The sequence below is a fragment of the Chaetomium strumarium genome (assembly GCF_033439665.1).
Source record: "Chaetomium strumarium strain CBS 333.67 chromosome Unknown B0T15scaffold_3, whole genome shotgun sequence".
Classification (NCBI taxonomy): Eukaryota; Fungi; Ascomycota; class Sordariomycetes; order Sordariales; family Chaetomiaceae; genus Chaetomium; species Chaetomium strumarium.
The window spans coordinates 3,459,671-4,475,242 of record NW_026944431.1 but is presented as its reverse complement, the minus strand read 5'-3'; the positions used below and the strand labels follow the sequence as shown (position 1 = coordinate 4,475,242).

General features: G+C 56.3%; 316 protein-coding genes and 5 non-coding genes across 321 annotated transcripts; 167 read left to right on the top strand and 154 right to left on the bottom strand.

The window, feature by feature from the left end:
• Positions 1–1,674: 1,674 nt before the first annotated feature.
• On the bottom strand, positions 1,675–2,806 carry B0T15DRAFT_530927 (uncharacterized protein). Its single transcript, XM_062869202.1, has 3 exons — positions 2,529–2,806; positions 2,104–2,462; positions 1,675–2,045 (listed from the first exon to the last, which is right to left on the bottom strand). Exons 1-3 carry the CDS (start codon positions 2,664–2,666, stop codon positions 1,973–1,975), a joined length of 570 nt encoding a protein of 189 aa, XP_062723481.1. The 5' UTR covers positions 2,667–2,806; the 3' UTR covers positions 1,675–1,972.
• A 697-nt stretch (positions 2,807–3,503) lies between these two features.
• On the top strand, positions 3,504–6,163 carry B0T15DRAFT_433456 (adaptin N terminal region-domain-containing protein). Its single transcript, XM_062865775.1, has 4 exons — positions 3,504–3,837; positions 3,904–3,979; positions 4,038–4,402; positions 4,459–6,163. The coding sequence occupies exons 1-4, from the start codon at positions 3,602–3,604 to the stop codon at positions 5,930–5,932; spliced, it is 2,151 nt and encodes a 716-aa protein (XP_062723480.1). The 5' UTR covers positions 3,504–3,601; the 3' UTR covers positions 5,933–6,163.
• Positions 6,164–6,191: 28 nt separating this feature from the next.
• Positions 6,192–7,183, bottom strand: B0T15DRAFT_185939 (uncharacterized protein). The gene is made up of 2 exons (XM_062862375.1): positions 7,082–7,183; positions 6,192–7,021 (listed from the first exon to the last, which is right to left on the bottom strand). Exon 2 carries the CDS (start codon positions 6,987–6,989, stop codon positions 6,480–6,482), a length of 510 nt encoding a protein of 169 aa, XP_062723479.1. The 5' UTR covers positions 6,990–7,021; positions 7,082–7,183; the 3' UTR covers positions 6,192–6,479.
• Positions 7,184–8,067: 884 nt separating this feature from the next.
• B0T15DRAFT_415095 (uncharacterized protein) lies at positions 8,068–18,981 on the bottom strand. The gene is made up of 11 exons (XM_062865454.1): positions 18,685–18,981; positions 18,278–18,548; positions 16,408–18,230; positions 15,140–16,335; positions 14,971–15,070; positions 14,726–14,903; positions 10,204–14,668; positions 10,046–10,139; positions 9,846–9,972; positions 9,138–9,780; positions 8,068–9,063 (listed from the first exon to the last, which is right to left on the bottom strand). The coding sequence occupies exons 1-11, from the start codon at positions 18,758–18,760 to the stop codon at positions 8,179–8,181; spliced, it is 9,858 nt and encodes a 3,285-aa protein (XP_062723478.1). The 5' UTR covers positions 18,761–18,981; the 3' UTR covers positions 8,068–8,178.
• A 732-nt stretch (positions 18,982–19,713) lies between these two features.
• B0T15DRAFT_502165 (major facilitator superfamily domain-containing protein) lies at positions 19,714–22,229 on the bottom strand. Its single transcript, XM_062867415.1, has 2 exons — positions 20,303–22,229; positions 19,714–20,203 (listed from the first exon to the last, which is right to left on the bottom strand). Exons 1-2 carry the CDS (start codon positions 21,838–21,840, stop codon positions 20,002–20,004), a joined length of 1,740 nt encoding a protein of 579 aa, XP_062723477.1. The 5' UTR covers positions 21,841–22,229; the 3' UTR covers positions 19,714–20,001.
• Positions 22,230–23,159: 930 nt separating this feature from the next.
• Positions 23,160–24,541, bottom strand: B0T15DRAFT_433445 (hydrophobic surface binding protein A-domain-containing protein). The gene is made up of 2 exons (XM_062865774.1): positions 24,123–24,541; positions 23,160–24,051 (listed from the first exon to the last, which is right to left on the bottom strand). The coding sequence occupies exons 1-2, from the start codon at positions 24,270–24,272 to the stop codon at positions 23,413–23,415; spliced, it is 789 nt and encodes a 262-aa protein (XP_062723476.1). The 5' UTR covers positions 24,273–24,541; the 3' UTR covers positions 23,160–23,412.
• Positions 24,542–26,951: 2,410 nt separating this feature from the next.
• Positions 26,952–27,230, bottom strand: B0T15DRAFT_376776 (uncharacterized protein; the record flags this gene model as incomplete). The annotated part of the gene is made up of 1 exon (XM_062864235.1): positions 26,952–27,230. A coding segment is annotated over one exon (279 nt), but the record flags the coding sequence as incomplete, so codon positions are not given.
• A 3,289-nt stretch (positions 27,231–30,519) lies between these two features.
• Positions 30,520–31,659, top strand: B0T15DRAFT_185889 (marvel domain-containing protein). Its single transcript, XM_062862374.1, has 3 exons — positions 30,520–30,671; positions 30,738–30,959; positions 31,141–31,659. The coding sequence occupies exons 1-3, from the start codon at positions 30,633–30,635 to the stop codon at positions 31,429–31,431; spliced, it is 552 nt and encodes a 183-aa protein (XP_062723474.1). The 5' UTR covers positions 30,520–30,632; the 3' UTR covers positions 31,432–31,659.
• Positions 31,660–31,887: 228 nt separating this feature from the next.
• B0T15DRAFT_394874 (glycosyltransferase family 2 protein) lies at positions 31,888–34,758 on the bottom strand (the record flags this gene model as incomplete). Its single annotated transcript, XM_062864750.1, has 2 exons — positions 31,888–33,065; positions 33,150–34,758. 2 exons carry the CDS (start codon positions 34,756–34,758, stop codon positions 31,888–31,890), a joined length of 2,787 nt encoding a protein of 928 aa, XP_062723473.1.
• A 1,482-nt stretch (positions 34,759–36,240) lies between these two features.
• On the bottom strand, positions 36,241–41,106 carry B0T15DRAFT_493158 (uncharacterized protein; the record flags this gene model as incomplete). Its single annotated transcript, XM_062866924.1, has 3 exons — positions 36,241–36,270; positions 36,354–40,876; positions 41,070–41,106. 3 exons carry the CDS (start codon positions 41,104–41,106, stop codon positions 36,241–36,243), a joined length of 4,590 nt encoding a protein of 1,529 aa, XP_062723472.1.
• A 900-nt stretch (positions 41,107–42,006) lies between these two features.
• Positions 42,007–43,838, bottom strand: B0T15DRAFT_510937 (Inositolphosphorylceramide synthase subunit Kei1-domain-containing protein; the record flags this gene model as incomplete). The annotated part of the gene is made up of 6 exons (XM_062867884.1): positions 42,007–42,729; positions 42,799–42,879; positions 42,912–43,115; positions 43,410–43,433; positions 43,651–43,734; positions 43,800–43,838. 6 exons carry the CDS (start codon positions 43,836–43,838, stop codon positions 42,007–42,009), a joined length of 1,155 nt encoding a protein of 384 aa, XP_062723471.1.
• Positions 43,839–46,242: 2,404 nt separating this feature from the next.
• Positions 46,243–47,974, top strand: B0T15DRAFT_530898 (uncharacterized protein). The gene is made up of 6 exons (XM_062869200.1): positions 46,243–46,475; positions 46,542–46,768; positions 46,833–46,972; positions 47,028–47,119; positions 47,175–47,288; positions 47,380–47,974. The coding sequence occupies exons 1-6, from the start codon at positions 46,338–46,340 to the stop codon at positions 47,821–47,823; spliced, it is 1,155 nt and encodes a 384-aa protein (XP_062723470.1). The 5' UTR covers positions 46,243–46,337; the 3' UTR covers positions 47,824–47,974.
• A 153-nt stretch (positions 47,975–48,127) lies between these two features.
• Positions 48,128–50,563, top strand: B0T15DRAFT_185793 (uncharacterized protein). The gene is made up of 4 exons (XM_062862373.1): positions 48,128–48,361; positions 48,416–49,044; positions 49,121–49,518; positions 49,588–50,563. Exons 2-4 carry the CDS (start codon positions 48,485–48,487, stop codon positions 50,517–50,519), a joined length of 1,890 nt encoding a protein of 629 aa, XP_062723469.1. The 5' UTR covers positions 48,128–48,361; positions 48,416–48,484; the 3' UTR covers positions 50,520–50,563.
• A 43-nt stretch (positions 50,564–50,606) lies between these two features.
• B0T15DRAFT_393551 (uncharacterized protein) lies at positions 50,607–51,846 on the bottom strand (the record flags this gene model as incomplete). Its single annotated transcript, XM_062864690.1, has 3 exons — positions 50,607–51,223; positions 51,282–51,556; positions 51,644–51,846. 3 exons carry the CDS (start codon positions 51,844–51,846, stop codon positions 50,607–50,609), a joined length of 1,095 nt encoding a protein of 364 aa, XP_062723468.1.
• A 2,175-nt stretch (positions 51,847–54,021) lies between these two features.
• Positions 54,022–55,363, top strand: B0T15DRAFT_185681 (uncharacterized protein). Its single transcript, XM_062862372.1, has 2 exons — positions 54,022–54,947; positions 54,997–55,363. The coding sequence occupies exons 1-2, from the start codon at positions 54,424–54,426 to the stop codon at positions 55,241–55,243; spliced, it is 771 nt and encodes a 256-aa protein (XP_062723467.1). The 5' UTR covers positions 54,022–54,423; the 3' UTR covers positions 55,244–55,363.
• On the bottom strand, positions 55,329–56,051 carry B0T15DRAFT_493152 (uncharacterized protein; the record flags this gene model as incomplete). The annotated part of the gene is made up of 2 exons (XM_062866923.1): positions 55,329–55,886; positions 55,917–56,051. 2 exons carry the CDS (start codon positions 56,049–56,051, stop codon positions 55,329–55,331), a joined length of 693 nt encoding a protein of 230 aa, XP_062723466.1.
• Positions 56,052–79,098: 23,047 nt separating this feature from the next.
• Positions 79,099–79,175, bottom strand: B0T15DRAFT_t93. Its single transcript has one exon. It is a non-coding gene; the product is annotated as a tRNA-OTHER (tRNA).
• Positions 79,176–94,482: 15,307 nt separating this feature from the next.
• On the top strand, positions 94,483–96,403 carry B0T15DRAFT_530858 (ankyrin repeat-containing domain protein). The gene has a single exon (XM_062869199.1). The coding sequence runs from the start codon at positions 94,611–94,613 to the stop codon at positions 96,225–96,227; it is 1,617 nt and encodes a 538-aa protein (XP_062723465.1). The 5' UTR covers positions 94,483–94,610; the 3' UTR covers positions 96,228–96,403.
• A 2-nt stretch (positions 96,404–96,405) lies between these two features.
• On the bottom strand, positions 96,406–97,025 carry B0T15DRAFT_530857 (uncharacterized protein). The gene is made up of 2 exons (XM_062869198.1): positions 96,657–97,025; positions 96,406–96,605 (listed from the first exon to the last, which is right to left on the bottom strand). The coding sequence occupies exons 1-2, from the start codon at positions 96,955–96,957 to the stop codon at positions 96,499–96,501; spliced, it is 408 nt and encodes a 135-aa protein (XP_062723464.1). The 5' UTR covers positions 96,958–97,025; the 3' UTR covers positions 96,406–96,498.
• Positions 97,026–98,562: 1,537 nt separating this feature from the next.
• Positions 98,563–101,843, bottom strand: B0T15DRAFT_567085 (fungal alpha-L-arabinofuranosidase; the record flags this gene model as incomplete). The annotated part of the gene is made up of 3 exons (XM_062870714.1): positions 98,563–99,643; positions 99,792–100,293; positions 101,827–101,843. The coding sequence occupies 3 exons, from the start codon at positions 101,841–101,843 to the stop codon at positions 98,774–98,776; spliced, it is 1,389 nt and encodes a 462-aa protein (XP_062723463.1). The 3' UTR covers positions 98,563–98,773.
• A 4,532-nt stretch (positions 101,844–106,375) lies between these two features.
• Positions 106,376–107,670, bottom strand: B0T15DRAFT_530845 (uncharacterized protein). The gene is made up of 2 exons (XM_062869197.1): positions 106,857–107,670; positions 106,376–106,713 (listed from the first exon to the last, which is right to left on the bottom strand). The coding sequence occupies exons 1-2, from the start codon at positions 107,515–107,517 to the stop codon at positions 106,709–106,711; spliced, it is 666 nt and encodes a 221-aa protein (XP_062723462.1). The 5' UTR covers positions 107,518–107,670; the 3' UTR covers positions 106,376–106,708.
• Positions 107,671–107,759: 89 nt separating this feature from the next.
• Positions 107,760–108,973, bottom strand: B0T15DRAFT_433419 (uncharacterized protein). The gene is made up of 2 exons (XM_062865773.1): positions 107,965–108,973; positions 107,760–107,904 (listed from the first exon to the last, which is right to left on the bottom strand). Exon 1 carries the CDS (start codon positions 108,842–108,844, stop codon positions 108,044–108,046), a length of 801 nt encoding a protein of 266 aa, XP_062723461.1. The 5' UTR covers positions 108,845–108,973; the 3' UTR covers positions 107,760–107,904; positions 107,965–108,043.
• Positions 108,974–109,793: 820 nt separating this feature from the next.
• On the top strand, positions 109,794–115,292 carry B0T15DRAFT_567083 (glycoside hydrolase family 18 protein; the record flags this gene model as incomplete). Its single annotated transcript, XM_062870713.1, has 13 exons — positions 109,794–109,990; positions 110,486–110,901; positions 111,040–111,166; positions 111,261–111,404; positions 111,450–111,533; positions 111,573–112,280; positions 112,421–112,501; positions 112,532–112,676; positions 112,900–113,166; positions 113,278–114,053; positions 114,130–114,229; positions 114,310–114,697; positions 114,743–115,292. The coding sequence occupies exons 1-13, from the start codon at positions 109,961–109,963 to the stop codon at positions 115,290–115,292; spliced, it is 3,816 nt and encodes a 1,271-aa protein (XP_062723460.1). The 5' UTR covers positions 109,794–109,960.
• Positions 115,293–116,409: 1,117 nt separating this feature from the next.
• On the top strand, positions 116,410–118,709 carry B0T15DRAFT_530840 (GMC oxidoreductase-domain-containing protein). Its single transcript, XM_062869196.1, has 3 exons — positions 116,410–117,000; positions 117,070–117,196; positions 117,270–118,709. Exons 1-3 carry the CDS (start codon positions 116,527–116,529, stop codon positions 118,556–118,558), a joined length of 1,890 nt encoding a protein of 629 aa, XP_062723459.1. The 5' UTR covers positions 116,410–116,526; the 3' UTR covers positions 118,559–118,709.
• A 309-nt stretch (positions 118,710–119,018) lies between these two features.
• On the top strand, positions 119,019–121,331 carry B0T15DRAFT_484731 (uncharacterized protein; the record flags this gene model as incomplete). The annotated part of the gene is made up of 4 exons (XM_062866241.1): positions 119,019–119,456; positions 119,581–119,645; positions 119,816–120,715; positions 121,211–121,331. The coding sequence occupies 4 exons, from the start codon at positions 119,019–119,021 to the stop codon at positions 121,329–121,331; spliced, it is 1,524 nt and encodes a 507-aa protein (XP_062723458.1).
• Positions 121,332–121,856: 525 nt separating this feature from the next.
• Positions 121,857–122,297, bottom strand: B0T15DRAFT_493143 (uncharacterized protein; the record flags this gene model as incomplete). The annotated part of the gene is made up of 1 exon (XM_062866922.1): positions 121,857–122,297. One exon carries the CDS (start codon positions 122,295–122,297, stop codon positions 121,857–121,859), a length of 441 nt encoding a protein of 146 aa, XP_062723457.1.
• A 493-nt stretch (positions 122,298–122,790) lies between these two features.
• Positions 122,791–123,751, top strand: B0T15DRAFT_185544 (uncharacterized protein). The gene is made up of 2 exons (XM_062862371.1): positions 122,791–123,384; positions 123,463–123,751. The coding sequence occupies exons 1-2, from the start codon at positions 123,009–123,011 to the stop codon at positions 123,651–123,653; spliced, it is 567 nt and encodes a 188-aa protein (XP_062723456.1). The 5' UTR covers positions 122,791–123,008; the 3' UTR covers positions 123,654–123,751.
• A 98-nt stretch (positions 123,752–123,849) lies between these two features.
• On the bottom strand, positions 123,850–125,310 carry B0T15DRAFT_433406 (uncharacterized protein; the record flags this gene model as incomplete). Its single annotated transcript, XM_062865772.1, has 2 exons — positions 123,850–124,410; positions 124,540–125,310. 2 exons carry the CDS (start codon positions 125,308–125,310, stop codon positions 123,850–123,852), a joined length of 1,332 nt encoding a protein of 443 aa, XP_062723455.1.
• Positions 125,311–143,904: 18,594 nt separating this feature from the next.
• Positions 143,905–145,724, bottom strand: B0T15DRAFT_510922 (uncharacterized protein; the record flags this gene model as incomplete). Its single annotated transcript, XM_062867883.1, has 2 exons — positions 143,905–144,911; positions 144,965–145,724. The coding sequence occupies 2 exons, from the start codon at positions 145,722–145,724 to the stop codon at positions 143,905–143,907; spliced, it is 1,767 nt and encodes a 588-aa protein (XP_062723454.1).
• Positions 145,725–148,068: 2,344 nt separating this feature from the next.
• Positions 148,069–150,865, top strand: B0T15DRAFT_393618 (P-loop containing nucleoside triphosphate hydrolase protein; the record flags this gene model as incomplete). Its single annotated transcript, XM_062864694.1, has 3 exons — positions 148,069–148,410; positions 148,468–149,661; positions 149,723–150,865. The coding sequence occupies 3 exons, from the start codon at positions 148,069–148,071 to the stop codon at positions 150,863–150,865; spliced, it is 2,679 nt and encodes an 892-aa protein (XP_062723453.1).
• A 679-nt stretch (positions 150,866–151,544) lies between these two features.
• On the top strand, positions 151,545–152,928 carry B0T15DRAFT_433398 (kinase-like domain-containing protein). The gene is made up of 4 exons (XM_062865771.1): positions 151,545–151,822; positions 151,907–152,241; positions 152,369–152,673; positions 152,745–152,928. The coding sequence occupies exons 1-4, from the start codon at positions 151,581–151,583 to the stop codon at positions 152,889–152,891; spliced, it is 1,029 nt and encodes a 342-aa protein (XP_062723452.1). The 5' UTR covers positions 151,545–151,580; the 3' UTR covers positions 152,892–152,928.
• A 9,923-nt stretch (positions 152,929–162,851) lies between these two features.
• B0T15DRAFT_530788 (uncharacterized protein) lies at positions 162,852–163,692 on the top strand. Its single transcript, XM_062869195.1, has 2 exons — positions 162,852–163,327; positions 163,416–163,692. Exons 1-2 carry the CDS (start codon positions 163,161–163,163, stop codon positions 163,543–163,545), a joined length of 297 nt encoding a protein of 98 aa, XP_062723451.1. The 5' UTR covers positions 162,852–163,160; the 3' UTR covers positions 163,546–163,692.
• A 2,805-nt stretch (positions 163,693–166,497) lies between these two features.
• Positions 166,498–166,953, top strand: B0T15DRAFT_484726 (uncharacterized protein; the record flags this gene model as incomplete). Its single annotated transcript, XM_062866240.1, has 2 exons — positions 166,498–166,518; positions 166,552–166,953. 2 exons carry the CDS (start codon positions 166,498–166,500, stop codon positions 166,951–166,953), a joined length of 423 nt encoding a protein of 140 aa, XP_062723450.1.
• Positions 166,954–174,380: 7,427 nt separating this feature from the next.
• Positions 174,381–175,435, top strand: B0T15DRAFT_185410 (kinase-like domain-containing protein). Its single transcript, XM_062862369.1, has 2 exons — positions 174,381–175,211; positions 175,360–175,435. The coding sequence occupies exon 1, from the start codon at positions 174,401–174,403 to the stop codon at positions 175,142–175,144; it is 744 nt and encodes a 247-aa protein (XP_062723449.1). The 5' UTR covers positions 174,381–174,400; the 3' UTR covers positions 175,145–175,211; positions 175,360–175,435.
• Positions 175,436–176,920: 1,485 nt separating this feature from the next.
• Positions 176,921–178,933, top strand: B0T15DRAFT_394543 (FAD/NAD(P)-binding domain-containing protein; the record flags this gene model as incomplete). Its single annotated transcript, XM_062864732.1, has 2 exons — positions 176,921–177,282; positions 177,355–178,933. 2 exons carry the CDS (start codon positions 176,921–176,923, stop codon positions 178,931–178,933), a joined length of 1,941 nt encoding a protein of 646 aa, XP_062723448.1.
• A 2,888-nt stretch (positions 178,934–181,821) lies between these two features.
• Positions 181,822–183,327, bottom strand: B0T15DRAFT_185390 (uncharacterized protein). The gene has a single exon (XM_062862367.1). It carries the CDS (start codon positions 183,053–183,055, stop codon positions 182,039–182,041), a length of 1,017 nt encoding a protein of 338 aa, XP_062723447.1. The 5' UTR covers positions 183,056–183,327; the 3' UTR covers positions 181,822–182,038.
• On the top strand, positions 183,277–184,683 carry B0T15DRAFT_185404 (uncharacterized protein). Its single transcript, XM_062862368.1, has one exon. It carries the CDS (start codon positions 183,649–183,651, stop codon positions 184,627–184,629), a length of 981 nt encoding a protein of 326 aa, XP_062723446.1. The 5' UTR covers positions 183,277–183,648; the 3' UTR covers positions 184,630–184,683.
• A 32-nt stretch (positions 184,684–184,715) lies between these two features.
• B0T15DRAFT_433391 (Chloroperoxidase) lies at positions 184,716–186,080 on the bottom strand. Its single transcript, XM_062865770.1, has 3 exons — positions 185,564–186,080; positions 184,964–185,509; positions 184,716–184,889 (listed from the first exon to the last, which is right to left on the bottom strand). The coding sequence occupies exons 1-3, from the start codon at positions 185,658–185,660 to the stop codon at positions 184,738–184,740; spliced, it is 795 nt and encodes a 264-aa protein (XP_062723445.1). The 5' UTR covers positions 185,661–186,080; the 3' UTR covers positions 184,716–184,737.
• Positions 186,081–186,122: 42 nt separating this feature from the next.
• On the bottom strand, positions 186,123–187,921 carry B0T15DRAFT_554596 (uncharacterized protein; the record flags this gene model as incomplete). Its single annotated transcript, XM_062870359.1, has 5 exons — positions 186,123–186,722; positions 186,811–187,122; positions 187,210–187,377; positions 187,450–187,737; positions 187,847–187,921. 5 exons carry the CDS (start codon positions 187,919–187,921, stop codon positions 186,165–186,167), a joined length of 1,401 nt encoding a protein of 466 aa, XP_062723444.1. The 3' UTR covers positions 186,123–186,164.
• Positions 187,922–188,555: 634 nt separating this feature from the next.
• On the top strand, positions 188,556–189,803 carry B0T15DRAFT_510912 (uncharacterized protein; the record flags this gene model as incomplete). Its single annotated transcript, XM_062867882.1, has 4 exons — positions 188,556–189,119; positions 189,186–189,403; positions 189,447–189,472; positions 189,547–189,803. 4 exons carry the CDS (start codon positions 188,556–188,558, stop codon positions 189,801–189,803), a joined length of 1,065 nt encoding a protein of 354 aa, XP_062723443.1.
• Positions 189,804–190,343: 540 nt separating this feature from the next.
• Positions 190,344–192,123, top strand: B0T15DRAFT_185263 (putative C6 transcription factor). The gene is made up of 2 exons (XM_062862365.1): positions 190,344–190,579; positions 190,643–192,123. Exons 1-2 carry the CDS (start codon positions 190,454–190,456, stop codon positions 192,083–192,085), a joined length of 1,569 nt encoding a protein of 522 aa, XP_062723442.1. The 5' UTR covers positions 190,344–190,453; the 3' UTR covers positions 192,086–192,123.
• Positions 192,123–194,693, bottom strand: B0T15DRAFT_185238 (uncharacterized protein). The gene is made up of 2 exons (XM_062862363.1): positions 193,671–194,693; positions 192,123–193,604 (listed from the first exon to the last, which is right to left on the bottom strand). The coding sequence occupies exons 1-2, from the start codon at positions 194,522–194,524 to the stop codon at positions 192,161–192,163; spliced, it is 2,298 nt and encodes a 765-aa protein (XP_062723441.1). The 5' UTR covers positions 194,525–194,693; the 3' UTR covers positions 192,123–192,160.
• Positions 194,694–194,877: 184 nt separating this feature from the next.
• On the top strand, positions 194,878–196,803 carry B0T15DRAFT_510910 (heterokaryon incompatibility protein-domain-containing protein; the record flags this gene model as incomplete). Its single annotated transcript, XM_062867881.1, has 1 exon — positions 194,878–196,803. One exon carries the CDS (start codon positions 194,878–194,880, stop codon positions 196,801–196,803), a length of 1,926 nt encoding a protein of 641 aa, XP_062723440.1.
• Positions 196,804–197,019: 216 nt separating this feature from the next.
• On the bottom strand, positions 197,020–198,770 carry B0T15DRAFT_484717 (amidase signature domain-containing protein; the record flags this gene model as incomplete). The annotated part of the gene is made up of 4 exons (XM_062866239.1): positions 197,020–197,170; positions 197,257–198,095; positions 198,162–198,618; positions 198,655–198,770. The coding sequence occupies 4 exons, from the start codon at positions 198,768–198,770 to the stop codon at positions 197,020–197,022; spliced, it is 1,563 nt and encodes a 520-aa protein (XP_062723439.1).
• Positions 198,771–199,536: 766 nt separating this feature from the next.
• B0T15DRAFT_185301 (uncharacterized protein) lies at positions 199,537–200,530 on the bottom strand. The gene is made up of 2 exons (XM_062862366.1): positions 199,880–200,530; positions 199,537–199,801 (listed from the first exon to the last, which is right to left on the bottom strand). Exons 1-2 carry the CDS (start codon positions 200,258–200,260, stop codon positions 199,646–199,648), a joined length of 537 nt encoding a protein of 178 aa, XP_062723438.1. The 5' UTR covers positions 200,261–200,530; the 3' UTR covers positions 199,537–199,645.
• An 818-nt stretch (positions 200,531–201,348) lies between these two features.
• Positions 201,349–203,233, top strand: B0T15DRAFT_185260 (uncharacterized protein). Its single transcript, XM_062862364.1, has 2 exons — positions 201,349–201,494; positions 201,562–203,233. The coding sequence occupies exons 1-2, from the start codon at positions 201,436–201,438 to the stop codon at positions 203,066–203,068; spliced, it is 1,566 nt and encodes a 521-aa protein (XP_062723437.1). The 5' UTR covers positions 201,349–201,435; the 3' UTR covers positions 203,069–203,233.
• Positions 203,234–205,455: 2,222 nt separating this feature from the next.
• Positions 205,456–205,860, top strand: B0T15DRAFT_493121 (uncharacterized protein; the record flags this gene model as incomplete). The annotated part of the gene is made up of 1 exon (XM_062866921.1): positions 205,456–205,860. One exon carries the CDS (start codon positions 205,456–205,458, stop codon positions 205,858–205,860), a length of 405 nt encoding a protein of 134 aa, XP_062723436.1.
• A 245-nt stretch (positions 205,861–206,105) lies between these two features.
• B0T15DRAFT_530765 (uncharacterized protein) lies at positions 206,106–207,230 on the bottom strand. The gene has a single exon (XM_062869194.1). The coding sequence runs from the start codon at positions 207,146–207,148 to the stop codon at positions 206,384–206,386; it is 765 nt and encodes a 254-aa protein (XP_062723435.1). The 5' UTR covers positions 207,149–207,230; the 3' UTR covers positions 206,106–206,383.
• A 339-nt stretch (positions 207,231–207,569) lies between these two features.
• Positions 207,570–209,077, bottom strand: B0T15DRAFT_484714 (kinase-like domain-containing protein; the record flags this gene model as incomplete). Its single annotated transcript, XM_062866238.1, has 4 exons — positions 207,570–207,719; positions 207,963–207,982; positions 208,334–208,732; positions 208,765–209,077. The coding sequence occupies 4 exons, from the start codon at positions 209,075–209,077 to the stop codon at positions 207,570–207,572; spliced, it is 882 nt and encodes a 293-aa protein (XP_062723434.1).
• A 1,105-nt stretch (positions 209,078–210,182) lies between these two features.
• B0T15DRAFT_395261 (PLC-like phosphodiesterase) lies at positions 210,183–211,514 on the top strand (the record flags this gene model as incomplete). The annotated part of the gene is made up of 2 exons (XM_062864773.1): positions 210,183–210,473; positions 210,537–211,514. 2 exons carry the CDS (start codon positions 210,183–210,185, stop codon positions 211,512–211,514), a joined length of 1,269 nt encoding a protein of 422 aa, XP_062723433.1.
• Positions 211,515–211,546: 32 nt separating this feature from the next.
• Positions 211,547–213,241, bottom strand: B0T15DRAFT_530761 (uncharacterized protein). The gene has a single exon (XM_062869193.1). It carries the CDS (start codon positions 212,881–212,883, stop codon positions 211,639–211,641), a length of 1,245 nt encoding a protein of 414 aa, XP_062723432.1. The 5' UTR covers positions 212,884–213,241; the 3' UTR covers positions 211,547–211,638.
• Positions 213,242–214,292: 1,051 nt separating this feature from the next.
• Positions 214,293–215,852, top strand: B0T15DRAFT_185175 (glycoside hydrolase). Its single transcript, XM_062862362.1, has 3 exons — positions 214,293–214,993; positions 215,041–215,145; positions 215,205–215,852. Exons 1-3 carry the CDS (start codon positions 214,623–214,625, stop codon positions 215,809–215,811), a joined length of 1,083 nt encoding a protein of 360 aa, XP_062723431.1. The 5' UTR covers positions 214,293–214,622; the 3' UTR covers positions 215,812–215,852.
• A 476-nt stretch (positions 215,853–216,328) lies between these two features.
• On the top strand, positions 216,329–217,135 carry B0T15DRAFT_493116 (uncharacterized protein; the record flags this gene model as incomplete). Its single annotated transcript, XM_062866920.1, has 1 exon — positions 216,329–217,135. One exon carries the CDS (start codon positions 216,329–216,331, stop codon positions 217,133–217,135), a length of 807 nt encoding a protein of 268 aa, XP_062723430.1.
• A 483-nt stretch (positions 217,136–217,618) lies between these two features.
• Positions 217,619–219,511, top strand: B0T15DRAFT_484710 (kinase domain-containing protein; the record flags this gene model as incomplete). Its single annotated transcript, XM_062866237.1, has 6 exons — positions 217,619–217,651; positions 217,890–218,145; positions 218,175–218,248; positions 218,287–218,389; positions 218,450–219,146; positions 219,337–219,511. 6 exons carry the CDS (start codon positions 217,619–217,621, stop codon positions 219,509–219,511), a joined length of 1,338 nt encoding a protein of 445 aa, XP_062723429.1.
• Positions 219,512–220,474: 963 nt separating this feature from the next.
• B0T15DRAFT_395002 (major facilitator superfamily domain-containing protein) lies at positions 220,475–222,006 on the top strand (the record flags this gene model as incomplete). Its single annotated transcript, XM_062864760.1, has 3 exons — positions 220,475–220,714; positions 220,800–221,847; positions 221,918–222,006. The coding sequence occupies 3 exons, from the start codon at positions 220,475–220,477 to the stop codon at positions 222,004–222,006; spliced, it is 1,377 nt and encodes a 458-aa protein (XP_062723428.1).
• A 328-nt stretch (positions 222,007–222,334) lies between these two features.
• Positions 222,335–224,277, top strand: B0T15DRAFT_415006 (methyltransferase domain-containing protein). Its single transcript, XM_062865453.1, has 2 exons — positions 222,335–223,809; positions 223,878–224,277. Exons 1-2 carry the CDS (start codon positions 222,829–222,831, stop codon positions 223,920–223,922), a joined length of 1,026 nt encoding a protein of 341 aa, XP_062723427.1. The 5' UTR covers positions 222,335–222,828; the 3' UTR covers positions 223,923–224,277.
• Positions 224,278–224,664: 387 nt separating this feature from the next.
• On the bottom strand, positions 224,665–225,259 carry B0T15DRAFT_493112 (Ribonuclease/ribotoxin; the record flags this gene model as incomplete). Its single annotated transcript, XM_062866919.1, has 2 exons — positions 224,665–225,039; positions 225,131–225,259. The coding sequence occupies 2 exons, from the start codon at positions 225,257–225,259 to the stop codon at positions 224,665–224,667; spliced, it is 504 nt and encodes a 167-aa protein (XP_062723426.1).
• A 526-nt stretch (positions 225,260–225,785) lies between these two features.
• On the top strand, positions 225,786–226,868 carry B0T15DRAFT_530746 (uncharacterized protein). The gene is made up of 3 exons (XM_062869192.1): positions 225,786–225,821; positions 225,880–226,335; positions 226,422–226,868. Exons 2-3 carry the CDS (start codon positions 226,221–226,223, stop codon positions 226,619–226,621), a joined length of 315 nt encoding a protein of 104 aa, XP_062723425.1. The 5' UTR covers positions 225,786–225,821; positions 225,880–226,220; the 3' UTR covers positions 226,622–226,868.
• A 611-nt stretch (positions 226,869–227,479) lies between these two features.
• Positions 227,480–228,519, top strand: B0T15DRAFT_185115 (uncharacterized protein). The gene is made up of 2 exons (XM_062862361.1): positions 227,480–227,947; positions 228,070–228,519. The coding sequence occupies exons 1-2, from the start codon at positions 227,718–227,720 to the stop codon at positions 228,407–228,409; spliced, it is 570 nt and encodes a 189-aa protein (XP_062723424.1). The 5' UTR covers positions 227,480–227,717; the 3' UTR covers positions 228,410–228,519.
• On the bottom strand, positions 228,519–230,099 carry B0T15DRAFT_554572 (uncharacterized protein). Its single transcript, XM_062870358.1, has 2 exons — positions 229,094–230,099; positions 228,519–229,003 (listed from the first exon to the last, which is right to left on the bottom strand). The coding sequence occupies exons 1-2, from the start codon at positions 229,727–229,729 to the stop codon at positions 228,629–228,631; spliced, it is 1,011 nt and encodes a 336-aa protein (XP_062723423.1). The 5' UTR covers positions 229,730–230,099; the 3' UTR covers positions 228,519–228,628.
• A 259-nt stretch (positions 230,100–230,358) lies between these two features.
• B0T15DRAFT_510894 (uncharacterized protein) lies at positions 230,359–232,494 on the bottom strand (the record flags this gene model as incomplete). The annotated part of the gene is made up of 5 exons (XM_062867880.1): positions 230,359–231,273; positions 231,613–231,671; positions 231,734–231,985; positions 232,055–232,249; positions 232,305–232,494. 5 exons carry the CDS (start codon positions 232,492–232,494, stop codon positions 230,359–230,361), a joined length of 1,611 nt encoding a protein of 536 aa, XP_062723422.1.
• A 2,111-nt stretch (positions 232,495–234,605) lies between these two features.
• Positions 234,606–235,604, top strand: B0T15DRAFT_395256 (uncharacterized protein; the record flags this gene model as incomplete). The annotated part of the gene is made up of 4 exons (XM_062864771.1): positions 234,606–234,845; positions 234,918–234,943; positions 235,005–235,093; positions 235,159–235,604. The coding sequence occupies 4 exons, from the start codon at positions 234,606–234,608 to the stop codon at positions 235,602–235,604; spliced, it is 801 nt and encodes a 266-aa protein (XP_062723421.1).
• A 942-nt stretch (positions 235,605–236,546) lies between these two features.
• On the bottom strand, positions 236,547–236,870 carry B0T15DRAFT_493106 (uncharacterized protein; the record flags this gene model as incomplete). Its single annotated transcript, XM_062866918.1, has 1 exon — positions 236,547–236,870. The coding sequence occupies one exon, from the start codon at positions 236,868–236,870 to the stop codon at positions 236,547–236,549; it is 324 nt and encodes a 107-aa protein (XP_062723420.1).
• Positions 236,871–238,426: 1,556 nt separating this feature from the next.
• Positions 238,427–239,598, top strand: B0T15DRAFT_184973 (ribosomal protein L24e-domain-containing protein). Its single transcript, XM_062862360.1, has 2 exons — positions 238,427–238,664; positions 238,742–239,598. Exons 1-2 carry the CDS (start codon positions 238,589–238,591, stop codon positions 239,329–239,331), a joined length of 666 nt encoding a protein of 221 aa, XP_062723419.1. The 5' UTR covers positions 238,427–238,588; the 3' UTR covers positions 239,332–239,598.
• A 355-nt stretch (positions 239,599–239,953) lies between these two features.
• Positions 239,954–240,824, bottom strand: B0T15DRAFT_484705 (ras family-domain-containing protein; the record flags this gene model as incomplete). The annotated part of the gene is made up of 5 exons (XM_062866236.1): positions 239,954–240,288; positions 240,355–240,484; positions 240,543–240,631; positions 240,690–240,715; positions 240,772–240,824. The coding sequence occupies 5 exons, from the start codon at positions 240,822–240,824 to the stop codon at positions 239,954–239,956; spliced, it is 633 nt and encodes a 210-aa protein (XP_062723418.1).
• Positions 240,825–241,322: 498 nt separating this feature from the next.
• B0T15DRAFT_394252 (ribosome biogenesis protein Nop53/GLTSCR2) lies at positions 241,323–242,686 on the top strand (the record flags this gene model as incomplete). Its single annotated transcript, XM_062864721.1, has 2 exons — positions 241,323–241,474; positions 241,525–242,686. 2 exons carry the CDS (start codon positions 241,323–241,325, stop codon positions 242,684–242,686), a joined length of 1,314 nt encoding a protein of 437 aa, XP_062723417.1.
• A 221-nt stretch (positions 242,687–242,907) lies between these two features.
• B0T15DRAFT_184872 (uncharacterized protein) lies at positions 242,908–245,432 on the bottom strand. The gene is made up of 2 exons (XM_062862359.1): positions 243,131–245,432; positions 242,908–243,069 (listed from the first exon to the last, which is right to left on the bottom strand). Exon 1 carries the CDS (start codon positions 245,186–245,188, stop codon positions 243,191–243,193), a length of 1,998 nt encoding a protein of 665 aa, XP_062723416.1. The 5' UTR covers positions 245,189–245,432; the 3' UTR covers positions 242,908–243,069; positions 243,131–243,190.
• Positions 245,433–245,904: 472 nt separating this feature from the next.
• B0T15DRAFT_530724 (uridine kinase family-domain-containing protein) lies at positions 245,905–248,147 on the bottom strand. Its single transcript, XM_062869191.1, has 9 exons — positions 247,708–248,147; positions 247,564–247,641; positions 247,456–247,505; positions 247,241–247,385; positions 247,142–247,184; positions 246,997–247,082; positions 246,874–246,943; positions 246,593–246,824; positions 245,905–246,523 (listed from the first exon to the last, which is right to left on the bottom strand). Exons 1-9 carry the CDS (start codon positions 247,921–247,923, stop codon positions 246,040–246,042), a joined length of 1,404 nt encoding a protein of 467 aa, XP_062723415.1. The 5' UTR covers positions 247,924–248,147; the 3' UTR covers positions 245,905–246,039.
• A 309-nt stretch (positions 248,148–248,456) lies between these two features.
• On the top strand, positions 248,457–249,724 carry B0T15DRAFT_392984 (CTLH/CRA C-terminal to lish motif domain-containing protein; the record flags this gene model as incomplete). Its single annotated transcript, XM_062864668.1, has 4 exons — positions 248,457–248,558; positions 248,623–248,699; positions 248,889–249,084; positions 249,269–249,724. The coding sequence occupies 4 exons, from the start codon at positions 248,457–248,459 to the stop codon at positions 249,722–249,724; spliced, it is 831 nt and encodes a 276-aa protein (XP_062723414.1).
• A 399-nt stretch (positions 249,725–250,123) lies between these two features.
• B0T15DRAFT_493100 (ETC complex I subunit conserved region-domain-containing protein) lies at positions 250,124–250,888 on the bottom strand (the record flags this gene model as incomplete). The annotated part of the gene is made up of 3 exons (XM_062866917.1): positions 250,124–250,433; positions 250,495–250,602; positions 250,659–250,888. The coding sequence occupies 3 exons, from the start codon at positions 250,886–250,888 to the stop codon at positions 250,124–250,126; spliced, it is 648 nt and encodes a 215-aa protein (XP_062723413.1).
• A 103-nt stretch (positions 250,889–250,991) lies between these two features.
• Positions 250,992–252,163, top strand: B0T15DRAFT_530715 (mitochondrial F1-F0 ATP synthase subunit F of fungi-domain-containing protein). The gene is made up of 5 exons (XM_062869190.1): positions 250,992–251,283; positions 251,341–251,355; positions 251,538–251,688; positions 251,764–251,829; positions 251,888–252,163. Exons 1-5 carry the CDS (start codon positions 251,236–251,238, stop codon positions 251,911–251,913), a joined length of 306 nt encoding a protein of 101 aa, XP_062723412.1. The 5' UTR covers positions 250,992–251,235; the 3' UTR covers positions 251,914–252,163.
• Positions 252,164–252,557: 394 nt separating this feature from the next.
• Positions 252,558–257,073, top strand: B0T15DRAFT_184510 (uncharacterized protein). The gene is made up of 4 exons (XM_062862357.1): positions 252,558–252,796; positions 252,956–253,113; positions 253,192–253,693; positions 253,747–257,073. The coding sequence occupies exons 2-4, from the start codon at positions 253,048–253,050 to the stop codon at positions 256,887–256,889; spliced, it is 3,711 nt and encodes a 1,236-aa protein (XP_062723411.1). The 5' UTR covers positions 252,558–252,796; positions 252,956–253,047; the 3' UTR covers positions 256,890–257,073.
• A 1,140-nt stretch (positions 257,074–258,213) lies between these two features.
• Positions 258,214–260,108, top strand: B0T15DRAFT_554522 (pyridoxal phosphate-dependent transferase; the record flags this gene model as incomplete). The annotated part of the gene is made up of 2 exons (XM_062870357.1): positions 258,214–258,684; positions 258,804–260,108. Coding segments are annotated over 2 exons (1,521 nt in total), but the record flags the coding sequence as incomplete, so codon positions are not given.
• Positions 260,109–260,339: 231 nt separating this feature from the next.
• On the bottom strand, positions 260,340–260,963 carry B0T15DRAFT_493096 (ribonuclease H2 non-catalytic subunit-domain-containing protein; the record flags this gene model as incomplete). Its single annotated transcript, XM_062866916.1, has 3 exons — positions 260,340–260,378; positions 260,449–260,735; positions 260,819–260,963. The coding sequence occupies 3 exons, from the start codon at positions 260,961–260,963 to the stop codon at positions 260,340–260,342; spliced, it is 471 nt and encodes a 156-aa protein (XP_062723409.1).
• A 2,519-nt stretch (positions 260,964–263,482) lies between these two features.
• Positions 263,483–264,890, bottom strand: B0T15DRAFT_184478 (ribonuclease H-like domain-containing protein). Its single transcript, XM_062862356.1, has one exon. It carries the CDS (start codon positions 264,770–264,772, stop codon positions 263,780–263,782), a length of 993 nt encoding a protein of 330 aa, XP_062723408.1. The 5' UTR covers positions 264,773–264,890; the 3' UTR covers positions 263,483–263,779.
• Positions 264,891–264,980: 90 nt separating this feature from the next.
• B0T15DRAFT_530705 (histone acetyltransferase-like protein) lies at positions 264,981–266,863 on the top strand. Its single transcript, XM_062869189.1, has 2 exons — positions 264,981–265,147; positions 265,210–266,863. Exons 1-2 carry the CDS (start codon positions 265,062–265,064, stop codon positions 266,618–266,620), a joined length of 1,497 nt encoding a protein of 498 aa, XP_062723407.1. The 5' UTR covers positions 264,981–265,061; the 3' UTR covers positions 266,621–266,863.
• A 190-nt stretch (positions 266,864–267,053) lies between these two features.
• Positions 267,054–270,041, top strand: B0T15DRAFT_395864 (MCM2/3/5 family-domain-containing protein; the record flags this gene model as incomplete). Its single annotated transcript, XM_062864801.1, has 2 exons — positions 267,054–267,331; positions 267,389–270,041. 2 exons carry the CDS (start codon positions 267,054–267,056, stop codon positions 270,039–270,041), a joined length of 2,931 nt encoding a protein of 976 aa, XP_062723406.1.
• Positions 270,042–270,426: 385 nt separating this feature from the next.
• On the bottom strand, positions 270,427–273,318 carry B0T15DRAFT_554506 (glycoside hydrolase/deacetylase; the record flags this gene model as incomplete). The annotated part of the gene is made up of 3 exons (XM_062870356.1): positions 272,802–273,318; positions 272,332–272,748; positions 270,427–272,261 (listed from the first exon to the last, which is right to left on the bottom strand). The coding sequence occupies exons 1-3, from the start codon at positions 272,947–272,949 to the stop codon at positions 270,427–270,429; spliced, it is 2,400 nt and encodes a 799-aa protein (XP_062723405.1). The 5' UTR covers positions 272,950–273,318.
• A 1,221-nt stretch (positions 273,319–274,539) lies between these two features.
• B0T15DRAFT_184404 (ER-golgi trafficking TRAPP I complex 85 kDa subunit-domain-containing protein) lies at positions 274,540–277,609 on the top strand. Its single transcript, XM_062862355.1, has 2 exons — positions 274,540–277,497; positions 277,551–277,609. Exon 1 carries the CDS (start codon positions 274,803–274,805, stop codon positions 277,200–277,202), a length of 2,400 nt encoding a protein of 799 aa, XP_062723404.1. The 5' UTR covers positions 274,540–274,802; the 3' UTR covers positions 277,203–277,497; positions 277,551–277,609.
• Positions 277,610–277,868: 259 nt separating this feature from the next.
• On the top strand, positions 277,869–279,298 carry B0T15DRAFT_493090 (Snf7-domain-containing protein; the record flags this gene model as incomplete). The annotated part of the gene is made up of 2 exons (XM_062866915.1): positions 277,869–277,921; positions 277,984–279,298. The coding sequence occupies 2 exons, from the start codon at positions 277,869–277,871 to the stop codon at positions 279,296–279,298; spliced, it is 1,368 nt and encodes a 455-aa protein (XP_062723403.1).
• A 365-nt stretch (positions 279,299–279,663) lies between these two features.
• On the bottom strand, positions 279,664–281,376 carry B0T15DRAFT_502101 (uncharacterized protein). Its single transcript, XM_062867414.1, has 2 exons — positions 280,593–281,376; positions 279,664–280,533 (listed from the first exon to the last, which is right to left on the bottom strand). The coding sequence occupies exons 1-2, from the start codon at positions 281,113–281,115 to the stop codon at positions 279,671–279,673; spliced, it is 1,386 nt and encodes a 461-aa protein (XP_062723402.1). The 5' UTR covers positions 281,116–281,376; the 3' UTR covers positions 279,664–279,670.
• Positions 281,377–281,496: 120 nt separating this feature from the next.
• Positions 281,497–285,959, top strand: B0T15DRAFT_414955 (uncharacterized protein). Its single transcript, XM_062865452.1, has 4 exons — positions 281,497–281,917; positions 281,974–282,064; positions 282,125–284,866; positions 284,925–285,959. The coding sequence occupies exons 1-4, from the start codon at positions 281,742–281,744 to the stop codon at positions 285,477–285,479; spliced, it is 3,564 nt and encodes a 1,187-aa protein (XP_062723401.1). The 5' UTR covers positions 281,497–281,741; the 3' UTR covers positions 285,480–285,959.
• Positions 285,960–287,115: 1,156 nt separating this feature from the next.
• Positions 287,116–290,176, top strand: B0T15DRAFT_554484 (uncharacterized protein; the record flags this gene model as incomplete). Its single annotated transcript, XM_062870355.1, has 4 exons — positions 287,116–287,212; positions 287,266–288,312; positions 288,365–288,447; positions 288,493–290,176. 4 exons carry the CDS (start codon positions 287,116–287,118, stop codon positions 289,990–289,992), a joined length of 2,727 nt encoding a protein of 908 aa, XP_062723400.1. The 3' UTR covers positions 289,993–290,176.
• A 1,247-nt stretch (positions 290,177–291,423) lies between these two features.
• Positions 291,424–294,631, top strand: B0T15DRAFT_394274 (trypsin-like cysteine/serine peptidase domain-containing protein; the record flags this gene model as incomplete). Its single annotated transcript, XM_062864722.1, has 3 exons — positions 291,424–291,761; positions 291,826–294,323; positions 294,405–294,631. 3 exons carry the CDS (start codon positions 291,424–291,426, stop codon positions 294,629–294,631), a joined length of 3,063 nt encoding a protein of 1,020 aa, XP_062723399.1.
• Positions 294,632–296,139: 1,508 nt separating this feature from the next.
• B0T15DRAFT_574369 (uncharacterized protein) lies at positions 296,140–297,970 on the top strand. Its single transcript, XM_062870953.1, has 2 exons — positions 296,140–297,112; positions 297,232–297,970. The coding sequence occupies exons 1-2, from the start codon at positions 296,602–296,604 to the stop codon at positions 297,750–297,752; spliced, it is 1,032 nt and encodes a 343-aa protein (XP_062723398.1). The 5' UTR covers positions 296,140–296,601; the 3' UTR covers positions 297,753–297,970.
• A 120-nt stretch (positions 297,971–298,090) lies between these two features.
• B0T15DRAFT_530687 (Tannase/feruloyl esterase) lies at positions 298,091–300,310 on the bottom strand. Its single transcript, XM_062869188.1, has 3 exons — positions 299,521–300,310; positions 298,680–299,429; positions 298,091–298,593 (listed from the first exon to the last, which is right to left on the bottom strand). Exons 1-3 carry the CDS (start codon positions 299,992–299,994, stop codon positions 298,243–298,245), a joined length of 1,575 nt encoding a protein of 524 aa, XP_062723397.1. The 5' UTR covers positions 299,995–300,310; the 3' UTR covers positions 298,091–298,242.
• Positions 300,311–301,075: 765 nt separating this feature from the next.
• B0T15DRAFT_530686 (uncharacterized protein) lies at positions 301,076–303,225 on the top strand. Its single transcript, XM_062869187.1, has one exon. The coding sequence runs from the start codon at positions 301,453–301,455 to the stop codon at positions 303,079–303,081; it is 1,629 nt and encodes a 542-aa protein (XP_062723396.1). The 5' UTR covers positions 301,076–301,452; the 3' UTR covers positions 303,082–303,225.
• B0T15DRAFT_484683 (uncharacterized protein) lies at positions 303,191–303,790 on the bottom strand (the record flags this gene model as incomplete). The annotated part of the gene is made up of 4 exons (XM_062866235.1): positions 303,191–303,229; positions 303,264–303,323; positions 303,360–303,486; positions 303,534–303,790. The coding sequence occupies 4 exons, from the start codon at positions 303,788–303,790 to the stop codon at positions 303,191–303,193; spliced, it is 483 nt and encodes a 160-aa protein (XP_062723395.1).
• Positions 303,791–305,154: 1,364 nt separating this feature from the next.
• On the top strand, positions 305,155–306,633 carry B0T15DRAFT_395339 (uncharacterized protein; the record flags this gene model as incomplete). Its single annotated transcript, XM_062864779.1, has 2 exons — positions 305,155–306,189; positions 306,241–306,633. 2 exons carry the CDS (start codon positions 305,155–305,157, stop codon positions 306,631–306,633), a joined length of 1,428 nt encoding a protein of 475 aa, XP_062723394.1.
• On the top strand, positions 306,491–307,613 carry B0T15DRAFT_184294 (uncharacterized protein). Its single transcript, XM_062862354.1, has 2 exons — positions 306,491–307,482; positions 307,557–307,613. The coding sequence occupies exon 1, from the start codon at positions 306,740–306,742 to the stop codon at positions 307,385–307,387; it is 648 nt and encodes a 215-aa protein (XP_062723393.1). The 5' UTR covers positions 306,491–306,739; the 3' UTR covers positions 307,388–307,482; positions 307,557–307,613.
• A 1,580-nt stretch (positions 307,614–309,193) lies between these two features.
• On the bottom strand, positions 309,194–311,288 carry B0T15DRAFT_574365 (uncharacterized protein; the record flags this gene model as incomplete). Its single annotated transcript, XM_062870952.1, has 5 exons — positions 309,194–309,418; positions 309,574–309,638; positions 309,807–309,905; positions 309,996–310,923; positions 311,208–311,288. The coding sequence occupies 5 exons, from the start codon at positions 311,286–311,288 to the stop codon at positions 309,389–309,391; spliced, it is 1,203 nt and encodes a 400-aa protein (XP_062723392.1). The 3' UTR covers positions 309,194–309,388.
• Positions 311,289–311,834: 546 nt separating this feature from the next.
• On the bottom strand, positions 311,835–314,404 carry B0T15DRAFT_493081 (transport protein Avl9-domain-containing protein; the record flags this gene model as incomplete). The annotated part of the gene is made up of 4 exons (XM_062866914.1): positions 311,835–313,364; positions 313,434–313,646; positions 313,715–314,141; positions 314,208–314,404. 4 exons carry the CDS (start codon positions 314,402–314,404, stop codon positions 311,835–311,837), a joined length of 2,367 nt encoding a protein of 788 aa, XP_062723391.1.
• A 1,162-nt stretch (positions 314,405–315,566) lies between these two features.
• On the bottom strand, positions 315,567–317,124 carry B0T15DRAFT_394619 (kinase-like domain-containing protein; the record flags this gene model as incomplete). The annotated part of the gene is made up of 9 exons (XM_062864737.1): positions 315,567–315,648; positions 315,715–315,898; positions 315,956–316,034; positions 316,093–316,449; positions 316,509–316,608; positions 316,661–316,704; positions 316,768–316,897; positions 316,972–317,019; positions 317,069–317,124. The coding sequence occupies 9 exons, from the start codon at positions 317,122–317,124 to the stop codon at positions 315,567–315,569; spliced, it is 1,080 nt and encodes a 359-aa protein (XP_062723390.1).
• Positions 317,125–320,369: 3,245 nt separating this feature from the next.
• B0T15DRAFT_183931 (glycosyltransferase family 35 protein) lies at positions 320,370–323,675 on the bottom strand. The gene is made up of 6 exons (XM_062862352.1): positions 323,396–323,675; positions 322,881–323,201; positions 322,546–322,811; positions 321,063–322,489; positions 320,939–321,011; positions 320,370–320,879 (listed from the first exon to the last, which is right to left on the bottom strand). The coding sequence occupies exons 1-6, from the start codon at positions 323,553–323,555 to the stop codon at positions 320,445–320,447; spliced, it is 2,682 nt and encodes an 893-aa protein (XP_062723389.1). The 5' UTR covers positions 323,556–323,675; the 3' UTR covers positions 320,370–320,444.
• A 1,599-nt stretch (positions 323,676–325,274) lies between these two features.
• On the bottom strand, positions 325,275–327,063 carry B0T15DRAFT_183913 (guanine nucleotide binding protein, alpha subunit). The gene is made up of 6 exons (XM_062862351.1): positions 326,731–327,063; positions 326,300–326,645; positions 326,108–326,236; positions 325,915–326,044; positions 325,622–325,860; positions 325,275–325,562 (listed from the first exon to the last, which is right to left on the bottom strand). Exons 1-6 carry the CDS (start codon positions 326,861–326,863, stop codon positions 325,463–325,465), a joined length of 1,077 nt encoding a protein of 358 aa, XP_062723388.1. The 5' UTR covers positions 326,864–327,063; the 3' UTR covers positions 325,275–325,462.
• Positions 327,064–329,201: 2,138 nt separating this feature from the next.
• On the bottom strand, positions 329,202–332,793 carry B0T15DRAFT_530664 (Cullin). The gene is made up of 7 exons (XM_062869186.1): positions 332,518–332,793; positions 332,243–332,452; positions 332,114–332,183; positions 332,035–332,051; positions 331,894–331,976; positions 329,952–331,837; positions 329,202–329,886 (listed from the first exon to the last, which is right to left on the bottom strand). The coding sequence occupies exons 2-7, from the start codon at positions 332,302–332,304 to the stop codon at positions 329,698–329,700; spliced, it is 2,307 nt and encodes a 768-aa protein (XP_062723387.1). The 5' UTR covers positions 332,305–332,452; positions 332,518–332,793; the 3' UTR covers positions 329,202–329,697.
• Positions 332,794–332,941: 148 nt separating this feature from the next.
• Positions 332,942–334,752, bottom strand: B0T15DRAFT_414922 (uncharacterized protein). The gene is made up of 2 exons (XM_062865451.1): positions 334,267–334,752; positions 332,942–334,204 (listed from the first exon to the last, which is right to left on the bottom strand). Exons 1-2 carry the CDS (start codon positions 334,400–334,402, stop codon positions 333,219–333,221), a joined length of 1,122 nt encoding a protein of 373 aa, XP_062723386.1. The 5' UTR covers positions 334,403–334,752; the 3' UTR covers positions 332,942–333,218.
• A 748-nt stretch (positions 334,753–335,500) lies between these two features.
• On the top strand, positions 335,501–336,795 carry B0T15DRAFT_183821 (mitochondrial K+-H+ exchange-related-domain-containing protein). The gene is made up of 2 exons (XM_062862349.1): positions 335,501–336,158; positions 336,215–336,795. Exons 1-2 carry the CDS (start codon positions 335,722–335,724, stop codon positions 336,657–336,659), a joined length of 882 nt encoding a protein of 293 aa, XP_062723385.1. The 5' UTR covers positions 335,501–335,721; the 3' UTR covers positions 336,660–336,795.
• On the bottom strand, positions 336,796–337,776 carry B0T15DRAFT_183822 (uncharacterized protein). Its single transcript, XM_062862350.1, has one exon. The coding sequence runs from the start codon at positions 337,669–337,671 to the stop codon at positions 336,931–336,933; it is 741 nt and encodes a 246-aa protein (XP_062723384.1). The 5' UTR covers positions 337,672–337,776; the 3' UTR covers positions 336,796–336,930.
• A 948-nt stretch (positions 337,777–338,724) lies between these two features.
• B0T15DRAFT_183788 (uncharacterized protein) lies at positions 338,725–341,006 on the bottom strand. Its single transcript, XM_062862348.1, has 4 exons — positions 340,649–341,006; positions 340,344–340,485; positions 339,747–339,941; positions 338,725–339,692 (listed from the first exon to the last, which is right to left on the bottom strand). The coding sequence occupies exons 1-4, from the start codon at positions 340,819–340,821 to the stop codon at positions 339,009–339,011; spliced, it is 1,194 nt and encodes a 397-aa protein (XP_062723383.1). The 5' UTR covers positions 340,822–341,006; the 3' UTR covers positions 338,725–339,008.
• A 541-nt stretch (positions 341,007–341,547) lies between these two features.
• On the top strand, positions 341,548–342,910 carry B0T15DRAFT_183707 (uncharacterized protein). Its single transcript, XM_062862345.1, has 4 exons — positions 341,548–341,973; positions 342,035–342,227; positions 342,282–342,438; positions 342,491–342,910. Exons 1-4 carry the CDS (start codon positions 341,719–341,721, stop codon positions 342,852–342,854), a joined length of 969 nt encoding a protein of 322 aa, XP_062723382.1. The 5' UTR covers positions 341,548–341,718; the 3' UTR covers positions 342,855–342,910.
• A 185-nt stretch (positions 342,911–343,095) lies between these two features.
• Positions 343,096–344,668, top strand: B0T15DRAFT_183741 (uncharacterized protein). Its single transcript, XM_062862346.1, has 2 exons — positions 343,096–343,381; positions 343,453–344,668. Exons 1-2 carry the CDS (start codon positions 343,323–343,325, stop codon positions 344,492–344,494), a joined length of 1,101 nt encoding a protein of 366 aa, XP_062723381.1. The 5' UTR covers positions 343,096–343,322; the 3' UTR covers positions 344,495–344,668.
• Positions 344,669–345,166: 498 nt separating this feature from the next.
• On the bottom strand, positions 345,167–346,493 carry B0T15DRAFT_183758 (uncharacterized protein). Its single transcript, XM_062862347.1, has 2 exons — positions 345,332–346,493; positions 345,167–345,182 (listed from the first exon to the last, which is right to left on the bottom strand). Exon 1 carries the CDS (start codon positions 346,134–346,136, stop codon positions 345,456–345,458), a length of 681 nt encoding a protein of 226 aa, XP_062723380.1. The 5' UTR covers positions 346,137–346,493; the 3' UTR covers positions 345,167–345,182; positions 345,332–345,455.
• Positions 346,494–346,870: 377 nt separating this feature from the next.
• B0T15DRAFT_530656 (uncharacterized protein) lies at positions 346,871–347,284 on the top strand. The gene has a single exon (XM_062869185.1). The coding sequence runs from the start codon at positions 346,923–346,925 to the stop codon at positions 347,139–347,141; it is 219 nt and encodes a 72-aa protein (XP_062723379.1). The 5' UTR covers positions 346,871–346,922; the 3' UTR covers positions 347,142–347,284.
• A 418-nt stretch (positions 347,285–347,702) lies between these two features.
• B0T15DRAFT_183660 (ras-like protein) lies at positions 347,703–349,034 on the bottom strand. The gene is made up of 4 exons (XM_062862344.1): positions 348,733–349,034; positions 348,489–348,603; positions 348,135–348,410; positions 347,703–348,068 (listed from the first exon to the last, which is right to left on the bottom strand). The coding sequence occupies exons 1-4, from the start codon at positions 348,742–348,744 to the stop codon at positions 347,824–347,826; spliced, it is 648 nt and encodes a 215-aa protein (XP_062723378.1). The 5' UTR covers positions 348,745–349,034; the 3' UTR covers positions 347,703–347,823.
• A 2,894-nt stretch (positions 349,035–351,928) lies between these two features.
• On the bottom strand, positions 351,929–353,304 carry B0T15DRAFT_395211 (MoaB/Mog domain-containing protein; the record flags this gene model as incomplete). The annotated part of the gene is made up of 7 exons (XM_062864768.1): positions 351,929–352,028; positions 352,091–352,310; positions 352,366–352,658; positions 352,705–352,722; positions 352,771–352,865; positions 352,917–352,980; positions 353,072–353,304. 7 exons carry the CDS (start codon positions 353,302–353,304, stop codon positions 351,929–351,931), a joined length of 1,023 nt encoding a protein of 340 aa, XP_062723377.1.
• Positions 353,305–353,494: 190 nt separating this feature from the next.
• B0T15DRAFT_530645 (uncharacterized protein) lies at positions 353,495–354,451 on the top strand. Its single transcript, XM_062869184.1, has 4 exons — positions 353,495–353,728; positions 353,783–353,885; positions 354,004–354,137; positions 354,211–354,451. The coding sequence occupies exons 1-4, from the start codon at positions 353,726–353,728 to the stop codon at positions 354,397–354,399; spliced, it is 429 nt and encodes a 142-aa protein (XP_062723376.1). The 5' UTR covers positions 353,495–353,725; the 3' UTR covers positions 354,400–354,451.
• On the bottom strand, positions 354,452–355,677 carry B0T15DRAFT_183452 (P-loop containing nucleoside triphosphate hydrolase protein). Its single transcript, XM_062862341.1, has one exon. It carries the CDS (start codon positions 355,557–355,559, stop codon positions 354,504–354,506), a length of 1,056 nt encoding a protein of 351 aa, XP_062723375.1. The 5' UTR covers positions 355,560–355,677; the 3' UTR covers positions 354,452–354,503.
• Positions 355,678–356,962: 1,285 nt separating this feature from the next.
• On the top strand, positions 356,963–359,124 carry B0T15DRAFT_183530 (extracellular mutant protein 11-domain-containing protein). The gene has a single exon (XM_062862343.1). The coding sequence runs from the start codon at positions 357,055–357,057 to the stop codon at positions 358,831–358,833; it is 1,779 nt and encodes a 592-aa protein (XP_062723374.1). The 5' UTR covers positions 356,963–357,054; the 3' UTR covers positions 358,834–359,124.
• A 69-nt stretch (positions 359,125–359,193) lies between these two features.
• B0T15DRAFT_493065 (P-loop containing nucleoside triphosphate hydrolase protein) lies at positions 359,194–360,182 on the bottom strand (the record flags this gene model as incomplete). The annotated part of the gene is made up of 2 exons (XM_062866913.1): positions 359,194–359,768; positions 359,852–360,182. The coding sequence occupies 2 exons, from the start codon at positions 360,180–360,182 to the stop codon at positions 359,194–359,196; spliced, it is 906 nt and encodes a 301-aa protein (XP_062723373.1).
• An 863-nt stretch (positions 360,183–361,045) lies between these two features.
• Positions 361,046–364,779, top strand: B0T15DRAFT_530637 (uncharacterized protein). Its single transcript, XM_062869183.1, has 6 exons — positions 361,046–361,421; positions 361,486–362,709; positions 362,763–363,185; positions 363,305–363,456; positions 363,523–363,978; positions 364,063–364,779. The coding sequence occupies exons 1-6, from the start codon at positions 361,263–361,265 to the stop codon at positions 364,343–364,345; spliced, it is 2,697 nt and encodes an 898-aa protein (XP_062723372.1). The 5' UTR covers positions 361,046–361,262; the 3' UTR covers positions 364,346–364,779.
• A 390-nt stretch (positions 364,780–365,169) lies between these two features.
• Positions 365,170–367,771, bottom strand: B0T15DRAFT_554450 (uncharacterized protein; the record flags this gene model as incomplete). The annotated part of the gene is made up of 2 exons (XM_062870354.1): positions 365,170–367,473; positions 367,528–367,771. The coding sequence occupies 2 exons, from the start codon at positions 367,769–367,771 to the stop codon at positions 365,441–365,443; spliced, it is 2,277 nt and encodes a 758-aa protein (XP_062723371.1). The 3' UTR covers positions 365,170–365,440.
• Positions 367,772–370,460: 2,689 nt separating this feature from the next.
• On the top strand, positions 370,461–370,982 carry B0T15DRAFT_183378 (uncharacterized protein). Its single transcript, XM_062862340.1, has one exon. It carries the CDS (start codon positions 370,549–370,551, stop codon positions 370,819–370,821), a length of 273 nt encoding a protein of 90 aa, XP_062723370.1. The 5' UTR covers positions 370,461–370,548; the 3' UTR covers positions 370,822–370,982.
• Positions 370,910–372,507, bottom strand: B0T15DRAFT_183364 (uncharacterized protein). The gene has a single exon (XM_062862339.1). The coding sequence runs from the start codon at positions 372,308–372,310 to the stop codon at positions 370,997–370,999; it is 1,314 nt and encodes a 437-aa protein (XP_062723369.1). The 5' UTR covers positions 372,311–372,507; the 3' UTR covers positions 370,910–370,996.
• A 1,541-nt stretch (positions 372,508–374,048) lies between these two features.
• On the top strand, positions 374,049–376,408 carry B0T15DRAFT_183344 (uncharacterized protein). The gene has a single exon (XM_062862337.1). The coding sequence runs from the start codon at positions 374,240–374,242 to the stop codon at positions 376,214–376,216; it is 1,977 nt and encodes a 658-aa protein (XP_062723368.1). The 5' UTR covers positions 374,049–374,239; the 3' UTR covers positions 376,217–376,408.
• A 293-nt stretch (positions 376,409–376,701) lies between these two features.
• B0T15DRAFT_484662 (uncharacterized protein) lies at positions 376,702–378,760 on the top strand (the record flags this gene model as incomplete). Its single annotated transcript, XM_062866234.1, has 2 exons — positions 376,702–376,975; positions 377,067–378,760. The coding sequence occupies 2 exons, from the start codon at positions 376,702–376,704 to the stop codon at positions 378,758–378,760; spliced, it is 1,968 nt and encodes a 655-aa protein (XP_062723367.1).
• Positions 378,761–379,290: 530 nt separating this feature from the next.
• B0T15DRAFT_183351 (uncharacterized protein) lies at positions 379,291–380,575 on the bottom strand. Its single transcript, XM_062862338.1, has 2 exons — positions 380,276–380,575; positions 379,291–380,200 (listed from the first exon to the last, which is right to left on the bottom strand). The coding sequence occupies exons 1-2, from the start codon at positions 380,416–380,418 to the stop codon at positions 379,297–379,299; spliced, it is 1,047 nt and encodes a 348-aa protein (XP_062723366.1). The 5' UTR covers positions 380,419–380,575; the 3' UTR covers positions 379,291–379,296.
• Positions 380,576–382,913: 2,338 nt separating this feature from the next.
• On the bottom strand, positions 382,914–386,138 carry B0T15DRAFT_183251 (uncharacterized protein). The gene is made up of 6 exons (XM_062862336.1): positions 385,849–386,138; positions 385,790–385,796; positions 385,590–385,736; positions 385,492–385,537; positions 385,138–385,446; positions 382,914–385,090 (listed from the first exon to the last, which is right to left on the bottom strand). Exons 1-6 carry the CDS (start codon positions 385,922–385,924, stop codon positions 383,054–383,056), a joined length of 2,622 nt encoding a protein of 873 aa, XP_062723365.1. The 5' UTR covers positions 385,925–386,138; the 3' UTR covers positions 382,914–383,053.
• Positions 386,139–389,202: 3,064 nt separating this feature from the next.
• On the top strand, positions 389,203–392,514 carry B0T15DRAFT_574343 (uncharacterized protein). The gene is made up of 5 exons (XM_062870951.1): positions 389,203–389,596; positions 389,648–389,743; positions 389,798–390,453; positions 390,512–391,493; positions 391,546–392,514. The coding sequence occupies exons 1-5, from the start codon at positions 389,479–389,481 to the stop codon at positions 392,226–392,228; spliced, it is 2,535 nt and encodes an 844-aa protein (XP_062723364.1). The 5' UTR covers positions 389,203–389,478; the 3' UTR covers positions 392,229–392,514.
• B0T15DRAFT_530618 (Endoribonuclease L-PSP/chorismate mutase-like protein) lies at positions 392,515–393,658 on the bottom strand. Its single transcript, XM_062869182.1, has 3 exons — positions 393,255–393,658; positions 392,927–393,088; positions 392,515–392,757 (listed from the first exon to the last, which is right to left on the bottom strand). The coding sequence occupies exons 1-3, from the start codon at positions 393,359–393,361 to the stop codon at positions 392,613–392,615; spliced, it is 414 nt and encodes a 137-aa protein (XP_062723363.1). The 5' UTR covers positions 393,362–393,658; the 3' UTR covers positions 392,515–392,612.
• A 338-nt stretch (positions 393,659–393,996) lies between these two features.
• Positions 393,997–395,011, bottom strand: B0T15DRAFT_567011 (kinase-like domain-containing protein; the record flags this gene model as incomplete). Its single annotated transcript, XM_062870712.1, has 2 exons — positions 394,511–395,011; positions 393,997–394,467 (listed from the first exon to the last, which is right to left on the bottom strand). Exons 1-2 carry the CDS (start codon positions 394,757–394,759, stop codon positions 393,997–393,999), a joined length of 720 nt encoding a protein of 239 aa, XP_062723362.1. The 5' UTR covers positions 394,760–395,011.
• Positions 395,012–396,629: 1,618 nt separating this feature from the next.
• B0T15DRAFT_530613 (uncharacterized protein) lies at positions 396,630–398,026 on the top strand. The gene is made up of 3 exons (XM_062869181.1): positions 396,630–396,872; positions 396,953–397,021; positions 397,096–398,026. The coding sequence occupies exon 3, from the start codon at positions 397,105–397,107 to the stop codon at positions 397,744–397,746; it is 642 nt and encodes a 213-aa protein (XP_062723361.1). The 5' UTR covers positions 396,630–396,872; positions 396,953–397,021; positions 397,096–397,104; the 3' UTR covers positions 397,747–398,026.
• Positions 398,027–398,681: 655 nt separating this feature from the next.
• B0T15DRAFT_395120 (histidine phosphatase superfamily-domain-containing protein) lies at positions 398,682–403,303 on the bottom strand (the record flags this gene model as incomplete). The annotated part of the gene is made up of 5 exons (XM_062864765.1): positions 398,682–398,925; positions 398,995–399,431; positions 399,491–402,380; positions 402,427–402,448; positions 402,499–403,303. 5 exons carry the CDS (start codon positions 403,301–403,303, stop codon positions 398,682–398,684), a joined length of 4,398 nt encoding a protein of 1,465 aa, XP_062723360.1.
• Positions 403,304–404,499: 1,196 nt separating this feature from the next.
• Positions 404,500–408,070, top strand: B0T15DRAFT_433228 (Utp21 specific WD40 associated putative domain-containing protein). Its single transcript, XM_062865769.1, has 3 exons — positions 404,500–404,788; positions 404,849–407,540; positions 407,620–408,070. Exons 1-3 carry the CDS (start codon positions 404,678–404,680, stop codon positions 407,958–407,960), a joined length of 3,144 nt encoding a protein of 1,047 aa, XP_062723359.1. The 5' UTR covers positions 404,500–404,677; the 3' UTR covers positions 407,961–408,070.
• A 176-nt stretch (positions 408,071–408,246) lies between these two features.
• On the bottom strand, positions 408,247–410,187 carry B0T15DRAFT_183097 (amino acid permease/ SLC12A domain-containing protein). The gene is made up of 2 exons (XM_062862335.1): positions 409,790–410,187; positions 408,247–409,735 (listed from the first exon to the last, which is right to left on the bottom strand). The coding sequence occupies exons 1-2, from the start codon at positions 409,944–409,946 to the stop codon at positions 408,348–408,350; spliced, it is 1,545 nt and encodes a 514-aa protein (XP_062723358.1). The 5' UTR covers positions 409,947–410,187; the 3' UTR covers positions 408,247–408,347.
• A 1,313-nt stretch (positions 410,188–411,500) lies between these two features.
• B0T15DRAFT_183077 (uncharacterized protein) lies at positions 411,501–413,189 on the bottom strand. Its single transcript, XM_062862334.1, has one exon. The coding sequence runs from the start codon at positions 413,012–413,014 to the stop codon at positions 411,521–411,523; it is 1,494 nt and encodes a 497-aa protein (XP_062723357.1). The 5' UTR covers positions 413,015–413,189; the 3' UTR covers positions 411,501–411,520.
• Positions 413,190–414,022: 833 nt separating this feature from the next.
• Positions 414,023–415,655, top strand: B0T15DRAFT_182952 (uncharacterized protein). The gene is made up of 2 exons (XM_062862333.1): positions 414,023–414,483; positions 414,537–415,655. Exons 1-2 carry the CDS (start codon positions 414,207–414,209, stop codon positions 415,511–415,513), a joined length of 1,254 nt encoding a protein of 417 aa, XP_062723356.1. The 5' UTR covers positions 414,023–414,206; the 3' UTR covers positions 415,514–415,655.
• A 516-nt stretch (positions 415,656–416,171) lies between these two features.
• On the bottom strand, positions 416,172–417,973 carry B0T15DRAFT_182947 (chaperonin 10-like protein). Its single transcript, XM_062862332.1, has 3 exons — positions 417,686–417,973; positions 417,177–417,547; positions 416,172–417,123 (listed from the first exon to the last, which is right to left on the bottom strand). Exons 1-3 carry the CDS (start codon positions 417,791–417,793, stop codon positions 416,292–416,294), a joined length of 1,311 nt encoding a protein of 436 aa, XP_062723355.1. The 5' UTR covers positions 417,794–417,973; the 3' UTR covers positions 416,172–416,291.
• A 3,800-nt stretch (positions 417,974–421,773) lies between these two features.
• On the bottom strand, positions 421,774–422,444 carry B0T15DRAFT_182910 (uncharacterized protein). The gene has a single exon (XM_062862330.1). The coding sequence runs from the start codon at positions 422,276–422,278 to the stop codon at positions 421,805–421,807; it is 474 nt and encodes a 157-aa protein (XP_062723354.1). The 5' UTR covers positions 422,279–422,444; the 3' UTR covers positions 421,774–421,804.
• B0T15DRAFT_182914 (uncharacterized protein) lies at positions 422,358–424,661 on the bottom strand. Its single transcript, XM_062862331.1, has 3 exons — positions 423,858–424,661; positions 423,352–423,805; positions 422,358–423,295 (listed from the first exon to the last, which is right to left on the bottom strand). Exons 1-3 carry the CDS (start codon positions 424,371–424,373, stop codon positions 422,406–422,408), a joined length of 1,860 nt encoding a protein of 619 aa, XP_062723353.1. The 5' UTR covers positions 424,374–424,661; the 3' UTR covers positions 422,358–422,405.
• Positions 424,662–424,673: 12 nt separating this feature from the next.
• B0T15DRAFT_530595 (P-loop containing nucleoside triphosphate hydrolase protein) lies at positions 424,674–427,582 on the top strand. Its single transcript, XM_062869180.1, has 3 exons — positions 424,674–425,111; positions 425,170–425,230; positions 425,281–427,582. Exons 1-3 carry the CDS (start codon positions 424,920–424,922, stop codon positions 427,572–427,574), a joined length of 2,547 nt encoding a protein of 848 aa, XP_062723352.1. The 5' UTR covers positions 424,674–424,919; the 3' UTR covers positions 427,575–427,582.
• A 9,666-nt stretch (positions 427,583–437,248) lies between these two features.
• B0T15DRAFT_530569 (uncharacterized protein) lies at positions 437,249–438,356 on the top strand. Its single transcript, XM_062869179.1, has 2 exons — positions 437,249–437,702; positions 437,763–438,356. The coding sequence occupies exons 1-2, from the start codon at positions 437,588–437,590 to the stop codon at positions 438,140–438,142; spliced, it is 495 nt and encodes a 164-aa protein (XP_062723351.1). The 5' UTR covers positions 437,249–437,587; the 3' UTR covers positions 438,143–438,356.
• A 196-nt stretch (positions 438,357–438,552) lies between these two features.
• B0T15DRAFT_433210 (glycoside hydrolase family 76 protein) lies at positions 438,553–439,846 on the top strand (the record flags this gene model as incomplete). The annotated part of the gene is made up of 2 exons (XM_062865768.1): positions 438,553–438,668; positions 438,777–439,846. The coding sequence occupies 2 exons, from the start codon at positions 438,553–438,555 to the stop codon at positions 439,723–439,725; spliced, it is 1,065 nt and encodes a 354-aa protein (XP_062723350.1). The 3' UTR covers positions 439,726–439,846.
• A 33-nt stretch (positions 439,847–439,879) lies between these two features.
• On the top strand, positions 439,880–444,174 carry B0T15DRAFT_574329 (tubulin folding cofactor D C terminal-domain-containing protein). Its single transcript, XM_062870950.1, has 3 exons — positions 439,880–440,262; positions 440,334–443,155; positions 443,206–444,174. The coding sequence occupies exons 1-3, from the start codon at positions 440,092–440,094 to the stop codon at positions 443,936–443,938; spliced, it is 3,726 nt and encodes a 1,241-aa protein (XP_062723349.1). The 5' UTR covers positions 439,880–440,091; the 3' UTR covers positions 443,939–444,174.
• A 1,507-nt stretch (positions 444,175–445,681) lies between these two features.
• Positions 445,682–446,750, top strand: B0T15DRAFT_182534 (uncharacterized protein). The gene has a single exon (XM_062862328.1). It carries the CDS (start codon positions 445,991–445,993, stop codon positions 446,615–446,617), a length of 627 nt encoding a protein of 208 aa, XP_062723348.1. The 5' UTR covers positions 445,682–445,990; the 3' UTR covers positions 446,618–446,750.
• A 1,371-nt stretch (positions 446,751–448,121) lies between these two features.
• B0T15DRAFT_182531 (uncharacterized protein) lies at positions 448,122–449,915 on the top strand. Its single transcript, XM_062862327.1, has one exon. The coding sequence runs from the start codon at positions 448,321–448,323 to the stop codon at positions 449,647–449,649; it is 1,329 nt and encodes a 442-aa protein (XP_062723347.1). The 5' UTR covers positions 448,122–448,320; the 3' UTR covers positions 449,650–449,915.
• Positions 449,916–451,413: 1,498 nt separating this feature from the next.
• On the bottom strand, positions 451,414–452,534 carry B0T15DRAFT_502054 (uncharacterized protein; the record flags this gene model as incomplete). The annotated part of the gene is made up of 2 exons (XM_062867413.1): positions 451,414–451,995; positions 452,058–452,534. 2 exons carry the CDS (start codon positions 452,532–452,534, stop codon positions 451,414–451,416), a joined length of 1,059 nt encoding a protein of 352 aa, XP_062723346.1.
• A 67-nt stretch (positions 452,535–452,601) lies between these two features.
• On the top strand, positions 452,602–454,178 carry B0T15DRAFT_182608 (HIT-like domain-containing protein). The gene is made up of 2 exons (XM_062862329.1): positions 452,602–452,916; positions 452,976–454,178. Exons 1-2 carry the CDS (start codon positions 452,847–452,849, stop codon positions 453,896–453,898), a joined length of 993 nt encoding a protein of 330 aa, XP_062723345.1. The 5' UTR covers positions 452,602–452,846; the 3' UTR covers positions 453,899–454,178.
• B0T15DRAFT_493039 (uncharacterized protein) lies at positions 453,998–454,760 on the bottom strand (the record flags this gene model as incomplete). Its single annotated transcript, XM_062866912.1, has 5 exons — positions 453,998–454,007; positions 454,063–454,074; positions 454,133–454,298; positions 454,351–454,400; positions 454,453–454,760. The coding sequence occupies 5 exons, from the start codon at positions 454,758–454,760 to the stop codon at positions 453,998–454,000; spliced, it is 546 nt and encodes a 181-aa protein (XP_062723344.1).
• Positions 454,761–454,976: 216 nt separating this feature from the next.
• On the top strand, positions 454,977–456,957 carry B0T15DRAFT_182400 (uncharacterized protein). Its single transcript, XM_062862325.1, has 3 exons — positions 454,977–455,422; positions 455,475–455,492; positions 455,542–456,957. The coding sequence occupies exons 1-3, from the start codon at positions 455,211–455,213 to the stop codon at positions 456,836–456,838; spliced, it is 1,527 nt and encodes a 508-aa protein (XP_062723343.1). The 5' UTR covers positions 454,977–455,210; the 3' UTR covers positions 456,839–456,957.
• Positions 456,958–457,581: 624 nt separating this feature from the next.
• Positions 457,582–458,522, top strand: B0T15DRAFT_182402 (uncharacterized protein). The gene has a single exon (XM_062862326.1). The coding sequence runs from the start codon at positions 457,741–457,743 to the stop codon at positions 458,413–458,415; it is 675 nt and encodes a 224-aa protein (XP_062723342.1). The 5' UTR covers positions 457,582–457,740; the 3' UTR covers positions 458,416–458,522.
• Positions 458,523–459,118: 596 nt separating this feature from the next.
• B0T15DRAFT_394943 (RING-like domain-containing protein) lies at positions 459,119–461,549 on the top strand (the record flags this gene model as incomplete). Its single annotated transcript, XM_062864755.1, has 2 exons — positions 459,119–460,104; positions 460,334–461,549. The coding sequence occupies 2 exons, from the start codon at positions 459,119–459,121 to the stop codon at positions 461,547–461,549; spliced, it is 2,202 nt and encodes a 733-aa protein (XP_062723341.1).
• A 39-nt stretch (positions 461,550–461,588) lies between these two features.
• B0T15DRAFT_182357 (uncharacterized protein) lies at positions 461,589–463,417 on the bottom strand. The gene is made up of 2 exons (XM_062862324.1): positions 462,887–463,417; positions 461,589–462,835 (listed from the first exon to the last, which is right to left on the bottom strand). Exons 1-2 carry the CDS (start codon positions 463,309–463,311, stop codon positions 461,629–461,631), a joined length of 1,632 nt encoding a protein of 543 aa, XP_062723340.1. The 5' UTR covers positions 463,312–463,417; the 3' UTR covers positions 461,589–461,628.
• Positions 463,418–463,559: 142 nt separating this feature from the next.
• B0T15DRAFT_433189 (pre-mRNA splicing factor component-domain-containing protein) lies at positions 463,560–466,215 on the top strand. Its single transcript, XM_062865767.1, has 2 exons — positions 463,560–465,619; positions 465,684–466,215. Exons 1-2 carry the CDS (start codon positions 463,607–463,609, stop codon positions 466,014–466,016), a joined length of 2,346 nt encoding a protein of 781 aa, XP_062723339.1. The 5' UTR covers positions 463,560–463,606; the 3' UTR covers positions 466,017–466,215.
• B0T15DRAFT_530556 (uncharacterized protein) lies at positions 466,216–467,298 on the top strand. Its single transcript, XM_062869178.1, has 2 exons — positions 466,216–466,969; positions 467,046–467,298. The coding sequence occupies exon 1, from the start codon at positions 466,361–466,363 to the stop codon at positions 466,853–466,855; it is 495 nt and encodes a 164-aa protein (XP_062723338.1). The 5' UTR covers positions 466,216–466,360; the 3' UTR covers positions 466,856–466,969; positions 467,046–467,298.
• Positions 467,299–469,236: 1,938 nt separating this feature from the next.
• Positions 469,237–470,034, top strand: B0T15DRAFT_394677 (uncharacterized protein; the record flags this gene model as incomplete). The annotated part of the gene is made up of 3 exons (XM_062864741.1): positions 469,237–469,550; positions 469,625–469,889; positions 469,996–470,034. The coding sequence occupies 3 exons, from the start codon at positions 469,237–469,239 to the stop codon at positions 470,032–470,034; spliced, it is 618 nt and encodes a 205-aa protein (XP_062723337.1).
• An 870-nt stretch (positions 470,035–470,904) lies between these two features.
• On the top strand, positions 470,905–471,810 carry B0T15DRAFT_393549 (uncharacterized protein; the record flags this gene model as incomplete). The annotated part of the gene is made up of 3 exons (XM_062864689.1): positions 470,905–471,160; positions 471,230–471,343; positions 471,413–471,810. The coding sequence occupies 3 exons, from the start codon at positions 470,905–470,907 to the stop codon at positions 471,808–471,810; spliced, it is 768 nt and encodes a 255-aa protein (XP_062723336.1).
• Positions 471,811–476,944: 5,134 nt separating this feature from the next.
• Positions 476,945–478,448, top strand: B0T15DRAFT_530533 (uncharacterized protein). Its single transcript, XM_062869177.1, has one exon. It carries the CDS (start codon positions 477,339–477,341, stop codon positions 478,104–478,106), a length of 768 nt encoding a protein of 255 aa, XP_062723335.1. The 5' UTR covers positions 476,945–477,338; the 3' UTR covers positions 478,107–478,448.
• A 546-nt stretch (positions 478,449–478,994) lies between these two features.
• Positions 478,995–479,879, bottom strand: B0T15DRAFT_493029 (uncharacterized protein; the record flags this gene model as incomplete). Its single annotated transcript, XM_062866911.1, has 2 exons — positions 478,995–479,663; positions 479,724–479,879. 2 exons carry the CDS (start codon positions 479,877–479,879, stop codon positions 478,995–478,997), a joined length of 825 nt encoding a protein of 274 aa, XP_062723334.1.
• A 2,375-nt stretch (positions 479,880–482,254) lies between these two features.
• Positions 482,255–483,517, bottom strand: B0T15DRAFT_182220 (uncharacterized protein). The gene has a single exon (XM_062862323.1). It carries the CDS (start codon positions 483,327–483,329, stop codon positions 482,352–482,354), a length of 978 nt encoding a protein of 325 aa, XP_062723333.1. The 5' UTR covers positions 483,330–483,517; the 3' UTR covers positions 482,255–482,351.
• A 1,708-nt stretch (positions 483,518–485,225) lies between these two features.
• Positions 485,226–486,681, top strand: B0T15DRAFT_554409 (uncharacterized protein; the record flags this gene model as incomplete). Its single annotated transcript, XM_062870353.1, has 3 exons — positions 485,226–485,525; positions 485,577–485,804; positions 485,871–486,681. Coding segments are annotated over 3 exons (1,083 nt in total), but the record flags the coding sequence as incomplete, so codon positions are not given.
• A 52-nt stretch (positions 486,682–486,733) lies between these two features.
• B0T15DRAFT_554401 (Intradiol ring-cleavage dioxygenase-like protein) lies at positions 486,734–488,323 on the bottom strand. Its single transcript, XM_062870352.1, has 2 exons — positions 487,841–488,323; positions 486,734–487,780 (listed from the first exon to the last, which is right to left on the bottom strand). The coding sequence occupies exons 1-2, from the start codon at positions 488,226–488,228 to the stop codon at positions 487,020–487,022; spliced, it is 1,149 nt and encodes a 382-aa protein (XP_062723331.1). The 5' UTR covers positions 488,229–488,323; the 3' UTR covers positions 486,734–487,019.
• On the bottom strand, positions 488,104–489,168 carry B0T15DRAFT_530529 (uncharacterized protein). The gene has a single exon (XM_062869176.1). It carries the CDS (start codon positions 488,963–488,965, stop codon positions 488,420–488,422), a length of 546 nt encoding a protein of 181 aa, XP_062723330.1. The 5' UTR covers positions 488,966–489,168; the 3' UTR covers positions 488,104–488,419.
• Positions 489,169–491,636: 2,468 nt separating this feature from the next.
• B0T15DRAFT_433172 (translocation protein Sec62-domain-containing protein) lies at positions 491,637–493,877 on the bottom strand. The gene is made up of 4 exons (XM_062865766.1): positions 493,297–493,877; positions 493,022–493,248; positions 492,398–492,964; positions 491,637–492,328 (listed from the first exon to the last, which is right to left on the bottom strand). Exons 1-4 carry the CDS (start codon positions 493,418–493,420, stop codon positions 492,128–492,130), a joined length of 1,119 nt encoding a protein of 372 aa, XP_062723329.1. The 5' UTR covers positions 493,421–493,877; the 3' UTR covers positions 491,637–492,127.
• A 912-nt stretch (positions 493,878–494,789) lies between these two features.
• Positions 494,790–497,033, top strand: B0T15DRAFT_182161 (uncharacterized protein). Its single transcript, XM_062862322.1, has 2 exons — positions 494,790–495,952; positions 496,001–497,033. Exons 1-2 carry the CDS (start codon positions 495,094–495,096, stop codon positions 496,702–496,704), a joined length of 1,563 nt encoding a protein of 520 aa, XP_062723328.1. The 5' UTR covers positions 494,790–495,093; the 3' UTR covers positions 496,705–497,033.
• A 1,363-nt stretch (positions 497,034–498,396) lies between these two features.
• Positions 498,397–499,468, top strand: B0T15DRAFT_530521 (major facilitator superfamily domain-containing protein). The gene is made up of 3 exons (XM_062869175.1): positions 498,397–499,048; positions 499,097–499,169; positions 499,234–499,468. The coding sequence occupies exons 1-3, from the start codon at positions 498,519–498,521 to the stop codon at positions 499,456–499,458; spliced, it is 828 nt and encodes a 275-aa protein (XP_062723327.1). The 5' UTR covers positions 498,397–498,518; the 3' UTR covers positions 499,459–499,468.
• Positions 499,469–499,678: 210 nt separating this feature from the next.
• B0T15DRAFT_433163 (histidine phosphatase superfamily) lies at positions 499,679–501,690 on the top strand. The gene is made up of 2 exons (XM_062865765.1): positions 499,679–500,105; positions 500,152–501,690. Exons 1-2 carry the CDS (start codon positions 499,888–499,890, stop codon positions 501,494–501,496), a joined length of 1,563 nt encoding a protein of 520 aa, XP_062723326.1. The 5' UTR covers positions 499,679–499,887; the 3' UTR covers positions 501,497–501,690.
• A 323-nt stretch (positions 501,691–502,013) lies between these two features.
• On the top strand, positions 502,014–502,879 carry B0T15DRAFT_493019 (uncharacterized protein; the record flags this gene model as incomplete). The annotated part of the gene is made up of 2 exons (XM_062866910.1): positions 502,014–502,115; positions 502,193–502,879. 2 exons carry the CDS (start codon positions 502,014–502,016, stop codon positions 502,877–502,879), a joined length of 789 nt encoding a protein of 262 aa, XP_062723325.1.
• Positions 502,880–503,745: 866 nt separating this feature from the next.
• On the top strand, positions 503,746–504,762 carry B0T15DRAFT_393842 (uncharacterized protein; the record flags this gene model as incomplete). Its single annotated transcript, XM_062864708.1, has 2 exons — positions 503,746–503,863; positions 503,951–504,762. 2 exons carry the CDS (start codon positions 503,746–503,748, stop codon positions 504,760–504,762), a joined length of 930 nt encoding a protein of 309 aa, XP_062723324.1.
• Positions 504,763–507,407: 2,645 nt separating this feature from the next.
• Positions 507,408–509,298, top strand: B0T15DRAFT_181815 (major facilitator superfamily domain-containing protein). Its single transcript, XM_062862321.1, has 4 exons — positions 507,408–507,569; positions 507,624–507,989; positions 508,042–508,059; positions 508,113–509,298. The coding sequence occupies exons 1-4, from the start codon at positions 507,500–507,502 to the stop codon at positions 509,210–509,212; spliced, it is 1,554 nt and encodes a 517-aa protein (XP_062723323.1). The 5' UTR covers positions 507,408–507,499; the 3' UTR covers positions 509,213–509,298.
• Positions 509,299–509,924: 626 nt separating this feature from the next.
• B0T15DRAFT_493016 (uncharacterized protein) lies at positions 509,925–513,438 on the bottom strand (the record flags this gene model as incomplete). The annotated part of the gene is made up of 12 exons (XM_062866909.1): positions 509,925–511,547; positions 511,594–511,696; positions 511,747–511,986; positions 512,034–512,133; positions 512,202–512,321; positions 512,367–512,390; positions 512,438–512,493; positions 512,599–512,819; positions 512,867–512,877; positions 512,930–513,063; positions 513,121–513,160; positions 513,210–513,438. 12 exons carry the CDS (start codon positions 513,436–513,438, stop codon positions 509,925–509,927), a joined length of 2,901 nt encoding a protein of 966 aa, XP_062723322.1.
• Positions 513,439–515,082: 1,644 nt separating this feature from the next.
• Positions 515,083–515,952, top strand: B0T15DRAFT_554373 (uncharacterized protein; the record flags this gene model as incomplete). The annotated part of the gene is made up of 2 exons (XM_062870351.1): positions 515,083–515,490; positions 515,547–515,952. 2 exons carry the CDS (start codon positions 515,083–515,085, stop codon positions 515,697–515,699), a joined length of 561 nt encoding a protein of 186 aa, XP_062723321.1. The 3' UTR covers positions 515,700–515,952.
• A 1,034-nt stretch (positions 515,953–516,986) lies between these two features.
• B0T15DRAFT_181803 (thioredoxin-like protein) lies at positions 516,987–519,750 on the bottom strand. Its single transcript, XM_062862320.1, has 3 exons — positions 519,154–519,750; positions 517,477–519,103; positions 516,987–517,417 (listed from the first exon to the last, which is right to left on the bottom strand). The coding sequence occupies exons 1-3, from the start codon at positions 519,354–519,356 to the stop codon at positions 517,007–517,009; spliced, it is 2,241 nt and encodes a 746-aa protein (XP_062723320.1). The 5' UTR covers positions 519,357–519,750; the 3' UTR covers positions 516,987–517,006.
• Positions 519,751–519,849: 99 nt separating this feature from the next.
• Positions 519,850–521,926, top strand: B0T15DRAFT_181762 (tyrosyl-DNA phosphodiesterase I). Its single transcript, XM_062862319.1, has 3 exons — positions 519,850–520,461; positions 520,541–521,306; positions 521,362–521,926. Exons 1-3 carry the CDS (start codon positions 520,036–520,038, stop codon positions 521,778–521,780), a joined length of 1,611 nt encoding a protein of 536 aa, XP_062723319.1. The 5' UTR covers positions 519,850–520,035; the 3' UTR covers positions 521,781–521,926.
• Positions 521,927–521,966: 40 nt separating this feature from the next.
• Positions 521,967–522,416, bottom strand: B0T15DRAFT_493012 (acyl-CoA-binding protein; the record flags this gene model as incomplete). The annotated part of the gene is made up of 3 exons (XM_062866908.1): positions 521,967–522,119; positions 522,171–522,262; positions 522,323–522,416. The coding sequence occupies 3 exons, from the start codon at positions 522,414–522,416 to the stop codon at positions 521,967–521,969; spliced, it is 339 nt and encodes a 112-aa protein (XP_062723318.1).
• Positions 522,417–523,717: 1,301 nt separating this feature from the next.
• B0T15DRAFT_433143 (uncharacterized protein) lies at positions 523,718–525,089 on the top strand (the record flags this gene model as incomplete). The annotated part of the gene is made up of 2 exons (XM_062865764.1): positions 523,718–523,825; positions 523,887–525,089. The coding sequence occupies 2 exons, from the start codon at positions 523,718–523,720 to the stop codon at positions 524,901–524,903; spliced, it is 1,125 nt and encodes a 374-aa protein (XP_062723317.1). The 3' UTR covers positions 524,904–525,089.
• B0T15DRAFT_530495 (actin cytoskeleton-regulatory complex protein END3-domain-containing protein) lies at positions 525,090–526,640 on the bottom strand (the record flags this gene model as incomplete). Its single annotated transcript, XM_062869174.1, has 2 exons — positions 525,899–526,640; positions 525,090–525,821 (listed from the first exon to the last, which is right to left on the bottom strand). Exons 1-2 carry the CDS (start codon positions 526,368–526,370, stop codon positions 525,091–525,093), a joined length of 1,203 nt encoding a protein of 400 aa, XP_062723316.1. The 5' UTR covers positions 526,371–526,640.
• Positions 526,641–527,569: 929 nt separating this feature from the next.
• On the bottom strand, positions 527,570–530,233 carry B0T15DRAFT_493009 (uncharacterized protein; the record flags this gene model as incomplete). Its single annotated transcript, XM_062866907.1, has 1 exon — positions 527,570–530,233. The coding sequence occupies one exon, from the start codon at positions 530,231–530,233 to the stop codon at positions 527,570–527,572; it is 2,664 nt and encodes an 887-aa protein (XP_062723315.1).
• Positions 530,234–530,290: 57 nt separating this feature from the next.
• Positions 530,291–531,874, bottom strand: B0T15DRAFT_493008 (uncharacterized protein; the record flags this gene model as incomplete). Its single annotated transcript, XM_062866906.1, has 2 exons — positions 530,291–531,226; positions 531,296–531,874. The coding sequence occupies 2 exons, from the start codon at positions 531,872–531,874 to the stop codon at positions 530,291–530,293; spliced, it is 1,515 nt and encodes a 504-aa protein (XP_062723314.1).
• A 3,036-nt stretch (positions 531,875–534,910) lies between these two features.
• Positions 534,911–534,996, top strand: B0T15DRAFT_t94. Its single transcript has one exon. It is a non-coding gene; the product is annotated as a tRNA-Arg (tRNA).
• Positions 534,997–535,160: 164 nt separating this feature from the next.
• Positions 535,161–536,247, bottom strand: B0T15DRAFT_181636 (uncharacterized protein). Its single transcript, XM_062862318.1, has 2 exons — positions 535,629–536,247; positions 535,161–535,555 (listed from the first exon to the last, which is right to left on the bottom strand). The coding sequence occupies exons 1-2, from the start codon at positions 536,069–536,071 to the stop codon at positions 535,234–535,236; spliced, it is 765 nt and encodes a 254-aa protein (XP_062723313.1). The 5' UTR covers positions 536,072–536,247; the 3' UTR covers positions 535,161–535,233.
• A 74-nt stretch (positions 536,248–536,321) lies between these two features.
• B0T15DRAFT_181489 (uncharacterized protein) lies at positions 536,322–537,870 on the bottom strand. Its single transcript, XM_062862316.1, has 4 exons — positions 537,426–537,870; positions 537,266–537,357; positions 536,874–537,184; positions 536,322–536,809 (listed from the first exon to the last, which is right to left on the bottom strand). Exons 1-4 carry the CDS (start codon positions 537,689–537,691, stop codon positions 536,573–536,575), a joined length of 906 nt encoding a protein of 301 aa, XP_062723312.1. The 5' UTR covers positions 537,692–537,870; the 3' UTR covers positions 536,322–536,572.
• A 1,863-nt stretch (positions 537,871–539,733) lies between these two features.
• On the top strand, positions 539,734–541,490 carry B0T15DRAFT_493005 (uncharacterized protein; the record flags this gene model as incomplete). Its single annotated transcript, XM_062866905.1, has 2 exons — positions 539,734–539,888; positions 539,942–541,490. 2 exons carry the CDS (start codon positions 539,734–539,736, stop codon positions 541,488–541,490), a joined length of 1,704 nt encoding a protein of 567 aa, XP_062723311.1.
• A 220-nt stretch (positions 541,491–541,710) lies between these two features.
• Positions 541,711–543,910, top strand: B0T15DRAFT_181507 (uncharacterized protein). Its single transcript, XM_062862317.1, has one exon. It carries the CDS (start codon positions 541,932–541,934, stop codon positions 543,777–543,779), a length of 1,848 nt encoding a protein of 615 aa, XP_062723310.1. The 5' UTR covers positions 541,711–541,931; the 3' UTR covers positions 543,780–543,910.
• A 3,575-nt stretch (positions 543,911–547,485) lies between these two features.
• On the bottom strand, positions 547,486–548,695 carry B0T15DRAFT_181434 (uncharacterized protein). The gene is made up of 2 exons (XM_062862315.1): positions 547,642–548,695; positions 547,486–547,585 (listed from the first exon to the last, which is right to left on the bottom strand). Exon 1 carries the CDS (start codon positions 548,471–548,473, stop codon positions 547,682–547,684), a length of 792 nt encoding a protein of 263 aa, XP_062723309.1. The 5' UTR covers positions 548,474–548,695; the 3' UTR covers positions 547,486–547,585; positions 547,642–547,681.
• A 4,076-nt stretch (positions 548,696–552,771) lies between these two features.
• On the top strand, positions 552,772–555,923 carry B0T15DRAFT_554345 (fungal-specific transcription factor domain-containing protein; the record flags this gene model as incomplete). Its single annotated transcript, XM_062870350.1, has 3 exons — positions 552,772–553,111; positions 553,169–555,576; positions 555,657–555,923. 3 exons carry the CDS (start codon positions 552,772–552,774, stop codon positions 555,798–555,800), a joined length of 2,892 nt encoding a protein of 963 aa, XP_062723308.1. The 3' UTR covers positions 555,801–555,923.
• Positions 555,924–556,975: 1,052 nt separating this feature from the next.
• On the bottom strand, positions 556,976–558,103 carry B0T15DRAFT_484619 (cyclin-like protein; the record flags this gene model as incomplete). The annotated part of the gene is made up of 3 exons (XM_062866233.1): positions 556,976–557,152; positions 557,192–557,803; positions 557,879–558,103. 3 exons carry the CDS (start codon positions 558,101–558,103, stop codon positions 556,976–556,978), a joined length of 1,014 nt encoding a protein of 337 aa, XP_062723307.1.
• A 583-nt stretch (positions 558,104–558,686) lies between these two features.
• On the top strand, positions 558,687–563,198 carry B0T15DRAFT_530475 (uncharacterized protein). Its single transcript, XM_062869173.1, has 7 exons — positions 558,687–559,281; positions 559,371–559,845; positions 560,001–560,170; positions 560,493–561,179; positions 561,234–561,630; positions 561,692–562,268; positions 562,351–563,198. Exons 1-7 carry the CDS (start codon positions 558,935–558,937, stop codon positions 562,821–562,823), a joined length of 3,126 nt encoding a protein of 1,041 aa, XP_062723306.1. The 5' UTR covers positions 558,687–558,934; the 3' UTR covers positions 562,824–563,198.
• A 134-nt stretch (positions 563,199–563,332) lies between these two features.
• On the top strand, positions 563,333–564,981 carry B0T15DRAFT_433124 (uncharacterized protein; the record flags this gene model as incomplete). The annotated part of the gene is made up of 1 exon (XM_062865763.1): positions 563,333–564,981. The coding sequence occupies exon 1, from the start codon at positions 563,476–563,478 to the stop codon at positions 564,979–564,981; it is 1,506 nt and encodes a 501-aa protein (XP_062723305.1). The 5' UTR covers positions 563,333–563,475.
• A 907-nt stretch (positions 564,982–565,888) lies between these two features.
• Positions 565,889–568,629, bottom strand: B0T15DRAFT_502015 (uncharacterized protein). Its single transcript, XM_062867412.1, has 4 exons — positions 568,146–568,629; positions 567,936–568,063; positions 567,792–567,876; positions 565,889–567,716 (listed from the first exon to the last, which is right to left on the bottom strand). The coding sequence occupies exons 1-4, from the start codon at positions 568,516–568,518 to the stop codon at positions 565,897–565,899; spliced, it is 2,406 nt and encodes an 801-aa protein (XP_062723304.1). The 5' UTR covers positions 568,519–568,629; the 3' UTR covers positions 565,889–565,896.
• Positions 568,630–572,745: 4,116 nt separating this feature from the next.
• B0T15DRAFT_530464 (DNA topoisomerase) lies at positions 572,746–579,029 on the top strand. Its single transcript, XM_062869172.1, has 4 exons — positions 572,746–573,182; positions 573,285–576,617; positions 576,672–576,935; positions 576,992–579,029. The coding sequence occupies exons 1-4, from the start codon at positions 573,114–573,116 to the stop codon at positions 578,654–578,656; spliced, it is 5,331 nt and encodes a 1,776-aa protein (XP_062723303.1). The 5' UTR covers positions 572,746–573,113; the 3' UTR covers positions 578,657–579,029.
• Positions 579,030–579,712: 683 nt separating this feature from the next.
• Positions 579,713–581,812, bottom strand: B0T15DRAFT_181304 (Reticulon-domain-containing protein). The gene is made up of 5 exons (XM_062862314.1): positions 581,618–581,812; positions 581,442–581,531; positions 581,216–581,377; positions 580,847–581,148; positions 579,713–580,761 (listed from the first exon to the last, which is right to left on the bottom strand). Exons 1-5 carry the CDS (start codon positions 581,691–581,693, stop codon positions 580,195–580,197), a joined length of 1,197 nt encoding a protein of 398 aa, XP_062723302.1. The 5' UTR covers positions 581,694–581,812; the 3' UTR covers positions 579,713–580,194.
• Positions 581,813–582,926: 1,114 nt separating this feature from the next.
• Positions 582,927–586,149, bottom strand: B0T15DRAFT_510787 (rab-GTPase-TBC domain-containing protein; the record flags this gene model as incomplete). Its single annotated transcript, XM_062867879.1, has 3 exons — positions 582,927–584,883; positions 584,951–585,564; positions 585,631–586,149. The coding sequence occupies 3 exons, from the start codon at positions 586,147–586,149 to the stop codon at positions 582,927–582,929; spliced, it is 3,090 nt and encodes a 1,029-aa protein (XP_062723301.1).
• A 1,624-nt stretch (positions 586,150–587,773) lies between these two features.
• B0T15DRAFT_181202 (uncharacterized protein) lies at positions 587,774–589,808 on the bottom strand. The gene is made up of 3 exons (XM_062862313.1): positions 589,323–589,808; positions 588,452–589,079; positions 587,774–588,391 (listed from the first exon to the last, which is right to left on the bottom strand). Exons 1-3 carry the CDS (start codon positions 589,579–589,581, stop codon positions 587,893–587,895), a joined length of 1,386 nt encoding a protein of 461 aa, XP_062723300.1. The 5' UTR covers positions 589,582–589,808; the 3' UTR covers positions 587,774–587,892.
• Positions 589,809–590,624: 816 nt separating this feature from the next.
• Positions 590,625–592,090, bottom strand: B0T15DRAFT_181126 (carbohydrate esterase family 16 protein). The gene is made up of 3 exons (XM_062862310.1): positions 590,817–592,090; positions 590,678–590,756; positions 590,625–590,626 (listed from the first exon to the last, which is right to left on the bottom strand). The coding sequence occupies exons 1-2, from the start codon at positions 591,775–591,777 to the stop codon at positions 590,689–590,691; spliced, it is 1,029 nt and encodes a 342-aa protein (XP_062723299.1). The 5' UTR covers positions 591,778–592,090; the 3' UTR covers positions 590,625–590,626; positions 590,678–590,688.
• Positions 592,091–592,608: 518 nt separating this feature from the next.
• Positions 592,609–594,381, top strand: B0T15DRAFT_414747 (pyridoxal phosphate-dependent transferase). Its single transcript, XM_062865450.1, has 2 exons — positions 592,609–592,979; positions 593,066–594,381. The coding sequence occupies exons 1-2, from the start codon at positions 592,906–592,908 to the stop codon at positions 594,288–594,290; spliced, it is 1,299 nt and encodes a 432-aa protein (XP_062723298.1). The 5' UTR covers positions 592,609–592,905; the 3' UTR covers positions 594,291–594,381.
• Positions 594,382–594,428: 47 nt separating this feature from the next.
• On the bottom strand, positions 594,429–596,194 carry B0T15DRAFT_181002 (glycoside hydrolase family 76 protein). Its single transcript, XM_062862309.1, has 2 exons — positions 595,802–596,194; positions 594,429–595,744 (listed from the first exon to the last, which is right to left on the bottom strand). Exons 1-2 carry the CDS (start codon positions 595,890–595,892, stop codon positions 594,567–594,569), a joined length of 1,269 nt encoding a protein of 422 aa, XP_062723297.1. The 5' UTR covers positions 595,893–596,194; the 3' UTR covers positions 594,429–594,566.
• An 866-nt stretch (positions 596,195–597,060) lies between these two features.
• On the bottom strand, positions 597,061–598,335 carry B0T15DRAFT_181178 (uncharacterized protein). Its single transcript, XM_062862312.1, has 3 exons — positions 597,893–598,335; positions 597,679–597,836; positions 597,061–597,551 (listed from the first exon to the last, which is right to left on the bottom strand). Exons 1-3 carry the CDS (start codon positions 598,037–598,039, stop codon positions 597,194–597,196), a joined length of 663 nt encoding a protein of 220 aa, XP_062723296.1. The 5' UTR covers positions 598,040–598,335; the 3' UTR covers positions 597,061–597,193.
• Positions 598,336–599,201: 866 nt separating this feature from the next.
• B0T15DRAFT_510781 (uncharacterized protein) lies at positions 599,202–599,941 on the top strand (the record flags this gene model as incomplete). The annotated part of the gene is made up of 2 exons (XM_062867878.1): positions 599,202–599,473; positions 599,551–599,941. The coding sequence occupies 2 exons, from the start codon at positions 599,202–599,204 to the stop codon at positions 599,939–599,941; spliced, it is 663 nt and encodes a 220-aa protein (XP_062723295.1).
• A 68-nt stretch (positions 599,942–600,009) lies between these two features.
• Positions 600,010–600,993, bottom strand: B0T15DRAFT_181173 (large-conductance mechanosensitive channel). Its single transcript, XM_062862311.1, has 3 exons — positions 600,561–600,993; positions 600,308–600,452; positions 600,010–600,252 (listed from the first exon to the last, which is right to left on the bottom strand). The coding sequence occupies exons 1-3, from the start codon at positions 600,890–600,892 to the stop codon at positions 600,190–600,192; spliced, it is 540 nt and encodes a 179-aa protein (XP_062723294.1). The 5' UTR covers positions 600,893–600,993; the 3' UTR covers positions 600,010–600,189.
• A 769-nt stretch (positions 600,994–601,762) lies between these two features.
• Positions 601,763–603,355, bottom strand: B0T15DRAFT_180966 (uncharacterized protein). Its single transcript, XM_062862308.1, has 2 exons — positions 603,023–603,355; positions 601,763–602,977 (listed from the first exon to the last, which is right to left on the bottom strand). The coding sequence occupies exon 2, from the start codon at positions 602,931–602,933 to the stop codon at positions 601,881–601,883; it is 1,053 nt and encodes a 350-aa protein (XP_062723293.1). The 5' UTR covers positions 602,934–602,977; positions 603,023–603,355; the 3' UTR covers positions 601,763–601,880.
• Positions 603,356–604,393: 1,038 nt separating this feature from the next.
• On the bottom strand, positions 604,394–606,157 carry B0T15DRAFT_180862 (2-nitropropane dioxygenase). The gene is made up of 3 exons (XM_062862307.1): positions 605,763–606,157; positions 605,387–605,648; positions 604,394–605,326 (listed from the first exon to the last, which is right to left on the bottom strand). The coding sequence occupies exons 1-3, from the start codon at positions 605,773–605,775 to the stop codon at positions 604,468–604,470; spliced, it is 1,134 nt and encodes a 377-aa protein (XP_062723292.1). The 5' UTR covers positions 605,776–606,157; the 3' UTR covers positions 604,394–604,467.
• A 382-nt stretch (positions 606,158–606,539) lies between these two features.
• Positions 606,540–608,338, top strand: B0T15DRAFT_510777 (Dihydropteroate synthase-like protein; the record flags this gene model as incomplete). The annotated part of the gene is made up of 3 exons (XM_062867877.1): positions 606,540–606,971; positions 607,043–607,251; positions 607,345–608,338. 3 exons carry the CDS (start codon positions 606,540–606,542, stop codon positions 608,336–608,338), a joined length of 1,635 nt encoding a protein of 544 aa, XP_062723291.1.
• A 746-nt stretch (positions 608,339–609,084) lies between these two features.
• On the bottom strand, positions 609,085–611,123 carry B0T15DRAFT_180858 (uncharacterized protein). Its single transcript, XM_062862306.1, has 2 exons — positions 610,755–611,123; positions 609,085–610,564 (listed from the first exon to the last, which is right to left on the bottom strand). The coding sequence occupies exons 1-2, from the start codon at positions 610,852–610,854 to the stop codon at positions 609,243–609,245; spliced, it is 1,422 nt and encodes a 473-aa protein (XP_062723290.1). The 5' UTR covers positions 610,855–611,123; the 3' UTR covers positions 609,085–609,242.
• A 710-nt stretch (positions 611,124–611,833) lies between these two features.
• B0T15DRAFT_180841 (uncharacterized protein) lies at positions 611,834–612,703 on the bottom strand. The gene has a single exon (XM_062862305.1). It carries the CDS (start codon positions 612,514–612,516, stop codon positions 611,923–611,925), a length of 594 nt encoding a protein of 197 aa, XP_062723289.1. The 5' UTR covers positions 612,517–612,703; the 3' UTR covers positions 611,834–611,922.
• Positions 612,704–613,417: 714 nt separating this feature from the next.
• On the bottom strand, positions 613,418–614,236 carry B0T15DRAFT_180832 (uncharacterized protein). The gene is made up of 2 exons (XM_062862304.1): positions 614,047–614,236; positions 613,418–613,939 (listed from the first exon to the last, which is right to left on the bottom strand). Exon 2 carries the CDS (start codon positions 613,769–613,771, stop codon positions 613,490–613,492), a length of 282 nt encoding a protein of 93 aa, XP_062723288.1. The 5' UTR covers positions 613,772–613,939; positions 614,047–614,236; the 3' UTR covers positions 613,418–613,489.
• Positions 614,237–621,785: 7,549 nt separating this feature from the next.
• B0T15DRAFT_180715 (uncharacterized protein) lies at positions 621,786–624,980 on the top strand. The gene is made up of 3 exons (XM_062862303.1): positions 621,786–621,934; positions 622,715–622,903; positions 623,029–624,980. Exons 1-3 carry the CDS (start codon positions 621,930–621,932, stop codon positions 624,701–624,703), a joined length of 1,869 nt encoding a protein of 622 aa, XP_062723287.1. The 5' UTR covers positions 621,786–621,929; the 3' UTR covers positions 624,704–624,980.
• B0T15DRAFT_530427 (uncharacterized protein) lies at positions 624,974–626,233 on the top strand (the record flags this gene model as incomplete). The annotated part of the gene is made up of 1 exon (XM_062869171.1): positions 624,974–626,233. A coding segment is annotated over exon 1 (808 nt), but the record flags the coding sequence as incomplete, so codon positions are not given.
• A 6,495-nt stretch (positions 626,234–632,728) lies between these two features.
• Positions 632,729–634,542, bottom strand: B0T15DRAFT_433088 (uncharacterized protein; the record flags this gene model as incomplete). The annotated part of the gene is made up of 4 exons (XM_062865762.1): positions 634,356–634,542; positions 634,157–634,292; positions 633,916–634,099; positions 632,729–633,860 (listed from the first exon to the last, which is right to left on the bottom strand). Exons 1-4 carry the CDS (start codon positions 634,425–634,427, stop codon positions 632,729–632,731), a joined length of 1,524 nt encoding a protein of 507 aa, XP_062723285.1. The 5' UTR covers positions 634,428–634,542.
• Positions 634,543–634,681: 139 nt separating this feature from the next.
• On the top strand, positions 634,682–635,781 carry B0T15DRAFT_530416 (TIM21-domain-containing protein). The gene is made up of 4 exons (XM_062869170.1): positions 634,682–635,091; positions 635,158–635,342; positions 635,402–635,456; positions 635,509–635,781. Exons 1-4 carry the CDS (start codon positions 634,792–634,794, stop codon positions 635,701–635,703), a joined length of 735 nt encoding a protein of 244 aa, XP_062723284.1. The 5' UTR covers positions 634,682–634,791; the 3' UTR covers positions 635,704–635,781.
• B0T15DRAFT_414722 (uncharacterized protein) lies at positions 635,782–637,829 on the bottom strand. The gene is made up of 4 exons (XM_062865449.1): positions 637,684–637,829; positions 637,421–637,544; positions 636,519–637,372; positions 635,782–636,451 (listed from the first exon to the last, which is right to left on the bottom strand). The coding sequence occupies exons 2-4, from the start codon at positions 637,537–637,539 to the stop codon at positions 636,138–636,140; spliced, it is 1,287 nt and encodes a 428-aa protein (XP_062723283.1). The 5' UTR covers positions 637,540–637,544; positions 637,684–637,829; the 3' UTR covers positions 635,782–636,137.
• Positions 637,830–638,027: 198 nt separating this feature from the next.
• Positions 638,028–639,233, top strand: B0T15DRAFT_180590 (uncharacterized protein). The gene is made up of 4 exons (XM_062862302.1): positions 638,028–638,286; positions 638,347–638,438; positions 638,500–638,526; positions 638,727–639,233. The coding sequence occupies exons 1-4, from the start codon at positions 638,221–638,223 to the stop codon at positions 639,139–639,141; spliced, it is 600 nt and encodes a 199-aa protein (XP_062723282.1). The 5' UTR covers positions 638,028–638,220; the 3' UTR covers positions 639,142–639,233.
• Positions 639,234–642,420: 3,187 nt separating this feature from the next.
• On the top strand, positions 642,421–644,149 carry B0T15DRAFT_510770 (uncharacterized protein; the record flags this gene model as incomplete). Its single annotated transcript, XM_062867876.1, has 7 exons — positions 642,421–642,520; positions 642,557–642,614; positions 642,778–642,985; positions 643,107–643,121; positions 643,640–643,662; positions 643,801–643,913; positions 643,959–644,149. The coding sequence occupies 7 exons, from the start codon at positions 642,421–642,423 to the stop codon at positions 644,147–644,149; spliced, it is 708 nt and encodes a 235-aa protein (XP_062723281.1).
• Positions 644,150–645,187: 1,038 nt separating this feature from the next.
• B0T15DRAFT_180497 (uncharacterized protein) lies at positions 645,188–646,308 on the bottom strand. The gene has a single exon (XM_062862300.1). The coding sequence runs from the start codon at positions 646,077–646,079 to the stop codon at positions 645,471–645,473; it is 609 nt and encodes a 202-aa protein (XP_062723280.1). The 5' UTR covers positions 646,080–646,308; the 3' UTR covers positions 645,188–645,470.
• Positions 646,309–647,879, bottom strand: B0T15DRAFT_180513 (uncharacterized protein). The gene has a single exon (XM_062862301.1). The coding sequence runs from the start codon at positions 647,756–647,758 to the stop codon at positions 646,538–646,540; it is 1,221 nt and encodes a 406-aa protein (XP_062723279.1). The 5' UTR covers positions 647,759–647,879; the 3' UTR covers positions 646,309–646,537.
• A 2,224-nt stretch (positions 647,880–650,103) lies between these two features.
• On the top strand, positions 650,104–651,579 carry B0T15DRAFT_180485 (uncharacterized protein). The gene is made up of 3 exons (XM_062862299.1): positions 650,104–650,860; positions 651,146–651,184; positions 651,258–651,579. The coding sequence occupies exons 1-3, from the start codon at positions 650,375–650,377 to the stop codon at positions 651,411–651,413; spliced, it is 681 nt and encodes a 226-aa protein (XP_062723278.1). The 5' UTR covers positions 650,104–650,374; the 3' UTR covers positions 651,414–651,579.
• Positions 651,580–652,658: 1,079 nt separating this feature from the next.
• B0T15DRAFT_t95 lies at positions 652,659–652,749 on the top strand. The gene has a single exon. It is a non-coding gene; the product is annotated as a tRNA-Phe (tRNA).
• Positions 652,750–653,046: 297 nt separating this feature from the next.
• B0T15DRAFT_492977 (P-loop containing nucleoside triphosphate hydrolase protein) lies at positions 653,047–654,609 on the top strand (the record flags this gene model as incomplete). The annotated part of the gene is made up of 6 exons (XM_062866903.1): positions 653,047–653,104; positions 653,183–653,378; positions 653,441–653,493; positions 653,570–653,845; positions 653,902–654,224; positions 654,274–654,609. The coding sequence occupies 6 exons, from the start codon at positions 653,047–653,049 to the stop codon at positions 654,607–654,609; spliced, it is 1,242 nt and encodes a 413-aa protein (XP_062723277.1).
• Positions 654,610–660,788: 6,179 nt separating this feature from the next.
• Positions 660,789–661,966, top strand: B0T15DRAFT_180307 (uncharacterized protein). The gene is made up of 2 exons (XM_062862298.1): positions 660,789–661,359; positions 661,413–661,966. Exons 1-2 carry the CDS (start codon positions 661,068–661,070, stop codon positions 661,895–661,897), a joined length of 777 nt encoding a protein of 258 aa, XP_062723276.1. The 5' UTR covers positions 660,789–661,067; the 3' UTR covers positions 661,898–661,966.
• Positions 661,967–662,554: 588 nt separating this feature from the next.
• Positions 662,555–662,957, bottom strand: B0T15DRAFT_492975 (uncharacterized protein; the record flags this gene model as incomplete). Its single annotated transcript, XM_062866902.1, has 2 exons — positions 662,555–662,671; positions 662,790–662,957. The coding sequence occupies 2 exons, from the start codon at positions 662,955–662,957 to the stop codon at positions 662,555–662,557; spliced, it is 285 nt and encodes a 94-aa protein (XP_062723275.1).
• Positions 662,958–663,537: 580 nt separating this feature from the next.
• Positions 663,538–663,611, top strand: B0T15DRAFT_t96. Its single transcript has one exon. It is a non-coding gene; the product is annotated as a tRNA-Val (tRNA).
• A 1,492-nt stretch (positions 663,612–665,103) lies between these two features.
• B0T15DRAFT_492974 (general substrate transporter) lies at positions 665,104–667,152 on the top strand (the record flags this gene model as incomplete). Its single annotated transcript, XM_062866901.1, has 5 exons — positions 665,104–665,218; positions 665,285–665,854; positions 665,942–666,214; positions 666,341–666,647; positions 666,777–667,152. The coding sequence occupies 5 exons, from the start codon at positions 665,104–665,106 to the stop codon at positions 667,150–667,152; spliced, it is 1,641 nt and encodes a 546-aa protein (XP_062723274.1).
• A 330-nt stretch (positions 667,153–667,482) lies between these two features.
• Positions 667,483–669,592, bottom strand: B0T15DRAFT_180265 (ATP-NAD kinase-like domain-containing protein). Its single transcript, XM_062862297.1, has one exon. It carries the CDS (start codon positions 669,399–669,401, stop codon positions 667,842–667,844), a length of 1,560 nt encoding a protein of 519 aa, XP_062723273.1. The 5' UTR covers positions 669,402–669,592; the 3' UTR covers positions 667,483–667,841.
• A 53-nt stretch (positions 669,593–669,645) lies between these two features.
• B0T15DRAFT_530382 (N2,N2-dimethylguanosine tRNA methyltransferase-domain-containing protein) lies at positions 669,646–672,087 on the bottom strand. Its single transcript, XM_062869169.1, has 3 exons — positions 672,008–672,087; positions 670,547–671,971; positions 669,646–670,451 (listed from the first exon to the last, which is right to left on the bottom strand). Exons 1-3 carry the CDS (start codon positions 672,056–672,058, stop codon positions 669,918–669,920), a joined length of 2,010 nt encoding a protein of 669 aa, XP_062723272.1. The 5' UTR covers positions 672,059–672,087; the 3' UTR covers positions 669,646–669,917.
• A 205-nt stretch (positions 672,088–672,292) lies between these two features.
• On the top strand, positions 672,293–674,185 carry B0T15DRAFT_530381 (uncharacterized protein). Its single transcript, XM_062869168.1, has 2 exons — positions 672,293–673,428; positions 673,516–674,185. The coding sequence occupies exons 1-2, from the start codon at positions 672,790–672,792 to the stop codon at positions 673,717–673,719; spliced, it is 843 nt and encodes a 280-aa protein (XP_062723271.1). The 5' UTR covers positions 672,293–672,789; the 3' UTR covers positions 673,720–674,185.
• A 1-nt stretch (position 674,186) lies between these two features.
• Positions 674,187–678,368, bottom strand: B0T15DRAFT_530379 (armadillo-type protein). Its single transcript, XM_062869167.1, has 6 exons — positions 677,781–678,368; positions 677,638–677,727; positions 677,298–677,579; positions 677,112–677,202; positions 675,775–677,061; positions 674,187–675,725 (listed from the first exon to the last, which is right to left on the bottom strand). The coding sequence occupies exons 1-6, from the start codon at positions 677,910–677,912 to the stop codon at positions 674,686–674,688; spliced, it is 2,922 nt and encodes a 973-aa protein (XP_062723270.1). The 5' UTR covers positions 677,913–678,368; the 3' UTR covers positions 674,187–674,685.
• Positions 678,369–678,465: 97 nt separating this feature from the next.
• Positions 678,466–678,901, top strand: B0T15DRAFT_492968 (uncharacterized protein; the record flags this gene model as incomplete). The annotated part of the gene is made up of 4 exons (XM_062866900.1): positions 678,466–678,606; positions 678,657–678,683; positions 678,731–678,799; positions 678,851–678,901. 4 exons carry the CDS (start codon positions 678,466–678,468, stop codon positions 678,899–678,901), a joined length of 288 nt encoding a protein of 95 aa, XP_062723269.1.
• Positions 678,902–679,041: 140 nt separating this feature from the next.
• B0T15DRAFT_394581 (uncharacterized protein) lies at positions 679,042–679,829 on the bottom strand (the record flags this gene model as incomplete). Its single annotated transcript, XM_062864733.1, has 2 exons — positions 679,042–679,688; positions 679,739–679,829. The coding sequence occupies 2 exons, from the start codon at positions 679,827–679,829 to the stop codon at positions 679,042–679,044; spliced, it is 738 nt and encodes a 245-aa protein (XP_062723268.1).
• A 546-nt stretch (positions 679,830–680,375) lies between these two features.
• On the top strand, positions 680,376–683,811 carry B0T15DRAFT_180105 (OPT oligopeptide transporter protein-domain-containing protein). Its single transcript, XM_062862296.1, has 2 exons — positions 680,376–682,746; positions 682,813–683,811. The coding sequence occupies exons 1-2, from the start codon at positions 680,585–680,587 to the stop codon at positions 683,714–683,716; spliced, it is 3,066 nt and encodes a 1,021-aa protein (XP_062723267.1). The 5' UTR covers positions 680,376–680,584; the 3' UTR covers positions 683,717–683,811.
• Positions 683,812–684,181: 370 nt separating this feature from the next.
• B0T15DRAFT_530368 (uncharacterized protein) lies at positions 684,182–688,398 on the bottom strand. The gene is made up of 3 exons (XM_062869166.1): positions 687,875–688,398; positions 685,077–687,484; positions 684,182–685,021 (listed from the first exon to the last, which is right to left on the bottom strand). The coding sequence occupies exons 1-3, from the start codon at positions 688,114–688,116 to the stop codon at positions 684,363–684,365; spliced, it is 3,309 nt and encodes a 1,102-aa protein (XP_062723266.1). The 5' UTR covers positions 688,117–688,398; the 3' UTR covers positions 684,182–684,362.
• Positions 688,399–688,543: 145 nt separating this feature from the next.
• On the top strand, positions 688,544–690,660 carry B0T15DRAFT_530366 (uncharacterized protein). Its single transcript, XM_062869165.1, has 2 exons — positions 688,544–688,645; positions 688,691–690,660. The coding sequence occupies exons 1-2, from the start codon at positions 688,622–688,624 to the stop codon at positions 690,302–690,304; spliced, it is 1,638 nt and encodes a 545-aa protein (XP_062723265.1). The 5' UTR covers positions 688,544–688,621; the 3' UTR covers positions 690,305–690,660.
• A 27-nt stretch (positions 690,661–690,687) lies between these two features.
• B0T15DRAFT_179991 (uncharacterized protein) lies at positions 690,688–693,554 on the top strand. The gene is made up of 5 exons (XM_062862295.1): positions 690,688–691,134; positions 691,223–691,348; positions 691,411–691,494; positions 691,553–692,073; positions 692,138–693,554. The coding sequence occupies exons 1-5, from the start codon at positions 690,844–690,846 to the stop codon at positions 693,105–693,107; spliced, it is 1,992 nt and encodes a 663-aa protein (XP_062723264.1). The 5' UTR covers positions 690,688–690,843; the 3' UTR covers positions 693,108–693,554.
• Positions 693,555–694,477: 923 nt separating this feature from the next.
• B0T15DRAFT_t92 lies at positions 694,478–694,556 on the bottom strand. The gene has a single exon. It is a non-coding gene; the product is annotated as a tRNA-Arg (tRNA).
• A 244-nt stretch (positions 694,557–694,800) lies between these two features.
• Positions 694,801–696,317, bottom strand: B0T15DRAFT_179975 (polymerase/histidinol phosphatase-like protein). The gene is made up of 2 exons (XM_062862294.1): positions 695,820–696,317; positions 694,801–695,705 (listed from the first exon to the last, which is right to left on the bottom strand). The coding sequence occupies exons 1-2, from the start codon at positions 695,979–695,981 to the stop codon at positions 694,854–694,856; spliced, it is 1,014 nt and encodes a 337-aa protein (XP_062723263.1). The 5' UTR covers positions 695,982–696,317; the 3' UTR covers positions 694,801–694,853.
• Positions 696,318–696,762: 445 nt separating this feature from the next.
• Positions 696,763–710,658, bottom strand: B0T15DRAFT_414686 (dynein heavy chain, N-terminal region 1-domain-containing protein). The gene is made up of 3 exons (XM_062865448.1): positions 710,089–710,658; positions 697,737–710,023; positions 696,763–697,662 (listed from the first exon to the last, which is right to left on the bottom strand). The coding sequence occupies exons 1-3, from the start codon at positions 710,399–710,401 to the stop codon at positions 697,159–697,161; spliced, it is 13,104 nt and encodes a 4,367-aa protein (XP_062723262.1). The 5' UTR covers positions 710,402–710,658; the 3' UTR covers positions 696,763–697,158.
• A 3,786-nt stretch (positions 710,659–714,444) lies between these two features.
• Positions 714,445–717,307, bottom strand: B0T15DRAFT_179905 (gamma-tubulin complex component protein). The gene has a single exon (XM_062862293.1). The coding sequence runs from the start codon at positions 717,214–717,216 to the stop codon at positions 714,757–714,759; it is 2,460 nt and encodes an 819-aa protein (XP_062723261.1). The 5' UTR covers positions 717,217–717,307; the 3' UTR covers positions 714,445–714,756.
• A 326-nt stretch (positions 717,308–717,633) lies between these two features.
• Positions 717,634–719,803, bottom strand: B0T15DRAFT_179881 (senescence-associated protein-domain-containing protein). Its single transcript, XM_062862292.1, has 3 exons — positions 719,542–719,803; positions 718,806–719,481; positions 717,634–718,749 (listed from the first exon to the last, which is right to left on the bottom strand). Exons 1-3 carry the CDS (start codon positions 719,557–719,559, stop codon positions 717,896–717,898), a joined length of 1,548 nt encoding a protein of 515 aa, XP_062723260.1. The 5' UTR covers positions 719,560–719,803; the 3' UTR covers positions 717,634–717,895.
• A 1,549-nt stretch (positions 719,804–721,352) lies between these two features.
• B0T15DRAFT_492957 (fungal-specific transcription factor domain-containing protein) lies at positions 721,353–725,977 on the top strand (the record flags this gene model as incomplete). The annotated part of the gene is made up of 3 exons (XM_062866899.1): positions 721,353–721,441; positions 722,550–722,952; positions 723,062–725,977. 3 exons carry the CDS (start codon positions 721,353–721,355, stop codon positions 725,975–725,977), a joined length of 3,408 nt encoding a protein of 1,135 aa, XP_062723259.1.
• Positions 725,978–728,735: 2,758 nt separating this feature from the next.
• On the top strand, positions 728,736–731,176 carry B0T15DRAFT_530337 (major facilitator superfamily domain-containing protein). Its single transcript, XM_062869164.1, has 3 exons — positions 728,736–729,792; positions 729,882–730,032; positions 730,134–731,176. Exons 1-3 carry the CDS (start codon positions 728,810–728,812, stop codon positions 730,857–730,859), a joined length of 1,860 nt encoding a protein of 619 aa, XP_062723258.1. The 5' UTR covers positions 728,736–728,809; the 3' UTR covers positions 730,860–731,176.
• Positions 730,933–733,127, bottom strand: B0T15DRAFT_179804 (uncharacterized protein). The gene has a single exon (XM_062862291.1). The coding sequence runs from the start codon at positions 732,890–732,892 to the stop codon at positions 731,243–731,245; it is 1,650 nt and encodes a 549-aa protein (XP_062723257.1). The 5' UTR covers positions 732,893–733,127; the 3' UTR covers positions 730,933–731,242.
• Positions 733,128–734,897: 1,770 nt separating this feature from the next.
• On the top strand, positions 734,898–738,057 carry B0T15DRAFT_179790 (uncharacterized protein). The gene is made up of 4 exons (XM_062862290.1): positions 734,898–735,079; positions 735,159–735,285; positions 735,352–736,586; positions 736,649–738,057. The coding sequence occupies exons 1-4, from the start codon at positions 735,031–735,033 to the stop codon at positions 737,878–737,880; spliced, it is 2,643 nt and encodes an 880-aa protein (XP_062723256.1). The 5' UTR covers positions 734,898–735,030; the 3' UTR covers positions 737,881–738,057.
• Positions 738,058–739,249: 1,192 nt separating this feature from the next.
• Positions 739,250–743,263, top strand: B0T15DRAFT_395498 (uncharacterized protein; the record flags this gene model as incomplete). The annotated part of the gene is made up of 4 exons (XM_062864786.1): positions 739,250–740,657; positions 740,694–741,646; positions 741,734–741,983; positions 742,050–743,263. The coding sequence occupies 4 exons, from the start codon at positions 739,250–739,252 to the stop codon at positions 743,261–743,263; spliced, it is 3,825 nt and encodes a 1,274-aa protein (XP_062723255.1).
• A 1,191-nt stretch (positions 743,264–744,454) lies between these two features.
• On the top strand, positions 744,455–745,322 carry B0T15DRAFT_179653 (uncharacterized protein). Its single transcript, XM_062862289.1, has one exon. The coding sequence runs from the start codon at positions 744,552–744,554 to the stop codon at positions 745,203–745,205; it is 654 nt and encodes a 217-aa protein (XP_062723254.1). The 5' UTR covers positions 744,455–744,551; the 3' UTR covers positions 745,206–745,322.
• A 1,367-nt stretch (positions 745,323–746,689) lies between these two features.
• B0T15DRAFT_510745 (uncharacterized protein) lies at positions 746,690–748,087 on the top strand (the record flags this gene model as incomplete). Its single annotated transcript, XM_062867875.1, has 4 exons — positions 746,690–746,849; positions 746,913–747,188; positions 747,361–747,434; positions 747,527–748,087. 4 exons carry the CDS (start codon positions 746,690–746,692, stop codon positions 748,085–748,087), a joined length of 1,071 nt encoding a protein of 356 aa, XP_062723253.1.
• Positions 748,088–750,527: 2,440 nt separating this feature from the next.
• B0T15DRAFT_179640 (transcription factor/nuclear export subunit protein 2-domain-containing protein) lies at positions 750,528–758,362 on the bottom strand. Its single transcript, XM_062862288.1, has 2 exons — positions 753,572–758,362; positions 750,528–753,520 (listed from the first exon to the last, which is right to left on the bottom strand). Exons 1-2 carry the CDS (start codon positions 758,231–758,233, stop codon positions 750,770–750,772), a joined length of 7,413 nt encoding a protein of 2,470 aa, XP_062723252.1. The 5' UTR covers positions 758,234–758,362; the 3' UTR covers positions 750,528–750,769.
• A 413-nt stretch (positions 758,363–758,775) lies between these two features.
• Positions 758,776–760,221, top strand: B0T15DRAFT_179376 (kinase-like domain-containing protein). Its single transcript, XM_062862285.1, has 2 exons — positions 758,776–759,624; positions 759,687–760,221. The coding sequence occupies exons 1-2, from the start codon at positions 759,141–759,143 to the stop codon at positions 760,100–760,102; spliced, it is 900 nt and encodes a 299-aa protein (XP_062723251.1). The 5' UTR covers positions 758,776–759,140; the 3' UTR covers positions 760,103–760,221.
• A 694-nt stretch (positions 760,222–760,915) lies between these two features.
• B0T15DRAFT_179533 (Alpha/Beta hydrolase protein) lies at positions 760,916–763,015 on the top strand. The gene is made up of 2 exons (XM_062862287.1): positions 760,916–761,040; positions 761,159–763,015. Exons 1-2 carry the CDS (start codon positions 760,998–761,000, stop codon positions 762,598–762,600), a joined length of 1,485 nt encoding a protein of 494 aa, XP_062723250.1. The 5' UTR covers positions 760,916–760,997; the 3' UTR covers positions 762,601–763,015.
• Positions 762,937–765,287, bottom strand: B0T15DRAFT_179370 (S-adenosyl-L-methionine-dependent methyltransferase). Its single transcript, XM_062862284.1, has 8 exons — positions 764,954–765,287; positions 764,848–764,873; positions 764,638–764,729; positions 764,364–764,513; positions 764,222–764,259; positions 763,953–764,128; positions 763,417–763,836; positions 762,937–763,303 (listed from the first exon to the last, which is right to left on the bottom strand). Exons 1-8 carry the CDS (start codon positions 765,047–765,049, stop codon positions 763,273–763,275), a joined length of 1,029 nt encoding a protein of 342 aa, XP_062723249.1. The 5' UTR covers positions 765,050–765,287; the 3' UTR covers positions 762,937–763,272.
• Positions 765,288–765,294: 7 nt separating this feature from the next.
• B0T15DRAFT_530287 (uncharacterized protein) lies at positions 765,295–767,059 on the bottom strand. The gene is made up of 2 exons (XM_062869163.1): positions 765,840–767,059; positions 765,295–765,779 (listed from the first exon to the last, which is right to left on the bottom strand). Exons 1-2 carry the CDS (start codon positions 766,643–766,645, stop codon positions 765,617–765,619), a joined length of 969 nt encoding a protein of 322 aa, XP_062723248.1. The 5' UTR covers positions 766,646–767,059; the 3' UTR covers positions 765,295–765,616.
• A 119-nt stretch (positions 767,060–767,178) lies between these two features.
• Positions 767,179–768,743, bottom strand: B0T15DRAFT_179313 (Spo7-like protein-domain-containing protein). The gene has a single exon (XM_062862283.1). The coding sequence runs from the start codon at positions 768,625–768,627 to the stop codon at positions 767,305–767,307; it is 1,323 nt and encodes a 440-aa protein (XP_062723247.1). The 5' UTR covers positions 768,628–768,743; the 3' UTR covers positions 767,179–767,304.
• Positions 768,744–769,521: 778 nt separating this feature from the next.
• Positions 769,522–771,937, top strand: B0T15DRAFT_530283 (Alpha/Beta hydrolase protein). The gene is made up of 2 exons (XM_062869162.1): positions 769,522–770,182; positions 770,250–771,937. The coding sequence occupies exons 1-2, from the start codon at positions 769,919–769,921 to the stop codon at positions 771,588–771,590; spliced, it is 1,605 nt and encodes a 534-aa protein (XP_062723246.1). The 5' UTR covers positions 769,522–769,918; the 3' UTR covers positions 771,591–771,937.
• Positions 771,938–772,724: 787 nt separating this feature from the next.
• B0T15DRAFT_394603 (uncharacterized protein) lies at positions 772,725–776,147 on the bottom strand (the record flags this gene model as incomplete). The annotated part of the gene is made up of 1 exon (XM_062864736.1): positions 772,725–776,147. One exon carries the CDS (start codon positions 776,145–776,147, stop codon positions 772,725–772,727), a length of 3,423 nt encoding a protein of 1,140 aa, XP_062723245.1.
• An 807-nt stretch (positions 776,148–776,954) lies between these two features.
• B0T15DRAFT_179272 (uncharacterized protein) lies at positions 776,955–778,427 on the top strand. The gene is made up of 4 exons (XM_062862282.1): positions 776,955–777,245; positions 777,325–777,511; positions 777,567–777,795; positions 777,861–778,427. The coding sequence occupies exons 1-4, from the start codon at positions 777,075–777,077 to the stop codon at positions 778,249–778,251; spliced, it is 978 nt and encodes a 325-aa protein (XP_062723244.1). The 5' UTR covers positions 776,955–777,074; the 3' UTR covers positions 778,252–778,427.
• Positions 778,285–779,735, bottom strand: B0T15DRAFT_554249 (uncharacterized protein). Its single transcript, XM_062870349.1, has one exon. The coding sequence runs from the start codon at positions 779,483–779,485 to the stop codon at positions 778,538–778,540; it is 948 nt and encodes a 315-aa protein (XP_062723243.1). The 5' UTR covers positions 779,486–779,735; the 3' UTR covers positions 778,285–778,537.
• An 881-nt stretch (positions 779,736–780,616) lies between these two features.
• B0T15DRAFT_530274 (queuine tRNA-ribosyltransferase) lies at positions 780,617–782,354 on the top strand. Its single transcript, XM_062869161.1, has 3 exons — positions 780,617–780,895; positions 780,963–781,213; positions 781,288–782,354. The coding sequence occupies exons 1-3, from the start codon at positions 780,692–780,694 to the stop codon at positions 782,204–782,206; spliced, it is 1,374 nt and encodes a 457-aa protein (XP_062723242.1). The 5' UTR covers positions 780,617–780,691; the 3' UTR covers positions 782,207–782,354.
• Positions 782,355–782,638: 284 nt separating this feature from the next.
• B0T15DRAFT_393352 (mitochondrial ribosomal protein MRP51) lies at positions 782,639–784,027 on the top strand (the record flags this gene model as incomplete). Its single annotated transcript, XM_062864682.1, has 1 exon — positions 782,639–784,027. The coding sequence occupies one exon, from the start codon at positions 782,639–782,641 to the stop codon at positions 784,025–784,027; it is 1,389 nt and encodes a 462-aa protein (XP_062723241.1).
• A 26-nt stretch (positions 784,028–784,053) lies between these two features.
• Positions 784,054–785,164, top strand: B0T15DRAFT_179190 (40S ribosomal protein S17). The gene is made up of 3 exons (XM_062862280.1): positions 784,054–784,638; positions 784,744–784,935; positions 785,004–785,164. Exons 1-3 carry the CDS (start codon positions 784,492–784,494, stop codon positions 785,100–785,102), a joined length of 438 nt encoding a protein of 145 aa, XP_062723240.1. The 5' UTR covers positions 784,054–784,491; the 3' UTR covers positions 785,103–785,164.
• A 333-nt stretch (positions 785,165–785,497) lies between these two features.
• On the bottom strand, positions 785,498–786,888 carry B0T15DRAFT_179225 (Rtr1/RPAP2 family-domain-containing protein). Its single transcript, XM_062862281.1, has 2 exons — positions 786,803–786,888; positions 785,498–786,657 (listed from the first exon to the last, which is right to left on the bottom strand). The coding sequence occupies exon 2, from the start codon at positions 786,647–786,649 to the stop codon at positions 785,615–785,617; it is 1,035 nt and encodes a 344-aa protein (XP_062723239.1). The 5' UTR covers positions 786,650–786,657; positions 786,803–786,888; the 3' UTR covers positions 785,498–785,614.
• Positions 786,889–787,317: 429 nt separating this feature from the next.
• On the top strand, positions 787,318–791,749 carry B0T15DRAFT_574236 (uncharacterized protein). The gene is made up of 3 exons (XM_062870948.1): positions 787,318–789,260; positions 789,312–789,389; positions 789,461–791,749. Exons 1-3 carry the CDS (start codon positions 787,610–787,612, stop codon positions 791,281–791,283), a joined length of 3,552 nt encoding a protein of 1,183 aa, XP_062723238.1. The 5' UTR covers positions 787,318–787,609; the 3' UTR covers positions 791,284–791,749.
• Positions 791,750–794,758: 3,009 nt separating this feature from the next.
• B0T15DRAFT_492935 (phytanoyl-CoA dioxygenase family protein) lies at positions 794,759–795,655 on the top strand (the record flags this gene model as incomplete). The annotated part of the gene is made up of 3 exons (XM_062866898.1): positions 794,759–794,820; positions 794,943–795,022; positions 795,123–795,655. The coding sequence occupies 3 exons, from the start codon at positions 794,759–794,761 to the stop codon at positions 795,653–795,655; spliced, it is 675 nt and encodes a 224-aa protein (XP_062723237.1).
• Positions 795,656–798,982: 3,327 nt separating this feature from the next.
• Positions 798,983–800,741, top strand: B0T15DRAFT_179148 (uncharacterized protein). Its single transcript, XM_062862279.1, has 2 exons — positions 798,983–800,291; positions 800,361–800,741. The coding sequence occupies exons 1-2, from the start codon at positions 799,072–799,074 to the stop codon at positions 800,593–800,595; spliced, it is 1,455 nt and encodes a 484-aa protein (XP_062723236.1). The 5' UTR covers positions 798,983–799,071; the 3' UTR covers positions 800,596–800,741.
• Positions 800,742–802,639: 1,898 nt separating this feature from the next.
• On the bottom strand, positions 802,640–809,017 carry B0T15DRAFT_395148 (acyl transferase domain-containing protein; the record flags this gene model as incomplete). The annotated part of the gene is made up of 2 exons (XM_062864766.1): positions 802,640–803,745; positions 803,800–809,017. 2 exons carry the CDS (start codon positions 809,015–809,017, stop codon positions 802,640–802,642), a joined length of 6,324 nt encoding a protein of 2,107 aa, XP_062723235.1.
• Positions 809,018–810,522: 1,505 nt separating this feature from the next.
• On the top strand, positions 810,523–817,009 carry B0T15DRAFT_414631 (fatty acid synthase alpha subunit-like protein). Its single transcript, XM_062865447.1, has 3 exons — positions 810,523–811,463; positions 811,525–816,485; positions 816,546–817,009. The coding sequence occupies exons 1-3, from the start codon at positions 810,938–810,940 to the stop codon at positions 816,654–816,656; spliced, it is 5,598 nt and encodes a 1,865-aa protein (XP_062723234.1). The 5' UTR covers positions 810,523–810,937; the 3' UTR covers positions 816,657–817,009.
• Positions 817,010–817,787: 778 nt separating this feature from the next.
• On the top strand, positions 817,788–819,585 carry B0T15DRAFT_179099 (uncharacterized protein). The gene is made up of 2 exons (XM_062862278.1): positions 817,788–818,235; positions 818,299–819,585. The coding sequence occupies exons 1-2, from the start codon at positions 817,995–817,997 to the stop codon at positions 819,477–819,479; spliced, it is 1,422 nt and encodes a 473-aa protein (XP_062723233.1). The 5' UTR covers positions 817,788–817,994; the 3' UTR covers positions 819,480–819,585.
• Positions 819,586–821,195: 1,610 nt separating this feature from the next.
• On the top strand, positions 821,196–822,570 carry B0T15DRAFT_501953 (uncharacterized protein). Its single transcript, XM_062867411.1, has 3 exons — positions 821,196–821,553; positions 821,626–821,861; positions 821,955–822,570. Exons 1-3 carry the CDS (start codon positions 821,380–821,382, stop codon positions 822,190–822,192), a joined length of 648 nt encoding a protein of 215 aa, XP_062723232.1. The 5' UTR covers positions 821,196–821,379; the 3' UTR covers positions 822,193–822,570.
• Positions 822,571–828,010: 5,440 nt separating this feature from the next.
• Positions 828,011–828,950, top strand: B0T15DRAFT_554236 (NADP-dependent oxidoreductase domain-containing protein; the record flags this gene model as incomplete). The annotated part of the gene is made up of 4 exons (XM_062870348.1): positions 828,011–828,249; positions 828,397–828,488; positions 828,579–828,836; positions 828,867–828,950. Exons 1-4 carry the CDS (start codon positions 828,072–828,074, stop codon positions 828,948–828,950), a joined length of 612 nt encoding a protein of 203 aa, XP_062723231.1. The 5' UTR covers positions 828,011–828,071.
• Positions 828,951–829,502: 552 nt separating this feature from the next.
• On the top strand, positions 829,503–829,967 carry B0T15DRAFT_554235 (uncharacterized protein; the record flags this gene model as incomplete). Its single annotated transcript, XM_062870347.1, has 1 exon — positions 829,503–829,967. A coding segment is annotated over one exon (465 nt), but the record flags the coding sequence as incomplete, so codon positions are not given.
• A 720-nt stretch (positions 829,968–830,687) lies between these two features.
• Positions 830,688–832,195, bottom strand: B0T15DRAFT_393755 (putative amidoligase enzyme-domain-containing protein; the record flags this gene model as incomplete). Its single annotated transcript, XM_062864701.1, has 2 exons — positions 830,688–831,805; positions 831,862–832,195. Coding segments are annotated over 2 exons (1,452 nt in total), but the record flags the coding sequence as incomplete, so codon positions are not given.
• A 1,158-nt stretch (positions 832,196–833,353) lies between these two features.
• On the top strand, positions 833,354–834,842 carry B0T15DRAFT_554231 (uncharacterized protein; the record flags this gene model as incomplete). Its single annotated transcript, XM_062870346.1, has 4 exons — positions 833,354–833,521; positions 833,585–833,619; positions 833,712–833,966; positions 834,076–834,842. The coding sequence occupies 4 exons, from the start codon at positions 833,354–833,356 to the stop codon at positions 834,443–834,445; spliced, it is 828 nt and encodes a 275-aa protein (XP_062723228.1). The 3' UTR covers positions 834,446–834,842.
• A 386-nt stretch (positions 834,843–835,228) lies between these two features.
• B0T15DRAFT_574228 (uncharacterized protein) lies at positions 835,229–836,966 on the bottom strand (the record flags this gene model as incomplete). Its single annotated transcript, XM_062870947.1, has 6 exons — positions 835,229–836,034; positions 836,107–836,144; positions 836,198–836,278; positions 836,429–836,438; positions 836,569–836,721; positions 836,846–836,966. The coding sequence occupies 6 exons, from the start codon at positions 836,964–836,966 to the stop codon at positions 835,304–835,306; spliced, it is 1,134 nt and encodes a 377-aa protein (XP_062723227.1). The 3' UTR covers positions 835,229–835,303.
• A 142-nt stretch (positions 836,967–837,108) lies between these two features.
• B0T15DRAFT_179020 (major facilitator superfamily domain-containing protein) lies at positions 837,109–838,827 on the top strand. Its single transcript, XM_062862277.1, has one exon. The coding sequence runs from the start codon at positions 837,251–837,253 to the stop codon at positions 838,766–838,768; it is 1,518 nt and encodes a 505-aa protein (XP_062723226.1). The 5' UTR covers positions 837,109–837,250; the 3' UTR covers positions 838,769–838,827.
• A 3,119-nt stretch (positions 838,828–841,946) lies between these two features.
• B0T15DRAFT_484559 (P-loop containing nucleoside triphosphate hydrolase protein) lies at positions 841,947–844,750 on the top strand (the record flags this gene model as incomplete). Its single annotated transcript, XM_062866232.1, has 9 exons — positions 841,947–842,170; positions 842,283–842,426; positions 842,873–842,989; positions 843,043–843,073; positions 843,148–843,219; positions 843,309–843,446; positions 843,613–843,922; positions 844,151–844,203; positions 844,274–844,750. The coding sequence occupies 9 exons, from the start codon at positions 841,947–841,949 to the stop codon at positions 844,748–844,750; spliced, it is 1,566 nt and encodes a 521-aa protein (XP_062723225.1).
• A 1,800-nt stretch (positions 844,751–846,550) lies between these two features.
• Positions 846,551–847,710, bottom strand: B0T15DRAFT_510718 (uncharacterized protein; the record flags this gene model as incomplete). Its single annotated transcript, XM_062867874.1, has 2 exons — positions 846,551–847,414; positions 847,468–847,710. 2 exons carry the CDS (start codon positions 847,708–847,710, stop codon positions 846,551–846,553), a joined length of 1,107 nt encoding a protein of 368 aa, XP_062723224.1.
• A 2,426-nt stretch (positions 847,711–850,136) lies between these two features.
• B0T15DRAFT_178937 (sulfate transporter family-domain-containing protein) lies at positions 850,137–853,502 on the top strand. The gene is made up of 5 exons (XM_062862275.1): positions 850,137–850,616; positions 850,674–850,819; positions 850,876–851,422; positions 851,496–852,355; positions 852,443–853,502. Exons 1-5 carry the CDS (start codon positions 850,370–850,372, stop codon positions 853,106–853,108), a joined length of 2,466 nt encoding a protein of 821 aa, XP_062723223.1. The 5' UTR covers positions 850,137–850,369; the 3' UTR covers positions 853,109–853,502.
• Positions 853,502–857,257, bottom strand: B0T15DRAFT_178941 (uncharacterized protein). The gene is made up of 2 exons (XM_062862276.1): positions 854,547–857,257; positions 853,502–854,445 (listed from the first exon to the last, which is right to left on the bottom strand). Exons 1-2 carry the CDS (start codon positions 857,144–857,146, stop codon positions 853,896–853,898), a joined length of 3,150 nt encoding a protein of 1,049 aa, XP_062723222.1. The 5' UTR covers positions 857,147–857,257; the 3' UTR covers positions 853,502–853,895.
• A 185-nt stretch (positions 857,258–857,442) lies between these two features.
• Positions 857,443–858,335, top strand: B0T15DRAFT_178320 (signal peptidase complex catalytic subunit SEC11). Its single transcript, XM_062862271.1, has 4 exons — positions 857,443–857,678; positions 857,750–857,964; positions 858,027–858,128; positions 858,206–858,335. The coding sequence occupies exons 1-4, from the start codon at positions 857,598–857,600 to the stop codon at positions 858,324–858,326; spliced, it is 519 nt and encodes a 172-aa protein (XP_062723221.1). The 5' UTR covers positions 857,443–857,597; the 3' UTR covers positions 858,327–858,335.
• Positions 858,336–858,833: 498 nt separating this feature from the next.
• On the top strand, positions 858,834–860,603 carry B0T15DRAFT_178249 (uncharacterized protein). The gene is made up of 2 exons (XM_062862270.1): positions 858,834–859,527; positions 859,582–860,603. Exons 1-2 carry the CDS (start codon positions 859,081–859,083, stop codon positions 860,410–860,412), a joined length of 1,278 nt encoding a protein of 425 aa, XP_062723220.1. The 5' UTR covers positions 858,834–859,080; the 3' UTR covers positions 860,413–860,603.
• A 781-nt stretch (positions 860,604–861,384) lies between these two features.
• Positions 861,385–861,918, top strand: B0T15DRAFT_492916 (hydrophobic surface binding protein A-domain-containing protein; the record flags this gene model as incomplete). Its single annotated transcript, XM_062866897.1, has 1 exon — positions 861,385–861,918. The coding sequence occupies one exon, from the start codon at positions 861,385–861,387 to the stop codon at positions 861,916–861,918; it is 534 nt and encodes a 177-aa protein (XP_062723219.1).
• A 583-nt stretch (positions 861,919–862,501) lies between these two features.
• On the bottom strand, positions 862,502–863,437 carry B0T15DRAFT_492915 (uncharacterized protein; the record flags this gene model as incomplete). Its single annotated transcript, XM_062866896.1, has 1 exon — positions 862,502–863,437. One exon carries the CDS (start codon positions 863,435–863,437, stop codon positions 862,502–862,504), a length of 936 nt encoding a protein of 311 aa, XP_062723218.1.
• A 1,439-nt stretch (positions 863,438–864,876) lies between these two features.
• On the bottom strand, positions 864,877–866,440 carry B0T15DRAFT_178488 (uncharacterized protein). The gene is made up of 3 exons (XM_062862272.1): positions 866,147–866,440; positions 865,775–865,984; positions 864,877–865,648 (listed from the first exon to the last, which is right to left on the bottom strand). Exons 1-3 carry the CDS (start codon positions 866,204–866,206, stop codon positions 864,992–864,994), a joined length of 927 nt encoding a protein of 308 aa, XP_062723217.1. The 5' UTR covers positions 866,207–866,440; the 3' UTR covers positions 864,877–864,991.
• Positions 866,441–869,567: 3,127 nt separating this feature from the next.
• B0T15DRAFT_492913 (uncharacterized protein) lies at positions 869,568–870,498 on the bottom strand (the record flags this gene model as incomplete). Its single annotated transcript, XM_062866895.1, has 3 exons — positions 869,568–869,875; positions 870,026–870,150; positions 870,422–870,498. The coding sequence occupies 3 exons, from the start codon at positions 870,496–870,498 to the stop codon at positions 869,568–869,570; spliced, it is 510 nt and encodes a 169-aa protein (XP_062723216.1).
• Positions 870,499–873,679: 3,181 nt separating this feature from the next.
• Positions 873,680–875,579, top strand: B0T15DRAFT_178129 (glycosyltransferase family 31 protein). Its single transcript, XM_062862268.1, has 2 exons — positions 873,680–873,707; positions 873,849–875,579. The coding sequence occupies exon 2, from the start codon at positions 873,997–873,999 to the stop codon at positions 875,563–875,565; it is 1,569 nt and encodes a 522-aa protein (XP_062723215.1). The 5' UTR covers positions 873,680–873,707; positions 873,849–873,996; the 3' UTR covers positions 875,566–875,579.
• An 896-nt stretch (positions 875,580–876,475) lies between these two features.
• On the bottom strand, positions 876,476–879,358 carry B0T15DRAFT_178106 (uncharacterized protein). Its single transcript, XM_062862267.1, has 2 exons — positions 877,164–879,358; positions 876,476–877,109 (listed from the first exon to the last, which is right to left on the bottom strand). The coding sequence occupies exons 1-2, from the start codon at positions 878,883–878,885 to the stop codon at positions 876,609–876,611; spliced, it is 2,223 nt and encodes a 740-aa protein (XP_062723214.1). The 5' UTR covers positions 878,886–879,358; the 3' UTR covers positions 876,476–876,608.
• Positions 879,359–881,456: 2,098 nt separating this feature from the next.
• B0T15DRAFT_510707 (uncharacterized protein) lies at positions 881,457–882,064 on the top strand (the record flags this gene model as incomplete). The annotated part of the gene is made up of 3 exons (XM_062867873.1): positions 881,457–881,707; positions 881,783–881,913; positions 881,970–882,064. 3 exons carry the CDS (start codon positions 881,457–881,459, stop codon positions 882,062–882,064), a joined length of 477 nt encoding a protein of 158 aa, XP_062723213.1.
• A 623-nt stretch (positions 882,065–882,687) lies between these two features.
• On the top strand, positions 882,688–883,453 carry B0T15DRAFT_178067 (uncharacterized protein). Its single transcript, XM_062862265.1, has one exon. The coding sequence runs from the start codon at positions 882,827–882,829 to the stop codon at positions 883,310–883,312; it is 486 nt and encodes a 161-aa protein (XP_062723212.1). The 5' UTR covers positions 882,688–882,826; the 3' UTR covers positions 883,313–883,453.
• On the bottom strand, positions 883,446–885,218 carry B0T15DRAFT_178088 (delta-12 acyl-CoA desaturase). The gene is made up of 2 exons (XM_062862266.1): positions 884,048–885,218; positions 883,446–883,992 (listed from the first exon to the last, which is right to left on the bottom strand). The coding sequence occupies exons 1-2, from the start codon at positions 885,072–885,074 to the stop codon at positions 883,580–883,582; spliced, it is 1,440 nt and encodes a 479-aa protein (XP_062723211.1). The 5' UTR covers positions 885,075–885,218; the 3' UTR covers positions 883,446–883,579.
• A 1,129-nt stretch (positions 885,219–886,347) lies between these two features.
• On the bottom strand, positions 886,348–887,081 carry B0T15DRAFT_178000 (uncharacterized protein). Its single transcript, XM_062862264.1, has one exon. The coding sequence runs from the start codon at positions 886,985–886,987 to the stop codon at positions 886,601–886,603; it is 387 nt and encodes a 128-aa protein (XP_062723210.1). The 5' UTR covers positions 886,988–887,081; the 3' UTR covers positions 886,348–886,600.
• A 2,709-nt stretch (positions 887,082–889,790) lies between these two features.
• On the bottom strand, positions 889,791–891,349 carry B0T15DRAFT_484552 (uncharacterized protein; the record flags this gene model as incomplete). Its single annotated transcript, XM_062866231.1, has 4 exons — positions 889,791–889,991; positions 890,030–890,172; positions 890,302–890,713; positions 890,768–891,349. The coding sequence occupies 4 exons, from the start codon at positions 891,347–891,349 to the stop codon at positions 889,791–889,793; spliced, it is 1,338 nt and encodes a 445-aa protein (XP_062723209.1).
• Positions 891,350–891,738: 389 nt separating this feature from the next.
• B0T15DRAFT_501936 (uncharacterized protein) lies at positions 891,739–893,628 on the bottom strand (the record flags this gene model as incomplete). Its single annotated transcript, XM_062867410.1, has 3 exons — positions 891,739–892,495; positions 892,548–893,321; positions 893,374–893,628. 3 exons carry the CDS (start codon positions 893,626–893,628, stop codon positions 891,950–891,952), a joined length of 1,575 nt encoding a protein of 524 aa, XP_062723208.1. The 3' UTR covers positions 891,739–891,949.
• A 928-nt stretch (positions 893,629–894,556) lies between these two features.
• Positions 894,557–897,550, bottom strand: B0T15DRAFT_414601 (eukaryotic translation initiation factor eIF2A-domain-containing protein). Its single transcript, XM_062865446.1, has 3 exons — positions 897,164–897,550; positions 895,551–897,093; positions 894,557–895,490 (listed from the first exon to the last, which is right to left on the bottom strand). The coding sequence occupies exons 1-3, from the start codon at positions 897,433–897,435 to the stop codon at positions 895,053–895,055; spliced, it is 2,253 nt and encodes a 750-aa protein (XP_062723207.1). The 5' UTR covers positions 897,436–897,550; the 3' UTR covers positions 894,557–895,052.
• Positions 897,551–897,923: 373 nt separating this feature from the next.
• B0T15DRAFT_432960 (chaperonin Cpn60/TCP-1 family) lies at positions 897,924–899,986 on the top strand. The gene is made up of 4 exons (XM_062865760.1): positions 897,924–898,035; positions 898,100–898,254; positions 898,314–899,688; positions 899,753–899,986. The coding sequence occupies exons 1-4, from the start codon at positions 898,033–898,035 to the stop codon at positions 899,810–899,812; spliced, it is 1,593 nt and encodes a 530-aa protein (XP_062723206.1). The 5' UTR covers positions 897,924–898,032; the 3' UTR covers positions 899,813–899,986.
• A 511-nt stretch (positions 899,987–900,497) lies between these two features.
• Positions 900,498–901,106, bottom strand: B0T15DRAFT_530177 (uncharacterized protein). Its single transcript, XM_062869160.1, has one exon. The coding sequence runs from the start codon at positions 900,973–900,975 to the stop codon at positions 900,658–900,660; it is 318 nt and encodes a 105-aa protein (XP_062723205.1). The 5' UTR covers positions 900,976–901,106; the 3' UTR covers positions 900,498–900,657.
• A 4,948-nt stretch (positions 901,107–906,054) lies between these two features.
• Positions 906,055–909,222, top strand: B0T15DRAFT_566907 (uncharacterized protein; the record flags this gene model as incomplete). Its single annotated transcript, XM_062870711.1, has 1 exon — positions 906,055–909,222. One exon carries the CDS (start codon positions 906,055–906,057, stop codon positions 909,220–909,222), a length of 3,168 nt encoding a protein of 1,055 aa, XP_062723204.1.
• Positions 909,223–909,995: 773 nt separating this feature from the next.
• On the bottom strand, positions 909,996–911,340 carry B0T15DRAFT_177857 (ubiquitin-conjugating enzyme/RWD-like protein). Its single transcript, XM_062862263.1, has 2 exons — positions 910,832–911,340; positions 909,996–910,758 (listed from the first exon to the last, which is right to left on the bottom strand). Exons 1-2 carry the CDS (start codon positions 910,856–910,858, stop codon positions 910,225–910,227), a joined length of 561 nt encoding a protein of 186 aa, XP_062723203.1. The 5' UTR covers positions 910,859–911,340; the 3' UTR covers positions 909,996–910,224.
• On the bottom strand, positions 911,124–918,039 carry B0T15DRAFT_177781 (uncharacterized protein). Its single transcript, XM_062862262.1, has 2 exons — positions 917,863–918,039; positions 911,124–917,800 (listed from the first exon to the last, which is right to left on the bottom strand). The coding sequence occupies exons 1-2, from the start codon at positions 917,863–917,865 to the stop codon at positions 911,477–911,479; spliced, it is 6,327 nt and encodes a 2,108-aa protein (XP_062723202.1). The 5' UTR covers positions 917,866–918,039; the 3' UTR covers positions 911,124–911,476.
• A 109-nt stretch (positions 918,040–918,148) lies between these two features.
• On the top strand, positions 918,149–921,078 carry B0T15DRAFT_530165 (Chs5p-Arf1p-binding proteins-domain-containing protein). Its single transcript, XM_062869159.1, has 6 exons — positions 918,149–918,434; positions 918,495–918,621; positions 918,678–918,808; positions 918,862–919,142; positions 919,197–920,209; positions 920,264–921,078. The coding sequence occupies exons 1-6, from the start codon at positions 918,412–918,414 to the stop codon at positions 920,804–920,806; spliced, it is 2,118 nt and encodes a 705-aa protein (XP_062723201.1). The 5' UTR covers positions 918,149–918,411; the 3' UTR covers positions 920,807–921,078.
• On the top strand, positions 921,079–922,670 carry B0T15DRAFT_530162 (NADP-dependent oxidoreductase domain-containing protein). Its single transcript, XM_062869158.1, has 4 exons — positions 921,079–921,360; positions 921,435–921,601; positions 921,659–922,142; positions 922,194–922,670. Exons 2-4 carry the CDS (start codon positions 921,579–921,581, stop codon positions 922,581–922,583), a joined length of 897 nt encoding a protein of 298 aa, XP_062723200.1. The 5' UTR covers positions 921,079–921,360; positions 921,435–921,578; the 3' UTR covers positions 922,584–922,670.
• Positions 922,671–922,777: 107 nt separating this feature from the next.
• Positions 922,778–923,404, bottom strand: B0T15DRAFT_395014 (HIT-like domain-containing protein; the record flags this gene model as incomplete). The annotated part of the gene is made up of 1 exon (XM_062864761.1): positions 922,778–923,404. The coding sequence occupies one exon, from the start codon at positions 923,402–923,404 to the stop codon at positions 922,778–922,780; it is 627 nt and encodes a 208-aa protein (XP_062723199.1).
• A 405-nt stretch (positions 923,405–923,809) lies between these two features.
• On the top strand, positions 923,810–924,107 carry B0T15DRAFT_492897 (uncharacterized protein; the record flags this gene model as incomplete). Its single annotated transcript, XM_062866893.1, has 2 exons — positions 923,810–924,024; positions 924,083–924,107. The coding sequence occupies 2 exons, from the start codon at positions 923,810–923,812 to the stop codon at positions 924,105–924,107; spliced, it is 240 nt and encodes a 79-aa protein (XP_062723198.1).
• Positions 924,108–924,352: 245 nt separating this feature from the next.
• Positions 924,353–926,015, bottom strand: B0T15DRAFT_177687 (uncharacterized protein). The gene is made up of 2 exons (XM_062862261.1): positions 925,831–926,015; positions 924,353–925,776 (listed from the first exon to the last, which is right to left on the bottom strand). Exons 1-2 carry the CDS (start codon positions 925,898–925,900, stop codon positions 924,668–924,670), a joined length of 1,179 nt encoding a protein of 392 aa, XP_062723197.1. The 5' UTR covers positions 925,901–926,015; the 3' UTR covers positions 924,353–924,667.
• A 1,371-nt stretch (positions 926,016–927,386) lies between these two features.
• Positions 927,387–928,691, top strand: B0T15DRAFT_393639 (uncharacterized protein; the record flags this gene model as incomplete). The annotated part of the gene is made up of 1 exon (XM_062864695.1): positions 927,387–928,691. One exon carries the CDS (start codon positions 927,387–927,389, stop codon positions 928,689–928,691), a length of 1,305 nt encoding a protein of 434 aa, XP_062723196.1.
• Positions 928,692–930,103: 1,412 nt separating this feature from the next.
• B0T15DRAFT_530155 (CwfJ C-terminus 2-domain-containing protein-like protein) lies at positions 930,104–932,485 on the top strand. Its single transcript, XM_062869157.1, has one exon. It carries the CDS (start codon positions 930,198–930,200, stop codon positions 932,388–932,390), a length of 2,193 nt encoding a protein of 730 aa, XP_062723195.1. The 5' UTR covers positions 930,104–930,197; the 3' UTR covers positions 932,391–932,485.
• Positions 932,470–934,427, bottom strand: B0T15DRAFT_414568 (P-loop containing nucleoside triphosphate hydrolase protein). Its single transcript, XM_062865444.1, has 5 exons — positions 934,146–934,427; positions 933,688–934,094; positions 933,585–933,623; positions 932,954–933,532; positions 932,470–932,897 (listed from the first exon to the last, which is right to left on the bottom strand). Exons 1-5 carry the CDS (start codon positions 934,371–934,373, stop codon positions 932,657–932,659), a joined length of 1,494 nt encoding a protein of 497 aa, XP_062723194.1. The 5' UTR covers positions 934,374–934,427; the 3' UTR covers positions 932,470–932,656.
• Positions 934,428–934,430: 3 nt separating this feature from the next.
• B0T15DRAFT_414566 (Brix domain-containing protein) lies at positions 934,431–936,294 on the top strand. The gene is made up of 2 exons (XM_062865443.1): positions 934,431–935,055; positions 935,107–936,294. Exons 1-2 carry the CDS (start codon positions 934,618–934,620, stop codon positions 936,088–936,090), a joined length of 1,422 nt encoding a protein of 473 aa, XP_062723193.1. The 5' UTR covers positions 934,431–934,617; the 3' UTR covers positions 936,091–936,294.
• Positions 936,295–936,868: 574 nt separating this feature from the next.
• On the bottom strand, positions 936,869–937,259 carry B0T15DRAFT_492891 (uncharacterized protein; the record flags this gene model as incomplete). The annotated part of the gene is made up of 2 exons (XM_062866892.1): positions 936,869–937,076; positions 937,153–937,259. 2 exons carry the CDS (start codon positions 937,257–937,259, stop codon positions 936,869–936,871), a joined length of 315 nt encoding a protein of 104 aa, XP_062723192.1.
• A 2,641-nt stretch (positions 937,260–939,900) lies between these two features.
• Positions 939,901–941,475, bottom strand: B0T15DRAFT_492890 (uncharacterized protein; the record flags this gene model as incomplete). The annotated part of the gene is made up of 6 exons (XM_062866891.1): positions 939,901–940,297; positions 940,370–940,465; positions 940,524–940,974; positions 941,060–941,093; positions 941,172–941,191; positions 941,271–941,475. 6 exons carry the CDS (start codon positions 941,473–941,475, stop codon positions 939,901–939,903), a joined length of 1,203 nt encoding a protein of 400 aa, XP_062723191.1.
• Positions 941,476–942,577: 1,102 nt separating this feature from the next.
• B0T15DRAFT_492889 (uncharacterized protein) lies at positions 942,578–944,105 on the top strand (the record flags this gene model as incomplete). Its single annotated transcript, XM_062866890.1, has 2 exons — positions 942,578–943,524; positions 943,601–944,105. The coding sequence occupies 2 exons, from the start codon at positions 942,578–942,580 to the stop codon at positions 944,103–944,105; spliced, it is 1,452 nt and encodes a 483-aa protein (XP_062723190.1).
• Positions 944,106–944,545: 440 nt separating this feature from the next.
• B0T15DRAFT_177492 (uncharacterized protein) lies at positions 944,546–944,904 on the top strand. Its single transcript, XM_062862259.1, has one exon. The coding sequence runs from the start codon at positions 944,632–944,634 to the stop codon at positions 944,860–944,862; it is 231 nt and encodes a 76-aa protein (XP_062723189.1). The 5' UTR covers positions 944,546–944,631; the 3' UTR covers positions 944,863–944,904.
• Positions 944,571–945,774, bottom strand: B0T15DRAFT_530144 (uncharacterized protein). Its single transcript, XM_062869156.1, has one exon. The coding sequence runs from the start codon at positions 945,503–945,505 to the stop codon at positions 944,948–944,950; it is 558 nt and encodes a 185-aa protein (XP_062723188.1). The 5' UTR covers positions 945,506–945,774; the 3' UTR covers positions 944,571–944,947.
• Positions 945,775–948,973: 3,199 nt separating this feature from the next.
• B0T15DRAFT_530137 (glycoside hydrolase family 18 protein) lies at positions 948,974–951,198 on the top strand. Its single transcript, XM_062869155.1, has 7 exons — positions 948,974–949,268; positions 949,340–949,405; positions 949,473–949,605; positions 949,670–950,043; positions 950,186–950,255; positions 950,325–950,489; positions 950,594–951,198. The coding sequence occupies exons 1-7, from the start codon at positions 949,157–949,159 to the stop codon at positions 950,880–950,882; spliced, it is 1,209 nt and encodes a 402-aa protein (XP_062723187.1). The 5' UTR covers positions 948,974–949,156; the 3' UTR covers positions 950,883–951,198.
• A 1,120-nt stretch (positions 951,199–952,318) lies between these two features.
• On the bottom strand, positions 952,319–954,791 carry B0T15DRAFT_530134 (uncharacterized protein). Its single transcript, XM_062869154.1, has 3 exons — positions 953,886–954,791; positions 953,744–953,824; positions 952,319–953,661 (listed from the first exon to the last, which is right to left on the bottom strand). The coding sequence occupies exons 1-3, from the start codon at positions 954,415–954,417 to the stop codon at positions 952,595–952,597; spliced, it is 1,680 nt and encodes a 559-aa protein (XP_062723186.1). The 5' UTR covers positions 954,418–954,791; the 3' UTR covers positions 952,319–952,594.
• Positions 954,792–956,731: 1,940 nt separating this feature from the next.
• B0T15DRAFT_530128 (uncharacterized protein) lies at positions 956,732–959,065 on the top strand. Its single transcript, XM_062869153.1, has 4 exons — positions 956,732–956,939; positions 957,123–957,165; positions 957,243–958,344; positions 958,424–959,065. The coding sequence occupies exons 1-4, from the start codon at positions 956,879–956,881 to the stop codon at positions 958,613–958,615; spliced, it is 1,398 nt and encodes a 465-aa protein (XP_062723185.1). The 5' UTR covers positions 956,732–956,878; the 3' UTR covers positions 958,616–959,065.
• Positions 959,066–959,963: 898 nt separating this feature from the next.
• Positions 959,964–961,320, top strand: B0T15DRAFT_501914 (uncharacterized protein; the record flags this gene model as incomplete). Its single annotated transcript, XM_062867409.1, has 2 exons — positions 959,964–960,548; positions 960,802–961,320. 2 exons carry the CDS (start codon positions 959,964–959,966, stop codon positions 961,318–961,320), a joined length of 1,104 nt encoding a protein of 367 aa, XP_062723184.1.
• A 90-nt stretch (positions 961,321–961,410) lies between these two features.
• B0T15DRAFT_530126 (uncharacterized protein) lies at positions 961,411–963,015 on the bottom strand. The gene has a single exon (XM_062869152.1). The coding sequence runs from the start codon at positions 962,671–962,673 to the stop codon at positions 961,738–961,740; it is 936 nt and encodes a 311-aa protein (XP_062723183.1). The 5' UTR covers positions 962,674–963,015; the 3' UTR covers positions 961,411–961,737.
• Positions 963,016–963,743: 728 nt separating this feature from the next.
• Positions 963,744–965,792, bottom strand: B0T15DRAFT_530123 (uncharacterized protein). The gene is made up of 3 exons (XM_062869151.1): positions 965,419–965,792; positions 965,040–965,224; positions 963,744–964,979 (listed from the first exon to the last, which is right to left on the bottom strand). The coding sequence occupies exons 1-3, from the start codon at positions 965,546–965,548 to the stop codon at positions 964,086–964,088; spliced, it is 1,209 nt and encodes a 402-aa protein (XP_062723182.1). The 5' UTR covers positions 965,549–965,792; the 3' UTR covers positions 963,744–964,085.
• Positions 965,793–966,991: 1,199 nt separating this feature from the next.
• On the top strand, positions 966,992–968,302 carry B0T15DRAFT_492881 (S-adenosyl-L-methionine-dependent methyltransferase; the record flags this gene model as incomplete). Its single annotated transcript, XM_062866889.1, has 3 exons — positions 966,992–967,493; positions 967,568–967,787; positions 967,852–968,302. 3 exons carry the CDS (start codon positions 966,992–966,994, stop codon positions 968,300–968,302), a joined length of 1,173 nt encoding a protein of 390 aa, XP_062723181.1.
• Positions 968,303–968,534: 232 nt separating this feature from the next.
• On the top strand, positions 968,535–973,534 carry B0T15DRAFT_177191 (uncharacterized protein). The gene is made up of 10 exons (XM_062862258.1): positions 968,535–969,830; positions 969,907–969,924; positions 969,998–970,051; positions 970,116–970,132; positions 970,276–971,702; positions 971,772–971,999; positions 972,056–972,319; positions 972,375–972,590; positions 972,660–972,983; positions 973,047–973,534. Exons 1-10 carry the CDS (start codon positions 968,766–968,768, stop codon positions 973,373–973,375), a joined length of 3,942 nt encoding a protein of 1,313 aa, XP_062723180.1. The 5' UTR covers positions 968,535–968,765; the 3' UTR covers positions 973,376–973,534.
• A 447-nt stretch (positions 973,535–973,981) lies between these two features.
• B0T15DRAFT_510681 (uncharacterized protein) lies at positions 973,982–975,006 on the bottom strand (the record flags this gene model as incomplete). The annotated part of the gene is made up of 2 exons (XM_062867871.1): positions 973,982–974,014; positions 974,212–975,006. 2 exons carry the CDS (start codon positions 975,004–975,006, stop codon positions 973,982–973,984), a joined length of 828 nt encoding a protein of 275 aa, XP_062723179.1.
• Positions 975,007–975,675: 669 nt separating this feature from the next.
• On the bottom strand, positions 975,676–976,712 carry B0T15DRAFT_394887 (S-adenosyl-L-methionine-dependent methyltransferase; the record flags this gene model as incomplete). Its single annotated transcript, XM_062864751.1, has 3 exons — positions 975,676–976,133; positions 976,206–976,293; positions 976,347–976,712. 3 exons carry the CDS (start codon positions 976,710–976,712, stop codon positions 975,676–975,678), a joined length of 912 nt encoding a protein of 303 aa, XP_062723178.1.
• Positions 976,713–976,844: 132 nt separating this feature from the next.
• On the bottom strand, positions 976,845–977,864 carry B0T15DRAFT_177131 (uncharacterized protein). Its single transcript, XM_062862256.1, has 4 exons — positions 977,789–977,864; positions 977,475–977,617; positions 977,275–977,395; positions 976,845–977,171 (listed from the first exon to the last, which is right to left on the bottom strand). The coding sequence occupies exons 2-4, from the start codon at positions 977,613–977,615 to the stop codon at positions 976,978–976,980; spliced, it is 456 nt and encodes a 151-aa protein (XP_062723177.1). The 5' UTR covers positions 977,616–977,617; positions 977,789–977,864; the 3' UTR covers positions 976,845–976,977.
• Positions 977,865–978,134: 270 nt separating this feature from the next.
• On the bottom strand, positions 978,135–980,005 carry B0T15DRAFT_177176 (putative amidoligase enzyme-domain-containing protein). The gene is made up of 2 exons (XM_062862257.1): positions 979,286–980,005; positions 978,135–979,217 (listed from the first exon to the last, which is right to left on the bottom strand). The coding sequence occupies exons 1-2, from the start codon at positions 979,647–979,649 to the stop codon at positions 978,268–978,270; spliced, it is 1,314 nt and encodes a 437-aa protein (XP_062723176.1). The 5' UTR covers positions 979,650–980,005; the 3' UTR covers positions 978,135–978,267.
• A 1,001-nt stretch (positions 980,006–981,006) lies between these two features.
• On the top strand, positions 981,007–981,922 carry B0T15DRAFT_530100 (uncharacterized protein). The gene has a single exon (XM_062869150.1). It carries the CDS (start codon positions 981,282–981,284, stop codon positions 981,741–981,743), a length of 462 nt encoding a protein of 153 aa, XP_062723175.1. The 5' UTR covers positions 981,007–981,281; the 3' UTR covers positions 981,744–981,922.
• A 947-nt stretch (positions 981,923–982,869) lies between these two features.
• Positions 982,870–984,369, top strand: B0T15DRAFT_394013 (TTL domain-containing protein; the record flags this gene model as incomplete). Its single annotated transcript, XM_062864713.1, has 1 exon — positions 982,870–984,369. One exon carries the CDS (start codon positions 982,870–982,872, stop codon positions 984,367–984,369), a length of 1,500 nt encoding a protein of 499 aa, XP_062723174.1.
• A 787-nt stretch (positions 984,370–985,156) lies between these two features.
• B0T15DRAFT_177091 (uncharacterized protein) lies at positions 985,157–986,272 on the top strand. Its single transcript, XM_062862255.1, has 2 exons — positions 985,157–985,648; positions 985,730–986,272. Exons 1-2 carry the CDS (start codon positions 985,281–985,283, stop codon positions 986,196–986,198), a joined length of 837 nt encoding a protein of 278 aa, XP_062723173.1. The 5' UTR covers positions 985,157–985,280; the 3' UTR covers positions 986,199–986,272.
• A 2,355-nt stretch (positions 986,273–988,627) lies between these two features.
• Positions 988,628–990,965, top strand: B0T15DRAFT_177065 (uncharacterized protein). The gene has a single exon (XM_062862254.1). The coding sequence runs from the start codon at positions 988,671–988,673 to the stop codon at positions 990,822–990,824; it is 2,154 nt and encodes a 717-aa protein (XP_062723172.1). The 5' UTR covers positions 988,628–988,670; the 3' UTR covers positions 990,825–990,965.
• A 739-nt stretch (positions 990,966–991,704) lies between these two features.
• Positions 991,705–992,333, bottom strand: B0T15DRAFT_530089 (uncharacterized protein). The gene has a single exon (XM_062869149.1). The coding sequence runs from the start codon at positions 992,308–992,310 to the stop codon at positions 991,765–991,767; it is 546 nt and encodes a 181-aa protein (XP_062723171.1). The 5' UTR covers positions 992,311–992,333; the 3' UTR covers positions 991,705–991,764.
• A 3,261-nt stretch (positions 992,334–995,594) lies between these two features.
• On the top strand, positions 995,595–998,054 carry B0T15DRAFT_501904 (uncharacterized protein; the record flags this gene model as incomplete). The annotated part of the gene is made up of 4 exons (XM_062867408.1): positions 995,595–995,728; positions 996,641–996,792; positions 996,852–997,511; positions 997,578–998,054. The coding sequence occupies 4 exons, from the start codon at positions 995,595–995,597 to the stop codon at positions 998,000–998,002; spliced, it is 1,371 nt and encodes a 456-aa protein (XP_062723170.1). The 3' UTR covers positions 998,003–998,054.
• Positions 998,055–998,853: 799 nt separating this feature from the next.
• Positions 998,854–1,000,181, top strand: B0T15DRAFT_484526 (S-adenosyl-L-methionine-dependent methyltransferase; the record flags this gene model as incomplete). The annotated part of the gene is made up of 2 exons (XM_062866230.1): positions 998,854–999,142; positions 999,235–1,000,181. The coding sequence occupies 2 exons, from the start codon at positions 998,854–998,856 to the stop codon at positions 1,000,179–1,000,181; spliced, it is 1,236 nt and encodes a 411-aa protein (XP_062723169.1).
• Positions 1,000,182–1,000,701: 520 nt separating this feature from the next.
• Positions 1,000,702–1,008,176, bottom strand: B0T15DRAFT_484525 (uncharacterized protein; the record flags this gene model as incomplete). The annotated part of the gene is made up of 5 exons (XM_062866229.1): positions 1,000,702–1,002,474; positions 1,002,547–1,002,621; positions 1,002,710–1,007,271; positions 1,007,350–1,007,473; positions 1,007,538–1,008,176. The coding sequence occupies 5 exons, from the start codon at positions 1,008,174–1,008,176 to the stop codon at positions 1,000,702–1,000,704; spliced, it is 7,173 nt and encodes a 2,390-aa protein (XP_062723168.1).
• A 1,021-nt stretch (positions 1,008,177–1,009,197) lies between these two features.
• On the top strand, positions 1,009,198–1,010,276 carry B0T15DRAFT_395186 (Alpha/Beta hydrolase protein; the record flags this gene model as incomplete). The annotated part of the gene is made up of 3 exons (XM_062864767.1): positions 1,009,198–1,009,323; positions 1,009,392–1,009,548; positions 1,009,624–1,010,276. The coding sequence occupies 3 exons, from the start codon at positions 1,009,198–1,009,200 to the stop codon at positions 1,010,274–1,010,276; spliced, it is 936 nt and encodes a 311-aa protein (XP_062723167.1).
• Positions 1,010,277–1,011,374: 1,098 nt separating this feature from the next.
• B0T15DRAFT_530061 (cytochrome P450) lies at positions 1,011,375–1,013,817 on the top strand. The gene is made up of 6 exons (XM_062869148.1): positions 1,011,375–1,011,515; positions 1,011,574–1,011,783; positions 1,011,834–1,012,270; positions 1,012,345–1,012,513; positions 1,012,682–1,013,159; positions 1,013,232–1,013,817. The coding sequence occupies exons 2-6, from the start codon at positions 1,011,645–1,011,647 to the stop codon at positions 1,013,428–1,013,430; spliced, it is 1,422 nt and encodes a 473-aa protein (XP_062723166.1). The 5' UTR covers positions 1,011,375–1,011,515; positions 1,011,574–1,011,644; the 3' UTR covers positions 1,013,431–1,013,817.
• Positions 1,013,818–1,015,572: the final 1,755 nt, after the last annotated feature.

Genomic DNA, 1,015,572 nt, shown 5'->3' with positions numbered 1-1,015,572 from the left:
AGCCCGGAGCGAACCTGGAAGGGGAAAGGCAAGCTTGGCAGCGTGGTTTCAAGGCCCTGCTCGGAAGCCGTGGAACGAACAGTAACTGGAGCCAATTGCTCCACCTCGACTGGGGGAAGGCTGGGGAAGACCCACCGAAGATGACAACAAATGCACGGACCAGGAGTTTGTGAATGAGATTATGAGAGGCCCATGACCGGCAATTGCAGCAATCATGGGTACAGGGGAGAGTGTAGGTAGGTAGTAGGGAATGATCGGTTTCCCCTCCGAGCACGACGGCTACCAACAGCTTTCTCATCACGCCCTCAACCTTCTGTTCGTCTGGCCGGGCCTCTTGGGGGGAGCAAGTCGGTGTTTACGAGCTTGTTTTGATCCCTTGCAGGCCCATTACGACCAACAAGAGATCTTCTCCAACCACTCGGCTGCGGCAATCCGGTCTATGTGCCACAGCATCCAAACTTTCCAAGACGACAACCAGCGAATCATGCCGTCCTTAGTAGCGGATGTTGTTGTGCTACCCTCCGCACACCCAATGCACAAGACCGACGCTATTATGCTAACAACGCCTCCGAGCAGGCTGTCCCCCTTCAGGACACACGCGGCTCATGAGGAAGACCGCAGGGACAGTGTCCAGCCGGAGTGTGAGGGCCACCCGCTAACAACACGAGCATGTATAACACACCCTCCAACGTAACTATCAAGTAGACATGTCCTGCCGCAGTCGCCGTCGCTAACAACAACAGCGTTCTCAGAAAATATACTGCGTAATCCGTAATAGCTCTGTGCAACGGTTCCCTAAGACACAATGGATCAAAGCCGCTTCGAACATGTCTCCTTCCAGCTGCTCCCTTATTTCGTCCAAATGGCGCCAAGGGCACACATGATCGAAACTGGTCCAGTCAGGCTGCATGCTCTGCCTCCTAGACTAGAAATCTTGTTCTTGACTGAGAGATGCTATCAAGGCGCCGACATTTCAACGAGCAGCAATCGACGGTCTCGCTTTCGATTCTCGGCGTCCTCTTCCTTGCCGGCTCTCGGCGTGTTTCCAGGCTCTCGTTTGGGAGAGCGAGGCGCGCATTAATCCGCCCGCAGCTGCGGCTTGGTCTGGCAGGCGCGGAGTGTTTGTGAATTTAGCCTGCGTAGCGCTGGCGTCATACTGGATCTCGTCCGGCACCAACTGCAAGTCCTTCCTCAAGTTGGAGTCGCTGCGGCGATTTTCCCGGGGCTACGGGGTCTCGGCAGACGGACTTGTCGCCGCTGGAACCCGTTGCCCTCGCCAAGTTGAAAGCGGCGAGTGTAGGTTCGGCGTTGGCGGCATCGGCCCTACCTGACTCGGAGTCCGTGGGAAGCCCGGTCAGTGCGGCGGCCGCCCCGGGGGGGGGGGGGGGGGGTGGGCGGCAATACCCATACCTCCTGTTGAGAGGGGCCGGAGAGCCTGCTCAAAGTATTCAGATTCCAGGAGGACGTGCTTGTGCACCTAGATTCAATCAGCACACCCGGAAGGGGGGCCGGGATGGCGATGCAACTAAGGAGGGAGCTGTCGTCTTCGACGGTGTCGATGATATGGGTGGTAATGTAGGAGAAGAGGAGGAAGAAGAGAGTGAGGAGGCGGTGTACGATGACAGTAAATATGACAGCGAGTACTATACGGATATGTACTCGGAGAATTCAGAGGAGGAGTAATCGTGATCAGCATTGCATCCCAAGCATGTTATGATGCTACGGTCGTAGATGGGCCTAATCTCCGCAGCGTTCTCGCCACGATCCCTTTGCAGCCTTCAAGAAGAGACAGTGTGCTGTTCCAGGGCAAAGTGTTATTCAGCGACAATGTTCGAGCACAGACGCGATGCGGCCTGGATCATGTCGTAATTGGGCACTACTTAATCGTCGATCGGGCATACAGACAACCCATATCATCCTATCGTTCTCGGCCTGAGCATCCTTCAGCATCGAGACAGATAGTCTTGTCTGTCTATAACCCCGGCACGGCACGTTCCAACGCTTCGCGCTGAGCTTCCCAAGCAAGCCAGTCCGATCTCGTTGTCCTGTAACGAGCTGCTGTTAGCTTCGTAATCTCTAGGGTGATAGTACCAGCCCACTCACGGCAACAAACCCATCGAGTTGATCTTCCATATCCCCAACGCCAGAGCAACCAGCTGCATGGCCACATACGCCAGCTTGACCTGGAACATACGCGCCCTGTTGCTCTCCGTCTCGAACCGCTCGAAGGCCTGGTTGGTTGACAAGATTCCCATTATGGGGTTCTTGAACGCCATAAAGACCATCATGATGCTGAATATTTGCAGCGAGTTGCCCGACATGTACATCATGATCGCGGTCATGGGCAGGCTCTTGATGGGCGCCAGGGCCACCTCCCACGCCTTCTTGAGTTTCAGCGTGTCCATCTCGTCAGGCGTCGCCGGTTTGCGCTGCGCGACTTTGCTGTCTTTGGCATCCTTCTTCTGCAAGCGCCTGCGTTAGCCATGCCTCGATGGTCTGTCGCCTGGCGCAAGGGCTGCGGTGCTCACCTTCGAGCTTGACACGGAGGTCGAGGAGGGAAAGCCGGGTGGATCGGGGATGCCCGCCTGTTTTGGCTTGTGGGCTGTCGGGTTCTTGAGCTCTTCTGCCCATGGTGGTAGCGCTTTCAAGGTTGTGAGCGAAGACATCGTGCAATGCGTTCATCTGCTGGCTCAGTTTTGATGCGACAGAATGTTGAGGTGCTCGATGTCAATCCCGGTCAGATGCAGTCGCAATTGAACTGTCCGCCTTCGCGTTTTAGCGCGTCTTGGCGGCCCGCTTGCTCCCGCTTCAGCGGGACCATGGTGCCCCACCATCCAAATTCTGGGTCCAATTTTCAGGGGGCAGATCCACGCTCTGGTCCGAGCACCGAGAACCCCGATGGTCCCGTCGACTTGTAGCCGCCAACTCCAACTCTTGGAGTAGTGATTTCTCGTGCGATCACGCATTGATAAACCCCCGGAAGCTCAGAAGAAAGAGACAACAATCACAATTCCTGGGCACCGAACGACGGCAACCCCTTGCAGAGCCTCCGATCCACAGCTGCCTCGACGTCTTGACGCGCTCTTCCTGCATAAGAAGCTACACACGCGACATCGAGCCGGACTGGCTGCGGTTTGGACAATCGCTCGGAACAGAAGGCGCCGTAGCGCCGGCGTTAGGGGCCCGCCCCGTCCGTCCCGCCAGATCTTGATCGTCCTCCGCGACCCCGTTCCCTTCCGACTCGCCATCTATCAGACAACACCGGCCTCGTCATACCCTAAAGAGCAAACATGTCAACCGCTCAAGGAGGGGGTGACTCGAAGCTGTTCGCTCGAGTAAGCTCATCTGTGTTTTCTTGCTTCCCCAACTTCGCCGGCGTGGGATGCGCAGGAAAGAACCAAGCCTTCCCATTCCTGGGACGAGCTCCCGCTCCCATAGCTCGCTGCCCCTCACCACCCTCTTGGCGACCGCCACGCCTGCCTCCTCCGTTGCTTTCACCCTTCCGGCCGACAAGCATTCTACCTCTTTCTCCTCTTCCTCTCCACCGTCGCATAACTCCCAATCCCACCGGCGCCATGAGCTTCCCCTGGTCATCGCCACCATGTTTATGGCATACATTCCTTCGTCCGTCCACTCACAAGCGACACGACAGGGCAAAGTCGCCGAGCTTCGCTTCGAGCTGAATAGCGGCGGCAAGAAGGACAAGCACTACACTGCCAAGAAGATCGCGCTTAAGAAGATCGTCGCCAACATGACCATGAGCAATAACGATATGGTTGCGCTGTTCCCGGACGTTGTCGGCTGCATGACAATCCCGAACCTTGAGATCAAGAAGATGTGAGCGCCCGAGACCCACCGCCGCCATTCTAGCTACTAGTAGTATGCTGACGCCGCGCTTCAAAGGTGCTTCCTCTTCTTGGTCAACTACGCGCGGATGCGCCCCGACGTGGCGGTGAAAGCCATTCCGGTCCTGCAACATGTCAGTCCTCTCTCCGGGCGCCCTTGGCTGCTGTGCTTGGATACTTATCCCTCTCCAGGATATGGAAGATCCAAATCCCCTAGTCCGGGCGCTGGCGCTGCGAACCATGTCTTACATCCACGTGCGAGAATTCGTCGAGGCGACCGTACCGATCGTCAAGCACCTGTTGCGCGACCCGGATCCGTACGTACGCAAGACGGCTGCGTACACCGTTGCGAAGCTCTACGACCACGACAGGCATGTCGTTGAGAAGTCAGACCTGATCGACAGGCTAAACAGTCTTCTCAGGGACGACAACCCCACCGTGGTGGCCAGCGCGCTGGCGGGCTTGATGGATATCTGGGAAAGGAGCGACGACATCAAGCTCACCATCGATTACAGCAACGCTTCCAAGATGGTGGCTATCCTCCCCGATTGCTCCGAGTATGCGCCCCGTGTCTCACTTCCTGCGTCAGAGGCTAGGTGCTAACGTGCGGCAGATGGGGTCAGACATACATCTTGGAGGCCCTCATGTCCTACGTGCCACAGGAAGCCGGAGAGGCAGCCCTTCTCGCCGAGCGCATTGCGCCCCGGCTCTCCCACTCGAACTCGGCGGTCGTGCTCACATGCATCCGCGTGATCCTCTACCTGATGAACTACATCTCCGACCAGAAGCAGATATCCGCCTTGTGCCGGAAGTTGTCGCCACCGCTCGTGACGCTGCTCGCCAAGGGGCCCGAAGTGCAGTACCTCGCGCTCCGGAACGCGCTACTAATCCTCCAGAGGCGGCCCGAGGTGCTTCGGAATGACATTCGCGTCTTCTTCTGCAAATACAACGACCCCATCTACGTCAAAGTCACCAAGCTCGAGCTCATCTTTATGCTGGCCAATGAGAAGAACATTGACGAGGTGCTCACCGAGCTCCGCGAGTACGCGACAGAGATCGATGTCCACTTCGTGCGGAAGGCGGTCCGTGCCATCGGCAAGCTGGCCATCAAGATCGAGCCTGCCGCGAGGCGCTGCATCAACCTGCTCCTGGAACTCGTCGCTACCAAGGTCACATACATCGTGCAGGAGGCGACGGTAGTGATCCGCAACATCTTCCGCAAATACCCCAACCAGTACGAGAGCATCATCGGTACGCTGTGCGAACACCTTGACTCGCTAGATGAGCCCGAGGCCAAGGCGGCCATGGTGTGGGTCATTGGCCAGTACGCCAGCCGAATCGAGAACTCGGATGCTCTCCTCGAGGATTTCCTGTTTTCCTTCGCCGAGGAGCCCGTCGAGGTGCAGCTGGCCCTGCTGACCGCCACGGTGAAGCTATTCATCCAGCGGCCGACCAAGGGCCAAGAGCTGGTCCCCAAGGTTCTGAAATGGGCCACCGAGGAGACCGACAACCCGGACCTGCGCGACCGGGCCTACATGTACTGGCGGCTGCTCTCGACCGACATGGAGGCGGCCAAGCGGGTCGTCATGGGCGAGAAGCCCGCCATCACGGCCGAGTCGGAGCGCCTCGACCCGGTCACGCTCGAGGAAATGTGCCTCAACGTCGGCACGCTCGCCACAGTTTACCTTAAGCCCGTGCAGACCGTCTTCCGCAACGCCCGCGCGCGCCGACTGCAGGACTCGCCCTGCCTGCAGCGACAGGAGGCCCCCGCGCCCGCGGGGCTCCGGTCCGACGCGAGCAAGAGCCTCAGCCAACTCGGCAAGGGCGGCCAGCCGGCGGACTTTGATCCCCGCACGGATAGAGGCCAAGCACAGAACGCGAATGGCAATGCCAACCTCGCGCAGGCGGTCAGCGACGCCGACGCGTACTTTGCCTCACAGATGCGCGGGATGCAGATCCAGGAGCAAGGGGACAGCTTCGGCGGGAATGGCGGAGAGGGACCGGGCTATGTGGTCAATCAGTATGCGCCGCAGACGGTGTACCAGCCTGCCGGTGGAGTGGCGAATAATGGGGATTTGTTGCTGTAAAGATTTAGGAGAGGGTAAGATACCTTGGTAAATATGAGGTGTATCACACTTTTCAGATGATTAAGATGCAACTGTTGCGAATCGACGTTGGAAGCTTGACACCCGGTAATGCCGCAGTGCTTCTTCTGTCAGTGTCAACGCGAGGTGCCCCAGCCATCATGGGCATTAGGTTCATCGTGGAGTCAGGTCGTAGCACGCATCTTTCACCCGTCTGAATCGATCGGACAGCCGTGGAAACTGATCTCAGTTAGGATCACTCCCTTAAGCTCAGCTAATATCAAATACTCCTTATCATCCCCCTACAATCCCCATCCATGACAGCATCAGCCCGGTCAACCTCCCCATTAATGACCCTCCTCCCACTTTTCCCATCAATGAATGTAGTCCGTCTACATGCCCAACCCTAGTCCAGGAGCAAACGTCTGAAAAGAAAAAAAAGATAGCAAACAACCCAACCCCCAAAGCTACACTCTCAAACCCTTCCCCGGTACTAGGACGGTATTGTCCTTGAATGAATTGCCGGGATAAAGAGGGTAACAAGAGATTGTCAAGCCATGGCCATAGCCAGGGCGACCGCGCCACCCACGACAATGCCACCGACCAGGCCGGGCTGCTTGGCGCCGGCACCGCTGACGCTGGTGCTGTTCGGCGGGGCCGAGCTGCTCGACGAGGGACCTTCGATGGTGGTGTGGGTGTGGGTGATGCCGGTGGTGGTGGTGGTCGACGAGCTGGCGACGCTCGGGATGGACGGGACCGTGGTAGTGACCGAGGTGGTACCCGGGATGGTCGACTCCCGGGTCAAGGTCTCCGTGGTGGAAACGGTGGTGGAGGGAGTGACGACATTGGTGACGGTCGTCGAGGTGGCGCTGGTGCTGACCGAGCTCAGAGTCGCGGTGGCGCAGCCGACAGTGAACGTGACCGTAGCTGTGGTGGTCACGGTCGAGGTCTGCGTCTCCAGAGCGCCGCGCTTGTTGAGGCACTCAGCGCCGCCGCCGACAGCGCTGGCAATGCCGAAGTATGCAGCCGCGGCCGCGAGAATGATGCGGTTGAAGAACATCTTGATGGGTCGGTCTGAATAATTGTTCTGATCTGATGAGGCCGATTTTGGTCAGCGAATCTGTCTGAATCCCGCAGAAGTAACGCGCTAACATTAGAAATCGATGGTAGTCGAGTAGCTTGGGTCGGTCACCTGGGTGATGCTCGAATCCTCTTACTCGCGGTCGGTAGAAGTCGAGCGAGAGAACGACACCAAAAGGTTGAGCAACGATGTTGAAGATGGTACTTACTGAGTTGACGCAAAAGAATGGTGGCCTCAACGGTATCCTAACTGACGATGGTCGCGCTGTTGGAAGAATGTAAAGCGAGAGAATGGAGATGGGAGATGGCCGAGTAGAAAAGAACGAGTGGGCTGGCGTTTTCTTTCTGAAACTCGGGTTGCAGACTTTGCGGTCAGAAATGATTTGGCGGGAGGAAACAAATAGAAGCGAAACTGTGCAATCTCGCATGGGAATTTGTATGACGCTGTGTGGTGGGCAGGAGCGGTCTCGCAACTGCCAGGTCAACATGTCCCACCCATGGTCGTGCCTTCCTGTTGCTCTGCCCATGCGCCGCAGGCAGCAGCTCACCACTGGACCATGACGGGTGCGCTGAAGTGGGAGGTGCTCTGTGGCGTTTGCACCTTGGAAAACTGCCGAACTCTTCGACGCTGCCGTCTACGAACTGTACAGAACCGGGGGAGCGTCCATTGACGTAGGCATCACGAAGGTCGCACCAAATAGATCTATCTCCGGCAACATGCCGTGGTTGTGACAGGTTGCTCCGAGATCAACTTTGCCGTCATGTGGCACGAGGTCTCATCGATGCTCCTGAAATCAGCTTTCAACTGAGCAGCGGGTAATACCATGTATAGCATGTCGCAGTCCATGTGTTGCCTAAACGTCTTGAGATGCAAGGAACAACCGAGATCTCGCAGCTGGCCCGTCAACCTGGTGGAAGTGGTTGCTGCAACTTGCGAGAACCAAAGGGGCAGTGCAAATGCATGTCAGCTGGTAGTCTGTGATGGACAGGAATACCCTCATTCTTGCTAGATATGTCAAGTGGGACGTGTCTAAGTTGATAAGCAGCGATGTAAAAGTCCAAACATTAGATTCTCTCAAATCAGCTATCTCCACATTGGTTGTAACTTGGTCGTACATGGCTACTATAACAGGGCATTTACCCATTTTCCGGACAGCGCTGAGCACGCATTACTCCTCCTCTAAATCCTCCTCTGAGTACACATCCGTATAGTACTCGCTGTCATACTCACTGTCGTCGTACACCACCTCCTCGCCCTGTTCTTCCTCCCCTTCTCCTCCCACATTAGCGCCCATATCATCCACACCATCAAAGACGACGGCTCCCTCTTCAATTTCATCGCCATCCCGAGCCCTCTTCTCTTCTCTCCAGCCCCCGCTGATGGTGCCAGCCTGACGAGGAAGGCCGTTGATGTCGCCATTCTGAACAGGCGCCGAAGCCTCTTCGTCGCCGCCGAAGAAAGGGTGGTTCGCCTGCAGCGGCTTCCCCTGTGCGAGGAAGCCCATGGGGGTGTGGGCAAAGTCCTGCCCGTGCCGGCGGATGGCCAGCCACTCTTGTAGGAATGTCAGAGGCCGGGGTGAAAAGGAAGAACTGGACTTGGTGGTGGTGGTGATAGTGTGCCCGTTCTCTTCGTTCTTAACCGGCAAGTCGTCATCGACATCTTCGATCTCATCATCAGAATACTCATCATCATCCACAGAGACGTCGTCGGTCTCTTCGTCGCTACCGCTGGAGCTCCCCTCCGTTATTCCCAGGAACTTGCACAGCGCGTCATACTCGTGCCATTCAAAGTACAGTCTGCCGGCGAGCAGGCCCAGCTCTGTCTTGAGCCACTGGGGTGCCACCCACCCCTGCGGCAGCGCAGGCATGCTGAAGAAGGTCAGGTTGTCGAAGGCCAACATTTTGCGCGTGACCGGGGAGGCATAGGTGATGAGAGATATCTTAGGGTGTGTTTTCTCAGCGTGCATCATTTGGATAATGTGCTCCGCCTCCTCCGGGATGAGGATGATGGCTGTCTCGGTGAGCTCGCTCCAAAGGATCCAACTGACGGGGCGCTGTTAGGCATGTGTCTATTAGCTTGGTCTTTCTTTTTATTTTTCATCTAGGAAGCCGATCTCCATCTACTCACCAAGAAGTTGTCTGGCGCCAGATGGGTGTACAGCTTCACCGTCCGGCCAAACTCGGCCGAGACGAACAGCTTGGAGTGTGCGTGTCTTCCCCTCCACGACACCTTGTGCTTCCGTCCCAGCGCAGTCGTCGCTATGAACCTGAAGACATGCGAGATAGAATGGCTGTCGGGAGGCAGTCGGCCATTGCGCGCAAATATCTCGATGTCGCGGTGGAGCCCGGGATACGATAGGGGGTCGTACCGAACCGGCTTCTTCACCTGGCGGATCGCCTCGACTTCGAAGGCGACTTCACGCTCTTGTTCCACCTCTTGAAGCGCCGAACCATGTACAGCGCGCCCGGTGTCCTGGAAGCCCTTCCGACGAACGTTGAGCTCTTCCAGGAAGGCGGCCACGCTGGGATGCGGCAATTTGAGTTCCGCGTGCTTGCCCCCCTTTGCCTTTGGCTCGTACATCTCCTGCAGCGTCTGGAGCTCGGTCTGTCTGATATACGCCACATATTTCGCGCGATGGTCGGGGTCGGTCAGGAAGTCGGGGAACTCGATAGCCGCCTGCGTTCGGCGGCAGAAGTCGATGCCTTGGGCGTACAACAAAGGCTGCAGCTGCTCGATGCCCTCGCACGTGTTGTCCAGCAACCAGCAAATACTAGAGCGATCGACTGTCAGTATTGGATTGTCAGAGGAAGCAGAGCATGCACGACTAGTACTCACACATCATGGGAGTCGATGGGCTCGCTGATGGGTTTCCTTTGAAGGTCAGCGATGACCTGCTGTACCTCGGGCGGAATAAAGAAGGTTATGGACTGGCTGGTTCCGAGTTGGCGCAATCGCATCGCGGCTGGTTCCATACGAGCCTGTCAGTGCTAGTTCAAGGCTAGAAGACGAACGTGGAGATGATGCCCAAAACGTACCTTGAACGGTATGATCTTTGGACTGGCCTTGTCCCACGGTGAGTGCCCCGCGAGCGTTGAGCGGGAGTTTGAGGTCGGTTCCGCGGGTGTGAGCCTGAAAAAGTGAAGAGAGCGTTAGCACACAGCCTGTTTTCTTCTGTGCGATCCTGTTGACTTACCTCGTCGAGATAAACGAGACACTTGGTCAGATCATCCGCATAGGGAGACGCGAGCAGGGGCGTCTTGCGGTTTGTCTTGGTGATAACCCAGGGCTTGTTGTCAGAGTCGAAATACAGCGCAGCGTCACGCGACTTGTCGATAGCGAGCCACGCCTTGACCAGCGACTGGTTGTCCATCTCGAGGATCTGCGCCCCTGCGTCGATGAGGATCCCTATCTTCCGCTCCTTCAACATGTGTAGCAGGTCCCGCTCCGTGGCTCTGCCGCCTCGCACGTCGGTAATGATGGCACACTTGCGGGAGCGGTCGTGGAGAAGATACGTCAGGACCTCTGCGTTGGTGTGGGATAGCGTGGGCAGATCTGACTGCTGGATCGTGAGCGGCAACATGGTCCGGTTGTCATTTGTGCCGCTGAAGCCCGTCGTGAGCGACCGCGGCTCCCGTTTCGTTGGCTGCGCGGAGAACAGCGGAATGTCCCACCCGCTGGACTGCAGCTTGACCTTGAACTGCTTGGCGTGCCGCGGAAAGACAAAGTTGTTGAGGAAGTAATCGATGACCACCACCCGGTAACGCACGGCTTGCCAGATATCGTGCACCTGTCCCTCGTCTTCAACGTTTATCGTGTTCCACGCGCGTAGCGACGCGGGAAGGCTCTCCGAGTTCTGCACCCACTTGTCGTACTCGGTCGACGGGTCGTCAGACTTGAGGACGCGAGCGAGCGCCTGACGCAGCTGTTCCTCCTGCAGACCGTCGTAGTAGAAGGTTAGGCAGGTAAAGAGGATGGAGACGTCGGGATGGCCCCATTCCGACTGTTCGCTGGGCACGCCTTTCGCATGGTATGGGACGGCGACCGGATCCGAGTTCGGACGCAGGCCGTATTGTACGTTCCATCGCTTCTTGAGCGTCATGATCAAGATGCGATGGACGAGCAGCCCTCGGAGCAGGTACACGGTCTGTTTGACCTGCGGCCTGTCCGGCTGCAAACCGCGGATTCTCTCTAGTGTGGAGGGCTTCAGTCGGCGGGTACAGGGCGAGAGGAAGTCCTTGATAGCGCCGCGCTGCCGGGCGTCAAACGAGCTCACAGGAAGGATATTGCCGGCGCCTTTGCTGATCGCTGTTGCGAGCCGGCGGAGCAGCTCGTCTTCCACATCCTGTCGGAGGAAGTAGATGAACGGGAAGCCGCCGCTCTGTCGCGTGACGACTTCGATGGAGTGCGGGTATGAGTTTCTCAAGCCATAGAGTTGCTCCTCCACGAGACTGAGGACCGCTTCAATGACGAGCCAGCGGTGCGGATGACCGTCCACCGCCATCTGCGACCCCGATGGATAAATGAGCTGCGTGCGCGCGGCCAGCGTGTAGTCCGACTCATCCAGGATGTCACGGCAGACCGATCTCAGCCAAGCCTGGATTTTGACCATCGGCGTTGCCTCGTCGATCTTGTCGTCCAGGATCCGCTGCTGCCCGCTCAGCATGAAGGAGAGGTTGTGTTCAGGGAGACAGAGCATCACGCCGGCGGTCTTGCACGTGCGTTTATGCAATTCGTAGTACCGTCGAATGCTGTCCCCGTGCGTTGCCGTTCGCCGGGAGAATGGAATGTGAGTAACGCAACGGTTTAATATGCCGCCGAGACGGGACTGTAGTAGCTGTGCCGTCTGTAGGAGAAGCGCCTTCGGGACAATGACGCGCACAAGGCTCTTCCTGTCCGCCATGGACGCAGCAACCATGGGTATGATGCACGACGTCTTGCCCTGTCCCATGTTCATCTGCAGGACTGAGTTTGCGCCCGAGGCAGGCGAGATGGTCGCCCGCGCTACGTCAACCTGAGTCGGCCGGATTAGCAAATTCGATTCGAGCTCTAGCAGCAGCCAGTCGGCGTGGTCCTCGACGTTCCAGTTGGTGTGTCCAATGTTGGATTCCTCGTCTTGAAAGCGCGATGTGTCGCCGGCCAAGACGCAGTCGTTCAGCCGCTCGTCCCGTTGGAGCCTGGTGATGGCCAGTCCGAACGAGATGAGAGCGGCTCGCATGCCGGTGCCGAAACGCGGGCTTGCCGTGGACCGCAGCTGCTCCAGGAGGGTGACTGTCGTGACGGCCGGCCATAGTCCTCCCAGCTTAAGCCACTCGATCCGCCGCGCAGACATTCCCTCCGTCTGCCTCTCCAGAGAGTACTTCACGGATAGAAAGGTACGCAAGACTTCCGACCCCGACGCTGAGTTGTCACGCAGATAGAGGAACGGATTTGCGAGCTGCTGGGGTGTCCGGAGGTTTCTGAACGCCTCGAGGCTTTGTGAGAGGTCACGAGCATAGTTCTTGCGCACCAAAGACTTGCTCTTTCCGAGACTGTCAATGATCTGCTGTAACTCTTCCATGTATCTCGCTGTCTCGTGGAGAGAGACACGCGGCTGAGCGTTGCTGGCAACGGCCTGACGATTGCCAGTGCGCGTCGAAGACTGGCGGCCATCTTTCGGGATGCTAGCTAGCGGACACCATCCGGAGAGTCGATGCCCCGCGCGTACAACAAACAGATCAGATGGATCGAGCGGCTTCGCGAGGAGATCTGATTCCAACCTGGGGACCGCAGCTGCTCGGCAATAGTTTGGGGGTGGAAATACCTCTTCGCAGGTGACGACCTGCGGGATGTTGAACTCAAAATTCGATCGATGCTGGTCTAGAATCTGCTGAACATGCTTCAAATGAGTGGCAAGCTCTTTATTCTGGAACAGTCGCAGCCACTCCGGTCTGACAACCTCGAGCGCAGCCCTGGTGTCTACCAGAAGATCATTATGAGGGAGTGTCGAGATGTCTGGCTCGCGACATGGCCACTGAGCAAGAAAAAACTTGGCGAGGTATCGACAATGTTCTTCGCTTTTCATCTCAAACGCTTCCTTGGCCTCTTTAATTTTGCGACGCTGTTTGGCGTTCATCAACTGGCCGAGCTCTTCTCCATCGTCTTTAGGCGCCGGGGTCCGGAAAGGGCTGATCAACTTGACAACGTCGTCTAGTCGCGGCTCACCGTCCGGGCGGAAGTTGAAGTACGAATCCCAGCGCGGGAAAGTCAAAGACTGAAGCTCGTCGAAGACGGCGAATGCCACGAGTGCTTTGAGAAGCGCCATGAGAAGCGCCTCATCGAAGTTTTCGCGAAATGATAACGTCGCCAAGAGGAACATGACGCTGTACGACGACCGCCCGTGGCGACAATATTCCACAAGCGAGCCCCAGTTCTCTCGAATGTCGACACGCATTCGGTCGTTGAGAGCCACGGTCCGGTATTCGGTGCCATAGCCGCCAATGTTGTTTCCCTGGGCGAGAATGGTAGCCAGGTTATGCGGCGTTCTGAACGTGTCCGGCTTTGTTCGCAGTAGATGGGTGGTTTCCATGACCCTTGCACATCGAGCATCGGACGCTGATGGCCTATCCCGGGACAGGTACACTTTGTCGCTCACCTCGCGCATCGGTTCATCATTGGCGTCGGCGAGCCTTCTCTCATAGAGCCCGCGACGTACCAAAGCCCTTCGAGTGAGGTGTGCTTCTCCCGAAGGCGGAAGGCGGTCGGATAGAGTAGTACTTTCGTTGGTACCCCGGATGGCGGCAAATGTACTCAGCTCCTCGGAGATTGCCAAGATCTCTTCGACGGCCTGTCGGAAAAGCGGATGTTGCATGTGGGTTGTGAGGCTTCTGCCCCACCGATCCGTCTTCATCACCTTGCGCCCCGGGGGATAGTATTCTCGAACGGGCGTCAAGCTTGCGATCTGAGACAACATCGACGCCGCCAGAGAATCGGGTCGAAGGACTTCCCATGGGTGGCAGATGCCGGACCGCAGCCAATGGAGACTCTCCTCTATTCCGGTCCGACCTGTCAAGGGGTCGGGAAGCAGGAACGACGTGTATGCATGCAGAAGAGCCTTGGCGTAGACCAATGCCGGTTCTGCGGCGCAGTCGATCCTCCCGAGCGTGTCGTTGATGGGAAATTTCCCATAGTCGCTGTTGCTCCCAATCTTGACAACGACGTGGCAACCCCATCTCTTGGTGGACAATGCGCCCAATGGAACTAGAACCGTTCGTCGAAAGGGGTTGTCAACCTTGCGGCATACCAGCTTGCTTAGCAGGCCATACCACGTTCCGGCGTCTTGGTTCGGGTCGATCTCGAGGTTCAGCTGCGGTGAATACAGGAGCTGGTTATTGCGGACGAAGAACATGAGTTGCATCGGTACGATGTGGACTTCCAGGCCGCTTCCAGGCTTGGCAGGTTGGGTGACAAGCAGCCAGTCCGGCGGTGCCAGGCCTTCCAGAATCCTCGAAACCCGCCGGAAGAGGGGAGTGAAAGGCTCGATGATATCCTCGCGATACTGGGTATCTCGCATCTTCCAGCAACTACGTTTGTCGAGGTTGAGGGTCCAGACCTGCCAGGGGTTGCGCATTGTCCAGCGGCTAGCATGAGGCACGATGTAAACGTCTCCAGTGTCCAAGTTGCTTGGAAAGGTTAGCAAGGCTGATAGATCTCAATATCAATGGGGCAAAGAGACGTACAGCCAGTGAATCCTTTGCATCAGCGGGCCTGGGAGATCGCAGGTCTTTTCGCGCTGAAAGTATGTCCGGGGAATGAAGCGGAAGTTGCCATGTGTCGCTGGTGCTCTGGCCAATATCACTGTTTCGCGTCCTTCGTATCCGACGTGGATAATAAGGCCGTTCGGTCGATAGGTAAGAGCTTGTGACCCGTAAGTTAGTCATCGCAGCAACAAAGCTCAGAAGGACCTGTGTTGTAGTGGGCTTACTGTATGACATTCCCTGGACTGGTGACTGGAATACCCAAAGCGGCTGGTCACCAAAAAGCTCCCTGATGACCATCGAGTTATGCGTGTCCTGCGGGAGTTTCTGTCGAGGTGGTCAACATCCCACGTTTCAGCGCACCACAGAACCTCAACTCGCTTGTATTGTACGTACACCGACAGGTTTCCCATTCACGAGAAGAGTTCCAAGGAGGAAGTTAAAATGGACCACTTGACGGCTCTCGGTCTCCGTCTCGGCAATATCGCAGCACAGCCATCCGGGTTGCTCAAGGGTGACAGTCGAATTCCCAGACTCTATTCGCTCTGAATCAGGCCAGAACTGTCTCAAAGCCCTGCTGAGCCCCTCGGAACGCTCGCAAATTGAGGTAGAAACGAGATCCTGCAGACGGTATGCAAGCTTGACTGCCGCGACTAGGTCCTGGTGCAGTGTTCTCGGCAGTGAGTCGATCTTGCTCACCATGTTCTCTTGGATGACGATGGCACTCTCGAGGTAAGCCACAAGCGAGTCGACATCGAAGGGGACAGACTGCTCTAGGTGGATGGCAAATGTGCGCCGGCACAGTAGAGCTGCCGCCAAAGCACGTTGCTGCAACTGCTGCGCCGTGGTCGCGTCAGGCGACTTCTGGATCTCCTCTCGAAGGAGCGTGAACCATCGAAGGCAGATTTCGCGGGCTTGGAGTACGGAAGCAAGCGCGGCCTGGCATATCGCCTTTGGCAGGCAAGCCGCGTGGGCCAGGTCAAGAGTGCGCAGTGCCAATGTGATCATGGATCCCATGAGATGAGCTTCTCTCCAGCTCGACAGAGCAGCAAGGGTTGAGAGTCGGGAGTTCACCTGGGCGAGTAGCTTCTCGACGAATTGGGTGTCGCGGAAAATCCGGTGTAATTTCAAAGGATCGTCCCCGCCGCAAGGCGGGCCACATTGCAGCGCAAGATGGTTGAGGAGGGCCATAGTGGTCTCGCTCGACCAGTTCAGGTTGGTAGATCCCAGTTCCACCAGGATCGATATCCAGCGCCGAGCGGTGCCCGACAGCAGCGTCTTGAACGCAAGGGACTCGTGCGGGTTCAATCCCGAGGGACAGTTCATCTGAGTGGCCATGATTTCGTACGACGAAGGGCCGTCATCCCTTACGGTAAAGCTCCCGTCACTGAGGAGCGGCCGGAATGGGGAGTTTGGTGGCAGTTGGAGCTGGACATGGTGGGCGAAGCTTGGCCGGAGATGCGCTCGCCCGGTCCAGATCCGGCTGCGCGAGTCAAAGTACGCCAGTTTCAGTCCGTTGGGCTTACAGACTCCATCACGACCGCTTTCCCACTCTACGGGAAATGGGACGTATGCATAATGAGTTCTCAGAACTAGAGGGGATCGTGTCAGCACTCCGCAAGACAGTTGCCAGGAGCTCGTCCAGCAACAGGACACAAACTTACATGACTTTGTAAAGGACGCAAGGGTGAAGGAAGGCTGTGTGCTATCGGCGAACTGCTCAAGTTGAGAATACTCATGAAGAGTACACCGCGGCAGAGTGCTGGCAAGCGGCGGGGCCGGGCAAGCAAGCCGCGACAGGACCATCCAGGTCGTGTCGCGGTAGGCGGCGAAAGCCGGGGGACACATTAACTCAAACACAACCGCTTTGGCCATGAAATCCTGGTGTGGAAGCAAGTGCTCATAGATCTGAATGCGCAGTTGGTTTAGTCTCCGTATCGCCTGACATCTGGGACAGCGGCTTTCAACATGCTCTTCCGTTCCTAGCGGATGGTTCTCGTCAACCGTGGGGATGCATGAGGAAGCATCGATCTGCCTAGTCAATGTCTCGTAGGTGGTGCTCTTCTGTATCCACTCTTCCATCTTGGACTGTTTCTTCTTTCTTGCCGACTCTTCAATGTCGCGGCGCAGAGCACGCATCCGCTCGACCTCATCCGCGGGACCTTCGTCGTAGTACCTCCGCGCGAAACAGTCCTCGGTGGGGTCGTCGAAGACGGTCTTCGAACCCTGGCATGCCGTGATGCGCTTTTGGAGGTACGTCTGGATGGTCTGCAGGCGCACCATGTCTTCGTAGCGGGCCAGGTGAAGAACATCCAGGATTTCGGGTGTGAAGACGGGATCGTATTGTCGAAGAAGAGGATACATTCTGCACATCTGCTCGTCTCTCGTGACCCAGAGCTCCATGACGTTCAGAATTAGAAGGCTCATTTGCGCTGCATTGCCTTGATACAGCGGTAGGCCGCGCGCAATGAGGCGATGTATGCGCGGAGACGGATCGGGAGCCTCAAGTCGCAGATAATCTTCGTGAACTAGGTCCTCTAGTTCGGTGATCTCGAAAAGAGGTTTCGCGAAACCGGCCAACTCCGCATTCCCTGCAGATGAGAAATCGAACTTGGCCGGAGCTACCCATCTCCGCTGACGTCCTCCCATCGTTCTCTGCCATTTGGCCCGGATCTCCCGCAGTCGCTCGCCACTATTGCGCAGTTCGAGTTGAGTATCCCGCGACCAGGCTCTCTTGGGCAGCGGCGGGATGGGCTTGATGGAACTCTGTTTCCATTGCTCCCACTCACTTTCCACGCGCTGGACGGCACCGTGGATGGCGGCGTTGATTCCTGGGGTAAGATGCTCAAAGAGCAATTCGACCTTTGCCAGCAAGTCCTGATCTTGTACGCGGTCTCTCTCAACATCCAGCTTAGCCAACCGGCGCGAAAGTTTAGCCTTGAGGAAATGGAGTTCATCAACCTGTAGTGAAGGTTGGGTCGAATCCATGAACCTCGCCAGGCAGACGCATAGGAGGAACTTGTAGGCAAATCGACCCAGATCTGGCCCCAGGGCGAGCAACAAGTAACGGGCAACGGCAACTCTCAGGGAGAGCCAGTAAGGAGAGCGGCGCCAAGGCCTACCGCTCGACCAGCAAATGTCGTCGCGCACTCGCTTCCGAAGCAACGGTGTAGAGATCCGCCGGCCGTTCTCCCCGAGAACTGCCATCAGCAGGGAGCTGATAATTGTGGGGCTTGCCGTGTCTCGATTCTCGTGAACGTCGACGCCGGCCTTGAAAGTGTGCCCCGCAAAAGCCTTGGTAGACTCGATCGACGCTTGCTCCAGGAAGCTGGCCAGGCTGGCCTGGAACTCCTCGTCGTTGAATGTGGCGAGCGGGATGGCGACAGCAGTGCCGGGGAAATCCCACTGGAGGGCGTTCTCCGCAGCGAGCACATCTTCGTTTCTCGGCGAGGCCTCAAACACTTCGAAGACAACCTCGCTAGTTGAGCTGCACAACAGTAAGCACAGGTCAGATGACACCAGCACAATTCTTACCTAGAAAGTCGGTGTATCAAAACAGCCGCATTTTGGCTCCGGATATGAAGGAGCACAATGTCCGACGGCGTCATCGACGCCAATGCCCACAACAATCTCATCTGGTTCACCCTTCCCCCGCGATTCACTGATCTGGATGTGGCCAAACTCTGTCGAATGGATCCCCATACAGTCGTAGACTTCCAGTCCAACCACAAGTTCGGTTGGTCCCCGACACAGCCCTCAATCGTGCGGGTCGCGGCCAGGAGATGGTTGGCCAGGTGTGTCTCGACTATCCAACAATGTCAGCCATTTCTTCCCGGATCGGGGTGTCTCGGGAGCAACTCGGGAGCAAAAGGTCTGTCGCAGGAGCACATTGACTCCCGAGATAGCCAGATTCGGACATAAACAGCACGAATTTGACATACCATCGTCAAGGTTGGCATCCTCAGAATGAGGGATGTTTTGCGGCAGCGCAAAATGGTGGAAAAGCGAGTGCTCCATGATTGTGACAGAATCTTAATCAAACATCGGAGCAAGTACAAGAGGTCGGCAGAGAAAGAGAGGAAGAATGGCTTGGGCGAAGAAAGAAAAGAAACAGATTGTGAGTCCATGCAGGATACGGTTGGCAGAGAAAGATGTGAAAGGGCTTGGATCTTGAGATTCTGGAGGTTTCCCGTGTGGTCGTTGGGCTAGGCAGCCTTCCAAATCGATGATGTCGTGTGACTTGATCTCAACCACTTGACGAGCAGCAGGCAAACGGAATGAGGCGATCACCGGGATCCTGGCGCGAAACAAACGAGAGACAGGGCTCGCGTCGACAGTAACCCCGGTGCAATCCGCCTTATTGGTTGTCTTTCCCGCAACTGTTTGGTCGAGCGTGTACCTTAATGATTTTGCCTTGAGGCCTAACGTTACCGTCAAAGTGCGCCGAGTCGGTTTGACTTGGCTGCGCCCGTTTGTTGTTTCGCGAGCACGAACCCCTGAGACTAACCCCAACCCTGTTGATCATGTAAGGTACCTTACTAAGCTAGAAATCCGGAGTAAAATTACGTACATCTTACCAGGTAGGTTCGCTTTCCCGTCAAATTGTGAAATTACGCGTCTTTGTCAACAAACGTTTGATTCTGTGGATAAAAAACCAACACTACGCGATAGCTAAGAGATCACACGGAAAGTACCGCTGCGTTGCAACACTCGCCTCTTCCCTTTCGCTGAATCGGTCTCCAAAAAGGTCAAAATGCGGCCGCATGACGAAACGATAGGCGCACTTGACCAGCCGCTCCATGCAGTCCTCCAAGCCTACTCCTGTTGCCGCTCGGCTTCAGTCGGCTCCCGCCTACCCTACTCCCGCCGTCGATAGAATCATTCTAGTCTTGTGGAATGGCTCGGCGGTACCGCCGATGTCACTACTCGACGATGGTTATTCGCTAGCAAGATAAGTTCACAATAGATTAGGGGTACTAACATGTCACACGGTAAAACGACATCATTGCCTGCAAACGCCTAGGGGTCCCCTATATACCGTGCGACATAACAGTCTATCTCCAGATTATGAGTGGAAAGTACCACATGTCGGTGACCAAGTTTGCATCTTCCAAAGGTACACTCAGTTGACTGTAACAACACGACATCTGTGAGGCATAGTACGTTATGCATATCTACATATACAACGGAACCAGCCATCGGTCGTTCGTTTTACGCCTCATGAGCCGTTGCCAGATCGCCGCCCTATTAATAAGTTCCTAAATCCGGAGTGCTGTCCAAGCGCGAAGTCTTTTTCCGAAAGCGAACACGACCGGCAGGCCCAGCGAAGCAACAGCCAGGGCCAGGCTATAGAAGCCAAAGCTCCTCTGGAAGCCCAGTTGTTCGACCCACGTTGTGGCATTAAACGACATTGTGAAGCCAATGATGAGACGAAATGACGATACGTTGACGAGGACCGGTCTGTCGCTTGCTAGTCAGGCCTCCTGTACAGGGTAGACAGGGTATACTGGGACTTGCTTTGCCGAGGCAGCGGCGGCGGCAGGGGCCACGCAGACTTACCCGGCAATAGAAGGGTAACTTTCCACCACATAGACCGAAAAGAGGGTATTCGCGGCCAAGAAGCCGAAGCCAACCAGGAAGACGCCCACCAGGAGCACAATGCTGGGGACGGTCTTGATGTTCTCCCCGGCGTAGCCGAACACGGCCGACCCAACGATGGCCGCCAACAACGGCACGGCCAGGCTGAGCAAATGCGCCTCGGGCTCCCGCCGGCCGCCATTGCGCTTCGCGTACCCGTTCGACACGCGGTCGGCCACCCAGCCGGCAAAGAACCACACGAACGGACTGGCGACCACCAGCGGCACCACGGCAAAGCCCATCGTCTCGAACTTCCAGCCGGCGGCGATCAGCACCGCGGAGCCCACCTGGCCCGCGGCGCCCTGGAGGGAGACGAGGATCGAGTTGACCACGATGACCCACAGCACGATGGGGAACAGCGTCGACCGGGCCGTGTGGTACACCGACACGCCGGCCAGCCGCCACTGGCGCGGCACGTGCCGGAAGACGCCAAAGTCTGTCGCCCTCGTCCTCAAGCCGTACGTCTTGACGTCCAGCCGCGGCCGGGTCTCGCCGGGCTCCAGCGGATACACGGCCTTGCCGGCGAGCTCGTCGGGCGACCGCGTCCAGCGGGTCTCGGGCACGAGCAGCACGGTCAGCAGGAAGGCCAGGGCGGCGGCAGCGGTGGTGATGTAGTAGATGTAGCGCCAGCTCAGGCGCACGACGAGCAGCGGGCTGGCGATGCCCAGGCCGACGATGATCAGTCCCTGCGAGGCGCCGATGCAGGCGATGGCGCGGTTGCGCTCGTGGATGAACATCATGTCCTGCACGATGAGCGGGATCAGCGCCTCGACGGCGCCCGCCCCGAGCCCCTGCAGGCAGCGCGCCGCCAGGTGCGACTCCAGGCTGGTGCTGAGCCCGCCCCACAGGCCGCCCACCCAGGCCGCGGCGCCCGCGAACAGCAGCACGGGCCGCCGGCCGACGGCGATGGAGAGCGGCACCAGCAGGTAGCTCGCCAGCCCGTTAACCAGCAGCGGGAGCGAGCTCAGCAGCGCCACGCGGTACAGCGGCGGGCCGCCCAGCGCCGACAGCGACCGGAGCGGGTTGACGTCGACGGCGCCCTCCGGCTGGAGCTGCGAGAGATCGATCACCGACAGCACCTGCGGGTTGATGCCCGCGTACTCGAGCGCGAACACCGGCACGAGCGCGGCGATGATGGCCTCGGCCGCGAGCGCCAGCGCCCCGAAGAAGCACAGCGATGCCACCGCCGCCCACTTGCGCCACGGCCGGAGGTTGAGCGGGTCGTTGGGGTCCGGTGTTGGGGTGGGGATGTAGCGGCGCTGGTTGTATTCATCGTATAGCTGCGAAGTGCCGACCACTAGTCCCGCGTTCCCGTCGTGCAGTTGCACCGACTCTGACTCCGACTTGGCAGACCATGCCTTGTGCAGCGGGATGTCCGTGAGGTGCTCCTTCGACTCGGTGGCCGCCCCTACCCGGCCATCGAAGACAAAAATGGTATGTCTTCTACCTTCCTTGGACATATCGTTCGATCGGCACCTTCGCTATGCTTTGTTGCGCAGACAGACCTTCACCAGGAAGAGAAGGATTGTGATTAAGAAGAAGAAGAAGATGATGATGATGATGAAGATGAAGAAAGAGAAGAAGAAGATGATGATGAAGAAGAAGATGAAGAAGAAGATGAAGAAAGAGGAAGAAGAAGATGGTGAAGAAAGAACAACTAGGTCCAGCAGCCGTCCAGCGACAGAAAGAGCGCCGTTCGAACCAGAAGATAACGCGAAGCCCAGACTATAAGGACTCGGAGTTCCGCGTCCGTATGTAGGTAGGTAAGTAGCAGAGCAGCTGGGTGCCGTCGAATGACCGATTCCACGACGGTGCGGTGCTTATCTCTCTTGGCTTCGACGGAAAACCGGGGATGATGTTTCATAGGCGTCCGGAATCTCGGGGAAACATGTGTGAAAGCTGTGGCATCCGAGCGCTCCCGGAAGCGCCCCTCGTGGTAACCCCATGTTTGCTTAACACACTAAATAGCTGGGACACGAGGTCAATGAGATCGAGGCACGCGACGCGTTTCTAAAACACAGCGCCATCTTCAAACTCGATGATGATCATGACACCTACGAAACAAAACATCACGCCAATTCCACGCGAGCCCCGGTAACCGAGGCTGGCCCAAGCTCCCACAAACTGTCCCTACCTACTAGTAGTAGGTAGCCCTGACACATTCAAGAATTTAGAGTATCCCGCTAGAGTTTCTGTCGTTATGATATCCTGTCCACAACCACGTAGCAGCCCAAGTAACAGAACATGTGAAGAAGGCAAAGGTAAAAGTCAAACTCGGATAGCGCGTGCCGATGCAAGGCATGCACGATTCCCGCAAGGACTCGAAGCAGCACGCGATGGAATCTGTACTTCAACAGCTTGATTGTTTCTCAGTTGACGCTACCCGATTCCGTGAGGTCTTGGGCCAGTCGCAAATCTCGAAACAGTCCGCTTGGCGCCGGCCGTGTTTCGTGCCGCAATGTTGAAAATGCGATTGGGTGCGCAAGGTCCCAAGGGGCACATCCATCGGAGCCAGTCCGGCTCTGCGTTTTGTTCCGGCTCTGCTCCGGATGTTGATATCGGACTGTCTCCATGTGTCCAGCAAAGCATGCGAGCACCTCAATGGATGAGACTTGTGTGTACTGGCGAGGATAAGGAAACAAGAAGTCGCTGATCTCGCATGGAACGTTGATGAGGCTACAGGTGCGCTGCGGAGGGCAAAAAAAACATCCTGTCCGACGAATCTGGTCATGCATATCGTGGTGTGTAGGAGAGAAGAAGCACAACCACAGGTGGCTGGCTGGAACTATCATACAAAGAGGGATACCCTGAACCTCACACATCCTCAATCCAAAATATGTACTACTAGTATTGTACAGTGCTAGTATCTACCGAAACATAGATCGAATTGACGGTGATGGGATCACAGCCACCAGGGGCGTCCCAGTCCAACAACCCAGCGGAAGAGCACCTCCCCCATCACAAACCGGTCCACTCTCTCCGTGTCACATATCTGCCCCGTCATGGCCTGGCAAAGCGCATGGACACATGCCTTAGACCTCCAAGCCACTGGCAGCCGGGGGTAGAGAACTGACACCCTCTTCGGGAGCATCGACGGTGCTAGTTGCGGTTGCGGTCTCCGTCTCTGTCTCTGTCTCGCTCCCGTTCTCGTTTATTGGAGCCGAGACAAATGATGGTGCGACGGAAGTTGCAGCCGTGGTAGAGCCCACCACTGTAGTCGCACTAGCACTACTAGTGGTAATAGCGCTAGTAGCAGTACTGGCACCACCTTCCGCCCCAGCACCCGCGCGCTGCAGATCCTGAATGCCCTTGTCCAAGATCTCGTTCACCTGGTTGATGCTCTGGCGTGCGAGGCCCCGGCCGATGGCGGGCACCTTGCTGACGAGGGCGTCCCCGAAGGCGGCACTGGCCGACTGCTGCGTCTGCAGCGACATGACCGCCACCGAGGTCACGCCCAGCTGGTCGAGCACGGGCTTCTTGGCCACCAGGCTGTCCATGGCCGTCTGCACCGCCGACGTCAAGCCGTTGGCCATCTGCTGCAGCCGGAGCGCGCTGATGAGCCCCAGCTCGTCCGAGCCGCTGATGTCCTGCGTGGCCTTTTGGAGCGCTGCCTGAGCGTTCTGCGAGGCTGTCAGGATTGGCGCGGCTGTCTGCGGGTCGGCCGTCAGGCCCTGGGTATTTTAGAGAGAAATGTTAGCCAGGCCTGTATTGTACTCAGAGTCCCATTCACAGAATCACGCACGTTGACCGCCGTGTTAAGCTTTTCCAGAGCGCTCTGGACGGTGCCGATGGCGCTCTGGATTGTACCCAAGTCCCGCCTTTCGGAGGTGGATGGGAAGGCAACAGCGCCATAGGCCAAGGTGGCCTGCAAGACGAATCGGACCAGATGCATGGTGTCTTGAACGCGAGGAGATACTAATTAGCTTATTAGGCTTGGAAAAAGAGTAGTGTGGTAAACGAGCAGTTGTTTGCCCCTGCCAGCGGACTTTCGGTTTGGATGGCTCAAAAGGTTGGATGGCTCAGAAAAGGATTGTAAAACTTGCTGTACCGCAGCCACGCATGCTAGTAGATGCCCGGACGGTCAGTCTCACGAGCGTCAGTTTATACATGGTCGATAGACAACAGGTGCACAGCGGCAGGAGCTGCTGCTATTTGACTCGGCGCTCGGGAATACTTGCCTTAGGTAGGTGGTTGGACCGTCGGCTGAGATTGGTAGTGCCATTCCGGAGCCGGGTCCGATCTGTGTTTCACATACCGTTTCATCGATTAGTCGCATGCGGTGACCTTCAAGCGCTTTCTACCCGGTTGCTGTTCCAAATCTCGACTCTAGATGATTCCTCGCTGGCATGGGCGTTCTGATGACCCTACTAATACTTAGTGGTCAGATGACTGATTCGTTCGACGGTGAAGGATCCATCCTGTATGTACACTCGGTGTAAAGGTCGCGGTCGAGTCTTCCATTTCTACAGGGCTCGTTGAAGCCTCCTTCCAAACGTAAAATTTCTAGGCAAGGAGAATCAGACGATTCTACCTAAACAGTCAGTTTGGGCAGGCCTAGGCCGGATTCAAGGCAAAAGTCTAATGAAGAGTTTATAGCATTATTTAGGAGCCAAGGGTTGTTTTCGAATAAGTACAGACTCTATTCTTAGTTAATTTCAGATTAAATATCCAGGGTGATGATAATGAGAATGAGCGAGCAGCGAAGAGGGACGTCGAGGGAGTGGGCGTTACAGATTCACGTACAATCATCGGTGCCACAAGTCGTCACAGCTGTCACCCTACCCGAACAGAGTCTTGGCTTATCTCAGCATCAGACCAGTATTTGCCGTGTATGTAATGTAATGACTAGGGGTAAAGCGCTCATTGCCAGACTCAACTTGCCGGGCCACCGTAGGTACACAACGGAGAAGTGTGCGGGACATTTGTTGATGCGGGACATTTGTTGATGCGGGACATTTGTTGATGCGGGACATTTGTTGAGCAATAATAGCTTAGTTAACGTTATACTAAGAAAGGGTATCTTATAAAGCAACCGGAATTCCCAGAAGTATCCACTACCGCAACCCAACATCGCCGTAATCCGACATCACCCTCTTCCCTCCTTCAGTACATTATACAAGTAACCCAACGCCCAAACATCCCTGTGCCTGCCTTCACTACACATTCCCAACATTCCACACGATCCAGGCCTTGCTTTAGGGCCCACGGCACCCCGCCTCTCGATCCTTGGCCTCCCGGCCTCATGGGGGACTGCTAGCCCGGCCGTGATGATCGTCCATCCTCGGAATGGCGAAGAGGCCCTGTGTCGGCGCCGTTGTTGATTGTTGTCCTCCCGGATATGGCGCTCGATCAGTACTGCGTTAGGGGGCCGGTGGCTGTCTCGGGAGGCTCCTCTCCTCTGTCGTGTGCTTGTAGGGGTCGGCGGCGGCGACGGCGGCGCTGTTACCGCAATGGGGCGTCGGGGACCAGACGCCGCGGCAGGCTTGAACCCAGGCTGCTATTGGGCATCCGGTCGTAATCCTGTGGGGGGTGTCAGTGTGTCAGTGTGTTTGTGTCAGCAGCCTTCCGGGACCAGGGCAGAGTTCCGCTTGGTCATCCTCGCGGTGCTGACATCTCGATGCAACGGGGTCATGGGGGCGTGTACGGAGGCTTCGACCGTCCTGTCCACATCGGCGTTCTGGGATCATGTGGCGACACCCGTCCCCCATCCCCGCCCCCGCTGGCTGGAAGCCGGTAGCATACTGTACTTGCCGGCCTCCGGTGGCTGCCAAAGGGGGAATGGATTGGGGGGATTTGCTCCGCTGGCGGGAACTCGGTAGCATATAAGTGCTTGCCGGCCTCCCGTCGTTGCCATGGACTTCGCGTCGGGAAGTGCCGTAGGGATTACTTCATGTCGACAATCAATGGCTCGGTCGGGGCTCGGCGGTCGGCGGTCGGTAGCTCGCTCTCCTGTGCCGGGGCGGGAGCCAAGGGGAAGGCGCGAGGGGGCGGAAGCAAAGCGGCAGGAGCGAAGGGTGTACTGGTGGGGGACCGAGCCATTGATTGATGCGACAAACGACGGCGAGGGAACTCGCCTTCCTGGCCCAATCGTCGATGCCCCTCCGGCTCGAAGGAAGATGACGCGCCTCGGCCCACCATCATCCCAAACCGCTGTGCGTCCAAGCAAACAACACTATCATCAAAAACAACAATCTCAACAATTTCATTACCTACAGCAATGTTATCTCCCCGCTAGCCCCGCCCGTCTGGTTGCCTAGGGGTAGTAGACCCCATAGGCGTAACCATAAACAAGCGGGCTGTCGGCGGGGCGATAATATTGCTGTAGGTAATGAAATTGTTGAAATTGTTGTTGTTGATAGTAGTGTTGCTGCTGGACGGCTGACGTCGGCAGACAGTAGGGGTACGCTGCCGCCGACGTCAGCTGGGGGCGGATGGTCCGGTTCGCTTCCGGCGAACGAGAGGGCACGGGAGCAGTCGACGAGAAGGCACCGATCATCTCCAGACAAGACTCGCTCGTGAGAACGCACCTGGCGGTGCGAGGGCCGCCATCCTCGGGGAGACCGACGAAGGGGCGCAGGATGGCGAGGGGGACGATGTGCAGGGCGGACACGTTGACCCAGCTCTTCTTTGGCAACCTCGCGTTGTCGGCGAGGAACAGGAGCCTCCCGCTGTCGGGATGCGGGTCGGCGGGCGCAATGGGGACGTACTGCCCCCTCCGCTGGCGTCCTGGGTGACGGACCGCGAGGTCCGTACCGCCAAAGGAGGTGATGATGAAGACCGACACGACCTCGCCTGCCTCCGGCTCGGGGAACAGGATTACGACCGGATGCCCGTAGCAGCCTGGGTCGAGGCCGTGCGGCTCATCAGCGCTGGCGCCAACAGTGTCCGCCGGGGAGCCACATGATCTGGCCGACGAGGTGCGTCGGCGCCTCGGCAGGGGACGGCGCGGCGGGGGAAGACGCGGAGAGGGAGGGCGCGGCAGAGGGCGCGCCGGCGGAGGGCGAAGATCGACGCGCTCGAGAAGTCGGCATCTTTAATTTCAACTTTATATGTAAAGTCGCGATGCTCGAAGGTTGTCAGAAGGGAAGACTCGGAGAAGTGGACAGTCAGGGGCTCCATGGTTATGTACGTAGTAGCGTCCGGAGCACGCTCGGGCCTCTGTTTTGCTGTCTGATTCGTTTGCTTGCCCCTGACTGACGTCGACAACTCCCGATTCTGCTGCTTCAGCGTCTTCAGTTGTGTCTTGTGACCGTTGATGGATGAAAATGCACGCGAACCTCCCGGATCAAAAAATGAGCATACTACAATACAAACATCCAGCCTTCCTGGTCAGTCGGCCGTTGCGCTGGAGGCGGCAAGCCTACCGGACGAGATGCTCCCCGAAGCACTGCTACCTCTACACATCAGGTCCCCTCCGGTGGGAGACTGGGTGGGGGGATTCTTGCCCATTCGCATGCAAACATGACAGTTCTAGGTGATTGACAGGACAGGACTTCAATGTTTATTTACTATGAACTTCTCCTTGGCACATTTCCGGGTGCCTGGACTTCCGGGATACAACCGGGAAATACTCCAGCCGCGAGGATGAGGTGCCGCTGTCGAAGACAGCTCATCATCTGCAGCAGTGGCCCCATACGTAGCTCAGAGCAGTGTAGCAGGGTCTCCCGTGACTACTATGTTTCCCGATGGTTCTCGCAAGAATGATCTTCCTTTCTTGACAGTCCAACAGATGAACTTCTAAATCTTGGCGGGAGCGACTCCTTCGTCCTCACAGGCTACCCTCACCACTCACGTGCCACTCTCTACGGACCCATCCCATCCAGTCTGTGGGGCCGCAGGCTACCCTCACCACCCTACCCAGCGCCATCTGTGGGGCGGTAGGAGGGTGGATGGTTCGTGCGGGTATATAACGTAATGCCATACCATCGGTGATAATTGTATGTATCAAGATGCGACCCACTCTTTGTACGGATTACTTACCTAGTTCAAGCCGACCCACTTGCCTAAAGAGGCAGCTTCGTCCCGGACTCAGACCCACTTCTCGCCGGTCACGGCCGTCCCGGCCCGGGCCAAGCCAGGATGAGAATCACGGAAATCGAACTGTACCTAATTCAAGCAGACCAAAAGCCTAAGACCAGCGTCGTGCTGTACGCCTTGTGTCCAGTGCGCCGACCTCCAGCCTGAGTCACAGCTAGTGAACAAGTTCAAGAATGGCATGGCTAGACTCCGAGCTCCATGTCTTGGACGCGGGGTATGCTGTATCCCAGTCTTCTGTGCAATACTCCGTGAGGCCGCTCCGGCATAACCAGTAACACTCAACTTGTCTCACCCTTGCTCCTGCGTTGGGCTTGCTGCTTGGGTAGGATCATGTTGGGCCGCAGGCGCAACGCGGTGAACTTGAGCGTCCGTATACGCAAGCGAGAGAGTGTCCAGCTGGCGACCGGCGATCACAACGGATAACCAAGCCCCAAGCGACCGCTGTGACCAACGCAAGCCGAGCTGCTGTATGAGAGCCAAGGATCCCGCCGCATCCCACCGCAGTGCAGCATTGTGGAGAGCTCGCTGCGGCCATGACACTACGTGTTCAAGACCAAATTCGAAGTCAGTGCCAGTAACGGATGCACCACCCTTTCGTCGATCCGCCAATGCTCCGATGGCCGGGAAATCTATCACGGCCATCCACCGCGGGATAATTGGGAGCAAAGCCGCGTCAAGAGACTGCCACGGGAGTATGATGGGCATCCTCTAAGGTGAGGCCCGCACCGAGGTCAAGAACGGCGTTGCCCGAATTAGACGAGTCTTCATTGCACCGCACTAGGATGGAGTAATCTTTCTGCCTCCGGAATATCTTCCCAAATTACTCCATCAACACGGGAACTAACCGGCTGCGGTCAGATCTAGGATGAGTTGAGGCTGGAGGTGAGCGATACCTGCGAAGACCGCAACAAGTAGATCCGTGAACATGGTGCGCCTCGAGGCACGCAGGCGAAGCACAGAATGTAGACGGCGGGGAGAGGCAGGCAGGGCTAGCTGTTCGGTAAGTGCTCTGGAGGAAACGGCTGTTGGAAAAGTAATACTAACCGAGTTTGATCTAAGATGATGGATTGAAGGTGCTTGCTCAAACCGTGATATATAGTGGTATCTTGCCACTAGCCAAACGCTTATGGAGCTCCAGCAGCCCCAGCGTGTTATGATTCGTGTATGCCTTAAGAAGTCATACGCTCCTAGAGTTCGTCCTCGCCTATCGGTCGCCGGAGGGTCAGGGTGACGGGTAGCCCCAGTCGACTCGAGGGGCATCGGGCTCCATTATATTAACTCGGCGTCTGGTTCCAGTACTGATCCGTATCGAGTTCTTTCTTCCTCCTCCTGTACGCGTGTGCGCCTTAGAAGCGATTAACCAACTATAGCGCCTCTTGTGACACACTGACAACCATGAATGTACAAACTAAAACACCATTTTGAGAACATGTTGATATGTAAGAATGGCAAATGGATATAAGCCGACCCAGCTCAAAACCATCGTTCCTATTGAGGTGCTTCGGTAGGCACCTACCTAGCTAATCATATATACATCGCGAGTGCGCGACCTCTGTTGGTTGCCTTCTTATGCATGGTTCCTGTGCAAATTAGCTCCGGCATATCATTGACTCACAAGCCCACTTTATCTGCCCTATGCGACGGTTTGTAGTGTACCATACATGTACATACCGGGGTACATATCTCCGTCAAGATGGCTGATCTGGTCAAGTCAGTGCCGAATAAGCGCTTAGTAGTTTCCTTGCCCACGACGTTAACAAAAAGTTGGGATCGCTGCCGCTATGTCGTCGGGTCCCACCATCGGCAAAGACGGCACAGCAAACGTTTCTTGACATTGCCAGCACAAGGTACCTCAGACTAAATCGGGAACATGGAATCCCACCCGACTGCGCAAGGCAGCAGCCTGAATACCACCCCGCCCCAGCGCTTCGCCCCCAAAGCCGTTCCAGGATCCGACAAGAAAATCGCCCTATATAAAGAAGCAACATCCCGCAGCACGGGTTCCTAGAGAAGACTTGCCTTTGTTCCTGCGTTTGTTCGGCGTAGAGCCCTATCGGTCAGGAGCAACGTGTGAGCATTACCACATCCTAGTATTGTTACCTTCCACTTCGCTGTCTGCATCCGCGCTTCAAGTCCTCCACTTCTTCTAGCCCCGCTCATCTGCCATTCTCCACGATACCACGCTTGAAACGGCCGTTGATCTCACACCACCACGATGCATCGCGCCATTCCCCTTGGTCTCCGGACCATCCAGGTACTATCCCCCCTCCCACACATCTTGACCCGCCCAACCCGACTGCTCACTAACCGACCGCATCAGTTTCTGATCGCCGTGACGATTCTCGGCCTCGCTGCAGCCATGATCCGCGCCCAAGTCTTGGGCTCGGCGCCCACCACGGTCCGTTACAGCACCTTCACGGGCGGCTTCGGTATTCTCGTCGGCCTGGTCGGCATCGCATCGCTATTTGCCTCGTTCATTCCCGACCTCGTCCCGCTGGTGTTGGATGGCCTCGCGGGGCTGCTGTTCCTGGCGGGCGGTATTGTATGTTTTTGCCCCATCCCTCCTTTTTTTTCTTTCTTTCTTTTCTTCCTGCCCCCTTCCTTTCTCCGGTCTCGCAGTCCACTCCTGCTTTTCCTTCTCTCCCTCCGCAACCATACCAGTCCATACTAGTAGTATTGTGTTGTACCACCTATCCACTGACACCTCACCTCCCCCAAAAAAGGCCTGGGCAGTCGGCCTCCGCGGCGTGCAGAGCTGCAAGGACCCCTACCGCATGCTCCAGAACAGCCTGCTCAACTGGGGCACCATCGGGTCGGGCGACGACACCCGCTACGGCGTCGTTCGCCCGGGCGACGACGACAAGGCTTGGTACAACCGGCTGCGGGGCAACTGCCAGCGCGCGCAGGCCGACGAGGTGCTGCAGTTCATCTCGGTCGCCTTCGCGCTGGGGCTGGTCGGGTTGGGGTACCTGCAGATGAGGAGGGGACGGGGCGCGGGCGGGTATATTGCTTAAGCTTGGATACTGGAAGCTGGAACAACCATTTCGAAGGAGGAGGTGGACTCATAGGAAGGTGTCGAGGACGGAGATTTTATGGATGAGTTATGAACTTATAGTTATTACGCACTAGATAAGAGACGGGCATCTTATTAATGCGAGCGAGACAAAAGAAAAGAGCTAGCTAATTTAGGGTATCCTACATGGGTCGAAGTAAACAATCCGCAGACCTAAACCGACGTCATTTCTAATCCATCATCGACATCACTGCCGCCGTATCCAGCACTCATGACATCTAGCATGTACACATAACAGCCATACATGATCATATCCTCAACAGGGGTCCAACCAAACATTTCCCGACATATTGTACGAGTGGCCACCCAGCATCTTGCTCCCTTCCACCCCCAAAAAGCAGCAAAACCAACCAACGCCAAAAGCAAAATACACGCTGCTCTCTCCCAAGGGCGCCTATCATCGGCGCACACTGCTCGCGACACTGCTCATGGTGTCACTGATCTTGCTGCCCCAACCGCCCAGCCACTTGGGAATCTTCAGGGTCATGCGGACGCGGCCCTCGACCGCCATATTGACCAGCGCAATGACCGCATACGCGGTGCTGCCCAGCGCTCGGAACACGGCGAGCCCAGCCACCGACCATAGAATAAAGCGCAGGTAGAAGTTGTCGCCTATCGAACTGCCGCCGTACGCCTCGCTCACGGCCATGGCGAGTGTCGCGTTGGCCACCAGCCAGGTGACGACCATGTAGGTGCGCACGCTCTTGTAGTAGTCCTGCTGCAGCTGGTCGTCCGAGATGGGCGGGGGCGCCACCTCGACGCGATCTCGCAGGTTGCGCAGGGCCTCGTCGTAGCCCGAGTCGATGTCGAGCTGCTCCGACGGCATCTCGAGCTCGACCGTCGAGCCGGACCCGCCCTTGCCCACAGCGCCGCCCAGGTCCGTCTTCATGACGTTGTCGCCCTTGGTGCCCCACGTGACGTCGTGGGTGTTGCAGAAGGCGTAGATCTGCAGCGTGCAGATATACGAGGGCAGTAGGATCATGTACTGCAGCAGCGACGTGAACATGTGCCACGGGTCGAGGTAAAGGAACGACATGAGGAAGTAGAGCCCGATGGTGGACGCGGTCGAGACGATCAGGTTGGTGAAGACGTTGTTGCCCAGGTTGAGGTTCGGGTTGTCCTTTTCCTTAAATTGACGCACCACGATGTAGATGCTGGCGAACAGCGTGTACGACATGATGACGGCGTAGATGATCATGGACGCTAGGTACATCTTGCGCGCCCCCTGCGGGCGGTTGCCGAGCGAGAGGATGAACTGCGTCGAGATGAGGAGCACGCAGACGTAGCGCAGGATCGTGAAGATGTACTTGGCCGCGCTGCCGCCGAACGGGTCGACCTGGGGATCGGCCAGGCCACCGGCAATGAAATAAAAGGTCAGGTAGAAGTTGGCCAGGGAGAAGTAGGTAAACAGCAGCTGCACGAACTGGTACACGAACTCGATGTGCAGCAGGATCTTGCGCGCGAGCGTGTGGTCCGTCAGCCAGATCTGCTTGAAGTGGACCAGCGAGTAGACGGCGGCAAAGAGGGCGCCGTTGAGCCAACGGCGACGCTGCGACACGAACTCGGGGACGGTGTCTGTTGCGAAGAAGACAAGACGGTTAGAAGAAGAAGTTTCCACACGGGCAAGTCAAATACTAGTAGTAGGAGTTCAGAACATACCAGGCACATCGGTCTCGCCGGTACATCCCTTGACATATTTCAGCACCCATCTCTCGCCGCGCTTGGCCACCAGCTCCCAGCAGAGAATGCGGTCCTCGGCCAGGTACATGTTAGCGGTGAACACGTCGGCGTGCTGGCCGTGCAGCGTCTCGCCCTTGAAGTACTGGCTGAGCGGGCCGTGGCCCGTCTCGTCGTTCTGCAGCGCGTGGTAGCGGTACGCGCTCAGGGCGCCCGGCAACACCGTGATGTAGCCGAACACGCTCTCGAGCGGCTTGTCGAGGATGTTGGACAGCTTGTACTCGAAGTTCTGCGACGCCACGAGCGGGTTCAGCAGGTTACGCCCGAGTTTACCTTTCATTGCAATAATCTCGCCGCAGGCTCCGGCCACGTTGGAGTCGGTGTCGAAGGCCTTCCACAGGTGGTACAGCGCCGTGCCCGCGGGCCGCGTGCCGACGTCGAGCAGGATGCACACGTTGGGGTTGAGCGCCTTGCCGAAGGCGTTGAAGAACCAGCGGTGCGAGTTGAGCTTCTTCTGGTTCTTCTCCTTGAGACAGAAGATCATCTGGCACGGCACGATGCCCTTCTCGGCGCCCTTGAACTTGAGGTCCGAGTCGAGTGACACCTGGGTCGTGTACTCGTACACGTGCGCCTGCACGGCCTTCTGGTTGACGTAGTTCTTGGCGATGCCGTGCTGATAGATGCCCATGGCGGCCAGCGCGTCGAGCGTGCGCGGGTGGATCTTCTCGCGCCCGTCCGACACGATGCATACGACGATCTTCTGCCAGCCCAGCTCGCCCCACGTGCGGCTCTTGTTGCGGCTGCAGAAGTGGCTGATGTTCTTCATGACAGCGTGCATCGTGCGCGTGAAGTCGTACTCGTCCTCGTTGTACATGGTGATGCAGATGAACAGCTCCGTCTCGCGCGCCGTCCGCCCGATGTTCTGTCGCAGCTTGTACCCGCGGTCGACGAAGTCGTCCGGGTCGCACGTCACCGCCGTGTAGCGCATGTGCGTGAACTCGATCTCGTCGCGCCGCGGCAGGAAGCTGTACAGGATCGTCGGGATCTTGCACTCCAGCACCAGCTCGCCGTTGATCAGCTGCACCTCCTTCTTGCTCATCTGCGGCGCCCGCACCCCGCGCCGCTCCTGCTTGCCCTCCGGCGCCGGCCCGTACCGCTCCACCTTCTCGTCAAACACATCCGTCGAGTCTTCCTCGCTCAGCGTCTCCTGCGACTGCGCGTAGGCCTCGTGGTGCTGGGTGTATCTCGCGCCGCTTACGTCCGACTCGGGCCCGAAGACATCGTCGGGATCCTCCGAAAGCGGGATGCTCACCGTGACGTCGTCGGCAAACGAGTGCGTAGAGCCCCGCGCGGGCTGCGAGAAGAGCGGCGCGGGAGGCAGGGGCCGCCGGGGGCTGCCGCCGTAGGTGGACGCGGGCGTGCCCGGCCTGGGACTGCCGTTGAGGTCGGCCGGCTCGTATCGGTTGCTAACTGGGGGCGGCCGGCCGTACTCGGACGACCTGCGCGACGCCGTCCACGGTCGAGTCGGAGATGCGCCGTCCGTGACTGGGTTGTACGCGCTGAACGAGGACGACGTCTCGGGCGGCGGCATGTGCGGCGGGTCGAGGATGGATTGGCGCGAGTCGAGGGAAGGCTCGTAAGCTCGTCTCGTTCGGCTCCTAGTTTCGTCCTGATGTGAGCTTGTGCTGCGGTATGAATGAGGTTCAAGCTTCTCCTGTCTCGATATCTCAGACGAGTAGGATTCGCATCGGGCCTGGAACCGCGCCATCTTCCTCGGAGACGGGCCCTCCGGGATTACGGGCAGGTTCGGCTCTTGCATTGGTGGTGCTGTTGTTGCAGGCGGTTCTGCCATTTTCTTCCTCTGCAGTCTCACAGTTGAGGGGCTGCCGGTTGGGCTCTTTTCTTTTGGAGCGGGCTTCTGCCGCGGGCCCATTGGAGCTGGAGCGCGGGCAGACGCAGCATCTTGATCCCTGCGGGACAATCTTCTCGGTGATCGCTCCCCAGGCGCAGACGGCATCTCGGGGGTCACGTTGTTCCGAGGCAAGTGCACTTGCTGAGGGTGCTGGAGGGGAGAAGGGGGAGGAATGGGAGCTACATACTGCCCCGAGTCAAAGGGGTCCTCCATCGAGGTCAACAGACGCACGGCCGAGCCATGGCCCGGCGTGCCAGTTGGGGTCGGGTCGTCGAAGTCGCCATACGGGGGCAGCCTGTACTCGGGCGGCGCGCGCGACGGCGAGTGTCGGCCATCCATGACGGCGGGCTGCTGCTGTGGCGGCGTTGCCGCAAAATGCTGGAATGTGCGGTTGAAACAGGGCACGGGTCGGTTGGTATGCTGGACAGAATTATTGCAATTGTCGCAGTGCTCTGTAAGGGAGAGACGAATTTGAGAAGAATGCAAAAGCAAGGACCAAAAGCTAGGACCAAACCCCGGATTTGCGAAGATCAGTGAGGCGCGTCGTCACGTCTGGGGATGTGGAATGGAAATCCAGCAATGAATCCGCAACAGAAAATTCGCCGTGGAGCCCGTGTCGACAGAGCAGAATGCGGCTCGCTTCTGGTTTGCGGGTGTTGGAGGGGTTCTTTCGCTTGGGAATGTTTGGTTCTCCTGCCCGTCATGTTGCCAGAGCAACCCCGCAAGGTACGCGGCAGGCAGTCAGGCACACACACGCGAGACCCACTTCGCCCCGAACGCCAATTGCCGATCTGTTGGCAGGGTTCACGGTCCCTACACTAGGTAGCGTTACACGTATACGCATTTCATGCAAAATCTCATGGATGATTTTCCACACTCCGAGTTTGAGAGTTCATACTATGTCACCCCAATAAGAAACCGGATATCTTATCTGATCATCTGTTGGTTCGGAGCAAATGACTTCGGAGCAGAGCAGAACTTCGACAGAGATACTTCATCCCTCTTGAAATGACGGAGATGGATATTCATATGCAGCTAAATTCTTCAAAACAGACGCCCAAGACATGACCATGAGAAACCACTAGTCGGAGAGGTAGTAGTATGTACAGCGGCACACTCCCACCGCCACTTTTCGATTTTGAAACACCAAACAGCATTCCTTCACTCCTCATCCGACTCCTCTTCGGCAACCTGCAAGCACTCAACGTTAGCAACCAATTTTATTCCACTCAAAGGCAAAGGTCCAAAGTCAACCCTGGAAAAGAAGAACTCACCCCCTCGTGGAAGTCCCGGCCCTCCTTGGTCTCCTTGATGATGCCGGCGCGGATGGTCCAGTCGCCAAAGTGCTCGCCCTCGTGGCGCTCCGTGGCATAGCGTTTCAGCAGCGGCTTCATGATCGCGAGGATCTCGTCCTCCTTGATGCTGGAGCGGTACAGCTTGTTGAGGCGCTGGCCGTGGTAGCCGCCGCCGAGGTACATATTGTAGGCGCCGTAGGCCTTCCCGACGAAGGCGACCTCGGCCAGCCAGGGGCGGGCGCAGCCGTTGGGGCATCCCGTCATGCGCATGACGATCGAGTCCTGGCGCAGGCCGTTCTCCTCGAGACAGGCCTCCAGTTTGGAGATCAGCACGGGCAGGTAGCGCTCGCTCTCGGCCATGGCGAGGCCGCAGGTCGGGAAGGCCACGCAGGCCGACGAGCTGAGGCGCAGCGCCGAGAAGTGCAGGTTGTCGAGCTTGTACTCGGCCATGAGCGCCTTGATGGCGGGCAGGTCCTCGTCGGCCACGTTGCTGAGGATCAGGTGCTGGTTGGGCGTCAGGCGGAACTTGCCCTTGTGCACCTTGGCGATCTCGCGCAGGCCCGTTTTCATGCGGAAGTCGGCCGTGTCCTCGATGCGCCCGTTCTCGATGAAGAAGGTGAAGTGGTTCATGCCGTGCTCGTCGCGCGCCCAGCCGAAGGTGTCGATGTTGCTGTCGAAGTGGAACGGCCGCGCCGGCGCGAACGTCTTGCCCCAGCGCTCCTCGACCTGCGCGCGGAACACGTCGACGCCCATGTCGTCGATGGTGTACTTGAGCCGCGCGTGCTTGCGGTTCTTGCGGTCGCCGTGGTCACGCTGCACGAGCATGACCTTCTCGCACGCCACATGCACGTCATCGGCACCCACGAAACCAAGCATGCGGCCGACCTGCGGGTACGTTTTCTTGTTGTTGTGCGTCGCGCCCATACCGCCGCCGGCCAGCAGGTTGAAGCCCTCCAGGTGGCCGTCGGCGCCCTTGATGGCGATGAGCCCGATATCGTGCGCGTACACGTCCACGTCGTTGTGCGGCGGGATGGCGATCGAGATCTTGAACTTGCGCGGCAGGTACGTCGGGCCGTACAGCGGCTCGAAGTCCTGCACCGCGTCACCGGCCACCTGCGTCTTCTTGTCGTCGTCGTCGGTCAGCCAGATCTCGTGGTAGGCCGACGTCGACGGCAGCAGGTGGTCGCTGATCTTTTTGGAGCAGGCCCACACCTCGCGGTGGTAGCCCGACTGCGACGGCAGCGGGCTGCACATGACGTTGCGGTTGACGTCGCCGCACGCCGCGATCGTGGTCATGAGCGCGCGGTTGATGGCCTGCATGGCCGGCTTCAGCTTGCCCTTGACGACGCCGTGGAACTGGAAGGTCTGCCGCGTGGTCAGCTTCATGGTCTCGTTGCCGAGCTCGTTGCTGATGTCGTCCATCTGGATCCACTGCTTCGCCGTCGACACGCCGCCCGGCAGCCGGCACCGGATCATGAACGAGTAGGCCGGTTCGAGCCCCTGCGCCTTGCGCTCATCGCGCACGTCCCGGTCGTCCTGCATGTAGGTGCCGTGGAACTTGGTCAGCTGCTGGTTCGCCGCCGAGATGGCGCCCGTCGACCTGTCCTTCAGCTCCTCGGCGATGGTGCCGCGCAGATAGTTCGATGCCAGCTTGATGTCCTCGTTGGTGATCGGGGGCGGCTCCTCGGGGAGCCCCTCGACGTTCGCCACGCCCAACGCTTCCCACAGCTTGGGCTCCCATTCCTGGTAGCCCGTCTGGTAGCCATCCGGGTCCTGGTCGTCGCCCAGCCCGATGTCCGCCAATCGGGTTGCGCCAAAGTTGGCCAGCACCCTGTCGAGGTCCTTACCGGGCTTGTTATAGTAGACCTTGTCCTCCTTCCGCGGCCAGTAGTGGCTGTCTCCCAACCCAAAAACGGAGTACTTCACCGACGCCAAGTCCAGCTCGGTGTTGTCTTTGATGGCGTCCCAGAAAGGTTTGCCGTTTTGCGGGAACTCGCCCTGTCCGGCTGTTGATGTGATGAAAACGATGTTCTCTTCCCCTGGCAGGTCCTCGACCGGGTAGTCTTCCATGGCCATGACTGTCGTCTTCAGGCCGCGGGCTCTGCCCCGGGTTCCTAACCGCTTGGCCAGGGACTGACCGTTGCCGTTGTCCGAGGCGAACAGGATGGTGAGCGGCGCACCGAACAGGCCCTCGAGCAGCTGATTGTACGCATCCTTCGCTTGCCTCTTCTGCTGCGCCCGGATCTCTGTCCCGTAATCCTCAGAAAGGACACCGCCAAATTGCGGCTGGCTCCGCATCAGCTGGGTAAGGCGGTTGTCCCTGTCCAGGAACTCCTTCAGCTCCTTCTTGATCCGCTCGGAATCCAGAGAGAAGTTTGGCTCGCCCTTGGCCTCGTTCTCCGGGTTCCAGCGGTACAGGGGCCAGTAGCCAACGTCGACGGCCTTCTTAGTCTCCTGCAGCACGGTCAAAGGGGAGTCATGCTCGCCAAAGTAGGGCAGGTATGCCAGCACCACGGAGGGCCCGTTGAACTTGTCGGCCTCGTCCATGGCTTGGATGACCTGCGTATAGGAGCTGTAGACGGCCGTCGATGCAACGTAGGCGTTCCCAAAGTTCATCGCGTAGAGGCCAATGTCCTTCTTCCTCCGGTTGGCGTCAGCAGCAGCACGCTCAGAGTAAGGAGTCGAATCGATGATCAGCAGGTTGACGTTCTCGCCCGAAGCCAGGACATGGTGAACGCCCGAATTTCCAAGGTCGTAGGCCCAGGCATCAGAGCCGACAAGCCACAGCGACTGCTTGCGGAAGAAGTGCTTGTTTTCCAGCAACGACTTTGACACTCTCGAGTTGTCGATCGTGAGCTTCGACACGGCTTCTTCTGCGGTCTCCTCGGACTTCTTCACATCCTCGGCGTTGGCCACCCACTTCGCCAGTGCTCGCTTGGGGACTTCCGTCAGGAACTGGCCCGACCTAGCGGCCTGCTTGACCTCTGCAACAAAACGCTGTCTCCGCTCTTTCCTGGCAAGCAGGGATCCGAAGCCGAATTCCGGGGTCGCGGAGATGGTAGTGGAAACGCCGGCGTGTTCCGAGTCGAGGGAGTTGGCAATGAATGCCCTGCTACCAAAGAGCTGGTCGAGAATCTTAGTATACGCGGTTTCGAGCTTGGGCTTCTCAAGGTCGTACTCGGACGACTGCTGAGGCGCTTCTTCCCGCTCGCCAACCTCCAGGTTCTGAACCGGCTTGTCAGAGGTCAGGTTCTGGAAGATGCCGCGGAGGGCTTGCTGGACCGTGTCCTTGGTGATATGTCCCAGCAAGTGGCCAACAATCGTCTGGACACCACCCGGGCCGTTCTTGACCGAAGTCAACACATCGATCAGGATCGGGCCCCATTTTGTTGTCTTCCTCGATACTTGCTCGAGAACTGCAACCTTCTTCACGGATCTCGGAAGAGCTTCGAGAAGCTTCGCCCCAAGCCATGGCCGGTATAGCCTAGGCACGACCAGTCCAGCATTGGCGAACGATTCATCCGCCTGCGCTTGGGTGATGGCGTCGGAGAATAAAGCCACATCCGACCCGAAGAGGAACAGGCAGTTTTCCGCCTGGGCTGGGCCCCTCCACTCGAAGACGTTGTACTGCCTCCCGAGGAGGTCGCTGAGCTGGGACCAGATGGTGGTCACGTATTTGTGGATGTCTTCGGATGAAACGATAGCCGGCGCGGGCTCGACGGTGGTCGCGGCGGACGGGAGAGGAGGGGAGCTGGTGGCGCTTTGTTGGCTAGACTTGGAGGATGAGTGGGTGGTGATGGTTGGCGATGCGGGCTCGACCTGGCTCGCCGCGGTGCCATTAACTGCGACGGGTGCAGTAGTCAGGGGCTCGGGTTGCTCGGAGACAACGGCAACTCGTCCGTCATCCGCATAGATGCTCGAGCCGGAGATGGGTGCAGACTGGAACCTCCGCACATTATCCAGATTTAATAGGCTGCGGATGGCATCGAGACTCGCCACGCCAATGGGCTCGTCGTGTGCACTGGCGTCGGGGTCGAAGAAATGGATGACGCCTTTGCCCGAGCGGATAGCAAGAGCGTGGGCCGTCAGAGCAATGTCCTGGGCCTCCTGCAGCGACCACGACTGTAAGAAGGTCCATCCCGAATTCCGAATGGATGTGATCGCTGAGTAGTCTGGGAAGCTCTTCGGCGCGAGCGCGACATGGAGGACAACCGGCAGGTTTGCGAGCTTATACAGGTGCGCAACGGATGGTAGCAGGATCGTTGATGTGGTGGTTACCGAGACAAGACGACCCGAGCGGATCGGGGTTAAGACGGAGAGAAGGGGATCGTTGTTGTGCCGGACGGACTGGATTTCGGGCACGGCATCGCGAGTCTTCGCGACCAAGCTATTCCTCTTTTGCGATGCGAGCTGCTTCAAATGCCGCGAGAACTCCGAGTCGGAGGCCAGCGACGGCTGCACGGAAACGACGACATCACTAGAAAGGTACGCGATCGTCGCGACTTCAAGACGTAGACGTTAGCTGTGTGTTGTCCGATCAAGCTTGCCGTCAGAACACTTCTTGCTTGCACTCCTCAGGCGTTTGCATATGCCAAACCTCTTGCGCAGAGTGGCAGCGGCAGCGGCAGCGGCAGCGAACTGCGGGGCAGCAGCCGTCTGAAGTCTGATCAAGGCGGGGCAGTCGAGTGCACTCACCGGCCTCTTCAGGCGTCCTGAGCTTGACTTCGGCCATTGCTGAAGCCTTCAGGAACTCAATTCGATTGATTCGGGCGAGTGCAGCATCACAGGCCTGCTTTTCGGCTCGCTCCTACAGAAACCTCATTCTTTATGTCGGGGCCAGAGCCGGAGGCAGGTGAGTTTATTTTATTAACGTGCCTATATCGGCCCCGCAGCTCGTCCCAAATTTCTCTCGGAATGGGTAAGCGGGCGCCGGGCGCCGTCCTTGGGCGATTGCGTGATCGCCCTAGCGCATCACGAATCCCGGGTTTGGCCCAGAACCCCAGATCATCCAGCGAATTGCGCGCCTGGGATTTCAATGCCGTTTCGTCATCGTCAGCCAAGTACTAACAGAGAACTAAAGGCGTTCACGGCGAATATCCGTTAGGGCGGCATACTTTCGGGAATCGGGTTGTCCCAGCGTGTCCCAACTCCCAGGTTCAAATTCAGGGTCCTCTTATGGTGATGACACTGTGACGACTGAACATATAGATATGTCACCGAGAAGCTTACCTCCTTAACTAAGGTATATAGACTCTAGTGACGGAAGTTGATCCCCAACTGGCTTCAGGGCGCTGCCTTATTTCCCCACCCCGCAAACATTGAGCGGAACGGCGACGGCTCTCGGGACGGGAAGTGCGGGTAGGCGGCTCTCGGGCGGGAACCCTCACGCGGGACCCCGACAGAGCGTTGAGTAAACATTATGAATTACAAATCTCCATCAAGGCACCGTTTTCGGGGTATCACGGAAGCTATACCCCTCTCTAGCGGTCTATCCTGTCTGCTCATGATGTGAAAAGTCTGGGAGGAAAAGGGGAACGCCGAACAGCCAAGCAATCTTAGAACATGAGAGGAAGTCTGTACAGTCGGCTCAGCAACGTGTCGCTGTCCAGAGCCGCACCGCTATTGCCCATTCTCACTCTCTGGTGCTCCGGAACTTGGCTTTGACCCGCCGTGCCCATTCCTCGTCCTCTTTCTTGCCGCCCAGCCAGTAGCCTCTCCCTACCGACACCATCGCCCTTCCCAACTGTCCCCTCCACCCTTCGCCAAGGGGAGCGCCGACGGCAAACGGGTCGGCGGTCGTGCCGGACACGTCTTCCGCGTCAGCCATCCTCTCGTCCACGAACCGCAGCAGCACCATCCGAGCATATGCCATGACCACAAGGCTGAAGTATACCCGCACGAGCGAGAAAGCGACGATGAGCACCATGCTTGCCGCAGTATCCTCCACGCCAGCTGCAGCCTTGGCCTGGCCACCGTCGCGCCGCACCTGTCCATTAGCACTTTGCGTCCCCGGCGCCTCCTCATGGCCCGCGGGGCCCGTCGGGTCGTTCCGCAACGCGAGATACCAGCTCGTCGCGAAGGCGGTAGTGTAGGCGGCACTGACGACCGTGTCGATGGCGTAGACCCAAGCGAGAGCGAGGTTCTGCAGGGGGCTCTGTTTGCGGATGTGGGGGACGCAGAGCGCGAGCGCGACGAGGACGAGGATCGAGCCGAGGTACGCCGTCACCTGGAGCGCGGAGAGCGAGTAGCCCGTGAACAGCGTGAGGAGGCCGTAGACGCCGGTCGCCTTGTTGAATACCAGCGCGACCGAGATCAGTTCGGTGCCTGTTTGGAGGGAGAGCAGGCCGAGGAAAGACTGTAGGACGCGCGGGACAGGTCAGCAACAACAAAGGGAATTGCGTCTAGGAGGTAGCGGCAAACCAACCCTCGGACGGGGCACCCTAAGCCATGAAGTCTTCGGTATTGACGGCATGTTGAACTCCGGCCCAATGTCGTTCCCAGAACGCTGGATGTTGTCGAGGCAGAGGCGCCTTTCACCAGAGCGTTGCGGATCGTATGTTTCGGTCTCTCTCGCCAGTGGTGCGACCCTGCGTTGGCCACCACGTGCTTGCTGCTGACTGTGTACGTTGAGGCGTCGGATGCGTCGGCAAGTTGACCCAATGTTTCAGTTTTGGCAGATTTCGCACTCGGCATTGGCTGCATGCGATGAGCTTCTTCCCTGGCGCTTGGCATTCTCCTACTCTGTAATCCGTACAGTATTATGTAACTTTGGCCAGTGTGATAGAGGTTGCTTCCACTTGCGCAACTACGGTATTGTTCAATGCACCGTCCATGACTGACCTGAGTTGGCTCCTTGTCTTTCCAATGATTCTAAAATCCGGTCGCGATACTGCCGGCGTAAAGTGAGATCGAACGCCATGCCTAAAAGCCTCTGACCGTCTTTATGGTAAGGGTTTTGGTGTGGGTGTAAGTTACAACAACCGACGTGAATTACTGTGTAAGTATGATCACCCCTAATCCGTACTGTACTCGCACCTCTATGACAGCGCCAACTCCTTCCTGTTGCCCGTAAGTACAGCAGCTGACATGAGGTCTTAGTGTAAGTGCAGGTGTATTCAAACATACATAAATGCATAAGGTACTCAGTTTTTACTGGGTGGTTATTCAAGACGTCGACGGGAATGTTAACTCTCTCTTGATATTCGTAAGTTACAATGACTGACTTGGAAGCCTACTGTATGGAAGTACGGGCTTGGTATTGTACGAACATACATACCCGAAGCAGACGGTCTCGTCGGCGGTAATATTTACCACAGAAGTGCACGAAGTACAGCGAGTGCATGGTGACTGTGCACCAGACCTGTTATGACATATCGGAGTACTAGTAGTTGAATTGCAAGCTCCATAGCAGCAAGGATCACAAACTGACATAGCGTCCAACACGGTGAAGTATAGTGCGTCCATTTTGTGTGAGCTGGATGTCCTTTGTAGAAACCGGTCCGGCTAGCTTCACAGTCAGCTAGTAATGGAGTCCAGCCTCTATGGATCAGTGACCGAAATGGAGACATCTGCCGTCCAGGTTCGGGTAATACTTGCCAAACCGATCTAACTCTTTTTCTTTTCTTCGCGCAGTCTGAAGACTGAGAGCATCAACTAAACGCCGGTACAATCTTAGATTTATAGCCACGTCGACTCTCAAAATGTTGCCGCTCATGATAAGTTCGCTACCAACTGGGAGCGATATGAACAAGCCGCGCTGAGTGTTTGTTTGCTAGCAGGACAACGTCTGGCGACGGAATGACTTCGTCTGGTCGCAACTAGACTATATCGTGACGATAGTCTTTTCCTGGTAGTATTAACCGACAAATATTCGTTCTGTGGTACGCGAACCGGCGGGAGACATAGATCAACTGGTATGTCTACATTGCCCATGCAACGTTTGTATGGAGAGAGAGCCCTCTTATGCTACTTACAAGTTGCTCGCTGCCGTCGACCTTGGTGGTTGGCGGTAGTAGAGTTGAGACTTCTTCCCGTGCTTCACAATGAATGGGCATCTGTAGCAGACTCCGATTTGTATCGTACCTAGCTCGGAGAAACAGCATCATGGATCGGATAGTCGAATGCTCTGGGAGGAATTGGTATAAAGTCGCTGTAAAAGTCCAAAGCCCATGCCATTGACTGGATGATGAGAGTCAAATCAGTCACCAGTGGTCGAATCACAATGCTGGTCACTGTCCGACTCCAACAAAAGATCGCTTGGGTATCTTTACACTCCGTCCTCTATCTAGCAATTCATGCCACCGCATGTTTGCGTATAAGGGGAACTAGTTGACTCCTTGCCATTCGGTTCATCGGTGTCCAGAGCGGAGGGCATGGTGGCTCCTTACACTGCCTATATAGATCGCCCTCACCTGTTGCTTGTGACGGAAGAGGTAGACAGCTATACTCCGTATTGTTCGTGATCTGAAGATCATTGGGTTGGGTTTCTCTCGACGGTGTTCACTGTGGTAGCGACCACATTCCCGATTCCACATTCTCGCAAGATTCACCAGCCCTTCACATCCCGGTCCATAGTAGTTACCCGTGCTATAGGCTACGTGGGCATGAACCAAGCGGGGTGATCGGGGCGCCAAGGACATGGGTTAATCTGAAGTCGGGGGGGGGGGGGGGGGGGGCTGATGAAGGGCGGTTGGCCCGGGCGAGCGGATTGGCAATGCAAAAGCAAGAGCTTCTCTCCTCGCTTGTTTGTGAGAGGCTAGTGTAAAGAGCAGAACCCGGATAACTACTGTGTATTGACAGGCAGCGCGCGGACGGCAAAACCGATGCACAGGTAGGGGGAGGAGAGATTGCGAGAGGGATAACCTCGGGGTTGATTGGAGCAGCGCTGATCCGACGTTCGACACGCCAAGGGATCCAGGTTCTCCGCACCCTTGTTGCCCGGCCGAGTGCGGTACCCACTCTGGAGCCACTAGTTATACCGGTATGGGAGGCGCTTCAGGGGCATACTCTCCAAGCGGAAGTCTCCCATTGTTAGAGTTCTCAGCGCGAGAAGAATGGAAGATTGTGAGCAGCGCAGAGAGCGATGTGACCTTGCAACCAAGCTTATACTTATAAGGTAAGGACTTTGCTGAGGGACAGGTTACAGAGGCCAGAACTGAAGCAACGATGAAGCAATGATGTTGCGTCGACGGTTCTTTTTCTATAAGCGACAATGATGTGCAGATGGCGTCTAGGGTATGTGTCCTACCCTGCATGTACATACATGTACATGTGTACATGTATATGGTCATACGGATACTGTACAGACCTATGTCCAACAGCTTGTCCACCCCTCTTGGCTGACTGGCATGAAATGTTCTCCGTACATGTTGCTCTATATCAGGTCTCGCAGGGGACCAAGGTCGACAGACAAGCCGAAGTGTCTCACTTTGACAGAGTCCAAACTGTTGAGTCTTTGACTAGTAGGTAGCTTATGTGCTATGTGTAACGCCAATGTTTTTAGGTTTAGCTCTCCGGCTCCACACGAAACCAACTACCGATCTTGGGATCAAATCAGGACTGTAGTTTGGAAATCAGGTTCGATGATCGGTGGGCCTGTGGTGGAGTTGCCTCCGTAAGACAAGACGCATTCTTCTGCACTCGGGATAGTGCAAGCCACGTCTCGCTTTCGTCTCCCATATAGAGTAAAAGGTAACTGGGACAGGCGAGGAACCGAATTTTTGCGCATGAAGATCTCTGCGAGACTTGGCACCGATCTCCATCTGGGGACCCTGGGCCTCGCCATGGCCGGGCAAGGAGTCCGTGTCCGGGCTAAAAACGTTGCACCCCGCGGTTCTGCCGTTCTGGAAGAAGCAGATAATACTAATAAGAATAAATTCCCGGACTCAATCTTTGTGGCTGGTTTTCTTGTTGTTGGCTGCTCCGTTGTGATTCTTTGATGCCGCTTCGTCAAATGCCACCACAATGGCTGGGCAAAACGTTGAAGCTTGGACGCTTCTCTCATTCGTCCTGGCTATTATTGGGCTGCGGACATTTGTGCGCCTGAGAAGTGTTGGTTTCCGGGGATTGCAGCTCGATGACTACCTCATGCCGGTGGCCGGTGTAAGTGGAAAAACATCCACCACACCTTTTTCCCCTTGTATTTCTTCTCGCGACTAACCACAGCAGATACTCGCCATCGTCGACTTGGTAGCAGCGATATACGTGGTATCGGCGGCCCATGGCTTGACCAACAGTTACATGACGGAGGAGCAGCGCGCCGCTCTCGACCCCGACTCGGAAGAATATGCACACCGTGTCCTGGGATCCAAGATCCAGGTTTTCGGGTGGACCTTCTACGCGGCGAGCCTGTGGTGCATCAAAGGCTGCGTCGCCGTTTTCTACTCGCGGCTAACGTGCGTTTACCCACGTCTTCCAACAGCACCTGGGACACGGACACTGAGCAAAAACTTGAAACAGGACTAAGCTGGCCCACTGGCAAATCTACGTCTACATTGCGTACGCCTTCATCGGCGGGACTTGGGTGATCACCACGTGCATCCTCCTCTTCGGGTGTCAGCCCATGTCGAAATACTGGCAGATCTACCCCGATCCTGGGAGTAAGTTCAGTGTCCGGACCACCACGAGTCTTGCTGAGATGGACTGACCTTGCAGTCTGCCAACCCACCAACTCCAAACTCTACGTCCTCTCAGTCCTGATCCCGGATGTCCTCACAGACATGTATCTGCTCTCCATCCCTCTGCCGGTAGGTCTTGCGCGGAGCCTTCCTTTGGTGGCACAGCTTTGCTCACTTCCACCAGCTCCTCTGGGCCATCAACATCAGCTTGAGGAAGAAGCTCTCCTTGACCCTCCTGTTCTCTGGGGTGCTCTTCGTCATCATGGCGGCTATCATCCGTGCAGTCGTCATTCTTACCGTAAGATACCTTCCTTACCTTCCTTTGCCTTTATCAGCGCCGTGTCCCCTAAGATCAAGAATCAAGCTGACATTGCGTAACCCTGCTAAAGGCCGGACCCGACGGCGCCGTCAGTGGCAGTGAGTGGGCCATCCGCGAGCAATTCGTGTCCATCGTCGTGTCGAACCTGCCGATCCTGCACGCGCCGATCCGGTCCTTCTGCAAGAAGATCGGGCTGGGTGCGCTGTTCTCGACGCACAACACCACGAACACGCCCTACGAAGGCCGGACGATCGGCGGGGGCGGAGGGAGCTACCCGCTGCGGAGCACCAAGGCAACCAACCGGTCCAACCCGATCCGCACCGCGACGGCCTGGGACAGCGACGAGCAGATCCTGTGCGAGAACGGCAGCGCGGCCGACCCGAGCAAGAACATCACGGTGGCCCGGGAGATCGCGATCGAGTCGGAGGCCGGATCGCTCAAGGAGCCGGCGGGATGGACGGCCGCGGTGGCGAGCGGCGGGAACGCTCAGGGGAAATCTCGAGGGGGCCAATAATGGATTGGATGGGTGAGAATGCGTGTGGGTTCAGCGAAGTGAGTTTACATACAACGTTATTTGTATTGACAGTACTAGAGAGCGCGCACCGGAGCAAAACGGGGCGCAGTCAACATGGTAGGTATTCTAAAAATAATCATATATTCTATACACCGAACGAGAACATTACTCTAGTACCTACCTGTTTGGCACTTCGACCCCAATCTTCCTTTCTAACCCCCGCTTTCAGTTTCAATAATACCACCATGTGCCCCGCGAGCCGGGACGGCTGCGGGTTGCCGTGACGTTGCACAGCGGGAGGCCCAGGCTAGAAAGTTCCGCGTTCCTGTCGTGTCGTAGTACCTCAAAGGCGAAAGGCACAAGCCATCGGTGAAATCCCTCGTGAAATCCTTCCTCTTTGGGCCAGGCCCACCACGAGTTCAGTTCCCGATCGGGCGCTTATTACCGATGATACCGATGATGGTGTAAGTTTACTACTCGGACGTACGAGTGCGGGCTGGAAAGGACCTAGCCAGCGCAGTATCTCCGGCGCGGAGACGTCAGTGGGCGGGAGCCAGCGGGTATAAAGAGCTCTCCCTCACATGCATACTAGTAGGACCTTGGACAGGCACTCGTCTATACTCTCCCTGTGCCCGACCCAGGTAGTAGTAGTCCAGCTACAATGCGTTCGACCCTTCCCGCTCTCGCCTGCGCCGTCTTCAGCCAGACTGTCCACAGCCTGGCTGCGCACCGCTGGGATGCTGCCCAGGATACCCAACTCACCCCGGACGCCATCGCAGACTTCGATGCGGTCTCATTTGGCAACCTCCGGGCGCAGAGACTAGCACGATCATCCAGAGCCGGACCCCAATGCAAGGCATTCCCCGGCGACCCATCCTGGCCAAGCGAGAACGAATGGTCTCAACTGAACCAAACGCTGGACGGCGCCCTCCTCAACCCCCTGCCCCCGGCGTCCGTGTGCTACAGCACCTCACCGAATTTCAACGCCGAGGCCTGCCGCTTCGCGGTCAGCAACGCCAGCCAGACGACCTTCTACCTCGACGACCCGGTCACCATCCTGACCCAGTGGCCGCAGGGAAACACCTGCCTGCTCTCCGCGAACCCGACGGGGAACTGCACCCAGGGTGGGTACCCGGTCTATGTCGTGAATGCAACCACCGTCAAGCAGGTGCAGGCGGCAGTCAACTTTGGGAGAAACAGGAATGTCCGACTCGTCATCAAGTACGTACTTACTAGTACTAGTATCGCTTACCCGACCGAGAATTGAGTACCTTTAGTTCTTGACTAATAGGCCTAGGAACACCGGACACGACTTCGTCGGCCGTAACACCGGGGCCGGGTCGCTCAGCGTGTGGACACACTACCTCAAAGGTTTCGAGTTCCTCCCCAACTACAGCCAGCCGAACGGGACCTATCGAGGCCCGGCCGCCCGCGTGGGTGCGGGACTGCAAGTGTGGGAGGCCTTTGCCCACGCCGAGCGCCACAACGTGACGCTGGTAAGCGCGTCGTGTCTGACGGTGGGCTCGTACGGCGGCTGGATCACGGGCGGCGGTCACTCGCCGCTGAGCTCCAAGTTCGGCCTGGGCGTCGACCAGGTTCTGGAGTTACAGGTCGTCACGGCGGACGGGCGCTGCGTGACGGCTGATGCGCAGATGAACCCGGATTTGTTCTTTGCGCTGCGCGGCGGCGGTGGGAGTAAGTTCACCGCTTTCACATAGTAGTACTAGTATTTGATGTCGAGAAGAGGACTGACCTCGTGCCAAGGCACCTACGGCATAATCACCTCTGCGATCGTCAAGGCGCAGCCCCAAATCAACCTGACCATCGCGAGCTTCACCTTCGCCCTGGGCAACACCACCTCGATCACCCCCGGCCCTAGCGTCACGGTCGCCGACGCCAACGTCTTCTGGAAGGGCTTCAACGCGGTCTACGCCTTCGGCATCCCGACTATCGACGCGGGAGGCTATCTCTGGACGACCGCCACCCCAGCCGGCAGCGGCCGTTACCAGATGCAGGTGCAAGCGCAGATGCCCGGTCTGACGCCGGCGGCAACCAGCGCATTCGTACAGCCCCTGGTCCGCACCCTCAATGACCTCGGTATCCCCGTCGCCATCAACACGCCAGCCACGCAGGTGTACAGCAGCCATATGGGAAACCACGGCGGTGGCCCAGGGAACAGCTACCTCGCCTCCCGGCTGTTCCCGCGCGCGAGCTTTGAAAACGCCACGCTCTTCGCCGCCGTCATGGACGCGGCCCGCGCGACAGTGGAGGCGGGGTACACGTTCCACGGCCTCAACATGGCACCCACAGTCAAAGCCGGCGGGTATGCGGCACCGGCCGGGGTGAACCCGGTGTGGCGCGACGTGGCCATGCATGCCGACGTGTTCGCGAGCATCAACATGGGCACCGTGACGCCAGCCGAGGCCGCCGCGGAGCAGCGGCGTCTCAATGGGTACATGGACGCCCTCCGCGCGGCAACGCCTGGGGGAGGGGCGTACTTCAACGAGTGTGACGTGCTAGAGCCAGATTGGCAGACCAGCTTCTTCGGGTCCAACTATGATAGGTTGGTGAGCATCAAGCGGGACTGGGATCCGTGGCATGTGTTCTGGGCGCCGACGACACCCGGGAGCGAGGCGTGGGCCGTGCAGACGCCGACTGAGCTGCCGACGCAGAATGGGCGTCTTTGTCGTGTGTAGTGTCCGAGTGCAGAAGGCGGTGATCAGCGGTATCAAATCGCCCCTGCATAGAAGCTTTGTAGGACATAGCTATTCCAGAACTTGAGGTCATCCTCCCTGTGCTGATGCCTGGGCAGGCTGGCCAAAGTACCCAGTTTGTATGTCCACCGGCGGAAGAACGTGGTCCAGCAATGTATCAAACTCATGCTCCCAGTCCAGCCCCGGGCAAGTGCCCGTCTCCGAGGGTACCTGTGCAAGGACTTGGCTCCCGAAATAACCCGCATCGCAGTCCGTGTCCCAGATGCCGTCGTACCAATCCGGTTGGGTCTCGGCTTCGACCAGAGAGCCCTTGACTCCCGGTAGCGTAGTGGGCGTTGAGTTAGTTCCCGACCCTGTGACCGAGCCCACCTGCGACAGCGATGGTGTGGACGTTTTCTCGCCACCACTAGCCATGTCTCCATGCTGCGCGGGCCCGTATTCGCTCAGGGGCATCTGCGACTGTTTGTAGAGGCTCAGCAGTCTCAGCTGCAGGTTGAGCACAATCTCGGCCATGCGCGGCCGCAGTCGCTCCTCGACGTCCCGGAACTCGTCGCGGAACAACACCTCCAGCTCCCGCCGCACGAGCGTGGGCATCTCTCGGCGGATGAAGGTGGCGTAGTCCTCGAATTCCCCGGATCCACTACTTGTACTGCCACCCTCTCCGTTGGCGTCGGATTCGTCGTAGTCTGCCAGGCACTGATTAGAAACTCGGCCCCTTTTGCGTAGCACGAGTATGGCACTCACATGGCGAGGGAATGGCGGCCACGTCATCATCCGGAAAGAGGATCATATAGATCTCGCGCCATTTGGCCTCGTCGGTCGTGTCCGCCTGCGTCTTCTTGCGGCTGCGAAGCCTCTTCTCCTGGTCCTTGGTGAAGCCCTCGTAGAGCGTTTGATTCGGTTGGACCGCACACGGCGGGTCTTGCTGCAGGTGCGACTGACGTTGGTCATCCGTCTTGAATACAGTCCAGCATCGAGGACATTGTATGGGAAGCTGATGCCATCTGTAGAGGTGAGTCCTGCAGACGCGTCAGCGCAAAAAGGAGAGGACATGGGAAATGATATGCAGAGAACAAAGAGAACGGTGAGCTGTCGGACAGTCGTACTTGGCGCGATGCACCTCGTCCCATCCTGGGCCGGGACAGGACGTCCACTTGCGGTACTTCTTTGGGTTCCGCTTGAAGTAAGGGCATGCAAACTTCCCACTGACGCTTCCTCCGGCCACTCTAGCCACCGACGAACCCCGCCTGGCCTTTTTACGTCTGCCGTCGCCGTCTCCATCCTCTACTGACGGCTCGACGCTGATCATTTTCCGAGTCAACATTGGAAGCACTCCAAACTCTAAACCCTCCTGCCACGGGGTCACACCGCCAGTTAGTGCTGGAGGCTTGTCGCTGCCAGCGCCGCCGTTGGATGGATCGAGGATGCGCATGATCAGCCGGCGTATGCGCTTACCCTCCGCTCGCTCGTTGTTCTGATTCCACTCTGTCCCTCTCTTTTTGCATTCCCGTGCCAGCTGCGGGTACACCTGGTAATGCATTGTGAGACGGCCGCTGTGCCCGCCATGGGCATTGCTGAGATTCAAGAACTGTTCTCCGCAAATATTCAACGACTTGAAGGCCTCCTGCCAGTCTGTAGAGAAGCCATACGCCTGGAGCCATAATAGCACTTTCTCCAGCTGCCATTGAGCGGCGAGTTCGGGCTGGACCGTGGAAGACACCGAACTGGCACTGGCAGTGGTAGACAAGCCTGTCTGGTCCGCTGCCGGGCTATCGAGGAGGCCCCGCGGCTGTGCAAAATGATCCCATTCCTGTGAAAAGGGTGTTGGGTTCCAGTTGATATCCTCTTTATACACAGGCGGTGGCGGCATACTTGTGTCCCCAGGCGGCCACGCCTCCAACGTCGGACTACAGGAGTGAAAGTCCGGTATATTGAAGTGGGATGGGGCAGCCGTAGGTTGATATAGAACGGGGTCACCATCGTTCACAGGCCTGGAAGGGACCGGTGCGGTTGTCGTGCTTGCAGGCCCGCCCGCAGTGTCATCACCGGCGTGAAGACCAGCGGCCGCAGGAGTGCTTGTGCCTTGCTGTTGCACGGCATCCCCGATCGCCGCTTGCGCCCCCATATACTGAGGCGCCTTGCCAATCCTCTTGGCGCGGACATAAGTCCACCCGTGAGCCTGCTCCATGTGCTGTCTACACTTCGACTCCCGATCGGACTTGTACGGGCATGGCTTGAACAAGCAGCCGAACATTGGCGCGCTGGACGGCTCGGAGCGCTTGGGCTCGTGGTGGCGGTCCATCTGCTCGTAATGCGCGATGTGACCCTGATCATTGGATCCCGGGACACCATCACCCTCCGCTTCCAGCCTGCGGCTCTCCTCCTCGGTCATGTCCTCCTCGACCAGGTGCGCATGCGGTCCCCTGACGACCTGCGGTGTTGCCGTACTCGGCGTGGTGTCCTGTACGCTGACGTGAACGTCGCCAATCTGGGTGGGCGATCCTAGGCGTATAATGGGCCCCCCGCGCCGGCCCGTTCTGGCCAGACGGACCGGGACGAAAGCCCCAGCTCCCGGAATCGGGAGCTGGTTCCTACTGGCCTGGTCGTATGGAGGCGGCGGCGGAGGCACCTGAAATGGCCGAGTGACGTACGAAGTGCTACGGCTGTCATCGTGGATGGATCCCAGGCCAGGAATACCCACACCTTCGCCATACGTGTCCCCTTGCGGGATGTACGTTGCAGCACAATGCGCGGGGGCCGTCGTGGCTAGAGCAGGACGCTTGGGTTCGGGTCCCGGTGGCAACCCCAATCGCTGCTTGGCTGTTGACGGCAGCTTGGCCTGTTTGACCACAGCGAGCTTGGAGTCGAGAGCGGCGCAGAGACTCCTCATAATGCAGTCGATCACCTCCGCCCGGCCGCCGTCGAATAGGTCGCCGTCGACCGTCGTGCCATCCGAGCCCGGGCTCGAGCACGCCTCGGTCAACACATTGGCATCCATGTCGATGGGATCGGGCTTGCCGTGGTCACTATCGGAAGATAGTGAGCGACTGCGCCCCCGGCCATGGTGGACTTCTTGAGACATCCTCAGGAAGCTAGAATCGTGGGCACAAGCACCACTTCCGGAAGAGGCCGGGAACGTCTGCTAAGGGCCTCGAGTTTCCCAGGCCGCCGGCGGCGATGCGGGGTACCTCGGTGTCGCTGAGATTGAAGAGTCTTGCTGCTTCACAACCTCACTCGCGCAATGAAAACCCAAAGCATCTCAATTTTCAAGGCACTGAGATATAAATTGGTTGAACTTGGTGATGTCAATTCAGTGGGGATAATCGCGTACATGATAGGTCCCTCGCGAGAGATCAAGGCTGGCTGGCCAGCTGTGTCCGACGGACGGACGGGAAGAAGGGGGTGGCCTAATACGGCGCAGTCTGCGGAATGTTGTGCACAGTTGAGCAGAAGCGACGCGGCCCAGCCCTCAGCTGGCACTGCCAGGCAGCAGCCAGGGCGGCACGTGATCTCTGGTGAGGGTTAGGGTCAGCATGCCACAATCTCTTTATCTGGAGCCATCGGCGATCTTTAAGTTAACTTAGGTACTACGGTAGGTTCTCAAAAACATCCAAAGTTTTGTGTTACCTGGACAGTGGGATGGCCGAGTCGCATGTGCAACATCGGATGAAGGATGAAGGATTGGGAAGCTGGCTAACCAAGGTACCGGGGCTAATGTGGAAAGAGCATCACAACCCCTCCTTCCGACATCGCGCTGACAGTGCAACCCATGTGACATGTCATACAGCAAATTCGCCGGGCTGATTCTGTTCCGTGCAAGGCACACTCAGCCCAGCAGAGCAACCACCAAAAGCTAACAAGCTAACTGCAGCACCCGCAAGTCACCATGGGAAAATTCTACGAGACGGTTCCCGAAAACCTCGTGGAATGGATCCTGGAGCAGAAGATGTTCTGGGTGGCCACGGCGCCGCTTTCGGCGGCCGGGCACGTCAACGTGTCGCCCAAGGGCGGGCAGTACTTCGGTCTGCTCGACGACACGACCTTCTGGTACATGGACCTGACCGGCAGCGGCATCGAGACGGTGTCGCACCTGTACGAGCCGGGCAACGGCCGCATCACCGTCATGTTCAGCTCGTTCGAGAGCACCCCGCGCATCGTGCGCCTGTTCGGCCACGGGAGCGTGCTCGAGCGAGGCACCCCGGCGTTCGCTGACTTCGTCAAGAAGCACGACGTCGAGGTGATTCCGGCCTCCCGGTCTATTATTATCGTCAAGGTGCACCAGGTGGCCAGCTCGTGCGGCATGTCGGTCCCCTTCTACGAGTTCAAGAGCTTCCGGACGACGCTCGAAGAGGGTTTTGCAAAGAGAGTCGAGAAGTGGGCGCGGGACGATTCCGGGGACAGTATGGAGAAGTGCGTCTACAATCTTGATCCCGACCTATCATTGTCTAATTTCAAGCAGGTACTGGGCATTCAAGAACGCGTTCAGTGTTGACGGCCTCCCCGGGGTGAAGATCGGGTACAAGACGATGAAGGAGGAGAATATCACGCCGATCGAGAAGATGGTCGGCCCCATGGCTCCGAAGCGATACCGCAATGACCGGCGATTCGACGTCTGGCACCTCATCCTAGTGGCGATTCTTTCGGCGGTCTGCACAGCCTGCTCGCTGCCTCTCGTCCTGGCTATGTCTCTGGGGTCATCTGCATAGCTTAGCAAGCGCGAGCTCGATGATCTTCGAATTGATTTCCAATGGGTGTGTCTAGAGACTAACCGTGCTCCGTCAAAATCCCAGCCTACCAAGGAATCCTGTCGCCATTGTATTGATAGTAAAGCCCACTATCCTCGCTCCGCAGCCCGTGCAGCACCCGCAGCATCCCTCCAATACTCTCATGCGGCTCAAGGACCGCCCCGTCACCGCCCATACTTGTCTTGACCCAGCCAGGATCCATGGCGATGACCACGGCGCCAGGCAGGTGCGGCTTTAGGTCCTCGCTTTGGTGGACCGTAAGCATGTTAAGGCCGGCCTTGGAGATGGAGTACCCGGCGCATTTGCGCGGCTTGATCTCGGAGCTGCGCTGCATGCTGCCCAGGCCCGAGCTCATGTTGAGGATGCGTACGTCGCTCGACAGCAGGCCAGCGTCGAGCAGCAGCTCCACGACCTTAGCCGGGCCGATCACGTTGATGTCCATCTGTTTGTGCAGTTCGTCCGGGCCGAGGGTGAGCGAGCTCTGCGACGAGCCGAGGTTGACGCCGGCGCTGTTGAGCAGGACGTCGATTTTTCTGCTGCCGCCGAGCAGCTGGGCCACCTCCTTGACGAAGGAGTGGATGGACGCGACATTACCTGTGTCGCACTCGACAATGTGGGTAGAGGGCTAAGCCACGGTCTTGAGCTCGGTAAGGTCCGAGTCGAGGGACCGGGTCGTGGCGATGATGGTGTTGTCGCTCGACTGGGCTAGCTGCGGGGCGAACTTGAGCCCGAGCCCGCGGTTGGTACCGGTAATGCAGTAGACTGGCATGATTGGCCGATGCCGAAAAGGTGCTCTTTATTCTTCAGACTTAGTTATAGACCGCCGTTAGTTGCCTAGCTAGGTTACGCCGCCAGAAGCGTTTCCTGAAGGAGCAGGGTTCCGAGTTATTCCGCTATAGGGTATAGTCGCTAGAGGAGATAGAAGCGGAGAACCGCCGGATTCAAGAGTCCGAGTCTCAGGTAATTAGTGATGTTCAGGTACTCGGGGCAGATGTCCCTTTTAACTAGGGTTCCTTGGGACTTGACTTGTCCGATATCGATCTGGCCGCTTTGGTGGAACCGCCATCCGAGGTCGACCTAGGTTCCTCCGGTGGAACTTCCTTGGTTCCTTAGAATAATGGAGGGTTGTAGCTAGTAGTGGTTAGGTCTTGGTCGCGCCTGCCATATATATCGTATTTATAGCGTTACTATCTATAGTCGCTTTTCCCTGCCTAGGGTTCTTGATTCTTACTACCTATTTCTTATCAAATAAAATGGCTTAGTAATATAGCTTAGTTATTATACCTAAGTAAATGCTCTAGGAGATTATAGGTTCAAATCCCATCTATACTATTGCTAGTTATAATATAGAATAATATTATAGTAGTCATTACCTAGAATATAGTCAGCTTTTTACGTTCCTTCTTTTCTTAAGCCGACCAAGGTTCCGTCGGTGAATTCGTTTAGTTTTTCTATATAGTAAGGTGTTCTACTAGCTCCTTATTACGAATCGGTGGATGCAGGCCAGGCTCAATGGCTCTGGTGGGCAACTGACTGTATTGCAAGAATACTGAACTTGCAGAAGGAAGAGTTCTGCAAGTGGAAGATGCGAAGCAGGAAAGTAAGTCTAAATACAGGATGTGGGATGTGGGGCACTTGCCAGATATGGAAGGTGGGGCATGCGCTCCACAACCAATCAATCATACTGCATGCATCATGTTTGGTACGGTGGGTTCCACCGTCACAAGATATCTATTAGGATGGACCTTCGCTAATTTGTAGCTTACGCTCTAAAACGACAATATCTTATTTAACGTACGTTATAAGCGAGTGAAACATATAAGCGAATGAAACACTCCCCACCATATCGCATACCCTTTGCACCTTACCTTCAATCCCTTTATAATGAACCATAGCTTTACCTTCTAATGAGGCAAGGATTGTCCTTGCACTTAAAGCTCTTCAAAAGGACCATACTCTTAGTCTTCAGGCTGCAGCAAAGGTCTATAACGTCAGCCCTGCAACACTTATGCGACGACGCGACAGCAGGCCTGCACGACGTAACACTACGCCTAAATCGCGCCGGCTCATAGATTCAGAAGAGCGGGCTATTGTTCAATATATTATTGAACTATCTTTACAAGCCTTTTTACCAAGGTTGCGTGGTATAGAAGATATAGCCAACTAACTACTATATATATGCGACGCGCCCCCTATCGGTAAGCTCTAGGCATATAACTTTGTCAAACGCCAGCCAGAGCTTCATACGTATTATACGCGTCGATATAACTACCAGAGAGCTAAGTACAAAGATCCAAAGGTCATTAGCGATTGGTTCGCTCTCATATAGAATGTCAAGGCCAAGTACGGTATCGTAGAGGACGTGTGACGAAACCACAGGCAGTCCTGCCTCTGAAAGGGTTCGCCGGTCGAAGGTATCTGCTGGTCGGACTGTAGGTCTCGGTGAAGCCAAAAGGTTCACAATAATGCAAGCCGCAATGTCTGCATAGTAATGTAGGGCTACCTTACTGCTTGTAATTGCTCACTGGAGAACTCCTAGAGTCCTCTAGAACGAATGACTATATACTAGCTGGTCTTGGTCCGCTTACCATGGCTCACCAGTGAGCCTAGGTGATCCTGCTCATCCGCTCACCAGGTGAGCGGGCGCTCCTATATATGCTCATCAGCGCTATGAGCGCTCTTGCATATCCCTGTATATAATGATTAGCTGCGGACATACCCTTATCCGCCCTACTAGGTCACTATATATAGTCAAATCGTGATACGATGCCCTTCCTTGACGTCTTTTATCCCGAAAGACTTAGGTTGTTTTAAATAACGCCAACTGCCCTTGCTTCTATAAGTATATAGGTCCCTGCTATCTTCCTCTTCACCTTCTTAGGATACTAATACAATGTCAGGATGCGTAAAGAAGCTATCCCGTCTACGTAATTCGACTACCAAATGGCACGCCCTTGCTAAAGAGATCGAGTCTGTTGGTATAGAGGTTGAGATACCTTACACTCGTTGTTGGACTGCCACCCTATATACGCGATATATTATAGCGGAGGGCTCTTCCTGGTATTCTTATTGCGTTCGTCTGGGGAAGCCTTGCAATGGAACCAGTGTTACGTCCTTTTATAAATATAGCTAAGGGGTTCTTTTCCCCTTTTTGCCGTTAATATTCCTAGTGTTAAATAATACGTCCGAGCATAAACGAATGGACTCTGAGATTGCTAAGATTGAGGATCAGCTTATAGTGTTGTTATTGTAGCTGAACCGAATGCGTTGCTAACGCCACTTTATCGAGGAGCGGGGGTCTGAACTGCTTTGCCGTGGCATATAAGGTTTGGACAAGGAGGATAGTATAGTCCTGATATCGGATAAATAGACTTTGGTCGGGCAGGCATAGGCCTTGGGTGCTATAGGGGTGATAGACTAGGAGGCCATTGGTGCCGTCCTATATGGTTCTACAGGCTACGATCTATTCTTGGATTCGCTACTTAGGGGTACTGCCAAGTAGGTGCCCCTATCCCCTCCGTCTATCGTTCTTTGTACTGACCGTCTTCTTTAGTGCTGGTGCTGGTTCTCCCTTTGTAGAGCCTCCTCTTTTGGTTGGCCAGGATCCCTCTGGTGGGACTCCTATAGCTTCTTAGGGTAGTAGGGGTTCGTAGTTGGTGGTAGTCAGGTCTTGGTTGCACCTGTTATATATGTAGTGTTGTTGCCTGTAGTTGTTCTTCCTTGCCTGGGGTTCTCAATCTGATTCTTGCTATCTACGCCTTGTCTCTATATAAGTAGCTTTATTATAGGGTAAGGCGACTTATATAGAGATTTTTGCGCCTTTCTCCTGGCTGGTCTAGGTTCTGCTAGTGGAATTCCCTTAGTTTTTCTATATAGTTAAGGTGTTCTACCGGTTCCTACGAGTTGTCTTCTAGTCCAAAGTCGAGCTATTTGATCAAGTACTTTAGCCTTCTATTGGCTATTCGCAAGTCTAAAATTTTCTTAACGTCCTATTCTTCTTCTTTATCCTTGGCTTTGATATCTTTTATAACCTATATATTCTTAGGTGCTGGTTTAAGGAGCAAGATATAGAAGACATTAGTATATAACTTTATCGTTGATAGTAACGAAAGTCGATAGTTAGATATTGAAATTTTTATATCGATTTTAAACGGTCCAATCTTCCTAAAGTCGAGTTTCTGGCTTGGCCGTTTTATTTTTAAATTTCAGGAAATAAGGTAGACTATATCTCCTCTCTTAAGGCGAGGTCCCTTAAGCCAATATTTATTATAGTACTCCTTTATCCTAAGCCTGACGAACTTGAGTTCTTCCTTTAGTATCGTATATAGCGCGTATATTTTCTCTGCCTTAACTTTTGCCCTAGGTACCGTAATATCTAGTCCCTAGTATAAATCCATTTCGTAACTAAAATTCGCGAAGAATAGAGTGACCTTTGTTATCTCTATTGGCGTTATATTATACGCAAGCTATACTGCTAGTAGTAGATCAACCTAGTCGTCCTATTAGAAGTTGACAAACGTTCTAAGATATTGTTCGATGATCTAGTTAAGCCTTTTGGTCTGGCCATCTATCTATAGGTGATATACTATTGAAAGCTTGCTCTTTATACCCAAACGTTTTATAAGCGCTTGCCAAAATTTTAATACGAACTTAGTGTCTCGATCTATAGTCTATTCTTCTAGCTATCTATAAACTACTGCGATATGCCGATAGATTATATCTGTAAGTTGCTCTGCTAACTATAATTCTTTATATAGGAAGAAATAGCTCTACTTGGTAAGTCGGTCAACTATAGTGAGAATGCTATTGTACTTCGTTCCAGTAGTCGAATCTTTCGAAAGTAGTAGTTTGGTAATAAAATCTATCGTCACCGAACTCCATGGTCGTTCTACAACTGGCAACGGCTCTAAGAGCCTATATAGTTTATATCGTACCGACTTGCTTCGATTACAGAGGTCGTATTCCTATATAATGGTTTTAACTCTGGTCCTAAGTCCTAGGAAGTCGTAGTGTTGCCGAACCTTGGCGACTATTTTGGCGATTCCCATATATCCTCCGAGTTTCGACTCGTGGATTATCTTGATTAATTCCGTTTGATCCTATAGTACGACGTAGGCCTTGCCCTTATACTATAACGCTCTATCTCTCCAAGAGATACCTGCCTTCTCGTCTATATCGTTCTGCTTCCGGTCTTAGAAGTCTTTTCCTAGCCGTTCTTCCCTAAAGACTATATAGCATTCTTCAAACGGTTGTAGAGGTTATATACCGGGATCTTTGTCCTATCGTGGAAGCGTATTATTATCGAGATCTTCTATCGGTTAGGGAGCATACCGTAAGGAACCGTCTGGCTATTGTTGAAGTAATAGTAGCGAGGCTTCTAGTTAGCTGTTCCTAAAGTGATCTGGCCTCCTGCTCAATGCATCTGCCCGTGCGTTTTCCGAGCCTTTCTTATAATTGATTTTGAAGTTGAACTCTGAAAGGAATTCTGCCTATCGAGTCTGTCGTCCGTTTAACACCTTGGTAGTAGTGAAGTACCGCAAGTTCTTATGGTCTATATAGACCTGGACTTCGTGAGTTCATACAATAGTTATATAAGATCGCCGAAGTTCCTAATGAACATTCGATAGAAATTGGCGAATCCAATAAATCCTTATACCTCTATTGTCGTCGTTAGTCGTGGCTATATTTTGATCGCTTTAATTTTTGCTGGCTCTATCCTGATTCTACTAGGCGAAATTTCGTATCTAAGAAATACTGTTTTTATAATATAGAATTCACTTTTATCCTTGTTTATTGATAATTTATGCTTATAGAGTATGTCTAGCATTGCTTTTATATGCTTTTTATATTCCTTAAGTATTTTAGAGAAGATAAGGATATTATCTAGGTAATAGATTGCGAATCGGTCGAGGAATAGGCGGATTGTATAATCAACGACCACCTAGAAGGTTGCCGGTGCATTTATTAATCTAAAGGGTATTATAAGGTACTTATAATAGCCGTAGGGAGTACGAAACGCTGTCTTCTATTTATCCCCTTCCTTAATGCGAATATAGGTGTATGCTATTAGAAGGTCGAGGCAAGTAAAGTAACAGGCGCCTGCCAACTAGTCTCGAAGCTACGAGATAAGTGGCAAGGGATACCGGTTCTTTACTATCTCTCTATTCAGCTATCGGTAGTCTATATATATTCAAAGCTTCTTATCCTTCTTTAGAATAAATAGGACTAGGTAGCCCGCCGGTAATATTAATAGTCTAATATACCCTATCCTGAGATTCTCCTTAAGATATCTCCTTAACTTAGCATCTTGTTTTTCGTTGGTATAGTATACCTTAAAGAACTTCAACTAGGCTCCTTCCTTAAGTTTGATTTTATAATCCTAAGGTCTATAGTCTAGTAGCCCTTTAAGATGCTTTGCTTCGAACGCCGGATGTCCTTGGTATTCTATTAGGATTTTACCTGTTTCCGTGTTCTTCTCTATATTCCGATAGTACAAGAACTTATCTCCGGCCGTAATATTGGCTGCTTCCCTTTAGGTGACCTAATCCTGGAATTCGAATTCTCCAGCCTCGTCGATTGAGATAATAGCGATTTCGATATCGTCTATATCTCTATAGGCCATGCGATGGTATCGTCGTAAGTGGCGTTGTTTCTAGCCTGGTCTTGCCGACTCTCGCTGTTCTTCCTAGTGACTGCCGCCTCTTCCTAAGTCCGTAGTACTCTGCCTAGTACTGTCCGTCTCTTACGGTGGATCTATAGGGGCCGCCTCTTAGGGCGATCTTCCTTATTGCGATCTGTCGTCTGCGCTTCTTATCTAGTTGGTTGGATATAGCCTCTGCTCTCGAGGTCGTAGGTGGCTATCTCCCTTCTAACTGATGTCTAGGTTATAATCTCGATACTATAGGCGTCCTAGAATTATGTCCTTCTTAGGCCCTATTTTAACAATGTCAAACACCGCTTTAGTAGTTTTTCCTTCTATTATAATCTTAAGTGGTTCCGTTTCCTATTATACCTATTAGGTGTCGAATGGTCCTTTAACGATATACTGTTTTTTCTTGATCCTCTATAGGATCCTAAGTCGATTGACAAATGTTGGCGAGATAAGGTCGACCTAAGATCCTCTATCTACCAATGCCAATGTTTGGAATCCTTTCCAATATACTATAACCTAGATTCTATTATCGAGTTTGTCGTTCTGAATCGCAGCGGCTTCTTTTTCGCTCGCTAGGAGGTTATAGATCCTTTTCCTTATATAGTTCTTCCTGCACCTGCGAATCTATCGTCGCTATAATGGATTTAGTGGTTTTCGGGCCCCTTAGAGGGCCCTAAGCCGTTTCCTAACTCTGTCCTGGCGTCTAGATAGGCGTCCCTATCCTTCTATACCTCTTGGTCACCGTTCTATAGTCTAAGTCTCGGGAGTTTATCGAACAGCTGTCGAATTTCGTTGGCTCTTTTTTCTTCCTGTCGTCGTTTGCAAGGTATTATCTATCTTTATATATATATCTTAAAGACTTCTTTCTTTTCCACTTGATCGCTGCTTGCCCGCAAGGGCGGCAAACTCTTCGAAACATATATTATTCTAACCGCCTCGACGAGCTCTATCTAACGGTACTGGTTGCACTTGCGCGGCCGTCCTTGCGCGGCCGCAACAGGCCATTGAAGTAGCCGTTGTGTTGCGGGCACCCGACCGTCAGGCAAGATTTTTCCCTACGCACAGACCAACCGGTTATTCCCGGACCACCTACCCTACCGGACCCGGTTACTCCCGAACGGCCCACCCTATCAACGATCCCCCACACTCCTCTACGCTACCCACCCTATAGGCCCCCACAGGCCCCACCCTACCAGGAAGAGCTGAAAATGAACGACGTTCCGGATCCGGCACCTGACATTGAGATGGGGGAAACCCCCCCTGCCCCCCCGGGGCTACATGCAAGCCAACATGCAAGCCAGAAGACCCTACCTACTATAACCAAGCCGGCCAGAACAACCAAGTCTACTAGCCATCTACATACATATGAGCACATTACTAGGCTTGTCAACGACCTACTTGCCCTGGTCCCCAAGGATAGGGGCAAGGCCCGGGCACTTGCAATGGAGATTCAACGAGCTTACCAACAAGCCTACCAGCAAGCCATCACACCGCCCCCCCAGGCTAAGGCTACGGCTACGGCGTTGAACCTACCTACCCTACGAAAGGTAGTAGCCGAAGAGGTGCGAGCGGCACTAAGGGAAACTAAATCAGGGCAGGCCCAGGCTACTCGGACCTGGGCTGACATAGTTCGGGAACCCCCACAAGCTACTATAGCCCAGCCAGCTAAGGTTATCCCAGCCAAGCAGAACTGCGAGGTCCTTGTTCGCGGGGGCCATCTATCACCCGACCTAGCCAAGAGGACCCCCCTAGAAATCATTCAAGCCGTTAACGGGGCCTCTAGCCGACAAGGGGCTATTGCAGCCCGGAAACTACCTAGCGGAGATATAGTAGTTACCTTCAACAACCCGGATACCAAGCAATGGCACTCTACCAACCACGACTGGATTCAACGGGCCTTCGGAAGCCAGGCAAAGGAAGCCCGGCGGACCTATGGAGTGGTAGTCAAGGGTCTACGGAAGGCTGACCTCCAGGGGGCTACAGAGGCTAGTTTTCAAGAAGAGGCCAGGCTACAGGCAGTGGAAAAGATCATCTTCCAGTACCCCCATAACCCAGACTTCACTAGGGTCCCTGTAGTTATAGCCTTTACTAGCCAGGAGGAGGCTAAAAAGGCCTGTGACCTAGGGGTCCTATACCGGGCTCAGCTCTTTAGCTGCGAGCCATACTGGGCTCCGCTACGGCCAACGCAGTGCTTTAAGTGCTGGAAGTAGGGCCATATAGCCCGCTACTGCAGAAAGGACCCCCTTTGCCCCCGTTGCGGCGCTGGAACCCATGGGCATGGTGGTAAGGAAGGCGAAGAGCAATGCCCTACCTATACTACAGGCCAGTTTAGATGCCCAGCCTGCGGGGGTCGCCACTCGGCCAGGGACAAGCAGTGCCCAGAACGGCTCCGAGTACGGGCTATAGCTAAGGAGGCCTATCAACACAGGCTTAGAATCTTCGAATCAACTACTTCCAAGCTACAACAACCAACCTTCGACCTCGACTTTACCCGAACAACCTACCCTACAACCGCAACCACAACCTCTATCTTTGGCTCCCTCTCTCTAAGCCACGACGACCAAGATATAGGCCCTTCTAGAAAACGACCACGGGGCAGGCCAACAAAGGCCCAACAAGATCCCAAGCAGCTCCGACTATCCATCTCCCAGCCTACTAGCCAGGCTATAAGCCAGGCTACAAACCAAGCTACAAACCAGAACGACCCAACTAGCCAGCCAACCAACCACCTAGCCAGCCAGCCAGCCGACCACCTAGCCAGCCAACCCTCTAGTACTACATAGTAGTTACCATACTACAATGGAATACCGGAGGCATCAAGCAACCACTAGAAATCTTAGTAGAGGAGGCCAAGTTCGACGTCCTAGCTATACAGGACCCGTGGATCAACCACCAAACTAAGTCTACCTACTGCCCTCGACGTAGCCAGTACCACCTAGTCTATCAACCTAGTGGTCGGGCGGCTATACTGGTTAAGAAGACAATTGACCTTAGCCAATGGGACTATGGGGTAGCTGAACATTGGTGCTGGGTTCGGTTCGCAGGCTATGAAGGTAGCCAGGGGGTCGAGGTCTGGTCGGTCTATAACCCCCCGGCAATCAAGACAATACCGGCTACTCTTTTGCAACAATACCCCCGACCCTCTAGCCAAGTAATACTTACAGGGGACTTCAACCTTCAACACCCAGCCTGGGACTACTACGAACGCTACGATAACGAAGCCAACAACCTGCTCCAGTTAGCCACCTCTTGGGACCTTAGGCTAGTAACCCCCAAGGGCACTATAACTAGGGAACCACAGGGTAGGCAACGGGGGCGCCCATCGACTATCGACCTAATCTGGGCCTCTACGGACCTTGCCTGCTCCTACTACGGTATTAAAGAAAGGGGAGATTCCGACCACTACCCCCAAGTAGTAGAGGTCTACCTCGAACACCCCCCTATAGCCCCACCCCCCCCTGGTTGGTCCTGGAAAAAGATGGATAAAAAGAGGGTAAAGGCCGAAGCAGCCCTCTTACCAGGCCTCTGCGGCCTAGATAACCCTGGCCCGCAGGGCCTACAGAGCTGTACCCAGTCAGTAGAAGGCCTAGATAAGGCATTCGACTGGCTTGTCGAAGAACTTACAAGGATTGCCAACGCTAGCACCCCCCGAAGGAAGCCTAACAATGGATTTCAAGCCCCCTGGTGGACGAACGAGGTGCAACAAAAGGTCCAGGGGGCCCGGGAGGCCGAACGTATGGCTAAAGCCGCACCTACAGCCTATAACAAGGCCCAGCTAAATCAGAGACTCCGGGACCTTTCAAGGGCTATACGACAGGCTAGAACAAGGACCTGGAGGTCTACCCTACAGGAAGCCAGTCATAACGAATCACTCCTTTGGAGCCTAGAACGGTGGGCTCGTTGCAAGAGCTTCCAGCCTACTAGCCCCCCTAGGCTCCCGGCCATCAACGGCTATACCACCCATACCCAGAAGGCCCAGGCCCTGGCCAACCGTTTCTTTCCAAGCCCGCCAGCTGACCTCTCCAACATCCAAGATCCCACCTTTTCCCAGCCGTGGGAACCGAAGATCCCAATAAGCCAGGTGGTTAGTGCTAGGGACATACAAGATGCCATTGCCCGGGCCGCTCCCTGGAAGGCCCCAGGTAACGACTACCTCCCTATAGGCCTATTGAAGGCCTGTGGTAGGCCATTATACAGGATCCTCGCACTACTCACCCAGAGATGCCTCGAACTACAATGGGTGCCAGCCAGGCTAAAGGAGGCTATAGCTATAGTGCTCCCAAAGCCTGGTAAAACCCCAGCTGACTACCTTACCCCCAGAGGCTATAGGCCTATTTCGCTCCTTCCTACCATTGGCAAGGTAGTGGAAATAGTGGTTACCAAAAGAATCACAGAGGCAGCCGAAGCCTACGGCCTATTACCCGACGAGCAGATGGGTAACCGAGAATATAGGTCAACAGACCTAGCCATTCGGCTTGTGGTAGCCCAGATCCAAGAGGCCTGGAGACAACGCGCTACGGCTTCCCTATTGCAGTTAGATCTCACAGGGGCCTTCGACCGGGTAAATCATACCCGGTTACTGGCTACAGTCCGGGACCTCGGGCTCCCGCAGTGGCTTGTAGGTTGGCTACGGTCGTGGCTAACGGGCCGGAAGGCCACACTCCTATTCGACGGCCAACTTGCCCCGGAAATCGACATCCGAGCTGGAGTGCCACAAGGATCGCCACTATCACCAATCCTCTTTATACTATATATAGCCTCGCTATATAAAGTACTAAAGGAAAAGCACCCTCTGGTCAGCTTAGTGGGATTCGCAGACGACACCAACCTCCTAGCTTTTGGAAGGGACCCCTATATCAACTGCCGGCAACTGGAACAAGCCTGGGCTACATGTCTACAGTGGGCTAAATCCTACGGAATGGAATTCAATGGGGCCAAGTCAGAGCTGATCCACTTCAACAAAGGCCGTAAACAGTGGTCTGAACCACTACGACTAGCCAAACCGGGCCACCCTCATGACCACACTACGGTTAAACCAACGGCTTCAGCCCGGTTCCTAGGGGTCTGGCTCGACTGGAGGCTTTCTTGGAAGGCCCACGGAGCCAGCATAGCTACCAAGCTAAGAACCCAAGACTTTGCCCTATCAAGGATAGCAGCCAAGACCTGGGGCCCGGGGCTAATCAGGGCCAGAGAGGTCTATACCAAGTGCATTCGTAGCGCAATAGCCTATGGGGCATCCAGCTTCCACAAGCCTACAACACTCAACGGCCCACCACAAGGCCTAGCCAGGGACCTAGCAAAGGCCCAGAACCGAAGCCTACGCATCGTAACCGGAGCCTACAAGGCCACCCCTATACGGAACCTCGAGACGGAAACTTGGATCCCTCCCCTAGACCTCTACCTTAACAAGAGGCTGGCTGACTTCGAAGGCCGGCTCAACGAGCCTACCCTACAGGCCGGGCTAGGCCCAGAGGCCCCGAGACGCCCACCAAAGGAAATCATCCAAGGGGCTTGCAACAGGCTCCAACGAAGGTTCCGGAGGCTACGGGGCCGGCCCCGGAGCCCAGGAAAGCCAACAGACGTCGAAAAGGCCTCGGCTGTAGTGGCCGAATGGAACGCCCAGGCTAAAGCCTTGGGCCCACCATTGGCCAAGACCCAGGATGACTGGGCATTATTAAGAGCTTAGGAGGCCAGGTGGAAAACCCAGGTCCAGGGACAGCCAACCAGGCTAGCCGACGAAGGCCTACCAACAGTCCTCTTCACAAACCAAGGCCTACGGAAACACCAAGGCCTTACAAAAGCCAAGAGCTCCCTACTAGTACAGGCCCGTACGGAGGCTATAGGCCTACGGGACTTTCTTTTTAAACAAAAGGCTCGTAACCAGCCTACCCCCTATTGCGAATGCGGGGAAGGCCGGGAGACAGTGGAGCACCTAGTGGTTTGGTGCTCTATACCACTTATACCAAGAATCTGGCCTAGGCAACTAATACGCACCCACCGGGACCTTAGCCTTGTTTTACAGGGCCTAGGCTACTGGAACCGAAGACTTCTGAAGAAGGTACTGGGTTGGCTGATGAACTCGGGCCGGCTAGGGGAATACAGGCTCGCCCAGAACCTATATCAGGAACTGGAAGCCAGGGAGCTCGGCTAACCACACCCGTGGCTACGGCTTAGCTGGGCTAGCACCCTACTAGCCGTTAGCCCAAGGCCTTCCCAAGGCCTTTTTCTTTACTTGCAGCAGCGTGTATCACTGGAACCATGTCTTTCCTATTATTTTTGATGAAGGTTTTCACCCGGCCTAAACGGTACGGTTTTTCCTTTGTACATAGCAGTAGAGGGTCCGGCGCGCCTTGTAAATAGCTAGGCATAGCGGAGTAGGAGAATATATATAAGGATGAACAAAATACAGGTCCCTCAATAGGAATATAACTATTATATAGCCGAGAACCTGTGTTTTAACTGCGGCTAGCGCGGCCATATCGCTAAGGAATACAGGAACCCGACTAACCCGGGTCGCGGTAGTGGCGGCAACTCTGCTCGTAGCGGCCGGAGCGGCCGTTAGTATAGCCAGCAATGTAGCAGCAACAGCGGTTATAACAACACCACTTATAGCTAGGGCAACAGTGGCCACGGTCAATAGAATTACCAGCAGTTCGGCATTCCTAATAACTATAGTTTTCAGCAGGGTAACCAAAGCAGTTACCAATAGGCATAGCAGCTGAACCGCCACGGCCTAGCCCGTGGCGGAGCAGGCGGACGGCAGTTCCGTTTTAATATAGTCAACGTGCCATAACCGGGCTGAGTCCTGGGCGAAGAAGGGTCCGACAAATATACTGACGACGGCTTGCAGGCTTATAGCTTGTAGCCATACGACCAGCAGTCCTCCTATAGCTATGGCAATGACAGTGAGGCTTGCGAAGGTTCGGGAAAAGCCTAACCTCTATATAAAGGCGTATGTGGGGGTCGTACTACTTGGGAGGATTAGAGGATAGGCTCGTTTTAAGTGCTTTAGGGCAGTCAGACAATTCTATTACGTTATCCGCCTACCTGAGTATAAGTGAGCGTATATTACCATATATGGCCCTAGTCGATTCGGGATATATAGGCCTGGCGTTCTTAGACTTTGCTTTCGCCGTCAAGCACCGAATCCCCATGTTCCGGCTAGACTGCCCGAAGTTGTTGTATCTTGCCAACGGGGTACTATCGGCGTAGGTGGAATATAATACATTGTTATTGCTAGCTATTAAGGACTATAGAGAGAAACTCGACCTCTATATCACGACTTTGGCAAAGGAGAATCCTATCATCTTAGGCCTACTATGGCTTAGAAGGCACAATCCTAAAGTCGACTGGGTGGGGCTAGACCTCACGTTCGGGCAGAGATATCGGGGACGTTGCCTATCACTGGGCATATTATAGTAACAAGCCCCCGATGCTTACAATTCGGAATATAGAGAATAGACATACCGCTTCCATGTCACTGTTGAAGACATCGAAGATGAGGGCAAGCTATAGGAATCACTGACCGAGACGCTGCAGGAGCAAGAGAGCAGTAACGCTATAGGACCGCATGGTAAATGTAACTATATGGAGCATGCGAGGCAAGCACATCGGCGCCATGGCCGCCGTAAAAGGGTATGATTCGAAGAGCTACGAGAGAAAGCATTAAAGAACGGCCCGTGTTAGACTATAGCACCACTAGAGGCAAGGGGAGTTATCATCCTAGGAGTCCCCAGCCCTAGCAAGCCATTACCGGCGGTGCTAATGCCAGTAGGCAGGCGGGGATTACCTCGACACTACTCTAATAACCGACCTACGAGGAGCCTCTATATCGACTATAAGGAGCTTGATATAGAAGACATCAAGATCGTGAATACTGCTACTTTCGCCTACACCCTCAGGGAGCAGGGCGCTATAGTTATAAAAACCTCGCTACTAGAGCTCGAAAAAGCTGCGAGGAAGGCTGACTACTATATACCGAAACTCCTAGACTCCCTTTTTAAGGACCTTTTACATAGAAAAGGCCGTCCAGAGGATTATAGGCACCACCTCCTGGAGCCATATTATAAGTTTATCGATGCGCTATAGTACAATGATATTACTATTAGCAAGATCTCTAAGGAGGATGCTGACGTTTTCTTTAAGAAGTCGAATAGGCTAACCCCGATAGTCGAAGAGATCAAGAAGCGGTTACCCATTGAATACCGTGACCTCTTCGAGGCCTTTTTACTATAGGAGGCCAATACCCTACCCCCTCACTGGTCCTATGATCATAAGATTAAGTTATTACTAGGGAATAAGCTGCCCTTTTCCAGGAACAGGCTACTATCCCCCATGGAATTGCAGGTCCTAAAGAGGTAGCTGGATAATAACCTAGCTAAAGGATTCATTAGGCCGTCGAGATCGAGCGCGGTATCACTAGTCCTACTGGCCTATAAGCTAGGCGGGGGAGTCTGTATTTATATAGACTACCGGGGCGTTAACAACGTTACGATGAAAAGTCGGTATCCTATCCCGCTCATCTAGGAAACCCTAGATTCTATCTGTATAGCTATGATATTTACGAAACTAGACATTATTACGGCGTTCAATAGAGTTAGAATTATAGAGGGCCACAAGTGGCTGACGGCGTTCATTATATGTTTCGGCCTATACGAGTCACTTGTTATACCTTTCGAGTTACAGGGCGTGCCGGCAATGTTCCAATACTATATCAATGACCTGCTATACAATACGCTTGACGACCATGCAACAGCGTATCTTAACGATGTTCTTATTTACTCCCATACGCTAGGCGAGCATGTCAAATAGGTTAGGGAGATCCTAAGGCGGTTGATCGATGCCGGCCTACAGGTCGATATTGATAAATACGAATTCTATACCAAGAAGATAAAATATCTAGGCCTGATCATCATACTAGGGGCCATCGAGATAGACCTAGAGAAGGTTTCAGCTATTATATCATAGCAAGCGCCCACTACGAAGAAATAACTATAGCGCTTCCTTAGGTTCGCGAACTTCTATAGGCGGTTTATCAACGACTTTGCAGGCGTAGCGAGGCCACTATACGACTTAACGAAGAAGATAGCCAAATAGGGCTGGACCGCAGAGCACCAAAGAGCATTCGAGCAGCTAAAACACTACTTCTCTACCGTACTAGCCCTAAAGATCTATAACTAGGAGAAGCCTACCGTCGTCGAGACCAATACATCGGACTGGTCTATAAGTGGCACCCTCTTATAACGAGGCAATAACGGCGAGCTATATCCTATAGCTTACTTTAGCAATAAATATAACGCCTAGGAGTGCAACTATAATATCTACGATAAGGAGCTGCTAGCGATCATCAAGGCACTAGAAGAATGGCGACCTAAGCTCAAAGGCGTAAGCTAAAGGTTCGACATTATTATAGACCATAAGAATTTGCAGACGTTCGCAACCACGAAGCAGTTATCGCCACGGCATATATGGTAGTCTGAATTCCTTTCGAGGTTCAACTTCCGTATCATCTACCGCCCTAGCTCGGCCAATGCTAGGCCTGATACGCTCAGCCGTAAGCCGGAGGATATACCGTAGGGCATAGAGGACGACCGACTGCATAATAGGAAGAAACCGCTAATCGACCCGCTTTGTTTCGACCTAGTAAGCTTCGCAGAGGGTAACGAGATACGCCTCTACCAACTAAATATCTCCTAGCATATCGACGACCTATTGACCAATATATATAATATATCACCGCTATTGAAGAGCATCATCACTGCAGTTTCGAACTAGGTATTATAGGCATAGCTAAGGGGCCTAAAGAAGAAGCTTAGGATACCAATCGCCGTGTATAGGGTTATAGAAGGCAAAGTCTACTACCGGGACCGCCTGATTATTGACCCGGACGATAGTAATATATATCTATAGCTGATTTACCGTATGTACGTATCGGGCTTAGAGGGGCACCTAGGCAGGCTAAAGACTATCGACCTAATGAACAGGCGTTACTACTAGCCCGGAATGACCCAAGCAATACACGCCTACTATAAAGAGTGCCTACTGTACGATAAAACGAAGACCCCGAGGTCGGCACCAACTGGATTCCTAAAGCCGTTGCCGGTGCCTTTAGCACTATAGAAAGATATCTCGGTGGATTATGTCATGCCATTACTACTATATGAGAGGAAGGGCCAAACCTTCTAGCATATCGCTATCGTAGTTAATAGGCTCATAAAGATAAGGCATTTTATACTGACTATGATACCGGAAACAGATGAGCTCGCGGACCGCTTTATCGACCAGGTTTATAGCCTATACGGCCTACCAGAGACCATCATCTCGGACCGCGGTATATAATTCGTATCGGCATTCTGGAGAGCGCTCTCGGCGAGGCTCGCGGTCGAGTTGCGGCCATCGTCAGCCTTCTACCCGCAGACCAACGGGCAGACCGAGCATATTAACGCCGAACTGGAGCAATATCTACGCCTCTTCGTGGACTGGGCACAGAATAGCTGGGTAGACTAGCTCCCACTAGCGGAATTCGCAGGCAATAATACTACCTTAGAGACAACAGGTATATTGCCGTTCTATATAAATTACGGCTTCCGCCCGCGTATGGGTATAGAGCTTGTAAGGCTATGCCCTCCTGTCACGAACCAACCATATAGCAAGACCCGGTGGGGCACGGCGGAAACAGGCAGAACCAATCAGCAGGGGTAAAAGCCGCAGGCGGCCGCATAAGGACGACCTGGGTAGCTCAGGGTCGCCGGCGAGCGAGAGCGATCATGATAGACTTGGGTAGCCGCCTACCCAAGGCGATCAAGGGTAGACCACGGTAGCCGTCGAACGACGGCGAGCCAACAGGATCGGCTAGGTATATAGTCATTCGTTATAGAGGACTCTAGGAGTTCTCCAGTGAGCAATATTACAAGCAATAGCCCATACCTATTGTGCAGATATTACGGCAAGCATTATTGTGAACCTTTTGGCTTCACCGAGACCTATAGTCCGACCAGCAGTTACCTTCGACCGGCGAACCCTTTCAAAGGCAGGACTGCCTATGGTTTCGTCATACGTTGCTCACTCCCTTTAACTCTATCACGGTTCAGATCGAAGGTACCACCAACCATTATAGCGCCCTAGACACCTAGCACCCCGGAATCCCAGAGCCAGGCCGCAACCATGCAATAGATGCAGCAGGCTCTTAAGACCCTCAACGCCAAAATCGCCCAGCTTAAGGCCGAAAACGGCTATATATAGTAGCTCGTTAATAAGGCCTATAATAGCAAGCCCAAGGACAAGGCCAAACTCGAAGCACCCCCTAAGTACAGAGGCAATAAAGAAGGACTTACTAGATTCCTTATATCTATAAGGGCCTACCTCAAGTACTACCCAGACAAATTTACGGACGAATCTACTAAAGTTATATTCATCTCCTCGCAGCTCGAGGGGAAGGTACTTCGATGGTTTGAACCTACCCTAAAGGATTGGCTAACCAATAATATAGACGCTTAAAATAACTTTACCATTGAAATTTTCAAATTATACGATAAATTTAAGCGGGAAATCCAGAAGGTGTTCGGAGACTATAATAAGAAGCTCTACGTATAGGAGCAACTCGCACGCCTAAGGCAGACAAAGTCAGCGGCTACCTACGCCATATAGTTCCACCAGGATTTACTTCGGTATAAGATCAATAACGAAGGTCTTATATAGTTATTCTACAATAGCTTAAAGGAAGAAGTCAAAGATGAATTATATTAAAAGGACCGACCTAATATGCTTGACGAATATATTGCCATAGCTATCTATATTAACGACCGGATTTATACCAGGCGCTAGTAATATAAGGGATATAGAACATAGCCTATATTCGTCAAGGCAAATAATAAAAAGAAGCAACAGTACCCTAGCACGTTATATAGCACCTATGCTGGTCCGATAGATATAGACGCCACCTAGCATAAGGATAAAGGACGGAAGGACAAGTCCCAGGCCACCTATTTCAATTGCGGCAAGAAAGGGCACTTTAAACGGGAGTGCTATAGCAAGAAGAACTAGAAGCAGGTGCCTAGCAAGAAAAATACCACGATCGACAAGTCAACCCGTATAGTTAAAATAGCTATAGCAAGCTATACCAAGGATAACTTCGACGACGCAATTGACCGGGGTATGGCTAAAGGAAGCATTAACGACTCCTCTCGGACAGGAAGCAATAGCCCCTACATCACGTTCGAAGAACCTATTATAGGCTACGATATTGCCACCACCATAGCATTACAACTCGTAGAAGGTTAGGGATTCCAGTTGACCTAGAACGAAGAAGGTCAATAGAGGATATGACAATTGGATAACGAACCCGTTGGCCCGAACCCTATCTTTCTCGCCTAGCGCCTTTAGGAGGCTGAAGAGGAACAAGCCGAGCTTCGAACAATTACCTAAAGACTTACAGAAGAAAAGGCTTAGGCTATAAGCCAACTAGAATTCGTCAAGGCCAAGTTAGTCAGGGTCTAGGAAGAGCACCACTCGAACTTATAGGATGGACTAGCATAGGACCTAAGCCAGGGCAGGAGGAATAATAGAATCAAGAACCCCGAGGCTGAATACTAGAAGGCCTAGAACCAGTAAAGACTTAAGGGGCAGGAACTATAAGATTGGGACACTTTTTGGAATAAGAAGCCGTACAATGGCGTCGGGGATAGCAACGCGGTGCGCATCTGGATTGGATTCGGCCCGTATTACAAACCCCACGAACAAGATGCACTTCGACTCCAACCCTAGCAATATAACCACGTCTATATCCTATGGTTCCAGTGTATCGTATACAAATGCCAATACTATTTTCGATCAAAATTTGACAACGACTTTTGGCCCGATAGGCCTACTAACTAAAACAGAGAACCTCGACCAGTCCCGTAGGTTTAGAATATAGGGACCGGCGCCGACTAGTTCCTATAGAAGGTTGAGAGGACCAACGCATATAATAGAATTAGAGTGACACCGCGAAGAACCCAGCTAGAAGACTACTAGCGGTGGCCTAATAGCACTCGACCGTATTAGAGCCAGGACTACTTAATCCATATATAGGCGAAGCTCTAAGAATATCACGAGCAGAAGATATACATATAAAGGTAGATGACGCCTCGCGAACGGCGATAGAAAGAAAGAAGAGCCAACGAAGTTCGCTAATTATTCAATGAACTCCTAAGACTTAGACCATAGGACGGTAACCAAGAGGCATAGGAAGATAGGGACGCCTATCTAGATGCCCAGACAGAGTTAGGAAACAGCTCAGGGCCCTCTAAGGGGCCCGAAAACTACTAAACCTATTATAACAACGATAGATCCGCAGGTATAGGAAGAACCACGCAAGGAAAAGGATCTACGATCTCCTAGCAAGCGAAAAGGAAGCCATTATAATTCAGAACGACAAGCCCGATAATAGAATCTAGGTTATAGTATATTAGAAAGGATTCCAAGTATTAGCACTGGTAGATAGAGGATCTCAGGTCGACCTTATCTCGCCAGTATTTGTCAATCAACTTAGGATCCCGTAAAGGATCAAGAAGGAATAGTATATCGTTAAAGGACCATTCGACATCTAATAGGTATAACGGGAAACGGAACCACTTAAGATCATAGTAGAAGGGAAAACCACCAAAGTGGTATTTGACATTGTTAAAATAGGGCCTAAGAAGGATATAATCCTTGGACGCCTATAGTATCGAGATTATAACCCAGACATCAGTTAGAAGGGAGGTAGCCACCTACGACCTCGGGAATAGAGGCTATATCCGACCAACGAGATAGAAAGCGCAGATGACGGATCGTAGCAGGGAAGATCGCCCCGGAAGGCGGCCCCTATAAATCCACCGCAAGAGATAGACAGTGCCAAGCAACGCACTACGGACTTAGGAAAAGGCGGCAGTCACCAGGAAGAATAGCGAGAATCGGTAAGACCAGGCCAAAGATAACGCTACTTATAACGATGCCCTCGTATAGCTTAGAGAGACATAGACAATATCGAAATCGCTATTATCTTAATCGATAAGACCGGAGAATTTGAATTCCAGGATTAGGTTACCTAGAGGGAAGCGGCCAATATTATAGCCGGAGACAAGTTCTCGTACTACCGGAGTATAGAGAAGAATATAGAAACAGGCAAAATCCTAGCGGAATACCAAGGACACCCGGCGTTCGAAGCAAAGCATCTTAAGGGGCTACCAGACTATGGACCTTAGGATTATAAAATCAAACTCAAGGAAGGAGCCTAATTAAAGTTCTTCAAGATATATTATACTAACGAAAAACAAGATACTAAGTTAAGGAGATATCTTAAGGAGAATCTCAAGATAGGGTATATCAGACCATCAATATTACCGGCAGGCTACCTAGTCCTATTCGTTCTAAAGAAGGATAGGAAGCTTCAGATATATATAGACTACTAATAGCTGAACGGAGAGACGGTAAAGAACCGGTACCCCTTACTACTTATCTCGCAGCTTCGAGACCAGTTGGCAGGCGCCCGTTACTTTACTTGCCTCGACCTTCCAACCGTATACGCCTATATTTGCATTAAGGAAGGGGACGAATAGAAGACAGCGTTTTATATTCCCTACGGCCATTATAAGTACCTTGTAATGCCCTTTGGATTGACAAACGTACTAGCGACCTTCCAGGCAGTCGTTGATTATATAATCCGCCTATTCCTCGACCGATTCGCAGTCTATTACCTAGATGATATCCTTATCTTCTCCAAAATACTCGAGGAATACCAGAAGCATATAAAGGCAGTGCTAGATATACTCTACGAGCACAAGTTGTTAGTTAACAAGGATAAGAGTGAATTCTACGTTACGAAAACAGTTTTTCTCGGATACGAAATTTCGTCTGGTAGAATTAGGATAGAGCCAGCGAAGATTAAAGCGATCAAGAAGTAGCCACGACTAATAACAATAATAGAGGTACAAGGATTTATCGGATTCGCCAATTTCTATCGAATGTTCATTAGGAACTTCGGCGACCTTATATAACTATTATATAAACTTACGAAGAAAGATATTGAGTTCCGGTAGGAAGCCAAGCATAAACAAGCGTTTTAGAAGATCCGCGATATAATCATCGCTGATCTAGTGCTCTGGTTACTAGACCTATAGAAGCTATTTGAGGTCGAAATAGATGCATCGGACTATATAATCGGAGGACAACTTAATTAGTATAACAAATATAGAAAATTGTACCCAGTCGTATTCTTTTCGAAAAAGCTCGAAGGACTACGGCTCAACTACCTAATCTACGACAAGGAGCTGCTAGCCATTATCAAGGCCTTTTAAGAATAGAGACTATACCTTAGCGGTATAACCTATGAAGTTCAGGTCTATATAGACTATAAGAACTTGCGGTACTTTACTATTACCAAGGTGTTAAACGGACGACAGACTCGATAGGTAGAATTCCTTTTAGAGTTCAACTTTAAAATCAACTATAAGAAAGACTTAGAAAATATACGGGCAGATGCATTAAGCAGGAGGCTAGATCACTTTAGGAATAGCCAACTAGAAGCCTTACTACCATTACTTTAACAATAGCTAGACGGTTCCTTACGGCATGCTCCCCAACCGATAGAAGATCTCGATAACGACACGCTTCTACGACAGGATGAAGATCCCAGTATACAACCTCTACAACCGTTTGAAGAATGCTATGCAGTCTTTAGGGAAGAACGGCTAGGAAAAGACTTCCAAGACCAGAAGCAGAACAATATAGATAAGAAGGTAGGTATCTCTTGGAGAGATAGAGCGTTATAGTATAACGGCAAGGCCTATATCGCACTATAGGATCAAACGGAATTAATCAGGACAATCTATAAGTCGAAACTCGGAGGATATATAGGAATCGCCAAAACAGTCGCCAAGGTTCGGCAACACTACGACTTCCCAGGACTCAGGACCAGAGTTAAGACTGTTATATAGGAATACGACCTCTATAATAGAAGCAAGACGGTACGATATAAACTGTATAGGCTCTTGGAGCCATTGCTAGTTATAGAACGGCCATAGAGTTCGGTGACGATGGATTTCATTACCAAACTACCACTTTCGAAAGACTCGACTATTAGAACAAAGTACGATAGTATTCTTACTATGGTTGACCGACTTACTAAGTGGAGCTACTTCTTCCTATATAAAGAATTATAGTCAGCAGAGCAACTTATAGATATAATCTATCGGTATATCGTAGTAGTTCATAGATGGCTAGAAGAATAGATTATAGACCGAGACACTAAATTCGCATTAAAATTTTAGCAAGCGCTTATAAAACGTTTGGGTATAAAGAGCAAGCTTTTAATAGTATAATACCCGCAAATAGATAGCCAGATAGAAAGGCTTAACTAGATCGTCGAACAATATCTTAGAACATTCATTAACTTCTAATAGGACAACTGGGTTAATCTACTACTAGCGGCATAGCTTATATATAATATAATACCAATAGAGACAATAAAGGTCACTCTATTCTTCGCGAATTTTAGTTACAAAGCGGATTTATACTAGGGACCGGATATCATAGTACCTAGGGCAAAAGTCAAGGTAGAGAAGATATATATACTATATATAATACTAAAGGAAGAACTCGAGTTCGTTAGGCTTAGGATAAAGGAGTACTACGACAAATATCGGCTCGAGGGACCTCGCCTTAAGAGAGGAGATATAGTCTACCTTATTTCTTGGAATTTAAGAACGAAACGGCCAAGCCAGAAACTCGACTTTAGGAAGATTAGACCATTTAGAATCGATATAAGAATTTCGACATCCAACTACCGACTTTCGTTATTATTAATAATAAAGTTATATATTAATATCTTCTATATCTCGCTCCTTGAACTAGTACCTAAGAATATATAGGTTATAAAAGATATTAAAGTAGAGGATAAAGAAGAAGAATAGGACGTTGAAGAAATCTTGGATTTGCGAATAGCTAATAGAAGGCTAGAGTACCTAATTAAATAGCTCGACTTTGGATTAGAAGATAACTTATAAGAGCTAGCGAAATACCTTAACTATATAGAAAAACTAAAGGAATTCTCTCGACAGAATCTAGATCGGCTAGGGAAGAGGAAAGCGTAAAAATCTTCTCCCTATAAATAACTTAACCCGGCGGTTAAGCCACTTACGTAGAGAAGGGGCATAGGTGGGATTCGAACCTACGACCTCCTAGAGTATTCGCCCGGGTATAATAACCAAGCTATACCACTAAGCCATTTCATTTGTTAGGAAACAGGCAATAAGAATCAGATTAAGAACCCCAGGAAGGGAAGAGCAGCTATAGGTAGCAATGCTATAACACGACATATATAGCAGGCGCGACCAAGACCTGACCACTATTATAAACCCCCGGCACCACCGGATAGAGTAGGACCTCCAGAACTAGGAGAAGCAGGGACCTTACTGCCACTACTACCCGGAGAACAGAGCAACCAGTCGAAGCTACCCCCAGGAGAATCAGGAATAGCGCCAGCAGAACTATAAGGCATAATACCTATAGCCTCCTAATCAACCATACCGGCAGCACCCAACGCTTGTACCTGGCTAACCAACGACTGTTCCTCTAACATCGGCTTCGGGGAATCAGGTTCTTCCTCCTCCTCCAAACGAGTTATTCCGCGACGGAATATCTCGACCCTATACTCACGGAGGAAACACTGCTAAGAGCGAAGGCGAGACAAGCGACTTAGGGTCTCGGCCAGCACCCGCTTTATTTCCTTAATATCCTTTGCCACTTTCTCCTGCTCCGACAAATTAGATAGTACTACCACCTGTTAACCACCAAGTAAAAATACCCCGAGCGTAATACTTATATATATCGGCCACGTTAGGCCCGCTATACTTCTTGCCTGCCCGAACATAGTTCGAGCACTTGTTCGATCCCTCCATCATTATATAACGCCTCTAGGGCTTTGTATTCTAATAACGCTCGCAAGGCATGGCGACTTCGAAGCCCGTTCGCTTGATTTTCGTTGCGAAAGCATAGCGCTCACGCTTCAAGTCACGGGAACTATAATCCTTGGGATCAGCCATGGCGGAAGGAACAGGAAAAAGGTTAGGGCAATAGAAGGACTTACGACGGGAACCGGGAGTATTAGCGCTAAAGTATAAATGTTCGGCGAACCTGGGTCTTTCGGGACGAAAGACGTAGAGAGGGGACATCGTGTCACGAACCAACCATATAGCAAGACCCGGTAGGGCACGGCGGAAACAGGCAGAACCAATCAGCAGGGGTAAAAGCCGCAGGCGGCCGCATAAGGACGACCTAGGTAGCTCAGGGTCGCCGGCGAGCGAGAGCGATCATGATAGACTTGGGTAGCCGCCTACCCAAGGCGATCAAGGGTAGACCACGGTAGCCGTCGAACGACGGCGAGCCAACAGGATCGGCTAGGTATATAGTCATTCGTTATAGAGGACTCTGGGAGTTCTCCAGTGAGCAATATTACAAGCAATAGCCCATATCTATTGTGCAGACATTGCGGCAAGCATTGTTGTGAACCTTTTGGCTTCACCGAGACCTACAGTCCGACCAGCAGTTACCTTCGACCGGCGAACCCTTTCAGAGGCAGGACTGCCTGTGGTTTCGTCACACCTCCTAATCTTATAGAGGTATAGAGAAGGGAGTTCTTCCGCGTATTAGAAATCGCTAACCGCTTCAAGGCAGTATAGGACTATATAACGGCACTATCGAAACAAACCTAGGATAGATACGAAGAAGCAGCCAACTATAACCGTAACGATGCCCCTGTTTACTAGGCCGGGGACTATATTATGCTAAACATATGCAATTATAAGACCGGGTGACCCTCCAAGAAACTCGAACCTCGATGGGAGGGACCATTTAAGGTTATCAAGGCGTTATCATACACCGTAATGCTAAAATTGCCAGCAAATATAAAGATCTTCAATATATTCTACGTCTCTTTGGTTTGGCTATTTGTCAAGGAAGGCATACCGGGCTAGGAAGAGGTCCAGTAGGATGTCCAGTGTCACGAGGGCCGTCGTTCAAGGCTAGGGTCAAGCCTCTGGTGGTAAACTGACTGCATTGCAAGAATATTGAACTTGCAGGAGGAAAGGAATCCTCGAAGACTGCAAGGTGCGAAGAAGTCTAAATATAGGATGTGGAGCATGTGCCCAGATGTGGAAGGTGGGGCACCAACCAGGTTGACCAATCAATGGCCTGTGCCATGGTACGGTGGGTTCCACCATCACTTCCAGGCAAACTGCGGCCGTGTCATTACGCGAACAGATGACGGTGAGGAAGTATAGGAATGGCGGTTCGAGGAAATACTCGACTATGGCAAGGCGGACAACGGCCATTAGCAATACCTCGTAAAGTGGGAAGGATTCGACAACTCTACCTGGCAACCAGCCATAGACATGCGAGGGTGCGACGACGCAATCTGGGAGTTCCACAATACGCACCCGGATAAGCCAGGCCCGCCCATATGGGTGCCGAAATGGAAGAAAACGAGGCCATCACGGGAGCCCCATACCCAGGAATCGACAGCGGGACCGCAGTTGCGCCGCTCGCCCAGGCACGGAGCGGCCGGCGGATAATCCACGGTGGAAAGCAGGGAATGTTGAGCATTAGAGATATCACGTGACCACAGAGTGGTAAGTGGAATAGCCAGGTATCCAGGAAAATAGTGTTTTTGAAGGAATTAGGCCATTATGCATGGATTGATTTTTCATACATGGGCGGGAGCTTGTTTGGAGAATGGGGTAGTGTCACAGGCATAACCCGTGCCATGTAGGGTTAGGGTTAGAGTAGAGCACGAGGGATGTGGAGCCCTAATCGGGTCCACAGATGCGGTCTGTGCGCAGTGGCCGCCCATAGGGACTTCCCTGCGCCACTGCGTCTCCCATCTTCCTTTCCTCGTGCAACCACAATTGTAGTATCATACCCCTAACATTGGCCCCATAAAAATACGTTAGTATAGGTAGGGTTATATACAGGTATAGAGGTAGGGTATAGCTACTAGGGCTTAAAGGTAGAGAGGTATATTATAGGCCTACCCCTTCCCGGTGAACAAACATCGGGGGCCGCCTATGCGGGCGGCCGGGCATCGTAAAAATCGGGAATTAGGTCCTTTGTGATCTGTTCTTTCGATTCCAAGGGGTTACAGCGACACATAGCTTCTACGCGGCCGTATAGCTGTCGGATTGTTGGTTTTCGCGATAAGAAAGTGAGGATTTTCGAGTGTACCGAAAATCCCGCACTACCCCGCACGACGACCACTATTGACGATAACTATGATAATCTACCTATAATAAGTTTGCAAGACTAGGGGGATACTAGGTACGAAAACCACCCGACTCTTTCGACGTTTTAAAGAAGAGATAGGGCACCCCCGGCCCTGCCTGGTTCTAAGGGCGCCCGCAACGAACGCCAGAGGGCTAGTCGTACGGCGACGAGGATATAGAGTAAAAGCCGGTATCGCCGACCAATTGTACGACCAACTATAAGAGTAGGAGAGAGAGGGAATACGGGCTCGTTAAGGGAGGTAATATAGGCGGCCGGGCCCTCTTACAAGGTACTTCGCCCTTTGTAACACTATAGTTGGATCTGAGGATAGGAGGCGAGGCAGGTGGATCAGGGCAGGTTAGTAGCAGAGCGACCGAGCGAGCTACGCCGGTGTGGCAGCTCGTATGATGGCCTGTTGCAAGATACGGTCGGCCTTGTGAGGGAGACCTAGTAAGGTAATAGGAAGCTGGAAGTTAGGGTTGTACCTGGCGGAAGGTAGGCCGTGGCGGCTATACTAGACCGAGAGGAGGATGATAGAGGTATAGCCCTGGCTTGCACCTAGGCTATAGGAGAGATATAGCTATTCCCTCGGCGAGGGACCTATAGGAATATCGTACGCGGCGGGGAGCGTGCTCCTTTAGCCAGAGGCGTACGATAGGGGAGGAAACCGCCGACAGGACATACTAGAGAGTACTATAGCTGGAGATCAAATTGTGACGAAATCATAGGCAGTCCTGCCTCTAAAAGGGTTCGCTAGTCGAAGGTAACTGCTGGTCGGACTGTAGGTCTCGGTGAAGCCAAAAGGTTCATAACAATGCTTGTCGCAATATCTGCACAATAGGTATAGGCTATTGCTTGTAATTGCTCACTGAGGAAGCTAGCTATCTGAATGAGTGGCAGAATGGTAGAACTATATATAGCTTCCTCCCCTAGGTATCCTATACCTAGATCTTTGGAACATTTGGAACAATTGTCGTTCCCATTGTTCTATCTGGAACAACGTTTCTTGGCGTTGTTCCCCAGGAATAATCGTTCTTGGCATTGTTCCTGATTTCCCTAATCCTTATTGGTTCTTTCTTCCTTATAATGATTAGGTACGGGCGCCGCCCGTTGACTATGCAGGTCGGCCCCTACCGGCCTCTGCAGGTTAGTTCATGATATAATGCCCCCTCTCCAGGGCTGTTCGTCCCGAAAGCCCAAGTCCGTTTCAAATAGTGCTAACATCCTACGTTGCAGGTATATTATATTATTCCTCCTTCTTCTTCCCTTAAGAAATGCTGATAAGATATCTAGTCGTATGAAGAAAACGAAATCAAGAGCGAAACCGGAATCTAAAGTCAAACTTGCCGAATATAGCGATCTCTTATCTATTATTCTCTATACTACGACTATGGTAAAGAGCCCTTGCTTATACTACAAGACTTGTAGCCTCGATTGCAAGTCTTCCATCGATATATCCTCCGCCTGTTACGAATGCGTCTATAATCATCAGTCATTTTGCGATGTGCAAGGCGTTACTATATAGTAACTCCAGCGTATCGTTTCCTAATATAACAAGTTAGAATCCGAGATGGAAAAGGCGGAGGCCGAGCATATAGCCCTTAATACGAAAATTAATCGCCTATATCTCTAGAAACGAATATAGTTTGAGAAGATAATACAGGCTATCTCTCGTAGTATCGATACCGTAGAAGAACTAGAGCGGGTAGAGTATAAGAAAGCGGAGGCGCTAGTAGCGGCAGAGTCGGCTTCTGCCCCTCCTACTTTATTAACCCCTCCTTGATTATCGCCAAGTTTTATACCATTATAGGACTCGGTATACCCTAACGTTTCCTTGGAGCCTTCTCTGATAGTGGATTTTAGGTTGGTTGGTGGTGGTCCGTCGTTCTTATCCGAGCAGGGTTCCTCTAGTGAAACGACGTCTTCCCAAGGTGGTAGTGGTTCTTGATGGTGGTCAGGTCTTGGTTGCGCCTGCCGTGCATGTTGTATTATAGTATGGCTGCCTGCAGCCGTTCTTTCCTGCCTAGGGTTCTCAATCTGGTTCTTGTTGCCTGTTTCCTAACAAATGAAATGGCTCAGTAGTAGCTTGGTTATTATATCCGAGTGAATGCTCTAGGGGATCATAGGTTCGAATCCCGTCTAGGCTTCTTCTCTATATGGGTTGTATTATTGCGGGATAACGCAACCTGGCCGGAGATTTTTATATTTCCCTCCTAGTCGGTCTAGGTTCTGCCGGTGAAATTCCCCTAACTTTTCTATATAGTTAAGGTGTTCTGCCGGTTCCTATAAGTTGTCTTCTAGTCCGAAGTCGAGCTATTTGATCAAGTATTCTAGCCTTCTATTAGCTATTTACGAGTCTAAGATTTCCTTAATGTTCTATTCTTCTTCTTTATCTTTGGCTTTAATATCCTTTATAGCCTATATATTCTCGGGTGCTGGTTCGAGGAGCAAGATATAGAAGACGTTAGTATATAACTTTATCGTTAATAGTAATAAAAGTCGGTAGTTAGATGCCGAGATCTTTGCGTTAATCTTGAACGGTCCAATCTTCCTAAAGTCGAGTTTCTAGCTTAGCCGTTTCGTTTTTAAATTTCGGGAAATAAGGTAGATTATATCTCCTCTTTTAAGGCGAGGTCCCTTAAGCTGATACTTATTATAATACTTCTTTATCCTAAGTCTAACGAACTCGAGTTCTCCCTTTAGTATTGTATATAATATATATATCTTTTCTACCTTGACTTTTGCCCTAGGTATTATAATATCTAGTCTCTAGTATAAATCTGCTTTGTAACTAAAATTCGCGAAGAATAGAGTGACCTTTATTGTCTCTGTTAGCGTTGTATTATATATAAGCTATACTGCTGGCAATAGATCAACCTAGTCGTCCTATTGGAAGTTAACAAACGTTCTAAGGTATTGTTCGACGATCTAGTTAAGCCTTTCTATCTAGCCATCTGTCTGCGGGTGGTATACTATTAAAAGCTTGCTCTTCGTGCCCAAACGCTTTATAAGCGCTTGCCAAAACTTTAATGCGAATTTAGTATCTCGGTCTATGATCCATTCTTCCGGCCACCTATAAATCGCTACGATATGCCGATAGATCGTATCCGTAAGTTGCTCTGCTAACCATAATTCTTTATATAGGAAGAAGTAGCTCCACTTGGTAAGTCGGTGAACCATAGTAAGGATACTATCGTACTTCGTTCTGGTAGTCGAATCTTTTGAAAGCGGTAGTTTGGTAATAAAGTCTATCGTCACCGAACTCTATAGTCGTTCTGCAACTGGGAATGGTTCTAAGAGCCCGTATAGCTTATGCCGTACCGACTTGCTTCGATTGCAAAGGTCGTATTCCTATATAATAGTCCTGACTCTAGTCCTAAGTCCTAGGAAGTCGTAGTATTGCCGAACCTTAGCGATAGTTTTGGCAATTCCTATATGTCCTCCGAGTTTCGACTCGTAGATTATCTTGATCAATTCTGTTTGATCCTATAGTACGATGTAGGCTTTGCCGTTATACTATAACCCTCTATCTCTCCAAGAGATACCTGCCTTTTCGTCTATATCATTCTGCTTCTGGTCCTAGAAGTCTTTTCCTAGCCGTTCTTCCCTAAAGACTATACAACATTCTTTGAACGGTTGCAGAGGTTATATACCGGGATCTTTGTCCTATTATAGGAGTATATCGTCGTCGAGATCTTCCATCGGTTGGGGAGCGTACTATAAGGAACCATCTGGCTATTGTTAAAGTAATGGTAGCAAGGCTTCTGGTTGGCTATTTCTAAAGTGACCTGGCCTCCTACTTAACGCATCTGCTCGTGCGTTTTCCGAGCCTTTCTTATAATTGATTTTGAAGTTGAACTCTGAAAGGAATTCTGCCTATCGAGTCTATCGTCCGTTCAATACCTTGGTAATAGTAAAGTACCGCAAGTTCTTATGGTCTATATAGACCTGAACCTTATAGGTTATACCGCTAAGGTATAGTCTCTATTCTTAAAAGGCCTCGATAATGGCTAATAGCTCCTTATTGTAGATTAGGTAGTTAAGCCGTAGTTCTTCGAGCTTTTTTAAGAAGAATACAACTGGGTATAGCTTCCCTTGTTCGTTGTGCTAACTAAGTTATCCCCCGATTGTATAATCGGATGTATCGGTTTCTACCTTAAATGGCTTTTATAGGTCTAGTAACTAGAGCACTAGATCGGCGATAATTATATTACGGATCTTCTAAAACGCTTGCTTGTGCTTGGCTTCCTATTAGAACTCGATGTCTTTCTTTATAAGTTCGTGTAATAGTCGTATAAGGTTGTTAAAGTTCCTAATGAACATTCGGTAGAAATTGGCGAATCCAATAAATCCTTGTACTTCTATCGTTGTTATTAGTCGTGGCCATATTTTAATCGCTTCGATCTTCGCTAGCTCTATTCTGATTCTACCAGGCGAAATTTCGTATCTAAGAAACACTATTTTTATAACATGGAATTTGCTCTTATCCTTATTAACTGACAATTTATACTTATAAAATACATCTAGCACTACCCTTATATGTTTCTTATATTCCTCGAGTGTTTTAGAGAAGATAAGGATATTATCTAGATAATAGACTACGAATTGGTCGAGGAATAGGTAGATTATATAATTAACGACCGCCTAGAAGGTTGCTAATACGTTTATTAATCCGAAGGGCATTATAAGGTACTTGTAATAGCCGTAAAGAGTACGAAACGCTATCTTCTATTTATCCCCTTCCTTAATACGAATATAGGTATACGCTATTGGAAGGTCGAGGCAAGTAAAGTAACGGGTGTCTGCCAACTAATCTCGAAGCTATAAAATAAGTGGCAAGGGGTACTAGTTCTTTACCGTCTCTTTGTTCAGCTGTCGGTAGTCTATATATATCCGAAGCTTCCTATCCTTCTTTAGAATAAATAGGACTAGGTAGCCTACTAGTAATATCGATAGTCTAATATACCCTATCTTAAGATTCTCCTTAAGATATCTCCTTAACTTAGTATCTTGCTTTTCGTTAGTATAGTATACCTTAAAGAACTTCAACTGGGCTCCTTCCTTGAGTTTGATTTTGTAATCCTAAGGTCTATAGTCTAGTAGCCCCTTAAGATGCTTTGTTTCGAACGCTAGGTGTCCTTGGTATTCTATTGGGATCTTACCTATTTCCGCGTTCTTTTCTATACTCCGGTAGTATAAGAACTTATCTCCGGCTATAATACTGGCTGCTTCCCTCTAGGTAACCTAATCCTAGAATTCGAATTCTCCGGTCTTATCGATTGAGATAATAGCGATTTCGATGTCGTCTATATCTCTCTAAGCCGTACGAGGGTATCGTTATAAGTGGTATCGTCTCTGGCCTAGTCTTGCCGATTCTCGCTGTTCTTCCTAGTGACTGCCGCCTCTTCCTAAGTCCGTAGTACGCTGCCTAGCACTGTCTGTCTCCTGCGGTAGATCTATAGGGGCCGTCTTCCGGGGCGATCTTCCCTGCTATAATCCGTCGTTTGCGCTTTCTATCTCGTTGGTCGGATATAGCCTCTATTCCCAAGATCGTAGATGGCCACCTCCCTTCCAACTGATGTCTAGGTTATAGTCTCGATACTATAGGCGTCCTAGAATCATATCCTTTTTAGGCCCTATTTTAACAATGTCAAATACTACTTTAGTGGTTTTCCCTTCTACTATAATCTTAAGTGGTTCTATTTCCTATCGGACCCATTAGGTATTAAATAGTCCTTTAACAATATATTATTTCTTCTTAATCCTCTATAGGATCCTAAGTCGATTGACAAATGCTGGCGAGATAAGGTCGACCTAAGACCCTCTATCTACTAATGCTAATATTTGGAATCCTTTCTAGTATACTATAACCTAGATTCTATTATCGGGTTTATCGTTCTAAATCGTAGCGGCTTCCTTCTCGCTCGCTAGGAGATTATAGATCCTTTTCCTTATATAGTTCTTCCTACACCTGCGGATCTATCGTCGCTATAATGGATTTAGTGGTTTTCGGGCCCCTTAGAGGGCCCTAAGCCGTTTCCTAACTCCGTCCTAGCGTCTAGATAGGCGTCCCTATCCTCCTATGCCTTTTGGTCACCGTCCTACGGTCTAAGTCTCGGGAGTTTATCGAACAGCTATCGAATTCCGTTGGCTTTTTTTTCTTCCTATCGTCGTTCGCAAGGCGTCATCTATCTTCGTATAACGTACATGATAAGCGAGCGACGCAGATAAGCGAGCGACGCACTTTCTACCACCCTACAGCAACTATCCTCAATTATAATACAACAACGCTAGCAACCAACTATAATTACATCAGAAATAGATGAATCAGATGATTCTACAGCCTCCTGGCAAGTGCGAGCATTATGGCCAGGCCTGCCGCATACCCTACAGCATCGAACCTTCGTACGAGCCCCCCCTGAACCGCTACCATCCGGCTGCGTTTCCTGCACTGCCTCCCCACCTACGGCGTTCTGATCTAGTAGATCCTTTGCATCTTGCACAGTAAGTGAACCTCCAAGCTGCATACGTGTTTTCTTGGCACGCCGGCGCTTGCTTAGTGCCTCATTGGCCTTGCGAAGCGAAGAGACCTCTGACCGAAGGAGGGCTACCTGGTGTATTACAGCCATCGTACCCTTGGCAAGCTGGTCTATAGCATCCAACATTGAAGTTGGGGAGCTATTTTGATGGTTCGCAATGCGAGTCTTGATGAGCGTTGACTGTGCGTCGGCTTCTCGTGGGTTATGTGGTGTCTGGAAGACCCAGGGTTGCGCAGTGCTGGGCCGTGAGGTTGGGGGTGTTGGTGTACGAAGCTTTATATCTAGCTTAGAAAGCACCTGCTCTGGGTCGTATGGTATAAGGCCAGTCCCTGCAAAGCTACCCTGTACGTTCTTCTCTGTCATAGAAGCAAAGAAGGCTTCTCGGAAGGCATAGAGGAACTCAAGCTTGCTGATGTGGTTGATATGCATGCGTATTAAGCCCTCGATCTGGCGACTGTATGCCTGCTTGAGTGGCCTAAAGCAGCTAACATCGAGAGGCTGGAGCCTATAGGAAGAGTATGGAGGCATGCAGAGTGTGACGATGTTGTTCTCCTTGCAGTAGAGCTCGAATTCGGTTGAGTGGTGGCTCTCGTGGCCGTCGAGGATCAATAACCGGTATGTGCCTTTTGTTCGAGGTGCCGTATGGTAATCGAAGTGCTTGATCCAATCCAGATCTACTGCATTGGTAGTCCAGCCATTATCGGTGGTTGCAATACGCCAGGTAAGTGGTAGGTTGTACTCCCGGTACTAGTTACTCTGGTGGTACTATGTGGCTAGGATGATGAACGGAGGGATAACCCAGCCAAGGGCGTTGACTCCCTGGATCATAGTCGCCTACTCCCGATTACTAGGCTGAGCTAGTTTTGCCTTGCCACGCCCATCCGAGGTCGTAACCACTATACCTGCGAAGATAACACCCATTATAAACCCAGTCTTATCAAAGTTGTAGACATCGTCATCGACAATCCTATATTTAGCCCTAGTATTCCATATAAGTGCAAACCACTCGCTGATGACCTGTAGATCCTCGTATTTAGCCCTCTGGTAGTCGTACTTATATATATACCGTGTACGGAGCTCTGGCTGGCGTTTGACAAAGTTATGAGCCCAGCGTTTGCCGACAGGGGGCGCGTCGCGTTCGCATAGTAGGTGGTTGGCCATATCTTCCACACCACTTAATCTAGGTGGGAATGCGCGTGTAGATAGCTCAGTTATATACTGAACTATTGACTTCTCTTCTAGATCCGTGAGCTTACGCGAGTTGGCTAGAATATCGCGTCTTGTAGCACGTCCCTTGCGCCGGTGGCGAATCGTTGCTTCTGGAACGTTGTATAGCTTGGCTACCGCCCGGATACTAAGATTCTCGCTCTGTTTGATAGCTTCGAGGGCTAAAAGAAGCCTGGCTTCTTTTGAGGGGCTACGCATGGCTTGTTGCGGTGGTATTTGGTGGAAAAGTTTAGAGGAGGCGCGTCGCACTGAAAGTGCGTCGCTCGCTTATCTGCGTCGCTCGCTTATCATGTACGTTATATATCTTATGTTTATAATGCTCTTAGAGCTTTGCTTATATATAGATTAAGCAATCCTGGCTCTTGCACTATCGAGTGCTATTGGGCCACCGCTGGCAGTCTTCTGGCTAGGTTCTTCGCAGTATCACCCTAATTCTATCATATACATTAGTCCTTTCGACCTCCTATAGGAACTAGTCGGTGCCGGTCCCTATATCCCAAACCCATATAACTAGTCGGGGTTCTCCGTTTCGGTTGGTAGGCCTATCGGGCTAAAAGTCGTTGTCAAATTTTGATCGAAAATAGTATCGGCATTTGTATACAATATACTAGAACCATAGGATATAGACGTAGTTATATCGCTAGGGTTAGAGTCAAAGTGCGTCTTGTTCGTAGGGTTCGTAACGCGGGCCGAATCTAATCCAAATACGTACCGCATTGCTATCCCCAACGCCGTTATACGGCTTCTTATTCCAAAAAGTGTCCTAATCTTATAGTTCCTGCCCCTTAAGTCTTCGCTGGTTCTAGGCCTTCTGGTATTCAGCCTTGGGGTTCTTAATTCCACCATTTCTCCTATCCTGGCCTTGGTCCTATACCGGTCCATTCTACAAGTTTAAATAGTGTTCTTCCTAGACCCTAACCAACTTGGCCTTGACAAATTCCAGCTGGCTTATAGCCTGAGCCTTTTCTTCTACGAGTCTTTAGGTAACTGTTCGAAGTTCGGCTTGTTCCTCCTTAACCTCCTGAAGGCGTTAAGCGAGAAAGATAGGGTTCGGGCCAATAGGTTCGTTATCCGCTTATTATATTCTCTATTGACCTTCTTCGTTTTAGGTCAGCTGGAATCCCCAATCTTCTATGAGTTGCAATGCCGTAGCAGCAGCAATATTATAGCCTATAATAGGCTCTTCGAACGTAATATAGGGACTATTGCTTCCTGACCAGGAGGAATTATCAATACTTCCTTTGGCTATGCCCCGGTCAACTATATCGTTAAAGTCATCCTCGGTATAGCTTGCTATAGCTACTTCAACTATATAGGTTGACTTGTCGATTATAGCGTTTTCCTTACCGGGCACCTGCTTCTAGTCCTTTTTGCTATAGCACTCTTACTTAAAGTGTCCTTTCTTACTACAGTTGAAATAGGTGGCTTAGGACTTGTCCTTCTATCCCTTTTCTTTACGCTAGGTGGCGTCTATATCTATCGGTCTAGTATAGATGCTATACAATATACTAGGATATTATCGCTTTTTCTTGTCGTTGGCCTTAATAAATATAGGCTATATTCTATATCCTTTATACTACTGGCGCCTAGTATAAATTCGGTCGTCAATGCAGATAGCTATAGCGATATATTCGTCAAGCGTATCGGGTCGGTCCTTTTAATATAGTTCGTCCTTGACTTCTTCCTTTAAGCCATCGTAGAACAATTACATAAGACCTTCATCGTTAATCTCGCACCGAAGTAAATCCTAGTAGAACTATATAACATAGGTAACCGCTGACTTTGTCTGCCTTAGGCGTACAAGTCGCTCCTATATATAGAACTTCTTATTATAGTCTCCGAACACCTTCTAGATTTCCTGCTTAAATTTATTATACAATTTGAAAATTTCAATAATAAAATCATCCTAAGCATCTATATTATTAGTTAGCTAATCCTTAAGGGTAGGTTCAAACCATCGAAGTACCTTCCCCTCAAGCCGCAAGGAGATAAATATAACTTTGGCGGATTCGTCTATAAATTTATCCGGGTAGTACTTAAGGTAGGCCCTTATAGATATAAGGAATCTAGTAAGTCCTTCTTTATCGCCTCTATACTTAGGGGGTGCTTCGAGTTTAGCTTTGTCCTTGGGCTTGCCGTTATAGGCCTTGTTGACAAGCTACTACATATAGCCATTCTCGGCCTTAAGCTAGGCGATTTTGGCATTGAGAGCCTCGAGAGCCTGCTATATCTATCGCATGGTTACGGCCTAGCTCTGGGATTCCAGGGTGCTAGGTGTCTAGGGCGCCATGATGGTCGGTGGTACCTTCGATCTGAACCGTGACAGAGTCAAAGGGAGTGAGCAACGTATGACGAAACCATAGGCAGTCCTGCCTCTGAAAGGGTTCGCCGGTCGAAGGTAACTGCTGGTCGGACTATAGGTCTCGGTGAAGCCAAAAGGTTCACAACAATGCTTGTCGCAATGTCTGCATAATAGGTATAGGCTATTGCTTGTAATTGCTCACTGAGGAAGCTAGCTATCTGAATGAGTGGCAGAATGGTAGAACTATATACAGCTTCCTCCCCTAGGTATCCCGTACCTAGATCTTTGGAACATTTGGAACAATTGTCGTTCCCATTGTTCCATCTGGAACAACGTTTCTTGGCGTTGTTCCCCAGGAACAATCGTTCTTGGCATTGTTCCTGATTTCCCTAATCCTCATTGGTTCTTTCTTCCTCGTAATGATTGGGTACGGGCGCCGCCCGTTGACCATGCAGGTCGGCCCCCACCGGCCTCTGCAGGTTAGTTCATGACACAAATGTATGGTGTCACCGCTATAAGGAACTTATGGCTCTGAAGGAGTAGTATAGCCGGCCGGAGAGGACGGACGTGCGTGTCGGTCATCCAAGAGGGAGGAAGTATTATGCCTCTTGTGGAGGGCTTAAGGTGCAAACCTTGGAGTCCCGTGGCCTAGTATTGTTATGCTTGGTCCGGTAGAGAGGTTTGGCCTTGCCTCTCTGATTAGATTACCTCTATAAGGCGGATCTTCGCGATTACGTTTAGGTAGCACGTTTGTAGAGTGATAATCTAAGGACTTCAAGGTGGGTTGGCTAATGGACTCGGGCCGGCTAGGAGAATATAGGCTCGCTCGGAACCTCGATGAGGAACTGGAAGCTAGAGAGCCCGGCTAGCCACACCCGTGGCCACGGCTTAGCCGGGCTAGCACCCTACTAGCCGTTGGCCCAAGGCCTTCCCAAGGCCTTTTTCCTTACTTGCAGCAGCGTGTATCACTGAAACCATGTCTTTCCTATTACTTCCGACGAAGGTTTTTACCCGGCCTGAATGGTACGGTTTTTCCTTTGTACATAGCAGTAGAGGGTCCGGCGCGCCTTGTAAATAGCTAGGCACAGCGGAGTAGGAGAATATATATATATTGAATGGTTTGAATAATTAGTTGCTAAGATCTAGCTTTGAGGAGGTGAATTATCCATTTTACACTGCTTTCTTTTTTTCGATTACCCTATGCAAAATTCACAACTACCATAGATAATAAGATACAGCTTGGTAGAGAGGATAGCCTAGGTAAGGCCGTCCCCCTGGGATATATATTATATAGCTGTATATAGTTGTTGTGGTGGAATTTAAATAAGTAGGGTAACTTACCTTAGAAAGACCCGGCTTCTACAACACATTGCGCAACAACCATTTATCATGTAATGATGCGACTATACTTGCAGTGATCCTTAGAATGCTACGGTTCCAACTATATATGATGCACCTATACGAGTGGTAGTTGTGTTGGAATTCAATAAAGTAGGGCAACTTACCTTAGAAAGACCCGACTTCCACAACACATTGCGTAACAACCATTTATCGTACTATAACACGACTATACTTGCAGTGATCCCTGGGATCTTATAGTTCCAACTATATATGATGCACCTCTATGCGAGTGCTAGTTGTGGTAGAATTAAATAAAGTAGGGCAACCTACCTTAGGAAGACCCGACTTCGACGACAGCTTTATCAACAACCATAGGTCGTATCATAATGCGGCCATATTTGCAGTAATCCTTAGGATCTCACGGTTCTAACTATATATAATGCACCTATCTATGTGTGATGGTTGCGGTGGAATTGAATAAGATAGACTGGGCTACCTTCTAATGTTGGTGAAATAAGTCGCGATTTTGTTCGCAACATTCTCAGACCACGTATGCGTGTGGCCTGGGTGTATGTTTGATTGGCTGAAAAAGGCCTCCTGTGGGGCGAAGCCTCACAGGTACAAACACCTAGTGCCAAGTGCAACACGTGTGGCTGAGACTCTGAGACAACCTCTAAGTCGATCTATTAAAAACTAAGTAAAAAGGTAATAGTTGGTGACGTGAGGAAAGGGAAAGAGTAGAGGGCTTGGACGAGTTGATGATTGAAGGTCAACGAATCGGATGTGGTTAGTATGCCAAGGCCCTTTAGGTTTCGTGCCTCTGGGCGAAATAAATTCCAATCCAATCCTATGGCAACGGCGGGACCGACAACAACCAACACTTGGTCACGCATTTCGAGCCCGACGCTCTAAGCGAACGCTGTACGGCGCTGCATCGTCAAGTCTTCATTTTCTTGAGCGCGCAATATAGAATCAACCGAAATCCCCAGGAATATGCCTCCCCAATCTCGGCCGACCTTCGGCACTCTTGTTGGCACATACTTCAAACATAGAAACCGAGACTACCTCGCTCGTCTTTTGCAGATCTGGAGTCCAGCCATGGACGAAGAGGAGGGTACTGCTCTAATAGGCAGCGCACTCCACCGTGCCATCTTCATTGGAGACGAAACCGCGGTTCGAATGATTCTCGACGCCGGGGTGAGCCCAACAGTGCAGGACAGCCAGCTCTACAGCCCTCTCGCAACGGCGGCTGAGGCTGGCCAGCGCGACATTACTCGCTTGCTCTGGGAACTCGTCGGGCCCGACGGGCGGGCCGCCCCCCTTCGGTCGCCCAACTGTCTTGTAGTGGCTGCTGAGAAGGGCCACACAGACCTGGTCGCCGACTTTCTCGACATGTGGGACGGGTGGCCTATGGATGAGAAACGCCAGGCACTATACAGTGCTACAGGTGCCTGGCGGGATGGCGTCGTCAGCGTATTGCTGCCCAAAGTTGCCTACGAAGCCGACACCATCCAGCACGCCCTCGAAGTAGGCGTCACCCAACAACCGATTCTGTCAGTCGCCAGGTGGGGTTCCTTCGTACCTATCACTAAAGACGAGGAAGATCTCCGGCAGCAGCGCGTGGTATGTCACCTCATTGATGCCGGCGCGAATCTAGATGTGCTCGCCAGCGGCGGCAGAATCCCATTGATTCATGCCGCGGCCGAGTGGCGCCATCGACTCGGTGCTCTCAGGGGGCTCCTCGAGAAGGGAGCGGATGCCAACGTACGCGACGGACACGGCAAAACGGCGCTGCATAGGCTCTTTCAGAGACATTCTTCCTCGTCCGCGGACGCTCTACGCATTCTCTTGCAACACGGCGCATCCCCCGAGCTAGCAGACAAGGCAGGGGAAACCGGACTGCACGCCGCCGCGCACACGGGAACGCTCGAGCAGTTCCAGCTCTGCCTCGCGGCCTGTGGAGACGAGGACGCGGCCCTGCGCCTCCACAACTCGTACGACGAGTCCCTCCTCCACTACGCCGCCGCCGGCGGGAGGGAAGACACGGTCAGGTTCCTGCTGAGCCGCGGCCTGGACGCTAACGCGGCCAACGCCAACGGATGGACGCCGCTCATCTGCGCCCTCATGCCGGCCAAAGTCAGGCAGTGCTACCCTCAGTGCTCCCTGGCCAGCCTCCTCCTCGAGCACGGCGCCAGCGCGCAGGCGGTGACGGAGGAGGGCTGGACCGCGCTACATGCGCTAGCGTCGTACCCCAGCGGATACCTGGGCCTGCCGTTCGACAACTGGGACGACGTCACGCCGCTGGTCCGGGAACTCATCGCGCACGGCGCCCCGCTTGATGCCAAGGTGAGCTCGCTCCGGAACCCTGCAGTCTCATACAAAATGTTCGTCTCTCCCAACCCCGACGCGTGGGGGGTCCGGATGCGATCGTTCGCTCGGAACTGGGGAGGCGCCGCATCGTGCTCCTCGGCTGCCGTCAAAACTTTGGGGAATGGTGGTGAGGGCGCAGGCACGACACCGCAGATGTGGGCTCAGCGGAACGGCGCGAACGAGGTGGTCAAGGCGATCCTGGAGCACCAGGCCGAAGCGGCCGGCGAGGCAGAGAGCTGAGGGGAACGCAAGTATATTTCCGACTGCCAGAACCAAGCCCCTTTCCGGCAACCATATTCAAACACACACATATATATATATTGTCCTATCACGCTTTGTACTATGTACATGCGGACCCTCATCGAAGTATATACAGTAGGGAAAACCTTAGCTAAAGCCTAGATAAAAGCCCCCGCTCCCTTATATCCCGTCGCAAGTTCGCAGCGGCCCCCATTCCCCTAACCTAATAGAGCTCACCCCCCATCAAGTCGAATTAAATAAAAACGTAATGTTACAACCAATGTAGCTGCGCGTAGGAAACCGAGACCCATTCTTCCCTTTCCTCAGCGGTCGTTTGCGGAGGAACTGAGGTTGATTCCACAAGATGTATCGAGCCTTCTATATTACGATGTTAGTTTGAGAAACGGATAGACTGGGTGGTTAGCACACCGAATAGAGCCGCAGCACGTTGGGTTGTGTCAAGACCCTTGCAGTATTTGGCGAGCGTCGTGACAAAGTCTCCTTTGTGCCCCTCAGAAGTTATTTTGGCGAGACACTTGACCTCCCTAGGAGTTAAGCGTTGCAAGTCGATCACCGTCGTGTAAAATGGCAGAGTGATCAGTTCACCAAATGGAATGTCTAAATAGCTGTTCCGATGGGTAGCTAAGTAACGACAACTCGGTTCCGGATGATGTCGCCTATCCTTTACAATGGTTTCAAGATCGATTTTAGATGATGGCTGATTTTGCATAGTGGTAAATTCCGGATGATGATCGATCGTGGATGGTGGTCTAGATGATGGCCGATTTGAATGAGCGGCTAGTTTGAACGGTTATCGATTTTGGACAATGGGTCCTTTCCCCTCTTTTATATCCCCACATGGCTATATATGCCCTACCAAACCAAACCCGCTGACTTCCACTGGTCGATTTTGGATGGTTGTTAGTTTTGGACGGGTCTGCCTAATAGATGTAACCCTCTATTATAACCTCTACCAATTATGCTCTCTGTTATAGCATGATACGACAGAGTCCCAAGGCGGCCAAGCGTGAGCGAAATTCGAGGTCGCGAGCGGTATAGGAGAGATTCGAAGCCTGGTGAGGTAGGAAAACTTCTCGCCTACCTTGGCGGTGACACTCTCCCGGCCAAATTGATAGGCGGCTGGCTTTTGACGACTGTCGATGTTGGACGAATGGTCCTTTTCCCCTCTCTTGTTTCCCCGTATGCTGTATTACAGGCAGCCAGCCGCCCTACCAACCTGCCGCTAACTTCTATACAATGCTTCCGTTCTGTTGGTCGATTTTGGACGATTGTCGGTTTTGGACGGATCTATATGGACGCAACCCTCCATTATATCTCTACTAATCATACTCTCTGTCATAGAGGCGCCTTGCACTACGCACATATGCATTAGGCTATGTTTGCGCTGCTGAAACTTGTATGGTTGGGAATATTGATACCTTCACCAAGCAACGCCGCTGAATCTGCAGCCCTAAGCTGCCCTCCATCTGTTGCCTGAACGGAACGGTCGGATCAAACTCACTCAGTGGCTATTAACAAACTGTTCAAGTCAACAAGCTATGAGTTATGTCCTAGTCTATAAATTGGCGGCTTCCATCTTCTTTCTTACCCATTGACTTTCTAACATCACCGCCTCTATATCCCGTACGACGCTCCTGAGCCCACATTCAATGCAATATGTGCCAACTCATTAGGAGGAGGTTCTATTGTAACCATAACTCTGGAGAGCCATCATACTGGCATCCCCCCGAACCCACTGAGTGTCCAGCTGCCGTCGCCGCTGGTGTTTATGATATAAACGGTCAACTACAGCGCTGCACTGGTGATAACAAATCGACAGCCACCTTCCAGGATCATGGCTATTGCCCCAACAACAGCCATTGCCGCAAGAAGGCATTCAAAAAGCGTGGTTGGACGTGCTATGCGTGCAACTCTGCAGTTCCCCCTGGCGGCAATACCTGTGGTAATTCATCCTCAAGCAGCGACATGGTATTATTTGATGTCCTGTGTACCGGTCACACCCTTCATTACCTACAGGCTACGCGGCTCAAATGTAGCGCTGTCACAACAAGCACGAAAATCAAATTCCAGTAATCTCCACGCATGCCTGGTAGCTATTACCAAAATTCCAGGCGCAAGAGCTGGAGCGTGAATATCTTCTGGATCAACACATTTCCCCACCTGAGTGGCATGCTAATCTTGTATTGTACCAGAAACAGAACGATCATGCGTGGAGACTAAGGTACCTGGCCAAGAAAGCCGAGAAAGCTTGATGAGCTTATTTTCATGCCCAGAGCAAAGGATTTACGCTAGGCACAGCACATGGTTCGAACGTCTTGGCAGGAAAGTCGAGACCGTTGACCACCACGTGAATTGTTCTAATCCATACGTCTCGCGGACAAGCCACGTCACTAGACATGTACAGTACATTCATTTTGGCAACTTCCCATCCAGTCTCAGCTCTGATTTCCAAACCCAGTACTTGCTACTAGTACTTAGCTCCTATCAGTCCTATGATGTGCTATCCTACGGATTCCTACAGGGGATCAAGCAAACCCGGCCCCAACAGCAAAGCTCACATCCTCAGTAAAGCTCGCCGCCGCATCAAAGGCGTGCACCCCACCATTGCTCGCCATATACGCAACATTCGCATAATGACGCAGATACCGCGTCGGATAATTCCACGCCCGGATCGAGTGGTTCCCCTGCCCGTTGAGCGGCGCCTGCGGACAAAAGGTCGCGTCCTTGCGCATCTGCTTCGTCCCATCGTCCGCCGCTAGCTGCAGCACAAAGTTGTAGTGCCGCATGTACCGCCCCGCCACGTCCCTCGACTCAAGCGACACGCAGCCGCTGTTGCCGCCGCTGCCATTGAGCGCCGAGCGCACGATCCAGGTGGCTTGCTGTTTCAGCGTGGTGCTAGAGGAAGAGGAGACGGCCTCCGTGACGATGCCGTTGGAGCTGTTGTGTGCGATGTAGCGGTCGGTGTAGCCCGATGTAGTGACGCGCAGGGAGATGGACGAGCCGATGGTGAGGGCTGGGCCGCTGGTTAGCGGGGTAGTGGCGTACTTGGCTGCCGCGATGTCGGCTTGCACGGCGTTCTCGGTCGCGTCGGACGGGTACCCGGAGGTCATTGCGCCCTCGTAGAAGGTGCCCTGGGCGCTGATGCTGTTGTCGCCGGCGATGCCGAGGATGATGGCGCCTTCTTTACGCATCGGGTTGTAGCCGTTGCTGGGTCGCACGCCGCTGTAGAAGGTCGACATGGAGCTGGTGGATGCGGCGTTGGCGCCGCGGATAGCCCACTGGTTGGGCCGTCCCTTGATGGCGGCCGTGGTAAAGCGGTACGAGATCGACAGGTCGCCCGTGTTCTTCTTAGGGTTGACGCCCGAGAAGAGCCCATTCTCGAGATCGGCCATGATCTACGGCCTGCTGCCGGAGCCGGAGCCCTACGAGGTGCAATCGCCGAAGTAGATGGCCTCTATATGGCCGTTACCCGTGTCCAGACTATTGGTCTTGGCGTTGCCGTAGTCGAAGCAGCAGCCGCTGTTGTAGTGCGTTCCGTCGAACACCGTATATGCCCTCGGTAGCATCCCCTATGGCTGTGCTGCTGGCCGTGTCGTTGCGGTAGCCAGTGCCGGGCGAGATAAAGACGCCATATGCCTTCTTGCCGTTGAATGTAATGGGTGCGCCTATCGCGCTGGCCAGGTTGTCGTAGCCGTTGGCTTTGGGACCCTTGAAGCCGCCGGGTGGAGCCTGGGTGAGATGGTTACTGCGGCCGGACTGGTTGTAGATAATGGCGATGAGACAAGTCGTATTGGCGTAGAAGGAGTCTTGGGCTGCGGCATTGGCGACGCGCCCGGCCAAAAGGGGCGAGATGTCGGTCGTTTTGCCGTCCGAGTCTCGTTTTACTTGGTAGAGACGCCCGCTGTAGGCGCTGTACAAGGCACGGGTGGTACTGTGCGCAGCGATGCAGGGCGTGCCGCCTGAAGCGTAGATGTCGCAGGGTCCGGCGGCGACGAGGGTGCCCGCGGCGGCAAGGCCTAGGGTAAATACCCAGGCGCGTTCAAAGCTCGTTGTTGAGAACATGTCAAACACTTGATCGCAGGTTGCTTGGTAAGACCATAGCATATACTCCTGTAGTGTTGTAAGCCGCCCCTTTATAGAACCATGGCATACCACGGACCTATCCCGAGCAGATGAAGACCGTAGTTGGAGGAATTTTGATTCCGCTTCGGACTGTCCATGTGTTCTTCCGCGTCGTAATCCCACCTTCCCGATCACCACCCTACTCTTTGCCGCCGCGTACCGAGGTATTTAAGCCAGCAATCTTGGAATACAAGGCAAGTACCCTCGCCGTGTTAAGGCGACGGCGCCTGATAAGGCCATATGATCGCAGAAACCTAGTATGCCCTTGAAGTGTCTTCCAGTCTGATGCTACAGTCATCTCACTGTCGGACTGTCCTGGCTCCCAGTGGCCACGGATGGCGGTATACGCAATTAGCCGGGCGATGCTACTCAGGGTGACGATGCTTGATTAGCGGAACGATCAACAGCAATCCGTGCGTCTACAACCGCGCCAATCATCTTGGCGGCCACAAACCTCCGAATGTGACTCTCTCCTCGTACGAGTGAAACCTAGAGGGTGTTGTAGATGGTACCTCCGACTGCCATGCCAATGGCTTGACTAATGTCCTACCGTACCCCATATCGATGTTCCAATTTCCCGGTCGTTAAACTCTGGGGTACTGATGGACTGCCAAAGTCGAGGTAGAGGTTCACAACCCCCTCTTCCAACTTCACGGTCTTCACCGATGTAGGGAAGACGTGAAATCGTCGGTCGGTGAGTGTGATGGGTCTCGTTTGCTTCTATTGCATTGGGCAATTGGCATTAGTGTCGACGTCTGTGTATAGTTGTTGGGTCAGGTGTCACCATCCGAGAAACGAAGTGGAAGGGTATAGGAACTGGTGTTTGTTGGTCTGATAATCCCCTTTATCGGGTTTCGTGGAACTCCAAAAAGCCAGCCTAGGACTAGACGATATAAGTTGGCTCGATAGAATTCGAGAGACCTTGAACGGAACGATGTGAGACTCTCTGTATCCTAGGGCAGACGTGACTGAAAAAATGGATTGCTTGGTGGCCGGCGTGGAATTTTGCTGTCGGGCTTGAAGTTCCTCAAACTTTGAGCAATCATGGCATTGGGAACGGATCAGGGAAAAGCTATTCCTTCCGTCGAGTTACCGTTAAGCCGTTCTCTCCTTCGGGAGGGGAAGCAGTCGAACGCAGGTTCAAAACTCCGCAAGTCTGAGCATAGGAGTGGAGGGCATTTAGGAGGTCGTTATGTGCGAGATAGGTCGCTGTGCTACTAGTGGGTCAAAGAGACCGGCCAAGGAGCCGCAGAGTGGAAAGAGCGAATCGCAAGGGCAACGGATTGTTTGGGAGCGCTGCCAAGTGAAGGTGCCTCCGGTTAGCACCCAAGACTGATTACCTGGTAAGTCGGACCCCCCCCATTCCGAACACCCCACATTCCGAACACTTTGTAAGCCTTGGCATCTGAACCGCCCATCTTCTTCAACCTACTATATTACAACATTATCAACCCACTACAATACAGGAAGCATCTGAGTCGGAGCTTTCTGACCCGCTCTCTTTAATGCCAGACTCTTCAAGACGACCAGCCTCAATTTGAGCCCGGTGTACCTGTTCAATGGAAGCGAACTGCTTATTCGGATCCGGGACTACCCTCCTCCTTCTCGACGGCCGGGCTGCCTCCAACTGGACTTTCAGAGCCTCGTTTTCCTGTTGCAAGCGAGCTAATTGGAAATCCTTCTTATCAAAAGCCTTCTCAACCTTCTTGAATAGAAGCCGTCGCGTAGAAAGATCTTGCCGCCGGATGGCCAGGTTGGTCAGGTGATCCCGAAGGTCTACCTTCTTGCGTGGAGTCTGAAATTCGACCTCCTTAGCCGTAGTGGGATGGCCAGGTAGCGTAGGAGCTGGGGTCTGTAGTAGGCGTAGTAGATTATCTTCGTCAGGCGCCCGGTTCGAATTTTCCAGCAAGAGAGAGCTTATCAGTGGTTTGGCCATACTAAGAGGCCATAACCCAGATGCCTTCCACCCAGCTTTGATGTTATGAGCTGTAATTGACTCCCTACGAGCCTGGACAAGGCACTTTAACATCAACTGCTTGCCCAATGCAGTATATTCTGACCAGCTAGTCAAACGATTGAGGAGCTTGCAGTAGGTGTGATTGAGGGGAGAGAACACTGATAAATCCAACGTCTAGAGAACGTAGGAGGTATAGGCTGGTACAAAGAGTAGTTGGATATTGTTGTTAAAGCACTCCCATATAAATTCAGTGGTTGTATAGCTGCCATAACCGTCCAGGATTAATAGCCGCCTCTAGGAGGGATCCTGCGGCTGGGTCCGAGGGATGAAGACCTATTGCAGCCATTCCAACGCAATTACCCTATTCACCTAGCCTTTATCGGTTGCAGTGAATAGCCAGTCCTTTAGTTCGTCCTTGGCGATAGGGAACCACTGCTATTAAATGCTCTTGCCCTTGAAAATGACAGCTGGTGGGAGTAATACCCCTATCGGAGACGCACTCCAAGAAGGAGGTCTAGGCATGCGAACCAGGGACTTTCCGTTGCACTACGCGTGTATGGGCACTTCCAACTACCAAGCCGTTGATACCCTGACCTTCCATAAGGCCGAATTCGTCAAAGTTCCAGCGGTTGGCAGGTAAGATGTCCTTGATAGCTAGGATCTTTAATTATAGAAACCAGCTACGGATAACCGCGTTAGTGGCGCCGTTGATACGAGCTGAGTCGATCTTACGGCCTCTCTGGGTTCGGATAACCGGGTTTCTACGAAGAAACCGGGTTATCCAGCCCTTTCCAATGGTTATACGGGTGGCTCCCTGTGCCTATAGAACTCGGCTGGTGAACTCCCTGATCTGGGTATGGGTTGGTGGAACACCGAGAGCGGCCTGGGTCAAGACCCATCGGGTAAGATGATCTTCCTGTACCCGGCTAAGAGTTTGTTACGGTTCGGCGGCAATAGAATGGGTCTGCGAGCCGTGGAGGCGGTCGTATAAGGTAGTCATTGGGATGCCGAATTCCCGGCTGATGCTTCGCGCTAAATAGCCACCGCGACGGTACTTAGCAACTGCATCTTGTAAATCTTGTTCCGAGTAAGCCATCGTAAACTGACGATACTACTGCCCAAAATATGAAGTGATTTAACTTAGAATTGACTGAGTTGTGGTAAGTTGAACTGAGGGGGTCGAAAAAGCGGTGTGGGCTTACAAAGTGTTCGGAATGTGGGGTGTTCGGAATCGGGGGGGTCCGACTTAGCACTGATTATTAACAAGCACAGTATCTGATGGGTCGTCAAAACACCGTCATAATTTGAAGCTGCAAAGATACCCTTTTATGCGTCCTTAACTCTCTCCTTTCGGTTCCCCTCTTTCCATGTCTTTGCCTTGCAGCTCAGGCGGGAACTTCTACTCTCTCGCCGAGCGGCTTCTCTCGGGAGCGTACCGGTATCTGACAATGATGGCACCGGAGGGACTGTACATCCTCTCAGATGCTCCGCCACAAACGGCCTCCTTACCTCACCCTCCCTGATGTCATCATTGCCATCCACCGTTGCAAGTCAGTGGTCTTAGGCGTGTGATGGGGCAAACCTGCTGGATGAGAATTTGCATCAGTTTCATGTTTCCCGCACCTGCAAAAGCCGCGCGAGGGCCCCGGCCGAGTGGAAGTGCGGAATTATTTCTATGTCGATGGTAGCCATGTGGTAGAGCTCTACCTCGAGAGGCGCAGATCCCTGGGTCCTCGAGAGCTCCCAGTTAGGTAGGTATTGATGGCTGACTGGCGTCTCTAATGTTATGGACAGTGGCCTGGGCACTGGGCAGTACCGTTAAGATTTTGTCGACTGACGTGGGTGCCACGCAATGCCATTCATATGGTAGCTACCTTAATCATCAGTAACGTTGACGTAAGGATGAGCTATGTATTCTTCTCGGATGGTCTGATCGCTGTCAAATTTTGAAGTGTCACGTCATAGACCTATTAGCATTTTGGAATGAGATCTAAGCATCACTAAGCCGTCACCAGCGGGGCACTGAGCCATGAGGCCCCCGTATAAGAACGGCCAAGTCCCTTGAAGTGTAGGCTTGCAAACTCCCACTCCTACAACCAACAGGAATTCGCTACCCTAGGTTCAACACCTTAACCGATATTCAAATAATCTTTCAATCTCTTACGACTCCGACAGAATGCAGTGCGCTGTCTGCGCATCCGAAGTTGTGGTCGCTAATGGGATCTGCAACACCTGCCAGTTGGCATTCGACGGGCTAGGTGCCTTTTGGACAAATGGTTGCAGATAGCCTGTGATTATGAAAGACCCTATCGTCATAGTACGTTCAGAAACTCTATACACTATCCATTGGTTCTGACCTCGCTTGAAGAGGACTATCCACCTTTGGTATCTGGCGATACTTTTACTCTAGTGCCGACTCTTTTATGCAATGGCACACCTCACGCCCGTTGGGCGGGGACGCCTCAGATCCCTGGTAGAGCCACTCGAGAGGTTCGAAGAGGCCATGAGATGGACCCTGGACCCCGGACCCACCCGCCTTGTCTTACTCCGACAGCAAATTAGACTGCGCGATGGTGAGACGGTGGTAGTCTGCAGCAGTTGGTACCAGCGCTGGTATCGAACAGTACGCTCCAGGCTTGTGCACAGGCAACCAACGGCGCTGCCTTTGAGGGCCGGCATCAGCCAGCCTTATGTTGCGCCGGGAGGATATGCCGTTGCGCCCAGCTGCTGGGTGGGAGGACTCTCGACCTATTACTAGTTATGGGTCAGGTTATTGGGTTTATTTTGCAATACTATCAAGCGTTGAGTTCCGTTATTGGGTTTATTTTGCAATACTATCAAGCGTTGAGTTCCGTACCTAGTTGGCACTCTATACATCCCCTAGCGCCATTCAATGAGAATAACCTAGAGAGATGACAGACTACTTAGTACCTCTTAGGTAGGTTTCAGCATAACTACAGTTGAGGTAGAGATTCCCGAGTTCCTAGCGAAAGTAAGACAATCAGAGGACAGTGTTTCTCTAAGACACCTGTAGAAGTCTGGTGGCATTCGCATCTATAGAAGGGAAGATGTTATCTGCTTATCTAATCAGTTTGATGGGGCATCCACGGTATAGGGCCTGCAGAATGATATCAGCGATCGTGTGGCATGCAGTCTGCGACAGACCCTAGCTTTTCGCTACTGACCTGCGCTATAAACGCGCTGAGACGCAATAACCTGACACGATAACAACGTACAATATAACAACCACCTTTGCATTACTGGTACCTTGCTTCCGCTGCACAGTTAATTTTTATAGAGGCCTATTGTTATGCCCTGTGTCAATTGAGCAGGAGAGAATCATAATATGCCTAGGTAAGCTAGAAAACCGGCAATCCGGCATTATTCTATAGGAGGCCGGAGGGCTTGGGAGCCACAATGCCACATTGCATATAAAGACAATATAGGTCTTGATCCCACATGTCAGAGGTGTGCATTATTCCCAAGGTATCTATACTTCGTATAGGTACCTACCTTAGGTAAGGTGCACTGCTTGGTGATGCGACTATGCTGTGTGAAATCGACTGACGTCTTCTCGTTGCCACTTAGTAGAGTAAGATAGATCATAGAGGCGCCAAAGCTTTTGATTGCTGGCTGGCGTTAATCATTGAGGTGATATCGAGTGGCCACAACCCGAAAGAGAGCGTTTATTAGGTTGCCGTACTTGACCATATGTCTTTACTAGGAGTCGATGACACGAACAGCGGCGTCAAGCTGAGCTGCGCTACCTGTAACTACGTATTCGGGGATTGTGCTCGCAACGTGTGGTACAGTTTTACCAGTACTAACGTCAAGTCAGTAGCCACAAGACTCATCACACTGGGTGGAGACTCGAGACGACGCAGTCTTATGCAGGGTCAAGTCACTTGTAATTACTACAAAGGATGACCTATTACTATGTCAAGGACCCCGAGCCACCGTCATCAGACAGGTCACGGGGATGGCCCACTTGTCGTCTGCGTCAGCGTAACCCTCTGGTCCTTTGGTTGGCCGTTTCTCCTTCTCTTTTGGGTAATATTTGCAGGGGCCCGATGGTATCTTGGAGTTTTATGCTGTCTTTCCTGCTTATTAGAGAAGGGGTCTGATCTTGTATTACACTTCCTCCACACTAAGGTACCGCGGATTTTACAGCCTATTATCATCGGGAACTCTCTTCACTAGCGATACTGATAGGCAGCATCCGGACACTACCTAAGATATAATGACACGCCCAAGCTGTACAATCCCCTCCATGGGACGCATGCTTCCACGGGTCCGGCGGGCAGCATCCAAAACTGCAGACGACGCTGTAGAGACGCAAGTAATTTCCGGATTCGCCCTCCGCGTTGGTGATGCCGTTGCATCATTCTGTGACCAATGCGCTTGGGTTAGCCGCGGAAGGGGCACGAAGGGGCGTCTAAGAGGAAGGGGGAGCTGCTGACATATAGAGGAGATAGCAATCGCAAGGATGGCGAGTACGGGGAGCATGTTGGGCACGGTTAAGGGCTTACCGCCGGAGCTGGGGATGCCGCTTGTTTGGGCTGGGCGGGTGGTGGTCGAGGTGCTGGCCGGGTTAGGCCCTGATGTTGCCCCCTGTCCCGGGGTGGCGGTTGGCCACGTGGGTGCTGATTGTATGCCGGTCGGATTTGCTTCGGCGTAGCACTCGGCGTTGATGAGCGTGTGGTTCAGATAGATGGCGCCGCCCAAGACGCCAAAGTTGGAAGCTTGATACCACATGACGGGGCACTCCTCCGCGATGCGGATAACACTGGCGCTGTTGGCCGCCCACCACGAGGAGCAGTTGCGCGCGTACGCCGTGTAGTCTGGCAGAAGCGAGGCCGGCACGGCCGTGGTGAAGCCGCACCACCGTGACTTGTCTGGGAAGGCGCAAGGGTAGTCGTACGTTCCGGAGGTCAAGCACGTCTGGATCAAACTGGAGCCGAATGAGTTGTACGCCTCCCCCAGTGCGCCGGTTGGCATAGGCACCGAGAGATATGTCATCGGGTCCTCAGTGGCGCACCGCCACGGATCTGTCCAGGTTTCCTCGACATCTGGGTACGCCGTGGGAGCAACTATCGGGTGCACTTCCGTATAGTTGGCCGAGGTCGGGAGGGCGGCGACGGCGCCGATGAAGCTGGCCAGTGCCGCTGCGAGCGCTGCCTTTCTCGTCATGATGGCGGTGGTATCGTAGCAGCAGAAGGAGGTCAGACAAGAGAGGATACCGGGTCAAGAGCGAAATGCATGGTCGAGTTGAGTGAGTTGAGTTGGAGCGCGGTGTCAGGAAAGCAGTGTGTCCTAAATCAGGTGTGCCTGTGGCCACTTGCCAGGGGCTCCAGGCACCACGGGGTTTTACCCCTGCACATGTAGCTTGGCAATGTGAGTCTCATCAAAGTTCCTCCACATCTATCCATGGGGCGGCCCGGATGAGAGGTGAAAGATTTTACCAACAGTCTTTGGCAAAACGCAACATCATCAGAGTTTCTCTTATTATGCACATGTATGTATACATTGTGCAAAGGAGTTCCCTTCGCACGAGTACCTAGGAGCCTAGCGTCATACCTGGTAGCGTTAGTACCTAAGCGCTGACTCAATACAGATTATACAGACCAGGAAGCTCACTCCTACAATCCTACGGCTATGATCCATCAACCGACCCGGGGCGGAGGGTTGTAGACCCGACGATAGAAGTCTCGTTCAATCACTCGTCTTCCTCGCGGCGGTCGGCTAAAGAAGGATGGTGCTCCTCTATCCAATCCTGGACGGCCTTCATGCAATTCCGCTTGTTGTAGCGCTCGAGGTCGGGCCAACCGTGCGCCCGATATATGTCGGCCACCATAGCCACCCTTTGGGTAGTGGCAAAGTACACCTTGCGGGGGCTAATGGGGATATAGAACAGCTGCTTGAACAGGTCTTTGAGAAGTTCAAAGAAATCCGGGATGGCCCAAGCCATGGAGCCGGCGCGCCAATCAATCTCGTCCATGCAAATGCCATCGTACCCCTCGTACTCCTCGCCCTCGATCGGTTCCCGGGACGGATTTTGCAGCACGTCGTTGTGGCACTCGTACCAGTATACCACACCGAGTTTGGTGTCGAGCAGGAATTTCGGGTTATAGTAGCCGCCCTCCGTGAGGCTGAAAACGTGGGGATATATGCACTTGGGGAGCTCCTCCTCGGTTGTGACGCCTATATCCCCGGCGGATAGTTCACCGCAGGAGACAAGGCGAGCGATGCGGCGCCAATCGGCAAATAGGGCCTTGCCGGCACCCTGGGCCGAGTCGTCGCTGGAGTGAATGTAGGGAAGATGGCGGAGCAGCGAGATGACCTCGTCTGTTTTCCCTAGCATACCGATGGTTTCGGCGTTGATTTCGGGCCAGCCCCCTTCAGGCGGTTCGGCAACGTAGCATTCTTTAAGGTACATCCGAGTAAGGAAACGGTAGTACTTGCGGACAGCGGCGATGGTCGCCTCTCGTAAGTAACTAACCTCGTGGAGCTCGGGCATTTTACTTCTTCGAGGAGCCGTAGAAATATGAATAGGTGAGCGAGAGTCTTTCTACAGGACGATGGTAAGAGAAGTGGATAGGCCAGAAGTAAATAGTGCAGGTGCAGGGTTAACCGCCGACTAAAACAGAATTTCAAGGATTCGTCGATGCAATGCCAGACTCGCCAGTTGATTGATACCGTACAATTCTGCGAAAAATGGAAATACTACCTCCACTCTTGGCTGAATATAGCCAATAGAACGGTGCGGCAGAGGGTTCTGCCAGGAGCCCTGGGCGTGCCCAGCGATGTCTAGGTCTCTGAATAGAACGCTGATAGAGCGATTTCACCCCAGAGAGACCTGTAAGGCCTCTGTCACAGCCAATGATAAACCCAGCATTAAAGTGGAGGTAGTATTTCCATTGTTCGCGAAATTGTACGGTAACTACCAGGTAGGTAACATTAGCTTCCGGCTTTTGTATCCGGGTTCCGCATCCGGGCCGATGCGGTGCACCGTCTTGGCCGCTGTCTTGGCAGCAATAGTATATACTATCCACTAGCGCCAACGTCGCAAATGCGACGCACTATAGAGTATTGTAAGGTAATAGGTAAGCCCTATTCTCGACATTGTTCTCATTCGACAAGCTGGAGAGTCAGAACCAACAGGTTCCACTCGACACGCTAAATACAGATCCGTAGCGGGGTTGGCGTAGCAGAGAAGATGGAGCCACCGCGCTAAGGGACTTTTCGACGCCGAAGTTGGAACCCCAACGACCTACCGTCAGAAGTTCAGAACCCAACGAGTCGTGCTCCCTGCGCTCAGGAATCCAGGATACACCGATATAGAGTGAAGGCAGCATCATTTATATACGACGTGATACGTCCCAAATTAGGTACCTAGTATTCGCGCCGGTATATAAGTAGGTATCTTGCCGAAGCCTTCTAGCCCTCGAGACGTCGCTTTTTACTCCACTACTTCTACTAACAGAAGTGCTACCCAATCGAGGGCAGAGCTTGTCGTACAAAAGGTCTACGATGCGAACTCCTCTGCAAAGACCCTATTGGATAAGCGAAGGCAGCATGCTTGCTTGGCAAAACAAGGAGAGCCCCTCTATTCCCTGAGAAGATATATCGGTACATGCTCCTAGGAAAGGCTGGCCAGACCGGAGTAACATCCACCTGCTATGGACGCAGATACTTACAGGCAATAGCTATGGCATTTACGGTCGAGGCTATTACTTATACGGAGATATCCTCTCGGTGCCTGCTATAGAAAGTCTACGAGAGTGCGTTCTCTTGGACTTAATCTTCTCAACTATTCTTTGTCCGCCAGGAGGACGACCCTAGAAGAGTTTTAACTCTTGCCGCTTTGGACCCTCTTGGAAAGATACGGCAGCTGATAACGGCACTTACGGCATCCCTCCTTCTCGGGCCCGATATCGTATAGGCTGCCCTAAACCTCGATAGGACCTAGGCGGCGGCCCCGGTCGGCGATAGGGATCCATCACCCATCAGCGATCCTTATGCCTACAATCCTAATTAGCATAATTGTCCGCTCCCATGCGTTAACTACTCCAACATTTATAGCTAGACTCTATACCTATCGGTTGACCGTCTTTGCCGTTGCTAGGAGCCCCTGCTGCTCCAATTCTTGGTGATATAGCCCCTAGATGACCCGGCTTCTACTATCTTAATCTGCAGCTACATACTCAACGTTACGTCTCGCCAAAATCTAGGGATAGCCTCTCCTAGTTCGCCAAGGACTATAGAAAACCCTAAAAAGTCAGAGAAATTATTCGACCTAAAGCTAAACTCGGCCCCGGCATGCTATAGTGCTACGGCTAAAGTCAAAGGGGCCACTCTACAGCTGGCCGCCACCATTGGCAACGGCTCTATAGGAAGCCCTGACGACATTATAGGCCTGCTAGAGGGCATAGAGAGGTTCTTCGACGCCAAAGACAACTGCGACAAGAACTTCCTGTTTGCCTGGCACAAGAAGACGGCCGCGAGCGTCTACCTCGGCACGGCTCTTGGCAAGCCCACCGTTGCGTCAGCCGTCAGAGCGCTCGCTAGCCGCCTGTAGACGGGGCGCTCGGTGCCTAACCGCACGATTGCTAAGCTCTACGGCAGCAGGCGGCGCCTAGAGCACCTCTTTGGCATTGCAATCGGCACGGCCAGGGACCTCGCCATACTTTAAAGCACGGCTTTGGCGTAGAGTCACGGCGCTTGTACCGCTAATGGAAACATGAACCTCGAGCCTGCTAGGGAGCTAAAGGGCGCAAGGGTATTTGAAGTCAAGGGAGCGCCGATGGTAGGAGGTAGCGACGATAACAACAACAGGACGGTCGGCAGAAATTTGATCACCGCAAGTATATATTCTATAGCGCGCCTCACTCCTCGCTCTTGGCCGCTCCATGCCCTAGGCAAGCAGGATATAGAAGAGGGCCACCTGCTGCTATATTCATATTATATCGGGCGATAGCTACGGCACCCTTATATCCCGGTGCGGCATCTCGGCTATAGACTTCTATAAGTATAACCCGGCGGCGAATCTCTGCGGCACCCTTATGCCGGACGACTACGTATGCTGTTTAGCGGGCGACCCCTATAAGCCGCCGACGCTATAGCCAGACTTGGACGGCACCTACGCGATATACCTTATCCAGAACAGGGATATATACGAGATACTGGCCAAACGGTACTATGTCACCGTCAGCGAGCTAGAGGCCTGGAACAGGGGAAAGACATAGGGCTGGACCGAGTACAGGGACATGCTACTCGGCTATAACATGTGCATCAGCGACGGCTTTGCTCCCTTGCCCCTGCCCCAGGAGGGGGCCAGCTATGGCCCGCTGGTTCCCGGCATACAGTTTCCGCCCGACTTTGACCGGTGGAGGAACGCACTGGGCGAACTTAACCCCTGCCCGCTCAAGGCGTACTGCAGCAACTGGGGCTTCTATAGTCCGTTCCCTGCCCACTGCAAGATCCACGCGCCCGAGGGGGGCGGGCCGGGGAGCAAGGAGAAGGGCTACCAGAGCACATGCGTCTCTAACTGCGGCACCGACATCAAGGTCAACTCGGGGCCGCCCGCCGCCTTCCAGCGGATCAGCTACTATGAATCCTACAATATAAAGCGCAAGTGCTTGTGGCTCGGCTCCAAAAGAGCCAACACAGATGGCACCTACACCTACATCCACTGGGCCTTCGCCGAGATTGATCCCAACGGCTGGAAGGTTGTTCTCACCGATCCTTACAACCAGTGGGCCGACTTCAAGGCTCTCCCTAACGTAAAGCGCATCCTCGCGTTTGGCGGCTGGGCCTACTCGACCGAGCTGGCAACGTTCGGCATCATCCGCGCGGCCATCCTCGATCACGGTGCCGAATTCACCAGCAACATCGCCAAGTTCCTCAACGACGAGGGACTTGACGGTGTCGACATTGACTGGGAGTATCCAGGTGTAAGTGCTTACTGCTCTCCCTCTCCTTCTCCCTTGGATTCCCAGGGGACCCCAACTCAGTCAAACAACATTGGACATCTGACTGATCAACATGTTCCCATGCAATGCATTAGGCCCCAGATATCTACGTGGGCGACTAGCCCATCGGCCAAAAGGGAGACGGCGCCGGATACCTCACCTTTCTTACGGCCCTGAAGAAAAGGGTCGGCCCCAGCAAGTCCGTTTCGATTGCCGCTCCAGCCTCGTTCTAGTATCTGAAGGCGTTTCCCATCGACCGTATCGCGGCTGTGATCGACTGCATTATATTCATGACCTACGACCTACACGGCCAGTGGGACTATGGCAACGCGAACGCGTTTGACGCGTATAAGTCTGGAAAATACATCCGGAGTTACGGTAGGGCTGATCCTTCCCCTAGTCCCCGCAAGACATGAGGTTGTGAATAGAAATAAAGGGAACATTAAATGCTGACTTCTTAAAACCCCCAAATACAGTCAACTTGACCGAGACTTGCAGCTCGCTTTCTATTAGTCCGTATTCCTCTTTCTATCCCCCCCTCCCCCGTTCTCCTTACACGGTATACCATCGCCAGTACTAACCCGCCCGGTCTGTGAAATAGTCACTAAAGCCGGCGTACCTAACAATAAGATCTTTGTCGGCGAGGCCAGCTTTGGTCGAACCTTCTATATGGCGCAAGACGGCTGCTGGGGGCCTATGTGCGAATTCACCGGGACAAGACTGCAGTCAGACGCAAATCCCGGGCGGTGCACGAAAACGGCGGGCTATCTTGGCTACGCTGAGATCCTGGAAATTGTCTCGCGGAGCGGCGACAACGTCCAGGCCTTTCACGACCACGCATCGAACACGGATGTTTTGCTCTACAAGGGTTTGTCGGACCACTCTTCTTTCTATCCCACCACGGCATCAGCCCACCTCCTACACTATATGTAACTAAAACAGTGAAATGCCCCATGCGCTAATCATGCCACCTCGGCAGGAGACTATGTCAGTTACATGACCCCGACCTCCAGGGACACTCGACGAGCCGACTGGCAGAAGCTGAACTTCGCGGGCACCGTGGATTGGGCCGTTGACCTACAGCTCTTTGGCGAGGAGGACAAGGCCGTCCCGCCCACTCTGCCCAACCCGGGGGAGGAGGGATGCATCACCGGTGAAGATCTCACTGCTAATACGGCTGAGCTTTGCGAGTTTGCGTACGCCTATGGCTTTTGCCCACCCACTCTTTGTAGGTGTACTGACACGGGCCGGGTTCCGCCCTTCCCACCCGAGAGCAAGGGAGTGAACATATCCAACATCATAGCCTGGGACGAAGACGATGTCGAACTCAACCAGCTCTGCAAATTTGGATGCAAGTATAGCTACTGCCCCAGTTCCGCTTGCACGACACCGATTGTCGACGTCGACACCGGCGACGATCCCGAGGACGACATGAACGACCCCAACTACGTCGATACCGGAGATATTCGCTACCAAAACCAGAAGTACTGCTACCTTTCACAGGATCCACGAGAGTGGGGACCAGCAGTAGCGCAGTGCAAAAACTGGTGCACGCCGTACATCGAGCAGGCCGCAGACGAGGGCCGGACTACGAACTACGGCTGCGTGGTCTGGCAACCAAAAGGCGCACCGGATCCGTATCAACCGATTTCCGGAATGCCAGGCAAATGGGCGAAGGGCGAGTGCAACTGCGATAACTTTCTCATCAACGAGATCGCCGACACGGTGCTGGAGGCCATGCCCGCCATTGCTCAGGTACGTCCCCTGGCAAACCACACGCACTCTGCCATTCACCGGTGGCCTATCTTACCGCGTACTGACCTTTCTCAAGATTGCCTGCTACGTCGTCATGTCATCATTCAAATTGGTCCTCGATGTTGGGACGAGTCTTGCTACAGGTGGAGCAAGCCGGGTTCTTAGTGGCGGTTTAGGTACAGTACTACTCTGTCTCCGAGGAATCTCTCCTCTCGGCTCCCAAGCCTGCTCGACACTCATGATTAATTCACTCCAGATATGCTCGCCACGGCGGCCGAAATGGCTTCATACATCTACCCGGCGAACGAAGATCCCGCAGGAGCTTTCTCGTGGTGGCTCTCGCCCTACGGAGGCACGGATCTCGTTCCGGATGATATCAAGAAGGTTTTCGACATCCTCAACTCCCTTCCGGATGGTGTGTCAAGCTTCAGGGTGCCGAAGAATATTCCCAAGGGGTCAGGGAGGAAAGGAGATTCCGGCAACCCCCACGACCAGTCCACGCCCCGAGCACCGGGTCCCATTGGAGGCGGCGGCTCCAAGCCGAAATGCAGGGTACCTGTATCCAAGCAGACGCAACGACTGATGCCGGCCAAGAACACCGTCTGGGTGATAGAGTGTGTCAGAGACCGAACCAAAACGACAGAGTACGTTGTTACATTTGTCATCTCGGCCTAGAACGCCGTCCCGAGTCAAGTCAAACGGAGGTGCCTAGCGGCCTGGACGCATGCATGCTACCATTATAGCTCGGCCATCAGCGTGAATAACCAATGGGCAACTTTGGCTTGCCCGCCGGAGGCCGGGAGGGTGTCCAAGCAACGCGACGACGACTCGCCAGCTATGGAAACCTGGGCGGCGGAGCACAAGGGCGCTGGCTGGAAGGATACAGGATGCGACAGAGACGAGTTCCCTCCGGCATATCTACTAAACGACCAAATGCATGAGTGGAGACAGGGTGGCAAGCAGAGCGACGCGCAGCTCGTACGGCTCCTCCCCAACAAGGAGAACCAGGGTGCTGGCGGCATGTGGAAGGGTGCATGCTTTAGGGAACCGCTCCTGGACTTGTCCGACCGCACTTTCAAGGACAAGGTTGTATTGGCCAACGTGAACAACCCTAGAGTACTGGTACAGAACGCGGACAAGACACAAACCTTCGCCGCCATCACCGTCCACCAGTGGCCCGAGTTTACCATCACCGCGTGGGACCACGCCGCCAACCCGCCCAACGATGATGGCCTGTAGGACAACCGGTGCTGGCCGCAGGGCCGCACTCCCAACGATCCAGGCTTCGCCCTGCTGCAGGAAGCGGACCTGTGGAACAAGGCCCACTGGCCGAATTGGGCCTCCTTGGCAATACGCTGCCAAGTACGAGGCGGGTAAGAACGGAGTTTGAGTATATGGTTTTTGTATTTGACTGGACTGGTCACACTATCTATACTAGTAGTCGATACCTTGCCATACACACCAGGCTGCGACAAGAGAATGTGCAGCAGAAGATTATGGGTATTCTTTTTTTTCTCGCCCTTAAGCCTTCGCTGCAAACCTGGAACGTGAAGCAAAAACGGATGTCTGTCTCCAGCCAATACGTTATAGGACAACGACCACTGCTTCGGGACCTCTCTTCTGCCTTGTAATTGTGACACTAGCATACATTGTGCAGATATTAATGATCACTACGATATTGGAAGTTGACCGACCGATTCCAACATCTTCCGAGAGTCACTCACTGGGCCTGTTCTTCTTTCCGACAGCCCAAGACGTATTTTCTAGTCAGTATCGGATGTAGTCTGACCACCACCTCAACTGTCATTCATAGAAGGTCGCGTATTTATAAAGCCGTCGACAACATGGATGCAACCAACCCAAAGTCGTCTCCAACTGCGCAATGAAACCCCTGAAGCAGCATAAGAAAGCTTGATCCCTGCTATATTGATTTCGATCTGACCTTCGACATTGCCTGTATTTCTATATCTGATCAGTAAACAAACCATATAAGGACGGCGGACGTGTTCGAAGGCCCGTCGTCACGGTCACGGTCGGATACTGTGCGGTGGCCTGTTGATGATGGGCCGTAGGTGAAGGGACTTATGTTGCACGGAGCTGAGGCTCGCCGTCCGACCTCCCTGCGGCGTAAAAGCAGGAAACACAACTGGCGCGTGGTAGGATACGGACACTTTCCGCTCAAGGGTAAAATCAGCGTCTAATCTCGGGAGTGCCCTGTATTTGTACATGACCGCTGGACAGTTTTCTTGCTAAACTGATGTAGCATTCGGATTGGCCACGCGCTGCATACGGCCAATCATGGTGTGCCTGTATTTGGAATTGCATTGAACCCGATAAGGTATTCACGGCAACGTGCCCCCTCCTCTTTTTGTTGTGGGCAGATCCCGAGCATCCAGCTTTTGGCCCAGACCGTGACCCCGAGCAGTTAAGTTCAGACCATCTTTGCCGACTCCGTTACACGCCAGTCGCCGCGATGATGCGGCATTTGCTTTTGGCCCTCGCGGGTTTTATTTACGTGACCTATGCTTCAAGAATGGCCCCCGCGTTTGCGACGATTGTCTCTCCGAGGACGGTTGACAGCACCAGCTACGACTTCATTATCGCCGGCGGGGGCATTTCGGGGTTGACAGTGGCCGACAGGCTGACGGAAGATCCCTCAGTAAAGGTCCTGGCCATCGAAGCGGGACCCTTTGATCGGGACGAACCCGGTGTGCTGGTCCCAGGCCAGTACATGCCGGTTCCGTACCTCTGGATCCCGCTGCCAAGCACCCCTCAGACTGCGCTCAACGGCAGAAGCTTCAATATTCCCGCCGGGAAAGTGGTCGGAGGTGGATCCGTCGTCAACGCCATGGTGTTTCTGAGGCCCGGAAAAGAGGAGCTCAGGGATTGGGAGAGGCTTGGGGCAAAGGGGTGGAACTGGGACTCACTCCTGCCCTATTACAAAAAGGTGAGCTCAACTATACTTTTCAATGTTTCGTGCTTGGGTGTTTGATTATGGTGTGACTGAGAAGATTAGAGCGAGAACTCGACTGCTCCCGACCCGAAGTTTGCGCGACGGGCCAACTTCACGTACATCGACGAGGTTCACGGACACAGCGGGCCAGTACAGGTTTCTTTTCCCAACTTCTATTACTCTGCCAGTGGTGAGTAGTACTAGTAGTGATACTTACTATTCTGCCTTAACTCCGCATTTTTCCATTAACTACCTAAATTCAGGGAACTGGTTCGAAGCTGCGGTGTCTTCCGGCATCAGCGTGTCGGGCGATCCAAGCGACGGCGACGCCAGAGGCGTGATCTTCATCCCATTTGTTACAGATCACACCACCCGGACCCGCTCTCACGCCAGGCTGAATCATTACACACGCGTCCAGCCACGGCCTAACTATCACGTCGTACACTCTCATACCGTCTCGCGAGTTCTCTTCGACAAGCACAAAAAGGCCGTCGGGGTTGAGTACTTACCCACCCAAGGCCAAGGGGGCGCGTTGCTCACGGCCAGAGCCAGTAAGGAGGTTCTCCTAGCCGCGGGCGCGCTGCACACGCCCCAGGTCCTCCAGCTCTCCGGCATCGGGCCGAAGACGCTCCTGGACAAGCTGAACATTGACGTGGTCGCCGACCTGCCCGGCGTCGGAGCCAACTTCCACGACCAGCCCAGCCTCCTGATCCCTTACAACGTCACCAACAACATCTCGCCAAACCTCGGGTCCCTGTCCGACCCCGCATACGCCGCCGAAGCACAAAGACTCTACGACGAGAACAAAGCCGGGCCCTACGTAATCACCCGCGGGCTGAGCACCAACCTGGCCCTCCCCTCCCTGCGCCAAGTCACGCCCAGCAACTGGCAATCCATCCTCGCCGCCGCCCGACAGGCCAATTTCGACGCCTACCTCCTCCCGGACACCCACCCGACCGTGCGAGCAGGCTACAAACTCCAACGAGAACTGACCCTCTCCCAACTCGAAACCGACGAGACACCGGTGCACATGCTATCGTGGAACACGGACGCCGAAGCACGCATCTACTTCCTACGCCCGCTCAGCCGCGGCACCGTCGCCATCAACAGCACCGACCCGCTGGCGCACCCGCTGATCGACTTCCGGACGCTGGCCGACCCGGTCGACATGGAGCTGACGCTCGCCGCGCTGCGCAAGAACAGGGAGGTGATGGCGCAGCCGAGCATGGCCGTTCTCGGGCCGAGGGAGGGGGTTCCCTTTGGGGAAGGTATCACGGATGCGGAGGCGTTGAAGAGCATTCTGAGAGGAGTGGTGGATCCCAGTAGTGCGCATAGTTGTTGCACGGCGGCCATGATGAGGAGGGAATGGGGCGGCGTGGTGGATCAGGAGATGAGGGTGTATGGCGTGGAGGGGTTGAGGGTCGTGGATACGAGCTATTGGCCCATCGTGCTTACCTCGGCGCCCACGGCGACGGCGTATGCGAGTGGGGAGAAGATTGCGGATGTGATTAAGATGGCGTATGGGTTGGCTGAGTTTAGGAGGGGCAAGTGAGTACGTATTTACGCTCTGTTGAGGGAAGTTGTTGTTAGGAACTCGGACACGTAATCTAGGCAAGCACTCGCCACTCGGTGCCTTTACAACACTCTTTGAGCTTAACTGACGTTGGTCTTCTCACCACCTTTTGACCCACCGCGATGGCTACACAAACAGCGACTGCACGGCACTTATATGATTTACTGGACGAACTGCAGCTCATGGTGGGAAGGGTTGGCTTTAGAGCCCAACCAATGGTCTTCTTCCCTCCCAGCCGCTCGAGCTCAGCTCCTGCAGTCCAGCCACGATGTAACGCCAGACCATCTCAATAAAAGGAGGGACTTGCAAATGTCGTATGCATCGTGAGCAACCCGACCCTTTTCTCTCCCGTCCGTGCAGGATTTGTTTAGCACGGAAACAAAAAAGAAGAAAATTCATATCAACAACCCGATCAACTGGCCGACATACTAATACCCAGATGGACAATCGCATAGCGCTGTCCCCTTTTCTTTTTCTAATAATATGCTTCTTCAGTCTAGCCATCACTGCGCAAAGCAATGACACTACCACCGCGTCAACTGCCCCGAACCAAGAAGCGAGAGTAGGATGGGTTGCCGGCCCGAACCAGCGCGGCACGCTCACGCTCGTGTACGGATGTCTGAGCACCATCTTCGCGAGCACCTGGACGGTGTTGCACCTGAACGTCCCGGGTCCGCACGACGAGTGGTGGCGGAAGGCCCTGCGGAAGGCCAAGTGGATGGCTGTCACCGTCCTCTTCCCCGAGTTTGTCTTCTCAAAAGCCGTCTGCGAGCTACGAATGGCAGTTGCCAACCTCCGCGACATGCATGAGGCCATGAAGAAAGCCAGGGCCGAGCTCCGCTGGGAGGACTCGGTCCAGCGTGAATATCCCAGGAGAGTTGAAACCGTGATCTGGACGTGGGAGGCCGACTTTGGCAAGGGCATGAGGTTGTTGCATTGGCTTTTTGGCTTGGGTAAACTACCTGCAACCGTTGAGGACCAGGAGGACGGGCGAGAGGTAGTCTGCGAGAACGAGAACAAGGAAGGTTCCGAGAAACCGGCGCCCACAGTCGTCGGGCGGGGCGAGGTTGAAAGTCTTGAAATTTCAGCGGCCCAGCCACAACCACAGCCAGACAACATGGCGAACCATGACCCAGTCAAGAATGCACGCTCTCGGCCAGGTGACGCACGCGCCTCACTTCGGCCTAATGATGCCAACCACGACGGAGAAAGGGTTCCATACTTGTCATTCTCCAGCCAGGACTCTCATGACAAAGGTGAAGTCCGGCGAAGGTGGACGTTGGTTCACTGCCTGTACGCCAACATGGGCGGCTTGGTCCCGTACCCTACACAAGGCATCGGCAGCGGCAGCGGGGGCCCGGGAGCCCAGCCTGTCACGACACCGATGCTTGCGGAGACCATCAGACGTGGCGGATGCGATTCTCTCAAGCATTTCGTTCTCGACCGAGCCGACATTGAAGACAAGAGCAAGGCGGACTGGCTGTTGAGAACCATTGCCGTCATGCAGATCGTCTGGCTCGTCCTCAACGTAGCGGCGCGTGCCATCGCCCGTGTGCCCGTCACCCAGCTCGAGATTGCCACGGTAGCATTCTCCATCACGGCCATCGCAACATATGCGGCCAACTGGTGGAAGCCCAAGGACATTGGCCAGCCAACGGCCCTACCCCGAGTTCTCCAGGGTCACCGTATCGAACATTGGGCAATACCCGAGGACTACAGAAACTTCCAGAGCTTCGTCAACCGTACTCTAAAGCCCTCGTATACTCGTGAGCTGCAGATCGACGGGTGGATAGACCGCGTCCGGAACGACTTAACGTGGATGAGGGGGGATCCCCCCATGCCGCGGATGTTTTACGCCTTGATGGCAGTGTCATCCCTGGTATTCGGTGGCTTCCACTGCCTTGCCTGGAACGTCCAGTTCCCTTCCGAGACCGAGCAGGTACTTTGGAGGGCCGCGAGCATCATGTCGGCTGCCCTGCCGGGCGTTTCGCTTGCCCTCACGTCCGTCATCAACGTCCTCGCGACGACGGTTTCCGAGAAGAGATTTCTGGCCGTCGTCCGCAAGACTCTGGTTCCGCTCCATCGATTGCCCGAGGATTTTTGGCGTCTCCTATGCGAGGAACCCAAATGCCTGCAGTGGCCGTTGCACGCCTGGCTCGTTCTTCGAACTAAGCTGCACACACAACTGCTGGGTCCGCTCGACTGGGAAGAGGAACCTCCTGTGACAACAGGTGAGCTGAATCCGGCCGACGAAGAAACAGCCGCTGCCTATCGGCATCACTTTGAGACGTACTGGTCGGATTTGAAGCACTTCAGACAATACTGGCTTGAAGTGGACAATGGTGTTCTCAGTCGAAGGGGCCCCGAGCCCTTGTTCCTCCACTACTATGATTGCATCCACGACAGCGCTGCCTGGGGTCGACCAGACGCCCAAGTGGCCTCGGCGCTGTGGTGGGCTTACGAAGCCTATCTCAAGTCCAAGCTTCGGCATCTTGACCCGGATCTCCAAACGTTGCGCGTCCTCGACTTTCTCATTGATACCCGCCGCCCCATCCGCTACATGCGGGCTAGCAGGGAACTATTCGTAACGTACTGCGACCGCGCTTCGAAGTTCGTAACTATCCTGAGCAGTATCATCTATGCTGTTTCTCGCCTTGCCATTCTCATCCTCCTGTTCACATCCCTGCGGTCTGTGCCGGAAGCTGTCTACGAAAACAGCCCGTGGACTCGGTTCCTGCCAAACATCTCCTGAGGGCCCATCAGGGGAAGGAAGGTACGGATACCCAAGTCCTATTAACACGTCCAAAGCACTTGTTAGCTGATTTGCGCAAATCGTTGGTCACAGTGCGGAAAGAGACCGAAGGGGAAGGACTGCGACCCTACCGGTAGGTTGTTTAACGAAGGGATGTGGCGCTGGTTTAACGCTGATTTTGCGGGCGGGAGTGACACTCAACCGATAACGAAGGGGAATGAAATCATGAGGTCTTAACTGGCATCATTGAGGATCGAACGGATCTCTCTTCTTCCCGCCAATAAAATTTCGCAATCGACATCTTCGTACCCTTGAGCAGCGTCTCAGTCATGTGCCATCATCTTAGCCATCCCCTCCCCAAACAGACTCGGTTATCTCACCACACCAATGATCCCTCCAATACAGCCTCTTTCCATAACCCAACCCAGCTTTACCGACGACCCCCTTGGTTCCGACTTCCAAAAGGTACACGACCTGCCCCTTTAACCATCCTTATCAGTGCCCATCATCCTAACCATCACCGTATCAAGGCTGATCGCGAGCCGTCAAGTACGCCCACCTCTCCAGCACGGCAAACCCGCCATGCTTTCCCGCCAGCCGCCAAAACACCGCCCTGCGGCCGTCATCATTCCCAAAACAAGCCCTGTCCTCCTTCCTGGGCACCACCATGCGCATCCGGTCGACCCACTTCCCGATGACCCGGAGCAGGTTGTCCTCCTCGTCCGTCCAGACGCCCGCTATGTCCCACGGGATGCCGTGGCCCTGCGTTACGCTGTCGAGAACGGCGCGCATCTTGCTCTTGTGGACTGTCGTGAGTTTGGCGACGTGCAAGACGTTGTACGGGGGGTTGCCTTCGGATATGAAGTGGCGTATTATCGGAAGCGGATCGACAATGGTACGTATCCCCGGGGGAGGGGAGAAGGGGATTGTGGCTGCTGTAGCCCTGGCGTGGGATGAAGAGGGCATCTTCGTCGTTGCCGCGGGCGGTCTTAGGGGTGCTGGTACGGCGGGGTTATGGCGGCTTCTAGCGGAATCGGAGACGGAGATTATAGTAGGTGCGCTGGCGTGGGATGAAAGGGGTATCTGCGTGCTTGTGATCGGTGGTCGTGGAGGCGGTGGTACGGCAGGGGCGGAGGTCGGGCCCAGCGGGTGCCTTGCCCTTGGAGGTGGACCAAAACTGGAACGCTCGGACCACACGTTCTCGGTTCCTTCCTGGTTCGGTCCAAACCCTGATCCATGAGGGCGTGAGAGTTTCGACAGACGGGCCGCATCTTCAAGCGGAAGCGCCGCCGGGGCTGTTCTCTGGCACCGTAGACCTTAGAGTATGCTTGACAGCTTGCTCGGTTATGTCATATCCAAGTCTCTGAGCCATACCAGGGAGGATAAGCGCGCAACCAGCCGCACTAACCCTAACCTCCGAGCGGATCCGGGTCTTGATGATGCTAGGTCGCGGCGTCGAACTAGACGCGTCACTGCGAGGGAGGTCTCAGTAAGTTTGGAATGTTTTGGTACCGAGATCTCTCGGAATTCTGCGCACTACCGAACTTATAAAGAGTTCTCTTCTCTCGTGTGCGCAACATCCGTGAACTGACTAGCAGGTAACCAACAACCGCGCGGCCTACTTTTACCCAAGGCTCCCAAGCTCAGTACGACCAACTTGCGGTCCCCACCGTCACCATGACTTTTACCAACACCGTTACGAGCCTCGTCACCTATGTATTTGCCAACCTCACACCTTATCACTTGCTGTTCTATTCCACTCTCCTGGGCACCGAGCTCTACCAAACCTTCGTCAACACTAAGATCTGCTACATTGCCTTGCCCCGATCAGCCTTCACGACCCTCCAGAAGCGCCTCTTCCCCATCTACTTCCGCGGCCAGACAATATTGCTTCTGCTTACCGCCGTAACACTCCCTCCGCACGGCCTATTTTCCCTGGTGGAGCACAAAGCGGACTGGATCCCGTTTACCCTGGCGGGCGTCACGGCGGTGCTCAATCTTGTAGTGTACGGGCCAAGGACGCAGAAGGCCATGGTTGACTGCATTCATCAAGGTGATTCTTCCATTCGTCGACTAGGATATGACGTGCAGCAACGGGAACATGCAAGACTGACGTAGTATTTGGTACCAGAGACACGAGATGCAAAGCTCAGACTCAACGGCAACTTAGGCGAGGACACGCCGTCTCCCGAGATGCAGCGTCTTAGAAGGATCTTCTCCAGAGACCATGCAATGTCGATCCACCTGAACTTGATCTCGATTGGGGCAATGGTGTTTTATAGCTGGAGGTTTGCATCTCGGTTGTTTGTTGACTCCGAGTAGGAACGGCCCGGCTACTGCCGTACTTGAGGTATCCGCTAATAAGCACGAAGGATTTCGGAAGTTCAGGGTTTTGGCTAGCAATGAAACAAGTACGTTGTCTTGCTGTATTTTGCTGAGCACTACCGAAGTGAGGTCGGTAGTTCAGATCAAGATTCGAACCTGTCTTGTAGCACTAGACGAAAAGGACTCCCTTGGGTTACCACGGGGGTTCACCGGTCCAAGGCCCTGCAAGCTTCTCCAACATCCCGGTTTTCTCTAGCCGTTGACTATCCCAGAAAACCCAGCCCCAGCATTTCAACTCCCACGGCAGCACACCTCCATACCAGTTGCAATACTTGCCCCGGAACACGACGACCCATCCCAGCGGTTGCTTATCTTCGGCGCCGTCCCCGAAAAGCAACAATAGCTGCCTTAGCTCAGTCACACGCAGTCTGTCTGAGATTCTCACAAGGTCGGGGGGCTCTAATCCGTCTCGCGATGACGGCTGCACTTGGCGCCTGTGCGTCTGCGCTTCCCAAGACAGAGCTCGTGCCAAGGACGTCTCATCAGCCAAGAATGCCACCTCAGACAGTATCATGCGTAGCTTCGCGAAGACATCACTGGCCCGCATAACCCGTAAGTGCCATCTCAAGCCTTTGGAAAGGGCCCCGTTTCTCCAATCCTCTCGAGGAATGCCTAAGGTTTGCCAATATGTTGGTTCCGGGAAGGTACTTTGGTGCGTAGCGACATGCAGCGAGCGTCGGACCGGAAAGAAGTACTGATAATTGCGGTCGCTGAAATCACGCAGTTCCTCTGAGATGGATGGACGATTGGCGTCAGCGGGAGGTGTCTCTCGTCCAAGCCGCCCACCGAGTGCTCTGCAAGCAGAACTGAGCCCATGTCTAACCCTCTCGTGCGCATCGGCCTTGTTCGCCTCTTCGAGAGCCTTGTCCTCTTCTTCGAAACGTTCTCTGACGTCATCGAAAATTCCTTTGTACATCTTATGAAGCAGCGTGTAAATACAGGCAATCTCCTCTAATTCCCACGGCTCGTAGACTTCAAAAAGGTTCATGAGAAGATTTACTGGACCAGCATGCAGAAGCAGGGGATAGTCAGGGGAAGTACCGGAGCCGGCGCCGTGCAGGCTGCACCAGAGCTCAAAGCGATACAAGGCTCGCATGATCTGCCTCGTCTCCAGGGTGCTGATGGGGTCAATCTCTACACCAAGAGGGATCTTCTGCAGGAACATTTGGAAGACGTTCTGCAGCAACGGCCGGATGGTGGAGGAAAAGAAGCTTGATATGCCAGCCAGACCCTCAACACTGCATTCGGGCAATTGCAGGATGGTGTTCGTTGGCAATACCGGGTATCTCTGATGGATGAACGTGACGAAGTGCTCTACGGCATCGTGCCGAGCGAGGTAGTCTAGGTGCTGAAAGTGCAAGGTCGTCTGCACAGCGTAGGCATCGACGAATACACGGTTGCCGAGAGTAGCGTGCAAGATGACGTAGAGGATGCGCTTGCGGTCCGACAAATACGCTTGGTGAAAAATGGACGTCGCTTGCACGGCCGCCTTCAGGTCGACCAGGCTCGGTAGCAGCGATAGGATCTGGGCGAGAAGCTCGAGAGGGAGGCTTGCCAGTGTGCAAGGCTGGCTGGCTGAATTCAGTGAAGCCATGAACGCCGGACACTGGCCATTTCCTTGGCCAGCTTTGCCGTGATAAACAGGCATGGAGCATAGAGTGGGCCGCTTAGGAATATGGTTGAGGGCTTGCGAGGCTTGCTGGGCAGGGGCCGCAGGGGTTTGGGTACCACGGTGCATGAAGGTCGGGCCTGTCTCGGCGGCCCTCTCTTCTGCGTTGCCCTCTTGAATAATTGACTCGGTGTTGGGGCTGCGGGACACGAGCAAACAACGCCCTGATTCTGCCGGCGATGCGCTTGCGCAATGGGAGTTTTGGGACTTCCATGACCGAGCGCGACCTTTCGTTCGATCCAACCGGATAAGAGAGAAAGGTTGAGACGTGATCAGACATACAATCAACAAAAGAATTTTAACATGCGCAGAATTTAATGGCTGAAGAACCGGCAATCGGAACCCGATGAAGGTGCCGTACTTAGATCATCTCGTCATTGACCGTGTGGACGGACCATACGATGACGCGGACCGGCGCTTTTACGATCGGATCGCATGATATGATCGGGACTCGGTGTTGGAACCGGCAGCCAACCGTTGAGGCAGCCTCATGTTATGTTATGTCATTCGATTGTTCCCTGCCTACCTCCTTTTGCGTGCAATATATAGGGTCGATGCCAGCTGTAAATGCTTACTCAATTCCGTGAATCTAAGTCTGAAGAGGAAAAGGAAGACCCTAGTCGGTTGGTGTGACGAAACCACAGGCAGTCCTGCCTCTGAAAGGGTTCGCCGGTCGAAGGTACTGCTGGCCGGACTGTAGGTCTCGGTGAAGCCAAAAGGTTCACAACAATGCTTTGCCGCAATGTCTGCACAATAGGTGGAAGCTATTGCTTGTAATTGCTCACTGGAGAACTCCCAGAGTCCTCCAGAACGAATGACTAGCTACCTATATACTACGGGCTCCCCGTGGATCACTGCTTGTCTCTGGTGATCCCCATACTGGATCATCTTGGATCACTAGTGATCCCTTGTGAGCGTTATACCTAGATCATCGAGCTTCCCTTATGCCAAGCGTGATCCTCTTCTGATTGGTTCGTTCCTGGACCAGAATGATTGGATGCGGGTGCCGCTCGCAGGCCATGCAGGTCGGCCCCACCGGCCTCTGCAGGTTGATTCATGACAGTTGGGCCTAGAATTATAGGAAGATATTCCTCCCCGGTGGGTCATGTGACCTAGGCCTTACAACGTAGTTTCGCTAACGAGAGGTCGTAAGTTCGAATCCCACCTAGGACGACCACCTCGACCGTGATATATATATAGAGCTTGCTAATAGGGGCTATATTATATATATATAGCATGGAATACCCAAGTCTAGGGACAACCAACTAGGCTAGCCGACGAAGGCCTACCAACAGTCCTCTTCATGAACCAGAGCCTATAGAAACACCAAGGCCTTACAAAGGCTAAGAGCTCCCTACTAGTACAGGCTCATATAGGGGCTATAGGCCTACGGGACTTCCTTTTCAAACAAAAGGCCCGTAACTAGCCTACCGCCTATTGCGAATGCGGAGAAGCCAGAGAGACAGTAGAGCATCTTGTGATTTGGTGCTCTATACCACCTATACCAAGAACTTGGCCTAGGCAACTAATACGCACCCACCGGGACCTTAGCCTTGTTTTATAGGGCCTAGGCTACCGGAACCGAAGACTTCTGAAGAAGGTACTGGGTTGGCTAATAGACTCGGGCCGGCTAGGGGAATATAAGCTCGCTCGGAACCTCGATGAGGAACTGAAAGCTAGAGAGCCTGGCTAGCTACATGTTACGAATTAAGCCAACAGGACAGCTTATGACGAAACCGCAGGCAGTCCTACCTCTGAAAGGGTTCGCCGGTCGAAGGTAACTGCTGGTCGGACTATAGGTCTCGGTGAAGCCAAAAGGTTCATAACAATGCAAGTCGCAATGTCTGCATAGTAATATAGGGCTACCTTACTGCTTGTATTGCTTACTGGAGAACTCCTAGAGTCCTCTAGAACGAGTGACTATATACTAGCTATCTTCTTGGGTGCTCAGTGCTTCGATTCGGGTGAGCACCTAGGTGCTCATCGTAATATGCCCCTAATCACTCTGATTGCTTATATCCTGCAGAGTGCTTAGCGATATTGGCACCTTAGCACCTTTGCCTATCCCTGACTAGTCCGCCTAGTTGTCCAAATGATTGGCTCGGGACGTCCCTACATCCCTATATATAGCCGTCTGCCCTATAGCCTGCCGTTGGTTAATTCGTAATACGATACCCCTCCTCTAGGGTCGACGCCCCGACGACTAAGTTCCTAAAATAACCAATAGTCCTGGCTATCCTCCTTGTATTTTACCCTAGTAGGTTCTTCCCTTTTATATCGTTATTATTATACCTGACCGTATAGAGAAAAAGAAACGAACAAGTTCTGACTGTTATCGTAATTAGGTATGCTTCCTTATACGGACCGGTATTATTATACCTTCTTATATCTATTGCCACGAGAAGAAACTAGAGTACGTTGCTTATAAGTATTATAAACGTTGCCTTCCTTATATCAAGGTAGGTTGTTCCAACTGTGATATCTATAGCGTAGATTATAAGTCTACTGCTTTTCTTTGCTCCTATACTTGCTGACTTCCGTAGTATATCCTTTTATTAAGGAAAAGGAGCGTCTTAATGCCGAGCGTCGGGCTACGATTAGCAAATTGCTTCGTTTAGAGCAACAGTCGCGGGCATTAGAGGAGAGAGCTTGTACGGCCTTCCGTCGGGAGTCTCGTTTATTGGACGAGGAGGAGAAGGAGGAATCGAAGCAGGCTTCCTTGGCCGCTCTACCTTTGGATGGTACGGCAGCAGTGTCCCTAGATACTGCCGCTTCGCCTTCTTTGTCGGATTTCCTTGCTCCTGGTCCTGCTTTATCGGATCACTTGGATCCCAACTGGTTGTCGGACGTTCCTATAGACTAGAGTATTGTTGGGAGAGGTCCCTTGTTTCTGGCTCTATAGGGTTCTAGTGGTAGAAGCCCTCCAGTTTCTCAAGGTAGTAGGGGTTTGTAGCCGATGGTGGCTAGGTCTTGGTCGCGCCTGCTATATGGGTGTTGTCTATAGTATTGCTGCCTATAGCCGTTCTTTCCTGCCCGAGGTTCTTAATCTAATTCTTGCTGCCTGTTTTCCTACAAATGAAATAGCTTAGTGGTATAGCTTGGTCATTATACCCGTATGATTGCTCTAGGAGACTGTAGGTTCGAATCCTACCTGCGCCTTGTCTCTATATGAGTAGCTTTACCGCAGGGTAAGGCGACTTATACGGGGATTTTTACGCCTTCCTCCTAGCCGGTCTAGGTTCTGCCGGTAGAATTCTCTTAGTTTTTCTATGCAGTTAAGGTGTTCTGCTGGCTCCTATAAGTTGTCTTCTAGTCCGAAGTCGAGCTATCTAATCAAGTATTCTAGCCTTCTATTGGCTATTTGCAAGTCTAAGATTTCCTTAACGTCCTATTCTTCTTTTTTATCCTCGGCTTCGATATCCTTTATAAGCCGTATGTTCTTAGGTGCTAGTTCGAGGAGCGAGATATAGAAGACATTAATATATAGCTTTATCGTTAATAGTAACGAAAGTCGATAGTTAGATATCGAAATCCTTGTATCGATTTTAAATGGTCTAATTTTCCTAAAGTCGAGTTTTTGGCTTGGCCGTTTCGTTTTTAGATTTCGGGAAATGAAATAGACTATATCTCCTCTCTTAAGGCAAGGTCCCTCGAGCCGATATTTATCGTAATACTCTTTTATCCTAAGTCTGACGAACTCGAGTTCTTCCTTTAGTATTATATATAGCGCATATATTTTTTCTGCTTTGACCTTTGCCCTAGGTACTATAATATCTAGTCCCTGGTACAAATCTGCTTTGTAACTAAAGTTCGCGAAGAATAGAGTAACCTTTATTATCTCTATTGGTATAGTGTTATATATAAGCTATGCCGCTAGCAGTAGATCAACCTAGTCGTTCTATTGGAAGTTGACGAATGTTCTAAGATATTGTTCGACGATCTAGTTGAGCCTTTCTATCTGGCTATCTATCTATAGGTAGTATACTATTGAAAGCTTGCTCTTCGTACCTAAACGCTTTATAAGCGCTTGCTAAAACTTTAATACGAATTTAGTATCTCGGTCTATAATCTATTCTTCTGGCCACCTATGAACTGCTACGATATGCCGATAGATCATATCCGCAAGTTGCTCTGCTAACTATAATTCTTTATATAGGAAGAAGTAGCTCTATTTAGTAAGTCGGTCAACCACCGTAAGGATACTATCATACTTCGTTCCGGTAGTCGAGTCCTTTAAAGGCGGTAGTTTAGTAATAAAGTCTATCGTCACCGAACTCTATAGTCGTTCTACAACTGGCAATGGCTCCAAAAGCCCGTATAGTTTATGCCGTACCGACTTGCTTCGATTGCAGAGGTCATATTTCTATACAATAGTCTTGACTCTAGTCCTAAGTCCTAGGAAGTTATAGTATTGCCGAACCTTGGCGACTATTTTAACGATTCCCATATGTCCTCCGAGTTTCGACTTATAGATTATCTTAATTAATTCCGTTTAATCCTATAGTGCAATATAGGCCTTGCTATTATACTATAATGCTCTATCTCTCTAAGAGATGCCTGCCTTCTCGTCTATATCGTTCTGCTTCCGGTCTTGGAAGTCTTTTCCTAGCCGTTCTTCCCTAAAGACTATATAATATTCTTCAAACGGTTATAGAGGTTGCGTGCCAGGATCTTCGTCCTATTATAGAAGCGTATTGTTATCGAGATCTTCTATCGGTTGGGGAGCGTACTATAGGGAACTATCTGGCTATTGTTAAAGTAATAGTAGCAAGGCTTCTAGTTAGCTATTCTTGAAGTGATCTGGCCTCCTGCTTAATATATCTGCCTATGCATTTTCTAAGCCTTTCTTATAGTTGATTTTGAAGTTGAACTCTGAAAGAAATTCTGCCTATCGAGTCTGTCGTCCATTTAATACCTTGGTGGTAGTAAAGTACCGCAAGTTCTTATAGTCTATATAGACCTAAACTTTGTAGGTTATACCGCTAAGGTATAGTCTCTATTCTTAAAAAGCTTCGATGATGGCTAGCAACTCCTTATCGTAGATTAGGTAGTTAAGTCGTGGTCCTTCGAGCTTTTTCGAAAAGAATATAACTGGGTATAGCTTCCTATATTCGTCGCGTTGGCCAAGTTGTCCTCCGATTATATAGTCCGATATATTGGTTTCGACCTCAAATGGCTTCTATAGGTCTAATAACTAGAGCACTGGATCGTCAATAATTATATCGCGGATCTTCTAAAACGCTTGTTCGTACTCGGCTTCCTATTGGAACTCGATGTCTTTCTTCATAAGTTCATATAATGGTCGTATAAGGTCGCCGAAGTTCCTAATGAACATTCGATAGAAATTGGCAAATCCGATAAATCCTTATACCTCTATTATTATTATTAGTCGTAGCTACTTCTTGATCGCTTTAATCTTCGCTGACTCTATCCTAATTCTACCAGGCGAAATTTCGTATCCAAGAAACATTGTTTTTATAACGTAGAATTCGCTCTTATCCTTATTAACTAATAGCTTATACTCGTAGAGTGCGTCTAGCACTGCCTTTATATACTTCTTATATTCCTCGAATATTTTAGAGAAGATAAGAATATTATCTAGGTAATAGATTGCGAATCTATCGAGGAATAGACGGATTATATAGTTAACGACTGCCTAGAAGGTTGCCGATACGTTTATCAATCCAAAGGGCATTATAAGGTACTTATAATAGCCGTAGGGAGTATAAAACGCTATCTTCCATTCATCCCCTTCCTTGATGCGAATATAGGCGTACGCTATTGGAAGGTCGAGGCAAGTAAAGTAATAGGCGCCTGCCAACTGGTCTCGGAGTTATAAGATAAGTGGCAAGGGGTACTAGTTTTTTACTATCTCTTTGTTCAGCTATCGGTAGTTCATATATATCCGAAGCTTCCTATCCTTTTTCGGAATAAATAGGACTAGATAGCCCGCTAGTAATATCGATAGTCTAATATACCCTATCTTAAGATTCTCCTTAAGATATCTCCTTAATTTAGCATCTTGTTTTTCGTTAGTATAGTATACCTTGAAGAATTTCAACTAGGCTCCTTCCTTAAGTTTGATTTCGTGATCCTAAGGTCCATAGTCTGGTAGCCCTTTAAAATACTTCACTTCGAACGCCGGGTGTCCTTAGTATTCTGCCGGGATCTTGCCCATTTCTATATTCTTCTCTATACTCCGGTAGTACAAGAACTTGTCTCCGGCCGTAATACTAGCCGCTTCCCTCTAGGTGACCCAATCCTAGAATTCGAATTTTCCGGCCTTATCGATTAAGATAATAGCGATTTCGATATCGTCTGTATCTCTCTAAGCCGTATAAGGGCGCCGTCGCAAGTAGCATTGTCTCTAGCCTAGTCTTACCGACTCTCGCTATTCCTTCTAGTGATTGCCGCCTCTTCCTAAGTCCGTAATACTCTACTTGGCACTGTCCATCTCTTACGGTAGATCTATAGGGGCCGCCTTCCGGGGTGATCTTCCCTATTGCGATCCGTCGTCTATACTTCCTATCTCGTTAGTTAGATACGGCCTCTATTCCTAAGGTCGTAGGTAGCTACCTCCCTTCCAACTAATATCTAGATCGTAATCTCGATACTATAGGCGTCCAAGGATTATATCCTTTCTAGGCCCTATTTTAACAATGTCAAATACTACTTTAGTAGTTTTCCCTTCTATTATAATCGCAAGTGGTTCTATTTCCTGTCAGACCTATTGGATATCGAATGGTCCTTTAACGATATATTATTTCTTCTTGATTCTCTACGGGATCCTAAGTCGGTTGACAAGTATTGGCGAGATAAGGTCGACCTAAGATCCTCCATCTACCAATGCCAATGTTTAGAATCTTTTCCAGTATACTATAACCCAGATTCTATCGTCAGGTTTGCTATCCTAAATTGCAACGGCTTCCTTTATGCTCATTAGGAGATTATAGATCCTTTTTCTTACATGGTTCTTCCTATACCCGCGGATCTATCGTCGCTATAATAGGTTTAGTAGTCTTCGAGCCCCTTAGAGGGCCCTAAGCCGTTTCCTAACTCCGTCCTGGTGTCTAGATAGGCGTCCCTATCCTCCTATACCTCTTGGTTACCGTCCTACGGTCCAAGTCTCGGAAGTTCTTCGAACAATTGTCGAATCTTGTTGGCTCTTTTTTCTTCTTATCGCCGTTCGCGAGGTGTCATCTATCTTCGTATATATATTTTATATTCGTAGTATTCTTAAAGCTTCTCTTACATATAGATTAGGCAATCCTAACTCTTATACTATCGAATACTATTAGGCCACTGCTAGCAGTCTTCTGGCTAGGTTCTCTATAGTGTCACCCTGATTCTATTATATATATTGGTCCTCTCGACCTTCTATAGGAACTAGTTAGCGCCAGTCCCTGCGTCCCAAACCTACGGGACTAGTCGAGGTTCTCCGTTTCGGTCGGTAGGCCTATCGGGCCAAAAGTTATTGTTGAATTTTGATCGGAAATAGTATCGGCATTCGTATATAATGTACTGGAACTATAGGACGTAAACGTAGTTATATCGCTAGGGTTGGAGTCGAAATACGTCTTATTCGTAGGGTTCGTAGCGCAGGCTAAATCCGATCCAAATGCGTACCGTATTGCTATCCCCGACGCCGTTATACGGCTTCTTATTCTAAAACGTGTCCTAATCTTATGGTTCTTGCCCCTTAAGTCTTCGCTGGTTTTAGGCCTTCTAGTATTCAGCCTCTAGGTTCTTAATTCTATTTTTCCTCCTATCCTAGCTTAGGTCCTATGCCGATCTATCCTATAGGTTTGAATAGTGCTCTTCCTAGACCCTGACCAACTTGGCCTTAATGAATTCCAGCTGGCTTATAGCCTGAGCTCTTTCTTCTGCGAGTCTTCAGGTAATTATTCGAAGCTCGGCTTATTCCTCCTCAGCCTCCTAAAGGCGCTAAGCGAGAAAGATAGGGTTCAGGCCAATAGGTTCGTTATCCGATTATCGTGTCCTCTATTAACCCTCTTTGTTCTGGGTTAACTGAAATCCCTAATTTTCTATAAGTTATAATACTATGGCGGCGGCGATATCGTAGCCTATAATAGGCTCTTCGAATAAGACGTAGGGGCTATTACTTCCTAAACAGAAGGAGTCGTCGATGCTTCCTTCGGCCATGCCCCGGTCAACTGCGTTGTCAAAGTCATCCTCGGTATAGCTTGCCGCAGCTACTTTAACTATATAGGTTAACTTGTCAATCGTGGCGTTTTCCTTGCCAGGCACCTGCTTCTAATTCTTCTTGTTATAGCACTCCCGCTTAAAGTACCCCTTTTTGCCGCAATTAAAATAGGTAACTTAGGACTTATCCTTCTATTCTTTATCTTTACACTAGATGGTGTCGACATCTATAGGACCAGTATAGATGCTATATAACATGCTAGGATATTGTCGCTTTTTCTTGTTATTGGCCTTGACGAATATAGGCTACGTTCTACGTCCCTTATATCGCTAGCGCCTAGTATAGATCCGATTGTCAATATAGATAGCTATAGCAATATATTCGTCGAGCGTATCTGGTCGGTCCTTTTAATATAGTTCATCCTTGACTTCTTCCTTCAAGCTATCGTAGAATAACTATATAAGACCTTCGTCGTTGATCTCGTACCAAAGTAAATCCTAGTAGAATTATATAGTATAGGCAGCCGCCGACTTTGTCTGCCTTAGGCGTACAAGTCGCTCCTATATATAGAGCTTCTTATTATAGTCTCCGAACACCTTCTGGATTTCTTACTTAAATTTGTCGTACAATTTGAAAATTTCAATAGTGAAATTATCCTAAGCGTCTATACTATTGGTTAGCTAATCCTTTAGGGTAGGTTTAAACTATCGAAGTACCTTCCCCTTAAGCCGTAAGGAGATAAATATAACTTTGGCGGATTCGTCTGTAAATTTATCTAGGTAGTACTTAAGATAGGCCCTTATAGATATAAGGAATCTAGTAAGTCCTTCTTTATCACCTCCATACTTAGGGGGTGCTTTAAGTTTGGCTTTGTCCTTGGGTTTGCCATTATAGGCCTTATTAACGAGCTACTGTATATAGCCATTCTCGGCCTCAAGCTAGGCGATTTTGGCGTTAAGAGCCTCGAGAGCCTGCTATATCTATCGCATGGTTGCAGCCTGGCTCTGGGATTCCGGGGTACTAGATGTCTAGGGCACCATAATGGTCGGTGGTACCTTCGATCTAAACCGTGATAGAGTCAAAGGGAATAAGTAACGTATGACGAAACCGCAGGCAGTCCTGCCTTTAAAAGGGTTCGCCGGTCGAAGGTAACTGCTAGTCGGACTATAGGTCTCAGTAAAGCCAAAAGGTTCATAACAATGCAAGTCGCAATATCTGCATAGTAATATAAGGCTACCTTACTACTTGTATTGCTCACTGGAGAACTCCCAGAGTCCTCCAGAACGAGTGACTATATACTAGCTATCTTCTTGGGTGCTCAGTACTTCGATTCGGGTAAGCACCCAGGTGCTCATCGTAATATGCCCCTGATCACTCTGATCGCTTACATCCTACAGAGTGCTCAGCGATATTGGCACCTTAGCACCTTTGCCTGTCCCTGACTGGTCCGCCTAGTTGTCCAAATGATTGGCTCGGGACGTCCCCGCGTCCCTACATACGGCCGTCTGCCCTGCAGCCTGCCGTTGGTTAATTCGTGACACAGCTGCAGGTGGGACAACCCGCTGGGTAGCGTAGGGCGCACCCGAACCAATCATTCAGGACCAATAAGAAGGAGCTCTAAGGTGCTCTAGAGAGCAGACGAGAGCTCAGGGAGCTAAGCCAATCAGCACGAAGGAACGGAAGCTCTTGATGGAGTCAACAGAGCACCAAGCTCTCGGGAGCTCTATAGAGCACATGAGAGCACCCAAGATAGCCAGTATATAGTCACTCGTTCTAGAGGACTCTGAGAGTTCTCCAGTGAGCAATACAAGCAATAGCCTCTACCTATTGTGCAGACATTGCGGCTAGCATTGTTATGAACCTTTTGGCTTCACCGAGACCTACAGGCCGACCAGCAGTACCTTCGACCGGCGAACCCTTTTAGAGGCAGGACTGCCTATGGTTTCGTCATACCACACCCGTGGCCACGGCTTAGCCAGGCTAGCACCCTACTAGCCGTTGGCCCAAGGCCTTCCTAAGGCCTTTTTCCTTACTTGCAGCAGCGTGTATCACTGAAACCATGTCTTTCCTATTACTTCCGACGAAGGTTTTTACCCGGCCTGAATGGTACGGTTTTTCCTTTGTATATAGCAGTAAAGGGTCCGGCGCGCCTTGTAAATAGCTAGGCATAGCAGAGTAGGAGAATATATATATATGTATTTACCTCTTTTATTTTCATAGGACGCTAGCAATATTAATCTTAGTCGCATTAGTATAGTCGGGCAGAAGAAACTCAATAATATCGAGCTGCTTATAGAGAGCTATACATTGGTCGGCTGTAAGAGCCTTTGCCTATTTCGCAATCCGGTCCTTATAGGCTTCTCGCTATTTCGCAGTGAACTGCCAGACAAAATCCATATTGCAGTCTACGACCAGCTGCAGCATACAATGAGCTAGGTTGGCGATGGCGTTAAATAGCGATAACGTATCTTATAAGCGAGCGGGACATATAAGCGAGCGGGATACTCTTCACTACTCTACAACAACCATCCTCAATTGCAATACAATAAGACCATTAACCAACTATAATTACATTAGAAACAGCTGAATCAGACCCTTCTATAACCTCCTGGCACGTACGGGCATTATAGCCAGGCTTGCCGCACACACCACAGCACCGAACCTTTATATAAGCCCCCCCTGTACCACCACTATCCGGCTCCTTTTCTTACGCCATCTCCCCAACTACGGCCTTCTAGTCCAGTAGATCCTTTGCATCTTGTACCGCAAGCGATCCTCCAAGCTGTACGCGTGTTCTTTTGGCTCTCCGGCGCTTGCTGAGTGCCTCGTTGGCCTTGCGGAGCGAAGAGACCTCGGCGCGAAGAAGAGCCATCTGGTGCATTATAGCCATTGTACCCTTGGCCAACTGGTCCATAGCAGCCAACATCGAGGTTGGGGAGCTATTTTGATGGTTGGCAATACAGGTCTTGATGAGTATAGACTGTGCATTGGCTTCCCAGGAGTTGTATGGTGTCTGGAAGACCCAAGACTATACAGTGCTAGGCTGTGAGGTTGGGGGTATTAGTGTATAAAGCTTGATATCCAGCTTAGAAAGTACCCTCTCTAGATTGTACGGCATAAGGCCAGCACCTGTAAAGCCACCCTATATATTCTTCTCCGTTATAGAGGCGAAGAAGGCCTTGCGGAAGGCATAGAGGAACTCGAGCTTGCTTATATAGTTAATATGCATGCGTATTAAGTCCTCGACCTAGCGACCGTACGCCTGCTTTAGCGGCCTAAAGCAGCCAACATCGAGTGGCTGGAGGAGGTGGGAGGAATATAGAGGCATATAGAGTGTGATAATGTAATGCTCCTGGCAATAGAGCTCGAATTCGGTCGAGTAGTGGCTCTCGTGGCCGTCGATGATCAATAACCGATATTTGCCCTTTATACGGGGTGCTATATGGAAGTCAAAGTGCTTGATCTAATCGAGGCCTACGGCATTAGTGGTTTAGCCGTTCTCGGTGGTCGTAATACGCCAGTCGGCCGGGAGGTTGCACTCTTGATACCAGTTGGCGAGGTAGTATTGCGCGGCCAAGATGATAAAGGGTAGAATAGCCCAGCCGAGGGCATTAACTCCCTAGATTACCGTAGCCCACTCGCGGTTACCAGGCTGGGCCAGCTTTGCCTTGCTACGGCCATCAGAGGTCGTAACTACCATGCTTGGGAAGATGATACCTATCATAAACCCAGTCTCGTCGAAGTTATAGATATCGTCATCCACAATGCCGTACTTGGCCTTGACATTCTATACGAGCGCGAACCACTCGCCAATAACCTCTGGGTCCTCGCACTTGGCCCTCTGGTAGTCGTATCGACATGACCAACGCATACGGAGAGCAGGCTGGCGTTTAACGAAGTTGTAAGCCCAGAGCTTGCCAACAGGGGGCGCATTACGTACATATAGCAGTTAGTTGGCCATATCTTCCACACTATATAGCCTTGGTGGAAAAGCTCGCTCAGATAGCTCAGTTATATACTGGACTATAGCCTTCTCTTCTAGATCGGCAAGCTTCCGTGAGTTAGCTGGAAGATCGCGTTGTATAGGCCGGCCGGTACGTCGGTAGCCGAGGGTTGAAACTGGTACGTTATAGAGCTTGGCCGCGGCTCGGAGGCTTAGTTTCGTATCATTTTCAAGAGCTTTGAGGGCCAAGGTTACCCTAGCTTCCTTTGAAGTGGAAGACATCTTTAGTTGTAAGAAAAACGCGTTGTTGGAGGTGGATAAAGAAGGACGTGTCATGCCAAGAACTTAGTGTCCCACTCGCTTATATGTCCCGCTCGCTTATAAGATACGTTAGTATTAAGTATTTGGCATTGGGTATCTAACGTTATAAGTGTCTAGTTTTAAGTGTCGAGAGCTACCGACTCTAACGATCAACAAGCTAGGAACAACGAGAGGTAGGAGGAACACTATTTTACATCTTGTTGCGCTGCTGCGCGCTGTTTTGCTAGGGAGCAGAAAATGGATGCTAGGTTGAAGAAAACGGATTCTTAGATTCTATAATTTCGGGAGCTACTGCTTTCTCAAACCAACTACCTAGAGCTAGGATGCTTATTAGAGGATAGAGCAAAGGTAAGGTCGCTAGGTTGCCGCCTAGGACTGAGGCGCTAATTGGGCAGAGCAAAGGGGTCGCGCATCCGTATATGAATTGGCTAGAGGGGGGGAGGTACCAAGTACAGTACGTGTCCAAAAGTCTGGAGCACCCCGCACCAACCACCCCGCGCCACACGATTTTTGACATCATGACCAAGACACCTATCCTACAATAACGTTCCACCAGATGAATTTCTAGCAATGCAGATATATACAGTTTAGAGCCCTGGTTCTAGCCATCAATATTTTGTATACCAACCCCTGGCTTTCTTGACTGCAGCCAATCGCCGGGGTATTGAGTCGACCAGCCTGTCAATCTGAGCCTGGTCAATTGACCACCAACAACGCCGAAGACATCTAGTAAACTCAGCAACATCCACGTGGTTCTTCTTGAGTAACCAGATATCTGGATATTCCTGCTTCATCCTCCGTTTCAATAGAGCCCACATATGCTCAATAGGGTTAAGATCTGGGCTATGAGCAGGCCAGTCTTCAAGGACCTCAATCATATGATTTAGGAGCCACTCGGTCGAGGATAACGATATATAGACCCGGGCGTTATCCTGCTGGAAATGCCTTGTACCATCGTAAACTGGAAGAAGGCCCTTTTCCAATGCCCACTGATAGCTCCAAGAGCTATATCCCCCTTTTTACGGTGGTTGATAGTCACGTTCCATGACTATAAGGTCAGTCCTCCCCCCTTTCCAGATTCCTGCCTAGATCATAATCGAGATAGTGCCTTTACTATAACTTTGTATATTAACAAAGTTCTTATCCCATTTTTGAGAAGGGAACCGGAATGCCTAAGCTGCTGGGCTACTTGAATTGTTCTGGCAAGACGATTCGTCGGTGAAGATAGACTAGAGGTTGGTTAGTAGATTCAAGGGTAAACTTCAGAGTCACTTACTCGCATTAGCACCTCGAGATTCTCTAACCAAAGACAAGCAAACTTATATCTGGCCATTGCTACAGCCTTTGTCAATGGAATTCTCTTTTGTGCACGCCACTTGCGCATTCGATGATGGCGGAGAACTCGGCGCACTGTTGATCGAGAGATCCGAGCATCAACTATATTAGTGAGCAGTTGCGTTGTAAGGCAGGGCTTCCGCTTTGCAAGTTGGATGATGTACCGCTTCTCCCGACGCGTAAGAATCTCTGGCCGGCCAGTTCTAGGCTTGGATTCAAAGGTGGTAGAAGATTCGAAGCGTTGAAGTGATAGTTGGACTGCACGACGGCTGATGGAAAACGCGTTGGCAACAGCCGTCTGGCTAGCCCCCGCTGCAACGGCACCAGCAATGGCTGCACGTGCAGCTGGTGATAACTCCTGGCCAGGCTGACGGCCGACCGTCAATTTGGCACCAAGCTCGGCCAAATTGAACATGGTGGGCTGTATTTCTGTTGGTTGGAAGGTTGATGATGGGGGGTGTCGTGTCGCGATGCGCGTTTAATTAATGTGGGGTGCTCCAGACTTTTGGACACGTACTGTACCTAGCTGTGACCAACTGCCCCGCACTGTCAGAGCACCTGAAAATGGCAGCCCCACTCTGCTAAATTCGGCGGCCAGAATAGCAAATTCTATAGTTCCTATATAATTGTAGCTGGTTGATAGTTTTATTGTTTTGTAATTGAGGATAATATTTGTAGGGTAGTGGAGAGTGGGTCATTCGCTGATATAGATCACTCGCTGATAATATATATTACTGCTAAGAGGTTATATTTAGCCTCCTTAAGCAGCACTTCTAAAGCTTGCTTGTTCTCTTTAGTATTCTAGAATAGGATTTCAACTTTCATATGCGACTATGATAAAACCACAGGCAGTCCTGCCTCTGAAAGGGTTCACTAGTCGAAGGTATCTACTAGTCGGACTGTAGGTCTCGGTAAAGCCAAAAGGTTCATAACAATGCAAGTCCCAATGTCTGCATAGTAGGTAGAGCCACTGATTGCTATTGCTCACTGAGAAAGCTAGCTATCTAAATGAGTGATAGAATAGTAGGACTATATACAGCTTTCCTCCCCTAGGTATCTCTATACCTAGATGTTTAGAATATTTAGAACAATTATTATTCTCGTTGTTCCATCCAGAACAATGTTCCTTGGCGTTATTCCTTAGGAATGGGAACAATCGTTCTTGGCATTATTCCTAATCTCCCTAATCCTCATTGATCCTTCCTAGCTTGTAATGATTAGGCGCAGGCGCCGCCCGTCGGCTATGTAGGTCAGCCCCCACTGGCCTTTGTAGGTTAGTTTATAACAGCGACGGTAATTGTTTCTATTATTATATCTTCCATTCTCGTCATAGTAACAGTATCTATCTATAGGGCAGTAGCTGCAGCAGTGACTCTTAGGCTCCTAGACTATACCTTAGCTAGCATAAAGCTAATCCTCATCTGCTAGAGGTCTTAGAGAGCTTGGTGTCACGAATTAACCAATGGCAGGCTGTAGGGCAGACGGCCGCATGTGGGGACGCGGGGACGTCCCGAGCCAATCATTTGGACAATCAGGCGGATCAGTCAGAGACAAGCAAAGGTGCTAAGGTGCCAATGTTGCTGAGCACTCCACAGGATGTAAGTGATCAGAGTGATCAGGGGCATATCGCGATGAGCACTCAGGTGCTGTGACGAAACCATAGGCAGTCCTGCCTGTGAAAGGGTTCGCCGGTCGAAGGTAACTGCTAGTCGGACTGTAGGTCTCGGTAAAGCCAAAAGGTTCATAATAATGTTTGCTGCAATATCTGTATAATAGGTAGAGGCTATTGCTTATATTGCTTACTGGAGGACTTCTAGAGCCCTCTATAATGAATGACTATATACCTAACCGATCCTATTAGCTCGCCGTCGTTCGCCAGCTACTGTGGTCTACCCTCGATCGCCTTAGGTAGACGGCTACCTAAGTCTATCATGATCGCTCTCGCTCGCCGGCGACCCTGAGCTACCCAGGTCGTCCCCATGCGGCTGCCTGCAGCTTTCTCCACTGCTGATTGGTTCTGCCTGTTTCCGTTGTACCCTACTGGGTCTTGCTATATGGTTGGTTCGTGATAGGTGCTCATCCAAATCGAAGCACTAAGCACCCAAGAAGACAGCTAGTATATAGTCACTCGTTCTGGAGGACTCTGGGAGTTCTCCAGTGAGCAATTCAAGCAATAGTCCTTACCTATTGTGCAGATATTGCGGCAAGCATTATTGTGAACCTTTTAGCTTCACCGAGACCTACAGTCCGACCAGCAGATACCTTCGACCGGCGAACCCTTTCAGAGGCAGGACTGCCTATGATTTCGTCACACTTGGTATTGGGCGGTGGTAGCATTAGTTAGCCTTCCTCTTATTTTCTTCCTACTAACTACTTGGTAGCCCTTGTCGTTAGGTTCGCCTCTATGAGTGAAGTCGATTGGAGCGGGGATAGTAATAGCGTCCCTGTGAGAAGGCACGTTTGCAGTGGCCTTATAGGTCTGCGGCCAAAACTAGTAGGTCTTATTAGCCTTTAATATAGCCTTTAACTTTTCCGGGTACTTCTTCGACTAGGCTAGGTGCTTCCCTCTATAGACTATATACTAGAGGGGGATTTTATTTTTATAGGCTAGGCATTGAGCTTCTCTATTCTTGCTATCCTCTCTATAGGCCTTCGTCCTATACCGAGGACATAGTGGCGTTGACCTATAATAGTGCTGGGTATGGCCCTACTTCCAGCATCTAAAGCACTGCACTAGGCTTAGAGCAGCTCAATACGGCTCGCAGTCCAGTAGTTGAGCCCTCCAAATCACTCCCTTGTCGCATACTCTACGGGCCGCCTCTTGAGAGGTTAGTGTCACCAACACCATCGCCCGAGTTGCCTCTTGATACTTTAGCACCTAGAACTTGACCTTGTCGACTGTTTGGAGGCTAATCTCCTTTCAGAAAGCCTCCTCCGTCGTCCCTTGGAGGTCCTGCTTCCATAGTTCCTTCAATAGAACTGCAAAGGTTCTTTTACTTTCTTCGGCTTGCTGTCCGAAGGCCTCTTTCATCCATCCCGTATTGGTGGTGTGCCAATCCCTAGTCGTCGTACCTTGCAAGGTAACGACCGTGTCCCTATTCGGGAGCTTTCGGGCGGCGACTGCCCCCTTCTTAGCTAACGCCTAGTTGATAGCATATACAATCTGCTACGGAGTCCGGTTGGCTAGATCGGCCGGCATTCCTCTACCTCTAACAAGGATCTGCTTATTTAGGCGGCCTAGTACTATCTTCGTCGGGGCGACCTATTGTGTGTGGGGCGGGGGGGCGGTGGCTCCTTGAGAGGCCACTATAGCCCAGGATGATCTTTTGTCCTGTGCTCCTATAACTGCTACCTTGACTTCTTCGGCCACCACTTTGCGGAGGTTGGCCAATGAGATGGTTCTAGTTTGGTTCTAGGTCGCGTTGTGAATCTTGTAGACGGCTGTGAGGAGGTCCTAGCCTATTGCCCTTGCCGTCCCTTTCGCTTCCGGCTTTGCTAGAGCCACCAATTCGTCGATCGTCTTCTTGATAGTCTCTATGTCGGATAGAGGGGGGGGGGTGGGGGGGAGAAGGGGGGTGTTTAGGTGCCGCGACCTGTCTAGCCCGCCTTTTTCCCCGCTGATCGGAGGAGTCGGAGCGGCCATCCTGACCCTGAAGGCTCGGGGCTTGGGGGGGTGCAGTTCCGGTGTCGTCGGGGCAACTGTGGGTGGGGTTGGGCGGCTGGTTGGTCCGTGCGTCGATAGTCGATGGGAGAGATTTTCAGTGTACCTGCGGCGTCTTGGATGGCCCTACTTTCCACGCCCACTGCGGCCGCGCTGCGAATCGCTACTCACTATATATATATTGTTGCGTATGTCATAATCATTTTACTTGACCGCGCTTGATCCTGTTCTTACTTCATCTAACTAGTTACTTATATATTGGTAGGGGTGCAACTCTTCTCTCGCAGTTGATGGCTTGATCCGCTGCTGTATCAAAAAGGAGCATTGAAACTCCTAATACATCGCAAGTGGAGGAACCCTGGTGTTTGGTTACTATCTATGCTATACGCCACACATTGGAGAGGTCACAGAGAGCGCGTTGGCCGCGAAGGCCGTAACATGGGTAAGGCTGGCGCCATGATCGAAGTCACCATCCACCAAGTCAATGCAGATGGTACCGACCCTTCCGTGACCTCAACGAGACCAGCAACACCAGAATCTTCAGCCACAATCTGTCCGTCACCAACAACATCCATGGCAGCAATGGCCAATGCCCACCCCGCTTTTTGTCTACCTCTACCAGCTTTTGACCGTCCGTCCGCCCGTCTAATACCAGCTCGGGAAATAAGAGAAGGGCATGGTACAGAGTAAATATCATACCAGACTAATCGATGCGCATCATCCATTCTCGAGACAAGGAGATCCGGAAAAAAAGACGCCAAGAAAAAGTAACTGAAAGTCCGAGACGTTTGTGATAACTAAAGCATACGAAAACTAACAACAAAGCAAAACATCTTATGTATAAAAGTCGTCGTGATATGAGAGGCCAGGGATGGCTGGGTCCGCAAAAATCCTCCATCATCGCTGGCCCCAAGCCATGCCGTCCTCCGACGTATTCTGTGCTCCCAATGAAAGGGAGAGCATCACCAGGTCAATGCCTCACCAAGGATGAGTTCCAGCTGCGGTGCGACCGCAAAGGCGTTAGACGAGATCCGAGGGTTCAGGATCCTTTCTCCTCGTCGTCGACCTAAGTATCTGCAACGGTTGACCGCAGCATTAAATGCGCAGAACCTCCATGTCCGATATGCTCCTGTGTCGCTTGTGCAGGTTGGCGTCGGCATGGTTCCCAGATGCCTTTCTCTTCTGCGATAAGACGTTGAGCGGGCTGCTCTGCTGTAAATCCGAGAATCCATGCATTCCTACCGTGTTGCTTCGCTTCCGCCGGATGGGCGTGATAGGCGTGGTGACGGTCTCCAGGCTTCCACTCTTGATGCCCCGGAGCGTGCCGTGGTAGTACGGACCGGAGAACGCAAGCGACTCCTGGGTCGCCCTGTCGCTGTTGATGAGTTGCTGGTTGATCTGATTGCGGCGGAAGGCTCCGACGACATCTGAATTGCTGTCGAAGTGGCTTAGCAGCGGGTGCGTTGTTGCGGACTCTGTTGCGGCGCTAGCGTTACTCGCGGCGGTCTTCGGTCGTGTGGGGCTGGAGGCGAGATCGCCGTAGTCGGCTCCCTCCTCCTCCTCATCCGAGGAATCGGCGTCGAAGGCGATGAAGTCCTCCAGCTTCAGCATGCTCTCCTCCTCGTCTTCGTCCTCTTCGATCCTGGCAAGGAAGGAGTCGTCGCTCTCTTCGCCGAGCACGTCAGAGGTACAGGGGAAGAATGCCTCGGCAGGGCCGAAAGGCGGCATGTTAAAGTAGTCCCCAAACGTGGTGTTTGACATCATCGCTCCCATCATAATGAGTCCTGGGTTCCTCACCAGCGGGGAGGCGGAGACGTCAGGCCTGGAGAAGTCCAGGTGGAGCGACTCCGGCGACAGATCTAGCTGGTTCGTCCGCCGGGGCGTGAAGATGATCATCTTCCCGGAAGCGGGGTCCACGACGCCAATAGGCTTGTTGTCGGACCGGTCGAGATTAAACCGGCTTACGCGAGGCTTTCCGGGGCCATCCCGGACTGCCCGCTCCGTATCTGAGCCCGAAGACGGCTCCACTGAATGGGCCCGCCGCATTTGCTTCTTGCGGACGATAGGCTCCGGCACGTCTTCTTCGGTGGTATCACCGTCGGCTGACAAAGGAGAATTAGCGCTAACAGCTCCCCCACTCGCAAAACAAACTCACTCTCGTATCCGTCGAGCTCCTGTACTTCTGCAGGGACAGGCACGGGCGTTAGCTCTTCGGCGGGTAGCTCGCTCGGCCTGGGCGTGGCCATGGGCGTGAAGTCACCGGGAGCGACCTCGTCGTCCGAGTCCGGAGCTGGGTAGTCCTGCGAGCCAGCGTAGAAGTCCCAGAAAGAATCGTTGGAGGAAGTCTCGTCATCGTCCTCAATCTCACGGCGGAATGAAGGGTCGAGGGCGCCCTTTTCGACAAAGATGTCAGGGAAGAAGTCGTTGATGCTGTTGGATGTCTCGCTTGTGGTCGAGTCCGAGTCGCTGTCGGGCACACCGGCGAAGCGGACGTGGCGTTCGATGGTCTGCTCGAAGCGGTTGTGGTCGGTAAAGGGCTCCAGGGATTCTGCGGGGATCAGGTCGTCGTGATCGGACGAGATGCCGTTCCAGCTGGCGCTGTCGTCGGCCGGGTCGTCCTCTTCGGGTTCGGCATCTTCTTCCTCTGCTTCGCTCTCTTCATCTGCGTCGTCGTCGTCGTCCTCCATCAGCGGCCGAGGAGGGACCGATGCTCGCTTTCGCGCGACATTGGTAACAATATGCTCCTCCTCGGCCGCAAACACATGCTCATCGTCGTCGTCATCCGAATCACTGATATCCTCCACGCCGGAGTAGCCGCTGTCGTCGGACAGATCGAGCGACGACGAATCATAATCCCGGCTCTTTGGGGCCCGTTTTGGCACGGGCCGGCTTTTCCGCCTGACGTTTCGAGACATCTTGACGGCTATACTTTCGTACAGGGTTACACTCGGGAGAGCACAGACAGCGCACGGCCTCAGCCAAGCAGCGGTGAGCTTTGCAAACGAATTGTGTCGCGAGTCTCGAGCACTTGGGGGGCACGAGGCACAGCGAGAAGGTACTCGAATATAGGATAAGAACTTGTGGGTGCAAAGAATCTGTAAATGTCCTGAAAGCGTTGAGCCGTTATAGAGGGGGTGGGGGGTGCTTCTAAGTCGCTTTGGGCCTGAGACGTGGGCCTAGAATAGAACGTATGGATTTCAGCTCGATGGCAGACTTTCTCGTCGCGAGAGCAAGTGAGCCTCGTTCCGGGTGCGGAGACGGGCTCGAGACAGTGGAAGTCTGCAAAAACTTCGTCGAGGAGTGGCAGAATTGAGTATCTCGTTGAGGCTGCTGGACTGCGGACGCGCCGGGGGCATTGGCACGCCCGCAGTGGGCGCTTAGAGCTCAACGACGGCCGACGGCATCTTGAGAATCTCGACGAAGTTTTCGGTAGGTACGGTACTGAATCTCTGGACTGGTAGTGCGACTTCGTTGTCTGTGGGCGGGGGTTTGGTTGGGTTAAGGAGGGAAAGGAAGGTCAAGGAGGGGAGAGCGGGCCACCTGGTGGTTTTTGACCAGAACTTTTTTTCGCAGCGGTGGAACCGGGGTGGGGATTGGCTGGATCTGCAATTGGAACCCAGAGTGGTGGGCAGCGCCTGTACGGCCTGCGCTCTAGCTCGGCAGCTGGCAAACGTGCATCGAGCTCACCACCCGGACCTTGCTACTGCGTTAGGCTGGATGTTTTACCGGAGTCGAAGGCGCCGAACAGGTCACAGTTCTCGTCACCGCTCTTTTCTCATGCGAGGTGTCTTTGGATAGGTAGCAGTCGATTCAAATAGAAGTGCGGCAAGTAGCAAAATGTGCCACGGGGCTGCGGCGTCTTTGCCTTCCCGAGGCCATCTTGCTCGATACTCCCAAGATCTATTTCATCTTTCCATTACCCTCAGACCCATATGGCATCTTCGAGACTTCATCATCGAGGACTGCAACACTTTCCTTTTCGCTACGTCCCGGCCAAGCGCCTCGGCCGCGCAGCGGGGCGGCACAGCGACTGCCCCGCACTTGACAGCCCCTGCTCGACGCAGCTAAGCCAAACGCATGCCAGATATGACGACGTTAGGTGCTGGTTATGACTGGCATGACCCACAGCTCGATCTCGGCCCTGTAGGCTGTACACTATTTGCTCCTTCGAGCAGGTGGTCACGGTGGGAAGTTGCTTCGCATTTGCATTTTAATCATTTAATGTCTTCGAAGTCGACGTCGACTCCGCAGGGCTCCGCAGTGGTGTGCTTGTCTTCCAAGCGCTGTTGCGACAGTTCCAGCCGCCAGCTGGCGCTGAGGTATGTACATACATGTACTCGGTAGTACGGATGGATGCCGAAGCGAGTGAAGCTACCCGAGGCTTTCGCAAACTCTGAACGGGACAGGAATCCACTTAGCCATCAGGGACGTGACTCCTTCATAGGAGGAGGGGTTGTTTCACGAGGAGGTGCTGTTCCAATGGCGGTGCCTCACGTCAACGAGGGCTCAACGTTCGACCGAGCACGCCGTCTCGACGGCGTTGAGTCGGACCGTGCCATGGGATGAGTGTGTTCAGCCGGTGATACATGTAGACATGGTGTGGCTTTGCCGTTGCCTCAGATGCACAGCTCATTGCCAGTTTGGTTCTGGCAAAATTCAACATAAAAGGATCCTTGAGCAAATTGCAACTCGTGAGTCGAGAGATCGGAGGCTAGCCCCGATCCTGCGGGGTCGCCCTTGGGCGTCTCGAGTGCGTCTAGGCATCAGTAAGGGGTCAAAACCATACTCCGCAACATCTACTAGTCTGCCAGAAAATTCTCAGTCCATAGCTTTCAAACCGAAAGTTAGTATTATGGGCAACAAAAGGGGCTGTAGGAAGTTCAGAACCCCAACTTGATACCTTGGGAGCGGAGAATAGCCCGAGGCTGCCAGGGCAGTTGGTCCTTGAGACCTTCCCGGCTTGGCAGATCTTACAATTTAACTAAGCTCAGCTGGCAATCGCTTATCGCGTGGTCGGCCAGTGTTGCCGGGGAAACTCGCTTACATCCCTAGTTCAGAATAAACATTTTTTTGGCATGCAAAGGAATTCTGCAGCTGCAAGTCACGAGCCACTCAAGATCATTCTTTGTCCGTTGTGGACATTTGTCCATCGAATCTTGACTTTCCAAGCAGGACTCCAGTTGACCACGACATCGTGCAGACGCTAGTTCGAGACACGCAACGACCCAACACCCGGTGCCGATGGACAGGGACCCGGTCATGTCTGCGTCGACGCAGAGAGCCATGAACCTTTTCCAGGTTTATCTTCGACTGAGACCTACGCGACACAATGGAGCTGCCGCTGAGGACCGGTTTTTGACAGTGGAGACGCCAGACGACGATGATGCCACACTGAAGCACATTACGCTGAACCCGCCAAATGATCGACGGCGGGCTATCGAAAAGTTCGCCTTCACGCAGGTCTTTGAGGAAGATGCGACCCAACTCGACATCTTCCACTGCACAGGCGTGGCGGACTTGGTCAAGGGAGTGCTAGCACCGTGCGGTGGAGAGGGGACAGATGCCTTGCTTGCAACGCTCGGCGTCACAGGCTCGGGCAAGGTCGGTTGACTGGAGTCGTGAAGGGTGGCCGGAGATACTGACTTGCAGCATGGACAGACACACACAATCCTGGGTTCACGGTCCCAGCGTGGCCTCACCCAGCTCGCCCTCGACGTTGTGTTCAGATCGCTCGGCGACAACCTCCTCAACTGCGACGCCGACCCAACCCTAGAGAAGTCGATCGTCGCGTCCGACCCATCCGAAGCTGCCATTTTCTCTGCATCCACCTTCCTCGACAATGTCTATGCTGACGCGTCCGCGCCGTTTCGAGCCAGTGCAAGGGCGCCAGCCCCCGGGATGGTAGGGCATTCCCCACGTTCTACCCAGTTACAGCCCGATGAAAAGAATCAGTACAGCCCCAGTGGGCCAGAGCTCGCATCTCTCAATATGGGCGTGCGCATAGTCAGTCGGGAAGACTCTGCGCCACCTCCCACGCCGCCTTCATACCAATACAAGAACAACCATACAAGCCGTAGCCGTGGCGCTGCTTCTCCCCATAGCGTCGCTCGCGGCTACGGACCTCGTACTCCTCAACGCCAGCAAGTGCTGAAGTCGGAGCAACATCTCAAGCATTTTATGGCTCCGACGGCATCTATCCGTTTGAAGAAAGGCACTAAAGGTCCCCTCCATCCACAGGGCGATTCTCACGGGCCGGGACAAACACCGTCGCGCCGGCTGCAGCGCCCTTCGGCCTTCCCACAGCAGCCCGATGTCAGCGCCCTGTCCGTGTCGTGCGATCCGTTGTCCGAATACGCGGTCCTTATCTCCATGTATGAGGTGTATAACGACCGAATCTTCGACCTCCTCACGCCACCGATCAAATCGACGGCGACAAAGGAGTACCGCCGACGCCCCTTGCTGTTCAAGTCAACCGAGGCGTCCCCCGACCGGAAAGTGGTGGCCGGGCTGCGGAAGGTGATCTGCGGGAACCTGCACCAGGCCCTGATGGTGCTCGAGGCGGGCTTGCACGAGCGGAGAGTGGCTGGGACTGGTAGCAACAGCGTGAGCTCGCGCAGCCATGGGTTCTTTTGTGTGGAAGTCAGGAAGCGGACTAAGGGTAGCCGACGGCACGGAGGCGAAGTGCCATGGGGTGGGAGCGCTCTCACCATCGTCGACCTTGCCGGGAGCGAGAGAGCGAGGGATGCGAAGACGGCGGGCGCGACGTTGGCCGAGGCTGGCAAGATCAACGAGAGCTTGATGTACCTCGGGCAATGCCTGCAGATGCAAAGCGATGCGGCAAGCAAGGACAAGGTGAGTTACCAGATGCAGGCCCGTTACACACACGGGACACAGCGATGCTGACCGTGGCTAGCCCAACCTGGTCCCCTTCCGGCAGTGCAAGCTGACAGAGCTCCTCTTCTCCAACTGCTACCCGTCCGCATCCGCAATCTCGTCTGGCAGACACCGCAACCCACAGAAGGCGGTCATGATCGTCACGGCGGATCCTCATGGCGACTTCAACGCGACGTCCCAGATCCTGCGCTACAGCGCCCTCGCCCGAGAAGTCACCGTCCCCCGCATGCCCAGCATCACCCAGACCATCCTCGAGGCACAAGCCCAACGCCCACAACAACAACAGTGCTCGAGCCCGCTCGCCTTCTCGCCCGTAGAAACACGACCGTTCTCGCCGCCAGGCTACCCACAACTGCTGTCCTCGCCCACCATCCTGCGCAACACGTCGCCCATGTCCGACGCGAATCGCACCACCATGGAAGCTGCCGCGCTCGAGATCGCCCGCCTCTCCGACGACGTCGAGTACCTCCGGCGGGCGCTCGAGGCAGAGCGTACCGCCCGCCAGGAAGCCGAGTCGCACCTCCTCTCGATGGAAGACCGCATGATCGAGCTGGAGCAGGCCATCCGCGAGGACTGCACGACCGAGTTCGAGCGGCGGCTCGAGATCGAGATGGCGCGCTGGCGCGCCACGATGCAGGTGGAGATGGAGCGCGGCGAGGAGCACTGGGGCCGGAAGATCGAGGTGTTTGAGCGGAGCATGGGCGTCCGTATTGGCGGAGACTACGATGATGATGATGATGGGGGTGATTTTGAAGAGGAGGAGGACGGCAATAAAGAGAATGTCTTGGTCGAGGACGCCAGCCAGGAGTGTGAGCGGCTGCGACACGAGAATGAGATGCTGCGCCGCGAGCTGGCTGCCATGAGTCCCACCAAGCGGATGCCCCTTCAGGAACGCGGCAGCGATGCCAGTCTGGCGGTGCGGAGCAGGCCGATGGCTGGAACGGGGAGTCCGCGGGCTCCTGTTCGTACGGCTGCTGCCCGGGGTGGTGGCGGTGGTGGGGATGATGAGGGCAATAGCCTGCGTCTGCGGCTGGCAAAGCTGCGTCTTAGTGATGACCAGGCTTCGGCGCGCAGCTCGACGGGGAGTGGCAGCCCCAAGAAGGTGCGGCGGCTGCCGGTGAAGCGGTGGAATGCGGTCGGCGAGGATGACGATCTGTTTTGAGCTACGCCTCGTATAATTTGTTTGTAATTGGATCCTTGCTGAGTTTGGGTTATCCGGAGAAATACCACTGGACTGGGTCGGGAGAATGCACGGTTCGGAGGATGGCGTACGCGGATGTTATGGTATATGTGGTCCGATCGGACGCCTAATGACTAACGGCCTTTGTTGTCCGGTTACATTTGTTTTTTCGCTATGTCTACCTACGTGCGTCGCCTAGTCGTCCCGCTGGCTTCGCGAGTACGAATTACGATTCTCAACGCTCAGCTCTGGGCCTCTGGCCCAGAAAGCTGCAACGTGAGGAGCCAGGCCAAGTGACCTAGGGCCGTTAGAGCTCGGCGTGAATATATCTATCGCTGTGCCCTTTTTCAAACAGAAGGGGGGGTTTCAAAGGCAGAGGAGCTGAGGATTACGTGGTCATATCGCCGCCGTCGATAGTTATTGCACGGTATATAGGGGACCCCTAGGCGTTTGCAGGCAACGATGTCGTTTTGGCATATAACAGTTATAAGCCCGGTTTACGAAGTGGTCAAACGTCCACAGTCTACCCATAAAAGTTCCCTGGCTACTCAGAAGGGTCCAAAACTAGTAGCTTCGAAGATAGGAAACCGCACAGAAAAAGCGGTAAAGTGGGGCGGTGGAACGTTCTCCAGCCAAGCATCAAATCATTATTACACGGGGCGCGCTAACTACTGTAACTCAACTCCGACTCCGGATAATGGCGTCCATCCTCCGGCGTCTTCCTTGGTCCGGCCGGGCATGGAAGTCTCTTGTATTCCCCAGCACCAGTTTCAGGCAAATTCCCCTGGAAAGGAAACTGGAAGAAGAGCTCCTTCCCGGTTACGTTGCGTCGCGTTACTATCCCGTCCGCCTTGGCCAGATTCTCAAGGACCGCTACCAAATTGTTGGTAAGCTGGGACTTGGAACAAGTTCGACAGTTTGGTTGGCGCGCGACTTGAGGCATGGCAATTCCCACCCCCATCCGCCCTCCGCGCCCGACTCCCAGCGCCTGCTCTAAGAACACTGGTGCTAACGTGTGCCCAGCGGTCGTCGCCATGTCGCACTGAAGGTCTTTATACACTCCGAGAGTCTCGGTACTCAGGTGGACCACGAGCTTTCCATGTACAGGCGAATCTCGGCGGCATCGACGAGGCATCCCGGCCGCGGCAGTGTCCGGGAACTGCTCGACTCTTTCGAGGTAACTGGGCCAGACGGATCTCACCGCTGCCTAGTGCACCCCCCGCTGTGGGAGAGCGTCCTGACGTTCCTGCACCGCAACCCTGTGAGGAGGTTGCCAGCGCCCGTCCTCGCCGTTGTCCTCCGTCGCCTCTTCCTCGCGCTGGATTTTCTCCACACAGACTGCAAAATCATTCACACAGGTGCGCTCTGGCCTTCAATTGCAGTAATCCAAAAGACCACAACACACAACAGTGCGGGCTTTATCCCCAGTAACACCCTTTTAGTACACCCACCAGACGTTCGTGTTGCTAAACTGTCGCGGAGCAGACATCAAAGCCGACAACATCATGTTTGGGATTGAGGACGACTCGGTTTTCGCCACCTTTGAAGAGCAAGAACTGCTCGAACCGTCAGCTCGGAAGCTGTTGGATGGCAACAGAGCCATCTATGTGTCACGCGAGCTTCCGATGCCAAAGAAATGGGGCGTGCCGGTCCTCTGTGATTTTGGCTCGGCCGTGCCAGGGGGCATGGAGCATTCAGAAGACGTACAACCGGATGTATACAGGGCGCCCGAAGTTATCCTGGAAGCACCATGGTCCTACCCAATCGACATCTGGAATGCCGGCTGCATGGTAAGCACTCGAAAAGAGCGGGAGAGGAACTGCGGGTCCCAGAGCTGACTCGTATCCACGCCTCTCTCCAGATATGGGACCTCTTTGAAGGCGGTCACCTGTTTACGGGACATGACCAGGAGCATCAAACCTATCGAAGCCGAGCTCACCTTGCCGAGATTGCTGCATTGCTGGGACCACCTCGCCAACTGGTATACCGAGTGCAGCCTCCCGGCTGACTGGCGCATTACAACTACCGAGAATGGCTGGACTACCAATGCAGTAGGCCTTGATTAGATCAAGCACTTCGACTACCATATAGCGCCTCGGACAAAGGGCAAATACCGGTTGTTGATCCTCGATGGCCACGAAAGCCACTACTCAACCGAGTTCAAGCTCTACTGCTAGTAGAATAACATTATCATACTCTGTATGCCTCTATATTCCTCCTATATCCTCTCGCCACTTAATGTTAGCTGCTTTGAGCCATTGAAGCAGGCGTATAGTTGCCAGATCGAGGACTTAATACGCACGTATATTGTCACGAGGGCCGTCGTTCAAGGCTAGGGTCAAGCCTCTGGTGGTAAACTGACTGCATTGCAAGAATATTGAACTTGCAGGAGCAAAGAAATCCTCGAGACTGCAAGGTAGGCTTTAGATATAGGATGCGAGTAGGTCTGAGCTTGCATGCATAATGTAATGGAACATGCATAATGAATCATCACTTGGTATGATGAATCATTATATATACAAATGATATCATCATCATGGTTGGTGCGTTCCACCGTCATAATGCGAGTAGGTCTGAGCTTGCATGCATAATGTAATGGAATATGCATAATGAATCATCACTTGGTATGATGAATTATTATACATATAAATGATATCATCATCATGGTCAGTGCGTTCCACTGTCATATATATCAACCATATAAGCAACCTCGAGTTCCTTTATACCTTTCGCGCGGCCTTCTTTACCTCTATCACTAAGAGGAATATATAGAGTAGTTTTATAGGAGCTGGCCTTATACTATACGGTCTAGAGAGGGTACCTTTGAAGCTAGATATTAAGCTTCATATACTAATACCCCTAACCTTACAGCCGGGCACTATATAATCTTGAGTCTTCCAGACACTATACAACCCCCAAGAAGCTAACTTATAGTCAACGCTTATCAAGACTCATATTACCACCCACCAAAATAGCTCCCCAACTTCGATATTAGCTGCTATAGACTAGCTAATAAAAAGTACAATGGCTATAATGCACCAGGTAGCTCTCCTGCAGTGTGACAAAACCATAGATAGTTTTGCCCCTAAAAGGGTTCGCTAGTCTAAGGTATCTGCTAGTCGGACTATAGGTCTCGGTAAAGCTAAAAGGTTTATAATAATGCAAGCTGTAACGTACATTATCAGCGAGTCGTATATATCAGCGAGTCGTATACTTCCCCACACGACGCGCCACCTCTACACTTAACACTAATTTTCTTAATAACCCAATATGCCCTCTACTTCAAAGGAAGCCAGAGTAATCTTAGCACTAGAGGCCCTTTAAAATGACGAACATCTTAGCCTCCGAGCCGCAGCCAAGCTCTATAACGTACCAGCTATGATGTGACGAAACCACAGGCAGTCCTGCCTCTGAAAGGGTTCGCCGGTCGAAGGTAACTGCTGGTCGGACTGTAGGTCTCGGTGAAGCCAAAAGGTTCACAACAATGCTTGCCGCAATGTCTGCACAATAGGTATGGGCTATTGCTTGTAATATTGCTCACTGGAGAACTCCTAGAGTCCTCTATAACGAATGACTATATACCTAGCCGATCCTGTTGGCTCGCCGTCGTTCGACGGCTACCGTGGTCTACCCTTGATCGCCTTGGGTAGGCGGCTACCCAAGTCTATCATGATCGCTCTCGCTCGCCGGCGACCCTGAGCTACCCAGGTCGTCCTTATGCGGCCGCCTGCGGCTTTTACCCCTGCTGATTGGTTCTGCCTGTTTCCGCCGTGCCCCACCGGGTCTTGCTATATGGTTGGTTCGTGACATATGACTCTTTCTAACCGACGCGCTGGCCGGCCTGTACGACGCGATCTTCTAGCCAACTCGCGTAAGCTTACCAATCTAGAAGAGAAGGCGATAGTTCAGTATATGATTGAGCTATCTGCACGCGCATTCCCACCTAGACTAATTGGTGTGGAAGATATGGCTAACCATCTGCTATGCGAACGCGGTGCGCCCCCTGTCGGCAAGCTCTAGGCGCATCGGTTTGTTAAACGCCAGCTAGAGCTCTATATACGTTATGCCTGTCGATATAATTACTAGAAGGCTAAGTGCGAGGATCCGAGGATTATCGGGGAGTAGTTTACGCTCGTACGAAACACTAAGGCCAAGTACGGCATCGTGGATAACAATATCTACAACTTTGACGAGACTAGGTTTATAATAGGCATGATCAGCCTAGGCATAGTAGTTACAACCTCGGATAGCTTTAGCAGAGCCAAGCTGGCCTAGCCTAGCAACCGCGAATGGGCAATAGTGATCTAGGGACTTAATGTCCTTGGCTAGGCTATCCCGCCCTTCATCATCTTAGCCGCACAATACCACCTCGCCAACTGGTATACTGAGTACAACCTCCTAGCAGACTAGCGTATTGTAACTACCGACAACGGCTAGACTACCAATACGGCAGGCCTAGATTAGATCAAGCACTTTGACTTCTATATAGCACCTCGTACAAAGGGCAAAAAGCGGTTGTTAATCCTCGACGGCCACGAAAGCCACTATTCTACCGAATTCGAGCTCTACTGCCAGGAGAATAACATCATCATGCTTTGCATGCCTCTGTATTCCTCCTACAAGCTCTAGCCACTCGATGTTGGCTGCTTTAGGCTGTTGAAACAGTCATACAGTCGCTAGATTAAGGACTTAATATGCGTGTATATCAACCATATCAGTAAGCTCGAGTTCCTCTGTGGCTTTCGCAAGGCCTTCTTTGCTTCTATAATAGAGAAGAAATATAGTATAGCTTTATAAGGGCTAGCCTAATACTATATGATCTAGAGAAGGTCTTTTCTACACTAGATATAAAACTTTGTATACTAACACCTCCAACCTTACGACCTAGCACTGCATAATCTTAGGTCTTCCAGACACCATATAACCCCCAAGAAGCCGAATTACAGTCAACACTTATCAAGACTTGCATTGCCAACCATCAAAACAGCTCTCCAACTTCAATATTAGATGCTATAGATCAACTTACTAAGGGTACGATAGCTATAATATACTAGGTAGCCCTCCTTCGATCAGAGATCTCTTCGCTCCACAAGGCCAATGAGGCACTAAGCAAGCGCCGGAGAGCCAAAAGAACACGCGTGCAGCTTGGAGGATCACTTACAGTACAAGATATAAAGGATCTACTAGACTAGAAGGCCGTAGTTAGGGAGATGGTACAAGAAACGCAGCCGGATAGTGGTAGTACAGGGGGGGGTCGTACGAAGGTTCGGTGCTATGGTGTATGCGGCAAGCCTAGCTATAACGTACGTACGTGCCAGGAGATTGTAGAATCATCTGATTCATCTATTTCTGATGTAATTATAGTTGGTTGCTAGTGTTGATATGTTGTAAATATGAATAGTTGTTGTAGGGGTGGAGAGAGTGTACGACTCGCTGATATGTATGACTCGCTGATATGTACGACTCGCTGATATGTACGACTCGCTGATATGTATGACTCGCTGATATATATGACTCGCTGATAATATACATTAATATCTATATAATAGGTGAAGGCTACTACTTGAATTACTCACGAGAGAACTCCTAGAGTTCTCTAGAACGAATGATTAGCTAACCTATATACTACGGGCTTCCTATAGATTACTTGCTTATCTCTAGTAATCCCTAATACTAGATTATCTTAGATCACTAGTGATCTCTTATAAGCTTTATAGCTAGATTACTGATCCTTCCCTAATACTAAGCGTGATTCTTTTCTGATTAGTCTATTCTTAGACCGGAATAATTAGACACAAGCGCCGCTCGCAGACTATGCAGGTCAGCCCTACCGGCCTTTATAGGTTAATGTCACGGTCGGTATGGGTGTCGCCCCAAGTGGGGGTCGAACCCACGACCTCCCTGATTGACGGCTGTTGTGGAGCACCGGTCATATGATCCATAAATCAGGAATATCTTCGTATAATGTTCTGAGCCACTGACTCAGAACTTCTTTTTCCTTTCCTCAACTTTAGATTCACGAAATAGAATGACAACAATAGCCAGCTTGACCCTGTCCAATTACATCTAGTCGTCACAGTTAATTTATGATATAATGCCCCCTCTCTAGGGCTATTCGTCCCGATAGCCCAGATCTGTTTCAAATAGCGCCAATACCCTATATTATAGGTATGCTATACGCCTTTACTTTTCCTCTTTCTAAGAGATGCTAATATAATAATAGGCTATATCTATAAGCGCTAGTCTAAGAAAGCCCAAAAGCATATAGCTCTTGCGTCTTTTATCGAATCCTATAGTATAGATACTATACCTTGTTCTTAGTATTTTAAGTATAACTGTGATGGTAGAATGCACTGACTATGATGATGATATTATTTGTATATATAATAATTCATCATACCAAGTGATGATTCATTATGCATATTCTATTATATTATGCATACAAGCTCAGACCTACTCGCATCCTGTATTTAAAGCCTACCTTGCAGTCTCGAGGATTTCTTTCTTCCTGCAAGTTCAATATTCTTGCAATGCAGTCAGTTTACCACTAGAGGCTTGACTCTAGCCTTGAACGACGGCCCTCGTAACAATAACCTTGCTTGCTATATTATATAAGATTCTTCTCTTTATAGTAAATATATCCGTTAACGTACATAATAAGCGAGTGATCCAGACGAGTGAATGACCCACTCTCCACTACTCTACACATATTATCCTCAATTACAAAACAACAGAACTATCAACCAACTACAATTATATCAGAAACGGCTGAATCAGATGCTTCTGCAACCTCCTAGCAAGTGCAGGCATTATGAACAGGTTTGCCGCATATACCACAGCACCGAACCTTTGTACGAGCCCCCTCTATACCACCACTATCCGGCTGCATTTCTTATGCTACCTCTCCAACCATAGCCTTTTGGTCTAGTAGATCCTTTGCATCTTCCACTATAAGTGATTCTCTAAGCTATATATATGTTCTTTTGGCTCTTCGGCGCTTGCTTAGCACCTCGTTGGCCTTGCAGAGCGAAGTATTCTCTGCCTGCAGGAGAGCCACCTAGCACATTATAGCTATTATACTCTTTGTCAGCTGGTCTATAGCAGCTAACATCGAAGCTAGTGAGCTATTTTGATGGGTGGTAATACAAGTCTTAATGAGCGTTGACTGTGAGTTAGCTTCTTAGATATTATATAGTGTCTAGAAGATCCAAGATTATATAGTGCCCGGCTGTAAGATTAGGGATGTTGGTATACGAAGCTTGATATCTAGCTTTGAAAGTGCCCTCTCTGGATTGTATGGTATAAGGCCAGTCCCTATAAAACTACCCTGTATATTCCTCTTAGTGATAGAGGTAAAGAAGGCCGCGCGAAAGGCGTAAAGGAACTTGAGCTTGCTTACGTGGTTGATATACGCGCGTATCAAGTCCTCGATCTAGCAATCATATGCTTGCTTCAACGGCCTAAAGCAGCCAACATCAAGTGGCTAGAGAAGGTAGAAGGAATATAGAGGTATATAGAGTGTAATAATATTGTTCTGCTAGCAGTAGAGCTCGAACTTAGTTGAGTAGTGGCTTTCGTAGCCATCAAGGATCAACAACTAGTATTTGCCCTTTCTCCGAGGCGCTATATAGTAGTCGAAGTGCTTGATCCAATCAAGGCCTACTGCATTGGTAGTCCAGCCATTCTCGGTGGTTATAATGCGCCAGTCAGCCGGGAGGTTGCACTCGGTATACCAGTTGGCAAGGTAGTATTACGCGGCCAAGATGATGAACGGAGGGATAGCCCAGCTGAGAGTATTGACTCCCTGGATTACTGTTGCCCACTTGCGATTGCCAGGCTGGGCTAGCTTAGCCTTGCTCTGGCTATCTAAGGTTGTAACAATCATGCCCGCAAAGATAATGCCTATCATAAACCCGGTCTCGTCAAAGTTATAGATATCGTCATCTACGATACTATACTTGGCCTTAGTGTTCTATATAAGCCTAAACCACTCGCGAATAATGTCTAGATCTTTATATCTAGCCCTCTAGTAGTTGTATCTACGTGTATATCGTATATAGAGCTCTAGCCGGCGTTTGACGAAGTTATAAGCCTAGCGTTTGCTAACAGGGGGCGCATCGCGTTTATATAGTAGTTAGTTGGCTATATCTTCCATACTATATAACCCAGGCGGGAATGCACGTGCAGATAGCTCATTGACATATTGAACTATCGCCTTCTCTTCTAGATTGGTGAGCTTACGCGAGTTGGCTGGAAGATTATATTGTGCAGGCTTGCCGGCGCGTCGACGCCCCAGAGTCCTACGGTCGACCCTATAGATCTTAGCTGCGGCTCGTTCGCTTAGATTCTTGTCGTTTTGAAGAGCTTGGAGAGCTAATATTATCTGGCCTTCTTTTGAAGTAGAGGGCATTTTGGATGGTAGAGGAAATTTTGTTATTGAGTGCAAAGATGTCGCGTCGTGTAGGAAGTGGGTCACTCGCTTGTCTGGGTCACTCGCTTATCATGTACGTTATAGTTATTTATATAACGGTCCCACCACAAGGCCTAGCCAGGGACCTAGCAAAGGCCCAGAACCGAAGCCTACGCATCGTAACCGGAGCCTACAAGGCCACCCCTATACGGAACCTCGAGACGGAAACTTGGATCCCTCCCCTAGACCTCTACCTTAACAAGAGGCTGGCCGACTTTGAAGGCCGGCTCAACGAGCCTACCCTACAGGCCGGGCTAGGCCCAGAGGCCCCGAGACGCCCACCAAAGGAAATCATCCAAGGGGCTTGCAACAGGCTCCAACGAAGGTTCCAGAGGCTACGGGGCCGGCCCCGGAGCCCAGGAAAGCCAACAGACGTCGAAAAGGCCTCGGCTGTAGTGGCCGAATGGAACGCCCAGGCTAAAGCCTTGGGCCCACCATTGGCCAAGACCCAGGATGACTGGGCATTATTAAGAGCTTAGGAGGCCAGGTGGAAAACCCAGGTCCAGGGACAGCCAACCAGGCTAGCCGACGAAGGCCTACCAACAGTCCTCTTCACAAACCAAGGCCTACGGAAACACCAAGGCCTTATAAAGGCCAAGAGCTCCCTACTAGTATAGGCCCGTACGGAGGCTATAGGCCTACGGGACTTTCTTTTTAAACAAAAGGCCTGTAACCAGCCTACCCCCTATTGCGAATGCGGGGAAGGCCGGGAGACAGTAGAGCACCTAGTGGTTTGGTGCTCTATACCACTTATACCAAGAATCTGGCCTAGGCAACTAATACGCACCCACCGGGACCTTAGCCTTGTTTTACAGGGCCTAGGCTACTGGAACCGAAGACTTCTGAAGAAGGTACTGGGTTGGCTGATGAACTCGGGCCGGCTAGGGGAATACAGGCTCGCCCAGAACCTATATCAGGAACTGGAAGCCAGGGAGCTCGGCTAACCACACCCGTGGCCACGGCTTAGCTGGGCTAGCACCCTACTAGCCGTTAGCCCAAGGCCTTCCCAAGGCCTTTTTCTTTACTTGCAGCAGCGTGTATCACTGGAACCATGTCTTTCCTATTATTTTTGATGAAGGTTTTCACCCGGCCTGAATGGTACGGTTTTTTCTTTGTACATAGCAGTAGAGGGTCCGGCGCGCCTTGTAAATAGCTAGGCATAGCAGAGTAGGAGAATATATATATTTATATAATGGTTCTAATATAGCGTCATGTCGTAAGTTATTTCCTCTTCTCTTTATAACGTATATGATAAGCGAGCGACGCAGATAAGCGAGCGACGCACTTTCTACCACCCTACAGCAACTATCCTCAATTATAATATAACAACGCTAGCAACCAACTACAATTACATCAGAAATAGATGAATCAGATGATTCTACAGCCTCCTGGCAAGTGCGAGCATTATGGCCAGGCCTGCCGCATACCCCACAGCATCGAACCTTCGTTCGAGCCCCCCCTAAACCGCTACCATCCGGCTGCGTTTCCTGCATTGCCTCCCCACCTACGGCGTTCTGATCTAGTAGATCCTTTGCATCTTGCACAGTAAGTAAACCTCCAAGCTGCATACGTGTTTTCTTGGCACACCGGCGCTTGCTTAGTGCCTCATTGGCCTTGCAAAGCGAAGAGACCTCTGACCGAAGGAGGGCCACCTGGTGCATTACAGCCATCGTACCCTTGGCAAGCTGGTCTACAGCATCCAACATTGAAGTTGGGGAGCTATTTTGATGGTTCGCAATGCGAGTCTTGATGAGCGTTGACTGTACGTCAGCTTCTCGTGCATTATATAGTGTCTGGAAGACCTAGGGTTGCACAGTGCTGGGCCGTGAGATTGGGGGTGTTGGCGTACGAAGCTTTATATCTAGCTTAGAAAGTACCCGCTCTAGGTCGAATGGCATAAGGCCAGTCTCTGCAAAGCTACCCTATACGTTCTTCTCTATTATAGAAGCAAAGAAAGCTTCTCAGAAGGTATAGAGGAACTTAAGCTTGCTAATATGGTTGATATGCATACGTATTAAGCCCTTGATCTGGCGACTATATGCCTGCTTAAGTGGCCTAAAGCAGCCAACATCGAGAGGCTGGAGCCTATAGGAAGAGTATAGAGGCATACAGAGTATGACAATGTTATTCTCCTTGTAGTAGAGCTCAAATTCGGTTGAGTGGTAGCTCTTGTGGCCGTCGAGGATCAACAACCGGTATATGCCCTTTGTTCGAGGTGCTATATAGTAATCGAAGTGCTTGATCCAATCCGGACCTACTACATTGGTAGTCCAGCCATTATCGGTGGTTGCAATACGCCAGGTAAGTGGTAGGTTGTACTCCCGGTACCAGTTACTCTAGTAGTACTATGCGGCTAGGATGATGAACGGAGGGATAACCCAGCCAAGGGCGTTGACTCCCTAGATTATAGTCGCCTACTCCCGATTACTAGGCTAAGCTAGTTTTACCTTGCCACGCCCATCCGAGGTTATAACCACCATACCCGCGAAGATAATACCCATTATAAACCCAGTCTTATCAAAGTTGTAGATATCGTCATCAACAATCCCATATTTAGCCCTAGTATTCTATACAAGTGCAAACCATTCGCTGATAACCTATGGATCCTCGTATTTAGCCCTCTAGTAGTCGTACTTGCGTATATACTATATACGGAGCTCTAGCTGGCGTTTGACAAAGTTATAAGCCTAGCGTTTGCCGACAGGGGGCGTATTGCGTTTGCATAGTAGGTGGTTGGCCATATCTTCTATACCACTTAATCTAGGTAGGAATACGCGTATAGATAGCTCAGTTATATACTGAACTATTGACTTCTCTTCTAGATCCGTGAGCTTATACGAGTTGGCTAGAACATTGCGTCTTGCAGCACGTCCTTTGCGCCGGTGGCGAATCGTTGCTTCTGGAACGTTGTATAGCTTGGCTACCGCCCGGATACTGAGATTCTCGCTCTGTTTGATAGCTTCGAGGGCTAAAAGAAGCCTGGCTTCTTTTGAGGGGCTACGCATAGCTTGTTGCGGTGGTATTTGGTGGAAAGGTTTAGAGGAGGCGCGTCGCACTGAAAGTGCGTCGCTCGCTTATCTGCGTCGCTCGCTTATCATGTACGTTATAGTATATTAACTAACTTTTCTTAGTAACGAAGATTATATTGGAGTAGAAGTATATAGAGCAAGAAAAGGCGATTGGGAGGAGCAGGCACTATATGCAAGGCAATATACGTAGGGGCGCAGTGCCGAGAGGTCGGCAACACTAGGGATCTACAAACTAGGGGGCAGTCAGGGTTATAAACACTGTAACCACGACTGCCCCGCGCAGAATGCGAAAGAAGCTTCAATGGATAAGAAATCTGGATTCTCTCCAGCAAGCGGAGCCATACCTGCTACTATTCAGGCAAAATCTTGCCTTTCGCACAGTTGCAATTGATGACTCAGCAAGCACGGACCAACACTCGCCAGAGGCTTTACCGGCCGAGGAACGCGTTTGCGTTCCCGGACCGGGGCCGGCTCCGTAACGGCCCCAAACGGCGTCGGCGACGGAGGCCGGAAGGCGTCGCCCATTCTACTTCGTTCACACCCCATTGAGCCGTTGAGCACGCACCCCGCGGATTCGCGATGGCGGTGCATTTTCAGCGCCAGGATCCCGTTCCCGGTTCGGGGACGCGAACCAACTGCGGCCAATCCTCGAGCCTCGGTGCTGGCCAGGCTCGCTCATGCTATTGTGACCTCCCGTTTTTCCCCCTAAATTCCAGGACTCCCTTCTCCCTTACCTTCCCGTCGTTCTTCCTACTCCTAACGCTCTCCTCGACTCACGATGACGGTACCACGACAGTCGCGCTTCTCTGAGACGGGCCAGGGTAGAGTTAATGCGCTCCTCCAGGCTTATACGGCTAGTGCCATCGAGGAGGAGGGCAATAAGAAGCCCTTCGTTGCTCTGGGCACGAAGGCGGAGCGCGATAGAATATGGGACACCTGGACCGAGTATGTCTTCTCCCCCTCCTTCCCACGGGTGGCGGCCGGCCGCTCTATCCCATTAGTCTTCTAGAGGAGGTGCTGAACAAGCCCGAAGAATATTGCGAGATGTGCCATGGCAGCTCTATCTAACTCCAAGCATACCCGAAGGGGACGTTTTCTACAAACAATTGGCGAGGTGGAAGGCTTTCCGCAATTGGCAGAAATACAACCGAGATATACAATAAGGAAGAGGAGTTTGCTGTGTATTTTAAGAAGGAGGTGTGACGAAACCAGGCAGTCCTGCCTCTGAAAGGGTTCGCCGGTCGAAGGTAATCTGGTCGTGCTATAGGTCTCGGTAAAGCCAAAAGGTTCACAACAATACAAATCGCAATGCCTATATAGTAGGTAAGGCTACTGATATATATATTCTCCTACTCCGCTATGCCTCGCTATTTACAAGGCGCGCCGGACCCTCTACTGCTATATACAAAGGAAAAACCGTACCGTTTAGGCTGGGTGAAAACCTTTGTCGGAAGTAATAGGAAAGACATAGTTCCAGTGATACACGCTGCTGCAAGTAAAGGAAAAAGGCCTTGGGAAGGCCTTAGGCCAACGGCTAGTAGGGTACTAGCCCGGCTAAGCCGTGGCCACGGGTATGGCTAGCCGGGCTCCCTAGCTTCTAGTTCCTCATCAAGGTTCCGAGCGAGCCTATATTCCCCTAGCCGGCCCGAGTTCATCAGCCAACCCAATATCTTCTTCAGAAGTCTTCGGTTCCGGTAGCCTAGGCCCTGTAAAACAAGGCTAAGATCCCGGTGGGTGCGTATTAGTTGTCTAGGCCAGGTTCTTGGTATAGGTGGTATAGAGCACCAAATCACGAGATGCTCCGCTGTCTCTCAGGCTTCTCCGCATTCGCAATAGAGGGTGGGCTAGTTACGGGCCTTTTGTTTGAAAAGAAAGTCCTATAGGCCTATAGCTCCTGTACGAGCCTGTACTAGTAGGGAGCTCTTGGCCTTTGTAAGGCCTTGGTGTTTCCGTAGGCTCCGGTTCGTAAAGAGGACTGTTGGTAGGCCTTCATCAGCTAGCCTAGTTGGCTGTCCCTAGACTTGGGTCTTCCATCTAGCCTCCCAAGCTCTTAATAGTGCCCAGTCATCCTAGGTAAGGCTACTGATTGAAATTGCTTACTAAGGAAGCTAGCTATCTAAATAAGTGACAGAATGGTAGAACTATATATAGCTTCCTCTCCTAGGTACCTTCGTACCTAGATTACCAACGATCACCTCGGCCCGGTGATCGTAGGTGAGCCGCTTACTGGGATCACCAGCTCCCGATTGACCTTGGTGATCCTACCGTCCCTGACGGCTATTGGCCTAGAGTTCCAGGGTCGCGCCCTACCCGGCCGCTATATATGGTTGGTTTATAATACGATACCCTCTCTCTAAGTCTTTCGTCCCAAAAGACCTATAGGTTATCCTATATCTTTAGTGCTAACGCCTTTATAGGTCTCCTCTTGTTTTCCCAATATATTCTTATATTTCCTAAGCTAACCTTTATTATAATAGGGTATATAGAGAAACGCTACCGTAATACTACCTTAGATTGCTATATCTTATTTACTTTAATTAAGAGAGGCGGCTCTAAAACTATACGCTGATCGGACGGCGGCCCTTTCTTACTACTCGCAAAGACACTGGGTCGTCAACGCCTTCGGCTACGCCGACGTTACCTCGCAAAAGAAGACGCACGTTGGCCGTAGCTCAGGGGCGAAGATAGCTGAGCTGAAAGGCGTTAGCGAGGACCAGATCCGCCGCGCCGGCCGTTGGAAGCAGGAGCAGATGGTCGGCTGTTACCTCAACGCATTGCCCTGTAAGTTAATACGTACGATGGCTGGCCATCCTTCGCAGATGGGGTGTTTCGAGATCCGCCGCGCCGGGATCGCGCCACCAGAGGCCCTGCTTCCGATGATCTGGTCTGGGTTGGATCGCTGGAAGGACCGGATTGGCCCTAGGTCCGACCAGGTGAACGACCTTGCGGCGATGGGCCTAATGAACCTGCTTTTCTACTTAGGCGAGGTAGTCCTACAAGACTCGGTCCTCCTAATGCAGCAGTTCCTCAACAGCCCAGTATAGAACCACCCGGTCTTTTAGCACGAGGCGTACCAGCCATTCGCGCGGCGGGTCTTAGCCTTCGTACAGGAGGAGGAGCAGCCAAGTCAGCTAGCCGTCCTTGTCCAGGCGATGCCGGTCTTAGCCGACTACTTGAAGTCTATCGACTCATGCAATGAGGCCAGAGCGGCCGAGCTTAAAACCGCATTTGAGACCGAGGTCCGAGCAGCCGAAACGCGGCTCAGAGAGGCCCAGTCCTCGCAGCTTCAGATCTTCTTAGTTTCGGGGCTTTAGGCGGCCGCGGTGGCGGTCCTACCGTCAGCAGAGGGAGGGTTAGCAGAAGGAGGGGGAAAGAGCCGATGCGCGTCCGCCCAATCTAGCATCGACAATAGCCGTATGTCAAGCCCTGACCGGCGGGGACATACGACGCGCCGGAGCCGGAGTTGCAGCCGCCCTGGTATCGCATGTGCCGGGCAGTCAAGACGGTAGAGGGCCTGTGGCGCGAGTGGACAGTCGGCCTTCGAGGCCAACCGGCTATCGCCGCGCTCGACAGCAGATGGGGCAGCCGGTGGCGCGCAGGGCGGCAGAGCGAGCTGCAGTGGTATTCCCTACGGCTAGAGGTCATCAAAGAGATCCGGCGTGTCGCCCAGGCGAAGCGGATCGGCGAGCAGGCGGCGATGTGCATTGTCAGCATGCAGTAGCAATGCATCGGCTGCTCCCTCGACTAGTTTTGCAAGCGGCTACGGGCGAACAGGAAGGCGTGTGCGCTCGGCCGTCCGGCCGTATAATATAGTCCAGTACAGCGTAGTATAACCCCGACGGGTAACGCAACTGTGTTCTCCTGACCGTCTGTCAGTTTATAACCTTCTGGATTGCTTCAAATTGCCTTCAGTTGCATGGGAACTGCCCGGGGGTAGATATAGGTGGATATTGTAAGCACAAGAGGTCTCCTCTCTTCCCGGGACTTCTTCAGACTATATAGCACCTACACCATAACGTTACAGGCCGCCAGACTTCTTCTGCTACCATCCCTTATACCTATACATTCTGCTGGACATACAAACCAACAATATACCATCTCTGCTTAGACACAGAATGACTACTCCCCCGCCAGACGTCGCGGAGCGCATCCGCTCCAAAAAGGCGTAGTATACGCGTTTCGCCGACACCAAGCAGTGGAACAAGTTCGACACCATCTTCGTGCCAGACGCGACCTTCACTTTCGTCGATATAGATGGCAAAGTCATCTCCACGCCGGACGGGGCGATCCCTTACAAGTGGTACTCGCTCGAGTCGTGGGTGGCCTTTTTTGAGAAGGCGCTCGCCGACTTGCAGGTCATCCATCTCACTGGCCCCGGGGAGTTTGAGTTGGTCGGTCCGAACGAGGTAAAGGCGGTGTTTACGGTAGTGTACAACGATGCACTAAAGGGGGGAGGGACTGGACCGCATGAGACGGGCGGTGGTCACTACTATGAGACGTGGGTGCGCCAGAGCGGTGATTTGTTTTGTAAGGATCTGTGCATGCAAAGGACTTATCATCGTGTCATTTAGAGACGAGGCTCTACCGTACTTATTGGGCACTGGTAGTGATTCCTTATAGGCCGTCGGTGCAGATATCGTTGTATTATAGTGGAAGCCCAAGGAAACTAGCAATCAATGGGTACGGCTTCGAGATCGCATTCCTATAGGATATGGCCTCAATTCTATGGTAAGGAATATCAAGTGATGGGTTTCCAAAGTACAAACCAACTACAGATAGTTGAGGAACAGAACAAGCACTCGAAATATCACAGCAGTCTCAATCTCGATGATACCCAATAGATAACGGACACTAACTGCACCTAGCCACTCATTCTCACTCTCCGCCCTCCTGAGATAAGAATCCCAAATCACGTCATATTCCTTTTTCTTCGTGTCATCTCCGAGGCATATAAACCAGATACGCGTGGACTATCCTAGCACTAGCGTGTAGATGCAGCATCAGTATAGTACTAGAGATGAAATGCTTCTATATAATGACACCACTTACGCCCTAGACGTACCAGTTACATCAGTATTCTAACAACCACTTATACCTAAGAGGCTGGGTAGTAAGCACTTACAATGTATTCACAGCATGCCTCACAACCGCCATAATATGCGCAGTCTTCCACGCTGGGCTGGTAGAGCTCGCCGTCACAATAGCATGCGCATTGGCGTTCCATTAGCTTGGGGGGCTTCACAGGACTAGCAGCTAAGATTCCAACAAAGACGGGGAAAACGGCGATAAAAAGCATCATTCTGGCGATATTTGGGGTGAAGATTGTTGAGAACGAAAAGTGGTAGATTTGCCTGGACGTGTAAGCGTCGTCACCCTCTCAGACTCTCTGGAATGGTCCTTTATATAAATCCTGTAGTAATGGAAAAGCCCTCCTCACAGATTAGTGTACAATCTCAATGCGCGTTCATGGGTCCCTGTCGTCCAAGTCTTGCCCGCCGCGAGTCTCCTCAATACATGTCCGATTCGTTCTTTTCTGCCCCGGGTAAACTAGTCCATGTAGGTATGACGCGAACATCATGAGATTCGTTGTGGCTGTTACAAGGTCTTTCATTATTCGCGATTCTGCCGCAGAGACGTAGCTGAGGTTTGTCGAGGCCTACATAAGGGCCCAGAACTCTACGATTCGTTCTTTTCTGCCCCGGGTAAACTTGTCCATGTAGGTATGACGCGAACATCATGAGATTCGTTGTGACTGTTCAAGGTCTTTTATTATTCGAGATCCTGCCGCAGAGACGTGGCTGAGGTTTGCCGAGGCCCACATAAGGGCCCAGACCTCTCCGGAACTCCGGTCTCGCTTCTAGACCACCGATCTCAATCCCCAGGAACTTGTGACGGGTGGGATAGGAAACAAAGCGAGGTAAGAGTCAAAAGTGGATGCTGGCGATGTTGATGGTGCTTGGTTGGTAGGGACGCACCACCGTGCACCGTGCACTAAGATAAACCTACGGACCCCGGGACTTATGCCGTAGGGATTTTGTTTCGGGCGCACACCCTAAGGATGGAGATTATGCCAAGACATCGTGACGCATACTCGGCCCCGGTGCAGCTGGTCTTTCGAGATGTTCGTGGAGACGTGACGTATCGCGGGAAGGCGATTGATATAAATGGCAAATGGCCACCAGGTTCTTGGCTCGTTCACCACCAGGCCCGAGCTTACTCGCCTCGAAATCGAAAGCAACTTCCCCCAATGCACCCAAAACGCCTCACCTGCTATACATCTGCGGTAAGTGCACAGTGTCGGGAAGGCGGGAAATCGACCAAAGCGCTTGCGGTGGTCAGACTCAGGATGACATAGACCGCCGCCAGGTTTGCGCCTGCTTGGTGCTGCCGGCCTTCTGGCTTGTTTTCACGGTGGCTGGGAATGCCGCCTAGTTGCACGCAACTTCCGGGTTCATAACCTCGAAGTTCTCGCTCGCCCAGATGTTTGAGGGCTTATCGTCTTTGAGCATGGCGCCTACCTGCTGCACGGCGAAGCAGCCGCTAAACAGACCGGTTTGGGCGTTATTGTGGCGTTGGACGGTATAGACGTTGCCTGCTGACCCGACGATGCCGGTGAAAGTCTGGGACATAGTGACAGTAATGTAAAAAGGTGGGGCTTTGCTTGGCACAGGCAGGTGCCCCTGGCTTGCTTGTCTTTCGAGGATACCAATATCGTCTAGAGGCGAACGGGTAGCATCTTGTCTGGGGGGAACAATAACTATTGGGAAATGGAGTTGGAAAACAGTACGGAAGTCTAGTCGGAAACTATGCGGGTACAAGGCTGAAAAACGGAGATGAAGTTGTAACGTAGGTGTATAGCGAAAGTTACATACATGTGAAAGTTACACTAAACTACACTAATGCGATATTTCACTTCTACACCCACTTCCCCCACAACCTAGCGTACCTCAGAAAAATAATGAAAGCCAAATTATCTTGGCCCTCTGTGACGGTGGAACCCACCGTACCATGGCACAGGCCATTTGATTGGTCAACCTGGTTGGTGCCCCACCTTCCACATCTGGGCATATGCCCCACATCCTATATTTTAGACTTCGCAGCACCTTGCAGTCTTCGAGGATTCCTTTCCTCCTGCAAGTTCAATATTCTTGCAACGCAGTCAGTTGCCCACCAGAGCCTTGAGCCTAGCCTGCAATGACAGTCACCGTGACACCCCACTAGTCTACCTAAACTAGGGGAGGAGGGCTATATGTTACGAACCAACCATATAACCCGACCTAGTGGGGCCATGCAGGCGATGGGGTTACCAATCAAAGAGCACAAGGCAGTGGGATGCCCCACATGGACGCCGATGGACGACAGCGTCCAGGAGCGTCCGTGTGGACGCTCGAGGACGCTGGCGAGCACCAGCGACCATGGACGCCCATGGACGACGGCGAGCGCGAGCGTCCACATGGAAATAGCTAGTATATAGCATTCGTTCTGGAGGACTCTGGGAGTTCTCCAGTGAGCAATTACAAGCAGTAAGGTAGCCCTATATTACTGTGCAGACATTGCGACTTGCATTGTTGTGAACCCTTTGGCTTTACCGAGACCTATAGTCCGACCAGCAGATACCTTCGACCGGCGAACCCTTTCAGAGGCAGGACTGCTTATAGTTTCGTCACACTATATCTAGGGTGAAGATCTTACTGCGAATATAGCTTCTCTTTATAAATTTTCGTACATCTATAGCTTTTGCCTACCTACTCTTTATAGCTATACTAATACGGGATAGGTTCTACCCTTTCTACTTGAAAGTAAAGGAGTTAATATATCTAATATTATAGCCTCAGACAAGGATAATATTAAGCTTAACTGGCTCTATAAATCCGGGTATAAGTACAGCTACTGCCCTAAATCCATTTATATAATACTAATTATTAATATTAATACCAGCAACAATTCTGGGGATAATATAAACGATCTTAACTATATTAATACTGGAGATATTCGCTATTAAAACTAGAAATACTATTACCTTTTATAGGACCTGTGAGAGTAGAGATTAGCAATAGCGTAATATAAAACCTAGTGTAAGCTATAACGTACATGATAAGCGAGCGACGCAGATAAGCGAGCGACGCACTTTCAGTGCAACGCGCCTCCTCTAAACTTTTCCACCAAATACTACCACAACAAGCTATGTGTAGCCTCTCAAAAGAAGCCAGGCTTCTTTTAGCCCTCGAAGCTATCAAACAGAGCGAGAATCTCAGTATCCGGGCAGTAGCCAAGCTATATAACGTTCCAGAAGCAACGATTCGCCACCGGCGCAAGGGACGTGCTACAAGACGCGATGTTCTAGCCAACTCGCGTAAGCTTATAGATCTAGAAGAGAAGTCAATAGTTCAGTATATAACTGAGCTATCTATATGCGTATTCCTACCTAGATTAAGTGGTGTGGAAGATATAGCCAACCACCTATTACGCGAACGCAACGCGCCCCTTGTCGGCAAACGCTGGGCTTATAACTTTGTCAAACGCCAGCTAGAGCTCTATATATAATATATATGCATGTACGACTACTAGAGAGCTAAATACGAGGATTCATAGGTTATCAGCGAGTGGTTTGCATTTATATAGAATACTAGGGCTAAATATAGGATTGTCGATGACAATGTCTATAACTTTGATGAGACTGGGTTTATAATGGGTGTTATCTTTGCGGGTATAGTGGTTATAACCTCAGATAGGCGTAGCAAGGCAAAACTAGCTTAGCCTAGTAATTAGGAGTAGGCGACTGTGATCCAGAGAGTCAATGCCCTTAGCTAGATTATCCCTCTATTCATCATCTTAGCTGTATAGTACTACTAGAGTAACTGGTACTAGGAGTACAACCTACCACTTACCTAGCATATTGCAACTACTGATAATGGCTGGACTACTAATGCAGTAGGTCTAGATTGGATCAAGCACTTCGACTACTATATGGCACCCTGGATAAAGGGCAAATACCGGTTATTGATCCTCGACGGCCACAAGAGTCACTACTCGACCGAATTTGAGCTCTACTACTAGCAGAATAACATTATTATACTCTATATGCCTCCGCATTCTTCCTATAAACTCTAGTCACTCGATATCGGCTGCTTTGGGCCGCTAAAGCAGGCGTACGGTCGCCAGATCGAGTACTTGATACGGATGTATATCAACCATATAAGCAAGCTCGAGTTCCTCTATAGCTTCTGTAAGGCCTTCTTTATCTCTATAATAGAGAGAAATGTCCAGGGTGGTTTTATAGGGTCTGGCCTAGTGCTGTATAATTTAGAAAGGGTGCTTTCCAAGCTGGATATCAGGCTCCGTACGCCAATACCCTCGAATTCGCAGCCTGGCACTATAGAGTCTTGGGTCTTCTAGACACCATATAACCCCTGAGAAGCCGAATCGCAGTCAACTCTTATCAAGACTTGCATTGCCAATTATTAAAACAGCTCTCCAACTTCAATATTAGGTGCTGTAGATCAACTTACCAAGGGTATAATAGCTATAATGCACCAGGTGGCCCTCCTATAGTCAGAGGTCTCTTTACTCCGCAAGGCCAACGAGGTACTAAGCAAGCGCCGGAGAGCCAAAAGAACACGCGTGCAGCTTGGAGGATCACTTACAGTGCAAGATGCAAAGGATCTACTGGACCTGAAGGCCGTGGTTGGGGAGGTGGCACAAGAAACGCAGCCGGATAGTGGTAGTGCAGGAGGGGCTCGTAGAAAGGTTCGGTGTTGTGGTGTGTGTGGCAAGCCTGGCCATAATGTACGCACTTGCCAGGAGGCTGCAGAATCGTCTGATTCTAGTGTTTCTGATGTAATTATAGTTAGTTCCTAGTGTTGTTGTGTTGTAATTGAGGATAGTTGTTGTAGAGTAGTGGAAACTGTACGACTCGCTTATATGTACGACTCGCTTATATGTACGACTCGCTTATATGTACGACTCGCTTATATGTACGACTCGCTTATATGTACGACTCGCTTATATGTACGACTCGCTTATAAGATACGTTATCTGCTTAGTAGGCGAGCTACTGATTTAAGGACAATGGGTGTGTTCCACGGCCCGTCGTGGCTAGGAGGTCCACCGCGAAGGGGCTACGATGCTGGGTTCCGCGGGGTAAGTGAATGGTGCTGGAGGCGGCGCATGGCATTGACCGGGTCCGCCGTGCTCGGTCTGGGTTAGGTCTGGATATGCCCGCGTGCGTCGCGTAGGTAATCACACCATCGAATGCCCGTATGGCAAGTACCCCTACCAAAGGCCGTCGACAGAGATGGACCTAGTAAAGGAATGCTGTAACGCGGGAAACCTGAAACCACAGCTCAGGTCCTTCGAGTTCTGCATCCCATTAGTACTCCTTCCAATTCTCGGAAGGTCAAGGGATGGCCAATATCGCCCTCTCTCCTGTCACCAACGCCAAGTTATAGCTACGGCGGTGCCGGAGGTGGGAAAGAAGGTCTCATCAGCGGCTGGGACGCAGACTTCCTCCAACAAGCGACGCAGTCAGCTGAGAGAGCCATGTAAAACCCCCCCCGGCGACAACACGCCATTGTCAGGCCCAGGCACACCCTCGTCGGCTCCTTGGTCCCCGCCGTCGCGCCTCTCTTGATTTCGGAAGTATATCCCGCCGCTATGCCCCCTGCTCAGGCCCGACGAGCTTACTTTCAGCAACATTGTGTCACTCTTAGAAAGTGATCAGCCTGCTCAGAAGGCGATCGCTCTCGCTATATTGGCCTTGGGGGAGTTGTGTTTGAACGCTAGAGACGCCCCAACCACGGCGACGCACGTTGACAGGACCAACGCACGCGAAGTGTGACGAAACCACAGGCAGTCCTGCCTCTGAAAGGGTTCGCCGGTCGAAGGTATCTGCTGGTCGGACTGTAGGTCTCGGTGAAGCCAAAGGGTTCGCAACAATGCAGGTCGCAATGTCTGCACAGCAGGTGAAGGCTACTGTTTGTATTGCGCACTGAGGAAGCTAGCTATCTGAATGAGTGACGGAATGGTGGAACTATATACAGCTTCCTCCCCCAGGTACCTTCGTACCTGGATCACCAGTGATCACCTCGGCCCGGTGATCGTAGGTGAGCCGCTCACCGGGATCACCAATTCCCGATTGATCTTGGTGATCCTGCCGTCCCTGACGGCTATTGGCCCGGGGTCCCGAGGTCTCGCCCCACCCGGCCGCCATACATGGTTGGCTCATGACAATTGCATTTGGTAAATGGGCTATGGCGTATCGTATAAGATCTATAGTTGCAAGCCTATATTACGGGTTATACAGCCTTGCAAAACCGCACCTTTCCCGCCGTGCTTTATGCAGAATGGACGACGATCCCATGCTACCGACTAAGTATTTGATACTGTAGTACATGTAGGTAGGTCGATATTCGGAACGAAGCAGTACATATTCGTCGCTCGCACTAGCAACATCGTGAGGCTATAGCACCCTTGCCACCGCATCGGCCCAACTGAACTACCCGAATCCTTGTGTTGGCTAGTCTACATAGTAGCCGACCATTGTTGGGCTGCCCGTGGACCTCATGACAACCAGGTCGCTTCAGGTCTGTACTCTGTTTGGGACATAGAAGAAACGGCCGGATGTGGTGTTGTTGCACGCATGGCCCTACTGTGTCGCTCTGGTGGTCTGGAGGCCAGGTGTAGGTAATTCGCCCTGGCCAGGTTCGATCGGCCCGTCAACGGCCTGACACGGTACCGGCTGGGCCGGCTCTTCTTCTTCGGCCTCCACGTACTCGAAATGTGGTTCCTCTCGGCCCGAGACGCATCACCGGGTTGCCGGCGTGCACCCAACATGAGACTAGGCAAGACCGCCACGGCCGTTGAACACTGCTTCCTCCAGTGTGGTGAGAGGACACGGCATTCGTGGCACATTGTAATTGGACGAAGGCGTTGCGGACATTAAGCGCTGGTTCAACCGAGCATCTCTCTAGCGTATTTTCCTCTTCCCCAAACACACCACGTTCTAGACCATTTCATAATATGGAGATCATTAAGTCTAGTGAGGCATTTAAACATGTTGACGGCAAACTTGAATCGACTGCGTGCAAGGCATTGTCCGAGTCGACGACGTCCTGTACTTCGGAAAGTGGAAAATTCGGCAGCAGCCACCTGCTGATTTCTCTCAGCTTGACGCTGTCAAAAATGTTGGAAACGGATGACAGAGAGCCGGAGATGAAGCCCTCTTGGACGGTGGCGACAGGGCGGAGCTGTTACGTCAAAAGACCAAGTCTGTTTGACTATGCCGGTACAGCAGACCTCGAGAAACGAATCTTCCGCGAAGTTGAGACGTGCGAAATGCTCAAACAATATCGCCATCCGAATCTCGCCTTCTACTATGGTGTCCAAGAAACACGAGGACGAGTGTCAGGCCTCTGTTTCAAGCAATACGTCTCGACGTTGCTTGACAAAGTCAATCCTCAACACTTGAACAAATCTGACTTCCTGCTCAGCGAACGGCCGCTTGTCAACAATAAAATGAAGGCGCAGCTGGACAGGATACTGGGGGGTATCCAGCACCTTGATTCACTTGGCCTCGTCCATAACGACATCACGCCAGCTAACATCATGCTGGAGGAGGACGGTACATGGGTCATCATAGACTTCGATAGTTGCCGGCATGTTGGGGACGGACTTCGTAACACGGATACTAAGAGGACCTACGGATGGCACGACCCCAACGTAACGATCGCCTCAGAAAAGAAACGACCTCGACGCCTTTGCTGAGTTGAGGACCTGGCTTTTCGGGTCATTGGCTGGTGAATTTCTGTTTTCACAAAAATGATTCGTCACTGTAAGTATTTACACTAGGTTTGTTCCAGCCCACATGCAACACATGTTCATTTGCAGATATGTACTCTACGGAAACCTAGGGTTGAGTTTGTAAAATAACCAGAAAACCAGTATATACAGTCACGCTGACCGTAGCACATTGCACCCAGGCTATATACTGCTTACATGCTTAAGCTCTGTTATGGCCAATGCCGCTCCCATCAGCCACAGCCGTATTGTAGAAAGCTTTGGTATATATATAGTACCTGGATATGATAGCTATAGCCCAACGTTAACGGCTAGGCCAATTACGATGGCTATAATGACTATAGTTCAATTGCTACGGCTATACGAAGTACAAGGGGGTTACATTTGGGGTTATGGACCACTTGTGGATTCAGGCTTCCGTAGTGGGACACCCACTCCCACAACAGAAACATATGGCTCGATCTTGCCCTCCTCCTCCTCCTCCACGATCCCCCGATTTGTTAGGTATCTTGTCTTTGATGGCATAGTGGGGTCTTCGATCGAAGAGTCAGCATCCGGAGACCCGACCCTTGTTTCATCGGATGCAGGACATACAGTAGTGCCCAACTGAACGGCCGCGGAAAGCATCATGATTCGTCTAGGATCCATAAGCTTCAACCGTCTTCATCCCCCCTCCTGTTGAAGTTTCGCCAGAATCATGACGTCGGGAGACGTAGCCCGTATGAGACCGTATGCGGGACATGGAGCCGGACGGCGGCGGGACCAGCACCGAAGACCCATACGACAGGCACATCTAGCTCTTGCTGGGACCGACCGGCTTCTAGCCTATGCTCCGACTTACCGACCCATCATTTATGTTTGATTCTACATTGCGTAGGTCCCCCCTCTATTCGCACCGAAAGCTCCGCAGATGATCACCAAGTGACGTAACTATTGAATGCAGCAATCAAAACTCCGTAATTCTTAGCTCATTGGGACGGTAGTTTACTCCGGGCCCCGACATCTGGTTGAAGCTCTGAGTGTTTGCAGACGCGGATTAATAGGCGAGGAGGGGCGTGCCAGTGCCACTTAGAGAGCAAACTGGAATTCAAACACTTTTCCAGTCGTTCTTAGTCGGAACCCGCTCTCCTCTCAGTCATGGACTTCGGAAAGGAAAAGAAAGATCTGCACCTTGGCAAGGATCTACGGTTCGACAAGGTCTTCGAAGCCGGGAGCTTCATCATCTTCTACTCACCCACGTACTACCAACAGGGCCGACCGGTCGACAATACGCATATCAACATCCTCAGTGCCGAGAAAGATGAGCTTCTCCATATCTCTTTCCGCCGCGCTGAGAATCAGATCGTGTTCAATAGTCGCACATCTGGCGGGACATGGGACGATGAAGAGCGCAAACCGTTGGAGGGAGTCTTCAGCAGGACTGATGTCACGATTGCCGTTCGCCTCGAGGACACTGACTATAAGGTCTACGTCGACGATTCCATCATTCACACGTACAAGAAACGGATTTTCAAGGATGCCCAGGGAGTGTCGTACCGGACACAAAGGACGGATGGCAAGTCCGCCTTCGCCAACCCCATCGGGGTCGTGGTTCTGACACCCAAGGAGGCCTCGGATTTCAAAAGAGCACCTGCTGCAAATTACGAGAAAGCCTACTTCAACCTCACTCCAAAGGATGTAGCAGAAGAGTCGAAAAATGACAAGTTCGACTACGTCATCATTGGAAGTGGCATCGGCGGTGGCATGCTTGCTGCTGACCTCCTCGACAAGAATAGGCGTGTGTCGGCCGGCTTCAGTTCTCAGGCGACTACCTACGTCGCCCGCTCCATATTCAACCTCGAGGCGGCCAATGCATTGGTTGAGGAGTCCGATAAGAGGACCAAAAGGATCCTCGTCGTGGAGCGCGGCAACCTACTTTTCCCCACGCATTCGCTCAATATGCCTCGCCCGACGAGCCGCGGAAACTACGGCCAGATGAACGACCTGTTCTACAATCACTTCAAGCAGAACTGGGAGATGGACGACGACACGCGAAAGATCTGGAAGGGTGGCCCGGTGTACTGCCTGGGTTGCCGCAGCACCGTTTGGGGCCTCTTTTCTCCTAGGTGAGCTCACAGCCTACTTTTTCCAAGGTACCTACCTACCTTCACCAACCGAGTCACTGACCATCGTGGCAGAATAGACGACGACACCTTCCGGAACCACTTTCCCAATGAGGTGTATGAAAATCTGACCAAGACATACTTGCGCAAAGCCGAGGAGTGTATGAACCTTTCGTACTCACGCACTCTTCCGCTGCACCGCGCGCTCAAGGACATTCTCAATATTCGGCACCGTGATGACAAACTTCCGACCACTCAGTGGGAATGGGGACGGGTGGCCTCCCAGTTCAGCAACGAGAGGAACTTTGATTTCTCAGAGGGCGCGTTTAGTACCGTGGACCGTCTTCTCGAGGCGGCAATGGACGACCACTGCGGCCATGGGAAGTTCAAGATCCTCATCAACTCGACTGGCTTCCGCCTCGAGCCCAAACCAAAGCCGGGCACGACACGTTCGGCCACCCACGTGGTTGTTAAAGATTCGTCAGGAAATTTGCACAACATCTACACCAAAAATGCAGTCATCTGTGCCGGAGCTGTTGAGAGCCCGGCCGTTCTGTTGCGCAGTATGCGCGGCGACTCGATCGAGGAGACCTTCGGGAAGGAATTTGCTCGCAACTTTGGGCACGTCACTGACCACCACATCTTCTACGTGACGCTACCGTTCTACTACAAGGACATGAACCTGAGGAGTCTTCTCGGTGGGGTGAAGCTTCAGACCAACATCAGCTTCCGGGATGTCCAAATCGATGACACTACTGCGCTGGCCAACATCTCACTTGATGCCTCCTCCTTTTTACCCCGGCGCAACATCCCCGACTCTGAACTTCCGCAGTTCATCATTGCCTACATCTTGCCCTCGAAGCTCTCGCGCGATAACAAGATTGAGCTTGACGAGGAAGGCCGGACACGGATCAAGGTTGGGTACGCCAAGGATCCCAACCTGGAGGAGAAGAAGGAAATTCTGAAGAACTTTGCTGTCGACGCGATGAACAAGATTGCATCCACTCTCGACATCCAATTCGTCCAACACAGGTTCAGCATGGACAACTACACGATGATTGACAAGGTCACCAAGCAGGATATTGAGCTCGGCGAGCTCGGCCCGGGCGGTGTGGCGCACGAGTTAGGTTCCATCCCGATGCCCGACGCGGAGGGAAAAGACGGCCTTCTCGACGCAAACCTCAAGCTGCAATACGGCTGGGACAACGTCTATGTCTGCGACCTGTCCATCTTCCCCTACTCGCCCGCCGCGAACCCAACCCTCTCCCTGACCGGCCTCTCTCTCCGCCTGTCCGATCACCTGGTCCCTCCCAGGGATATCCGGTACCAGCCCATCGTCGTGCACAACCTGTGCCGCGACACAGTGTACGTGACCATGACGCTATCCAGCAAGGCCAGCACGCATTGGAACCCGCTTGCGTGTAGCGACGACGAGCGGGTGGAGATTAAATCGGGCACGAGCATGACCTGGAAGCGCGAGCTGAAAGAATCCATATTTGTTTACTCGTCCAAAGAGACCGAAAGCTTCGACGTGCAGATCGTCCACCCGGGTGTTACGGCCCTGATCACGGAGCCGCCGCCGGGGGCGCCGCACGCGGTGCCCAAGTCCATGCCTACTAGGCGTGATTCTGGTGTCGAATTTCAATACGTGTAAGTACCTATGGCAAGGTATGGTATGGAAGTGATGCGAGCCGTCAACAAGCCAAACCGGCGGCCATCATATCTGGTGAAGGAATCATCATCTCAAAAAGTTGTCTGATCAATGTGCTTGGAAAGGACAGATTGTCAATAGCCTGAAAAAGTTGGTCACTTGATTGCATCAGCACTCTAAAACCTCTTGTTATGCCTTGCCTTGACTCTGGCCCTCATGGTGGGCGTAGCACTTCCCTTCAACGGTAGCGTCTTTGTACTCCTGATAACCAACCACGGGTGTCTCGCCGTTTGCTCGGAATACGGCACCGCATACGGCGTTAGTCCCGCCGTCACATTGACAAACACCCCGGAATGATCCTCCCCGTAGGACTCCCTCGCATCATACGCATCCATCTCAAACTCCTCTTTCCCCTGTCCCTAAACCTACAAGCTAAGACAAAGCAGATAGCTTGGTGCACCTCCCTTCCTCCCCGCATAATACAGCGCAATCGTCTTCTGCCTCAGCACATAGCCCCCGTCCTCAACCCCCAGGAGCCGCCACCGTGTTGGCATGATTTGCAGCGTTGCGCTAGTTGTGGGTCTGCTAGCTTGAGCTTTCACTTCACACCGGCAAGCCAAGAAGCAGACAGGATGGCTCGAGGAATTGCGAAGCCAGGGGGACACTGGCATGCCCGAGTTACCAGGGTGGTCTGTCCCAGTCACGCACAGCTCAGGGATGGAGGAGCTAGATGGTCATGGAACTGCTTGGCATGAGATGCATGGTTCGGCGGCACACCACGGGGCTAGGCCAACGAGTAATGGTGGTCGGTTGAATCACAATGGGCTGTATGAGTTGGAGACGATATAACTCGGGATGTAACAGGTTACATGCGGCGTTATTCAGTTGGCATAAGAAAACAGAGTGAAGGATTCTAGCCGCCGCAAACCCCCCGGCATGAGAAAGCAGTCAAGAACAAAAGATACATACTTGGTCCCCAGGGTGGTCTCTACGACTGAATGGCGCTTTTTCTGCGACAAAGCGAGATCCGCCTTGCGCAACCTCTCCGGAACCGTGTTTGTCCAACCGAGTCGGCGAGCCAGCGGGCTCGTAGAGTAGTCCGACATGATTGACAAACGTCAACGACTTGTTGAACAAATAAGCCGTACAAAACCACTCTGAAAGGAAATCCCACATACCTCAAGGGCGTACATAGTCCAACATGATTGACAAACGTCAACCATAAACATGTCCCAGAACACCGCTCTAAGAGAAACCCCGGCCTGCCTCAAGACCATACATACTAGTCCCACATGATGGACAAGTTGAAGCGTCAACGGCAAACAATCTCAGAACACCACTCTAACAGATCCCCCGGTTTCACTCTCAGAGTGCTGCCTTCCTCTTGTTCTAATTGTCATGCAGTCATCGCTAAGTCTCCTTGGATGGTGCGGATACGCAGCTGACGCTTGACGGCCGAGACAAGGGGCGGGCGCTGGAACAGGGCGCCGGTGAGGGTCTTGAAAGCCCCCTTCGCTCTCCCGTCGCCAGTAATACCCCTTTGGTGGTTCTGTTTTCAAAGAGCTGTAAGTTCGAGATGCGTTCGCTGGGCGGTGTTCTCTATGAGCAGAGCCAAGGAGGAACTGCCCCTTTTAGTCGCTGTGTTGGCTCCGTGCTGTGTGGCTCGTCGTTTTGGTCCGAACTTGTTGCCACGTCCCTGGTTGCCTAGGCTCATCCCGATTTTCTTCTTACAATATCCTAACAACCACACCGTAATTCAATAGCATTCAGCCATATCCGCACTGGTGGCAGCGAGAGGTCGGCAGCTGTGGAGTCCCCCAAGTTGTGATCCTCAGTGCTCGGGCTGCTCGCCATCTTGAACCTTGTCGAACCGGCCGAGATGGTTTCCGATTTTCCTCTTGAATATCAAGATGTTTAGCCCTTGATTGCGAAGTCTCGCTAGGAGGTGTCTCGAAAACGCATTGAGATGCGAGTTCGATGCCGAATAGCTGCATAGCGACAGACCGCGAATGCCGTGGGCATTGTTCTCATAATGGATGACGACGGGCTGGTTCGCCGATCGACAACGATCTTCTCAATCAGCGTTGGGTTGCCGGTCTCCCCACCCGGAACGCTCTCTTCGACCATATCTATTCGACCAGCTGCAACCCCGTTCGGCAGGCCCGGCCGCAGACCCGGAGCTCCTCATGCCATAGTGATTGTGAGGGAACAAGACCTTCTTCGTCGACCAGCCCAGTTTCAGGATATGACTCCTTGCGTCGGACGTATGGTTCGGACGGAGGGATGGTCGCGATATTCTCCGAGACGACACTCCTCGCTGCTCCCTGCTTCTACTTCCCTATGCAGTGAAAGCAGGACTGTAGGGTAGGTCGGTTGAGAGCATAGTTGGGTGGGTGCTGGCTCATCCAAGCCTTGGAGCTGTGTTCGACGAAACTGCGGGCCGCCTGGCGCTCATTCCCTCCGGTTGCAACACGTTGGGCACTTTCCCGCTCGACTGGTAGGCGGGCAACGGCGGCTGATTTGGAGACACCTGGTCAAGCTTAATGTGCGGGGCGCCAACGCTCGAGTAGTGCGTGGCGGTATCGTCTGAAGACGGCACCGCTGCTCGAAGTCCTTGGGGAGGACGTCGAATGTGCCGCGCAGCTGGTGCAGGAAGGCGTTGCACCATGAACATGACAACCGCAGCCGACAATATCTGAACAAGCACCTCACACTGCCTCCAGCCCTCGAGATCTCGATGCGACAGTGCGACCGGTCGAATTCGTTGTCCGCCCTTCCGCCAGCAGCTTCTGGGTCTCCGTCAACGTTCTGCTGCAACTGAACCTGCCCTTCCCGCCTTTACTTCAGTCGTCGTTCGATTCCATCCAGACACATCTTGTCCAATGTCTTTCTGGGCACAGACACGGTAGTAAGGTTCATTCAGAACAGCTCGGCCCAACCCCGCGGAGAGAAAGGTGTGTGGGAAACCGCTGTTCCAAACTCGTCCTTCGGCATAGGGCTCTTCGCGCTAACGTGTCCAATATTTCCAAGTTCAAACGAGCACCACCCATCTAACAAATCCGAACCATTTCTCACGAACAGATACATAGCATAGACACCTTACTAGCTTCACTCATCCTCGTCATTACTAACCGTGCTCGTCCCGCCACCAAACGCCTCGGAGATAACCCGCGTCCTAGTCACGCGCCCATCCGCAGCCGACACATACACCCAGCTGGTGACCTCGATGCCCGGGAACGGCGCATACACATACTGCAGCTCAAACTCAGTTACTACACTCGACCCATCCTCCGCCTCGCCCTCGACGGTGACGGTCCGGTTGTGGCCCGTGAAGGACATGTCGGTCGCGTAGCTGCCGACCACCCGCGGCGGGCGCGTCTCGGTGCCGTCGTTGTCGAGGTACTCGTCGACGATGTCGCCGTTCTGCGCGAGGATGCGGTTGGTGTGCCGGGCGCCCGTGTAGTCGTTGATGCTGTACAGAATGTTATGCTCGAGGTTGTAGTCGCGCGGTTGCTGCTGCTGCTGGTCCGACCGTTTGCCTGCTGCAGTTGCAATTGTTGTTGTTGTGGTTGCATCACTACTAGTATCGGTGCTGGTGGCGCTGGGACTGGGACTGGGACTGGAACTGGAACTGGGGGGGTTGTCGCCAATGATGTCACCGACATCCCCGAGAGTGTTGTTGATGACCTTCCCGAGCGTGGCGATGGCCGGGTTCAGGTCGATGCTGCTGAGCACGTCGTCGACCATGGCCACGACGTTCTCGAGCCGCGCCTCGAGCTCGACTTTGGCGCTGACGTTCTCGATGGTCAGCTTTACCCGGTCGATGCTCGCGTCGACGCCCGCGTTGAAGCGTAGCAGGTTGAGCACCTGCGCGTCGACGTTGATCTTGGCCGTGATGTTGTCCACTTCGATGCCGATGTGGCCGACGCTGACGGATGCGTTGAGGTAGACGTCGGGCTCCTGCGGAAGAACCGCGCCGGGCGGAGTGTTGGCCGTTTCGTAGATGGCCGACTCGGGATCGCCGCGGTGCTCGAGACGGTAGCCGATGTAGCCATCGTCTCCATCTGCGGCCAATGTGGAGGTAACCAGTAGAAGGGCGAGTGCCCAGGATGCGATGGTCTTCATTGTGTGCTGAAGACTGAAGTTGAAACTTTCAGGCCGGTGAGCTTCTGGGATTCGAGATAGCAGCGATGAAATGGGAGTCTAGGGGAGTCCAAGTTCGAGACCGCCATGTGAGTACCTCACTGACGCGGGGATCTAGGTCCATATGGGCAAGCTCAATTCATTCATGCATGTGTTGTGAGCGCGCCAACCATCCATCTGTGTGGTAACGTTATTCTTAACGGACCACATATGGACGGGGGCTCTGCCATGGCAGTTCCCCTGACAATCCGATGCATAAAATTACCACCACTTGCAGGGTACCATTCGGATAATAAAGACCCTCGCCGACTGGATGTTCCAGGAACGCGGGTTTTTGGATAGGACAATACGTTCCGCGATCAAGGTTCTATCGAGGAGAAAACATGGTAAACAAGGACAATACAATTGGCGCTATTAAGATGAGGGGAGTTCTCTTCCCGCATCGCTTCGACGCGAGTTGACCGTTGCCACCAGCTCGGCTCTTATACCTAGCAGCTATCCTGGGTAGTGCAAGTTGCGTTCCGGCCACTTCTGCTGAGATTCTCACCGCGCGCAACTCTTGAAATCAGCCCACAATGCGGGGCATCACCAACTCTCTCGTTCGACTCCTCGCCCTCCTGCTACTCGTCGCCTTAGCAGCAGCGCAGAGCTCGTCAGCGGCCCCTCTCACTACAACGTCTTTGCCGGCGCCGACAGCACCACCACCACCATCCAGCTCCTCCTCCCCTTCCACTTCCCCCTCCAGCACCGGAAACGGCAACGGCAGTAGTAGTCTCCCGCCTTCATCATCGGTACCACCAGTACCAACGGGGACCTCCCCCTCCTCCACCTCCCCACCCGACGTCCTCCTCCGCGTACCGGAGCTGCACGTCGGCCGGATCGAGCTGGACGTGGACGACCTGCGGGCCGACCTCAACCTGAACGCCGAGATCGCGCGGCTGGTGTCGCTCAACGTGGGCGTGCAGGTCGCCGTGAGCAAGGTCAACATCACCATCGCCGACGTCGACGCCGAGCTCGACCTGGTCATCCGGCTGGGCAACCTCGCGCGGATGGTCAACCGCACGCTGGCGTCGCTCGATTTGAACCCGCTGCTGGTGAACGTGCTCAACGACGTGGGCGAGATTGTCGGTGGTGTGGTTGGTGCCGTGGATGGCTTATTGGGGAGTATCGTCGGCGGTGGTGGTGGCGGGGAGGAGGTGCGGTTTTTGATTGATAACCTGGGCAATATTGTCCAGGAGGTTGTTGCGGGAGGTGGTGGTGTTGTGAGCAGTATTGTGGGCAACTACGAGAAGAACATGACCTTCACGGGCGCGGTCAAGGAGGTGGGGAATGGCCTGACGCAGAAGACGTATCGCTATGATCCGCTGGGGAGCCTGGTGAATATCATATTCAATACCCTGGGGCAGGTGGTGCAGGCCGTGGTGATAGGGAAGGATCACTCTGGGGGAGGGAGTACTGGTACGAGCAGCAGTTCGGTTGTGCCGACCTCGACGGCGAGCGTTTCCACGACGGCAAGCTCGGCGACGCAGGCCGCGAGCACGACGTCGACTGTCTAGGAGGGGGAGGTTATAGATTGAACGAAGCTACTGGTGATTTATGGTACCCAAAAACACGGAACAGACAAAGGTACCGTTGGCAACGAACATGAAGCTCGCAGAGTGCCTTTAGTGACTTCCCCATCTGAGTCCTCGCCTGCCTTTCGAAACATCCGTGTACGCCGCCATAACCCGCGCAAACATGTCGCCAATGTCCTGCCCCGTCTTCTGCTTGCGCGTGGCAGGATTGTATCCTTCGCGGAAGGGGATGCGCTCCTCTTCTGTTTCAGTGTATTAGTGTCAGCATCCTGGCCGCCTACACACATGATATGCAGCATAGAAATTGGAAACCCACCAAAGAGGGCCTTGATCCATGACTTAGGTGCCGCCCCTGCGTCGTCGTCCCACAGCGTGGTCAGGTACAGCGCCGTCGTGCCCGGACTGCCCACCATCTGGGCCGCCGAGGCATTGAAGTGTTTGTTGGCGGCCTTGGCGGCCTTCGCGCGTGCAGCGGCCGCCCTTGCCGCCACCTCCACGGTGACGTACTTATCCTTCTCGGACGGCCCGGTTCTGTAAAGATCCAGGTTCACGGCGACGGTGTGCCAGATGACAGGGTCAAAGTGCAGGTCGTCCCCGAGGTAGAAGTCGTTCCGGGACAGCGAGCCGTCGAATTCGATGGCGTCGTGTAGCTTTAGATCGTCCAGGTGGAAGGTCGAGCTGTTCCCGGACGTCGACAGGTTGAAGGCAATGGCCATGTTGAAGGCGCCGTCCTGCGAGGTGCGCTCGAAGTTAAACCCGGCCACAATCGCATAGCGGAGCGTCTCCAGGTCGATGTTCAATCCTGAACGAGGGAGATAGCCGTGGTTTGCCAGCGCGTTGAGACCCGGGCAAGGGGATCGGCCTGGAATGTTAGGTCAGTGGCAAAAAGGTGAAAGGGCCGGAGTGGCGGGCTCACTATCGAGGGGGTTCCGGTGGTATTCATGGCCTTTCGGCTCGCGCAAGGCGGCGGCAAGGCCTAGGAGACCTGCCTCGACAAACACACTGAGCTTCATGAGGACGATTGGTTGGGTGATGAGCCGAGAACTGCGAGAGCCTGGGTGAGTGTCTGAAGCATGCGCGAGGAGAATCAGTTGTGCCGTGGCATCGGGTATATTTATACACCGTCCATGGAAGAGATCGCTGATCCGTGGAGCGTATTCGTCTTTGCCGATCTAAGCCGCCAGGCGTATTCAACTCCATCAACGAAGCATGGCCGTTGTTGGGCACTCGGCAACCACGGATGTCGTAGGCCTTGCCCAATCAACTCGATGATGTATGTAAGCTGGAGACTAAGATGTCAATTGAGGATGGGTATTTGGAATTGAAGTGGACGGAAACCCAGGACGTCGAGATCAGCCTCGAGCGTATCTGGCTTGGCTGATTGTAGCGAATACGCGGCTGCATATGCCTATGCTGACGTGCATGCTTGAGGCGGAGCTTGCTCTGCTCTAGATGTGTAAGACAGAGCGAATCGGTACGTATCCCGGACAGACACAGTTTATTAGATACCTTATTTGTCAACCGCACTCCACCGTCATCATGGCGTCCCTATATCTCCACAACTCCTCGACATCAGCCACAATCGCCTTGGCAACCGCAAACCGCGCCCCGACCAGCGCAAGCAGCTCCATGATCCCGCGCCTCTGTTCCACCGTTTGTGCCCGTGCGCTAGCCACTCCGAGCGGGAACAGCAACAGCAACGGTGAGAGGCTGGTCTCTCGCACCAGCCGCTGGCTCGACGCCAGGATGAGGGAGACGTGCTGCTGGATCTCATGCTCGCCCAGTGCCGGCGCGGGCAGGTGCAGCCCTTGCCAGTAGCCGATCTCGTAGTTGAACACGCCGGAGAGGTAGATGCTGGCGGCCGGGACCGTCTTCTCGGCCAAGATCTGGGGCTGCAGTTCGTCTGGTAATGGTTTGGCGACGCTGGCGTCTGCAGTAGTATCGGAAATTGTGCCTAGCAAAGCAGGGCAGGTGTGGTAGGAGGATGACCAGACCTGGAGTTGGCTGCGTAGGGCAAATCCCTGCAGAGATATGGCCTCGGCGCGCTCCACGAGCCCGGGTGTTGCTGCGCAGGGCTGTAGTTGTAGTGACTTGACGAGGTTTGCCGCGCTGGGAACCGGTTAGAACTTCCATAGGGAACGCATGCCGGCTTTCAGGAAATACCATGCGGACATACCGAACACGCAGCGAAGAGCACATGACCACCATATCGAGCAGGGCGTCCAACCTTTGCTGTGCCGTGCTCCAGTTCGAGGACGCGCGCAAAGATGCTGATAGAGACAGCCATTCCTCATCGGCAAGAAACGTTGGCCGGTTGAAGACAATGGCCCGGCAGACTTCAAAGACCTTGGATTCGGCGAAGAACCTGCTGCATGGCCCGGATATGCATGCCGATGGGCCGCCGGCCATCAGCGCCTGTGATGTGCCATGGACGAGGTGCTGCAACCAGCTATCGCCGCTCGGATCGGTTATCAACTAGATCCAATACGTGGTTAGTAGCAAAGCACAAGGTACCTAAGGTGTACTTGCACCGGCGCCAGCAATGCGATACCGGCTGCTTACCTCAAATAGACCAAGCAGCAGCGTGGTCCAGAGAATGCCTGCTCTCGACTGGGTTTCTGTTCGTCCATTGAACTGGCACAGAGCACGGCGCAGATCCACGATCGCCCCTGTATATAATTTCAAGGCAGACTGATAGTAGGCCGTCTTTGCCTTTGAATCTTTGCACATCTTCGAGGCTTGCATTGCGCCGAGCGATAGCATCGCATCTCAGAGGTATCTCTCCGGATCCCCTCGTTTCACCAGCTGCTTGACGTCGTCTACCCGAGAGAGGCCTGTGAACCTGTTGCTCTCGAAGAATGCGTCGTAGTGGGAGAAGTAGAGTTGTGTAGGGTCTGAGACCGCGGGTGGCCTGACGAGTCTCGTGTCAAAGACAGCCTGGGAATCTCGTCCCAGCTTCTTTGTATAGGACCCGACCGTCCGCTGCTCCCCTCGGTCGACAAGGATAGGTGAGCTCGTTTGGCCTGCGATTGGATAACGGCAGGGCTGGTTTCGTTTTGCGCATTGCGTGCATGGGGATTCACCGGAGCACTGAATCTGATTAGGTCAAGGATTCAAGATGGATATTACATCAGGGGCCGTCCTTCGGGGATTCTCTTTGAATTGGTCAGTTGCGACTTGGAAAGGTCACGACACGCACCTTCCAGTGACTCTTCGTACAAGCGTCACATCGGTGTCGTCTTTTGCGGTGGTCGAACGGACCGATGGGCGTCATGGTCGCAACTGTTAGATCCGGTTGAAGCAGAGTTGTTAGTAAACAGCAAAACGCCACTCCTACTGCTTCAAAGTTGAAAGTCGTGAAGGGGAAGCCAAGCACTGGGATTGCGTGGTCCAAAGCGAATGATTCAGCTTCGCCCGATGATTACCGTTTTGGGAACAGTGCTCCAACGCGACCCGACTCTTCGGGCTCACATCGCCTGGTTTCTCGGAGGGACACACTACACCAAAAGCGGTAATCATCGGGCGACGCTAGAATTCTTGGGGCACGTTTCACGCCTCGCTCGCTTATGTGCTCCAGTCCAAGTCCCGTGTAATGTCTATCAGCTCGCGCGAAAAGCTTCAAGGCCTCGATGGTGGATGGACTTCGCGTAACTACTTCCGCTTCTGGAGAAGGTCAGGCAGCAGGCTACCGACTTGGGCGCAGCAATTATGCAAACGCGCCATGGCGAAGCCTTAAAATGCGCAGATAAGTCGAGAAGCTCTCCCTCTTCCACACTCGCTCTAAGTTGGATATGGGGACACAGCACGACACGGATTATCTTCAAGTTCTCAGTCACTATAGCAAGCCTACTTACCTGTTTACTTACAATATATACCTTACCCATCATCTACCTATCATCTCTAGAGCCATGCTTTTCTCTCACCTCGCGGGCATGCTCCTCCTGGGCCTAGCTGAGTCCATCCTTGTCGCCAGCCATCCCGGCCCCTTCTCAGTCGCGATGAAAGTTAAAGCCCTGACCGACCAAGGACGAGTCGACCCTTTCAACGCCACGACGAAGCGGATGGTGCTGTTATCACTGTTTTGGCCGATCCTGAGCACCGCCAACTTTTCCGAAGATACCATCCCCTACATGGCGCCGGCCACAGCGGCCTCGTACGGACCACTCGCCGAGTCGGCCGGGTTGCCGGGGACGCTTTTTGGGTCATTCCAGCTTTCGTTTTGCAATCCATCCCAGCAAGCTACGGGCTGCCGACCGGGAAAAGGAAAGGTCCCCAGGTTTCCCCTGGTCCTCTTCTCGCCCGGACTCGGCGAGTCCCGGCTTCTCTACAGCGTCACGGCCCAGTCGATTGCCGCCCAAGGCTACGTAGTTGCGACAGTCGACCATCCCTACGATGCCGAAGCAGTCGAGTTCCCAGATGGGTCGGTGGTGCGGAGGAACTGGACCGCGGGGATGGAGCAAAGGCTAACCGAGGTACGTCTTTCTGGCGCAGCGCTCGAAACTCTAGCAAAGCTCACCATGGAAACCTCGACGATCTAGATCCGCGCGGCCGATATAACCTTCACCCTCTCGCAACTTTCCCACGGCACCACCACCACCTCCGGCGCTCTCTTCCCATATGACCAGGGACTCCTCCCCGCACAAATTGACTCGGCCCGCGTCATCGCAATGGGCCACTCCGTAGGCGGCGCAGCGGCATTCCACGCGGTGCGACAGGACCAGCGCATCCGCGGCGGCATTGACCTCGACGGCCGGCTGTTCCGCCCCGTCGTGGACTCGCCGTCAATCTAAAACGAAAAGAAACCGGCCGCTGTTGCTCCTCGGGCGTGAGAAGCATGCGGACGAGGACCCGGCGTGGAACCAGTTCTTGGACAGCAACAACAACAATAACAATAACAAGGCGGCGGCGGCGGCGATGCTGATGCTCGGGGTCAAGGGGACGTCGACTCTTCGTTCACCGACCTGCCCGTGCTGATCGAGGCCCTGGGGTTGCCCGAGGAGGCGCGGGCCCGCGTGGAGGCGATGCTGGGGGTTGTGCGCGGCGCGAGGATGCAGCGGATCTTGGTCGAGCTGTCGTCTCCATTCTCTACGTGGGCGTTTGGAGGCGGCTATCGGCGCCTGGTGGAGGTGGCGGGCGGGTTGGAGGAGGTGTTGTGAGACGGAGCACCTTTAATAAAAACTATGGGTTATGATTGATTCCTAGTGTGGATGTAACGTTAGTAGTAGGTCTCGCCTGATGGGCTCGCTGATGCAAGATGGAGTGTAAGATGGCATCTGAGAATAGGGGTTTTGGAGTAGATTATAAGTGTAGGCGAAACTACTAGTACCTACCTTTATGTAAGATGTTGAGATCATTCATCACCAGCGTATTTGACATCGGGATTTACTAGCGAATACGCACTTGCATATCCCCCTTTGCCCTTTCGGGCTTAATTCGTCCCGCCCCCGCTCTTGGCATTCCTGGCAGAACCGGGGTCAGTTGCAGGCCCACGCTCTCGTACCATGCGGACGAGGCTTTTACCTCTGGGGCTGGCACGTGGGTGGTTGTCGGAGAGGGCACTGTAGCTTGACGACAGGGCGCAGTCATGGTGAAAGAAAGAAAGAGAGCCAAGGCTGCAGTCCTACCCCAATCGCCATGCTGCTGCGGTAGCTGACTCAGATTGCATGCGATGGACGCGATCAAGATAGTGACACTGTGAGTCAGTGACCCGCAAGAGCATCTTGACGCAAAGGTCGACTCGTATCAGAAAATAGCATCAGACCATGACATTGTCTTCCTTCTCTTACAACAGCTTCCATTTCAACCCATGGATGAAACTGACGAAACGGCAGGCTCTGGGAGGAGTGGGAGCGAGGTGGTTCCGCACAAGACGCGCAGACCGCACAGGAAGTCGCGGTACGGCTGCACCAAATGCAAAGTGCGCAGGATCAAGGTATGCATCGTCGCGCGCGCCCTGAGAATACAACGTAAGGTACTCTTCACTGACACATCATAGTGTGATGAGCGCGCGCCACGATGCTCACGGTGCGAGAAGCTCAACCTCGTCTGCGTCTACCGCAAGAAGAAGGATGCGGACGGCGGGACAGATCCGTCTGGACTCTCCTGGTCCGAGTTGGAGCAGACACTGCCGCCGACAGAACTGGACCTGTTCAAGCACTATCTTGAGCACACCAGCCGGGACCGCACCGTCGGCGACCAGGACCGGTACGCGCTGCAGGTCGGCATCCCGAACCTGGCATTCCAGTGCAAGCCTCTGATGCGATCAGTGCTGGCGCTGGCCGCGGTGTGCAAGTGCTGTGACATTATCAACCAACACCCTCCAGCGTCTTGTACCGAGTCATCCCGCGGCGAAGTGATCGCGCTGTTGTCGCGGGCACATGGCTACCATCTCGAGTCGATGCGCGAGATCCAGGCGACGCTGCACGAGCCCAAGAACTACAACCACATCCTCGCCAACGCCGCCATGATGGGCATGTACGGCTCGGCAAGCCACGGCGCCCGCATCTGGCTAGCGAAGACGGCACCCTCCGGCGACGACCGACAGCTGTTCGGCCTGATGATGCCCGGGAATCCCCAGTGGTTGGGCCTCTTCCGCGCCGTCCGTCTCGCTTATGCTGGCCTTCTCAAGAACTCGCCCCAGTCTAGCCCGGGCAGCTCGTCAGTTGATTTTGGTATGCAGTACGGATACAAGACTGGGCCTCTGGTTCCGGTCGAGGAGGTGAGGAGCTTCATCGTCACGAGCCACCCGCTGGGTTCCATCCTGGCCGCTACGGTGGGCTCCGCACTGGCGAGGGTCAACGAGAAGGCGAGCAAGGTCCAGGCGACCCATGGCGCGAGTGCCGAGCTTCAAGCGTGTTCCACGGCTCTGGCGATCTTCAACGACATTGTGGCCAAGTCCCTCCTTGCACCGTCCCCACCCGCCAGCGACGCTTCCCCCAGAACGCCGGGGCACGACCACAACCCTCCGTTGCCTGTCGCCGACATTGGAGAAGAAGAAAATGACCCGGTGGGACGGCTGGCCGAGATCTCGCCCTGGCTGCGACGGTACGCGGCCAGCATCTCGTCCATGGTACCCTCCAAACTGCCTCGCAGGGTCATCATGTCGTTCGTGCACAAGGTCCCGAGCGCCTATCTCAACCTGATCGAAGACATGACCAGCCTGATCGACACTGGGCCTCCTCCCGCGGGTGGAACGGTGCCGGTGCCGGTGCCTAGTATAGCGCACCAACTCGCTGTCGAGATATTCGCGAACTGGCTTGTCCTGGCAATCTTGCTGGATAACGTGTGGTGGATCGGGGGTATTGGAGCCTGGGAACTCGGGCGGTTCGTCTCGGTCAGAAGATTTCCGGGATGGGAAGCGTGTTTGTGGAATCGGGACAGGGACTGGTGGCCGGAGAGCATGCTCGAGGTCAGTCGACAGTTTGACAAGCACAGGTGAGACCGGTGACCACCTAGGTAAGCCAGAAAGAAACTGGATTATATATGTATCAAAGCGCCCGCCCCCACCCTCTTCTCATCTCAGGTCGTAGAGTTCGCGGTGAACCAAGGCTAAGCTATCCCTCACATCCTCCACCCTCCCATCTCTCTCCCCATACACCCTTTCCCTCCCGCGAACCACCTCCTGAAACAGGCTCTCCGCCCTGCGCAGGTCCCCGTGCACGGCGCACAGCTGTCCCAGCTGAAAGAGCGCGTCCAGCGTCCGCTCGTCCTCCCGGCCCCAGAGCCGTTCGTATCCCTCCACGGCACGCTCCATCAGGGGCCCCGCCTCCCCCGTGCGGCGCTGGTTCTTGTACAGCAGGGCCAGGTCGTACACGCCCGTGACGACGTCTCGGTGCGTCGCGCCCAGCACGGCCTCTACGACGGCGAGGTACCGCTCCCACATCACGGCCGCGTGGCTTGCGCGTGCAGGTCCTCCCATGGTCACGTACAGCAGGCCCAGGTTCTTGGCCGTGCGGGCTGCCTCGAGGCTGTCCGGGCCGTAGAGATCCTCACGCCCTCGCAGCGCGGCGGTATAGTGCTCTTCGGCCCGAGCGGCGTCTCCGCGGCGCTTGTACAGAATGCCGAGCATGTTGTATGTATTATACATGCTATCGCGGTCGAGTGTGGCCGTCGGCGCCGGGTCCATCGCTTCATACCCCTCCTTCGCGCGCAGCAGCATTGTCTCCGCCTCGTCGAGACGCCCCCGGTCGAGGAGAAAGCCGGCCAGGTTGTTGAGGCGCGCGAGCGTCGACACGTGCGTCGGCCCGCCGCTGCCGCCCGACTCCGCGCATCGCACGAGGCGTCGATGCATGGCCTCGGCGGCATCGAACAGGCCCCGGGCCTCGAGCATCTCGCACGCCGCGGCGAACTCGTCGACCGTCTCGCCCATGACCTTGGCGGGGGAGTCGACGCGGAGGAAGTCACGCGCTGTTGATGTGGCGGGCAGGCGCGGGCTGTAGAAGCGGAAGAAGCCGATGACGGACGGGTGCGCGATGTCAAAGAAGAAGTGAAAGCGCGCGCCGCCATCGTCGTCATGTGTGTTCTTGCAGCAGATGCAGATCAGCGGGCCGCAGACGTGCAGTATGTCCTGCTCCGTCACGGCCTGGTGTCGTCGGTGCGTGGCAAGGTTGTTGTCCGCGTACCACTTGTCCGACGGATGGTGGTTGAGCAGCGAGGTGAGGGTCTCGCACATTTCCTCGACGCCGAGACGCGCCTGTGGCCAAAGTCCCGCGGCTAAGATATATTTGAGCACACGGTTCAGGATGAACGAGGTTCGAGGGTTGCCCTCTGCCAGGACACTCTCAAGATAGGATCTATATGGATACACGGCGGGCAGAATACTGCCCGGATCGGGGCCGTAAGGCCACTGCTGCAATGGCGGGTTGAGAGGAGGCGCATCGCCTACGGGCTGAGGCGTCCATCTCCCAAGTCGGGCCAGGTTGCATTGCGCCTCCAGCTCGCAGACGGCCCAGAGCCAACTGGGCACAGATCAGTTAATCTCGTATCTCTTCTTCCAATGGATTTAAATGTTGGGAGGACCATACGCGCCGTGACTCTTATTGAGGATGTATTTCTCTATTCCGCTTCTCACCGCCGGGTCCTCGAGAGCGAACACTCCATGGGCTGCTTTTCTCGCAAGCTCGCCGTGGACATACAGCTGGATATCCTCCGACTTCCCGGCAACAAATACCGCGTGAAACCGGCCTTGCAGAATCAGCTCTCTCTGCGTGGCGTCCAAGTTGGGCCCCGTGACGGCGACACGGACCGGAACGCCGCGAGTCTGGCTCATGGCCCCAAGGCGAGATAGCACGCTTCGTTGCGTGGCTGCAGTGATGCTGTCCAGCGCCACCACAATGACGGACAGGCGTCCAAAGTGCCGGGCCATCGCCTCCAGCAGCGCACTCAGCTCTTCCGTGCTCTTGGATTGCAGCTCCGTCTTAAAGGCTTGCGCATCGTATTCGTCCACGCAGGAGATGGAGAATGCTGTCGTGAGCCCTTGGAAGGCAGCGTCGCTCTGCATGGCCAGTTGCAGCACCAGCGTCGCCATGATGTCCCGGCCTGAGCGTCCGGCGCCTTCATGTCTACACAGGTAAAAGCACACAGCATCGGCATCGCCGTTGTCCGCCCTCCGGATCATCTCCTCTGCCAGCGTTGCCGCCAGCACTGTTTTCCCCGCGCCGTCATGCCCATACAGCCACAGGTTGTCGACGCCATTGCTGCCGTCAATCCACGACCTAACCGTTCTGTCCTCGAGTATCCACCTTGCTGTGCCAGGTTCGCGCCTTTCGAGCAGGGCCAGCAGGTGTGGATCCATAGACACGATGGTTGCTTCTTCGAGGAGCGCTGTGGCCGAGGCAGAGACACGCCGTGGGAGGATGTGTCGCTGCTGTTGCGCCATTTCCTGAGCAATGTTTTAAGCATATATGATATGGTATTATTTTTGAAGCCAAGTTGAGCTGAGACCCATGAGGGCTGCGATGAGGTTTCAGGTTCTCGTCCATTGCGCGGGCTTGGGTTTGGCCGCGCTTACGGCTGCATCTCCGCCCGCGGTTTCGGGGCGGCTTGACCGGCATTTGTTATTCCGGTCGGTCGTGCGCCATCCATTAAACCAACCGGCGCCGCTGTCTTCTTCGCCGACGCTTCCTCCGACTACCTCCGACATTTCTTCAGTTCGAATTCACGAAATGGAAAATTTAGAATAGGGCAAAAGTATATTCAATCTTAAAGAAAAATCCAATGACGTGGCAAACAATGCCCCCGTCCAGCAACTTCAGCTACCAACCACTGGCCCATGGTCAGGAGCAGATCCGTATCCTCCAGCTCTTACCCTCAGTAGACAAACATGCGGAAGTCTCGGCCACGTTCCAAGTCGAATCCGTCACCCAACCACAGCACCCGCCCCCGGATTTCGAGGCGCTGTCGTACATGTGGGGGGACCAGACCGACCGGGTGATTATATCGCTCGACGGCCACGCCTTCTCCCTGTCCCGGCGACTGCGCGGCACGCTCCAGGACCTGCGCGAGGCGACCCGCCCGCGCCGCCTGTGGATCGACGCCATCTGCATCAACCAGGCCGACGTCGAGGAGAGGAACCAGCAGGTCAAGCTGATGAGGATGATCTACCAGCGCGCCAGGACGGTGCTGATCTGGCTGGATCGGCCCGTGCATGTTGGGCACCCCGCGATCCAGCAGCTGCAGCGCATGAGCGACAAGTCAGAGGTCGCCGAGCTGGGCGACAATCCCGACTTCTGGGATCCCGTTTGCAATCTCTTCAGGGACCCGTACTGGTCTCGGATCTGGATTCAGCAAGAGATCAGCTTGGCCTCGGCCTTGCGGTTGTTCTGCCGCGAGACGGAGCTCAGTGTGTATTCCCTGTACCACTTCCTGAGGATTCTCCGTGAGCGGGCGACGGCGGAGGTGCTGCAACCGTCCAAGATGCCCTGGTCGGCCAAGCAGCCCAGACTTAGCCTACCTCGGCGCTTCGGGCGTCCAGACTCCCATCTCCAGCCCAGGGAGGGAACCACTTTCTCTGCCTCCCACATGGATCTCCTTCCGACCCTGTCGGCCACCAACAGACTTGGGTGCTCCGACGACAAAGATCGCGTGTATGGCGTCATGTTCCTTGCCAGGTGCTGCGACGAAGAGGATATCAGGGTCGACTATACCTTGACGGTTCCGGAGGTGTACACCGAGGTCGCCCGGTTCCTTCTGACCAAGTACCGGTCGACACGCTTCCTGCTGTACTCGAGCCCCGATCAGGACCCGACCGCCATCGCAGACAGGACGCCGTCGTGGGTTCCCGACTGGCGGTACCGGTCGCTAAGGCCATGGGGCGCCGGGAGGCTGGCGTCTCTAGTAGCAGCAGTAGATGCAGCAACAGCCAAACCTAATGCTGGGTCACACGTCGCCGCTCCCGAGATATTGAACGGCGGCGTCCTGTCACTGCTCGCAATCAAGGTGGACGCGGTGGCGAAGACCTACCACCATCTGTTTAGGCGGGGTGTCCTTAGCATGTCCCTGTCCGGGTTTGACGGAGCATGTACCCTGATCATACGGGATGCTATTAAGCAGCAGCAGCAGCAATCTTTTCCAAAGGGAGTTGAACCACCGGGAGACGACGACGTCATCATGTCAAATAATCCAGAAGAAGAAAAAGAAGAAGAAGAAGCCAGAGAGCCATGGAAAGCTCTCATGCGCACGCTCGGCGCCCTCGATCACCGCGACAAAAACAGCCGCCTACGCTTTGAGCCCGGGCTGTACCGCGGAGCCTGGGAGCTCCTCAATTATTGGAAGGGGGCACGCACGGACATTGACGCGACCACATACCGGCTTGCGAACGCCAGGGAAGATGGCGCGTGTCCGGAGTATGCGAGACACTTTGTCTCAGTCGTCTGGATGGTGTCGATCAAGGGGTATACTCCCTTCCTTAGCGTCGACGGCAGGATGGGGCTGGCGCCTCCACGTGCGCGAGCCGACGACGAGATATGGCTTGTTCCCGGGTGCGAACTGCCCATGTTGCTGCGGAGATGCCCCGACGGGAAGTTTCTGGTTGTTGGGTGGGGGTATGTGGACGGAGTCAACCTTTGGGAACCGGTTGGCGGGTTCAAGGCGATGGATGAGGTGGGAGAGGGCGAGAGGATTGCAGGCTTTTCGGTTGAGCGTATCCAGCTGCGGTAACTTTCAGTGCAAGTAAGTGATCCTAGGGAGCTTGCATTCAAGGCTCGTTTTGGGAAGGAGCAGAGTTCCTGATACAGTACAGTACAGCCCTGACTAAAAATACTTGTTTCTAGGTGCCCGGCATCGCCGAGGGGATGATTCCTAGATCATCAACAACAATACCTATCCGGCGAGGCTTGCGACTTCCATGCCGTCCATCATCCCACTCAGAAGTTATTAGAACCCAGCAATATCACCAAGCTCGATGTTGGGCACAATATACGGCTTCGGCCCCTTGGCTCGCACCAGCGTCTTCTGCTCAAAGGCATACGCCAGAGCGAGCAGCTTCTCCTCCGAGAACTTGCTCCCCAAGAAGCTCAGTCCGAATCTGCATTCACGTCCAGGCAGTCAGCATTATTCCTCAGACCCAGAATGGAACGGAAAGCAAAGAGAGAAAAAGAAAAAGAAACTCACGGAATGTTCGGCCCCAGCTGCACCAAACCCCTCGTATTCCTCGTGACATTCCACGTGGCAGGGAAGAAGCCCAACGGCACGGTGACGATGGGCGCGCCCTGGATAGCCGCCCGCCCCGCCGCCTGGCTGGTCAGCATGATGACCGCATCCAGCTTGTTCCGCTCGATGGCGCCTAGCAGGCCGCCCTCGCCGCCCCAGTAGTAGTTCTTCTGCAGCTCCTGCCAGAAGCGGATGTCGGTGTTGTTGTACCCCAGCGCGAGCGCGGCGTCCCATTGAGCCGTGTTCCGGTCCGGGTACATCTCGGGCTGGAAGGCCTGGGTGAAGTTGCGCACGTCTTCTAGCGTGTGCAGGTCATGCGGGTTGTGGGTCAGCTGGGACAGATAGGCGGCCAGGTCGGAGACGAAGTCGGCGCCGAGAACGATGGACGAGGTGCGCGGGTTGGGGACGGTGAAGTTGGCGGCGACGACTTGGGCACCGGCGTCTTGCATCGTCTTGACGGCGTCGTAGAAGGCTGCCATCTCGACCGCGCTGGCTGTGGTGCTGAGTGTGTTGTAGGGGATGCCGAGGCGGGCGCCCTTGAGAGCCGACTTCTTGAGCGCCGCGACGTAGTTGGGGACCTTGCCGTTGTTGGGGATGGCGGACGTGTAGTTGTCGTAGCTGTCGCGGCCGGCAATGGCTTGCAGGATGATGGCCGCATCCTTGACGGTCCTAGCCATGGGTCCGATGGTGTCTTGGTGGGAGCTGATCGGCACGACGAGGTAGCGCGAGGTCAGGCCAACGGTAGGCTTCACGCCGACGAGGTTGCCTCGCTGGGAGGGAGAGACGATGGAGCCCGATGTCTATGCTTATTGTCAGAATATGGAACTGTGAGGGGGAATCGGGGGGGTAATGCGAGGAGGATTAACCTCCGTTCCAAGCGCAGCAAGCGCAAGACCAATAGAGGAGGCCACGCCGCTGCCGCTGGAGCTGCCGCTGGGGTCCATGTTCGGGTAGTAGGCGGCAGTCACCTGGCCGCCGTATGCGGACCATCCGTTTGTCGAGTTGTTGCTCCTGTAGTTGGCCCACTGGCTGAGATTGGCTTTGGCGAGGATGATGGCACCGGCCTGGCGCAGCTTGGCGGCTATGGTGCTGTCGCGGGGGACCTTTGCGCCGACCAGAGCGTAGGATCCGGCCGTGTTGTTCATCTTGTCGGCCGTGGCGATGTTGTCCTTGACGATGATGGGGATGCCATGCAGAGGACCAAGCGTTTTCCCCTGGGTGCGCATAGCATCCAGCTCGGCGGCGATGGCCAGAGCATCTGGGTTCACCTCGTTAATGGCGTGGAGGATGGGGTTGACTTGTGCGATGCGGGCCAGGTAGGTGCTGACCAGGTCAACGCTGGTGAAGAGGCCCTTCGACAGTCCGTTTTCCAGGTCCTCGATAGTGACGTTGATCAGGTCGGGAAAGTCTGCACCCTTGACTGTGCTGTGTAAGTCGAGGGCTCGGAGTAAACTGAGTTTCCTGCCCATGTGCATTATGCATATCTGTCTTGGAGCAGCTTCCCAAGCTGGCGATGGCCAACCAAACGGTTGACGCCGTAGTGACGAGCCTCCATGTCGTGAACCTTGCCATGTCTTGGAGCGTGGATTTGAGGTCAGATGTCGGCTCCCAAATCCACGGCTCAAGTGGCCATGACGCTCGAGTTATAGCTGCAAGAATCATCTTCGGTATCTTAGGCCAACCTGATCCACAAGCAGATCCGCCGTGCGATAAGGTGTAAACCTAGTAGTAGTTCCCATGAGCTCGATTCGATAGCCTCATCTCAAGCATCTCCGCATCTCGCGTGGGGTGTTGCACGGGCTGGTGTCAAGGCCCAGCAAACAGATGCCACCGGCCCTCGAGATGACGACCGACGAGCCGGCAATAGCCTTAATTCCGGGGAAATGTGCCTCGCTGTGGTACATGTACCTGATCGTCTGTTCTGGAGCTCGCCGATAACCGAATGCCGTTTTAGGAAGGCCATTGAGTATACTGCAGTATGATGATATTCCCAGAGCCCGCTTTTCAGTTAGTAATGGGATTTCTGCGAATATTAGTCTAGCAATGATGAGATAGCAGCTGCCGCTGCCACAGTGCCACTTGGCCCGATAGGCAGTTACGGACCATAGTGGCTCCTCCACAAAGCTAGGCATTCAATAGTCGGATACTTAGTCTGTAGATTTCACTGACACACTGACAAGATAATCGACCTGTCGCCTAAGACTGCAAGTAGAAACCATGCCAGTGGCAATGATAAGGATAGGTTTGTGGTCCATAGTCTCCATACTCAGACTTGTCAACTGACAGTTTCAAACCATGTGAGAGCCTCAGTATAGCTCGCAACCGCTTGATCGCAGGTCACCTCCTCAAATCAAGAGCTGGCCTCAAGACTCTTGCACACATTGGCCAATTCCTCAATCACCACCATGTGGTCATCCCACTGTTTCAGACCGCTGACGACAACCACGGCAACCGGCGTATCGACATTCTTGACGTACACGGGCACTCCGCCTCCATGGATCGCATACTGTTTGAGCCAAAGAGTGAGTAATCCCTCTCACCCCCTGAAAGGCTGAAGGTCCGAAACTCATCGTTAGATACTCACCTCGGAAGCCTTCTCTCCCAATCCAAACTTCGCCTTGAATTTCTCCTCGTCCCCCTCCATCTGGTTGTGCAATCTCCACGTGCTTGCACCCCAGCGGATGACCGCATTCCGCTTCCTGCTGACCCAGAAGTCGTTGTCCAGCGCGGTGCCCGAGTGCGTCACACAGTGGAACAGGACGTGCGCCGGCGTCGAGACCGTCGAGATGTGGACGACGGCGGGCCTGTCGAAGCCAAGCAGCCTGGTGCGCAGCGCGCAGCCTAGCTGGAACGCAACCGATGCGTTCCAGTAGGGCAGCTGCGAGGCTTTCTCCTGGGCTTCGATGGCTGAAACATCTCTGGGCGCTTCGCCTAGGGGGATGTGTTGGTGCTGCTTTTCATCCATGATGTTTGGTGCCTCTGGTGACCTGGTCTTGGTGCTTGAAGCCTTCAGCCCTTCCGTCTTTGGACTCTCCGAAGTTATGAGATCGTAAAGCCGGCCTGCTTTTTGGTTGATCGGATTCGTCCTTGCCTCACATCTGATTGCTCCCGACGTAGGAACAAGAGGAAAACCCCGCAAGCGCACCGCGATTTGATGTGGGCCTTGATTACAGGGAGCGGCCCCTCAGCGGAGTCTACCTGCGCGGGCAGGGACTTGGGCGATGTCAGACCACACCGGCTGCGGACAAGGACGTCAGCGTCCTCCTCTAGACACGGCACTAATGAGTCACCAAGGCAAAGACGACACGGTGGAACAGCGGATGGCTCTTACCTTACACAGCAACATGGTTCTCCCCGTGCCCTACCTACTTTGTCATCCGGAGGAATCCTGCGAAAGCACGCCACCAGAGCCTCCAAGAGATCCGGTCAGATCCGACGTCGGAGACGGGCCGCCGCTTCGACCAACGTGTCAAAAGATCACCTAGGCCTTTTGACGCCGTTGACTCTATAGGTATATGCTCCCGCTGCTCATAATGGCACCTCGGAACAATGGCCCGGCCTTTGTAGGTGATGTTGCCGTCAAAATGTGCAAGCTGGTCAAAAACACCGATAGAGCCGGCGCTGTCACCCCATATCATGACCGCATCGGGATCACTTCCAAACGCCGCAATGCTGTCGGCCACTCAAAGAGAACAAGCAACCTGCCAGTCGGCACGATACGTACCAACTCTCTTATCTGATGGATTGGTTAGGCTGGAGTATCACTTGGAGTTATGTACTACAGGTACGCTGGTTCTGGCGAGTTTTGGGAGGATTGGAGTGAGTTTGGCAGAGGGCAAGAAGGATCTGAGAATTTGGCAAGAGCCTGGAATGATGGCGACCAAGTTATGGGGTCGCAACCATCTTACCTTATGGTAAGGGCGGCTCAAACTCTGTTGGAAGGTGCGAGACACACTATTGTTTAAAAGGATCGGTTTTCTCGGGGCACTTGGAGAACCGATTCCTCTACCTACCTTACCTAAGCAACCTACCAATCAACCAAGCTACCAACCGACCAACGCAACTCAACCATATTTTACTCGTCTCCTTCAGTATTCACCAGTGCCGTCTCTTCTTGACTCGCAACATCAGCAACGAACCATGGCAAACAGAGTGAACCATAGCACAGAGACGACGGTGCTTCGCAAATTCGGAGTCAAGTAAGCACCTCTTCTCGCATCCTGGCATGGTACCCCGGGATGTCTAACCAACGACCATGTGTCTTAGCGAGAGGTACCAGCTGGCCATGTATCTATTGGACCAGTACCGTGGCACCACTCTCTCTTGTCGCTATGAAATCCCGCCACGTCTTGCACCGACAGAGTCGCAGACCCAGCTAGAGGAGGCAGTCAAGATCGCTCTCGCAGACACCATTATGAGACATCCAATGCTCCAGGTCGCCGTGATAGATGCCACTTCCAACACTCCCTCCTGGATCCAGCTGCATAGTATCGACTTGACGCAGCACATAAAATGGCTTTATCTCGCAGAGCACGACGAATTGGAACACACGGTACAGGAGACCTTTCGCGCTCAGCTCGATGACCGTTTCCCAGACCTTTCTATCAGGCAGCCGGGCTGGAAGATTACCGTCATTCGACAAAGGAATGTTTCTATCATGGAGGTCCTAATGACTTGGAATCACCCTCAGTTCGACGCTATGGGTGCCAAGGTGTTCCACGAAGACTTGCTCGAGATGCTCAATGCTGTCAGCGGCGCATACGAGCGGACGGGCTTGGATGGCGACGTCCTCAGACTACCCCAAGCATCCCCCTTGCTTCCCACCCCGATCGAGGACTTAAAGTCTCTTCCAGTAGATCTGAAATATCTCGCCAAGGCATTCTGGGAGGAAATACGGCCCCGGTTTCTTGACCGGGACGTATCGTGGGCAAACTGGTGCCCGATTCGCGCCTCGCCGTACAAGACGCAGTTTCGGGCCTTTTTCATGGACAACGCATCCTTGCTTGCAATCCAAGCCCTCTGCCGTCAGAACCAGACCACCATCACCGGCCTACTGAACGGATTAGCGCTTATTGCCTTTTCATGGCACCTCGACGCTGCGGTCGCCCCGGCCTTCCAGAGTTCTACCATCGTGGACCACCGCCGGAATCTGCCTCCGGCCCCGCCAGGCGCTCCGTGGGGCCGGTCCGACAGAGCAGTCAGCAACTACGTGACGCAGTGCCTTCATAGATGGGACGCGGAGCTGGTGGCACGCATTCGCTCCAAGCTGCCAGCCGATGCCAGCGTGGGAACAGATCTGTCTCCCGACCTCCAGCGCGAGCTCTGGGCTATATCGGCACAAAATCGGCGCGAGATAGCACACAAGCTGGAAACCGGGCTGCGAAACGACCTGGTCGGGTTATTCAAGTACGTCACGGACTGGCGGCAGACGATGGGGAGGATGGCAAAAAGGACGCGCCAGTTCTCGTGGCTGGTGACCAACATCGGTGTGCTGGACGGTAACGGGCCAACAAGGTTGAGCGCCACCACGACACGGTCGTCGACGGGCGGCGACACCAAGTCCGGCGACGGCCAGAGGTGGTCGATCAGCAGAGCGCAGTTTGGCGTCAGCACCGAGGTCCCCGCTGCGGCCATCGAGTTCTCCCCTGTCAGCGTCGCTGGCCGAGGGATGTGTGTTGGCGCCTCCTGGGCGGACTGCGCCGTCGATGCGACGCTAGGGGAGCGCATCATGGCTGACCTGGAAAGGTGGCTGTCCCAACTTGCGAGGGAGTGAAGAGGTGCCAGCTACAAGGTACCGACCTGTACGGACATGTATAGTAGTACACCTCTGTGAGGTGCTCAGAGAAAGTATCAGGGATGATGTCGGATGTAGCAGAGCGCTTGGGATAGACCAAAGTAATGATTCCTGCCAGACACCCCAACTAGTTGACATGGCGACACAGCCGGCAGCTAACAGCTTTGGCTTGCTATACCCGTTATTTGTTGTTGAGTTCAAAGGGGGTGGTGGGAGCATGATGGTGGTGACGAATCAATGCCTTGGGGTTTCGGCATCCTGCGTCAAAATGGCTGAGGACCTCAAGTGAGTCAAGTCCTCAACCAACGTTTATTTAAGGCAATGCAAGCGCGATGAGGTTCAGCCTATCAACGCTGCATCATTTAGCATCGCCATGAACAATGTAGAGGCGCGACTGTACGTCTCGTAGAACGAGGAGGAGCTGCACTATTATATGGCGAAGGACAAGAGCTTCCCTCGACCGTTGTAATTGCCGAGGTGCGTAATGCAAACCTCGTGCTGTTCGATTAAGTGTATTGAAGCGCCAAGATGGTTGTTGTACAGTATTAAGGATCAACCCGGTTCCGGCCCAAAATCACCAACCCCGCATGATGGGCGTTCTGTTGGTGTTGGCGCCTGTTAGTTAGACTAGCGAGGATGGGCAGTGAGAACCGGGTTTGACAATACCATTGCAATAACCTCAATGTTAAAGTAACGTTCGACCATGTCCGGGACGGAATACCCGCTGTTGCTCCAGAAGCATCTGTACTAACGATACCACAGACCCGCAACGTTATCCCGCTGCTAAAATAGACCGTGTGTCTTTCCGGGCTATTTTCTTTCTTTTCTCTGTCTCTCTCTATCTCTCTCTTCCTCTCTTTCCTTTTTTAGTTTTTCAAACTTGGGGGAAAGACATAGATCCCTTGATGCAAGGCCGCGCAGCAGCAGCGGCACGGTGACGTCCGGTAGATTGCGGGAGGGATTAGAGGAGGGTAGAGTTCACTGGTCCAGTGTAACCTATAGTTATCTAGCACCTTTTTGCACATTAAGCCAGCCAGATATGCCGACGCTATGTCGTCGTATATGCCGTGGTTGGTCTTCATAGATGTTTGATATAGAGGTCACATAGATTGCATTCGCCTCTCCAGATTCCATCCCAAACATGACTCTCCATCTAAGTTTCACTCTCTTTCTCCAGGCCAAATCGCACTCGTACCTCTAATTTATCCGCCACAGTCTTCACCATCTCATCCGAACCCGCCACAATAAGGTCCGTCAGACACTTTGCGGGCCCTTCAAGAAGCCGCATATCTTTGACTAGCATAGATCCCATCACGGATCCATCAGCTGCCCACATAACCGCGTTGCAGTCGCTAATCGAGGTCGCGCGCCTGCAGAAAGGCGAGAAAGTACCTATTGATCCATTCGGCATCGGGAGGCACGGCGGTTGGGGCCGAGGTCTTTTGCGACCTGTTGAACTACCAAGGCCTTTGAGGTCTTTATGTTCAGTATGGCTTTCAACTCTCAAGCCCTCGAACATATAAGCCAGTTCCCTGGCTTAGCTGGACACATCACCTTCTTCACCTTTCTTCATCACTCTACACTCTTTTCTCTGCCTCTGACCTCTACACACTGCAACAAAGGACCACGTCACCGCAGAGGCATGGGCATTAGGGCGCCCATGATCCCCAGCTCTGCGAACCGCAGAACTCGCCTGGCCGAATCCGACCCATCCCCTCGGGTAGTTTGGGTCCAGCCCATCACCATCGTCCCCGGCATAGACAAAATAGTTCGAAGCGCCCTTGAGTGTTGTTGCACCAGATTACTGACAAAGCTACGAAGCGACAGTTACGGGTTAGGGTATCAACGTCGATTGCTGCTTGTGTTGGCAGCGGCGCAGCATCCATGATGATCCATCTATGTTAGGCAGGTGCCTAATTGACCGCAATTCCTGAGCACCCATGTGTCGGCTGATGTCATAGCCTGAAGATCCCAGCCTCCGTATACCAACATCGGACCAGCCGTACTTGGGTGTTCCGAGAGCCAGTCAGCCCTTCTGGGTACGTTGCGCAGCATTTCGAATCAAGCGGTCCGTTCATTCCAACACCATTACCTACCTCTACACCAAGGTACCTACTAGTACCTCTCTACCTTACCTTCCAGGTTACATCTCACAGACAATCCCCGTTCCAGCCCAACGACGCCCATCCCTCCAAGCCCGTGCTACCCCGAGCAAGGCCCACGGGTCGCGGTCTTAATCCTACCATAATTTGAGGATATACCTTAGTTGCTGCTACACCCGCATTCGAATAACAACACCACACCGCCTATCCAACACTAACACTCTTACCAACACCACAAGCCCCATACACAAAGACGAAGCCGAAATGTCGAACAACAGCACCCTCCGCTGCCTCGGCCCGGATGCCATTGCCAGCGAGGCAACCGACCCCGTCCCGAAGGACATCAACTATGTGCTGGTCCCCGGCACCAATGTCTCGGCGCCCTGGATGGTCGAGTGCTGCACGCCCAACCCGGTCAGCCTGATCGCCGGGTGCTACGTGTGGTGCGAGATCCCCGCGAGTCGGGTCTTCGCGGGGAAGGACGGCAAGTTGGACACGGACATCGACTCGTGCATGAGAGCGAAGGGGCGGGCAGTGAATGAGTCGAGCATCACAGCGTACCATGTTGTGAATGGGGCGGCTTATGGGAGGGTGGCGGCGGCGAGGATGGGGATGAAAGGGCTGGGGGTTTGGGTGTTGTTGGTGAGCGTGTTGATGGGGATCCGGTGAAATCAACAAGCGCAAAAAGGGGCTGGAATCATTTACCTGGAAGTGCGGCTTCATGCTGGGGTTTCGGGGTCCCTAGTGAGTATCATATGTACAAATCAGGGGACGGTTTGAGCATGACTACGGTACTTTGTACAGTACGTACCCGTCGTGTTATGTATCGACCACGGAGAAAACACCAGTCTTGCCTGGGCCTCGTCCATATGAGTTCAAAGATTGCAAGATACATATCCCACAGCTCACCATTTCTTCCGCCCCCCTCCGCCAGCTTCGGAACGAGCACACCGAGACCAAGTAATCCCCATTCGCCTTGCATATTATTTCCCGCGGATCCCTGGCACACGGGGGTACCTCCTCACGCCTAGTAGTTGTACTCACTCCACCCTTCCAGTCCATCGTTCCCAACGATTGCAGCAACTATCACACTTAGCCGTATTGCTGTCCTCAGACTCGAATTCCCTCTGCAGCTTCGATGGTACTAGCCACTTTCTCAACCCCATAGCGCTTCTGCCTATCTAATATCATCCTACCTATGTCCTTGCACCTTCCCCTGAAGCCTGCGGTTCTCCGCCTTCAGTCGCTGGTTCTCGACATACAGCTGTGCAAGCTGCTGCTGGGTGTCCGCCAGCTCTTGTCGGGTCTCCGCCAACTCCTGCCTGGTTTCGTCAAGGCGTTTCCTGGTGTCTTCCAGGAGTTTGCCGTTGTTATCGTTGTTATCGTTGTTGTTGTTATTGTTACTGAGAATGGTGTTGGCCGTGTTGGGAATGCTTTGCACCGCCTCCTCCCAGTCGAGCAGGGACGTCTTGAAGCTATCTTCCGGCGAAGGGGCCGACAGGGGAGTACTACTGGTACTCCTGGCTGCGCCGCGAATTATCTCAAATGCCGGCCGTTGCTTCTTGACGACAGGCGTCGTGGCCTCTTTACCTTCCTCATACTTCTGATGATGCTGGTTAAGGTGGACGCCTGGCGATGATGTCGCTTTGGCGGCGAAGATCTGGCCGCAGTAACCACAGCACCAGAATCGGCCGACATCACGCCCGCCGATCACTTCGGAGAGGAATCTCCCATGGTCACCGATCCAAGAGGTGCGAGGTCGTTTCCTGTGAAGCCAGTCTTCTAATATGTAATTCCTTCCGTGCAGGCGAACCTTGGGCCAGTCCGTGAAGTCGTCAGTTGGCAGGCCCTCGACGTTGACATCGCCAAGGTCCTGGAGTTGTTTCGCGAGGCTTCGAGCCGCAGGACGAAGCAGCGCAACTGAATGGCCGATCGCGGCCTGTGCTGGTTCCGTCATTTCGCAATCTTGAAGATAGGTAATCGACTCGCGCTCTATGATTGACAGTCAATCGACCTGCCTGGATTTGAGTTGAGTTGCGTCGCCGATGTGTCCACTGCGAGTTTCTGCGGTTGAAAATGCGGTGGTACGCGAGCTGTTTAAATCGACGGTGTCTCTAACCACTTTGAGAAGTCCTGCCACGTGCATCAGCCACACACCAAAATTTGGCTGGTGACCGGATTACACGGGTCGTATAAGTCAACACTGCGCGACAACATTATCGTATATACAGACAACAATATCCCGAACATCTGATTGAATTTCTTGTAAGTTTAAACTAGCTAAATTGCTTGAAAATGTAATAAAATATAAAGTGTGCATAATGCAACTGCTAGCCCAGACCGCCTACCTTCCTAGGCCGCCCAGCAGCGCCAAGTGCTTAACCGAACGTCGCCCTGCGCCCGCCCTTGGAACTACGCCCGTGCCTATACCCGTGCCTGTGCCTGTGCATGTGGCCGCATGGCTTATTGCCGTATTGGGACTGCATTTGAGGCTGTTGATGGTTGCCAAACGGCGCGTCGAATAGCGCCTGGGGCCACGTACGATCCGGGTGCCAGCCAAATTTTGGGGTATGGCTGATGCACGTGGCAGGGCTTCTCAAAGCGGTTAGAGACACGGGCGATCTAAAATGGGACACCGTCGATTTAAACACACCGGTGGTATGGGTCGCACCGAGGTGGGGTCTGATAAGGGATCTGCATCGAACGCTCCACTCTTGGCAAGCACGATTCAACTCCAAACATGCAAGTTTGCTCAACACCGGTACTTGTACACTACAACCTACTCCATGGTCTAGCACATGGAGTACCACGCGTCGCATGTCGGGGACCGGGCAATTCTCATCCGGGCATCTCCGAAGGTCACAGAATCTGCAGCCCCATGTGTCCTTTCCACAGCCTCGCCAACCAGCTACCCCGCATGCTGCCTCTGGCAAAAGGTTAGGGTGAAACCTGAAGGGGAGTCGCTAGGTAACAATGCTCTGCAACCCCAGCTTACCATGGGCAGGCTGTCCAGGCCGCTCACACGATTACCGTTTCCTCCAACCTTTCCCGGTAACTTGCACCTTTTCCATTCGCAATCCTTATAAACACTTCAATCTTATACAGTCCAGCCCATCTAGGGGAATGGGAATGGAAGCAATACCTCGTAGCTTCTCGACAACTGCCTCAGCACCTGAGTAGTTGCCTTGCCAGCACTGCTCGATGACGGTCCCAATTGCACCAAGAGATGCGGTCTCGGGGAATTTCCGATTCAGGTACAGGGCACGGATCTCTGTATCGTCCAGTTCTTCGTAAGGAGGGTGACCGGTCATGATTTCGTAGAGCATGCTGCCAGGTGCAAATAGATCGGCCTGAACGGACAGGCGAGGCCCTGGAAATTCGTGGCTCTCTGTGACAACCACTAGCAGTGGGGAGCCATCGATTGACGACCCGGCAAAGTCGGCCACCTTTGCGTTGAGGCAGGCATCTAGGAAGATGTTTGCGCATGTTAAATCCTCATGAATGACGCCGGCGTCGTGGACAAATCTGATAGCTCTGCAACCTGAATGGCCCAGCGTAGCTGCTGCGCAGTACTGACGTCGCTGGCTCCAAGGTGCAATCGCAGGTTGTGGCGAGAGGCGTACTCCAAGCGGATCCCCGATTCAAAGACGCCATGGTAAGACAAAAGCCCCTCATGGCCGCCGCGTTGTGCGAACCTTTCGCACACCTCCTGTTCTCTTCGCATACGTAGAAGGCACTCCTCATTGTTATGGTAGAACGGTACCTTAAGAACAGTGTTAGAGGGCTTGTCGAGGACGACCATGCCGGTAGTTCCCCAGCCGACGACGTCGCTTAATCCAAATCCCGAGGGATATCGGATTTCGTCATCCGCAGCAAATTCTGACATATGTGCTCGTTTTCAAGTGCAAGTCAAGAGTGTTACCGCAAAGGACTCGGATATCGGACACCACAGCTGGCGAAGACCCAAACTGCGCTTGGGGATCGTCGGGCGAAGACGGGTTTGCCAGTGCCGCTCGAGCAGCAATGGAGGATTGAGAAGTCGGTAAGTGCTCTAGGTTGTCTCGGAGTCGGCCTTCCACGCTTAACGGACCGCAGATTGGATATCTGCGATGGATACGTCCTGTCTTGGGTTGTTGTGCGAGTCTCGTGATGTTGGTGGGCCGCAAGAGCGCGCCGCTGACTCAGACGAACTGATAATCCACTTTGGATTAGCTGAATGGGTCCGCGCTAACCAGATCCTATTGGCTTGGAACGAACCGTACCATCAGACGCTCCACTCTTGGCAATCACGACTCAACTCCAAACATGCAAGTTTGCCCAACACCGCTACAACTCGATCGTCTCGCACATGGAATACCACGGGGCGCCTCGACCATACTTGTAGTGAGGTCGCCAAAGCGGCGCACCGACCAACCGAGTTCTAATGCCAATTGATCTGTTACATGGTCGTTGATCAATCTTCCGGGCAAGTTTGCGAATCGCCATACAATCGCTCCGCGCACGCTTCGCGATCCTCTAGGTATTGTCCCTGGAGCTGATCCAGGACTTGTCAGGTCAAACACCATGATCGGGCTAGAGATTCTCTACGTGGCGGGTCATGGAGATGTATGTATCCAACTATGAGTCCAGCCCTCCGACTCTCCTATCGTACGGCATCCAGCCAATCATGCAACCCCGATGCTGCACGTTCAAGATATCCTCTGAGGGACTCTTGGCAGGTAACCGAGTTCCCCAGGGGCCCCCAGATTGGAAGGTGCCGCCATAGATATCTGCAGCCACGTGCGGAAAACGTGTGATCCGGGAGCTTGGAATCATCCGCGATGGTGAACACCCAAGCCGCTAGTTGAGGACGCTCAACAGGCTTACCCGGGGTTGCACCCGTTCCGCTGTGCTTCCGCCCTATGTATATATATGGAGCCTGTTTCCTCACCTACCCGTCGGACCTCTGGACTCGTCTCGTCGACTTCGGGTGCTCACGTCAAAGGGAAATTATGGTAGTCCTGGTCCATTTCCTCGCCTGGTCGAGCCTCGCCCTCCCGGGCCTCGCGGCTCCCAATGACAATGACCGGCGTCACAATCGGCCGAAGGTCACTCCCATGAAGCGAATCTCGCTTGGCCCTCGCCCCTACTGGCTTGTCGACCGCATGGACGATGGCCCGCTCAAGACCAAGCTCACCTCGTGCTCGGAGAAGGAGATGAAGCGAAGCGACTGGAGCATCTCGCATCGGGGCGGCGGGACGATGATGATGCCAGAGCATACGCTCGATTCCATCATGGCCGGCGTAAGTACAATTCCCGTCAGGCGCCATCGTGAATGTATGTACAAATACCTAACTGGTCCATAGTCACGCATGGGGGCCGGTATCCAGGAATGCGACGTAACGTTCACCAAGGACAAGCAGCTCGTCTGCCGGCACGACCAGTGCGACCTGCACACCACCACCAACGTCGTCTCCATTCCCGAGCTCAACGCCAAATGCACCGTCCCCTTCCAGCCTGCGGCCAACGGCACCAAGGCAACCGCAAAGTGCTGTACCTCGGACTTCACGCTTGCCGAGATCAAGACGCTCTGCGCCAAGATGGACGCCTCCAAACCCGACGCGACCACCCCGGCCGAGTACCTCTTGGGCACGCCCCTCTACCGGACGGATCTGTACGCCAGGACGGTGTGCAGCCGTGTGCCCACGCTGCGCGAGTACATCGACCTTGTCGACGCTCTGGGCCTGAAATTCACGCCGGAGCTCAAGACCCCGCAGGTGCCGATGCCCTTCCCCGCCGGCAGCGACTACACGCAGGCCAAGTTCGCGCAGCAGATGATCGACGAGTTCAAGGCGGCGGGGATCAAGCCGGAGCGCGTGTGGCCGCAGTCGTTCCTGTACGACGACGTCCTGTACTGGCTCAAGGCCGAGCCCAAATGGGGCAAGCAGGCCGTTCTGCTCGACGAGAGCGGGGACCCGCCCGCGACCATGGCCCAGGCAGTGGCCAACCTCAAGAAGTACGCCAAGGACGGGGTCAAGGTCGTCGCGCCGCCGCTTCCGTACCTTGTGACGGTCGAGAACGGCAAGATCGTCCCGAGCGAGTATGCGCGCAGCGCGAAGAGCCTCGGGTTCAAGATCTTGACGTGGAGTCTCGAGCGCAGCGGGTGGCTGGGCGATGGCTCGGCGGGCGGCTACTACTACGGCAGCATCGCGAACGTCACCAACAGCGAGGGCGACGTGTACAACCTCCTGCATGTGCTGGCGCAGGATGTGAAGGTGGCTGGTGTCTTTTCGGACTGGAGCGCCACCGTCACGTACTACGCAAACTGCTTTGGCCTGTTCTGAGCTCACGCTTGAGGGGTAACTAAAATCAGGTAATATTCAAAACATTACGTGTTGTATGATTGAGCAGGATCTTATACACCGGGACCAACATAGATATCGTACAGACTGATACACTGTTTATCGCTCAGTCCCTTCCCATGAGCCGCAGCATCAATCCGCCAACCACTAGAAGAGCCCGGGCAAAGAAGAAGGTCCAGCCCGTGCAATGGAACCACTTGATCCGGAATCTTGAAGTACTCAACGCTTTGTTGGCCCGGGGAACGCTGATGGCGTCATATCTCCGGACAGCCTCTTCAACCGAGCCTGCTGTTACGAGTTGCTGAGCCAGATCCCAGCCATCTTTCAAGGCTAGGCTCGCGCCATACCCAGCAAACGGGCTGACTGCGTGGTTGGCATCGCCGATGAAGACAACGGGGAGGTCCATAGTATGCCCAAACGGCTTTTTGTCTCTCGCTGGGAAGACGATGGCGTGGTCCGTGGTTGCGTCGACCATGGTGTGGAAGAGTGGTCCTAGCATATGACCTCGTCTGCGTCCTTCTTCCTGTACCGCGCGGATGGCCTCCTGGGAATGGAAGGTCGAGAACGTGAGCCTCTGCCGGGGTTCCTTCTCCAGAAAGCTGAGCCCCCACACGGCACTGGTGTCGTCAACCTGCGCGTAGAAGCAGCCGACGCCCTGGCCGCCCGATAACTGCATGCCCCAGTTGTTGTTGAGCGGCGGCGGGACGCCAGCCGGGAAGCGCGCGATGCCGCCCATCTGCACAGCGCCCGCGTACTCCAGGCCGTCATCGGGCCGCAGGCTTGCTCGGATCTTGCTGTTTGCGCCGTCCGCTACGATGAGCAGGTCGCATTCGATGGATGGCTGTGCGTGACCGGAGAGCTGCACCGTCACCTTCCCATCTTCCAGTTTTGTTGCCGCGAGACAAGCGACTCCCCAGTGCACCGTGTCCTCCCCCACCGCTCTCAGAAGGGTCTGCCGCAGATCCTTTCTCTTGATCCTTATCAAAGAAGTCGGCAGGCCCTCTGCGGGGCGGAGGCGCACGCTCATGACCTCGCTCCAGTCGGCGTCCCATATCTTGAAGGCGCCTGTCTCGCCTAATCCCGTGAGCGCGTGGCCCAGGATCTCGTCGAGAAGGCCCAGGTCCTTGAGCGCGACGAGCCCGCCCGTGCTGTCGAAGCCGGCGAGCGAGAGACTGTAGCCTTCCCGGCCGGCTGCGTCCAGCTTCGTGTCGCGCTCGAAAACGGTCACGCGGGGAGCGGGGAGGAGGCTGCCGGGCCATAACTTGCGGAGCGCGATGGCGAACGACAGCCCGGCCATGCCCCCGCCGGCGATGACGATGTGTCGTCCAGAGAAGTAGTGTGTAGACATCATGGCGAGGGTGAGTCAAAGAGAAGGATAGAGAATTTCCGTTGAAGTCGTGAGGAAAGTGAGAGTATTAAGGGCCGTTCTTTATTTCAATGGATTTCGATCTCTCTGGTCTACTACGTCCTTTATTATGGACCTAGGAAGGTCGTTGATGGCGCATTCCATCTAGATGATCTATGCGGTTGAGGTTTTGATGACTAGTCTCGGATAACATACTACACCGAGCTCCGAACGCATATCTTCACAGTATCACATAAAGACGCCTAGCAAACCAACACCAACATGACGATCCAACAGGTATGTGGTGCGACGCATCCGATAGCCAAGAACGCGGGGCAAGCGACTCGGACCGCGCATTGTCTCCCGCCCGCCTCCCGCTCTGCCCCACCTAGCTCGATCCACGGATGCGGACATGCGGTAGTGGATGTCGTCCTCACAGAGCCGCGGGAAGCTGATCTGGGCCCAACGCATGGCTGGTTTCACCCAGCCCTCTTGCATCAATTCGGGCAATGCGGGGATGATAGACAAGCGGTCGCTGGCTCAACAACTAGCACTTTCTCTTCACTCTTCAATAATGAGGCGAATGAAAAAGGAGTTCAGGAGACGCTCTCGAAATCCAACCTGAAAAAATGGCGGGCCAAGACACGAGTCATTTCTGCCAACCCAGATACCAGGTATGCTTTGGTGATGATGTTCATAATAGGCTCACTTTAGACCTACCCGAATAATCCAAATAGCTCGGTACCTGGTCCTATAAGAGAAGCTGATGAGCAAGTTCTATTGTATGTATTGTTAACCCCATATCTGATTAGATTAGATAAGATCTCACGTATAAGTTAGCGCGGAATCACCCGCGTACAGTGCAACAGCGCAGTGCAACCCTCTGCAATGTCTCATCCCAACATTGACTCCCCATGCCCCACATAGAGCCCCTTTTCTATTGTTGAACTAGCGATCTCGTTGTTTGCTGGTTGCCGTATGCAAGATTTCGGCGGTCTACATGTACTCCGTATTACTGGACCACCCTGAGTGGATGGAAGAACTGTTGTCCCTGCAGATCCCACCCCCGGAAGAAACATCCTCATCCGCCAGGAAGCTCAGCTTTGCCAGACTGCCCACAGCTTATACGCGCCTTCCATAACCGGAATGCAAGGACGTCGGATGGTCTTCTTCCATTGTATGTGTTCCATCCGCTCGGAATATTTTTCGAAGCTAGGCGTCCAAGCCGCATCGGAAACTTCGGCATTCATGGCCCCAAAGCTTGTTTCAAATCTCGGCGAAGCTTAACCTGTCTTGGCAGCTCATCCGACCTCGCGTGCAAAGCTCTCCTTTTCTTCCGCCAATCGAGATTGAATAGCGTGGCTGATGCTCGTGTTGGATCTGTGAAGGACGCAAACTCCGTTATCAACGCTCCAAAATCATTTCGCGTAGACGCCTGCGAAGTGTCGTCTTCCGGTCGCCTCCTGACCGTGTCCACCTGGAAGATGGGGCAGTGGTACTCCAGTCTCCGGGCAATATTCGACGCCGAGCTTGGGGAATGGAGGGTAAATCGACCCAGCGATGTGGATTCGAGGTTCGAGGATGCTAAGGGGGAGTAGCTGCCCATCGTCTATAAGATCGCCAGATATGTAAATAATAAGTCAGGCCAAGCTCTGCCGAGTTGCCTTAGCTGCGTCCTTCCCGCTCATCTGGATTTGTACCGGTACATTCGTTTACATTCACATTTGTGTCATTCGTTAACAGCCATGATTCCGTCGGTCCTCATTCTTTCCCTCGGCGCCCTGGCGGCGGCCAACCCGCTCCCCGCCAAGCGCGCGAGCTGCACCTTCACCGACGCTGCGTCTGCCATCAGCGGCAAGAAGAGCTGCAGTACTATCACCCTCAAGGACATCACAGTCCCCGCCAAAACCATATTGGATCTGACGAAGCTTAACGACGGCACCAAGGTCATCTTCTCCGGCAAGACCTCGTTCGGGTACGAGGAGTGGGACGGCCCTCTCATCTCTGTCTCTGGCAACAACATTCACGTTGAAGGCGCTCCCGGCCACGTCATCGACGGTAACGGCGCCAAGTGGTGGGATGGCAAGGGCAGCAATGGCGGCAAGAAGAAGCCCAAGTACGGCTGTCCGTCCAAGAAGCAAAGTTGCGACTAACCATCCGCAGGTTCTTCTACGCCCACAGCATGAAGAACTCGGTCATCAAGGGCCTCAATGTGAAGAACACACCCGTGCAGGCATTCAGCATCAACGGTGCTACCAACCTCGAAGTGTGAGTACTTACCTTGCGCCTCGATCTTCCGGGAGAACAAAGACTCAACAGTCACTTAGGTACGACGTCACCCTCGACAACTCGGCCGGCGACTCGCAGGGCGGCCACAACACCGACGCGTTCGACGTTGGCTCCTCCACCGGCGTCTACATCTCGGGCGCTGTCGTCAAGAACCAGGACGACTGCCTGGCCATCAACTCCGGCACCAACATCACCTTCACCGGTGGCTCGTGCAGCGGCGGCCACGGCCTGTCCATCGGCTCGGTCGGCGGGCGGAAGGACAACACGGTCAAGACGGTGCGCATCCTCAACTCGTCCATCAGCAACTCGCAGAACGGCGTGCGTATCAAGACGGTCTACGGCGCCAAGGGCTCCGTGTCGGACGTCGAGTACTCGGGCATCACGCTGTCGGGCATCACCAAGTACGGCATCGTCATCGAGCAGGACTACGAGAACGGCTCGCCCACCGGCAAGCCGACCAGCGGCGTCCCCATCACCGACCTGACCGTCAAGGGCGTCACTGGCAGCGTCAAGTCGAGCGCCACCGACGTCTACATCCTCTGTGCCAAGGGCGCCTGCTCCAACTGGAAGTGGTCTGGTGTCAGCGTCACTGGCGGCAAGAAGTCCTCCAAGTGCTCCAACGTCCCCAGCCCTGCCGCTTGCTAGAGGAGCTATGTGGACTTGATGTTGTTTTACTGCCGCTGAAGTATTGGACAGTCGAACTGTCGAAATCAGGCGGATACTATACTTAATCTCGGCCTGGAAGGAGTTGGGCTTGCTGGGAGTTTCGATTCAACATATATATTATTTTTGACCTGATGGTGATCTTACATAAAAAACAACATTCCATTGCTTCATACCTGTACCTAAATCTCCCTTTGCACGTGCCGTACCAATTTCTGCAGTTCCCTTGGGTGATTGATGTAAATCACAATGGTTGACTGTTCCATCCCAGTCGCTCCTTCCGACTCTTCGCTCTTTCCAACCTTTCATCCTTCAACTTTCGTTCTTCCCCGCTCTCGGGATGCCTGCCTGCCTACCGACTTCCTAACCTATCGTTTACTCCAGCAACTGGAAACCTCATGATTTCCGCCAACTCTGTAACTTCGTCTCATCTTCGGCTTCAGCGTCTCACTGTGCGCCTCCAGATCCCTGTCTCGTTCTACATCTGTCCCGACTTACAATGGAGCACTCCAACACAACTCTCTGCGTTGTGCAAAAGACCGAAGCCCGCCTCCGTGAAGCCGAGGCCATGTGCGCCAGGCTTGCCGCCGAGAAAGAGAATCTGCAGGCCTCGCTCAGGGCAATGTCAGTCGAACTAGATGTCACCAGGCGTCAGTGCGAGCGGGTGAAGGCCGAGCGCAAGAACTTGCGAAGCCATGTCAAGGCAATCAAGAGCCTTCGAGTTGATCTCGCCACCGCGAAGAGGGAGTGCGAGATCCTGAAGAAAGAGCGAGATGAACTCCGGGGGCAGGTACAGGCCCTCGGCAAGACTCCAATCCAACTCGCTGCCGCCCGCGAAGAATGCGAATACACCAAGGTGGAGCGCAACCGCCTTCAACATCGACTGGATGTGGTGGAGGCCGACCTCGCCAATCTCGAGAAGAAACATATATTCGCCTGCAACGAGCTCGCTGCGATGCAGGGTGGCCGGCTCAACTTCCAGGTCCAGCTGCACATGCCACGGGAGCCCCTGCCTAACGTCCAATCCACCGCCAGCGACTTCGAGAAGCCACCCCTCTTTGCCAGATCTCTAGGAGAAGATACCCAGAGCACATCTGACCACGCTACGCCGTCGAGGGAATGGCAAGCGACACCCGGCCGGACGGCAGAAACCAAGACACCCAACAACATCTTGGTGCCAATCAAGGAAGAGCCGGGACAGGAGAGGAGGGGAGTCAAAGAGGGGATGCAGCTCTACCGCCCGCCGCGTGCCGGACGCAAGGACGCACTGGAGGACATGGAGCCCGGGGAAATCTGGGAGGACTAGGGTATCAAAGAAGTACCGGGGCTCTACCGCCAATCGGGTGCCGAGCGCAAGGACGGACTAGAGGACATGAATCCTGGTGAGATCTGGAAGCAGTTATGTTGATTGAGAAGAGGTTATCATAGGCTATGGAGGCGACGGAGGAGTCTGCATATGTCTGAATGGCAGTGTCAAGTTGCATTGGGATCGGTCTTGTTATCATCTTTGTAAAGCTGTGAGCTACGGAGTGCTCTGTATAGTATTCGCGCAACACTAAGACGATAAGGTGTTTATTATTTGAGGACGACTATGTGTCGATACTGCTGTTGTTCAGCTAATGTCAGTTTATACGCTGAATTTCCTAGGCTCAGCCGCTGGTGTGCTACTGAGGCTCTCGATGTAAATGATCGTCAGTACCGGTAGGATGGCGTGCAACCTCCGCGGATGGACCAGCATTATTAGCGGCTACCCTCCATTATTATTAGCTAGGGTTATCGGTATTACATCATGGCTGGGCGGAAGTTTGTCGGATTCTGTCGAGTCTCAAATCTCAACAGCAACTCCACCTTCAACCAACATGAGTGTCCTTTGGAAGCGTTCTCGCGTTCCCACTCCCCCGTTTTTCCGCAGTCATCTAAGACTGACTAGACGTGGTGCACATTCATGGCATCGCCAAGCTCCTGTTTGCGCGCCACCAACCCTCGTTCAGCTTGTTGTTTCTAGTCCACCAACACGGGCGTCCCAGCCTCGATTATTTTCAGCGGCCACCACCAATCAGGCGCCGACTGTCACTGAGGAAGTGTATATTGCAGAAGTTGACTTGGAGGACTTTGAGGAATACTCTTCCGGTGGCTATCACCCCACCGTTATCGGTGATACCTTTTGCGATGGCCGCTACGAACTTGTCCATAAGCTCGGTTTTGGTGGTTACTCGACAATCTGGCTCGCCAAAGATAAGCAGCTGCAACGATATGTCTCGTTGAAAATCCTCATCGCAAATGAATTTTCGAAGAGCACCGAGGCCAAGATCCTGCGTTGGCTCTGTGAACATGGGTCAAGTCAGCCAGGTCGAAATTCATCCCCCGCTTGCTTGACGAGTTTTCGACCGACAGCCCCAACGGCCACCACGTCTGTTTGGTGCAGGACCGGCGGTGTGTAGCATCGCTTCATCGAAGGAGGACTCCAGCGACTTTATGTTTCAGGTTGAAACAGCAAGGTCCATTGCCGCTCAGCTCATCAAGGGACTGTCATACCTACACTCTCAGGGAGTATGCCATGGTAGGTTCCAGTATCTATATGTTCTTGATCATCATCATGATTCTTACTCTCCACCTCTAGATTTGCATGTTCGAAATTTTCTCATATGTGGTACTGACATCGACCACCTCGACCCTCTCGACTTTTACCGACGCTACCGTCTAGATATGACCCCGGTCAGGAGAGTTGATGGTACAGCTGTGGGACCTCACGCGCCACCATATGCGGTATATCCATTGCATATTAAGACGCCCGCCAACTCGCTCGTGAATCCTGTCATTCGCATCTCGGATTTTGGCACCTCCTTTGTAGTCGCCGAGGAACCGAACCCAGCACTGCACACTCCCGACCCCTATCGCCCCCCGGAAGCGTTCTTCAACGAACCGATTACGCTCGCAGCAGACATCTGGACTCTCAGAGTCAACCTCTACGAAATCCTGGGCGAGCGGTGTCTGTTCGAAACATTTTTCTGGGACCGAGATGACATCATCGCCGAAATTGTCAATACGCTTGGTCTGCTACCGAAACGATGGTGGGAGAAATGGGAAGCACGGGGCGAGTTCTTCGAGGCAGATGGATCATGGCGGAAAGGCGGCATCACGCGCATCTTCACGCCAAAATTCCGCAGGCTGCATCAGAGGATGTGGGATATGGGCCGCGGTGAGACGCCCAAGACCTGCCAGTGGGATGTGGAAGGCGGCGAGATGCGGGCTTTGGAGGAGTTGTTGCGGGGGATGATGGCCTTTGAGCCCAGCGAGAGGCTCACGGCCGAGGAAGTGTTGGTTGTCGGAGTACATGGTGAAATGGGCGTTGCCAGCTTGGGAGAGGCAGATCGCACGGCAGAGGGACAGGGAGGCAGCATCTGCCTAGGAAGCGAACACTATTCATTTCCGATAGAGAACGTATCATTCAGACTGTCAATCAAAGCAAATGTTTCAATTCTCAAACCTCTCAGACTCCTCAGACAGCCACCAATGGCCCGACTCAAACCCCACCATCTACCTCGCCCTCGCCCTCTCTACGGTTTCGGACATCGGGCCAGGCCAGAACCAGCAGCCCCTCCTCCCTATCATCGCCATAGCCATCACCATCCAGCTGTCACCATCACCGGCATCATCGTTATCAACTCGATCGCCCTCCTGACATGGGAGAGGTCTGGACGATAGTCGGGACTCGGGAACCTTTCCGAAGGTGCTGTGGTCCCTCGTGCTGTGGCGGACGGACTGGCTGGCAACCATTCTTATACATATACATTTCCGGCCAGAACAGGCCTTGGCTCTACCGCGGAACCGTTAATGCGTTGATGTAGTTGACCCAACCACCCTTTGAGCCAAGCACCCGGCGCGGGCTTGGCCCATTCCAGGAGTTGAGGTGATCGTCTGCCAAGGCCTTCTTTGAGACGGTTCGGATTCAGAAAGCGATCCAGACCGCTGGGTAGCGGGGATACGAAACTAACAAAGGATAAGGGATGTATGTAGTATGTATTTGTACACTAGTACGGATATATGTACATATTACGCCGGACTCCCTTGTCAAGGCTGGGGTTCTTCAGAAGCGATCAACTGTCAATCGTTGATCAACAACAGGGCGTCGGCGGTTGGTCCCGTTCCTCCAGCTCTCAACTCAAAGCGCCTCCCCGTGCCTCCCAGGCTCCCAAGAATGAGAAAAAACCGCCGCAAATGCCGACGCTTACGAGAGCATTGCCAACTGGAAACGCGTGCCCCCCCCACACTTAATTCCTGGGGCGCAGCATACATACATACCTACACGAAGACATGTCCCTTGCAGCCCTCTCTCTCTCTCCCTTGTTCGTGCGACAGGCCAAGCACCTGCGCGGCGCTGCACACTCGTGACCCGTCAGCTTTAGGGCGGCGCCAAGGGGCTGGCTCGTTGTAACGAAACAAGCCGTATGATACCGGTATGTATTGTACAAGTACATACATACAATCCCTAACTCTTACTCCCTCATCCTCGACCTGGCCTGGCTCTCTTAAGTCTCTTCTTCCGCGCAAGAATGCCTGCGGCGCGTGCCCCCGCAGAGTTAGTACTCCCCATTATCTCTCCGTATGCACCGTTGTGCACATCTATACCGTCCTGTCGCTCGCCATGTATTTCTACGAGATCAACACCGCTCTGTTCGCGGCTGTAAGCGCGTACCTGCTGCGCAGGCAATATTACAGCCCCGGCCAGCCGACGGCGGGGGCGGGAGCTGGGGCAAAGGAGACGGACATGGAAGATCAGAGCGACAGTGGCACCGTGGTGGTCGAGTCGTCCGAGCTGGCTCGCAGGTTCCAGATCGAGTTCTTCTCCGTCTATGCCCTGGCGGTTGCGGCCGACTGGCTTCAGGTAAGCATCCCTTGAGAGAGCTTGAGAGAGTGCTGTTCTCGTGTAAATATGCTATCTGGTACATATGTACTAACCGTCAAGACAGGGGCCGCATATCTATGCCATCTACCGGTATGAGAAGAACATACCCGAGAGGTCGGTGGCGGCTCTGTACGCGAGCGGGTTCATCGCCGGCGCCGCGAGTGCCTCGTTCGCCGGGGGTTTGGCCGATCGCTACGGCAGGCGGTCGGCGTGCCTCTGGTACTGCGTCACGTACGCGTTCGGCTGCCTCACCATGCTGAGCGACAACCTCGCGGTCTTGTTCCTCGGCCGGCTCGCCAGCGGCGTCAGCACCACGCTTCTGTTCAGCGTCTTCCCGGCCTGGATGGTCACGGCGTACCACGGCCGGGTGCTGCAGGGCACCGAGCTGGACCTCAGCAGCATGTTCGGCAAGATGTCGTCGCTGAGCGGCATCGTCGCGATCGCGTCGGGCATCCTGGGCGACGCGCTCATCACGTACACGGGGTCGCGCGTGTGGCCGTTCCTCGCGGCGACGGTGTGCGCAGCCGGTGCGGGATTCCTCATCACCACGACGTGGGAGGAGAACTACGGCTGCCAGTCGAGCTCTTTCCCCACGGGGGCGACACCCCTCTCCGGCGGCATCAAAGCCAGCCTACAGATCCTGGCCAACCCCCGCGTGCTGGCCCTGGGACTCGCCTCCTCGGTGTTCGAGGGCACCATGTACCTCGTGGTCTTCTTCTGGTCGGCCGCGCTGAAGAGCGCCCGCGCACACGCCGGCTCGGACGAGGAGCTCCCCTTCGGCATCATATTCTCGAGCTTCATGTGCGCCATGGTAGCCGGGTCCGCGCTGTTCGCGCTGTCCCCGCACTCGCGCGAGAACGTCTGCTCCCTGCTGATGACGGCCTTGCTGGCCGTCAGCTGCTGCCTGTCGGCGGCCGTGCTGATGATGACGCGCGAAGTCGGCGTCTTCTGGGCCGTCTGCCTGATCGAGCTCTGCATAGGGCTGTACTACCCGTCCATCGAGCTCCTCAAGAGCGAGGTGGTCGAGGACACCGTGCGGGGCAGGACTTACAGTCTTATGCGCGTGCCTCTGAACGTGTTTGTGGTGGTGGCGCATGCCTTAGACCAGGAAGGTGAGCACAGCTCTCTTTTCTGTCACTAATAAGAGTTCAACAGTAACCGAAATCTCTAACTGTGGCGCAGGCGACGAGCATCGGAACCATGTCTTTATGGCATGTGCGCTCCTGCTGATCGGGGCATTCTTTGTCTTCAAGAAGGCTTTCGCGGCGTGAGGTCGAGGATGGGCATGACCGTGTAGAAGCAGGGCGTTGGGCTTGGAAATGTACTAGTATTGACTTCAACTGCATGCATGCAAAACACCTTAACTTAAGAGTCTTGCAGCAACCGCGCTGGTCATTTATTACTATTCGCAATGCTGGTGTTCAGGTTCAGAAAATGTGAAAACCCTAGTCCTCAGGCAATGTAATACTGTATTGTACTAGTGTATTTTATTTTACCATAATTTCAATAACGGCTCAAAATTACCACTAACGCCAATTCTTTGCGGCGGCTGCATTGCGCTGATTGTTCAGCCCTCGGATACGAAACCTCCCCTCCCCTCCCATCCGCAATGCAAGGGATAACGTGAACTAATAACGTAGAAATACGGGCCAGGCATGCTCATTGTTGGGCGAAGCCGTGTTAGACTGCGCGTCCCTTGGCACCCTTGGCGCACTCCATCATGTTCGTTTGGCGCTTTGTATCAGGCGATCCCAATGGTTGACGGCTGTGCCGTGAACGCCACCCCGTTGGGTCGCGGAAACATACCTCGAAGCATACCTAGGTAGGGATAGTCCGAGTCAGCTAGCTAGTTAGCCCCCAAGACACTTTGGACTTGCCCGCGCCGATCGGGCTGGCTCAAGGGGGCGCCCGCCGCCCGCTGTGGCACCCATCACTTTGAAACCCGGCCGCGTTCTGCCCTGATTAGATTAGGTAGATACCTACCTAGGTATCGTCCATACATAGAGCTGAGCATCCGCGTCGGCGCTGGGCCCTGGGACGTGTCCAGCACCCGACTCTCTCACACACACACACCTTCCTCGCTCTACCTAAGCATGATCCTCCAGCCGCCCACCATGCCTCGGCCCATAGTCCCGGTTCTGTTTCTTGCGGTCCTTCTGCTTCTGATTGCCTTCACTTCGACCTCGACATCGGTATCCCGGCATCTCTCCTCGATTATCCCGCCGTCCTCGTCCTCGAAGAAGGGGCTGAGGTTCAGTCTGTTCAGCAAAGACCCGGTCCTGGATGCGAGGCTGGCCCACGCCGAGCGGCTCTGGGAGCAGGCGGTGGAGGACCGCAAGGAGATGGTGACGGCGTCGGGCGACAGGCAGTGGCCGGACGGATACATCTACCCGTACAACGTGTGGGACTTTGCGCGGCCGAGCTTCTTCTGCCCGCACGACCTCGAGCGGGTCGGCACGCTCGGCGACGGCGGGAAGGTGGTGTGCGGCCTGTCGCGCTACGAGGCGGCGTCGCCGGGACCCTCGGCCGCGACCAACCCGGCGCCGGAGCTAGTCGTCTACTCGTTCGGCGTCAACGACGACTCCTCGTTCGAGGCCGCGCTCCTGCAGCGCACCAACGCACAGATCTGGGGCTACGACTACACCGTCAACGGCTGGGCCAAGCACATCCCCGCGCACCAGGCGTCGCGCGCCCACTTCACCAAGGCCGGCATCGGCAAGACCGTGGTCCGCGACCGGGAGCCGCCCTTCTTCACCATCCAGGAGCTGATGAAGATCAACGGCCACGACTACATCGACGTGGTGAAGATGGACATCGAGGGCGCCGAGTTCGACGCCATCACGTCGCTGGTCTCGTCCGTGCTGAACAACTCCGAGAACAACGCCACGCTGCCGCTCGGGCAGCTGCTCATCGAGATCCATCTTATTGATGGCAACGATTCCTTCTCCACGCCGAAAGACTTAGCGTCCTTCATGGAGTGGTGGTCGTCGATGGAGAGGCTGGGGCTGCGGCCAGTAAACAATGAGGACAATTGGATAGGCGACAATATGGTTGGGAAGCCGAGGTTCATGGAGGTCAGTTGTCTTGCCGCCCAAACTAAACATACCTGATATTGCAGTTCCAGCTAACATTGCGTATACAGTACACGTTGATCAATGTTTTGGAAAAGAAGAACAAGTTGCTGTAGGCGTAATACCAATACTGGATGTATAATTGAATGTATCAGATCGATTGGTTTTGGCTCTCATCATAGTGAGAAGAAGCACTACTAGGGGAGACAAGGGACAGTAGTTTCGTCTGACACCAGCTCATGACACTGACACGGCAACACACAAAGGCAACATGGCAAAGCCGAGGATGCCACATTGACATGCACATCATATTCCTGGCTAGGCGGCACCATCATGACACCAGTTCCGGGTGTTGCACCGAGGTTTGGTAGCAAAGGAGGCAGTAATATCAACACAGGAGAGCACTCCTACTACACTGGATGATTATATGGGTGTAGTCAGTAAATGAAACGAAGACATACCTTCCCGTCCCCATAGTGTTACCATACCCATAAGAAGACTCGAGATCGGACTTGAAGGATTGATTAACCTAGCCTGTGGGGAGTGGAAGAACTACCCAGGACTTACGTACGACAAGAGAAAGATAACCCACGAAACTGCCCAAAACAGGCCTATTAAACTAAACGTCCCCGACACGAAACACGCAACTGTCTGATCATCAGAGGTCGACGGTGATCGCTTGGCTGATCCTGCCATGTATGTACAACGGTGGAACTGGTCTAACCACAGAGCATGTTTCGGATAGATCATAGGAGAAGTGAATTGCTCCACTGAAACGATAGATACACTCAACCGTAAATACACTCAACAGTACCACCTAAGCAACAGATACATGCCCTATCCCAAACCAACCCCCCCTCAAATCTCCTCACACTTATCAAAGTAGCCCTGGTTGCCCGACGTGTGCGCAATCAGGCCACAGAACTGAATCACTCCCGTGGCCGTGTAGATGGCCCTGGCCGGGCCGGGCGACTCGCCGCCGGCCGCGTTCCGGTTCACGTTCCACTTGTACAGATGGCCGTCGGGGAACACGGGCATCTCGAGGAGCGGCTCGTAGTTGCCGCACTGCCACTGGTTGAAGTCCCAGGCGAAGCCCTGGAAGTTGCTGAACTCGTGCGGGTAGCCGCTCAGCCCGGGCGTCTCCCGGTCCGGGAAGTTCTGCACGTTGGCGAAGACCCGGTTCTTGTCGAACGTGATGGCGCCCTCGCTGTTGCGGCAGCGGAAGCGGGTGAACTAATAATAGTAGAGAATTAGTATGTTGGTGTTAGATAAGAGACTGAGCTGTCGCTGTCTGAGGGGGGGATTGTGAGGTAGGTAGACTAACGGCCTGAGGGACGATCTTCGTGTCCGTGCCATTCGAGTTGGAGACCGTGGCGTTCGAGTTGGTGGCTTCGAGCGGCGCGCCGACTGCGAGAGCGGCCATGAGGCTGACGATGATGCTATAGGACTTCATATTGGCGAGAGAGGTGCTTGTAAACAACAGAATGTCAAGATTCGGGGAATTGCCTTAATTGATGACTGAGGGACGGCTCTCGCGTTGTCAGATGCGGTGCTTGTCTGCTGAGAGGTGAACTGTTCGTTGTTGCACTTCAGTCTCAACTCTCAAGGGACATCCTCCCTTTTGTATCCTCATCTGTTGCATAGCCGGATAAGATGGTGATCAATTGTGATCCGCCGTCGCTACTGTGACGTGAAGTTCTCGGTACAGAGTGGTGCGTTGAAGGCTCGAATCCGAGTTCGGTACCGTCCGCTTCGATGACGGCAACGTCCGCGATAGTCCGCAGCGTGCCTTCATCGCTGGACGCCGTGGACGGTAGATTTGTCTGATACAACTTCAGCTGGCGACCTGGCGACTGAGCGCAGGGCATGGCCACGGATTACGGATTGTGATTGGATATAGTGCGGTGATTTGGATGAAGTTACAGTTCGCTGACGGCGGTGATCGTCGATTTACAATGCAACCTTTGGTGGAGGAACACCGAGTACATGATCCACATTACAACCAGGCGAGCCAGGTAAGCACTCACGTGGCACCGTGTTTACAGAGGTCCAATCACTCTTCCTTTTACACAGGGTAGTATAGCCGTATGTTATAGTATGACATAGGGTTGTAGTTGTAGGAGCAAATGAAAGGCCACTCCACTATCTGACACTGATCTTACATTCTTACTCGGAACCCGGGCGAAGCAACCACGAACTTGCGCGAAGACGTTGAGATCAACAACCCATCCGGGAGGGAAGTGCGTCTCTAGGTGCGTCAGGCGGGGGTGCGCAGAGGTATAAGCGAGCCGTCAACCGATCTCGACGAAGAGAGGTTTTCACTTGCAACCACAGCATCCTCTCAAACACAACAGTTCAACCCCCAGCTTCCAACACTTAATTACTTAACCACCAAACGCCACACTCCAATCAACATGCACGCCTCAACCATCTTCATTGCTCTCGCAGCATTCGCCGGCGCCGCTCTGGCCGAGAGCGGCAAATGCCACGGCCAGCGTCTCTACTGTGGACGAAGCCTGCGGAACATGGGTGAGCGCGACGCACCACCTTTCTGAAATATCTGAATTCTCTCCCCTCTGGCCCCTGACTGTTACTGACACATGGGCATGGGGCAGGCTGGACCAACGACGACATCATGGCGGGCGTCCACAAGGGCTCCCAGTGGTATCCGATCGACCTTGGCCCCAACACGATCCCGGACACTCTGTTCGAGTGTGACGGCCGAAGCGGCGACGACGCCCTCTGGTACCGCAGCGCCTGTGCCGATAATGGATGCCATGATGCCGGTGCTGGGCATTCCGACTACTGCAACTGATTGGCATGCAAGCACTCTGGGATTATGAGTAGTGGGTGGTAGCACACTCGAGGGTGAAAGGCAGGAGGGGCAGCGATGTGAGTGGTCAGGGGTAACATTAGGGGAAGGAGTCGTTGGGTTGGTGTAGTGAAGAGATTAGCAATGCAATCGGAGAATGGTTCGGGGTTGTCTTGGTACCTACTGCGCAAGAACCGTGAATGCAGAATTCCCTAAAAGATATTGAGGCACAATGGCCCGGGACTACGAAGCTCTCATACCTCAGCCGCATATCTCATTGATACTGTGACATGTCTCATAGTCCGCAAATCGCCCCCGGTCGCGTAATTCCACCGCACGACACCCCATAGTCCGGCGGAGAACAGGTCCCTATCTCCGCAAGGCCGCCTGCTTGTTTGGGTCTCAAGGGACATAGTATCCAGGTTGCCTCCGACTCATACCAGGCCCTTGAGATGTTGTTCTTGAGATGTTGTTCCGTCATCGGTCACCCAACGAGGTTAAAGGTGGATGAGTTGATGCATGGTTCTCAGCTTCTCACACGAGGACGTCGTCAACTTACACGAGTAATCCCTAGCCAAGAACACCAACCCGTGGAAACTGTAAATACTGGTTGATATGTTGTTGCCTACTACACTTGGCGTACCTTTTTGCTTACCGCCAAGATGGCAGGACGGCGGAGTTAGATGGACTTAGTCGCCTTTTCAGCGACCTGGTTCATCATATGTGGCGTGAGCATCTCAAAGGGGAGGTATGTGTGACCCGGCGGCCGCAAAAGACTCTTGGCTGTGTTAAATGATTGCTCAAACCGCGCCAGGACCTTACTCATCACCACCTCACCTTTCAGTCTCCCAACCATCTCATAGAACCTTGGCATACGTCGAAGGATGCTTCTGAATAGGGATCCAAGATGATTTGGACGACCATGCAATCGAAACGCCGGAGCCTCTGAGACTCCCACGATAGCTATATAATCAAAGGCGCTCATCCGGGTTGACGTTTCGAGTGTCGCTCGGCTTTCTCTCCCATCAAGCTACGCTCTTCTACAGACATCCAGCTCGCTACCAGTGCTTCTCTCCCTCACACACAAAGACCCTCCAAGATGAAGCTCTCTTTCCTGTCCCTGCTCTCTCTCCTTTCCTCCGCCGCCACGACCCTCGCGGCTCCGACTGACACCGCAACCGGAGTCACGGCCGACAATGCCAACGACGGTCCGCCATCTTGGAGAAGGGACATTGAGGCTGCAAGCGGAGTAACCGCCGACAACGCCAATGACGGCCCGCCATCCTGGAGACGGGACATCGATGCCAGAAGCCTGCATGACCCTGCCTCGTAAGCAAAACTCACTACCTACTCTAACCCCCAATTCCTCCCCCTTTTCTTCCCCCCCCCCCCCCTTTCAACCCCATTTTTAACACCACCCTTACTACTAATACTGATACTACTACCACTAGTAACCCAACCCGACGCCAAAACGGCAACCCCAACACGGAAGCGACGCTCCAAGCGTGGCGCTTCGACCCCAACTGCGCCCCTGGCCCGGGCTTCAACTTCCTGTGGTTCCCCGTCTCGTGGACGTCGGCCAACGCGCCCAACGGCGCCTGCCACGAGTTCTGGGAGGGCGGGCAGCGCCGCGACATCCTGTCGGTCATGGCCACGGGCGGCTGGCGCGGCACCTGCCGCCTGCGCATGTACCAGAACCCCGGGTGCACGGGTTCGTTTGCTCTGCAGACGCCGGGGGTCTGTGGGAATCGGGGTGGTGCGCCGATTGCGAGTTTTAATGTTGTTTGCTGAGGACCTGATGGTTGTGTCCTGAGGAAGGGGGGGGCCGGGTTGGTGAGGGGGGTCAGTTTAGGGTATGAAGTTGGCTAGTTATCTCCTGTGGCTTGCGGGCGGAGGAATGTTGGGAAAGGGGTTGAGTGAGGGTGCAATTCAACATTGCCACTTTGTGAATCTTTGTGCTCCTGTGAGATATGCTGAAATGTTGTCCTTGGTTGGCCTTGCAGAGTGCTTTCACACTTCAATAGCATTCTCAAACTCTTTCTCCGTCCACTCCCATAGTCTCCTCGATAGGGTCGGGTCTCTGGCGATGGCCGTCTCCTTGTCTGGCACGCCCACGGGCTCGTAATACTTGCCCGTCTCCACGTTGGGCCCCGTGGCCGCCCACAGATGGTTCCTCACTCCAATGGCCGCGGGCACGCAAAACAAAGGCGAGAGCGGCGCGGTAACGCGGAATAGGAGGCTCTCCTTCCGCAGCCCGTGAGCCATCCCCGTGATGATCCGCCCCGGGTGCACGGCGACTGTCTTGATTTGAGGACATCGCGCCGCCAGTTCCCGCGCAAAGCCGATGATGGCCACTTTGCTCTGGCCGTAGCGTTGGTAGTATGTCTGTGAAAGCATTTAGCTAGCAACCCTCGTCATTTACTAACTCAGAGGCACGGCGGTCTGTCTGCCCACAAAACCTCAATTGAAACTCACAATATCCTCGCAGGGCCCCTTCAACTTATCGAACAGGATGCCGCCCCTGGGCGCCATGGCATGCCCCTCGCTCGAAACAGCCACGACGCGGACATCGGCGCCCCGCGGCAGCGCGGCCGTGTGCAGCAGTTTTGGCAGCAGCAGTCTCGTCAGGAGCGCGTGGCCAAGGTAGTTGATGCCGAAGGCCACCTCGTAGCCCTCCGCCGTCGTGCCGGGCCGCACGCGCATGATGCCTGCGTTGAGCACGGCGATGTCCAGCCGGTCTTCGGCGGCGCAAAACGCAGCCGCCGCTCTCTTGATGGACTCGAAGGACGAGAGATCCACGGCCAGGTAGCGTATGGGGGTGGGAGGAGCGTGCTGGTCAGAGTCGGACAGTGCGTCCCGGGTGATGGCACGGACGACGGAGTCGCCGTCGTCTGCGCGCGGCAGGTCGGCAATGTAGATGCGTGCCGGGTTGTGCCGTGCCAGCTCGATGGCTACTTGCTTGCCCAGGTCGCCTGCACCGCCTGTGATGAGGATGACTTTGCCTGCCAGCGACGGGATGTCCTTGACGGGATCGAATAGAACGCCCCGTTGGTTGCCTGACCCGAAGACGGTGACTCGCGCCCCCGCCGTGAGGGTTTGCAAGTCGAGCATTTCTCTGCAAATATAGGATATAATGGCGACGATGACGATGGTAGCAAGGATTCTGGAACCCGTACACCTGGACTGTCAATGTGGTAGGATACGGCGAGGCCCGTGGGCTCATGACGCTTACGGGATATTGACTATATTGATGCTGTGATACACTGGCCCGCACACGATGTTTGTAAAGGATTCCATTGAAGCTAAGAGTTTCTTCTCGCTTGGTCTGCGAGTTCGAGGGCTATAAAGAGGACACGACAAAGGGGAGGAACGACAAACGAAGCGGGAGGTGATGAGCGCGTGTGAGGGCTCAGGACTTAAGGGCAGGGGCCGAGCGAACGAAACATGGACGGTGGGAGGACAATGTTGAGACGCGAGAGTGATATGGATGGAAAATAGCCAGCTTTTTCAGCTCGGCAGTGGTTCTCGCGCGGCGCTATACCCAATAGGACCGGCTGCATTACTAGCATCATTTTATCATCGCTGGCAAGGTTCTCAATCTCACTCAAGACAGTTGATAGTAGGTGGGCCGCTTCCCCGGACTACTAGGTCTAGTAGTACAGTACATTTCCGATTTCACCAAGCAACAACAACAACAACACCTAAATAAGTCTCTCTAAAAGTCTAGACTCATGCCTCCCCTACCGCGATGGAGTCAGCGCCGGCTGGCCCTTAGGCAAAAACGGAAAACTCCTCTGCTCGACCCTCAGCTTCCGCGCACACTCCATCGAGTTCCCCTGACAGACCACACAATACCATCGACGGGCATATCCTTCCACGCCGGGCATCTCATACCTGCAGCACACAGGCAGGTACGCGCCACAGTCGGGCCACGCGCACGCCCTCTGCTCCGCCGGCTCCTCGTCGCACGCCACCCATCGAATGGCAAGCCACAGGTCTCGCGACACGGCGGGGGACAGGCACGGCAGGAACCGCTCCAGCTGCATGTCAAGCCCGCAGCAGGTCAGTCCCGCGAGACGGAGCACTTCCTTGTGGTACTCGGCATGCCGCTGGACCAGCCTCTTTTTCTTCCTCTCCTGCGGGTCTGTCGCTGCTTTGTTTGTTGCTGCCGTTGTTGTTGTTGTTGTTGTTATTGCGGCAAGACGGATCCTGGTATCGGCCATGTTGACGCGCGTGTTCCAGATGATGCCCGGTCGCTTCTCGATCTCGAGCTTGACGCTCAGAGCCGCGACCACCAGGCAGTCGCGGCAGAGCAGGTCGCCGCAGGGGAGGTCGTGCAGGCAGTTGAGCGTGACGCGGGCGTGACACCTGCTGCAGGCGAGGAGCCACGGTGGTGTGGTACTGCTGCTAGCACTCGCGGTGGTGGTGGATCCTGCTTTGCTGCTGCTGCTGCCGCCCTGGCGGACGAACGACCGCCTGCGGAGGAACTTGGGATCCGTGATGTCATGCCGGTGGTCGCCGCAGTTGTGCTCGCCGTGGAGGTGGAAGCGGGGGATGGCGGACGCGACCGAGGCCGGTGGGGGAGAGGCTCGTCGCTGTCCACCTCCTCCAGGGGAGGGCTCCAGGATGGGGGGCGTGAGGCGGACATACCTGGACTGTTACGGATCCTGCGTCTGATGTGTTGGGCTGGAGTGAAGGGAGTCCCTGAACCCTCTAAAGCCGCTGCCGGATGGATACCATTAAAGGGGGGAGATATTTGCAGCTTGGGATACAATAACATTTTTAATAGACGGTCGCCGCAAGGGGATGGTCAACCAGACAAAGGACTTCTTCTAGCGATGTCCAGAACGAACATTGCTTCAGAAGGCGCTAGGCGAACAATGGTTTTCGTGCACTTTGTCAAAACCAGGAGCCCAATCCTTCAACGAAGAGTAATCACAATCACAACCCAGCAAAGCAAAAGCAGACGACGCCAAGGTTCACAACCCGCATACCCCATCCTTGCAGATGATCAAGTCGAAGCCGCAGTCAGCATCTGTCTCACAGCTAAGTCCTACACAGAAAGGATGCCAGTCAGCGCGCTATTAAACCTCTCTTTCATGGTGTCTCACATACCGATACAGGCCAAAGGATTGTCGCCACAGGCTGGAGCAGGCTGCCGTGTCGTGGTCGGCTGCGGCCGGGACGTCGAGCGGGTGGGAACGGGCGGAACCGTCACCCTGCGAGTGGTGGTAGTGACCCGGCGTGTGGACGTAGTCACCCGGCGCGTAGACGTGATGATGATCGGGGGGACTCCAACCCCACCACATCTGCCGCCGCGACAGCTGAGGTCTCCGTCGCAGTCGGTATCCTCCTCGCATGGGTCACCTGCGGAAGACGTACAAGTCAGCGTCTAGAATGTCCCCGTTTGTCTAGGAGGACCGAGAGACTACAAACCAGCGCAGTGACCAGTCCACTCGCACGTGGGATTGGACGTTGGCGTGGGCCAGGTCGTCACGTAGACAGTCGTGGTCCAGATGATTGTGGTTGGAGTGGGCCATCCGCCGGGTTGACTGACTCCTGGATTGGCACATCGACCAGCGCGGCAGGTGAGGTCGCCGTCGCAGTCAATCTCGGTCTCGCAGGCATCACCTGGGGCTTGTCAGGGCAAACCATCGCAGACTTCAGCGTGTGACGCTCTACCTACCAAGGCAGTGGCCCGTCCATTCGCAGGCTGCTCCTCCACCCCCTCCACTGCCGCCACCTCCTCCCCATCCACCACCGAACCCGCCGCCTCCTCCACCCCATTGTCTGCCCACTAGCCCGGCAGCTGGGAATCGTCTGGCGTGCACGCAGAGCCCGCAGGCCAGTGTTCCAAGCAAGTAAGCTGGCTTCATCGTGGCAGGGCAAGATCGTCGAGGGGGGGCCGGTGGGAACGGGCATGAGTATTGCCCGGTGTCTTTGCCCAATATTTATATATATCCCCTGAATGGGCCTAGACCAGGCGGGCAGCCTTTGTTCAACATTGCCGCGTGTCTATGAGGGCCGTGAATATAGGCTGCCCAACCCACTTTGCTCCCGTCGACATGCGACTACCGAATCGTGGTCGCTCCGCGATCTGCCGTTGGCTGGTAGCAACCGGTCGTGTCTATATAAACAACATGGCGGCACAGGACTCGGTGGTTCGACGGTAAAACTTGCCGCGAAATCTTCCGGTTGGTACACAAAAGGGGAGGTATAAGACCCGCTCCTTTAGCCAGAAGGTTCAGGGCTGCCAAGAAGGCCCTTGGCCGGCGTCGAGGTTGTGGTGTATATGTGCCAGGGCATTGCTGCCCGAATGAGTGCTCGACTGACAGCTCAGCAAACGGGTGTGTGCTCGGATATGTTGGCTACCGGCGGTGGGAGTCCAGATCATGCATCGATTCCAGCCGAGAATCTGGGGTGCATAGATCGGTCTCGGCAGTCGAAGGGTAGGTACCCACAATCCCAAACCTGCTAGAAGATCGTAGAGTCTGATCTCAGTGCTCAGACAGGTAGTCTCAGATGCTCAGACCAGCAGGCTCTCGGCTTATTATGGAAGCTCCCTTGCCTCCCACGGACCAGAATAGGCCCGGTACACCCAGCATCGCCGTCTACGGAGGCTGCTAAGTTCCTCAACACAGCCAGGTATCTCCTTTCGTTTTACTACCTGGTAGGTAAGGTACCTGAATTACCTCTTCTCTTTCGTTCGTACTTGGGCCGTGCACGGAAGGTTACGATGCGGGCGTGGATGCAGTATTTAACTGGGTCTGGAATTCTCTGGGCACTGGGACTCTTCATCCCTCTTACACACAACACTAGCCTACCACATCTTCATTCGTTTGGCCCTGGCCTGGTGCCAGTTACATCAATCAATCAATCGCTCTTGCTCCCAGTCATCATCAGGACCCTGTTTAGTCACCTTGCATTTCCTCCAGCTTCATGAGTATCATCTAGGGGAGGGGCACATTGGGTGGAGGATAATGGGGAAGAAATTGTTCGGAGTGCCATGAGATTGCTTGTGGAAGTCAGGAGGAGTCTATTATTTCAGGTTGTTGCTCTGGAACCACGAGCTCCATCAGCTTTATACATGGTCGAATACCGCTGTCATGTTTCACGTCTTGCTTCGGAGTACGGGATTTAAAGTGGCGCTCTCTGCCGCTTTTTGTTGTTGCGCCGCGGCTTACGAAGTACAGTACGGACTATACAGGATCGTGAAGAACTAAACGCTGGCATGGGAACGCCTAATTAGCCGGCGGTTATTATCGCCGAACTCGGCAAGCAAGGCCAGCTCCGCAAGGTTAGAAATCCGAGCGAGGGTTGCATTTCTCATAGTTGTCTCTAATTGTTATCGCAATGGACACATTGCACATCACGGATGCAATGTTAGATTGTTGTGGACAACCGAAGCCCTTGCAGCCCTTTTGCCCAGAGGCAATCCAAGCTTTCTCCAGCGCGGCAACATCATACAATGACTCCAGAGGCAGCAGCATCTTATACGACTCATTATTACCAGATTAGAAAATGGTTTCCACTGTTCCTGCTCCTAGCTGTGCCAGCTGCGGTACGGGGAACATGCAATGCCCCTGCTCAAGCAGAGCAATGTCCAAACAGGCCCGCGGGAAGACTCGAGGGATATAGCTCCCCGTGCTGCCCCGTCCCGGGCAGAATAGGAATCATATCCGACGAGCACGATGCCTTATTATCGTGGTCATACCCTCCCAAATGCATGACCCAAGCACCGCGGAATCACGATGCACCTCGACTTGACTGCCTATTCACCTCGGCGGATTTCCGCAACGGACACGGAACAAGCATCGTAACGGCCACCACCACGGCCTCTCACCTGATCGGCCTTGGAGTATTCGAGGATGGGCCGATGCCCGTCAGCCGTGGCTCGGTTGGCCCGGCATCATACAAAGTAATCCCCGTCCCCGGAAAGGGCATGGGCGTAGTCGCAAGACGCAGGATCCGACGGGGCGAGATCTTCATGGTCGACCTGCCGGCCCTGCTTATCAGCGTCTCGTTCTTGGGCGACACCAAACCGCACCATCGGCGCCGCGTCCTCAAGCAAGCTATCAACCAGCTGCCTGAAGCGACGCGGAGCAGAGTGTACGGGCTGTCTCGTGGAACAGCCGAGCACGAGGTGGATGCGGTTCTGGGGCCGAACTCCCACACGGTCATGGTGGGGGATGAGGAGGTACATGTTGGTTTGTTTACTGAGGTTGCGGTATGTTATGAGCTTCAAGTTCCGAAATGACCGGCAAGTGAACTTCGGGCTAAAATAACACGGGCATACTAGAGGATCAACCATTCATGCAGGCCAAAGTAAGCCCTTTTCCCCATCTCAACCTCACTATTTTCTACCGGGTAACTAACACCCAGGCAGCGCATACTACCGCTTCTCAGAGCGCCGCCTGACCATGGAAGTAGTCGCATATCACGCCATCGAGCCCGGCGACGAAATCACCCTGAGCTGTAAGCCACCACCTTCTCCCCATTCAAATGCCACTTCCCACACTTAGGTTTCTGACCTCAGCAAGACGTGCCCCTCGAAACTCCTTCCCCCGTCCGCCGCCAATACCTGAAATCCCACTGGGGCTTCGACTGCACCTGCCCGCTCTGCACCGGCCCGACGCCCGATCTGGATGAATCCGAGGCCTGGCGACAGAAGATCAAGAGCCTGCGGGAGACAATCGCGAACGCGCGGAGCGAAGGGTTCTACCACGACGCGATCGTCATGACGGAGGAGTGGCTCATGTTTGGCGAGTGGGATATGCAGCCGCCGCTCATGGCCGCGTACTACGACACGCTGGCCGATCTGTATTTCCTGAAGGGGGACATGGTCAACGCGACGCGGCATGCGCGCATGGCGGTGGATGAGTGGGTTAGGCTGGGGAGTGTGGATGATGAAGGGCTGGAGAAGGCTAGGGTGTTTCTTGGACGGTTGTTACTAGAGGCCTCGGATGGGAGACATAGACGCGGATGAGGTTCTGTCATACTTCTGTAGGCACCCGATGAGGATGCGGCGGGTCTCGCAATAGTGTACTACTAGTAAGTACTAGCTAATTTTGCCGTGATGATGAGAAGTTAACACCGATAAAAGGCCAAAGGCTAGGAATGCAGCGACCTGGCACGCCTTCTGTCAAACACCGGTCAGTCACCTCTCGCGCGCCTGATGAGCAGTTCGTGGCGTTGCTTAACGTCACTGTCAAAGTGTTTGAAACATACTTGCGGCGGCAAGGGACCCGATCTCGAGCCCCCGACTGCACACAGGATCCGGGTGAGAAGTCAGAACAATGGTGGAGAATACAAGTCTGAGGCCTAGTGTGTTGCAATCGGTGTAGTATAGTAGGTAACTTGGAAATATATAGTTCGAGAGATATGTCCTTTTTCTTCTTTCTTATCCATGATTCTCCGTTTCGAGTGTGAAGATGAAATAGAAAGTAAACTACCTAAGCACGGACCTACAAGCAAGAATATTCAGGCATGCACTATATCTATCGGAGGTGGAGCACTGATGGGGAGGCCGAGGTAGTGGCTGGTGACACGGGAGGCTGAGGTTCTATGACACGGTTCTTTCCGCTGTCGTGCGACACAAGGAAGGGTTAAGAGTGGCCAGTCCTTCGCGAAGCGTTGTTTACTTTGCTCTACTGACGACGGTGAGGTAAGAGCCCCCTAAGAATACATGCTATTGCATTGTCCCGTGTGTGTAACTGCTGCCCTGACGACAGTTCCTCCAGCAGGTTCCAACAAGAGTACGCTAACCCCTTTCCTCCATCGAAACATCGCACCTAACAGCCAGAGATGCCATGGTATGCTTTGAATAGTCTGTACAGGGTAGCAGGGAACCCATACCTTCGCAACGACGCAAACCTCCATCGCACAATGTTGTTATTCCATCGCAAACATGTGTGTGTTGGAGGATCACTCATGGGCGCCTGAGGCCCATCCTCTCAAAGTTCTTCTTCACCATCTTCTCCGCGCGCTTGGCCGCCTTCTCCAGAGGAAGGCGATGTTCGATCCGCTGCACCGTCCTCTCAATGGGAGGTGCGACGCGCTGGACGCCACGCTCGACGGGGTTCCTGAACATGGTGATGTTGCGCTCCCAGCGCGGAGCCCATTTGACGGTCTGGCGGGAGAGCCGCTCCTCTGCGCCGGGAGCCATCAGGTAGAACGGAGCGAAGCCGCTGACGCCTGCAGCGCCCATGCAGAAGACCTCAGTCCTGGTGGGAGCGGGAATGCGGATGGGCATTGCGATGGTTTGTCGATGAGAGCTTTTGGAATTGTCTGTTGACTAGTGGCTGGCTATGTCAGAGATAGCCTAGGTTAGTCGGCCGTCCGGTGTCAGGTCGACGGACTGAGAGGCAAGGAGACGCGAAAAAGCAGCTCTGTTAAGCGGAAACACGCAGGCTGACGAGCCTAGACAGAGACAAAGCCGCCAAGGACAATAATAACAAACCGAAGCTTACCACTATAGGGGCTGGAACGATGTGCCGATGGAGCTGAGATGAGAACGTGATGATTGCAAGACCCTGATGTGTACAAGGCGATGCTGATTGAGGGTGTACCGCGGTGACATCAACTGGTGCGAAGCTGATGTAGTACAAAGAGGAGGAGAAGAGGGGAAGCACACGAGGGCATGCCCTATTTGAAAGGGATGGGCGACCGACACGGACGGCGTGATGGAAGGTCGCCTCCTCCCAGCTGCCTGTCAAGTGAAAGGAGCTGCCCATGACTCTCTACCAATGACTTCATCCGGGGACCTCCCTTCCCAAGGTTCCCAGGGAGGCTGGCTGTAAGCCCAGACCACACAGACACCGGCGGTTGCCCAGTGGCAGAGCGGGGTAACAGTTGCCAGACGGCGCATTCATCCAGCACCAATGATTGCAAAGGTCAGTCCATGCTCGCATGGCTTCCGCTTGCCACAGCTTTGTTCCTCTCAATAAATCGAGATGACAACTGGAATGGCGCCACCTCTGTCACTTTGTGACGGAATGAAATCGAATAACCGTCAGTTGCAACAACAAGATTGGTCGGGTCGATAGACCACAATGGGCTGTGGGAAGTATCAAAGCCTTTAGACCATCCATATGAAAGCCGTTTTCTATACTCAATCTCATATCTTGATATTCGGCTTGCCCTAGCGGAGCTTTTGAGCTGTTGTGTTAGCGTGTAAGGCAAGGCACTGTGGACCCCCTAACGGTGAAGCTCCACAACCCCGGACTCCACCTCCGCATTCAAGGTGGAGTTGGTGGAGAGCCCGATCGAGATTTGCTTGACCCGGCCCTGCAGTCGCGACGACGTGCTGCTATGGTATGAAGAGCGAGCTTCCCAATGATATTACCCGAGAAATCGTCCAGTTTGATGGTTAAAGTCCTTGGACGCAGACTTACGGACAATTGTATCCGTCAAGCTGTGCGAAGTAGAGAAGCCCACCACGACTCATGGTCTCGTGAGACCCTCCTCGTCCGGGAAGTGGGCCTCGAAACGACTCCCTGCAGACATCCAATTACCTTGGCATTGGATTCCTGGGCCCGGGGAACAAGATCCGCGCATGGACGATTCGCACGAAGGAGGTACGTACCGACATGCGAGGCATTGAGAGGCGCTGACTCACGATGCACCAACTTGGGATCTAGCTTCATATACTTAGATTCTGTTCACAACTGAACAACCGAGGGAGGAAGCAACTGATGCACAGGCTGTTGACGGATAATCACAGGCACTTGGCTGAGTTGGCTCAGCGTAGAAATGACACGGAGACAGTCCGTGCGCAGCACGTGCCAGCTCGTCAGGCACTTCAGGACATCACCCCTAACCCTGGGCATTCTTGATGACCAGCGATAAGCGATAAGCATCCCCACCCTTGGCAAAGGCGGTCAATTTTTGCAGACGGTCCCAAGGTGTGCATCAACCCCGTTGAGGTTGTGCTCCTGTTACCAAAGACAAGCGTCGATTCCGAGCTCCACGATGCGTGTCGACAACTGCTTCTTCTGCGGGAGGCCCGCATGGCCCAGCAAGGGCATTACCTTTATGAGAAATGACGGTTCGTCGCCTCAACGCCCCTTTAACAGGCATAGAGTGTAGAGAACAGCCATAACTGACTCTTTCCTCAATCTCCAGGCAAATCCTTCCGGTTCTGCCGGTCCAAGTGCCACAAGAACTTCAAGATGAAGCGCAACCCACGCAAGCTCAAGTGGACCAAGGCGTACCGCAAGAACGCGGGCAAGGAGATGGTGGTGGACAGCACGCTGCAGTTCGCGGCGCGGCGCAACGTGCCCGTGCGCTACGACCGCGAGCTCTTCGCCAAGACGCTCAAGGCCATGGAGCGCATCAGCGAGATCCGCGCCCGCCGTGAGCGCGTCTTCTACAAGAAGCGCATGGCCGGCAAGCGCGCCCGCGAGCTCGCCGCCGCCCGCAAGCTCGTCGCCGAGAACGAGCACCTGCTACCGCGCCTGCGCGGCAGCGAGAAGCGCCGCCTGGCCGAGCTGGCGGCCGAGCGGGGCGTCGACGTCGAAGAGCTCGAGCGCGAGGAGCTGGCCAACGCGCGGGCGAGCAAGAAGAGCAAGGCGTTCGGCGGCGAGGTGCGCAGGCTGCGGGTGCGGACGGACGGAGGTGTCGAGGAGATCACCGAGTCGATGGGCGGTCGCATGGAGGAGGATATGGACGACGACGACGACGAAGACGACGACGATGGAATGGATACGGATTAAGCGATCTGTTGCTAATGGGATGTCTGGCCCTATTCTCGCGACGCTCTGCTTCCCTTGGCTCCCAAGACTGCCTCCGTGGGGTTTTGGCGGTTGTCATGCTGGGCCAAGAGCGGGTGCTGGTATCGTGCAGCACCGCCTACGGCTATGCCGAGAAGCAGATTCTCCGGAGCCTAAGGCAATGGCCCCGGTTCGAATGCAAGTCCTCGGGTCGCTGGAGCACGCTTAAGAGACACTACCGGTTGGGAAAATGGCGAATTGGCGTTGATATTACGGACGTATCACCAAATCATAGGCATGTGGTTAGGCAGGTATCTTGGTATTCCCCAGCGGCTAAATACATCGGTCTGGTCAGGCTCGCGAGCGGAGAGTTGTAATCGAGAGGCTTTGCGTGTTATGCTGTCGAGGGTGTTTTCAGATCCATCCAAACGTCTACCAAATATAGATGCGGAAAATGGCTGCAAAAAGACTGTCGATACCGACAGAGTCAAGGAACGTCGTGTACATATTATTAGATTGATTCATGTATAACGCTGATGCAGACGACCAAACATCTTCCTGCCTACCTGGTCGTCCCAGGCTCAGGCTCGCATCTCAGCGGACAGACCCACCTCCGCCTGAACATTCAGCACGCGCATCCCTCCTGCGGCTGCGGAGCCGTGGGCGTCTTGACGTCGATCATCTGGCTGGACGCCTGCGCGGCGGCGTCGGAGCCCTCCATCCCCGGCAGCGCCTGGGCTATCCTCTTGAACAGCAGCTTAACGTTGTGGCCCAGCTTGGCGCTCGTTTCGACAAACATCAGGTTGTTGCGCTTCGCCTCCTCCTCGCCCTGCTGCGTCGTCACCTCGCGCTTGTCGTTGAGATCCGTCTTGTTGCCGACTAGGACGATGATGACATCGTTCCCCCGCTCGGCGCGCACATCGTCGATCCATTTCCTTGTGTTTTGGAAACTCTTCGCGTCTGGAGATCCGGTGGGTTGGGTGTGTTAGTATGTTGCGCTAAGGGGGTTGCAGCCAGCGCACGCACTTGAAATGTCGTAGACCACCACCGCCACGCTCGAGTCCCTGATGTAGGACGGGATCAAGCTCCTAAACCTCTCCTGCCCTGCTGTGTCCCAAAGCTGTAACCGCACTGTCCTGTCCTCTAGATACATTGTCTACCAGGTTTGGTCAGCATTGGCTGCGACGGCTCCTGCGCGGATCATCGGGGCTTGCCTTGGAGAGAAAGTCGATGCCGATCGTGGCTTGATACATGTTGTCGAACGAGTCGTACATGAAGCGTGTGATGAGCGACGTCTTGCCAACTGTGTCGCATGTATGTTTAGCTAAGCCCAGTCGTTCGCCGTTGGGTGCCCGGCATACCACTCTGTTCTCCAAGAAAGACGAGTCTGTCGCCAACGTTAGCAAGCCAGAGCCACGGCGGCGCAGGTTGGAATGCAAGTACTTGAACTTCTTCAGCGGGTTGTTGTACGACCCGCCAGTTCCTGCTTGCGCCATGGTGATAGTGTGATGAGTAAGGTACGGTCGTTGCGTGTTGCCAGGGATGCGCCGGACAGAGCTTCGAGGTGATGATGGTGTGAAACGAAGACAGTCTCGGTCCCGCACGAGATTTGAACTTTTTAAAACTATGACAGAAACCGTTCTAAGTCGAGTATCCCTGTGCACTGGCTGGCGCAATATGTAAATTCGAGTAGGTATCCGTATTCCTTTGTAGACAGACCGATCGGCTTCGGTTCTGGCACCGGCAAGCGAAAGGGGCCCATGGCGCTGTTGCTGCTCTTGGCATGTCCCGGCTGCCAGCTGCCAGTGACCACGATTCCAGACGGGCCGGCGGCATCTGCTTATCTTATCGCTCCCCCTGTTGTTGAATTTTTGAGAGGTCGACCCCACCATTTGTTGCCAGGGGCCGCGCCCGGAGTTTAACTGTTGAGTGTGCAATTGTCGGAACTTCGAGAAATCAACTTGAAGCGAGCCTCGACATATCCTTCCTTCAAGATGCCAGTGCTAAGTGCCCCGTCGGGCAATCCGAATGCTCCCCAGCAATACAAACAGCCGTCCAGGAAAGGCAAGAAGGCGTGGCGCAAGAATGTCGACATTTCAGAGGTTCAGCAAGGTCTCGAGGAGCTCAACGACCAGATAATCAAGGGGTAAGCGGCGCTTAAACCCAACAAAGCCTCAGTAAACTAATGTTTCCTAGGGGAGTCATCGCTGAAAAGGACTCGTCGGAACTCTTCACCATCGATGCCGTGGGCGACGCCGAACTCACGAAGCGATTCCCGAAGCACGTCAAGAAGGGCCTGAAGGCCGACGAGATCATTGCGCAACGGTCAGCGTTGCCGGCCGTGTCCGCCCGCAAGCGACCTGGAGACAAGACGACCGACGGCATTCTTCCCGTCAAGAGGCAGCGTGCCACCTATGTCACACACAAGGAGCTGTCGAGGATAAAGAAGGTCGCCGACGGGCACCACGAATCAACAGTCGAGGTGGTGGATGCCGAGTACGACGTGTGGGCTGAGCCGAAACAGGACCCAGTCGTGGAGCAGCTCCCGTTCCTCCCCAAGCCAGAACCGCTGAAGAAGCCTAAGACGCTTGAGCAACAGCCTATCTCGTTAGCAGCCAGCGGGAAGGCGGTTCCTGCGGTACCGAAGCCCAAAGGCGGCCACAGTTACAACCCCGTCTTCAGCGACTACCAGGAGCGGCTGATCGAGGAGAGCGAGAAGGCCGTGGAAGCCGAGCGGAAGAGGATCGAGGCCCTCAAGGCGGAGCGCCAGAAGCTGGAGGCGGCGGCGCGGTCGGCAGCGGAGGCTGAGGCTGCCGAAGCACGGGCGGATCTGTCCGAGTGGGAGGATGATTCCGCTTGGGAAGGGTTTGAAAGCGCGGGCGAGGAGCTGAGCGTCAAGGCGAAGAGGCCGCGGCGGAAGACACAGGCTGAGAGGAACCGGATCAAGCGCCGGAAGGAGGAGGAGCGGAAGGCGAAGCACGAAGCCGCCATGAAGCAGAAGCAGGCGCAGGCTGAGCGCATCAAGCAGATCGCGCTCGAGGTGGCCGAACGGGAGCGGGCCATGGAACTGGCGAAGATCGAGATGAGCGATGCCAGTGAGGAGGAGGATGACAATGTGGAGTTGCGGCGGAAGCAGCTGGGCAAGTTCAAGCTCCCGGAGAAGGACCTGGAGTTGGTACTGCCGGATGAGCTGCAGGATTCCCTCAGGCTGCTCAAGCCTGAAGGCAATTTGCTCAAGGACAGGTATCGGAACATGTTAGTCCGGGGCAAGCTGGAGGCCAGGAGGAAGATTCCGTTCAGAAAGCAGGCCAAGACCAAGGTTACCGAGAAATGGACCTACAAGGACTTCACGATATGAGGAAATGGAATAGATGTTCTTGGCAGCTACTCTTGCAGACGCCAAAGTTTCTGCTACGTTCAAGTTTTTGCTTTTCGTCTCGTCCACGCCTTTGAAGGGTCATCGAGTTGTCTACTGCCTTGGGAGTCCAGTTGTTCCGTTATTCGGCTCCCCCAAAGAACTAGATTAAGAGCACTCCCGCCAGGAAGAATTGGGGTCGACAATCCAACGAGTAAGTTACAGTATGGCGGGGACCGTATCCTGGGTCACAGTCTATCCATTTAACAGACAGCGCCTAGGCTTCATTAGATCTATAATAAATCAACGCACCTATCAATCGAACACCCCTGGCGGTCAATCGTCCTGGTATCTCATCAGATCTTGCTCCTAGTAGCTCATGAGATCTACCACAATGTTAGCCAGTGTCCACGCCAGAAGAAGGTTCGGCAAAGGTCAGTAACTCACCTCTCCCAAACAAACCCCTCTTCGCCCAATCCATTGCCATTAGCACCCTCGTCCGGAAGCTCACGCTCTGCGCAAAGTAGATACTCCTCCACGCGTACACGGCCCACAGCCCGCCGGCCAACCCCTGCCCTGGCCGAGATCGAACACGGCCGAGTTGCCAACGTACGCCAGGCTCCCGAGGTGCTTATACTCGAAAGCCTTGTACACGGCGGCGTCCAGGTCGCCCTCCTGGATGTCGTTCGCCTTCAGGCCCGGCGTGGCCCGCGCGAGCTTGTTGAACTTGTGCGCCAGGTACTGCCCCTGCTGATGGGCGCGCTGCGCCGTCGCCGGCAGGCTGGTCAGCTTGCTGTCGATCTGCTTGAGCAGCTCGCGCAGCTCACTGAAGTTCAGCGTCCCCGAATGGTCGCGGTCGTACTCGGCGAAGAGCTTGTCGAGGCGCTTGAGGTGGGCCGAGGCTTGCGGGAAGCGCTTCTTTACCTGCTCGGCGACGCTGCGCCAGTCATCGAAGCGCAGCTGCAGGTTCTCTGGGTCCGAGCCGTGCTTCCAAGCCAGACTGCGCAGGAAGCTGACGATGTGGTCGGCCACGTTGTTTTGCACGGTCGCACAGTCGCCTATGGCGTATACGTCACCTAACGGTGTGCCGTTGAGGCGGAGGTGCGTGTCCGTCTCAAGCGCGTGGCGGTTGGTTTGGGAAGGACCGAGCTTCTTGGCGATGGTCTTGCAGAACTCGTTTTGCGAGACGCCTGTGGACCACAAGCAGAAGCCCATAGGCAGCTCCTTGGTGATGATCTTCCCGCCTTCGCCCTTCTGGGTGAAGATAATGGAGTCGGGCCGGACTTCGCTCACGCGCGAGTTGGTCAGGACTTCGACCTGGTCGCGCGCGAAGCGGTCCTCGGCGTACTTGGAAAGCGTCTCGTCGTACGTATTTAGAATGTGGTCGCGGCTCTGGATGAGGTGCACCGAGATCTCGTTGCGCAGGAGCTTTGGGAAGAGCTCGATCAGGTCCTCGTTGAGTAGATCGAAGAGCTCGGCCGCGAACTCGACCCCGGTCGGCCCACCACCGCTCACGACAAATGACAGTAGCCGCTTCCGCTCGTCGTCCGTTGTCGTCGGGAGGCAGGCAAGCTCAAGGTTCTGGATGATCTTGTTCCGGATATCCCGCGCGTCGTTGATGTCCTTGAGAAAATGGCAGTTCTCCAGGCCCTTCACGCCATGCGGATTGGTGACGGAGCCCACCGCAATCACTAGCTTATCGTAGGGAACATAGAACCTCTGTTCGTTGCCGTTGCAGTCTGTCTGCGAGACCTCAATCAGCCGAGAAGAGAAGTCGACGTCCTCAGCGCGGGCGCGGAGATAGTGGCCGCCCACGCCGTGTATGATTCTCCGGATGGGTTCCACCAGCGACCTCAGCCCGAGTGTCCCAACCGTCGCGGACGGCAGCATAGGCGTGAACAGGAAGTAGTTGGCGGGCGAAATGACGGTGACATGGTAATTCTCCGGGGCAAGCTCCTTCAGCAGCGAGACGCCGCCCCAGCCGCCGCCCAGAATCACTAGCCTGGGTTTATCCTTGTGCCTGCGCGCTTCCTCGCTGTCATCGTCGTCAAGGAAAATCTCCAGAATCGGGAGGTTCTTGGGCCCGCCGCGGCGGGGGTTGATCGCAAGAGCCGAGACGGCAATGTCGGTTTGACTGGCGTGCAAACGGTATGTCGACGCATCATAGAGGAAGAAGCCGACGATCCCGACACCTAGGATCACTACCGAGCCACCGAACCACGCGGCGGCACGATAGCAGAAGTTCAGAAATCTTGATCTTGTCTGTGGGAGCGGCCTTCCGGATAATTGGCGCGTGAGCACGAGTCGCGCGGGTAGAATCCGATCCACAAGTCTCGGGTTATCAAGTGCGCTCTTTCTCCGTTGCCAAGTTGGCGACGGTTTGAGTGACGTTCTGGTAAATAATGACTGGGTCTGTGTCCTGCTGCATTGAAATCTCGCCGTCGCGTTTACGCCTCGGGCCCCGAGCCGACCAATTTGTCGGGCCGCTCGATAGCCCAGCATCATCGTCGAAAGATTGGTGTTGACCTTCTGCCTTCTTCTGACGTCAACGAAGCTGCGATAATCTAAATTTCGGAAGTTCCTCCTTAGCGATTGTTCATCAAGATGCGGAAGCGAAGTGTTAGTGAAGTGGCGCAAGCATGTCCAAAGACATTGGCGTTGGGTAAGTATGAAACGAGAGTTTAAGAATACTGAAGCGAGAAGCGAGGTGTTGATGCCTCCCGTCGTAGCCGCATGGTGGTTAATAAGATGCAAGGCGTACGTCATTACCTTACCTGCACTGTAGCGAAGTGGGCCCCTACATAGGTGAGGCCCTGATCGGCCAGATTGCCCCACTACGCTACAGCATTCGGGTCCTTCACAACTTGAAGTTCGTTCATTATTTCCGGGTTCCTGCACTGTACTACTCCGTGCAGATAGTACGGAATACAGTACATACACATACACATGTACTGTATTGGATGGGCTTCTGCTGTGTTGTTACTGTCCTCGCTGTCATAGCTTTGTCTACCATCTCAGATGCCGACTCGTATGGCGGTCACTCTTCGGAAGCGCATCCTACGGAACGGATAGCTTCGAGCGACCTACAGGTGGCAATGTAGGCCCTGTCATTGGAAGCCCTCATGTGCACAGATTCAGGGGCGGAAATGTGAGATCCTGTCCCCAACATCAAACGACCACAGACACAGCGCATATACGACCACAGGAGCATCAGCACCGGACGCAGTGTGCCCTGGGGGCTCGGAATATCTTCAGGTCCTTCTGCGCACTATAGGTGGATCAACTGAGAACGCCAGGCTATGCAACCGCCGACCTACCGTGAACACTCCCAACGCCTCCGAGTGACTGACAGCCTTCTAGCACCGGAAATACCTCTTCTCCACCCATCTCTCTTCAATATCCTGCACGATCTGGCCGATTACGGCCGTGATCCCAGGGAAGACCTTCGTCAACCTATGCAGGCCTATGCGTCCGGCGCTGTATGTCACCAAGACGATCCTCTCCGCCTTGACGCCGTGGTCAATGAGCACTTGCACCGCCATCAGGGCCGACCCACCACTGCTCATCTGCGCGTCCAGGAGTAGAACCGCCTCGTGCTGGTCGATGTCCGGGGGCAGAACCAGGTAGTGTAGCTCGGGCTCGCCCGTCCGAATGTTGCTCTGGATGAGCATCCGCCCGGTTTTGCAGTCGGTTATGCATCGGTGAAGGCCCGCTTCGAGCGCCGCGCCGCCGCGGAGGACGATGACGGCGGAGACCTCGCCCTTGGGGCGCAGCCCGAGGTAGGTGAGACCTTGTGGCGTGGTGATGTCAGATGAGAGGAAGGGGATGTTGTTCAGCGCCCTGTATCCATCTATCAGTTCCCGTCAAGAAATAGAGGGCACGCGGTGGGATGGCTGCTTCGCGACGTACTGCTCGACCAATAGCGCGGCGAGGCGGTCAAAGTAAAAGATGAAGTCTTCACTCGAAGTGTCGATGTCGTGGATGATGGTGTTCATGCCGCGCATCTGTGTGGTCTGCTTCGCGACGACAACCTTAGACGAAAGCGGCTCGGACTGTGCCCCGATTTCCAGACGCGTGAGTGCTGCGCGGTGGCGTGCCGATTTCTCGAGCAGCTTCTGCTGAATAAACTGGACCACCATGGCTGCTCCGGTCAATCCCTCCCTCGCCTTACCGGGGGTCATCCGACTTACTCATTGCAACCTGGTTCTCGACTCCTCGAGGCACGATGATGTCGGCGACATTTCGTTGAGGGTTGACGTACTGCAGAAGCGCGTCAGCGTGTTGTTCCAGTTGACAGACGAGAAATGGCCTACCTTTTCAAAATTTGGCTTCACAAAGGTAAACCATTGTTTGATAATGCCGTGGATGTCGCGACCACGCTCTTTTTGGTCGCGCAGTACTTGGAGTCTGTCAGAAACTGCGATAGAAAGAAGGGACAGATATCAGATGGTTACATACTCCTTCTTGAGAGGCACGTGTCTGCATCGGCCTCGCAGAAGATCTTGGTGGCCCATTCAGCTTCCGGCACGCTGCGCGGATAGACGGGCTAAAGCTCACCTTCATGTCCATCAAGCTGAGGACTCTGGGATCGTAAAGAGCAAATATACCCTCGACGATGAGGACATGCGGCGAGTATATGGACATTGTCCGGTCCAGACGGGCATGCTTCTCAAAGGAATATACCGGGATCTCGGCACGTTTCCTACATTCAAGGGGCATGGTCAGCTTGGAGCCTTGGATTGGGCTTATCCAACATCCAAGCAGCTGCTTACCCGGCTTTAAGATCCTGCAGGCGCTCTACGAGGGCATCGAAATCTATGGCCTGAGGTAATGGTGAGCCTGGTATGTTGGACAACCCGGGGGTAGCACCTTGGGCTTACGTCTGGCGCGTCAAAGTCGTACTCGTTCCGGAACGCCTTCTTTGACGACTCCGCATCTAGGCTCTTGTAGAACGAATCCTTTTTGTGCGGTCGAGAAGAATAAGCCAGTGTGCCACCCATGCTTCGAGCTGCCTCTACACTTACGATGGACAGAATAACAACCCACGGCAGGTTGAGCTTGTTCACGATGGCTTGGGACAATGTCGACTTGCCCGAACCAGAACTACCGGCGATGCCAATGATGCTGACATCGGCCCATGGAGGTGCGTAGTGAGCCCTTGTGGCGATGGTGCTGTCTGTCTCGGGGTCTGTCGTGCCGTTGAGGAAGGCTTCCGGCTCGATGGGCACGGGTGCCGGCATGATGTGTGGGACGTTTAGGCACTTAAAAGGTAAGAGGGTACCTTAGTCGGTGTTGAGGAAGGAGGGGTAGGCGGAGGGCTTAGGTGACGATAAGTTGTAAGCCTGTAATTACTGATGGTGCGCCTGCATTTTGGGCATCCAGGAAGATATAAAGGTACCCTTACCGATGACGAATTTTAGGAAGATGCCTCTGCCCATTGCCCGGTGCCTCATCTGTATTTGCCTGACAAGCTCGAGATCTAATAAGGCAGTTAGATCTTGCCTGCCGTTTTAGGGTTATCTGAGCGTGGGGCATTCCAGGTGGGGCTTCCAGTGGATACCTGGGCCAGCCAGCTGCATAGCACGTGCCCGCCACCCGTCGCCATGACGAGGACCCGCCGCAGCTCCACGAGCTGCAGCTTTTAACTCGCTTCATTTGCGCTTTTCGTCCAACCCTCGCTTCGTCAACTTTTCTCTCCCACCCGCCGCTCAACAACCAGTGTGAGCACGCACGAAGACAGATGTGAGGCACGTGTCCCATTCTACACAAGCACATGTCCATCCGGAGCGCTGCTCTTGAGCTCGGTGGACACGATATTAATTCAACACTTCGTGACGCGGTCTTCGCCCAGCTACGCGAGAGCTTTGGCCGTATGGTACGTGCCTTGGATCTCTGTCACCGGGCTTGACGGCGACGGAAGCTAACCACCGGCGTGGCAGAACTCCTCAACGTCCACAGCAACCACCCCCCAACATGCATTCGAAAAGCAGGCCGCCGACGTGAAGGCGCCAAAGAGGTAAAACTGCTTCCCTTCCGCTCCATCCGTCAGACACGCAGCACAAATGATGATCGCATATCAATGGGAATCTCTCTGAAACTTGCATGTAGAGAAACCTTGCATTACTCGTTAATTACCCTGAATATCATATACCCTGCTCTCCTAGTTCTCGGTCCTATATCCTGAAGCTACGCTGACGCAGTATAGCGACATCAATGCTCTGATCCTGGACTATCTGACGATGGAAGGGTATCCCAAGGCTGCAGCAAAGTTCTGTAAAGAAGCAAACCTGCAGCCGCAGCAGCCCGACGATTCCATCCAGACACGGCATGCTATCCAGCATGCTATCCACAGTGGCAACATCGAGAGTGCGATCTCGGCTCTCAACGAACTTGATCCAGGTGTACGGTGATGCCCCTATTTCCCGGATTTCCGCGTTTATGATTAGAACACGAGTTTCATCATGCACCACGCATAGGCCTCTGGCCCATGATGATACACAACCACTAGCAAGCTATGAGCAGCGCATTTCTCTGCATTTTCTCACGTCTATCCCATGAGGAGAGCTCGTGCTAATCCTGCACCAGATCCTGGATACAGACCCGGAGCTGCACTTTTCGCTCCTTAGGCTGCAAATGGTCGAGCTCATCAGGAAATGCAACGGTGGCGACGTCACCCCTGCTGTGGACTTCGCGGTCGAGAAGCTGGGTCCACGGGCGGCCACTAACAAGAAGTTCCTGGTCGAGCTGGAAAAGACGATGTCCCTGCTCATCTTCCCGCACGACAGCCTGCAGCCGGAGCTGGCGGCGTTGCTGAGCTCTGACCTCCGCCGGGACACGGCGACTAAGGTCAACGAGGCGGTGCTGCTGCGAAAGAATGAGCGTAGGGAGGCGGCTATCCGGCAGCTCGTCCGCATGCGAGCGTGGGCCGAAACGTCGGCCAGGTCCAAGAACAAGGACCTACCCGATTCCATCGAGTTGGGTCTGAACGCGGACAGCATGGAGCATGGTGCCGGCCAGCACGAGCCGATGATTACGACATGAGTAGGGTATGATGAATGGTTTGACTGCTTCAATTGGCGTCTGGATGGACGGGTCCGGGAGGGTCGGCGTTAAGGCACGGCACGGCTGGATTGGCCGGGAATGGCAACGGCCAAGAATGGGATTAAGATGGTATTCGGCGTTATTGTGTGCATGGCGATTTGGTATTGTAATTGGGTGGTGTATGGATACCTCTGGTAGGCTGGCCCGAGCCTCCGGGCTGCCGTGCTTAACCCATACATCGTTGGCCTTCTCCCTCACCATGGTGCCCACTTGTGAAGTCACTCTCTGCTTCTCAACCGATTCATGGATCGACTGCCTGGCACCTATCAATACCGCTTCGTCCCAGACACGTAGGGTATGTACAAAAATCTAGAATGCCCCACCGCGCCCCTGTCCCGCCTACTTGGTCCGGATGTGCTTGAGCTTGCCGGGCGAGTAGAGGAAGTTGTTGGCATACGCCTTGGGGGTGAACTTGCGCTCATTGGGCTCCTGCACAAAGTATTCGTAGCCTTGCTTCTCTGCAAACGCAATGGCGTCCTCCTTGCTCTTGAAGTGTATGTGTGTACCCTGCATGTGGTCGGCCGACGACTGCCAGCCCATCAGCGGGTTCTCCCACCGGTGACCCTTGCCCAGCACGTCCCAGTCCATGCGCCACCGGCTGCCGACGTGGTCGCCTGATTGCGTGGCAGGTTTGGCCGGCTTGAAGATGCTGCGAATGTGCCTATGAGCGTCTGTCTGGAGCAGGGCCGGAGGGAAGGGGACGAGCTCACCGGACTGTCCTGGCTTGCAGTTCAATTGGTGCACCGGAAATGAGGCCGGCGGGCAGGACGCCTTCCTCGCTGCCGTCCTGGACGTGCTTGGGAACCGGCGTGAAGGTGCTGGATTGTGATCAGAGGCCAATCAAGTAATGCGTACCGGGGGGCAGAGCTCGTACGAGGTAGCCATGTCGATAGGAACATTGTAGTCTGGCGCATTCCGAGGCAAGGTAGCCATTGGTGAGGTCTCCTTTTTCTCCTTCTCCGTCGCGTTCGCTGGGACCTTCGCCGGGACCTTCCCGTCGGCCATTGCACTCTCGTAACGCCGCGTGGCAGGGAGGACGGCGCGGGCATGCGGCGCACTGCGCAACAGGCGCGCTGCCGAGGCCGTTGTTCGTAACGAGGACATGGTTGATGACCCTCTCTTCGGTCGCTTGGGCGGGAGGATAGTCGTCGGTTCTGAACTTGGCCTTAATGAGGCGTTTCAATTCGGCGCTGTGACGGCTTCCTCGAGCTGCGAGCCCCACTGCGCACCTCTGATTGGTCAGCCGGGAACAACCGCGCGCAACAACATTCTTGCCGACGAGGGACCTGCGTTTTCCGGCTCCATCTTTATTAACAGCTCAAATCCGCCGCAACGACAACACCCAATTGAACCGGACCGGCGCATCGAGCAGCTAGGCTTCTGTCTGCGTGGTCTGTCCCTTGGTCGAATTCTCCTGAGAATTACGGTTGCGCGCGACGCATTTCGCCAACATGAGCTACGTCACACGCCGGGCGCTTTCGACGCTCATCCCGCCCAAGGTACGCCGTCGTCTGCGAGTTGCAACGGCTAGAATGGTTACTGACTGATGTTCTTAGATTGCCTCCCCCAAGGTATGAACTTGCAATCGAATTACTCCCGACGTAGTCATCCCGAGCCGTCCCGGGCTGGCGAGGATGTGGTTGCAGCTTCACCTGTTAACTGACGAGGAGAAACACCTTACATCGTGCACAAGAAGGGCTAGGAATGGGAGAGTGGGGCTTTGAAGGGCTAGTGGCTAACAGAGGGAATACAGGCGGTTGGCGGTGCTCCTGACGCTGCCCGCATGCAGCGACTCGTCAACTTCTACGAGAAGCTTCCCCGTGGCCCAGCTCCCGAGCCCGAAGCCAAGGGCATTCTCGGCAGGTACCAGGCCAAGCATTTTGGCAAGAATCCAACGGTGAAGCGTATGTGGCCAATGTCTATCAGAGCTGCAATGGAGGAGCCATTGGGGGGGGGGGCATTTGCTGACTTTGAGCCAGCTGTTATTCACGCCATCGTTGGCCTCCTCATTATCGGCTACGCCCAAAACTACTACTTCCACCTCCGTAAGTCTTGAATTGTAGAACGGCATGTAGAAACAATAGCCTTGCTGACCAGCTCTAGGCCACCACAAGAACAACGCCCACTGAACTAGGGGCGGAAGGGCGTTTCGAACCGACTATGGCCGGCACGTGTACATGAGCTGTTATCAATAGACTTGGTGCCTATCACGCACTGTAACAGATCTCCTTTGTTCACTCACCCGAGTTCGGCCACGAGTGCTTGTTGTGCCAGAAGTCTAGTTGATCTTGGGCCTGGTGTCTTGTCCCTTGAGTTCGAGTGATGCCGGACTGAGTAAGCATTGTCTGTCCCACCCACAGACATTACTCTTCTTCTCGGTGTTATCAATAGGGTAAGGGATTCTTTACCTCAACAACTTAAGCCCCATATAATGACGAGAGATGAAATCCTCTCGTCCGAAGTGTTGGCAGGGCCTGGCAAGTCGAACATTGTCCGTCCGGTCTCTGATGTAGCCAACCTGGGCATTGATTCCACGCGGCCCATGAGCCGAGCCTCACCTCAGGCGGAGAATTGGCATTGTTTTGCGAAGATGTAAAGGCAATTGGCCGCCCATTGTTCATCGCCTTCTAACACATTTTGCCCATAGTACCTTATTGATTGCGGGATGCTGTAAATTACAATACTTAAAGGTCCATACAAGCCCGAAAGTTACAGCCCACGACCAGACTGGTGCAGTTTCATTCAGTGACGGAAGAGCTCTCCAATTTTGACACTAAACCCAAAACAGCACATACCAAGCAAGCACTGCCAACCACATCCATCTGTCCCGACTCGGAGTCGTCAGTCGGCGAAAAGAACGACAGCCAGCCGCATCGCCTCAGAGCGCACTTCCTCCAACCTACCACCTCGATTTCTGGACCGCCCGTCCCTTCCCTTTCCTTTCAACACCACGAAAAGCAAACCAGAGGCATCGCGAACCTCGGTGCGCATAACAGATTGTAGCAGAAGGAAGTACGTATAACATAACGTTAGATTTCGCAACGTTGCAGATCAAAGACTGCGCCTGATTTCGATATTCTACCCTGGCGCACCCGGCCACATCCGCCGCTTTGTTTTTCCTCCTGCCTCTTAGCAATTGCAGCTGACCTAAAGTTGCTATTCTTGCGCTAGATACGATCAGTTTTATTCCTCGATAGCTGGGACTGGTGGATGCGCGATCGTTCAACCATCGCCCCTCGACCAGACACGTCGACAATTGTAGGATGGCCACTGAGTCACCCAAGCAACAAGGATCCGATGAAGCTACTCTGACTTCTGCCCCCGAGCCCGTAAGCATCTTACCTCAACCCCTGCCTGGCCAGTTGCATGCGTTGCCGCTGACCCGACGTGCCCCGCGCTGTCCGCAGACCGTCACGCTCGACACCGACTCGCAAAATGTCGACCTCAACCGACCGCATATAAACGACGATGCACAAGCTTCTGCCGCGGACGAGTTTGAGAACAAGCACATTTCCGACGTCGTGGACGATCTAGTGAACTCGACAGAGGTTAGCATTAGTGGAGGATCCGACAACGAGGCCGCTAGATCCGATGCTTCCAAAGGGAAGGACCACGCGAAAGGTCACGGTCGCGCCGCGTCGGGGGTGAAGAAGCTTGCATCCTTCAAGGCGGTCAAGGTCAACAAGACCTTCCTCAATGCCAAGGGCTCTGCTCCTAGCGCCGAGTCCAAGGCCGAAAAGGCGCCCCCAACCGTCAGCGCGGCAGCCGCCCCTACCGGACCCCCGACCGGAACCAGACCTAGGCTAGTTGCCAAAACCGGTAGTGGCCTGATTACGAGGTCGTCCGGGGCGAACGGAGGCAAGACTGGCTCAGCTCCCGATGCGAGTGCCGTCTGGAACAAGAATCGACGTGAGCAAAGAGCCTCTGCAACGAAGCAAATAGACTACTAACGCGCAACGCAGCGGCTCCTCCTCCAGAGCCAAAGACGTACACGGATGAAGAGCTCAAGAAGTATGGAATTCACATGGCGACGCGACTTCATCCTGATGATACCAAGGGCCAGTCCAACTGGGCCGATATTGAAGACGATGACGAAGACTGGGCGCCAGACACGATCACCTGGAAGGACGGGACAAAGATTGCGATCACGCATACCGAGGACCAGCCGGCACCGCCTCCTGAACCAGCCTCCCGCCCTACCGCAAAGGAACCCCTGGGTGCGGACAGGGCTAAGCCGCCTGCAGCTGGCACCTCGCCATCTGTCAAACCCGGTGTTTTGGCATCTGGAAAGGGACTTGTGCTGAAAGGCGCGCAAGAGAAGCCAACCTTGGTGGCAAAGCCGCCCGCCCCGCCGACCCCGGCAAAGTCGCCGTGGGCACCATTGCCGAAAATCGAAAAGGCGTCTCCAATTGCAGTGGAGGCGCCAACCCATGCAGGACCGAAGTTTCCACCAAAGGAGACGCCGGTGCAGCACGCCAACACCCCACAGCCCCCGAAAGAGATTGCCGCAGACGACTTCAGTCGAGGGCCCTGGCGGGATGGTTCCACGGGAGGCAGTAGAGAACTGTTCAACTCGCAGTCCGGGCGTTACGAGCCGGTTCCTGACCGGCGGGGCCCCCTGCGCCAAGAGCGCCAGGCGCCTCTGTTGCAACGACCGTCGCACCATGAACAGCACGCACCGATAGAACCGCCTGGTGCGCTCCAAGCGGGGAGAAACAACGAGCAGGGTCCTTGGGAGCGCCGACGCGGGTCTTCGAACGTTAGTGGCGGAAGCGGTAGTTGGCAACGATTCAGGACCATGGAACACCCTCCTCCGCCTGCCGAGCTCATCAATGCTCGGCGTGCATCCATGACTGGGGGAAGTGATGGCCGTGCTTCCCCCAGGAATTTCTCGCCGTCTGGTCTCCAAGGTGGGCCGCGCCACGGCCAGCAATGGCAGCACAGAGCGTCTCCTGGCACTACTCACGCTGTGCTTCACCATCCGGGCGGTCCAGCGCCTGACGGGCGAGGCATGCCGCCTCCGGTTCAACAGCCGGCGGTTGTTCCGGTCACAGAAGAGGACTATGAGCTGCAGAAGAGGCTCATGCGGGAGCGCCGGGAGCTCGCCATGCGGCGTCGGCAGGAGGAGGAGGCAAGGGAAGAAGCAGCACGGAAGGAGAGAATTCGCCTGAAGCTGGAGGCGTTGGGCCCCGCCCCCGAGTCGAAAAGTGCCAAAGCAGCAAAAGAACAGAGCCCGATTCCAACTCAGATCCAAACACGGGACAATACTGGCCCCCAGAAACAAGGAGCAGCTGAGTCGCAAGCCGCGGGGAAAGATGTACCCGCGCCAGCCGTCCCTGAATCTGTCACGCACCCTACTCCGCATGCTGACGAACCACGCCACCCCATTCCCCAACCGGATGGTGTCGAGGCTCGTCCGCAACCGCACGGAAGCAGCCATGGCCACTCTTGGGCACCGACGGCGAGGCAAGCTGATCGGCATCCAGTCGTTTCGTGGGGGCACCAGCCTTCTACGAAGAATGTATGGGGTGCCCCCAATAACAACCGCACTCTGGGCAACGGCACCTTTGTGACAGACCTTGGGACAGCACCGATCACCCAGCCGCCCAGTCAGTCTGGACCTGGCCCCATCGCGCCACCTAGTAGCGCTCGCGCGGCTTCAGCGTCTCAGGCGACGGTGCCCGAACCCGCCCCGAGGCAGCCGCCAATCGGTCCTCCGAGGCAGGCCCAGGCGTCTAGAGGGGCGGGCGACCGTGAGATGAAGGACAATCCTTGGGCCGCTGCTGTTCGTCTCAATGACGACAAATTCTCGGAGATGCTCAACGCTCAATATAATGAGCGGGATCGCCGGTTGCAAGCTGAAGGTCGCTCTTTAAAGGATATCCAGCCAGCCATCAGAGATACCTGGCGCCCAGTGAAACTTGACGAGAGCGGCGTACGCAAGGAGGTAGCTTCGAAACACACTCTCCACATTGGCCAGGAAAACCCGTGGGCTGCAAACGAATCGAAGTCCGCGGTATTGCAGCATGCACCACCTGCACCTAGTGGTACGCCGTCCGAGTATGGCCAGCTCCCCGCGACCACCTTGGCTACTCGCGATATGACATCAACATCGGTACTGGGCGCTAGGGGCTCACGTTTCTTCCCCTCTCGGGAGGCCCGTCAAGACACGAATCGCGACATACGCCAGGAAGCGAGCACGGAGACGTTGCGACACGAGTCACCGTCTCCTCCTCCTCCGGATATGCCGGGTCATCCGGCTTTCGATGGTGATGTTACTCACCCACACGTCTCTTTGCCCCGACCGCAGCCGGTTGTGCGGCTTCCTCCGTCCGCGGCCAACGAACCTCAGGCAAGCGGCCCAGGGGCCAACAACGCGCGGTTTGGCCAACCCAAGTCTCCGAGACCGAGCTTCTCTTGGGCGGCCCAGGCGGCATACAAAGGCCCGGACAATGCCTCACGCGCTCCCGTCCAGAAGCCGGAGAACGCATGGCAGACCAGGATCGACAACCTATTGGGCGGGCGGAAGGTGCATGCACCGCCCAAACCGACACCAGCCGATGCCGGCAACCGGGTCCCCAATCCATCATCTGGCCACTTTACTCATTCTGATGCAGAGGGGTCGGTTACCACGAAAGGGATGGCGGAGGAGTGCTTTGAGGAGCAGGAAATGGGCTCTGTCCCGCCCATTCGCCTCCCCAAGACAGTACCGGAAATGGCATGGCAACCCAGCCCGGCCCCGAAGCCGCCCCATAAGAGGCTGCAGCCGATAGTGTCAAGCGCGGACTCTATCACGTTTAACCCGGACATATCCGGCGCGGGACAAGTATGGCGTATCCGCCTTCCGGGCCAGGAGAGTAGCAAGGCCCTTGTCATGCCATTTGGCCGGACGCGCAGCAATCCGCGTCGCGGAGGCCAGCGCGGCGGTCGGCACTCCACGGCCGGGCCACATCGACAAGGCAAAGGTCGAGACCCGGCTTCATACCCGGCAGAGCAGAGCGGCAACGCTTCCGGGGTCAATGCTCCGCACGGCAAGCACCACCGGGGTGGCTACCGTGGGCGCGATAACTGGTCGCGAAGCGCGTCCACGCACATACAAACCTAAGCGATTCGGACTCTTGTCTAGATGGTCTTGGGCACACCCAAGGTCGTCAATCCTTCGACGGCGTGTCTTGCGGCCGGTAATGGCTGCTGTTGGTGGCCCGCCTGGAAGAGCCAGTGACTCTATATTTTCGTGCTGCTATCTGAGGAGCAGCAGCATTGTACTAGTTTCGATTGTTTCGCGATTCGTTTTCCCGCGGCTACATGGCTGCATCTACGGTCTAGGCCGCTTGCTTCTGAGCGGGACCCTGGACTGTGTTATCGGTGTCGGGGAGGAAGATACTGGAGGCCTGCGATGATGGGGGCATGACTCTCCATTCTCCTGCAGCGCCGTTGCACGGTCTGGGAAGAGCCAGTCAGACCTAGCAAAACTACCTACGCATTTCTGCAGTCGTGGGCAAGAGATGGTGGAAGCCGGGGTGAAGAATGAAGGGTACATCCAGTGTGTTTCGTCTGGCTCGTCTGAGGATAGAAGGATGGACCAATGACACTCTCCACATACTTATGGCGAATGGATGGATGCTGCGGCGGGTGAATGGGTCGTCCGTCCCGCCAACATGGTACAGGATGGGGCGATGGTGACGACGAGATGAGATGAGATGAGATGGGGTGAGGGGGAACATGCCCGGATAGGCAGTGCAGCTCGTGCAGTTCACAGTTTAGTGGCTCTACAGTCTCTCAGACAAAAACATCGAATATGTGTGTTGTTGTGGCTTCCTACTTTCGTGACTGTCTCTGTTTCAAGGCTGCGACGGAAAGCGGAGAGGGGTGGGTTGGGTCGCGGTATTTAGGTGCAGGTAGCCCTTGTCTGTCGTGACTTGGATTCATCATTTAACCCAATCTGTGATGTCGTACCCAATGGAGCTCTTTTTGGTGCCTCATCTGTGTGTGAGTTTTGGGTAGGTGGCGAGACGGGCCTGCTTTGTGAGGCATCCTTGTTGTTGCTGTTCCTGAGTGAAGTTGCCCGCTAGACACGTTGCCCCCGCCATCTTTGTGTCTCCGCGCATCTCCAAGTCCAACTTGCTGATGTCATTTTACCACTCGGTGCATGACTACTAGTAGTACTGCCCTTCAACACACACCACAACTCCAGGTTCGACAGAAGGCTTCAGGACCCGGAGCAGATGATAAGGCCTGTCCAAGGATTAAGGCACTGGTATTCTCTCAAACAGGTCTCACGACCCGGTCACTTATTCCTCAGCTGGTGCCGACCGTTTTCCTCCGCCTCGCTTCTCCTCTCACCCCGGATCCCCATCATGGCGGACCCAATCCTGAAGGGTGAAAATAACAACACCAAAGCCGAAGAAGACCTCAACGATGGCAGCCCCAAGAAATTGATCAACCTCCTCCGCGGGTGGCCCTCCCCTCAGCTCCATCCCGCGGCCCAGCTCCAGGCGGCAGCCTGCCGCGCCCTCTCGGACCCGTCCATCGCCGTTCCCGCGCTGCAGTATGCGCCCGACCCGGGGTACCAGCCGCTGAGGGAAGAGTTGGCACGGTGGCTGAGCATGCACTACAACCACTACCCTGGGCCGCCCATCGACGCAGATCAGATCGCCATCACCGGCGGCGCGAGCCAGGGCCTGGCCTGTGTGCTGCAGTCGTTTACCGACCCTGGCTATACGCGGGCCGTGTGGGTCAACGCGCCGTGCTACCATCTCGTGTGTCCCATCTTTGAGGATGCCGGGTTTGCGCGGCGGCTGCGGGCGGTGCCAGAGGATGAGGCGGGGATTGATGTCGCGTGGTTGGAGAGGGCGTTGCGGGAGGAGGAGGGGGAGAAGAAGACGAAGAAAGGCGGAGAGGTAGAGCTACTTTTTTTCTTCCGTTGTCCCGGCTTTTTTCATCGTCTTGCAAGGGTAGGGTAGGGAGCAGGAGGGAAGGACTAACTACTAACCTAGTTTGATAGGACCACCTCTTCAAGTCCCCGGCGCCTCACCGCAAACTCTACCGCCACGTCATCTACCTCGTCGCCACGTGCGCCAACCCCTCCGGCAAGACGCTCCCCCTCGCCCCCCGGGAAGCCCTCGTCCGCATGGCACGGGAACACAACGCGCTCATAATAAGCGACGACGTCTACGACTTCCTCCAGTGGCCCGTCGTCACCACTACCGCCATCACCATCACCACCACCACCCCGTCCATCCCTCCCGCATGCCTCCCACACACATCCCCCGTACCGGACTTACTCCCTCTCCTGTCCCAACTCGACCTCGCGCTCGGACCCTCCCCACACGACCCGCCCGGCGGGAAGAAGCACTTCTCCCACGCCATCTCGAACGGCTCCTTCAGCAAGCTGGTCGGGCCCGGGGTGCGCACGGGTTGGATCCACGGCACGGCCGACTTCGCGCACGGCTTCTCGCAGACGGGCTCCAACCGCAGCGGCGGCGCCGCCAGCCAGTTCGCGGCCGTCTGCATGCACCAGATGCTGGCGGTGGGCGACCTGCAGCGGCATCTGGAGCTGGTCGTCCGGCCCGCGCTGCGCAGGAGGCATGCGTTGATGGTGACGGAGGTGAGGCATGTCTTGGGCGGGTTGGGGGTTGATGTCTGGGCGGCGAATACTAGCTGCGGCAGCAGCAGAAGCAGATTGGGTGCTGGCGGTGCGGAAGGGGAAGGGGAAAGGAAAGGGGAAAGGGAAAGGAGGGAGGATGGAGTGGACGGAGTGGACGTGTTTGGCGGGTATTTTGTCTGGCTGACGCTGCCGGAGCAGTTGGATGCCGCGGCCGTGGCGGAGCGCGCGAGGGAAGAGGAGAATCTGATTGTTGCGCCGGGGAGTATATTTGAGGTGAAAGGGGATGAGGAGGCGGCTCGGTTTCCGAGGAACATTCGGCTGTGCTTTTCGTGGGAGGACGAGAAGGATATTCTTGAGGGCGTGGCGCGGCTGGGGCGGGTGGTGAAGAGGATGCTTGAGGGCGCGAGCTTCCAGCCATGCAGGAAGGCAGCGGTTGAAGGGAGTATAGGGGAGTTCAAGTGACGAGAAGCAACTGGTGGGAAGGGGAACGGGAGCATAAGCTGTTCTCTGGTTATTTGAATCCGCCAATGGCTCGTGGAGACGAACTAGACTATCTCGCTACCGGGGCCTAGTATCCGCAGCCCCGTTCTGTACATGTACGACAGGAATTTAGCTCCGTCGTGCCGCGGCCCGGGAGTTGGCAACACCCATTCCCACACATCCCGCAAAGTAGGGCCCTTCGCGAGCTTCCACATCTGGCCTCCGAGGTCTCAAGAAGTGTTTCGTCCGGTGCCGCAAGTCTCCTCCCTTCCCGCACTGACTATTCCGAGCTTGGTGCTTCAGGGAAACTCCTCGCCAGTCCGGCGGCTCCGGGTTCCTCATCGGCACGGCGCTGATCATGGAATACGCCCCTCCCCCGCAAGCATGTGACCCAACATGGGTCCGCGGGCGGTCTAGAGTCAACCAGCTAGGGTAGGATGCTGCTCAGCAGTATCACCAAGCTCTCTTTCACTTCTCCTTCGGTGCGGGAGCAGCATATGAGTGGATCTAGTAAGTCCCATCAGTCAACAAGTCGCAGGTGTATCACCTACACTCAACAGCCAAAGCTATACGGTACCTTCTCCGCGAGTGCCACCCACTCCTCCACGCCCCTCATGTACGGGTCAGCAGAGGCATCCACGGCGGCTTCATGGGCCCAGACTACTATTTCGTCGAACTCGGCCTGCACCTGCAGACTCGCCTGAGGCGTCTCCGCTTCCAGGTCGATAACGTCAGCTTCCTCGGGCCGTCTGGACGGTTCCTCGGCCGCAGACGTGGCTGCCACAACACCTCGGCACCCGTCGGGAAGCTTCACGGTCCTGCCTTGGAGCTTGCGGCCGCGGAAGTAAGCTGTGCTGATGCCGTCTGAAGAAAGGAAAGGAGCAGCAAGTCTTGTCAGTTGGTGGCCAGTAGAGATATAGCCTAGGGAGCAGAAAAGAAAGAATTACCCTCGCCGGTCTTGGGGTCCCAGAAAGACTGGGTTGGCTCCACAGAACCGTTGTAATGCACGCGGCAGGGGAGCAGATGCGGCTTTGCCTTGGGGATTTCCCCACATAGAGTCTCCGGCTTCAGACAAAGCATTGGCTGCGACATGGTCAAGGAAGCTTCTTTGAAGTGGTGAAAGTGCTGAAATTTCTCTTGACAGTGAGCGATCGAGGTTGTGGGTAAAGGGATCACTCTTGAGGAGCCGCTTGGAGACGCGTGATATGGAATTAAGTTTAAGTGGAACGCGGGTTGACGCGATCGGACAAGGGTGTTAGTGCCGGATGGGTCCGGGCATCTACTGTAGCTATGGGTCCCGGCTATATCCGCTTTCGAACTAACATCTGTCCATCACTCACCACAAATACCTGGGATAGATGGAATGGGTTTATGGATGTCCAAGTTACCAACTCATGTAGCCCATTTCACAGGAAGGCAATTAATTCATACTTGTTCTGCAATGTCACAGCATGGTGGCTCTCGAATCTGAGGTTCCGCTCTGAGGTTGGGTAGGTACCTTAGGTATTAGTTGCAAGCTCCCCGTCCTTGTTGGCAAAACATTTTGTAGGGCAAAGCTCGGGGATGGATTCCTGATCAATTTATTACTCTTGTTAAAGACGAGGCCACATCCAGCGGAGGGCTTAGCTTGAGCAGCAACCCTCTCATAGACGCCATTATACTAACCAGGTACATCGATTACACATGATCTATCTACCGTACCCATGTTATCTACAAAGGATGGTTTTCTTACTGACTTTGTAGGAACAGGCGGTTAGACATTCCCCATTTGGCTTATTAAATACGTATAGCACCTACCGGAGGTTGGTGAGCGCGCCCTGGGCGTTAACCAGGGGAATAACGACTTTGGATTGTCTGGCCTTGTTTTGATCCCAGGGGGTATGCCCAACACTATCGTGCCCGCAGCATGGCGACGAGTACCCTGCCCTCCCGGGTGGAAGAAACAAACGGGAGGATTCATTGCCGTGGAATGTACTCAGACCTATATGATTCTCTCCCTCTCTGGTAGTCTTGCTGGGTATCCGTCTCTTACGCACCACCGCCCAAATTCTGCCACTGAAATTCCTCCTGTTTGAGCTTGAGATCGCCGTAGCTTCTATTCAGATTTCCGGTTTTACGATGCCGCCCTTGCTTTGATCGGGACCCCTGGCCAATCTGCCCTTCAACAAACCTGTAAGTTAGGTATGTCCGGAACCATGGAACCGTTCTTCAAACAACTGACCGTAGCGGCATTATGTGTGTCTTAGTTTGATTCTGAAGCTAAACGGATCTTTCCCTGGTTACTCACATCACTCTCTAACTCAACCTAACCTCACTCTAAGACCATCTCTCTACCTTAGCCCAGTCCATCCATCCACGAATACGACGAAGAAGGACAGCTGCACGTCTTCGCCGCGTTAGTCCCTCTCAACGAGAATATTCTAGAGGGACCAAGGAAGCCCAAAAGCGAATGGCCCCGCCTTGGTGAAGCGGCGGTTTAGAGAGCACACGTCCAATCCTCGAGAGCTGAGCCTGACGTGAAGAGCGGCACGTTTTGGTTGCGCCCTTTCTTCGCTGACTTGGAGCTTCACCGAGTCGTACATGCTTGGCGAGGCGGAGTGCGCTGACCTGACGGCTTTCTTCCGCTAATTTATTCGAAACAGGACCACGTCGCTAACGGCGTGACCTTATCCTCTACGATGTCGAGGAAGGTCTCTAGACTAATGAGGTCAACGAATATTCTCTCAGTCTCGAACTCGATATTGATTGCTGAATGCCTCGCGGCATTGCAAGCTCAGCAATGACATGTTTGCTACCTTCCCGTAGCTCGATATGACCTACTCGTACCCAATTTGGCCGTCAGTGGGGCGTCGTGATATGCGCGAGTCGCTTGAAGAGACGCAGACAGAGCTTCATTGAGGGGGCCAAGATCAGGTCACCGGATCACCTCCTAAGAGATCGGCACCGGTTTGGAGTCCTTTACCATCGATGTCGTCGGGAAAGCCGGCCGCCGCATCACGACACCAACATTGTTTAAGGAACAGAAGTCGTGGGCGTGAAGACGCATCGCTGCCCAGGGGTCGTCTGAGCAAGTCAAGGTAAGGTTGATGGACTACCGCAAGCTTCCGATCCCTGAGGAGCCGTACGACAAGAATGTTTCCATTGAAATGATTGAGGCCATCAGGAAGGAGTTCCTCGGCAAGTAATTTCCTCGCATCAATGAGCTGCTGAAGCGCGATGACGGTATTGCGATGTTCCAGTGTAACACTACGCACGAGAGCCGATACGAGGCCTATTAGGAGAGCGAGGAGCAAGTGCAAGATCGTTTCACGTTGAAGAGATAGACCAGACTGACAAATCTTCTAGATTCACTAACCGCCACATCCTCCCAGTTGTCTATCTCCCGTGTATTACGCTGTTACTGAACCATACCACGACTGAGTCTCATGGCACCCTCATTGTGGAGAAGGTCGGAAACATCGGCAGCAAACTAGGTCAGAACATTGCGGCTGTGGAGGGAGCGCTTCCTCGCGAACTTTAACAGGAAGACCCGACCGTTTCTTATGAGACAGCGCCCGGACTGGACGGAAGAGAAGGCTGAGGTCTCGGAGAATATGGAAGGCAGGTTGACCTGGCTCCCAACCCCCTACCCCATGAACATCGCTGACCTAAGTCCAGTACTACTTCACATGTTGCGAAGCTGACTTCTTAACCACGCCCCTGGGAGACGTAATCATCACGGTTGGTCGGGAGGGCGCCACGGAGCTGATCGAGGGTATTCGGCTGTTACGGAATTGGCATGACCTTTGCCGTACGTCTTTCTCCTTCCGGGTGGTCTGCGGTCATCGAGATAAATCCCTCCTAAGAGGGTAGAGGAACTGGGTACAATGGGTATCTTACGCAGCATAGCATAGTCCTTGGCGCTAAATTCAACGTTTCTTCGTCTTCTTCCCTTTGGCCTTCTTCGGCTTCTCGTCCGGGTATCGATTCGCGTGCTCCATGTCGAATGCCGGCTTGTGCTTCCTGAACAGCAGCATCGCAACCCGCGCATCCTCTATGCTCGAGTGCTGCCCGGTCTGGATCTCGACTCCCAATAGCTCTCTCGCTAACACCCGCAGCGCAGGCTTCGGTCCGTGCCCGAACTTCCTGAACCCGGAAAACTTTGCCGTATCGCGAATCATCTTACTGGGACGATCCAGCTCCAGCACCCTTAGGTCGTGCTTGACATCGTGTCCCACGATGATCCGTCCCTTCATGAGCTCGGCGATCTGGCCCTGCACCTCGTCGAACGTCCTGGCCTTCGCCATGTGCTTGGGCGCCACGCCGCTGACATGCGTCCGCCAGTCCACCACCCTCTCCCGCGGCTTCACGTACGAGTCGTAGACCTGGCGCCCGTGGAAGTCAACCACGCTCACCCGCGCTAGCGCGTCGTCGTGCCCACCCTCACCCACACCCACCATCTCGCAGTCGATGCCCAGGTACTTGCCTAGTTCGAGGTTGGGTGCCAAGCCTTCGTTGGGACGGGCTGCGTTGTCCTTGGAGAGCAGGGAGCTGGAATGCAACCCAAGTCCGTAGGCTTCGGCGATGGACTCCGGCGAGATGTCGTTGTCTGCTGCCCAGAGGGCCAAGGAGGGCGCCACGCCGTGTTTGGGCGGCACAGGGTCGATTTTGGACGATTGGGTGTTGCCCATGAGGGGTTTGTCTTTTGAGTTGGGAGGCTTTGAAGGTGGTTTAGGCGCTGATGTTGGAGACTTGGTTGGTTTTGCTTTCTGATCGTGCTGGTGTTTCTGTTTCTTCTTCAGTCCCTCCCGGTGACCGAGTGCACTGTCGTCTGCTTTTCTTTTCACTGCTGGCTTCGAGGCCGACTCGGCCTTGATCTTGGCTTGCAGCTTCTTCCAGTTGGATGAGAGTTCAGTAGCCATGGCTGGCTTAGTTCCCGGGTTCCCTTGTGAGAATCTGCATCGTTTTGTGGTAGCGAATGACTGAGCACATAAGAGGTGACATTCGTTTCCTTTTTGCGGCTCAGGAACTTCATGTGAGAGTGGAGCGAAAGTAGCAAGTGGGGCTAGCGTGCCAACAGCCATCAAGGTTCCGGGCTCCACCCTTTCAAGAGCGATCCCAGCGACGGAAGTTTGAACCGAACATTGCCCCTCGGAGTGTAGCCAGACAGCTCAATTCATCAATACCGCCTCGCTGCCATCAAACCACATCATGACGTCAAACGGCACAAACGGAGGAGCCGAGGTTGGGTCAGGGGAGGAAAGGCGTAAGGGCAAGGCGACACCCGATACCCTTAAGTAGGTCAGAAAAATCCGGGTGCAGACTTCGTAGAAGCCGTCCCATGCTGACATGACGCCAGGGTGGGCTGCATCGCTATCGTTACGAAAGACGGGCATCCTCGACGCGCCGAAATCCTCAGCATCAAGGAAACAAAGAGCGGCAAGCAGTTCTACTGCAACTTCGACAACTTCAACAAGCGGTTAGATGAGTGGGTTCCAGTCTCGAGAATCGACTTCGATCAGGACGTTGAGTGGCCCAACCCGGACAAGGACAAGCAGAAAGACGCCAAGAATAAGAAGTCGACGGTGTCGAAGAAGTCGCAGCCACCCAAGAAGGCACAGAAGAGGGTCGGCAAGCGGGAGGAGTCCGTCGCGTCCGAAGGCCAGACACCGCACCCCTGGACCGAGTTCGTCGAATCCCAGAACAAAGCAGATGGGGAGGACAGAGCAAATGCGAGCTTGGAGGTCGGGGCGACGCCCACGGTCGGGCCGGACGAGATGGAACTGGACGAGGACGAGACGCCGGCCAGCGCTGCGAAGAAGGAGCACTTGCAACCGTTCAGCCGAGAACAGGAAATCGAGAAGCTGCGGACGTCAGGCTCCATGACACAGAACCCGGCCGAGATATCGCGCATCCGTAATATATCGAAGGTGGAATTTGGCAGGCACGTCCTCTTCCCCTGGTACTTCTCTCCATACCCGGAGGTCTTCAGCCAGGAGGACTGCATCTACATCTGCGAGTTCTGTCTGAGCTACTACGGCGACCTCAAGGCGTTCACACGGCATCGCATGAAGTGCACGCTGCAACACCCGCCAGGGAACGAGATCTACCGCGACGACTTCATATCCTTCTTCGAGATCGATGGCAGGCGACAGCGGACATGGTGTCGCAACCTGTGTCTCCTTTCCAAAATGTTCCTCGACCACAAGACCCTATACTATGATGTGGACCCGTTCCTCTTCTATGTCATGACCACGAGGGACGACAGGGGATGCCATATGATCGGCTACTTTTCGAAGGAAAAGGAGAGCGCGGATGGGTACAACGTCGCGTGTATTTTAACGATGCCGCAGTACCAGAGGAAAGGATACGGACGGCTGTTGATTCAGTTCTCGTACGAGCTCTCCAAGATTGAGGGCAAGCTGGGGTCGCCCGAGAAGCCGCTCTCGGATCTGGGCCTCTTGAGTTACCGGCAGTACTGGTCGGAAAACATCATCGACCTGTTGCTTGGATATAGCGAGCGCGAGGAGAAGTGCACGATCGAAGGCATCGCGTCGGCGCTCGCCATGACGACGCAAGATGTTGAGCACACGCTGCAAGCGCTCAAGATGCAGATCTACCACAAGGGCGAGCACAAGATTGTGATTCCCGAGAAGCTTGTGCAGCAGCGGGAGAGGTCCAGGGCCAAGCAGAAACGGGTCATCAACCCAGACCAGATTCAGTGGAAACCGCCAGTCTTCACGGCGGCTAGCAGGACGTGGGCATGGTAGTTTGTAGGGGAAAGAGGACAGCGTCGGGATAGCCACGGGAGCTAGGACGACTGACTACCTACCTATTGTGCACTGTATACTAATATATACGACTCAGCCGGATTTGATTCATCTAGCTCCTCTGTATACTGCACAGATGGCCTTCGGAGCGCTTGCATACACTTCAGAGCATGCTTGAATATGCATTTATGCGTGAGAGGATGTGGATACTGGGCATTCATCTATGTAAAGGGGTAATTTAAGGGACCCACCTTCTCGCGTCGCCTGGCGCGTGTCTCTTCCGTCCCGCGATTTGTCGCGTTTTATTGACTGGGCCGCTTTGCACTGTCCGTCTGAAACACCGACGAACTCCCTGCCCAGCACAACCCGTTCACCGGTCCAACATCAGAAGTCTCTCCAAAACGGGCAGCAAGAGGCACGGATTTCATTCACGATGGCGTCGCCAGCGGTCATATCCAGCGATGCTGGGTTCATGACTTCAGATCGCTCCCTGGGAACCCCGCGCGCAGCACGACTGCCGGGCTCCTCAAGCGGCCGGCCTGCAGCGCCACCGTCCGAGAGTCTTGGTGCGCTCAGCGATGGCGAGGGCGAGGGTTTCGCCGACGACCAGGTCCCGGTGCGCGCGCGGCCAACAGATCCCGCCAATATCCCAAGGGTCGAAGACAGGATCGGCCTCATCATCCAACAGTCGTTCGAGGACTTCATCGAGGGGTGCGTTGGACTCGGTAATGCAACCAATAATATACCCTTCTGACTTCACATGCACAGATACGTAGAGACGCCTAGAGCGTCCGGCCAACCAACCTCGAGCGCTGTCACTACCGACAAGTACTACATCGCGCAGATCCACGGCATGCGGACCTACCAACTGTCGACCTTCTACGTCGACTGGAGGCACCTCGAGAGCTGGAACAACGGCGCGCTGGCGAACGGCATCATGGAGTCGTACTACCGTTTCCTCCCGTTCCTGACGGCCGCGCTGCACAACATGATCGCCAAGTACGAGCCGCAGTACTTCCGCGAGCACCGGCAGCCGACGGCGTCCAGCCAGCAGCACACGTCGGGCGCCAGCAACATGGGGTCGGGCAGCCAGAGCGAGCTCGGCAGCAAGACGGCCAACCAGCAGACCGACAAGCTCTTCGCCATCGCCTTCTACCACCTGCCGCTTATCTCGCGCGTGCGCTCGCTGCGCGCCCGCAACATTGGCCAGCTGCTCTCCATCAGCGGCACCGTCACGCGCACGTCCGAGGTGCGGCCCGAGCTGGCCCAGGCCACCTTCGTCTGCCAGGCCTGCCGCAGCGTGGTGCCGGACGTGGAGCAGACCTTCCGCTACACCGAGCCGACGCAGTGCCCCAACGCCACGTGCCAGAACCGGACGGCATGGCAACTGGACATCCGCCAGAGCACGTTTGTCGACTGGCAGAAGGTGCGCGTGCAGGAGAACAGCAGCGAGATCCCCACGGGCAGCATGCCGAGGACGATCGACATCATCCTGCGCGGCGAGATGGTGGACCGCGCCAAGGCCGGCGAGAAGTGCATCTTCACGGGCGCCCTGATCGTCGTCCCGGACGTCAGCCAGTTGGGCCTGCCCGGTCTCAAGAGCGTGGCCGTGCGCGACGACCGCGGCGCGGAAGCCGGCGGCAGCGGCGTGAGCGGTCTGAAGTCGCTGGGCGTCCGCGACCTCACCTACCGCCTCGCCTTCCTGGCCTGCATGGTGAGCTCCGACCTGTCGTCCATCGGCGCATCCGGCGAGGCCCAGATCGTCGACATGGTCGGCACGCTGACCGCGAGCGCCAACGCCGAGACGGCCGAGACGGTGAAAGAGCTGCAGGATGCCGTGCTCGCCTCGTACACGCAGGGCGAGATCGAAGATCTCCGCGCCATGGTGCACAGCGACCACATCTACTCGCGGCTGGTGCACTCGCTTGCGCCCATGGTCTACGGCCACGAGATCGTCAAGAAGGGCATCCTGCTGCAGCTGCTGTCCGGTGTGAGCAAGACCACGCCCGAGGGCATGCAGCTCCGCGGCGACATCAACATCTGCATCGTCGGCGACCCGTCCACGTCCAAGTCGCAGTTCCTCAAGTACGTCTGCAACTTCGCCCCGCGCGCCGTCTACACGTCGGGCAAGGCCTCGTCCGCGGCCGGTCTCACGGCCGCCGTCGTCAAAGACGAGGAAACCGGCGAGTTTACCATCGAGGCCGGCGCGCTCATGCTGGCCGACAACGGCATCTGCTGCATCGACGAGTTCGACAAGATGGACATCGCCGACCAGGTGGCCATCCACGAAGCCATGGAGCAGCAGACCATCTCGATCGCCAAGGCGGGCATCCAGGCCACGCTCAACGCGCGCACGTCCATCCTCGCGGCGGCCAACCCGGTCGGGGGCCGGTACAACCGCAAGACGACGCTGCGCGCCAACATCAACATGTCGGCGCCCATCATGTCGCGCTTCGACCTCTTCTTCGTCATCCTCGACGAGTGCAACGAGGCCGTCGACCGCCACCTGGCCGAGCACATCGTCGGCATCCACACGCACCGCGACGCCGCCGTCACCCCGGAGTTCTCGACCGAGCAGCTGCAGCGCTACATCCGCTTCGCGCGCACCTTCCGCCCGGAGTTCACCGACGAGGCCAAGGAGGTGCTCGTGCAGCGGTACAAGGATCTGCGCGCCGACGACGCCCAGGGCGGCGTGGGCCGCAACAGCTACCGCATCACCGTACGGCAGCTCGAGAGCATGATCCGCCTGTCCGAGGCGATCGCCAAGGCAAACTGTGTCGACGACATCACGCCCGACATGGTGAACGAGGCGTATAACCTGCTGCGGCAGAGTATCATCTCGGTGGAGCACGATGACGTGGAGGTGGACGATGACGAGGAGGAGGGGGGCGTTGTGGACGGCGGCGCGGCATTGAGGCAGGCTGCGGATGCCGCCTCCGGAGCTGTGAATGATGTTGACGACCCGATGGAGGAGGACGGCGAAGCCCAGCAGGCCGACCGCCAGCCCTCGGCCGCGCCGTCACACCAGACGACGACGACGACGGCGCAGAAACAGACCATCTCATACGACAAGTACATCAGCATTGTCAACATGCTGGTGTCGCGCGTGGCCGAGGATGAGACAGCGGGCAGCGGCGATGGCATCGACGGGGATGCGCTGGTGGAGTGGTATCTGGAGCAGAAGGAGGAGGAGCTGAAGAGCGAGGAGGAATACAACAATGAGCTGGCGCTGGCCCGGAAGGTGCTGAAGAAGATGGTCAAGGAGAATATCCTCATGGCCATCCGCGGCCAGGGCATGACTGATGGCGCGGAGGGCGGCAATGGCAATGACAATGACAACAACGCTGGCGAGGGCAGCTCGGCGCAGGCGGCGCGGATTGTTTATGTGCTGCATCCTAACTGTGCGGTGGAGGAGTATTGATGAAAACACGGATGAGCAGGTGGACGGGCTGATGAAGGGGTAACCTCCTATGCGGTAGAGTGGCATGGATGATGGGTCAGTCACGAGTTGGCGTACTGGAGTTTCAGGTTGTGGTTAGTATGGGGAATAACTACATGGAACGGGTGTTCGAACTGGATGTTAGATATCTGGCGGAATAAATACTGGGCTAGGCGTGTGGAGGGAAACAAGAACAATGAACTCTCTTCTGAGACGGAAAGCCATCCGAATGTACTACATGTACGTTTCATTTCACACTCACACTCGAGCAAGCAAGCAAGCGAAATCCTGCATCACCACCACCACCACCCTCCCCGTTTCACGCTCCTCACAATTCCAACCAACCAACCAACCAACGAAAACCTTATCACGTCAAAGGCGGCGCCCTCGGATCCTCCAAGCACTGGTCCACGCGCATCAGCCGCTTCCCGGTCGCCTTGGCCACGCGGATGAACTCGGGCAGCAGCTCGACGGTCGAGTTGTACAGGTAGTGCATGACGACGATGTTGCCGCCGGCGGCCACGTCACGCTTGAAGGCGTCGAGCTGCTTCTGCGGCGTGTCCGACTCGGCCCACAGCCAGTCCTCGACGTCGACGCTCCACTGCACGATGTAAGGGCTGGGATCGTTCAGGTTGGCGGCGAGCCGCTGCCGCATGCGCGCGCCCTCGGTGCCGAAGGGCGGGCGGAAGTAGTTGAGCCGCACGTCCGAGTCGCCGCCGCCGCCGCCGAAGACCTGGCGCACGGCGCCGATGTCGTTGTTGTACTCCCAGTCGATGGACGCCGTGTCGGGCAGGCCTTCCATGGGCGGGTGGGTGTACGAGTGCAGGGCGATCTGGTGGCCGCGCGCCTTCATCTCCTTGTAGATGTCGGCCAGGCCGGTGGACGGGTCGAGCAGCGGCAGGCCGACGGTGAAGAAGGTCACGGGGATGTCGGCCTGCTTGATGATCTCCATGACGCGCTTCGCGTACTGCGGGTCGCCGTCGTCGATGGCGAAGGCGAACGAGTTGGGCCGCGTGCACGCGAACACCAGGCGGCCCGACGCCAGCTTCGGCGGCACCTGCTGCTTCCACCCGGCCGGGAGGGCGTCGACGATCTCGATCTTGGACACGGTCGTGGGCGACGTGCTGTAGAAGCCCTTGAGGGCGAAGCCGATGACGCGCGTGAGGTTGACGTTGAAGTGGTTGAGCGGCATGTAGATGTCGCTGGCCGTGCCGTAGCGCGCCGCCTCGAGGCTGTCCCACGTCTCCGGGTACGGCTTGATGCTCGCGTCGCACTTGGCGTTGTGCTGCTGCAGCGCCACGCTGAACTTGTTGCTGCCGGAGTAGGCGATGTGGAGGTAGGCCCCGGCATAGCTGCGCAGGTCGGTGCACGTGTCGGTCAGCTGCGTGTTCCAGCCCAGGTCCGAGCTGTTGGTGCTGATGGTCATGGCCCTGTTGCCGAAGCTGATCGTCATGCCGTCCTCGTCCGCGCCGTGCCACTGCCCCAGCGCGTTCGTGTCCTTGTTGGCGAAGTCGTCAATCACAAACCCCTTGGCGTCCGGCGCCGGCGCAACCGTGGTGGAGCGCGTGACTGGCGGCGATGTCGGGGAGGGCGGGATGACGTAGTCGGACGCGGTCGAGCCGCAGTAGAAGGACATCGGCCCAAACACGGCGGCGGCAGTGAAGTCGGAGAAGTAGATCATGTTCAGCTTGGTCGCGTCGAGGCCGGTGAACGCGGAGAAGGGGAACCAGTAGAGTCTCTCGCTGCCGTCGAAATTCCACTTGAGCTGCGCCGTCGTCAGCGTGATGGATTTGACGTTCGTGGCGCCGCAACTCGTGCGGTACGCCATGGTGACCGCGAAGCTCGTGCCCCGTGCCGCCCGGATGCGCATCGAGATGCCGCCGTACTGGTCCTTGGCATTGAGACAGCCGAACTGGCTGTAGAAATACGAGTCCGTGTCCCTCGGCCGGAGCATCAGCCTGTGGTCGCTGACGATGATGGACGCCATCGTCCCGTCATCGCTCGACGGCTGGTTCATCGCGTTGTAGCCGAGGAAGGTCAGGCGCGACTGAGACTCCCAGTCGTCGATCAACAGATTCGAGCATGTTGCGGGCCGCGATGTCGTGACCGGAGGAGCCGTAGTTCTGGTTGAGGTGGTTCGTCGAATGGTGGTAGATCTCGTCGGCGTTGTTGTGGGTGGGATGGTAGACCTCGTCGTGACAACTCCTGCTCTCATGTTAGCACACCCTTCTGAGCGCTGTCCAGGCAATGGTCCCAGCATTTCCATTATTACCGCTTGTTTGCGAAGGGGGGGACACGGTCCCACAGATGAGGGTGATATTGCCGACCGACCATTGCACTCCGGTCTGGGAAAAGGATTCCCAAACCAGGCCGACGATGGCATCGTAATTCGGCTCGTTGTCGAAGCCCTCCAGCGGTAGAGTAATAGTCTGTAGTTGGCCGGTCAGGTTATTTACGATGTTGTACGAGCTATTGTAGCTTCCGCTGCTGTCGCTGCAGCTCCCCGTGCTCTGCAGGTCGAGAGCGAAGGAACCGCCAGCGGGACCCTGAACCGTGAACTGAATGGCCCCGTAGCCGTTGGTAACGGCTTGCTGACACTCGAACGACTCGTAAAAGTAAGAGCCGTCGTCCTTGGGGATGAAGACAACTTGGCCCGCCGAGGCGGCAATGGCGGTCATGGTCCCGTCATCTGCAAAGTCTGTTAATGGTGCTGTCTTGTAGCCGCGGGTAGGGCTCACCAACCCCCATTTTGCCAATCCAGGTTGTTGACGCCAGATGTCCACTTGGTGAAGTTGTCGATCACAAGGTTGGACGTGCAAGCAGCGTTGGCTCTAGCGGCGGCCAAGAGACCGCCAGCCAGACCGGCTATGGTGCGGCGGTCAAGCAGCATGGTGGACAACAACCGTCTTGCGACGAGAGGATGCAGGTCAGATCGGTTGCCTACCCTACGGGCCTACATACCTATAGGGTAGTATATGTATCCCCTGGGGAATCGCGGAGCTCATACCGGCAACTCTATGCCCGGCTAGACGCTTATACGAGCGTGCTATCATGGTAGCACTGGTAGCCCTGAGAAGTCGAGGACAGCTTATAGGAGAGGGCCCATCATCATGACTCGTCGGGACGGGAGAAGCGAATGGTAGTAATCTGTCTCTGTTGCTCATCGACCTAGAGTGGCATGGCATGTTGGAATGGGATCGGTTGATGTGGCTTACGCCAGCCGCCACCAGTGCCTTGCAGGAAGTAATTTAGTAACGGCAGCGGGTGAAGAGGATAAATCCGGGGGCGGCAACACCAGTCCGACGGAAACTCAACAATCCGCAAATCCCGTGAAGGAATAAAAAGGTGAACAAGTCAAAGTAAAAGAAAACAGATATAGAACAGGAAGAACCTGTTCGGCCAGGGAGACGATGACACGCTTCGCATTCACGCAGACCACTAATGGCCAGACCACCGAGTGGCTGTTTCTCCTGCCTCTCTTTGCCAAATGGGTCTCTTCCTAGAATGTAGTGTCAATGTAGTGAGAGGGACTGTTCCATTCTGGATATGAACAGTTCAGATCAATCCGGCCGATACCGCCGTTCTTGCGACTCGGATCAGCCCTGGGAAGTCGAAGAAAGGTGCCTTGACAGGGCGTTTGTCTCGGCAGTCATAGCCGAAGCTTGGCTTGCAGATCCCGCTCCGCCAAGAAGCTGGGGTAAATCTCCCAGACAACTTAGGTACGAATCACCCTGCCTCAAAAAGCGTGCAGAAATAACTCAACTGCATAGTGACCTTGCGGTTATTGTCCTGCCTGGTCTGACCATCCTCTACCCCGATTTTCGGAGCAGTTTCTATTCTTTCTGGACAGCCGAACGCCCTGCCATCCTAAAGGCGGGAAGGGTGCGAACAGGGTTGCAGCATCTCGATTGCAACAACCTGAGATGCAACGATGATCAGCCGTCTTTTTTCATCTGACCATGGGTCCTTCGTCAACGTTACTTCAATGGCCAGTGCGTTGGCTCTCATTCAGCCGGACAGGCTAATGTTGTGGCGGAACGTTCCTTCAGTAACGGACGTAGGTCTGGGAAATCGTTCAGTTGGTTGTATATAGTCCTGTCCCATCCGGATTCAGAACCGCAGAGAAGGGGGAGCTAGGAAAGCCGAGGGTTATAGCTTCCAGGAAAGAGGGCTCATTATCTACGGATACAGCAAGCCCAAACGCTAGGGTTGAGGCTTGGAGGGCGGAGCGCATAAGATGCAGTGTCGGTCTTGAAGTGTTATTTTGTTGGAGTATCCGTATAGACAACCGAAAACTGGCAATTCACCAGAGATATGCGACGGAGACTATGCAGTCGAGACAGCTCACGATCTGGCACTGTCTGGCTCTTAGAATGTTGGTCCGTGCGAGGCTGGAGCCGTGAGCTGCACGTGACTGCACAATGATTGGCCACAGTTATTGCAAGGGTACAATTCCAAGGAGCGGATCTGACCCCTGCACCATCGCGACGTTGAACGTGGGCCTAACCATTTCACCTTCCAGGTTGAAGACCACAGCCCACCACAGCTCTTTACGACGCGCCCTACAGAAAGACAGGGGACTAGCTACTCTGGATTTAATTGCGTGTTCATTGCGCACCATCTCTAGAAAACGTCTGCTCGAAACATTCTGACCAGTAGTAGAAGCAGAGAAAGACTGACCCCGCCACCCCGAAGCTGCCCTCACCTAGCAGCCTCCCGATCAGTTCTCCCGACCGACACCCCATGCAGCCTCCAGACGACAACAATGCCCGCCTTACACAAGAGCCCGTCCAGCCCCTTCCCATGGCCGCCTCCGCCATGAGGCTGCCCAAGACCCGTCAATCCCTCCCCTCCGACTCGCACCCGCTCACCCGCTCCGATTCCTCCTTGCCGCCACTCCCCATCCGTGACAGGCGCTCCACACCCTCCGCGGCGGCCTCTCTCTTCCGATCGACTCTCACCCCGCCGGGGTCACGCTCAACCTCGCCCGCAGGCTCCATAGCCCGGTCGCCGGCAAGAATGTCTATGACGGGCTCTGTGTTCGGCAGCATCGGTGGGGCAACGGCGGGGTCGAAGCAGCAGAGTCAAAGCCTGCTAGACGCGGCGGCGGGCGGCAACCCGGGGGATCCGCTCCATCTGATGCTGCGGAGTTTCGTGCCGCACATTGCGATCCATGCGTCGGAGGATGCGGATAGCCTGGTGAAGGAAAAAGGGTTCGAAGGGGGGCTGTGGGAGCTGCTGAGGCCGTTCGGGGAGCGTGTTCAGGGCAAGGTCACGATTCGGGATAGTAATGGCGCGGCGCGGACGTGGGAGGATTTCGCCGTGAGGTTTGTCCGGTTTGGGCAAGGGGTCGAGGAGCCGGAGCCCCTGGTCGGCGTGGGGAGTGCCAACGGACAGACGGCATCGGGCGTGGCGGAGAAGCCAGATACGCTCGCGGAGGTTGAGACCGTGGTCGAGAGGCATCTGCGGTTTGCTGAGGAGGCATATGTGGGGAGCGTTGCCTCCCCGCCGATGACCCCGACGAGGTCAGGGCTCGATCCGGATGCTACGTCGCCGTATTATGCGCTCTACCTGCGGAGGTTGCTGTCCGGAATCCCGTTGGCGTGCCATGAGTCGTTCGCTCATCCGGTAGCATGCGTGATGGCCATCAGCTCCAGGAACCCGTCCCCAATTGAGGCGCTTCAGAAGCTGTACCGAGACACAAGCCAGGGCGAGCGTAGGCTGCCACCCTGGGTTGATGGAGACTATCTGCGGTATTACATTCTAGTCCACGACGAGGAGAACGGCGACATCACTAGGTCCATGGCTCTGTTCGAGCAGATGAAGCGCAACCTGGGCCTGCACTGCCACCTGCTGAGGCTCCGCAGCACACAAAGCGCCGAGACGGACGACGACAGCATACCCTTGCCCCGAAGCGACTGGATGACGGCAGCAGAGGAACTCGCGGATATCGAGGCGAGCGATACACGGGAGGACTTTGAAGACCCCACGAGGTACATCTTCGAGTCAGATGCCACAGCAATACGGACTTTTGTGAGGGAGATGGTCATACAGTCAGTTATTCCCACCATGGAGCGGAATATCTCCGTATGGAATGATCAAGTCGCCTCGCGGCGGCGGGGCATCAGCGGGCGCTTCATGAGTCTATCGAAGCGGTTTACCTTCGGCAGCTCGAGCCGCAGCTCCTCTGGCGGCGCATCCGGCTCATCCAATAACTACGACGCTCTTGGCTTCTACCGGGCGGATACGCCCGAGGCTATCATGCGGCGACTGGCCGACTTTGCCTTCATGTTGCGAGACTGGAAGCTGGCCATGTCGACATACGACCTCTTACGCGGCGACTTCCAGAACGATAAGGCGTGGAAGTACCACGCATCAGCCAACGAGATGGCCGCGCTGGCGCTGCTCATCATGCCGCAGAACATGTCGTCCAAGACACGCATCGAGACGATCAACCAAATGTTGGAGCAAGCGTTCTACTCTTACCACATTCGCTGCAATTCACTCTACGGTGCCGTGCGATGCACCGTGCTCGCGCTGGAACTGCTCCGCCTCAGGGGCGGCTCCGGGATAGACGAGGCCGTGCGATGGGGCGTTAGGGTGATGGAATCCAGGCTGATTGGCCCCGTGGGCGACACGCTCCTCAAGGAACGCATGGCCGTATGCTACGCTTCCAAACAGGGCGCCGGGTCACAGGCGTGGGGCAGCAGGCGGCGCAAGTCTGCCCTGTGGAGCGTCCTCAGTGCCGAGGCATGGATCGCCCAGGCAAAGTATGTGCAGGCGCGGAAGTGCCTGACTGAGGCGCGCAGCATGTATGCGCTGCTTCCTGGCGAGTGCGGGGTGCAGAACTTTGCTGTGGCCAGCGATTTCCTGGCCCATCTCAACGACCAGCTGAATACCGGACTGCGGGCGGACGCGGCAGGCGAGGGAGAGCGTACGGAACAGGAACAAGGGGCGGACTCGGAATTGCTGGTCGTCGATGAAGAGAGCGAGACACTGGGCAACAGTAGGTCGCGGAGAACTAGCTTGATCGCTCCAGTCGGAGGGGGTGCTGGGCTCGAGACTGCGCCGTTGAACACCACAAAGCCAGCGAGTGTTCCTGAAGACGAGGGAAGGGCCCCCACCACTGATGGGTTTGGATAATAATGCAAGATTCGGATCCGGGCATATATGCTTTATTATACAGGTAGACTGGTTCACACGCTGGAGGTCTGGGAGCATGGGTTGGCGTTGTACGGAGTATGTACTGTACAGTGTACTATACGGTACCCAGGCTTCTATGGTAATGCCAATGAACAACTGGAGGAGGATGAGGTTCTCCAAGGACACGCTGTATCGATGAGGCAAGCGTCTATACATCTGCATCCTGGATTTCTATTCTTCCATGTTCTTCCCAGCTTCCGACTTCACTGACTACAGGGGGGAGCGACTCTGTCGGGTATGGCACCTTGCAATGCTGCGTGAATGGCACGCACTGATAAGATAAGCTAGCAACCGCCTCGTTGCCTGGACGTCATTGTTTGATTCAACGACTGGCTGCCAGGCACCGACCGCACACCACCTTTCCAGACACGCCAGGCGTCCATCGTCGGGTTTGTCGCATCTGTATATGTTGTCATTCTGAGCGGTAGATTACGCGCTCCGCTTCTTTTCCTCTTGCATGTTTTGCTAGGCTAGACCCTGGAGGTCGCCGGGGACCTTGGTTCTACGGGCATCTTCACACACGCACACCGGAAGACGTCCACTGGGCGGACAGAATCCACCCATTTGTCACCGCCCTGATTGGAATCCTGCGTCGATTTCCGCACCATGAGCCAATCCCTCCTCGACTACCTCGTGGAGCACGAGCCCGCCTTTAGGAAGTGGGTTGACCTGGCTATCTCCAGACTATCGCTAGATCACTGATGCGATTTGTACTCTCTAGAGCTCGCCTCCCCGCCCTTTACTCCGATTTCCAAACCCTACGAACACTCAACCCGGATGGCTATCAGGCCAACGTCTCAGCATGGCGCAGGGCCCTCGCGCAGATCGCCAGATCGGGATTGGCCCCCGCGGGACGCGCATCCGCACCGAACTCCTTTGTCCTCCACTGCGACGAGCAACTCCTCCGAGCGCTCGAATCCAAACAATACGGCAGGCCGCTCGCTCTCGGCGTGGTGGTGCAGGAGGCCCTGGCAGCCAAGGATCTCGTGCCTCTCCGAGAATTCTTGGACGCGAAAGACAGCATATACCGTCGGCCGTGGTCGGTGTGGAACTTAGCTGCGTGGACAATGAAGCAACTCGGCGTGTCAGACATGCTGAGGAGGGATAACCTGCCGAAAGGAGAGTTTGTGGTCGTGGCCAACGTGGAGGAGGCGGGCAAGGCGTTTGGAGAGTTGAGTTCAACCAGCGAGCAGACTAGGTTCGAAAGGACCTTCTCCAAGGCGCACTTCTATCGGACGTTCAACGACCAGCTCGTAGACGGGAAGCAGCTCTCCGAGACAGACATGGAGGTACTGCTAAAGTTCCTCTCACGCGACAAGGGCGTCATTCTCTACGATGGCAACACCGTCAAGATCAACACCCCCGGCGCGCAAGAAACGGCAGAGATCACAGACCAGGACGCCTCGATCGCGCAACTCAAGGAGCTGCTCGCCTCGCTCACGCACCAAACCGCGCTCCTCGGCAAGCGCATCGAGGTGCTCGCCGCCCAGGCGAAGCAGGCCGTGGCCAAGAACAACCGCGTCGCCGCGCTGGCGGTGCTGCGGTCCAAGAAGCTCGCCGAGTCCACGCTCGAGCGGCGCTTCGCGACCGTCAACCAGCTGGAAGAGGTCGCCGCGCGCATCGAGCAGGCCGCCGACAACGTGCAGCTCGTGCGGGTCATGGAGGCCTCGGGCGAGGCGCTGCGCAGCCTGCACGCGCAGGTCGGCGGCGCCGAGCGCGTCGAGGAGGTCGTGGGCCGGCTGCGCGAGCAGATGGCCGCGGCGGACGAGGTCGGGAGCATTCTGGCCGAGTCTGCGGGCACGGTGGTTGTGGATGAGGTCGAGATCGACGACGAGCTGGCCGCGCTCGAGGGCGAGGAGAAGCGCAAGGCGGAGGAGGCCGAGCAGGCCAGGGAGGCAGACGAGTTGCGGAAGCGGCTGGAGGCGGCTGGGGAGGTGCCTGCTGGTGTGGTAGAGGCAGCAAGGGAGAAGGAGAAGGAGGAATTGCAAGCGGCTGAGGACATGATGAGTAGGATGTCCCTGAAGGAGGACTCCTGAGCGGCTAACTGCCTGATGGATGTCCTTCTTTCCCGTCCATCTGTTGCGGGAAGAGAACAGAGAATAATGCTAATTCTCTCCGCTTAGTCCGTGCATGAGAATATACCCTGCAACCTTCGAGATCGCTTATCGGGCGGAAACCTCTTACCGTGTAGGATGGCGTTGATTAGAATGATTCCAGCGGTTGGATGCTGGAGACGGCAGGAGAACTCTTGGTGATCGGCTAGGGGTTTATTAGGGCACAGGAGTTGCGACATTGGCAACATATTACTTCAACGGAATTACGGCATGGTGTATGTCAACGATTTCAGGCGTGCATGTAAGGTGGAATATTGTCAAGCGTCTGCTTTTATTCATTCGGGGCTCATGGTTTCATGAGCGTGTGCCCTCTGCCTCCCCCGACGAATTATGATTAACTATGCTCTCCACTTGGAAGAGATGAGGCAGCCCGTTCTCCGGATGTCTTGTCTGTGTGAGCTGTTGTCCGGCCTCCGTCGGCGAGTCAGGCGGCTCCGGCTGGCTGGATGGTGGTAGGCCCGTGAGATCAACCACGTTTGCTTTTGGTTTTGGTAGCTCTGGCACTGGTGATGGCAAACCCATCCGGTCTCCGTCGCTTCGCCCTGAGTCGGGCGTCGCCGAACTTTCCTCGGATTTGCTAACCTCGTCCCCCTTTTGATGAACCTTGTTCTTCGAACTGCGCGCTTTGGCAATGAGATCCTTGAAGGATGTGTCATGTTTTGCAGCCCACGCAGCCCCGTCAAAATCCTTGTCTTTGATCTGGGCGCCCAAGTTGGCCGAGCGTGACATGGTCGGCGCCCGTGTGCCTATCGTCCGTTCCCACACCTCCAGGTCATGCAATAGCTCGGAGCGCTTTTTGGGCCGTGCCGAGTCGCAGTTGGCGTTCCATATAGTGACCCACTCCTGGTGCCTCTTCTCCAGCATCTGCCGTGAACCCTGTGTAGAGAGCCCCAGCTCGGCCATCTTTTTGCGGAGCGCCGTGTCTTTGAGCATGGAATATGCTAGCGCCGGAAGTCGCTCTGGCGGCTTCGTCGGTGTCGGCGGGTTCTGAAATGGAGGCCGAGCTGTGCCGAAGCTGCTGCCTCCGCGGCTGTTCGCCGTAGATGATGACGCCGCTTTGGGCTGAGGGGAACCCGGGCAGTTGGTGTCAAGGTGTCTGTCAACTTGCCAGGGCTTCATCCGCGACCAGCATATCGGACATGCCACGAGGCCGTCATCTGCAGTGCGTTGTCGGTTAGCCTGTGTCCAGTTCGAGTCCGAGGAAGGGTCCCAGTACCTAGTTCTGGCTCGTAATCTGCTGTCTCTTCACTCTCCGCCACGTCGACCTCTTCACGCACAATCGCGGCAGTCGCCTCTGCCGCTTTCGCCTTGCTTGACCTCGTGGTCATCCTGGGTCTTTTGGTTTCCGGTTGATCCTCCATTTGCTCATCTAGATCTATCGCTTTCCGTTTGGGCGAACTCAACGTGGCGCTTTCGACCGGAGTTTTTGCGAGTTGAAGTACGACATCGCGCGACTGGACGAAGGCGTCCACAGCCTCCCGCAACGCCCAATTCCCCCGTAACTTGGATTCCTGGTCCGAGGCCCGACACAGCGGGCATTTGCCGTCGACCGATAAACACCGCCGGATGCATATGGAGCAAAACGTATGGTTGCATGATGTGATCATGGGCGAGTTGTAGAAATCTTTGCAGACGTGACAGCGGAAAGCTTGTTCAAGCTGCATAAGGCATGCAAGCGGCGTCCCGAGCCAGTCCGTCGAGTCGGGCACATTAAAAGCATCGCCGCTGAATGCCTCCATTCTTCAAGAGCGACGTGGATTGAACTGGCAGCAGTTGGAGGTCGAGCCAGACAATCCGGTTGTTCCTCGCGGATAGATCGATATCCGCTGCGATTCAACGGACAAACCTAAGCTGAGCGAGAGTCGCGACTTCCACAATTCGGGACCGCGACGGACAGTCTGAGAGCACTGTCAGAACACCGTGTGGACTATGCAGCAAACTGCTTGCGCTGGACGCAACTTCACTGTGTGGGAAGTCGCGGAAATTAAGCGCACGAGGACTGGCGTCACCGAGCTCAGCTCGAGCTGAAAGGTACCCCACTTCAGAGCTCCAGCCTGCACCATTCCTATTTCGGAGAGAATCAAAACAAAGCCTAGCCGATTCCAGACAACCTCCCACAACTCTCGCAAACAGGTCGAGGCGACATCTCACTCGGAGCCTAAGCTTTCGTATCTGACTGATACCATATCTTTCTTGCGGCATGCTAGCTAGTTAGCGCACTTGTCTTGAGGGTTTCAGATTCAGCTTTCTCTTTTCCTTCGCTTTACTAACGCCGTTTCCCATTGTTTACTTTCTCCGTGCGACGAAAGAACCCGCGACGAAAGAACCCGCGACGAAAGAACCCGCGACGAAAGAAAACGCGACGATGGGAATGCGAGGAGGCCCGCGTCTCCAGGTCGGCTCAGCCGCTTGGATTGCGGAGGAAAGGGACTCGGCGCTGAATATTGCACGTTCCGAGATTGAAGAGTTTTCATTCTCCGCGCGCAATGAGATGGACTGGCTCAACGAGCACATGGCCGAGATCTTCTCCGATAACCAAATGTGCGTTGACGCTGTGTGGGCCGAGTCGCGCAGCATGTCGCTGACGAGCGCTACAGGAATGTCGCGGAGCTGTTCAAGACTCCCGGGAAGTTGCGTGGGAAGACACCTCGGACAACGAGGAAAGCAGAGCCTGGGGGTGTGCGCGTGGTATGTCCCCGAGCTGGGCTCCGGAGACGCGTTTGGAGTATGCTGACAATTCCCGTGCAGCCACTGTCACATATATTCTCTGCTACACCAAAGGCGGCACCGAATCCTTTCGCCCTGTCCAACTTAGCACAGCTCAGGAGTCCCAAACTCCGGATACCGGAGGACAAGCCTGCGCCTCCCGTTTCCCAACCAGACAGTCCAACCAAGGCGCCTGTCGTGCATCCTCCGTACCAGGTGGAGTCCCGACCTCCCATCTCCCTCGCAGATTCGGGCTACCATGGGAGCCAGTCCCAGGATACGATGCCGTTCGATCATTTTGACAAGGATGTCGAGATGTCAGATGGTCCCGGTAGTCCTCCACAAGACCTGCCGGACTCAGACCCTGTTTTCTCGCCCACAAGCGCGTCAGGAGAACAAAGAAGGCCGTCGGTTACCTCGGTCGAGGAAGCTATCCAACCAGCCATCGAGAGCCAGACGTGGCAAGACACTGCCGCTGAGATGACAGTGAATGTTGCACCAACACCTTCGTCTTCACCCAAAAGATCGAGGACTGGCAGCCCGCTGAAAGGAAGCTCGAATCAAGTGGAGGATCTCGAGGATAATGGCGATGGGCGGAATGCTCCCACACCGGCGGCCTCACCACCGAAGACATCAAAACTGGGTAGCCCGCAAAAGGGATCCTCAAACCCAACCGTTGGCCTGGAGACTTCCGACATGCGCAGTGCGCGAACCCCTTGGTCCTCTTCACCCAAGACCACCAGGGCAGGTAGCCCACAGAAGGGATTTCCGAATCCCACAGAGGATCTCAAGCTTGCTGGCGATGAGCGTAGCAATGAGCACTATGATCCTGAGGCCGAGGAGGTTAGGTCGCCGTCGGACGCGTCAAGCCCAATCAGACCAATCGTGCGCAAAAGCAGTCTTAACTTCGCGTCCCTCCCTGCCCGTGAACCGCTGACTTCCAAGAAGAGCATCGGCGGGACTCGCGTTTCCAGGACAAGTCACCTGGACTACAATCGCCAGAGCTACTACAACCGCCACACAGGAGGGAAAAGCCTTGGAGGGATAGTCCGGCAAGAAGCCTCAGACGACGACCAGGATGAAATGGACACCGATAACGAGATCGCGGCCCGGGACGAAAATGCGGATGCGCGCGTTTCGGCAGACAGCAAGACATATACACAGCGGCTACAGGACCAGATCAGCATGCTTGGAAAAGCGCAATCCACTGGATCGCGCCCGTCCAAGTCTCTTGCGAACTTCCTACCCTCACAACAGGGTGCGCCGGCTTCGCAAACTCAACCACCACAAGTGGAGCCTGCCCTGGAGAACAAGAAGCAGTCGCCCCAGCCGAACCCTTCAGTTCGTGCCCCTGGCGCTTTCCCCGAGGACGATGCTGACGACTGGATTACCCCCCCTGGTAACACTGCGGAGGCCGCTCGCCAGGAAACACTGCCCTCAGCTACTGCCCGTTCGGATGTCCGGGAAGGCTCCTCTGGAAAGGAAGCAGTGACCGCCTCCTTGCTTCAGTCGCCTTCAGCGAACAGGCCCGGCTATCGTCCGGAGGCCTCGATCGAATCTTTCAAGACAGCAGACAGTGTTGTCTACCCAGATCTCTCGCAGCAATTAGCCCCCACGTCTTCCAACAACACGCGGAGGACCAGAGCCTCTGCCGAGAGAGAGAGACAAGAGGCCCAGCAGCGAGAGGAGAAGGAAGAGCGAGGGAAGGAGGCCAAGGAGCGGGAAGAGCAGGCCAAGCGAGTGAAGGAAAAGGAAGAGCGCGAGAGAGCGTCCAAGGAGCAAGAGAAGCATGCCAAGGAGCGCGAGGAGGCCAAGGAACGTGCAAAGGCGGTGAAATCACGAGACGAGGAGGTGATGGATCAAGAGATGACAGACGCCACAACTACTGCACCCCCTCAGTCGATCCCTCGTCCTACAACCGCTTCGTCTATGCGCACGCAAAGCATAAAGAGGCCTTTGAAGCCCACAAAGGAGACAATCACAAAGTCGAAGCAGGCTCCGACCCTGATCCGAGTCAATACCACCAGCTCCCAGCAGACGCAGTTTCACCCGTCGAACAGTGTCCTGTCCACCATGCTCCAGGAGACACTGGGTCAACAGCCTGGGTCCGTGAGGCAGCCGAACGGCAAGGCGAGCCAGGCCTCCCTTCACGGAAAGCCGTCCCTACACAGCCTCAAGAGTTCCGTTTCCTCCTCCACCGGACGCCCCAAGGCATTGGAATTGGCGGCCAAGCGGAAAGAGCAGGAAGAGCGCGAGGCGCAGCGCAAGCGGGAAACCAAGCTCGAAATGGAGCGCAAGCGCGCTGCCCAGGAGGAAGAGCGCAGGCAGGAGCAGCAGCGGAGGCTCGAAGCAGAGCGGCAGAGAGAGGAAGAGCGAAAAGCAGCCCTGGCCAAGAAAGCTGCCATTGAGAAGGCCAAGCAAACCAAGGCGCCTCCTCCAGCAGTCAGATCGCAACCGAACGGGCCGCCAGAGTACAGCCTGGCGGACAAAGCGCCCATGAGACCACCCTCCCGGCTCGGCTCGACAATGCACCAAGACGGGCGCCTTGTGAACACGGTGCTGTCCAGTACCGCCAAAGGGCCAATGAAGCGGCCACTGCAGCAGGATGCGGGCGAGGAGAGCTCAAGAAATCAGCCAGCGCGGGCCCTGCCATCGCTGCCCGCCAAAGAAGGCAAGCGCCTACGCATGAGCGAAGAATTCGATGAAGAGCTGCACATGGTGGAGAGTCACAGTCAACGGACCATCAAGGGGCCTCCCGTTAGGCCCTCAGGTGGGCTCAAGAAGGTGAAGCGCACACCGACCTTAATGTTCCAAACCAGAAAATTGCTAACTAGACTTGCAGGATCTGCCCTCAAAGCCAACGTATGCCAGCGGCTACCCTAACGCGCATCCACTCGGGCTGGCACAGTTCTCCAAGGGCGCAATCCCGTTCGCGCCGAACCCCAACCACGCCGGACCGGCTCACCACAAGACGCCAGCGCGGCCGGCCGGCGGCGCAGTGCCCAAGTCCGCCAAGTCCGTGGCCCGCTCGCCACGCTTCCAGAACGGCGAGACGATCGAGCTGCCCGACATCCAGACCGACGACGATAGTGACGACGACGATGGGCACGTGGCTGTGGCGGCGTGGGCGGACTCACCCGCTCTCAAGGCGGCGCTGCTGGCGCAGGAACGCGTCGACCCAATGCAGGTGTTCGGCCCGCCGGCGCCGCTCAACATGGAGGAGGTGTTCAGCAAGACGAAGGACAGGTGGCACAAGTTCCGGGCGAGGACGAGCAGCGCGAACTGGAGTGGGACGGACCGGCTTACCGAAGATGACATTAGGAAGGATATGGCCGCGAGGGATAAGATGCGCCGGGAAGGGGGCTGGTCGTATGAGCTTAGTAGGGACATGTCTTAGGTTCACTTCTATGGAGGTTCAGACTCTGGTATCTAGCGTATTGTTTGAGGACAAAGGATTGTAGGATAGACTTAGGCTATGGGTGCATTTTGGCGTATTATTCTTTGCGGGATGCGAGGGTCTTAGCATATCCATCGGGCTGATGGTAGGGTTACGGAGTAGGAAGGGCGGTCATAATGGTTCTCTAACAGACATTCCGGATCAAGAACTTGGCCATCATCAACGCTGTTTTGAGCAATTCTGACAAGAAAAATCCAGGATGTGTTGATTCAATGCTTGTTGTGATGCAGTCCTGACCTTGTGTTACCATTACCGAGGTCAGCGAGCAGAGTACGCTCCGTCAAGAACGTTGATCTTGGCACGTGGTTGGTAACGTAACACTGGCGGTGTGACCCTCCGGGTTTTGTGGGAAGCAGGATGAAGGAATCTAGAAGGCGCCGACTTGGAACAACACCTAGCACATGACTGTCAATCGGGCTGTCGCTCGCCTCAGATAGATCACGAGAGCAGGAATGCGGCCGGTTTTCCGGGGCCGTCCAGGCACCAGTCGTTCTCCCATATCGATGAGTCTAAGTACTCTTCAGAGGTAACAACTCTAAGAATTAGCTTAGTCTTGATGCTTGTTCTGATTCCTAGGTCCTATCATCAAGGACACAGTCAGCGTGTTGGTTGTTGAACGACCGCTCGTGGGACTCTGATAACCCCAACCCTCCGCTCAACTCGAGCCCACATCTCCGGTTTAGGTTACGTCATGCCAGGCTGGTCAGCGTGGGAGCGCTAAGAGCTGAGCAGTCACCAGTATGAGTCCAGTTGCCCTTGACAGCTGCAGGTCCCCACACACGGGTTTGTTTGTTCTTCGCCTTAGGTCGCCTCGTCAAAACTCAGCCCACGGATCATCAATCTGAGTTGTCCTGACGCCTGATTCCGGCTCTCTCAAGTCTTCCATTGTCTGTAAGTGTGTCTGCGGTACTTTTCCTCGCTTTAGTTCAATAGCGATCGCTTCGGGTACCCTGGCAAGTTGCTGTGCCTCCCAACTGGCTGTTGTTATTCCTCGGCCAGCCGAAGCAGAAACGGCACCCTGAACTGCACCATATAAACTCGCGCAACCTGCATCTTTCTGTGCAACTCGGCTGACGGAATCCTCAACCTACAGAACGTGACTAGCATCTCTTGACTCAACCGTGCTTCCAGTCAACGCGCTCATTCCGTACACCACCCTTTTCTCGCACCGGCTTTCATCGCTCTTCGGTCAATTTGCCCCGCATTGCCGCCTGCTGCGATAATCACGAAGATCTGCAGTCGGCTCCGATACGTGCCCGATTACCGGGTCCTGCGACGACACGAGATAACTTAGGATTCCCAACCTCGACTCACTTTTTGGACGTCATCTACTGCTGTTGGCTTAAGGACTCGACTCGGGTGTTTTTCTCGCTTCGATCCTGGAGCCGAGAAGCTCCTCGGCGGCCTGTAGCAAAGGCAAACCGTCCAGGCAGCCCTCCCGCTGGTTCATTGTTTCGGTTTGTCGAGGCTTCCGACAGAATACATAAAGCCACCGGCTGATGAGGGTGTCGTCATTGCTGTGGTCCCAACGTTTCCCTCTCTTTTCTGGGTCCGTTGACCTCTTACCGGAGTCAATATGGTGAAGTTGGACTACGAGCGAGATTATTATGCAGACCTCGATCTGCCCCCAACGGCAGATGCTACTGAAGTGAAGAAGCAGTTCAAAAAGCTCGGTAAGTTACGGTCCCCTCAGTTACAGGCTCTATTGCTAACGGACTCCGCACAGCGCTGCAATGGCATCCTGATCGCAACCCAGGTAGAGAAGATGCGGCCAAGGAAAAGTTTCTGGTCATCCAGGCCGCCCACGAAATCCTTTCCGACCCTGCTACCAAGTCCAAATTCGACGCCTACCACCGCCAGCGGACGGCTAGGTACCCGGCAGCTTCTGGGGTGAAGGGAAATCCTTGGCAATACACGGCACATGACGTGAACCAGAGATATGGTGCCCCGCCGAAACGGCCTCCGATGCCAACGCGCCCGGCCGCACCAACAGCAACATCAACGCATTCATGGTCATGGGCGCGGAATCCACCGCAGAGTGCAAAGTCTAAGATGGAGAGCGCCAGAGCAAGCACGGAGGCATGGAATCGGGCGAGGCCAGTACCCAAACCACCTCAGGCTGGCACAGCGGCTGCTGGTGGCACGGCCCGTCCTTCCCAGCCTAGGGAACCCCCGCCAACGCCGCGGACAGCAGCCCAGGCGAGACGACAGGAGGCAGCGTTTGGTACAAGGAGGGCCGGATACGCCCCTGCGTCACCCGTTGGAGACGAACCGCAGGTGAAGAACCAGCACTACAACACGAGTGCCGGCGCCAATACTGGAGCCAGTACAGCCCAGACGAGCAACCGCAGACCAGCGTCTGCATTTCCTGATCCTTATCCAGCGAATGCCGGTTACAACGAAACGTTCTTGGACAGTCGCCAACGCACGCCGTATGCCGCGAACGTCGGCGAGAAAACAGACCCCTTCGAGCCGTTAAACGTCAACCGGGCGAAGAGCATGAGAGATCCCACCAAGAAGGACCACGAGACGCCTCCGGCGCCACCCCCACGTCCACGTAGCGCGAGCGTTGGGTCGGATAACTTCAAGAGGTCGACGAACGACAAACCAGCCTTTAATGGGTTTAATGCGAATCCTCCATCCCAGTTCCAGTCGCGAGCGAGCGCTCGGTACAGTCCACACGGCCTAGAGACGAATTCGGCTCCCCAGACCGCTACCTTCCCAACCGCCGGCCCCAGCAGCTCTAGCTCGTCTGTCAACAGCAGTACGAAAGGTAAGTCTCATTGCCACTCTTCTGGTGCTGGAACTTACTAACAGTCCTTCAGCAACAGTCAACGGTGATGCATCAGATCAGACAAAGAATGGCGCAAAAGTGTACGAGAATCCTTTTCCTTCCTACTATCGCAACGTCTACTCGACTTCTGCCTTTTCGGGCTCCCAAGCACCGCACTAGGGTGGTGGTGTTGGCGTGGGCTCGACCCAAAGGAAGAAGTTCGATTACCCTGCCTACAAGTGTGAAGAGAGCTTCAAGCCAGCTCCTAGTGGAGATACACCAAGCGCCGGCGCCAACGCTTTCGAGGCGAGATTGCTGGCGCAGCTGCAACACCTACTGTGCAAGCCACGCCCGCAACCATACAAGCAGCCTGTGGCATCAGTTCCGTCCAGCACTCTGTCAACAGACAAAACTGGGTACCACCTCAGCGCACACGCTAACAGCACTTATCCGGACAGCTTTTCGGTGCCTCTGGACGATATGCTGAACCTCCCGAATCAGCAAGCCCGCTTCACCCGAAACAGCGCCGATAATATCAACACGCGGTTCGTTGCTGAGGAGAAGGATGGCGCTAGCTTCCAGTTCAGCGCGGGCGCCGCGACGTCTCCGGACGACAGCTTCCTGCGGGCTAAACGAGCAGCTCGCGGCGGGCGCCAGTCACCGCTTAGGAACGAGTTCACTGCGTCAGCCGAGCCAACCACTACTGCACCGGAGCCTGAACCGGCCAAAAGACAGAGTGATTTCGTCCCCGAGCAGTGGAAGGAAGCATTCGGACCTCATGTTTTTATACCCCCGCAGGCGAACAAACCGTCGGTTTCACCCACACGACCCATGCGACCGATTAAGAAACCTCGACCGGTCCGGATGACTGCAGGCACGGCAGGATTGGTGGACGAGGACGAAACTAGCGGCGAGGACAAGGCCAAAGCTAGTCGACGTAGCAGTGGCATCAACGGATCTAGGAGTCCGAACGCTATGGACATCGACTCGCCGCCACCTGAGCCCTCGACCGCTCAACCCAGCGGTGCCCGAAACATCAACGTCGAGCCGACAAACCCCCAGTGGCGTGCAGGTAACGTCAACGGCACCAGTGCCGAGCCCAAGCTGGGTGCCAGCTTGAAAATTCCCAACCTGAAGCCCAACGCAGCTGGGTCCGAAGACAGCGAAGACTTCATCGTCAACTCGATGCTGCACGAAATAAGGAAGGTCGAGCCGTTCGCGCAGAAGGTAACCGGCCTCAACTCCTTCGCCGACCTTGGCGCAAACCTGCCTTTCCCCAGCCGCCCTTCGGCCAAGATCCCCCTCAGCCACGAGAGGCCGAAACAGCTCGACATCCCGTCCCCGCCCACGGCGCCCCGTCCTCCGGCAAGCCTCTGCATTCCATCACCGAAACCCGACACTCCGGCATGGCAGACCTACGTGCGCGAGTTCGATGCCTACATGGCGCAGTGGTACAAGTTCAACCGGCTGATGACGGATCACTTCGCCGCGCGGCAGAAGGTGCATGAGAACAGTGGCCTGGCGTGGCTGAATGCGCGCGGAGATGCGGGCGTGCAGGAATATCTCCGAACACTGGAGGAAGACAAGACTGTCCGGCAGCGTTGGATGGCGGCTTGCGAGCAGCACGAGCTGCACTTCAGAGAGTTTATGGAGTGTCGGGAACGGGTGGTGCAGGTTTAGATGGCCACAGATGGGAGGGTTGAGCACCGGTTTTGGGGCATGGCATCTTGGCCGGAATGTGAGTGAATGTAATGGTTTTGGTGGTTTCCCTTTTTATTATATTTGAGGCTTCGTCTTGGGCATCCATAGACAGGTCTGATCCGGTTCGGCGCAGCAACGTTATGTATCTTGATACCCTGCAGATTTCATCGAGGGATGGGCGGCGCATATGGCGTTTGGCAGTTTGATGGATGCACCTTCACCTATTGGGAGGGGGTTGGCAGAAATGAAGGAGCGGCACAGATAGACGATGGTACCCAGGGTTTGGCACCTTGGGTCTGAGCCCTGGATTTTACATTCCACTCTTCCGAGCAGCGCAGCCGCGGTACCTATTCATATATGGTCAGCTTATAAGCACATGGGTTTGAGGGCCCTGGTTGCAGACAGAGCGTGTTTCTGCATTTATCCACTCGGCGACTACCTAAGGTAATGACGGAATCAGATGTATTCTGTGAGAGGTGATAGGTTGCCACTTCAGCACTCGGTTCTACACCTGTTTTTCATCGTGTTTTGAAACTTACTACTAATGCTGACGACGACCGTGAGTAAAGCGCTACTGTAACCATCAAGGTTCTCAGATGCAGGATACCCTTACGATTGTAGGAGGAGAGTGTGAGTAATTCTTGACACCTGTGCCGTTCTTTGTTGACGGGTCGGGCTGACATGAGGCCATCCGAAACCTAGCTGTGGAGGTTGGCTACTGTGTAACGTATTGTGTAAGCTGGCTCAGGCTGACCGCTGGCGGGAATGGGAATCCCAGGGCGGCATTCAGGGTCACTTGCGTACTCTCCGTATGTATGCAATATACATTAGTAGATACACTACTGTAACTTTCGGATATCAAGGTACTCGAGTTATTATTAGTGCCAGTAGTGGGGCAAAGTATCGCTCTATCGGTTCCAGCCTCCTTTAGTTACATACATCGATCCTTCATGGCCTGGCCAAACGTGCAACGAACCTTGATAAGCAACACAAGATTTCGTGACCGACCGCCCTCCATCCACCTTAATGAGCCTCGTCCGAACTCTCGACAGCGCACCACGAGCCGACAACTAAGCAGTGCAGGGTCAGGCGAGTCTTCCGGTCTCCGACCTGCGATTGTGAATGCGGTCATTGCTTTCCGTTTGCCGGAGATTGCGCTTAAACACAAGCAGCTCCCAAGCCGCAAACCTCGCCTGCACGAGTGGCAAGACGAGCCTGCGCTTTACATCGCGACAACAAATAGCTTCGCTGTCGCCAACCGCCCTTGCGAGAGGATACCTTTTTAACCCGCGCTCCTCCGTAATTTTGTTCTATTCCACGACGCCCGCCCGGTTTGCTTCCTCCTCTTCAAGCGCCGCTCCCCCCTCTTGCGCAACCACCACCGACCTTTCTTCCAACCCAATTGAAGCCATGAACGGCGCCAATCCCACGGCCCGTTCCAAGCGCAAGGAGCCGCCGCATGCCATTGATGGCCGGCATCCGAAGCACCACCGTCCGAACGGAGACTTGTCCGCCAGCGACAACACCCCGATCAGACCCGACGAGATCGACGGCGACTACGAGGAATACGACGATGTGCGGTTGTCCACGCTCCTGCCGACTGGCCCGGACACGGCGGAGTGGCAGGCGACCATCCAGAGCGTCGTTCGGAACGTCGTGTCAATCCGCTTCTGCCAGACGGCCTCCTTCGACACCGACCCGGCCTTGACGAGCGAGGCGACAGGGTTCGTTGTCGACGCGGAGAGAGGGTGAGCTCGGGATGCGCAAAGAGAGACAAAATGCTGGACGTTGGGCTAACCGTTGGCTGCGCAGGTACATCTTGACGAACCGTCACGTCGTCGGCTCCGGCCCGTTCTGGGGCTACTGCATCTTCGACAACCACGAGGAGGTGGACGCGTATCCGGTCTACCGTGACCCGGTCCACGACTTTGGCATCCTCAAGTTCGACCCCAAAGCCATCAAATACATGCCCGTGGCTGCTCTGCCGCTACGCCCGGATCTTGCCAAGGTCGGCGTCGAGATCAGGGTGGTGGGCAACGACGCCGGCGAGAAGCTCAGCATTCTCTCGGGTGTCATCAGCAGACTGGATCGCAACGCGCCGGAATACGGCGACGGATACAGCGACTTTAATACGTGCTACTACCAGGCCAGCGCCGCAGCCAGTGGCGGCAGTTCCGGCAGTCCGGTCGTCAACATTGACGGGTATGCCGTCGCGCTGCAGGCTGGTGGGAGAGCCGACGGGGCTGCGACCGACTATTTCCTGCCGCTGGACCGGCCGCTCCGGGCTCTGAAATGCCTGCAAGAAGGGAAGCCGATCACACGAGGCGATATCCAGTGCCAATTCCTGCTCAAGCCGTTCGACGAGTGCCGGAGACTAGGCCTGACGCCGGAGTGGGAGGCGCAGGTGCGCAAAGCCTTCCCGAAGGAGACGAACATGCTGGTTGCCGAGATTGTGCTGCCCGACGGGCCCTCGCACAGGAAGATCGAGGAGGGAGATGTCTTGATCAAAGTGAATGACGAGCTGCTCACCCAGTTCATCAGGCTGGACGACATCCTCGACTCGAGCGTCGGCAAACCCGTCCGGCTCCTGCTTCTCCGCGGCGGGGAGGAGGTGGAGGTAGAGATCGAGGTCGGCGACCTGCACAAGATCACCCCCGACCGCTTTGTCTCGGTGGCCGGCGGTAGCTTCCACAGCCTCTCATACCAGCAAGCGCGGTTGTACGGCGTTGCCTGCAAGGGCGTTTATGTATGTGAAGCGGGCGGCTCATGGCGGTTTGACAACTCGGATAACGGCTGGTTGATCCAGACTGTCGACCACAAAAAGACGCCAGACCTCGAGACGTTTATCGACGTGGTCAAGAACATCCCGGACAAGGCCCGGGTTGTGGTCACGTACAAGCACCTGCGCGATCTGCACACGCTAAACACGACTATAATCTATGTGGACAGGCACTGGTCCAAGATGATGAAGCTGGCCGTCCGGAACGATGAGACCGGGCTGTGGGACTTTAAGAACCTTGCCGATCCGCTTCCTCCGGTGCCTCCCGTGCGCAGGAAGGCTGCCTTCATCCAGCTCGAGCACACTTCCCATCCAGCCGTTGCCGACCTGGTCCGGAGCTTTGTCCACGTCAGTTGCACGATGCCCGTCAAGTTGGATGGCTTCCCCAAGAACAGAAAGTGGGGAATGGGGCTTGTCGTCGACGCCGATAAGGGCCTCGTGGTGATTTCGAGGGCCATTGTCCCCTACGATCTCTGTGATATTAACATCACCATTGCCGACTCCATTGTTGTCGAGGGCAAGGTCGTGTTTCTCCACCCTCTGCAAAACTACGCCATTATCCAGTACGATCCTAACCTCGTTGACGCCCCGGTCCTCAGCGCCAAGCTCAGCAGCGAGGAGATCACCCAGGGCGCGTCGACCTACTTTATCGGCTACAACCGCATCGGACGCATCGTCCATGCCGCAACGACCGTTACCGAGATCTTCGCCGTGACGATACCCGCCAACCCCGGTGCGCCCAGATACCGGGCCGTCAACGTGGACGCGATCACGGTCGATACGAGCCTGAGCAACCAGTGCGGCAGCGGTGTGCTCGTCGCCCGAGATGGCACGGTCCAGGCGCTGTGGCTGACGTACCTCGGCGAACGGAACGGGTCTACCCACCGGGACGAAGAGTACCACCTCGGCCTTGCCACGCCGACCTTGATTCCCGTGGTGAAGCAGATTCAGCAGGGCGTCATCCCGAAGCTGCGGATGCTGTCGGTCGAGTTCCGCGCCATCCAGATGTCGCAGGCCCGGCTCATGGGCGTGTCGGAGGAGTGGATCCACCAGGTCTCGCTGGCCAACACGTCGCACCACCAGCTCTTCATGGTGACCAAGCGCACGTTTGAGCGGAAGGAGCAGGAAGGCGGCGCGCTCCTCGAGGGCGACGTGCTGCTCACGTTGAACGGCAAGATCATCACCAAGATCTCGGACCTCGACGTCATGTACTCTAATGACGAACTTGACGCGGTCATCGTGCGCAACTGCCAGGAGCTGAGCCTCAAGCTGCCGACCGTCGCAGCCGACGACGTCGAGACGGACCACGCCGTCTCGTTCTGCGGCGCCATCATCCACCGGCCGCACCACGCCGTCCGCCAGCAGATCAGCAAGCTGTTTAGCGAGGTCTATGTCTCGGCGCGGACGCGCGGTTCGCCCGCGTACCAGTACGGGCTGGCGCCCACCAACTTCATCACCCACGTCAATGGCAAGCCGACGCCGGACTTGGAGTCGTTCTTGAAGGCGGTGGTTACCATTCCGGACAATACCTGTAAGTTTTCTTCTTCTGCGTCTCCCTTTTTCCCTAACTGTTGACGATGGCCACCATGCTAACGAGACCTTCTTGCTGCAGACTTCCGCCTCCGAGCAATGACCTTCGACAGCATGCCGTGGGTGGTCACGATGAAGAAGAATGAGCACTACTTCCCCACGATGGAGCTCATCAAGGACCCGAGCGAGGAGTGCGGCTGGCGGAGGGTGACGTACGAGGGCGGCAAGGTGATTGAGGGCGAAGGGCCCGACGGCGTGGTCGGCCCCCCCGCCGAGACCGGCGACATGGATACCGAGGCTGGCGTGTAAAATGTGTCTTATTAAAGTGGGTGTCTTTTCTTCCACCCCTCGGAGGGCATCCCGGGATGAGAGCGCTGGGTTGAAAAGAAGATACGGTAATGAAACCAAGCAAGTGCATATACACATGCATAGACACATACATGCGTCACCGGGCACAATGCGTGTTAAGGAGGAGGGGGGGTGCATGCCTGAGCGAATGGACGGCGGGATGGGGATGGCCTGCATCAGGGATGTAAGGTAGGCTTGTCTTCTTTTGCCTCCGTCTTGATTTTCTCACTTCGGGTTGGTTGTGGTGTACATTACATGTACAATACCTATAGACAGCGGCAAAACCAAGCAAGTCTAGCGTAACAGAGCGACGCAAAGGCGATGTGTTTACTTAGGTGATCTCTGTCTTCTGTCGAGGAGTCAGCACGGTCACAGATGATAGGATAGAACTACTGCAGTAGAGCAGTGGACATTATGGTGGCGGCTAACCTGGCGCATATCCGTACTCCTCTCAGCTCTGTTGTCAGCGGAAACGGACGTTCAGCTACTGGGCCGCTCCTGCCAACCGCGTATCGCGCCGCTTTGACCAGCGGGCTCGCCGCCTTTCCCACTTCCCAAACGAATACCTACCTTACCTAATAAGATATCTACATGGTGCTAGGTACCTCAGCAGGCAAGGCAACAGCCCGTCTCAGGTCGGACCGATTCCCCCGCAAAGAACGGGAGCGGCACGTCAAGAATCTGACTACCTTGCGAGGCGAAGGAGACGAGGGCATCCAATAGGACAATACGGAACATGGCATGTCTAGTGGCGCTTGGTCATTGGCTCAGCGGTGTTCATCGGACGCTCATGGAGATAGATGACAGCGAGGGTAGGAGACAAAGGTTACACTTTGACTTAGGAGTTATAGTAGAAGGGAGGCGGACTAGTGACTCGCCTATGCCCGCCATGCCGTTCTTCAAAAGCCAGCCCATAACCTCAGCTAGGTCCGATCTACACCAGGGATCGTCTTGGCGAGCCTGCAAAGGGCAGATGCTCTGCACATTCATGCAGCTGAGTCTCAAGCCTCAGCTCGCCCCATGCACTCGCTTCAGCATGAGATCTATATATCATATGCACACTGCAAATCGGCGAAGTGAGACATTTGGGGAAGCTCGGGATGATCACTGAAGCATCTCCTGCCATCTCTTATTTTCGCCCAACCAGAGGAGGCAATTCTCACGGTCCTCTCCGACGCGACCTGCGACTAGGCAAGACCAGAACAACCCAAGTACGGAATACAGTATGCGGTCTCGCTGATCAGCTGCGAGCTGCGAGGCGGGCGGCAATGTCACACTTGTGGGGTGCTTCTGAAGTTCTGACAACAGCAATTTGAGGTTTTCAATCTTGTCGGCTCTGGTATTCTGTGCAGCGTGCATCGAAGTGGATTAAGAAGTCGTGATATTCAACAGTGCAGTCGATATAATCATAAATAGACGGACAAAACCAGCGCAAAGGAGCAAACTGCTCATGGCGCTTCGTGGTATGATTGTAGTCGGTCGCGACGCAGCTCCGTCCACGGGAGACCGCACCGGGAACCCCAGAGGCGCCGATCCCGTTACACAGCATGAGACATCCATTCGGGATTTCTGCACATAGAGCAATATTGTTCCGTCCATTCCACTCCCAGCTAGCCAGAGATGACCAGTCAGACGTGCTTCAACACGCCTTCAGCTATGGCTGGAGGCGCTCGGTCCCGGATGCCATGGCTGGCTGAGCAGGCACCGGAAGGAGACTTTGATGAGCAGCAAAGACGATTGAGGAAGATGATCGAAGTCCTCTTGAGGAGGTTGGACGCCCGCCGGAAAAGCATATAAGGGAGCAGACTCCCACGACCAGGAGACTCCCTTCGTCCATCAACCGACCAGCCCTCAGCAGTCAGCACAGTCAGTCAGCACATCTTTCGTTGCAACTCTAGCCATCTACTATCACATACACAGCCCCATCCATCATGAACACCCTCGCCCTGATCAGCCTGCTCCTGCAGGCCGTTCCCCTCCAGGCCAAGGTGTACGAAAAGAACATCCTTGTCTGGGACGTGAGCCCGGACGCGAAGATCACCGGCAACGAGATCCGGTACAACGATCCGGACTGCAGGCCGGGCATGCGCTGCACCCGGATCGAGGTCTGCGATGCTCCCGGCACCCATCCCACGCTCAGCGCCGACAAGAAGCACTTCGCCTGCTGCTACGACGGACAGCGCCTGCTTGGCAGCCCTGAGACGGCGTTTGACTGCTGCGCCGACGGCCATGACCTGGCGGGCTCGCCCCAGACGGGCTACCACTGCTGCCCAACCGGGTTCGAGTTCAACGGGCAGCTGTGCAGGCCGGTGCCCGCGTGCAAGAACGGGAAGGTGCTGGTGAACGGCCAGTGCGCCTGTCCCGAGGGCACTGTTGAGGCCGCCGACGGGAGCTGCCAGACCCGGCAGCCGAGGGCCCAGTGCGAGTCCGGCCTGGAGTCCGGTGAGTGTACACTTTTAGATTTTGATCATTTATTTCGGACCTTACCTCGCGCGTGTTTGTCCGGAGGAGGTGATCAGGCATACCATGATACCATGTGCTGATCTGGCGTGACAATCCAGGAAAATGCTACACCTTCACCGCCGAGAACGGCAACCGGCTCGGCCTGCGCAACGACGGCGTGTACTACGCCGCGCCGGACAGCATGGTGCAGCGCTACGGCAAGTTCCAGCTCTGCCTCGACGAGAAGTGCACGCCGGGCCAGGCGGTCGACCCGTCCGACAAGACGTACATCAAGGACCTCTACGGCGACGTCGCGACGGGCGCCAACGCCGGGCAGTGGCTCAACAACGCCCAGAACGGGGCGCACATCGGCCGCACCTCGACCTTTGCCAACGCCGGCCAGTTCGTGCTGAGCAAGTGGCCCTGCGGCAAGTACTGCCTGGGCGGCTTCACGCAGGGCGTCGGCCCCGCCTGCCCGGCCGAGATCCCCGCCATGACCTTCTACTCGGAGGACCCCCAGATGTGCACGCCCTTCGACCTGACCGAGGTGCCGTGCGACATCCGCGCCGACGCGAACAACTGCATCTGGAAGAACGGGGACCAGTGCTGCAACAAGGTCGACTGCACGTGGAAGCACTAACTACTAGTAGCTGTCTGTTGATGTCTGATGGTTTCTGGCTTTTGAGGCGACTCGGAGGCTACAGACTTCAGAGTGATGAGGCGACGGATCGTGTCTAGTCATAGTGGTTTGTAGTGTACTATCATGCGTTGAATTTACTAGTTGCTGTACGTAACTGCAACTTTCCATCAGGGCTCATATGTGGCATGTAACTTGGGATGAACCAACGCGAATTTGAAAATGGATCGTGTGTGACGTAAGGAATATTTGTGCAAAACTATAGCGGACGTCTGGACTTGTGTCGAAACAGGAATCCATTAACGATTGTGCAGACCAAATACCTACACAGGATTTCAAGGGACTCGGAATGTATAGAAACATAGATGCATTAAGTGAGGTTTGAGGCTAATGTTGACTGTTTATACAACCCAGCGCGGTCAAAATACACTGTTCAAAATAATGCTCTACCCTTACGAGAACCTGCATCTCACGCTGTGATGACTCCTAGTGCCTACAGCGCGGTGACACGACGACTGCAGGACCAACATCGTGCTTCGGCGACGGCTGCGCAGCTCCTGTTATTAAAGACCGGCTTTTGCGGGTATGGGCACACGATGCGGTTTTGCAGGTTTCCCTGCAAGTCTGTGACCTGGACCGGGGTTTGTTCTGGCGCCGTCCCGTTTTCGACCCACGCCCGTAGCTGGTCGAACAGCTTGAGGGGGCCGCCGCTGGGACCTCCCACAAGACAGTGGCCCATCCCAGGAACCTCAAAGTGACGATAGAAGCCGTGCACGTCTCGGTGAAGCGCTGAGACCTCATTGTAGTATTTCTCAATGCCTTTGGAAGGGACCAACTGGTCGATCTGTCTCTCTGTTGTTAGAACATTTACTAGGATCTTGAACGATTCGGTAGGATGAAACCCAAGGAGCAATGGATAGTACAACTTACAAGACCATGAAAAGTGACCAGTTTGCCGCCGGCTTGCCGAAAGGCGGACAAGTCAGCATCGTCGGTGCCAATGACAGAGTCGTACCTCTGTTTCCCCTGATGAGCCAGCCAGTCGAACGCGGCATGGCTCAGCCTGGACAGGTCGAAGCTCGGATCCCGCGCGACAAAGAGCGACAGCCACTGCGAGCTCAGCGCCAACGGCACGCCGACGCAGGTTCCACTGCTGCAGTTTGTGATGGCGGCCCCGGCGGTCAGATCCGTGCCGGGGTTCAAGCCTGGCCAGAGCTGCGCTCCTTCGGCGTTGCGAATTCCCTGCCAGGTTGCGTTGACCACAGCAGCCGCAGTCAAGCTGATCTCCAGTGTTCGATTCTCCTGGGTGCAGTGGAAGGCTCGGCCAACCGTCTTGAATGGGTCAAAGGTGGTCAAGCAGCCATCCACGTCACTAATGACACCGTCGACGACTCCGTCCAGCTTGTCGCAGGCCGAAATAGCCTCCGAGGTGATTGCGCTGAGCTCGCATGCATGAGGATATTGGCCCAACATGGCCATGAACTGCTGCGGCCATTGCATGCTGGGAAACAGATCGTTCCAGTGCAGGGCCGGAGCTCCGGCTGCGATGCCATCGTAGGCAGTGGGATACCGCTGAGCAAGCATGAGGCCTTGGCGACCGCCTTGTGAGCAACCGTTCCAGTAGGAGAAGGCGGGAGGTTGGCCATAGTACGATTTGATGATGGATTTTGCCATGATTGCCTGGCTCATCACTCATCATCAGAACGCCCATTCACGACACGAGCGGAAACGCTGGTCAGGGGACTGGGGGAGCACGTGTCGTTGAACTTACCTCGTCCTCCAGTGACACAGACGCGAGGTTTTGCAGATCATAGAGGTTGACGTTCCCAGGACTCAACAAAGCCCATGTTGTCGGGTCTGGGGCTGTGCCGAGTCCCGCATCGGTCGTCACGGTCGCATACCCGTCAGCAATCGCTCCGCTCATGGCGCTGTATACGGGATCAGAACGCCCGGCGACAAAGCCACCGCCGCCGACAGCCTGGAGACGGCGATTCCACCCGGTTGCGGGAAGCCAGGCCTCAACCACGAGGGCGTCATTCTGTCCCGGGTGGGTGTACGACACGGTGATGTTGCAAAAGCTGGCGTTCTGCACCTCGACGGGAGGCTGGGTGAAACGATCGATCGCAGGAACCGAAGCGCTGTAGTTGGTCACAAGCGTCGCCGAGAGAGACAGAACCTCGGCCCCAAACAAGGAGAGATTCTGGAACGTCGCCGGAACACACCTTGAGCCCAATGGCGTCGCCATGGTCACAGGTCAACAGATGGGGGAAGATATGAGAAAAATGGAGGCCCCCGAGGGTTCCTGGGTAAGGCTCAGCTCATGAACTGGAAATACAAAAGACAGACTGTCGAGTTCATCGCGGGGGTCGCAGTAGCTACCTATTTATCTCAACTTACACTGTTCACATGGCCAGTTGACGCGCCGAGTCTGTGTTAGTGCGCGAGCACATTTCTCAAAAGACCAAGGTTGAGCACTTTCTGATTGGCGGTGTGGAAGATGGCCCGATGAGCAAGTTATAAGCGACTTTGGTCGAACCCCCAGATGCGTGCATGAAGAGCGGAATAAACAGTATAACGAGGAGCCTGGAATAGGATCCTCCCGAATCAAGCCCGAGCGCAACCCTGTCACAGGCAAGCGAGTCTACAACAGCCCACACTAACATTTGGGAGCTGTTTTTAATAGTTGGAGATGTGAGTTCGATGAGCATAAACTGAGCCGCTTCCTTGAATGTAGTACTTGAACGTCGTTTGACGTTGGCCAGGCGTACTGTGATGGCCGAGAGGTCAAAGATGTTGCCGTGTGAAGCTCAACGTCGAACTGGAAAGCAACCTTCTAAATAGGTAATGAGAAAAGGCGAAGCCTGTAAACCAGCCTCGGACATAGAGGAACTGGAGATAACTTAGACGCACGTATACCCATTCTCTGGTTGAGATTGATAACTTCCAGTGCCATTACCAGCACTAGCACTTCCTGAAGAAGTTCAGATATGTTGGCCTGGAAACTGCTGGATACGGCGTGCGTTGCAGTCGCTGGTGCACAGACTTGATTGATTCGCAGGGGATCACTATATCAGATCATTCACCCACTCCGGGATCTTACACCTCACATGACGATGAAGGCGCAGCTGTCGCCGGCAACAAGGGCGCCAACCAGCAGGCGATGACGGCCCTTTCAGGGAGGTTTCTAGGTGATGACAATATGGCTTATTGTAGAGAAACGGTTCGGGAAACAATCCTATAGCAGGGTATCATTTCGTACGACCCCAGATCCGCCCCAATGGCCCTTGGGAAGAGGGGCCTACCCAAGGTGGACGGTGGACGGTGGACGCAACAGTTAACAAACTTGAACAACCTAGGACGCCAGCAGCTTACATAACTATTAGTGCCTTGGTCAGATCCTGCTGTAACCATCCGCAGCATCTTCGTCCCGAGCGACCAGAACCCCGCCCGGGTGAAATGAGATCCACGAATCCCGGTGGCCGTTCCGTCGATCTTAGCCGGGAATCATGTCCAGAATACCAACGACTGCTGCCCGCCTCCTCCAAGTTGCAGGTTGCAAGGCCAAGATTAGGAAGAAGAATAGCTGAACCCGATGGATGATTCAAATAGTGGCAGGCTGCCCGGCATTGAAGCTTCAGATTCAAACCCGATCGATTGATCTTCCCCCCTTGAGCTAGGTAAGTAGTTCACTCTCTACGCTCCGATGCCCATCATGAAATCAAACCCATCATCAAGCACGGTCGCATACTGCGTGCTGGGAGTAGTCGCCGCGGCCGGAGCAGTCGCGGCTCGCTGCAGCGCACCACACTACTCGCTCAGTAGGGAGCCCGCCTCTCCCATCTCGCAGCCCCTGGGGCCTCAGTTCGTGAGCTACTCGTTCGAGCCGGCCTTCTGGATCGAGTTCTTCGGCGAGCCCGACTCGCCCCGGAACCTCACCTTCACGCTTCTGAATCACCTCCACGAGCGCGGGGCGAGACCCATCATCCGGGCGGGCGGCATCACCATGGACAGCATGGTCTTCGACGGACGCCAGAAGGCGTCCGTGGTGCGCACCGAGGACGGGAAGGGCGGCATATACCGAACGACCGTCGGGCCCGCCTTCTACCGGCAATGGGATACTTTCCCGCCGGGGACTCGCTTCGTGTCGACGCTCAACTTCGGCAACGCCTCTCTCGACATCGCCCGCGGGCTGGCCGCCGCCTCCTACCAGCTGCAGCGCGACAAGATCGCCTACTACGAGCTGGGCAACGAGCCGACCAACTACCCGTCGAGCCGGTGGAACGGGAGCACCGCAGCCTACATCGCGCAGTGGCAGCACTTCACCGGCGAGATCGACGCCGCCACCCACAACGACAGCCACGGCCGCTGGTGGGCGTCCTCGGCCACCACGGACATAACCCCGCTGAGAGTCCGCCCCAGCGACCTCATCCCGGCCGGCGTCAACTCCACGGGCCAGGTCGGCCAGTACTCAATCCACTCGTACGCCTTCGCCACCTGCGACCCGGCGCGGGCGGCGCGCGCCACCATCGCCAACCTGCTCAACCACACGCTGGTGCTGCACTACGTTGACACCGAGATCCTGCCCTCGGCGCAGGCCGCCATGGCCGCGGGCGCCGGGTGGATCATCGGCGAGTTCAACTCGGTCGCCTGCAGCGGCAAGCCCGGCGTGTCCGACACGTTCGCGCAGGCGCTGTGGGCGGCGGCCGCGTCGCTCGCCTACGCGGCGCGCAACGCCAGCGCCGTGCACGCCCACCAGGGCGCCGCGCTCAGGTTCCAGAGCGACCAGCAGCTGAATGCCCCCGGCGACGATGGCAGCCCCGGGTTTAGTAGCTACTCGCTGCTGTATCCCGTCGATTCGAGCAAGCGGGGCGAGGCGAGGGTCCTGCCGGTGTTTGTGAGCCAGTTGTTGCTTGCGGAGGCTCTCATCGACGATGGAAATGGTGGTGTTGTTGGTGGGTATAGGATTGCGGCACTGGATACGCCGGAGGGGTTGAGCCAGGATGGTTTCGCCGCGTATGGCATTTTTGGTGGTGCTGCTGCTGGTGGTTTGAAACTGGCAAAGATGGTGATTTTGAATACGAAGCCGTACTATGCCGGCCAGGACGCAGCGCGCGGGACCGTGTCGCTTGACATCGGGAAGCACAAGGGGGCGGCTGTGAAGCGGATGACTGCGCCGTCCGTTGACGAGACAGACACTGCCAAGGTGACGTGGGCTGGGCAATCGTTCAGGAACGGGAACGCTGTTGGGCACGTCTCGGTCGAGCGTCTCCGGGCGAGGGAGAGGGTGCTGTTGAGGGATAGCGAGGCGGTTTTGGTTACGTTCGAGGAGTGAGGATCACAGTAGAGCACCGTAGAGAAGTAATGGGCTTGTATCCATGGCACCTACTCTGCAGCACCAGCATGGGCATCCTCGAGAGCCATCCTCATAGCAACATCAACGTTCACAGAGCGTGCTCTGATATCCTCAGTATACTCCCTGACTTTGAACACCACCTCGTTCCCAGAATCCCGAACCCCCCCCCCACTGCCACCATCCTCCTCCTCCACATCAAGCCGGAGAACGCGCGGATTCATCTCGCGCAGCCTCTCGGCCTCTCGGATCCCACATACAAGGTGGAATTTGAATCCGTGAAGAACCTCAATCCAGTCACCCACATCCTCATACGCATGAATCGTACCATGGCCCTCATTACCGTGCATGTCCCTCCAGTACCCGGCGGCAAAGTCGAAACCGGCTCTGTCGGTAACAGCATTGCCATCCCATGTGTCCAAGAGCCGTAGAACGATGCCATTATCGTCCTTTTTTGCAGTTGTCTGGGCCGCCAAGGTGGCCGCGCCATGAGGCCTCGCAGCAGGGGCATGGCGTGATCGTCGCGGAAGTCTTCGGCCGTTATGGTGCCTGCGTGGTACGGAGGCGCCGGCAGAGACGGGTCAAGCCGGTGCGGAAGGGTCATGGGCATGTGGATTTCAAGGACGCAGGGTGTGTTGGCGTCGAGTTGGAGGGCGCTGGGGCGGAGGAGTTTGACCGTGTGAGCGGCCATAATGGGAGCAGTGCCGTATAATAGTGGAGATGGGGAGTTGATAGTCTGATTGAATCTTGAAGGTCTTGGAGAGGGCAGGACTTGGTCTGGGGGACCCTCTTCTCCTTTAAATATTCAGAGCTGTAAAAATTGAGGCAGCCTGTGGTTTGATTAAATTACCCGATATATGTACGGTAAGTACGTTGAGACTCATCATGCTCATCCCGCCGGCATGTCGAACAAGGCGTGGAAAAAGGACCGGTACGTACCTGTTATCGAGTGGCGTTGCAGTCCATAGCCTATAGTTAGGGGCCGTGAATCCCCAGCCTCTGACTTACACTACATTGTTAAACACTGCAGTATCAGTCCAATAAGATAAAAGGAAAACCAGGAATCGAGGGGGTACGTACCACACTTGGCTCACTGGGTGTCATGAATTAGACCTGCAGAAGCCAGGTGGGGCCGACCGGCATGGCCCGCGAGCGGGGACCTATCGGAAGATACCGCTTTCTTGGCAATGGGCAACGAGCTTCAGATGGTACCTCCCTAGGTACTCAGAGCAAGAGGACTCGAAAGGGGTTCGTTCAGTGATGTGTTCTTGGTTGTGTAAGGTGTGCGTGAGTGCAGTGTTGGAACCCGGTGCATTCCAACCGCCTACCTATAGTGTAGGAGCGACAGAGACTATTATTGCTTGGTTGCTCAACAAGTGTCGGACACGTGGTTTATTAATTCGCATCCTCGACGACTACGGAGTACTAGTAGAGGAAACAAGAGCTGTTATCGGCAACGTCGTCCCCATGCTTGTCGGCCCAACCTTAATAACCCCCGCGCCCGCCTGTTGGGAGGCCGAAGCACGTGCTATGCCACATGACCAATATGTATTCGCCGGAGTCGGCCGGATAGACCTCTCTTTTTCAAGCACGAATGGCATTTTGGCGTCTCTGCATCACACCCAATCGACCCACCGCGTAACCACGACGTTCACCCTGTTCTTGCAAGTTGAGAGAGTCTTTGCGGCTCCTGTTGATTCAGTGCGTACGCCGCACGGGAGTCTGTTAGAAGGAGCCTGACCTTTTAGTTTCTACGGAGTCTTTGCGCCATTGTACGCTTCAGGAACTGAAGGTGAGATGTGGGACCGCGATCCAGAGACCGGCTTGATATATATGAAGGGCTTTATGGGCCACCACGAGGCGATCGCGGATCCCGACACCCTGAAGGCCCATGATAACTACCTCTTCTTCAAGAACAATGTCCCGCAACCCTTCGACAAACCATTCCCGATGCGCGAGAATAACCTGGAGACTTCGTTACTCGGCTGCGAGCGTATCCCGCGGACCGCAGACACAACGGATTACTGTCCGAACATGCGGCAGCGTCCGACGCTCATGTGGATAGCGCCCATAGAGTTGCGTTTTCAGACGGACAAGGTGACGGACCCGGAGTGGCCTTTCCTGAACAGATTGGCGAGTATATGTGTCGAGGCCGAGGTCTACACCTGCACCAACAACGAATGCGAGAAAAAGAGGAAGACGCTGGAGGGGATCGTGCCAAAGTGCGAGTGGAAAGGGTTCCGGGAGTGGATCATACGCGCTGTGTCTTGCCAAATGTCCTTCCCGGAGGTGGAGAGGTACGGCCAGACATTCTTCCACCTCGCGTCCGCCGTGGCCGCCTGCCAGTGGCTCGTGTACGAGTACAAGACGAAGGCGGTCCGGTTCGGGGGGGAATTCGTTGGGAACGGGGGCAAAGCATGCTCGATCGGTGACGTTTTCGCCGTGTTGGACATGATCTATTGGGCGGTCGTGGTGGAGTCGCACACTATGCACTTGAGCACCGTCCTGACTATGCCGTGGTCATCGGACTTCGTGCCAAGCAAGGTGCTCAAGGCTGCGGTGGACCAGGCGTCGGCGTCGGCGGGCGAGCTGGGCATCTGCCTGAACCGGCTCTGGAACCTCGCGCTGGTCACAGAACGCCGGGAGGCCGATCTCCCCGCCTTGGTGGGACTCGCCGCCGCTCGACCACGGGAACTCCGCCATACACTTCGCCATAAGGGCCACGAGGATTGTCGGGCGGGGTTCTGCAGGCTAACCTCCGTCGATAGCACCAAGGTCACGCAGCTCCATAAATGCGAAGGGCGGATCGTGCCCGAGAAAGCGAAGCAATGCGAAACGGCGAAGCTCTTCTTCGACCGGGAAAAGCTGAACGCTGGGGGCAGCACGGTGTGGTCGATCAACACAGTCCCGAAGCCGGAAATCCTGCCGTCTGGAGAGCCGTACAAGTACGTCGCCATATCCCACGTCTGGTCGGACGGCACGGGAATCGGAATGGGAACGGTTGGAGAAGTAAATCCGTGCCTCTTCAAGTTCTTCGCCACCCTGATCGAGACGATCGACGACGGCTACAGCGACATCAAGTGGGACCCTGTCTCCATCCCCACGGAAGCGAAAGCCAGACGGAAAACGATCGGGATCTAGTGGGACACCATCTCTATCCCCACAGAAGAGCAAGCCAGACGGAAAGCGATCGACGAAATGCACTACAACTACCAGGAGGCACAGTACACCCTCGTCAACTTTGAATGGGCCGACGACGGCAGCCCCTGCGTTGCGCTTGTGCTTTCCGCCTGGCTGACGCGCGGCTGGACGGCCCTCGAGTTCATCATGTCCGGAAAGGTCAAGGTCATATTCAAACAAGCCGGAGGGGATCACGGGCTCGTCGTCAAAGACATGGACGCGGACATCCTGGCCCGAGACCCAAGCACCTGCTCACGGGCGTACTGGATCGCGTCCCAAGTCCTCGGCCGGCGGTCGCAGTATCGGAACTGTTCGGCGCGGCGTCACAGCTGCACGTTGGTTCGACCTGCGTGATTGGAAAGATGGCATAATCGCCGGGTCGTCCTGGTTCTCCCCGCTGACGAAGGAGGACGTCCAGGTGAACCGCATCTACTCGACTTCCTCGCACCCAAAAATTGTGATGATGGTCGAGGCCGCCCTTCAGAACTGGCGCAGCTGCATGCTGATGCGGGAGGACCCAGAGCACAGAGGGCCGTGCCTGCTCGTGGTGTCCCGAGGAGGAATTGACACTGACAGACACCGGACGATAGAAATCAAATACATCGGCTGCGTCCTCGAGCTCGCAGAAGGAGCGTCCGGCTCATCCAACAGAACATACCACCCGTGGGACTTCAAAATGGGTATGGCAGGTGATAGACCAGAGGTCGATGCAGGCGACATATTCGAGTTGCCGAGTTGGGCGCCAGAAAGGTTGAAGACGATGGACTGGCTTCCAAACAAGGTGTGGATTGGGAACCAACCCCACAGCGGCCACTTCTTAGTCGCCCGGCGACACAAGGGGCGCGACAACCATACGGCCCTACACGCCTTCAAAATGACAGACGACTCGGTCAGGAAAACATCTAGTTACGGCCTTGAGGAACCGCTACTAGTTGTATCCTCGGAAGGGGAAGTCAGCAACAGGTTCAACACCGCATCGATAACGCTGCAGCGCGTTAACTTGAAGCATGTATGGCCGTCGAAGACCATCCCTTGCGCTGAGAGTGATGATTCACTCGGAGGAGGCCGACGACAAATTCAACCGCGAGCTGAGCACCAACCTATTTGAACTGGCCCACGAGACCAGAACTTACACCTACGCGGCGCTGGAGGGAAAAGCGTTATTCCCTTCCAAGGAGCGGCCATACCAAGGCCTCTGGGCTTGTATGTATCCCATAATATTGTTCCCAGTTGAGTCAAAACTGCCTAAAAGATGAAGCTGAATGAAATCGATGTAGGCAGTCGCCCGAGCCTTATTCAATATCATCCCCATCAGAGGTGCGAGGTTATCCTCCTCAACTATACCGGGGGTAAATATTAGTTACCGGGTACAAGGAGAACCCAAGAGGCGATATCTCCTTCAAGTTGTCATTCCCTCGTGGCGACCGCGATACAGGCCCCGCCACTCCGGAGGCTGAGGCTCCGTTTCAAGCGGAGATCCGAGTCTATGACTGCTATGGTAGGTTTTAGCTCGAGTATTTGTATCCTTTGCTGCCAACATTTGGCCCTGTTACAGCACTACCCAAGTGCTATCTATCTTCTAGATCCTCATTGCAATATTTGGAAATCCATGGGGGTACATCTGTTTTCAGAGTCCGATGACGCTTTTGATCTATTCAGGACAGACGGCCACAAGTGGGGTTACCCCCAGCTTATGGTATTCAGGTTTAGACGTATTCACGTAAAGAGCTTACTTCCGGATATATATTGAAGCAGGACGTGGTAGCCGAGGCCATGGACTGGACGCGAGGACGGTTGCCGGCAGGTGGTCGGGATGAGGTGCGCGGCGTGGGTCGACATGGCCGTTAGCGTCAGCGACAGGGCAAGTTTTCAGAAGGCGATGAGGATGAATGGTCACGTCGCGCGGCAGCGGTACATGGCCATGACGGTGATGGGTTAAAGATTAATAGGCCAAAAAAGGGCCAGGGGTGAGGTCGCGCTCGCGGTGGCGGGGCTCGTGCAACGGCCAGAGCGGGCTGCGGCCGAAGATGAGGCAGATGACGGTGAAGTAGGTGAGGATGTGGCTGCTAAATCCAATGGAACCGTAAGGGAGGGCATAGCATTTGAGAGCAACTAGCACGGGGGAGGCATGATTCTGAACTGCGGTTTGGCTCTGAGCTGTGGATGGGATTTCTGTGGTTGTTTGGTACAGTACTCTTAACGACTGGCACGAAGAAGAAGAAAGGAAATAGAGGCTGGGCCGCACTGCGCACCCAATTTATACCCGGCCAGGTCGGTCCCGAGCGCCGATAAGGACCCACACCTTCCGATAAGGTGGGGCCGGGAGCTCGGTCCTTGGCGCGGCCCTCTCGAAGGGAGCCGGCCAAAGGACCCTTCCCGTGCACCGAACAACGGCCGGAATGGCCAATTACGAGCTCAGACGAGCGTTCATATGGTCTATTTCCTATGTGATTTTCATCTGATGTGTTGAAGGACCTTGTGATGAGCAGCCGCATGCGCCTGGGGGGGTGTCACAAGGAATCGGGCATGTGTACGGAACCCACGTGTCTGGACTCGGGAGCGGCATTCTACGCACGGGCCGCTCCGTGGAATATATTAGGGTGGTCCTCTCACCACTATGTTGCTTCTTTTCTCTTACTTAGCTAGAACCCAATATACTCTCTTCGTTTATGCCTTTCCGTGCTCTGATACCTATTGAGGACCTTTTCCCAATGTGGGGATGTCACATTGGGAAGAATGGAAGTGGCGTAGAATAGAGGGCTATTGTGCCTAGAATCGGATCGGGGGTTGGAAATAGGGGCATTCTCCGGAAGCGGTCTGCATCATTAACCCCTCGTATCAGGGGGTCTTTGGGGGGGGGGGGGGGGAGGGGGGGGATTTTACGGTTGGGTGATGGTTCTTGCTGGCTACCTAACGTTAATCCAGACACTCTGGTGGGTTTTCGGGTTGACACCAAGAAGTGAATTCTCTCATTGAAGGGACTTGATTCTCCCTCTCTCCAGCGGTGGGCATCTCCCTAATCCTGTTAAATTTGTTCTCAACAACCGCTGTTTTACTTCTCAACAGTAGAGCATCGGCAACCCAGCATCCGAGCTTAAATTCCATAGCTTCAAGCCACGAGCGTTTCAGGGTACCGTGACTTTCCAACACCTTGGTAACCTTATTAGCACCTAATCAACACTTGTGTACTCCAGTGGTGAATGAAAGGGTCTGGCTTTCTACTATTGGGTCCGAGTATCTAGTCCCTCGACGGCCAAGCCGTTCCAAGATGATCTTTTCAATGCTTTTACCTACCTCCACTCCTTCCGTAATGAACTTCCACCAGTACTTTTTCGTTGCTTCTTGATCAGTAGGGACCCCTAGAGAGACGCAAGGGTTAACAACGCATGCTCGTGAGTCAGGGTACTTCCATTGCAGGGAGGTTGAAGTGGAACCGCGAGAATACAAAGAGACGGACCCCAGGCTCTTTGCCATTACTTGACGGCGGTCTGGGTGCGGTTATAGAAGGAAAATCATGTCAAGCCTACCATTTTCGATATACTCAAGCAGAGCGGACTCCCACTCTCTTCGTTCCTCACAGTGGGCTAGAATGGGGTTGATCCAGCTCGTGCGCCGCTCGAGGGTATCTGGGTTAAGTTACGCTATAGCGCCGAGCAGCGAACGCCGCGAGCTGAGCTCGGTAGAGATACATGTGGTTCTGACTCGACAATCCTTACGCAGCCAGTCGCGTACGCAATCGTGAGGCTTGATAAGGAAGCTGCTGGCGATGGCGCAGAAAGCGAGCCAGATGGATATAACGATGGCATTCCAGTCCTGCTGGGCGCATGACAACAGCGCTACAGCCCACTGGCCAGCAATGAGCACCTGTAGGACGGCGGACCACAACCGCTGTGTGCGGCCGGGCGACGCGCCGGTCCGGAAGAGCGGTTTGTTGAGCAGCGAGTTGACGATAGGGCTGGGCCCCATGAAGGCCCACCAGTGCGTGCCGTTCCAGCTGCTCGTACATAGCACCAGGGGCTGGTATTCGGTGCGGCCCGACACGCCGTCATCCACGAGCCGCCGCCCCCCGCCACCGTGCGTCGCCCGCACTGCCAGCCCCGTCAGCGGCAACAGCAGCAAGTATGCCGCCGCGACGTACAGGCCCGAGGCCAGGCGAAGTACCAGCGTGCTAGCGAGGGCTAGCCAGCCGCCGCACGCGAGCGCGCGGCTGCGGAAGCGTGTCCACGACTTCGAGCGCCGCAGGCTGCCGAATGGTACCGAGGTGCTCGGCACGCCCCCCGCGCGCTCTAGCAGCACCAAGTTGAGCGTCTGACGGCGGATGGAACGCTCGCGCATGTTGGGACAGGTGTTGGCCACGCGCACGGCCTGTGTGCTTTGTGATGCTACGGCGAGCCGCGTTGGCGTGCTGCTCGGGTAGCAGTCGCCGTAGCGGCCGTCGACGCAGTGCAGCGCCGTGCAGCGCTCCTCGCGGTCCAAGCAGCAGGCGTGGGCGTTGTCCAGCGTCGCGAGCAGCAGTCGCGCCCTTGCTGGCGTCATGGGCCAGTTCCAAAGTGGCACGCAGCCTGCGAGCTCAAAGACGTGGAGCTTCGTGGGTACGTTGATGAACTCGATCAGCGCCGTCAGGGGAAGTATGCCTGCCAGTTGCTGCGCCCATTCGGGTAGCAACGGAGGGGCGACGAGTGGCATAGACATTAGAGCGGTGAAATGATAAGGGGATGTAGGCACTAACAGCTGCCACGCGGGTGATGGGGATTCGATATGGTATATTAACTCCGTTGACTTCAATTTCGAGCCGTATCATGAAATATTCAACGCCTGGGTTCTTATACCTTGTGTAGACTTCTCAAAAGGAGGCTGAAGTCATTGGTACCACGCTTCAGACCTGTTCGTTTTTGTTGGCGATCTGGTGGGCTGTCTCTGCGGCTTACTAGCACGATGCTGGTTGGCTCAGGGCTGTCCAGCGGAGAGGCGAAGCTGCTGTACGTGTGGCCAGTGATGTGATCAGGCATCTCCGGGGGCTTTCTTCTATCACGTTGAGGTATGGAAATATATACGGTATTCCTAGATCCGCACCAATGCTTCCGCGCATGAGTAATATAGCAAAGCACGATGGGCTAGGCATAATGCGTACTATTGTAATGGGGTTACGGACGATAGAATTCGGTTGCCATCGGAGCAGGCTGTATGGATTCCGTATTTCACAATAGAACCTCCAATGCAATAACAGTAATAAGTACCGGTTGGCCCTATATTATGCGTTCCCATGTACCAACCCTTACTTCTACGCAGGTCTGCCTCGTTCTCAGCCATGGCGTCTCATCTCACTTCGTCTGATCCCGCACCAGTGCCGATGTCCGTATCCAATCCAATTACTAACCGCCTGCGCCGAAAGAGCTGCAGACTCGAACCATTCCACCATGCCCTCGCCTCTGTCGAATATCTCCCCTTCGCATCCCACAACCCCTTACTACAAACATCGTTCAGGTTCGACTGTGACCTGCTTTGACCCCGGGACCACTCCGAAGTCATGACTGAAAAGCTTCACTTTCGACGTGTCACCTCTTTTCCCAAGCCCCCTGCGCTTCAGCCGCCTCCGCCGTAGCAGGATCGGGCAACAGAGACGATGGGTGGTCAGTTCCTGTTTCCTCTTCCTCTTCCTCTTCCTCCTTCTTCTCCCTCTTCCCCCTTACTGCGAGCGCCACGGCGGCGTCTTTGCCTAGTTCACTTGGCCCCGTACTCGAGGCTCGATTCCCGTTCGTCTTCTGATTCGGGACGATACCATCATTACCCGCGTTTGCCGCTGGCGGCGCAACGTCCGTAACAGCGACTGCTCGTGACGGCGGAGCTTTCCTTGGCGACGCGACGGGCGAGGACAAGGCACTGTCTGATCCCACCCCATCCAGCATTGATTCGCCGCTGATCGAGCCCCCAGTGAGAGGCCTGTGTTCGCCCGCCCCATCGAAATCGTCGGTTCTTCTGCCCGATGATGAGGTTGACGCCCGCGGGTCCTTTTCTGACACCACATCATATCCGCTAGCCTGCGACGCCCGGCTCTTACTGGCTTTGCCCCAGCCAACAGTCCACCCGCCGCCGCCGCCTGCACTCGTAGTCGTCGTGGCGGTGTTGTCACCGCCCGCTGTCGACCTCCCCCATCCCTTACGCTTCTCGCCCGCCCAGGCAGCCCAGCTGTTGACAAACGCCCCAGCTTTACTCCCCACCGTTTGCACTGTATGTTGCGCCTTGCCGAGGTCGACGCCACCGCCACCGCCGCCTCCGTTTTTCTCGTGGGGTTGCTCTCCGGTACCTGCTTGCTGCTGCTGCTGTGCAGCCCTGGCCTCCTCATTGCGCTTCCGCTGCGCCTCCCTCAGCGCCTCCATATCCGCATACAGCTTGTTGAACAGAGTGCTGGCCTTCTCGCGGCCAGCCGCCAGGTTGCGCCCGAGGGCTTCCCGCCCCTGGGCAAATCGCTCGTCCCAGTGGAGGTCCTGCACCTGCTGGGTGATGCGGCGCTGGATGTCGTCGATCGTGAGGCCGCCGGCACAGGGGTGCTTCGGCTCGACAATGTCAAAGAGGTGCGAGTCGGTGTGCGTGTTCCAGATGCGGTAGTTTTCTGTGCGCGTCCAGGCTTCCACAAAGTCCGGCCCGAAGTCGTGCGAAGGATCGCCTTCAATCTCGGGGAGCAGCATCCGTGGGTTGTGGGCATACTTGGCTAGGTGGGCATGGTATTTGACGGACGAGATGAGGGAGAGGAGGTATTCTTCGAATTGCACGCGGATGAACTCCTCACTGCCGACGTATCCCATGGTTTTCGGCCGGCTGGGGTTGGCGTCGTCCCATGTGTCGTTGACATTCTGGGTGATGAAATCTATCCAGCGACGGTCAGGCGTGGAGAGCTGCAGAGCGGCTTTTAGAGACGGTGACGTGATGTTGATGGTGCCCTCGTCGAGGTTGATCAGAATATCGCTGTATCGGTCCTTCTGCTGTAGGAGGAGCGAGTTCGTGCTGCCCACGATGTATGACTTGGTGCCGAAATCGGCAAGGATGTCGAGTTGCTGCAAGGGTGTGTATGGTCCAAATAAACTTCCCTGTAGGAGAGAGGTTGGTGAGCATCCCAGCCGGAAGCCTCCCTTCTTAAACACAGAAGCGGTGCCTACCTTCCCGAAGATCTGCAATGGCAAGCCCATGTATGCCAGCAGGGAGTTCCGGTCACTAGTTCTCAAGCTTGTCGGCGTTGACAGATTCTTCTCGTAGCTATCCAGGTCGGGCCCGGCAGCATCTTGCAGGTTGCGGAGAAGCCCGGGTATCAAAGAAATCAAGGAGAACTGAGTCAGACACAGGCGCTCGCACCGCGTGCCAAAGAAGAGCATCTACAGGTGCGTATTCACAGGTCAGCAAACGTGCGCTGACATTGGGAATGCACGTCGGGAGCCGTTACCTTGGGTTGCAATAGACAGCACTTCAGCAGCACCAGCGTCTGCCACCTGAACTCACGCACCAGTTCCCTCAAGCTCAGGCCCAGGTACTGGTCCCTGTCCTGGTCCTCGTGCATCAAGCCCCGCGCCTTCTCATCAGCCAAACTCTCCTGGAAGCGGCGCAGGATCTCGACATCTGTGAATTCCCGTTGGGCGAACCAGGCCTTGGTCACCACGCTCAGCCGCTCCCTCAGCATGCCAAAGTACTGCGGACTGTCTGCAATGACCACGACGGCTTTCTGGACGGTCGAACGGGTCACGTCGGCAGGCCTGACGAGCAATTGGGCGGCGTCTATCTGTCTGGTGCACGAGATGCCGAAGAGGGACGTGGCTGCCGCTGAGTCGGTTGCGGGGCGCAGGAGTGTGAAATAGGAGAAGTCCTCGGTCAAGCTAGGGGTTGCGCCGATCAGCAGGATCCTTCCCGCAGAGTCTAACTAAGCGCGAGGGAGGACATACGCATGGGCGCCGTCGCTCAATGCCATGAAGGGTAGCAGCGTCCAGTCATACTCGGCAGCCGGGTCGTGGCCCTCCTCGACGCCGAACCACATCTCCACCTCGGGGCCGCGCGCATGGTGGAAGTCGACGACCGAAACGAGCGGCGTGAAGCTCTGCCTAGGGCTCTTCTCGGCCGTCGGCGTCGGAGGGACGCTCATGGCTAAACACAGTCAGGAGAGGCGGCGTCCGTGTCTGCACAATGCTGGCGATGATGAGCCTCCCCCGGGGTATGTATATATGTCGAGTCAGAGGCTCTCGTGGACAGTCTTCTACTCTGCGTGGGCTGCCATGAAGTGCCCCAAGATCACTTGGCAATTTCTGGGTATTATTGACTTGCTGTCAGGGCCTATGCTCGTCGAGCTTCGAACCTCAGGAACCTTGCGGGTGCCGATTGGGTCCAGTAAAATTTCAGTGGGGACTTGTCGGCGGTATGAGGGGCACTGGAGACAACGAGACGGGGTTGAGACTTCACCGAGGAATTCGAGAAGCTGGCATCGAAACACGGGCTTGACTTGGCCGGATAATGACACAGATGTCACATAAAAGAACTCACCGTGGCCGACTGTCGCTGATTGAATTGCCAAGGCGCGTGTGGCGGCGGCAGAGGCGGTCAGCGAGGTCGGTTGGCCCAGGCCATCGAAGCCTGTGATGGGTTGAATGGGTGACGTGCGAAACCTTGACTGGATGCTTGGGCCTCTGGGTTTCACAATCGGCGTCGGCGGTGTCCGCCAATTGGACATGCCCAATCGGAAGGAGCTAAAAATGGTGAGGGGGATTGCAGCCGATATTAGGAACTGTGCTGTATTTTACCGATCGCAAAGACGCCGGTAACGGTATTACTGGGCGGGCAGTTGTGTTCTGCTGGGAATCCAGCGGCTCCTTGCCTACTGCATCTGACTCTAAATGTCTCTCAGGCTACCTAAGTATAGGCATGCCGCTGCGAAGGCAGTCTCAATACAAGAGGGGACGAGGGACATAATTATGCTCTGGCCGCGAATATAATCCAAGCCCCGTCAAACTTCATACGAGCGATCAAAGCCCATCCCAGGGCTCCCGCCAATCTAGTTTAAAACCAACTCAGGAGAATCGCAGCGCGATGATACGCCTCGGCGACAACAACGACCTCTCGGTCCAGTACCCCCCTAGCTCCGTGCTGCTCCCGTCTTTTTCTTCCTTTTTTGTCTTGCTTGTTAGCATAAAGGAGACCTTCCATTCTTCCAACGCCACTTCCCGAAAGCCATAGCCAACGATGATCGTGACGTCTCACCGTCACGACACAGCCATTCTCGTAGTCTGGTCCCTGGAATCACGACGGAACGTTCATTGGCCGACGAAGCCCTGGTCTGCCATCGCGTCGACATTGGCCGCCCCCACATTATGGTAGTCCAAGATCTCCGAGTACCTTTGCACAAGTCCGTCAGCTGACTCAATCAAACAAACGAATCACCCCCTGACTCCGGTAACTCACATCATGATCTTCCAGGTGTCGACGGGAAGATCGGCATCATTGAAGCTCCAGTCAAACTTCTCCTCGGCAACAGGCTCATCGGTGGGATCGTGGTACGGCGCAAGGTAATCGTGAGCTAGGGCCGCGGTCGCGGTTATCCGTTTCTTAGGATCAAAGACAAGCATCCGCTCCAGCATGTCAATGGCTATAGGACACATCAGCACCCAGTCTGTAGCAAGAATGGAGGTAGGGCATGGCTTACCCGATGGGTCGGCGTTCTTGAATTTGTTCTTGAGCGGTTGCCTTTCCCGCCTGGGCAGGGACTTGACGAAGCGCAGAGTCTAGGGTATCCAGTCAGCACCTTTCTACTTCAAACCCAGAACTTCTGAATTCGCTTACGTTCTCACTAGCAATGGTGTTGATAACGTCGTCCGGTGGTGTGCCCAGGAGCTCTGTGATGATAGAAAACTGGTTGACGTGGTCCTTGCCGGGGAAAAGCGGCTTGCCCTCGAGCATCTCGGCGAAGATGCAGCCCGCGCTCCAGATATCGACCTCGACGTCGTACTTCTGCCATGTGAGCATGATCTCGGGCGCTCGGTAGTATCTCGTAGAGACGTAGCCGGTCATCTGAGGATCCTGAATACGCGCAAGGCCGAAGTCGCAGATCTTCAGGTCGCAGTTCTCGTTAACCAGAATGTTGCTGGGCTTCAGATCTCGGTGGACGACGCCAGCCGAGTGGACATATTTCAGCCCTCTCTGCGGAGGGATTAGCCAAGCTCGTGATCGTGATGTCCTTCTTAGTAACAGGTACGCACCATGATCTGGTATAAGAAGTACTGAATGAATTGTTTTTCCAGCGGTCTGGAGGTGAGCAGCCTGTGAAGGTCGGTGCCCAGCAGCTCCGTGACGAAGTAACTGTGCAGGGGGTCAATTCGTGTTTCCGATGCTTAGGGAAACCATCTCTTACATATCCTCCAGCGGAGAAATGAAGATGTCACTCAGAGAGATAACCTGCGGAGAGAACCGTTAAGACTGCCCTCACCGGCACAATATGCGGATGCTCGAGAGACTAACATTCTCGTGCTTCAGGTGTTTCAACAGCTTCAACTCTCGGTACGTCCGCTTGGCGAGAACTGGAGTGCTGAAGGGCTTCATGATCTTTTTGATGGCGACATTCTGATTTGTGAGCTGGTCTTTCGCGGAGCTATGTCGGCAATGTCACCGGTCAGCATCGCGATCGCATAAGTGCAGTAGCTGGGGACGGGGCGGTCCACGCACCAAACCAGCCCAAATGCTCCCATGCCCACCGGCTGGAGGTCAGAATACCTATTGCGGGTCAGCCCAATCCCTCGCTCTGGGTCCCGGGCATTCGCACCTCGAGGTAATCTCGAAGGTAGTTCCAAAGATCTGGGCGCGCACGAATTCTGCCATGGCGGGCGATCTTTTTGTTGCGGTTCAAGAAGAGGGTGTAAGGGAAGTGGAAGATGCGGGGCACGAGGCAGATGTGGCGGGGTTTGTAGACTCTGCAGCCGATAAGGCTAGTATGCTGAAGCGATGTGAGATGCTACGTTAAACGGATGTCGGGCAGCGAGCGATCGCAAAATCGTGAATGACGATAGGGCTTCTCGGGAACAGCAAATAATCCAGCAACGGCGCCAGACGCTCTCGGATGCTCGATTATTCTCCGTGCCTGCGATTCGGTGGGGGGACGGCTGGAGATCGGTAACAGCGGGTCCGCCGGGGATGCGCTAGAAACAGGCCTTGATTCGAGACGACAGAATATTAGCTCATACTCTCAAAATGGGGTCACGTTGCCGTAATCGTGTCGAGACTCGAGAAGAGCATTCCTGCGGCCTTAGCACAGTAACGCACTTACCTGGAATTGTTAGTAGCCTGTTGAGACGAGCTTCCAAAAGCGGCGTGGCTTTCTGCTTTGCCCGCGTTGGGAAGTAGTCGAACGCGCCCCCGAGTCGCTGGCCTTGAACGGCAGATTCGGGCGCTCTGACCTCTACTGTGGCTCGGCACGCGAAATGATGGTAAGTACTGTAGGTGGCCGGCGATGCTAAAGCTTTAGTGTAACTTTCCGGTCAGAGGCCTGTGGCTATGTGTGATCGTGATTCGTATCATTGGGCTGCCACTCACCAGCACAGAGAAGTTCGACTTAAGCAGGGACAAGCACAACGTGCGTCAGCGCAGGCACTATCAGCTTGGGCGTCTTCACGAGAGAGTGAAGAGAAAGGAGAGCGAAAGAGGGTGGCCTGGCAGGTGAAATTCTTTTTGACTCGCAGGTTCCCAGAGGTAGATCAAGTATTTGGGGAAGCTGCCATGAGCTGCGACGGATGGGGGCTGGAATGCAACACAACGCGGGGTCCGGTTTGGGGAGCAGGATCTTGGAGCTTTTAGTATTCCATGGCAGCCCCCCGTTTCCCTTGACCCCGGGAGTTCTCACAATGCCCACTAACTAGTATACGCAGGCTCGAGACAAGACACAGAGCACTCCCCTTATATCAATCCTGTTTCAATGCGCACACAGGTCCTAGACTTACAGAGGGCATTTGCAAGTTATCCGGCGCGCCAGTTGGCCGGCCGTGGTAAGTCGCAGACTCTCACTCTCGCATAGCATTGAAATACATAGTATGAGAGCTCGGCTCGTCTATATGGTTGGCTTGGTGCCCCCTGGCTCCAGGTAACGAGCTACGCCAACGCGTCTGCAACCCTACTACCTAGGTACTAGCGACTACACGTGTAGCTAGCCGGTACTGCTGTGTATACAGTGGCACTGAGAGTGGGCGCTTCGAAACTCCCGATTAATTGATCCCGGGCGGGGCGCTTCTTGCGCTATGACGTAGGTCGCATCTAGGCCCATGACCCCGGTTGGCCGCAGAACCAATCGACGCCGATGTCTCTTCCTGTGGTCTATCAGATTCTACGCTTTGGTCTGGTGAACTACACACCTACATTACCTAAGGTAGGTAGCCTAACACTCCGCACAAAATAGGATTCGGTTGAAATTCCCATCTCGACTTGAATCTCGAGGCTCTTCAACCCCGGTGTCTTCCACAGAACATACCAGGCTATTCGTACAATACATAGGTACAGCACCTACTAAGTTGAGGCTTCAACATCGAGCTCAGCCTATTGATTCACAGATGTGTACCTTACCCTCATCTTCGCTGGTCCCTCTACCTATATCCTAGTGTCCCAGCATTTCCCATAATGGCCCATCAGCATCCACAGGGGTCGTCTGCCGACGCCAAGCTCGTGACATCCCGAGGCCAGACCGTCCGGATCATCAGGGGTCAAGTAACGATGGAGGCAACGCGACTTCCTAAAAAGCAGATCGGCGATTTATAACAGGCTCTTTCACTCTAGACACACGCTCCTAAGTGCACTAAAAGGCGCAAGTTAGAACTTGCAGCTCGGAAGCCGCCGACCCAACCGTAGAAATAGTGTACCCAGTATCACACATGAATTCTGAGAATCTTCAACTGCCCATTCCTCAGCGCGAGGTACATGTACCAATGACGATTGGAGCGCAACCGCCGGAACCGCAGACAGCACAGACGGGAGAGTTCGAGAGGTAAGTTAAACAAACTGTGCCCGGAGGTCCCTGCCCGGGACTGGGACGCCGAGACCCCTGCAAAGCGGGGCTCGGCTAGCCATGCACGATGACGTCAATCTCCCCAGCCAACTTCCAGTCCCTTAGGGTCCAGTTATGTAGACAACTCCCACTCCGGTATCTCGGGCAACTTGAATGTATGTAGTATCACTAGCGTGGATTAGGCAGTGCACCGTTCTCGGCGGATCTCGAATCACGCAATGATGGCGGGCAATTGTCGCGATTCGAGGATGCCTTTTGCACGGAAGAACTCTCAAACCTTAGTCACGCTGGCATACAGGTGCAGGATAGAGCATACATACCCGACCTGTGCATGCAGGCTTAGAACGTGGATGCTTAACGTCCTACTCGGAATTCAGATCGCCGATTACCTAGATATTACAGTACCGGGTCACTTCAAAATCAGTGCAGCAAGTTCATAAGAATGATGAATGGAGGGATTGCGGCAAGGACGGACTGGACCACCCCGAGGGCCAAGAGGAGATGCGCAGGCAGTATATATATGAGAGTCAAAGCCAAAAATGACACGGATCGCTAGTATTACTCAAAAGCAGTCAGGTAACTTCCACAAGTACAGGAATTCCGCCAAGAACTAGAGCTCGCCAAAGACAGCTGTCTCCTGCTGCGACGAAGTGGGAGACGATCCTCCAGTCCAGCGTTGTCCCAGCTCGAGCGCAGTAGCCAGCCTGCTAGGAAGGATGCCAGGCCTACGCTCCTCTTGCGGTCTCAGTGCCTCCATCAAGGTAGTCGACAGCGTCCAAAGTCCCCTGAGCGTGAGAAGCATCAGACTAAACCACAACAGGCACCCGGCCAACATCACCACCGTTTCGAGCCGCCGCCGCTGTTCAAGCCATTGCGCCAAGAGTTGTTCCACAAGTTGTTGCTGGCCGTCGAGCTCCGGGTTGTTCCGCTCGGTCTCGTCCACTATCACGTCCTCGTCCTGCGACGCTTCCGGCGCTTCCGAGTGGGCACCTACTTCCTAAATAGAGTTGTCTACAGACCCCTCTAAGTGGATATCTCGAATATTGTCCGATGTGGGTGGCTGAAAGAAAAATATTTCGGACTGTTCATTACCGCTAGCACCACGTTTCTGCTCCTCGGACTCACCCCCAGGCTGGCTTTCCCGAGCCTCCTAAGCCTGATGGCTGCCATCCGCGGCTGCCTTGTTGACCGCCAATGGCTCGATATTCCAGATCCCCTCAGCATATTCGTTAATGCACCGATCAGAAGTGAAGAACCCCATGCGCGCGACGCTGGTGATGCACTTGGTGACCCACTCCTCCTGATTGCGGTAGGCGTCGTCGATCAGCGCGTGTGTCTCGATGTAGCTGTGGAAGTCGTCCGATACCAGGTAGTAGTCGCCGTGTTCGCGGACAGCCGAAATCATGCCTGCAAAGTCCTGAGGGTTGCCGAAGGTGCCCTTCTCGATCGCCTCAAAGACCCGGGCCAGGTCTGGATCGAGATTGGGCGGGCTGTAGCGATGGGCGTGCCGCAAGTCTTCCACGTCCTCGGCTAGGTTGCCGAAGAGGAAGATATTGTTGTCGCCGATCTCGCGCGTTATTTCGATCTGCGAGGGGAGTCAGTAAGGACCGTGTACATCGGCTCCGAGGGGAAGTTAGAACATACATTGGCACCGTCGCATGTACCGATGATGAGACCGCCGTTGAGCACAAATTTCATGTTGCTGGTTCCCGACGCCCTGCGATGCATTAGCCGTGTGATACCCCAAGTTCCTCGCAGATTCTCTTACTCAGTGCCGGCAGTCGAGATATGCTCGCTAATATCCGATGCAGGGATTATCATCTCGGCCTTGCTCACGTTGTAGTCCTCGAGGAAGATGACCTTGAGTAGGTCGCCAATCTCCTCGTCGTTATTGACTACAGCCCCCACGGCGTTGATCAGGTGGATAATCTGCTTGGCCATCCAGTAACCCGGCGCAGCCTTGCCGCCAAAGATGGATACGCGCGGCAGATACTTCTGCCGCTCCTTCGGAGAAAGGGACTTGAGCGTCAGGTAGCGGTGGATTACCCCGAATATGTTCATCTGCTGGCGCTTGTACTCGTGAATGCGCTTTACTTGCACGTCAAAGAGCGACGACGGGTTGACGGTGACGCCAGTGGTCGCCTTAATGTGCTTAGCAAGGCGCACCTTGTTGGCGAACTTGATTTCGGCCCACTCCTTGCGGAACTCCTTGTCGTTGACATGCTCCTCCAACTTATTGAGCAGCGTCAGGTCCTTCAAGAAGTCGTGGCCGCCGGTCTTGCTGGCAATCAGCTCGGAAAGGCGAGGATTGGCTTGATGCAGCCAGCGGCGGGGCGTGATGCCGTTGGTGACGTTAGTGAACTTGTCCGGGCCAAAGATCCTCACAAAGTCCTTGAAGATGGTGGATTTGATGAGGTCCGAGTGTAGCTCGGCGACACCGTTCACCTTGTGGGAGCCAACAATGGCCAAGAAAGCCATCCGCACCATCTTAGGCTGCGACTCCTCAATGATGGAGACGTCCCGCAGGAGCTCGCGATCGTTGGGAAACTTGCGCTCGACAGTCTGGAGGAAGAACAGGTTGATATCGTATATAATCTGGAGATGCCTAGGCAATAGATGCTGGATGAGCGGGACAGACCACTTCTCGAGAGCTTCCGGCAGGACAGTGTGGTTGGTGTATCCGAAGGTGTTAACAACGATGCTCCAAGCCTCATCCCACTCAAGACCCTCCAGGTCAATCAGGATGCGCTGAAGCTCGACGATAGCTAGTGTCGGGTGTGTGTCGTTCAGCTGAATGGCGACCCGGTCAGGGAATTCCTTCCAGGAGCGCTTCGACTTCTTGAAGCGCCGAACAATGTCGTATAGGGAGGCAGCAACCCAGAAGTACTGCTGCTTCAGACGGAGCTCCTTTCCGCGGTCGAGGTTGTCGTTGGGGTAAAGCACCGCGCTGATCGTCTCGGCCCGTTGCTGATCGGCAACAGAGCTCTCGTAGTCTCCGCTGTTGAACTTCTGGAAGTCGAACTCCCCGCTGGCCGCCTTGCTGGACCACAGTCTCAGGTTGTTGGTGGTCGGCGTGGCGTATCCCGGAATGGGTACATCGTATGCGACGGCCTTTACGGTCTCGCCTCCCTCCCAGCGGCAGACCGTCTTGCCGGAAGCATCGGTCGACTTGACGACGTGGCCATAAAATTGAATCTGGCGCTACGTTAGCCATATGCCGGAGCCCGCATTTTCTGACTCTCATGACTCACATCGACGGTCACGTCGTGCCTGGGGAACTCCCAGGGGTTGAAATCCAGCCAGTAGTCCGGCACCTCCACCTGGTAGCCATCAATAATCTCCTGCTTGAAGATACCATAGCGGTATCGCAAGCCGTAGCCCCAGGCTGGATAGTTCAGACTGGCGAGACTATCAAGGAAGCAAGCAGCTAGGCGTCCGAGACCGCCGTTGCCCAGGGCGGCATCGTGTTCCTGCTGAATGACGTCTTCGATGCGGAAACCGAGATCAGAAAGACCGGCTGCCGGCAGAGTGCAAGTCAGCAACAGACACAACTCTAGCCGCTGTTCTCAAAGCATTGTGTGCGCACCTTTCGCCAGGTCCTTCTGGCCCACATTCAGCATCGCATTGTCGAGCGCCCTGCCCATCAGGAACTCCAAGCTCAAGTAGTAGACCCGCTTGCTGTCAGCAAAGGTCTGGCGTTGCTGGGTGCGGTTCCACTCGAGGATCAGGCGGTCGCGGAAGGCGAGTGCGCAGGCTGCGTAGGCGGCCGACTCGTCGCAGTTATACAAGCTCCGCGCCAGAGTGGTCTCGACGTGGCGGACGACCTCGCGCTCGAAGCCATCCTTGTCCTTGAAGCCGCCGGTCTGGTGTTTCAGCCATGCCTCGCGCTGGGGCTCGGGGATGGATGCTAGAAACGGCGTGCGATTGTTAGCCGAGCTGTTCTTCGGTATGCGGTATGTGCTAGTATCAGTAGGGGGGCAACACGGCTTCACCCCGCAGTCACCAGCGCTGCGGGGTAGTTCCAGTGCATGATATGATGGCCTTTTTCGTCGAAACCGCCATGGGCAAACAACCAGTGAAAGAACAGAGGGGATCGAATACCTTCGACATGTTTGATCTCTCCGGCGCCAAATCCCGTGAAAGTGCGCCTGTGCTTGGGCCGCGAGATGCCTTCGGGGCCGACGGAGCCCTGGATGTCGACAATTGGAGCTCCAACAGAGGGCCGCCGCTCTCGAAGCGGCATTCTCTCAGCGGCCGCCATGCTTTGATGCGCAATGAAGTCCACGCAAGCGGTCCTGAAATGCTCAATAAGGTGATATCGGACAGGAATCCTAGGGGAATGCGTGAAAGTGGGCGAGGCCAGAAGCAGAGGGAGGTGACCTTGACTTGTATGAGCTTGCCACGGGGTGGGGTAACCTAAGGTAGCTAAGATGTCATACGTCTAATAAGAGGAGCCTGCTACTAATGAAAGTACCGTAGGTAGGTGGTGGTAGTTAGTGCTACTAGTAATAATAAGGCAAGCACCCTCGGCACCTAGCAAGAAAACAGCAGACGGCAGGGGCGGAACTGCGATAGAAGGTGGAATATCGGAATGTAAATACTAGTAGATCCCAATCCCATATGAACGCCGCCAGCCATCCGAAGGCACAGCCCAAGTTGGTAACGGGTCTGAATCCTGCAGTGCTGAAGTTTATGTTCTCGGCGCACAACTGCAACATCGTCGGGCCCATTCTGAACCTGGCAACCTAACGACCACCTGGCACGCCATCCTCCAAGCTTGCTCGTGACGGGTGAGGTTCAAGAGACACGGCAGCTAGGAGACGACTCCCGCACTTCCATCACTGGCTGCCGATTGTCGTGCATATGCATATGCGAAAAGCTCTCACCGTGCTAATAAGGAGAATGCCTTGGTTCCTTGGCGTTTCTACAACCCACGCCGTTGGAAGCGGCAGATGAGAACCTGGAAGCGGCGTGTCGGATGCTGCACTGCATTCTCTCTGCGATCACAAGCCCACCAAGTGGGTTTGCAACAACTGAGAAGCTAGCAATGCCATCCTGCCTCACCACTCGAAAGCGGCACGGACGCAGAATGCACAGCTCGTTGGAGGCAAAGCCATTAGCAGCTGTCTGAAGTGCCGCTGACTCGGCGGCACGGGCGGTCGGGCAGAGAATGCCCGTTACGGGGTTTCTAATTCAAGGCGCCGTGACAAAGGGTCTAGGCCTCGGGGGATGGTGGAGTTCTTGTTCAGCCCCACTGCAACTGTCCTCCACAGTGTTGACATCATCGCACCTTTGCACATGCAAACGATCGCACCATTGGATATGACCCCGCAGTTCGCTGCCACCTTCCGGATGACACTTGCCGCCTATGCGCCGACGTGTTACCAACCGCTAGTTTTTTTTGTTGACGGGGCTATCTGGTGCGAGGACAGATGTCCCCATCGCAACCTAATGAGGGGTTGGTTGCGCTTATTAGGAGCTGAAGGACCGGTTGACAAGCCAAGTAGTGTGCCGGACTGGATGACTGGTCTCCATTGTTGAACAAATGTCACGACACAATTCGCGAGTCTCTTGCTGTCCGCGCACTGCAACTCCTCTCGTCCATTACGAGGTAGGTAGTAGGTAGCTACAGTTAGCGGAACATCATGGCTTCGATCCATTCCCAACCAAAAGGGCGGCAGTCTCCGTTCCCCAGGACAACAGGCGTAAGTCATTAAAGACCCCTGGCATTTCCCGACGTGGCCACACCAGAGGATTGAGTGTCGAATTATGGGCTCCATCTCTCCAAGCATTGGAGTCGGGCACCATTGTATTGGAATACCCCAGGCATTGCCCCGTTTGAACCCAACCGTGCCAGCAGTGTCGTGGGTGATGGGCCGCCAAAGACAAAAACACGCGAATTAGAAGCAAAGTCGCCTAGAAATTCTTTTGCTGCGCGTCTCCCGTTTTGAAACAAACTTGGGTTACCGGGCAGAGATGGACACTGTATCGTCGTGCTCGATCGGTGCCCAAAAAGTAGAAAAGATCGTGAAGTTGCCCCTCCAACGCCGTTATCATGCATGAGTTGCCAGCCCCGGAAATCGAGTTAAGTAGTGAGTAAATGAAGTCGCTACGTCGTGGCGTACGAGATCGACCTTTAAAATATGAGCTGAAAGATGTCGTGAGATGTCAGAGGATGCCGGAGTCTTTAAGCGCGTTGTTAAGGATCGTCTCCTTGACAGCGGCGAACACGAGCCGGATGTTGGAAGTATCGGTGGCTTGCGTCAAGCTTCGGCGGGGTTAGCGAGTGTCAGAAAGCAAGAGGAAGGAGCAAGAGAACGGGCTCACTGTGGGTAGAGGTTGAGATGCGCTCGGTTGACTTGGTTAAACCTCCAGAGCAGGTACTTCGCCGCCTTGTTGACGTCGTTCCCGCCTGAGTAATCCGGGAAGTAGCTGCTTAATGGCGACCTCCCGAGTTTCTGCTTGAAGATGTCGACCTTGTTGAGGAACAAGATAATGCTCGTCCTGATGAACCACCTTGAGTTGACAACCGAGTCGAATAGCAGCAGACTCTCCATCATACGGTTCTGGAATCCGGCGTAAGTAACAGGCACAGAGCGGTGAGAAAAGATCATGCTTACCTGGCTGCTCTCTTCCAGCAGAACCTGGTCGTACTCGCTCAGGGCAACGCAGAATATGATAGATGTGACATTCTCGAAGCAGTGGATCCACTTCTTGCGTTCACTCCTTTGCCCACCCACGTCGAACATACTGCAAGAGGGAATAAGGTGTCAGCTGGCCTCCGGTTATGAGTGACGGCTGCTGTCGACTCACTGAATGCTCAGCTGTCCCATCTTGAACCTCGTCTCATATATGCCCGTCGTCTTTGTTCGTGCCCGCAGCACATCCATCTCGGTGGGGAGGTAGTTCGGAGAGACGATCCTGTCAGCCTCCTGGAAGAAACTGCGTAGAAAGGTCAGCTTCTGGCCCGTCACTCGCGATGGGGAACGGCACGGGAGAACCGACTATTCGGCCGAGTCCATGAGGTAGAATTCGGTTTGTCTCTCCATCAGGCGGTCCTTTGCCGGATCGTTCCATATCGACTGGACCGCCGCACCCACTCGGGGGTCAATCCTGGCCTGCGGATTCGCGTCCAGCGAGTAATCGAGCAAGAAGTCGCAATATGCTTTATTCTCGTCCAGCACCGGCTCGATCTCAAACTCGCGCATGGCGCTACATAGCGCCTTCGCACATTCCAGCAGGTTCTTGTACACGGTTGGGCGGTAACTGGCCAGCTCTTCTTGTGAATAACCCTTGAGGTGGATGATCTTCATCTGCTTCACGATCGTCGACTTTCCGCTCTCACCCGAACCTGTTGCACCGTGGGAACCCTTGGAGTCAGCAACGCGATGGACCGCAGTCGGGACACGCCGCGTGGCGGGCGGGCGGTGACATACCGAGCAACAGGATCTTGCACTCCTTCCGCAACTTCTTAGAGTCTTCCTCGAGTTCCCTGTCGATTTTATTGCTCCGTCTCCTCGACTCCGACTCCTCCCCGTTTGCGCTCATGCAATTCCCCATGACGACCATTGGGTTGGGCGCTCTGGCCAGCTCGAAGGGGAGATCCTGGACACCGTGGGGGTTGAGTAGGCGGACTGTTAGATGTGGTGGACAAGGCTGAGGCTGCACTCGCGACTTTGCTAAAGCGCCTTTATCATCCCGTGAGCACGGCAAAGTTAAGAGCCGATTGCGGCTGAGCGGCTGCAGCAAGCGTCAGAGCAATAGTGGCAAGCAGGCAATGACAGACGGTAGTTCTGGCGTCCGATGGATGGCTTAGTAGGATGAGGGCCGCGTCTCGATTCAATTGAGAGCGTTCCTTCGGTACCAGTGCTCGATGCAACGACAAAGACCCGCCCTGTGCCGACAACCGGAAATCGTAGCTTTTGCCGACGGCGCGGAATGCCTGGCCGACGCCGAATCTGATGTCGCTTCAATTCGCCGGCCTCGGATTGAATTCTGGGCGAGGGTGGAAATTGAGACTGTAAGATAGCGACGTCCTCAGCCTTCCAGGGTCTTCGAATCGCAGCGCCAACGTGTAAGAAGAGAGCGCTGTCCGCCAGGACGGTCGCACGATCGCAGAAAGAATCGCTGTTCCGCCCAGATCTTGTGTTGCCCGGCGAGCAGCAGGTGTCCGCTGCCTCAAGAGGTTAACGCCCGCAGATTCAGTAGGTTGTGGCAGGTGTGCCGTGATAGACTCGGCGGGAGGAACGGGGATGGAAGAGGATGAGAGGCCCCTCAAGGTCACCTCGAAGCGCTCTGCACGACACAACGATGCAACGGGAACCCCCGGCACTGAAAAAGCTGGGGGAGGAAGAAGCTCCAGACAGGGGCCAGGGCTGGGCTCGACTCCCATCTCTCGGGCTTCAAAGCGCAGGGAACTTGAAGGTACGGAGGATGGCTCCGTAATTACACATCACAGATACATCTTAATGCGTTACCTACACCGTGCGTGTAAGCTTTTCCCAGCCCTGGCAATGTTGCGTCGTTGTCATCAACGTAGATCATGTGCTCCACAGTGGATGCTGTCGCTCATTTGCATCTCAGATCCGGCCCTTCTGTCTTCTAACAATTCTTAACATCAGATTTGTTGAACTCCTGTAGGTGCAATACGCGAAGAGTGCTCGCGGTCCTAATAAGTCTCTCTTGGCTGCGGGCGACGGGCGCTACGTTTCTGAGCCCCAGTTTCGAGGCTAGTGCAGCTTAGCTCAACGGTGCTGCTTTCAATGATGCGGTGTCTTCCGGCTTCGCCAAGATGCCGCATTTCAACCCCAGAGGACTCGATCCCAGGTTGCAGGGATCGGAATTGGTCAATTCGCTCCGTCGCCAGAGCTTTATACCAGGGAGAAACATCGCTACGGGTTCACATCAGATTCAGTTAAGCAATGGACCGCAATTTTAATTTCCTGCCGCCAAAACACGTGGTTCTGCAGCCTTGAGGCTAGACGTCAACGTGTGGCTTTGCCGCACATAGTATTTCCCATCTGCGAGATAAGCTTTGGTATGACTGTACCGAGGTAACATCGGAGGCCGAGCATGGCGGTGTATAATGTGCGACGCCGACCTAGCCATTGGATTCCCACAACCAAGCGTCTCAAGCCTTTGAGAAGCCCGGAATACCAAGAGTTGATCGTCACTTGCTTGAATTGACAGACGGCGGTCGCCAGGGGTATCGCAGCCGTCTTGGACCCCGACCTAGCCGAACCGCGCTGTAAGTGACTCGTCACCTAATGCGGAGGAGGGTGCAGCATAGCGGTGGATCTATAGACGGGCCGGGTGGATAGCGACAGGTCGGTCACACAGTAAACTAAGACATCCTGGACTCGACGAGCGGGTGAACAGGAAGAGGCATTGTCGGACCTGGGCGTCTCTCAGTGAGGAACAATGAGAAGAGCAGCAGCAACCTGGGCTGAAATTCCTATACACTGGATGAGCCGCAAGCAAAGTAAGAAAACGAAGTCGGGATGCAACCGGCAGTTGTGTCCGAAAAAGGGACGGGCGGACGGCGCTGCAGCGCCACCGCACGCGGGTTGGCTCGTCGCCGGCTGCGGCAGACAGGAAGATCTCGATCCGCTACCTTATTAGCCAATCACTGCCGTTCAGGCGGTTCAACCGCGAAGGTGTTCCGATTTCGAGTTTTCCATAACTACCAGGCGGTCAGTGTGTCATCATCCCGAAACGTTACCCTATGTTTACTCAGCCCGTAATTTCCTGTATGTACAGCCGAGAAGCGCCCTAGTCAATTTGTGTCCTTGCCCGTGGTGTATGTATGAACTATGAAGGGTCAGGACGGACTCGGAGACAAAAGTTTGTTCCAATATTGCAAGCATAGAACCGCGAGATGATAACCACCGGGTCGACAGTAGAAACGTCTCCGTAAGAGCGTGTGCCAATTATGGAAAGGTAGTACAATACCACTCGCGGCTTGAGAGGTACCTGAACTATTGTACTGCCCGCACTAACTCGATGGAGCAGCAGCGGCGTCTGAGGCTCATCGGCCCAGAACGCCGCTTATCTACATCAGGTCATAGACTCTGTTAAGTCCGCTCCTTGGATTCAATAGTTTTTGAGGAATGTAAACCACGCTGCCCCTAAGTCGTTGAGATAGATAATCCACTCCGTCCAGTCCTCCCGTCCCATGGAACCAACCATCACAGCCAAGCGGAAGCCCAAGAGACCGCATCCTGGCAATTAGCCGCATGGTATCAGGCAGAAGGCAGTCGAGATGAAAACCACGACGCCGTGAAAACCGCCAGCCACCACCAGGGGCCAAGCGACGCGTTGTACTCATACATTTCATGAGGCCCATCTTCCAAGTCCTGTTTCTTCTCTTGTTTTGCAAAGCTAGAATCGCTAAGGTACGGCTGTTAAGCCAGATAGCCGATATCATCATCCTCGAGCCGTTCCAGGTATTCCTTGTCGAGAAGGATCTCGATGCACTTCTTGATGTCGCCAACCTTCGGCACGAACCTGGCGCGGATCTGGTTGATCGTCTCGCTAACGAGCTGCTGGTGCTTCATGCGCTTACGCGCCTTCATGATGCGTACGATGGCCGACTTACCATTCATGTCAGCAACATTAGATGGAGGAGAAAGGAAAGAACTTGATGGGCGAATCTCACCTGTAAGAGAAGCTTGCGGTCCTCTTCGATTGTCTTGTTGGTTTCGGCCTCCTCTTGCTTCGTCTCCGACTTCATGCCCACGTTGAGGTTGACGCGGTACTTCTTGTTCTTGAAGTCGTAATTGAGCGAGAAGCTCGCCCCCGGCCCGACTTTGTCGCTCCCGGGGTCAAGGTTCAGGACCTTGGCCTTGAGGAGGATGCCCAACGATGGGTCGAGGGCCTCGCTGTTCAGCTGCGTGGCCGTCGAAATCTCCTCGTACGTGTTCTTGTCCTTCTCGTTAAACAACAGAAGGATGGCCATCTGATATATCGAGACCTGGAACGTGTAGGGCATCTTGGCGCTCTTGATGTAGGTCGCCTTGACTTCACCTTTGCAGAGCTGCCAGAGCCACGTAAGCTTTCGACCCTCATGCTTGTTCTTATAGAAGCGACTGAATCGCTCGCAGTCTGCAGCGATCTCCTCTGGGGGGTTGAAGTTGGTTCCCGGCGGCGCAAGAGGCCAGAACCCAGTGCCCAGGACCGAATATGAGGAGTCCAGTCCCTTGGTCCCGAGGGTCGTGATGTGCTCCCTGAACCCCGCGTTGAGATCCTTGGAGATCTGCATGTCCTGGAACATGCGCTGCAGTTTGTTCGTGTATTCGAACCCGCAAGCCTCCTTGAGCTTGCTGATCATGCTGGTCTCAGCATCGTCCGAGGACGAATTGCTGTGCACCAACCGGCGGGCCAACATGCGCGAGTAGAACTTCTGGAAGACGTCCTTGTCTTCGATGTACTTGAACACCGTCATGATCTGAACCAGGGTGCCCTCCAGGTCGGTGTCCTCTGCCCCCGTGGTGCTGCTCTTGCGGAGCAGGACATCGGTGTATTTGGCCAGCAATTCGGGTGACTTATTCGACCCGGATTTGCAGACCTCGTTCCGGTTCACAAACTCTCTGCAGGCGTTGTCGAGGGACCTAGTGAACTCTGGCTCGTCCTTAAAGGCACGCTTCACCAGCCCTTGGTACTGCGAATGGATCTCGAGCAGGGCGTCGACGTAGACTTTTGGTTCGAGCTTCTCGGCGTCCGAAGCTACCTTGGCGACCGCTGCTAACCCAGCATTCCTTACATGCGTCTCGAACTTTGTTCGGAGCGGGTCCAGGCCGTCGGGGATGCGGGACAGCAAGCTATACATACGCGCCATGTCCTCCTCCCGGTCGTTGTCGAGAAGCACTTGAAACTCGTCCCGAAGAAGGTTCGAGTGGTCGGCGATCAGCACCTGATTGCATGCCTTTTTGAGCGCGATGGCAATATCTGGGTGGAGGTACGTCTTGACTCTCTCCTCTTCCTCCTCAAGGCGAGCCTCAGCCTTCTTCATGTACTCCACGACGCTGTTGTCGGCGACAAACTGCTGACTCTCCTTTTGATAGAAGGCCTTGGTGGCATCGAGGAACGGGCGCTCGAAGTGGTAGCGGTAGACATCGAGATTCGTCTTGGAAGAGTCGCCGTCATCCAAGCCCAGTGACACGAACGAGTCGACCACCTGCTTGATCTGATTATGCTCGATTGTCTCGCCGTTGCGCTGCTTCTCCACCAACTTCAGGACGGCATCCATAACCTTGGACGAAACCTGGACGAAGAGGACATCGCGCCACTGTACCAGATGCAGAGTATACACGTCGTAAACGTTCTTTTTGCCTTCGTCGATCTCGCGCTTCACCCAATGGCGGTTGAGATACTTGAAAAGATGGTGAACATACTTCCCAGCTGATGTGTACCGTTGCCACTCCCGGATATAGAATGTTAGGAGCGCCTCGTCCGTATGGGCCTTTGACTGCGCCACCAGGTCTATGAGGTGCTCCGCTAGATATTGCGCCAGCCTCTTGTAGAGATCTTCACCGATGAGATGAGCTACAGATTATGTCAGCGCTTGCCGCTAGATGGGCTCGACGGATGGAGACACGAACCACCGCGCTGGCTCTGGCCCACAATGGTGCTCGTTAAGCTGAATGTGCCAGCTTTTTGTGATGTGCAGAAGTTGTGGACGGCCCTGGGACGAGGTCAGTTACCTGTAGCCTGCGAGGCCTAGTGAGGGGGTGGCGACTGACGTGTAGATGCCCATGTACTAGCGAGGGTGTCAGTGTGTTACTTGACTTCGAGAAGGCACAAACATGATGGCAAACGTACATTCTGCAAATCAAGGCCGTCCTGCAGGTTGTTCATGATCCTTGTTACGCCATGTTGCAGGTAATTCCAGCTGCTGCAAGTCAGCGTTTTCTGAGTCTGGTAGAAGCTCGATCGGGAGCGGCCACGAACGTTGTCTCAATATCATCTTGAGCGCCCGGCTGTGGCATCCCCGCCAACACGGCGGAAGGCATTTTGCGCTAACGAGACGATCGTCGACAGGTGATCGCGGTGCGAGGCGTTTCGTGGATTGGGAATCAGGTCGTCGGGGAGAGGCTATGACGTGATCAGGGAAGCAGTTGGGGATCACGCCAAGTCGGTCGGTCTCGAATTTTCTGTAATCTTCTCTTATAGTTAGGCAAGGAACAGATGAGATGGCAGGCGCGTGGCGAAAAGCGATGGCTCACCAAAAGACTGGATGCTGGATGCTAGTAAGCATTCAGGCCCTGAATGAAACGACGAGATGGCGGGACAGATGTAGTGGGGTGCCGTTGGAGCGCCGGCAGGTGCAGACTTCCCAGGCAACAGTAGAGATGCAGAGGTAGATTAGGTAGAACCTGCTGCGTCTTTGCGAAGGGCTCTCTAGTGAGTCCCAAAGACACGGCGCAAAGCGGAGGTAGGTTGGAGTTTCCAAGGCAGCTTCCGGTCACGAGCCGCCTTCGGTTGGTGGATTTGGGTTCGGGGAGTCCAGTCTCAGGTTGAAGGCCGCAGGCAGGAAGGCCCACCATGCTCACGCCCGACCACGCTGCTGAGTGGCCACAGCGCGACGTTACGGTAATCGATAAGGTTTCGAGCTGCGACCGCATCATTCTTGATTCATCATCTAGGTACCTCATGCATTCATTCAAGTTCTTTTTCGCACAATGGAGATTGACGTTCGATATCATTGCGGGTCATCCGGTCACAATCATACATCCAGAATATATAATACATAGCTTTCATTACAGGATACAGATGGCAGAGGCCTGATAGTGAAGTATGCTGCCTAAGGAGGATGAGGGTATACCGTGAATAAATGCAAGACCCTAGAATACAGAAACCCCAAACTCCAATTACCCAACCACGCCGTCCATGACGCCCGCCCGCCGTATTCTCGCCGCGCACGCGGTTACCGGTCATCCTCCCCTCCGCCAAGCTTCTGCACCAGGCGGAAGACATTGACAGACAAGGTAAGGCTCCAAGATATCAGACTGATTACCTGAAGCGCGGCCAACGCCTGACTGAACTCCCTTGTCTGGCGGTCGCCCGAGTTGTGGTAGACAAGAGCCTCAAAGGCGAGGGCCGTGCTGGCGGATTTGAATATGATGAAGAAGAGGTCCATGAGGATGAGCGAGATCTTCTGTGTGGGCGCCCGCAGCCCCAGAGGCTTGCCCGTGTACTCGTCCCAGGTCATGTAACCGATGTAAGGGATGGCCACCGTGTCCACCACGATGGCGACTACGGACTGCGTTAGCTCAGATGAACGGTGGCCGTTTCCGTGGTGTTCGAACTCGTATATCTTTGCCGAGAGTGCAAGTGCGACGATGGAACACAAGAGGACGGCAAGGCGAAAAGCGAGTGGGACCAGCGGATGGCGCAGGATAATTTGCCATATTCTTTTGTAGAGAACTCTGGTCCGTGTTTGTCTCCGTCCGTAAGGCTCGCCCATCCGTGGGACATCGGCGGGGCTATTGAATCCAGGCTGCAACTTTTCCAGGTCCTCAGGGTCAATGATTTGGGCCTCCTCGTTCGGCAGCCGGCCGTAACGGGACGACTGGACGTAGCTCCGCCACGGCGAATCCGGAGCGGCCGCCCGGATGTAGCGCGGTACAATGACGGGTTCTGCCGAGCGCAAGTGGTCCCATTTTCTCCCTCTTTCGGCACCGTCCTTGCGCTTTAAGAACTTGCGCAGCCTTGCTCTCGATCTCCTCGATTCCTCAAGCCCCAACAGCGCCGGGTTATCGTAGACATAGCCATCTTTTGACACTCTTCTCTGCGGCTGGCTCGGAGAATGATTGTGTTGGGCCGGCATGGCAGGTGGAGGCGGCAGGCCGAGGGCGCGCAACTGATCCACGGGGGGCATGCCATAGCGCTCTTCGTATGAGTCAATCCAGGCTGCGGAATGTAATGTCAGTATGTCATGGTCCACGCAAACAGCTAGTGGGGAGATTCCATACGAGGCAGTGTTCGCGTCGAGCTATGCTGCGTGGAAGCAGAGCGTCCAGCACTGCTTCCAGATCTGGTTGACGGGAGAGCCTCGGAATGATGTGAACTCGGATGTGAACTCGACAGCGCCTTATCCGGAGTCGTCATTGTAGCGATCGAGGCCGCCCACCTCGGACGGGGATGACAGGGAGGCTGCGCGATTAGCAGGAGAGTCGCATCCAGTCAGCGGCGGACGGAGGTCTCGGGGAGCACGGCAATAAGGGGTCCCGTAGCTGCATTTTGCAGCGTTCAAAAATGTAATGATATTCAGAAATACAGCAACCCGGTTCCGTTGTGCCGAGTCTACCCTGGGCCCTGGCGGCCTTGGTTCTCTCTAACGTGTGTCGGTGGTTGGGACTGAGTTGGCCTGCTGGTCTGCCTTTGTGCCAGCCACCGTGACCTAAGCTCCTAAGGTATCCTCACTTGGAGCGGCTGTGAAGAGACAGGACCCCTGTCAACACGCGCCGCTCGGGCCACGTCCATGGGTAAGGCCAAGCGACGGGAACGAGACCGCAGCCAGGCTATGACGACACTGCAGCACCTGCAAGTCGGCTCGATTGTGAGGTTGCTTTTAGGATATTAGTAGCGTACGGATACTTGCAGCAAGCTTCAAGTTTATTACAGTATGGGTGGTTGTCGTGATAATTCTGGTTTCCATACCACATTTATTACCAGTGCAGGAGGACTGCTGCTCGGTCTCGCCGCGAGCTGCTACTGTATTACTAGTAAGTCTTGGATGTCGAGAAACCTTGCTATCTGGTCGGCGGTAATAATCCACCTATGTGATTCTCAGCTGCTCATACTATCTCCTATCGACTCCTTGCTTTGCCTCTTCGTTTTTCTCTCTTCCATTTTCTTCTATTCATATTTCGGACATGACCCTGTTTCTTTGGCCTTGGTAGGGAGCGTGATATACGAACATGTCACTCTTAGGGTGAATACTTTTACCTACCTAGGTACCTTACCTTACCTGGTGCCTCCATGATGCTGCACCCCTCCTACTAGTGACTGTGACCGCGCCTCCGCGACTGGAATGGACAGGATTCATCATGTTTCTCAGGTACCGGACGGGGACAGGGATTAACACTGAGCTTAACAAGGGCTTGATTATGCACCCCACATCCAACGCTGTTTGACAAATCAGAGCGAGCGCAGCGCTCATTTTGCGTCACTCTTTCTAGCCCGGAGGGGCTCACGAAAGTTGCGAACGCGCAGTCGCTTGCCACTGGGAGCTGGAGTATAAGGTGCGTTGTCACAACTCCTGGTCTTCAGCATAGACGTCGTGAGGTTTCTCTCTTTTTTTCACCCTTTTCCCCTCGCGCGGGGTAGCTGTACTCTGCGGATAAGGTTGTCTATCCCCAACACACAGGCTTGACCCCGCGTTTTCTCTCAACGGGGCCAACGAGGCTTCCTGCGAGGGCGATATCATGCGCCTCTATCTCCTGCCCATCTCCACGCGGCGCACGCTTCTGTACTGCCAGAAACTCAACGCCCCGGCTTCAGAAAAGCAGACTTGGTCGGACTGGCTCCAGGCCAAGGCCTCGCGCACCTGGTCCGGCTGGGAGCAGAAGGAAAGCGGCTGGCAGAAGTCGGTCGTCAGCTACGGGAACCAGGTACTCCGCCGTATCCCCTACGAAGAATGGGGTCTCAAATCGGTGCCGCCATTGTCGCAGCGGCGGAAGCAGGTGGAGTTGAAGGGCACAGAAAAGGTCGAGGTGGTATATCCAAAGAGCCTCATCACTATGGACCGAGTGCCCAAGATCCTGCGCATGCTGGCGACGGAGAGAGAGGCATTGCATAAGCGGAGGCTCATCTGGTGTTTTATTGGCATGCCAATAACGGCCCCCATTGCGCTTCTTCCTGTGTAGGTGATAATCCCTTGCTGATAGATCAAGCAGGCTTGGCTAACAGGCGTGTAAGGGTTCCGAACCTCCCGTTCTTTTATCTGGTCTACAGGGCCTGGTCTCACTGGAGAGCCCTTTCCGGCGGCAAGCACATACAGTTTCTACTAGACAGCAATCTCCTCGCCCCGACGCCATCCCCCGTCGTTGATGAGGTATACAGCGAGCACACAGATCCACTGCTCTCCACCCCCCAGGCGACCACCGACTTTGCCCAGGACCCCGTAGGGAATCCAGGTCCATCGCCCTCGCCGAATGGGTCCCGTGATCCGGGCGGGGAGACGATGCTCCTTTCACAAGCCAAGGGCAAGAAGATGACGCAGCGGCTCGACCTGCCCCAGCTCGAAGTTGAGCTTGAGAGGGCCATATGGCAGGTTGAGGCGGCTATGAAGAAGCGCAACGGCGAGATTGCCGCCGAGAAGTCCCAAGAGGCAACGAGCGAAGGCGAGAAGAAGTCGCAGTGACTGTTGAAGACCGGCATGATGTATGATAACGCAGTACCGTTCGACACGGAGGTACATGGCGGCCAGGAACGTTAGATGGGGCGGGCGATACAGGGCATGGCAGGCGTTTCTAGATTCGGATGGGCTGGGCATGACTCGACTCACATAACCCGGAGACAAAATCCCTATGCTACAACAACGCTCCGCTCCCTCAGCCGCGCTGTAACCCAACACCGACCATACCTACTTCCGGGGGATCGAAGATTGTCCACCTAGGCATGGCATGATACCATCAATCGCCAGCAGCCGGAGGCCTCCCCCCTACCGCTGCGCCACCAAAGGCCGTCACGAGCCCGTGGACCAGCCCCAAGCCGATGAACACCGCGACGACAGCGAAGACGCGGCGCACAGCAATGCCACTTGCATCCACAGCTCGTCCGGGATACCGGCCCCTTTTCCGAATAGCTCCGGTCACACGCTCTCCTTCTCCTCCCTCCCGTTCCAGGTCAGGACAGGAGATGCAAAGTATGCCCTCCCGCTGACCGGCGGCATTGACCGTTAGCAAGCCGACTCCACCCTCCCCACCATCATCATCATCTTTCCGCTCGTCAGGACAAATCTCGGCCGCTCTGGCTCCACCATGCGGCGGCCTCTCCTGTGCAGGGCCGTTGCTGCTCTTATAAGTACCTGCCGGAGGAACAGAAGAGTGCGCTCCACGCTGGCTTCGACCCACGGACGCCGCAGAGGCGGGCATCGACGAGACATGATGATGTCGCCAGGCCGCCAGGGCTTTCTGCCGCAGGAGACGCTGCGTTGGGCTTTCGGAGAGGAGTACGGCATATCGTTGCGGGAATCTTGCCGGGTGGGGCTGGTGTAGTTTGCTTCTTCTGGTGGGTTTTGTCCGTCCCGCGGATCCCCCGTGGCGAGCGCTGTCGAAGTAGTAGGTGTTGGGGTTGAGGGGAGAAGGTTTCAACGGCGCGTATCGGCGCTTTTCTCTTGGCGGTGATGATGATGGTGATGTGGAGGAGAGCATTCTACTTGTCGAGCCTGTAGGTCACGGTGTAAGGTATAGTGCACTGTCTGTGATGGTCTATTACGACGTCCACGGTTCCTTGTGATGTATGTACATAGTTGCAGGGCTGAAGATGCCCGGATCTGACTACGGAGAGGAGGCGCAAGTATCACAGTTGGGCAGGTAAGCGTGAAACTGGCACAGGGTGTGAGTTCCACGCCACCTTGAGAAATGAACCGATGCCAAAGAGAGTTTTGCTTTGCCGCAGGCTCGTCTCTCGCATTCCCCGGTTTGATACCAATGATCAAAGTAAATCAGCCCATGTTATTTGAGAACAGGCCTGTAGGCGTGTCGTGGATGCGATTGAAGACTGCGGGAGGTTTGAACTTTGCCTCGCATCAAACCACCATACTATCTCGTATGATGACTGGTTAGTGCCCATAGTTGCACCTTGAAACCGAAACTTGTTGAGCGTGGCATTTCCCGAGTGCCTATGAGCATACCGAGTTACTATGTAAAAGTGTGTGTTGGAACACCCTTCTTACCTGATGCCGCTATGGAAAGCCCACGTCATCTCCCCGCCTACTAATGTCCAGATTGTTCGCTAGCATCCATGATTATCGGTAGGGTTGGTAAATTGGGCACAACAGCCCCGGAAAGGATATACAAGCCAGTGCTGCAACAGTACAACATAGTAGGAGGCACAGAAGCGGTGTTTATACACCCTGTTGCTGAGCAGTCTGCATATCTTCCCAACTAGCACGGACATACTGGACACTTGAATGCTCATGATCCGGTGAACTGCTCATCCGGGGGCACCAACTTCATGTGTGACGTGCTTTCAGCAGAGGAGATTCACCTCCATTCATTAGTAGTAGCAGGTATCACCACAAGACTTTTGGTTTCCCATCCTTATCTCTCTATGCCGCCGAATGTTATGACCCGATTGCACAGCATGTGCCTGCCGTACTCCAACAACTCCTTCCAATCCACCACATAAACTAGCAGCCTACCGGTTAAGAGTGCTTTTACACAGTGAGAGCCTCTCCGAGCCCACTGGCACTTGCGACTGCAGGGTTCCCATCACCACCTTATGCTAAAGCCAGGCTCCCTCCGCTGAGATCCTGCAAGACCGCGCTGGAAGTCCCAAGAGAGCGGGAAAAGACATCATCAGATTGCTCGGCGATAAGCCGTCGTCGCGGAAAAGAGGAGAAAAATAAACCGGTGCTCGCTCAGAACCCGACCAAACCAGGATTGATGCATGTCTGGGCAGAAAGACAAATGCACCCTGGAAACTACAAGGGCATTCTTGTGCGGCCAACATGTGGGCCACTCCGCACTTGGACCTAGGAGAAACATTATGACGTCGAGTGCGGAGTGACTGCATCGTCCGTGTTCGCAGCATTTTCGTCGACACGCGCTCTCTTGGCACGGCCGCTCTCGTGGACTTCGAGAGCCTCTTTCGCCTCTTTGAGCTCCACCTCGAGTTCGTCCAGGCGCCGTTTTAACATATTCTCTCGCCGGTGACTCTCCTCTAGGTCTTTCTGGAGTTGTGCGTGCGACTCGTTCATCGCGTCCAGCTGTGCTCTCAGCTGCACCTCGGCATCGGATTTGCTCTTCTCTTGCGCCTGCCGGTTCGCTTCTTCGTGCTCGAGCTGCTGGATTCTTCCACGATACAGTTCTTGGATCACCTCAAGCTCGCTGACCCTTGTCTTCAAGCTCGAATTGGCCGCAAGAAGCTGCTCGTGGGTTTGCGGCATATCAAGTCGGTCGCCGTTTAGAGGCGATGGAGCACGGCCATCAGGTCCGCCGAAGCCAGACAGCTGTTGCGCCTGAAACTGATCGTCAATGTTCTGATAAAGGGGTGTGATGTGCGACGCATAGAGGTTGGGCGTCCCGGTGCGGGAAATGGGAGAGTTGGGATCGTCGACAGCACCATTGGCGGATTTTTGCGATGGCCTTCGAGTCCCGTTGCCAGTGCCAGACTCCGTCCCGTTGATATCACCCGTTTGGGCAGGGTTGTAATGTTGCTGCGCTTGCGCCTGCAGACCGTTAGGCTCCGAGGTAAAATCGAACATCGTATGAAGGCAACCTACCTTTTTCTGTCTCGCAAGAGCGGAGTTCATCGTTTTAACACGATTGCGACTCTTGATCACGTCCGTCTTGAGTGATATCGGTCTCGGCCGGCCATGAAGCTTCAAAAAGAGGCCGCATGCATTGCAGAGGACTGCGCCCGACTCGTCCCGTCGCCAGAGCGGGGTGGTAGATGTTCCACAATTCTGGCATGTAGGCTGTGTAGTCACACGGTCGTGGTTAGCCATGGTCGCCATGATGCTCGTGCGTGATGCCAGCAGAGCGTGGCCGTGTACTCGATGTTTATAGATTAGATGTGACGATAAGACAAAGATAAATGCCGATGGGGAACAGATAAGTTAAACTGGCGACCCGGTCTTGCATGATAAGAAGCTTGACAAGGAAATTTTTGAGTGATGAAAGTGGGACTTTAGAGCGATAAGCTGCCCCACCAGGTTTTCGTTACAACCCAACGATCCCGAACCAATGGGACGTAGCACCTTAGTCAGGAGGTTTGTTGATGGCGTTCAGTTGTTGCGGGAACCGGGTCGCTAATAAGCGCAGGACAAGGTCGACTCGAAAGGGGAACGCAGACCTGAAGGAAGTTCGGTAGGACTTACTAGATTGCCGCCTGGGCCAGGGGCCGTGCTTGCAGGAGATGTGCCTGTGGCATACATCGCTGGTGCGATCGCAACTGGTCTAAGAAAGGCGTTAGCCCAGGGCACATTCATGTTGCAAGCTGAGATAGATGGAAACTCGGCGCTAAGCGGTGGTTAATTCAGCCATCCGGTTCTGAACAACGTGACCAAAAGGCGCTGGCAATAACTACACGGCGCGATGAAGGCCGCGACTAGGCATTCACATCCTGATCGCAATGCGAAGCGCTCGAACTTTCCATCTTCCCAGCCTCCAAACTGCAACTGACCTTGGTTGAGGAGAGCTCGCTGTGGAGCTACTGTTGGGGGGTGCTGGAATACCAAGCTGGGGTTGCGATACGTTCTGCGATGCGGCAGCTGGCGCCGACGCTGAGCTGTCCCTCAAGATGGGCTCGGCTTCGGCCGCCATCGGCAGTGACGTGACCGGGGCACCGTCCTCCATCTTTGGATCCACGGCCGCAGCTTCAAAGTCAGCGAATTGGAAGTCAGGGTGCAGCGATGCTGCTGCGTCGCCCTGTTGAGAGTCGGACGACTGTATCGACGCCAGCTTGATGGTTTAAGGGGTGGTCGAGGAATGGATATGAATTCAGTAGGTCGAGCAAGTCGGTTGCGCGCAAAGCTGGTCAGCGCGAGAGATGGTTGGTCGCGCGCAATGTCGGTCGAGGTACAGTCGGTTCAGCGTGAGCGATAGGGAGTACTAAGGTATGCGATGACGCGCTATGCACTGCCAAAAGCCCCGTGAAGAAGGCTGCAGTAGGAGCCGGGCGGCACGCGTCGAAATCGCCGATGCTGCGGCAAGAAAGGTGCAGGAATCTAAAACAGTATAGATTCAGCTCCTGTTAAGGAAGAGAGAATAGGTTGGACAGAAATTGCGAAGCACGCGAAACGATTTACTGTGTGCTGCGAAAAGCGCAATGGGAACTCATCGAAGCTTGTGCCACAATGAGGGAAGTTCGAGTGGCGCCCTTGAGAGCACGGTCACTTTTTGAACGACTGGTGCAACGAGGCACCGCCAAGACTCACTTCAATGTTTGAGCTTAATGACGGGATTGGTCCGGCAGCAGCAACCGCCTTCAGCCTTACACAGTATAGCCTTTTTGGCCAGACTGATGTGGTCTAACGCTACAGTGTGACTGGGAATTGCACTGTCAGTATCACGCCAGCCCCACCTCAGCCTGCCGAGCGGTCTCCGAAAATTTCCCAGCGGCCTCCCATTGGAGAGCTGAGAAACAATCGTGGGCTAGACTCAGACAGACCAAGGACCCAACAACACAAGCAGAAGAGCTGGAAAGGCAACGGAATTTTGATAATTGGAGATACCATCCCGTGAGCAAACGAAATGCCGTCAACACACAAGAAAGACAAACCGTGGGACACGGACGACATCGACAAATGGAAGATCGAACCGTTCACCAAGGAGGAGTCTTCGGGGCCGTTCCTGGAGGAATCATCCTTCATGACACTGTTCCCCAAGTACCGTGAGCGCTACCTCAAGGACTCATGGCCTCTGGTTACCAAAGCGCTCGAGAAGCATGGCATCAGTGCGACGCTAGACCTCGTTGAGGGTTCCATGACAGTCAAGACGACGAGAAAGGTAAGGGGGGCGAGCCCAATCCGCTTTTTCGCGTGTACCGGGTCCTGACATCCACCTGCAGACATTCGACCCGGCCGCGATCCTCAATGCCCGAGACCTGATTAAGCTTTTGGCGCGGTCAGTACCTGCGCCCCAGGCCATCAAGATCCTAGAGGACGGCATGGCGTGCGACATCATCAAGATCCGGAGCATGGTGCGAAATAAAGAACGCTTTGTCAAGAGACGGCAACGGATACTGGGCCAGAACGGAACCAGTAAGCTTGGCTCTGCTTTTCCCGGCGCTTGAGCGGATCGCTAACAGCGGGCAGCACTGAAGGCGTTGGAGCTCCTAACCCAGACCTATATTTTGGTGCACGGTAACACAGTTTCAGTAATGGGGCCGTACAAGGGCCTGAAGGAGGTTAGGAGGGTAGTTGAAGACACGATGAACAATATCCACCCGATTTACTTGATTAAGGAGCTTATGTGAGGATTGCTCGCCTTTCGTTGAAGGCGCTGATGGCTAACCGCCGTGTAGGATCAAACGGGAGCTCGCCAAAGACCCAGCCCTGGCGCATGAGGATTGGAGTCGGTACCTGCCCAATTTCAAGAAACGAACGTTGTCCAAGAGACGGACGCCGTTCAAGGTCACGGACAAGAGCAAGAAGCCGTACACACCCTTCCCGCCGGCACCCGAGAAGAGCAAGGTGGACATGCAGATCGAGAGCGGCGAGTATTTCCTCAGCAAGGAAGCGAAGCAGCGATCGACCGAGGCAGAGCGGGCGGAGAAGGCCAAGCAGAAGAAGGAGGAAAAGAAGCGCGAGAGGGAGCGAGAGTTTGTGCCGCCGGAGGAGAGTACGGGCAAGTCCAAGTCCAAGAAGAGGAAGACGACGCACGACTGAGGCAATCTTCGTGGAGCAAAGCGACCTTGCATCCTTGCCAATCCGCGATTTATGATACCCGGGGCAAGCAACGTGTTGGTCGGACGCAGTTTATTGTGTGTCAGTGTTGGTTCAGCCTAACATTATCGGCAACGATGCCGTGCCCGGGCCCAAGTAGAGGCAGGCAAAGCCGGAGAAACTCCTCTGTGCCGTGGAGGACCGTAAGTGGATTAATAATGGGGAGTCCCGGCAGCAAGGGCGCGAATTGGGCCGAGGCACATACTTCATCCGCATCCGCAGGTGCGGGGAGGTGGAGACGGAATCTCCGGTGCAACACCGTTGCGCGTGTTGATATCAATGCCCGCTCATCCGGCCGTCCAGTGGTCGAGACAGTTGGTAAACAAGTAGTAGTCGCCAAGTTGTCAGTTTTCAATTGTGCAACAGACATCAAAATACCAAGCCACCAACCTATCAGCTAAACAGACGAAGATGCCGTACTCGCTCACCGTGAAGAAGACCGAGGGGAAGCCGGGGCAGGTTTACTACCCGTGAGCCTCCCCCACTCACTCATCTCGCATTCCATTCACGCGAACCAACCAGTCCTAACCAATGTCACCAGCCTTCAGCTGAACGAGGTTCCCAAGCCCTCGCCGGGCCCCAAACAGCTGCTCATCAAACTCACGGCCGCGGCGCTTAACCACCGCGACCTCTTCATCCGCCAGCACCTCTACCCGGGAATTTCGTTCGACCATCCGCTCCTCGCCGACGGCTACGGCGTCGTCACCCAGGTGGGAGACGACTGCGCCGCCGACTCGCGCGCGCTGCTCCACAAGCCGGTGCTGCTGGCGCCCATGCGCGGGTGGGAGTCGAGCCCGGAAGGGCCCGAGGACCTTGGCACGCGGTTTGCCATCCTCGGCGGGTCCCTGCAGACGCCGGTCGGGACGGCCCAGGAGTGGGTCGTCGTGGGCGAGGACAACGTCGTGCTCGCGCCGGAGCACCTGAGTCCCGCCGAGGGCGCGGCGCTGCCGCTCGTCGGCCTGACGGGCTGGAGGGCGCTGGTGAGCAAGAGCGGGAATGCGGAGCGCGGGCGGAATATACTGGTCACGGGGATCGGCGGCGGGGTGGCGCTGCAGGTGCTGCAGTTTGCGGTGGCGCTGGGGTGTAATGTGTTTGTGACGAGCGGGGATGAGGGGAAGATCGAGAGGGCCAGGGAAATGGGGGCGGTGGGAGGTGTGAACTACAAGAGTGACGGGTGGGAGAAGCAGCTCGGGGCCATGCTGCCCAAGGAGCGGCCGTACCTGGATGCGGTGATTGATGGGGCCGGAGGCGACGTCGTGGGGAAGACGATCAAGCTGCTGAAGCCCGGCGGTGTTATTGCGTGCTACGGCATGACGGTCGGGCCGAAGATGGACTGGCTCATGCAGGCGACGCTGAAGCAGGTTGAGCTGAGGGGCACCACGATGGGCTCCAAGAAAGAGTTCCGGGAGATGGTTGAGTTTGTGCGCGAGCACAAGATCCGGCCGGTCGTCAGCAGGGTGTCGAAGGGGTTGGACAATCTCGACGGCATCGAGGCGCTGTACGACGACATGAAAACGGGGAAACAGTTCGGCAAGCTCGTTATTCTGATTGACCCCGAGGCGGACTCGTCGCCGAAGCTGTAAGAAAGTGGGGAGACGAGGACATGGCGCAAGGCGTCTGGTCATATAAAATCAGGCACATCGGTAGAGACTACCATCGTTTTAAGCACTGTCTTCGAGTAACGAATGTTTCAATGATACCTTTCCTTCAGTTTCTACGCAAAGAAGAGTTGTTTTGAAAGACAGGCAGTGTCCAGTAAGCATTATCTACATGAGTTTGATATTTGTATGAGAATAACATCCAACTGTACCGCAAACCGAACTGTGCCCCGACGAAGCCGACAGGCTTTGCACGCGGAGAGCGCCGGATAGGTTCACACTCGACCACTATGATGCGAGGAAGTGGGCAGTTGCGGTGTGTGTTGGAAGGTGAGCCCACCGTTCTGCCTTATATACCCTTGGTTCCTAAACTAGTAGCTCACAAATTATATCCAACGCTATTCGGAGATGTTCCGCAACGCTCTAGACCCCACGACCCGGCCACTTCCACACGAGATGGGATTCCCCGACTCTCCATTGTTGAAGCCTTGCTGGAGTCAGGTTTGAGCCTGAGGTGAATCTGTGTTGTTCACCATGAGGGCATGCCGAGCAGCAGTGATGGCGCATTCGTGTATATTGGGATCCAAGCCGCCGTTTGGGTCATGCTCACCCACTGATATGACTCTGAATTGCGGGAGAAGTGGTTTTCATTGACTACGACAGACCCATTCAACTATCCTCACACAAGATCGCTGATATCTTAGCATTGGATCCTGTTACAAGATGACCATTATACATCTGCGATGCACAGTCTGGTAGCTCACTAGGAGAGGACGCGGAAGACAGCATGAGGAAAGCCACTTTCGGTAAGGAAAGGCTTACCTCGAGCAAACCTTCTTCGATCGCTCGGCCACACCATGAACGACTAAGCAACTGTCCCTTGCTCCCTTTTACCACTACAACGCTGACTCACTAAGTGGCGTCACTAGTCCCTCCATGCTCTCACCTATTCATACTCTCCTAATATCCTCTGCGTCTCCTCGGGAGTAGGTCTCCTCAACCCCTCAAAATGGCCGACGCCACCTCGCAAAGACAAGCCGTCATTGTATACCCACACCCTCAGAATGCCCTCCCCGGTCTCCCCGGTCTCCACCCACGGCGTGTTCATCATGACCGGCATCCCCCCGGAGTCATGCGTCACATACCCCAGCTGGCACCGCAACCCTTCTTGATCCCCAAGGAACCGTCTCCCCCACTCGCTGAACACAGCCGCGAGCTGATCGGCCGTGAACCACGTCTCATTTGCCATGCCTACTCTCTCGTTCTCGCGGGCCACCGTGTCCCCGCGGAACACCTCCCTGAGTTCCTCCAGCGTGGGGATTCTTATGCCCTTCCGGTCCACGATCCCCGCCGCCGTCTCATCACTTCTGGAAGACGAAGAAGAGGAAGAAGAAGAAGAGAGTTGGTGCAGCATTGACAGGCGCAGCGCATGGAATCCGCACTCGAGGTCCGTACCCGGCGTCGGGAGGCGCGTGTACAGTCCCCCGGGGAAGGCCTCCCAGAAGCGGTGGCGCGCCCGAACGTAGGCCTGGTAACGCGGAAGAGAGGCCTTGTGAGAATCGAGGAGAATGTCGGCTGCTTGCGCGACGGAGAGGGCCCCCTTTGACGCTTCGATTGGTGCGGGCATTCTTTATGGTTGTTTGGGATGAGTGCGGGAAGGGAAGGGGAATGACTTGGGGAAACGATGGATTAGGTGATGTGGAGGGACTGGCCTCATGCAGCTTGAAACACGAGGTTGATTTTAGGTTGAGCTCCCGAAGGCCGGCGTAGATCCGCGTTTTAGCCGGGCCCCGGCCCGGTTCCTGTCGATCGATCGGCGGGGCCGGTGGATTCCCGCTCTGCTGGCCGGGACTCCACCATGTCAAAAAGAAGCCATACGTTATACGGAATCGTACCAATTCTCGATCTAGAATACAAGCGATAGAAAGTCAGGCAAGCCAATTGAAGCGAAAATGGGAGGTAAGAGAAGAAGGAAAAAAAAAAAAAAAAGACTGAGAAATAGGTAGACTGAGAAGAAGACACTGTGTTGAGGAACTTAGCGGCCTGTAGACAGCGATGCTGGTGTACGACTTATTTTGGTCGGAGGAGGGGAGAAGGTGCAGGGACTCGGGTCGGCAACCGGGGGTTGGTTCGGACCGGGTCGAAAAGTACAGTAGTCTAAACCTGCAATGCAAAGTCGCCTTAGCTTAACTTAGCCGAACATTGCGTCCCAAAGTAACAGGAACATTGCGGTACTACATATCAGGCTGCTGTGCAATGTTGCGTCATCTTCCGCTCCGCGCCTGCTGACTGCAGCTCTCAAATCACTCATCGCCCTGCCCGGTCCTTTTTCTCCGTGGGGGCCCGCTTACACCAGGCATCGCCGCATCGAACTAAGGTAAGGTAGGTAAGCCATCGCGTGTCAGTGGCTCAGATGGGGACTTTCACATGCGTTTCCGGAATCCTGCAGCTCCTCTCTGCTCAACCCGGCTCTCTGATTTGCTCAGTCGTACTGTGGTACACAACCTTTGCGAGGATGGTGTTGGTGAATCGAGTTACCTATTTGGGACCTGGCTGGCATTGCAGAGATGATTCTAGAACACTGAAAAATCATGAGTTTTCCTGTTCGTCCGGATGGCTATTCTACTCCTGAGGGATTGGGCACCTCTTGGGGTCTGTAAGCAGTGGTCCTGTCTGGGTTGACCGTGGCTACAACTCAGCAACGAAAGCCGGCTATATGCTCAGCTACCAACAAGCTCACGGTTTTATGTGCATACCTACCAAGTAATGAACCTCTGCTGGACTCAAACGCCATAAATGGAGCGTTCAGTGTGGCTCTCGTTGAGGTAGACATGTATGCACAGGCAGGATAACAAACTCAGAAAAGTCTCCTTGGAGGCAGATAGAAAAATGAATTATAAGTTCAGAAGCAAGGACTGTGAACTCGTGTTTAGTTCACCAACTCCCCAACAGAAAGCCCTAATGCGGGTGAGCAAACCGGGTAAGGTAACCGTTACCACCACCCGTTTGCGCTGCGTTACGATCCGAACCGCACACTGCGCCGAGAGCAAACCTGGGGATAAGCTTGCCTAAGGATATCCCGGAGGGTATCAGGTATCAGGCAACCAACGAGTCCAACTTCGTCGCGGACATCAACTCCCAGCCCAATGCAAGATGGCCCGCGGTGACTCGTGAGCCAGCAGACAAACACTCCTTTCCCGGCGCCGCACGAGTCCCTAATCCCACCATATACACACAGCATTCCTCTATTCCCAACTCCCCTCTTGATGATGCATTATTGAGCCGGAGCAGTGCTCCTGCCGGGCATTGGCCCTTCACATGAGGACGCATTTGGAGCAGCAACCGGCTTGGGCGTCGTCCTCGGCCATGTCCATCTTACTCATGCCGGCGGCGTTGCCCGAGAGGCCACCTCCCGTGGTCGGTCCACCACCCTGCATCTCGCGGTTGTATCTCCTGATCGCGCGGACCACCTCATAGAAGGCCTGCTCCACATTTGTGTTGGTCTTGGCCGACGTCTCGAGGAACTTGCACTTGAACTCGTCCGCCAGCATCTTGCCCTCTGCACGAATCACGCATCAGCACGACAGTTCCGCACCCAACATTTCCTGGGGAAACCCGCACATACCTTCGACTGCAACCTTACGCTCGTGCGCTAAATCGAGCTTGTTGCCGACAACCACCATGGGGAACACGTCCTTGTCCTTCACGCGCAGGATCTGCTGTTGAAAGGTCCTTATCTCTTCAAAGCTCTCGCGCGACGTGATGGAATACACGAGGAGGAAGCCCTCGCCGGTGCGCATGTACTGCTCCCGCATCGCCGAGTACTCCTCCTGGCCGGCGGTGTCGAGCACGTCGAGCAGCGCCACCTCATCATCGACGATGCACTGCTTCCGGTACGAGTCTGTACGCAACACAACACTGCGTCAGCCAATCGCTACACAACATCCATGCCGAACGGGGGTATGGGTAGATTGCGCACCCTCAATGGTCGGGTCATACTCGTCGACGAAGTGCGATTGAATCAATTGGATTGTCAGGCATGACTTGCCGACGCCACCACCACCGACCACCACCAACTTGTATTCTCTCGTGAACTGCGGCAATCCGACCCGGCGGTCAGCTTTACGGAAACAGAAGCAGCAGCGGGAGCGATACGAGGAAGAAGCACGGCGACGAAGACCTGTGCACCATTGATATGGTCGGGGCAAGCAGGACCAACGAACCTTGGAAGCCATCTTTGTGGCTGTGACTGAGGAATTGGGATTGAAGAAATGTCAATCAGACCACGACCGTCGAAAGTCGTGATTGAAGCAGAGGCTCCCTAGTCGAGGACAAGGAGGACAGCTCTTGGGAAGAACCAATTACCGGGTCGCTTGGCAACCGTGCAAGTTCGGTCTGTTCGCGGAGCGGGTTTGAAGGGGAGTCCCGGAGGCGACTTTGAGGCAAGCGTCGTCCTGACGGGTGAGAAAGAGAGAAGGAGATGCTTTGGCGCGGTGGAAGTCGAAGTGAACGAAGCGCGAACCCCTTGGTGTGTGTGGGGATCGGCAGTCGAATTTCTTCTGAACCGCTGGGGGGCTGGCGTCGCTTGGTTTACGCTGCACAACCGCGACTCTGCTGGTTAAAAGTGTAGTTATCGATTAACAAGCAGGCGAGCGACGCGTTGCCAGTTATCCCGACAACTCAATCGGCCCGGGTGTGGTAGAAAAAGGAAGAACCACAGACAGCAGCTCGCGAAACAGAGATTGTGCTGGTGGTCGGTTAGGAAAGACGGGAGTTTTGCCTACCGCTGGCAAGGGAAGGTCAAAGTTCAACAAAGTCATCGGGCGCAAGAAGCAGCAAAAGGCACGGAAAGAGGACCGTGTGTCTTCACAAGCGCAACTGTGCTAGGCTTGCCCCCTTTCTGATTGGCGAAATGGGGCAGTGGAGGACAAAGACATCCCTGGCGCAGCTTCGCACCGATTGGTCCCCTTCAGCTCGCCCTGTCCGATTTGGGGTGTGACGGTCCAATTCATCCACGGATCTGGCGTCAGCTCGCACTGTGGGCACCAGATGTGCTCTGTTGCATATCACAGTCGTAGCCAGCAGCCATTCGTCCAGCCATCCATTCTACTGTGTACATACGTACGGCATATGTACGGCACCTTCACAAGGCTACTCTGTAGGGGGCCGAGCTTGGAGGCATCTCTCCCCAATGTCCGCCTCACAAGCGCCCTGGTCCTGGTCCTGGTCATGGAGCTTTGGAGGCTCGAAGCGCTCGGGGGTGGATTGGAAGTCAACATCCATCAAGCGGCTTCCTTGACCGTCCCCCCAATTGAGGGTCCAGTCAGCGGCATTTTGCGTGATCTGTTCACATCACCAGACGTGAAGACCGAGTCAAGGAGCGGGAACCTTTTTCACCCTCATGGTGGTCATACAGTGCCTCCCTCGTCCCTCTCCAGTTCTCTACACTAGGCATGCCAGGCACAGATGCATGAGCGGTCCTGGGCCCCGCTTTCCTGCAGCTCCCGGTAACGCCGTCCGCGTGGGGACCCAGCGAAGCCCATTCTGCGGCCATCGGCACGAGGACGACAAGCAGACTGCAACTCGTGCATCGTGGCGGATAAGGCTGACGACAGCCTGTCGGCAGACTCGCCGCCTGAGATATCCACCTGGGACGGGTTACGCAACTGTTGCAACTTTGGTTGCTGATGATGGAAGCAAACGCCGTGCCGGATTCTGCCACCGAGCCACTCCCATCTCAGCGGCCCGGTCGGACCCAGCTCAGGATGACGGCAGACCCGTGGCTCCCAGAGTTATGTGCACTACCTCAAGCCCGGCCCCAGACTTGAAGAGCCCCAGGTAGTGATAGTGTACCATTACTCGTCCTGTTGTCCATATGGAGTTGCTGGCTCGCCTTTTTACAGAAGTGGCACAGACGCAGATCGGCAGGCAGGTAGGGAAGGTGCTTCGGATGGTTAACGTCGAGTCAGGAATTGTGGTCAGATGCTCTGACCGGGGAGTCGCAACATTGATCGGCGCTCATCAGGGTGGTAGCAACGGACGAAAGGCCGTTGTTCAGCACGTGGGTGAGTCGACAGTCAGATTGCTAGTGTGAAGATTCACATATTAGGGGCCTCGGCAACCACACCACGCCAATTTTGGGCTTCGGTGAAGTTCGCACGTCTGTCTGCATCTGCGAGGGCTCTTCGCCCGTGCTGCGCCACAGCTGCACTTCTGCCGCCGAACAGAACGCAGTTGCAGATCTTGAGTCGCTGGCCCGGTTCCATGGTGGGAGCGCTGGAGCAAACGCGGGTTTACCCCCTGGTGAGTTCTCGTGCTGGATAATCCCACAATGTGCCAGGATGCTTGTACAGTGCCGCAATGTTGCTGGACACAATACTCCGTAGCACCGAAAAGATATCCGGAGAGTCGAATGAAATGGAAGGAGAGAAGAGAGAAGTAAATGCGAATGTGAAGGAGAATGAGGAGGAAAGACGCAGTTAATCGACGTAAGCTTACCGGAAGAGACCGCACACGGTAGGTAGGCAGTGTGGTTAGTATCGACGTTTCTTGCTCAGTCGCAGTTGGAACTTGCGAGGAGAGCTGGGACAAATGGCAAGTGGCTGCCGTTGAATCGATTTTCTCCACATTTGATATTGCCAGTCTGGGAAGGCCTGTGGGGTAGAATTAATCTACGCTGCCCCCGGTCTGCGAGAGCAAACAACGATGTCCGGGGCTTGAAGCGGGTTTCCGGAGAATTCGTTTGACGCAGGGCTTTCTGGACAACCTCTCTTTTGAGCGACCCGGCAATGTATTGGTTCAGTGTTTAGTTCAGCTCTACACTACAACCAAGATCACAAGCTGAACGCCCATCTCCGACCAGATAAGAGGTGTGGGGTCATATCTCGGCCTCCCGTCCGTTTCAGGGGGCACCAACGAGCTGGGCACAAGTCCGTCGTTGATGAGATGGGACCTTATAATTTCCCGCGAAAGCTCCTCAATCGCACAGGAACCAGGTCCGAGACCCCAGGAGCTACCTTAGTTACTGTGTACACGTACTGTGCTCGATTCCGGGAGGTTCCGCAGCATGCTGGGGCACCCCTATTCCATCGAACGACTCGTCATTTTCGATTTTCTAGAAGCGCTCTAGAATAACGAGGTAGTTACTACCTAGCCTATAGGCTCGCTTCTCTGCAGGAAGGCTCTTCACAGTGCCAAGTGACACCCCGTATCTGAGCACGCCTATCATTAACGTTACCATGTAATGGGCTTGCCCATCACAAAGAGATTGGAACTCGCCGAAAGCTCCGGGCTGGCTCTCAACACTCCGCACTGTGGGACGGACAAGAGAATGTTGGAGCTAGAGTCGCCAACTCATATTGTCCGTGGCCTGGCCTTGGACAGGCTGGCTCCGACAACGCCAGTCGGATATGTCAAGACTCAGTCGTCGGCTTCATCATCTTCCCCCTCTACTGTTACCAGCCGGCCCTGCACATAATGGACCACTTCTGGTGCGATACTCTCCAGGTATGCCTTATCCCTGTTGCCGGGTCAGATTTACCACTTCAGAGCATTGGCGCTTCTGAAATGATGGATACGCACCTCCCGACCAGCGTCACCGTGTTGCGCTTCTTGCCCCATCGCGGGTAGCTCCCAACCTTGACACCCTTCGGCTCGACCCTCTCAGCGAGCGCCGTAAGGTATTCGGCTACCTCGCTCTCAGGCAGCGGCGTCGAGATAATAACTCGGACGATGCCCTTGCCCTCGGGGTCGGTCAGACGGGGTAAGATGGATGGTGTCAGGCCGTCCAGTAGTTTCTCGACTGCATTCCCTTGAGTAAACGTGCCACTACGACGAGGCCAGCAGTGTCCACTTACAAAGCTTTGGCACTCCTGGAAGAATATGCACATTGCCGTTCACCACCGCAACCGGCACCCATAGGTCGTTGCAGGGGAAGAGGAACTGCTCTTCCAACGGTCGGCTCGCGTCTGTCGGCAGCTCAACCATCCTCAACTTGGCCCGTAAGGCCGGCGAATCCTGGTCCCAGTTGAAGGGCGGCTGGTTTGGGCGAGGCTTTGATAGCTTCTTCATAAGATCATACGCCTCCTTGTGGAGCACCAGCGGGAGGCCGAAAGCCTTGGCTATTGACTTGTAGGTGATGTCGTCGTGTCTGGAATTTGATGCTGGGACACATGGCAGAAGAAACAGAGACTCACGTTGGCCCGATGCCGCCACTAGAGGTGTCAGTACTGGTTGCTGTGAAGCGCTTCAGAGGCACAGACCTTGTCACTATCAAGTCATAACGTTCGCTCATGCGGCGCACCGCCTCGATTATCTCCGTCTCGTCATCCGCAATGACTTCGATCCTCTTCAGGTTCTGGAGTGCGGTGTTAACCTACACCCCTGGAAGATAGGAGATATGGCGTACAATGCCGAGACCAAAACACCACTTAGCAAAGTAATGTGAATTCGTCTGCCCCAATGTTATTAGCCTCATTACATAGTCACGAGACAATGGAGGGTTCGCTCACGTCCTTGGTCTGCATGTAGCGTCAGTCAGTCTCAGACGCGGCACGTTAACACCACGTCCATTGAAAGTCTCGACCTGCCTTTCCACCTAGAACTTCATCACCAATGATCAGACATGCTGCAGTGTGAATTTTCCTAGAGGCGCGTTCTGCAGCCGTTGGCCCTGTTGTCATTATTCTATTTACTGTCGCAATTTGCGAGGATGCTGTTGTTGCGGCGGATGAGTGGGCGAGATTAGGCAACGGTCGTGCGAGATGGCGTGCCACTTGAGACAAACGCGAGAACATGAGACCGTTTGGGTAAGGTTGCACTTGGGGGCAAATGGAACGAATGAACGACACGCGTCGAGACCTAGGTAGTGTCTAAGGAGCGCTTGATGCAGACCAAGAATGTCGAGTGTGGGCAAGTTGGGACGGCATGAACCACTGTCCCACTACCTTAACCCCAACCTGGAAAACTACAAGCCGGACCCACATGGTCTGTTCTTTGCTGCTGTGGGGTGCGCGGACTAAACACCGAGTGCGGGGCAGTGTGAAGACACCCCACCTCGCCCACCTCGACGCTGAAGCTCCAGCTGAGGGTGACGCGACCGACAAGACAGCCCAGGAGTTTGTGACCGGCCATCCGCAATACCTGTAGTACAGACTCCATCCACCGTGGATCCGGAACCAGCATTTTCTGTAGTCCAACCCGAAATAAGCCATCGTCATGGTATGCTGCATTTGCGCTTCCACATTCAAGCCGCCCTTATCTAACAACCTCCAGAGCTCCGAAGCAAGGCTATACACCTTCTCGCAGGAGACCAAAGATCACCTGCGGAAGTTCCGGTTGGGGACGTCACGGTCCAACGAGCCGCAAGCCGTCATCTGTATGTATGTCTCTCTCTACACCACCTATCTCATCCTTCCTTGCCTTCATGAACCAGACTCCCTTATCAAAGTGTCAAGACGGCAGCAGGCACAGCAGCTGACCACGGGACGACATAGACATGATCAATAAGCAAACCAAAGAAATCCGCCAAGACGAGGACGGAACAGTCTACAAATCCCTTGAGGAGCTCGCCGATGACCTACCGGACCACTCGCCACGGTTTATCCTGTTGAGCTATCCGCTTACCTTGGTCAGTATCCCTCCAAATACTGAACTCATGCTGATCGATCACTTGCGTTGAGGCTAATGGAAACCGGTATCAGCCCTCCGGCCGTATGTCGGTACCCTACGTGATGCTCTACTACCTGCCCACAACGTGCAACAGCGAGTTGCGAATGCTGTATGCGGGCGCCAAGGAGCTGATGAGGAACACGAGTGAGGTGACGAGAATCCTTGATCTTGAGAGTTCTGAGGAGTTGGAGGAGGTTCCCGCGAAGTTGGGGGCTGCGTAGCGGGGACAGTGGGCATACCCGGGGACTCTTCAGGGGGCTTTGAGATGGGTATCATGAAATATGGTCTAAACCAGTTCTTTGCATATGTGACATTCTACCTCGGGTTAGCCCCCCGTCATAACCTCGTCTCCTTCCTCTCCCTCTGGAAGTACTTCCTCCGGGTCGAGGCCCATTTCCCCCGCCAAACCCCTGACCACCTGCTTCAGGGCGACACACGCCGGGCTATCTGGGAACTGCTCGAAGAAGTTCTCACCAAAGTCACACGACATGCCTATCCTGGGGTCAAGCGGTACTGACCCCAGGAACGGAATGCCCATCTCCTCCGCCAGCGCCCCTCCGCCACCAGTCGTTGCCTTGAAGATCTCGGTCGCGTGCGCGCACTTGGGGCACACAAACAACGACATGTTCTCCACCAGGCCCAGGATCTTGATGCCCGCCTTCCGGCAGAAGTCTATCTCCTTCCTCACGTCCAGTAGCGAAACCTCCTGGGGGGTTGTGACGACGATGGCGCCATCGATGTTGCTCTCCTTGAGGAACGTGTTGACACTAAGATGCTCGTCGCTTGTCCCGGGCGGTGTGTCGACAAGCAGGAAGTCGAGATCCCCCCAGTCAACGTCCTTAAGAAACTTTTTGATCATTCCGTTCTTCTTCGGCCCTCGCCAGATGATGGCCGAGTCGCGGCTCGGTAGGATAAACTGGATCGACATGACAGCGAGATTGTCCATCCAGATGGGTGACCACCCCGTGCTGCTGACGTGTACTTTCTCGTCTTCGACTCGCAACATCTTGGGGATACTCGGTCCGCAGATGTCTGTGTCCATCACGCCGACCTGGGTGTCCGGGTTGGTGGCGAAGGCGCGCGCCAGCTGGACTGTGAGGGTACTCTTCCCGACACCGCCCTTGCCGCTAAGAACGAGGATCTTGTGTTTGACGCCCGAGAGACGGGCTGTTATCAATGGTATATCGGGGTCTGGCCCCTTGGGCGCGGAGGCGCATATCTTCTGGTTCGGACATCCGGCGCAGGAATCGGCGGTGCCAGCTTGCTCCGACTCGGGGCCGGGGCAGTGTTCGGGCTCCGGTGCAACAAGTTGCGGCTTTTGTTTCAAAGGATTCGCAAGAACCTCTTCGACGGGCTCTTCTGCCTCTAATGACGGTGCCATTCCGAATGTGCTAATCAGGCAAATTGGCGGAATGCAGCTCGAAAGATGGAAGGTTGCTCTTCTTCTGGCTTAGAAATCGCCTCCGATGTAAGTTAAACCGGTGGGGCTCAGGCTTATCTTATCGAGCCAGCGTGGGGTCAGTGTTTGCGCTTGGGTACGCAGGCGTTTGCCGATGCCGGAACCCCGACACCCGGCCCAGATCGACCTTTGATCAACCCCGAGGTGTTACCGCAGCGTCAATACAAGAGAGCACAGCATACTGCATTAGACGAGGAGACGGAACCCGCTGGCACGGACCAACAGGCGTGCGGAGGATGAAGGCGCCTTGCTCTTCTCCCTTCCAGATTAGACGGCGGTGTCGATCCTGCGGCTCCCTGCGATGGTTCACGATGCAACGATCCCATTCCCGTGCTCCTTCAATCCCATGATCGTACCGTGTAAAACCTTTCCTGCTTAGGAGAGGCGGACGCTCCAGTCCGACGGGACACGGACGATTCCAAGGCTAAGGATGAATTGGCTGACCGCACTCGCTTCGTCGATCCACAGCGGCACATACTACTGTTGGTGATTCGTGATCGGCTTCCAACGTTCTAAATCTGAGGGTAGATTTGGCCCCTGCCGTACCTCCGTATGGTAGGTAAAGAGGCAAAGACATCCCGCCCGAAGCCTAGCCTTAGGCGTGTCCTCTGATCCAGGAGTTGGCAATTTTCCGCCCGGACCATGATCCGAACCCCCCGTCCTTCGCGGCGGATCGTTTGGTCGCATGCCGCTATCGCAGGGTATCTTCGTCGTTGGGCGTCTATGGCGTCTTCGACTGCGGGGGACGTTGGGTATTGATCGCTAATAAGGCGGGTGCGGAGTGCAATGCAACGGCTCTTAAACGCTGAGAGCCATATCAATGGTCGAAGCAGAGTCCGGGGAGAAGCGCGCATCCAATCCGTTAATGTGCAGGCGAAGCAGAACGGGGCAACCTCTCAGGAGAAGCGTTGCTTGGGGGGGGGGGAATTGGCGAAGGGGAGTGCAGGTTTAAAACACAGTTGGGCTATCCGTAGACCCTGCATCCATTGCTCAACTGCTCACCTGACAGCGTGTGGGAGGACGTTAGCGCGTCGAGCTACCGGGCGACCCCTGCAGGGGTCCCAGTCAGAAAATGGCCGGTCGTTGCCATTGGAACCACGCATTTCAAACGATGCAAGACTGCCGCGTCGGAATGAGGCCAGGAACCGTGTGGCTCTCCACGCCCGCCGCCGCACCGTTGCCCCAAGCAGGGCGAGTCCCGTCGAATCGCGGCGCAAGCCTGACGTCGTCTGAAGCAGATAATAACCCGAGTTGCGTCGTGCCCGACATTTGTCGAACTGTGTGCCAGCGCCGGACGTTCAGCGAGCCGCGCTCTTGCACCTCGTCTCCCCCAACGTAAACAAGTAAACAACGGCCGCCTGACGCTCATCGCCAGTCGTTCCCCTCCAACGTCCTGCGCCGCTTGAGCCACGTATCAATGCGGTTGAGTATGATGCCAACAACAAAGAAGAAACTTGGCTCGATCGGTTTGTTTATGCGGCAGGCCGACGGGACAGTAGGTGGTGGTCCCGGTAGCAACCCCAGGGCAGGAGTAGTGGGCCTGCCTGCAACGCCTGCGCCTGCTTCGTCGGGACATGGATCGAGGCCCGGAAGCCACGCGACATCCCATGCGCAGCCTCCACAGCTGCAGCCCCCACCCGAAATCACCGCGGCGCGGCAGGAACGACAGCTTCCTGACACGCCCGCAACTGCCAGGACATTACCCGTGCCAAAAGCTGGTTGGTACGCGGCCGCATCTCAGCCAACCGCGGCGATGAGCGTCCCTGCGGAACATTATCACCCAATGCAGCGCACCAGGACCGCTGCCTCGGACACCGGGCGCGAAACGCAGCGGGGCCACAACGCGTGGGAGGACTCGACAATAGCCTCCATGTTTGGCGACAACGAGAGCAGGTCTGCATCGGATAGGCTTCGCGCGCACCAGGGAGGCCACGGCCGCCACTACAGCGATGCCCCGCCGCCGCAGAGGACGCGCCAACTTCAGCCCGCCCTCACGCAGCCCAAGCCTGACGAGAAACTGAACCTGCCATTCGTCATTGGCGAGGGCGGTCTCCTCAAGGTCGTCCCGGCTCCCAGTGCTCATCAGGCGCCCGAGACGGTCCCCGTGGCCAACAATGCCATGCCGGGTGGCATCTTCGAGGACCAGAGCGTCAAGACGGAGGATGTATTTCAGGAAACCCCGCAGCTCTATGAAACGCCCACCAGACGCAGCGGACTCAGGCGGACGAGGCTAGCCTATCGAGACACGCGCGACACGAAGAGCAACGGATCACCACAACGATCAGGCTCAGGTTATTCACCAGAATCACAGAGCCTGGACCTGTCTCCAGAGCGACAGGCCGATGCGGGAAACCATATCGACAAGATCAGGTTACAGGAACGGCTCTCGCGCGACCGGGAGCGGCAGCGTGAGCGAGAACGCGAGAGAGAAAGAGAACGGCAGCGTCAGCGAGAGCATGAGCTCCAGCACAAGCGGTCCACCATATTCGAGAACTTGACGCCGCTTGAGTTTGACGATCCGGACTTCAACGACACGAAAGCGGCAGCCGTTGCGTCCAGCACCGGTGTCGACCCCGAGGCACTCAAGGAGGCTCTGGAGCGCACCCCGCGGGCAAACCGCCAACCGCCGCCGCAGCAGCTGTTTCCAGCCCAAGCCAATCCCTTCAACGAGGCACCCTCACCGCTCGGGCGGACAGCCAGCCGCCGGCTACAAGAGCCATCCAAAGACGTGGCATCCACCACATCGCGCAAGCGCCGACAAAGCCTCGACTACGACGACGCAGAGCTGCACGGGATGAGCTACGCAGACCTGCACAAACAAGCCTTCGACTTCGACCCGCAGGCGGCAGCCCTCCAGCAGGCGGCCGTGCCCCCAGCAGGAGGGAGCATTGAGGAGCGGCTGGAGCACTACAAGAGCAAGGGGAGCATGGACCAGCACGAGTTCTTCACCCGCATTTCCATCGACGAGTGGGATGAGGCGGGCGACTGGTTCCTGGCGCAGTTCGGCAGCATCATGCAGCGGCTGAAGCAGGCGCGCAAGGCCAAGCGGCAGCTGGTGCAGCAGTTCGAAGACGAAATTGCCGCCCGGGAGGAAGCGGTGCGTAGCAAGATTGACGGGATCGGAAGGACGCTTGAGGACCTTAAGCAGGAGGGCCAGACGATGATGCAGGGGAAGGACGTGGATGTGGAGCTCTGAGCGCCGCCCGGAGCGCTCATACGTACGTTGTAATCGTGGGGATGGAACACATTTGCTTCATGGTAGGGGATGTATACGAACGATTTTCCTTTGCCGTGGCTCTGGAGCTGTGGTTGTTTTTCTTTTGCATTTACCTTGCGCTTTGACGTTCAACGAGCTAACGACCAAGAGTAACATAATGGCTTACGACTCATGACTTACGACTGATGACTGACGAATTGACAGCCTCAAGATGGGACGGGATGCAGCACTGAGACGCAACGGTACAGGAAGTGCGTGTTGGACGGGGTATCATAGACGGCTAGGTATGTAGCTGTATCCAAGTAGACCGTCAAATACGATTGCGCACCACTGGCATACTTATATGACCACACTCTCCTTCACCCTCCTATCGCGCCCAACAACAACCCTCAGTTGGCACCCTCTCGCAGGCAAGAAAATCCCCTCTCTCACCCCCTCGGTGAACAGCTCATACGCGGGATAGTACGCATCCACAAACTTGACCACCTGTTCCCCCGTCATGCCCGCCCCCTTCTCCCTGCGCAGCTGCTCCTCCTGCTCCGCCCGCCACGCATACACGTACTCAATATCCTCCGCGTCGATGTGGATGAAGGCGTTCAACGTGCGGTTGATCACGGCGTCGTACTCGGCCAACTGGCTGTTGATGAACTGCAGATGCTCCAGCTTGTGGTTGTGCAGCGTCCGGCTTGGGCCGCGCCATTTCCCTTCAAGGGTCGAGTTATCTAGGGGGCGGAAGCCGACGCACCAGCCTTCGAGGATGAGCACTTGCGGTGAGGTGGCTGTTGGCCAGGAGCTGGGCGGCTGCCGGTCGCCTAGCCCGGAGAAGGCGGATTTGTCGTACTGCGGCACCGGCGTGGGCTTGTTGGCGGTGAGCGAGGCAAGGAAGGCGCGGACGAGGGGGAGATCGTGAGTTCCTTAAGATGGAGGCGGGATGTAAGTCTCTGCTTGAGATGGGCTCGGGAGTGAAAGGGGAGGGAAGTGTGAAGGAATCACACACCAGGTTCGCCTCTGTACTGTACCAGCGCGTTGTCCGGATGTGCCGCTGCCAGCGCCAGCTGATCCGCATGGGTGAGGTAGAAGTCGTCGATGCTCACTACCAGCGTGGGCAGCCCCTCACGCTCTTGCAGGGTCTGGGCTAGCGCCCGGACGAGCGTTGTCTTGCCCACGCCCTGCACGCCGTTTATCCCTACTATGAAGGGCCTGGCATCGTTCTTTCCCGCGCTTTGTTCCCTGTATTGAGCTAGGCGCTCAAGGAGGAAGGGGATGCATATGGGCGATTTGTCGTCGACCATGCGGGTCTGCGGGACTCCGTCTGGCGTGGAGGCCATGTTCGGGCTGCGCTTATGAACTTAGCTGGGTAATGTGATCATTTGGGTTGTCGCGATTGGGTACTGAAGCATATTAAATCTCCCGGCCGGCCTCTCAACCAGTCGTTTCGCACTGCAGCCTCGAAATATGCGCGAGATGCTGTTCGGCCGGCGCAGTCCAGGACGACAGCGGGACCAGCTTACACTAGGCGGTCCGGCCCATTGTGGGGTGCGTCGATTGGCGCGGGGAAGCTGGAAACCTGTGTGGGGCAGCAACCCCAACCTTGGGAGACGGAACAGGTTCCGGGTTCTCGTCGAAGGTCTTCATAGTGTAGTGTACGAAGTAGAAAAGAGTATGGCTTCTGGTGCTTGATCGAGCCGACCCAACGAGTCAAGTAACATGCCAGTGCCTCGAGTTGCCATGCCCTGGTGTTCAGTCCGGTTCCTGGACGAAGTGCAGAGCAGCCAGGCATGTGATCGCCCCTTGTGGCACTTGGAGTGCTGATGCTAGCACCGAGCACATCCCTGCTTAGGTACCTAGGTAGCCTCCACCATAGACAATCGATGTCCTCGTGCACAATAACTATTCATCCGAATCCAAGCAGAGAGTACATACAAGGACGGCTGCCCGTGGAGGAGCATCCCGACTTAAATGTCATGAAATGATGAAACAATCATATTTGAGCCGGCCTTTGTAGCGCGGCGCGAGCATGGAAAAGGTCACCCGTGATGTGCCTTGCTCCGTCAAGCTGAGCTGATTGGCCGGGAGCTGGCTCGGATGGAATTGCATGTGAATGCACAGTGTGAACTGCCCAGTGGGACAATTCCGTCGGCAGAATGTCCCGTCTCTCGGCAACGCTGGCTAACAGTGGAGATGGGAGACGCAAGTCACAGCAACAGCCGTTTGCCTCGGCTTAAAGAGGCGCGGCAGCGAAGCATCGGTAAGTGTCGATTTGCCGACGTCAACGGTGCTCCTTATAGAAGTGTAACGTTTCCGGCCAGTGCCTGTCTCCTGTGATTCCATCAACATCTGCGACAATTAATCCCTCCGGTTTTCTTTTTCATCGTGTCGCATTTCCACACGCTATTCACAGATTCAAGATGGCGGATCAATTGAGGTTTGATGGCCAGGTTGTTGTCGTCACCGGCGCGGGCGGCGGTCTCGGCAAGGCTTATGCCACCTTTTTTGCATCGCGCGGCGCCAGCGTGGTGGTGAACGACCTCGGTGTGTCGTTTAAGGGCGAGGGCAAAGACACAAAGGTGCGTGCGCAAACTATTGAGACTATTGAGCAACCGTCAAGGTACATAGACCTGACACAAGTAGGCCGCCGATGTCGTCGTCAACGAGATCAAGGCCGCCGGCGGCAAGGCGGTTGCCAACTATGACAGCGTCGAGAACGGCGACAAGATCATCGAGACAGCCATCAAGGCTTTCGGCCGCATCGATGTGCTCATCAACAACGCCGGCATCCTGCGCGACGTCAGCTTCAAGAACATGAAGGACCAGGACTGGGACCTGATCTTCAAGGTACATGTCAAGGGCAGCTACAAGTGCGCCCGGGCTGCCTGGCCGTACTTCCGCAAGCAAAAGTACGGTCGCGTCATCAACACGGCCTCGGCCGCCGGCCTGTTCGGCAACTTCGGCCAGGCCAACTACTCTGCTGCCAAGCTCGCCATGGTCGGCTTCACCGAGACGCTCGCTAAGGAGGGCGCCAAATACAACATCATCTGCAACGTCATTGCCCCTGTCGCTGCGAGCCGCATGACCGAGACCGTCATGCCGCCAGATGTCCTCGCGCTCATGAAGCCCGAGTGGGTCGTGCCCCTGGTGGCCGTCCTGGTGCACAAGAACAACACGAGTGAGAGCGGCTCCATCTTCGAGGTCGGTGGCGGCCACATTGCGAAGCTTAGGTGGGAGCGGTCCAAGGGGCTGCTGTGCAAGTGCGACGAGTCCTACACCCCGAGCGCGGTCCTCAAGAAGTGGGATCGCGTGACAGACTTCTCCAGCCCGCAATACCCCAGCGGGCCCAATGACTTCCTGGCGCTGCTCGAGGAGTCGCAGAAGCTCGGCCCCAACGACCAAGGTGAGAAGATCGACTTCACCGGGCGCGTTGCCCTCGTCACTGGCGGCGGCGCGGGCATTGGCCGTGCCTACTGCTTGGCATTTGCCAAGGTGGGTGCGGCTGTGGTCGTCAACGACCTGGCCAACCCCGATGATGTGGTCAATGAGATCAAGAAGATGGGCGGCAAAGCTGTGGGAGCCAAGTTCTCGGCCGAGGACGGCGATGCGGTTGTCAAGACTGCCATCGATGCCTTTGGACGCATTGACATTGTCATCAACAACGCCGGCATCTTGAGGGACAAGGCATTCGCCAACATGGATGACAGCCAGTGGGATGCCGTCATGAACGTGCACGCCCGCGGCACCTACAAGGTTACGAAGGCCGCCTGGCCGTATTTCCTGAAGCAGAAGTATGGCCGTGTGGTCAACACCACCTCGACCAGCGGCATCTACGGCAATTTCGGCCAGGCGAACTACTCCGCGGCGGTGAGTGTACCTGAATCCAAAGACAGAAGTAGACGTGCGCTGACCCGGGATAGAAATGTGCCATCCTCGGCTTCTCTCGCGCGCTTGCGCTTGAGGGTGCCAAGTACAACATTTACGTCAACACGATTGCCCCGAATGCGGGCACCGCCATGACCAGGACCATCCTGCCCGAGGAGCTTGTCCAGGCCTTCAAGCCCGACTACATTGCGCCCTTGGTGCTCGCTTTGTGCAGCGACAAGGTCCCTAACCCGACCGGCGGCCTGTACGAGGTCGGCAGCGGCTGGGTCGGCCAGACGAGGTGGCAGCGGACCGGTGGCTACGGCTTCCCCGTCGATGTGCCGCTCACTCCTGAGGCGGTCGTCAAGCACTGGGATGCCATCGTCACGTTTGACAACCGTGCCGACCACCCCGAGAAGACGCAGGACAGCCTGCAGAAAATCATGGCCAACATGGAAAACCGGAGCGGCGAAGGAAAGGTATGATCCAGCCAGCCACTTACTTACCTGTCACCTACCTACGCCGTTTCCATCCATGTACCATAGCATAAATAATAGTATGTAAAATACATGACGTGTTAACCTGTGTGTCTCCGCAGAGTGCGTCCGGTGGGAGCAACCAGTACCTTGACGCCATCCAGAAGGCGCTCAAGGCCGAGGGTAAGGGCACCGAGTTCAAGTACACGGATCGCGATGTGATACTGTACAATCTGGGGATCGGTGCCAAGCGCACCGACCTGCGCTATGTCTTGTGAGTCACCTTCTACAACTGACATCATGACTTGTGTTCACAGCTGACCGTTGATTCGATGATCAGCGAGGGTAATGACGAATTCCAAGTCATCCCCACCTTCGGCGTGATCCCGCCATTCGACGCCGAGACGCCATATAACCTCGACGACCTGGTCCCCAACTTCTCCCCCATGATGCTGCTCCACGGCGAGCAGTACCTCGAGGTCAAGAAGTACCCGATCCCTACCTCAGGCCGGCTCATCTCCAGGGCCAAGCTGCTTGAGGTGGTGGACAAGGGCAACGCGGCCATTGTCAAGTCCGGCGTGACCACGGTCAATGCCGAGACGGACGAGGAGCTCTTCTACAACGAGATGACCGTCTTCCTGCGCGGCTGCGGCGGCTTCGGCGGGCAGAAGAAGCCGGCTGATCGCGGCGCCAGCACCGCGGCCAACAAGCCGCCTGCGCGCGCGCCCGACGCCGTGGTCGAGGAGAAGACCATCGAGGAACAGGCTGCTATCTACCGGCTGAGCGGCGATTACAAGTACGTATCTCCCCTTCCGCCCGCCCCAACTTCCCCGGCATCCATCTCAGTCAGATATCCAGGTACTGACATGTTGGTACCCAGCCCCCTTCACATCGACCCAGCCTTCGCCAAAATGGGCGGCTTCAAGGTGCCCATCCTGCACGGGCTGTGCTTCTTCGGCTTCGCCGGCAAGGCCGTCTACGAGAAGTTTGGCGCCTTCAAGAACATCAAGGTACGCTTCGCGGGGACGGTCAACCCCGGTCAGACGCTGGTCACCGAGATGTGGAAGGACGGCAACAAGGTCATCTTCCAGACCAAGGTGAAGGAGACGGGCAAGTTGGCGATTGGCGGGGCTGCGGCTGAGTTGGTTCCTTCTTCTTCTTAGGAGAATGGAGAGGAGGAAGCGGGCCCACCGCCTATTACTACTAGTGGACGTGGTGGAAGGGGAAGGAGGAAAATAGGGGTGAAGGAGACGGCAAGCGGATTCGCCTTGTTGGGACTTATTTGTTACTTGTCGCGTTGGGGATCGGCATCTCTTTGAGGAAAGTAAGTGATGGACTGGGTTGATGTTGGTGCGCTGTACGGTTGGGGCTTCTTTAGGACGCCGAGGACGCTCTGGGAGCGCCTCGGGAATGAATGTGTTCGGGTTAACTAAGGATTAGATGAGCCTTTGTCCATGTGGTGTTTAATAGGATCCCCCCCCCTATTGTCGATGAAGGCGGGAGTCCAAATCCACACCACAGGGAGAAGGCTTATCCAATCCTTAGTTGACCCGGATCTATTTGTTCCAGAGGCGTTCGTTCCCCGAGCCTCCTCGGCGTCTAAAGAAAGCCCCAACCGTACAGCGCACGAAGTCCTAAGGAAAACCCCAGCTAGAAGTCTGATTAGGGGGCAAGGAACTGGCGTAGTGGGATATTCATTACAGTCTAACAAGTAGCCCTCCAGCCTGTCTTGACCGTAATAACTCCGTTTGGTGATTAGCTATCCATCGCCCCGGTCACTGATTCCAGATGAATGGGGTATCAGGTTGACCCCACACTCCTCGTGGAATACCAAACCCCCCAAAGGTGGTCTTTCCCTCACAAAACATTATGCGAAGCCCCCTTCCTCATTAATAAGAGAATGTATGGAAATTAACCTTTCGCTCTCCCGACCTGAAGCGATTGATGCCTCTTTTGAAACGCCGACCGGCTCATGGAGCCTTCCAAAACCGCAAACCCATACGGAAACATGAATGGGCGCCCGACAGACACGGTTCGCCGGACCTTTCCTCACCTCGCTAATATCATATGCCATATGCATAGCCCCCTTCCGTCTCCGTGCATCATGCCACATGGAGAGAGAAAAAAAAGCCCGCCCAGCCTGGGTATCCAAAACCTCAACAAATATCAACGCCCGCCTTGCCTTGGCAACCGTCTGTCATACAAATACGAACCGGGTCTCCGCCAGACCACCTGGTGGCACCACCAGGTTCTCTCGCTCAGAAGCTCTCTGTCGGGGAGCCTGAGACGATCTTGACACTCTCACGAGCCTCTTTATTGGGCTTGTGTTCAGTTTGGTGTTCAGAAGCAGCATCGAAATCCGTCTCCGTCATCTGGGGCGTCCTAGGCTCTCTTTCCGATTCGTCGTCGGCTGAGGAACCGGGCTCCAGATTTTGTGGTGTAGGCGGGACAGGAGGAGGCGGCGAGCTCTCTTTCTTCTCTAAGCGGATGCTCGTCCTCCGAGATATGCTGTCCAGTGCTACGGCGGTGGAAACTGACGATGAGTTCTTCTGATGTCTTGGGCTGACAGATCTCTGCGTTGAAGAGCTTTCCTCACCCGTTGGCTTTTCGGTCGCAGTCTTCTCGTCGACCGAGGCCACCTCAGCAGACTGGGTGTCACTAACCCGCGACTCCATAGAGGCCCGCGACTCGATGGACAGGAAGGAGTTGCGGACAGGGCTTTTGAGCGAGGACACATCACCGTACTCGCTCTTGCTTCCTCGGGAGGCGCGTGCGGGACTCCGTGCAGGTAACGGCGGCGGTATCCTCTTCGGGATGGTAACGATGGCGCCCTTGGCTTGGATAACTTGGGTGATTTGAGACGAGACGGAACTCCGTGCTGCCGACGCTGTCGCGACTTCACAGATGATCGGCTCTTCATCCTCGGTCTCGTCCTCGTCTTCCTCCTCCTCATCGTCGGCCTCGGCCTCGGCGTCTAGCTCGTCTGTGGCTTTGAGACTCAGGCTCTCAATTGGCGTGTCCGGGTTGCCGGGTTTCGGCGCCTCTTGGCTTTGTTTAGCATCTGTAGCAGTTTGCGTTCCCGCGGTGACCGTTGCCTCCTTGGTCTCGACAGCAGGGGCCGGTTTTGACGCTGGAATTTCGACCGTCCTCCGCTTCAGCCGCTCGATGATACTCGTGTCGACCTTGGTGTAATCCACCTCCCCCGGCTCTACAACCGTGGGGAGTCTCTCCACGCTGTCCTTCCCGTCGTCGCTATTGGCGCGGCTGTAAGTTGTGTCGGCGGTGCTGGCCACATCCGTCTGTGTGAACGCGTCAGTCATTGTTGTGTTTTGTGTCTTCGCCGACATGCAGCTGCCCCGGTTGCTTCTCGAGACGAACGTATCCATGCTCTGGCGGCTGAATCTTCCATACACGGGACTGTTCGGGCTCGGGTGGTACTCAAACTGTGTGCTTGTTGGTCGCAGCTTGGTGCCCGCTTCGCGGATCTCAATGCCTGCCATTTCCAGGCTGATGACGCCAAAGGGATCCGGGTCGTTGGCGTCCGGCACGCCAAACGCTTGTTTTGTTGGGGATGCGATGGATTCCGTTGGACTCTCGATCTGCGCATCACCGGGTGCTGGCTGCTGGGCGAGCCAGTCCATCAGTCCCTTGTCATAGTCAGAACGGCCCTCGGCGGCCTTGATGACCTCATATAGTGGGCGCATTTCAGGGACGTTCTTGGGGACGTTGCCGGCCAGGACGTCAAGGATGGTAACGCCGGCACAGTAAAAGCGTTCGTTTTCGTTGCCACGCTCCGTGACCAACGACCCGTCAAGCTGCACGGCCTGGTGCTTCCCTCTAGCCTTCACGTACGTCAATACAGTGTCGTTGATCTCCTTCCATCTGATCTCAGGCTCCGGCAGTCCCTCAGCAGCAAGTGGTCCCACGGCCAGGTTGACATCGTTGCCTAGTATTAGCTTAGCGCGGGTGAAGAGCTCCAGGGTCTGGACGCTGTTGATCACTAAGAGGCAGTCGTAGATGTCGACACCCATGACGAAGGCCAACTCAGCAGTGTGGAGTATTATCCCAGACGGCGGCGACCATGTCCCGTCGGCCTTCCGCGCTATGATAATGCCCGCTCCCCCGGACCCCGACATCCAGAGGCCAGACCGCATGCAGGAGAAGACAGCGAGACCGACGGCATTTTGAATTATTCGAGGGGGGATCTTCTTGGTGATGTAACTCGGTGTCGACGTCGGTTCGGCTATGTTGGTGTCGGACTGCTCGGAATCCTGCGAGAGGAAGCCATCGACTGGTCAAACTGTCAGCCCCTGCGCCATACAGCCAGCCCAACTGCAACACTTACAGCAGAACGACTTGATGATCCTGGCGGCCTTGTCGCACTCCTTGTCGAGCGTGGTCGGCCAATATGTTTCTCGGCCGTAACGGGTGGGTGCTGTGGGCGCAGTCGACGTGCTGTTTCGGTTGATGGGCACGACAATCTTTTCGGCCCAGCCAAAGACCTTATCCAGTGCACCGGGCGTCCGCGGCGCGGGGGCAGTTTGTTTCGATCGGTCCCACGAAGGGAGCAGAGCCGAGACGCGATGCATGGCGAGTTCAACTGCCCGGTGCCGGGGGCAGCTATTCTCACCAACGTCACCGAGAGATGTAGCACCGTCCGTCCGATCGAGCGGTGATGCGGGCGACGTTGGTTCAACTCGGGGAGGGGAGTTGGGCATGCAGCCCAGGGCGCCGTCAACGTTTTCAAGATCCAGGACCTTGTCCCGTAATAACCGGCCCACTGCCCTGGATGACCCAAAGTGACGTGGGCACTGGCGATCCCGGGAAGCAGCCAAACAGCGTGGTGCAAGCCCGAGGAAGCCCAGAACTAGCCGGACAGGGGTCGTTCCTCGGCCCTGCACGGCAATTACGGCGCACAGCAGTGGGGCGACGCACCCCTTCGTTTTGGTTTGATGGCTAGGTGAGGTGTGCAGCGCCGTTGGGTGCCTGGCAGCAATTGATTGAACAGAATTTACATTTAATATGCATACGGCTGCAGAGATTGGGCCAGGGACGACAGGGCGATCTCGGCGACGTCGAGCTCAGTCTGTGCTATCATGACGACCAGGACTTGCCCTATGTTGATGTTCATATGTGGTAGTACAAAACCCGCCAAGCTTGCACCGAGGGTGTGCTTTGATCCAAGGCTCGCAGGATGCAGCAAACGGTAGGTGCTAGGTACTACGGTAAGGCACAGGAGCCAACGGTAGGAACGGGCCCAACGAAGGAAGGCCAACCAACGAAGTCGAGGTGATCAAAGAGGATCGGAATGCGAGCGTCTGGAAAACAGCCAGCAACCTAATCTTAATTTTCATCAATCTGGTGCTTACGAGAGAGAACACAGCCTGGTGTTTATTTAAGGGATCCTTGAATGCGTTGTTCAACGTTTTCTTTTCTCCACTGACTAAGGTAACTACTAAGTAACTGAGGAAGGGGTCATTCCAGGTTGGCATGCTGCAAAGAGGCTGCCATTTCCGAGCACTGGCGTCCCGCATGCAGTGTGATCGAGGTGCCTCCAGTCCTTGATAGACATATATCCTCCCACGGACGCTCACCATGCATGTGCTTGTGATACCGGTGTGCTGGTCTTCTTTGCCGCAGGATGATCACGGCCTTTTGATGTGCGGCAACACGAATTGTCGAGCTCCACTCGCCGTCCCGGCTGTGGTTCATGCATTAGCCCGTTTTGTGGACGGGGTCACCCCGGCTCCGTACCGAGCCCCCCGAAGGCCAGCCACTGGGCCTGAGACTCCGATCATGTCGTCATTTGCTCGTGCGGTTTTCACACCAGAACACATCCGATCCGATGACCCTATGCTTTTGCAGGCCATTCCTCCTTTCACCCTATACTGCAGCATCACCTGGAAGTTATTTAGTTTTGAGATGAGACAGATAATCTCGGCGAGATATTGCCTGAGTGTCTCGGGCGGAAACATTCCAGTGATACTACCTACTACTACCGTCACAGCCCAAGCATCATAGCATGTACAGGTAAGACTGAAAATCTCCGCGTAAACTACACGCGTAAACCACGAGGGACAGAGCTAATAAAGTCAGGAACACCCTCTTTGGCTTGTCATTTTCCGGAGATCTGCCCCTTGGTCGATCAGCTTTTTTAGGTTGTAAGGCAATGGCCCTAACTATGAAATTTCCGAGACTTGCCGTACCTACACGCAAAGACACTAGAGAGTCCAGACCTAGGGCTCCTAATAACAGTAGTATCTCCAAAGCCTTACGAACTACCTACAGAGTACTAACTCGGGATTTTGCTCACTCAGTCTTGGGACCCCTCATTTAGTACTGTGTAGTTTGATTCCCCTGCTAGTACTCTCGTACGACACTGCCAAATTCAAACCTGCTTCTTCCGACCTGCAAAGAGTCTCGTCGACCAATGAATCCCAACAACGAAGTGCCACTGAGCCTCCGGCCGGCGCTTTGACCTGCATGGTTCGCCCGCAACCAACCATCCTAACCAGGCCCTCGCAGGCTAGAGGCATCCCTTTCCTTGTAGGTGAGGGCCACTTCAAAGTTCAAGCCGCTTGTCTAGCACTCTGACGGCACTGCTGCGAAGTAAAAGGTAGCCATACTTTACCTTGTAGTCCATCATGGTAGAGAGAAGGAGACGGGAGGTTCAACCTTCTGAGCCTCGATTAGGAAACATAGCACCAATCACCTGGTACTACCAAGCAACTGCCATCCAGCTGACGTTGAAGCAGTCAAACGGCCCGCAATTCACCCACCTCACCTAAGCGTGTCTTTGGCCTCCATGCAGTACGAGGTGAGGGTAGGCGAGGTCGAGCTAAGGCTGAGCTTCTGTCCTCTGTTACTCCGTCCCGTTGGCACTTGCGGGTGATTAGTATGTTCATTCCATCGTCGCACGTCTGAGGAGCTATCACATCGTGCTAGTTTCACATCTTCCTCGACTGTTGCGGGCCCTATCTCATATGCGCAATGCCTCGCTGAGACCAATCCGGATTGCTCAAGAAGTCTATGTGAGTACTAGTATGTATTGACCTTTGCTTCAGCTGCGCAAGGTAGAGTAGGCCCGCCACAAGAGACGGTATGTACGTAGGGCTGTGCCTCTGTCTGTCCCGTCTGCAGCGTTGCGGCGTGACAGTCTTTTATCCTGCTTCGCAATCGTTTTGTGGATAGGCCTTAACGTCGGGGCCAACAGAACCTGACAGTAATATATGCTGTGTTCGCTGCGGTCCAGCCAAAGCCTGCGTCTTGCCTGCAGTGTTCAGATATCCTGGCTTGTAAGTGTCTTCTCTTGCAGGTGTGCCACTAATAAGTTGAAGTTACCTACCCGAGGTTGGTGCTCAGCCTGATGTTGAGGCTACTGCTAGTAGTAGTAAGTTGCGCCCGTCTGAGTCACGTAACATCAGTACAGCACTGCCTTGTATCCCATGCACGATACGGAGCACTGGCGCTGACATCCGGCCCACACGGAATGACCTCCAGTTATTGTAACAAGTCAAGGGACTGGCAGCACCACAGACATTTGCGGAATGAACAGGTAAGCAGCTTGGAGCAAGATGGTATTCATGTCAGACCGACAATTGCTTGCAATCTGTCTAATGCGACTCCCCAATCCGTTTAATCCCGTAACCCAAGTCTAATGCGTTGGTGAACTGAACATGTCGTGAGCGTAAAGTGTCGTGATGCGTCGTGATATCTACATTGGTGACATTAGTGTGTCCCAGGGGGACAAGCAGTCGGATGAGGGTCGGCGATCAAGCACCGCACTGCCCCTGATCCCGTCCATTTTCCTGAGTTCACTCCTTTCCCAGCCTGGGGTACTGGCCCCCCTCCACCAAGAACCTCTCTAACCCCAGGGAATCCACGGTCTTGACACACGCCGATCCTTCGAACCGTCCCCGGCGCTTCCCTTCTGCCGTCTTCACGGGCACCCAATTATCATCCGTCACGGCCCTGAAGACATATACCTCTCTCGAGCTGGCCATAAAATCCCCGGCCTCGGCATCTCCCTCCATATGGAACCTCTTAAGCTTGGGCAATTTGCCTTGTAGACTCGTAAACAGCGACCGGAATGACCCTTCGTGAAGGTGCACGCCGCCTGTGCTCCACTCAAACGGCTTGGCTAGGCCGCGTCCGCCGAGGCGGAGGCGTTCGAGGGTGGCGCTGTGCCGGAGTAGGAACGAGCGGAGGTCGTCTTCTGCGCAGCTGACGCCCTCGAGCTTCAGGTCGGTGAGCTTTGTGTAGGTGAAATCGGAGCCAGAGAAGAGCGCTTGGAAGGAGAGGTGGAACTTTTCGAGGGGGGCGTGGTAGGTGTGGAAGGCCAACGTGAGATGGGTCAAATTGACGCTGTAGTGTAGGACGTGTCCCAGGCCGTTAATGGCGCGGAAGCGGGAAGACGGCAGCAAGTTGTTGGGCGGGTCGAGGACGAGGTTCAGGCGGGAGAGGCTTGCGAATGAGCGCGCGCAGTCGAACCAGTGCCGGCGGTCGTCAGCTAAGCGGAAGATCTCGAGGGGTAGCTGGTCGATGGAGAGCGAGGCGAGGCGCACGTGGCGGATCGCCGAGACAATGGCGTTCATGTTCTTGCAGGCCTGGCTGCGGTCTCGCTTGCGGCACGATCGGACTTCAAAGACATCCTTGAGGATCTCGATGTGGTAGGGGCATTTGGTGAGCGTAATTTCGAGGTCTTTCAGGTTAGGCAGCCGCTTGAAGGCCTCTTCGACCATGCTCGATCGGGCGTGAAACGGCGGGAGCTTGCGGGCGCTTTCCTCCAGTTCATAGTACTTGATCCATGCATCCTGGAGCTGCGCACTGCGCTCTTCCGGCTCCTGGAGCCAGTGTTGGAAGAAAGTCGTGTGGCGGGCATTGTACTCGTCGACCTTGGAGAAGTTGAACGTGAGAGACCGGATGCTGCCGCGGAGACGGTCGTGACCAGCGATGCAGCGCAGCCGCTTGATGTCGTCCCGCCACTCGACGGCGGTGAAGTGTGAATCAAGGAGGTATTCGTAGCCTACGTCCGCATACCTGCCCGACGCCAATCGCAGTGCTTTTACGGCCGGGGGATCGCAGTACTGGAAGACGAGTCGGACCAGCTCGACGGGGAGGAAGTCCATGCTGGGACGACAAAAACCATCAAGAGGAGCCAGAGTAACCAGCCGGGCCCATGGGATCGATGGACAGGAGCAACGTCAGAAGACAAAAGCGTAGAGAATATAACATACTGTTTTAATAAGGAAGATGGGTGAGCAGGCGCACCGCACTTATACACCGCCAAGCGCAGGCGTCTGACAGATGCCGGGCCCAATAGACAGTGCGCCTCGAGCATCAACGTCAGCTCTGCCGGCAAGTTGCAACAGCATTGCAAAGCCCTGAGTGGGCGTCCCGATCGCCCCGCTGCCCCTTGCACATGTTGGTCAGCAAGCTGGCAGGCTGGACCCGGGTCGAAAACCCAAGAATTGAAGAAGCGGTTCCGACACCGAATGCTGGGATCAACAAGTCGGTGAAGCTCAAAGAGAGACAAGGGGCAGCAGACCAGGACAGCTGGATGCGTCAAGGTCAAGGCCTCCCGGAGAAACAGGGGAACGGGCGCATGAGCGGCCACTTGCAGGGTCCATGTCGAACACTTCTGCAAGCCGCGACAGGGTCTGGTGAGTGGGTTCCCAACCCTCTGCGGACCACTGGGTCCCAGAATGGCGGACTGGCGGTGGGCGGTGAGCGAGAACGGGCCCGCTCTGTGTGTGACGGAAAGGAGGTGTGACAATTTGATGGACCTCCACCGCCCAGTTCAGCGTGAGAAACTCGATGGGAAATTCGCGCCCGTATCCGACAGCACGTGAAGCGGTACCAATGTGGGCTGAAGACGGCATCACAGTGGTCAGATCGTGGATCTGAGTTTCCCAACGGCTCGGCGGCTTCGAGAAGGTTTCTGTGTGGGCGCACGGAGTAAGCGGTGCTCTGAGATGCAGACCATTGCTGACGAGAGATCCAGCACTGGCAGCGTACCATACATGCGCTTGTGACCCAAAATCTAAGACAGCTCCGTCAACACCAGATAGAAGTGAGCACCCGGAGAAAAGAGATGTCTCTATCCTCTTCTGTGCATGGCCAGGATACCCGAGTGACTGAAATGGCGGAGACGAAGCAGAAAATCTCCAAATGGCGGACCCCGGGCAGCGCACCCGACAGCCCGATGCGCCGTAGCCAGTCCCGCATGCCACAAATGGACTCTGCAAACGGCCAACCAGCGATGATGTCTCATCTCTTTCCATTGGCTGCCTACACCGACTGAAGCATCTTCACACACATCCAGCGGACGCTGCGTACCAGACCATCGGGTGCCCGGAGCCCTGGAGCATGACAGCATGTGGGCCTGCTTGGTTTGGAAACATGAAAGAAGCTCCGTCATCCGAGAGAGGAGGCTTCCATGGATGCAGCGCTTGGTTAGCTGGTTCTTCGAAGGATCGGTGCAGCGTGGCTCCACTATCCTCGCTCACCGCTGACACCAACATCAACCGGGGCCCGTTGGCGATTTATTGGCATGGAAGCCAGACACGCATGCTGGTATTTCGAGATGTGATTCATCTCGTATCGCCAACGGGCTTACGCGAAATGGAGGGAGGGGTAAACAGAGAAGTTGGAGGGGCGATACAGTCTGGCTTGGATCCGAACATGGACTGTCAGGCCTCAAGCGGCGAATTAACGTTACCTAGAGCTTTGAGGAAGACGGATGGAGGTCAAATCCCCATGCGTAGCAACGGAGGGGTGGGTCGTGCCCCGCTTCGGCGTAGTCAAAGTGTCAAACAAGCGACGCACAGACCACATTCCTAGTCAACCTGGGATTTAGGAAAGCCTGTCCGCGGGCACCGAACCGGCAGACTTCCAAGTGACACTTTCAAAACGACCGGCAAGGCTTGCACGACGAACACGCCAACACCATCACGATGCGCCAAACCCATCCAAGGACTCGACCGTAGTCCGCCCGGAAAGCGGAAACCTACTGCACTCACTAAGCGGTTTCGTGCATCTGTTCTGTGCGCCGCAACATGGGACTTTCAGGCCTCCTCGGTGCCGCTGGGGACCGCACAAAATCAAAGAGTATCGCCTCGACTAGCATGACTTCCCTGCCCGCCATATCAACGCATGAAACTACACTCTCCGAGCACATCGCAGATGAGGCACACCTGAAGCCTCTCGATCCGGAACCGCCAGATCTCCGAGAGCTGAACGCATGCCTCGATGCGCTTGCAGCCGTGTTTCCCGATGTCCAGATCGAGGTGTTCCGCGAGATGTTTGCCAGCTTTAGCGGCGAATCGAGGCTGGAAGTGGTCGCCGACGCGCTGCTGAAGAACCGTGTCTCTTGGGTTAAGGGTCGGTGGAGGGCTACCGCGAAAGACGGCCAGCCCGGGGAGACCATGGTTCCGAGCAAGGAGAGGTTTAGGAGTCCAGAGTACAAACAGGCTGTCAAGAGCCTCGCGTGGCACGAATTCAAGGGCTTGTCGCGCTCGACCATCAACGCGGTCCTGGCTGAGTCCAACTATTCCTACCTCGACGCTCGCCAGACCCTGGTTGGCTTGTCATCCAAGTCATGGCGCTTTACCATTTCTTCGCTGTTTCTCCGGCGGAAGCCGGTGTCGGCCACCGAGGCAGAGAACCACCCGCTGGTAATATGGAGGTCAACGGGCCAGGGATCGATAGTGCCCACGCTCAAATCAACCGGCAACGCGGAGCTCGACCGAGAGCTCTTCGATGCGCTCATCCGGCCCCTGACGGAGCGTGCGCGAGCTGACCGCGAAGCGAAGGACCACCAGATAGCCGTGAAACTCAATAGCGCCGAGGCAGAGGAGGCCGACGGCCTTATTGAGTGCGCCTGCTGCTTTACCGAGTCCACGTTTGAGGAGTTCACGGCGTGCAACACACACGGGCACATGATCTGCTTCAGATGCGTGCAGCACGCCATAACAGAGGCTGTTTTTGGGCAGGGCTGGCAGCGGAGCGTAGACAAGGAGACCGGCACTCTTCGTTGCCCTGCTGTCGACTCGCAGGAATGTGGGGGCTGTATCCGTCAGGACGACATGCATAGGGCGATGCTCGAAGAGAGGAACGGAGCCGAGATCCTGCATAAACTGGATCAGCGCCTTGCGGACCACAGCCTTGTGTCGAGCAATCTGCCGCTCATCCGCTGCCCGTTCTGCGCCTATGCCGAAGTCGACGACATTTACTTGCCTGTCGGCGAGACGGACCTGCGTCTCAAGGTAGACAACATCATCAGCCTTATCTTTATGCTGTGTGTAGTCTGCTGCATTCCTGTTCTCTTCCTCCTCCTGCTTCTGTCTTCCGTCATTGCCATTGTTGCCAGCTCCAAGGAGACCTTTGGTGACCGGTTCATGACGGGATTCCGCGCGGCTCTCGCCCGTCGACGCCGGCGCCGGCGCGGACTGCGATTCACATGCCAGAACCCGGAGTGCCAGCGGGCATCCTGTCTCAACTGTCACAAGGCGTGGGTCGACGTGCACGTGTGCAACGAGTCGTCGCTCGTGGCGCTGCGCACGCAGGTCGAGCAGGCCATGAGCATGGCGGTTAAGCGCGTGTGCCCCCGGTGCAACACGTCGTTCGTCAAGACGGCGGGCTGCAATAAGCTGACGTGTCTCTGCGGCTACAAGATGTGCTACGTCTGCCGCAAGGACATTGGCGGCTCGGGCGACGGGCCGGACGTCGGGTACCGGCACTTCTGCGAGCACTTTCGGCCCGAGGGCGACCCGCGGAAGTGCACGCAGTGCAACAAGTGCAACCTGTGGGAGTCGGAGAACACGGACGAGGTGTTGCGCAAGGCCAAGGAGGAGGCGGAGCGCAAATGGATGGAGACGGAGCGGCGGCAGTTGTCGCAGGCCGAGAAGGCGTTTTTGGAGACGGGCGTGTCATCACAGCAGACGACTAGAGCCGTCGATACGATCTTGCGCAAGGGTAGGCTGCCGACGCTGGCCGAGTTCTGCGATATGGTGGTTGAGATCGTGTTTGTATGATCGGTTATTACGGAATAACGCGTTTTGGGATATGGGCATTACGGGGGCGTTTACAGTTTACACATAGGCATGCATCATTGGCGAAGGAAGTGTTACGGTGATACCCGGGAGGATCAGATGCTGTTGGTATCCCATCAAGCATAATCAGAGAACATTCAGATGATACAGTGTGTGGTGCTGCATCTTCTCCAGGCTGTCTTTGAGTCGTGTTCGAGTGGTTCGAGGCTTCGGGCAGGTAAGCGGATAGCTGCCTTACGTAATCACCTCCCAGTGAGCTTCCCCGAATTTTCGTCGCCGTCATTACAGACGCGTCCACTCCGCCGCGGCAACCCCCCCTAGAGCTGTTAGGGTGCTGTCAGTCAACAGACTTTATCGACGTTTACCCCTCCACCGCTCGACTACCAATTTATTTCTAACAACAATATTGTGCTACACCCGTGCGAGTACTCCTGCAGAACTGGTAACTGCTCGACGCGCCCGTCGAAATGTCGAGCCAGACGGGCAAATGGCGTGAGGAGCAGGTCCTCATCATCTGCCCCGGCAGCCAGACCACGCTCGCCCAGGTGGGCTGCAATGAGCTCACCCCGCCTGCGCGCCGATTTCCCACGCGCATGTTCAAGGACCAGGACTCGGACGAATGGCGTCCATACTACACGTACAAGCGCAAGAAGGAAGGCGCCAGCGGCGCGGACGGTGACGACGAGTGGGAGTATGTTGAGGATACCGACTCCGCCGAGGGCGCCGTGTATCCGATACAGGGTGCGTTTTGTGTCAATGTCCTTGATTTGCCATCCAATGGCGCAAAGCAGAGCAAGAAATACATGCTAACCCGGCATGCTGCCGCGACCAGCTGGCCGCATCGCCAACATGGAGGCCTTCCTCGCCTTCCTCGAGCACGTCCACTCGCAGCTGACCACCACGTACCACAACACGCCCATCATGCTGGTGGCCTCCCCGCAGTGGACCCGCCCGGACTGCGAGGCCATCGCGCGCTACGTCTTCGAGAAGACCAAGACGCCGGCCCTGTGCCTCATACACAGCGGCATTGCCACGCAATACGGCCTCAAGTGGCCCAACATGACCGTCGTTGACGTCGGGTTCGAGAAGGTCGATGTCACCTGCATATACGACGGTAAGGTGGTCTCGTACAAGGATGTTGGGCCCGCGGCGGAAGAAGAGATCAGCGGTGGGGAGGTATTCACGCGGAGGCTGGCCAAGTTGATGGAGCGGCAAGGGTTTGATTATGAGATGGCGGAGCAGCTCAAGAAGAGTCCGATTTGTGAGGTGCTGCCGTATGCGCCGGACAGGCCGGAGCTGGCCGAGTTCCCTGCCGAGACAGGCGCAGCGGCCCCGGTGGCGACGTCCATAGCGGACGGGCCGAAGATTGTTGAGCCGGCAAAAAGTCTCGCTCCGGTTGTTGTTGACGACGATGTCGCTGGCGTGGGCGACACCGGAGAGATAGAGGAAGATGGCGTGCTGGACGTCGCGAACATTGTCGCCAGCGGGCAGACCAGGGAATTCCTTGCCAAGAAGGAGAAGGAGAAGGCTGCCAAGGCCGGGCGGAAAGGAAAGGACAAGGAAGGCGGCGACGCAGGGAGGCCGGTCAGATTACCTAACTCAAAGCGGGTCAAGAACGTGTTCCACTACGAGGAGCTGGTGACGGAGGACGTTCCGGTCGCGGCACCGGCGAAGGAGGATGGTGGCAGAGACGTCGGCATGGCCAATTCGGCACCAACAGAAGGGTCGGCGCCCGCCAGCGACGATGCGCCCAAGACAGAGCAGCAACCACAGCCCTCCAGCGAACCACAGCCCTCCAGCGAGGCGCAGCCAGCAACAACAGAGCGGATAGCCCGGCGCGTACGGCGCGACATCGAGGTCGGCCTCGAGCGCTTCCGGTTTGCGGACCGCAAAGCCATCGATCGGATCGTGACGGCCATCTACCGCGCCATCCAGGAGATCGAAGACATGTACATGCGGCCCGGCTGCTGGGAGAACATCGTCTTCGTTGGCAACGGCGCACGTGTCCGCGGCCTCCGCGACAACATCATGCAAACCCTGCAGGCGCGCCATCTCGTCTCGCCCAGCTCGGCCACCATGTTCACCTCGGAGCTGCCGTCTAACATGGGCACGCCCTCGGGAACAGGGTCGCAGACGCCCACATCTTCGTATGCCGGCATCCCCGGCCAGCTGGCGCTCCCGACCGCCACCAGCAGCGGCGTCAACCCCCTACTGCAAGCGGCTACCACAGCAAGCAGCCTGGGCGTGCCGGGCAACGTCAACGCTGCCACTGCCAACAACCTCAATGCTGGCGATGCAGGCGCAGCGGGGATCACGAGCCACCACTTCCACAGCCAGACGCCAACCAACATCCGGCTGGCGCAGTTGCCGGGCTATCTGAGCGAATGGTCCAAGCACGGGTTCGAGGAGGCCATGTTCCTGGGCGCGCAGGTCGCGGCGCGCATTGCGTTTTGTATGCACAACCTGGATGCGCAGGGCTTGCAGGCGCAGCAGCTGATGAGTTTGAGTCGGGTGGACTATAAGTAAGTCTTTCCTTTGCCTTCGCTGGGTAGCTTAAGGAACACAGTGGTGCTGACGGTGGTGGTACTGTAGTGATCTTGGTCCGAAGGCGATTCGCTCGCATGCCATGCTGGGGTAACCGGCCAGAAACTAAGGTGTTGCTAATAGGGACAGCATTGGTTATCCATCTTGTCTCTGGAGTTCTGGGGCAAAATACTGCTTTCCTAAGGGGTGGTTGGGTAGGCGTAGGTAGGATCATTCTTTCAGGGGGTCCGTCCGGGGGGCGGTTGAAGGCTTTGTTCACTGGGAAAAGCAGAGTATGTCTGGACAGTAGCGTTGGTGTTTGCTGGAGATATGAGGACCATGGACGGGTGGTGTATTGGTAGCGCCTGTGTGGTCAATGTGAGCATTGTTAAGGGAGGACGAGCCGACTCTCACTGTATGTGCAGGCCGGTGTGTCGAGTTCGAATCCCACCAAGAATATATACACAGAAGATTGGAGGCAGGGGGCGGAACCAAAACCTCCCAAGCCCCAACGACAACCCCTCTTGATTGGACGTATACTAGGCCAGCAACATCCCCGTCAAGCCTCCCCCAGCAAAGATGGCGGCCGCGGTCAAGAAGCTCGAGGTGGACATCAGTGACAGACCGCTGATGCCATGACCGGATGTGCACCCCCCGGCCATCCTGGAGCCGAAAATGATCATGAAGCCGCCCATCACAGCCCGGGCCGGCGAGACGGCCATGTCGGCAACGGGCCTCAGCGCGGGCACAGCCGACGAGGCAAGCCACGCGCCTCCGACGACGCCCACCGAGAAGAGCAGGCCCGCGTACTTCCTCGCACTGGCATCCCACAGCCACCCGCCCAGCTCCTCAAACGCCGCCGACGCACCCAGCAACGAGCCCCTCAGCGCCATCGACACAAGCTGCGCGCCTCCAATCGCCAGCCCTGCCACGTACGGCGGGATGCCCCTTGCCTCGGCAGCAGGCGCATCCGCAAATTTCACCGTGGCAGCGAGCGCCAGCACGAATCCCGCTTCCAACGCGACCAGCATCGCAGCACGGCCGATCCCCAGCGCTTCATACGCCGCCGGTGCTTTTTTCGCCTTCCCGTTCTCCCCGGCCCTCTGATGAACTTGCTGCTGGCCCCAACCATCGCCACCACCACCACCACCACCACCAGTCGTCGTCGTCGTCGTCGTCGTCCTCCACCTCCGGGAAATCCAACTCCACGCGGTCCCGCCGAGCACGGCGCCGGCCAACGCCCACCTTCCCGACCGCACTCCGCCGGCCCCGAGCTGCGCGAGGACTGTCCCGGGACAGGCGCCGCTCACCGCCATGCCCGCGCCGAGCAAGGCCCCGCCGAGGATGTTGCCGTCGTACCGGGTCGGGAGCAGGCCGAGGGAGGAAGGTGGGCGCGGAGGGAGTGTGGTGAGGCCCAGGGATTGGGTCGTCGTTACTAGTAGTCTGTACATCGTAAGCGAGGTACCTTACGAGGCGGGGGAAGAAGATCGGGAAAAGGGGGGAGGGGCGAAGACAAACGTGCTGCTTGCTGCGGCCGCCAGGAAGGTCTGCAGCATGGTGAAGTCCTGGAAGGTGAACTGAGAGAGGATGACGTCCGGGCTGGAGACGCCTGCTGTGGTCAGGGCGGCGCCCATGGCGAGGCCGGTCAGGAGGTTGTTCATTGTGATGGCGTTTGCTGTGTTTGTATGGTGGTTTCAGTTTGGTTGAATGAATAAACTGGACTGAGCCTGCCTCTGTGGCCGTTATGTCGAACTTCTTTTAAGAAACATCTACGCTACCCGACGGATGGAGATGGACGGGCGGGCGGGTCGGAACCGTCGGCATGGGGGGGGGGCCCAGCACGATGGATGCCTGACTAGTCGCCGACGGCATAGCATAGCGTATTGTACCATCTTCCTGAGGGATTGCGCATCGAAAAATGCCGTCCCGATCTGTGATAGCACAAAGACGACAGTTGAGACGTGACAAGTTAGCGTCTACTGTGTAGGGATAGGCGACGGATCTCGGCAGCGATGAAACAAAGGGCAAAGCGTGTCCCGACTACCGGCTGCGGCAGTTGCCCGACATCCGAGGTCACCATCAATGCCGCTGGTCTTTGTGTAAGTGACGTTCAGAAAGAGCCCCTGAGGCCTGAGGCAGCCGCGCCGCTGCAAGGATCTGTGTAACCGGCTTCCAGAAGCGTTCCAAACCGGAGCTTCTTCCGGAAGCGTGAGATGTGTCTCAGGGGTTGAGGCATGGGGTGGAGTTGCCCGAAATTGGAGAAGTCGTAGATCGGCGATGTCATGAGTCCTTCTCGGGGTCCTCCATCGAAGTGCCGGGTCCCGGGGTTGGAGTGGAGCCCGGCCGGAGACCCATAATTTTACTACCGGCACATGCCGGCCAGGGGTTCTCCGCTTATGTCGCCGACAAGCCCAGGATTCTGTCACTTACACCTCGGTAAGCTCACACCACACCTTTCAGCGGCCATGGCAAACCAGGGACGTGATTCCCGCAGCTTGGGATGGTATTTTCAGTAAGTTTCCGTCCGAGGAAATTTGCACGGTTCGAGCCAGTTACGGCTCGCAGGTATGTTTTGTGCATGCTCGATTGTGACTGTAATATTTCACGCTCATACCGTTAGTTAATGTGTATGAAGTTCACTACCATTCCTGGCGGCACGGTCGATGACCGGTATTCACGGTCATTACCAACCCAGTATTAACCTTACCCTGATATTAGCAAGAGAGTACCATAATCACTACCATTCTTTACTGGGCATGACTAGGAACACTCGACCATCTGGATCAGTCCAATAGTAGAGGACATGCCGAGATAGTTAATGAGGCACCCACAGATATCGGATGGCCCGGCGCGGGCATCCGAATACTTACCTGAACGTTTGGTGGGTTATCTGGTGCTTTACCTCCCGACCACCTGTTGTGAGCATTTCTCAGTCTATATCGTACGGTATTTTCACTCTGCATTGAGTTTTGGAACGGCACCTGTAACATGGAACGCCCAAGACCCAGAAGAAACCGTGAAGCATCACACCGCCGTAGATATCGAAAGGATGGTGTTCGAACGTGTCAGAAAGCATCTGAACCCTGGTGAGGCTAGTTGATAGAGACGGGCTATGAGAGAATCCTCTTCAACGACGTTGGTAGTTGTATGTACTGTACAACACTCTGTACATGGATAGGGAAGCAGGCCCGATATGTCATGAAGCGGGTTATCGCATCTATATTTCCTGGGCTGGGTGCGGACCATGCTCCATACCCATGTACCCTACTCCAGTGCTCGTGGTCAAGGGAGTCAGGCGGGGTATTTACCGAATAGATCGATTACGCACCCTCTACTAGAGTGTTATGTGAAAGTGTGTGGGTGACGGCGTTGGGGTAGGGGCGCTGACATACATGGGTTACAACTTACAAGGTGGTAGTGGCCGGGGAATGTGGAAGACTGGCCGAGGCAGACGCGGCGAGATCGAGAAGAGCTATCGAGACTCCGCGTCTAAACGAAATGAGCAAATTGCACAAACCGCAACTATTGATGCATCATGAACACTCTGCAGCTGTGCCGCCTCGCTAGGTACTGAGCCGAGCAAACATGCCAGACCGCGGCTTGGCCACACCTGGAGCAGCCGCAATAACGTTCCATAGCAACATACAGAGCAGCAAACCTGAACATTATAAACAAACATACGGGACATTATTTCGAAAGAGCATTCATTCTCTCACCGCGTACCCCATGCACATACCTCTTCGGTGTGGCCGCAAACAAACCATTAGCTACATCATTAGCTCATTACCACCCTCCACTCCGAGACACAAAGGTCCCGCCCAGGCCACGTTTGTTGCTTCAATTCCTCGCCATGTTCTCCCTGCGTCCTATACAGTGTATACAGTAAGGACAGATACCCTTCCTTCAACCTCTCTCCCGATCAATCCCCGCTCATCAACATCATCAGCAGCAGTCAAAAAGAGTGACATTGTACTCATCCATCATAAGTACCATACCGGGTATCTCGTAAAACCATAGGTCCAAAAAAGGAATTCGAACGCCCAAGTGAGCATAAGACATTATGAAGGAGCGTCGTGAATATATACTCGTAAACCCTTCTCCTGCCGCCCCTGTATGCTCAAGGAACATACCAAGGGGAAGCATGCTTTCATCCTCCCGTCCATAACAACAACCATTAGTTAAACCATGTTTCTTTTTATTTTCTCCCTCCGACCAAGCCAAAATTAAGCATTAGAAGTGAAGAATGGAGCAAACACGCTGCTCTCAGCCACCCCTCAAGGAAAAGGGACGACCGCACTAGATGAAAAACAGCGCAGCGAAGAACGACGCCAACAAATTACCGGCGCCCGCGCCCCGCGGCATAACCCTGCCCGCAGCGGCGGTGGCAATGGATGTGGTTGGCGGGCGGCCCGAGGATGAGGTGGTGAGGGTGGTGGTCGAGTTGCCACCACCGACACCACCGCCCACCGCCGTCGTCGTCGGGCCAGTCGTGATTGTTGGTCCAGAAGACGGTGGCGGAACCTCGCTCGTTAGAGACGACGAGATCTCTTCTCCCTGCGTAGTAGAAGACGGGCTCGAAGACGATTCTGCCAACGTGGATGTGGACGAGACCGACGATGACTCGGAGGAGGTCGGGGAGGTCGAGGAAGTCGACGTCGGCTGTGTCGAGCTTGAGGGTGACGTGGTCGAAGAAGGCGTCTCAGTAGATGTCGACGGGGCGGGTTGCTCACTGGTCTTTGTCGTCGAGGTGGTGGGCGTGCTGGTAATCGGCACCGGTTCAGTGTTCGTATTCGGCGGCGCCTGTGTGCTCGTCTGGATTGTCGGCGTCTCGGTCACCTGTGACTGCGGCGGAAGCCCTGTGCTGGACGTCGGCTGTTCGGGTGGCTGGATGTCGCAGAATTCCAAGACGTCCTCGTGAAACACATCCCGCACGGTGCGCCACGTTGTCATGACGTCGGCACTGTTGGCTGCTATACACTTCTTGAGGTTCGAAGAAGCAACCATGAAGACGGAGTCGGGTTCGCACAAACTGCTCCTCAGGCCCACCCGCTGGGCTTCAATGTTCATATTGTTGCAGATGGCATAGCAGAGCGGGGGAATGATGGTCGCGTCGCGCTTCGAAAGACGGTGACTAGAACCCCCACGCGCGTAGTACTTATTCGCTGCTACCGTCGTCGTCGTGGAGGTGGGCTCGGCCGACCAATGTGTAAGGTCGGTCTGCGAGGCCCAGTTGCCCGTCGTGATGGTCGTCTTATGGCCGTGAATCTTCGTGACAATCACGTCCATCTCAAAGATGTCGTAGCTCAGGCCGAATGCATTGGGATTGAGGTTGAAATACCCTTCGGTCGGGGGGTAGTAGCCCGTCTCGTTCTCCGGCCATTGCACCCACGGGTAATACGGGGCTGGGATGCAGTACTGTGGCTCGCACACATAGTCGTCACTCGGCGCCTCGGCCCACAGGTTGCAGCCAGGAGGCTTTGGCGGATTGCAGACGAGTCCTGGGTCACAACCCCAGAGCTGGTCCGGTTTCGTCTGCCGGACCGCCGGAGCCGTATTCGTTGGGGCAGGGCAAGTCGTCACATCGCGGATCACTGTTGTCCCGGGCAGCGTGACAGTGACCGGGGGCAGGGTGGCAGTGGTCGTTGTCGTAACCGTGGGCCCGGGGATGATCGACGTGATCACTTCTCCATCCCTGGTGGTAGTGACGGTGGTCGGGGGGAGGACCGTGGTAATAACTTCAGTGAGAGTAGAGGCAGGTAGCGTGGTGACCTGCGTGACTGTGTTCGTGATGGTATCTGTGAGCTCCCGGGTCGTCGTGTAGGTGCTCACCGTGGTGTACGTAGAGACGGTCGTCGCGGTCACCACGGACGTCTGGGTTGTGTAGATCGTCGTGCTATCAGTTACGGTAACCGGGTACGACGTGGTAAACGTCGAGACGCGGGTTATTGTCGTGCTGTCTGTCAATGTAGTTGGCACAAGTTCAGTCGTCACGATAGTGTTTGTCAGAGTCGTCGGCACCGTCTGGGTAATTGGCACCGTGAGCGTGTCCGTGACGGTGTCTGTGAGCTCCCGGGTCGTCGTGTAGGTGCTCACAGTGGTGTAGGTGGAGACGGTGGTCGTTGTCACCACAGATGTCTCCGTCGTGTAGATTGTCGTGCTGTCGATTACCGTAACTGGATACGACGTGACCAATGTCGACGTCTTGGTCAAGGTCGTGGTGTCTGTCAATGTTGTCGGCACGACGTCAGTGGTCACAATGGTGTTAGTCACAGTTGTTGGCACCGTGAGGGTCGTTGGGACCGTCGTCGGAACAGTCGTGACAAAAGTGGTGATCTGTCGCAGTTAGCAACCACGCAAGCTTGAGAGCCCGGGGAACTTACATATGTCGAGATGACTGTCTGAGTGGAGATGCTCCATTCTGTCGTCCCCGAGGTGACCGTGACCGGATAACTGAAACTCGTGGTGTAAGTTGTAGTATGCGTCTTGGTCGCCGTGGTGGTCTTGACCACAGTGACGCTGTTGGTCTTGGTGGTAGGCTTAATGATGGTGGTGGGCTTGACAATGGTGGTCGGGATTGTCGTCCTGATGGTCTCTGTTGTCGTTGTCGTCCGCCATTTGGTCGTCGTGCTAACCTCGCATGCCCAACCATACCCATTGCAGACCGTTGTGGTCTCGGTGACCGGGTAGGACTAGGTGGATTAGTCTGGCACTTCAACAGAGATTAAAGAACATACCGTCGTGTAGGTCGAGATCTGCGTCGTAGTGATGAACTCGGTCGTCCTGGGCGCTGGTCAGCGAGGCTTGGGGTAAAGGGATTAGCAGGCAAACCTACTCTTCGGTAACGGTTGCTGTGGCCGTGACCTCGTTTGTTTGCGTGGTAAGCCAGCTCACGGTCTCCAGGTCGGTGACCGTTGCCGTAGCGGTAGCGGTAGCATAGTCCGTGACCGTGACCGTGACTGTCGAGGCCGGCTGGGTCTCGCTGCTGGACAATTAGATGCTTACGCCTAGGCGGGGTGAGGACTCATACGTTACGGTCTCACTGCCATGGCCTGGTCAGCAAGTTCCTAACTACGATTGTCGAGACAACTTACAAGCAAGTGGTCGTCTTTGTTTCGATGTGGGTAACCGTCTTCGTCTTGGAGCATTCTGGTGTGTAATGGTTGCCATTGTAGTCGACCTGGTTCCCTTCTTCTGTATTCCCTGTCTCGTTCGTCCTCCGATACAGCGGTTCCTCCACAGCAAAGGCAAGATGAGCGACGGACAGGGCTCCAAAGCCCTGTATCAGCTTCGTCAGGAGCATTGTGCCCTACCAGGTCGTATGCGATGACCTAGACGAACGAGCGAAACGGGCCTGGCTCACAGAATAAACGAACGTGCGAGCAATGAGGGGAGGGGGCTGCGCGCAACTCAACTAATGTTGTTTGCGGCGCCTCTGCATATAAGGCTGGGAGCTGGGGGGGGTGTAAGGTAGCTTCGTAACTTGTGGACGGAAATGACCCAACTGCGTGGAGGCTTGGCAGGCAGCGATCTCGCGGCCTGTCTTGCAAACACTTTTGGCCCCCAGCACAGCGTCGAGAGACTCCATACCTTCAGACAATGCCCCAAGAGTGCACTTGTCGATTCCTTCGCCTGAGACAACTTCAAGTTTGGTCTGAGGAAGGGAGTTTCGAGCAGAGCTTTAAGCTCGCCACATGCCTACCTAGATCAAGAGGCTCAAGAGACGAGGGATGCGGGGGGACAAAGAAGGTGCTGGGAGAGCTCCGAGGGAAGAGCTCTCGATCCCCGAAAAACATACAGCTGCAAGGTCCGAGCAGAATAGGCGAGGAGCCACCACACCTCCCCTACCTATCATGAGAAGGCACCGTTGCTACGGTGGATGAGGGCACTTAACCCCCCCGCTCGTAATACACAGGTGCGCTCACTCGCCCGACCCACCAGGCACATCAGGCCCGTCCGGCAGCCGGGAAGCCAATAACTGACGGTTCTCTCTGCTCACCGCAGTCGCAAATTCCGGCAGGAGCTGCGGTGCCACATCACGGCTTTGGGTACATCTCACGGGAGTGTTGGTATCATGGCTGTGAAGCGCCTCATTGCCGGAACGATTTGCTGCTCTGGCACTGGGGCAGTCCGTGTACGATGTCCTCAGTAGAGTTGCCGCGTGGCAATGGAGGGGTTGGGCGTAAGCAGACGGGAACTCGGCGCAGCAACGAGCGAAATATTGCTGGCCTTTGAGAAGATTCGGTGACCTAAATGTTGCATTCTTGGCGGGGCTGGTGAGTGGCCAGGGAGCGACGGCCAGGCTGGACTGCGGGAGGGATGATGACTGGATGATCAAGCCCCGATGAGAGGCTGAGAGGTTCATGGCTTCCAGGTTGACAGGATCCATCAGCCCTTTCGTTCTCGCTCCGGAAGCCATAGGTCCGCACAGGGCGTCCTGCTGTCTCTCCTCGGGGTGCCGAGTTGAGCCGCACGTGATACCGGTAGATGAACCGTAGACATTGCAGATGCGAGCCGGTTGCCCCGCACAGAGGACGACAGCGGTAGGCGCGGACGGTAGAAGAAGAGGGCTGTACGGATACCCGAGATATAGAAGCCACGTCGCTAAGAGAGGTCTGCCTACCTCCCATAGTTACTGCTGGTGATTCCGGAATGCACTGTTTATTATTAGCCGTCATGACAGTGGACCCCTGCACCGGTGCCTTGCAGGCTGCTGCTGCCACCTGCTTCTCGCTTTCGGGGACAGAGACTGGCTGACTGGGGTCATCGCAGCAGCGACGCGTGGATAATGGTGGCGGGAGCTGTTCTGGGCGAGGCCGCTTCTCATTCCTTCACCTTTTCGGGCCTTTGTCAGAAATGGCGCCCCCATTTGACACATTCCAAAGCTCAACCAACATGTGAAAGAACAGAGGGCTTGCAAGCCCAAAGGTTGGTTCAAAATTGATGGAGAGAGGGACCCACGCGAAGCAATCCACATCGGGAAGGAGCTAGCAAGGTAACGCTCGATGATTGGATTATCAGCACGGTCCATTCCGGTTACGTCCTAGCCCTGCAGGGCAACCGCATAGAACCCACAGCGGGGCCGGGTCCTGAGCGGGGCCGCTTCTTGGTGCCCCGCACAAACTTACACAAGTAGGCAACGGGGTTTCAACTGTCAGCACCGCTGCACAAAATCCCGAAGATTCATTCTGTCTGACAACCTGGACGAGCAGCGACTGCAAGAACAACCCTTCCAAATACCAATAAGTATGAATACGGGATGGATTCCATACACAGCTCGCACTATGGGGATTGTCATCTCCCCTCATTCATCTAATCACGGAGCAGCCAGTTCAGAGTGGCAAGCATGGCAGAAGGATCCAGGAATATCAGGACAGCAATACTATCTCATCAACACAACCACTTGGCTGTTCTGTCCATCGTCTGCCAGCCAGGCTGGGGAATTAACTGGCGTTACCACGGTTACCACTCGTATCTCGCCGCATCCAACCATCTCGATGGAATGGCGGGTGTGATCTGGTTCCGCGGTAGGGCACCCGCCGTTGCATCCATGATGAGCACAAAAGTACGACGTGTACGATGCATCGGCACGCTGAAATCGGATAGACGGCAAGCACACCATAACAGGGTGTCTGTCTTGTGAAGCAGAAAGAACGTCGATGAGGCGACAACCTCTTCTCCCGTCTGTGGATAGACATCTGAGCAACGACAACTCACTTCGCAGTGGCGATCACGAGCCCCACCGTCTACAAGGCTGAGATGAGCCGATCGTCTGCGATCGTCTGCCGGCCCGGTGGTCAATTAATTAACCGGGATATATCCCCGTCAACTGCTACTATACCTACGTAGTTGTCATTGCTTTGAGCCGGCAGAAGTTTGTTGAATCGACACTAGTAATGTTTCTCGGGAGGTGGTCCCTATTCAATCCCCCCACCTGGTGCTCGCGGAAATCGAAAAGAGCTTCAAAGCCCGATTGAGAAGGTGGTGGCCCGGTATGACCGGACCGACGCGTGTGTCGGGCACTCCGGGCGCGGCGGAATGGTCGTCAACAAGAAGCCGGCGGCAGCAAACAGCTCTAGCAAGCGCCTGAATCCACCTCACCTCACCTCCCCATGCTAGCAACGTGTAGGTCACGCACGAATTCTCTTGTTGGTTGCGGTCCATAGCTTCGAAACGCGGCCGATCAAGGCGTGTTGGAAGAGTTTGCCACTCTAACAGCGAGCGCCTGTGCGTACGAAGTATACTGTGTAACTACACAGCAGAATCGACTTGGGACCATTGAGTGCAGCCAAGCAGCATGCGGGCCAACCGCCAATGAGGTCGGGGCCGGTCAGCGATGGTGGCTGACAGCCAAAGGACAAACAAGGGCGCACCATTGGTCTGAGTCTGACATCCTGCGGGGTTCTTGATCCCCATTCTGTTGCGACCCTTTCTTTCTCTTCCCAGGGCGGGACAGCTCCCACGGGGGCCGGAGCATGGGTCCGTCGAGGCTTTTGTCTGGCCTCGAACTGCTTGTCTGCATGTTTTCCATGCTTCATGGCATGTGTTTGTTAGCCCGGCACGGCCCATGTGTCTGTGGATGGCAGCCGTCTTTGCGTGACTAGCATCTTGGGGCGTTCCCAAGGATACTCTCCTGCAGGCACATGCTGTCCCGCTGCTGTTCCTACTCCTCTCCCGCTCCCCTGCCCTTTTCCCTTCTCCCTGGCTAAACGGCCGAAGTCACCATGTCCGGACCGGGCCTTATCGCCGTGATGACGGCTTTGGCCTCACTCGCGCTCGGCCAAGCGGTTTGGCTACCAGATCAGGTCAACACAAGGATATGTCAATGGCGACAGCTTCGAGGTGAGTAGTGTCGATGCTGCATTCGTCCTCGCTCTTTCTGACCTTGCCCAGCTGCTGTCCTCCGGGACACAGTCTATCTGGACGGAGGATACCTGTTGTGGCAGCCGGGCTTCACGGATGGCTCGACTGGGAACGCTGTCTCCGATGGTGAGTTTCCGCCCGGTGTCACAGCGATGGGATGGGATGTTGACTCCTTTGTAGATAATCCGCTGGGGTTAATCTACACGCTGAACCTCAGCACCCCGTTCAACACCACCCAGAATATCTCGGCCATCCTCGGCACGCTGGAGAAAGGCGCCGGCGCCAACCTCGCACCGAACTACCAAGACGGCGCCCTTCTGGGCAACAACGAGGAGTTCTTCCTGTATGGCGGCGTGACGGTACCGACCAGCGCCTTCTCGGATCCTCCGGGAGACTCAGTTCTGGGTTACTATGCATATCAGCAGAGCGATGCACCCAGACAGGTCTTCCGCCCGCAGTTCCTTAGCAAGCCGCTCGGAGTCAACGTCACTCGCTACGTTGCGTATGGCGGGGCCGCCAGCGCGCCTTCGGAGAACCTGGCATGGTACTTTTCCGGGTTGCGGTCTCGCAGAGGAGGCCCTATCTATGACCCAAACAGTGCAAACGACACGACCGCCCCGGTCGAAGTATCGGAGACGCTCATCATCTTAGACATGGCCGAGCAGCAACGGGAAACCTTCACTAACAAGCCGCTACCGCCGCATATCTCGGGTCGCGCGAATCCGGAATTTGTCTGGGTCCCTATCGGGTCGCGGGGGATCGTGGTCGCCCTCGGAGGCGTTGTATACCCCGATTTTGTTCAGCCCGATGGTCACTCCCAGAACGCAACAGCTAGCGTAGGTCTTTCTAGCCCCTTCCCTTTCCACTTGTCTTGCCTCACCCTAACCCCAACAGGAATCGCAAAGCCCGGAGTTCATGTCGACCATCGACATCTACGAGGTCGCCAGCGGCAACTGGTACCGCCAGCAAACGACAGGCGGGCCTAAACAGCTCACGCGTGGGTGCGCAGTTGTCGCCCGTGCCCAGGACAGCTCGAGCTTCAACATCTACTACTACGGTGGCTATGATGGCCTACACCAACAGCAGGCCTACAGCGACGACGTGTGGGTCTTATCACTGCCGTCGTTTACCTGGGTGAAGCTGGCGTCCAGTGACGCGCGAGGACGCGCGGGACACAAATGCGTCACGCCCTACCCGGACCAGATGCTGGTCATCGGCGGCTATTCAGACATCGATCCTGCTGTGTGTCTGAAGGAGACTATCCGGGTCTTCAATCTGTCGGCCGGTGCATGGATCGACCGCTACGACCCCGCCGTTTACTCAAATTACACGGTTCCCAGCGCCGTTTACAACGCGATCGGTGGGTCTGGTACCGGAAGCGCCACCGGGACGACGCCCTCGCCCTCTGGATGGGATTCGAACGAACTGGCGAGCGTCTTTGCCACGCCGTATCCGATGAGCAAGATCACCACCTACTATCCGTATGCGTCTGTCGGACCAACCAATACCACTAATCCCAACGTTCCTCCGCCATCAAACGAGGACGAGGGCGGCGGTGTCCCATCCTACCTTGCTCCCGTTCTCGGGGTTGTCCTGGGTGTGGTGTTTCTCACCGTGGTAGCCGTGTTGCTCCTGCTCTGGCGCCGCCGCAGGTACTTGCGTCGCAGCACTTTGAGCGAGGCCGAGACCGAAGACACCAACGGGCACCGCATCAAGTCCTGGCTGCGAGGCCAGCCCAGCGAAGTCAAGGCGCCGACTATCACCTCGTATGACTACACGCCGCCGAGTTCGACGGACGTAGATACCACGGCAGTGCCGCAGCGGTCGATCGCCGAGATGATGAACACGGAGGTTCACGCCCCAGTCGAGCTGCCCGGTACGTTGCTTAATCATCTCCATTTCATCCGCGACTAACCCTCTGCGCTTAGGCAGTTCCTTCCCGGCCGAGCTTCACGACAATCCCCTATCTACAGCAGCCGCAGCCGCAGTCGCCGCCCACAGCAGCAACAACACGGTCTCGGACCCGAGCGTGCAGCAAACGAACCACAGCGCCTTCTCCGACCCTACCCCTCCGCCCATTCCCCACGACGACTCCCCCATCGTGCACCGCCCGGACTCAGACGCCCTCGGCCGCGCGCCCACGACCACCACTACCAGCGTAGGCACCTCGCCGACCGGGACATCGCCCACCGGCACCGCAGCAATGGCATCCGCCTCACCAGGCGGCGCCGGCGCATCCCCGTCCAAGGTGCTATCGGGCGTGTCCAACCTCTCGGAGCGCGACCGCGCCCACTTGCGGCAGATTAGCGACACAACCGTCAGCAGCGTCACCACGGCGGGGCCATCAGGAGGGCCGGGAGGAGCAATGGTGGAGCCTATCAGTATCAGGACTGGCGGTGCCATCGTCGAGAGTCCCGCGGTCGTGTCACCTCCCACGGCGACGGGCGACGCGCCGGACTATCTGAGTGCGCGGTCCGTGTCGGGAATCGGGTCCACGTTTGGGCAGCAGGCGAGTCCCTTGAGGAGGAGCGTGTTTTCGGAGGATATTAGTGGCGGTGAGGAGGACGGTGGGCAACAGGGGGGGCGTGGGAGTGGTAGAAGGAACAGGTGAGCTGAATGAGATGAGGGTGACGTTTTGGGTCATGGGAAGGTATCTGGGATAATGAGCTTGGCGTTTGGTGGGTGGGTAGTCGGTATACATATAGGTTGGGTACTATAGGCTGGATCGCTCGCTCATACCCGGTTTCTGTCCATTTTGCCTACTAAAACTTGCTGGTGCCCCCTGCGGCATTGTTGGATAGCGATGGTCTGTAATACAGCGCTGGTGAGCACTTCAAGGTCAAGTCAATGGCGGTCCTTGGAAGGTTTATAAGAAGTCACGGTCTCTATAGGGAGTAACTCTATATACCTGGAACCTAATCCTCGTTTCTGTGCTTCATCCGAGGATGAGCTTGTCCGTTGCCGAAGCCCCTGGAGCTGATCCTGCCTCGGGATATCACAGCAGCGTCTTCTGCTCCCCCGAAGCGCCCTCCTTCTTCGCCGTCACCTCAATCTCGATCTTCATTTCATCCAACATCAGCCCGGCCTGGATCATAGTCGCCGCCGGCCGGACATCGCCGAGCCATTTCTGAAGGACCGGCCTGTTATTCAAACAACGACAGCAGACAACGGCCACATGTCAGCGTCCACTCAGCACAACCCACAACAATTCCCCCCCAATCTGCAACCCCCCTCCTCCCTCTCACTCTGCCATCGCCCTTGATACAGCGCTGTTGCCATAAAACATGGAAAACGAAGCAACGTACATACCAGGTCTTTTCAAAATCCCGCTTATCCGGCAGGATATACCGCACCCGCACAACGTCAGCCACTGTTGCGCCGGCCTCGGCCAGCGCTGCCGCAATGTTGTGCATGCACTGCTCCGCCTGCTGGGCCACGTCGTCTGAGATGGCGCCCGTCTTGTAGTCATATCTGTTTGTTTGTGATATTTTCCCCACATCAGCCCGTCAGCACTCATCATCTCATCTGTTCTGTCTCTCTGACGTAGGGAAACTCGAAGTCAAGGGGCATTGGACTGTATGAACTATGAAGGAACAGTGGAGAGGGAGAGGGAAATGATTTAGGACTTAGGATTTACCCCGTGCAGCCGGATACAAAGACGATGTCCCCCGAGACGACGGCGCGGGAGTAGCCGATCTGGGCTTCGAAGGCCGAGCCGGAGGAGATGAGTTTGCGGGTGGCCATCACGGAAGGAAGGAGAAAGCTGGTGTGTTTATGTTGGTTGAGGATGGTAGGAATACGGGTCGGAGGGGAGGAGACTCAAGGGGCTTCGATGGGACCTTTTTCAAAGCTCTCCTCTTGAAAGGTGAGTCATAGACTCTCGCGATGTTTACTCCGTTCTGGAGAAAGGCGCTATAATACTAGTAGAGAGCTTGGCAAACCCTAACCCTTTTTTGAGAACGGGTCATTACTCAGGTATCAAGTACCGTATCAGGGTGCCATCTCACTAGTAGTATTGAGGCTACAGGGACTTTGGTGAGGCTCTTGCTTTGTGGCAATCGAGAGAGACTAGAAGTTCGTTTTGGACGCCAACTGCTAGGGGGTTAGCACGCATGACTTCCCACGGAGGGTCAGTGAGCCGCAATATACGTAAGCTGCTCCGGGCCGGCAGCCGGAGGGGAGCGTGTTCAGGGACATTTGTGATGCCTCGGGGATCTAGGCGGAGGACTTCGCACATGAAAGTTTTCGGTCTACCTAGAGGGGTCTAAAAGTAGTAGCTTTGAAGATAGGAAACTCTGATATTCTATGATCTATCCCTAAATTCTAATACGGTAGGTATCCTAGCAACTTCGGAGCTGAACACCGCCAACTGCGCCATATCATATGCGCGCTCCTCCTCGGCGGAGAAGCTCTACAATGATATCACGAGCCTCGGGATCTCCTACCTCCGCCACATTAACCGTCTCTCCATTCCGTTGCCTCTCCTTGAGACCCAGGTCGTCGCAAACCATATCCTCGTGCGGGGTCCTGCCCGTATACAACTGCCAGATGCTCAGGCCAAGGCCGTACAGGTCATCCTCGATGATTGGCGGTGGCAGGCCGTATCCAAGCCGTTCACCTCTCCGAAGCCTGTTCGGTGACTCGAAGTGCCAGTGGACTTGCCCTCCCAGACACTCATCCTCGTCGAGATACCGCCCCTCGGCGAAATCACAGAGTCGTAGCTTACCGCAGCTGTCAAGAAGCATGTTTTCGAGCTTGATATCTTCGTGGACGATTCGCTTCGCATGCAATTGCTGGACGGTGCGGATCATTTGATCCATGATATCCCGGCGTTGCGGTAGTGACAAAGTCTGGGATCGGAGCGGCAAGATCCATCAGGAAGCCAAGGAAGACGACATCGCCGGCTCCGACGGTCGACTTGCCTAGCACCCGCCCACGGACCGGGATGGCGCAATCGCCGCCGCGCGCCTTTTGAAGTTGGTATTCGTGAGGAAGCCCTCGGAACTTGTAGACCGTGGACGGCTGCCCCTTGACTCTGAAGAGCGTGCTATTTGCGGAGACAACGAGCTCGGGCATTTCTACCTCGAGCTTGGTGGTGTCGATGTCGGGTGGAACTGGCGGCCATGGTTCGTTGTGGGACATTATGTCTACTTATGCTGCCAAAATTGAGGCTTTGTTGACCGTGATGCAGCCGCTGCGGTGATTTGTGGCGATTAAGAGATTTTACTCACGGCAGCCGCTGCGGAAGTGAGGGTTGGGATGCCGAGTATAAAAACGCCCAAGTCACCGTACGTGTGTGGGATATGCATTTCAGGTTGCTTTGTGTTTGTTGGCGCAACATCAATCAGTTGCCTTGAGTGGTTGACGGGCTCTAATTTTAGGGCATGCATGATGCGCTCGGGGGGCACTGCCCACTGCGTTCGAACAAAAGCTTTGTTTGGAGGGATATCACTATTTCCACGGTCTCCCCTGATATTAGTACTGCCAGTGAGGTCCTTATGCCTCAACACTGGCTGCCACGCAACAACGCCGACTTGGCCGCACCCGCCATAGTCGGGAGACTCGAGGAACTTGATGAAGTCGATCTGTCTACCTAAGGTAGGTAGCTGGATGCCATGGTGTCGAAGCCACAAAGGAGCGTTGCAAACCCCTACAGCTTACAGCTTTTAACTCGAGCATTGTATAGCGGCAGACCTCACAGTACTGTCCTTTACTATGTCACCTCTGAATTGATAATGTTCTTTGATATCGACGCCTGGATGAGGAACCGATGCGGTACAAGCGACGAGCGCAAGTTACTACCGCCCGGGATGAAATCCAAGGAGTCCCCCACGTTGATGATGACGGCGCATCCCGTGCAGAACCGACACAGGGTCTGCTCCCTGCTCTCCAAGGTCGAGATAGATAAGCCTGTTCTTTGGCTGAATGCCTGTCGAAGCGCTGCGACTTCATTCGCGTTGTCCTTGGAGCGGTCCGCTGTAAGATGCCACGGTGCAAATGCTTGCTGTCCGAGGTTCGCCCCATGGTGATAGTATAGTGCGACCAAAACAGTGCCTGCTGTAGTGAGCGAACACAAATTAGATGCGTTTCACCTACCTTATGCGGGATGAGAAAGGTTGGCAAGCACATGGTACAATACCTGGTGGTCTAGGTTATGGATACTACTAGTAGTACCTTACTAGTAGGTACCAGTATTAATACCGTAGCTTGCGGTTTTACCTAAGTGCGTACCTACTACTGGTACCTGACCGTGCATGACAATGTCACTCACTCACCATTCATTCCCTTACACCCGTACGGTGACCGAGTCACCGAGACAACAACTACGAGGCAAGGTCAACACCACCGCTGGAGCCTAGAGATTCATTCTAGTCCTAGACCGGGTGTTTCGTGCCATGTCGTCGGCCTCTATCATCAGTCAATTCTCCGCCCCGCGCCCGACCCGGTCATACTGGCAGAGCGAGCAGCCGAACGTGCTCGAGAACCATCAGAGCATTGAGGATCACCCGGCGTATTGCGACATACCCATCATCGGAGGCGGTTAACACGGGTGTGGCAGCAGCGTATCATCTGCTGAAGAAGTCGGCGCCGGCCGGCCAGGACAAGCCCGAGGTCCCTTCTTCTCGAAGCGAGGGAAGCATGCTCCGGCGCTACCAGCCGTAACGGAGGCCAACTACGGCCCGACATCACCAGCACGCCGGTGCATCTGTCGGAGCGATACGGCCCTCAGGCAGCAGCCGCCGTGGCTCGGTTTGAGCTGGACCATCCGGGGGGGGGGGGGGGGGGGGGCCGTACGCGGCAGTAACAACCAATTCTCTTTGAATCTGCTTTCTTCTATCCTGGCTGGGCCCGATGACGCAGGGCTGGGGTTGTTGGAGGAATTCGAACCCGATCCCTGGCCTCCGTTGTTGGCCTCAGGCTTAGTCAGTGTGGCACACAACCTACCTTGGAAATAGGAGTGTCCACGGGATCTCTTGGGTCAGAGGTGCTGCAACAATATCTAAAACGGGCTGGATTACTCACTGTATAACGTGAATCATATATGGAGATACGTAACCAGAAGTTTGAACTTCGATCTTGCTATACTATACGAGATGATGATTCATCACCCTGCCCGCAACCGATTTCGATGACGATAAGACTTCTCGTCCGAACTTTGCCATCCACTCAGGTAATCGGCCTATCTGGTAGCGAGGTCTGAGCGTCTACTGTACGGTATCTCATTTTTGCCACTGATCTTTCGGATCTTTGTGCTGTACGTATTTATAGCAGTTCGGGAACCCATCGTTAGGTTCCAGTGTTCCTTCCGTTGACACAACACACCTCCTGTGATAGGTACACCATACCTCACGCATCACGCCAGTCTCTCAGCCTACACTAGGATACTAGTATTCAACGGTCAAGGTATTTTCCCCACCAATACGCTCATATCTTTCAATACCATCTCGTAGTGCAGACATTGATCATTCCATTTCAAGTTCTCCATCATGTCGACCTTAGAAGAGCGACACATTACCCATCCCGCTCAGCTACAGGAGCCGGACGTGGCCAGACAGCCGCCCGACTTGAATAACTCAGGCTGCATGCCGCTTCGTCGTCGCTTTGTCGCACTCCGGCTCACCCTTGTTGCCCAACAGCTGTCCGGCTTCAATCTGGCGGATGCCCCCGGCTCACAAACGGCAACGACAACACAGTATGGACCGCCCCTCCGCCTCGCCCTGCTTCAGCCGCTGGCAGATCCGGCCATGTTCGCCGCATGCCGCCGCATGTCGGACAAAATCCTCGACATCTCGGCCCTAGACCGGGCGTGGCGCCGCGCAACGAGCCGGGCGCCACCCCCGTTGCGGATAACCTTCGACTTGCGTCTCCCAGAGCCGCTGGTCGACGGCCATCCGTTCCGCTGGGCTCATCGTGGATGGTCGGGTGGAAAAGAACCTTATTCTATAATGGAGAGTGAGGTGAAGCGCCTGGTCCTATCCATCGCCATTGTGGTGCGGGCGCGGGTGAAGAAGGGAGAGTTGCGTCTTGCACTCATCTATGATGGTGACGAAGAGGTGGCGGATTGCACGGCCTCTCCCGGTGCTATGAAGACGTTGAGCTCGCTGCTCGAAGGCATCGCAAACTTCTAAGGCACAGAGACCGTGAGACCCGGTTTCAGTGGAGGTTGGAAGTCAACGAGGAATTGGTGGTGTTGATGACGGTTCGGTGATGGCTAAAGAACCGGGTTATGTGGGCTGCGGAAGGGCTAATTAATAAGGGCCGCGGCGAGGTAGTATCATTAGGAGTACTGGGTGGTAACTTGGTATAGCTACTTGGTTAATGTTGGTTAATTAAGGATACATCTTTCAGGGACCTAGCTAGGTGTACGTGCGTAAGGTACGGATAGCTTGAATGAAAAATACGTTGGACAGTACCACAAATTCGTACAGAAACCCTTGTGTTGCAGTATGCAGGGTGCAGAGAAAGGGGTCTGTGTTAAGGTATGTAGAAGAGAAGAGTCCTGATGTGCCCAGCTAAGTCAGGGACTCGGAACTGGCTTAGATGTGGGAGGGCTCGAAAGGCCGTACTGAACCTTCGGCCCTTCCTGCGCCCGCCCCTCCAGACTCCAGTCTATCACTCATACTGACTGTGTATTATTTCCTCTACCGTGAGCCGCCTACTCTATCGTGCAAGCATACCATGACCCTGTCCTATCCTCTATCCGCGCCACCTCACAAACAGCAAGCCCTTGACTTTTCCGTTCCTTCGAACCGGCCGGCCTCGAACCACGGCACTGCATCAACGATCCCCATCCTGTCTAATGCCCCCGGGTGACCTGGCATCACAGAACGCCCACCCATACGTACAGCACCTATCTACCACAAAGAACAAAAAGAAAATAGCCACAAGGATGGTACCCGTTGCAGATTATCTGCTGTTGAGACAGCCCCCGACCACACCGAAGGCTCGGTCCCATAAAACACCGGCGACACTCGACCTTCCTCGGGACAGTCGCCAAACCGACAGAACCTCAAATCCGGTCGGGTACCTTCTGACATCTTCCGAAGGAAGAGAGTCGTCTGTTTCAGACGCCTTCCGCACCTTCTCCCTCCGCCTTGGGCGTCTGCAGTGTACTCTCCTCCGTCGAAGTGTCCGCAGTGGTCGCTGCGGTGGCGACCGGGTCGGCTGCTTCAGGTTCTCCAAGTTTCTCTCCTTCCTGGTCGGACGTCTTCATCTCGAGCCCTTCACCCTCGCTCTGCTGCTGCTTCTCTTGAAAAGAGAAGGCATCCGAGAGATTGACTGCCAGGAACGTCTTGGGCAATTTCACCCTGTCGTCGTCGCATGAGCACTTCCGCTCATCCAAAAATAAACGGTGGTATAAAGAATGCAGAACTTACTGATGGAACTTGGCTCGCAGCGTCTCAATCACCACCTTCCAATCCGCATGGGCCGTCAAGCTGCGACGGGGCGCGCACCCGATGCAATGCCTGCTGTCGAGCTGCACGTCGAGCGGGTCAAAGACGTGGCAGCCCGGGCTGATGGTGATCTTGATGCTATAGTTGAACACGGGGCTCCCCTCGGCGTCGAGGGGCGGGTTGGCCGGCATCTCGTACAGCTCGAACGAGATTTGCGAGAGGTAGTCGAGCTCGGGGATCGTTGCCCGCTTGATCTTGGTCTCGAGGCCGCCCTCGAGGATGCAGTTGAGCAGCGTGTAGATGTGCGATTCCTTGGTGAAGTAGATGAAGCACTTGGCCTCATCCGACGCCTGCATGTCCTCGAGGTCCTGCACGATCTCCTTGAGCAGGGGCAGCGAAGTCAGGAGGCCGATTTCGAGCTGTGACACGAGTACTAGTAAGTAACTGTTTCCCGCGCTGGCTGCAACGGCCTGCTCACCTTTTCGCTGTCGGAGATGCCATATTCCTGCGGACAGATGAAGTCGAACAGCACCTTGGCGAGCTGATACAGTTCGCGCAGCGGCTCGAACCGCGCGTCCGTCTTCGCCTTGGTCTGACTGTTGCCCTTGTATAGGTGGAAGTACTTCTCAGGCGGCTCCGCCCCGCCGCCATTCCGCGGCCCATTGAGGAACGACCGGCGTCGGAAGATACGCTTGACCGTCTTGTGGCCCGAGTTCTCTATCCTCTCGCCCAGGCTGCTTCCAGAGGCATGCTTCTCCTCCGCCCTGGGCCCGTTACCCTCCTCTCCGTCCTTGGCCGGTGGCGACGTCTTGCCCTCCTTCCCGTTCCCGTTCAGCGACATTCCGTACTCGTCCTCGAGCATGCTTTTTGGCGGCGTGAACACCCACTCGAGAAACTGCCGGTTATGTAGGGCGTCGAACTTCATCGTGTCGTACAGCTCCGAGATCTTGCTAGGATCCACTTTCTCGCCGTCACAAAACTCCGCAAAGAGCTTCTCCCACCGCTCCCGGAACAGCTCCGAGTCCTCGCCGCAGCACCACCGGGCCTGGATACTGCTGATCGCGTTGATTTGCGACAGCGACGACCCGGCCGAAGCGAGCGAAGACAGGGATACGCCCGATGATCCTCCCTCGGCCAGCCCCTTCTCATGGAGGTTCGGATCACTAGCCGCGCCGGGCGGGTTTACCACGCCGCTGTACAGCTTGGCGTAGTTGTGGTGCATGACCTTGCGGTGGAAGTTCATCAGCTGGACCACGCGCGTCTGCACCTCGGACGGCTCGGGCATGTTGTCGGGCCAGGCGAACTGCGGCGGGCGCTCGTTGCCCTTGCGCAGCAAGCCCTTCAGCTTCTTCTTGACCTTGTCCATCTCATCCTTCGCCGCGTTCGAATCGTCCAGCAGGTCCTTGCGGATCGTGATGAAATCCTCGGGCACGTCCTTCTTCTTAAGAAAGCTCGCCGCCCAGATCTGGGCGCTCGTCACGACGCGGCGCTCGCTGCTGCTGAAGACGTGCACCTCGTCGAGTACCTCGCGGTTCATCAGGCCCAGGTCGCTGCGCATGTTCTCGCCCAGCTCCTGCGCCTGGTAGCGGGCCGAATGAGTCGGCTCGCCGCCCCACTTGACAATGAGCTGCAGCTTGTCGAGCACCAGCCTCTCCTCGGCGGCCGTGAACTTGGACATGGTGACGCCCGAGAGCGAGTCGTGTCGCCGAGGAGGCTTCTTGCGAGGGGTCTGCTCGCCGTCCTTCTTATCGGCGTCCTCGTCCGTCTGGACCGGCTCTTCCTCCTTGGCAGGGGTGTCCTTCTGCGCCTCAGCCGTCTTGGGCTCGGGCTTCTTCCGGAACATGGGCTTGATCTGCACCTTTGTGCCGGCCCAGCTGCCCTTTTTGATCAAGACGTTGCGCAGGGCCTTGAGCTTCGCGCGGTCTTCGATGCCGGCCTTCATGGCTAGATCGACTGCATCAATGACGCTCGCCAGGGCTGGCTCGCCGATCAGCAGGACCTCTTCTTGGTGGCCCCTGAGCAGCTCAATGAAGGGCTCGGTGTGGAACGTGAACTTGTACTTCTGCTTGGGTGTGCGGTCCGCGTGGCGAATGACCGACACCACGCCCTTTAGCTTCCAGCTAGGCTTGGGAGGCGGTGGCGGAGGCGGTTCCTGTTCGTCCTGAGCCGCGGTCTCGGGCCGGATGGAAGGCGCAGCGGACGTCGTGAGCGACGGCGCAGTAGATGGCGTGCTATCCTGCACAGCAGCGGGAAAGTGGCTCCCAAGTGGACTGGCGGGTATGCTCCCGTGCTTGGAGTCCGACTTGACGTTCGGGACCGGTTCGACCAGCGACTCGCGAGCTGATCGGCTGTAGTCGATGCTTGGTCGGCCCTGCGAGATGTGCTCCCTCTCCTTGTTGGCCTGGCTCGCGCGAACCGACATGGGATCCACGTCGGAAATCACAGGAGACGGCATGGGAGGTGTTCGGCCATCCCGGCGTAGCTTCTCCTTCATGAACATCTCCTTGAGAATGTTGGCGCAGTGGTCGTAATAATCATCGTTGTCCTTCACAAAACTCCAGCCGTTGACATCGATAACGTAGCTCTTGCCACCGGCGCGCAGGAAGTCAAACCCGCAGACCCGCTGGCCGAAAGCGGTGCTAATCTTGCTGGCGATCTCCTTCTCCTCGCTGCTCAGAGCCGTCACGTAGCGCACCTCCTTGCCGTGTGTATTGCGGCGGACAACGCCGTCCACAACGGGCGACTTCCTCGTCTCGGCGTGGCAGTAGGCCGGGCCAACCGTGTACGCCTTGACATCTTCAGCATTGTCCACCTGCATAAAGCGTTCATAGATGAAGCTGTCGTTGGGCTGTGTGATGGCTCGCGGCACTGTCAGGTCCTCCACAAACTCACTGCTCTTGTTGCCGATCTTGCGGAAGAGCTTGCGGGCACCGCCGCCGGTCGACGAGGGGAAGTAGATGATGATATTGTGGTCCTCGCCGCTGGTCGGCTTCTCGACGAAGGGCTTCTTGATCAGCGTGCCGTCGACGGACAGGATGTCGCCGCCGTCCAGCAGCTCCACCTTGCGAGGGGGCGCCGCCTTGGCCTTCTCTGACTCGGAGTCGAACGGCTCGAACGTGATGCCGCTGACCTCTCGGATGTGCTTGCAGATGTCGGGCGTGAGCAGTCTCGGGCCGCCATCGCGGTTCACTTCGATGCGCTGGGGCGTGGGGACACCGATGCGGTCGAGTAGGCGTAGGCAGAGGCGGCGATCCCAGAGTATCTTTTGCATAGGCACGTCGTTGACACAAAACGGCTTGCGAGCCTTGACGTAGGCAATGGCTTTCTCCAGGGGGAAACCATCGGAATAGAAGGAAATGAGATAGTCACTGCGCTGTTAGTACAGGCAGACTCTGCGACGAGGCGCTCACTTACCATATCGGCCAATTCTCGATTCCTATGCCTGTTAGTCCGCTGCTGGAAGCAAATACGGCCAAATCTACTCACCCTCGTCCAGAATAACCTTGTCCCCAAAGACACAGACGTCGAACTCGCGGTTCTGTATCAGCCGGTTCAGGATGTTTCTGCTCGGCTTGCTCCTCGCCTTCACGTCCAGCGCACACACGCCAATGACACCCCAGGGCGCCGGCTTCTGCTCCTCCTTTTCCGGCCGGTGCAGCCCGGCCCGGTCGCCGCTCGGGCTGTTGTGGCTGCTAGCCCCCGTGCTCCCGCTGAACCTGCGCTTAGCCCGGCTCCTAGACCTAGTGGGCTGCGGGCGCGGCGCGGGGGTTGCGCTATTCTGGGGCTGCTGCTGCTGTCCCTGCTGTAGCTTCTTGACCGCCTCGCCATGTTGCTGCGCGTGGGCATCGTGAGGCGCGGGCTGCTGTGAGCCCGGTGGCTCCTGGCTACTTGGGACGGCTGTTGCATGGGACGTCCCCGAATCGGACTGCGCGGCGACAAGAGCCTTGGATCCCCCACTGGGATCCATGACGAAGCTTCCGCTAACCGACGCCGCCGAGCTCGGGACACCTCGGACAGACGCCAGGCTATACAACGAGCTGATGCTCATGCGGTTGCCGACGGGGGCCTCGGAGATTGACATCGACGAGCGAGCGGTCTCGAGGGCAGACTCGGGAAGCCCGCGGTACTGGGTTGTTTCGGCACTTGTGGAATCGGTTGCTTCGCTCGCGAAGTCGCGGGTTGTGTATGGCGTGGATGTGGTCCGGTCCGGAGACGATTTCGGGCAATCACCGTCTCCGCCTATAGCGCTAGGACGACTCAATTCCTCCGGATTCAGATCTGGCGGGGCCATGGGGACATCCGCCCCTTCCATGCGAGCCTCTATGTCGCCAGGTGCGATCTGCTTGTCCATCTGGGATGAGAGCACAGATGATGAAAGATTCCGCAAGTGGGAAGAGTGGGCATCGGCTCGCTGTGGCCCGTCTATCGCTCGTGCTGCTGAGGAAGGCGCTGTGGGCTTTTCAGCAGTCTCCTGCAGGGGAGACAGCGTCGACGTGGCATCACCGTGGTTCGTATCGGCCAAGTTCAGGCCAGTGTTTGGCTCCATACTGCTGGCAAGTTACAACACCCTACGTGCAGGCGTCGGTTAGGTCCGGAACTCGCTGTAGAAACCAGCGCACGCGGCTGGTCTTTGTCGGTACCCAACGATCTGACGTTGGATCAGGGCCTCACAGTGTGCAGGTTTGTGAAGGAAGGGTCCAGGCAATGCATCAGTGGCAACAAGGAACCGTGCAAATTTACAAAAGACGGAGAGTGACCCGGCGGAGTCCAGAACCCGGAACCGGATCTGGCTCTTCTTCCCAAATTCTCCACGTGGGAAAAAAAGGGGAATGATAAGCAACTAGCCGCCGCCCGGCTCAATGGGCAGCCAAGGACTCAACCTAGCGGTGGAAGTCATGGACACAGATAGGACTTCTGAATGGCAGAGAGAGGCAAAATTGTATGCCCTCGGGCTAGGTTAAGGGGTCGATACGCAAGATGGCGGGACCAATGGGCCAACCCCAATCGTCAAAGAATGGTGGTTAGTGTAGGCACTTGCAGGGATGTACTTGTCGTGGGGCGGAGGGGCACAAGCACCTTGATGACGCCAGAACCTGCAGGCGCATTCCGGCAGGCAGGCTTTTGGCACGGGCCACACCTATCCATCATCAACCCTACAAGTTCGACACTCAAACACCGGCAGTACCCAAAGCGAATTGAACAAGACACCGGGGGCTGAGATTGAGACGTGTCTGCCTCGACCAGACCTTTGAATTGGGATCCCTGCCTCCAGCCAGACAGCGGCACAGCATCAGCGGTGCGTGTTGTACAACAGAAAGTGGTCGCGTGACATGCAGCTACTTTGGGCAAAACTGAGATGTCGTGCTCCCATAGGCCAGTCAAGTCTTTTTATCAGATTCCGCAGGCGGTGAAGAAGCATGGTGGCTGATTGCATCCATCTCGCCTGGGGTGCCGAGCCGGTGATCGGATGCGGGTTGTGGAAGTCGGGTCGGTGACTCGGCTCGGTGGGTGGTGGGGCCCAGCAAGGCGTGGCTGAATTTTTTGGGTGGGGCGCCCTTCTCGGACAAGGCTGCCGAAAACTTCGCTCCGGACCACGAGGAACGGCACAGCACCGAGAACGGACAGCAGCGGCCATTACCTGTGGTTGTCAGTTGCCCCAGACACAATGCCTCACCTGGAGCTAGACCGACCGTCGACGAAGCGCCAGAAGCTCGATGCGGTCGTCAAGACGCCCTCACCGGCCAAGCGAGGCTCGGCCATCTTTGCCGCGTTCCGAGTCAGTTCATCCGCGTCAACGATAGCACTTGCAGTTTGGGGGTTTGCGCTGACTGTTTAGACCATTGGCTTAGTGTCGCCGACCGGCGTTCCCTTTGCTTCGATCCCACTCGGCAAGACCACCTTCCAGATCACCACCTCGGTCGGCCGCGCCCTGCAGACGTACGACCTCAAGCGTGGCCTCAACCTCGTCTTTGTGACCCGGCCCCAGACGCCCGCTGATATCACCGCCACCTATGCCTGGAAGGAGAGGGTCTTTGCTGCCTGGGGCGACCCGCGCAATGGCGAGCCGCAGGGGCTGTGGGCGTTCCAGCGCGGCAAGAAAGCGGCCGAGCTGCAGCTGCCCGCCGACTTGGATCAGCCTATCAAGCAGATCTTGGTATTCGGGTCCTGGATCGTTGCATGCGCCCTGACAAGGATCGAGGTGTGGAAGTCGACGAGCTTGGAGCACTACACGACCATCTTCACGACGGCCGCCAAGAAGGGCGACAATGAGATCACCGGGGGCGTCTGCAACATGCCTACATTCCTCAACAAGATCTTTGTCGGGCGTAGAGACGGCTGGGTCGAGATTTGGAACATCAGTACAGGCAAGCTGATTTACACCATCTTGCCGCCGAGTCCGGACTGCGGCGCCGTCACCTGCCTCCAGCCCACAACGGCCCTGTCCCTGCTGGCCATCGCCTACTCAGAAGGGCCCTTAGTCATCCAGAACGTGCTCACCGACAGGCCGATCCTCTGCTTGAACGCCGGGACCGAGGACGACCCCGTCACGTGCATCTCGTTCCGGAGCGACGGCCAAGGAGCGGGCCAGGATGGCAGGAAGGATGGTGTTATGGCCACGGCGACGAGGGTCAGCGGAGATATCACATTCTGGGACCTCAACAAGAGCGGGAGGATCATGGGTGTTCTGCGGGGGGCGCACAATCCCCCGTCTCACAACAGAGAGGTCCGTGGCGGCGTCAGCAAGGTGGAATTCCTGCCGGGGCAGCCCGTGATCGTCTCGAGCGGGCTCGACAACTCGCTCAAGTCGTGGATCTTCGACGAGTCGCCCTTCTCGCCCGTGCCGCGCATCCTGCACATGCGCAGCGGCCATGCAGCACCAGTGCGCTGCCTGCAATTCTTGCCTTCGGACTTCGACGGCGCCGAGGGCGGCAACAAGTGGCTGCTTAGCGGCGGCCGCGACAGGAGCCTGTGGGGGTGGAGTTTGCGCCGCGACGGCCAGAGCACTGAGCTCAGCCAGGGCGCCATCCGTAAGAAAGCCAGGAAGATGGGTATCCTGGCGGGCGGCTCCTTATCACACGGCCCGACCACCGCGTTGGAGGATCTGAAAGCGCCAGAGATCACCTGCATTGCGTCTTCCCTAAACCGCGATGGCGGTATGGGCGCGATGCCGGGGAAGCAGGCGATCTGGGACAAGGGGAACGACAAGAGTAAGCCGACCAGCGCCGAGCTGAGCGGCATGACCGGCTGGGAAAGCGTTGTCACGGCACACAAGGACGATCCCTGGGCACGCACCTGGTTCTGGGGCAGGAAGCGGGCGGGTCGGTGGGCGTTCAAGACAGGCGACGGGGAAAACGTGTCGACCGTGGCCATCAGTCCCTGCGGCAGTTTTGCGCTTGTCGGCTCCGTTGCGGGCAGCATTGACGTGTTCAACCTTCAATCCGGGCGCCACCGCCAACGATTCCCCTCGCGGCTGACGCCAGCACAGCTCAGACAGGTGAAGATGCAGCAGCTTAGGGCGTTGGACGAGGTCAACAAGCTGCAGACGCGGTCCAGGACTACGTTCGCACCAGGCACGGGACGGCACACAAAGGCGGTGACGGGCATCGTAGTCGACTCGCTCAACAGGACCGTCATCTCGTGCTCACTCGACGGCACGATCAAGTTCTGGGACTTTGTTACCGGCAACCTGGTCGACCAGATCGACTGGGCGCCCATGACTCAGATCACGGCCTGCCGCTACCACCCGGCCAACGACCTCATCGCGTTCGCCTGCGATGACCACTCCATCCGGGTAGTTGACATCGAGACCAAACAGACCATCCGTGAGTTCTGGGGCTGCCGTGGCGACATCACCGATTTCTGTTTCTCCAACGACGGCAGGTGGATCGTTGCCGCTTCGCAAGACTCCGTCATCCGCGTGTGGGATCTGCCGACGAGCCACCTGATCGATGCCTTCCGGCTGGAGAAGCCATGCACGGCGCTCGCCTTCTCGGCCACAGGCGAGTACCTCGCTGGTGCCGTCGAGGGCGATTTGGGCGTCCAAATATGGACGAACCGCACCCTGTTCAAGCACGTCCCGACAAGACAAATCTCCGACAAGGAGATAGGACAGATCTCGGCGCCCACAGCATCAGGCGAGGGCGGCCAGGGTCTGATCGAAGACGCCTTTGAAGCAGACACCGAGGAGCAGGCAGAAGACGACGGCGTGACAGCGCCGGTGATCGACCAGCTCAGCGCCGACATGATGACGCTCAGCCTGGTGCCCAAGAGCCGCTGGCAGACGCTATTGCACATCGATCTGATCAAGGCGCGGAACAAGCCCAAGGAACCGCCCAAGGCACCAGAGAAGGCGCCCTTCTTCCTCCCGTTTGTTGGAGGGCCAAATCCGCTGGTCCCTATCGAGTCAGCGTCCAAGGACAAGAAGGAAACCGAGATGGGCGGCGCTTCGAGGATAACACAGCTCGACCGAACACGGGACCAGCAGGCCCTCACATCCAGGTTACTCTCGTGCGGCGCATCCGGAGACTGTAAGTCGCCCCTTTCTCAGATCTCCTGCCCACTTTTACCCCTTTGCACCGCGTACTAACACATCTCATCTAATTACAGACACCGATTTCCTGGAGTATTTCAAGTCCCTCCCGCCCGCGGCCGCCGACCTGGAGATGCGCTCCCTCTCCATGGGCGACGGCGACGACGCCTCCAACGAGCTGCTTCACTTCATCCGCGCTCTGACCAGCAGGCTCGTCCAGAAACGCGATTACGAGCTGATCCAGGCGTGGATGGTGGTCTTCTTACGGCTGCACTTTGACCTGGTCATGGCGAACGAGTCGCTGCTTGAGGCGCTCGGCGAGTGGAAGGAGCATCAGGCAAGGGAGAGGGATCGGTTGGATGATTTGGTTGGGTATTGTGGCGGTGTTGTTGGCTTCTTGAGGAGTCCGAGGACATGAGGAAAGCGTAGGCCACTTTAATGAGATGAAGGCGCGGAAGACGCCTAAGCACAAAGTATATTGCGCCGCGAGTTATGCAGGTATCTACTATGCAACGAAAAGCACATAGCTGCCCGATGCCAAAGCTCATATATCCCGATGCGCCGTCAACGCCTACCCAAAGATCTTGTCCAAAATCCGTTCGAATACGTTACTACGGCAGGTTAGCACATGCATGCCCAGTTTGGAAACTCGAAGGGCGGGCTTACGTTGGCGGAGTGGGCACATAGCTGCGCTCGTACTCCTCGACCTCATCCATGTTCTTCAACAAGTCCACCTCCTCGGGGCGGTAGATCTTGGTCTTGTTGACCAGCTTGAACCCAACGTAAAGCAGAGGGCAGATGGCAATCATGGTGTATCTAGCAGTGTTGTCAGCATTTTGTAGATTCCTTCCCACCATCTCCGAAATGTAACATAAACGTACGAGAACAGAAACGTCGGCACATCCCAGTTGCCCGGCAGAAACACCGAATACCCGCCCACGAAGGTCATGACGAAGCACCCGGCCAGGCCGTACCACGCCGCATACGGCTGCAGCCAGGCGCGGTACGGCAGCGTCTCCCTCGCGATGCCCTGCGCCTTCAGCGCGGCATGGAAGCGCAGGTAGGTCAGCGCCATGACACTGAAGTTGATCAGCTGGCTGGCCGTGACAAGGCTGACAAACCACTGCAGCACGACGGCCGCATTGTTGGACACCTGCAGGAAGGCCAGCAGGGCGATGGCCAGCACCAGCCCGACCGCGTAGATGGGCACGCCATTGCGCGTGCAGCGCGTGAAGATGACGGGCGCCTTGCCCTCCAGCGCCATGCCGTAGAGCGAGCGCGAGGCGCAGTAGACGTAGCTGTTGCCGGCCGAGAAGGCCGCGGTGAGCACCATGGCGTTGACGATGTGCGGCAGCACGCCGATGCGCAGCCGGTTCATGGCGACCACGTACGGGGATGCGGCCGCGCCGGGTGCGCCGGTGCTGAAGGCCAGTTTCAGCTCGGCGTCGTTGTGCGGGACGAGGATGCCGACGGCCAGGGACCCGAGCACGAAGAAGGCGGTCAGGCGGTAGAACACGGCGTTGAAGGCGCGGGGCATCACTCTGCGCGGGTTCTCAGCCTCGCCGGCGGCCATCGAGACGTAATCCGGCCCGGCGATGGTGAAGGAGGCCTGGATGAGGCACTGGAGGAACCCCAGGAACCGGCCGAGGTCGCCGTCGCGGTACGTCACGGCGAACGCGCCCGGGTTTTGCCAGTGCCGGAAGCCGAAGCGGTCGCCGAGCGGGTTGCCGCCGAGCATCACGATAAAGGTGAAGATGATCAGGCCGACGATGAGCAGCATCTTACCGAGGGCGGCCCAGAACTCGACTTCGCCATACCATTTGACGGCGAGGACGTTGATGAGGCCGTAGAGGACGATGGTGATGGCGATGATGCCGCCCGCGGGCACCACGTCGCTCCAGTAATGGATGATGACGTTGCACGCGGTGATCTCGAACGGCACCATGGCCGCCTCGAAGACGAAAAAGTTCCACCCGGCGGCGAAACCGAACGCCTCGTCGACGTACCGGCCGGCGAACCGGATGAAGGGCGAAGAGATGGGGAGGTAGGTGACCATCTCGGCCATGCAAAGCGTGATGGCCAGGATGAAGGTGCACCACACGGTGAACGCGATGAACAAGCTCGCCGGTCCCCCAGCGATAAGGCCTTTGCCGATCTGGACGTACAACGCCGTCCCGATGGTGCCGCCAATGCCTGATAATAGTTAGCGTCGAGTGAGTGTCCGCCCGGCGTCCTCGGCTCCCGTACCGATCAGTTGAATATGACGCGACTTCAGCGTCCGATGGGTGTGGTCACCGATGGTCTGGATCGAGGCGCTCTCAGGCGACCCGGCCCCGGTCCCAACGCCCTTCTTCTCGGCGGACGGACGGCGCCCGCTCTCCGTGTCCACGCTCGTCGCAGCCATGGTGGTGGAATCGTGCTACTGGTGCGGCGGTGAAGGCACAGCGACGAGGAAGCAGGGACAGGACCAGCGACGGCCGAATCTCAATATATCTGTTTGAGGAGGAGCGAGAAGAACTCGACGACAAATCTCATGGAGGACGACGGTAGAGCAGCCGTCCACTACAGTCCAGACTCTGAGCGGGGTGATCCGGGCCCGGCGAGTTGGGAGTCGCAAGTGAACCCTGTTCCAGCGGGAGTCCGAGCAAACGTTTTAGGAGGCGATAGTAAATATTTATATGTATATAAGCTGGGCGAGTCGACTTGGGATCGAGTGGGGCGGGGGGAGGGTTATTGGGTAACCGAGACGCGCCCAGCATGCTGGGCCGAGGGTGACCGAAAAGTTTGACCATGGCTTGAAGACATGTGCCGGTCTGCCGTGTCTTTCAACAGACCACGAAGAGGATGTCCCTCCAGGCGGGGCAAGGGTATTTTCGGTAAGGGACCATGAGGATCCTAGCACAGGATCGCAGATGTGGTGGACTTTGCGGGGCGGGCTGCCAGAATTCCTCGAACAATGGCGTCATCGCCTTGTTTCTGATTCTTCGCCTAGCCTATCACATGCGAGCGCACCGTATCCCGGTTCCTGGGCCGTGGGGGTTGCCAAGGTGCCCAATGCGCAGAGCTTTAAGTTTGGAGCTGGTTGATTGGGCCCTTGAAAAGTGCCAAGCCCTAACCCTGTCCACGCCAAGCAGGCGTTGCGGGGTGTCGGGGCTTTTCGTGCGGTTCGACCTCACGTTGTCCAAGTTCCGTCAGCCAACATTGATTTGGAGCAATCAATAGTCTTCAATCCTTTGAAAAGGAGACTCACGGATGTGATACGATGGCTGCAACGGTCGTTGAAGGCTGAGCAACCAATGCACGACGAAATATTGAGAGTACCCGGCCATGGGACCGCCCTTGTCCTGGCTCCAATTCCCCGCATGAGGCGTTGACAGCTGAGGGCAACGATCGCCCTACACGTGTACTACCTTCTAGACTAGGCAAGGCCCTGAAGATCACTTGTTAGCATATACGGTGACCAACCATTGGGGAACTCCTACACGGGAAGAGGCTGGTCCTGTCGCAACGGTCTTCTCCTCTAAAGACGGAAGCGCTCTCGTTGAAGTCTCACGGTGAGCTACCTGCGGTGACAAGCTCATCGCCAAGTGACGGGATCTGTGAGGGACTTAGTATTAACCGCACCCGTTTGCTCCCATAGCGGACCAACGCGCCCAGCTTCGAAGGGCTGGTTGGAACCCTTGCAATTCAGCCGGCTTCAATCAAATTCACCACGCAAGTTATCAGCAGGCAGCAGAGTGTGGATGAAGGAAGCGGCAACGTGTAGGAAGGAGGCAAGGTGCTCCAGCCTGAAACAGAGGTTATTTGAGGGTCGCGGCGTGCGCTCAGGATTGCAATCCCCAAGCGAAGACTGCGAATGCAGATTCTCTATTATCTCTAGCCAACTCCCCTCCAGCATTCGTGGTCATGCGACTTTCCAAACAACATCCTCCGCCTAGCTTTTTCATATCGACGAACTGCCCACTTCCCGGGCCTGGGTCACATCACTGTCGTGGGAACGAGTATCCTAGAAAGCAGCTCGGCGACCTTGGCCGGCGTCATGCCATGCCGCGCCGCCACCTGGACGTAGGGAAAGCTGGCCCGGACCGTGTCGGCGATATCTTGCACGATGCTGCGAGACGGAGAGAGTCCAAGCGACACGGGAGGGGCCGGCGGCGCAGGCCAGCGGTGTTGGAACTGGCTGTGTTCCTGTGCTGGCTGACGGAACGCTGGGGTCGAGCGGGGAGTTGGCCCCGGCTGCTCAGCCGGTGTTGGATGACGGACGTGGCTACTCGTCGGGGAGAGAGATGAATGCTGGGAGCTCTGCCCCTGGCCCTCTGGAAGGTGACGCGGGTCAGCACTTGCTGGGAGTCGAGGCGATCCATGGGCCCGGCGGAGGAGGTTCTCCTGTCGAATCCGCTCGCAGTGGAGGCACGGAGGCCGGTATGCCGGATGTGGAGAGGAAGAGCGGCCGTGTGTTGTGTGAGTGTGGGCTCCGTGAGGCAGTCCAGGTACAGCTGGCTGCATCGTAGTCTGTGTCTGTGTCTGATTGCCGGGAATCGACACTCTGCCGTGCTGAGGAGGAGGTTGCATTGCGCCAGGAGGGAACGATGCCGGGAGCGGGCTCATGCAATGCTGCATTTGCGGTATTGTGACAATGTTTCCCGTCGAGTACATTGTGAACGGTATCGCGTTAGGGCTAGCCATAGGGTTGAAGGGTGGCATAGCAGGGCCCAGGGGCGGGGCTGGGACAGCTTCCGAGCTGCGCATGTTGCCCATCCCAGAGCCGCTAATGACGCTGCCATTGGCGGAGAAGATCGGGCCCAGTTCGAACCCGGGCGTGTTCGTAGGCACGCCGTTGACGTCGAGACAGGAGATCTGGTTGAGTGTGACAGAGTTTTGCGAGGGTACGTCAGGGGTAGGTGCGACCGATTGGTTCCGGGCATCCGCCCCGAGAGAGGATGGCGGGCCTTGTGGGAGCTGTTTGGGAGAGACGGCCTCCGAGGATGGAGTTGGCCGAATGGGCTGCGGAGCGGACGACTGCGGAAAGGCGAAGTTCTCCAAGACCGGAAGTGACGCTCCCCGGCTCTCCAGAGGCGGGTTAGGCGCAGGGCGTGTTGCCTCGCTAGCTGGCGCCAGGCTCCGGCAACGCTCAGGAACTTGGGACGATGCGGTAGTCTGCTGTTGGTCGATGGCAGGAGTCTGTGAAGACATTGCTGAAGGCCGTGCCATATCCACATGAGCTCGGAGCCGCGTGACGTTTTGCTGTGTATTGCTGAGAGGTAGTGCAAGAGTGTCCGGGGGCTGGGTCATCTCAAGGCGTTTCTGCGCTATCGGCCGTCGCTTCTTGACGGGGTTCGACGAGATGAACTGGAGCTCGTCATCAGCAGCGGATCGCTTGGTAGACGTGACTTGCTCGCTCGTTCCCGCGTTGCTAGACGGTACAGCCGGATTTGCTGGTTCAGGCTTCTCCTCCTTGGAATGCGAGGACATGATTTTCAAGCTTCAGGGCCTGCAGAAGTTCCGCGTCATGACGATGTAGACGGAGGGTAAAGATACTTGCGCAGGATGTGGGCGATGTGAGGTTATATCTTGGGCTGTCAAAGGCAAACCCATCCCTTGTCTGGTCTGCACAAGGAGTTCTTGCGGGCGGAGGGCTCCCCTGGTGAAAGGGGAGAACCCCACGCACGAGCAGCTCTCTTGCTGCATCATGCAGGCGTCCACGACGCAACCCTGCCATTGGAAAGTCGTCTTGGCCGCCTGTGTTCTTGATAAAGAGAAACGCAAAAGACGGCAAAGGGTTGAGCAAGCGCTTTCATGGCGATGTGCTGAGCAGTTCAAGGATGAGGTCAGGCGGACAGACTGCCGCGAGCTGCACGCTCTCATCATCCCCTGAGGCCCATGTCAATCAGCAGCGCAAAATGAAAGAACGAACAGTGGCCACCCCAACCTCGATACGCCATAGCAGTGCAAAAGCTCATGTAAGACACCAGCAGTTGACCGGAGGATCAAGGTCGGGGCGATCCTCTCGTGTTGTCGGATCACGACGGACTTTGTTGTGTAGTGTACGCTTTGTAACAATGTTTCCTTGTATACTCTAGCCATAAAAGGCCGTACCAACGACGTCCTCACCCCGAGAGTTTGGATCAGCGAGTCAAGCAAACAGAATTACATTAATCAGTTAATTAAATACTATAGCAGAAGGAGCAGAAGGAGCAGAGGAAAAAGAGAAGCGGGAGAAGGGGGAGAAGGGGGAGAGGAAGAGGCGAAAATGGAGAAAAAGAAATGAGAGAGTGAAGATGATAAAGAAAAGGAAGAAACATAATAGAGCAACTGAGTCTTCATTTTTTCCCGTTCCCTAAGGTGTAAGTCTGGTTGTCATCGATGTGTGGTGGGTGTACTGTCCTTCTCAGAAAGGAGCCTGCTAATACATAGAGTTTGCCAGCTGGACGGCGGTTGGCAAGCTAGTAGGAGCTGCAAGCTGCATCTGCCAAGCTTCAACAGCTTAGCGGTAGCCCAGCGGAGCAAGGCCGCCCTTCTGCCTCGCAAACCGACCGACCCCGCGACAACTCACCCAACAACGACTGCCTCTTTCGCAAGGTCTGAACGAACTGCAATCAAAGGAAGTGCGGCTCGGGGTTTCCACATTGCTTTGATTCTGTTTACATCCGACGCAAAGACAGCCATGGCCGGCCAAGCAGCCAGCGAGCTGCTGTCGACCCAGAAGGCGTCTGACTCGGCCCTGCAGATAGTGCTGCACCCGCTGCCTATTCTCGAGATCTCCGACTTCATCGTCCGCGGATACCAGCGCGGATTCAAGGGTGCTGTGGTTGGTACGTTGCTAGGCCAGCAGAATGGTCGTGAGATCACCATCGAGCACAGCTTCAGCTGCAAGACAGCCAAGAATGATGACGGCTTCTACGAGCTCGACCAGAGCTGGTTCAAGCAACGTCTGGAACAGAGTTCGTGACCTCTGCTCCCGTTCCCTGCCACGTAACTGACCGCTCTATCCTAGTGAAACTCGTCCACAAGAGCCCCGCGCTCGACCTCGTTGGCTGGTACTCGCTCGTGAACAAGTCAGGCCCAACCGCCCTGCACCTTCCCATCCACCGACAGATTAGCGCCTACAACGAGTCGGCAGTGCTTCTCGGCTTCCACATCGAAGACATGTTGGCCCCGGTATCCGGCGATCCGCTACCGATCACGATATACGAGAGCAACATGGAAGCAGAGGACAGCGTCAAGGACGCCGAGGGCGAAGACAGGGAGATGAAGGATGCAGACTCCAGCTCCAACATGGTTCTTCGCTTCCGCAAGCTGCCCTACACTACGGAAACAGGCGAGGCCGAGATGATCGCCATGCAATACATCCGGGAAGGCGGCGCCAACGCCACGGTAGACGGCACCGAAAAGCACATCCTCGAGCAATTCGACAAGAAGATCGCAGTCGACGACGGTAAAGGAAAGCGTCGGGCGGTCGCATATGAGGACAGCAGCAAATCCAAGAAAGACATCCCAACGACAGCGACGTCCACCGAAGTGCCAGCCGCACCAGGCTCGGATGTCAATCTCACCCGCGCCGAGGCCGAGTACATGTCGGCCCTCCAAGCCCGATACAACGCCATCAAGATGATGAGATCCCGCCTCGCGTTGATCATCACGTACCTCGAGCGGCTGCCACCGGATTTCACGCAGGGCAAACAGACCACCGCGGAAGCAGCCGACGTTGCACGCGCCTCCAACGGCACCTACACAGCCCCCTCCAACACCATCCTCCGACACATCCAGGCGCTCGTGGCCAACGCCGACCTTGTCGCGCCCGCCGAGCAGGCCACACTGGAGCGTGAAATCCAGCGCGAGACCAACGACGTCAACCTCATCTCGCTCCTCTCGGATCTCGTAGCCAGCGTGGACGAGGTCCGCGCGGCGGGCAAGAAGTTTCGCGTCCTAGAAGCATCAAAACACGCGCGGACGGCCGGGCTGACGATGTAGTGAAGCTGAGTTATTTAAGGATTCTTTTAGGCGCTGGAGAGAGGGGGGGTTGGCGTTCCTGGCGTTCCTGGTCTCTAAAAGCAAGGGCAGACAGTCTCGCGTTAGGTAGACGAGAAGGCTACTCTACATAGATTGGGATTCCGGTCTCTTAGACGGGACGGAAAGCATGGCTATGACAATGACAATAAGGGGAATTGAGAGAACTGAGACGCGCAACCCCCCATGATGACACGTACAGGGAATCGAAGCTGTTTAAACTTGCCTGTTGATTATGTCACGGCCAACTAGCCCCGATTGTGTCGTAGATCTGGCTCTTCTTTAGAGGGGCCCATCGGTGGAAAAACGCTCACAGCCCCAAGTACTGTACGGGATTTGTTCTCTCTTGAAGCTTTGTGTACGACGTTTTCTGACCAGGAGATCTGCTCAAACATCTTGGTTCTACTCATTATCACAGCCATCCCCCATCCCGAGCTGAAAGGAAAGAGAAGCTGGCCAAAGAAATAACCGCACACCAAACAAGGCAGGCAACGAAAAGCCATCCCAATGTCTATATCCGGTACCGTTTCACCCGATAATCAGCCGCACTCTAGAGAACCAGACCAACAATCTGCCGCCTTGCTACTGTCGCCGCTCCAATCCGAGCAGCCAATCCAGCCCATTCTTCTATAATCGTTGCTCATGATTTGGAAGGCCCAGGAATATTAACGGGGGAAGAGCGACCCCTAGAAAATCAGACAAGCGCAGAATTGGGGGTATCCACCAGCCGCTTTTTGTAGACCTAAGCCTCGATAACAACCTTCAACACTAGGTTCCCCTCGTCATCGACGGTCCTACTCGCCAGCTCGAACGCCCGCCGGGCATTCTCCAACCCTTTGAACCGGTGCGTGACCATGTCATCCAGGTTCGGTATGATATACCCAGCGGCAGACGGCGTCTTCTCCCTGGCACACAGTATCCTGATGCCCGTCGCATAGGTATTGGCATAACGGAAGATGCCCAAGATATCGATCTCGCGGAGGTGCGCGACCGACATGGGCAGCGTCTGGATCGGCGTGCCCATGCCGACCATGATGACCTTGCCGCCGGGACGGGTGGCGTAGAGGGAGGTGTGCATGCACACCTCCTTGCCGGTGCATTCAAAGGTGACGTCGACACCGTCATCCTCGTCGTCCACGAGCAGGGGGTTAGAGGTGCTCGTCAACCCAAGCATGTCTGCGGCAAGGGTCTTGGCGTAGTCAAGTTGGCTTTGGAAGGAATATGTGCTCCCGGGAGTCATGACGCCATCTAGGGGTGTCGAGGTGCCAGAGCTGCTGCCGCTGTACATTGAAGAGCTGCTGGAGCAGGTATGCAGCGGTCTTGGAACGACAAAGCCGTGCGTTGCAAAGCCCTTGGCGATAGCGAAGTCAACACGGCCCTGGTCGACGTCGGCGATGGTTACCACGGAGCAGCCGGATTGCCTGGCCATCGCGGCGGTAAGCAGGCCAACGGCGCCAGCGCCGATGACCAGAGCGGTTGAACCGGGGGTTGGCCTCGCCCGGTTAACGGCATGGATAGCGACTGACAGCGGCTCAAGCAGGGCAGCGGCATCGAAAGAGATATTGTCCGGAAGCCTGTGCGGGTGTTAGCCTCACGGCCCTTTTACATGGTCTGGCGACGGACATACTTGTGGCACCACGCTGCGGGATGGTTGATTCTCTCCTGCAATGTGCCCTGGAAATGGGGCACTGATTTGGCGCTACTCCTGAATCTCATGCGTTTGCACAGGTTATACCTGCCCTGGCGACAGATGCCACACTGACCACAAGGGATGCCGACCTCGAGTGCCACCCGGTCGCCAATACTGAAGCCTGTCACCTGGGCACCGATGGCAACGACCGTGCCGGACGACTCGTGGCCGAGCGAGAGCGGCATGCAGGCGCAGAGGTCGCCATTGGCGAACTTCTTGTAATAGCTGACATCGGACCCGCAGATGCCGGTTGTGTGGACGGCGATTTGAAGCTCGCCGATGCCCGGTTCCTCGATGGTCCGCGTTTCCTGGAGCGAGTTGTTAGTGAGGGTCACCGAGAAAGCGGAAGGGGCCGGAAAAAGCAGGACGTGGGACCCTGGTTAGTTGTAACGAGATCTGAGATCTGAGATGACGGGGCAAAGGGTCCTCAGGAAAGTAGGCGTTACCATTCGTAGATCGCGCGGCCCATGTAAGACAGAGGCGTTAATCGTCGAAGCTTTTGAGGCGGCGGGTAGGTGCATTGGCGCCGGCTCGCCCATCGCGGAGGGCGCCATGTCGGCGGGAAGTGGGACGGGCGTGGGATGTGAGGCGTGGGATAGGACGAGCTGACCAACGGAAGTGGCTTCGCCGTGGGGTAGAAGAGAGGCTTACGGCTCTCCTTGGTCGCTGCCGCGCGGGATGTAAGGAGGAGAGGGTGTAAGGCCTTCACTGGTAGAGCGTGTAGAGCTTCTAGTAAGATGTGCACCGATTGTGCCCGTTAGTGTGAGAATGACAGTAGACTTCACTACGGGAGCAACAACGAGACGTAGAGAGGTGAGAGATGATGAAAGCCTAAGAGAAGCTAGGACGACCCCCACTCTATAAGTATGCTCGTAGGCTCGGCCGTCGGATATGAAAATCGTTGGCGTGCTGTGAATGTGTCAATCCCGGATCTGCATTGTCCGGGGGGTCAGCGAGGCAAGAGCAAAGCCATACGGACGTCAAGGTGATGCAAGGGCCGGGAGCGGACGAGAAGATGCATCTTCTGGACCGCGAGCATGCTTCCGGCAGGGCTCGCCAGTCAGGTATCAACTGGTTATCTCTGTGCGGACTAAAGAGGCTAGGCAAAACGCGCTCCAGAGCAACCCCGACAATCTCGGGAGAGCATGGAAGCAGGCTAGTGTCGAGGTGAAGCTTCGGCACGAGCACCCATCACCCATGTCTATCGGCGCCGGGCGGCAGCGTCGCGGGATCCATAACACGTACCCATGGATGGGCCTTGAGCCGGAGCCGGAGCCGCCGCATGCTAGCGGCTTTCTGTCATGCAATGACAGTGACAATGGCAGCTATGGGTGGTGCAACGGACGAGCTCGTGGAGCATGATACGGATCCAGGACGCAGAAGGGACAATGTGCCGCCGACGAAATCGAGCTGATTCCGGCCAGTCACAAGACGATCCAGGAGCACTGGGGGCGAGGGTCTTTCCTGTCTGGGGCTGCTCGAGCTGTGTGTGGAGCTCCGGCGATGGCAAACGGTGGCAGTAATTAGGTGCTTTCGCCAGAAGATGCAGAGGATGGCTTCCACGGCGGGTGCATTGTGGATACCTCGCTGTTGGTTGGAGTCGGGTACACTGTAGACTTGGGTGCCTGGTACTGACAAGTACGGGCCGTACTCGGACTCAGACCACAGATGCGACAGTCTCAATCTCAGCCATCCGTTGATGGCCAGGAACGGCAGCGAATAGCTGTCTCTCGTACGAGCACGCAATCGCGATTGGTACGCCGCGCGTATGGACGAGCGGCAATCATTGCGATATCAACAACGGAAGATGGTATTCAATTCAGGACCGGTTAGCACTTATTAGCGAACCAACACAGCTCCCGAGTGGTGTTGCCATCCCGTCGCTGCAATGCTGGACCTGAGAATACCCGGACGTCTCTATGACCGAGTAACGCCTTGATCAACGAGGATTGGATAGATGTCTCTCGCACGCTATCGCGTTGATTCATCCGATCTGGTTTTGGTCGTGCCGCTTTACGAAAACGTCTTGCCTAGAGGCAATGCATGATGGCAACTGTGAGATTCTCACGAGGGGATCAGGGTCGTTGAAGAAGGGTGGAGTTGGTGGGGTTGAGCATTCGGTGACATGGACAAGGGGGCAGAAAAGTCTATCGCGGTGAACCGCACCGAAGAAGGAAAGAACAACTGCGGCTGGGCAAGAACTCGGAAGGAACCTGGGAGCCATCCCTCACCGACTCACCGTATCACGGTGTTCCTCCTCACGGAAATACCGTACGTAGTCAAAACTTGCTACGTACTTGTTGTCTTTTCCCATATCTCGCTGTCCGCCTCTCACGTAGGCCAGTCCCGAGCGATTAGCGAGACCGAGTTCGCTTGTCGATATGCACCGTCTTCTGGGGAACGGGAGGCTTGTGCAATGTCTCTGCACCGAAACGCTGCCGAGTGCTACTCCATTGAGTGATAGTTGACGGGAATCTCCAGACGCCGGGAGCTTCACATGGCAACCATCACCGCTCCGTTGCCGCCATCATGAGAAGCGATTACCTACACGTGTGTGCTAGCCAACTTACATGTGAACGAGGCGCCATCGTATCTCGCAACTCACCGGCCCCACCAGTTGCTCCCCCAGTCGGGATCATCAACCAGGGTCATCAACCGGGGTCGAAACGGCCCGGTAGGCCCAACCGTGCCAACCACCGCCAACCCACTGGTCTACCAGAAGAAATTGTTATGGTGCAGGAATGCGCCAGAGGTTTCATCTTGAGTCGATGTGACGATCTGCCCGCAAGCGGAGAGGAACGTCACAACTGATGAGGAACTCCTGTGTCAAGCTCAGGTCAATGGCTCTGCATTCGCATTTTGCCGGCCCTATGCCAAGCGCACATGGCGAGCAGTGTCCCATCCCTCCAGGGACATGAAACGGAGCAAAGGGCGACCAGGCTCTTTGTGTACTCTGTACTCCGGTCGTGTACCACAGTCATGTATGTATTGTACATTGAGGACAAAGTGACTGTTTCGGACGGAATGCGTCTTCGCCGCCCGGCACAATCCAGAAGTCTTCCGGAAGATTGGGCGATACGACGTATCCGCCAACTAGCTCAGGGCAGTACCGAGCTGCGTGAGTGACACAGCAGCACACACCCGCAGTGCAAGGTCTACACCACCGGTTCCTTATCAAGGCTTCCGCTAGAATTAACGGACCAGGGTGGTTGCTATCCAGGTCCAGTGCGTGGCCGTCCTGGCTGGCAATTGCCGGTCGCGCTCACAGATACGGTCCTGATAACAGGCAGCATCATGCATTATCGATGCAGCACCTTCCCGGGCCACCATCCGGCGTCGGACACTGCCTGTTATTGCTACCGATCTCTCCATCTGATTCCCATCGCGCGTCGTTCGGATAACACCATCACCGAGGCGTGCGAGGATAAGTTGTTGGTACCGCTTGGTATGTAGTGTACAACATTGGGGAAATTGGAGTTCGAACAGGGGTTCGTGGCGGCTCCAAAGAAAAAGCAAGAACTTCGCCCAGCCCCACGATCTCATCATGCCAGGGCGCATGTGGAGCCGCTAGGGTTCTCGGGCCAGAGATCTGACTGCAGGACCACACCGTAGTGTAGGAGAAGAGGCCAACAGGAGCTCCAACAAGTGGCCGGTTGTCTTCATCTGCCGAATCCAGCGGTGCCTCGAGCTCAGTGTCAGCACCACGCCGTGCTGCACACCGATGATGACCAGGAAGTCTCAATCTGGAAAACCGCGTTGGATGGCAACGATCCGACAGATGCTTGTGCTCGCGGACACCCAGCCGAAGTTCTCAGAGTCTACCGGTGCCCTTGCTCCTGAGTGCCAGGGCTATGGCATGCCATGCTTGCACCGTCGAACTCGGCTCTGCGACAGCCAATCCTGTCGGTGAATGAGCTCACACCTTCAGCAAAAGGGACCCGTGGATCTCGCGCCACCATGGCCGCCGGCCCGGGAGTTGCACTCCTAGCGAGGTGTTCCGGGGCTCCCGGTATGCACGGGCATGCTGCCCAAGAGAGCAAAGCGGTTCCAACTGGGGCCAACTTGACGCGGCTGAATGCGAAGCGGCTGGGCTACCCGTGATCGACGTTGAGCGACACTTCCGTAGTACACAGTACAGTACAGAACGTCGCTAATCCGTTGTCGCACAGTAGAGCTCTGACTTTGCGCATCGAGGTGGCGAGATCATCAAGGATCTTCGGCCCTCAGGCCAACAGAATTACACCCCGGAATGCTCCGTGGCATGGTTCGAGATACACACACAACCTTGATAGCGAGGTCACGGCCAAGCTAGGACGAGATGCGGTGCTGCAGCCCGGGCTGCGAAGCGTGCATATCCCCGCAGCGGTTGTTCACACCGGCCGCGGCGTCACGGCCTACCTGTCTGCCCGCGTGTTTGGCGAGCTCGCCTCCGGTCTTAAGCCGGGCCAATGGCGACGCAACCTCCAACGCTCGTTCTACCGATGTTATGGAGACGAGGCGGTGACTCTGCAACTTTTGGCCGCTCGCTTGCTGAGCGGGCGGGACACACGGGTCATACTTTTAACTTACCTATGTATCATATGGAATTTAATGCATGCGGCCAAGGAGATCCCGCGGTATGTTCGGAATTGCAATCGAGCTCCGGCCGATGCAACCCTACTGCACACCAAAGGGCAAGAGACATAAGAGTGAGGACCTTGTGAGAAAAACATGCTCACAACTTCCCCTGAGAGGAGAACCATAAATGTCAACACCCCCACGACGGGACGGCCCTGCCGGGTACCGAGCCGTCTGAGGGAGGAGATGCGTGGGGGACAGACAGCAGCGTGTCGAACAGAGACCGTCGTCTGGGAGGTTCCATACGTGGGGGTTAGAATGATGTTCGGGGACAGCAGGCCACGGAGGTCCCTGCCCCGGCGGCGAGCCTGGAAGAGTACCAGTGCATACAATCTGAGTCCTCGTCGATACACGCTCTGTCGGGGGAAGAGAGGTGAAGGGAGATATCTGCCTAATGTAAGCCTCGATGCATTCGAAGCCATAGCTCGCCCCAAACGTAACCCTAGACAATAGACTCTTAATACGTCATGTACCCTAGCCCTCCCTTCAGTCTCCTGACGCTGCCTCGCCTACCCTATCACACATACCGTAGAATGGCAATCAATCCGGTCAGAACGTGCTCGTAGCCAACCGACTCGCCGCATTCCTCGCGTCAACGCGATCCTCATCGTCCTCCTCTGCCAAACCCGGCATCCCCCCGCGGGCGCCGCTCAGCGCCCTCCCCCTGGCTCCCTGCTCGCTGCCCTCCCCTTCGAGCCCTTCTTCGCCCTCGGCCACCGAGCTCCCCACCAGACTCCCGGACACGCTGCGGCTCATGGCATCGGCGGATCGTCGCGGCACGCCGCTCCACGCATCGCCCTTGGGCCCCTGGCTCGCCGCGAGACTGGATCGGCGCACGGTCGGGTGGCTCTCCCTGCCGAGGCGGCTCAGGCCGCCACTGCCGTCGATGGAGCGTATGTCCGGGCGGACGGACTCCAGCAGGGCCAGGGTGCGGCGCTCGGCCTCAATCTCGCGCAAGACATACTCGCGGATGCTGAGGCGCAGGTCGGCGGCGGTGCGGGCGAACCAGCGGCGGCGCTCGTGGACCAGGTTCTGCGTGACGCGCGTCGTCTTCTGGTAGAGCGCCGACTCGGCCTGGCGGGCCTCGTCGAGCGCGGCGATGGCCTCGTCGACCTTCTCGCGGCGCACGTTGGACGAGGCCTTGAGCCGGTCGGCGGCGTTGAGCTTGCTGCGCGTGTTCTCCTGGGCCTGGAGGAACTCGCGGATCAGGATCTGCCGGTTCGTCAGGGTCTCCTTGACGATGAAGGCGTCCTGCGAGTGGTACTGGAACGGATCGCCGATCGTGGTGGCTTCAGCCGTGGCCTGCGCCGCGTGGTAGTCGCCCACTGTCTGGATGATCTTGCCGAGCTTGCGGTAGGCGTTGGCCAGGCCGGGGTGCGGTTCTTGCACGTTCATTGCGCCAAGCTTGACGCCGAATTCGGATTCCGCGAGGCCTAAGCCTGTGGTACGGTTAGGGATGGTTCAGGGAGGAATGGGGGACGGATGATGATTTTACCTCTCCGTGACTTGACGAGTTTGTCCACCTTGTGGCCGGCGTCCATGGAGCCCAGGTAAAACAGCTTGACGATGGGCCGGGCGTCCTGCAGCTCGGGCGTGTCATCCGGGGGCGGGGCGAACTGCTTGAGGATCTTGCGGCGCACGCCTGTTGCGGGCTGCTTTTTCTTGACCATGGGGCTGTAGCCGAAATCGCTCTCGACGAAGAGCACCATCTCATCGTCCCGCATCAGCACCTCGTTGCTGCACACGTAGTTGAACCATCGCTGCATGAGCGCCTTGACCCGCACCTCGTCCTCCTCGGTGCCGGCACCGGCAGAAGTCAGAGCCGGCGGCACGGATGGCACGATGGCTTCGGGGTTGGCCGAGATCAGGTGCTCGGCAAGCTTGATGAACTCGGAATGGAGACGGCGCACGTCGCGGTACTGCGTAGTCCTAAAGGCGGGAAGGTTGGTCTGCCACAATCAGCAAGAGAGTCCCGCGCCTATAACTATAGACGACACGTACATGTACATCGAATCTCAAGATGGGATCCTTCCGTCCCGTGCGCTCCAGCCCAGTAATCTTAGCCTGCAGCTTGAACTGCGGCGGTGGCGGCTTACGCTGCTGCTGATGGTGGTGGTGTTGCTGTTGCTGTTGCTGTGGTCCCGGTGCTTGGCCAGGCGCAGGCTGTTGAACTTGCTGCTGCTCCGGCTGCTGCTGTTGGGGCTGCGGCGATGTTGGCCCTTGCTCGCCGGCGTAACCTTGTTGTGCAGGGTGGGATTCGGCCGGGGCCGGCTCTTCTGGCGGGGCATCGGTGGTATGTGAGACGGTGCTTGCGGTATCGGGTCGCCGGTACTCGGTATCGCTGGCGCCAAAGCCGCCGTCATCGAGGCCGTTGCGGAATGGGGAGCTCGGGGTCTCGCCCCCGAGAGAGCCGAATGTGGTGCGGTTGTTGAGCCGGGGCGAGGAAGTTGGCGAATTGCCCCAAGGCGAGGCCTCAACAGGGTGTTCCGGGTCGTGCATCGATGCGCTGTAGTCCATGGCGTGGTCCTCGGCAGATTATCCTCGCGTGCGATGACGTGGTGTTGTAGAGGGCAGCCGTCTGTGTTGGTCGAGCTGGAGGAGGCCAATTCGGCCAGACGTTGTAATCGCGATGGCAGGAGGAGTCCTTCAGTCAAGCGCACATACCTAATCAAGGAATGAGAATATTTGGCTGCGCATCGCAACTGCTCCGCATCGCCATCCGTGGTTGAAGAGCGGCGCAGCTGCCTGCCCGCCCCTGGACGGGACGAACGGTCTTGGCGCCAAGCCCGGATTGGTGAGGCGTCGTGCACAGGCCTTCGAAGCTCCCATGTCTGGAAAAGCACAACATCCATGCCTACCTTAGGGCTCAAGCTCAAATGTGAGATGTGATACAATTGTGAGATCAAACGTTTGTTTGAATGAGAGCTCGCAGTCTGGCGAGTTGACATGAAGGATAACCATACATCCGCTTTGCCAGACTGAGGCTTGTTCTTCGGTCTTGCGTGCTGTGTCTTGGGAAATTCGCCTCCCCCGAAGTTGAGCTTCCACACTCCGAGTTCTGGGATGCTCTGCAGCGCGCCCCTCCGCAATGGCTCGAGCAGGCTGCGGCCTGTGTTGCCAATGGCCGTATTGGTGCTGAGAAATGCCCAATTCGCCCACAGCAGGTGTGTGAGGAGCTACTCCAGCGAGCATGCCCATCACGAGGCACGGATTGAGAGCATCCGCAACATCGGCATCATCGCCCACGTCGATGCGGTGCGTGTCTTGCCCTGAATGCCTCTGATATCCGCATAGCGTCGCTGACTTCCCCCAGGGCAAGACGACCACCACGGAGCGCATGCTGTACCACAGCGGCCGTACACGCCATATCGGGAGTATGTCCCAGCGGGCGAGTCGCGCATCGTAACCCACGCTGACCAGCCAGATGTTGACCATGGCAACACCACCACGGACTTCCTGCCCATGGAGCGGGAGCGCGGCATTACCATCCAGTCGGCCGCCATCACCTTCCAGTGGCCGCCGAAGTCGGTGTGTCCGCCGGGCCATGAGCCCAAGACCATCAACCTCATCGACACGCCCGGCCACCAGGACTTTCGCTACGAGGTCGACCGCTGCTTGCCCATCCTGGACGGCGCCGTGTGCATCCTCGACTCTGTCAAGGGCGTCGAGACGCACACCGAGCGCGTGTGGGAGTCTGCACAGCTTTCCAAGATCCCCCGCCTGCTCTTTGTCAACAAGTTGGATCGCGACGGTGCCAGCTTCAAACGGTCGGTCCAAGAGGTGGCATCCCGGTTGAGGACCTGGCCTCTGCTCTGCCAGATTCCGTGGTGGCAGAAGGACGACTTTGTCGGCGTCATCGACGTGATCCACGAGCTCGGCCTGCGGTTTTCGAGCACCGGCGCCATGTCGGTAGTCAGCAAGGAAAGCATCGCCAAGGAGAACCAGGCGCTGCGAGAGGAGATGGAAAGGGCTCGGCTCCGTCTGATTGAGGCGCTGTCGGAAAACGACGATCAGATCATGGAGGAGTTCCTCGAGCTGGAGAAGGACGTCCCCTCGTCCTCGATCAAGCAGGCCATCCGGCGCTTGATCATGGATGGCGAGGCCAAGTTTACTCCGGTTTTCGCAGGCGCTAGTCTACGGAACATTGGCGTCCAGCCGCTGTTGGATGCCGTCGTCGACTACCTTCCCAGTCCGACCGACAGGCCACCACTGCAGATTATGGGTGTTAATGCGCACACTCTGCCCGAGCTTCTCACAGAGCCCGTCAAGAAAAAGGGACACCATCAGCACGAGCCACCAGTCACCGCTCTTGCCCACGTCTTCAAGGTCGTCGACGATCCACGCCGGGGCATGATGAGCTGGCTGCGTGTCTATCACGGCGCCTTCAGCCGGAGCAGCCACATGTGGAACAGCAACATGCACACGTCCGAGAAGCCTCAGCACTTACTCCACGTGTCGGCAAAGGACCACCACGAGATACCGAATCTACCCACCGGACACATTGGCGCCATGACCGGGCTGAAATTCGCCCGCACGGGAGACACGCTGCTTACGTTCCCCCGCCAGCACAACACCGCCCCCGAGCCCTTTAGAAACCTCCGCATCAAAGCGCCAGAGATCCCGCCCGCGGTCGCCTTCATCGCCATCGAGCCGTACACGCGCACGGCAGCCGAGAAGCTGGAGGAAGCACTCAACAAGCTGTCGCGCGAGGACCCCAGCATCAGGTGGACCAAGGACGAGAAGACGGAGCAGCTGATCCTCTCCGGGATGGGCCTGCTGCACCTCGAGATAGCTCAAGACCGCCTCCTGACCCATTACCGAATCGACCGGGAGTCGGCCATGTGGGGCGACATTGAAGTTGAGTACTCGGAGTGCCTCCTCAGCCCAACGGGGCCTCACCGCGCCGTGTACGACCGCACCATCCGCGACAGCGCAGGCAAGGCGGCCTGCACAGCCAGCATCGAACCCCTCGAGGCGCACCATCACGACACCGTCCTCGAATCCAGCATCGAGCGCGACGGCAATATCATCCACATAGCTATCCCGCTCCCCACGACCGGGAAAAACACCAATACCGACAATATCCTCCCGTTTGACCCCGAGCTCGTGCGCCAGCAGCTCTTCAACGGCGCCATCGCAGGACTTGCACGAGGGCCCCGACGCAGTGCCCCCGTCCGCCGCTGTCACGTGCACCTCACTTTCGACCCGTCGACCGACTTCTTCGGCACATCCGCCTCAACCGGCGGGCACATCACCAACGCGGCGTTGCATGCCGTGCGCGGCGCACTCAAGGAAGCCCACGCCCGCAGGCAGGTCGGCATCCTCGAGCCGTTCACCCACGTGCGCATCCACTGCCCCGAAGAAGCCGGGCACGCGATCCAGCACGACCTGGTCGCCGCGCGCGGCGGGCAGGTGCTGGAGGTGCGCAAGCCCGAGGACGAGGCCGTGGCTGAGGGCGAAGAGGAAGAAAACGCCCGGGTCGACGTGAGCAAGGTCTACGTCCCACCCGACCCGTACGAGTCGGTGCAGAGCCTGCGCGATCCGAAGAAGGCGGTCGTCCGGATGCTGACCATCGTGGGCAAGGCGCCGCTGAAGGAGATGATGAAGTATGACAGCCAGCTAAGGAGTATCACTGGGAGCAGGCATGCGCTGCAGTTGGATCCGGGCGGGTTTGAGTTGGTTACCGGGCCGAGGGAGAAGGCGTTGGAGGAGAGGTAGCGTACTGGGGGGGGGGGGGGGGGGGGGGGGGTTGGGTGTGTAAGTCAGAGAGGAGATGTATGTGTGTACGTGTACTCTATCTGACCATGACGGACTTATAACGAACATGGGCACCTTGGCATGGATACACGGGCGACCGCCAACCTCCGCCATTAACTATGCCCTTCAAGCTGAAAAGGACCGCCTGTTCGCCGAATGTTCTCGGGCCTCTGCCCAGGACCTAGCGTCCTATTCTCTGAATGTCGGCCATAATATGCCCCTGCCTTACTGATACTGACACCCAATGCTCTCAAGGTGGCCGACCTGGCGGAATGCTATCGTCTTTGCCGCTTCTCTATGTGAGAACCGCATATACCAAGGAGCGAGCCGGTACACGAGAACCGAGCGGCGGCATGAAGGACACCCACCATTGTCTTGGGTGCGGGGTACGATCAGATAGTGGTTGCCTCTCATGGTGCCGTGGGTGTGACAGGCGAGTATGTACATAGGTACTGTGGTAGGGAATCCTCCGGGGAGTCAACGGACAGGGGATGTATAGCCCGTAGGCGCCTGCCGAAGGATGTTACGCATAATGGCTGTGGAGTCGACTCCTAAGGAGGTTGCAAACCGGTCTTTCCCCGACCGCTGATACGAGATTGGGGTAAGGGCGGCAATGAGTTCCTGTCGAAACAGGAGAGCAGCCACATCAAACTAGACCCTCCAGGTGTTACACAAGCGCTCAGAGGGGCGGGTTGGCGGTCGTATGCAGAGAACTGTGCGGGAGCAGATAATCATGATGCTCGCTTAGTGCATACAAAGCTCCCGACACATTTTCGCAGAGAGATCAGTAAATAAGCCTGATTGTATTTGCTCGTCGTTGCGCGCCTTCTCGATTCTCGAGCCCGGAGGGGGTGCACGCGGGACCTGCTGGTCTCGTCCGCCAACCTTGATGGTTCGGCGGCCCCTGTCGCACGGATGAGACCCGCTGTCAGGTGGCTCCATAGAAGGTCCCAAGAAAGTTCTTTGCTGGGATGGCCTGTCCTGGCTAGCTGGCCCTGCCAGGCAGCTGAACACAAACTGGAACAACAAGTTGGGGGAGAAACGAGCAGGGCTGTAGAAGGAATTACACTAGGGTTCATACTACCTAGCGTACGGATACATACATACATACCAAGCTCCGACTGATACCCGGCAACTCCGCCTCACATGCTCGAGACATGGCGCATGTGCTAAAACACGCAGCATATAATGTGAAGTATCTCACTTAGGCAGACCGAGCCGTTGGTAGGAAGTCGGCCACAGTTGTCATGCAAATCTAAGAGGCATGGGTGCTTGGAAGCGCTTTCCGTAAGCCGTTTCTGAAGGGTATGTATTGTGCAACGGTTCCTCTTCTGGAAACCGGTCAAGTCACGGCCGCATGCTGTGGCTGCGGCACAGCAACGCGGGATGAGGGGTTGGAGGGGCAGCAACGCGGGGGTCGAGGGGATTGGATGGACATCGCGACGTTTCCAGGTTCGGTGGACGGAACAAGGCGGGCGAGCTTCGACCTGACATGCCACCTGCGGACGACGGGAGGGCCGCCAAAACGCAGGAGATCTTGAGCACGTTACTTGCAACATAATAAGACCGCCGCATTGAAGATGGCCGCGTCTCCTCTCACCGGTCCTCCAGGGCGGGATTGGAGGTGCGACTTGCCCCTCCACTGCCGCGTTTGTCCCCACCGTGGAGAAACAACGCGCCTTCCCCTTCCAGATCTGTCCAATTTCCCCTGGCCGGCGTCGTCCGCTAACCTTGCCCCCATCAGCAACATCAGACAACGGGGTGGGGCATCATCGTCCTGCTCATGTTGAACGGTCGAACCACATCGCCTGCGCGCCCCAAGACTCGACAACGCGCTCGGGCTCGAGGATCAGCAGCCGGCGGCAGTCTTGCTTGCTGTGTCGTGTCGGCTCGCCTTCCGGGACCCGGCACTCACCCCGCCACGCCGCAACGTCTTTTTTATCCGCCTTGTTCGACTTCCCAACAGGGCATCGCCGGCCCTCTCGGCTGAACCGTTGTCCTGTCGGAGCTCTAGTGTATGCAAGGTACCCGGCGCGGGCATCGGACGGCGAATGTGTGCTCCCCTGTGCCACGCCAGATTCGAAGGAGACTCTTCGCAAACCCTACCACTGCAGCACGGCGCGCGCGCGCCACTAATAAATCGAGGTCATCGTCCTCCGTCATTACTAGCGTCTTTGTCATCGTATTCGGCCGAGTCCGCGCCCGCCACTGGTTAGGCAAACCAAAGCTAACCCAGAGAGGCCTTTCGTGGTGGACTGTGCTGCCCCAAGCGTTTCTGCTCCCTCGATCTCTACCGGGCCAATGGTAGTGCGTTTGGGCATGTCTCATCCATGTCTGCAACCAAGAGAGCCGCCGGAATACACCATCCATGCAGCATAGCCAGCCAGTCACTCCATCCGTAACCAGAGTCGCTGTCTGTTTGGATGTCGAGGCCCTTTTCTGATTGACGTGCCGCCCAAAGGGAACACGATAACCAAGGTTGGTCGAAGGTTGACGGCTAAACGCTCACTTACACCGCTGTCTTATACCCCCATCAGGCCAGCAGACCCAGAAGAGGTTGCGACGCGCTTGCAAGGGAGCCGTATCAGGAAAACCACGGACGGCTCAGTGAGAAGCGATACAGGGAAGGCCCGGCCATGAGACCAATCCGTTCTTTTCGGTTTGTGGTGCTACTTGCGTCCATGATCCCATCGTGAGCAAAGGTCAGCTGCTCCACAAGCGTTCGCTGTCTATCCTGACAGGGGTCTTGGATCCAAGCGTTGCCAGGGTTGCTGGCGTTGGAGAATGGATACAGACCTTTCCAAGTCTCTTTCTTTGTCTTTGCGTCCTCTGCAGCGGCACAAGTAGTCCCAATCGACCTGGGTACTGTACACTGCCTTTTTGCGCTTGTGTGTTTGACGGTGGATGCGGTTGGGTTTCTCATGACGTTGCTGCTTGGCCAGGGCCGACTTCCTACACACCAAATTACACGCGAACGCTCGACCCATGAACAACCCGAGCCATCAGGGGAGTGGCGTGGACGTCTTGAAGGGAGTCGGAGAATTAGTGAGGCGTCGGCGAAGCACTCATATCCCATGTCCATTCCAGGATATCCCTCTCTTCGGCAGCCGGGTAGTCTGAATAAAGACCGCATATCGCTGGCCCGCCCCGTCTCTGGTTCACCGACCGCCAAACCATCTTCTATCTGTATTGAGAAGTCCAGCCGGCCGATCTACAACCCGTCTACCCGTTACCAGGCGCCTCCACACTAGTTTCCGCTTGCACTACAGCCCAAAGACCCCTCATCGCCCTCGTTTACCTCTGCAACGCATCTACAATCAGACTCCCGTTGCAGACCCACGTTTGACAAACGACCAGTTCAATCCGTTCGACTGTCACCATCCACCGCGGTGTTCCCAGATACTCCTGCTTCAAAGCTCAAATAGCCCGGGCTTCCCTCATCGTGGTTCGACTCTGGCAGTAACCGCACACTTCACTTCCCCAGGACTTACAACCGCGGTTTGGACCACAACCATTACCATCACAACCATTACGCACGCCAAACACTCCGCCTTTAGCTCATCCACTGGAAATCTGGGTGGCTGAACCCCCCGTCATCTCCTCGTGAGTGGCATCATCATGTTGTCACCACTGCCCGGCACTAACACGCCAGAAGCAAGGGGCTATTTCCCTTTTGAGGCACACCCGCATAGCACCAATAACAGCTAAACCGGCCTTAGCTTGGCACACGCTTCGATCCCAAGTGCATCGACAACTGGAGAAAAGAGATTCGGCACGACAGACAAGATGGCACTCGCCGGCCATTGTGCGCACTCTTTTATCATGATCAAGTCGGACAACACTTTGATCCAGTGGAGGTGCCAAGTCTGCCACAGTGGCCCCTTTTGGTTCATCTGGGAGTGTCGATACTGCCGGTTCCACACCTGTCGTTCTTGCATGGAGAGTGCCTAAGAGTGGGTGCCGTACCTGGAGGCACGTCGGATCGGTGCGTTTATCGAGGCTGGATCGGACGGAGGGGAGGAATAAACGGGCAACTCTATTCTGACTGCCGTGGCCAACCCAGTTGTCGTCAGAGTACAGGTGAGTTTCATCCTGACCACCACCGTGCAATACCGGCCGTTGAACGGCATGTCGGCCTGCGTCTCAGCGGCTCATGTAAACCGGCATCCGGCCGCGGAACTGTGCCCCTGCGCCGCGGCAGATTCCCGCTTGACCGCCCAATTCCCAACCCGTTTGCACCCAAAGAGACATTGGCGGCTGACAAGCGACAGGTACCCGCAAACGGCCGGAACGAACGGCCGGGACCCCCATGACATGCACCGTCAGACAGTGTTACACGCAACTCCATCGAAATTATGGTGCCGCCCTCCTGGGATACCCGCCCCCCCGTCAAACCGATCCTGCGGCGTCCCACCAGTCTGGCATCGGCTCTCTTCACCCAACTGCTTGGTACTTTCTGATCCACATCTTTGCTCCCTGCTCGGCATCACCCCTACAGAAAGCGACGGCAGGACCACGCTCCCTTGCATCTTTTCTTTCGTTACGTACGGGGAACCTTTCGGATAGAAGGACGTGGGTTACGGGGTTTTTCTTTTCCATCTCTACTGCTTTCCACTACTTGGCTTGGGGCGCGTGGAATAGACTGGATAGGGTTCATTACCCGAGGATGGACCACCGGATGGCGGATGGTACGGGACGGAACACTACAGGGAATGGGGAACGGGAGACGAGAAAGCGAACGGGGACATGGAAAAGTTAAGGGGGCCACAGGCGTCATCAGGAAGAAAACCATGATTCAAGGGAGCAGGGAAACTGTGCGTGCTGGTAGCCTCACCCCTCTCCTTCTTTCTGCTCGTCGGTTTGCTTTATCTCAGGGCGCGGTTGCTTTTTCTGCGTTTCGCGGAGTTACAGATCATATTTCCAATGGAATTTGTTTCGTCACTTGCCTGAGAGCATGCTTGACCGCCAATCTCCCTGACATGCCACACAGTGCCTGCTGTGTTGAAGTCACTCTGCACGACAACGCCCCAGAAGATCTCGTGCTGTTTGCAGCCAGGGAAACAAGCGTCTGGCTCAAACCGGGTTCCCATCCGAGAGGTGAAAGGCTAGCGCAATCTGAGCTGCAAACCTGGGACAGCCCGGTGCCACCGTGACATAGCTCGGTGCGGGTAATGGCTCCGATCGCATAGTGGGTTAGGTTGACGTCGTTATGTAGGTACTTTCGCACCTACTAGCTTCGGTTATCTGGCACGGCGCCCGAGGGTACAATACAATACATACGGGAGACTCGAGCAGACCCTGCGACCGCAAGGCTCCACGGTAGCTCCTTGTATTCTGTGCGCCGTCACACTAAAAACATCACGATCCGGCCGACCTGGGCTGTTGATCGCCCGGCCGTTGGAAGTCCCGGCGTTCTAGTCCGCATTCCGCCCGGACTTCCCGATTCAGACATTTGCCAGTGTCCGCGAGCGCTGATTGGTGCGTTGCAGGTTTGCAACTGAGTTCACTCTGTTTGCCGTCAGAATCGAACAGATCACATTTTCCACACCCTCCAGACATGAGCCTATAGCGGAAGAGGGCCCTAATCTCATTCGTGTCTCAGTGTCCTCATCGCTTGCGATTGCCCGGCCTGGCTTCGATCGACTTGGTTGGTTTGCGCGACCCTAGTACGCTGATACTTTGTTGTACAGTACGGCCGTACCTAGCCGCAACTCTTTCCGTGTGACGTGTCAGTCGCTGCCGGCATTTGTTCAGCCTCATGTTTCAGCGAGATCTGTTTGTCCTGGGCTCATGATAGTATCTGGGCTTCCGTCTGTCCTCCGGAATGTATCGGAAGGCAAGGGGATGGTGGTGCTGGGAGGACTCGAAGTCGACTTACGGCCTTAGTATCCCCGGCTGTCCTTCTCGAAGATCTCCCACGATCGATCTCCCGCCCGCGCTAGTCCCTGGCGGTGGGTAGTGGCCAGCTGTGCCTGAGAAACCGACATGTGAGAAGCGTCTCCTGCGACGATGCGCGTCCGTGGCGCTGCACCCCGCCCGTTCGGATCTAATTCCTGCCCTTTCCGGCCATGTGCATGCGCTAGCCCCGATCTGCGCGGACGTGCAGCTTGGCGAAGCAAGCCTCACACAGGCTCGCAGTGCCGACAGCCGGCGGCGGTAGTTGCAATCATGCGAACTCGGCTAACCTCCAGGAACTAACTAACGTTACCGTTTTACTGTCCCTCGGTCGAGCCGGAGGGTCCCGAAGCACCTGACACTGCCTGACCGTCCGGATCGGAGGAAGCCGGCGAGCGCACGGTTGCCGCATACGAAGGCATATTGAGAAAATCTGCCGTCCCTCCTCGGTGAGGACGCAGGCTTCATGCGTTCCTCTATCACACACTGCTTCCCGAGTGCGGGCGTCAAATCTGGGTGTGTCGCGAGTCTCAGCGACGCTAACGTCAACGTAATGTAGACATGTGAAGTCATAGGTACCAACCATCCTCCGAGTTGTTAACGCCGTGCCATTCCCAGCCTGAATTACGCCAAGCCGGACTTGAACTTCCGCGCCGAACCTTACTGGGCAACGTCGGCAGTCAAAGAAATTAGGGGATCGCGATATGCATGAGACTGCCAGCGACGCCAGGTCGGGCCACAGATGCTCAGGCGCTGAAACGAGACTCGCCGAGTTCTCGACGCGAACGCTGTAACGGCCCGCTGCGATATAGCCTGAAGGGTGGTGGCTTCGATCGACCGTGACGGCGGGACATCGGGCCTTGTACAATACAGCTAGCCTTAGAGCGAGCAAGGAGGCATATTGTGATTCCGGAGAGCTCCGGGTTGAAAACCGCCAAGCCGTGACTCAACTACATCGGGGAAGCGAGCGCCCTCTTTCCGGCCGCCGCTTGACTCTGCGAGCAGTGAGTCGACCAGATATCACGAACAGTATAGCACATTCTTAGAATCCCCTTGACTTCTCGGAATCACCAGGGTTACCAAGTCCCACAACCTGGAGGCAACCACTTTGGCGCGCATAGCCAAGGCTCGCCGTGGAAGAAGGCCATACTGGGCCTCGACACATCCTCGATCAGAACCGGTACCTCGAAATTGTCGGGAGGAGTGGCGGTTGGCATCCTTCGTCGGGGGAATGCTGAGTGGCCTGATGCTATGATGCACCTCTCATGCGTGTCCACGTTCGGTACGGCGGCAAGCGCGCACTATCACAACGAGCTGGTGCTTCAAGAAACGCCGGGGAAGCTGCGGATAGCCTGCTTGAATCGCCCTCCGTTAATGCAGTCGTGAGATCCTGGGCGGATCTTGCTTTGCGTCCTGGCGGCCCCTAACTTGTGATGTCGTAGCTATATCATATCGGACCGATAAAGTGATGCACACTCTGGAATTCCGTAGGTAGCCGGAATCACGAACATCATTACGGATATCCAGGACATCCTATAACATCGTGGGAAGCCCAGCATCCAGATTTGCAGGCGGGTGAACGCTAATGAGGTGATCCTTAGCCATGAGAGCATATAGGAGGTCGTCTCCGTCCAGCAACATTACCACCATATGGTCGGCCTAATGCCAGACTCCCATCATCTTCGCAGTGTGGCAGAGGGGTTTTTGACGCTTTTGAGGGCTGGTGCGATGTCGGAAATTGCAAGGCACAGTCAGGTTCTGAACTTCCTGCAGGCTGCAACTGGCGCGGAGGTGCGGGCACATAAGCAACCTGACACCCAGTTTAGGCTTAGCATGGTCCTGTGACCATATGGAGGGGTTCATGTTGGTTCGTTCCAGCCCAGCATTCCAGGGTTAGGGTAACCGAAACATAACCCGCCCCAACATCGCAAGAGCCAACTTAGCGCAAAAATGTAGCGCTACGATATGCTCGAGCGAGGACATCAAGGGTGCTAATAGGGAAGCAACAGAGGAGGTAACACGATTACCCCGGACTGGGGTAACGGCACCGCCTGGAGGTGACCAGGTGGAGAGCGAGACTAGGTAGGGCGCCCGCTTGTGCTCCCGGTCTTCATACACTTTCCCGGTCCATTTCAGGCCCGTATAATATCTATAATATCTACTTGGGGCCATGACACTTCTGACACTTCTGACACTTCTGCAGAGGAAAGCACCCACGCAACCAACCCAATACTCATACCAACGGAGACCTGGAGCCTTGAGTTACTAGTAGGTGTTTGACGGGGAGTGGCACGGGCGGCCCGAGTGGATATTGCGGCGCAGAGACGACCGGATATCCCAGTCACAGGCAACGCAAGGGACCCGACAGCACGGTATCCGTTTTGTAGGCAGAGAGCTGCTGGCGTTAATCCGCCGACCTCTCTCTCCGGTCGTGAGGATCTGAAGTGTACTATCGACTATCTGACGGCCAGCGCCTCTAAGCCTACTAGCTCGCATTATTTCTTTTTACCCTTGCCAGCCAAAAGCGAAAAGCAGGCAACGACGACACTGCCCCACGCGAGGAGGATGCGCAGGCACTGGTTTCGAGGAGTATTCAGCAAGGGTAGGTCTCTGGCTTCTGTGAAACAACATGGCCACGGTGACAGCCAGGCTCCGAGAGAGTAAACGAGGTATATAAGGTATCATAGCTCTACTACATCTACGTCAGCGTTGTTCTCCGACATCACTCCCACGATTCGTACATCTACAACACTGGCCATCTGCCTACAGTTGAACTCGCGCATACCGAACATCTATCACGACCTTGTCGACCGACGCTATCCAACTTTCAACATGCCTCAGTGGGGTTCTTGCACTAACTGGTGCACAAAATGCAATACATCCTACACGGTCCCTGTACCTGAGGGGGTGGCAGGCTGGTCGCCCCCTTCCCACAGCGAATACAATCCCAATGCCGAATGCGCAAGGCCGAAGAAGAAGGACAACAATCAGAGCCAGGGGACTTCGAAGGGCGGTTCGAAGCCCACCTCGCAGCGCAATCCGAATTCGAAGCGCTAATTCACTGGCCTCCTTGAGGAGGAATCAAGGAAGAAGCCACACCAGAATAATTGAGACTGTGTAAAGTCAACTGTCAATCGTCGGGTGTTTCAGGGGGTCTGGTTATCTCTGCTGGTAGGGGAGAGGAAGGGGATTAGTCGCCGGAGGGTTGTGAGTTTTAGGACGACGCAAAGCTGCACTGCTGGTCAATGGAGCATCATTATTATCTTTGAAAACACTGCGTTGCCTCAGGCTTGAAAGTGAAGCCGGTTCGTCCTTTTGAGCCGGCCTCTCTCGTGCTTTACGACGGCCCGGGGCATTCATCATGCCCAGATGTCGCTCTTCGACAAGCGAGTCCTCGTTCCTGGCCAGCGTAGAGATACAAAGCCTCTTCCAAATCCGTTGTGGCGTCTAGCTTCTAGGTTATTCTCATCGACGCAGCAGGTGGCTGAAAATTCCGGGATGATGAATCCAGGTCGATGTACCCCTCGGGTCCTCGGTCGAGTATCGACGGGGCCCAGAGAAATTCCAACTTCTACTGAGAGCTTTACACCTTCAAGGCGTGCGCCATACGGGTGAACTTGGCTTCTCAATGACAATCGCATATCACAGTATACCCTCTCTTGGGGAAAGGCGTTCTGGATTGTGGCATGTCTACCGCGATGGAAGCCACCCTTGCCGCCAGTTCAACCCTTACCCAGACCCGCTTCTGAGCTCCACTGGCAGTCTAGCAGACCCACCTGAATGGAGCTGAACAGTGGGTGGTTCCGTGGGACCCATCGACGACTACACTCTGGTAACGTTAACTTTAACCTTAACATCGTGTCGTTGCTTGCTCTCTGGCAGCATTCTCAGTATGTGGAGGGGTTGCCGAAGCAGCGCGACACTTGTGTGCCCCGCCATTTTGTGCTAACGCCGTGCTTGCCCGCCAGCGCCAATCCGCCTGGCTGTTTGAGCAGATCGAGCCGCTGCGATGGCATCGAGGAGGGATATGGCGATGACGACAAGATCGGTGAGCATCGGCAGTGTCATTGGTACCACCCATGTCAAGCCACCTTTGCCTAAGCTTCTGCTGTAGCACTTACTACTTACTGGCCAAGGCGCAGACCTTCCAGGTTAGAAGCTTCAGCCTTGGAAGAAATTCCATGCTCTTCATATGTGAGTTACGACACCGACCTGGGGACATGTACAGGCTGATGAAAAAAATGTCACCGTCAGCCAGTCAGGCCGGTTCACGTGGCGGCTGTTTCATGCTTCAGCCGCCTCTAATACCGCATCTCATGCGACCCGAGGCGGCACATGGTTTCCCCCTTTGGCCGCTTGATGTCGCACAGGGACCGCCCTGCAGACCCCTGCTTCTGATGTATCGGGCAGCACCCAAGGTCCCAAATGTCGTATTAGACCGCCGTGCTTGCACAAACGCCGACCTTTGCGTCATCGTCATACCGATCTCTGCACGTCTTCCATGGCAGGCAGCCATACACGGCCTTCTCTCCAGACTGCAGTGTACACTCGCGGTGGGTATTTCCCCGCCAAGGTCCCTTCTCCGGGTTACCCCAGGTGCGGCCATGGCCCCCCCTCGTGGCCGCTCCTCGTGAAGCGCATTGCCATCCGAACCTCGGTAGCTACACCGCGTGGTGCGCTTTTGGATCGGCGATTCGACTGGCCGCTTGACGGCGCCCACCAACTTGGAAAAGTCGGCCCTGCCCAGCAATGGCTTCCCCTCAACCGGCCGGACTATCACAGGGGTTCCCTATAGAGCTTCCTGTTCTGGTCGTTTCGCAGCATGAATGACCTCGGGCTCTCGGAGGGCGGTGTTGGACAATTTGGCCGAGTGGCGCCGGCGCACGCCGCTCTTCTGGGGACTCATTCGTCGCTTCTCGCGGAGGACGTGTTTGTTGTGATGATTGACAGCTGGCTCACAGCCAGCTATATATAACGGGATACCCCCCAGGCTCTTGGCTCCTTGCTTCTGCATATCCATCTCGCACCAATACTGATTCTCACAATGGTTGCTCTACCTTGGGGCGTTGCCGCTGCGCGCGCTCTTCCCTTGACCTCCCGGGCAGCGAACTCGGCTTACGCGGATAGCTCTATGCTCGCCGCCCAGGCGCTGCAAGGCTGGTACGATGCAGCTAGCGGCCTCTGGAGCACGACGGGTTGGTGGAATAGCGCGAACTGCCTGACTGTCCTCACCGACTGGGCGTCGCTCTCTCCGCCGGGAGCTGAGAGCCTGAACATCCCCAACATCATCTCCACCACCTTCAACAATGCCCAGCGGGTCTCCGTGACGACGCAGAAGACCCTCTCTGCCAGTGGCATGGTCACATCCAACTACACCATCCAACCCAGCGACACCAACAAGCGGGGGTTCTCCAACTTCATCAACGACTACTACGACGACGAGGGCTGGTGGGCGCTCGCGCTCATCCGATCCTACGACGTGACCCGCCAGCAGGCCTACCTGGACAAGGCCGAGAGCATCTTCCAGGACATGCAGGCCGGCACGGACGGCACCTGCGGCGGCGGCATCTGGTGGAGCAAGGAACGCGCGTACAAGAACGCCATCGCCAACGAGCTGTACCTCAGCGTGGCGGCGAGCCTGGCCAACCGCGTGCCGAGCAAGAAGCAGCAGTACACGCAGATCGCCAAGGACGAGTGGGCGTGGTTCAAGCGGAGCGGCATGATCAACCGCGACAACCTGATCAACGACGGCCTGACGATCAACGCCGACGGCAGCTGCGCCAACAACGGCATGCAGACGTGGTCGTACAACCAGGGCGTCGTGCTGGGCGGGCTCGTCGAGCTGGCCCGCGCGACGGGCGACTCGTCGTACCTGCAGGAGGCCACCGCCATCGCCCGGGCCGCCGTCGCCCTCCTCAGCGACGGCGACGGCGTCATCCACGAGGTTGACAGGTGCGAGCCGGACTGCGGCGCCGACGGCAGCCAGTTCAAGGGCGTCTTTGTGCGCAACCTGCACTACCTGCAGCAGGCGGCACCGCAGGACGTGTTCCGGACGGCGATCCAGAAGAACGCCGACTCGATCTGGGCGAACGATCGCAATGCGCAGAACCAGCTGGGCATTGCGTGGACGGGGCCGGCGGACGCGGGCGAGGGGCCAAACGCGTCGACGCACAGTTCGGCCATGGATGTCATTGTCGCGGCGTTGGCGGTAGTTTAAGGTGGTAGGTACGGAGTAAGCGTTGAGGAGGAGTCCTGGGGGGTTCTCGGGGTGACGTCGAAGGCTGGAATCGATGGTTTTAAACTTTTAGTTATTACTTATATGTCCATGTAGATAGTGCCAGTTTAATTCACGGTAGTTTCTCTGATGCTTTGCCACGTCCTTCATATTGTCACTACTAGTACTGTTTGGTTGCAATGCCACTGTTGTTCTGGTTCAGTGCACACTGCACTGCTGGTGCCTGATAATTAAATCGTCACTTGCCGTCAATCCCAATCAGAGGCACACTCGAGGCACATCAACCCTGGGACCCACCTCACCGTGAAACTCACTTCACCTCACAACGCTTCAATAAACGCTTCAACCATGGACGCGCCCGAGGAAGACCTCGACATCAAACTGCAAAAGATCTCGGGCGATCTCATCGCCGACTTTGACAAGTCGCTTCGCCCGTTTCTCAGAAGACAGGATGCCGCAGCGGCGGCACCCGTCCGGTCGCGGGTGCGGACCCGTGAGACCGAGCGGCTGATATCTTCGGTGAGCGAGTCCACCGGCGGCACCACCACTACTTTCAGAGCGGCGTTAGATTATTGACATGGCAAGCCCAGCTGCTGGAACCCTTCCAGGAACTACCGCAGCTCCTGGACCCGCATCTCCCGAAGTGGCTCCCCCTCCTGGGCGACGCATTCCTCGAGTACCAGCTCAGCCGGCGCCGACCGTCGTTGTCGGCGGCGGCGGCGGCCCGCGTTTCCACGCGCTCCGAGCTGCTGATGCCGCTGCCGCGCGCCATCTGCAAGCTGGTCTACACCTTCTGCAAGATCCGCGGCGAGAAGGTCGTCGTGCGCTTCCTCAGCAACGAGGCCCGGTACCTGGAGCTACTGCTGTCGGCGCTGGAGGAGTCATCGGGGCAGCAGCGGGCGGGCGTCGACGTCGACGACGACCAGCCCGTGGCGGCGCGGTGGACGTGGGAGGAGAGATATGTCGTGCTGCTGTGGCTGTCGCACCTCATGTTTGCGCCGTTCGACCTGTCGACCATCTCCTCGCACGAGGTGGAGGAGGAGGAGGACGAGCTGGTGCGCATCCCCGGCTTGCAGTGGCCGGCCGGGCTGCCGAGCATCACGACGCGGATCCTCCCGCTGGCCATCCGGTACCTGGCGTCGCCCGGAAAGGAGCGGGATGCGTCCAAGGCGTTGCTGGTGAGGATTGCTATGCGCAGGGACATGCAGCAGCTCGGCGTGCTGGATGCCCTGGTCCGCTGGGCCATGGCCGCTCTGCGACCGGCCGATGCGGCGGCCGAGCGGACGCCGTACCACTACATCGGCGTGCTCTCCTTTCTGGCGGGCATCTTGGTGTCGTCGGCCGATACCTCGGACATGGACCGGTATCTGGCCACCATCTTCCACACGGTGCACGGCATCGCGGCCGAGGGCGACAAGGCAGGATCCGCGTTGTCGTCGGCCCTGGCACGGAAGACAATGATCAAGGTCATCAGAGCGATTACCGTTCTGATCTTGAGGCGCGAGCAGGACATGGCGGGCATGGAGATTGTGGAGACGACCATCGGCTTCCTGCTGGAGAGCCTCGCGGATAACGACACGCCGGTCCGGCTGGCGGCAAGCAAGGCTCTGAGCATCATCACGCTCAGGCTGGACCCCGACATGGCTTCCCAGGTAGTCGAGGCTGTGCTCGAGGCCCTGAACCGGAACGTGCTGCGGGTGAAGAGGCCCCAAAGCCCAGGCGCTCCACCGAAGAGGGACCTGAGCATGGTCGACCCGCTGGAGTGGCACGGCTTGATGCTTACGCTGTCTCACCTGCTGTATCGCCGCTCGCCGCCTGCCGAGAACCTCTCCGATATCGTCCATGCGTTGCTCATGGGGCTGTCGTTCGAGAGGCGGAGCACTTCGGGCAGCTCTACGGGGGCAAACGTCAGAGATGCGGCGTGCTTTGGCATTTGGGCTCTGGCGAGGCGGTACACCACGCCCGAGCTCCTGGCCGTGTCGGCCGAGCATCTAAGCGCCGGAGGAGCCCGCTCCGGCGTATCCATTATACAGATCATTGCTACTGAGCTCGTTGCTGCCGCCTGCGTGGACCCCGCGGGGAATATCAGGAGGGGGTCGTCGGCTGCTTTGCAAGAGCTGATTGGCCGCCACCCAGACACCGTCGAGAAGGGCATCTGGGTCGTCCAGACGGTTGACTATCACGCTGTGGCCCTGCGGTCCAGGGCGCTCCAGGACGTCGCCCTGGGCGTGACCAAGCTCTCGAGCCAGTACGGAGAAGCCATGCTAGAGTCACTCTTGGGCTGGAGAGGGGTGGGGGACGCTGACGCAGCGTCCAGGCGGGCCGCCGGCGTCTCGTACGGTATGATCACGGCTAAGTTGGCCTCTACTGACACAGACCCGATCCAGCGACTGATGCGGTCTGCAACGCTGGTCCTGGACGGCATCAAATCACTCGAGGCTCGCCAGGTCGAAGAAAGGCACGGGCTGTTGCTCAGCTTCGCGGCTGTGCTCGACGCACTTCCCGGAGGTGCAGGTACCCGGAGAGATCCCGCCGTCGAGGCGTTCGTCCGCCTCGCGATGGATGCTCTGCTGGATATTCTCCAAGATTGCAACACTAAAACCTACCGCAAGCCGGAGCTCATTGCTGAAGCGGCGAGCCGACTGATCATCTCGTCGTTCCCCATGCTCCAGGCAGCCACGTCGACCGCCAGCAGCCTGCTGCCTGGGCACTCTCTCGCGACCCGGAGCGGCGCCGAGCTGGCCAAACTGGTGGACTCGGTCGGCAGCAGAAGCGAAACCCTTCGCTCTTTTGTTAGTCTCGTGAGATCCAATCTACAGAGGTGGCTCGTCTGGCCGGAGCTCGACATCGTCGAAGCCGCGTCGGACGCTGCCGTCATCCTGATGATGTTCTGCAGCGACGCGGAGCGTGACGAGGCGATCCGGGGATGGGCCGACGCCGCGCGGGAGCGCCAGTCATCCAAGACACGCACAATGAGCGGCCACTTCTCGGCGCTCGCCGCGGTGTATCCGCTCGCGTCGACGCTGGCCCTGGAGGAGGACAAGACGCTGATCTGCGACGCCATCACGCAGCGCTGGAGGAACGACAAGGACACGGACACGAGAGCATGCATACTCCAGAGCCTCACAGGCAGCGAGCTGCTGAAGCAGAACACCGACGTCTTCCTCGAGCTCGTGGCCGAGGGCCTGGACGACTACTGGACGAATGCTCGCGGTGATGTGGGCTCTCATGTGCGGTTCCAGGCGATCAGGGCGACGAAGTCGTTATGGGAACGGCTGGACGAGGGGGATACGGAAGCCAAGGTGCCGCTGGTGTCGGTGCTGTTCTTGCGCATCCTACGACTGGCGGCCGAGAAGCTTGACAGGGTCCGGGCCGAGGCGCAAGCAGCGCTTGCTGTGGTCCTGAAGCCGAGGTAAGTCAGTCTCTGGGGGTCGGCCCGTGCAGGTGCTGATTTTTCAATAGCCAAGCTGCCGAGCTGCGCCGGTCAACGTTCTCGTCCAAGTCGTACTTTCTGTTCCTGCTCGACCTGCTGCAGCAGGACTGGCTGCATGCTGCCGTGTCCGACCTGAAGGCCGACCCGGAGCGGTGGATGGATGCTCTGATGTCTGGCTTTGTGTCGTCCGCCGACACCGGAAACGAGGAGTTGGTCATCGCAACGCGGGCCGCGCTGTGCGAGTTCTGTGAGCGATCCGCCGCCAACACGGATGCCGTCTGCGCTGCGCTGGCCCGGAACCTGAAGGCCTGGCAGGGGACAGACCGGGTACTTGTCTCGACGCTCGAGGTGGCGGCCTTCCTGTTCCACGTCGGCATATTCGGCCGGTGCACGGGCGTCAACTACAAGAACCTGTGTCTGCAGGTGCAGAAGGCATGCTACAAGACCGGCAACGTCCGCAAGATCGAGGCATGTATCAGGGTCTACGGGGCAATCGCAGCACTCGGCCGCGATGTCATCCCTACGGCGCACGCCGGGGATGGCGGCGATCCCTCGAAGAGGCAGGAGGGAGCTCGGGAGGCTTGCATCCGACTCGGCGCCTTGATGTTTCACCCCTGGCCGAGGGTCAAGAGCATGGTCGTCGACGAGCTCTGGGGTCTTCGTCACGACGATCCGGCCGCGCAAGGCCTCAAGAGCGTCGACTGGGGAAGGGCGGAGAAAGAGAAGATCAGGGCGGTCGTGGAGGCTTTGGCTCTGGCCTAGCTTACACTACTGTGGTACAATACCTACCTTAGTCAGGCGTCTCCGCGGAGCACGCACGACCTGCAGCAGCAGCACCCCTGGCCCGGCGGAGCGGGGTCCGAACCAATCGGAAGCATCATATTATAAGGAGCTTAGTTGATCGCGGACAGCAGCTGCCAATGGAAAGCGCGGATGCGCATCGAATGAGTTGCTTGAAGTTAGTCTACCTTGCGAGCTTTGCCCAGCCATCCTGATTGTCATGTTTTCCGGATTTTCGCGTTGAAACGGTTGCTGTTGTGCCCCTCGCTGCTTGCTCTCGAGACAAGAAGGCCACGTCAATCGCGCACATGGCAGGCCTGTCTAGCGCTGCGGTGGAGTGAGGTAATTGTGCCCATTCGGATTGCGAGGCATGTTGCCGCGGAGCGCGCCAAGGCCGGCCTAACCAATTGCTGCAGAGAACTTTTTCTGATTGGCGCGGGCCTCTCCCAGCGTCGCCCACTGGCAGTCGAGCATCGTGAGTCAGCTGGTCAAGAGACGCTCATCAAAAAGATATGCAAACATCTGCTGGTTTGCAAACGACCAGGGGGGATCTTTTTTTCTCGGTCGTTGCACCGCTTCCTTAATCAGATTTGACAAATCTTGCGCACAAGGCGACCATGACGTGCGTTTGTGGGCTGGCCGCAGCCAACAGTCGAACCACCACCCGGCCGGCCCGGGCTCCAACATTGAAGCCAGGTCGCCGATTAATATATGATCGAGGTTGCACTGAGAGCGGGAGGGGGGCCATGGCAGTGGCAGTCCTCTTTTCCGCCCCCAAGCCGTTCGCCCCCCTCCCTCTAGCCCTATTTTCCCACGTGCGAAGCCTGTCGAGGCAGTTGAGCGTGAGCCTGAGATGAGGGCAGGCACTCCGTGAGGGCTTTCGCATGTCCTCGCTGAGAACTTGGAAGTGGTCGATCACGCTATCATCAATGTGCCGCCCAAGAGGGATAATTCCAGAGCATACACTAGGTACGCCACTGCAGCAGACCGCAGAGCTCAGCACAGGTCAAAATGCGGGATCGAACCGAAACGGACGAGATCTAGCCCCCCGCAGGTTCCTCCGAGATACATAGGTACCTAGACATTGGGCGTCAAGAGGCGTCAGCACCTCTCGCATGAGGCGGCATCTTTACTGCGGGCTTGTCAGACGGAACAATTTCCGCTCCTCGGCACGTAGCGAGAACTGCCATCTCAAAATCTCGACGATTGCCGGCTGGCTAATGGCCACTATGGATGAAATCTGGGGTTGCGCTGAGCGTGCTAAAAATTGTCTGGGTAGGTAGGTAGGTTTACAGGTGTTGTTGGAACCCCGTGCTGTGCGTTGCTGTGGTCGTGCGGGACGTGATGGAGCTTCCCTCGTGTGACGACCGCCGTTCATTGTCGTAGTGGACAGGTGAGGGCTCAACCTGCAGCTCATCTGCACCGTCCTGCGTCGACAACACACCCCGCCGGTGCCGAAAGGGGAAAATCTTAGCGTGGCTGGCTGGGCTGGGGAGTGGACCACCTCAGTTGCTTTTCGCGCGTTGAAGCGGCAGATGCAGGTTCGCGATCCTCAGGAATCGAGTGTTCAACTTTGGAGCGCTTTGGAGTTGCTCAGAAGCCGGAAGCTGGACGTTGCTACAACACAGGCCGAGAGCCAACCGCTGAGATGCCCTGAGTCAGCCATATGGAGTCCTTGGTCAGGTACACAAAGGAACGGCTTCGGCCAAGAAGGCTGGCGCGACTTGGCAGCTTCTCATCAGCCCGGCAGAGGTTAGGTACTGGAGCTGCCGCAGGGCGTTGACCGAGAGTAACACGCTTCTCGGATTAGATATAAACCTCTGAACCGACAGAGCTGTATCTGCTGTGGCATATCGAGCTTGAGCAACCAACTCTACGACAGTATACGGATGGTGGTGTGGCGCGTGCCTTCTGCGGGACGCAGGTCAGGGCGATGATGTGGTTAATTAGTTATATTATTCTCGGTTAGAGGACAAGTACTAGACGGGGTTGGAACTGATACTCTAGATCCTCCTACAGCGTGGTGCGTGTGTCATGATCTTTGCGGTCTTGCCAGACCTCTCTGCTTGCCATGGCCTCGATCAAGCGGCAACCTGCCACAGATCTCAGACGAGATGCGTTGACGGCCGGTGCCGAAAAGACAGACGAAGCGAGGAATTGCAATCTCGCATGTTGGAAGTCTCTTGTGACCCACGTTGGCCAATACGGATGAAGGTGCTCGAGCGGTTTTCCAATGGAGATCCCGCCCATATGCAATGTTCTTGCCAACAGGCCCATCGACAATATGGGAAACCGACGTCGCACACACGAGCAGTTGCACCTGATCGTATACCGTCAAATAGACATTCAGCAGCCCTAGGAGGTCAATCTAGCTCCCGGTTACACGGCGTCCACGCGTCCCGGACGTTGCGGAAGATCCGCGTCAGGGCGAGCGCGCAAGACAATGAGAGACAACGGGAAGCCCGTCCACGCCCATACGCCACGCGGAGATCGGGAGTATCGTGCCATCGTCTCGATGCGGTCCGAGCCTCTTCGGAAGGGCCCCTAGTAGACGCCCATCACCTCGATCACCTGCACGGTGTTGCGGAGCCTAGACCTCAACGCCGGCTGTGGCGTCCGATCTCGACAACGGTGTCACGCCCTTCTGCATTCTGGCAATAGGGACCTGGTTATACCTACAGTACCTAGCTGCCATCTTGGAGCTGTGAGGCAGGTTCCCAATGCCGACGTTGGGAGCCGGCGCTCACTACCATCCGGTGTATCCATAGGCAGGGCTCATACTCAAGGACGTCCTGTTTTGAGTGCTCGCATGTCCACTGATGCTGTCCCGTCTGCTGTTGGCGCGCTCGTCGAATTCACTTTTTAGCACCAACCGCCCTCATCAGATCAGAGCGGTGCTACAGAGCAGATAACCTCGGCGGATGGCGGATGACACGCCGGATCGAGGGGCCAATTCCCGCGCGTGCAGACAACCACTGCCACCTCCCTCCACCCTGCGACCTGCAGCCAAGGGATTGGCCCCCGCTCTGCATTTTTTCGATTTCCAGACCGCCTTTGAGGAAGTTCGGACGGCCCGCCTATGCCCGCCCCTGCCGTCGCACACTTTCTGCATATGTATTCGTGCGTAAAGTCTCACAAAATGCCACCTTTCGAGACCATCGAGGGTCCGGGCGAGGCGGTCATCGGTTCGAGTTGAGCGGGCGGACGGTCGGATCACTGCAGGCGGAGGAGGAGCACACATTGAGCGGCTGCTAAAGGCCCGTTCACTGCCTACGGTTGTAGTATATTCCGTAGAAGTGCGGGAGAAGGTGGGTAAAAAAGGCAGAGGGAACAGGGGATGCCCACGAAAAATACCGTGTTATTTGGTGCGCTCGTAATAAGTTAAATGTACTGTCATGATCGGCATGCAGCAGAACGAGGTGCAGGACCTGGCTTGGGCGGACGGAAGAAGAAGGATGGATGTGTCGGAGCTGCCCGCAAGCCGCCAATTGCAGCAAAAAAAGCGGCGTCTTCCCACACTATGTATACTGCGGAGTTTCCTCCGCTGCTGCGTGCCTGACTGGTGCTTCTTCCTTTTGCCTCTTCCCCAACAAACAAACTAGCGAGTGAGTTGTCCGTCTGGCCGAAGGTTGATGGTAAAACCCCGAGGTTTCCCTCTAGCCTCTCCCCCACACTTTCCCACTTGGTTGCCGAAACCTGCCACGCTACCCGGGCTGTCCGGCTTGCTTGGCTCGACAGGTGACAACTGTTTGGTTGTGGTGGGTAAGAAAGGAAGAAAGACAGGCCATCCTGGCCACGGCAGAGCAGTGGACGACTGGACCCCCGGCGGCCACTCCGCTAATCGACTAATAAACGGCGCTAGCTTCCCCTGGGCCGCGCGACAAGGGCCAAGCAGGCAGTTGGAGGTTTCCACGGACGACTGCCCGGTTGCAGAAGGAAAGTCTCGCGACCACGTCGACACCTCATACCACCGGAATTCACCACCACGTTCGACCGTTATCGCCAACGCAGGGAAGACGACGATCTGAAGGCGGCTCGGAGATTGTAATTCGGGCGAATTTTTTGCTTCCCTCCAACAGCTGCATCGATTACCCCCAGCCGCTCATTCTTTCCCACTTCATGTTTATGGTGTTGGAAACCCGACTGAGCTCGACACACGATATTTTTTGCATCGGCGCGCCACCCCCGAACACAGGGTCTCCGATTCCCCGCCCCGGTTTCCCAGCACCGGCGTCGAGGGTACTCGCATCTTCCAGCGTGCTCGCGTTAGGGGCGTGCCCGCCTAGCGACGCACGCACCCGCTGTTCAAGACGGCGCACGCATCTAGGTTCGCCCCTCTCGGCGGAGAGGAGGAGAATCTCGCGATGGAGGCGCTCAAGAACCTGATTACCAACGTGCCGGACTGGCTCAAGCGGCTCGACGAACTCAACGGGCAGATCGAGCAGCGCCAGATCGAATTGGCCCGGCTGACCGAGGAGACCAAGGCCAGCTCGCCCGACGGAAGAGGCTCGCCCGGCAGCTGCGCCAGGTCCGTGCGGAACAAGGGATCGACCGAGTCGCTCAAGCCGCGCGACGAGCCCGAGGCACACCCGCGCGACCCGCAACCATCGTCTGACACCGACAATGACGCCGAAAAAGCCGCCGCGGCTGCGGCCGGCGCTGCAGCCGCGAGGGCCAGCGCCGCACAACCGGCAGCGCCGTCCAGCCCATCCGACGCACAATCGCCAACTGCCCTGCAGGTGCAGACCGCAGGCCGGGCCCGCGCGCGGGCGACGCTCCGCAAGCGACAACGCACCGACTCGATCGTCAGCGCCGAGGGCGCGACGCCCAAGTACCGCACGCGCAGCATGATCATCGTCTACTACGATAGCTACGTACAGGCCTTTTTCGAGGACCTCGTCAAGTTCGTCAGCGCCAGCCGCAACATGATGCGCAAGGCCAAGATGGCGGCCAAGGTTGCGCGGATCAAGCGGCTGGCCGAGCTGGAGATGCCGGATGAGGAGGAGGAAGAGAAAGACAAGAAGCCCACACCACCACCACCACCAACAACAACAACAACAACAACACCAGCATTAGCAGTCGACGACGCGCCGATCGCAGCCGCCGGCCCCAAGGATACTACAGCCCAGGAAGAGGAGCCGCTCGCGCTGCCCTTCGTAAGCACACGACGCATGGGCCCCGGCCGTGCCGGGATGTATACGCGCGCCGGCTCCCGCCGGAATCCCGCCTCCGCCGGCATGGTCGGCCCAGACGGCAAGCCGGTCCCGGGGGACGTCTACGACGAGCTGGACAAGGGCTTGGACTACGTGCAGAGCATGTGCGAGCACGCGGCGCACCAGTTCCTGCGCGACGGCGACTGCGGCGAGGAGGTGGCCAACATCAAGCGCCGCCTGGGCGAAGTCAACGAGCTTGCCGACAAGGAGATGGAGCGGGTCCGCCGGGAGGAGCCCGAGACGCTGCTCAAGATGGCCGAGGAGGAGAATGGCGCGGGGCTGCGCGGGCGGAGCTACCGGCCGCAGAGCATGCGGCGCGACGTGACCAAGCCTGCTTCTCCTGCTTCTCCTGCTGCTGCTGCTGCTGCTGCTGCGATGGCAGGTGCGGCGCCGCTGGAGGTGGACGAGGGCGTGCAGGATGTGGACGGCCAGGAGGCGGCGCCTCAGCTGATGTACAAGAGCGCGCGGATGATGGCGTAGGGTTGGTTGGTGTGGCGGTTGCACCGCGCGAGGCGGGAGTCGGAGAGTTTTCACGGGAGATATTATGCGCGCAGCCGGATACGGGGTACCGTGGATATCTTCCGAAGCGGTTGTGCTGCGTTGCACGATGTGGCTATCCTTGTGGGGGGGAGGAGAGCCCTGCGCCAGAGTGTGTTTACGCGGGAGCAAGGTCCCTGGGGGAAAGAAAAGGGCGAGATACCTCCGCATCGCCTATCATAGTGACAAGATGGGTCTGCCGCTACGGATCTCACATTACCAGCATTGATATCGGGTTATGTTTACATAAGGTACACAGCAAGCGAGCGCGTCCCATTTTTTACGCAGGCCAGGAGCGGGTTAGGAAGTCAGTGTTTTGCTTATTTCTACAGGGAGGACTCGTTCGTTTTTACGGCACGGAACGGAAGGGGGAATGGTTAGGGCAAAAAGCCGGATATCTCGACATCGTTGGCGTCATCATCATCACACAACATCTGTTTTAAGGAGCGTTGCGTTGCGTTGCGTTGGTCGTGAGGATGGAACCGGCAGGCTCAACGAGATCTATTCGCAGCGCCCTGAGCCAGAATATCCGTATCTTACATATCCGGACACATAATATACTGGTTCTTGTTGGACCGAGTGAGGCATCGCTGATCCCATCTGAGTCACTTGAGTCCGTCGTCGGATGGCCTCATTTCCTGCAGGCTCACCGGTCGAAGACTCAACCAACACACTTCAAGGCGGTTGAGGACGGACGGACCGGCATCGGCGGCCCGCGGAATGTGGTTGACCGCCCCTTGCACTGTGCCAACTGTGCAACGGTCATGCTTCTTCAAGCGTCTTCAAGAACCAACAATGCTTTCTAGAAACACAGAAATGCAACCTCGTTGCAAGGGCCCTCCATGTCGTTCCACGATGAACCGGCACTAGGCACAACAACAAATGGAGCTGGCTTTCCCCCAGGAAAACCGTGGTTGGGGCGGGCGGGCTGGTGCAACCGTTTGTGACAGCCCCCCGGTGGCCTCCAACCAAGCCGGGCCGAATAGCACGTCAGGCCCTTGCCTGGGCCCGAGCTTGGCTGGTGACAGGTCAACAGGGGCGCGATCCTCCTCCGTTGCACCCATGAACAAAACTGCCGAGCCTTGTCTTACACTATCAGTGTAAGTTGGCTTCGTCCTGCACGTCTCCCGCAAGCTCGGCCGGTGTGGATGCATATCAGAGAGAAAACGTAGGCACAATGCACGGCACGTCGTGCGGTCAGCGGCTGATAGCCACACCGCCTTGTGATGCAATTCTTGTGTGAACTGCTGCCAGCGAAGACACATGCTGTTGGGTGAAGGGGAAAGTGAGGCGGCTCCGGCTCCGGCTCCGGCTCCAGGCCCGCATCCCCTTCGTGCGCCTGCGCCCCTCGCCTATTCCACTCGACATCCTCCTCAGCCGTCCAGGTCACGCTTTAGACATACAGCCTCGGGCCTAGCCCCATCTCCTTCAGCCTTTCCCTCTGCTCGCAATACCCACACTCCTTATCCCGCTCTCCCACGGGTACGAGCACCGATAAGCAGGGCACTCCCCGGCCCAGTGATGCGGCAAGCCCCTCCAGTTCCACCGCTTGACGCTCTCCATCCCGCCGCGCGCAACCAACCACGCTCTACGCGCGGGGCGGCCGTCCCCGGTCTCCGCGCTAGGCGACAGGCTGAACAGCTGGCTCGGCGCGCGCCACGGCACCGGCATGCCCGCGAAGCGGTCCCAGCGGTAATCACACTCCCATCAGAGCGGCGGCATGGGCGACGCGGACGCGCGCCACCTGGGAAAGGGCACGCGCACGCGGGGCGGGTTGCGCAGCACGACGAAGCGCCAGGCGCGCACCGCCCAGCGCACGATGCGCTCCAGCTCGGCGCGCTTGTCCTCGGTGGTCTCGAAGTCGATGGCCAGAGTGTGCAGGCAAGGGATCAGCGCGATGGCGGTGGCCCAGGACGAGTATTGCGGGCGCAGACGACGGCCCGGTGGTTGTGCCATGGTGGCTTCCATGCCCGACTTGTTCGGGAAGCCGTCCCAGTTGGCAAATGGGTTGATGGCCAGCGGCCAGTTGAGGTCGTGGTACTGCCAGTCTAAGGCGCGGATGCTCAGGTGGAGGACGCGGATGGTGTCGAAGAGGCGTAGCCGCGGGGGCTGGAAGAGCGAGGAAGGGTAGTGCCGGAGCACGCAGGTCCGCCAGAGGAAGGAGTCGCGCACCTGGGCGACGAAGTTGCGGTGCAGCCAGGTGAGCGGTGCGTACAGCCGGAGGCGGCGGATCTTGGTGGGATGCGGGCGGGGACGGTGTGGGCGAACCGCTCCGGGCTCGGCATGGGTCTGCCGGTGTGGGCGGAGACCTCCCAGGGTGGGCCGCGCTTGCACACATCTTGGCAGTGGACGGTGAGTTCGGCGTGCAGGAGCGGGTAATGGCTGGCTTCCAGATAGATACGGCGGCAGGTGCGGAGGAGCGCGCAGCAGATCTTTGGCGGGCCGGTGTGGTCGGGCCGTAGCCAGCCTTCGCCTGGGTCTGAGGCATCGGAGTCGTACCGGTGACGCCCGCCTCCTGAGGCCTCATCCGACAGAGACACACGCGCTGCTTGGTAAAGCTCAGCCGCCGATAGGGGCGGATGGCCGGGCTGGACGTCAAAGTCGTGGGACAGAGCCAATGGATGAGGCACCGCAGTTTCGGTGAGTGCATACGCCAGGATAACTTCACGGATCTCGCTGGGGATCAGCCCGTAGAGGGATTGATGTCGCTGTCGGTCCACGCTTTGACCCGCGTGCTCGTCGGTATCCTTGGGATGGTCGACGGTACGGCTATGGGCTCGGGCGGGTAAAACGTCCGTTCCGGCAGCGGCCAAGGGCCGGGTTCCCATTTGTACTCATCGGGCTCGTCTCGGGGCCTTGGTTTCCCGACGAGTGGAGGGAGTCGCGGATATAGGATCGTTGACAGGCCCACCGAGCCCATTGCGGGAAGTGTGGTGCATTGATGGGGAGCCGGTGTTGGATGTGAAGACCAGGCACTTGCAGGCCCCTGTTAGCTGCGCCGGGCCGGGGCCGGGCCTATCCGTCCGACCCACTCACGTCCCGTTCCTTTTGGCGGGGCGTCGGGTGGTGTGCGGGGCAACCGAGAGACGCCAATCTCCTCTCCACTGGCCCGCCTCAGCGCTTTGCAGCACAAACCCACCATGACTGACGGTAAGGCAGACGCAGAGGCGCTTGTCCCCAAGTTCAAATTCGAGCGCCTGCTCAACCAGGGTACGTGAACAAGAAGATGCATGCAAGACCGTGGCATCGCTAACTCGTTCACCCTCTAGACCAAGCCGGCCGCCGGTCCGCCCTCTACGGCTCCATTGACGGCCAGCCGGCGCTGGTGATCCTCGAGCGCGCGCCGTTTCCGAGCTCGGCCGACTACCTCGGCGCCATCACGGCCAACCTGCGAGCACTGAAGAACCTCGGCGCCAACGACATCTACCACTGGTACCTGGCCAACAGCGGCGAGATCCGCGGCGCGGCCGCCGACAACCACGAGTTCGCCGACCTCAAGATCAACCTGATCTGGCCGTGCACAGAGAAGCACATCCGCAAGTACAGCAAGCAGGGGGCGCGCTTCGTGACCGAGACGCCCGAGATCTACCGCAACCATGTGCGCCCATACATGCAGGCGCAGCGCGAGGCCGGGCGGCTGAACTGGGCCTTCAACATCATCGAGGGCCGCAGCGAGGTCGAGGACGTCATCTACCGCACCCCTTATGGGCAGGACCCGGAGGAAGGGTTCCTGTTGCTGCCGGACCTCAACTGGGACCGCCGCACGCTCGAAGCGCTGCACCTGCTGGGGCTGGTCGAGCGGCGCGACATCTGGAGCCTGCGCGACCTGCGCAAGAAGCACCTGCCCTGGCTGCGGCACATGAAGGCCAAGTTCCTGGACGCCACGACGACCGTCTACCCGACCATCGAGGCCGACCAGCTCAAGCTGTACGTGCACTACCAGCCGACGTACTACCACTTCCACATCCACATCGTACACGTGGCGCTCGAGGCGGGCGCCACGCAGGCCACGGGCAAGGCGGTCGGACTCGACAGCATCATTTCGCAGCTCGAGACCATGCAGGGGGACGGGGAGGAGGCGGGGATGGACGCTGTTACGCTATGCTACACGCTGGGCGAGGCCAGCGATCTGTGGGTGGACGTGTTTGAGCCCCTCAAGAGGAAGAACGGTACAGCTTCTCGATCGCCATGACCAGGTCGTTGACAGCCGGGCCGGACGGGCACTCCTTCCACTCGCCGCCGTCGCGCACGCAGTAGATCTCGTTGTTGAGCCGGACCGTGCAGCTCTTCGTCACGCCGGCCTAGGGGAACGTTAGAACTAGAATAGAGATGCAGATGTGTGTGTGTTGCGCGTACCTCCGCCGTCCGCTGGACGCTGTCTCGTAGCATGCCGATGCCCAGGGCGCCATCGTCCCGGGTCGCGCACTCGTTGAGCTTGCTAAAGTCGATGGCGTGCTCCAGCGCGCAGTCCTCGACCAGGCTGCGCTGCGGTATGTGCTTGTAATCGCGCGTCAGGCACATGGTGAAGCCGAGGAACGTCTTGGCGTCGGGGTAGAGCCTCTGCGCGCAGAGCTCGATGATGTTGCCGAGGCCTGTCATCTCTTAGCTCGATGTATAAGATATGGTTGGACAGAGGCAACCTACACTCCTCCGGCCCGTGTTTGCAGGCGACGCCGTCATCACTGTCTGTCGGACTAGGGTGCGTTTAGCGGGGTCAGGCAGGCGTAGGAGCTCGAAATCACATACCTTCCTATGAACGACAGCGTGAAGTTGACCTTGTCGTGGACCTTCTGCATCGCAGGCAGCACCAGGTCGCGCAGGCAGTCCTTTGCGTCGGGGCACTTGCTCATGATGTGCGCTTCGAGCGGGACGAGGTCGAGGGATGCGGCAGACGGAGGCGGGTTCAACGGGGCCAGGGAGCGGATCGCGGCGTGTGTCAGAAAGTACCAGTAGGTGACGGCGGCGAGCGACAGGTAGCTGACGGCCAGGATCAGCCGGGTCGGGCTGAGGCCACGACGGATCGGCGGCGGCATCGGCGCGTGTTTCTCGTCCATCACAGGAGCTCGGTAGCGGATCAAAGTGTTGGAAGCGATGCAGTCGTAAGGATGCGAGGCTAAAGATGCGAGCGTGTACGGGGTGGCTGTCGTGGTTGAAAGAGCGAACTAATTGTCGTGGGTTGCCGGCCGGGAAACTTGGGTCAGCAGGTCGCAAGCAAGCAGAAGCCTACAAAATAGTTCAGCCCCGCAGTCTCCATTTGCCGCGACTTCTGTAGCCATATCCGTATTTAGCCCAAGCATCAACCCAAACAGGCAGGAGTTCCTCGTGGTTCGCCAACTCCTTCACCTGCTCAGATCACCGGGGGCGTATGAAATATTGTGACATGACGCTCTCCCTCTTGCAAGTATAGATGATGCGATCCGACCTTTGCCAGGCACTTATCCCCAGCGCCCCTTGTGACTGCCACCGCGGCATGCAGATACACACTGTTTACTGGAGACGAGGCCATGTGTGAAGAGTCATCCGAAGCCGACGCGATGTTAGCGCCCTCCCTCGACGACTTTCTTCAACCCCTGGCAATTGACGCTAGGAAGGTGTTGGAGCTATCACATGAATTTGCCTCGACATTTCGCAGGTTGTCTGCCGAATCCCTTGACCAGTTCCTACCGACGCCGATTTCGGAATCCATCCTGCGGCCTGCAGTTCGAGATAGTGGCAGGTGAGTTGGCTCTAGCGTCCCAGTTGTCGAAACGAAAACTAACATGTGACAGGTTCCTCGCTATAGACATGTAAGATGACATGGCCTCTAATTAAAGTGCTGTCCACTGACCTTCCTAGCGGCGGCACGAACCTCCGCGTCGGCTTCGTGGAGCTAGTCGGCGAGCCCAGGTCAGGGGACGGCTTCACGCCGTCGTCTCATCAACTGAACCGCCTCCTCGAGCAATCCTGGCCCATCCAGGAGCATCTCAAAAATGAGAACTCGGACAGTCTCTTTTCGTGGATCGGCGAACGGGTTGCTCAGGTAGTGCGTGAGGGCTGCGAGACGTTGGGCATATCTCGTGATGACGAGCTCCCGATGGGGATTACGTTCAGTTTTCCCATGGTGCAGAAGTCACTTTCTGAAGCCATCCTCATGCCCATGGGCAAGGGATTTGCCGTTACGTCCAACCTTGATCTCGGCGGGCACCTCTTAGCGGGCTACAACAAGCACAGAACCACCGACATGCCACGCATCAGGATTGCGGCCATCGCGAATGACGCAGTGGCCACCCTCATCTCCTTCGTCTACCAGTTCCCGGCTCAAGCCCACCAAAAGGCCGCCATGGGGTTGATCGTCGGCACCGGCTGCAATGCCACACTGCCCCTGAATCTGAGCAGCCTCCATGAGAGCAAGCGCCCCGCCTCTATTAGCGTTCTGCACGACCGGGAGGCTTCAGACGTCAAGATTGCGGTAAATACCGAATGGAGTATCCGGGGCTCGGCACCTCCATTGCACAAATTCGGCCTCATCTCTCGCTGGGACACGGAATTGGACCAGGCTGGCGAGTTGCCCGGTTTCCAGCCGCTCGAATACATGACGGCCGGGCGGTATCTAGGTGAACTCGCGCGGCTCGCCTTCCTCGACTACTACACTGCCCTTGGCATGTCGGCCAAAGATCTTCCGGGGAGGTTTCGGCAAAGGTTTGGTCTAACGACCACCTTTATGAGCCATCTCTACCCCGACAGTCCCAAGGGTCCCATGCCCTCACAGCTGGAGCGTGAGTTTCCGCCAGAGAGTCCCTCGTTTCAATGGACACCGGAACTGGCCGACATCCTGTTCCGGATTGCGAAGGCGATCGAGGTGCGCGCAGCCGGCATTGTTGCCGCCGCCACCGTCGGGCTCCTCCAGTGCGCCGAGGAGATAGCGGACGCACCGAAAGCCAGGAAGACGGAGTTAGCCGTCGGGTACACTGGCGGGTGCATACAGCACTTTCAGAACTACTTGGCCGATACCCAGAGGTTTATCGACGAGATTCTAGACCTCGAGTTCTCTGGTCAAGCCCCCGTCCGGGTTACTCTTACTCCATGTCACGACGGGGGCCTCACTGGAGCGGGAATTCTAGTCCCAGCCGCCCTGGCAAGTCACACCACGTAGCCTTTGCGAAATGTCAACATGATCAGAACTGTCAAAGCACCCGTATCCATCCGTAATGCGCGTGCCTAGATCGAACAGAGGCTCCAGTCCCTCGTCATGTACTGTGCAAGACGCTACAAGTAACTGGTCGATTACCGCCAATCCTGCTCAGCTCTTTCCTCCTGTTTATCCTAACCGGCGGGAGTTGGATGTCTGGTACCGGCGCAAACTTTCGAGTTTTGACCTTTGCGCCGAGCCATTACTTTAGCATTCTTCGAAACTCACAACCGACTCTCGCCTTTTTGCCTTCGTCTCCTTTGGAGGGTTGTCCTGTACAGCACACATCACAACTCCACCAGCGATATTTTCGAGAAAAAATTATCGAGATGACTGGCCGGGGCGATCTTAACGGTGCAGCGGTTCCCGGATAATCCGCCACGTGAGAGGAGCAGGTCACCGCCTGCTCACATGGCCACGAATGGCAGAGGACGAGAGAGGAGCCCATTCCGGGAGACACCGGATAGGGACCACGACATTGTGCGCGCTCCGGACACAACTTTTTCCGGATACACCTATCCTTACCTGTACGAGAGGCAAACGCCATCCCGCCACCGTTAAGTCCTAGCTCCTGGTCCACCGAGGCTGTGATTGGGAAGGGAGATCGGCACCCTTCCTTGGAAACCACGGGCCCTCGCTTGTACGAGGAACGAATTCCATTTGGCAAGTGCGACAACTGCCTCAACGATGTGCTCGTTTGCGGTCAGTTTCCGGAACATGCAAGAAACAGTGCAGGACATGCGGGGAAGTAACACATTTGAATCACGAGGTCGGGAACTGTTCACTTCGCGAGGACATATGCCAGTGTTGCCCATGCCCCGGGACACACACCGGAAAACTGCAGACTCCTCTGCAGACCTTGCTGGATGGAGGTAGGCCTAGCAGGGGCCAAGGGACGGGGGGACCTGGGAGGTATCCCATGGGCAACAAGCTGCCCTATCCATTGCCCGTTATGCGGGATCCCCCGTCAAACTCAAGGCCACTCCCCAGCCATATGCGATGAGCGTGTCGTCTGTCAGGACTGCAAGTACGACACTGGTGACTTCAGGGCCGCATTCCACTTCACCCAGGACTGCCCGAAGCACCTATGCGCCGCAGAGACGTGCAGCACAGTACCGGCTGAGCCATGCACCCGTCACTGCCGGGACTGTGGGTCTCCCGTGGTCGACATCGAAGAGCTGGATGAGCCGCACCAGTGCCAGTGGACCAAGCTGGAGAAGTGCCAGGCCGGCATCAAGGACGGACGGCCCGCGTTTGTTTACCGCTTTACCATCACCTGCAAGAGAAACCCAGCCCACGAGAAGAGGATAGTGCGGAGCCTCGCGAAAGTGCGGGAGAAGGGGTGGCTACGTCTTCTGGATGATATGGTGTCCTGCTGGCCAGACCCTGACGAGGACAGGGATCCGCGAAAGAAGCGGCCCATCGTCGAATGCGCGGAATGCTGCGCCGAAATGTACGAAAGGGGAGACTACAAGGAGCAAAATTCCGGGAGGTCCCGCTTTGGGAGGCCCAGCGAGTACGTCAAGGGAACGACCGTGTAAAGGTCGAACTTAGCTGAAAGTGTGGCCTTGATGGGTGATCTGACGGAGGTGCGGACACGGGACGACGTTCGAGGATGGGCCATGGAAAAAACCTTACCTCGGTCTTACCGATGTATGGCCGCAGCTTATAGGCTGACCTTCCTCCTCTCAACTAGCACATACGACCATACCTGGTAGAAAACACGGGATCCCGTCCGCTCTCCCTTAGTTAAGCTACCAAGGGCCGAACCAGTACTCAGGTGGGTGACCACTGGGGAATCCTCGGTGTTGTATGTTTTTGATGATTTTTTGCTCCATCGTCAAGTCTTGGCAGTAAGTAGAGCGTGAGTTTTTGATACCGGTATCTTGGATCATTTTATGTTCGGCCGGCCCGCCAGTTGCATGTATGAGGCTATGAGCAGGGTGGTAATGCTTATAATATAATGTAACGCTGTCGGGAAGGGAAGATCGGCTATCCTAACCCTGAGACACATTTGCCCCGCAACGCCAAAAAGTCGCGTCGACTTGACTCGACTCGCGTTGTTGGAAGGTGCAAACATAGACCTGCGGCATAAAGCACATTACAGGCATTTGCTGGGCTATGAACAGCCAGCGCCTCTTATCAACCCAACACACATATGCAATTACCTTACTGTCGGTTTCTTTATGTCCAGTAGCGGTTTCTAAGCTTGTATCACTTCCCAGACCACCCGCCAAAATCACAATGGACGACAATTGGGAGCCCCCGGTGCCGCCGGGCTATAACGATGTACACCGCGCATTTCTTCAAGGTTTCATGGCGCGGGGTGCTGTGACCTTTAAGGAAGCCCAGAAGATGCTCGCCTCCATCAGTTCCGCTGCCGACGAGAGCTACGTCGATCCGCGGGCCATCACAATGGGCGACTTCGAAAACTTCGTGCGCACCGCCCGCGAGGCCGTCGAGCCGCTCGATTTCGACATCCGCAACACGCGGGACCAAATCAACGGCGGCGAGCGCGTGTGGGTCTTTGTCAACGCCCACAGCGACCCGGCGACACAGATGAGCACGACGCACAGCGCAGAAGAGGTGGCATACATTAAGAGGCTCCTGGATGCGATGTTCGAGCAGTACAACACCCCGCGGATGGAGGTCATGGCTGTGGATGAGGGGCAGGCGCTGCGCGTGTCACGACCACCGCGGCGCAGGGAAAGCAATGTCAACGAGAACGACGACAACGACGACAACGACGACAACGACGATGAAGAGCAGCCGACTACCACGACGGCCACCGACCGCGGACTTAAGCACTCCGAAGTTCTTTCACTCTTGTCAAGCCTGATCGCCGAGGGGTGGCTGCAAAAGTCGCGCCACGGCTTCTACAGCCTGACCCCGCGCTCCCTGACGGAATTATGGTCCTGGCTGGTGGCGACCTACAACGACCCTGACTCGGAGTCCGAGTGGCAGCACATCAAGTTTTGCGAGGCGTGCAAGGAGATTGTCACATATGGCCAGCGGTGCAATGAGGTAGATTGCACGGTGCGGTTACACGATATTTGCGAGGAGGCATTCTGGCGGACGAGACCTGAGAGGAAGTGTCCCAAGTGCAGCACGCCGTGGCAGGGGAATCATTACGTGGGCGAACGGGCTATCACGTCGAGATCTGGATTCCAGAGGGGACGGGGCAGAAGGGGAAGACGCAGCGAGACTGCAGACGGCGCGGATGACGAGGAGTAAATCGTATTGCAACATTGCTAGATACCCGGCAGTGCCAACTGGCACTAGCCACACCTCAACTCAGATCTGATGAACACCGGTTTGCATGACATCACTGTGGCGGTGCTGTGGCTTGGCATGCACGATGCTTCGTTAGTGGTTAGTCCAGCAGGAAGGTGCGACGGGATGGAATGCGGCGAAGGGCCAATGACGCGTTCAGCTTTATTAAGGTGCACGGCGAGCGAGTCTTGTTCTGGGCCCGTCAACCTGCAACCACGTACCCCATATCGCCGCGCAACACACGATGTCGCCGCTCTTCAAGAAACACAAGGATACGGAGAAGGGAGTAGAAGATAAGAAGCCGGACGAGAAGTCGCACTCGACAAAGCCGTCTGAGGATGCATTGCGCCAGGCCACACCAGACGGCGACAAACCCGTGCCGCTACTCAATGACGAGGATGAGAAATTCCTCGAGCGTCTCGTATCGGCCAGCGACGATGGCAACGGTCAGGAAGAAGGACCACCGCCCCCTCTTCCGCCTCGTCCCAAGACTCCTGTCCTGACCTGGGACAGCGACAGCGAGTCATCCCGCCTGCCCGATAAGCAGGAGCCCAGCGCACCGACTGCGACAGCCACCAAGAAACCAAACCGCTTCTCCCGCCTCTTCCAGCGCAGCAAGCCCTCCTCCTCCAACTCTCTTACCGTTCCCGCCAACACCGTCCCACCGGAAGAAGCAGACCGGGAATGGGCCGACCTGAACCGCTTCCTCTCCCGCCTCGACCTCCAACCCACACCGCCCTCCCCGGACACCACGTCCAAGAAGAAGGCCAAGGCCAAAGCCGCGGCCCTGACCGCCTCAACCGAAGCGCAGTCGCTCCTGCGCCAGTTCGTGCTCGTGCTCAAGGACATCAGCAACGGCGCGCCGACCGCGGTCGACGACCTGGTCGCGCTGCTAGACGGGCGCAACGACGTGCTCAAGCGCGGCTTCGACAAGCTGCCCTCGTCCATGCAGAAGCTGGTGACGCAGCTGCCCAAGAAGCTGACCGGCGCGCTCGGGCCGGAGATCCTTGCTGCCGCGGCCGAGGCGCAGGGGCTGAAGGGTAAAAGGGAGACGGATGGGGGCTTTGCCAAGTTCTTCTTGCCGCGCAATCTTGGCGATCTGGTCATGACGCCGGCGCTGGTGCAGAGCATGCTCAAGGCGATCGTCAATGCGCTGAAAGTGCGGTGGCCTGCGTTTGCAGGGACGAGTGTGCTGTGGAGTTCGGCAGTGTTTCTGTTGCTGTTTGTGCTGTGGTATTGTCATAAGCGGGGAAGAGAGGAACGGGAGAAGCTGGAGGAGGCGGGTAGGATGGGCGGCGTAGAGGAAGTTGCTGATGCGGAGGGGGTTGGGGATAGGGCGGGGGAGGCTGGATCGTCGGCTGTCGTGGTGGTCAAGTCGCCTGCGGAGAGCCCGCGGTCGTAATCAGATACCCTGGTGCATTGAGGATACCCTAATACACCTAGTAGTTTTTGTCGTAATAGCCCCGTTCATCGTATGTACCTCAGTCGTCCTGCACGAGTTCTTTAATCTCCTCCCTCCCAGGTGCCACCGTCTCGGCCTTGTCGTCCTTTCCTGAGCGGTCAATGACCTTGCCGCCGTCTTGCATCCAAAAGCCGACCTCATCCACTATGTCGTACACAATGTCCTCGACAATCTGCTCGTCGTAGCGCTCGCTCACCGCCCTGAGTTTGGCTAACGATCCATGCCCGCTTCCCATCTCTACATCCTCGGGCTTTGGGGGCGGAAACCAGAAGTTTGGCCCGAAATTCACCTCCACCGCACCGCCCCGGAAGACGCTCACGGCTGGATAGTACCCGAGCGTACCATCGTCTAACGCCTCGCGCCCGCCACTCTGCTGCGCCTGCCTCGATGCCGGCGGAAGAAAGGCAAGCAGGTCGGTCCAGGGCGTGCCCATGAGCACGCCGTTCTTGTAAACCCGTATGCACGAGTTGGGCAGCGTACGCAGTGCAGGGAGCGGATGGATCGGGCTGGGCTCAGCGCTGTGTCCGGTGATATGCCCGGAGATCATGGGCGACGGGTTCATCATCTCCTCCAGCTCCTTAGTGGTGTGGTAGTCGATCTTTTCAAAGTAGATGTGCGCTTTGAACCGGATCGGGATGCGGTCGCGGATGATGTTGGGCGCGTCGGGCGCCGGGCCTGAGTCGTCGTCTGCGAGGTCCACCGCCGGGTTGTACTGGCCCTGCACGACCTTCCGCTGGAGGCGTTCTGAAGGCAGCTGGATCTCCAGGCCGATCACGTCTCCCTCTTTGATGTCCTCTCCTGGCGGGAAGAAGTCTTTGGGCCGCGACATGTGCACCTTCTGTCCCGCCACGTCCCGGATGCCGTAACTGTACGCATCAAAGCCAACCGGTGCGTCCAGCGACGCTTCTCGCCGGGCGAATCCCACGCGGACATGGCCGTGTGATTCCACGTCGCCCTCACTCCTGTCCCTGAGGATGCCCCGCGTGACCTTGCACTCCCAATACCACCGGCCCTCGCGGACGGCCACGTTGGCGCGCGACATGCGGAAGCCCTTGTCCGAGGTGACGTGCGTCCCGCTTCGGTCGAAGAACATGTGCGATGCGGTGTCTTCGAAGCTCATGTGTGCGCCGAAAGGCGGCGGCTCTGTGTTGCGGTAGTAGAAGATGGATGGGAAGGCGGGGTCGGCGATGCAGTGCGTGTAGTGGAAGTTCCTCCGGTTGTAGACACTGCGTTAAGGTTAGCGGCAGTTACTCGTGCCTTGCAGTTATTGTACCTACTGGTCCGATGTCTCGAAGAACTCGATGGTCCTCCCGTCTGCGTCCTTCACTTCGTGGTGGCTGGTGAAGACAGGCCCCCGCGAGAGCTCAAAGTCGGTGGGCTTCGGCTGGGCAAGCTTGTACCTCATCGGCGCCAGCTCGCCGGGAGGCTCCTTGTGCTTGGGGTCGGGCGTCGCCCTGGCGCTATCAGGAGCGCCCTTGGACTCACGCTTCTTGAGCGAGTCTTTCTTGGTTCTCCTCTCACGCGCCATTGCCTGGCTATCGTCCGGTATCTGTACCTGCACTTTCGCTGCCTTGGCTTCTCGGTTCAGGGGGGAAGAAACAGCTGGGAGGTGGTCATCTTCAAGCGCTCGCTTCTGGGGGACAGAAGGAGGAACGGCGGAGGGGGTGGGCTCCCTCTGAGGGGAAGCAGCATCGGAGGCCATTGCGCGGTTGCAACAAGAATAAGCAAACTTGAATGGCTAGCAGAAAACACTATCAGTTAAGAAGTTTCGTTCTGCGTAATGCTATACCTTCCGGTTTCCCCTGCTCGCCGGTTGTGGGAACTTGCAGCTGCCGCGATGGGACGCGCCGAGCTAGAAGTTTAAGTGGGGCCGAGCGACCCCTGCAGGCTGCAGTGGCCAATTGAACTCCACTCTGCTTGCCGCAACGCTTATCCTGGCGCAGCTTGCAAGTTCGACCGTGCCACGATTTTCAACCTCAAGCATCACAGCCATCACAATGCCGGTCGTCAAGGGAGGCGTGTGGACCAACATCGAGGATGAGATCCTCAAGGCGTCCGTCAGCAAGTACGGGCTGAACCAGTGGGCGCGCGTGTCGTCGCTGCTGGCGCGCAAGACGCCGAAGCAATGCAAGGCCCGGTGGAACGAATGGCTCGATCCAAGCATCAAGAAGATCGAGTGGAGCAAGGAGGAGGACGAGAAGCTGTTGCACCTGGCCAAGCTGATGCCCACGCAATGGCGCACCATCGCCCCGATCGTCGGCCGCACCGCCAACCAGTGCCTCGAGCGGTACCAGCGACTCCTCGACGAGGCAGAGCAGCGAGAAGCGTCTGACCTGGGACTGACCGGCCCCGAGGGTGGAGAGACGAAAGCGCCCACGGCCGACGACGTCCGCCGACTGCGGCCCGGCGAGGTCGACCCGGATCCCGAGACGAAGCCCGCACGGCCCGACACGATCGACCTCGATGAGGATGAGAAGGAGATGCTGAGCGAGGCTCGCGCGCGCCTGGCCAACACGCAGGGCAAGAAGGCGAAGCGGAAGGCCCGTGAGCGGCAGCAGGAAGAATCGCGACGGCTGGCCGCGTTGCAGAAGCGGCGAGAGCTGAAGACCGCAGGCATCAACATCAAAGTCACCACGCGCAAGAAGGGGCAGATGGACTACAATGCCGATATCCCGTTCGAGAAGAAGCCCGTGCCCGGATTCTACGATACGGCAGAAGAAATCCAGCGCAACGAGTTCCAGCGCTCGCACTTCGACCCCAAGAAGCAGCAGGTCGGCAACAAGCGCAAAGGGGAGGAGGACGAGGCTGCCGAGCGGAAACGGAGGAAGAACGAGAAGGACGGGCCCTCTGCTTCCCTGCAGGCTGCGCTCAAGGCCGGTCAGATGCAAAAGATCCGCGAGGCGGAGCAAAGCAGCAAGCGGAAAGCCCTGGTGCTCCCAGCGCCGCAGGTGAGCGAGGGCGAGCTGGAGGAGATCGTCAAGATGGGCATGATGGGTGAGCGGGCGGCTGCCATGGCCCGCGAAAGCGAGAACGATGCCACGCGTGGGCTGGTCGGCAACTACACGGCGCTCAACACAAACGCGCCGATCCGAACGCCTCGCGCACCAGCGCAGGAGGACCACATCGCCAACGAGATCCGCAACATCCGGGCGTTGACCGAGACGCAGTCATCGCTGCTTGGCGGGGAGAACACACCCCTGCATGAGGGGGCAGGTTCTACTGGGTTCGACTCCGTCGCGCCTCGCAAGCAGGTCGTCGCCACACCCAACCCGCTGGCAACGCCGTTACGACCGGCGGCTAACGGTGTCGGCGCAACACCGCTTCGGGCTGGGCAGACCCCACTGCGCACGCCCCGCGACACGTTCTCTCTCAATGCGGCCGACAAGGAGATGGATCTAGTTGGAGGGACGCCAGCAGACGCCAGGATGCGCGAGCTATCCCTGCGCCACCAGCTCAAGCAACGCCTCGCCTCTCTACCCAAGCCAAAGGAGACCGAGTGGGAGCTGGAGCTGCCTGAGGAGCGGTCGGAGTCCAAGACGGCCGAGGAACTGGAGGAGGACGCGGCGGAGCGGGATCGCAGAGAACGCGAGATCCGCGAGGCGCGGGAACTCCTCGAGCGCAGGCGGCGGACGCAGGTGATGCAGCGAGATCTGCCTCGCGTCGTGTCGGTGGACTACAATGCCCTGCTACGAGACGCCCCGCAGGTTGAGGACCCGGCTGAGGCGCTCGTCAGGCGCGAGGCGGCCCTCCTGGTTGCACACGACGCAACCAAGTACCCACTCCCGGGTGCGCCCCCAACAACCAAGCCGATCCAACTTCCCCAGATCGACGACGCCGCCCTGGCGGAAGCGCGGCTGCAGATCCTCCTCGAGATGAAGGACAAGCCCAAGCCCGAGGAAGTGCAAGCCGTGTGGAACAAGGAGAACACCAACTCGCTGCTCCTCGGCCTCGGCTGCTACGACTCGGACGACGGGGAAGACCAGGTCGAGACCATGAGGACCGCTCTTGATGTAAGCCTCACTTCACTTTTCACGTCGCTCCGTCCACTGTCGGGAATGAACTAACAGAAAACAGTCCGCCCTAGAATCTCTCATCGCATCCGCCGAAAAGGGTAACAAGCTCGAGAAGAAGCTTAACCTGCACCTCGGCGGGTACAAGAACCGGGCCGAGATGCTGCGCAATAAGATCGGCGAGGCGCACGTCGCTCTGGAGAAGGCGCGGAATGCCCTGGCCGGATTCAAGGTCCTGCAGGCGAGCGAGAAGGCGGCTATCCAGCGGCGGCTGGGGGCACTGCGGGCCGAGGTGGCGTTTGTGAGCACGAGAGAGCGGGAGGCACAGGAGCTATACCGTAGGGTGAGGGATGAGTTGGAAGAGTTGAAGATCCAAGCTGGGGTTAATGGTCACTAAGCCGGTGTGTATGTAGATATAGGTGTGTTAGGATGGTTGGCGTTGACAGGGAAAAAGCATATGGTAAAATGTTGTTACTGCATGGTTTTCATAGATTGCAGAGCAACTGAGGAGCGAAGAGTAGAACTGACATCTGCAGCTAAGCTGGCGACTTATATTGGAAGTCGAAAAGGCTCCTCATCCCCATCATAAACCACCCCTTGCTCCCTTTCCCCTTCCGGTTTCCTCACTCCTCCCCATGCAAGGTTAGTGCACTCTCGAAGTGTGGCGTGGTCTCGATGTATCGAGCGGTATAGAACTGAGCGCCCGGGTGTTCAACGTAGTACAGCTCTCGGCGGAGATAAATGGTGTCGGAGCAGTCGTGGTTGCACTCATCCAACCTGTCCTTATCGAACTCCCTATGCGGCTCCGCCATAGCGTCGTTTTCTCCGCACAATATGCACCTCAAGCAGTGCCATTCGAAGCCGTTACACTCCTCCATGAACTCTTGGACGGTGACAAGCCTGGCCCAGGTGGAAACCAGCTTGAGGAAACACGCGCGGAGCTTGCCCTCTCTCCAATCCCACAGGTCGTGGCACGGGACCATCTGTCCCAGGACTAGGCGGATAAGCTCAATATGCTCGGCGGTTCTGTCCAATGCCTTCTTCTGCCGCTTACTTAGAAGTGCGCGCGTATCTTTTGTTGGCCCGGCCGTCGATATCACTGTCGCCTTCCCTCTTCCTCTTGCGCTGCTGCTTGCCGCTAAGATTAGCAGAAGGCACTGTGGGCTGCTGCGTATCGGGAAGCGACCGAATGCTAGAATCGACTTTCGCTTCAAGGTTGGCGATTGTTGCTTCTAAATCTTGCTGCTGCTTCTTCATCTTTGCGATTTCCCTCCTGATTGACACCTCTTCGGTCAGAGTGTTTTGGGCATCATTCGGACGTTCCTCGAGGCGCCGGGTAGGCGTGTCCTGCTGTGTTACGAGCGCGTGAGATTGACGTCGGGTGTCGGCTTCAGAGGTTGCTTACAGTCGGGGCGACAACACATACTTTGGTCTGGGACTTGGGACTGGAATCCGCCATGTCCGCTGACTTATGACCGGCAGGGTATTTGACTTTCTTGAATGATTTCATGGTTTATCTCGCCGCAGGTGTCGAAGTTGAATGTTGCGTGTTGCTGGGAGAGAGCCTGAAGTTTTAGTAAGAGTGATTTATGCCTACTATGCTCCAAAGGAGAGGGAGGCGAAAAAGCGAGAGTCGGTTATGAACTTCGAAAATTTTCTGCAAGCACCAGATATCCAACTCCCACCGGTTAAGATAAGCCGTAGGAGAAAAGCTGAGCAAGACTGTAGGTGCTTATTCGACTGCTTGTTCATGTACATGTACACAACATCCAATTTGGGGGCCACGAGTGCGACACCCGGTATAGTCGAGTTTATCTTCTCTTATCCTCTTATATCCACCGAATACACGTCGATCTGCGCAAAGGAAAGTTTACATGTCAACCCGGCATCTATTTATGCGTGGATGGAGCTGCAGAACCGGCGACCTGATATACAAACACCATTGTGTGTAGAGTCCACGTAGACACCATAGATGTGTATTGTGGAAAGTGGTGATGTTGGAGTCTGGACACCGTACCTAATCGAGTCCCCTGTTCAGTCTTTAGATGCGGCCCGTCCTGACGCTTGAGTACTAGTAATGATGCATGATCTTGATTCCTTGAGGTCCCGTTGTGCCCGAAATATGCCGCGCCCTGGGCTTCGGTGTCTCCGCGCGACAAATCTGACAATTCCGCGTGCGTGGACATGGGAGTTCCTGAAGGTGTATGTAGACTGGGTCCACGGTGTTCCCGAAGCATGAGTCTGCTCGCGCGTCCTTGGCGATGGCACCGATAGCAAACCTACTAAGTACTCGTCCGTTCTCTGGCGGAGTAATGTCATGAACAACCAGAAGTCCGGCCCCGTATTCTACTGTATACCAAGGTGTCACACGGCAAAACGACATCGTTGCCTGAAAACGCCTAGGGGTACGCTATATATCCGTGCAACACAAGGAGAATAGGAGCCGTTGTGTGGTCAACGCGGCAATCCGTGAAGGTGAAGCATGCTAACACCCTTTGCTATTGAATTTAAACACCGAGCGACTGCGTCGGTCTAGCAAGAATGACCCGATGACCGGCTTTAGAAACTCCAAGCGTGATGGTGAGTCATGGTTCTTTGTCCACGAGTGGTCCGCTTACGCGCTACAGTCTATCGCGGCCTTTCTTTCCGACCGCTACCAGTCTCCCGGCTCAAGACGACAACAAGTGGGACCTCTGCCCTGTTGGTTCGCGGGATCTCGCTTCTACATACCTTGGCTGCTCGGCCCCAATACAGCCGGCAAATGGCGAGCCGAGGTGCTATGGGATAAACAGCACCCAAATTGCCCACGGATCCTAAAATTCTCTCGTTTGAGCTCAGCTTCTCACAAACAAAGCTTGCCGATGGGCCTGCTCCAACAAGGAAGGATAAGAAGTAACGTTGTTGGCAGATAAACAAACCCGGTAAGCATAACACCCTGTCGTGACAGATTGTATGCAGACTGGAAGGGTACTCGAGTTCTATTTACGGAGCCTCCCCTAGGCATTCAACTCGTCAGTAATCTCAGGCCGTATTAATTGCGCTCTTGACGATGTGGCTTGCTATGCTTACGGTTACTTCGCGCATGCAAGGGGATAGTAAACGCTCCTCATAGACGGGAAAGGATCCCGGCAACGATGCATGTAAGACGGCCTTGTTTACTTAACGATGCACTGCAATCAATGACATTCGGTCGCTGAACCCAGAATAATTAAGAACCTCTTCCCTCCATTTGGGCCAGGCCCTTTAGTCTCGACACGAGGCCGCATTGCATAGCTGAGGCGATAAAAATAGACACTCGACGAGATTGAGGATAGAGTAAAGGCAACTTCGAGGTCCTTTGAAGACGGTGTTGACATCCGGAGCTACCAACACAGAGTGGCATGTCGAGGCTTGGCCAGTGGAGGGCACGAAGGGAAGTCCACCAGACCTTGCTTCTCACCTCCGAAGGGCTCGAGAAAGGGAGAACGATGGCGATGCGGGACATGAGTATAAGAACTGGCATCTCTCCTGTTGAGATGGGACCGGAGCACGCAGCGATTGCCCAGCATCCTCCCCTCAACCCCAAGAGTCTCAGTCAACTACAAGCCAGACGCGCTTAAACCGCCTAATCTTCCATCATGAAGCCCATCTCGCTCCTCTCCCTGGCCTCCCTGGCCGCCGCAGCCCCTACTGGCCCTGCGGACGGAGCCGGCCAGCCGGGTCTCACGGTGCCCAGCGGTGTCGTGCCCTCGAGCGTCCGCGTCCTGGGCATCTCCCTCCTGGGCTCCGGCTGCCCAGCGGGCACCGCAGATGTGCAGATTGACGCCACAAAGACCCTCATCGAGGTCACCTTCTCCGAGTACATCATCCAGACGGGTCCCGGCACCAAGGCGGCCGACTGGCGCAAGAACTGCAAGCTCACGCTCAACCTCGAGTTCGACCAGGGATTCCAGTATGAATGACCCCCCTTCCTCTCCTTCTAATACAGCCCCAGGCAGGTACAGAGCACTGACATGAACCATCCAGGTTCGCGACGCTGGCCACCGACATGAGCGGCTTCGCGCAGATTCCCCAAGGGTCCAAGGGCCTCTGCACCAACACCTTCGACTTCACCGGCGTCCAGGGCAAGACGTCCTACTCGCTCGCGCTGCCAGGCGAGCGCGAGGGTCCCTTCACCCTGTCGGCCAACCCGGACGTCGTCTCGTGGTCGCCGTGCGGCGGCACCACGGCCATCATGAACATGAACACCCAGTGCAACATCTCGCCCACTCGCCAGCCGGCGTTGATTGCCGTAAGAACACACAAAAGACTCCTTTTCCGAACCTCGTGATACTATAGGAGTGGTTTTTGTTAATCATAATGCTGTTTCCAAACAGGTCGATCGCATCAGCGGAAAGCTCACCGTCAATATCTCGCTCGACTGGCAAAAGTGCTAGGCGGTTGGCTAATGGCTTGCGAGGCTCGCGGGGCAACTCGTGGCACTCTCGGCGAGGTCTGTTGGTGGATGATTGATTGTATGAGGGATGTGCTAAGCAGAGATGGCAGTAGTTTGACCAGCTGAGTGTGGGTGTTTGATATGCGTACTTTAGCTCACCTTTCCCTGCCCAGTATCTATTGGCTCAGAGTGATACCTACATACTCTCCCTCGGACCATCTGTGAGACGGTGACATCTAGATCCTCCCACGTTCTTACTGCCGGGTCCGGTCCGCCCAAGTGATCGGTATAAGCCCTGTTGGATATTAGTAACCGCGACCGATATACGGATCCGTAACTCCTTTGTGACCCCGTCGGTGACTTTTGAATTAATCGTGATGCAGGGGCCAGCCAGATTCAAAGAGGGGTTGGCTTATTATCAGCCTAATGATCGGTTTCAGACCACGGCAGCATTGGTCCGTTGTTGGGCCTACCCACAATAGGTCCATCACCATTGCGTGACTTGACCGCAGATTCTAGAAATGATATTGACTCCGAGCTGACCCGCGTACTGCGTAGTCCCTGATTACCATACGGATATAGTGGTATCATCCACTGGCGCTTATGACACGGTCACTCCGACAGCGATGAGGTCTTTCCCTACTAGCCAACAGATGGACAAGCGCACACTTCATCAGCTATAGCTCAAAACGCTACGATAGACAGGAGTGTGTGTGTTTCAGATGTGGGTCTCTCGGAGGTAGCATCCCGTTCCCATCCGGCTAAATAGGTAATTAGGTAGGGGCCCGGCTTGTGCGAGCGCGGACATGTTTCAACTTCGATCCCCGGCTTCTCCAACAATCCCTCTCGCCAAAAAGTGAAAGCGACGACAATGGATTCGGAGAAGCACGCGGCCGACGAGGAGCAAGAAGCATTCTTATCACACCCGCAACGCGGCGGAAATGCCACGACGGACATTCCGCCAGACGGCCGACATCATGGCGAGAAGAGCGACCGGGCAACGAAGTTGATGAAATGGCTAAGACTGCTCCTGGAGATTGCGATGGCCGTCACCATTGTGTGTCTGCTAGTGTTCAAGCCCTCTGTTGCTGGACGAGAGACCCTCCGGAGGACGCCAGTACCTCACTGTATGTTGATCAGTTGCCCGCCATCTTTCAAATTGCATGCAGCGGCCTGCTGACTTTGCTCCCGCTCAGTTCCAAAGAAGATCTATACCTTTCGTAACGACCCTAAATATGTCCGCGGGGACATGTGGTTCAACGAATCGCTCACCCTCCGTACTCTTCATAACTGGATCGAGTTGAGCTCAGGTACCGATGACACTACCTTAGGCACTGCCCTATGATATCTGAAGCATCGCTGACATACTACTCCGCCAGACAGCCGAGGCTACGTCGTGATTGACGACCCCAGCGGCTACGACCTTCCGGAGCCGTACACCGTGGCCCTAGACCGGCACAACGATGGACCGGGGTACATGATGACGGTGTTCCACCAACTGCACTGTCTCTCCTACCTCGCCGAGCACTACCAGCAAGGGTACGACGGGGTGAAGCTGACGGAGGAAGTCGCCCACCACACGGCGCACTGCTTCAACTACCTCCGCCAGGGCATCATGTGTTCAGCCGACACGACGCTGGAGGGCAAGACCGAGGCCGGGCCGGGCGAGGGTTCCGAGCACGAGTGTACGGACTACGACGCGCTGCTGGAATGGGCCAACAAGCACTCGGCCATGAAGTGGAGGAACGGCCTGCTTCCGGGTGAATCTATTCTTTGATATCTGGCAGAGGTCTTTCTTCAGTACTGGTAGTAGTAGCGACGCCTCCATCGACTTTGTTGGACCCGAGTTCCAGGATGGCGTGCAGCTAGCCTGATATTCTCGTTGCGGCTCGCTCCCGGTGGCGAGTGGTCCTGACAAACCTCGACAACCGGTTGGGGGTGCCAGTGGTTGACAACCCGACAAAGTGACTGAAAGCCGTTTGTCAGAGCAAAGAGGCGAGCAAGGCAAGGGTTCAACAGAGATGGTTTGAGAACGTGAAGAGGGGTTAATAAGTAATTAAGTAGAAGTACCCTCATTTCCCAACCGACTTGCAAACTGCAATTCAATTCTTTCATTCCCTGAGGGTCTCGCCAGATCACAGCTGCTGGCACGGGATAGGGTACCGTAGTACTTCGTAGATGGTGCGGCACAATCGACCAAATTTGTAACTATTGTATCAGTCTTCAGGATAGGGTTCCAAAATGAAACTTTCCTTTTGTGAAGATTCAGCTGCATCTTGAAAGAATTTCATATCATCCAAGCACTGAAAATGAAATTGAAAAAGCCGGGGAGGTTAATTACAGAACATATAGTTAAGACAAAAGCTCTAAATAGCCAACATATCCAAGTCGCTTTATAAATCTATATATAACTTAAGCTATAGAAGCTAATATAGCTAACTCAGTAGTGTTTGGTATTTGGAAGAATGGTTGGAAGAGAAAAAATAGGGAGGAAAAAGAGGGACCGGGCTAGTAGAAAACTTGGGAGGCTATATATAACGTATCTTATCAGCGAGCCGATCATATCAGCGAGCCGATCACTTTTTGCCGCAACGCGTCATTTTCACACCCAACATCAATTTTCTCTACAACCTAACATGCGTTCTCCTTCAAAAGAAGCCAGGGTAATCCTGGCACTTGAAGCTTGTCAAAACAACAAAAAAACTAAGCCTCCGAGCCGCAGCTAAGCTCTACGACATACCCTATACAACCCTCTATGACCGATCTACTGGCCGGCTTATACGACGCGATCTTCTAGCCAACTCGCGTAAGCTTACCAATCTAGAAGAGAAGGCGATAGTTTAGTATGTGATTGAGCTATCTATATGCGCATTCCTACCTAGACTAAGTAGGGTGGAAGATATGGCCAACCATCTGCTATGCGAACGCGGCGCGCCCCCTGTTGGCAAGCTCTGGTGTGACGAAACCACAGGCAGTCCTGCCTCTGAAAGGGTTCGCCGGTCGAAGGTATCTGCTGGTCGGACTGTAGGTCTCGGTGAAGCCAAAGGGTTCACAACAATGCAAGTCGCAATGTCTGCACAGTAATGTAGGGCTACCTTACTGCTTGTAATTGCTCACTGGAGAACTCCCAGAGTCCTCCAGAACGAGTGTCTAGCTATCCTATATACTACGGCTCTTCCTATGGATCACGGCCTCCCTCTGGTGATCCCTCATACTGGATCACCTTGGATCACCAGTGATCCCTTGTGAGCCTTATACCTGGATCACCAAGCCTTCCCTATGCCAAGTGTGATCCTCTTCTGATTGGTCCGTTCCTGGACCGGAACGATTGGACGCAGGCGTCGCCCGCAGACCATGCAGGTCGGCCCCACCGGCCGCTGCAGGTTAATTCATGACATCTGGGTACATCGGTTTGTTAAACGCCAGCCAGAGCTCTATATGCGTTATGCCTGTCGATACGATTACCAGAGGGCTAAGTGCGAGGATCCAAGGATTATTGGGGAGTAGTTTGCGCTTGTACGAAACACTAAGGCTAAGTATGGTATTGTGGATGATGATATCTATAACTTTGACGAGACCGGGTTTATAATGGGTATGATCTGCCCGGGCATAGTAGTTACGACCTCGGATGGCCGTAGTAGGGCAAAACTAGCCTAGCCTAGTAACTGCGAATGGGCAACGGTAATCCAGGGAGTCAATATACTTGGCTGGGCTATCCCGCCCTTTATTATCTTGGCCGCGCAATATCACCTCGCCAACTGGTATACTGAGTGCAACCTCCTAGCAAACTGGCGTATTGTAACTACCGACAACGGCTGGACTACCAATATAGCAGGCCTAGATTGGATCAAGCACTTCGACTTCTATATAGCACCTTATACAAAGGGCAAAAAGCGGTTGTTGATCCTCGACGGCCACGAAAGCCACCACTCTACCGAATTCGAGCTCTACTGCCAGGAGAATAACATTATCACGCTCTGCATACCTCTGTATTCCTCCTATAAGCTCCAGCCACTTGATGTTGGCTGCTTTAGGCTGTTGAAACAGTCATACGGTCGCCAGATTAAGGACTTAATACGCATGTATATCAACTACATCAGCAAGCTCGAGTTCCTCTACGGCTTTCGCAAGGCCTTCTTTGCTTCTATAACGGAGAAGAACATACAGGGTGGCTTTGCAGGGGCTGGCCTAGTACCATACGATCCAAAGAGGGTCCTTTCTACGCTAGACGTAAAGCTTCGTATACCGACACCTCCAACCTTACAACCTAGCACTGTATAATCTTGGGTCTTCCAGATACCATATAACCCCCGAGAAGCCGAATCGCAGTCAACACTTATTAAGACTCGCATTGCCAACCATCAAAACAGCTCTCCAACTTTAATATTAGGTGCTATGGATCAACTTACTAAGGGTACGATAGCTATGATACACCAGGTGGCCCTCCTTCGGTCAGAGGTCTCTTCGCTCTATAAGGCCAACGAGGCACTAAGCAAGCGCCGGAGAGCCAAAAGAACACGCGTGCAGCTTGGAGGATCACTTGCAGTATAGGATGCAAAGGATCTACTAGACTAGAAGGCCGTGGTTGGGGAGGTGGTACAAGAAACGCAGCCGGACGGTGGTGGTACAGGGGGGGGTCGTACGAAGGTTCGGTGCTATAGTGTGTGCGGCAAGCCTGGCCATAATGTACGTACGTGCCAGGAGGTTGCAGAAGGGTCTGATTCAGCTGTTTCTGATGTAATTATAGTTGGTTCCTAGTGTTAGTGTATTGTAATTGAGGATAGATGTTTTGGTGTGGTGGAAATTGATCGGCTCGCTGATATGATCGGCTCGCTGATAAGATACGTTAACCCTAACCGATTGGCACTAACGTACATTATCAGCGAATGGGACACTAAGTTCTTGGCACAACGCGTCCTTCCTTATCTACCTCTAACAACGCGTTTTTCCTATAACTAAAGATGTCTTCCACTTCAAAGGAAGCTAGGGTAACCTTGGCCCTTAAAGCTCTTGAAAATGATATAGAACTAAGCCTTCGAGCCGCGGCCAAGCTCTATAACGTGCCAGTTTCAACCCTCGGCTACCGACGTACCGGCCGGCCTATACGACGCGATCTTCCAGCCAATTCGAAGAAGCTTACCCAATCTGAAGAGGAGGCTATTATTCAATATATTATTGAGCTATCTGTGCGAGCTTTTCCGCCGAGACTACGTGGTGTAGAAGATATAGCCAACCAACTGCTACGCGTACGCGACGCGCCCCCTATCGGCAAGCTCTGGGCGCATCGGTTTGTCAAACGCCAGCCAGAGCTCCGTTCGCGTTATTCGCGAAGATACGATTACCAGAGGGCAAAGTACGAGGATCCGAAGGTCATTGGCGAGTGGTTTGCCCTTGTACGGAATGTTAAGGCCAAGTACGGTATCGTAGATGACGATATCTATAACTTCGACGAGACTGGGTTTATAATGGGCATTATCTTCCCGGGCATGGTGGTTATAACCTCGGATGGCCGTGGCAAGGCGAAGCTAGCCAGCCTGGCAACCGTGAATGGGCGACGGTGATCTAAGGCGTTAATGCCCTTGGCTAGGCTATCCCTCCGTTCATCATCTTAGTAGCGCAGTTCTACCTCGCCAACTGGTATACTGAGTGCAACCTCCCAGCCGACTGGCGCATTGCAACTACCGAGAATGGCTGGACTACCAATGCGGTAGGCCTTGATTGGATCAAGCACTTCGACTACTATATAGCGCCTTGGACAAAGGGCAAATACCGGTTGTTGATCCTCGATGGCCACGAAAGCCACTACTCAACCGAGTTCGAGCTCTACTGCCAGCAGAACAACATTATCACGCTCTGCATGCCTCTACATTCCTCCCACCTCCTCCAGCCACTTGATGTTGGCTGCTTTGGGCCGTTGAAGCAGGCGTACGGTCGCCAGATCGAGGACTTGATACGCGCATATATCAACTATATAAGCAAGCTCGAGTTCCTTTGTACCTTTTGCACGGCCTTCTTTGCCTCTATCACCAAGAGGAATATCCAGGGCGGTTTTGCAGGGGCTGGCCTTATGCCGTACGATCCAGAGAGGGTACTTTCGAAGCTAGATATCAAGCTTCGTACACCAACACCCCCAACCTCACGGCCAGGCACTGTATAATCTTGGGTCTTCCAGACACCACACAACCCCCGAGAAGCCAACTCACAGTCAACGCTCATCAAGACTCGCATTGCCAACCATCAAAATAGCTCCCCGACTTCGATATTGGCTGCTGTGGACCAGCTTACCAAGGGTACGATGGCTGTAATGCACCAGGTGGCCCTCCTTCAGGCAGAGGTGTCTTCGCTCCGCAAGGCCAACGAGGCGCTAAGCAAGCGCCGGAGAGCCAAAAAAACACGTGTACGGCTTGGAGGATCACTTACTGTGCAGGAGGCACAGGAGGTGGTAGGCCAGGGGGCTATAGGTGGGGAGGCAATGCAAGAAACACAGCTGGATGGTAGTGGTGCTGGGGGGGGTCGTACGAAGGTTCGGTGCTGTGGTGTATGCGGCAAGCCTGGTCATAATGCCCGCACTTGCCAGGAGGGTGCAGAAGGGTCTGATTCATCTGTTTCTGATGTAATTGTAGTTGGTTCTTAGTGTTGTTGCATTGCAATTGAGAGTAGTTGTTATAGAGTAGTGGAGAGTGTCCCGCTCGCTGATATGTCCCGCTCGCTGATATGTCCCGCTCGCTGATAATGTACGTTACCCGCTAGAATGGCACTGAAAATGCCAAGGAAAATATCAAATTTCACAAGTTTTATGACATTTCATCTGTTAGCCAAGATTTTGAAATTTTGGAACCATACTTCATAACGCTGCCACAGTTGCTGGCCCCATGGAGTGGGCCTCGGCTCCCTTCTATCATCATCAATTCATACAATCCATCACCTTCTTGGTTGGCCTATGGTCCTTGCACTCCGGGTCCGTATCAAGTACCCTCGTACGTTAATTTCAAAACCGCCAACTCCAACTTCCAGGTAGGCCACACATCATGTCAACTAGTCCTACACTCCTAAAGTTCAAGACCTCCACACCAAGGTGACCAAGATGCGAGACATCAGACAAGATTCCTTGTCATCTCCGATACCCATGCGGAAAGGGGGTTGACCGTCCCAAATGTGCCCGTCGACGTGGCCATCCACTGTGGTGACCTTACAAACGAGTCCAAACTCGGCGAGTTCCGCACGATCTTAGATCTCTTACGAACTATCAACGCACCCCTCAAACTCGTCATCGCAGGAAACCACGACGTTACACTAGACACACCAATGTCCATGAAGAAAGCGCACGCAGAAGTCGACTTTTCGATTGAGTCGGGGCTAATGAAGAAGGAGTATGGCGATTTCGGCGACTCCCGACACCTCTTTGAGGATGATGCTAAAAAAGACGGCATCGTGTTTCTTGACGAAGGTGTCCACCACTTCAACCTCGACAACGGCGCCAGCCTTACAGTCTACGCCAGCCCCTTTACCCCATCTGCGGACGCCGACTGGGGATTTCAGTACAAACTGGGAGAACACCACGACTTCGCCATCAACAGCAAAGTCGACGCCGTCATCACCCACGGCCCTCCCAGGGGGGTTTTGGACCTCACAGCTTCCAAGCAGCGCGGTGGTTGCGAGCATCTCTTTACTGCCGTCGCGAGAGCCCGGCCACGCCTGCTTTGCTTTGGTCATATCCATGAGGGCTGGGGGGCGAAGTTGGTAGTATGGCGCGACACTCCCAGCGAATCCCCCTCACACTTTGCCGACACCAACAACGGCGAGTCAGCTGTAGTGGACACTCTGGCATCACTCCGCCCAGGAAAGTGGGATACGCCCGAAGATATCGCGGAGAAAGAGGCCCGACTTCGGGCGCTCAGGACGGCTGGGTACCGTGCGACCGACCATTCCTCAGGAAGCGAGCACCCTATAGTGCCAGGACGGACGACGCTCTTCGCCAATGCAGCCATCCAATCGGCAGACGAGGGGCAGGCCCAGTTGCCGTGGGTAATTGACATCGACCTCCCCGCTGCCATCCATTCAAATGGTGTGTAGGGTGCCTGCTGGTCACTGCGCGGATGCTGTCCATGGGTGCAACGAATGCCGTCTAAAATAGAAAAGGACGACAGTCCAAATAGAGAGGTCGCTTGAAGAGGAATACTCTGGTTCCAATGCGTACACGGCGCTAGACGACGAGATATAATGACGGTGATGACTTTCTGGTGCGACAACGACATGGCCGATGTGACTTATATGGAAGGTTTGCGCCCTATTCAAGAGGGGATCAGGGGCAGGAGGAAGTCCCAACGTCTCAAAAAGCAAGCCAAGCACTTCACTGCTGGTCGAAGATACCGCTGCTAGCACTGCGGACGACGAGCGTGGTGACACTAAGAATGGTACTTGTGGAAACGGCGCCCGACGGTCGAGAAGGCTCGCCCAAATCCAGAGGCCGTAGGAAAAGAAGATGGACCTACTGACGTTTTTGCGAGAGCTAACCTCGAACGAGGTTATGACTGATGGTTCTGTGGTCGTCGGAATTTCTAACGTAGAGGGACCTAAGCTGATCATGACCAGCGGTCAAAGGTGGCCATGTTGACGATGTCGGTCTTGACGCCGCGTTACACTTGACTGATGTAAGATTGTCGGGCATCGCCTTCAGCATGTCTTCTAGTTCCTAATCGTGTCTATATGTCTATGGACATGAACTAATAGAAGGATCGCCAGAATAATCGAATGAGATTCCTGAGGAGATAACTAAGAAGACGAGGAGCACAACATGAGTGACCGTTCAGTTGGATTGCGCAAGAGACACTTAGTAGACTCATTGGGAGTCAACGACTCCGCTGTACTACTGTACACTGTCCCTCAGCTAACCACTGCCATCACCGGGAGCGACCACGTCCACACCATAGCGCAGCTCCCGTGACCAAATCTCGCCGGGTCTCAAGCGGACTCGGAGGTCGCGAATACGTAGCGAGCATAGTAGTATCGGCTGCCTGCGGCCCCGTCCATGTCTACGCGGGCGAGGTAAACGCAGTCGTCGCAACCCTCCCAACACCCAATGCTATAGTCGATTTCCTCATCATCCTCGGACTCCGTTGCCGGCACCACTGCCGTATCATCCTCGCCGGCGATTATGCAGTTCAAGCAGTGCCAATGCTTGGTATTGCACTCGTCCATGAACGACTGAAGCCTGCGGAGTCTGGTCCGGCTCGTGAGGAGGCCGAAGAAGGACTTGCGCAGAAGGCTCTGGTTCCAATCCCAGAGATCCTCGCGCGGGACGATCCGTTTGACTACCGCGCGCATAAGCTCGACTGTCTCGGCCATTTCTTCCAGCTCCTTTCTCTGGTCCTTGTGGAACAACCTCAGTCTATTCTTGGCGGCCTGATCGGCGATCCCGTCGTCACCTCCCTTCCTCTTTCCCTTGCTGCCGGTAGAGGACGACGTGGTGGGCGGCTGCGTAGCGGAGTTTGATGAAGGGGCGCGCGCATTGTCCACCTCTGCCTTCAGCTCGAGGATCGTCGCCCGCAAGATCTGCACCTCGGCCTCGGCCCGCTGCTGACTCTCTTTGATCTCCTGGATCTCATCTTTCAATGTCTGCATCGTGTCGAGCTGTGGTGTGAAACAGATTAGAATCGATGTCTGACGTCGACTTTTGAGGGGTTTGCTTACATCTCCTGCAATTTCGTCGCGGGCTTCTTCAGACTTATTAGGCTCAGTGGCTTGGACTGTCGTGGTAGCCGGGCTTCCAGAGCACTGGACTTGGTCGTTCATGCCCTCGTGCGCGAGTTTGACGTCTTGGTCGGTCTGGTCAGTGTTATTCTCCATGTTTGCCGAGTTTTGAATGAAGGAGATGAATTAATTTTTGAGTGAAGCGGTCTTGTTGGCTACCTTCTAGGGATCTCGAAAATCCTGTTTGTATGGGATTTAGCTAAGAAATGCGATTGCAATTGACTCTGGAAGTAAGGTGGTGATGACGATGGTGTGGGTCAAAAAAGAGGTGTTGCGTTTTTTCCTGGCACCCACTGTACCTACCGTACCTACCTTATGTAGATACTCTTGATTCGAAGCATTTGATGTACATACATGTACTTATTGAATTAACTTGCCATAATCATGGCGTATTCACATGTCTGTTTCTTGTGCAGTACGGTTTGAAGGATCGGGGTTTGTGGCCGACTGCCCTACGGCTCTGCCGCGATGGACCGGCGCTGGGGAATGTCTTCTACTAGTACGGAGTATTGTTCGGTGGATTAGGCGGAAGGGTACAATCCTCGCATGACGATAGGAGCACCATGAAAGTTATCAGAAAACTACCAACGCGCGATAGATATGTAGATAGAGGACGAGACGTAAGCTACGTACCTACCTACGCAGCCGCCGTAGAATAACCTGGTGACATCGTGATTACAACAAATCCAAGCACCTCGGATACTTTATATCTATCTTCACCGTGAACTCGCATCATAGGTAATTTGATGTAAGAACCGGCAGAATGGCGACGAATCATCTTAACTGCCAGAACCAGAAAACCATTACCTTATCTATCAGTTTCCGCTCTTCCCAACCGACTAACTTCAGACGAAACCACCCACAATTATTTTAACTATCGAAATCAACCAACCGCCCCCAAAAGCTCTAGCGAATCTCAAGGTTTCATTTTGACCACAGTCTGATTCAATACCTCGTATACTATAGGTTTGCGCGAAAGTCGGATATGCCACGTGGGGCGCGCTCAGGGTTTTCCAGGACACCGATTGGTTTGATCCTGCCCGGCCTGCGCAATGCGGTTTGTTCTACGCTCATGTCACAACTGACACTAATTTGAGTTAACCAGGAACGGTTTGGGCTTCAAGATCTCGAAATCGAACTACAGCGCGATGATTACTCGTGTGTAGAACTTTAAAGATGTGGGCGGCCACTGGAAAGACGGGCCTGGTTGCCCTAACTCTGACCCACTTGCCGTATTCGGTGCTGTGGTCATGGCCTATTGGTTGTCATGGCGAACCCTGGACTTGAGCTACTGACGACACTTTGACCGCGATGATGCTTAGAGAGAACGGCAAGCTCACTATACAGCAGTGTGCATGTCATTGCTAGGGGCGGGATGCGGAAGGGAATAGCCGTGACAGAAGGCAACCCAGAGCAGGAAACTTGCACATTTATAAAATCTCGCAAATAGGGCAGCCGTATCATCCAGAGCTCGTATGGTATTCTGTGGACTTCAGCTTTCCCAAATGGAGGGAAACGGCGATGAAAAGGAGAACTCCATTCTATAACGACGTAAGCTGGCGGATTGCCCTGCTTGTCCGGGCGTGTGTATCGGATGGGCCGCTCCTTCCATTGAGTTGGAACCTTACTGCTGCGAAAGTCTCTGCTTAAAGAGCGATAGCGGCTTAGAGTTGCCTTCTCCTGAACGTTCTGAACAGTAAAGGTCACGACTCTCCTTGTAGAGGACGAGATCCATGCTTATCAAGGACGTACGGAGCCTGGTTCTATAGGATTGCCATAGACCAACCCCTGCTGCCACTCGGAAAAAGACTCGACCGCAGACATTCCCAGACAAATGGTATTTGCTCTGACTACGAGGAACCTGGCACCAACAATTTAGACCCCAGTCAAAACGGTACTTGTCGACAAGGAGTCCGAGGCTGAAACCCTGAGGCAACATGTTCTTCAATCAAGAGAAGAACTTCGCCCTCAAGGCGAAAGCTCTCCTCGCAGAGATCAAGGAGATTTGCCCAAGAGACGGTGAACTGCGCCTGCTCGACCTAGCTCAAGAGGTCAAGGATGGGATGCTGAATAATGCTGAGTATGGAGTGACAACCTTCCCGGAAACAGGGCAACTTGGATGTCTATCACGATATTACTAACTGTTAATAGGAAGGAGCTCCAAGATCCTACAGGGCGGATGTCGAGGCCTTCTCGGCACCTCTCTGTGGGATCTATCACTTGTACCATATGGTACAAACTAGGATCGACAGCGTACCGGCTCATCCATCATCACTCGATGCTTTGGCCGACTTTAGTGGCAGGTGGACCACCCAATCACCGCTGTTCCGACGAACTGAAACCAACACCGGATTACGGTGTACAATCTAAATAAGGCCGAGTATAATGCCCTTACTAATCTACCCAAACAAACAGTCAATCTTGGGCATAAAGATCCGAGATAATGGTCTCATGCCCGTTCGCAGGAACAATCCAGGTACAATCAAGACTCAAGACAAACCAACCCCTGAGATTGAAGGAAACCAAAGTCCCGTAGCATGTGTCCCCATGACACCACGTGTTGCCAGCCTAAAAGTTAGCTGTCACACCAGGCTGAATAGCCTCCAGCTTCGCCTTCAATTCGATCCAAAGACGGTCCTGCACATCCGGATTCTGCGTCACGACTTCCGATGGTTGGGCGATGCTGCAGTCCTCCAGGTAGTGTCCATGTGACTCTGGGCCCTGCACACCGGCGTCGACCAAGGTCCTGCTCCCCTTCTCCGTCGGCCTCGCCAGCAGCGTCTTCATAATCGTAAAGGCCACATGCTGCATGCCCTTAGCTTCGCGAGACAGGTTCGAATGGCAAAGTCCGGGGCTGGGGAGGTTGATTGTGACCGGATACGTGTCTGCAGGATGCTCTTTGGCGATGCTGCGGACGGCAAAGATGCCCAGCAGCTTGGAGATTGGGTACTGCTGGATCCAGTATTTACCGCCGGCGTAGTTCATGTCGTTGAGCGCGGCGAGGATGTTGGCCTCCTTCATCTGGGGAAACGTGGTGTGCCTGTGCGCTCCAGAGCTCGTGATCACCAGGTTTGGGCGTACCTTGAACTGTTCAGCGGTGGCCTTGAGCTTGGGCAGGACAAGCGCCACTAGTAGAAAGGTCGAGATGTAGTTGACCGTGATGTTGGTCTCGTTATCCTCAGCGATGGCGAACTCGGCACGAACGAGGCCAGCGTTGGCATGGAAGATGTCGACCCGGTCCAGTTCGGCCTCGACACGAGCAGCAAAAGCTTTCACGCTGGCATAGCTCGCCATGTCGACCTTCCATACTTCGATCGAGACCCCTTTCGCCGCGGTCGTTTGTATGTCCTGCTTGGCATCTTCGCCTTTGTCGACGCTGCGGACCGCGAGGATCAGCTTACTCGCACCTTGGCGTGCATAATGGCGCGCCGCTTCCTTCCCCAGGCCGGTATTGCTACCGGTGATCACGATGGTCTGGCCGGCATAGTTGGCGCTGGGATAAGGCAGCTTCCACGATTCAATGAGTTGACTACGTAGAAAACCCATGGTGACACCGTGACAGCGCAAAGCGAACGGAACGCGTACTGCTCGAATTGTTGTTGATTACTAGTACTGACGAAAAGAAGGTCGAAACCGTTCAGGGGGAGAATACTACAAAATAAGGTAAAATAACACTAAAACAACTAACAACCTGATTGATCCCGTAGATACCTGAATTGCACGCTAGATAGGGAGGGCGGGGGAGGAGCACTTAGATCACTCCGCCGGGGCAGGAACAATTGGATCTCTCCACTGGACTGCAGGCTGAACCCGTGCGGCTACCGGAGCTAACGTGTAAAGACCGAATTGAACGGAATTCCGAAAGCCGGCTCCAATCTAATGAAAGACTGATGTGACGCGAATCAGCTGCAAGCGGCTATTGGGACATGAATGTATAGCTGTAGGCACGTGCATTGTATTGTACAGATTCACAGCGCTGCAACAATGAATTGTGCTGCGGGCGCAGGCTCTTTCGCCTCCTGCCGTCTGCTTCCCTCGCCTACTGACCAGTTATCACAGATTGCGTAGTTCAAGGGTATTGGGCATAAAAGGGCACTGCAAGTGCCAACACTGAGCGATGGTAGGCTTGGTGGCCCAATATCGGACCTTGCCTCGTGCCGATGGATATCGATCTGTCTGGCTTCGAGATCAACGGAGCAGACGCCAGTGTCCGGGCAGACCGGTACGGCAGGAAATGTCACGCGAAGACCCTGCAGTCACGGCTATTTATCTTACAGATTGTTATGGGCAATCTGTTGTTTTGGCCATCACCTGTCGACCTCTCCAAGTACAGGGCGATGCCTGCAGTTTGATCTTTGCAGCTAGCTAGATAAGTATGTACTACAAGTTGCATGAGAGCTTCGGCTGCGTAAATCGGGGTTGGCCTTCTACTAGGATCTCACTCTGAATATTGAATTAGGTAAGGTAGCTTCCTCGAAGTCCAACAGGCTCTTATACAACACACCATCTCCCGCTTCCATTGTTTACTTCCATTCCATCCACACAATCACTTTCTGATCACATATGCCAACATGGCGCACCATCGCGTACCATTCAGACATACTTGGATAAAATCCTCCCGGACCAGCAGGTCCGCGAGCGATTGCAAAGTGAGTCTCGAACGCAAGAGAGGCATACGACATCACCTCCCAGCGTTTTGTGAGAGTCAACCCCAAGTGCCTCTTCAACATCGAGCTGGCATTCTGAGATAACGATACAGGGTCCCCGTGTGGCCTCTACATCCAGTACACCAAGATCTCATCGTTCAACGAGCGGGTGGGAAAGTGGTGTACGAACTGTCGGGACTCGCAACAGTAACTCGCCCTCGGGTCAGGGCGGTTATGGCGGCTGTGCGAGAGGGCGAGAAATCCGATACCAGGGATAATGGCGCAGGTGTTCCTCAACCTGCTTATGGGTATCCCGTTCAGCAAGGAATGCAGCCGCACACTTGATGATCAAATCTATTGTCGGAACCGTGGTCTAGGCCGGGACAAAGCAAGGTGTCCCCTCACAAGCAGCCCTGCGGGTTGTCTGTTGGTCCACCAATCTTGGGTTGGTGGCTAGTTGGGATTTCTGTGTAGTTAGGAGAGCGAGGCGCTCATTCTACGGAACGACGGGACCGGCATTCATTAGTCTCTAGTAGCCGCAAATGGGTGATCAGATGTAAGGTGCTATGGAAGGATAAATGGTATTCACTCGCTTCCCTTGACAGTGCTTGTTTTAAGCTGTGTAAAGGTGCAGGCGGGGCCTCCAAACAAAAAGGCGAATCCTGCACACTCTATTCTTGCGCAACTTAACCGACCGACTTCAAAAAATCAAAGTCTCGGTTTTGTGCCTACTTCTCAAGCTTTCCCAACCGACCAGCTTCAAAAGTTTTTTCTCTTTTACCACAAAGCTTGGAATTCCACCGAGCACATAAAATCCATCCCATCCCAACGCTTACTCAACTCGCGCTTGGTTTTACAAACCGCCTCCTTAGCTTCTGAGTTACCATCTTGTAGTTCCGAGATATCGGCCAACATGGACGTAAACCTGGTGGAGCTCATCGGGACCCTTGAGAAGAACGAGAAACGACTGAAAGAAATAACAAATCCGCTGCACTGGGTCGAGCACAACTACACCGGTCGCCTTGGTCCCTACGTCCTTGAATTCGTCTTCGAGATTGCGATGCGGCTCGAAGGATGCCTTAACGACCTGCGAGACGTGCACTATCAAGTTAAGGAGTTGCTGATGTAAAATCTCGACTATGAGAAGGCCCTGAAGGCCAAAGATCCGTTCCGCCTAAAGACCAAACTTGACATTGTAATGTCCAAGCTCGACCACGTCGTTGCCAAGGTGAACAAAACCGACGAACAGGTCGACCAAGTCGCTGCCAAGGGGGACAAGACCGGCGAACAGGTCGCCCTTGACGAAAGTGATGACCGCCTGGCTGACGTCCAACGCGATGTGTCTCGGATCAAGCGTAGTGTTACCGACCTGGCGGTAAGCAGTTCCGTGAAGCCGACGGCAGAAAGTCAAACGTCAATCTAACCCGCTTGTGTAAAGCAGGCTCCAGCCGTTCCGCCTGGAATGTTTGATGAGATTCGGCGTGGTTTTGATGAGCTGAAGAAGCTCGCAGACAGGCAAAACCGGGGCCAGGCCACTGCCTTGAAGCAGGAGCTAGAAGAGACGGCCAAGAAGTTGCACGAAACTGAAGCTGAGAACAAGGCACTGCAAGCCAAGGTCGTCGCGCTGAAGGCAAAAGTCGACAACCCGGATTTCTCTACGCCTTCCGGCACCCAGCCCGTTACCAGCTCCGACGTTGCCGGCCGGGAGCGCAAGAGGAAGAGGAACAACGACGACGAAGACGACGGCACTGCTGGTCAATCTGATCACATGCAAACAAACTTGGTTGAGGTCCAGAAGAAGGCGTTGAACAGATCGACTGAGATCGGTCATCTTATGCGCACAGTACTCGAACGGATCGTCCCGCGTGAGGACCTAGAGTATTGGGACCCTCGCAAGGTGCTTAAGACCATCTTCAAGCTCGTATCGACCAAGACCAACCTCCTCAGGGTCCTAAGATTCATGGACGAGTGCCAAACCGAGGATTGCACTGCTTGAGATGCATGGTCAGGGGAGAAGACGACACGGCGGTGGCGTATGAAATTGGCTATGAGATTGACCATCGTTGCTCCGGAACCCTCTACCTTGGCCGAAAAAACACGGGCAGGGGCCCAGGCAGCCGGTACTATGAGGCTTATTACTTCGATTGAACGGAGGACTTCATGCACAATCGGCCGTCTTTGAACCCCTGGCTATATAGTCTGGGCACCGACGGCAATCAATGGAGTGTGTTAAGGGGAAGGGCATAGGGATTCTTCACTCGTCCCAGTGAAACTGGGATTCCTCCGCGCAAGCTAACCATATGGTTACCCGTCTTGGAATTTCCCCTTCCTTGATTTTCTCGCGTTGCTTCCATGCTTGTATTATATGTACTAGTACACACGGGACAGGTCCGCTCGCATGAGAGCAGAATGACAAACTGGACAAGTCGGAAACGACAGGCCCTCAGACTGACAACAGACAACTGACAAAGTGCAAAGTGAAAGGATCCGTATATACAAGCCAGAAGCCCGACGTCTACCACAACAGCACAAGGATACTCCACATCCAACCGAGGAGAGCCAGACATTCCGCTCCCCACCGCCGACATCCCTAGTTCGTAGGAGCGGCGCCCGGGGCCGATCCAGTCGGACCATCAGCACCGGGACCACCGCTGGGGAAGCCACCGGGGCCGCCACCGCCGGGGGAATCCTCGTTAGCGACGCCGCCCTCCTTGTAGTAATACACGGCCGGGATGACGGCCTCGGACCGGGACGAGTCGATGCCGAAGGCGAGCCAGGCAAACAGCCCGTCCTCGACGCTGTCGCCGAGCAGGGTGTACTCCATGACCGGGTCGACGCCGTCGGTGGTGGTGGCGGCCTCCTGGGCCAGGATGCCGTCGTCGGCGTTGGCGGTGAGCGGCTGGGCGTTGGTGCTGTAGGGCGCCGTCTTCTCCACCGCGGCGATCAGGGCCTGGTCGAAGAAGGCCTGGCCGACGTGGCTGGCGTAGTTGTCGCGCCCGAGCGTGCCGTTGGCCTGTAGCGTGGCATTGGCGTGGGCCATGACGTGGATGTGCGGGGCGCGCCCCGTGTAGTGGCCCGGGAAGACCGACTCGAACTGGGCGACGCCGTCGGCGTCGGTTGGCTGGATGCCGCGCAGGAAAGTCTTGTCGAGGTTGCCGGTGTCGGCCGCGTTGCCGTTGCCGCGGGCCACCACGCCGCCGTACACGCCCGTCGCGTTGCAGTGCCACATCTCCAGATACACGTTGGGCACCGGCTCGCACGTCGCCACGTCGATCACCTGGTAGTCGAGCAGCAGCGGCACGCCCGGCTGGTCCTCGACCACGTTCTCGCGCACGTACTCGCCGGCGACGTCTGGGTCACGGTGAGTATAATACACTCTCCACTGACTGGAAAGGGACTCGAGTCACTCACAGTACGGCCCCTGCGTCACCTCCGGCGTCAGGACGCACGAGTGGTAGCCGGCAAAGAGCGTGGCCGGGTCCGTGTCCCGGGAGTAGCCCTCCTCGGTCATGTTGTGGCTGGTGGCGAGCACGTCGTCGAGGTCGCGCTTCTTCTTCTTCTTCTCGAGGAGGCCGCGCTTCTGGCGGGCGTTCTGCACGACCGCCTCGCGACGGGCGGCGTTGCGCGCCGCGACGCCGCGGGCTCGGAGCTTGTCGGCGCAGTGGGCGAGCGACGTGCGCTTGGCGTCCTGGAGGTAGGCGCGGCGCTCAGCGGCCTCCTGGGCGACGCTGTGGCCCGGGTGGGCGGCCACGAGCCCGGCGAGGAGCGCGATGCCGGCGGCGGTCTTGGTGAGGAGCATGGTGGGCGGGGTGGATGGAGATATTCAGAAATGGGTTGTCTGATCGGCTGATGCTGAGCTAAGCCTGAGATGATGGTGAGGACTGTGATGAGAACTTGGGCGCAATCGATGCCTCTGCCTTGACCTATATACCCGTAAGCTCCTCCACGACATGTCCGTCTTCCCATCGACATGACGTTACATGGCAAAGATCAACACCGTAATCCATCCCACCTCCCAAGGCTGCGCCTGTCGAACGCGCAGCTTGATGTTTCGAGATCGCCGTCTAAACACTGCCAAGACCCAACCAGGAACCATTCGCATGAACGCAGTAAACAAGCATTCGCGGGTGTAGTTCCGCTTTGAGCCTCCAGATCGCCCAGTACTACATTAAACTGCCGGCTCCTAGATCTGCTTGCTAACGCGCTGTTGGCCACTGGTGGCCAGGGGGGGTGGTAGTGCCGCGCAACCTCGATGTTGAGGGCGAAGGGTTGTGGGGTGCGATTACGCACGCATCCCACATCCCGGGCAGGCCTCCTTCGGGTCGGGTCTCCTGGTCGACTTCCCAGGGTTGGGTAGCGGTGATCGACGGTCCGTTGTCGACCATGAACACCAGCAGCAGCATCGGGTCGAACTGCCTGGAAATGCCTCGTCGGCGATTGGTGGGAAGAAGAGACGGAAATCGGGTGCGCGGCTGAGATCCATGGATGATGGAATTGCATCACGCACAGGAGCCACCTCGTTACGACTCTCAACATCACCTTCCTTTGATGATAGTGCCCGAAAGCGAGTAGCCGTCTTGGCGGTCTGAGCGATCACCCTGCCGCGTCAACAGGTTGCAGCGACATAGCAGACGGAACGTATAGAGCGCTACAGTATACGACTCCCTTCAACGAAGGCGGTCTGTCAGTGTCAGCGGTGCAGATGCTGAATGCTAGGGGAGGAACATACTCCGTGTGTCGGGTGGTGTAAGAGGCACCGCCGAGCCCGCTTCAGGAGGAGTCATGAGAAGGACTCCAGCCGGACGAGCTGTCGAAGTCGGCGTGCTCGCCCTGAAAATCAAGTTTCAGCTTATAGCCCCTCCCGTCAACGAATCTGCAGCATCTGGCATCAACAGCACTCGGGCAGAACACCCCGACGAAAGAACGGATGCGGCTTCGGTTTCCTGAACTCAGACTCCCCCCTTTCCCCCACAGCGAGGCCACAAATTCAAGAGCAGCCCTACCTACTCTCAACGCGGATCAACTGAATAATCCTGCAAGGCCAACAAGGCCAACGCAGTTCTCAACCGGGCAGAACAGTCAGTCACTTCCTCCCTCATGCGCTCTGGAAGCTCCCGGTATATTGTCCGCCGCTGGCCCCTCAACAGCTGAGGAGTCCTCAGCAGCCGAGGCGTGCATCTCAGTCGCCACACGTCGAAGCCGCAGGCCATATACAGCCTTCATGTGCACGGCGTACTTTAGCGCCCTCTGCTCCGCACCGCTGTCTCTCAGGTCGCTGAAGACGCCCTCCCAGTACTTGTCACATCCCTCGAACCAGAACTCAAGCCATGCGTGGTGGTGGAAGTCGCATAGCACCGCCTTCCTCTCCGGTGGCTGCCGCGCCGCAAGTCGGCGACAGGAGATGTGGCCGGCCGCCGCTGGGTCGCGCTGTCGGTAACGGTACACCCGTTCGCACGGCCGCCAGTCTTTGATAATCTCGCAGCCGCAGCTGTACTGGATACGGGTGACGAGGCACATCGTGGGAGGAACAAGGCCGTGGACCGATTGCTGGTTGGGCTTGGTTGGTGTTGGGCACTTTAGGTAGACCTGGTGCGGTTTCCCGGTGTACCTTTTCGGGAAAGCTGGAGATTATGTGATGGAAAGCCCGAGCGTCTAGCTGTCGGTGTCCTTGCACGGTGCCCAAAGCGAGACTGCTCTTTTTCATCAAGTCAATGATTCCCTGGTGGGCTTCTCTGCGGTGGTTTATATCCACCAGATCCATCTGTACCAGTCTTGCAAACACTCCATGACACGGGTCAGCAGCCATCGGTGTGTTTTCATCTTGTCATCATTGCCCAGCACAACTCTCTCGTGGCCAGCAGAGAACGAGCAGCCCGCACAGGCACTACTGACGTCATGAGTGAGAAGAGCGCTCCAAGGCCTAGCATGTACGAGGAGGCAGGATCGAAGTCATCGTAGGACCGCTTACACGGAGCCAACACAGAAAATACTAGCATTGCAACGCGCGAGGCTGACATGGTGGCTCGAAGGATAACACACATTCCTACTAGTTGGCCGATAGGTAGTATCCTATTAATAGGGCAAAACACTGATATCCATTTACACCATCCTGTCCCATCCCAGCACTGAAGTCCCCCCAACCCTGACACAACACAACACCACAACAACTCCCAACCAGTCCCTTCATCGCAATCCCAGCACATCCCGCCAGTGGTGCTGCCTGAGCCGCTTCCGCTCCCGAACGTGGAAATCCTCGTGGATCCTGCAATTGACGTCCACCGCTGTCGTCACGCTCACAACAACCTGGTTGCAGAAGACCTCGCCGATGCTCGGGTGGTACCGCTGTCGGAGCTCTTTGACCTTGTCTCATGGCTGTCGCTCCTCATCGATCTCGCAGCCGCATCGGTATGACACCCGCGTGGCGAGGCACATGGTCTTTTTTTCTCTTTTGCCCGAGGGACCACGTCCCCCCCCCTTTTTGGTGCTCGTAATTCCATGCAAAAAGGGAAAATTGGGGTTGGCAAAATAGGAACCAAGATATTCCCCCGCCCAAAGGCCTGATGATGATGGTTTCGTGATGGTTGACTCGGGCTGTCAGTGGTGGAAGCATCTAGAGCGAGGCGACCTCGTGCGACTGGCATAGTCGGAACAACTGTTTTGATTACACGCGCCGGGAAAAGTAGCATGGATGATTCTCTCAGTGATACACATGGTGAACGATATCGGTGTGTGTTTTGGTCTTGTCGTTGTCGTTGGAAGACGTGGACAACCAGCACGGCTCTTCCGTGCCCAGCGGGGACAGGTGCCATCATCGCGCCTGCCCAACTCTCCATGCAAGTGTGAGGTCAAGGAACCCTCTGTCTGTGTTCAAGAGCGTCCGATTCAACGGAGATATGCGGTCCAGTCTCAGGTGGTTGTTGAAAGATGGGAGGGAGGAAGCCGAAACAAAGGGTCTCGAATCTTAAAAACATGCCGGCCAGCACATGATGATTCAAAGGAGCGCTGTCGGCTCGTGAACCCTCTACCGACCGAAATAGACCGCGACTTGTGCCCGAGGGAAATCTCACTCCTTTCACCAAACTATACGAACCATCCGCGTCCATGGACTTGCCATGTCGCCTACGCCTCGCGTGGAAATGTCTACCTCAGGTGAAGGATATGAAAATCGATGTCAGCGAATAGAAAGTTCATTGGCCGCGGAAAGCTGTCACGGGGTGGAATAGATACTATTCGAAATGGGGTGCGACTCGCAATCCACCTTCCTGCCCTCCCTCTAAAGATTTACCCAGTCACACCAGCTGCCTGTTCCCGACTGCTACAGCGGCGATCCATTAGCTACTAGTAGTCGCCGACTAAAGGGTTGCCCGGCACTTGCTCTGCACCAGCAGCGCATAGCTGTTGCCAGTTAAGCAGCCGCCAGTGCTTCGAACCGGGTCTTCCTCGCCCTACTAGGATCAAACAGATGTTCATCCCGCAGGTCTTGCAGCACGGCAGACATGCTACATTCAATCCCATCCACACTGAAACGCTGTTATGTCACCTGACACGAGGACTGTGCACAACACAGTGGTGCTCGATTTTATACCCAGTACCCAGACATGTCTTCTAAGACTGCTAGCACCAGCTGCGTAAATCGGGATGCAGCCTCTAACGGCCTGAAGTAGAACGCCGTCTCCCCTCCACTGCCCCTCCACGCGATCACTCGTCATCCTCCAGCTCTTCCACCCTCGGGGCCATGTAGTTGCGCTGCTGTGGCGCAGTCGAGACCTGCGTGGCAGTGGCGGTCGTGGTCGCAGTCGCCGGGGCAGGCTGTCCGGTAGTCGCAGCAAATGTGGCGCCGGCATTCGCCGCGCCACCCTCCTTCTTGCTCTTCTTCTTTTTCTTCTTATTCCCAGCAGGCTATTATATAGAGGCTGTCAGCGGGAGCACATAGGACTGGGTTTTTTTTTAAAAAAAAGGGCAACTCACCTCGTGCCACGCCCAAACAGGCTTGAAGCTGTCGATCACCGAGACGTCCTCCCACAGGTTCGGGAACAGCCAAAAGCCGGGCGGCAGGACAAAGTAGGTCACGCAGAAGAGGATCACCCGGAAGATGGCCATGGCGAAGAACAGGCCCATGAAGCACATGAACGCCCAGCTGAGGTAGTAGCCGCCCTGGCGCAGCTTGAGCGGCCACAGCGGGTAGCAGACGAGCGCGAAGATGGCCGCCAGCGCCAGCGCCGCGTACACCTTGCGCATCACCTGGCTGCCCTCCCACAGCCAGACGTAGTACATGTCGTCGGCGGCCTCCTGCTGCGGCTCGATGCGCACCGTCCACAGGCCCTTGACGCGCTTGCCCGGCTTCTTGGCCGCCGGCGGGTGGTCGTGGCCCTCGTGCTCGTCCGCCTTGACCACGCGCAGCGCGAGCATCGACAGCGGCAGCAGCTTGAACGCGTTCTCAAGCGACGCCCGGTCCGTGATCTCGGGCAGCGCCGGGTTCTTCTTGCGCGCGGCCGCGTACGCGTCGGACTGCATGGCGCGGAGGGCGCGTTTGACCTGGTATTTCCCCGTCAGTATTGCGTGGGGGCGCGGGGGCAGGTAAGACAAGAATACCCTAAACATGTCCTTGCGCTCGCCGTTCAGGATGCATGTGCGCGGCTTGAGGTTCTGGCTGCGCAGAAACTTGGCGAGGGCTATCGCGACCGGGTTGGGCGGGCCCGGCACAATTGGCTGTTGCTGGCCCGGGACGGCGTGCTGGTGCGGATGAGGGTGTTGGTGCTGGTGCTGGCCTTGGGCTTGCTGTTGCTGTGCCCGCTCGGCAGCTTGTCGCTTGAGATGTTCTGCAGCGGTTTAGCACAGGCCAGGCTGCCGTCTGATGGCATGCTTACCAATGAACTGCGGCACCGTCATCCCCATCTTCTCGGCGTCAATGGCCAGCTGCCGCTGCATGGCCGCAATCTGCTCTGGACTGGGCCTGGGCATTTGCCCGGGCTGGGGCGCAGGAGCCTGCATCGCTCCGGATTGTGATCGAGCTGGGAAAACGTGGTCGGCGTCAAGACTGCTCAGGTTCGAGAGAATGCAATTCAAGCTACCGTCTGGCTGCGCAAACGAATTTGCGAGTCAATTGTGAGCCTCGTACAGCGACGTCGAGTTGAGATGATTCTTTGTGCTGACATTGAGGTTTATCGGCACAAATCCGTACACGTATCTCAGAACTGAGAACACCCCTGTTGCAGCTTGGTCCGTGTTGTGGACCCAAAAGCTTGGCGGAGGAACAGCCGGCTGGGCTGACTTACATAACGCAGGACAGTTGCTACGTCACGTGACTGGACATGTGGCTGCGCTGTGGCAGGCCAGGGCTGTGGCAGCGAGGTGGTCCGAGCGTTCTGCGATCCGATCTGGAAGGTTTGAGCATAGCCGCGACTCAGCGGCGAGCGCACATAAGAAAGTTGAAGAATCTCGAATCGAGAACACCTTTCCGGTCGTTGGAGTCGAGACAAAGTTTGACTCGCGGCACGTGTTCTGATCCAAAGATTCGGGGCGCTAGCACCGTTCCGGCAAGAGCTGTCTCATCAGCGCAAGCTCTGAGCCACTGGATTTGACGATCCGGGATGCCCACAGCACAGCGGAGCCGTGACAATCATCTGGGCTCTCCAGCAGAAGGCGCTGATGGCCACGCACAATGACAGACTTCATTCCGCAGTCTTCTAGGCTGACAGGCATCGCCAGCTTGCTCCACCCATGCTGCAGCATTTGCATCAGACGGCGATAGCACTGGTCCTCGCCCTTCAGCAGGAAAGTGTGGACATCCCTTGCTCGCCTTCAACGACCTCCTGCGCAAACCAATGCCTAGTGAGAGCCCGCCCGCGAGGAAATATCCACCCGTGGTGCAACGGCACCCTGCATCCGCCTGTCGGAGTGGCCAACAAATACTGCGATCGAAACATGACGGCGCGGATTGTTTGTTGTTCCTATTCCCCGTTACAGATCGAACTGTTAGATCTCATGGCGTTCGCAGCCCGGTCGCACGGCCGCGGCCCACGCCTTCCGCGCCGTAAGGCTCAGTTTCAGGAATGAATAGCAGCGCCCCATCGCTCAGCATCCTCAGATCTGACAGTCTTTTTTGTCGGCTGCCGAATCAGCGGATCGGGTCCATTGAAACTCGGCCAATCTTGACGGCCACGAGACCCCCCTTCGCAGATGTTTTGTGGCAATGCGGTCGCGACGGTGGCCGCTGTCCAAGAAAAGAGTGAGACATCACACGCAGTGCGGCACCTTCTACGCCATCTCACTGGTCGACAGCAAATACCGGGGGTGTACGGCCTACCCCGATACATCACACTCCCCCGGTTTTGTAAGCGCCAACTGGTTCCTGGTCTGGGCCCGCCAGCCTATCAGATGCCACCCCCTGGGACCCTACAGTCGACCGCAGTACCGAGTACACACCACTTGGTCAGCAACGTTCAGCCGGACTGCACAGGGTGTGACAGTATTTCGTCGGACAGCGCGATGCTATGTAAAGATGGCTGGTCTGGCAGCCGCGCCGCCGCGTGCTGGTTTCTTCATCATGCCCTTTGTGCCGTTTTCTTTGTCTCCGGGTGCTGGTCGCTGGACGTCGTTCGTTTCCTTCCGCACGAGGCATGAGGCATTCTCCTACCTTCCGTCGCTGCGTCTAACCCGGCAGCATGCTGTCCAACACCGTTTCTTCGTGGTTTAGCTCCCTTGCGTCATGTTTCGGCTCCCGCGAGAAGCCCCAGTCGAGGGCGTCGAGTCCCGGGCGGAATATCGTCGTCCTGCGGGAGCAGCCCGCCATCATCTCGGGGCCGTCGGCAGAGCCGGTATGGTCCACGGACAGAACCTACGAGAGGATGCTGGAGCGGGAGCGCGAGCGTGAGCGGGAGAGGGCTCGCCGACAAACAGTCAGCCGGGACAGCAGTTCTGTGAGGAGGCAGTGGTTCTCCAAGTCATCATCGTCGACGCGCCGGCTCCAGATATCCGGACCGACGGACTTCCGTCACGTCCAGTCCGAGTCGTTCCAGTTTCCTCCCCCAGCAGCTCGCCCTCGCCCGCGGTCGTTCCGGCCGATCGAGTTGAGCATCTATGATCCGCAGAATCGACTATCCCCCATCCTACCGCATCTTGAGTGCGATATTACCCCGCCGCCACGCGCCCACACGGCTAATAGCTCGCGATGGGACGCCAGCAGCGGCACGACCCTCACCAACGAGCGCAGCTTCTCGTCCATGTCGTTCCACCTTCCTCGGAGGCACGGCCGGCAGGGTTCCGGCATGTCTGACGCCAGCATGAGTCCCCCGAGGCTGCCGCGGCAGGGTTCCAGTCTGTCTGACGCCGGCACGAGCCCGCCCAGGATACCGCCCAAGTCGCGGGCGCGTGCCTACACGGCGCCCAGTACCGAAAGGATCGTCGAACGCATCGCCAGCGCGCTCATCGAAAAGGAGCGGCTGCAGGCCGAGATCAACTCGCTGATTGAGCGGCAAAGCATCTACTTTGGGAGCCGGCCGTCCACCGGATACGACATGCGAGGTATGTTGGGTTTGTCCATGGGCGTGATCGTCGCACTAACCTCTACAGGTCTGGAGCCCATGCCGTCAATCCCGGCGCTCCCCGCCGCAGCGCCGTCTTTTGCCGAGCGCCTCAGTGTAGACGGCCGCCCGCACACGGCACCATCACACGTGCCAAATACGAACACCCAGGAAAAGACACGCGAGCTCGCAGCGGCCGCCTTCCATTCCCGCCCACCGCTACACACGCCCTACACCGCGCCCCCCTACGGAAGCTCTGCCGAGAAAGGCAACAATCACCTGGAGCGCCCACTGGCGCCGCCCCTCCCGCTCGTCTTGCGACCGCCCCTGCGGAAGAAGAAGTCCTTCTCGCACGTCTCGAACTGGCTCTTCCGTCCCGAAGGGGAGGGCGAGGGCGAGGGCGAGGGCGGTGACGACTCGTCGCCGACTACGGCCGCCACCTACACTCCGCGCCCCGTCAAAGAGAGCGACGGCTTCTACCAGTGCGTCGCGCCGCCCGAGGGCCTGCCGCGCACCAGCATGGAGACCTCGTCGTCCGTCTACACGTGGACGACGGCCGACGACGAGGACGAGGCGAAAACCGTGCCCACTACGACGGCGTGGTCGCCCGAGCAGACGCCCAAGGCCGGGTCGCGGCATACGACGCCTGTGATTGGCGTTACCAAGGGGGAGTTTGAGAAGGAGGTGGGCGGTGGCTTGGCGGTTACTAATCCCAACGCGCACCGGCCGCTGAGCGTGGGTGTCGCCTTCTAGTTTTTCTCGTTACTTTCTACAGTTTGTATTGAGGGTATACCCATTCATTGTATTGTATTCGGGCAGCTAGGCTGGGATAGGACATAGAGATGGGAAAAGGGATGGTCCGGGCAAGTCGAGCTGGATGCTTGGCGTTGAATGCATCCGGTAATGGGGGGGCTGTTTGATTAGGTGGTTACCTGTGATACCATGGCGTTGCGTTTTGCCGATAGTTAGCTGTTGATAGAGGCAGAAGCCGCTTGCTTAGACGAGCGGGCGTTATTGCGAGAGCTTTGCTATATCGAGAGCGCGTCTACACTAGAGTGAGTCAAGGTAACCGCCGGAGGTGCATGTCTCGAACCAATATCACGTCCTGCAGAAATCCTGGTCGAAATTGCCTAGGCGCTCTGTCTCACTCAGGTTGTTCGGGCTCCCGGTCGCAGGGCCTTGCAGCACGCGACCACGGTACTGGAGCTACCCGCAACATTACCGAACAGGGCAAACAGCTCCCAGAGCTCTGGTGACGATTTTGGCAGCTTGTGCCGCATAGGTGCGTATGAGCCGCTGGTTCTATTTCTGCGACTCAGAGGCGGGATCCCGCGTTCAGCTGCACCAGGACGGCGTTCGATGGGTGGAAATCAGAAACTTGCAAGGAACTAAGGTACCTTTATACTACTACTTTTCCGGGACGACAGGACATCCAGGCGGTTATCGTGCTATGACAACCGTGTTCAAAGACATTATTTGGCTCTGGATGTTACTTTTGCCCGTTGACGCTCACACAGGTTCTGGCGAGCCGGGGCTGTACGAATAAAAGGGTTTCTCATCTTAACCGCAGTCGGACCATTTTCCAATCCGCTCATCATGGACGGTGAATCGGAGCTGCCAGAACGATACTCTCCGCGCGCAGATCACCCCCCATATTGTTGTCCGAGGATTAGCCATTTCGGCGCGGTGATGCGCTGCTCCGCCAATCCTCCTTGGTCCATATGTAGGTATTCGTACAGTGCCCGGGACTTCGAAGCCGACGTGAGGGACGCCTTCAACCTTCTTCGAATATCCAAGCACTGAAGACTCGCTCGCGACTCATCAGTCAATCATCCAGCGCCTTCTCTTTCGCCCTCCGATCCCCGGTGCACCAACCCAAAGTTCAATGCGTGACAATGTCCACCACAGCAACCGCGGTGACGATCCAAGAGAACCCACCCTCCGTGCCCTTGAGAACTCTTGGACGACAAGAACCCATCCTCTGCGGCCAGCCCGCCTCCCTGATCAACCACGACGACAATGAACCCTCCCCCTCTCCCCAAGACAACCCCCCGGCGACCCGCCGCCTAGACCGCCGCACACTCGTGAAGCTCCTCTCGGCGGGCGTCTCCTTCTTCGTGGCGGGCGTCAACGACGGCTCGCTGGGCGCGCTCATCCCGCACCTGATCCGGTCCTACGGCGTCACCACGGCCGTGGTGTCCTCGCTCTACGGCGCCACCCTGGCCGGCTGGCTGCTGGCCGCGGGCACGGCAACCCACCTGTCGCAGCGGCTCCGCCTGGGCTCGATGCTGGCGCTGGGCGCGCTGCTCCAGACGGCGGCGCAGGCGCTGCGCGCGTGGCCTGTCCCGCCGTTTGGCTTGTATGTGTCTACTTTCTTGTTGACCAGTCTCGGGCAGGCGTATCAGGATACGTATGCGAATACGTTTGTTGCGTCGCTTTTTGAGGTGGGGGGGTCCGAATCGGGAGAGGGGGGAGGAGGTGGTGGTGGTGGTGGAGGAGGAAGAGGAGGAGGAGGAGGAGGAGGAGGAGGCGATTCGGCGCACCGCTGGCTCGGATTCATCCATGCCATGTACATGGCTGGGTGTCTGGTGGCGCCGTTCGGGGCGGCCAGTATTGCTGCGACGGCCGCAGAGGCGCGTGAGGGGAGCAGCAGCAAGTGGTGGTTGTTTTATACCGTGCCGCTTGGCCTGGGCGTGATGAATCTGGGGCTGGTCCTGGTCGCGTTCCGGGATATGCTAGGGTTTGCGGGAGGCAAGAGAAGGACAGCGCAGGCGGTTAACGCGGGCGAGGAGGAAGGGAGAAGGAGCGCTTCGGGCCTGATCCGGGATGCGCTCCGGAAGCGGAGTGTCTGGCTGCTGAGCATGTTCTTCTTCTTCTACCTCGGGGTTGTGGTCACAGCAGGCGGATGGGTGGTGGAGTATCTCGTGGATGTCCGAAACGGGGACATTGCGCAGATGGGCTACGTGCCGGCTGGGTTTAGCGGCGGGTGCTTGTTGGGGCGGATCCTGCTGCCTGAGCCGACGCACAGGTTTGGGGAGAAGAAGATGGTGTCGCTGTATTGCGTGCTCTGTCTTGGCTTCCAGCTGCTCTTCTGGCTGTGAGTGGTCTCCGCGCGAGGTATGCGAGCGACGCTGACAAGACACAGGGTGCCCAGCATCATTGCCGCATCCGTTGCGATCAGCTTGCTGGGCTTCTTTTCAGGGCCGCTTTTTGCGACGGTAAGTGCACTCCTGGGTCCTGGCCTATACTGGCCTAGCTGGAGACGGCGCTGACCCTATCCAGGCCGTCTCGGTCGGCACCCGACTGTTCCCGGCCGAGATCAGTGCAACCGCCATATCATTTGTGTTCGTATTTGCTCAGATGGGCGGGTCTCTCTTCCCCATTGTGACAGGCGTGCTGGGCGCAAAGGCGGGCGTCTCGGTGATGCAACCGATTCTCGTGGGTTTGATCGCCGCCATGACCATCAGCTGGCTGTTGGTCCCGCAACCCAAAGGGAAGATGAAGTGACAAGGCGGCTACAGACGTGTTCAATTAGTACCTAATTTACAGAACTGCGCTGGAGGCTCTGCCGGGTACCTGTACTGTAGATCGGCCTGATGGCCTTCTGGAACGATGCACGAATTTGTTCCCCACCAATTCGAGCGCCCCGCAAGGGCTATGTGGGTCCACGGCAAGTGGGCCTTCCCTCGCGGCTTCTGACGGACCCACAGCGCCAGTTGGCCGGCTTCTTCATCTGCGAACGCCTTATGGCGGTCTAGAAGTCTACTTAAGTCGGCACCTCTCTGGATGCCGAGCTGCCAGCTGTGCTGGATCGTCTGACGAAAGAAAGGCTGTAATCCTTCCGTCAAGCCCATGCCATAAGGTATATATGACTCGCGCTGCGCCTCAGCAGACCGCCTAGAAATGCTTGGTTGAGACTCGGCTGCTTGTCTCACGATGCCCTCTATTTTGGATTACTTTCGGAGCAGCCGCTCCAGATACACGCCCCTCCCGGACGATGAGGCGCCCAATGAGTCTTGGATTGAGGTTGAGCCCAACCATCCCGCGGCCGACCAGGAGGCAAATGCCCGGCGCGAAGGGACCAGGCGCGTCGTCAAGCTCGCGGCCGTCCTACTGCTGCTGGTGATGGTTGGCTTCCTGGCGGTAGCCTTTTCGTGCGTCTTCCGTGCTCCGTTCTACTTTCCCATCTAACTCTGGCAGACGATCCACGCCCCGAAAATGCGATACCCCTGACCGGGGCTTTCAGTGCGGCAAGACCCTGTCCCATTCCTGGGGCCAATACTCGCCCTACTTCACGGTGCCGTCCGAGATTGACGCTTCGATCCCCAAGAGTTGCGAATTGACCATGGTGCAAGTGCTCTCCCGTCACGGAGCGAGGGCCCCAACGCAGCACAGGGCGGATTTTTACGCCAGCGTCATCGACCGGATCCATGACTCCGTCACGTCATACGGCCCTGGCTACGAATTCCTGAAGACCTACCAGTACACGCTGGGCGCAGACCAGCTGACCCGCATGGGCCAGCAGCAGATGGTCAACTCTGGGCTCAAGTTCTACCGCCGCTACCGCTCGCTGGCGCGCAAGACCATCCCCTTCTTGCGCACCGCCGGCCAAGACCGCGTCGTGCACTCGGCCCAGAACTTCACACGCGGCTACCACGATGCCCTCCTTGGCGACCGCAAAGCCACCGCACCGCGCGACTTCCCCTACGAGATGGTCGTCATCCCGGAGACGCCGGCCACCAACAACACCCTCCACCACAGCCTCTGCCCAGCCTTCGAGGACGGCATCTACTCGTCCGTCGGCAGCGACGCCCAGTCCGTCTACGAGTCCGTGTTCGCCCTGCCCATCACAGCCCGACTGAACGCCCACCTTCCCGGCGCCAATCTCTCGGACGCCGACACCATCGCCCTGATGGACCTCTGCCCCTTCGAAACGGTCGCCTCGGCGTCGGGCCAGCTCGCCCCCTTCTGCCGCCTCTTCACGCCCTCGGAGTGGCAGTCCTACGATTATTACCAGTCGCTGGGCAAATGGTACGGCTTCGGGCTGGGCAACCCGCTCGGCCCGACGCAAGGGGTGGGGTTCGTCAACGAGCTGCTCGCGCGGCTCACGCGGACGCCCGTGCGCGACGGGACCAGCACGAACCGCACGCTGGATGCGGACGCGCGGACGTTCCCGCTCGACCGGGCGCTGTATGCCGATTTCAGTCATGACAACGACATGATGGGCGTGCTGGGCGCGTTGCGGGTGTATGACGACGTCGGGATGCTGGATAACACGACCCGGCACGGACCGGAGGAGGCGGGCGGGTTTGCGGCGAGCTGGGCTGTGCCGTTTGCCGCGAGGGTGTATGTCGAGAAGATGCGCTGCGGGACCGGGAAGCATGAACGTGAGCAAGAGGAGAGGGTGAGGGTGCTGGTGAATGACCGGGTTGTGCGGTTGAAGGGGTGCGGCGCGGATAAGAGGGGCATGTGTGAGCTTGGGAGGTTCGTCGAGAGCATGGCCTTCGCGAGGGGGGATGGGAGGTGGGATTCATGTTTCGGTTGATACCCTACGTTGAGAAATATCATGAATCATGATACTAGACTGTCTGTGGAGGATGAACCGATGAGGTGCGCAGACTCGGTTGACTCTAGGAACTGAGAAGAGTTCCAAGGCCGCCAGTTCTACTCCCGCAAATAAGCTCCGCCACAAGTGCAAATGCTAGAGCCCCCAAAAGGAGGAATATACCTCAAGGTATTCGAGCGATGACTCCATCCACGACTCATGGTGTCGTCGCTAACACGCCTCGATACGAAGGCTTGGCGTTAGGTGGGGCGTCGTTGGTGGGCTGGAACTGCTTGCGACCTGCCGCCTTGCCAGGTTCGGGCACCTCGGAAGCAGCCAAACGCAGCTTCAGAAGAGACATACTGGCCACAGCAACATTTCCTTTCACTGGCCTTCCCATCTGTGCCGGAAATAGTGACCTCACACCCAATGCTGCCTGCGCACCCGCGCATCTCAACCGAGACGTGCGCTTGCTTCTGAGACACCTCGAGAGACCACATCCACATCCACGGCGATTATGAACACAGCAGGCGCAGTCGTGCTCGCCATCGTCCTGCTGCTGATAGTGGCAGGCGCCGCGTGGGTCATCTTCACACGCGTGCGCGCTTCCAGATTGGGGGTGAGCTCTAAACAAACCTCTCTGATTCCCCGTCTCAAGTCGCAAGCAAGCAACTGACTAGTGGGGCATCCGCACAGCTACCGCCGCCGCCGCTGAAATCCTACATCCCCTTCCTGGGCTCCTCCTCCTCCTTCTCCAGCTCCGCCGCCTACGGCACCCCGACCCCGGCGCCGGGCGGCCTCGTCGGCTGGATCAACGACCGCATCCGCCTCATGCGCTACGGCCGCAACACCCGCACCGCGGCCGGCGCCTACGAGGGCGCCGGCTCGTCGTCGTCCTACAACGCCGGCTACGCGAGCACCACCACCACCACCACCACCACCCGCGGGTTCGAGCACCTCGACCCCGACGACGCCTGGGACTCGCGCGTGGGCGGGTATAACCCGTACGAGGAGGAGCGCGAGCTGGGGCTGGTGGGCTCGCATCATCCGCCCGTCGCCGCCGCTGCCGCTGGTGGTGGGCAACTTGGGCGCGACGAGAGGCCCGATGGGGAAGGGTACCAGATGAATCTGCCGATTGAGCCGGAGGAGGAGGAGGAGGAGAGGAGGGGTCGCACGCGCAGTCGGTCGCCGGCGCCTGCGGCTGCGCCTACGCAGAGGGGCAAGGCGAATAATCCGTTTGACGACGACGCAGAGCCGAGTAACCTCAGCTTGCGCGGGGTCAGTCCGCGGCCGATGGACGGTGGTGGGCGTGCGTCGTTTGCGGCGAGGAAGGCGGCGGATGGAGACCATGATAGGAGGTCGATATTCCGGGAGGATGTGTGATGGGGATGGGGCTGGGCTCACTGTGTTTTGGCAGGCTAGGGGGGCTTGTATTACGGTTGTTTGTGTGTCTGGAGGGCTACTGTACGACAGGTTGCGGTATCGTGGGGAGGGACCTGGTTTGGGCTTCGGGAGGGAGTTTGGGCCGGCTGCGTGTTTTGTGTTTCGTCTGCGCGTCTGGTCTGGAAAAGGGCTGTATCGCACATTCCATCTACCGTTTCGGCCCCTGCTCTCACCATATGGCTTGGATGATCCTCCGAGTCCTGTGCCGGCACTTACGTCCCGCCACAGACCTTGCGGTGACGGGGCTATCTTCCATACACTTGCCTATGGACGCCTCGTGGAGAGGATAACGACCCGCAAGTGAGCTATGATGGGGCTTCCTCAATCTCAACACCCGGAACCTTGCGCCTCACGTCTCGCGCTCACCCTGCCAGCGGGCTCTGCAGGCCCCCCATCGGCGCTATCGCACTCCTGTTGCAGGTTCACGGTTAGGGTTGCGGACCGCTCCAGAACCAGAGGTACCTTTCTCTACCGGAACCCAAATCACGGTCGAACACAACCAAAGCTCAGAGACTCTGTTCGGCGTGTTATTAACTGCGATCGCCATCAATTCCATGAGGCATACATAAAGTCATGGCGCCATAATAAACATGCGCTAGCGTTGTGGATGCACCTGTCTCCTGGTGGGACCACTGACGTCGCAGTCCAAAGCTACCCCGCTACCCCTCCATGACCCCTGACGTGTCGGAGGGGCCCTGGGGGCCTCACTTCCAGGAAACAACAGGCCTCCACGGCTGTACTTGTACATACAATACGGACCGTCTTCTGTAAGATCCAGCAACTTCCGCTCCCCAGACGCCGCTACAATGGCATCCGTCAACCTCCAACAAGTCCACGACACCCTGGTGTCGGTCGCCTTCGAGGCGGGGCGCATGATCCTCGCGGCGAACCCCAGCAGTATCTCGACCGACACCAAGCTGAACGGTGTGTACAATCCATACATACATCTATACCTCACCCCTCCCTGCCTGCCCTTTCCCCCACACTAACCCGTCTTCACCCCCTTGGAAGCCGTCGACATCGTCACCGAAACCGACCAAGCCGTCGAGCGGATGGTCTCGACCCGCCTGCGCGCCGCCTTCCCCACCTTCGCCTTCGTCGGTGAGGAGACGTACCAGGCGGGCGTCACGCGCATCACCGACGCACCGACTTTCGTCGTCGACCCCATCGACGGCACGACCAACTTCGTGCACTCGTTCCCGAACGCATGCATCTCCCTCGGGCTGGTCGTCGACCGCGTGCCGGCGGTCGGCGTGGTGTATAACCCGTTCCAGGACCTGCTGTTCACCGGGGTGAAGGGGAAGGGGGCGTTCATGCAGCGGAACGCGTCGCTGGAGGTAGAAGGCAAGGGCCGCGGGGAGAAGAAGGTCAGGCTGCCGCTGGGTGGGTTGGCCAACCCGCCGCCGCTCGGGGATCTGAGCTCGGCGCTCGTGTCGATCGAGTGGGGCAGCCAGCGGGACGGGGAGAACTTTGAGCTGAAGGCAAGGACGTTCCGGAAGCTGGCTGCCTCCAAGGAGAATGGAGGCGGCATGGTGGGCGGGATGCGGTCGCTGGGCAGCGCGGCGCTGAATCTGTGCGCTTGCGCGGCCGGCCAGTTGGATATCTACTGGGAAGGGGGCTGCTACGCGTGGGATGTCGCGGCTGGGTGGTGCATCCTGAACGAGGCCGGCGGCATGATGGCGAGCGGGAATCCCGGGGAATGGGAAACGGAGCTCGATTCGCGCGTGTACCTGGCGGTGCGTGGCGCCAGCAGAGGGCAGAAGGAGATCGTGGAGGAGTTCTGGAGGGTCATCGGGGACGGCAGGATGGAGTACAAGCATTAGATTTGAGCGAGCTGTCTCCGTCACGATTGGAATTTCAAGCAGTAGAATTGGGCTATAGACGGAAGATGCTGGAGCTGGTTCGAGGTTTGATACCACAAGATCCCTGACTCGAGGATTGGGGGCATGAGGCCAACGGAGTGCGTATTGTACAATTGCGCCTCTTGTGCCCGCTTGCGGCCCGGCCCCATTCTGACGATGACTCCTCTCTCGGGTACGCGTCCCGGCACCATCGAGACAGATTGAATGAAGTGGTTAACCCGGCGAACATCAGACGGGGCAACTAGTCAAAGATGGCTTGGCGGCTACGCATTGTATACGTGGCGCCAGATTGTGCTGTTAGTGATGGCTTTATGTAGCAGACGACGAGGTTGGGGGCCTCGGTCGCGGCACTCTGACCTGGGCCTAACCAGGCTCCCGGGATGGAATCCTTCTATTCCGTACGTCTCCCTGTGCGAAATCTCGAACCATTCCCCCAAAGCATGGGATCGATGGGAAAACGCTCGAGGACGGCAAGAAAGCTCAATGATTTGGAGATCTCGGCTCTAGAAGCTTCACCTGTGACCCGCACATAGCCGAATTGGTGCTTCCAGCTCCTGCGTATGGTGATAGTCCTGGGTGACACTGCATACGCGGATGCCGACGTGCAGCCGGTTCTGAGACATTCAATATCGCTGATAGTTGCAACCACAGTGCACAAGTATGCACGACATGACCTGCAGACAGCGGCTCGCGATAAAGAACTTCCTGTTTCACACGGGCATGTGTGATCGTGGCCTTAGTCGATCCAGTAATGTAGATGTCCCAAGCCCGGCCAGGATATGTGGTTATGCCGCTGCATCCATCCTTTGCTAAGAAGCTCTCGAGCCTCCTCGTAATGCATCTGAGGTGACCCGGACCGAGAGGCAAGTGACGATGTAAAGACAGACAGGCAGCCGTCCGGCGCTATCAACGCCGCCCCACAGGAGCATCCGACATTCCGGCCCGGGAAGGCAAAGCAGCGGTGTCTCTTCGGCGCCTCTCTTCAGCGGTTGAGATTCATCCTATCCCGCCCTTCCCTGTCCGACTTACAGCGTGTAGTGACGTCCGTCTGGCTTGCGCACACGGTGCGGAGCCGGCAAGGCCCGAGACCGAAGCGGCACCGGCCTGAGGATGGACATGCTGGTTCGGCTAAAGAGCGTCGAACGAATGCAACCCGGCGCCATGCATATGCAAGTTCAGTCCAGCAGGAGCATGCATACCGCAGCATACGCAGAAACTAGGCCATACACTAGTGTGATGGATTGGCAGATCGTTGCCTGATACCGAATGCTAGCCGATAAGCCTCTGACTTGCTATTCAGCCTCCAGAATCAATCCTAGTTAGACCAGCATCGTTCGCAACGTTATCTTGGTATTGCAGTGTCGGGAGCAGCTTGTCTGTTACATCGCACGCTTCCCGGTGTCGGCGTTGCTTGCGGAAACAGGTGTGTGGCTGGACAACGCAGCTCATCATCTGCTAAACCAAAGTAAGTGATAGACCTTCCAGCAGGTGCCGGCTGCCGATGGGAGGCCGGGATTCCCATAGACAGTACACGTGTAAAACACCATCAGTGTGTCGCCCCGAGGGGTTGGGAGTCGGACTCACCGCTCGGTTCTGATATTCGCTCCGGCAAGAAGAACAGGAAAGTCATGCGTCCGACGTCCAGCCGAGATACGCGCGGCCCTGTGCATCAGACCGACGGTGAAGCGAGAGATGATGGTTGGCAGCCAATCCGGGTGTTTCCATGACTGGACGAAAGTGGTGTGAGTGCAAGATACGACAAAGTTTTCGGACGTTACATCGCAGCTTTCCCCACAGAATCTTGGCATTGCTAGCGTGCATGGAGAATTCTGGACCCCGGTCGACAAAATTCATCTGCAGATCTTGTAGACATCGACCAAACAGGCGTTCCATTCGCACTTTACGGGTCTGGCGCCAGCACTCCTAACACCGATAATCGCTTCTGTCGCTGGGAATTATGTGGTTCAATTGGTAAAGTGTAAGCCCATTGCAAGCAACACCACAATCGCACGACAATCTCTTGAGTCTGGTCGATGTGGTGAGCGAACCAGTTGTGACGTTGTTCGCCGGTGAGGCCAACCCTAATCTACACCGTGTGCGCACAGTGACAGGGTTTAGCGGGGCATCCTGGTCTCAGAGCCCCACCACCATGGAGGGGCACAGCAACTCTCCGATAGCGCGACGACATGCGCCGGGAAGAATCCGCTAACTGCGGTCCAGATGCAGAATGAAAAGGGGCCTGCGCTCGTGATGACTACCGCAGTGTTCTGTGTATCGGTTGACGGAAGCCCGGCAATGAAAGGCCGCATCCGAGGGAGGAGGGCAGAAGGGGAGGATACCACTTTGAGCCCGGTCGGACAGTCCACAGACTGTGCCTGGATGGAACCACCGAGAACCTCGCACTCCGTTCCTTGGTCGATGCACAGTCCATATCAACAGCCGCCCCGGTCGTCCCAAATTTTCCGCAAGTGGCACCAGTTGTTTACCCCCTCATCAACAGGCCAGCGCGTTTAAATCCCGAGGCACTCGTGGTCTTGCCATACCACCCTCTTTCCCCTAAAACATTATCCTCAAACACGCCTTGCCAGTGATCTCTTCCTGCACTCAAATCGTAGATCACCTGAGCTGCGGAGCGAGCGCATCACCACGACTATCAGGTGCTGCGGACTGCGTAAGATTGAAGCCTGACTGCGAAGCAATGACTCTAACCAGAAGACCAAGTCCCCGTAACCCGGATGAGTTTCCCACCGTTCAGCTCTTTCTGCTAGGTAGGTTGCGTCTCCCAGCCGTAGATCGGAGCGCAAGGCTAACTAACTTGGCAGCCATCGTCCGTCTCGCCGAGCCGATCGCGCTCACCTCCATCTTCCCGTATGCCTGGGCTCTCGTCAAGCGCTTCCAGATCGGCAGCGAAGATGACGCCTCGTTCTACGCCGGCCTGCTCATCTCGGCCTTCTCCCTGGCGGAGGCACTGATGGGCATGTACTGGGGCGGCCTGTCCGATAGGGTTGGCCGCAAACCCGTCCTGCTGCTGGGCTGCGTCGGCACCATGTTCAGCATGGTCATGGTCGGCTTTGCGTCCAACATCTGGGTGGCGCTGGTCGGACGGGCCCTCGGCGGGCTGCTGAACGGCAACATCGCGGTGATCCAGACCATGGTTGGCGAGCTGGTTACCAAACCAGAGCATGAGCGTAGGTTTTCCCGGCCTTTTAGTCTGGTGTTTGCATACTGACTGGAGCGCAGCTCGTGCATACTCGATCAGTGAGTGCCACACAACGCATGTCCTGGTGTTTGGCGACGTACTGACCTCACAGTGCCTTTCGTATGGAGCGTCGGAACTATCATCGGGCCCATGATAGGCGGTTTGTTTGCGGACCCGCACGAGTCATATCCCGACCTATTCCCCAAGGGCTCTCTTTTCGAGCGGTTCCCCTACCTCCTGCCGAACCTCATCTGCGCCGGCATGCTCTTGGTGAGCATCCTGCTCGGCTACTTCCTGCTCGAGGAGACGCATCCCGACATGCAGCCGCGCGTGCTCCTGCCAGACGACACCTTCCTGTCGGAGAACACCCCGCTCATCGAGACGTCAGACGCCATGAAGCGCCCGGCCGTCGACCTCCGCGACGAAAACTACGGCACCATGCGCTCCCGCGAGGCCCAGCCCTCTTCCTCCCGCGCCGCCAAGGACGCGGCCGAGACGGAGAAGCAGCCCGTCAGCATCTTCAGCAAGCGCATCATGGCCATCACCCTGTCGCTCTCGATCTTCACCTACCACTCCATGACCTACGACCACCTCCTGCCCATCTTCTTCGAGGACGACCGCGTTCCGATGCAGGCCCTCGCCCTGACCCGCGGAAACCCCTTCTACTCCCCCGGCGGGCTCGGTCTCTCGCTGCAGTCCGTGGGGATGATCATGGCCGTGCAGGGCGCGATCGCACTGTTTATGCAGGCGGTAGTCTTCCCGATCACGGCTGAGCGCGTCGGCGTGTACCGGCTGTTCCTCTTCATCACGGTGCTGCACCCGGTCGCCTACATGATCGTGCCCTCCCTGCTCTACGTCCCCGACGCGCTGCTGTACCCGGCCATCTACGCGTGCCTCGCCGTGCGCAACTTCTTCTCCATCCTGCTCTACCCGCTGCTGCTCATCCTCATCAAGGAGGCCACGCCCACGCTGACCGTGCTGGGCAAGGTCAATGGCCTCGCGGCGAGCGCCGGCGCCGCCTGCCGCATGGTTGCGCCGCCGGTGGCCGGCTACTTGTATGCGGTCGGCAAGAAGATGGACTGCACGGCCCTTGCCTGGTACGGGAGCGCCCTGGTGGCGATCGTCGGGGCGGTCCAGTGCTTTTCGGTCAAGAGGGGGCCGAGAGACTGCGGGCAGCGGGCTGGTGATGTCGAGGAGGAGGTGCGGGAGTGAGTCCTGCACGCTCGCTACTACTTACTACTTCGACGTCGCATCTCAACCTCTCTTCTGCACGATTATTCTGGATTCTGGCAGCAAACTGATATAAACTGCTTTTACACGGCGACGGATTGGATAAAGTGGTGTTAGGTCAACTGCGGCACTGGGTGCCTGGTTCTGGATACTATGGCCGTATGGCGGCAGGTAAACGGACACGCGATACATGAGCTTTGGGAAGCGTACTATGATACCTGGGTACACGAGACGCAAGGCGGAAGCAAGGCGTTACGGTTGTTTTTTTTTAGCGTGAGATACCGGTTTTGGATGGTCAGCACGGCGTTCGGTCGGTCGATGTTCATGACTGCCACGGCTAAATGATTATGACTGGGTACAGGCTCTGGATTATTGAGGATTGTTTACTAAACAGTGTTAGAGGCATAGATAGGTTCGTACAATAAAAAAAAGGAAAAAGTCGGAAACGCCAGAGTGCAGGTTTTGTCCGTTGCGGTCTCTGTCGATACTGGGTACTGTAGGGTTGTAAGATGCCATCCCGCGAGCACTTTTGACAGTGAGTATCACCATATATTTCACCGTATCGCCTTCTTGCAGCAGCCGTTGGGAAAGTGAAGATAAGGTTGACGCCCAGCCCAATTCCTCGCAGACTATACAATGCCTAGCTGACTAGAGAACCACTGCACGTCATCGCAAATGGCTCCTCGATACCCAACTACGTGTAGAGCTCGTCAGTCAGGCTATTCAAGGCCAGGCCGTTCTTAGCCAAGTCGTCCACCTCAATGAGGAACTGCAGCGGCATCTCAACGAGAGTGCCCCGGATCCCACTCAGCCAGTCCTTCAGCTCGTCCACGCCACCAGGGAACTCCTCCCGGACCACGTGCCCATAGTCCACCTTGCCCTGCTCGTATCCCTTCTTCGCTTGCTCCTCCGGCTCCCCGGGGATGACAAAGTGCTTCGAAAAGAAGCGGTCGTAGTCCTCCCACGTGCGAACCTCGTCGTTCGGCACCGGGTGGAACGCGCGGCTAAAGATCTCGGTGTTCCGCCGCGCCGTGCCCCGCCACAGATCGAGGAAGTCCCTGCTCAGCGGGTCCTCGACAAGTCTATCGGCGTGCGAGCCCCAGTCATACTCGTTGACCGGGTCGTGGGTCACGGGCGTCCAGTTGCGGTTGGCCGTGTCCGGGCGCTGGTGGGGCAGGAGGCCGAGGTGCTTGCGGAAGAGCTGGCGGCGGAGCGAGGTTGCGAAGGCGGAGGCCGTGTAAGGGCGCCCGGCTAGGGTGCTTTCGACAGGCGTTGGGTCCTCAATGATGACGGCAATCTCGCTGTCGTGGTTGCCGAGCTGAGAGCGATCGTTGAGGTTGGCCGAGCCGCAGATTACGAGCTGGTCGTCGGCGATGAGAACCTTGCTGTGAATGTACAGCTCCTCCGAGACATAGGCATTGAATTCATCCTCGGGAGAGCCGGACCAGGGGACGCTGCGTAGGTCGGGGCCGTTCTCCATGTAGCAAGCCGAGACGGTGTCCAACGTCTGGTCTGAAAGGCGGCCGGCTGCCTCCTGGTAGCGGCGGTACTGGCTGCCGTGACGGTCATCATCACGGCCGTAGTCATCACCGCGCCGGTACTCATCCCGACCACCGTAGCCATCATCCCGACCACCGTAGCCATCATCCCGACCACCGTAGCCATCATCCCGACCACCGTAGCCATCATCCCGACCACCGTAGCCATCATCCCGACCACCGTAGCCATCATCCCGACCACCGTAGCCATCATCCCGTCCATACCCGCCACGCCGGTCTTCATCACGGCCGTAGTCGTCACCGCGCCCATAGCCACCGCGCCGATACTCATCATCCCGACCGTAGCCATCACCGCGCTCATACTCGCCACGTCGGCCATCAGCACGACCGTATCCCTGGTCACGCTCGTAGTTATACCTTTCATAGCGCTCATCGTACTCGCGCTGCGCCTCCTGGTAACGCACCCCGCTGTCCTGCTCCACGCGGCCCATGATGGCGCTGGTGTTGATGCGGTCGTAGCTGCGCAGGTTGTAGAAGTTGATGTACCTGTGGGGATCGTCGACGCCCGAGTCGCGCAGCGTCTCAATGATGCTGTGGCCTCCGCGGTTGATGCTGTTGTACTGGAACTCCATGATGGCACGCGTGCCCAAGGCGCCGTCCGACTTGAGATCGCCAGCGAACGCGGGCACGGCAGGCATCATGACGATGATATGGAAATCCTCGCCGTTCTCGTGGGCGCGGAGGATGCGGTCGACCATGGCCCGGCCAATCTTGTTGGCCACGGGCTTCTGTTTATCCGAGGTCGCCGTGATGAAGAACTGTGATGGTGAGCGCTTGTCCAACCACGCAGGGAAGGTGTCGTACCTGGTTCTCGATGTAGACAAAGTGCCTAGCGTTCTTGATGGCCTCGATGTACGCGTTGGCGATCGAGTGCTCCGTGTCGACACCCAATGACCATTTGCAGGCACTGGGCGAGTCAGCTAGTTCTGCACCGCGCACGGGATGACATGACATTACCTCCGAGTCAGTTGGATATGGGCGCCGTCGCTGTGCTGCTGCTGCCCGCGGCGCTCCCCTTCGTCCTCATCGCCCATGAATCGGTGCATGCGACGGGAGAAGCGTTCATGCAGCCCCCCAAAGTACTGCTGCCCGTCATCCTGGAGATGGCGGGAAGCGCCACGGTGAGATGGGGGTCCCTCTAGCAGCTGGTACTTGCCAATGTCACGAGAGATGTACTTCTTGTTGAAGATGAAGTTCCTAGCACCGGTTAGCGCACTACTGGAAGTGCCGGCCTCTCTACTCACCATCGCTCGGTGAAATGGATCGCAAGACTGCCCACGATTGGCCCCGACAGGCTGACGCTGATGTCGGACCAGCCCATCCGCGAGCTCTTGGTGCGGTCGACTTGGTCCGTCAGCTCAAACCCATGTGAGGTGAAACGCGCAGGGGTAAGCCTTGAAAGCGTCACTCACGCTTGTTGTTCTCCCACTTGTTGACATCTTCGAAGTCATAGATCCGTGCGTTGTTGTAATCTTGCCCAGGGAATATGATGTCGTCGACGTTGCCAGGATGGGCGTCCGCAATGGGGTGGCCTTTCTTGTGAGCCAAGTTCTCCTATGGGCACAAGGCCTACTCACTGTTGGTGTCCCATCTTCCGAAGCCTAAATATATTAGCACTCCTTTGCCGTCATACGCGGGCATCACCTACACATATCCAAACCGCCCATGAAAGCCACTCGGCCGTCGATCAGACACAGCTTCTCACTAAACAACGGTGTTAGAATATCTACGGCTCTATAGGAGCTCTGACCGCCGCCGGAAACTACCCGCTCACGGGACAGGTGTGAGAGGAGTACGGGCTGTGCTTACTGGTGCGCCCAGTACAGGACGGTGTCCTCGGCAGTGCCGTAGAGACTCTTGAGCACATCCTCCGACGCTCTGGCGAGGTCGAATGTTTGCAGACTAAAGTTCTGCAAGCCCGAGTGGATCTCCTGGAGCCCCTGGACGACATGGGTGCCGCTTGGGTAGTGGTCAGGATGCCGAAAGACCTTGATATTCGGATGGAGAGCTTCCAGGGCATGTTTGGTGTGCTAGCCTCATGTTAGTCGGGCCACGCTAGAGTGGTCAGGTGTCTTACTGCCGAGTCCACTGCGGCCGTCAGTCTCTCCTCGTCTCAGGGTATCCCGGGTTTCGCACTCACGTGTCAGCGCCTGGGGCACCTCCTTGTAGACAATCACATAGACCCGCACACCACGCTCAGCAGCGGCTTTGAGCATGTTGTCCAGCCGGTAGCGCTCATTGCGAGCAGGCGGCCGACGCAGGTACAGCTCTGGGCTGCATACCGTTAGCGGGGCTAGTCTTCGGCTTTCCGCGGAAGGGGGTTTGGTTTACCTCAACCACCAGTCCAGGATGTAGATGTAGTCTTGCGCCTCTGCATGCGATTAGCGCGTGAGCCGGGTGGTGGTGGGAGGACTGCATACCCTCGAGGGCGACGGAGACGGCCCAAAAGTACGAGGCACCGTCGACATACCACTTGGGATGTCCCGAACTCTGGGGGGCGAACGAAGAGTAGCGATTGCCCCTGTACTCGGCATGCGAGGCGTCCTGGTCACATTCGTGGCCCTCATTGGTGTGCGAATGCGGCTCGTCCCCGGGCAGCAGGTCTTCGATGCCCTGCTTGGCTTTCTCGATCAGCGAGTGGAAGTCCATGGTCTCGATGCGCAACTGCGGGGCAGCCGAGCAAAAACAGAACCCGAAAGCAGCGAGAGCGGGTAGAAACGGTGGGCAACGTGAGATACTGGAAGGCGGCCTGCCACAGCCGATCTGGTATTTATTGTAGAGCGAGTGTCGTGAGTAGACGGAAAATGCGGTTCTTCCCATCTGTTGACCTGCCCCTCAGCTGATACGTGGTGGGGGGGAGTTGGTCGTTTCACAACAGCCGCAAGCAGGCCAATGAAAAAGGCTTCGTAGCCCGGGGTTACTGGTGGAGAGCTGCCCGGTCCTGCAGCATCCCGCCGGGAAGACGGCGACTCATTCGCCAGCTGGGCTCCATTTGATCGCAGTTGCGGGTGTCAGATAGGGCTGAGGAAGCGAATCCTCGTCGGCAAAGCAGGGCTTAGGGGAAGCCTCGTGCCCAAAACGACATCATGGTGGCACTGACAGAACGGCTTCGTCGAGCCGCCTGGACCTCGGAGCACCGTTCCGACGTGAACCGAGGAGGGTGCCATGTGAGGTGATGAGCCTTGGGTATTCCATCCCAACACGGGCGTTGACGGGGAACGGCTTCGGCGACGGTGTTCATCGTCCTGCGCTCAGCCGAGGAACTCGCGCTTGCGTCGGCAAAAGTGGATGGATCCATCTGCGAGGGTCGTCACACAACGAGGCACGGAAACACCATCTTCTATGGCGGCTGGTTCGGTGAGAAGAATCGTCAATTCATGTGTCGGGTGTCCAAGGAACGGAAGACCTCCATCATTTGATTAGGTACCTTAGTATCGCGTGCCCCCGCACTAAATTGCTATGGCGCCAGCTCCCGCTCAAGCCACTGCACCCGCTGGACTTGGTTGTGGAAACCGCGGGAGAAGGCCCAATTCAGCCTTAATAATAATAAAACGGCAGGCTCGACGATACCTGGCATTACACAGCGGCAGCAAGCTTCTGACAGCGAAAGTGTTGCCAATTCTTCGACTTGAGCCGCGCTCCTGCATTCCCGCTGCTCCACCCTGCTTGCGACCTTGCAGACCGCAACACAACGACCGGTGAGCCGTTGAATGCGTCGTGTGCGCATCCGGCCCTCACGCTATAAGGTACGGAACCAGACCTTGGATCGAGTGTGACAGTAATGACGCCCCCCCATCACCTGCACAACCCTCCCAGCCAAGGGGAAAAAAGCACCAAAAAAAAAAATCTTTTCCATCCCACCATCCCGCCCTGAGACATTTCCGCAGTCTCTTATCCGGTGTCGGCACCATGCACACAATTGGCTGACTCATGACGACCGCTGCCCCGCTGACGCATCCCAAAGTTGGTGTTTCGACCGAGTCAACCCCTACCGTGGCTCTGAAAAAGGAAAAGGGAGGGGGGGGTGTTGAGGAACAGGGGGACATTGACATTGGCACAGGAATGCGACAAATAGGTGGTGGCCTCGGGAACCAGGTTGAGTGAAGGACCCTAAAATAAATTTCGTCACCGCTGCTGCTGCTTCTCTTTTGTTAGGTAGCGGCCAATTGCCCAGTGGGAGAAGCAGGCTCATCCAAGACCTAGCCACCTAAGGTAGCCGTGGTTTCACCAGCGCACCCTTCTGCCCGCCCTGTAATAGGATCCAGGAACATTGAAACGAGCCGAAAGAGAAAAATGGCAGGCAATACCTACGTTTTCTCTCAGGACCAGCACGGTCATCTCATCCCCTACATCGCGGCTCTGCACGCCTCGTGTATAACCCTCGACCACATGGTCGGGCCCTTTCTGCCGCCCCTAACGAACGAGAAGCTGCTGCCGTGGTGGAAGGAGCGGATCGCCGAGGCCGCGCACGGGACGCGCGTCATCGTGCTGCTGTTGCCAGAGAACAGTCTGGGCAAGAAGCCGCAGGGGCCGGACCTGCGGGGGCTGGCGATGCTCAAGCTGTCCGAGACGGAAACGGGGTCTTTCCGGGGCCACATCGATGCCGTGCTGGTGGACCGGAGGTATCGGCGGCAGGGCGGTGCAAAGGCGCTGGTCGCGGCACTGGAGTACGAGGCGGCAAAAAGGGGGCGCTCGTTGTTGGTGGGTGCCCATCTTGCTCGTGGTCCCTGGCCCAATGGCTAACCCTTTTTCACCAGCTCGTCGACACGGAGACGGGCAGCGTGGCGGAGTCGGCCTTCAAGAAGTTCGGGTACATCGAGATCGGCAGGGTACCGCACTTCAGTCGGGCTCTGCCCAGCGGCAAGAAGGGTGAGACCTTCTTCTACAAGGAGTTCGCCCCGTCGTCCTAGACTGTGTCTTGGGACGTCCCTTTTTGGTTCCTTCTGTCTGCTGGGCGTTGGTGTTTGGGTGGCTATCTAGATGGACGGGACGAGGCCCACGCTTCGAAGATTTCCGCCATTTGCGTGCCATATATATCGTTTTCTCTTTTAATCTCGGCGACATCTACCCCGTCGACCTAAAAGTTTATTTGGCCTTATCTGTCTATGCTAGTGGAGGTACGTTCCGCTCACAGGGTCTTAACATTCACAAGGTTTGCAGCCCGTGCCGATATGTAAGTCAGACAAATCAGGAGAGCAGAGAGCTTGGATCAATTTTGGAAACCTCTTGCATATCAATTCATATTCCGCCCGATTAGGCTTATCACAGGGCAAGTTTGTCCTGCGGCCAGTGCTGCGGCCTCCTTGGCCCTGGCCGCTGCCTTCCACCCACCGGTGACGTTCTGGTGCACGTCGTGCTAGGCAAGCTCCCCCGAGAAAGCCCATTCGGCGAACTAGATGCTGCATTTGGGAGGTCTCGTGTCTTACCTTGGGCCGTAGGTGCCCCTTGAAGTGCTGTCGGGAATTGTCTGAGATTGTCTAGCTTTACATACTGTAACAGCGCAAGTCCGACTTTGCAGCATAGCAAGCTCCTACTGGTCCCGGTGGCCGCCATGCGGCAGCCACTCTAACAGTTTGGGGGAAGATTCGCGGGTCCTAGCCACCCCCGAGAAGTCCCTCCGCCTGAATTTCCCGGGCTCGGCGAGACCCGACGGAACATACTATACCTCCTCTTCGGCTATGCCCTATCCGCGACCGCTGTGCATCGGTGAATCTGAGACTTTGTCTCATGGCATCGGCCAATGAAACCCGACTGACTGAGTCGGCGGTGAGGGTAAGATGAGAAAGCAAGACCAGCCGCTTGGTACGGTGTCGGGCCTCACACAACCCCAACCACGGTGGCCGAACCATTCCATGGTTGTACAATACATGGCAGCACAGGTGTGGCTTGACGCGATGAGAGGAGACTAATCTCGTCACAAAATTCCCTAGTCCAAAACTCCATTTCTACAAATGCCATGCCGCCCGGAGCGAGGTCATGAACTCAGATCAAATAAGAAAACGTGTCCCTAGACCAGGAAGAGAGAATTACGAGTATGCAACCACCCAGAGAGGCCTTGGTTCCTCCTTCCTCACGATCGCCACCCCAAAACCAAAACAAGACCCAATCCCACAACCAAAGGGCTATACACAACATAGCTCTATACGTAAATGGATATCCTCAGAAGCCAGCCCCTGAACCCGTCTCATCCAACCACACTTGCTCATCCTGAACGGCATTAATCCACCTTGCTGCCGTTGGCGGCCCCTCCTCCCATTAGCGGGGCCTTGTGCTCCTTCGCGCCATCCTCAAGCTTGAAGTGGCCCCTTGCCCGCCTGAGTTTGCCCAGGTTCAACTTGTCCGACTTGGCCTTGAGCCAGGAGAGGACGGGAATAAGAAGGTTGCCGAAGCTGCCCCGGAACCAGGACAGGCAGCCAAAGGCGATGCCGAACACGCAGCCGAAGCTGAGGTACGGGTGCTCCCTGAAGTTGGTCTTGATGTCGAAGAAGATCTTCTCGATGAAGCCGATGGTGAGCTTCGGCTTGATCTTGGGCGGGTTGACCGTGACTTTGGTCAGCGTCTCGAGAATGGATGTCCGGGAGGGGACGATGGGGTTGCCAGTGCTGGTCTGGTCCCAGTAGCGCCGGTTCTGGAAAGGCGGGTTAGCTGGATGTGCCCGAAAGAGTACGTGTACGCGCCCCGACTTACATCCTCGTCATTGATAATCACCCTCTCACCGTCCTTCGCGTCAATACCGTACGTGGTGCGGATCCAACGCTGCCAGAAGGCGCCGTCGACCCACGCAAAAGTGACCTCTTTGCGGGAGGACCGGTCCATGTTGATCCTGATATTCTTGGCATTGCGCAGCGCCCGCTCGTCGCCGCGGTCCTGGGCCTCCTCGATGCGCAGCTGCTTGGCGTCGCGCAGTTCCTGCCGCTCGAGCTGGAAGAGCTGGATCTGCTTATCCATCCACTCGTTCGCCGCGCTCTTCATCTCGCGGATGGCGCTATTGAACGAATCCTCGTTTCCTCGGTTCAGGACACCGAGGACCACAATCTTGCCGTCCATAATCTCGCGCGCGTTGGTGGCGCTCAGTTCCGGCACAAGCGGCAGCCAGACCGACTTCATCCAGTTCAGCAACAGGTTCGTGTCGCGCATCTCCCTGGGAGACAGCGGCGGGTAGTACGTAGGACGTCCTTCGCGCGACACGAGCAAACGCGGCCACGTGGTGATCTTGAACCGGTCGTACAGCTTGGGGTCCCTCGTCCGGACCAGCTTTGCGCGCCCAATCAGGTTGAGGGGCAGGCGCTCAAGGGCCATGAAGTCCTCGCTGGTCGTGGCATGGTCGTAGAAGTAGAGGAAGATGACGTCCTCTTTCTCCTCGAGAGCCTTGAACGACTCGGCGTCGACATCGGGGATGCCATTCGCGAGCTCAATCGCCTTCTCGGCATAGTGGACGAAGTCACCCAAGCCGCGGAGCCCCTGGTACTCGACGCGCTCGCCACCCCGGAAGAACAGGATGGTCGGGTAACCGTGAAGATTGGCGCTCTTGCAGAGTTGGGGCTCGGCGTCGCAGTTAACTTCGCCTATGTTGAGCCGACCCTTCATCTCCTTCGCTAGCTGCTCCCAGTTCGGAGCCATCTTCAGGCAGTGGTGGCACCATGGGGCGTAGAACTTGATGAACCAGGGCTCCTGCGTCTTAGTCACGAGGGTCCGGAAAGTCTCGGCTGTCAGGGGTACAGAGACGCCGTTCGGATTTGGCATCGTCCTCGGCTCGATCTTCTTCTGAGCGGGCGGCTGGAACGGGGGCGGCACCCACTGCGATTTGGCTGGTTCTCCGGCCTTGACAGGCGAGTCGGATGTCTTCCCAGCCGCCTCGGCCTTCCCTCCGCTCTGCGATTCTGCTGACGACTTGCTTGTATCCTCTGGAGAGGCCTTCGCTTCAGAAGCCGCTTCATCGGCGGGCTCACTCTTTGGCTCGGGGGATGACTTGTCGCCCGGCTCCGGCAGCTCGATTGTCGCCGGGCGCGTGCCTGGCTTCGCCTTGGCCAGCGCCTCTTCCACCGCGCGGCTAAGGACGGCCATGCTCTTGACGCCCTTGAGGGTCACGACTGGCTCGCCATCCTCGTATAGGGTAGTTGTCGGCCATGAAGCCACTTTATGGCTGGCGCAGAGGTCATTATATGCGACGCAGTTGATGTCTCCAAATCGGAAATCATAAAACTTTGTGAAATCGGCATCTTTGGGCGCGTTCCCGGCTGGTGAGGAAGTGTAGTAGAACTCGTACAACGTCTGGAACGTCGGAGCGTAATCGATGCAGTGCGGGCAGTACGGGCTGGAGACATCAGCACACGAGTGTCATGTAGCGTAGGACAAGCGAGCTACCTGTAATGCTTGACCAGCAAGTACTTAGACGCCCTGGACTCCTGCTCCCAGTTGTCTGGTGTCAATTCGAGCATTGGGGGAACCTTTTTCCCATTGAAATACGTGGCCTCCCGCGGCGCATCCTCGTCCGCGTCCAGATCTGAGGAGTCGGCGACGGCCAGCGCGGCCGCGCCAAATAGCAGCGAGAGATTCAACAATCGCATCGCGTGCAACTGGCAATGCTGCTGCGCCGCACGGTCGGGATACGAAGCGCCTTGACACCAGGAGTGTGCGTGCGGGGCACGGATGTGCTCGCGGCCAAGTCGACCGCGAATTCGTCGTTTGCTAGGCTTTTGTCGACAGTGTCTAGCCGGGCATTGGAGCGCCGTGTGGGACCCGGTCGCCGGAGACAGTTCTTGCTCGCGTGATACGGATATCCAATGGTGAATACAACGGCTGTCGCACCCTGAGAGTCGCGTGCCAGGTGTCGTCTAGGGCGTCATAAAGTGTGGTCAATGATTTGTCGTGAGTGCGGCTGATCTCAAAATGCATCCAGGAGGCACTCAGGCTCCTGACCACCCAAGATTTCCGACACCACGTTGCTGCAGTCTGGGCCGGTCGGCCATTGGCGCCTGAAGTTCTAGGCAGCAGCCACGGCAGCCCAGAATATCAGGGGCCGGGCTTCCCCACAGAGCCAAGCAATGCAACCCGATCCTGGTCCCAACTTTAACCCACCCGACCCTACGGAGTAGCTTCCGCACCTACAGTACGTACCATGCCAGGCAGCTGCCAGGCAGTCAAAGCGGAACACCGTCAATTCAAGGGGAGCCAGTGAAGGTCGATGAGATTAACTGAGGACATCACTTTCGTCTCCAGTCATAGTTCATTCCAAGAAGCTTGAAGATGGACCGACCAAGCAAAAGACCAGTTGCTGACAGCGACGATGAGCCGGGCCGGAGGCCAACGTCGGCGTCACTCACACACCCGATCAGCCCACCACTGAAGAAGCGTCGAGCCCTTGCGCAAACAGAGAATGAGCAGCCAAAGCTTGAGAAGCCTGCCGAGGCCCGCGTCCAGCATACCCGGGTCTTCCAGTCTCCATTTCACCTGACCAAGATCCGGGATCTGCCGCCGGAGACGAACAAAGACACAGTCACTCTCCGGGACATCCTGGGCGACCCTCTGATATCCGAGTGCTGGGAGTTCAACTACCTCCATGATATTGACTTCCTCATGGGCGCATTTGACCAAGATGTTCGCCACCTCGTCAAGGTGCATGTGGTGCACGGGTTCTGGAAGAGGGAGGATCCGAGCAGGCTGGAGCTCCAGGTAGGCCCGTTGTTCTCTCAGTTCAAGCGAACAGAGTCTTTTTCATTCCCTTCTTTCTGAGACGCCTAACGTCCACCAGGAAGTGGCATCCCGCTACCCAAATGTCAGCCTCCACAATGCCTATCTCCCCGAGATGTTTGGCACCCACCACTCCAAGATGATGGTCCTGCTCCGCCATGATGAGACGGCTCAGATTGTCATCCACACGGCCAACATGATTGTCCGCGACTGGACCAATATGACGCAGGCTGTCTGGCTCTCGCCGAGACTACCTCTCCTCAGCGCCCAGCGGCAAGGCGTTGTTCAGGCGGAAGGTAGGATAGGTAGCGGGTCCAAGTTCAAGATGGATTTCCTGAACTACCTGCGCTCCTACGATACCAGGAGAACTACCTGTAAGCCCCTCATCGAACAGCTGGATCGATACGACTTCTCTGCAATCAGGGGGGCTTTGATCGCCAGCGTGCCTGGTAGACATAAATTCAGTGATGCTTCGCCTACAAGATGGGGATGGGCGGCCATGGAGCAGGCCCTCCAAGCAGTACCCATCTCCCAAGCGTCGGAGATCGCCATCCAGATATCGTCCATAGCAACACTAGGACCAACAGACGCCTGGCTCAAAAATACTTTCTTCCGAGCACTCAGTAGAGGACAGGGGGCTGGCCTACAATCACCACCAGACTTCAGAGTCATATTTCCAACACCGGACGAGATCCGGAAGTCCCTGGATGGCTACGCTTCGGGCGGCTCCATACACACCAAGATCCAGTCACCACAACAGGTAAAACAGCTACAGTACCTCAAGCCCATATTCTGCCACTGGGGCAATGATTCCGTGGCCGGCGCAGGTTTGTTGTCCCGTTGTCCTCCACGTCCCGGATCATGGTACTAACAACGCTCCAGCGCTGCAAGATGACGCAGTCATAAAAGAAGCGGGTAGGAAGCGCGCAGCACCCCATATCAAGACATATATTCGCTATGGCAACAAGTCAGACCAGTCCATCGACTGGGCGCTGATGACCTCGGCCAACCTATCCAAGCAAGCCTGGGGCGAGGCGGTCGGCAGCATGGGCGAGATGCGCATCTCATCGTACGAAATCGGGGTCCTCATCTGGCCCGCATTGTATGCGGAAGACGCCACGATGAAGGCGACGTTCATGACAAACTGGCCGGCGGGAGGGGAGGAGGAGAAGTCGACGGTGGCATTGCGGATGCCATATAACCTCCCCCTGCAGCCATACGGGAAGGGCGAGGTGCCGTGGGTCGCAACAGCGAGTCATCTGGAGCCGGACTGGATGGGACGGGTCTGGCGGCATGAGTAGCTTGCAGTGTCCTCGCTTGCTGCCAAGCTAATTGCACGGTCATGCAGGGGCACCATGGGCAGAGGACTCAGGAACAACGCGGTGGCTCGCTTGCTATGAATTTAAACATCTTGCTGCAGGGCGTGGCTGTGGAACGACGGCCGAACTAAAAAGACTTCTTCCTACTTCTCCCGTCTATCCTGTCATCTATTGCCCTCCAACAGCCTCGGGCTGCTTGTTCTCGTCATACCCATACTTGCCCTTCATCTCCTCGATCTTGGCGACGTACTTCTCCTGCGCTTGCTCGGGCGTGATGCCGTCCTCGACAGCCGCCTTCCAGGCGTTGTACTTGGCCTTGCCCTACGGAGTGTGTCAGTTCCACTGCTGTTCTCTCTCCCGTCCAGCAGTCACGGAGAGGGGACAGGGGCCACGTGCCTTGAGGTCGAACATGCCGGGCGCAGTGGCCTTCTCGAAATCCTCGCCGGTGGCAATCTTGTACAGGGCTGGACGCTCTTTGTCAGAAAAAAAAGTGTCCTTTCAGGGGCAGCCGGAACCCAACGGACCATAGATCTCGAGCAGGTCCTCGTTGCTCGGCTTCGACGTCAACTTCTTGCTGTCAACGACGGCCTTCTGGAAAGCTTCGCTCTGGGCAACCATTTTTGCGGGGTTTGTGATTGTTTGTAGAGGTCGTGATAGCTACTAGTGTGCTTGTTGCTCGTCTATTTCCGAGAAAAGGTTTGTTTGCAAGATGTTGTTGAGGGGACGGCCAGCGTTTGTTGGGAGTTTGGCGGGGTCAAGCTGCCCTGGGCGCGGGGCTCAGCTGCCCTGCCCTGGCACAGGAGGGGCGAGGCGAGCCTCCATGTGACCGGATCTGGGGCGTCATGGAACCTTGGTGCTCCACCTCTCTGCCAAGCTTCCAGGTTCCATTCAGTTCAAGTTTGCTGTGCACATGTGATGGACGTTGCTCTTTGGAGCCAACAAGCCCATGATTGCAGGAGAGAGGGTTGGACGGTGCTGCTGGAAGCTTCAAGTTCGTAGGTGTGTAGTACTCGCGGATGGGACCACCTAATGGCGGGAGAGTGCATCACCCAACCGAGAGCATAAGGTACGCGGACAGGATAAGAGCGTTAGCCGGCCGAATGGCGGCCAGAGACACCTTTTAATAAGCACACTTCGTTGCTGGCCTAGCTCGGTGCCTTTCCTATCAACAGACCTAGCAAATCAAGAAGACGTTGGCGTCGGTCCCGAGCCATCTCGATCGGGCTCTCGGACCAATGAAGCTACCAGGGGGTAGGAGCCGGGTCCCGAATAGAGTTAGCGGCGCATGCCTATAGGCTTGTCGGCAACCGCTTGTTCCGTGTGCCGCGATCGACATCGGATGGTTTCACTTTGGCTCCCCACGTCGTGTGTTTTGATGAAGCCCGGATGGAAACGCATACAGACCAGAGCACCTACCTGGCTTCGCAATTTCGTGGTCCTAAACATGCGTTGACGGGAAGTCAACTGGGCGAATATGTTATCTCAGTTCGAGTTGCAACTGTTGTCGGGGTGGTAAGGGAAGGCGGATGACGAATCGATGTCGAACCTACCGCACATAGATCGACACCAGGGATGCGGTAACACAACAGCCTGGTGTCAAGCCCAAGGAGGGCGCATCCCGACCACAAGGAAAGTGGCACGTCAGCCTCTGACGGTCTTTTGGTTTGCGGCTGCCCAGCATGTCTGGCGGATGTTCCCGAATGTGCTGCGGCAGGAGGGCCCAAAAGAGGGCCGACCGAGTTTGCCTTTAAAGGTGAAGGGACCATCCCAATGCTTGCCCAAAGGCATTTGTGTATCATTCCTGCATTGAAGTCCGTGCAAGTCCGCTTCGTGAGAAATCCCACCTCGTGCAAACAAAGAATTGTCTCTGCACCAAGCTTGAGTTCATCGTTCCTCTCACAGCAAATACCCCAAGCAAAATGACCAAGACGGTCGTGATTCTCGGGGGCGCCTATGGCGGCCTCCATGTCGCCCACGCGCTTCTCAAGAAAGCCGACAAGGACCTGAAGGTCATTCTCGTGTCCAAGGTACGCAAGCATTGGCAGTCTGCAACGCGACCATGTGGTCCATTTACTAAGACCGGCCCAGAGCACGCACTTCTACTGGAACATGGCCTCCGTCCGGGCCATCATCCCGGGCCAGATCAAGGACGAAGCCATCTTCAAACCTCTTGAGAGCGCGCTGTCCCGCTATGCGAAGGAGTCCTGGGACCTCGTCATTGGCACGGCTACGGCGGCCGACTTTGAAGGCAAAACAGTCCAGGTCACGCTCGCCGACAAGACGACCCGCAGCGTCTCCTATGACCAACTGGTCCTCGCCACGGGCGCCCGCTCGGCCGCGCCGCACACCCCCTGGAAGGACTTGGGCAGCTACGACGAGACCGTCAAGAGCCTGCACGAGACCGCCGCCCGCGTCAAGGATGCGCAGCACATCGTGGTCGGCGGCGCGGGCAGCACGGGCGTCGAGGTCGCCGGCGAGCTGGGCTACGAGTACGGCAAGAGCAAGAAGATCATACTGCTGTGCTCGGGCGAGAAGATCCTGGGCGGCGACAGCGTCGCGGCCGCGGCGACCAGCGAACTCAAGAAGCTCAACGTGGTCATTAAGTACGGCGCCCGCGTGGCCGATATCACGACGACGCCCGACGGCAAGACGGCCGTCATGCTCGCCGACGGCGAGACCATCACGACCGACCTGTACCTCCCGACCGTGGGGCTCGTCCCCAACACCGACTACGTCCCCGCCCGCTACCTCAGCACCGCGGACCCGAACTACCGTACCGTCGTCGTGGACGAGTACCTGCAGGTCAAGGACGCGCCGGGCGTGTGGGCGTGCGGCGACGTGGTCAGCAAGCCGCGCGCCGGGTTCATGATCACGCAGAAGCAGGCGGCCAGCGTGGCCAAGAATGTGGATGCGGCGCTGGCGGGCAGAGAGCCGCTTGTTGCGAAGGGCCTGCCGATGGATATCTATGCCTGCTCGGTTGGGCGCGACAGGGGTGCCGGCCGGATTGGCTCGATCAAGCTGCTCAGCATCATGGTTTGGCTGGCCAAGGGGCGCAACCTCGGAGTGCCGAGGGCGCAGGGGTATGTCGATGGGAGTGTTGCGTAGACGGGGAGTTGGAGGGGTATAACCAAAGCACGGGCTAGAACGGCAGGGTTTTAGTTGGGTTGTTGGCGGTCGGGGCAGGTGTACCAGGTAGCTTATTAATGGCGGAAGAGCTTCCCGTAGATTACCGTTGATGTACCACACCGAAGCAGTTAAAGTCGTCTCATTAGTAATGAAGCATAGCCCACTTCTATCTCCCCGCCTTCTCGTCCTCGATCTCTCGCCGCAGCTGCTCCAACACCTCCTGCCTCGACCGCAGATGGCTCTCCAGCCCTTCCACCTGCTCCCTCACCGTCTGCAGATCGTCGCTGACGCTCTTGAGGCTGCCGCCCGTCTTCGTCGCCCCATTCCCCTCCTCCAGATCCCGCAGCTGCTTCCTCTTGTAATCCAGCAGCTGCTCCAGCTCGCGCTTGACCAGCGCCGGCTTGGAGTCCCGCTTGCCGCCCTTGCGCCTCTCCACGGCCGCCTCGACCTTGGCGATCTTCTCGTCCAGCTCGGCCAGCTGCTTCTTGAGCCGCACCTCCTCCCACTCGGCGTCCGTCTTGGCGCTGCTGAAGTCGGTCCCGGCCGTCTTGAAGCCGCTGCGCCCGAGCCGCGTCAGGTACTGGTCGCCGAACTTGGCCTTCCGCCCCGTGCTGGTCTCGTCGTCGGCCTTGGTCGCCCACCGCGACTGGGCGGCGTTGTTGCGCGCACTGTCAACCTGGTAGTCGATCTGGTTGCGCTCGAAGCTCGCGCGCAGCGAGGCCGGCACCGTCCGCGGGATGCGGTACCCTTCGTGGCGGTAGTTGAGGATGTGCAGGAAGGCGAGGCAGGCGTCTTTGTTGATGGACGAGGCCGCGGACGGGTTGATCAGGTTCCATGCCGAGCGGATGTCGGTGTCGGGCACGTCGAGTGACTCGTAGAGGTCCTGGAGAGAGGAGACTAGAGAAAAAACAACGCGCGTCAGCAGGGTTGGTGTTGCGGCGGGGGATGGTAGTACTAGTAGTAGTTCGGCTTACATGCTACTTCGCCCCGCATGTCGCGGTTCTCCTGGTAGATCTGCTCGTACTTGGACTTGTCGTCCGGGCTCATGTACCAGTCGAAGCCGTCTTTCAGGCCCGGCGAGTCGTCGTCGTCCTCGACCTGCTCGAACTGCGGGGCCTTGCCCGTGATCGCCCGGCTTGCCTGCACGAGGTGCGCCTTGGACTCGGGCACGAGCCAGTCGGGTAGCGTGGTCGGCACGTCGGCGTACTCCCCGTTTAATAGGTCGAAGATGACGCGCATGGCGACGCAGAACTCCTCGAAGTCGAGGTTGCCATCGTTGTCGACATCGGCCAGGTCCCACACGCGCTCCAGCTGGTCGTCCCGCAGCCCGCTGTTCTTGAGCACCGGCGCCGCCTGCTCGCCTGTGAGATACTTGCCGCCATTTGTCCTTGCTGAGAAGATGTTCCAGTATGTCTCGATTTCCTGGGCCTCGATGCGCGGCGCCATGTTGTCGGCCTGCGGGGCGTTTGTCAGGAGGGATCAGGTGTCGATTCCAATCGGCGATGCGACACACACGGTCCTTGGTCGTCGTCTTGCAGGCGATACCGGGCGGTCGGGGGCTGAGATGCTGTGGGATGATGTTGGGTTGGGAAGTTTAGCGGTCTCGGATGGCGCCGGCGTAGTTGACGTTGCTCGGCAGGGGGCAGGCTACGTGACGTCCGCTGTGACCCACCATGAGAGTGGGCGGATTAGGGACACCCCTTTCCGACATCAACCAGGGTCAGGGCGCCTAAGTTTGCCTAAGCTTCACCTTTCACAGATTCACTCACAACAACTTGATCGGGAGCAGCCCACTCGACGGCGTCTGTGACAATGTGACTTATACATTCGTGCGTTTGCATGGTACAATATATCTGACACTTCCGTCTCAATCTCATGTCCCGGATTCCCGGATCGGCCGCTGGCCTGCCCGCCTAGTGCTGCTGCTGGAACATCTCTAGCACAGCAGACCTCTGAAAGCCCCTGCTCCAAGCTCCTCTCCTCACAGTGAGAGCCAATCTGAACAGGAGGCAATCCCAATACCATCCCCTAGCCATTCCATCCATCCTTGAATCTCCAGACTCTCCAATGGTATGATCAGCAGCTGCCATGAGGTCGTCCCAACCAAGCAGCAGGAGCCCCAAATCCCCAACAAGCTCCTTTGTGCCTCAGGTCTCCAACCTCCTCATAGCAGGAGCCGATATTGTCCCGAAACACTCATCCCAAATCATGTGGATCGCGTTTTCTAATCAAGCGACCGACCTGAATGGCAGCAACCAAGCTCCTTCGGGTCCAAGTCCTATGACAGGCCGGCCCTTCCCAAACCCGCAACACAAAGTCGGGTCATAGCCTGGTCTCTTCATAGGTCCTCCTTTCTCATCATCACAGTACATCCAACATATCCGAAAGCTCCCAGAGTACGTACTCGAGGATGTCATCATCGTCGTGAGCTTCGCCATCAGGAAGTACCCGAAAACCAGTCAAAGGAAAAAGAAAAGAAATCGGAGAGATCATCGTCGTCGTCACCCTCATCAAGACAGAAGCAACCACGAACCAGCCAAAAAGAGAAGAACAAATCGAAAAAGAGATGATCACCATCGCCACCAACGCCGAAAAACAAGCCCAACCCAAGCAAAGGAAAAGGAAAAAAAGGAAAGAAGAAGGAATCAGTAATCCTCCTCCTCCTCATCGTCATATTCATAGTGATTCTCACGATCACGCCGGGTAATCACATCGACCTGATCGTACTGCGGTCCCCTAATATCCAGCCTCAGAGTCGCGCCGGGAGGACGCGCCGGCACGACAGGAGCGGTCGGCCTGCCGCGGGGATAGAGCAGCCCCATGATGGACTCGGCGTGAGCGAGGAAGGCCTCGTCCGAGTCAAACCGGTCTCTGGTCTGCGCATTCATCACGCGGCACCGCGCGTCCAGCTCGGCCACCTGGGCCGCGATGCGCGGGTTGGGGCCGGGACGGGAAGAACGTGAGGCTGGGCGGCGCATGGTTGTTGGGCGCGGCTGGGTGCTGCCGCTGTTCGAGAATCTAGGGTGCGAAGCGATCACGATTCTCCTCGGCGCGTTGGGGCGGACGATGCTGGGCGCTGCAATGGGCGCGGGCTGAGTCGCCTGGCTGGGAAGCTGGACGGGTGCGAACATGGACTGGGTATACGCCTGGGCCGGACCAGTTTCGCCCGTGGGGGCCGTGGGGGCCGACGGAACAGTGAGAGCATCCGAAGAGGCAGGGGGGTTGGCCGCGTTGTACCGCTCGATTCCGGCGTTGATGAGAGCGACCAAGTCATTTGAATATTCAGTGAGCGCCGGGTCGATCGGCAAGTCGGAGGTCGACTCTTGCGCGATGCTGCCCTGCGCAACGGAGGTGGTGCCGCCCTCACTCGGCGCGGTCGGCGCCGTCGACGCCTGAGACGAAGTCACCGTCTGGGAACTGCTGGCCTGCGAGGTCCCGTCGGAACTGCCCTCGCCCTGCTGCCGCCTGCGCTTCTTCTCGGGGTGCTTCTGAGGGCCGCCCAGGAATACCCACGTGACGCCCGTGTCATTGATGACCCACGTTCCGCCCGCGATTCTGCCGCCAGGCCTGTAGGTCCTCTCGTTGACCGGAACGCGCTGCTCAAACTCGGCGCGCGTCATCTCCTCCCCCAGGCTCGAGCGCATCATCATCTCGGACGGGGCGAAGTAGCTTTTGCCCGGGCCGGTGGGCCTCGGGGCCGGGTTGCCGTCGGGACCAAGGCGCGGTCTCCTGGGCTTCTTGGTTTCGTTGCCGTCCTTGCCGGTCTTGCGCGGTTCTCGCTTGGGGCGCTCGTCCTCTTCTTCGTCGCCCTCCCCCTCGTACTTTTTGAGCTTTGGCTCGATCTTTCTGCGGACGCGAGGACGATATTCCTTGTCGTCATCGTCATTGTCCCGTTTGCGTCGGCGATACGGTCTCTTGGACGGGGACTCGCCGCCTACTGCTAAGGCGGATCCGGGGGCCACGGGAGGTAAGCCAGCAGCAGACGTGGGGTTGGGATTCGCGGCCGAGTTGGAGGCAGCGTCAACTGCCGCAAGAAGCGCGACAGTGATCTCGTCTGCAGTATTGGGGGCGATGGTCGGAGCTGCAGCGGCGGGTGCAGTCTGGGTGGCTTCTTCCAAGGCGGCGGGCTTGTCACCGCCCTCACCGGCCTTTTTTCTCGGGGCCAGCCGGATGTACTTTCTCTTCGCCGGCTTTGGCCCGTCGCCGGTTGTAGCAGGTACTGGGGCGGGAGGCAAACCTGACGAAGGGACGGGATTGGTATCCGGATTCACTGCCGGGAGCTCAATGGAGGCAGTTTGATCGGCAGCGGCAGAGGTACTGGTCAGGGTGGCGCCAGGGGCGGGCTCATCACCACCCTCACCGGCCTTCTTTCGGGGGGCTCGCCGGATGTATTTTCTTTTCGGCTTAGGCGTGTCGTCAGTTGAACCGGGGCCGGTGGCGGGAGCCGGGCCAGAAGGAAGGATGCTGTTGGCGGTCGTGTCAACCGCCGGAGGCTCGGTGGAGGTATTTTGACCGACAACAGTAGAGGCAGCCTGTGCGGCAGCCATGGCGGCGGCCTGAGCCTCTTGACGCGCGATGATGCTCGCCTTCCTCGGTCTTCCCGGGCGGCGCCTCTTCGGAACCTCGCCATCGGCCTGTTCGACGGCAGCACTCCGCCGTCTCCGAGGAGCAGCAGCAGGAGCCTGAACCCGCCTACGTGTCGGGGTGGTGGCAGCAGGGGCACGAGCCCGCCTACGTGTCGGAGTGGTGGAAGGAGGCCCGGCGATCGCCGAGCGTCTTCTTGTGCCAGGCTCCCACTCCTCGTCGTCGGCGTCGCTCGGCTGGAAAGGGGGCCCACGGCCAGCGTTCATTATGTCCGACCGGTCGTCGTCCTCCTCATATTCAATAGTATGGGAGCGCAGTCGATGTGCGGGCGGAACCACAGCGCTGTTGCTGGTGCAGCTCGCTCTCGGGTTATTCCTGGCGAGAATGGTCGACACTTCGGCAGCGAGGCCAGGGTCTCGGGTCTGCACAGAAAACGACTGTGAGAGCAGAGCAGGGTCCACCGGGAAATCTTCAATCAACTGCTGGAGAGCCGCGGTCTCTCCGTTGGACGCCGCTTCGTGAGCCTCGCTGTACGAGGCGGGGACGGGCTGAGGACCGGACCACTGCGAGAGCGGCGTGGTGGACATCCGAACTGTGCTTCCGGGGGCAATAGCCGCACCCTCGGGGATCCGCTCTTGAGTCGCGGACCGAGAACTCGACATATCGACGCCACCGAAGAGATTGGTGACGTCAACGTCGGCGGCGAACCGCCACGCGTCGGACATCCAACTGTTGCCCGGGGCCGGCTGGTCGTGTGCAGGCAGGAAGGGGCCAGTCCCGTCCTAGGGGTTCTGGGACTCGTTACCCTGCGCACTACCGGGGGAAGGCTCCGGCCCGACAACCGCGTCGATGAAGCCCTGGTCGGGCGCCGGCAGCGAACCGAGCAACTCCTCCGGGCGGTCGACGTCCATGGCCTCCGCTTCCTCCCCGCTGAGGTACCAGACCTCGTTGGGCACCTGCGACTGCATCGTCGCCACGGTCAAAACCGTCTGCGGGATGATGCCCGCGTCGTGCAGCGCCTCCCACTGCGGCCAATCCGACTTGTCCAGAATGGAGTAAGACCTACCGCTCTTGGCGCTATGCACATAATTCGCCGGGTGCAAGGACCCGGACTTCGGCACGCGCTGGAGGTCGCAGGCGCGGCCACGCTCGGAGGGCGGCGCGCCGGACCTCAACCGCTGAGGATTGAGCGTCCTTGCCGGCGGGTCCAGGCGGACCAGCAGCTCGGCGTCGGACATGTTCGACATCACGTCGCTGCTGCTGCCGCTCACGAGGTCGACGCCGCCGAGGTTGTCAACGCCCAGGAGATCCAGGCAGCCCTCATCGATGTCGATGCGGTGCCAGGTCCCCGCTGTGCCCTCCCAGAGGCCAAGGTTGGCGGCCACGTGGTTGATGCCGAGGAGGCGGAGGTACGACCGGCCGCGGCGGACTTCGGCGGCCGTGAGCGGGTCGGTGACGGGCGCAAGCGCAGCGATGGTGGCCCGGACAGAAGGGTCGTCGAAATCCAGCAGCTCCTCGAGGTTGGCGTCGCACGTCTCTATTTTCTCGATCTCCTTCTGGACCAGGACAAGGAAGGACTGGACCTCGTCATGGGTCAGGTTGAGTTGCTGGAGGGCCTCGCTCAGGCGCATCTCGCGTGTCATCTCAAAGACGATGGCATATTTTATGCCATCTGAGAGGTCGGACCAGTTGAGCTGTTCTGGGGGGTTCGTGGAGATCTGACTCGTTTGTTAGCGTCTCATTGTCAGGGGCCAGCAAAAAAGGGGGGTTCTCTCTTAGTGGCTTACCGTCGGAGAGGGGGTTGCAGCTGGGGGGGGGAACGCGGGAGCCTCTCCGATCCTGTTGGTCTTGCTCGGCTGCTGCCGGGGGATGTTCGCGACATAGGCCGGGCGTGCGCGTCTTCCTTGTCCAACGTCGGGATTGACAGGGGCGACAGATTGGGAGGCCGCCACCGGGCCATCACCAGTCGCCGGTCTCGGGCCTTCGTCTACAACACGCTCTTCGCCTGACTGATCCTGACTCTCGGCGCCGTGGTTCGTGACGGCACCAGCGCCCTCGTGGTCGGAGTCATCATCATCATTTTTGCTTCCCTCTTCGGAACTGTGGTGCTCGTCATCCGTGACGTCTGCCTGTTCCGCGCCGGCGGCTGCTACCGCGGCGAGCCGAAGTCTCTCTGCCTCGGCGGGCCCAACGCCGGGGTAGTCCAGGGGCAGGGTTGGGTGCGCACAGAACTCGGCCAGGCGTTCATTGAAGGGCACATCGGGATGCACGAACGCTGGACGCTCGGCCCTGGTCGGGCCGTCGTCCTCCCGATAACGGCCGGGCCTGCGCCGCAGCGCGGCCGGTCGGAGCTCCATGCGGCTCATTGTTGAACACGTTTTGTGGAAGGTGTTCTAGAAGATTTGATTGTTCCCTTGTTGAGAAAAGGTGGTTGTCTTTCTTCTGATTCTGAGGCCAGACAGAGAAGTGCGCACACAAGAGAAAAGGGGGTGTGAGTGCTGTGAAGGGAAGACCTTGTCACGGGGAAGGAAAACGCCTCGAGCTCAGACCGCTTGATGAGAATCAGACCGCGACTGATGAATATCAGACCGCGATTCACAGAAATCAGACTGCCAAGAATGCCGCTACCTTTCTGATGTCGAGGGAAGCGCGCTCAAGAGAGAGAAGATGTTAGCGCTATCAAAAGGGGGACTTGTTGCTGGTGAGCAGGACGAGACGATATCTTTCTAACGGCCCAAGGAAGAAACCGTGAGGCAATTCAGACTGCGATTGACAATTCAGGACCGCAAAAGCCGCCGATACCTTTCTGACACCTGGGGAGAGGCGCCGACAGAGAAAATGATGTGATGATGGAAACCCAATGGAGCCTTGTTATTGTCGCCAAGGGTCAAAATATCCCAGACGCGAGAGTGGCGCCCACAGAGAAAGGAGGCCGCGATAAGAACTCGAAGAAACCTTACCGCTGGCGCAAAGAATGGCCGATGTCTTTTGTGCCTGCAGAGGAAGAGGCGCGATTGAACTCGAAGGAAGCTTGTGCTCTTCTGAACGGTCGATATCTTTCTGAACGCGAGAGAGAGAGAGGCGCTCACAGCGAAAGAACCGTGGTTGGAAGAGAAGAACGCGCCTTGCTGCTGCTGTGAGGAAAGGTCAATATCTTTTGACACCCACGGAGGAAGAGAAGAGAAGACGTGGTACGGGTTGGGAATCAAAAACGAAGCCCCGCGATGGTGCGAAGAGCCAATAACTCTAAGTGCGAGAAGAGAAGCACGTGGAGAGGAAGTGGTTGGGAGTGAGAAGAAAGTACTGCCTCGTCCCGGGCGTAAAAGGTTGATGGTTATTTCTGAAGCGAAAAGGCACTTACCGAGAGAGCAAAAGATGTGATGGAAGCCGGCGCGCTGATCGCGGCCCTGACGCGACTCTCTAAGGCCCGATATCTTTGGCGCCAACAGAGGGAAGATGTGGTGGGAGTTGGAAGGTTGCTCGCCTCGCTGGCGCGACAGGAGGGCCGCGATGTCCCCGGGGCCCGCGGAGGAAGAAGAAACTGTGATGCGCTTCAGAAGCTTAGTTGCACTGCTGGCGTGAATTCAAAGGGCCGATATCTTTCTGCTGCCAGAGCGAGGCGCCCGCGAGGTAAAGGGGAGGAGAGATGAAGAAGGAAGGTCCTGCCGACGCCTCGATCGATGATCAATTGGCCAAGCCGGACGTGGAAGCTTGGGGTCAGGGTGGATGAAGAAGAGAGGAGCGCGGTGAAGGGCTGAACAGTCAGAGGAAGGCTTGAAGCCGGGGAGATGGCTGGTCGGTCTGTTTGAACATGGAGACTTGGTGGCCAAGGTGGAAGAAGGAAAGAAGAGTACGGTGAAGCGCTGGGCAGCCACAGGAAAAGCCGCAGGGATGGCCAACTCACCTGGTCGGACTTGGGAGCTTTGTGGTTGAGGAGATGAATATGAGAAGAACGTTATGAAGACGGTGTAGTTGAAGACGAAGATGTAGGTGAAGAAGAGAAGGTTCGGATGGAATTTGGTCGTGGTTTGAGAGTGGAAAGTGCACCAGACCTGCACACAGGAAGAGGAACCAAAATGAAATGGCACACAGATGTTGGCCACGACGCGTTACAGGCGCGGTTTCGTCCTCTGGAACGATGGTGCACCTCGCTGCGGTCCTGGGACCAAGTGAACGGCATCACGAATGGACTCGCGCCCGAAGGCCGATAAGCGATAACAGCACGTCGTCAACCTGGAGAGTATGGCTAAATGTAGGACTGGCACTTCATCGCCGTCAGGGGGTTTGTTTACTTCCATTCTTGATGGTTCTTGTCCTACTGGCAAGAACAACTACTTGCTTACCGCCCTCTCGTCGGCGTCAGGGGCTTTGTTTACTTCCGTTCTTGGCGGTTCCTGTCCTGCTGGCGAGAACAACTACCTGCTTACTGCCCTCCCATCGGCGTCAGGGGCTCCGTTTACTTAGTGCTTGGCGATCCGATTCTCTGGCCATTGTCACTCAACGGGATCACTAGACGTGACAGCAAGGACCATGCGACAGGGTGGTGAAAATGCTTCGCTATTGTGAGCTCGCACAAGGGGAGGTGAGATCATTGCTCCGTGACGAGTTTTCCTAACCAAGATATCTAGGCCCGTGGGGGATTCAGCGCTTAGGGGCAGCATGCTTACAGAAAAGGCTACATATATATATAGAATGACTTTGGAAACCGCTATAGAAACGACCACGGAAACAACCACGGAAACGACTACACCGTGGAAAAGACCACGGAATTCACAACGGAAGAACACATAAGAGTGATGACAGAGGTGACGACGGGAAAGACAATAGAAAGTCGACGGAAGAGACAAAGAGATAATAAACGAGACAACAGGGGATAATTCACACCAAAGTGACCTAATTACATACGTCTAAGTGCTATATAAATACTCCAGCAGGTCCGGGCATCTTGACCTGGAAGAGAGTCAAAGACATACAAGGACCGCGCACATTGTCTTGCTCCTATAGGATGTTCGTGCCAGGAAGTATCACGAGAGCCGCCAACGGCAGGGAGGTTGGCGGTGAAGGGGGAGGGGCGCCCGGTGCAGCGCCGGTGGGTTCTGGTTCGAAGTCCAATGGTGCGGATGCGGGTCCCGAAGAGCAGGAGGATGCTGCGGAGGCTCTCGCTGCTGTGGCGGCGGAAGTGGACGCTGAGTTTGCGATGGGAGACAACCAAGCCATGCCAGCCCGTGTTAGGGCATCTACTTGAGTCATACTGATGACTGTATCCTTTGGGAGAGAGTTGGAGTGTGGATTCATCGCGTTCACGGCATCGTGATGTTTCTGGGTGATGAGGGCATTTCAGGGAAGCTATGAGATTGCTTATGAAGAGCAATTGCCAATCCAGAAGTCAATTCCAGTTGCTTGGTCGCGTGGCGCAACGGTAGCGTGTGGTCCTCCTATTACTGGGAGAATCAGACTGAGGTTGTGGGTTCGAGTCCCATCGCGATCGGCCTTAATTTTTTTTCTGTATATCCCCCTCATCATTCAATGATTGTTAACCAAGCGTCGCAACCCCCAAGCGCTTCGTCCACCCTTGTCTAAACAGACATAAACTGCCTTCTACAGTGCAGTGGGATAAGTCTCCTTACACTGCACTCTCCCAAAGGGTATCATCGCTGCTCAAGCAGACGCCAGCCCACAACTAGCCAACCTCCTCCCAACCTTCCTGCCACCGTTCCCTTCAGAATCATAACCATAGTCGAGAAAGCCGTGGGAACCAACCGCTTCTCTGCTCCCTCTCCCGTCCCTCCTGACCAGACTCAAACCCGATGCACACCGCACTCGCGTAGTTACCATCATGAGTGATGCTGACCATGGCGATCTGGTCCCTCCTCCCTTCACCCGGCTTAATCACCGCCACAGGCGCACCCTTAGCTTGCCACGCCTGTTGCTGGAGCGGCTGGTCCCCGGTCTGCGCTTCCATCTCCGCAGGCGACAGGATGAGCACGTCGTGGAAGCCTAGCCTCAGGTGCGGATGCGCCTTGAACGCGGCCTCTTTCGCTGCCCATCTAACATCGTACCACCCAGGTCAGATGTTCGGTGCTTTTCTAGGGCCGCCTCTAAGTTATAGAATGGACGCACCTCCCGGCCAAGAAAGTAGCCGCGGATTTGTACAACCCGAACCCTCCCTCCTCCCCCTCCTCCCCTGATAACCCATCCCTCTTCCTTTCCCCCTGCAGGTAAGACTCATCATGACGGTGCTGCTCCTCCTCTGGAACCTCCAGCTTCCCGCCACCTTCCCATTCCCTGCCCCATAATTCCCGTTCCCGAGTGGTGGGCGATATCGGTCGCCTCACCCCGGTCCCTCCCGCAGAACCAGCCGCCGCCTTTGCAACACTCCCCCTGACCGCGTCGTCAAGCACTGCGCGCATGACGGGGCGCACGTGCACCAGCTCTTCGGGCGCCAGGACGCGGTGGATGAAGCGCGGGCCGTTCTTGCCCTGCAGGATGCGCTGGATGCGCGAGATGCGGCAGAGGTCGGTGCCGATGCGGAGCGGGTAGGGGAAGGGTAGTGGTGGCGGCATTTGGCTCTACTAGTAGTGAGTGTGTGTTGGGATGAGTTTGTTTATTAATAGGGGTTTGGGTTGTATTTTATTTTTAAGAAGTTGAGGCTGTATGAGCTGATGATGGTCGAGGTTAGAGAGAAGTTAATTGGACTGGGGCTAAACTAGGAGGTAACGCCATATGTTCAGCTGATTATCGATAAGCCCTTGCATCTGTTAAGACAAGCTGACCATCCACGTCATCGCACACAAGAGCAGATTACCCATTGATCGTGAACTGAGATTACCGCAGGCCTGAATCCCAAGAGAACCCGTAGAATGAGTTCCTCCCATCAACACCAATCTCATCCCTTCGGTTCCGACATCACAAAACGCTAGCAAACCCGAGCCGAGCCGCAATCTCCTGCTTTCTCCGGGCCACTTTCCACCAGTTCCCTGTTACTTTTTTGCAGATGCCACACACATAGTGTAGGTATCCTTCCTCCATCCCCTGCACGTGTATCGCCCAGGTCACAAGCGGACCTAGTTCTCCCCAAGCAGCGGAGCCCTCTCCGCATCGGGCTGGCGCCTCTCGGCCGCGCCGCCCCACGGCAGCTCCCGGCCAGCCCACGCCGGCACCGCCACGATGACGGTGAACACAAACAGCACGGCCATGATGGTGAAGGCAAAGATCCACTGGAAGGCAATGACCTGGCGGAAGAACTGCGCGACCCCCAGGGCGGCCGAGAGCACGCTGAGCGCGAAGCCCATGGTATAGTCCTGCGATATATATCCGTCAGCGCCCGTGTACATCTTGATACAGAAAAAGGAAGGGGTTTCTTACCTTGTAGATGATGATGAAGAACATGCCATAGCCCAGGATGGACCACGCAAAGACATTCGCGAAGACGCGCGCCACCAGGCTGTTGTGGTGCGGCACCATGATCGCGCCGTTCCAGTAGATGGCCACGAAGGTCCAGGCCAGCGGGCCCGACACGGCCGGCAGGTGGATGAAGCGCGGGTAGGCGTGGTGGCGGAAGTAGAGCGAGGTCAGGTTGGCGAAGTTGAGCAGCAGCATGATCTCGGCCCAGACGAAGTGCGAGCGCACGAAGAGCATGACGAAGGCGAAGTGCAGCAGGTTGTTGACGATGAAGTCTGTCATGGTATTATCCCCAAAGTTAGGTCTCCCTTCCTTTCTTCTTCAAATTTTATTACGGGGGGTGTGTGTGTACGTACGGCTGCCTACGGCGCAGGCCGCATTGACCGACTCGACTTTGGATGAGAAGAGGTGCGAGATGTAGCCTAGCTGGAGGATGAAGAGGACGGCCCTGTCAAGCGCAAGACGCACCCGCGTTAGCTGGGAGTTTTGGGGAGCAGAAGGAGGTTGGTGACGAACCAGTAGATGGAGGTGATGACCGAGTTGAGGGTAAAGCCCGAGTAGTGGTGGTAGTTCTGGTGCCAGATGGTTCCGCCATGGTACTTGCCGTCCTGGGGAGGCTCAATGTCGTAGTAGACGGTGACGATGACCGAGAGCAGCCAGGTGAGCAGCGTCAGGACCTTGTAGGTGGTCACCGAGTTCGGGCTATGCGAGTCCCTCCTGGCGAAGGGGTTCACTAGCAGCAAGTCAGCGGAACGGATCCGTGACCACGGTACGCTGCCCATAGCAATAGCACATACTTGAATGGAAGCGATCCATTCTAGCGTTTTGCTGTGGTAGTTGTCCTCTTCGTTATTGGAAGTTAGGTGGAGATGCAAGAAGTCGTAATAGCAGCGAGATGGGAATTTATTGCCGAAGTAATGATCCAGAAGTCTGTGTACGGCCGCGCGGCTGCTTCTACTCTAGACGCAGGCCCGGGGTGAGTACTTATGGGGACGGGTGCAAGAGGCGAGAGGGTTCTGCATTCTGCAGGTTTGTGGATGATCATAAAACGGCAGCGTGAAGGCAAGGAATACGCGTTCGACATGCTCAGCCGATTGGCTACAGTCTTGTCGCACATCTCTTGGTCTTACATGGACGTACGATGCTCTGCCGCAGCAAACCGGGCGTTGGAGTTTGCCGGCTTGGCTGTCAAGGTGAACAGGCCATGAAGCTGTCTCAACTTCTCCGTGCTTCGTTCACCCTGGGGATGGGCTTCCATAATACTAGAATTCTAGATAGCCAACGATCTCGAACTGCCTATTTTAACTGATGAGAAACCCGAAAGCTACTCACTATCCATCTCCCCTACATAGAAAAATGCAACTTGGCAGAGTGCTTGACAGATGCTTGCACTGCAGTAAGGTATATGAAGCGGGGAACCTTGACAGGGACGGGTGACGTCATGGTTCCTGCAACAAAAGCACATGACAACCACGAAAGGAGTCAAGGCTGGACTTTCCTAACATGGAACTGGAAAGCACAGTGGTATGCCAGGGCGATCTGGACCTAACTTGACCTGACTTCTTCTCTGAAGGGAGAAACCATCCTTCAAACCACCGGGGCAACGCAACCACCCGCAAATACACTCCTCTCTTGACGGTATTTCTCCTCCTACCAGGCATTCAATCGACTTATCTCAATGATCTGCTTGTGATCGAGATGTGGCTCGCATTCTCCCAGCGTTTGTTTTCTTCCTGCTATTTTATCACGGTGGTAATAAATGTGACGTCTGGTGCACTGAAACACCAAATGAACTGAGCGGCTCAGCACTGCCCCAGGCATCGTGGACATAGTACATACAGGATATGCAGCCGGCGCTACCCCCCACCATCCTCCCAATTCTCCCACGGAAGACGGGTCCAGTTACTTCCTTCCTCTTCCATCGGCCTTGACATTGAACTGACCGAGTTGTTTCAATGAACCAGACCAGGCAGCCGCCGAGACTGTTGCCTCGAAATACCCGAGCTGCCTTAAGTGAGGCGGGCGGCATATTCGGGCTCGTGCTTGTTTTGGTCTTTGAGTGGGAGATCTAGCCACTGGGGATCACAAATTCTCCAGCCATCAATGTTGATGTGGCTGGGTTTCAACCTTGCGTGCTTGTTGTTGTCACACAGGGTCACCCGGGACCCGGGACGCAGCATTGTCAGCCCACGTGCCAGGTCCAATGCAGGTATCACTACTGTGATATGCTGTGCAAGCCTTAGAGGAAGTCCTCGAGCTGCACTTGTGGAAGATAAGTCCGGTAATGCCGTCAGTCGTCCCAGCGCAAGACCGTGACACGGCAGGTGGTCTAGAACCTTAATTGTATTTTGACCCTGCTCAGCCCCATCACTTGACTGCGCCAAGCTCATACTTCTGTCCCTGAATCTCAGCCTATTATCGCAGGTTTCTGCAACCATGGGGACAGAAATCTGGCCAAAGACGCGTCAAGCGTCTTGTGCTGTGGTTCTGGGACTCTCCGACAAAAATACACGTAGGGCTGAATGCTCACCCCGCCATGCATTAGTTTTCTAGCTCCGGAACAGCGAGCAGGCCGCTGGTCTAGTGAGAATGACCTCCGTATATCATGGCTTGGTGTGTAAAATGGATGAAGGCAACCGGATGCCTTCAGGCTCTCCTCAAGGCTTACTTCGGTTTGGTTCGCGCCCCATCGGTAGGGGCACCCGGGAAAGTCTCCATCTGGTTTTTTGAAAACAGAACCGCCTGGTGGCCAGATTATAAGACGACGTAGCTGATCGCCTCGAACCACGCCGATCAGCAACAACCTCGTTCCTCTGGAGCGCATATGGACAACTTTCGAGACGGTACACGGCAAAACGCGCGGAGGATCGAGGAAGACGAATGGGAAAAGCACAAGGATACGATCCTGGAACTGTACGAGACAGACTCCGTCCAGAAGGTCAAGGAATATATGGAGCGAAAGCACAGCTTCAAGGCGACGTGAGTGTCTTATGGTCGCTGCCGAGGAACGTGGGTCGACTCACACGTTACAGAAATCGCCAATTCAGCCATCGAATACGCAAGGTCTGGGGAGTCACGAAGTATAACAAGGGTATACCAGAGGGACAGGACGCCACCGGTCATCCACGACCCAAAGGGCAGCCGGCCAACGGCAGGCAGCTCCGCTCTGCGGTGGCATCCTCAGGTGCACACCATCCTCAATGTGACAACCTGCCTCATCACAACCACCCCGTGCAATCTTCGGCGGCTGTTCGGGAACGTCAAGCTGCAAAGACGGCTGGCCAGTCAGCCCTCTCTTCTGCGCCTCAGGCTAGTCTCCCCCTGACACAAAAGCCGGTGTCTTACCTTGCGCACCTAGCCGCGAAAGACTCAGATTCCAGGCTTCGACACCGCTGGCTTGCCGACATGCTGCTTGCCCTAGGAGATTCCCACCATGCTTTCGACATCGGCGCCGCGCTGTGGGAGGCTGAGCCAACGAATGGGATGCCACCTGCTCATGACACTTTGCTGCACGTTGTCAGCTGTGTTCGCGCCGCCCGGACGCAGGAGCAAGCCGCAAGCTGCCGGCAGATGTTGAACACCATCGACATCGGAGTGAGCAGAGACGAACAAGACGAGGGTTCTTGGAGGACCACTGTCAAGGATCTCCTCTGCGCCCTGACATACAGATGCGATACCGACGCCATAGCGTGCCTCGGACAGATCCAGGACACTATCGACGACATCGTCGAGGCCGACCAGGGGTCGTGGCGCCTCGAGCCGCTCATCGCACGAGAGGGGCTGCGCTTTGACGTACCGGCCTACATCCTCCTCAGCTCTGCACTAGAGTGGCACAATGCGGTCCGGAAGGCTGAAGAAGAGGAGGTCGAAGACCGAGAATTCGAAGGCCAAGAAGTCGACATCCCAACTGTTTTGCAGCAGTTCGTCGACCAACAGCCCGCTGTTTGCGAGGGGCCTGATGCCGACTTCTGCCTGCCTGTGTGCCTCAGCTGGTGCATCGACATGCTCAAGAGCGATCCCAAGATGCCTGCCATCGCCTCCGATACCCGCGCCACCAACGTCAACCGCAGCTCCGCGGTCTATACCGTCCTATGCGGGCTTTGGAAGACCTGGCTGGACTCGCGTCTACCTCCGTCTTCGTCCTCCCCTGCCTGGGCCAGCGACACCGAGTCCCAGCTGGGTATCCCAGCAACCCAGCTGCTGTGCACAGTGGTGTGCATGATGATGGCTGCTGTGCCACAGCAGAAGGAGGTGGAGGACGCCAACAACATCCCCCTGGCTCAGAGAGCACTGGCCGGTGCGAACGCGCTTAAGTCCCTCGATCGTAGGGAGCTTATCTGTCGGTTCGTCGACCAGGTGCGGGCGAGTAACCAACCGCTGACGGGGCCGCCGAAGGGGGGGCACCTCCGTCTCCAGAAAAACAGCGTGGTCGATGTCGATGTCGATGTCGATGTCTCGGCGCTCAACCCCTTCCGCGAGTTTGTCGCTCAGTCGCTGGGGATTGAGGATCTCCCTGCGCTTGGGGAAGGAGCCGGCGTGTACCCTCTGGTTCTGGCCACGTCCTCGTGTGAGTTGACATGAGGATGAGTTTGACATTGCATTACACTCCGACGAGGACCTCGTTGTCTTCGGTCGAGATGCTGAGTGTGTTGGCGGCTAAGGTGGAGAGCCAGTTTCATTCAAGACTACCTACCATTACAGATATACAATCCAGTGACATCAGAGGTTTATTATGTTGCAAGGTTTATATATAGTGTACAGGGGCGGAGTCCGGTGCACATGTCGGTGCCGAAGTGTCAATCGGGTCTGTTCCGCGGGGAACGCGGCCCGGCTTGCTTGGCATATGCAAGGAACGTGAGTTGTGAGCCACCGCGCGTTCGGGCCCCATCGAGCGAACCAAACTCCCCGGTCGGCACCGTATCCGTGGCTTGGACGCGCGGCTAAGAAGACTGCTGTGATAGAAATGCAGAAAGAGACCTCTTACGACGAACGACGTCCCGTTCTGGAGGACTCCCGCTCACCATGGACGTAAAGAGAAAAGTGACCGCGCTGGTGCAGCGGGCTACGAATAACAGCAGCATCCCGAATCCGCTCGCCAGAGCGCTCAGACTCGCCGCTATTGCGCTCATCGTCTTGATCCTGTACCTGAAGGTGGTCGCGCTGTCGTCACGGGCCCCGCCCATCATCGTCTCGGATTTGGTGCTCCAGACGTCCGACCTGAGGGATGTTAAGCCGGCCGTGGCTCCGGGCGGCAGCGGCGAGCACGCCATCCCCGCCAATGGCACCGGACCATCACCAAAATCACAGCACGCCATGAACTGCAACCCGGACATCCGCAGACTTGGCGAGATCAGGGACAGGTACGCGCTGGACAACGAGATCGAATACCTTAAGCGCTACATCCGCTTCACCCGCAAGCCTGACGTCGGCCGTCCGTCCTACACTGTCCTGGAGCAGCGCTTCCTGCCCGACGACGACAATAAGAGCTTCCAAGTCCTGCAACTGTCCGGCGACGAAGGCGGCCTCCCCCCGTCAGGGAAAAAATGCCCCGACCCCCTGGAGGTCTCGGTTCCGCAGTCGCCCTTCCCCGCCGACGTGGACCTCTCCGACTTCATCTTCGCCATCTCCACGACCGTCCGGCGCCTGGCCGACCACCCCACCACCATCCCGGAATGGGCCCACTGGCTGACGGACGGCCAGGGCCACTCCAACGGCGGCAAGCTGCTGCTCCGGCTGGTGGACGCCACCGACGCCGAGCTCCGCAACGTCACGCAGCGCCTGGCCGACGCGGGCATCGACGCCGAGGTCGGCGCATGGGACAGCCGCCGCGACAAGGAGATGGCGGTGCGCTACCTCAACCTGGTCCCTTTGCTCTTCTCGCACGATACTACTACTAGTAGTACTAGTAGTTCGTCCTCCGCCAAGACCAGGAAGTGGTTCGTCCTCTGCGATGACGACACATTCTTCCCAGCCATCCACTCCCTCGCGGCCCACTTCGCACAGCACTACGACCACACCAAGCCGCTCTACATCGGCACGCTCTCCGAGGACGTGACCTCGGTCGCGACGCACGGCTCCCAAGCCTTCGGCGGCGGCGGCGTCTTCCTCAGCCGCGCCCTCGCGCGGATCATCTCCCGTAATAGTAGTGGTAGTGTCGTCCACACGACGTGCCGGACCCGGCAGAAGATCAGGGAGTCGGACTCCGGGTGGGGCCCGCAGGGCGACATCCTGCTGCGCAAGTGCATCTACGAGAACAGCGCCGTGCGCCTGACGCCGCTGCGCCAGCTGTGGCAGCTGGACCTGGCGGGCGATGCGTCGGGTTTCTATGAGGCCGGCTTCAAGCCGTATAGTCTGCACCACTTCCAGGGCGGCGGCGAGGGGTTGTGGCATACGGCCTATCCGCTTGCTACGGCACAGATTGCGCACGCGTGTGGTGAGGACTGTCCCTATCAGCGGTTTGTGACGGCGGATGGGTTTGTGATTGCCAATGGGTATAGCGTGGCGCATTACCCGGGGGGTGGGATACTCGACCACGGCGATGATGATAATGATGATGAGGATGATGATGAGGACGAGGATGGGATTGATCTGGAGCAGGTCGAGCGCACGTTCTGCTCGCACCACGAGGACAAAGGGTGGAATTTCGATTACATGTTTGGGCCGCAGCGCGCGTCGCTGCATGGCACGGGGAAGAAGATTGCGTGGGAGCTGCGGGAGGCCGAGTACAAGAGGGAGGAGGGGGTCGTTGTGCAGGTGTATATCCGGAGGAAGGATGACCAGAGGTGGGTGACGAAGGAGGGGAAGAAGGGCGTGGTGAAGCCTATGAGGGAGACGGATGGCGTTCTTGAGCTGGTGTGGATCCCGGGTTGAATACGACTGACTATTACTAATATTGGTGGTGTGTTTGGATAGTACTAGTAGTATATACTTTCTACGATATATGATAGTACTCAAGCGTGGACGTGCAGATGGAAGACGAAAGCACCTCCTGATTCCTGGCGCTATCGAGGAAGATGAGTATGCCAGTCCGCGCATTGGGGACCGGACCTTGTAGTAGGAGTATTTGTTTGTAGCCTCCATAGCTCGGGTTACTGTTTAGTAGCGCCTGACATCCGTCGTTGGGGAGCACATGCTACCCCTGTGCTTCGATGTTATGGTATCTTGGTCTCCCCCCATCGGGGTTTGACCCATCCTCTAGGGACCTTCTACTAAGACTTCGACCACTACCCCCTTCACACCCTGAAGGTTGACATGAGGCGATGGCAGGCTGATATGGGATATACTGTGGAAGTAAGGTAAGCGTTATCAGTAACGAGCCAGGCTCCCGAATTCGATCTGTCATTGAGATAGCAGGACCGCATGTTGCCAGAAGCAAACTTCCGATCCGCCTACATAGCCGACACGGCGAAGACAACAAAACACACAGCCTAGAGAGCCAGAAACGGCGGGCTGATCACTGAATGATGCTTTGTATTCAGCAGAGTGGAAAAGAGTGACTGACAATAACCATATCCTCGCCAAAGCCCCACCGACATCCTTACGCCAGTCAAGTCAGCCAGTTGATTTTTTCACCCCCTGAGACGACGACAGCGATGGGTGTGAGTACGTGAAACCCCGAGGCCAGAAGGCAATGGTACCTCGTCCTCCAACTCCAACCGAGGGAAATTTTCTCGAAACTTTGATGGCGAGAGCGTATAAAGCACCTAAAACAAAAAGACATGGCACCCACCTGTCCCCGGCCCAACCTGAGACCATGCCCATTCGCCTCATCCACCCGCCCACGCATGGAATCCTCTTTCCAGCCTCAGAGAAACCCAAAGAGTTGACCCTGCTGTCCATCACTTCACTCCAGCGGTGTCATCCCAAGTGTAGCATGTGGCACTTGGGCATCCAATCCGATCAGACCAGATCGGATCTGATCGGATCTGACCAGAGACGGCGGGGACGGGGCCCCAGATCTCTCTCGCATTTGCATTGCTCGGCATCTGTGGCTGCATTCACATCCGCGTGCGTGCATCCCAGGAGGAGAACCCGGCCTCCCAAGGAGGGGAAAAGTGAAAGAGAAAGTTGGGTGGTCAGAGAAAATGGAGGGTGACAGCAATGCGTGCGGAGAGAGACAGAGAGAGAGAAGGTGAGAGAGAGATCACAGAAGCGTATGTCGCAGAGAGATCACCATACCAGTGCAACGTTATCAGAATATGATGGTAGGGGTAGGACATGGATCGCCCTCTCCGAGATCAGATCAGACGACAGACGACAGGGCTTTGCTTCTGACCCCTCCTCATTCAAACGCCCAGCGGTGCACCGTTAGCCTTGGAGACCTCGTCCGCCAGCGTCCAGAGACAATAGAGCGGTGCCCCGCCGTCTAGCTAGCTAACCATGATGTGCCATCTTTCTGGGCCGCCGGCCCACGGGAAGAGGGTAACGCAGACGACGGCCACGATCGGATGAAGGCACGCACGATGGAAAATTGCAAAACACGGATATATCTCGTATCTGTGTCTCTCCTTGTTTTCCTCGCCGACAGAAAGCTTCACCTTGATTTACCAGCCGCTTGTTCCTGACCGGCTCGGAGAGGCCTAGTGGCTGATAATATCACTGCTTATATGGCTTGCCGGCCAGCCGGCTCAGGCCACAGCTGCGCCCTACGGACCGTTTTCCTGTGGCTGGCATGGGACGTGGCCAGAGGTTGTTAGGGAAAGCAGAGAGCGAGCAAGGTAGATACGTATCTGATACTCTCGACCTTTTATCAGCCGCGGTGGCGAATGAGACAGGTCATCACGAAGGGAATAGAACTCGACTACCCGTTAGCTCAACGACTCTCCCACCAGATGGGCGCGGAGTCTTCTGTGAAAAAGGCCCGAGAACAACGTTTCCGGCCCCAAGCTTTCATGCCCCTATTTCCCCAGACGAGCCTTCAAACTACCGTTCTGGTTGGGGTCATAGCGAGCAGGATGCAGCGTTCGCCGGGCCAGCGAGGGCCAACGCATGCATGATCGATTGCACAGGCCCTGGACAAAGACTATCCACGATCTAGGATGGAAATGAGCTTCGCGGGCTTCTAGAACGGATGTACAGAACATCGGACAGACCTTGTGTGTGTAACCGTCATGCTGTCCACAGCTTGGAGGCAGTCAGATCGGAAGATATGTGGCCCTTGAAACGGAAGCAATTCAGCATGGAGTGTGTTCGTCATGCACAGTCCCGATGCGCTTTTGCAGAGCCAGAAGCTGCGGTCTCGAAGAGCCCTGACGGTGTAAGTAAGGTAGAGACAGCATAGGTCGTCGCTGGCAGACGAGATGAACGCTGTTTGATCGCCCGGCTATCTGATGACGTTATAGCCGCGTCCCGGAGAATCATTGCGGGGAAGAAGACCCTGCCCGTTTGGCTTCTGGCTGCCGTTGTTTGACGGGAACAACGACGGCAACATATGCAGGGCACAGGCCGACTTCAAACACAAACTGTGTCAGTCCAGCACGGCTGGTATATCAACCTGGGCTACCGTCTTGGAGCCATCGTCACTCAACTATAGCCACCCAAAGGCAGGAAAAAGTGAAATGCGGCCAAGCTTGCGAATATGTTATAAAAGGATAGAGATTGTGTTCCTGAAAGCCGGGATGATGAATATCACCCGAAGACAACAATACCTTAGCGAGGTTGTGAGCCATATGGCCACACACTTGTGTGAATACGTGAGCTCTGGAGTGAGTTGCAAGCCCACCGGCCTTGCTGGCAGCTTGCAGTCTATACCTGGCCTTCAAAGATGACCTGGATCGAAGTCGTTCTAGCCGCATGTCATGGGAACTGCTTGCAGAGTGCTTCCCTGTACTAGGTGTCGTTCAGCGGTGTTTGCTACCAGTTGCCACCCCTTCGTATCACAAGGATGACTGAAAATTGCCACCAAAACTTCCCGAACCGGCGTGTATAGCAATAGAACGATTGTGACGCCTCGTCCGTGGCGGGTTCTCCCAAGATGTCCCGTCTTTGCGATTTGCTGTCCAAGACGCCGGAATACCACCCAACTCTCTTTCCCCGCAAACCCGCGTGACGTTAAGCTTCGCAGATCTGACAAGTGCCGTTGAAGCTTGGAACTTCAGGCGGAGCCTGCTGCCGCATTGGGCCGAGGCCATCTTCCCGTAGGCACCTCAGAACGAGGGGCGACAGAGACGAACGTGCTAAAGGAGTCAAAGTATGGTACTGCCGACTTCACCCTCCGAACAGCGAGGGCAAAAGAATGCTCGTGGTCTTGCGAATGTTACTCCGGCCGCCAATGGTTGGCTACGTCTGGCGCTTGACCTTTCCAAGCTGATCTTTAAGCGGCCCAGGTTCTGCTGGTTCACGATATCGGGGAGACCGATCAGTCCGCACCATCATCAGCCGACAGAGAATCGCCGAGGGTTATCCAGGCGGTGCTGCCACCGTTTGCAAAGCATGTAAAGTGCTGTGCTTCCCATCTGCCGCGGCAGCTATCGAGTCTTCTGTCATGGACGCCCCCATAAATCGAAGTGTCTCTCCTCTAACTTCACTGTCGTTGGCATAGGAGCGCCCATGTCGTCGGTCTGAGGCGGCCGAGCCAGTACATGGCGCCTCAAATTAGGCATAGCGGCGATGTCAAGATATTGCCCGACAATCAAAAGCAATCTAGCACCGCACACCACTTCCGGCGATGCAACCCTCTGATGCATCGACCCAGTCAGGAGGCTACCACTGATAAGATCGCCGGGTGCCTCACCACGATCCGTCACAGACAGCGGCGTCTGGTTCGGTCTATGTCAAGCCGCTGCTAGCATCAGACATGTTGGGGGTGTGGCAACACGCAACCGGTCAATCATCCCAGCACGTGGTTGTAATATGCGAAGCCTCTCCGCTCCCCCGACCTGAGCACTGCAGGATTCGGGGACGTTGACTTCAGCTAACGCTATTGGTAATCGTTGAAGGTTGCTGCGTGGGATCACTACCGCCGACAAATAACAGGATTGGAGATAGATGACGCTGCTAGTGGTAAAGCCATTGATGGCAATGACTTGCGGATCGCGTCGTTGTCTTTTAACCTGGCGTGCCTGGGTTGTCACCTCACCGTACCTGCTTGATAGTTGATACGCTGCAGGTCGGGGATAATTGTAAGCTTCGTCCCGCTCAATGATCGCCATCTGCGTTCCCACGTCAGTCGGAGTATTCATCTGGTCAAACCGGCAACCGGGAACCATCGACACGGAGCAGGCGGCCTGTGTGCATTCCGCGCCGCGCGGAAGTAAACACACGATAGTTACTATCAGCGGCCACGGTGTCGGAGTGATCGGATTTCCCCAACACTGAGCCACGAACGCGGAATTGGTTGAACTGATGTCCTTTAGTGCCGTTGAAACAATGTCAGGGTCCTGGCATGGGGCGGGCTGGGGAACAATGACCGGTGTAGGGAAGTTCACCGTCAAAAGCAGGTGAGGTGACCAGTAGTACTCAGGTCCGGCATTCCGACTTGACCTGTTACAGTTTGTTACGCTGTGGAAAAGCGGTCCCAGTCCCGAAGTATGTGCTGTACAGCGGGGTGCGTCGAGTACCACCATGATAAACACGACTCTGGGGTCCGAAAGGATGCCCCAAGCTTCGGCGTTGAGGTAGGGCAGGCAATCTAATCCCCATGTGGCAGCGGAGCGGACGGCAGGCTTGCGGATTGGTGAAGAGCAGTTCTCAGGGTCGTATGCCCTCGCGGCAGCTGGATCGTGGGGTGCAGCGAGCGGAGACTTTCGGTCGGCAACTGCCGATGACACTGCACAGACATGTCTGCCGCTCTCCCCGGCCACACACCAGCAGCGATGCTGTAGCGCGGCGAAAGAGTCAGCTCGAGCAGTGAAAGCGAAGCAACCTTTCGGGGGTAGCTCATCAATGTTGACTCCGAAATCAAACTCGCGGCTCCCTGGTGGCCGAACAGGGGTTGACCTTCTGGAAGGCGAACCGAACGCGTCCGCTCCACGTGGAAACCACGGAGGAAAGGACGGCGGTTAAACTCTGCTTAACGCCGCTCATTACACTAGCACGCGTCTATCCCGACCTGCGAGCTCGGTCCCTTGTGTTTGGACTCCTATCAAGAATTACTCGAGTCCGGCCGGGTTCATACCCTGGGCTGAGCTGCGCCGTCAAGAAGCGACACTGCTGGCCGAGTGATGTGACTGCGAGGTCAGTGAGGTGATGCGAAGAATTGGGAGAGGTCACAGAGACACGGTAAATCCCATCCCAGTTCAGTTCCGGAAGGCGGACGGGTTTTCGGGGCACCACTCCAGGAACGGGGCTTTCGCAAGGGCGCTTATTGGCTGGGCCCTCATTAAGAACCAAACTTGGCACACGAGCGGACATGGTGCTGGCGAATCAAGAACCGTCTCAGCCCCCAATGTTGGTCGCGATCTTACCCGCATGTGGGTTTTCGGTCCGTCTGCCGAACGCCACGCCGTGGCATGCGCTCGATGACGGCAGTCCCAGCTCTGCCAGGTCGACGAAGATCTGGTGGCGCGAACCACTGCGTTCTGCGCAACTGAGAATAGCGCATCATCCGAACTGTACAGTACCAGTCACCCCCAGTGGCAGAGAAGTGATTTTATGATGACCAGCAGACCAGCAGAGTGTGAGGGCACACGGAGTCGAAGTGGATTCTGGGAACCCTCGCTCGCTTGGGCGTGGGTAGGGCGAGTCCAGGCCGAGTTGTGCAGCCGGGAGCGGCACTTGTGGAGGAGGATCCCGCGCCGTCTGCTCCGCCGGTACCAGCCATCGGCTCCCCGAGAATGGCATGCACCTGCAGATTATGTATGTACAGGAACCTCGGAGACGCCAAACCAGGGTCACACAGAGCGGCAATCCTGGAATGGATGAAGGGTGGAAGGATGGCCTTTGATGGCGTCGTTTGTTGATGAAGTCGCGCTGAGCCTCCAGTCTGAAGTGTCTTCTTGAATGAACTCCATCTCCCACGCAACAGAACGCTTTTGTATGGTGTCGGAAGATATGTAGTTAATAGCCGTTACCAAATCGCTCGCACCTCGGGTTCGTCCCATGTGGCAGTGGGAGCCTTCTCTGACCCCTGGGCTCTTGATTGGTCCGTAGATCAGGTATGTTTCAAGTCGCACATCGTTTACTCACAGCTTTTGCTGAGAGAGCTGCTGTGCTTTTGTCGACCGATAATAGACCACATAAGGCTTCCTCATATTGACCTGCAGGACCGAACCGCAGTTGAGCTCGAATCACCGACTACAAGCTCAACCACTCCGCAATCGACAAACGGTGTTTGGTCCGAGCAGCCGATCCCTGGGCGTAAAGGGTTGGCTTCCTCCAGAAGAGCGATGTTGGAAGGTTATACCGTGTCATGTGGCATATCAAGTCAACGGATTTGCTGGTTCTCAATGCAATGGAGATTGCTGAGGGGGTTCAGTGGCGAGGAGCGGACCACAATGTCACCACTCTTCTCCTCGTGACTCGGCGTTTCGCGGACGCTCCTTCCACTTGACCTCATTGACCGACAGCTGCGCTGAACCCTTCAGTTCGAGCTGGGCAGGGGTTTGGCCAGCAACCTGGAAAGGCAATTACTCTGTGACCTCGCACTTTCCTCGCCAAAGACTCTCACACACCGGCCTGAGGTGCTCCTTCCCTCTTGAGCGAGCGCCGCCGATGATGCACGGGAAAATTGCTTGTAAACCCCCACAAAAGAGGGCCGCGGCTTGGCACAAACCCACTTGTGGACATCGCCAATTCACACCCGACCCATGCTCATGCTTCACCATCTGCCGCTCTTCGGTACTGAATGTGACAGACATTACGGAGTAGACGTTGTTGAACTACCTACTAGTGTATCTGACGATCTAAAAGCATCACCTTTCGACGAACACGGAAAGCTTGTCTTGCCTCCGGCCCCAGAGAATTGCTACTAACGGTAGGCACAAAGACCACTGCAACGGAATAACATGCGTTTTATAGCAGCGGATCTGGATGGTCACGGCCATCTGCGTTCAGTGTATGGAATACCTACTGTCGTACGTTGCAGTCCAGTTCTCGATCCTCACACGCCTAGTGTAAGCGACAGGGGCTGCGAAGTCGCGGTGCACCGGTGCAGGCCCATCGGCTCGACTCCGCATCATCTCCCGAGAAGGATTTGGGCCACAAGGACCGACGAGAAGAGAATGACCCAGCTGATCCGGTTTGGGCCCGATGTTCTCACCCCAGCGACCCCGGGTTTTCCCCAGCGTAACCGGCAGCTCTCGTCAGCAACGCAGACAACGCAGACTCGCGTCGTGGAGTACTCCATGGGGCGATGGGGCCGGCGACACTCGGGCCGGTTAAGTGAGCTGCCAAGACCGCTATGGACAAGGATGGGCAGTCCGTAACCATCAACAATGGGTTTTCGGCTGCGTCTCGCTCCCAATGTCCAATTTGTCGACGAAGACTGGTTACCATGAACCGAGCTATGAAGTATGCATTCATGCCTCGCCACCAACAGGTGCCCGGTGTAAAGGGCGGAAGGCCGACCGTTGTGCTTCATCTGTTGCAGTGCCCGAACGTGCTCTAGTGCTGGATGGTCTACACTATGTATGCATACCGGTGCGAATGCCGCTTCCAAAGTTGGCCCAGTTCGACATTTCTCCACCACAAGCACCACGATTATACCCCTGTTCGCGAGCCAACCCTTGTTTGGTGAATGCTCCAGAGCAAAAAGAGGGCCATATATCCTTCAGCAGACCCTTACAAGGCGGGTTCCCCAGAAATCTGCTGTCACTTCTCCAGTCAGCGCTACTACCTACCCGCCCCGCGTCCGCACATCTCGTTCGCCCACATAACACCGGCTGTCCCGCCGACGTATATTGCACTGGCAATATAAACCTGATACTCGATATTGTGCTGGACCAGAAAGACGCATCCCGGTCGCCAATCGCAGCCGGCTTCATTCACAAGCTTTCTCAGCAGCTCTCCTGCTGTGTATGTACGCCAAGGCGAAAGAACGTACTCCGAGAGGCAGGAACAGCAAGGGAAATTTACCGATTTGTTCAGTTGTTCGAATCGGGTATCCCTTGACCCTTTTGGCACCTCTTGCCCGTTCCGGCCCCTCTCGAGCACTATACGGCACATTGCTCGAGGCTGAGAACGGGAACTCTACACCTCGTCCACGACGGAAAGCTAGGCGGCACTTGTGCCCGTCTGGGGGAGCCTATCTCAGATACTGAAATTCGAGGGGGCTCGGAAAGGCGTCAGGAGAGACGGCCGATCAAGCCCTGCCCGGCAGCGCAGAACAGCCAAGCCATCTCTGCCCTCGATCCGTCTCCCGTACGTGAAGATCTCGTCTCCCTTACCCCCTCCACGTTCTTCCACATTGCGTCTGCGTCTGCCCCTGCCGATTGGCCCGCTCCCCATCCAGGCACGCCTACCCTCCAACCCCCGCCATGCGGTGCTGGTGGCTGCATACAACGTGCAGTTGGCCGTTGCCGGTCCCTCTCACAACCGCGCGGATCCCCTCCCATTGTTTTGGTGCCTGTCAATGCTATCCCAGCACGGTCATTAATGTTCATGCCGCCACTGACCTTTCCCCGCAGGGAAGTTCACTTTGGTCCGTCTGACTGCCGCCCTCCAGTCAGTCTAGACCTCGGCAGGCTTGACCGTCCACCGGGATCTCGGATATAGATAGCTCCCATCTCCCGTCACAGCCGTCGACGGCGCTCGCCTGTCATCCTCGTTCGCGACCTACACGCAGCGGAGCTTCAACCAACTTCCCGCGCTCGCTTGAAGCCGCTCGTCTTCATATGTTCTAATCCAGGGTCTTGACGACCTTACTAGTAGCTAATTTTCACATCTCGCCGCCCTGTCTTTCACGAACCCGTCGCCTTCGGTCAAGATGTTGTCGAACCCCCTTCACCGGTTCTCGCCCTACCATATCCCATCGACAGCCTTCAACGGCCATGTCCCCGCCAGCCACCTCCACGCCGCGGGACTCGACACGCTGGCGCCGGGGCCTCACTACGCTCTGCAGCAGCTTCAACAACACGTCGGCATTCACAACCCGCACCTTGCAAGGGCCGGGCCTCAAACGAAGCACAGGCAGCATCCGTATGGGCCGGCCGCCAGGGCAGCCGGGGCAGCCGGGCCAATCCGGAGGAGGATAAGCAGAGCGTGTGATCAGTGCAACCAACTGCGAACGAAGTGTGACGGTCAACATCCCTGTGCGCATTGCATTGGTGAGTGACGAGACCGGGCTCATGGCGCAACGGGGAACATGCCCTGACGTTCAGCAGAGTTCCAACTCGGCTGTGAATACATTCGAGAACGGAAGAAGCGCGGCAAGGCGTCCAGGAAAGATCTAGCTCAGCAAGCGGCTGCACAAGCCGCGGCAGCTGCTGCGGCAGGCCAGAATGGCACCAAATCCGAAAACCAGACAACGAGCGAAAGTGGCCAGTCAGCAGAGAGCCAGAATGATACGGTGACAGTGAAGACTACTAGTACCAAGCCGTCCTTGACCGTGTCCACTGAGCAACCATCAAGTTCCGACAAGAGCGTGAGCGACATCGCAGAGGACGCGATCAGGGGTCAGAGGACAGGGAGCATGGAGAGTTTAGGTGATTTGGGCACCCACCAAGGACACATGACGAACCACCCGGGGGCCCTCGATAGGGACCGCCACCTCGACAGCCCGACGGCACTGGATCTGAACGGGTATGTCGCTGTCCACCCGGAATACGAGCGGCAGATGGGCGCACACATGATGAGCGGGCCGGCGCATGCGCCCTACGGCCCCAACCAGGGGAGCATGTCCAGCTACCCCGATCTGCCGTACGCCTTGCAGACACAGAGCCCCACGGGCTACTCGGCGAACGCCGCGAACGGGTTCCGCCTCGCCAACAGCCCTCTGGGTGCCTATCCCATGGGCGGGGAAGCAGCATCCCCAGGCGGCTGGATGAACATGTCATCACCACCGCCCCAGTTCGCCTCGCACGTGCCGCAGAACGGCTACGGCCACTCACAGCTCCGGTACCCGGTGTTAGAACCCCTGATACCACACCTCGGCAACATCATCCCCCTGTCCCTTGCGTGCGATCTCATCGACCTGTACTTCGCGAGCTCGTCTTCGGCGCAGATGCACCCCATGTCACCCTATGTTCTCGGCTTCGTCTTCCGGAAGCGGTCGTTCCTCCATCCCAGCAAGCCCCGCCAGTGCCAGCCGGCCCTCCTAGCAAGCATGCTGTGGGTCGCTGCGCAGACGAGCGATGCGCCCTTCCTGACGAGCGTGCCGTCGGCGCGCGGCAAGATCTGCCAGAAGCTGCTCGAACTGACTGTCAGCCTGCTCAAGCCGCTCATCCACACGCCCTCGGAGGAGGCGTCCCCTGTGTCGAGCCCCATCGTGGACGGTGTCGCCCTCGGTGGCCTAGGCGTGGCGCTGCCTGGATCGATCAGCATGGAAAGCCTGACCGGCGAGTCGGGCGCTTTTGGCGCTGCCGGCACGCTCGACGACGTCGTGACCTATATCCACCTGGCGACGGTGGTGTCCGCGAGCGAGTACAAGGGCGCCAGCCTGCGGTGGTGGAACGCCGCGTGGTCGCTTGCTCGCGAGCTCAAGCTCGGGCGAGAGCTGCCTCAGAACGCGCCCTCGAGTCGCCAGGGCGGCGCCCCGGATATCGACGGCGAAGGAAACGACGAGATGGGTGGCGTGCCCGGCGTCATCACCGAGGAGGAACGCGAAGAGAGACGGCGGATCTGGTGGCTCGTCTACATCGTCGACCGCCATCTGGCGCTGTGCTACAACCGGCCGCTCTTCCTCCTGGACATCGAGTGCGAAGGGCTGCTCCAACCCATGGACGACACCGACTATCAGAACGGCAACTTCCACGCCTACACCGACCCCAACGTCCTCGCGTCGGATCCCGACGCCGGCCAGAACCGGGGACGCGGGCCGTCGTTCGAGTGCACCGGCCACAGCATCTTCGGCTACTTCCTGCCCCTGATGACCATCCTCGGTGAGATCGTCGACCTCCACCACGCGCGGAACCACCCCCGCTTCGGCGTCGGGTTCCGGTCGTCGCGCGAATGGGACGACCAGACGTCCGAAATCACGCGGCACTTGGACACGTACGAGCAGAGCCTGAAGCGGTTCGAGCAGCGCCACCTCAGCCTCAGCGCGCAGGCGCAAGCGGCCGACGAGAAGGCCGCCGAGGCAGCGGGCGTGCCCACGGCGGCGGCGGCGGCCAACGACCCGCTGCAGCAGCCGGGCACGCCGTCGGGCCACAGCGTCCACAGCGTGCACACGGCGACCTCGTCGAGCCGCATGACCGAGAGCGACATCCAGACGCGCATCGTCATGGCCTACGGCACGCACGTCATGCACGTGCTGCACATCCTGCTGACGGGCAAGTGGGACCCCATCAACCTGCTGGATGACAACGACCTCTGGATTAGCAGCCAGGGCTTTATCACGGCCACGGGCCACGCCGTCAGCGCCGCCGAGGCCATCAGCAACATCCTCGAGTACGACCCCGGGCTGGAGTTCATGCCCTTTTTCTTCGGCATCTACCTCCTGCAGGGCTCGTTCCTGCTGCTGCTGATCGCCGACAAGCTGCAGCTGGAGGCGTCGCCCAGCGTGGTCAAGGCGTGCGAGACCATCATCCGCGCGCACGAGGCCTGTGTTGTCACGCTCAACACGGAGTATCAGGTATGGTTTACTCAACGTCCCTTCCTCCTCTTAGATGACAAACACGAAACAGTACGCTAATTCTGTCTTTCTTTGAACAGCGCAACTTCAGCAAAGTCATGCGCAGCGCCCTCGCCCAGGTCCGCGGCCGCGTGCCCGAGGATCTGGGCGAGCAGCACCAGCGCCGCAGGGAGTTGCTTGCGCTGTACCGCTGGACCGGCGATGGGACGGGCCTGGCCCTGTGAGAGGGGGGGATGCCGTTCCTTTCGCCCCGGTCATCACCCCACCATCCCATGCTTGAGATGGCTGCTGTGCCTCTCCCCTCCCACGCGCTGTTCTCTATATAAAATTCTATGTTTTCCCTGGGGTGGCGTTTATTTTCTATGTCTCCTGACTTGTTTACTCCTTGCTTTTTGGCTATCTTTTCGGCGAGGGGTGGTGTTATCAAGGATCCTGAAAACCAAAACCAAAAGGCAATGGCAATGGCAGGCTAGAGGAATGGATGGATGGATGGATGGAGGGTCTGCTTTTTTTTCCCCCTTTTTTCCCGTTTTCCCCGGGAAAGGCGGCGTCGGCTTTCTCTTTCCGCAGGATGATGGTTAGGCTGAGACAAAGTCGGGGTAAGTGTAAGTAAGGATGGGATGGATGGTACTAGTAGTACCTTACCACACGTCCGTCTCACGCGATATGCCCCTGTCTTGGACAAACAAATGGTGAATGGCGGCATGATTCACGCAATGAGGATGATGGTGGTGTGGAATGATTCAAAGTATATATACAGTGTGGATCTTGTTCTATTCAAGGTTTTTCCTGTTGGCGATGAGCGAGCGATATACATGGGTTGTTTGTGTGTTTAGGATACCTTTGAGTCTCTTTTTCTCTTCCTCTCTCTATCCTAGTTGGGAAGGGTGCCGTGCTTGTCTGTTTTCGGTCTATTACTGCCGCCAATGATGAAGGACTGGGGAGCTTGCGAATAGGTAGTTGTTGCTGTGTAGATATAGTGTTATGTATACTGTTCTATACTGCATAAGAGTACAAACATTGGGGCCCAGGCGCTTTCAAGGTGATGATGGTTGTTTTTCCATACAGTCCTTTCCGCCTTTGTGGGCTTGGTTTGTGATTGTTTAACTAAGATATCCATCGGTCGATATTGGTTGGTGTGAGGAGGATCGAGGTCGGGGTCTTTGCACAGTGCAAGTCTCTGATGGGAGAGGTGTTCATTGCCCTACTAGTACTATTGCTAGTATTTGGTATCAACATCAGGTGCTGAGCTTGGCGGTAGCACACAGCTCTGGACAAAGCGCTTGAGTCATCTCTCCCATACCACGGTGTGACAGTTCTACATCCGCCGTGACGAGCCGTGCCAACACCATATGGGCCTTGTCTCAAGCAGCCACAAAACCGCATGCCTGCCCCCATCCTAGGAAGCCGCCTCCATCTCGGCCATTTTCTCGTCCATCCTCCTAGCCGCGTCCTCCTCCGCGGCATCATACTCGGCGCCTTCTCCTCCATTCCCGACCCTCACATCACTACTACTAGTAGTAGTACTAATCCCCCTCCTAGCCAACTCCCCTTCCACATCCCTCCGCGTGATCATCTTTCCCCCTCCGATCCCTCCCCACCCGGCCACCACCACCTCCCCCTCCTCCCTCATCTTCCTCGCCCACCCTTCCACACTCCGCATCCCAACTACCAGAAAGCCCAGTTCCTCCCTGTCGACATCAAACACCTCCCACCACTCGCACTCGGGCATCTTGGCGCCCAGGTCGCGCGCCGCGCTGTAGATGGCCGCGACGGCCAGCGCGTGCGGCGGGCTGGTCAGGTACAGCATCTGCGGGGACAGCAGCGCCGTGTTGAGGTACTGCACCGTGCGCCGCCCGAGCGCGTCCCTGTCCCTGTCCCTGTTGGTGGCCGTGACGACGTGCAAAAAGTCCAGCGCCTGCAGGTAGGTGATGGCCAGCGGGTGGGGCAGCGCGACGTGCGTGTTGAAGGAGAGCGTGTAGAGCACGCGCGCCTCGAGGGCTAGCAGGCGCGTGTGGAAGGCGTGGTAGGCTGCTTCGGAGACGTAGTGTGTCCTTTCGGAGCTGGGGGCGGGTGGTGCTGGTGGTACTGGGGAGGAGGTCGTCCGTGGGCGGAAGAGCGTGCTGCTTGGGGAGAGAAGGTAGGCGTAGACGTTGCAGACGTCGCGCGGCGGGCGCGGGTGGGCGGAGCATTTCGCTGTTAGGTAGACCACGGCTGCTGAGACGTCCTGATGCATGCATGGTTATGTTAGTTGACGTGGGTGGACGACGGTGGGAGAGAGGCAGTTAGGTGCGGTGCGTACGCTGAACTCATGCGCCAGCATCGGCTCGACGAGCCAGAAGCGTGCTAAGAGGACATTGGCTTGGGCCGTGACGGATTGGGGGAGCTCGAGGAGGATGCCGGCGGCTTGGGTGAGGCATTGTGTTGCAAAGAAAATGACGTCTTGGAGTTCGGTGGGCAGTGCGCCAAAGGAGCGCCGCTGGAATAATTGCTCTGGCGTGGCCAGCGGGTTGGCCATGTGCGACATGATGTCGAGCTCTGGTCGTTGGTGTTCTGGGATCCTGCCGGTGGTGACCTTGTCGTCAATCCTGTTCCGGGATTCTTGGCGGTGTTGTTCCGGAGTTCCTGTCAAATTCCGGAATCTGTTTGGCGTTACGGAAATCTGGCTGTTGTTTAAAGTCAGGTTCCGGAATCAGCTCCAAATCTTTTTGGCACGGAGGTCGATATAGTACATACAACATTGGAGGTTCAAGCACCATGTTCTGACTTCAAAGTTTCCGTTGGGAGCTGCCATCGCGGGTTAGGGTCTCTTTCTTGGACTTCACTTTGGCCCAAGAAGCGAACAAATTAGGTGCAAATCAGCAACAGTGTCTCTCATATACAGACTGCTTGGGCCTAACTCTGTATTTCTGTCTGTCCAAGCTGTGGCCTGTCTCATCGTTTCCTCCTCCTTCCTCCCCAACCCGACAAATAGAAGAGTCAACCCCGATATTGATGATGCCCCTATAGAATTGTAGAGGGCGCTAGTCGCGTCACAGGTCACAAGATGACGCGCCCAAGCTTTAATCACGGGCCCCACTCCCCCACATTGTAAGAGGCCAGACGCGTCTCACAGACACACCTCCCAACCGCGAACTTAGGATTATTTCCTCGCAAAAGTACCGACTCCCACTCAAGATATTTCCTGCTGTCCGGACCGCCGAATCGCTAGCCAGTCTTTGTCATTTGCCAATCCTGTGCAGTGCGAGATACACTCTCATCACAACCTTTCATTTGCCGAAACACGCGTCGCAGACTTGACTGCTCATTTAACACATTAACACAACCCTAGCCGACGTCACAATCCCGCTGAACCCTCATGCCATTCGTGAAGCCCGAGTCCACGGACGACCCCGGCTCCGGTGTCAGCCATGTCGCCCAGGCACCTCCGGCGCCGCCGGCGCTCAGTTACCTGCAGCAGCTCGCCTCATCCACATCAACCGAGTTGCTCGAGAAGGGTGTCAGCATTGGCGTGAGGCTTCTCGACAGCCTCAAAGAGCCCCTGGAAGCGGTCGCCCCGCTCAACACGACGCAAGCCTCACAATGGCTCAAGTCTATTGGCGACTTGGAGGCGCTCGCTAAGCCCGGGCGCACCATCGTCAGTGTCGTGGGGAACACGGGCGCCGGGAAGTCGTCTGTCATCAGCGCTGTGCTTGACGAGGAGCGGTATGTTTCATTGAACAATTATTTAAGATCAAATTTGGTGTAGTTTATCTGGAGCTGTTGCTCATGCGCTCACTACCTGGTGCATATAGGCTGCTCCCGACCAACTGCATGAGAGCGTGCACCGCCTCACCCACCGAGATCTCATACAACCACTCGGAGGACCCGGAGGAGCGGTACCGCGCCGAGGTTGAGTTCATCACGGTGGACGACTGGGTGAAGGATCTGCGCGCGCTGTACAGCGACCTTCTGGACGGCAGTGGCGAGGTTTCGCGCGAGGCCAGCAACCAAGACAGCGATGCCGGCATTGCCTATGCCAAGATCAAGGCCGTCTACCCCAAGTTCACCAAGGAGATGATCGCCAATGCCACCCCCGAGGCGCTTGCAAATCAGACTGCTGTCCGCTCGATTCTTGGCACTGTCAGGAAGCTCAAAGCAACAACGGCGGCCAGCCTCTACCGCCAGTTGCAGGAGTATGTCGACAGCAAGGAGAAGAACACCGAGAAGCGGCTCGAGTACTGGCCGCTTATCAAGGTCGTCCGTATTTACACCAAGGCTTCTGCTCTGGTATGTCAGCTCATAGCGTGTTTATTCCCTTTTGCCATAGTTGTCACAAGTGCAGCATGACTCTCTCCCTTGTAGCCAACTCTCTCTTCTGGAATCGTCCCAAGAATTTTTTTATTTTTTAATACTATTATTTTTGACGCTGACTTTTTCCATAGGCTACTGGCGCTTGCCTCGTCGACCTTCCCGGCGTCCAGGACTCCAACGCGGCTCGCGCCGCCGTCGCGGCGAACTACATGAAGGCCTGCACTGGCCTGTGGATCGTCGCCCCCATTACCCGCGCCGTCGACGACAAGACGGCCAAGTCACTCCTGGGCAATTCCTTTAGGTACGTTGCCGTTGCCGCTATCCCGTGTCTTCTACCCCGTCGCCAGTCGCCCACGTCCCCGACGTCACCGATATTAGTTCCCACACGGCCAAACCCCTTCCTTCCCATTCGTCCCCGATGCCTCTCAAATTTCCCCGCCCTCATCTTGATTTCCTACCGTGCTTTCTGCTTCCCGTGGTCCGATCTCTCATCCTTGGACCAAGAAAATACACCACATGCCAATACACCACAAGCCCCATAACCTCTTTCTCCGCCTCCCGTCTTATCGTTAGCATTCTCATGTGTCCCAAAGCTCCCGCAGTAGTTGCTAACCCCTAGAAAGACGTCAGCTGAAGTACGACGGCACGTACTCGGCCGTAACGTTCATCTGCTCCAAGACGGACGACATCTCGGTCACCGAGGCCGCGGAGAGTCTGGGCATCGAGGAGGAGATCCAAGAGTCCTGGGCCAGGATCGCGGAGCTCACGGACAGCGCCAGGAGGACCAAGTCCGACATGGCGGACCTCCGAGATCAGCGAGATGTCTGCGACAATCTCATCGACGAGATTGAGCAGACCTGGGACAAGTGGGAGGCTCTGGGGACGAAGCTGGCCGACGGCGAGACCGTCTATGGCCCGTCCACCTCGGCACCCAAGAAGCGGAAGTGGCGGTCTAAGCCGAGAGGCAGCCGCAAGAACCTCGCGTCGAGTGATTTCGACAGTGACTTCTCAGACTTGGAAGGTTCCGACTCGAGTGATAAGGAAAACCAAGAGTCGCCGGACGAGGAGAGAGTCCCTCTCACTGCGGATGAGATCGACGCGAAGCTCGCCTCTCTCAAGGGCGAGAAAAAGGAAGTCCGAGCGAAGAAGAAGCAAATCGAGGAACAGATCTCGGCCAAGCGTGAGGACTTGAAGGCGCTCGTCAGCGAGAAGGATGACACTCTCGCAGAGGTGAAGGCGATCTGCATCCAGGGCCGAAACGAGTACTCGCGGAAGGCAATCAAGCAGGACTTCGCCATGGGCATTAAAGAGCAAGCATTAGTGTAGTCAACGGCACTACCAATACAGCGCTAACCTCTGTATAGACTTGACCAGGAGAACGCGGTCGAAGAAGACGAGGCCAACTTCGACCCTGAGGTGGACCTGCGCGACTACGATGCCGTTGCAGCGTCTCTGCCCGTCTTCTGCGTCAGCAGCCGTGCTTTCCAGAAGCTGAGCGGCAGGCTGCAGAAGGATGACTTCGACGCCGGCGGCTTCCACTCAGTCGACGACACCGAGATTCCTCAACTGCAAGCCTATGCCAAGCAGCTCACCGAGAAGGGCCGGGTTGCCAATTCACGGCGCTTCCTAAACAGCCTGATGCGGCTGCTCAACTCGATGACAATGTGGGCGTCGGACGACGGGACACGCTCCAACCTGTCCGATGCAGAACGGGCTCGGGAGGAGACGCGCCTGCGGCAGCGACTCCTTAAGATGGAGCAGGTTAGCTTCAGACCCGCGCTACCACCAAGCCATCCCCCAGCAAACTAACGCGCCCCTTCAGGATCTCGATCTTGCGCTGAAAGACTGCGTTGCTTCGATGAGTAAAGTGTTCACCGAGAATATTTATGACAGTTTTGACGCCTACATACCCGCCGCGACGGCTGCTGCGGTGCCGACGGCCACCGGATGGGGAGCACCCAGGGCGGAGGGCGGACTACTGTGGGCAACTTACAAGGCAACGTGCAGGCGGCTTGGAGTGTACCACGGTGCGTCCGGATTTCGGGACTTCAACGACGAGCTCTTCAGCCCAATCTCGAGACCCTTGGCTAGTGGCTGGGAACGCGCCTTCCAACGCCGGCTGCCATCTTCTTTTGACAACTTCCTCCGGATCCTCAGGACGCACCTGGATAGCTTTCACCGGGAGGCTACCGAACGGGCGCGGGAGCGCCGCGGCGGCGATTTTACTGGCCTGGCCATGCTGTCCCAGCAATTGCAAGCTCATTCGCGATTGATCACGGATCTAGGGCCGGCCGTGCTGGGTTTGGCACAGGAACGGCAACGCGAGGCAAACAGAGCCTTCACGCCTGTCATACAAGACGAGATGACGCCCGCCTACGACGGCTGCGTTAACGAGCGAGGTATGCTTCCCCACCACAAAACCTCATAATGCTAATTCAATGTGAGTGGCGCGCTAACAGCAGTATCCCCCCCGGCAAATAGGCCTGGGGTCCTACATGCGCATGAAAAACATCATGGTCAACCACGTCAGCACGCACTGCAAGAGCATGTTCCGCACCGCCACCGGCGTGGTGAAGAACCAGCTCGAGGACCTCCTGGCGCGCATCCAGACTTACATGGAGGCGCAGCTCCAGGCGATCCAGTCGCAGCTCGCCCGCGACTACCTGGCCGTTCTCGTCGGCTCGGACGCGCTTTCTAAGGGACTGCGCCCGCCCCGCGTCGAACTCATGCTGCGTGCCGAGATGGCGCCCATGCTGGCTAAGACGGACGAGGCGTTTGCTGAGGTGTTTCATCATCATCGTCATCATCATGCTAGTGAGGACGAGGCTACTGCGGATGCTGAGCGGTCGTTGACTGTTGATGAGAAGGATGGTTCGATTGTTGAGGCGAAATCTGAGGAGGGGAGTGAGACTGTTGTTGGGATCGTCAAGCGCGAGCCGGGTATGGCTGCTTGATTTTCTCTTTCTCTTTTTTTCATTCCTCTCTTTCTTTTCTTTTTCTTGGAATTGGGTTTGGGTTTGGTTCACGCTGGAGGGTTTGATGTTGGGCGGTATTTTCCTTTTGGTGTTGGGAGGGAGGGGGTTCTGTCGGAGTTTGTGGTGTGAGAAAAAAGGGGGGAGGCTGCCTGTGGACTTCGCATTGTCGGGTGGCGTTGTTGGTATCTACGGCGTCTTATTACCGTGTGTATGGATGTCTGCCTCTACTTGGGCGGTTTGAAAGCCGACTGCTTGAGCGTGTGTATTTGTTGATAGTGTAGATTACTTCTAGTCTCCTAGAGATCATGTACTTGTATAGTACGATGCATGTAAAATAGTACCTTGTATGGAGTATTGGACCTGTAAAGCACTGAAAGTCTGCTACTAACGTCGATTAAGCCGTTTATATGTAAAAGTTCTAGAACGGAGAACGGATGTTCTGTGTGACGAAATGTTTCTGCGTTGCCACTTTTTTCACCACCCCCACTCACACACAGCTGAAAATTGGAGAATCTCGTCCTCGACCCGGCAACAAGGAGCGATAGTAAACAGGGGCAGGGAAATCATTTGCACGTCAATAAAGCTTGCCTGCAGAGTCACTCTCATTCATTCAAGAAGAAGAAAAAAAGAAATGGACCAGATCGCCAAAGACACCGAGTCGCTCAAGCTGGGCGACTCATCCTCACCATCATCATCAACCACCACAGCAACAACCACAACGCATGGACCAGCACCACCACCAGCACCACCCTCGGCCACAGATAACAACAACAACAACAACATGGACATGGATATCACGTCGATGCTGCCGGAGCTGCCGCCGGGCCGGCGCACGCACAACTACGCCGGCATGACGCTCGAGGAGACGGTGGCGGACCTCAAGACGCACCCGCTCTTCATGACGGAGCTGGACCCGGCCGCGGCCGAGGACAACGAGGAGCTGGCGGCGCTGCAGGCGCTGGCGTACGAGGGCACGCCGCGGGAGAACGCGGCCAACTTCAAGGAGCAGGGGAACGAGTGCTTCCGGGAGAAGAGGTGGCTGGATGCGAAGGAGTTTTATGGGAAGGGGATTGCGATACTAGTTGGGGAGGAGAGGAGGCGGGCTGCCGGGGGGAGGAGGAGGGTTAGGAAGGAGGGTGCTGGTACAAGTAGTAGTAGTGGTGGTGGTGCTGCCGGGAAGAAAGGTGTGGTGGTGGTGTTGGATGCAGAGGCGGGGACTAGGTCTGCTGGACCGGACTTGAGCGACGACAAGGAGAAGGAGGATGAGGAGGGGCAGAAACGGGTGGGGAACCACCACCCAGACGACGACTTCGAGGAAGTGGACGACGACCCGGCCGAGGTGGCGGCCGAGCAGGCGCTGCTGGAGACGCTCAGCGTCAACCGCGCGGCGTGCCACCTGGAGCTGCGCAACTACCGCTCCTGCACGGTCGACTGCGCCGCCGCCCTGCGCCTCAACCCGCGCAACCTCAAGGCGCTGTACCGGTCCGCGCGCGCCCTGCTGGCCGTCCACAAGCTCGCCGAGGCCGACGACGCCTGCGCCCGGGGCCTGGCGCTCGACCCGGCCAACAAGCCGCTGCGCACGCTGACGCACGAGATCGCGCGCGCGCGCGAGGCCGACCTGGACCGGCGCAAGCGCGAGGACGAGCGCCTCGCCAGGGAGAAGCTGCGCGACACGCTGCTGAGGACGGCGCTGCAGGCGCGCGGCATCGTCACGCGCACTACGCCGGGCCGCCGCCCGCCGGACATGGAGGACGCGCAGATCCGGCTGAGCCCGGACGAGCTGGACCCGGCGAGCGGGCTGGTCTTCCCGACCATGCTGCTGTACCCGTGCCACATGGAGTCCGACTTCATCAAGGCGTTTAGCGAGAGGGAGAGTCTGGAGCAGCATTTCGGGTATGTCTTCCCTTTGCCGTGGGACAAGACCGGCGAGTATGGCGTCGGTAGTGTCGAGTGCTACGTGGAGAATGCCAGGGGCGGGTTGGTGAAGGTGGGCAAGAAAGTGCCGCTGCTGAAGGTGTTGAGCGGGGGCGATGTGCCGGTCGTGGATGGGCTGCTGAAGGTGTTTGTTGTGCCTAGGGCGAGGGCGGAGGGGTGGGTTAGGGAGTGGAAGGAGGCGAAGGCTAAGCAGGTGCAATAAGGAGGCCTTTTTTCCCCTTTTGGCTGGGGGGAGGGGGATACCCGGAGCACAATGGATGGATGCGGCACCAGATCAGGCTCGGAGATGGCAAAAATGTAGAAGCATGCTTCATGACATGATATCTTCGCCAAGGAGAATACAGGCAAACAGCCTGCTGACGCTGATTATGTACTACACGCAGGTCTTCATACCAAGGTAAAGTCTCCAAAAACACCGCATCATTATGACCACAACGTTTCCCACTGCCCATTCACTTGTAGCTCTGGATAGGGCATTTGTCTTTGTGTTGTAGCCAATCGTAGTCAATTCCACAAAAAACATCGCACCCCCATGCTCGACATGCTCTTAGTACCTGACTTACACCACTCTGTGACGCACAGCCCCTAGAAGCCGTGAAATAGGAGAAAATCAGACGTGCCAGACCAGAGCCTGAGCTTCATGCTTTGTTGACCCCATCCCAACTTCCCTTCCCCTCTTAGTCACCCGGTGAATGAATGCAATGCAATGCAATGCAGAACCAAGCATTTAACCCAACGCCGATGTAAATTCGCAGCGCAAACTCCATCCGCTTCCGTCTTGGATAATGCGAGGGAAGGTCTGAATAATACCAAAACGCAAGGAAAATCAAGCTCTGAGAAAACAAGACCCCGTTCACCTGATGTGCAGAGGGAAGGAAAAAAAAGACTAGAGAAACAAAAGGAAGAAAGGGAAAAGCGTGAGGACGCAAGAGGAAGGAAGAAATGCCAGCGCTGTTGCTCAGCCCATGCATAGTAATACCAGGTGAGCATGCCGGATGAAAAACAGCAGTACTACGCAAGTATCAAACCCCGAAACGCCGCCGTGAACCTCAGGTACGGTATGCTTCCCCTTTCCTCCCGCCCTACCACCACTCCCAAAACAAAAGGGACAGGTCGATCAGCACCCAAACGACGTCCTCCGTCTCTTCGCCCGGGTGTTGGGTCCCGATCCAGGCGTGGGTGTCGACGGCGTAGGTCGGGCGGCGACTATTCTCTCCATCTCCGTCTCCTTTTCCTTCCTCTTATCCCCACCACCGGTTTGGACGAGACGGACATTGATGGAATCGCCTTCAACACCACTACCACCACCAGCACCACCACCAGCAGCAGCGGTCCGTGTCGTTGTTGTTGTTGGTGGTGGTGTTGTTGTCGTTGTCGTTGTCGTTGTTGACCTGCCACTACTAGTAGTCTCCCCCTCCTCACCGTCGTCCGCCTCATCCCGCCGATGACGATAGCGATGATGACGATGATGAAGGGCAAGGACAGGAGGACTGGCACTATCCCTACCCCTAGCCTCCCTATCCTCCCTATCCCTTACCCCGTCCCGGCCCCCTCTAAGAAAGCCCGGACTGTTACTGGGCGTACTGCTGGTACTGCTACCATCACTGCTGCCGCCTTCTTCTTTCTCACTGTCAGCGCGCATCTGCATCAGCATGATGGCTGCGTCGCGCTCCGCTGCGGGGCGCGCACCACCACCGCCACTCTTAGCTGTTGTGGTTTCGGCGGGGAGTGGTGCTGTCGACTCTGAGTTGGTGCGTTCACTGCTAGTAGTGGTGGCAGTAGCAGTAGCAGTAGTGGTGCTCTCTGGAGGAGTCCGTGGAGGAGAAGAAGACGTGTGGTTATCGTCATCCTGCTGGTGGTGCTGCTGGTAGTGGTGTGGGTGATGTTGTCCACTCGCCCAGCTAGGATGATGGTAAGTCCCAGTGGTGGTGCTCGGAGTATCAGGCACGGTGGTGGTGGTAGAGGAAGGGGGGGAAGAGGAACGGGAGGAGGAGTGGCTGCTGCGTCTCCTCTCCGCCTCACCACCGCTGCCGCCGCCCGTGTCACGGTTGGTAGTATTGGTAGTATTGATACTCGTATTCTCCCTGCCAGCAACATCCGGATGGTCGACCTGGTCTTCGTATCTCCGCTTGAGCCGGAGGGGCGGGAGGTTGATGTTCCACTCCCGCGTACTACTAGTACTACTAGTAGTACTGGTAGGCGGAGACGTCTGCTGATGATGGTGTAGGTGGGAATAACACGGATGATGATGATGAAGGAGCCTGCCTGGTGTCGGGGACCGCGGCACGGCAGACAGCCACGGGTGGGCGGTCGAGGACACGTTCAGGCCCAGCAGATCTTCGTTGAGCTGGGAGATGTCGCGGTGATGGTACGCCGGCCCCGCAGGGTATTGAGGAGGAGGAGGAGGAGGAGGATGGGACGGAGGTAGACGATTATGGGCGGCCCACGTGGGCGAGTCCTGGGGTATGGGCGCCGATGTTGGCGGCGGTGGCGGGATGGCTGCTGCTGCTGGTCTTGTTGTTGTTCGCGGCGCGGGCGGGCACATGCGCCGCGTGTAGTAGGGCTCCGAGACCGGGTGGTAATGATATTCCGTGTCGGTGGTGTCGGTGTAGGGGCTCAGGAGCAGGCGCCGGTCGTGGTCGGCGTAGGCGGGCTCGGGAATGCGCGTTGTCGTTGTCGTCGTCGGACGCTGCGGACTGAGGCTGCGGGACGGGCGCGGGCTGAGCAGCGCCGGGCGTGGCCCGAACAGCGCGGCGGCCTCCCTTCTCGCCCGGTTCACGATGTCCTGGCTGATCAGCATGCGGTCGTAGCCCGGCGCGCCCTCGGGGATGCACTCGTAGGGGAAGCGCGGGCCGAACAGCGGAATCAGGGCGCCGGCGATCTTGGCGCAGAAGGTCGCGCAGACGGCTTTGGCGCACGAGTACGGCATCCAGTAGCCTGTAGTTGGACGGTCAGGATCAAAGTACTACCAGTAGTCACTGCCATGCTTGGAGATGGTCAGGGGAAGTTCACCTTGAGCCTTGATGGACCCTCCGGTGATGCCGTGCGTGATCTCCTTGAGGCCGGGATTCGAGTTGAGCATCTTCGCAGGGGCCGTCTACCCAGGGTCAGGTCAGCAATGTCTGGATGTCAAAAGTGAGAAACGCAAAAGCCGACCTTGGGGAAGCCGCGGCATCGGAAGAAGGGCGTCATGCGAACGAAGCCGACATTGTAGTCCCACATGACGGTGTAAGTGATGTCGTCATCCTCGGGCTTTTCCTTGTACCGGAAGTCGTAACGAAATACTGTTTCGCTCATCAGTCGGGGCTCCTCGGTTACTACTACTACTAACTAGTAGTCCCCATCTGCTGCCATCTCCGTCCTTACCTTCGAAGCCCTCCCGACCGGTCTTGCTAAAGAAGTCCTTCTTGCCGCTGTTGTAGGGGATCCGCTCGCTGGTGTCTTGAATCGAGCCGAAGGGGTGGACCTGGAACCTGCGCACCTGGACAAGCGATGCCTCGTCCAATGCCTCAAAGGGCGGATAGTTCACGACGCCCTTGGTCTTGCTTCGGGAATGCCCCCTGGCGTTCTCGGTCATCCTCAACATCTCGATTGGGGGCCTGGTGGCTGCCGCAGTTGATGCTTCGTTCCGAAAAGCCGTCGGTCGTCCCGCCGGAGGAGAACGCAGAGCAGACGGGCGGGACGATGGCAACGCAGCCCGCGGGGGCTCCGGGTTAAGAAGTTCCGCCACGGACACCATGGCGGTGAAGAAAGTCGGTGGGGGATGTCTCGCGTACTCGTTCGTAGCTGGCCACGGGGGGCTGCGAAGTCTGCAACTCTCGTCGGTTTTGAGAGACTGGAGGGCAAGGAGACAGGACGAAAAAGGGAAGCCAACGAGACGAGGGGTCGGGCGGGGGGAAACACGGATTATCAATGAAGTCAAGTCAGACACACACAGCGACCGCTCCGCTTGCATCAGCAACTTGAATGCCACGGGGAGCGTTGACAGGCACAGCAGAAAAGCAAAGCCGCCAAATCCCCTCTCTTCCCTTTCAGACGGGACAAACAACAAAGCTCGGCGCAACCCTCGCGGAGCTGGCGGGTGTTGCTTCAAGGGGTGTGGGGGGCGTGTGTTTCTGTGTCTGCGACAAGGAAACCTTGGAAGCACGGCCGCCGCCGCCTTCTCCTTGCCCTGGGCCCTGCCGGCTTGCAATGACCTGCAGCCCCGGGCGAGCCTCTCCGTTGCTGTCCGCCGTGTTCTCGATGCAGCTTTTCTTTGTCCCGGGGAGGGATCCTGGGAGTCGGCCGATGGAGCTGGACCGGATGGAAGCGTTTGAACCTTCCACCGCTCTTTGGGGGGGGGGGGGGCGGAAGGGGGGGGAGGAGGGTCGAGTTGGCAGCCAGAATGTGACAAGTGACGGCGGATGCGGCGGTCAATAGTCCAAAAATTGGCGATCCTAACAACCACAGGCCGAGAGAGCTGGTGACGGTGGCGGCTGGCTAGCTTGGGGAGGGGAGAAAGGGGGGAGGGGAGAGGGAAGTGTGACTAAGTTAGGTAGGGAGGTAGTATGCTCTTTACTGAGGTTGTGTGTACCTCTCCTTCCATTTCCTCCTTTCCTTTTCCCGCCCCGCGACGATTAGGCGCTAGGGCAGCACAGTCAACTCTACGTCAGCCCACCCCCCACCCCCTCAGCAGTGTCCCAAGTGCCGTGAGACGATCTGGTGAAGCAGAAGCAGGCCCTACCAAGACAGCCACGGCAGCGCAACTGGAGGAGGGACCGGATCGAGGGAAGCTGTAGATGGCACAACTCCAACACATTGAGGCTGTGGCTCTGGATCCACGATGCGCTTGTTGTCCAGAAAGACAGCAAATTTGAGTTTGACACGGCAAATACCCAACCCCAGCGTGTGAACGGCCAGGCAGGGATCCGGGCTGTTTGGCATCAATTGACAGACCGTGGTGCTGTCGGACAGCTGCAGGAGGCGCCCGCTTGTTACCTGGTTTGAGGCCCTTCCGGTGAGAGGAGGGTGGAACGAAGGGCGAAACTTCTTGTCCCATGTTGACATCCCAGAGCCGGAGATGACGGCTTGACTCGACACACGTGGCTGCTTCACACCGCTGAGGGCTGGCGTCTCCCGGTCCCAAGTCATCAGATCAGAATGGCAATGAGTGTATCTCGCCTAGTACTTACAGACCCAGGCGTTGGTTTTGTATTGGTGTCACGCCTTCTCTGCGCGAATACTGTCTGTCTGTCTGTCTGCCTGCCTGTCTCCCTGCTGCGCGAGGGTTGACAGCGTCGAGAGCGCTCGGATGCACACGCCAGCGTCTAGAAATGGGCAGATGGGCGAGTCCTCCGCTCGACCGACGGTTGCTGCTGCTCGCCCTGAGCTCTGAAAAAAATAAAACATCCAGAGCCCTTCGAGAAGCCCGCCCGGGTACCCCTCCGCGCCGAAGCTCGCGGCAAGGCGGTGCGGCAGAAGGCATCTAACACACTGCACCGAGCCTTGCTTGTCGCCACGAGCTTGCACCTTGCGCAACGGCAGCACAAGAAAACTATCCGAGAGGGATAGAGGCATGGCTTCTGAAACATGTTTACCCTGGCCCATCATCGCTCTCTTTGTTCCCTGAGCGAGGGGCGGTGCCGATGCGATGACTACTAGTAGTACTAGCAGCGTCAGAGGTCGACGAGAACCCGGCAGGTCCCAAACGGATATGCTGGATGTTGGATCCGGAATCGAGAGATGGTGCGCGTGAGGTTGAAAGAAAATGTGGCGTTCTGGCTGGCGACAGATGAGGCCGGAGATGGCGCCCGAGAACATCACTTGACCGCTTGTCGCTGCAGGGCTGCTGCGCTGCCCGCGGCCAGAGAGTGCGCATGTATGTACATACATACATACAGTGCTCTGCTGATACCGTATGTGCAATACATAGTACATAGTAGGTACTCACAGCGAGCCGTTGTGTGCCAGGCCAACACCAGTCCCTCGATTCGTCACCCCCCCCCCCCCCCCTCCCTTAGTGTGTAGGGCCACGCCCAAGCCTGTCGTTCCCTGTCGCCGTAACCGTGATGAGTGCTGCAGCCACCCGCCAACTCTCCGCGGCAAACCCGGTCGGCACCAACGCCTAGCACGGGCGCCGCACTGCCCCCCAAAACGGCAACACAGAGCCCAGAGAAACGCCAGATCGAGCCACCGCGGGAGACAGACTAGGCCCGAACCAGTCTCGGCGGTTTCAACAGCTGTACACCTGGCTCCGGCGCGCATCGCCAGCCGGTCCGGGGGCAAAAGGACCTCTCGCCAGCCCGGTATCCCCGAGCATTACCGTTCGAACACTTGGACTGGCAACCGCAAGCGACCTTTCTTGACCGCGAGCGGTTACCGACCATCCATTCCATTTACCTGTACTTCCATAACTCAGTAAGTCAACTCTGCCCATGTCCCTGCTGGCAAGCGTTTTCCATCATACTATATCCCTGTCCCGCGATTCGCGCACCAGGATCCTCAGGGGGGAGTCGGGCAAGATTTGGTGCCCGATCCTAGCGTCGAAACGCTGTTGTGGCTGGAAACCCATCTAAGTGAGAAAGTGAGAGAGTCCCAAGGGAAGAGTTGGACGATCTAGTGGCACGTCAATATATGGCTCAGCTTGCCAGTCGAGACCTGCAAAAGAAGGGACCAAGCCATCAGGATACCACTGTCCACCATCCCAGCTGAACACTACTACCTACTAGTAGGTAGTCAAGACTCAAGCGTGGCCGAGAGCAGGTCGAATAGACCTCTACTGCCTTTTTCTTCGCCTCCCTCCCACCCCCTTCCAAGCAGTGCGACAAGTACAGACTTTGTCGCGGATGAGGGCATCGGGAAATTTCCCCAGCGCGTGCTCTCCGGGGGGGCACGACTAGAGTAGCACGGCAGATTGCGTGGAGTAGCGCACACGGCGTCGTCGTCTTGCAGCAGCAACGAGGCGGCTCCACATTCAAAGACCGACAACGGCGACAAAGTAGTCGTAAATGTCCCCCCCAGCGGGCCGGCTCGCAGATTACCGATTGGAGCTGCTTTGAGACATGTGTCGTTGGAGAAGACGGGCGTTTACAGCCGCCGGACCGGGAAGGGAAAGCAAGCAAGCAAAGCTGCGGTGCGATGGCCCATTCAGATTTTCTCGAGGTCATGTCATTCAACAAGGCAACCTGGGACGGACTTTTTCAGGGCCCGGCCCGACGGAAGGAAAGAGACCAACAAGGCCTGACGAGGAGTGAAGTGATTTCAACCTATGATGCGCCAGGAAGGAAAGCAGCGAGACCGGCCGCCAGCAGACGGGTGTGTGTGTGTGTGTGTGTGTGTGTGTGTGTGTGTGTGTGTGTGTGTGATGGCCTCCGTACAACTTGACTTTTTCCTGTATCGTACCAGCAACCACAATCACAGACTCACTGCCACGACTTGCCGAAGGACTCGATCCGCATTCCAAGCGTTCTGTTGCATTCTGCTGCTCCCCCCGAGGAAACTCGAGAGAAACAGCCAAACCAAATGCCCCTTTTGATTCTTGTCCTCGGCACCGCAGTCAGTCGCTTGACAGGTAACTCATGTGAATTGCAACCAACTCGCCTACCGGCAACAGCCTACATACAGTACGGATGAGGTAGCTCTGGGATCCGCAACGCAAAAGCGGCGAGACAAACAGTCCGATTGTTACTCACGGCGCACAGAGACAGGCCACTTGTCTCTAATAAACGGTCAAGCCAGGTTGATTTCAAGGTGAGCACAGTAAAATTTATCAAGGCACAGGGCCCGGGTACCGGGTAAGTGTCATCTCACTTTCTGGCTGCCTCTCGCCGTTTGTTGTTGTCGAGAAAAGTGGGGCACATGGCATGTCGTGCGAAGGAGCGGGTTAATTAAATTGTTAGTGTATTGCTGCCTCAGGCCTAAGGCATGAAACCGCGAGTCATGGCGCGTCTTGGTTTTCGAGCGCGACCGTTGAGGCCCGAACCTGTTTCGGAAATCCGCACACAACACTCTTCTGTTTACATTGGACACGCCTTGCCGCGACAACAACCCGGCAGTTCCTCCCCTCCCCCCCTTTTTCGGCACTCACCACGCAATCTGGCCGATTGCCCCGCGCTCTTTCGTCTCCCAGATCGCACCTGTTGCTTCCCCTTCCAGATTGTTTACGCTGAGTCGCCGAGGCTAGCCCCTGGCGCTTTTTCTTTGTCTCGTTCGTTGGCGACGAAAAATCTCTGTCCGATTTTCTTTCTGCATGCGCCCGGCTCTTTTGTTGTTGCCCGCCTGCCGGCCATTGATCCAAACTCCTGAATTCGGGCGCCGTTTGTTATTGTGGAACATTGTTCCCACGCCGCCGTCGCCATGGATTCCGACGTCGACTCGGTTTTTGATGACTTCCAGGACGAGTCTGACGCCTACTCGCCAGAAGTGGTACGTATGTTGCGCGGTTGCCCTCACCCACCCGTCACAATTCTCTGCGAATGTGCACAATTATTCTTCTCTTGCCTTTCCCGAAACTGACCTCTCCCACAGAAACCGAAAGCTAAGGCAGCATCAAAAATGATGCTGTCTGCAAAATCCGCCAAGATGGTCCAGACGAAGCTCACGGGCGCTAGCAAGGCCGCGCCGAAAAAGAGGCCCAAGCCAGAGAGTGACGCAGATGACGGCATGCTCTCCAACACACCGCCCAAGAAGAAGACGAAGGTGGCACCTGCAGTGAAGAAGTCCAGCGGCAAGCCTCTGCACGAGATCCCCAACGACAGCATGGCCATGGACGAGGACGACGACGCGCCAGTCGCCAAGCCCAAATCCAACAAGACGGCCACAGAGACGTACCAGAAGCTCACCCAGCTCGAGCACATCATCAAGCGTCCAGATACCTACATTGGCTCCGTCGAGCGCATGGATCAGAAGATGTGGGTCTACAACAAGGCCGAGAAGCTCATGGAGAACCGCACCATCTCCTTTGTCCCCGGCCTGTACAAGATATTCGACGAGATCCTCGTCAACGCCGCAGACAATAGCCAGAGAGACTCGTCCATGACGTATCTCAAGGTCACCGTCGACCGTGAGTCTGGCGAGATCTCGGTCGAGAACAACGGCAAGGGCATCCCCATCGAGATGCACGAGAAGGAGAAATGCTACATTCCCGAGCTTATCTTTGGCCACCTCTTGACGGGTTCCAACTACGACGACAACGAGAAGAAGACGGTCGGTGGTCGTAACGGCTACGGTGCGAAGCTCACCAACATCTTCAGTCGGCGCTTCACCATCGAGCTGCAAGATTCCAACAACGGCAAGCGATACAAGCAGACCTGGACCGACAACATGGGCAACATGGAGAAGGCCAAGATCACGTCCAACAAGTCCTCCGATTTCGTCAAGGTTTCCTTCTTACCCGACTACAAGCGGTTCGGCATGGAGAACGGGATGGATGACGACCTGGAGGCTCTGATCTACCGCCGCGTTTACGACATGGCCGGCACTGTGTCCGGTGTCAAGGTCTGGCTGAACGGCGAGCACCTCAAGGTCAACTTCAAGACGTACTGCGAGATGTATGCAAAGGCAATTGCCAACGAACGGGGCGACGCCGCTGTTGATGGCGAAAAGCCCGTCGCGAAGGTCGAGTTCGACCAGCAGAGGCACAACGGCCGTCTATGGCAGATCGGCTTCACGGTGTCGGACGGCTCGTTCCAGCATGTTTCGTTCGTCAACAACATCGCCACGACGTCCGGCGGCACCCACGTAAACTACATTGCCGACCAGATTTGCGAGGCGCTCGGCAAGGAGCTGAACAAGAAGAAGAAGGGCCACTCACTGAAGCCGTCGCACTTCCGCAACCACATCTTCATCTTCATCAACTGCCTGATCGACAATCCGGCGTTCAACTCGCAGACGAAAGAGCAGCTCACCACCAAGGTGAGCGCCTTCGGCAGCAAGTGCGTCCTCAGCGACCAGTTCCTCAAGAAGGTGAAGGCTTCGGAGGCCATCGCGAACATCATGGAGTTTGCCGACAGGAAGGCCGACAAGATGATGGCCAAGAGCGACGGCAACAAGCGCTCCCGCATCAGCAACGACAAGCTGATTGATGCCAACTGGGCCGGCACCAAGCGCGGCCATGAGTGCACCCTCATCTTGACCGAAGGTGATTCAGCCAGAGGTCTGGCTGTTGCCGGTCGTGCCGTCTTGGACCCGGATCGTATTGGTGTCTTCCCGCTCCGTGGTAAGATGCTCAATGTCCGCGATGCCTCGATCGATCAGATCATGAAGAACAAGGAAATCGAGAACATCAAGAAGTTCCTCGGTCTCAAGCATAAACAGGACTACAAGGACACCAAGGGCCTTCGCTACGGCCACCTGATGATCATGGCCGATCAGGATCTTGACGGGAGCCACATCAAGGGCTTGCTCATCAACTTCCTCGAAGTGCAGTTCCCCTCGCTGCTGCGCATCGAAGACTTCTTCCAGGAGTTCATCACGCCGGTCGTCAAGGTCTGGCAGGGCAACAACCCGAAGAAGCCCCAGAACCTCAAGATGTTCTTCAACCTGCCTCAGTATGAGGAGTGGAAAGAACGGCACAAGAATGAACTGCGGAGATGGAAATACAAGTACCTGAAGGGTCTGGGTAGTTCCTCCAACGAGGACGCCCAGATCTACTTCAAGGACCTGGACCGGCATCTGAAGAAGTTTGACATCCTGAAGCCTGAGGAGCATCAGCTGTTCGAACTAGCCTTCTCCAAGAAGAAGGCGGACGCTCGTAAGGAGTGGCTGGGCAACTTCATTCCCGGAACCTATCTCGACCAGACTGCGGCCAGGAAGACATACACCGACTTCGTCCACAAGGAGCTCATCTTGTTTAGCATGGCGGATAACATGCGGTCCATCCCGTCCATGATTGACGGCTTTAAGCCGGGTCAGCGGAAGGTCATCTACGGTGCCTTCAAGCGCAACCTGGTCAACGATCAGAAGGTTGCTGAATTTGCCGGTTATGTCTCCGAAGTCGCGGCGTACCACCACGGTGAACAATCCCTGCAGCAGACGATCGTCGGTCTGGCCCAGACTTACGTCGGCTCCAACAACGTCAACTGCCTCGAACCTAGCGGTAACTTCGGTTCGCGTCTCTCGGGAGGCTCGGACGCTGCCAGCGCCCGTTACATCCACACGCGGCTGTCGCCCTTTGCCCGGCGCGTCTTTTCCAAGCTTGACGAGCCCAATCTCGAGTACCAGTTCGATGACGGCAACATGATCGAGCCCAAGGTCTACGTCCCGGTCATCCCCATGGTCCTGGTCAATGGTGCTGACGGTATCGGCACGGGCTGGAGCACTTCTATCCCGAATTATCACCCGATCGAAATCGTCGAGAACCTGAAGCGGCGTATGGGCAGGCTCGATCCAGCAGACCCAGAGGAGAAGCCCTTCAAGCCCATGACCCCCTGGTTCCGGGGCTGGAAGGGTGTCGTCGAGCCGGAGGGTAATCAGAGGTTCAAGTTCAACGGCATCATCAAGCAGGACGAGCAGAACCCGAACGAGATCCACGTCACTGAGCTGCCCATCCGGATGTGGACCGACGACTTCAAGTCCAAGCTCGAGGACATCATCCGCGCGGAGAAGACCCCGTCGTTCATCAAAGACTACAGGGAGTTCAACGACCATCAGACCGTCCATTTCATCATCGAGATGGAGGACAAGCACCTGAAGGCGGCACTGGACGAGGGCTTGCTGGAGAAGTTCAAGCTCACCAAGACCATCGCTACCACCAACCTGGTCGCCTTCAATACACGTGGCCAGATCCAGAAGTACGAGAGCCCCGAGGAGATCATGGAGGAGTACTACCACTACCGTCTGAAGATGTACACTGAGCGGAAGGTCTGTTTCTGTACCACCCTTTCCGGACTTTCAGGTCTTTGCTGACAGATGCAGAACTATTGGCTGGAGGTCTACCACGCCGACTATCGGAAGCTCCAGAACCAGTTCCGCTTCATCTCCGAGATCATCGAGAACAAGCTCGTGGTCAGTAAGAAGAAGAAGGCTGTGCTCGTCCAGGAACTCCGCGACCGCAAGTACGAGGCCTTCCCCCCCAAGGACAACAAGAAGGTCAAGTCTACCGACGAAGAGCTTGGCAAGGACGATGTCGAGGAGGAGGAAGCCGACGCCGGCGCTCGCGACTACGATTATCTTCTCTCGGTATGCTCTTCCGCGGCGGTTTTTCTATGTTCGTGACCTGCTAATGTCGATGACAGATGCCCATCTGGTCGCTTACGAACGAGCGTCTAGAGAAGCTCAAGAACCAGATTGCCGCCAAAAAGGCCGAGTACGATGAGCTCGAGGCGTTGAACGAGAAGGACCTGTGGGTCAAGGACCTTGACGATTTCGTTGAGGAGTGGCATACCCAGTTGAAGCAGGAGGAGGAAATCATGGCCGGCATCCGCAGGATGGGCCGCCGCACGTCGCAGAAGATCGGCGCTGGCAGGGGCCGTCGCCCGCGTGACGATGACGACTACCAGCCTGAGAAGAAGACCAAGGCCAAGGCTCCGAAGGTTGAGAAGGTCGAGACCAAGACCCATCAGAGGTTCACCGAGAAGTTCCAGGCAGCTGCCACCGCCAAGCCCGCAAAGAATGATCTTTCGGATGATGACTTTGCGCTCCTGGGCAAAAAGGCGGTGGTGAAGAAGGAGGCGTCGGAGCCCCCTGCTTCCTCCATGGATGTCACTGTGGGGCGTAGCAAGCGGGCGGCCGCCACGAAGTCCAAATATGTCTTGAGCGATGACTCGGACGGGGACTTTATGGATATCGACAAACCCACCGTTAAGGATGAGCCTGAACCCGAGCTCGAGCCTGTGTCCGAGTCTGAATCTGACGAGGTCGTTGAGAAGCCGGCTAGGCGCGGACCAGCAAAGTCGAAGCCGACGTACCTGGACGACGAGTTCGGCTCTGAGAGTGAGGAGGAAGTCGTTGAGAAGCCTGCAAGGCGTGCCGCAAAGGCTAAGCCCTCGTACGCGGATGAGGACGATGACTGCGGCTCCCAGAGTGAGGAGGTCGCAGAGAAGCCAGCGAGGCGTACAGCCAAGGCTAAGAAGGCGTCATATGTGGACAGCGAGTTCGGCTCCGACAGCGACGAGGACGATGACAAGATGCTCGGCGACGTTGGCGCCCTGGTCAAGGGCATAGGGGCCCCAGCCGCCTCGAGCAGCAACGGGCAGCGGCTTAGTCTGTTTGCCATGTCCCGGCCTGAAGCAGGCGACGTATCCGTCCACAAGATGAAATCTAAGCCGTCCAAGCCCAGCCCCGACGTCGACGACCACGACGACACCAACTACGAGGCCCTCGCCATGTCGTCCCCGCGCAAGACCTCCACCACAAAGGCAAACGACCTGGATGACTTCCTGTCGGACGATGACCTGCCCGCCGTAACCAAGCCCGCCGCCAAGCCCACGGCTGCCTCCAAAGCCAAGGCGCCTCTGAGCGTGGTTCCCGCGGCGACCAAGAAGCGCGGCCGCCCGGCCGGATCCAAGAACAAGCCCAGGGCGGACGACGCTGCTCCGGCCGCCAAGGCCAAGAAGGCTACGGCTACGGCGACAGCGTCCAAGCCCAAGACCGTGCACCTCTCGCCCGCCGCCAAAGCGTACGCCGCCAAGAAGGCCAAGGCAAGGAAGGTCCTCAGCGACGACGATGAAGACGACCTCCGGGGGGAGCCGCCTAGCCCGGTCGTGCCGGCGGCTAAGCCCAAAGCTAGGCCGGGGCGTGCGGCTGCTGCCAAGGCGAAGCCCATCATCATTGACGATGACGAGGATTCGGACTCGTTTGTCAGCGCTGACTCTGGTGGTGGTGGTGGGCATGGTGGTGGACGCAAGGGTGGCAGGAAGGATGATAGTGACGCATTTGATATGGATGAGGATAGCGAGTAGACCACTGGAACTAGGGGCGATGCATTACTTTACTCAGCTATCGTGATGAACTATGACACTCCATTTTTTTTTCCCTTCCTGGGGTGATTGGTGGTCGGTTGTTAAGACAGGACAGGACAGGACAGGAGTTAAGGTCTGGTCTGGGGGGACGGGGGCGACTTTGGTAGTGGGCGGGCCGGTTGGTTGGTTGCTGGTGGGTTTCTTTTTTTCCTTTTTTTGTCAACTGAACTTTAGTTACAACATTATGAGAGAGATGATCTTTGTTCTTGTTGTGGTGTATATTCATCTTCTTCCTTTTCGGTCCCTTGCAAAGCTTAGCTCCCAAGCTTGAGGACGGTCGCTCATATAGGAATATATCATACATACTCTTTGACTCTTTGACTCTTTGACTCTTTGCTTGCCGACGTTATTGTGGTCCTAGTGATTTCCCTGCCTGCCTTGTGCCTAAGATATGTATGTGTGTGTGTGTTTTGTGTGTGCTGCTCTCCACGCTCAGACCAGACTGGAAGGGGGGCTGCTGTATAGCATTCGAGTCGATGTCAACCGGTCTGACAACCTCATAATAAGAGAGAGACAGCACACAACCAGACTGACATCCTAGTAAGAGACAGTACAGAATCAAAGAAGGGATTCGGCTGCTAATGGAACCAGCCCGCTTGATTTCGAGTAGAACCTGCCCGCATGTTGGATCGATCCATTGTTTGCCGTTTCCGAGTAGTAAGCTTCTTTCAGTTTTGGCTTGCCTTACAGGCTGCTGGAACTATAGGTTGGGTTGATCGTTTTCGATGTATTGTACAGCTTATTGATAATTTCCTTGTCCATGCTAAACCGAAGCCATCGACTCCTAGAAGCCAGCCTCGGAGAGCAATTGGGTAATAAAAGGCTGTTCTGAACCTGACGTGGATAGTTAATATCCCGCCTTCCTGTTGACGGTTATCATGGTCCCACAAGACTGTGCCCCTAGGCATTGACGACTTGTGCCTTCAAGGTGCCATGGAGGGGATATCAGATATCATGGATGTTGAAAGAAGACTTCCACAAACTCACACTCCAGCACAGACGTAACGTTACTGCATGCTATGAATATTGAATTCACCGAGCATAATAGAACAGAACGCCTAGGTAGAACACAGTCTCCAACCTGTCGTATCCCGCAAGACTGACAAACTTCAGAACTCATCACATACCCTTATAATATCCGAGTCAAACGTTGAGGTTAGGAAAGGAAAGAGAGCAGAAGAAAACTAAAAACTTTATTGCCATACAATACTCCGCCCATTCATTGATTCATGCATGTGTGCATCCATCCTGCCAACAAGCCTGGAATTTCCATACCCGTGCATCGACCAGAGGAACTATGAGAACACCGCAGACCCCTAATCACTCTTCGGCCCGGTTACCAGTCTGGTTTTACTTCGGCTCTCTTTCATCGCCATCCTTTTTGAGGAAACCACTCTCCTTATGCTGCTGTTGGGCGTATTGTAGTGTGCTGACCCAGCACTCATAAAATACAATCGTCAGCAAGCAATATCTCCTGTTTAGGCGGCGATCGGGAAGGAAGGGCCGCCGGGATGCTTGATGGCAGGCTCCGGCTCGTTCTTGGACTCAGGTACAGAGGTCTTAATATCGTCCTTGGGAGCGGCAGGGAAGTCAGTAGGCTTGAGAGTCTCCTTCGCTTGCTGGGCAGTCTGCTCAGTCTTCTGGGCGCCCTTTCCCATCAGCGACTGGGCCTTGGCAGCGTAGTCCTGAGTCAGAGACTGGGCCTTGGCGGTGTAGTCCTGGCCAACTGACTGGGCCTTAGCGGTATAGTCCTGAGTCTGGTGGGCGCCCTTCTTGATCAGGGACTGGGCCTTGGCGGTGTAGTCGCCCATGTACTGCTTGGTGACCTGGGTGGCCTGCTCGGTGCTCTTCTGGGCGGCCGAGCGGAGCTGGGCCGTTTGGGCGCTGACGATCTCACCGGCGTGCTGGAGCTGCGCGTCGATGAGCTCCTTGTTGCTGTTGTAGATGAGTGGCGCAAAGAAGAGCAATGTAGTGCCGATCACAGCCAGGCCCCAGTAGGGGACGATCTTGATGAGGAAGTATGAGATGAAGGCAGAAAGAGCAGCCTAGCATTGGGTTAGCTTCCGGCTCTGACGCAATAGCTCCAGAAGCTCCGGAGCTAGAGCGGAGACAATTGTGGGGACCACTTACAGCAGCGGAAACGTAGACGTTCTCGGCGAACAGCACGCGCTGGGCCTCGATGACGAAGAAGTTGATGAGCTCATGGACATCTCCAATCGCGGCATCAAGTGTCTCGCGCGGGATCGTGTAGTACTTGCGGGGGCGCAGCTGTGTCGCGAAGCCATTGTTCAGGACAACCTTTCCAGCGACCTCAGCGGCGACGGTAATGCCAAGAGCCATCCAAGTGAGCTTGAGCCCCCAGCGCAGAACATCCAGGTACCTAAACGTGAAGATGAGGGCCACGAGGGAGGCATAGGCAATGCCCGAAGCTCCTGCAAAAATAGTGTCAACGTCAGCACTGGGTTGACAACATGGCCAAAGACCTGGTTTGTGACATACGAGGGTTGCGCCAGGACAGAAGCTCCGAAAAGAACGAATGGTAGTGTGTCAGCTGCTGGCCGGTGGCAGCTGTGTAGCTAGGAGGCTGGCGGGAAGCGGCGAGGTTGGAAAGCTCGTCCTTGGTCTTAGCGGACTGGTCCATGACGTTCTGAGCTACAGGGCCTGGGAAACAACGAGTCAGTATCTCCACACAAGATCGAAACAAGTTCGGCTTAGGAGGACATACCGTTGGTGACACTGTTGTAGGCAGATGCGGCATCTAGAGAGGTATCGTCAGTTGGCTCGATTGCGGAAGGATCGGTGTTGGGTAAGTGGACTGTGAAACGTTGCAAAGGTTAGCTGACTGTCCACGTCAAAGAAAACAGAACACCAGAAGAAAACACAGAGAAGCACGAACCTCACTGGCTTTGAGAGCATCCACGGTAGGATTGGCATTGGAGTTATTGGTAGGTACGCTAGGCGGTACGTTGTCGGCCATTTTGATTGCTATCGTGCGATGGGCGCGTGAGCAGTCTCTGTTTCAGTGTTGGATGATGGAAAGGTTCGGAAACTCGTGACGTCGAAGGGAGGGGCAGAGGAAAACGGGCAATGGTCGAGACAGGTAGCTAGCGGGAACCGAACAATGCGGACACTTCACGCTGGCAATGCTTCTTTGTGCGAGGAGAGCTGGAGGTTTTGTTGCAGGAGAGGGAAGATTGAATCAGAGATTTTGTGCTTCAAGAAGTGGGATAGGCAGGATGATTTTGAGACAGCAAGGGGGTGGATGGATTATTTGTTCGAGTGGTCCTTATCAGAAGCTCACAGGCAGTCCATGACGGACTCTGGAAGCAGCTTCCTGGGAAAGTGGGTCCCCCTGGCAAGCAAAGCTCGCACGCGATCCAGAAGCAGCTTGCGGCATCACTGCGACCCGAATGATCTCATCATGCCCACCACCGTAACAGGGCAGCACAGCCAACCTGTCGGGTCTTGGGAACTCCCAGCCCAGTTGCATTGCGTCGTAAAGTTCGGACTAACACATCGTTTACTGTCCGTCTCTGTGTTGCAGATAGTCTTTTCAATTCCTTCATCAATTGTTCGGGACTCATCAAAACGTTATCGCCAATTTGACGTCGTAGCAACCGGAGGCCCAGATTGACTTAGCGTAGTGGAAATGGCAGCTGCAGTCGCAATGCCGACCCTAGCTTGCCCCCTTGGAAGGGCTGAGGTCATTTCCGGTGGAGGAGGGGCGTCATATAATGCATGTGATTCCGCGCTAACGCATCAGTCCACCGACTCCAACTTGGAAGACTCCAAAAAGCTGGTGGGTTGGATGTTTTGTAGCACGCGACATCAGAAAGGCCCGATGACGTTCATCACGAACCCAAAACATGGGTATGGAGGTCAAAGACTTCTTGCTACCGTAGCACAGTCAGGTAGCTCAATATTATTCCAGCCCTGCCCTTGTCGAGGCTCTTTCTAGAAGCAAAGTTCAGCTAGCCTCATGTCCTGTCCAGTTGAGCCTGTATATCGTGTAGGCAATGCCTGTAACTCCCTCTCCGACATGCAAAAGAATCAAATAACTATTTGGTATCATGATGCTCACCGACACAGCCGGCCTGCGACGAGTCATCCATCCCCATCTCTCTCTTCCCCACGTGATTACACAATGTATCCCAATGCGCCAAATGTACGGCAGTGTAGCACCGGGTAAAGATAGCACAGAAGAAAGTCATCACCGCCTCCAGCCCCAGAAGCCGCCGCTCGACGTGTTGTTAGCCGGCGGAGCAGTCGCGGCTCTCGCGGGCGACGCCTCAGATCCCGTCAGACGACCGAACATGCCCATGGCCCCCGATGCCGCCGATGTCGAGCCAGCGGTGTTGCCGTGCGCCATCGCAGGAGGCATCTCCCCTGGCGCGAGCCCAAACGCCTTGCGTAGCTGCTCGAGCTTCTGCTTCGCTTCCTCCAGTTCCTGCCTGGCGACTGCTTCCGCCGTCTTGGCCTGTATCAACTCAACCACGATTGCATCATTCTCGCTGTTTTGGGCCGCTGGAGCAGGTGGCTGAGCACTCATGGTCGTTGCTACCGACAGTGAGGACGCGCGTTTGTTGTTGGTGTACGCTGAGGCTTGCGACGGTGTCGATCTGCTGCGGGCCAGTTTGAGCTCGCGGAGTCCCGTCGCGGCAGCGGGGCCGGCGCCTGTGGCCTTCGGGAACCATTCGCTCTTCTCTGCACCTGCTTGTGTGTCCGACGCCCTCATCCGCATCCCCTGCATATGTCTCTCTAGGCGTTGCTTCTCTTGGTGCACATTTCGGACATGTGCATGGCTTTCCTTTAACTGTTCTCTCATGGTGGCCATTTCCTGTTCCATCTCCTGTATCCTTCTATTGTATTCCTTTGATTTCGCCCTCTCTTGCAGTAGTTGTTCTCTCGCACGAGCGACTTCATCTCGCAATTGTGACTTCGTCTCCGGGATCGAGGATGCCGACGGGGACGCCGACTCGCTGAGCCGCGCTTCGACAATATCGAGCAGGTCAGAAAGCTGTTCTGCCGTCGGGTTGGTGGCGCCGCCGACATCTTGCGATGCTGTTGCGTCCTCCGCGCCGCCCAGTAATATTCCCTCACTTCCACCGCCTGCCTTTTTGCGCAGCCCGTCCAACAGCGAGCGGATGGCCTGTCGGTCCTCTTCGCGCTCCTCTTTCTCCCTCTGTAATTGATTGGCTAATAAGGCGTGGTTTCGCTGCAGCTCGCTGAGCGCAGTGAGCAGATCCTCAATCTGACTGTGCAGGTACTTGCTGCCGTCTTTTGAGGTATTGACGCTCCCCGCAAAGGCTGTAGATGTCGGTTTTGACGGCGGCGTCGTCACAGCTTCTCTAGAGGGATCGTCCGCAGAACTGTCGCGCGAGATGGTAGTCGCCTCGGTCGATATGGAGCTGAGAACACTGGCGGCGGATGATGTCGTTGAGGAGACGGCCTCCATTGAGGAGAGGCTCTGCTTCGACGTGCTGCGCCGAAGCATGCTAAGTGGGCGCGATGCAGCGCCGTTCCCTGGATTGAGAGTACTGGTGACAGACGCGGATCCCGATGCCGACGCTGCTGCCGCGAACGTGGCAAATCTGGGGGTGGACGAGGAAGCCCAGATGCGACCCAGGAACCGGGAGGCGGCGGTGGTGACATCCGCCGATGCTGTGCCCGCTTCAGTCCCACGCTGATTGGCGCTGGGGTTAATCTTCGCTTCCCTGTACCCCTGTTCGAGCGCTACCATTCGGTCCTTGGTAACAATGTCGGATAAGGCGACAAAGTCCTGGACAAACTCGTCGGCATTGTGATTGTAGCAGTCCCAGAGACCCCTCGACAGCAGCAGATGCATTACATCTTCCAGTTCGGTGCAGGCCAAGATGCGGGTCTGGTTCTTGCGCATGAGCGACAGCGCCACCCGCATAATGGTCTCCGATGCGCCCTCTGCGAAGATCACATCGTAGATGCGAAACAGCATTGGCAGGGGGCACGTTACGGCGAAGAACGACAGGAACCATTGTGAAACATACGCCGGTTCGACCTGCAAGTCGTCCAGATGGGCCGACAAAGTGGGCAGATGCTGTCGTAGCAGTTCGCGAAATTGGTAGATTCGGATGTGCAGCCCCGACAAGTCGGGAACGAAACATTGGCGCAGATCGTAGTTTTCCATCAGTCTAGATCGGTGCACATATTTAGCTTATTATTAGTGCATTTCTTCGTCATATTGAGGATCCAACGTACCTGACCAGGACGCAAAAGGCTTGTTTGTCCGGCATATGCATCAGCAGCGGCCCAACAAGAAACGCCAATCCTTGGCAATAGCCGATCTTGGTGTCGTAGAGACTGAAGCATTTGAGGACCCGGCCGAGCATACGCTGGCCGTCGCCGTCGGGGTCCCTGAACATCTCAACGCCGGGAAAGCTGCGCCCGAGGTCCTTGCTGATGACGCCTTCATAGGGGCTGGATTCACCGGTTAGTCGCTCAAACACCTCTTCCAGGGCGCTGTCCCGGGCGCCCGCCATGCTCTGCCAAACCACACCTCGAAGCGGCGGTGGAATACCCTTCCTGACCTTGTTTGACAGCAGAGTTGGCAACCGAGCAGCCGTCTGCTTCGGGTCCTTGACCAGCGCCAGGTAGAACTCGAGCTCGGTCATAGGCGGCGGCGGTAACGTCGAGTACCGCAGAGAGGGAGGAGTCGGCCCGTTGACCATCTTGCGAAGCTGCGCCATGGATGGCGGTCTAGGCTTGTTCTCCCGAGATCGTCGCTTTTCGACCGCCTTGACCTTGACGTTCTTTGGGTTTGCCGCAATCGTGTCATTTTGGTGTTGTAGTTTGGCCAGTAGGGAAGCTGTAGACTGTTGGGAGGGGTCAGTCACAGCGGAACGAAGTACAGATGAAAATCGGAAGTGGTCAGAACACACCTTCACGGAGCCATGTGCCTTCGACTCCTGGTCCTCTTTCTCCTGTAGCCCCTCCCAGTCAATCCTCTCCCATCCCGCGCTATCGCCTGAATCGCGGCTCTTCCCGCCGTCTCGGTCGTCGTCGGTGCTATCCGCCCCTGCCTGGCCCAACTCTTGGAGGAGATTAGGTCTGCGTTTCGACGCCGACGTCTCGGGCTCAAAGATCTCCGAACCGCTGCTGTCATCATCCTCGTCATCCTCTATCGTTGCGTCCATCGCGGTCGTCGGCGTGCAGCAGCCAGGCATCGGGCTCGTTCTTGCGAGAATCGTACTCGGGGGCACGGTCGTGTTCAGGTGAAGCGACGGTGGCTCCGACAGACGAACGGTAATGAGGGAATCGTGCTCGGCTGGCTTACTGCTTGTCTCCGTCACGATTGGCGGCGAATTGGCCCTGCCTGGCGCGCCATTGCTCGAGGACGGCGTCGAGTCGACGGATGCCGGTCCTCGTAGGAGCTCTCCTCCATCCCGGTCAGGCTCCATTCCAATTTCAGGCCCGAACCCTGCAGGTCCCAAGCGTCCAGATATCAGTTGAGCGCGGTGCTAAAGTTTGAGCGTGCTGGGGGAATATCGAGTGGATTGGTCCAGAACCGAGCTGGCAATGCTGTCGTTTCGAGCCGTCGAGGTCATCGACCGTTGCCCAAGACTTGGTGGGGTCGAATAGTTTGTGTTCCTTCACTTGTTCCTCGCGGGCACGCTCCTCCGAGAGCCCTCTGACTTTCCAAAAGGCGCGGGACGCCAGCTCTCAAAAGAATGAGACAGGGATGGCTTGCAGCCGGGAAGGTGTGGAGAGCCGGCCGAGATCAACGCCGAATTATGTGGGTCTTGGCATTCAAATGTTTGGGTCGGCGCTCTCTGGTTTCACTCAGGGTCCGACGACACTGAAACGGTACAGCTGAAGGCGACCCTCGGTACCCTAACAGAGGCCTGGGAAAGCCAACGCAAATACGTGCTGCTCGTATATTCCTGAGCAGCGAGAAGTAAACATGCAAGAGCATCTAGCGGTGGGAATGGGAGGCATAAACGACAAGATTTAGCGCGCGCCCCTGGACATCCATGCAATAAACCCCTGCAGGAACCATGCTACCGTTCGAGAATAGGACAGGCAAATGCGGGGCTGCCGGCCACCGCCAAACTGCACGGCAAGAGACTTCAAGGTTATGAGGCCATTGAGCGTAAAAGCAGCGGTTTTCAGGCCGATTACAAACCAATTGAATGATCTCCCTGCGTACCCGTCTCGAACAGACTGTGCAAGGCTAGTTGAAGCCGCCGTGACTTAGCTACCTACCTAGAGCTGTCGAATCATGCATTGCTCTGCACGGCAGCCGTGATTAATTCGACATCACGGCATAAGGTGGGACCAATGGAAATTCCGGGCCTGCATTCCCCACATCGGATTCGTTAACTCGGAAGAGAACCACCACCAACCACCGCGATAGTGCGAAATCCACTGTCTCCTATGCCTTCTACTGGCCGCCCAGAGTAAGCTACTCTGTGCTACTGTAGTTGGTAGTACTCCTTTCAAATGTTACAGGCCGCATTCTCACCGCTTTGAACACGGTTTTATGTGGCAAACGTATGTGTCGGCCGCGACACGGACAGGACGAACATCAATCAGAGCATCGACTGACGTGAGGGCAACAATTGAGACCAGGCCAAGCCTTGATTGCCCGGCCTAGCATTTGGCCTCCCGTACTCCGCTACTAGCACGTCGTATGTAGATATCGATTGCATGGCACTCGCGTGAATCGACGGAAATGAATACTATGTCATCCTGCCGAAGCCAGAGCGATCACAATACAGCCAGTGCGCCCAGTAACACCATGCACGCCGTCTCACCAACCGAGCCGCTTCACACCCACAAGCTTCACACACCTCTCACACTTCCACATCAACACCAACATCTCCAATTTATAGTACTCTCTCACCACCCGGACGCCAACGCCTTCAAACAATCGAGAATTTCCGGCCTCCCCATCGTGGAGTAAAATATATCAGAAACCAGAAAAGAAAGACGCCATGGCCCTCCCTAGTTCCGTAAAATTGTCCTCCCACCTTCTATAACCGCTGAACCCAACCTCGTTCTTTGGATGCCCATCGCACAGTCTACCGATGGCGCAGCTGCACCCTCGGCGAGGCTCTCGCTCAGCCATATATTCTACTTCATCGCGACGCACGCTCTCCCTTTCCTCATCGGTATGATGGATCAAGCCCAGTCAGACCTCGTCATAGCCCAGCAGCATGCGTCTGCTGCTGCTGTAAGCCAGGCGCGACGGCATTCATCATCTGCGGCGTGCCCTGGCCCTGCTGCGCCGCGCCTGGCGTGGGAGCAGGACTGTTATGATTCGAGCCCTGTCCTCCTCCCGCGGGGTTCGAGGCCTGGCCGTTCTGTCCCGGAGGTTTCATTCCCCCCGCACTGGGGTTTGCCCCGGGCCGCGCACCGGCCGGTTGGGCAACAGGCTCCTTCCTCGGGTCTATCCCCGGGTACAGTGCCTGAAGCTTCTTGTACAGATTTTTGATGACTTGGTCTCGCTCCACGCGGTCGGCCATCGGATCCGCGGGCTGGTCAATGGGGTCGTCGGGGTTGTTTGGTGGTAGCCGTATTTTAAGCTGTAGGTTAAAAGGCGGCGCGGTCAGGTAGCCAGGAGACGCCGGTGCCGGTTTTACCTTGCGCTCGGCCACGGCATACATGTACGAAAGGTTGGCCTGTAGCCGCCTCATGCATCTATTATCGTATGTGAGAGGCCGCTCTGGACCATCGAAGGAGGGGGGGGTAAAAGCTCACTGGTTATAGTCCAAGTTCGCCACTCTCTCCTCCTCGGCGTAATCCACGTCTGTCTTTTTCCCTTCGGACTCGGCGGCCGCTTGCTCTTTCTTGAGCTCATTGCGGCTATTGACAAGTACTATTGACTCGTACAGCAGCTCTTGGTTGATCTCCAAGAGGACGGCGAATCTCTCTCTGTCTCGGGCCTCGCTTGCGGGACTTTGAGGGACTGAGACACTGGCAGTCCCACTCTGCTGTTGCCCATTCTCGGTAGGGAACGTTGGCGTTTGTGGTGTTGCCGCGGAGACTGAGGTCGGCGGAGGTTGGGCCGTTGTGGGCGTTTGACTCTGAGGAGTGCCCTGAGGCTGTGGCGTTGAGAGTATATGCTGTTGGTGCGGAGGCATGGAGCTGGTTGGGGTGCCCTGAGGCGCATTGAATTGCCGCTGAGGTGTTGAGACAGGCATGGCACCGGCATTCTGTTGCATCATCCGTTGCATCATGGGCTGCTGATTAGGCAGGCCCGCGCTCATCTGATAGGATGGCATCTGGCCCGCCATCATGAAATTCGCCGGCAACTGCGGTTGAGGAGCCGCAGAGGAAGGAATACTGCCCACATACGGCGAGGTTGTAAAGGGGGTCTGAAATGCCACTATCGAGACGCATGTGTCAGCCTCCATTATCAGAGCATGTGATTCTTCCGGAACGCAAGGAGATCGAGAAGACTATGACACTCGAGGGTGGTTGCGGCAGTTGCCGTCTCCCGAGGACACCGGGGGTAATGGTGCGCGGGGAGGTCCTGTCAAGTAAGACAGAATGAAACGAAGAGCGGCCGTCTCACGTCCTTGAGAGGGGAGCACACGTCAGACAGAAGATAGAGAAGGCGGCCGCTTACTCTGACCATTGGCAGCCATGTGCGGCATGCCGGCATTCTGCATCATCCCTGCAGAGCCAGCACCTCCCATCATGGCTGGGTTAGGCCCGGCGGGAAAGGCACCGGGCTGGCCCGCCAGGGGGAACTGCTGGGTGTTATACATCATCTGCTGCTGCTGGTTCGGGGACGGACCAGGTTGCAGGTGAGCGCCGTGGGGTGGGGCACCGTTGAATATCTGGCCGCCGGCGGCATTTGCGTAACCATAAGGAGCTGAATACATGACCACTGATGGTTAGGCTTAAGGCTGCCCAAGCCAAGAAGCGGGCGGGAGCGCCAGGGGTCTGGGAGAGCGTGACGGATGACAACGACGCGGTCGTGGACCAGATCAGGAATTGCGGCTGCCGGTGTGGGGAAGGGGTATGGCCATCAATCCGGGGATTGGCGGGGGCTCCCGAGGGGTGTCGTCGTGAACGAGGAATGCCAACAAGACAGGAACCTGGGTCCTAGTCCACCTGACAGTGTCCAACCAGGGTTATTATGACGACTTCTTATCGCAGGTGCCGAAAAGGCCGTCCAACCTGAAGCAGTTCGAACGATAGCGACTGCAAGAATGTACACGAGCAGGGCGGTGGAATTCGCACGTTTACCAACAAGGCGTGGTGCTGCTTGTTCTCCGTGCCGAGCAACTCCGCCGATCTCCCTCCAATCCCGGGAGCCAGCAGGGGCCGTGGAGGGTTAGGTAACGGCTTGCCTTGCAAGGCAGAAATGCACGGGAGATAGCCTATGGATCGTCCACACCGTAACTATGTAGACCCACGGGATGCCGGTTGTGTGTCGCCGGCCGCGAGTAGCAGTGGAACAGCACAAATGCCGGGATGCCCGATGGTGTGGTGACCCAAGGCTTGGTTGGGGGGGGGGGGGGGGGGGGGGGGAGACGCGGGGGAAGCGCAGACCGGGGAATGTCTAATGGGCTCGAAGAAATAAAGTAGGGTAATAAGGCCTGGAATGAACCTAGTAAGGTATGGGGTTTCTGTACTGTCTTGGATCTGCTGCCGTTCTGTCGGTCGGCAAGCGGCGTTCTCGGAGAAGGGTTTGCGCGTCGCGAAAATGCCACGACAGACAAGATGGAAATTGCAGACAGCGGGGGTTGGAAACTTGGAAGCGGGCTTGAGTGGATCGCCCCTTCCTACCACGAAAATGCGCGATTACCTGCCGTTCAAGCTTGGCAGCCCTCAGCTACAACACACCATGATCACCGAAGATCTGGCCGCCTCATTGCTTTCTCATCAACACATTGCTCGAAATGCATAAACTGCATTTTGCGGCTGCTGTCTTCCAGTGTTCTGGCCCTACGAAGCGGATGAAGCACCGCGTACCGTTCTGATCATTAATACCGAGTCCCGTACTTCGATTTACCAGCGACAACGTCGAGAAAGTTCTTGGCAATGACGGAGCCTGAGCTACAAGTCAGAATTATGTTCCCACGGCGCGAGAAACGAGGAAGGGCAGGCATACTTGTCTTGTTGGACGGATGCAGCTCATCGTACCACAGATACCCATCCAGCGAGCCTGGCTGGTTGACACAGGGGCTGCCGGCCGGCGGACAGTGGTGGTAGTAGCCGGAGGTATTGCGCGGCGCATCCAGGTACTTCGCCGGCTCGTCGAAGATGTCCAGAAGCAGGCTGTGGACATCGAAGATGTCGAAGGTCGCCTTGGGCCAGCGGTTCTTGAGGGCCACCTGCACGGGCACGCCGTACTCGTACATGGTGTTGACGCTGCTCGCGTACTGCTTCATCTTCTGGCCGTACTCGGTGATGTTGTACTGCGTCTTGTCGGTCCAGAATTGGCTGTCGCCGGTTCCTCCGTTGTCGGGTTCGGCATATAAGGGAGCCAGCTCGAGCGGCGCCGTGTTGAGCAGGACGAAGCGCCGACCTCCGGTCTTGTAAATGTGGTCAAACACGGAGAAGACGCAGCTCACAAAATCGCTGATGGTTTTACCAGGTGTCTGCGAGTCTGACAGGAAGGCCTTGAAGCCCAGATCGTTCGTTCCGATCCAGACAGCGTAGACGGTATTGGCGGCTGTGCGGTGGGGATAGAGTGACTTGTATGCCACATCGGCCTGGAAGGAGGGCAGCTCGTCCTCAAGGACGGCGGGGAACGGTTTGTTGATGATGTCGAGCCACCGCGGTGAAACCTCGTTAGAGCACACAGCACCGCTAACAGCGTAGTCCATGAGGTTGGCGCCGGCATCCTGGGCAGCGTACTGAGCCCAGGACAGCCCACCGCTGGCGGTGGTGTTGGTAACAGGATGATACACTCCCGGAGGAGGGGCCTTTCCGCCGTTGTTGATATAGTACCCCAGACGACCATTGTCGGTGTAGCTGTCGCCGAACGTGACCAAGGTCTGGAAACCACCATTGTTCGACGTGGCCAGGGCAGCCGATGCGCCAGCGAGGATGAACGAAACAAGCATCATGAAGGTGACTCTGTTTGCTTGGGCGGATGAACACGGCGGTGAGCAGCCAGGCACCGGCGGTACACCGGGGAGCACCGTCGAGAGCTTTATGTATTGTATGCGCAGCGATGCTGCTACTCATTGCTGGGAAATCTATCGTCCCATTCAACCGGGAACCGGGGCGGCCGGCTATATTGCGTCCCCGCGCCCGGGAACCCACTGCGAAGGCGATCGGACAGGCGGGTTAGCGAGCCATGCCCGCGGCGATCGTAGTGTCTACACTATCCGAGATACCATCCGCACTCCGTATCACGCCAACTTGCGTGGACACCTGCGGGGGGAGGAGAGGGGAACACGGCTAGGACAAGAATCCGTCCTGGGCCGTGGTTGGCGCTGTTACATCGTGGCTTTGCCTGCAGCATGTCGTGACATTGTGCCCGGCTTGGCCAGCTCGTCTCCGGGTCAGCGATCGTCTTCTTCCGCGATGCTTCCAGATCGAAGCCAGGATCTATCGGGTCTGCCGGAAAGCTCCCGAAGGACAAGCGATGCCGCTCGAGGAATGGCCAATCGTTTTTCAGCGCAACAGCTTAGAACACTTGCGCTCACTCGGGCTTGGGCTTGAGGCTGGCAGCGGACGGCCTTTTATTGTTAGCCACAAGCCACCACCGCCCGCTTCGGTTGGATTTCCAGAAAGGCTTGGCCGCCAAAATGATGGAGCCGGGATCTAAGATCATGGGTGAGCGGAGCAGATCTCAGCAGATCGCCCAGCCATCGATCGGCGTCAGGGTTAGGGTGCACATTGGACATGAACAAACGGAATCCTTCATCATACCAAGAACGGACATGTAAGATGGGCTATATTTTGGATCAACTTCCGAATTGCATTTAAGCTCATTGAAGATTTATATGGCTAGGTTGAAGCTGTGAAAGATCTCTAAATGCTTGCCCGCGGGACTGAGGACCCGCCCTCCGGAGTCGGCGCGGGTTCAAGCATTTTCAGTGCATATGGGAGAAGTTCAGCTCAATCAATGACTCAGGCCCTTTTGTGACTCTTCAACACAACACAGACCCCACGTTGTCTTCATAAAAGGTGTGGTGTAAACACACTGCACAGTCCAGGACCAAACTCTCAGTCAAGATTTGCCCGCCATGTCGCCCTTCAACCTCGAAACATGCGCCCGGCCGAACATTCTGGCGCTTGAGCCTTATCGCTGTGCGCGCGAGTAAGCGACTCACTCATTCACTCACTCCTACAACTCACCCCCTCACCACAGAAAAACAAAACTAACTCCCCTCTTCACCACACCAGCGACTACAAAGACGACGGCACCAACATCCTGCTCGACGCCAACGAAAACGCCTACGGCCCTGCCATCTCCCGCCCCAACAACAGCAACAACAACAACAATGACTCCAGCGTTACCAACCGCCCCTCATCAGGCCCGTCCCTGGATCTGACGACGCTGCACCGGTACCCGGACCCTCACCAGGCCACGCTCAAGCAGCTGCTGTGCGACCTGCGGACCACGCACGCCCACACGGCCAAGACGCTCACGCCGGCCAACTTGTTCGTGGGCGTCGGCTCCGACGAGGCCATCGACGCGCTCCTCCGCTGCTTCTGCGTGCCGGGCCGCGACAAGATCCTGGTCTGCCCGCCCACCTACGGCATGTACTCGGTCTCGGCGCAGGTCAACGACGTGGGGCTGGTCAAGGTCCCGCTGCTGCCCGGCCCCGGATTCGACGTCGACGTCCCCGCCGTGACGGCCGCGCTGTCCGATCCGGAGAAGAGTCGGACCATCAAGATGGTGTACCTCTGCTCGCCGGGCAACCCGACGGGGTCGCTGCTCAGGAAGGAGGACGTGCGGGCCGTGCTGGAGCACCCGACGTGGAACGGGGTGGTGGTGGTGGACGAGGCGTACGTGGACTTTGCGGCGCCCGAGGCGAGCCTGGCCGAGTGGGTGGTCGAGTGGCCGAACCTGGTGGTGCTGCAGACGCTGAGCAAGGCGTTCGGCCTGGCGGGGATACGGCTGGGCGCGGCCTTCGCGTCGGCGCCGATCGCGCGCCTGCTGAACAGCCTGAAGGCGCCGTACAACGTCTCGAGCCTGACGGCGGCGGTTGCCGAGTATGCGCTTTCCGGGGAGGGTTTGGAGAAGATGAGGGAGAACAGGGGGAAGTTGGTTGCGCAGAGGGAGAGGATGATCAGGGAGATGCCCAAAATTGAAGGGGTGGGACGGCTGAGGGGCGGGACGTATAGCAATTTCCTGCTGTACGAGATGCTGGATAAGGATGGCAAGCCGGATAATGTCACGGCGCTGGCGGTGTACGAGAGACTGGCCGAGTTTAAGGGCGTGGTGGTCCGCTTCCGGGGCAAGGAACACGGCTGTCTGGGATGCTTGAGGATCACGGTCGGCACGGAGGACGAGGTGACGCGGTTCTTGGCATCGCTGGAGCGGACGTTGGCCGAAGTCCGCGGCACGGCGCCGGCCGCGGATGAGGACGAAAAGGAGGCGGCGGCGAGCGGGGTGGTTGCTTAAGGATCATTCCTTAGACCGATAGAAACGTGCTTGCTTGCTTGTCATTGCCTGCCTTACCTACCTTAGATATCACACAGCTTTGCATCTGACGCCACGGTTGTGCATGTCCGTCTATTTAACCGCCTATGCATGCTATGCCAAAAAGAAGCCACGGTCCGCACCTAGGTACCGGACCGGGAATGCCCAAAAGAAAAAGCTATATACAGAAGAACGTAACATAAGGAGTACGGGAATCATCCCAAGCGAAAAAGACCTTCAAGCCCGCCGTCATGTCTACTACAATAGACGGACATCATAGCGCCCGCGCTTAGCCGGCGCGGAGGCAAACGTACGAACGACCTTGATCTCGCCTCCCTTCAGCGGCGGCTTCGACTCGCCCACGAGCAGGCCCTGGATGGTCTCGAGAGCACACATCTCCTCGCCGAGGCCCGTGATGCCGTCGAAGCCGCCCACGTACCACTTCTGGCCACACTTGGTGCCCGTCTCGCCCCCGGAGCAGGCCTTGGCGGCCGCCTGCGCCGAGGTGTGCCACAGCTCGTCGATGGTCGGCTGGATGGAGGGCACGAACAGGCTCGCGGCGTACACGAAGCGCGAGAAGTAGCCCTTGAAGCTGCGCATGTCGGTGTTGCAGGTGAAGACCTGCTCGCACGCGTGCTCGTACATGATGTTGGTGGCGTTGTCGAAGGGCGAGAAGAAGGAGCGCGAGGCCTGCAGCAGCTTCTCGGTGCGCTGCACCCACTTCTGGTCGCCCGTGACGTCGGCCATGACGGCCGCGCCGTAGATGTACACGGCCGCGCTGTACGAGAAGGTGACCGGGTTGATGTCCTTGCACTCCTTGCTGGAGCTGGCGCCGTCGTGCACGTTGAAGTCGCTGTCGATCAGGCCGACGCCCTCGGTCCAGTCCCACACCTTCTCGGCCCACTCCAGGTACGTGTTGTTGCCGGTGGCGCGCGCCAGCCGTGCCGAGATCTGGAAGAAGCCGCCGTTGCTGATCGTGTTCTTGTAGTCCAGCCCGTTCGGGTTCGAGGCGAAGATCTGCCACAGGAGACCGCCGCCGCACGCGGTCGTGTTCCACCGCGAAGCTAGCGAGTTCCACAGGTTCGAGCCCAGCTGCAGATAGGGTGGGACCTTCTCATCCGGGTGCGGGAAGTTCCTCTCGGCAGCCGCCATGACGGCAAATCCCCAGAAGGCCTGGTCGTCGTTTCCTTCTTGGCCATACTTGGACGGCAGCATGTAGTCGAACTCGGGTCCCACCTGCGCCAACAGCGCCGTGGCGATGGCCTTGTCGTAGCTCGTGTCACCCGTGTAGTGCGAGTAGTCCAGCATGGTGCCCATCAAGGCACCGGCCTGCCACCAGTAGTGTGGCGCAGGGAGATCTGCGAACTTCTCGGCGTTGCCCGGGTAGTACGACATGGCGTCAGCGGCGATGGTCTTGGCTACGCCCTTGATCGAAGCTGTGGTCATTGGTAAGCAAGGCTATATAGGTGCACAGTGGGGGCACTATCTCTTACCTGTATCACTAATGTTCAACTGCGTGGGAGCTATGGCAGAGATGGTGGCAGACCCCACCGCCAGGGGCTTGAGAGACTTGGTGAACTTCATGCTGGTCTGTGTTCCTATCAAGGAGCTTCAGAAGAGGAAATGCGTCTAGGTGCCGCCAGCGAGCAGAGAAACGAAGGGTAACGGGTTGTAGTATCAGCGGGTGAAGAGGACTTGAGTCTCGGGACTCTCAAGACAACGCTGGACTTGGCGAGAAGATATTCAAGGGAGTCCAACAGTGTGTTTGCTAACCAAAACAATGGCAATGAGACGGCAATGAATAGTAGTAAAGAAACAAATAGGCACGGTTGAAGGGAAAGCGGTCGTTGGTGGTCAACACATCAAACGAGGGACAATGGCGGACAATAGGGCACAATACTATTGGAAGGGCAAAGGCACAGCTGGAGGACGGCGCTGTTGGTTTGGAGGGTGCCCATCTTTGTTTTAAAGGAGGCGGCGCCCGCCTCGCAACGATCAGCTGCTTCCAACGCCTCTCATCTGCATCCTAGTTAGTTACTAGGCCCGAGAGGCCTAGGCAACCCATAGCGGCCAATCGGTGGTTTCCTGGTTCGCGGGGACAGCGTCCTCTGCGGGTAAGCTGCACCCTGGGACTTTTTAGGTGTTTCGTTTCTTTCCGGGTTCTTTGTGCAAGCACCCCGCCCATTTGATGAGCGGAGGGTTGCAATGGGAACCACAAAGTTCTGCCGGGACGAGAATCCCAGGTCGCCCAAGTTGTCCCAACGTTACCCGCCGATTAGACAGTGAGGGGTTCATCACTTCCAGACAAACAGTCGACGATCCAGAACCAATGCAACTGCCAGGGGACGGCGCTCGATCTGCCCGCGGGCCGATGTGCTAGGTTGAGAGGCGTTGGTTGTCAGGGGCTTGCAGTTCCTCGAATGGCGGGGAGCCAAGCCACGCGGTCTTGGCGGTCCGTTTTTAAAACCTGAAACCAGAGCTTAAAATCCGAACGACTGAGCGGCGAGGATCGGTTGATAACCGCGCGATTATGGCTGGCAGCCGTGTGCCGGCTGGCGAGCAGCTGTTGGCTGTTGGCTGTGGATGGCCAATGAGAAAGGTACCTGTATGCAAGCAGCATGTGTCATCCTCGGCTTGTGCGCTGTACTAGTACCTACATAAAATATATGAACACACGCTTGATGGACAGAGTAACGTTATATTCCGAGACATCCGTCTTCCAGCGACCGCAAGCGCAACAAAAAGGGGGTATTTCTTCAACGAAGGAAACAGCAAAACGGAAAATTGAATGTTGTACCGTAACCGTCAACCGGAAGCGCCCCCCCGTTACCCAACCCCAAACCCCGAAGCCCCCGCTCTTTAAGACTCGCTCGCCTATCGTCACGTCATCCAAATTGGAGAAACCCCAACATGACCGCCACCACCATCATAAACATAGAGCCCGCCATCCCCGCTCGTACCCTTCGCTGGCGGTGCGCTCCCGAAGTCGTCGGTTCCGGAATCGAGCCCGAAGAGGTCACGGTGGCCGCCACGGTGCCGTCAATGTCGGTCGTACCGGGCAGCGGCCCCGGCGTGGTCAGGGCCAGCACGCCCCACGTCACGTCGGCGGCGGCGAACGTCTTGGTCCAACTGGTCTGCGTCGGGCCCGTCAGGGTGCCGTCCCGGTAATTGGAGCCGAACGAGGATGAGCCCGTGCAGGTCGCCGCCGTTGTCCCGTCTAGCTCGCACCGGAGGTCCGCCGTTCTAAAAGGGGGAGGGGAAGGGGCTGTGGTCAGCGAACGGTCCATCTAGTGTAGGGTATTCTCTAGCTGCCCGGCCGGCGAGAGGGGGGATGGTTTTGGGTAAGGTAAGGTAGGTAGGTAACACGGACAGAGTCCCGGGATCAGAGCCCGTGTACACAAGCGTATGGGGTCCCTCGGTGAAGACGAAGGGCAGCTCGCCCGCGATCTGGCAGCTGGGCGCCTGCTCTGCGCAAAACACGGTGTATGCGGTCGCAGAGTTGTCCTGGGGGGCGGTTGTTAGGGGGCTCTAGCGTCTTCAACTGTCTGAAGTACTATATGTACCGACTTGGAGAGACAACTCACACTACTGAGGATACTTCCGCGGAGTGCCACCCAGTCCGAGTCGCTATATTCCGGCAAGAAGACCGACACGGTCAACTGGGCGAGGGCGCTGCTGGCCGCGGCGCAGAGCCAGGCGAGGAGAGCAGCCGGGCCCTGCGATCTCATCATGATGCGGTTACTGCTACACGGCCCTCTCGTGGCACAGCCATTGTTCAATGTTCACGAAGAGGAGAACGACGGGGAAAAATGGGTGTGCGGTGGGTGGGTGGTGGTTGTCGGTTTCGGTTGCGGTGGTCGTCAGTGCAAATCATCTCTTGGCGCCGCTTGGCAAGTTCTCGGCGCTGTGCCGTGGCCGAACGGCCGACGAGTTGCCAAGTCCAGCATACGGCCGCTTCCGCATTGCAGTGCCGTGGTGTTTACGGAGACGACACGGAGATGCCATCCGAGGAGTTTGAGAGGCGACGGGAGTGTGTGTGTAGGTTCCAACTCGGCAGTTCGAGGATTCACCAATTCAACGGTGCCGTGTGCTCAGGAGCGACGTTACGTTGCACGACTTAGTTGCTACCGACATACTGCCGAGGTTGTCAACAATGCCACTACGTAAGTTGCTGGCCTCATCCGAAGTGTTGAAGGGAAAAAGGTTGAAGAATAGCGAACAGTCTTTTGGGCGGTGAAATACAACAATGCCTGTTTGCCTGCTGCCTGCTTGCGGAAATTCGCCAACTCCTTCGGCTATCCGCTAGGAAAATAACTACTCCCAGGAATACTAGGAAAGCAGACGAGGCTGAATTCCGACCGGGATAGGTTCCTACGCTGAGTAGGCGAGCGAGGTCCACTGTGGCACAATGCCTCTCGACTTTATATGCAGGATTGGAGGAAGAAGAGATCAAGACAAGGCAGAGCTGTGGCTGATTCAGTCGCTTTGCATTTCTAAGGATTGTGGCTCATCCAGAGTGGTCTCCAGTCCACATTACATCAAAGGTTATCGGTCAGGAGACTCCGCCGTCTCGCGTCCCCCTGCAGGAAGCCGGAAGGTCGTCCGTCCGGATTGGCCGCGCAGCCTAGACCTCACCCGCAATTTCCGGAGACCATGCGATGTTGAAGTGGAGCGAAGGATCAAGTTTAGCTGTGCCTAGAACTCCTGGGGACAAGGCAAAACCAGATAAAATGTGACTGCTACCCGGGGATGTCTGGGGATGAAAAACCAGCGATCATTCCCATCTCTCCGACCGTCGCTCATTAAGGTTATACTCAACTTCCCGCCCTAATAGCCATAACAACCCGTCGATCGCTACTGTGGTTTTACCAGCTCATCTCAACGCCCGTCACCATGAAACACGCTGCTTCCATGCTCCTGGCTGCGGGCCTCGCGGCCGCGCAGACTACCACCGTCTCGATCCTGTTGCCGATGGCCGATGCGATGCCCCAGCAGATGGCCGGCTCCGTCATCTCGGCCGGTCCCACGGCCACGCAGTACTTCGTGAACTGCCCGTCGGACACCCCGTCGTACGAGTGCGGCCTTGGACCCGGGCTCACCGTCGTCTACGGACCGTCGACCTTGGGCTATACCATGGCCTACACCGCCGAAGAGAACCAGGTCTAGTCAGTCTCCCCCCCACCTTTCCCTTTTCCGAGCAACGTTGGATCCATGATGACTAACCGTTGATCTGCAAATTCAGCTCTGTGGAAGCGAACTGCAAGCTAGACCCGAGCAAGGACGTCGCCTCGTGCGTCGGGGAGATGGTGTCGGCCAAGGCGACCTCGCACGTGAGTGACGTCCTCACGGGGTACAAAAGCATGATCGTGCCCGTCGCCATCACCGCGGGCGCCGACAAGCTGGCGGGCGGCGCCGGCACTACCACCACCGTGGACAGCACCGCCACGGTCACGGCCACCGGCACCGATACCACGCTCTCTACGGCCACGAACACGGCCACCGTCACGAACAGCCAGGGCACCGAGACCACCAGCGCGACCACGAGCTCGAGCACCGGCGGCGTCCCGCGCATCACCCAGAACGCCGTTGTCCTGGGTGCCGCTGCTTTCGTGGGCGGTGCCATGCTCATGTAAGAGATAGGCAGAGGAGGTGTGATTTAAGCTTGAATACGAAGTATGTCGATAGAAAATACGTAATGATACCTACTCTGTGTCACTACAACGCGTCGCGAGCTTTGCCAGGACCATACGTGTGGAACGGATGGGATTAACAACCCTTCTTTTTGAGTTAATGAGGAGGGCAAACGTCAAGGGGTTCATTACCCGTGGTTTGGAACTCTCCCCTGATGACAGCCCCTCGACCTTACACGCCTTACCTACCTCTAGTTGGGCTGCACATCCTCCCTGCCGTCCTGCCAACTGGAGCAATTCACACATCGTTGAGCCTCCACCACGTCAGCACCAAGATTCCCTTATTAGTCGCAAGCGTTACCCACTTACCTTCTCATTGATCCTCTTCCGGCAATACCTGCATTTGACCGTGTGCTTGATGATCGGATCCTGCGAGACGCACTGGTACACAGCAGCCAAGCCGTACAGCGAGAAGCCGACGCCCATGAAATTGAGTAGCCGGTTCAGGAAGAAGCTGTGCTCGTGGTCAGCACACACACAACCTTAAATAACAGCACCCAAAGCCCTCTTCTTCGTCAAATGAATAATGTATATAGTTAGGTGGGAAAAAATGTTCTCTTACCCGTAAGCCATGACAACCGCGCCATCGTCCTGGGCCTGCTTGAGCGTGTTGTACGGCTGGTTCGGCCCCGCGCGCAGCACGGCGAACTTCTCCTCCAGGTTCTTGTTCAGCGGCAGCAGCACCGACAGCGGCGGCAGCAGGATGTCGCTGACGAAGGACGTGACCAGCGCCGTGAACATGGACGCCAGGATCAGCCCGAACGCGATCTCGAGCACGTTGCCCTGGAAAGCGAAGTCGATGAAGCCGTGCAGGATCCGGCGCGCGCGGCGCCGGCTCTCGGTGAGCAGCTGCTCGCGCTCTTCGTCCGAGTCGAGGATGGGCAGGCGTGGCATTTTCTCACTTCCGGGATATGTAAAGCTGTTGCTGTTGAAGCTGAAGCTGAAGCAGGTGGGTAGGGGCGGTGTGGGACGGCTTATTAGGCCGGGATGACCTGCGATTTGGACGGCAACCCAGAAATAAACGGCAGGATACTATCCGTATCCTTAATCCAAATTGAGGCGGTAATAAAGGAAGAACGTCGACAGCGGAGGAACTGATGTGTTGGCCCAATCTGGTCTGCCTGAGAAGGGCACAGGAACAGAAGCTTTCCCGAACGGGAATAGGGGCGCCTTTGACGTCACACTGCAGAGGCAGGGTGTATTTGTTTGGGCACAGCTAGCGCGACAACAATAGCCTGTCAACACACGCCAAGGCTCATGGACTCAACAGACATTTCACTGCATGAACTTCAGCAAGGAGATTTCATAGCCAGAGACAACAATGATCAGTCTACTCCATTCCCACTACAGTAAACTGCATTAACAGAACGAATGGCGGTCTACCCGGAAGCGAGCAGCGACGATGACCTGATCCAAGACACGGAACCGATGTATCCAATTCCAAGAGAACATCCAAACACCCAACGCCCACGCCCCAACCCATGCAAGGACTACTGATACACTTTAGATGTCGAGCGAAAGTGTCAATCGAAGGAGTGACGAAGATAAAAATAAAGGATAGTCGGAAAAGATCGAGTGATGCTTCGGAGTCTAGCAAGCGAGAGACGACGTCGCCTGAACCTGACCGGCCAGTACTGAAAGAGTGAGGAGATTTTCGTTCGGTAAGGCAGCCTCAGTGTCGAGACTGCCAGCCCTTATCGCAAACAAAAACGATGATGTGAAAACGAGTGTCAACCTCCCATAACACGGAAGGTCCTAGTGTAAAGCGAAGGGCATGTCATAACGGAAGATCATACGGTAAAGGGGTGTCGATGAGGGAACGAACGTCAGTCAGTCAGGCTCCGGCTCCGACTCCGCTTACACCAGCCTCCACCCCTTTCCTTTAATACCTCCCGCCTTGAGGCTGGCCGCCGTACATCTGCTCCTGTGCCGGCCCCGGCCCGCCATTGATCGGCTCCTGATAGAACCCATGGTCGTCCTGCATGGTGCTCACAGATTGATTCTTCTCTGCATACGCCGCCCCCTCCTCCGCATCCTCCTCCCACGGCCGGCGCAGCCAGAGGAAGACCAGCGTCGCCAGCGCAAAGGTCGAGAACACGAGCGACGCCCAGATGAGGAAGTACAGCCCCGCGCTGGTGCCGGCCGACATGCCGAACTTGTCGCCGTGCTCGTTGACCGCCTTCTTAACCTTCTCCGCCACGACCGTGATGCCGACGACGCCGATGAGCAAGAGGAACCAGCCGAGCCCCGTGAGCGCCAGCGCGCCCAGCACCGCCACCTTCTGCGCGCCGCGCATGGCGAACGTGGTGGCGAACACAACCAGCGAGAGCAGGAAGCCCGCAAGGGTGGCGAGCGTCGCCAGCAGGAAGAAGACGCCCATGGCGGCGAGCGCGCGCGGGATGAGGTCGAAGGCCTTCTGGATCGCCTCGACGAGGTCCAGGTCGCTGAGCTTGAACTTGAAGGGCCCGACCTGCAGCTCCTCGTCGAGCTTCTTGCTCAGGTCGGTCTTGTTCGCGCGGAACTTGGGCGAGCACTTGTCCACGTCCGGCTCGGCCTTGGGGTCGCTGAACAGCGGGTCGTAGTCGCCCTCGCAGAGCGCGCCGATGTGCAGCGAGTAGTACTCCCTGATCCCCAGCGCCTTGGCGATGCTGCCCGCGACCTTGTCGACCGCGTCGGCGGTCAGCTGCACCGCCTGGTTGGCCACCTCGGCGCCCTTGTTGCACGCGTCCTCGGCCGCGCCGCCGACCGTGTCGCCCGCGCTGTCGATCGCGTCGTCGACCTTGTCCTCCGCGCCGAACAGGCCGCCCACCTTGCCCAGGCCGTCGCCGATCTTGTCGGCCGCGTTGCTGATGCCGTTGCCGGCCTTGTTGCAGCCCCCCTTGGCCGCCTCGGCGACATCGGGCGCCTTGATGAGGTTCTTGCCGAGTGTGGACATGTTGAACTGGCAAAGGAGGGCCGGGGTGTTAGTAGGGCCTGAGCCTAGTAGTTATAAGAAAGAGTGTGTGAGAGAGTGGGGAGGCTCACGTGAATGATGCTGATCCCCTCGAGGTAGTCCGGCTTCATGCCCGAGGACAGGGCGATGGCCATGAACAGAAAGGCAAAGAAAGAGCAGGCGATGGGGGCGATCTTGAGGATCATGTCCACCCCGCCTCCACCACCATTGCTGAGTCCTCTCATCTTGTAGGATTGGAAGATATAAAGGAGTGACTAGTAGTGAACTCTTATCAGATCAAAGGGACCAGCCCCTGATTCTCTTGCAAAAAAGAGAGGCTGTGTTCAAGAAGGAAAGAAACCTCGGAGAGAAGGAAAGGAGTGTAGAAAAGGAGTGTCGGCCGCTTGGGGCTGGTTCGGAAGGAAAGACTAGGTAAGGAGTGTCAAGAGAGGCTATTCCTCACTGCATGTCCCGAGGGGATGGTGAAAGAAAGGTAGACCGGAGATGAGCATAGCTGATCTCCAGCCTATATATCCGACGAAGTGACAGCACTGCTGCACACTGGACCAAGCACCCGGAAGCAGGCAAGAGACGAAACAGAACGAGACCCCATCGCAGTTGGCCGCTGGGATGGCCGTCTCGAGTTAGGTTGGCTGGCGTTGGGCTCGGACGACCCGGTCAAGCATCGACGGTGAGAACTCAACTTGTAGAAGAGCCGGCCCCGCCATCACAAGAAGCAAGCAAGGAGTAAGAGCAAGCGAGTTTGGCCCTCCGTCTTGCCATGGGTCTGATGTGTCACAGGGATGCAGCAATACCGGGCAAAGGGGAGGGTCAACCCACGGCCAGCAAGCTGCGGGCAGATGTCCAAAGGCAAGGCTTTGGAAGCATTGCTATTTTTCGGGGGCAGGATATGCACCGGCCGACCTCACTATGGGGGAAACGGTCCCGTCGTTTTATGGCCAGTGCTTCCCAGACATGCGCCGTTGCGGGCCCGCTGGCTTGGGGCCCGGGTGCGACGCGGGTCAGCCGAGTGCACAAGTTCCGATGAGGGGAGTAGTACCCCAGCCTCCGCGGACTGCAGTGTTTTGTGTTCATGCGGGGTTGGGCGACCCGTTTCCGACCGCAACATCCAAACCCGTGGTAAAGTGTTGGCGAGTTTCGGAATCCGGTCCCGCGACCGGGCCTTGGCCCGGATGCCCCGGTTCGAGGCCCCACTTTTCCCGGATCGCTGACCGGTGCCGGCTCGAGAAACAATGAACTGAACGTTTCACTGGGCAAAGCAATGGGACAACCTGGAAACTCCTTCAGTCCCTGGCCCCCCAAACGTCCAAAAAAAAACAACCTAACGAATAACTTCATCCTGAAAGAGCAATTATCCAATGCTGCATGATGACCTTGACCCAAGCAGAACCAACATGGCAATCAACATATCAACACAAGAAAGGCTCGGCAAACGTGACAGCATGGTATCAGATCAAAACAATGGGCTCATTATAAAACTCCAACTATAAATACACTTCCCTCCATCTATAGCGTCTTATAGCTTCGACTCCCGCGCGAGGTACGAGTTGCCCTGCTTGAGGCACGCGGTCGCGTCGTCGATGAACTCGTCCACAATCTGCTTCGCCGGCTTCTTGTCGTTGCAGACCGCGGCGCACTGGCCCATGAGGAAAGGGCGGAACTGGTCGAGCAGGTCCTCGACGTCGACATCGTCACCGGCGCTCTCCTTCAAGCCCTTGAGGGCGGGCGTCTGCTCGGCCTCGCCCGACATGACCTTATCCAGGTCGGCCTCGTAGGGAAGCTTGCCCTGGGAGGTGAGCTCCTTGATCTCCTGCTGGCGCTCCTCCTCCCAGTTCATGATGTACGGATTCTTGCGCACGCGCAGCGGGCGGCCCGTGAAGATGAGCGTGCGGACGGTGTCGTCGAAGCTCGCGGTGCGCACGGCCTCCTTGTGCGACTCGGGCGCGCCGGCCTCCTCGGAGAGGACGAAGCGGGTGCCTACCCAGACGGCGCTGGCGCCCATCATCAGCGCAGCCGCCAGCAGCTGGCCGTTGTGGATACCGCCTGCGGCAATCACCTGCACCGGCCTGCCGGTGAGCGGCGACTTGTGGCCCTTGACGGCCTGCACGACGGCGGGGATCAGGACGGTGGTCGCGATGTCGCCCGTGTGGCCGCCACCCTCGCCTCCCTGGGCGCAGATGATGTCGACGCCGAGGTCCAGGCACTTCTTGACGTGCTTGGGGTGGCCGATCATGTTCATGTAGATGATGCCGTTCTTGTGCAGCTTCTCGACGACGTGCCTGGGGGGAACGCCGACGGCCGAGACGAAGAGCTTGGCGCCCGACTCTATGATGATGTCGATGAGCTGGTCAAGCTTGCCCTTGGTGTAGTCGTAGCTGTGAAGCGCAGATGGTCAGCCTGGGTCGTCGTGGCCGTGGCGCGATGTTTGGACCTACTTGGTTTTCCGCGCATTGCCGCCGACCTGGGGCAACAGCAGGTCGACACCAAAAGGCGCCTTCTTATCATGCAGATGCGACTTGAGCTCGTCGATTTGATCCTTCAGCATCTCGGGAGTGTAGTTGATGCCGCCCAGCACACCCAGACCACCGGCATTTGTGACCGCCGCGGCCAGCTTGGGACCGGCGGCAACGTTCATGCCGGCGAGGAGGATGGGGTGGTTGATCTTAAAAAGATCAGTGATCTCGGTGCGGATTTTCTCTGTGGGTGCGACAGGTTAGCCATGCATGCCGTGCCGTCACATGTCGCGCATAGTCAACAGCGCGCACATGGCGTCCCCAGGAGCAGCATCACTGGTTGCGAAAGGGAACTTACGAGGAGAAGCCATGGCGTCGACTGATTTGCAAACACAGTGGTATCAAAAGCGAAGCAAAACCCAAAGTCACAAGCAGATGCGCTGTTCTAGGAGAAATTGGACGGAAGGAGGCGTGGTGGCGTCGCAAATACGGTCTGGGGAATCAGCCATCTTGAACCCGGGCTTGCCAGGACAATGGGCCTTGTGCCGAGGTTGCCCGCCGCTTCACGCTAGCCTGTTTTGGGAAAGGTCCGCCCGGAGGAAAGTGCGGAGGAGACCCGCTCGTGACCCGGTGCCGAGGCACGGCGAGGTCGGCTCGGTTCATTTACTCGACGAAGCCGATCAATAACGTTGCCGGTAAGTGTTGCGGTCGAGATGTCTGGTCCTCGTTCGAGTAGGACGCAAGGTTGTGGATCGATGATTTGGGGAGGAGCGGCCAGTTCCAGTTCTCTCACATTGTAACCTCAACCCCACATTGAACCAAACCTGTGATACGCCTTTGTATTGCAGCAGCAGCATTATCCGCAGCAAGGTAGTGAACCCCTTTTCAGCTGAGCGACAACACCATTGAGATGGAACTACTTGCGGCGGATTCACCATCAGCATCGACTTTGACGGTAGCCGGGTCAAACGGAAAAGGTCAACCGTGGGCATGCACAAGGCTGAGGATTCAGTCAAGCGCACGGCCTGCGCATTCAACTCGAGGCAACCCTAACCCTCTTTCTGATGGACTGTGGATCCAGCCCTACGCTCACAACACCGGATTCTGCGCTCAATGACCTCAAGATGAGTTGAAAATGAAGCGTCTCTCACTCACCTTGTTCGGGCCACTGAATCAGCCACAAATACCGCCGTCGCGTGTGCGGCATGTATGTCGCTGCGGCCAGACGCTGCGCGTAAGCAGGATCGACAGCGGCAGGCGGTTATTTTCAAGACGTGCGGCCGACTCGCTCCCCTTCAAGAGATACACGCTGCCGCAGAAGTACAAGCCCGGCACAAGCATTATTGACTTGCCAGCAAAGATGAGTGGCGCCCCCCAAGAAGCGCCGCGCAAGCGGACCGCGTACATCGCTCTGGGCAGCAACATGGGCGACCGCATCGGCTGGATCGAGAAGGCGTGCAAGGAGATGGACGCGCGGGGGATTAGGGTGAAGCGGACGAGCAGCCTGTGGGAGACGGAGCCCATGTACGTGCTAGACCAGGATAGATTTGTCAATGGTGCCTGCGAGGTTCGTCAGCCCCTGTGCCTTCTCTGCGTCCCGCCTGTGAGCCTTGTCCCGAGACTAAGGCGTAGCTTCAGGTTGAAACGACCCTGGAGCCTCTCGAGTTGCTCGATGCGCTTCAGGACATCGAAACGTCATTGGGTCGCAAGAAGCTCATCGACAAGGGGCCTCGCAACATCGATCTGGACATTCTCCTCTACGAGAACCTCCAATTCGACCATGAGCGCCTCAAGATCCCTCACATCAGCATCCCCGAGCGGGAATTTGTCCTCCGTCCCCTAGCCGAGTAAACGCTCCCCCCCCACCTTCCCCTCCCCCCTATCTAAGCCCTTACCCCATAGGAACAAGACCATGAACCTAACTCACTTCCGCCGCCTAGACTCATCCCGGACAAACCCATCGACCCATCGCGCCCTTGGCGTCTCACAGCCGACTACCTCTCCGCCGTCCCGCCGTCCAAAACCGCGGCGCTCACCACCATGACCCCGCTCTCGCCGCACCACCCGCCCATCCAGGCGCTCAACCCGTCGCGCAAGACGCACGTGATGGCCATCCTCAACATGACGCCGGACTCCTTCTCCGACGGCGGCGCCAACAACCCGCTGGACCATTCCGCCCTCCACCAGACCATCACCACGCTCCTCGACGCCGGCGCGACCATGATCGACGTAGGCGGGCAGTCCACCGCCCCCGGCGCGCCCGAGGTACCGCTCGAAGAGGAACTGGCACGCGTGGTGCCCGCGATCCGGCTCATCCGCTCGTCCCCCGCCCTGGCCTCGCGCCCCGTGCTGATCAGCGTCGACACGTACCGCGCCGCCGTGGCCGAGGCGGCCGTGGGCGCGGGCGCCGACATCGTCAACGACGTCTCGGGCGGCTCCATGGACCCGGCCATGCTGCCGACCGTCGCGCGCCTCGGCGCCACCGTCTGCCTGATGCACATGCGCGGCACGCCCGCCACCATGAACGCCCTGGCCGAGTACCCGGCCAGCGAGGGCGGGCTGGTCGCGGGCATCGCGCGGGAGCTGGTGGCGCGCGTGCGGGCGGCCGAGGAGGCGGGCGTGCGGCGCTGGCGCATCGTGCTGGATCCCGGGTTGGGGTTCGCCAAGGTCGGGCGGCAGAACGTCGACGTGCTGCGCCATCTGGACGAGCTGAGGAGCTGGCCTGGCCTGCAAGGGTTGCCGTGGCTGGTTGGGTCGAGCAGGAAGAGCTTTATCGGCAGGGTGACCGGGGTGCCGACGCCCAAGGAGAGGATCTGGGGCACGGCCGCGACGGTGGCGGCTGCGGTGCAGGGGGGTGCCGATGTGGTGAGGGTGCATGATGTGAGGGAGATGGCTCAGGTGGTGGCCATGGCCGATGCGATCTGGAGATATTAGTTCGTGAATCCGGGGTCTGGGCGGGATATTCAACATATGGTGTATTTGCTGTGCTCGTTTGAACTGTATTGTACATTTTCAGGGTCGGCAAGTAGGGATGGGGATAAGGGGCGAAGTGCTGTTTGACTAGGGACGGGGCGGTAACGGACAGATTCCACAGTAGGACCTCTTGGGGAATTATCGAGCACTTGAATGGTGGGTGGTGAATCTCAAGCACCGCTGGTACCTGCGCTATACCCGGTCTGGACTTCGGAAGCCGATTTTGATGGGCCTTCATCCCATACGCTCTTGGGCTCGGTGATTCTAGCACTACCCATCCTGATCCCGGGGATCTTTTCCGTTAATATAGCAAGGAGAGATGCATCGAAACACAGTCTCTGCACATGCATACATACATGTTCAGACTCGAACCCCTCGCGCGGCTCGTGCAAACCCACTGGCCGTTGTCCACTGTCCACGGTCACTGTCACCGTCACTTGTCCTTCGTGGCTCAATGTGTCATGACCCTAAGTTGTTGGACGCCCCATATGTCGTATCCTCCAAGTCTCGTAGCGCCGTAACCGACCTCGGCCAGGCCCACGAGATCTAGTTTTGTGCCGATGCCATCCTCTCGATGTGTCAATGGGTGACCCTTAGATGCCGTCCCTGATCACAAGGCCGAGTGAATAGAGTAATGGTTGCATTGTGCGCGAGCCCGAGAGTAGAAAACAACATTCCGCCGGTTGGGTAAGAATATATCTTTCTGCGGTATGACAACTTGGATGTCTCCAACAGTAAGACAAGGTTGACTATTGCGTTCTATCCATCGTCTCGCTCTTCCGTTCTTAGGTAATCAAGCATGCTATCCATTCTTCGTTCCTCCATTCTTCGTTCCTCCGTCCCGAACCAAGCACGGATCGGCGCGCTATAACTCGTCCGGCCGCTTGTCCGTCTCGACAGTGATAAACCGACCCTCCCCCTTCCTCTGAGCCCTAACATGCCTCTCCACCCTTCTCGCGTAGTCCACAATCTCCCAATACCGCGCCGTCTCCGCCGGTTGGACGTCCTCCTCTGGCAGCCGGTACCCAGGATGCAACACCAGCGTGGTGATCTTCCCCCAAGCGCCCGCCCAGTCCACCATGTCGCCGCCGTCGGTCTTGGCGCACAGCGCCGGAAACCACGCGCCACAGCCCGAGATGTCGAGGTATTCCAACCCGTACAGGCGCCTGCTGAGCTGCCGCAGCACCACGATGGCCTCGGCCCAGTCGTCGTCCAGCGAGTAGCTGTACACGGTGGTCCCGCCCCACGCCAGGCGAGCGCCAGTCTGCGGCGAAGTTATCGTCGTCAGCTTGGCGTTGGGCGTGAGGCAGGGCTCCGGCCAGAAACCCAGGCTGAGGTGCGTCAGCCCCGGGAGGTGTGTCGCGAAGGCGAGCAGCTGTCGCCAGGAGACCTTCTGCGAGGATGCTGGGTCCAAGGCGAGCGAGAGATGGGTCAGGCTGGGGAGCAGTGGGCGTGGGATATCAACGGCCTGCGGTTCTGGCGCGTCCCAGGATTCCTGCGGGTCGATAATGGATTCCGGCTGCGGTGGGAAGAGCAGGTCGGATAACTCCCGCAGCTTCAGGGACCGGCCGAGGGACCAGGACAGGTCGAGGAAGTGGATGCTCTCGTTCCAAACGCTCGGGACGAGCGCCGGGTCGTCCTGATACTCCGGCACGTCCGGTGGTGGGAGCAGGACAGCCTTGAGATCCCCAAGCGATACGCCCTCGCCGCTGTACTTGGCGAGGTAGGCAATCAGGGCAACGCGCAGATGGGCCGGCAGTTCATACAGATGGTACCGGCAATACTCCTTCTGCCACTCCCATGAGCGAGCGAACTGGCGGAGCACGATGTCGACAAGGCTCCTGCGTGCAGGCAGGCTAACTCCCGGCATGGAGCGTTGCTCACGGTCCTTTCCCGCGTCGGCTTCAAGTCTCCAGCGATGAACGGAATTAGCCTCCGCCCGTTCCGACGCAGACAGCCAGCTGCTCGGTGGGGCCGGTCCTGCCGGAAGCCTGGCGCCGGCAGCGCCCACCCGGAGAGGCCGCCGTGGGCGAGGCGGCGGCGTCTCGGGGATCTGGAGGATCTGCCGGATGGACGGCGGGACTGTCGGCTGAACTACATCTGGAGTTCGCTGCCCGCTGCCGCTCAGGCCGATGCGGCGGAGGTCGGAAAGCAGCTCGTTGACTCCCCGGCCTTGAGAGGTGCCATCTGCAATCCTCCGGTCAGCAAAGAAGTGGGAGGCAAAGGCTGCCATCTCTCTGTCAAGCCCGCTCGGCGGAAAAAGCACGCCACGGATGCATTTGCATCTGGGTCGTGTTCAGACTTCAAACACGACAGCTGGAACGGCTGGGCGCACGAGGCAACGGGTCGGTGCTGCGAACCCCCCGCGGTGACGTACCATGATGGATGCTGCTTCTGCTCGCAGCCGTGCTGCGGAGCAACGCTGGTGCGGTGGACGGTGGCTTGTTGTACTGGCATGAACGCCTCTTCTTCGGCATCACCCTGGCGTGGAGGTGTCCAAGGCGGGTATAGAGGCAGCACGCAGTTCGGGCGTGCACGGGAAAGTTAGGATCAAGTCAGGGTGTATAGCTCAACGAGAACGATGCTAGTATGCGCTTCCTCGTTGGCTCGCCGAGGGAGGTTTTGGTGGGCAACTATGTACCACCAGGGATTCGCGACCGGGCAGTCCATATCATGCCATGAGGATGACGGAAGATGCAGATGGCAGGGGCCTAGGCTAGGGTGGATCTCTTCCAGAAACTGTTGGTCTGTGCACCCCACTCATTTGATTCATGAAGTCTCCACCCCTTGCACAACTTCAACCCGTCGCCGCCGAGACGAGCGCCTGCCTCAGACCGACCCTCGTTTGATGAGTTGAATACCTTACTTAGGACTAGGCAGTGTAGTTTATAGGGATGTACAGGTACGTGTATATACGTGCTTTGAATCATGGCACATGCGGGCGGTGATGGCGTGTCGGTAACAACTTAACAACAACCCGAAGCTCTCAGGTGCACGGAAGAGACAGACAACGGAGAGTGGGGCCCATCTCGTCCGATCTTTCAAGCTCTCTCTAGACCTCACCAAGTGTCCTCTTGCTGTCGGAACTCTTCAGTGCTTAGCAGACGAGTACGTGAGGAGCCCCGTGTCTGCATCGGAACAAACAAAGACGTTTCCACGCCAAGGGCATTGCTTGCGTCAAAGTAAGGTAGAGACGGCTCGCCGAGCCCATGACCTTTTACCGCTTGAGAATGGCCCAGATTGAGCGGCGGCTGCAGTACCCATGCATGGATCGGATTGGGATTGGGATCGGGATCTCTCTCCTCCACACATTGGCAACGCCATCTGATACATACCCAGTGTATGCTACGGTGCTCCACCTTAGGTAGGTAGGTACTACTAGTAGTCAGGTGCCAACATGCGCGAGCGCGGCAACATCCAATGCCCATCGATGCTCGCCTGATTGAGAACACGAAGGCCATCTGAGCTATTCTTGGCCTTTCGCCGGAGGAGGCTTTCGCTAGGCGGAATCCATCCGCTTTGCGAATCGGATACCTTCTCTCGGATCAAGGGGTCGCCCCTGCTGCCTGCTCGGTGCCGAACGTCTTGGCCCGCTTGCAATCTTCGACCTTCCGGCGTGTTTGCCTGGGGCTCTGGGGCATTGCGGTTGTCTCGACAGCGCGGAGTCCTGTGATGTCGGTAGAGCCTTCTCTGTATTCCCACCCCCCCACAACGTCAGGACTGACGCATTTGGGCCGTCTAGGCTCTGCGAAACCTTGTGGCCATGTTTCCGCAGATCGAAACAGTTGTGTACACGGTGGCTTGAGGGAGACATGAAGCAGTCTGCTGCATCTTGTCCAACTCAAGCCACGCGGCAGTGGGAGTGGCACCGGACACTTAGATGACTGCAAAAAAAAAAGCAAAAGAAAAACAAAAAAAAAGCTCAGCCCCAGAACCGTTGAGGTCCGGCAACCGCCCTGTTCTTGCTGGCGACGGGGAAGGCCTCCGGGCAATGACAAAAGCCTTCGTGCCAGCGGACGCCCGCAGTCCAACCGGCGACATAGCAGCATCGGAAGCCGGTCTCCAGCGCCTGTGTGACCAAACATGGGGCGGGTGTGGCGAGAGAGGCCGGCTAGCTTCCAGTTGGCTTGTCTGGTCATCCGGCCGAGATCTCGTGCACAGTGCTGTGCGTTTCGGCTTGTAGGACAGACATGCAATGCCCAATAGCTTAGTTATTGCCACTGGCTCCCCCGTCCGTACAGCAATTTCCTGGCCACTCCCGATCTTGACCGGTCATCTATACAGTGTTTCGAGAACCGCCGAGCGGTCAGGCGAGAGATTCTGGATGTGGCATCGCGAGCCTTCCGCTTGCCGCGGGTCACACATGAGACGCACAGCGGTGTCGTGGACCAGTTGCCGGCGTGCGCTGGAGGATTCTGTGACCAGAGGAAACGCGGCTTGTGGCAGGAGTTCGACCGAGAAGAAGCCTGACAGACCCTCTAACTGGAAGGGATTAGCTAGCGAATCCGGCAGGTCATGTCGAACAACGCTCTAGATTAGGCCGCGGGGGATGCCGTTGAGCAACATGAATCATGCCATGCCTACCTGAAGGGGACTCTCCGGTCAGGAAGCCTTTGCCCGATGAGCGAGGCCATTGTCGGACTGACTGTCGGCAAAGGTGCAACTGTGGTGTTCTGCGGTGGCTGCTCCCAACGGCCCGGTTCTTGTGCGAATGCTCGTCATTCTCTTCCTGGCACCACGGCAGTAACGCATAGGGGCCGCACCCTAGTACACACGTTGAGTTGCGCCGAGCTGCCCCGTTAGCTTGTGTTGCCGGATGCCGGTGCAACATCAAGCTTTTCTCGTTCGGAAGGGGCTGTAGGTAATACTAGTAGTGTCTTCCTTCGGATAGAGAGAGAGGCCCATGGCAGTTTGTTGACTCTCGACCTGCAGGCCAGGGATCTCGTGTTAACTTGGTTCTGGCGTGCGTGTTTTGATGGAGGGCCCCGCTTGGGAATTCCAATGAATTCTGCAGGCTCTTCATGGCGTGTTGCTTGTTGTAACGTCCGTTACACCAAGAATTGATTGGCCACCCTCTCATTTACGGAACCGAACCGAAGTTTGCCAGCTGGGCTAGGTGTTGGTAGAGACACTTTTGGCTCGGCGGGATAAGCCCGTTGTCCTCAAGTGTAGTGTAGTGTGTTGACAATCGCGATTCCGGCTTCCGCGGGCCCCTGAGATGCTGTCAGGCCCCGAAACGAGTTTACCTAGGTAGGGAGCATGCGTGTCAAGGCTTTGGTTCCAGTTGTCAGGGTTGAAACGGGGGTAACTTGGAGGCACTGCCGACCGAGTTTGCCAGAAGGCAGCCCTACCCGACCAGAGAAGTACAGAGCAGATCGGTGCACATTTTGACATTTAGCATTTAACAATGGTATCCGCATCCTCATAGTGTGGAGGGCCATTCACGGATTTACTGCCGTGGGAGAGTCTCGAAAAAAGAAGACCCGGTCCTGCTGCTGTTGGCTCCTGACTATTCTATGCCGGCGGACCGTGGAGGGCGGTGTCCGCCAGACCACGGCAGGTCTACAGAGACTGGGTCAGCGATCTACTACATGACTGCTCAGGTTTGATGGGGCCCCGACATGCACTGCTCCAGAATTAGCAGCTCATAAGCAACAACACGGACTTACGTTCGGATGCGCCGAAGGCTTCAATCGAGATGGCTGGGAGCTGGACTTTTGGGAGAAGGCTCTGAAAGGATACCACGCCGTCAGGAATCGTGGCCAGCATAAGCAACAGACTCTCACCCCCTGTCCAGCGTTCCGTTCCATAGCCGGCCAGGACTGGCGTGTGCGGCTACTGGTTAACGTTGAGTCGTTGATCCGTCTCACGGCATGACAGCGTCGATCTGTATCTGCCGCATCGGATAAGTACCTTCTCGTACCATTCTGTCTCAGGACCCTCTCGAGTGCGTCATAAGCCGTTGCTACTGGCCTGCCTGCCCGCTGTCTGTCTGGATTAGGGAGGTCGCGCGGCCACACCAGCGACGCCGGCAGCAAAAAAGGCCCGTGGAGAGCAAGGGTACCCTATCCTCTACAAGAAGGCGGCACTCAACCTTGGATCAGGGACCATCATCTCACGGAGAAGAAGCTCGTCGGGCAGCAAAGATTACGCCGAAGGCGCACCTTCGCAGCCCATCGGATGACGAGTTGGCAAAGCCACGGCGCCGCGGCATGAGCTACGCTTGGAAGGTGCGCCGCCGTGGCGCGGTAGGCCTATGTAATAGGAGATGTTCAACTGAGACTGGGCCAAAGACTGGAGAATAGAGCTGCAAATACCCCAGTCTGGCCGACATATGCGCTTTTTTATGCCTGACAAAGGCCGGTGAACAATGCTGCAGCTCTATCTGGCGACAGCCTTGACGAGATGGTGTGCTCACTGCCTTTCGTATGTACGAGTGCCATGGCAGAAGGCAGGGCCTTCCGGGCGCCGACGCAGCATCACACATCGACGAGGCTTGCCAAGGCATCCGGCCAGAGCCACTCCGGGGATTTCAGCGGCAACGTCGGAATCCTAGACGGCCCTTGATGATAGACGGGCACGTAGAAGGAGGCCTGGCGAGCAGGCCCGGCTGCAGAGGCTCGAGACGGCTTTTGGACTGTCTCCTCACACCCTCAGGGGGTCGCCTGAGGCGCACCCCACCAATCGTTTCCCCGCAACCGCCGATGGGACTTGGTTGTTCTGACTGTTACGTGGTAACCGGTGAGCTCAATAAACGGCAGGTATCTGTATAAGGCCGCCCCAGCGTCAAATACCCCCGCTGGACGGGACTGATGTCTAGCGTTGCGTCGCTCGGGACATTGCGATTCGGCAATGCGTACCTGAGCTTGCCTCCCACCTTGTGAAGTGCTGAACTTGCATCAAGATATCCGTAGTCGGCTGTCTCGAGAAGTGAAAGCAAGCCAAAAGTCACGCGCTTGACATCCTAGGGTATGAAGCGGATATAGCACGACAAGGCAGCGCACATATTGAGGGCCTGAGGCCGGTGCAGCACTGCAGCCTAGCCCAAGCTAGTCGAGCGGTTGGACGAACTGTAGTTAACTGAATCGGATCGGGCTTAATCTCTCGTTTTCCCGTGGCTTGTCGTGTAGTATTCCGTTCTTGATTGCATTTGCTTCGTGACGGAGGACCTTTCTGCTCTTGGTCCGAGTCCAGTGCAGAGCCATAATGGGAAGGCTGTTGTGGGTGCGCTCGCTGGTTGAGTGGAGCTTCGTCGTTAAATGTGGGAGTGGGGGGCCGCTCCTACCCTGGCAATTGCAGAGAGAGAATCCATGTCCATCTCATGCTAGCTCCACTCTTCCCGTCCATTGCAAGGGCCTCTGCGCGGAAGGAACTTGGCGTGCAATTCTCCACCTCCATTCCTAGCCTCTTCGTCCACAACAGGGCAGTTTGTATCCAGCCCAACATTCGATCATTGTGGGAGTGCTAGCATGGATAAGGTATCCTGAGGAACTGCACCTCGGGACCGGCAGACTACGGATCAGGCCACTGCGTGCTACTAGGTGGAAGCCGGCTTGTCGATCCGCTCCTCACTTTGCCAGTTCACCGAGTAAAGACTCGCGCGCAAATCCCACCACGCAGAAGGAGATCTCATCCGAGACCTGCCTAGGCCCAGATGCGGTCCGTAGTTTTCCGTGGCTTGACCCCCAGGCTTCGATTTTGCGCTATGCCTTATTTTGCTTCTTCACGATCGGGAGACGTCCGATGCGCTGCCGGCTAAAGGCCGCGGCCGCCGACGCGCATCATAGTTCACGCAAGCAACGCATGCGGTGACACCCCCCCCGTGTACAGACTGACAGGTGGTTGAAGGGTGAAACAACGCTGGTCTACCCCAGACAGCTTCATGGTTCGTCCACCGACGTAGTTCAAGGGGGCCTTATTTCGGCGAAAAGCCGAGGATGTTAGGGGGCGAGATGAGGTGTTACCTGGTACAAGATCTGGGGACGGCAGCAAGATGTGGCAAAGGATGGGGGGGAAAGATGTGCAGGATACGCCGTGAGGCGCCCGCTGTGTTGCAGTCGATTCGAGCGACCATCGCAACGGTCCAGCACCAAATCGGTCAACGGCTTGCATGCTGGCGGACCGACAGCCAGCACGACAGACAGTGCGTGATATTACCTAGCACCTACCTGCTGCAGAAACAGATCGTTGGGACAGCATCGCGGAGCAGCCTGGACCCCGAACCGCCGTGCTCGTCTCTTACGTGCGCCCGCCATCGCCGGACGGACGACTGGTGGAAGCACCCACAGCAACGGCCCGATCCGACCTCGCCGTCCGGCCAACGAGGACATTGTTTTGACTTGAGTTGCCCTGCCCTGAATCCGGCGCTTGATCATCGGGTCCGAACGACGCGAATGGGTCTGGAGCCAAAGGGATCGCTGCTCCACAGCACAGCGTTCACCGAGTACGCTTGCGTCTCCAGATCGACCTCGTAACAACAATGAGCAGCGGAAAAGGGTGAAGATTCTGCCAGCCCACGGTGCCGACCCGGAAAGCCGAGCCCCGAGAGTTTCGCCAGCTTTGCTCATCCCCTGACTACGCCTCTGGTCGTGAGCCAATCATCGGTAGATACTTCCCACCGAAGTCACTGAACGTAACGGCCGAAAGAACACTGGATCTGAAACAATGAGCCCAGTACCCTCCACGCGCCACCGAGAAGCTTCGCGGTGTCCGTGTTAGCATTAGATTGGCGGGTGGGTATACACATCGATTCGAAGCAAACGGGAACCTGCACAAGCGATCTTTCCGGATTGCCCGTTCATAGTATGTTCTAGGCTAGCGTTTCAATGCTGGCAGCTCACATCCGCATGCATGAGGCAACACCAGGACTTCCACGCCTTCCTTCTTCGAGAAGGCAAGGGCGGCGGGATATTTTTGGTCCTCGCCGAAACTCCTCCCTTCTCCGGACGATGACGATGCTCGGATAAGGGGCGGATCATTAGGTGCTCTTCGTCTACGCCAGGCGGACAACTCGATCTGTACGTTTCGTCAAGGCCCCAGCACTGTTGTCGAGCAAGGCCCGCTCGACAGCACCCCGAAACCGCGATGCCCATCGGGGACTCCCGCCAAGCTGCCAGAGCAGCTTAGTCTGTCCCGCTACCGAGAGGGGATATTGTAGTATGAGCAAACTGCAGATGGTGAACCAGGGACCATGCTCGAGAATGGTTAGCCCATCGAAGCCTTTTTCACGTGTTCGGGTGAAGGACCCGCTTCCTCGAGTGTGACAACTGCCGGGTGGCTTTGTCTCTGCTTCCGCTGCATGGCTTAGTCGGCCGTTGCCGAATACGTCAGGCTCTATAGGGCCGAAAAGCTGAGGAGCTCCGCAAGGGACGTTCAGCTCCATGCTCCCCTGGAATCGTTGTGACTACGGACACCCATCGACTCGGCTTGCTCCGTCTCCTGAAAGCCTGACCGGTCCGCGCTATGATAGGTTGCGCCGCGGTGACATAATGACCCAATCGTCTATTGTCTGCTTACTCCAGTCCACACCGCGCTTTGCCCACAAGCCGGGATGATCATCTGCGCAGCAAGACATCACGCTCGTCGGTGCTTGAAGGCACCAGAAAAAACACTTCTATTCCAGGTTTGATCAGACATCGCCGAAACCTGTCATGGTGCTGCAGCTACCCGATGGTGGGGCCGTTCTTCGTGGTTAGGAGAGATTCTTCTGCAATCAGAACGGATGTTTGTGGCCTGCTTCTGCTTCAAGGGGCTTAACGGCAGGGTGATTGCATACTTGACGCATGGAAAACGAGGACGAAGAAACTAGCCGAGGTCTTGACTACAACCAAGGTTGTGCTTCGTCTTCCACCACTGACTATCCAAGAGGCCAGTTTTAGGTTTACCCCCTGAGAAACAACCTGAGCCGGGAATCCGTGCTGGATCAGGCAGAGGCAGGCCAGACCGCAGTGATACTCAGTATGCTTGTCGTGGAGGAGTAGAGCTGCGGTAAGCTTGTGTCGTCCTGTCGAGAGGATTAGGACAAGTCCAAGTGTAAGGAAGAGGTATCTTTGGCGAGTGTCCGAGCTTTGTTTGGCCGAGGCACCGACCCAGATGGCCGCCCGGATCGATAGACCTGCAACGGCGGCGGCTCCTTGCTTGGGCTGCTCAGTGCGGTCCTTTGCCCGAGATTGAACTGGCCGAGGGGGACTTGATCGTCCACAAACTTACATGGGCCCGCCTCCGGGTCGGCCGGTACCTACCTAGGCTATGACGGGGATGGATAGAGAGACGCAATCTAACCCCCAGATCGGCTCTTGCCCGGACTGAGTATATCAAGGCTCTGGCCTGGAGCTCTTCCCTGTAGAGACTAGGGGTAATCCAGCTCTGCCCGCCACACCGGCCGCTCTTCTCTAGCTGTTGTCTCAAAAGTCTGCACAACCTCACCTGCTAGCTAAGGGCGGGCTTAAGAAGGCCCAGGAACCCCATATCCAGCTCTCCCGTTTCTTTTACTGGTGCTCTGGGATTCTGTTCGCGATATCACCTCCTTCCCAGGCGCCGGATAGGTGAGGGTCAAGGTACAACCCCCCACCTCTCTGTACCACGGCTCTCTGCCTGGTAGTCATCGGCGAGCATTCTTATTTCGCCGTCACTCCCGTGCGATCCTGCGCACGCCACTACGCCAAAAACCTTCACCACGCCATCATCGATAGAAGTGTCATCTGAGATCCCGCATCAGTCGTGGAGAGCACGAAAACAAAGCCTCTTCACCGGACCAAAGCACGCGGCTACCCACGAAAAGAAGACCAATCGAAGTCCATCCCCGGCATCCCCCCAAGCAGAAGACCGGCACTACCCCCCGGGCAGCTTGACTCATCGTCAGAATCGGGACGGGACGTCCTCGAGGTAAGCGCAAATTTCTGACTCTACTCTCTCTGCGTGTGCATGGCGGCCCTCTTCCGTATGGAACACCTCGGCAAGGCGACCGGACAGCAGCAGGCCTCATGCCCAGGCGGCGGCGGATCCAATACTGCGGATGTCGGCTTAGTGCGGCAATGACGGCGCGTCGAACAAATCAAAAACCACCCCCGATGCCTCGATAGCCTTCATCTCACCCCATGCATACTAGCGCGACTCAGCGCGCAACAGGGACCTGCCTGCCAGGCGAGGCGCGGAAAGCGGCAAGATTATCGCTTCGGAATCGGGAGACACTGGACTATTCGACATCATCTGGCGTGGAGCGCATTGCTTCCTATAACTGCGGCTCTGGTTGATCTCCGGAAGACCTCCTCCAAAATACTATATGCCGATAGTTATGGCAACCTCGGCCGGAGAGGTATCATAGCTCTGATGCAAGCGATGGGGCCCCCGCTCATACGCAAGCGTCCTCGAGGCCGCTGCTGTTCTTGAAGCCTAAAGCATACGCAAGGCCGTCTAGACCGGTGTTTGGGTCAGCTTCGCTGACTGAAGAATCGGATTCGCCAGAAACCAGACCCGGCATCGAGGTGCATCGTGTTGTTAATCGTCCCCTTGGCGTGACCGGGGTCTTTTACAGGCAAGTCAGCCAATCCCATCACTGAAACACTCGGCCGCGGGTATGCACTCTCGGGCAGTTTGGGAAGGAGGAGGCAGACGGGGCTCCCCGAGCCCTGCCAGGCCCCCTTGCCAGTGCCCGCCGCAGTGCTTTGCTCTCTTCAGCCGTTTTTCAGCGCCCCCGGCACCGTCCCTCTGAACCCGACTGGCATACATGCGTTACGCTGGTATATGGCGGGCAGATCGGATCACTATGGCCACGATTTACAGATCAGCACCAAGCGCTAACCATGGCCTCGAGCTCTCTCTTATTACAGGCACAGCAGCGAAACGTCTGTACTGTACGGAATACAGTTGCTGGCACCCGGCAGCGGCATCTCGCTCCCGGCCGGAGCAGAGTAACGGCGTATGAACCAACAACTTCCCAAGGTACTGCTCCGTTTCCTTCCTCCCACCCCTTCCCCCCTCTTGGGCTGCGTCATTAGTGCGATTTCATCGAGAGTCCCGGTGACAACGGCCGCGGCCCTGAACGTCGCCCGGGATAGGGGGCTGTTCCTGTTCGCAACCAAACACGTATAAATGGTCGCCTTCCGCCAACGCAGAGCTGGAACGAAGAGACGATAACAAACGGAAACGTTGAGCCTCCTGCATAGGCGCTCACAGCTCAAGGTCAGTAAACAGCCACAGTTATGCCACCTGCAAACTTTATCCTGTCATCTTTGCTGGGACGGCCTTCTGCCTGTCGGCGGCCCGAACAAGGCTGCGGACGCTGAGCATAGTTGTGCCGTTTGAGAGCCTCTTTTATTTTCACTCTTTTTGTTTTTCGGTTTTTCTTTGAAAATCATCAACTCAATCACTCGGTTGCCCCGCTCTTTTGTGGCCCTCGGGCCAGGGCCGAGAGCCTGCAGCAGCATGCAGTTGCGAGCAGGCCACGGTCTGACGGACAGGGGGTGCTGCTGATTGCCGCTCGCTCTTGGGTAATCGTCTTGTCTCGATAGGATCTGGCTCTGGATGGCCCGACTCGGCCGTCAATGCCATTGTGTCTTTGGGACATGGTGAATTGTTCGGCCGGCGGGCTGTCACTGTCAGATTTCGAAAGACAAAAAGGGGGGTGCCGGCGGCAGACCAGAAGGAAACACACATCTTCGATGTCGAAGAGACCAGCGTAACCTGACGTCGCATCCCGACTCCCAAAGCGCGTCTGCAGAACCCTGCTGCTGTTGCTCTGGACGCTTGCTTGCTTCTGGCCCGCACCCTCACTAACTATCTCACTTCGCGGTGTACTCCAAGTGGCAAGTACCCCTGCAGGTGCATCGGTACCTCGTTGTAACTCCCTAGGTACTGGATGTACTTACATACGGAGGTAGCGGCAGCCTGTCGAGGCACTGTCGCCCGTACAGACCCAGTATCAAGACGCAGGGCAGACCAGAGAGAGGCAGCTAAAAGAGCATCAGCATCAGTGAGCAGAGATGCAGCATTTTTATTTCCCACGCCTCGCCTCGCTGCCTTCCGTCAACTTCTCCGGCTTCCGTCCCATTCTTTCACTACTGATCACTCCTCTTCATCATTCTCGCCCCCACCTGCTTCCTCCTCGCACTTTTTCTTTCCCTCCCACGTCTCAGCTGCTCACTTGACCCCTCTGCCAGCGCTGGCAGGCGGTCGGCCGGTCTGCAGCCGCCTTGCTAAATTGCGCCACAGGTTTCAATCTCAGCACCTGCTCGCCGGTCTCCTTCGATACGCAACTGGTAGATAGATATGTCGCCAGCCTGCTGAGCTCAGTATTACGCGCTTAAGAAGAGCTCCCCCTCGCTGCAGCAAAAAAAGAAATACCTGGTGGCCCCTCGCTACCACTTGTCACGAGATTTGCTAAACTCCTGAACGCGCTGCATAACCCCGTTGACGGCAAGGAACGGAGAGGAGCCGGGAACGAGAAGATGGCATCATCGGTCTAACAGGTGCGTTTTAACAGCAGGACTTCGTCGAGCCCTCGCCGCCCTCTGGCCCGGGGCTGGACTACCTCGATATACCGGCCCCGACTGACATGTGGTACGTCGAACCTCCCCTGGTTTTCTCCCATTGGTCTCTTTGTTGTGCACGGTACCATGACAACTCGTCAACTTCATCCGCACTTATACCCTCATTTACCACCTACTACTTAAGCTATGCCCGCCTCAAGGGCCTTCCCGCTCTCCCCCCCTCCCTTTTTCGGGGTGCACCATCTTTCTCTTCGAGATTGCGAGATCTGTGTGCAAGTGCAATCATCATCATCATAAGCCCCAACTTGACGCGCCCCCGGAACCGCAGCTCTTCTGTTTCCGTTCCGGTTTCCCCAGCCGTTTTGCCATAACATCTCCCGCGAGGTATTGGCCTCTCCTTTTTTTATTTTTTTTTTTTGTTTTCTCTTGGTGCGTCAACATCTACTGCTGCTGCTGCTTTCATCATCTTCTTCTTACGCGCCGGTCGTAGCGGCGAGTGAGACATGGGTGTGCGCCCCGGCGTGGTACGTGTTACCTGGGATCGATCGCCTCTGAGCCTTGTTTCCCGCGCCGTTGCCGCATGCGCCGTGCTCGCTCTTCCGATTGCTGGCCCCCTCCCCCCCTCCCCCCTGCAAAACACTTGTGCACCGGTATTACGGGGCCCCCGTCGTACCGCCAGCACTCGGCGTAGCACAAGGTCCAGCGCGGGAGCACAACGTTCTGGGAGCCCCAGGCGTGATAGAAATGATACACACACCCACCCCCCGTCCTCTTCCCTTTTTCTTGTCACCCCGCCTTCCACCCCCCCGTTCCGTGCATACTAGCGCTGACCCGGATATGCTTGCTGCAGCTTTACTCAAGGCTCCACTACCTCCCTGTCGACGATAGAGACACCAGCGCAGCCGTCGTCCTATTTAAGCCTGATCCCACCGGTCCCTCAGCCGCCCGTCACGCCGTACTCCCCTGACGGCGGCCACTTTTATACCCCCGCTCCCCCCGTCTTCTCCGGTCTCGACGTCAGGCCTCGACTGGGCTCCAAGTAGGTAGCACACTCTAGCACACTTACACCTTGCACATACCTCACACCTCGCACCTCGCGTCGTTATGACATCGCTGTGCCATGGCGCACCCGTATCCCTCAGCCGCTTACAGCGATCATCACAGTAGCACGGCTGGCAGCCAGGGCATGGCCCACGCCCATCGGTCCACGACACTGCCGCACCCGGGACCGCAGCACCTGAGCGTACGAGACCTCTACTCATCGGCGACGCCCGCCTTCCGGAGGCCGGACCACCACATCCCGCGGTCTCCTCCGTTCTCCAGCATCCGCCGCCACAACCCCCTCTCACCCACCAGCAACCCAGCCGGGACCGGGTACGGATCACTCAAGATGGACACAGGCTACCCCGGGTCCAACAAGACCCAGCAGAGCATCCCGCCCCTCCTCGCCATGACCTCGCTCGGGCGGCTCTCGTACGGCGACGCGTCGGCCACGCCCATCAAGGTGGAGATCAGCGGCGTGATCGACAAGGGGTTCTTCATCGCCGAGAGCGAATGGACCTGCTACCGCCGCAACTACTTCTCGTGCGTCTGCTCCTTCTCGCTCGCGCCCATGCTGCACAACACGCCCATCCACTTCCTCCCGACCGGGTCGACACAGGCGTACAACGTGTACGGGTTCGCCATGTGCATCTCGGCCGTCGTGTCGGACAACGACAACCACACCATCGACCTGGTGCAGCACACGCCCAAGCGCGACAAGGGGCCGATCGCCAAGCCCGAGAAGGTGCGCCTCTCGCCCAAACCGCCACATGCCAGCCACCACCCGCTGAGCAACCTCTACGCGGGGCCGGACGGCAACAGCCTCGGCTCGTCGAGGTACGAGCAGCAGCAGCAGCAGCAGCAGGGCTTTGGGCAGCCCACCACCCAGCAGGGCTCCGCCCCGACCGAGCACACCTTCGAGCGCATCCAGTTCAAGCAGGCCACGGCCAACAACGGGAAGCGGAGGGCGGCCCAGCAGTACTACCACCTGATCGTCGAGCTGTGGGCCGAGGTCGGCCAGCAGGCCGCGGGCGGCTCGGACCCGTGGGTCAAGGTTGCGTACCGGAAGTCGGCCAAGATGATTGTGCGCGGCCGCTCCCCTGGACATTACCAGTCCGAGAGGAGAGGGAGCTCGAGCAGCGGGCCCGGCGGCTCCGGCGGCGGAAGCATCGGCGGCGGCGGCGGCGGTTACTCGTCCGGGGTGCTAGGGCCGAACGATTACGCGGGGAGTTCATCCATGCTCGGAGGAGGAGGAGGAGCTGGTGGTAGCTACGGGCAGCACTACGACGTACGTCACAGCGGCTATGGCAGCGGCGGCGGCAGCACCCGGCACCACCACGAGCTGGCGTTGGAGCCCATGATCTCGGCCGAGGAAGTCAAGGCCATCACCGACCCCAAGGCCTACCAGTACTACCCGACAACCATCTACGAGGGCGAGCAGCAAGACACACGGCACCATCATCATCACCATCACCACCAACACAACCAACACCAACACCAGCAGCAGCAGCAGCAGCAGCAACAGCAACAGCAACAACAACAAGTCGAGCTGTTTTCCCACCACGGACGCCACGACGTGTCGGAGAGCGGCGGCACGACCAACTCGATGAGCACGGCCTTCGACCCGACCAAGGGGGTCAAGTCTGAGATGGAGAACAACGGGCTCCCGAGCCTGTTCTACCACTCCGGGCCGTACTACTCGCAGCGGTGCGGGAGGTTTGAGGGGAAGACGACCTCGACGGGGCAGTACCCGACCCTCCTGCAACCGCCCTCCACGACGACGATGAGCATGACGTGACGAGGGGGGCACACGATCTTTGAAACCGACCGAACGAGAAGAAAATAAAAAAAAGAAAAAAAAAGCGAACACCCAAAGGATGGCGCTGCCCCAGTTCCTGTTCGCTACTACTACATCTATACCACAGCATGTTTTCCCCATTATCATTATTGACGATGTCTTACAAGTTGCGATGCATTTCATGGCTGGGCCTGGGTAGTATCGATGTGGAGAAGGCGAGAGAGAGAGAGAAGAGAAAAGGTGATGCAGAAACATGGAAGAGTCTTTTGCCTTTGGGGGTGTTTTCTTCCTTGTCTTAGTTTTTTACGTTTTAGGGGTGCACAATAACAACAACAACAACAACAACAACAACAACAACAACTCTATGTACCTCTAGACGGAGGTTTTTGCTTTGAAGGGAACGGCCGGCGCAAAACAAACGAAGTTCAACGGGAACTTATGGGGATCCGGATATCACCAACACCACACAATATGGATGGGCACTTGGGGGGGCGGGGGCCGGGGGGCAACTACTACTACTAGGATGCCGACGAAACGACTTAATTCCGAGGACGATGGGATTGGGACGGGGTCCCGGGTTTTTTGATTTTCCTTTTCGGGTACCCTTCTCCTTTCTTGCGCTAACGGCACGGGCAGATTCTCGAGGGGTATGGGTTATGGTTATGGGTTATGGTTTATGGTTATGGTTACTACCTGTGGAGAATGGAGAAACTTTGAACCACGTCACAAGAGCGGGGGAAAGGGAGGGGAGGACTAAAAAGCAGACAGGGAGACAACTTCTTATTTTGTTTACTCTTTTATTGTTTCTTTTTTTTTCTTTCTCCTCTCGCTTCATCTGCTTCTCTAGGAATTCTAAAAAGGGCTCAACCTCAAGGTGGAACAACGGGAAGGGAAAGGGGTCACGCGCAACGAAGCATGGCATTTGCAAGGATACCCGGCGCATTTATTGTTTGTTTGCCTTTTGCGCACATTTATTTCTATTTCTACACTGGCTCGCATCTTTTTTTTCTTCTCTCTCCCCCTCTGTCGCTTCTTCTACGCTTCCCTGTAGCGGTGTCTTTCTCCCTCTTTTTTTCGACTATTTTCCTCTTACTGGACTGGATCTTGCCTACGACGACGACATTTGTCCGCCCGCCCTCTCTCGGCCCTCGATGCGGAAGGTGGGGGGATTGAAAGAAAGAATTCCGTCAACTCCTTGTCACCGGGGGTCTTGCAGAGGCAGACAGACAGACAGACAGACACGGAAACGAGGTCGTCTGGGAAGAGAAGGGGGGGAGGGGAAGGGGGGTTGGATTGCACCCAACTTGAAAGGAACTGCTCTGGTGCCGGCAGCAGGTCAATGGTCAATCCGAGCCCGACCAGCTGCTAAGGTACCTACCTATCTTGTCTCCCCCTCCCTTCTCCTTCTACTCCCCCCCCCCCCTGCTCTGGGTTTGCTTTTATTTTTGTACGAATTCTGCGTAGATTGAGATTCTTAGGAACGGTTCTTTAACCAGCAGTTATTTGACTTGGCCTTTTTTTCACTGGCATCCCTCGGACTCTGCCCACTGCCCGCCCACTAGTAGCAGTACCTCCCCGGGGTGTGAATGTGTCCATGTTTACTGTGTAAGTGTGTTTTGAGAATGTAAACACGCTTGATTGGCGGCCAGAAAAAAAAAAGGAACTGCGGCAAGGCGCCTAAGTTGAAGTTGTAAGTTACACTGAACTGAAGGACCCGAAGTCTGTGAAGGATTTCCGAACCAAATGCAGCAAAAACCCACACACCCCTCGTGGCCGGGCAACTTTTGGCCCCTCTCTCTCTCTCTCTCTCTCTCTTCGGATTGCTAAGGTATGCAAAGTTCTGGCGGGAGACGAGAAGGAGAAAGAAAAGATGCGGGTGGAGGGGGGGGCGCGGGCCTGCCAGAAGTCAAGTTACCGAAATCTGATCCGGTTTGGAGTCGAGGGCGGGTTGATGCCTAGTAGTCAGATTGCATGTTCCTTTCTGGGAAGGCTACAGTGTTATTGTTCCTTCACCGGTCGATGCCAGTCGGTTATTATGGTGGTGTGGATTCGGTGGAAGTTCCCGTCTTTGTTAGCGCTTTGTACCACAATGTAGCCGCAGCCCTACAGATACTGGGTTCGTGAGGTACTAATGAACTGACACTGACACCGAAGGTTACAAGCTAGATACGCTTACGCTTATGCTGAGACTCGACCACTCCCTCCGCCTGCCATGCTTCGGGACTTTTCAACTCGCCGCAGTCACAACGACAGCAGCGATTGCGCTGTACACGCGAAGAATTGGTTGCTCTACGACTCTGCTCGCCGGGTCACAGCAAAGCAGAATCAATCACACAGTACTGCTTGAAGGCATCTACGAGCGAGCAACGACGCGCGTCACAAGGTACCGCGCAGGTTCGCCGGACTACAACAGCTTGGCGTAGAAATGGGGGGTAAGCTGCAGCAGCGCAATATATTTGCCGGCCAACCGCAACGACCGGAGAAGCTCGATAAGCTTGCCCGACAAGACCAAATCCGGTGGGCAAAGACCCCTGAACACCTGTCAGCCATTCTGCCACACCTAACCATCCACCAACCCTTTCCATCAAGGTTTTGGCCCCTCCCCAAGATGACGGCCACGACCAAAGCCAAAAGTGTCGCAGCGATATGATCTGCCTGGCATAACGTGGTGCCCCGGCTGTGTCACACCGCTAATCTGCCCATCTGCCGAACGCTGCCGGCTTCTTCCCCCGTCGACCCCCTTCCCCCCAAATTCACCTCGAATGGAGGCTTACAGCGTATGACTTGCATCGAACCAGCCCCTGGCTGACGGGAAGGCAGTACTGCCCACCACGCAGCGAGCGCGGTCCTGATTGATGAAAGCCGCGCTGCCCTTTTTCAAATATTCGTAATCGTAAAGCGGAAACCCCAGGGAAGCCTAGGCTAGGTACCTAGGATCGACCAGGCCAGAAAAGAACTTCGCAGATGGAGGAAGCTTAGTATAGGGGCACAGCTGGCAGCGAACCGGACTTGCTAGGTTTCCCTCAAGGCAAACAAAGGCAAAGACTCTTTTCTCTGGAACGGATGATCCGGGTCGGTCAGACCGGATCGCGGAGGCGGCGCCACGCTAGTGATCGGGCTGCCGCCTTGGCTGACACTGCGAATGGATGTGTGATTGTGAATGGGTTAGTTGAATAAAGGACTATGTATGCAGCGAGGGGTACCTTATGTAGTGTGTATGGCCGCCTCGTTGCTCTGGTCGGTCACTGCCGCTTCGACCCGGTGCCGAGGACCGTTCTCCATGCTGGCGCGGATCCTCCCCTAGGTAGCCAAGGCCAGTCCCGGGAGGGCGGTAGATTTGGGCCGGGTGTCCCCGCAAGGACGCGCGACACAACAGCGATCAAAATCCGGGCGATATTTGCTGGCTGGTGCGTGAGTGAGCCTCGGGAGTAACAACTCTTCGAACCTTCCTAGGTACCTAGGCTTCCTCTTTAGCCCAATTCACCTACCACACACCTGCCCGTCTGAAACGCATCGACGCTAGGCAGCAGAGGCGAGTGATGAAAATGCGAAAGGTCATACAATCCCAAGGTCCGACCCGGTCCCGATTCCGAGCTCCAGCTCTCCGCCCCCCCCCCCCCCCCCCCCCCCGGGTACCGATACTGCACATCAGCTGTCTCATCAGCTCGGACTCGGGCAGGCACTGCGGCATCTCCACCGCCTCTAATAATTAACGTCAGTGCGCATCGCGGAGAGAGAGAGAGTCGGCCCCCGTTAGGTAGAAGCCAAGTTTGGCCTGGCCTGTTGTCCAAATAAGGTTTCGGGACTAAAACGGGCTAACGACACAGCTGATCAACGCCATGATCCTTGCTCGCATTCATTCCCCCCCGTCCCTCCCCCAGCTGAGAACCGGCCCCCGTTAGTAAAACCAATGACCCCAACTTTGTTTCCTGTCTCTCACTCGCCAAGACACACCGGTCCTAGCCTGTTGGTTGCACAACCTGAAGCCTTCCCGTATCCGAAGCTTTTTCGTGCGCTAGTCATGCATTTTTCGATCTCGAAACGTTGACGGCGGAATCCGGCCGGTGAGACTGGGGGTCTCGAACCGCAGAAAAAAAAAGGCTCAGATTTCCAGAACCGGGGTCCTGCTGGCCTGCGCAAATTGACGCACTACGTACATACCGTACCGAATTGGGCCGGGACAGCGTGTATCCCTTCGTTTTAGGTGGTCAGCATAGCTTATCACTCCTTTTCCTCTTTGTCTCCGACTCTGACAACCCAATTGTTGCTTCCATGCTGCGGCGACGCCGGCGAGTCAGTCCTCGACGGGAAAGATGGGATCAGCAAGCTCACTCACTCACTCACTCACTCACTTCGAGTCTCTCGACAGGCTGCTGCAAAGACAATTCTAGAAGAACAACGAATAGCCTAGGTAGGCTCTCACGGACCTGACTGAACGGCTGTAACCACACCCACTCACTAGGTGACGTCGTGTGAGAGTAACCAGCAACGTTTCTGCTTTGTCCAACCGCCGAGCAACAACGGCCTCGGCGCCCGTCTGCCGACTTGTGTTGCCATAATAGCGATCTCCGTGTAATTGCCTTCATTCATTCGCTTTTCTGCTGCTACCCGTAGAGCGAATGCCGGATGCAGAGGCCTTTCGGGGGGACAACGGTACCGTTCCGGCGCGCCCCTTGAGTGACACCTATGCCTCCATTTCGTCGTCTCTTCCTTGTTGTTCGTTGTCGCGCTCGCTGGAGACCTGTTTGGTTTCGTTCCTCTCAGGTTCGGCTCCTGTCGTACACCCGCTCCGCGCACTCTACATACAGTCTGTGAAAGTGCCTACATGCAGACATCCAATGGTATCGCCACCCATTGTCGGATCAGTGATTGATGCCCCCGTTCCACAGAGTTAACTTAGATACGGGCGATGCACATGCCTTCACACAGTGATCCATGAATGCAATAGTTAAGGGGATCGGCTCGACGACGTATGTACATACATGCATACTGGTACCTAGCTTAACGGGGGGAGGCATTGTGTCTGTATAGCTAGGCTCGAGCTAGGTCGGCAATAACTCGGGTTATTAAGCCCTCCCTGTCCCTTCCACACTGACTAGGTCGGTTTTCGGGCACAGGCAAATCAATTGAGTGAGGCAAAAGGCCGTGATTTCATCTCACCGCGTTTCTCGTTGAAGACCAGCGCCGCCTGTTGGACGAGGGGCGATCTCTCCCTGCATCAGGCCCTCGCAGGGGGTGGGATTGGTAAGTAGGCGAGTGTGTAAGACCCAATCCGGTAATTCGCTTTTTGGATTGAAAAATAACGTTAGCAAGTGTCCACTATCCACATATTGGAGTCGAGGATTGTCGATCACGAAACGGCTCTCGTGACCGACCGAGCCATGGAACGAGGGGAACTTTGGGAGGGAAGGAAAGCTGACGCTTCTTTTTTTGCGCGCTACGATACCTACCTACGCGGCAATTGTATTTCTTTCAGCCCTACCAGCGGTGGTGCGTAACAGTCACTGGCTTGGGCTCATCGATTGGTCGATCATGGTCAGTTTTGCGGCTGAAGGATGCCAGTCAGGGTGGTATTGATAGTATTGGGGGTGAGAGGAGGCGGAGACCCCAGATTGGGGCGTTTTCCGGAACCGGGGGCCCTGAATGCGACGTCGACCGGAGGGTAACCGTCATCACAGTCAAGTATCCAATATCCCCATAGCACTCGTACTTCACCCTCTTGCTTTTTAAGGAAGCTCTGGGAGATGTGCTCGATTCCAATCAGGCCCGCAATGACACTGTAGCGTCGGAGATCGTCTCGAAGGACACCTCACCGTTCCCGGAGGGGCGTATGGACGGCTTCTCAGCGCCAGGTGACCCATTGCCGCAGCTCGTACCGATAGATACGGCACATTATATGCCGGTCTACGGCTGGGTGAATAGAGCCTATTTTTTCAGGGGAGGTGTTCTCTTGAGAAGAGTCCGAAAAAGACTTACATTCCGAAGCCAAGGGAATTGACATAGTGGTAACAAGGTGCTTATGCCGAGCAGTCGTCCCGTCGGTTGCTGGTCGTATCTCGGTTCGACCGATATGTTCAGCTGTAGCGCCGCGATGTAGCCTCTCTGCTCATGAATCGGCGAGATGCTTGCCCCCGATGCTTACCTCGTAAACCAAAGAAGAATAAGTTTGCTATCTTGGAAGATGCCGAGAGCATCCCAGAGGCTCGTGTACGTAGGAAGTCCTCATCGTACATATACAAGAAGGAAGTGGACGGCTGCTTCTGGCGCGCATCCCGGCTCGAGCGATGTTGTGATGTTTCCAATTGTTATTACATTGGCACCCGAACCCGGAACAAATCCCCGCTTGGAGCGAATTCCTAGCTCGCAGTTGCCAATGTCGCAGTCCAGTTCAGCTCCAGGAGCTGGACGTCGCCCCTCTCCCTTGACGAAGCGGGTTATTCCACGGGGGTCGGATGGGGAGAATTAGAGCATGGCGGTCTCTCTCGTGCCAGCGCCATCAGGCTCGCACCAGATCCAAAAAGCAGCTGAGCCAGGTTGTGTGCTGCCGGGCCTTGGTTTCGCCGTAACATAGCGACGGGGCTGATTCGGAAGCTGAGGCTTCAATTCTTGACCCAGATGGTCTTCCCTTTTTCTGTGGCGGTCGGGCGCGTCACGGACAATACAGGCGGCATATTTTGTGCATTCATCGCTGCGCGCATGAATCTAGATTCAGTGTCATGGCAAAAGTCAAGTGTAGAGGTATGTGGGACGCGACTCACGCCTTGTGAGTGGCCGGTGGAGCAATTGCTAGATGGCCGGGTGAGAGGCTACGGCACAATGGAATTCTGCTCGTTGGGGCAGGAGTCGTATGAATCATGTAGGTTGTCTATGCATCCGGGTCCCAGTATCTAACCTGAGTAACAAGGGTGATGGAAGCTTCCCGATTTTCAAAGCGGTATGGGCGGTTGACTACCTAACCTGCGACTTGGGTTTAAATGTGGGATATGTTGGATGGCGGGTGCGCGGTGGAGGGCACACGGAGATATTCTTGGTGGCGACAGGGCAGGAACCTCCTCGGGGCTTCAATGCTGTTTGCAAGCGTGGAACGGAGATAGGCGATGACCACGGGCGTGAAGCAGGGCATCGTGGAGGAAACGCGGGGCGGGCAAGATGGTGGCCACCATGGCCTCCCACACGTGCGGTGATCACATGAATGCCCTGACAGAGGCCTTACTCCTCTGCCCTACATATAGCAGATCTCACAACTTGATTTCCGACCGACCTCAGAAGTGCTCATGGCGCGTAGGGCAGTTGGCACCTGAGGCAGACTGGCTTCCCACACAGCCATCTCCCGATGTGCTCTGCACATTGGTAGGTCGCTGGTTTGAGTCAGGCCTGGAGCGATAAAAAAAATGGGAAGTTGAGGGTACGGCGCCCAGTCTCCTTCCTGCGTTGCTGGGCCTGAGGTTCTTGCACGGAGGAGGGAGCAACACACACTCCTCCGGAGGCGTCAGTAAAAGCCCGGCTTTTCGTAGCTGTCTCCGTCTCTTCCGGACGCGGAAGAAGGCTAGGCAGTGAGCTTTTGCAGTTTTGGTCCCCTGATACCAGACAGCCCTAACATCATACCCGCATCCAGCTTGCTTTGGGAGTCGGACTGAATTGAAGATTGCACACGCACTAACTGCCATTGTCAGTCGAGCCTCTGACAAAAAGAGCCAGGGAAGACGCAGCGACATATAACTCATGATCGTCTGATGACTAAAATCATGATCCCGCCCTCCCGCTCTCCTTGGAGTCCATTCCCAACTTCCCAAGACATAGACACCACAATTAGTTGATGACATCGCGCACACACACCCGACCAAGTTACCTTAATCCCCCTCACATCCATCCATCGCATCTGCCCAGCTGAAGTCCAAACAGTCTTGTCATTACCGAACACACACGCTTGCCCTGATTGATACCTACAGCATTAACCAGCCACCTGCCCGCCACCCTTGCCCAGCGCCAGGTTTCTTTCCCTTGATAAATCAATCCTCCCGGCCTCTAATTCCCGAGATAAGCCCTGATAGCCCCCTGCAGCCTCCCCGCGCCCTCGCCAAGCAGATGCGTCAGATTCTCCAGGTCGTCGGCCGCCGTGATCCCGAACCGTCGCACAAAGTCCTTGGCGGCGCTCTCCAGGTCGCCGTAGTCGTCCACGGAAGCGCCTTCCTCCGTCTCGGGCCGGCCAAAGTAGGCGTTGCTGGAGATGGCCTGGGCGCCCTCGAACCCCTGCAAGCGGTTCTTGGCCTCGGCCGTGGCGGCCGGGTCGAACCTGCCCTTGCCGAAGAACTCCTCCGACGAGATGGCCTTTTGGTTGCCGAACTTCTTGCGGGCGTAGTTTTCGCCCTCGTCTGTTTCAGCTGTTAGTAGTGATCCTGAGTGATGATGATGCCGCGTGGGAAAAAAAGAGAACTTGCCCTCTGTGGATGATGCCTTGATCGGCCCAACGGAGCCGAACCCGCCGGCGCTCTTCTGCGCTGCCGCCGGCTTGCCCACCTGCCCAAAGCCCAGCCGGCCGATGCCCATGCCGAGACGCTCCATCTCGGCCGCGGACTTCTCCCGGGAGTGCGAGGAGCCGTACCCTCCGCGGGCGGGGCTGACAGGGGTAGGGGAGATGATGGCGGCGCTGGAATCGGACTTGCCGGCGGCGGGCTTTGCTGCGGACGCTTCTTCCTCGGCATTCGGGTCATACCCGAGCTTTTCGATGCGCTCGGCCTCCTCCTTTGCCTTCTTCTCGGCCTCGTCAAAGTCGATGATGGCCGCGTCGGCGCCGAGCTTCTTGGCGCCCAGCTTCGAAGTCGCCTTCTTAGCGCCCAGGATGTTCGCCTTGCGAGGGCCAGTCGTGTTTGATCGTAGCGCGGCCGAGGTCGTAATGCGGCTGGGCTTCGACTCGCCCTCGCTGTTGTTCGCCAACGGTGAGGGCGAGCGCCCCGTGTCCTTCCCGTTCTGAGCATTGAGGAATGGAGACGGCGTGCGCCCGACGACAGGCGGCGTGGCGGTCCGCGAGATCGGTGGGCTTAGCTTCTTGACGGCCGGCTTACTCCACGACGAGAAGAAATCATCGTCTTCCTCGGCAGGGGTTTCTCCACCCTCGGCGCCCTCCCCGCCATCGTTGATGACCACCTCCTCGGGGTATCTGAGGGGCGTGTTAGCGCGCGTGAAGTGCATGTCCTACAGAATGGCACGCATACTCTTTGGCATCCCTGGCGGCACGCTTCTTAAGCTCTTCTTTGTACTTTGTCGCCGCGGCCGACGTGTACTTTGTCTTGGGATCCTTGCTGTTCAGCGCGGCGGAGCCGCCATTGGACTGGAAGAACTTGGTGGCCGACTCATTGCCGCCGACCTTCATAATCCGCAGCTGGTCCCATTGCCATTCTGTAGCGGGTCAGCTTGCGCTCCAAGTCCACCTGCGCAGATAGTGCGGGGACGTACGATCGAGGTTGGTCGAACGGACGAAGGAGATGTGGACGCCGAGGTTGCGGTGGTTTGCAGAACAGTCGAGACACAGGTAAATGCCAAAGGGTACCGAGGTCCACGTCGGGTTCTTCTGGCCGCAATCAAAGCAGATCTGTCGCCAGTCAGTCCCTGGGTATCATCAAGAAGTTCGCGCCCCTTCGTATTTGTCGCTTGCCTTGTTCGCCGGCTTCGCTTTCAGCTTCTCAAAGATCTTGAGTGACTCCTGCTTGGACGCCAGGCCACTCATCTTGAACAACGTTGTCCGTTCTGCTGGCCGCGCTTGGAGGTATGTCGTGGTCGCGGGGAGGCAATTCCAGGAGCAGCCGTGAATGTGATCGTGAACTCGACCGTTTCAGGAGAAGGTGCCACATTTTCGATGCCCAGGAATCCATCCCTGTGGCATCCAATGCGCCGCTATGCCTGATATGTCCTAGATCGGCTGCCCCACGCCGACGTGCCCCACCTGAGAAATTGCCGGCCGGCGGCCGGCACGACAAAGCATCAAGATCGAGCTCCAGCTCGCTGGTGATGCATCCTCGCACCGTACACATACAGCCCACTCGACAACGCCGGCCTAGCAAGCCGCCAGCGATGGGCGCCACCGAGCCTCCATGATGAATCGAGTCACGGTCCCCGGGCTACGGATCCGTCCCGCCGCCTGGCATTCCTGCACTATCGCACAGCCGCCGCTGTTGCAGCTCGTCGCTCCCCGTTTCGCACGCTACCCCAGCCGGCATTATGCGACACAGCACCAACAGTCCTCCACCCCCGAGTCCCGCCGCCACGCCGTAACCCCCTTCAACGATGACGGCCGCGTCCCCTGGACCGAGCTCTCCGCGGGCGAGAAGACGGCCCGAGCCGCGCAGCAGACGTTCAACTTCGGCATGGTGATCCTGGGCGTGCTGCTGACGGTATGTTCACCACCCGTGTGACGTGCCACTGTATCAAGCTGCATACTGATACGTGGGACAACTCAGGGCGGCGTCGGTTACGTACTGTATTCAGAGGTCTTCTCCCCCGACAGCAAGACGACCTACTTCAACCGGGCCGTGGACCGTATCCGCGCGGACCCGCGGTGTCTGGGGCTGCTGGGTGACGGGAAGAAGATTACCGCATATGGCGAAGAGACGTATAATAAGTGGCGGAGGGCGCGGCCGATTGCGTATGTCTCTCTTTCGCTAAGGTCATGAAGTCGGATATGGGTGCTAAGACGGACTCCAGCTCTACGGTTACCAAGGACGGGCAAGGGAACGAACATCTGATGATCCAGTTCAACGTGAGCGCCGAAAATCCAGGGTGATGACGGATTGCGGCTGATGGTAGACTAGGTACAAGGGCCGAAAGGCAGCGGGCGAGTCGCCATGCACCTTATCAAGCGCGCTGGCCAGCACGAGTACGAGTACAAGTATCTCTTCATGGACGTCAAGGGGCACCAGAGGATATACCTCGAGAACGCGGATGCGCCTCGCGAGAAGGAAGGAGAGCGGAAGGGCTTCAAGCTATTCGGCGTTAAGTGGAGCTGAGGATCAGCGAGGAGAAGTGTTACAAGCCAAATAGGTACAATACCAGTTGTGGTGTCGAGATACCACCCCAAAACGACCCCGTGAACTACGATTCCTTGTCTGTGCGCCAAATACTGGCCATCGCCATGGCCCGTGATTAATTCATTAGCACCTGTTCCTAGAGCTCCGGGGTATTGCCGTCACCGAAGAATGTTAATACACATACACGCCGCATCTTACAATCTGTGTCCGGACCATCCTTAAGCACGTCCCTGGCCCTCTCCAATCCATTGTCTAGGCGAAGACCCAGCCCCAAGATCAGCGACCCAAAACCTACAAACCCCGACGCTGACAGCGAAAGGTTCAGAGAGAAGCAAAGCAGCAGCAACGCTCAACGAAACTCTCGGCTATGGATACCCTCTCTTAAGCACATACAACCCCCCAATGTCCCACAATTAGTTCCCCTCGTACCCCTCCATCTTGGCGATCCACTTGTTCATCTGGCCGAACTTATCCTCAAACGACTTCTGCAGCTTCTCGCATGCCGCCCACATGGGGTCCTGCTCGTTCCAGTAGGTGTAGCAGTTCGTGAAGATCTGGTTCATGTCCGCCAGGAACTCGTTCTCGTCCGCGTACTCGTGCCGGTCCATCTTGGCCTTCATGGTGCTCAGGTCCATCGGCTTTTTGATCACGTCCAGGTAGTCGGGCACGCCGTCGCGCTCCGGGTCGACGGGGTCCTTGAATGGCCCTACTACGCGCGTCCAAAAGCCTGTAATGGTTCAGCGTTGGCACTAAGTGGGCAGGAAGAGGAAGGAGGGGGGGAGAAGATGGCTTACCTGGCCCGGAAAGCATCCGGCCAAGGAGGTCGGCGCAAAAGTTGAGTTTCTGGTTGGAAGAGAACTGCTGGCTTGCAGCGGTGGCTGCGCTAGCCCGGCGTCTGGGCCCTTTTGATGCGGCCTTGGCTGCTGATAGGGACGCCCGAGGGCCTGGCTTCCGGCCGGGACTAGCAGCGGAATAGGCTCCGTTGACCATACTGTCCGATGTACGGTGCTTCTTTGCCGGGCGCCCGTCGGCCTCATCCAGCTCAGCATTCGTCACCGAGCGACGCTGGGCGCCAGACGTGGAATCCGAGGCCGCGGCCTCGGTGGCGACGGGCGAGCATTCCAGCGAGCTCATCGTCACCACCAGCTCGCTCAAGACCTCCTGCGGGAGCGACCGAGCAAACTCGGCTCGGGACTCGCTAGATCTCATATACTCGGCGGCCCACGATAGGAGGAGCTTGCGGATCGAGGACCCCTCGGGCGTGTCCTTCCAGACCTGGACGAGCAGCGGGCTCGCGGGGATGTGTTGCGTCACGCGGCGGCACTCGGCCATCGCCTCGAGCGTGGCGTCGCAGAGCCCGTCGATGCCCAGCTCGTGGCCCAGCTTCCAGACGCCGATCAGGACCTCATAGCTAGGGAGGTTGTCCAGACTGGGGAAGACGTGTCCAGTGTAGAGGAAGTTCTGGGCATAGGCGAAGACCTCGACCGGCGTGTCGGGCAGCTTCACAATGTTCTCGAGGCTCTCGTTGGAGTTCTCGTCGAAGTATTTCCTGTAGAAGGACGACTTGGCGCATAAGAAATCCTTCTGGATGCCGAAGGGCGTCTCCTCTGGGCCGACGAGGGCGATGACAAAGATCGGATGAGGTTGGCTATTGAGTGTGAGTTCTGAGCTGACAGTAGACTCTACCACGACTTACAGCCAGGAGAAGGGCTGTGGCTCGACAGGGGTCGTAGCTTCTACCACAACGCCCGTGTCATTGTCCGCGCCGTTGGCGTTGTTTGGCGGACTGGGCTGCGGTGCTGTCTCATCGGACATGATGTCTGCTAAGCTGTCAGTCACCGTCACCTCATGGTTTTGAGACTCCCTATGTGTGGGCCGATTGGTGGTCGTTGAACGCGTAGGGACGGATGAATGAGCGGATCATCGTCCGCACGTGCCTCAACCTTCACGAGAGCTCACCTCAAATTTCGTCACGTCGAATGAAGGCCAGACGAGAGAAAGTGGCACCATAAAACAGCTGTGATTATCCTGATCTTCCTTTGTGAGGTTCTAACACCGTGTCGTGAACCGCAATATCAATGGATGTGAGGTATGAAGGTCAGTTGTGAGAGGACGAATACCCGGAAGGTTCAAGTCATGGGTGGTCTGTTCCTGCTGGGGTAAATGCCCCACCGTGTTTTTGCACGGTGCGGAACACCAAATTGCTGGTCGGTTGGGCGGTGCAAGCGGTGCTGCACAGTGCAGATCTGGATATTGCGCTCTCTCCGAAAATGTATGTACTGTACGGATACATATCACTCCGTCACCAGACAACTTCATTGCAGTTCTCCCACCTCTGTTTTTCCCTCTAACGCTAATAATAAGTCAACAATTGATCAGTTAGCTCTCTTCCCTATATCCATTCATTCTGCATTATGAATTCGAAGTCGGAGTATCGCACGAATCCAAGCACTGCTTTGCAAGCCTCGGGCGGCCAGAAGCCGTTGAGATCGGACGATGACGATGGCCGATGATGACGGCACGAATGATGACTCAACTCGTCCTCGAGGAGTGGGGTACAATGTGAGAGAGCCTCCGGCATCTGACGTAGTTTTCTACGGAAATCTCAAGCAACGGTGGCAGTACCCTCAAGAGTTCAGTACAATACGTCCTCGTGGTGCTGCTGTCGGGGCTCCAACCACGACTTCCCAAGACTCGACTGCGGCAAGTGAACGGTATGTGTTTTAGGGGGCAAGCGCTTTAGCGAAACCCGTTGACCATTCATTTCGAACGGAGACCCGTGTCAAGCTCCCCATCATTGCCGTCAGTGTGCTCAGGCTTCGGCCGGGACGACGGCCGAGTTGCTCCGAAATTGGTGATCATGAAGGGAGCGCCTGATCAAGCGCCACTACCCGAGCACTACGACCGCCTGCTCCTCGTACTCCCATTCAAGGAAGCCCGCGAATTCCATGACCTATTGCTTTCTTTTTTTGGAGTTAAGGACCTGACGCCAGTCTATTTAGCTGGCTTGAGAGAATCTACGTGCGGAATTCGTGGAAGGAATTCGTTGTCGACTTCCTCGCCGACAACCTCCTGTCTCCAACGCCCAGCAAGGCCAAGATGGCCCTCAGGGCGAGTGAAGTCCTTCAGTGGGAGTTCTACGCGTTAATGCCGGAGGACCAAATGCGCCACGCTCAACCGCAGTACCTCATGTACCACCCGGACAAGGGCTCGTGGTCTGTGGAGGATCACTACGTCCGGTTCATCGTCACGGCCGTCCGCGACAACATGCTCAACCGTTTGTGGATCGATGATGACATGCAAACCAGGGGCCTAGAAATCGCCAGGGCCGGATTCGACATTCTTGTGTACCTGCGGACTACGAAGCTCGGCCCTCTCAAGCATCAGTCGCAGGAGGGTCATGATGACGATTGGTAATTGAGGTACGCGATCCGGGCTGTATGGGGTTGTTGGCGGGGAGAAGCCATGGCACGCACACGGTACGCCTATGGGGCATGATCTGGGCTAGTTGAGAGATGCTGTAGCCAGAAGATGATGAGAACAACCCGGAGAGCGAGGTCTATGACTACGACTGGCCACTAGAATGTGGGTATCGTAGACATGACCAAAGTGAAGACAACGAGGTTCAACTTGGCCAACCCGCCCCTGGCTGTGGAGGAAAGGCTGATACTACCAGTATATGCACAGCCTACTAGTACCTTGGGCGCTCCTGCCGGCAGGCAACCTGCACAGCAAACATACACCCTGGCGTATTGTGGTATCTCCAACGATGACCGATTCTGACATACTACCCCTCAACTTCCTTCGTACGGCGTAGTTCACCCGCACGCATCAGGTAGGGAAGGAATTCTCACTAGCAGTCTGCCGATGCCGTCTAAGCGGAGTCAAGTAATCTCCACCCCTCAGTCCGAAGTCCGAGGGAGGGGTGTGCGTGTCTGTCTGGTCTCTAACACATGCAAACCCCATGGCACGACCGTCACAAAGCTTTTTGCAAGTATCGCCGGTAGTACCAGTGACAACGCGTAAGTTTCCCCTTCGAACAGTGACTTCTCCTGACGGTCGCTTTGACACGAGCCATGTCATACGAGATCCTGCCTCAAACCGAAGGAGGCCTTCCCGCCGTTCGACGTCGCGGCACGCAACACTGGGAGAGCACGACGCAACCTTTCCCAGGGAAATGAAGTCGAGAGGGGGGAGGATGGTGATACAGAAAGCAAGGAAGCGACATACTTTCCTTCATGACAGCCAAATCAGCAGATTTCTGGGATCGAATTGAGTGCCGCCCCTAACATAATACCCGGTAAGTGATCTTGGAGATCCTGTGGGACAACCATATCGGAAGACAGCCGTTCTCTGCAGTAATTAATCCGCAATTTTGGTTCCCGCTTCCAATCGAGCGAACTGGCACGCTGGATCGCACCACTGAGCATTCACCGAACGGCAGATTAGGCCAGACATACTCAGAGGCTACCTAACTCGGATATCCTGTGTTTGCAGAAAGGAGGAAAGACTTTCAGGGGACAAGGTCGTTAGATGGGATGAAGGCCCGACCAAGATACATCTTTACAAAGCGAGTCCAAGCACGACATTCCGTGCCTAGTACCGATGGGAGAACGGAACGGAGGCAAGCCGACTGAAAAAGACAGACGCGGATCAGTTTGCGGCAGATACCGGTAAAGTACCGCGCCAGCATGCATACCAGTCGGAAAGGGCGGGCTTCTAGACGAGCCCGCTTCCGACACCACCATCATCAGCCGTCTACCGGGTCTTCTGGGGAAACGACACGAAGCGTCGAAGATTCGAGATTTGTTGATATGGTAGTCTGAACTGAATATTGCGGTGGTGGTCAATAAAGGAAGGGAGAACCGGGCGGGGGAGACGGACGCATCGGGGCGGGAACTCCTGGCCGCCGATGCGTGCCTGCCCGTGCTCAGATGCAAGACTGACAACATCCGGAGGTAGGACCTATCCGCGGCCCGCGGCCGCGTGCCTGTGCTCCGTCAGAAGCAAATCGATCCTTCCATGCAACGGGGAACTCGACGACGGGCCTCACGTCCGAGACTTACTCGGCCCGAGATTCCAAGGGGTCCTTCATCGACCGCAATGTCGTGCAGTCTTCCACTTTTCTCGGCGCCCGTCCGTCTCGAACGTCCGGATCGCTTCTGCGTCTTCCCCGCCGCCTTGGCCACCGAGCAAAGGGTAGTAGTAGCAACAAGGCCAAGCATCCGGGGGATGATCCGCACGCACCGGGGAATTAGAAGCCGCTCACCGGTGTCTGCAGGTCGTCGGAAAGGGGCGCAAAGTCGCCTTCGCCTATGCGGGTCAGAATTCGCTAAGACGTGGTAGACGCGGTACGGGATCATCCCAATCCCTGCTCTTGGCGGCCTGCGTCTACACTACCTACCTACCTAGGCGTCTACTACATGTAGAAGGAAGGACACCTTGCCAATCGCCCCTCCGCTTGCGCTTGCGGAGGTGCATATATTGGGGTCAATATATGTGGCCTGCGGGTAATCGGAGGAGCCGCAGGGCAAACATGGCGGTGGTGGTCGCACTGCAGAACAAACAACAACCCGTATACAACTCCGTCCGCTCGTGTTTGCATCGCCATCTGCACCATGAAGAAGGTAGATGTCGTTGAGTCTAGTTGGACTGGCGAGCGAAGCGTCTTGAGACTTGAGGTAGCATCTCCCATCGTTTAGACAACTCGAGCCCCCCATAACATTCCGGGATAAGAAGCGGCATCCGTCATGCAAGGGTACACATAGGCATGTACTATAGATTAAGCCGCGCAACAACTGCGCGGCAAATCCGCCTACGTTCACCCCACGGCGGCTTCACGCCGTAGACAGACACCCCCTTGCCACTGAAGGATTCTAGACAACGGTGGCCGAAGCGACACATCCGCCTAGAGAAATATAGGGGAGAAATACTAGTACCTCGAAGACACACCTAGATACACATTAAGCCCTACCAGTCTCCATGCAGGTACGAGTGGATTGTCAGGTGAGACGCAGGTTGTCCGTTTGGGGCTTGATCCCAAGCTCTAATACCACGCCCTTCTGGCAAGGTTGGGTTTCTACAACAACCGGCAGAATCAATCCTTCTGTATGTATGCGCTGCCTGGCAGAGACTGAGGACCAAACGCGAGGCATCAGTGGTAACCTAATTAATTCCAACCGACAGTTCCTGAACTGACGTCAAAGGGGTTCCTGAAGGACAATCTATCCGTCAGTGACATGCGTCCAGGTCGTCCGGTTGCTGAAGTTCATCCGCAAGCACTGCCCTCACAGCTTCCCCCGAGCCATCTAGCGGTAGATATTGGCGGAAGCTGTATTGTTTAAACCCCCCTGGACGAAATCCAAGGAGACAGATACCGTCGAGACGCAGGTGTGTGTGAATAGGTAGGTCGGATGCTTCGGCACCGTGCCAGTCATGGCGTGATCGATGCGTTCCTCGCTGAATGTCGGGCGGCGGAGATTCCACTCAGAGAGTAGAAGGGGGTTATGAGAAGTTTGGTACCGTAGGGAACACAGCATGCTGTGGTATATAGCATGTTCGCCTCCTCTTCCCATTCCAGTTGTTCTTCTCCGTCCTCGACACTACGTCACCAGGTGGCCAAGTTGAAGCTGCGCAGATGTTGGGACTGCAACGAAAGGTCCCCGAATCCTTACTGGTGCTCGCGACAAAGAAGCAATGCCGGATTGTGATGCCGCGTCGCCGTTTTCTCCAACATGGCGGCCGCCTAGGATCCGAGCACGTTTGGCCGAGTCGCTCTCCAAGACGCAGGGCTACTGTGGGTAGGAAGAAGGTACTACAACGTTAGCTGCAGCACAATATAGCCTGAACCCTCTTCCCCCGGGTTGGGGTCGCCTAGCATTTGCGGAAGAGTATGTCAAAGAGTGCAGTTCCCGGGCCGCAACCAAGCAATCAATCAATATCAAACACTAAGAGGTCGCAATATCACTCACACTGAATCCAATCTATCGGTGTGCGGGGCAGATAGGCTGATGGACAAACCGCGCTAGAATATGCTTCTGTCCCCTATCGCAGACACTTGGTTCCAGCGACTACCAGCCTGTGGCCTTCGATTGTGTCTTTTCGGTCGACCGTGGAAGCCGTGAAGTCTGGCAAATGCTGGTGGCTATCAGTTGGCTCTGTCATGCCGCCCCATCGGTCGAGTTACGCGGGCAGCGGCCGACGGCGGCGAAGAACTGCCCAGGCCACTATGCAAATAGACACAGGCTTTGCTATTGTCTATGTACTGTAATACTGATAGGAGAAAAGCATTCAAGAGGACGGTAGGCTGCGGGACGAGTAAGACCTGTTGTGGTGAGGAGCGATATAACCCTCGGATTGCTCTCCGCCTCCTGTGAGCCAAGGAATCCGCGCCAGTGGTAAGTCCATCGTGGATTAAATTAAATCCAACTCCCATTCTCACTCATACTTTCTTATCGTGCCGGAGCGCGCAAAGCCCGCCAGTCTTCCTTGCGTGCGCCTCTCGCATCTTCGGTGATGATGTTAGATGAATGTGGGGTACCCCTAGGTCTTGGCCGGTCCGGAATTCGGGCGGTTCTCGCTTCCACCCCGTGGGGCAAGCGTGGGGGCCCGCCCCGCAGCGGACGCGCAAATCAGGAGTCCAGGCGGCCGGTGTCACCCACCACACCTACTTTAACTTATCAACTCTTCCCCGTATCACCACCCAATCTTCACCGTACCGTAGATTGTCGAACTCCCAAGAATAGCAGCGACTCTGAACTGAGATAAGCCTGCTTTATCTGTGAGATGGAAGGCTACCGGCAAATTTCTCCCAGCCCGCCGAATGCCATCGAAACCTTCAGCGCTCGCGGTTGTTTGCTGCTTTTGAACTCGGACCGCTTTCCGCCGGCCATGCTGGACAAAAAACAATATGTAGGTACAGCCCGTGCCTTATCTAAGGTGAGCTGAGCCACTCGTTCGATTCCGGAACTATCACGGACGCGTCCCGGCCTCCGGGCGACTTCCGCATACCAATATTGCACCTGAGCAGAAATGCTCCGGAGAGCCTGCCTTAGCGAGACTCTATAATCTTGGCAGGCGATGCAATTGCGGGGTATCAAGAGATAGACATGCGATTATTCCTGGGGTGCCGCCGAAGCCTCGATCTTTTCTCGACATGCTGCCCAAGCCCGACTTCCTAAGGGTGGTAGGTGTGGACGTTCGGCAGAGCCGGCCCCTGACCACGGTCTGTGCAGGTCTCTACCACGGGAGTAATCATAATATTTTCGAGTTAGAGAGCACACTGGAACAGCCACAATTCTACGGGTGCGTGCGGCTCGTATATGTTGCGGAAGGGCGCACATCCGACGTACATGCATACAGCTTCGAGAGCGTGCAGAGTCCTAGCGAGAGCAGACCCCAACAGGCCCGCGACCAGCATCCCTGAAGGGAGCCAGTGGCTTTTCTGGGGGTCGTGGAGAGATCGGTCACCAGTAAACACGCCGATCGCATCACCGTGATGACGAGCTAAGGCATCAGAAATTGCTCATCCAACCATCACCGTGTACGCGCGTTGCGTGTTAGTCAACTCGAAGTTGCGGTGAGGGACAGACTTTGCCCGACTTCAAGATGCATCGTATGGTGTATACATGACTTTGGCACCACCATCGACCGCGCCTTTTCCCGTGTTGATTCCGGCAAAGCATGTTGACATGGTTGTATCGAGCCTTGTGAGACAGATCTCTCGGTGGCTCATCTTTTCCGGCAGCTGAGCAAAGTTTGGGGGTTTCTTGCGCACGTCAATGCGATAGTTATCAGAGAACCCGACCTTTAATAACCGGCAGCCAGGAAACCAGCTCAAAACATGACACAGACGACGGTTCAGGTCGGCGACTGGCGGATGGCATGGTGCCAACGTTACCTCCCGTCATTTGTTGATCTTGCGTTTCCAAGTTCCAACAGTGCGCTGCCACCGCAAACCCCAGGCCTAGCCCTGCCTCACCCCACGATTCCCTATCAGGGGTTTGATTGGCTCCTCTCCGGAAGGTTTCTTCGGGACAGCGCGATGCGAAGACGGAGGGAGTGGAGTGCATCCTACGGAAGAGACGGGTTGGACGCTGACGTGATCCCAAGCGCAAATTCTCCCCACACAAAAGCGAGCTACCTACCTGGGCGCTCACTCCGCCAAGGCATCTCTTGTTGAGAGTGACAGCACGTTGCCCGACTTTGCGGGCCGCCGTTCTGAAGAACAAACCCTTGCTTGTGCCACGCTATTCGTCAGGGTATGGTTGGGAAAGGCTGAGCAACAGGCAGCCAAGAAGCTTGGGACTGCGCAGATCCCTTGCAAGAAAACGCCATCTCGGTGAGGGTTGAGGGGGAAGAACAAAAGCCTATTTCGAGGTGTCACAGAAACCTTTTAAGGCTTGAGCAGATGTGGGAGGACCTCCACTTTCGGTCGACGACGGGGACAACTGGCGTCATTTTGCTCACCCATTTGCCCTGCCCACGAGACTCAAGGCCCTCGTTGGCACCGGAGGCGTGTTTCGCACTGCATGGCACTGGCACCGAAGCTCAGCTGGCTTGGGCACAGACACACACACTCTCACACACACACTCTCTCACACACACAAAACCTATACGAAGGATACAAGCATACCATACCATACGCACACAGCATAGCATCATACGCGTAACCACTCTCAGTACCGGCAATAAACTTCACGTAAGGCCAGCGTTACATCCCCACAGCCCGCCGCACGGCATCGCCGTCATCCGTTTGTACCGGAGAGAGACGTCCCAAAAGCGCAGATGCAGCCCTCCCACATGTGTACGGATACATGTAATGTAAATCCGGAGAAGCCGAAAAGGGTAAACGAACAAGGTATGACAGGAACCAAAAAATAAGGAAAAGGGGAATACACTCGCAAAAAGAAAAGGAGTGCGGCATAGCCAAGCGATACCACGCTACTCCAGACACTCGCTTCGGGGCCCAACCCAAAACCCGCGCCTCTTGTTGGGGCCCTGGCCCCTGAGCCCTGTGAGAATCCTTTTCTTGCGTTCCCCGCGGCCCAGCCCTGGCGTGACAAGTCTGCTGAAACGTGGAGAAAAAGAACGATCTCCTGGGGAGTGTTGAAGAGTGGAATGTTGCATATCAGTTCCTGTTTACGAGATAAGGGGCGGCGTGACACGTGCATATAGTACTTGACGCTTCGAGCGTGGACTGAAGCAGATAGATAGGTCTCAATAAGGGAGGGGTGGAGGAGCTGTGGAAATTCGAAATACCAATAAGGATATCTTTTGTGTCTGGCCATACTGGCCGAGGTGATTTCTGATTCAGAATACAGCAGCAGAACGGTTGAGAAACTAACATGCCTCATAACCCAAAAGACCCGCCCACCAGTCTATCGACATTTTTTCGCCCAGGACCGAAGAGTATATGAAAGAGGAGTGGTTGATGTTGTCAGCGTTGCCCCGTTCTCAAGCCTCAATAAGAACCCCAATCCAAACACCTTGTTGCGAAAAGAACAAAGAAAACAGCGTCTGATTTTCGTTGCTCCCTGAAGGAGTCGTGTGGAGAAGCGAAGTCTATCCCGTCCAACAAAAAAGAAGTGGTGATGTCTATCCGTCCCGAGTCCAAGAAACCCGCACCCGCTTTGATACGTAGATCCGATTGCTTTCCAGTCGATATTAAAGAGTCAGGGTGCGCCAAGAAAATAAGAAGGGGAGAAAAGTCCAAAAACGCCGGTGGTTATATATCGCTTCTATAGATTGCCCAGGGTCATTAGTCATGTCGTTGAGAGGTTGCTGAGATGCGAGTCTCGAGACACGAAACTCCTCACAACCTGTCGTACAGCTCAACCCCCGAGAGGCTGTTGGACGACGAACTCCGCCCGCTCGCAGGAAACCCGTCGCTTGAGCATAGAAGATCATGGACCGCCACTTTCGGCACGGGCAATTTCCGCTGGGCGCCGTCAGGCCGGCTGATGATGTCAGTCAAGGAGATGCCGTTGCTCCTGGATGCCGGCTGAGGCGGAGGGGCCAGGCCACCCGGCTGCGGTTCGAGCGGGGCCAACGCCGGGGTGTGCTGCAGACTCAGGTTGCGGAACGGGGGCAGCTCAATGCCGCTGTAGGGCCGCAGACGAGGCGAGTGAGCCGGCGTGGCGAGTGGCGTATGGTCCGGTGTCGGGGACAGTGAGTTGTGGGAGAATGTGGGCGATGAGGGGGCTGTCGAGTTGGGCGAGTTAGGCCTCGACTTCTTGGCCTGCCTGTAGCTGTGGCCGTAGTGGTCGTCGTGATCGTCGTGCGGGTGCGAACGCGATATGTGGTATTGTCCGAGACCCGGCAACGGATTCCGTGCAGACTGCATGCCACTGCCGTAATAAGGGTGCTGTCTCGCCGAAGGGGGGTAGTGCTGTCCGTCCCGATCGGCCTGGCCCGCCGCACGTGCTAACATGGCCATGTCCGGGCCACTCTGGCTGCGGTTGTACGGCCCGAGATTCAGAGGCGGAGGTAGGTTCAGGTTGTAGGAGCTGTAGTGAGGAGGTGAGACGTTGGGCGACGACAGGGTCGTGGGAGGAGCAGAACGGATCATCTTGGGCCCCGGCGGCGGTGCCATGACCTCGGGCTGCAATCTTTGGATCATGCCGGCATGCTGCGGGTGGCTCTTGTTTCCTCTCCGCGAGTTCGGGTTGTTGTGTATCCTCGAGTGCCGGGTCAGCTCGTCAGAGCGCGAAAAGCGCTTGCTGCAGCCGGGGAACTGGCAGGCGTGCGGCTTCTCTCCAGTGTGCGTGCGAATGTGACGGGTCTGGTGTTCCAGACGGTGGAACGCCTTGTCGCACATTGGGCACTTGTACGGACGCGGGAGCTCGGTAGGCTGCTCCGCCGGCGGTGCACCAGCCGGCACGGGCCCATTCGGCCGGATGAGGCCAGCGGTCGCCATATCGGCCTCACTCTGCTGTTGATTTGGATGCTGTGACGGCGAGGCTAGATCACCGTCCGCCGCAACCTCTGGGTTCAGCAGGCTGGAGAAGTCCACTGCAGACTTTGCCCGCTGCATGTGATTGTCCTCCTAAACGGAGTCTCTCAACACACCAGCTCTGCCCTGTGATATCCTTGTGTTCTACGTAGTCCAGCTGCACGAACGGGTGCAGCAGTGGATGACGATCTCCCTTATCAGTGGGGGATTCGTGGTTTCTGCTGCGCTCAGGAGGCGTCGTCCAAGGTCAAGGTGAGGTGTGTCGAAGAGGTGATGTGTTGGTCGTTGGTTAGGTAGGCACACGTAGAGTCCAATGCTTCGCCTATAGCTGAGATCTTGACGTATCCGGGGTCTGGGGTGCGGGTGTTGGGGAAACCTTAATGGGGCATGCGGATTTATCAGAAAGTTGGCGGGCTTGTTTGGGGGAAGCGGCACTGGTTTTAAATGGTGCGGGCGGGCTGACGCTGGGGGGGTTGTTGGCATGTGGCGTGGATACAGCAGGGGCCTGGGGTGTGGGGTTCGGGAATGCAGCGACTCAGGTGAGGGACAGGGGGAGGTGCGCCTGAATGCCAGGGGAAATCTCGGGGAAAAGAAAAAAAAAACGAGCAGTGGTCAGCGGTACCTAACCAGAACATTACACCCGTTACAACACGAAGTACAGTACCTCACCTGGAACCGTCTGCCCTGCAGCCTTTGCATCCGCCCCTCCATCGGGATCCATGGTACTCTCTTAGGCAGTATGTTGCAAAGGTGATGCGGGAGCGGCAAGTGCACTTGGGAAGGCAGCATATTGTATTTTCATTACGGTGTGGTATGGACGGGCAAGGCACAAAGACGGGTGGGGTGCTCTTGGAAGCCATCCATAACGTTAAAAGCGTGGGGTGTCGTTAGATAACGTTACGGGCCCTTCTCGGGCTGTTGCTCAGACGCGGCGCAACCTTGAACATAGGTATTGGAGACAAAGGTACGGATATGCATACTCAGGAAAACGACAAGGAATCGATGTGATGGATCATTCGATTACTATAATAACAGAGTTGGGTTCGGCAAGGGGTTGTGGTTTGTGCTCTGTTTACCCACAAGAGCTGTTGCCGTGGACATTGCTTGCTTTTGGGTCGCAACCAGGAGGGTTCTGACACAACGATAGAACATGTACTAAAAGCATCATGCGTGCATTGTCCCCAGTATGTGATCTTGCACCATACAGGTGCCCGGCGACTGCCGGTCGACATGCGTTGGCAAGCTAGCGTCTACATGTGTTGCTCCCGACGATGAGAAAGATAATGAAGCTCGACTCATCGTCGACCAAAGGAATCTGTGGAACGCGTAGTTGGAGGCCGATGCTGGGCCGCTTCCCCAGAACCACTTGTTCGATTCGGGGCGGTGAGGGCGGTGGCTGAGCTGTCCTCCGAATGATTGGGCTCGGATGCATCTTAATCTGTCAAATTTCCTTCCTCGGGCGCCTTGGAGCAGCTGAGGGAGGGAGGGTTTGCCCGAATTGCGACGATAACGACGGTCATGGCGAGCACACGGCTGTGGGACGGACACAAGCCATCATCAGCCAATGTGATAAGACCGTGGTGACCGAGGATCCGGGGGAATGCGCTAGGACGGCCAGACTGTTGCACATCCGGGGATGCGTCGCGCGTCCTGGGCCGATCCCCGGCTTTCAGAATCCGTCACTGACGCCAGTTGCTTCTTTTTATCAAAAGTGCCTGTCTGATCACGCAAAACCCCGGGCCAAGATGCGGGGTCGGATCCGGGGTCAGCAGACAGATAGGCTCAGTTCTCCCGGCTTTCCTCTCGCTCCTTCCGATATCGTGTAAGCGCACAGTTGGGTGTACATTCAGCAATCTCGGGCGTAGCGCGAGCCTCCGTGAGGAGAGATAAGACTCGACGACGCAATCTGTGGAGTTTCGGAGGACGCAAACCTGCTTGGCCGTCTCGAGACTATCCGAATCTGGGCGAGACGGATACAATCGAGAGAAGAGGACGCTGACGACACAGTGCTGGACGACTTGGACCTCCGTCTTGCACAAACGCACAATGCGCTCCCGTCATTGCTGTTTGCTGTGCTGAGAATAGTTGCCGCCTCCGGCCAGGAGGAGAGGTCTGGGCCAAGCCCCCTGGCCGGGGGGCGTCTCACGTCACCCCGGAATCCGGGGTACCAAATCTCGACCACAGAGATAGAGAGATAAGCGCGCCACATAGGTACCGCACTGTGCACAAGAGGGACATGCAGAACCCGCAGAGTCTCTCTTGTTGATGAAGCTTGGCAATGATGCATCCGGCTCCCCAGGGGCTGCCTCAGACTACTGTTCAGCTGTGACATCTCGACATTAACAACGGGTTTCATCAGGTCGTCGCTTGCCGTACACTACACCCACACTTGTAAAGGGCTGCGTGGGGGTCCGGCCTGGGGGTTGCATCACTGTTGCCCACAAGGGCAGGGCTTTATCACCGTATCAGCGCCCACAGATCCATCACGCCTCAACTCCTGGACGCTCCTGGAAACTTGATGCGATGGAGCGGCCAAAGGGAAGCGCTCGGATCTCGCTTTTTCTTAGCCCATCCACATGATTATCCATAGTGGCTGGCTTGTCTCAGTTCTCCTGGAACATCTCAATTTGCTGTCGGGCAGTCCACAAGTTGGACGGACAGCCCGTTTTCGTTTTGGCTGCAGAGTGCAGACTGGTGATGAGGTCTTCTGGCCTGCAAGGTGCGCAATGCTCGAACGAGAGTTTACCTAACCTTCTCCACGGTGAGGAGGAGACACCGGATCCGGACCGAACAGCCAACACCCATGCCCTTGCAAGGCAGCTTGCCGTCAGCCCGACCGAGGACAAGCGCCAGGAAGCTAGCTTTCATCATCATCAATCGTCTTCTTCCAAGACCCGATCTGGGGAACGCGAAGATATCCCCCCAAACCATCCAAGATTTTCAACACGTGGGAGCCGTCGAAAATTTTTCGGATTCGGCGCACCGCCTAGGGTAACGTTAGCGTGCATACGGATTACACTACAGCACAACAAGGCACAAGCGCTCAAGCCAGCCTTTGTTGTACAGAAAATTTGCAAGCTTTGCTTTCCCGCCGAGCAGAGCCCGAAGCGCGAGAGCACAAACTTTTGTTGGAGTCCACTGATGCTCGGCGAGTCATTTTTGAGGGGAGGTTCGAGAACACGGGTGAGTGCCGCGATCCACAGAAACACCGAGGATCCGCCAGAAAAAGACGAGGATGGGAAAGAAAAGCAGCATACGTGTCATCCATCAATGCTGAAGCCCGTCTGTGTGGCATCAACAGAGAACATCATGACATTTGCTGGATGTTGGTATGGAGACGGGAATTGAGAAGCGTCTGGCCACCACGTCTTGTCTGGTAGGTGCGGTTAGCATGCACCGGAGATCGATCGCCCGCCCCAAAACCGCAATTATCCGGCGGCTCTAGCGTTAAGCAACTTCCCCAAGCAGAAACAAAAACCTGGTGGTGCAGCTCGGGCTGGACAGTTTGTGGGGCCCCATTCCCCATGTCCTTGCCGCCAGACAAGAAGCAAATCGCACCACCACGCTAACGCAAGCCCAGCGCCACAGCCCATTGTCCTGGAACCCCCTTTTCCCGAGCCGGGGGATGTGGGTGGTGCAAATGCGAGGAACAGCATGGAAACGCTCCTACCAAGATTGCCCGACTGACAACCAGAGAGAACGCATGGGACGAATCGCTGACCGGACCGCTTCATGAGGGCTTCGTGACAGAGACTCTGTGAGGTTCTCTTCGACGTGATGTGAGTCAAGGGCGGCAAACTGTGGCCAGATGATGCGCCCCCCACGCCGGTGCCGCCTGATCAGCCCTAGCTTTCGCGGCGCGATCCCCGATATTGACATGGGCGACGAACCAACAACTGCCCCTGCCATCACATGGGTGAGGCCCTAATGCGGAGTGGATAGGCAGGCACAAGAGATCGAATTGGGCAAAAGGGACCCTTTTGCCCTTTTGCCCCCCTTATCCCCGAAACAAAGGGGTAAATTTCCGCCGGGTCCGGTGATCTCGGTGCTGGCCGTTCAAGGCGATGGATGGATTGCCTCTGGGGATTCATGAGTGCCAAGGCCACGGGCCGAGACAGGATGCGGATGTGCCCTTGCAGAAAGGGCCGAAACGTTTCTCCTCGCTCTGGCCTGGCTATCGAACAACAACGCTTGCAGGACGGCGAAGGATACGACTCCCTACATACAGTACAATCGACCTGTAGTATAAGGAACAAACGTTATGGAGTGTCTGGCCAGAATGATGAGAGTCTGCCCTCGGCAATGGCCGCACATACGGAGAGACAGTAGCGCACAGCGGTATGTAACGTTATGTAGATCCCGGGGTCCGGCATACCGGCAGCCTCATTTTCTGCCCCTGCTTGGCAAATTGGGAAAGCAACCATCCCCATGTGTGAAAGTCCTCAAACCTACCCTTTCCGGTTACCCCGGTGGCACTGCCGGAAACACTGCGATACGGGATACGGGGTAGCTTGATGCTTGATGATAACAACGTGGAGATTGCCCTGGGGTAACGTCCGGACAGTGATACATGTACACGGTGTATTCTAGTGTAATAAGCAGCGTTTACTGCTGGGCCACCGGCAGATTGCGGAACCGTACACGTATGATTTTTTGGAGCTTCAGGTGGCTCACTTGCGTCTTGTCCGCTTGACCGCCACTTCTCTTGGAGAATGAGGTGTTTCATTGTTCCATCATGATATGCGGAAAGAACCGGATGGCGCCATAACCTGTCCGTGGTGGATGTGAACTTTAGCACTACAGCATACGTCGCTATGACATCATGTATGTATGCTCTAGGAACGGTGCAGTTTCGATTGATCATGGAAGCTCGACCTTGTCCGTGTTCGGCTTGAGTTGCGAAAGACATGTGACGACAGAATAGGCTCCGGGACCGGATCAAGACCTCATAAGTAGTGTTTTTGACATTTAATCGTCACAAGCGGGTTTAGCTCAGTTGGGAGAGCGTCAGACTGAAGTCAAACTTCGGCCAATCAATCTGAAGGTCGTGTGTTCGATCCACACAAACCGCAATTCTTTTGCTCTTGCAGCAACCTCAGGCCGTTTCTTTTTTCGTTGTTGTTGTCTTTTGGGAACTCGTTGATACAATAGAGTTACAATCGCCATTGTCTCGCGAGTAACATGACAGCTTGTGCCAGCCAGTAGACGGGGGTTCTTTAGGCCAATTCAATGGTTGGAACAGGGGCTGACTATGTTCTCGATCTTGCGCTGCAGACTCCAACAAACCTCCACTGCGCACCGAAGGCGTAAAACACAACCACCGTGACCCGAACCAACCTTGACACTCTGTGACAAAGTTAACCTGGAGCATGGATTATCACGCGATCCACGGTCATGACATCTCCAGCTTTGACTTGCCGTCGACACGTAAGTCTGTCGCATCCAATCGGCCCTTCCCTTCAGCCGCGTTCCACGAACCGAGAAATGACTGACTCGATGTCCAAGATCGTCTCCCTACCGTGTCGGCCGCACAGGCACTGCAGGATCTGGAAGGCAGTGACAGCTACCTCATCTCGACTGGACTGGCGGCCCTCGACGCATCGCTCATGTCCGGGCTGGGTGGCTCTGACCGCGGCGGAATCCAGAAGGGGCATGTGACAGAGATCTGGGGACCGCCAGGCGCCGGAAAGACCGCGTTTGGGTAAGTACTTGCACGCTCCAAGGCCTGCATACAAGATGCCCCTCCCGCTCACCTTGCCTCAGCATCCAGCTTGCCGCCAACTGTCTCGACGAACGCCATGGTGTCATGTGGGTAGGTGCGTTCATCCGCCGCCGACGTTCCGCGTTTCCGGATGCCATGTCTTGTCTTGCTCACGCTCCTCATCTATGTAGATGGATTCCATCGCATGCCCATAGAGCGACTGCGTGCGGTTGCCGGCAAGGGATCGGCAAAAGGCAGTGATGCGAGCCATGGTCACTTAGATGGCTTCACCCACTACAGGTGTCCCAGCCTTCCACACCTGATTGCGCTGCTGTGTAGGCCCACTGCATCCTGCGTCCCGCAGGGGACATTGCTCGTAGTGATCGACTCGCTCTCGGCTCTGGTCAACCATGCCTTCCCAAAGCATACGGAGACACGAGGGGGCGCGGATGTCAAGGGCAGCAAAGGTATGTATAGCACAGCCGTTCGGAATTACCTAACCGAAACTGACTGGAGATCAAAGGCCCTTCTGCATCGGTGAGAAGGTTCCAGCTCATTCAGTACATTGTCACCAGCCTCCAGAAGCTCGCGGCCACCCGGGACCTGGCCGTTGTGATTCTCACGCAGTGTGCCACCAAGATGCAGGCAGAACGCGGTGCCACCCTGATCCCGGCCGTCAATGCCAGCGTCTGGGAACAGGGTATGTCGACCAGACTTGTCTTGTTCCGTGACTGGCTCCAGGACGGCCATGAGGTGCGTGGAGTTCACTTTGTGGGAATCCAGAAGTTGAACGGAAAGGGGACGGCTGCCTTGATCGACAATCTCTGCGCCTTCACGGTAGAAGAGGTGAGTCTAATATCCAGATCGGGGCTGCTCGGTTGCTGACCAAAGGCAGACCGGTCTGGTTTCGGTGGACTACGACAATACCCAGCCGTCCAGGACGCTCATATCTACCCCTACGCAAAAGCGGAAACTTGGGGACACCGACTTCGAGGTTGCCGACAGTGACGATGAGGACTACGGTTGGGATGACGACGAGGAGTTGCCGCCCATGCCGTCTCAGTGGCAGGGAAGCGAGGATCTCTTGCTCGTACGACAGCCCGAGACTGATGAGGAGCATCAAGACGATGAGGGGTCGCTCGATCTCGGTGAAGAAGCGGATCCAGGGGTAGATGGAGATGCGGAGTCAACCGGTGAAGTCGAAGGGCCAGACCACGGACCAGATCCCTGAAGGGGTTCGAGATTTCACCCCAGACCCGCCTACTACCTTCGGCCCTAGCAGGCAGGTTGAAGCCTTCGTCAGGCTCATCAGCAAACATAGCCCTTCACGTGCCGTGACTGCCGTTACATAATCTGCCGCTGTTCACTCCGGGAATATCGGATAAGTGGCATCGGCAGAGATCGAGATATGCGATTCGGGTGGAAAGGCCGGTGGTCTGGCCTTCGGTGAGACGGCCCGGCGGCCATGCGAATACTCCAAACACATTCATCCCCGGCCGGATACCAATGGCCTAAGAGAAACTCTCCAACTATCTCCCCCAAGGTTCAACGGTCGAGCCGGTGTTGCGAATCGAGATTCCCACATCATTATCGTACTCTCGCAGATATGAGGACGATTCGACGTGTGTGTGCCTTGGCAGGGTAACACTGCGTACCAAATTACTTGTACCACCACGCCATCGACGCGGAGTCTGGACAGGTTGGGTAGCACTGCAGCCTGACGTTCCAGGTACCCCCCCTCCGCGGCTCAAGGACCGCCGTCGGATTCGGCCATGTAGTAGCTAGCTCCCGCCCGCGGCACGGATGCAATGGCAGTCAATCGGAGGTTTTAGATGAGGGTTGCGGAAGGATTCGTCACGGCCGCTACAGCGTTTGAATTTTCCAGGGAAATCGGTTATCGAGGGAGGGGGGTGGGCAGACCCGGACTGGGGATAGCATCGGGAGAGCTGCAGCCGGTGAATGTCTAGCCGATTCAGCCTGTCAGTGGGTGCCGCAACGCGATCGTCGTCGGCGCGACATGTGCTAGTATCGCCTCCGCTGCGGCGACATCGATCTGTGTAGGAGCCAAGATCACAATTCCCGCCCACCTCCTCCGGGAAGAGGATTCACAGTTCCGTAGACTTCACGCTCGTCCACGGCTCAACATCCTACGCGCCAACCGGTCTATTGCCTGGTTAAAGATCATATGAGTTCAGGCTCTCCAAGTCTGTACGCTCCACTCCCCTCTCCGTACAGAGATAAGTACCTTAGTTACCCTTATCCGGTGTCGGCAGAGGTTGAAACGTTCTCGGCCCCAACGGTTCGCATGCATAGATTGAGTTGCAGCGGCTACGCAAGTCCGCTTCCCCGGGCCTCCGCTTTGAGAGCTGAAGCCCTGCCCGTTTTGTCATTGTGCATATGCAAGCCATTATGAATCTCGGGCTGGATCCGGCTTTCGCCGTACACTATGCCTCACATGTATGGCCCGTAGAAATAGAGACCATGACGATGTACTGTACCGTGCACACAATACATGGGCGAGCGATTTACATAGGCCAATGTTGTATTCTGCTATGTGTCCTCTTGTATACCATGCCATGCATAGGTACTGGGATCTTCATGTATGTACTTCAAATCACATATACAAATACCGTCACCTTACACCTAAACAACAGGCCGGTAAGGTAATGGCACAGATTGCTCACACAAAAGGATGGTTACTGTATATGCCGCAACTTGCATTTACGGAAGCATACCTTACAGTACCTAAGTACTTACCGTACCTTAACGTTACTCCAGCCGACTGCAACCTCTGTCCCCCCCCCCCCCCACCGTCGAACGATTTACCCCACGTGTGTGTGACAGGATCGAATGATGAATGGCCTCATCCCCAACCAACGACAACAGGCTTTGACTTTGTTCTGCGGGACATAGCTGGGGACGGGAGTTTTGCCATGGAACTGTATCCACACCCCAGGTTGTGGAGGTGGCGTCCGATCTGCCGATTCTACAGATTACTAACTTCTGCACTATACACTACACTAGGTACAATACATAACTCACGGGCAAGTTGAAGCTTGATTCCCATCCTAGTGTACATACAGTGTATTCCCCCGCCCGGCTTCCTCCGGCAAGGAGTCGACCCCGCCGATCCGATCGGGTGATGCACCGTTACGGCACGGTTCGGGGGGATGTGGGTTGGAAAGTGGCATGGTTCGCAGAGGAGGGCCATGAGAGGAGGAGGAAGATTGAGCCGAGCACGGTATTGTAACCTATCTATGTACAGTACCCTAGGGCCGATGTTCGTCTTGTGTTCGGGGGTGGATCAGGTACCTAGCATATGCCCGTTGAGAGCGAGCAAAGGTTGATGGCTGTGCTCAGGGTGTGAGTCGAGAGTGGTGGCGGCCGTGATGACCGTGCTTGGCCGGGATCGAAGTAGAGAATACGGGCATCAGGTTCATTTCAAGTTTTCTGTTTTTTTTTCTTCTTCTTGCTTCTCCGATACATGATCCTGCAACTGCGGAGGCAGGTATCCAGATCCCTCAGATGCTGTCGTGGCCCGTCTCTGCTGTGTTCCCCCTAGGCACGCTGTGTCCTTGTTGCAGCTGGCTCGGCATCATGTCGGTCGAGGGCGTCAAACGGGAACCTTGGCGGCCCGTGTTGAGTACTCCTCTGTTCGTCTTCGAAGCAGGATGTATGAGCTAGGGCCACTAGTAAGGATGGTGAGGGAACGTGAGCTCAAGGTGTCTAGGGAATGCGGATTCTTGCTAACTGCCATGGATCCGAAGGGAGCGTAGAGTCAGGCTGTTTAATACCATTCAATGAGCCCACGATACATGGATAGAGAAGGTGACGTGGGCCCTCATAGTATCCCATTGAGCAACACACAAACCGGTGTGAAAACGAGCATCTTGAGACTCTGCATGAGTCTAATCCCTTTTCGAAGGAATCCTCGGCTGCCAGTTCACTCGACACCTTCGAACCGAAGGGCCGTGGCCCATGCCAAGTCCGACACCCACACAAGCGGGCTATGAGCTTTGGAGGTCTCTGGCGCACTTGCTCAACTACCTACTTACCATCCAACCGAGCCCGTCACCTCGAGAGATGTGTGCCATATGCTCTATATACGAAATCTCTGGTCTGTCAAGGCCTATAGAGCGTCTTCTGGAAGGTAGAGCAGGGTTTCGTAGGCGGCTGTTCGCAGCTACACCGTTTTTGATACTGGGCCTCGTGCCGCAAGAATCAACATAGCTGATAAGTGCTAAGAGCACCTAGGTAGAAATGTTAAACTGTTTGCTTCCTCCAACGCCCCATGTCCATCTTCTATGCCCCTAGCTCCCACGGAGTCTGAGAATTGGTGTATCAGAGTTGACCGGCTGCGTCAAGTTCACGTCTAGGATCCCCTGATTGATCACGCCTAACCCCCGGCCTAGGGCGAGTTGGGATGGAAGTAGCGTGAGGACATCTGCCCATTGTTTAGGAGGTTGATGATTGAAAGGGATGATACCTCCCAAGTCGGCGAGACACCGAAGGTGTCCAGGACACCCAGATTGTGGCGTTTGGTTCGCCTGGGGTTATTAACTTCAGTGTCCGGCGTTGAGTTGCTCGCGGGCCCCTTGATGTATCTCGGCAAGTCCTCTCTGGATGGACTACGAGCTGGTTGACCCTTAGGAAATGGTAAGAGACATCGAGCTTGTTGCGCTTGTCGTTGCTATCGTGGTTGATGGTGGGCCGTCAGCGAGCGATCTTAGAATTTGAAGATTGGAAGGTTGACGGCCCTTGAGCAAGGTATGCTCTCCTCAACGATCTCGGCGAATCGCGGCTCACTCCTTACATGGCTCTCGTTTCCTGCCAGAACTGGGGCTTGTGTGTCTGAGAGGGCTTGGACCTACCACTCCAATATAGGACTTCTCGCATGCTAGGTCCACTCGGATGCTCGCGACATAAACTGCCCCGGAGTTCCCCAGAGAAGACTAGAATAGCCAATACCGGTCCTTCATCATGTACAGACAAAACAACAGCTGGGGACAGCAAGATACCACAACCATGGGGTCGTGTTGTGAAGCCAAAGGCAGCCAAGGTCTAGCAGATGTGTTTTGCTATCCTGATCCCCTTGACGGTTGTGCTGGGCTGAGAATGGCCAACTTACCTTCGTCTCTTGGCACACGCTCCAAATAGCAGAGGGCACTTCTTCACCATAATGGAGAGAAGAACGCAAGAACGGGCGATGGATCGAGTTGTGTGGACTGCTCTTGGGAAGACCAGATCACTGAGAGAGTGTCAATGAATCCGGTACGAACTCCTTGGCCGTCAGTGCGATGCTTGCTGGACCCCAGTGGCTGTGGCGGCTGCATGTACTTGAAGCTGCCCTCCAGGTTTTGCTCCATAAGTAGTTCCCTTCCTGACTTTGGTCATCTTCATGAAAACATTGACATTTGTACCCCTTTCCCCCCATGCCAACTCGGTGCATATGGAGAGCACCGGTGTATATCCTGGGTCGGCTGGTGTCGTGGTGTGCACATGAGAGAAATGAAGATGTAATATGTGTCTTATGAAATGTAGAAGATGAGCTTGGATTCCCCTCGGCGAAGCAAAAGGATGGCTTGCAAGTGAGAGGGCACGAAAGAAGCGATGAGCACAAAGACCACAAAGCGCCGGGTATTTGGCGTCTGGATAGGTAGAGTCTCTTTACCCTTCGCCCATAATCAAGGACAGCTTTCCTTGCTCGTAAGAAATGCGCCTAGACCTTCGATAACCAGACTCTCACCTTAGATGATTAACCAAGCCCTCAGCCGACTGCGTGGGCCCAGTGGACGTGAGTCGGTGTTACGGCCGCCGGGTCCCGTTGACCGAGAGGCTACCCTTCGAACCCAGACTCGGTCACCGGTGTGATCCAAGTAGTCAACCAGCCGACTCCCCCGCTCTGTCCATGGTCGTCTGTCTGACTTCCGGCACAGCACTTGGAAGCTTCGGGGTGATGTAGCCGACTAGCCTCCTCTCAGAGAGGAACAAGTCGGTGAGCTTATTGTAAAGGTGCATTTGCCTTCTTGTCATGGAAGACCCTGGACTCATTGATATGTTCTCATCTACATACACATCCACCCACCGCCCATTACCACTGTAGACTAGGATACCTAAGAACCCAAGTTTCACGACGGCAACAGACCCGGGTGTACGATGAACCAGCAGGGCCCGATACTCAGCGTGGCAAAAAATGGCGTCATTAGCACGATAGAATCCCATCACATTCAGATCTCCCTTTGGAGGTTTCGATATGGGCCTTGGTGATGAGCCTTTTGTACCTGACTTTGTCCTATTTTCCCTTCCAACGATTCCCCCTTTTGTGAGACAACCTCGGGCACGATCTGGCTACCGAGGCATTGGACATCGCGCCTATGCTTCGACTCACATGCGACTGAATGACCAGTACGCAACCAAATATCGGGAAGTCTTGATCCTTCCTGGAGTTCAGTAGACGATTCAGGCTTCACACTATACAGCGTGGAGGAATCATGAGAGTTAGGCTGCTACACCAGGGACATAGAACTTGGTACATCAGCTGCTCCGGCCAATACCATCATCACCGTTTCGTCGCGACTTCCACCAGAGCCCGGATTCCGACGGTAACGGCGACGGAGCACGCGGCTCCGGAGCGGTCGTTGAGGATTTTGTGGGGCCGGATGCCGACCGGCAGTGAATTGGCGCCGATGAGGGTCCGTGGAATCCTGCCGCCCAGCAACCGACGCATTGACCACCAAACCCTGAAACAAGCCAGCCACCAATCATTGTGCGGCGAGCTGTGGCCCAGTGAAATGCGACCGTCCCATGGACGACGAGGTCAAGCTGAGGCAGAGAGTTCAGTCCATGGCGGGCGCTTGCCAGAGTTGAATGTCTGGTTGTCAATTCCCAGCGTTGATACTTGTTGCGGCCAGTACGAGGCGCCTCCGTGAGAATATCTGCTGTCTCGTCAACCAACCTGATGAGAACTCCTTGTGTAGAGATGTTTGTTTCCTGCATAACGGTGAAAGCCTGGACTGCTTGGCTCATTTCGCAGATCCCAACCTTAGGTGACAGCTCTAAAAGCCGCCGAGCGGCGTCGCCAGGGTAGGCAAGCTCACCGAACTGGCGCGGCCAATCTAGCGGCAGACGCATCGCTTGGCTTGCTCAGTTCCCAACCCGAGATCTCACAGTGCCTTGCGATTTGTCTGCTGCGAGAAACGAGAAAACCGCCAGCTTGGAGATTGGCGATTGGAGTATCACGATGGAAATTGAGTTTTCGCACGATGCCCAGAACGGCGGTTATTGGTGTTCCTGGCTGCCAGGCACCAGACGCAGGTACCGTGCCACGGCAGGAGCGACCCTCCAAAACTGGGCTAATTTCAGGAGATGCGATGAATGGCTGCTTGGCGTCCAATGTTGTACCCCGGGTGCGGTTTCTGGCCGGCAGGTACTTCCCCCAGAAAGGGGGACCCGCCTGCCCCAGATCGTCGCGCCGGTTTTTATCACCCTCATTTCGCCCTCTTCAGCGCTTGTCGGCTTTCCCATTCTCTTCGCACGAAGAAACCGTCGTTCTTTACAGAGTCTCGCGCTCGATCCATTCGTTTCTCAACACTCTTCGGCCTTTAGCCCTACAGCTGCCGTCCCGCCGACTATCCTACGGCCTTTTACGATCTCGAAAAACATCAATTGAGTTCGCGCTCCTAATCCACAATGCTCGTCAAATCCGTCGCCGCTTTTGCGGCCCTCACCTTCGCGGCCAGCGTCGCTGCTGAGCCGAGGCCCTACAAGCCTACCCTGATGAAGACCTCGGTCCGCGACCTGTTCGGCGTCGTCCGCCGGCAGGATGGCTCGGGCTACCAACCGGAACAGGCGATGTGCGGTGAGGGAGCCACCTGCGCGGAGGCTTGCGGCGCCGGCTACACGACCTGCTCTTCGGGCGACAACCAGGTCCACTGCTTCAACCCGACCGCCGGCGAGATTTGCTGCCCTAACAAGTCTGGCAGTATGTGGCCTCGTTGAGAGTACTACGTGATTGACGGTGCTGACACATAGCAGACTCGTGCGACGCTGGTTACTACTGCACGTCCGACAAGGAAGGCGAGACATGGTGCTGCCCCGAGGGCTTGGATCTCACTGCCTGCGCGGCCGCGTACAGCGTGACCGGCGGCCTGGTCTCGCAGACGCCCGCTCCCACTTCCACCTCGACCAGCAGCTCCAGCAGCTCGACCGTGCCGCCGACCACCACGTCGACGTCGACCTCATCGTCGACGACGTCCACTTCGTCGACCATCGCCAGCAACTCCACCACCTCAGTGCTGAGCACGTCCTCGGCTCCCCTCACCACTGCCATCACCATCACCTCGAGCCCGTCGCTCCTTCCCAGCTCGAGCCTCGCGCCGCCCTCCCTCAACACCACGTCGCTTTCGACCGTCGTGTCCCCGAAGCCGACGCAATCCAACATCGCCGAGGGCGCCGGTAGCGTCGTCGGCCCTGCGTCTGCGCTGCTCTTCCTCGTGGCGGGTGTTGCTGCCCTTCTCTGAGCTCATAACGGCATCATATCCTTGGGGGGGTGAAGGTTGGCTGGCATCGGCACGGAATCAGGCCGGACCAATTCCCCTCAAGGCTACTTGCTTTTACGAGACATGAGATTACGACAAGATAGCGGCATAGAACCTACCTAATTAACCCTCGCTTGCTCTCCGTGCAAAGGTTGGGATGTTGTGTGTGTGTATCCGGGGCCGTGCGTTTTCATACAAGGGGATGTCTCTGGGTTTTGGTTTGGCGGAGTTGAGAAGGGAGAAACTGGGGCGGTATACCACGACGGGCTGTTGCTTACCACTTCTTGATACTCTGCCGAGGGCCGTGTTCCTCGGGCTTTTGTGTGTTGTTTTTGCCCTTTTGCGAGTTTGTATGGAAAGGCTTGACTTCTTGTTCCTACTTCGCCGGACACACAATAACATGCCAATTTTTGCACACTTGCTTGGGCCCTGGTTGTCCACTCCTTAAAACCAGGCCGTACCATCGTGTTCTTCCTTCTCTACTACATCTGGACTCTCAAGTTATTAGAACGCACTTGGCGATGCAGCTTCTCCCGTCTACCTATTCCTGCTTTCATCCTCAGGGTTGCCTCACCATCCGCCAAACTCCCTGATGCGCAGTTTCTTAGCGGATGCCGTGTGCTTGTGCCAAGCCAGACCTCAAGTGTCTAAGTCCCGTTCGTCCCCAATGACGCCATGAGCAGTTCCCAGCATCTCAAGCAGCCTGTTTTCTGACTCGGCTTCGACTACGCTGGACGCGTAGACCTCGAAACCCTTCTTTCTCACTCGTGTGTTCCGTGAGCGATGTAATCGACTGGTCATCGCTCCGGTTTGGAACTGGGACCTCGGGTGGCGAAGCCATGGAAGGAATTGGGTGTAGTACTAGTTTACCTACAGCAATCTGCATCAGCACTTCTTCGCCGTAGGACGACGGGTTGTCATCCAGCGGAAACAGACCGGACGCGCCAAACAACGGAAGCCGGCCATGGAGCGTCATGTAGTACAGAACACCCAGATACAGGACGGCCAGCGGAGCGAGAATAAGCCAGTCACGCTTCCCCATCGGTGGTGTTGGCGAAATACGATGCTTTGCTGGATTACGAGAGCTAATGGCAGTACTGCACTGGAACATTGCCTTGAGTAAAATACATCGAGAGAAGTGACATCCATGTGGGTGCGAGAAACCAGAGATATCTCCCTTCGTCGAGCTCGACGCGCGGGTTAACCGTTAGTTAACCGCGTGGCTCTACCATTCATCCCTGGGATCTATCATGTAGGTGAGGTGGGATGCAGGATATCAACACAAAGGAGGAATCTGAGGCTGGCGCGCTTGGTCAAGGCCTTTCCGTCCTAGTAATGAACATACTAGTACACATGAACCGATGCCGTCTATGAGGTGGAAGAGCGAGCGAGAGGACAGTCTCTGTTCCAACACCGGCTCCTCTCTGCAGCCACCCATCCGGTTTCAAAGCTGTTCACCCTCTTCGGTACGACGGGTTTCGGGGCAGCCCTGTGAACACCATGGCCGCAGAGGGTCGGAGAGCCAACCCTTGCATCGAAAAAGAACACATAGGGTCACTTGGGAAGAAACCGGCTGGCTCATAATACTGAGTAGAGACCTGCTACAACAAGAAACAAAGCACGGTTCTGTGGTGTAGTTGGTTATCACGTCAGTCTAACACACTGAAGGTCTCCAGTTCGAGCCTGGACAGAATCATGAAGCATATCCTTTTGCTGCCAATTCCAAACTTCCATTTTTTTTTTCTTTTGCATGCTCGGGCCGATTTACCCGACACCAATCACAGTCCGATATCGAGCTGCTAGCTGTGGATACGACCCTTCGACCAACCATCGCTGATGGTGTCGGCCCTCGGTCCGCTGAGTTGTGGAGACGGCTCCCTCGGTCGTGAAGCAATCGGCCTCGGGCCCGGGCCGGGTGCTACCGTGCCACTAGATGCCGGCACTTTCTTCCAGGACGGGACCGCCACTTTGGCCACGTGAAAAAGGAACGCGGTCTTCCGACACGTGGCTTCTTTATTGCTGAAAAAATTGTGCTTTGTTTGGCCGTTCACATAGATAATGATGGGATGTTGTGCTGAGATGCCCCTAGAAGCTGGAGAGGGGGTTGTGGTTCTTAAATGGCTTGCATGAAGACGTGAGGGTTTCTCCCCTGCGCCGCAAGTGCACGCCAGAACCAGCGAATGTTTCACTTAAGTGCAGTCTCCCTATGCTGGACACCAGAAAATGGGTCGAGGGATTCGACTGCACCGCAAGGGAGAATCAGTGCTTTGTTGGGGTACCTTTGGCTTTGTCCGGCTGAAGCTCCTAGCTGAGGATGTGGAGGATGTGGGGCCGCAACTGTCCGGGGCTGCCAAGACCAGCTGAACTGCCGCCTTTCCCTGTTCCATACTGCATCCTCGATCTTCTCTCTTCGAGTCCACCTAACAAGAGGACGACTCTGCAAGGACTAGGAACTCGCTATGCTTCGTCGAAATAGGACGGAACGGGTGCCAACTGATGCCAAAGCTATGTCACACGAAAAGAACGGAAATCACCTGCTCGTGTTAGGCACCGCCTCGACGCTTCGGGAAGCAAACAGGACGCCAGCAGTGTGGCGTCTCTGCCTTCTGCGGTAACAGACTCGGCAATTGGTTGAAGCCTTCAGGATTGCATCGCCAAGACCCGGTTCCTTTATGGCTGGCTACTGAAGCTTCCTCGACAAGGGGAAGACGGGGTTAGTGCCAGTACCGCTCTCATCTAACTTCACCACGCCGCCGAGTGGCAGGTCTACAGCGTACCGGACTCTTCCAAAGAGTCGAGGATTCCATAGCATGCTTTGCGGTGCCGCAAAGAAGGGGTTCTTCTTTGTTCTTACTGAGCGAGGCGGAGGGAACTTCGGGTTCCTGCGCCTTCGAGCCTCCATTGTCCTCCATTACCGACCCCAAATATCCCTTTTGCCAATCAGCTCCGCCTCTGGGTAGCGAGCATCCCAATGGTCCAGACCACCACAGGCTGTTTGTTTGTTTGTTCGGCCGGTCGAGCTTGAATGTGCTGGCTGGTCTCTCCCCTCCGCAAGCACCCTTGGGCTGTATTCCTTCTTCCTTCTACGCCGATCCTATTGTTCCTACCAGTGTCTGTGTCTCTCTTCCGCGCAACAGCATGAGAACCCCTGATCCATGATATGAGCAGCCGGTTAACGTAAAAAGGACATGGTTGGCGTCGTTGCTTTCTCCGTATCGGGCACGGCCGATCTGTCGCGGGTCGAAGCGCCCGTGACGTTCAAGGCCTACTTGCTGTGTGCGTTTGGGGCGTTTGGCGGAATATGTGAGTCCACCTATCCGAGAGTTCCGCGGGTCTTCAGGTTATGCTTACTGACATATCTACCACCAGTCTTTGGCTACGACACGGGGTGGATGTCGGGGGTGCTCGGCATGCCCTTCTTCATCACCCAGTACACCGGCCTGCAATACAACTACGAGACGGGCCAGCCGATCGGCGTCGACCGGACCAAGTTCGGCCTGCCGTCGTCGACCAAGTCGCTGATGACGTCGATCCTGTCCTGCGGCACCTTCTTCGGCGCGCTGATCGCGGGGGACGTGGCGGACTTCCTCGGCCGCCGTCCTACCATCATCATCGGCTGCGTCGTATTCTGCGTGGGCTGCATCCTAGAGATTGCGTCGACGAACCAGGTGGCCCTCTTCGTCATGGGCCGCCTCGTCTCGGGCCTCGGCCTCGGCTTCATATCGGCTACCATCCTCCTCTACCTGGCCGAGGTCGCCCCCCGGAAGGTCCGCGGAGCGCTGGTCTCGGGCTACCAGTTCTGCATCACGCTCGGCATCCTGCTGGCCAACTGTGTCGTCTACGCGACCTCGGACCGCAACGATACCGGCTCGTACCGCATCCCTGTTGGCGTGCAGTTTCTGTGGGCGTTGATCTTGGGCATCGGGCTGTTTATCCTGCGTGAGTAACATCATGGTTGTATTTATTGTGTTGTACATACAATAGTACGATCCTGCTCTGAAATTTTGATTGCTCACGCGCAAGCAGCGGAGTCGCCCCGGTTCCACGTCATGAAAGGCAGGATCGACGAGGCGGCAAAGGACCTGTCGCTGGTGCGGGGCCAGCCGATCGACTCGCTCTACATCAAGGACGAGCTCGCCGAAATCGTGGCGAACCACGAGTACGAGATGCAGGTGATCCCGCAGACGAGCTACATCGGGTCGTGGATGGCCTGCTTCCAGGGGTCGCTGCGTAGGGGGAACGGGAACCTGCGGCGCACCATCCTCGGCGCGGGCATGCAGATGATGCAGCAGCTGACGGGTCAGTTGAGACCTACCTTACCTAGCCCGTTGCCTGTCTGCCTAGTTATTATTATATGTGTCTTCCAGCAAAGCAGAAAGCAGAGAGAGAGAGAGAGAAGGAAAGCTGACACGCCCCGGCCCACAGGGATCAACTTCATCTTCTACTTCGGCATCACCTTCTTCCAGCAGCTCGGCACGATCCACAACCCGTTCCTGATCTCGCTCGTCACGACACTGGTCAACGTGCTGTCGACGCCGCTCTCCTTCTGGGCCGTCGAGCGCATGGGCCGCCGGCCGCTGCTGATCTGGGGCGGCGTCGGCATGATCGTGTCGCAGTTCATCGTCGCCGCCGTGGGCGTCACCGCGGGCCGCGCCGAGGTGCACGACGACGCCGCCGTCCGCGCCATGATCGCCTTCATCTGCATCTTCATCTTCTTCTTCGCTGCTACATGGTACGTCAACTCGGTGGTACTAGGAGGTACCACTACTAGTACTACTACCTACTAGTACTTTATCCCCTTTTATCCTTCAGGAGCCCGTTCTTTCTTCTAGCTGACACCATTTTTCTCTCTGTCACACAGGGGTCCCGTCGGATGGGTGATTGTCGGCGAGTGCTTCCCGCTGCCGATCCGGTCGCGCGGCGTGGGCATCTCGACGGCGTCCAACTGGTTCTGGAACTGCATCATCGCCGTCGTCGCGCCCTACATGTCGGCCGACCTGGGCCCCCGCCTGTTCTTCATCTGGGGCTCGCTCTGCGTGCTATCGCTGGCGTTTGCCTACTTCCTGGTGCCCGAGATGAAGGGCCTCACGCTGGAGCAGATCGACAACATGATGGAGGAGACGACCCCGCGCCAGTCGGGCCGCTGGAAGCCCACGGCTACCTTCGCCACGCAGATGGGGCGCGTGAGGGTCGGGGGTCCGGGGAATGAGAAGCGGGAGCCGCTCAGGTCGGTATAGCTTCGTATATATTTTTCTATTATTTCCCAGGGGAAATGGCGAATGGCGTTGGCTTTGTGTAAGAACTATAGCGATCGCGAAGAATTGCTCGATCCATGATAGCTTGTCAGTTGTAGCGCTGGATGCCCTCGTGGTTTCTCGTACGATCGGGTTACAAAGTTAAAGCAACCACAGTAGCGCGCCATGACTCACGGCAGAAGCGTGATCGCCGGATGGACTACATCGCGCCATGTATGTAAGACGGCCCGAGGATGGAGGGTTCATACGGCGGCACAAAGAAGAACGAATCAAGTGTGCGGTACAAACATGGGCAGCGGTTATTGCTAAACCTCGTCGTCGCTTCCCCTTATCTGAATCGTGGATATATATATAATTATATAATTCCAGGCTGACAGTTTCTGCGTTGCGGGAGGCGTTAAGGCGCTGGGGATTGGGCGGTGGTGCTTGTAGTCACGATCGGTGGTTTGTGAGGGGTGTTGTGGGGGGTGTTGTAGATGGTGATGATGATGGGGGTAATGAGGAGGAGGGTGGTGTATAAACTGGCGGGAGGGAAGATGAGTGTGTTGGAGGGCGGGGTGCAGCAGTTCGAGGAGGGGATGGAGAGAAGAGCGAGAAAGCTGATGGGCGACTAAATAAGTCGTGCTAAGGTACTGCTCGGGCCCTCATTTGAAGCAGTATAATGGGCCCCGTCACCTCGTAATAACAGCTGCATCAACCAACACCCTCAACCGCTCCCTCTCCTCCCTCCGCACTCTCATCCACCCACCCTTCTCCACCTCGACAATACTCCCGTCAACACAAACCTTCCGCCACCGCGGATCCTCCTCCGCAATGGCCACCATCACCTCCTCCACCTCCTCCTCATACCCAACCCCGTCCATACCCACATGCTCCCCGTCGCGGTACGCAGCCATCATGATCTCCATGGTCCGATCCCCGCCCACATCGCCAAAGTGCACCAGCCTCAGCTGGCCATCGAGCGGCCGGCTGGCGGGGGAGATGGTGAAGGTCCTTTCGAGGTTCGACACAAGTGTCGTGAGCACGTAACTTAACCGTCCGCCCCCTTCCCGTCTGTTGTTGTCGTTGTTGTCGTCTGACAGATTCATAATAATGAACTCGCCGCCGCCCCCACGCCGCCGCACCGTTACCGTGGCGTCGTACGCGTGCGACACCTTCAGCAGCTCGGCCGCCGCCATGCCGAACCGCTTGTCGCCGTGCACGCGGTAGGCGGGCGTGTCGCTCTCCCAGACCAGGCTGGCGTGGAAGCCGTACGATGCGACGATCGCGCCGACGAGGTGGTCCACGGCCACCTTTGTCGCCTCCTCCTCGACGGAATCGGGGTCATCGGGCTCCGGCTCCGTGGGTGCAGACACCAGCTTCGCTCCTGGCGAGAAGGACGCTCGGAACGTGGGCAGGGGAGCGGGTGTGCCTTGGAACAGTGTGCGCAAACCGAGGATGAGCGGGGACGGGGCGGGGTCTGACTCTGGGCTGGTGCACTTGTTGTTGTACAAGGGCTTGTGCAGGGAGTGGAAGAGGGCGTTGCCCGTTCCGAGGGGGAGCAGTGCGATCGTTGGCGGCGTCGGCGATCCTGATCCTGACCCTGGTCCTGAGCCGGTCGCCGACTGAGGAGGGTCTGCTCTATCCAGCCCGTTCAGCAGATCGACCACGCCCCCGTCACCGCTCAAAAGGATGATCGTCCTCTCCCCCGTGGTGGTACCGTCCCTGCCCAGCTCGCCCGCGAAATCTCGGATGGTGTTTGAATCCTTCGTCACAGTCAACCGGTACCCCGGCCCGTTTCCGTTTCCATCCTGATGAGACTCGCCTCGCTCTTCAAGCCCCAGAGCGCCCAACAGAGGGCGCAACACCGATCCGTAGAACTCTGGTGCCCGCCGGAGTCCGGAGCCGGTTGACACCACGACGTGCACTTCGCGGGGCGGCCGCAGGTGGGAGGAGACTGGGAGATTCCCCCGATCCAGGAGGAACTCGGACAGGTTCTCCGGCAATTGTGGCTTCGGAACGCGCAGCACGCTGAGTGTGAATGGCTTGCTGTCGCCGTCGTCGTTGTTTGCAGGTGCCCTCTCAGAAAGGGAATAGACCAGATAGTACTCGGCATTGGCCGCGTCCGCTGTCTGTAGCACGAACACGATTTCTTCGCGCTTGAGCTTATTTAAGGCATTTTCCGCACCATTGCCAGATGAATTTTCCGAAGCATTGTGGTTGACATCATGAGACTCGTCAATGGTTTCCATGGTGGTTTCTTAGGCATATGCTTAGGTAGCTGGCCGCGGAGTCTGTAGCGCCCTCTGTTGCTGTGAGTGGGAAGTTTTGTTGAGCACGCACGGGATAAAGCGCCGGAAAAGCTCGACAACAGGACGAATGCACACGGGCAATACACCCGTAGCAAAGCAATGGAATGAACCAGAGGTTACGGCTGTTCGCATCGACGTGATATTTGGATTTCTAATCCCCAGCCAACAGTGCTGATCGCTGACCTGCCTGGGCCGGATCCTTCGCCATTCATGTGTCAGACGGCGCTAAATTGCGTTATCACCGTCGCGGGGTTCTATCGGAAGCGACGGGGTGGGCCTACCGGTGGAATACGACGCTGGGCCGGACAAGGAAACGGCGAAACTAAACTGACCTTTCGGCGGACGTTCCTTTTACGCGTAGATCTTTAGGTGACTGCGCCTTGCTTCATCCGATCTGCCGGGTGTCGATTCCATCATCAACGACGCAGTACGAAGAGCCCGTCTACGCCCGAGTTCTCACTTCCCTTTGGCCCTGTTCATCGGACCCCAGTTCTCCCTCGGGTTCATCTGGTATCGGACATACTTGGTCTTCTCCTGGAGACGTCCAAGCGTCTCGTCGAAGACGACCTCCGGCACCTTGTCCTTGCCATTTTCCACTGCTTGCCCGTTGGACTGTGACCCTTCGGCTGGGTCCGCTTCCTTGTCATCAACTGCTGATGCCGGCTCCTCAGGCCTTGGACTCTGGGCGGCCTTCTTCCCCAATCCCAGGAGCCGGAAGGCGACGCTGCCGGGCTTGATGTTCTCCTCCTTAATGGGCGCCTTCTGGCGGATCCATTCCCTAAAGATATGCCAGATGATAGACCACGGCGCATCCGTCTTCATGCTGCCAGGTTTGCAGTGGCTTCTGGTGACGCGGTAGCCGAGGCCGATCAGCGCGCCCCTCAGCGCATTCTCTGGAGGGCTGGCGCAATGCAGGATGCCCGACACCTGTGCCGGGTGGAAGTAAAAGGGGTACGGGTCGATTGCGGCCGCCTGGGCCTCGGTCAAGGTCTTTTGATCTTCTTCGCGCCGTCGCCGTTCTCGCTCGACTCGGCCGCCATCTCCTCGGGAGACGGTAAGAACTCCTCGAGCGCCGTCTGCAGCACGCCCCTCATCCTGTCCTTGGTGCCATACACCTCTTTGGACGCTTCCTCCACCTCAGCGATCACGCTCTTGATGAACTCCGCTGAGTGAATACGCCCGGCGTACATGGGTCCCGCAAGATGCATGGTCGACCCACAGTGCTCGCAGGACCTGCCCGCCGTTGGCGCACCGGCAAACCCATGTTTGTAGAAGATCCCGCTGCCCTTCTTGTTCGGTGCGGGTTTGTTCTTCATGAGGAGCTGTGTCGTCCAGGAACCGCAGCCCTGGCCGCAGCTGTAGAGCACCATGTTTTTTCCTCCCTGGAACTTGACCATTGACGGCGACTTCCTGATTCGGACAAACACCCTGCTGTAGAAGTCAACCGACAGCGACAGCAGGGGCTCCATCGAGAGACCGTATTTTGCCGCCGAACTCTCAATGGCGTGCAGAATGAGCCGGATCCCAACTTCGTGCGAGTACCAGCCCTTGATCGGGATGCCGCCGTACAGGGCATAGCATTTCTCCGGGTAGCCGTTCGATGCCCATACGCCCGAGTCCGTGCAGGTGACGCAGAGCAGGCCGCCGTCGTCTCGCACAGCCTGCACTGCAGCGTCCAGGAAAGGAGCAGCGCTTCCGTAGGGATCCAAGTCGATCACGTCATACTTCTCGCTCGGCCCTGGCTTGCCCTTTCCCAGTGCAATCTTCCGCAGTTCCCGCACTACGACGCCGTACATATGAGCCAGCGCATCGTCTATCGAGACGCTGATCTTGTTGCTGAGCTTGTTATGAGCAGCGTTCCGCTCGATCGCCTCTGCCGCCGCCTTGAGAATGTCGTTCGCAGTCACAGTCGTGGCAAACGGTATCTCGCGCGCGTACCGCAGGGCACGGAGGCCGCTGGCGGAGAGCGCGTCGAGGATGGTGAATGTGGAGGTAATCTCCTTGACCTTGCCATCGTCTGTGCTGGCCTCTGTCTGCCGCTCTGCCGGAGCGCTTTCCAGCTGCTCGGCGTCAGTGGGCTTCTCGGCCGTCTGCTCCTCCGTCCCGTCTTGCATCTGGATATCCGCCTGCTCGATCGATTCCGCTTCCGTGCCAGACAGCTTGGGAGATTTGGCGGGACGTTCGCCCTGAACCTGCTCCTTCCTCTTCCTCTTCTTTTCTGCGAACTTGCCACTGCGGGCTTTGATGGCGGCTTGCTTCTGCTGCATGCGCTCTTTTCCGTAGGCCTTGATGGCGAGTACAGTCAAGTCGCGGTTGAACTGCTGGATCGGGTTGTAGAAGACCTGCTGCACAGACTCCCCTGGCTTTGCGGAGTCCGCTGGGATCAGAATGTGGGCGAGACCCTCCTTGACCGTGGTGTAGACGACATTGTTGTGCTTGATTCGCTGCCCCTCGGCGGGCGTCGCGCTGAGGTCGGCGATGCCGTCGGACATGGTGCGGATTGAGACAAACTGGAGGTGAAGTCGTGGTAGCGCTGGTCTTCTCACATATCCGGGAATGCGGTAGAGGGAGGTGGCTAATAAAGAACTCGGGCGCATCCGAGCAGTCACCGGGAGTCTGTCGCGATTCGAGGCATAGGTTCAGATTTCCATGCGGCGCGTGCATTAGAGAGCAGACCCGGAAATTTCTGGGTTCTGCCGGGCGGTCAGGCGCATTACTTGGGTAGTAGCTCAGTAGGGCCCACAGTTAACCCTCACGGTTCTTAGGGTTCCTGCGCTCGGTCAACGTCTAAAACCACCTCGCGCACCTGCCCACCACTTACACCTCCGAGTGGCACCGTGACGTCTTCCAACGCACTGCAGCTGAACATAGTAGGGTAAAGTTGGTTGGCCATAATATCGAGAAAGTTAATATGAATGAAATATCTTTCCACGCCCCCGTGTGTATAACGAAACATGTCATCATCCAGACGGTGACCCGTCCGGGAAAGAAGTGCCCAGGTCCGCAAACCGTATCAGTCTCTAGTGAGCGCGTTTCCCGGTCCCCTTCCCCTGACGAAGCTTCCCAGATGGAGGTTGAGCTTTCAGTTCCTATCATGACGGAAAGAGCACCAGGTGGCTCCTTCCCTTGCAGAGCTCTCACCCAGGCTCGCCATTTCTGCCTGCAGCCAGCCTGGGATGGTCTCTAACATGCCGAATGTTCTCGTTCTCAAGCCTTTCCTACAATCTGGTTCGAATCCTAAGACTTTTTGGCAACTGGACGTGCATTTCCCTTCTACAGGTTCCTGACGCTATAGCTTGTCCCTTTACTCCGTCCATCCTTCATCAACATGGCCTCATCCAGCAGAGATCAAGGTCAGCAGATCTTCCCTCCTCCGAGCGGTGGAAGGGGCTCAGAGATAATCGGGAGCCACTACAACTCCGAGACGCAATCAAACATCCCGATCCCGCCGTCGAACTCCGGAAACCAACCTCCCCCAACCACGGGGAATGCCCCGCCAGCCCCCTCCACACCCAAGCCGCCTCCCGCAGACCAGCCCAAGCCGCTGGGAGCCTCCTTCCAGCGCCGCTTCCTGACGCCCACTGAATGGGCTCGCGTGGCGCACGGGATCGGCGCCATCCGCGAGGGCGAGCAGCACCAGGTGGTGCACCCGACCTGCTGGTACTGGCCTCCGAGGGGGCTCCCGGATGGGCTGTACCGGGACATCGTCACGCACCGCTTCAAGTACTCGGTCGGCTTCCAGCTGCTCAACTCGCTGCACTGGTCGATGCTGGTGCTGCAGGTCACGCTCGGCGCCATCCTCACGGCCCTCGGCTCGCTGCCGCAGCGCGAGGCAGCGCCCATCACCGCGCTGGCGGCGGTCAACACGGTTAGTGCCGGATTGCTCGGCCTGCTGCACAACAGTGGGCTGCCGGACCGGTACCGCATGGACAAGGCCGAATTTATCCAGGTCGAGGACTTTGTCAAGGTGTGTGTGTCTTCTTTCTCTCTCCCTCCCCCCGTTTGTGAGATGAGTTGTGAGGGATGCGTGCGACTGACCCTGCCTGACTTGCAGGAGGTTCTGGACACGGGCATCGTCGACGCAGGCCAGACCGTGGAGGACGTCCTCAACGATTGCTACGCCCGGTTCCAGTACGCCAAGTCGGTCGTGCTGTCGAACAAGCCCGAGGTATACGCCAGCTCTGCGGGCAATGCCAACGGGAATGGCAAGACCATCATCTGCCCGGAGCCCGCAGCGCATTTCGTTCGCCTTACCTAGGTCCGGACATAAGGGGCGAAGACGAGAACGCCTTTATCACCCCGGTCCAGAATAGGGGACGGGGGGCGATATGGAGTCAGACGCATTCTTAAGCATGCTGATGACATCTTTAATGGAGTTGGGCTCTGTAGCGACTTATCAGGATCTGGGGAGGACTAGAGATTTTAGAGGTGGCCGCACTATGATGACTTATAAGAAGCAGGTGGACTAACTACTTAGCTAGATAGATTAGAGGATGAGCTGCGGGAGCTACGAACCAGGGCCACTTCTACTACTAGAGGCGCTGAATTACCAATGTCGTAGAAGTGATTGCGTGTGTCTAGCTCATAGGGACCTTGCCCTCCGACTTTCGAGCCGTATTGAGCCCTACAGCAGAATCCCAGATGCTGGCATCTGCCTCCCATGATTGCACTCCCAGTGCTTGTAAAGCAGAACCCTGGGAAACAGTAAGTCAAGTTGCTAAATAAACCGATCTTATGTTCTCCAAAGTGGGATATCGTGCTACTAATACCTGGTCTTCCTAAAGATGGTTTGATATGCGCTCCCCCCCTCCCATACCCATCATGAGTGCCCCCCCTCACTTTTGATTTCCTGTAAATCCAGGCCCTGTCATCTCGCGGTATACCATCCATCAACACCAAGTGCCTAAATAAGGGTAAGGTATTCTGCCTACTAACATAACCCATCTACATCCATTGCTTCCTCGAAGCAGCCCCGAACGCAATCGTCGTTCACTTTCCCAGCCCAGCACGTCGTCGTTTCCATTCACCCGCCGTTCCGTCTAATGCATGATCCTCCGCGCCTCTGCAGACATTACTCCACAACCCTCCAACCTAAATTCCCTTCCCTCGACATTGTGCGGAACGTGTATCTTCAGCACCCACGTTGACTCGACACCGCGGACTAGACAGGAGGAACCTCCCATCCCGCATGCACACAATGCCTCCTCCGCCCATTCGGTGGCCGCTAGCCCGCAAAGTGGAAGCGCGCCGCCTCGAGCTGGCCCAGCCCGTCGCGGGGCGCTACGTACCGCCGCCTGTAGGTATTCGTGAAATCCTGCAGGAGTACGCGGATCTGCCGGACACTAGCGACGTCGGTGCCCTGCAGCTTCTCACGGATCTTGGCCATCAGGCGGTCGGCCTCGGCGGGCGTGATGGTGCCCTGCGGAAGCATGCGGATGGTGCGGTCGACCCACTGGGTCGTCTCGGCCGGCAGCAGCTCGAACATGCCCAGCAGCACGCCGCTGCCGTCGGCGAAGCAGTCGCGCGGGAACGTGATCATCATGCCGGCCAGCGTCTGCTTAATCAGCGCTTCGCCCTGCGTGAGGAGCAGCTGCTTGACGATCCCGCGCAACTGCTCGCCTGCTGCGCCGAGCTCGCTGCCGGACCCGGCGGGGTTCGGGCCGCCGTAGGTGAGCAGGTCCCGGATATAGTGCAGTGCAGCAGAAACGGGCTCCTGCTTCTCCAGGGCCAGGGCGGAGATGGCCGCCTGGAAGATGGGCGTAAATAGGGGTGACGGGATGAGTTTGGTCGGGTAGTAGAGGAGGGCGTCGATAAGAAGGCGGTAAAAGTCCTCGATAACGTCTGGAAGGTCGGCAGGCGGCAGGTCGCTCATGGTGCGGAGCACACTCGTCGCCTGCGCCTCGAAGAATATGTAGATGTTGTCGGTGATCCCCTCGTCCACGTGCTCCCTGTCTTCGGAGAATTCGCGAAGAATCGCGCTCGTGGCCCAGAGGAAGCAGCCTTGCTTGGACCGTGCAAACCCTTCTGCCAGCTTGTTGGCAAGCGGGCCCAATAGAGGTGTGATGGCCGCCCGATATGAGATGACCATAAACCGCCAGCAACGGCAGACCCGCTCGCAAATGGGAACAAAGTCGATAAAGTTCTCAAGGATGGTGGACAAGATGGGGAACACCTCTTGCCAGTACTTTACCGCGGGGTTCTCGGCGTTGCTCGGGATATATGGCACAACGTGCTGCACGAAGTAGGTGAGGAGGTTGATATGGTCTGCCAAGTCAGCTCTGGTTCATCTATGTAGGACAAGCAGCATACTCACCGGCAAGGTCGAGTTTCGCCTTGTTCTCGGTCGCATTGTTGGCCTTGACCATCAATCGCTGTACGAGGGGGTCGGCATAGAGCTTGAGGAGCTTGTACAAGTCCTCGGCCTTCTGGACACCAACAACGTAGGCGACGCCCTCTGTAATTTCCTCCTTGCTGGACACGGGCAGCTTATCGAGGATCTGGTCGTAGAATACCTGCAGCTGGAGAACCTGAGGACCGAGGAGCTGCTTGCAGTCGACGCAGAAGTACATGAAGGCCTGCGCAGCCGCGCGGAGGATCTCCTGCGACTCGGCCTGGAAGGACGAGACGATGTATTGAAATTGTGGCTCAAGGAACTCCGGATGCGCTGCCGTCCATTCGGTGTATCGGCCAAAGACCATGATGGCGGCGAACCGCAGCTTCTCATTGCTGATCGGAATCTGCACCAGGAGTGGGAAAATCTGAGGTAGAACACTGCTGTCGTGTGAGTCCACCATGCGGCCCATCGCCCGCATCGCGAACAGAGGAGCTTCGAGCGACTGCCAATGGGGAACCGACGTCGGCGTCGCTTGGCTGCCGTACTTCTCCTGCCAGAGCTTGATTGCGTCATGTACCTTGCTCAGGCAGGCAGCCACACCCATAACCTCGCATGCATCCTTGAGTGTGTCCCCCATGTGGTGACGGAACTCGCGGAACTTCTCCTCCTGCTCCCGGTCACCATCGAAGAGGTCAAGCTCGTTCGGATTGTCGGAGTGCGGGTACTCGAGCTGCGTGAGCAGAATGTCGACAAGCTTCGCGTAGACGTCGACGAGCTGCACCCGCGCCTCCATGTAGTGGTCGAGCGTGAGATACTGCTTCAGCTCGTACCAGAAGTTGAAGGTGTAGCCAATGACGTCTCGCTCCTTATCCCTTGCGCAGCACTCCAGTAGACAGTCGACAAGGGGACGGAAATGCTGCGGTTGGCGGGCTATGATCAAGACCCACGACTCGCCAGCATCTGCAAACACCCTAGTGATCGCCTTGAACCCCTCGGTGTCGTCCTCGTCTACCAAAGCCTGAATGCGCGGCCTGAGCTCAAGAACCCTGGGCAGCAAGGCTTGGATGGTCTCGTAGTTGTCATCTACGTCCTTCGTTTCCCTGCAGATGATCCCTAGGCACTCGGCGGCGGCCTGCAGCGACTTGTCGTCCGTTACCCCATGCATAACAGCGTTCATCAGGGTTGAGTTGACGATGACGCTGACAGGCACCTCCCGGAGCCATGAGCTGATGCACTCAAAGAGCTGTGGGTTGGTTGCGGCAGCAGCTTGGTAACGTTAGCATCGACCGTGCGAGAGCTTGGGCAGGGGCACTCACGTGAAGACTGTGCGTAGTTGACGAGCAGCTGCACTACCTGTTCGGCATTGTCTGCCAGCAGCTCTGATGTCCTCTGGGTGAGGTCTTCTTCCTATCACGACTGAATTAGATACTGATCCCAGGTCGATCCGCGCAAACGGGAGGTCGAGGTAGTAGACGCAAGTCGCGGCAAATCGATCCACGTACAGACAAGGTGATCTTTCGGCCTTCGGTGACCTCTTCCGGAAGCACGCGCAGGAAGTCGAGGATGCAGGCGTGACTCGCAACGTCGTTCCCGAGCGCTGAGACAACGGTGGGCAGGACATCCTTCCATGTCTGCATCTGAATGGCCAAAATCGCCAGGCACACACATAGCTGGACCCGGACGGGTTTGGGGCCCCCGGCGAACTTCTTGAGTAGCAGCAGGATCTGGCTGCGCAGCGCAGGTAGGTCGCCCTCCGAGATTTGAGTTGCGAGATCGTATGTGATCTTTGTCATATCAGTGGCCTGTATCTTGTGAACTGTTCGGTGGTCGTGGCTCAAGTACCTTGCCCTTCAGAGTTGTTGCGGCGAACAGCTGCGCTTCCGCCTCGGTCGAGTTTTGGAGGATGGATATCGTTGTCGTCCAAGCGTCGTTCTGTCAGACCGTAAGTGGCCGTCCAGGATGCCCAACGCGCGAAAAGAACTGACCGATTTCTGAAACCTGCCCAGATAGTCGACCGCGACCTTCTTCTTCTCAGGATCTCCGCTCCGCATGGTCAGCATGGCTGCCAGCACGTTCGGGACGGCGAAGCTTTCCTGAGCGCCGTTCGAAGCCATCATGACGGCTGTAGTATGTTAAAGACGAGGTAGGAGCGGAGTCGCGGATATCGCAAGCGTCGTCTATGCGACAATCCCGGGAGCTGTATCCGTGGTACCGATCTGCCCCTCCTTCCTGCTTGACTCCCCCACTGACTGCGTGAAAGACGAAGCTCGACAAAGCGCGCGGGGAAGGAGGTGCTGTCGAGGATGCAGTTGCCTTGGGAGACCCTGCGGTACTGGCTTCAGCGCGGAAGGCAGTGGAGAGAAGGCGAGGTGAGATGGTTTGCGTGGTTGAGTGTCAACAATCATGGCAGGCGGCCCCAAGCGCCGGACAAGCAGAAAACGTCAGGCTGCCGCTGATGGCAATGCCCCACCAAGGAAGCACCGTGCTTGAAAAGAGGGGCGGGCACGGACCAGCTGCCTAAAATACCAGGCGATCGGCTCGCCGACGCAAGTGCTCCGCCAGATTTCTGAACACCGGCAAGCCAAGCGCGACCGACGGGTTAGAGAGCAACTGCAACGCACACTTCGCCCCCCAATCCTTCCTCCCGTTTAAAAGACGCCAACAACCGCAATGACTGGCAGAGGAGGTGGCGGCGGCCGCAGAGTTCTGTTGCCGCCTATTAACTTCCTTTTCCGTCTTTTGCAGCAACGCTCGACCGTGCAGATCTGGCTCTACGAGCAGCTATCGATCCGCATCGTGGGCACGATCCGGGTAAGAAACATGACCATCTCACATCGCACCGTCTCTAACGGTCCATCTAGGGATTTGACGAGTTCATGAACCTTGTCGTGAGTAACCTGTGTACCCATTGAGACGACCCTGTCTGACTCCCCAGATCGACGACGCGGTCGAGGTGAAGCAGATTTCTAAGACGAACGATACCGAGACAAGGAGGCCATTGGGGGTATGTTGTCCGCTGGGAGGACCGTGTGAGCTGGGGCTGACTGGCCTATAGCAAATCCTTCTGAAAGGCGACAACGTCTCCCTCATCCAGAGCCTGTCCTGAGGAGGCGTCCACAACAACAGTGCTCTTCCGAGACGAGGGCGTGATGCGATTCGATTTCTGTGATATCTGACACGGCAATACTACGAAAATGGGATACCATAGGCAGGCGGGACAGGCGCACGGCAAAATTTGTGTGGGAATTAGTCTGTTGTGTTTGCAGGGGCGAGCGGGCCCCTGACCGTGCCGTCCCCGAGGATGAGGCCGTCCAGAGGTTGATCTAGGGGACCAACAGGTACCGCCCCCTCGGATGGAGATAGGAACTGCTCAGACAGGGCTAAGCCAAGAAGCAATACAGGAGACTCCTGCTTTCCAAGCGAGCCCGCCTTTAGCCTGTGCCGAAAGAGAAAGTAGTCATAGAAGCCCTTGCCGTGTCCGAGCCGCCTGACGGCGCCGTTTGCAGGGTCAGTGTCGAAGGCGACGCCGGGCATCAGGACGAGATCCAGCAGCGTGCTATCCGAGTGCGGAGCATCAGCGCCGCCGAATACGCGTTGCCTCGCGGGCACGGTGGCCGGATCGACGCTCGGAATACCCCACTTATCCGGCTGCAGCGACTCGTAGTCGGCTAGGTCTCTCAGGCGGACCATGTCCATGACGCGTGCGGGCAGACCGGGGCCTTCGACTGGATTCTTGTGGAGGTAGGGAATGAAGACCTCCTTGCCGGCTGCAAGGGCGTCCCTCACGATGGCGTCCGTCTGGATCTCGCCGGTAGGCATTGAGAGGAAGACGCTGATGCGCTTCGCGCCCACATAGCCCTTGACGGTTTTGAGAGTGCTGTAGACCGTTGAGCCTAGCATCGTTTAGCTGCGTCTTGCAATGCACGTTCGTGAAGCGCCGTACTCTGTGACACTACGGAGTCCTGGGACACGGCCTGGAGCTTGACTTTCATGGCAGCCCTGAGATGCCGCTTGGCGGCGTTGAGCGACGCCATTTCTCCCTCCACCGAGAACTCGGCCATGAGGCACGATGACACCAGTCACAATCGTCAACCCAAAGCGCCAGCCCTAATTCAAGTGTTGGCGGCTGTGCTTCTGTACAAGTTTATTGCTGATGATGTCGACCCTTGCATGAAATCCGGTGGACAGAAAAGGTGGGTGCGCGGGATGCACGGCAAACCTCACTCCCCATCCCGCTTCCCGCTACAGTCAAGAAGCGGCTCCCCCCCGGCTGCAGGGGATTGCATACCATCAAAATTGCAGTTTTACATGCCCAAGAATGATATGATCCTCGCCGAACAAGAGAGACATCCGTCCTCTAGCTTCTTCTAAATGAATTGTCTATCACTATCCTTCCCATCTGGTCAAACACAGTGTCAAGCTCAGCAAGTCAAATGTGAGCTAGCGCCCCCGGGAACCGGGGTTAGTGTGGGGGCCGATACGTACCGAGCATGACATCTTCCGCGGCTCAACCGAGTCGACCCAACATCCGCTTCAATTACACAGTAAGCCTCGGACAGCTCCAACATTAACCTTGCGAGCTGACTGTCCTTACCTTGGACTCTTCAGGGTCCGATAAGGAAGCAGGATTGCTGGAAGCGTGTCCTGCAGCTTCGTCCCTCCTACTTATCCCATGTGGTGGTAGGGAGCTCAAGGCCCCCGCAGCTGGATGGCCGTTGCACCCACACCAACGCTCCAGTCGCCAGCATAGCGGACTTTCTTACCTGCACCAATCCTAGAGCGGCAACCTATGACGCTGCCCGGCAGCAGAAGCGCTCCATCAGACCACACCTCTGCGATTGTTGACGAAGGTTTTTTGCTACAGCCCCTGGCCGCAGGACCCGCAATCGGGAGGGACTCCACGCGGCCGCTTGCCGAACCTTCTGCGGCCCCTCTCTACACCCGTGACACGGGGGTGTCATCGCCATCGCACAACAGGGCCGAGCCTGGACCTGGACGTGCCGATTCCAATGGCCGCGGACGAACGTCGACAGTGGCCCCGGCTGATCAGAGCATGCGCGCAGCCGCAGCCGAACATATGAGCGAGGAGCTTCTCCCGACGCGCTCGGCGGACGGCTCCGGGAGCCCCTCGTACGGCTCCATCACCCCGCGTCCATCGGATGAGAGCGCCGATGAGGAATCTGCCCGTTCCTCCGTGAAGGCTCGGACAGTCTCGGATGCGAGCGGGCACTCGCTGGGCCGAACGGGGATGAGACGACGCCGGGACAGCAGCTCCCAGCCCAGGTCACCGGGGCAAAGATGGGTAGTGAGGAAGTCCGAAGAGAGCCTCGGGCATGCAACCACCATCGGCGGGCTTGAGAGCCGCTTCGGCACCACGGACACCTCGTTGTTAAACGACCTCGCCGATCCTCCGGAGGTGTCAGGGGACGAAGACGGTAGATCTTACGTCTCCGATTCGGATGTCGTCGAGGAGGAAGACCCGCCGGACAACTCGCCGTACGCCCAGGTCCGAGCCTCCGTCTCGTCCACTGACAACACTAGCCTCTCTATCAACACCCCCCGGATGTGGGCCCTGTCGATACTCTTCTCCATTCTCGGCTCTTCGACCAACTTGTTTTTCGCTCTGAGATACCCCAGTGTTGCAATCACGCCAGTCATAGCATTGCTAATGGTCCACCCCCTCGGTCTGCTGTGGGACTACCTTCTCAAACGGCCAAACGACCCGCCGGAGGAGTACATCGACGGGTTCCGGGCCGACAGCACCACGCCTAGCAGCACAGGGTCGGTGTCGCATTTTGTTCCTCTGGAGGACAGGAGCAGGCTCGATCGACTGCGGCTGTGGCTTGCTCAAGGCCGCTGGAACGAGAAGGAGCACAGCTGCGTCTATGTGAGCAGCAATGTCTCGTTCGGGTTCGCGTTTGCGACCGATGTCATCGTCGAGCAGACGCAGTTCTACAAGCAGGAAGCCAGCATCGCCTACCAGCTCCTGCTCACGCTGTCGACCCAGATCCTGGGCTACACGTTTGCCGGCCTCACGCGGCGCTTCCTGGTCCGGCCCAGTGGCATGATATGGCCGGGCACGCTCATGTCGGCCGCGATGTTCACCACGCTCCACAAGGAGGAGAACAAGGAGGCGGACGGCTGGCGGGTCAGCAGGTGGCGCTTCTTCTACGCCGTGTGGCTGGGCGCCTTCCTCTTCTACTTCCTGCCTGGCCTGCTGATGCCGGCGCTGAGCTACTTCAACGTGGTCACCTGGTTGGCGCCCGACAATGTGGTGGTCGCCAACCTGTTCGGCGTCGTCTCGGGGCTGGGCCTGTTGCCGCTGACGTTCGACTGGGCGCAGGTGGCGTACATCGGGTCCCCTCTGCTCACCCCTTTCTGGGCGGCTATGAACGTCGTCGGGGGCCTCGTGGTGGTGATGTGGATCGTGGCCCCGATTGCCTACTACAGCAACTGGCTGTATTCGTCGTACATGCCCATCCTGTCGGCAGCCGTCTTCGACAACACGGGAAACGTCTACGATGTCAGCAAGGTCCTGACCAAAGACTTCTTGTTCGACCGGGAGGCGTACTCGCAGTACAGCAGGGTGTTCCTCCCCATCACGTACGTGCTGAGCTATGCGGTGCAGTTTGCCGGGCTGGCGTCTCTCGTGACCCACACCGTCTGTTGGCACGGCAGGGACATCTGGACGCAGTGGAAGCGGTCGTTGGAGGAGTCGGCGGGGGAGTCGAAGGGTGGGTACCAGCCGGTATCCGAGTCGAGCGAAGGGCCAGCCGGGGCTTCGAATGGGCGGCGGCCACGAGCGACCAGAGCGTCCCAGAGCTTCGACAACCTCATGAGCCGCGAGGATGTCCACAACCGTCTGATGAGGCGGTACAAGGACGCGCCTATGCTGTGGTACTTGATGACATTCGTTTCTATGACAGCGATCGGCATCTTTGTCGTGGAATAGTGGGTGCCCCCCCCCCGAGAAGTCCAAAAGAAAGGGGGAGTGGAAAACCAAACTAACATACTCAGCTACCCCGTCCACCTCCCCTGGTATGGCCTCCTCCTGGCCCTCGGCATCTGCACCGTGCTCTTCATCCCGATCGGCATCATCATGGCCGTGACCAACCAGCACTCCTCCATCTACCTGATCTGCCAGCTGATCGCCGGCATGCTCTTCCCCGGCCGGCCCGTCGCCAACATGGTCTTCGTCACGTACGGCTACATCTCGTCGGCGCAGGGCATCAAGTTCGCCGCCGACCTCAAGCTGGGCCACTACATGAAGATCCCGCCGCGCATTCTGTTCGCCGTGCAGATCGTCGCGACCGTCATCTCGTCGGTCACGCAGATCGCCATCCTCAACTGGATGTTCGCCCACATCCCGGGCCTCTGCACGCCCGACGCCATCAACGGCTTCACCTGCCCCATCGCCCGCGTGCACTTCAACGGCTCCATCCTCTGGGGCGTCGTCGGCCCCGCCGAGTTCTTCGGGCCCGGCGCCACCTATCGCCCCCTGGTCTGGGCCTTCGCCGTCGGCGCCGTGCTGCCCATCCCGCTCTGGCTGTACGCCCGCCGCCGCAGGGACAGCCTCGTGCGCAAGATCAACCTGCCCGTGCTCTTCGGCTCGCTGGGCTGGATCCCGCCCGCCACGGGGCTGAACTTCTCGGTCTGGGCCGTCGTCTGCTACGTGTTCAACTACCTCGTCAAGCGCAGGGCGCCGAGGTGGTGGGCGAAATACACCATGACGCTGAGCGCGGCGCTGGATTCCGGCTTGGCGTTCGGCATTGTCGTGGTCTTCTTTGGGTTTGTCTACCCGGGCCTGATGAAGGGCTTTAGCTGGTGGGGCACCGAGGTGTATAAACGCGGGTGTGACTGGCGGGCGTGTGCGTATCGGAGCGTGCCGGAGAGGGGAAGGTTTGGGCCTGAGGTTTGGTAACTACTAGTAGTAGGTATCCCATTTATCTATCTACTGTAGAGTCCGGAATGGGGCGCGTGGCAAGAGCGCAGGTGGTCTGTACGGTACATACTTCTACTTGTACAATACAGGATGTGCTTTGCGGCAATGGGATCTGCATTGTTTTCGGCGTTGGGCAAGCGGTTAGTTAGTCAGCTGCATTCATTGGGTGTTAATGCCATCCTGGTAACTCCTTGTTTGTAGGTACCTTAGGGATCAATACATGTTGACGAGCGAAAAGAGATTTTTGGGAGCCGAAGAAGGCCTGTCTGAGGGGGGTGCATCCATACTGTCAGCTGTGTCTACCTGAGTGAATACCCTGATGCCTGCGCCCGTTAATAGGGGCCATGATGAACGAACTGGACCGTATATCCTGGGAGGCTCACATAGGTACTGCTCGGACAGACAACCGCACTACGAAATTATCTCCTGTAAGCACAGCAAAAATCGTGAAGCACTCTTTAATACACTACGAAGCTGTACGACACTCAAAACGCTCTTAGATGCCTAAATCACCCGCTTATGTATGTATGTATGTACAGCCGATACCCAATCCCCCTGACCAAATTGACACAAGAAAACGAAATCGGCGCCAGCCGCAGGCAGGGTAGTTAGTTAGTAGGCATCGTCACCTCCCATATTCCTTCTTATCCACCACCGCCTTCAGCACCTCCAGATGCTCCTCGGTCACGCGTATCGCCTCGCGGAGCTCCCGCTCATCCATCCTCTCTTCCCTCAGCTTCTCCTCCACCGTCCTCGGATCCACGCTCCTCTTCCGCAGCGGCGGGTCCGTGCCCAGTCTCTCCAGCCCGACCCGCTCCTCGATCCACTCCCACAGATCGCTCTCCTCCCTCCGCCATATCTCCTCGTACGCCGCCAGCCGTTGCGGGGCGTTCGCGTATGCCGGGTCGTGGCTGTACCGCGGCGCGCTGGGGCGAGTACCGAACCCAAACCACGAGGCCACCAACAGACCGACCAGCAGGCCGTAGACGACGTTGCCGGTAAGGATCGGCCTGATCGTGTCGACGACGGGACCGAGGATCGGACGGGCCGGTTCGAAGAGGCCCCAGCTCTGCTTGGCGGGGCCCTTGAGGGATCCCTCGGCGTCGCTGACGGTGCTCGAGGCCAGGGTCGCCTTGTTCTTGCGGCCGCGCTTCTTGCCGCGGGCGGCAGCGCCGTTGAGCGCACTGCCGGACCGCGCCCGGGAAGAGACGGCGGCTTTGAGGCCTGCAAACAGGTCCTTGCAGTACTGGGCCTGCCCCTCGTTGGCACCCTTCTCGATGGGACCTAAACGGTCAGCCTAGCGCTCCATATACAGTCAGCTAAGGGGAGTGACACATACCTTTCAGCCAGCTCTTGCCGGACCATTCTATGACGTTGTTGATCTGCACGCGGGTGCCGTTGTTTTCCGCCCAGGTCAGACAGTACTTGGTCTTGACGACGAAGATGTTGCCGCTGGGGACGTCGGGATTCTGAGTGCTGACGAGGACGTTGACAGCCTTCTCCAGATCAATGTTCTCGAGTGTTTCGGTGACGATGCACTTTGTCTGCTTCGGCCCGATCGAAGCCGACAGGGGCTTAATGTAGGTGAAGGTGCGTGACCTAACCTCGTCCGTCAGGCCGCGCTTATCCTCCATCTGGAGGTCGAAACACTTTTGATCCGTCGTGAGCCACTTGCCCATCCAGCCTGCGGAGGCCGGGCCGAACATGAGATTGTAGACTTTGCCCAAGGGCGCGGGGATGACGTCGTCACCCAGCACCTTTTCGAAGTGTGTGGACGCATCCCCGCAGTCTGTCGGCGCATGGGTCGCGGGGCCGGGGAAGTCGGCTCCGCCCGCGGGCGCGCCGCCCTCAAGCTTCTCCGGAGCTGCCGCGGTGCCCGACACCTTACGCTGGGCAGCCTTCTCCGCGACGTCCGAGGCCTGCCCATCAGATGGCGGCCCGGCAGCGTGGCCGTCGTCCTCATCCTCATCCTCATCGTAAACGTCTTCATCATCCCCGCTCTCGTCGTCGGAAGCCGTGACGCTGTCGTCTCTGTGACTACCAGGTGCGGACACTGACTCAAGGTCGACCTTTTCGGTCCGGTCGCCGCCCGGCTCTTCCAGACGGACGCCGTTGAGCGAGCTCTGCAGGTGAGGGTGGCCGAGCTTCCAGATCTTGATGATGAGATCGTACGTGGTGTCGCGGCTGGCAAACGAGGCAAAGATGTGCTTGGCGTGCAGTGTGGAAATCTCAAGGCCGTTCTTGAACACCAACGCAGTGCTCCGCTTCTCGACCGCGACGATCTCGTCGAAGCTCATAACAAGCGTAGTCACCCAACCAAGAATGTTGCTACTGAAGCATAGATGGCCCTCTGAGATATACAAGCGGCCGTGTGCGAGGATTTCCCGCTGCAAGGCGCAGCTGTAGTCCTCGATCAGATAGTCATCATCCGGCACGCTCTTGAACAATGCGTGGAAGTCTCGGTTGCGCTTCTTGTTTGCGACGGCAAAGCCCGTGAGCTTGGGCGCGGGAGCACTGCTGCTGGCGGGGTTGACGAGCGACGAGTTGGCGGCCGCAATGGCAGCGCCGATCGTGCTCGCAGCCGAGGTCGCGTGGGTGGCAATGCTGCTGCCGCGGTTCCTGCGATGGCCAATGGCGCTGCGGATGCTGCCGCTACGCTGCACGCCGGCCTTGCCTTCATAGAGGCTGCCGGCCGGCGGTGTCCGCTCGCCGCCTGCAGCTTCGTGGATCGACCGCGGCCGGGCGTCCTCGGTGAGATCAATGCCAAGTGCATGGGGATCTGCGGGCGCAGAATCTGACCTCCTTCGCGTTCCAGTTTCCGCGAAGCGGGCTATAACAGGACTGGGCGCAGTACTGGGTGCGTCGGCAATGCCTAGCTGGCTGAGACTGAGGTCACCCATACCTAGCGTCTTGACTGCCGGTTCCTTCGGCTCCGTAGACGGTCTCTGGGATGCTGTGGACTCCACTTCGACTGTGTCTTGTCCCCTTTCGCCTTGCTCATTTCCCGGGCCTCCCTTGTTCTTTCCAGCCCCCTGAGCCAGGGCCGGTATTGTAGTGCTGAGCGAGTTGGCGGTGTTCTGGACCGCAGAGAACATGGAGGAGAAAAAGGTAGCGGTGGGATTGTTGGCCGATGCCGGGGGGTTTTCGGGTGTGGGTGTCAGCGGGGCGGTTGTGATGGTCGACAGCTTGCTCGGGCCAGCATTGGACCCTGCCCTCCGTCGTTGACCGATCATGCTCTCAGCAAGAACGGCATCAGCGGGCCGACGTAGGCTGTCACCCGCAGCAGAGCCCGGCTGCGTTTCGGTGGGCGTTGGCGGCGTATTCACAATCACTACTGGCGGTACCGCCTCGCCTGGAGGTGTGCGAGGTCGCGTGTTCAACGGCTCAAGCTTTTGACCTCGTGAAAGCCGCCGGTTGCTGTCGGTTGATGCCTTCGGTTCTGCGTCAGGTTTCGGTGACGGAGTGGCTTCCTGGGACTCGTTGTGAGCGGCAGTTTCCTCTCCGTCGCCCAAGCTCTTCTTCGGCTTGAATACGTCTCGCAGCCGGCTCGAGGACCGCTTTTTCCGAGGTCCGGGGGTCTCGAGGTTAGTCCGGCTTCGTGCGAGAGACTTTGAGGATTCGAGGCTTTCGGTACTTCCGTTAGGAAAGGTAGAGGATCGTGTGGAGGCGGGAGACGTGGTGTCTACGACGTCCGGAGCGATAACTTGAGGCGGATGCACAGAGATGGCGGTGGACCTGCGGTTCGGGCTAACGAGCGGGAGTGATGTCAGTTGCCGTGGCAAACCAGGGCCAGCCCCTAAGAAATACACAAAGAAAAGCAATGTGGCGAAGATGACGAATCCGGCAGACCCGGGATCTTATATAAGAAATGACCGTGAGACTTGATGAGGCGGATGACGACGGCCAACGTGAGGAGAAACGCCGCCTGGGGGAGGCGCAGGCACCGTCGCCGAGAGCCAGGTGGGACCAAGCTCTCGGTTAGCGCTATCCGCGCATAGATCGCTGCAGCGCACGCTGTACATGTACGACCTATACGCGGATATACGAATAGTACTCGGAATTCCCCGCCAAAAAAAAGACAAGGTTGGGCGAATTGGCAAATGGGAGGAATCAACGGTGGGCAAGCTGTATACTTACGGATCCAGATCTGAGTCCAATGTCTTTTCGGTGCTGTTGTTGCTGTTGTTGCTGTGGTTGCTGTTGATGGTGCCGCTAATCGAGTGAGCGTCGCTGCCAGCGGCGCTGCGACTGCTGATTCCGTCATTGTGCGCCTCAGCATCATCATTGCTGGCTGTCGATGAGGCTTTGCTGCGCCGGCGTTTTGCTGTGATCGCCTTGGGCAGAAGCTTCCCAAGGCCGTGGTTTGACGAACTGTCCATTCTGGCAGCGTTGTGGCGTAGATCGCTGTTAATAGGACCCTCTCTGCTATGGCATTGCAGCTACTGAGACAACGATGTCATCGTCATAGTGCCAAGAGGGCGTGCTAATGAAGGTCGGACGGAATCCAGCAACACGCGACAAGAGGCTGCGGTTGAAGGGGAAGAGTGATGAGAGGCTTAGATTCTTAGACCGGCGTTACGATGATGAGGAGGAGAATACGAACCCCTCGTCAGTGTTTGATGTTGGCTCCCTGTCTTCCTTCTCTTGAGTTCCGGGTTTGAGTGTCCCGCTGATGATGCCAAGCCCAAGCATGGCAATTGCTCCTTACAAGCTCGTGCAAGGGTGCGATAAGATAAGCTCACTAAGCAGCTGCTGCGCTAACGTTTAGTTAAGGTACGTGGGTACTTGGCCCAGCCTTACGGTACCCCCGCCATCCCTTGACCATTCATCAACCTCGCTCGAAGCCTTGCAGCGCCGACAAGTGTATGTGCTACAGACTGTGAGATGGACTCGTCGCCCTTGATCAAGGTAGATTCATCGATGTAGGTTCCCAGCTGTATCTGACCTCTGTAGGCCCACGACCACGCGCGCGCCGCGGCGATTGCGACACAAACCTCCAACACGACGGTTGCGATCAACGAGCACGCCCAGGCAGCAGGCGAATTCGCAAACGCATCCAAGACCACGAGCAGCATCGAAGCGCTGCGGATACTTGGGTTGCTGGAGCGCCACCACAGACGGCTGTCAGAGCGGTTGAAGCTGCCCATCGCGGGCTGCACATCTCGCACCATTCTTTGGGATGACATTCCCATCCCCGAGGAAGACGAGAAGGAGGAAGATGAGAAGGAGGCGGCAGCACAAAACGATTCCAAGGCGGCGCAGACCCTAAAAGAAGCTCCCGCGGCCGAACAAGTTCCTCTAGCAAAACCGGTGCCGCGCATCTCGCACAATCGATATCCGGGGCGCAACCTCTCATCGTCGATCGCGACCAACCTCGCATCTGCCCGGGGCATCAAGGCAAGCTATAGCACACAACCGTTGACTCCTAGCGTGTCCAACGACCAAGCGCCTGGAAGCCTCGAGGTGCACCCGCGCAGGGAGCGGAAGGAGGGCGTCACGACGGGCAAAGCACCGGAGCTATCACGGAAGCCAAGCGGAGTACCCCCGGCGATCAGGGAGGACACGGCCAGCAAGCCCTCGAAATCCGAGCCGGCCAGCCCGGTGCCGAGCGACGACGGGTTCTCGAGATTCTACAACACCTTCGGGAGTCTATTCAATCGGCTCCCCCTGCCGCTCGTGTTCTCCGGTCTTCCCCTCATCTCAGAGGAAGCTACTACACCCGCACCAACCGCGCCTACCCCCGAACCACCCCACAGGAAACCACCACGGAATACGAGACACTCCACGTCAGCTGCTGAACCCGATCTCACCAAAATCTACTCGCGCGCCACGCTCCGCTCACTGGAGCGCGACAGCCATGGCGCCAACGATTCCTTCTACGTAGTGCCCACGAGCGGCCACACCGCGTCGTACGCGAGCATCCTGAACCACGAACGCAAGGAGAAGCGTCGCATGGCGGCATCATCCATCCACAGCGGGGGCAACGACGACAACAACAACAACAACAACAACGTAGAGATGGAAGCCGAAGACGACGACTTCGTGGACGCGCGGGAGTCGCAGCAAGGCTCCGCCGCTCCACTGTCGCCGACCTTCCGCAAGCGGCGGCTGGGTGGCAAGAGCCAGAGCCGGTCGACCGAGAAGGAGCTGCGCAACGTGATCGAGGAGCTGCAGCTCGAGAACGCCAGCCTCAAGGACGTGCTGGACAAGCTCAGCAAGCGGCTGCACGCTTTCGAGCTGAACTCGCAGAGCTCGCACATGGCGCTGGCCCAGAGCCTGAGGCTGCAGCGGCCCGACTCGCCCACCACCCCTGGACTAGCTACTACTAGTACTAGTAGTGGAGTGGCTGCCGCGGTGACGGGGGAGGCGGCGCTGAGGAGGCGGAATCGGGAGCTGGAAGAGCAGCTGGGCGAGATGGTCAAGCGCATGCAGAGCCTGGAGAAGGACCACCTGAAGCTGCAGCTGACGGTCGAGAAGTACCGCGAGAGGTGGGAGCAGCTCAAGGCCAGTGCCAAGGCGCGTAGGGCGGCCCGCGGGGACGCTAGTGATGGCGAGTCGAGGAGGTGATGTGTTGTTACCTTTGTATGTAAGTGCGTGCAGTTTATTACAGAGAGATAGTGCTTGCTTTTTTTTTCTCAGGGGTCCTGGAAGTCCATAGGCGCAGAATACGCCAGGAGTTGGGTGCATTGGGGCAAAACTACGAGATCAAGGTGTATGTACGTCTTTCACCGAGTACGAGCCGGTACGAGCTAGGGGCCCAGGCCCTTCCGATTGCGTCCTGATTACCGTAGTAAAACATCGCAAAATCGGGCATTGTCCAGTATTGGTGTTTTTACGGGGAGCCGGAGGACCTATGGAGCGGTTTCACGGTGTTGTGTTGTTCAGCCGTAGAACGAACGTCATTGTCGAACCGCCCACTTTGACGTCATGAGAGGGAAGTTGAGCTCAACTTCTGTGTTGCCAATCTTGGCAGTGAAATCGCCTATAATAAGCAAGACCTGTAAGAGTAGGTTCAATTAATGAATTTCTAAAGGCCTACACAGTTGTGACTTATCAACGCATCAAAAAATTGATAAACGGTCTTGCCACAGACCGCATTGCGCCATATGGCTCGCCCTGAAGGAGTGGTCCTGAGAGACCTAGGCACCGAGCCAAAGACAGATGTTAGTGACCTGGGTACTGCTACTGAACCGAAAGCAGACGGTAACGGGGGTACCATATCCGACAGCATCGCGGAAAAGCCAACCGACTCGCATGCGCTGGCAGTCGAAGCGACAGTCATCGAGGGTGGCAACCTGGTCGACCATGGCTGGAACAGGGAGCCGGGGGATGTCGCCCGCCTAGTAGAAGGGCTGAGCAATGAGGATTTTTGGGTGCTCGTGAGACGCTTCAATAAGGTACGGAGCATGTCGTGTCATGACGATGTCATGGAAGGGGAGGGGGGGGTGGGTTGTGCCGGCTTTTTGCTAACCAGGACACACACAGCAAGTGTTTTACATCAAGGAGACCGGCAAGATCCCGCCCAGCGGCTTGGATTTGAACTTGGCCGACGAAGCCGAGTTCTCTGCCAACAAGTTCCGTAGCCAGATCGAGAGGCTATACATGGGGCCGGTAAGCTGTTACTGGTAATGTGATCTGTGCCGTTTAGGGGTAGTTGCTAACTGTTATCTCAGCTCCTCGGAATGCTCGCAGGTGTGAAGCACATCTCAAGGTTGCGTTCCTGGCTTGAACCACAGAGAACAGGCGCATTCTGTGCAGTAAGCCAACACTTGAACAAGCCCATATCCCTGCGTTACCGTCACTAAGTCCTTTCAGGTGTACTTCGCGGCGTGGTACTTCAACATCCTCATCGCTGTCCTTACCGCCACTGCGATGGCACTATGTGTTTCGCCAAGAGCTCGCAGTGTGCTGTTCCCGCCAGCCCCGATGGCCTTGGTGGACATGGCGACCGGCGGCTTGACAAAGCCTCGGGCCGGCGTGCTCGGCGCAACGGATGCTGTGACGGGCGCGCCCGAGAACCTCAAGGGCGAATCGGTTGAGAACGAGGCCAGCAACTTTGTGACGGGCGTGGTTGGGATCGCCGTGAACACGCTGACTGCGCAGGACCCAAAGTCTGAGCCGGAGAACCAGAAGGGAGAGGAGCACCCTACCGACAGCATGCCGCAGCCAAATCAGGCGACAACCCTGTTTGCTGTGGCCAAAGACAGAGCGGCTGGCGTAAAGGACCCGTCGCATGACAAGACGAAGTACCCCATGGAGACCATCATGTGGTCCAAGATGCTGCCCGCCCTGCGGCTCCTGCACTTCATTTCGGACAATTGGGAGCGCGTCGCAAAGTAGGTTCCTGACCAACCCTTCCACAAGCCACATGAACAGTCCACTGACATAGGGTTCACGCAGTGCACTGGACCCAACGCCCCCTTTTCCCCGGGAAACGCACCGAGTCCGCCTCGCAGGTCTTCTGTCTCCCGTCCTCCTACTCTCCATCCTCTTCTCCGCATCGTCAATCGTGAAAGCCATCACATTCCTCACCGGCGTCGTGTTCTTCAGCGACCCCCTAATCCAGCGCGCCACCCATTGGCTCGACCGCTGGCACCCAGTCTGGACGCAGCTGCTGCGCCCGGAGGCGCACATCCTGCACGGCGTACCGAACAACGCCCAGCTGGCCCTCACGCTCCTCCGCCTGGGCGAAGCCCACGGCACGCCCTTCCCGCCAGCCCCGAGCACCGACAAGAACCCGCCCAAGGAGCCGCTGCCGCTCTCGGGGTCCGACATGTCCGCAGACGGCGCCAACGCGCCCCTCGGCGCCACGCAGGACGAGATCGAGCGCGCCGAGGCCGCCGACCCGGACAAGCTCGACCAGGCCGGCGGACCGGACTCGGAGATCAAGGACGTCGGCGGGCCCAAGACCAGCAGGTTCCTGGCGTTCGTCAAGGGCAGCACCAAGCTGGGCGTGCGGGCGGCGCTGCAGGCCGACAAGCTGCGTGCCAAAGCCGGGCGCGAGAGCGCCAAGAACCGTCTGGGTGCTGTCCCCGCCGAGGGTGCCGGTGACGAGAGGGAGGGGCCGGCGGAGTTTAGTGCCCGCTGGGAGGGGAAGCCTGGGCATGTGAAGATCGGGCCTGGCGGGGTGGTGGCGTTCAATGAGGACTGGCGTGTTCGTGCCGCGGATATCACCGAGTTGAAGAAGCATAGCGGGATTGGTGTCAAGACCAAATTGGCGGTGGGCTGGGCCATGGAACGCGACGTCGCTGACGGGATTGAGATCAAGGACCGCAACGGGAACGCCTATGTCCTGTCAGCTGTGCCGCTGAGGGATCAGCTCTTCAATAGGCTGTGTGCTATGGGTGGGCAGAAGTGGGAGGTTTGGTGAACGGAGAGAGCGCAAGTAGCAGATATAGATGAGCGTGTTTAGCAGGAGGCATAGCATGATCTTAGAAAGCCAGCTATTCAATTGCGTTGCAAGAATGGAACACATAGAAGCGTTCAGTTTTTGCCTTTCCGGGCAATGTACCTAGCTTATTCACAACGGCGGTCCTGATCCTAGTTGCCTTGGATCCTGGCAAGCGTGGGCAACGTGACCGTTTCTGGTGTATAGTATCCCACGACCAGAATCATAGATATGTGCATCGTGATCCGGCCTTGCTCCCGCGCTGGTTCTGTTTTTGGATTACTATTTGGTGTTTCCCGCGATCCGGTACCTTGCGTCCTGGTGTCATCGCGCTCTGAGTCTGATATCTTCACGGTCTGATCTTGCTCGCTATGCTCAATGTGAGAGCCTGGACCCGACCGGCCGGGTAGACCGGGGCGAGCCCCGGTCCGCTCTGCGCCAAGAAGGGCTAACTACAGGTACAGGACGACCCCTAAATAACTGTTAGCGCGGAACTTGCGACAAGGGTCTTCCTCTCAACCCCGAAACAACACTCTCAAACAACAAAAGAGCTGATCCAACGCAGAAAAATAGGGTATCTTGCAATAACCTCAAAGGTTGGGTACATCTGTACGTCTTTTCCGGAGTAAAACTGGCCGTTTTGACGTTGAGTTTTGAGATCTTGGGGCTGACCCGGCCTTTAAGTCAGACGCTAACGAACTTTCAGGGGTCCGACTATAAACCCGCGCGCTTTAACCTTAATCCGACGACGGCCTTGTAGTGTTGACGACGTGTCTTATAGATAGTGACTGACCTAGGGTGGGAGATGATCGTCTGTGATTTTTCTTGCACCTCGGTCAAAGGAGAATATGACAGACATCGGGCACTGCCCAGTGAGGTCTCCTTGAGAACGCTTGGGTAGCTCCTTCTTGATCTGAATTTACCTGGACCGACATGCGCGCTTCCACTTCGAATGTATAGGTACGTTTATTGACAGGAAGGAGCGAGAGAGGCGGAGCAGGCAGTCTCGACGGCGGTGAATAGAAACTGTGATCGTCCTGTGCCCCGAGTGTCTTGTTCTCCTATTTCTGCAACTTCAGGTCCGTACTCGACGTTCTTGGGTAAATTCATAGTTTGGGCATAGGGCCTGGAGCTCGAACTCCAACCCCTCAAAACTACCTTCCCGACTCAAATCAAATATATCCTAATGTTATTAATGTAATGCCTACCTACTTTGTAAGCGGACATAGCATCTGCAGATTTTCCTGGGCGTGGGGCTTTATCGGAACGCAACACAGCAAAAAGACCACACCAACCTCCGGCTGGAAAAAACACACAACACCTGCCTTCGCTCTGAAGCGTGGCGATATTCTCGATCCACCCAGGGGTCGAACCTGGAACCTCCTGATTACACAATCGTAGTCAGACGCTCTGCCATTGAGCCAGCGGACCTCGGTGACGATTAGTTGTGGGGAGAGATCCTTTTCTTCCAGCTTTCGGCCCGAGCGGCCCACAACGGGCCCACGGAGATGAACCAGATGGTGAAGCTAAAGACCGCAGACTTCGCCCTCTATCTGGTCTCCCCTGGTGTAGCCTCCATGATCTAACTAAGGTAGTCTCTAAGCTCTATCTAAGTATTGGTTGAGAATAGCACTCCTCTCTTTCTCTTCTATAATCGGTCGCTCCCAAGACACCAGAAAATCCTCGCAAATAAGAAACCTCCCAGGTTTCCTCCCAACATTCACCCTACTATAACCTCAAACTCGCCCGAAACTCGTCTATCGTCACGCTCCTCTTAACCACCTCCGTCTTTGCCCCTTCACTCCCCGTCCCAGGTCTCCTCTCCAGCGTCCACAGCTCTCTCACCCCGAGCCCCTCCAAGTAATCCAACCCCCTGTGGTAATTCGTCGCCACCTGCGCAATGCCATGGCTATCATCCGAGAAGGTAAACCTCCCTCCCATCCTCACCCACTCCTGGGCAATCTCCCGGCTCGGGTACGCCTCGGCCAGGCCCTTCCGCAGCCCGCTCGTATTACACTCCAACCACCCTCCATAAGCCCTCACAAACTCCAGATTCCTCACCACCCGCTCCCACACCCGCCTCCACTCCGTCAACCTTTTTATTTTTGTCTCCCCATCCCTATCCCCATCCCCATCCCCATCAGCACCATCACCACCACCACCACCACCGGAGGACGGCCTCCCAACGGACGCACTAAACAATCTAGGCAGATCAAAGTGCCCCACCACCCGTGGCCTCACCTCCTGCAACATAGCGAGCTGCTCATCCAAATAAACCTCCCACAGCCCCTCCTCCGTCCCACCGCACGCGGCGACCGCCTGTGCATACATGGCCGCGTCAAAGTCGATCGGGATGCCCCTCGCATGGTGCAGCGAGCCCACAAAGTAGTCGACCGCCGGATTGGCCGCCAGGGAGCGGATGAGCGGGCCATACTCGGCCGCGCGGATCCAGTCCGCCTCGAAGCCGATCAGCACGCGGATCTGCGCGGCATACTTCGCCTGCAGGCGCGCCGCTTCGGCGAGGTAGGCTTCGTGGCGCGGCGCGAGGGCCGCGAGGGATTCTTCTGGGGATGGGAGGAGCTAGTAAGATAAGGTATTACTTTAGCTATCTACTGATACCCTTATATAGAGTGAGATATCAGGAGAGGAGGTGAGGTGAGGTGAGGTGAGGGGAGAGAAGATATATATACATACCTCTTCCGGGTACAGGTCGGACAGCGCGGTGCGGGGCATGTGCTCGGTCAGGCCGATGGTCTTGTAGCCGATCTTGATGGCATGCAGAATGATGTCCTCGAGTTGGTCCTTGGCGTGCCCTGGGCAGAACTGGCCCGAGTGGGAGTGCATTGTGAAGGCCATGGCTCGCTCTTCTTCTCTTGCGCGCTGGTTTTGAGCTCCTCACTCAAACAAGGCCGGACTGAGTTGGCTGGTGTTTTGGTAGATTTGGACGAGTCCAAGTCGACCTTCACTTCGCCCCCGACCTGGCTTAAAAGTGGAAGTGAACCGAGCGGCCTCGGAATACTGTATGCGCATGGGCAAGATCGTGATTTTGTTATTTTTCAACTGACAAACCGTGGGACTTACACCCGCCGGATGGTTGAAGAAACTTAGGTGAGGTGAGTCAATGATGAAAAGAAGATTTCTAGGTTGGCTCTGCAGCTGCCCGAAACGGAATTGTCAAACGCCAGCGCCGCGCCGCAGCACGCTGAACCCGGCGGCTGTTTAAGTGGCCCCGAGTGCTGATGGAGCATCAATCCTGCCTGTATTTTGTTTCTCCAGTTACACCAGGGACACTCCGGGGCGGGTCCCATCAGTATGTAGGTGGGTTGCTCTCAGAAAGAAGAGACAAAAAAAATCGGAGAAAAAAAAATAACATACAACACCGAGGATTCCCCAGTGGTCACCCACCTGAGTACTGGTTCGGCCATTGGTAGCTTGACTAAGGGAGAGCGGACGGGATCCCGTATTTTCTACCAGGTATGGTCGTATGTACCTGCTTACTTGGGAAAGACGCAATATATTGATACTTACCACCACTTACTTACCTACATTGCAAGTACTGGCTGAAACGACCTCGGGCAGATTTTCAGTTCATAGGTAGGGAGGCAAGGCAACGCCAACAATCATAACTAGTTTTACAGCCTAGTTCTTTCAGAAGAGACAGCATCTGATTAGGAGTTCAAGACAGACGGGAGAAGGAGAGGGAGGGAGTATTTGATACATTAAGGTATCCGATCGAGAAGCAGCAACCAAGGTTGATGAACCATGTATATCTCCGCTTACCCTCTAAGGTAGAGATGTAATAGTTAAACCGACACCATAACATGTAAGAAGAAAATGTACAAAACAACACCCCATCAAGCTCGTCTTAATATACCGAATCTATGCCCTTCCCTCCATTATCAACCCTCCTCCCAACAATAACCTCACAGACTCAACACAATACAATCCCTAACAGTGTCTCACCGACAACCGACACCAACCCTCCTCCCCCATGAACCCCATCCCCTTAGGACAGGAGATACCAACCAAGAGATCAAACCAAAGCCGCCTCAGTGACCAAAGCCTCCCCCTCATCCAGCAAATCCACAACCTTCTTCAGGTTCCCAATCAGACTCCTGCCCAGCCCGACAAGCAACAACTTCTCCGCGTTGGCCGGCAGCCCCAGATACGTAGGCGGCTCGCGCTCGGGAAGCCGCTGGATCCAGCCCATGAACTCCTGCAGCGACGTGCCGGCGGGTACCTCCAGGCACTGTTCTCCCGCCACCGCTGCCCCTATCCCATGCTCGCCAGACTCAGGAGACGAAGAAGAAGAAGAAGCAACAAGCTTATGGCCGATATCGAACGCCGCGGGCGTCAGGAAGGCATGCACCAGCTGGCTGAGCACCTTGAAGTCGCCCTCGTCGTCGATCTTGCCACCGTACGTCTCCGTGACCAGATAGCGGATCATGTCCCAGGGAATGTTGGCGGGCGCGATGTTGGTGCGGTTCTGCGCGACGTATTCGACCCACGTGTCGATCACGAAGGCGGAGCACTCATACTGTGTGTTTTTTTAACCGTCAGTCAAACCGAAAAGATAGAAAGGAAAAAAAAGTAAAAAGAGTAAAAACTCACGTCGGCATCATTAAACTCCCAGAACCCCTTCCACCCCAGATTCGGCGCATACCGCAACCGCTCCTGCACAACGGCATGCAAGAAGCTCAACAACAGGTACAGCCGCGTCCTCTCAACAGGGCTCTTGACAGCCCTCGTCGACAGGCTGGACATAGAGTCCTTCATATTGGCCCTCACGCCGGCCGGCTGCTCGTACATGAGCACCCTCGAGGCCCTCAGCAAGTTGACGGGTATCTTAGGCGACGACTCCATGCTCAAGAACAGCCTGAAGTCCTTGGCCGGGTTGAGCGACTCCATACGCTTCTCGAGGGACTGCAGCCAGGTCGGGGCGAGGTGGACATTCTTGACCAGCACCCACGACCCGGTCTGGGCGGCGTTGGCGACGGCCTTGTCCGCGCTCGCAAGCCCCTCGTTGGAGCCCATGGCGATGTTGGTGCAGCGCACGCGCATGCGCTCGACGAGACCGTCGACCTTGTACGAGGCATCAAACCCGGGGGAGGACACCAGCGCGATCGGGCGGGTGGCGCTGACCTGGTCGACGGTCTGCTTGAGGTCCTCGACGATGTCAAACAAATCGGACCCAAAGACCAAGGTAACAAACCGCTCTGCGGCAGGCACGAACCGGTCGAGGCGGAAGAGCTTGACCAGCAGCAGCGAGTAGAGCGCCTGGTCGGCGGGCGCGGTGCTGCTGTCGTCCCAGATCTTGGGCACATAGTTCTCGGCCAGCTCCTCGGTGAAGAACTTATCCCAGTCGGCCTCCGCAACACCATCGAGCTTGTCTTTAAGCGCAGTAATCCGCTTGGCGCGCACAAGTGTCTCGTCCTTGGCCGCGACATCCGACGACACATCTTTACCCTCGACTTTTTCGTCCAGCACCACATCCAGCAGGCCCTTGTCCATCTTGTACGGCGACGCCTGGGCCAGGAGCATGGCCAGCGTGACGCGATCCTTCTGCAGCAGGCCCAGCGCGGTGCGCTTGAAGGTGGTCACGAACAGATCCTTGACAATGATGTCGCGACGGGCGTTGTGGTTTGTCTCGCCCGCCAAGTGTGGATTGCCGTGCAGGACCGAGTGGAAGATATCCAGGAAGTACTGCAGCGAGAACTGGTAGAAGTGGTTCAGATAATGCAGCTGCTCCAGCACGGCGAACACGGCGCTGCACGACCGGGCAATGACATTATACTGCAGCGTGATCTCGTCGACCTCGGCCATGACACCCTCGGTGTTACTCATCTTGGCCGAGATCTCAGCCGCCTCCGTCTTGAGCGTCTCCAGCGTCTCAATAACATTGTCATCGTCCAGGATATTGCCGCGCGACTCATTCAGCGCCTGCAGGAGCCGCTTCTCGAGCTGCCGCAGATGCACCTTGAACTCGCCCTGCAGCTTGATCAGATTCGACCGCCGCTCGTCCACGTCCGGGCGCTCCGACTTGAGCACCTCGGCCAGCGACTGCGTCTGCAAGCTGCTCTGCGTAACCGTGAAATTGACAAAGGTCGTGCGGCTGCAGATGTCGGGTGCGAAAGTAGCCGACGGGTCGCGCGTCGACAGATACAGCCTGAAAGATGGCGAGAAGTCGATCTGCTGCTTGCCGAGCTGGATGAGCACGCGGCCGCCCGTCTTCTGGTACTCCTTGTTGAGCACGTGGTTGAGCACCGGGTCGAGGTGCTCCGCGTCCTGGATGAGGATGGGATTGCCGAAGCGGAGCGAGCTCTCGAGCTGCTTGGTGAACGAATCATCCAAAAAGCTAGTAACAGTAAGCCGGCGGTCCTTGCACTCGCGCTGCAGGAACTCGGTGACGCGCCCCGACGGGTCGATGATGAGCGGGTAGCGGTTGAAGCGCTTGAGGATAATCGCGTTCTCGGTGCACAAATCATCCACCGGCAGCGTGTTCTCCTGCCAGCCGAGCCTCTCGTCGGCCGTCGACAGATACTCCGTAACCGGATTGTGCTGCTTGAACTGGATGCCCGAGAGATGCAACTGATGCAGCCAGTCCTCCAGCATCGCCTTTCTGAACGTCTGGTCGTACAGACCGCTGTACGCCAAAAAAGCAGCCGCAACGAGCACGTCGCCCACGAGCGTGCTGATCTGCGTCTCGAACGACTTGCTGCCCTCCTCCCAGCGCGTCCGCTCCGACGAGAGGCTGTCCAGCAACTTGACGCTGCGGTCTACCTTGAACTGCACGCGCGACATCTCGGCCTTGATCGCCTGCGTCTCGCTGATGAGAGACGCGTACTCTGTCTTGTACGTGGCGATGCTGGCCTCGAGGTTCTCGATCGTCTTCTCGACCGCCCTGGCCTCGGCCTTGGTCTGCAGCGCCTGCTCCTCGAGCAGCTGTACCTCCTCCCGCAGCGGACCAACGCGATCCAAGATCTCGGCGTAGTTTACCTGTGCCTCGACCCACTGGACCAGCGGCCCGCAGGCCTTGCTAGCACGGTTGACTTTCTCAAAGGTGAACTCAGGGTTCGCGAGGAACTCGTTGCGCATCTTGAGGCGCAGCGCCTTGGTCATCTGCTTCTCGTTGTTGAAGTTGATGATGCTAGCAATGAAGTCGTCCCGGCGAACGACCGCCTGGATCTGCTTCCAGTCGCTGACCTTGTGGCCGATGAGCGTGCAGACCGAGTCGAGCGCGAGACGCACGCCCTGCGGCGGCGCGCCCATAGACCGCACTTCGGTGAGATGCTGCCGCTTGATGTTGCTAACAGAAGCCTTGGCCTCCTCGACGGCAGGCTCGGCACGCGCTAGATCCTCGAGCACGATCTTTTTGCGCGACGCCACCTCGGCTTCCTGCTTCTCGAGGGCGGCCTGGATCTCGAGGGACGTGTTCTTCCTCTGCTCGGCCTCGCGCTGGTCGGCGACCATGCGCTGCAGCTTCTCGTTGGCCTCGGCGTCCTTCTGCTCGAGCTGCGCCTTCTTCTCGGCCAGGCTGGCGCGCAGGTCGCGGACCTTATCGACCGTGTCGCGGAGCTTCTCCAGACCAACATTGAGATGGCGCTGCTGCTCCTCGAGATCCTCGCGCTTCTCGTTGTACAGCTTGACATACTGCGCCACGAAGTCCAGGAAGTGCCGCGGCGTGAGGAAGGTGACCTTGCCCTGCGTCTTGAGAAGCTTGGCATTGAAGCGCTGCAGCGAGTAGTGGATGTACACCATCGAGTTAATGACGGCTTCCCGGTGCGACGGCGGCAGGTTGAGGCTGCGGTAGGCCACCGGCAGCGTATCGGGCGCGCTCCAGTTGGGCCTGTCCAGATCCACGGAATGGGTGAGCTCGTGTCCGACCTGGAACAGCGCTTGATCAGACCAGTCGCCGAACCAGTTAAGCACGCAACGGTTGAAGAGCGCAGGAGACGTCGCGGCCTTGGACGACAGCCCATCCTCCGGCGGATTCATCGTAAAGACAACGTGCAGATTCTTGACAATTTGGCCTGTGAACCACTTGTAGAGCTCCTCCTGCGAATCCAGCAGTAAGCCCTGCCGCTGCGCGCCCTCCTTGCAGGCGGTCATGAGCGCCGCGAGATCATCGCCTTCGAAGAGACCGGGCACCTCCGCGTTCGCCAGCAGAGTATTCATGCGCTCCAGGAACCCAGAGTCCAGCACGTTCGACTCGTCCATGATAAAGCAGATCTTCTCCCCCTTGCAGCCGCAGCGGCGGAGTACCTCTCTCAGGTCCTCGTCAAAGTCCTCGGCCGAGTACTTGCCGTGCACCTTGATCTGGAACACCTTGAGGCCGTTCATCCATGCCACAAAACGCGACAGCGTGGTCTTGCCACTACCGCTCACACCGATGAGGATCAAGTGGCCCTGCGGCTGGCGGAAGACGCGGTCGATCCGCAAGACATGCTCCAGGACGTCATTGAACAGGATAAGCGGCACGTCGACCTCCTCCTCGCAGAAGGTCTTGAGGCGCGCCTTGACAAAGTCGCGCAGCTGCTCGCGGTCGACGGGCATGTAGTGCTTGGAGAGCCAGTTGGAGAAGAGGATCGGCCCACCTAGCGCCTTATCCTCGTCGACGGTCGGGAAGTACTCCATGGCGATGCGGCGCACGGCATCGTCAGTCCACTTGCGCTCCTCCTCGGCCACGAGACGGTCCTGGAAGAGGCGGAGCGCCTCGTGCGCCCAGATGCGGAGGAGCCCTTCCACCGACAGCGTCTCGAGCGGCCGGATGGCCTCGTACACGCCGCGCACCCACCGGGTCAGCTCGCGCGGGCTGTAGACGTAGTGCGGCTGGATCTTGGGCGTGAAGCGCTGCTGCGACTCGAGGTAGAAGCGCACCATGGCCTGCGTGAGCGGCTCGGCGTAGCCGCGGAGCGAGGGGATGATCTTGAGCACGGCCGAGTTGAAGGTGCCGTAGATCTGCATAAGCGACTGCTCGCCCGGGTAGTCGACCATGATGAGCGGTGCGTGCCGGAGGAAGCGGGCGCCCATGGGCGTACGGCCGGCATCGGTGGGCGGGTTGCAGGCGCCGACGAACTGGATCCTGTCGAGCGTGACCCAAGACTTGTCCGACGTCCGCCAGAAGCCGTTGTGCTCGACGAGCTGCCGGAGGAAAGAAATGGCGCGCTGCGTGCCGTACTTGTCAGGGGCCGGCAGGTTGATCTCGTCGCAGAAGATGACCAGCCAGCGGCCGATCTGGGTCGGCGAGAGCATGACGCCATTGAGCGTCTTCTTGTACTCGCAGTACTGCTCAAAGGTTTTGATGAGGAGGTCCGGGGTGGTCGCACTCGAAAAGTTGAGGCCGACCACCTCCATGTTGGGCAGCTTGCGGAGGGCGCTGAACAGCGTCATGGTCTTGCCAGAACCAGGGGGGCCGCAGAGGAGCAGCGGCTTGTGCTCAGCAAGCCACGAGTACAGAACATCCTCGTGACGGACCGTGTCCAGGGTCGGGATGACCACATCGGTCTGCGTGACGGAGTGCGTGTTGACCTCGATGGTCGGCACCTGGTTCTGCCACGGCTCCCATTCGCCTCTTGGCAGCGAGACATCGAAGTCAATGAGCGAGCTCGTGCCGTCCAGCGGCGGCGAACCAAAGCTGGCGAGGCCCGCAACCTTGTCGCCAAACAGCTTGCGGTCCGACAGTGGGCAGTCGCCAGTCAGGGCCCACACCATGGCGAGAAGCAGCTTCTTCGCGATGTAGCCCTCGATCTGCTCGGGGTCGAGCGGAAAGTCCGAGTGCTGGGCGTTGTATTCGATGATGTTGCGAACAGCCTTGTTCAGGAGCGAGAAGAGCGTGTTGAGAACGCGGGCGACGGTGAACTCCATGATGTGGTTGAAGCCCTCGGCCTGCTGCAGTGCCAACAGGATGAAGTTGTCCGTCGTGAGATACGCCTGGAGGAGATCGGCGGCCTGGCCCTGCACCTCGAGCGCCTTGGCCGAGCTCTGGCCGGTTGCCACCGCATCCTCATCGAGATCCTCAAAGGCAACAGACCGCAGCTTCTCAAGGTAGTTGGTAACCATCATGCTTGGCGTCACAGTATCCTCGCTGAACCAGACCATGCCGCAGCGACTGACAGTGGCGAGCGTGGCATACTTCAGCGTCTCAACCTCGAACATGATGCGCACGTTGGCGGGCAGGTTGAGACGCTCGCCGTTGGGCAGGGTCAGCAGCTTGTTGTCGTCGAGCACGCTGTTCAAGTTCTCGACCCACTCAGGGTCAACATCACCATCAAAAACGATCCAGTGCCGCTTGGTGTCCTCGCCGCGCAAGTTGTCGACAATTTTGCGGAGAATGCTGGTAAACAAACCATCGGTCCACTCTCTGGTGGTCGAGTCCAGGTTGCCGTAGAGCGCCTCCTTGGACATGACTTTGCTGTCGATGACGTGCGACACGCCCTCGACATTCTCGACCTGCTGCAGCGCGTCGAGCAGCAGATTCCACGCCGCAGACTTGCCGGAACCCGAGTTGCCCACCATCATGACACCGTGGTGGATCTTCTGGATCTGGTACAGCTGGAGGACCTTGGTCATCCAGAGCTCGTTGACAACCAGATGCCTCTCGGCCGCCAGGCGGCGGATCGCGTCCTCGAGCGCGGCCAGGTTGGCGGGCACATACTTGACGCCGGGGAAGCAGTCCTCCTCGATGGCCATCATGATGTCGACGTCCGACTTGATCAGCTTGGGCGCGATGGTCTCGCGGATGCTCTGGACGATTATCTCGGGCTCGACCACCTCCTCGGCGCCCAGGTTGCCGTCGCTGCTGGTCAGGCGCGCACGCTTGAGCCCGCCGGAGCTGACCAGCACGCTCTTGAGCGCACGCAGACCAAAGTCGTAGTGGGCCTGCTTCGACAGCTTGGCCGAGCACTGGTCAAAGAAGGGCACTGTATGCTTGGACAGCTGCTTGGCCTGGTTGAAGCCCTGCGAGTAGAGCATGACCTCGGCGATGAGTTCCTTGTCGGGCTTCGACATGGCGACGCTGCGGAACAGCTTCTTCAGATTGTCGGGCAGGTTGGAGCGGCCCGCGTAGCCAGGGTTCATGGTGATGAAGATGCCCGTGTTGGCGTTGACGCGCAGCTGGCGGCCGACGAGCTCGATCTGGGCCTTGTCGTCTTCGGCCCCTTGCTTCAGACCGAGCTGGATGTTCTGGATCTGCTGCGACACAGCCGACAGGATCCTCTCCTCGAGACGGTTGAACTCGTCGAAGCAGCCCCAAGCGCCCACCTGGCAGATACCTAGGAAGATGCGTCCCATGGCCTGGAAGTCAAATGTATCGTCGCAGCAGAAGACGAGAGTGAAGCGGCCAAGCTGGATACCGAGAGCCTTGACTGACTCCGTCTTGCCCGTGCCGGCGGGACCGTACGGCGAGCCGCCCAGACGCTGGCACAGAGCTTGCGTGAGCGTAAGGAAGCAGCGATCTGTGAGAGGCGTGCGGACGAGCCGGTCGGGAACGCCCAGGTACTCGAAGCCGTAGTTGAGCTTGGCATTCGCCATTTTGATGTGCAGCCGCTGCAGGAAATCGCCCTCCGGGGCGTAGACGTAGCGCATCTGAAGCAGCCAGAGGTAGTGCGTGTTGGAGCGGGCGTTGGCCTTAATTAACTTCTCGATCGTGTCGCGCTGATGCACACACTCGGTAATGAGCTGCTCGCACTTCTTGCGCATCAGCACCTCCAGGTCCCCCAGGACGGTCTCCGCAAGCAGACGCAGCACCTGCACCTCACGGTCAAAGAGGGACTGCAGGTTCGCGCCTCCGTCGGCGAGCGCTTGGTCGACCGACGTGGTCCAGACGACCTGGGTAGCCAGCACAACAATCTGACTCGGATACGCCTCCATGAATCTGTTGAGAGCCTCGCGGTCGATGGCGTCGCTCGCAAAGATGGGCCCAAACTCCTCGACCGCCTCGGCCAGGAGCTCGGCGAGCGTCGCCTTCATGCCGTTCTCCAACAGCGCAAGCCAGTCGTTGATCCTGGGCGTCTTGATCAGGTTGATCTCCTTCTTGAGCCGAACCACCTCGCCCTCCTTCGACGTAAATCCGGTGATGACTGACTCCTCGTCCATGACCAAGCCGGTCAACCCAGCAAACATCTTCTTGAAGTGCTTGGCAATGCGCATGGTGTCGTTGCTGTTGCCGATCATCTCGAGGAGATCCTCATCGCCCACAAAGTAGAAGCGCGGGAAGGAAACACGCTCCTTCTCGAGGTACTCGCCGAGAGCCTTCTGGATCTTGTTGAGTAGCTCGGCCAGCCGCTCGAGCGACTTCTGCACGTTCGGGATGTTCAGCACGTCCAAGACGTTGGGCTGCTTGTACACCTTCTTCATCACGGCCGAGAACTCGCTGTTGATGTTCTGGAAGCGCGACGACTCGATGGGGAGCAGGTGCTTGATGTCGGCATTGCCGGTAAACACGCCCTCGAGATACACCCATTGGCGCTGGACATCGATCCACACGTCGAAGAGCACATGGACGCGGTTGAGCTTGTCCTCCCAGGCAGAGGCCTCCTCCTCGAACTCCTTGTAGTACGGCGAATGTCTCATGGCCTGCAGCGAGTTGAGATTCTCACTGCACTTGGCAAAGAGGTCGTCCCAGCCGCGAATAAGACGGCACTTGTTCTGGTAGTTGACCAACTCGAGTCCGTAGCCGGTCCAGGTCTCGCGCACCTGCTTCAGGAACTCCTCCAGCGCCATCTCGCCCTGCGCCTGGACGATGATGTCCTTGACGATGACCTCGGTGGCCACGAGATTGAGATCCCAGACGTCGCCGAGCGTCATGGAGACCGGGGAATAGCGCTTCCCGGGCTTGATTTGCTTGTAGATCTTGGTCCAGTGCCGGTCGCGGACGGCCTCCGACTTGAGCTCGGCGAGCATGGGGTTGACCTTCATGAGCTGCCGCAGCACGTCCTGGATATGCTCAAAGGCAGCATACTGGCGCATCCTGCTCGGCATCTCCTTGGTCATCTTGATGAGGTTGTCGATGGACGACCGGATCTTCCTGGGTTGGACGCTGTTCCAGAGGATCTCGCGCAGCTCGTTCAGGTTATTCCAGATGGTCGAGAGGGACGCCCACACGGACTTGAAGTCCTGCACCTCTTCCAGAATGACCCCCAGGGACGTCTCCGGGGTTGCCGGCAGGTCGAGCGCTTCCTTGGCTTTCACGACCATGGCGGATTCTTCCTGGAGCCTGGTGATCTTAATTTCGAAGTCGCTGAGCGTGGCAGAAGCGACATCCGGTGCGATGGTGCCCGAGACAGGCTTCTCCTCGTTCCACAGCTGCGCAATCTCGTTGATCTTGTCAAGGATGACCTTGTCCTCGGCGATGATCTTAGCACGCAGGGCGTCCGTCTGGTCCTGCACGATCTTGGCCTTGCGAGCGAGAGCCTCGTTGAGGGCATCCCATGCGCCATCCACCTGCTCAACGTGCAGCCAGTCGTTGGGGAACTGGTACCGCTGTCTCACAAGCGTGGACTCTCCCTGTCTAAATGTTTCGACCTCGGGCGCCCAGAGCTTCACCTGGCGCTTGCAGGTCTGAACAGTGGTAATGAACTGGACAGCCTGCGCAGTCGAGTTGGCCTCGATCGCTTGGCCCTCGATGTCCCTGCGGGCCTTCTCGATCTCGGCATGGACTTCGCGCATGCGTGTACCCAAGCGGCTGGCGAACTTGATGAGGATGTCGTGCTGCCACTGGTCATACTTGGCATTGACCTTGGTCTGGACTTGGTCGTAGTCGATGGTGATGTGGCCGAATGAGCGGCTAACCTCGGTCGTGTCAAAAGTCTGGCGCGTCTTCCTGATTTCCTGAAGCAGCTGCAGCCATCTAGACAGCTGGTCGCCCAGAACATCATAGACGTGCTCTGATTGCAGGTCCCAGAGCGACTGGAACTGAAGCCATTTGTCCACATACGCGCCGATCTCCCGGATCTTGGTCTCCACCGACGTCTGCACTCGCAGGAGGGCCTGGGTGCATTCGCTGGGGAGGTCGTTGAAGCGCGGCTCCTCATACACCGTCGTGCTGATAGACATCTGGTAGCGAGTCGCCTTGATCTTCTTCAGGTTGCAGACGACCCCAATCCAATCCTGAAGCTGCGAGAACCAGCTCGCTCGGGCAAACTCCAGTGGCGGGTCGAGGTAGATGACCTGATTGCGCATCGTGATTTCGTGGATCAGCTTCTTGATGACCGGCACATCCTGCTTCGCGCCGTCGGCGGCTTCCAGGGCCCGCTTGCGGTCATTCGATCTCTCGAGATTCTCATCTTCGAACGCCTCAATCCACGCCTGGATCGCATGGTGCAGGCGAGCAAGAAGGACCGCCTTGATCTGCCTGTTCATGCCATCCACCCAGTAGCCAAGGTTGACGTATTGCTCCAGGTTCAGCTGGTCGACCGCGCTCTGGATGATCTCCAGGCGGGACTCGAACGCCGATACTTCGTAGGGGCACCTCTCGAGTTCGGTCAGCGCCTTCTGGACCGTGGCGTGGATGTTGGCCAGCGTGATGGTCTTGGACTGCAGCAGAGACACTGACGCCGCAAATTCGCGGATGAACATAACGTGCTTGCTCTCTCCATTCTTGGCATATTCGTTGAGGCCGCCGTTCACTGAATACTTGTTGAAGTGTACCTCGTAGGTGTTGACGAAGGACTCCCACCTCAAGGGGATACCCTTGGCGATCAGACTGTAGACCTCGTCGCGGTGGCCACTGAGAAGCACAGCAACCTCTGACATCTCCGAGATCTGCCGGTTGGTTTGCGCAAACGTTCTGACGCTCTCCATCAAGCTGACGGCATACGGGTACACACGCTTGGCCTCCTTGGCCACGTTGTTGACCGAGTGCGGGACGGGGAAGTTGAGCCACACCAAGTTCCGTGTTTCCTTGAACAGCGCAATCACCTGGGCATCAAAGTTGACAGCCAGCTCTAGCGCGTTGCCGGCGGAGCGGATGCGGTTGATGTTGAAGAGCAGACCCGAGATCGAGATCTGCTTCCTCTGAACGTCATGCAGCCAGGCCTCGAAGATAGGACGCGTGTCGAGCTTCTTGCGGAACAGGTCGCTCTCGCTCTGCAGCCTCTGGCCCTCGGCATGCAGGGTCCAGTCAGCGCCTAGCACATCCTCGACCTTCTTCATGTATCCGTCCAGTTGCCGCTCAATCTGGCGCGCCCAGATGATAGCGCCAGACACAGGAGGGAGGTCATGCAGCTGAGCCATGGCATGAGCCTCGGAGTGGCCGTACTGCTGCTTGAATCGCTCGTGCAGCGCGGTGATGGCTTGCTTGACGTTGTCGATTAGCTGGGTCTGGTACTCGGCAATGGCACCGCGGATCTTGGGGCGCACAAAGAGCGCGTTGAATTTGGAGAAGACACGGAACATCTCGTTGGCGTTCTTCGCCGTTGCGAGCCGGTCCCGGAGCCGCGCAATGATCGAGTTCTCCACCCGCGAGGTGCGCTCGTTGTAGATGTTCTCGGCTCGCGCCCACTTTTGCGTGCCCTCAGTAGTGACATCAAGCAGGTCAACATCCTTCAGCCCCTCCCATGCCTGTCTCACCTCCTCCACTGCGTCGACATCGCCAATCTCCTCAACGACGACGATCCCGTTAGCGCCGGAGCCGTCGGCAACGCCGCTGACAGTCGCTTTGGGACCCAGCACGTTGATGATGGTCCGCTGCAGCTGCTCATGGTTGTCGCGGAAGTTGCTAACATATTTCAAGCGGGCTTGCAGCTCACCGTGCCTGGGAGTGATCTTGATCGGTATGAACCTCTCATTGCGGCGTCTTGTCACCTCGCGCGCGACATTCGTGAACTCCTTGATGTTCTCGTCCCAGGTTCTGAAGATATCATCGGCTTCTTTCATCACCCGGCGGAAGTCCTGGTACTCGAGCTTTACTAATTCGGTGCCCGGTAGCAGGCGGTGCAGCACCTCGTCCAAGTCACCCGAGATGGTCTCTACCAAGGGGAGCGCGCGGCGGATCGGGTACGGGCATATTCTCAGCTTCTTGTTCAGATGGCCAAAGATCTGCCCGATTGAGTCTTTGACTTTGAGCAGAGTAGTGGCCGAGAGCAGCTCGTCGAGCGGAAAGTCGCGCATGAGCTGATTGTACTTTTGCACCTTTTCCATAGCCTCCTTCAAGCCAGTATCAGCCGTGAAGCTGACGGTAGCCTGGAAGCGCTTCGCATGTTTTAGGACCTCAAGCGTCAGCATGACACCTTCGCTTCGGAGCTGATTCTCTATCCCCTCGAGCGCAGATTCCATCGACAGCCAGAAGTTGATCTCCTGGGTTGCCGTTCCCGTAGTGGGATCCCTAGTCATCTTGGTGATAACCTGAATGGACTTGATCCAATTGTTGACGGTGGCCTGCAAATTGTTGAGGAACGTGCTGTCCTGCAAAACGGCGGGCGGGATGAGGTCGAGCGTCGGCTTCGACTGTCTGGCGGCCGCCTCATCCAGTGCTGTCTGCACGATGGGGTGAAACGGCAGCGACACCTCCGGGATCTCGACATTCTGTTGCAGGTGCAGCAGGCTGAGCTCGAGCTCTGTCCACCGCTTCTTAGTGACCGGAATACCCGTCTTCGCATCCACATCCGTTCGCCCTCTCCCACCGCTAAGCATCTGTTGACTCTTGGTACTGGCATCGAAGTATGGCGCCAAGCCATTGTGTAGGTAGAGCTGGAGGATTTCGTAGGGCGATCCAGTCGGGCCTTGCTCACCGGCCGTTGCAGTGAGGGATGCCGGGCCAGGCAGGTTGAGCATCTGAATCTGAGAGGTGATCGGCACGCTGGGGTCGAGGGGCTGTGGGCGCTTGAGGAGTGCAAGGAAAGCAACAGTGGTCGTGGACGAGGAGAAATCAGAAGAGATGGTGTAGACGTGGGAAGGCACATCTAGAGGTCGGTATCAGTATCATACCAGGGGATAGCGGAGAAACAGGTACGGGCAGCAGTCCTACGATCATCACTATCTCCATTCTCGAGCGAATCAGTCGTCGGAATCAGGTCTTTCTGTATGTAGAGGGCGACTTGAGCATCCACGGCGAAGCGAGTACACCGTTGGAGAGTGTCCGGGTATCGGGTCTTTGATAGCAAACTGCCGGGAGACTCGAGCTCCGTCCGGGTCGCGCCAAGGGCTGCTTGGAGGAGGACAGCGATATGGTCGACGACGCGGACCGGGTCGATGGCCGCAAAAGTCGCGGTCGCAGCGCCGTTTCCAGCGCCATTCGGCCCGGGGCTCGGCGACTGTAAAGGCGGCGTAACCGCTTCCATTGTGACAGTTTGAAAATCGCTCTGAGGCTGTCGGATATCACACTTCGATCGATGTCATCTCTCTCTCCGCTTGGGCAGTAATGTGAAGATCGCAGTCGTAGTGCCGCCAGAGATTGCCCAGGAAATTATTAGGGTACGCAATTGTTACACGCCGAGAAGAGGAAGCGCAAAGCACGTTGTGATGGGTATCTGGGTATCACTGGTCCGGTCCACGAAGGTGATGTCGAAAATGCAGTAAAGTCGGGGTTGGCTTAACTAAATTGCTCCCGAGCGGGAATGGGGATGTTTCCTGACCAGGCACGGCTGGGCAGACGCGACCAGCCCCTGTCGCGGAAGGCATGCACGGGGGATCAGGGGTCGGTCGGTGGAACAGCGCCTGATTGGTCAGTGCAGCCCCTTGATGCAGAAGCCGGCAGCGGCATTTGTCGAAGTCGGGTGTGAACGAACGAACCATCATCGCCGTCTCACAAGGAGAATTACACTACGTGAACAAGTTGATTTTCTCATTCTCCATAACAGCTATCTTCACTGTCTGTAGTATCCAATGACAGTTATAGTTGATTCTATTCAGCGTTCGTCTGCGGGTTTCAAACCCTTTACACCGCTCCTCTACATTAAATTCCAACTTCAACATTCAGCCGATTCGAAGTTTCAACATCATCTGAATCAAGAGACTGGGATGGCCGTAACTTGGGGATCCATGCGCAGGTGTGTACAGATTACTTCAAACGGTTGCATCATGACATAGGGGTGAACATAGCGAACGGCTATGCAGGTTGCACGCTTAACAAACCCCTTACTGTAGCCAACGGGGTAAACAGAAGGAGCAATTATCAGCTTAGCTTTCCTTAGACAACCGCGCGATCGCCAGCCGGTACATCTAAAGGAGAAATTGGTCGGAGTAGTGATTCATAACGGCTATCTCATTCAACGCTTGAAAGGCAAGCCAATAACTTATTCAATGTCACGCGCAACTCCTGATAACTGATGCCATCCTTCATTAGGTAGAAAACCAGCGCCGCCCAAATGCCTAATCATAACCACATCCATGAGGGTCAACGCTTCTATCAGAATACCAGTTTACTAAGGTGGCCTTGGTGCGGGACGAGGTTCTGGTGATATCGTGAATGTAGTGTCGTCACGGCAACTAGGGCCCATGACAATCACTTCGTACCGTTCGTACCGTGGAAGAAGCCCCAGCGTATGTTGACTAAGAACTCGACGGCTCAGCCCTACGGCTGTCCCCCGTAGTGGAAAGCTTGACGGTAACCCGGTGGTTGCAGATGTCAATGAATTCCTCAAACTTTTTGATGATCTTGTCCTGCTCCCGAACCTTCTCCCTGAGCTTCTCGATCTCCTTATTGCTGTCTTCTTTCAGTTTGTCAAGTTCCTCCCGCGTCTTAAGAAGCTCACGGCGGAGGTCAGCCCGAATGCGCTCCTCGGGCGACGGGTGCGGTTTGCTGTATATGGCCGGGCGATTCTCCGCCAGACCAGTCGCAATCTTCTGAGGGTTTCTGTTGATGGCGGCACGCGCATTGTAGATATCACGGGCGAGCAGAGGTACATGGGGATTTTCTTGTTGCAGAATCTCCAGAGTTTGCGACACGCCCACACCTAGTATCGACGGTTAGTTTGAGCAGCGGAAGGAAGACCAATCTTTGCTTACACGTACCATTATCCTTCAGCTGCTTCACGGCAGCAACCATCTTGCTGTCTAGTTTTCTCGCTGCGGGATGCAGGAGAGGGCTCTCGCTCGGGCCGTGGTTGTGCTGCAGGTGGATTGCGTTTGGGCGGTACCGGAGCGTCCACTGTGTTCTCTGCTCAATGGCGAAGAAGCCGAACTGGCAGTCACATTTGCGGGAGGTGGTCTTCCGCTTGCGCATCTCCGGGGTGACGCGTCTAGGCGGTTTGCCGGCGCGATCGCAGACGAAAAGCACTTTCCTCAATCCAGGGACCGTCTTCTTGGATCGGCCGATGACAACCGCATAGCCAACCGAGGTGCAGTAGCTCAGAACATGCTTGTGAATTGCCTCCAGCGTCGGGAAACTTCCGCCCTCGGGGGGCGCAGACATTAAGGGACCCATCGGCTGGCGGGGGACGAAAGGGGAATTCTCGATCAACTTGGGCTCCAGAGACGAGGCCCCCTCACCCGCTTCGTCGTGGCTGCCGCCTTCCATATCGTCGTCATGGTGGTGTTCCTGCACAGGTTCGACCGACTCGGGTTGGCCGGCGGCCGGCTGTTGTTGCTGAGCGCCAGGTTGCACCTGCTGGATTTGCTGTACTTGCGGCGGGGCCTTCTGCGTCTGTTGCATTTGAGACTGCGGCGCAGGAGGAAGCGTGGACTGGTGTGAAGGACGGGGTGTCGACTGCTGCGCCATCATAGACGGGGGCGTGTCGTTGTGCTGGACAGGTAGGACAGACTGGGTGATGGACTGATTGGACATCGACTGGCTCATGGGTTGGTTGAGAGACGACTGCCCAAGAGACTGCTGTCCCAGTGATACAGGAGGATGAGGATTCATGGGTTGCGGATTCATCGTCTGCGGCATCGACTGCGGAGCGATGCTTTGATGCGATATTGTCGTGGGCTGTGACATGGACTGCGCTGGCATTGACTGTTGTCCCAGGGGTTGCTGATTGAGCGACTGCTGGAGATAGCTGAGCGGAGGGGTCTGTTGCTGCTGCAACTGGCGCGGAGCGGGACGCTGGCGTGGGCCAGGAAGCGCTGGAGGGGGTGGCCGGGCTGCATTTTGGAGAGTGGTGACGCTGTTGAGCTGCGGACGAGGAGCGTAAAGGTGGTGAGGATACTGGTTGGGCGAATGTTGCGGAGGTTGGTAGCCTTGGGATGGATGGTGGACGGACGAGTATTGCAGGGGCGAGGGCGACGGCTTGTTCGTCAGGTTGGGCGGCGGCGGGAACGATTGCCTGAGCGCGGCAACACCAAGGTTAAGCCCAGCATGGCTATTTGTGTTCGACATGGTGAAGTTGGACATCCGAGATGTCAGGCGCAACTGAGATCCAGCTTATGAGCCTCTTTCAAACCTGCGTCGAGCCCTCGCCGAATTGTCGGCGGGCGGGCGTGTACCGAACAGGGAGGTGTGGGCAACTTGAAATGGAGAAGAGCGAAAAGAGAGGATACGGGGAGGGTGTGAAAACCTGTTGGGCTGCCATCGGGTGCTGGCACAGTCGGATATCACAGTCGAGTGGCCTTATCCGCACTGTAGTCCAACTTGCATGAAGTTCATCCAATCAATTACAAGCCACCGGCGTTCGAGGGCTGGGATCAACCCCTGGCGCACTTCAGGGTACCCCGGTCGGAAGCTGACCTCCACCAATGCCGACGCGTCCATCCCAAAATAACCCGCAGGTGTGCCGTGCCGTCTCAAGTTGTTGAAGCTCCCGAGTCCAAATCAAGTTGGCGAGACAAAAACACGATATTACGTGTAGCAGCTTAAAGTACATACTGCAAAACTCAACACCATGGGGACTTTCTGGCTTTTGAAATGCTCTCGATTTGGGAGCTCGAGGGCCGACTCAAAGCTGGGGCACACGCCCTTGGTCCGTGCATTGCCTTGTTTGACCACGGTCCCTGGCCGTGCTATTTACAATTCACACACCCTTCCAGGGGCATCCATGATCTCAGGTGCAACGGCTACTTTCACAGCGAGATCTAACATTCAGTTCTTAACAAGTACTACTACACGTATATGGCAGGACAGAGTCTCGAGATAGGGGGATGCAGGCGGCGACACATTATGATTTGACATTGATTAGATTCCTTGGTTTTCATATGTCCGTTTGTCGGGGGTTTCCAAGCCAACAGCCCATCAGGATGCGGCACGGTTCGCAAATCGCCAACGGAATCTCATCTCTGCAACCGTTGGGATAAGGACCAAGAGAATCTAGAACCGCGACCCCGAGATCCCTCCGACTTGCCGACCATGATGCGATAACTAGCACCAAGCCCAGCTAATACATCAGTAGGGCAAAGAGGGGATGCTCAGACCTCATGCATTTAGTATTGTACATAGGTAACTTTCCCTAACAGCGAGCACAAGTATCGTCAGTACGCCTAGCTGAGATAATCAAACGCCATAGTACCAGCTTTTGCCAACTCAGGCCTTATTCTTGCTAACATGGCCATATGACGCCGGACCAGGCCCTTTTAACATAATTACTCGAAAACCCCCGGGGGTATAAACTATGAAGGTGATCCTGCGAAAGCATATCCGAACATCAATAAGGCGCCATTCCCCGCTACACCATGGACCAAACATCCTGCAACCTCCATCCTTAACACAAGGTAGGCAACCTTAACCTTACCTAGGTAGTCAGCCGGCACCTTCATAAACCGATCAATCCTCCTCCATCGCATCCACATCCACCTCCAACCCTCCCCTGCCAAACCAACTCCCGAAATCCAGCTTCATCAACAACCTATCAACCCCGCCCACCCGTCTCGGCGCGTACTCGCCGCTCTCCCTCATGCGGACCGCCTCTCCCGCCTCATCCCCGTCACTTTGCTCTCCGCTGCCCGAAAACAACAAGCTGCCAGCAGCCCCCTCCAACCGCCTCAATTCCCCGACCAGCCCCTCAATGCCGCTCTTGACTCTGCCCTCGACACCCCGAATCTCCCTCTGCACGTCCCGCTCCTCCTTCTCCAGATCGACAAAGGCGTCGACGACGCCCGCGTCGGCCTCGAGATCGGCCGCGGCCCAGACGGAGTGCAGCCTGTGGACCAGCGCGACGAGGTGGTCGATCTGCACGAGCAGCTCGTACAGCGGGTCCGTGAAGAATTGCTGCGACAGCAGGAGGCGGTGCACGAGGGTGCGAAGGTAACGCCGGTGTGCGGTTGCCAGAGTTTGGGGGTCGTGGCGCATGTGGCTTCTTCTTTGGTGCTGCTGTTGTTGGGATCTTGACGGGGAGCGGGGGCTGGCGGGGCCAGATTCTAGTAGCCAGATGTCATCGTCGTTGTCGTCGGGAGCATGATCCGGCCCGTCATATTCCCTGGCTGGTGACGTGGTCAAGGTTTGGTTAGATGAGTCGTCGTTGTGTCTCGAGTCGTCCTCACCCGTCCTCAGCCACCGGTGAAAGCCGTCCGAGAGTCCCGCGACGACTTCGGTCTGGAGATATCCCTCTATCTCGCCGAGGAAGAAGATGGCGGCGCTTGCCGTGGCCCATGCGTTGCGCAGTATGCTCGATCTTGTGGCGTGACGTTGACGGAGAAGGTGCACTTTCTCCCTTCCTCCTCGAGTGCTTCCGTAGGGTGGGCCGGGAGGCGCTGGATGGTGCCTCCGGAGGGATGTGATTTTCCACAGATCAGTCAGTCGAAGGTGGGCCCGTCGGAGGGAAAGCAGGTACGAGTTTATCGCAGTGTACGTCTGCAGATCTGACTGGCTGAGAAAGAGATCGAGGGGTGAGGGTATTTGCAGAGTTAAGACGACAGGGACCGAGAAGAGAAGGTTGCGGAAGGGTGTCGGCGCGATCGCCGTAAGTCCGCTCTCAATGGCGGCCGGCGTCGTCGATGTAGATGTCCTCGACTTGGCCACCGTTAGCCGTAGAAGATCCCGAGCGAGCTCGAGGCCCTCGTCTTCATCTGCATGCTCGCCCTGCATGGACCCCATTGCAGCCCAGGTTCTTGCCAAGACAGTAGCCACCTCCCCTTCTTTCACCGTGACGTTGCCGAAGCCGTCCCGCTTCTCGTAGGCAAGGTTCTCCGCCCGCTTCCACCGGCTCCTGATCTTCTCGTCGGCCTGCTGAGTCAATGCCATAGCGAACTCGCCCCGGCGAAGCAGGAAGAAGTCTCGAAATAACTGCAGTGTATCGAGCACTCTACTCAACGGCAGCAGCCGTTGCAGCGTCGTCCTCGACAGAAAGTGCCTTATATCCGCAATCGTCCTTGCAAACGTAGCGGAATCGATCGGATGCTTCAACGATGCCAATCTAGTCAGCTGCGACGACAGGTGATCCTCCCCCCTCAGAGTGTAATCCCCCACGCTCTTCGCGCGAATCTGGTTCAGCGACCTCCCAATAAACCACATCGACTCAGCCGTCGCGGGCATGACGAACCCTGGCAGCAGCCCCTTCTCACAGACATACTCCTCCTCCCCGTCAGCGCTATCACCCTCCACCTCCGCGCCCTCCTTCCCCGCACCCCTTCTCCTGCGCGCAACGATGAAGAAGTCCCCCTCCCCAAGCCCCGGCACCCTCCCATAGAGCACCCACGCCGACACCTGCTTCACCCACGCGGCCTCCGCGACAGCGACCAGGCTCCGCGCCGTCTGTTCCACATCCCGATACCCGGTCTGCAGCTCCGCCCGCAAGAAATCCACCACCTTGGCGCCCGTGCAGCCCGCATCCATCAGCTGCACAACACCAGTCAGCCACTCCAGCGTCCGCGCCCACCCGTCAAACTCGGCGACGACCGCCGTCAGCGGGACGATGTTGTACGCGCCGACCAGCGCGGCGTCCTTTTGGAGGATGGTGGATTCCACCTCCAGCACCTTCCTGCGGAACGCTGCGAGGTGTAGGGAGTCGATCGCGGACGCGACCGCGCGGCATATGACGGAGGCGTGGCAAGAGGCGATGTGGGAGGTGGACGTGAGGAGGTGGACGTGCAGGTCGCTGAGGCGGGCGAGGGACTGGAGGAGGGCGCGTTCGGGCGGGGAGAGGATGCCGTGAACCGCGGTGGAGAGGTCGGTGTTGTTGATGTTATTGTCGTTGGTTGAGGAGGAGGAGGAGGAGGAGGAGGAGAGGGCCGAGCGGAGGAGAGGGGAAGGATGCCCCGAGAGGGAGAGGAGGATTTCGTGGAGCATCGTGTCGGTGACAACCGTCGGTAGCTTGAAGTGGCTTTGATGGGTCGGTTTGACTAGGTAGGTGCTGGGATGCGCCAGCCTTACTGAACTTTTGTAGCCCTAGCCAGTTCCAGTCTTGCAGCTCGTTTCCGGGCCCGGCGGTCGCTCTGTGCTTGAAAGAAGAGGATGAGAGTACCGAGGAGCTCAAGTCGGCAGCACATCGGGCAGCTGCAGGGGAGTGGGAAAGTGAGAGCAACCGAGAGTCAATTGTAACGACAGTTGGCTAAAAAGCACCAATTCGCTGTCAGAAGTGACTGTGCTGCCCGCAACGACTCCAGTTCCATTAGAGGTTTGCGTGGTTGCTGAAAGTCGGAGAATCGATGTCATGGTTTAAGTGACCTGGTGGGGTGGAAGTTGTGCTGGACGCGCCCGCACCCCTGCAGCAACGCGACTTCTTCTCGCAGGGATGTATGATCACGTGGTAGGCCTTAATTGACTCCGCCTTGTGTTTCCCAATGTCACCCCGTGGATCCTCGGGGAGTGCGAATAAAAGGAGGGTGCCCGTAAAAAGCACCCAAACAAGTTACAAGATCGGAATCATAGAAGAGAGTTAGAGACTACCTGACCTAGCCCGTACGAAATCAGAAACCCGCTCCGATTACATCAATCGCGAATAAAGACACGACCTATTCTCGCATCATCACTTGTACTTTCCGTTCAGCGAACCCGCCGGCTGCTTCCCTTCAGCGACCGTCATCCCGCTCAGCGACTGCGTGTCAGCCAAACTCTGCGACCCCTGGTTCATGGCCGCAACCCCTCCATCACCCCCTCCAACAATGATATCGTCCCCGTTCACGGTGTGGCCGACGACCATGCCCTTGGCCACGCTCTTCAGCACCGCCCGGCGCGACACGCCCGTCACGTCGATGTAGACCAGCCCGACGTTCTTCACGCCGCCCGTCACGCTCCTGGTCACGTCGCCCGCCTCGGAGCCCCACTTGTGCGTTACCACCGTCGTGGCGGCTTCCGACGTCGACGCCAGCAGGTTCCGCCCGGCCTGCTCCACGCCGTCCATGACGGTCGAAAAGGCCATCATGCTCTTGTTGAGCAGGCCCGGCTTGTACGTGGGCAGCGGCTTGCCGTCCTTGTCGTAGCCCTTACGCACGGTGCCGTCCTTGTTCTTGCCGTGCCCGCCGAGCGAGGCGCCGAAGTTCTGCGCCACCTTGGTGATCTGCCCCACCGTCTTCGCCGACAGCGTCGCCGCGCCGCCCGTGAAGTTGTTGATGCGCCGGATGTGCTCGCGCGTGGCCGGCTTGAAGGTCATGGGCTTCGTGGCGGGCTGGGTTTTCTTGGTGTAGTTCTGCGCCTGGCTCTGCATCAGCCTGGAGAGCATGTCGGAGCCGGTGATGATGAACCGCGACGCGGCCGACGCGTTGGACACGAGGAACGACTTCTTGTACGCGGGATGGAGTTCGGCGTCGTACAGCTCCGGGGATATGGGCGCGACGTTGATCTTCTGGCCGCCGTCGGTGGGTAGGGTAATCTCGACTGGATCTTTGAGACAGTCAACGCGCCTCCTCCTGAGAGCAGGTCTTAGTGGAGAAACAAACCTTTTGATCCCGGCTTCAAATTGCTGTCCTCGACAACTTGGAAGCCTTCGGTCAGCTCCCCGATCACGCTACCGTCTTCCTCGTCAACAAGTACAATCTGCCCCGGCGTGCCCCCACTCTGGCTTCCCCGCACGTAGGCCTCGCCGGGCTTATAGTCGGCCGGATTGTACGCAGGGAGCGCCTCCCCCGCTGCCTCCGCCGCCTTCGACGCGGCGCTCTTCTCGCCCCTGCCGTAACTCTGCTCGCTCTTTCCAATCCTGGGGGGAGGCGCGCGCTCCAGAAACGCGGTGCACTGCGCTAGGATCGTTTCGAAGGTGTCTACGTCCTCCTGGATTCCCTTCCGGCTTTCGACCGACGGGAATTCGATCCTGGTAAAAGCGCCACTGTCCGGCCCGAGGTCCCATCGCGGGATTAGATAGCTGGTCGGCGGCTGGTGGTAGATCTGTGTTGTGGCGGGGAGAGGGAGGTCGAGCTCGGGCGGAAGGTGGAGGTGGAGGTAGAAGTCCTGCTCGGCGGAAGCAATTTCGGGATCAATTGCCGGGTCCGCGAACGCCGATGTCGTCGGGACCATCAGCAGAGAGAGTGTCTGCGGGCCGGCTGGCGTGAGTGACTCCTCCTTGCCATTGGCAATGTGATAAGCCGATACGCCGTTGATGGCGTACAGCAGCTTCGGATCCTGTGTGGGCGCCGCCGGGCGTCAGTCCATGCAACAATGAGCGTCGCGAACGGATCTCACATTATGTCCCGAAGCCATTGTCGCAATCCGAAGGGGGTTGGCCCTTTAGCTGTGAGAAGAGACCGAACTATGGCTGTAAACAATCGGGGGCGCACGTCGCAATGTGCTAGGTCGCGGGGCGCACTTGGAATCGCGCGAGAGAGAGAACGTAGGAGGCTCGCTCCGAAGTACTAGTAGTGGGCTGAGACTTGAAACTCAGAGAGTATCACCAAAGCACGAAATCAGGAGCTCTGCCAAAGATTCCAGCAGGCGGGGTTGGTCACTGTTCCAAAGAGTTCAAAATAGCAACTGCGCCAACTGCATGGCACCCCGCGGTCCCAGGCGCTTAAAGATGTCCTCTGTGTGGAGCAACGATGCATGAGGCCTCTTGATCCCCTGCTCGACAAACGACGTCATTGGGCTTGCCACGGCAAGCTTTCCATGGGCTCCCGTCACACCACCGACATTCTGTTCGAAGAGAGTTTGAAAGCCGGATGGTATCGAATCAAGCGACCACTGGAGAGACTCGATAGAGCATTCGGTCAGCCAGGATGGACCTCATCATGAACAATCAGGCTTTGTCAGAAACCGCGAGTACACTAATGACGGCCTTATTACATCGCGAAGTGCTATGATAACCGCGAAAAGACGATGGGCCGAATAAGAAACTCAACAATAAAGGCGTACATGGAGAACAAGTAGGATAAGACGGGAAAGGCAAGTGATTTCTGATGAGAATACCAGACATGTCTCAAATATTGGGGCAACAAGGCTGAGGAAGGGTCTGTGGCTAGCCGGGCCCACTCGTGAGAGGTACCGCTCGCATGTCCGTCACCGTGCGGTCCGGTCTGCTGTCTACAAGCAGGGCTACCATCGTTGATAGTTACCTGACGTTATGTAGATTGACAAGGCCCGCCATCGAGTGGCCCCTCTGCGAGTCTGCTACATTCTCGTTTCTTTTGCTCTGCGATGTTGCCTACCGTCAGCACTGCACCCGCGGGAAAACCCCGCACAGTGCACAGAGATGTCCTCGATGGGTTGTACCCGGGACTTTCTGCGTATACCCTCTTGCCGTGTTGTGTTCTCGAGCAGGTTGTTGCACCAACTTCGCCTCTTCTCTGACCAGGGGTGACTACACCATCTCTGATATGCCGTCGACACGGAATGGCCCAATGGGGTGTTAAGCAAAGTCAGACCTGTGTCTATCAACAGGGCCCAGTTGTCACACTTCCGTGATACGGCCGGCCAATTTCGCGTTTTGGGTGGTTACCAGCGACCCTGGCCGAACGTCGCGTTGAACACAAGCGCAGGGAGCCGAGATCTTTGCTCCCGAGAGGATGTCCCACTACCTAAGGTAGCTGGAGGTCCGGCAATCTGATCCCAGCGTACCGCAGCAACCAACAGGGCGGCTTCCAGCCGGCCTGCGAGACACGCCAAACGGAAAGTCTGAGACCGAGGTGATAGTGTGGTTCCTATTTATCGACGGGCCCAGGCCGGGATTGAAATCTCAGATCTGGACGACTGGTAGAGATCATGTTTCACGCCTCGCCTTGTGAATCTGCCGTACTACAAGCGACTACTTACCCATGACTAACCTTTCCATTAGTATGTCTGTACGATATATCACAGTACAGCCGCTCGTTGCACAAGTCGCCGGAGTGAGCAGCCACTGCCAGTCCTCGATCGATCGGATAAGATGCAACTGTGCCTGGTGAGCGCGGATGTACGTATGTAATTGTACAATACGTGTGTACAGTACAATACATAAACCATGCGTGTTAAATAAATCACCTAGGCGGTGACCGTCAGCTCCAACTTGTGTCGGCCTCCTGATGCTCGGGAATGTTTCGAGCGGGAGCGGGGCGGCAGCCGGTGCCAAGCGGCTGGAGCGAACAGGCATCCCGAGGGCGCTCTTGGAAGCGTCGGTGCGAGGGCTGCCGTTGATTCAGGCATCGGCATCTGCCACCAGTGGCGTTTGTGTTTGAGATAGTGCGAAACTTTATCACTTGAGGATGGAATTACCAACTAAGCCACATCCCGAACGCCTTCCACTTGGGAAAGGTCCAATTTGAGAGGGAAGATCGCAGATTGCAGAAGAAGGAACCACGACCCCTCCTCTGCCACGGCTCCACTGCCCGATTCCCATCGTTTTGACGCTTCCTGCCGAGTGGAGCCAGTAGGGTTAGGGTCTGGTCATTGGGCTTTCCAGTTCCCGCTGCTGTGAGGATGATCAGGAACCACTGGAGTAGCCTCAGATCAAGATATCGATCTGAGTAGAAGACCAACAAGACTTACAATGAATTCTCAGCGAGGTCTACTAATCTGGCTGGGTGCATCGTGAGCTACTACGGGAATCGAATATGGCGGTGGTAAACTTGAAGTGGGAGCAGCAGAGCTCTCGAGTCTCGGTGGAGGCTCCCCAGAGAGGGATGGGGCCACTGTGGCTCCCACCGCGCTAGCAACCCGCTCAACCGTGCGGTGGGAGTGACGGGACCTCTCCGCCTCAAGGCTGTTAAAGTTAGGGAGCTTCCAGGTTCGAGGATCTCAAAATTATCCTAATAAACCCGCGAGGCGCCCCTTCTCTTTTGCATTCCATCCATCCCCTCGCGTACATCAATTGTGAGCAAGCATCGCGCACCCGATACGACGTTGATAATTTGCGCTGATCTTGAGATCTGCTCGCGCGAAACGTCGAGCTTCCGGACCCCGGCAAGACACGAACCACACGACGTGGGAAACCCTGCCGACGCTGCCGGCACTACCGACGCTACCGACGCATTTTCCCCTTGTGTGTGTGAATCCGCAATCCCGTGTTCCGCCTGCCGACCCGGGCCCGCTCTGGTTTTGTGCATCGCTCCACGCCTGCGCCATCAAACCGTGGCCGCAAAACGGCCTTCTGTCCCATTTCCCGTTTCTACTCAACTCAACTCTGCGTCCTGCTGTCTCGCATCCACTGAGGGAGCCGTCTCTGACCGAACGCATTTCCCGCTTCCGTCGCGCACCCTGAGGAGCACGACAAGCATCGCCAGCAAACGTTCCGGCGTCACATTCGTCCGCTCGGGTAGGCACATCTTCGCATCCTGCGCCATTCACTCGTCCGGCTACCTGCGCGAACGGATACTTGCACCGTTGGTGGATGCTGTCCCACACCTAAGGTTGCGCAAGCGTCCGTCCGTGCCAGAGCTCGTTTCCTGGCCCGACCCGGCGACCTGCTCGCGCTCTTTCGACGAAGGTCTCGACCCCCCGCCCTCCTGTGCTCCCCCTGACCCTGTTCCCGCTACTGCTTCCGCCGGCGATCTCAACGGTCGCGTCGTCCTGAGCGCTGCGTATTTAGTCCGTTCACTCGCGGTCCGCCCGGCGACGCCGACCGAACGTCGAGTCTCGGCCCTCCCTCCCGTGCCCGCATCGCTACCGCCGAGCGGTCTCGCAACCGTCTGTTGCACTGTACAGCGTGGCCAGGGAAGGCCTTGTCTCTTTTTCGCGTTTTCCATCAAGCGGGTCCCCTCGCGAGACCCAACCCGCCGTCACGATTGCTTCCCAGTTGCGCATTCAGTCCATCCTCTCTCCCGACGAGCCGCCCGACGCGGATTCGGCAGCGGCAACTCCGAATTACGCCCACCAGCAGCCCACTCCGAAGAGGAAGTTCCACGACGCCTTCGCCGCCACGGCGCTCGATGCGCCCATCGAACCGGCAGAGCCATCTGCACCGCCCCATCTCCGTCCACCACCGGAACGGTTGCCCAACATACGTCAGCCCCTGCCGCACAGCCCCCCGCGCCCCGCCGTCGGGGCGGTCCGCACCCAGGGCTACACTGCTGCCGTAACCGCCACCACCGACGATGACAGCAGGTCCTCTGGCCAGGCTCCAATGATGGCAGGCACCCCCGACAGCCCCGGTGCTGCTGATCCTAAGAAGGGTATCAAGCGGACGCCCTTACGGTCCAGCATAGCATGCCAGCGCTGCAGGAAATCCAAAATCAAGTGCAACAACACCGGCGGCGACCAGCCCTGTGAGACATGCATCCGCAATGGCAAAGAGTGTATCTACCCCGAGGTTACGCCAGCCCCGCCGAAGCGGTCGGAGCCGCCCACGGGAGCCAAGACGGAGCAGGGCTCGGAGCGGAAGCGTCTCCGGAGGATTGAAGACATTGTGAAGATGGAAGGCTCGGTACCGCCTGCCGTTGTCGCCGAGGACGTCCTCTCGGCCCCTTACCTCACCGAGAGTATCTGGAATCAGCTGTTCGAGATCTACAGGCTGCACTTTGCAACGGAGCTACCATTCTTGCACCTGGCCACGCTCAAAGAGAAGCTTGGAAGCAGATTAAGAGGGAAACCTTCCGACACCTCACCCGAGTTTAACCTGGTGTTGCTGGGCATCCTGACACTGACAGCCCGGTTCCACAACACACTGGTGTCGTACATTACAGCCTCCAGGAACAGTCCCGCCGTGTCTGGCTTGTCTAAGTCGCGGCCCGCTGGGCCGGGCTCGGACGCATCCAGTGCGTCGGAATATTACGCGGATGTCCTTACGAAGGCGCTCGGCGGGTTGAGGACGAGCATGACCATAGCCTCGGTAGAGAGGGTACAAGCTTTCCTAATGCTTGGGCTCTATGAGTGGAGCCAGGCACGGCCCAGGGTCGGAGGTATGGCGGCCTGGATGTACGTTGGCGTGGCTATCCGCATGGCCCAGGCGCTGGGACTAGGGGATGGGGACCGGGAGGCCGGCAAGCCCTTCAGGTCGCGGCCGGTCAAGACGGCGCGGCAGACCATGCCACTGGGTCAGAGGATAATCGCCAAGGAAATCAGAAGGCGCACCATGTTCAGCTGTTTGATATTGGACCGTCTCCTGGGCTGTGGCAAGGACCGCGTCTCCACGATCCGCTCGGAAGATCTGCAAATTCAGCTGCCATGCTCCGAAGTCGCCTTCGACCTTTCGGAGGAAGTCTACACGGGTTTCCTGAAGCCGGTGACCGGGGAAGAGGCCAACCGCAGAATCTCCGACAGCGTACTGGGTCGCTTCGTCCGTCTCGTCGACCTTTGGGGCGAGATCTCCAAGTGGAGTTTCTCGGGTGGCCGCTTTACGGAAGAGCACCCGCCGTGGTCGCCAGAGTCGAACTTCTTCCGTCTGCGTGGGAAACTTGAAGCGTTCTACCGAAATCTCCCCGACCAGTTCACATGGTCGGACAGCAACTATTACAAGCACGAAAACCACCAGGCGAGCAGCGTGTACGTTTCCATGCACATGCTTGGCGCCGTGTGCAGGATCATGCTGCACCGCGAGTACATACCTTTTATCCCGATACTCTGCGACAAGCCGGTCGGACCGCTCGACGAGCCCACCTTTCCGGCGGGACAGGAGCCCGAGGGGTTCTGGGAAGCCAGCGCGGAGGAGATCTTCTACGCGGCCAAGGAGATTGTTGACCTTGCCGAAATCTGCCGTGACAAGCTGCCCATGTCGTCGCTCGTGTTATTCGCCGTCTGGACGGCCGCTTTTGTCGGCATCTACGCCGTCCACTTCCCACACATCGATACCAAGGGCCACATGCTCCCGAGACAGGAGATCGTGGGGGAGCTGGACATCACCAAGCACGGACCGACCGGGCTGACTTACAAGATGCTGACCCACATGTCGGTGTGGCTGAAGATGGCCGAGACGTACGTGGTCTACTTCCGCGAAATGGCCTGCTACTACGACACGGTCAAGCAGGACTACGAGCGGCACGTGAGCGGGAGGGCACCGGCCAGCACAGCGGGCGAAGGTAGGCTCAGCTTGCGCATGGGCGGCGGCGGGCTGGAGGAGTGGAAGCAGCAGGGGTTCAAGGTGGTCAACAACGGCGAGATCCTGGCCGTCGACGAAGAGAAGAGCTCGCGCGACAGCACCGCGGAGCCCGGGTCGTCGGTCGGCCCGGACAGCAGCCACCCGACCGACCACGCCAAGACGCCGCGGTCCACCTCGCTCTCCTTCACGCCCATCAACCACGGCGGCCCGTCCCACGCAGGCGCGCCGGACTCGGCATCCGACGCTGCCGCCGAGGCCGCCTCCACCCTCTGGCGCTTCGGGCAGCAGCCGCACAACAACCAGCAGCAACCGCAACACTCGCCTTCCCAGTCCTCGGGCGCGATGCCCTCCCCGCAAATACCACAACACCCGCATCCGCAACAACACCAGCAGCAGCAGCAGCAGCATGCTGTCCATCCTCATCCGGCCGTGGCGCAGAAACTGCCGCCCTACACGTCGGGCGAGGTGGCCGTGTACCTGGAGCAGAACCAATCGATGCCATGGAACCTGGCGCCGGGCGGGATCGACCAGTTTGCGCACGGCACCGAGGAGATGCTGCCGCTCGAAACCGGCAATCTGTTCTGGGGCAGCATGGCGCCCGGCGAAGGGTGGGGAGGGCCGCCGACTCCCGTGCCCACGGGCATGCTCACGCAGCATGTCGGGGGTTATTCATACTAGAGATGTGGATGTGGCCGGGTCAGGGTCAGGATCTGGGTTACCAAGGCCGGGATCACTGTCGAGGCGAATCCCTGCATGACTTGCCTTGATGTTGCGCGGGGTACAACGACAACAACAACAACGCCGGTGGCGTGGATCGATAAGCTGATGCAGTGTGCGAGGGAGCTCATTGCTCTTCCTGATGGTAGTGGTGATGGTTGAGGGTGGTATAATCTCTCTCTCGCGCGCGCGTTTTGTTCTCGTGGGTGGTGGTTGTTTTTGTAAACAATGAAAAGCAGACCGGGGTGGAGCATGCTTTACTTTACTTGTACCTGGCTTATTACCTACCTTAGTTGACTGAGAAAAGGGGGTGGGTGGGTGTTATAGTCTTTTACCAAAGGATGTGTGGCTGCTTTCTTTATTTTTTTCGTTCCCCTGCCGTTTTAGCTAGTTCGAGGTCGGTCGGTTCGGTTGGCTTCGTTTATCTGGTATTTTTCATAGCTCGGATAATGGGAGAGGTGAGAGGATGGGATAAGGGGGAAGCATGGGAGGCTTTTTTTTTGTTGTTGTTGTTAAGGAGCAGAAGAGGGAAGGGAAGGCATGAATGGGGTTGGAAGTGACTTTGTTATTTATTGGAGGTAAAAGGCATGCGAACGATTATTCTGTGGGCTGCTTGCTTCTTTGCTTTGCTTTCTTCCGCGGAAGTGTACAAGGAGTCTTTTTTCCCCCTTTTGTCCATTCGTTCTAGGTAGGTAACGGTTAAAGGGGCCTTAGTATCTGGATGGTAGGTAGGTATTGCTGCTTGTCTCTGTCTGTCTCTATCGGCTCGGGTTATGGGTGGTTACTGTTTTTTTCGATTGCTGGGTTTGTTTCTTACAGTACTTACTTTACCTACCTTAAGGTATGGGCGGAGCAAATGATGGTCGGACAGGTAGAGAAAGGTAGAAGCGTCGGAGTATGATTGCTACTGTTACTTTAAATCACTTCTGCTCTTCATCTTTTATTCCATATCGTCCCCTGATGGTGGTGGTGTTCCGTCGTAGTGTGCCACGCTGTATCAGAGCGGACTTGTTGCTGGCCCATGACCTACCCAGGTAAGTAATGTAGATATAGTACACTGGCAACAACATACAATAGCATGATTGTGAGGTTTTGTGGAGGGTGTGGTAAGGTCACTGGGATAGAGGTCCGTGTTGACTTACACAACACGCCCTGCCTGCCTGGTTCTGGTTTGGTACTAAGGTAAACCAGTAGTAGACTCATGCTGAAGACAATCTCATGAAAGGTAAAGCTGACAATCTCGCTAGTAGTAACTACTGCCATCATGATACAAGCCAATATCATATACTAGTACCCTTATGGAGCGCAAAACAGACAAAGCCTAATATGAAAGTCGTGACAAAGAATCCGTACATTTCTCGCGGGTATATCCTTCTTTCCATCCATCCTGAATCTTGTCTCAGTCTACAACTATTCATTCATTTATTCAATCAATAATGTTCATTTCATCTCAAGTCAGCAGGACTTGGTAGACTCGTGTGACGTCGTCCGTTTCAGCCGAGCCATGAAGAACTCCATGTCGCGGCGGACAATGTCCGGGAACCGGCCGGCGTCCTTGCCCGCCGCCACCGCCACCGCCACCGGAGGAGCTGAGTCGTCGTCGTTATAGTCGGTGGTGGTGGTGACGGACTGGACGCTGTTGGACCGGCTGTGCTGGGCGGCGGCCTGGAATGGGTGGTGGTCCGGGTCAGGGAAGAGGCGGCCGCTGCCCGGGTCGGATCGGGTCAGATTGTTTGGGACGGACATGCTGCTGCTGCTGCTGGTTTTTGGATACCACGGTACTAGTGGCATGGTTAGTGTGTGGTGAGGAACTGAAGGTTGAGTGGACTGGTAGGTGTCACTTACGTGAGGTGGTTGATCTGAGCGGAGTATGTCTTATGTCTTGATGATGAGAAGAGTTGATGTGAGTTGTCCCCAGGATGTTGTTTAGTATGTTCAACCCATTTGGGGAGAAGAGGAGGAGAGCACCAGACCAGGACTTGTAAGCAAGAGACAAGACACAACTCAGAAGACATTCCGGACAACTTCTTATACGTGCGGCCGCCCGCAGCCGAAACCCCCCCCCCCCCCCCCCATCCCAACTAAAACAGTTGACATAACAGAACCGTGGTCGTGCAGGGTTGGCGCGGGTGGAGGCAGCTCATTGGGCGCCTCTCAACCTAGAAGCCAAAACATCGTTGGCTGCGCAGCCAGGCCCAGCATTCCCCCATGCAGGCCGTCGGTGTCGCTGAGGCAAGGGGATTCCGTTCTGGGCATCATCCTCGTGACCCCGTCTCCGTGGGGAGAGGGTAAGTCTGGGGGTGGCTGAAGGGGTCATTATTGGTTGTAAGTGTAAGGTACTCGTAGGTATGTACAGTACTACACTATGGTAGTCCGTATATCTAATACATCCATGGATTTAGAATGTGCATCTGCATTGCAAACTCCGGGCGTTTGTCAGCCTTGTGTAAGTGCTAACCAATACGGTCCAGAGTAAGCAACACCACCTCGATTTCCGCAATTTGTCGGCGTCCCCCTTCTCCGGCTGGCTGTGGAATGTCGTCATTCCACACTCACACCCTTGTCTTTAGAATCTAGCAGTTCTAGACCCTCGGGTTGTCGGCGGCCGGCGGCCGAGATGATGCAGCTTATCTCCGAGCCAGCCCCTGTCGGAGCCAGTGCCGGTGCAGTTGAAGCCGGCCCCGGCTGACATGATCCGAAAGAAAGTTATTTGGGGAGCTGTTGAATTGTCGATAACTACAAAGGGAGCCCGAAGCTGCCATCAGAAGACATGACCAGGTGAACTAGACAAAAATGGCCGACAACATCAACAACAAGCACACCTCCACAACAACACCGTCCGCCTCCTCGCTCTCTCTCTCTAATAATAAGGGAACGGGAGCCATGACCCCTGCAACGCGGGCCGAAGACCTGGACTCGGCCTCCCCGTCTTCCATCAACGCCGCCGCTGCCGTTCCGGATCCGAATCCCCCAAGTCAACCACAACACTTACCACCACAGCCAGCACAGCCAGACCTAGAATCCCAACAATCACCATCCCCCGGCCTCGACCCCAAGACCACCAACCCATTCGGCGCCCGCCCAGCATGCTTCCCCTCCACTCCCCTCGAAATCGCCTTCGTGCTCCAAGCGACCATGGCCACGGCCACCTCCTCCTTCTTCCAGGGCGCATCGGCCATCATCACCGCCTCGATCGGCCGCGACCTGGGCATGTCGCAAGGCGAGATCACGTGGATCACCGCGTCGACGGCCCTGACCGCGGGCGCCTTCCAGCTCGGGCTGGGCCAGATGGCCGACTTACTCGGGCGGAAAGCCACGTTCATCGTGGGGATGGCCAGCTTCAGCGTGTTTGCCCTGCTGGTCGCCTTCGCGCGCAACCCGTTCTGGATGGACGTCGTGTGCGGCGTGCTGGGCGTGTGTGCGGCCATGGTGGTGCCGCCCGCGATCGGCATCATGGGCGCGGCGTATGGCACGCCGAGTAAGAGGAAGAATTTGGCGTTCTCGGCGTTCAGTGCGGGCAATCCGCTGGGGTTCGTGTTTGGGAGTGTGGTGAGTGGGGTGGCGACTATGGTGGTGAATTGGCGTGCGTCGTATGTCTTGATTGCGATTGTCTGGGTCGTGTTGGCTGTGCTGGCGGTCTGGACGATCCCCAAGGTGGAGGCGTATCCTGAGGGGCAAGGGTTGAGGGAGCGGGCGAGGGAGTTTGTGAGCAAGTTTGACTTTGTCGGCACGGCGTTGACGATTCTGGGCACGGGGCTGTTGACGGCTGCGGTGACGTGAGTTTGGGGTTTTATACTCAACTACTAGTACTGTTTTGATGGTCTGACTAGGCGATGATGGCTGACTCCTGACTACCTTACCTTAGGCTCGGCCCGACGGACGGGTGGAAGTCGCCACACATCATCGCCATGCTCGTGCTCGGGGTCGTGCTGCTTGGGGGCTTTGTCTACTGGGAGACGGTGTACCCGCACCCGCTGATGCCGCCGCACATCTGGAAGGACCGCAACTTCACCTTTGTATGTTCTGATATTCTCCTGCACTTTTCCTCCTCTTTTATTCTTTTTTTCTTTCTTCTTTTTCTTTTTTGTTTTGGCTCGCTGACCGAACTCGGCCCCAGATCATCCTCTCCTGCCTGCCCGGCTACATGGCGTTCATGGCGGCGCAGTTCTGGCTCTCCTTCCTGATGCAGGAGCTGCAGCACCTCACCCCCCTCATGGTGGCCGTGCACCTGCTCCCGCAGGCCATCGCGGGGCTCGTCTACAACATCATTGCCGGGTCGGTGCTGCACCGCATCAACAACACGTTGCTCCTGGTGCTGGGCAGCGGCTGCTACGTGGCCTCCAACGCGCTGCTGGCCGCCATGCAGGCCGACAGCCCCTACTGGGCCTTCGTCTTCCCCTCGCTCGTGCTCGGCGTCGTCGGCGCCGACTTTCAGTTCAACGTGGCCAACATGTACGTCATGCAGTCGCTGCCCTCGCACCAGCAGGCCCTGGCCGGCGGCATCTTCAACACGCTGTTCCGCCTCGGCGCCGCCATCGCGCTGGGCATCTCGACCGCCGTCTACACCTCGTTTGCCGGCGTGCAACCCGGGGCCGCGCTGCGTGACCCCATGCTGCCCTACGCCAAGGCCTTCCAGGTCTCGATCGGCCTGAGCGCGGCCAGCTTTCTGTTTCTGCCCTTTGTCAGGCTAGGTACGCAGGGACATGCTGGGGTGGGTACTAGTAGTAGTGGCGGCGGCAGCAGCGTAGATGACGATGGCAATATGTTGAGGTTAGTAAAAGTAACGCAAGATCAAAAGAAGATCCCGACTGCAGTAGGCGAGGAAAGGGCGGCGGAGAAATGAAATTTAACGGAATAGGCGCGTTGGAAAAGGCATGCAAATGGTTGGAAAAGAGAAAACGCTCATGCTATAGAAGAGCTGACGTGTAGGGTCGCCACTACTGGTAGCTACCAGGTACACAGGTCAGACCATTTCGGAGTTGCCAGCTCGGAGGGACGTCGGCGAATGCTTGGTCCTTAACCTGTTACCATCCTGAAACGGCGTCCATGTTCGTGTGAAAGGCGGTACCGTTTGTTATGCAATCTTGGACAAAAAGAGCGCGCTGAGTTGTTGACTTGAGGCACCAGTGGGTGAAAGGTGTATGAATCGGACTAAATAGTATGATGATCACTGCTAGTCAGTTTAGTACTACTTATTTGACCAAGAAAACGCCCCGAGACTGAAAATCACACAACACCCGCATCCCTCCCCTTCGCCTTCTCCCTTTCCCTCTGCCTCATCAACCGCACCTCCATATGCAGCGCCTGCAGCTCTTCCTTCAACTCCCGCTCCCTCTTGACAGCCCGATCCCTCTCCCTCCTAGCCTCCCTGACCTCCCTCTCGGCTTTTCCAGCCCTCTCCTTCTGCTTGTGCACCTGCTCCGCCAACCCCCGCTCCCCCTCGCCAACGGCCAACATCAGCGCGTCCCTCGTCTTGACCAACATCTCATTCTCCCGCCGCAACAGCCCCACCTGCTCCCTCACCTCCTGCACCTCTGCCATGACGTGCAGGCTCTCCATCTCGGTCCTCTGCGCCCGGTTGATGCGCTCCATGAACCTCTTCTCCAGCTCGGTCGCCCGGCCGGGGAACTTGGGCTGCGCGCACGCCACCACCGTCGGCTGCGCCTCCGCCTCGCGCGTGTGCTGCACGCCCGGGTGGTGCTCCCACGCGGGCAGCACGAACAGCGGCGAGTTCCTGCCCCGCCCGGCCAGCCGGTAGTAGCGCGTCACGATGTTGACGGGCACGATGCCCCGCGCGTAATCCCGCCCGCCGCGCTCGTGCGTCCAGATGTACTCGCCCGCGACGCCGTTGCGCCGCCAGATCTTCTCCTTGGCCTGGATGAGGGCTTCCTGTCGGTCCAGGATCTGGTGCACGTAGTCGAACACGTCGTCGCCCGCGTTGACTAGGATCCACCGGTCCTGCGGATGGTACGCGATGTTCGCTCCCCGCCAGGTGGTGCTAGTGCGCGCGTCGGGCCCGAGTCGGGAGAGGTGCTGCTGCGGGATGGCCGCCTCGCCCGCCAGCGCGTCCAGCGCGTTGCCGTAGGACCGCTCCAGGTCGTGCATGCGGCTGACCAGGTGCTGCGTGAAGAGCAGCCACTGGCCGAGCAGGCTGTTGCGCGCGTTGGCGAGGTCGGCGTTTGCAGGGTCGTTTTCTTCTTCTTCCCCTGAGGAGGATGGAATCGGCAGCAGGCTGAGCAGCCCGCCGGTGCTGCTGAACTCGTGGTCCAGCCGCTCCAGGCAGGCGTTGGCGTGCATGACCAGGGAGTGGTGGCTCGCGTAGGGGCGTTGCTTCTCGCCCTTGCCGCGCGGCCGCGTCTCGGCCAGCGGGCAGTGGTACGTGGTCCCGTGCGCCTCGTGCCAGCCGCGGACTTCGTTCACGAGCGCCATCAGCGGCTTGTGGTGGTCCGGGTCGTCGTTGGTGTAGGGCACTGTCAGGTCGTCGAGGAAGTCGAAGGCGTCGTTGAGCTGGTACCGGAATGCCGAAGCGTCGTCGTCGTCGTCGTCGTCGTCCTCCCCCGCTCTGGCCCTCGGGTCACCGCCGGCGATCTCGCCTGACTTGAGCGTCGGGTTCAGGGCGTGGATGAGGATGCACAGTGCCTGGGCATGCTGCTTGAGCGTCAGCAGCGTCGGCGGCACCCCGTGGGTCGAGAGATAGCCGCAGTTGACATGGCGGAGCAGCCCGTCGTCGACCTCGCCCTCGTGCAGTCGCGACCACTGCGAAAAGTATGGCAGCGCGTAGTCGGTACCCTTCACGTAGCCCCTCTGCTCGGCATCGTCGTCGTCCTCATGCTCGGCCAGATGGGCTGGGACGGCTCGGTGGGCTGGGTTAGCCATTCTGTTTGACTTTGCCGTCTGAATATGCTGTCGTTCCCGATGACTAAATTGCTGACTGCTGCAGCGAGGAACAACAGAGTATTCGCAGCTTGGTCCCCTTGGCTGCTCGCCTCATATTTGGAATCTCCCATTGTCACAACATGCCAGTCAGGCCGTTTGCGTCGCCGGAGCACCAGTGCTAGGGCTGAGGCCGGACAAAGAAAACTGCACAGCTTCAGCAGACGGGAACGGTAGGATACAAAGGCGGTTCGTGGTTGCTCACCACAAAGAACCCGAAGTTGCTGAGCCCCGATTCATTGGGCTCATATCAGAAATTACGGCCAACAGTTGTCGAGGGCAGTTCCATCCGCGAAGTATACAGGTGGTACCAAAACACGGCGAATGCTCTCAACGGAGCACTTGCTCCCCTCGCCTACCTTAAGGTATGCTTCTAGCGGCAACGGACCTCTATTCCGTAGTCCATCTTGATCTAGGTCAGCACTCGCGATGCGAATGGGTGTTGTTGATCTTTCTGGATCGACGCTGGCGATGTACGGCCGTCCTCCATAATCAAGTGTAGCGCGAGTCTGGGGATGGACAAGCCGACGCTGTCTTGACAGTTCACAGGGTCGTGTGAGCTGTCTACTAGTGGTGTAGTGCCGGATTGGGATGACTGTAACGAATCAATAGCTCCAAAACTCTGCGGCGCCGCGCAAATGGATCGGCGATGCTTGACCAGCTGAACCATGGCTAGAGGAATGCAAGGGTTCAAAAAGCCAGCACGGGGCCCACCAGGCAATTACCGATCGGCTGCAGGGTTCAGGCGGGCCGGTTCCTCTGGAATTGTGAATTTGCTTGCCCCGAGTCGAACAGGTGAAGGTTGAAGTTGATCAAGCAACACATCCTTCACGGTGCGTACGTGTTGGCACAATAAGCAGCGGTACTGTGATCGTATGTACGTAGAAGCTCGGCTAGACTTGACATGTGGTGATTCAATGATCTGCAGAGCGGACCATAACCATGCGGGGAGAGCCAAGATCGTGGTACTGTGTAACCGTAACCTAGGGATCAGCAGCAATGGCGGAATGGAGGTCAAATGCACCCTTCGATCGGGGGAGCAACGCTGGACCAAAGCGACCTGGAACGCCTGCAGTGTCTTGCACTTGCAGACTGACTGCCTCAAATTAATATACTACTATAATATATTGTACAACTGTACCGGAGCCGTCAGGTGATATGGCGATTCCAGAGCTCGGTGCTGAGACATTGCCCTGCAGCCAAGAGGGTATCTCCAACAGCAATCACGACGAATCAATCGATTGGTGGTCTCGGTGGTGTTGCGTCCCAAGATTGCCCTGTTGGTGGGGTTACATCCAGATTGCCGCGACCCTTGTCGAGCTGCTGAAATTTGCATGCCCCACCACGGCCAGGGTTGGGACGACCGACAGCAAGCTTCGTTGGGCTAGAACGACGCTTTGCGTCATTGCATCGCTTGGAGACACGTCAAAACCTGATGTTCGGTCGAACAATGGATGATGCGCTGCCAAGCTGTGAAGCCCCTTGTCTCAATGCCCATCTTAAGGGACAGAATATGCCCGCCTCTACATACACCGTGTATACCAGAGTGCTCTTTATGCTCCTTGTTCCAATAACTACCGGTACGGTATTCGCTTTTGCGTCGTCCCTGTGCAGATCATCGGCGGAGCTCCACCACCCACAAGCTCCCTGGGGAACAACAGGCCCCTGACGCCTCGACCATCGAGGCTCCCCTGTCTCAGTGGTGCGCCCCCTTGAATTTTGTTCAGGTTCCAAGCAAGGCCAGCTCACTGGGGGGCGGCAATCAAGCACCTGGGCTGGCCTGGCTGTTAATATGAGCATCAGCCCGGCGTTTTGCTGTCCCGGTTCGTGACCTAACGTCAGTTTCAGAATTGTCGTACGGAATCTCGAACGACGCGCCAACCCCCGTGGGAGCGCAGCTGTTTTCCCACCGGGTGTGTATCCGTACGTGTAACACTGTAACTACGCCTGTTACAGTTGTAGTCGTTTCGAGTTTGGATTGCGGTCAATAGCAGAGTCGGTCGAGGGACGACAACCCCCAGATTACCGTTCGGAATCGACATTCTCATCCCTCGCAGTCTGATTCTGCCGACGCCGTCAACATGAGCTCCGACGACAATCCCCAGGACCCGAGGCCGGCCTCGCTGTCGGGTAAGTGCCGCACATCGTCTGTGTCTGGTGGCATGGGAAGTTCTTCACGCGAGGACGGGACGCTGATGGACGCATGCAGGCATGCTCTCGACCCTTGCCCCGGTGGCTGTGGTTTCTGCGATATACATCTCGGTGTTCCTGATCTTGCGGAGGAGCCAGAGGCGCTACTATGCTCCTCGAACATATCTCGGGAACTTGCGGGAAAGGTAGACGACATGCTCCTCCCCATAAGCCTTTCTCGTGATGCATCGGATTCACTGATAGCCTCGCAGCGAGCGCTCGCCTCCCCTGCCCAACGGCTGGGTCAACTGGATCGGCAGCTTCTGGCGGATCCCCGACATCTACGCGCTGCAGCACCAGTCTCTCGATGCCTACCTCTACATCCGGTTCCTGCGCATGGCGCTGGTCATCTGCTTCGTCGGCTGCTGCATCACCTGGCCGATCCTGTTCCCCGTCAATGCCACGGGCGGCGGCGGCCAGGCGCAGCTCGACATCCTGTCGTACGCCAACATCAACCAGGCGACGCAGTACAACCGCTACTACGCCCACGCCTTTGTCTGCTGGATCTATTTTGGGTTTGTCATGTACATGATCATGCGCGAGTGCATCTTCTACATCAACCTGCGCCAGGCCTTCCTGCTGAGCCCCTTCTACGCCGACCGCATCTCGTCGCGCACCGTGCTGTTCACCAACGTGCCCGCCGACTATCTGGACGACGCGAAGCTGCGCAGGGTGTTTGGCGCCTCGGTCAAGAACATCTGGATCACCAGCGACACCAAGGAGGTCGACGAGGTCGTGGAGGAGCGCGACAAGGTCGCCATGCGCCTCGAGAAGGCCGAGGTCAAGCTGATCAAGCTCGCGCACAAGGCACGCCAGGAGGCCATCAAGAAGGGGGCGCCGGCCGAGGATGCCGACAGGGCGCCGATCGTGGGTGATGGCGAGTCCGGCAGCGTCGCGGCTCGCTGGGTCCCGCACAAGAAGCGGCCGACGCACCGTCTCGGGTTCCTTGGTCTGATCGGCAAGAAGGTCGACACCATCAACTGGTGCCGCAGCGAGCTGGAGCGCCTCATCCCGGAGGCCGACACTGTCCAGGCCAAGTACCGCGCGGGCGAGTACAAGAAGATCCCCGGCGTCTTCATCGAGTTCCGGACGCAGGCCGATGCCGAGGGCGCCGCTCAGATCCTCGCTCACCACCAAGGCTTTCACATGTCGGACAGGTACGTCGGCATTCGGCCCGGCGAGATCATCTGGAAGTCGCTCGCCATCCCGTGGTGGCAGAAGGCGGTGCGCCGCTACGCCGTGCTGGCCTTCATCACCGCCATGATCCTCTTCTGGGCCATCCCCGTCGCCTTTGTCGGTATTGTCAGCAACGTCAACTACCTGACCACGATCAGCTGGCTGGCGTGGCTGAACAAGATCCCATCCGTCATCATGGGTGTCGTGACCGGTCTCTTGCCTTCGGTTCTGCTTGCCGTTCTCATGTCGCTGGTGCCGATCGTGATGCGCTGTAAGTCGCTGTTGAACTTCCCTCTACGTCTCTGCTGCTCGCTGCTGACCTGACTGCCTTAGTGTGCGCTAAGCTGGCGGGTGAGCCGTCCATCTCGCGCGTCGAGTTGTTCACGCAGAACGCCTACTTCGCCTTCCAGGTGATCCAGGTCTTCCTGGTCACCACGATCGCGTCCTCTGCGACGGCCGTGGCCAAGCAGCTCGTCGACAGTCCCACCAGCGCGCCCTCGATCCTGGCCAACAACCTGCCCAAGTCGTCCAACTTTTACATTTCCTACTTCATCGTGCAGGGCCTGACCATCGCCACGAGCGTGCTGACCCAGGTGATCGGCTTCGTCATCTTCACGCTGCTGTACAAGTTCCTGGCCAACACGCCGCGCGCGCTCTACACCAAGTGGTCTAACCTCAGCGCCATCTCGTGGGGCAGCACCATGCCGGTGTACACCAACATCGTGGTCGTGGCCATCACGTACTCGTGCATCGCGCCGCTCATGCTCGGCTGGGCCACCATTGCCATGTTCCTCTTCTACTTCGCGTGGCGGTACAACGTCTTCTTCGTGACCGACACGCGCATCGACACGCGCGGCCTCATCTACCCGCGCGCGCTCAAGCAGCTCTTCACGGGCCTGTACCTGGCCGAGGTGTGCATGATCGGCCTGTTCGGCGCGTCGGTCGCGCCCGGCCCGCTCGTGCTGATGGTCGTCTTCCTCGTCTTCACCGTGCTCTTCCACATCTCGCTCAACAGCGCGCTCAACCCACTGCTGTACAACCTGCCCCTCACCTTACTCGCCGAAGAGGAATCGGCCGCGCATCTTCTGTCCGACGCCGAGAAGGGCACCACCACCACCACCACCAACACTACCCACCAGCCAGCCGAAGTACTACACGACCTGAACGGCGACGGCGTCGTCGACGCGACGGAGACCCACGTCGCGCAGGCGCAGGTCGCGTCCCGGACCACGGGCAAAGCCGGCAACGCGCTCACGCGCTTCCTGAAGCCGTGGATCTACGCCGACTACGCCACGCTGCGCAACCTGGTGCCGCACGGCATGCACGTGGGCGAGTACGCCGAGGAGGTGGCCGCCAACGCGTACCACCCGCCCTCGGTCACGGCGCCGACGCCGCTGCTGTGGATCCCCGCCGACCCGGCGGGCGTGTCGAAGCAGGAGGTTGCGCACTCGGGCAGGGTCATTCCGATTACCGACGAGGGGTGTGAGTTGGATGAGAAGGGAAGGTTGGTGTGGGATCGCGAAGGGACTAGGCCGCCTGTTTGGGAGGAGAAGATTTATTATTAACCTAGGTACCTTTGGTACCTACCTACCCGGGTATTGAGGGGGTGGGGGTTGGTTAGAAAGAATGAGGGGAAAGGAGAGGGAGGTGCAGGTGGTCTCAGTTTACTAGGGGTTCGAACGTGAGGTACTACATACTGGGTAATAAGGGCCTGTTTTGACGAGACGGGATGGAGTGGGAAGGAGGAACTGAGGGGTGGGAAGGGGGAGTGGTGGTAATGTTGGATCTGTCTGCATCGCATCGCATGATGATAATGGGTCGTGATACCCCAGGAAAACGGAATTTGTGTCGATACCCGGGGGATTTTTGTTCGGTAGGCTGATGATCAAGGTTGGACTTGTTGGACCTTCTACGTTCTTTAGGCCCTCATATTAAGGGGGTGATAATATTTCATTGACTTTGGTGTTGGTATGCTTATGCGACTGCTCCTTTCTCGGCTTGGGACTGCTCTGTTCTGTTGATTCTCTGTACACATCCACGCTACGTTGCATCTACCGATTTGCTGTCTCGGACAAGTACCTACTCCGTACCGCGCAGCCATTGTGCTTCTTCTAACTACCGTCTTCCTATACCCCACAGTCCACATGGCCGAAACGACTGTTGCAGTGATTGTTGCAATGCCTTTCATCTCCAACAGCTCCGGAATAAACACCGTCATCAAATGCCACCACCACCCGGGCCGCTGACGGTGTAACCCCCCGCTTACCTCAACCCGCCGATTGGCCGGGGGTTGCCGTGACAACCACCACCACACCCCGAGCCCGCGCACCACTTCGAGACTTGTCAGCCGACAAAACAGGACAAGGCTCGGTCAATCTCTTGCAGAGAGGCGGGAAAACAAGCCAATCGCAGGTTCTGCCTGCCTATCATGCAGAGACACCCTTTTTTCTTTTGGTTGCAGCCGCAGACGCAATCGCCGGATCGGAGGGGAACTCTCACTCCGTTTGTTGACATGTGTTCCCGGCTACCCCTCTTCTCATATGGGATGCATCCCACCCGACCGTGCCGGTCCCGTTATCCTCCCTCACCTGCTGTGAACCGTGCCTTCCTCGTTCTGTCCAGTTGATTGCTCCCAGATCGCAGTGCCGCTGTTCGTTGTGCATCCAGATGATGTCTTGAGTTGTTTTATTTACTACTTGTGGTATTGTTACGGTCGATTGGATACCGCTGTTGGGTTTAGAGGAAGACTGTCGTGTTTCATTGCGGGGCGCTGGCCTGGCTCAACAGAGACACACCGGCATTCCTCTCGCTATACACGAGGCACGGCGACGATCATCAGGGGCACAACCATGCCGAGCTAGGCCTGGCGACCACGGATCGCGGCCTGCCATCAACGAGCACCCATTCCTCCGCTCTTCTTCGTGGCACACTGCAATGTTGGGATCTGCACGGGGGACGCGGCCCCGGCCCCGGCCCCGGCTCCGTCTGTGTCCCACTCACCGGAGCGCTGCGTCCGTGTTGACGTGTGCCTTTGCGGCTCTAGGCAGGGCAACGCTGGTATACGCCCAGCCGGCTCTGCCATACATCCCCACCAGCATCCTGCTGCCCTCCGATTCCGAAGGGAATAGCAGCCCAGTGGCCTACATCTTCGCGCCGAGCGCCGACAGCCCCGGCGCAGTCGACTTCCTCGCGCTCGACGTCTCCTCCACGCTCCGGGCGTCTTCCCTGCAGCCGACCAGACTCGCATCGGCCCTGCCCTTCACCGGAAACGGCACCACCTTTGCGCCCTCGCTCCTCCCCAACGGCACCATCGCCGTCGTGGTAGGCGACTGCGCGCCGGGCTCTGCCTCTTCGCTCTGGACCACCATGCCGGACCCAGCCACTACTACTACTAGTAGTAGTACTACTACGAAGAAGGAACCGGAATGGACCAGCCACTCCATCGCGCCTTTCTCGGGCTGGGACTACGCACAGAGCGGGCCGTACCATCTAGGCGGCATCCTCAGCTTCTCGGCCCAGCTCAGCCCCGTGCTCTCCCCGCCGACGCTGTACCTCTACGGCGGGATGTGTCCGCTGCCTAATCCATCATCCTCATCCCCATCATTGTCATCAGGAGAAGAAGAAAATAACTGGCAATCCGACGCGCGGTACTCGAACCGCATGCTCCGCCTCACGTCTTCCTCTTCCTCTTGGGACCTCTCCTACGCCCCCGGCGCACAACCCGTCGTCGCGGCAGCGGGCTTCACCCTCACCGCCCTCCCGCCGTCGCTCACCAATCTTTCTACTACTAGTACTACTAGCAACTCCGAGAAGGGTGGTAGTAGTAGCGGTAGTAGTAGGATAGTGACACAGCAAACAAGCCACGTCATGCTGGGTGGCCACACCACGGCCCACGCCTTCGTCAACATGAGCACCGCCGCGATCTGGTCGCTGCCTGAGGAGACTTGGTCGTTTGTCACCATCTCTTCCCCCCTTTCTTCTTCTGGAGGAACGAAAACAGATCTAGCCCGCCGCCGTCAAGCTGGTGCTGGTTCTGGTTCTGAGGCTGATGTGGTGGTGGTGGACAGCAGGTCCGGACACACGGCGGTGCTGAGTGCCGACGGGACGCGGCTGGTTGTGTATGGTGGGTGGGTCGGGGATGTGGACACGCCTGCGGTGCCGCAGCTGGCTGTGCTTAGGTTGGGGGTTCCTGGGTTGAGTGAGTGGGCGTGGGAGATTCCTTCTGACACCCCACAAGATGGGGAGGAGGATGGGATAGGGGGAGGGGTGTATGGGCATGGCGCGGCGCTGTTGCCGGGGAATGTCATGATGGTGTATGGCGGGTATGAGATTGTGCCTGAAGGTGGTAGTAGTAGTAGTAGTAGTAGTAATGGGGAAGGGGGGAAAGGAGGGGTGGTGAAGAGGAGACGGGCGGGTGGCGGGAGGGTGTTTTACAATATTACCAGTGGTCGCTGGTCGGAGGAGTATGTCAGTCCGCTGACGCACCTTGGGAGTAGCGGAAATGGTGGTGGGAGTACGAGTGATGCCGGGGGTGGTTCTACTAGTAGTAGTTCGCCCGGCCCCTCGGACAATGGGGATGCTCCCAGCAGCGCCGACGACTCCTCACGCAAACGACAGATCAGCCTCGGCGTCGGGCTCGGCGTCGGCGGTCTCATCCTACTCCTTCTCGCGGCTCTCGGCGCCCGGTGGTTCCGGCGCCGACAGAAGCGCCGGGCCGCGCGGGACGAGACGCTCCGCAGCCTGGCCCAGGGCGTGGGCGTCAACGGGTCTCTGCCCCGGGGCCTCGGCGAGGACGACGACGAGATGCTGGAGCGGGAGTACGCCGGCACGGGCCTCTTCCCCTGGACCGCCGCGGCCGCGCGGGAGTGGTACACCGGCGGCGGCGGGCCTTACACGCAGGGGCGGCGCTCACTTGGGGGCTACGAGAGCCTCCGCAGGCCGGGGCCGTCGCTCCAGTATTACATCCCGCCGCCGCCGTCGCCATCGAGCGCCTCGAGCGGTCGGTTGAAGGGCGCCAGGGGCCTCCACCAGCCGACATACGATTTCGCCCCGCTCGGTCGCGCTCGGAACGGGATCGAGCCTATCTACGAAGCGGACGAGGACGAGGATGGCGATTTGGCCAAGGAGGGCTGTCCGCTGAGTCCGGACGGGAATGAAGAACACGACGATGGCGACGACCCGTTTGTCACGCCGACCACCCTCAGCAGCCCGCGACACTCCAACTCGCCGACGCCGCCCCCTTCTCGCGGGCATGCACATGCACATGGACAAGGACAGGGAAGCCAGCAGCAAGATCCGGACGTCCAGGGCTGGGTGAGCGACGTGGACGCCGTCTCCAAGCGCGGCAGCCCTGCCTCACCCCGCCAGCCAAACTCAAACTCTAACACATACTCACACTCACACGCAGGGCAACAACAGCCTACTACTACTAGTAGTAGTACTAGTACAGGCCGCTTGTCCCCGCTGCGCCGCGCACTCTCGATCAAATCCACCAGATCAGCGAAATCGCCCTCGGCGGGAGCACAGCGGGCTACTATTACTACTGTAGTAGGCTCAGCCTTCTCCTCCTCCCCTACCACATCATCCCAACCCTCCCTGTCAGACGACGGCAGCCACCGCACGGGGAGCAACCTCTCGGAGCGCAGCAGGCCAGGCACGGGAGGTCCTTGTTCGGTTATGGGCACGGGTATGGGTGGTGGTGGTTGTGGCGGTAATACGGTGGTGGCTGGGCCAGGGGCGGAGGATAGAGTCCTCCTTTCCCGACTGCATTCCACGCTATCCACCACCGTGGCCGCAGGGGAGAACACTATTATTACTACTATTGGTGGTAGTGGTAATAGTAACAAGGTAGGGGGGCGAACGAGAAGCGACAGTGCAACATCGACATCTGCATCCGGAAAAAGCTACAGCACCGCCAAGTCGCATCTGAACTTTGCCGTGCTGCGGGAGGAGGGACCTGGGCTGTTGATGGGCACTACTACTGCTGCTAGTAGTGGTAGTACTACTACTTGTACTAAAGAAGGGGATGGAAGAATGGGGGAGGACGAGGAGGGAGAAGAGGAGGAGGACCAGTGGCTGCATGTGCATGACTATAATGAGCCAGGCAGTCCGAGCAAGACCAAGCCACACCACCACCACCAACAACAAAAACTGCGGCGCAGCTGGCTGAGGAGTCTCAAGCGCGTGTTCAGCGGCGGCACGCCCACACCCACCACGACCGAGGCCGGGAGCAGCAGCGGCAGTGGCAGTCCGACGCGGGAAGCGCTGCTCTGGTCTTCGTCGGACTACTACGACGAGCTGTTTGGCACTACTACTACTACTGGCGGCGGTAGTGGTGGTGGTGGTTTACAGAGACGGAGACAACAGCAACAGCAACAGCAGGATGAACTGGACGACTGGGACCGGGACATTGAGCGCGCCGCGGCGCACCGCACCGTGCAGATCATGTTCACGGTGCCCAAGGAGCCGCTGAGGGTCGTCAACGCCGAGATTGAGCGGGAGGAGGAGAGCGTGCTGATTGTGGATCCTGCTGATGAGGATAAGGGCCATGACAGTGACAGTGACAATGGCAGGGCCGCACCAGCAGTGGACCAGCACCACCACCAGGAGGAGCAGCAGCAGCAGCATGTTCGTGTTCCTCTTCCTCTCCCCATTACCCAGAACGACGACGACGACAACAACAACAACAACAATGCCAACAGACACAAAGACAGAGGAGACAGATTGTCATCTACCACCCTGGAACTTCCAACGGGAGTCTCCACCTCCACCTCCCCCTCCCCTTCCCCCTCGCTGCGCGCCCGCGCCCCGTCCCCGTCTGCCATCTCCCTGACGACAGCGACGCTGCATACCGCCGAGGCGGTGCGTCTGGAGCGGCCGCCCAGCAAGACGAGGGTCTTGGAGATGGTGGAGAGCATCGAGTCCCAGTCCCAGTCCCAACCCCAGTAGGGAATGAGGGCGGAGTTATCAGATCTGCGAGGGTTCGTTCGATCGATGTCTAGTGTAGGTGTCGGAGAGTTTTCTGAGATGAGATTTAAGGGGCCTACACTGGGGGTAGGTACGTCATTGCGGGAATGTTTGTGGGTTTGATGTTCATGGTGTAGTGCTTTGTTTTTTTTTTTTTTGTTTATTCTTTTTGTTTGAGGGAGATTTGGCAAGCGGATATACCTGGAGGATTACTCTCGTTTGGGGATCTTGGATACGGTATGGTTTGCCCTGGGTAGCGGCATCCGGATTCATTGGATATGGGACTGCAGGTCCGGGATTCTTTTCTGGTTGTTGGGTGTTTCTCGGTCCTACACCTATAGTAGTTATATACATAACAAAGGTACCGCCGAGGTGCAATACTGTGTAGGTGTAGTGCGGTGTGGTGTTTCGTGTATATCCAGCCGGCCGGCCTACGGTGTGCTGTAGAAGCTCCGGGAGCTCGCAGATACATGGGTGGTCTATCCGAATCGTGGGAATCCGTTGATCTGCAGCATTGTTTCGACCGGTAAATTCTGTTCCTGCATGGCTCAGGGGGCGATAGCTGATCATCAAAGCTTGTTGGTTTCGATTCGTTCCGTGCCATGGCATTTGTTTTCCAGATGCAAGAAAGCAAGCCTTGGGAAGATTCGACGATCCTCGCCTCACCATGAGGGGGGGGCAAGCCGCACAGCGACTCCAGTGAAGCGTGATCTTCTGCTTGTTCTAGCTTGGCCGCTTGACTCGTCTCGACTCTCGAGAGGTCATGTAGTACTGTACTTGAACATACAGTCAATATAAGTTTATTCTCTTCTTGTTTTCTGGAACTTCTTCCTCACTTCCCGTTCGGGGTGCCGATATGCTATCACTTCCAGAGAATGCGATCAGTTTAGAGAAAATAACATCTGCGCTAAGAGCGGATGCGGCAAGATCGCCGGCGCTGTTTCAACCCGACACGCTTTTTGTTGGCGGTCGGTCTCCCGCGGTCGGTCCGGCTCGGTCGGCGATTGACAAGACAACCCCCACACGGCAAACTTGGTTTCTCCTGTCGATCTGCCAGCTGCGCAACCTGGATTTGAGGTTTGAGGCGCTATCGTTAGAGAGGACAACTTGGCATGTGACTGGTCGAGCTGCTGTTCCTCTATCGGTACGCTTCCTGCCACAGTATTTTTTTTACTGTTTTTTCCCTTCCGATGAAAGGTCTGTCTTGGTTAGCCGCCGAGATGAGTGGCGCTGATTCACTGCCGCCAAGCACAGCGTTGCCTGTCGTGTGATGGTGGCGGCATCACAAGCGGGAAGAGCATTTTATTATGTTTCTCGGAGAGACAGGATAGTCGGATGGCGGTCAGCCCACATCCGTACCACCAAGAATCAGGACAGAGACATAACGTTAGTAGATGGCATCCGTAGATGCAAGCTGAACGTCGGCTTCCCCCGCCTCCTTTCCGGATCAGGAGATTGTGTCTGGCAACGGAGCTCGGGACCTTGCCAAGCCCGGCGACGGTGCTGTGAACTCGGCGGGGAGTCCTGTCGAAGGTTCCGTGGAGGTCCATCTGGGTTCCGGCATAACATTCGCCTGATTTCACGTCTTCGAACACACACGTCCAATTTCGATTTCGTCGAGATCGGTCTTGCGGAAGAGCTATTGCCAAACATCTTGCACTGCAGGCAGAAAGCGGCGCGCTGTTCTTGCAGGCCACTTCAACCCCCTCCGATACTCCAGTATCTGCTCTCCAAGGCCGTGTTGCGGTTGTGGCAGCTGAGGCCTGAGGGGATATCGGGATATCGCTTCGGGAATACGACTGCAGCGTTCCCTTCTTCCTGCGGGCCACGCCATCTAGTTTCCAGAATCGGCACAGTCGCTCCTGGAGATACGAGGCCAAGTCAAGTTATCTGTCACGCGCCTTTGGCTGTGACTGAGCTGTGAAGATAGCATCGTCTCGCTCGCAACCTTTTCAGGAGGTCGGCTCTTGTTCATCAGACGAGCAAGCTCCCGTGATAAATCATAAGTATGCGTTTGTAATCAACGGCTCTCAAGGTGCGTTGGGTGTGCGGCCCAGGGTGTGGTGACGATCTCAAAGGATCAGGGAACATATACGAAAGATGGGGTAGCATTCCATATCTTTGTGTGTCTTGCGCCTGAGCATACCAGCCAGGCCATCACCCATCCATGAAAGCAAACTTGACAAGGTAGCCGAGAAGAAAATCTCTGGAACCTTTTGATCGTTGTGCCGGGCAGGCGTGCAGGTGAAATTGGCAGGCCAATGTTGCACTCCATGGATGATGTATGTACAGTGTACATCCCGGAACCCCGCCAACCCCGTTCGTGCTGAGGCTTGCTCGCCGTGCCCCAGCGAGCCCAGCCGCCTTCAGCGGTTTCAGCGGAGCAAGGGCACGCGCGGCGCTAACGCCGCCGGGAACTTCAGAAGTCCCCAGTACACGGACTCGCGCCATGGCCCGTGGGAAAGTGCAGTGGAGGTGGTGACGCCATCCAATTTGGCTGCGGCAGAAAACGAGGTCGAAAATGAAAAACGGCCCGGGAGCCACCCTCCCTAGTGTAAGGTCGACGCTGAGCGCTCCTTGCAGCAATAGTGCTGCTTTCGTGCAGTAGTCGATCGGCATGCATGCCGAAGAATAAAGGGCTAACGCGAGGGATCTTGCTGTGGTGAGGCTTTGGTTGTTCAAAGTTCGAACAAGGGACTTTTGCTCGGCTTTGAACCGTCAATCGTAGAGTAACCGTCCGCGAGGTTTGCCTTGGGGATCATTCGGATCGGGCATCTTGTCTGTCATCTGTTAGGTTCTGCTATCGGTGCTATCCTTGTCGTTTATTAGCTCCGTCCAACAAAACCCGCCTCTTCACTCGCCTCTTCCATTCATTCTCTCCGGGCTGCCCCCACCTGCCCCACCTGGCCTTCGATCGCCCGCTAGCAATTGTTGGCTCGGCTTGGCCTTCTCTTTTCTGCTGCAGTGCAAACACCACCGTGCGCTCGACAATTCTGTATCTTTCATCCCCGCCAGCCCTCTTGTCGCCGATGCAACCAGTTAGCCATTAGGGTTACTGTGAATCTTTCCTGACTCGTTCAACATCACCTCCTTTGCAGGCCCACGGTCCCCGCGGGCAAGCTAGGACCGAGGTTGAAGTGCTTGGCGCGTCCGCAGTGACTGACGGACGAGCAGACCAACACACTCGACTGACTCCCACTCTTCGCCTCCACGATTTCGGTATGGTCGCATGAGCTCAAAGCACCGATTTCCCATGGACTGGTCAACCCAATTAATTCCATAACAATCGCCGCATCCCAACTTAACCAGCATTGTGCTGGCCGACCAACAACCATCCCGCAACGCGCGGCCTCGCAAATCGACCATCATATTCGGTCTGCGCAACCAACCCACATGAAATCGCCCACCATGCCACTACAAAGCACCGCCCTATTATGGGCGAGCCTCAGCATAGCTGCCGCCTTCAAAGCGGGGCCCACGCCGATGCGCCGGGCGGATGATAGGCTATCGGGGCCCTCGATTCCGGTGGAATATTGTGCCACCGTTAACACCGCCGACATGGATCCTTGTACGTTCATCGCTCGTCCTGGCTATTATCGTGGATCCTGTTACTGATGGCTCCTCTCTACAGTTAATAGTATCTACCAGAGCGAGGGCCGTTGCTATACCAACTGCACCGATCTGAACTTTGCTCTTGCCATCGTGCAGGAAAAGAACTGCTGGTGTTCGAACCTGATTCCAAACTCGGACGACCGGACGTCGCTCTCGGATTGCCGCTCGCCTTGCCCCGGCTACCCTACCGACTACTGCGGCGGTGATGGCGTCTTTGGGTATACAAGCCGGCGGGGGCAATCCCAAGGGTACGGCGCCTCCGGGCGGCTCTGCCACTGCCTTGCCAGCCAGCTCCGTAAGTGCTCCCCCGACCTTTACCGACATGCGTGCCCGCCGGAAACTCTTCCGCCCGCCTTTTTAATTCTTGGATTCCCGCTGTTCCTTGTTGTGTTGATCTGTCTTTGGCTTTCAGACCGTTGTGACCAGTGAAACTAGAACCGTGCAGAGCAGCACAGTCCAGCCCACAGTTACCATTACTTTGTCTCAAACGCCGTCGAGCGCTTCAAGTTCCTCTACTTCTGACTCTTCATCCTCGTCTACTGTACGCATTGCGTCTCTCTCCCTATTCTCCAGGCGGGGCCGGCACGCACTGCTTGACACCTTGCAGGTTCTAGCATACTGACTCGGCCATAGTCCAGTGAGAGTAGCTCAACAGCAGCAAGCACGACGCAATCGCAATCGCAATCGCCAGTCGTGCAGACCGTTACAATAGGCGGGACAGTCAGGACCGTGACTGCCACTGCCGGCATAACACAACCGGACGCCGATAAGGACAAGAGCATCAACGGAGGCGCCATTGCAGGCATAATAATCGGCATCCTCGGCGGCCTGTGCGTAGCGGCAGGCGCCATCTTCTTCTGGCTACGGCGGAGGAGGGAAAAACAATTGAATGAAAAGGGCATGGGATCACCAGTAGGGAGAGGTGGCTCCCCTGCCATGATGACCACAACCACAACGGGCGAGGGCTCGGCAGCGGGTGGGTCGGCCGGATTGGACTCCAACAAGCGGCGCAGTTACTTGATGCCGATCGACCCGCGGCTCGATCCGTTCGCCACGGGCATCTACACTGGCGACCATAACAGGAGTCGCGAGAGCTTCAACTCGCTGCAGGACAACCACGACTACTCGAGACGGGTGCACGATCCGCCCCGGGTCTTGAGGGCTATCAATCCGGACCCAGCCGATGATGACTGATTCATCACAGCAGCGGTCTGCTCCTTCCTTGTTACCGGCTTCCGTTTTGGATTAGGGCCTGGGTCACTACGACGATACACGACGGTCTCTCTTTCTTTCCTCTCTCACCTACATACCGGGTACTGCATTTGTCGTTGGTTTGGGCTTTTCTCGATTTTCCGCATTTTGCATTTCCGAAGATACCACGGCGTTCGGGAGATTAGGGGCAGGAAACGGAAGACATGGCAAAGCATGGCAAAGCAGAAATGCGATTGGAACTCTATGGGCCGGGCTGTCTCATTTTCTCAGATTCTATGTCGGGTGGGGAAAGTGTCTGCTCCCGGGGATGGCATGCTCTGATGACAGGAGGCAGTGACAATGTCCTTGGATCATGGTGGGGATCTTGTGATGGGCCGGCGAGGACAAGTTGCTTAATTCTTTGCATAACATGAACGTTTTGCGAGCCGTTGTTCCGACAGTACGAAGGGATGTTGTGCTAGAACGGTGTATGGACGGTTCGGGGGAGGTGATAACCAACTGCCGGGTGAGCTGGGTACATACGGAGAAGTTCTGTCGTTAGAGCTGGGCCACGCCAGGTTTAGCATCATTGCCTGGTAGCTACTATACTGCCATCTGCCCATCCATCCCGATGCTGTGTAGGGCTGGACTTGGCACGCTCTTAATATTACAATACGAATATGATTATAGAGGTGACTCGTCGTAATAGCATGGGTATGATACTGACTTTGTAGTGATGTAGGCTCGGCTACGGGAGCGTGTTCTGAGGGTGTAAGGAGTGTAATGTCTATATCGGTAATTGGAGTAGCCATTCTATCCGGATTATTTACTTAGTACCAGTCCCCCAAGACAAGGGATACAAGACGGATATCAGCATCTCCCCATGTCGAGACTGTGAGCCAGGCCGTGTTGGACCCTAGCCGTAAGACAAAAAGGCCTATGTGGCTCACCGGGGACGGACCCGGAGAACGGCATAGGAGACATCCTAGACTTCAACTTAGGAAAGAAGGTACCTATACTGTACTGTGCCTGAGCAGGGATGAGCTATGGGAGTTGCTCAGCCCCCCCAGGAGGAGTGGAACACGAACAAGCTTTCACGATTCTTACGTTATGCTTTGAGCTCTACATAAGCAACGGGGTTAACGGTTAAGCAATAAGCCAGCGGCACAGTCAGGAACTGCACTGAGCCAACAAAGGCTACACGCAAAATACGAACGGCACAGCTGGTATATGGAATACATATTGGGAATGAGGTGTAGGACATGGATGCATCCTAACGTTATATATCTTCCCACAGGTGGACGTGGTGCTCGCAATCTCGGGGGGATGCTTTTATATCGGGGGAAGAGGCGGATGTAGGTCCTAGTTTTGGTTTTTCTGACAAGTGTTTGATATAAGTGGCTATGCGTATGTATATATGAGTCTCAGGCAAGGTTGACTTTCGTCTTTCTGCGGCTCAGTCGAAGCTAGTATGTCAAGTCCCTTGTCTGTAACAGAACTTACCTGGTATCCAGTGTGAGGGTGAGCATGACTGAGTGCTGATGTTGCTGGAGTAGTGACAATCATCGCAGGAAACACATATATACCTCGGTACTGAGTCAGCGGACATGTCTCATCCGCTGCCAATATGCATCTCCATGCCTGAACCGAGTTGGTTGTTCCATGTTTCCACATCAATCGTACATCTACACTATCTCTCCCTAAAGACTGACTCCTAGTTCATCGCCCAAGGGAGAAACCCAAACGCCACACTCCAAGCAGACCCCATCCCATTACACCCTCTTATCCCCTAGCCCGATATCCCACATGTACAATACAACACTTAAAGATTTGATAAATACATAGGTACATACAAAGCACAGTACACACGATCAGCACTCCACTATTAATCGTAGTCTCACAAACTTCCGACTCCTGTCCTTTCTACTATACTTGATCCATTATTATGTGTAATACCAGAAGCAGCCCACAACGCCCCACCATCGAGTCGCTTTTTGTATAAAACCATATCGTTTTTACAACGCCATTCTTCTCAGTGGAACTGCGCCGTGCCAAATCCGCACAGATAACAGAATAAAAGGTATACAGAGGAATGCGATGGGTAAACGACGGGGAGGAGACATAATATATATATATATATATGTGTGTGTGTGTGTGTGTGTGTGTGTGTGTGTGTGAATGTGAATGTGAATGTGCAGCCATCCGCTCTTCGCTCTTCTCCGCTGTCGAGGGCTCGTTGCGTCGTCTCAGAAACGCTCCCGGCAAACACGGTATGGTATAATGTAAGTAGATAGGTATGTACGTATGCCGGGAAGATAGTACCAAGCACGCCTTCTGAATATCGAACGATCACGGTCTTTGGCCCCTCGGGAGAAAAGATAAAATAAACGTTGAGTTGATAGATGGTGCGTGGAAATAGTATCGTCTCGGAGTAGGTAATCTTTTTGGTGACTCGACTCGACTCGACTTGACTTTGGCCCCCACCGAGATCTAAAAGAAACTGGCGTACCCATCCATCATTGCAATGTATGACGCTTCTCAAATTCTGATAGTTGGTGGCCGCCGACCCGGAAATGACAACTTTGTGTGTGCGACGCGCGTACTTCGTAAAATCCTCTCTCCTCCAATCTGATTTGATCCCGCAACAACAAACACTCTTTCAACACGACGACAACCGCAAAGTTACTAACGCCGCGGCCGCTTGTCCTGGTGACTTCCGCTTCCGCCGTCGCCGCCCGAGTCCACACCCCCTTCGCCCCTGCGCTTCCTCGCCGCCCGATCATCACCACCACCGCCCCTCGGATCACCACCACGCTCATCTCCTCCTCCTCCGGGTCTGGATCTAGAATCCCTAAGAGCCCCATTATTTCCCCTGGAAGACCCGCTCCGTCCATAATCGCCAGCACCGTGGGCTCCGTCACCCCTTCCACCTCCCGGTCCGCCGTCGCCGCGGTGACTGCGATGCGAACTCGACTCGCGCGGCGGCGCTAGATCCCTTCCTCCTCCCCCAGGACCGCCGGGAATAGGCTGTCGGTTAGCACCACCACTACTCGTGGATTCACGGAGCGACGAGGACCGACGCGCGTCCCGCTCATCGCGCGCGCCGCCAGACACGCTAGACGACACACCCGACCGCCTGCTATCTCGGTAGTCGCGAGGATCCTTAGACTCGCGCTCCCCCCGGTCTGGCGTGCGCTCGCGGCTACTCCGCCTGGACGGCCGGCTGCCGCGCTCCGAGCGATGGTGGTCGCGGCGGCCGCGGTCGTGCTCGCCGCGGCTGCCAGGCCCGCGGCTGCTGTTGTTGTTGGCCTGGCGGCTGTCTCCCACGGCCTGGATCGGCTCAGGCCCGCGCGGGGGCGCCCGGTCGGTGCTCATGTCACGGCGGGACGACGAGTCCCGGAGGACGTCAGGCGGCGGCCGTTCTTGCACGGGCGTTGTCACCGGCGACGCACCTGTCAGTATCTGGACGTCTGACCCTGCCAAGGTCGGTCGTGACCGAGTCGTCCGCATGCCCGGACCTCTGGCGGCGTCTGCTGAGGCCTTGTCGAGCGTGTTCTGGATACCCCGAAGTTGTCTGCCGCCCGGCCTCATCCGGTCGTTCCCGGCCGCAGGGCCGGTGGGAGTTGAGGAGAAATCGGCACTAGGTCCTGAAGGTGTGGGCCGCGCACCAGAGCTAGGGGCGGGCATCGACGGGCGGTCCGGTGTGTGCATTGGTGGGCGCGAGTGCGAACCAGGCCCCGATGGCTGACCCGCAACCAGGTTGATGAGACGGTCCGGGTGGATGCCGGCAGCCGGGCCCGTCGGAGGTGGAGGCAGCGGTGGGGGAAGCGGCGCTTGGTTGATCTGCCGCATCCTGTCTGGGTGCACTCCGACTCCAGGAGGCCCGGCCGTTGTTGGCGATGAGATCATGTTCCCGCTATCATAGTGGCCTCGCCGCGAGCGTGACGAAGAGGGCCCAGTTGGAGGATGCCGCTCATCGGGAGTCGGTGGCCGGATCGGCTCGAGCCCCGCGAATCTGTTGTCAGCAGGGCGCATCGGAGGGCCGTTGACGGCGCCGGGTCGCCCTATATTCCGGCCACCCCGGCCTCGCGGACCTGACGGCGGAGGACCCGCCGCCGGCGGCATATCGACGACAGACTGGATCGGGTTCAATCGGCCGTAGTTGGGATCTTGCTGGTTGAGTCTCCCGTGGTCGCTATCCGAGCGGGGCTGGCTAGCGTGTGGAGGATCCCTGGCGGGCCTGGCCATCCTGTCTTCGCGCTCCGCGGTTCGGTCGGGCCGTGAAGGCGGGCCTGCGGGCTCGTTCCGGGATTCTCGTGCAGCTTCAGGAGCGGGCGAATGACGGTGGCGCGCGTGGCGATCGTCGCGACCATGATCCGGAGGGGGTGGATTTGCCGGGGTACGGTCGGCTCGCCTAGGCGACTCAGTCCGTGGAGGTCGTTCCCTGGATTGGTCTCTCGGAGACCCGCGGCCCAAAGGTTCTCTTGACTCGTTCATCAGGGCAGCCCTTGCTGGATTGACGAGTACGGGCTGTTCAACCCCAAGTAATCGAGCCCGCTCGGGGTTGATGGGAGGCTCCTGGGCGCCATTCTGCGCAGCGGCTGCCGGCGGAGGGGTGGAAACCGCGGATTCTCTGGCGTATCTACCGTCAGACCGACCCGGACCTCTTTCTCTGGGAGCACGGCTATCCCTTTCCGCTGGTGGGCCGTGGTCGTGCCTACGCGGTGCCGGCTCTGCTCTGCTCGGCCGCTCCCGGTCGGATGGTCGTCCAGCGTCGCGGCCGTCGCGACTAGCTTCACGGGGACCGGGTTCCCGCGGTCCAGCATCCGCAGCACGCCTATCGGATGGTACCGGTGGTTCGCGAAGTCGCTCTGGCCGCGAGGTCTCCGCTGCCCGGTAATCCCTATTCTCCCGGGCGCCTTGAGACTCGCGAGAGTCACGCGAATGGTGGTCTCGTGATTCCCGGCCGTCACGGTAGTCGCGGGCCTCTCGTGTCGGAATCTCCCGCCTATCGTGCCGGGCCTGTCCATACCTACTGGGCACCGGCACGTCGGGCCTGTTAGGGAGCTCTGGTCTGCTTGGAAGTCCAGGTCCACCGGGGGGCAGGGTGGAGAACTTTTGAGGCTCCTGTCGACTACTCGAGTGGGGCGCGGCCGGCGGCTTGGGCGTGCCTGGCCTTCCGGAGTTTGTGGATTCTGTCTTCGGCGCCGGGGAATTGGTCTCCCGCGGGGACTCCCTGGCCGGCTGCGGCTTCGGAGCATTGGGTTCGGCTGCTTTGGCCGTGGCGTTGCCCGCTCTGCCGTCCTTGACCTCTCCATCTTCAACTTCGGTAGGCTGTGACGAACGCACCCCGTTGGGCTTGAACTCCGCCGCTGAGCCTCGGAGGGAAGAGCTGGCCGGTGTTGTGGATCGTCTCTCGTCCTTTCCGTCGCTCTTCTGCATACTGTCAGTTCCTGATTGTCCGGGCCTTCGCGCGGATGGACTTACAACACCCGGCCGGAACGCCTGGACAAGGATCCACTTCGACTTCCTCTTCTTCAACTCCGAGTAGGCGGTCTGGGCTGTGACGGAGAGATCGACGCGGTGGCCTTGCTCGGACTCTGGTGCGTTCTTGGTGGCCGCTTCGCGGTCCTTGATAGTGTTGAGTTGCTCAAGGAACTTGTCGGCCATGAAGTTGATGGCCGGGAAATAATCGATGACGCCCTTGAGGATGCTGATGGCATTGCGGATATGCATCCATTCCATGCCGTTCAAGCACGTTCTCAGAGCCGTGTTGAGCTCCTTGTGCCAGCGGAACAGGACTTCCTTGAACGGATCATGCTCGAGAAACTCGGTCGGCTTGCCATCGGCATCGAAAGCGGTGGCAAACCCCAGATACTGCCGCGTCTTGGTGCCGTGTAGTTCTTTGAGACCCAGCGCTTCCTTCTCGTAAGCAGCCTTGTCACCGTGCCACTTGGAGAGGTCGCCGAGGATGAGCCTCAGGAAGCGGCCAAGATGTTCGGCTTCGCGGACCGTGCATGCAAAGATGATGCCGCGCAGACGGTTGTGGTTGAACAGCCGGTCATAGAGCGACATGAGCTTGAAGTTCGGGGCCGAAAACTCATGCAGGAATTTGACCAGTCTGAAGCAGTATTCCGCGTCCATGGCCGAGATCTGCAGGCGCGGAAGAATGCATTCTTCCAGCAGCGCGTCCGACGTCGCATCGGCCTTTGCAATACCTGCAGGAAACCATGTACTAGCTTGCCTGCCGATGTGCAGTCTGCCCTTGGAGAAGGCCGTGAAGCCCTCGTTAACCTCCCGGAGGAGGTCCTTCTGCCGGTCAAGAATCTCATCCCGTCTTTGGGTTTTCTTGTCCATTCCAGGCCGCGTCATGTCCGTCCTGTCCTTCATGACGTCTTCAGCCTGCTTTTTCAGTCGGTCGACTTCAGAAAAGTAGCTTTCGCGCGGGAACACCAGATTTCCAAGCTGCAGCGACCAGGAAAACACATAACATGCCGGACTGATGTACCGCCATGACTGCTGAGGTCGGACGCCCTGGATCTCGTCAATTAGCGGAGCGAGCGCCTCCGGGATCGCCTCTGACGCGCGGCTGTTTGGTGCTTTCGAGGGCGGACTGTCATTGCCGGTGTCTCCCTTGGCGTCGGTGCTGCTGCCATCGCCTTGGGTGGGCGTGACGGCCGTCTCCATGGCTACATCGCCGTCGACATCCGTACCGGCTTTGGTGATCTGGACCTGGCTCTCTCTGGCCGCGATGGGAGACTTCGCGTCCCAGCGGATGCTAGGCCGGTGGATGGTAAAGGCGAGGTTGGCGTCCAGGCCGTAGTCTCTCATGAGCTGAACGACGTCAGGAATGAGCTTGTCGAACGTCTCGGCATCCATGTTGCTGCGGAGCAAGTCCAGGTACCGCAGAAGAACCTGGTGGGTATCGTCCAGGATGGTCGAGAGGTACTTGATACGCGCGCTGCCGTCCGCGATCTTGTAGATGGCATTTTGCCGGTACTGAGCGATATTGATGAGCAGTTGGCCGGCCAGATTGGAGTGGGACAGGGCCTTCATTAGTCGCTGCGCACTCCGTACTGACAAGAATCGCTTGTCTCCGAGATTGACAAGAGTCTCGCGACGGAGCAATTCTCCGCCAGTCATGGCGTGCAGCTGAGCGTCGGTGAAATCCAGCCCGGACACAACACCGCCCATAGAGCCGATCAGCTCTTCGAGGATGACCAAGTCGGTCGAATTCCCCTGCAGAAGCTGGTTGTTGACATAGCGAAGAACGGGCGACGGATCCATGTTGGAGTAGCGTTGAAAGACTTTGCCCGAGAAGCGCGACAGCGCTTGGAGCCACTTGCTGGTGAGCAACACTGAAGTCTCCTGAGTGCGGCTCCGCTGTTGGCCGCCGAGCGAGCTCAACACCGACCAGACAAGGACATCGTATCCTAGATCAGTGAAGTACTTGGCACATTCGACAAAGGCCTCGATCAGGTTGCTGTAGGATTCGATTTGGAGCAGGGCGACCTTGCAAACGATACCGGGGGACGGATAGGCAATCTTAGCGAGACTCTTTGCCATCTGGGGAATGTTGGTCAAGGAGAGGCGCTTCATCTTGCTGAGCGTCTCCAACCTTGTCCGAGCGAAGGCCTTCCGCACGGGCTCGAGTCGGGAGATGGAGCCTTCATACCACTCGGCGTAGAGGTTAAAACGAGTCCGGATAGGGTACTGCTTGAGCAGCGTCCATACGCTGTCGACCAGTGATGAATTAGGCTCGCCGAGACTCAGCGCTGGAACCAGTAGGCGCTTGAGTAGATCAATCCAACGCGCAATGTTGCCAGGCGACTGATCATCGGCCAGGCTCTTGCAGCCAATGGCCGCGAGCTTAGCCACCAGAGAGGCGTCAAGACCGATGTTGACGCCGACGACGTTCAGGAGGGAGTCGCAGAGCGTGAAAAGATCGTCTACCGTTCGGCAGACAGGTACGTTATCCGCCCACTCGTCCCAGTAGAAGCGATAAGACATGCCGTCCCCGACGTCAGCCTTATCCGGGTGTGGCCATTTCAGAGCCCGTTTGAGGGGCGGTGCGCTCCGTTTAATGCTGCCTTTGGGTACACCCGACTGGTCGAGATCAGGAAGCTTCTTCTGAGGACATTCGATCGGACGCGACGGTATCGGGCGGCTCTGCTGGTAGACGACATCGATGGACTGATGAAGGATGCGGTGAAAGAGAGGTAGGATCTCGTCGGCGTATGCTTGGAGGATCCACTCATGCCGCCCGATAATGAAAAGCGATTCGGGGAGAGCGCCAATGGTAAGGAGGCACTTGAGAAGATGCACCTTTTGATCCGCCGGTTCCGGCAGCTTTGGCTTCTCCTCTGCGGGTTCGGCAGTTTTCATGTCGACGTCGGGTTTGTTTGCTGTTACATCGCGACGTGTGTTGCTTTGGGGCATGGGGCTGTCGTCCGGCAGAGCCCCAGCCATCATCAGCGCGTTCTTTTCTCCGCCTGGTCTTTTGGCTTTCTCTTTCTCCTCGAGCTCTTTCATCTTCTGCGCCTTGACGCTCTCCATGTCCTCGTCTTTGGGCCATATGTGATTCCACAGGTCCGTCAGCGAGATGAAGCCGACCTTGATCAGCAGCGCTATGAGGTAGAGCAAGTTTGCCGGTAACGTGTCCTCGGGGTCCCTGGCCTCCGACGTGTAAAAGCGCAGCTTGAATCCCAACATCTGCGCGGCGTCTCGGTTGCCCGGAGGTGGTAGTGTCTTGGTTATTCTGATCCATTCCTGCTCGATGCTTGATTCCGCACCATCGTCAACCGTGCCGTTCGCCAGACGCTCCTCGTCCGATGCCGTGAGCTGTCTGCCTCCCAGCTCGAAGTAAGCATCAAGCTTGATCTCGCGCGCTCGCTCCCAGAACGCAATATCTCGTTGCAGCCGCTGCTCGGTCAGCATTGCTTCCTCCTCCTCGCTGGTCTCCCATCCAGGATGCTCAGGCAAAGCCCAGATAGGCAGGCCGCCGATGAAGGTGTTATTTGGCTGGATGAGCTGACTGCGGGGCCACCAGGAACTAATGCGCAAAAACTTGATGAAGTAGCGGAACTGCTTGATTAGCACCGCGGCAAAGACATCGAAGGTCACGTCCAGTACGCGGCCGGGGTGCAGGTCGAAAGTCCCAATAAGGCCCATAACCTTGTTGAACGTGGCCTGCACGGCCTCAGATGAGGACGACCCCGAGCTGTTCGTTGTGAACAGCTCGGTGAGAAGTTTCGAGTAACCTTCGGTCTCTTCGCGCAAGAGATTGTAATTCGCTTGGCGGTATAGCAGGTTTGTCGATTGGCGGATGCCCATTCTCACGAAGGTGTCGCGGATTAAATCGAGGTGCTGGAGGATTGGAGGGTCCAGGACGAGGCGCATAAGGGCTGGGGAGACGTCTGTGGCCACCATGAAGTCGCGGAGCTGCGGCCGAAGAGGGCCGGACTCGACGTCCATAAATGTAGAAACGGTGTCAAGGAATAGGGTGTGGGGGTCGAAAGTGGCGACCGTCCGATCTTCGTCTGATAGCTCCGGCCCCAGGATCTCTTTTACTACGTCACCTGCGTCATAGCCTTGGAGTCGTCCGTCAGTGACGGAGTGGATTAGCTCCTGGAATATCACGACGACTTCGGTGACATCCTCATCCTTGCGCGACTGGATTCCATGCTCAATGACTTCCTGCCGAGCGCCACTTGCCCATCTGCTCACGCAATCTTCAGTGATAATGCTGTAGTCGTAGAAGGGTTGTATCGGAGACGGGGGAGGTGACGCAGGCGCCGGAGCTGTCGCGGGGACGGGCGTGGGTACCGGTGCGGGTGCGGGCGCGGGTGCGGCCGCAGGCGTCGGAGTCATTGCTACGGGCGGGGGTGCCAAAGAAGACGAGCTCGAGGGTCGAGGAAGCGGTGGTGAACGCGGGTCTGGGCCAGAAAACGACGAGTTTGGATTGGAAGGCTGCGAAGAATCGCGACGGTCTCCTCTCCGCCCGTTCCTGCCGCCACGGGGGCCGCGGCCTCCATCGAAACTTCTATCATGGTGGCCCAGAGCCGTATCGGCAGGGCGATGGGGCGATGGCCTCGAGGGGCCCGAGTCGCCGGGGCCTCGATCGTTTCTCTTCCGCTTTGGAGGCATCATTAAGGGCGGAATCGCAGGAGTCCTGTCATTTGTCGACGGGGAGACGTGCAGCCGGAGGTCGCCGTCTCCAAGAATCAATGATGAACGCTTTAATCCTGGCAAAGCTTGTGCAGAGGGGTTAGATGAAGAACTGCCGACGTGGAGGAAAGAAAAGGCCGTGGGTTAGATGCCGAAAGAGATGGCAATTGGCACAAAGGCGAGAGCGGGAATGAACAAAGGGAAAAACGAGCGACTCAAACGAAGAGGAAGGAGCTTGAGATTACCGATCAAGTCGCACGGCGCATCGGAGTTCTGGCTCACAGCACCGACAGAAAAGATTCCGTGAGGTCAGTGCCGAGAAGTCGGTGTGGATTTCAGTTTGCGATGTTGGCCGCCGGTTGGAAGGACTAGTTCGCGTCAGATCGCCAAATCGCAGCTCTGGCGTGGTTGCGGAGCCAGCCTCATCCGACGAGGCTGCCAAGGCCTTAAGCGACCCACTCTGACGCATCGGCCACTTGACCTCAAGTTCAGCCTACTTCTGTCTTCTCCAGTTCAAGCTTTCAAGCTTGGGCAACTTCACCAGTTCAATAAAACCAACGGCAGCTCAATCGCCAGAGCAGCCAGTTGAACACAAGGAGGAAGACGATTTAGCACAGCCTGGAACTGTATTTTGTCTTTTAATTTCTCGAGGAAATCATACGATACTGCGGAGGCTACGATACACGATACACATGGCTTTCACGTGCTTGCTACGGCCAACTCGAGAGGGAAGCTTCAAAATTGATGCGAGAAACTGACGGTATACTGAGATGATTGAACTTCTATGTTCAGCGACTTTGCAGTCACCGAAGACATATCCATTCTTCCCGCATTTGACTAGTCTGCTTTCCCTCGATTGCTATTTCCTACGTCTCTCGCTTTCGTCATCATGCCAACCAGCAGGACGCCTCCCACTCTTCCCCCAGCTGCATCTGCCCAGGTTGCTCCCTTCCACGGCACCAGCTTTACCGAAGCTCACCCGAACAGGCTGCTTCCTTCACCGGCGGAGATCAGAGAACGAAACAAAGCAACCGGGCATCCCAAAGCGAATGACCCGAACCGGCCCCCGCCGGTTAGGATCCCTGAACTCGGTCTACTGGTCAAGTACGGAACGCAAGTCGTGCGGGCTGAGGTGGAGGCTCAGCGGTATGTGTACAAGCACCTGCAGGGTCGTGTTCCGGTGCCCGAGGTGATGGGCTGGGCCGAGGATAGTGGCCAAGGCTTCATCTACATGGCCCTGGTCAACGCTCCGACTTTAGCGGAACGCTGGGATGGTTTCACCGACCCTGTAAGGCAGACCATTTGCAGGGAACTCCGGAGCATGGTGCAGGCATGGAGGGGTTTGAGGCAGGATCCGAGCGACGTCTATATTGGTGAGTGACACCACTTGAACCACTTCGTATGAATGTAATGCCTGATGTGATGTCCGCCGAAGGTGCTGTCGGAAAACTGCCTCTGAACGACTATCTTGTCACAGACTACAACAAGCTGAACGGGCCATGGCTAGGCGGTGACGCTGTACAGGCCTTCCAAGCAGCCTGCAGCATAGAGATCGAGGAACAGCTACCGATTGTTTTCACGCATGGAGACCTTGTGCCCTGCAACATCCTCGTAACGCCGGGGACGCAACCCGGAGTGGCTGCGATCATTGACTGGGCCCAGGCTGGCTGGTATCCGTCCTACTGGGAGTGGTGCAAGTGCAAATGGGTTGGTATGCCGCTGGACTGGGGCATGGACGAGGCTCTACAGGAGCAATGGAAGTACCGCTACCTGCCGATGATCGTCGACGCGCTCCCTGACAGTACCGTCTACTACCCCTGGATGCGGTTTGCACTTTCCATCGGGTGCTGAACACTGGTGTCTACTTTAAATTTAATGGACTATGACATGTGAGCTAATCGATATGATTTGCTGCTAGCTGATGTGAGAGATATTTCGGACCCAGGGACCACGGTTGAAGGGGGCTGCAGCCGCTTGATAACAGGCCTCAATAGTGTAGTGCTATATCTCCAGCACATGGTCTGCAACCTCTTGCTGAAACTATCCTCGATTATCAGCTGCTCCGCCGTCTCTCACATATACCTTAGGTGCCCCTTCGATCACTGCCTCTCTCTCACTTCTTTCTCCTCATCACAGTACTTACCTTGCCTACTACACCGAGTCCCCCTGATCCCAGCTCGAGGGGCTCTCTGATAAGACAGCCTAGAGACTTCTTTCATCCGGTCGCTGTCCCTACGGAGCCAGTGTCGCCCAATTCCCTCTTGATCCCCTATCTCTTATCCCTTCTTCATATTCCGATGACAGTTCCCGCAGACTTTTCCCCGAGTCTCGCAGTGCGGCGGCTTTCGGTCTCCGAGGGAGCGACGCCAACCCTAACCCATATTCCGGTACACAAACTGTCCGCCCCACAGACCCACCTTTCAAGGCTTTCAAAGCGTCAATGGCCGATTGCCGGCGCCCACTTTTGCTCATCCAAACCAGACCCGGGCCGAGACATGGGATCCATTGCTGGCAATGGCGCAATCTACGCTTGCGGCTCCGAGGGGCCCATTCCGCCCCGATGGATGACACTGTCACTGTGACTGTTTTCTGAAATGCTTATCTAGTACTTCCTTCCGTGACTCACGACTCGGTGTGCTTCACTTCACTCCTTGTTAGGGACGGTCTCCCGTGGAATTGGACTCTTTTCTTGCTTTGTTGATTGCCGAGTTCGCTGACCTACAAAATACGCCGTCTCATAGCCGCGATGACTTCAGACTCGCCGCAAAACGGCCAGCGGCCGAAATATGGTGAGCCAACTCATCTCCTCCTTCCCCTATCGCCTATCCACCCTTGTCGACGACACACACTCGTATACACTCCATACTACTTTTCGCGCACAAGGAGCGGTGGCTGAATACTTCCAAGCAAGAATCCACTCGCAGCCCGAGAATCCATTCGCGGCGCTCATCCCAGACCAGCAGATAGCCGTCATCCCGTCCTTCACGCTTGAGTCGGGCGTGACGCTCTACGACGTCCCCGTGGCATACACCACGCGGGGCACGCTCTCCCCCGATGGCGACAATGTCATGGTGATCTGCCACGCGCTCACCGGCAGCGCCGACGTGGCCGACTGGTGGGGCCCGCTACTCGGCGGACCGGGGCGGGCCTTCGACACGTCACGCTTCTTCATCGTGTGCATGAACAGCCTGGGCAGTCCGTACGGCACGGCCAGCCCCGTCACCGCCAAGGACGGAGACATGTCCAAGGGCCGGTACGGGCCCGAGTTCCCTCTGACGACCATCCGGGACGATGTGCGGCTGCACAAGATGCTGCTCGACGAGCTCGGCGTCAAGCAGGTTGCCGCCGTGATCGGGGGGTCGCTCGGCGGCATGTTTGTCCTGGAGTGGGCGTACCTCGGCAAGGACTATGTGCGGTGCATCGTGCCCATCGCCACGTCGAGCCGGCACAGCGCCTGGGGCATCAGCTGGGGCGAGGCTCAGCGGCAGTCCATCTACGCCGACCCCAAGTACGAGGATGGCTACTACTCCTTCGACGACCCCCCTTCGACGGGCCTTGGCGCAGCACGCATGGCCGCCCTCCTGACCTACCGGAGCCGGAACTCGTTCGAGGCCCGCTTCGGGCGGAACATCCCAGACCCCTCGCGCCGCCAGACCATCCGCGAGCGACCGACGCCCGCCACGCCGTCCGAGGCGCACTTCCACATCCACAACGACGGGCACAAGTGGAAGCGGAGCCCCTCGCGCCAGGGCAGCCAGGGCGAGCAGACCCCCAACCAGGAGCACGCGGGAGACGCCTCCCCGGATCCGCAGTTCCACGGACCCAAGAGCGGCAGCGGCGGCGGCGGCAGCCTGACGGGCGGCGAAGTGATGCCCCCCACGGGGTCGACCTACTTCTCGGCGCAGTCCTACCTGCGCTACCAGGGCGAGAAGTTCGTCAAGCGGTTCGACAGCAACTGCTACATCGCCATGACCCGCAAGCTGGACACGCACGACGTCAGCCGGGGCCGCGCGGGCTCCGTGGCCGAGGCGCTGGCCATGATCGAGCAGCCGACGCTGGTGCTCGGTATCGAGAGCGACGGGCTCTTCACCTTTGCCGAGCAGGAGGAGCTGGCGGAGCACATCGGGAATGCGCGGCTGGAGCGCATCGACAGCCCCGAGGGCCACGATGCCTTCCTGCTGCAGTTCGAGCAGGTCAACCACTACATCCTCGGGTTTTTGAGGGAGGTGCTCCCGGACATCATGAGCAAGGATGTTGCCGAGGGCGAGGTGGTGGAGAGCTCGGTGGGGCAGCTCACCAAGAGCAGCACGTTTGGGGAGGCCGAGGTGGAGGATATTACCGCGTGGTAGTGGGGGGCTTGTCTGGGATTGCCATTTTGTCTTTGTCTAAGTCAATCGAACCCCGTCCGCCGCTCCTCCGTTTGATGGGTGTGGGTGACCGGTCCTGTACGATTGACGCTCCCTGCGGCGGGGTCTCCCTCCCCGGGATTACCGTTCCCATCGCTCTTCCTTGCAGCGCAAGACATCGGGAGAATGGGTGGTGCGGGCCTTTAGCCAGGGCGCCACCGATGGGGGAGTTCACAGGTGGTGCCTTGGTCCCGTGCATGTACAATACCAACACACTAGGGCAGGAAGCATTGGCGCGGGTGGTATCGGGCTGGACTCCCACGCCGCATAGCACGTGCGGAACGTGCTCGCGGGTCACGGCGCGGGCAACCACTCGGCCGGTTTATAGCCACTTTATTAACGTGCACAACCATACTCAGCGCCTGTTCAACTCAGGCTGGTCGGTTGTATCAAACCTGGAAGAAGGTTGGGTCAAAAAATAGAGATAGACGTTCAATGAGAGAATATGGAAAGGACCCATGGGCTGCTGTGCTGGTATTGGAAGGTTCATGCGATCATCTCACAAGTAACACTATACCAAGTACGCCGGTGTTTGATGTAGGAGCATTACCAGAACCTCCTCCAGCCTTTTTTGATTACCACCCGGTCCACCGAACCACACCAACATCCTATATCTCACTCCGGCTTCTGTCCATACACCACATGACTAGCGTATTCGCACCTCCGTCAGCACCACGCCCACACCTGCATCTCTCAAAGCAGACACCCTAGAAAAAGGAGAGAGAAAGGGAAAAAAGAAGAAGAAAAAAGAAAACTCACAAATCAAACATAGCATGCACCCCCGGATCCGCCAAATCCCCCCTGACCTTCTCCAACATGGCCCTAACCTCGGCCTCCGCCCACCCCAGCACCCCCGTATACAGACGCATGCTGAGCCCCTCCAGGCCATTACTGACCTGGGTCAGGTTCCACCCGCCGACCTCCTTGAGCAGCGGATCGCGCGGCCAGGTGCCGATGGGCAAGCGAAAGCGCCTGTGCACGACGTTGGCGAACCCGGCGTCACGCACCCAGCCAGAAAGCTTGGAGCCCGGGTTGGGGTCGCGCCCCAGCGACTCGGCCGCGGAGCAGAGCGTCGTGATCCACTGCCTGAGCGCGTGCGATTCGGTCAGGGAGTTGTCTTCGGAGTAGTAGAGCAGGTTGAAGTCTTGGAATTCGGCGTAGCCGCCCGGGTTGAGGTTCCTATATCATCACACGGGGGTGGTGAGTAAACGGTGGGAGGGTGGGAAGAAGAGGGGGGTGGGTCCAAAAACAGGAGAAGGGGTGGGAGTGGGCAGATAAAAAGGTAAAAGGCGAACTCGAAGATGGTCTTGACTAGCTTGGGCCAGTCCTGGATGCTGGCGGCCATGTACCGACTGAAAATCCAATCGTATTTGAGCGGCTGGACCCAGGCGTCTTCGACGTCGTCGACCTCGAACTTGACGTTGGGCGGCACGAACGTGGTCTGGTTGGCCGAGAGGTCGTTGCCGATGATCTGGGGGCGCGCAACATCGCGCAACTTTCTTAGAAACGGGCTTTCCTTTTGCGTCTCTCCAGTGGATGTGGGCTAACTAAAGTATTGTCTTACCGTTGCATCGGGGAACTCATCCGCGATCGAGATGGCCCCTTTTTGTACAGCAAGGTATATGTACGTATGAGCAAGCGGCCAGACCAGCAGCGGCTGAGCAAAAGTAAGGAGGGCGCAAGGGGGAGGGGGGTTGCTTGCTTACACACGCCAGTGCCCGTGCCAATATCCAGGATCCGGCGCGTCTTTGCCTTGTCGATGGGCGCGAGATACAGGCCGCCGATGAGGCGGGTCATGATGTCGTGGAGCAGCAGCAGCCGCTGCATCTCTTGCTCGTCGTTCGGCCGCGAGTATCCTGGCAGTTCACACAGCCTTTGCGTCAGAGCTCAAACGGTCGACGGGACATTTTTAAGACACATAGTAAGAAACTACTAAGGGTAAGGTAGTAAGTAGGTACTAGTCTTAACAAAACAACATACTTCCCGCTCGAAACGCATGATAGCGGCGGCCGTGTTCGACGGGATAGTCGACCACGCTGGACGCCAAGGACGTTGCGTAGCTGGATTCGCCGCTAATTCAACATCAGACCCCGAGTTCAGGTCGTAGGGTCAGTCAATGATGCCTCCTCAGCGCATCTAAGATTCGGCAGAAGACTCGTGACAGAGAGCCTGGGCTCGCGTCACACTCACGCGGTGTCGTCGGGGTTGTTATCCACCTGCCGCGAGGAAAGATAAAAATATAGTCAGCTATTCCAAGCGCACTCAGACAAGAACAGACGACGAAGTCCAAACTTACATCAGTGGCTGTGACGTCCACCTCGATCTTCTCCGTCTCGTGCTCGGTCCACCCCTGCTGCTTGGGAGATGCCGCGCCGGGTTCGCCTTCCGCCATGTCCGCGGTGCGTCGTGGCTCCCGTTTAGAAATGAGACAAAATGACAAGAAATGCAATCTGTCGATTGAAAGAGAAGATGTTGGTTCAGAGCACAATAGAGCGGGGTTGTTGGCGGTGATTCGGCTGGCCGTCCCGAGAATCTTCAATGCAGTCTGCAGAGAGATGCAGGATGCGGTTGCATTGGGCGGTCTGCAACACCCCGGACACTTTTGCTGCTGTGCGACGGACTCTGCCTAGGTAGGCACCGAGACAGAATGTCATGATCCGGGACCAAACATGCTATGGCCCACAATGTAGCCGCATGAGTAGTTACCTTCTACGCGTACAACGAAACTGTATCAAAACAGGTCCAGGGGCGTCTGAAGACTGACGCGCAGCGGGTATAAGACTGCTGAGAAACCAAGCCGACCATCCCGAACGCCTTTGTTACCAACTGGATCCCATCTACCAAAACTCAAAGGGTACAGTTTCCTCAATGCCAGGCTGAATTCCTGCCGTTCCGTCCCAGACTTCCGCCAGAAAGAAAAAAAATGCACACAAACACTGAAACCTCCTCCACACCACAGCTAGGCATCGCGCTCGACGAAGGGGGCGAACGCCCTGCCCGCCCTCTCTTCCCCATCCTCATCCCTCGTCACCTCAATCCGCCGTTTGGAGTTACCCCCTAGACCACCACCACTTCCAAACTGGTTGGAAAAGGTTGCCATAGCCCCAACCTGCCCCTTGGCCGTGAGGATATCCCCATATGCCCGCAGAACAAACTTGACATCATCACTCACCCCGACACAGAACCGCTGCAGCTGCACGTACTGCACGGCGCGCACGGTATCCAGGCCATACATGGCCATCAGATACGCCACGACCGCCGCCGCCGACCAATCATTGCCCGTCTCACACACGACGAGCACCTTCCCCCTCCTCCCGGTCCCCTCAGCGGCGGCCCTGCTATTCACCGCCAGCACATGCGCATTGATCCTCTGCAACGCGCCCGCAAACGCGCCCATCAGCCTAGCGGCGCCATCGAAGACGACATCGACCGCCTCCACCTCCACAGGCGCATCCCCCCCCTCTCCTCCTCCTCCTCTTCCTCCCAGTCCCTCCACCGCCCGCCGCACGCCGTTGACCATCAGGTCGCCGAACCGCGGGTCGCGCGCGCACAGCACCATGGTGATGCCCTCGCGCGCCAGGAAGGCGCGATCCTTGGCCGCGCCGGCGGGGCCCAGGTACAGGTAGTCGAGCACGGGCTGCGCGCGCCGGCGCGCCTCGTACACCCACCCGTAGGCGCCGCGGCCGCGCGCCGTCTGCACTCCCGCCGCCGCCACGGGGCCGCCAGCGGTGATGAGGTGCACCTCGTCGCGGGTCAGGCCTGTCACGTGGCTAGCGTTGGGGGACGGCGTGATGGTCATTACGTCGCTTAAACCGTCGTGGTCATAGTGCTCGCGGGCGTCGAAGCCGTCGTCGTCGTCGGCCGGGAATGAGTTGGTGAGCCCTCCAGGGGCTGATAAAGGTGGCACGACGATGTGCGGTGGCGAGGGCACGCGGATGGTGTAGGGTGCTATGGCGAGGGCGGAGGGTTGTGTCGGGTGGTAGTACATGTTGTCAATTACGGCACGAACTTTTGACTTATGAATGATATGCGGATGCGACGGGTCGCAGCTAGCCTGGGCACCGGGCGTGCAGATAGTGCAATGCGATGGCTTGTTGGTTGTTGGTTAAGGTAGTAAGGTAGTTGGCTCCCGATGTAAGATCCGAGTCCCTCACTGTAGTACTGTGCAGTGCACTGCAGAAGTGATGTGTGATAAGATGACACGGATGAAGATGCAGAGAGCGCAAAGTTATATGCGGAGTTGATGGAGGGGGCTGGCTCTCCAAGGTCCGAGCGATTACCTGTACACTATGAATCACCCATTTTGTTTTGGGTCGCTCCCATCGGATGAATTTGGAAGGTTCGGTCGGTTGAAATGATTGAAAGTTGAAGTCGCAGCCTGCATGACGTGGTTGAATCTGGCGAGTGGAAGCACGCAGCGGGAGTGGGTTTCTGACCGTCGCTGAACATCCAACCCGAACCCTTAACACACACTACTACGGTACAGGCTAGTAGCAGTACCTACGAGTTACATCCTCGCAGTTTGAGCAACAACACTGCCTGCTTCATGGTTTTGCAGAAGAGGTATCACTATTCCACATGGCTAGGGCATCTACGACATTGTGACTGCTACGTCTTTACCATACAATGAACTCTGGCATCAACCCACTATGGGCTTTTGGCATCTGCCGACAGCCCAATACTGCTCTCCCTCGCCAGCGGCGACGGGATCTCGGGAGTGACAGACCGGGACTCAACCCTAGGACGGGTCTTGGCGCTAGGCGTGAGCTTTTTGCGCTTCTTCTCGGATGCGCTCGACGACGTGCTCTCCTTGCGTGCGATGCCGGGATGCTCTTCCGCTTCAAGCGTCGGCGTCGTGCTCCTCGACTTGGTGCTGCCAGACATGCTGCCTCTCCTAACGGTGGCGGTGCTGCCGCTCCTCGTCCGCCTGTGCTCGCCCACCACCGCCGCATGCCGCGGATGGTGGACTACCTTTTCGTTATTATTGTTATTAGCGGCTGAGGGCTTCTCGACCACTGGTACCGCTCTCCGCCATGGAAGCCACCAGAGCCAGCCGCCAGACTGCTTGCGCAGCTTCCGGTCTCGTTCTTTCAGCTTCACCCGCAGCAGTGCGCGCCGCTCGTTCTCCTTCTCCCAGTACTCGGCCCTGTACAGCTCCCAGTTCTCCCTGAACGTGGGCGAGAACGGCTTCGCCAGCAGCAAGAGCTTGACGTAGTCCCCACCAGGTGCCAGATCCTCCTCATGCCCACCCTTCTCCTCATCCCAATGCGTGACATGCACCGTCGGATGGCTCTCCCGTGACAGATTCAACTCCCGATCGACCTCCCTGACCAGCGCAGGATCGACCCAGCGGTAGGAGCTCCCGTTGTTGGAGAACAGGCCATAGGTGAGGAACCAGCCGGCCGTGCTCAGCGCCTCCTTCCACCACGGCTGCTTCATGACCACCAGTTTGCAGTTGAACCCGCGCAGGCCCCGGTTCGAGACGGTGAACCACCGCCGCGGCCAGCGCACGCCCCGCTCCCAGATGCCCGTCGCCCACACCAGCAGGGCCGTCATGACGCCGCCCAAGAAACACATGTGCTCCGTCGTCTCGACGACCCAGTACACGCTGCCGCCGACGCCGCGGCCGTCCTCGCGCGGCGCGAAGAACAGCGCGTAGCCGAAGAAGGCCGTCCACAGCGTGAGCAGCGACAGGAAGAAGGTGTGGTGGCGGCGGCGGGCGCGGAGCTCGAGGTACTGCGCGCGCAGCGACGCCTCGAGGATTAGCAGGTTGAGGTAGATCATCGAGGGCGAGCTCGGCGTGTGGGAGAGCGGATCGCCGGGCTTGCCGCTGCCCTGGTTATTATTCGGCGGTGAGGACGAGGACGAGGACGAGATTGGGGTCGTGCCGCCCGCGGCTTTGGGCAGGTCTTGGCCCGGCAGCGTGATCGGCGCGCCCTTGACGAGCGAGTCGAGCGTGTTGTCGGCCATTGTTGGTGTGCGTTAGTAGTGCGGAGGTATGGCGGGGATGGGCCAAGGGAGGGTCGACGCTGCGGTTCTGCGGGAACCGAGACCGAGACCAAGACCGGGAAACTGGGAGGCCGGGGAGGAGGTGGGCGTTCGGTTCGGTCGAGGCCGCGCCTCCCAGTCTAGGATACCCCGTTTGACGACGGGGTGCCGAGGCGAAGAGTGCAGAGCCAGCCCGTGGTAAGCGTCGGGTTCTATGGCGGTTCTGTGGCTCCCCCTGACAAGCGACAGCCGCGCCAGATCGTTAACTGGGGCGCACAGTGTTCGTATCGTTTTCCAGACTAGGCCATCGAGGTTTAGATTATCAGTGCCCACTGTGTTGTTGCTTCCAACCGCCTCCGGTGCTGTTTGGCTGTCTCGCCAGAGCAGCGGTTCTCATCTGTGGAGTTGATGGGCCGACTTTTCGGCAGGGGCGCCGCTCCCGGGTCAACGTCATCGGCAAGTGGGCCAATCGGGCAGCGGGGCTATGCAACCTCCGTGCCCACTGACGTCCTATTGACAGGAACGCCTAGACATCTCCGTGCAATTGACAGGCACGACAGGTACCGATGGTGAAAGATTCGGCTATGTGCCTTGTCAATGGATCGGTGACAGCCAGGAAACTCGCGGTTGAAATGAGCATCCTACCTCCGAGTCCGACACAAGTTATGCCGCCAGGGATGCGTCCAGTGCGAAACCGTGACAAACAACGTCATGATTGATAGGTCAATCCACTTGAAGCTCGAGACTGATACTGTACTGTAGGCCACTCCGAAGCTGCAAGCAGAATAACTTTCATCAAAATAAATGTGCAATCGAACCTACTCCAGGCGATTTATTCCGGGTTTGAGCCCGAAGTTGCCCTTTCGCTTCTCTCTCTTTTTTTTTTTTTCTGATTGTTGAGCACCCTGATTTCTGTCAAGATCGTTACCGTGAGGCAAGGAAGCCCCACTCCAATGGCTTTCAAGATTCGCGGCCACTTCACCAGGAACCAGATCTCCAGATAAGCGGGGTTTATTGTCGCCATCTTGCCGGATTCCAGTCTGGGAAGCTTTGCCTTTGTCAACCGCAACGGCAGCTGTCTTGACATTCTATGCGTGGACAGTTCGGATTTCGGGGTCCAACTCGCGACTGGCAGCCGACGGCGGAGAGTTGCCCCGTTTCCCGCCGTTAACTCCGGGCCCACTCGCCGGGAGTCGTAAGCTGCCACAATGCACAACCGGCTCTTGCCTCTTGATAAGGGGCGGCGTCCCAACGCGCGCTTCTGCGGTTCACCATGCTCAAGACCTACCCGACTACCTTTCTTCCCAAGCGACTAAAGCTTGCCTCTCTGCTCGGCCGACGTGAATTCGGCGTAAGCGGTGTGTCGACCGACGCCTCTACGGATACATCCGATCCTCGGCAGCCCATCCTCCTTGCCGCACACCACCAGTCGCGCCAAACGATGGCGTCGCAGTCCCGATCCGAGAGCCCGCCGCGGGAGCAGCGTACAAGAGGCGCTTTCTTCCCTCTCGGGTACAAGGAGGCTGTGCAGCAATGGGTGAGTTTGCTACCATTACATTGCCCAGGACAAGCCCACCACCCGTCACGCCGCTAAACGCCTGTAGTGGACAAGTGTGTCCTCGCGCCAGGCCGAGCGCACCGTCCTCTCCTACGTCCCCTTCCTCCGAGAAGGCAATGCCGAAGCGGCGGGCTCCCAAGTCCAGGACCTCGCCAAGAGCGACCCTTTCGGCCAGAGAACATGGAGGTCCTCTATGGTAGAGCTGTCCGGCAGGAACCGCGCGCTTAACGAGCTGGCGATCGAGCGCGTCGGCGAGCAGGCAGACGAGACACTGGTGATGCTTCACGGCTATGGTGCCGGACTAGGCTTCTTCTACAAGAATTTCGAGCCGCTGAGCCGGGTGCCCGGCTGGAGGTTGTTCGCGCTGGACATGCTGGGCATGGGCAACTCCACCAGACCGAACTTCAAGATCTGCGCCAAGGATCCCAAGCAGAAGATTGCCGAGGCCGAGGGCTGGTTCATCGATGCGCTGGAAGAGTGGCGCAAGATACGGAAGATCGAGAAGTTTACCTTACTAGGCCACTCGCTCGGCGGCTATCTCGCCGTCTCGTACGCGCTCAAATACCCCGGCAGACTTAATAAGCTCATCCTTGCCTCCCCCGTGGGGATCCCGGAAGATCCGTGGGCCGTCAACGCCGACATGCCCGAACCCGAAGAATCCACCCTGGCGAACGAGTTCATCCAAGACCAAGAGAGCATCGTCAACCCGCAGCAGGGCCCCTCCGCGAGCGACCAGAGGGTGGCAGCGACGAAGAAGCTCAACCCCACCGCCGCCACGCCCAAGCGGCCCATCCCCAGCTGGCTGGTCTGGCTGTGGGACGCCAACGTGTCGCCCTTCAGCATCGTGCGGCTCGCCGGGCCGCTGGGTCCGCGCTTCGTGTCCGGGTGGACGTCACGCCGCTTCAACCACCTTCCCCCCGAGGAGAAAGACGCCCTCCACACGTACTCGTACAGCCTCTTCCGCCAGAAGGGCAGCGGCGAGTACGCGCTGCCCTACCTCCTCGCGCCCGGCGCGTACGCCCGCAGCCCCGTGATCAACCGCATCCAGGAGGTCGGTCGGCAGGTCATCTCGCCGGCGACCGAGACGACGCCCGCCGTCCGCGAGACCGGGTTCCCCATCGTCTTCATGTACGGCGAGAACGACTGGATGGACGTCGCGGGCGGGTATGCCGCCGAGGAGAAGGTCAAGCAGCGGGTCGTCCAGGCGCTGCTGCACGGGACGGAAGAAGAGAAGAGGCGCGAGAATGGCAGCGCCAAGGTCGTGATTGTGCGCAAGGCCGGGCATCATCTGTATCTGGATAACCCGGATGAGTTTAATGAGGTGGTGAGGAAGGAGTTGGAGGAGACGAGGGCCAGGGGATTGAGGGAGAGGGCTAGCAGGGGGTAATGTCTAGTTGTAGCTTGGTAGCGGCTGTGCAATGGGACTGTACTGGACTCTTAAAAAGAGGTGGAGTGGGTGTTTTAGAGGTTGTTTCTCGTCTGATGGGATACCTGTTAGGGCATGTCACGGCGTTGCAGGGACGATTTACCCAACGGGTTGGTTTGTCGGCCGGGTGCGTTTTAGAGTCCCGCCCGGCATGGCGTTAAAGGTGTTCCCTGATAGAACCACAATATTTGGGTGGTAGCTGTAGTTCTCTCGTTGCTTATACCGTCTAGTACCTAGATCAGGTAGAGAGAGCTCCAGAGATGAATTCCGGTGGCAATCATATAATTACCTACATTACACACTTTCGATGCATCTTTCTCGCGAGCCTTTACAAAGCTCAGCTCCTATGATGAGATAGGTAGCTAGGGTCCTGTTCCGGCTACCTGCAGAAACTCAGTACTACTAAACTAACCCACTTCTTGAGTTATCTGTCCCCTTGGTCTAGGTCTCCGGATGTTGATTCCCAAGATCAGAGCATTAGTTAAGTCACCACGGAGTATCAGAGAGCCAGTCAGTCAACCGGAGAGATCACCTCTGGAGGTAGAACAAGCCAACCACAACCTGCGACTGCCCACCAGAAGCTGCCTCTCTTTATGAAACGACCCGTAGTAACTCCGCCTAGAGAGAGAGAGAGAGAGAGAGAGAAAGAGAGAGAGAGAGAGAGAAAGAGAGAGAGAGAGAGAGAGAGAAAGAGAGAGAGAGAGGGACAACAGTCGAGGAAATAAAAAAAGCAAGATCTTGACCAGACCTAACGGGTATCGCTACGGCCTGCTATTACGCCTAACAGACAAACAAACAAAATAAACCGCACCGAACAGTAAGAACAACGGAGCTATTACAAGAATAATAATTATCCGACATCAAATAATAGCCGAGAGAATCCTATCCATACCAACAAGCCCGTCCACCTCCTCCGCCAACGCCCACCAGACTAAGGTACCGTGACCTAGACAGCACTATGACCGGACATGCCGTTTGCCAGGGCCTGGTAAACTCACCAATGCATGTATTTGTACCTCAACCTTTCCCAAATAAGTCTAAAGGAAACGCACCAACCACCCCTGAATCCATGTCCGGAAACTCAAGGTTCCTCATTCAACTACTTCCCTCCGCAGAGTCTGCACCCTTGGTACCCCCTTCCCCGGCGCGACCATTAACTCCCGCTCCCCTCGCAGTCGGGCCCATCGCGAACGGGATGACACTCGTGCTGGTAAACACAGGCAGATTCTCCCTCCTAGCAGGTGACTGCACCGGCGTAGCTGAGACATTGGGCGGGAGCCACTGGAGCTGCTGAGGGTGTGGCGCTGTGGGTTTGGGAGTGGGACCGTCGGGCTGGTAAGGGATGAAGTTATTCGGCGCCGTAGTCGGGACCTCGCCGAGAGGACTGCTCATAGCTCGCGGCGGTGGTGGTGAGCTCGTTGGTAAGGGGATGCTGCGCGGATCGGTTGTTGGGGGCGATGCGAGCGGTCCATTAGAGTTGGTGGTTGGGGTGATGGCTTCTTGCGGTGGGAAGGTTGACGGGTCCGTCGGAGATTGGAGTTGGGGGTGTTCATGTGCTGGGGAGGGAGACGGGGATGGGAGGGTTGCGGTTGTATTGGTGATGGCAGTGTCGGTTGGGGGAGCAGGCTGCGGTTGCGATCCTTTCTCTGCTGCTTGTGGCGGAGCAACAGATATGGTCTCTGCGTTCGCAAATTTCTCCCTGATAGCGCGCTCGCGCTCGCGAGCCTCCTTCTGTGCCTTTGTGAGCACTGTGATCTTGATCTTCTTCATTTCGCCGGCCAATTTGTCCATTTCGTCGCGAGCCTTTTCAGTCGATGGACCCGTGGCCGCCGCGGTGGCGGAACCCGGTGCCTGCTGCAGCGCTCCGTTTGCCGGAGCGGACTGCTTCTTGAGCGCCCTTGATGCTCGCAGGACCGGCTCCTTCTTCACAGGGACACGCGTTTTCTTCACGTTCAGATTGCTGCTCTTTGGCTCGGCGGCGCTCATTGCGGGCTCAGGCCCGCTTGTAACATCTGTAGCGGAAGTGGCACGGACCGATGCAGGTCGCGAAGCCGACGGCAGTGAATCCTTCCCCTCGGAAGACGCAAGCGACGACGCCGCACTAAGGCGCCGTGCTGTTTTAGGCTGCTTTCCGGGTGCAGGAGTAGGCCCGCGAGATGCTGTATCGGCAGCATGGACAGTCGGCCCCGCGACAGTCTTCCGTCTGAGTTTGCGATCCAGCTCATCATCGTCAAAGGTGTACGCCGGCTTTGTCTTACGTTCCCTCAGCGACATCCTGGTGGGTGCTCGATCTTCCGGAGCAGGGGCGGCAACAGCGAGAACAGAGCCAGCCAGAGCAGCCTGGCGCTCGCGCCTGACCCGAGTAGCCTCCGCATTGAGATCTTCAGCCGTGCAGCTAGTGGTCTGCCGCCCACTTGGAATGAGCAGCTTGCTCAACTCATGCGTGGCGATGGTCCAGGGGACGTCGGGCGACGGAGGGGGTTCATAAGAAAACCTCCGTACCCCATTGCTCGCAATGGACGACAGCCCAGAAATGCTCCGCCGGTTCTTCAGCGTTACTACCTTCGCTTGCGATGCTTGAGTCGGAGAGGAGTAGGTTGGCGGTGGAGAATTGCGTACTGGCTTCGGGACAGGTGGGGGTGTCCGGATGGCCTCATCAAGCATATCAAGCTGGGCACGAGACCACCAAGACGATTCATACCGCCGCGCACCTCGCTCGCTCGCCGTCGAGTCTTTCCTGGCGCGCCGGTGGTCACCCTTCTGGATCGCTTCATACCCATTCGTCGACTCTTCGTCTCTGCTCGGCCCGTCGCCGGCAAGGCCGCAGAGGTGGCTGAAGACGCCGGAGCATAGTGCACGGTCGCTGTAACCGCCTTCAAGAACACTGACGATGCGGCCTTCCACACTCGTCCCTTCTTCGGCTGCGATACGAACCACATCACGGGTGAAGCGGGCGTAGAAATCGGTCGGCACGTTGACGTTGTGACGCTGCATGCCAACACCCTCATGCTCGCTTGCATCGAAGCCCGCCGAGAGGAAGATAGCGGCTCTCGAATGCAGGCCCGAAGCCCGTAACCGCTCGGTATGCCTCTTGAGATAGGTGCGCGTTTTCTCCAGCAGGACAGCATACTTGGACTCATACAGGGCCCAGAAATCGGCCTCCGTTTCCCAGGGCTCCAGGTGAACATTCCATACGCTCTGCCCATGCGCGCCGTCGATGCAGATACTCGCGTTCCTAACCTTGTCCTCATCTCCCATCTCGCACGGGTAAGAGTTGATATCGTGTAGACTGAAATACCCGATGGACGTCCTCTTCCACCAGGCTGCATTTTTGGCCAAGGTGACGCCCCTCGCATTGTGTTGCCAAGCAATGGACTGAGAGCCATCTCCGTGGTGCAGATCGAAGTCGATGATGGCAGCATGTGTCAAGCCATGGCTAAGGACAGCGTGCATGATGCCGACATGCACGTTGTTGATCCAGCAGAAGCCAGACGGGTGCGATGCGGAGCAATGGTGTCCCGGCGGGCGGATAGCCACAAAGGCCCGCCGCGGCCCTTCTGGTCTAAAGACAGCATCCACAGCGTCGCATACACCGCCGAGGGCCCCCTCCATCGCCTCCAGAGATTCGGAACAGAGGTACAAGTCACCCTCGTGGAACTTCTGCGGCGCTTCTACGTTCGGGCCCCGATCGATGTCCGGTCGCTGGAGCTCTTTACCTCCACCAGCCAGCTTCGCCTCGGCTGCGTCGCACATCATCCTCAGTTCCTCCATCCACCTTGTCCCATGCACATTGGTTACCGTCTGAGATGACAGGGATAGACGCCGGGTTGACTTCTGGATCCGGAACGGTATCGAGGGCAGGGAGGCAGCGTCGCTGTCCGGGGACAGGGGGAAAGCTCCATCCTGATGTCGCTCGCCTAGTCTCACATAGGCGGCTGAGACGCCCAACACACAAGCCTTGATCCTCTCGGGCCGCTCGACGATGGTGCTGAGTTGTGTGCGGGATGCGCGGGGGCGGGAGTACCGATGCCCGTAACAGGCATCTTGAAGAACGACGACAGTCTCGGCCCTGCGCGTGGGCTCCGGCCCGTGGTGGATGTCCAGCTCGGCCTTGAAGTGGGCGCTTGCGACGGAATGCGGGGTCGGAATCGGCTTCTCTGGCAGTTCAGGCGACGCGCTCCTGAGGGGTGAGCGACCCGATCTGGGCCTGCCGCCGGGTGACGAGAGTGCGGCGAAGCTGGCCCGACGGGCGGGCGTTACGCCGCTGACGGAATGAAGCGAGTTCATGGAAGCCTTCCTCAATAGGGCCGGCGTGGCAGACCTGGAGGATGGGACAACGGAAGCAGAGGTACTGCGAAGGGGACTGCGCATGGCGCTGCTCGGACGCGGAGAGCGGGGTGTTGACGAGGGCGAGGGGGTCGCCGAGATGGCCAAGCGTTGTAAAGACCGGGTGAGGTCGGCGTCACCATCCTGGCGATCTTTGTTGCGCTGATGCGCTGACTGGGATGGTTGATACATGGTTGCGAAGTTCGTTTGGGCGACTGCGCGCCCTGGACTGTCAAAGGGGTCTCGGGCGCATCAACAAAGCCCATCGATAGCTGTCGTCTGCCTCGAGCAGATGTGAAAAAGTGCGAAGTACTCAGACAGTCATGAGCAGCGTCTTCAAGGTTCCAGTTGGTAGGTATATTTTTGGGTCTTCCGGCTAATGCCACATGGTTGAAGCCTAATTGTTGCCCTTGTTTGCTGTCAAAGGCCAAGTGGAAGTGGGATGTGTGGATTCGCAGTTCGTCATTGACAGGGGCTGAATTAAACAAGCAGTCGCGCGTCGCGCTAGCACAGCAACAGCTGTCGAAGCACGTGACGGCCCGCATTGGACCGAATTGATGAGGGTCTGAGTTCCATCTCAATTCTCAGCTGGAAGGATTTCGTCCCCACTACCGTCGTAGTATTGGACCCACTCACCAATTAACTATCATGGGCCTGGCTTCCCGAGATCAGACCAGGGCTGCAGGCTAACCGTCGCCGTCGCGGATGAGGCGCCTGCGGGCTTGCGGCTCTGATACTTCGCGGATGATCATAGTTAACGGCTGCTGGTTGCGGATTCCGAGAGGAGAATCAGCAATGAGTCGTGTCACCACACGAAATCCCAGCGCCTCCACCGGGCAACCTGGAAGTCATCGTGGCCCTCAATCCTCGCTAAGATGAGACCTCTAGCTGCCTAGCCGGTGGCCCGGCTCCCACGTTGCCGCTGCCACCAATAACATCGATGTTTGGCTGAGACGGGCTGCAGGGCCAAGCCTCGGGGCAGCATGGCCCTTGTGAATTGGGACCGGTCGAGACGCTTAAAGCTGTCAGTATCCCACCAAGTTTCGCGTCGGCCGAGATGACTTGTTCATCTTCACAAGTCCACCTTACGGTCCTTACCAGCCAGCAACCCTGACCAAGATGGCGCGACAGTTTCTTGTTGGGCTTGCGTTGGCGCACAGCGCCGCCGCTCATCTCAATGGACTCACCGGATTCGCGGACGACGGGGTGGACGCGGCCCGCTTTCCCACCGATGCGTTTGCTGGTATGATAGGTGCGGCAGCAGGGGACGACGACGGTTACAGTGCCTGCGTAAGCCACGATGTTTCATTGTTTTGTTGTTTATCCGAAGCGATCTTCACAACAATGACGTGGCTGACTCCGTTGGTAGATGACCGCCGATGCCATCATCAGTGATTGCTACGAGTCTGGCTTCGCCGATGCCACCGCCTCCCCAAATGCGGCCGACAGGTGTTTCTGCTGCGAAGGCGCCCGTCCCGTCTCGTCAGTCTATTCGGCCTGCGCATCCTACGCCAGGGGCGTAGACGGCTCGGACGATGCTAGGACTCTCTATCGAGGTACCGTGAGCCCGCTGACCTCCGGCTAGCTGCTTCCCTCCTGACGTTGATGCAGCTTTGACATCGATGCATGACATTTGCTCGTCGGTAGGCGGGGGTGCGTGCCGCACGGGTGCCGCTACCGCCACGACACGAACGTCTCCCACCCGCTCCTCTTCTTTGGAGGCAGCCGATATCACCTATCCCCCGGCCTGCTCATCGATGTTGAGGGTTTACAGCTCCTGCTACTTGGAGCTGGGTGGATTCGAGACGGTCCGAGCGAGGCAGGCGGCGTCATGCTTCTGGTGAGTCCGCTTATTGGAAACAGTTCTAGTTCTATATCAGAGGACCATTAGTAACACATGGCCAGCTACGATGCATCTGGCGACTACAACACCGCCTTCGAGGACTATGCCGAAACCTGCGCTTCGTGGGCGCGGACTGCTGACACTGTAGACTACTCCGTCATGACGCGCCTCGCAACTCTTTGCGACGAATACGGCGCGCCCGTCACCACTAGCGCCCTGGTGTTGACGGCGGTCTCGAGTCGTACCGACAGTGGCAGGGGGTTTACTCTCGCCTCGTCGACTTCGTCTCCGACCAGCCAGGCTACTGGCCAGACCAGCGCCGGCGGTGACACCGACGCTGCCACTACCTCGTCCTCAACCGCCCTTGCAGTTCCGGGGGCAGCTGTTCCCGGGTTCTTAGCCTGGTTTGCGAACTTCGCGACCTTCATCCTGTCATTTTTCATCCTCATCTAGTGGGCTGAATACATAGAGCACTAATTCGCATATGATCGCCGAATCATAGAGGGCTAGCTTGGGCTACTAATGCGGACTGGACGAATGGCTACGGCGAGAACAGGCAATAACTGATTGTACATGTTGGATTCTTCTATTGTATATACAATATATACCCTGCCTGCCTCATTACGGCGTGCTTCAAGAGCCTTGCGGAAGACCTCTCATCCTATGCTCAGTATCCTGAATAAGTTCCTTCGGGGATTACTCACTATCGCCGCCAATTCCCTCAACCAAACACGGCGCATCACCACGCACAAGTAACCGAAGCAGGCGGACACACCCACGCACTGGGCACCTTCGACTTGGGTCTCAACTCCAGCCCCCCTCCCGATTTTTGCCCATCACCACGACCACCATCCTCTTGCCCAACGAACCCCAGCCCCAGCCCCAGCCCCAACCCATCCCCAACCTCCACCCGAAACGACTCCCTCACCCGCTCCATGATCCCCATAATCTCTTCCGTATCCCCGCGGGGATCAATGAGCTCTATTTCTGCCCCTTCTGCTTCTCCCCTTCCTTCCTCACCATCATCACCACCACCACTTATCCCCGACGACGACGAGGACGAGATAACCATGAACGCCTCTTCTAACTTAGGCAAGAACCCCCGGATCAGACACACCTTGCTATACACCTCCCACGGCCGCCGCACCTCGGGCCGGATGTAATCCACCGCCAACCGGCGCACCGCGCCAGCGACGTGGGGTAGCCGGATGGCAAAGTCGCGCGCCCAGTCGGCGTAGCCCAGCCCGAGAGGGTCTGCCGCGGAGGGGTGGGGCGGCCGCGGGAGGTAGAGCGTGTCTAGGTCTGGGTGGTGGTAGAAATACCTCCCACCTTTTTCTTCTTCTTCTTCCCTTCCATTCTTCTGCTTCTCCTGCTTGTTGTCGGCTGGTGCTGCTGATACGTGTAGTGGTTGGTGGGCACTACTTGGGTCCTCCGGGTCTGCTGCGTCTGGGAAGGGGAGGAGGAAACATTTGGTGTACAGGCGGAGGCCCTCGGCGCGGGACTCGTGGCAGATGTGCAGCAGGGGTGGTGGGTGGGTTGAGCAGGTGAAGGTGTTGGTTGGGAAGTGGTATGTGAGCGTCGTCACGCGCGGATGGGCCGAGTGCCGGTAGATTTGGAGGCGGAGTTCTGGGGGGAGGTAGGGGAAGAGGGTGAATGAGGAGGAGGTTGAAGACCGAGAGGTGGACATGGTGATTCCTGCTCGGAAGGATAGAGTGGTTTGGTAGCTCTCTGTGGTTGGGTTGTCTGTTGCCCAGTTGACGTGGCCTGCGAGGGTTGTTGAGGCGGAGTGAGGTCTTTGTTGTGTAAGTTGGTTGCCAAGACGTGACGTAGAACGAAGTCTGGCGGTGGTTGATCGCTTCCAAGTGTTGAGAAAGAGAGCCCAATTGAAGAGTGTTTATCACCATATGTCAAGCATGGCGATGTGCGCGTAATAAATGAGAGACGGGATGAAAGCTTGAACTCAATATCAACTTTTCAGCGGGACCGGCTCATTAATGGCCGAGTTTTTGCCAAGGGGTCATATTAAGGGTCTTGCTGCCCACTGACTGACTGGGCGTCGATGTCGGACGCGAATGACAGCTCCCAGACCCATTGGGCCAGGCTAGGCTGGTCTCACAGCTGGATTCTGAGTTCCTTGGCGGGCTGCCTCAAATAGGGTAGCTAATAATTAGTGTAAACACTCCGACAATGCTTGCTCAATGCTCATCTAGTAACACACTAACGAGTGAGCAGCTTGGGAGTTCGCAGTGTCGCAAGCCTTGCCAAGACTGGATGGCCCCCGTCACTCGTGGCCCCGAGGTCTCTGCAGTACGTAGCAACCTCGGGCCGTATATCGGCTTCAGATCTCAGTCCCGGTCGTACAGATTCACGTGGCACACGCAGAACTGCCGGCAACTACCGGAAGGCCACATGATGACGGCCTGAGATGATAAAAGGCGGTTGATGGAACTGTGGACCGCCACCAGTGAAGAGGATTCTGTGGAACCATATCTACTTGTTTGCCTTTCGGTTGTCGAGGGGTCCAGTTTTGATTGTTCATAGAGGTGTATTGGAAACAAACGGTTGCTTGTTTACTGGGCACGTGCTGGGGGAAGTAGGAAAATATGTCGGTGCGAATGAATGATATTTCGGGTTCAATCCGGTCCTATCGGAATGCCAATGCCGTTTGGTAAAAGTAGGTCTCAAAGTCGTGAAAGTAGAACTTAGCTGAGCCACATAACCAAAGCTGAAGTGTCAAGGAAAAGTTAAGATGTCTCATATCTAGAACAGCATTAGATGTTGCTCAACTTCCATGCTCTCTCGTGCGGTCGCCGTCTCAGTCACGGTTCGGCACCGTTCTTGGCAGGTGGGGCACGATCGGAGGACCCTGCGGGGCCGGGCCCGCCGGGCCGCCATGTGTTTCGGGCAATTATTACCAGGTAGCGCAGCAGTTTTGCGAACGGGTCGCGAGATCAAACTGCTGGCCGTGACAGCGACATACCTTCGCTACTCGAGTTGCGCGAGGCAGAGAATGTGGGCGACGCGAAGGATGGCTTCAGATCTAAATAGGACGTTCACTTCGCCTGCGCTCACTTTCGAGCTGGTAGCCCGATGCTCGGTAAGTCAAATTGTGCAATGGCATGTTTCCTTAATCCGCAGCGACTACTAACAGAAGCTGCACGCAGAAAACCCGGGCCCGCGCGTCGATCCTCACCCTGCCGCACGGCACCGTCAACCTCCCAATCTTCATGCCTGTGGCCACTCAGGCATCACTGAAAGGCCTCACCCCAGAACAGCTCGAGAGCACAGGATGCCGACTCTGCCTCAATAACACATACCATCTCGGCCTCAAGCCGGGCCAGGAAGTGCTGGACGCCGTCGGAGGTGCGCACAAACTGCAGGGATGGAATCACAACATCCTCACAGATAGTGGCGGGTGTGTTCCCCTTCACCCCGCCAAACGGACATCAGACTCCCTTGCGGTCCGTGTCTGGCTAACGCTCAGTCCAGGTTCCAGATGGTCTCGCTGCTCGAACTCGCCAACATCACCGAGGAGGGCGTGCGCTTCCTCTCCCCACATGACGGGTCGCCCATGTTACTCACCCCCGAGCACTCGATGAGCCTGCAGAACTCGATCGGCTCCGACATCATGATGCAGCTCGACGACGTGCTGGTGACCACGTCGCCCGACAAGGCACGCATGCGCGAGGCCATGGAGCGCAGCGTGCGGTGGCTTGATCGCTGCATCGCGGCACACAAGCACCCGGACAGGCAGAACCTGTTCTGCATCATCCAGGGCGGGCTGGATCTGGACATGCGCCGTGAGTGCTGTCGCGAGATGCTGGCGAGGGATACGCCGGGCATTGCGATCGGCGGGCTGAGTGGCGGCGAGGCGAAGGACGACTTCTGCAGGGTTGTCGCCGCCTGCACCGAGCTCCTGCCCGACCTCAAGCCGCGCTATGTCATGGGGATCGGGTATCCGGAGGATCTGGTGGTGAGCGTGGCGCTCGGGGCCGACATGTTTGACTGCGTGTGGCCGACTCGCACGGCTCGGTTCGGCAACGCTATTACGAAGCACGGTGTACTCAACATGAAGAGGGAGATGTACGCGACTGATTTCGGGCCCATCGAGGACGGCTGCGGCTGTCCGTGCTGTAGGCCAATCGAGGAAGAGGGGGGCATGGGCATTACGAGAGCGTTTGTCCACCACAATGCCGCAAAGGAGACGGTAGCGGCGCATCTGTTGACGCTGCATAATGTGTGGTACCAACTGAATCTGATGAGACAGGCAAGGGAGGCTATCATAGAGGACAGATTCCCGGCGTTTGTGCAAGAGTTCTTTAAGAACCTATACCCAGATAGAAACAGCTACCCATCGTGGGCGGTGGCCGCGTTGAGGGGCGTGGGTATAGATTTGTTAGAAACATAGATGGCTCCTCAACACATCATCGCTCGGAAAGGCGTAGGTCTCCTAAAACCTCATGCATAGCGGATAAGTCGGGCACATAAGCGTTTATGTACTTTCCGTCACGGGGGAAAAGCAGGTCTCTCCACAGCCACTCTTATACAGCCTCGGACCCCGAGAGAACTCCATGAATCCTTTCTGTGGTCCATTTACGGGTCGACCCCTAAAGCCCTCTCTCCATGGTGCTCAGGGGCTTGTGTCACGGTCTGATCGATGCCAGTGTTGCTAGACAAGGGTTAGGGTCAACATTCCGTCTTTCTTGGCACGGATCCGTCAAACGGCCAATGGGACAAGCAATCGATGGAGCTCCGAATTTTCGCGGCCGATTCCCGACCGCGGCAATCTGACCTCGACAGTGACGGCACACGGCGCGCCCGGGGCCAATCCACAGTTACGATGGCGACCAGGAGCGTGTCTCCCGGAGGGGCGCTCCTCCGGGCCTCGCGCATGTTCTCACTGCCGGCCCCGATCCCAGCTCCGCCAGACGATGGCGCGGCCGGCAACTTCTTCTCCAACACGGCGACCCTGGCTTTCCCGACGCATCAGGTCATCACCACGTTGAACTCTGCGCGGAAGCAGGGAGACTGGGGTCTGAAGCGCCCACTACCCCTAAAGTCCACGACCAAGTCCTCGAACCCGATGATACGCGTCAAGGCCATCGACACCATCGAGCAGGTGACCGACTTCACCTCGGCAACAGACCACGGCATGACGCTCCGGAAATTCCAAGAACTGGGGATGCCCATCACGATGCGCAAACATGGGACTGATAGCAGCACAAGTTCAATGAGTCTTCCGGAGAAGTCTGTGTTCGAAAACCAGTATGACTTCACCGACATCCACCCGGACGAGCGCGCCGAGGCCCTCGACAGGCGGTGGAAGTTTACGGGCCCCTGGCTGGCTGGTATGTCGCCAGGCGAGTTCAACGAATGGCTGGCCAGGGAGGTCAGGCCAAAGCGACCGCAGTTCCGTGAGTTCCTCAAGAAGATAATCGCCAGCGAGATGCACGGCACTCTCGCCAGGGCGGCGTTGGACAGGGGGGAATCCCCGCCACCCGCGATCGACCCGACCTCGGTGACGGACGACCAGTTGATCGACTACGTGCGGAAGCTCCGGCACAACAACCAGGCGCTCTATGACATGGTCGGCCAGTTTTTGGACCTGGCGCCATTGAAGCCGCCAACAACAGCCCAGATTGGCCTTCCCTCCCACAACACCAGCAAGGTGGAGTACCGCGAGGTCAGCAATCCGTATGCCGAGCACGGCCCGCCCATCACACACCCCTCCGCCGGTATCTCGTATCTGCGCTCGTCCATGTACATGGAGAACCACCCGATTTACGGACCGCAGAAGCAGCACTCGGCCGTGGTAGCCAGAATTGTCAGACCCCGCCGGCAGGCGCAAGCCGTAGCAGCCAAGCTCGGGTTGGCCGGCTTCATCGTCGACACCCCGCTGGGCGACACAGCCGCCAACAGTAAGAGTGCCTCGAAGGAGATCTACGACCGGATCGACCCAACCATCGTGGGCGGCGCCAAGGTCTGGGTGCAGCCCCAGAAGGCGAGGGTGGATTCCAAGGGGCGGGTGATTCTGACCGTCAGCGAGGCGTCGGCTGAGGCCACGCTCGTTGCGCAGGAGCTGCTTGGGAACGCCACCTGCTTGGGTGCGCCGCGGGGCGAGAACGAGCTGAGCAGACGCGAGATGACGGCGGGCAGTCTCCGGGCGCGGTACAGGGCTGCCGCTGCCCCGACTATGTCCAGTGCGCAGGATTATGGGCTGCTGCAATGAGCAGCGGTGCTGGGCCTCTCTCTCTGAGATGGTGCCACAGGTACTTGTGGGCTCAGGGAGGCAGTCGTGAAAGGCAGACAGTAGGGGGGATATGGCTGGCGTGTATGTACATTGTGATGCGCCCATGGCCATGCTGTAACACTATCTCTTCTGTAGAATACAACATGCTGCCAGCAACGGAAGTCGTGGGCATACTTCGGTGGCTTCTGGCCGTTGCGGTTCTTGCTTCAATCAATTGGCCCCACTTTACCCTCTTAGTCCCGCTGGGACAAGCCACCAATCCCAGCCACAGCTGTTGATAGCCACATTCGGTTCCCCAATCCTTGGCATGCCCTAACGCTCCACAACCGAGACCACCAAAAAGTTCGGTTTCTGCTGGCCCGCGATACCTGCTTCCTTGAAACCCCTCGTCCCGACATTCCAGCTCAGCAACCGCCAGCAACAGCAGCAGCAAAGCCGTCAAGATGGGTCGCGTTCGTACCAAGACCGTCAAGAAGTCCGCCAAGGTCATCATTGAGCGGTACTACCCCCGGCTGACGCTCGACTTCGAGACCAATAAGCGGGTGTGCGATGAGATTGCCATCATCGCGTCGAAGCGGCTGCGCAACAAGGTGCGAACCTCTTCCCGGTGACTTCCTTGGCGACCGGACTCGATGGAAGAACCTTTTTTTGAGAGCGGAAAAGCTGACCTTTGCGTGATAATTGTCGTTGTGCAGATTGCCGGCTACACCACCCACTTGATGAAGCGCATTCAGCGCGGTCCCGTCCGCGGTATCTCCTTCAAGCTGCAGGAGGAGGAGCGTGAGCGCAAGGATCAATACGTCCCCGAGGTGTCGGCTCTCGACTTCTCCGAGGCCGGCCAGCTCGACGTCGATACCGAGACCAAGGACTTGCTCAAGCACCTTGGTGTACGTTTTGTTCCCTCTTATGCGGGAGGTGGTGTGTGGGAGGCTGATTCGTTACTCTGTTGATACAGTTCGACTCGATCCCCGTCAACGTCATCCCCGTCACCCAGAACCCCGTCGTCGAGCGCGGCGGTCGGCGGTTCGGCGACCGCCCTCCTCGTCGCGACTAAATGTGCTGATTTCTGCAATATTCTGGCTGGTTTTATTGGGGGGAACACTGCAAACACACCAATCTCACGGCTCTACAAAAGGATCGAGATGCGGGTTATGGCATTTCATATGGGCATGGCTACACGGCGTCTATCTGGGAGGTGGTGAGAGCAGCGCTATAGATCCTCGAGACGGGAATCAAGAGAGATCTATTGCCCACGCAAGGTGTCGCCGATTCCCTAGGGTAATTCCGGGGATGACGCTTGATCGCCAATTATCTGTCCCTTCAGGGCTATGAGCGTGATAGGTAGCCTGTGTTCTTCACGGCTGCTAAATGTTCTTGCCAGTGTTGTCTCCATTGGCAGTAACGGCTCAAAGGAGGCTTTTGCACGGTGAGTTTGATGAAATGTTGCGCCTGGGCATTGTGCCTATGCCGGGTATCATCTATTTGCGTCCCTCATATAGCCCAGAGCGTTCCGAGACAACCTTCTGCCAGACGCCGAGTAGCCATAGTATTCACCTTTTTCCTGCCTCAAAATCGGATTGAAGAAAAAGTATCGTCATCGTCGCTATCCGCGCCATCCTGCTGCTTCTGGTAGTGGCTGTTGAATTTCTGGCCGTTCATGCCATAATCGGTTCTGTAACCTTCGACCAAGTTGGTGTCACCCTGACTCGGAGATGGAGGCCGTGGTGGCTTCACCTCAAGGTTCTCCTTGAGGACGACGTCGACACGGCCCACGTCGGCGAAGAAGCCGCCGGGATCTTGTCGTTCCAGCGCGAGATCCGAAGATTTCGCTTGTTTGACTTTGCGAATCTCAAGCTCCGCCATAGCCACGGCTAGCTCTTCCCTGTCTACTTCTGAAACCCTCGAAGGGCGGGTGGTGGCATTACCACTAGCAGCAGCAGTCTCCCTTCTCGCCACCTCCCCATCCTTGCCCTTCTCTGCCCTCAACTCAAGCTTGATAACCATCCGCCTATCGGCCTCCCGCCTGGCATACGTCGGGTTGTCGAGCTGCACCTTCAGGTACAGCGCCCTCTCGGCGCATGCGTCGGAGCACCACTTGTTCAGGTCCTCGGTGCGGGCGATGGCGCCCGCGCGCAACGAGAGCTTAAAGGGACCGGAGTGAGTGCGCCGCGGCCGCGGGCAGAGCGTGTATCCGCATTTCCCCAGGCAGTTGCGCTCCTCGATCAGGTCGAGGTATTCTGACGGCTGGAAGTCGGACAGCGCCGATAGGAAGTCCCGCACGTCCTGCTCGGAGGGCGCGTGAGCCGGTGGCGGGTTGGATCCGCGTGGGAAGCTGGAGAGCAGTTCGAAGGTCTCGAGCGGGACAGGTGGTTTTAGTTCTGTGTCGCGCAGCTTTTTATAGAGGCGCAGTCGGGCGGCGGCTTCTTGTTTCAGGAGGAGTTCGGCGCGGGTAAGTTCTTGTTTAGGTGGTTCTTCGGGTTGTGATTCTGGTTCTGATCGAGGTGGTGGTGATGGTGAAGTGGGTGGCAAGGTGTTGGAGGTCTTCTTGAGGATGCCCTTGAGCGCGGGTCTGACAGACGGTTGTTTCGATTCTGCGCTCATGGCGGAAGCTGTGGCCATCCTGTGAGCTTGTGTGGTACTTGTGAAGTTGGAAAGTTTGAGGTTCGGAGATGGTGACAACCTCTGATGCTATGGATTGGCTGAGACCGGGGATGGTCTTGTCAATGCTCGCCCCGCCAGTTGAGCCCTACTAACCGAACAGTGAAGCTTTATAATTTAAGTGACCTCGGCAGGTGCCACTGTATTTCCAGCGAACACCCGTGTTATGAAGAAGAAAGTATGGGCGCAGGAGAGAAAAGAAAAGCTTTAATAATCAGCGCGAGGAGAATTTTGAGTTATCCTTTCTCGTCACTTTGCTGGATAAGCAAGCCTGTGCTCACGGTTGATTTATCTTCGAGCTAACCATCATGAAGTGCATTTTGTCTGAAGTTGAGGGCTGCTCCCCCCAAAACGCAACCTTGGAACCGAACCTTGAAGAGCAAGCCTGCAGCAGTGGCGTCCAAACCACCTCCTGAGCTACTGCTTCAGGACTTTTGCCTGGAGACATCTGAAGCACTGCGGACGGCACACGTAGGGCTGCGAAGGCCAGCGAACCGACGGTTGTTGCAGCAGTTCATGCGCTGACGTAGGCCACGGTAACAGCTCTTGGCTCGGTTTCTGCCCGCTGGCAGCCCCTCCGACGGCCCGCTCGACAACCAAGCCAAGCTACCTTAGGCAGGCCCTAGCTGCGTGCAGCCGATCTCCATTCAAACTGTTTGAGAATTTGGACCATCTGACATACCCATCTCAGCCCAAATCTCCTATCGTTTTATTCAGTACGTGCTTTGTTTTGCATTAAGCAGGCGCTGTTTCGCGAGCTCAGCGCTGCCTTTGAACAATTAATCGCGCTCCGCACGGCGGTCTTCTGCCCGGAAGCCCAAGCTCTCCGAGCCCCGCCACAGCTTTCCACCTTTCCTCGACAACTCGCATTTGCGACCGCAGCTGGCCTCGAGCCGCGTCATCATGTCGTTCAAGGTGAAAGCGCTTTATGACTACGCGTCCGGTCACGAGGACGACCTCAGTTTCAGCGTCGGGCAGATCATCACCGTTACCGATGAGGAAGACGCCGACTGGTATGGAGGGGAGTATGTCGACGAGTCTGGCACGCGCCACGAAGGCATCTTCCCCCGTAACTTCGTCGAGAAATACGAGCCCACTGCGCCGCCCCGGCCGACGAGGGCGCGACCCAAGAGGGAGTCGGAGCCTGCTCTAGCTCCTGGCCCCGAGGCTGCTGCCCCTCCCCCTCCCGTGGCCCCGCCCGAGTCTCCGAAGCACGCCGGCCCGGAGCCGGAGGAGAACCCAGAGCCCGTGACAGTCGCTTCTCCTTCCGAGACCGTTTCTGCTGCACCCCCTGTGCCAGCGGCTGCTCCGGCACCTCTAGCCCCAAAACCGGCTGAGTCGGCGCAGCCTCCTGCTCCCGCCCCCGCTCCTGCGCCTCCCGCCCCACAGCCCGCCGAAGCCCCGTCTGTGAGCTCACCGCCTGCGCCCAAACCCGCTTCCCCGCCTCCCAAGCCCAGCGGGCCGCCGCCGGCGCCGGAGAAACCGACTAGCTCCTCATTCAAGGACCGCATCGCTGCCTTCAACAAGGCCGCCGCGCCGCCGGTCACTCCGTTCAAGCCAACCAACTTGAGCTCGGGCAGCTCCGGGTTCATCAAGAAGCCTTTTGTCGCCCCCCCGCCCAGCAGAAATGCGTACGTTCCGCCGCCGACCAAAGCTCCCGTGGCGAAGGTTTACCGCCGCGATGAGGATCCGGAAGTAAAGGAGCAAGAGGCCGAGGCTCTTGAAAACGCTGAGAAGGCGGGGCTTGTGCCCGCCGCTTCCACCAATGAAGGCCAGGGTGGTGATGATCAGCCCAAGCCGATGAGTCTGAAAGAGCGAGTGGCCCTGCTGCAGAAACAGCAGATGGAGGCCGCTGCGCGGCATGCTGAGGCAGCGGCCAAGAAGGAAAAGCCCAAGCGGCCTCCCAAGCAGCGCTTTGACAGTCAGAACTCCGGAGACGGTGAGCCAGCGGAGCGAACCGAGGAGACGAGCAGAACGTCTACGGACGAAACTCACCCGCCGCGCCTGCCAAATCCTCCTAGACGCAGATCCTCTAAGGGCACCGAGCCCCGCGACGGAAATGAGGCGGATATGTCTGGAGCTGGTGACACAACCGAGGGCCAGGAGGATCTCACTGAAAAGGAGGATAGCGATGGCCGAGGCAAACACGTTGCAACAGTGCCGAAGCAGGAAGAGAGCGAGAAGGATGAGGAAGACGACGAGGACGAAGAGGAGGAGGAGGAAGACGTTGATCCTGAGATCCGGCGCAGGGAGGAGCTGCGCGCAAGGATGGCCAGAATGGCTGGCGGTATGGGCATGCCCGGTATGGGCATGCCTCTGTTCGGTACTCCTGCCCCGGTGCTGCCAAAGAAGAAAAAGGCTGCTCCGGAGAAGCGAGCGGAAGAGGCTGAGGAGTCTGCAGAGCCGGCTGTGCGCGCAGCTCCTGTCCCTCTGCCCGGGCTGATGCGACCTCCGCCGCCTCCGGAGCCACAACATCCTGAGCCGGAAGCTGAGGGAGAGGAAGAGGAAGAGGAGTCGCGCCAGAAGACTCCGCATCAGGAGTTGGCCCCTCCTCGTATGTCGATTGAAATACCCCTTTGAACGGATGCAGTGCTAACACTCGCAGTACCTATTACTGCTGAACGCGGAGCCCCTCCCCCCATTCCTGGCGGACGACCGGCTCCGCCCCCGGTGCCTACGGATTGTGAGTATCAGCATACCAACCGCTCCCCGACCCGTTCCCGACCTTGGAATGTTATTGTTAATCTCGTGAAGCACGTCCGCCGCCACCGCTGCCTCCATCTGCCCCTGAGCTCAAGTCCCCGAGCGAAGGATCGGCATCGGACGACGAACTCGGCGAGTCTGATGCTACAAGAGGTGATATGGCCCAGGCTACGAGGGCCCCTCCGCCGCCGCCGCCCGTGGCCGCCGCTGCGCCGCCGATTCCGCCGACATCACCCCGTGCTTCCGAAGACAGGCGTGCATCTTACGTTGAGGAGACCTCTCCTACCTCCCCACGGGCACCCGCACAGAGCAAGCGCAACAGCAGGCCGCCGCCGCCCATTCCGAGCTCCCCTCCCCCCATGCAGACAAGACCTCCTCCCCCGCCCCCGTCCGCTGCGCCACCGCTGCGTCGGGTCTCCACTGGCGAACCTAGATCACCTCCGCCGGTGCCGGTAATGCGGAGGGATAACGATGACGACGGAGAGGAGGAGATTACCGAGTACGAGGGTGACTACGACACGGACATCGCGTCCTCGGTTCCTCACAAGGATGCGCTCAAAGCCCACCAGCGTGATTCGAGCTTTGAGGATGTCATGTCTCCGCGGTCCCCGACTACCGAGGCGCCTCCTGTGCCCCTCGCCTCTCCACCCAGAGCAGGCCCGCCGCCCATTCCTGGCCAGCCCCAACCGGCGACCAGGGGTTCTGTGGATATGCCCCGGACAGCGCCACCACCTCCTCCGCCTCCCAAGGAGAGCTCCCGGCATGACGACGATTATGATCCCTACAACTACGCCGCGCCTTCGCAAGGTGTTCCCTCAGTGCCCTTATACCCCACGCCCACCCCCCCAGCGCACCCGAGGCAGCAGGAAGAGATGTTTGGTCATGAGAGTCCCTCATACAGTGCCTCTCAGATCCCGAGGTCTCCTCCACCCCCTCCGCCGCCGGGCCGGGGTCCTACACGGCAGTCAGTTGATCTCCAGCGTGCCGGTGTTGGCCGGCGGTCAGTGGACGTCGCACGCCCATCAATGGAGTCTGGCTTCGTCGCTAATGACATCGACCTGGCCGGCCAGTCGGGCTGGTGGCTGCAGCCCAACGGCCTCCCCCCGCAGCTCCACGGACGCAAAGATATCTTCTTCGAGTCCGAGGAGTCCACCGCGGCCGACCCGCACCAGGGCGGCGGCAAGACCATCGTCACACGCGACATATACGTTCTCTTCCAGGACTACTCCCAGACGGTCATCACCGTCCGCTTCAACCCGCGCGACCCGTCGGATGTCCACCTCGAGCAGCGCCACGAACCGCCCCCGCGCGCCCTGCGCCAGGACCAGCTCGAGCAGAGCTACGAGCGCTTCGGCCGCGCCATCGGCGAGGCCGCCGCCGCGAAGAAGGACACGGTCGTCGGTGACGGCACGCCGCAGGCGCTCGTGTATGAGCTGCTGCGCCCCTTCCAGGACGCCCTCCTCCCCGTGGGCACGCGCGCCTATGGCGCGCTGGTGTACAGCAACCTCGCGAACGCTAGCACGACGCAAAACGACGAGATCCGCCCGGGGGATATCGTCAGTATTCGCAATGCTAAGTTCCAGGGCAAGCACGGGGCCATGCACGCCAAGTATACCATGGAGGTCGGGAAGCCAGACCATGTCGGTGTCGTGGCCGAGTGGGATGGTACGAAGAAGAAGGTGCGTGCGTGGGAGCAGGGGAGAGAGTCTAAGAAGGTGAAGCTTGAGAGTTTCAAGCTCGATGATCTACGGTCGGGCGAGGTCAAGGTGTGGCGCGTCATGCCGAGGAGCTGGATCGGCTGGGAGGGTGCCGGTGCCGGTTCTTCTGGGGGTGGAAGCGGTGGTGTCGCCGGCGGTGGTGGGAATGGGAACTAGGAGGCCCTGCTGGGCTTGCACATGAGTAATGTGAGAGGACTCGGGTTTGGCGGCGGTGTTTTGGTTGGGGTGTTGGTTCGCGTGGTTATGGCTCAGGCTGTTGCTGTTGGGAGGTGAGTTGCTCGGTTTTGTAGGGGAGGTAGTAGTCTTGTTGTGATGGAGTAAGTGTTGGCTGGTGGGTTGGTTGGTTTGGCGGGCGAGCTAAGCAAAGCAAAGGGAGAGTAGAAAAACTGAAGCAGAAACAGGGCAGAGCATGGCATTCCCTTAACCTCTATCCAGAGAACTGAAGGGAACAGCCTTTTTATCAGTCAGTCAGTCAGTTCAGTCAGGCATACACCACACCACACCACCACTCTACAAGGCGCTGCTTGATTTATCTAGTTTACCTTAAGTCATTGCATTGCGTTACTTACTTTTGCTGTTCTATTTAACTGTATGCCTGCGGACTGGAACCGTAAGGATTGTGAGTTACCTTATTGGTGGTGATTGTGTCTTGGGGGTGTGGTTTGGGTGTTTTTGGTCCCGGCTCAGGGGTTAAGTGAGTGAGTGTCTTGTCGAGAACTAACGATCGCTGGCTGGGTTCATACTATTACTAGTATCTCCCGCAGCAGTGGATTACAAGACTCCTGTAGGCTGTACAGGTTTGGAGGTAATCTGGGGTTTGTAAAGCTCCCCGAGTTGAACTAAGAACTGACATGCTAGTAGTAGTAATACTCGTTTTGCTCTTGGGTCATCTTGAGGATCTGCTTGCCTCCATCTGGAACTGAGAGATGTCCATTGGATGAAGCTGTTCTCCAGATGGTTCTTATGTGTAAGCCACGCAAAGATGTAACTTTCCCCCTAGTCAAACCGATTGGGTCATCGTCTCGGCGCTCTGGTTCCTCAGCTCATGAGATGTTGTTTCTGGCTTGGTGTATGTATAGTATGTATGCATGTAAGTACAAGAGCTCTCAGTCTCCTGTACCGGGTTGTGAAACAGTGAGGACTATGAAGGGAGAAAGCATCGATTGCCCTCATCCATGGCGGAGAAAGGGACAAGTCAACAGGAAGCGAACGCAATTTCCAACTGTCAGAGAACCAAAGTTTTCAACACATTCATCTGAGGTATGACCATTAACAGACTTTTTAGGGGTGAAGATTCATTCAGGGCAAAGCGGCATCACCATTCCCTTCTTGTAGGAACCTTCGCTCGCTCGACCATATGGGTAACCTCACGGCAAGACTCACAAGCTGTTAATTCTCCCCGTTGTCTTGCTCTTTGTAATGCACCACAAAGGCGGTTCAAGTCTGAACGAGCACAACCATCTCGATGTGTTCTGGCATTTTGTGAGGGGAGACACACTGAGTCCTGATGAGCGAGGAAAAAAAAGGCCCCTGACAAGCCGATTCTCACATCTGCAGGGCATGTCGGACCGGAAACCGACTTCAAAGATGCCGATCTGGGCTGGCATGGCAATAAGTTACTTACGTGGAAGCCCTTGACGCTTAGATGCAGCCTAACAGTTGCCTGAAGTGCAAAAAGGTTCCTCTAGTATTGCATTCGCACTTTCAGGTGACGAGGGGCTGCTGCAGTCGGCATGTGTCTGTCTGCCTGAGCTAGTGTTTCTCTTCACCACGTACCTCATCGCCCTACCGTCCTCAATTGCCGGTCATTCACATCAAGCAGTCCGCACGCAGCTCGGGTCAGCAATCTTTGGAAAAAGTAGTCTCCCGATGTTAAATGGAACGTCAATTGTAACACAGGAGGCGGGTATGGTATGCCAGGAGAGGCCTGAACAAAAGTGAATGAACGACACACACACACACACGGGAGGACAAGAGGTGTGGTTGCGCCTCCTGACTTCTAAGTTCTAGTACTCTGTTTCACACCACCGCGGAACCTCTTTGCACATGAGAACCGGTTGAATCGACCCAATTGAGCTTCTTGCATCCCACTCTGCTCTTGTCCTCCCTCCCCCACATACACAAAGGCTTCGATGTAATGGGACATGCGGCCCCATTGGCAGGCCCGGGGTAGATCGCGGGGGGGATTCTGCTGGGAAGTGGCGCAAGCCAGACGAGAACACAGAATTGTGGGATGGCTCGCTCACGGGCTGACGGTCGGGTTGCTGAGGGGCTTTCCGCGGGGTGGTGGGTGGTCAGCATGCTGTGTTCCTCGAGATGTTGTGTCACATAGGATTCTCATGGCAGGATTCCGAGGGAGCAAGCGTGAGAGTCGAAGGAGGGTCTTAGCCTTAGCCCATGCGCGGACGATCGCATATCTGACCTCGTACGCTACAGGCGTTCCCGAATGTTCTTCATGAGAGAAATGCCACTGGCATCCAGCAGAGTAGCAGCTCAGCTACATCGTATACTCTCGCTGCCTCCAGGTCTTGCCCGTCTGCTTCGCGCATCAGGAGAACGGGCAGCAGAGCTGAGTAATCTGGCACCTTGAAGGCCAACTTCCCGTGTCTCTCGAGAATCTTCCTCACCCAGTCTCGACTCCGAGTAAATGGTGTGTCTCCGCGACTCTATCTGCCAGTCTCGACCGTCTATCAAACCAGAGAGCACTGGCTTCTGTCAAACCACCCACGTCTCACATTCCACGAACTTAACTTGCTCCAAACAAGGGCATCACAGACAGAAAGTTGCGGCGGGTTGCAGCAGTGAGCCGAAAAGGGAGAATATCAGGGCAGGCCTGTGCCAATCGTTTCAAAGCGCCACCCCATCCAGTCCAGCATGGAAATCCCCGATGTCCAATGAAAGAAGTCGCGCATGCAGCAAATGAGCCATTGTCGCTTGACAGATGGCCGAAGGTAGTACTGCGGTAGAGGTACGGGCAACGGGGGCATGGCTGAACATCCAACGGTCGAACCGAGCTGCAGGGCTAGAGCAGGCCGTTGCCACTTGAGCAAAGATAACGCTCGAAAGTCGAACATAACAATGCATATTTCCACATCGCCCTTGTCAAGGAGGTCGTGGTGATGGTTGAGTAGATAGAAAAGAGATGGAGACAAGGCCAACCTACAAATGTGCTGGTGCCAGTTGTGGCAGCGTCAGACGTCTCTTCGCCAAAGAGGGCAACCCGCTCGGCTACGTTGCGTACGGGAGAATCTCGCGCCCCTCTCAAGCGCTGTCTCTGTAGCAAGCAGGGGCTTGTTGTCCGGTCTGGGCCTCTTCCATACGACGTTGCCAGGCGATGCTGTCCGTCGAGGATGGCACTGCAGTGCGGAGTGGGTTGGGACTGTAGAAGAGGGGCCCTGAATGTAACGGGGTAGAAACTCAGCTACCACATAGGACTCGAGGAGCTGTCGAAGCGCCCCGGCCCCCCCGATGCCAACCTGCAAGGCAAGCTTACCTACGGTGTAACGTGGCGAGCGTTCCCCCCCTTTCATCGCCGTAGTCTCTCCGCTTTCCGTCTCCTCGCTCGTCCACCTCACGGCCAAACCTCGCCCACAAGAATAAGGTATCTACGTGTCACCAAAGCCGCGCAACCATGTCGGCTCACCTCGACGACGCCAAGGCCCACCTCAACGAGCACGGCTGGTGCCGGATCCCGTCGGTGCTCAGCACCGCTGCTGAAGCAGCCGCCGTGCTCGACCGTCTCTGGACGGCCGAAGGATGAAGCCGAGAAGGGCGGCGAGGACACGTACATGCCGCTGATCGACCCCAACCCCCAGCAACGTCCGCGTGTTCTACCTGCTGGAGCTGGACCCGATCTTCCGCGACCTGATCGCGAACCCGACGGCCAACCGAGATGGTGCAGTCGGTGCTGGGCGACCAGATTCCTCATCTCCAACTTCACCGCCAACTTCGCGCGGCACGGGTCGCAGAGCATGGCGGCGCTGCACTCGTACCAGAGCCTGCCTGGTCTTCCTGGAACCCTGGCAGGACATCTGGGCGGGTCAACGTCATCTGGTGCCTCACCGACGTTGAGCCGGGCCAACGGCGCGACGCTGTACATCCCCGGGTTCCAACCGGTACGTCCGCCGCGCCGACGTTGCCCGCCCACAATGCGCGAGCTGCTGGTGCCGTTCGAGGGCAAAGGCCGGCCACATCATCGTCATGGACGGCCGCGTCTGGCACACGAGCGGGCGGGGCCAACGTCACGGCGGACCAGGACCGCGCCCTGCTGTTCGGCTACTATACACGGCGCCCTTCAATGCGCCAGCCGGTCAACTGGACGGCCAAGCTGCCGCGGGAGATCCAGGACATCCTGAGCCCGGAGCTGAAGGAGCGGCTGGGGCAGGGCCCCGTCGGGAACGTCGGCCTGGCCGGTGATCTAGGGTATTTGTCGATGCTGTATCCTGGGGGGTGCCGTCGCTGCCGCCGCGAAGTGACCGGGTCGGGCCATATTTCTCAGTGGAAACTACGGGAACAGGCTGCATGGTAACTCACTTTGGCCCCCCAAAAAGTCCGCACGCCGACATCAGCGGATGGGACGAGACCTTTTCTGGTGCTACTTCTTTTTTTTTTGGTTTTATTTGCTTCAACTCGTTGCGTGAAATGCCCGCTTGAGGAGCTCAGTGTGTTATCCTCGAGTAATATTTGTCTCATCCGGCGCTTCCTTTAGGCTAAGCGTTCAGAAGACGGTCCGAGTGTCGTGCCCCTGAATGAGCGCTGGCTCTGTAGCAAACATGGACTTGATATCCAGTTGAGTCCCTCCGTGGGAGTTTGATCCTTTGAGGACAGGCGAGGGACGAGTGAACTCCACTCCCTGGGCATGGCATCAGCGTATTAGGACATTGATCCAATCCAGACAAGACCTTAGCCATAAAATGAAGCAATCGTGATAGTATCAACCAAGTTCAGTGGCCGCCAGAAGGCCGCGGCCCCCAAATTGATAGACTCGGACCCTAGACGCGTGCCGCCGGGATTGATGTCCAATCGTTGGGCGCCTCAAAATCGGGTGTGTCCTATTACAACTTGCAGTTGACAAGGTTGGATTCCAGCTTGGATTACCGAAAGCAGAAAACCGGATGGGCCGATGACCGGACAGGACAGGACAGCATATCCCTCCCGTTGCATCATAAAAATGCATCAATAACCTAGAACACCTCAGGGCCTTCTCTGGTACTGTATGTACTCGCTCAGGGCGGACCACAATCACATGTGAGAGTAGAAGCATTAGTCTTTGAATGCCGGGTGTCGTGGCCGCGTCCGGGTCCAGAGCCGTGTGGATGTCCAGCCATCCTACCTCCGATCCGGATTCGGTGTCGCCGGACGTCAAAGGACGATCGGCGAGCCAGGAAGGGGATCCGACTCACGTTACCTGAGCAACGGCGGGCAAAACGGGGAGGACTCTCCTGACCCTGCGCAACACGCATCTGGCTCTCACACGGGTGACTCATTGAGAGCAGATCAGATCGGCTTTGCATGGAGAGCAGCAGATGATGCTCGTTTAGGCTTAATTCAATATGCGAGGACCCTGGGAGATCTGAAGAGCGTTGAGACATCTCGAAATTCGGGCCCGATCTGATTGGGCCGCTCCCCGTTCGGTATCCTGAGAATCAAGGCGCGAACAGGCGAGGTGCGTTCCGTCGGCGTCATCGCACCGTCAAGCCACGTCCGTTCTTGACTCAAACTGCAAAAGTCACGAAAGAGTCGTCCCGAGCGGATGGGCAAGAGAGGTCGGACACGTGCTCGCATGTGCTGGGTTGAGCTTGTGGTCCGACTTTGTCAGCGAATCATCGCTTGACACAAGTCAAGTGCATGGCCACGCATGAATGGATGCAGTAGTCTCCCCCTATGTGGAAATCCAAGCTGCCAAGAGCGAAACCGTCGAGTTTAAAGCTCTTCCAATCGGAGGCGGGAATGGCTTGGGTCGATGTTGGGTTCGAAGTTTGCCATTTGCGAGGGAGGTTCATCGAGATATGTTGAAAATGGAAATGCGTTGTCACGCACCGGCAAATCCCAAACCCAAGGCAATTTGTAACTCCTAACCCGCAGGTGACAGGCGCCAAGACTTCCCCAGGTTTTGTATCACTGTCGTAGAGTGGGCATGAACGGGATGGGCATCTCGTCGATTGGATAATGCATCATTAACCATGCGAGCCTGCCCCACGATTTGCTTGTGATTGGGCATTGGCCTGGTCGGAATGTGCAGCCTCAAGTCGATTGCTGGGTGTGGCTAGAAACACCTCGCAGTGGATCGGTTGGGCATGCTGGCATCGACCCGAGTTTCGTGAAAGTGGCACCCAGCCTAGTGCTTGCCAATCATCAGACTGCCACGTACCTACATTTTAGGAGCAGAGCCTGGCAAGCAAACGCCCTGCAATTCTGTAGCCTGAGACTGCACTTCGGGGTCTTTGGGCTGTGCCAGCCACTCGGGACATCACCTGCCGGAGCGAGCTTGGGCGCTCAGCGATAGCGAGGGAAGTCCTCTAAGACCGGCAGGCGGCATTCCGGCGAGTCGTCCACGGCATATGGAAACATCACAAGTCGAAGGATCGGCTATTGCGACATGACTTGCTGCGCGTAAGGAATAGAACGTCGAGCTGGCATCGACGGGGATAAGCCACCACCGTGGCTAGACAGTGAGAGTCCGAGTTCAGGTTCTGTGGTGGCTCTGCACCAGCTTCCAGGTTTTGGATGGGCGAGTGAGCGGTGAGCTACCAACCTCACCTGTAGAGAGCTTGGAAAATTTTTCCACCGGAGCTGCAAGTAGCATCTCGCACCTTCTGCCTATCAGTAATGAATGTAAGTGTCAAATCAGAATTAGAGTCGTTAGGTACAGTGCTCCGAATCCGAGTTGTGATGGTGCTGGTCGTCAAGGCGATTTCGAGGAGCGTGGTCGCAGAAGTGGGATGTTCGGACTTTCTGGTGGGCTCACCTGCCATGACCGCGGCCGTGGTAGCCATGAGGTCACCTTACGCTCTCAGGTGTATTTTTGGCTGACCACAGCACCGAAGTGACTTTGTGACTGGCTCAAGTGACCAAGGCTTGATCTTCGCCCATCTCCCCCAGGCGGTGACTTCCCAATCAGTCGAGGCTGGGGCGTGTCGGCCAATCATAAATCCCAGTACTATCAGACTTTTCAGCCAATGGCTGGCGTCGGGCAGTTCCGGAACCCCGTATAGGCTCCGTTCTGTCCAGTGGGAAAGCGCGCTTCAGACGGCCCCGCTCGCTGGCACCTTTTTTCAGGATCCCGCGGGGCGGGAGCAGCCTGATCCTCGCCGGGTTATCCAGGACAATGGAAGTACACGCAATGTACTGTACATCAGATGCCTCTGTACATCAGACGGAGTCGAACTGTTATATGGAAAGCCCGTGTCAACAAACCTCAAGTCCCATGTTGCCACCATCGCGTTATCCACACCCAGGCTACCCCCATTCTGCGGTTTTCTTCCATCTGCGCTGTCAACTGATAGCCAAGGGATACACACACTGCCGGTCGCTCACCCTGCCACGGCATCCCACCTGTTCATCCGCTCCGGCATGCTCACTTGTCGCAACACTAGACGCCAGTGAACTCCCCGCGCTTAATGCCCGACTCCGGCCTGACAGCTGCAACCTCGACAACGCAACCGCCCTGCACTGCAGCCCCGGAACGACACAGCAGTCCTCGGCACAGCATGCCGGATCTCATCACAATCACCGATCCCTGAACGCGCGTTGCTGCCATAGGTAGCTCCCTTGCCACCCTCGAAGGAGAGTCGGAGACCCTGACACACTCGGCACACTTCATAACACCATCAGGGTCCCCAACATTCCCTTGTGATCGGGAAACCCACTTTCTCCTCATAAAGTTACGCTCTCAACACACTTTCACTGCCTTCGGCGGCAATCATCTCAGAGTCGCAATCCAAGATGGCTCGTCCGTATCCCAGAAGAAAACCCTCCTCCTCCTCCAGCCACGACTCACGCAGCCGGAGGAGTAACGATTCCTACGCGTCGCACTCAACGGCACCTACGTCGCTCTATTCTACCCCATGCCCCGCAGACTGCAAGGTCTCACCAACATCAACAAGCAGCCAAGCTGCTGCCGTTGCTAACGGGTACCAACACGCCTACGACTCCCGTGACGATGTCAGCCCTGCCACTTCTCTGTATCCGCGTTCCTCAGCCGAGACGTACGTTTCGACGACGGCGTCATGCGAGGAGCTGGATCCCCTGGTCCTAGATGAGGCTGTGGATGACGTGACGACCGCCATCCCGCCGCTTCCCGTCTACCGACGCGAGGTTGTCGAGCCGAATGTCCGGATATCGACCCCCCAGGACTTTGCCAAGCTCTTCCCGTCCATGAACCGCCTGACGGTACGGCACGACGAGTTCACTTCGGATGGGAACATGAACCTGCGCATCGACACGGTGGTGACGGGTCGGAGGAGGACGGCGATTCAGCTCTTCCACCTGCGCATGTACGATCTGGCTAGGCGGGAGTTCTCACTGCGCCGATATTCACGGGACTCGGGGCGGGAGGTATGCAATTCTAAGCTCAAGTTCACCGAGCCCGCCGCGGCGAAGCCCAAGACGAAGGATGAGCGGCCGAAGCTGCAGAAGCGGTCCGTGTCGGCGGCTATCAAGTCGCTCAGCGGTGGAAAGCCGGTTCTGCGCCGGGCGAAATCGGATATGGCGGCTCCTGGCCGCCCCGCCACGGGCTACTCGACATGCGAGGGGGATGATGAGTTGTACCTCGACGGGGTCAACCCGTCTCGCCTGTCGCTCGACAGTCGCCTGGGCAAGAGGAAAGGTCAGCGGCCGGTGCCAACCAACACGATCAAGCTCGAGTTCAGCAACTACGCACGCGTTGACGTCAACCGCCGTGGGGGCAAGGGAAACAAGCGCTACGAGTTTGAGTGGTGGGGTCATCGGTACAGCTGGAAGCGCGCCGTCGACAAGCAGCTCGGCTCGGTATCATTTCACCTTGTGCGGGACGGGAACACGGCCGCGCCGGTCGCACACATCGTTCCCGAAACGCGGTCACCGGTTCAAGTTGCGGCGGATGAGACTGCTGGCGGATGGGTCCCGCCGTGTTTCATGTGGATCGCGGATGAGGCAGTCGTGGATGCTGTGACGGATGTTGCTGAGTAAGTTGAAACAAACACCTTCAGTTTTGCGGACCCCATGGCCAACCAGATCGCTAACATTTCTCTTAGTGTCATCATGGCTACCGGACTCATAGCGCTCGTCGACGATTGCATCAAGGAGCGATGGCAGACCAAGAAGGTCCACCGCATCCCGGTGCCGTTGACCTCCAAGACCGTCAATCTCGACGCTGTCAGCCCGAAGGCCCTCATGCAGCACGTGTTTGGCCGCCGGTACTCGAATGACCACCAGCGGCCCGCCACTCCGTTCAGTCCGCGATTCGCGGATCCCATCCCGACCTATTAGGGGGCTTGTCCCGTATCCGGTATTTCCGCACTCGCCGACCCAGACGCCGGACCCGACACGGCCGACCCCTGAATCGGCGACACGTCATTGCTGCCCAATCGGCGTCCCACACTCTCGGCGAGACGCGCTGTCTCCTCGGCCTGAGACGGTCAAGAGGTTGACACGATGTTGACGACGCTCTCATCTCCGGTTCTATTTTCTCATCTTCATTCTTCATTGTTCAAACTTCTCTCTTTCTTTTTCCGTTCTATATTTGCGCGATCTGCTGCAGATCTTGGGACAATGTTGTTCTATGAAAAGCTATCTTCATCTAATCCTTCTATCTTTATATCTTCATCCCATGGCATATCGGCACAGGCGTTTATTGATGCACAGCTTTACTTGGCGAAAGGATCATCTGCATGGACAAACTAGCACTGCAACGAGTTGGTCAGACATGAGGGCATTGGGCGGGCGGTGCATGGCACGGTGTGACGTGGAGTTGACTGTGTTCCGATTTCTTTCTTTTTTCTGTTTGTTTTTAACAGGTCTGGAAGGTTACGAATCGCATCTATCATCAAGTCGGACAACAGATTTTCTTTTGTTTTGTTTAACCCCATTCATAAATAAGGAGTTGATACGGACTGGGTTGGGATATGAATGTGGTAACAGTACATACTAGACGGATGAGGGATTGGTACTTATCTCTTTTGGGGTGATGGGGCGTTCACGAAGCATGAACGGATGGATGTATTACCCGGTAATGTAGTCAACGTATAGCAGCATAAGGTAGCCAACTCCATGGTCATCCCATACTCCTTTTTCCAGAAATGGGGAGGGAGGATGGATGACGTGGCACGACACGACAGAATGAGATTTCTTTTGTCAATATATTGCCATGATCCAACGTTTCCCACAAGTGATATCTTCATGATTTTCAGACTTGAGAAGTAAGAATGGGAGGAGGAAACTGTTTTCATCAAATGTCTAAGTGGGACGCATACTGGTGAGGTCCCTAAGGTGGGGCAAAGTAGCTACTAGTAAACGAACGGGTGCAATTTTCCTCCTTTACTCCGGGGTTGCTATTATTGTTTGTTGTTGGCTTACACCGGGAAATCATACGATGTGCTACAATTCCCTGAGTCCAGCACTACCCGGGGTTAGATAGCACAATAAAAGGCATGCTTTTACCTTGACAGGTAGTACGGCGGGGTTGTCAGATGCTTCCTTAATGAGGAGTCACCAACAGATGTCACTCACACAATATCCTTAAGCCGAATGCTTACGCAACAATTCCCAATCGTGAGTGGCACGCAAGGTACCTATATACTGTACTAAATATATATATTCTACCTACCACCCAAGGAATGATTTGAGCGGGAGCGGCCAAAGCTTGCTGTATCTAGATCCCCAAGCCGCGGGTTGGAAACCTCTCACGACGAATCGAGAACAGAACGCAGAAGTACGTTGTGACGAACCTCAAAAAGGAACGATCTCCACGCAATCAGTATATCCATATTTCCTTGCAGTATAAGGATGCTATTGTCGAAGATCAGACATTCATCACCTGCTGCGGCACCCCCCCAGATACCTCAAGCTATTGTCACCTATCTCCGTACGCATCATCTCAAGACACGCTCTGTATCTTAACAGAAAGTCTCCCGACATCATCACATACCCAACTCCTCTCCTCTCCAGCCACGCAAGCAAGCACCTACAGGCTACTCAGGTATCTAGGTACCCTGCCACACCTACTCGGAAAACAATCCCCACAACACAACACCACACCCCACGCCGAACAGGAAACCTTACTCCAGTGCAAATCACCAACCCGAAGGCCGAAATCTATTCTCTAATGTAAAGCCCTCTAATCGTATCGGGCAGCCATAAAACACCGTGACGTGACATAAAACATAAACCGCATACATGGGATTACAAAGTCTCGTAATAAGTCCGAGCAAAGAAACCGTTTCATGCCCGGGCCAGACCAGAGAAAAAAGCCCGGCCGTCCTCCTTCCCATTCTTTTCGTACCACGCCCAGAGTTATTAATACCTTATTCACCATTTACGCCGCCACTCCATTCGCCTCACCCATGGCGTCCTCAGCAGGGAGCTCAACGCCGTCACGCTCATAGATGTCCCAGTTGGCCAGGATGTGGCCGATCTTCGGGGAATTGGTGAGGCGGTAGACGTCCTCGAAATACTCCTTGGTCAGCGCGAACGGCTTGGCCGTCACGTTGGGGATGTATTTGCCAATCAGCTTGGCCGGGTCGATGGTGGTCTTGTTGATCTTCTTAAGCAAGAAGCTGCGGAAGGGCTTGACGCCAGAGCGCAGGAAGGTGGAGTGGAACGGCACGTCGATGCCCTTCAGCGGGATGGTGGCGAAGCCGCGCTGCAGGTCTAGGGGCTTGGGCTTAGCCTCTACCTTGGCCGCACACCCCTTGATGATCTCGACCAGCTTCTCCTTGACTGTCTCGGGCGCGATCTCCTTGAGCATCTGCTCAATGTCGATCTTCATCGCCTTCAGGTAGTTGGTGACCTCAGTCAAGGTGTCCAGCGCCCGGAGATCGCCGGCGCAGACGTACTGCATGTTCGCGATGTTGTAGTTCACGATCTCGAGGAGCCAGCCCGTCGTTTCGGCAACGTTGTTAACGACGAAACGCAGCGCCTCCTCGTTGAAGGTCTTGCTGATACGGCTCGGGTTGACCGCGCACATGCTGTAGTTGGACCGGCCCGATGCGTCGCGCTCGACGGCGACCTGCATCGTCAGGCCACGGTAGAAGACAACCGACACAAGCGACTCGATGGGCATGACGTCGGCGAGGGCAGCCAGAGCCGAGTACTCGCCAAGGGAGTGACCGGCAAAGGTGCTGTCACGCGGGACGAGCCCCTTAGCCTTCATGTCCTCGAAGCTGGCCTTCTCCATCAGCGTCAAGGCGGGTTGCGTGAACTGGGTAGCCGACAGCAGACCAGTCGGAGACCGGTATGTGTACGACGTGGTCTTCTCGTCGATCTCCTTGAAAATGCGCTCCGACTTGATAGAGCCGTCAGCCGCCACAGTCTCGAAGGTCATCGCCATGTAGTTCTTTCGGATCTCCTTGCCACGCGGCCCACCGAAGTGGATAGTGAGCTCCTTCGGGTTGTTCTTGACAATGTTCGTGATCGCAAAGCCTGTTTACTATTAGTACAAGGGAGGGTGAGAGTGAGGAACGCGGGTTTGCTTACCGTAAGTGTCCATGAGGTACTTGTCCGCGCGGTCCCAAACCTCCTTGGCGACGGGGCTGCTGGCATACAAGTCCATACCCATCCCCTGCTCCTGGGAGCCCTGGCCGGTGAAGACATAAGCGGTGACGGGCTGCTCGATTTCCGCCTCACCGAGGAGCACCTTGTCCTCGGTCTCCTTGTTGATGGCCTCGACCTTGATGATCTTGCGGCCGGCTACCATGCCAACGTGCTGCAACTTTACGTTGATGTCGTCGTTGGGGAGCACCATTCCAGTGAGCGACGCGTGGAAACTCCGGACGCGGCCGATCTTGTTCTCGGCAGCCCACGTCTCCACCAAGCTGCGCACTGCGGCACTCGAGTACATGCCGTGTGTGATGGTGCCAGGTAGGTTAGCGTACGCGGCGAAGACGCGCGAGACGTGGATTGGGTTGTAGTCGCCCGAGACACGGGCATAGGTCTCGTTGGACGCCGGAGCACGGATTTGGAGCGGGGTCTTGCCGCTCAGAGGGATGGGGTTCTCAAAGTTGATCGGCTGCTCGATGGACGAGCCATGGCGTTGAAGATAGTCGATCACCGGGTTGCCGTGGGACTCTCCAGCTTCGTAATCCACCGTCGCCACCTGGATGATCTCCTTCGTGGGTAGCTCGACGAGGACTTGGCCCCGCGTCTCGACATGGCTGAAAACGGTCTTGTTCTTGAACCGAACCAGACTCTGAAGACGGAACGTCAAGGTCTTGCCGAGCAGGGACAGCTTGTTGTCCTCGGCATAGTCATCGAGGACGAACCACTGCTTGGAGCTGAGGACTTCATAGTCTGTCAAGGTGGCGAGGTGCACCTGCATGGGCGTCTCCACCTTGCGCTGGAAGGTATTCTCGAAGTCGGTGTAGACACCGCGGTACAGGAACTGCGAAGTAACCTCCATGACCGGCTTGCCGTCACGGGTGATGGTGCCGCAGACCTCCACCATCTTGCCGGACTCCTGGTTGATGACCGCGTTGATCTGAGCCGTAGTGGAAACCTCGTCACCCTTCTTCAGCGGCTCCGCACCAGGCATCATGCGGAACTGGTTCGACAGGTGGACGAGCTTGAGAAGATCGCCATCAATCGTGCGCGGGAAGATGGGCTTGGTGATAGCCTTCCAGCCAACAACGATGGCGAAATCCATGGGCGCATACATGGTCTTTCCCGGGCGGTCGATGAAGGCCTCACCAGTGTTGCCAACAGCGTGAACGAACTCGTTGATGGCCTCGCCGGTGATGACGGTCTTGCCGCCATCGAACTTGCTTGTGACGGGAGCATCAAGATCAAGCTCCTCGTCGCCAAACCACGCACGCCAGTAGAACTCCTTGATCCGGTCATTGCGACCGTCCATGATTTCGTGGATCGGCGCGTAACCGGCCTCAGGCCGGTAGGTGAAGCGCAGGGGGAGGGCCACAGGCTGGCCAAGGGCCGTGGTATCCTTGATCATGTTGACGACGATCTCATTCTCGCCAACGAGCTTGGCCTCGATCACATCCACATAGCGGTTGTGGCGCGGCTGTTCCTTGACTACGATGACGGTCTTGGCAGGCTCATTGGGGTGAAGGATCTCGACAAACAGACCTCTAGTCGGCGCGAAGATCTTCTTCATCGGATTGGTTTGGTATTTTTGACCCTGGACGATGACCTCGGACCGGAGAAGGGCATAGCGCCAGTTCCGGCTCTTACCCGCCAGGAGCGAGATCCACGCTTCATCCGGGGGCAGCTGCGCTGACGGAGACGACGAGAGCCGGTAGGTGTTCTTATGGGCATCCACCGAGATGATGAGACCCTCGACGTCTAAGGGGTCCTCCGTGTCGATGAGCTTGCCGCCGAAGTACTCGACGACGGGGATCTTGGACGCGTCGCCATCGTACAGGTCCCGAGTCAAACCCTCGATGTGGCCGTTGTGGATGCCGTCAAGAATGTCCTTGATCGGCTCGTCAACCTTGGTCGAGTGCTTCGCGGCCATAGGTCCCTGGAGGATGCAGGTTCTGCCGACGTCCTTGTCGATGACGGCACCCAGATCCTCGGACTGCCAGAGGGAATCCTTCTTGAAGAAGAACTCGAAGTTCTCGTCGAGGGCAGGGACGAAAGTGACCGGCTTCTGCCCGCGGCGCTGGCAAAGCAGCAGGAAGTGCTGTACATCCTGCGCGTTGATGAGTTGAGTCTCAGCCTCAGGGTAGTGCGATAGGATGCGCTCGACGGCGGAATAAGGCTCATTGAGATCTGCGTAGCTTTGCAGGTGCGATGGCTGGCCAGGCGAGGTTGTAAAGCGCTCCTCGACACGGTGGATGAAGTCGCCAGTGAGCTTGGCGAAGGAGGGGTCGATCCACCGAGTCTCGTCTTTGACGTAGAGAAGCTCAACCATCCGGCGGACAACCTCGCCGTAGGTCATGTCCTCGAGATCGACGGTTTTGCCCTCCTTGTTCCGGCCGAACCACACCTTCTGGAAGTCGGCGTTGAGCTTCTTGATGATGTAGTCCCGGTTCTTTTTCAACTCAGGAACGCGTTTCTCTTTGGGCAGGCTGAAGATCTTCTGGTCCATCTCGGCCCAGAACAGCACGCCTCTCGTGGCAAGCTTGTGGATCGGCTCCCCCATCTCAGACCTCACGGTGATGACTCCGCCGGCGGGTCCCTTGTAGGTCTTCTCCCACTCGGTATCATCAAGACCCGGGGCGTCGACAATGGCCTGCTTGGCGGCCAGGCTCGTGTGGGCCTCCTTGGCAACCATCATGCGGCTGCCGAACAGGCAGCCATCGTACGGCATCGGGGGATAGCCGTACTTGGTTGACCATGCACCGGTGAGGTAGGGATAGGTGTCATCCGCGCCACCAAAGCCGCTCCCGGCAACCAGGATGATGTTTTCTTGGCGGCGGATGCGCCCGTACATGGCGAGGATGGGTGCGTGGAAGTCCTCGAACGAGTGGTGACCACCACCTCTTCCACCGGTCCACTGAAGGATGACGGGGAAGGTTGGGTTGGCCTTGGCGATGTTGATCACCGCCTGGATGGCCTCACCAGAGCCAGGTTTGAAGGAGATGTGCTTCAGACCCAGGGTCTCGATATACTCCTGAGCAACCTCAATCGACGGCACGCCGGCGCCAATGGTCAGCCCCTCGATCGGCACGCCCTCCGACCTGAGCCTCCCGAGCAGCGGGATTTGCCAAGCCATAGCACGGGGATTGACGTAAATCAAGTTCACGGTGATGCCGCGGCCAGGAGGAATCGCCTTCTCGATCTTGGAGATGGCCTCGGTCATGGTCCGGGCATTGTAGTAGCCGCCGCCAGCAAGCTCGATCTGATAACCAGCGTTCATGGTCGCTGCCACAAAGTCCCAGGGCACTGTGCAAGGAGTCATACCAGCGACCAGCAGTGGCGGCAGACCAAGTAGTCTGCTCATCTTGGTGTCGACGTAAGTACGACCGCTGGAGGTCTTGACGAGTTTCGGACCATATTCCTTCACCCAGTCAATGGCATATTTGACAGCGTTGTCTTCATCACGGTCAAAGAGCTCCGACTTATAACCGACTTCAGTCACGGTGCCGTTGACGGTTCCGGCCAGAATGACCCGGACACCGGTACCATCCTTGTTTCTGCTCGTCAAGACGCCGAGACCAGAGATGCCTCCGGGGCCAAAGTCCAAAATGTGTGTGGCCCCGGGGAAAACAGTGGCCTTCTCCCAGTGGACCGGGTTCTCTGTAATCATGCGGACCAAGGCAGGGACCACGTTCCCGGTCACCCTCTCGCGGACGTCCTCGCCAGTGTTAGTGTCGTAGACGGGAATCCCCAGGCGCCCAACATCGATCTGGACGTCCTTGAGGTCCTCGGCAATCAGGGAGGTCGCCTTTGCAAGGTACTTGCTGTGGAAGGGTGCGGTGATCGGTAAAAACCGGTTGACAAACCGAATCTTCCTCTCGGTGAAGGGGATTCTGGTCTGATCAAGACCAGTGGGAGCTTTGACCTTCCTCAGCTGCGCATTGAGACCGCACAGTGATGTAGGCGGGCCGGCAACGACCAGATTCCGGGGGCTGTTGATGAGCGAGATGGAGATATGCTGGTCTTCAGGGAGGTACTGATTTGTTTGGTCGATGTGCTTCTGGACCTCAGCCTGGGGAAGATCGCGGATGCTCAGCATTGGTGTTGGCGTGCCCTCTCCATTGTCGATGGAATCCTGGAGCATGGACGGGCTCATCGACGTGATCGGGAAAGTCTGCTGGCTGCGCGCCCCAATCCAGAAAAGGATGGTCAAGGCAGACTTGGCGATCTCTTCGAACGACTCCCACGAGTCTGCAGCTGCCGTGGCTGCAGCAAGGACAATGCCTTGCGAGTGGCCAGTCGTCCCGCTGATCCTCTCACGCAAGATTCCCGGATGAAGGCCCAGCACCTTGCAAGTAACCGTGTAGTGTGCCAGCTGCACGAGACCGATGAGGGGGAAGCTGACGGGCGCCGACACTAAGTAGTCAACATTTGGCGTGGCATCGGGATGGTGCAGCCAGTTCATGACATCGAGACCCTTGGAGTAAAGCTTTTCTGCACTTGGATGGCTGGAAAGGGTTTGGAGCAGCTCTGCGGACGAGGTAATGAGCTCCCCGACAAAAGACGGGTAGGTTTCGTACAGCTCGCGGAGCTCCTCGAAGTATTCTTCGATGTTGCCCTGACCACCGAAGATGTTGTAGAGCTTGGCAGGCTCGTCCTCGTCGCCAGCCGCCCGAAACAAGGCCGACTCATGTGCCTTCATGGCCCTGTTCGACGCTGACCGGGCAGCAAAATAGCTGCGGATCACCACCAGCTTCTTGGCATCGATGCCCGGCAGCGTTGCCGCCAGAGCATGGACGTCATTGGCCCCAAGGAAAGCCCTCTCAAACTCGTTGAGGACAAGTTTGAGCACCTCTTCGCCTGACCCTGATGCATCCTCATCCTCACCCTCCGCGACCTCATGGGCGACATAGCCCATGTACCTAGCCACAAGCTCGGGAACCGACGACGGTTCATCATCTTGTGCAAGTTCGTCGGTGGGGGTTGGCAGTGTCGCGACAAACCTCTCCTTCAACCGCGAGGCGTGGAAGTGGAGGCCGGTAGGTATTAAGAAGGACGTCTCAAGAGAGCCGTGGGACAGAGTTAGGGGACGCAGCGAGGCCGACGACCGGGGCGTCGCGGCGCCCGTCTGAGGGCCTGTTCCACTGCCGTTGCCGTACATTATGTGTGGGTATCTAAATGGTTGTGTCTCTTCTCCGTCGTTAGTTCTGGTCCAACTGGCGCGCATTTGGCTTCTGACACGGATAGGACGAATCACATACCAAGCACAGGAGTAGAAGATGGCGGCAACGAATGGCTACTTGCAAGTAGGAGCAGGTAGATGCAGAAGGCTCAAGGAATGTCTCTTGAGAAAAGGACGGTGATACGGAAGTTTCCTAGTCCCCAAGTCCGCGTGCGGTGTGGGAGCGGGGCAGTTATTTAGGGAGACGCGATTTGAGGCAAGGGAAGCTTTGGAAGGAGCAGGCCAAAATCGGCAGAAGGTGAAGGCGGTGGGCGGGTTGATGTTGCTCCTGCGAAGCGGTAGGAGATGATGCAGTGGCAGAACACAATTACTCTCAAGAGTCAAGACCCTGAGGTTTGGGAAATCAATGGCAATGGGTCGTGGATGCAGTTCAACTCAACACAAAACCAACCACAAGTCCAGGCCATCCAGCGATGGCGGCTTTCCTCTTACTCGCCAAAATTTTTGGATCTTGTTGGGGAAGGGACGAACGGGCGTCGCGGCGAAGTTTGACAGATCCCTGCAAGCCGAACACGCAAGTGCCAGTGACTTTCGTCCACGCGTCTGCAGCAGCTTAATGCGTTGTACTTTCCGTTCACGGCATCAACCAACCCCGAGTTGCCGAGTCCACAAGGTGTGCCCCACCTTCGAGCTATTGCATCCGCTGCCGGCATCTAAAGTACCGGTACTTCTTCCGATAGTCGCTCTCTGAGGCCATCTCGAGATCTTGCAGCAGCCATGCTCCCTGGGTTGTGGCAGGCGACCGGAACGACATTGATGTCAGCGCACCGTATGCGATCCAGACTCTGGAAATCCGAACTTGGGAACATTGCCTGTTTAGTACCTCTCGAAAGTCTCTCGGCGTGGCGGAAAGCGCGCCTGGTTTATCTGGTGGTTGAGCTGGTCAGGCATTCATGCAAGGGATGTTCTCGTCCATGAAGCGCCCAACGCTCCAAACTTAGATGCTCAAAGCGTCATCAAGATGTACTGTAAGCGCACTTAGAGATGCCACTGGCGAAAATCAATTGGACCCCCAAGTGACCCGTGTTAGTAAGATGTAATGTACGGAGTATGCAGACTCCCGTTGGCGACTGAACAAGATTAACTTGGACCACGAGGTGAATGGCTCAGGATAGTTACACAGGACATCCCGGCGCCTCATGAATTCTCGGCCCATGCTTTAGAAATATGCAAGTCACATCGTAGAGATGCTCCCGCGAACAGATCTGCGTCTGGTAGCCGTGGTCGGCCACGCACGATATGGAGGCGGCATTCCCTGGGGTAAGGAAGAAGAAGTATCGAGACTCTCAAGATCTGCCCCTCCAACGTCCCTGGGTAACGGGCGGGCGGGACGCTAAACCTATCGTGGTTAGCTTGGTAGTTTGGTTGAGAAGCAACCATGCGGGTTGCATGCACGTTGGACGCGACAGGGGTGTTAACCCAAAATTCATTCAACAGTTGCACCTTGACGACGCGGCGGAACCTCCCAAATTTTGGCAGTTGCCCCCCTTGGTTGTCTGGACTCGGGAGGAAGTCAATCACGTCCACCGCCTGTCAATCTAGTCCTTCCCACCTCGCAATCGCCTCTAGGCAGTGTACCGGGCCGCCCTGGGCAGCATAATCTCCAGACTCCGCCCTTGAAAGTGGCGCTCTCCCTCACTGTCCACATCTTGCGCCTTCTCTTCTTTCTCAAAGAAAGACCATCTGCAAGACAGCTCCTTCCACCTTGGATATTCGCCCAACCGGAGCTGAATCCCCCCCTCATCTGCCTGGACAACGCATTCCGTCTACCTAATTGCTTACCCAAAGCCTTGAATCTCACCAACAGCCAGGCCCTGTTACACGAAAACAACATCCAAGATGCGTCCCGAACTCGAGCAGGAGCTTGCTCACACGCTCCTCGTGGAGCTCCTCGCATACCAGTTCGCCTCGCCTGTGCGGTGGATTGAAACACAAGATGTGTTCCTTGCAGAGCAGATGGCAGAGCGGATTGTCGAGATTGGTCCGGCAGACACTCTGGGTGTGATGGCCAAGCGGACTCTGGCCGCCAAGTACCAGGCACACGACGCCGCCAAGTCGGTCCAACGACAGATCCTTTGCTACAACAAGGACGCAAAAGAGATCTACTACGACGTCGATCCGGTCGAGGAGGAGCCGGAGCCTGCCACGCCTGAGGCGAGCTCATCGGCTGCTCCTGCTGCCGCTCCCACTGCCCCGGCCGCAACTCCGGCGGCCGCTCCACCACCACCGAGTGCGGGGCCTGCTGCTCAGGTTCCAGATGCGCCTGTTCAGGCAGTGGATATCGTGCGCGCCTTGGTTGCCCAGAAGCTGAAGAAGCCTGTGCAAGACATTCCCCTTAGCAAAGCTATCAAGGATTTGGTTGGCGGTAAGTGTGTGGCTTCAATTTTACTGTGGATCATGACGCTAATCATGTATTCGATCGATAGGCAAGTCGACACTCCAAAACGAAATTCTCGGCGATTTGGGCAAGGAATTCGGCTCAACGCCCGAGAAGCCCGAAGACACACCCCTCGACGAGCTCGGAGCTGCCATGCAGGCTACCTTTGATGGAAATCTTGGCAAGACTTCGCAAGGTCTCATTGCCCGCCTGATCTCCTCCAAGATGCCTGGCGGCTTCAACATCACGACCGCACGGAAGTACCTCGAGACAAGGTGGGGTTTGGCCTCCGGTCGGCAAGACGGCGTACTCCTACTAGCGATTACCATGGAGCCGCCAGCACGTCTGGGCTCTGAGGCTGACGCAAAGGCATTCCTCGACGACGTCACGCAAAAATACGCTTCCACCGCCGGCATCAGCCTCTCCACTGCCGCCGCTGTCGGTCCGGCTGCCGGTGCCGGCGGCGGCATGATGATGGACCCTGCTGCGATCGAGGCGCTGACGAGCGACCAGAAGGCACTCTTCAAGAAGCAGCTCGAGATCATCGCGAGGTACCTGAAGTACGACCTTCGCGAGGGCGACAAGGCGGCCCAAGCTTCACAGGAATCCGTCAAGATCCTCCAGTCTCAGCTTGACCTGTGGATGGCCGAGCACGGTGACTTTTACGCTGCCGGCATTGAGCCAGTTTTCAGCTCATTGAAGGCCCGTGTCTATGACTCGTCGTGGAACTGGGCTCGCCAAGACGCCCTCACAATGTACTACGATATTATCTTCGGTAGATTGAAGGCCGTCGATCGCGAGATTGTCAGCCAGTGTATCCGGATTATGAACCGGAGCAATCCGACGCTTCTCGAGTTCATGCAGTATCACATCGACAACTGCCCGACTGAGCGCGGTGAGACTTACCAACTCGCCAAGGAGCTGGGCGCCCAGCTCATCCAGAACTGCAAAGACGTCCTCAACGCGGACCCCGTGTACAAAGACGTCGCCATCCCTACCGGTCCCAAGACCACCATCGATGCCCGTGGCAACCTGAAGTACGAGGAGGTCCCGCGCGCCAGCTGCCGGAAGCTGGAGCACTATGTGCAGCAGATGGCTGAGGGCGGCAAGATCACGGAATACGGCGGCCGGACCAAGGTCCAGGACGATCTGTCCAAGCTCTACAGGCTGATCAAGAAGCAGAACAGGACCTCGAAGTCCTCCCAGCTCGAAATCAAGACGTTGTATGGCGAGGTCATCCGTGCGTTGCGCATGAACGAGAGTGTGATTATGCCCAAGGAGAATGGCAAGCCCAATGGTCTGCCGAAGAAGGGCAAGCCTAAGGGGAAGATCGAGACGATCCCTTTCCTCCACCTTCGCAAGAAGACCGAACAGGGATGGGACTATGACAAGAAGAACACGAACAAGTACCTGGACTGCTTGGAGCAGGCCGCCAAGGACGGTGTCACGTTCGCCGGCAAGTATGTTCTCATGACTGGTGCTGGTGCCGGCTCAATCGGCGCCGAAGTCCTGCAGGGTCTCATCAGCGGCGGTGCCAAGGTCATCGTCACAACGAGCCGCTTCTCTCGCGAGGTCACCGAGTACTACCAGTCCATGTATGCTCGCTTCGGCTCGCGCGGCTCGCAGCTCGTGGTTGTGCCATTCAACCAGGGCAGCGTGCAAGATATCAACGCCCTGGTCGACTACATCTACGACACGAAGAACGGTCTTGGCTGGGACCTTGACTATATCGTTCCCTTTGCTGCCATCTCCGAGCAGGGCCGGCAGATCGATGGCATCGACTCCAAGTCCGAGCTGGCGCATCGCATCATGCTGACGAACCTCATCCGTCTCCTCGGCAATGTCAAGACACAGAAGGCCACCCGCGGCTACGAGACGCGTCCGGCACAGGTCATCCTACCGCTGTCGCCCAACCACGGCACCTTTGGCAGCGATGGCCTGTACTCCGAGTCGAAGCTCGGCCTCGAGACGCTCTTCAACCGGTGGCACTCTGAGGATTGGGCCAACTACCTCACGATTTGCGGTGCCATCATCGGCTGGACTCGTGGGACGGGTCTCATGTCGGGCAACAACATCGTGGCGGAAGCCGTCGAACGCTTCGGCGTCCGCACTTTCTCGCAACAGGAGATGGCGTTCAATCTGCTCGGTCTGATGTCCCCGACGATTGTCGACCTTTGCCAGGAGGCGCCCGTCTTTGCCGACTTGAACGGAGGCCTGCAGTTCCTTCCCAACCTTAATGGACTCATGACCGAGGAGCGTCAGAAGATTACCAGGACTAGCGAGGTCCGTCGCGCTGTGACCAAGGAGACTGCATTGGAGAACACCATCGTCAACGGCGAGGACTCCGAAGCCCTTTATAAGAGGAAGGTCATCGAGCCCCGCGCCAACATCAAGTTCGATTTCCCGCCTCTGCCCGACTGGAAGTCGGAGATCTCACCCCTCAATGAGAACCTCAAGGGCATGGTCGACCTCGAGAAGGTCGTGGTTGTCACCGGCTTTGCTGAAGTCGGGCCGTGGGGTAATTCCAGAACGCGGTGGGAGATGGAAGCCTACGGCGAGTTCTCCCTCGAGGGTTGCATCGAGATGGCTTGGATCATGGGCCTCATCAAGCATCATAACGGCCCGATCAAGGGCAAGCCGTACTCTGGCTGGGTGGATGCCAAGACTGGCGAGCCTGTCGACGACAAGGATGTCAAACCCAAGTACGAGAAGCACATCCTGGAGCACTCCGGCATTCGTCTCATCGAGCCCGAGCTGTTCGGTGGCTACGACCCCAACAAGAAACAACTGCTCCACGAGGTGGTCATTGAGGAGGACATGGAGCCCGTCCAGTGTCCGAAAGAGACCGCCGAGGAGTTCAAGCGCGAGCATGGCGACAAGGTGGAGATCTTTGAGATCCCGGACAGCGGCGAGTACACGGTCCGCTTCAAGAAGGGCGCGTCCATATGGATGCCGAAGGCGCTGAGGTTCGACCGCCTCGTTGCCGGGCAGATCCCGACTGGTTGGGATGCGAAGCGGTACGGTATTCCCGACGACATCATCTCGCAGGTCGATCCTGTGGCGCTATTTGTCCTTGTCTCCACCGTCGAGGCTCTTCTGTCGGCCGGTATCACCGATCCGTACGAGTTCTACAAGTATGTCCACGTCTCGGAAGTGGGCAACTGCGTGGGCTCCGGTATGGGTGGTGCGGCGGCTCTGCGCGGCATGCACCGGGATCGTTTCTTGGATAAGCCGCTGCAGAACGATATTCTCCAAGAGTCCTTCATCAACACCATGGCTGCTTGGGTCAACATGCTGCTCATCTCCTCTTCCGGCCCGATCAAGACGCCCGTCGGTGCATGCGCCACGGCTGTCGAATCTATTGACATTGGTTATGAGACCATCATGGAGGGCAAAGCGCGTGTCTGCTTTGTCGGCGGCTTCGACGACTTCGGCGAGGAGGGCTCCTACGAGTTCGCGAACATGAAGGCCACCAGCAACGCCGTGGACGAGTTTGCCCATGGCCGAACGCCCAAGGAGATGTCGAGGCCCACAACCACGACCCGGAACGGCTTCATGGAGTCGCAGGGCTGCGGTGTCCAGGTCATCATGACTGCCAAGCTCGCCTTGGACATGGGCGTTCCGATTTACGGTGTCCTCGCGCTCACCACGACTGCCTCGGACAAGATCGGGCGCTCCGTCCCTGCACCCGGCCAAGGTGTGCTTACGACCGCTCGGGAACACCCTAGCAAGTTCCCGTCGCCCCTGCTCGACATGAAGTACCGGAGGCGCCAGATTGAGCGGCGGACCAAGCAGATTCAGCAGGACATGGAGGCTGAACTCCAGTATCTTGTCGACGAGGTTGAAGCGATCAAGGCTGATGGCCGGTCGGAGAGTGAGATCAATGCATACGCCGCGGAACGGGTCAGGCACATCCACAAGGAGGCCGAGAGGCAGACCAAGGAAGTTCTGCGCAGCTATGGCAACAACTTCTGGAAGAGCGACCCGAGCATCGCTCCTCTTCGCGGCGCTTTGGCTACGTGGGGTCTCACGATTGATGATCTCGATGTCGCGTCCTTCCATGGCACGTCCACCAAGGCGAACGACAAGAACGAGTCATCCGTCATCTGCCAGCAGCTTTCCCACCTTGGCCGCAAGAAGGGCAATGCCGTGCTGGGTATCTTTCAGAAGTATCTCACCGGTCACCCCAAGGGTGCTGCTGGTGCCTGGATGATGAACGGCTGCTTGCAGGTGCTGAACTCGGGTCTCGTCCCTGGCAACCGGAATGCCGACAACATCGACCAGGTGATGGAGCAGTTTGACTACATCGTGTACCCGAGCCGCAGCATCCAGACGGACGGCGTCAGAGCGTTCTCGGTCACTTCGTTCGGCTTCGGTCAGAAGGGCGCTCAGGCAATCGGTATTCATCCCAAGTATCTATACGCCACTTTGGACGAGCAGACCTTCAACGAGTACCGGACCAAGGTGCAGGCGCGGCAGAAGAAAGCATACCGCTTCTTCCACAACGGAATGATCAACAACACACTCTTCGTCGCCAAGGACAAGTCGCCGTACACGGATGAGCAGCTCAGCTCCGTGCTCCTGAACCCAGACGCACGAGTCGCGGAGGACAGGAAGACCGGGCAGCTCACTTTCCCCGAGAACTTCATGAAGCTCTCGGAGCAGATGCAGACTCGGACTGCCCCGCACACTCAGGCGTCGCTGGAATCGGTGCTCGGCCGTCAGGCGCGGGAGCTCGAGAACATGAGCACGCGTGTCGGGTTCGACGTCGAGGACATCTCGACCATCAACGTCGACAACGACACGTTCCTAGAGCGCAACTTCACCGAGGCCGAGGCCAAGTACTGCCTGGCGTCGTCCACGGGCCGGTCGCCGCAGAAGTCGTTTGCCGGGCGCTGGAGCGCCAAGGAAGCCGTCTTCAAGGCGCTGGGCGTCCCCAGCAAGGGGGCAGGGGCGGCGATGAAGGACATTGAGATCCTTTCGGATGAGAACGGGGCGCCTATTGTCACGGTATGTTTCCTGCCTCTCGAGCTAACTGAAGATGAGTAACTTAACTAACGGGCCATGCAGCTGCACGGTGCCGCCTTGGAGGCTGCGGAGAAAGCGGGTGTCAAGAAGGTGGCCGTGTCCATCTCGTACACGGAGAACCATGCTGCTGCCATTGCGACAGCTCAGCTGTGATGACTAGGAGGGTACGGAAGGAGGGAGTTTGGGGGGTTCATTATGCCTAGACGGACGGGGCTTTTTATGATGTGCATGTCTTTTTTAATGTGATGTGGTGAGGCGGAATGAGATCAGGCAAAGGGGGGTGGGTATATTAGGCAGAGGTTAGACCGCGGTTGCAGTGCTTTAGTGCGCAAAGAACAGTACTAGTAATATCTAGATGGCGCTTTCCTTTTTTTGAGGACATATCTAAATGCTTGGTTGGCTGAGTACTACTAGGTTGTAGTCTTCTCAGTCTTGGTGCTCCTCAATCTCGCTTCCTGTATTAGGTATCACCAACATTGCTGTCAGCATGATTATCCTTACTCCGTGCCCATCTCAAGGTGACACGATGCAAGACGGAGAATACAGCTTCCATGTGAAACTGGGACGTTCCCGACAGCCTGGTTCGTGGATTCACTATCCGTCGCTGTAACTTGCGTAATGTAGTACCCTACGCATATTGACGTTGTGTCGTACCGGCATAACAAGGGGTCAACAGTGACCGGGCCAGTTGTCATGAACGGATGTCACAGAACGAACAAACATCCTAGCATGGATGGACTACAGAATCGAGATAACGTTCATCAATGTTACTACTACTACTTACCGTTTACCTATCTATTGTACGGAGTTAGAAGGTAGAACAACCCATGATCCCGGGTGCCGGCGCTCACCGACAGGAGCTCACTGAAAGGCGGGTTCCGCCGCGGGTTTAATCCTCCTTTTATGCAGGGATGCCTCGATGCATGGCGCGGGGTGGATGAGATAAGGAGCGATGGGGTGAGTGGATAAGCGGGAGGTGTGTGGACCGGGCCGCGTTCACGTGCTTCCATACCTCCTCCTTCACCTCCTTGCTTTAGGCCTGGTATTAAAGGGTAGGAATCGCCTTCGCTTTAGGGTTCTTTCTTTTTAGAAGAGAAGATGATGGACACTGACGGCTTCTGCTTTTGAATTTTCTGCTTGTCCTCTCCTTTCTTGTCGGCACCGTCGTCCTGTTGTGGAAGGGTTGAGGCGGGTGAAGCGAGGTAAGTGCCACATAATAAGCCGAGTTGGCCCGGTGTGAGCTGAAGCGTGCTGACACGACCAGGAAGGCGCACGACCACGAGCTTTGTGTGTTGCGCGTTGAGTTGTTTCAGACGGGATTTGGGTTGTTTGCTTTTATTCCTGCAAGACTTGAAGGGAGCGGAGCGGAGTGGGTGACTTTGCACAGTTGCTCTCTCAAAACTGTTCTTACCTCGACCGACTTGAGCTCCTGAATCGACCACAGGTTACAACGTACAACCTCACTTTGGTCAACAGCAGGGACCCGACAATATGGCATCCCAAAACCAACTCTTTCTGGGCACGTTTGTGCATAGCAAAGCGCTTGACGAGCTCGAGTACCTGCACAATGCCGCCGTGTGTGTCGACACATCCGGGACAATTGTCGCTGTCGAGAGGGAGTGCGATGAGGCCAAGGCTAAGGAGACGTTGTTGCCGAGATTGGGATGGGATGTGACCGAGGTAGAGGTGGTGAGGGCGAAGAAGGGGCAATTCTTCTTCCCTGGGTTTATTGGTGAGTATCGTCTCTGTTAAAGCAGTGTCAAGTGTCAACAATAAGCATTGCTGACTGTGGCAGACACGCACCTCCACGCCCCGCAATATCCCAACATAGGCATCTTCGGCAAGTCAACCCTTCTCGACTGGCTCAACACCTACACCTTCCCGCTCGAGGCCTCCCTATCAGACCCGGCCAGAGCCCGCCAGGTCTACACGCGCGTCATCCGCAAGACACTCTCCCACGGCACCACCTGCGCAGCCTACTACGCGACCATCGACGTGCCCTCGACCAACCTCCTCGCCGACCTCTGCCTCGCCGCAGGCCAGCGCGCCCTCGTCGGCCGCGTCTGCATGGACCAGTACTCGCCGGACTACTACCGCGACGCGTCGCCGGAATCCGCCCTGGCGGACACGCGCGAGAGCATTGCGCACATCCGCCGCGCCGACCCGTCCATGTCCCTCGTGCGACCGATCATCACGCCGCGCTTCGCCATCTCCTGCTCCGTTCCCTTGATGCGCCAGCTCGGCCAGCTGGCCGCCGAGACACAGCTGCCGATCCAGACGCACATCTCGGAGAACGAGACCGAGATCCGCACCGTGAGGGAGCTCTTCCCGCCATCTGCTACGGGCGCGCAGGACGACTCCTACGCCGGCCTGTACGACGCCATGGGCCTGCTCACGCACCGCACCGTCCTCGCGCACGCGGTGCACCTCACGGAGGGCGAGGCCGCGCTGGTGGCGGCACGGAAGGCTAAAATCAGCCACTGCCCGTGCAGCAACTCGGCGCTGACCAGCGGCGCGGCGCGCGTGCGCTGGTTGCTGGACAGGGGGATCGTGTGTGGCTTGGGGACGGACATGAGCGGTGGGTTCAGCCCCAGTATCCTCGCCGCGGCGAGGCATGCCGTGCTGGTTAGTCGGCACCGGGCGATGGGCTGTTACTCGAGTTCAGAGGAAGGCGAGAGGGAGAAATTGAGTGTCGAGGAGGTGCTGTTCCTTGCTACGAGGGGCGGCGCGGAGGTGGTGGGGTTAGAAAAGAAGGTGGGTGGGTTCGAGGTCGGGATGGAGTGGGATGCACAACTGGTTGGGTTGGGCATGGTGGACGAGGAAGGGAAGGTGTCGGAGCAAGACGGCGGCGGCGATGTGGATGTTTTTGGGTGGCAGGGCTGGGAGGATATGGTTCCGAAATGGATGTATAACGGGGACGACCGGAACACCAAGAAGGTGTGGGTGAAGGGGCGGCTGGTGCATGAGCGCAAATGAGATGGTGATGACTTCTTACGATCTCGATAGAACGTAGACTCCTGGGAACGATAGAATCGAGGGTGTCTGTAATGGGAGGTTAGACTCGCTTTTCCAGACGCTTGTACACACATACATGGAACTGCCTGCCTATGCTAGTCACCAATTAGCAGACCTCTCTCGGTAAGCCAGTGTGGGTACCCGTTAAAACGCAAAGGGTTGTAGGGGCGTATCACGTATCCCTGTCTGAAGTGAACATGGTAGGGGACTCGAAACGGAAACTTTCCATGATGCCACATGGATATCGGATACAGCTCCAGACTAGCTCCCGGTAGAGTTCTCTCTGGCATTGAGCGGTTTGAGCCCGCCTCCTCTTTCCCGATGCCCGGCTTGAGCCTTTCTTGGTGGGTGAAGCGGTACTGCAGGACTTAACCGCCACCAAGCGAGTCTTCTGCCCGGGATGTCACCTATTCAAGCTGGTTGGTAGGAACGGCACCGTTATCCAATATGAGGTCTCTGGCGTCTCAATTCAGCCTTACCTGAGAAACGGAGCGGTTGAGAGACCGTTACCTGTGCTAATCGGGACTCACAACATCAGGTCTCCTCGGTCCTGGGCAGTGCTCGTGTGAACAAGCGTTTTATGAAGTCGATCCTGGTGCAAGACTCCTATGAGCTTGGTAGCCTTCTGAACTACGACCAGAGAGTACCCGATGAGCTTGAAATTCACATTCAGTATATCAGTGTCCTGTCGACCCCTATACACTGCAGCCGACGGGCTACGAATACATGCAGCCACTGCGTCAGTTGCCGCCGATACATCCATCAGCTGCAAGGGGCGCAGCAGTTAATCGATCGATACTTGGGCCGGCAGATGTTCACAGCCTAAGCCCCAAGCTAATGTCTACTATACACTCTTCCTAATTACTCCGTAGCTACCGTTGTCTAACGGAGTAGTGTAAGTTAGTGAACTGACGGGGGTAGCTACTGCGCCTCCGCTTCCGACCCGGCCTCAGGATGGACGCCGTCTGGAGAGCTTCGAGGGGAGGTCACGGAACGGGAAGTCTGGAGCTGCAACGCCGTGGCACGGTCAAAGCAAAGCTGCGCCGGATCGGCGCGTCCCACGTCTCATACGGACCGAGAGATTGCCGCAACCCAGTGGATCAGTCAAATATACAACGGACGCAATGCTTTCGACTTCAGATCGAGATCCCCCTTTCAAGATCTCTCACCAATTTTTCTCCTCGCTGTCAAACTTTGCAAGACGGGCCGGACTGTCCTATTTTAGGAGCATAGAAGCCAAGCAGCTAGCGGCCCCGCTCTTTAACGTTAACGCTCTCTGAGCCAATCACCTGACTCGAAAAACGCCAATCGGGCAGTGCCTCGCGAACTCCGGCCAATCTCAGCCCAGGTCAGATCTTGGCACTCTCAAGGGCCCTCGCGTTGCTGTCCCGTTTCTCTCAGCCGCTAGTTCGCTCGGAGTGGCGCACATTGGTCGAGATACACCGCACCGCCTGACGCGCTTTGGAGACTTTGGGCTTCGCTCGATTTTTCAAAGCCAGTCTTGGCTCGCTTGCGGTTTCTTAGTGCCTACATCCAAAACGGTTGTGGTGCCCTAGTCCTGTTTCGTCCCTAGTGTAGGGCACGCCATATGCATATACCCTGGTATGGCGTGGGTTGTCCCGTTTTGAGGCCGCCATGGCGTTTGGTTGGGCGTCTAGTGCGAAAATGAAGAGTAGGTATTGAATAAAGATGGGTGCTGCCCCTCATCGCTCGTCTTCCCGGTCGTTATCGTGGACCAGCTTCCAGTTTCCGTTCCCATCGTCGTCAAGCCGCCCGATTTGAGGGTACCAAACAAAGCTCACCCAACCCGTTCGACGACACACACACACACACAAAGATCAGTTAAAACAAGGTTTTCACAATGGGCGCGCAAGGACTCATTAGTGTCGGCGTCCCACCGCAGCCCCTCTGGCTCCTCTACATCAAGATCGTCATCCTGGTGCTCTCCCTCATCGTCCTCGCTCTCTCCGGCTATGCGCTGTCCATCTCGGGTCCACATCCTGCCGGCCATCCTGGCGGTCTGAACATCTTCATCGTACGCGCCCCCCATCCGTCCTTGGTTCGCCCCCTGTTATTAGTGTGACAAAAGCCTCTGACCCTGATGTAGGCCATCCTCAGCTTTATCGTCTACGGCGGGGCCCTCTCCCTCGAGCTCTGGGCGGCGCAGTACTTCTACCGCATCGGCGCCCTGCTGGGCTACATCTTCACCATCATCTTCTGGCTCTCCGCCTGGGCCTGGTCCGCCAGCTGGGCGGCCATCTTTCTGAGCGCCGGTGCCTACAGTGACGAGATGGCCTTTGGCGGGGCGATGGCTGGCGCTGCCGCGCTCGGTGCCATTGTCTGGTGAGTAGTAGCAATCCAACAGAGCCCAATGTGTTGTAAGAGAGAGGACAAAACACGAACTAACGTCGTGGTGTGTGTGTGTTCTCATCAAAGGGTCCTCGCCATCGTGCACCTCGCTTTCTTCATCCGCGCCTGCGTCATGGATGCGACGGGTGCCGGCCACGCTGAGCTCGGCCAGATGAAGGCCGGCGAGGTTCCGCCGCAGCAGTACCAGCAGCAGTACCAGCCGGTGCAGCAGCCCTACCCGGCGCAGCAGCAGCCGTATGACGCGCAACAGTATCAGTATCCGGCTCAACAACCCTATGGTCAGCAGCCGTATCACACTCAGTAATGGGATGGCTGCTGTCGGGGAATGAAACTGAACGTTGCATTACCCAAAAGTTGCCCTCGTCAGCCCCCGACCGCCCCCAACACCCGGCGCCGCTTTTGCTCAGGTTCCGTCAGGGGCTGCTCAGGACCGCTCAGGAGAGGATTCGGAAACGGCTTAGGACAAGGCGGTGCTTTGTAAGTCTGTGGAGTCCAACGGAAATCTAGATAGAAACTCTTCGCAAGGTGGTAGGGCGTTTATTTTTTATTTCCCTGGCCGGGTAGTCCAGGGCAAGGAGCTACCGATAAAAGCTTAGTAGATACCCCCTATTTTACCCTCCTAAGTTTTGCTATTGCCTGTTTAACCTTTAGTTTTATAACTATAACGTATCTTATAAGCGAGTGACCCATATAAGCGAATGACCCACTTTCTACGCGACACGACACTTCTACCCTCAACAACACATTTTCTCTACCATTGAGGATGCCCGCTACTTTGAAAGAGGATAGGTTAAACTTAGCTCTCCAAGTTCTTCAAAACGATAAAAATCTAAGCGAACGAGCCGCAGCCAAGATCTATGGGGTCGACCGTAGAACCCTAGCGCGTCGACGCGCCGGAAAGCCTGCACGATGCGACACCACGCCCAACTCGCGCCGGCTTACCGATTCCGAAGAGGAGGCGCTTGTTCGATATATAATTGAGCTCTCCGAGCGAGCTTTTCCGCTCAGGTTATATGGTGTGGAAGATATGGCCAACCAACTTCTACGTATACGTGACGCGCCCCCTGTTGGCAAGCTCTGGGCATATAACTTCGTCCAACGTAAGGAAGGGATCTGAACGTGCTAGGTGCGTAGATACGACTACTAGAGGGCCAAGTGCGAGGATCCAAAGGTCATTGGCGATTGGTTTGCCCTTGTATGGAATGTCAAGGCCAAGTATAGCATCATAGATGACGATATCTATAACTTTGACGAGACTGGGTTTATAATAGGCATTATCTATACGGGTATAGTCGTTACAACCTCTAATAGTAGGAGCAAGGCAAAGCTAGCTTAGCCTGGCAACCGCGAATGGGCGACAGTTATCTAGGGAGTCAATGCCCTCGGCTAGACTATCTCTCCATTTATTATCTTGGCCGCATAGTACCACCTTGCTAACTGGTATACTGAGTGTAACCTCCTAGCCAACTGGCGCATTATAACCACCGATAATGGCTAGACTACTAATGCTATGGGCCTGGATTGGATCAAGCACTTCGACTACTATACGGCGTCCTGGGCAAAGGGCAAGTACCAGCTGTTGATCCTCGATAGCCACGAGAGCTACTACTCTACCGAATTCGAGTTCTATTGCCAGCAGAATAATATTATTATATTCTGTATATCTCCGCATTCCTTGTACCTCCTCTAGCCACTCGATGTCAGCTGCTTTAGGCCGCTGAAGAAGGCGTATGGTCGCTAGATTGAGCACTTGATACGGATGTATATCACCCATATAAGCAAGCTCGAGTTCCTCTGTGCCTTCCGTGAGGCCTTCTTCGCCTCTATGACGGAGAAGAATACCTAGGGTGGCTTTGCAGGTGCTGGCCTTGTGCCGTACGATCCAGAGAGGGTGCTATCCAAGCTAGATATAAGGCTTTATATACCAATATCCCTGAACTTGCAGGCCGGCATACTATAACCTTGGATCTTCCAGACACTATACAACCCTCGAAAAGCAACCTTATAGTTAACACTTATCAAGACTTGCATTGCCAACCATTAAAATAGCTCCCTAACCTCGATGTTGGCTGCTGTAGACCAGCTTGCTAAGAGTACAACGGCGGTGATGTACTATGTGGCTCTCCTTCGTGCAGAGAACTGTGACAAAACCACGGGCAGTCCTGCCTCTGAAAGGGTTCGCCGGTCGAAGGTATCTGCTGGTCGGACTGGAGGTCTCGGTGAAGCCAAAAGGTTCACAACAATGCAAGTCGCAATGTCTGCACAGTAATGTAGGGCTACCTTACTGCTTGTAATTGCTCACTGAGGAAGCTCGCTATCTGAATGAGTGGCAGAATAGTAGAACTATATACAGCTTCCTCCCCTAGGTATCCCGTACCTAGATCTTTGGAACATTTGGAACAATTGTTGTTCTCGTTGTTCCATCTGGAACAACGTTTCTTGGCGTTGTTCCTCAGGAACAATCGTTCTTGGCATTGTTCCTGATTTCCCCGATCCTCATTGGTTCTTTCTGACTCGTAATGATTGGATACGGGCGCCTGCCCGTTGACCATGCAGGTCGGCCCCCACCGGCCTCTGCAGGTTAGTTCATGACAAGAACGCTTCGCTCTGCAAGGCCAACGAGGCACTAAGCAAGCGCCGGAGAGCAAAAAGAACACGCGTGCAGCTTGGAAAATCGCTTGCAGTACATGATGCAAAGGATCAACTGGGCCAGAAGGCCGTGGTTGGGGAGGTGGCGCAAGAAAAGGAGCAGGATAGTGGTGGTGCAGGGGGGGGTCATACGAAGGTTCGGTGCTGTAGTGTGTGCGGCAAGCCTGGCCATAATGCCCGCACTTGCTAGGAGGTTGTAGAAGCATCTGATTCAGCTGTTTCCGATGTAATTATAGTTGGTTCCTAGTATTATTGTAGTATAATCGAGGATAGTTGTTAAAGTTTGGCAGGGGGGTAGGTCATTCGCTTATATGGGTCACTCGCTTATAAGATACATTACCTAATGCTCTTCCCTAAAGACCGGCAACTGCTCCCTGATATCTTTAAATCCCCCGATCGGTTTTTCTTATTCCCTTTGGCATTCTAAGATTCTACTTCCGTAGCTTGCGGCCCGAGATCTTATTAAGTAATACTATAATTAAAGATAGCGTCACGGTCGGTATGGGTGTCGCCCCAGTGTCACGAATTAAGCCAACAGGACAGCTGCAGGTGGGACAACCCGGCGGGTGGTGCAGGACGCACCCGAACTAATCATTTAGGACCAATGGAAAGGAGCTCTAGGGAGCTCTAGAGAGCGGACGAGAGCTCGAGGAACTAAGCCAATCAGCATGAAGGGATGGAAGCTCTCGATGGAGTCAACGGAGCATCAAGCTCTAAGGAGCTCTATAGAGCATACAAGAGCACCCAAAGATGGACAGTATATAGTCACTCGTTCTAGAGGACTCTAGGAGTTCTCCAGTGAGCAATTCAAGCAATAGTTTCCGTCTATTGTGCAGACATTGCGAATAGCATTGTTATGAACCTTTTGGCTTCACCGAGACCTATAGTCCGACCAGCAGTACCTTCGACCGGCGAACCCTTTCAGAGGCAGGACTGCCTGTGGTTTCGTCACAATGCATGCATGATTGGTCAACCTAGTTAGTACCCCACCTTCCATATCTGGGCACATGCCCTATATCCTGTATTTAGATCTTCACATCGGGCACTTGCAGAACTCTTCCTTCTGCAAGTTCAATATTCTTGCAATACAGTCAGTTGCCTACTAGAGCCTTGAGCCTAGCCTGCGACGACAGTCATCATGACAAATAGGTATAACTTATACCTACAAGAACATATAAAGAATAAGTACTTCTAAAAGGTTCCTTTTCTGACAAAGACTATTATCCCAACTGCTATTATATTACTTACCCATCTTAGCTTTAACTCTCTCTGCCCGTTTCTAACTCCTATCTTTGTAAGTACTTAGTTATTGTGACGGTGGAACCCACCGTACCATGGCACAGGCCATTGCTTAGTCATGTGCCCGGCTTCCGGTTCATGCATGCATGATTGGTCAACCTGGTTGGTGCCCCACCTTCCACATCTGGGCATATGCCCCACATCTTATATTTAGACTTCTTCGCACCTTGCAGTCTTTGAGGATTTCTTTCCTCCTGCAAGTTCAATATTCTTGCAATGCAATCAGTTTACCATCAGAGGCTTGACCCTGGCCTTGAACGACGGCCCTGGTGACATCACGGCAGGTTGCTCCTCGGTGTGGCCGAGTGGAGCACGCGCTGCGGCGCGCCTGCGTGAACGCGTATATGAACCACAGAGTCGCAAGGTCGGGGGACTTGCGATGTTAGCATCTTTTTGGGAGGTGCGAGTTAGCCGAGTGGTTCAGGTAGCTCAATTCGTCACAATATTACTATAAGTTCTTAACAATAAGTAGACTATACAGGTCTTCTTTTTAATATACTTTCCAACAAGTTGTTGCTCGGCCAGTAATATAGCAGGCAGGCTTTATTAATTTATTAAGGATGAGCTGCTTAGTCCTGCCGTCCCATTTGATCTCGATAAACCGTTAGCCCTTTGCTGTTATAATTATAGGATCGAACCTAAGCTGCTCCTTGCTTATCTAGAGGAACCCTAGGATTACAGATACGAACCTGTTATGAATTAACCTATAGAGGCCGGTAGGGCCGACCTACATGGCCTGCGGGGCGGTGCCCGCGTCCAATCACTTTGGTCCCGGACGGACCAATCAAAAGAGGATCACGCTCGGCATAAGAGAGGCCTGGTGATCCAATTATACGGCTCACAGAGGATCACTAGTGATCCAGAGTGTAAGGGATCACCAGAGACGGTCAATGATCCATGGGAAACCCGTAGTATATAGGATAGCTAGTCACTCGTTCTGGTGGACTCAGGAAGTTCACCAGTGAGCAATATTACAACAATAGCCTTCACCTATTGTGCATACATTGCGTATAGCATTGTTGTGAACCTTTTGGCTTCACCGAACCTCCCCATTGTCAAGGTACCTTCAGTTGTCCCTTTCAGAGGATTGGGGCAAGAGATTCGTCACAGAACCGCAGCCTATTTTTGTTGTAAGCAGGTGAGGAGCCAGGTCCTCCCGTAGACAGCGAACTTAATTGTTCTGTTAATGCTATATAGAGCTTGTGTGTGAAGAGTGAAGGGTGTAGTGTCGAGTTCTTGAGTTCGCTGGGTACCTTAGATCAAACCGTCGAGTGAGTGGAGAGGTTCCGAGTGATTTCGATGTGAGAGTTAGGGTATCGTGCGAGGGAAGCTGAAGGCGTGGTTCAACGGGAACGAGGAAGAGCGGTTTAGTAGCCCTTCTATTAGAGCGGCCGTCTGATAGCACTATAAGGTATGGCAGAGTGTGATGATCAAAGAGTCGCTATGTTTTACGCTTGTGACAAAGGATGCGGTTGTATCTTCTGTGTTCCTAACCCTTTCATGTTATGAGCTACAAACCACTCGGCCTTTGTTTCTCCAACTCATCCTAAATAAAACCAAACACCCGTTAGGTCGTTGGTTCCCCTCATTTATCCGTGTGGATACAGCTCGCCGGAGGACAGATGGTTGTCGAGAGCATTGTCCAGCGCGGCACTGCGTAGGAGTAGCCGGGGTGATATCACATCCTGAACAAGACCGAATTTGGTGAGCCGCGAGGGCTGCCGGAGCCCCTGATTCGGAATTGGGCAGTGGGCAAGGTTCCTGGGTTTCTATATAGCCCTAGCGGAGTCAGGTACTGCTGTAACTTTTAAGGCATTGGTGCCAATAACTCGTTGACTGCGGAGTAAGCCATAGAGTCAAGCGCGGGGTTATGTTCCCAGAACTGCTTCTTTGTTCATCTAAGCCCCAAGATGGCCCCTAAATGCCGCGAACGGGTCATCCCATTGTGAAGCTGACAAAGAAAGAGAAGCAACAGGAACAACAAAATACCTGGGTAGGATTACATCACCATTGTTAAGCCTTAGTGACCTTGAAATGCATCGGTATTATACACTCGCCAAGGGTGACGGCATCCGAAGACCAATGCCTGCTCTCCGTGTTGGAGACGCGCAACGCGGTCGCAATACTGGTTTAGTCAACATTGGCCAACGACAACTGCGTCTGACAAGTTGACAACTGCATCTGACAACTTTGCAACACCAGCTCTGTAACCGTTTTAACCATCACAACATCACAATGAGCGCCGCTGTAAAGCTAGCGACCCGACCGCTAGGCAAGAACGGGCCCCTCGTACCGAGCATAGGGCTCGGCCTAATGAGCTTGAGCAGCGCGCACGGCATGCCCAAGCCCGATGCCGAGCGTCTTGTGTTCCTCGACAAGGCGTACGAGATAGGGGAGACCTTCTGGGACACGGGTACGTAGAGCTCTCCCTGTTGCAATTTTTATTCGATAGTGTATTGTTGATCATGCTTGACGGAAATGGCCTTCAGCCGACATGTACCACGACTTGGAAGATTTGCTGGGCAAGTGGTTCGCGGCCAACCCGGACAAGCGCGGCTAGGCGCGTTATACGTGGATCTATACTACCTATACCGGCTCGACAAGGTGACGCCGGTCGAGAAGACCATGGCGGCGCTAGCCAAGCTCAAGCGGGTGGGCAAGATCTAGCACATCCGGTTGAGCAAGTATAGCGTATCGGCGCTATAGCGGGCATACACCATCGAGCCGGTGGCGTACGTATAGATAGAGTATAGCGCCTTTAGCCTAGATATCGAGGCGCCCGAGCATACGCTGCTATTAACGTACCGCGAGCTGGGCATCGCCGTAGTAGCCTATAGCCCGCTAGGCAAGGGCATGCTAGGTAGCGCCATCCGCTCCGTATCGGACGTATCTAAGCCGGGCAATATACGCACCGCCTTTGCGCCCCGCTTCTCGCCACAAAACCTCGAGGCCAACCTAGCGCTAGTCAACAAGCTGGCCGAGATTGCCAGCTATAAGGGCGTTACTATAGTATAGCTGGCCCTAGCCTAGCTGCTAGCCTACGGCGACGATATCTTCCCGATCCCCGGCATGCGGAATCCTAAGAGGCTAGCCGAGAACCTCGGCGCCCTATAGATAGTGCTGACAGCCGAGGAAGAAAAGGCCATTCGGCTGCTGGCAGACAAGGTGGCCAGAGGGAGGGAGGGTGCCATTCTTGACCGACTACTACTTTGGTGACTTGCCGCCGCTGGAGGCTTAGGGTTATATGATGGGCTTAGACTTTCCAATCTCTATTGTGTTCCTGAGATTGCTGCAAATACAAGATCCTATCAGCTTATACTATAGAAGACTGCGTTGCCTCTCGAGCATTGGTGCGCTACACATAGCGTCGTATATATTCCCTGTATGGTATTGACCCTCTCACTACATGTATCAACCCCTTTCCGGGTGGAACTCCCTCTTGGCGCTCCCCCAGGCTGTGCAGGGCATCCGACCATGAATCTCGGCCTCTTGCGGCTTGATGAACAACGACTCGGTTGCCTCGCGATAGGGTTTGTAGTACTCCTTTTTCACTTGCACCTTATCACGGACTCGGCCCCGGCGTCGGCAGGATCTCTGGAATTCTCGCCCCTAGACCTAAGCGATCTGAGCCATTTCCGAGATACGGCGAGCAACTTCTTAGCGTAGGAGGACAGGCTCGATATTCTCTTTAACAACGTAGGCGTCATAGTATCGTTATCAACCGAGCCGCCACCTAAGACAGCCCAAGGCTATAAGCTAGCCCTCGGCGTCAATTATATCGAGACCCTACTCTTTATTAAGCTACTGACGGCCGTACTCGCCACCACCGCGAAGTCTAGGACGGGCCCGGGTATAGTACGCGTCGTATGGCTCTCGTCGTTCGCGCTGGAGCTATTTGCCCAGCCCAACGTCGGCGTCGCGCTCGACAACCTCGACTACCACGTCCCCAAGCCCGGGCAGGAGCGGTACGGCATCAGCAAGGTGGGCGTCTGGGCGCTGGCCGTGGAGTATGCGAGACGGCATCGCAACGACGGCATTGTTAGCGTTGCGATCAACCCGGGCAACCCGACCTCCGAGTTGCCGCGCCACCAGGGCGTCGTGCTCAAAACCGTGGCCCGGCTGGTTGGGTACCGCCCTTGCTGGGGGCTTATAGTACCGCGTCGGCGCGCCTTTCCGGGCATGAGCATCTTGCGCATTGGTACTGTTGACGACCTCACGCTGCACGAGACCAAGCTCCGGCCGCGGGTCGAACTATTTACCAAGGACCGTGTCGCTTGGTTTAGTGATATGGAGGGGGCGAGTAAGTTTGAGGGTCAGGGCATGTATAAACTGGAACTGTTCTGTTCTGTGGGCTTTGAGGAGGCGTCGCTACGGAAGGCGCGGTGCGCTAGCTTGAGTATAGCATACATCCTTGGTCTATACAGGTACGTATATATTTAAATGCATGTATGCTTCTTCCCCCGCTTGGAACCTCCGGGGACATTGCAGCATATTGACTGTTCAGACAGAGCAGGCAAGCAAGCTACTCCTGTAACGTACCCTTATCTTCTTCTTCCATGCCCGTCGCTTCTGCTAGCTGGTGTCCCTTCGACTGGTACGTTAGAGGATTGTGACGCCGGCGTCGGCGTCAAAGCAACCGAGCGGGAGGAGGCGTCGGCCGGGTGATTTCTCGGTCTCTCAGCAACAGCCCGGCGCGAGGAAGAAATAGAATTAGAGCTCGGGGCCGCCATCCTACCGATCCGGTGGGTTAGCGACTCTCCAGTGAGATTTATCGCGGGCTGGTGGTACGAGAACGGAAGGCACTGGAGGGGCGAACTGGGAACGCGCCGCAGTTGATGCCGGCGTTTGAACTCACCTTGGGACCGAACTGGACGGTCTGTCGCTTCTGCTGGTTGATATCCGTTCGACTACGGCGGCGCTGGCGCGCCCCGATGATGCCGAGGCTGTTCCACTTTGTGCTGACCGAGAGAGATCAGATCCTCCGGACCTCCCTCCGACGGCGTTGGTGCGCCCTGCAGACGTCCTGGCAGTGCTCTGTGCTGGCCGAACTGGCAGTGGCGCAGATCCTCCCTGTCTCTCTCCGCCGACGTTGGCGCGGCCGGCAGATGCCGTGCCAGTGCCCTGTGCTGACCGACCTGAGGTGGCTCGTCCGGCACTAGTGGTTGCGGGTTCGAGGTCCCGAATGGACCGCGGGCGCAACGCCGCCTCGCGATCGTTGATCTCCTTCTCGGTGAACCTTCTGCCGCCGCGGTAGTCCCTTTGACAGTCCTGAAGCCACCTTACGAAGCTATAACGAGGCTTGCAGGTCTCCGCAGGGAGGAGTCTCTCGCAGCGAGCGAGTTCGGCGATCAGTTCGTCGCTGGATGGGTGAGACCTTCGCGACTGGGCACGCTTGAAGTCGTAGGTTCGAGCACTGATATGGAGCGTAATGGCGAGGAGTATGCGGTGAATGGTGGTTTCCGCCGAGGCGACGCCGGCCTGGCGGCGGAACTCGACTGTACCCAGCACCTCCACTGGTACGGGTTCGAAATTGTGAGAGCCGTACCGGCTGCCATCCTCGTCCAGCTCCGGGATTCCCATCATCCTCTGTACAAAGATCTCCCGCCCTTTATCTGCTGTGGCGTCGATCTTCTTGAAGAGAGGTCCCCAGCTATCCTGGCCGACCTTGGAGTACTCCAAACCCGCGTATAGTTCATAGTTTGGACGTGCATATTTGGTCTTCTTACGGTCTACCGGCAGAAGATCCAGCAGTGCCGTTTCCCAAAAGTAGGCGCCTTTTGCAACGTTAGCAAGTTCACCTTCCGTATACTTGCTCGACCTATCTGGCCCGGGCGTGATATGCACGTGGCAGGAGGTGTGTTCCGTGGTCCAGAAATTGAACTGCTGGCCGACAGCCTCAAACACCTGCTCAATTTCCTGTTGCCAATGCTTATTGATAGACATTGGCGGCGAGATCATCTCGATGCCCCCTGCGCGGTCTATTAGTCGGACTGTTCGCAAAGAGAAAATACTACTTAGTACGTACACCATTTGCGGGGATCAGGAGGTGCTGTCAGCTCATGTTGGCGCAGGCTGAGGTCGAGTTCGCACCTCCAGCCACTATCCGGGCCTAACTCCTGCTCTATAAGAGCCTTGAGGGCGAAGCATACACGTAATCGCTGACGTACCGCGAGTCTGTCGTTTGAATCATTGGGCAGATCTTCTTGCCACTCTTGGAAGTAATCAGGTAGGTGTTCCTTCTTTAGTCGCTTGCGCCGAATATTCTCTTCGAAACTAGGTTTGAGTCTAACGAAGATTTCGATTTCGACTCCAAACGTAGGCGCCAGACGCGGAGGAGCAGCCCTGCTGCGGCTCATGCTCGCGGACAGTATTGGTGGGTATCAACGGGACACCGAGCTGATTATTATTGCGCGTTCAAGCAGTCAACGGGAGCACCGAGTCTTCTTCAACAACCGGTGTCGAAGAAGGCGAGGAGAATTCGAATGGAAGTCTCGGTCCAGCGAGACGGGGGTTGTCGACTGTGTGCGGCTGCCTACTTACTGGGAGCACCTTCGTACGATGGAGAAGGGCACCTTTTATACGAGTGGTATGTTGCACAATGCGTATGTACCATGCTAGAATATCTATATCGAGACGCAACCGGCCGCCAACACCACGGCTGAGCTGTCCCAGGCCTATGCTATAAGGAGCGGTTACCGCCAATGGCCAAGCATTGTGGCCATTCCTCAGCAGAAGGATTAGGAAGAATGGACACCATCAATACTACCGGCGTTGAAAGCTTCGAAAGTCTGAGGGCGGCCGGCCACCGGGTCGCTGGTCAGGCAAGAGATTTGCCTCCACTGCTCCGTACAGCTACCTCAATGCTAAGCAGTCTTCCCGGACTAGTTCTTAGGAGGCTGGCTGGGTTTCAAAGCAAGGCTCTCATGGCGCTGTCCGGACGAGACCCAAACTGACTAGAGTCCTCCAGCTGTTCTTGCTACGGACAGGACCCCGCAGGCAGCCTTGAATTCGATTCTGTACGGCCAGAACATTCATGGGTCGCCGTCCACGCCCAGATCTTTCCATCAATGTGGACAAATTAAAGTCTAACGTACTCCGCCGCCCTAGGTGCTGACTATTATCCGTCGTGAAACTCGGTGGCCTGGTCCGAACTTGGTGTATTAATCCGGTCAAGCAATTGGAGCCTGCGCCGTAGGTCGTTAAAAAGGGTCCGGTATAAAAAGGGTCCGGTATAAAAGGGTCCGGTAAACGCCAAGCTCAACGGGCTGGGCGGGCCGGCACGTTGGGTCGGGAGGAAGCTGGACAGCAAATCACATCAGAGCGACGGAAAAAAAGGTTGGCCAAGAGGAAGGGACGACTTTCTGCCTACGAATAGCACGAGCGGGCGGGTCGTCCGTCATAGAAAAAGTGGGGTTGTTCTGGGTGTGAGTTGTTGGATTTACACCTCCGCCGGGGTTAGTATTGCTAGCGCGCAGTGAATTGGCAGGGCGGCTGACAAGGGCCTGGCAACCCCTCACATGCGCTTCAACTCGAAACAGCTCCAGAGCCGGGACATCCTGTACACGGTGGAGCCCGAGATCATCCTGGACGAGCAGGGCTGCGAGCTGGTGCCTCGTCTCACCACGATTCCGGCGTCCAACAACCGCCTGAACTCCACCCGGAGGCTCATCGACCACGGAGTAGATGTACGTAAGTCGGTGGTCGAGCTATTGTAGGATGGTGCGGCTGGGACCTGCTATATCAGGCAGCTGTCGAGATACGACGAGCGTATAGGGAGTTCAAGGTATGCCCTAGACTGAGCCTTTCCGATAAGGGAAAGGTCCTACTGCTAGTGGTGGTAGTAACTCGTACTAACTTTCTTCTTCTGCCTTCTAGGCCCGATAGTATCGAGCTGCGCACTACCTACGCCATCTTGTCTGCTATGAAGGGCCTAATCGGCCACCGGTTCCTCGCTATCGGCGCAGACCCCGAGGGTGTTCGGTATTTGACGTTTGTATCGTCCCTTACCTCGGTCCTCCGCCTCCCTATACAGCATGCCGTACCCCTTAGCTCTACTTCCAGCCTCTCCGGGAATACCATTCTCAGGCTCGCCGCCGCTCAGCTGATTGCCGCAGCCATCGCCGGGGCCTTGTTTGGCCATCGAATCCCAGGCCATATAGAAACAGATCCAGGTCACCTTCGTGGCGGATACTATCAGTAGTAGTAGCTTAGATGAAGCGCCACGTTCTGATCTTCCCAGCTCCTGGATTCGGCTGCCTCTATATGCGGAAGTAAGCCAGCTACTGCCAGCGGATATTGCTGTTTTTGTCAGCTTCTCCAGCCAAGAATCAGCCAACGAGCAGACGCTTCTCTCGGCGCTGCCGCCTTACTGTCGCGGGGAGACCGTCGGCTGGTATCGAGCGTCATGCGTGGCCAACGTAGGCGCCATCATCAGCGTCGGCTACATCACCCAGTCGGCGCGCCAGCTCGACCTCACAGTGGCGAATATACACCTTACGCACCTGTCCGAGGAGGACTTCCACCAGATGTTCGCCGAGGCCATAGAAGCCGGATTCCCGGACTCACCCGACAGGCCCGAGACCGAGTTCTCCACGGGGCTGCTCGAGTAGTCAAGAGCGCCTTTGCGGCACAGCTGTGCAGGATCCTGTAGATGTTGACGGGCGACAACAATATAATAAATATATATAGTATCAATCTAGGGCTCGACTCGCTTATCTCGGTCGATATCCGGTTGTAGTTCCTTAAGAACCTATAGGTTAGCATCCCTATGCTTAAGATCATAGCCAACGACGTATAGACATATTAGGGCTCGTTAAGGCTACCGCCGAAGGGATCCCCACCGAGCTAATCCCCGAGGTCCAGGCCAATACAAAGGGGAGATAATAGCGGCTCCGAGACGAATAGTAATACTAACGCAGTCGCTACACCATCGAGCAGCACGTTATTAAGCAGATAGGCACCCGAGCCCGACACGGTAGCGACTTTACCCGGTAGCACTACTCTACTAGCCCAGGGGGGTATTCCCGGCATCGACTAGGAGGCCGAGGCCTGTCTAGCGCCAGAGTCGTTATCGCATCCGGCAGTCGAATCTAACTAATTTCCATGGTCCGAGGCTTCTTGCTGCTGTCTCACGAATCCCCAAACAGACCATTGAGACGAATGATGACCACCAGAGGCTCTGTGTAAGGAGCGCACGCGCTAACTCGCGTTAGTACGTGCGCGACAGATGGAACTGGTTTGATGGTACTGTTTTGTGGTGTTGATGGATAGCATGTAGTACTACTTCCCCTGACATACGCTGCCCTTGCTGAGTTTGTCGGCCAGGATCGGTTGCGGGATTAGGAAGGCCGGCACACGGTTATTCACTAGGCCTATCTTATATAGATAGCTGGGTGCCGAATAATATTAAAGGTATTATAATACTAGCTTAATATAACTTTATATCTGAAAGTACCTGATTCCCCGGCTCAATCGTCAACCCACGACCAGATGTCACTGGCCCAGATCTGCAAGTCCTCAACATTGACCGTAATATTACCCTCCCCCGGACCCGGATCCCGGAGAAACAGCAGCCTGAACTCGTAAGTCAAGGGTGCCCCAGTGACGTGGTAAGATACGGGATCTGTCGTCTTGTCGCGGCTGATAACCACGCTCTGCCGACAGACCGGCTGAAGCTGAGCGACCCGTCCTCTCGTCATCCGTCTAGCCCCCTCTGGGATCTCCTCTACCCATTTCTCCACGACGATCAATTCCAGCTTTCGATCGAACTTGAGGAGCACAATAATCTTGACCTCGTGGTCGGATGCGGTAAACCACCATCCCAGATCGACACGCAGCTGGTCCAACGATCGCGAATGCCCTCCCTCGACAACCAAGGTCGGCCATCGGTCGGCGGCGCACCGGGCGCCAGGACCACCGGTCGAATCGCCTTCTCCGTATGACAGACGCCCACTAGGTTCGAGAGGGTAGGTCGGGAATGTGGCCCTGCCCATGGAGTGCCAGTCACGGCATGGACCAAGTCGAACCAGCCGAGAGAAAAACGCGCCATCATAAAAGTTTAGATGGAGACGCTCATGTAGTGCAGTGTTGGTGGCGATGATGAGGAGCTGGCGATCGGGGTAGTACCGCCGGAAGCGGAACTTCCGTCTGCATCGTTCCCTTTCTTCGTCGATCCTGACCGCGTCGGTCGGAGATACATCTGAGGAATCTTAGTAGCTCGACGCAAATGTACGAAACACTAACAGAACGTGAGGGGGCCGGGTGGGCGTACGTGTGAAGTAAAGGGCATCTCCGGGGATGCTGTTCTCGCTATAGATCAAATCAAAGAGGCTTTTCAGCGATCGCAGCTGCCGAAAGCCTACAGTATGCGTTTTGTCATTTTTGTGTCGAAGCCGGAGGTGATGGGTCTGATGCGTTGGCTGCCATCGTGATGGTTGAGGGAACTACAAGAAAGGTAAAGAGTGCACAAACAACATGTCAGATTGAGGAACCCGAGTAGAGCGTGGAAGCTTATTACCATATAAATGAGGTGCAGTGGTTGAACGCTCAAGTACCCGACGTCATACGACAGCACGAGCCCTTAACCAGCTTACCTAAGGCCTACTAATTCACCACCATTCATCAATCCCGAATATTAGGATGAGTGCGAGCGAAGTCCGCGTAGGATTTGAACTTGTGCTGACTCGTCCATACTATGATTCCCGAAGGACTTGAATTCATGCCGATCACTTACCATTGGAGCCTGGGGAAGCCCCGAAGCAGCGCCGCTCGTACTCAGTGAGCCAGCATTCAGGCAAGATCAAGTCCAAGGCTGGCATTACAAAGGCGAGAAGCTCGCGAGACTCATCGATGACCCGTCCCTGGCTCGATGGCCGGTTGTTGATTCCTATATAGCAGGTAAGTGTATGCACCTAGTGATAGTGGCACACAAAGTGTCAAAGATGCTGAGCCTACATCCTTAGCCGATCGGACCGGAGACGGCACTTGGCGGGCTGGGTTCACCGCCATACCCGATGTCTGCACTCTGCACCAAACACGACGCAGGTTCGGGTAGCTTCTACGTGTACACAGCGTGCAAATGCCGTGGTAACTCCGCGCGCCCTTCGGATGCCATCCTTCCCTTGGAGTCATCGTGCGTCCGTTGTCGGGAGGGCGATGTGGAGGCTTTTCCCCACATCCCGCTGCTTTCCGTGCGGTCTGGAACTCTGCATCTATGGATCTTTACCCTACACGGGTTCCATAGCCGAGATGGCAGTGTTGGAAAGGCAGATCATATCTGGGTAAATATAGAGGTCGTGGGAAGATAAGAGGCTGCACTGGGAGGCTGGAGTGAGTCGAGAGCCTATAAGAAGTCTGGGACCTTGGGTTCATCGTCCGGTCACACTGATTCCTCGTGCATCTTCCCCGTTTCTATCATGGCAACCATGACGGAACATTCGCGCGTCTCAACAGACATCGCACTGTCGAGAATCCCCTCTCACGGCCAAGGTCCCGATGTGAACACTAGCAAACGCCCCGAGGGAACGCATCGAGTCGGCCATGGTATCTCGACCTCCTCCATAGAGCCCCCGTCCGATGCCGCCACCGTCGAAGATATCCCGCCCGACGGCGGTTACGGCTGGGTAGTGACCTTCTGCGTCTTCATGATCAACGCCAACACCTGGGGCGTGAACTCGTCCTACGGCGTCTTCCTCGACCGCTACGTGACGCGGGACATCTTCCGCGACGCCACCAAGTTCGAGTACGCCATGATCGGAGGGCTGTCCATCTCCCAGGCGCTGATGATCTCGCCCCTGATTGCGACCCTGCAGAAGCGCATCGGCGCGAGATTCACCATGCTGCTCGGGGCGGCCATTGTGTTCGCCGGCTTGTTCTCCGCCTCGGCCTCGACCAAGATATGGCACCTCTTCCTGTCGTTTTCCTTCTGCTTCGGCTGGGGGATGGGGTTGATCTACATCCCGGCCATGTCCCTTCTCCCGCCGTGGTTTTCCTCCCATCGCAGCCTGGCCGTCGGCTTTGCCACCTCCGGCGCCGGTCTCGGCGGTCTCGCCTACAGCCTCCTGGCCGGCCATCTGATCGAGGTCTCCGGGATCGCGTGGACATGGCGCATCCTGAGCTTCACCGCGCTCGCCTGCAACGCCATCTGTGTGCTCCTCTGCCGCGAACGACCCACCTCCTCCTCTTCTTCCCGCAACACCAATGGCAACCGCTACGCCTTCAGCCTGCGCGACTTCCTGCGCATCCAGATCTTCTTAGTGCTGTGCTGGGGCTTCCTGACCGAGTTCGGCTACGTCGCGCTGTGGTACAGCCTGCCCAGCTACGCGACCTCGGTCGGGCTCAGCCCGACACAGGGGTCTATCGTGCAGGCGTTGCTGAGCCTGGGGTTGGGGCTGGGCCGCCCCGTCGTGGGCTACTACAGCGACCGGGTCGGGCGCATCAACATGGCGCTGTGCATGACGATGCTGTGCGGCATCCTGTGTCTGACGCTCTGGATCCTGGCCCGCAGCTATGCCGGGCTGCTGGCGTTTGCCGCCATCGCGGGCGTCATGTCGGGCACCTTCTGGAGCACCGTCAACCCTATTCTGGCGGAGGTTGTGGGCATTTCCCAGGCGGGCAGCACGTTTGGGGCCATCTGCTTTGCGCTGGTGCTGCCGACGAGTTTTGGCGAGGCGATTGCCCTGCAGTTGGTCAAAGGGGAGGGCATACATCAGTTCCTGCCGTCGCAGATCTTTGTCGGATTCATGTTCCTTGCCGGCGCACTGTTCTTGTGGTGTCTGAGGACTTGGAAGATTTCTGAGATTGAGAGGAAGGCGGAGGATGAGCAGAGGTCGGTGTTGACGGATATGGAGGTCGCGGGGACGGCGGCGATTAGGGGCGTGAGGAGCTCTTTCTGGTTGACGCCGAAGAGGTTGTTCATGCCGCGGCGGGTTTGAGGACAGGTAAAATGCATACCAATGATGCGAAAGGGCGCACGAAGAAAGGCGCAATCCCCCATGACAGTTGAACATTGGTTCTATTACAATAAACGCGGAACTGAGTTAAGACGGTGTATTAACAATCACCGGGCAGGTACTCAATATTTTGATTCAATCTCGTGCCCGGTCCTGGGTGTTCCACCGTTTCTAGCCCTCCTGGCTCCTTTGCTGTCGAGCAAGCCTCCATCCTACCTATTGAGAAAGTGGTTCGCACCTTCGATTGCCAGGACCCTGCTGCATGCAGCATTACCTGCCGGAGCCTGATATATGAGTCTGCAGGAGATATTCCTCGATTTCGACACTTCCACCCTTTCAGGTTCCTCAGTCTCGCCTTTCCAATTGCCTCCCTTCTACATTCAGTTACCTGCATGGACTGCGAAGCCAATACCTTTGCTGTCTCGCACTCAGGGACGTCTCTTATTTTCGGATGCTCCACCACTTTTCCTTCACCCATCCAATACTTCCTATCTTTGCTTCAGAAATTGAAGCTCCTGGTTTTCCTCGGGATTGTTAATCCTCATCATCCCAACTGGTTGCTCCCATTCTATCCGATTCTGAGCCTGATCAACCATCTCAGACTCTCAGCATTTCAGTTACCCTTATCCTTTCCCTATCGCACGGGCACTAGATCGTCTTCAAGTTTGGAACGAACCCTACACCTCTAAATCCTGCCGAATCTCGTCTCACCAGTTTCTTCGACCAGGCATGGCATTTCTCTGACAGCAACAATCAGCCACATTCTCATTCCGGCTCAGGGCTACAACAACGATACATTGTAAAGTCCTCCTCGCTCACTTCCAACCTCCCGTCAACTTTCTGAGTTCTTAGCCTCCAGTGACCGGCCAATTCCTCTATTTCCGCCTCGCAAGCATCTACCTTCTCCGTTCTTGCCGCCACATTCCATCATTGGTATTCTTCTCTCCCGCTTGGTCCTGGCTAAATGTTGACGGTCTTCCACTTTCCACCAAACGATAAACAGTCCTTTTCTTCCACGAACAACGGAGTCAGCTGAAGGGTTTTTGCAGCCTTCAACCAGAACAGAGCCATACTTTGCGAGTCTTCCCCTACCGCTGCTACCATTTCTCTCGTCTCATATGCAATATTTCCAGTCTGGTTCACGCTTTCTAATACGAAAACATCTCAACACTTCCCGACCGACCAAACTCATTGCTTTTTCTCTTTAACATACACGGTGACACATTAGGTTGGATCGAAGGATCCTTCGATTTCAGTCCCAACCGAGTCATACCATTGCAGTTCCTTTCATTATTCGTTTCATTACCAGTTTTCTGCCTTCTTTGGCATCATTCCAGGCATCTACGCTCCAGTTTACGCCTCCTACAATAACCATCTCGACAGTCTTCAACCGACTCAACATTAGCAGGAAAACGAACGACGAGATGAACTCATACCCTCGAACGAACCTGGAACAGTAGGCTCTTTCAATCTTGAGCTGAAGAAGCCACTTCCGTCTGTTTGCCGTCCGATCACAACAACCAGCAACTCCGTATCCGGTTTGTCTCCCTTGCAAAACCGGCTCTTATCCTAGGTCGCATCTGCACAGCAGAGGAATCTCCCGTCACGGAGACACTTAAGGTACGAACAATCTTCTATTCTCCAGTTATCCGGTCCTCGCTGTTCTACGATGGTTGGGTGGTGAAAGCCTGCTTCAGTTCTCTTTCGTACTTCTTCTCGTCTGCGACTTCACTTGTGGGCATCTTAAAACGGTGTCTCTACATTGATTCCTGCGCACCAACTCGAGTCTTGTGTTCTGCACCAACCCTTCCCGTGATCTCTTCATCACTCGTGATCCATCTCTTCCTGTTCTTTTGACTGCTCCTACTCAGGCAATCCTCCCTCATAGGTCCATAACTATCTTACCGCCTTATTGGGTTGGTTAATCTTTTCCGTCTCCTCTTCAGTCTTCGACTTCCACTTGATCGCCCTTCGTACCACTAATGATTACCATGCTCATACTCCTCTTGCTCGCTTGAATCTCCATCATTTTGCTTTGTAATGTAACCATGCTTAAGTCCGCGTCACTCGTACATGATGCCTCTCAGACCCCTTAACTTACGATACCAGGACGCTTCTCACTTCAGGATGATCTAGCCTTGCTACTCGGTCAAGCTGCTGAGTTCCTCATTCTCCAATCAAGATGTCCGGAGATCCAGAGGCCGGCGCAGATGAGCCTTGTGGCGGAGTTGTAAAGGCTTGTCACCCACAGGGCGCCTTGCCGAACGCCGAGGGGAACATTGACGGCCATATGGTAGACGACAAGACTAATAAAGGAAAGGAAAACAATAGTAACGCTCAGGGGATGCCCGTGAGTCGGCCAACAGAGGCAGAGACGGCGCTCGTCAAGATCGAGAAGGAATCGTCTGCCGGATCTCAGGAAGCGAAATGCCTTCCTGAACACCAAGACGTAACGACTCCACAAGCGGACGACAAAAAGGAGTCGCATTTGATCCCACCGAGCGAAAACGATCGGACGCGTGATCCAGAGGCAATTCTAGACAAACTAGCAGTTCTCCGCATCAAACGGCAACGTCTCCAGAACTACCCGACTAAGTTAGATGAGATCAACCGAGAAATCAATCAGCTAGAGCAGAGCCTGCCGCCGTCATTGAGGACCGTTCCCACGATGTCGAGTGCCACCACGATTGGGATAAAGTGGGGACTTACTCCACCGCCCAAGGAGACTGCTAAGAAGAAAGCACGAAAGGGTAAAGGACCTTCAGCAATGAGGGGTAGAAGGAGCCGGGAGGCACAAGAGAGCACTCAGATCATTGTTGAGCTGCTACGAAACCACAATCATGTTGAAGCAGGGCGAGACATGGCTGATATGCTTGTTCTCTCCAGTTTCAGTGCCTCCACAGTCAAGGACCAGCGAAGGCACTTCCAAGAGCTAGTCTCCAAGGAGGCTACCGTGGACCCTAGGAAGGTTCGAGGGGATACGGTGATGCTAGGAAAAGCTCGAGTTGCACTAAAGGGAAGATGGTCTGTTTTGGGAGAGAAGTACCTGATCAAGGGTATGAGAACTCCGCTCTTCGGGTATCAATTCGTTGCCGCCGGATGGATGGTAGGGCGAGAGAAGTCTCACAAGGCTCCCAACGGTGGCATCTTGGCGGATTCCATGGGCTTGGGCAAGACCATTGAAACCTTGGCATGTATTGCCGGTAATCCTCCGTCGAAGGAGGATCTGGGCGAGGGTATGCGTACCACGCTGGTGGTAGTGCCAGCAAATGCGGTCGCCCAATGGATCAGTGAGGTTTGGAACCAATGCGATGGAGTTACGCCATCGCATTACAAGAGGGCAGACCCGATGACTCAGTGCACTCGCGGTTATGCGGATATCTGGTAAGTCGCTGCAAGATCTTGAGACATACCCATGAAGCATACGCTGATGTGATATAACAGGGTAACTAGTTACCATGAGGTCGTGAACCATTACCTCCGATGACCAGATCAGGAGGCTTGAGAACAACAAAGATATGAACGCAGAGGACTGTGAAAAGCGCAGACCGGATTATCTCGGACCTCTGTTCCATATGAAGTTCTACCGCGTAGTTCTTGATGAGGCGAGCACTATCAAGAATTTCTCCTCTCGGAGTAAGTGGCATACCTATATATGGCGCAAACGGCAATACCTTATGCACATGTACTCACAATGTGAATCAAGCTACCAAGGCATGTATCCGACTTGATGCCAAGTATCGCTGGGCTCTGAGTGGGACTCCGGTTCAGAACTCGCTGACGGGTACGGGCTGAGAAGAGGCAAATCCCTAATTCGAGCGCTAACCCGTGTCACAGAGATATTCCCCTACCTGAATTTCTTGAGGGCTCCGAACTCATCGTCTCGCAGAGCATTTCGCAAGACCTATCTCGCTCCCGGCAAGGTATGAAGTCGATGCCCAGGACTAGGGTTCATGTTGTAGGACTAATGTAATCCTCAGAAGCAGGCTGACGACGGAGAGACGCTCGCGTCGCTTCTCAAGGATATTGTGCTCAAAAGGTAGGTCTACTGGTGTTACCAGCCCAGGCGTCACCTTGCTAACTAAGGCATTATAGGAGCATGAGTACAAGCTTCCTCGGACACGCGCTTTTCCAGTTACCCGAGCCTCATTCTCTCAACCCCATTATGGTAGACCTTTCAAGGGAGGAGACCCTTATCCACAGGTACTACCCCAGTCGAGAGTAAAGGACCAGGCACAGCGTCTGACATGCCACAGGACGGTTGAATCTATAATTCGGAAGCGTCTCGTGAAATCCCTGAAGAGCGCCAAGAAACAGGGGCAATCGGAGGATGAGGATGACATCCAGGAAAACGACACGAGCGATGCAAGGGCTGGCTGATCTATGTGGTCAGACTCCGTCAAGCCGTTTCTCATCCCTTTCTCCTCGAGAACGTCATCAAGAAAGACTTCGAACCCGAAGATATCAAATCCCTTATCACAGAGCTCTCGAGAATCCAAAACAACAATCCTTTATCAACCAGATTGGACTCTGGTGCGAAGAGCGACTTAAGGTGGAAGACACGCAAATGGTGAGCGGGCACACCACCCATGAAGGACTGCTCGCCACGTCTGGCATGATTCCACAACTGGAACGCATGACGAAGCATGACAGGGGCAAGGTGCGAGATCTCTGCCGATGATGTGGCGCCATTCCCAATGACCCCTTTCGACCCAAGGTATGCTAATCAGACTCAATACATGGCCCCTATTTGTTCCGCTGTGTCTCTCTTCCTGAACTGACGGTACTTCTAGTGCTGACACATGTTCTGTCGTGGCTGTATTGAGAAAGAAGCCACAGCAAGCAAGCAAGAGCATGAGTGTCTGGAATGTAACAAGCTCATAACCAACGTTCGAAATTCCATGCAGCAGAATGCCGAAAAGCGAGAGTCCCGGCGTGGGCCTTCCGCAACAAAGCCTCGACGCCGGGGTGACGACGTCAACCGAGTCCAGCCAACGCCCAACGAGAAGTCTACTACGTTCCTTGCTGAGAGTGATCGTGAGCTCCATAACATGCTGATGCCCAGCGCTAAGACAATCGTTCTCAAGAACATAGTCCTCGACTGGTGCAAGCTCTATCCCAGCGACAAGATAATAGGTGAGCTGGAAGAAAGCCGAGGAATAGCAGAGGCTGGCATTGTCAAAGAGTGGCAGCACCGTTCTCCGAGTTCCGAAGTTCAGTCTATACTGGAGTAGTTACTAACCAGATCTTGCTTCGATCAGTCTTCACCTCGTTCGTCGACGTTGGCCGCATCATCGGCAGAATGCTCCAAGACGAGGACATCGACTTCCTTTATTACTTCGGAACCATGTCTCAGGCAGGCAGAGAAGTATAAAGCCGTGCAAGAATTTCATGAAAAGGCAGCAATTCGGGTTATGGTAGGTTCTGTTGCTGGCAGGAGCAGTTGGATGGCAACACAAGCCCACAGATCAGCTGACATTATTCCAGATTTCGTCCATCCAATGCGGCGGGCAAGCGCTGAATCTCGCATGCGCCAACCGTGTCATCATCCTTGACCCGTGGTGGAACTCGGCACTGGAGCAGCAAGCGTTTGGCCGTGTCCACCGCATGGGGCAGCAGAAGGAGACGTACCTTGCCAAGGTTATTGTCCGAAACAGCATTGATGAACGCTTGATCAAGCTTCAACGGAAAAAGCTTGAAGCCGTGAACAAGGCTATTAAGGAACACGACCCTTCCGACTCGGATCTGACTGCGGAGGAGATCGCGTCTCTCATGGGTCGTGTGGTGCGTGACGAGGCAGTGCGGATTGTGGATATCCAATCGGACTACGACGACGACGGAATGGGTCAGAATGGGGAAGCCCAGACTGGGGACGACGACTCTAGTGGAAGCGAGAGTGACGCGGACGACTCATCTACGTGCCGGGAGCGAATGAACGCTACCAGGGAGGTCTCGTTTGATTAAGGGATCTGGGCGCAAAAAAGGCTCAAGCTGTCAAGGCTTGACAACTTCATTATCCGGCTGATGACCTCGCGATCATCATCCAGCGATGCTAACGAAGCATTGCCTATCTTGCAGAGGTCTATCTAGCTCAGGACTTCATCATTTTGCTTCATACTCACTTAGGGTTTGCTACCTTTTGCGTCACAATCATCAGCAGTTACTAGCCAGAGTTACTCAATTACACTTGAAAGTTTATTTTACCGCAAAACCTTGTTCTTAGCCCGAGACGGTGAATGGCCATTCCGAGTGACGTAGGTTCATCCAATGGAACGGAGAGCGTCTCGGCCTCAAGAAGCTGCAACGGAACGCCAGTTGGGATACTACTAGTACTAGAACACTGACAGCCCTGTTGGGAATGGCGACAAACGAATGTGATGTGGCTGGCGCGCCATGGACTCGAGTAAGCACTGACTACCTTATATCAGAATTAGGCATGAAGGGTTGGGCACCAAGATCATGATGCCAACAATTTCCGACCCTATATACGTAGTATTCTCTTTTGTCGCCGGGCCAGCCTCATAGGGATTTCCTCTTATTGTTGGGTTGGGTTGAACTGGCCTGGCCGGGCACGTGCCGGGCTCCCGGTGCTGTGGGGCCGTGCGGAACGGAGTGGCTTCGGAGAACTGTGGATCCTTCGGGTCCGTTTCCGTACAGCTACCTTACCCGGTCACGCGTCGGTCAGTCCCGTCTGAGCATCATATATACCAATCCCACAACTCCCATTGACAATCGATGTGGTGGAGCTGATGAGCCAGAGAGTTACGCGAACTTGTCACAAAAGAATGTGGGACCGAAAACATCGGCGGTTCGGAATCGATCCTGGACGCAGGGTCACAACCACCAAGTCCTCTCGATGCCGGCTGCCTTGTATAGGAATACTTAGATGAAACAGAGGCACTTGAACCTGTTTCTAAAGAAATTATTTCCAATCCCTTTTTCACTTTCCTGTATTGGCTATGAATCGAAATGCGCAAGCCACATTCAGGACCTGACAAGCCAAAGTCCCGAGAATGAAGGTTTCGACGAGACTGTGATGTTTGATGGACTAGAAGGACACACTGCCGAGCGCCTTGGAATTCGCGTCTCAGTACCGATGAACAGCTTACGCTTGACAGTTAGTATTTCCTATCAAAGCAGAACACGGGGATAGAACTCGATTTCCCAGTTAGATGGCTATGAAGCTAGGTAGTCTACTAGTTCTACATAAGTATTGGTTGTGATAATGGATGTCGAAATAGTATCAGGCTACACTGCGCGCACTCCGGCTGCACAGACCGTGTCGGTCCACTGACGGTATTTTATCAATGGATGAGACAATGAAGATGATATTGTGATTAAGAGCGGTGTCTGCTCTACAGGGCCGAAAGCGTTCCGGTAGCAACATCAATCACTGTATGTGCTAATTCGAGTACGCCAGAGCGGTCAGATGTCGAGGGTGACGAGCGAAGCAGTTTAGGGTTAGGTAAGCTAGCACTGGCTGGAAGTTGGCACGGTTGGTTATTAAGTGTCTTGAGCTAGGGTTAGGAATCGCATCACAGACACCCACCAGCCTGTGTCATCGCGGTAGTGGTGGTCCGGTATGAGAAGATGGGATCATTTATCCGACATAGGGAAGTGCTTACGGAAGTCGCTGCCAGTTGTGTTCCACCAGTGGCCATTGTCAGTATAACATTAGTAGAGAATAGACACCGAGCTAGTAGAAGGTTTTCAATGAACTGCTAATCCAAGCATTAAGTGCCCACCGCATGTTTTGTTTCAGAATCACTCACACGCCTCAATTGTCGCCGGATCTGATTCTCTTTCATCCCTTGGATGCCCTGCTAAAGAGCTTGAACCCGACGCCAGAGGTGATCCTTCCCTGTCCCTCCGACATTGGCACTGCGCGAGCTTCTGTTCTACCTCCCTTAGCCGCCTCTTCATGTCCTCGTTCTTCTCTTTCAGATCCTTTATGAAACCCACAGCCATCTCAACCACGTCCAGCTTACTGCTTGGTACGCCCGGTCGAACCAGGAAGTCCGCGTCGCTGGTCAGCTCGGTTGCAGGCTGAGACGGAAGCAGCTTCTGGATCTCTCGTATTGCAATCGTGAGTCTGTTCCGCCGTGTCTTCTCGGACAGCTTGTGTGCGATCCGTTTCGAGACCTCCTTGGATGAGGAGGCGCTGTCCTGAAACGTGATCTCGATCCCGTTCCCGTTGGTCGTCACGGTGCCGTAATCTCGGTGCGGGAGAGGCGTGAGTCCCAAGTCGGACTGGTCGGGCCAGTCTTGATTGTAAACGAAGTCGGGGATATAGGGCTTTTCGGAGAGTGCGGTCCGGTGGCACGACGATGTTGACAGCGCAGCCTTCGCCGGCTTGCTGACTCGGTGGCTGCGTTGCCTTCTGGCCGTTTGGGCGGGGAACCAGCTCGGGCGTGATGTATACGCATCGTCCGAACCGTCGGGGCTTTGGATCGAGTCGGAGTCATCCTCGATGTTGGTATTCTCCTGCGTGGGCTGCCAAAAGTGGTCACTCGAGGACTGGCCGTTGAACAACGACCACCCGTCCAGCAACGGCGCGGTCGTCCGTAGCAGAGGGGCTGAGAAGGCATGTCCGTCGTCCAGCTGGCCATGATAGGGCAACGTCATGTCCTGTTAGGCCGTCAGCAGGCTTGAAACGTCCCTTGTTTGAATGTGCGACTGACGTGATTCGGATGGGGAGTTGGCTGGTTCCCGCTGGCCCAGCATTGTGAGCTTGCGGATGCAAGGTCCGACTCATTGTACGTCTGCCGTTCGTTGACGACGGGCTGAGCTTGATCGGGTGCGATACCCGAGAAAACAGGCTTCTCATCGAATGGCGGCGTAAAGTGTCTCTCAGGAAACGAGCTGTCTGCCCCTGATTCTGAATCAGGGCTATAGACGCGGCGGTGGACGCCGGAGGGGTACATTTCCGATGCACCGATCTTCTTATCGCAGGACGGCACTATGCAGTTAGCCTCCGTGGAAGCAATTCCGTGGTTGCAGAGCCAAGCGTTGACGCAAAAATTGTGCATCCTTACGTTCTTCAGGCTCCCTGCGAATGTTGCATACTGACCGGAGCGAGGTGAGCACACCACCAGGCTAGGCTGAGGGCAGGCGGGTCCTCATAAGCGCAGCAAACGACGGGGCCGGCCCAGGACGGCTGTTGCACCGCGTTCGGTCCGTCACCGTCCCGGCTGAGCGCCCCCATGTTCCGCGGTGGAGTTGGATGTACCGGGAGTGAATGCATACAAAACGAAGCTATGGCCTGGGCTAGTAAGCACAGATGGGGGGCCAAAAGGTCGCTACGTAAACAGATTGTAGAGTCCTGTCCGGATAGGCCCAGGGATGGATGGCTTGCCAGAGTTGGTCCTTTCTCTTCTCTGCAAGAAGACGCACGCAAAATGGTCGCCCTGCATCGCGCTCAAGAAGGCGTGATCGCGCCACAGTGCAGAAGCCAGGTCACAAGCGCAATATCCCAGTTGGGAATACCGCTCGTGCTCATTGCCTCCACGATGAGCGTCGTCCGGGTCCGGGACATGGTGCATGGGGAGCTGAAACTTGAGAGCGTTCAATATTTGGCATCCACCACTTTGGGCGCCAGTTTCATGGTTGATGTATGTTCAGCCAAGAGTACTGTGTGACGCTCGAGTCTCTTGGGGCCCGGGGGCCTCCCTAAGCTTGCCTGACAACGGTCCTCCATCGGTTCTTCCAACCCGGTACCAGGTCGCCGATATGCGCATTTGGGGCTCCGACAATCCACGGGAATGGGAAGGTCAGCTCTGATTGATAGGCCAAAGGGGCCCAGATCATTTGGCGCCTTCAAACACGGCAAATACGATGGCGCGGCCCTGAACGCAGGATCCAGTGCAGTCCATTGTCGGATCACTCCCATTACCTGCAAGCCCTGGGGATGCCATGTGTCTAGATTCATGGCCGATCCGAGCTGTCGGGTCTTATTGACGACGTTGTCTCTCCCGCTTCCAAATGAAGTGAAACTCTGATTGGGCCTCAACCCGGTCAACCCAAATGTCAGAACTTTGCGGCACCAAGCTCGTGGACTGCGGGGAAGCGAAGCATGCTCACATCGTGTGCTTGTCGAGGACGGACTGTGCCGGAAATGGTTGGACGTGGAGGATTTTGGGTTGATCGCGCAAGAGCATCCCTGGCATGTCGTCAGACGCTATCGGTGGGCAACAACCACCTTTTTGTCACGATGAGCCGGAGAGAATGCTGCACGCTACCCCCACGCCACGACCAAAGTGTGACAAAGAAATCATCGTTGAATATAATTACGAAATAGTTGGGAAAGAAACCTTGCTGAAGGCCCTTCAGCAGGGTCAATAGATCTCAGTTGAAAGCAGCAGAAGACACCTCAGACAACCAAGTTGGGGAGGCGAGAGTCGAAGTGGCTGGAAATGGTGTCATCGAGCGGCTTCGACTTCCTGGCCAATCAAAGCATAAGAACACGCAAAGAACGGGCACTTTCCGGAAGTGGAAGGCGTCGGGGAGCTGGCCACCGTTCCTGCCCAGTGCTGCACCTCATCGCTGCTTGCATCTGTTAAGACACGGCCGAACACCTGAGTGCGGGCTGGACTCGGAGTTGACGCTTATTATTAGTGTAACCAATAGCAATGGGCTACATTATCTTGGACCTCCTGCTCCGCAGCAACAACGATCCATTGTAACTTGAGCATGCCCGTTCAAAGCCAGGCACCTTGTGCTTCTTAAGCCTCCTATGGCGTGATTGATCCTGGAGCCTGGAGGTGAGGAGATCGCAGGAACTCGAAGCAGCGCAAAGGAGCGTCCTCATCAGGGAGCTTCAGAGTCTCCTGTGAGCAGGAATTACAATGATGGCAGGCAACAATGGGGATCTACGCGATCTCACAGCTTGTGTGAGGTGTGTGGGCAGAGTTCTTTCAACATGTCGCGCATGTCGTTGGTAAGAGAATGCCCCTAACGCTGCTCACCCTGTGGCCCCCATATGCAGGAGCCCTTGTAGCTTCCCAATATGCCTTACATACATACCATACCTTAGGTACACAGTACACACCCTGCCTTGGTATTGCTCACCTGGCGTCGTTCCCACGTTCTCCGTGCCATTATCCACACCAAAGATCATCAGGGGTCCCTAGCCGTACACGGTCTCGGTCTGCACCTCGCGCAGAAATAACCCGTCCCCAATCCCGGTCTAAAAAGCATCTTCGCCGCTGGGTCGCAGATATCCCGCGTGGAGATCAGCAAGGCTGGCCTGTCTTCCCGTGCTTCATTGCCTCCCATCCGGCTGGGACGACGAACAGTGGTCTGTTGTATCCCGTATTACTTAAACGATTCCGCGGGATCGCCCACCACGGGGATAGCCGCGCTGGGACACCACTCACGCAAGGGGTCGAGCTGGAGACCGGGGTTTCCATGGACCACACTTGGGGGTCGTCGAATGCAGCGGCCGCCTTGGTCTACTTATAACTTTTATAAAGGCCGCCTTGGTCTACTTATAACTTTTATAAGTCGCGGGCTGCGCGTCCCATATCTTCGTCGCTGCAGCCCAGCCCTTGGCCCACGCCACAGGGAGCCTGCCGAGAGTTCACCATGGTTCAGAACAAGCACGCCGAGCGCGTCAAGAGGCTCCTCGGAATTGATCCCGACCAGACGTTGGCTGACTCCGCACTCTACGACGATGGTCTCTACTTGGAAGAAGAGCCGTCTACCAAGGACGTCCTGCTCGGCCTCATCCCTACCATTCCCGGCACCGTCAGATACCTTAGGGAGCTGTTTCCATTCATAGGTTGGATTTTCCATTACAACCTGATATGGCTATTGGGTGACTTCATCGCTGGTGAGTTGAGCAAAAGCACCCAATTATTCTACATCCAAGGAGATTAACCGCCCGCAGGGGTCACGGTGGGCTTCGTCGTTGTGCCTCAGGGCATGGCTTACGCCCTGCTCGCCAACCTGCCACCCGAGTATGGCCTCTACACCTCATTCGTCGGCTTTCTCCTGTACTGGGCTTTCGCCACGTCCAAGGACATCACCATCGGTGTAAGTGCGGCGCCCCTGCCCCTCCCGCTCTCGACCAAGTCTGACCCCAGCGAAAGGCCGTCGCGGTCATGTCAACCATCGTTGGAAACATCATCATCAACGTACAGAAGACACACCCTGACCTCGCCGCCGAGACCATTGCCCGAAGCTTGGCCTTCATTTCCGGGGTAGTCCTCCTGTTTTTGGGCCTCGTCAGGGTCGGCTTCATAGTGGAGTTCATCCCATTGGTCGCCATCGGCGCCTTCATGACGGGCTCTGCGATCAGTATTGCTGCAGGCCAGGTCCCCGGCCTCATGGGCATTTCCGGCGTCAACACGCGCGAGGCTACCTACCTCGTCATCATCAACACGCTCAAAGGCTTGCCAAGGACCAAGCTGGATGCCGCCATGGGATTGACCGCCTTGTTCGGCCTCTACTTCATCCGATGGTTCTGCGGATATATGGGCCGGAGGTACCCGAAGCGCGCAAAGACATGGTTCTTCATCTCCACGCTGCGGATGGCCTTCATTGTGATTCTCTACATCCTCGTCAGCTGGCTGGTCAATAGGCACGTGTCCAAAGCCTCCAACGCAAAATTCAAGATTCTCGGCACTGTCCCAAGCGGTAGGTGAAGTGGAAATCCTACCTCCTCATGAGATGTGATTGCGCGGTTGCTAAACGCCCCAACCTACTCCAGGGTTTCAACATGTTGGAGCGCCGCAACTCGACTCCGAGATCCTCGAGGCCATCGGGCCGGAGATCCCCACCACAATCCTCGTGCTTCTGATCGAGCACATTGCCATCTCCAAGTCATTTGGCCGCATCAACAACTACATCATAGACCCTTCTCAGGAACTGGTCGCCCTTGGCTTCACCAATGTCTTCGGTCCGTTCCTGGGCGGATATCCCGCCACCGGGTCGTTCTCTCGGACGGCCATCAAGGCGAAGGCTGGGGTTAGGACCCCGCTCGCCGGCGTCTTCACCGCGGTCATTGTTCTCCTGGCGCTGTACGCACTGACGTCCGTGTTCTTCTATATCCCGTCCAGCGGGCTGTCGGCTATCATCATCCACGCCGTCGGCGACCTCATCACCCCCCCACGCGAAGTGTACCGTTACTGGCAGACGTCCCCTCTCGAGTTCGTCATCTTCTGGGCCGGCGTCTTGGTTGCCATCTTCACGTCCATTGAGAATGGTATCTACGTCACGGTCGGCGCCTCAGCCGGACTGCTACTCATCCGCGTCGCAAAGAGCCCGGGGAGATTCCTCGGCAAGGTTACCATTCACCGCGTATCCAGGGGCAGCATCCAAGGCGCCGCCGCTTCCCTCAACCGGGGCAGCGTGGACGGCGAGAAATCCCACGCCGCGTTCATCCCCCTCAGCCGGAGCGACCTTTCCAATCCGGAAGTCGATATACGGTCCCCATATCCCGGCGTCTTCATCTACCGCTTCGGCGAAGGCCTCAACTACCTGAACTCAGCCCGCCACCTCGACGTGCTCACCATCTACATCCTCGGCCGCACCCGCCGCACCCAACTCGACAAGTACGACAAGATCGGCGTAAGCACTCTATTTATTTATTCTTTTCTTTTTTTATTTTTTATTTTTTCTCTCTACCCGATCAAGGCTCTCTAACTCTCCCAAAAGGACCGCCCGTGGAACGACCCGGGCCCGCGCCCCGGCCGACGTCTCCTCCATATCAACAACAACAACAACAACAACAACAACAACGCCGAGCTCGCCGCGCGGCCCACCCTGCGCGCCGTCATCCTCGACTTCTCCGCCGTCAACTTCCTCGACGTGACCGCCGCCCAGGCCCTCGTCGACCTGCGCAACCAGTTCGACCGCTACGCCGCCCCGGACCGTGTCGCCTGGTACTTCGCGGGCGTCTCTAACCGCTGGACCAAGCGAGCCCTGGTGGCGTCTGGCTTTGGCGTCGACCGGGACCAATCCGGACCCGTGAATGGTGGTGGTGGTTCTGACGATGAAGACATTGGAAGAGAGCCGTTGATTGCTGTTGCTGCGGAGGCGGATGGTGGTGACGGTGGTGGTTCGCGGAATCCGAAGGCGGAGGTTGGGAGGTCTTCTTCTTCTAAGACCAAGGAGAAGAAGGAGGAGGTGGAGGAGGAGGTGGATATCGAGGCTGCTGCGGCTGGCGGCGAGGTCACGCCTGTCCCGTCGTCGGTGGATGTGGGCGGCGGGGGGAGGCTGGTGCCGTTGTATGGCGTCAATAGGCCGTTTTTCCATGTTGATGTGGGGACGGCGCTGGCGAGTGCGATTCGGAGGTTGGAGGGGGGGAGGAATGTGGATTGATGGGTGGTATGGCGGCGATTGCTTTTTGTTTAGAGATGGATGGGCCTGAGGTTTGGATATGCTATTTTGGAATAGCACCGCTCTTCTCTGAATACCGGTAGGTAAGCGGTAAGCTGCTAACCATGGCTTACTTATAAACTGACGATTTTATTTTTGGGTCTCTGGGCTTCAAATCTAGGATGATGAAGAGGATTCGTGCTGAGAAAGGCGATGTCTTATGATCTCATAATCTATTCTTCTCCACTTCCAGAAAACAACAGGCAGACGGACTGCTCCCCAGGGGTCAGTCAATGATAGTCGTTGATGAACAAGGTCTACTACACCCTCTAACCTCGACCACCAGCCCCCAGTAGCCTATCTACCTTAGTCAACGACTTCATGTTACCAATCGATCAGGACTGATCGATGCGGTGCTCTGCGTTCTCGAAGCAGATCACGTAAAGTTCCCTAGGCGGATCATGTCCGGATCTCACCGGGGGAGCCGAGAGTGAGCCTGCCCGGGATCAACTGTCTGTGTCGCCGCCAAGCCCGGTAGAGCCGGCCGGGGATGTGGGTCATCGGAGGACGGGAGGAGGACACCTCTCCATTGCTAGCCCTCCTCTGTCGCAGGCACTGTTTTAGAGAAGCACAACATCCGCCAGAGGATCTCACAGCCCATTACCTGTATCTGTGCTACTAAGGTAGGTAAGCATGGCAAGGTACTCCACTCATACCCCGGACTCGCATTTGAAATCATCGTACCTACTAGTACTCGTCCCAACAGCAGTGACAGACCAGAGTGCTGCCTTCAAAACCCCCTTAGGAACTCCTCCAACGAAATCGGCTTCCGCACAGCGTTGTTGATCCCCTCATGATACGTAACCCACACCTTGGCTCCCTCGCCACCTGCATCGCCGCCCTCTTCCCCCGTCCTCCCCCTCCCCCTCTTATTACTACTCTTTCCTCCCGTTCCTCCAGCAGCAGCAGCAGCAGCAGCATTCCCGTCTGTCTCTGCCAGCGGTCTCTCGACAATGACCCTGCCGAAGAAATCCCTCTTGACGGCACCCAGCTGCTGTCTCCGTTGCGTCTTGCTATTGTCAGGGGCGCTAGCGGTGGCGAAGTTCTCCTTGTCGGCGTCGTCAAGCTCCGGGTGGTAGGGATGGGCATGGCTGGCGCGGCCAGCAGATGATGAGGATGATGATCTCAGTCGGGCTTGCCGGGCCGCGTTTTCGCGCTGGGCGAGCGTCTTCTGCAGTTCCTGGTCCAGCACCTGGCGCACGGCGTAGCGCGTGGGAGGAGCCTGCGTGGCGAGGACATATGCGCCGGCTGTTTCAAAGTTTGCCAGGGCGTCGAGGTCCCTGAACACAAAGCGATAGTTAGCATTACCATACTTGATGAAAATGAACCAAAGAGAGCGAGAATAAAAAGAAAAAAAAAGTAAAGGAAAAAAAAAACGTACGGCTCCATCCGATAAACCCACTGCGTCCTCCCCGCCACCGGCGCACCACTCCCCTCTACGGGCTCGATCTTCCCCCTGTGCAAGGCGATCCCCAGCTCAGCCAGCACCTGCGCCGCGCGCCGGACCATCGCCTTCTCCCGCTCTCGCCGGACCGAGGCGACTGCCCCGCCGAACTTGTCGCTGCTCCCGCCCACGACGACCGGCTTCACATCCGGAGAGACCATGCGGACCAGATACGGCAGGAAGTCGGTGGCGATGTCCTCGGGGCTGCGGAACGCGCGCGTCAGCGCGGGCGACATCTGGCCGTGGATCGCCTGCAGCGCGGCGCGGTTGGCCTTCTCGGCCTCGTGCGCGGCATAGTCGGCTCTCGGGCCCGAGAAGGGCAGAGGCGCCGCGTTGGCGTCGTCGGCTGCCGTCTCGTCACCCCATCTTCCGCCGCCGCCGCCGTATGCGGCTTGGGAGTGGTACCGGCGCGGCGAGGCGAAGAGATGATGGCAGGCGAGCACGGGCTGACTGGCGTAGGGAGCGAGCTCCCAGTCTTGGCTGGAGTAGAGACGGGAGGTGCACGTGTCGTGGAAGTGCAGCCACTCGTAGGCGAGGTCGGGTTTGGTGAGGAAGGAGTCGTCGTTGAACTCGCGGTTGGGGTACTCGAGGAAGATCTCCGTCATAATGCGGTCGATCTCGCCCGAGGTGTCGATCATTTCGCCAAGACGGGACATGGCGTATTTCGTTTGCTGTTCAGCGAAGCCGAGTTGCGCTTGGGGTTGCTCGTGCCGGGTGACTTTGTCTGGTTGGAACGTCGGCGCGGACTGCTTTGGGAAGCCGGCGCCTTCCTGGAAGACGCGGGCGACGATCTCCTTGACACCGCCGCGTCCCAGGCCTCTGGCACCGCCGCCGCCGTGGGCCAGGTCATGGATGATGTGTCTGTCCAGCCATTGGCGCGTGAGGCAGGGGGTGGCGTCCTTGGAGGTTGCTCGCAGCCGGCCGGCTACCCATTCTCCCACTACCATGACACCCCGGAGATCACCCTCGGCGTTGCTTTCGGCGCCCCGTTTTGCGTCAATTCCACTGGTCATGCCCCAAGCCGCTTCGCACAACTTCCGCACCGCATCCTTCTCGCAAGGGATGCCTTCCTTCTCAAAGACCGTCTTCAGTCGAGTGACGACTGCCTCCACCGGTGGCTTCCCGACGTGAATGACCTCCGCCAGCCCGGACTGCCGCAGCGGCCGCAGCGAAGGGTGGTAAACATCATTGCAGATCAGAATCAGCGGCCTCATCTGCCGGAAATCGTCGCCCTTCTTCTTCCTCCGCCCCATCGTGGAACCGGTCGCGCCCCCTGAACTGTTCTTCTGGTCCAGCAGGACCAGATCAATCAGCGCCTTCACGAACCCGCCCTCACCGGAACCGCCAGACCCGCCAACCACTCCATCCACCTCGTCAACAACCACGCACACCGGACGGGCGACCTTCTGCTGCTTTCCTGGCTCGGACCGCTTGTTCTCCACCGTCTTGACGCTCTCGGTGCCCAAGCTCGTCCGAATCCGCCCCTTGACGATGTCTTTGCTGCGCTCGTCGCTGGCATTGATCTCCATGACCTCGTACCCGGCCTGCCGGGCGCAGACGTGGGCCAAGGTGGTCTTGCCGAGCCCCGGAGGACCGTGCAGCATCAGGATCTTGCGGTGCGGCTTCTCTTCTTCCGGTTGCTGGCCCTGGCCCTGTTGCCCACCGTGCCTCCTGCTGCCGCTGGCCGAGTTCTTGCCCTTTGTGGCGTGCGGAAAGACGATGGGGTCCCAGCGCTTCAGCCAGCGGAGGACTTGGCGGTTGGTCAGGTCGTCGCCGACGAGGTCCATGAAGTTGCGGGCGCGGTATTTCTCGGTCCAGAGCAAGGTGCGCTTCGGCTTCTTAGCGTTGGTGGGTTGAGCTTCGACGGAGCGGATGGGTTTATCGGGGTTGGCAGGCGGCGTGATGGGGGCTGCTGCTGCTGATACAGCCTCGCACTCTTTGCGTGCTTGGGCGAGTTCCTTGTTGGCGCTGTCGAGCAGTTCGTGGATGGCGATGCCGTAGTAGCTCTTGTGCGCGCGGCCTTCCTTAGTTCTTGAGCGCGCTGCTACCATGGACGCGTAGGAGATGGCTGGGGTGGCCTTCCGCTCGCGGATGGGCACGGTCTTGCCGGAACATGTCGATATGTGGTACGGAGTCGGGCTTGGATTGCCGCTTGTGAACGATGACAGTATACGCGAACCATGAGTGCCGAAGAGACGCTCGTAACGTTCTGCTTCTTCCTCGGATTCCACGTGCAGCTGACTATCAGGAGGGGTCGAGATAACCTCCTGAGCAGCCGGCAGCGTCTCGTTCAATCTCTCGCTGGCGCGTTCCTGATTTCCGTGCTCTACCTGGGCATTGTGGTTGTCTTGCCGCAGCATCCGCCGCTTAGGCGACGGTTGTTCGGGCGTCTCATCATCATCAGAGTCATCATCGGCGAGAAACCCGCCGAGAACGCGGGGTTTAGGCGGCCTCGGCGCGTCAGTCTCTCGAGGTCGCTTGTTGATCGCGGGCGACGAACTGGCCGGGAAGGTGATCGGAGAGGAGGGCGCCAGCATTCTTGTGCCAATCGATTAGGTTATCCTCGGACAGATTAGCAGGGATGCATGACACAAGGGATCCGCTGGATTGTTGGTGTTGCGGTCAAATGTTGCAACCGGCGTATGGCGATGCGAAAGACGCGCTTCCGGAATCCGCACACGCCTAAGCGCGTCTCAATCAATCTAAGGCAACACAGCCAATTGCATCGCGTTCCGTTGCCAACTCGGGCAGGTTGCGAAAAGGTAGGGTTAGGGCTCTCTATTATCTTCGAGTCCTCATTATCGTACCCACCTTTCGAGCGCTGTCCAATCACCACGCATCGCATGAATCTCATAGGCACAGTGTCCATTCGAGCTCCAGCTGCCAGAAACACCATAACTTCGGTTTCGACCGCCATCCCCGGGACAGCAGCAACTTCACATCACATGTTACGCGGCAGCACGGTAGCGATTCTGCACCTTTCTTAAAATGCTGTCCAGCTTACAGAACCCGCGGCAAGCTGCCGCGCAGCTCATGAATTTCGGCCTGATCCTCTCGACCGCATTCATGGTGGGTGTCTTGCGCCTCTCCCTGTCCATCGCACAGCCAATTGGGCACATTAAGTTGACTCTACGTTTCAGATGTGGAAAGGCCTCTCGGTTATCACGGATTCACCATCGCCGATCGTCGTCGTCCTCTCTGGGAGCATGGAACCGGCCTTCCAACGTGGCGATCTGCTCCTCCTCTGGAACCGCAATCTCCTCTCCGAAACCAACGTAGGCGAAATCGTCGTGTACAATGTGAAGGGCAAAGACATCCCGATAGTGCACCGGGTGGTCAGGAAGTTTGGAACTGGGTTCGTGTTTTCGTCGCGGGTAGCTCCCGGTGCTGTTCAGTTCGGCTAACAGCACCTCCCAGGCCTGAGGCAAAGCTGCTTACCAAGGGAGACAACAATCCGGCGGACGATACCGAGCTCTATGCCCGTGGACAGGATTATCTGAACAGGAAAGACATTGTTGGGTAAGTACTAAGAAAGCATTCCGTCTCGCGAGCTTCGATGCGAGGATTGTCGGACACTGACTGATAGTGCAACACAGAAGCGTCGTCGGGTATATGCCCTTCGTTGGTTACGTGACCATCATGCTCTCCGAACACCCGTGGCTCAAAACGGTCATGCTAGGGTTAATGGGTCTGGTAGTGGTTCTGCAGAGAGAGTAGGATAAGCGAATGCCACGTTAGCAGTTTGAATTCAGCTCTCGCTGTCGGCAGCCATGAGGACGGCCAGATTCTCTGCGGTCAGTCCTCGATTGTCCGCCGTCCCTCGCAATGCCAGATGCATCGGGTCTGGCCGGAAAGGACACGTGATGGTTGACCCCTTTCATTGAATCATTGGCCCCTGGCATTGACCCTGCGAAGAACTTGTGTGCGGGGCAGATGCCTAGCTCTGACCGGCGATTTGGCCTGAAGAGTGTTGTCATTCCCGCCGGAGGGAGGTTATGAGTCAGTTTGCAGAGAAGTTGTGTCTTCTGCCTGTTCTATCCATACGGCTCATCACCCTCATCTCAGCCACATGCACACGCAGGAGATCTTCCAGCTTTTGCTGAGGTGGTTGAAGGCCAGGTCAGGCCAGTAGCAGCAGGGTCCCAGGCGCCGAGTCTTGGCAACCCTTTCCCGCTTGGCGGCTCGCGCTCTGCGTTTGCGTGCCCTTGCCAAGGACGAGCTAAACTGCTCTCGATACAGCGTCTTCGAGCTGTCAGGCAGGATGCAACCTAATCTTAAAATTGAACCATCCTCTGTCTGCCTTTTCTCCGTTCTGTCTCGCGCCGTTCACTCGTTTTGTCGCTCGTTTTCAGAAAACCACGCTCCCTTACGCGCTTGGACATTCCGAGTCACTCCTTAAAACACCCGAATTGAAGCATCCCTCACTTGACTCGCGACGGAAGGAACACTTCGCAGTGATAAGACGCCTACGATGGCAAATGATGACGACGCAACCACGAGGGCGAGCCCAGCGCAATTGAGCGGGGAGCAGGAGAGGGCGAAGACACAGAATGGAACGGGCCATCAGCAAACAGAGCGTGAATCGCAGCAAGATAGCGGCAATGACTCGGCCCCGCCGCTGCCACCGAGGGCTCTTCCGCCTCCTCACCAAGCCTCCGTCAAGGCCCGGCCGCTACCACCACTGCCCGGCGCTCATTTCGCACCTCTGCCGGTACACCTGCCACCTCAGCAGCCACCCGATTTTCAACGCCCACGCTACCCCGGTTGGGAGAAGACGAAACTGGTGCTCCAAAGTGTATCCCTCGTTGCGGCGGCAGTCATATTCGGCATCGGTGTCGCTTTTGGCTACAACGTCGTCCGTTACTTCCCCCGCGACTACTTCCAGGTCGAGCTGGAAGTTGCGCTTTCTTTCGCTCCGGTATGCTTGACTTCCCCTCGTGTCCATAAGCATGGCCTAACCAGGCCGCAACAGGCTGGCGCTGCGATTGCGATAACCGCACTTGACTTCCTTAAGCGATATACCTCCAAGCGACAATACGGCCTTCATCCGGGGGCTCTTGTCGCTTTTCATCTCATTACCTGGCTTGTCGCGGTTGCGGCTGTTACCATCGTTGCTATCTATGTGTCAGACGAAGAGTACAACTACAGTAGCTATGATTACGATTCTGACGACCAGCCAGTCGACGAGTATGCTCGCCGCTTCGAGCAGAACATGTATTTCCAGAACGTTCTGCTCGGATTCGACTGTGTCCTTCTCTTCGTCCACTTTGTCTTGTTCGTCGGCGCTTGTGTCGAGACAAACCGAGTTGAGAGAGCGAGGAAGCAGGTTGTGGTTGTCCAAGTGCCGTATGGCGCCCCTGGGCCCTACCCCAACCCACAGTACCCTGTTTATGGGTCACCGCAGTCAATTGTGCCGCAGTCAAGGTCGCAGCCAGGACGGTATCCGGGCCCGGTGATGGCCCCGGTGCCGCGACAAGCGGGCGCGGGAACCGACCCGGCATCGCCTCAACCGGCCGCTTTGTACGGAGGCTACTACGCACCTGCACCACCGGAGATGGCTTGGACAGCCGCCCAACAGCAGTCTAATCCCGGACTGTTGCAGGGTTACTACGCACCCGGCACTGTCCCCGCAGGGACGCCCAGTAATTCTGCACGGCAGTCTCGGCGAGGGCCATCGGCTTCCGGTGCCATCAGCTCGGGGTCTCGACGGTCGCAAGCCCAGGCGGCGACTCCGGTTGAGGAGCAACACCAACAGCAGGGTCAATCGGGCCATGAGGGGACTGTTGCAGAGAAACCTACTTGAGGATGAAGATATGCTGGATACCATGTTACAGGGGAGAAATCTGGGACAAGATCTTGAAGTATCGGTGGAGTCCTTCACACCACTATCAACTTGGAGCCTTCCTCCGAAATCTAATCTAATCACTGGGGGCGTTCCGCGCGCCGCCTCGCTAACTCCTCTCTTTCTCAAGCGCCAAGTTGTCTGACTGTGCCAGCATGTGTCCACCTCCTCCCTCGTTTGTTCCGCTCCCACACCCCAACAGTAATCGCTAGCTTCATCCACGACCTCTTAGTACACACGAAAGGGAAACTCTATTCACATGCTGCGGCGCTCATTCGGCACCCAGAACGCCTCGGTGTGGATCCAGATTAAGGTTACATTTCCCCAGAGATGAGCATGGGGTGCTCGTCGATCCATCGCTATGATCGCCTTGAACCTGGTAGTTAACGGTTCCTGTCCTCCCCCGCATTCCGCTGCGCTTATTTTGCTTATTTTCTCCGGGCGGCCATCCTCGCTGCCTTACACCATCTTTACATACGATGAGGACCCGCCTACCTCCTTTCGGCATCTGCTCAGGTCGATCTCGGCCGGCATCGACCTGGATCCCGCGCACAATGGTTCGATGTACTCCAACATCCAATGCCCTGTACCGGGCCCCGGGAAATTTCCGTCCACATCGCGCTCTAGGTAGAACCTGCCGTTATTTGGAGGGGGGATGCTTCACTGGGCAGGCGGGGTACGAAAGCCTGGGTCGTGACTGCCAACTGCGCTGCCCGGATGGGAAATGCTTGCGGATGTGAACATGATATTACGTCTTGCGGACAGGAGTCGGAAGGCACGACGTCTCGTCACTGTCGTCACTACTGGGCTACAAGAACTCCGTGGAATCCTCACAGAACCATTTCCTGCTTACCTACGATCATCACCGCGACACTTGCGTACAATCCTCAAGCCAGCATATACCAGTTCCTCCTCACCGAGAAATCTACGAAGATGCAGCTCACCACCGTCCTTGCTCCCCTTGCCTTCATCGGCCTCGCCACCGCACACGTGGGCAATAACACATCCGCATCCATCGTCTCGGCCCTGGCCATCGTCAACAACGCAACCGTCGACCTCGGTGACGCTGTCACCAAGTGGGATGGCGAGCTGCTCGGCACGCTGCCCATCCTCGCCGCCAGCACCGCGCTGCTGATCGATGTCAAGAAAGGCACCATAATTGCGAAGGAGAGCGACCCACTCGACACGGCCGGGGCGCTCAGCGTCGCGGGGGCGACCAACACGCTCGTGGCGTCGGTCAACACCACGCTGACGGCGCTGATTGAATCGAAGGACAAGTTTGACCGCCTGCTCCTGTCGCCGCTCATCTTTGGCAACTTGGAGCTGCAACAGAAGGCGACGAGCAAAATGAGCGACGCCATCATTGATAAGCTGCCCGATGAGCTGGAGGAGGTCGCCGAGAACCTCGTGGCGCCGATTGATGCTGGTTTTGAGGAGGCTATTGATGCCTACCGCCCGGGCTTCTAAAAGGGGAATGGGGAAATCATGTGATATTTGCGGACCGGAAGTACCTGAATCATGATATGACTGAAGACGGGGGTGTTCTCTTCGCTGTATTTACTTGCTATTGCTACAACTTTGAACTGCACTTCAATTTAAGCCAACGGCTTGAACCCCAGTCATACGCACCTACCTTCACCTCAGAGACATGTTCGAAGATAGTAACAGGTGATTAGCCAGTTCCAAAAGTAACACTATTGTTATAGATCCGTCTCTAATAAAGGTTTGACATATACAAGCCATATTTGTTTGATTGTGCGGCAGATCCGACTCGTCATAAGCCCTCCCTAATCAATTGTTGGGGTTATCCCACGACCCTGAAGCCACCTCAGGCGTGCGCGTTACAGAACAGCAGATGATTTTGACAACTTGAACTTGGAGCAGTGATTCCCCATCCACGCTTGATCTTCCGAACACACATAAAGACAATCTGCATCCCCTCCCCAGCGCATTTCCCCCATGAACCCCCGTGAAAAAGCCTTCCCCCGTCGCTTCACTCCTCAAGAATTACACTTTAGCTGCTTCCCCCGCCCGTTCGTTCACGAATACCTTAATTCGGGACCTGCCGGCCAGCACTCCCGGTCTCCTTGCATTTGTAGTTCTGCTCCCACAGCAACTCCAACTCCATCTTCTCCGCCACCAGCCGCCTGTGCCTCTGCTCCAGAGCCTGGATATACAGCCGCGCGCGCTCCAGCACCTCCCCCTTGCTCACCCTCCGCTCACCAAACCCACCGCCGGTCCCGGCAGCATCGTGTTCGGACCCGCTGCCGCTGCTGGACGACCTGGTCTTGCCGGCGGCGCCTTCCGGGAGCGGGCCCCTCGCGCTGACCACGACCGGCTCGTGGGAAGTCAGCGTAAGCGGCGGTAGCGGTATCCGCACCTGCGAGCTGTTCGGGGCTCCGCTTCCTCCCGGAGGGAGAAGGGGTTGAGGAGGAGGAGGGACAGACGGGAGCGGCTTCCTGCTGGGGACTTCTCTTCCTCCGGAAGGGGGAGAAAGAAAAGGAGGGAGGTGGAGAGGTGGTGAGGGGACAGAAGGAGGCGGCTTGCGTAACTTGCCGCTTTCTCCTGTGCTGTTGGCCGCGGGCAGGACTTCGAGAAGGCGCTTGAAGTGGCTGTTAAGCTTCTGGCGGTACTTCTGCTCGACCAGGTTGTGCTGGCCCTTGCCCGGGGGACGACGCGTTTTCTTCATCCGTGGCCGGGCCGTGGGCGGAGAGGCATCATCGGCGCTCTCGGTCTCGTTGTCGTCGGGGTCGGAAATGTAATCGGGTTTGGTGCTGCTGGGGTTTGTAGCGACTGGGTTCGGGGATGAGGATGATTGGCCTTCCTGCCACTCTCTCTTGCTGCTCGGCAACCGACGTCGCCTCTGCTTCGGCGCTTCTCCATTATCCTCTCCCTCCGGCCCGTGGGGTCGTTTCTTTGACCCTGCCTTGTTGGGACTCGGCGTCTGGGATTCTTGGTCGCTTGCGTCACGATTGCAGATGTCCATTATTCCCAGATGGCGTGGCTTGCTGTTGTGGATTTCCGCTCGCATGCTGCCGAAGGTGAACGTGGGAGCCCACTGGTACTTGGGGACTCGTGTAGAGGCGTCAAAGCTTGAACTAGCGAGTCCGTAAAGTTGTTCCGTCTTATTCCAAGAATGTTCTGTTGGAATGCTACCGTTCCTATCCTGACTGTGTAGGTGAAAGAGGCAGGCCAGTGCTTGAGGCTGTGATCGAGGGCAGCGGAGGATGCAGAACACCCAAGGCCAGTATCACATGGGGGAAGGTGAATGTCCTTCAGCTGTGGCCAGGGGACCCAGGACCAGAATTCGAGGGTTGATCGGGTCAGCATACCATCTATTGGCAAACTGCATTCAGGACTCTGGGAGTCCCATGATCCTGATTCGATGGGCCAGATCGTCGGCCGAATGATCAGGCCACCCCGACATGTTTGCCTATGCAGCGTTCCAGTTAATCACCGCCTTGTCAGCTTCCCCACACAATCTTTGGACAGATCGGGCTGATTTGAGAATGGAGCTGTCAGTAGATCTACATGTCGTGTAATTCCAGAAAGAAGTAGGTAGCCATGATATCGGCGTTGTCAGAGAGGTCGACAGCAGAGACACGTCGTGACATCAGAGATTAACGCCCCAGCACTCAGATACATCATCCGACTGTACGGTACGATTTGGCCCCGCCCATCGTGCCACACGGAATTTTCTCACTGCTTGTGAGTGCGTCCAACCCTAATTTAAATGTGCCACAACACGTTTAGGCCTTGGGGTGGAACTTTCCCCGTATTGCATCCATCGTTGAAGGTTGAAATAACTTCGACGAATCTGCCATTTATTGCCGGGGTTGAATGCGAGCCAGATCCATAAATACCTACGCATGGTCGATGTACCACAGCGAGCTCCTCGGTATCTAGGCGTGCTCACAGCTAACCACATGGTCTAGACTGCAGCAACGGGTGAGAGGTGCGCAGGCATTCAGTCTAGAGCTCGAGGTGACGCGGCCAAGCGGGGCAGAGAGTTCATAACTTCATCATCAGTGGGATCAACAGTCCGATCATATAGGTATCGGTGGCTAGAAATACCCTAGGTATGTTCGGTGTGAGGGTTACCTAAGTTACTAGTACCTACCTACCTAGTAGGTAAGTAATCATTGATTTAGGTACCTACCGTTTATGGTCGAAGGCAGGCTAGTCCACTTCATTATCACGAGGCTTACAGACAGTGCACACAGGTACCTTTGAATAACAGCAAGATTTCACCATTCCAAACTTGCAGGATCCGGTTGGGCATACATTGTCACCAAAAACCCAAGAGATAGGCTGTATCTGGAGCTGGCCGCTGACCCCAGTCAAGTTTGCTTTTCTATCCGGGTCTCAGAGTATCGACGCCCACTTTCGGAGTCTCCATACTCGGTATCCTAGACCTATGACACTAGTAGCCTGCACAAGACCGTTGGTTTCCTTGTCAAACGTTTATTGGTTTTTCTTTTTCGTTGAAAACAGGGTGACTTCGAACATGGGGCATGACTCAAACTGAGGAGCGATGCCCTCAATTACCCCCCACAGCAACGCCCAAACCAGCAATCGGTATCCCTGGCCTTGCGCCCACGGCCCCGGCCATCATGACCTCGATGCTTCTCAGCAGCTCTCTTCGCTCCCTCAGCAGCTGATTGCGTTCCACCTCGAGTGTCCTGATCCGCCTAGTAGCCAATTCCAGTACCTCGGCCTTGCTCATCCGCTTCTCGTCGACCCCGCTAGTCTCGACGCGGTCCATTGTTCCCGCTCTGGTTCGGCATTCGTCCACGGGGAGCACGGCAAGCAGACGCTCGAATTGGGCGTTCAAACGGTTGCGGTACTGTTTCTCGACTAGGTTGTGGTTGCGGCGGGCGCGGCGCTCTTCAGCGGTCAGGTCGTCGTCATCGGTGGGAGGGGATCTATTTCCCTTGTTGTCGGCATCAGGGGTATGAGAGGCGGCCGTTACCCAGGACCTGCGAGGCTTGCGGGGGGCTGTGCGGAGCTGGATACTATGCTGTCTGGTGTAGGCCTTGGCTCTCCCGCGTTTCGCCTCGGCGGCGGCGGGGGGAATGTGCTCAGTATGGGAACTGACCGACGGCTTATCTGGTATCGGCTTGGACCACGGCGACCCTCCGACCTGCATGACAGAGCCCGAATTGACGGACGCGAGATCCGAAGCTGCCAAGTATTGCTGGCTCACTCCCGAACTGGGAGCCTCCGGGTCAGTGATGGGCGAAAAGAGGTCGCAGCCGTCGGACTCGCTGTCGCCGGCCCATGGACCTGGTGAGACAGCCGATCTTTCTTCAGTACAACCCACCGTTGAGAGTGGTACTCCTGGGAATGTTGCCCAAGGGAGAAACGATGCTCCAGGGTCCAGGAAAACCGACGCCGAGGTGCTTCGCAGAGGGAAGTAGTCGCAGCCTGGCCCGTCAAGGGGCATCGAATCCGTGTACGGCGTGTCGGATGGACACCAAGGGAGTAAATCTAAACCCGGGCTCTGTTGGTCCAGAGCGGATGACAAGCCCGTCTGGATGTTGTGTCAGTGAACTGCCCCAGGGCGGGAGAAGAACGGGGCTAGTACCAGAAAGGGACTGGACCGAGAAGAAACAGAAGAGACAAGGACATAGGACCACGTCTCACCAGCGACGGGTGCAATGATCCATCGTATTGGAATGGGGATTCTCCTTACCTTGCCTAGGTCAGAACCCATCTCGCCATTGAGTCCGACTGTTGAAGTGTTGGGTTTCATGGCTCCGATGAGATGTCTAGCTCTGCCTCACAACCATGTGGGGGGAGTGTTGGAAACTGGCGACGGCCGAAGGATGCTTTGCGTGTTGGGCGAGTGGACGCCAACTAACCGTCAGGGTCGTGATGTGCGAGGCAAACAGCAGTCTCCCTCACCGAATCCGGGACGAGATTCGAGTGAGACGATGTAACAAATGAAGCTATCATTTCGGCCTGGCCGCACTGCTCTGGCAGCCATCGCAACCAACGAGCCGGTTCAGTCTCTTATACATTGCCTCGAAGCTGCGGGACCGTCTTCTACTGCCGACAGAGAGGGCGCATGGACGGTGAGTGCCAGGTACAGTACCCCACCAGAGCCGGTAAGTGGGTGGAGATGACACCGTCAAGGCTAGTCAAAGAATATATCACGGTACGGAGGTAGGACGGGCGTGCACTCGCCAGGACTCTGGGACCAGGCAAGGACGTCCAAGGGATGCAGATGGAAGAGAATTCCTCGGACAGAATGCATGCCCATCTCGCTCAGCGTATCGAAGCGCTCGAATGGTGGGCCGGGCTTTGCATCGTACATGAAGGATGGCACCATCCTTGCGCATGTACCAAGAGCGGCTCTTGCCTGAGATGTCGCGGTCGAGAATCCAGACCCCCTCGGCCAGGATTCGGGCTCCGCTGTCCGGGCGGGCCCGAGAGAGCCACGGAGCCGGCCCCGCCAAGAATGACCAAGAACAGCTTTATCTTATCGCTCCTTCCTCGTGTTGCCAAGAACCGCCGTCGCGTTGCTGAGGACTTAGATCGCCATACAGATAAATAAATCTCAAAGGAATGATGCTGTGGCGCGTCCTGGAATCATGATGCAGTCGCTCTCTTTCCTGAAGGTAAATGCAAGCCGGGACAATCTCGGCTAGTCTACTGTCTGCGATGGTAATTACAGAGCATGCAATGGGCGGGTAGTCCCGCAGCTGGATCCGTCCCTCGACTCCCTTCCACTCCAGAGAGGTACACTGCTGACCGCCAAGGTCTTAGAACTTCGAAGCATCCCAACTTGCGGAGATTTAATCTGTTAGATGTCTCCGCAAGAAGCATCCTCCAACACTAATGCAGGTGCTCGCGAAGCCAGCTAACATGATTTGACAGTCAACTGCGAGACTCCCCGAGCATTCCCGCTGCAGGAGCGTGCCTTGCGGGGCTCTCCGGCAGAACCAAGCCAACTGAAACCTTTGGCTCTGGTGATTCTCCTCTCTTCATCTAATTTTGACGTCCCAGTCAGCCGAAACCAACATGGTCAATGCCGACGCTATCCTACACTTGCGCCTCCCTCATGCTTCCCTTCGACCGGCGGCCACCTTAAGGGAGACTTGGCGGAAGCGTCTGTTTTACATCCTGGTACAGATACTTGAAAGCATTGTCTGGTTTGTTGGGGACAACGAGGAAATATCGGGCTGAGGGCCAACAACACTGCTCAACCAAAACCACAAGACTAACCTTTTCTCTGCAAGATTCGCTGAGTAAATTTGCCGCCGGCAGGCTGAAGACTTCTTCTCCATCTGCCGCGGCGTCTGGTGCCGGGGGAAACTCGGCGGAAACCTACGGGTCTGCCTCCATCAGCTCAGCTCTCGGCTTCCTCCACTTCGGACATCCCATGGAGGCAGGAGCGCGAGGCGGTGAGCCAGCTGTAACTGACAATAGCTAGGCCGGACGAATCCCAAGCTGGGGGACATCATGTCTCCGGCGTGCTCAGCCCCCATCGCTTGACCTGAGGCACTAGCGTACGTGGGGAGCTGTGGCTCGTCGGGGAAAAATGCCCAGTGAAGCCTCCAGAGCATCTGGCGACAGTTGGAGGCTTGACAACGTTGGCTCAACAACCTCCAGTCTGGCTCCTTCATCAACGACGGGCCGCTGGACTGACACAGTCCAGCACCGAGTCCATCCGAGCGCATGAGAGTTCGTTCGGACTGCCATCGTTGATGGCTCCATTGTTGAGGGTGAGTACGAGGGTGGGTGACAGGACGTTGCGGCAACCTCCATGTGTTTTCAGGGGAAACAAGACGCCCCCAGACTTGAGTGCTGAACAACTGGTCCACTGAGCGGGCCGGATGGACTTTTCCCGCGCACTCAAGGTCGAGGAACCTGTCAACTCGGTACTCCGTAGTGTATTCGGGCTTCCTTGGCGGAGTCAGAGTGGAATCGCTTGTCATGAGGCACGAAGTGTGGATGAATATGAGTTGAGACGACGAGGGCGTTCTTTCTCGTGGTTTCCGCCGCTGGGATATGGGATGGCTGCGAGGATTCAGCGCGCTCCGAACGCATGAGCAGGTGCAATTGTGCCAGCGACGCGAGCTAGGTCTTAACACACCGGCGACGCATACCGCCACGCATTGATTTGGTTTCTGGAACTCGAGATCTCTCAGCTCTCTTCAACCGAGCCTAGAACTTAGAACCAAGTCTCCCACACGTTGCTGGAGTTAAAGTACACAGCATCATAACGACTCCTGGCCCGCGATCTTTGGCCTTCCCCCTGAAACTGAATAACGACCGATTACACAACGAATGCCGCTCTTAAGTTCTTGACGGATAGGGACGTCCTGCCATCTCATCTACCATGGCCTGGAACAAAACACGACCGACCCAACATCGCTCGCCTAACCCGCTCATCGGCGTTAACAGGAAACGTGATCTTCAGGCGCACAACAACTCAGGCAAGAAAACGACGGGAATAAGCTCTCTGGACGGCGGCAAATCCCAACAAGCGCGGGATGGGCTACGTGGACGGTTGGGCACCACAGGATCCCATTTGGGTTCAGTTCAAGAGGGCCAAGAAGGGTGCGGGGTGGAGTCATTGGGTACGGTAGGCATGATGGATCATTTTGCCCTGACACTTCTTATACTCGGCGGGATGCGGTTGCACTCCTGGAATTCGATCACTCTATCTTGCAAGTTGACCTACGCAGTATGGGATGGTTGGCTACTTTGTTGCAAATATGGGATCGGGTGATGGTACCTAACGCACAGGAGGTCAATGGAGTCCCGGAGCCGGCGATACATGTGGCCGAGGGAGAAGCTGTGGATGAGGAGCGAAAGATGGCTTGCACGAGAGCCAAGCACAATCGAACAAAGAAGGCAAGGCAAGGATCTACCTTAGGTATTCTGTCCTGGACCTTGAAAACTCGCTACTGTTTCCCTTTCCAACTAACTCAAAAGCTAACCCAGCAGAGCCGCAAATGGAGCTCTCTTAGTGCAAGCTGGAAAGAACAGGAGTGATCGACCATTTTAGTGCTCAAGATGGGACAGAAATAAACGGCCCGACCCGCTGACGCGAGGGCTCTAGGGATGTGAAGGGGAACGGAGGTGCGATGATTCAACGACGTCTTTCAGTCCTCCTCATCACCGCCCGCAGCAACGGCGTTGGAGTCGCCCTTGCCTGCCGCGGGAGCGGAGGCCACCTTGCCGGCGCCCTTCGTGGGCGCCTCTTTCTCTTCGCCGCCCTCTTCTTCCTCCTCCTCCTCCTCCTCCTCCTCATCTTCGCCCTCACCTTCCTCTCCCTCCTCGTCAAACTCATCTTCCTCGCCTTCGCCCTCTTCATCCTCTTCGCGGCCGTTCGAGACGGTGCCGTTCTTATGAGGCGCCTCTTGCTGGGCCGAGGGGGCCGTCTTTAGCTTCTTCTTGGGCGGGGATTGTTCTTCGGGGAATGTCAGTACGCCTGCGCAACACCACACATCGGAAAGGGGCCACGACGGAAGAGTGAGCCTGTCGGCCGAATGGCGCAAAGACTCGGTTGTTTGTCGCGGTGGAAGGGAACTTGATTGGTATACAGAGAGGCTTGGCTTACCTGGAGCCGGAGCGGCATTCTCCTCGTCTTCCTCCTCGTCACCTTCTTCACCCTCGGCTTCACCCTCGAAGTCCTCATCTTCCTCGTCATCGAACTCATCTTCCTCTTCGTCATCCTCTACATATCTGCGGGGGAGCATTTAGCGATGTTCTATAACGACAAGCCGAGCGAACGATATTCCCGAATGCCACGCCGAGCACAACGCCGACCGCCACCGCGATGCACGGAGAAGACTCTCCGGATATCTGCTCGGCGGCGCATCGAGCGCACGGTTGCGCCGCGATGCGCCAACGAGTAACAATATCTTCGCTTATTCGGTGGCTGTCGCACCATACGGAGGGCAACGGCGTAGGGATCGAACGTTGGTTTGCGACAAACTCGGAAAAGGTTGCTTACTCTTCCTCCTCCTCATCGCCACTCGGGAGGGAAACGAGCTCTTCCTCCTCCTCTGCCTTTCTCTTGCGGCCGGTCATTGTGGAATGCGGCTTTGGGGGATGTCAATTGGGAAGAATATGAGAATTCAAGGGCGCAAAGGGGCGAATTTTGATGGCAGGCGAATAGGAGAGAGCTGAGAGGAGAGTGAGAGGACGGAAGGAAGGTTGCGAGGAAGGGGGATTTCTGGGGTGCTGGGCGGGCAAAGGCTGGGAGCTTGCGCGCGGCGGTACGTACCTTTCCCCAAGATTGATGGAAACAGGGAGAGCAAAGGGGTTGGATAGCGGGGAGCTGCTGTCGCCCAGCAGAGGCGGTGCGGAGAAAGGACACCTCCTACTGCCAGGGCGCTCTGTTTGTGCGTAACATTGCGCTTGTGCCTTAGGCAGAGGTTCCATCTGGGTGAGGGGCAGGAAGCTGCTTGGAGAACGGTGCTGCCTGGTACGGAGGTACCTGCTGCAGCCCGCTTCCGGGTAATATATCGGCTTTCCAAGTGGTCGGCAAGCGAGGGAGCTAGGACCCGCTGCAGGAGTCTTGGCTCAAAGATTGAGGTGCTAGGGCGTTCCAAAAGTCACTCCCTAACGTTGGGTAAGCCAAGTCCTCAGCCTCCTAGAGTCCTCACCCAACCACGCCATGGCCACATTAAATGATACAGAAACCAAGTTGCTTAGACCAACACAATACTGATTCGGTCACGGTATTGCTACTTCCCTACCACAGCATAGAGCTCAGACTCATTTCCATTACAGCCTGATATAGGCATTGTTTGGAGAGGAGTGTTCAAATTACATGCTCTCAGGCCTAGTTCGTGATGAATTGTGTGGTGGTGCCAAGGTTTTCGTGTACCATTTAATGTGGCCATAGCGTGCCAACCAACCTCCTACGCGGAGCTGGGACGTCATAGACACCGAGAGGTCCCGTCACGTGCAATTTCCGACGGAGTCGGCTGAACTTTGAGCCGGGTTGATAGGTATGGAACCGGCAAGGCCATCCGGTACACAACTGGCATCGGGGCGGGGGACAACTCTTGCCTCGCCATGTAGCCACCCTATGTAGGCGACGTCGTTCATCTGACATCGCTTGGACGTGGACAGAAGAGACAAGCTGGATCGTACATACTATACTCCTGCATGTCTCCCGCTGAGACAGGCGATGTTGCAATATCGGTTGGGTTGCAGGCATCCCATAGAAAGTCGCGACATCGGTCATTGGCTGTTCGGAGGAAATGCGCACGGATCCTGTGGCGTCGCGTCCGACGCGTCTGTAACTGATGAGTGACTTGTTGAGCTCAACACTTGGAGTGCCAGACGATGATGCTTTCCTCTAAGAGATGATGGTGAAGTTTCTCAGTTCTCGGATGTTGTTCCGAATATGTATGACATAGGTGCTCTTGTACATCAAAGTCGATCATCTGTAACTCCGTAGAGAGTTGCACTCCGTTTGCACACCGGACGCTAGAAAAGCCTGGAAAATGTCGAAGCTTCCAAAGATCCATACCAACAGCCAAGGCCGCCTGAGAGTGGGGAGCTCGTCCAGGCCGTCCAGGAGGTGTTACCGAAACTGGCTAGGTTAGGCATCGGAAGCTTCGCCAAGCGCAAGGCGTTTCCGGAGTGGTGGGTTCCTTGAGGCGCTCGGTCATTGCCGCATGGAGATGCATTCATGATTCTGGTCGGTTAGTTTGCTTCAAGAATAATAGTAATAACTGGTAACGGCGTCAACTTGACCAGGTGTGGAACGAAATGGCCAGTCAGCCAGTTGCGGCAGATGCTCCTATTTCTCCCCCTGACAGACCGAGAGTCCGGATGTTTCCAGTAGACCAGATAAATCGCGCTTAGGACATGCAAACAGTCAAACGCCACGGTTCGGTTTCGATTTGGAGTCGGGCTTTGTCGGCTTAAGCGAGAGGGCCTCTCGATGTTGATGCCGAACAGACCTTCGGCACAACTCAATCTCTTCCCGCTACTCGACACCGACGGCCACATCAACTTGGTCAACTATTTCTGAGATGACACTACCTATGCCGTTGGGTATGTTACCTCAAGTAAATGGACTCAGGATCTGTGGCCAGGCCCGGCCCGGAAGTAGGGAGCTATATGCCACCCAAAAACTGCACACGCACCGCACATGCCGACAACCATCCGCGGCCGTGTCGGGATAGATAAAAAGCTCTTCGTCGACTAAAACTAGGAGTTCCTGTATTGCCTCGCTGCTATGTCCCTGTGCCCTGCCGTGTCGTACCAGGAACTGCGGTGCTGCTACAGTACGTTTCCTGTACGGAGCACGGGCCTATCTACCAGCGGTTCACGACAAGGTCCCAAAGTTCCACAGATGTCAAGTTCTGAGCACCGCTTATTATGAAGACTTGCGCATGGCTGATCCAAGTCGACAATGACCATCCAATCGCTCCACAGAGACTGGATAATCAGTTCTCCCTCCCCAAAACGGCGGGCCTTGACCCTACAATGCCTTAACCATCTTACACTGTATATTGAACATTCCAACTCCGTATGATACGTCTACGTCATTAATTAACTACTGCGACTGCAACACTCTGAACCCAGTATCATAGCAATACTACTGCATATACTTCTGCTTACCCGGCCTGCTTGTGGTCCCTGCGTAGCGATTTGGAGTTTCAGGTTGAATGCGAAACCCCACCGATCAACCAATCTCCACACCATCGCCAGGTTTGCCAAGAAACCAATGCATGTCTGCAGATGCCAAGAGGGGAGTGCCGGCTTGGCATCGGTATTCCTTTTGAGTTTTGACGTATGTACGTATGGAGTACTTACGTACCTCTACGCACTCAGTGGCACTACATACGCAAGCATAGATTCCCCGACTGGGGCTCACACAACGGCAGGTACTTGTACTGGTACACGATTTTCGTGCCACGGTATACTTCCGTTCCCGAGTTGATGGCGCAGAAAAAGCTATAGATGACACACTCGGGCTCCTTACTCTCAAAGAACTAGGAAGAAGGGAATCAAGTATATACTTGGGCAGGAGAACTACATAGATTGGTACTGTACACTACGTATACAGTACAAACACTGCCTATGCGGGTGCACGACTGGCCGTGTCCACCACGTCATGGCCGATATTGACCCAGCCCGGGTCTTGCCACTTATGTATTAGGCATTTGGAGGCACTGCCGTCCTCAGCTCTGAAGGGAGAGCTCGGTGAAACGGACGCACAAACCCCAAGACTCAACAAGGACAAAATGGGCCGTTTCCGTTTGTCAAACATAAGGGTGAGTGCATGAAAGTGATCGCCAGACAGATCGTCCTTGTTCCTTGTCACAAGCCCCGGTTTACCGTTTACCCATAGTTAAGAGGTATGCTCGAGCATGGGGTCACTCCTTTTCTTCAACTGAAGCTTTAACTACCGTCAGCTTCTCGTCCGAGCTTCTCTCCGTTGTGCTTCTACTAGTTGCGGTGGCACTTCTTGAGAGCACGATATCTTCAACTTTTTGGGCCTTCGGCGTCATTTCAGCAGTGACACTGGCTGATTGCCGTCCGATCAGTTACCGATGCGCATCCATGATGCTTGCCCACCAGTGCTCTGGCAGAGCCTCCTTCGTCTTCCTGGTGGCGCTCCTCCTCATTCTATTCCTTTTGACGGCCAACAGACTTCACAATGGGCCCTCGCCAGCCTTTCCACGGTTGAGAGGACAATGGATCAGTGTCGACGACCAACAGTCTTTAATAGCAGAGAAACCGGACAACTTTTGCGGCCGGGACTTCAACCTCCTGCGCCAAGGGGATCTTGCCTTGACTAAGAGCATCGTTTATAGCCGCCGGTGCATCAGGCCTGTTCACGGCAATGTCGACCGCGCCGCTGTCACCAATATCAGCACGCCACTCATCACCAGCAAGACAACACTCAGTCTGACAGCCGAGTGCGCAACCGTTGAAGCCCCTCCATGTGAGCCCTTAACGCTTCACGTCCCCCCGAACTATCCTCAAGAACAGTACCCCCACCTCATCTTCGGTGTAGCATCCTCGCACGACCGCCTCTCAGAGTCCCTCCCGGTCTTTGCTCACTGGCTCTCCGGAACTGGCGCACAACTGGTGGCTGTTGTCTCAGACGCGGATCAGGTCGATTCCAAGTTCGACCTGCAATCCCTCGAAGCGGAATACCGCCAGCATAACATCGCCGCAACCTTCATCGCTCCCACACAGACGGTCGCCATCCCCCGCAAGGACACAACTACGGACGCGACCCCATCCTCCCCGGCGCCGGTAGAACAGCTGCACTTCCTCCTCATCCGCGACATGCTGGACCGCGCCACGCCCGAAACCCATTGGCTGGGCGTCCTGGACGACGACACCTTCTTCCCAGCCCTGCACCCCTTGTCCGCGGCCCTCCGGGAGCACGACCACACCGCGCCGACCTGGCTGGGCGCCTTGGCCGACAACTTCGTCTCGCTCCGCATATGGGGCTACATGGCGTACGGCGGGGCCGGCACATTCCTCTCCGTCCCGCTCGCCCGCCAGCTGGCACCGCACCTGGAGTCGTGCATCCGCGAGACGACGGTCGTGTCGGGCGACGGCATGCTCCGCGACTGCATCTACGCATACACCACCACCAAGCTGACCGTCGTCGAGGGGCTCTACCAGCACGACATACGCGGCGACGCGGCCGGGTTTTTCGAGTCCGGCCGCCGCGCGCTCAGCATCCACCACTGGAAATCGTGGTACCGCGCGCCCGTCGCCCAGATGGCGGCCGTCACGCGCGTGTGCGGCGACTGCTTCCTGCAGCGCTGGCGCTTCGGCAGCGGCACGCTGCTGGCCAACGGGTACAGCATCACCACGTACCGCGACGGGCTGCTAGACAGTATCGATCTGGGCAGGGTCGAGGGCACGTGGCAGGAGCCGGACGGGAAGTTTGACTTTGTCTACGGGCCCTTCCGGCCGCGGCTCAGCGAGCAGGAGAAGAAGAGTTACCGGCTTGTTGCCGTGGACGGGGAAGCCCAGAAGGGAGAGACGTTCAGGCAGGTTTATGTTCATCGCGCGCCGAGGAAGGAGGGGTCAAAGGGGGAGGACGTGGAGACGGAGGGGATGATGGATGAGGTTGTTGAGCTTATCTGGGAGGGCGGAGCTGCCTAGCAATAACTCAACGAACGGAAAGGGGTTTCAGTGGCAATGTAGTCGAGTTTGCCAAAGCAAAAGAAGACCCATAAGACGGTCGAAACTTGGACTAGAGGTCGGGGTCGGGGCGTTTCGGGATAGTCGGCTGGTTACGACTTGCCTTTCTTTCCGGGAGTACGTGTGTCGCCCGCAGATGAGGCCGGGGGCAACAGACGAGCTAGGAGTTAGTGCTCTCTTGTTTGGATCTCGTGTTATAGTCATACCAAACACGATCTGGAGTTCCTTCAATTCGGCAGTCAAAGAGTCCGAGTCACCTGCCGTCACCCGGCTGCGTTGAGCAAACCTACCAGAGCGAGCAGCAAAAATTGTACACCACAACCAAATGCGGCTGATGGGGACATTGGGCTCCATGCCATTCCAGGACTCGCCAGGTTCCCTAGCACGTCTTGGGGGGGAGAAGCTTGCCTTCAGGAAATAGAGGAACGCGTGGTGGAAACGAACGCACACGAAGGCACTTCAGACACCATATCACTGGAACAGAACAAAGGACCACCACTGAAGGCAGGTTCAGATACCACCGCTTTACTGTCATTTCCAAATCTATACACCAAACCAACTATACAAAGCATCAACCTTATGAACTCATCCTGCAACAGGACAGAGTCGACCGCGGACAAGGTACCTAGGCATGAGGCCCCCTTCCCAGGTCGCGCAAGAAGCACCCCAAAACACTTCTCCAACAGCCACGCCAGGCGGCACCATCGAAAATTAGGCGTAAACAATAACCCATCGTGAGAAACGGGGTAAAATAGAGCAAAGTAAAAGCGAGAGAAAGGGCAAAAAAGGCGCCCAAGAGTATTCGTAACCCATCCGCTCCCTGAACGAAACGCAACCGGGAATATTCCAAAATAAGAAGAATCCGCTCATGACGCCCCCGGAAGATATTGTCCTCTTTATAGATACCTTTAAAATATGTACCATTGCAATCCGTTGATTTGCCGCAGCTGGGGATGGTATGCTGCGTATTGGAAGAGGAAAGGGAGCGCAGATCCCTGACTCAATCACACCTTGCCCGCCTCCCTAACCGCCTGCATCCAGCGTTCTTCCTCCCCGTTCCCCCCAACGACACGGGGGGTCTTTGTTCCTTCCGGGGTCGTCCCGAGGATTGCCTGGACCTCGACAGCAGACTTGGTGCCCAGTAGTACCATTTCCTTCTGGAGAAGCAGCGCGACGCCGGCACGGATGAGGAGGGTGTCGCCTTCAAAGACGAACACGTCCCACAACCGGGTGGCCTCGTCCAAGGCGAGGTGGCGAGTGAAGAGGCCGGTAAAGATATCACTAAGGTAGAGGTTGGGGTCGTGGTCGGGCAGATGGGTGAGGTGCTCGTGCAGATTTGGGGATTTCTGCGCTAGAGTGTGTAAGAGCAGGTTGTATGCCGAGTTCTTCGCGCCCGCATCCGAGACATAAAAGCTAAGGGGTAAGGGGCGGTTCAAAACATTGGCTAGCGCAATGAAGGCGTCGGTTGCTGTCGGGAGGTTAAGGAGCAAGAGGGCTGCAATGGTCTGTAGTCGAATTAGATTGAGTTCTCTTTTCTGAAGCGTTTGGCATGAACTTACATTGCAGCCTGGCACGTATCCAATGTCGCTTCGGTACATGGCATATGCCCGAAGGACGTCCAGCAAGCTCTGATGAAGCGGGCCGCCCGGCTGGAAGATCCGTAGATCGGGCCATGTGCGCTCCCGAACATCTTTGCCGATAGCGTCAAACCAAGAAACCGCGCGCATCTCTTGAGCACTTCCATGTCCTGATTTTCCGTTTGTTTCAGCCTCACGCGCTCGGCTCAGTGCAGCCTCGAACGACGTCTTGGTGAGTCCGAGATCGTTCCCGATCGCGCGGGACCAAACAGCCCCCCGACTCCGTGGGGCAATCCCTCGCCACCACATGTCCCTTGTCCTGCGCTCGCGGATCGCATCGTTCCAGCGGGTAAGAATGTCGTGCTCCCAGATCTGCATTATGCTGTCGGCGGCAACGTCGCGGCATTCGGACCGGGCGCGTTTGGCGGCCTGGCGACGACGCTCGGCTTCGATGCTCTGCGCCATCATCTTCTGATACTCCTTCAAGTGGCGGCGCTCCTCGGCAGGATCCTTCGGTGGCAGCCATGACGGCCGCGTCCGCGAGAGAACAGCCTCCTTCTCCTTTGAGATGGGCAAGGGATCGATCATAATGTTTGACCGGCGCAAGGGCGGCAGCTCTGCCAGGGCTGATTTCACTCTAGGCTTGGATTCAGGATCCGAAGACCTCCTAGCGTTGGGCATTGAGCCGGTGCTGGAGCGTTGTTGGACCTTGTGCTCCATCTCCTCGGCGTGTTCCTCCAGCTTCTCGGTGAGCGCCTTTGCCTCGGCGTTCAAGTGTGCCAATGCAGCAGACCAGCTCTGGGCCCTCGAGCATGTCGGGCTAGACACCCGGCTGGAAGAGGCAGAGCTGATTGCCGACTCCGATTTCCAAGTTGGCGAGCGGAGCGATCCCTGGGCCAGGGCCACGGGGGGTGTACCATTGCCGACACTCCGCACCCTCTCCTTGGGTGGGCGCTCCGGAGATGGCGCTTTGGATGGCGGTCGGCTTTGGAACCGTTCCGATGGCGGTCGTGGGGAAAGAGGTACGTTATCCAGGACCAGCCCTTCGGGAATCTCGTCTCCGTCATCTTCATCGCATTCCAGCTCCAGCTCAAGCGCCGTCTTTCGCTCTCGGTTCGACTGCCAGCTACTCCGCCGCGTCCTCATTGCGGCGTTCGGATCTTTCGCAGATAGCGATACGCTAGGGCTAGGACTCCGTTGCCGCATAGATGTATGCGAGGACCGGCGGCTAGGGCCACGGAACGGAAGAGGACTAGTGTACGGCTCTGGGAGGAGCCCGAGGCTGGCAATTCGCCCATTGGTGGTTCGTATCTGGCTCTGCAGGATTGGCAGAGTCGGTCGTAACTTGGGACGGGTAGATGAATCAGATGGCTGGCGAGTCTTCGAAGCGTCACGCGAGTATTGTAGTCGAGGAGTCGAGGACGACACTTGTCTTTTCGTGACAGCCCGAAATTCAGAGGAGAATGATGGGTGATAAGGGTTTGGGGCTGACTTGAGGTGCTGGTCGGACAGGGTGCGAGGGCCGACCTGCGCATCGTCGAGTCCAATGTCTTCGAAGTGGTTCACATCGGCGAGCACACTGCCATCATCCGATGGAAGCGAACTAAGCGAGGAAGACTTGGAGGATTTCGACGCGGTCATGCTTGGTGGAGAGCCAGGCGCCGATAGGACGGCATCGTGAAGCGGTCGCTCGTAGATCATCATCTTGGCATGGTCGTCCTCACAAACTCGGATAGTTCTGCGCAAACTGAGAAGGCCTGCCTCCTGTTGATCCTAGGATCCGCCGGCTGATGTTTGTACTCTCGGTCCGAACTGGAGTGGAAGAACTACACGGAGAGCGGGAGTCGGTGCGGCATGAAGCGTTCCAGGACCGTGGTGCGAGAGGGCGATCGTTGGCCGGAGGGCGATCGGACGGAATGCGAGCGGCTAACCCCTGGATTGCCAGGACGGATGTCTCACAGTCGGTTAGGTCGAGGAACTGGCCGACGGATGAAACAGACAGAGACGCGAGGACGAAATAAGAGCCTGCGCTAAGAACAGGAGTAGTTGTATTATGTTTACTTGTATGTATGATTGAGCGATCGGATACTGCACTCAGTGGTCGTGTGCGGAAATCGTATATGCAGCCGCTGGTGCAGAGTGGTCAACGAAAGTCTGGGGAAACGTTGTATGCAGCGAATGTACGGAATTCGGGCGCCTTAGCGAGCGGAATGACGGCAGAGACGGCAAACGAGCGACTGGCCGATCCGACTATCTTATGTTAAGGAAAACAATAGGAAAGCGTCACGGCGACCAAGGTTGCGAAGATTGACAAAGGAAAAACAAGTCAAGAGAGGCAGCAAACCTGGAAAGGAGCTAACTGGCTAGCGCAAGCAAGCGGGAGGGGTGAAGGACGGAAATCAGTAGGAATCAGAGTGGAGGTCACTGCAAGTCTGGACCTATCGAAAGCCGGGGTAGATTCAAGCCAAGAAAACCCGCAGAATCCAAGGCACAACACTGCAGACCGACAGATGGTGATATCACAGGCCGAGAGATCCTCCGACAGCTTCTCTACAGTTTGAATTCAAGTACGAAGGTAGCATTGTAGCGCCAACAAACTGAGATAGGCCACTTGGCCGACAGCGCAACCCTTCCTCGGTGGTGGATACTGATGCAGACAAGAAGGGTCCATACATACCAAGGCAGTGTGAAAAACGTTATCGCATGGAGAAGCGTCCACGGATTCAAGTGCCTCTGCAACCCGAACCTCAGTTGTGCGAAGGGAAGTCCGAAGGGGCTCCCCAAGGTCCAATTCCTCGGCGTTGACACTGTCAAATCGCTGATGCCTAGACCGGACCGGGCCGATTCAACTGGCCAACTGTCAGCTCATGGCCAGAGCCGCCAGAGTGCTGGATGCAGTTTCAAAAAGCTCACGGTGACGGCAGAGCCAGAAACAAGTGTGGCTGCGGAGCGCCAAGAAGGGCGCCTCGGTGCACGTCAGCTTGCATGAGTGGACAACACGATGTTTGGTGTGGCGGCCAGCTCACCAGACTCTCTCGTTTGTGTGTCCCTCTCAAAATCAATTCAATATCATCTTAATTTAGAGGACCTCGTTGTTAGAAACCGAGTTTAAACTTTACATGTCCGAGACTCGACACTCGATGCTCTCAAGAAGAGCTCGAGATTCCCCCAATTCCCAAGCCATAGCAATTGGTGGACAGGGGTTGGAAATGACGAGGGGCACCGGTAATCTCGATTGCATAAGGCAGTCCGCGTCACATTGCCAGCGGAACAAGCCATCATTCCTTTGAACTTCCGGTGTTTCGCGATGGTCCGTGCCGCGCCCCAGACACGGACTCGGGGGTTAGGGATCGCCTAATGAACGTTCTGGCAGCACCGCAGCGTTTCCGTCGACTTAAAGGCACAGCAGATCAATGAGACAAGCAGGGACGACGCTATCCCTTCTTGATCTGCCGCTAGAACGAGTAACGTTACGCAGAAGAGCTCGAGCAGAAACTCTTGCTGCCCAATCTACGGAGGCGCAGCTGGAGACATCCAATCCATCTTCGATTCCGCCAGCCTCGCCTCAGAGCGAAGTGTGCCCGGTGTCCTTGACTTCATTGCCCGCTGTTCCCGGGCTTAGTACCGACGAGTGGTTGCTCAGAGAGGACCGTCCGATGACCTCCCACAATACAGAGTACATATGCGACCCTGGAGAGGGGAAATGCCAGGCGGGTTAAGGGAATCTCGAGACAGGTGCCTACAAGCAGTCTTAGCATACTGATGGCTAGGGTGTATATGCATGTGCTTGCGGCAGTCGGTCTTTCGCTCTCAATTCTCATTCGAACCCTCGGTTTTCCCTCCTACTCGGGTCACCTCGCTGTGACACCATGTAGGCGGCACAGATTGAGATCCTGCACCAAGCCCCCATTGAGAACCAATTGCACAGAGCCATGTTCTCTCAGACGGATGACGATTTGGGTTTTGAAGTGGTCACTTGTCTGTTTGCTGTTTCCATCTGGAACAGCCGTTTGTCTTGCTACCATGAAGGCTCGGTGAGTTTACGGCCGTCAGTTCTAGCCTGAATGATTTTGATTATGTGCAGGAAGGCACGAACTGGCAGTAGCAGCAGTGGTTCTTGCTACGGCATTTACCAATTATCAATTGCTCGTTTGAGAAGGAGACCTTAGGTACAATACTACTGCCAGCCCAAGTCCTCTCACCTTCAACACCTAACAATCGATCACCGACCCATTCCACCGAATTCAAATTTGCATGCCTCCCACTACCTACAAAATGCGCTCCTCTGTGCTCTTCAGCTTGGCGGCGTCCCTCATCACCGTCACCGCTGAGTGCTACGGCAACTTCTCCCTCAGCTGCACCGGCGTGAGCCTCTTCCACGGCTTCTTCCTCGGTGCTACCTGTGCGACCTGCTGCAACTCGGACGCCGACAGCGTCGTGGACGAGTCCGAGACCCAGAATGAGCTCGACCTGACCATGTGCATCGGCCTCAACCAAACGAGCGGCCATATGAAGTGGGAGGTGTAGTGAGTTATCTCTTTCGACACCAAGAACCACTAGTCTGGAAGGCGTGCGTGCTGACAGGTTGATTGCAATATCAGCGGCAAATTCTCCAACTACTGCAATAACTGCACCATGCTCCAGGCCGTTGGCAAGCCGAGCCACCTGCTCACTTGTTTCTGTGAGCCGTTGGTTGGCAGCCACGGTCCTGTCCAGTCGACACTCAACCTGGGTATGTCCTGTGTTACTCTGATCGAAGCACTGAGCACACTTGCTAATATCTATCAGACGATGGCATTAGCAATGACAGGGGTACTCTCAAGTGTGCTGGTGGCATGGCAAATCTGGCTCCCGGCAAGACGAATTCTGGCAAGAGTGATTAGGGCTGCATGCTAGGAGGCAAAGGGCTTTATACAGGCTCTGCTGCTCGTACGGCGAAGCCTGCGTATTCATGGATATGGACCCGGGCGGATGTCTCTTTCGACGGACGACGAGCAGGAGGAGGAGGAAGAACGAATCTCTCAAGACAGCAGGGTCCGCTTGGCACAATGTAGTTGGTTGACGACTAGGCTGCCCTTGGAGCAGACATTCCAGTAGGCTCTTGCAAACTCCATTCCCTCTTAGAATCTTCTTGCATCCCTGGTACCATGCATGGCTGCGGGCTGATAACGTTACGCTTCCCCTGTACTTGGACAACGGAAGCGAACATGCCACAGCTTTATTGCAACACCATCCGACGGTCCAACCCATCACATCAACTGAGCTGTATTGCCCGCGAGATACACAAGACGTCAAATAGGTACCTTACAATACTCCTTCTCGGACTAGAACAAGTTTCTGCCACGGTGTGTTTTACTGGTAAATAAATTCTGAGACTGTGACCGACTGCCTCCATCTCTGAACGTGAATTGAGGCTTCATCTAGGTACCTATCTTCATCCGTAGTTGGCTGATATTGTCCGCCATTTACCCAACATGATCTGGGAGACATGCATTGCATTTCCTTCCAGATGCACTCATAGAGAGAAGAGCCGGCCAGCCGGAGTCAACATCAACGATAAACTGACGGCACGCTACGCAGTGTATACACTGTATCAGTAATCTGGTCGCGAGTTAACAACTACACACTCCGCCGTATTTTGTGGGATGTTTGTGTTGTGGATACAGAGTACAATACAACCAACCGGGCCCGGAGAACCCCATCTTGCCGACCGGCCGCTGGAAGGACGGTATCTGGAGGGGTTAGACCCGGTCCGACCAGTAACCACTGCGCCCTCCTTTATTAGTTCCCCGCAACATGGATTAGATGTTAGCCATTTCGAGATGCTGTCCCCGCACGGGGCCGCACGAATCCCGTCAGCCGCTTGTAACTGGGCGACCATTAAGAAAAGACATAATAACGGCAGGACAAGCACAGAACCAGCTGTTGACTGTGAGGCGGTGCTTCCTCCGGCCGTTCCGGTGTTCTGCCTTCGCTCAGATCTTGCGTCTAGCATCGATGACTTGATAACTACCCTTGGTCACCATCATCAATCATATCTTGCAAGCTTCTTCGAATTCATCGAATGCATAAGTCTATTGTCTATCCTTCCGATAGTGCTTCTATCCCAACGACGTAGGAACGAGCAGTAACCGACAAAACCGCCGACGAACTTTTTGTGGGAGGTCGTTGCCGTAGATCCGATCCGAGACTACATCTGCTTCCCGCCGCGGACCACAGCAGGAGTCCGCTTCCGGCCAGCTCCCAATAGAAAAGGGCTGTCACGAGGAAGGATGTAAAAGAAGTTGAGCAAATTCCCGCGAGCCTGGTCATCTAAGGCGAGCTGCCGAGAGTTGCAGTCAAGTCCGCGAGAACCGTCCAAAGAGAAAAAATAATCAGCACCACCATCATCGACCACATCAAGCCACCGGCTTCATCTTAGCGGGGCGTGTTCCCAGGCCGTTATGGTTGCGGAAAAACAGCACACCCTTGGCGGGGCCTTCCGCGCCCTCGGTTGGCTCGACCCACTGGCACCAGCGCGCACTCTTCCACATGGCCTTGATGAAGCCGACGGGACCTTCACGCGTGTCCGACCGGTAGTGACGGCCCATGATGGGCTTGATGGCCTCGGTGGCCTCGTCGGCATTGTAAAAGGGGATGGTGCTGACGTAGTGGTGCAGAACGTGCGTCTCGATGATGCCGTGCAGCAGGTGGCGACCAATGAAGCCGAACTCGCGGTCGATAGTGGCGGCGGCACCACGCACGAAGTTCCACTCCTCCTCAGTGTAGTGCGGCAGGGAGGGATCGGTGTGCTGCAGATATGTGATGGCGACTGATTGTTCTGGTTAGCGACTTCTTCTTTTGATTGGAGACCATCGAGTACTTACCGAGCCAGTGGTTGACCCAGAGATAGGGCAGGAAATACCACACAAACATGTTGGACCAGCCGAACGTCTTGCCGAGATAGACGAGCGCCGTGATGGTGATGGCGAGACCAAGATCGCTCAGCAGGATATACAGGGCATCCCTATTCTCGAAAATCGGACTACGGGGATCGAAATGATTGACGCCACCGAACCAGCCATTCCTCTTTCCCTTGCCGCGGCCCTCTCTCTGCCTCTCGTGGTTGTTGTGGCCGGTGACATTGGTCAGGAGGTAGTTCCACCAGCCAATCAGTTGCTGGCCCAGCAAGTGGAGGAAGGTGAAGATGGGCGTCTCCTCGGTCAGCTCCGAAAGCTCATGGACAAAGCGGCCGATGCGGGTGGCGTGCTGCTCCCTGGTACGGGGGAGAAACACCATGTCGCGCTCCATATTTCCGGTGGCCTTGTGGTGCTTGCTGTGGCTGAACTGCCAGCTGAAGTAGGGCACCAGCAGGGCCGAGTGCAAGACCCAGCCAACGAAGTTGTTGAGCTTTGTCGAAGGGGAGAAGGCCTGGTGTCCGCACTCGTGGGCAAGGACCCAGATTCCGGTGCCGAAAAGACCTTGAAGGAACGTATACACGCCCCAAAGTACGACGCGCAGCGCCTGTGACGGAATGTACTCCGGAGTTACAAACTTATTCCAGATATAAAAGGTCGTCCCGAGGTAGATCAGGTCCCGGGCAACATAAGACAAGCTGCGGACGGCGGAACGCTCGTAGCAATGCTTGGGGATCGCATCACGAATATCCTTGATTGTGAAATTGGGGACCTCGAACTCATTCCCGTATGTGTCGACCAGCTTGCCGTACTTCTTTTGTGGCTGCGCATCCTCGGAGGCCAGCGAGGACAACGACGTGGACGACGCCGACGGACGAGGAGAGTCGATAGGAGACACGACAGCGCTCGTGTCAGAGTCCACCGTGGTCGAGGTTATGTTTCTTCTTAGGAACGGTTTGTTTGCAGCCGGGAGGCTGGTGCTGGCGGCGGGAGCCATGCTGTTGCACCTTTGTGGGTTTGATGAGCACGGAGGGAGTGTACCGCGTTCTTCGAGAATGACAGCACAGATCGGGGCCTTGGGTAGGAGGGTTAGCACTGCGCTGTTGCTTCCCAATTCCGGCAATTGTAAATGAGGAAGGTTGGGTGAGGTGTGACATACCGTCAAGAGGGAACCTCGAGCGACACAGAAAGAGAGGAAAGGAGACGCAAGGGTGTGGGGGGCAAGGGAAAGAAAAGATGCTCGGAAGCTCCTTCCGTCGATCGTCAGCCAAGGGTCGAAAATTTCATGTGGGTGCCGCTTAGGTTGCCGGGTATGAACTCTTTGAGGTTACCGTGGGCTAACCGTGGGTCGATTACCTGCAATTTGTTGGGGCCGACCTCTATCGCAGATACACTGGTTGTGTGCAGTTGGAGAAAGAAACCTCAGGAACGGAGCAACTCAGAAGAAACACTTGCACCAGCCGTGACAACAGAACGGAGGCGGCAGTTGGACTGTTATAAGGGCAAACCCACGGGAAGACTTTTCTCAGCGCCTGTCGAGCACGCCTCATCTGCGGATCGAGATGAATCGCGGCCACCTCTCAAACTCCACACAACCCAACCCACTGTCTCCCTTGCCCGGGAGGCGACAGCTGGATTCCCTGAGACGGCCCAAGTGGGCGAGCATTAGGAGTTACTGGGTCGGATGCCAAGCATATAGGGACTTCACCGCCTCTGGGAGGCGGGAATGCCAGCTCATACCGGAACCTCTCGGCCGGCCAGCATGTGAATGTGGTCCATGAATGCATTTTCCGAGCTGATGAATTGGACAGATTCACAGGCGAATTGTGTCTTACCGATGCCCAGCCGATTGGTTGGGCGGAGATCGGGCTAGCCCAAGCTAGAACTGGCTTATCGAAGATCAACCACTTGCATGTGCAGCTTCATTCCTAGCGTGTAGTGTATCGCTGCCAGACGCATATGGACGGTGTGCAGTGATGCGAATAAAATGCCGAGGTCTGGGTTTTGTGCGCATCATGGCGAGGTCATCAGGAAATCTTTTCGATCGCTTCTGCCACAGGGCGGAGTCGTCATGACTCGGGAAAAGGCTGCGGTGTCACAAAAGAAGGGCTCGCAAAAAGAAGTGTGGAAATGCGGACCCTGCATGTGCATCCCCTGCAAGGGACTCTTGAATTTGCCGCGGGGGGGACCGGTATCTCGAGCACTGCAGGACAATTCCATCGATGTTTTCCACCTCCGCAACGTCGGGTCTGCTCGCTGTGTCCTGGCTTCTAGCACGTAACACATAGTTTACATCACGGACGACATTCGGTGTGCCAGTGTTGCAAATTGAAGTTCTACATTCTGTCCTGGACGGAATGGTCGTGTGGGCGTGTTGTGAAATTCAGAAATGAAGAAAACCTGCGCCAATCAGGAATCAGTTTTCTGCGGTGTGCAGCTTTTGCGTGGAGGCTCAATTCTGTTGGGGGCGCTAAGCTGCCCCTGCCGCTTTTGTTGAGTCTTCCACGAGGCCACGACAAGTCATCACTCCTGAAAATTGCACTCAGATTCACCCGGTGAGACATCGGAATGGAAGACGGGATCCATCTGTGTTTTATTCCTTTCTGTAACTAGAATCGGCCGCGCCAGAGACCCAGAGTAGCCCTGTTCCCTTCGTCCCCCCGTTCTCCGCTTCCAGGTTGACTCCGGATCTGACTGGAAATCGTCCCCCGGGGCGCCCCGGCGAAAAACCGAGGCGGGTCCTCCCGCAGCCCTACGCCTTCGGGACTTGGCAGGGAACGTCGTCTCTTGGCAGTGCTTTATTTCTTTGTACATTAGGTTATTCTTCGCCAGCGAATATCCCATCCACCACAATGTATATAAACAAATACTCGGTACGGGACGAAATGAACGGAATAGCCTTCTAATCATACCGCTTTCACTGCCGTTGTAGACCGGGTTGCAAGTTAGCCCGAAAGCAAACAAAATTAAGGTTTAACGTACAGTTTCCTGCTAACGTACATTATAAGCGAGCCGAACACTCTCCACTACTCTATAACAACTACCCTCAATTGCAATGCAACAACACTAAAAACCAACTACAATTACATCAGAAACAGATGAATCAGACCCTTCTGCACCCTCCTGGCAAGTGCGGGCATTATGGCCAGGCTTGCCGCACATACCACAGCACCGAACCTTCGTACGACTCCCCCCAGCACTACTACCATCCAGCTGTATTTCTTGCATTGCCTCCCCACCTACAGCCCCCTGGCTTGCCACCTCCTGTGCCTCCTGCACAGTAAGTGATCCTCCAAGCCGCACACGTGTTTTTTCGGCTCTCCGGCGCTTGCTTAGCGCCTCGTTAGCCTTGCGGAGCGAAGACACCTCTGCCTGAAGGAGGGCTACCTGGTGCATTATAGCCATCGTACCCTTGGTAAGCTGGTCTATAGCAGCCAACATTGAAGTCGGGGAGCTATTTTGATGGTTGGCAATGCGAGTCTTGATAAGCGTTGACTATGACTTGGCTTCTCGAAGGTTGTGTGGTGTCTGGAAGACCCAAGATTATATAGTGCCTGGCCGTGAGGTTAGGGGTGTTGGTGTACGAAGCTTGATATCTAGCTTCGAAAGCACCCTCTCTGGATCGTATAGCACAAGGCTAGCCCCTACAAAACCGCCCTAGATATTCCTCTTGGTGGTAGAGGCAAAGAAGGCCACGCGAAAGGCATAAAGGAACTCGAGCTTGCTGACGTGGTTGATATACGCGCGTATTAAGTCCTCGATCTGGCGACTGTACGCCTGCTTCAACGGCCTAAAGCAGCCAACATCAAGTGGCTGGAGGAGGTGGGAGGAATGTGGAGGTATATAGAGTGTGATAATATTGTTCTACTGGCAGTAGAGCTCGAACTTGGTCGAGTGGTGGCTTTTATAGCCATCGAGGATCAATAACCGGTATTTGCCCTTTGTCCGAGGCGCTACATAGTAGTCGAAGTACTTGATCTAATCAAGGCCTATTACATTGGTAGTCCAGCCATTCTCGGTAGTTGCGATACGCCAGTTGGCTACGAGGTTGCACTTGGTATACTAGTTGGCGAGGTGGTACTATACGGCTGAGATGATGAACGGAGGGATAGCCCAGCCAAGGGCATTGACACCTTGGATCACTATCGCCCATTCGCGATTGCCAGGCTAGGCCAGCTTCGCCTTGCCACGGCCATCCGAGGTTGTAACCACTGTGACGGTAGAACGCATCGACCATCATGATGATATCATTTGCACATATAATGATTCATCATACCAAGTGATGATTCATTATGCATGTTCCATTACATCATGCATGCAAGCTCAGACCTACTTGCATCCTGTATTTAAAGCCTACCTTGCAGTCTCGAGGATTTCTTTCCTCCTGCAAGTTCAATATTCTTGCAATGCAGTCAGTTTACCACCAGAGGCTTGACCCTGGCCTTGAACGACGGCCCTCGTGACAACCACCATACCCGGGAAGATAATGCCTATTATAAACCTACTCTTATCGAAGTTGTACATATTGTCATCTATAATGCCGTACTTGGCCTTAATATTCCATACAAGGGTAAACCATTCGCCAATAACCTTCGGATCCTCGCACTTGGCCCTCTGGTAGTCGTATCTATACGTATAACGCGTCCGGAGCTCTGGCTAGCATTTGACAAAGTTATACGCCCAGAGCTTGCCGACAGGGGGCGCATCACGTATGTATAGCAGTTGATTAGCCATATCTTCTATACCATATAGTCTCGGCAGAAAAGCTCGCTCAGATAGCTCAATTATATATTGAATAAGAGCCTTCTCTTCGGAATCGGTGAGCCGGCGCGAGTTGGGCGTAGTGTCGCGTCGTGCAGGTCGGCCAGCGCGCCGGTCGTAGAGGGTCGTAACTGGCACGTTATAGAGCTTGGCTATGGCTCGGAGGCTTAGTTCCTTGTCGTTTTGAAGAGCTTTGAGGGCTAAAATTACCCTGGCTTCCTTTGAAGTAGAAGACATGTTGGGTTGTAGAAAAACTAATGTTTAGGTGGAGGGAAGACGCGTTGTGCCAAGAAGTGTTCGACTCGCTTATATGTTCGGCTCGCTTATAATGTACGTTACTTGTTTAACCCCCCTTTAATTCGACCACCTTCTATGCGAGGAACCTACCAACAAGACCGCCGAGGGTAGAGACCTAGTAAGAGAGCCTCTGAGCCTGCCTAGCTAGAGCCAGTTTTGAGGGCCGGAGTCCCTGAAGTCAAGCGGTACTCCGAGAATCAAGAAACAGGAATTCGAGTTCATGTTTGAGAGCGAAGCCGGATACGTTCTATAGAAATGTTAGTATATACTTCTAGAAGAGGAGCTGAAATCTATACAACGTTTGTTCGTACGAGGCAAAATGGTACTATTGTAGTCATCGATATGAACTAAGCTAGTGATTATAAGAAGTCAGTAAATACACCCAACTGCTGATCTGAATCTGAGATAACCATATACATGCTCTGTTCCGTCTATATTACCATCAATCCAAGAAGCCGGCTGCCCGCGGTCCCTTCCTGGCATCCTGCCAATATATCGCCTCGGTGCTCGATAACTAAGGCATCTCGGACGTATCGCACTTGGGGCGGATATAGTGCCTTATGCATCTAGTTCCTTTCCTTTCCTCCTCCTCCTGCTCTTCCTCCTCTCAGTGCCCCTGGTGGAAAATCATTGAATAAGGGGGCACAAATACCGGTCAGGCCATTATTCGCGAAGCATTCTCGTGGCGCATCTGCCAGAGCGATACAGGGCCTATGATACCCTCCGGCAAGCGCAAGTGGTGAATAGCGTCGCCACGGGAGTGGATATCAACACCCTGGATCCGTTCGACCTCGATCCATAGGTAATAGGCATCAGGGGTAACCTTTTCCCAGGACTCAACCATGTCATGACTGAGCTCGACGTCCATGTGCCACGCCAAGTAAGCATAGCCACTCTGCTTGCCTTGTTCCTGTGATAGATGACTGCGCATGCTTCCCCTGTTTCACCAAACCACAATACCATCCTCTCCAATTGCGGCATATTTAGCGTAGCCAAACTGGCATTATGTAATAACGCAGAGATCTCCTTTCGAGGAGCTGTCGATGTTAGAGTTCGTGACGTAAGTGCCAGTGATCGCAGGTGAGGCCAGGTATAAGATTGTTGGCAGGCGTTGAAGGATCATTTGGCGTCGAACATGAATGAAACAGAAAGATGCTCAAAGCCACAGCTTTTTGGGACGAACGCCTCAACTAACCGTTGGTGTGCCATAGGGTCGTCGGAATCGTGCAGCTGAGGCGGACTGCTGCGAACTGCCGACGCAACGTGTTCGTTGGCATTCTTAAAGATGGAGACCGTTTTGAGGTCGGGCGGTAAACGGTGCTCCAAAATATACAGGAAGGCTATCGCGGCATTAGAGAATACTAATGCAGTACGCGGTCGAGGCAGTAACATATCCAGATAGTACGTGGCCAGCCCTTCCCGCTTGGGCAGCCATGGCTCGTAGAGCAGAGTTTCCAGTCGAGGGAGTCTCTCCGATATGAAACCCAGAGGCTCTGGAGCGATCTGACGTCGAAGCTGTCGACGTATCACAAGCCCGGTGACTGCGTGAGCTGCGGACAGGTCCCTCGGGAGGCTTGGCTGCCCTCACGGCGCTAAGCAAAGAGGGGAGAAAAGCCGCCTTGTAGCTGGCACAGGAGGCTGCTGGACTTGCTTGCCACTGACCCAGCCATGCTTTGGGTCATGCCATATAGCCGCATCTTGCTGAGGCTGGAACAGACTCTCATTATCCAGTCCGAAATGATAGTTCTTGAACCAGTGTTCCGAGTCGCTTGGCGAGTAGGCATTCAGCTCTAATGTCAGACGACCTGTGGGCTGCCAGGTGCTAAGCGCTGGAAACAGCTTCTTCATCGCTTCATGAACAATGCTTCTGTGTAGGGATGTGCATATGAGAGACTCCTCTTGGTTGCATGCTTGACAGGTATACCGTGGAAGCTCAATAATCAGGCAGATATGTTGAACAAGATCTCTTTGTCGGACGACCATCTCGTTGAGTTTCCCTATGCAGCATGGCAGTAGGTTCAGTCGGCGGAAGTTCTTTGGTTCGATGAAGTCCCGCCATTCCGTGGAAACAGCTGCGCAAGAAGCCCAGCCACGATGCTTCTGGCGTGCGACTTCCTCAAGGATCGTACGACGGATTTCGACAGGCAACGAAGCCCAGGAGCGACAAGTTCTCGCATTTTTGGCGCTGCGAAGCGCGAGGTTACTGGGGAGCATATTGCCCGGTCTCTCCGACATGTTGAGGTTAAAGTTCCCTGGTCGGGGATTGTGGTTGGAAGCAGGGAGAGAATCTGTGGCAAGATAGTGGTTTCAGGCTTTCAGCGAGGCACGATCACCTCTGCGTAAGGTATATTTGGTGACGCTAGAGCGTCTAAGTGGGTCATCCCAGGCACCTTATAGGAGTGGTGATGTAACTGATACGCTTTATTGCGCTTGTTGCGTACAGAAGTCACTCAGATTAACCACTAACAAAACGAAGCTTCGATGGCTTGGGAACTACTTCGTACTATATCAAGTCTTAATCTTCACAGTATCACAATGCTCCAGCGAGACAAGTGTACATCAAGGGTTGGATACCTCACACAGCCCACCCAGTTGATCATCACACAGCCTTGGTATTTTATATATCATACGCCTTCAATGCTTGACAAGAACCACAGCTCTTAACGCCGACTACTCTAAGAATGACCTAGGTGACCAGGCCTTACAATATTATCGCCTCACAGAGGATTCGTTACGTGTTGCATCCACAGCTTTCCGATTGAGCTCTTTCTCATCCAGCCGCACACATCCTTTTTCTTTTTTTCACCCCTCCCCTCAGGAATCCAAAATGAGCGGATCCTCCGCCGTGCCGCTTCCCGACAACACACGGTGCCGGCGCGCAAGCTCTCGGGCGTACTGGAGCTGACGCTGCTGCTGCCGGGCCAGGTCCTCAAGAATGACCCCTAAGTAGGGGTTTGCCACAGGCGTCTCCTTCACTACCCAAGGCGGTCTCTTGGCAGCTCCCGGAGTGGTCCTCTGCCCGCCCGCTTTTCGCTTCCGGCTGGGGGGCGTCGAGGCAGCAGGAGTCGGCTGACTGGCGACTTGCTCGTCATTCTCCGGCGGTGGCCCTTCCGCCTCCGGCTGCTGCTCCTCCTCCTCCTCCTCCTCCTCCTCCATGCCGATGTCCTCCCCCTCCTCGTACTCGTGGTGTAGGCCCATTGACATGGACGGAGTACATGTCTCGTCGGCTGAGTCGTCGCTGTCCACGCCCACGGAGCCAAACGCATACTGCCAATCCCGGTCTATCGTCTGCCTGGCCCGCCTTATGGCTTCATCTGTTTCGATGCTCTGCATTACCGACGATCGGAGGATTCTCTCGAGCTGCAGATCTGTTAGAGGTCTGGGTTGCAGATCTTGATGGTCCATTACTTACCAATTTGTGCTGCTTGTCTATCTTCTCGACCAGTACCTTTCTCTCTTCTTTCCACGCCCTTTTGATCCTTTTCTGTCGTTCCTGAATCTTTTCGATGCTGGCTGATAAACCCTGTATGCTGTCAAGGCATGTGCTGGTCCGCTCGTTGAATACGTCTCTGGTCTCACGCAGAAGATCATGGAGGGCTTCTTCTCTTGCATGCGCCTGGACCTGATCCTGGACCTGCTCGCCACGCCCGCCTTCTATCGTGCCCTCTGCGACTTGCTGTTCTTGCGGTCGATCCCAGGGTTGTTGAGCGGTTACGATAGCAGGAGCTTCAGTGGACGTCGGAGAGTTGGCCGGGGTAGCCAGCTGCAGTTTCGGTGACGCATCCGATCCTTGACCTGCATTATCGGGCTCTCTCTTCAGTTCCGGAGGACTTTGCACGTCCTCAATTCGTGGTATACCCCCATTACACCTCCGAAGCCTGTCTTCACTCCTATCCGGCGACCTCTGGGCCTCCGACCCTTCCCCGCGGTTTGGACTCCGGGGCGTTTGGTTGCGGCTTCTTCGAAAATGGTTGCGGTAGGGCCCCCATCGGTGGGCTCGGGGCGAATCAGAGTGTGATGAAGGCCGTTTACTCGTATTAGACGGCCGGTTACCTGACCGGTTGGTACCTGATGAGTTGCTGCCCGACGGCCTGTTGCGCAACCAGTGGTTCCCGGTCCCGGATGGAAGGCCACCGGCCTGCCACGCTGCCATCTGGCCTGAAGACCTTGCTAGGCGTTCCTTGAGCTGCTCGAGATCAGCTCGGGCGAAATTGCAATGGCGTAACTCCGCCACAAACCTCCTTAAGCCTCCTGACATGCGGCTCGTTGCGTCTTCTAGCCTCGTCGGCCCTGCTTTGCTCCACCGCGCGCTTCAGTCTCTCGGGATGGACCGGTGGCCGACCTGGTGGTGGAATCTCCAAGTAAGAGCGGGGGAACCTCTGCTTGGTGGGAGAAACTGCGGGTTCCTTGGACGCTTGATATGCTGCATCGAAATCATAGATGGCCTTCCCCGCCCTCTTGAGTTCCCAGCACTGCTCCAGACGCTGATGCATGCCAGCTGCTATTCCATGTGTGGGTTAAGCCCGGGTGTGCAATATCGTCGTTGCTGAAATGGGGAAAGACTCCGAAGGTACCTAGTAGGCCGTCTGGATTTTGACCGTCCCAGGAAAGTGACAGAAAGGATGTGTGCGGCCTGTTGTGCGATGGTGGCCAAATGTGTCAATAATCAGATAAGCATCAACCTTCTAAGTCCTCACACATTTAGAACCGTTTACCGACCTTGACGCGAGAATCGATGGGTAGGACGCGAGACGCGTATTGACAGACGTACTCTACCTAGCCGATCTGTCTAACACAGGTTCAGAACTGCGTTTGCAGGCACATGTAGCAAAACTTGATGTATGCATAAGCTCAAGGGTTTCATTGCCAGCCCTTCTGGCCCTACCTAGGTTGCTTTCTTCTCTTTTCTTATCCCGTAGAGCAACTGTCACTCAGACTTTGCTTTCAAGACTTCTCAAGTCTATCCCCTCTACCCAGAGACACGCCTCGCCAACAAATGGCACATCTACCTAGGTACAAACGCGCCCCGAATGTTAGCTACGAGATGTCAATCCTATTATTGAAAAACGTCCCGTTCCGGTTCGGCCAATGGCTGGTTCCGACCGGCTTCGACTTGGCCTCAACCGACCCGTGTGGCCACCAGTCCGTTTGCCTTGCTCTTCCACCTGCCACCACAGTGAATGGGGCGCGCCAAGTGTCTCTGGAGAACAGTTAGAGTTTCAATAACCTTGTAACAACCACCCGAACACCCCTCGTGCTCCGCTCCGGGTAACGTTTCTTACATATTACATACGCCCGGGATCGAAGTCCTAGTTCTCTGGTAGTAGGCAGGCATGGCCGAGGAGGGTATAAACAGACGATGTGATGAGACTGCTCACGCCGTGTTACACGACGTAATGAAAGACATAAGGTAGTTTCCAACTTGGTTTTCTATGCTGTGGACCTCAAATAGGTATCCAGCACAGGGGAGTAATATAAAATCCGCTCCCGGTTCGAAGGTGGCCAAGCCTGTTGTTTTGAACCACATTGACGTTGAGCGATTATTTAGTACCTTAAAAACATGGTGCTGTACATACTTATCTATGCGACGCTGGCATGCAACCCTGCTCTAATAAAGCTTCCACGAACCCACTAACCTTGAATCGTCGTAGTGATTCTTCCAACTGTGCCTTTATTGCCCTTCCGCTGACCAGACCAGGCTGGAACTCCCGCCCAAGAAAACCCCAACATCAGATTGTCCCGGCGTTTCGCCATTCTAAGTCAGCCCACCCGTTCTCCTGATGACATTGATACCAAATTCAAGGGACGGCGCAACCGGCATGGTACAGCATATATGAGACACGAGAAAAACAGCCAAATAGCAGAACAAGTCAAATTTCCCTTCCTTACTCCAGCTTCAGCTTTACGCATAGAAACCCTAATTGACAATCTCCTCGGTCTCCTCCAACACCTCCTCCATGACCTCCTCCACAATCTGCTCCTTGGCGCTGCCATCGGCCGCGACCTCAACCGGCTTCGTCTTCTCAAGCAGCTCGGCAACCGGATCCTCGGGCAGGCCGAGCGCGGCCCGTTCATCGATGAGCTCCTCCTCCTGGGACTCGCGCCAGGCGAAGAACTCTTCGAGCATGCGGCGGCGGGCCGCGACGACCGCGACATCGGCGGAGCTGATGCGCTCCTCGTCCTCGCGCTCGAAGACGCGCGAGTACTCGCGGAGGTTCTTGCGAATCTGCTTCTGCTCCTCCTTGGTGAGCAGCGTGGGTGGGCGGGGCCGCCACGCCCACTGCTTGAACTTCTCGATGGGCTCCTCGCGCAGCAGCTCGCCCCTGAAGTCGTACAGGTGGTAGCCATTCTCCATCTGTGGTTCGACGAGCGGTCAGTTGACAAATCTTGTTTGGTAGGGGCAGCTGTCACTTACAGAATGCTTCCACGCCGACGCCCAGGTGGCGACGTAGCGGCCCGAGGGATCCCACTCGACGTCGGTTACGCCGTAGTGGTCGGCCGTGTTCATGACTTGCAGGCACGCTGTCAGGTCCTTCTCCGCCTCCGGCTTCTCGCCCTCAAAGTCGAGGTCGAAGAAGTCGAGGTCCGAGCTCTGGGTGTTGGCGATTGTGGCGAGGACGACGAATCTGCCCTTCGGTGACCAGTAAATGGCATTGTGGTTCTTCTTCTCGAGCGTCCGCAGATGCTTGAAGTTTCCGACCGCGTTACCCTTGACCTTTTCGGGACAGAAGAAGGAAACCGCTGTCTTGGGCGGTACAGCGGTGGCTCCCACCGGCTCAGTTGTAGTGATGATGACAAACCGATCACCTTTGGGTTCCCAGGCAAAGTTAATGACCGTGTCCTTGATCGTGTCGACCACCTCGACGGGGACACCCTTCTCCTTGACGCGGAAAATCTCGAGTGTGGTAGCCAGAGACTTCTTGGACTTGGAGTGCCGGTCGACCTTGACGCAGATGTACGAAGCGTCGGACTGCCAGTGAAGCTTGGCATCTGAGACACTGAACAGATTGAGGGACCGGACAATCTGCTTAGAGGGGATGCTCATCAAGCCGACTCTCGCCGGGTTGCTGCCGATTTCTGGCGTCCAGAAGCAGAAGAGCTGCTCATACTCCTTGACACCATCTCGGCGCGGGCTGGCGGGCGCCCACTCGAAATCCATCACGCCCTCGAGCTTGATTGCTGTCTTGTCGAGGAGGTTCATCTTGGGCAGCTCGTAAACTGAAATCGAAGTGCCTTGGTTCAGCCTGGCCACGTACTTGTCGTCGGCAGACCACTTGAACGCGGGCCAGGGGGCCCTGGGCGGCTTCTTGGCAGCAAGCTGCTCCTCAGTGGCCTGTACATCTTGCTGGGCAAACGATCGCAGAGGTTTGGCGGTATCGATGTCCCAGATCACGTAGTTCTTGCCGTCATCGTCGAGCGTCAGGGCGGGATGGCCAGTTTCGGGGATCGAGATTGGCCGGTTCGACCAGGTAACCAGATACTTTTCGTTGGGGGAGAACGCAACCAGGTTGACGAAGGGATGAGGGAACCGTCTCAGCCTTGCCCACGACGCACCACCCCAGAGTTGCACACCCTGCGCATGGACAGAGGTGAGATATGTTCCCAGAGGCGACCACTGAACGAAGGTCTCGGTCCACTGCTGTCGGTCGACAATGTTCTCCGGCTGATCCTTCTCGTTGTTCCAGAAGACGCCCACCGTGTCCCCTCTGTACATGACAAACTGATCTCTACCCCGCCCGCTGGGGTCCGCCATGAAGGACCGGAGGTGTTCCTTCTCCTCGAATGGCGGAATCTCCGGCGGGGTGTACTCCTCATCGATGCGCCCTTCTCGCCCATACCGGTCGATATCGGTGAGCTTGTTGACGCGCAGGGTGTGCTTCTTGTCAAGCGGGAAGTAATCGAGTTGCCGTACGGCGGCGGCGGCCTCGGCAGGCGAGGAGAATTCGACAAAGGCGAAGCTGCAGCAACCGTCGTCAGCATGATTGCACGGACTGCACGAGTCCGCGGATCGCATGCGAAAAGACACACCTCAACGACTTCCCATCGTCGCCCATGGGCATATAAATAAGGTCCTCCCGGGTCCGGCCCACGGTGTTGAGCTTCTTCAGCAGCACCTTGATAAGCTTCGGCTTTTGATCCTCGTTAACGGTGGGTAGGTTGTCGATAACAACGAAGGTGTCGTAGCCCTGCTCGAGCTGGACCTCATATTTTTCTCGCAGATCCGAGATGTCGACCTCGTCCACATCGAAGTCCTCCTCGTCGAGGTCCTCCTCGCGCAAATGGTCAAATGACGGCGCCATGCTGGGCAATCTGTGGTGCAAAACTGTTGCGTGAAAATGGGATGCGTCTCGTTGCGCTGCCGTGGGGGACTGGGGAGACCTGAATTGACGAGATTTTGTGCGTTGCGCAGAAGTTGGTGGGGTTCAGCCAGATCTTCCCGACCTTTGGCTGTCGAGAAAATGCCCCACACAGATCTCTGCAGTCAGCGAGTCGAGGTACTATGCACACACCTTGCTCGATGTCTAGGAGTCTTCAGATGCCGGACTAGATGTCGCGAAACGGCAGCCGAACGAAGATACAGACAGCCAAGACTGTTCTATAGACGTGGATATGAAGTTTCTTTGTCTGCCTTCCCCAACCTGCTCTTGAGGGTAAACTTCCGTTTTGGGCGGTAGGTGTATGGTACCAACTGAGGCAAAAGCGGTGAGGGGAGCTCTGAAATTTTGCCATTTCCTTGGGCAAAAAGTCCGAAGCAGCTTCGCGCGGTGGACTGCGATGCCCGCCTGCTGCTTCTAACGTGCCCCTCCTCCCCGCCATATCACGGACCCCTTGCTCCAGCGAACATCACCCCATACGTAGATTTTTGTTTCTCCTAGATATCCAAACAGGCCAGAATCATGGTATGTCTGCTGCTCGCGGTCGAGTTTCTCCTTCCCCTCCGGGCTTCATGTTAACAATTTGCAGTCTTCATTTAGCCCAACCCAGATCTTCGAAGAGGGCACAACGGAGGAAAAGGGTGAGAATGCCCGCCTCACTGCCTTCGTCGGCGCCATTGCCGTCGGGGACCTGGTAAAGAGCACTCTTGGGCCAAAGGGCATGGACAAGATTCTGCAGTCTGCGTATGTTTTTCTGAGCCCGGGGTCTTGCTTGGACATGGTAATTGACGGGAGGATGGCAGGTCAACTGGCGAGATTATGGTCACAAACGATGGTGCTACAATCCTCAAGTCTATCGCTCTCGATAACGCTGCAGCAAAAGTCCTGGTCAATATCTCCAAGGTCCAAGATGACGAAGTCGGTGACGGGACCACGTCCGTCGCAGTGCTCGCCGCTGAGCTGCTGCGCGAGGCCGAGAAGCTCGTCGCCCAAAAGATCCACCCCCAGACCATCATCGAAGGGTACCGGATAGCTAGCCAGGCTGCGTTAAAGGCGCTAGAGGCGTCAGCGGTAGATCACAGCAAAAACCCAGAAGCGTTCAAGAACGATCTCCTCGCGATCGCCCGTACGACCCTCAGCTCGAAGGTGCTTGCCCAGGACAGAGACCACTTCGCGAAGCTGGCTGTCGATGCCGTTCTGCGGTTGAAAGGCTCGTCCGACCTCAGCCACATCCAAATCATCAAGAAGGCCGGCGGCAAGCTCAGCGAGTCATACCTGGACGAGGGCTTCATCCTGGACAAGAAGATCGGCGTTAACCAGCCCAAGCGCTTGGAGAAGGCCAAGATCCTCGTGGCCAACACATCCATGGACACCGACAAGGTCAAGATCTTCGGCGCCCGGCTCAAGGTCAGCTCCACCAGCAAACTGGCGGAACTTGAGAAGGCCGAGCGGGAGAAGATGAAGGCCAAGGTAGAGAAGATCAAGGCGCACGGCATCAACTGCTTCATCAACCGGCAGCTGATCTACAACTGGCCCGAGCAGCTCTTCACCGACGCCGGCATCATGTCGATTGAGCACGCCGACTTCGACGGCATCGAGCGGCTGGCGTTGGTGACAGGCGGCGAGATCGCCTCCACATTCGACCATCCGGAGCAAGTCAAGCTCGGCCACTGCGAGCTGATCGAGGAGGTTCTGATCGGCGAGGACACGCTGATCAAGTTCTCGGGCGTGGCCGCGGGCCAGGCATGCACGATCGTGTTGCGCGGCGCGACGGACCAGCTGCTCGACGAGGCCGAGCGGAGTTTGCACGACGCGCTAGCCGTGCTGTCGCAGACGGTGAAGGAGCCTCGCACGACGCTGGGTGGCGGCTGCGCCGAGATGGTCATGGCTAAGGCCGTTGAGGGCGCCGCCACACGCATCGAGGGCAAGAAGCAGACGGCCGTGGCCGCGTTTGCCATCGCCCTGCGCCAGCTGCCGACCATCCTAGCGGACAACGCCGGTCTCGACTCGGGCGACCTGGTTGCGCGCCTGCGCAAGGCCATTTACGATGGCATGACGACGTATGGGTTGGATCTCATGACGCCCGGCGGCGGGATTGCGGATATGCGGGAGCTGGGTGTGATTGAGAGTTACAAGCTCAAGAGGGCGGTGGTGTCCTCGGCGAGCGAGGCTGCTGAGGTATGTTTGACGTGTCCCTCTTCTTACGGTGCTCTGGTGCAGCTGCTGACTCCCCGACTTATAGCTCCTTCTGCGTGTGGACGACATAATAAGAGCCGCTCCCAGGAGGCGGGAGAGGCACTGAGTGTAGGGGTGTCCGTGGCTACGACGTGTTGGACTTGTAGAGTACCATAGGCGGACCAAATCCATCGCCGGAAACCAGTTAGAGGTCTGTGACGTTCTTGGACACCGTCTCCTACCATGTGCAAAGGGTGAGAGTGAAACCGCTTAGACCCGGATCAGGTAGGTTAGATTCGCGCTCGAAGCCACCGCAGACTCCTATGTGCGCTCCGGGCGATACAACTGCAAGCCTTTTCTGATCTATTCAATACCTGGTACCCTTAGATGGACGTGAGCCTAGGTCAATGTATCTGATCTCGTCAACTTCTGTTCCTTCCTGCTGGGAAGCATGCGGCTGTGCCTAGTCGCAGCGCCTGTGAACTCAACGTTTAGTCAACCCAACGAAGCCGGAGATTGGGTGTCCGAGTAAACGCAAATCGCGGGCAGTGCCACTTTGAAGACCTAGACCCTACCAGTTCCGTCTACAAAGCCCCCCAGGTTCCTCATAACTCGCTCTTCACTAACATCCACATGCGATGGCGTGAGCAAGCCTATAGACAGGATGGAGCTTTTATCTCTCCAGCACTGTCTGGGCCCATCATCTCATCCTCAAAACCCACCCTCACCGTGGAAGGCGGTCGCGGGCTGGTCACCAGCACCTTGACAGTCGCCAACACTTCCCCGGAGACTGTCAGCTTGAGAAGATCTTCCAAGACATCAAGCATCGGGACTTCAAAATCCTCACGCTCGTAAAAGACAATGCCGTCCACAAGGCAGAAAAGTGTGGGCCCCTTGGGCAGCTGCCGAACCAACCACCGGAACAGGCCCCATAACTGCGCCAGGCTATGGCCTTCCTCGATAGCATCACGATCAGCACCTGGGGGTAAGAGGTGCCCCGGGCCCAAAGTCATAATCGCATAACAGCTGCGTGATCAGGCTTCGCACCATCCGCTTGATTACGCGTTGTCTCGTCCCGGCGCCGTAGTCATCTTCCTCGTCATGTTCTTCCCCCCAGCTGAGCTCACCATGAATAGAGACAGCCTCCGAATCGGTCGAGTTGATGTCGAACTCATCGTCGTATCCCAAGTGCCGGCCGCAGAACCAGACGACGCACAGGTAGCGTTTGCGAGACCGGCACGCCTTGGCGAGGGTCGTGCAGAAGAGGGATAGGACAGAGGTCTCCAGCATGAGCGAGGAGAAGTTGCCGTAGATCAGCAACTTTGTGGGCACAGGGGACACGATCCACTCCTGGAACGCATGGTCATTGAGGATCTGCTCCGTCCGTGCGCTCTCCGATCCTCCCTATTCAGGAACGACAGCGCTGGCCATAAGTCTGATGCCCGCACTGGATTCAGGAGATACCTTGCCAATCGGGGAAGACAGTTTCTCAAGGTGGCAGCTGTTAGTCCGGCGGTTATCCAGTCCATGTACTATGCTGGCCCCGCCTTGGAGTCCCATGACGACATTCAGAGCCAGGTAGTGGTGGATTTTGGAGCAGCTTTCGGGATCGAAGAGCACCTCAACATGATTTGGAAGCCTGAGCTCAAGACACTGATTGGATCAGTGGACAGCGAGGGGAAGAGGAGGAAGACCTGCTACGCGGAGTGTTGTAGATTCGAGCGCGTGCACGATGATTCGTAAGTTGATACGAAAAGGAACGAGGAATTCATGCGTCATCTGCTCCTACAAACTCATGACGAGATGCCCTCGGTGGTTGTCGTCCCTCGACCAGTCGACCCAGGGATACCAGAGGCTAGGCTTGTTGAAGATGATTTCGTCATCATATCCTATCGTGTCTTCGGGCCTTGTTCTTAGGACAAGGAAGTAGGGTGAGTTCCTTGGGCAATGACGCGCCTTTGCATGCTCTCGACGTTAACATTTTGTATCTGCACCCAAGTTGGATCTCACTCACCTTAGTGAGACCGGAACATCCTAGACAGAGGATGGGGGTGGAGTTAGAGCGGGCGAGGGTCTGGGGGACCGAAAACAGCGTTTGATGAGCTTGTCCTGCCTGACGGGCACAAGGAGATATAAATAACACCTATAGAGATGGCAAGGGCAAGACCGTTAACGGCATGACTATTGAACTTAAGGGCCCGCACAGATTGTTATTGCTTGCTCTAAGGAGTTTGAGACTCTAGGGACCTTGGCTCCTTACATATATACATGGAGAGCCCGGTGCCCAGTCTTCTGCCCCTTGTTCCTGCGGTACCGTACAAGAGCAACAGGAATGGCGTGTGTATTAGTACTCGATCATGACTAAGTTTGGGATCCCGCCTATGAGCTCTTCGTCCCTCCTGCAACCAGACTCTGTTTTAAGACTGCTTGTATAGCCTCGGTTGGCGATGAGGGCACGCCCGAGTCATGGACTCCTTGGCCTTTGCCTCCTCCATTTTCATATCCACCTGGTTGTGATCCCTAGTCTGGGTTTGACAGACTGGTTGTAGTACAGTGGTACTCGACTTCGTCCTGACACGGGCAGATTCCAAAGTCAGAGAGGGCAGGTCCGACCTGAAGCGATTGTTGCTTTTCCTGCGAAAGTAATGCTGTTCCTAGCCAATCGTGCACTTTGTCATTCCGTCACAAGGCACAAGGAGGCGTCTCAGCTGTTGTCAGGTGCCAGTGTTAGTTTCGCCTCCAGTTTTATAAGGCGTTCGCTACGAAACCGTAACGTCACCTACATAGATCCGGGCCGTGCACGGATCCGGGCCAGGCAATTTCGGCTAATTTAGGGGCACCATAACACCATGCCCACCATCACCAACATGATCACAGCTGGGTCAAAATTGAAGCTATTCACAAGCAGACGACAGTGCCATGGCCAGAAAGCAATGGGGGTCTGGAAAACACATCCAAATCCACCTACTTGAACACATCTGGGCCCATTTTGTAGTCCTTCCAAACACCCTTCGCAAAGCCCACTACCCCTCTTAATGCTATACGACGTTCCTTTTCCCTGGCTTCCACGGCTTCCTTAGCCTCCCTTTCACTTATGCGAGCCCGGATGTCTTCCACAGTCAGTACCCGGGCCTCACCAAAATGCTTCCTCGAGGACTTTTTCCGGCTCTCGAACCTCTTTTTCACTACTTCCTGGGTCAGGGCCCTGAGTGTGGTATTGTCAGCTTGCGTAGTTAGGAAGTAGTCTTTCATCCAGGACAGCCTGGCTCTCTTGGGGGTATCACAAATCTGGAACAGTTCCTCCACAACCTGGTTGATCTTTGTAGCCATGTCGCCAGTCACCGGGAGCTCGGCTCGACGGCCCTGTTGATCAGTAATACTGACCATCGCTGGGGTCTTCGGCCGGTCAGAGGTCCTGGGTCTGGGTGCCGTTGCGGGTGCTGTTGTGGGTGCCGTTGCGGGTGCCGTTGCGGGTGCCGTTGCGGGTGCCGATGTAGGTGCCGGTGCCAGTGCCAGTGCCGTTATAGGTGCCTCGGCTGGCCTATGCCGGGCTAGGACCTTCTCTGGGTTGTAAGGTAGTAACCCAGCTCCTCTCCATGCCTCCGGAATGTTCCGGAAAATGCAAGCCCGGGCCTTCTCATAATACCGGAGGAACTGGTGGTTATCTACCTTGACAGCTCCGAACAATGCCCCTTCAGTAACTAACTTACGGTAAGCCTTAGCCAACGGCCCGAAGACCCCGACATCAAGAGGTTGCAATTCATGTGTCGAGTGTGGTGGTAAGCAAAGTGGTATGATGTTGTGCTCCTCGCAGTATTCCACGAACTGGGGTGAAACATGGCTTGCATGGCCGTCAAGAATGAGGAGCCGGTATTTACCATGTGTTCGGGGTGCCGTATACTTGTCGAAGTGTCGGATCCATTCTAGAGCAATGTTGCAATCGGTCCAGCCGTTCTCACTAACCCGGATAACAAACTGGGGGTCGAGGTCCTTGGGAATCCACGCTTGTTGAATGCGTTTGCCCTGGAAGATGACGAAGGGTGGAAGGACGTCATTGTTGGCCGAGATGCATTCGATAATAGAGACCCATTCGCGGTTACCGGGTTGAACGACGGTCGGCTCTAATGAATCCCTCGGAACAATGACTTTGTGGTTGTCCCCCATGCCTTTTATGCACCCCTTTTCATCCATGTTGTAGGTGTCGTCGTCAGCGATGTTATAAGCCAACTTGATAGTTTGATATAGCTCGAACCAATGTTGTAATGTGTTGTGATCGACAGCGTCCTTCCTAGCTTGGTCCAATGCCCGGGACCTTCGAGCTTTCAATTCCGGGTGCCGGTTCAGGAAGTTGTAGATCCACCGTTCACCCAAAGGCTGGATGTCTCCCTTAGCCAGCAACAACTGGGCTGCAAGATGTTCTAGTGCCGAGATTGACATTGGCCAGCCCCAGGCATCCAACTGGTAAATGGAATTAACAATGGATTGTTCCTCCTGTGGTGTCAACCGCTGCAAGTGCTGGGCTGCGGCCCGGTGGTTCTGCCGTCGACCGGCATACCGTTCCTGGAGGGTGGTTCGTGGTATGTCAAAGATGTGGGCCGCGTTTCGAACGCTGGGGACCTCCCCGGCTCGCAGGGCTTCAATAGCAGACTGGATGCGTTCTTCCTGGCTGTTGGTACGCTTGCGTGGTGGCTTCTTGAGTGTGGGCTTGGGAGGTTTGGGTTTGGATTGACTGGGCGCCATGGTTGATGCGGTTGGCTGACTGCGTTGACTGCGTTCATGATACGGTTAGTTGACTGCATATGATGCGGTCGGTTGAGTACGTACCATGCAGTCGGTTGACTGCGTCGATTGCAGTGGTGATGTGGTATGTTGACTGCGTTGGTGATGCCGTAGGTTGACTGGTATGTGGAAAAGGTTAGCTATTGTCAGAGGAGTTCAAAAAACAGGTCAAACCATGGATTCGTTGGAAAATGCGGTCAAACAGCCTGTTTGATGAAGTTGTTCGTGATGTTCATTGTGGCTGACAGTCGAAATGAATTCAGGCCAGGACCCTGGCCCGGATCCATACACAGCCCGGATCCATGCAGGTGACGTTATACCATTTCTCGTTCTCCCGCCACGCTTGCTCCTTGCACCTCCGCAGCGGGCCGAGCAACGTTCCGTGACAGCAACCGAGTGTCACTTCAATCTGCACCACACCGGGAACGCTGTCTCTAAATCGACGGTCAATTTGTTGAATCGATGGTGTCTAACCGCATCCGGAACACCCGCCACCTGCATCAGCCACATACCAAAATTTGGCTTGGCAACCGGATTGCACGCGTCGAGTAAGTCAACACTGCACGACAATTGCAGACATCAAAATACTGACAATCAGATTCAATTTCCAGAAAGCCCAAAATTGACCGAATCGCTCAAAAATGCAATGAAATAATACAGTGCGTATAATGCAACTGCTAGCCTAGAGCGCCTACCTTCCTGGGCGCGCCCACTACTAGAACCGAACCTCGCCCTGCGCCCTGGGAACTGTGCCTGTGCCTGTGCCTGTGGCTGCATAGGAGCATTGCCGTATTGGGACTATAGTTGAGGCTGTTGATAGTTGCCCAACGGCGCCTGGGGCCGCACCTGGCCCTGGAACTGGCCCTGGAACTGCGCGTTGAATCTGATTGTCAGTATGTTGATGTCTGCATTTGTCGTGTAATGTTTACTTACTTGGGGGTCCAAGCGTTTTTCAATCGTTGGATCCCCAAGTACGCGATCTGGCTGCCAAGCCAAATTTTTGGTATATGGCTGATGCAGGTGGCAGGTGTTCCGGATGCGGTTAGACACCGTCGATTTAGACACAGCGACCGGGAAGGGTAACTACTGTAACTCTCTTTGTCGGTGCCGCCGAGAGGCCTGTGAGCGCAGTAATTTATCTCGCCGCAAGCGCGCCCGATCGCACGGCACTTTGATGCATCGTCCCCGCCTGAACGGTTGATGAAGTACGGATTACAGTGTACTCCGTACGCTGCGTATCCCCTGACTGGCCGCTGACCATGACAATTCTCGATATCCGGTCAATCCTCATTTGAGACGGGTACGACGCTGCAACTTGGCTTTCTCCCCGAGATTCAAGCTCGAAGCGTGCTGCGACCGGGATTCCAGGTTCCGGGTTCCCGGCCGCTAATTCCAGCACCTAGCACGCAGGCTCCATTGCCTTGCTGGGGCCCGCATCCAAGCCTGGCTGTACTCATTTGGCGCTGATCAGATCACGCCAGGGAAAAACAACATTAAAATTAGCCGTGTCCCGATGACATTTTTCGCCATTTTCTCCTCCTGTTCCGTTGGCTTGCCACCTCTCCAACGCCTGCAGCAATGCTGGACAACATGGACCAGACAGACGGCGCTGCTGGCGGCGGAGCGGGCTATCCCGCTGGACAGTACCGCCATCCAAACATGAGGCATCACGGACCGGGCCCGTATGCACCACCGAGGATGCAGTCAAGACAACAGTGGCCGAATGCCGGGCCCCAGCCGAACCACAACAACGCTGACGCCAGAGACGCGTTCGGGCATCCAATGCAAGGCCGCCCTTTCCGCCCGCCGAATCCGCCCTCGGGCTCAATGCGGCCCTCGAGAGCTCCTAGACCGGTCCTCCAACTGAGATCCGATGGCCATGTGACCCCAGACCTCGTTTCACCCCGGAGCGATTCCTTTTTCTACTCCCGGCCGGCTAGACCTTGCCCGAGCCCGACGCCGACTATCTCACATTACCCGCCATCCCACCGAGCGAGAGGCGAGTCAACGCCCACACAAAGACAGCCTAGATCTGCCTTCCCGGGACTTTCCTCTAATCCCTTCATCCCAGAGGCAGCCGAACATGAGGCATCATCACCTGCCGAGACGCGCAGGTTTCCGTTGCTCGCCCGGCAACCTGAACAATTAGGCCGCTCGTCGCCCGTCGAGAGACGCCAGGCGACGCCAACGGAACCGGGCATGGTGGAAAACTTCTCCCGTCCACGGAAGGCGAGTGTGAGGTTGCAGCAATCGGACGGAGCTTTGTCGCGGCACATGGCGGCGCATGGACTGCATGCTGAGCCGCAGCAGCTGGATCAGTCACCAACGGCCAACCGCCAAGCCCCAACCGACTTCCAGACGCCGCAGAATCCTCGGCCCAGGGCCCGGCGTCTTTCAGGCTCGTCGTCCCAGTCATCCAGCACTTTCTCCTCAATACCCCGTCATCCAAGTCATGATTACCTCGGCTCTGCACCTCGAAGCGATTCGTTACGGCACGCCAATCCCGGTGTTTTGAGCCCTCCGCCGGCATTTGGCAGATTGCCTCCGAATCACCAACAGTACAGCGGCACACAAGGACACCTTAGGGACGTGCCGCCTTGGTTGGCGAGTGGTGAGGAGCTTCGGTCGAGTTTCCGGTCTCAACTTACATCGTCAACAGCACAAGGAACGGTGTTCACCGCGACCGGAACCGAACGAAACAGCATCGTGACTAAGGCGAGCAGCATCACGGAGCAGTCCATCATCAATGGCTATGCGCGAAGGAGCTGGAGGCAGAACTCAGTGGACGACGGACCCAGTCTCGAGGACGTCATGGGCATGTACGAAAGGGGGTTCAATGATTCGGATATTGAGAGCGTGCGCCGCAGCATGAAATTCCCCGACGAGGATGACATACCGGAAACTCCGGTCGATGTTGAGGCGCCGGAACCGTGCGGTTCACGGCCGGCCAGCTCTCATTCCGACGCCAGCGGGCTGCGGGCGAAGATGTTGGAAGCCATGAATGATAGTCTCCCGACCCCGAGAGCGATACCAATTCCCGAGTCGGACGCCGCCTCAAGAAGGCAGTCAAGAGCTCGATATTCCCTGATGCCCGGCTCCTTGCCGTCAGATGTCGGCCTGGGGCTAGCGGCCGAGCACATGGCGAAGAGACGAAGCAAAGAGGCGCCGAGTAGCATCGAGGAACACGACTCCGCCAAGCTGCTGGATGGCGATATCGAGCAGGCCAGCGTAGCAGATCAAGATGGCCGGTCCCCTTCACCAACTTCGCCAGGCTCGCCGGCGCAAGCACGGCCATCATCGCCGAACTTGCCATCGCCAAACACTACCACACCAGCACCTATGCCTATGCCGCGCCTTCCGCAGGAGCCCCCAGAGGAGCCCGGCAGTCGCGATCGGTACGGGTTCCGGAAGGCGAGCGCTAACGTCACTCGCCAGGAGTATGATGCCTGGGACGCCGGCTACAGCGAGTATCTGGCACGACGGCGCAAGAAGTGGATCGCGTTCCTCAAGGACAATTCTCTGATGACGGACCGACCGAACCGATTTCCCCCGCGCAGTGCAAAGACGAAGCGGTTTATCCGAAAAGGGATCCCCCCGGACTGGAGGGGGGCTGCGTGGTTTTACTATGCTGGTGGACCAGCCATCCTGAGCAAGCACCGCGGCGTCTACGAGCAACTGGTGCGGCGGGCCGGCCTGGATCCAACCGGGTCGGGCAGAATACCGGATCGGACAGGGGAGGTGAAACCCTTGATCGTGGAGGATATCGAAAAGGACTTGTACCGAACATTTCCCGACAACGTACGGTTCAAACCCCCGCCACCGCCACCGGGGGAGCCCGCGCCCGAAATCGCTCCTTCACAGCCGGCCCCGGAGCCCGAAATCATCACGTCGCTCCGGCGCGTCCTGCACGCTTTCGCACTCTATAACCCTCGCATTGGCTATTGTCAGTCATTGAATTTCCTCGCCGGGTTGCTGCTACTCTTTGTCGAGAACGAGGAGCAGGCATTCTGGCTTCTGAATGTCATTACTAGGGTCTACCTGCCAGGTACCCACGAGATGAGTCTGGAAGGGTCGAAGGTCGATCTCGGCGTGCTCATGATCGCTCTGAAGGATTCCATGCCAGGTGTGTGGAAGCAGATCGGTGGCGACGAGTTCGAAGCGGGCAAGAAGAGCAAGGGGAAACGGGGTCACAAGGCAGCAGCCCACGGTGGCAGCATCAGCGATCCTCACCGCCTCCCCGCCATCACGCTGTGCATGACGGCCTGGTTCATGTCCTGCTTCATCGGCACTCTGCCCATCGAAACGGTCCTCCGCGTCTGGGACGTCTTCTTCTACGAGGGCTCACACACGCTGTTCCGCGTCGCCCTAACCATCTTCAAGCTGGGCGAGCGCGAGATCAAGGCGGTGCAGGATCCCATGGAGATGTTTGGCGTCGTGCAGACCTTCCCGCGGCGCATGCTCGACTGCAACATGCTCATGGAGACGTGCTACAAGCGGCGCAACGGCATCGGCCACCTCAGCCAGGAGTCGGTCGAGGAGAAGAGGCAGGAGCGCCGCGAGGGCATCCGCAGGTGGAAGGCTGAGCAGGAGGCCGCGGCAAACGATGCCAACGGCCCGCGACCGGCCACAAAGCACCGGTTCGGCGCCGCCGCGTTTGGCCTGGATCTCGCGACCGACTTGGATGATGTCCGCCGCAAGGCGACACTGTTTGGGCGGAAAAAGGACCGCGAGCAGATCCGAGCTGCCGAGGTGGTGTAGAGCGCACCCCGACCGCTCTCGATCCTTCCCTCGTGATCCTTTTTACGCCTGCCGTCACAACGAAATTCCTTTCTTTTGTTCCAACAACAACCCCGCGTCTGGAACGCTTCGCTTCTTCGGTGCCATCCGCCTTGCTCCTTTCCCACCGGGGCTACTACCATCGGATTGCTACGGACATGGCTAATGTGCGCTTCTTGTATTTTTCGCTAATGTATTTTCACTATTTCATCTCATCATGGTGGATCCCCTTGATCCCAGTGGCAGAAAGAGTCAGGCATCACTTTCGGCGGTGTGGGATGGGCATGGCATATCGCATATAGCATTCCAGGGCGTTGAACCTAGGGACAAGGAAGAAGTAAAAAGCTCTAGCTATCTCTTTTTTAAAGACAATCTTCTTGCGTGGAGAGTCGTCACAAAGCTGGATATAAGTGAGGACGACAAAAAGGTCGGACACGGGAGTCCTAGATGGCTAAAGATAGTGCTAGATGAGCAATCACAACAAAGATATACCCTTGGATATGCTGCTCCTTTCTGGAAGGGAACTTGGGCGACAAGCAAGCGCCCGACTTGGAGACGGAGGGTTTATTGAAGCAAGTAAAACGGCCTCTTCAACGTCATGCTGTGTATTCGCTCTACCATCAAACAACTATGGGATTTCCTCGCTGTCCTTCAGGAACTCAATTCACTTTGCCCCGCGGAGGCATCTTGGTCCTCACCATCGCGACCATCGGCTGGAGTGGCTGGACCGGCCGTAACCCTCCGCAGAGCGGGTACGAGAGCGTCGATTATGCGAAGCATCGCCATAGCCGACTCAACGCCATGTGTAGCATGATACGCGAACTCGCCCCGCGCGTGTATTACCTGCAGGGCAATGGTCCGTCGTCTCGACGACGCCACCCGCTGACGGTCCCCTGGCGGCATCTCACCGGATCGCGGCGACCCCTGCGCTAGGGGAGGATGATGATGCCCCCCCGCTTGTTCCCGGACGGTGTGGTCGTGCTCCTAGGACCCACCGGTACCACCACCACCACCACTCCCGCTTGCTCCCGCTTGGCCCTCCTGCGCTGCCGTGCTGTCGTCGCCGCTGCTGTCGAACTTGGGCGTCCCCTTGGCGTACCGTTGCACGTAGTTGCGCGCTGTCTTCTCAAACTCCTTGCGGTCGCTGCGGTACTCGTCCGCGATGCGCGCCTCGAGCGGGTCGTCCGGCAGCGGCTCGACCAGCAGCTGGCGCAGCGCCTCCAGCACGCTGAGCAGCCGCGTCGACGGCTTCCAGTTCTCCGCCTTGAGAAGCGGCAGGCAGATGTTGCCCAGGTTGTCGTTGGTGATGTTGGGGTGGTAGATGCGCGTCGCGAACGTGATGGTGGGCGCCTTGAACGGATAGTCGGTCGGCAGCGAGATGACGAGCCCGAACTTGCCGCCCTGGTAGACTGTGTTTTCAGGCCCGTCGAGGATCGCGTGCCATCGGTGGAGATCGGAGTCTTTAGGGAGGAAGACGGTTACGCCGACTGGTGGGGACGACGTGCATTCTGTCAGCTCCTGCGGGGGTAGGAGCAGAGGGAGATGATTAGGGACAGATGGCACTGCCAAGGCGGGGGAGGTTGGGAAGTACCTTAGCGATGCGCTTCTGCGACGCCATATTGTCCGGCGTTTTTGTGTGTTGCACTACGGGTGATGCCCGTGGCTCACAGATAGCCGGTTTGAGTACCCCGGATGATCTGCTGCTGCGGGGAGTTGAAGCGGACGCGGGAGTGAGCCGAGAGGAATGAAGGGGCAGTCCTAAGCTTTAATTGTGATGTTGGACTGGAGCGCCAGTCGGTAATCCGTAACAATGCCTTTTAAAGAAGATCTATAAGGTAGATGAACGTTAGCCGGGTGAAAGAGGGTGATCGGGAAGCGAATGACTTGTTGGATGTAGCAGTCGTGTGAAGCTCTCAAGGTTCCAGGCAAGGCAGCAGATGAAGGTGGGGTTTGGAGTGACGTGCGGGGTGGGTTATGCTTTGGTCGCTACCAGGGGTCCGTGCGGCTTTGCTCAGAGGCAGGCAGGCAGTCTCAGGCTATGTAACCTCGAAGATACAGGAGAAGATGAAGTAAATACGGACTTGCTCGGAATATATATTGGTTCCTATGGTACTACGCATAATACGAAGTAAAGAGCCTTCAGAAGTTTTGATAGCCGAACATTGGGCGATGAAAGCCCGCTTGGTTGTTTATATGCTACTGCACGAGTGCTTTGACTCTTATCTGGCTCTTAACGTCAAAGCAAGGTGTGATTAATGACGAATACCTTCCCAACCAAATGTGATTCCATATCGTGCAAGAAGCAAGCTCTTGTTGCGGGAGCGGAGTGCCGAAACGCCTGTATAGCCTCCAGCAGCCCACCTAGCCCCTCAACTCCCCTTTTGCCCTGCCACAAATGCCGGTTCCTTAAATAGAATAGATACCTGAGATGAAGTCCTGAATCATTCCTCCCCTCCTCCTCCTCCTCCTCCTCCTCATCCTCCGTGACATCGGCATCACCCTGCAGTGTTCGTGGCTGTGCGGGACTCGAGCGGGCCTCACCCTGGTCACCATCCCCTTCGCCTTCTTGCTCCTGCTCCTCCTCCTCAGTATCCATATTTTCCTCATTTCCCTCGTGTTCCTCATTCTCCCTCCCCTCAACCTGGCCCTCATCATCATCGCCATCATCTTCTTCCCTCCCGTCCTCCTCAGTCTCTTCCGCATCCGTTTCGGCACTCCCCTCTCTCATCCCATCCCCGGTCCCCTTCACCATGCCCGCGTCCACACTCCTCCTCAGATTAGGAAAGAGCAGCGACGGCGGCACATCGTCCTCGTAATCCGCCGGCACATCGCTCAGATCGCTCTCGTCGTCCGCCGAGTCATGCACGCTCCCGGGAGGACTGGATATCTCGCTGCCGTGGTGGTCCCCACGACCGCCAACACCAGAAATGGTAGTTCTGCCGGCCTTGAGACGGCCCTCATGGCGCCCATCCTGCTCCGCATCCTTCATCTCCACATCTTCATCCTCACCCCGCGCCGACCCTGCATCATCTTCATCATCAGTAGCCTCGCCGCTCTCACCCCTAGCAGCCCGCTCCCTCGCGCTACTCATGCTGCCCACCCTCGACCTGGCCTTGACCCCGTTTACTCCGCTGCCGCCGCCGCCGCCACCGGCTGACCGGGGCGGTACCTCGGCCGCGCGCAGGACCGCTTGCACGGCCTGCTCTGCCTTGCGCAGGATGTTGGGCCGCCTGATGCCCCCGACGCGAGACACCCGCGGCGCGGCGGCGTCGCCGGCGACGGACTGTTTTTCAGACTTGTCTTTGTTGCTGTCGGGTTGCTCCGAGTCCGCGCCGAAGGAGTTCAGAAGGGAGGACGAGGACGGGGATTCTTTGTCATGGGTGATGAGGGTGTGGAGGAGTTTGGTCCTGATGTCTGCTGTCGTTGTTGAATCTTCTGGGCGTGCTTCGGCGGCGGAGTCGTTATTGCCGGCGGCCTGAGAGGACTGGTCGGCGCTGGGGGGGAGCTCGGACCTGAGGTGCAGGTAGATGGCTGAGTAGCAGTCCGTGATCAGGTCGTCGATTGGGCCGGCCTTCATGAGGTTGGCGTTCAGCTTCTTGAGCTCGACCGCCTCCTTCATCGCGCTGAGAGCACCGTTGTCTTCTGCGGCGGCCGTGGTCGCCCACTGCGTGATCTTCTCGCCTACGACGTCAAATTCTTCCTGGCTGATGCTCTTGAATGCATCGTCTTCTGCGACGGCCACTTTGAACGTCTGCCGGAGGAGCTTAACGTAGGTCATCACGCAGTACTGCCACAGTTCGTTGAAGTGGTAGAATTCCGCGCTCTTCTTGCGGATCCGGCGTAGCACGGCCTCGAGGTTGGCTCGGTCGTTCAAGACATCCAGCAGCTTGACCATGTACCGGATGTACCTCTCTGTGTACACGTGGTGTCGGCCCGGCCGCTCCGCGTCGCACTTCCAGACGTTCATCACCATCGTCTTGGTGAACATACTGTCCCGAAGAACGTGGAAGGCGGCCCTGGCGAGGAGGGAGTTCCCATCTGCGGTGGCGTCCGCCTTCTCGTCGTCGCCATAGAGAATGCGAGCGTGGCGCATGATGAGCCGATGCTGCCAATTGGACTTGTCCTTGTCACGCAGAAACCGCAGGCATTGTATCATGTAGTCGTCCCAGTCCTCGGCACTCTCAATGGCAACCTCCTTGTCACGCGCGGGTGCGAATGGTTGGCGCTGCAAGATGTTCGCGCCTTCTTGGGCCGGCAGGTCGCCTCTCTTGACGAGTTTGTGGACAACCGACAGGATCTTGTAGTGTGGCTCCAGGATTGGTTCTTGGCCATGCCTGGGCTTCGGCAGCGATGATACGACCTCCACGGACTTCTCGAGTGCGCCCAGCACTGCCTGCACACTGGGACGATGACGCCGGTTCTTCTCGTCCAACTCTTCCGGTGGCGTCTGGTACATTTTCCAGAGACACTTGGCCACCATGAACGGGTTCTTCCAGTCCCTCGGCTTGCCCACCATCGCCCTCCGGAAGAGGTGAGCTGCAAACTTCCATACCTGGTAGTCGGTCATCTCGACATGCAGGATCCTCTTGAACGTGCCCTCCTTCCCGTCCTCAACGAACCATCTCTTGTGGTCGGCATGTTGAAAGGGTTCCATGGCAAAGGGCTCCCGACTCGAAGAATACATGCGCATGCCGAACTCGTGGTACATGTCGTACAACGCTTCCTCGTCGTCCTCCAACGAGGTGAGCACGGCACGATCCGACTCCCATGCGTACGAGTGGGACAAGGCCATGGTGTAGCTGTGGATGGCATTCCTCTGGAGCTTGACCAGCTCAGCGCGCTCCTTGTTCATCTTGTCGGCGGTCCAGAGCACCGACTCCTCCACTTCATAGTCGAAGCATTCTGCCAGGCGGAACCAGGCGTCCCAGCGGTCCGGGGTGTACTGGAGCTGCAACCGCAGGAAAGTAGCCGCGATGCGCAGATCGTCCGTCGCACCCGGCGTCTGTCGGCGATTCAGGTCGACGCCCTTGAACTTGGTGAGCGCGATCATGCCTAGCAGGAAGAACCACCCGTGCTTGGCGGGGGCACTCTCTGGTGTGTTGATAGTGACCGCGTCCAGATCGACGTTGCCAGTCAGGGCCTGGTAAAGATGCAACGGGTGGATCGTGGCCTTGAGATACTCGGAGTAGTTGCGGAGGTTATGGGCCATCTGCGGGCTCGACTTGGCGGACCCTATCGCCTGCTGCATCCGCTCAATCGTCGTCTTGAGGTCCGACTTGAGGAGATCCTTCATCGACATTCTGTTGGCCAGCATCGTCACCTTTTCGACCAGCTGCAGTGCCTGACGCTTCTCCAGGTTCTCGGGCTCGCAGCCGTGGTCCTGCACCTCCCAGATGCCCACGCCCAGCTTCAGTCCGTGCAGATCGTAGAGTACCTGGCCGAGATAGTCTTCCCAGTTGTCGATGTTCTTCTGTTTCAGGAGCTCGACGCGCATCATCTTGAGGAAGATCTTGTTGGACGCCTTGCAGCACTTGCGGAGGCCCAACACCTGATGCACCGCCGCCAAGTAGTCGGCGAGATCGTTCTCGGGTCTTGGGAACAGTTCTGCATGTTGGTTGACACCAACCTTGAGCATGGTGTACTGGAGCGACCAGGTCCGCACCTGCATCTCCTGCAGCTTGTTGAGGAATGATCTCAGGCTTGAATTGCTTGCGGGCGCTGGTCTTATCCCGACCCGCGTCTCGTCCTCGTACATCGCAGCCACATGCAAGATGCAGTTGACCTTTGCCAGAGCGGACATGCTGGACCTCAAATGGTCGTCGTCGATGATGTCGAAGGAGCTGTTGTCGTTCAGCGCCAGATGTAGCGACTGAATGATGAGGTCATCGAGCGCCTTCAGTAGGCTCATGAACAAACTCTTCCTGGGGTCATCCGGAGTGTGTGTGTATTGATTAGCCTCCAAGTCGGAAATGATGGTTTCGATGCCGCGGAGGAAGCACGAGAACTGCTTCGTCGTGTACCGAATCTTCCCATAGGCTTCGCCGAGCCTTGACCACAAAAGCAACCGCAACTCCGTGTTGCTGTTCTTGAGGAATTTCCACAGGTCCACCAGCTGCTGGCTGGCGCACTCTGAGATTGGCTGCTTACGCTGACCAGGCTGGGGGGGATCGCTCTCAACCCCGTTCGGCTCAAGCGACCGAGGAACGCTGATATAGACGCCTTCCGGGTTGAGAACGGGCTCCAAGCTCTCAATGACTGACACTGGGTCACCCGCGTCCTCCTGGAACAGGCCTAGAAAGAAGTCCATCGTTGTCGACTTGGATATCTCGCGCTCCGCAGCAGCGATGGATATTTCGGGCATTGCAGAGTTGTTGGGAAGGCAAATTTCAGACCCGGAAGACATGGCGAGGAAGTCACGTAGACCATGCCAACAGGTAATGACATGATCCCGTGGCGTGCCCTTTGCCGATGTGACGGAGCACACTGCAGCCCAGAGGAAGCGGAGCGCAAGTGCGTCGCCTTGCTCGGGGTCTCGCAATCTCGTGATCCCAACGACGAGATCCATCCACCTGTCCATTCGAGCCTTTGCCTGCGACTTTGTGCCCTGCTCCGCTGTGCTGTCCGGTCCCGTAAGAGCGTTAAGGATGTCTAGGCAAAGTTCAACGAGCATCTGCGCAAGTCCTGCGAGCTCGGCAAGTGCTTCAGTTGACCCGTCCCCTTGGCAAAGCTCGAGGTCATAAATGAACCTGTCGTATATGGTGCCTTCCAGTTCGCCGACGACATCGGCTATTACCGCCCTCAACTGGTCCGGCCATTTGCGGTTGGTGTAGGTTTTGGCCAGGGCCTTGACATACTCGTAGGCGAGGTCATGTATCGTATTCCAGCCTTCGTTGCTTCTTAATGCGAAGTCTTTCAGCCCTTGAGATTCCTCAAATGGCGGAAGCTCCTGAGCCCGCTGAGACCCCAATCTCGTGTGCTCGAGAAAGGCAGAAAGACTCAACTGAGGAAGCTCTCGCTTGCTCAAGAGGATTGCCCCAATTTCTTCGTCGAAATTAGTGATGGAATCTCGAAGGTCGACGGTGGCTTGATCTTGAACTTTGCTCGTCCGGTCATCCGAAGCACAAAAGTCGAGGATCTCGGCGAGCTTCCCCAGTGTCAGCTGGTCTGTCACCCCGAGGTTCTCGAGAAGGTTTTTGGTAGTTTGGAACAGATTCTGGTCGGCAGCTTGCAACGGCTGGAGCTGCGTTGCGAGAAACGTGGCCGAGTCCATGACTTCTTCGGCGGCGGTATCTCGACGCCTGGTTCGTTTGCTTCTCTTCGTATCCGCCGCTTCCTCTTCGTGCGCATCCGGAATACCCGCTGCTGACTGTGAGCGTTTCCTGATGGATGGCATCGAAGCGCTTCGGTCCTTCGTCGCCTGATCGTTTGTCGGCGCCGTCTCTGCGATTGCGGACTTGGGCTCATCGACCACAACCTCCTTGTCTGCTGCTTGCTCTTTAGTCGTTTCTCGTGGGTTCCCTCCGATCGCTTCATCTGCAATGGGAGAAGATCCACACGGTGGAAGTTGATCCTCCATCTCCATCAGTGCATCGGCTTCACCATTTACATTGGGCAGCTGAATCGATATGGCCTGCCCTGGCAGCCCCTCCTCGGTAACGACGCGGACTATTGCCTCTCCCAGCTCAGTCCAAGAGAGCTTCGAGATGGTGATGACAAGACGCGATGCATCCATTTCCGCTGTCTGGGGCCTCGGAACCGCGAGACACTTAGTGGGATTGGGCAGAAATGGCATTGGATCTACGAATCGTGCGAGATACGGCGGCACCTCTTTGTTTATGAACGGCTTCATGATAGGGTGAGTCAATGCCATCTCGTCCCCCAGCACATCAAGCTGTTGTCTGAGCTGCTCGCCTGCAAAGCCCTCGGCCAATGACGGTGGCTCAACTTCATCGACGGCAGGGTCGTCATCCAATTCGATGGCGGCCTCCAAGCTGTACCGGCTGACTCGGGAGCTCCCGAGGAAAGCGGCAACTCGTGCAGCTTTCCTCCAGAGTTCGGCATCCGAGGGATCACGGTCCAGGGCAGCCGAAAAGTCGTAAAGCGCTCTCTGGGCGTCCTGCCGCGCAGCCGAGTCTTCAAGTAGAGCATCGCCGTTCCCCGAAATGGTGCGAGCCTTCTGTCTGATGCGATCGACGACAAATTGGCCATGATTCTTGTACGACAAGAAAAGCGCCTGGGGCAGGCTGCTGGCAAGCCCATCCACGTCTGTGCCAACGACCGGTAGGCCCTGGGCGAAAGCGGGGTCGATGGCGAGAATGCCGTCCGGTCCTGCCTCGGCGCGCTCATAATCCGTCTTGCTCTCGGGGTATTTGAAGATCTCGGACTCGAATAGAGCATTATAGGCATCGGCTGCCTGCTCAAAGAATTTCGGGCCTTGCGCGTGAAGCTTCAAGGCGTTCTGAAAGAGCTTCAAGGCGTCTTCGACCTGGAGCTCCTTAGTAGTGTCGACCTCGTCATCAATGTTCTCCTCCGGCTCGACGTTGATGGCCGAAAAGGCGGCCTGCAAGTGGGAAACAGTGAGTATCAGTTCGCTTGAGACAAGTAGCAAGTAAAGCAACATACCATCTTGTCGTGAAACGTGGACGGATCATGTGCTTGTTGGAGTTGTGGGAGTAGAAACCCGGACGGATCTGGTGACTGTCGCAAACTCGCAATCTCTCAATGACGCGCTGAGAGTCGCGCCTTGGTTAAAATAGCGTATAGCAATACACAAATAGGTTAGCCATTGGTAAATACATGTACGGGTACCGTATCGTACATCGAGCGTATGGTGGTCCAAGCTCCTCTGTCCGGATCTCGACTTGAATGGAGATGCCAAGAATAACCGTGCGCTGTTCCAGACTTGCAGGAGCGTTGAACGTTGGAAGCTTGGTCGGTAACAGCGCCCATCCAAGGCGTGAACAGGGAAGGGGCCATTGGAAGTTCGGAACGGTAGAGCAACTTTTCTTTGCCGAACCCGCGCATGCCATCGTGATTTATCAGTTTGACTATATTTACGTACCGATGTCTTTCCGGTAGCGCCGCCTAACCCATCCAGATTCTTCACCCATCGTTGAGCTTCCGGCCACACAGCACCGTGCACTGCCGGGGTAGCTGCCTTGGTCCGTCGCAATGGTCGCGCCAGCTGTCCCCGAGTCCGTCTCCCCCGCCCTGTTCGTTCCCGAGTTCTGTCGAGCTGACGCGTGATTTTCCAGGCTTACGGAGGAGGTCCTCCACGAGGCAATTGATACGCGCACCGAGTCGCTCGTCTCCTTGCGCGAGCTTGGCCCTCCCGATCTTGTGCATCTGGTGAAGCAGCCTCTCAGGAGCGGCGGGAAAGCTGTTAGTGCTTAATGGGCTCCATTCGCCAGGCCAGTCGCTGACTTGGGTCCCTCCAGCTAGGTGTCTACCACCATGTCACAGGCGTGGATGCCTCGTCGTCCGCGAGCCTGGCTGCCTACATCAACACGCTAGCGTACAAAGAGTTTGGCCCATCAGCTACTACCAAGACTCTCGAGGGCACCTACTGGTAACTACGCCCTTCCGAGCTGTGCTGCCCCTGCCCCTAACCTACCGCCCCAGTTGCTATAATGCCTTTTCGCGAGTCGACATGCGCGTCCACGCCCCTTTTCCCGGATCGGTTGAGAGCTACTGCATCGACGAGCGGGGCGAGAAGAAGAAGGCGACCGACGAGCTCTGGCTCGAGACATACCTTTGCAGCGTGTTGCGCGCCTATTCCTATGCCGACGACGGAACCGGCGACACCATAAGGAAGATCATTGGGGTCCGGCGGTTCAACCCTGTGACCAACACCGAGACCGAGCATCGCTTCCTCAGCGCGGCTGAACAACTCTTCTTCAGGGGTAAGGCACCGAAACGGAAGTCGGCCCTGCAACACAACAGCTAATCGTGCTTAGGTTGGCAATTGGGGTCCGATTCCGTCGTGCAGGTCCCAAATCTGGTGTCCAACCATCTTACAGCCGGCCTGCTCAAGTACTTCCGCACCACTGGCCGTTACGCTTCCGGTATTAACCTGTTTGAGAAACTGCGAGCTCAGAATGTCGAAGTTGCGTCCCTCCTTGCGAAGGTCCTGTTCATGGGAAACGAAGAGGTGCAAGGGATACGCGTGCTCCACGAGGCCCTGAAGCAATCACCAATGGACTACGTGATGCTCGACACCCAGGCCGAATTCCTGCTGAAGAAGGCGAAAAATGCGGCGACACCAGAGCAGAAAGAGGAAAGATTGCGCATGGCCCTCGGCTCCGCGGATCGAAGCACCATTGCCGCACCTAGTGAGTTTGGGACATGGGCGAGATTAGCTGAGGTGTATGTGGCTATGGAGGACTGGGAGAATGCCCTGACCACCCTCAACTCATGTCCCATGTTTACCTATCAGGACAAAGACGCGCCCGTAATGCCGGAGCCCAGAGACATCAATCTTCCGACCCTTGCAGAGACGAGGCTGGACGAGATTGACAGCGAGCCAGAATCTCGGTATTCGGAACAGGTTGACCCGAGTCTGTTGAATCTGCGCGCCGCTGCGTATCGGGGAACGTTCAAGCATGCGTACGGCATTTTGACGGAGATGACGGCAAAGATCGGGTGGGATCAGCTTCTGAAGATACGGAGCAATGTCTTTGTCATGGAAGACGAGTACCGAGAGAAGCAGGAGTCGGCCACTTATCCCAAGAATCGCAATGCCAGCACCGATGCTCTACGCGGAACGCCGGACCCTACCACCAATGGCGGCGCCGCCTCTGACGCGGGAGATGACGAAGAGCAAGAGGAAGCCGAAGAGCCAGAGAAGACGGAAGAGGACGTAGATAGCGAACCCGTTGCGCAAACCCTCGTCCCCAACGGCGGAGCCGACGATATCGAGAGGCCTTCTAGCGCAGTTGATCCAGAAGGGGCCAAAAAGACGGACGAGAATGTAAGCCGATCTAGTTAATTCTGTATCGTCCGACATTACTGACAATTCAACCAGGGTTCCAAGGACGACCATTTCTCTCGTCTCAATAACAAGCGGCTCTGCGAGCGTTGGCTTGACAGCCTCTTCATGGTGCTCTATGAGGACCTGCGCGTCTACACCATATGGCGCACGCAAATGGCCCAATACCGCGCGCAGAGCATGCAATACAAAAAGTCCGCCGAGGAATGGGAGATCCTTGGGTCTCTTGCCGAGCGCCTGCAGCACACCGACGAGGCGGTCGAGGCCTACCGCGCCTGCCTTGCACAGCGCTTCAGCCCCAAGGCCCTGGCGGGTATCCTCAAGGTGTTTGAGAAGACGAAGGGCAGCACCCGCGACACGGTCGCCGCCACCATCCGCCTTGTCACCTGGCAGTACCGCTGGTACAGCGAATTCTCGCCCGAGCTGCTTCACACGGTCCGCATGCTCATCGAGGACGAGGGGGCTGTCAAGATCAGGAGCATCATCCAGGCGACGAACCTGCCGCAGTCGGTGCTGGATTTGACCCATCACTACGCCGCGCTCTGTGCCACATTTAGGAGCAGTGGCACAGATGGTTAAGAGGAGGAATATGGGGTGGCAAAGGGAGTCCCGGGAGGTGCGGAAATGTAGCGTGGGATAATTAGCGGTGGCCGTGACAGTCTGCAGTTGTAATCGGGTGCGTGTTCGACAATGATACCGTTCTGATGATGGTTGTGGAAAAATTAGACTTTCGTACCATCCAGCTTCTCGCGCTTGCCGGGCCGCTGGAATCGTATGTCTCTTGCTTGGCGACACGCATTTGTCCTGCAGCTGGGGTCGCACAGCGAAATTCAATCAACGATTCAGGGGCAGTTGTTTACTATGATGTTCCTGGTGCCAGTCAACAGGCGCAATTGAGAAACCCCTCAGCTCTAGTGATCGACTCTGAGACATGAGTCAGTCGGCCTGAAAGTCCATGACTGCAATCCACATCATGGCAATCCCGAGCCATCTCCAGCGCCCGACGCCGTATCGGACCGTGGCGCCGTTCCTTCGGGCCGGCAATGGGTCGTTCAGCACCATTCAGATGAATCTGCTTGGCTCATTGCACAAGCAACCTGCAACCACCCCACTCAAGTGAAGACTAAGTCACTGTAAGTGGGCAATTGTAGCCGACGCGATGCGGGGTGCAAGCGCTATAACGTCATAAGCGTTAATTGAATCGAAGGCTTTAGAAGACGAGGACAAAGGATAGCCCCCGGGCGGGGGCATCGGTTCTGTAAATAAAGTCGCCCCTGGATCCCTCTGCTTGGCCCGAGGCGAGAGACATTCACACATACCATCCCTTGCCAGAATTCAGAAGAAGTCAGTCATGGCAGAGATCAAGAACACCGCGTAAGTCATACGACAGACCAAGCTATATCACAGCAGCTGATGCTGACGCTTCTCTAGAAAGACTTTCAAGCTCAACACGGGCGCCTCGATCCCCGCCGTTGGGCTTGGGACATGGCAGTCCCCGCCCGGTGCAGTCGAGAAGGCCGTTGAGGCCGCTCTGCGGGCGGGATATCGGCACATCGACACGGCCTTCGCCTACGGCAACGAGAAGGAGGTTGGCCAAGGGATCCGGGCGTCGGGGGTGCCGCGGGAGGAGATCTGGTTGACTACCAAGCTGGACAACCCCTGGCATAAGCGAGTCCCCGAGGCACTGGAGCGCTCGCTGGCCAACCTGGGCACCGACTATCTCGACCTGTACCTGATGCACTGGCCATCCAGTACCGATCCGGAGGACACCAGAAAGCACTACCCTGACTGGGATTTCGTGGATACGTGGCGCGAGATGCAGAAGTTGGTTGAGACGGGCAAGGTCAAGAATATTGGCGTCAGCAACTTCGGGATCAAGAACCTGGAGCGGTTGCTGAATGATCCCAGCTGCAAGGTACGTCAGGGGTGCAATTGCAGTGGGCCAGACAGCTCTAACCCCCTACAGATGGTCCCGGCCGTTAATCAGATCGAGCTTCACCCGGGGAACCCGTCGCCCAAGCTCGTGGCTTACTGTGCTCAGAAGGGGATCCACTGCTCGGGCTATTCACCGCTCGGCAGCACCGACTCGCCGCTGTACAAAAACGAGACGCTTGGGTCCATCGCAAAGGCCAAGAACCGCAGTGTTCAGCAGGTGCTTCTGCTGTGGGGCGTCAAGAAGGGCTGGAGTGTGCTGCCGAAGAGTATCAACGCTGACCGGGTGAAGGCCAACTTTGACCTGGACGGCTGGGATTTGACCGATGAGGAGCTAGCAAAGATCGACGCGATCCCGGATCGGTTCAAGGTGTGCGGTGACTCGTGGTTGCCAGTCAAGGTCTTCTTCGGGGATGACGAGTAAATCGGTTCGGGGGGGCTTCTGTAGGCGTTAGACAATGACCATACCAAAATCACCCGCTTAGACTTACCAAAACAACTTCATCACTGGCCTCCGCTGCTATCGAGCGGCTCTGTCGTAGCAATCATCTTGATCACCACTCTTTCAACATAACCATCCACTCCGTTCGACTCGCTCACTCATAACCAGTCCCTCGCTCATAACTTCGCGCCCTGCTGCTCATCCGCCTTCACAACTTCCGCGACCGCCCTCCTGACCCGTTCCGCCAACTCCGCCGCCTCCTCCTCATCCAACTCATCCCTCTGGCCCCGGCCAAACATGGTCGCAGTAAACCTCTCCCGCCCCTTATCCCTCAGCTCCGGGCGCGGGATGACATGGAAATGCATGTGTGGCACGACCTGCGCCGCGGCGGCTCCATTGTTCTGCACCACGTTCCAGTCGCCCACGCCCGTCGCCTTCACCACCGCCGCGGACAGGATCCGCAGGTACCGGCCCAGCTCGACAGACTCGGTCGGCGTGACGTCGGTGAGCTTGGGCCGGTGCGCGCGCGGGCAGAGCAGCACGTGTCCTAGGGAGAGCGGCATTATGTCGAGGAAGGCGATGAGGTCAGGTGTGGAGAGGATGATGAAGGCGGATGGTTGCGGGGAAGTCAGGGTTGGATTGAGCGAAGGTGAGCTTGAGGGCGGTGGCTCGGCCGGGTTGTAAGGGGCAAAGACGGAAGAGATGTGACAGAAGGGGCACCCGGAGTCTGAAGGGGAGACCGCCGTGTCGAAATTGGCTGATGGAATTGGTGGGAGGGAAGATTGGTAGGTTTGAGGCGCCATTCTTGGTTCCAAGATCCTGAACAGTGATTGATAGTTGCGTAGTTGAGGGACGACTTTGAAAAGGTTATGTTGTGACTCTAGGCGCTCGAAGGAGATGTAAATCTAAATTAGGCCGTGATAGGTAAAGGAAGGCAATGCGGTCTGTTGTTGACCAATTGTCCGTTCCCCAATCGGAGACGCTCGCCTGTAGTGCCGGACCGACGGCCGAGACCGAGATCGCCCCTGAGCCGAACGGTATCTAATCTACGCGAATACTCTCAGTGTGGCCCACTTATGGCTGATTCTGCCCATTCCGGCCGCCAAAATTGCTATCTTCCGCCCCTCCCGTAGGTTGCCTTCCATCATTCTTTCATCAAACCGAACGTCGAAACTATCGCAAGCACGCAAGAACTTCACTCAAACACGATGTCGCGCGAACAGTACCAAGTCCCCAGCGGCTCCCCTACCACCGATGGCAGCGCCTTCAAGGTCGCCACGCGCGACTACGTCGGCGGGAGCGGTGACAACACCATGCACTACCTCTGTGGCGACTGCGCCGCGCGGGTGCCACTAGACAAGGGCGCGCCGATCCGCTGCCAAAGGTGTGGCGGTCGCGTACTGTACAAAGAGCGGACTAAGCGGTATGTTCACTGACCTCCTCCCATGGGATAGCTGAGGAGTTGCTTATTTGCTGTCCAGGATGGTTCAGTTCGAGGCGCGGTAGTATGACGACCGATATGCGCGATGGAGGCTCGTTTTAGTGCTTGGTCCGCCTCAACAAAGGGGACGCTCTCTCCCCAGATGCGGAGCAAGGCATTTGCATAGAAAAATCGATCTGGGGCGCTCGTGACATGGGAATCTAATTAAGGCGTTTCTTGGGCATATGAGGAGCCGAAGACGGCATGACGGGTATTGGCTTTTATTCTGATTCTAAGACATTCTGAAAAGTGTGCCATCTCCAAACGCCGATAACCTGATGCTGATGACCTATAATTACCCGTTGAAACCCATTGCGCTTTTTGTCAAATCCGCTTACAGAGCCGCCAATACCCGTGTCACTTTGGGCTCGAACACGCCTTCCTCCCTCTTGCCCTCCCTCTTGTCCTCTTGCCCTCACTCTTACCCTGCCGCCCTTACAGCGTCGGGTCCATTACTTCTCCCCTCTCCCGCCACGCTACTCTTTGAAGGCCTTTGCCCATGCACACGCCGTAAACCTCTAAATTCCGGCCAGCCTATTGCGTCATGTCGGCGATGCGCCTTCTGTACAGCTTCGAGCTGCTGTGTTCATTGGCGCTGGGTATGCAGGTATTTGGCGAAACTCGCCTCTGCACCTGTCGAGTCTTGCTGGTCTCGCATTGCCGCCTCGTATCTTGCCTGAAGCCCCTCGCGATCGTCCTCGTCGAAATCACCTTCGCCCTCATCCTCGTCCGGGCTGAGCGGCTCCACATCGTCATCTTCCTTCAGCGCCTTATCTCCCAAGGCACTCGAGGACGCTGTGCTACCCATCGACATACCCTTCATCATCTTCTCTAGCTCTTTCTCTCTCTGTTTCTTCTTGTCCTCCTCCCTTTGAGCACGCTTCCGATCCAGCTCTGGCTGATATCCCTTCTCAAACTCGTCGGCCTTCTGCTTGATAGCCTCAAGCAACTCATCCATGCCCGTCCCCTGGAGCGCACTAACGCTCACCACGTTGAGGTCGCTGTAGAACTCCTCCAGGGCCAGACTCATGCTGTCGATAAGGCTGCTCATGTATCCGGTACCGGCCCCCGAGCCCTCCACACCCCCAAATGCATTACGATTCTCGTCGGCAGTGAGAGCCTCTCGGAATGCTTCGTAGTCCGTCATCCACTTCTTGGCGAACTCTGCGTCTTGGACATCGGTCTTGTTGAAGACTACGATCATGGGCAGCTTCGTACGGTAGAGAATGCTGCATGCGTAGAGCATATTGCTCATGAACGTCGCCGTCGAGGTTGTACGCGCGGTATCGACAACATACGCGAGGACTGTAGGAAAGGACGAGGCAAACGATTCGAGCATGATACTTCCGGACGCTGACCAGAGAAAGACTTCTATCTGACCTGGTGTGTCCACAAGAATCCGCTTGATCGGTTTGCGCTCCGGCTTCTCCGGATCGGGCACCGCCCGCTTCTCGAGGATGTTGATAACCTGGTCGACCTTTGTCGTGAAGAGATTGAGGGATGTCATGATGCCCCCGTTGGGCCCAAGGCCATACTCCTCCATCACCTTCTTGTAATTCACTGAATCGCGGATGTCGATGTTTGCTTGGTACTGCAAGTTGGTAACGGCAGGGTCAAGATTGACCACATACGGAGGTTCTTGCTTTTGATGTAGGTAGGCGTATAGTTGTTGCATGAGAGTGGTCTTGCCGGATCCTGCAAAATTGTTAGCAGCACAGACGCGACGGTGATTCTCGGCGATGAACGAACCTGCCAGGCCGACACAGACGATGGCGACAGGTCGCTCGGGGCGACTTGTTGAAGTTGTGGTAGACTCCATTCTAAGCCTCCGACTTCAAATTTGGGACGTAGACGTTGAAAGTGGTGTCTAGAAGAGATCGCAACGATGGAGCTTTGCTCGCAGCACAGGTGAAAATGTATCGAGAAGATAGCTTTTTATTAGCGATCAAGTTGTGGAAGATGGGATGCGTGTGAGCTGAACCAGAGGGGGATCGAAGTCCACTAAATAGTGATCAGTCGTGGACGTCTAATCAGCTATGGGTGGTGAGGTCAGCTGGCAGGCGAATGAAAACCACTTGATGTGTAGTGTATGTTGTCATCACTGGCAGTGCACAGTGTGAGGTAAAATCCCGTCCCCGCCTTCACATGTCGAGGTTGCCCGATGGTGTCGCGGGGTCTGATTCAGACTTGCGCATGGATCCTTCAAGCCTACAGTCCAATACACTGTGCTGCTACGTCATGAATTCTCATAATCTACAGTGTGAAGTGAGTTCTAATTACGGTGGAATCCCGTTTTAGCGCTGTGCTTCCCGGCTGTGGTCCACTCCACGCCGAGAAGCTTGGGACAGGGATTGGAATTGGAAACTGTATGCTGCCGTTACCGCTATTTGTACAGGCCCGCTCGATAGTGACGCGGGCTGGGGCTCTGAGCCATGTATAATCCTTGGACTCTCGCACATCCCGTTTAGGACAGAGATTCGTAGCATCATAACAAACCATCATAAGTATGACCGTGTCCTCCAAACTCCTAGCGGGCAAATCGTAATAAGAAGTAAATCTAAATTTAGCCTTATCACTAGTTCTAACTTAACCCAAGCTGCAACTATATATCTTCGCTGTCAAACATTTGGCCATAGTATCGCCCGGTACAGATATCGGGCGACCCCGTACAAATAGCGAGGTCGGCATGCTGCTTTCCCACAATCGTCCAGACACAACAAACCTGTGCCACCGCGCTAGATAGGATGTCGAGGAGCTTCAAGGTTTACCGTCATCTAGCAGTCGAGATTCGTGGCACGGGAACCCAAAATATAGAGCTGGTGGCTTTGATCTCCTAACTCTACGGAGTACACGGGCGAGATACGACGTGATGTGGAAATCCATCGGCTGCCACCTCAGGGCCATGGGTGGTCTCACGTCATCATCATCATGACCCGGGGTTTAGGTAGGCTGCCGATTCTCTCGCTCTTGGCGACGCACCTTCAATGCGGTTGGTGCGCGTTCCGATCGACAACCAAACGGAGGAACATGTCTTGGGGCCTGAACAAGATAGGCGAACAACTGTCGTTTGTTCCCGAGTCTACCCCTCAAAACTGCGCCTCCGATAAAGAGGTCCCTGTCCCCGCGCTCACCTTCTTTGTCCCCGTTACTTAGTCCCCCGTTTCCTCAGACAACCACCGGATTACGACTCAATCGTTAGACATTCTCGAGTTGCATCAATCTAGAAGCCACCACTTGAGTCACTCCAACTATTCTCACCACAATCGAACAGCAGCGCACGCCCGCTCCTGGGCCATCCAGCCGCCATGTTGCGGAAGAAAGACAACTTCACCGTTATCACGCCCATTCCGCCCCATATCCCTCGCCAGTTGGCCATTGACATCCTCCACTCGCACTCCGAGGTCATCACCTTAAACCCGCTCGTTCTCGAGCACCACCCCATTCCGGCGCCGCAAAATGCGGAGACGGACGAGTATTACTCTACTTGGTATGAAATCACGGAGCGGATTCAGTTCCTGCCCGGCATTGGGAAGATGGGTGCTTCGACCATCAAGTTCAATGGCTGTTTCCACGACATGCCATGGGGATTGCAAACCCACATCTATGCGCCGATGAACGTGGACGTGCGCCATACCTATCGCATCGCCGGCAACCAGCCCGGTGTTGAACCGCCAGAGGTCCCGGAGATTGGCCTGAAGGCGCTCGGCGTCCCCTCGGACGGGCTGTATCTGCGCTCGGATATCGAGATCAAGTGCAACGTCACGGTGCTCAGCTTCGTGAGGTCCCAGCTGAAAAAGTCCGGTGGCGAGATGGTGAATCGCATCATCAAGAAGGCCGAACTGCTAGACGCGGGCGTGCTTCAGGCAATGATCGAAGATGGGAAACTCAAGACAGTGAACCCTGCCGATCGAAGCCAGTCGGTCAAATCACCGCTCCCGTCTCCCACGAGTCTGCAATACTCTCCTTCGGTCAGGGGCTCGCCGCCTATGGGGTCTCCCCCGATAGGCTCTCCTCCAACCCCGTATCAAGTCCCTCGCGTGCAGTCTATGTACTCGGGATATTACCGGCCCGGTACTGCTGGATCGCAGGGCAACGGCGGGTACAACCCTCATGCTCCTCGCCTGCAGGGCTTTCAGGCACCCGACGCACCTCAGGAGCTCCCAGCCGCAGAAGCAAATCCGCCGAGCCAAGCTCTCATCGAAATGCCAGGTGACTTCTACCACGCGTCCCCCGACCTACAGCCAGGCAGACAGTCCCCCCAGCAACCCCACCAGTCTTCGCCTCACCAGGGCCACCGAGATTCAGTCATCGATCCGGCTCGGCTTCCCAACACAAGCCCAAACCCGTCGGTTGCTGGGCAGTGGACAACTCCAGGCTCACGCCCGGTCTCAGCCTCCCCAGGCCTCGGGCTGCGAGGCTTTGACAACAAAGTCTTCCCAGCCCCGTTAGCGCCGCATCGCGAAGCCCAAGACGAGGTGAAGTCCGCCCCTAGTAGCCCTCAGCCGCCGAAATATGTTCCGTACAACCCGGCCGATTACGCCACGACGCCACCAGGGCAACCTCGTTATGGACATGGACATTTAGGTCAGGGGTACAGTAATGTGCATTAAGCGACCGATGGACGATTTTGTTTTGACTCAGTCTGAAAGGGTGCAATGGCCATATACCCAGGGATTTCTTTGGATGCTTTTGGAAGATTGTATGCGGGTGTTGGGCGTCTGAAAAGGGCATAATACGACGATGGGTATATAACGTTGTCGATGTTTGCCCATACATTTTTACCTGGCGGCAAATGTATTTCTCTACTCCGTTCTTTGCAATGTGTGTATACCCCAATGAAATCCTGCTTCCCCAAGCCGGTGTCCGCAAACGCAGTGCCGGGGCTTGAGCCCAAGGGAGGCTCGTAGGAGAGGAGAGCCTTTTCACCGCTGCTGCTGACGTATGTCTCGCCATTAAGTTACACAGCAGCTTGGGGTGGCGGCTTCTCTGGCCGCGACGTGCATGTCGTCGCAGATGTAGAGATCCGTTGGACCGAGTCGGTCAGCTTCGGGTTGTAGTCCAGTCCACGGTTCCAAAACAGTACCACAAAGACTTCTGTTCATTTTGGTAACTTACAGATGGTGACAATGAATGGGCATCAACCGAAAGACCTCTTTGTCCGAGACCGCCTACACGTGTTGTTTTAGCTTAACGGCTATGCCGAGTTCCCCGTGGCCCGTTGGTGACTCCGGACCGTGACTTGCATATAGCAAAGTGCGCAAGACACTGCCTCCACAGTCCACAGCAATGGTTCGAAAGAGCAGCGATCCCCACCCATACATAGCTCGGCGCTGAGTAAGGTAATCAATCCTTGTCCGTCCTCAATTAGGACGAAGCTTTCCCACTCGAATAAGATCGGAGAACGCAAATGCCGACGGCTCAGCCACTCCTCAGGATGCATGCGGTCGGTAGGATGTGGCTAGTCTAGGCTGTGGCGGAAACGTCGAGGAAAACGTCAAGTTCAGTCACGCCAGTCCTCCGCGTCAGCCAGGGAGAGCACACTGTACACTACGCATTGCGAGACGGATGTAAATGTGATGTTGGGATGTTGGACTCGGAGCTCTGATCTGACTGGCCAAGAAAAATCCCCTGTGAACGGCACTGTGCTAGTAGGTGTTAAGTTGTACGTCCGTTGACTCCGGACATGTACGGTGTACTATGGTATTGTACAGCTTGTCGGCCTTCGGTTAGAAGTGGCTCACATGCATTGACTGAGGAAGCTAGCTGAGGGAAGGCCGGACTGGTTCCCGCTTGAAGATAGACCTTGCTGCTATCACTCAACTGCGTACCAGTACAAAAAGGTGTTTGATTCGGATGATTGTGAACCGTTGATTGCATCGGCTCTCCAGCTTTACATGTACATACTGTACATACCCGTAGGTACCTGGTAGCTTAGCGGGTCGATCTGCCTTTGAGGCCGAGTGCTACGTCTTGGCCCCCCCTCCCCCCCCCCCCCAAATCGTGCACGTTCCACATTCCTGAAGTTGCAACTTACAGTACAGTACGTCACTCCTCCAATTTCACCACGTCTTGGCGTTTTCCTGAACTGTTCGCAGCTCTTCGTTCGGTCAAAGAACATGGACAGCCTCCAGGAATTTGAAAAAGCGCTGGCCGCTGAAAAGGCGGAGCGACATCGCAACGTGCGGGAAAAGGACGAAAGCGGCGAGCGGAAACACAGACATCGCCAGCACCGCGAGCGATCTTCAGAACGCGAGCGCGACAGCGACAGGCACAGACGTCGAGATGGCGACCGAGAGAGACACAAGCGCAAGGACGATGTTCATAGAGATGAGCGCAGCCATCATCGGTCCCGAAGGGAGGACTTAGATGAGGATAAACACCGTCACAAGCGCTCCCGGCATTCTCGAGACGACGAAGAACGGGATGAGGAATCGAGCCATCGCCATAGGCATCGGCATAGATCGAGGGAGCGGTCAGGCGAGCGGCGCGACAGTATGCTTGAGGGGCGCGCGACGAAGGATACGAAAGACTTAAAGCAGTCCGACCCGAAGGAGGACCTTCCGCTCCCGGACGAAGAGAGAACGCCGGCCGACGACACGCCGCTTGTTCGTGACTCTTGGATGACGGCGCCTTCTGCTTTAGACGTGGACTATATCCATAGGGGAGTAAAGAGGAAGAGCCCTTCGCCCGTGAGGGAGGAGCCGCGTAGGGTATTGCATAAACGGGAATTGAACACGGGGCTGCACGAAGCACAAGAGCGCGTCCAGGCACCGACTAAGCGAGAGGTCACCTATACTTTCGGTGATGAAGGCTCGCAATGGAGAATGACCAAACTCAAGGCGGTTTACACCATTGCGGAGCAGTCTGGACGTCCCGTTGACGAAGTTGCGGAAGAGAGGTATGGCAGTTTGCAGGAGTTTGACGAGGCCAGGGAGGAGAAGATGGAGCTGGACCGGCGGAGAGTTTACGGTGAGGGATACTTTGGCAAGGAGAAGCCAGACGGGTCGCTCTACGCAGAGAGGATGGCCAAGACAAGACCCGAACCCGCGCGTTCTCCATCTCCACAGCCTGAGCAGGGCATCGTGGTTGAGGACGCGATTCAGAAGGCTCCACCGATGGACCAGTCGACACTCAACCGAATGCGTGCAAATCTAATGAGGGCGAAGCTACGCAATGCCCCTGAATCCGCGAAGCTCGAGGCCGAGTACAACGCAGCCATGGCCGCCTTCAGCGCAGGCTCTGTATCCAACAACGCCGTCGTACTCGATGCCTCGCACAACCGGATGCTTGCCGGTCCACGCGGCGAGGTCAAGTCCATCACCACCAAACGCGGCGTCGAGCGCGGCCAAGTAGAAGCCAACGAGGACATGTCCATCGAAGACATGCTCCGCGAAGAGCGGCGGACCCGTGGCCAGCCGGGAGGGGAAGGTCTGCGCCTCGCCGAGCGCATTGCCAAAGACGCCCGCTTTGACAACGACTTGGAATACCTGGACGAGAACGCCGAGAAGCTGGCCAAGCGCGTCCACAAAACCGACTCCTCGCTCAAGAACATGGCGGTGGCCGAGTACAAGAAGCTCAACCGCATCCTCGACACCTGCCCGCTCTGCTACAAGGAGGACCGCGCCCCGCCGCAGAACCTGCCGCTCGCCCCCGTCATCTCACTCGCGACCCGCACTTACCTGACGCTCCCCACGGCGCCGGAGCTGACCGGGGCCGAAGGCGGCGCCGTGATCGTGCCCCTCAGCCACCGGACGAACCTGCTAGAATGCGACGACGACGAGTGGGAGGAGGTGCGCAACTTCATGAAGAGCCTGACGCACCTGTACCACGACCAGGGGCGCGAGGTTCTCTTCTATGAGAACGCGGCCGCACCCCAGCGCAGGCTGCACGCCGCGCTGGTGGCGGTGCCCATCCCCTACGACCTGGGCGACACCGCGCCGGCCTTCTTCCGGGAGGCCATGCTCTCTGCCGACGAGGAGTGGGCGCAGCACAAGAAGGTCATCGACACGGGCAAGAAGGCGAGGGAAGGGCTGGGCAAGCTGGCGTTCAGGCGGAGCCTGGCCAAGGAGATGCCGTATTTCCATGTCTGGTTTAATCTTGATGGGGGCTTGGGCCATGTAGTGGAGGATGCGGACCGCTGGCCGAAGGGGGATCTTTTCGCACGGGAGATCATTGGGGGCATGTTGGATACCGAGCCGGATGTGATCAAGCGTCAGGGACGGTGGACGAGGAACGATGAGCGGGCGGAGGAGTTTAAGAAGAGGTGGCGGAAGTTCGACTGGACGAGGGTGCTCACTGAGGGCGGGTAGTGTAGTATCATAATGATATAATCATCAACAGTGGATGTGTTTGAGCAGCTAAGTTGGAGCAACAAGTCGAAGCGACAATCACGGTCAATTTCTCCTCAGATTTTCTCGCATCCTGCAAGTCAACGCGAGTAAACAATTTTAACGCGCCACACCACTGCCTAACTCCATAGTCAACGACTACCTACGGTACCTAACTCCATAATCCATGATCCAGATGAACGATTCCAGCACTCATTTCCCCAAGTCCACAGAATGATGTGGATTACTTAACCCTCCTCAGCATCCATGTCGTCCCTGCTCGATCCGGGAGGTCCCCTCTTCTTCCCCTTGCCCCGTTTCATCAACGATCCCTTCTTGTCTTCCATCAACTGCTTCATCTCGTTCTTGGCATGCCGTTGTGCCTCCTCGACCCGCGGCTTGAAAACCATGACCTCGTCTTTCTCCAACGCGTACTCGGTGAGCTTGGTGCCCAGCGCTGCTTCTATCCGTAGCCAAATCTCGAGGTCACTTTACCCAGTCAGTAATCGAGGGAGACGAACGAAAACAAGATGGTGGAAACTCACTACTGCGTCACAAAGCTGATAGCATGCCCCGACTTGCCAGCACGAGCGGTACGCCCCACGCGGTGCACGTAGGTTTTAGAGTCCTGTGGCAGGTCGAAGTTGAGGACGCAGTCGACATTCGGTATATCGAGACCGCGAGCGGCGACGTCTGTGGCAACGAGAATCTCGCGAGAGCCGGCACGGAACTTATTCAGGGCGCCGAGACGAGCGGCCTGGGAGAGGCCGCCGTGCAGCGGGATGGCGCTCATGCCGAGTGTGCGGAGCAGGATCGCGATTCTCTGGGTTTCAAGGACGGTGCGCGTGAAGATGATGATGGTTTGGCCGGCGAATTCGTTACAGAGGTAGATCAAGTAGGTGTCCTTGTGCATGTGTGGGATGAAGAGGTAGTTTTGGACGAGGGTAGAGACGGTCTGGTATTTAGAGGAGGAGATGGTGACTTTCAGCGGGTCGCGTAGACTGGCTCGTTGCAAACTCTCGACTTTGCTGGACATAGTGGCCGAGAAGAGGAATGTTCTCCTTTCCCTGGGGAGGAACTTGAGGATCTTTTCGAGAATTGGGCCGAAGTCCATGTCGAGGAGGCTGAACGAACAGTTAGCTTCCGTACAGAGGTAGAAAAGGAGGTTGGGCTTACCGATCAGCTTCATCCATGACCAGGTAGCGGAGGTTACGTCTGTAGGTTGCGTGTCAGCCGAGACTTGATCTCCCGTCAGAGGCTCATCTCAGAAATTCCCTACAAACTGAAGCCCTTCGTCTTTTCCAAGTGGTCCAAAAGCCGCCCGGGCGTCGCAACCACCACGTGGGGCTTCTTTCCAAGCGCAATGGCCTGCTGCACCATGTCCAGACCACCCAAGATCAGAGCGCATCGGAGCGAAATCAGAGAGCCGAGCGCCTCGAAAGCCTGTGCAATCTGTGCTGCCAATTCTCTTGTAGGCGCCAGCACCAGGGCGAACAGGGGCTGCGGTTTGTCGAGGAGGGCTTGGAGGATGGGAAGGGCAAAGGCAGCAGTTTTTCCGCTACCGGTTTCCGCGATACCGATAATGTCACGATCTTGCAGGGCCAGTGGGATTGACTGCTCCTGAATCGGGGTTGGTCTCTTGTAACCGAGGCTCTCGCAAGCCTCACAGAGTGAATCAACGATTCCCTAACGGACGGTTAGTTGCCACACTTATGTAGACGCAAAGGTATCGCATACCAAATCCCTAAAGGACTTCGGCGCAGAATCACCGTTTCCCTGCCTCGAAGCATCGTCTATAGTGGCAGACTCGGCGTCGGAGCCGGATGATGGAGTTGGGTCATTCGGCTTCGTTGCCGTTGCGGGCTGATGCTTTGATTTGGTCTTGGGGGCTGTCTTGGGGGCTGAAACCGGGGCGCCTTTTAGCACCCCATCTTCGTGGGAAACCTTCCTTCGTTTTGTCGACATTGCAGCCTCTGTGAGCGGCTCGATTTGATCCGGACGATGCGAACTGATTTTGATGGTGAACCTCGACGGAATCCCGTCCGCCAAAATTCCAAGCCTATCGTAGCTATCGATGGTGGGGCATGCACGATAAGGAAGAGCTCCACCGAAATTTTTGCGGCGAGTCTCGTCTTGGGGAGCGTCAATTGGAGTCGAAGTTGTATCCGTACTTCGGCAACCGAAACAGCTACTATCACCAGACATCAACATGGCGAAGCGGCGGTCAAAAAGGAGAACCCATGTTGGCGCAAATAACCCAGCCAACCCGGCAGCGGTCAATGGCCACATCAACCCACGAGATCCGAAGAGCATGGTTATCCGAATAGGCGCCGGCGAGGTTGGGACCAGTATCAGTCAGCTGGCCACAGATGTCCGGCGCGTCATGGAGCCGGGAACAGCATCGCGGCTCAAGGAGCGAAAGGCCAACAGGTTACGCGACTATGTCACCATGTGCGGTCCGCTCGGAGTTTCGCACCTCCTCCTGTTCTCGAGATCTGAATCGGGGAATACGAATCTTCGCCTTGCCATTACACCTCGGGGGCCTACCTTCCACTTCAGAGTCGAGAAGTACTCTCTGACCAAGGATGTCAGGAGAGCGCAGAGGCATCCCAAGGGTGGGGGAAAGGAGTACATCACGCCTCCACTGGTAAGACCAGCAAGCATTAGTCTGCGAGGCAGTTATGCTAACACGGCGCAGCTCGTCATGAACAATTTCAGCAATCCGAACGCGGACGCAAACTCCAAGGTTCCCAGACACCTCGAGTCCCTCACCACAACCGCATTCCAATCCCTCTTTCCACCAATCAATCCCCAGACAACGCCTCTGAAGTCGATTCGAAGAGTATTGCTTCTGAACCGCGAACAGTCCGCAGAGGATGATGGCACATTCATCGTTAACTTCCGGCACTACGCCATTGCGACGAAGGCAGTAGGCCTCTCAAGGCCACTACGCCGGCTCAATGCGGCAGAGAAGATGCTGAAGTCCAAGAAGGGCAAGAAAGGAGGTCTCCCAAACCTGGGAAAGCTGAAGGATATCTCAGAATTCATGATTGGTGGCGAGGATGGCGAGGGCTACATGACAGATGGCACGAGCGGCAGTGAACCGGATACCGACGCCGAGGTTGAGGTCCTTGAGACGACTACCAAGAGAGTTCACAGCGGCAAGGCTAGGGGTGCGAACCATGACAGTGATGAGGAGGATGAGGGTCGCAACGATCATGTCGAGCGGCGGGCCGTGAAGCTGGTCGAGCTGGGTCCGCGGATGCGGCTGCGCATGACCAAGGTTGAAGAGGGACTCTGTTCCGGCAAGGTCATGTGGCATGAGTACGTGCATAAGACGAAGGAGGAGATTAGGGAGCTGGAAAAGCGATGGGAGCAGCGCAAGAAGGAGAAAGAGGCTCGTAAGAAACAGCAAAAGGAGAACGTGGAAAAGAAGCGCAAGGCAAAAGCGGACAACAAGAAGTCTTCTGGCGATGCCGAGGGTGAGAATGATGACGATGAAATGGATGTCGATGAGTATGACAGCGACCTGTATGATGAGGACGGGTTCGATAGCGAAGGTCTGGAGGGCGACGCTGAAGAGCAGGTCAATGCCCGGATGGAGGAGGAAGGCGACTGGGAGGACGAAGAAGAAGAGATTGCTGAAGGCAGGGCCTCTAAAAGGAAATCTCTCAAGAGATAGTTCAGTACTTGCTATATACGCATTGTTCGCCTTTTCTCTGTCTTATTTCCATCAGATTGGCTCATTAAAATGGCCTCGTTAAAGTCCTTTCATGTCTTGTTTCCGAGACCCGTGCCATATATGGCGAGAATCAATGGCGACAACCGGCCCTCCTGCACTATTCCATGTGCTGCCCGGCGTTCGAAGCACAGACACGAAGTGACGACGTTTCACGTCTCACGGATCCCCTTTCACTCGGCCCCCATTGCATGCTCGGGCATTGAGTCAGTGTTAGCCGCAGAAAGCGTGGAATGTCTGTTTCTCAACCCCGTTTTCAATGTCAAAGTGCGTGACCGCTTTTCGAAGACAGTCACCTCTGTTGAATCCTTCCAGTCCCAGGGATCAAACTCCGCTCCATGGAGAGCGTTACATTTGATAGCATCCGGCATCCTGGACCGAAAGAAATCCCATACTGACCCAACAGGAGTTTCATACCCATCAGCCTATGGAGTGGTTTTCCAGCAGTCAGCACAGAAGATGGACTGGGTTCACGCGGAATGTTATTTTGAGTTGTGATAGCACTGATGCAGAACACCGAATAGCTATGAGCGAAGGGATGCTTCCGTGAAATTTGGAATGCACGTTCTTTACGGTCCTATCCTGACCACCTATGAATTCCGATGCTGATGTTGACCGAGAAAACCCCAGAACCCTTCCTTACCAAAAACGCCGGGATATCAATGCAATGCCGGGCAAGCCAAAAGAAAAAAAAATCCAAATTCATCTCACGGACAAGGGATCACCGCCGCTGTGCCTCATAGACCCGCATCGCCCTCTCCAGCTCCTCCAAGCTTCCCCGGTCGCCATACGCATCGGCCAGGGCTGCCTCGCGCCGCCGCCTCTCGACTTCGGCTTGCTCAGCGGCCGCCAGCCGCTCATCGACCTGTGCTTGGCGGTAGGATGCGACGGCATAGCCGGCCGTGACGACCGCGGCGAGCGGTGGGATCCTAGAAACACGGCTGGGTTAGCTGGCCATATGACGAGTAAAGAGATTTAAGGGAAGCCCAGGAGTAGGTAGAATACCATTTCAGGCCCTTTCCTCTGCTGCTATGAAGATACGGGAGATACGGTGGGTGGACGCGGGCTGAGGTAGAGATCGGTCTTGTGGATGAAGGGGGTTGGCGGTTCATTTTCGGTGCTGGTAGTGGTTTGAGCCGCAAAACGGCTAGGTCGGTAAGGGCTTAGGGAAGCACGAGATGGGCCGGTAGTCTCGATGTGAGGGCTTATAGCTTGGGCACGGGAGGCTATAGACGTCGTTATTAGGGCGATCCCGGGTCGGCGACTTCGTACGGGAAGCTGACAGCTCAAATAACGGGAGAAGGGGTGGAGTAAGTAGGTGAGTTGCGTTTATGTGATACAGGCACCAGAACAAAAGAGGGGTAAAGTGTGTTGCAGGTTTCTAGGTACATAAACGAGTGTTCCAAGACGGGAAAGCCGTCGTGAGACGTGAACTTCCAGTACCGTTGGGCTCGTTGAGTCAGCCCACAACTTGGGGTGTGCCTCGTTGTTTAAAGCCTGCAGAGTGCAGCATTAGCCGGTCGTTGAACCGTTCGTTCGGCATGTGGTGTGACTAGCGGCCCACAGTGGTGCGTTTGATGTCGTTCAATCGGCTCGATGATGCGCATGTCGGGCCACATGTTGTGGGGGAATTGCCGAGGGTGTTGTAAGACAGTGGGGCCTCGCAAGATGCGGCCATCTCCGTTTTCCCGGAACCGAATTCGGGCCGGGTGGCTTCCTTTGATTTGAATGGCTACATCAACGCGGGACGGGTCGTTCTTTTGGCCCCGGGCCGTCCTCTTTTGCTGATCTGGCAGCTTTCCGACAACTTCTGTGCTCGAAACACTACCTGGTACTAACCGCCCGTGCAGAAGCCGGGGATGGCCACGGACGTGTAGTTCAACATCGATGAAACTCTCCCCACCATACACCTTCAGCAAAACCTGCATTTTCTCAGTATCGAAATCCCGGTACCCTCGGAGGTTTCGTTGCAAAAACCACCAAAAGCCGTCGGTTGCGATCTAGATCCAATCCAAGGAGTGCTGTGTGACTGTGACATGACGAGCCGCCACTTCACGGCAACAGGGTTCACCGTCACGGAGGCGCGATGGGCCATGACAATCTTCCCGCTGAGGAGGCTGGCGACTTCTTCTTGATCATTTTCACGCCCTGATGACGGACAAGGTCTGGGTTGGATTGGCAAAGGCCGTGTCGAAGCGCTTGAGCAGCACCCCTCTGCGAGCCTGCGTCCTCTCCCACACCCGGGTCACGATCTCGCTCTTTCTCAAGATCTCCTACAACATACCCATATGGCGCCTGAACTTTGCTGCAATTTGTCTTTTCCGGCTTCCACCCTGCAAAGAGACCATATCTCCCTGAAGGTTGTTGAAACTGGCACAGTTACGGACAGCTGATAGTCCAAGGCCACCATTATCATAATTCTCGCAGATAACAGTTATAGTACGTTTTCTATGTCGTGGTAAGTTCTACGTGTATCAACCCGAGCGTCCACTCCTAACCATTTTCATAACTCATCGTACTTGGACCTTTGTTGGGGACACAAAATTCACTAGTAATGCTTGTCGTATCGGGTTCAACCTACTGCGGCAACAACTCTTAGGCAGGTGATAGATCTTTGTTCCTCGATCCACCCATACCTTACTCGCCCTCGAGCTGTGCTGTCCTGTGCAGGACAAAAAGGCGGGGAGGGTTTTCTGTGTGGCTTTCAGCGCCTTGATGATAAGTAGCCCCTGTGATTAATGCCAAAGCCACTCAGTCTATACCATAGTCATTCATTGATGATTGTATCAATCATTTTGTGAAAGGACATACATTAGAAACAGGGGTAAACAAGAGGTCCCCAGCTGAGCACCGGAGCAGGCTCCGACTGTCATGGGTCTAGATCGGCATTGGGCTCTACCTACGGATACGGATACATTAAGTCCTGACATTAAGATTGACGCGCCAATCGTTCCATCGTCGGTACCGAAGGATGCTTCCATCTGGTCATGGGACCCCCGGAATCGCTGATTTGCAAGGCTCTCTGAGTGGATCACCATCCACTGGCTGTCAGCGGAGGCATTTCGTTGTGTCGGTATGCGACTCTCCAAAATGCAGAAAGACACAAGCGGCTTGGGGCCCTCAGAGTCCGAGGTTGCGATACGATAGACTCTGGGCGTTGAGCTTCTCTCTCAGTTTCTGAATGGAAATTGAGAGGTTTGCTGGTCCGTTTAAAGGCGTTGTCATATAGGGGTCTGCTATGGACTCATCCTCGGCTTGTCATGGAGTGTTTACTACAGTATTGTACGGATTATCTGTGCCGCTACAAGCACGATCGCCTCGAAGGCGTCCTCTGTTGCCACATTTCGTGATCAAAGTCGTTATTCCCGTTTGAAGTATTCTTTGGCTATGGGAAGAGACAGTATTACATTATTAGAACAGATCTGCGCTGCTCAACCGTAGATGGAGATGCCTTTGGTCGGCACACATAGCTGCCGAGTTGATTGGAACAACAGCACTGTGATGATTCCTCCATATGCCTGTTAGCTAAGCATGCGCGGGGAGAGGAACGGGTCACAAATAGTTCTGTTTTTCTCCAAGTCCGAGACAAATATGAACGCCGTCCACCATTCTATTTACCAACACCATGTGAGAATCCGAGAGTATCCCAAGCCAAAGATGGGACCTGAAAACAGATTTTGCCTCCAGAAAGAATGGTATTAGATTCAGTTGCGAAGATAACGCCCGTACCCAGGACAATTCCGCATGGCCCATTCAGTGCCGAGACTCGTATGAGACGGTTGTCGTCTTGGTTTGCACGATAGCAGGGTTTCCCGGCACGATGGCTGTCTCGGAGCCACTGTCGCCCTGACTGTCGCCGCGATGACCCGCATCAGACCCGTGCTCGTCGGCGCCCTCAACGGCAACAATTGTCTCGAGCGGATACATGATCTCGTCGTCGAAGCGCTCGTACTTGTTACTGCGGTTCCGGCTCGTGTTTCCGCCGGTGCCACCAAAGGTTGGCGGGGCGTTGGGGTTGGACATGCCGCTCTTCGCCACGTATTGCCCGTTGTTGGAGCTGGAGCCCATGAAACGAGGCGCGATGTGGCTGAGAAGAGGTCTGACCGTTGGCAACGTGCCGCAGATGATCGAGAGGTTGGTCTCCGCGAAGCTGTGAGTTGGTATGTGTTAGGGGGTGCAATGCACCGGAAACTGGGTAAGGTAATCTGTGGCTGGCACTTACATCCACAGAAGCACCGGTCCTCCCCCCCACGACTGGTCGATGTCACCCATCTGGTTGATCAGCGCCACAAGTCGCATGATTGACGTGAATGCAGTTCTGATATTGCTTAATGTTAGCCTCACCAAATGGAGTGCTGGGTTTCTGTGGAACTTACACTCCGCCGATGCTGAACGCCGCGACAAGAACTATCTTCTGCTTCCGGGAGATTTGCAGAGTGACAATGATGGGGATAGGGACGGCAAGAACCATGAGGTCGGTGATGGCGCCCAAGATGGCTGTTGCCTGGTACAAGGCCGGACGGTCGATGCAGGTACCGTTGGTGATGGTAAGATCCCAGGCCGACCGCAGCGGACTGCACGGGAAGATGGTAGCAAACAGAATGGCCACCGATGACCCAACAACCACAAAGCCAACAAACCAGACGGTTATTTTATACCACATCTGGGGCGCCAGGCGGCGGTAGAGAAGGAGAAGCGCGAGTTTGGCGCCGCATTGTACCGGGTTGTATAGGATGGGAAGCTGATACAGGACCTCGAGGAATAGGACGAACTTGTCGATAGGCATCTCCCACGAGTGGGTGCCCAAAATGCCTCGCGCGAAACCACCTAATATTAACACGTTATCAGACTCGTCGTTCCAAACGGTATTGAGTACTAAGGGTTATTGACGCCGGGGTCATCCAGCACGTACGGATGATCAACGCCTGTAGCACCACCGAGAATACCTGCATAGCGGAGAGTTGGTCGTTAGAGCTGCATCAGGTGCAGGTGAGCTGAGGTTTCGGGTCGTCATCCAAGCTTACGTATGCAACTCCAAGGCTGACTGTGCACGGGTCAGTTCAAGATGTCCGGACGGCGCAGGAACTAGCGCCGGGCAACATCGATGACAAGAATGAACGTACCGTCTTCCCATTGGAAGGTTCGCTGCACGACGGCCCTGACATAGACACGCTGCAACATGAAAAGCAGGCAGAGAAAGTTGCCAATGGCGCACATCCAATATGCCTCGGTCACGCTGTTGCGCTGGGGATTCTCGAAGTCGACGACGTAGCCCGGGGGTGGCGGCATGACCACCGGCACGCCGTTGACGGTTGGGAGGCTCGCCATGTTTGCCGTCGAATGTGGAAGTCTTGGTCGGCTCGATGCTGAGGTACGTCCTCGTTCTTAGCTGTCCCTCCGGTCCGTCCTTGACTCGTTCCGTCCATGACTCGTTCCAGGGGCGGCGACCGACAGACAGAAGAACTCGTGGGTGCCCCCGATAATAAGGCGTGTGGGAAAGAGGAGGCCCCGGGGCACAACAGCATCCAGCCCTCTCAGCTTCTCAGGATGTAATCCAGGATTCCAGGTAATGAACCATGAATGCAGGCCTTTGCAGCACTGCAAAGCAATGATGCGCATTGGTCTTGGGGATCGGCATTCTCTTTGACTCCTGCGCAACATGTACATCGGTACGTAAATTTGTTCCTTTCTTTTTTTTTTCCCTGTAACCACCATGTCTCCTGTTTGTCGGGTCTCGAGACGCCAATACACGGGACCAGGCCTTCTTCGGACGTCTAGACTACATAGGACCCCTGGCTGAAGGAACGGTCCGGGGGCCACCACACCTTCCCGCTCGGGACGCTGAGGATCAGGATCCCTTTTCTGTCACAATATAGACCAATGAGCTTCCTACCTCGAGTAGGTGTCACCGTTGGCGGCTCCACCGATCCACGAACCGTTGAAAGGGTCTGAGCCGGCGGCAGACCCCATATTAACGTTATCCATGGATGTTCCCTGAGCTCACAAATTTGTGACAGATGCAGCAGTTGCAGATGGCCAGCGTTGCATTTCCTGAAACCAACACAGCAAGCGTTGCATTCTCTGCTATCGCTCAACCCATTTTTTGCCCAACACTTCCCCGGAACATGTTCCGCCTGCCCCGGTCCCTATCGCTCGCCCGCCGATCACATTGGGCAGAGGGGCGCCGTCACCGCTTTCGGGCTAGCCCATTGCAGCGAGCCAGGTGTTTGAGGGGGATTAACATGAGCATGTGGTGAATCTGTTGATGGATCATGGAGGCCCGTCGTGGCCGGGGGCGGGGTACAGCCAGGTCTGTCGTGCACACTGCACAAGCGCGACGTGCCCCCAGATATATACCCCTTCCCGTGCTCGAAGCTGCTTGTGCGACCCGAGCATTCTGAGGTATCGAGCGCGCCACAACCCCCCAACCATGACAGCCCTTGCACCCAAGACCGTACCGCCCCAGGCCGAGTGCCTCACAGCCGGCGGCTTGCAGGCCCAGGTCCTGGTCCCGGGCGATGCTGACTATGAAGCGCGTCAAGATTCTTACTGGTCCAACAGCGCCAAGATCCGGCCGGCTGCCATTGTCCGTCCCCGTTCCGCCGACGAGGTCTCAGCGGCCGTCAAAGCGCTCGTGGGGGCCAAGCAACCCTTCGCTGTGCGGTCCGGCGGCCACACGAACTGGGCGGGCTCCAACAACATTGAGGGCGGCGTCACCGTCGACTTGAGCTTGCTGAACGGCGTAGTCTACGATGCGGCCTCGGAGACGGCCAGCATCGGGCCGGGCTGCCGCTGGAGGGAGGTCTATGCCGAGCTGCACAAGCACGGCCGCGCCGTTGCCGGCGGGCGCGAGGGCAATGTAGGCGTCGCTGGCCTGTTGCTGGGCGGCGGCAACACCTTCTTCACGGCCCGCCGCGGCTGGGCATGCGACAACGTGGTCGCCTACGAAGTGGTGCTGGCCGACGGGCGCATCATCAACGTCGACAAGCACAGCTGCCCGGACCTGTTCCGCGCGCTCAAGGGCGGATCCAACAACTTCGGCATCGTGACCAAGTTCACCATGACGGCCATCCCCTGCGACAAGGTCTGGGGCGGCATGACGTTCTTCCCCAAGCAGGTCATCCCGGCGGCCATCGAAGCCACCACCTCCTTCACCGACAACATCGTCAACGACCCCGACAGCAACCTCGTCGTCATATTCACCCACATGCCCGACTTCAAGGATATCGTAGTTGCCACCCTCTATGCCAACATGGTCGGCATCGAGAAGCCGCCCGCATACAGCAAGTGGCTCGCGCTGCCCGAGATCCTCAACACCGTCAAGATGACGTCCATCTCGGAGATGGCATTCGAATACAACATCCCTGCCAAGCTGCAGTAAGTTCCACATGCAGGGCGCTTAACTCAAACCAGACACCCAGCTAATCTCCCCCCGAACCTTCCCCTGCCCCAGCGACGTATGGTTCACGCTCAGCCTCAAAAACGACCCGCGCATCCTCGCCCACGCCTCCGCCGTGCACGACAAGCTGGTCGCCGACCTCAAGGACTTCATCCCGGAGCAGGACTTTGTCACGCAGTGCCTCTTCCAGCCGCTGCCCACCGTCTTCGGGCAGAACAGCATCGCCGCCGGCGGCAACGTCATGGGCGTCGAGCGGCAGCCGCACAACGGCATCCTGTTCCTCGCCACCGCCATGGTCAGGACCCCGGAGCAGGAGGCGTTCGCCTATCCCAAGGTGAAGGCCTGGGTGGAGAGCGTCAGCGAGTTCGCGCGGGGGATCGACGGCGGCCTGCTGGAGTGGCGGTATCTGAATTACGCGGATAAGAGCCAGGACCCGCTCGCGACGTATGGCGAGGCTAACCTGAGGCTGATGAGGGAGGTGGCGGCCAAGTATGACCCCGACGGCGTGTTCCAGCGGCTGTGCCCCGGCGGGTTCAAGCTCTCGGAGGTGAAGGCGTGATTTTGTGGACTCGGGGGTTCATATGGCCTGTGGAAGGTTGGTAGTAGTAGGGAGTCGGGTCTACTAAGGTATTAGGGTTGACTGGAGCGTTTAAGTAATATGAGATGTGACTAGAACGACATATTCTTACTTGGCGCGGGATGCTAGCGGATGTCGAGACCAGCCGGGGCCATTGCCACGTCAAAGTGAGTGTATTTGGTGTAGGGTAGCGGCTCAGTGAGGACCGTTCAAGAAGGGCCTCGAACACCGACTATTACACTATTGCTTTGCTGGACCGATGTAAGCTTTTGCCATTGGAGAGTCGAAGCAATTACCATTGACGGTTCATCGCGGTGAAATTGGCGTGGTCGACAGGAAGAACATGCATTATGCGTTATGGCTAAGGTATCGAGCAAAAGCTCAAGAGCCTTTCAAGCAAACACAACCAGAAAGGTCAGGGTAAAAAAAAAAAAAAAAAAAAAAAACCCCTTGTTCGCCGTGCCACTGACTTCACACGCGGTACTAGTACTAGTAGTCTAGTAGGCTGATGGCGTGTGTCTTTCAGAAATGCCTGGTCTTGGTCTGCCTAAGGCATCTGGCGTCCAGCCTATCAATACCTTACTTTCCGAACCGAGAAGCACGCCTTGTTAACCAAACCACAATCATTCAGCGAGAGTCGAGAATTGGAAGTGTTGAACCGAACCGAATCGAATCGCAACGCAGCGAGCGAACTAGTAGTACTAAGCACCATCCATCCCCCCCTGCACCTAGTATTTAGATTTGACTTCCACCACCAAAACGTCGCCAAAAAGCTTTCCCTGCTTACTCCTCATCCTCCTCCTCATCCATCATCGAGAATGTTCTTACTCCGAACCACCGGCACTGGACCCGGCACTGGTAGTCGTAGTAGGGCGCGGCCCACGGGAGCGAGTCACAGTCCTAGTCGGGCGAGGCGGCAGGGAGTGAGTTCCCGTCGGCGGCTGAGGAGGGAAGCTGAACGAGTGAGAGCCTGTGGGGCGAGGGGGCAGGGAATGCGTGGAGATTGATGGGGGCGCCGGGTGGGAACCGGTCGGGCGAGGCGGCAGAGAGTGAGTTCCGGTCGGGGGCTGAGGAGGGAAGGTGAACGAGTGAGAGCGCGTGGGGCGAGGAGGAGGAGGAGGAGGAGGCGGAGGCGGAGGCGGAGGCGGAGGCGAGTGAGAGCCGGAAGGGCGGGGCGGGAGGCTGAAGGAGGGAGATCCCGTCGGGCGAGGGGGGAGGCTGAGACTGAGAGTGTGCGTGGGACGCGGGCCCCCGGGATGGGTGGAACGGGTGGGAGAAGGTCCGCCAGCCTCTCCCTCACCTCCGCCCTGGGCAGCCGGGAGGGCCATGGCCTGCCAAAAGGCTGCGGTCGCGGCCAGTATGGTGATCAAGATGCGGGTCATCGTGACGGGTGGCGCAATGAGAGAGCGGACACAATGGAAGAATATGGGTTTGAGACTTTGAGGACACAAGAGCCGCGAGTTGTTGAGTTGTGTTGACGGTGCTGAGAGCCGGAGACTGTCGGATGGAGACGTGGTTACTGGGCGAGCAAGCGTGGTCTTATACACCGCGTCGAGCCCCGTGTGTGAGTTTCCCTCTCATAGAATATGGGCAACCCTCCTTCATCATGGAGAGCTACCGTCTCGCAAGAGCATGCCCATTCGCGGCTCAAGGATGGCGTGATTCCGTAAACAAAGTAAGGACTTAGTGATGATTATATTGCATTGCAACCTCTCGTATACTCGGGCCGTGGGCCATGATGCTCCGATGACATACTACTTGCTCCTGATTATCCCCTGAGTTCCTCTCATGGCCTCTCTACGAACGTGGATGGCCGTAATATCTCTTTGCAAAGTTGCAACAGCTTTGCGCTGTTATGAGTCTCAATCAATACGGCACCATGGAAGGATCAGCAGGCATTGCAGGAAAGAATCAAGTCTCCGACAAGGCTATTGCGTTCTATGGTGTTGTTCTGAAGCCAGAGTATCCCCGATCCCCTGGACGGGCTTCCGTGTTCACTAAGCGAGCTGGAACGCACAAACCTCATGTTGTGATTGTCGAAAGTCATCACCTAATCTTAAATAACCGGTTGGTGCAGCCAAAAATCTTACGTGATTAGCCACTAGTGTGCCGCGGAGAGCACGACGTAGAGGAAGGAGCGGGGAATGTCGAGTATCATGTATAGTACTTTCCGTCCAAAACAAGCTTTTTAGCTCAGATTGGACCGTGCCAGTATATGAGGTGGTACTCATCATGACCATCTAGAACTTGGGTTCATGGCCCCGGTTCCTGGTCTTGCAACCGCGGCATGATTTAACCTCGCCAATGCCGATAGGGTAGAGGACTCTTCTCTTCCCCGTTTGGATTCGGAGATTCTAGACCGGTCTTAGCTGCCAAGGTGACTGTCGTCATTTAGATGGGATCGACGTAAGCGATTCGAGGTCGTACAAGTACTACTAGTACTTACGACATACAGCACACAAAGAAGGTGCGGCGCTCCTAGGATCTTTCGGCGGTTGCAGAAGTCGGGACGTATAAGTTGAGCAAGGTACCTAGGTAACTATACGTAAATGACAATGATTCAAATTCAATCAAAACCTGCTGAGACTATCGGCGAGCAGAGCGCCATTGCGGCGGATGACCAGCCCCTGATGCTATCTTCTCCGCGCAGGTGCTGCTCCCCATCTTAACAGAAGTCTTTCGGCCCCTTCGGACTATGACGCCCTTCGATTGAATCAGGTCTCTTGGAAGTAGTCAAATGCGGAGAGATTTCGTGTTTGCTCGTAGGAGTTCGGATAGTATTGATTCGTTTCAACCAGACCGCACGTTCCGCTCCTGGAGATGAGAGGGAGATAGTTTCCGTTCCGCCCACATCCCGATGGCGGGGGGGCTTCCCGACTATGCTTCCGGAAAGGGATGGCCGTTGCGAATCCCGGAGCTTGCGACAGAGCAATTTCACACTTTATAATGCTCGTCCCGAGTCGTCCGTCTCTCAGACCGAATTTCCTTAGACGACCGAAAATCTGTCGGAATCATCGCGGACCGGTACTCCGAGGAGTGTTTGGGCTTCTAGGGCATGTCGGACGGATGGACATGCTTGAAGCTTGGTGTGAACTTTGGAAACGTCTTCTAGGTATTGGATGGGCGCTGGCTTTTGTGTCACATCCTTGAATTCACAGCCGCTTCGTCATGACGAGTCCGCCGGAGCGAAAGCATACCTCTCAGGGTACCCCAATGACAAGACGGCGATGGATCCGTCTATGTCAAGGAGGGGGCGGGCGTGAAGGTCACTATAGAAGCCATGACAAGCGGGCGTCGAGGGGTGAAAACGTGCTAGGTTGTGAGTTGTCTAACATGGGCAGCTCTTGTCAGCAATGTATCCAGCTTGCGGAAAGGGTAACTCCTGAATGGTTCTACTCAGACTGATTTTCTTGGTGCTGTAGGTACAGTAGGTACCTGGTAGCTTTTTCCCTAGCCCGCCGAAGGAATTCCGCTCTGCTGGCCCATTGCGAAGTGAGACTACCATCATTTATCGTGATGGTGCTCGCTTGGATAGCCGACCCGCCATAGACGCTCGACGCAGTACAAGACTACAAGTGGGAGTCTAGGACGCCGCAGGAACTTTGTATGCATCAATGGCCTTGCTTCCATCTCCGCAAATTTGACTTTCTTTGTCGCTCACGGCAGCGAACAAGGCCCGAGAGACCGAAACTGGATCAAATTCTTGGTAAAGCTTCCGAGCGGTCTCCGAATATCCACCGATCTGGATGTTTAGGTCGGGTCCGTCTCCTCTGGACCGAACGTGGCCCTGGCGTGTAACGTTGCGACAATTGGAGAGGTAACTCTTCAGTTGTGCTGAGGGGTAGCGGCGTTTAAAGAGTCCCAGACCTTCCTTGCCCTTCTTCCTCAGATAGCCCACTGAAAGCTACGCGACTGCGGATAAGGGTCCCGTAAACAGGAGAAAGCGCCGGCAGAGTGACACTTCGAAGGCCGACATCGAAAAGAGTCGGGGTCTTGTTACCACGTGTGGCATCAGTTATCACAAGACAGCAGCCGTCTTCCATCGCATTGGCTGGTTCGTTGGAGGCGGAATCGGAAATGTAACCCCCACAGTGGATGTTATGCCCAAACGGGAAGCTGGTGTATTCAGGGGTGCAGCGCCCTATCTGCACGAAATACCCACATGTCTACTACTGACTTGATACCATACCCACGGGAGGCTAATCAAGCCATCGATTAGGGATCTGTCACTTGGACGCATCCATGATGTCACCGTTCAGAGTGCGTGACGTTCCAGGCTTTTGTCCTCGTGCGTCGCCGCCTGTTTCCAGCTTTGCGGGCTGTATCATGTAGGTATGTAACTTGTAAGTCTGAAACTTGAAGTTTAAAAGGTAGACCACGAGTGTTGTAAAACCTCACGTGGAGCGGATCAGTAATACTACCTGGTAGTCAGAGAGCTTGCCATCGTCGAATTGGGAGCGGGGCCAACGCGGAGATGGTCCACGAGACAGTCTTGGACACTGAGACATGGCGCCTCGCGCCGAGGTATGATCGTGCGGAGGTAGTTCCCTAGTAGTATGCCATCACCCAGCAACACATTCCGACCACAGCTAGTGAGATTATGGCGTTGGGACAATGATCCCAACCAGGTAGCTGGAATTTTCGATGGCGTCTGGCACGCAGTCACCCGTCCGACCTGTGACCCTGTCATCTGCGTGGTAATCTAGTAGCCGCTCTGTCCCCGTTACACTCCATGAACAAGCCGTGAGCGTGCAACGTCGCAAGTCCCCTCCTGCCTCAAGGCCTGTAGATGGTAGCACACATGATTTCGAGAGGAAAGTGTTCTTTGCTGCAGATACGCAACCATAGCTAGGCCTTCCGCTAGCTACGCCAGACAAAGGATAGGTCTCCTACCTATATAAGTCCGTGAGACGACGGTGAAGCTGAGTGCCTACCACGCAGAGCATCCAAGGTCTCTGTTTGTCCTTCCTTTGACCATCTTCCCCTCTTCGTTGTCTCTCCTTAACATCAGTCCCTCCTTAACACCCATAACCATGTTTGCTACACCTCTCAGCGCTGCGGCCTTTTGGGGCTACCTTTTTGCTCTCCCAGGAGTGCTTGCTGGCTTCAGCTCAACGTCACCTAGCAACATTGCTGTATACTGGGGTAAGTACTATCTATCATACTCCCTAGCAGGGGAAACCCGACCATGAGCCCTTGTGCTGACAACTCAACAGGCCAAAACTCAATCAACAAGGTGGAGGCTTCCGGTGGGCAGCGGAGACTTGCCACGTACTGTACCAGTGCGTTTCTGACACCAAGATCCCCTTTACCATCTACAGATTCCGGCTAAATCTTTATGTCTCTCAGACACACCCGTCAACATCATCCCCTTGGCCTTCCTCAACGGAATCAAGAACCCCACGCTGGTCAACTTTGCCAATGCCGGGGACAACTGCACCGCCTTCGCAGGCACCCAGCTCCTGAGCTGTCCCCAAATCGAGTCTGCCTCCCAGCCCTCTATTATGCCATCTTTTCCCGTGCACTAACTCGTCCTCCTTTTACAGAGAGGACATCAAGGCCTGCCAATCGCAAGGCAAGACCATCCTGCTGTCCATCGGCGGGGCGACCTACACCGAAGGCGGCTTCTCGTCCGCCTCGGAGGCCCAGAAGTGGGCGGACACGCTGTGGGCCATGTTCGGCCCCAAGCAGTCGTCCTCGTCCGCGCTCCGCCCCTTCGGCGCCGCCTCGGTCGACGGCTTCGACATGGACTTTGAGTCGGTCACGTCCAACATGGCGCCCTTTGCCGCCCGGCTGCGCTCGAACATGGACTCGGCCGCGGCGAGCTCCGGACGCAAGTATTACCTGTCGGGCGCCCCGCAGTGCCCGTTCCCGGATGCCGCGCAGAGGGACATGCTGGAGCAGGTCCCGTTTGATTTTGGTAATTACCTTCACTGCTCCTTTCCAATCCACTTCCACATATGACTTAATTCTGTGACTTAGTTGGGCACATCATGGTTTCTCCTCTTTTGCACACCCCAACAAGGCTCTTTGCTCTGATTCTGACCTGCATGCCTGAATAGTCAGCGTCCAGTTCTACAACAACTACTGCGGCGCCACCGCGTATCCCGCGAATTTCAACTTTGACACCTGGTAGGCGCGAAAGATCCTGTCCGACAAGATCAAGACACTCAGTTGTTAACACATACTCCCCCGCCACAGGGACAACTGGGCAAGGAATTCGGCCCCCAACAGGAACGTAAAAATCCTGCTGGGTCTGCCGGGCGGACCCACAGGGGCCGGGAGCGGCTATGTCAGTGGCGATCAGCTGAAGCAGGTCATCCAATACTCGAGGGGCTTCCCCAGCTTTGGGGGCGTGATGGCTTGGTAAGCTGCTAGCCTGTCCCTTACTTACTTTCTCCCTTTTTGCATCCGTCCCATTGGTCCGGGAAAATACACAGATAAAAGTAAAAGCTAACCGAGAGAACCAGGGACATGTCCCAGGTGTACGCCAACCCGGGCTGGCTGGACAGTGTTGTCTCGGCGCTGGGAGGCACATTGCCCCCTGTAACCACCACCGCTACCTCCAAGCCGACCTCGACGCCGACCACCACGCTGGTCACAGTCACGAGGACGACGTCGTCGGGCCCCAACTCACCCACGGGCTCTGCCGTGCCCCAGTGGGGACAGTGTGGTGGAATCGGGTACACCGGGCCGACCCAGTGCCAGGCCCCCTACACGTGCAAATATGTCAGTGACTGGTGGTCACAGTGCGCTTGAGACTTTGACGGTGGCGTGCCGTATGGATCGGGCTCCTGCAGCAGTCTAAGTTCCGGTGGCTTTGCGTATGGTGCCGTCATCAACCTCGCTTGGAGATGATGGAAATGGGAGGACTGTCCGCTTCTTATTGTACATATTTATACCGCTCTTTTCTGCTGACGCTTGGGACTCGTGAGCGACTTTACATCAAGAAGCAATGTACATAGGTCAGGAAATTACGAGACTATTGTGTTATTCTGGGCTTGAAGTAACGATTTCATATACGAATGGCTCGGATCGCTTTAAAGATGGTACTCGCTGGGCCTCCTAAAACGGCCGATCCAGCCCTCCGTTACCGCGGGGGGCTGGGTTTAGCGACCCGGGCCATAACTCTGAAAATTCAGCGACCTAAGCCAATTTTTCTGTCCTTCATTTTATTAGCTACGCCCACCAAAATCTGGTAAAGCGAAGAGAGGCTTGCGTACTAGGACAACTCCGAACCGGAATGGCAAGGCTAAACGACTTTCTAAGCAGGATTGGAGCGGTCGAGTCAGATAGCTATGTTTGTGGCCGAGCAACGGAAATAGTGGAACACTTTCTGTTCCGATGCGTGAGATGGACGGCATTGAGGGAAGATATATTACAATGTACAGTGACAAGACGAGGGAGCCTCTTGTTCTATCTAGGAGGGAAAGCGCCATCCGACCCAAAGGAGTGGTCACCAGACATGAAAGTACCTAGGTAGTCCGTGCTACGATCAAGTACGCAATAGCGACGGGGAAATTGGACCTGGACGACAAACAAGGGCAACGACTGGATCAATCATAGTAGGAGAGCTCTACTAACACTACACAGCCTCACGCAGCAGATCCTGCTTTAGCTGCGAAAGATGGGACGCTGAACACCTGGAGAAAGTAGCCTCCAAGTCGATCTGCTAACAATCAAGTCGAGAGGTAGATGGTACAGTGAGAGAAGGAAAAGGAGTAGTGGGCTTGTACGAGTTAGAGCCAAAATGCTCTTGCAGGCGAGTTGATCTCGCTTATGGGCTTCTTCGATCGACAGGCGATTCCATCGGAATTCCTTGCCTACTACTGCGAACTGCCTGGTCAAAAAGAGCGCGGAGGAATACAGCTTCAGAAAGCTCTTGGTGTTCTTAAAGCATATTCTTTTGTAACAGTGGGGACGGACCAGAGCCTCAATGTCCACAGGCTGGTGCAGGTAGGATCGCGAAAGTGGCTAGCAAGGGAAGAGGGGTTAAAACATTTCGCCGGCCAGGCACTATTGGCAGTTTCATATGCTTACCCTTTCGGCAACTACGAGAACTGGGCGACGTGCAAGAAATACCTTTCACACGTACATGCGGTGCTGAGGTTCGAGGGGACAGGGTCAAGGGATGAAAATGTTGGGAAGGCGGCTCTTCTTCACCGCACGGGTGAATACCTGTGTTACAGGGTCAGTGGAAGGAGGCGGAGAGGCTCCAGTTAGAGGCTGGAGAACTGCGAAGAGAAGTGTTAGGGCTGGAGCATCCGTTGACGTTGGCCAGCATGGGCAAGCTAGCGTCGACGTACCGGGACCAACGCCGGTGGGAGGAGGCCCGAGAAGCTGGACGTGCAGGTGTTGAAAACTCGCAAGACGAAGCTGGGTGTCGGCCATCCCGATACGCTGACCAGCATACACAACTTGGCAACGACCTATAACCAGACTAGGTCAGAGGAGGCCAAAGACGCAGTGCCCTAAAGCTTGGCGCCTCCATCTTCTGAATCCTCATCCAAATCCTCATCATCCGAAGCATGGCAACTGCCACGCCGATCTCTCCAACCACAACTGTGGGCCTGAACATGGTCCAACCGGTCCATAAAGCCTTCCGGCTTCTCAACCCCTTCCTCAGACTTGCCGCCCTCAAACAACTCCTCATCCGTATCACCCAAATCAGTATATCCCCTCTGCTCGCTCACCAACCCAAGATCAGCCCCCGCCGCCTGCGCTGCAATGTAATGGTGGTGCCCCGCAGATGTGCACCAGGGATCCGTCGGCGTGTGGCGCGAATCGAACCTGCTCTGCACCCTGCCTGCCCGCTCCGTGATCGTCTGGAAGACGATCCTTTTGAGCTTATTTGCCAAGTCCTCAACAACATTCTTGGCCGTCCCCTGAGGCACCCGCCACTTGACATAGAGGTTGCGGTGAGAGTGCCGGCGCCGGAATCTCATGGGGTGCACGTCGAAGAACAGGTCGCAGAGTAGGCAGGTAGGCTTGCTGCTGCCAATGTAACGGCCAAAGATGCTCTCGTTAAAGAATCGCACAGGTCCCTCCGCGTCCATGTTCATGGATTGTTCGCGGTGGATGTTGTCGGCCAGGTTAACCTCGGCGTGTACGACCGTGTAAAATTTATTACTGGGCGCCTTTATTTGGGTCTTGAGCCGTTCGTCCATTTGGTCACTAAGCTGCAAGTTGAAAGCCTTGTAGGTGTCAAGCACTTCGTTTTCCGCGTTTAAGGACCGCAGGATATAATACACCCTGCATCGATTCTCCTTCATCTTCAGCGGGTTGCCGCCGCGGGGCGCCGAGGGGACGTGCGTGACCTCAAAGTCGACGAAGAGCTCTGGCCACCGAATGCGCGCCTCTACGAATACCAGCGTCGCAATAGAGTACGAGTGTAGGCGACCGATGGCATGGCGCACGTTGCTCCACGATGTCGGGGTGGTTCGCTCCCGGTCGGACCTGCTCTTAAGGCGGAGAAAATCTTCGAAGCCGTGGTAGCAGGCCGCGATTACCTGCAGCAAGCTGTAGCTCTGTCGGCCAACTGAAGAGGTGGTTAGTGGAAGGCGAGAAGCGTGATAGGCGCCTGACGACTTTTAAATCTGATTGTATGGCTTTGGACTCACAGCTGGCTGGATCTGACCGTTCTTGCCTTGCCATTTCTGCTGCGTGCCGAATGGCGCGAAGGTCTCGGGACACTGAATTGGCTATAATTTGCGACTTGAATTTAGCTTCAACTTACTGGTTCGTTCGTTCAGCGTCTCTCACTTTTAGGGCTTCCCTCGCGGTCGCAGCTGTCGATACAGAAGCCGACGTTGTCAACCAGGGATTTGACGTAGCTGTCGATCCGCCACCGGTTGAATGTCAACACCTTCAATAAAATCGAAGAGCGCAACTCTGCCATCTGTGTGTTATCACGTAGTGCCTCGTCCGAGGTCGTGCCCAACGCGCCGAGGATGTCGTGGGTGAGGAAGTTCTTGACCTCCTCAAACGCGACACCGGTGCGGTTGTTGGACGTGAGACGGTACTCAATGCGGCCAGGCTGCAGCACTGCAACAGCCGTGACATTGTCACCACCATGCTTGATGTCACATATCTGTGCCAATTTGTTGACGAAACAGGGGAAGACCTCAGTGGAGTCACTGCGTGTCACCTGCTCCGAGTCCGATTGTGCACTCTGGATATCGATGAGCTTTTCGTTCAATATGTCGAGAATGATTATTGGCCCATATAACCGTTTGGCTAAACCAGGGGTTAAGTCAGTTGAAACATAGGGCTGTTTTCCGGTGGTGCTAGGCATGCTGATTTCAGAGAGTCAGGGATAGGTAACAACAAGGGGATGAAGAGGGATGTTGCTGCAAAAAAAAAAGTCAAAACGCCGAACCCTCGGGATACAATAGGCCCTCTGGTTGTTCAGCGAGGCTTCTGGATTTCATGTACCTTTTACTGCCTGCGCATACAGTTCGAGTTCAGACAAGTTTCTGTTGCAAATGGAGCTCGGTTAAAGGTGCCAGGCGTGATTGAAGGACAGCCGATCAGTGACCATATTCGTACCGATTTGCTCTGGGGCCACTGCACCTGCAGTATGCCGTGGGCCTCAGAAGGCGCCAAATCTCAAGACCAATGGAGTTGTTGCCCATGGCAAACCGGAATGTCTGCCAGCGAATAAGTTATTTTGATTGGAGGTCATGCTGGTAAAAGCTGCTGTGTAACCGTTGCGCCTCAAACGAGGAAATCTTAGGCAGTCATCAATGACCTTCCGATTTCTCCCTTCCTCGGTGCCATAGCGCACCACATCAGGTTGACAGGACACATACTCGACGTCGCGGATTTCGAATTTTCGAGGTTCAGGTCTCGGTATTTTCCTACACCTGCCTTAAACGCCCCCTCAGGACATACTCGAGGATAATGCCGGCTGTTAATTTGCTGCCTAAGCCAGGGAGACGCGCTACTGACAAGTACGGCCACCCCCAAGCACCATTCTTCTCCAGCTGTGTGCCTGGAGGAATGTACGGGGAACAAGTACTTCCAATCGCCGCGATCCGCACGGGTATGCCACTGATGAGGTCGTTCCGTCGGTTGCTTCTCCCCCGCATGTCCCGCGTTCGGGAGGGTTGCATGCCAGCCAGTAAAACCGTCACACGTATTCAATTACCGCCAGTGTGATGTGTGTTGATGTCCCCGGCAAGGCTGCCGGATTATATACAGCAAGCCCTGGAATGGTTGGCTCGGACTAGTAGTGTAACTGCACGGATTATGAACGCCCCAAATATGCGTGACCAACTCAGCCGCTCAAATAATACTGACTGATTGGCCGCTCATTGCCTTGATTGCTGCTGACCCGTTTACATAGACGCCCAAAATCTGACTCGTTCTCGTTTGCGCTCTGAAACCGTCCCTGTCCTCTGGGAAGACCTCTACAGCCCAAGGCTCCCCGCCGCGCTTACCTCCAACAACTTTAATTTTTGCCAAATTAGACCTCTCTTTAATGTGGCGATTGCTGGCACTCTTACAAGCTTATCTGTGATCAATTCTATCAGTCGTCAGCCAGTTTTTTCGTCCAAAGGACTAGCCACTTCGGGAAGCGCATTTCTCGGAGTGTAGCCAGTAGCCGGATGTGGTTAACCGTGTCGAAGGCCCCTGAGATGTCCAGCTGGAGGAGTGACCCTGTCGCTTTCTGCCTCCCCGCCTCCTGCACCTATGCTACTACTAGCCGGATTGCCAGCTCTGTTAACCGGTGTGCCCTGTTGCCCATCTGCTCATCTGGAAGTAGGCCGTTGGTTTCCGTAGTCTAGGTGACCTTCTTGGCCACTACTGACTCTATTACCTTTCCTATGGTTAGTAGGAGGGCGATGGGCCTATAACCCCCCGGTGTTCGATATACTAGCGGGGCCGTTCCCGTCTTTAGTAGCACTACGGTCTTTGCTCTTTTACACCAGCTCGGAAACCAGCCCAGTTCGAGACATCTCGTGGCCAGGATGGCAAGCACTTTTGCTAGCGGCTTCCCACAGGCCTTTAGGAGACCAATGGGGAGCAGATCCTCGCCCGGTGCCTTCCAGGGGCTCGCTTTTCTCATAGCCTCTGCAACTTTGGCCAGTATTACCTTCTATTGGATTTCGAATTCCTCTTCCCAGTCATCGAGAAAGGTTTGGTCGTGGATGTCCGCGAGGTTGGCTGGAGGGCTCGGGAAGAATCACTTAGCCAGAGTCTCGGCCTTCTGGTCGCGATCTATAGCTACCACCTGTCCCGACGCGTCTGTGAATGCTGGTAGCCTTGGCGGTTCTCGTGGCAGGAAGCACCGTAGGCTAGCCCACCTTTCCAAGTTCCACATCTTGTCTGGTTTTTTCGCTTTGCTCGCCTCTTGCAGCAGCTAAGTTAGTCGGTGCTATGCAACCCCTTCGCGATGTAGTAAGTGAAGAGTACCTAAATTTTGGTCGGCGCAGCTAACAAAATGAAGTATATAAAAATTAGCTCAGGTCGCTGATTTTTCAGAGTTTTGGCCCGGGTCGCTGAACCCGGCCCCCCGCTACCAGCGGGGGGCCGGATCGGCGAGTACTAGTACTGCTCTACTGACACACTGTGTAACTTCCCGTGAATCTACCCAGCCGAATTTACGATACATTCGGTACCTTACATGCAATTATGGAGCACCTGGCCTTGACCCACATTTCTCAACGTCAACTGGCAACTCACAATGACCTGACCCTCATTTCAGCCAAGTACCGGGCAACTCAGAGCAGCACACATTCTTACCGTTATCAATGGATAAATCTCAAGACAGTGTGCCCAGGGGGCATACTAGGACAAGATCGGGAGTGAAAGGTAAGTTTCGGCGGTTCATTGTCTAGATGACTGGACAGGACAGACTGGTGGTCTGGTACCTCCATGATCCATCCCCTCTCTCACAGTGGAATGAATGAGATCATGAGAAATGCCTCGGCAGTCGAAGTTCATGGTATTGAGTTTTAGATATGATCAGTGCTGATTGATTGATACCTGACTTAGCGACAAGACCTCGCTCTTCTACCAAAGGCCCTCTCGATGACGAGTGAGTGTGTCTCGCTCCTTCCCTGATGCACCTCACCTGTCACAGCCTTGAATTTCCCTCTGACTTCATCCGTCAAGCAACCCTCTAGCGTCACCACCTCTTTCAGCAGATCACACGCAAAGAAACCTCTCCATCCGGAACAATCCTAGGAGCCCGGGCCCCGGATCCCCGATGATGCCCCGATCGCCAGCCCGCTCTCCCGCCCCGACCGACGCACGGATGAGTATGCGAGGCACACCTTCGCCCCGGCACGGCCCCAAAGACTTCTCGTACCTGCTCCACCCCGATCTCTATCACCCACTCACTCCGCTCAACCTCCCGGCTTCCTTCCGAGCTCCCGCCGAGCCGCCCTCCCCAGACACCCCCATTCCCGACCTAGTGGCTCGAGGCTACTTCCGCGCCGCCGCCATCGCCGCCACGCAGGCCCTGACAGGCGGAGCCGTCAGCCCCACCGACCACGCAACCATCTTCGACCTCCTCTACACCCGCCTCGCCTGCCTGACCCTCATCGACGCCACTCCGCTCGCCGCACAGGAGGCCAAAGCCCTTGGGGATCTGCAGTCAGCCTTCTACTATTCGCCATCTTCCTCGGCGGAGTCCCAAAATGAGCAGCCACAGTCGCCGCTACCGCAACAGCACATGACCCACCTCTGTCCCTGGCCCCTGCGCGTGCTTGCCGTGCGGCTGCAAGCGATGGGCTTCGGTGACCCGCGCCGGGCCGTCATGAGCTACTACGAGCTGGCACGGGAGGCGCGCGCGAAGTTGGGCGAGGCCAAGGCGCGGCACGAGCATTCGGAGGCTGAGGTGTGGCGGCAGAGGTTGGCGGACCTGGGGCTGCGGGTCGCGGGTACGCTGGTCGAGATGGATGATTTATCCGGGGCGGTGGAGCATCTCGAGACGTTGAAAGAGGAAGGCCGGGGCAGGATGGGAGGGCTTAGGAAGTCGCTGCTCTGGTTGCAGCTGGGGGATGTTGAGGCTGCGAGGGAGTGTGTAAAAACCGATGATGGTGGGGATGAGGAAGGGGTGGAGGAACGAGTGGTGAGCGCGCTGTGTGATATGGCTGATGGCGAGTATGAGGTTGCGTTGGGAAAGTGGACAGCGTTGAGGAAGGAAGTGGATGACGAGATGGTCGGGGTGAACCTGGCTGTTTGCCTGCTTTATGTGGGCAGGATGCAGGAGGTAAGTTGACACTCTCCTTGGAGGCCCACAAGGTCTCTTGGGTGATGTGTGTATGTGCTGACTGGATGTCGATGATTAGGGCAAGGTGCTGCTGGAAAGCCTCGTGGATGCCGGCCGGTCCTCGCACACTCTGCTTTTCAACTTGACGACCATGTACGAGCTTTGCACCGACAGGTCCCGGGCACTGAAGGTCAGGCTGTCGGAAAAGGTGGCCGCTATGGGGGAGCGGGCTGATGGCTGGGAAAAGTCCAATGCCGACTTTAAGCTGTAGTGTATGCTGTGCAGGAGAGGATGGGTGGTATCACAAGTCAGCTCGCGACTTGGACTTTGGATCGACACTTAACTTCTTCGCAAACGCCCTTACGTGGTAACACGGACCTATCCGTACAGCACCAGCTTTATAGGTATAATGGGAAGCCCCAAGGACATACCCAAGCGCCAAGGCTCGGAAAGCCCCGCCGAAAGCGACTCAGATCCTGCTTGATGAATATGATTATGTACTGGGTGTCACAGGCGGGGACTGATAGATCTGAACCATCGGCATCGGCTTTCCGACCATCTACTGTTTCAATTCTCTGACCATTTCGAGTGTGTATGGCCTGTACCATTCCAAACCCAGCCCAACATATTGGCATGCGATGACCTGAATTCACACCGAAACCGAGTAAAGCTGTATTACCCGCCTTCTCACTCTAGTTAAAGAGCCGCAAGCGCTAACATCACGGTTTGTTGAGTACCAACAGAATCTACCTAGGTTGTTGGACTGCACAAAGGGACGATGTGGTTCTCTTGTCACACGTTCATCATCGATTGTCTGTTGAACAAGAATACAGATGGCCTGCCTCCCAGGTATCGTGTCGGCTACCTCAACAAAGAGAACTCCCACGATGTGGCCCAACAGATATACAACGACTCTCATTACAACCTATCTGAGCCCTACTGATACATGTACAAGGATGTAGCTGGTCGACATAGAAGGCAGCACAAGAGGTTTGAGTGCCGGGAGCCTCAACAGGTTGTCTGCTGCCCCTGAATTAACCTCACGTTTTGACCCTGAGGACATCAGACGGATCAGGACTTGCACACACGAGTGGCCAGGAAGGTGGGTAAGCTGGAAGTTAAGAAGCTACTCGTAATGAAGCGCGAGATCAACGCGTCGCGTAGACCACGGGGAACAGTGGCGAGCCCCCATGACTGCTGATGACGCGTGAAGAGGAGCTTAGACGGCAGAAAGTTTCATCCCATGATATCAGGTCACGCCTCGGGGGCAAAACTTCGGCATAGGAAAACGCACAATGGAAGTGAAGTGCTCTTGATTCCTCTCCGAATGCACAAATAGTTCTCTCTCCTGAATCTGTTTCTACCACCACTCATCATCTTTTCACCGAATCTTTCCCGCCAGCGGCCATCAACAACATGGCATCCCCCTCTACCCGCGAGAAGTATTCACAGGAGAACCATCCGGTTGCAGGCAAGAACTTTCCAAGAATTCTCGCTTCCCTTATTTGTCGCCGTGTCTCCCAGTTATCGATGGTCTCTGATGAGTGTAAAAGTAAATGACTGGGAGCAGATCCTGCTAACAATCTGCATCTTTAGACGCCGACATCAAGATAGATACCATGAGCGAGACGACAACCACCGGTCGCAAGCGAGCGCGCTCCTCCCTGGAGGTAGAAGAGCCTCCTGCGGCCGACCAGACTCAAACTCAGACTGCTTCTTCCATTCCCACGTCGTCGGTTCGCATCTACGCGCTGCTTCTGCATTTCAATACCCTCATCTCCAGCAGGGACGCGGTTGCCCACGTCACCAGAAAGACCCTTTTCACGGTCCTGCCCGCGACTGACATCCGGCAGCCTCTTCTGGAGGAGCACATCATCCTGGCGTTTGCCAGATCGCCCTTCATTGCCGAGATCGTCAGGGAGCTCTCGCTTCGCGACCTGACGGTCGAGGAGCAGGCTCGTCTAGCGGAATGCTATGTGCGCATTTATTATGAGGAGGGCACGGCGATGGTGCGTCTGGCTACTGGGGCTGAGCAGTTTCTCCGGGACGTTGCCGCGCTGAGGCAGAGGCAGGAGGATCGCGATGATGGTGGTGGTGATGGTGCTGGTGGTGGCGGCAAGATGGCTATTGTTGTCTTGGCCAACAACACTGTGGTCGCCGAGGATATGCTGAGCCGCCTTGGGGTGCGCGATCTTGTCGATGCGGTAAGTCACCAATTCCCCGTGCATTCTTTTGACCATGAACACCTGCTGCCAAGGGTGGACGCGCTCAGTTGTATCTCAATTTCGTTGCTATATATGGCTTGGCCTGAATGAGTGGTATGAAGCAAATAGGGTTTGGTCTGTTTTGTTTTTCACAATGAGCCATCTCAGAGCTTGGTCCCTTTCTAGATTCAAAACCGTGAAACCTAGGTATCTAAGGTCCGGAACAGTCCAGCTAACCCATGCGGCGAATCAGATCCTACCGACCCGCAACCCCCAAAACCCGTCCTCCTTCACGTCAGCCGAGTCGACGTTAGTCTGGGAGCAGACGGTCGTTCCCTGGTTTGCCGAGTCTCGCGCCGCCAGTGCCAGCGCCGATGTGAAGCCTCTGCTGCCGGAGCAGGCCGTCGTAGTTTCGAACGCAATCTACGATTTGTCCATCGCAAAGGCTATTGGATGCAAGACGTATTGGATACGCAAAGTTAGTCCGAATGCTTCCCTCGCCGTGCGTGCCGCTGCCGAGTTCACGTCCGTGGTGGAGAGCATTGGAGAGGTTTGGACGGAGCTCTTTGCTGAGCATCCGGCCGAGGGCAACAAGGAGCAGCCGGTCGGGATTGCTGAGCATCCTATCGAGGATCTCAAGGAGCAGCTGGGCGGGGTTGCTGAGCATCCGACTGAGGAAAACAAGGAGCAGCCGGGCGTGAATGAGGATGAGGAAGAGGGGAAGATGGAGGGAACAGAGGGCGAGAATGAACAGGAACCGTGGATCCTGTAGAGGGCAGAGATGAACAGGTTAGTGGGTGGGTTTAAGGAGTCAAGTCAGAGGTACAATACCTAGGGCCAATCGTGGCGTCGATGTTGTTGATCTTCCGCTTTGCTGTTGCAATGTCTTGTCTTGCCATGGTGTTCCGACTTGAAAGGTATATCGACGTCAACCAGTACCCCTGGCTCGTCTAGCATCTCTCAGGTAGGCTATGGACTCTTACGATCCTGCTCTTTACAGGCTGCTTGTCACCTTTGATTGAGTCGGACACTCCGACTTTCGTAGGGTGCTAAACACATCAGTGCAGTGCCACTATTACGAAGAGGATTGCACCACAACGGGCAGTCAATCCAATCACACAGACTCTGGGAAAGAAACTATCATTCTTCTCCTGCCATTAGACCCCAGCTAAGATGCTGCCACACTGCCTCACGCAAGCTTGATATTCGCCTTGATATACTCGTCCAGAGTAGTCAGCCTGTGCGGGATCACAGCAGTTGTCTCCTCGACCAGCCTCTCCCCGCCAGGTCCATAGTATCCATACTCAGCGCAAAACTTGAACATGTTGACGATCGGTTCCTGCGCGTGCACCGGCAGAAATGAACGGAACTTCTCCTCGGGCATGACGACATACTTGACCGTCTTGCCCGTGAGTGCCGAAATCCTCTCGGCGACCTCATCGTACGAGCGGAACTCGCTCGCTGCATACAGCGTCTTGCCGTTGAACTTGTCCGGGTCCGCCAGGATGACGCCCACGAACTTCCCCGTGTCGGCGGCGACGTCGATCCAGGGAAACGGGGCGTCGCCGGGGGTGATGTTGGCGATGGCGTAAACGCCGGGCTGATCTTCTCCGACGGGTCGGGGTGCCATGCCGGTAACGAGATTCTGCATGAAAGAGCCCGGTGCGTAGAAGGCGCTCTTGATCGGCAGGGTGCGGATGTAGGCCTCCACCTCGCCTCGGGAGTCGTAGGCTGCCACGCGGTACTTCCCCTTGGTGACAACCTCGCAGTGCACCTCGGTGCTGTAGATGACGTACTTGGCGCCGACCGCCACAGCCGCGTCGGCCGCGTTCTTGCCCTGGCGCACCTCGCGCTCCTTGGTTTGCTCGTCATAAATGGTCCGGGTGGTGATGAAGATGGTGTCAGCCTCGGCCAGTGCAGTCTTCAGCGATTCCGGGTCCTCCAAGTCAGCGCTGACGATCTCAGCGCCTCTGGCACGGAGGGCCTCAGCTGCTGGCTTGGAAACATCTCTTGCGATACCGCGAATTCTGTAACGTGCCGACAGTGCCGGGTCGGACAGCACAAAGTTGGCGAGCGATCCGCCTTGCTGGCCAGTGGCACCGAAGATCACAAGTAGTTGGCTCATGCTGTCACTGATAACGGAGAGTGGAGGTGACGGAGAAGTTAAGGGGTGATGTGAAAGTTGTTGACTTGTTGTCTTCAAAGGAGCAGATCTGAGGGAACGAAAGTGCGCAGCGGGCCCCGAAGCTGGTAGTAGTTATGATATTCGTTCAGTGTCTATACTGGTGGCCTTGTCTTTGTTCAACCCGGCCCTAACGGGCGAAAAGGTCTGGATGCACAAAGTACCAAGTACCTCACCCCGGTTAAGTCCGATAGGTCCGGCGAGAGGTGACACAGCGTGAGCGAAGCAACATAGTGTAAGAACCAAGCAACCACGAAGAGAGGCCTGATCGTAGTCCTCCCACTGATCTACGAACCTTCGTTGGGGTTTTGCTGGTGCAGTATCAGACTGGGTCCCTGGAATTCTCTCGGCTTTGGGAAATTGGGAAAATGATACTTCATTTCTACAACACACTTCCATTTAACACCGTCAATTGGCTCTTGCTTCTAAGGCCTGGTGCATTTTCCTGCCAGGTTTCTTAGGCACTGAAGGTAAACTCGGTAGGGACCCAAGGTACGTACCTTAGATCGATCGATCAACCGATCCACCTTCGTCATCATCACCAGTTGCAATCATCCATTCATCATCCCTTTCTCACCTCTCCCATATGGTGCCGACTTAATCAAATAATCAAGGCAAATCTTATTGCCTCTGCACATTCCTTGGGTTTCATAAATTTAGTGTTATAGGAAGCTATCTTGCCGAGTCTGCCTATTTCTTCTGTACGTATCTGGATAAAGAATTCTGGAATACGTCATCCTACTTAGGTCAGCTACGGTCGTGATAGAATAGATCATCGGACTGTCCCCCGATCCAGCTTGTGGAGCCGGGGTTGCGAGTCTTCGCAGCCCTCCGTGTATGCCACGATTCCGTGTGATAGGTGCGTACCTAGGCTGAAGCCTGTGTTTCAGTGTGTTTTCGGTTTCGCATATTGATGTGCATGTACTCTACAACTAATGGTGCGGACCACTGGCTAGCTCTTCATCAGAGGAGCTCGAGAATCCAGATGTCGTGACGTACACACTGATATGGTAGACCCTCCACCTGTTCACAGATCGGCTAGGCAGTGCATCGAGTAATGCATCTCTGCCGCAGCAAGCAGCTGATAGATAGGCTCCCTCAGGTGAGAAAAGGTGAGGAAAGGCCGGCACGAGCTAGGGGCCAACAAGCTGGTCTGGTTCCTCAAACGTGCCTACCTTATCCATGGCGGTACAAAGACGCATGCGCCATGGAAGAGGGAGCAATTACACGAATACCCATAACTGTAAACAGACCCGCGCCAAAGGCGGGGGGAGTGTATCGATGATATTGGGTATCAATATGCGCGAAAATACTCAGGTACCTTATATCAACTTTCAGCAACACCGGTGTCCTACTCAATAGCCATAGCCTCGTCGACTCCGATGTCGATCACCGTGATGCCCATGCCTGCCACTTCGATGATGGCCCGTCCAACCGTAATCTGCGTGGTTGTGTCCATGGCCGCGGTTGGAGTGGTTGCTTCGACTAGGGTGTCGCGGCTCTGGCTCCCGAATCGGCTCCTCAATCTCCACCTCGTGCTCCTCGTACTCATCATCGAAATAGCTACTGACAAGTTCCTTCTCTTTACGCGCTTCAGTGGCGTCAAACACGAACCTCTGGGTGCCTTCGTTAGTTGGCCTCTTGCGCTTCACTGCCCCATTTCCAGACAGCGAGGGGTTTGTCGCCGGGGATGTGGCCGAGCCGGGTGTGACAGAACGGGCATCTAGAATGTCGGGTGCGCATCGATCGCACCACCCATAGTAGCGCGAATACTTCTCCTTGGCCACAAGATTGTTCATGTCGATCTTTATGTCCATCAGTTTCTTCAGATCGAAGCGGAGACCGACATTGGTGGACTTAGGAAAGCGCGTGTAGAGATCCAGCAGATCCAACACCGTTTCGAGCACGCATGTCCTTTCACTGTGCCAGGCCGCAGTCTTCCTGAATTCTTTCGTCCTCTCGGTACTGGTGTTCATAAGCAGTGCTGTCAGCTCAAGGATAGCTAGCACCATCGTGAAGCTGGTCTGCTTAACGGGCGCAAACGTCTTGTATAGGTCGATGGACATGCTGTAGGCAACCTGAAGGAACTTCTTTCCCTCCCCGCGACTTTCGTTGTCCTCTCGTGGGAACATTTTCCTGACCATCTTGACTAGGAGCTTCTGTGGATATTGGACACGGAAGTCAAACCCGATGGTTTCGAGAATGTGTCGCTCTAGCCCGATAGTAAACCGAGACGATGCCTCAAAGATCTAGATGTGATGTCAGTAAGCGTTGACGACCAGAATCAGGTGCCCGGGCGAGCTACCCACCTTGTCGTCGGGCGTTTTGTGGTCATGGGGTTGCCTAAGATTGTGCGCGGCGCACAGTATTTCTTTCGACTTTTTGATAGTATCCTCCGCCTTGCAAGCCACGAACAAGGCGGCCAGCGCAACGTCTTCGTAGTTGTACTCATTGCTCGGGAATCGTAGGCGAAACTTGTGGTAGTAAATCGCTGCTGTGTCGAACGTTTTGACCGGCCTGGGAAGATGGATGTCAGCGCGTTGGTGGTCATTGGTGGTCGATAGTGTCGGGGCTAGCGGGGTGAAACAAACGCACAATTGCAGACACTGGCGGACGCTGTCAATTAGCTGAATGCCCTTCAGCCGATAGCCATCCTCGCGCGCTCATCGTATCCAATGTGCTTCATACTTTGCCGGATGCCTTGTTCCGAATTGTACAGCGCAGGGATCGCCGAGAGCCCCGACGGGGGCCCAACAGGATTGTTGCCATTAGCGGCCTGTTTACCGCCGTCCGGAGGCTGTACTGGCTGCGGAGCCATCGTGATCTTCAAGGAACGGCGACAGCGGAATGCTGAGGATGGTGAGGCGAATGCTTCGGGTGGGCGGCGAGCTGGCCCAGGCACTCGGATGGCAGGATGCACACCGGATTAAAGAACTTGCATCATTGACGTTCAAAGGTCGGGCCGTTGGAGTCCCTCAAGCAGAAAGAGAACGATATCGCGCACGACGAACAGTAGCACCTGGTGTGTGTTGACGACAATCTGGTGAAATTGCCCGTTTTAGAGTCTGGCAGTCTACGACATTAAAGAAATGGGTCCCGTGACCCACACACTGGTCCCACCAAGGTCCCGGGCTGAGCCGGGCTGCCGGGGCGAGCGGGGCCAAACTCTCATCAATCACAACTGGAACTTCACAAGCAGAACAGCACTCCTAGTTCCATTGCGATAATGTGATTCTCGTCGCTTTCGTAGCGAAAATTGTTTGTCGAGCGCCTTTGAGCGTTAGCGGAACTCTTCCCAATGCTTCAGCACAACGGAGTCGAGGTGGTTTGATCCGGCAATATTCTCTCACCTGAAAGAAAGAGTCCGCTGTGTACAACAGCGAGAGGGGGAAGTTGCTCTTCAAAGCAAGCTGACCAGTGCTCGGCAGGTATCATGGCGGCGGCTTCCAGCTCTCCTCGCAGGATACCTAGATGACGCAGAAATTATCGTATAGGATAATCAACTGTCGGTGCATATTACTGCATACACTCTGAAGACCTCAGCTAGTGGACAATGGTGCGGGTCAGAATCTGGCCCAAGAACAGTTGTGCCCCTACCAGAGTGCCAGCGAACGTACTACAGTATTATTCGAGAGCGACGACCAAGAGCCTCTCGGAGACATCCCGGTCTCTCATTGACTGGACGCCAGACGGCAAAAAATGCTATATCGACGAGATAAAATACTAGCTGACATAGCCATTTGACAACCGCGGCGGTCACATCACACAGCGGGCAACCTGGCTTATCCCACGTTGATCTCTTGCGGGCAATGGTCCCAATACGCCCCGATGAACGCAAGTCTATATGTAGATGCGCGCATCAAGGTTGAAGAGCACATGGGTTCGAAAGAGCAGGCCATGTCGAGAGAAGATGCGGGCAGGATTGTGCAGAGCTAAAGGCTGTCCAGCAATCGTTACAGGAAGCAGAAATTATCGACGGAACTCAGGATGGCGTATGTATATGACTCTGATGGCGAGACGAGCACCCTCGATAGTAGATCGGGTTTGAAATCGGAGGCGGCGACATCTGGCATGACGCCACAAGAGCAGACTATTGGCTCTGAAAGGGCGTTCCATCAGCATGCAGGGGCTGCAGCCAACAATCTCGGACCCATCACTGGGTCTGCACCCATGTGAAGGACCACTGGCCTGTCACGCCATATCCGAATCCCCTCATGCTTTGGTGTTCGTGACAGTCCCATGCTGTGCAGCGCTGCCAACAATGGGGAACCCGGATCTTCCCTCATTGGGCGCTGACACTTCAGACATTGTCAACAGCAGCACAGTCGCCTCCAAGGTCACCACCAAGCCTCCCGCCGACAGACTGCCCGGAAATCCCACCCCCGCCCCAGCGCCTGGCAGCCCCGCCCTCAATATCCCCGGCAGTTCCCCCGGGCCACGACAGCATGAGCACCATCCTAGCATTGTGCCCGCCGACCCCGATGATGTGCATGACGTTGACGAGTTCACTTTCACGGATGGCTATGCTACGAGCTCCACCGGCTCGACTAGTGTCACCTCTTCCGTCTACGCGCATACGTACGAGAATGGGCGGCGCTATCAGCACTTCAAGAATGGTCGCTATCCGATCCCCAACGACGACGAGGAGCTTAACCGCGAGGACATGAAGCATGCTATGCTGCTAGAGCTGTGCGACGGGAAGCTGTTCTACGCGCCCATTGGCGAGCACCCGCAAAAGGTCCTGGACATTGGCACGGGCACAGGTCAGTCGGCTGTTGACCTCGTCTTCAGTCCCCTCTGCCATCTGGATCGACTGACACCCCGTGGGACATGGTAGGCATATGGGCGATTGAAATGGGGGACCGGTTCCCGGAGGCACGCGTCCGGGGTATCGATCTATCCCCAACACAAGCGGTCTGGGTTCCCCCGAATGTCGACTTTTTGGTGGATGATTGCGAGAAGGAGGAGTGGTTGGACCGCGACGTCGATCTCGTGCACTTCCGGTTCATGACCGTCATTCTGAAGGATGTGCCAACCGTGCTGAAACATGCGTATGAGTGAGTGGGCGGCGATCTCCGTTACCAGCAACGAGGTTCTATCTAACCTAGAACGCCGTTGCAGGAGCTTGAAGCCCGGCGGGTGGATCGAGCTCCAAGAACTCTGCGCCGAAGTCCTCTGCGACGACAACTCCATGCCGGAGGACGACCCGGTCAAGTACCTCTACGAAGTGGCCTACCGCGCCTTTGCACAGTTTGGGATGGATGTCCGGCTCCCCAAAGTCCTAGAGCCCTTGTTGCGCGATGCAGGATTTGAAAACATTCAATGCATCGTGAAGAAAGTGCCGATCGGTCCGTGGGCCAGGGACAAGACGCTGCGCGTTATCGGCATGTACCAGAAGATGGCCGTCCAGGAACTGCTACCTGCCCTCGGGGGCCGGCCTTTCTCTGCCCTAGGTTTGTCGCAGGTCGAGATCCAGGCGACGCTGGGTCGTGCCAGGCACGGGCTGGCTGATATGAGCGTCCATCGCTACTTTCGCTACTTTTTCTGGTTCGCACAGAAGGCCCCGAAATGATGTTTATATGGTTTTTGCAAAGGGCATCTCCAGGTCATAAAACGGAGTCAAACATCGCAAGCGAGTAGACGGTGAATAAGCTTGTTAGCTATCTCTATTCCATTTGCACAACACCCGAACTGACGCCTCTTCATGACTTCATACTGTTGCCCCTTGAGGGATGGTTACTACCGGCTTGCGCAGTTTCCTAAGCCACGAGTGCTCCCAAGATTCCGGTATGTGGATGCAGCATACAAAGCTCGAGGCCTGGGTACTTGTCCGGAAACGTCAACAAAGACAAATCACACTATTCGAGGAAGTTTGTCCCCGACTAACACGCCCCTGCCACCCGGGCTCTGGCTTTGTTCACGAGCCCAGCCATATCTCGCATGACGGCTCCTAAGCTTCACAACCTGAGCTTGAGCTTCAAATCCCCATTACATACCGTACATAGCATTATTTGAAGCATCAACCAGATTTCAGCATGAACGTACAGCCAGCCGGCAATGCGCCGCAGCGGCCGCCGCCATCACCATGGCTCCAAAAGTTCGGCCGCCCTCACGGGACTGTTATTCACAGTGGGCAGTCAAACCTCCGCCACTCCGGACTAGCACCGATGTTCCCCCAGCTCGACCCGACTTGCCACGCCGACAGCCTTCCGTCCGACCCGATCCCCAGGCCACCCGACCACGAGCTCGACGAGCTGTTTACCACCGAGAGGACTCAGATAGACGCCAACCTGGGGCTGACAACCTGGGAGATGGGCACCCTCCACGAGCACCTGGTCAATGGCTGGCCGGGTGGCCATCGCAGTGATGATCCTCCCATGCCGCACATCCTGGAGCAGGGCTACGGAGTCGACGTCGACGAGGATCTCTGGCATCCGGTATTTGCAAAGGGCAAGTGGTACGACTTCCGCGTGCCCATCCTGGACCGGAAATTTCTTTCCGGTAGTCTGGACGGGATTGCACCGGACGACGTGTGGAGCGTCGACGTTCCCCGGGTGTGGAAGGAATTGCGTGTCCCGCTGGAGCTGGCAAACCGCTGGCTGCGCCACATGGCCAAGGGCCGCTGGCTGAATCATGTGGTTCATGAGGACCGGGAGGAGTGGATGCAGGCAACGCCGCGTCCTAGCTTTGTGCCGCCTCCTGGCTATAGCCCATCTCCTGGAGAGGCGAACCAGGAGCAGTTTGAGCCTTCTCTCGGTCCGAACGGAAAGCCCTGGAGGATTCCGGCCAGGGGAAAGGTAACGGACTACGACAGCGACGTGACGTTGATGGAGATTGCGAACCGGCTGCGATCAAAGCATATCTGGACGTTCGTGGACGATGGCCATCATAAGAAGGATGGTGATGACAGCGATGAGTTATATGGCAGGACGATTCGGGAATACAACCGTGACGAGGAGCCCCCGCAGGGCACGCCGCACCCGGAGAGACCGCGCCCCGTTATCGTCACGTACATTCACGTATCACCTCTCCGTGTGCTGCTGAATCCGGCTTCGACCCTGTCCGAAAGGTGCCATTCGACGTGGTGTCTGGCCATGACGGTGGGTTCCCCGTTCCGGGGCTCTCGGAGCCTGGTCGTCGCGCTCTCGGTCTGTTTTCTGACTGACGTACGCGCAGATTCTCCATGAACTTATGGTAAGTTGGTTCGGGGCGCTTTCTTCCTGAGCGGAACAAGCAACACAGTTGACGCTGATTCTTTGCATCAAAGCATGCCATCAACGCCGCTACACACGATTCTTGGAGAGACATGGGATTTGAGCCTGTGAGTATCCAAAGCCCTTCATGACGTTGGCTATGGTACTGATACGATGCTGTACGTCTATTAGTTCTACGGTAATGAGTGGCAAGTACTTCGTCTCTTTCATAATGTCTCCATCTATATCCGAGAGAGAGGGTGGGATAATCAAGCTATGAGTCCTGTTATTTGTGGAAGACCAGCTGGGCTTGTCCTGGGGCCACATGATCACGGCTGACAGCGTTGTTCAGGGCCTCGGAGCTCGGCCAATCGGCCATCAACAGCTTCTTCGGCGGAGACGTCAGCGAGGCTCCAAAGATCCAGACCCCTGGCAAGCCAGGCCACAAGTATGGCCTTGCAACAGTCGACTTCCCCGCGCCGCCTGGCGTGGAAAGTCTCATCGCCATCAACAATGTCCCGGTCATACACCTCGGCCAAGTCACGCAGACGTACCCCTTACCCACCGCCTGGGTTTCTTCCACCCTCCTCCAATCCTTCTACGAAACCGCCGCCCAGAAGTATGGCCTCGCCGCCTTCCAAGCCCCCAAGCTCTTCGCCTCCCGCAAGGTCTGGCGCGGCTTCTACTTCCGGGTCCACCGCGCCCAGCCCCTTCCCAACCCGTCTTCCCTCGTCGCCCCCTCCACCGCCGCTGACCCGGGTCTCTCTCAACCCCTCCGAGACACCCACAACGCCCTGCTGGCACGTCGCCGAGTTTACGATCGCATCCGGCCCTGGTACCCCTCCGAGTACTACCGGTGGCAGCTCACCCCCTACGCCAACGTCGCCTGTCGCGCCATCATCAAGAAATTCTCTGCCGCCGTGCAGCGCAGCAGGCGGATAGCAGACTCAGACGGTGCCGAGCGCGACGGCGCCCGAGCCGTTTCCGGGATCTACCACTACCTAAACGATCATCAAATGCGTCGAGGGTTGGACGAGCCATGGCCGCGCACCATGTGGTTCTATGCCGCGCTCACGGCGATGATGCGAGCCGTGCTGCCCGGGCGCGAGACGACGGTGGGCCGCGACCATCCCTTCCGGGTGGCCAAGAACGTCTGGTTCCCCAGCCAGGCGTGCGTCCAGGCGCGGAATAACCGCTGGGAGCCCCCTGCGACGAGGAACGTGTACCAGGGCTCCTCGAGGATGTATTACATGTACGAGCGACACCCAGGGGGCGTGAATAACCGCATTTGGCTGCTGGAGCAGGCGAGGGATATCGTGCGAGGTCAGATTGCGGTGAGTCCGGTGCCGACACCGTTGGCATACGCGTTGGAGACCGAGGTTCAGAGGCTGTTGCAGGAGGCCGCCTTCGAGGTGGTGGACAATGACGAATGGTTGGACTGGGAGTTTGAGCTGCCCCCGTACACCACGGACATTGTCACAGCCCATGAGGACGCTCAACAAGGGATGTTCCTGGTTCCGTGGCAAGGCTTTCCGGGCGGTTGGCCGCAACCCGGTGATCAGGATTTAGAGCTCTCCCCCCGCGCTCCGCAGATGCAGGCAATGGCCGCGCGCGTGGTGCTTGAAGGTTATCGAGCGCCCGGCCGCCGTGGCACTCGACGGCCGACGACATATTTCACTGTCTCGGAGGTGGGGGAAATGATGTCGGATGATCGAACAGGACCGAACTGGGCTCTGCTCCGCGACGGTCAGGGAGGCTATGATGTTTTCGATCTTAGTGGTGTGTGCTTGTCCCTCTGTGGCCTGTTAGCTGTCGTTCGACTGAGCATACTGCTGATGGAACAAGTAGATATCCTGACTGAAGACCCGGCCATCGACCTTGGGACAATCCTTGCGTGGTCGTCACTTGGCCGCGTGATCGTTTCCAGCGAGATCATAGCTGCCATTCAAGCCGACGACCAAAGGCCCCTCGGAAAGCTGCTGACTTGGCGGCACTTGCAAGAAGTCCATGAGCACGATGGCAAGGACGGCCGTGACTTGTGGTGTGTCATCGGGCAGTTCATCTACGACATCACCTGTAGGCCCCGCATAAATCTTTCGTTGAGAAAAGAGTGTTTCTAACCCCCACGATAGATTTCCCCTTCCACTCCGACAAAGAAAAGCAGGCTCTCATTGCGCTCACGGCGGGCGAGGAACCACAAGCGGAGGTGTTGGATGCTCTCAACATGCCAGGTCTGTTCAAGCGCCTCGCCCCGTACATCTGCGGGTTCGTCAGACAGTCAGCGCCGTCGGCTCCCGCGAGGGAGCGAATATTCACACGGGCCGAGTTGAAGAGATACATCTATCCCGAGATTGGCATGTACTGTGAGATAGATGGCCACGTGTATGATCTTGGGCGTAAGGACACCCTTCCAACGTCACATACCGTGACCCCTTGCTGATCTTGGAACAGGCTACCTCCAATCCCACCCAGGCGGTGCAGAGATCCTCCGGCAGTACGCGGGCACCGACGCCACTGAGGCATTCCGGAACGCACATGGCGACTGGGCGAGCACGTTGAAGGCGCACAGTGCGTTGCGCGTCGGGCGTATTGTAGAAGGCAGGAACCCTAGCGACCGCCTCGACGACGAGGAGATCGTACTCTTTAGCGAGGTGTTCCTGATCCGGGGTCAGTTGTTCCCCCGCGTCGACACAATGCCCGCTCCTACCTACCTAGTCAGCTAACATTCAGATACAGAGCTTATCGCCGATTATGAAGCCTTATACGATGATCTCCGACCCTTTGGCGGCACCGACGCGACCCAGGCCCTGAAGGAAATGGATGCCCTAGGAGCCCTTCGTCAGCTGCTGAGCATGAAACATCTCGTCTGCGCAAAGGTACTAGTCCCCAGACGGCGGATAACGGACGCCGAGCTACAGAAACGCAATCGTCTGCCTGACAAGTCCGAGCGGCGGAAGAGACCCCGGGCCGACGACACGAAGTGGCGCGCGTGGATATCAGTTGCAGAAATGCCGGGGACTTCCATGTCGGAGGGGTTGCGAAGGGTGTATGATGTGACCAGTAAGTTCTTGGGATTTCCTTTTATTGGTTTTTTAGCCTTTCAAGTACTGACAGAGATCACAGTTCCCATGATGTATGGGGGCGCAGAGTTGGAGGACAAGCTCCGGCCTTGGCTGGGCAAGGATGTCGAGGATGAAGAGCTCGCAGCCCGGTTGGAAGCCCACTATACCGGATTCATCATCGGCGAGATTGTGAGGCCCGGAAGCGCCGCCGACATCGGCCAGCGGCATGGCGCAGACGCAGCCCGCAAAGCACAAATACTGGGCTCCAGACACCGGTGGGGACGTCGAGGCCTTGGGAGTTCGAGGAGGCGCACCGGTGCCCAGGATAACGACGACCGCGAGACTGCGAGGAGGTCCAACAAGCGGTCGAAGCTGCGAAGTCGGTGGTAAAACCAGCGGTTCCGAAGTTGAAAGGTTCCATTGATGTTGATTCAAGCTTATATCTCGGGCCGTATTTAGAGGCTTCTTGGCGTCGATCATACTCAAATCCGCTGCACCATGCCAGTTTCGGTGTGGATGCCATTCCTAGCGCTGCGCTGCGGGAAGACTCCTAGTTGGAAAACTGTGCCTGCGGGTATTCTAGAAATTAGAAATTAGGCAACGCCTTTCCCTGAAGTTCCTTGGACCGTTGTCTGGCAGGACTGACTGGATTCGATGCTGAAACCTCGCTGCCGGTAGCGTCGAACCCTATGAAGTAGAAGATTGTGATGTTGCATAAGCGGTGCGATGTGGTCCCGCGTAGCCGCATAGACCTCGTCGGACGATCGTTCTATCGATCTCGACCCGGCGCATATGCGGTAGCCGATCAAGGCCTGGCGCTGAATTGCTTGCACCGAGTAAGGAGGTATTCGGCGTTTTGTTCAGGCACCTAGGCAGATAGTATGGTTCTTCATCTTGCCCGATGTTATGATGCCGTCTACCCCCAACAAATCTTAAGACCATCCGATGTTGTTCCGTTTCTGATGCAGGAAGCACGCGGCCCAAATTCAACACATCTCAGGGCCCGCTGAATCGCCGATAACACGGGATCTGTTGGGTCCGCAGCAGCAGGTAGTTTGCAGCTAGCCGTCTCAGACGAATCCCTCGAATGAATTTCGCTAACCCAGCATCGGCCTCGGCACGCCTTGAGCATCCTCCTTCTTCAGCAACCGCCTACGGTTATACAGGTCCGTATTCAACACATTCGTAAACCCCCTCGCGCGCAACTCCTCCTGCACTTTACTCACCAGCCACCCGTCCCTCAACCACTGATCCACCTCCGCCAGCATGTACGAGGGCAACTTCCTCGCTCGAGGGTCGCTCTTCGTGTCAGATGGCCCATGGTTGTGCACCTTGTACTCGTCATTCGGATAGTGCAGAAACCACACATCGCTGTCCTTGGTCGTCTCGACCAGCTCGAATTTGAACATGCACCCGCACTTCTTGCTCGTCCGGTCGGTCGTGGGCTTCCGGCGGCCCTCGGCCCTGGCCCGGTCCAGCTCCGACTCGTTCGCGCGCCCGCGGTCAGCGCGGTCCCGGTTGAGCCGGGCTTCGCCGCCGCGGAAACACACCCAGCGCACCTTGCGCCTGCCTGACACTTTGACACCGGCAATGCGCATGCTGTAGCCTCGTGGCAGAGTCCACTGGTCCAGCACCTCCTGCATGCTGGCTCTCGACGATATGATATACCCCTGTGGGGGTGGTTCCAGCGGGGTGAAGGTGGTGGTGTTGACGGGCGCGCTGTTCATGGGGTTGGTATCAGACGCGCTTTTAAGAAGCCCAGTAGTCTGAGCCTGCTGTTGCTGTTGGTGGTGCTGTTGCTGGAGCACATGCTGCGCTGAGGGGCCTGTCGCGCGGTGCTGTACCGCCTGGACTGCTGACGCAGGGTTGTCTGGGGGCGATGAAGGACCCGGCAGTGCAGCGGCTGAGTTATAGGGACCTGGAACTCTCAACGCCATCTCAATACGACTGAGGCGGCGATCTATCGAAGCAAGAGCATTCAGGATGGTTGAGAGTTGGCTGTGCTGCAGACTGTCAGCCATGTCTTGCGCGTGCTCCTCTGCTGCGTTGCCCTTAGGTAATCTCAATGCGCGCTGGGCTCTTTGGCAGCTGCGGGCCCAAGATGACGTCCAGACCAATGGTTAATCAGACAGGGTGCTCGGCTTCTTCTCGCCGGAGCATGCGAGGGCGGATCGAAACGCGTATCAAGACCCGGGCTGCAGATGTCAACATCATCAAATGGTCTGCACGAATCAAGCGGGGAGCTGCGGGAAAACTTGGGTGCCCACGCCCAATTGTGGGGTTGAAGCCTGAATTTCCGAAAATCACCGAATACGGTATCTAACGTTACGTATCTGCACAGCTCCAACGCATCTGCGCGGTATCTGGATGTGAGTGGTGTAATCCGTACTGTCATGTACAGTACCATACTACGCTTGAATCCAGCATGTATGTGATTATATATATACTTGCACAGTACTCTCTTAGTTGTTAGATTCTCATGATATCGGTATAATACGTGCAACAGCTGGAAATTACACACCTATAGTTTGCCTTCCCTAACTTTAATCGAGGTACGAAGTAATTACCTCAGCTAACCTGTCACGATGTCAAGACGTGATTGCTTTACCAAGTACGGATTACTAGTAGTACCAAAATTACGTACCAGGTATTGTATAGTACCTGGTAGGTTATTGTATTGTACCACCGATTCAGACGCGCGCATCTGCAGGCAGCTTCCCGCTGGCGATGATGGCAATCCAGCTGCACTCCCAGCCATCGCGTCCATACTTCTTCTCCAGAAACTCCCTCACCATCGCATGCACCTCGTCCCGGGGGTGTTGCTTCCTCAGCTCCTCCGACCAACAACCGTTCATGATCACGTCCATCATGACGCCAAAGGTTGCCAGAAAGGACTCGGCACTATCCACACGGGTGAGATAGGCGAACAAGTCGACCTTGACATCCTGCAGTCCTTTGCCCGCAAGTGTTTTGCGGATCCAGTTGACATCGGCCCAATCGCCCCAACGGCTGCTCTGCAGTGGCATCTCGCAGGGCGCTTCGAAAGGGAAGGACGTGAAGGCTTCCTTGACATCAACCATCCAGCCCGGTTCTTTGTGCCAAGTCGTGAACCCAAGGACGCCGCCGGGCTGGAGGATTCGGATAGCCTCTGCAATTTGTAAGTATTTAAGGACTAAGGTAGTGGCCAAACGCGCCGGTGATATTATGGCTAGGGACGAACCGTTCAAGGCAGCTTCAGAGTCGGGCACGACGTGGAAACCAATGTTGGTGGCGACGTGAGTGAAGGTACAATCGGCAAGGCCAGTTTTCTGTCCGTCGATCAGCGTCTTGGAACAATCCGGATAGGACCAACTCTGCTAACCTGAGCATCGACCGTTGTCGCCTCGGTGTTCAGCCAAACCTCACGTGTGATCCGGTTCTTCACCAGCTCGATAGCCTGGTCCGAGAAGTCACCGCAGAGGATGCTGCTCTTCCTCAACACCTCGGGCTTGATGATCTGCTGCAAGACTGGCGCGACCACGCCGACGCCACAAGCATTCTCGAGGAGCTTGAAAGGGGCGTTGGTGTCATTGCCGAGCCCCATTTGGTTCAGCATTACTATAGCGAGCGGTGTACTGACGCGGCGTGCATTGTCTAGGAGCGCATCCTCCCATGCATTGCCTCCAATGGTCTTGATGTTCTGAAAGAAATTGTTGAGAACGGCGGCACGGGACGCGGCGGTACTCATGACGGGCTAGATTTGGAATTGGACGACTTAATTAGTGACTTCTCTAGTTTGACGGCTCACACAGTCAAGCTTTGGGACGCGTTCACGACCAGTCTGCTAGATAACCGCGAGTTCTTATGACCAGAGAAATGCCCGAAAAGTATCCGTACCAACAAGGCACGACACTTTGGGTTTCACTGAAGGATTCCAAGATCCGTCTAACCTCCCGAGAAGTACCCGACCGCCAATGAACGAGAGAATCTAAGGTTAAAGAGAGCCAAATCGATCACACCTTCTTAGTTTTTCCCAAGACGTGATTGCCCCCAGCGACAGCAGCACCCACGACAGCCCCAGCAACCTGGGCAGCACCATTCACCACGGCCGCGCCAGCCCCTCCGGCACCGGCGCTCTGGCATACGGCAAACCAGCTTCCAGCTGCAACGTTTCCCATCCAGCTCTGGATGCCAGCAGCCACAGAGCCTAGGTCATTCAAGGAAAGCCAGAAAGTCAGCATGAGCCCCGACACCTGCATGCCCCGATAGTTCAATACGGGGGTGAATGGGATAGAGTCCGAGATACTGACCTGCAGCGACACCATTACCAAATCCGACAGCAGGTAGCACCAGCGGGGGTGCTGCCGCAATGGCGGTGCCGAGGACGACGCCGGCGACCACTGCGGGGTGTTTGGACGCGAAATTGGAAGCCTTTCCGATGACGTTCGAAATTCGAATATCAGCCACCCATCGCAGAGCCCGGTAAATTGGATCACTTATGAATGAAGACCTTTTTGCCAATCTCTTTGGCGTAATCAGCCGTGATCTTTGTCGCGGCGGACACCGAGGGTTCTATGGCAGCGCCCAAACCAGCGGCCGCCGGCCCAATGCGAGCGAGGCTTTGAGAAATAGCCTTTCCAGCTTTGTCCATTTCTGATTTACCGTCAATAGGAACTTATTGATGACGAAATTTAAAAACGGCGTTTGTGGCCGACAGTTATCGAAAGTTTGATTGAGTTCTGGTTCCTGGGGATTGATGCGGTGTCGTCACGGCGGAGATTGAAGCGTTGATTATTTAGTGGAGGAAAGGTGGACGGAACTGACTCAGGTGCTGCCCTGCAGCGAAGAATAAATACCCCGTCTACGGTACAAACGAAGGCAGCGGGTGTGTACATGTCAAGCGGCCCCCGAAGCGAAGCGAACTGCAGTACAGCCCGATCCAAGGAAAGTTATGCCTTCCATTCCGTGTATGTACTAATCTGATAGGTACCAGTTGGTCTCACTGCAGCTTGTACTTGCTGCGTTCCAAGCCGCTCTTTCTCCGTCACCGCCAGACTCTTGGTCATAACACTCCGATGGTCTGACGGTCTGACCCACTAGGTAAGCGCCCTCACGTTGATCCCACCAATAAGTGGCGCTCATTTCGGTCAGTTGGTGTCGGTCCATTGCTTTGGCACATGGTGTTTCAATTTAGGTACTGTACCTAGGCTTTCGACCCAACAACTACTGACTAGTACCTAATTACCCTAGTATAGGGCGCAAAAGTTTGAGCTGGCAAGAAGTCCAGCCCTTCGCCCATTTATTTATCTGCGGGCCCTGCGAGTATCTTCCCATGCCTCTACCATGGCCCGGTCGCGGATATCCGCACGGGCAGGCGCCCGGGAAGCGGCTCGCTGTCGCTGGGTGGCGGGGGTCCGTGGCAGGGACGGGCCATTCGGTCTCGTTCGCGCCGGAAGACGAACAGTCGGGTACTCGCCTCCCCAGCGCAAGCACCGTTCATTTTTGTTGATCTCGAACTCGCTGGGCTGGTAGTTGCGCGCGTAGGTCGCTACGCACCACCTGAGCCAGTTGACAAAGCGCTTGCCGTGGCATGTGCCGGGGAGATCCTTTATGCATTCCTGGAGCTCCGCGATCAGCTCGTCAACGGTCGGGTAGCTTAGGCGGCTGTGAACCTTGCGGTAGTCATAGCGGAGCCCGCTGACGTGCAGCGTGACGGCGAGCAGCACGCGGTGGATGACGGTCATAGCCGAGGCAGAGCCAGCCTGACGACGGAGCTCGATGGTCCCCAAGCTGTCGGTGGGATGGAAGCTGGTCGAGACGTACCGGGTACATTGGTCTGTCCCCACGGGTCCGCGCCTCAAGGCGTTAAGAAGTTTCACCTTTCCGTCCCGCCCGGAAGCAGTGTTCTCGAGCCTCTCAAAGAGGGGCCGCCAGGCGTCTATAGTGACGTCTAGGTACTCGAGCCCCGCGTAGATTTGATGGTTTGGCAAGGCGTATCTGTTCTTGCGACGCTCGGGCGGGAGAACCTCGCAGAGCGCATCCTCCCAGAAGTAGGCCCCTTTGGCCCTGTTCACGAGCTGGTCGAGCTTATACTTACTGTTTTTGTTCGGCCCAGGCGACACATGTACGTGGGTAGCGCAGCAAGTATTCGTCCAGAAGTCGAACTTCTTGCCGATGGCGTCGAACACATCTTCGATCTCCCTTTGCCAGGACGTGGTGACCGAGGTAGGCGGCGAGATGATCTCAATCCCCCCTAAAATTTCATCGTCACCGGTCAGCCTGCCTGCAAAAGGAGAGAGAGAAATACCAGAGAACACATACACCACTTCTTCCTGTCCGGTGCTTCCGCACAGATGGTCCATTCCTTCAGGCTGGCGTCGGCCTTGCAGGACCAACCATGCCCCGGGCCCAAGGTAAGGTCGATGATCTTTTCAACGGCCATGCCAACGCGTGCCCGCTGCATGTCCTTCAAGTCTGCCACGTTGGCGTTGGCCTCGTTGGACAGCGAGAAGTCCCAGTACCGGAGATGATCAGGCAGCGTCGACGGAGCGCGTCGTTGCTTGTCCTTGATGTTATCCTCCTGGTCTTTGTTGAGCTTGACAAATATCTCAATCTCAACGCCAAAGTACGGCTGGTACGTCAGTCCAGCCGACGGAGCCGTCCTCGCCGCGGTGCGACCTGACATGGTAGCTTAGCAACGATTGCTGCAAAAAAAGGAGTGCGTGAAATGGAAGACGTGCGGGCTAAGGAACGCAGATTAAGGAGTGCAGGTCTAGTACCCAGTAATGAGTGAGGTGTAAGGAATGTAGGGTAAGGAGTGTCCACTAAGGAGTGTAGAAGCACAGGCGCTGCCCGAGCTGGTGTGGATGAGTTGCCGGTGGTGTTGACCTTGGGCCAGAACCTAGATGAAAGAACGAAGGGTTCATGTTATATAGTAAGGATGTGACTACTCTACTACATGTGCTTCGAGCCCGACAACCGTCCGAGCCATCGGTCAGTTCAGATCGGTATGAACACTGGGCCACTGCCATCCTGTCCGGGAGCCCGAGAACCTGGAGCACATGGCCCGTCGCATGCAGTTTCTGGGCTGTTGTCGTTTTACGCAGCGTTGCGACCGCAACCGGAAGCTAGGTGTGCAATCCTGCGCCTGTCCGTCGGACCGGGGGCGGGATTGCGTATGGGGAAGGCCACCGAACTACGAGTAACTCTATATCAGGCCGGTTCTCAGGGAGATTTTCTTCTTGAGTTCTGATCTTCAGGCCCACCGGACTACTAACCTACCCGGTGCCAGGTGGGCCTCCTGCAACGGCCGACCCAACTCATGTATAGTCTCCTGATTATATTATCCTATGATCCAATTTTTACACATGAGTCAGCGTGTGTTGTATTCCCTAACCGTTGTTGCTGGGCCTCCTACATCGGCGTTCAGCCTAGCCCTCAAAGAGCGGAGGGTTGGGTTTAGCAGACCTGACCGTCTTTTTCCTTTCTTAAAGTTTCAGCGACCTGTCCGAAAAGTCTCTACTCCATTTTTCCAGCTGTGCCCATGCCGATAGAGATACACTTCCCCTACGTATGTTTTCACCGTTCTCCGGCCTCACCCGGGTAGGAAAGCATAATCCCCCCCAAGCGCCGTTCATGGCCAGGCGTATGGCTAGCTGTACTGCTAGGACTCATGTGATTTGCGTCAGCTGAATCCATCTCAGAGAAACTAGTAGTATAGGTAGTCTAGGTCGCGATGCAGGCCGTCGATGGTCGCACCTTCGCTGAGAGCGACGGGACTGTTGCCCGTACCGAGTGCTTGGGGAGTAGACCGCACCAGAAACTCCCAAGTATTCAAGCCCAGCGAAATTTGCGAAGAGAACTTGGAACGGCTTAGCAAGTGAGGTGGTAGGGTTGGGGTTAAGATGTGTAAGTGATAATTCGGAAAAATATAGGTGCCTACCTAGGTAGAAAAAGTGATGAACCAATGTTCTGGGTCAATTGGGCCCAAAATGCTGACGGAAGTGATTGGGGCCCATTTCACGCCGCATCACATTGACCACGGAACCGGTCCCGGTGTGTTTCATGATTTTATCCTCTCAAGAGACGCCCTAAATATCCGTAACCAACGATGAACAGCCGATGCCCACGCCGCCAGGCACCCATTTAACACCAGATGGTATAAGATGCATGATCTATAAAAAGGCCGCCACTGTCCAAAACGACTGCATCAAGTCTACACCTCCTATCATCTGCCATTCATTGACATTGTCCTTTTCAAGTCCTTCTTCCCGCAAGTTCCCAGAACGAGCAACCCCAACCTCCAAAAAGCATCATCATGTCTAGCCAAGGCGCAGGAAGTGCGGCTCGCTCGGGAAAGGCGGCGTCTACGTCGGCGTCGACGTCGACCCCGACACAGCACGATGACGTGAAGGACCGGGAATACGAACAAGCACAGTCAAAGAAGGAGCTTCTGATGCAGCAGCACTGGCTGAAGTGGCTGCCCGATGCCGAGAAGGAATCCTCGGTTGTGCTCGTCTTCGACAAGTCGCCCGATGCCATCAAGGCCGACATCAAGCGAATGGCGGGCGCGAACACAAAAACTACCACGGTCGAGCGTGTGGTGGGAATCTACGACAGCATCGAGGAGGGGAAGAACCTGGGCACTGTCGAGGCGGGCCTCGTCACCGTCGGAGCCTACGGGGCCATCAAGGACAAGTATAAAGTGCAGAGCATCACCGTCAAGTTCAACAACCAGGAGCGCATCGCATATATTCCCGTGGAGGCCCGCAGCCATTGAAGCAGCAGTACCAGGTACCTTTAGAGGGAGCCGTCGATCGAGGACTGCCAGGGTAGAGAACGGAAAAGGAGTCTTGTACAATGGCGGGATAATCTACTAGACCTTTGCAGCGCGTACACGGTGCTTCAGTGAAACAATAAAGCCTCGTCCACTCAATAACTCGTTCTGTCTGCGCAGCCCGATGTGGTACGGACTGATCCACCACTGGCAGTTCATGGTGGTTTCAATGCTACTGGATGTACCGACAACCATGCGAGGTCGAGAAAAGTGGGATAGAAGACCGTAATAAGCGAGTAGGGTTACCGGCCTTGCAGAGCCGCGTTATTAGGATGTTAAGAATAATGCCTAGAATCTCTCCCAAACCGGTCCCATCTTATGCTCACTGAAACCCGGCAAGAAGTACATTACAACTAACCGGAACAGAGATTCTGTTGTTTCGGGTTTGACTTTACGGATTGAACTATCAAGCAAACAATGACTGACTGTGTGCAGCTGTCCATGGGCTAGGACTTGGACATCACCCTAGGACTGCCGTAGCGACGACACACCTCTCAAGGGCCCCTTCCGCCGCGAGTGCGCTGGTTTGGCCACGCAGCGTGCGGTACGGACAAGTCCTTCGGCACAAGGTTGATCTGCTGGATTACGTTTCGGAATGCCGGATACCCAATAGCAAAGGCAAAAATACTCGAAGTCGTCGGAGAGGCGGATGGTTGTTATGTAAGTGGGATCCGCAGTCCTACCTTGGCGGCTCTCTTGGCCACCACTTGGCGTTTGTTTTTCTGTTTATGCGCCCCCCTTTCCTCGTTGCATTGCGGCAGACGGAATCAAAGCCTGACGTGCCAAGACCTCCACATAGGGTTGGGATGAGGAATAATAAATGTCCATCTTCTCATCTGCTGTGTCTGTAGAAGAAGAGTTCACTCTGACTCCCCTTCAACCTCCCGTCATCTGTATCGAGAGCCGAGGAAGACTACCAGGCTGTTTCCGTCCGTTATACGACAGACCTTAATAACCCATATGGATTCTAGGAGAATCCACTATTTCGAGATCCCTCGCCAAGCTCATCTTGCCCTAGAAGAAGGAGATGTCTCCCGCTGAAGGACCGGAGGCGAAGGGGGCAGCTAGTATGCATGCCTTCATCAATGCAGCCGCCCCTTGGTTGAACGAGCATTTGAAGTCGCTCATCAGAAAACACGTACCCGATGTTGTCTTCATCGACGACTTTGACGAGTTCCCCCCGGGTGTGCCTGTTGTCTTCCAGTTCTGCGACGGTTGGGAGCTCAACCGCAACTTTGCCGTCCTCAACGCGGCCGAGAACGGTCTGATCAATGCCTACCCCAACAGCGATGCCCTCGCGCGCAAGGACTACCTCGCCCGCGTGGTGGAGTACTGGACGGCGAAGCGACCCAGGAGCATTCTGGCCAAGCACGTCCCGGAAACGGTGCGGCTGACGCTGGACTACAGCGAGTACGTTGAGGATGCTCTGATGGCGGCCGACGACCTCTCTCTTCTGTGTTCCCTGGAGCAGAATGCGGACAGAGAGCCGTCCTACCGGGAGTGGTGGATCCTCAAGCCGGCGCTGGTGGACTGCGGAGCCGGCATCAGGCTGTTCAGCACCATCGAGGAGCTTGCGAGCCACCTAGAGTTGGCTGAGAACGAGACCGACGACGACGACGAGGAGGAGGATGAAGAGCGCGGGATCGAGGCCATCAAGACACCATCACTCGACAGCGAAGACACCGGCGCTGACAGTGGCAAGTTCACACCGACCCTCTCCACGCCCGGCCTGGATTCGCTGGATGGCCTGGTCACGGCGACGGGGGCCCTCGGTCTCGACAAGTCCGGACCAGATTCAGAAGAAACACGGCAGCAGCACAAAACCGCCCGAGCAAAGAGGCCGCAGTATGTCTTCAAAGCCGGCGGCCGGATCCCGTCGGCGCAGATGCGGGCCTTCGTCGCGCAGCGCTACGTCGTCTCGATCCCGCCCATCTGCGGGCGCAAGTGGCACGTCCGCGCGTACGCGCTGGCGATCGGGCGGCTCAAGGTGCACGTGTTCCGCGACGTACTGACGCTGCTGGCGGCCGAGGACTACCGGCCGCCGTGGGAGAACCCGCCGCTCAAGGCGTCGCTCACCAACACGGCGCTGCAGGACGAGGACGAGGTGGTGCGCAACGACTCGATGCGCGACTTCTGGGACCCGGCCGCCGTCCCGGACGACCTGTTCCCACCCGGCCACCGGCGCCACCCTCACTGGAAGCGCCACGTCTTCTACCAGATCTGTGGCGTGGCCGCCGAGCTGTTCCGCGCGGCCGCACACACCATGGCCGACAAGTTCACCGCGCTGGATCGCTGCTTCGAGCTGTTCGCGCTGGACTTCCTGGTCGACACGAACGGCAATGCCTGGCTGCTTGAGGTGAACGAGACGCCGGCGTTCTATCAGCAAGGCGTGGCGGGAAGTCTGGCGCTCCGTCTCATGGACTCGGTGGTCTGCGTGGCAATGGAGCACATGGGAATGGCGAGGCTCGGTGATCCCCGCAATGTGGTCGCGAGGAATCGCTTTGTCGAAGTGCTGGATGAGACGGCGAAGCTGGGAAGGAGCAACATCACGCGCATCATACCCGAGTGAAATTTGTAGGACTGTCTTGCAGAGCGAAAATTTAATGCAAGGGACATCATTGGCGGCAATTTGTTCCTGCCTCGTGTGTGCACTTCCCGGGGTGAGCTGGCCGGCATGCAGTTGGAATTTTCGGATTTTCAGTAGGCGTCTTGACTTTCTGCTGTGGAACGCAGCGTTCCCTTGGAGAGATCACACTGGTCAGGGCAAAATGCAGTACCGTGTTAGTCAATACCGTGGTGAAAAAGCAATATAAACCCAACCAAGGGTGGTCGACTGGTGCCGGAGGCCATGCCCAGAACCAACGGCTCGCAGCCAGCAACCAACAGCAGGGTAATTTCATTATATTTTTAGATCCTGCTCTCGAGTTTCGACCGTGGCGGCGTGCGCTCCAAGCACGTACCGCTCGCGATGCACTCGGGTAAATTGTTGCGTGGTGTTGCAAGGACCGGCCCGGATCCTCGAACGGATGTGGTCCCATTGGTAGGCTGCCCGGGTCGAGGAAGATGGGGGAAGGGAGGCGTTGGTGCTTTTTGCAGTCATCACGGTTTGAGTTTGGCGACTCTGAAACAGTTTGCACATTATATGGGATATCCCCGCCGCTCGGCCCGACGTTTTCCTAAGGAGTACCTTATAGGGTGTCGCTTTCTCTTCGTAGTCAGGACTTCACCTTAGGGTCCTGCGCTGATTCGATTCTCCGAGATTCACAATCCGCGGGCTCGAACGCACCCTTTGTGGCCAAGGTTCTAGCCCTCCTCTTGATATCCAAGCTGATAGTGTTCCTTCTTGGGACTCCGTGTCGGGAAAAGCCGGTGCCAGGCTCACTTGTCCCTTGGCAGTTGACAGTTGACACTGCAGTCTACTCGTCTTACCGTGAGGTCACAAGTCCGTTGCGAACGAACGCGAATTGTTCATTCTCAAGCATGGCGAGTGGCACGACATCCATGCAAACATCAGCCGAGCACGCCCACACGGGAACCGCACTCTTGCCTCTTACAACCCCCTTCTTCCAGTCACCGGAGTGTTCCTCCATCTGGGACCTAACGAGCATCACACCTGTCACGGACGGCTCATCGCGAGCTCTTACTGTTCTCGTATCAGACGCAGCCAACACGGGATTCCCCTGGTGTCAACCATCAGGATGGGCGACGAACGCCCCAGCTCGTCGTTTCAGCTTCAGCCCGGCGGTGTGCCCGAGCGGCTGGACATACTGGGATATGCAGGAGACAATCTCATTCGATAACACGGCGCACTTTGCCAGCCTGTACTCGACGGCTCTTTGCTGCGACAGGTACGTGCTCTATAACCTCGTGCTGCCCTGTCCGCAGTGGCAATTCACCCATCAAACTCACCATGCCCGTGTATCCAAAAGCGGTTACTCACCAGGTCCTCGCAAATATGCCTTACCCACCATATCTGTTCCCTGTATCCGAACCTTCGACCCAGGGGACAGCATGACAATCACAGTCCGCGAGTCTCACCGGGACGGCCCCGCCAGAACCATTACCGAGGGGCTGCTTATGCATGACGCTTGGCATATCTCCTGGCGCTCCGTCGACACCAGCACGCTCTCGCCTTTGCTGCCGACCCTGACGTCGAACAAGTTCCTGACGTCGTGGGTGCCGGGCCAGACGGTGGCACCGGGGGAGGGTGATAGGGCGGCCAAGGCATCAGCGGACGACGAAGCCATCAGCGGGGCCAAGTGGTTTGCTTTCATCGGAGTGCCGATTCTGGTTGCGGCTATTATTGCTGGCGTTGTTTGGTGTCGCATCGCAGGGCGAAGGATCAAGCGTCAGGGTGTCACGGAGCAGGAGGTCAATGGGAGTGGGTCGTGGATGTGAGGTTCTTCTGCAGACTGTACTTGTACTTACTTATAAGTTTATGAGTCAACGTGTTTTTTTCAAGCAGTCATCCACGGCCGCAACGGCCACGACTCGGAATGCTTCTCATGACACCGCTAATAAGACAAGAAAGATGCAGTCGCCAGGCGACAGACACCGCTACCCATCGCTCTTGTCGTCTCCTCTCCTACCGTTAGGGGACTTCACCGAAGTGATCAAGCTTCCACTACTACTAGTAGCAGCTATATTAACACGGCCAGAGGAAACACTGTGGTAAAAATGCTGTCCGCTCCCCATTGCAATCAAGACTGGTTCCTGATCAACAGAAAACCCGGTTTCCGGAGCAGCGCATATTATCCAGGGACCGATGTCGTACGAAGTACGAGTAGCATGGCGCCATAGACGATCGATTGCCCTTGCATCACCAATGCGAACCTGCTCCCTTGACCATGATTCCCGTAATCCTTGAGCACCGAAGACTTCTTCCAATTCAGAGATATAATTAGCTGCATCGGCGGACTTTGCGTCGGACCATTCGCTGAGCGGTACGGACCTGACGGGGCTTTGATCTTCCTGACGAACTCGCTCCGAAGTTATTTCCCCGAGAATGTACAGCAGCAACCGAGCTTCGTCATCCGTATCCAACGAACCGGGGGGGGGGGGGGGGGGGGGGGGGGGGGGGGTTGGCTTCCGTGATGGGTATAGAGCGGCCGGTTTGAACAAGACCATGATAGCAAGTAGAGCGTTTCTGGCATTCGAGGGATCGTCTTCATCGAGCCGCGGCGCTCGAGCGCTGGACCTTTGTAGATCTCGAACGCCTCAAGGGTTGGAAGGCTCTGGAAATGTTCGACTCGCCCCATCGAGTAAGGCGCAGTCGGATTAGGCAAAGCTGCATAGCCTGTGGAATCTCGATGCCCGGTTGACGACTTGACTGAGGCGGAGCACGCAGGTGGTATATCTATCAGCAAGAGTCTTGTTGCAGGTATTCGTGGTTGCGTCCATTGAAGATTCGACGTCTTCGACTGGCGGTTGTTTCCTGGTGATCAGAGAGGAAGTTCTCAACCTGATGTCACAATGCAGCAGTCTGTATGTTATGGAGTGTGAGCATGAGTGAGGTTGAGAGGGTCAATGGAAGTGGGGAGGCCAAGGTACCTAGGTATCCATCGGCATGGCAGGCACCCTTCAGGCTTTGGGCAGCAATCTCCCAATAGAGCTCATTACTAGTAGTTCGCGCACCAGGTATTGGAGTAACTATTGTAAGGTCACATGTCTGACTCGCTACCTGGTCCTGAGAGGTGGTGCCAGCCAATAGTCATAGGTTGACACCCTCGTCCATGCATTACTGACCATAGTCTAGCTGGTGTCCTTTGATATTGAATTTCCCACTCGTCGTATGATCATGCACCACCTCGTATCACCAGCCTAAGAACCGGTCATGCTTCAATATGGCACGATCAAGAACCAGACTTCTAAGCCCAGTATAGGGCAGAGCATCATCGTTCGGTCAAACGAGAGTGAATCGGGCGCAAAGGAATGGGATAATTTAGATACTCATCTGTAGTAGGTTGACATGTAGATTCCGCAATTAACTTGTCCGTTGAAATGGATTGGCATTGGTACAGGCTCGTTCAAGGGGCGATATGTCCGCGAAGCAAGAGCGCCTAGCTGTTGCAAAAAGGAGCCGAACCACGGCAGCTGAGGAGGTGGAATGTGGCATGTGACGCTTGAGACACTGCATTCTTCATGTGAAAAGGGGAAACGTCAGCTGTTGATAAAACTCGGTGCTGCCCTTGATTCGTCCCAGCAGGATATTTTCCAAAGAGCACCCACAGCTTGGCTAAGTACCTTAGAGAAGATCGGTTCATACTATCAGCGACCTACCAAAAATTGACCCAAGACGATGAATTTGGACAGCTATATACGGCTCAACCCATACTCAGAAGACGAGAAACATGACGACACACAAGCCGGAAAAGTCTCCCATTTAGGCTCATCGAATGGGTTGTTTTGGCTCTGATTGTCGTCACCGTTGGCGTCTGGGTGGCCTGTGATGTGGGTGGTAAGTGGACTGCAAGTGTTTCCTACCAATACTCATGCTCTAGCTGACATGCATTGAAAGCTGCCATTTGAGGGAGACTATTGATGGATAAGAAATCTTCTCCTGGGTCAAGAAACACTATGATAGTATTCGTCAGAATGATATGCCTGGTAGTAATGGGCATAGATAATACCTGTTACGCCCGGCCCGCTGTTGATATCGAGGCTCAGGCTTCCAAGGTTGACGAACACCGTGACGTGTGGGAGGTTTGGAGAGGGAGATTTTAGTGGGGCGAGGTGGGGGTGCTGGCAGCTGCACCCGGCGCTCACCGCCTTTGGCAGAATCCTGACCCCACCGAAATTTTCTCGTATCATTGCTGGGCAGGCCGCGATTGCGAGATCCGTGATAGTCTTACTCTCAACTCCAAGAACGAAATGCCGAAAGATAAACCAACCAAGCGCGAAAGCGCATCAGGCGGTCGCATTAGCGACCCCCGGTTTGCAAGTTTCGAAACTGATCCACGCTACCAACTCCCATCCAAGAAAACGCTCAAGACCAAACTCGACAAGCGTTTCTCTCGCGTGCTGAAGGATGCCGACTTCGTCGCCACAGCAAAGGTCGACCGGTACGGCCGGAAGCTGAAAACAGACGCCAAAAAGAAAGCATTGCAACGGTTGTACGAGGACGAGGATGAGGACGAGGACGAAGAGGAGGAGGCCCAGCAGATCGAAGGGGACATCGAGGTGGAGGATGACGATATTGTCCGTCGAGAACTGGAAAAGGCGGATGCAAAATATGACCCGGCTCGAGGCGGGGGATTCTCCTCATCAGAATCGGAGTCAGACTCAGATTCAACATCCGAATCAGAATCAGAAAAGGAGCCGAGAGACGAGGAGGAGGCGGAGGAGTCTCGACCCGGCATTCGACTTCGCAGAGAAAAGCAGGAGGTCGAGCTTGGCGAGGTTACCAACAGGTTTGCGGTGGTCAACATAGATTGGGACCATATCAAATCAGTCGACCTATTGGCGCTATTTTCGAGCTTTGTTCCGGTTGGCGGCCGTATCGAAAAGGTGTCCATCTATCCCAGCGAGTTCGGCAAGGAGAGGATGCAACGCGAGGAGCTGGAGGGTCCCCCAAGAGAGATCTTCAAGAAGGGCAAGGACTCGGATGAGGAAGACGAGGGAGACGACTCTACATCCGAGAGCGAGGATGAGGAGGATGCTGGGGAAGACTCCGACGAGGAGGTTAAGAAGGAGCTCTTGCAGGAGGGCAATGATCAGGACTTTGACAGCGATGCTCTCCGGACATACCAGCTGGACAGGCTACGATACTACTATGCTGTGGTGGTTTGCTCTGACAAGAACACGGCACACAAGATTTACGACGCAACTGATGGGAGTGAATACCTCTCTTCTTCCAACTTCCTCGACCTCCGCTTCATCCCTGACGATGTCACCTTTGACGATGAGCCCAGGGACGAGTGCGACAGCGTTCCACCTGGGTACAAGCCTGTCGAGTTTGTCACGGATGCCCTCCAACATTCCAAGGTCAAACTGACCTGGGATATGCACCCCGAGGAGGTTTCAAGAAAAGAGTCAATCAAGAAAGCCTTCACTGGGAGCCGTGCAGACATTGCAGAGAACGACCTGCGGGCGTACCTGGCAAGTGACAGCGAGAGCGAGGAGGAAGACGGTGCAAATATGGCTGCAGGGGAGAATAAGGATGGTGAGGAGGCGCCGCTCAGTAAAAAAGAGCTCGCAAGGCGCAAGATGCGTGCAGCGCTAGGTCTCAACGATGAGCCAGCCTCAAAACTGTCGAAGTCCGCGCCGGTTGGAGAAATGCAAATCACATTCACCCCCGCTCTCTCAGGCAAACCAGAGAAGGAAGAGGCTGAAGAGACTACGATTGAAAAGTACAAGCGAAAGGAGAAGGAGCGCAAAGAACGGAGGAAAGCCAAGGCTATGGCCAAGAGGGGCGAAATTGATCCTGATGCGGTTCAAGAGGAACACACAGAAGAGCCCGGCGACGATCTTGGTTTTGATGACCCTTTCTTTACCACAGAGCCGGTACCGCCGTCTAAGTCTGCGATGCGGAAGGAGGAGCGACTGAAGAAGCGGGCAGCTAAGGAAAAGGAGGAAGCTGAGAACGCCGCCCAGAAGGCGCAGCTCGAGCTTCTCATGGCTGACGAGAACGGGGGCGGCGCGCATCTCGAACACTTCGACATGAAGGAGATCATGCGTGCGGAGAAGCAAAGGAACAGGAAGAAGAAGAAGAAGGGCAAGGACGCCGCCGACGACCATGGCGGCCTACAAGAAGATTTCAAGTTGGACGTCGACGATTCTCGGTTCAAGGCCGTGTTTGAGAACCACGAATTCGCCATTGACCCGTCGAATCCCAAGTACAAAGCAACACAGGGCATGAAGAAACTCTTGGAAGAAGGGAGGAAGAAGCGCAAGGCCGGCCCCGGCGACTCGCCCAACGGCAAGAAGGACGAAAGGAGCTCCAAGAAGGCGAAAGGGGTTGGGGAACTTGAGGAGCTTAGCAGCTTGGTGGATGCGGTCAAGAAGAAGACAAAGGCGAAGAGGTAGCAGGACTTGTTTCAGGCCTCCTAATTGGCACGTACATTAGTACCTCGCAGTCCGTTCGCGTAGCGCCCCGAACCATCGAGTGCCTCTCCTAAATAACGATGAGTTGACAAAGCCGCCGTGGCGTCAGATAGACGTCAGCTATCGCTTCCACTCAGCATGACCTTCACGCGCAGCGCTCCAGCCAAGGTGTCGACGATGTCCTCCATGCTAAAGAGCCCCATCAGTAGGTATCCAGTCAATGGCGACTTCTCCGCCTTTAGTGAGCCCTCTCTGACCAAATTCTACTTATCTCCCAGTCCCAACCTTTCCCGCTGTGCTGCCAGACGTTTCCTGTGATGTAGGTGCAATACGTTATTCCACCGCTTGTCTTGCTTTATCTTCGTCTCAAACTTCGAGTAGTCGTTGGCTGGGCTGCAGATCCTGTGAGATTCATCCGTATAAGGTAACTTGGCAAACATGCCCGAGAATGTTCGCATCAGATGGCTGGCGCTCTGCGAGTATTCAATGGCCTTCTCAGGTAAAATGATTGGCGTCCCACCCCTAAGTATCGCCATATGCCCCCCAGGATTAAGGTGTCGCACAACGCTTTTGCATCGCGATTGTAGCCAAGGCAAGCAGAGCTGCCTGGGATCCGACTTTTGACCACCTGGTGGAAAAAATCGAGGAGAGTTTGGACCAGAGAGAGGCGGAGTGCCAATACGGTCTCTTGATATTCTCGAGTCAACGGAACCATACTAGTACTAAATGCTAGATACCAACCAAGTTGAACGCAGATCAACTTACCCAGCAGATCAGCCGGTCCACAATGACTTGTCGAACTCGACTAGTTGGTAATGATAATAATAACGATCCTCGCCAGTCACCGAGAGGTTGAACATGACATCAGTGAGCTCAGCAGAAACGATGTCTTCGCAGCCCATCTCCCAGGCGACATGTAGCCTCATGAGGTGTTCACGTCCTGGGGGGACCCCAATTCGGCGAGTGGGACATCGGGGCCTTGACGATCTCTAGCCAGGTGCCGGCCCATGGTTGCAGGAAGGTGGATCAAATCGTAGTTCTCGGTGTGGATGAGAAGTTCGTTCAGTTCCTGGAGCGAGAGATACTTGGGTATTTTCTCAAAGATTCCATGAGCCATCGCAAGCGGCCATGGTTTGTCTTCGGGGAGATCCACGATCCAATCACCCTGCGCCGGCTTCGCTTCCTTCCACGGACCGAACAGCATGCTTTTCCACACAGGGGATGCACGCCGCATCGCGGCAGAGCAAACTCTGAATCTGGCGTGGAGGTGCGCCGTAGTAGTCGCGTGGATGACAATGCTTCGCGGGTTGATGAAGCAAGAAAACAAAACAAGCGCGACAGAGAAAAATAGAAAGATATAACCCCTGTGACCGGAAATCACCAAGTCGTCTTGGCATTGAATATGACGGCCCAGGTAACACAACAAAGGCCGGGCAGCCGAACAGCCCAACAGAGTCACACATACCATATATAATGAAGCCGTAGATATGCCCAAAAAGGCCGTTAAATACATTTCCCTAGTGTTCTTGATACATCTGTCGCGATGCCATTTTCCATCCTGCGTTGCTTAGTAAGCCGCGCATGTCAGTTACTCATTGCAACCGTGTCCAGAGCTATGTCCATATCTATGACTAGGTTCGTGGTGCCGTGGGCTGACGGCATTCGTAATATGGTATGTTAGTGGCAATCGAGATATAGTATGTTAACTGAGTTAGTAGTGCCATGCGAACGGAGCTAACATATTATATTACAAGCCTACCGTAATTAATATACTACACTGGCATTGTGGATGCATTGACATATTGTATTACGAATGCCGTCGACGTACCGGTTCGCGAATACCGTCAACATACCGGATCGCGATGCCATCGACATACTACATCACGAATGCCGTCGACATACCGCATTCCGAATCCGGTTGACATACCATAGCGAACAGGGCTGTCACGCGCGCGCACGTGACCGTGGGGACTTGGAATAGGGTAATTCGAGGTCCAGGAATCTATGGAACTATGTAAAATGGCCTAAAACGCCCAGAAAATGCTTTTTTTTTGGCTGTTTTGATGCGTTTTACCTTATAACGCCTGGCCTGCCGGCCTTTGTTGTTTTACCTGGGACGTCAAATTCAATGCCGAGACGACTTGGTGATTTCCGGTCACAGCAAGGTAGGTCTTGCGAGGTAAATAACCGAATTGCCGATGACCCACTCACGTGGGTGATAACTCATCCCGGCCTTGCCATACCGTTAAATTTTACTCCGCTGTCATAAACCAGTATTACCATAGTCTACATTATAGAGGACATCGAGGATGGGCGGCGAAGTGGAGGTAATATATAGTAGTAGTTATGTGGTCTCCCTAAAGAGCATTGTATCCTGGCCCACCTTACTGATTAAAGGACGGTGCATGTTGTCTAGGTCTCTAGACTCTCCTTTAAATCTGCAGATTCCACCTCCCTACCTACTTCCTCGCTGACTAGTAGCTGAGAGAATGCTAGGGGCGGACGTGACGAGAGGCTCTTGAGATGGGAGTTTCTTGGACTTGACGTGGTTAGTAAGCTCCATAGGTACCCTGAAATAACCAACTATGGTTTCATTTCGCTGCTTTGCAACCTATGTGATGACTAGGTAGTTAGCGTACACTCGAACTACCTGATCGAGGAGCCTAATTGGTCTGTAAGATCATCGAATGGTAAGGTGTGGTGACTAGCTGTACTGGTAGGTACTGGGAAGACACCAAAAGTGTTTCTGCCATTCTGGCTCTAGGTGAATTAATTCCATAATCTTGGTACTTTAGAAGGTGCCGGTTCCTTCCTTTCCCACTCTAGTCGCCTCCTTCCAAATTGCACCGACTTGCCTGTATTAATAACCACATGAATTCTTCAAGCTGTTAGGCTGCTGGAAACCTGACCCCGTCAATTCTTCCTGGTTCGGGGAGTGCTACCCAAGTTCGCCGCCAAACAGGAGGTGGGGGGTTTCTGACCCGAGCCATCTCATTCATCGACCAAAGCATCAAGCGCCATCGCAACTTGAACCCATCATGGCCAATACCCAAGGCATCAAAGTCGACTTGCCGTTAATGTCTACTGAGGAGGCATTTCAGCGCCTCCTCAACCCCACTCCGATTCCCGATGAACCTGAACGGTTCGAGGATCTCGTCGAGAAAACTCGTGAACTCCTTGAGCCGACTTTCGGACCCTTGATGAACGAAACCAGGGAGGAGACCGGAGTCACAATACTCAAGTCCACCACGGGCGGTCCTCCTCCCGTTCTCACCGAGAAGCAGAAGGAGTTCATCAAGTTCCTATTCGACGGTCGCGGTGACCGCCTCCTTAACAAGCGCGAAGAGGAGATCAAAGAGGTCGAAGAGCAAGTTCGGCGTAAGACAATCGGCACAATGAAGTTATCCCAGAGCGAGGAGCCCCTCGTCCAACTCTTCTTCATCTGTTCCAAGCAGAATCTTGACTACATGAATAAGATGAGGATGATCATCGCTGCCAAGGGCTGTGCGCCGCCCCTTTCCTCGGAAGCATCCTAGGTACGAACTGTCAAAAGTCGGTATACTTGACATTGCTGACAGAGGGATATAGAACAGCAAACCCGCCCCGCAACATTGCAGGAGCTTGACCTCCCTGCTTGTGGACGCTGGACTCTGGAGCCTAGGAATTGGTCGGAGCCTAAGTTGGGCAAGTTTGTGGCTGCCAGAAAGTTTGGACGGAAGAGGAGAGACTTGGGCAGGGTATGCCGGCGCCTTAGCTCGACATGGCGACGGCCCTTGACTCAGATGCTTTGATACGACCTGAGCGATGGTGCAAATTAAACCAGAGTTCCTGACGAAGACTGATGACTTCGACCTCTCAAAGTAGGCATGAATGCCCTCACGCTCTCCTTTGTGACTGTGGAGACACCCTACTAGAGGGCCAAATGCCTACTGCTTGAGCGTCTCTCGCTGTGTTTCCATTGGTAGACAAAGATGTCATGGTGCGCTCAAATATCTCAGGATTCTATTCGACAGCCGCCCGACAGCCCTCAATCATGAGTACCAGACCCCTTCAAGTTTTTCCGACAGGGTCACCGCCCAATCTCAACATAGAGAAGGTAGATGCGCAGTCCATGGCCAAAACCCCCTTCGTGTACAGTAAGAGCGTAGAAAATATCCCGTAATCCACTAGGAGGCATCGCCACTACATACATCGACCCACGCTTCGGATCATAATTCGTCAGTCCACTCAGTATGCCCAATCTTACCATCACTTACCAAAGGTTGTTTGGGCCTGCGGAACTTGATAGGCCTAAACCGCGGAACTCGTGTCACTAGCAGTGCGACGAGGGCAATTCAGCGGGCTAGAAGTATGGGACTTAGAGAGGAATGCTGGCTTTTTAACTTTGTGGCAGTGCCCATTTGTCTCGCTCACGACTTAGAAGTAGCTCAGAGAGGTGCGCCGGCCGATACTCTATCTGAGCTTGCAAAGGAGCGAACGTGTAAATTGACAAAAGTTCCAGAGAAACTGGAAATCTCAGTCATCACTCACGCCCATTTTATCCCAATGCTAATCTCTGAGAAACAGCGTTTCGGAAAGAGAAGAAAAGGGCAGTTGTGAATAGAATCGCAGACTCTCAGGTTCTTCTGCCTGCCTACCGACATCATCTGCAAGTACTGTACAACTACCATATATGACCAGAAGGCTACTCCCGGACACCGTGATGTGATGATGATCCCCCAAGCTGAATGGACCCGTTGAGTCGCTCACACAATGGCGGTCGTCCGAAGCTGTCTGAAAGACACTAACTATCCGATGGCCAATAGAGGACCGCCGCCCGCCTTTCCTGATCTTCAGATCGATGCCGTGGACGACGACGCGGACTCGGCGCGGGAGGTATCCACATGGTTCGGTTCAAGTCGCAGAAGTCGCAACACAATTGGGAGAGAGAACCTGATCGAAGTCGACGGCCCACCGCAATTTTGACCGCCAAGCAGGGGCTGAAGGCACACAGTAACGAACCAGCAAGTCTCGACTTCATGATTGCTCTTCTTCCTGACCAAAGGACCTCACAGCACGCCGACGGTAACGAGTACTACTAGGGTGCTTACTGCCAGCTGACGCGTACCTAGTGTATACATAGCATATACACAGTAGGCATATAGGCCTCGTTGACTGACGTTCACTTGAGGTGTAATCTGGGTCCTGGTCCCAACTCCGGTGGAGCGTGGTTTGTTCGTCGCCTCGTCGCCTCAGTCAGCACAGCTCAGAGACCAGCGTCAGCCCCGAGATTTCGACCTCCACCATAGGACAACTAGTGTTGGCTTCCTGCACGCAGAAAAAGAAAAAGGCATGATGATCCATTGAAGTACGTCGCATTGCTGTAAATGCCAGTGGCCTAAGTGGCATAGTGTAGGAATTCTTGCGCGGAGCAGTCCCCTTGACTGTTCGGTTGTTAAGAATTTAAACCTTGAACCCTGTCGTAGGAATCGCGCTAGGTACCGAACAATCAGGGATTGTCCTGGATCGAGATTATGTGGCGTACGATCCTCGTGGGAGTTCTCTAGCTCCCTCCTGAAAACGTGCCGTGGTTTGCCGATCATATGTTCGGTGGGGAGAAACAACGTGAGAGCGGAAAAGCAGAGTGGATTGCCAAGGGGAGCCGGGCGTCCCAGGACCCCAGCGGAGCATGAATGGCGGCGGGATTTCGCAAGTGGCAGGGCGAAGGCCAAGGCCCGGTCGGAACGGGTTCATGGCCGTTTAAAAAGTCGTTGCCGCCGGCTCCTCGCAACCGGCTTCGTCCCTGTTCGCCACTGCAGCGTGCCCAGTTTGCTCAACGGTCTCGATGCCGCCATAACACCACTGCTGTCGACGACCCCGATCCGGATCACGTCCATGGCGCTGTGGCAGGAGGAGGACTACGGCGTTCTCGCCGATCGGGCGTGCTGGGCCATGTTCGCCGTCACAGTAGGTACGTTGGAATCAGCACATAGCATCGGCCCGGAACTGACGCCCAACCGCGGAATTCAGTCGTCGTTGCGCTCCGTGTCTTTTGCAGAGCGTACTACGGCCGGGCGAGGGGCGGAGGACTCGGGCGGGACGACTACATCACGCTCGGCTGTCTTGCCGTCTTTCTGGCAACATGCATCCTCATCACGATCGGCTCGAGTTATGGACTCGGGAAGCATTTCAAGGATGTACCACCTGAGCACATCATCATGGCGCTCAAGTACAACGTCATCATCAGCGCGGTCCTGATCTGGACCTTCTCGTTGCCGAAATTCGCCGTGGTCTCGACCCTTCAGCGCATCCTGGAGCCCGGTATCAAGACCACCGTGGCCTTCTGGGCTCTCGCGCTCTCGTCGCAGGCGTGCATCCTGGCCACCTCTGTCTGGTGGTTCAAGCAATGCGATCCCGTCGAGCATGGCTGGGACCGAAGCGTGCCGGGGAGTTGCGCGTCGGTTGATATTTTGGCCAACCTGGGATACTTCACCTCGGCCTACTCGGCCTTTCTCGACTTGTTTTTCGCCGTATACCCGATTCCGTTCATTATGCGGCTCAACATGCCGCTGAAGACGCGGATCACGGTCGCCACGCTCCTGGGTCTCAGCTCGCTGGCCTGTGTTGTCTCGATCTACAAACTGGCCATTTTCGGCCAGGTTTTCCAGATCCTGGCCGTCGATCCCACCTGTGAGTCTCTCCGTCCGTCAGGGTCTGGATGCATTCCGAGCGGAGTACTAACCCAGCCATCTCCAGACCCGGTGCCGTACCTTGATATCCTTGGCGTGGCGGAAGGGTGCATTCTCATGGTCTGCGCGTCGCTCCCAACGCTGGGGCCCCTGTATCGCGCGGCCCGAGGCAGGCTCACGGACGGCAGCCAGGTCACGTCGCAGCGGACGGGAACGGGCCAGTTTGGCAACAGTCAAGGCTTGTCCCACGGCGGGAGTAGGAACTGGGATAACGTTAGGGGCCACAAACTCGACTCGGACGTCGAAGCGTCAAGCCTGAACCTGCGCCCGAGCTTCGATGCCATCCCTCTCGTCTCCACAGCCAAGACGCACGGGGTCGCGGATCCGGAAAGCATGGGTATCCACAAGACCATGGAGGTGTCGGTCTCCTCCGAGACCTTGAAGGAGGACAGTCGCGGCCGACGTTCGCGCAGTAGCGTGTACGTTGTGTAGAATCCTACCAGTTTCATAATAATGCGTTACTAGTCTCTTCGGAAAATCGTTATCTGAAGAAGGAGTTATTCCCGTCAAAATCCGTACAGTTTTATGAAACTGCCGAGTCGCCCTCGTGTGACGGCCGATAAGGGCGGTCGTCGCACGCTCGGGTGAGGTGGAGCAGCTCATGCAGCAGAAAATCAAATTCCAGGCAGCCCCAGAGAGTCGCTTTCGCTTCGGGGGGTGACCTCTGCAGCTCACGTAACCGAGGCCCGGGTCCATGGACTCGGATTCACTCCAAAGGCAAAAAACACGTGGTCGCTCTCAGCATTGCGGGATCTATGTACACTATGTATGAGCCGCAGTTTGGGGAAAGAGGCAACTTGATTGATTAATGAACCTTGTGATGAGTGAGCCTCCTCGATTTCAGAGAAATGCGAGTCGTCCCCGCTTTGTCCTGAGATTTCCCCATGGTTCTTTCCAGAAGAGGGTCAAAACTAGTCCAGAAGAGGCACAAAATGCGTTGGGCATCACTCCACTGCTTCCACTCATCAGCGGGGTTTCTCTCACTTCCCACAGGGTCTCGGGTGAACCCCGCCGAGGCCACTTGACCGGAGAGCTTAGCCAGCAACCGTGATGGTCAAAGATATGATGACGGGCGAAGCCACATGGCAAACACGTTCGCTGTTGCTCCATGGGTTGATGTGCAGCGTCATTGCCACATTTACGCTACTACCAAGTACCTCGCATATGTTCTGACTTGTTTAGTACCTTAGTACGCCACATTCAACCAGGATTTTTGACCAATAATCGGCGCAGGCAAAAAGCACGAGCTGCACAGCTTGGGACCTTTGAATACGTCGTTGAAGATGGCAACTGCAGACGACCTCATCGCCAGCCTGCAGGGTATCGACGCCAAGTCGTTCGCCAGCGAGGCCGAGCGCGTTCGAGCCAGAGACGCCGTGTTCGACGCTCTCAGGAGGATACAGTCGCCATGGGACATTGCGTGGGACCACAACTGGGTCAGCGGTGCCATCAATGCGGCCGTCAAGACGCTCATCGACGCCGGCGTCTTCACCAAGTGGGCAGAAGCCGGCGGCGAGCCCATCAGCTGCGCCAAGCTTGCCGAGCTCACGGGTGCCGATGTGGTGCTCATTAGTACGTTTTCCCCCCTTCCCGGCCCCAGGTTCTGCCACAAGCAGTACTAGTATGTAGTGCTAAACCCAAACCCCGTTTGCCTCGCCCTGCAGGACGGATGGTGCGCGCCCTCGCGGGCCAGCTCCTCATCACCGAGGTCGGCCAGGACACATATGCGCGGACAGCCTGGGCCAGGGCGCTTGCCGAGGACCCGTCGTTCGCGGGCATGTACGGCGGCTTCTACCACGAGCTCAACAACCCCATGTTCCGCACGCTGCCGTACTACCTCAAGGAGACGGGCTTCCGGAACCCGACCAACGTCAACGACTGCAACTTCCAGTTCTGGCGCGGCGAGGGGGCCAACATGTTCCAGTACGTCGGCACCAACCCGCTGCTGACGTCCGACTTCAACGACGCCATGGAGTGCCACTCCAAGTACAACCTGACTCCCTGGGTCGACATCTACCCTACCAACACCGTCATTGCGGCAGCCAAGGAGCACGGCCACCTCGGCTCCGACCGGCCGCTCGTGGTCGACGTCGGCGGCGGCAAGGGCCACGACCTGAGGAAGTTCCTCGCGCGGCACCCGGACGTGCCAGCGGGGAGCCTGGTGCTGGAGGACCTGCCGGAGATCCTCAAGGGCGCGGAAGCCGAGCTCTCAGCAGCAGCAGCAAGCAGCGAAGGCGGCAGCGCCATCGCGGTGCAGCCGCACGACTTCTTCGAGGCGCAGCCCGCGGGGCGCACCGGGGCGCGCGTCTACTTCATGCACAACGTGCTACACGACTGGCCCGACGAGACGGCGCTGAAGATCCTGCGCACGCTGGCCGCCGCCATGGAGCCCGGCTACTCGCGGCTGCTGATCCACGAGAGCCTTGTGAGTAGCGAGCGCCCGCTGTCGCGCGTCACCGTGTCCGACCTCACCATGATGGCGTGTCTGGCGGCGGCCGAGCGGTCCGAGGACCAGTGGCGCGAGCTGATTGCCAGCGCCGGGCTGCGGCTGGTCAAGATCTGGCGCCCTGTGCAGTCGGTCGAGAGCATCATCGAGGCTGAGGTGGTGTAGCAGCGGGCCTTGGCGTAAAATATAGGAGAGATAGTGTCTATCACATTCACGTTTTGGATGAAAGCTGGGCAGCGCATATAGTAGAAGACTTGGTCCTTCTACACTATATATCCTGTGATCCCCCTCCCATATACCCTACAGCGTGATGTCTACCTACCTACCTAGTTTCCTTCCCCTTGCCTCCAACACTACGTTCACTGTGCCATGACTGTCAGACCGGAACACGTTGTTACTTCGCCTCGTCACTTACACCTGCCGCGACGTAGGCTCTACCGATCGGCATTGATTCGGGAACGTTAACTCAAGGTTACTCATGCTGCTTGCAGTTAGAGGAGGATCAATCCCATTGAAAGCGACGGATTTTTGGAAGTTGACGGCGCATCTACGCAGCACCGCCTGTTACTGTGCACTACTTGAAGAACAACCAGAGATGAATCCATATCCTGCGCTATACTAGTACTAATAACTACCTAATCTCAGACACCCCATAGTAATTACCTTATCTTTAAACTCAAAAACCCTATTTCGCCGCGGCGCCCTTCGAGTTGGCCGGCAGATCCGGCAACTTCCCCACGACCTTATCGGCCAGCGCAATCAGCGAGCTGGCATTGGTGATATCCAGCGTGGTCAGCTCGACGCCGAGTTTGGTGCGGATCCAGTTGCGCAGCTCGACGGCCGACAGCGAGTCGAGCCCGTAGGCCATGAGCGGCCGCCCGGGCTCGACCTCGGACTCGAGCCGCAGGATCTTGACAAATTGCGCCGCCAGCGCGTCGACGCACGCCCGCGCCAGCGCGGGCCCCTCGGCCCCGGACTTGTGCATGGCCTTGAGCGCGCGCACGGCCTGGTCGGCCGCGTCGTTGCTGCTGTTGCTGTTGCTGCCGCCGTCGAGAGCAGCCTCGTCCTCGCTGCTGCCGCCGTGCCCGTGGCTCGCAAACAGGTAGGCGAAGCGGGGCTCGCGCGCGAGGTCGGCGCTCGCGGCGTCGCCGGCCACGCGGAGCGGAACGGCCACGCCCGTGATCATCTGGGCGGCGCTGGGCGGGCTGATGGGGCCGTGGTCGGGCGACTGCTGCAGGACCGAGTGGGTCAGGATGCGGCGCAGCATGGTCTCGCCGATCGGCGTCCACTGGCGCTTGTCGAAGCGGACCTCGAGGCCGTCGTCCTGCTCGGCCACGTAGCCCACGTCCTCGATGACGCCGAGGTCGACCGTGTGGGCGCGCAGGCCCAGCGCGCGGCGGTAGCTCGCGAAGGCGTCGAGGAAGGTGTTGGCAGCCGCGTAGTTCGCCTGGCCCTTGTTGCCGATGATGCCGGACGTGCTCGAGAGCATGGTGAAGAAGTCGAGCGCGTGCCGGGGCCCGGCCTCCTGCGACGCCACGTGCAGGTTCCACGTGCCCTGCACCTTGGCGTGGATGGCGGTGCGGTAGTCGTCGAGCGTCATGGTCTCGAGCGGCCGGTCGCGCAGGACCATGGCGCCCTGGACGATGCCGCCGATGCGCGGACGGGCCGTCTGGAACATGCGGCGCACCGAGCCGAGGTCGCCGACGTCGCCCTTGGCTTCCGACACGGCGCAGCCGTAGAAGGCACAGTTGCGGATGATGCGCGCCGACGCCTCGTCGGCGATGCCGCTCCGGCTGTTGACAATGATGTGCTTGGCGCCGTGGCGGGCCATGTGCGTGGCCAGCGTGCCGCAGGCGCCCTTGAGGCCGCCGACGATGAGATACGAGACATCCGGCCGGAGCTGCAGCTTGCGGACGGCCGGGCGGGCCAGCACCTGGACGTCTGCGTCCTCCTTTTCGTCTCCCTTCTTCGAGTTTGAGATGACGATCTTGCCCAGGTGGCGCCCGCTGCGGATGTACTGCAGCGCCGCGGGCACGTCGTCAAAGCCAAACGTGGTGATGGGCCGGATCGGGCGGATGTGGCCGCCGTCGATCAGCACAAAGAGCTCGGCAAACAGGCTGGCGATGCGCTGGTCGTGGATGTCCTTGGTGAAGGACATGTCGACGGCGCGGAACGAGCAGTTGCGGTCGAAGGGCTCCATGGCCAGCGTGTTGCGGTCGACAATGTCGCGCTTGCCGATCTCGACCATGGTGCCGCCGTCGGCAATGATGCGCCACGACGCATCCAGGAGCTCGCCGATCAGCGAGTTCACCACGCAGTCGACGCCGCGGCCCTTGGTGAGCCGCATGATCTCGTCCGCGAACTTGGCGCTTCGGGACGAGAACATGTGGTCGCGGGGGATGCCATAGTTGGCCTCGAGGAACTGCCGCTTCTCCTCAGTGCCGACCGTGACGTAGATCTGGCCGGCGGAATTAGTCAGTGAGCAATTCAACCAACTACCTTACTAGTAGTAGTAGTGTGGGGGACAGACTTCAGCCTTCTTATACTGCGCAAGCTCAATGCAGGCAATTCCAACGCCCCCGGTGGCCGAGTGAATCAGCACCGACTAAATATGCATTGGTTCAGTCAGCCCAGTCCCAGCAATCTGGACCAAGAATTTCAAGAGAATACGAGGGCGAGCGGGCAACACATACCTGGCCCTCTTTTAGGTTCGCCATGTGGTAGAGGGAGTACAGCGAGCACAGGTAGACGGACGGGATCGTGGCCGCCTCCTCAAAGGTCATCGTGTCCGGGATCGCATGGCAACGCTCGACAGCAACCCTCACGCGGTTGGCATAGCTGCCGGGCTTCAGAATGCACACTCGGTCTCCCGGTCGGAAGCGGGTGACGCCGGCGCCGAGCTTCTTGACGACACCGGCGCACTCGAAGCCAATCATGTACTCGTCTTCGGGGACGATGCCCATCGTGGTGGCGACGTCTTTGAAGTTGACGCCCACGGCCATGACTTCGACCTCGATGTGGCCGTCCTCGAGCGGGTCCTCGTCGTACACGCCCGTCTCGCACCACATCAGGCTCTGCAGCGTGCCGAGTCGCTCGGCATGGAGCTGTAGCTGGGCGCGCGTGCCGTGGAAGTCGGTCGGCACGGGCTCGAGGCCCTCGGTCTCGGCGCGCTTGAAGGCGTTGATGGCCCGGTCGGGCACCAAGCGCTGCACATAGAGCAAGCCGTCGCGCTCCATGTATTCGGTCTCTTCCTGAGCGGCTGGCGTAGCCTCCTCGTCCTCCTCGTCCGCCTCCGCCTCGCTGATGTTATTGGAGCCACGCCCGGCGGCGACAGCGTCCAGGACCTTGCGGATGGCGCGGCCCGTGTCGGCCGAGCCGACGCCGTTCTGCACATCGAGCGTCACCAGGCGAGCGCGCTCGTCCTCGCGCCGCGCCACGCGGAACAGACCGTGCACCATGGCCCTCTCGGGCTCTGTGACTGTGATGCGCTGTCCGGCGCCGGCCTGGCCCTGCGCGCCCTGCGTCACCCACACAACAGGCTTGCCGCAGCCGACGAGCTCCTTGACGGCTTCCCACTGCTGCGGCGTGCTGATCTTGGAGAGGACAGGGCCGACGAGCTCGTCGAGCACCAGCACCACGTCTGCCTCTTGCTTGGAGGCTGGCGGGAGGGGGAAGCCCTGCTGCTTCACGTTCCAGCCTGCCTGTTGCAGCTCACTTCGGATGGATGATCCCAAGGGAGAGGGCCCATCTTCGGACAAGCGGGCGACAAGCAGGTTGTTGCCACGGTTTGCGATGTCGAGCCCGGCTTGCTTGTTGGTGTGTTGTTGTTGCCAGAAGTACGCTTGCCTTCCGGTGTCACCGTGAGTCGTGGAAGACACCTCCAGTATCGAGCTGGCCAGGACACCAGCCGCCTTGCCCACGAGCCGGTGCACCACGTCCCGGGTCCAGAACGCTTTGGTCCAGTCGAGGGACTTGACGACGTCTTCTGCCTCGTCGGCAGCCAGCACGGAGCTGCTCGAGCTGGCCGTCGGTCCCGAGTCTCCCGATTCCGAGGCCGAGGACGAGGGCGAAACCACAGGGCTGCTGGACTGGTCTCCGGGCTCGCTGTGGGGGCTGCTAGCGTTGCTGACGGCCCCCCTGGCGTCTCCGTGGCGGACCAGTAGAGTGAAGGCGGCATCCGCGAGGAAAGGCTGGATGCTTGCGACAAAGTTCTGCAGCGGCGAGGAACCGGTCTCCTTGGAGGTTTTGATGATTACCAAGTCGTACACGGCATCGGCGGGAATGCCCAGCGCCTCCCCCGCGTCGGTTGGGTTGACGACGAGGAACGAGGTCCGGGCCCGGTCCTGCAGCCGTTCCTGCACCGTGACCATGGCGCGCGCGTCGGTCGAGGCAAAGTCGTAACGCGAATAGGCCGACCTGCTGCTGCCAGCCTCGGCCGCCGCAGCTGCTTCCGGGAACCAGAGGCTCGAGCGATCCGCCGCATCCAGGTTGACCTCGAGCACGCGGAGAGAAGGCGTCTTGTGCGCGACGAGGTCGATCAGGCCGTCCACCCGGTCCTGCCCGGCTGCGTTCTGCAACAGCAGCTGGTCCTGCGACAAGAGGGTCACGTCGGGCTTCCACTCGACGCGCAGGAACGTGTGCGGGTCTGGGCGCGGCGGCACGTCCAGCTTGAGGTAGTTGAGGCCCCTCACACGCATCACCAGTCGCCCCGTCTCCGAGTCGTAGACGGTCGTGTCGGCGATCCAGCTCTTGTCCTGGTCGCGGCGGCCACGGCCGGAGTAGGTCGAGTGGGCGACCGAGCGGCCCGTCGTCAGGCGCGCAGGCACCTTGTTGATGACAAAGTCGTCGATCACGCCCGGAATCATGACGTCCTTGACGTTGCCGCGCTCGCCCTCGGCGTTGCCCGGGATCGGGGTCTGCAGACAGCCGTCGAGGGCGGCCGGGTGGATGGGATAGTACGACTGCGGCGTCCAGCGCGAGGGCGGCGGCTCCAGCGACAGCAGCGTGCGGCAGGACCGCTGCCCGCTGACGGCTTCGATCTGCAGCAGCCGCTGGAAGGCGGGCCCAAAGTCCATGCCGATCTCGCGCTCGGCCTTGTACCACAGCTTGGGTCCCTGCGGGTTCTGCAGCGGCGGCGCCGCCTCGGGATCCGCGCTGGCCACCTCGTCCTCGATGGCGTCCTGGATCCGGGCGAGGCCCCAGCAGTGCTCGCGCACGAGGTCCTCCTCGCCCGGCAGCGTGCTCGAGATGCGGAACTCGTGCCAGTGCTTGTCGCCGGGCACCCGCGTGAGCGACAGCGTCAGCATGACGTCCTTGTTCTCCTCGATGACCAGCGCCCGGCTGAACTTGACGTTGCGGAAGCGGTAGCAGAGGTCGTTGGGCGCGACGCCCTCGAGATTCTCGACGGCGCAGTGCTTCTGCCACATGGCCTCGAGCGCGAGCGTCACAAAGCCGGCGCCGGGCATGATGGCGTCGCCGCCCATCTTGTGGTCCAGCAGCCACGGCACGTTGGCCGCGCTGAGCCGGTTGCGCCACGTCGGAGCCTGCCACGGCGTGCCGAGGATCTTGCTGCCCAGCAGGTCGTGCGCCACATATTTGCGGAAGCGCCAGTCGCGGCTCGACACGTTCTCGTGCCAGTACTTGACCGTGTGGTTCCACGTGTAGTTGGGCAGGTCCACGACCGTCCGCACGCCCTCGTCGTACCCGTTGACCACGCTGAGGTCGATGTCGGCGCCGCTGATAAACAGCCGCCCCGCCGTGTCGAACAGGGACTTGGCCGGGTCGTTGCCGCGGGACCACGCCGCGCCGTAGACGACTGCCGGGGCGCCAGAGGAAGAGGCGCCGGGGAGTGCCTTGATGACCTGCGACACAGGTCCCGCCAGCGCCCCCGACGGGCCGATCTCGATCAGCACGGTTGGCGGGTTGCGGTCCGTCAGCATGGCCGTGAGAGCCTCCTCGAAGCGCACGGGCGACACCATGTTGGCCTTCCAGTAGGCGGCGTCGGCGGGGCCTGTCTTGAGAGCGCCCGTCACTGAGGAGTACATGGCGACGCTGCTGCTGCTGCTGTCCGTGTTCTCGCCGGGGGGCTGCAAAGGCTGGAAGGCCGGGTCCGCATGGAGCAGGTGCTCGTACTCCTGGCCGATGGGGTCCATGAGCGCCGAGTGATAGGCGAGGTCGACCTGTAGGAGACGCGCAAAGTGCCCGGCAGCCTTGACCGCGTCCTGCAGCGTCTCCAGCGCTGCCTTCTTGCCCGAGATGGTCACGCTGGACGGGCTGTTGAAGCACGCGATCCAGGCACTGCCCGCGTAGTGGCCGTCCTCGAGGAACGCCTGGGCAGCCTCGGGCCCGAGGCCGACCGCCAGCATGCCGACGTCCTTCTCGGCCTCGTGGCTGCGGTTGACGGCGGCTCGGCCGCGGTAGAAGGCAGCCTTGATGGCACCCGCGCGGTCCAGTAGTCCCGCGGCATACGCGGCCGCGATCTCGCCGGACGAATGGCCCACCACCTTTTCGGGGCGGACACCCCAGCTGTCGAGCACGTCCAGCAGGCACAGCTGCAGCGCGGTCACGAGCGGCTGCGAGAACTCGGGTTGGCGGAGGTGCTCGGCCGAGCGCGCCTCGGTGAGCTCCTGGACGATCGACCACGCCGGGGCTGCCTCGAGCGCCTGCTGCCTCTGCAGCACGGCGTCCAGCTCCTCGAGGAGACTCCGTGCGCGGGGAAACAAACGCACCAGCTCGGCCCCCATCTGTGGCCACTGCGCGCCCTGGCCGGTAAAGACGAAGCCGACCCGGGGTGGCTGCGCGCCCTTCTTGGCGGCCACGAATGCCTTCTCGTCGATCGCCCCGGCCGAGCGCGTGGTGACAAAGGCGCGGTGCCACAGCCGCGTCCGCCGCTCCGACAGGGTATAAGCCAGGTCGGCGAGCCGCACCCGCACCCGGGGGTTAAGCAGATGCTTGGTGAGTGCTGCCACATTGCCGTTGAGCGAATGCGCGTCGTTGGCCGAGAGGACAACCACCTGCGGCCGGGCGGTCGCGTCATCTTCAGCCCCGTACTCTCCTTCTTCCTCTTCGATCTCTTCGTCGGCCGCACTGTAGTACGACTTGACGTGGTGGGTGCGGTCGAGGGGAGCCTGTTCCACAATGGCGTGCGCGTTGGAGCCGCCATACCCGAACGAGTTGACGCTGGCACGCCGCGGTGCGTCTTGCGGCCAGGGGATGGCGTGGCGGAAGGCCTTGACCTTGTTGCCCACAAAGTCAACTACCATACCGGGAAGAATTTGGTCAGCGTATAACTACTATATAGTATGGGTTTCGGGTTAGGGAATGCGACACATACTCTTTGGACTGGGGTTGATAAAGGTTGGGTTTCCGGGGATCATGCCGTGCTCGATGGCCAGTACAGCTTTCAGCAGACCCGAGATGCCCGCCGCCGGCTCCGAGTGTCCGATGTTGCTCTTGATCTGGACGACGGTGTAAGTGGAAACGGAAACTGGACTGCACAAGCTCCTAAGAACTTGGACTTACCGAGCCAATAATCAGCGGCTTGTCGGCTGGGCGCGTCGGTGCGAAGACGGAGCCTGCTCCGCGCACCTCGGTGGGGTCACCGGCCTGAGTGCCCGTTCCGTGGCATTCCAGGTAGGTGGTGAGGTTGAAGTCAGAGATGCCGGCGTTGGCATAAGCCTGGCGGATGGCGAGCGCCTGTGCGTCCGAGTTGGGACTGGCGATGCCCGCAGTCCGGCCATTGCTGGTGTTCGCCGTACCCAGCACGACGGCGCGGATGGGATCGCGGTCGCGGATGGCATCGGCCAGGCGCTTTACGATGACGGCGCTGACGGCCTCGGCTTTGACATAGCCGTCGGCGGCCACGTCAAAGGTGTGGCACAGCGCCGTGGGCGAGTGAGCACTGCCGACGTTGCCGGCGTCGATCATGTGCTCGGGGCTCATGTACATGTTGCTGGTGGCCACGATGGCGGCCTCCACCTCCCCCGTTGACAGGTACCGGCACGCCATATCGAGCCCAACCAGGCTGCCGGAGCAGGCCGTGTCGATGGTGGCACTCGGCCCGCGGATGTTGAGGAAGTGGCTGAGACGGTTGGCCAGGATGGCGCGCCCTACGCCAAGCGCGTTGTTGGCTGGCCGGTCTTCCGGGTCACGGTTCTGCATGTCGCCATAGTCGGACGCGTACGAGCCGACGAAGCAGGCGACCGGCTTGCGCTCGAGCCGCTCGAGGGGAATCCCCGCGTTTTCCAGGCTCTCATACACGACCTCAAGCATCTGACGCTGGTTCGGGTCCATGGCGACGGCCTCGGTGGTTGACACCTCGAAGAAGGACGCATCGAAGTCGGCCGGATCGACGTCCCCGAGAAACATGCCGCCGGCCTGCCGCATGGTCCGTGGCTTGTGGCTGCCGTCATAGTGGCCCTCGAAACGGAAGCGCGTCGCGGGCACCGTGTTGTCGGCCACCGACCCGGCGAGCAAGAAGTCCCATAGCCGCTGTGGATTGTTGTTGCCGCCGGGCAGCCGGCAAGCGAAGCCGACGATGGCGACGGGCTCCTGGCGAAACTGAGGGTTGGACATGCTGTCTGCCGGTATGTCTCAAAATGTAATATGTTGAATGTTCGGAGTGCTTCGTCGTGCCAAAAGCCATGGCCGAGGGAGGAGGTCGGGATGGTTATTAGTATGTGCGAGCGATGCTGCCGACGACCTCTGCGTGTCTCACCACCATCAACCATTGTCACTTCGTTATCGGTTTCGTTGTGGTGCTGAGCCGTCCCAATGTGCTCAACACTCGAGCTGTCGATGTTTTCTTACCTTGCATATCGCGCGCCATGGCCCGAAGGGCGCCTTGTCGTCCACAGCATAATCGTCAAAGGATGACCCGGCAGAGGGATGCTTGTGCGAGGGTCTCTCGGCAGGCTGACCTTGCAGGTGTAAGCATGGCGAGATGCAACCGAGATCCCGTAAGGTGCGAATATCCAGCAATGCCGAGAATGTTACCTTGGAGGTCATCGGTGCGGCCAACGGAGGGCCCTCTCTTCAAAGGCTTACGCCGAGTCTTTTGGCCCGTCTTGTGCGCGTATTGCCCGGATCTGAGCCGTCTCGTCTCTATCAGCTCTTTAGTCGTCAGTCCGTACAGCAGCTTTCTTGTCTGAGTTTACCGAGCAAACTCGCAAAGGTTTGCGCCATGGCCGTCACTCCTTCTAAGCCGCGCCATGAGGTCGTCACGTGTAAGACCATCGACGGAATCACGCTGGAGGGATGGTTCTATCCGGTCGAGGGCCCTGCGCCCGCTATTGTGATGACCCACGGTGTAAGTCAATAACAGTCCGTGAGAGTGGCGTCAGCTTGCTGATGCATTCCCTTGGGCCCTGGGGGCAGTTCAACTGCGTCAAAGAGATGAGTCTCTCGGACACAGCCGAGGGCTTCCAGAGAAGAGGCTACAATGTGTACCTCTACGACTCCCGCAGCGTCGGAGCCAGCGGCGGACACCCGCGCAACCAGATCGATCCCCTGCAGATGGCCGAAGATGTTTCAGGTGTGTTGGCATCGCCTATACTGTCCCTGACCCTCCTGCCGCCGCCTCAAGCAGCTGACACCGCACCGGATACAGATGTTGTAAGCCACGTGATGTCACTGCCGAGTGTTGATCCGGCCAAGGTGTTCCTCTGGGGCATGTCCCTGGGCGGCACCGTCAGCGCCGTGGCGGCCATCGTGGACCGGCGGGTGGCTGGCGTGCTGATGGTCTGCCCCATCTTCCACTTTGTGCGGCCGGACCGGAGGACACGCGCCTTTGCGCAGCTCATGCGCGACCGCGTCTCGCAGCTTCGCGGCAACGAGCCATACACGCTGCAGCCGTTCAACAGCAAGGGAGAGAACCCGATCGGTATGGCCGGTGCCGGTGGCCCCGGCGGACGCGAGGCCTACGTGCTGATGCGCACCGCGGTCGAGCGAGGCCATCCGAGCTTTCGCGACCGCATCACCCTGCAGACCTACCACAAACTTGCCCTCTTCCAGCCCCTCCCGCTCATGGATTTGCTGGAAGAGGTGCCTGTCATGATGATGGTGCCTGAGCTTGACGACATGTCGCCGGCCGCCGATCAGCGGACGGCCTTTGAGCGTCTGCGGGTGCCCAAGAAGATGTACTTTGCCGAGGGCAGGGGCCACATGACCATTCTCACGGGGGAGGGAACCGAGGACATCTTCGAGGCCATGGTCGGCTTCTTTGACGACGTATCCTCGTCGCGCTTTGTGTCCGACTCCTGAGTCCTGACTACTGAGCGCAACATTCATCTGAGGGGATGTTGACTGCTTGGCTGCGGGCTGCGGGCCGCCGGTAGTTCTGCGAACCTCTTTTTGCGCCACGATCAAGTTCAGAAAATCTTATCTTACCAATGACCAATCATAACGTACACGCTGACCGTTCTGATGAATTACACATCATGCGTCGTCGGCAGTGGACAAACGGGCAGTGAACCTGTAAGGTATGTCGGAAGTGGGACAGGTTATCGACCAAAAACGCGTTTGGTGCAACAGCCCTCGAATCATGAGCAATACCGGGTATTACGGCCAGAACATGTACGGGTACTTATAGGGAATACACGGAGCTGCGGTATCTTTGAGAGCGCTATAACACCTTCATTGTAATGTGGATTCGCATGTGGTTTGTAATTTACAACACCCCAGGGGATAAACTTCTAAACTCAGTCGGATGTAACATGATGTGACACCATCGTATTTTATCCATACAACGATCCCGACGCAACTGTTCACTTTTGGGAAACCTCCAATCTTCAACTTCAATTGAGCGTTCCCTTGAACCTTGGCTACCACCTCGCTGCTGCTGCAAGTCAGATGTAACGATGCCAGCGGCAAACTCAACAATAGTAGCGACCCAAAACCACCTAAGCAATTGCTCTGCTCATGATAAGCCGCCGGCCATGACAATGCAGCTGGACCGGGGCCCACTAAAGGCCTCTCGTGCTCAAGGTAGCGGCAATGCTGACGGGACTGTATCTTACAACACATGAACGCCCTTTGATTATGCCTCCGAACCGCTCGGGGCATCTTGTGCCCGGCCATGAGTTATCGATTCCATGCATGCAGCTCATGCCAGGATCATGACCCATGAGAATTCTCATGACCGCTCTTGACTTGCGTTCCTCCTCTTATGGTCGCCTTTAGGCTGTCTCTAGATCGAAGACATGTCGATGGGCAAACCGGTCCATGCATCTTCTGATCAGCGATATTCAAAGTGATCCGCATCTTTGGTTATGAGATGGAGTTCGCGAAGCACCATGCAACTTCGGACAACTTCCTCCAACAGGCCGCCTGTGTAGCCGGAGCCGGTTTCCTAATCTACGCCGTTGGCGTTGCTGTCTATCGAGGTCCGTAATGTCAACTGAACTACTATACCAACGAAACCGCACAGCACTGAACTGACTCACCTTCTTGTGTCAGTCCTTCTCCACCCGTTGGCAGACATTCCGGGCCCAAAGCTTGCAGGTGAGAGAGCCATGCATCTCACAGCCAACATTACTTGGGGGGTGCTGACAACGCGCAGCCATAACGACGTGGTATGAGAAGTTCTACGATGTGTTCCTCGGGGCTCAGTATTTCCGCCGCATCGAGGAGATGCACAGGCAGTACGGTCCGATTGTCCGCATCCGGCCCGACGAAGTGTCGTTCAACGACCCGGATTTCATTGACGTCCTGAGCCCGGTGGGGGGCAGGAGAACCACGAAGCCGCCTCTTGTGGGCTTAAGGACAGGGAGTAAGAGATATGTCAACCATCTCCAGGCGGCGCTGACCATTGGCCGCCAGTCCCCGACTCAATCACGGGAACCATCGACCACGACGTGCACCGCAGGCGGCGGAATGCCATCAGTGGCTTCTTTTCCGTCGCGAGTATTCGGCGGCTCGAACCCATCATCGCCGAGCATATGGAAAGGATGTTTGAGCGGATCGATTCGAGCATCGCCGCAAGCAACACCAAGTCCGCAGTCTTGAGTATGCACCAGGTCTTCCGCGCATGCACGAGCGACATCATCACGACGTATGCGTTCGGCGAGAATCAAGACATCCTCAGCGAAGACGACTGGGGCGCGGCCGTCACCGCCGGCAGTAACACCTGGCATAACCTGACTCACGTCTTTGCAGCGTTTCCTGTAGTACTGCTGGTGATGCGCAACCTGCCACAGTGGGCGCTGCGGCTCTTCATTCCGTCCCGCGAGCTGAACGACCTGATGGAGAGAAAGGAGGTCTGATTTCCCTCTTTCTTTCCCCAACTAACGAAATCTGAAAGGTGCTAATATCTGCTCTCGTAACTCTCCAGTGGTGGGTCAACAAGGTGCGCGCTATCCGGCAGTCCCCTGATCCGGCACGCTTGAAGAGCACTATCTTCGAGGGCGTCCTGAACAGCAATCTGCCAGACGAGGAGAAGACGGACGCCCGCCTGGCCCAGGAAGCGCAGCTGATCGTCTTCGCTGGCGAGGGCACCGTTGGTAAGTTACTATCACCCCGTCTCTCTTGTTCCAATAGGAAGCAAAGAAAGAGAAAAGAGAAAAGGGAAAAAGGAGTTCGGCTTAAACGACGGGGAAAGCGGTAGAGGGGGAGAAGGAAAGTAAGATACGGAAGAAAGGCTAGCTGACCACAAGCCACCTCGCCACTAGCCTACACTCTCAACGCTGCCCTCTATGAGCTCCTCGCACATCCGGCCGAGTACCGGCGCGCACAGGAGGAGCTACGCGCCGCCCTTCCGGCCGGAGAAGTAGCCCCATCCTTCGCGCAGGTCGAAACCCTACCTTTCCTCAACGCCGTCATTCATGAGACGATGCGCCTTCACCCGGGCGTGGTGTCACGCCAGGTACGCATCGCGCCCGATCAACCCATCGTGTATTCTCCGGGCGGCCTTAGCCGCGGCGAGAAGCGCGGCGGCATTGGCTCGGGCTTGGGCTTGGGGGCGGCCGCCACGGAGAAAACGTACATCGTGCCGCCTGGCATGTGCCACAGCATGTCGACACGTGCGATGCACCTGAACGGCGACGTGTTCGACGAGCCCCTTGCGTTCCGACCACAGCGCTGGCTAGACGATCCGTCGATCGGGCGTGCATTTATTGCCTTTGCCAGGGGCACACGGAATTGCATCGGGTATGTGATTTATCCCTCTTAATCCTCCTTCTTTAGGGTGAGAAGCTGACAAGCACCTCTCGCAACAACCAGCAAGGACATGGCAAAGAAGCTGATGGGTAAGGTCCTAGCAACCTTGCTCCTCCGCTACGACATCTATAGCGGGCAGGACGGCCCCACGCTCGAGTTGTACGACACAACACGCGAGCGCGACATCGATGCCAACTACGACATGATTATCCCAATGCCCGCCAAGGGGAGCCACGGCTTGAGGGTTCGCGTGCGGCGGTGAAAACCCGGGCGTCTCCTGAGTGATCAAGCACCCTTTCAAGTGGAAACAGGATCAGAGATGCTGCGCGAAGGTATTATTGGGATGTGGCAAATGTGAGGGTGCGCTCGGCGGCTTAGCAATGTCTTGAGTCAACAAAAACCAGTTGAGATAGATACTACATAAGGTACCTTTAGGTAGTATGATCATGTTGTGCGCCTCAAGACCGGAAACGTTTACCCATTCTCCCATTGGTTCCTCTGGTGTAGTCCGAAGAGTGTAATAGATCGGAGCACCAACAAGAACACAGGAAGATATTCTTCATTCCATTAATACCTTAGTTAGGCCTTTTCGCCTCTCGAATGAGATAGGGAGTGTTTAAACACCGAATAACCCCGTGGTGCACCGGCAGATGATCCAATCATTGATTGAATCCCCTGCGCGGCCAGCCTCCAGGTACTAGTAGCTTAGCCCTAATAGGTGTAGGTAACCTCATCGATCGACTTTTTTTCCTCACCAACCGCTCTAACGTCGTGCGACGATATTGGAAGGCTGATTCCCGGTCACGAGGTTAAACTATAGGAATAAGGTGCTTATCATTATCGCAGGGAGATATTGGATGAGAGGCCGAATCAGTTACTAGTGTGTTTCAGACTCTTTATTTCACCTCTCCTCTTTTCTCTATTATATTTCTCTCTTTCTTTCACCCTTTCTTGTTCCTCTCCTTCCTTCTCCCCTGCCTTCTCTCCTTCTTCGCCCCACTCCCGCCCCTTCTCTTCTTTCCCCTTCTCTTCTTTCCCCTTCTCTTCTTTCCCCTTCTCTTCTACTTTTCTTTGTTTTCTTCTCTTTTCTTCTTCTTTTGCATTCTTCTCTGTTATTTTTCTGCTTTGCTTGAATTCTAAAAATCTTGACGAGAGCTATGTAAATTGAGTTTGGTGTACGTACCCTTTTGACCATAGGGAGGCTATATGCAACTACGTGACTTGCACTAACTAGAAATGGTAGACACCTTTGGCTCCATGCTCAGCACCTTACTTCCAGGTTCCCTGTCTTGGATTAGGACTAGAGTGCAGACCGAGAGCTACGTCGACAGGCCACACCGACTCGCACGCGGTAATCCAAGCCGTCGCCGGGCGGGTCGTGCGAAGGCCAAGAGGAAGGGCGCGGGCTAAGGGGGGGTTGCGCATATGCGGACTACATCTCACGTAAGATTGGTATATTAGTTGAGCCGAATGGACGGACGATCATTTTCACTGTACGATACAGAACCTTGGACGCTTCTGCACGAGAGAATCACACCCGTGCATCAGTTATATGTGTACACTGAAGTGTGTATTAAACGGGCTGGAGTCCCGGCAAGGTTGACTCTCCCAAATCGACTTAGACTAGCTATCAAATCAATACTGTTATCGTCTCCAATGTAATATCGTGGTGCGGATCCCTACACGGTCCTGGTGACGTTTATTGATCTGGAAGACCCTGGAACTGTCTGATCCAGTACCCGGAACTCGCAGAGGGCTGTGCATCGTTCCTGGGACGGGTTGAGTCTTGACACGTCATGACTAGGTACCCCACGATCAATACATGATAAGCACAGGGAATGCGGTAGGGTAAGTAGCACGGTCCGGGATCTCAGTCCGACTGTCTCACCATGAGGGGATTGAATTGCGGGATTATGGTTACGCCGTCTTAGAAATATGCAATACAGTACGGAGTACTACTTGGGCCCCTGGGGCTATGCAAGCCCACGGCAAGGCCGCAAGTGTGCGGGCTTGGGAGGCTTAGGTGGGTTGCATTGGGGCCCATTGTGCAATGAACCTACTACTTAGGTATGTCGAGCGATGGCTGGTGATAGCGGGCGGCAGGTCTTCCTTACATTCAATGGTAGGCTTTGATATCCGTCGTTGGAAATTGTCCCGTATCTCTCTACCATGTATCGTATTGTACAAGAAGGTCAATAAGGTAGGTATTGTATTGTACAGACAGCAAGGCGAAAGTGGGGTCACCTAAAATCCAAGCTCTTGCATCGGCTGTCATCATTTTGGTTGATGCTTGCGGCAGTCAACGACGCCACACCGCTGCTTGAGCGTTACACGTGACATTCCTGGCCGTTAATCTCACTTATCGTCCGCAAATACGTCCTCAAAGGGGACTGGGGGCGCCTCT

What these genes read in the sequence shown, in the direction of transcription:
- B0T15DRAFT_530927 (XM_062869202.1), bottom strand. Translation starts at nt 2,666, where the DNA reads ATGTCTTCGCTCACAACCTTGAAAGCGCTACCACCATGGGCAGAAGAG. An exon ending in CCTCCGTGTCAAGCTCGAAG is followed by an intron (nt 2,463 to 2,528) that starts GTGAGCACCGCA and finishes AGGCGCTTGCAG; the next exon opens with AAGAAGGATGCCAAAGACAG. An exon ending in AACTCGATGGGTTTGTTGCC is followed by an intron (nt 2,046 to 2,103) that starts GTGAGTGGGCTG and finishes AGCTCGTTACAG; the next exon opens with GACAACGAGATCGGACTGGC.
- B0T15DRAFT_433456 (XM_062865775.1), top strand. Translation starts at nt 3,602, where the DNA reads ATGTTTATGGCATACATTCCTTCGTCCGTCCACTCACAAGCGACACGA. An exon ending in AACCTTGAGATCAAGAAGAT is followed by an intron (nt 3,838 to 3,903) that starts GTGAGCGCCCGA and finishes CGCGCTTCAAAG; the next exon opens with GTGCTTCCTCTTCTTGGTCA. An exon ending in ATCCTCCCCGATTGCTCCGA is followed by an intron (nt 4,403 to 4,458) that starts GTATGCGCCCCG and finishes AACGTGCGGCAG; the next exon opens with ATGGGGTCAGACATACATCT.
- B0T15DRAFT_185939 (XM_062862375.1), bottom strand. Translation starts at nt 6,989, where the DNA reads ATGTTCTTCAACCGCATCATTCTCGCGGCCGCGGCTGCATACTTCGGC.
- B0T15DRAFT_415095 (XM_062865454.1), bottom strand. Translation starts at nt 18,760, where the DNA reads ATGGAGCACTCGCTTTTCCACCATTTTGCGCTGCCGCAAAACATCCCT. An exon ending in GGATGCCAACCTTGACGATG is followed by an intron (nt 18,549 to 18,684) that starts GTATGTCAAATT and finishes ATTGTTGGATAG; the next exon opens with TCGAGACACACCTGGCCAAC. An exon ending in CCCATCGACTCCCATGATGT is followed by an intron (nt 9,781 to 9,845) that starts GTGAGTACTAGT and finishes CGATCGCTCTAG; the next exon opens with TATTTGCTGGTTGCTGGACA.
- B0T15DRAFT_502165 (XM_062867415.1), bottom strand. Translation starts at nt 21,840, where the DNA reads ATGTCCAAGGAAGGTAGAAGACATACCATTTTTGTCTTCGATGGCCGG. An exon ending in AGTTACCCTTCTATTGCCGG is followed by an intron (nt 20,204 to 20,302) that starts GTAAGTCTGCGT and finishes AGCAAGCGACAG; the next exon opens with ACCGGTCCTCGTCAACGTAT.
- B0T15DRAFT_433445 (XM_062865774.1), bottom strand. Translation starts at nt 24,272, where the DNA reads ATGCATCTGGTCCGATTCGTCTTGCAGGCCACCTTGGCCTATGGCGCT. An exon ending in AGCTTAACACGGCGGTCAAC is followed by an intron (nt 24,052 to 24,122) that starts GTGCGTGATTCT and finishes TAAAATACCCAG; the next exon opens with GGCCTGACGGCCGACCCGCA.
- B0T15DRAFT_185889 (XM_062862374.1), top strand. Translation starts at nt 30,633, where the DNA reads ATGCATCGCGCCATTCCCCTTGGTCTCCGGACCATCCAG. An exon ending in TTGGTCTCCGGACCATCCAG is followed by an intron (nt 30,672 to 30,737) that starts GTACTATCCCCC and finishes CGACCGCATCAG; the next exon opens with TTTCTGATCGCCGTGACGAT. An exon ending in TGTTCCTGGCGGGCGGTATT is followed by an intron (nt 30,960 to 31,140) that starts GTATGTTTTTGC and finishes CCCCCAAAAAAG; the next exon opens with GCCTGGGCAGTCGGCCTCCG.
- B0T15DRAFT_530898 (XM_062869200.1), top strand. Translation starts at nt 46,338, where the DNA reads ATGGCTGGGCAAAACGTTGAAGCTTGGACGCTTCTCTCATTCGTCCTG. An exon ending in GTTTTCTACTCGCGGCTAAC is followed by an intron (nt 46,769 to 46,832) that starts GTGCGTTTACCC and finishes AACTTGAAACAG; the next exon opens with GACTAAGCTGGCCCACTGGC. An exon ending in GTGCAGTCGTCATTCTTACC is followed by an intron (nt 47,289 to 47,379) that starts GTAAGATACCTT and finishes ACCCTGCTAAAG; the next exon opens with GCCGGACCCGACGGCGCCGT.
- B0T15DRAFT_185793 (XM_062862373.1), top strand. Translation starts at nt 48,485, where the DNA reads ATGCGTTCGACCCTTCCCGCTCTCGCCTGCGCCGTCTTCAGCCAGACT. An exon ending in AATGTCCGACTCGTCATCAA is followed by an intron (nt 49,045 to 49,120) that starts GTACGTACTTAC and finishes TAATAGGCCTAG; the next exon opens with GAACACCGGACACGACTTCG. An exon ending in GCTGCGCGGCGGCGGTGGGA is followed by an intron (nt 49,519 to 49,587) that starts GTAAGTTCACCG and finishes CCTCGTGCCAAG; the next exon opens with GCACCTACGGCATAATCACC.
- B0T15DRAFT_185681 (XM_062862372.1), top strand. Translation starts at nt 54,424, where the DNA reads ATGGGAAAATTCTACGAGACGGTTCCCGAAAACCTCGTGGAATGGATC. An exon ending in TCCGGGGACAGTATGGAGAA is followed by an intron (nt 54,948 to 54,996) that starts GTGCGTCTACAA and finishes AATTTCAAGCAG; the next exon opens with GTACTGGGCATTCAAGAACG.
- B0T15DRAFT_530858 (XM_062869199.1), top strand. Translation starts at nt 94,611, where the DNA reads ATGCCTCCCCAATCTCGGCCGACCTTCGGCACTCTTGTTGGCACATAC.
- B0T15DRAFT_530857 (XM_062869198.1), bottom strand. Translation starts at nt 96,957, where the DNA reads ATGCAAAATCAGCCATCATCTAAAATCGATCTTGAAACCATTGTAAAG. An exon ending in ACGTGCTGCGGCTCTATTCG is followed by an intron (nt 96,606 to 96,656) that starts GTGTGCTAACCA and finishes ATCGTAATATAG; the next exon opens with AAGGCTCGATACATCTTGTG.
- B0T15DRAFT_530845 (XM_062869197.1), bottom strand. Translation starts at nt 107,517, where the DNA reads ATGACGAGAAAGGCAGCGCTCGCAGCGGCACTGGCCAGCTTCATCGGC.
- B0T15DRAFT_433419 (XM_062865773.1), bottom strand. Translation starts at nt 108,844, where the DNA reads ATGCCCGAGCTCCACGAGGTTAGTTACTTACGAGAGGCGACCATCGCC.
- B0T15DRAFT_530840 (XM_062869196.1), top strand. Translation starts at nt 116,527, where the DNA reads ATGATGCGGCATTTGCTTTTGGCCCTCGCGGGTTTTATTTACGTGACC. An exon ending in TCCTGCCCTATTACAAAAAG is followed by an intron (nt 117,001 to 117,069) that starts GTGAGCTCAACT and finishes TGAGAAGATTAG; the next exon opens with AGCGAGAACTCGACTGCTCC. An exon ending in CTTCTATTACTCTGCCAGTG is followed by an intron (nt 117,197 to 117,269) that starts GTGAGTAGTACT and finishes ACCTAAATTCAG; the next exon opens with GGAACTGGTTCGAAGCTGCG.
- B0T15DRAFT_185544 (XM_062862371.1), top strand. Translation starts at nt 123,009, where the DNA reads ATGACTTTTACCAACACCGTTACGAGCCTCGTCACCTATGTATTTGCC. An exon ending in GGTTGACTGCATTCATCAAG is followed by an intron (nt 123,385 to 123,462) that starts GTGATTCTTCCA and finishes ATTTGGTACCAG; the next exon opens with AGACACGAGATGCAAAGCTC.
- B0T15DRAFT_433398 (XM_062865771.1), top strand. Translation starts at nt 151,581, where the DNA reads ATGGCGTCCATCCTCCGGCGTCTTCCTTGGTCCGGCCGGGCATGGAAG. An exon ending in TGGTTGGCGCGCGACTTGAG is followed by an intron (nt 151,823 to 151,906) that starts GCATGGCAATTC and finishes ACGTGTGCCCAG; the next exon opens with CGGTCGTCGCCATGTCGCAC. An exon ending in TCTGGAATGCCGGCTGCATG is followed by an intron (nt 152,674 to 152,744) that starts GTAAGCACTCGA and finishes GCCTCTCTCCAG; the next exon opens with ATATGGGACCTCTTTGAAGG.
- B0T15DRAFT_530788 (XM_062869195.1), top strand. Translation starts at nt 163,161, where the DNA reads ATGACGGTACCACGACAGTCGCGCTTCTCTGAGACGGGCCAGGGTAGA. An exon ending in ATATGGGACACCTGGACCGA is followed by an intron (nt 163,328 to 163,415) that starts GTATGTCTTCTC and finishes ACAAGCCCGAAG; the next exon opens with AATATTGCGAGATGTGCCAT.
- B0T15DRAFT_185410 (XM_062862369.1), top strand. Translation starts at nt 174,401, where the DNA reads ATGGAGATCATTAAGTCTAGTGAGGCATTTAAACATGTTGACGGCAAA.
- B0T15DRAFT_185390 (XM_062862367.1), bottom strand. Translation starts at nt 183,055, where the DNA reads ATGAAGACCATCGCATCCTGGGCACTCGCCCTTCTACTGGTTACCTCC.
- B0T15DRAFT_185404 (XM_062862368.1), top strand. Translation starts at nt 183,649, where the DNA reads ATGCGGGGCATCACCAACTCTCTCGTTCGACTCCTCGCCCTCCTGCTA.
- B0T15DRAFT_433391 (XM_062865770.1), bottom strand. Translation starts at nt 185,660, where the DNA reads ATGAAGCTCAGTGTGTTTGTCGAGGCAGGTCTCCTAGGCCTTGCCGCC. An exon ending in CCACCGGAACCCCCTCGATA is followed by an intron (nt 185,510 to 185,563) that starts GTGAGCCCGCCA and finishes CTAACATTCCAG; the next exon opens with GCCGATCCCCTTGCCCGGGT. An exon ending in ATGGATCAAGGCCCTCTTTG is followed by an intron (nt 184,890 to 184,963) that starts GTGGGTTTCCAA and finishes ACACTGAAACAG; the next exon opens with AAGAGGAGCGCATCCCCTTC.
- B0T15DRAFT_185263 (XM_062862365.1), top strand. Translation starts at nt 190,454, where the DNA reads ATGGATGAAACTGACGAAACGGCAGGCTCTGGGAGGAGTGGGAGCGAG. An exon ending in GCAAAGTGCGCAGGATCAAG is followed by an intron (nt 190,580 to 190,642) that starts GTATGCATCGTC and finishes GACACATCATAG; the next exon opens with TGTGATGAGCGCGCGCCACG.
- B0T15DRAFT_185238 (XM_062862363.1), bottom strand. Translation starts at nt 194,524, where the DNA reads ATGGCGCAACAGCAGCGACACATCCTCCCACGGCGTGTCTCTGCCTCG. An exon ending in CTCAATAAGAGTCACGGCGC is followed by an intron (nt 193,605 to 193,670) that starts GTATGGTCCTCC and finishes ATCTGTGCCCAG; the next exon opens with TTGGCTCTGGGCCGTCTGCG.
- B0T15DRAFT_185301 (XM_062862366.1), bottom strand. Translation starts at nt 200,260, where the DNA reads ATGGATGAAAAGCAGCACCAACACATCCCCCTAGGCGAAGCGCCCAGA. An exon ending in TGGGAGAGAAGGCTTCCGAG is followed by an intron (nt 199,802 to 199,879) that starts GTGAGTATCTAA and finishes TGGCTCAAACAG; the next exon opens with TATGCGATCCATGGAGGCGG.
- B0T15DRAFT_185260 (XM_062862364.1), top strand. Translation starts at nt 201,436, where the DNA reads ATGGCAAACAGAGTGAACCATAGCACAGAGACGACGGTGCTTCGCAAA. An exon ending in CTTCGCAAATTCGGAGTCAA is followed by an intron (nt 201,495 to 201,561) that starts GTAAGCACCTCT and finishes CATGTGTCTTAG; the next exon opens with CGAGAGGTACCAGCTGGCCA.
- B0T15DRAFT_530765 (XM_062869194.1), bottom strand. Translation starts at nt 207,148, where the DNA reads ATGACGGAACCAGCACAGGCCGCGATCGGCCATTCAGTTGCGCTGCTT.
- B0T15DRAFT_530761 (XM_062869193.1), bottom strand. Translation starts at nt 212,883, where the DNA reads ATGATGTCTACACACTACTTCTCTGGACGACACATCGTCATCGCCGGC.
- B0T15DRAFT_185175 (XM_062862362.1), top strand. Translation starts at nt 214,623, where the DNA reads ATGATTCCGTCGGTCCTCATTCTTTCCCTCGGCGCCCTGGCGGCGGCC. An exon ending in GGCGGCAAGAAGAAGCCCAA is followed by an intron (nt 214,994 to 215,040) that starts GTACGGCTGTCC and finishes AACCATCCGCAG; the next exon opens with GTTCTTCTACGCCCACAGCA. An exon ending in GGTGCTACCAACCTCGAAGT is followed by an intron (nt 215,146 to 215,204) that starts GTGAGTACTTAC and finishes ACAGTCACTTAG; the next exon opens with GTACGACGTCACCCTCGACA.
- B0T15DRAFT_415006 (XM_062865453.1), top strand. Translation starts at nt 222,829, where the DNA reads ATGATCCTCCAGCCGCCCACCATGCCTCGGCCCATAGTCCCGGTTCTG. An exon ending in GGAAGCCGAGGTTCATGGAG is followed by an intron (nt 223,810 to 223,877) that starts GTCAGTTGTCTT and finishes TTGCGTATACAG; the next exon opens with TACACGTTGATCAATGTTTT.
- B0T15DRAFT_530746 (XM_062869192.1), top strand. Translation starts at nt 226,221, where the DNA reads ATGCACGCCTCAACCATCTTCATTGCTCTCGCAGCATTCGCCGGCGCC. An exon ending in ACGAAGCCTGCGGAACATGG is followed by an intron (nt 226,336 to 226,421) that starts GTGAGCGCGACG and finishes GGCATGGGGCAG; the next exon opens with GCTGGACCAACGACGACATC.
- B0T15DRAFT_185115 (XM_062862361.1), top strand. Translation starts at nt 227,718, where the DNA reads ATGAAGCTCTCTTTCCTGTCCCTGCTCTCTCTCCTTTCCTCCGCCGCC. An exon ending in AGCCTGCATGACCCTGCCTC is followed by an intron (nt 227,948 to 228,069) that starts GTAAGCAAAACT and finishes TACTACCACTAG; the next exon opens with TAACCCAACCCGACGCCAAA.
- B0T15DRAFT_554572 (XM_062870358.1), bottom strand. Translation starts at nt 229,729, where the DNA reads ATGCTCGACTTGCAAACCCTCACGGCGGGGGCGCGAGTCACCGTCTTC. An exon ending in AGGGGCCCTGCGAGGATATT is followed by an intron (nt 229,004 to 229,093) that starts GTGAGTTTCAAT and finishes ATGCTTTCACAG; the next exon opens with ACATACTACCAACGCTACGG.
- B0T15DRAFT_184973 (XM_062862360.1), top strand. Translation starts at nt 238,589, where the DNA reads ATGCGTGTCGACAACTGCTTCTTCTGCGGGAGGCCCGCATGGCCCAGC. An exon ending in TACCTTTATGAGAAATGACG is followed by an intron (nt 238,665 to 238,741) that starts GTTCGTCGCCTC and finishes CTCAATCTCCAG; the next exon opens with GCAAATCCTTCCGGTTCTGC.
- B0T15DRAFT_184872 (XM_062862359.1), bottom strand. Translation starts at nt 245,188, where the DNA reads ATGATGCTGGGCTATCGAGCGGCCCGACAAATTGGTCGGCTCGGGGCC.
- B0T15DRAFT_530724 (XM_062869191.1), bottom strand. Translation starts at nt 247,923, where the DNA reads ATGCCGGCACCCGTGCCCATCGAGCCGGAAGCCTTCCTCAACGGCACG. An exon ending in GGGTTGTTATTCTGTCCATC is followed by an intron (nt 247,642 to 247,707) that starts GTAAGTGTAGAG and finishes CCGCACAAAAAG; the next exon opens with GATTCGTTCTACAAGAGCCT. An exon ending in CACGTGCCTCTCAAGAAGGA is followed by an intron (nt 247,083 to 247,141) that starts GTATGTAACCAT and finishes ACAGACTCCAAG; the next exon opens with TACTGCGCGACCAAAAAGAG.
- B0T15DRAFT_530715 (XM_062869190.1), top strand. Translation starts at nt 251,236, where the DNA reads ATGAGCTACGTCACACGCCGGGCGCTTTCGACGCTCATCCCGCCCAAG. An exon ending in CAAGAATCCAACGGTGAAGC is followed by an intron (nt 251,689 to 251,763) that starts GTATGTGGCCAA and finishes ACTTTGAGCCAG; the next exon opens with CTGTTATTCACGCCATCGTT. An exon ending in AAACTACTACTTCCACCTCC is followed by an intron (nt 251,830 to 251,887) that starts GTAAGTCTTGAA and finishes GACCAGCTCTAG; the next exon opens with GCCACCACAAGAACAACGCC.
- B0T15DRAFT_184510 (XM_062862357.1), top strand. Translation starts at nt 253,048, where the DNA reads ATGGCCACTGAGTCACCCAAGCAACAAGGATCCGATGAAGCTACTCTG. An exon ending in TGACTTCTGCCCCCGAGCCC is followed by an intron (nt 253,114 to 253,191) that starts GTAAGCATCTTA and finishes CGCTGTCCGCAG; the next exon opens with ACCGTCACGCTCGACACCGA. An exon ending in CGTCTGGAACAAGAATCGAC is followed by an intron (nt 253,694 to 253,746) that starts GTGAGCAAAGAG and finishes CGCGCAACGCAG; the next exon opens with CGGCTCCTCCTCCAGAGCCA.
- B0T15DRAFT_184478 (XM_062862356.1), bottom strand. Translation starts at nt 264,772, where the DNA reads ATGGCTACTGAACTCTCATCCAACTGGAAGAAGCTGCAAGCCAAGATC.
- B0T15DRAFT_530705 (XM_062869189.1), top strand. Translation starts at nt 265,062, where the DNA reads ATGACGTCAAACGGCACAAACGGAGGAGCCGAGGTTGGGTCAGGGGAG. An exon ending in GCGACACCCGATACCCTTAA is followed by an intron (nt 265,148 to 265,209) that starts GTAGGTCAGAAA and finishes ACATGACGCCAG; the next exon opens with GGTGGGCTGCATCGCTATCG.
- B0T15DRAFT_184404 (XM_062862355.1), top strand. Translation starts at nt 274,803, where the DNA reads ATGCAGCCTCCAGACGACAACAATGCCCGCCTTACACAAGAGCCCGTC.
- B0T15DRAFT_502101 (XM_062867414.1), bottom strand. Translation starts at nt 281,115, where the DNA reads ATGGAGGCATTCAGCGGCGATGCTTTTAATGTGCCCGACTCGACGGAC. An exon ending in AGATTACGAGCCAGAACTAG is followed by an intron (nt 280,534 to 280,592) that starts GTACTGGGACCC and finishes AACGCACTGCAG; the next exon opens with ATGACGGCCTCGTGGCATGT.
- B0T15DRAFT_414955 (XM_062865452.1), top strand. Translation starts at nt 281,742, where the DNA reads ATGGGAATGCGAGGAGGCCCGCGTCTCCAGGTCGGCTCAGCCGCTTGG. An exon ending in AGCCTGGGGGTGTGCGCGTG is followed by an intron (nt 282,065 to 282,124) that starts GTATGTCCCCGA and finishes ATTCCCGTGCAG; the next exon opens with CCACTGTCACATATATTCTC. An exon ending in CCTCAGGTGGGCTCAAGAAG is followed by an intron (nt 284,867 to 284,924) that starts GTGAAGCGCACA and finishes CTAGACTTGCAG; the next exon opens with GATCTGCCCTCAAAGCCAAC.
- B0T15DRAFT_574369 (XM_062870953.1), top strand. Translation starts at nt 296,602, where the DNA reads ATGAACACCCTCGCCCTGATCAGCCTGCTCCTGCAGGCCGTTCCCCTC. An exon ending in CGAGTCCGGCCTGGAGTCCG is followed by an intron (nt 297,113 to 297,231) that starts GTGAGTGTACAC and finishes GTGACAATCCAG; the next exon opens with GAAAATGCTACACCTTCACC.
- B0T15DRAFT_530687 (XM_062869188.1), bottom strand. Translation starts at nt 299,994, where the DNA reads ATGGCGACGCCATTGGGCTCAAGGTGTGTTCCGGCGACGTTCCAGAAT. An exon ending in CTGTGTCACTGGAGGACGAG is followed by an intron (nt 299,430 to 299,520) that starts GTAAGTTCAACG and finishes GTGATGAGCCAG; the next exon opens with GCAATCATGGCAAAATCCAT. An exon ending in TGGTCACTTTTCATGGTCTT is followed by an intron (nt 298,594 to 298,679) that starts GTAAGTTGTACT and finishes ACAGAGAGACAG; the next exon opens with ATCGACCAGTTGGTCCCTTC.
- B0T15DRAFT_530686 (XM_062869187.1), top strand. Translation starts at nt 301,453, where the DNA reads ATGCCCATCATGAAATCAAACCCATCATCAAGCACGGTCGCATACTGC.
- B0T15DRAFT_184294 (XM_062862354.1), top strand. Translation starts at nt 306,740, where the DNA reads ATGATGGTCGAGGCCGCCCTTCAGAACTGGCGCAGCTGCATGCTGATG.
- B0T15DRAFT_183931 (XM_062862352.1), bottom strand. Translation starts at nt 323,555, where the DNA reads ATGGCGGCCGCTGAGAGAATGCCGCTTCGAGAGCGGCGGCCCTCTGTT. An exon ending in GGCACGACGTGACCGTCGAT is followed by an intron (nt 322,490 to 322,545) that starts GTGAGTCATGAG and finishes ACGTAGCGCCAG; the next exon opens with ATTCAATTTTATGGCCACGT. An exon ending in ATCTCGACTGCCGGCACTGA is followed by an intron (nt 321,012 to 321,062) that starts GTAAGAGAATCT and finishes AATGCATCGCAG; the next exon opens with GGCGTCGGGAACCAGCAACA.
- B0T15DRAFT_183913 (XM_062862351.1), bottom strand. Translation starts at nt 326,863, where the DNA reads ATGGTCGTCATGGGGAATTGCATGAGCGCAAACGGGGAGGAGTCGGAG. An exon ending in CTCATGGACTCGGCCGAATA is followed by an intron (nt 326,237 to 326,299) that starts GTCGGTTCTCCC and finishes CTTTCTACGCAG; the next exon opens with TTTCTTCCAGGAGGCTGACA. An exon ending in CATCTCAACCTCTACCCACA is followed by an intron (nt 325,563 to 325,621) that starts GTGAGCCCGTTC and finishes ACCCCGCCGAAG; the next exon opens with CTTGACGCAAGCCACCGATA.
- B0T15DRAFT_530664 (XM_062869186.1), bottom strand. Translation starts at nt 332,304, where the DNA reads ATGCCTTCCGCCGTGTTGGCGGGGATGCCACAGCCGGGCGCTCAAGAT. An exon ending in GGGCCAGAGCCAGCGCGGTG is followed by an intron (nt 331,838 to 331,893) that starts GTTCGTGTCTCC and finishes CATAATCTGTAG; the next exon opens with CTCATCTCATCGGTGAAGAT. An exon ending in ACCGCAAGCTTCTCTTACAG is followed by an intron (nt 329,887 to 329,951) that starts GTGAGATTCGCC and finishes ATGAATGGTAAG; the next exon opens with TCGGCCATCGTACGCATCAT.
- B0T15DRAFT_414922 (XM_062865451.1), bottom strand. Translation starts at nt 334,402, where the DNA reads ATGACGACTCCGGATAAGGCGCTGTCGAGTTCACATCCGAGTTCACAT. An exon ending in CTCGACGCGAACACTGCCTC is followed by an intron (nt 334,205 to 334,266) that starts GTATGGAATCTC and finishes TACATTCCGCAG; the next exon opens with CCTGGATTGACTCATACGAA.
- B0T15DRAFT_183821 (XM_062862349.1), top strand. Translation starts at nt 335,722, where the DNA reads ATGCGCCTCTATCTCCTGCCCATCTCCACGCGGCGCACGCTTCTGTAC. An exon ending in CCCATTGCGCTTCTTCCTGT is followed by an intron (nt 336,159 to 336,214) that starts GTAGGTGATAAT and finishes CAGGCGTGTAAG; the next exon opens with GGTTCCGAACCTCCCGTTCT.
- B0T15DRAFT_183822 (XM_062862350.1), bottom strand. Translation starts at nt 337,671, where the DNA reads ATGCTCTCCTCCACATCACCATCATCATCACCGCCAAGAGAAAAGCGC.
- B0T15DRAFT_183788 (XM_062862348.1), bottom strand. Translation starts at nt 340,821, where the DNA reads ATGGAGGACGGTGCCCCGGTCACGTCACTGCCGATGGCGGCCGAAGCC. An exon ending in GCGAGCTCTCCTCAACCAAG is followed by an intron (nt 340,486 to 340,648) that starts GTCAGTTGCAGT and finishes ACCACCGCTTAG; the next exon opens with CGCCGAGTTTCCATCTATCT. An exon ending in CTCTTGCGAGACAGAAAAAG is followed by an intron (nt 339,693 to 339,746) that starts GTAGGTTGCCTT and finishes AACGGTCTGCAG; the next exon opens with GCGCAAGCGCAGCAACATTA.
- B0T15DRAFT_183707 (XM_062862345.1), top strand. Translation starts at nt 341,719, where the DNA reads ATGCCGTCAACACACAAGAAAGACAAACCGTGGGACACGGACGACATC. An exon ending in CAGTCAAGACGACGAGAAAG is followed by an intron (nt 341,974 to 342,034) that starts GTAAGGGGGGCG and finishes ATCCACCTGCAG; the next exon opens with ACATTCGACCCGGCCGCGAT. An exon ending in ACTGGGCCAGAACGGAACCA is followed by an intron (nt 342,228 to 342,281) that starts GTAAGCTTGGCT and finishes AACAGCGGGCAG; the next exon opens with CACTGAAGGCGTTGGAGCTC.
- B0T15DRAFT_183741 (XM_062862346.1), top strand. Translation starts at nt 343,323, where the DNA reads ATGCCGTACTCGCTCACCGTGAAGAAGACCGAGGGGAAGCCGGGGCAG. An exon ending in CCGGGGCAGGTTTACTACCC is followed by an intron (nt 343,382 to 343,452) that starts GTGAGCCTCCCC and finishes CAATGTCACCAG; the next exon opens with CCTTCAGCTGAACGAGGTTC.
- B0T15DRAFT_183758 (XM_062862347.1), bottom strand. Translation starts at nt 346,136, where the DNA reads ATGCCCGCACCAATCGAAGCGTCAAAGGGGGCCCTCTCCGTCGCGCAA.
- B0T15DRAFT_530656 (XM_062869185.1), top strand. Translation starts at nt 346,923, where the DNA reads ATGGGGACTTTCACATGCGTTTCCGGAATCCTGCAGCTCCTCTCTGCT.
- B0T15DRAFT_183660 (XM_062862344.1), bottom strand. An exon ending in GTATGACCCGACCATTGAGG is followed by an intron (nt 348,411 to 348,488) that starts GTGCGCAATCTA and finishes TGTTGCGTACAG; the next exon opens with ACTCGTACCGGAAGCAGTGC. An exon ending in GCGTAAGGTTGCAGTCGAAG is followed by an intron (nt 348,069 to 348,134) that starts GTATGTGCGGGT and finishes TGATTCGTGCAG; the next exon opens with AGGGCAAGATGCTGGCGGAC.
- B0T15DRAFT_530645 (XM_062869184.1), top strand. An exon ending in CGAGCCGCAAGCCGTCATCT is followed by an intron (nt 353,886 to 354,003) that starts GTATGTATGTCT and finishes GGGACGACATAG; the next exon opens with ACATGATCAATAAGCAAACC. An exon ending in TGAGCTATCCGCTTACCTTG is followed by an intron (nt 354,138 to 354,210) that starts GTCAGTATCCCT and finishes AACCGGTATCAG; the next exon opens with CCCTCCGGCCGTATGTCGGT.
- B0T15DRAFT_183452 (XM_062862341.1), bottom strand. Translation starts at nt 355,559, where the DNA reads ATGGCACCGTCATTAGAGGCAGAAGAGCCCGTCGAAGAGGTTCTTGCG.
- B0T15DRAFT_183530 (XM_062862343.1), top strand. Translation starts at nt 357,055, where the DNA reads ATGCGGTTGAGTATGATGCCAACAACAAAGAAGAAACTTGGCTCGATC.
- B0T15DRAFT_530637 (XM_062869183.1), top strand. Translation starts at nt 361,263, where the DNA reads ATGGCGGATCAATTGAGGTTTGATGGCCAGGTTGTTGTCGTCACCGGC. An exon ending in GCGAGGGCAAAGACACAAAG is followed by an intron (nt 361,422 to 361,485) that starts GTGCGTGCGCAA and finishes TGACACAAGTAG; the next exon opens with GCCGCCGATGTCGTCGTCAA. An exon ending in CGGCTGAGCGGCGATTACAA is followed by an intron (nt 363,979 to 364,062) that starts GTACGTATCTCC and finishes GTTGGTACCCAG; the next exon opens with CCCCCTTCACATCGACCCAG.
- B0T15DRAFT_183378 (XM_062862340.1), top strand. Translation starts at nt 370,549, where the DNA reads ATGTTGAGGCTACTGCTAGTAGTAGTAAGTTGCGCCCGTCTGAGTCAC.
- B0T15DRAFT_183364 (XM_062862339.1), bottom strand. Translation starts at nt 372,310, where the DNA reads ATGGACTTCCTCCCCGTCGAGCTGGTCCGACTCGTCTTCCAGTACTGC.
- B0T15DRAFT_183344 (XM_062862337.1), top strand. Translation starts at nt 374,240, where the DNA reads ATGGGACTTTCAGGCCTCCTCGGTGCCGCTGGGGACCGCACAAAATCA.
- B0T15DRAFT_183351 (XM_062862338.1), bottom strand. Translation starts at nt 380,418, where the DNA reads ATGAACAACCTCCTGACCGGCCTCGCCATGGGCGCCGCCCTGACCACA. An exon ending in GCGGCCGCAGCAAGCAGCAC is followed by an intron (nt 380,201 to 380,275) that starts GTTTGTCTTCGC and finishes TACGATGTACAG; the next exon opens with ACTACTAGTAACGACGACCC.
- B0T15DRAFT_183251 (XM_062862336.1), bottom strand. Translation starts at nt 385,924, where the DNA reads ATGGCAACCATTACACACCAGAATGCTCCAAGACGAAGACGGTTACCC. An exon ending in AGATCTCGACCTACACGACG is followed by an intron (nt 385,447 to 385,491) that starts GTATGTTCTTTA and finishes TAATCCACCTAG; the next exon opens with TCCTACCCGGTCACCGAGAC. An exon ending in AGACAGTCATCTCGACATAT is followed by an intron (nt 385,091 to 385,137) that starts GTAAGTTCCCCG and finishes TAACTGCGACAG; the next exon opens with ATCACCACTTTTGTCACGAC.
- B0T15DRAFT_574343 (XM_062870951.1), top strand. Translation starts at nt 389,479, where the DNA reads ATGTCCGGACCGGGCCTTATCGCCGTGATGACGGCTTTGGCCTCACTC. An exon ending in CCCAGAACGCAACAGCTAGC is followed by an intron (nt 390,454 to 390,511) that starts GTAGGTCTTTCT and finishes TAACCCCAACAG; the next exon opens with GAATCGCAAAGCCCGGAGTT. An exon ending in CGCCCCAGTCGAGCTGCCCG is followed by an intron (nt 391,494 to 391,545) that starts GTACGTTGCTTA and finishes CTCTGCGCTTAG; the next exon opens with GCAGTTCCTTCCCGGCCGAG.
- B0T15DRAFT_530618 (XM_062869182.1), bottom strand. Translation starts at nt 393,361, where the DNA reads ATGGCCACCCGCAAACTCATCTCCTCCGGCTCGGCCTTCGAAGCCCAG. An exon ending in TTTGTATCCGGCTGCACGGG is followed by an intron (nt 393,089 to 393,254) that starts GTAAATCCTAAG and finishes ACAAACAAACAG; the next exon opens with ATATGACTACAAGACGGGCG. An exon ending in CGGGATTTTGAAAAGACCTG is followed by an intron (nt 392,758 to 392,926) that starts GTATGTACGTTG and finishes TTTGAATAACAG; the next exon opens with GCCGGTCCTTCAGAAATGGC.
- B0T15DRAFT_530613 (XM_062869181.1), top strand. Translation starts at nt 397,105, where the DNA reads ATGTCGACCTTAGAAGAGCGACACATTACCCATCCCGCTCAGCTACAG.
- B0T15DRAFT_433228 (XM_062865769.1), top strand. Translation starts at nt 404,678, where the DNA reads ATGCCTCACCTGGAGCTAGACCGACCGTCGACGAAGCGCCAGAAGCTC. An exon ending in CCATCTTTGCCGCGTTCCGA is followed by an intron (nt 404,789 to 404,848) that starts GTCAGTTCATCC and finishes CTGACTGTTTAG; the next exon opens with ACCATTGGCTTAGTGTCGCC. An exon ending in GTGCGGCGCATCCGGAGACT is followed by an intron (nt 407,541 to 407,619) that starts GTAAGTCGCCCC and finishes ATCTAATTACAG; the next exon opens with ACACCGATTTCCTGGAGTAT.
- B0T15DRAFT_183097 (XM_062862335.1), bottom strand. Translation starts at nt 409,946, where the DNA reads ATGGCTGCGACGAGCGTGGACACGGAGAGCGGGCGCCGTCCGTCCGCC. An exon ending in GCGTCATATTCAACTGATCG is followed by an intron (nt 409,736 to 409,789) that starts GTACGGGAGCCG and finishes AACTATTATCAG; the next exon opens with GCATTGGCGGCACCATCGGG.
- B0T15DRAFT_183077 (XM_062862334.1), bottom strand. Translation starts at nt 413,014, where the DNA reads ATGTCCTCGCATTCCAAGGAGGAGAAGCCTGAACCAGCAAATCCGGCT.
- B0T15DRAFT_182952 (XM_062862333.1), top strand. Translation starts at nt 414,207, where the DNA reads ATGGCCGGCCAAGCAGCCAGCGAGCTGCTGTCGACCCAGAAGGCGTCT. An exon ending in CAAGCAACGTCTGGAACAGA is followed by an intron (nt 414,484 to 414,536) that starts GTTCGTGACCTC and finishes GCTCTATCCTAG; the next exon opens with TGAAACTCGTCCACAAGAGC.
- B0T15DRAFT_182947 (XM_062862332.1), bottom strand. Translation starts at nt 417,793, where the DNA reads ATGGCGCCCTCCGCGATGGGCGAGCCGGCGCCAATGCACCTACCCGCC. An exon ending in GGCCGCGCGATCTACGAATG is followed by an intron (nt 417,548 to 417,685) that starts GTAACGCCTACT and finishes AACTCGCTCCAG; the next exon opens with GAAACGCGGACCATCGAGGA. An exon ending in CCCGCAGCGTGGTGCCACAA is followed by an intron (nt 417,124 to 417,176) that starts GTATGTCCGTCG and finishes ACACCCGCACAG; the next exon opens with GCTTCCGGACAATATCTCTT.
- B0T15DRAFT_182910 (XM_062862330.1), bottom strand. Translation starts at nt 422,278, where the DNA reads ATGGCTTCGAATGCATCGAGGCTTACATTAGGCAGATATCTCCCTTCA.
- B0T15DRAFT_182914 (XM_062862331.1), bottom strand. Translation starts at nt 424,373, where the DNA reads ATGGACTACAGCGCATCGATGCACGACCCGGAACACCCTGTTGAGGCC. An exon ending in TCTTGAGATTCGATGTACAT is followed by an intron (nt 423,806 to 423,857) that starts GTACGTGTCGTC and finishes TGATTGTGGCAG; the next exon opens with ACCAACCTTCCCGCCTTTAG. An exon ending in ACTCGTCAAGTCACGGAGAG is followed by an intron (nt 423,296 to 423,351) that starts GTAAAATCATCA and finishes ACCGTACCACAG; the next exon opens with GCTTAGGCCTCGCGGAATCC.
- B0T15DRAFT_530595 (XM_062869180.1), top strand. Translation starts at nt 424,920, where the DNA reads ATGCTCTGCAGCGCGCCCCTCCGCAATGGCTCGAGCAGGCTGCGGCCT. An exon ending in TCATCGCCCACGTCGATGCG is followed by an intron (nt 425,112 to 425,169) that starts GTGCGTGTCTTG and finishes GACTTCCCCCAG; the next exon opens with GGCAAGACGACCACCACGGA. An exon ending in CCGTACACGCCATATCGGGA is followed by an intron (nt 425,231 to 425,280) that starts GTATGTCCCAGC and finishes CTGACCAGCCAG; the next exon opens with ATGTTGACCATGGCAACACC.
- B0T15DRAFT_530569 (XM_062869179.1), top strand. Translation starts at nt 437,588, where the DNA reads ATGTCAAGCCACCTTTGCCTAAGCTTCTGCTGTAGCACTTACTACTTA. An exon ending in AAATTCCATGCTCTTCATAT is followed by an intron (nt 437,703 to 437,762) that starts GTGAGTTACGAC and finishes TGTCACCGTCAG; the next exon opens with CCAGTCAGGCCGGTTCACGT.
- B0T15DRAFT_574329 (XM_062870950.1), top strand. Translation starts at nt 440,092, where the DNA reads ATGGACGCGCCCGAGGAAGACCTCGACATCAAACTGCAAAAGATCTCG. An exon ending in CCGAGCGGCTGATATCTTCG is followed by an intron (nt 440,263 to 440,333) that starts GTGAGCGAGTCC and finishes TGGCAAGCCCAG; the next exon opens with CTGCTGGAACCCTTCCAGGA. An exon ending in GCTGTGGTCCTGAAGCCGAG is followed by an intron (nt 443,156 to 443,205) that starts GTAAGTCAGTCT and finishes ATTTTTCAATAG; the next exon opens with CCAAGCTGCCGAGCTGCGCC.
- B0T15DRAFT_182534 (XM_062862328.1), top strand. Translation starts at nt 445,991, where the DNA reads ATGATCTTTGCGGTCTTGCCAGACCTCTCTGCTTGCCATGGCCTCGAT.
- B0T15DRAFT_182531 (XM_062862327.1), top strand. Translation starts at nt 448,321, where the DNA reads ATGGAGGCGCTCAAGAACCTGATTACCAACGTGCCGGACTGGCTCAAG.
- B0T15DRAFT_182608 (XM_062862329.1), top strand. Translation starts at nt 452,847, where the DNA reads ATGACTGACGGTAAGGCAGACGCAGAGGCGCTTGTCCCCAAGTTCAAA. An exon ending in CGAGCGCCTGCTCAACCAGG is followed by an intron (nt 452,917 to 452,975) that starts GTACGTGAACAA and finishes TTCACCCTCTAG; the next exon opens with ACCAAGCCGGCCGCCGGTCC.
- B0T15DRAFT_182400 (XM_062862325.1), top strand. Translation starts at nt 455,211, where the DNA reads ATGTGTGAAGAGTCATCCGAAGCCGACGCGATGTTAGCGCCCTCCCTC.
- B0T15DRAFT_182402 (XM_062862326.1), top strand. Translation starts at nt 457,741, where the DNA reads ATGGAGGTAGGCCTAGCAGGGGCCAAGGGACGGGGGGACCTGGGAGGT.
- B0T15DRAFT_182357 (XM_062862324.1), bottom strand. Translation starts at nt 463,311, where the DNA reads ATGGCCTCCGATGCTGCTTCCCCTCAGAGGGAGCCCACCCCCTCCGCC. An exon ending in TTCTTCGAGACATCGGACCA is followed by an intron (nt 462,836 to 462,886) that starts GTAGGTACAATA and finishes ACCTTAACGCAG; the next exon opens with TGTCTACAACCGGAGGAACT.
- B0T15DRAFT_433189 (XM_062865767.1), top strand. Translation starts at nt 463,607, where the DNA reads ATGCCGGTCGTCAAGGGAGGCGTGTGGACCAACATCGAGGATGAGATC. An exon ending in CCATGAGGACCGCTCTTGAT is followed by an intron (nt 465,620 to 465,683) that starts GTAAGCCTCACT and finishes AACAGAAAACAG; the next exon opens with TCCGCCCTAGAATCTCTCAT.
- B0T15DRAFT_530556 (XM_062869178.1), top strand. Translation starts at nt 466,361, where the DNA reads ATGGTGTCGGAGCAGTCGTGGTTGCACTCATCCAACCTGTCCTTATCG.
- B0T15DRAFT_530533 (XM_062869177.1), top strand. Translation starts at nt 477,339, where the DNA reads ATGTCCATGAAGAAAGCGCACGCAGAAGTCGACTTTTCGATTGAGTCG.
- B0T15DRAFT_182220 (XM_062862323.1), bottom strand. Translation starts at nt 483,329, where the DNA reads ATGGGTTTTCTACGTAGTCAACTCATTGAATCGTGGAAGCTGCCTTAT.
- B0T15DRAFT_554401 (XM_062870352.1), bottom strand. Translation starts at nt 488,228, where the DNA reads ATGCTCCTCACCAAGACCGCCGCCGGCATCGCGCTCCTCGCCGGGCTC. An exon ending in GGTGACGCAGGGGCCGTACT is followed by an intron (nt 487,781 to 487,840) that starts GTGAGTGACTCG and finishes ACCGTGACCCAG; the next exon opens with ACGTCGCCGGCGAGTACGTG.
- B0T15DRAFT_530529 (XM_062869176.1), bottom strand. Translation starts at nt 488,965, where the DNA reads ATGTTGAGAGTCGTAACGAGGTGGCTCCTGTGCGTGATGCAATTCCAT.
- B0T15DRAFT_433172 (XM_062865766.1), bottom strand. Translation starts at nt 493,420, where the DNA reads ATGCAGGCTCCTGCGCCCCAGCCCGGGCAAATGCCCAGGCCCAGTCCA. An exon ending in GACGGTGCCGCAGTTCATTG is followed by an intron (nt 493,249 to 493,296) that starts GTAAGCATGCCA and finishes AAACCGCTGCAG; the next exon opens with AACATCTCAAGCGACAAGCT. An exon ending in CTGTTTGGGCGTGGCACGAG is followed by an intron (nt 492,329 to 492,397) that starts GTGAGTTGCCCT and finishes TCTATATAATAG; the next exon opens with CCTGCTGGGAATAAGAAGAA.
- B0T15DRAFT_182161 (XM_062862322.1), top strand. Translation starts at nt 495,094, where the DNA reads ATGCTGTCCAACACCGTTTCTTCGTGGTTTAGCTCCCTTGCGTCATGT. An exon ending in CACCGGATACGACATGCGAG is followed by an intron (nt 495,953 to 496,000) that starts GTATGTTGGGTT and finishes TAACCTCTACAG; the next exon opens with GTCTGGAGCCCATGCCGTCA.
- B0T15DRAFT_530521 (XM_062869175.1), top strand. Translation starts at nt 498,519, where the DNA reads ATGTACATGGCTGGGTGTCTGGTGGCGCCGTTCGGGGCGGCCAGTATT. An exon ending in TTCCAGCTGCTCTTCTGGCT is followed by an intron (nt 499,049 to 499,096) that starts GTGAGTGGTCTC and finishes GACAAGACACAG; the next exon opens with GGTGCCCAGCATCATTGCCG. An exon ending in CAGGGCCGCTTTTTGCGACG is followed by an intron (nt 499,170 to 499,233) that starts GTAAGTGCACTC and finishes GACCCTATCCAG; the next exon opens with GCCGTCTCGGTCGGCACCCG.
- B0T15DRAFT_433163 (XM_062865765.1), top strand. Translation starts at nt 499,888, where the DNA reads ATGCCCTCTATTTTGGATTACTTTCGGAGCAGCCGCTCCAGATACACG. An exon ending in TTCCTGGCGGTAGCCTTTTC is followed by an intron (nt 500,106 to 500,151) that starts GTGCGTCTTCCG and finishes TAACTCTGGCAG; the next exon opens with ACGATCCACGCCCCGAAAAT.
- B0T15DRAFT_181815 (XM_062862321.1), top strand. Translation starts at nt 507,500, where the DNA reads ATGACTCTAACCAGAAGACCAAGTCCCCGTAACCCGGATGAGTTTCCC. An exon ending in CGTTCAGCTCTTTCTGCTAG is followed by an intron (nt 507,570 to 507,623) that starts GTAGGTTGCGTC and finishes CTAACTTGGCAG; the next exon opens with CCATCGTCCGTCTCGCCGAG.
- B0T15DRAFT_181803 (XM_062862320.1), bottom strand. Translation starts at nt 519,356, where the DNA reads ATGCGATTGTTGAATCTCTCGCTGCTATTTGGCGCGGCCGCGCTGGCC. An exon ending in TTGCTGGTCAAGCATTACAG is followed by an intron (nt 519,104 to 519,153) that starts GTAGCTCGCTTG and finishes TGATGTCTCCAG; the next exon opens with CCCGTACTGCCCGCACTGCA. An exon ending in TGATTATCAATGACGAGGAT is followed by an intron (nt 517,418 to 517,476) that starts GTAAGTCGGGGC and finishes CCGCCTTTCCAG; the next exon opens with AACCGGCGCTACTGGGACCA.
- B0T15DRAFT_181762 (XM_062862319.1), top strand. Translation starts at nt 520,036, where the DNA reads ATGGACCGACCAAGCAAAAGACCAGTTGCTGACAGCGACGATGAGCCG. An exon ending in CGAGCAGGCTGGAGCTCCAG is followed by an intron (nt 520,462 to 520,540) that starts GTAGGCCCGTTG and finishes AACGTCCACCAG; the next exon opens with GAAGTGGCATCCCGCTACCC. An exon ending in TGATTCCGTGGCCGGCGCAG is followed by an intron (nt 521,307 to 521,361) that starts GTTTGTTGTCCC and finishes ACAACGCTCCAG; the next exon opens with CGCTGCAAGATGACGCAGTC.
- B0T15DRAFT_181636 (XM_062862318.1), bottom strand. Translation starts at nt 536,071, where the DNA reads ATGCCGCCACCACTACCCTTCCCCTACCCGCTCCGCATCGGCACCGAC. An exon ending in GCTACTTTCTTGGCCGGGAG is followed by an intron (nt 535,556 to 535,628) that starts GTGCGTCCATTC and finishes GTACGATGTTAG; the next exon opens with ATGGGCAGCGAAAGAGGCCG.
- B0T15DRAFT_181489 (XM_062862316.1), bottom strand. Translation starts at nt 537,691, where the DNA reads ATGGGCAGCGTACCGTGGTCACGGATCCGTTCCGCTGACTTGCTGCTA. An exon ending in GTCATCACCTCCATCTACTG is followed by an intron (nt 537,358 to 537,425) that starts GTTCGTCACCAA and finishes TGCGCTTGACAG; the next exon opens with GGCCGTCCTCTTCATCCTCC. An exon ending in TCTTCATCATCATCTACAAG is followed by an intron (nt 536,810 to 536,873) that starts GTAAGAAACCCC and finishes TATATATCGCAG; the next exon opens with GACTATACCATGGGCTTCGC.
- B0T15DRAFT_181507 (XM_062862317.1), top strand. Translation starts at nt 541,932, where the DNA reads ATGGACGTAAAGAGAAAAGTGACCGCGCTGGTGCAGCGGGCTACGAAT.
- B0T15DRAFT_181434 (XM_062862315.1), bottom strand. Translation starts at nt 548,473, where the DNA reads ATGGTGGTACTCGACGCACCCCGCTGTACAGCACATACTTCGGGACTG.
- B0T15DRAFT_530475 (XM_062869173.1), top strand. Translation starts at nt 558,935, where the DNA reads ATGCCATTCGTGAAGCCCGAGTCCACGGACGACCCCGGCTCCGGTGTC. An exon ending in ACACCAAGGCTTCTGCTCTG is followed by an intron (nt 559,846 to 560,000) that starts GTATGTCAGCTC and finishes CTTTTTCCATAG; the next exon opens with GCTACTGGCGCTTGCCTCGT. An exon ending in GACTCCTTAAGATGGAGCAG is followed by an intron (nt 561,631 to 561,691) that starts GTTAGCTTCAGA and finishes GCGCCCCTTCAG; the next exon opens with GATCTCGATCTTGCGCTGAA.
- B0T15DRAFT_502015 (XM_062867412.1), bottom strand. Translation starts at nt 568,518, where the DNA reads ATGGTGTCCGTGGCGGAACTTCTTAACCCGGAGCCCCCGCGGGCTGCG. An exon ending in CGGTCGGGAGGGCTTCGAAG is followed by an intron (nt 568,064 to 568,145) that starts GTAAGGACGGAG and finishes TGAGCGAAACAG; the next exon opens with TATTTCGTTACGACTTCCGG. An exon ending in AGGGTCCATCAAGGCTCAAG is followed by an intron (nt 567,717 to 567,791) that starts GTGAACTTCCCC and finishes GTCCAACTACAG; the next exon opens with GCTACTGGATGCCGTACTCG.
- B0T15DRAFT_530464 (XM_062869172.1), top strand. Translation starts at nt 573,114, where the DNA reads ATGGATTCCGACGTCGACTCGGTTTTTGATGACTTCCAGGACGAGTCT. An exon ending in AGATGTACACTGAGCGGAAG is followed by an intron (nt 576,618 to 576,671) that starts GTCTGTTTCTGT and finishes TGACAGATGCAG; the next exon opens with AACTATTGGCTGGAGGTCTA. An exon ending in ACTACGATTATCTTCTCTCG is followed by an intron (nt 576,936 to 576,991) that starts GTATGCTCTTCC and finishes TGTCGATGACAG; the next exon opens with ATGCCCATCTGGTCGCTTAC.
- B0T15DRAFT_181304 (XM_062862314.1), bottom strand. Translation starts at nt 581,693, where the DNA reads ATGGCCGACAACGTACCGCCTAGCGTACCTACCAATAACTCCAATGCC. An exon ending in CTACAACAGTGTCACCAACG is followed by an intron (nt 581,378 to 581,441) that starts GTATGTCCTCCT and finishes GTTGTTTCCCAG; the next exon opens with GCCCTGTAGCTCAGAACGTC. An exon ending in ACGTCTACGTTTCCGCTGCT is followed by an intron (nt 580,762 to 580,846) that starts GTAAGTGGTCCC and finishes ACCCAATGCTAG; the next exon opens with GCTGCTCTTTCTGCCTTCAT.
- B0T15DRAFT_181202 (XM_062862313.1), bottom strand. Translation starts at nt 589,581, where the DNA reads ATGTATTCAGCTCCTTATGGTTACGCAAATGCCGCCGGCGGCCAGATA. An exon ending in CATGGCTGCCAATGGTCAGA is followed by an intron (nt 589,080 to 589,322) that starts GTAAGCGGCCGC and finishes GCGTCTCGATAG; the next exon opens with TGGCATTTCAGACCCCCTTT. An exon ending in GCGAACTTGGACTATAACCA is followed by an intron (nt 588,392 to 588,451) that starts GTGAGCTTTTAC and finishes ATACGATAATAG; the next exon opens with ATGCATGAGGCGGCTACAGG.
- B0T15DRAFT_181126 (XM_062862310.1), bottom strand. Translation starts at nt 591,777, where the DNA reads ATGATGCTTGTTTCGTTCATCCTCGCTGGCGCATCGGCTGCCCTGGCC. An exon ending in GCATCCGTCCAACAAGACAA is followed by an intron (nt 590,757 to 590,816) that starts GTATGCCTGCCC and finishes CTTGTAGCTCAG; the next exon opens with GCTCCGTCATTGCCAAGAAC.
- B0T15DRAFT_414747 (XM_062865450.1), top strand. Translation starts at nt 592,906, where the DNA reads ATGTCGCCCTTCAACCTCGAAACATGCGCCCGGCCGAACATTCTGGCG. An exon ending in CCTTATCGCTGTGCGCGCGA is followed by an intron (nt 592,980 to 593,065) that starts GTAAGCGACTCA and finishes TCACCACACCAG; the next exon opens with CGACTACAAAGACGACGGCA.
- B0T15DRAFT_181002 (XM_062862309.1), bottom strand. Translation starts at nt 595,892, where the DNA reads ATGAAGTTCACCAAGTCTCTCAAGCCCCTGGCGGTGGGGTCTGCCACC. An exon ending in GTTGAACATTAGTGATACAG is followed by an intron (nt 595,745 to 595,801) that starts GTAAGAGATAGT and finishes CAATGACCACAG; the next exon opens with CTTCGATCAAGGGCGTAGCC.
- B0T15DRAFT_181178 (XM_062862312.1), bottom strand. Translation starts at nt 598,039, where the DNA reads ATGATGAGATCGCAGGGCCCGGCTGCTCTCCTCGCCTGGCTCTGCGCC. An exon ending in GCGGAAGTATCCTCAGTAGT is followed by an intron (nt 597,837 to 597,892) that starts GTGAGTTGTCTC and finishes TGAAGACGCTAG; the next exon opens with AGCCCCCTAACAACCGCCCC. An exon ending in GGCTCTGATCCCGGGACTCT is followed by an intron (nt 597,552 to 597,678) that starts GTCCGTGTTACC and finishes TCCCCCTTTTAG; the next exon opens with AACGGCGGACCTCCGGTGCG.
- B0T15DRAFT_181173 (XM_062862311.1), bottom strand. Translation starts at nt 600,892, where the DNA reads ATGCCACGCCTGCCCATCCTCGACTCGGACGAAGAGCGCGAGCAGCTG. An exon ending in GCGGTTGTCATGGCTTACGG is followed by an intron (nt 600,453 to 600,560) that starts GTAAGAGAACAT and finishes CCACGAGCACAG; the next exon opens with CTTCTTCCTGAACCGGCTAC. An exon ending in GGAAGAGGATCAATGAGAAG is followed by an intron (nt 600,253 to 600,307) that starts GTAAGTGGGTAA and finishes GACGTGGTGGAG; the next exon opens with GCTCAACGATGTGTGAATTG.
- B0T15DRAFT_180966 (XM_062862308.1), bottom strand. Translation starts at nt 602,933, where the DNA reads ATGTCCACACTCGGCAAGAACCTCATCAAGGCGCCCGATGTCGCCGAG.
- B0T15DRAFT_180862 (XM_062862307.1), bottom strand. An exon ending in GGCAATGCGCGGAAAACCAA is followed by an intron (nt 605,327 to 605,386) that starts GTAGGTCCAAAC and finishes TGCGCTTCACAG; the next exon opens with CTACGACTACACCAAGGGCA.
- B0T15DRAFT_180858 (XM_062862306.1), bottom strand. Translation starts at nt 610,854, where the DNA reads ATGCCGAAGAAGAGGCGTTCATGCCAGTACAACAAGCCACCGTCCACC. An exon ending in CAGAAGCAGCATCCATCATG is followed by an intron (nt 610,565 to 610,754) that starts GTACGTCACCGC and finishes GGAGGATTGCAG; the next exon opens with ATGGCACCTCTCAAGGCCGG.
- B0T15DRAFT_180841 (XM_062862305.1), bottom strand. Translation starts at nt 612,516, where the DNA reads ATGACCAGACAAGCCAACTGGAAGCTAGCCGGCCTCTCTCGCCACACC.
- B0T15DRAFT_180832 (XM_062862304.1), bottom strand. Translation starts at nt 613,771, where the DNA reads ATGTCAAAATGTGCACCGATCTGCTCTGTACTTCTCTGGTCGGGTAGG.
- B0T15DRAFT_180715 (XM_062862303.1), top strand. An exon ending in AGGCCTCGACTGGGCTCCAA is followed by an intron (nt 622,904 to 623,028) that starts GTAGGTAGCACA and finishes CGATCATCACAG; the next exon opens with TAGCACGGCTGGCAGCCAGG.
- B0T15DRAFT_530416 (XM_062869170.1), top strand. Translation starts at nt 634,792, where the DNA reads ATGATGAATCGAGTCACGGTCCCCGGGCTACGGATCCGTCCCGCCGCC. An exon ending in TCCTGGGCGTGCTGCTGACG is followed by an intron (nt 635,092 to 635,157) that starts GTATGTTCACCA and finishes GGGACAACTCAG; the next exon opens with GGCGGCGTCGGTTACGTACT. An exon ending in CGGAGGGCGCGGCCGATTGC is followed by an intron (nt 635,343 to 635,401) that starts GTATGTCTCTCT and finishes GACGGACTCCAG; the next exon opens with CTCTACGGTTACCAAGGACG.
- B0T15DRAFT_414722 (XM_062865449.1), bottom strand. Translation starts at nt 637,539, where the DNA reads ATGTCCGATGAGACAGCACCGCAGCCCAGTCCGCCAAACAACGCCAAC. An exon ending in CCACAGCCCTTCTCCTGGCT is followed by an intron (nt 637,373 to 637,420) that starts GTAAGTCGTGGT and finishes CACACTCAATAG; the next exon opens with CCAACCTCATCCGATCTTTG. An exon ending in CCGGATGCTTTCCGGGCCAG is followed by an intron (nt 636,452 to 636,518) that starts GTAAGCCATCTT and finishes GAACCATTACAG; the next exon opens with GCTTTTGGACGCGCGTAGTA.
- B0T15DRAFT_180590 (XM_062862302.1), top strand. Translation starts at nt 638,221, where the DNA reads ATGACGATGGCCGATGATGACGGCACGAATGATGACTCAACTCGTCCT. An exon ending in CTCGAGGAGTGGGGTACAAT is followed by an intron (nt 638,287 to 638,346) that starts GTGAGAGAGCCT and finishes CAACGGTGGCAG; the next exon opens with TACCCTCAAGAGTTCAGTAC. An exon ending in TCAAGCTCCCCATCATTGCC is followed by an intron (nt 638,527 to 638,726) that starts GTCAGTGTGCTC and finishes CAGTCTATTTAG; the next exon opens with CTGGCTTGAGAGAATCTACG.
- B0T15DRAFT_180497 (XM_062862300.1), bottom strand. Translation starts at nt 646,079, where the DNA reads ATGAGGCATGTTAGTTTCTCAACCGTTCTGCTGCTGTATTCTGAATCA.
- B0T15DRAFT_180513 (XM_062862301.1), bottom strand. Translation starts at nt 647,758, where the DNA reads ATGCAGCGGGCAAAGTCTGCAGTGGACTTCTCCAGCCTGCTGAACCCA.
- B0T15DRAFT_180485 (XM_062862299.1), top strand. Translation starts at nt 650,375, where the DNA reads ATGAGGTCTTCTGGCCTGCAAGGTGCGCAATGCTCGAACGAGAGTTTA. An exon ending in GGGGAGGTTCGAGAACACGG is followed by an intron (nt 650,861 to 651,145) that starts GTGAGTGCCGCG and finishes TTCCCCAAGCAG; the next exon opens with AAACAAAAACCTGGTGGTGC. An exon ending in CAGCTCGGGCTGGACAGTTT is followed by an intron (nt 651,185 to 651,257) that starts GTGGGGCCCCAT and finishes ACGCAAGCCCAG; the next exon opens with CGCCACAGCCCATTGTCCTG.
- B0T15DRAFT_180307 (XM_062862298.1), top strand. Translation starts at nt 661,068, where the DNA reads ATGCTCGTCAAATCCGTCGCCGCTTTTGCGGCCCTCACCTTCGCGGCC. An exon ending in CTGCCCTAACAAGTCTGGCA is followed by an intron (nt 661,360 to 661,412) that starts GTATGTGGCCTC and finishes GACACATAGCAG; the next exon opens with ACTCGTGCGACGCTGGTTAC.
- B0T15DRAFT_180265 (XM_062862297.1), bottom strand. Translation starts at nt 669,401, where the DNA reads ATGGAAACCATTGACGAGTCTCATGATGTCAACCACAATGCTTCGGAA.
- B0T15DRAFT_530382 (XM_062869169.1), bottom strand. Translation starts at nt 672,058, where the DNA reads ATGCGCCCGAGTTCTTTATTAGCCACCTCCCTCTACCGCATTCCCGGA. An exon ending in TCTACCGCATTCCCGGATAT is followed by an intron (nt 671,972 to 672,007) that starts GTGAGAAGACCA and finishes CTTCACCTCCAG; the next exon opens with TTTGTCTCAATCCGCACCAT. An exon ending in CCAAGGACAGGATGAGGGGC is followed by an intron (nt 670,452 to 670,546) that starts GTGCTGCAGACG and finishes GAAGATCAAAAG; the next exon opens with ACCTTGACCGAGGCCCAGGC.
- B0T15DRAFT_530381 (XM_062869168.1), top strand. Translation starts at nt 672,790, where the DNA reads ATGGCCTCATCCAGCAGAGATCAAGGTCAGCAGATCTTCCCTCCTCCG. An exon ending in AGGTCGAGGACTTTGTCAAG is followed by an intron (nt 673,429 to 673,515) that starts GTGTGTGTGTCT and finishes CCTGACTTGCAG; the next exon opens with GAGGTTCTGGACACGGGCAT.
- B0T15DRAFT_530379 (XM_062869167.1), bottom strand. Translation starts at nt 677,912, where the DNA reads ATGATGGCTTCGAACGGCGCTCAGGAAAGCTTCGCCGTCCCGAACGTG. An exon ending in TGGGCAGGTTTCAGAAATCG is followed by an intron (nt 677,728 to 677,780) that starts GTCAGTTCTTTT and finishes ACGGTCTGACAG; the next exon opens with AACGACGCTTGGACGACAAC. An exon ending in CAACAACTCTGAAGGGCAAG is followed by an intron (nt 677,580 to 677,637) that starts GTACTTGAGCCA and finishes GATATGACAAAG; the next exon opens with ATCACATACGATCTCGCAAC.
- B0T15DRAFT_180105 (XM_062862296.1), top strand. Translation starts at nt 680,585, where the DNA reads ATGACGCTGCCCGGCAGCAGAAGCGCTCCATCAGACCACACCTCTGCG. An exon ending in GGCATCTTTGTCGTGGAATA is followed by an intron (nt 682,747 to 682,812) that starts GTGGGTGCCCCC and finishes TAACATACTCAG; the next exon opens with CTACCCCGTCCACCTCCCCT.
- B0T15DRAFT_530368 (XM_062869166.1), bottom strand. Translation starts at nt 688,116, where the DNA reads ATGGACAGTTCGTCAAACCACGGCCTTGGGAAGCTTCTGCCCAAGGCG. An exon ending in TTGGACTCAGATCTGGATCC is followed by an intron (nt 687,485 to 687,874) that starts GTAAGTATACAG and finishes CCCGCTCGTTAG; the next exon opens with CCCGAACCGCAGGTCCACCG. An exon ending in CGGCAAGAGCTGGCTGAAAG is followed by an intron (nt 685,022 to 685,076) that starts GTATGTGTCACT and finishes CTGACCGTTTAG; the next exon opens with GTCCCATCGAGAAGGGTGCC.
- B0T15DRAFT_530366 (XM_062869165.1), top strand. Translation starts at nt 688,622, where the DNA reads ATGGACTCGTCGCCCTTGATCAAG. An exon ending in ACTCGTCGCCCTTGATCAAG is followed by an intron (nt 688,646 to 688,690) that starts GTAGATTCATCG and finishes TGACCTCTGTAG; the next exon opens with GCCCACGACCACGCGCGCGC.
- B0T15DRAFT_179991 (XM_062862295.1), top strand. Translation starts at nt 690,844, where the DNA reads ATGGCTCGCCCTGAAGGAGTGGTCCTGAGAGACCTAGGCACCGAGCCA. An exon ending in GAACAGGCGCATTCTGTGCA is followed by an intron (nt 691,495 to 691,552) that starts GTAAGCCAACAC and finishes AAGTCCTTTCAG; the next exon opens with GTGTACTTCGCGGCGTGGTA. An exon ending in AATTGGGAGCGCGTCGCAAA is followed by an intron (nt 692,074 to 692,137) that starts GTAGGTTCCTGA and finishes GGGTTCACGCAG; the next exon opens with TGCACTGGACCCAACGCCCC.
- B0T15DRAFT_179975 (XM_062862294.1), bottom strand. Translation starts at nt 695,981, where the DNA reads ATGGCCTTCACAATGCACTCCCACTCGGGCCAGTTCTGCCCAGGGCAC. An exon ending in CCGACCTGTACCCGGAAGAG is followed by an intron (nt 695,706 to 695,819) that starts GTATGTATATAT and finishes TTATCTTACTAG; the next exon opens with CTCCTCCCATCCCCAGAAGA.
- B0T15DRAFT_414686 (XM_062865448.1), bottom strand. Translation starts at nt 710,401, where the DNA reads ATGGAAGCGGTTACGCCGCCTTTACAGTCGCCGAGCCCCGGGCCGAAT. An exon ending in GAATGGAGATAGTGATGATC is followed by an intron (nt 710,024 to 710,088) that starts GTAGGACTGCTG and finishes ACCGACCTCTAG; the next exon opens with ATGTGCCTTCCCACGTCTAC. An exon ending in GGGAGTTTAATGATGCCGAC is followed by an intron (nt 697,663 to 697,736) that starts GTGAGTTTTTAC and finishes AAAAACACACAG; the next exon opens with TATGAGTGCTCCGCCTTCGT.
- B0T15DRAFT_179905 (XM_062862293.1), bottom strand. Translation starts at nt 717,216, where the DNA reads ATGCTCCACGAAATCCTCCTCTCCCTCTCGGGGCATCCTTCCCCTCTC.
- B0T15DRAFT_179881 (XM_062862292.1), bottom strand. An exon ending in TTTGAAGCCGGGATCAAAAG is followed by an intron (nt 718,750 to 718,805) that starts GTTTGTTTCTCC and finishes ACTGTCTCAAAG; the next exon opens with ATCCAGTCGAGATTACCCTA.
- B0T15DRAFT_530337 (XM_062869164.1), top strand. Translation starts at nt 728,810, where the DNA reads ATGGCCGACAACATCAACAACAAGCACACCTCCACAACAACACCGTCC. An exon ending in CTGTTGACGGCTGCGGTGAC is followed by an intron (nt 729,793 to 729,881) that starts GTGAGTTTGGGG and finishes ACCTTACCTTAG; the next exon opens with GCTCGGCCCGACGGACGGGT. An exon ending in AGGACCGCAACTTCACCTTT is followed by an intron (nt 730,033 to 730,133) that starts GTATGTTCTGAT and finishes ACTCGGCCCCAG; the next exon opens with ATCATCCTCTCCTGCCTGCC.
- B0T15DRAFT_179804 (XM_062862291.1), bottom strand. Translation starts at nt 732,892, where the DNA reads ATGGCTAACCCAGCCCACCGAGCCGTCCCAGCCCATCTGGCCGAGCAT.
- B0T15DRAFT_179790 (XM_062862290.1), top strand. Translation starts at nt 735,031, where the DNA reads ATGAGCTCCGACGACAATCCCCAGGACCCGAGGCCGGCCTCGCTGTCG. An exon ending in GAGGCCGGCCTCGCTGTCGG is followed by an intron (nt 735,080 to 735,158) that starts GTAAGTGCCGCA and finishes GGACGCATGCAG; the next exon opens with GCATGCTCTCGACCCTTGCC. An exon ending in CTCGGGAACTTGCGGGAAAG is followed by an intron (nt 735,286 to 735,351) that starts GTAGACGACATG and finishes ATAGCCTCGCAG; the next exon opens with CGAGCGCTCGCCTCCCCTGC.
- B0T15DRAFT_179653 (XM_062862289.1), top strand. Translation starts at nt 744,552, where the DNA reads ATGGTGGCGGCATCACAAGCGGGAAGAGCATTTTATTATGTTTCTCGG.
- B0T15DRAFT_179640 (XM_062862288.1), bottom strand. Translation starts at nt 758,233, where the DNA reads ATGATGCCTCCAAAGCGGAAGAGAAACGATCGAGGCCCCGGCGACTCG. An exon ending in AGGCGTTCCGGCCGGGTGTT is followed by an intron (nt 753,521 to 753,571) that starts GTAAGTCCATCC and finishes GACAGTATGCAG; the next exon opens with AAGAGCGACGGAAAGGACGA.
- B0T15DRAFT_179376 (XM_062862285.1), top strand. Translation starts at nt 759,141, where the DNA reads ATGCCAACCAGCAGGACGCCTCCCACTCTTCCCCCAGCTGCATCTGCC. An exon ending in TCCGAGCGACGTCTATATTG is followed by an intron (nt 759,625 to 759,686) that starts GTGAGTGACACC and finishes TGTCCGCCGAAG; the next exon opens with GTGCTGTCGGAAAACTGCCT.
- B0T15DRAFT_179533 (XM_062862287.1), top strand. Translation starts at nt 760,998, where the DNA reads ATGACTTCAGACTCGCCGCAAAACGGCCAGCGGCCGAAATATG. An exon ending in CGGCCAGCGGCCGAAATATG is followed by an intron (nt 761,041 to 761,158) that starts GTGAGCCAACTC and finishes AATACTTCCAAG; the next exon opens with CAAGAATCCACTCGCAGCCC.
- B0T15DRAFT_179370 (XM_062862284.1), bottom strand. Translation starts at nt 765,049, where the DNA reads ATGGCGGAAGGCGAACCCGGCGCGGCATCTCCCAAGCAGCAGGGGTGG. An exon ending in TGGACGTCACAGCCACTGAT is followed by an intron (nt 764,874 to 764,953) that starts GTAAGTTTGGAC and finishes TCCTCGCGGCAG; the next exon opens with GTGGATAACAACCCCGACGA. An exon ending in CTAGTCAAGACCATCTTCGA is followed by an intron (nt 763,837 to 763,952) that starts GTTCGCCTTTTA and finishes GTGATGATATAG; the next exon opens with GAACCTCAACCCGGGCGGCT.
- B0T15DRAFT_530287 (XM_062869163.1), bottom strand. Translation starts at nt 766,645, where the DNA reads ATGTACTACCACCCGACACAACCCTCCGCCCTCGCCATAGCACCCTAC. An exon ending in TACGTGCAGCTGCAGCGGTT is followed by an intron (nt 765,780 to 765,839) that starts CTGTGTCGGGGT and finishes GGATATCCTCAC; the next exon opens with GGCCAAGGGGCAGGTTGGGG.
- B0T15DRAFT_179313 (XM_062862283.1), bottom strand. Translation starts at nt 768,627, where the DNA reads ATGGCCGACAACACGCTCGACTCGCTCGTCAAGGGCGCGCCGATCACG.
- B0T15DRAFT_530283 (XM_062869162.1), top strand. Translation starts at nt 769,919, where the DNA reads ATGCTCAAGACCTACCCGACTACCTTTCTTCCCAAGCGACTAAAGCTT. An exon ending in AGGAGGCTGTGCAGCAATGG is followed by an intron (nt 770,183 to 770,249) that starts GTGAGTTTGCTA and finishes AAACGCCTGTAG; the next exon opens with TGGACAAGTGTGTCCTCGCG.
- B0T15DRAFT_179272 (XM_062862282.1), top strand. Translation starts at nt 777,075, where the DNA reads ATGGCGCGACAGTTTCTTGTTGGGCTTGCGTTGGCGCACAGCGCCGCC. An exon ending in ACGACGGTTACAGTGCCTGC is followed by an intron (nt 777,246 to 777,324) that starts GTAAGCCACGAT and finishes CTCCGTTGGTAG; the next exon opens with ATGACCGCCGATGCCATCAT. An exon ending in CAGGCGGCGTCATGCTTCTG is followed by an intron (nt 777,796 to 777,860) that starts GTGAGTCCGCTT and finishes ACACATGGCCAG; the next exon opens with CTACGATGCATCTGGCGACT.
- B0T15DRAFT_554249 (XM_062870349.1), bottom strand. Translation starts at nt 779,485, where the DNA reads ATGTCCACCTCTCGGTCTTCAACCTCCTCCTCATTCACCCTCTTCCCC.
- B0T15DRAFT_530274 (XM_062869161.1), top strand. Translation starts at nt 780,692, where the DNA reads ATGTGTTTCGGGCAATTATTACCAGGTAGCGCAGCAGTTTTGCGAACG. An exon ending in AGCTGGTAGCCCGATGCTCG is followed by an intron (nt 780,896 to 780,962) that starts GTAAGTCAAATT and finishes AGCTGCACGCAG; the next exon opens with AAAACCCGGGCCCGCGCGTC. An exon ending in ATCCTCACAGATAGTGGCGG is followed by an intron (nt 781,214 to 781,287) that starts GTGTGTTCCCCT and finishes CGCTCAGTCCAG; the next exon opens with GTTCCAGATGGTCTCGCTGC.
- B0T15DRAFT_179190 (XM_062862280.1), top strand. Translation starts at nt 784,492, where the DNA reads ATGGGTCGCGTTCGTACCAAGACCGTCAAGAAGTCCGCCAAGGTCATC. An exon ending in CGAAGCGGCTGCGCAACAAG is followed by an intron (nt 784,639 to 784,743) that starts GTGCGAACCTCT and finishes GTCGTTGTGCAG; the next exon opens with ATTGCCGGCTACACCACCCA. An exon ending in ACTTGCTCAAGCACCTTGGT is followed by an intron (nt 784,936 to 785,003) that starts GTACGTTTTGTT and finishes CTGTTGATACAG; the next exon opens with TTCGACTCGATCCCCGTCAA.
- B0T15DRAFT_179225 (XM_062862281.1), bottom strand. Translation starts at nt 786,649, where the DNA reads ATGAGCGCAGAATCGAAACAACCGTCTGTCAGACCCGCGCTCAAGGGC.
- B0T15DRAFT_574236 (XM_062870948.1), top strand. Translation starts at nt 787,610, where the DNA reads ATGTCGTTCAAGGTGAAAGCGCTTTATGACTACGCGTCCGGTCACGAG. An exon ending in TCAGGAGTTGGCCCCTCCTC is followed by an intron (nt 789,261 to 789,311) that starts GTATGTCGATTG and finishes TAACACTCGCAG; the next exon opens with TACCTATTACTGCTGAACGC. An exon ending in GCCCCCGGTGCCTACGGATT is followed by an intron (nt 789,390 to 789,460) that starts GTGAGTATCAGC and finishes AATCTCGTGAAG; the next exon opens with CACGTCCGCCGCCACCGCTG.
- B0T15DRAFT_179148 (XM_062862279.1), top strand. Translation starts at nt 799,072, where the DNA reads ATGGCTCGTCCGTATCCCAGAAGAAAACCCTCCTCCTCCTCCAGCCAC. An exon ending in GCTGTGACGGATGTTGCTGA is followed by an intron (nt 800,292 to 800,360) that starts GTAAGTTGAAAC and finishes CATTTCTCTTAG; the next exon opens with TGTCATCATGGCTACCGGAC.
- B0T15DRAFT_414631 (XM_062865447.1), top strand. Translation starts at nt 810,938, where the DNA reads ATGCGTCCCGAACTCGAGCAGGAGCTTGCTCACACGCTCCTCGTGGAG. An exon ending in TATCAAGGATTTGGTTGGCG is followed by an intron (nt 811,464 to 811,524) that starts GTAAGTGTGTGG and finishes TTCGATCGATAG; the next exon opens with GCAAGTCGACACTCCAAAAC. An exon ending in ACGGGGCGCCTATTGTCACG is followed by an intron (nt 816,486 to 816,545) that starts GTATGTTTCCTG and finishes CGGGCCATGCAG; the next exon opens with CTGCACGGTGCCGCCTTGGA.
- B0T15DRAFT_179099 (XM_062862278.1), top strand. Translation starts at nt 817,995, where the DNA reads ATGGCATCCCAAAACCAACTCTTTCTGGGCACGTTTGTGCATAGCAAA. An exon ending in CTTCTTCCCTGGGTTTATTG is followed by an intron (nt 818,236 to 818,298) that starts GTGAGTATCGTC and finishes TGACTGTGGCAG; the next exon opens with ACACGCACCTCCACGCCCCG.
- B0T15DRAFT_501953 (XM_062867411.1), top strand. Translation starts at nt 821,380, where the DNA reads ATGGGCGCGCAAGGACTCATTAGTGTCGGCGTCCCACCGCAGCCCCTC. An exon ending in GCGGTCTGAACATCTTCATC is followed by an intron (nt 821,554 to 821,625) that starts GTACGCGCCCCC and finishes ACCCTGATGTAG; the next exon opens with GCCATCCTCAGCTTTATCGT. An exon ending in GCGCTCGGTGCCATTGTCTG is followed by an intron (nt 821,862 to 821,954) that starts GTGAGTAGTAGC and finishes TTCTCATCAAAG; the next exon opens with GGTCCTCGCCATCGTGCACC.
- B0T15DRAFT_179020 (XM_062862277.1), top strand. Translation starts at nt 837,251, where the DNA reads ATGGCAACCATGACGGAACATTCGCGCGTCTCAACAGACATCGCACTG.
- B0T15DRAFT_178937 (XM_062862275.1), top strand. Translation starts at nt 850,370, where the DNA reads ATGGTTCAGAACAAGCACGCCGAGCGCGTCAAGAGGCTCCTCGGAATT. An exon ending in ATTGGGTGACTTCATCGCTG is followed by an intron (nt 850,617 to 850,673) that starts GTGAGTTGAGCA and finishes AACCGCCCGCAG; the next exon opens with GGGTCACGGTGGGCTTCGTC. An exon ending in TCTCGGCACTGTCCCAAGCG is followed by an intron (nt 851,423 to 851,495) that starts GTAGGTGAAGTG and finishes AACCTACTCCAG; the next exon opens with GGTTTCAACATGTTGGAGCG.
- B0T15DRAFT_178941 (XM_062862276.1), bottom strand. Translation starts at nt 857,146, where the DNA reads ATGCTGGCGCCCTCCTCTCCGATCACCTTCCCGGCCAGTTCGTCGCCC. An exon ending in TGGGTTTATCGGATGGAGCC is followed by an intron (nt 854,446 to 854,546) that starts GTACGTTTTTTT and finishes CTTTGTGTTCAG; the next exon opens with GGACCTCGACGCCCTGGCAA.
- B0T15DRAFT_178320 (XM_062862271.1), top strand. Translation starts at nt 857,598, where the DNA reads ATGCTGTCCAGCTTACAGAACCCGCGGCAAGCTGCCGCGCAGCTCATG. An exon ending in TCCTCTCGACCGCATTCATG is followed by an intron (nt 857,679 to 857,749) that starts GTGGGTGTCTTG and finishes TCTACGTTTCAG; the next exon opens with ATGTGGAAAGGCCTCTCGGT. An exon ending in AACAGGAAAGACATTGTTGG is followed by an intron (nt 858,129 to 858,205) that starts GTAAGTACTAAG and finishes AGTGCAACACAG; the next exon opens with AAGCGTCGTCGGGTATATGC.
- B0T15DRAFT_178249 (XM_062862270.1), top strand. Translation starts at nt 859,081, where the DNA reads ATGGCAAATGATGACGACGCAACCACGAGGGCGAGCCCAGCGCAATTG. An exon ending in TTGCGCTTTCTTTCGCTCCG is followed by an intron (nt 859,528 to 859,581) that starts GTATGCTTGACT and finishes AGGCCGCAACAG; the next exon opens with GCTGGCGCTGCGATTGCGAT.
- B0T15DRAFT_178488 (XM_062862272.1), bottom strand. Translation starts at nt 866,206, where the DNA reads ATGAAACCCAACACTTCAACAGTCGGACTCAATGGCGAGATGGGTTCT. An exon ending in TGGGTTCTGACCTAGGCAAG is followed by an intron (nt 865,985 to 866,146) that starts GTAAGGAGAATC and finishes CACAACATCCAG; the next exon opens with ACGGGCTTGTCATCCGCTCT. An exon ending in CAGGAGTACCACTCTCAACG is followed by an intron (nt 865,649 to 865,774) that starts GTGGGTTGTACT and finishes GGAGTGAGCCAG; the next exon opens with CAATACTTGGCAGCTTCGGA.
- B0T15DRAFT_178129 (XM_062862268.1), top strand. Translation starts at nt 873,997, where the DNA reads ATGATGCTTGCCCACCAGTGCTCTGGCAGAGCCTCCTTCGTCTTCCTG.
- B0T15DRAFT_178106 (XM_062862267.1), bottom strand. Translation starts at nt 878,885, where the DNA reads ATGATGATCTACGAGCGACCGCTTCACGATGCCGTCCTATCGGCGCCT. An exon ending in GATACGTGCCAGGCTGCAAT is followed by an intron (nt 877,110 to 877,163) that starts GTAAGTTCATGC and finishes ATTCGACTACAG; the next exon opens with ACCATTGCAGCCCTCTTGCT.
- B0T15DRAFT_178067 (XM_062862265.1), top strand. Translation starts at nt 882,827, where the DNA reads ATGTTTGTGTTGTGGATACAGAGTACAATACAACCAACCGGGCCCGGA.
- B0T15DRAFT_178088 (XM_062862266.1), bottom strand. Translation starts at nt 885,074, where the DNA reads ATGGCTCCCGCCGCCAGCACCAGCCTCCCGGCTGCAAACAAACCGTTC. An exon ending in CTGGGTCAACCACTGGCTCG is followed by an intron (nt 883,993 to 884,047) that starts GTAAGTACTCGA and finishes CAGAACAATCAG; the next exon opens with TCGCCATCACATATCTGCAG.
- B0T15DRAFT_178000 (XM_062862264.1), bottom strand. Translation starts at nt 886,987, where the DNA reads ATGATTAGAAGGCTATTCCGTTCATTTCGTCCCGTACCGAGTATTTGT.
- B0T15DRAFT_414601 (XM_062865446.1), bottom strand. Translation starts at nt 897,435, where the DNA reads ATGGCGCCGTCATTTGACCATTTGCGCGAGGAGGACCTCGACGAGGAG. An exon ending in GACGATGGGAAGTCGTTGAG is followed by an intron (nt 897,094 to 897,163) that starts GTGTGTCTTTTC and finishes CGGTTGCTGCAG; the next exon opens with CTTCGCCTTTGTCGAATTCT. An exon ending in CGTCGGCGTGGAAGCATTCT is followed by an intron (nt 895,491 to 895,550) that starts GTAAGTGACAGC and finishes GTCGAACCACAG; the next exon opens with ATGGAGAATGGCTACCACCT.
- B0T15DRAFT_432960 (XM_062865760.1), top strand. An exon ending in GACAAGATTCTGCAGTCTGC is followed by an intron (nt 898,255 to 898,313) that starts GTATGTTTTTCT and finishes GGAGGATGGCAG; the next exon opens with GTCAACTGGCGAGATTATGG. An exon ending in CGGCGAGCGAGGCTGCTGAG is followed by an intron (nt 899,689 to 899,752) that starts GTATGTTTGACG and finishes CCCGACTTATAG; the next exon opens with CTCCTTCTGCGTGTGGACGA.
- B0T15DRAFT_530177 (XM_062869160.1), bottom strand. Translation starts at nt 900,975, where the DNA reads ATGCTGGAGACCTCTGTCCTATCCCTCTTCTGCACGACCCTCGCCAAG.
- B0T15DRAFT_177857 (XM_062862263.1), bottom strand. Translation starts at nt 910,858, where the DNA reads ATGGCGTCGCAGAAGCGCATCGCTAAG. An exon ending in CGCAGAAGCGCATCGCTAAG is followed by an intron (nt 910,759 to 910,831) that starts GTACTTCCCAAC and finishes CTACCCCCGCAG; the next exon opens with GAGCTGACAGAATGCACGTC.
- B0T15DRAFT_530165 (XM_062869159.1), top strand. Translation starts at nt 918,412, where the DNA reads ATGGTCGCGCCAGCTGTCCCCGA. An exon ending in TCAGGAGCGGCGGGAAAGCT is followed by an intron (nt 918,622 to 918,677) that starts GTTAGTGCTTAA and finishes GGGTCCCTCCAG; the next exon opens with CTAGGTGTCTACCACCATGT. An exon ending in TGAACAACTCTTCTTCAGGG is followed by an intron (nt 919,143 to 919,196) that starts GTAAGGCACCGA and finishes AATCGTGCTTAG; the next exon opens with GTTGGCAATTGGGGTCCGAT.
- B0T15DRAFT_530162 (XM_062869158.1), top strand. Translation starts at nt 921,579, where the DNA reads ATGGCAGAGATCAAGAACACCGC. An exon ending in GCAGAGATCAAGAACACCGC is followed by an intron (nt 921,602 to 921,658) that starts GTAAGTCATACG and finishes ACGCTTCTCTAG; the next exon opens with AAAGACTTTCAAGCTCAACA. An exon ending in TGAATGATCCCAGCTGCAAG is followed by an intron (nt 922,143 to 922,193) that starts GTACGTCAGGGG and finishes AACCCCCTACAG; the next exon opens with ATGGTCCCGGCCGTTAATCA.
- B0T15DRAFT_177687 (XM_062862261.1), bottom strand. Translation starts at nt 925,900, where the DNA reads ATGGAGTCTACCACAACTTCAACAAGTCGCCCCGAGCGACCTGTCGCC. An exon ending in CGTCTGTGTCGGCCTGGCAG is followed by an intron (nt 925,777 to 925,830) that starts GTTCGTTCATCG and finishes ACAATTTTGCAG; the next exon opens with GATCCGGCAAGACCACTCTC.
- B0T15DRAFT_530155 (XM_062869157.1), top strand. Translation starts at nt 930,198, where the DNA reads ATGGACAGCCTCCAGGAATTTGAAAAAGCGCTGGCCGCTGAAAAGGCG.
- B0T15DRAFT_414568 (XM_062865444.1), bottom strand. Translation starts at nt 934,373, where the DNA reads ATGTCGACAAAACGAAGGAAGGTTTCCCACGAAGATGGGGTGCTAAAA. An exon ending in AAGACGAAGGGCTTCAGTTT is followed by an intron (nt 933,624 to 933,687) that starts GTAGGGAATTTC and finishes CGCAACCTACAG; the next exon opens with ACGTAACCTCCGCTACCTGG. An exon ending in ATCAGCTTTGTGACGCAGTA is followed by an intron (nt 932,898 to 932,953) that starts GTGAGTTTCCAC and finishes GACTGGGTAAAG; the next exon opens with TGACCTCGAGATTTGGCTAC.
- B0T15DRAFT_414566 (XM_062865443.1), top strand. Translation starts at nt 934,618, where the DNA reads ATGGCGAAGCGGCGGTCAAAAAGGAGAACCCATGTTGGCGCAAATAAC. An exon ending in AGTACATCACGCCTCCACTG is followed by an intron (nt 935,056 to 935,106) that starts GTAAGACCAGCA and finishes AACACGGCGCAG; the next exon opens with CTCGTCATGAACAATTTCAG.
- B0T15DRAFT_177492 (XM_062862259.1), top strand. Translation starts at nt 944,632, where the DNA reads ATGGCGTGTGTCTTTCAGAAATGCCTGGTCTTGGTCTGCCTAAGGCAT.
- B0T15DRAFT_530144 (XM_062869156.1), bottom strand. Translation starts at nt 945,505, where the DNA reads ATGACCCGCATCTTGATCACCATACTGGCCGCGACCGCAGCCTTTTGG.
- B0T15DRAFT_530137 (XM_062869155.1), top strand. Translation starts at nt 949,157, where the DNA reads ATGTTTGCTACACCTCTCAGCGCTGCGGCCTTTTGGGGCTACCTTTTT. An exon ending in ACTTGCCACGTACTGTACCA is followed by an intron (nt 949,406 to 949,472) that starts GTGCGTTTCTGA and finishes TATGTCTCTCAG; the next exon opens with ACACACCCGTCAACATCATC. An exon ending in AATTTCAACTTTGACACCTG is followed by an intron (nt 950,256 to 950,324) that starts GTAGGCGCGAAA and finishes CCCCCGCCACAG; the next exon opens with GGACAACTGGGCAAGGAATT.
- B0T15DRAFT_530134 (XM_062869154.1), bottom strand. Translation starts at nt 954,417, where the DNA reads ATGCCTAGCACCACCGGAAAACAGCCCTATGTTTCAACTGACTTAACC. An exon ending in CCGCGAGGGAAGCCCTAAAA is followed by an intron (nt 953,825 to 953,885) that starts GTGAGAGACGCT and finishes CGCAAATTATAG; the next exon opens with CCAATTCAGTGTCCCGAGAC. An exon ending in ACGGTCAGATCCAGCCAGCT is followed by an intron (nt 953,662 to 953,743) that starts GTGAGTCCAAAG and finishes CCACCTCTTCAG; the next exon opens with TTGGCCGACAGAGCTACAGC.
- B0T15DRAFT_530128 (XM_062869153.1), top strand. Translation starts at nt 956,879, where the DNA reads ATGGATAAATCTCAAGACAGTGTGCCCAGGGGGCATACTAGGACAAGA. An exon ending in AAAGGCCCTCTCGATGACGA is followed by an intron (nt 957,166 to 957,242) that starts GTGAGTGTGTCT and finishes TCATCCGTCAAG; the next exon opens with CAACCCTCTAGCGTCACCAC. An exon ending in ATGTGGGCAGGATGCAGGAG is followed by an intron (nt 958,345 to 958,423) that starts GTAAGTTGACAC and finishes GTCGATGATTAG; the next exon opens with GGCAAGGTGCTGCTGGAAAG.
- B0T15DRAFT_530126 (XM_062869152.1), bottom strand. Translation starts at nt 962,673, where the DNA reads ATGAGCCAACTACTTGTGATCTTCGGTGCCACTGGCCAGCAAGGCGGA.
- B0T15DRAFT_530123 (XM_062869151.1), bottom strand. Translation starts at nt 965,548, where the DNA reads ATGGCTCCGCAGCCAGTACAGCCTCCGGACGGCGGTAAACAGGCCGCT. An exon ending in GGAACAAGGCATCCGGCAAA is followed by an intron (nt 965,225 to 965,418) that starts GTATGAAGCACA and finishes CGTTCGACACAG; the next exon opens with CAGCGATTTACTACCACAAG. An exon ending in ACAAAACGCCCGACGACAAG is followed by an intron (nt 964,980 to 965,039) that starts GTGGGTAGCTCG and finishes CATCACATCTAG; the next exon opens with ATCTTTGAGGCATCGTCTCG.
- B0T15DRAFT_177191 (XM_062862258.1), top strand. Translation starts at nt 968,766, where the DNA reads ATGAACGTACAGCCAGCCGGCAATGCGCCGCAGCGGCCGCCGCCATCA. An exon ending in TGATGTTTTCGATCTTAGTG is followed by an intron (nt 971,703 to 971,771) that starts GTGTGTGCTTGT and finishes TGGAACAAGTAG; the next exon opens with ATATCCTGACTGAAGACCCG. An exon ending in CGAGGTGTTCCTGATCCGGG is followed by an intron (nt 972,591 to 972,659) that starts GTCAGTTGTTCC and finishes ATTCAGATACAG; the next exon opens with AGCTTATCGCCGATTATGAA.
- B0T15DRAFT_177131 (XM_062862256.1), bottom strand. Translation starts at nt 977,615, where the DNA reads ATGGACAAAGCTGGAAAGGCTATTTCTCAAAGCCTCGCTCGCATTGGG. An exon ending in CCAAAGAGATTGGCAAAAAG is followed by an intron (nt 977,396 to 977,474) that starts GTCTTCATTCAT and finishes GTCATCGGAAAG; the next exon opens with GCTTCCAATTTCGCGTCCAA. An exon ending in TGGTAATGGTGTCGCTGCAG is followed by an intron (nt 977,172 to 977,274) that starts GTCAGTATCTCG and finishes TGAATGACCTAG; the next exon opens with GCTCTGTGGCTGCTGGCATC.
- B0T15DRAFT_177176 (XM_062862257.1), bottom strand. Translation starts at nt 979,649, where the DNA reads ATGTCAGGTCGCACCGCGGCGAGGACGGCTCCGTCGGCTGGACTGACG. An exon ending in ACCGGACAGGAAGAAGTGGT is followed by an intron (nt 979,218 to 979,285) that starts GTATGTGTTCTC and finishes ATGAAATTTTAG; the next exon opens with GGGGGATTGAGATCATCTCG.
- B0T15DRAFT_530100 (XM_062869150.1), top strand. Translation starts at nt 981,282, where the DNA reads ATGTCTAGCCAAGGCGCAGGAAGTGCGGCTCGCTCGGGAAAGGCGGCG.
- B0T15DRAFT_177091 (XM_062862255.1), top strand. Translation starts at nt 985,281, where the DNA reads ATGGCGAGTGGCACGACATCCATGCAAACATCAGCCGAGCACGCCCAC. An exon ending in ACGGCTCTTTGCTGCGACAG is followed by an intron (nt 985,649 to 985,729) that starts GTACGTGCTCTA and finishes TGTATCCAAAAG; the next exon opens with CGGTTACTCACCAGGTCCTC.
- B0T15DRAFT_177065 (XM_062862254.1), top strand. Translation starts at nt 988,671, where the DNA reads ATGCCGAAAGATAAACCAACCAAGCGCGAAAGCGCATCAGGCGGTCGC.
- B0T15DRAFT_530089 (XM_062869149.1), bottom strand. Translation starts at nt 992,310, where the DNA reads ATGGTATGTGTGACTCTGTTGGGCTGTTCGGCTGCCCGGCCTTTGTTG.
- B0T15DRAFT_530061 (XM_062869148.1), top strand. Translation starts at nt 1,011,645, where the DNA reads ATGCACAGGCAGTACGGTCCGATTGTCCGCATCCGGCCCGACGAAGTG. An exon ending in TGTGGGCTTAAGGACAGGGA is followed by an intron (nt 1,011,784 to 1,011,833) that starts GTAAGAGATATG and finishes ATTGGCCGCCAG; the next exon opens with TCCCCGACTCAATCACGGGA. An exon ending in ACCTGATGGAGAGAAAGGAG is followed by an intron (nt 1,012,271 to 1,012,344) that starts GTCTGATTTCCC and finishes GTAACTCTCCAG; the next exon opens with TGGTGGGTCAACAAGGTGCG.